General features: G+C 47.4%; 5 protein-coding genes and 1 long non-coding RNA gene across 20 annotated transcripts; 2 read left to right on the top strand and 4 right to left on the bottom strand.

Annotated features, from left to right (window-relative positions):
* Window positions 1-62,467: 62,467 nt before the first annotated feature.
* On the bottom strand, window positions 62,468-229,302 carry btaf1 (BTAF1 RNA polymerase II, B-TFIID transcription factor-associated). 2 transcript variants are annotated; one of them, XM_038774122.1, is made up of 38 exons: window positions 228,949-229,302; window positions 212,229-212,352; window positions 185,114-185,228; window positions 174,747-174,890; window positions 169,691-169,890; window positions 163,224-163,369; window positions 161,488-161,617; window positions 157,943-158,011; window positions 155,375-155,464; window positions 146,148-146,243; window positions 140,699-140,875; window positions 140,421-140,561; window positions 135,041-135,165; window positions 133,923-134,043; window positions 133,691-133,795; window positions 131,123-131,272; window positions 130,616-130,758; window positions 128,688-128,862; window positions 127,803-128,006; window positions 121,960-122,386; window positions 121,309-121,499; window positions 120,296-120,449; window positions 120,094-120,203; window positions 119,579-119,780; window positions 114,763-114,911; window positions 108,513-108,665; window positions 108,154-108,275; window positions 107,888-108,055; window positions 107,191-107,268; window positions 105,790-105,919; window positions 100,455-100,596; window positions 94,952-95,082; window positions 94,527-94,652; window positions 91,206-91,358; window positions 86,261-86,472; window positions 67,931-68,090; window positions 65,997-66,167; window positions 62,468-63,533 (listed from the first exon to the last, which is right to left on the bottom strand). In XM_038774122.1, exons 1-38 carry the CDS (start codon window positions 228,960-228,962, stop codon window positions 63,393-63,395), a joined length of 5,589 nt encoding a protein of 1,862 aa, XP_038630050.1. In that variant the 5' UTR covers window positions 228,963-229,302; the 3' UTR covers window positions 62,468-63,392. The 2 variants fall into 2 exon arrangements, with proteins under 2 accessions (XP_038630050.1, XP_038630051.1); XM_038774123.1 differs by having other exon boundaries at window positions 169,733-169,890.
* Window positions 229,303-239,604: 10,302 nt separating this feature from the next.
* On the bottom strand, window positions 239,605-347,825 carry LOC119951078 (RNA/RNP complex-1-interacting phosphatase-like). Its single transcript, XM_038774124.1, has 12 exons — window positions 347,694-347,825; window positions 347,442-347,495; window positions 304,087-304,162; window positions 297,662-297,793; window positions 297,443-297,566; window positions 281,877-281,937; window positions 272,049-272,095; window positions 271,887-271,962; window positions 251,667-251,789; window positions 250,957-251,046; window positions 240,981-241,097; window positions 239,605-240,549 (listed from the first exon to the last, which is right to left on the bottom strand). Exons 2-12 carry the CDS (start codon window positions 347,468-347,470, stop codon window positions 240,243-240,245), a joined length of 1,182 nt encoding a protein of 393 aa, XP_038630052.1. The 5' UTR covers window positions 347,471-347,495; window positions 347,694-347,825; the 3' UTR covers window positions 239,605-240,242.
* Window positions 347,826-361,120: 13,295 nt separating this feature from the next.
* On the top strand, window positions 361,121-971,300 carry LOC119951075 (coiled-coil and C2 domain-containing protein 2A-like). 9 transcript variants are annotated; one of them, XM_038774121.1, is made up of 38 exons: window positions 361,133-361,232; window positions 391,741-391,809; window positions 394,551-394,638; window positions 402,124-402,192; window positions 402,915-402,987; window positions 410,578-410,654; window positions 410,748-410,846; window positions 464,123-464,254; window positions 515,516-515,684; window positions 523,225-523,361; window positions 525,293-525,430; window positions 532,719-532,928; window positions 552,053-552,150; window positions 554,881-555,021; window positions 588,863-589,010; window positions 603,224-603,447; window positions 627,941-628,118; window positions 647,054-647,207; window positions 659,185-659,332; window positions 694,656-694,782; window positions 695,016-695,219; window positions 728,363-728,455; window positions 741,909-742,003; window positions 750,005-750,172; window positions 755,663-755,750; window positions 786,419-786,528; window positions 810,025-810,121; window positions 812,754-812,849; window positions 812,944-813,108; window positions 813,289-813,315; window positions 813,423-813,626; window positions 842,421-842,510; window positions 842,837-842,950; window positions 906,144-906,278; window positions 938,652-938,774; window positions 939,005-939,063; window positions 950,697-950,874; window positions 970,463-971,300. In XM_038774121.1, the coding sequence occupies exons 2-38, from the start codon at window positions 391,802-391,804 to the stop codon at window positions 970,649-970,651; spliced, it is 4,653 nt and encodes a 1,550-aa protein (XP_038630049.1). In that variant the 5' UTR covers window positions 361,133-361,232; window positions 391,741-391,801; the 3' UTR covers window positions 970,652-971,300. The 9 variants fall into 9 exon arrangements, with proteins under 9 accessions (XP_038630041.1, XP_038630049.1, XP_038630044.1 ...); XM_038774113.1 differs by lacking the exons at window positions 906,144-906,278; window positions 938,652-938,774; window positions 939,005-939,063; window positions 950,697-950,874; window positions 970,463-971,300 and adding an exon at window positions 858,019-858,068 and having other exon boundaries at window positions 361,121-361,160; XM_038774116.1 differs by lacking the exons at window positions 906,144-906,278; window positions 938,652-938,774; window positions 939,005-939,063; window positions 950,697-950,874; window positions 970,463-971,300 and adding an exon at window positions 858,019-858,068 and having other exon boundaries at window positions 410,581-410,654.
* A 1,629-nt stretch (window positions 971,301-972,929) lies between these two features.
* On the bottom strand, window positions 972,930-999,766 carry ccnj (cyclin J). Of its 5 annotated transcripts, none has more exons than XM_038773336.1 (6): window positions 999,636-999,766; window positions 996,311-996,521; window positions 985,799-986,098; window positions 984,036-984,195; window positions 983,614-983,945; window positions 972,930-973,148 (listed from the first exon to the last, which is right to left on the bottom strand). In XM_038773336.1, the coding sequence occupies exons 2-6, from the start codon at window positions 996,375-996,377 to the stop codon at window positions 973,009-973,011; spliced, it is 999 nt and encodes a 332-aa protein (XP_038629264.1). In that variant the 5' UTR covers window positions 996,378-996,521; window positions 999,636-999,766; the 3' UTR covers window positions 972,930-973,008. The 5 variants fall into 5 exon arrangements, with proteins under 5 accessions (XP_038629264.1, XP_038629267.1, XP_038629265.1 ...); XM_038773339.1 differs by lacking the exon at window positions 999,636-999,766 and adding an exon at window positions 999,181-999,273; XM_038773337.1 differs by lacking the exon at window positions 999,636-999,766 and adding an exon at window positions 999,070-999,154.
* A 56,713-nt stretch (window positions 999,767-1,056,479) lies between these two features.
* LOC119979385 lies at window positions 1,056,480-1,058,179 on the bottom strand. Its single transcript, XR_005463712.1, has 2 exons — window positions 1,058,044-1,058,179; window positions 1,056,480-1,057,434 (listed from the first exon to the last, which is right to left on the bottom strand). It is a non-coding gene; the product is annotated as an uncharacterized LOC119979385 (long non-coding RNA).
* Window positions 1,057,845-1,082,723, top strand: LOC119979384 (zinc finger protein 518A). 2 transcript variants are annotated; one of them, XM_038821526.1, is made up of 2 exons: window positions 1,057,845-1,058,012; window positions 1,074,785-1,082,723. In XM_038821526.1, exon 2 carries the CDS (start codon window positions 1,074,945-1,074,947, stop codon window positions 1,080,468-1,080,470), a length of 5,526 nt encoding a protein of 1,841 aa, XP_038677454.1. In that variant the 5' UTR covers window positions 1,057,845-1,058,012; window positions 1,074,785-1,074,944; the 3' UTR covers window positions 1,080,471-1,082,723. The 2 variants fall into 2 exon arrangements, with proteins under 2 accessions (XP_038677454.1, XP_038677455.1); XM_038821527.1 differs by lacking the exon at window positions 1,057,845-1,058,012 and adding an exon at window positions 1,058,422-1,058,601.
* Window positions 1,082,724-1,095,120: the final 12,397 nt, after the last annotated feature.

The raw sequence follows: 1,095,120 nt of genomic DNA, 5'->3' as shown, positions 1-1,095,120 counted from the left end.
TCCATGCTGCCCCTTCCTCGTCCATTACCCACTTACGCACCATCGTCGCGTTGGCAGCCCAATAGTACCCACAGAGGTTGGGCAACGCCAGCCCCCCCCCAATCCCTGCCTCGTTCCAGGAACACTCTTCGAACCCTCGGAGTCCCATGCGCCCACACAAATCCCGTGATACTCCTGTTGACCCTCCTAAAAAAGGCCTTCGGGATAAGGATGGGGAGGCACTGGAACAGGAACAAAAACCTCGGGAGCACCGTCATCTTAACAAACTGCACCCCCCCCGCCAGTGACAGCGGTAACATATCCCACCTCTTAAACTCCTCCTCCATCTGCTCCACCAACCTTGTGAGGTTGAGCTTGTGCAGGGCCCCCCAGCTCCCCGCCACCTGGACTCCTAGGTACCTGAAGCTCTTCCCTGCCTGCTTCAATGGGAGCCTACCAATCCCCTCCTCTTGATCCCCCGGATGCACCACAAACACCTCACTCTTGCCCAGGTTCAACTTATACCCAGAGAAACCCCCGAATTCACTAAGAATCCTCATCACCTCCGGCATCCCCCCCACCGGGTCCGCCACATACAGCAACAGGTCGTCTGCGTACAGCGACACTCGATGCTCCTCCCCACCCCGCACCAGGCCCCTCCAGTTCCCTGACTCCCTCAATGCCATGGCCAGGGGCTCAATCGCCAACGTGAAGAGCAAGGGGGACAGGAGGCACCCCTGTCTCGTCCCCCGGTACAGCCGAAAGTACTCCGACCTCCTCCTATTTGTGGCTACACTCGCCATCGGGGCCTCGTAGAGCAGCCTCACCCACCGGATAAACCCCTCCCCAAACCCAAACCTCTCCAACACCTCCCACAAATACTCCCACTCAACCCTATCGAAGGCCTTCTCCGCATCTAATGCCACCACTATCCCCGCCTCCCCTTCCACAGCCGGCATCATAATGACGTTGAGGAGCCTTCGTACGTTTGTGTTCAGCTGCCTTCCCTTCACAAACCCCATCTGGTCCTCATGAATGACCCCAGGCACACAATCCTCTATTCTAGTGGCCAGGATCTTTGCCAGCAGCCTAGCATCAGCGTTCAGCAGCGAAATCAGCCTATATGATCCACACTGCAGAGGGTCCTTGTCCCGCTTCAGGATCAAGGGAATCAGCGCCCGTGACATAGTTGGGGGCAGAGCCCCCCCCTCCCTTGCCTCGTTAAAGGTCCGGACCAACAGGGGGCCCAACAGGTCCAAATACTTTTTATAGAATTCCGCCGGAAACCCGTCCGGCCCCGGCGCCTTCCCCGACTGCATGCTCCCTATCCCTTTGACCACCTCCTCCAGCTCGATCGGCACCCCTAGTCCCTCCACCTGCCCCTCCTCCACCCTCGGGAATCGCAGCTTGTCCAAGAAGCGCCCCATTCCACCCTCCTCCACCGGGGGTTCAGACCGGTACAGTTCCCCATAGAAGTCCCTGAAGACCCCATTGACATCTACCCCCCTCCGCACCACCTTCCCAGCTCTATCCCTCACTCCCCCAATCTCCCTGGCCGCGTCTCGCTTCCGGAGATGGTGCGCCAGCATCCTGCTCGCCTTCTCCCCGTATTCATACACCATCCCCTGAGCTTCCGCCTTTCTGGTCGTCAGTTGGTCAAATCTGGCCTGAAGGCTACGCCTCTCCCCCAGCAATCCCTCCTCTGGGGCCTCCGCATATCTCCTATCCACCCTCACCATCTCCCCTATCAGTCTCTCCCTTTCCCTCTGCTCCCCCCTCTCCCTATGGGTTCGGATGGAGATCAATTCCCCCCCTCATCACCGCCTTCAATGCCTCCCAGACCGTCCCCACTCGAACCTCCCCGTTATCATTGGCCTCAAGGTACCTCTCGATACACCCCCGAACCCTCTCGGCCACCTCCTCATCTGCCAACAGCCCCACCTCCATGCGCCAGAGCGGACGTTGGTCCCTCTCTTCCCCCAGCCCGAGGTCCATCCAGTGCGGGGCATGATCCGAAATGGCAATGGCGGAGTATTCCACATCCTCCACCCTCGAAACCAACCCCCTGCTCAGGACAAAAAAATCAATCCTCGAGTAGGCCTTATGTACGTGGGAGAAAAACAAGTATTCCCTGGCCCTTGGCCTCGCAGCCTCCAGGGGCCCACCCCCCCCTGGTCCATGAATCCACTCAGCACCTTAGCCGCCGCCGACCTCCTACCCGTCTGGGACTTGGATCGATCCAATGGGAGATCCAGTACCGTGTTGAAGTCCCCCCCCCCCCCCCCATGATCAGGCCCCCCGTCTCCAGGTCCGGAATGCGGCCCAACATACGCCGCATAAACCCCGCATCGTCCCAATTTGGGGCATAGACATTCACCAACACCACCCGCTCCCCCTGCAGCTTGCCACTCACCATCACGTACCTCCCGCCACTGTCAGCCACCACCTTCAATGCCTGAAATGACACCTTCTTCCCCACCAGGATCGCCACCCCCTTACTCTTCTCATCCAGCCCCGAGTGGAACACTTGGCCCACCCACCCCTTCCTCAGCCAGACCTGGTCCACCACTCTCAGGTGTGTCTCCTGGAGCATGGCCACATCCGCCTTCAGCCCCTTCAGGTGCGCAAATACTCGGGCCCGCTTGACCGGCCCATTCAGCCCCCTCACATTCCAGGTTATCAGCCGGATCAGGGGGCCCCCTGCCCCCCTCCCCTGCCGATTAGCCATACCCCATCCCTTGCCCACCCCCAGCCAGCGTCCCCCGCTCTGCCAGTTTCCCACGGCGGCAACTCCCCCCCTCCAGCACCCCCTGCGTCCTCCAGCTCCTTCCTGACCGTTTCAGCAGCAACCCGGTACCCCCTCCCATCCCCTTCCCCCCCCAGGCTAGGACTCCTCCTAGCTGCGCCCCCCCCCCCCCCCCCCTACAGCACTCCCGTGAGCCAGCTAACTTCTGCTGACCCCGGCGACTCCCACCCTCCTTTCGGCTCCTCCCCACGTGGGCCTGCCCCTCCTCCATTGTGCCCGTCAACGAGTCCACCCTCTCCCCGCTCCTGCGCGGGAAAAGAAAACACGCCCCCACCCTCTCACAGCGCGGGAACCCCGCAGAAAGCCCGCGCTTTCGCCCTGCCGGGCCCCGCCTCCTCCAGGGCCACTCCCATTGTCAGTCCCCCCCACCAGCTCCCCGAACTCCCCGTTTACCCCTCTGCCCGAACCCGTCCACCTGACCCCTGCTTAAAAACCCATATAGAAAAGACCGTACGACATCACCCCACCCACCCTAAAGCCACCCCACATCTTACACTAAACCAAGCAAATACAAATACAGTATTATACAGCATCCCCCATCTTAGACCCTCAGTTTGAGTCCAATTTCTCGGCCTGCACAAAGGCCCACGCCTCCTCCGGGGACTCAAAATAATGGTGCCGATCCTTATAGGTGACCCACAGACGCGCCGGCTGCAACATTCCAAACTTCACACTCCATCTATGGAGCACCTGCCTTCGTCCGGTTAAACCCTGCCCTCCGCCTCGCCACCTCCGCACTCCAGTCCTGGAAATCCGCACCTCCGTGTTCTCCCATTTGCTTCTCCGCTCCTTCTTGGCCCACCGGAGCACACACTCACGATCCACGAACCGGTGGAACCTCACCAACACCGCCCGCGGCGGCTCGTTCGGCTTGGGCCTCCTAGCCAGAATTCTGTGGTCCCCCTCTAACTTCCAGGGGCCCCTGGAAAGACCCAGCCCCCATCAGCGAGTTTAGCGTCATCACCACATAGGCCGCTAGGTCCGACCCCTCCAGCCCCTCCGTGAGGCCCAGGATCCGCAAATTCTTCCTCCTCGACCGGTTGTCCAGCTCCTCGAACCGCTCCTGCCATCTTTTATGGAGCGCCTCGTGCATTTCCACCTTCCCTGCGACGGCCACGGCCTCATCCTCCCTTTCGGAGGCCTGCTGCTGCAGCTCCCGGATCGCAGCCCCCTGGGCTGTCTGGGTCTCCATCAGCTCCCTGTTGGTTACCTTCAGTGACTCCAGCAGCTCCAACTTAAGCTCCTGGAAGCAGCACAGCAGAGTCGCCTGCTGCTCCTGAGCCCACAGCCTCAGCTCCTCAAGGCCTCCGCCGGCCGCCATTTTGTCTTCCTTCCCCCGCCTTTTCCTAGGTGTTTTCGACGGTTTTCTCACTGCCCCACTCCTGGTCCGGACCATGGGACCGTTGGGGTCGACTCCTGGCCACTTCCCCCGTTGGAATTCGCCGCCTCAGCTCCGCTGGGGGCCTTGAAAAGAGCCCCAAAGTCCGTTATTCGCGGGAGCCGCCGAATGTGCGGTTCAACTGCGCATCGCCACCACCGGAAGTCGACCCTCATATTTCTTAGGTGGGTGAGGACTCTGGATCTCTTCACTGGGCCGTTAAGTCCTCTTACGTCCCAGGTGACTCTCCTGGTGGGGGGCTTCTGCCCCCTCGCTCCTGTGGGATTGACCATACTTATCTGGTGGACGCGCCCCTGCCCTCCGGGGTTTCCCTTTGTTAGGGGGCCGTCCAGGATGGCCGCTCTCGCTGCTCTCTCCATGCAGTCGGATCCCTGCGCTCCGGGGTTTCCCTTTGTCCCGGGGGCAGCCGCCATGGCTGCCCGCTGTGCGACTGCCACGCGGGTAGCCCCCTGCGCTCTGGGGCCTCCCTTTGCCCAGAGACCGTACTGGGTGGGTGCTTGCAGCGGTTCCTTGTTTCGAGCCCTTGGTTGTGGCAGTTTGTAGCCCTATTCCTTTTCTAGCCTTGTTTGTCCCTCCTTCCCTGCATCCACCCTCCCTCTCTCCCTCTCTGTGTACCCCCCGCCCCCGGTCTCTCCCTTTTCCCTCCTCTCTCGTATACCCCTCCTTTGTCCCTCTTTCCCCTGTTCCTGTCCCCGTTTGCTCTCCCAACTTTGACAGGTGATCCCCCCCCATCTCCTGCCTGGCGCCTTCCCCCCTGTTGGGGGTGCGCTGCGGCCCTGCTTTGTTGCGTGCCCCCAGCGCTAGCTTTCCTGCTAGTATGGTGGAGCCCCCTCTCGGGAGTTACTGTCTCGCTTCTCCCCTGTCTGGCATCTGCGGTTTTCTGCCCGCTCTTCCCCCATCCTACCCTGCACCCCTCTCGCTTGCTCTCCCTTCTCCGCTACTCTCGTTCCCTTGTGCCGGGGCCTGGCCTCCCACCTGGAGCGGTCCCTCGGGCAGTGGTTTGCTCTTTGTTCAGGGTGCTCTTGCCGTGGCGGGGGCGGGGGGGCCTGGCATTGCCTCACCCCCCCACCTCCCCCCCCCCCCCCCCCCCCCCCCCCCCCCATCGGCGTATTGTTGCCTCTTGCCAGGGGCCCCTCATCTCTACCCTCGCTGGTGGTTTTCCAGCCCGTGTTCCTCGACAAACTTGTTTGCTTCGGCGGGGGCTGTAAAGAAGTATTCTCTTTCTTGGTAATGTGACCCAGAGTTTCGCTGGGTACAGCATACGAAAACGCACATTGCTCTTCTGAAGGGCTGCTTTCGCTCTGTTGAACTCTGCCCGTCTCCTGGCTAGATCTGCCCTAATGTCCTCGTAAATTCTAATGGCGTGTCCTTCCCATTTGCAGGCTCTATTTTCCCTGGCCCAGCACAGGATTGTTTCCCTATCCTGGTACCAGTGCAGTTTAGCTATGACTGCTCTCGGGTAGTCTCCTGCCTTGGGCTTCGGGCGCAGAGACCTGTGTGCCCTGTCCATTTCTGGTGGGTTGGGAAAGGTTTTCCTCCCCAATAAGTTGCCCAGCATCTCGGCCACGTACGTCGTGGAGTTTCTACCTTCGATCCCCTCTGGTAGGCCCACTATCCTGATATTTTGCCTTCTCGAGCGGTTTTCCTGGTCGTTCACTCTGCCCTTCAGGCTCCCCTGTGTTGTGCCCAGTCTCGTCACCTTCCTCTCCAGGGCCGTGACCCGGTCGCTCATGTCAGTCGCTGCTTTCTCCAGCTCCTTAATGGTCGCCTCATGGGTTTCCAGTTTCTCCCCTTGGGCATCCAATTTCTCCTCCAGTCTGGCCAGGGCCTGCTGCACCTCTGTCAGGGCCTTGGCCACTGCTACCTGCACTGCGGCCTCTATGTCTGCCTTCGCCTCTGCCTTGTTTACCTGCTGATGCTCCCTCAGTGCCTCGGTAAAGGCTGCCTTCCAGTTCCAGCTCCCCCCTGGCCCCGGTCGGTCGGTCCCCGTTGTTCTGTCCCCGCTGCTTGGTCCGGGCCGCCGCTCGTCGCACCCTGCGCTCTCCCGCTGGGTGTGGGGGTGGTTGGGTCGTTGGTCGCTCCTCCGTTCCCTCCTCTCTGCAGGTTCTGCCCCGCTTCGGTCCGGGCCGCTGCTCCGATCCTGCCCTGCGCTCTGGTGCTGTGGGGGGGGGGGGGGGGGGGGGGGGTTTGTTGCCACTGCTGCTGCTGCTGGATCGCTCCGCTGCCGGGAGCCCAGTTCCCCTGCCACCGATTCCGCGGGACTTTGAATTTTTTCCCCCCTCCTCCCGTTGCAGAGACCCCCTGAGAAAAAAGCCCCGACCTCGTTGACCTGCGGGAGCCCCTTTTTTTGCGACCGCTCCGCTCGCCAACCGGAAGTCCAATTGGAAGGGAACATTCCTGCCTGGTGATTGTCGCGCGATGTCCGTTCATTCGTTGTCGCAGCGTCTGCATGGTCTCGCCAATGTACCGTGCTTCGGGACATCCTTTCCTGCAGCGTATGAGGTAGACAACGTTGGCCGAGTCGCACGAGTATGTGCAGCGCACCTGGTGGGTTGTGTTCTCACGTGTAATGGTGGTATCCGTGTCAATGATCTGGCACGTCTTGCAGAGATTGCCGTGGCAGGGTTGTGTGGTGTCGTGGTCGCTGTTCTGAAGGCTGGGTAGTTTGCTGCAAACAATGGTTTGCTTGAGGTTGCGCGGTTGTTTGAAGGCAAGTAGTGGGGGTGTGGGGTTGACCTTGGCAAGATGTTCATCTTCATTGATGACGTGTTGGAGGCTGCGAAGAAGATGTCGTAGTTTCTCCGCTGTGGAAAGTACTGGACGACAAAGGGTACTCTGTCGGTTGTGTCCTGTGTTTGTCTTCTGAGGAGGTCGGTGCGGTTTTTTGCTGTGGCGCGGTGGAACTGTCGATCGATGAGTCGAGTGTCATATCCCGTTCATACGAGGGCATCTTTCAGCGTCTGTAGATGTCTGTTACGCTCCTCCTCGTCTGAGCAGATCGTGTGTACACGGAGAGCTTGTCCATTGGGGATGGCTTCTTTAATCTAACTGAAGGCTGACTGAAACAGAATACATGCATTTCTTCCACACCACCACTACCTCGTATATTTTGAGGTAAGAATTGTGGTACAATATATCATCTTTTAAAATTACTACATTAAAAAAAAAATTATTTTTAAAATGCACGATCAATGGAAACAAATCATTTGGCCCATCAAATCCATTTCCTCTCTCCTTGTTTCCCATAATCTTTAATACTCCACTTTTTCAACCATTCCAATTCTCTTTCAAAAGTAGTTGTACACTCTGCGTCAAAACAATTTATGTCAGAGAATTCCACATTCTTAACTTACAGCAACCCCCCCCCCCCCCCCCCCCCCCCCAACCCGGCCACGCCAGAGACAGCAAAAAAGTTCAACCTTCAGTTACATTTTATTTTGATTTTCAAATTTGTGCCCTCTGGTTTTGCTGAAAGAATCTACCTTGTAACACTTCCGAATCGCAAAGACCTTTATCTGGCCACCCTTCCAGTACTTGCGAAAAACTGAAACATGTAGTTTATTTTAAGAACTACACTTCCTGAAACCTTGAGTGTTTATGAAACTGTATCTATCTTTAAAGGTGACACGTTGATAAAGTGGTTAAAATGCAAATGAGATCTTTGGTTTTATTATTAGAGGCATGGAACACAGAAGCAAAGTAGTTATTCTAAACTCTTGGAAATCACAGATTAAACCTCAGCTAGAGTATTGTGTCAATTCTTGGGTACCACGAAGGACATTAAGGCCTTGGAGCCAATTTACTCAAAATTGCTAAGTTTTCATCATTCGAATTGATGAGTGAAGCTCGGATTGGATTACTCAAGAGAATAGGAGATTTATTGAGATCGCAATAATGAGGGGTTTTGATGCAAGTAGATAAGGAAAATGGTTCCTCCTGGGTGGTGGGTTATTAACTGAACAATGTAGATTAAAGGAGCTTGACAGAAAAAGTGGGAAATAAGAATTTTTTCCGAAGCAAGATATCTGAAATGCGTTGCCTGAAAGGGTGCCGAAAAGCAATTCAGTAGTACTTTTCAAAAAGGAACTAATTAGAAAAGGCTTGGAGGGGTGAGGAGGAATAGGCAAGTGGAATTAATTGGTAACTCTTTCAGCGAGGTGTCACAGGTAAATGGACTGAATAGCTTCTGTCCTGTTTCATTCTAGGAAAATTAATTATTGCTTCATGGCTTGGCATACATACAGAGCCAGGATTACATGTAATTGCCCGATGATGTTGTTGAGCAGGGGATAAATGGAACAGGAAGATGGAACAGAAAATGCTGGATAATGATCCTTCCACAGAAGCAAGGTAGGAACGTACAGAATTGTAGTTGGAAAGGGGGTGGGGGAGGTATGGCAGAATAGAAGATCAGTTTGGTCGAGGCTAAGGAGACTTTGGACAAATTTCATACATAACATTTACAGTGCAGACTACAAAAACTACAAATGGAGGCCATTTGGCCCATCGAGTCTACACTGGCTCTTGGAAAGAGCACCCTACCCAAGGTCAAAACCTCCACCCCATCCCCATAACCCAGCAACCCCACCCAACACTGAGGGAAATTTTGAACACTAAGGGCAATTTATCATGGCCAATCCACCTAACCTGCACATATTTGGACTGTGGGCGGAAACCGGAGCACCCGGAGGAAACCCACGCACACACGGGGAGGATGTGCAGACTCCGCACAGACAGTGACCCAAGCCAGAATCGAACCTGGGACCCTGATGCTATTGTGCTATCCACAATGCTACCGTGCTGCCCACATGGATATGAGACAAAGGGAAGTTGTAATAGTTTACTTTAGGGGATGAAGAGTGCTAATGGTTGCAAAAGGTGAGATAACAGAATATGTTAATTGGAGCATCTGAGCAGCCTGGGACAGATGGCCGAGGGGAGGGGTGGGGTTATTTTGGGGAAGGCCAGGGAGCTGAAAAGCAATGAACAACAAACTACAAAAGGAGGGATAGGGGTGAATTAAAATGGAGGGAGAAGTTTACTGTCTAAAGTTGTTACAATGCTGAAGGTTGTAATGTGCCTGATCAGAAGATGAGATGTAACTGTTCTTCCAGTTTACATTGGGCATCACTGGAGCATTGCAACAGGCCTACGATTGGCATGAGAGCAAAATGCTGAGTTGAAAAAACAAGTGACCGGAAGGTTGGGTTTATGCTTGCGGACGGAGCTAAGGCTGTGTTTCATCTCCCCAATGCAGAGGAAACCGCATAGAGAGCAGCATATACAGGAGACAAATTATACATTGAGTCCTTGATACTGCAATTGGTTTTGAAAGTTGACCAACAATACTTATGGGAATATTGGAAGTAGAGATGCAGGTCAGAATTTAACACAACCCCACTGTTGACACACAAATGAGTGGCTTGCAATTGGCAGACAGCCGGTATTGGTGCCAGAGAATCTACCAGGAAATCCGTAAACACACCATTCTTGTGGAACATCAGCAAACTTCAGTAACCTACTGTGAGAATGGCAGAGACTACCGTTATCATTCTGTCTGTCTTTGCAGGAGACGAGGGCCTAGAATGCCCAGGGAAGGGTGAGGATGGGAGTAGTCATTGCAAACATTGCTATCATGAGTGCTTTGAAGGAAAGGGTCCTGCAGCGGGTCTGTCATTAAGGGGCTGATCCGGTGGCTGTGGAGTGGCCAGAACTCATGCTGTAGAGAGTAAGTTTCAGAGGTTCCTGGTTGGGGAGGGGAGAAGTGAAAACATCACTCACCACCCTGCGTACATTATGAAATGCTCTGTCTGAGATGTAGCAATTTTAGTTTTTCATTCATCTATTGTGTTGCCCTGTTCTGTTTCTACAACTGATCAGTCAGCGGACCTAGTAGCCAACTGTCCCCCGTGTGACAGCCATTGGCTTCCGGGAAGAGGAGGGGTCCTCAGGGGATGCAGCCTCCCAACCTCATCCCACACTTATCACCTGGTCAGATACTATTACCTCAGTGAATATGCACATGTCAACCGATTTGTGATTGTAACCTGCTTTGAGCACTGCTGAAACCACTGACACTTGGAGGATTATGGGAGTGCTGGCAGACGCTGAGCCCCAGGCTGATTATGAGTCTCTGGAGCCATCTGTAAGGTCACAAATGTTGGCCATTCAGTGTGAGATTCGTGAAGATCTGGCAGTGATGCCAGGGAGTATGCACACCCTGGCAATGATAGTGAGGGCATCCATCTAGACCGTGAGAACTGTGATCTCATCTGCACACATGGCCTCCTCCATTGCGAGATTGGTAATGGCATGGAGAGCGAGACCCAGGTTACTTGTCAAGGGATCAATTCTTCTTTCATCACATGGCTTCAGAAGCAAAAGCTCCATCACAAGTTTAATGTCTCTAACCAGTCCAATGCCCTTTTAGAAAGCAAGTGTAACTCCAGGATGTAGAAATTAAACTTGGGTTGGGGACAAGATGTTATGTGTTCCATGGTTTGGTCAGGGCTTCCGAAGTCACAGCAGGTGAGTTTTTGAGGTGCCATTTGTACATCAAATGGCCACATCAGCCATGTCCAGTCCATATTCTATTGAGGGTTGTCCACATACACAGGAGTAAATTGAAACCTGGGCATTGAGATGTTCGATACGTGTCCAGAGGGGGTTTTGAAGATCCATGTGGCAAGTTAGGAGGTCTTGAAGGTTTGTATAGATGGGGAGGACCAATTTTCTGTCAATATGTGTTATTTCTCTGCATGTTGTTACATTCTAGCGATTGGCGGGAGGGCGATATTTGGGACGATAGGTAACTACAGAACTGGAGTTCCGCAGTTTATCCTCATTACTCAATGGTGTGCCAATGAATTTGGTGTGATGACTTGAAGCCTATACAGTACAGTTGTCAAGAAGACTAAAACTCCGGCAGATGTATGAAGGCTGATGTTTTTTTTTACCTCACTTTATGCCTCGAGCTTGCCGATGATGTTCACTTGTGTCTTGTTCTTTTTGGCAGTCTTTTTGATTTGATTTATTATTGTCACATGTATTACTATACAGTGAAAAGTATTGTTTCTTGCATGCTGTACAAACAATGCAACCGTACATAGGGAAGGAAGGAGAGACTGCAGAATATAATGTTACAGTTACAGCAAGATGTAGAGAAAAGATCAACTTAATACGAGGTAGGTCCATTCAAAAGTCTGATGGCAGTAGGGACGAAGCTGTTCATGGGTCGTTTGGTACATGACCTCAAACTTTGGTATCTTTTTCCTGACGGAAGAAGGTGGAAGAGAGTATGTCCGGGGTGCGAGGGATCCTTAATTATGCTGGCTGCCTTTCCGAGGCAGCGGGAATTGTAGACAGAGTCGATGGATGGGAGGCTTTTTGCGTGATGGACTGGGCTACATTCACAACCTTCTGTAATTTCCTGCGGTCATGGGCAGAGCAGCATCCATACCAAGCTGTGATATAACCAGAAAGAATGCTTTCTATGGTGCATCTGTAGACATTGGTGAGAGTTGTAGGTGACATGCCAAATTTCCTTAGTCTTCTGAGAAAGTAGAGTCGTTAGTGGGCTTTCTTAGCTACAGTGTCGGCATGGGGGGGGGACCAGGACAGGTTGTTGGTGATCTGGACACCTGAGAACTTGAAGCTCGCGACCCTTTCTACTTTGTTCCCATTGATGTAGACAGGGGCATGTTCTCCACTACGCTTCCTGAAGTCGATGACTATCTCCTTCGTTTTGTTGACATTGAGGGAGAGATTATTGTCGTCGCACCAGTTCACCAGATTCTCTATCTCATTCCTGTACTCTGTCTCGTCATTGTTTGAAATCCGACCCACTACTGTGGTGTTATCAGCAAATTTGAAAATCAAGTTGGGGGGGAATTTGGCCACATAGTCATAGGTGTACAAGGAGTATAGTAGGGGGCTGAGGACACAGCCTTGTGGGGCACTGGTGTTGAGGATGATCGTTGAGGAGGTGCTGTTGCCTATCCTTACTGATTGTGACCTGTGGGTTAGAAAGTTCAGGATCCAGTCACAGAGGGAGGAGCCAAAGCCAAGGCCACGAAGTTTGGAGATGAGTTTTGTAGGAATGATGGTGTTGAAGACTCACCTGTAGTCGATAAATAGAAGTCTGACATAGGTGTCTTTGTTATCTAGGTGTTCCAGGGTAGAGTGCAGGGCCATGGAGATGGTGTCTGCTGTGGACCTATTGCAGCGGTAGGCGAGCTGTAGTGGATCAAGGCAATCCGGGAGGCTGGAGTTGATTTGTGCCATGACTAACCTTTTGAAGCACTTCATGACGATGGATGTCAGAGCCACTGGACGATAGTCATTAAGGCACGCTGCTTGGCATTTTTTGGTACAGGGATGATGGTCATCTTCTTGAAGCAGATAGGGACCTCAGATTGTTGTAAAGAGTGTTTTAAGATATCTGCAAATACCCCCCGCCAGCTGATCCGCAAGCCCTGAGTGTCCATCCGGGCCAGTGGCTTTCCGAGGGTTGACCTTCGAGAAGGCTGCTCTGACATCTGCAATGATGATCTCAGATACAAGTTCATCCGAGGCTCCTGGGGTGGAGGGTTTGCTCTCGCTGACCTCTTGTTCAAAGCGTGCATAGAATGCGTTGAGCTCATCAGGGACGGGTGCATTGGAGCCGGTGATTTTACATGCCTTCATCTTGTAGCCCGTTATGTCTTGCAGACCTTGCCATAGTCTTTCGGAGGTGATGATTTAAGTTAGTGAACAGTCAAAGGCCGCCCCAGGATAGCCAGTTCATGGGTGGTGCAATGGTTAGCACTGCTGCCTAACGGCACCAAGGACTCGGGTTCTATTCCGGCCTGGAGTCTCTGTCCATATGGAGTATGATGTCTCACCCCCACAACCCAAAGAGGTGCAGGGTAGGTGGATTGGCCATACTAAAGTGCCCCTTATTGACAAAAAGTTTTTAAAAAGAGATAGACTGGTCATGCTGTACATTTTCTCCGCAGGAGGAGACATTTAGGTTGTTATATGCCTTGTGATTTTCATGGTGAAAAGCAGAGCTGATGGACTTGGCTGGATTTCGTTACAGTCTCCACTTCTGAAAATATTCAGTCTTTTTTAAATATTTCCAATAAAGGGGTGATTTAGTTGGCCAATCCACCTGCACATCTTTGGGTTGTGGGGGTGAGACCCATGCAGAAACGGGCAGAATGTGCATATTCAGTCATTTGTTATGGGAACATAGAGATACCTCCACAACACCTATCAAGATTGTTGGGCTGAGCATTACCACCATCCGTAAATTCCACCATGCCTAATCCAACGCTCCAAACCCCTCAGTCAACTATATACGTGGGGGACTTTGATAGTTGCTGTAAGGAATGGGGCTATGATAAAAATGGTGAAACCTGATGTTGGAACAAGATGTTCACCTTATGTGTGACACTAAATATTGTGTAACCTTCTGAGCAGCGAGGCGGGGGAGGGAATATAACCCTGACATTATCAGTGAAGGTGTGTGCCCATTCACCATCCCAAACTGTTCCCCAGACCTCCTACTCAGTCAACATAGGCTAATTATCAGCCATGTGGAGAAAAACATTCACCACATTCCCCAATGGGGTCCCTGCTTATTGCTGCAACAAAGAAGAACATCTCTCAAGGTTTCATAGAATTGTACAGCCCCCGTCGGAGCCCTGAGTGCAAATCCCTCTTTCAACAATACCATCAAACTGGAGATTCAGCAGCAGTCGCAGCCCTACTTGAATCTTTAGGCAACTATAGACAATGAATATGGCTGAACTGCCTGGAATCCATGGACTTTATACACGAAAGCTGGCGGACCTGGAACTACCTGAGGAAACTTTAAGCATCAAAGCCACTAACCCACAAGTAAGCTCAATTGCTGTTTGCTAAACTACTAGCGCACTAAAAATGCCTTGATAAACAACACAGACAGGAGATCATGTAATAAACTCAGAGAAGCAATGCTGAGTTGTTCAGTCTTCCTCACTGTCAGAAAACATTATTCTCATGGAACTGGATACTGTCCAAGCAACCACAAAATAAAGTGCAAAGCTGGCAGGAATGATGACATCCCACTGAACTTCCTGCACAATCTTGGCCCACTGGCAAAGCAATGCTTAATGCTTACCGGCACTCTTTCCAACTATGGTGGAAAATGGCCACATTCCCTAAATCTGGCAGAAGGCGATAGTAATAGCCTTGCCAAAACCAGGAAAACCAGATGACTCTGGAAGCTACAGATCCATTTCACTGCTCTGCACAACCTATAAGCTCTTGGAGTGGGTCATTCTTTTAAGCATTCGCCCCAAACTGAACCCTTCTCCTAGAGAAAGCTGGCTTTAAGCCCCAATGTCGTTGCTGTGAGCAAGTCTTGTTATCACCACAAAACAATGAGGCTGGTTTTCATCACAAAGGCTGGAGCCACTTTTACAGATATTTCCTCAGCCCAGGATACAGTGCGGCAACATTAACTGATGCTCAAACTGACTCTGTTGCTTCTCTGTATTGAACTACTCTGGCTGCCGTGGACATCTCTGAACAATAGAAGGATGAAGGTCTACCTATGAGACAAGGTCAGCACAGGACATTCAGCAATGGCCTTCCACAGGACAGTGTCATGGCACCGAAAGTTTTTAAACATCTACATAAGCGACGTGCCCACCACATTATCGTGAAAATGTATTTACGTTGCCGATATTTTTTTTAAAATAATTTTTTATGGGATGGGGCTTACCTGACAAGGCCAGCATCCCTACCTGCCCTTAAGAGGGTGGTGGTGAGCTGTCTTCTTGAATTGCTGCAGTCCATGAGGTACAGGTAAATCCACTGTGCTGTTAGGGAGGGAGTTCCACAATTTTGGCCCAGAGCGAAAGAATGACGATATATTTCCAAGTCAGGATGGTGAGTGACTTGGAGGGGAACTTCCAAGTGGTGGAGTTCCCATGTCTTCTGCCCTTGTCCTTCTAGATGGCAGTAGTCGTGGGGTTTGGAAGGTGCGTAAGGAGAATTTGTGAGTTCTTGATGTGCACCTTGCAGATGATGCACACTGCTGCTACTGTATGTTGGTGGTAGAGGGAGTGAATGTTTGTGGAAGAAGTGGCAATCAAGCAGTCTGCTTTGGCCTGGATGGTGTCGAGCTTTTTTTTAAAAAAGGAATTTTATTCCAAACATGTGCAACACAATAACGCAACTTTAACATCCAACAGACTATACAGTTTGTACATTTTCCCCAGTTACCTCCCCTCCCCCTTTCCATGTTGAGCTTCTTGAGTGTTGTCAGGGCTGCACTCATACAAGCAAGTGGGAAGTATTCCATCATATTCCTAACTTGTGCTTTGTCGGTGGTGGACAGCCTTTGGGGAGTCAGGAGGTGAGTTACTTGCCACAGGATTTCTAGCCTCTGACCTGCTCTTGTAGTCACAGTGTAGATATGGCTGGTCCAGTTCAATTTCTGGTCAATAGTAACCCCCAGGATGTTGATAGTGGGGATTCGCTGATGGCAATGCCATTGAATGTCAGGGGTTAATGGTTTGATTCTCTCTTGTTGGAGATGGTCACTGCCTGGCACTTCTGTGGTGCAAATGCTACTTGCCACTTGTCAGCTCAAGCCAATATTGTCCAGATCTTGCTGCATTTGAACATGGACTGCCTCATTGTTTGAGGAGTCTCGACTGGTGCTGAACATTGTGCAATCATCAGTGAACATTCCCACATCTGACCTTATGTTGGAAAGATGGTCATTGATGAAGTAGCTGAAGATGGTTGGGACTAAGATCTGAGGAACTCCTGCAGTGATGTACCGGGACTTGACAACTCAGTCAAAATCTTTCCAGGATATGGAAGCCACACTGAACACTGTCAGGGGATAACCTACAAGCCTGACTCTGAGCTCAAGCAGGCAGTGTCAATGGAGAGGGAACGCCTGGCGTCTCCACCAGGTCCTTACGTTTCTCAGGTAAGCAGGGAGATACCAGTGTGCCACTCAGCGGTGAATGAGCAGTGCTGTCTGCCTCTGGGGGCTCCTGCCAGGGTGCTGCTAATGGTGATAGCTCATCCTTCCCTCTCCCAGTGACACCAGTGTCTCAAGGTAATGTGGCAACTGATGAGTTTCCTGCTACTGGTCAGGAGCCCCTCACAAGGCCAGGGCATTCACAGCCTCAGCAGGTAACCAGAAAACATCTGTCAAGGGGATCCCAGGGAACAGGGCAGCAAGGTTAACAGCCCACCTCCATCAGGAGAGATGGAGCTGGGGGGTGAACCACTTTGGAACATCCCAAAAAGTTAAGAAAGCACACTGGGATTGGCAGGTGGAATTTGTGCACATGTTGATTGGGAACCAATATTATGTCTTCATTAAATGTTGAGACATTGAATGTGAATGTATCATTGCAGTGAAGGGATTTGCCACCAGATGGTATTGTCTAACTATGCAACCCACGGTTACTTGACGGTGTTCAAAGTCCTCCATCACTGGGTTGAAGGTTGTAGTATGCCATAATGCAGAATCCTGGTGGAGCAGATGACCAGTGTGATCCAGTTCAAAAGAAGCCTTCGATTTAGAGACTCCTAGGTCTCCTTTGTACCTTATCCCTGTGATCCTTTAAATAGTGCAGCTGTCTGCATCCTGCTGCTCATGTTCAGAATCATTATCCATGTCCTTCTCAGAGGGTGCCTCATGGTCAAGGATATCTTCTGCTATCACGGCCGGCCCCCTTCCAGTGCCAGGTTGTGCAGAGCACAGCAGGCGACCATAATCAGGGAAACCTGTGCTGGCACATTCAGCAGTGTGCCACCTGAATGGTTTAAACCTCAAAATCTCATCTCTTCAGTGGATTCACAGGATTGCTGAGTATCCATCCTTGAAGGCACAATGTAAGGGGTGGGGGTGGAAATGGTGGCACTTTGGAGTTCCAGAGGGTAATGCATCATAACAGCTCGCGGAGCACACAACAGAAATATCCATTGGGAGTGGTGACGGAGCACTTGTAAATTGAGGAGTGAAATCCCTTGCAGTTGATGAATGTCCCTATCTGGTGGAGAGGAGTCCGGATGGCTACATTTCTGTAGTCAATTACTCTTTGGACCTGGGGTAACCAGTCTTAGCCCTGAAGCTTTTGGCTCTCTCAGCGTGATTGTGCTAATCTGCAATGAATCTTTCATTGTTGTTCACAAGCTCCTGATGCTGAACTCCTGAATAATGCATCGGTCACAACCCTGTTGCAGCCAGGGGCGGATGTCTGGGATGTGCCTCAAGAGCTCCAGTTGCTTCTTGGAATGAGCCCAGGGCATAGAAGTTCAAGGCGACTGTCACCTTACAAGCCACAGGTATTAAGTGCTCACCCAGGCATTCCCTATTCCACCAGGAGCGTCTGCAAACTTGATGATGAGCAAAGATCTCGCATCCATCCCAGGGACGCACAGGATGCTACCTGCCGCATGCAAGTTAACTGATTATAATGGAAACCAGATCACCTCAAAGGGATCGTGCCACCTACAAGTTGCCAACAAGACAGTCACAACAGGACTACGATTTGAAATTGTGGACGACAAAAGAACCTCACTGCTAGCTGCTCAAGCCTGCAAGGATTTGCGGCTAATTCAAAGGATCTTCATGAACGCGGCTGACTAATCACGACTGGCCGATGACATACAGCTGCTTCTCAGTGAGTATCCCGACGTCTTCTCTGGCATGGGTACGTTACCCTACAAATACAAAATCCTGCTCACAAAGGATGCCATTCCGGTCATTCATGCCCCACGGAGGGTGCCGGCTCCATTGCGGGACAAGCTAAAAGCTGAACTCCAACGCCTCCAATCTCAAGACATTATATCACAAGTCACACAGCCGACTGACTGGGTCAACTCGCTGGTGTGCGTTAAGAAGCCGTCTGGTGAACTCAGAATCTGTTTAGATCCCAAGGATTTGAACAAGAACATTCGCAGGGAACACTACCCTATCCCCAAGCGAGAGGAGATAACGAGCGAAATGACACACGCACGCATATTTACCAAACGTGATGCCTCACAGGGCTTCTGGCAAATGCAGCTCGATGATTCCAGCAGACTGCTGGGCACCTTCAACACGCCGTTTGGAAGGTACTGTTATAATCGGATGCCCTTCGGCATTATATCTGCATCCGAAATATTTCACAGAATTATGGAGCAGATGATAGAAGGCATTGAAGGCGTCCGTGTCTATTTGGATGACATCATAATATGGTCAACGACAGAGGAAGACCACATTGCGAGGGTGAAGCAAGTCTTCCAGCGGATCCACCACTTTGGACTGAAGCTCAACCAAGCCAAGTGCACTTTTGCACGGTCCTCTCTGACCTTCCTGGGCGACACAATATCAGAGCACGGGGTGAAGCCGGAGCAATTCAGAGCATGCAGCGGCCACATGACAAGAAAGCGGTGCTCAGGTTCCTGGGATTCATCAACTTCCTAAGCAAGTTCATACCGAACCTGGCAGCAAGGATGACGGCGTTAAGGCAAGTGATAAGGAAGGACACGGAGTTTGCCTGGACCCAACATCACCAAGATGAATGGGATGATCTGAGACACCAATTGATGGCAGCTCCAATGCTGGCATTCTTTGACCCAGCAAAACCTACAAAGATCTCAACCGATGCCAGTCAACATGGAATTGGTGCTGTGCTACTGCAACAGAATGACCAGTCGGACTGGGTCCCAGTGGCTTACGCTTCACGAGCGATGACCGCCACAGAGTGCAGGTACGCACAGATACAGAAGGAGTGCCTGGGGTTGATCACAGGCGTGACAAAATTTCACCACTATGTGTACGGTCTCCCCACGTTTCTCGTGGAAACTGATCACAGACCGCTGGTAAACATCATCAACAAAGATCTCAATGATATGACGCCGCGCCTACAACGCATGATGATGAAGTTGCAAAGGTACGACTTCACGCTGGTCTACATCCCTGGTAAGGACCTAGTGATAGCTGACACATTATCCCGAGCCATTGACGCTGACAATCCGCCTCCGGCTTCCATCAATGATGTGGAAGCTCATGCACAGTGGTGCAGGGTGACACTCCCAGCAACGGACGAGAGGCTGCAGCAAATTCGTCAGGCGACACGGGAAGATGCCACCCTCCAACAAGTCATGCACAACCTTCAGCATGGCTGGCCAAAAGGGCGGTGCCCACAGTTCCAAAACGTCCAAACTGAACTGTCTGTGGTGGATGGCATCATACTGCGGAATGACAGAATCGTCATCCCACTGGCGCTCCGGGCGGACAAGCTCCGCAGGATTCATGAGTGGCACCTTGGTGCTGAAAAATGCAAAAGGAGAGCACGACAATCTGTTTACTGGCCAGGGATAAACGAGGACATAACGAACATGGTGCTCACCTGTGACACGTGTCAAAGGCATCGACCGGCACAATGCAAGGAGCCACTGCAGCAGCATGAGATGGCCACGTCACCCTGGGACAAAGTTGTCATAGACTTGTTCCACGCCATGGGCCGAAACTATTTTCTGCTCATCGACTACTACTCCAACTTTCCGGAAGTACTGAAACTCCGGGATCTCACAGCGGCGTCAGTCATCAAGGCCTGCAAAGAAACCTTCTCCAGGCATGGCATCCCACGGACGGTCATGTCCGACAATGGTCCTTGCTTTGCCAGCTGGGAGTGGATGGAATTCGCCAAGCAGTACAATTTCAAGCATATAACGTCGAGTCCACACTTTCCGCAATCGAATGGCAGGGTGGAGAAAGGTGTCCACATTATCAAACAACTAATCAGCAAGGCTGCGGACTCAAAGTCCGACATACACTTGGCCCTCCTGTCATACCGTTCGTCGCCTTTGAGCTCTGGGCTATCTCCGGCTCAAATGCTCTTCAATAGAGATGTGTGGACAACATTACCGGCATTACAATTCACCAATCCCGATCACTCACCAGTCCTGGACAAGATGCGTCACCAATGTCAGGTACAAAAGTAGCACTACGACCGGCAGGTAAACGTACTGCATCCATTGGCAGTCAACGATACAGTGAGGTTGCGACACCCAGCTGGCGGTTGGTCTAACATGGCGACGGTTCTCCGCTAAATATCGCCACGATCCTACATTGTAAAGTCCGACGATGGAACACTATTTCGACACAATCGCCGAGACCTTCTAAAGGTTACACCTCGTCGACCTGTATTTCCAACACTAGATCTGCAGGTCGCTGTCAGGCAACATCCTGGAACTCCAGAAGCAGGTGTCCAAATGGACTGCTTGGATCTCCATGCCCACTCAGGAGGTCTACCCGGATCAGACGTGCACCCAGCCGTCTGAACTTGTGAACATGGACTGACACATTGCTCTACCTTGTTTCTGTATATAAAACTAACCGTGTTTGAATTTATGTTTCGCTACATCTCTGCAACTATTTTAAATAAAAGTGAATAAGGGGGATGTAGTGATCCTCGCTTGAGTATGTACAAAAGGGGCTGATGGGAAATGGAAGCACCACCAGGGGAAGCACCACCAGGGGGCAGCACGGGGACATATAAGAGTGACGCCAAAGGCCCTCCCCCTGACTTGGTGGAGAGACGGCGAGTAGGACAGGGACGGAAGTAAAGCTCAGGGCAGTTAGTGTGGTCAGGCCTCCTTGCAGAGCATAGAGAAGCATTATCTTTAAAAGTACAGTTCTGTAAGTAAAAAGCTAACGCAGTCATTTATTGTGTAGCACAATAAATCTTCCTTCAACTGCTGAACGACTTCTAGCATTCTTTCAAGAAACATAACACACTACACAGAAACTGTTTCTATGGTGGCTTTTAATTGCTCTAACAACGTCCCAGTCCATTCGATGAATGGAAGATGTGTAATTGGAGGTAGGGGCTGGTTAACTTAGTTTAGATGGTGAGTCTTTGGTTCAAAATAACATTAGCAGTGTGGATTTAATTCCCATTCTGGCTGCAGTAGACTTGAGGCCTCCCTCCTCTCCTTGCCGCTAAGGCATTAGGAAACTACATCTGACAACTACATCTTGAGCCAAGAAAATGGCTCGAGACGAGCAGACAATGAGTCAAGGCCATTCCTCCAGGCACAGCACAAATGAATGAATGATTTGTGGGAGGCATAGTAAATATGTTGGTATGACATTGTCAGCATGTAATTGCTCCACAGGGGAGTGAGCCGAACAATTGTCCAAAAGCAGCACAATATCGAAGTTTACAGCCAACCCAACCGTACAACACTGTGCATGAGCGTAGGGGACAAAATGATTCTGGAACCAGTTACTCATGATCTTCTGGGTGAACCACATATATTTGCTGGCCTTGTAAAGTGTGGCATAATGTCCAACCATTTAAAAAACATGAAGCTTAGCACCTCTACCAATAATCATGAGTTTACATTTATGCATCCAGCAGCATTTGTGCATGTGAGAACAAGTGAACCCTTCTTTTGGTTCATTGTAACTGTGCATGATTACCTCTGCACCAGCAAGCATGCCATGGCAAACACCTCCAGAAAACACATGCCTCACCTGCATTGCATATCTGTTCAAGGCTCAGGACCTCATCCTTCATTAATTCCACAACTGTGTAGTGGGAATGTATTGAATAAGAAAAGTCACTCAGTTCATGAAGCCCCATGCTTTCATAGATCAGGTACAATCTACCGATCATAGACCCAATTTCATTTACTTTAATCTCCCACATAAGAGTAATGCATATGTATTTGCTTCTTAATGGCGAGCATCATGGGTTTAAAAAAGAACATGTGTTTCTTTCCAAGGTTCATGGGGCTGCCAATGAGGTCATGTAAACACCAGGAATGCAGGAAAGTCAAAAATTGATTGCATCTATCTTACCCGCTGTAGAGATCAGGGCAGTTATATTGACCTTCATTTGGTAAGAATGTTTAAGCTACATGAGCTCTGATGTTTAAAATGTAGCCGTCTGACAAAATTGTTAGTAGCATGGGGGCTACTAAGTCTGGTGGATTACAAGTCTTGCATTATACAAACACAATATTTTAAAAATAAATTTAGTGTAACAAATTCATTTTTTTCAAATAAGGGGCAATTTAGCGTGGCCAATCCATCTACCCTGCACACCTTTGGGTTGTGGGGGCGAAACCCACGCAAACACGAGGAGAATGTGCAAACTCAACATGGACAATGACCCAGGGCCAGGATTGAACCTGGGACCTCGGCGCCATGAATACAAATACAACTTTTTAGTTATGTTTAACATTTTAAAACCGTACCCTACATGAGCAACCTAACATTAAGCAGCATATGGAGCACATCGCTACCCCAATATGTCCAGGTTTAATGAATCAACAAACAAAAAAGACACGTCAGATAGCAAGAGTGGGAGGGGGAAGAAAGGGGCAGTTTGGATTAGGAAGCCAAGACAAAGCTGGGCACTTGTAAAAAGAAATGTGGATTGTAACCGATGTACATAGTTTCTGTGTATGTTCACTTTCATCTTTGTTTCGCATAAAAAGAAAAACCCTTAAAAAAATCTTTTAAAAATTGTTAAACATCTTAAAAGTATTTTTATTCAGCTAACTTGCAACAACTTTACAATGCAAAACAACCCCATAAACACCCCTCCAGCTCCCCAAAACTCTCCTCCCTTGTCAACAGTAACCAACTGATGCACAATCAATGGACACGGAACGTAGATAAAGTCCGAACGATGGGCTTTAATACACAAGAAGTGTACCCGGCAGCAGATGTACAGAAGAATGGCCGACTGCCGGGAAACACGTATTCTTATATCCCGCCTTGTAGGCGGAGCTACCTATCTCTCAGCCAATCGCCTGTGAGGCACATGACATACCTGGGCCAATGGGCAGCGAGTCCTCTGCACCAATGGCAGCTCACACTTCCAGGTACCGTAGTACCCCTAGTCATACTACCACGTTCACCCCCTATGGAAAAAGGAACCGGGGGCGTACGGGAAACGCGGACATGGGGGGGGGGGGTGCGTGTCCCGCGAGTACGTGAGAGACTGGTAGTTTGACTAGAGATGTTAGGTCGTACCATTGCATTGATGGCTGCCCACTGGCCCGCAATTATGTGCAAAATACAAACAAAACTATGTACAGTCTGTAAAAAATGGGGGGAAAAAAATGGAGAACAGACAAGGAAAACAAGAGTCCATCAGCAGGTCACATTGATTCGATCAGCCGATCGGGTGCCTTGGATTTCCTGTTTGACTTGCGTAGCTGTGCTAGCGATGTTGGAGCGGTGGTCGTCCGTGGCTCCGGGAGCGACGATCCTGTTCTTGTGTCCGTACCCCGGGTCGGAGCTAGCGGGGGCCAGGCCGGGGGAGGGTCGTCCTGTCTGCTGGGCCTTGGGTGTGTAGGTGTCGGTGGGGCCGGGGGGTGGGGGGGGGGGGGGGGCGTGCTGGGGGCAGTTGGGGTTGGTGGGGGGGGTTGGGGGTTGCTGGCGCTGGGGGGTATGGCCGGGATCCGGCGGGTGCCAGGTCCCGAAGGGAGACCGTGTCCTGTCGGCCGTCGGGATACTCACATACGCGTATTGCGGGTTTGCGTGGAGTAGCTGGACTCTTTCGACCAACGGGTCCGACTTGTGCACCCACACGTGTTTCCGGAGCAGAATGGGCCCGGGGGTAGCCAGCCAGGTCGGGAGCGGGGTCCCTGAGGAAGACTTCCTGGGAAAAACAAGAAGGTGTTCGTGAGGCGTTTGGTTAGTGAAGGTACAGAGGTGTGACTGGATAGAATGGAGGGCATCTGGGAGGACCTCTTGCCAGTGGGAGACTGGGAGATTTCTGGACAGCAGGGCCAGCAGGACGGTCTTCCAGACCGTACCGTTCTCCCTCTCTACCTGCCCGTTACCCTGGGGGTTGTAACTGGTCGTCCTGCTGGAGGCGATGCCCCTGCTGAGCAGGAATTGACGCAGCTCGTCACTCATAAAGGAGGACCCCCGATCGCTATGAATGTAAGCGGGGAAACCGGACAGGGAGAAGATGGTGTGTAGGGCTTTAATGATGGTGGTTGTGGTCATGTCAGGGCAGGGGATGGCGAAGGGGAAGCGGGAGTACTCGTCAATCACGTTGAGGAAGTACGTGTTGCGGTTGTTGGAGGGGAGGGGACCTTTGAAGTCCATGCTGAGACGTTCAAAGGGGCGGAAAGCCTTTATAAGATGCGCTTGTTCCGGGCGGTAGAAGTGCGGCTGGCACTCTGCGCAGATGTGGCATTCGCTGGTCACAGTCCTGACCTCCTCGATGGAGTAGGGCAGGTTGTGGGTCTTTATAAAATGGAAAAAGCGGGTGATCCCCGGGTGGCAGAGGTCGCGTGGAGGGTTCGAAGGCGGTCCACTTGTGCGTGGCTGATCAAACATTCGGTGTGCTCAGCAGCAGAAACTTGTGGGCAGCCGCAGTTCCTCCCCAGAATGAGGAGGGCCCGGTAAAATTCGTCTAGAGACTCACCAGGGAGTTGCTGCCTAATGGCCAGTAAGTGCCGAGCGTAGACCTGGTTCACCGGCTGAATGAAGTGTCCTTTAAGCAAGTCCATGGCCGCGTTGTAGTTTGTCGTGTCCTCTATGAGCATGTACACGGCGGTGCCGACGCACGAGTGGAGGATGTGCAATTTCTGTTCCCTCGTCGGGATGCTTTCGGCTGTACTCAAGTAGCTATTGAAGCAAGCCAGCCAGTGTTTAAATGCTGCTGTTGCATTTGCTGTGTGCGGGCTGAGTCGAAGACACTCCGGCTTAATGCCAAGCTCTATCCTTTAAAATCTTGCGTATTAAATTGATGCACAATCAATGGACACGGAACGTAGATAAAGTCCAAACGCTAGGCTTTAATACACAAGAAGTGTACCCGGCAGCAGACGTACTGAAGAATGGCCGACTGCCGGGAAACATGGGTTCTTATATCCTGCCTTGTAGGCGGAGCTACCTACCTCTCAGCCAATCGGCTGAGAGGCACATGACATACCTGGGCCAATGGGCAGTGAGTCCTCTGCACCAATGGCAGCGCACACTTCCAGGTACCGTAATACCCCTAGTCATACTACCACACCAACTCCCAAACATGCATGATGAACAAACCCCAATGATTATGGGCAGCACGGTAGCATTGTGGATAGCACAATCGCTTAACAGCTCCAGGGTCCCAGGTTCGATTCCGGCCTAGGTCACTGTCTGTGCGGAGTCTGCACATCCTCCCCGTGTGTGCGTGAGTTTGCTCCGGGTGCTCCGGTTTCCTCCCACAGTCGAAAGATGTGCAGGTTAGGTCGATTGGCCATGATAAATTGCCCTTAGTGTCCAAAATTGCCCTTAGTGTTGGGTGGGGTTACTGGGTTATGGGGATAGGGTGGAGGTGTTAAACTTGGGTAGGGTGCTCTTTCCAGGAGCCGGTGCAGACTCGATGGGCCAAATGGCCTCCTTCTGCACTGTAAATTCTATGAAATTATTTTAATAATGTACTTGGTATCTATAATAATAACCTTCATTGTCACAAGTAGGCTTACATTAACACATTAAAGATCAAAGATGGTGCCGGAGCGAGGCGACTCTGCGAACTCTCCCCAACAGATCCACTTTTACTTAACTTATACTCGTTCTAATCTTTTAAAATTTAATTCTTTTTTTTTAAGAGTACCCAATTAATTTTAATTTATTTTTTCGAATTAAGGGGCACTTTAGCGTGGCCAATCCACCTACCCTGCACATCTTTGGGTTGTGGGAGCGAAACCCACGCAAACACGGGGAGAATGTGCAAACTCCACACGGACAGTGACCCAGAGCCGGGATCGAACCTGGGACCTCGGCGCCGTGAGGCAGCAGGGCTAACCCACTGCACCACCGTGCTGCCCTTAAAATTTAATTCTAAGACTAACATTATTACCAACCTCTCTTTTATCTTTTCTTGCAGACTTGAACATCCTCCGACGCCCGTGGAGACCTTTTGACCCAACCTGACCTGATCTCCACGACCTGGAAGTCGATCGGGCCCAAACTGGAAGTGAAGCCCCGACCTCGATTTGGAGTTGACCCGTACCTCGGAGCTCCCAGCCCGGCCTAACAACCGACGCCAAACCCCGAATCGCCCAGCCCAGTCCCCGGAGCTCCCGACCCGACCCCCGACAATGGGACTCAGCCCAACTCAAGCCCGAGAGACACGGCCAGTGACCCGACACAGAGAGGCCCGCCCAGCAACCTGACCTACCTGGAGATGGAAGAAAGAAAAATCCACGTGGAGGCCCGACCGGGCCTACTTTAAGACCTGACCCCAAGAGCGCCCAGAGAGGGAACAGACCACTGGACCCAGCCCAACATGCCTCAGGAAGCCCCTGCCCACGACCCAGACCCCTCTCCCCAGCATACTCCTGGCAAATGTCCAAGCGATCGAAAACAAGCTGGATGAACTTAACGTCAGACTTACCTCTCAGAGGGAAGTAAGAGACTGCTGTGTGCTCTGTTTCACAGAGACATGGCTCACCCCCGCCTCACCGAACTGTGCCATACACCTGAAGGCTTCTCAAGTCATCGAGCGGACTGCACCGCGTCATCAGGCAAAGCAAAGGGTGGAGGAGTTTGCTTCCTCATCAACTCTTGGTGCTTGGATGTGGCGATCCTGGCGACCTACTGCTCCCCAGACTTGGAATACCTGACCGTGAAATGCCGCACATACTATCTTCCTCGTGAGTTCACTTCAGCCATTATCACAGCAGTCTACATCCCACCCCAGACAGAAGTGAGGGAAGGCGTGACCACAGGGAAAGCGGAAGCACAGCTGAGGAAGGCAAGGGGGGCAGTCTATGAGTATGGGGAGAAAGCCAGTAGAATGCTGGCATACCAACTGCGAAAGAGGGAGGCGGCCAGGGAAATCGGGGGAGTAAAGAATATGGAGGGTAACACGGTCTTGGATCCCGGGGGGGGGGGGGGGGGGGGGGGGGGGGGTGATCGAAGTTTTTAAGGAATTCTATAGTAAGCTATATGAGTTGGAGCCCTCGATGGGAGCGGAAGGGATGAGGCAATTTTTGGACTAGATGAGGTTTCCAAAGGGGGAAGAAGACCTGGTGGAGGGGCTGGGGGCCCCGATTGAATTGGAGGACATTGTCAAGGGTATAGAGGGCATGAAATAGGGTAAGGTTACCAGGTAGGAATTTTCGGAAATATTGAGCCCACTCCTGATGAGGAGCTTTAATGAGGCCAGAAAGAAAGGAACCCTCCCCCCAACAATGTCACATGCTTTGATCTCACTCATTCTTAGACGAGGGAAGGACCCGGAACATTGCGGGTCATACAGGCCGATTTCGCTTTTAAACGTGGATGCCAAATTGCTAGCTAAGATTCTGGCCACAAGAATTGAGGATTGCATCCCAGGGGTGATAGAGGAAGACCAGACTGCGTTTGTTAAATGGCAGACAACTCAATAACAATGTCTGGAGACTTTTGAATAGTATTATGATGCCCTCAGAAGGAGGGGAGGCGGAGGTGGTAACAGCGATGGACGCAGAGAAAGCCTTTGACCGGGTAGAGTGGGAGTACCTCTGGGAAACGCTGGGGAGGTTCGGGTTTGGAGAGGGCTTTATTGGCTGGGTGAAATTGCTGTACCAGGCGCCTGTAGCAAGTGTATGTACAAACCGGCTGAGGTCGGGGCACTTCGAGCTTCACCGGGGAACGAGGCAGGGGTGTCCCCTCTCCCCCTTACTATTTGCCCTAACTATAGAACCACTAGCTATGGCACTAAGAGCCTCGAGGAACTGGCGGGGACTGGTTCGGGGGGGTAGAACATCGGGTCTCGCTATACGCAGATGATTTGTTCCTGTACATTTCGGACCCTGTGGAGGGGTTGGGGAGGTTCTGCGGATCCTGAGAGATTTTGGTAGTTTTTTAGGGTACAAACTGAACATGGGCAAGAGCGAGTTGTTTGTGATCCAGGCCAAGGGGCAGGAGGAGAGACTGAAAGAGATGCCGCTCACGATGGTAGAGAAAAGTTTTTGTTACCTGGGTATACAGGTGGCCAGGAAATGGAATGCCCTGCACAGGCTCAACCTGACCCGGTTGGTGGAGCAAATGGAAGGGGACTTTAAAAGGTGGGACATGCTCCCGCTGTCACTGGCAGGGAGGGTGCAGACCGTGAAAATGACTGTCCTCCCCAGATTTTTGTTTGTCTTTCAGTGCCTCCCCATCTTCAGCCCTAAGGCCTTCTTTAAGCGGGTGAGTAGGATCATTACGGGCTTTGTGTGGGCGAATAAGACCCCGTGAGTAAGGAGATCGCTGTTGGGGCGCAGTCAGGGGGGGGGGGGGGGGGTGCGGGGGAGCAGGTGGAGGCGGCGACATGTACAGGTACTAGTCTGGGAGCTTTGATAACGGCTCCTTTGCCGTTCTCGCCGACCCGTTACTCCACAAGTACAGTGGTGGTGGTGACACTGCGGATCTGGGGACAGTGGAGGAAGTACAAGAGGGTGGAGGGAGCGTCGGTCTGGACCCCGATATGCAACAATCACAGGTTTGTTCCGGGTAGGATGGATGGTGGGTTCCAGAGCTGGCAGAGAGCAGGCATCAGAAGGATGGGGTATCTATTCATGGAAAGAAGCTTTCCCAGTTTGAAGGCGCTAGAGGACAAATTTAATCTGCTGCCAGGAAACGCCTTTAAATATCTGCAAGTACGAGCCTTCCTGAAAAAACAGGTAGTTGCCTTTCCGACGCTGCCGCCACTGAGGATACAGGACAGGGTGGTCTCCGGCACCTGGGTGGAGGAGGGGAGAGTGTCGGATATCTATCAGGAACTACAGGAGGCGGAGGAAACCCCAGTGGAGGAGCTCAAGGGCACGTGGAAGGAGGAGCTAGGTGAGGAGTTGGAAACGGGTCTGTGGGCAGAGGTACTGGGCAGGGTTAATTCCTCCTCATCATGTGCCAGGCTTAGTCTAATTCAATATAAGGTGGTCCACCGGGCACACATGACGGCAGCGAGAATGAGCAAGATTTTGGGGTAGAAGACAGTTGTATGAGGTGCAAGGGCAGCCCTACAAACCATGTCCACATGTTTTGGGCATGCCCGGAGCTTAAGAGTGTTCTGGCAAGGGTTCGCAAGGGCAATGTCCAAGGTGCTTAACACACGGGTGGTGCCAGAGATAACGATCTTTGGAGTGTCACTAGACCCGGGAGTTCAGGGAGCGGAAGAGGCCGACGTTTGACCTTTGCCTCCCTAGTAGCCTGGAGACGGATTTTATTAATGTGGAGGGACTCGAAGCCTCCGAGTGTAGAGACTTGGGTTACCGACATGGCTGGGTTTCTCAGCCTCGAGAAAATAAAGTTTGTCTTGAGAGGGTCTACGCTAGGGTTCTCTCGGAGGTGGCAGCCGTTCGTCGACTTTCTTGGGGAAAATTAAAATGTCAGCAGCAGCAATCAGTGGTGGGGTGGGAGGGTGGGGGGAGGTTGAGTGCTTCACTTGGATGGTGTGGGACGACTGGGTTGCGTGGGGTAATGTCTATTTAATTGTTAGTGCAAAAAGAGAATATACAATATGTTAATGTTCACTCTCGTTTGATTTGTTATTATGGTTACTACTGTTTTATTATGAAAAATTCGGCAAAACCTTATTAAAAATACTTTAAAAAAGAAGTGAGGAAGGCGGTGGATGAACTGTACACAGTTATAAACAACTATGAAACAGAACACCTGAGGCCTTGTTCATCGTGGTTGGAGACTTCAACAAGACCAACCTCAAGAGTATACTGACAAAATTCCACCTGCACATCTCCTGTCCCACCAGGGGCGACAACACTCTTGACCACTGCTACTCAAAAATCAAGGGCGCCTACCATTCCATCCCCTGACCACACTTTGGGAAATCAGACCATAAGACCTTAACCCGGCATACAAGCAGAAACCCAAATGGGAGAATCCAGCAAAGAAGGTTATGTAGTGCTGGTCCAAGGAAACAGAAGATCTCTTATGTGAATGCTTAGAGACAGTGGACTGGTCCATATTTAAGAAATCAGCAACCAACTTAAATGAGTATGCCACCACCGTCACAGACTTCATCAGCAAATATATCAGCAAAGAAAGCAGTATGTACGTTCTCCAAACGGAAACCATGGCTCACTCACGAGATTGACTCCCTACTGAAGGACAGATCTGAGGCGTTCAAGACCTATACAAGAAATCCAGGTACGACCTCCGCAAAGCCATCCGAGATGCCAAGAGAGAATATCAAACCAAGCTAGAGTCACAGACAGACTCTCGGCGATTGTGGCAAGGACTAAACAACATAAAGGGCTTGTGGTAGGCTATATTAGGAGTATTGCGGTGCCTAGGTGGGATGCAGTGGCGTGCAGAGGGGGGGGCCGACGGTGCGTTGGCCCCGGGCATCCATTGGATGGGGGCATTCAATCAGATTAACAAATAACAAATAAACTTATTCCTGCCAGTTGTGAATAGGAAGGTTCCAGGCAGATGTGGGACCTCAAACAGCGTTTGTAAATCAATGTGTTTTTCCCTGTGTGCAGACACGCGTTAAACCCTAACCTTTGCTCAGTGTGTGCACGTTGGACGCTTGCAGTGTTGAGTGGCACGACCTCACCCCGTGTGCACGCTCACTCGCTCCGCGCCCCCTCCCGGCGCGCTGCCATTGGCGCCCGAGCTCCTCGCGCCTGGCCGGCCCATGGTGCCGTCACTTCCGTCTGTCAGCCACCCCCCCCCCCCCCCCCCCCCCCCCCCCCCCCCCCCGGAAACCTGACACTTATGTGTGTGTGTGTTTTTGGATGGAGTGTCGGTAAACAGCTCGAGGCGGTCGCGAGCGCCGTCTTGGGAAGTGCCCGGAGCATTCCGAGAGCAACCGCCGAGCGAAGGCGAGGGGTTGGCCCGCTCGCGTGAGCGCTGTTGATGGGGAGGGCAGGTAACTTCGGACTACTTCGGCTACTTGAGTGGGGAGGGGAGGGCAGGTCAGCTGGCCCCAGGCGCGCACGGGCACGGTTGTTGACGATGTAAACTGAACGCAAAAGTGGTGTGTGGACGGCAGCAGGTGACGGTGGCAGCCCGTTTTAACGAGCCGTGTGGTTTTCTTTTCCGTTCCCTCCTGCGGTGGGCAGCTGAGTTTGCCAGCCCCCCCCCCCCCCCCCCCCCCCAATTATGTTGGGCGATAGCCGAGATTTTGTTGCAGCAAACTTTAGAGCAAATTTTCCTTGCATCGCCCATGTTTTCAAAATTTCAGCCAGTTTCTGATCAGTAGCAGTATTATTTTCAATGGCTTGGCCCCATGAGTTGCCGGAGGAGTGAAACACAAATTCTGAAAAGACTAGAATGACAACTTGGTCAATAAAAATCTGTTTTGAATTTAATGATTTCCAGTAGTAAAATTGAAATATTACCAAAATATAGCAATGAAATACTGGATTAAAAGTACAATTAAATCTCTTCCAAAAACAAAAATAAGACTAAAAAGACAAAAAGCTTCAATTTCTATGATTAATGCAATATTGATTGTATGTATTGGGCATTATCAATAAATTATTAGCCATTCCTCTGAAAGGAAAACCTAGGAAAAGAGTATTTTTACTATTAATTTGGTAAAATGTAATGGCAGGTGTGTTGATTTTTAAAAATATAGGAGGCAGTTTCTGATGCTGATTTTATTTGATGAGATCTGATAAAGAAAGATGTGCATTTATATAGTGTCTTCCATGATCACAGGGTGTTCCAAGGACTTTAAGTCAATGAGGTGCTGTAATAGAACATAAAATATAAAGTACAGAAGGAGGCCATTTGGCCCATCGAGCCTGCGCCGACCCACTTAAAAAGTGAAGTAGTTCAGGTGTTTTGTGACAGGAGGTATAATTTGGGGAAAAGAACTTAATAAATTTGATTGATTTATATTAAAATCGAATAAAGCGTTTATTTCATGTTTCATCTGTGTTTATATATTCAAAATGTTTTCCTTTCTCATAATATTTCTCAGTATATTAGGCCTTATACTTGAGTCTTTGGGGCATACAATCAAGATTTGACCCGGGCATCACCAGACCTCTGCACGCCACTGGTGGGATGTACCTGATACTGTAGTATGAGTGGTGGAACCTGCCTGCTGGTTCCGCCCAGCAGGCGGAGCATAAGAGTTTGTGTTTCACCCACAGCAATCATTCTGTACCGGAGCTGCTGTGGTAACTATCTGTTCATTAAAGCCTTCAATTGGACTACAATCTCGCTTCAGTAGTGATTGATCGTGCATCAGGGCTACAAAGCGAAGCCAAGCATTATCGCCGGCAGCAGCGCACCCCTCCCCGATGAACTCAGTGCACTCTATTCTCGGTTCGAGCAGGTAACCAACAATCCGCTGTCGAGCAGTCCATAACTCACCCATACCCACCATCACAGCTTCCGAAGTCAGATCGGCCTTCCTGAAAGTGAACCCTCGGAAGGTGACGAGCCCAGTCGGGATCCCTGGTCGTATACTCAGAGCCTGCACGGACCAGCTGGCAGAGGTATTTGCGGACATCTTTAACCTGTCCCTACTCCACTCCGAGGTCCCCACCTGCTTCAAGAAGATCACCATCATACCGGTGCCAAAGAAGAACCAGGCAACATGCCTCAATGACTACTGTCCGGTGGCCCTGACTTCAGTCATAATTAAGTGCTTCAAGAGGTTGATCATGAAGTGCATCACCTCCATACTCTCAGAACACCTTGATCCATCGCAATTCGCATACTGTCGCAACCGGTCCACAGCAGACGCCATTTCCCTGGCCCTACACTCATCCCTAGAGCATCTCGACAACAAGGACTCCTACATCAGATTCCTATTTATTGACTCCAGCTCCGCCTTCAACACCATAATCCCAGCCAAACTCATATCAAAGCTCCAAAACCTAGGACTTGGTTCCCCACTCTGCAACTGGATCCTCGATTTTCTGATCAACAGACCACAATCAGTAACAACACCTCATCCACAATAGTCTCAATAGTCCTCAATACCGAGGCCTCGCATGGCTGCGTACTTAGCCCCCACTCTACTCCCTGTACACACAAGACTGCGTGGCAAAACTTGATCTGTTGAGCTGCTGCAGAAAAATACTTTTCACTGTACCTCGGTACACATGACAATGAACAAATCCAATCCAATCCAACACTGCAATGAAGTTACTGTGAAAAGCCCTTAGTCGCCACATTCTGGCGCCTTTCCGGTACACGAAGGAGAATTCAGAATACCCAATTCACCTAACAAGCAGATCTTTTGCGACTTGTGGGAGGAAACCAGAGCACTCGGAGGAAACCTATGCAGCCACGGAGAATGTGCAGACTCCGCACAGACACTCACCCAAGCTGGGAATCCAACCTGGGACTCTGGCGCTGTGAAGCAACAGTGCTAACCACTGTACTATCTGCACTGTTTACTCCAAAACGTTACTTCCAAAAATACTATGCTTATACCTTCTCACATTTTTGCAGCACCTGAATGGTCCAGTTGCGGGTTGATTGGGTCTGCTCAAAGAATTTCCAGATAACTGGGGAGATTAAAATGTTTTATGTTTCTTTCTATTTCTCTCACATATATACTCATTCTCATTCACAAAGAAAAAAAATCAGTAGAAAATTTGCCTGAAGAAATGAAGTTACAAAGATACAACTTTGCATCCATGGTAAAACACCTGATGAACACACTTAAAATGTACTATTTATGAACAGATCATTCCATTTCAGTGGACGTTGACCTTTTCAGAAATAACAGTGTGCATTCAAATGTTTTAGATATTTTATGCACTACTGCTCAAATCGAATTGGAATTTTTGCACTTAAGTAATACCTTTGGAAAAGAATGAATGGGGATGAGGGAAAAAAACAGTACCTGTGTGCTGTAAACTAAACGCGCATATCCAAGTTTTAATTGCGAACCAGTTCATGTTGAGTTAGGTCTTACTGAGCACCAGAATATGGCAGCTACAATTTGCTCCAGCATCTCCAGGCTACAGGGATTTGGGATGGCAAGGGAATTGTCAGTCAAGCTTCCAGCTCTGGATTGTTATCTGGTGATTTCCGCTACAACCTGTGCATTAGACAACCAGGATTGGGCATCAAAGTGTTATCTCTCTCCCCCAGTTAAACAGCCGGTGACCACTTGCTCATCAACGTGGTCCAGTGGGGAATGATACCAGAGGGAGGCCAGTGCCCACACAACCATTCCCACCCGAAGTCAATATTGTAGGCTGGATTTTGCAGTCGCAGCAAAACAATAGCATTTGGCAATGACCTTGAAGAAAATTGTCCACAAGATCTAGCAATAAAATCCCTGTGGAATGGTTTTCTCCTCTCCCAGTGGAAGTTTAATTCTGGTATCAGGATTAAGGGAATCTCGTGGTATGCAACAACTGTGATATCAGCAAGCAGGTAAGCAGCCAATCACAGTAAGCATAACAAACCTGAAAATTAAAAGCATTCCAAACAGGTTGAGATCAGTAGAGAGATAATAATGGCAGCATCAGTGATAGCAACACAGCAAGAATATCTGGGGAGTTCAAAACCCATTGACTGTGTTCAAAAAAATATTAGTGTGACATCCAAGAGAAGTAGGTTAGTGATTGGTTGTTATTTTTCTCTTTCCTCTCTCTAAAATATTCATTTGATGTTAGTATAACATTAAGTGAATTAATAAGTGCATAATTACAGAACAGTTCTAGAGGTGTTCTTTCACATCATGGATGGATAACGGAAACCTACTGCCTGCAATTCCTGCGCCATGTGGGAACTGAAGTATACTTTAGTTGTCTTGGGTGAAAGCGTGTGTGGGCTGCTCTAGCTTGAACTCAGGATTTCCAAATTTGAGAGGCAACAGAATCACTGCAGAGCAGGGGGAAGGATATACAGTCCACGTGGTGGTCACCCCTTCCTTGATCAATGTGTCCCTGCCCCAACAAGAAAAGAGGCATTGCTGATTCTGGTGCTGGGGAAGGAGATGGATCAAGTGGACCAAGTGTTTGCGAAGGAAAATTTGGGTAAGAATTTCTTTTTTTATTAAGGAGCAATTTAGCGTAGCCAATCTACATACCCTGCGCATCTTTGGGTTTGTGGGGGTGAGACCCACACAAACACAGGGAGAATGTGCAAACTCCACACGTATAGTGACCCGGGACCGGGATCAACCCTGGGTCCTCAGCGCTGTGAAGCAGCGGTGCTAGCCACTATGCCCCGTGTGCCCACATTTGGGTAAGAACGGTCATTGTATCAGAAGGTTTAGATTAGTAAGGAGCAAGGAATAGTTTAATATAAAACTTCTCACTTGGAAGAGGGTTAATGTCAATGTGATGAGAAGGGACCTAGCCAGGAAAAAACATATTGGAACAAAGAGAGTGATCTTTAAGGACAAGATAGAGACTAGCCAATAATGGCAAAAGGTAAGGGAGCCAAAATCAGAGTCCCTTGGATGATAGTGGAGATAGAGTCTATGATGAAACAAAAAAGAGGGCGTATCATACATGTCAGCTAAATTTTTCAGGAGAGATTCTCTCGCCTTCTGGGGGGGTGTATCTCAGTGGCAGCAGGCGCGTGCCATTGGCCGGCAATGGTATCTTCTAGTTCCGCCACTGTCAATTGGGTTTCCCACTGAATCCACCCCATGCTGTTAGGAAACCATGGTGGGGGTACACCATTGGCAGGACTAGAAATTCTGCCATGTGAATAACTGGAGGATCTCACCCGGAGAAATTGAGAACCAGGTAAAATAACAGATTGAGAGAGGAGGTGAAGAAGAAAATAAAACTGGAAAAGAGGAAATGTGAGAATTGAATAGCAGCTCATATAAACGGAACCCCAAAATCTTTAATCAGCATGTAAATAGTAAGTGGGTAATAAGAGGTGGATTTGGGCGCATTTAAAGACAAAGAGCATGATTAAACTAAATGAGTCACGCATAGTGAACGTGTTTAGCCGCATGTTTCTCAGCAGCAAGAAACATCGCTGTTTAATGAGCCACCGGTTTGATAGGGGGCCTCAGCAGAGAACGCACAGCTGAGGCTGTACATAACCCAGTGTTCTGCACTGAGGAGGTCCGTTTGATGGATCCCGTCAGTGAAGCAAGAGATCAGGATGCCACTTTTAAATGGCGTCCGGTCTCTGGAGCCCCTGATCAACCCTGATTCCCCCACAAGCCCCAACTCATTATGAGGGGGTCCCTGGGCCCCCAAGCATCCCCCTGCCCTCAACACCTCCACAGGGCACTCCTGGCGCAATCGCTGCCACATGAAAAATGCCAGCTTGGCACCTTGGCAGTGCAACCTGATATCTTAGCAATGCCCCTGCCAGCTGGGTATCTTGGCAGTGCCAGGGTGGTAGTGCCAGGGTGCCACCCTGCCCAGCGGGAAAGCACTTGGGGCCTCCGATCCCCTGGGAAACTCCCACGCGTGCCGTTCCATCTGGTCCCCACTGTGGAGACCAGTAGTAAATGACGCTCACCCGAGGTCTCCGAGACGAAGGGGATAGATCCCAGTGTCGTGGGTAAGTGCATATTAATGTGAGACTAGCTGTCTCGCTCTAATCTGCAGATTTACCAAAAACCCATAATGGTTGGGATTCACATCAAAACGTCTCGCGAGGTCACGTTAGATCTTGCGAGGTGTTGCGAGCTGGGTAGATCCTGGGAGTGGGGTCTCCCGGCTTTTATTGGTCATGATGCTCCGTGGCGTGCTGCCTTTCAGGCGCAATGTTGCCGTTTGATCACATTCAAAGAGAGTGATGTAAGCTTCAAGACGCAGGACAAGGGCACTAATACTTTTTTTTTATTTTTTTATTTTTTTTTTTATAAATTTAGAGTACCCAATTATTTTTTCCAATTAAGGGGCAATTTAGAGTGGCCAATCTACCTATCCTGCACATCTTTGGGTTGTGGGGGTGAAACCCACGCAGACACGGGGAGAATGTGCAAACTCCACACAGACAGTGACCCAGGGCCTCAGCGCCATAGGCAGCAATGCTAACCACTGTGCCACCATGCTGCCCCAGGGGCACTAATACTTAATGAGTCTTGAAAATGAAATGAAATGAAAATCGCTTATTGTCACAAGTAGGCTTCAAATGAAGTTACTGTGAAAAGCCCCTAGTCGCCACATTGCGGCGCCTGTTCGGGGAGGCTGGGAGTCTTTGTTTTGGTGTTTACTAAGGAAGAATAATCTGGCAAAATAGAGATGGTGGAAGCAATGAATAGTGTAAAAATTGAAAAGGAGTTACTAGAAAGGCTGGCTACGCTTGGGGTAGATGAGTCACCTGGTCTAGATGGCTTGCATCCCATGTGACTAAAGAAAGTGGCGGTGGAGACAGCGGTCTTGCCATAAATGGGAGGTGCCAGAGGATTGGAAAGTGACAACTGGCACCCATATTCAAGAAAGGACAGTCTTGGCAGCTACATGCTAGTTAGTTTAATATCAGCGATGAGTAAGGTTTTGGGATCAATAATGAGGGGAAAAAATCAACTGCCACTTGGAGAGGTTTGCGAGGGAGAGCCAGCACTGATTTGTAAAAAGCAGATTGCATTGACTATTGTAACTATGTTTTTGGATATGGTGGATATCACCTTTATGGATATTAAGGAGGGGTTTGATTAAATATCACATAAAAGGCTGGTTAACAAAATTGAGGCTTCTGGGTGGGTCAATATTCAATTGAATAAAAAATTGGCTCAATTATAGAAATTAGTGAGTCACTGGGGGTAGTTGCTTTTTGGACTGAATGAAAATGAAAATCGCTTATTGTCACAAGTAGGCTTCAAATGAAGTTACTGTGAAAAGCCCCTAGTCGCCACATTCCGGTGCCTGTTCGGGGAGGCTGGTACAGGAATTGAACCGTGCTGCTGGCCTGTCTTGGTCTGCTTTAAAAGCCAGCTCTTTAGCCCTGTGCTAAACCAAGGGTGGTGGACAATGGTGAACCCCAAGGATAAATGCTAGGATCATTGCTTTTTTGCTATATTTAAATGACTTGGATCTTAGAATACGGAGTAAAATTTTCAATAATACCAAACTTAGAGGAGTGGCAAACAGTGAGGACAATATGAATTACCTGAAACAGGTGAAAGGTAGGCTCAGAGAATTAGCAGATGGAATTTAATACAGGGAAGTGTGAGGTGAGAGATTTTGGCAGAAGGTAGAGGGAAAGGCAATTTAATAATAATAATAATTTTGTCACAAGTAGGCTTACATTAACACTGCAATGAAGTTACTGTGAAAATCCCCTCGTCGCCACACTCCGGCACCTATTCGGGTACACAGAGGGAGAATTCAGAATGTCCAATTCACTTAACAAACAAGTCTTTCGGGACTTGTGGGAGGAAACTGGAGCACCCAGACGAAACCCACGCAGTCACGAGGAGAATGTGCAGACTCTGCACAGACAGTGACCCAAGAGGGAATCAAACCTAGGACCCTGGCGCTGTGAAGAAACAGTGCTAAACACTGTGCTACTGCTCCGCTATAAAATATACTCAATAGCACAATTCTAAAGAGTGTGCCGGAACAGAGGGACCTGAGAGCGCATGTACATTGATCTTTGAAGATGGGAAGGCATATTGAGAGCACGGTTAGCAAAACATGTGAGATTGTGGTCTTCATAAACAGAGGCAATGAATACAAAAGTAGTCAAATTATATTGAACCTTAATAAAGCTCTGGTTAAGCTCCAGAGTTTTGCTTCCAGTTCTGGTCACCACACTTTTGGAAAGATGTGAAGGCCCTTGAGGTGGGCAGAGGAGATTTACCACTAGAATGGTTCCAGGGATGGGGGTCTGAGTTAGAAGGTTCATTTGGAGAGGCTGGCAGGGGAGGGGGGCGTGTTGTTCTCCTTGGAACAAGACTGATTGAGGGGAGATTTGATAGAGGTTAGAAGATTATGACAGACTTAAAGAAGATAGTTAGGGAAAAACTCTTCTAATTATCTCTTGGTAGAAAGACTAGGGGGTCACAGATTCAACGAATTTGGGCAAGAGATGCAGGAGGAATGTGCGGAAGAACTTCTTTACATAGCAAGTGGCAATGACTTGAACTAATTTCCAAAGGTTGGTGGAAACAATTAATGACTTCAAAATGAAATTGGATGTGCACTTGAAGGAAATAAAGCTCTAGGGCTACCGGGATTGAACAGTGGAGTCAGACCGACAGAATTCCTCAGCAGGGAGCTGGCATGGACTCCATGGGTCGAATCGCCTCTTTTGGTATAAATGACTCCATGATTTTATAATATCCTTCACTTTTAGTTTAAATGTTCAGATAGTGTAAAAAATTATGGTCAGATTAATTTAGTAGCTAAAATAAAAATGAACAATCCATTTAAAAGAACATTTTAAAAATGTGGTAATTTTGCCCTAATGTAGAGAAATTTGATATAGCATAAATATAGAATTAACTTTCCAGGGCTAATGAAAGTGATTAACAGTAATTATGAACTTAGTGCACCATTAGAAAATGTGTTGCACATCAGTCAACAAGGTGTCATTTTTTTAATGCTTAGTCTTGCTGTAAAAACCCTTGGAGAAAAAAATAACACTTTATTGACTGATGGGTTATAGGTTTTCTAATCATGCACTAAGCGTAAAAGTGGAATTTCTTGTCAATTCACCGATTTTCTATTTACTGCAATCTAGGGATACCTTAACACCATACGTGCCCCTGGAGACACATGTAGAATCACTGACAGCAACGTTTGGATATCCACATTATTTTGCACACATGAAGACTCCCGAAGTTACTGTTGCTTTCAGTGGAGTAATTATGGTAACTGCCAGCAATTTTGTCATCATTACCACCACAAAATACCGGTAAATGCGTTTGGAAGGAAAGAGGAAATTGAAAGAATTAGATGTGTACTTTATATATAGTAAAATAAGGTCAATTTATTATGAACAAAAATGCTTGAAATATTCAGCTGGTCTGGTACCATCATTGGAGAGAAAAAGCATAACTTTTTAATGTTATTTTTTTAGCATGTGCAGTAACCACCCAGCCAGGCAAAGCTTCTGCAGTGACTAAATGGAGCTCTGAGCCCTTTGCTGAATTTTGTCAGGGGGCCATCTTCAATGATGTGAGTCATTGATTCGGGGGCACCATAGCTGCAGCCCAGTTCCCTGCAAGACCCTACTTGTGCCAATTTGCTGCACAAAGGCCTTGGCTGGTGCAGAAATGGTTGCGGAGTGCCCAACATTGGCGTGGGAAGGTTGAACCTGGGTGGGTGGTGTGTGAGATCTGTGGTTAGGAAGTGATTTTTTAATGGTGGCATGTTTATTCCATTCCTGCTGCCATAAGACCTCTGCTGTTATTCCTTGGCACGGTGGTCTTAGCCATACAGGCTGGTGTGTTGGGAGGTGAGCAGCAGATGGATTGATAAGGTCCTTGTGTAGCAGCACATTTGTATTGATGTAAACCTTCTCCAGGAGCTTTCTTGTTGCAATCTCCCTCCCTTTGTGAGGGGATGGGATGTTGCTGAAGACTGGGTGCCGGGGGAGTTGAGTTGATTGGAGGGTATCTGAGATGATAAGCATTGTTGTGTTGAGCTGGATATCTACAAGACTGGCGTGGGAGGAGTTGCACCGTACTGGTGCACAGTACTCTGTAGTTGAGTAGACAATGGCAAGAGCTGAGTCCTTATGGTTTGAGCATCCACACCCATGAAGATGCAGCAAGTTTGCTGAGGTTGTTGATTTTTGCTGCTGCCTTGCTTGGATGATTTTTCGTATATTAGGTATTTTTTCTTTGATTTTGTATATCAGTGTTCAGTCAAGGATAACACCAAGACAAACAGGATGTTGTTCACGATTCAGTCGCATGCCATTAAAATTAAGTTCCCTCTTGGCGCTGGTATTGTAGTTGTGGAATATGTTTGAGGCTGTTTTGTTGCTGTTGGGCAGAAGGCCATGCCTTACAGTAGTTGGCCAGCTCTGCAACATCATTGTTTAGTATTGCCTCTAGTTTGGAAAATGGCCGAGCCTGAGAGCCACAGATATCATCAGCATACATGAGAGGGTTGGAGGCAGATCATTAATGTAAAGACTGAAAATGGTTGGGGCTAGAACAGAACCCCAGGGAAGCCCATTGGACTGTTTCCTCCAGGAGCTTGTCTCATCACCCATGCGCACCCTGAACCTATAGTTCAATAGGGTCAGTAATTCATGGAGGAAGCACTCTTGAGATTTTGACAAGGAGACCTGTATGCCAGACTGTGTCATATGTGGCAGTGAGATTGAGAAAGCCACTGCCTGCTTGGAAATTATTTCTTTTCAATAAATTTAGAGTATCCAATTTATTTTTTCCAATTAAGGTGCAATTTAGCGTGGCTAATCCACTTACCCTGCACATCTTTGGATTGTGGGAGCAAAGGTGTTGTGAAACTCCGGAAGAATGTTGTCATAGTCGGCAGCAGTGCCAGGCTTGATTTTTTTTTAGTCATATTGTCCAACTTCAGTGCACTGAAGGGTTCATCAAGGGCAGCACGGTAGCATTGTGGATAGCACAATTGCTTCACAGCTCCAGGGTCGATTCCGGCTTGGGTCACTGTCTGTGCGGAGTCTGCACATCCTCGCCGTGTGTGCGTGGGTTTCCTCCGGGTGCTCCGGTTTCCTCCCACAGTCCAAAGATGTGCAGGTTAGGTGGATTGGCCATGATAAATTGCCCTTAGGGTCCAAAATTTCCCTTAGTGGTGGGTGGGGTTACTGGGTTATGGGGGATAGGGTGGAGGTGTTGACCTTGGGTAGGGCGCTCTTTCCAAGAGCCGCTGCAGACTCGATGGGCCGAATGGCCTCCTTCTGCACTGTAAATTCTATGATAAAACAAAAAGAAAGGTAGAGATGGGAATAGGACCATTAAGGGAGATAGGACAATACCACAGGTAACTTTGGCAGAGATATTAAATAATTATTTTGTTTTGGCATTTACCAGAGATAGAATAGGTCAACATGACACTGAATGATGAGCTATGCAATGAGCTAAGTACATTTAAAATTTAAAAAGGGGAATGTATTGAATAAACTAAACAAACTCAAGGAGATTAGGCCCCTGGTCGGGATGGATTGCATCCATGTATTTTAAAACAATCCAGGGAATAGATAGCAGAGGCATAACAACAATTATTTAATAATTTATTCATAAATGGTCACATTTCAAAGGACTGGCAGATAACTAATGTAATTTGTGTATTTAAGGGGCGCTGAGCATATTCAGGGAATATGAGCTGACCAGTCAGCTTAACATAAATGATAGATAATATCCCTACTAATGGAGAGAATAGAAAAATAAATAAAAATTATACAATATCAGCATCAAAACCTTGCTTGACCAACATTACTGGTGTTGTGATGAGTTAACGGTGGATAATCGTAATGCAGATGTGATTTATTTGCTCTTTCAAAAGGCTTTTTATAAGGTGCCCCAAAAGAGGCCAAAGAATAAGGGGCTGGATTCTCTGCAGCCCGCCGCCAAGATCGCAGCCAGCAGCGGGGCAGAGAATCCAGTTTGACGCCATAATTGGGCCCGGCGTCGGTTCGGCAATTCTCCGGGCACTAAAAACTGGTGCCATTGCGGAGTACGCCACACTGCTGGGGGGCCATTGCTAGAGATCCGCCCATCAATCCTCTGCTCTCAACCGGCTGAGTTCCCGATGGTGTAGAATTGCCAGTCAGGATGTTCGCCTGGCGCTGTGGACTCAGTCGCGGTCGCCCTGGTCGGGAACGGGCGGATCGGAGACTAGGGGGGGCCTTATAGGTTGCCAGGGATTTAGTGTGCGGGGGTTGAGGCTCGGGCGCGCGGCAAATCGGGGGGGGGGGGGTCTCTTTCTTCGGTCTGGCACTGCGGTCTGAGTCTACCATGGAGCACAGCCTGGCCGGTGGAGGCCGCCGCCGCGTGCATGTGCAGCCTCTGACCAGGAAGTGCGGGGGTGGGCAGCACAGTGGATAGTGGGTTAGCCCTGTTGCCTCACGGTGCCGAAGTCCCAGGTTCCATCCTGGCTCTGGGTCACTGTCTGTGTGGAGTTTGCACATTCTCCCCTTGTTTACGTGGGTTTCGCCCCACAACCCAAAAATGTGCAGGGTAGGTGGATTGCCCACCCTAAATTGCCCCTTAATTGGAAAAAATATATTGGGTACTCTAAATTTATAAAAAAAAGTAAAACAAAAGGAAGTGCGGGGGTCCACAACTGCAGCAGAAGCTGCGAGATTCACTCTGTGTCCCTGCTAATCCCCTGCAGGCCATGGAATTCGTTTTTTGCAGGAATTTCAGGAGTAAAACTCCACCGTTTTTACGCCGGCATGGGGACATAGTCTCCAGAATGGAGAATTCAGCCTAAGGTCTGGGAATATGGAGTCAAGGGACAAGCCACAATAAATTGCTAATTGGCTTCAAGACAGAAAATAGAGTGGGAATAATGGAGAGTTAGTCAGAGTCGCAGAAGTTAAGAACTGGTGTTCCCACATGGATCAGTGCTAGGACCATTGCTGTTCACAACTGACAATGATTTGGATTTTGGAATCACAAACACAATGTCTAATTTTGCAAATGACACCAATTTGGGGGATTAGTCAACAATGAGAACTGCAACAAATTATAGGAGGACATTAATAAACTTGCGGAATGGACAAATAAAGTTCAACACAAATAAATGTGACGTCGGATATTTTGTTAGGAAGCATAGGGAAGTCATGTATTATTTAGAAGGTGCAAATCTTGGTGGGGTAGAGGAGCAAATACAAATACACCAATCACTGGACGTTACACCACAGATTAGCAAGGTAATAAAAAGAACAAACACGCCAAAATTGTATTCGGTGATCAGGCGGAGAATCCCCTTTGACACCAAAATTGTGGGTGGCGAGGAGGGTACAGGGGGGCACTATCTGGCAGGCCAGGTCCACGCGCGGCTATGTCACGACCACTGCAGGTCGTTGCCATGCGCATGCACAGCCATGGACCCGGCAATTCACTGGTCTTTCTGTCGGGAACACCAGGGGTTTTACATGGCGCGGCTGCTAGCCTCCCACCAGGCGGAGCATCGGTGTGGGGGCGCCTCCGACTTTTTCATTGTAAAACTAGACAATTCCTCCGGATATAGCCTCAAAATCGAAGATTCCAACCCCAGGTTTTATTTCTAGAGGGGTAGAATTTAAAAGTATGTCGGTTATGCTAAACTTGTATTGAAATTTTGGTCACATATTATAAAAAGTATATAAAGGCACTCGAGGGTGCACAGAAGATTTACTTGGACGATACCAGAAATGCAACGGTATATGCATCAGGAAAAGATCAACAGGCTCGATCTATTTTTCCCTGAATAAAGAAAGCTTCACCATTGCTGGAGGCCGTACGCACTTCATCGAGCCCCAAGAGATCCAGAATGCACTGGTGATGATTGAGATTGGAGCTGCTGGGCTCTTGGTTAACCTCCTAGGGCTCTGCTGTCCAAGACAGATATGTGTTAAATGTCTGACTGAGAGTCTGAGTGGCCATCACTTCTTTGCCGGTTCTCCTGTTGCTGTGGAACATGCAGAGCCCGAGGCACAGATCCAACCGAACATATTATTGGCTGTCACAGAAGGAGCAAAGGCTGGAGGCGTGGCTCAGGCGAAAGAGTAACCCAAGAGCAAAGAATGGGACAAATTGTTATAGCACAAGGGTGATAAGCATCCAACATGTTTGGGGTATGGGGGGGGGGTCCAAAACTTAAGCATAAATTCTGGAGAATGGGGAAAAGATCTTTTCATTGTTTCATGCAGCCTGTAACTGTGCAGTTACAAAAAGATTTCTGAGCCCAGTTTCTAAACTACTTCATCCTGGAGTACATAGTACATACAACAATTAAGTGGGTAGCAATTTGTTAACTACATAGAAATGATGCTATTCAAAACAGTAGACGAGTGTATGTGGTAGTGCAAATATTAGGAATGCAAAGATTAAAGCATTAAAAAGAGGAGCAGAGGACTTCCGGTAGAGGCCATGTCCAAATAGCTCGCGCACACGGCAGCTCCCGCCGGGATCGGAGTTTCGGGCCTTTAAATGGAGCGGCAATGGCACTTTGGCGGTGATTCCCGGCATGGCAAAGGATGCTGAAGAGTTCCCCCCACTGCTGCATGGAGGGAACCAGGAGCAGGGGCCGTTAAAAGAGCGATTGCAGGGAAGCAAGCGGGTCCGGGAGGACAAAATGTCAGCCAGCGCGAACCAAGCAGCGTGGGCCCAGTGGTCGAGAGAGCAGCAAGAGTTTCTGAGAAGCTGCTTCGCAGAGCTGAAGACGGAGATGCTGGCCCTTGTGAAGGCCTCCATGGAAAAGATGGTGGAGACTCAGAAGATGCAGGAGAAGGCGATTAAAGAGTGGGGAGGAAGGTATCTGATAATGACGATGAGATCCTGGGCCTGGCGGTCAGAGTGGAGGCGCACGAGACCCTACACAAGAGATGGCAGGAGAGACTGGATGACCTTGAATATTACATAGAATTTACAGTGCAGAAGGAAGCCATTCGGCCCATCGAGTCTGCACTGGCTCCTGGAAAGAGCACCCTACCCAAGGTTAACACCTCCACCCTGTCCCCATAACCCAGTAACCCCACCCAACACTAAGGGCAATTTTGGACACTCAGGGCAATTTATCATGGCCAATCCAAGAAACCGGAGCACCCGGAGGAAACCCACGCACACACGGGGAGGATGTGCAGACTCCACACAGACAGTGACCCAAGCCGGAATCGAACCTGGGACCCTGGAGCTGTGAAGCGATTGTGCTATCCACAATGTTACCGTGCTGCCTATAGAATATAGGTCCAGGAGTCACGACCTGTGGATTCTGGGCCTCGCTGAAGGTGCGGAGAGGGCGGACGCGAGCACATATGTGACTACAATGCTGGGACACTGATGGGCGCGGGGGCCTTCCCGCGGCCCTTGGAACTGGATAGAGTCCTCGCGAGGAAGCCTAGGGCGAACGAACTAGGGAGAGGAAGGGGGGGGGGCAACCCTCCATCCAGGATGATCACGTGGAATGTGAGGGGTCTGAACGGGCCGATTAAAAGGGCCCGCGGGTTCTCGCATTTAAAGGGATTAAAGGCGGACATGGACATGCTACAGGAGACGCACTTAAAACTCGCTGATCAAATGAGGTAAAGGAGGGAATGGGTGGGCAAGGTGTTCCATTCGGGGCTGGACTCGAAGACCAGGGGGGTGGCAATTCTGGTTAGTAAATGGGTAGCATTCGAGGCTGAGAGTATTATGGCGGACAAGGGGTGGCAGGTACATAATGGTGAGTGGCAAGCTACAGGTGGTGCTGGTGAGTGTTTATGCCCCGAACTGGGATGACGTGGAATTCATGAGGCGCATGTTGGGTAAAATCCCAGACTTGGAGTCAAGTAACTTGATCATGGTGGGGGGGGACTTTAACACAGTCCTGGATCCGGCACTGGACCGGTCCAAGTCCAGCCGGGAAAGAGACCGGCGGCGGCCAGGGCCCTGTGGGAGTTCATGGATCAGATTTGGGGCGTGGACCCATGGAGATTCGCACGGCCAAGGGCAAAGGAGTTCTTCTTTTTCTCCCACGTCCACAAAGTCTACTCGCGGATTGACTTTTTTGTGTTGAGCAGGGCGTTAATCCTGAGGGTGGAGGGGGTCGAATATTCGGCCATTGCAGTCTCAGATCATGCCCCGCACTGGGTGGACTTGCGACTGGGGGCGGAGCGAGGGCAGCACCCTTTCTGGAGACTGGACGTGGGACTGCTAGCGGATGAAGGGATGTGTGGGCGGATAAGGAGGAGCATCCAAAACTATGTGACAACAAATGACACAGGGGAGGTAACAGCAAAAAGGTTTGGGAGGATATGAAAGCAGTTATTAGAGGGGAGTTAATTTCTATTAGGTCCCACAGAGAGAAGAGAGAGAGGGCGGAGAGGGAGAGGCTGGTGGGAGAGATACTCAGAGTAGACAGGAAGTACACGGAGACCCCAGAGGAGGGGCTGCTAAAGGAGCGCCGAAGACTGCAGGCGGAATTTGATTTGCTGACCAGTGGGAAGGCGGACCCACAGCTGAGGAAGGTGAAAGGGGCAGTCTACGAGTATGGGGAGAAAGCAAGTAGGATGCTGGCGTACCAACTTCGCAGGAGAGAGGTGAAATTAAATTAAATGGAAAATGAAAATCACTTATTGTCACAAGCTTCAAATGAAATTACTGTGAAAAGCCCCTAGTCGCCACATTCCGGCGTCTGTTCAGGGAGGCTGATATGAGAATCAAACCGTGCTGCTGGCCTGCCTTGGTCTGCTTTCAAAGCCAGCGATTTAGCCCTGTGCTAAACAGCCCCAGCCAGGTGGCCAGGGTGATCGGCGGAGTGAGGGATAAGGAAGGTAATACGGTCTTGGGCCCAGAGAAGATCAATGAAGTCTTCAAGGAGTTTTATTGTAAACTGTACAAGTCAGAACCCCCGAGGGGAGGGGAAGGGATGAAGCAATTTATGGCTCAATTGAGGTTCCCAAGGGTGGACAAAGATCTGGTGGAGGGACTGCGGGCCCCGATTGAGCAGGAGTAGATAGTTAAAGGCCTAGCAAGTATGCAGTCGGGCAAGTCCTCGGGTCCGGACAGCTTCCCTGTCGAATTTTATAAGAAATTCTCAAGCTACTGAGCCCACTCCTGCTAAGAACCTTCAACGAGGCAAAGGAGAGAGGAACCCTCCCCCCGACGATGTCGCAGACATTGATCTCGCTCATTTTGAAGAGGGAGAAGGATCTGCTTCAATGTGAATCCTACAGGCCGATAGAGCTCCTGAATGTGGATGCCAAACTGCTGACAAAAATTTTGGCTACCAGAACAGAGGACTGCGTCCCGGGAGTGATTGAGGACCAGACGGGTTTCGTCAAGGGCAGGCAATTGAACACAAATGTGAGGAGGCTCCTGAATATTATTATGATGCCCTCAGAAGGAGGGGAAGCAGAAGCAGTGGATGCAGAGAAAGCCTTTGACCGGTGGTGGAATGAGAGTACTTGTGAGAAGTGTTAGGTAGATTTGGATTTGGTGAGGGATCATAGGGTGGGTCAAGCTACTGTATCAGGCCCCCGTAGCAAGTGTATCCACGAACTGGCTGAGGTTGGAGTATTTAAGACTGCATCGAGGGACGAGGCAGGGGTGCCCCCTATCCCCGCTACTATTTTCCCTGGCAATTGAGCTGTTGGCCATAGCGCTGAGGACTTCAAGGAACTGGAGGGTCTGGTCGGGGGTCGGGGGGGGGGGGGGGGGGGGGGGGGGAAGGGAGGAGCACCGGGTTTCCCTCTATGCAGCCGACCTGTTGTATATTTCGGACCGGCTAGAGAGGATGGGGGAGGTCATGCGGATCCTAAGGGTCTTTGGGAGCTTCTAGGGGTACAAGTTGAACGTGGGGAAAAGTGAGCTGTTTTTCGCCAGGGGTCAGGAGGAGAGACTGGGGGAGCTCCCGCTCAAGATGGTGGAGAGAAGCTTTCTTTACCTAGGTATACAGGTGGCTAGGAACTGGCTCAATCTATCTCGGCTTGTAGAGTAGATCGAGGGAGACTTTAAAAGGTGGGACATGCTCCCGCTTTCCCTGGCGGGAAGGGTGCAGACTGTGAAGATGACGGTTTTCCCCAGATTCCTGTTAGTTTTTCAGTGCCTTCCCATCTTCATCCCCAAATCCTTCTTCAAGCGGATGAACAGGATTATCACGGGATTTGTGTGGGCAAACAAGACCCCGCGAGTTAAGACTGTTTTTGGAGCGCAGTTGGGGCGGCGCTGGGGAGGGAGTTGGCACTGCCAAACCTCTGTAGCTACTATCGGGCAGCTAATGTGGCCATGATTAGGAAATGGGTAATGGAGGAGGGGTCAGCATGGGGGCAGCGTCATACAAAGGAACCAGCCTAGGGGCACTAGTAACAGCACCGCTGCCGTTCTCGCCGGCAAAATACACCACAAGCCCGGTGGTGACGGCGGCACTGAGGGTCTGGACCCCGATACGGAACAACCAGAGATTTTCTCCGGGCAAGATAGATGGCAGGGCGGGGGGGGGGGGGGGGGGGGGGGGGAAGAGGGTTTCAAGGCTCACACAGGGCAGGCATTAGAAGGATGGGAGACCTGTTTATAGATGGGACTTTCCCTACCTTGAAGGCGCTGGAGAAGTTCAGCCTACCCCCAGGAAATGCCTTCAGACACCTCCAAGTCCGTGATTTTATCAAAAAACAGGTGGGGACATTTCCGTTGCTACCCCCTCGAAGGATAGAGGACAGGGTGGTGTCTGGCATCTGGGTAGGAGAGGGGAAGGTGTCGGACATCTACCAAGAGCTGCAGGAGGTGGAGGAAGCCTCAGTGGAGGAACTGAAGGGCAAGTGGGAGGATGAGCTAGGTGAGGAGCTAGATGAGGGCCTGTGGGCTGATGCCCTGGGTGAATTCTTCCTCATCATGTGCCAGGCTCAGCTTAATTCAGTTTGTCATAATATCCACTCATGTATATCATGAGATGCAGACAGGCAGTGATTGACACACAGGATAAACAATGAACACACAAGACACAGAACAACCAATCACCAGCCAGGACACCACCACTATAAAGCCCACAGGGCATTAAGACTCTCCCTCTCTCACAGGACACAGCTACTGAGATAGTCAGTGCACAAGCCAGTGAACATCATCACCATGTGGTAGAGAGCTAGTCTGGTCAAGCCAGTAGGAGGTTATCAGTTAGGTTAATAGTGTCAACCCACAGCAGATTATGTACAGCAATCAGCAAGTTCAATAAGAGTGTTGGACCATCTCCTGTGTCAGAAGCCTGTTTCTCGTTTCACTGCATCCAATTGCAGTCGATGTTAGACCAACTCAGATAACACATCACAGTTTAAGACTCACATGACGACAGCGAAAATGAGCAAGTTCTTTGGGGTGGAGGACAGGTGTGCGAGGTGTTCCGGGAGTCCGACGAACCATGTCCATATGTTCTGGGTATGCCCGGCCCTTAAAGAATTCAGTCAGGCTTCGTGAGGGCTATGTCCAGAGTTTTGGACACGCGGGTGAAGCAGAGTCCAACAATAGGTGTCAGAGGATCCGGGAGTGCAGGAAGCGAAAGGGGCAGAGGTGTTGGCCTTTGCCTCCCTGGTAGGCCGGAGACAGATCTTGTTAATTGGAGAGACACGAAATCCCCGAGTGTGGAAACCTGGGTTAGTGACATGGCTGAGTTCCTCAGCCTGGAGTGAATGAAGTTTGCCTTGAGAGGGTCCTTGATGAGGTTCTCCTGGCGGTGGCAACCTTTCCTTGACTGGTCAGCAGCAGCAGCAATCAGGGGGGGGGGGTTACTATTTAATGTATATTTTCTTTTTGTATAATAACAGCCTAGTTTTCTTAAATATTTTTCGTGTATTTTTCTGTTATTAGTTATGTAAAAATTCTGTTTGAAAAAAGCTTTAATAAAAACAATTAAAAAAAAAAAGCGGGGTAGGCTATACAACCTCTGATACTGGTCCTTAAAGATAGATAGTTTTTTGAAGAATAAAGGGATTAAGGGTTATGGTGTTCGGGCCGGAAAGTGGAGCTGAGTCCACAAAAGATCAGCCATGATCTAATTGAATGGCAGAGCAGGCTCGAGGGGCCAGATGGCCTACTCCTGCTCCTAGTTCTTATGTTCTTATGTTCTTAATTCAATAAGATCATGACTGATCTTCAACCTCAACTCCACTTACCTGTCCTTTCCCCATATCCCTCGACTTTGAAAAAATGTCTCCTTATCTCCGTTTCAGAATCAGCATTTGGTCGGTTAGGACTATGCCCTCTTAATCTGAACACAGATTATGAAATGAAGTCTCATACCAGACCATCAGAAACTAGTTTCCTTGTTAAATTTCCCTGGCAGTAGCTGAGCCCCTTCCGGAGATCAAAACACGTGTAGAGTTTAGAGTCAGTTAAATGACCTAACATTAAAAAATGAAAGATTGAAAGGAAAAAAATATATATAAACTGGTCATCCACACGAATGATGTAGATAATGATTACTTTTCTTTCACATGAATAAGTCATTGTCTCAATGCACTGTGGACTGTGTCAAGGACAACTGCCAGAGGACAAACAAACATACATTTTAGAAGCACGTTATCTTATTAGATAGAATATAGAACTGTACAGCACAGAACAGGCCCTTCGGCCCTCAATGTTGTGCCGAGCCATGATCACCCTACTCAAACCCACGTATCCACCCTATACCCGTAACCCAACAACCCCCCCCTTAACCTTACTTTTATTAGGACACTACGGGCAATTCAGCATGGCCAATCCACCTAACCTGCACATCTTTGGACTGTGGGAGGAAACCGGAGCACCCGGAGGAAACCCACGCACACAGGGGGAGGACGTGCAGACTCCACACAGACAGTGACCCAGCTGGGAATCGAACATGGGACCCTGGAGCTGTGAAGCATTTATGCTAACCACCATGCTACCCTGCTGCCCTGCAGTTTTGAAAAAAAGTAATTTTAACATTATATTGTTCATCAGTTTATTAGACAACATAATGTAGTTTTATTAAAAAGTACAGCAGGGTTAGTATCAATTATTTGATTTAAGGGAAATATTGGATAGTTTGCTTCCAACATGAAACATTACAAGTGACATTTTACAGAATGTTCAGAATTGCAGTTGCTAATCATTGCTCTGTTCCCATTCGCTTTAGAATGATGTGCTAAGCTTAGGCTTGTTGATCTCTCCTCCCCAAGAAGATCAGGAACCCATTTATCCCAGTGGGCACAACAAGCTCATTAAAACTCAAGATCTAGTCTCGAGCTTGCATAATAAAAAGGGTGTTTCACAAATGAGGAAATATAATACAAAAAGGTCAAACTACCTTCCTTTAACTTTTGGTCCAACACGGCAACAGAAATTGAAGTACAATTGAGTCTCCAAATATCAGGATTGAAGGAACTTGAAAATTGAGAAATAGCAAAGCTTCTAAATATTCAAGATCAGTGTATGAAATCTCTGGTATATTTAATTTTGAAAGAGATATCTTGCTACATTTTAAAATGATTGCTTAGTTTCAGTGCAAAAAAAAGGTTTTAACCATTTATTTTTAAAATTATTCTGTGCTCAGAAATATATTAGGCTGCAATATCATCTTCTATACAGCAACTTCCAAAAGATTTGTTTCTTCAGCCAAGGATTCCCCCACACTGCAGCAGCCCTCAACTGTGTCCCCATATCCCACGCTTCTGCCTTCATCAATTCTCCCCTCTCTTAACCCTTGTCCTCCTTCCACTTCACCAGTTTTCCCATTAGATGGATCATTCTCTGCTGTTTCCACCACATCTTCCCCTCCCCCTTCTCTGCTGTTTCCACCACATCTTCCCCTCCCCCTTAGCATTTTTAAAAGACTGTGACCCCCAGTCCTTATAATAAAGAATGACAGAGAGGAGGAGGATCTAGGCTCAGAATAGCAGGAAGTAGAATCGGTATGTGTGAAAATATGAAAGAATAAGAAAATACTGGTGCAAGTAATTTGTGCTCCCAGTTGGACAGAGTATTAATCATGAAATAAGGGGGGCACATAACAAAGGCAATGTTGTAATTACGGGATCTTTAATTTTCATATAGACCAGACAAATCAAATTGGAAAAGATAGTTTGCAGGATGAGTTCATGGAATGCATTTGAGACAGTTTCCTTGAATTGAGTCCTAGGATATACTGTGGAACCAATTGGGGAAGGTTATTTTATAACTTGTCTTGAGTAGGAACAAAGAGTTAACTGGTAATCTCATTGTAAAGGATTGTCTGGGGAAGAGTGATCATAACTTAATTTCAAATCAAGTCCTAGAGTTTCATGCACAAGCCCAAAACAAAACCATTAAAACTTTAATAGAACACGTTATAGATATCATAGGGAAGAGCTAGCTAAAGTAGATTAGTTACAAGGTTCATTTGGAGAGTAGATTAATAGATTAGGAAATTAGATTAAAAGGTATGGTGGTAGATAAGCAATGGCAAACATTTTTAGCAAATAAAATTCTCAACTGTGATGAGAAATACAATTTACTTCAGAGTTGAGGGCAGAGGATGAAACTTCAACTCCCAACAGACCGTTTGTGCATGTGTAGACTGAGGGCAGGCTGCACATGCACAGTTCTGTAGTTTAAGTTGTTAGAACCCAGGCGAGACCCAGTGCACCTGGCAGAAAGGGAAAATTGTGCGAAAACCTGGGTCAGGCGACCAGGAGCAGGGTGGCATGGAAGACTTGTATTGCAGGTAGGAGACAGGTAGAGGGGACAGAGAAGGGTCCCAAAGGTAGAAGGGATAGGGAGCGATCTCAAAATGATGTCATAAGTGGGGGACAGATACAAGCCTTCGTTAAGTTCAGGTTAAAAACGTTACAGAGAAACATGCTCCATACATGAAAGAGGCTGCTGTTAGCAGACTTTAAGTGAAGTGGGTTCAGGAGAAGCTCTGGTAATTGAAGGGGGCTTAGAAGAAGCCCTGAAGATCCAAGAAGACAGCCAACGATTGGTGACTGTGCTGTGGGCCATTGAGGCAAAGGTATCCCTTTAGAGTAGTGTGTTCTGCTCGGCGCAGCCGAAAAGCTAAAATTGCGCTTGTAAATTGGTGCTAGAGTGCATACTTGGGAATCAGGGGGGTCCAAATCTTGGGAGACAAGATTGAAGTCCTACGAGGTGGGCTGTAGTTGATGCCATCAGATTTGGAGCGACTTTTGACCAAATTCCCAGGTTAGATCTTCAAAGGTGAAGACTGAAATTTCTTGCGAGAGTGAGATTGGTTGACTCAGTGTTACTGATGTCTGGATGGGTTGCATCCATATTTATTGTGTAGTGTGGTGTGTTTGACCGCAGTTTGCCTGTTCGTTCACATGAACACCAAGGGTTAATATATTAGATAGTCAATTTTTATATATTTGACCAGTAAAAATGTTTTTCTATTTGAAACCAGTGGAATATTAATGAACAAACAAGTGTCTTGAATCTCAAACTTTTGTCTACTTTAAACAAAACATGATTGTTTAGGACCCAGCAGAGACCCAGTGTACCTGGCAGAAAGGGAAAATAGTGTGAAAACCTTTGTCCCTAACCGGATCTTATGGCCAAAGATTGTAACGCAATGAATAAGTATTCCATTCAGAAATAAAAATTGCTAGAGAAAACTGATCCATCCATGGTTTTAAACTAATTGAGATAAGGGAAAAAGCAGAACGAGACTTAACTAGCAAATATAAAAACAGGTTGCCAACGCTTCTACAAATGTGCAAGAGAAGTAAATGAGAGTCGAAGAAGGAGCAACAATAATGCAGAATAAGGAAATGGTTAAGATGTTAGACAAATATACCTACGCCTGTCTTCACAGTAGAGACACAAAAGAAATACCAGAATTAGTAGGAAACCAAGGGTTCAATGAAATTGAGAAACCCAAAATAGTAACTGATAAAGAAAATGATAACATCAGGAGGGTCACACCTCCTTCCAGCTGGAACTCCTGTTCGTGTTGCTCCTGGAGTAGTTAGCAGTGATGTAGTCTCTGCTCCCATGCAATGATGAAGGTTGACAGCAGGAAAGTGCAGCTGAAAGTCAAAGAAGTTCAATATAGGTGACGTGCCTTCCAAGAAGTTGGCAATCATTGGAGAAAGGAAGTGCTTTGACAAGCAATCTCTGAATGGCCATGGCTGAAACTTTCCAGCTAGTCAATATCCTGAAGAAGCTTCTCCCACTGTGCACTCACCTCAGTGACCCTGTTGGGATATTCACAAGTTGAAAAAAAGGATTCAGGGTCAAAACGGTCTAACAACCTCAACCACTTAAATTCTTACCTGATGGGTAAAAGCCCCCTCCACCATTCAATCCGATCAGGTCTGTTTTCCCACTCACTCCCCATATCCTTAATTCCCCGAAAGATCTAAAATCTTTCTTGCTATTCTGATCCTATATTCTTTTTCATCCTTTATTATAGCCTTAAATGTTAAGAATCAACCACATTGTGGTGGGTTAGGACTCACATGTAGACCAGACTAGGTAATGACAGTAGATTTCCTTTAAAGGTCGCTGGTGAACCAGATGTGTTTCATGACAATTTCCAATGGTCCCGTGACCATCAATACTGGTTAGCTTTTAATTCCAAATGTTATTAATTCGATTTACAGACTAGAGGATTTTCACAGTATCATTACGGTGTTAATGTAAGCCATGCCAATAATAAAGATTATAAGTGCAACAGGTGCTGCCGTGGGATTTGAAACCACATACCCAGAACTTTAGTCCGGGCCTAGATTAACACACTACCAGCCACCACCTCCCACATGTTTAAATTCTACCTGCAGGCTATTCAATGGCTGCCAGATAAGTACACAGATCTGCATACCATCGCTTTGGCCATGAGCTCTGCAACAGTGCCAGGTATGAGAAGGACACGACACCTGGACTCCCCTCCAGGTGCACCTCCTTCTCCGGTAATCCATGCAACCTGCGGCATCTGGGGGCTCCACTTAAGAGGGTGCTCAGGCAGTGTTTAGTGACCTGACCATCTCCAGTACCGGTGGCCACAGAGGAGACAGCTGCACCTGTGCCGGTGATCCTCAGCATGCTGGGCCTTCCAGGCTTCAAGTAGGCAGAGGTCAGTTGTCAAGATGGGTTGAATGGCTTCCTTCTGTGCCATAACAATTCTGTGATCATCTTAGGTTACCGGGGGGAGGGGTGGGCGCACTGTGCAACTCTACTTTGCCCCTGTGAACTGTGCCTCAGGTGTAGCCCTCTGTTCCTCAGAGCTACACCTCAACTTTGAAAGTGCACAGGCCACCTCTTGAAAGATTCAACTCCAATGGAAGGCAACTCCACAATGTCTGACTTTCCCCTAAGAATCTGAGGCCAAACCTGGATATGACCATGGTTTGACTTCTGATATCATTCGCTGTATGTTGTATTTAGAAGGTAACATTTAATGCCAGTCAGAGGTATGCAAATATCACATAATTACTTTTAAAAATCAAGCTCAATTGTCTTCTTGCACTTCTAGGCATTGCCATCTCCCCACCCTGCTCTCATAATTTAGCCGAGTTCTTCTCATTGGGTCGCCAAAATGGGGCCTCCCATGTGATTCAATGGACCCCCTCTGTTCTAGTGCCTGATCCACGGGGCCGCATTAAATTCCGCCCCATGTCTCATGGGCTTATTGGAGGCCGAGAGGTTGAAAAGCGTAGGTACGATGCTTCCCATCTCCCGTGATTTAAATTCAAAACCTCATCAGAAAATCCCTGAATTACCATCCCATACCCTACCTATATGGTTTTCTCCCATAAGACCATAAGACATAGGAGTGGAAGTAAGGCCATTCGGCCCATCGAGTCCACTCCGCCATTCAATCATGGCTGATGGGCATTTCAACTCCACCTACCAGCATTCTCCCCGTAGCCCTTAATTCCTCGCGACATCAAGAATTTATCTATCTCTGCCTTGAAGCCATTTAGCGTCCCGGCCTCCACTGCACTCCGCGGCAATGAATTCCACAGGCCCACCACTCTCTGGCTGAAGAAATGTCTCCGCATTTCTGTTCTGAATTTACCCCCTCTAATTCTAAGGCTGTGCCCACGGGTCCTCGTCTCCTCGCCTAACGGAAACAGTTTCTTTGCGTCCACCCTTTCTAAGCCATGTATTATCTTGTAAGTTTCTATTAGATCTCCCCTTAACCTTCTAAACTCCAATGAATACAATCCCAGGATCCTCAGCCATTCATCATATGTTAGACCCGCCATTCCAGGGATCATCCGTGTGAATCTCCGCTGGACACGCTCCAGTGCCAGTATGTCCTTCCTGAGATGTGGGGCCCAAAACTGGACATAGTACTCCAAATGGGGCCTAACCAGAGCCTTATAAAGGCTCAGTAGCACATCGCCGCTTTTATATTCCAACACTCCCAGATCCCTTTGTACTTTGGCATTATGAATTTTCTCACCGTTTAGAAAGTAGTCTATGCTTGGATTCTTTTTTCCAAAGTGCAAGACCTCACATTTTCTCACGTTGAATTGCATCAGCCATTTCCTGCACCACTCTCCCAAACTGTCTAGATCCTTCTGCAGCCTCCCCACTTCCTCAGCACTACCTGCCTGACCACCTAACTTCGTATCATCGGCAAACTTCGCTAGAATGCCCCCAGTCCCTTCATCCAGATCATTAATATATATGGTGAACAGCTGCGGCCCCAACACTGAACCCTGTGGGACACCGCTGGTCACCGGCTGCCATTCCGAAAAAGAACCTTTTATCCCAACTCTCTGCCTTCTGTCAGACAGCCAATCCTCAACCCATGCCAGTAGCTCACCTCGAACACCATGGGCCCTCACCTTACTCAGCAGCCTCCTGTGTGGCACCTTATCAAAGGCCTTTTGGAAATCCAGATAGACCACATCCACTGGGTTTCCCTGGTCTAACCTACTTGTCACCTCCTCAAAGAATTCTAACAGGTTCGTCAGGCACGACCTCCCCTTACTAAATCCATGTTGACTTGTTCTAATCCGACCCTGCTCTTCCAAGAATTTAGAAATCTCATCCTTAACGATCGATTCTAGAATTTTACCAACAACCGAGGTTAGGTTAATTGGCCTATAATTTTCTATCTTTTGTCTTGATCCTTTCTTGAACAAGGGGGTTACAACAGCGATCTTCCAATCGTCCGGGACGTTCCCTGACTCGTGATTTTTGAAAGATCTCAACCAACGCTTCCGCTATTTCTTCAGCCACCTCTCTCAGAACTCTAGGGTGTAGCCCATCGGGGCCAGGAGATTTGTCAATTTTAAGACCTTTTAGCACCATCTCTTTTGTAATGGCAACCATACTCAACTCAGCCCCCTGACCCTCTATAATTTTTGGGATATTACTCATGTCTTCCACTGTGAAGACAGACGCAAAGTACTTATTAAGTTCTCCAGCCATTTCCTCGTCTCCCATCACTAGCCTTCCGGAATCAGTTTGAATTGGCCCAATGTCTACTTTGGCCTGTCGTTTGTTTCTTATGTATTGAAAGAAACTTTTACTATCATTTCTTATATTACTGGCTAGCCTGCCTTCATATTTGATCCTCTCCTTCCTTATTTGTCTCTTTGTTAACCTCTGTTTGTTTTTGTAGCCTTCCCAATCTTCTGATTTCCCAGTGCTTTTGGCCACTTTATAGGATCTCTCTTTTTCTTTGATACATTTCCTGACCTCCTTTGTCAGCCATGGCTGTCTAATCCCTCCCCGGATAATCTTCCTTTTCTTGGGGATGAACCTCTGTACAGTGTCCTCAATTATGCATACAAACTCCTGCCATTTTTGCTCTGCTGTCTTCCCCACTAGGGTCTGCTTCCAGTCGATTTTCGCCAGTTCCTCTCTCATGCCCTCGTAATTACCTTTATTTAACTGTAACACCATTACATCCGATTTTGCCTTCTCTCTTTCAAACTGCAGACTGAACTCAACCATATTATGATCGCTGCTTCCTAAGTGTTCCCTTACTTTAAGATCTTTTATAAAGTCTGGTTCATTACATAGCACTAGGTCCAGAATAGCCTGCTCCCTTGTGGGCTCCATGACAAGCTGTTCCAAAAAGCCATCTTGTAAGCATTCCATGAATTCCTTTTCTTTGGATCCACTGGCTACGTTATTTACCCAATCCACCTGCATATTGAAGTCCCCCATGATCACCGTGACCTTGCCTTTCTGACATGCCTTTTCTATTTCCCGGTACATGTTGCGCCCCTGGTCCTGACCACTGTTAGGAGGTCTGTACATAACTCCCATTATGGTTTTTTTGCCTTTGTGGTTCCTCAATTCTACCCACACAGACTCCACATCATCCGACCCTATGTCGTTTAGTGCCATAGATTTAATTTTGTTCTTAACTAACAAGGCAACCCCACCCCCTCGGCCCACCTCCCTGTCTTTTCGATAGGTTGTATATCCTTGGATGTTTAACTGCCAGTCCTGAACCCCCTGCAGCCATGTCTCTGTGATGCCTACCACATCATAATCATTCACGATGATCTGTGCCATTAGTTCGTCTACTTTGTTACAAATGCTACGAGCATTCAGGTAAAGTGCCTTAATGCTAACTTTCTTATCATTACAGATATTGGAAGTCCTAAGATGTCCACAGTTATCCTTCCTTTTTGTTGCATTCCTAGTCTGCCTCAAGCTTAAATCCACCTGCCTACATGTTATCCTCCTGCGTATCTTGCCATTTAACTCCATGCTCCCTGTCACTTTCCCCCCAACTCAAAAGTTTAAAGTCCTACTGACCACCCTATTTATCCTCTTCGCTAGATCACTGGTTCCAGATCGGTTCAGGTGGAGACCGTCCCAACGGTACAGATCCCCCCGGTTCCAAAACTGATGCCAATGTCCCATGAAGTGGAATCCCTCTTTCCCACACCAATCCCTTAGCCACGTGTTTACTTCCCTAATTTTCTTGTCCCTATACCAATTGGCACGTGGCTCGGGCAGTAATCCGGAGATTATGACCCTTGAGGACCTGTATTTCAATTTTCTTCCTAGTGCTTGATAGTCCCCGAACAGGTCCTCCACCCTAGCTTTACCTATGTTGTTAGTCCCAACGTGGACCACAACAACTGGATCCTCCCCCTCCCGCTCCAATATCCTTTCAAGCCGGTCAGAGATGTCCCGCACCCTGGCACCGGGCAGGCAACACACCATGCGAGACTCCCGATCCGGCTTGCATAGGATACTATCTGCCCCCCTAATTATAGAATCCCCTATAACAACTACTTGTCTTTTTACTCACCCCTCTTGAATGGCCTTCTGCACCATGGTAACGTGGTCAGCTGGCTCATCCTGTCCAGAGCCCTTTTCCTCATCCATACAGGGAGCAAGAGTCTCATACCTGTTGGACAAGGTCAAGGGCTGAGGCTCCTGCACTCCTGAACTCAGGTTCCCCCTGCCTGCCTCACTAACAGTCACACTCTGAAGTCCCTGATCACTTACTGAATGTGAATTACTTAATCTCCCAGGTGTGACTGCCTCCTGAAACAAAGTGTCCAGGTAACTCTCCCCCTCCCGGATGTGCCGCAGTGTTTGAAGCTCAGATTCCAGATCATCAACTCTGAGCCGGAGTTCTTCCAGCAACCAACACTTGCTGCAGATGTGGTCATTGCCATTCACAAGGGGAACAGCCAGCTCCCACATCATACAGCTACAGCACATCACCTGCCCAGCCATCTCTGATTAGTTAATTAATTTATTACTTTGTATAAATTTCAGTTTAAAAAAAAACAAACTTGGATACCTCCGCTATAGTCTTTTTCAACCTAGTTCTGGTTAACAAATAAGAAAAAGAAAAATAATAATGTAATAAGGCACTCACCTGCTCACCCCAATGGGTCTTATTATTAGGTTAGAGGAGGAGGGCGGGTGGGAGACACTACACGTGTAGTGTCTCGGGTGCTTGACTTCCGTCGAACACCTTGGGTCACTGATGCAGGTGCACCTTCAACTTACGCTGACCGCACTGCACGTATGCAAATCTCCCCGGAACAGCCAATCAGAAGCTCTGCTGCCCCCTGCTGGATGCTTGACTTCCGTCGAACACCTTGGGTCACTGATGCAGGTGCACCTTCAACTTACGCTGACCGCACTGCACGTATGCAAATCTCCCCGGAACAGCCAATCAGAAGCTCTGCTCTGCTGCCCCCTGCTGGATGCTTGACTTCCGTCGAACACCTTGGGTCACTGATGCAGGTGCACCTTCAACTTACGCTGACCGCACTGCACGTATGCAAATCTCCCCGGAACAGCCAATCAGAAGCTCTGCTCTGCTGCCCCCTGCTGGATGCTTGACTTCCGTCGAACACCTTGGGTCACTGATGCAGGTGCACCTTCAACTTACGCTGACCGCACTGCACGTATGCAAATCTCCCCGGAACAGCCAATCAGAAGCTCTGCTCTGCTGCCCCCTGCTGGATGCGTGGGGGCAGCAGAGCACCGAAAACGTCTCAGCTTTGCCACTTTGTCCAGTTATTAAAAGCCTCCTCAAAATCTATCATTGAGTTTCATTGCTAGTTTATTCTAATTCTCCTACTGCTTATCCCAATATGTGAAATATTTATCACATTAAATTTTCAAGTTGATTTTACATGATTTATAAAACAATAACCAAATTTTCACATTCACATCCTCCCTTTTGCCAAATGGAGTTACATGAAGATTATTCTCTACAACGGTGGCACAGTGGTTAGCACTGATGCCTACAGCGCCGAGGACCCAGGTTCGATCCCAACTGTGGGTCACAGTGGTGAGTTTGCACATTCGCCCGTGCCTATGTGGGTCTCACTCCCACAACCCAAAGATGTGAAGTTTAGGTGGATTGGCCTGAATTGGGGAAAATAATTGGGTCCTCTAAATTTATTTTTAAAAATTGTTCTCTACAACAAGCATTGTCAAACTTGGGGGCGGGTTGCATGGGTGGGTGTCAGGAGGGTCGCGGGGCCGTCTGTCGCGGCACTCTCGATCGTGCAAATCTGCGTGCAACAGCCGGCTGTTAATAACACCGGCTTAAAGCGGCCTTCAAAATGGCCACGAACGTGTAACAAAAAACGCAGCTGCACTGCGCATGTGTGCCAGATCGGCGCACATACTCAAAAGTATGTGCATGGGCACTGATGATCGGGCACTTAAAAAAAAAACGGTTGCAGCTTTTTTGTTTTACAAGTTTGGGGGGGGGGGGGGTTATTCATTTATTTTATTCATTTAATTTTTATTTTTTTCATTTATTTTATTTTAATTTACTTTTACAACTTGAAGGGGGGGGGGTTTATTTGATAAAGTTTTACAGGAAAAAAATACAGAACTTTGGGCAGATGGAGACTCCATACATTCCGAAACCAGAAGGCTTCACCTTCATCCAACAGGTTCCATTGGAGGAGCGTGTACGAGGGCCAAAGGGACCCAAAACCATTTCCTCCAATTTTGTCAGCAGCAAACAAGGTAAGAGAAAATGGTGGATCACGCAGGTCAGCCGACATGGGTCGCGAAGGTTGGCCGGTTGGTAAAAATGGGTCCCCGGAAAAAAGTTTGAACAACACTGCTCTACAGAAACCAAGAACACTGGAAACAGCAACTGCATTAAACATCATACCATAAACACTCAGTTCACATACTGTGCATTTCTTATTATTGTGAAAATGTAAAGGCCCTTGGTTAACCTCTAGTTAAGTCCAGATCAAACTAGCACATTGGCTCATTGTTTATATCCTTCTCCACACAATGAACAAAGCAAGAATGAAGCTTTAGTGCAACATTTTGAGGCAACACTAGATGATCACCGATGTTGTTGTACACAAGGAATCAAGACCAAAGTGTATTAAGTAAACTCAAGTACAAAGCAATCTCTATTTAATATCCACAATTGTCTTCAGGCAAAGAACATCTGTGATTAAATTCCTAAATCAATAGATTTAACAAAGTAACAGAACTAGAGAAAATCTTAAATAAACCAGGGTTAATATTTGACTCAATTGATCAATTTTACTATTACAAATTTAATCTGATTCTTCAATGATTTCTTCAAATTATTTAACAGTTACCTGTACCATAAAGCACTGTAGCTGTATGTATACTGCCATTGTTCAATTATGAATAATCCATGTGAACGATGCAGGCCAACACATTGAAATTCATGCAATTAGATCTTTCAATTGAATTTTATTTTCAATCCAAGGAATGCTATGGACCATAATACTCAATTTCAGAAGTTTTGTTTTTAAACCCAAGTACAAAGATATTTCTATTTAACATCTACAGTTATCATAGATCTGCAAGTAAATTGAAAGCTATCACTAATACGCAGCAAAGAATTAATTTCCACATGGAAAAAGTGGAGGAGGTCTGTGTTTTCAATCAAATTCAGATTGCGCACTCGAGTACAGAAGTTACTGTATCATACATATCTCACATAATGGCATACATTTCCTTAACTATAGGAAAATCTTTTCCTCAAGAACAGGTTCTTTGTTTCCTAAGACATCAAAGAATGTTGCTTCAAGTATATCTGTTCTGGATAAATGACTAAATGTAAAATTGTAAAACAGTGCAAATAACTATATCAGGATGATTATTTGCTCTACTTTTTTCTGAAACAATGGTTTTAGAAATATCCACTTTTTGCTCACCCTTTTCAAATACCTGTATTTACACATTCGTCTCAGCATTTCATTATACATTGCTGAAACTTGCTGAATATCAGCAGAACAATCCTGTGGCATGGCTTAGCTGCAATGTAAGTTGCGCAAAATGTAAGTACATTTTATTTCAGCGAATGCATGAAATTATCCAAGTTATATTCTGTGTCATATTGCTGCTGATCCCAAAGTTCTCCTAGGTTTTCCAAGATTGCTTTCACAGACGGCTTCTCAGCAGAACTAGATCCCTTATCTTCCTGGCCATCCTTTTAAAAAAATAAGAAAGGTATAATCAAAAGTGAAGGTACTTTGTGAAATCATTTAGCAACTTGATCATTAGCAACAAGCAGCCCAATCCTTTAATTACATGGCAGTAGATCAGGATTCCTCCATTAGAGCATAAGACAGTTTTAACCCAGGGAGTGTTGTCGACTGCAGATAGTGCCCTCCTATAGAGGGGGCTTACGCCCAAGTGTTCTTTGGAAACCCTGCTACAAATTGAAATGTTAATGGGCTTTAAGTTCTACAATTATATTGAATGTTTTTTTCTGTTTTTATAAATGCACAAGTCACTTTGCCTTGGCATCACACTGTTTCAAGGAGCAGCAATGAATCAGCATTTGAATCATTGAATAATTACAGCAGAGAAGATCGTTTGAGTCCATGCTGGCTCTCTGCATGAGCAAATCAGCAAGTGTCACTCCTCTATCCATTGATTCAAATCTATTTTGACTGTTTCAAAAGTGAGAGAACTTGCTGGGAATTCAAGTTGAACTATTGACACATTGCCATTAATTCAGACCGATGTATATTTAGAAATACATTTTCTTTCCTCTTTACTTGCTTTCTTATTCCAATTTCTTGACCAGCATGTGTCACAACATATACCTGTGTTGTGACATGATTTTCAAGCCCCATCTGAAACGGACTCTCAGCCTTCAATGGATCTACAGTAAAAAAGTGATACAGAGAGCATAGATATCTGTACAACACTGCTCTCTCAAGACTCAAAAATAAAGGTGAAAATGTTATAAGGAGGTCACATTTATGATGAAGACCTTCCCTTCAGGCAGAAAAAAAAATTCTCATGACAAACACGATCTTCTATCTAAATTGATATTTATTAAAAGATTTCCATTCCTGCTAATTTGGGTCTAATGTAAATCGTACTGGTTTATTGAAAGTCTCCATGACTTTAAACCTTCTGGTCAATACAACATTTAAGAAATGCAAGTACTTTGGTTTGTTGAAGACGATGAACAAATGTCAAAACACAAAACAGTCCCAACTGTCATATAGAGATCCTGAGTATTCCTCAGGAAGTTTTACAATGATATTGCACAAGAATTGTAGAATCATCATCCAAGTTCTAATCCTTGGTTTACACCACATCATAGAGATGTTGAAGGAAGATCTAGATAATGTTTGCTTTGTTTAAAAAGTGTTTTTTCTATTGCATTTTGAAAAAAAAAATGCCAGAAAATATATATCAACTTGTTTTCTCACGTCCGTGGAGACCCACGAGACCGTGGGTCACTGCCCGGCACTCTTATGTCGTCACTAATGGGAAGACTCCTTCCATCCACCAGAATAGGTCTGTTGTTTGAACAATCATGATCAATCAGATGCATCGGGACCCCCTTGGAAATATACCCTCAAGCTTATTTTACATTATAAAGTATTGACCGGGAATTGAATGGCTCAATATAATTTAAAGGTGAAATCCTCAAATGAGCTACAGATATCTTCCTTTCCCTCACCCAAGGATTCACCTCTACCTCTGTTCCATTTTCCACTCTCACTCCTTGCCTTCCCTGCCCGAAACATAATAGTACTCCCATTGTCCTTACCTTAAACACCAGATCAGCAGCCACATTCCATGAATCATTCTCCACTATTTACTGTCAATTCCTGTGTGAAACTACTACAAAACATTTTTCCCATTCAGGATTCCAAAGGGCCATTTCTTCCACAACATCCTTATCCATTCCTCAATAGCCCCCAACAACCCATCCCCTTCCCACGCATGTGCAGAAGGTGGAACACTTGCTCTGTGAACTCCTCCATTACCACCATCTAGGGCCCCAAACACTTCTTCCAGGTAAAGTAGCAACTCATCTCCATTAGATGCATCTTTTGTTCTTGATCATTACCATCTTATTTTGCTTTGCAATATGATCCCTTTTGCCATTTAATCTCTCCTGTCTCCCACCCAATCACAGTCCATTCTTTGATATCCACATCCTACTCCATTCCCTGCCTCTGTAATTGCTGGTAGCAGTTACTTCACAGCACCAAGGTCCCAGGTTCGATTCCCGCTTGGGTCACTGTGAGGAGTCTGCACGTTCTGCCTGTGTCTTCGTGGTTTCCTCCAGGTGCTCCGATTTCCTGCCACAAGTCCCGAAAGACGTGCTGTTAGGTGAATTGGACATTCTAAATTCTCCCTCAGTGTACCCGAACAGGAGCCGGAATGTGACAACTAGGGGGCTTTTCAGTAATTCAATTGCAGTGTTAATGTAAGCCTACTTGTGACAATAAAGATTCTTATATTAAAACCTGTTACATTTCTAACTTTTCCCTTGATTTTGACAAAAGGTCATTAACCTGAATCATTAACTATTTATTTCTTCACAACTTGTGTGTATGTCCAGCAGCTTTTATTTCTTTTTTGTTTCCGATTTCCAGCACCCACAGTATTTTGATTTTGTTTCAATATTTTTCTACTTCACCTTGTCAAGAGTGAATAAATCCAATAGCTGGTCTGTCCCCATGCTCTGGAAACTTGCGTTCTCTTGGCTAATGACAGTATTTGCAATGCTCATTTTAAACTTCTGTAATCCCATGATCTTTTCTTCCAACGTTCCTCTTGTTATTAATCTATAAACATTAACAACTCGTTTCTGGAAGATAAAGAAAAAAATGTTTCAATATTCAAAGTAATGATTTTTTGCCAAGGCTCCTGGGTTGAGGGAGCCTGCACCAAATTGTCAAATTCCATGCTTCTATTTCTACCTGCTTTATACCCTCCTCAGCCCCACCCATTTTTGCTATTCAAAATTTGTGTGTCTTGTAAAGGTCTAATTTCTCTCATTTGTTTGATATTGTCTCACTTTTCATTCCCTTTACTCTATTCCTTTTAAGTGCTTTTCATCCGCAATACCTTCCAATGCAGATGTGGTCTGAAATGTAAACTTGCTTATTCTCTTCACAGATGCCAAATGAAGGGAGTGTTTTGAGAATTGTCTTGGTTTATGGATTTTTTGAGTCAATGTTACTTGTATTCAGCAGAAAGCTGGTTGAGATAGGCCAAAATCAGCACATGGAAGCAAACAGCTCAGTTACAACCAACAAATCACTTCCCTGGCCATAATCAACCAAGCGTCAGCAATATACCTACAGCAGAATTAGAAGGAACTAATAGCTTTGCTACAGAAATGTTGTAGACATATAAAAACTAAATATAACAATGCTGTGTTCCCAATCTGAAGTATTAGTTCCTTGAGACTTGGGCTTTAAATAGTAAAAAAAAATGGTTTTTATGTGGGCAACTTTGGTGGTAGCCAATTTGGCAGGAAGCAATAGAAAAATATGTTTTTCATTTAAAGCACTCTCCAAAGTCACAATGACTTTGATTCCATTGATCTAGGCTGGGTTACTCACAGGATGTGACTAGCCCAGCATATATTGCCCTCTAGAATTTGGTAGTGAGCTACTGCAGTCCATGTGGTGTAGGCACACCCGCAGTGCTGTAGGCAGGGAGTTCCAGAATTTTGACCCAGCACAGTAAGAGAAGACATTTCATAAACATAAAATTAGTTTTTCAGGACCAATAAGGGTGTTTAGTAGTAAATATAAAGACGCTTTGCTGTTTAAAAATCCGTCTACACTTCACTCAATGGGGCAAAACCTTTGAAATAGTTACAGAGCAAGTTTAATAATGTTCTAATAATGTCAGAGTTCTTGTCAATTTATGATTGACACAGAGATTCCACACTATAGGAAGAGTGTACACACACTCAGCAATTTCTGGATTCCGTGTTGTTCTGTGCTTCTCCAAACTCCTGAATGGCTGTTAATTTCAATGACAGCAAATACTGAGTTTCACCATCATGCCCACAGCAAATTCTGCGCCTTTTTGAAGATTCTGTCATGGGAAGTGGGTGTTGCCGATTTGTTGTCCATCCCCAATTGCCCTTAAACTGAATGGATTGCTAGGCCTTTTCAGAGAACAGCAGAATCAACCACATTGTGTGGATCTGTAGTCACATGTAGGCCAGACTAGGTAAGGATGGCAAGTCTCCTTCCCTAAAGGACATCAGTGATCTAGATAGGTTTTTACAACAATCAATGATAGTTTCATGCCCACCATTATTTAGATTACCTTTCAATTCTAGATTCATTTTTATTAATTGAATAAGCTGCCATGGTGCGATTTGAACCCTTGCCTCCTGGGTACAAGCCTGGGTCTCAGGAAAAACTGTTCATTGACATTACCACTATGCCACTGTCTCCCCCATTGATACTGCACTTTAGGTAAAATAAAGTAACCTCTCATTAAATGCCTGTATGGCCTTAGGAATTATAAAGTGTCAAAAGATCGGAGAGTCTTCAGTGCTTTATCATTCAACCCAATTGCTTAAAAATAATGCAAAGGGCACAATACCTGTCCAATACGATGAGCCCGATCCATAGCTTGCAGATCACGCATTGGGTTCCAATCATGCTCTACAAACACTACAGTATCTGCCCCAGTGAGATTAAGACCGAGGCCACCCACATGGGTGGTCAACAGCAAGACATCTATCGAAGGGTCATTATTGAACCTAACAAAATACAAATATATCAATGTTAAGTAAATATATAATTCAACAAGGTGTACTTCATATCATATTCACATTCTGTGCTTAAAATACTTTATTCAGAAGCAAAATTACGTTAAGTACACAGGTTATTGGCCAAATATTATATAATTCTTTCTACCAGAGTAGGTCAAAGTCTAGGAATTCTGCAGCAAGTAACTCCTTAAAGTCTGCCATTCCCCCAATACAAAATGGAGGAACGCAAAGCTTGCAGGTTAAAATGGACAATGTTTGCAGCACAAGCAGGCTGCACCAAGCCAATGTGTATTCTGTCTGCTAAGAGAGCAGACAGCACCGAAACGAACATTCCGCATACTAATGAGGCAATCTCCGGGATAGTTAACATAGCAATGGAACGATCCCAGGGACAATGGACACAAATAGAGAAGTGATTGCAACAGTGTATGGGAAACCAGACACCCCGGCACCAGCGGGGTTCGAAAACAAAGCACCTGAAGGCCTGCCCAGTAGCCGAGAGATAGCCTTAGTATTGGGGGGATTCAAACAAATCGATTGGGAAGAGACCCAATCGATTCCCAGCAGGAAAAGGGTCCGCCCAAAAGGGCGCAAAGCTCCAGGACCTATAAAAGACAGGTCCCACACTTAGTTCGTTCTTCTTGTCCAGCCCTCCTTTCTTAACCAGCCCTCCTCTCTGGACCAGCATCTCGACCAGCTTTTACCAAAGAAGATCTTGACCGAGAGAGAGGAGAGGTCTGGGACAGCAGCCGCCAGCAAGTAAGTGTCTCACAACAATCGCTACCAGAGATAGATACTCCTGACCCCTTTTTAACCCGTACCAACCTGAAGTCTGCAGACCAGAGCAGAGCAAGAGGCCTTGTCCACTGATCCGGCAGTTCCCTTTGAGATAAGTATTGGTTTATTTAGCGGTAGGAATAGTTTAATCCTCTTAGCGTGTGCATGGGTAGTATTATAATTGTATTATAATAAACTTACTAATTTGTTTGAACTTACTAATTGGTGTATGGTTTTATTGCTTTGAACTTGACCTTGAAACTTGTGGCGGTATCTTAACGATACCTGGCGACTCCAGAGGTAAGTAATGAAACAGAGCCAAAACGAGTGTAAAGCACACTCACCCAGAACGAGCAACATTTAGTGGCGACATCCAGACGGGACTCGATTAGAAGTGGCCCCCCCACTCCGAGGGAACCCAGAAATTTGAATTTGAAATCCAATTGGGAAAAGGAAAAACCACAAGTGTTCAAGTAGTTCAAATCAATACTCATAATTCGGAAGTGTGTTTTTGCATGCGTAACTAACAGGGTTGCAAGGTTAAACCGAGATATTTTTGTTGCGACAAACTGTCGGAAGTTTTATAAGTCGGAACATAGCGAAAGCCGTACCCGTATTTATAAGCATTGCCCTATTATCCCTCGTTCCAAATTAAAAGAGAGCATAGAGAAAAGGAAATGGCCATGCAGGCAATGGAATGCCTCATGAACCCAGAGCAGTTCGTGGTCGCAGCGACCAGCAGCAGCAGAGTAGGCCAGTGTCCCGTATGGGAGCTGAAACTCAGGAAATACCTCAAAGGGAAAGGATGGCCCCTTTGGAGTGAATTTTGTGTGAATGAGGAGACAGGTCCGGGGAGTATAGGACATGCTTGGTGGGAGAACCTATCTCAAATTCATAAAAATAATTTAGGAAAAGCACGCAAGCCGATGGCAATTGTGTCCTGCTTGGCACAATTGCGAGGCACAGAGGAGATCGTTCGGACGCTCCGCAAAGAATTAGAAGAGAGGAATAGGATGAGCAAAGTGGATGTCAGGGACATCGAAAAGGAGAATCTAGGTTTAAGGCAACGATTGGCAGAGAAGGATAGAGAGGTGGATGATGCCAAGAGGGCACATCAGTCTTGTCTAGCCCATCTGAGCAGTTCCCAAACCCAGTATGACAAAGCCTATCAGGATGTGCAGTGCGCAGTTCTGATAAGAGAAGATTCAGAGAAGCAGGTAGAGGCACTGCAAGTGCAATGCTCTGACCTAAAGGCAGCTTTAAGAGCACTCCATGCTGCCACCACTGAGCAAAGGCAAAGCACAGTGGATCATGCGAAATGTAGGAAGCAGATTGCGCAGCTGCAATCTCTGCTTTCTGTACAGAATGGGTTCCAAGAGGTATTTGGAGCCCAGTTAGATGAAGAAAATGCCCCAGATTGGCAGGAATTGAGCGAAACCGCGCAGCGCTATGTTCAGGGTACATGTGCGCCAGCAGCGCAACAGAAAAGGAAAGCGCCCCAACCCCCCACAGATCAGATAGCACCCGCACCAATGAACCCAGTCACCACCCAAAGAAAGGCAACCGCAGAAGGCGCACCCGAGGTCACCTACACCACCCCCTTAACCATAACACAACTAAGGGACGCGTGTGAGAAAATCACCCCGTTCCTCCCCACTACAGACCCCCACCAATTTTTCGCAAGAGTGAAGCAACAGGCGACCATGTACGGCCTGGATGAGTGAGAGCAAGTGAAGCTCACAGTTTTGAGTTTAGACTCATCGGTTGTAGCAGCCCTCCCCGACCCACAGAACGTTAGAGGAGGCACCCTCGAAGAGATGCATACATCTATTTTAGACGCGATAGGGTACAATAGAGGAGACCCAGTCGAAGGCCTAAATAAGTGTAGGCAGAAGAGGACAGAGCACCCCACAGCTTTCGCAGGAAGGCTGTGGATCCATTTCACTGCCGTCTTTGGCGATTTAGACCGAGCACATTTAACCCGCGACAATATGGTTAAATGGACCTGCACCATAATCTCCCAAGCCACAGATGCAGGACAGAATGTCTGCAGCAGTTATGACCCCTCAGAAGAGGCCCATAATGAAAAATGGGTATTGAAAAGATTGTCCCGCGCTTGGGAACAATCCGTCCAAGGCAAGGTTAAAGTTAAGACCCCAGAAGAAGCTCAGGCTGCAGCAGATATACAGGCAGTAAGAGCGCACCAAAACCCCGCATGGGTAAATGAAGGAAAGAACAGTCCCCCACAGAAGTCGCAGGAATGTTACAACTGCGGACAGTTAGGGCATTTCGCAAGGGAATGCAACGGCCCACAGAGATCTCAGAGGCCACCAGACAGGCACTCTGACCAGGAACAAAGCAAAGCCTATCCATAGTATAGGGACGCAGTCAGGACAGACCAATGTGGACGGAACGGACTGACAGTGTTCGGGCTCCCCCACTTGGGTCTGTGACACCCTCTGGGACCGATCCGGAAGACCGGTGGTCACAGCCAAAATTAGAGGGAAGCCCATAGAATTACTTTGGGACACAGGAGGGTCCCGCACTACCATTAATTCCTCCACTACACCACAGGTAGACACGTGGCCCACTACAGCTTCAATTACACTCAGCGGCTTTACAGGTCACTCACAGCAGGGACACATTACAGCCCCTGTAGCAATCCAACTAGGCAATATCTCCACCAGACACCCTGTTGTTTTAGTTAATCTGCCCCGCACAGCAGAACACATACTGGGCATTGACTTCATGAATGCCCACAGCCTGTCGTTCGATCCAGTAAATCAGTGTGTCTGGAGAATGGCAAAATCTGACAGAGCACCCGCAACTCTCACAGTGGGAGAGTATGCAAACAGGATTAGCGCAGTAGGCGACTATTGTTTTGACACGACCACGCTTAGCATGGAAAAACAGGTTAGGGCAGTTTTGAATAAGCACAGGACAGCATTTGCCAGTCACCGGCACGACTGCGGCAGAATGACTGGACAAGTTCAAGTTACTGGACCTGACCCGAGACCACAGAGACAGTACCGAATTTCCCTAGAAGCAGAGGGAGAAATTGGAAAGGTTATAGAGAGCTTATTAGAGCAGGGTGTACTTAGGACAGTAGACTCAACTAATAATGCACCTATTTGGCCAGTGAGGAAGCCCGACGGATCATGGCGTCCGACCATAGATCATCAGGAACTCAACAAAATTACCCCAGCAGTAGCCCCCACGGTAGCAACAATTCCCGAGACCATGCTCAAACAGGGACTCCACTCCAAATATTTCACGGTTTTGGACATTAGCAACGGCTTCTGGTCAATCCCATTGGCAAAAGCGTGCCAGTACAAATTTGCCTTCACATTTAAAGGACAGCAGTATACGTGGACATGCCTCCCATAAGGATTCCACAATTCCCCCTCCATTTTCCACCGACAGCTGGCAAAATTTTCCCGACCCGAATGTCTGGTACAGTATGTGGACGACCTATTGCTGCAGACAGACACCAAGGCAGAGCACATCACGCTTCTGTCTGAGCTCCTAGAACTATTGTAACACATTGGATATAAAGTTAACCCCAGAAAGGCCCAAATATTGGAGAATCAAGTGATGTATTTGGGTACTGTCATCACACACGGCAAACGTGAGATCGAGTTCAAAAGAATTGACTCGATCGTCAAATTGCCCCTTCCCCAGAATGTTTCAGCCCTCCGGTCGTTTTTAGGACTGGTTGGGTATTGCCGGAACCATATCGATGGTTTTGCGACCAAGGTAGCCCCACTCTCAGACCTCCTTAAGAAAGGAGCCCCTTGGGAATGGCTTCCGCAGTATACAGAGGCTGTGGAAGAGTTAAAGAAAGCCCTCAGCGCAGCACCCGTGCTACAAGTTCCAGACCAACTTTGCCCCTATGCAATAGAGGTAGCTAGACCGATCTGACCCTCTCGGCCGTGCTCCTTCAGGAACGGCACGAGCAGCTACGACCAGTAGCTTATGCCTCCAGACTTTTAGACCCCGTAGAACAAGGATTTTCAGCCTGCGAGAGGCACCTACTAGCAGTATTTTGGGCAGTTATGTACTTCTCGTACATTACCGGACTCAATCCCATCACCATTTTGACCGAACACACCCCCACACAGTTACTTTTAGACGGACGACTGAAGGACGGTTCAGTGAACCAGATAAGAGCAGCTAGGTGGACACTCATGTTACAAGGACGGGACATAACAGTTAAACGAACCAAGACACACACATTGTTAGCGGACAACCTACAGTATCCAGGACAACCCCATGAATGTGAGATAGTAGCACCCCTACACAACACAGGACCATTCATTGCCAAAACGCCCCCCAGGAAGATAGGGAATTCAAGCCAGAGCCCCCAGCACACAGACACGTGTGCCCCACTGAAGATATATGTGGACGGTTCCTCCACAGTTTTAGATGGCGAACGCATCACAAGATGCGGGATTTACGTGGAAGATGCGCAGGGACGCGCACTAGAGGAGATAGCACTAAAATTACCAGGTCACTTAGGCGCGCAGGCAGCAGAGCTCGCGGCCATTGCATATATAGTGGACCACCCAGGTTCGTTCCCCAGCCCCAGCAGACATATATTCGGACAGTTTATATGTCTGTAACAGTTTAGCAGACTTTCTACCCCTGTGGAGGACAAGAGGTTCTGTCTCCGCGGACGGGAAGCCCCTTCCATCAGCCCCATTACTCCACCATATCCTAGAGAAGGCAAAGGATAGGACGTATGGCATTATCAAAGTTAGAAGCCACCATCGATCATCCCCCCCCCCCCGGAAATGTAAAAGCCGACGCACTGGCAAAAGCAGGTTCCAGGCGAGGTCATTTTTGGACACCCCCAGCTAGCGCACCAGCTAGAGCCCCTGTGAGTGCAGCTCAGGTCTCACAGACAGAAATAGAAGATTTAGTACAGGCGCAGAAGCAGGACGAAAATCTCCGGGAGATTTTAAAAGGAAACTTTGTGATCCAGTACGATAAATTCAAACACGCTTTGACCACACATGAGCGTGTGATCATAAAAGACAAATTGTATGTGGTTCCTGAAAGGGACAGGAATCAAATGATTGCCTTGTTCCATGATAGTCATGGACACCAAGGAATTGACCCTACCACAACACACCTTAGACAACTCTGTTGGTGGCCCAACTTAAGACAAGATGTTACCCACTATATAGAGAATTGTTTAATTTGTGCGCAGAATAACCCGGAGAGATATTCAAAGAAGGCACAACTCAGCCACTCTTGCCCCGTTAATGGCCCCTGGACAAACCTCCAGATCGATTTTATAGGTCCATTGCCCCCTTGCAGGAATGGCTATAAATATGTTCTGGTGGTCATAGACACATTTACGAAATGGGTAGAGGCATTTCCCTTCACGCACAAACACAGCAAAGACAGCTGCAAAGATCCTGACCCACCACATCTTTACGAGATGGGGATTCCCCAGAAGTATAGAATCAGATCAGGGATCTCATTTTACAGGACGGGTCATGAAGAACGTCCTGACCATATTCGGAATCAAACAGAACTTTCACATTGCGTATCACCCCAGTCAAGCGGGATAGTGGAACGCATGAATCGGACTCTAAAATCGACCCTTAGAAAGATGGTACAGGAGAACAATTTGACTTGGGATTCAGTGCTCCCATTCGCTCTTATGTTTATAAGAAACGCTGTTTCATCATCTACAGGTTTCACCCCACACACACTCATGACCGGACGCCCTATGAAAGGAACAGAATTCCTTTAGGACTCGACATGACCAGCCCCGAAGTAACGGCCCTCACACACGAAAAAGCAGTAAAACAATTAGTTGAGACTGTAAGGTCAGCTCAGCTAGCAGCCGCAGTAAAATTGGGTAAAAGGAGGAAACAGAGCAAGGCCTGTTTCAACAAAAATGTCCACACCACAGAATTTCAGGTTGGGCAACAAGTAATGTTATCTGTTTATAACCCCAGCACGTTTTTGGCACCAAAATTTTCCGGCCCGTACTCAATTTCGGACAAAATCAGCCCCTCGGTATATAGGATAAAGTACCCAAACGGTAAGACTGCGTGGTTCCATATTAATCAGCTAAAGGCTTATGGAACACAGTCAAACCACTCGCACCATGTCCTGCTAGATGCAGCAGAACACCTCGCTCCGCCCACAAGAGACACATTTCCACCCTCCCCCTCACAGACCAGTTCCTCATCGGACTCGGCCTCGACTCCGCCCACCGACTTTAGGACACGCCCCGGAATGCCCACAAGCTGTCACAGCAGAGACAGTGACAGTGAGACTGAGGACAGCCAGAGCACTCCATCCTACAGCCCCCACTTCAGCAACTTCGACCCCGACTCCAGTGACCCCATGGAGATCACTTACATTAAAAATCCAGACCCACACCCAACACTGACGACCCCGACAACGCTCCTTCAATTTTAGACCCCACGATTTGGCACAGGGACAATTCTTGGAGACTTGTCCGGAACGATGAAAGTGACCCCTGGTCACACAATGCAAAAATTGCATGCCTGATCCATACAAGGGTATGGGATCCGGGAGAAGAGGATGACTTGATGTCTGACTCCCGACACGGCAACCCCTTTGCGACCCTGTTCGCAGAGAATGAAGAGAAGTGAGGTGTCCAGATGATGTAAAAAGAGGAACCGCTTGAGAGAAGCGCTGTCCTTTCTGATGGAACCTGCACGTATGTTTGTTTGTATGTTTGTTAACTGTTTGTTTTGGAGATTGGCAACTCGCTTTTCAGCCGGAAAGCTTGTGACCACCTCATATGCACGTTAGTTTGTCCGCAGATATTTCTGAGAACTTGACTCAGCTGAAATGTCTGGAGCCCAGCTCAACGTTTCACCGTGGCATCTTGGCTCCCCTTTTTTTTTTTTTAGGTGCCCCTCTATTCTGGGAATAGAGGCTGTAATTCCACAATGACTACATTCTTGCCCGTTCGTTTCAGGTTGCTCAGGCAGTGGAGAAACGGCATTGAGGACCCGCCCTGTCTGAGGACCCCCCCTTTGGTCAGCTAAGCTCGGGTACAGCACAGCACGCCCTACCCGGGGATCCCATTCAACTCTTACCCGTCGCGGCCCATACCCAACTCATTCAAGCTTTCATTTCTAAAGCTTGGTTTCATTTTTGTTTAAGGTAGCCCTTCGGCCGCCACTCCATATGCTATTTACATCTAGGAACATTTTGGGATGGTAAATTGCAACACTCTGCACTGGTTTAGTAGATAAGTATATGTCTGGTCCTAAATCCGTTTTTTGAAAAAAAAATGAGGGAGTCACATGGAGGTGACCATCATAAAGGGTAAATTGGAACAAGAGGACAGATATGCCTAAAGTCAGGATATTAAGCTGAACACTAACAGATAATATGCTTGATCCCTTAGCTTTCGGACGTTCGCGAGAGGAACCGAAGCAACAGCACAGCAAGATCCCAAAAAGGGAGAGAAGAGAAGAGACAGAGAAGATGAAGAGCACTCCAATTGCTATGTTTTTAGCTATTGTGGCATCTGTGTGGTTGCGCGTGGACGCGGACCCCCTTTCCAACAGTACAACGTTTGCTAACTTCTCCCAAACCCAGACCACCCCCAGCCCAGTCAATGGTAACAGTACCCCGACCTGGTGTACCAGATTTCTGACATGGTCCTTCTTGCCGTATGTCATAGAATCACTTTTGGTGATTGCAGTTCTCGGTATTATAGTCCAAACCCTCAGGATGAGGAAATGGAGAAGGAGAGCCCACCGCTCTCGTACCTCAACAGTGTACAGAGTACAAGCCCCTATTTTCGTATTCCACCAATCCCCCCCAACCCCTTGATGTGTAATAAAGGATTTAATTTTGATGTGATCTATAAATAAAGACTTTTGCGGATGTATTATAATGTTCTGAGCTTGACTGCCGAGTCAGAAAATGAAATGTGATGATGCTGTTGTGTGAATGATTAAGGGTTTAGAATGTTGTAGAATGTTTAAATATGAGATGAGAGTAGTTTATTGAGGATAGTTAGAGGTTCCCGATTCCAATTGGTAATGCATGTCCCCTTTGACATAGCGCCAATCAGAAATTGTTAGTTAAATTTTTTTTGCCATAGTTGAGGAAAGGATAGAAGCCATGGAACTCGCTGAGGTCAGGGGACTCAATGACACCGTACTTGGGTGATCCTTCATGATTTCTCATGAGGATCATAAGGAGGGAGTGTAGCCACCGAAGTTGGCCATTCCCTCAATACAAAATGGAGGAACGCAAAGCTTGCAGGTTAAAATGGACAATGTTTGCAGCACAAGCAGGCTGCACCAAGCCAATGTGTATTCTGTCTGCTAAGAGAGCAGACAGCACCGAAACGAACGTTCCGCATACTAATGAGGCAATCTCCGGGATAGTTAACAAAGCAATGGAACGATCCCAGGGACAATGGACACAAATAGAGAAGTGATTGCAACAGTGTATGGGAAACCAGACACCCCGGCACCAGTAGGGTTCGAAAACAAAGCACCTGAAGGCCCGCCCAGTAGCCGAGAGATAGCCTCAGTATTGGGGGGATTCAAACAAATTGATTGGGAAGAGAACCAATCGATTCCCAGCAGGAAAAGGTTCCGCCCAAAAGGGCGCGAAGCCCTAGGATCTATAAAAGACTTAGTTCGTTCTTCTTGTCCAGCCCTCCTTTCTTAACCAGCCCTCCTCTCTGGACCAGCACCTCGACCAGCTTTTACCAAAGAAGATCTTGACCGAGAGAGGAGAGGTTTGGGACAGCAGCCGCCAGCAAGTAAGTGTCTCACAACGATCGCTACCAGAAATGGACACTCCTGACCCCTTTTTAACCCGTACCAACCTGAAGTCTGCAGACCAGAGCACAGCAAGAGGCCTTGTCCCCTGATCTGGCGGTTCCCTTTGAGATACGTATTGGTTTATTTAGCGGTAGGAATAGTTTAATCCTCTTAGCGTGTGCATGGGTAGTATTATAATTGTATTATAATAAACTCAGTTGTTTGAACTTACTAATTGGTGTATGGTTTTATTGCTTTGAACTTGACCTTGAAACTTGATGCGGTATCTTAACGATACCTGGCGACTCCAGAGTTAAGTAACGAAACAGAGCCAAAACGAGTGTTAAGCACACTCACCCAGAACGAGCAACAGTACACAGGTTATTGGCCAAATATTATATAATTATTTCTAACAGAGTAGGTCAAAGTCTAGGAATTCTGCAGCAAGTAACTCCTTAAAGTCTGCCTACCATCTACAAGGTATAAGTTAGGAATGTAATGGAATACTGTCCTCTTGCCCAGATGAGTGCAGCTCCAACAACTTATGGGCAGCACGGTAGCATAGTGGTTAGCACAATTGCTTCACAGCTCCAGGGTCCCAGGTTCGATTCCCGGCTTGGGTCTCTGTCTGTGCGGAGTCTGCACGTTCTCCGTGTGTGTGCGTGGGTTTCCTCCGGTTTCCTCCCACAGTCCAAAGATGTGCAGGTTAGGTGGATTGGCCATGCTAAATTGCCCTTAGTGTCCAAAATTGCCCTTAGTGTTGGGTGGGGTTGCTGGGTTATGGGGATAGGGTGGAGGTGTGGGTTTGGGTAGGGCGCTCTTCCCAAGAGCCGGTGCAGACTCGATGGGCTGAATGGCCTCCTTCTGCACTGTAAATTCTATGATCAGATGCTTGACACCATCCAGGACAAAGCAGCCCATTGGATTGCTACCCTATTCACAAACATTCAACCCCTCCACCACTGACGAAAAGTAGCAGCAGTGTAATCCATCTACAAGATGCACTGCAGGAATTTACCAAGGTTCCTTAGGCAGCACCTTCCAAACCTATCTAGAAGTCAAGGGTAGCAGATATCTGGGAACACCACCACTTGGAGGTCCCCCCTCCGAGTCACTCATTATCCTGACTTGGAAATATAGTGCTGTTCTTTCACCATTGCTGGGTCAAAACCCTGGAACTCCTTCCTTGGAGCAGCACTGGAGGGTGTACCTACATCTCAGGGACTGCGGTGGTTCAAGAATGCAGCTCACCACCACCTTCAAGGTCAATTAGGAATGGGAAATAAATACTGGCCTAACCAGCGATGGCCACATCCCATAAATGAATTAAAAAGTACTTAATTGGCTGTGAAGCACATTGAGAGATTGAGGTCATGAAAGACTTTATGCAAATAAGTGTTTTTTGTACTCGATTGAAAGTTCTCAGACTTGCTCAATCTTTAGTATTTTATAAATATTTGTCTGTAAGTATCCTAATGTATATTTTCATATGTGTAACTCCAATAACTATAAGTTAGGTTGAATTTTATAGTTTTAGGCAGAGTCATAGTGTACTGATTTTCTACCAGTGAAGGAGGTCAGACGTGCAAGGTATGAAACACATGTATTCTCCAGCATGAAATAAACACAATTTTTTTCCATGGCCCGCAGTATGCAACAAGAGAACAAGAGATGTAATTCAGAGGTATTTGGGGGATGGGAGTCATCCCAGATAATTCAATTCTATAAGATTGCTACATGCTAATAGTAAACTGTACTGTAAGCTATTGGTTTCTCTGCACTATTGCTCAATCATCTTCCCCCTTCTCCTGAAGGTGATGTTTGCTACATGCTGTAGCAGGCCTTTGGTAAGACAAGTAGCCATTCTTTATGCATGAAGCTGGACAATAACATGTCTTTCAACTTGAGAGAATAGTTCAGGTCCTCCTCACTCACTCTCCATACAGGAGCCACGGGCGGAATTCTCCGCAAGGCCCGATGCCGTCGTGAAACCTGGAGAGGTTCACAACGGCAGTCGGAAGCCTCTCCTGGTCCCCTATTCTCCCCTACCCGGGGGGATAGGCGGGCCATACCGGGAAACTCGGTGGCCGGGCCTTGTCCCTGGCTTCAAGGCCGGCGCGCCAAGAATGACACCGCGGCGGCGCCTAATGACGTCAGCTGCGCATGCGCAGGTTGGACAGCTCAAACCCACGCATGCGCGGTTCCTGTCTTTCCCCTCAGCCGCCCCACAAAACGTGGCGGCTTGATCTTGCGGGGCAGTGGAGGGGAAAAAGTGCGTCCCCTTGAGACGCCAGCCCGACGATCGGTGGGCACCAATCGCGGGCCAGTCCCCTCCCGAGCACGGTCGTGGCGCTCGATCCTTGATCTGCCCCCCCTAGGCCCCACACTTACCTGGCGCACCATGTTCACGACGGCAGCGACCAGGTGTGGTTGTCGCCGTCGTGAACAGGTCGGGAATGGCAGGCCGTTCGGCCCATCCGGGTCGGAGAATCGCGGACCGCCGTGAAAAACGGCGGCCCGCGTTTCTCCGAGCGGCGTGTCGGAAAACCGGACATGCCATTTTGGGGGGGGTGGAAGAATAGCGGGAGCGGACCTCCCGCTATTCTCCCACCCATCGTGGTTGCGGAGAATCGCGGCCCACATGTTTGAAGTGGACATCCTTGCTGATCTTTATCTTTCCTCGTGTATGATGCGGAAACAATAAGCTGCCATGGCCAGATCAACTAAATACAGGGATAAACACTGGAATTGTCAGGTCCAAGTGGTCTATTGCAGAACATACTGTACCACTGAGCCATAGGAAACCATACGAACGAAATAGGAGAAGTAGACCATTCGGCCAGTTGAGATCACTCGCCATTCAATAAGATCATGGCTGATCAGTTTGTGTTCCTAATTCCACAGTCCCATCTACCTAGATGATCTTCGACACCCTTAACAAACAAGAATCTATGTCTCTGTCTTTAAAATATTCAATGACACACCTCCACTGCCTTTCGAGGCAGAATTTCAAAGTCAGACATCCCTCAGAGAAACAAATTCTCCTCATCTGTGTCCTAAAAGGGCAACCCCCAATTTTAAAACCTTGCTCCCTAGTTCTGGACTCATCCACAGGAGGAAGCATCCTTTCTGTGCCCACCCTGTCAAGACTATTTAGCATTTTATATTTCAATCAAATGACCACTCACTTTCCGAAACTCAGTGGAAGCAAGCCCAACCTGTCCAACCTCTCCTCATAAGACAACCTGCTCATTCCAGGTATCAATCTAGTAAACCTCCCCCGAACTGCCTCCAATGCATTTATACCTTTTGTTAAAAGGGGAAAACTGCACACTGTATTGGAGACTAGTGATTCGAAACAAACATGTTGGACTTTTAACCTGGTATTGCAAGACTTCTTACTATATAATTGAAGCATAAATTAAGTATGTAGTTAAGTATTTATGTATTTAGTTGCCATTGGGTATTTATATCGTTAAGTTGGGGAGACGGGACGGGGGGGAGCGGGTTGATTATGCGGGTCTTTCTCGGGGGTTTTAAGGGGATCTTTCACGGGCGCAGATGGGGTGAACCGGGAGGAGTCGGAATGTGGCAGGAGCAGCCGGGTCAGCGGAGACCAGCTGACTCTCGGGAGTACGATGTGGGGTACATCGCGGCTAGGAGGGGTCCTAGCCGGGGGGGGGGGGGGGGGGGGGGGGGGGCTGGGGGGGGACACCGGGTTGCTGCTGGAAAGACCAGGGACGAGAAGGGGAGAGCCGGGGGGGGTGGGGGGGGGGGCATCGCTATGGGAAGCGGGTCAGAAAAGAAGGGATGACCCGGGGCGAGCAAGGGACAAGACATGGCTAATCGACAGGGAGTAGGGACGGGTCGCTCTGCGACCCGATTGATCACGTGGAACGTAAGGGGGCTGAATGGGCCGGTCAAAAGATCAAGGGTCTTCTCACACCTGAAGGGACTGAAGGCTGACGTAGCAATGCTGCAGGAGACTCATTTGAGGGTAGCAGATCAGGTCCGCCTGAGAAGGGGGTGGGTGGGACAGGTGTTCCACTCAGGCTTGGATATCAAGAACCGGGGGGTGGCGATTTTGGTGGGAAAGAGGGTGTCGTTTGTGGCGGCAGAGGTGGTGGCAGACAAGGAGGGCAGGTACGTGATGGTGAGGGGTAGGCTGCAGGGAGAGAATGTGGTACTGGTAAATGTGTATGCCCCGAACTGGGACGACGCGGGTTTTATGAGGCGCCTGCTGGGCCTCATTCCGGGACTGGAGGCAGGGGGCCTGATCATGGGAGGGGACTTTAATACGGTGTTAGACCCTGGGCTGGATAGATCGAGTTCCAGGACGAATAGGAGGCCGGCAGCGGCAGAGGTGTTAAGGGGGTTCATGGAGCAGATGGGAGGGGTAGACCCATGGAGATTTGGTAGGCCTAGGGCGAGGGAGTATTCTTTTTTCTCCCACGTCCACAGAGTGTACTCTAGGATCGATTTTTTCGTATTGAACAGGGGGCTGATACCGAGAGTGCAGGACACGGAGTACTCGGCCATTGCGATATCGGACCATGCACCACATTGGGTGGACGTGGACATGGGGGAGGCGCGGGACCAACGCCCGTTGTGGCGCCTGGATGTAGGGCTGTTGGCGGACGAAGAGGTGTGCAGAAGGGTGAGAACGGGCATTGAGAACTATCTGGGTACGAATGACACAGGTGAGGTGCAGGTGGGGACGGTCTGGGAGGCCTTGAAAGCAGTGATTAGAGGAGAGCTGATCTCCATAAGGGCACACAGAGAGAGGAAGGAGAGGCAGGAAAGGGAGAGGCTGGTGGGGGAGCTCCTAGAAGTAGATAGGAAATATGCGGCGGCACCAGAGGAGGGGCTATTAAGGGAGCGGCGTAGCTTGCAGGCCAGGTTCGACCTACTGACCACTAGGAAGGCGGAAATGCAGTAGAGAAGGGCGCAGGGTGCGGCGTATGAGTACGGGGAAAAGGCGAGCAGGATGCTGGCACACCAGCTTCGTAAGCGAGATGCAGCCAGAGAGATTGGGGGAGTGAGAGAGAGGGGTGGGGATGTAGTGCAGAAGGGGCAAGAGGTGAATAGGGTCTTTAGGGACTTCTATAGGGAATTGTATAGGTCTGAACCGCCGAAGAGGAGAGGGGGAATGAAGAACTTTCTCGACAAATTGGGGTTCCCAAAGGTACAGGAGGAGCTGGTGGAAGGGTTGGGGGCGCCGATAGAGCTGCAGGAGCTAATTAAAGGGATAGGCCAGATGCAGGCGGGGAAGGCGCCGGGGCCGGATGGGTTCCCGGTGGAGTTTTACAGGAAATTTGTGGACTTGGTGGGTCCAGTGCTGGTGCGAGCCTTTAATGAGGCGCGCGAGGGGGGGGGTTCTGCCCCCAACAATGTCGCAGGCCCTGATCTCCTTGATTTTGAAGCGGGACAAGGACCCGGTCCAGTGCGGGTCCTACAGGCCCATCTCCCTCCTGAATGTTGACGCCAAGCTGTTAGCAAAGGTCCTGGCAACCAGGATAGAGGACTGTGTGCCGGGGTAGTCCATGAAGACCAGACGGGGTTCGTGAAGGGACGCCAACTTAACACAAATGTCCGGAGATTGTTAAATGTGATTATGATGCCAGCAGTGGAAGGGGAGGCGGAGATAGTGGTAGCGCTGGACGCGGAGAAGGCATTTGACAGGGTGGAGTGGGAATACTTGTGGGAGACGTTGGAAAGGTTTGGGTTTGGGGAGGGATTTATCAAGTGGGTAAAACTGCTCTATTCAGCTCCGATGGCAAGTGTGGTAACAAACGGGAGGAGGTCAGAATATTTTGGGCTCCATCGAGGTACTAGGCAGGGATGTCCCCTATCTCCCTTACTCTTTGCATTAGCGATTGAGCCGTTGGCGATGGCACTGAGGGGTTCAGGGGGGTGGAGAGGACTGACAAGGGGAGGGGAGGAACATCGGGTCTCGCTCTATGCGGATGATTTGTTGTTGTATGTGGCAGACCCGGAGGGGGGAATGCCGGAGGTAATGGGGATACTAGCGGAGTTCGGGGACTTTTCGGGATATAAATTAAATCTGGGGAAAAGTGAGGTCTTTGTAATACACCCGGGAGACCAAGGGGAGGGAATTGGGAGGCTCCCCTTCAAAAGAGCAGTTAAAAGTTTTAGGTATTTGGGGGTGCAGGTGGCAAAGAACTGGGGGACCCTCCACAAGTTGAACTTTTCCAGACTGGTGGAACAGATGGAGGAGGAGTTTAAGAGGTGGGACATGGTGCCGCTGTCGCTGGCAGGGAGGGTGCAGTCAGTTAAATGACGGTCCTCCCGAGGTTCTTGTTTTTGTTCCAGTGTCTGCCCATCTTCCTCCCCAGGGCCTTTTTCAAGAAGGTAACGAGTAGTATCATGGGGTATGTGTGGGCACATGGCACCCCGAGAGTTAGAAGGGTCTTTTTGGAGCGGAGTAGGGATAGTGGAGGGCTGGCGTTACCCAACCTTTCAGGATATTACTGGGCGGCAAATACATCGATGGTACGAAAGTGGATGATGGAAGGGGAGGGGGCAGCCTGGAAGCGCATGGAGAGGGCGTCCTGCGGCAACATAAGCTTAGGGGCACTGGTAACGGCACCATGGCCGCTCCCTCCCACGAGGTATACCACGAGCCCGGTGGTGGCGGCCACCCTCAAGATCTGGGGGCAGTGGAGGCGACACAGGGGGGAAGTGGGAGGTCTGATAGGGGCACCACTAAGAGGGAACCACAGATTTGCGCCGGGAAACACAGGAGGGGGATTCCAGAGCTGGCAGAGGGCGGGTATTAGACAACTGAGGGACTTGTTTATAGAGGGGAGGTTTGCGAGCCTGGGAGAGCTGGAGGAGAAATTTGGGCTCCCCCCGGGGAACACGTTCAGGTACCTCCAAGTGAAGGCATTTGCCAGACGACAGGTAGCGGGGTTCCCCGCGCTCCCCGACAGGGGGGTGAGTGATAGGGTGCTATCAGGGGTCTGGGTCGGGGAGGGGAAGATCTCGGACATCTATAAGATTATGCAGGAGGTGGAGGAGGTACCAGTAGAGGAGCTGAAAGATAAGTGGGAGTTAGAGCTGGGGGAACAGATAGAGGACGGGACATGGGCAGACGCCCTGGAGAGGGTCAACTCGTCGTCGTCATGTGCGAGACTAAGTCTCATTCAATTTAAGGTACTGCATAGAGCCCACATGACGGGGACAAGGATGAGTCGGTTTTTCGGGGGTGAAGACAGGTGTATTAGATGTTCGGGAAGCCCTGCAAATCATGCACATATGTTTTGGGCATGTCCGGCACTGGAGGAGTTCTGGAAGGGGGTGGCAGGGACGGTGTCGAGAGTGGTGGGGTCCAGGGTCAAGCCAGGATGGGGACTTGCGATCTTCGGGGTTGGGGTGGAACCGGGGGTACAGGAGGCGAGGGAGGCTGGAATATTAGCCTGTGTGTCCTTGGTGGCTCGGAGGAGGATCCTGATTCAGTGGAGGGACGAAAGGCCTCCGAGTGTTAACACCTGGTTAAACGACATGGCAAACTTCATCCAATTGGAAAGGATCAAATTCGCCCTGAGAGGGTCGGTGCAGGGGTTTTTCAGGCGATGGCAACCCTTCCTAGACCTCTTGGATCAGAGATAGAAACTGAGGCCGTGACAGCAGCAACCCGGGAGGGGAGGGGAGAGGAGGGGGGGGGGGGGGGGGGGGACAAAGACGAAGGAAGTACGGTAGCGGTGGTGGCACGGGCAAGGCCTGCCCGAGGACGCTGCTAGAAATGATAAGTTGGTCTGACTGTCGGTTCGCCGGCGGGGGGGGGGGGGGGGGGGGGGGGGGGGACGGACGCACGAGTTTAGGGGGGGGGGGGGGACTTTTTTTTTTTTTCTTGTTAAGTAGGGGGGTTTGACTTTGTTTTGTTATAATTCAAATGTAAATGTAGGGGGGGTTAAAATGTTTGTATTTTGAAAAATTTCTTCAATAAAAATTATTTAAAAAAAATAAATAAATAATTGAAGCATAACATCCTCTCTCAATTCCTCTCATAATAAAGAATAGCATTCTAATTACTTGTACCTGCATACTAACTTTGTGACTCTTGCACCAGAACACCTAGATATCTCGGCACACCCGAATTCTGTAGCCATTCTCCATTTAATGAATACGTTTTTAAAAAATTCCTCCTGCCAGAGTAAACAACTTCATATTTTCCCGCATTATACTCCATCTGGCAGATTTTTGCCCACTCACTCAATCTATCTAAATCCATCTGCAGCCTCCCATGTCCTCTTCACAACATACTTTCTATCTTTGTGTCATCTGCAAATTTAGCTACCCTGTCTTTGCTCCCCTCATCCAAGTCATTGACATAAATGGTCACAGACCCCTGTGGAACTCCACTTGCTGCAGAATGCCAATCAATCAGAAAAAGATCCATTAAAAAGATCCATTAATACCTACTGTTTTTTCCAGCCATCCAATCTTATATCCATGCTAATATGTTACCCCCCACACCATGAGCTTTTAGTTTCTGCAATAGCTTTTGATGTGGCACTTTATCAAATGCTAAGTATCATTACAATGCAGCTACCAGTTCTTAGATATTTTACTTACCTTGCCACAATGGAATGTCTCTGGCCTGCAGGCACACTGCCATCCAATCTTAAGTAAGTAATACTTGACATCTGAGGTTTAAGCAAATCATGTTCTACAATATCCAACATGCTCTTGAGCTGACAGAAAATGAGAACTCTGTGTTGAGCTACAACAGACTCCGTACCATTTTCTGAGGCTCCACTATTGCCAAGTCCACAGTCAAGCAGCAACTAAAAAAAAATTAGAGAATATTTTTTATTACTCAAAGAATGTCATTTCAAAAGAGCATGATTTCAAGGGGAGAAATTGGAAAACAATTAGAATGCCATATAATATGCCGAAGACAGAGCTCCAGCTACAGCTTTCAGACTCATCATAAAATAAACTCCTTTGGTCCAGTTCATTGGTTAGGCTTACAAATGTGAGATAAAACCATATAAAAATTACAAACCATTTGGCCCAACGATGTCCTACGCCACCGCTTATTTTCCACATGATATGTAAATGCTTCACCATGCATTATGCAATAGTACTAGCTGAATGAAATCTTTATGCAGCATCACTGACACTATCTATTCCCACTTGTTACATTGACCAGCTTCACCCCCAACTCTGCTCATCTGCTGCAGAAACTTTCATCCATGCCACTGTTACTTCAACTATTGCAACACACGCCTGGCTGGCCTGCACATTCTACCCCATATGCGCGTTTGGAGGAAAATGGACTATGTGGCAGGCAGCACGTTTTGTACAGGAAAGGCCATGTCTCACCAACTTTAAAAATGTTTTTATTCTCCTCCTTTTTCACATTATCTCCCAAATTTACACCCACCAACAGTAAACAAGAATCAGTAATAAATGCAATGTCAATCCCTGTATCACTAACAACAATCCCATCCTCCCACCAAACCCCCAAACAGCAGCCCGCATGTTAACATAAACAAATAACAAAAAGGAATCACCCATAGTTACCATCAACACATACAGTGCCCCTCCCCCAACCCCTCTCCCCTAATGTTTGATGTAACCCAATTCTCATAAGTGCACAATGAAAGGGGCTGGTTCAGCTTACTGGGCTAAATCGCTGGCTTTTAAAGCAGGCCAGCAGCACGGTTCTATTCCCGTACCAGCCTCCCCAGACAGGCGCCAGAATGTGGCGACTAGGGGCTTTTCACAGTAACTTCATTGAAGCCTACTTGTGACAATAAGCGATTTTCATTTCATTTAATTTCAATACGCCCATGAATTGTAGAACCCCTCCATTCTTCTCCTCAGTTGAAATTTGACCTTCTCAAGAGTCAAGAATTCCAGCAGGCCCCCCCCGCCACGACAGGGCACAGGGTGGAGAGGTTGATCTCCATTCCAACAGAATCTGCCTTCGGGCGATCAACGAGGCGAAGGCAAAAACATCTGCCTCGGCACCAGTTTCCAACCCCGGCTGGTCCGACACCTCAAATATGGCCTCGCGAGGGCCCGGGTCCAGTTTCACATGCACCACTTTAGAGATTACCCTAAAAAAGTCCTTCCAGTAATCCTCCAGCTTTGGACAGGACCAAAGCATATGAACATGCTTTGCAGGGCCCTCCCCGCAATGTTAACACACATTTAACCCCTCAAAGAGCCGGCTCACCCCTTCCCTTGTGAGGTGTGCTTTGCATACCACCTTCAGCCCCAACCTTGCGCACAAGGTGGAGGTGTTCACCTCACACCAGAACTCCTCCTCCATACCCTCTGCCAACTCTTCCTCCCACTTTGCCTTGATCCCATCCAACAATGCCTTCTCCTCTCCCAAAAGAGCCACGTAAACCGACGACACTCCCCCCTTCTCCAGTCCCCGTCATCGGCACCGCCTCCAGCAAAGTGGAGGCCTGTACCACCAGGAAGCTCTGCATCTCCTTTCTGGCAAAGTCTCTTAGATACCTGCATGTATCTAAATATTTCCCCCAGCTCCAGCCCCTACTTCGCTCCCAGCTCCTTAAATCCTGCAAACCGTCCCCCAAGAAACACATATTTTAGTGTCCTAATTCCTTTCTCCTCCCATCTCCGAAAATTTCCATCCCATTTCCCTAGCTGAAATCTATGGTTCCCCCGAATTGGGATTTCCCTTCACCCTGCCCCCAAATTCGCAACAAAGCTATTACTACCGGACTCCCCGAGTATTTCCCCGGGGCCTTCAATCTCCCCCCCCACCCCCTACACAAACTCTCCTTCATTCTGACCACTGGGAGTCAACCCCTCTGACCCAGATCTATACCTTCTCCACATTCGCCGCCCAGTAATAATACATCAGGTTCTGAAGACCCAAAACCCCTGCCTGCCTTCCTCTCCGTCGTAGCACCTTTCTAATTCTGGCCACCTTCCTTCCCTATATGAACAAGGTGATCATCCCTTCAATCTCTCTAAAAAATGCTTTTGGCAAGGAAATCGGCAGGCATTGGAAAATAAACAGAAATAGCGTCAACGCGTTCGTTTTAACTGCCTGTACCTGACCCACCAGTGACATCCCACCTTGCCAGATCAGCTTTTACCCTTCCCAACAAACTAGAAATATTGTACAGGTATCTAAAGAGAGTCCCTTCCCTACGAATGGCAGCACCCCACCCCCGGCCGAGACACCACATAATATTCACTCTTGTCTAGATTGAATTTGTACCCAGAGACAGACCCAGAATTCCGAAGCAGCTCCAGTATTCCCCCTATTGACACACTCTGTTCCGACATGTATAGGTCAAGTCATCGGCATACAAGGATACCCTATACTCTATCCCACCCCCGCACTATCCCTTTCCATACCCCCGAACTTCTTAACCCGATGGCCAACGGCTCAATCGCGTCCCACGGTGGAGAGAAAAGTATATGTCTCACCAACTTGATCGAGTTTTTCGAAGCAGTGACAAAGAAAATTGATGAGGGAAGGGCTGGGAATGCAGTTTATATGGACTTTAGTAAGGCGTTTGACACGGTCTCACATGGCAGACTGGTACGAAAACTAAAATCACATGGGATTCAGGGTGGGCTGGCTGGATGGCTACAGAACTGGCTCGGTTATAGAAGACAGTAGTGGTGGAAAGGTGTTTTTTTGAATGGACATCTGTAGTTAGTGGTGTTCCACAGGACCAGTGCTAGGACCTCTATTGTGTGTAGTATATATAAATGATCAGGGCAGCACGGTGGCGCAGTGGGTTAGCCCTGTTGCCTCACGGCGCCGAGATCCCAGGTTCGATCCCGGCTCTGGGTCACTGTCTGTGTGGAGTTTGCACATTCTCCCTGTGTTTGCGTGGGTTCCGCCCCCACCACCCAAAGATGTGCAGAGTAGGTGGATTGGCCATGCTAAATTGCCCCTTAATTGGAAAAAATTAATTGGGTACTCTAAATTAAAAAAAAAATAAAAATAAATGATCTGGAGGAAAATGTGGGTGGTTGGATTGATAACTTTGCGGATGGCACAAAGATTGGCGGAGTTGCTGATTGACAACGTGCCGAGAGTTGTCAGAGGATACAATAGGACATAGACAGATTGGAGACTTGGGCACAGAAATGGCAGATGGAGTTTAATCCAGACAAATGCAAGGTGATGCATTTTGGAGGATCAAATCGCCGAGGGTTGTCAGAGGATACAACAGGATATCGACAGATTGGAGGTTGGGCACAGAAATGGCAGATGGAGTTTAATCCAGACAAATGCAAGGTGATGCATTTTGGAGGCTCAAATCTAGGTATGAATTATACTGTAAATAGCAGAACCCTTAGGAACGCATACAGAAGGATCTAGGTGTGCAGGTCCAGAGTTCCCCAAAAATGGCAACACAGGTGGCCAAGGTGATTAAGAAGGCATATGGCATTCTTGCATTCAACAGCCGGGGGATTGAGCACAAGAGTTGGGAAATCATGTTGCAGCTATATGAAACCTTGGCCAGGCCGCATTTGGATTATTGTGTGCAGTTCTGGTCACCACATTATCAGAAGGACGTGGAAGCTTTGGAGTGAGTGCAAAGAAGGTTCACCAGGATGTTGCCTGGTCTCCAGGGTGTTGGCTAAAAAGGGAGAGGTTGAATAAACTAGGATTGTTTTCACTGGAAAGATGGAGGCTGATAGAGGCCTACAAAATTATGAGAGGCAGAGACAGTGGACAGTCAGAGGCTTTTTCCAAGGGTGGAAGTGTCCATTATAAGGGGGCACATGTTCAAGGTGAGAGGGGAAAAGGTTAACCGAGGTGAGTTTTTCATGCAGAGTGTGGCGGGTTCCTGGAACACGCGACCAGAGATGTGGTGGAATCAGGCACATTAGCAACATTTGAGGGGCATCTGGATGGATACATGAATAGGGAGGAAATAGAGGGATAAGGACCATGTAAGGGCAGAAGTTTTTTTTAAATAAAACAGTTCGCATCATAATCAGCACAGGCTTGGAGGGCTGGAGGGCCTGTTCCTGTCTGTACTTTTCTTTCTTCTTTTGTTCTCCAAGAATCCGGAGTCATTCAAATCTCTGCCGCCTGTGTCCATCAAGTTCCAGTTGTCCATCATTGCTGTGCCCGTTGACCTACATTGGCTCGTCAAGAAATGCTTTGATTTTGATTCCTGGTTTACAAATCTCTCCAGGTCTCCTACCCCTCACCCCTCCGTCACACCCCTGTAATTACAATATCTGCACTCTTCTAATTCTGATCCTTCGAGTAGTCTTGATTTTAATAATTTCACTATTGGTGGCCATCATTTCACCAATGGTGGCCATATTTTCAGTTACCTTGGCCCTAAGCTCTGGAAATCCCTCCCTAGCTTTTGAGAAAATCCTGAACAGCTCTTTTGTATACGTCTTTCAAAACTATCTGCGTGTGATATTTTAAAACTTGCTTAAAGAGTACTAATATAACAGTACTTCAAATTGGCCTAGATGAATAATCATCCCCAAGCACAAAGTAATACAAGGACTAGGAAAGGATGGTGTGCTAAATTTCAAACAATACCTGTTTTAAAGCAGAGAGTTTAGGGGCATGTTGAATATCACGAAGAGATGAATTTTGAACAGCAAGTTGCTCTATGATATGCTGGAATTCTGGGTGTTGTGAAGTCAGTACCAGGGCTGGATGGTTGCAGAGTTTCCTCAAGTACTGCAAGGCCTGGAAATAAAGTCTCAATTCAAATGTGTTATCGGGTTTGCTCTTTACTATGATTACTTTCAGAATCAAAATGGTGCATCAGTGTATTGATGATTTCTCTAAAATTCTATTCACAACCAACATTTTCTGTGCTTACAGGAAGGTCACACCACATCATAGCTAATTGTAAGCTGCAAGGTGGGTACGTGGTATGCATACTTTCCTTAATACTTTCATTTCTCTTAAAGCTGAGTGACAACATGGCTGTATATTCCATTTACTTTCTTACAGAGCTAACTTTAGCTTCAGTTAATGCTCTTTCTGCCTCATTTCCCCTCCCCACCAAAAACCTCTCGCCACAATTTCACTAGTGAGCTGGGCCATTGGCCATTTAGTTTTGGAGATTTCATATTGGTTATATGTACAGTTAACTACAAGGGTAGGGATACAGGCAGAAGACTTGACAGCAAGGTCGGGGGGGGGGGGGGGGGGGGGGGGGGGGGAAGAGAGAGAAAGAGAGGAATGACAGAGGTGATGAAATTAGGAAACACAAAAGATGACCGGAAACAAGAGGGGAGAGGAGTAAGGAAGGGACAGAAGATTCAGCAATAAAGGAGTGAAAGAAAGAGGAGCATAAACAGTCTATACTGATTACACCTCTGTTGTAATTCTTGAATTGCACTCCACTTCAAAAGCATATCAAGTTGAAGGGAAATTGTGCCTTTTACAACACTAATTTGAATTCTTCAAATAAACAAAAGCTGAATTTGAAAAGCAAGTAAAACAGCGTATGCGTTTTGCTGATAATTAGAAAAGATAAATAATCTGAGAGAATGAGAAAGGCAATGTTAAAACAGGAAAAATAAGAGTGCAAGAAAGTGCAAACGAGGTAATGAAAGTGTACAAGACAGACATACACAATGATATACCGTACCCGCAGTACCAATTTTGGTGGAATTTACCTAGAATAAATTACAGCATCCATAGTTGCCTAATTTTATTTTCTTAAATAAAAAGTACCCAATTCTTTGTTTTTCCAGTTAAGGGGCAATTCAGCATGGCCAAGCAGGCTTATTTGGTTTGTGCCCAGAAACCTGCCATTCTAACACAATAATAACTGGAGCACTGCTGGTAAAAGGAACAGTTTTTGCCTTGGCAGAAATGGTAATTTCATTGTTACGCAGATTTGCTTTTCAGTCTGTTCCCTACTGTTGCTCGTGGAACACAGATTGATTGATTGAAATAAAATGATTAAAAACTTTCTGCCAAGTTTTTAAAAAAAAGTAAGGGGCAATTTAGCATGGCCAATCCACCTGGATGCACATGCCGGGAATTGATCCCGGGTCCTCGGCATGCTGAGGCAGCAGCGCTAACCACTGCACCACCGTGGTGCTCTTATAGTTCCTAATTTACATGGTCCTATAATACACCAATGCTCAAATTTATCGAGTGCACAGCTCTTCAATAATAATCAGCAAACATTAATACACAGTTAATATGTAAAATGTTCCTGGGCATTTCACAGTTGCGCAAGGAAACAGATAGAACCCGAGTAGGAGTGCTGACTGACTAAATGCTTAGTTAAAGAGTTGGCTTTAAGGGGCATCATGAATAGGATGGAAATAGAGGGATACGGACCCCAGAAGTGTTGGAAGATTTTAGTTTAGATGGGCAGCATGGTCGGTGCAGGCTTGGAGGGCTGAAGGGCCTGTTCCGGTGCTGTACTTTTCTTTGTTCTTAAGAGGGCCTTAAGGAGATGGTGAGGAAGATAGTGAAGCAGAGAGAGAATTTGGGCCAAGGCAGCTGAAGGCATGATTCCCAAAGGTGGAACAATGTACAAAAGGATGGATTCAGAGGAATAGTAGTTTGGTGGTGAAAGAATTGAACACTAAAGGAGGTTAGAAGATAAGCTGCAGCAAGTTCAAGGATGGTTTTAAACATAAAAATCGAAAATTTGACAGATTGAGGGAGCATCAGCAAATGTAGGTCAAATCAGAGCACAATGATAGTCAGAAGGACAGAATGGAAAAGGACGCAGCAGAGATTTTGATCAGCTGATGTTTACAGATAGCGGGGGATGAGGTGCCAGCCAATAAAGTATTTCAATAGCTGTGATGATAAAGACATGCATGAGTCCGTTGGCAGCTAAAGAGCAGAGTGACAGGGATGGAGACTGCCAATATTATGGAGGTAGAAGTAGGTGGTGTTTCTAACGAGAGTGGATGGAGTCAGAAACTCAGTTTGGGGTTGAATAGGATGCTGAGGTATTGCACAGTATGATTCACTATGAGATGTAGCTACATCCCACTAACAAAAAAAAAAGAGGAAAATAATGTAACAAGTATTTAAGTGCCGGGTGGCACGATGACGCAGTGGTTAGCTTTGCTGCCTACAGACCCGGGTTCAATCCTGACACTGGGTCACCGCCTATGTGGCGTTTGCACATTCTCCCGTGTCTGCATGGGTCCCAGCCCCACAACCCAAAAATGTGCAGGTTGGGTGGATTGGCCATGCTAAATTGCCCCTTAATTGAAAGAAAAATATTTGGATACTCTAAAAATGTTTTTTAAAAGTATTCAAGTGAGTTAAATTGTTATTGATTTGGCCTCACTCCTAGGAAGTTGTCTGATCCATTGCAAACAGGTAAACACTTCTGGTCTCAGCCTGTGAATTATGTTCCAGTCTAGGAACAAAAATTACCCGACCAATGGGCCTCATATTTCACCCCATCACATCCATTTCACCAAACTGTCACACACCTTGGTCCCTGTTCAATATTCTGCTTCCCTTTATGTGATCTATTTCTTACTTTGTATCCAATTCCGTCATTGAGTAAAGACAAAAGATCTATTTGTTATTAAAAATTATTGAAATCCACATGATTTAATGTACAAGCGTACCAAATACAGCACAGCAAGTTTGATGTTTTACCATGCAAAGTAATGGACCAATCATAATGCAGGAATAGAATACTCTCAAATTACTAAGGTTTTTTTGAGAAAAGTCTTTCATTTGTGTTGCCAAATCTTATACGAGCATCTATTACTTCCATCAGTAGTTTTAAAAATTAGTTTTAATAATCCAGAATCGATCCAAAATAAATGGCAAACTAAATGTAAAACACTCAACTCTTGCAGAATTAGCTGAAGGTACTCATCCTGTTTTGGGAGAATGAAGAAAAGAATTTACCTGAAACACATGTCCAGTAGCCTTCAATTTAGGCTTTTCATTTTCTTCGGAGAGTGTACCTGTTGATATTGTTTCTTCAACATCACACTTAGCACGAGATTTGGCAAAGTCTTCATAAAGCTGGACCTATAAATAAAAGAGCATGGTGTCAAAGTGAAAGAATTGCCCAGGAACAAGAAGTATGTATCAGCCCATCAAACATTTGTCCTACAAAATAGCCTCTAGTTTGGCAGGGTCATTTCAAAGAATCGCTGTTTGTGAAATTATTTACAGTCTTCAATTTTATCACCATGATTTCCAAACAATTTTCTTGGGTTTCTTGTGCTTTCTAAAAAGTAAAAAATGAAATTCAGATAATTAAATTGATGATAAAAATAGGTGCCTTATTGGACCGTTTGTCACGAGATGTGCAATATGATACATACCTGTAAAGCACTGAGATTACAGTAATAGTCTTGAATAATCTTGGGTGGAAGATCCTGAAGAACATCTTCCTTCATTCTGCGTAGCAGGAATGGAAGTACTTGTCGATGTAATGCTTCCATTGCAAGAACACCTATGGCATGTGCATTGCATTATTGACAAGGTTTACTCTGAATTGCTTACTTTTAAACTTACACATTATAGAAAACTAAAATCTCATCACCCATCAAATTACACTTTAGCACATTCTTTCAATCAAAATATTGATGCACAATTACAGGCTCATTCCATAACACTTTGAATAAGATTGAATTAATAAAATTATAAAATATCAACCAAAGCACTCATACTTAATAGACAAACTTTTATACTCATCACATCATTGTTTCTAAATATTTGTTTTAAAAAGAATGCCAATTTATTCGATCACTGTATTTAAATGTACTATCTTGTCATCAAAATATTTTCACAACACTTCACTTGTGCAACTCCAACCCTTCTCACACCTCATCTGCAAGAGACACAAGTACCAGATAATGGTGTGCCCACCAGAATTGAACTCGTACCACACTATTCAGAAAAACAAGTCAATAATATAGCGGGACTGGATTACACCCATGTAACCCACTTGCATTAAAAATTGCACAACTATTAACAAGAGCAACTTGCTATCAAGGATTTCACTCAAATATAAATTTTAAAAATGAAAAATAAAACTTATTAATTAGGTAAAATTAAAAAATTGCTTTGGAAATTTTTTGCAAATTATAGGAGCTACTTATTTTGTGTAACTCGAGAGCAAAAACACTTTAGGGCATATCAAGCATGGTAATGTTCAAAATATCATGGTGCAGAAGATGGTTTCCTGCATTTTCTGTTGCATGGTTGAATTTAATTCCTTGACAGAACTATAACAACAACCAGGTTTAATGCTCTTTTTAAGCAAAAGTTAAAGAACTTGACAGCACTATAATAATGATGGACTAGTACCTCCACTGACCTCCAATTTACTAGGGACAAACAACTAAATCCAGCAGTGATTTGAACTATTATGGTACAGATAAATCTTCTGTAGCCAGAAGGACAGACCATTCCAGAACATTAGTGAACCAGTAATGACAAAGACTTAAAAAATTGTACATGAAACTCATTTCTTCATTATCCATTTACAGGAGTGGTTCCAAGGTTGGAGGGATTAGAATTACATAGATGGACTGGTGAAGCTAGAGTTGTTTTCATAGAGCCATTTCAGACTTAGAAGGAGGCCATCCGGCCCACTGGTCCATGCCAGCTTCCCACAGAGCAATCTGGTCAGCTCCCCACCCCAGCTCGATTTTAGAGCAGAGAAGGCATTCATCTGACATACATGTTTAAAATTATGAGAGGCTTAGATAGGATAAATAAGGGAGAAACTGCTTCCAATGTTTGAAGGCTGGATAACCAGATGGCACAGATGAGGTGAGCGTTTGGTTTAAAAAAAGAGGTGGTGCAAATGTTTAGGTTTGGGAATACACTATCTGCTGATTAATACATTAAAAAAAAAAAATTCATAGAATTTCAGCAGCACTGGCTAGGCCAGCATTTATTGCCCATCCCTAAATGACCTCGAGATGGTGGTGGTGAGCTGCGTTCTTGAACTGCTGCAGTCTATGTATTGCAGATACACCAACCGTGCTTTTAGGGTGGAAGTTCCAGGAATTTTAGCCAGCTCAATAAAGGAATTATGGTATACTTCCAAGTAAGGATGTTGAGTGGCTTGGACTAGAATTTCCAAGTGGTGGTGTTCTATGCTGCCTTGGACTTTGAATTTAGAGGGTAGCAGTCATGGGTTTGGAAGGTGCTGTCTAAGAAGCCTTGGTGAGTTCTTGCAGTGCATCTTGTAGATGGTACACACTGTTGCAACTGTGTGCTGGCAGTGTGGCAGTGAAATGAGCGGATGTTTGTTGGAGAAGTGCCAATCAAGGGGGCTGCTTTGTTCTGGATGGTGTCCAGCTTCTTGCATCCAGACAAAAGGAGGGTATTCCATTGTAGAGAGTTGGAAAAACTCAGCAGGTCTGGCAGCATCTGTCGGGAGAGAAGACAGAGTTGATGACTTGTGTCCGTTTGATTCTTCTTCAGAACTAAAAAGAGGGGGGAAAACGTGCTGGATGCTATACTATACAAGAGGGATGGAACAGCGATTATTGAGAGCTGGGAGACATTGCAATAAAGATGTAGCAACCTTAAGAATAGGAGATGGATGGCCCGGATGAGAAGGGGGAGTTTTTGCAGAGGCACAAAAAATGTTGGGATTTATGCAAAAAAAAAGGGATTAAGATGGAGGAGAAATGTCATAGTCTAAAGTTGTTTACAAGTTTAGATGTGTGACCCTTCTCCTCTATCTTAATCCCCTTTTTTATATCACTTCGATTTTCTGTCTCACTAAACACCGCCCCTCGACCGTCCCCCATGCCACTGTCCCTTGTTCTTCAAATTGCTACATCTTTGTTGTAATCTGTGATAACCCCCACAGTGATCACAAATAGATTTCCCTGTGGGGCTCATGGAGTAAGAGTTTCCCTGGTAGCAGGTGGTCCACTCAGCTGGGACTCATTAATGGAGTCCTTTAAATACCAGCCCTAACCTGGACCAGGAGACCTGGTAATGCCAGGTTGGGACCAGCGCCGGCCCTAGGGTTGCTGGCACCCCGGGCAAGCTGAACTTCGGCGCCCTTGGGGAGGGGGGGGCGGGGCCTGGAGGGGGGGGGGCTGGAGGGGGGAGCCTGGAGGGGGGCGGGGCCTGGGGGGCGGGGCCTGGGGGGGGGGGCGCGCCGCCCTGGGGGAGGGGTGCGGTACGTTTCAGCGCCGCCGCTTCAGCGCTGCCGTTTCAGTGCCAGGACTTTTCAGCGACAGGACATTTCAGCACCAGAAAAAAAAAATCATACAGCAGGAAAAACAAGACCTTGGGGAACTGCCCCTCATAAGCATCCTCCAGAAGGAACATCCCAAGTGCCCAGGGACAACAGGATACTGGCCATATCATTGGACCTGCACCCCATCCAAATCCAAACCTCTCCCGTCCCAGCAGGGAAAATGTACTGTCCCCATTCATATTAAGAGGAAAAGGATAATCACTCCAGCCCCAGCCAGGGGGACCCCGGGAAACTAACCCGACCAACAGAGTGCACCATGATTAGAAATAACACCCTCAAGAGATACGAAAAGAATGAAAGGAGCGGGATGCAGTCATAATAATAGTCCTTGGGGGAGTGATAATTGATTATTGATTATTGAAACCGCATGAGCAGATGGTAAATTGTTTTCTAACCTACACCAGATGACATGTAGTTCAACGGAGGGTTTTTCAAAACTCTCACTGACAGTTTCAGCTTTTTCTCCCCTATGTTTAAAGAGCATGGGATTTTTATCCCCATGTTTAAAGAGAAGCAAATTTTAAAAGCTTCAGACATGACATTTAAGCAGACCTTGGGGGTGAGGCTTCTGTATCTGGGTTCTGCACACCACTTAGCACACAGTAATAAAACTCCAAAAAAAGGCCAAATAACTAAGTGTTATAACTAAGTATACCTGTGTCACCACCTTTGCACTGCAGCTTTTTGGCTCCCCTGTTAATCTCGTTGCGCTTGTAAAGTGACCTGTGAATGAATGAGCGCTGGCCAGCTGAAATTTTTGGCGCTGAAATTTTTGACGCTGAAACGTCCAGGCGCTGAAACGGCAGCGCTGAAACGTCGGCGCTGAACTGTCCCATTCCCCTGAGGGAGGGCGGCCACAGCGGGGGAGGGCGGCCACCGCGCATGCGCTGGTTGGCACCGGTCCAACTGCGCATGCGCGGGACCCGAGTCTGGTGCCCCCTAGCACATGGCGCCCCGGGCGACTGCCCGAGTTGCCGGTGCCTTGAGCCGGCCCTGGTTGGGACTATTGCTGTATGCCGTGGTAGCTTTACTTTTGTATTGCAAATAAACTTCATTAGCCTTTCTGCTCGTGCCTATTTTGTCACACAATCTCTACCAGATCTCACTCATCATTGTTTCAGATGTTCCACTTTCCTTCTATATTTCCCTCTCTTTTAATTCTGAAAAAGAGCCAACAGACTTGAAACGTTAGCTATCTTCTCTTCTGCTAAGGTGCTGCCAGACCTGCTGAGCTTTTTCAGCATTTTCTGATTTTGTTTCAGATTCCAATATCTGCAGTATTTCACTTTTCTTTTGGTATTCCATAACACTGCTGGCTTGTGCCTTGTAGATGGTGGACAGGCTTTGGAGAGTCAGGAGGGGAGTTACTCTCGCCAGGTTTCTAGCCTTCGATGTCCTCTTGTAGCTACAGTGTTTACATGGTGAGTGCAGTTCAATTTCTGGATTATGGCAACCCACAGGTCGTTGATAAGTGGTGAATTCAGCAATGGAAATGTCATTGGGTAGGAGGCCTTGTGGCACATTGATAGCATCCCTACCGCTGGACCAGAAGTTCTGAGTTCAGGTTCAACGCCAGGACCTATTGGCCACGGAAGTAATGTTCAACAAAGTTCATCGGTCTAATAATCCCAATTTCCCAAAGGGGAAAAAGAGAGTCTTGGTGCTAAGATACACTAAAAAAGAGAAGTAATTGAATTTCAAGGGGCATATTAATACATATTATTAGTGGTCTTAAATTGGGTAAATATTTGAAGGGGGAAAACAATTTGGAGAAATTACAAAATAAAGTTACAGCTGTTCAAACTAAAATTGTATTTGAAATGCTTACTCTGTTGGTTTAATTAAAATTACTTCATTAATGCTTCAGTGTCTCAAGTGTGTCATCCAGAAATTTACAAAAATATTTGACCCAGTGATTGCATAGAACCTTAGAATCCCTACAGTGCAGAAGGAGGCCATTCAGCCACGAGCCTGCACCGACCCTCTGAACGAGCACCTACCTAGGCCCAATCCCCGACCCACCAAACCTTTGGACACTAAGGGGCAATTTAGCATAGCCAATCCACCTGACCTGCACATCTTTGGACTGTGGAAAGATACTGGAGCACTGAGGAAACCCATTCAGACACAGGAAGAATGAGCAAACTCTTCTAACATTCCATGTTTTTGGAAAGTAACCCGCCAAAAGAATCCATGTCTGAAGCAATTATAGTATACTGCCATATTTTACCAAATATCTGATCCACTAGAAGATAACATTACAAATTGTCTGAGAAGATTCTACATTTTGATAAATGTGTAACAAAATCATAATCACAGAATGATAAAGCACGGGAGGACAATATTCAGCTCAACTTGTCTATCTATGCTTGTTGGTAGAGGTATTCAATTAATCTCACTTCCTTGCCCTTACCTCAAAAAAGCTCTAAATTGTTCAGTATTTATCCAATTCTCTTTTGAATTTTCTATTGAATCTGCTTTCAGGCAGTGCATTCCAGATCAGAATAATACCCAAAACCTTTGCCTGTACTTAAAATGAAGGAGAGAACCAAACATGGATTATGCATTAAATTGGGTTCACAATGTTACCATACCTGCTTCTTGCTCCCTTGAAGAACTCCGAGCATCTCTGCTAGCTAATATAGGTTTTCCATAACGGGCTGCAAATTGCCGCTCGGTACCCAAAAATCCTGGCATCAGGAAGTCAAACAATGACCATAGTTCCAATACATTATTCTGTAGCGACACAAATTGATTTTCAAATTGAATATTCCAGGTGCTTATGTAGGGTTTTCAACTGCTCAATTTTTCTTAAGCATATAATTTAAATTTATTGAATAATTTAAAAGAGGTTAAATAACATATTCCAATTGGTAGATGACAATTTGCTGATTTTTTTTTTCTTTATTCTTTCCTGTAACGTGGATGTTACTGGCCGGCAAAGCCGACATTTGTTGTGCATTCCTAATTGTCCTTGAACTGAACATTTCAGACGGCAGCATGTATGGTTGGTCTGGAGTCACATGGAGGCCAGACCGGAGTAAAGATGGCAAATTTTCTTCTCCAAAAGGACATTTTTGAACCAAATGGGTCTTTATTGCAATCGGTGATAGTTTCATTCATTTAATTTAAATTCCAACAGCTGCCACAGTAGGATGTAAACTCAGGATCCCCAGATCATTATTCTGGGTCTCTGGATTATTAAAATAAAAGCGAAATACTGCAATGCTAGAATCCAAAACAAAAACAGAAAAATGCTGGAAAACCTCAAACACATCTGGCAGCATCTGTGGAGAGAAAAAATAGAGTTAACGCTTCCAGTCCATAAGACTCTTCTTCAGCACAGAGGACTCTGAAAAGTCAGATGGACTCGAAAGGTTATGTCTATTTGCTCTCTCCACAGGAATCCAGAAGTTCTTACTGCGCTGTAATGTTCTATGTTCTTTGGAATGGTCTAAAATACAGCAGCCAGAAAATTTGAACCTCCAGTGATTACTATATAACAGGAGAAATCGTCATCATGTAGAATGAGGAAATTGCTGGGGAATTGAACAAATATTTTGTGTCGGTCTTCATAGTAGAAGATACAAGTTTCATACCAGAAATATATGGCAACTTAGAGGTTAAAAAAAGTGAAGAAATTAAGGAAATTAGCATCGGCAGAGAGGTATTGGAGAAATTTAAGGGACTAAACTCCTCAGGACCTGATGGCCTACATTCCTAAAAAGAGTGGATGCGCTGGCTATGATTTTCCAAAATCCTTAGATTTGGGAACAGTCCAATTGGATTGGAAGTTGGCAAATGTTTTCAAGAAAGGAAGGAAAAGAAAAAGAAACAGTAGACTACAGACCAGTTAGCCTAATATCAGTTGTTGGAAAAATGCTGGAATCTATTTTTAAGGTAGACTTAACAAGATACTCAGGAAAGCACAGTATGATTAAAACAAGTCAATACAGTTTTCCTAAAGTGAAATCCTGTTTGACAAATTTATTAGTATTTTCTGGATGTAACGTGTAGGATAGACAAAGGGGAAAGTGTTAATGTGGTACACCTGGATTTCACAAAAACCTCACAAAAGGTAAGATAACGGTTCATTGAGTTGGGAGTAATATTTTAGGATGGATAGAGGATTGGTGGTCAGATAGAAAGCAGAGAATGGGCATGAATGGGGCTTTTCAAGTTAGCAGGCTGTGAATAGTGGACTGAGAGAAGGATCAGTGCTGGGACCTCAGCTTTCTAAAATCTATATTAGTGACTCAGATTAAGAAACGGAGCGTAATGCAGGTTTGTTGATTATAGCAAGCTAGGTGAAATGAAAATCGCTTATTGTCATGAGTAGGCTTCAATGAAGTTACTGTGAAAAGCCCCTAGTAGCCACATTCCGGCGCCTGTCCGGGGAGGCTGGTACGGGAATCGAACCGTGCTGCTGGCTTGCTTGGTCTGCTTTAAAAGCCAGTGATTTAGCCCAGTGAGCTAAACCAGCCCCTGGAAGGGAAGGAAAGCTGTGGGGAGGAGTCAGGTGGCAGAGAGATACGAGTTAAGTGAGTGAGAAACAAGATAGTATATAATGCATAATGTAAGGAAGTGTGAAATAATGCACTTCGGTATTTAAGAATAAAAAACAATAAATAATTTTTTTTTAAAAAAGGTGTGAATGAGTATTGATGTCCAAAGAGACTTGGGTGTGCTGGTACAAGGAACAGAAAGTTAGCATGTAGGTGCAGCAAGCAATTAGGAAGGCCTTTATTGTAAGAGGATTGGAGTACAAGAATAAAGTCGTACTACAAATGTACAGGGTTTTGGTGAGACATTATCTAGAATATTTGGTGGAGATTAAGTAGCCACATTTAAGAAAGGACATTTGATTTGGAGACAGCACAGTGGAGGTTCATTAAATTGGCAACTGGGTTGAATGGGTTGTCCTATAACAAGAGGTTTAGTAAATTGGGCTTATATTCTCTGGAAATTAGAAGAATGAGAGGCATTGTAACTGAATCCTACAAAATTCTGAAGGGGCTTGATAGGGTAGACGCTGAGACATTGGGCTGGACTCTCCGCTGTCATGATTCTCCGTTAAGCCGGCAGCGCACCCATGCCCGGGGTTTTCCCTGATGGCGTGAGGCTGCCCTCAATGGGAAACCCCATCGGCCAGCTGGCGGGTTGGAGAATCCCGCTGCTGGCGGGGACGCAACGCACCAGAAAACTGGTGCGGCGGGACGGAGAATCCCACCCATCGTTTCTGCTTGTCAGGGAGTATTTTAAAATTAATTCATGGGATGTGGGCATCGCTGGTCAGGCCAGCATTTATTGCCCACCCTGAATTGCCCTCGTGGAGGTGGAGGTGAGGTGCCTTCTTGAACTGTGGCAGTCCATGTAGGTACATCCAGAGAGCTGTAAGGGAGGAAATTCCAGTGTTTTGACCCAGGTGACAAAGAAGAAACAGTCAAGATTGCATCTGCTGCCCTTGTCCTTCTGGATTATATTGATCACGAGTTTGCAAGGTGCTATCTATACAGTCTTGGTGATTTCCCGTAGTGCATCTTGTAGATGGTATGTACTACTGCCACTGTACATCAGTGGTAGAGGGGATGTAAGCAGGAAAGTAAGGTGCCAATCAAGCAGATTTCTTTGTCCTGGGTGGCATCCAGCTTCAAGTGTTATTGGAGCTGTGCTCATTCAGGCAAGTGGAGAGTATTCCATCACATTCCTGACTTGTGCCTTTGAGATGGCTTTAGGGAAAAGGAAATAAACTTCTCTCCACAGAAATCCTAGTTTCTGACCTGATCTTGTCGACATAGTGTGTATATGATTAGTTCAGTCAGTTCCCGGTCAATGGTGTTGATAGTGGGTGATTCAGCAATGGTAATACATCAAATGTCATGGGGAGATGGTTAGATTCTCTCTTGTTGAAGATGGCAACTGGCTGACACTTGGGGTGTGGCACAAATGTGAAATGCCACTTGTCAGTCCAAGCCTGGATATTGTCCAGGTCTTGCTGCATTTGGTTATAGGCAGTTTCAGTAGGAGTCATAAAATGGTACTAAACACCGCACAACCATCAATGAACATGCCCACTTCTGATCTTATTGTGGAAGGAAGGCCATTGATGAAGCAGCTCAACATGGTTGCACCTAGGACACTATCCTGAGGAGCTCCTGCAAGGATGTCCTGGAATTGAGGAGTGCCCTTCAACCACCACAACCATCTTCCTTTGTGCCAGGTATGACTCCAACCAGCAGAGTGTTTTCCCCTGATTCCTATTGACTTCAGTTTTGCTCCTCGTTGTCATATTCAGAGAAATGCTACCGTATCAAGGTCAGTCATTCTCACCTCGCCTCTGGAACCATGTTTGAATCAAGTCTGAAACATGGGGCACATTCTCAAGATAAGCGGCTGATTATTTACCATAGAATTTACAGTGCAAAAGGAGGCCAATCGGCCCATCGATTCTACACCAGCTCCTGGAAAGAGCACCCCACTTAAGCCCACACCTTCACCCTATCCCCACAAATCAGGAACCCCACCTAACCCAAGGGCAATTTAGCATGGCCAATCCACCTAACCTGCGCATCTTTGGACTGTGGGAGGAAACCGGAGCACCCGGAGGAAACCCACAGGCACGGGGAGAACATGCAGACTCCGCAAAGACAGTGACCCAAGCCGGGACTCGAACCTGTGATCATGGAGCTGTGAAGCAACTGTGCTGCCCCAGGACCTCTTAGGACCGAGACAAGGAGAAATGACCCAAGCCGGGAATCAAACCCGTGACCATGGAGCTGTGAAGCAACTGTGCAATGTGCCGCACTAGGACCTCTTTGGATGGAGAGGAGGAGAAATTACTTCAAAGAGTTGTGAACATGGAATTCTCTATGCCAGTGGAGTATGGATGCTCCATTATGGCATCCATTTAAGGCTGGGATAGACAGATCTTTGGTCTTGTGAGAATTAAGGGATTTGGGGAGTGGGAGGCAAGATGAATTTGAAGCCCAAGATCAGCATGATCATACTGAATGGATGAGCAGGCTTAATGGGTCATATGGTCTACTCCTATCCCTATTTCTTGTGTTCAGCAGATTACTCGCGTAAACTGTTTTATCTATTTGAAAGAGACCCTGCAAAATATTTTAATTGACTTCATCTTACAAATAAATAGTTTTTACATGACTGTGTGGAGATATATAATTTTCACATGATTCACCTTAGTGATAACCACCTGGGGCAATTTAGCATGGCCGATCCACCTATCCTGCACATCTTTGGGTTGTGGGGGTGAGACCCACCCAGATACAGGGAGAATGTAAAAACTCCACATGGACTGTGATTGTGACCCGGAGCTGGGATCAAACCCGGGTCCTCAGCGCTGTAAGGCAGCAGTGCTAACCACCGTGCCACCCCTACAACCTACTAAAGCTAGAGTATTCCTGCCTATACTTTACAATCAAAGGGGAGCTCCATGAAGTGAGAAATATATTTAGCATGAGAGGTGTGATATTTACATTTGATTTGTAAGCCTCTATAGTTTCCCATAATGACCAAAGCATTATTCAAACAGTTGTCATTTCTGAAGCAGTTTGCAGCAACATGCGTGCACAAATGTTTGTTTCGCAGATACTCCATGGTTTTCAGGCCCTCTGGAATCTCAAGATCAACCATTCCAGAAAGTATATTTATTTTTACAATGCTCTCATTTTCAGGCTACCTCAAATATACACACAATAATGCCTTCATCCAGACAAGTTAACATGTCACAATCCTATATGCATCCATTTGATGCTGCCTGGCCAGTGCATCAATTGCATTTGCATCTTTTACCAAGTGCATCTGGTAATAAATTTCTTCTCATTCTGCATTAACCACTTGATGTTTTCTGTTCCCAAATCAACACGTTGTGTCATCAGGGAGTAAATTATTTAACTAGACAATAAATACCTGTATTGGTGTCCCAGACAGAATCAATCTGTAGCTTGCAGTTAACTGTTTAACTGCCTTTGACAGTTTTGTCTTTCCATTTTTGATGACATGACCTTCATCAAGAATACAATAGCTCCATTTGATATTTCTGAGAACAAAGGAAAATCATTGATTCATGTTAATCATTCATTTCTGGTTAAATATAGGGTGTGATTTAACTTCCCGGTGCTCACAGTGCCCAGAAATACACTATTAAATGGCATTCTGGTTTGATAGGGGGCACGGCCGAGTCCGCACATAGCTCAGTTTTCTACATTGAGGAGCTCCGCTCACCGTAACTCCTCAGTGTAGTGAAAGATTGGGACGCCGTTGCACCCAGGTGCACTGCCAGGGTGCCCAGGTGGCACCAGCAGTGCTAGGGTACCACCTTGCCCAAAGGGCATGCACCTGGGGGTCTTCAATTCTCTGGGAGACCCCCATGAGTGCTGTTCTGTCTGGTCCCCTTCTGGGGAGACCAGTACTGAATGCCACTTGTCCAAGGTGATGGGTGCGATTCTCCGCCCCCCACGCTGGGTGGGAGAATAGCGGGAGGGCCTCCCGACATTTTTCACGCCCTCCTGCTATCTCCCCCCCCCCCCCACGCCACGAATCGCCGCTCGCCGTTTTTTTACGGCGAGCGGCGATTCTCCGAGGCCGATGGGCCGAGCAGCCGGGCCTTCACGCCCATTTCAACATGGCAGCAAACACACCTACTCGCTGCCGTCGTGAAACGGGCGCCAGATGCCCGTTTGGGGCATCTAGAGGCCCGACTGGCACGGGAGCACCACGACTGTGCTCGGGAGGGGACAGGCCCGTCCAAAACAGACGCACTCTTTCCCCAACCTGCGCATGCGCGGCCGATGAGCCGCCGTGACGCTTGACGTGCGGCCTTGACGACCGTCGTCAAGGCCACGCCGTCGTGACGCACAGCGCTCCTAGCCCTGCCCCGGGGGGGGGGGGGGGGGGGAGAAATCGGCCCCAGAAGTGGCCGTGAAGGCTGCCATGGGTCACGGCTGTCCCATGGCAGCCTTTACGATTATCCCGATAGATCTCAATTGCCTCGGGAAACTGCACATTAAAGTGAGGCTTTAATATGCAGATTTTCCAAAAAGTGATCCTACTCACAAAAGGTGGGAGTTACATCTCAACATCTCACGAGATCGAGTTAGATCTCCTAAGGCGTTGTGACCTGGGTAGATCCTGGGAGCGGGGTCTCCCAGCCATGTTATGCCGTGGTGAGCTGCTTTTTGGGCAGAGCGTGCCTGTCGATCGCGCCCATAGGCTATCAAAACATATCTAAATTTGAATAGCTAAATATGCCAAACACAACTTAGTCAAGGTAAAACAGAACATTTGCTGTAAGGGCAAGTATCTACTCACTTGAAAAAGTCAATGTCATTTCGAACAACATCATATGATGCTACAACAAGATTGTGCTTTTTCACAAGGTGCTGCAACCTGAAACCCAAGATACGATGCACATTAACACAGATGTTGCATAACATTCTTGAACCACAATGCAATGTTTGTTAATTTAGAGCAGAAAAACCATGTCATTCTTGGCATTGTAGTCACTATTCCACAAAAAATATTAATCCTCATCTATGTTGAGAGTTGATTCCATTAGCTTACCTCAGCAACTGAAGCTATGAAAGTGAATTAAATGGAATTGTCACTTGCAATGCTGGATAGCTCAACTTTAAAAAAAATGATGCATGTGCAAATCAGATGGTGAAAAATACAGAGTAAGGGAACCATCAGAACTTACTCAACATAGGTTGTGGTGGATCAGAGGAAGATGAACTTGGTCAGAAGATAGTTCTTGCCACTGTTTTACATATGAACATGGTATGTTTGTATGTAGAAGATAGTTCTTGCCTCAACTTTACACAAACTTGGTGTTCAACTGAGCATGATTGCCAAATCATAAGAAAGTTTTGGTTTGCTTGCAGTTAATTTGGAATGCATAATTGAATTGAACAGTAGCAAAATTGTGGTTAGATTGTTGTTGATAATAAATTCACGCCACAAACATTACATTGATTAATAATCACTACAGCTTAAAAAAAAAACTTACCTAGCCCTCTCAGTGGGAGGTCCGGTATAGTGCAATGGATGCAATATTTCTTGAGAACAGAATTTCCCTACTTCATCTATCCAATGGCCTGTTAGTGTTGGGGGGCATACTACTAAAGAAGGTAGAGGTGAACTGCGTTCTACCTGAGTTTTTGTGCACTCCTGAGTCCTGTGAAAATAGAGGTAGGTCATTACAGTGCTAGTTTTTCACGAAATGAACAGCAAAAATTTACCAAAATCTATAGTAAATGATTTCCAGAATATTACCGGAGATAATTGTCTCCTGCAAGAATGCATATAGATTGCAAAGTTTTTCCCAGCCCCATGTCGTCACATAGTATGCCGTGGAGCTTGTATTTGTTCAGAAATGCCAACCAGTTTACACCATCCTTCAAAGACAAAACATTTATGCAAAATAAAAATAAATATTCTGGCTCATAATTTCTCCAAGATACTAACAAAATTCGTGATATTAGATCGCGCAAGCTCGGACAAAAAAATCTGAAGTCTGTAGAATTTCATTACCTCTCGAAATATATATATATTATATATACAATATATATATATATATATATGTGAACTTAAATGTCTCCATCAAGAACTTTAGAAAATTATAGATTGCCTACCTGCTGATATTTTCGAAGTTCAGCTTTGATAGAAACAGGAATTTTGTAATTTTCCAACTTTGTCCCATCTAATAACTGTTCCAAAAAGTGTCGCTCTCTTGCTTTCTGTTCAATCAATTCTTCTGACATATGAGGAGGATCAGGAATGCCAGCCTACAAAATTGAATGTGGTTTAAAATTAGTATTTTGCATACCATAATGGAAGTAAACATGCAAAGACCTCATTCCTTCAGAGTTCCATGGTGGTAGGTCAGTAAATACCCATCAAACATCATGGGAAAGATTAGCATGTACAATAAAAATATACAAACAATAATACCCATTTCTACTTTTACCTCGTGTATAATGTATTGGGGAACCATTAATTTAAACCTGTAATTATCTGAACACTAGAAACAAAGGTGTGTAAATGGAGTGATGGATGGGTTAAACTCTGACTTTAATCTCTGGGACCAAAGTTCAATCAATTCATGATGTAGCAATTTCTTCTATTGGTTGCAATAGTCCTACAAAGTTGGCAACCATGATTCACTGGTATCACCTTTGCTTCAGAGTCATAACATCTTAGGTTCAAGCCCCATTCCAGGGACAATAGCGCATGTTGTAGGTTTGATCCTTCAGTGTATACTGGGGAAGTCTCCCTGGTGGGTGTCGTGACTAATACATATCCTTCAATCAACTTCACAAGATCATTATCTCATTGCTGCTTGTGAGACTTTGCTGTGCACATATTGAGCTTCCTAGCAGTCATCATCTATTTTAATACTTTAGACAGTTTTATTATTCTTCCCAACTCCAGAACAAAAGAAAAACATTTCAACAAATGTAAAATAAGCATTTTCAGGAAAATGGCAGATGCAGAGAAGTTGAACTGAACTCCTGTCTAATCTTGGTTTGATCATACTTGGGGAGTATTTTTTAAAAAAAAATAATTTTTATTGAAAAATTTTGTATTTATACAACATCGAACCATAATAAAATACTAATAACAATAATAATAGCAATCATAAACATTCGCCCCTCCTCAATGAACACAACATGTTAACAACTTTAATTAACACAATGTTAAGTTACATAACCATAGAAAAAAAATAGAAAGTACAATAAGGAACACCCCCCCCCCCCGTCCCGGGTTGCTGCTGCTATTGACCAAGATACCTATCTTTGAGCCAGGAAGTCCAGAAAAGGCTGCCACCATTTATAGAACCCTTGTATTGATCCTCTCAGGGCTAATTTGACCCTCTCCAATTTTATAAATCCCGCCATGTCACTGATCCAGGTCTCCACGCTTGGGGGCCTCGCATCTTTCCACTGCATCAAGATTCTCCGCCGGGCTACTAGGGACGCAAAGGCCAGGACACCGGCCCCTTTCGCCTCCTGCACTCCCGGCTCCACCGCAACTCCAAAAATCGCGAGTCCCCACCCTGGTTTGACCCTGGATCCAACCACCACCGACACCGTCCCCGCCACCCCCTTCCAGAATTCTTCCAGTGCCGGGCATGCCCAGAACATATGGGCATGATTCGCTGGACTCCCCGAACACCTGGTGCAACTGTCCTCACCCCCAAAGAACCTACTCATCCTAGTCCCGGACATGTGGGCCCGGTGCAGCACCTTAAATTGGATGAGACTAAGCCTCGCACATGAAGAGGAAGAGTTGACTCTCTCCAAGGCACCCGCCCAAGTCCCGTCCTCTATCTGCTCCCCAAGTTCCCCCTCCCATTTAGCCTTCAGCTCCTCCACTGACGACTCCTCCACCTCCTGCATTACCTTATAAATGTCAGACACCTTCCCCTCTCTGACCCACACCCCCGAAAGCACTCTGTCCATCGCCCCCCGCGAGGGCAGCAAAGGGAACTCCTCTACCTGTCGCCTAGCAAATGCCTTTACCTGCAAGTATCTGAACATGTTCCCTTGGGGGAGCCCAAATTTATCTTCCAGTTCCCCCAGGCCCGCAAACCTCCCGCCAATAAACAGGTCCCTCAATTTACTGATGCCCACCCTTTGCCACCCCATAAATCCCCCATCAGTGTTCCCCGGGATGAACCGATGATTTCCACCTAATGGAGCCTCCATCGAGCCCCCTGTTTCCCCCTTATGCCGTCTCCACTGTCCCCAGATTCTTAGGGTCGCCGCCACCACCGGGCTCGTGGTATACCTCATAGGAGAGAGCGGCAACGGCGCCGTTGCCAAGGCACCCAGACTCGTACCTCTACATGACGCCATCTCCATTCTTTTCCACGCCCCCCCCCCCCCCCCCCCCCCCCCCCCCCCCCCCCCCTCAATCACCCATTTACGCACCATTGACACATTGGCCGCCCAATAGTACCCCAAAAGTTTGGGCAGCGCCAGCCCGCCTCTATCCCTCTCTCGCTCCAGGAAAACCCTCTTCACTCGGAGTCCCATGTGCCCACACAAAGCTCAAAATACTGCTAGTCACCCTCCTAAAGAAGGCCCTGGGGATGAAGATGGGCAGGCAATGAAAGAGGAACAAGAACCTCGGAAGCACCGTCATTTTGACGGACTGCACCCTCCCCGACAACGACAATGGCAGCATGTCCCCCCTCTTGAACTCCTCCTCCATCTGATCCACAAGCCTGGTGAAATTATGTTTGTGAAGAGATACTTGGGGAGTATTGAGTAGAGCTCTGGTTGCCCTATCATAAAAAGGATTCAGAGGCACTGGAAAGGTTACAAAAAAGATTTACAATGATATCATAACTGAGGTTATATCCACCCAGAAAGGATTGAATGAGGCTGAATATTTGCACTCTTGAAAAGTGAAGGCAGAGGTGGGACCAATAGAGGTCTTCAAAATCATGAAAAGGGTAGTCAGTGTGCTTCCATTTACGGGGAAGACCACAACTCAAGGCCATGAATATAGCCTCCAAGTTACCAAGAAATAGATAGGACATTGAGAACTCCTTTTCACAGAGAATGCCAAGAATGTGAAATTTACAATCACAGGGAGTAGTCGAGGAAAATACTATAGATGTTTTACATAAGTACATCAGGGAGAAACGAATGGAGGGTGATTCTGACAGAGTTAAATGACGAAAAGTGGATAGAGGCGCAAGTGAAGCATAAATACCATCATGGAATGATTTGGGTGAAAGGCATGGGGCTGGATTCTCCATTTCCGAGACTAAGTGTTGACACCGGCGCAGAATTCATGGGCTTCCACGACAGAAAAACTGGAGCCACACCTGGACCGATTCTTCCGCTATTGTCAAGGGGCTAGCACTGGCAGCATGTGAAACACAATCTGTTCCAATAAGAGACGGTGTGGGATGCACCGGTTTCGTGACACACACACACATACACACACACTCCCAGCCAACATAATGGCATCAAGACGCGCAGCTCCAAGCTGCAAGGATGCCGAGCTGGTGACCCTTCTGGATCTGGTGGAGGAGGCGAGGTGGATGACATTGTACCCCGGCCTGGGAAGGAGGCTGCCAGCCGCCGCTATTCGCCGTGCTTAGGCGCAGGTGGCAGAGGTGATTAGCGTCACCAGTAACACCATCCAGAATGGACAGCAGCGCCGCAAAAAACTGCACGACCTCCTCAGGGTGGCTTGGTTGAGTAGGAAACACTGTGTCCTGGCACTAACATCCGTCCCACACACCCGTAACCGTACCATACAACCTCCCCCAAGAGAAGGCCGCCAATGACTGCCGGGTGGCGGTCGTGGCAGGGTGCTGGGGTGGCAGGACCCATACGGCCGCTGTCACTCTGCAGAACCAGGGCTAAGGTGGGTGGTCAGTGGGGTGCACTGCAAAATGGCTGTCTTGCAGGCTGCAGCAATGGCGGTCCGTGACTGGACACTTCCCCAGCCCAATGCAGGGTCACCCGAACCACTGGGCCTGTTCTCCCATCACTGCCCCCTCCCCACACCTGGCAGGGGCCCCCCCCATCCTCCACCCCTATCTCAGTCAGTGTCCGGCCCGAATTTTAAAAGCACAAGTGAACTGCGCAGTCAGGAACTCTGCCCATTGGAGGCGGAGAACCGCAGACGCCCCAGAGAATACAAAGTCGGGCCCGCTAATGACATGCAAATGGTGTTTACTGGACATGCGTTTCGGGCCACATTAACGCAACGGTCGAGGTGACGGAGAATTGCAATTCTCCACTCAATCGCATTTGTGATTTCGGCAATAGCCATCGGAGAATTCGCCCATGTTTTCTGCTGTACCTATGTCATTGGGGGAAAAAGGGGAGAAGGCAGTGACATAGTTGTATTGTCAGGAGAACTAATTGAGAGACCCAGGACAATGCTCTGGGGACTCAGGTTCGAATCCAACCAGGGCAGATGGTGAAATTTGAATTCAATAAATTCTGCAATAAATAGTCTAACGATGACCATGAAACAGTTGATCGTCATAAAAACTCATCTGGCTCACTAATATCCTTTAGGGAAGGAAATATGCCTCCCTTACCCGGTATGGCCTACGTGCAACTCCAGCCCCCACAGCAATGTGGTTGACTCTTAAATGCCCCCAGGGATGGACAATAAATGCTGGTCCAGTCAGCGACGCCCACACCCCATCGATGAATAAAGAACAAAAATCATGGAAATATTCATCTTTGTACATTAAGTAACACTCAAGACTGGGTTATAGCTAACGTATATTTGCTGGTTCAATGCAAATGAAATTTTACTCTGCATCTAGTCATATTATGACTGAAATTGAAGAAATTGGTGCCAGCACTAGGTGTCTAAGATTGAGAACATTTTCTATTCCGCAACATTAAATCTTGCATGGTGGATGATTTAAAATTTGCCCCATCCTGCAAAATATCATGTATATGGAAACGCAAGATGTTTGACTACAGATTCATTTTACCTTCCAACAGTCGACTCTTAATTATCAGCAAGGTGATGCAATGGGTCATCAGTCGTGCTATTTAATGGCACTTATGCAGCAATAAGCTGCTCAATGGACTTTCAGTTTGGCTTTCACCAGTCAGGGAAAACTCATCACTGGTTCAAGTCATACCTAGCAAAAAAGGTAGATGGTTGTGGTTGTTGGAGGTCAGTTATTTCAATCCCACCATCATTGCAGGTGTTCCTTAGGGTAGTGTCCCAGACCAAATCATCTTCAGCTGCTTCCTTCCAGCAGAATATCAGAAGTGGGGATGGTCGCTGATGATTGTGTAATTTTCAGCACCATTCACGATTCCTCAGATATTGAAGCAGTCCATGCAGCAAGACCTGGATAACATACAGGCTTGGGATGTAAGTGGCAAGTGACATTCATGCCACAAGTGCCAGGCAGTGGCCATTTCCAAGAGAGAATACAAACATCTCCAATGGTATTTGATGACATTGCCATTGCTGAATCCCTCCACTACCAACATCTTGGGGGTTATCATTGACCAGAAACTGGAAGTGGACTGGTCATATAAAGACTATGGGCAAAATTCAGCGGCCTTGCCGTGCCCGACGTGGGTGTCAGGACAAGGCCGTTCAATCTCATGAGAGGCCTCTTGCTAGATTCTCGACACTCGAAAAGTCCCACGAGATTCAATGGCATCTTGCGAGACATCATGATCGGGATCTCACTGTCACTGAGAATATGCTCATTTAAATATAAGTTCACCGGATTCAACGGCCGTGCCTGGGAGACCTTGCAAGGGCCCTGTTTAGTAATGGTCGACACAAACATGAGGCCAGTCGTAGTGGCATCTGCGAGGGGGGGGGGGGTCTCGCAGGCCATTCGAGACCCCTGGGTAGTCAGGGACAGGGCAGGGTGGCAGCTGAGCATCTTGGTACTGCCAGCTTGGCACTAAGATGCACTGCGCAACTCACCAAGGCTCCTTTGACAGCACCTTCCAAACCCACAACCTCTACCACCTAGAAGGACTAGGACAACAGATGCATGCAAACACCATTCAAAGCTTCTCTCAAAGCCTTGCACCATCCCAACTTGGTAATATATCACCGTTCTTTCACTGGGTCAAAATCTTGGAAATCCCCCCCAACAGCACTGAGTGTACCTACACCATATGGATTGCAGCAGTTCAAGAAGACGGCTCACCACCACCTCAAGAGCAATTAGGGACAGGTGGTAAAAATGCTGGGTTAACCAGCAATGCCCATGTCCCGTGAAAGATTAAAAAAAATAGTAACTCAGTTTAGCACTTGCAAAATTCACTCGACAGCTTGACTACACTGGACCAAGGGTTGTTCTTTGTGGCGTGCAATTTGTATTGGTAGCTGACAAATATACAACTTTTAAAAACTTACCTCAAGTGGCATTAACCTAATCAATGTTGCAAAGCACTGGGTAGCCATAAAACGAACACTATCTGTTTGGTCACTCATCCTGCCCAGGACAGGTACCACTAGCAGGACTATGTACGGGATGATATCTACATCAAGTTGCTCCATTATACCTGTAAATTTCTGTTAAGGAAGCTTTTTCTTCATTACCTAAAGCATCAGGCTATTGTTAAAAAAGTTAACTCCAATAATTAAAACAAAAGATCCGCCTGGATAGTTAAAATAGGTTCTGACGCCCATAAAAGGAGACCGGGAGAAAACACTGATTCTTAATGAAAACCATAATTTTTAGTGTTGGGCATTCCTAGTAAAATCTTTGATTTCCTCCCCTTTAGGTGGCAACAGTTAAATATGAATTTCACATTCATCCTAACAATTTGGTGTTTTGATAGGCCAGTAATTAAATTTATGTGGTGCACAGGGCAGAAAAGAAAGGTTGATTTGTTGGTAGGTCTGGGCTGTCATTGCTTACAATGCAAACATTATGGTCAAAACTTTTACTTACAAAGCAGAGAACAAAGGGAAATGCAATTGTTTTCTGATTGTACTTATGAACTGACATAGGAATTAGGAGCAAACGTAGGCCATCCTGCCCCTCGATCATTGAATAAGATCTTGGCTGATCTGTTTCGTGTTTTGAATTCCACATTCCCATCCACCCCCAATAATCTTCGATTCCCTTGCCTAACAAGAATCTATCTCAGTCTTAAAAATATTCAATTACCCCTTCCTCCACCACCTTCTGAAGGAGGAGTTCCAAAGTTATACAACCGTCAGAAAAAATCTCTCCTCACCTCTGTCCTAAAATGGCAACTCCAATTATAAAAGAATACCACCTAGTTCTAGACTCACCCACAAGAGGAAACATCCTTTCCACTGTTCAGGGTCTTGTGTACTGGAACGTGTCACTACATTTCTAGCTAGCTTCCTATCATACTCTAATTTCTTTAACTGATTAATCTTTTAGTCGTTCTCTGCCATTCTTTAGATTCTGACCAATCATCTGACCCTTCATTATTGTGTAGTTATATGTTTTTTCCTCAAATTTGATACTTTCCTTAATTTCTTTAGTTAACCATGTCCACCCCTTAGAATTATTCTTTATAGTACAGACATGCTTATTCTGAGCATTTTGAAATATTCCCTTGGAAGTCCGCAACTGCTTCTCTATTGATCTTTTGTCTAGTCTTGCATCCCAGTTCATTTCAGCTAGTTCATGCCCACATAGATACCCGTATTTACATTTAAAATACTAGTTATGGGCCCACTCTTCTTCTTTTAAAACTGGATGTAAAAATCCATCATATAATGACCACTGCAACCTAGGACAGCCTTTACTCAGATCATTGATTAATCCCATCATATTATACAATGCCAAGTCGAATATTTCAGAACTACACTCTCCGGGGTGGCACGTGGCATAATGGTTACCATTGTTGCCTATGGCGCTGAGGACCCGGATTCAAATCCAGGCCCTGGGTCACTGTCCGTGTGGAGTTTGCACATTTTCCCAGTGTCTGCATGGGTTTCACCCCCACAATCCAAAGATGTGCAGTTTAGGTGGACTGGCCACACTAAATTGACCCTTAATTGGAAAAAATAATAATTGGGTACTCTAAATTAAAAAAAAAAGAACTACACTCTCCTTACATCAGATTACTTGTGCCTGGAATATATTAATTCAACTAGCACAGGGCGCCACTATTTGCCCCATCATGTCGATGTTGGTTCTTTCTCAGAGCTATCTGTATCCCAGTTCGTCCCATTGCCCTGCTCTTTGCCCATAGGTCTCCAAAGTTTTTCTCTTCAATTTTTGAAACAAATTTCTGGAAAAAAGACATAGTTTGTAGAAGCTTTGTGTCTTGGACGCATCAGGGCATTTCACAAAAATACAAATGCAAGGGAGACAACAAATCTATACTGTAGGAGAAGAGAGTACTGATTGGCTGGCAAGTAGACTCTCATTGGTAGAGGCATTGCCATAGAGTATGCACCAATTGATGGTGAGTGACAGTTAACTGCAAAGCATTGCTCGCAATCTAAACCAGGCAGCTTGGCTAATTGGTCAAAGCAATGCTGAGCCAGCAAATGGCTATCATTTACTTTATTTTGCTGAAGCAGGTGCAAGGCATTGCTGAGCCAGCAAATGGCTGTTCCATATTTTGTTTTGCTGAAACAGGTACAATGTGTATACACGTCCTTCTGTGATGAATGTGAGATATTGGTATAAATAAGGTGTGACCATCGGTGCATGGGTTTCCCGGTCACAAGGGGGGAAATTTGCGTGACAACGGTGGGGTAGGGAAATCCCGCTGGCAGGCTGCCTCCAGTAAATCCCACCTATAATGTTAGGGTGTATGCGCATCTGCTGCAGTAAATTAAAAAAAACTCCTAGACTTTGTGGCTGCAAAAGGTGCAATTAAGATGTCATAAAAGCGAGTGCATCATTCTTTCGAGCCATGCTTATGTTTATAAAGAGAGACCGAATGAAAGTTTGTTATGATTTATGGGAAGTAAAAAAATAGAGTGTTAAACTTAAGTAGGTCATGGGATTAGAATGGAATAAAGATGATGCAAATTATGGGAGGAGACAGGTCTGTCGCAGTCAGTTTTAGTTTGTTCAGCTTTTGCAGAAGGCGTCAGATTCAGCGTTAATCTGAGACTAGCTCTGTAGGCAGTTTATTGAAAGATCTCTCGCTTGAAGCAGTCTTTTAAAGACCCCTCTATCCAGAGAACGGCAAGTAATCCTGTGGTTGCTAACTTTTAAGTCGTTTTTAAACCAAGTGTTGCATTTTATTGTTAATCATTGTTTAACTGGTAATTGTAAACTATATTTCTGTGATGTTAAGGTAGTTTAATATTGTATTAATAATAAACTTTGCTGAAATATACCCACATCCCTATTTATGCGTGGAATCACTCCTGGGGTGAAATATCCTTTCCTCACAGTTTTGCAAATTAAAAATAGTGATTGGAGTTCCTATCTGGTATCCTAGAAAATGTTAGGGTCTGATCCAGGATCGCAATACTTCTGTCTACAAAGAGCAGGACCATGTGTATTAATATACGGAGCTCTGCTCTTTGCAGACAGAAGGAACATGTACACACATTGTACCCCTTTCTATTTCTTATCTACATGCTAGTCCTTGGGTGACATCATCTGAAATCACCGCTTAGTTTTCACAATTATGTTGACACCAAACTCACAATTCACTGCTTTAGAATCTTCCACTGTATCCATCACCCTGTACCATACAAGAAGAAATTTCCTCAACTAAATAAGCCAATGTCCTACTCAAAACTTAATTTTGGAACTACTGATTCCATTCCTCTTGCTGGTAACTGTGAGAATAAATTAAATTGTTTGCAATCTTCTATCAAACTTGATCCAAAGATGATCTTAAAGCTATTTATCTGCACCATCATTAAGATCACTCATTTCCACTTGCAGAACATTGTCCAACTTAATCCCTGTTTCAGCTGATCCATTTTTTGTTACCTCTAGACTTTGACTATTTAAACATACACCTGACTATTTTCCCACATTATACGCTCCATATACCCGAGGTCATACAAAACGCTTCTGCCCATGTCTTAACTTGCACCAAGTCCCATTCACCTGTCATTCCTGTGTTCAGTGACCTACACAGCCTCCCCATCATGCAACACCTTTATTTAAAACGTCTCACCTAGTTTTCAAATCTCTCCATGGCCTCACTGGTCCCCATCTCTGCAACCTGGCAACAGAAGAGATAATTTGCACTCATCTAATCATGATAACTAGACCACCTTTGGTGTCTTCAGATGCTTACGTTCTAAAGCTCCAGAATTTCCTCCCTAACCATCGACAACTCTCTCTTTTTCTTCCTTTAAAATGTTTGAGGATCCACCTTTGAATCCTCTGCCAATAGAATCTCTGCAGTGCTGAAGGAGGCCATTCAGCCCATCAAGTCTGCACCGACCTTCTGAAAGAACACCCAACCTAGGCCCACTCCTCCTGCCCTATCCCCACAACCCCACCTAACCTGCAAGGAAACCCACCCAGTCACAGGGGGAATGTTCAAACTCCACAAGGACAGTCATCCAAGACCGGAATTGAACTCGGGTCCCTGGCGCTGAGGCAGTAGCGCCAACTCCTGTGCCACCCTCATTTGCATGGGATGCAATTAATCAATTGGAAGCTGTTCACCAGGTTTCTGAGTCCCAGAGAGGTGAACAGTTGGGGCGTAGCCTCCCCTTTTCTGATTCTGAGAATTGGGATGGAAGGAAGGGGTGGCTTCTGATTTCCATGGATGGGCAGTTTCCAGGGATCAGGATAGGGAGGGAAGGGAGGCTTCTGATCCACCCAGTGACAGGCACAATTCTGTCGGCAGTTTGCTTCTTCCAGCACAGCATACTGAAGCACCAACAGGGCAGACAAATGATGGAGTACAGGTTTAATTACATCCCATCCCTTCCACGCCACTGAGATATGCTGCTTTGACAAGATAGCTTATTGTAAGAAATGTGCCATCCCAAGAAAAAAATGTCAAGAAAAACAAAAGGGATAAAGGAACCTGGGGGGCCCCAGAGAGATTCTATAGCCAGCGCTGCAATATTTGCAATTTCAGGCCCAGTGATCACTGTGTATGTGCCCTGCAGCATATAGTACCCTATAAAGATGGAAGCTGTACATACAACTGCACATGGATGGTGTTGGCAGCAAACACAGCTGAATAATTAAGAGCAAACTGTACATATTACTTCAACACAGGATTCTTATTTAAACTTTTAAGGATACAGGCCAATGCTTCAATTGCTCCTTCTTGTTTTGTGTTATCATCAATTGCTCCTAGCCAAGGGAGAACTTTCTCCAGAAAAATGCTCATTGTTTCCATTGTAGCTATTTTGCTCATGACACCCACACATCTAGCAGCCATGTGCCTCACTGAAGTATATGGGTGTCGTAAACAGGTGCAAAGATGCGGAAGATGTTGCAATAGCTGAAAAGGAAAAAAAAAATGCTTAACCTAGTCCACTAGAATTTAAAAGCATTTACTTTCAAAGTAAAAGGTATTGTGGCATCAAAATCATATATAGGCAATAGGAAATCAATTTCAAAATGCAAAAACATAGGAATACTTAACTATTGAGCAGTTCTACAACCAACTCATCTGCTCCTTTTTCAAGCAAATATGCTCTGTATATTTGTAAATAAAACTTTAATCAATCTTTGCCAGAAATTTAAAGAGTTACATAGGGCAGTATGATACAATACTTTGCATCATTTTTCAGCACAAATAACCTTTAACAAACCTGAGCATGGATATCAGAGCCCATTGCTGCTGCTGTAATTTCCAGCACCTGCAAGGAGTTTACTAATTCCTGAGCAGCAACATCTCCTTTTTCAAGTACCATATTTCCATCTGTAAAAATATAAACATGTCAATATCTCATAAAACAGATTTGTATTAGAATGTAAAATATACAGGATATATAGAATGTAAAATATACATACTGAAATTCTGCACATCTACATGGCTCCTCAGCAGCCCCATCATGGAATCCCATAGATAAGGCAGCGCTGTAGCCATTTCAGCGCCAAAGTGTCTTCCTATAGTAGTAAGTGCATATTCAGCTCCTCTTCTCTGAATTAAGTTTGGTTTCTGGGTCTGCAAAACAATTAAAAGTTGTTCCCTCAATATTGATACACCAAAATCGCCACATACTAATTTTATTTTTATTCAAAATTATTCATTCTATAAAATTAAACTAACATTTTAAATGAAAGCACAAGAGAAGCATGGTTATTTTTTTCTCTCTATACTTGGCCAACTGCTATTTCAATTGAAATTAATTTAGTGCATAATTGTAGATTGAGCCAAGGATTTTTCTTTTTTTTTAATAAACAATTTTATTGAGGTAGTTTTTGGCTTTATAAACAGTTACAGACATCATCAGAAAGAAAGCAAAAAAGGCAAAAATGTGCAAACATCCACGTACTTTCAATACTTCCATCGTAACATATTGCACAAGCCCGCTCCCCTCCCACCGGTACTACCCGCCATATTTTCCCTCCTACTCTACTCTACCCCCCCCTCCCTGCTGACGCTCACTCTCCCATAAAGAAATGGTTGCCACCTCCGGGTGAACCCCTGCACAGATCCCCTCAAGGCGAACTTAATTTTTTCCATCCCCAGGAAACTCGACAGCCAAGGACTTTTCTGATCTGTAAAGCTTAGTGACTTACTGGATAAATTAATTAAGGAGATAGCTTTTACACCCACTCAATGTCAATGGGAGGAAAATCTAGATCACAACCATCAATGGAAGCTGTTATCAGTGGTATAGTATACAGAGATTCAAGGCAAAAATAATAGATACAGATTAAATTTTTTGACTATCAATTTATACAATCCAAGTGCCAGAAAAAATGGAAGTGAGCAGGGCAAATGATCATCTTATCAGGCAACAAATACACACTTGACTGATTTAAACTGTATTACATTTCATCTGTAATTAGGTACTTACCTCATCATGCTCACACAAACTAATTCCTGCACTCCCCTGAGGAATGTCTGCAGATGAGCCCTTGAGTGCTTTAGGCGTTGGTCCCCGCCTACTGGTTAGAGCAAAAGCAGCTTGCTGATGCCTATAAAGTGTGATGATTCCCCTAGTCTTATTTACAGTGTGAGGCATTCCATCTTTTTCAGAATTTGGTCCTTAGAGGAAACCGTATAATGGATTAGTTAATATTCCTTGTACTGATATAGATAGACCAAACCTAAATTATCATCAGCATAAATATATTAATTTGTTTAGGGTATAAAAACATTTGCAATAGTTTTTGCGAATGCATTAAGAAAAAATTGTATTATAAAACAAAACCTGATTTGTGTGAGGCAATTTAAAAAGTAGATACATTTAGCACAAATGGATTTTAAAATGTGCTTTTATGCTAAAGAATAAAATGTCATAGTGTCCCTGTTTTAACACCAGGATTGACTAAAAACCAAGTATATGTAACTAACACAGCAATGCAAATAATTTCCCCCCCTCATTCACAAGCAGCATTGTGAAATTAAGTTAAATGGTATTATTTACTTTAAAAAAAACAAAGGTTTAACAGATTCACTGCTTAATGAAATTCTCCGTTAACAGTGAACCGACTATTCCAATTACCTTTTGAGTTGTCCACACTGTTAGATATGGGTACAGGGGAGGTTGCAGAAGGAGTAACTGTGGAGTCCACACATACTGAATTACAAAGATTTTTCACAATTTTGGGGTTGGGACAGGGACATCTGGATGTACATTGCTGGAGCAGCTTAGCAATGCAAAAAGCTGCATAATTCTGCACAAGCATATTTTCTTCCTTCTTCACTCCTTCCATCAAAGGCTTTATCACAGGATTCAGTTTTTCTGGCAGTCGCTGCAAATCAACAATTGCACAAGCAGCAAACATGTGAACTCTTAGATGAAGAGTCTGCCATTCTTGATTTGTCTCTGCGATAGTCATTTGGACCTGCTGGCGCTTACTCTCCAATTGCTGACACACGTTTGGGTTTAAACCACAGGCTGATGTCACTTCCTTGAATATCGTTGTGACCTTAGAATTAAAATAATTACATTTTAAACATTCGAAATTTACTTTTTAAAATATACTAGTTGTTCTGAATTAAGTTTTTAAAACTCTACTTTACCAGCCTAGGATTTTAATAATTTACTTTGCAGATTCCCAACTCCATTAGAAGGTCTGACAAAACATTATTCAGCAAATACTATCCAACATTTTCAATCATCAAAAGTAACTTCTTCACCACTCTGCTTTAGCGTAATTTTCTTGATGCTTACCTTATCTTATTAGCCAAGCAATAAGTACTTAACTTGAAAAAAGTATGAAGGCTGTAGGATGACCACTTGAAAGCAAACTATTACAACACTTGAAAAATATAAATCACCTAACTATACTGAATGCATTAAAGAAAGGCTACACGTTTTATTTAATTTTTAAAATATAAAGTCTGATTTTAGAGGCAAGTTATATGGAAACAATATCATATAAATATTTAATCATCTTAATGTGATCTCCAGGCCATAATTATTTGTTTTTAAGATTAGTTTAGGAAATTTAAAATATTACCCATTTGCCTTAGATGTGTAAAAACAAAAATTGCTAAGTGGCGCAAGGAACTGAGGATTAACTACATGTTCAAGACTTTCAGTTGCGGTGATGCGGAGCTAAGCCAAACGTTCGGTGGCTCCCACTATTTTCGGTCTTTTGGGCTCGTTTAAGGGCCCGTAGCGGACTTTTCCCGGTGTGGGAACACATCTGCTACGCTTATCTGCCGGTGGATGGACTGGACCAGGAGCGGGGCAGTCAAAAAATCGGCTTTGGAGCAAAGAAAGGTGCGAGGCAGGAAGAACAAGATGGCGGCGGGTGGGGAACCGGCAGCGTGGCAGCAGTGGGCGCAGGAGCAGCTTCAGAGAGCTGAAAGCCGAGCTGCTGGAACCGCTTTAGGCCTCACTGGATAAGCTCATGGCGACTCAGACGGCACAGGGTGCAGAGATCCGCGAGTTACGGCAAAAGGCCTCGGAGAACGAGGATGAAATCCTAGGCCTGGCAGTGAAGGTGGAGTCGCACAAGGCGCTCCACAAGAAATGGCAAGCGAGGATGGAGGAAATGGAGAACCGCTTGCGGCGGAAGAACCTGCGGATCCTGGGCCTCCCGGAGGGGCTGGAGGGATCGGACCTGGGGGCCTTGATGCTGAACTCGCTAATGGGAGCGGGGTCCTTCCAAGGGCCCTTGGAACTGGAGGGTGCCCATCGAGTGTTGCTGAGAAAGCCCAGGCCGAACGAGCTGCCAAGGGCGCTGCTGGTCCGTTTTCACCGCTTCATCGACAGAGAATGTGTGCTGAGATGGGCTAAAAAGGAGAGGAGCAGCAGGTGGGAGAACGCAGAGATCCGAATTTATCAGGACTGGAGCGCGGTGGCGAAGAAAAGGGCTGGTTTTAATCGGTCAAAGCCAGTGCTGCACAATAGAGGGGCGAGGTTCGGCCTGCTACAGCTGGCGCGCCTCTGGGTCACTTATAAAGACCGCCAGCTCTATTTTGACTCCCCGCAAGAGGCCTGGGCCTTTGGCCAGGCAGAGAAGCTGGACTCGAACGGAGGATTGAGAGGGGGTTGGAGACTGATGTAATTGTCCGGAGGCTCTGTTCTCCCTTGTACTTCTTTGCTGGTCTTTTTGTCCCCTCTTTTTTGGGGCTTTTCTACTATTTATTTCTGTTCCTTTCTCTTTGGTGGAAAGTTGGGGGGCTATTTTGTCGGCCCGTTGGGATGCGCACCTTTTTCTTTCCCGCGTTTTGGGTTGGGGGGCGGGGTTTAAGCTGGAAGCGCGGGCTTTTTCCCGCGCTGGAGGCGGAATGGGAGGGGTCTGTACCGGTCGGGGGGAGTGGCGGTCGGGTTACACCGGGGGGGGTCGATGGGGTGGCGGGAGCAGCCGGGGTCAGCTGACTTACGGAAGTACGACGAGAAGGGCAACGCAGCTAGGGGGGCCCCTAGCTTGGGGGGGTGGGGGGGGTACCGGGTTGCTGCTGAAAGGGCCGAAGGGGAACAGATGGTGATGGGGGGGGGGGGGGGGGGGGGGTCGGGATGGGGATCTGCCACCGTGGGGAATGGGACGTGGGGGTGCTGCGGGCATGTGGTGGGCCGAGGGAGAGTTATGGCTGACCGGCGCAGAGGGAGGGGGAATAGTCCCCCGATTCAGCTGGTCACATGGAATGTAAGGGGGCTGAATGGGCCGGTCAAGCGGGCCTGGGTGATTGCGCACTTGAAGGGGCTAGGGGAGGATGTGGCTATGCTCCAGGAAATGCACCTTAGGGTGGCGGATCAGGTTAGGCTGAGAAGAGGGTGGGTTAGACAAGTGTTCCATTCGGGGTTAGATGCGAGGAACCGGGGTGTGGCGATTTTGGTGGGAAAGAGCTTGTCGTTTGTGGTGTCGAGTGTGGTGGCTGATAGCTGTGGCAGATACGTAATGGTGAGCGGTAGACTCCAAGGGGAGCGGGTGGTGCTGGTTAATGTGTACGCCCCAAATTGGGACGATGCAGGCTTCATGCGGCGCATGCTGAGCCGGATTCCAGACCTTGAGACGGGGGCTTGATATTGGGAGGAGATTTTAATACAGTGCTTTACCCAGCCCTGGATCGTTCTAGGTCCAGGACTGGTAAGAGGCCGGCGGTGGCCACAGTGCTCAGGGGGTTCATGGACCAGATGGTAGGGGTGGACCCTTGGAGGTTTATGAGGCCGGGGGTAGGGAGTTCTCGTTCTTCTCCCATGTCCATAAGGCTTACTCCCGGATCGATTATTTTGTCTTCAGCAGGGCGTTGATTCCGAGGGTGGTGGGGGCGGAGTATTCGGCGATAGCCATATTAGACCACGCTCTGCATTGGGTGGACCTGGAGCTGGGGAAGGATCAACGCCCGCTGTGGAGGTTAGAGGTGGGGCTGCTGTTGGACGAGGAGGCATGTGGGCGGGTCCGGAGGTGTATAGAGGGGTATTTGGAAACTAATGACAATGGGGAGGTGCAGGTGGGGGTGGTCTGGGAGGCGTTGAAAGCGGTGGTTAGAGGGGAGCTGATTTCTATTAGGGCACACAGGGAGAGGGGGGAGCAAAAGGAGAGGGAGAGGTTTGTGGAAGAAATGGTAAGGGTGGACAGGAGTACACGGAGGTCCTGGATGAAGGGCTTTTGAGGAAGCGTCGTAGTCTCCAAGCGGAGTCTGACATATTGACCACCCGGAAAGCGGAGGCGCAGTGGAGGAGGGCGCAAGGGGAAGTATATGAATACGGGGAGAAGGCAAGTCGGATGCTGGCCCACCAGCTCCGGAAGCGGGAGGCAGCGAGGGAGATGGGGGAGTCAGAGACGGAGGAGGGAGTCTGGTGCGGAGTGCAAGGGGCATTAACAGAGTGTTCAGGACCTTCTATGAGGAGCTGTACCGGTCAGTGCCCCTGTGGAGGAGGGTGGGATGGACCGCTTTTTGGACAAGCTGGAGTTCCCGAGAGTAGGGGAGGAGCGGGCGGAGGGTCTGGGGGATCCAATCGAGTTGGAGGAGCTGATCAAGGCGATGGGGAGTATGCAGTCAGGGAAGGCACCGGGGCCTGACGGGTTCCCGGTGGAATTTTACAAGACGTTCTCAGACCTGTTGGGCCCGCTGTTAGTGAGGACCCTGAATGAGGCAAGGGGGGGGCCTTGCCCCCGACGATGTCCAGAGCATTAATTTCATTGATTTTGAAGCAGGGTAAGGACCCCCTCCAGTGTGGATCTTACAGGCCGATCTCGCTCCTCAATGTGGACGCGAAGCTGCTGGCCAAGATACTGGCCAGGAGGGTGGAGGATGTGGTCCCGCAGGTCGTTCACGAGGACCAAACGGGTTTTGTGAAGGGGAGGCAGCTGAATGTCAATGTGCGGCATCTTCTTAACGTCATAATGATGTCGGCGGTGGACGGGGAGGCGGAGATAGTGGCGTTGATGTGCCACTATCCCTAACCCTAATTGACAATGTGGAGTGGAGCTACCTGTGGGAGGTGTTGAGCAGATTCTGGTTTGGTGAGGGATTAATTAGGTGGGTGAGGCTGTTGTATAATGTTCCGGTGGCGAGCGTGGTGACGAATGGGAGGAGGTCGGAGGACTTTCGGTTGTACCGGAGGACGAGGCAGAGGTGCCCCTTGTCTCCCCTGCTGTTCGCGTTGACGATCGAACCCCTGGCCATGGCGCTGAGGGAATCGAGGAACTGGAGGGGTATTGTGGTTTTCGGAGTTGGCACAGGGCAGGTATCAGGCGGATGGGGGACCTCTTCCTAGACGAGAAGTTTGCGATCTTAGAGGAGTTGGAGGGGAAGTGGGGTCTCCCCCCAGGGAATTCCTTTAGGTACATGCAGATTAGGGCGTTTGTTAGGCGGCAGGTGGCGGAGTTTCCGCTATTGCCGCCAAGGGGGGTTCAGGATAGGGTGCTCTCGGGGACGTGGGTCGGCGAGGGTAGGATCTCTGCAATTTATCAGGTGATGCAGGAGGGGGAGGAGGCCTCGGTGGAGGAGCTAAAGCAAAGTGGGAGGAGGTGTTGGGGGAGGAGATTGAGGAGGGGACGTGGGCGGCTGCCCTGGGTAGGGTGAATTCCTCCTCTTCTTGCGCACGGCTTAGTCTAATTCAACTAAAGGTGCTGCATTTGGCGCATATGACTGGGACCAGGCTGAGCCGGTTCTTTGGGGGAGAGGACAGGTGTGGCAGGTGTTCGGGGAGCCCAGCGAATCACACCCACATATTCTGGGCGTGTCCGGCGTTGGAGGGTTTCTGGAAGGGGGTGGCGGGGACCTTGTCCAAGGTGGTCGGTTCCAGAGTGGAACCGGGCTGGGGGCTCGCCATTTTTGGAGTAGCAACGGAGCCGGGAGTGCAGGAGGCGAGAGAGGCCGGTATTCTGGCCTTTGCGTCCCGAGTAGCCCGGTGAAGGATTCTTTTAGTGGAAGGACGCGAAGCCCCCGAGTCCGGAGTGCTGGATTAACGACATGGCCGGGTTCATTAAACTGGAGAGGGTCAAGTTTGCCCTGAGGGGGTCGGTGCAAGGGTTCTTCCGGCGGTGGCAGCCTTTTCTTGATTTCCTGGTGGAGCAGTAGAGGGGGGTCAACTTCAGCAGCAACTGGGGGGAGGGAAAGGGGGGGGGGGGCTACGGGTTTGTTATGGAGGTTTGTTCTCATGGTCTTACGCTTATTTATTTTTCTTGTTAATTTATTGTTTTTGTATTGGGGCGGGGTTACTGTTTTTCTTTGTTGTGATCAAATTTGTTGTTGGAAATTTGAATAAAAATTATTTAAAAAAAAACCTACCATGTTCAATGTTCTTTCCATCCAAATATAATCATGGTACAGATAAGTAACTATATTTTTGTTGACAATAATGCTTTCAGCCAAGTTTTTAAACAATGTTTTTCCGTTAATGTTGAAAAAGTCTGCCATCCACGTTTAAATAGATTTACTTACCAGTTCATTTGCTTGATCTATTGTAAATACACTATTGTTCACACTGCTCCCAACATCACAATTAGCTTCAACCAGTGATGTAATCAGCTGCTTACACTCATTCTGCATTCGTGTAAATGGAATAGCTATCTCATCATAATAAAGATGTTCTGATAAAATAGCCATCAATCGTGGCTGTACAGCACAGGATACAACACTACAGTCCTAGAATTAAATCAAGACTCAGATTTAGTCAGTCATAATATGTTCATATTTCTCACAAACTCTTAACACGCAAAAAAAAGTTGCAAATTAAACCCTGTAGAAATGATATCAAAATGTCACAAGAAATTACAAGCATCCAGACTTTCCTGCAAGTTAAAAAACTCAAAATGCAGCATTTGTTCCAATGTGTCTGCTGTACTTTAACTACTTTGCTATGTGTAATGTTTTTCTGAACAGATTATAAAGTAGTAGTCAGACATGAAATAGAACCCATGTTAGACAAATGGATGCAGTGTTTGATTAAAATACAACAAAGCCAGAGTGAGGAGCCATTGATCAAGATACAAAAACAAAGTTTCACGGTTCAACAGAGAAAATAAAAGGAGTTTGATGACAGAAAGCCCTGTTTGACAAAAATACAATGAACCTAAGTTGACAAATTCATACTTCCAAGTACTAATGTTAACAGCACATAGTCCCATACAAACTTTGAGGCGACAACCAGATTTTAGAAACTTGCTGAGAGGAGGTAATATAGATATTTTGATTTAATGTTTTCCAGTACCTTCTAACAGGAGACATTTATGAAATATGGTTAAAAACTAAAACTGTTCAGAAAACAAATTTACAGAATAAAAGTAAAGATTTAAAACTAATAATAGATCAGAAAAATCTCCATACCTTCCTCAGGGTAGCCCATTCAGAAATAACTAACGTAACAGCAATTCTCTGCAAAGCAGATTTAGAATTTAAATGGAAAAGTAATAGTTGAGCTAGGGACTCAGCTGGTTTCACTTCTTGGCTGATGAAGTTAACACTTGGCTCACATATCGAACAACAGAGGGCTCCTAGCAACCTTTAGAAGAAGGAGATGGAAAATGTGTTAGATGCCATAGTGAAGTTCTGTTCAAACAGCTGTAGTATATGTGCCACCTTCTCCTTCAGGTACCATGCCTCAAGAGCAAGTTGGAACATGGACTTCCATTGGATTGGTCTATGATTGTACTTGGCAAAGTACTGTGGTTGTTTGCTGTGGTCTTCTGCAGTATGGCCTGCTATCCATCTGCTATCAGACATATTGGAAGGGTTTCCAGGCTGATAATAAAACTCTTAGTCATGTTATGAATGCACCTTCCATGGCCATAGAGTCCTGGAGTTGGACTTGAACCTGGAGCTTCAGGTCCTGAGGCAAGGACACTACCACTGGACCACAATACTTCCTAGCTATATACTCTAGTTTATCGCTTTATGCATGGGAGCCATTGCTTCGGGAGGAGTTCAGCTTTTATTACCAAAACGAGCAACCATGACATGGCCTCGAACCTCTGTGCAGTGGCCATCACAGTCAGATTACCACTCCCGCTCCTTTTTACTCATCTTAGTCTGCAGCTGCACATTTCTCACCCGATCCCCCGACCTGCGTTTGATGAGAAATGCAGTGCAGCAGCTCTGGAGTCTTTCCAGTGCAAGGCAGCAGCGTTAGGACTAGTGAAGCCGTAAGTGTAAAGGTGCCAGTTACTTTGACAGAAGAGAAAGTAAGTGTGTAAAAGTATGCAAAGTAAGTTTGTGAGTGGTAGGGTGGTCATTAGTCAGGGGGAAGTGAAGTTGGGTTGTGCAGTACAGGGTCAGCAGGGAAGTTACCGAGGAGTTTAAGTGGTTTTAATCCTATCTTTTCCTGGGTAATTATTTTGCTAAGAGAGTTGGAACCATCCAAAGCCTTTGATTAAAATAGTTCAATAGTTTAAACATCCCAGGCAATTCTCCTACACTCCTCGCCTTGAGATGTCTGGGGGTGTTCCCCAGTGCATCTTTGGGTTGTGGCCCATGAGGAACAAAGCGTCTTGGCCAATAACAACTTAGAGAAAGCAATTTGTTAAATGTATGATGAAATATAATGAATGCTTTGTCAAATAGCAAGACATTTTCTACTAGTTTTGTTTGCTTCCCTAGCTTAGCTCCTAACTAGGTTAAAAATTTAAAAGAAAACCTTTCCAATCTCATTAACTTGAAATTCTTCTGAAAAAAGTAAAATAATAAAATTGTGAAACGGTGTTAGACTTTACAGCAGGTTGGGCGGCACGGTGGGGCAGTGGTTAGCACATCTGCGTCACGGTGCCAGGGACCTGGGTTCAAACCCGCCTGGGGTCACTGTCCGTGTGGAGTTTGCACATTCTCCACATGTCTGCATGGGTCTCACTCCCACAATCCAAAAGATATGCAGGGTAAGTGGATTGGCCACGTTAAATTGCTCCTTAAATTAAAAAAATCTTTGCAGCAGGTTTTTAATCATTTTATTTCAATCAATCAATCTAAAAGTCTTCCATTAGCAACAGTAGGAAACAGACCAAAGAGCAAATCTGCGTAGCAATTAAATTACCATCTCTACCAAGGTAAAATCTGTTGTTCTACCAGCAGTGCTCCAGTTATTATGGAGTTGGAATGGCAGCTTTCTAGATAAATCAAACGAGCCTGCTTACACCCAGTTTTCTCTTACAATTAAACCTTGAATCACAATATCGCCACTGTGTTTATTACATAGACTGAAAGTTTGAAATATGACATCAACTCCAATGAAATAGATTTTAAAGTCGGAATCGCAGTTATCTTACTTGGCTGTTTTTAGTCGTGTCCGAGTTACAACATAATCTCTGGTGGCTTGGTCCTCATTAATGGTGTCTGAACCAGCAATATATTCCTGTCTCACCTCTTTGGTTTGAGCTTGCCCTTGTCGATGCTTACAGCAAGATTTTTCCTACATAGAAAAGAAAAATGTTTACACAATAGTTGGACCGGATACATTACATCCAAGTTTCTAGCAAATTTCAAATACACTCATCAGAACAACTGGACAAAATTGAAAGTGGATTTATAGGTGTTTTCCACTTCAGGAACAAGCATTGGAATTCTTACATGCTGCAAATTTTTTTGCATACTGTCCAAACTAAATTTAGGAGTGATCAAGTTACAGGTTCAAAAATCAAAATCTTTGATAATTCCCTCTCCAGATAATTTTCTGGAGAGAATGCTCAATTAACTTTGTTTTTGGTGCTGGGAGAGGAATTTTCACATTAAAAGAATAAAAGACTGATTGAATGCTCAAAGAATATAAGAGTTACCTTTGATTTGGATTTAATTTCCAGTAGCATATTTGTATCAATTGGCAAGTGAGATGGTTGCATCATTAAACACAGCCACGATCCCATCCAAGGGCAAGCAGCAGCAACCACGTACTGGACAGGGGCTTTATTCAACAATTCTAACCACACCTAAATACAAGAGACAAAATGCATTAGGCTGGTGTATCAAATACCGTTGAGCCTTGGGAGACCATCTCGGTCAAAAATAGAGATATGTTACAAAATGATTCTGAGCCTCAGTTAATACATATAAATGAGCAGTAACAGGTTCAATATTTGACTTGATTCCAGTCACAAGATTCAAATGTCACAATTGATGAGACTACTCTCGAGTAATCAATGCATGACCAAAAGCTTCTTTGGAACTTGTTTTTTTGTAAAATATTTTTATTCTCCATTTTCACATTTTCTTCAGAATTTACACCCCACCGACAAGCAGTAAACGATAACAAATACAATGTCAATCCCCTCATCCCAACTATCCCATCCCCCCACCACCCCAAAATGGCCCACCTGACAATATAAGCATCAAATAAAACAAACCCTCCCAAGGTAGGAAAAAGAAAAGGAAAAAAAAAAAGAAAAAGGAATCATGAGTCGCCTATGGTCACCATTGCCCTATAGAGTCCACCCCCCCCCCCCAACATTCAATGCCATCCAATCCCCGAAAGACTACCGTAAATGACACCCATGAATTATAAACCCCCCCTCCCCGACTCCTCCCCTCCACTTCCTCTTATAAAACTCCTCCCCCAACCTCTGTTCCTTCCCTCCAACTTTCCACCCCGGCTAGACTTATCGGAACCTGTTCTGCCAGGCTTCAATGGCCGCAGCCCCTTCCCCCACCCCACTCCCATTCACTGGCCGTCTTAAGCAGGCCAGCATGGAGACCCCCGCCCGGGTCTCTTTCTCCCTTGCCCGGTCCCAGGAAAACCAAGAAATCCCCTTTAGCAGACAAACTCCGCATACACATTCAAGCCCCAAAGAACCATCACTGCAAGTGAAAGTCCAAATATATACAACGTTGGCTCATTTAGCACATAGACCAGCATGCAGTGAAAAAATACAGTTACATGAGGCTACATCGGTACATGACCATTTCTCAATTCAGCCACAGTCCTTCTGCCTTCGCAAACCCCTCCGCTGCTTCTGCCGTTGCAAAATAAAAGTCCTTGGATTTGTAGGTCACCCTCAACTTAGCTGGATATACCATGCCACACTGCACCGTACTGATATACAGTGCCTTCTTCACCCAGCTGAAGACAGCCTGCCTCCTCACCAGCTCCACTGCAAGTCCTGATATATGCGTTTACCAGCTCCAGCCCACTGCACCACCCGCTTCTGCTTTGCCCAGCACAGGATCTTCACCTTCACACTGTACCTACGAAAACACAGTCACTACTCTTGGCGGCTCATTCTCCTTTGGTACAGGCCTCTACGCCCAATGAGCCCGATCCAGTTCATATCGGGAGGGATCATCCCCCTCCCCCAATAGCTTCGCCAACATCGTGGCAAAATACTCAGTTGGCCTCGGGCCTTCCACTCCTTTGGGCAGACCCTCAATCCTCAAATTCTGTAGCCTGGATCTGTTTTCCAAGTCATCCATTTTGGCTCGCAGACCCTTGTTGATCTCTATCACCTTCCCCATCGAGGCAAGTTGATCATTGTGCTGCAATAATGTCTCTTCTACTTCCTTCAGCGCCTCACCTTGCTCCTGCACCTCCGCCATTGCGTTCAATACCGCCGCCTTCACCGGGGCAATCGCCTACTCCACCAGCACTTTCAATACCGCTCCCATCTCCTTCCTCATCACCTCCATGTGTTTTGTGAACTGCCTTTCAAGTTCCACGGCCATCACCGTAGTCATTTCTTCAGCCGTGGGCAATGCGGCCTCCCCGGTGCTCTAGCCTCCACCTTTCTTGCCGTCCCCGCGGTGACCTTTCCACTCCCCGACGGACTTTCAGCCGCTTTATTCACAGCCGTTTTTTAAACTTATTTTTGACATTTCCCTTCACTGTGCCTTCCCCCTGCTTTTGTCGCCTCAGTTGCCCCTGGGATCAGGCGTTAAATCACGAAAATGCCATTCCTGAACGGGAGCCCTCCAATGTGCGGCTGCCTCCCACCCGCCATCACCAGAAGTCCTTTGGAACTTGCTAAATGAATTACCCAAACAAATTTTCCATACACTAAAAATAAACTCCATAATTGAAAACAACTTAAATCAGGGTGGCACAATGGTTAGCTTTGCTGCCTTATGGCAACAAGGACCTGGGTTTGACCCCGGCCCACTGTCCATATGAAGTTTGCACATTCTTCCCGCGTCTGCGTGGGTCTCACCCCAACAACCCAAGGATGTGCAGAGTTGGTGGATTGGCTAAATACGCTAAATTGTCCCTTAACTGGAATTTTAGAAACTTAAATTATATAAAAATTAATTGAACAGAAGTATCCAGCAACAAAAGTACTACAAACATGCAAATCTTTTAAAATTACATAATATTTAGCCAATTCTTACATTGACAATCACTGAATTGAAGAAAAAGGTACCTTTTGAATGAGTTCTAAAATTTCTTGATTGCTTTCCAATATACATGATTGATATATATGCCTCAACACATCTTGTAGAATTGGGGTCAACCACATTACACAGCTCTGAAAACAAATAAAAATGATTGAACAGATGTTCAACTATTTTTACATCACAAAATGTTTTATTTAAAAATCAATGCAGAAAGGATAATCAGTTGCACATTCTACACCTCAATATAAAAATACATACTTGATCTCGTGTAGATAGAAGAGTGAATAAAGTTTCCAAAGCTGCTTTCCGAACAGAAGAAATAGTGTGACGTAAAAATGGCCAAACCCGAGGGACCAAAACTGTAAGTGATTGCTGGATGCTGGTAATTAAAAGAAAAGTGCAGTTTATACGGGGAAAAAAATTCTAATGTTTTGTGCAATATATTTAACATTACATGCAACGTGGACTGCATTTACTGTGACAATATTTACCATATTTAAGAGATTGTGAACTTGTGATAGAATTTGTACTTATGGTGCTACTTATAAGACTTTATAAGACATTCCCAAAAGTTGTAAAACTCAAATATTCAGCGTTCCAATGTGCAATGTTTTGGTGGGATTCGGGCTTATTTTTACATTTGACACAAGGTCCAGAGGTTAATACGATGAAGAATAAATGTTTTTAAAACATTTTTTGAGTACACATCTGAATGCTATCTGCCGATATTAAATGCTCCATTGTTTATATTCACTCTCTCCTCATAAATAAAGGTTCTCAGCCCTGCCATTAGATTTTGCAATTCTCTTCTGCACCCTCTCCTTACTGCGGATTTCTTTCCTCTGAAGGTTGTTAGAATATGGAATTCCCTAACAGAAACAGAGTTGTAAGCAGAATCCATATTGGTGCTTAAACAGGAAGTGAATAAATATTTGGAGAAGAAAAAATTGATATGATGTAGCAAAATAGTAGCAGAATGGAACTCAGTATATGGCACTGAGAGTTGCAACCGGCAAAGTAATGGAATGGTCTCATTCAGATCTGAAAAATTCTATGATCAATGCCAGGATATCACAAAAGAAAAATGGGGAAATTAGATGGTAAACAAGGGAGGAGAAAAATTTCAATTAAAAAAATAATCAAGTAAATTTCAGACAGCACATTAAAAAAAAATATATATAAATTTAAAGCATCCAATTCTTTCTTTTTTCCAATTAAGGGGCAAATTAGCATGGCCAATCCACCTACCATGCACATCTTTGGGTGAGACCCATGCAGAATCAGGAGGGGAGATAACATATCTATACAAAAAAAAGTTCAGAAGATGCCTCAAGATTATACCATTAAAACCATTCAAGGGATTTTTAAATGGTTACCTGTATTGTCGGATTTGACTATATGTCAACAGTGATGACAACAGGGTCATGATGCTGTTAGTAGAAGCTGTAAGGTCATCCAGCTCCAGAAGAGCATCCCATAAAGTATTGACAATAAAAGGCACCTAGAAATAAGAGATTGAAAAACAAAATCAGCAAAACATTGGTTAAGTTTTCTAGTACATTTCAACAGAACTGAATTATAAGTAAGTAGAATGGATGCATGCAACCCTTGTTGCTCAAATTAAGAATACATCTGGATGGGACAGAGGTGACAAACAGTGTATTGCCCAAATTAAACATCAATGCCTCCAAATGTTCTCCACTGAAAATGAAAATTTTCCAACTCTGGAAGCTGGGGTCTTGCACTGTAGGGATTCTATGGAAGATTGGAGTATATTGGGCAGGATGGTAGCACAGTGGTTAGCACAGTTGCTTCACAGCTCTAGGGGCACAGGTTCGATTCCTGGTTTGGGTCACTGTCTGTGCAAAGTCTGCACGTTCCCCCGCTATGTGCCTGGGTTTCTTCCGGGTGCTCCACTTTCCACCCACAGTCCAAAGATGTGCAGGTTAGGTGGATTGGCTATGCTAAATTGCCCTCATGCCCAAAAAGGTTGGGTGTGATCCACTGGCTTCTGGGGTTACAGGGATAAGGTAGAGGCGTGCGCTTAAGTAGGATGCTCTTTTCCAAGGGCCAGTGCAGACTCGTTGGGCCGAATGGCCTCCTTCTGCACTGTAAATTCTATGATCTATGTCTTAACATGAAAGTGTTAAGAGTGCTTATGCAATGTAGGGAGTGAACCTTGGGTCAGTGGTAGCATTCCTCAGATTTATAGGGTTATGGGGTTGAGTCCTACTCAAGCCAGCACAGGCATATAGTCATGATTATTTGCCTCCAAATGCAAAATGCTTACGGCTGATGATTGTGGGGTTTCCCTCCCCATTTCCCATCATGGGTGGAATCTACTGATCTTGCTTGTGTTGAGCTTGGAGATGGAAATTGTAAGCAGTTAGGTAGGGTGGTGATGTCCCTGAACTCTGTTGTCTTTCCACTTCCGGCAGAATTAAGTTGGAGACAGAAGAAAGGACAGCAAGGGTAGACAGGCTCCGGGGAGAACACTGCCCACAACACGTCGCAGATGGGGACGGCTTGAACAGGGGCACGTCCACGTGGCAAGTATGGCTGACCCTGCCGGGGTTTTGGGGGGGGGGAAAGGAAACATAGGACAGAGCCCCTATATCTGAATAGGGACTCGAAGGTGAAGCAGTTTGTCAATGGTCTGGACATACCAGGGAGAGGAAAAGAGGCAGGGACTTGAAGCCCCACTAGAACTGGATGAAGCCATGCAAGCGCATCCAGTCGTCGAGGTCCAGATGGATTTCCAGTGGATGTCTGGGGCAGCATTGGTGGCACAGTAGTTAGCACTGCTGCCTCACAACTCCAGGGCCTGGGTTCAATTCCGGCCTCGGATGACTGTATGAAGTTTGCACTTTCTCCACGTGTCTGTGTGGGTTTTCTCCGGGTGCTATAGTTTCACCCCACAGTCCAAAGATGTGCAGGTTAGATGGATTGGCCAAGCTAAATTGCCCCTTAGTGTCCAAAAGGTGAGGTGGGGTTGCTGTGTTATGGGAATAGGACAAAGGCATGGACTAAGTAGGGTACTCATTCCAGGAGCCGGTGCAGACTTGATGGGTCAAATGACTTCCTTCTACACTGTAAATTCTATGATTCAATAAGAAATTAGTCGCAGCACTGGCTCTGCACTTGGGAGGGATGTTCAATGACTCGCTGTAGAGAGAGACCCTGCCACCCACACTGGCACAGGCCTCAATATTGCTGATCCCGAAAAAAGACAAAGACCTGACGAGGTGCGGGTCATATAGACGCATCTCACTCCTAAACATGTATGGATAAACGGCACCTGTAAATGAATACTTCCGGCTACACAGAGGCACGGATGCCCATCGTCTCTGCTGCTATTTGCCCTGGCAATCGAGCCACTGGCTATCGCCCTTAGAGCAGTGAAGAGACATCCAGAGGGGAGACAGGAAGCGTAGAGTCTCACTCCTCACAGATGACCTACTCCTTTACATCTCAAACCTTTACAGTCTCACAGCTGTAGACTGACTGGCAGACCTGGTGGAATTTCTGTACCTGGAGAAGATCAAGTACACCATCCGAGGGCTTCCACAAAGCATGGGGGCTATTCATCAGCCTGTTCCAAGACCTGTTTGAGGCCAGTAGTGACTATGAAGAGAGGGGGAGGGGAGTTAAAAGAGAAAAGAGAGGGAACCAAAGGGAAGCCCAAAAGGAAACACGGGGACAAGGGGGAGGACGGGAAGGGCCATGCAGCACCCCCCCCCCCCCCAATAAAAACACTAAGAGGAGAAATTAACCACTAACGGGTGGGGGGGGGGGGGGGGGTGTTCTCATGCATCTGCTGCCCCGGTCCTTCAAAGTGCTAGAGGTAGTGGGTTTGGAAGGTGCTGCCAAAGAAGCCTTGGTGAGTCACTGCAGTGCATCTTGTAGCTCAATGCAGAGTGGCAACATTGTGTACTGTGGTGTAGGGAATAAATGTTTACAGTGATGGATAGGGTTGTTGGAGCTGCACTCATCCATACAAGTGCGAGACTCGTGCCTTGTAGATGGATGACAAGCTTTGGGGAGTCAGGAGTTAAGTCACATGCCACAGAATTTACAGTGCAGGAGGCGGCCATTCGGCCCATCGAGTCTGCACCGGCCCTTGGAAAGAGCACCCAACTTAAGCCCAAGCTTCCACCCGATCCCAGTAATCCAACCTAACCTTTTGGGCACTAATGGCAATTTATCATGGCCAATCCACCTAACCTGCACATCTTTGGACTATCTCGAAAACCGGTTCCTAAGATTCACTCTGCACTGGCGAGTCAGGTTTGTCATCCAAAATACAAAACCCACATTGCTCCGGCAAGCACTCCTCTGCTTATAGGCACATTTGATTATGGGTCCCTGGAGCAAAAATACCAAAAGGAAAGAAATGGGAACCAAGGAAATAAACAGAAAGGACTCTTTACACTCCTTATGTACTGAAACAGTCCATGTCCATATGCAGCAAGACCTGGACAGCATCCTGGTTTGGTTTAAGAACATACGAACAAGAGTAGGCCATTCAGCCCCTCGAGCCTGTCCTGCTATTCAATGAAATCATGGCTGATCTGTGGCCTAACTCTATATACCTGCCGTTGGCCCATATCCCTTGATATTTTTGCTTAACATAAAACTATCTATCTTAGAGATTTAAAATTAACAACCGTTTTAGCTTCAACTGCTGTTTGTGAGCAAAGGCTCCAAACTGTACTATTCTTGGAGTGAAGAAGTGCTTCCTAACATCTTCCCTGAACGGTCCAGCCCTAATTTTTAGGCTATGCCCCCTAGTTTTAGAATCTCTTACCTACCCTGTCTTTCCCTGTTGATATCTTGAATACTTCAATCAGGTCACCCTATAATGATGTGTGGCACGAATGTTACTTGCCAGAGTGCCAGACAATTACCATCTCCAACAAGGATGGATCCAACCATCACCCTTTGACATTCAATGGCATTGCCATCACTGAATCTGCCACTATCAACATCCTGGGGATTGACCAGAAACCAAACTGAACTACTGTGCCTACCAGAACAGGTCAGAGATCTCTTTTTTAAAAATGAATTTAGAGTACCCAATTAGTTTTCTTCCCCAATTAAAGGGGCAATTTAGTGTGGTCAATCCACCTAATCAGCACATCTTTGGGTTGTGGGAGTGAAACCCACGCAGGCACGGGGAGAAGTGCAAACTCCACACATCAGTAACCCGGATCCTCAGCGCCGTAGGCAGCTGTGTTAACCACTGTGCCACCCCTGGGTCACAGATCTCTATGAAGTCAGTTCGACTGGCTAACTGGCAACTGGTGGGTTGGCCTGGGACAATCGGTGGGTTGGCCTGGGACAATCGGTGGGTTGGCCTGGGACAATCGGTGGGTTGGCCTGGGACAATCGGTGGGTTGGCCTGGGACAATCGGTGGGTTGGCCTGGGACAATCGGTGGGTTGGCCTGGGACAATCGGTGGGTTGGCCTGGGACAATCGGTGGGTTGGCCTGGGACAATCGGTGGGTTGGCCTGGGACAATATAAAGCCCGACAACAGTAAATGATTGGTTCCTGCCGAGTGTGCAGAGTGATTTTTTTCCCCTTGGAGAGAACCTGCCAGGGAACTCTAGACTCCCAAATGAAGAGGAGTTGTTTCTCCCTGCTGTTGGTTGCCTGCTGTCTCCAAGTGTCTGCAGTAAAGGTCATGACAAATTGATGGAAAAGAAAGAACCCAACTGAAGGCCTAATCTTGAGAAAGAAACTAACTGAAAGATGTCCATCTGAATCAAAGATGCTTATCCTTTTATTTATTTCTGAGCCATCTTTCCCCCCCTCTCTATTGTTTGGCTGCATGTGTATAGAGAGTGGGAGGCAGTTAGACAGGGGAGGCATTGTTACTGGTGTTTAAATTTTACAAACGTGGTGAATGTAGTCAATTTAATTCAACCAAAGCCACGGGTATCAATATAAAATCGAATTTCACCTGTGTTGCAGCTCCGGGTCAAGTGGGACAGGAATTGACCATGCACTAGCCCAGGGTGTTGGAACAGGAGTTACGAATGATCATTGCACAATCATCAGCGAACATCCCCACTTCTGACCTTATGATGGACAGAAGGTCATTGATGAAGCAGCTGAAGATGCTTGGATCTAGGACACTGCCCTGAGGAACTTCTGCAGCAATGTCCTGATATACTAAAAAGAATGCGTACATCAATCAGCGTTAGATTGGCCTGCTGTATTCATAGTAATTTCAATCACTCTCATTAATTCACCACGCAGCCAAAGTGTGCAGTGCGGAGACAACAGACCAGAGATGTCTCAGATTCAATCTCTGATATATGTAGAGTTAATCACTTGCACTCAGAACGGCATCAAATCTTATTTGTAGCACCCAAGGGGTCAGTTTTCTACGTCCTCATAATCAAACGCTGGCATGTGAAGATAAATACATTGATATAGTGTTCAGAGACTGGTAGCTCCTGAGGAACTGTAGCCCAAGACTTTATAATCTAAAAACAGTTTTCTAAGTCACTCAGTTTCATGTTTTCTTTTTTAAGGTTTGCTTCTAATTTCTTTTTAATAAATTTTGAGCACCTAAATTATTTTTTCCAATTAAGGGGCAATTTAGCGTGGCCAATCCACCTACCCTGCACATCTTTAGGTTGTAGGGGCGACATCCATACAAACACGGGGAGAATGTGCAAACTCCACACGGACAAGGCTTGCTTCTAACTTAAGAATATGCACCACTGATGGAAGATTCTGAACTAACCTCAGATGCTTGAAGTTGTACAAGGTTTTCCACGACTGGTACCAGTGCAGCTGCTGCTACCGCACGGACATCATCATCCAAATCCTGAAGGCCATCAATTATAGTAGGAAGGACTTTTGGTAACAATGTCTCAATCAAGTCCTACAACAAAATACAAATTATTTACTTTGATCATGTTGCATGAACTAAAATTTGTAAAGTATAGATAAAATGTTTAAATTATTAAAATTTATTTCCAAATTAATTTTGTAGAAGCCAGATAAAGTGTTGCAACTTACTTGTCGAACTGCCAAAGCATATTTTATTCCTAGAAGTCCACCATGTCGCACTTCCCACTGCTCCTGTGCCAGCAATTTTAATAAAACAACCACCGTTCCATGTACCCCCCTCTCATTCATGTACTTCAATACAACTCCAAGTGTTTGAGCACAGGTTTCCCGAACGGGAGCCACAACCTTCAAGGCAAAAAAGATTGATAAATTTCTATACATTTTTCTTTTGCCATCCTTATCCATTTAAGCCCATATAGCTAGTTATATTATCCTTCATCAATGCAAAGTCTGAGATACCTGGACCCAAGAACATTTGCTCAACCTGCTAGATGACGTAAAAGTAAATTACTGTGGATGCTGGAATCTGAAATAAACAGAAAATGCTGGACAATCTCAGCAGGTCTGACAGCATCTGTAGAGAGAGAGAGAAAACAGAGCTAATGTTGCGAATCTAGATGACTCTTTGACAAAGTCATCCAGAATCGAAAAATTAGCTCAGTTCTCTCTCCACAGATGCTGCAAGATCTGTTGAGATTGTCCAGCATTTGCTGTTTTTGTTCCTGCTAGATGATGTGTTTGACTAGAAAGGGAATTGCACCCTCCCTTAACTATTAAATGTCGGAATTCAATCTCTAAAGCACAAATGTGCAACTGATCTGAGCAGTAGTCTTACAGTCTGGAATCCATTGTAGCTGCAGGGCTACATTTCTTTTTTTTATAAATGTTTTTTATTCAGTTTTCATGTTTTATATTGAACAAATTACAAATTATTAGAGAGAGAGGAAAAAAAAACACGCAAAAATTAACATATATATTTACAGGTAAGCATCTTCGTAATAATAACTGTGGCCTCCCCCCTTTAGCCGGCATACATATTTTACATTCCTCAATATGGCCGAGGCACATGTTTATTGGCATTTATTTAGTTTGGTTTTGGGCCTTAGCTAGCCATCAAACCCCCGTAACGAACCCGTAGCCCCCCCCCCCCCCTCCCCCAGCTACCTTCCCGTCCATTTTCCCCTGATTCTTGGCCACCCGACTATTCTTCCTCTTGTACGTTGGCCACAAACAGGTCCTGGAACAGTTGCATGAATGGCTCCCACGTTCTGTGGAAGCCGTCGTCCGACCCTCGGATGGCGAATTTGATTTTCTCCATTTGGAGAGATTCCGAGAGGTCGGCCAGCCAGTCTGCAGCTCTGGGCGGTGCTGCTGACTGCCAGCCAAACAGGATTCTACGGCGGGCGATCAGGGAGGCAAAGGCAAGGGCGTCCGCCCTCCTCCCCAGGAATAGATCTGGCTGGTCTGAAACCCCGAAGACCGCCACTATCGGGCATGGCTCCACCCTCACCCCCACCACTTTGGACATAGCCTCGAAGAAGGCTGTCCAGTACTCCACAAGTCTGGGGCAAGACCAGAACATGTGGGCGTGGTTGGCCGGGCCTCTTTGGCACCGTTCACATCTGTCCTCCACCTCCGGGAAGAACCTACTCATACGGTTTCTCGTTAAGTGGGCTTTATGTACCACTTTTAGTTGCGTCAGGCTGAGCCTTGCGCACGTGGACGTGGAGTTGACCCTATGCAGTGCTTCACTCCAGAGTCCCCACCCTATCTTCATCCCCAGGTCGTCCTCCCATTTCCTTCTTGTTGCGTCCAGTACGGTGTCGTCCCTTTCTACCAGTCGGTCATACATGTCGCTACAGTTCCCTTTCTCTAGGATACTTGCGTCCAGTAGGTCTTCCAGTAGTGTCTGTCGTGGCGGTTGTGGGTACGTCCTTGTCTCCTTTCGTAGGACGTTTTTGAGCTGTAGGTACCGTAGCTCGTTCCCCCCAGCTAGCCGAAATTTCTCTGTCAGTTCGTCCAGTGTTGCGATCCTGTCGTCCGTGTATAGGTCCCTGACTGTCAGTGTCCCCCCGTCCTGCCTCCACCTTTTGAAGGTGGCGTCAGTCAGTGCTGGTTTGAACCTATGGTTGTTGCAGGTGGGAGCCTTGTCCGACGTTTTGTTCAGGCCAAATTGCTGCCGCAGTTGGTTCCAGGATTGGAGGGTGGCTGTCACCACTGGGCTGCTGGTGTGTTTTTTGGGTGGGGATGGGAGTGCTGCCGTGGCGAGGGCCCGGAGGGAGGTCCCCATGCAGGAGGCCTCCTCCGCACGCACCCACTCGGCTTCTGGCTCCTGGATCCATCCCCTTACTCGCTCGGCTGTTGCCGCCCAGTGGTAGAATTGTAGATTCGGGAGGGCTAGCCCCCCCCTGGATTTTGTTTTTTGTAGGACCTTCTTTGGGATCCTAGCATTTTTACCCCCCCATACGAACGCCATGATAAGTTTGTCCAGCGCTTTGAAGAAGGCCTTGGGGATGTAGATCGGAATGGATCTAAACAGGGAGGAACCTGGGCAATACGTTCATTTTGATCGTCTGGACTCTCCCCGTGAGGGAGAGTGGGAGTGTGTTCCATCTTTGCAGGTCCTTTTTTACTTCCTCCACCAGGCTGGTGAGGTTCCATTTGTGGATCCCTTTCCAGTCATGGGCTATTTGGATCCCCAAGTAGCGGAATTTATTTCGGGCTTGTTTGAATGGCACCCCCCCCCCCCCCCCCTCTTGCTGGTGTACTGGGAAGATCTCGCTTTTGCTCATGTTGAGTTCGTAGCCCGAGAAGGCTCCAAACTCTTTCAGGAGCGCGATGATTCCGTCCATGCTGCTTTGTGGGTCCGAGATGTAGAGGAGCAGATCATATGCATAGAGTGAGACTCTGTGCTCTCTGCCTCCCCTTCGGATCCCCCTCCAGCTTTTTGCTGCCCTGAGCGCGATTGCTAGCGGTTCAATTGCTAGTGCGAACAGCAGCGGGGACAGTGGGCATCCTTGTCTGGTGCCCCTGTGCAGCTGGAAGTATTGGGAGTTGGTATTGTTGGTCCATCACTCACCATGGGGGCGTTGTATAGGAGCTTTACCCAAGCGGTGAACCCTATTCCAAGCCCGAACCGCTCCAGTACCTCTATGAGGTATTTCCATTCGACTCTGTCGAAGGCCGTTTCTGCGTCCAGGGAGACGATCACCTCTTGTGTTCTCTCCCCGGAGGGGGTCATTATCACGTTCAGCAGGCGCCTGATGTTCGAGGTGAGCTGTCTACCTTTGACGAAGCCCGTCTGGTCCTCTGTGACCACCTCAGGTACACAGTCTTCTAGCCTTTTGGCTAGGATTTTGGCCAGTATTTTGGCGTCTGCGTTCAGCAGAGATATGGGTCTGTATGACCCACATTCCGTTGGGTCTTTGTCTTTCTTAGGTATCAGCGAGATTGAGGCCTGTGCTAACGTGGGTGGCAGTGTGCCCCTAGCTAGTGAGTCTGTGAACATCTCCCGCAGGTGCGGGGCAGTGCTGTCGCAAATATTTTGTAGAAGTCCGCCGGGAATCCGTCCGGTCCCGGCGCCTTCCCCGTCTGCATGGAGCGGATACTGTCCATGATCTCTCCCAGTACTAGTGGTAGGGCTACATTTCTTGCTCTGAATATACAAGTCATAATCCATGGCCAGCATTTTTGATGTTAAATTTAAATTGAAGTTAAAATGATTTAAAACTGAAAAGGATTGTGCGCTTCCAAATGTAAAACGTCCCAGTACTCAAGATTAATTTGAAAGGAACTTTTTTACACAGTGCATAATTTAGGATGTAAAGTTTTCATGTCTGGCATTTACAATATTTCACAAGTGCTTAGAATTTTACTCAGTATGCGGTTGTTTTTTTTTAAAAGCTTGTGCAGTAATGAAGAAGTCAGGCAATGGTTAAATGGAGTTCTCAGCCTTCTGCTGAATTTTGTCAGATGGCAGTCTTCAATGAGGTGAGTCAGTGATTGGGGTGTACCACAGCTGCAGTCCGGGTTCCCTGCAAGGCCCCACTGGAGCCAATTCGCTGCACACAAAGCGGAAATGATTGCAGAGTGCCCAATTTTGGTGTGGAAGGTTGACTGGTGACTGGGCTGTGGGATTGGTCATTAGGATATGTTTTTTTTTAATAAACAATTTTATTGAGGTAGTTTTTGGCTTTATAAACAGTTACAGACATCATCAGAAAGAAAGCAAAAAAGGCAAAAATGTGCAAACATCCACGTACTTTCAATACTTCCATCGTAACATATTGCACAAGCCCGCTCCCCTCCCACCGGTACTACCCGCCATATTTTCCCTCCTACTCTACTCTACCCCCCCCCTCCTGACGCTCACTCTCCCGCAAAGAAGTCAATAAATGGTTGCCACCTCCAGGTGAACCCCTGCACAGATCCCCTCAAGGCGAACTTAATTTTTTCCATCCCCAGGAAACTCGACATGTCCACAAGCCACCACTCAGTCTTCGGGGGCTTTGCGTCCCTCCACGCCAATAATATTCGTCGCCAGGCTATCAGGGAAGCAAAGGCCAACACATCGGCCTCTTTCTCCCCCTGGACGCCCGGGTCTTCCGAAACCCCAAAAATTGCCACCCCTGGGCTCATCACCACCCTTGTTTTTAGCACCTGGGACATGACCCCCGCAAATCCCTCCCAGTACCCCCTCAGCATAGGGCATGCCCAAAACATGTGAACATGGTTCGCTGGTCCTCAAAGCGCATTTGCCCTCTATCCTGAAAAATTTGCTCATCCGAGCCACCGTCATATGGACCCGGTGAACGACCTTAAATTGGATCAGCCCGAGCCTAGCACATGTCGCGGTCGAATTTACCCTACTCAGTGCCTCTGCCCACAGCCCATCCTCCATTTCCCCGCCTAGCTCCTCCTCCCATTTAAGTTTCAGTTCCTCTGTCTGGGACCCTTCCTCCCTCATGAGCACCTTATATATACCCGAGACTCTGCCCTCCCCTTCTTCCCTCCTAGAGTCGATTCTGTCGAGGATCCCCATTGGCGGGAGGCGTGGGAAAGATGGGACCTGTCTACGAACAAAGTCCCGCAACTGTAGGTATCTAAAATCATTTCCCCTTACCAACCCAAATTTCTCCTCCAAGCTCCTCAAACTCGCGAAGCTCCCTTCCAGGAACATCTCACCCACCCTTCCCGCCCCTGCTCGCCGGCATACTCGGAACCCCCCATCCATACTGCCGGGGGCAAATCGATGGTTGTCGCAGATTGGCGCCCAGACAGACACCCCCATAGGATATGTTTTTTAATGTGGTATTGGTTCCATTCCTGTTGCTGTAGGCCCTCTGCTATTATTCCCTGACATGTTGGTCTTAGCGACTCAGGCTGATTTGGTGGGAGGCGGGCAGCAAGTGGTTTGGCAGGCTTACAGTAACTAATTGATATTGAGCAATGATTTATGAGAAATAACCAATATAAAAACTGCTTCGACATTGCTACTTCTAAAAATTACAGATTTAGCAATGCTCAAGTCTTTCAGAAATTCATTTGTAAAATAGTTATGGACATTGCTGCTTTTACGAATCTGCCCTTCCCTCCCACCTAAAAATAACGCACATACTTCATCAGATACAAAATCTCCAAATCTGTCCAGTGCAAAAACACAAAGTAGACGAATAGCCAAGTCCTCGAGCCATTCTTGGTGCTGTTGTTCAATCTGAAAAATACAAAGTTAAAATCTAATGTACACTTCATACATAAGCAAGAGCAAGTGTCTTCTGGCCCACATATGGATGCATCACAGAACCTTGTGCATGGAGATACATATATTGACCATTAATTTGCACAGATCTCACGTTGTCAATAAAATAAGGTCTTGTTGCTCTCATTAGGATTTAATCCACCAACTTTAAATAAATAGCCTTTCAAAACCTTTGGCATATAAAATTCTAGTCAAACATTAATTAATGGGAATCATGAACACAATTGGATCAAGTTATTGGAGCTTCAAGAGCTGGATATGGCCTTAGAGAAGATTGGACAATCATGAACCCCAACCAAAACAAGTCAACTTACCATGAGAACAATTATATTTCTAATCTACCGTAAAATAATAAAAAAAAGCACATCCAGCTATTATATAGGGGGCCTTGTGAAGAAATAGAGGGAATTCCCATAATTTGCTTAGAAGGTTCTAGGCTCTGCTATCAGAGATGGAGCAACTGAGGAAAGACGCACAGAAATCCAGACAGAGAACCATATCCAGGGTGTATGTTGGATAAGGCTAAAGAAAGTGGTGGTCGTCGGGTGCACAATACCAAATTGAATTTTAGACAAAGATATTAAATATGAATGTATCAGAGGACAGAACAAGTGCAAGTTACAGTGGTTGGAAGTAATGGGCAAGTAGGGCTCTGTGGGATAACAGTTTTAGACAATTTGATGTTATGGGAGCTGGTTGTCAGCAAGCCAACGAGTGGTTTTAGAAAAGTTATGTATGACAAGAGATGAAAAAGGCATGAATATGGGTTTTGCCAGAAGTTTTTTTTTTTAAAACAGACAATTTTATTGAGGTACTTTTTGGCATTGTAGACAGTAACAATATACATTAATGTGCAGATGCCAATTACAAAAACATAGTGCAAGTAACAGTTCCTCTCTCGCAAATAGACCCGCCTATTCTTCCCCTCTATTCTACACTATTCTACCCCCCCCCCCGGGCGAACCCCGATAGTGATCCTCGTAAGGTGAACTTGATTTTTTTCCAAGCCGAGAAAGCTTGCCACGTCCGACCGCTATACTTCGGTCTTTGGGGGCTTCGAGTCCCTCCAGGCCAACAGTATTCGTCACCGGGCTATCAGGAAAACAAAGGCCACAATGTCGGCCTCTATCCCCTCCTGTACTCCCGGGTCTTCCGACACCCCAAAAATCACCACCTCTGGACTCACCGCCACCATTTTCAGCACCCGGGATATGATGTCCGCACATCCCTGCCAGTATCCCCTGAGTTTTGGACACGCCCAGAACATGTGGACATGGTTCGCTGGTCCCCCCCCCCCCCCCCCCCCCCACACACATCTAGCACACTTGTCCTCCAGCCCAAAGAATTTGCTCATCCGGGCCACCATCATGTGGGCCCGGTGAACCACCTTGAACTGAATCAGGCCGAGCCTGGCACATGTTGTGGTTGCATTTACCCTCCTCAGACGCCCATACGCCTCCCTCCAACTCCCCACCAAGCTCCTCCTCCCACTTAAGTTTCAGTTCCTCGGTCCCTGTGTCCTCCGCTCCCATAAGCTCCTTATAAATATCCGAGACTCTCCCCTCTCCTACCTCACCCATAAGCTCCTTATAAATATCCGAGACTCTCCCCTCTCCTACCTCACCGTATAAATATCCGAGACTCTCCCCTCTCCTACCTCAGGTTTTGCCAGAAGTTAAAACAAAGTAGAGACATAGATAAGAAATATTATAAAGAGTATTCGCGTTTAATAGAAATGTGCTACGGATGCAATAACAAGTTTTACTGAACAGCAAATTGAATCAATTGATTTACTGGGTAATGAAGCCTTAAATCCTTTAAAGCTCTGGAGAGTCCACCAAGTTCTAAAGCTCAATTCAATGATAGCTAATTGGAATTTTGCATGCTTCATTTACCCAGAAATCTACCTGCATTCGTAAATCTCTGCTGCATCTATTTTAAATCATTCTTTCGGGGATTCCATTGAAAACTAAAGCTTAATTTAAGAATTTTGATACCCTGTGCACCTTATGTCATGTGGGATTCATTAATTAAAATCATGCAAAGAAACAAAGAGGGTGTTCCCTTAAGCTGGCTCTACTCTCAGAAGTGGAAAAGATATGGGGAGATACAAAGGACTTTGTCACCAAGGGGAATGTGGATGCATTTTCTCAAGATAACCTTGAGAACACCAACACCACATTAAATTTTAGTCTGAGGTTAGGATAATACATGTTAGCTTACAGAGAGGGCATAAACCTACAAATGTTTCTGATATACATTAGCTTTTTGCCCACTGTACTTCCTAGCAGAATGGCAGGAATCACCAATAGATTGGTTTGTTGAAATGTTGAAATATGCAGGAGTTAAATATTGTATTCTCTTGTCTAACAGACTAGCACTTACGTGCATACCAAAGTAAAATTATTTTAAAATTCGTATGATAAGACAATATTTGAAACATAATTCTCAAAAATAAAATAAAAATAAAATGTGGCAGATAAGTGAGGCAGTGACTCCCATGACTCCAGAACAAAGTAATGAGAATTCCCCACCCTCCCATGCATCTCACACTGCCTCAGCTGGACACAGCATGGAATCCATTTATAATGTAGTGAGAAGCCACTTAAAAAGTACAGGGGCCTTCAACTGGGTTCAATTCTAGCCTTGGGTGACAGGCTGTGTAGAGCTTGTATGTTTTCCGTGTGTCTGTCGGTTTCCTCCGATTTCCTCCCACAGTCCAAAGATGTACAGGTTAGGTGGATTGGCCATGCTAAATTGTCCCTTAATGTCCAAAAAATTAGATGGGGTTACTGGATTATGGGTTTGGGAGGGCGTGTGTGCCTGGATAGGGTGCTTTGTCAGAGGTTCGGTGCAGAACTGATGGACCGAATGGCCTCCTTCTGCACTGTAGGGATTCTATGATTCCATGAAAATAAAACTTTTTCAGCAAGGTTTGATTCAGATCACATTATCGCACAGCATCTCAAAATACTTTACAATTTATTAGCAGGACTTAGATTAGATTCATTGTCACTTGTACCAAGGTACAATAAACAGGACTTAGATTAGATTCATTGTCACTTGTACCAAGGTACAATAAAAAGTATTGTTCTGTGTGCAGTCCAGGCACTTCATACATGAAAAACATAGGACATAAGATAAATACATGGTGTAAATACATAGACATTGGGTGAAGCAATGGAATACACTGCTGCAACTGTGGAGAAGATGCGTAGATGAGAAAGAGCGCGAGAGAGCGCACGTTAGACAGACAGACATCAGGGTTAATTAAACAGCTGGAAGAATTCTAGATATAGGCTATCCATGGGGTCCAAGAGATGAAAGGTTAACAGTGTTATGCATGTGCATTTATAATAAGAGGTTATGGTAGCTTGGAGTTACAAATAAATAGCGTGGATCTGAAATTTGTATTGTGAGAAAGTTGGGAAATTAGTTTTTCAGCTAATTTCAAAAAGGGAGTTCAGAGGTGACAGAAACATTTGAATCTAGTATAGGTTCCATGAGTAAATATGGGAAGCTTTATTACATTTTACTGACCCAAAAGTAGAGGCAAAATAGAAAACATTAAATATTTGTACATTGAGAAGTTGAATTCAAAGAGGGATTTAAGGACAAGGAAAGCTGTGATAAAAGGGGAAAAATATATTGAAGGAAATGGATGTTTAACTGAATTGAGTTGCTGTGGGGAAAAGCCCCAAAGACCAGATCCTTTGGGTGGGATGCAGAGAAAGTTTTGAATTGGAGACAGCAACTTGGTGCTAAGCCAAGAGTCTTTGGTTTAAGAAGTTGAGGAATTCTGAAAGGAGGTTCAGAAATAAGCTGAGTGGAAGCATCTCAAAGGTCGTGACAACAATTCATTGTCTTGGACAATATTTACTGGATTTTTATGATTAACATCTATAACAGGTTGTTGACAAAAAGATAGTTTTACTTTTGTACCTTTGATTAAACATGGTTTTTTGGGGGGTTCGGCAAGATTTTTAGCAATTTAACTTTTACCTTGCATGCTGAAGTTTTTTTTACTTTTTAATATTTTAATTTCTAAAATTTTAAAAGGTGTTACTGGAGTTGCGGTCAGTTGCTCTTCCTCCTTATTTTCACAATTTAAAATAAAAGGTTCATGATCAGTGAGACAGTCTTCACTCTATGGTCTGGCTTGGTCAGCAATATCGTCAACTTGGTTGTAACAATATTTGGAGAAGAAATTGCAGGAATGTGGGGACAAATTGGATTGTTTTTCAAAAGAGCCAGTACAGACATGGCTACCTCCTGTGCTGTGCTATCCTATGATTCTATTCTATGAAACGGAAAACAAGAGTGAGGCCCACGTAAAGATGCTTGAAGAAACCCACTACCCACATCTCCAGAATTCAAAAAAATATTAATTTTACCCAACTACTTTGGCTTCCAGCTATTGCTCTCAATTAAACTGGATTCCTCTTTTAAAAATAAAAAAGATGCATGGGAATAGGGAATAATGTTCAACAGTTTCTGCAAAATCCACATACAAAACAATCAACTCATTTCCTTTATATATGTATATATTTGGTTTCCTCTGAAGTTTCAGTTCATGAAATATTATTTGCTTTTTGTAATTCCATACTTAAGATAGCCGTGCTTTTCTACATGCACTAATTTAATCCCTTATAGACTCATAATTCAGCTAAAATCAGGTTAAGACTTTGTTGCTCATAATTTTGTTACTTTCTACTTTATTGAAGAGAGATATAGGGCTGGATTCTCCAGGCCTGGCCATGTGTTTCTTGGCGGCAGGATTCTCTACTCCTGCTGCTCATCCATTGGATTTCCTATTGAAGTCACTCCACATCGTTGGGAAACCAATGAGCTGGGGTGCGCTACCAGCAGGAACAGAGAATTTCAACGGCCAGAGAATTCCTGCCATAATATTCGCCAAGCCCAGTCCTTTAATAAATTCAATTTTCAATGGTGTTTTAGAAAATAGTGGTCTATGCTTTCTCTCCCTCACCCTCACACCCCCCCGCCCCAAAATATCATTCGGTATTTTGGGTTGTGTACTATCTGAATCTGGTGGCTTTTGCAACTTGTGGGCACAGATAATCATCTTTATTGTCACAAGTAGGCTTACATTAACACTGCAATGATGTTACTGTGCAAAGCCCCTAGTCGCCCACATTTCTGTTTGGGTACACAGAGGGAGAATTCATAATGTATAAATGACCTAACAGCACATCTTTCGTGACTTGTAGGAGGAAATCAGAGGAAACTGGAGATCCCGGAGGAAACCCATGCAGACACAGGGAGAATTTGCAGACTCCACACAGACAGTTACCCAAGCCGGGAAACGAACCTGGGATCCTGGCGTTGTGGAGCAACAGTGCTACCCACTGTGCTATCGTGCTGACATTGAGTCATACCGCAGGAATTACAATAAATACATACATTGCCCTCAACAAACATGCTGATACTTCTATCAATGGGGTGACTTGGGGGCTGCATTGAAAGACAGAGGACCCCAGCATAGTCCAGTGGATTCAAGGAGGCCACATTCCACCCCCCCGCCTTTTTTTTTTCTAAAAAACTAAACTAGGTGCGGAACCATCACAGAAAGACTGCCACAAATATACACACTGAAAAGTGTGTAAAATGTCCCAGTTTTAACGTTCATAAACTGGTTCCAACAGTGGATGAGCAGAAAAACACCAAAACCTAGCTTTGACTGGCATAAAGACTAAGGGTGGAATTCTCCGCTCCCCACGCGGCGTGGGAGAATCGCGGGAGGGCCTCCCGACATTTTTTACGTCCCCTGGCGCCCCCCCCCCCCCCCCGAAAAATCGCCGCTTGCCGTTTTGCACGGCGAACGGCGATTCTCAGAGCCCGACGGGCCGAGCGCCCGGCCCTTAACGCCCGTTTCACCACGGCAGCAACCACACCTGGTCGCTGCATTCGTGAAACGGGCGCCAGATGCCCGTTTGGGGCATCTAGGGGCCCGATTGGCACGGGAGCACCACGACTGTGCTCGGGAGGGGACAGGCCCGCGATCGGTGCCCACTGATCGTCGGGCCAGCGTCCAAAACGGACACACTCTTTCTCCTCCGCCGCCCGGCAAGATCAAGCCACCACGTCTTGCCGGGTGGCTGAGGAGAAAGACGGCCACCGCGCATGCGCGGTTCACGCCATCTGCGCGATGAAGTCATCCGCGCATTCGCGGGTTGGAACCAGCAACCCACGCACGCGCGGATGACCTCACAAATGCGCCGTTTTGCGTGTCATTTCCGGCGTGACGAGGTCGCGGCCGGGAAAGACGGAGGCCCGCTCCTAGCCCCCCGGGTGGGGGTGAATTAGGTGCGGGAAGCGGGCCCCGAGGCCGTCGTGAACCTCAGCCGAGTTCACGACGGCCTCCACGATTTTGGCCACCAGCGGAGAATTCCGCCCTAAATGAGACAATGCACAATCATAGTTCCAATTTGAGAACAAGATGAGCTTTTGACCACATATTCACACCGTCAAAGACTGCCTATTTCCACCCCTGTATAATGACCAACTTCATGCTTGTTCAGCTCATCTCATGCATGCCTTTAATGCCTCTAGACTTGACTATTCCAATACACTTCTGACTTATCGTCAACATTCTGCCCGTCATAAATTAGAGATCATCTGAAACTCTGTTATGTCCTTACTTGCACCAATGTTCAGTTCAACTATCACCCTAAGCAGGAGGACCTTAATTGTATCAAACAATGCCTTTTTGTTTTTAAAATTCTTATCTTCGTTTTCAAATTTTTACCCATCGCCATGCTGCAATCTCCTCCAGACCTACAAATCAAAGAGGAATCTTTGCTCATCTAATTCTGAACTCCTGGGCATTCCCAATTTTAATTCGTCCATTGGTGGCTGTGCCTTCTGCTGCCTCGCCCCAAGTTCTGGAATTCCCTCTCAAAACCTCTCTGAAGTGGCAGCACCTAGCACAGTGGTTGGCACTGCTGCCGAGACCCAGGTCCCTTGTGGAGTTTGCACATTCTTCCCGTGTTTGCTTAGGTCTCGTCCCCACAACCCGAAAGATGTGCAGGATTGGTGGATTGGCCACGTTAAATTGCCTCTTAATTGGAAAAAAAAATAATTTGGTACGATAAATTAATTTTTTAAAAGCCCCTCTGAAGAGCCATCACTTTCGTCCTTTAAGCTGCTCCTTAAAACTGACCTATTTGCCCAAGGTTGTGTCATGTGTCTGAATATCTCCTATTGTGGCTTAGTCAATCTAATTCACTCATATGCATTGCCTTGGGATGGTTTATGACATTAAAGGCGCTATACAAGATGTTGTTCGTGGGTATTAATTCGTGGACATAAACCTTACAGAAAGCGGTTTCCTTACATTTAGGACTTCTAGTTTGAATTCAAAATCTCAAACTGTCATGGTTGAAGTGTTAATGCAGGCCTCTGGGATTGTAATCCAGTAATATAGTCGAGTAATATAGCCGTAGCAAGTATCTCCCTGGTACCCTGGGCCAGATGGGATTTACAATGAGGCAATCTGGGTAGAGCTCAGGAACAGGGGGCAATTACAATCTTGGGGGTTTATTACAGGCTCCCCAATTGCCAGCGAGAGATACAGGAGCAGATAGGTAGAGAGATTTGGATAGGTGCAAAAGTAACAGGGTTGTTGTGGTAGGGGATTTTAACTTTCCCTATATTGACTGGGACTCACTTAGTGCTAGGGGCTTGGATGGGGTAGAGTTTGTATGGTGTATCCAGGAAAGCTTCTTGATGCAATATATAGATAGTCCAACTAGGAAAGGGGCAGTACTGGACCTGGTATTGGGGAATGGGCCTGGACAGGTGGTTGAGGTTTCAATAGGAGAACATTTTGGGAGTAGTGACCACAATTCCCAAGTTTCAGGGTACTTTTGGATAGGGATAAGGTGCGTTAAGGTGCTAAGCTGGGGAAAAGGCAAATTATGATAACATTAGACAGGAATTGAAGAATTTGGATTGAGTGCGGCTATTGGAGGGTAAATCAACATTGGACATGTGGGAGTCTTTCAAGCAACAGTTGATTAGGATTCAGGAAAGTCACGTTCCTGAGAGAAAGAATAATAAGTGTGGGAAGTTTAGGGAGCCTTGGATAACGAAGGATATTGGTACGGCTGCACTTGGAATATTGTGCATAATTCTGGTTGTCACACTACCAGAAGGATGTGGAGGGTTTGGAGAGGGTGCAGAGGAAGTTTACTAGGATGTTGCCTGGTCTGCAGGGTATTAGCTATGCAGAGACGCTGAATAGATTCGGACTGTTTTCATTAGAATAATGGAAGTTATGGGGTGACCTGATAGAGGTCTCAAAGATGATGTGGGACATGGATAGAGTGGATGGGCAGGCACTCTTCCCCAGGGTGGAGGGGTCAGTCACCAGTGGGCATAGGTTTAAATTTCATTGGGCAAAGTGTAGGCGATGTGGGAGGCAGTTTTTTTGTTTCTTCTTGTAGTTTAAAAATTAAAAAAACAAAACACAGAAGGTGGCGATTGTGGAAGCAGATACACCGTTCAAAACGCATCTCGACAAATACATGGACAGGATGGGTATAGAGGGACTCGGCACTAGGACGTGCTGAGGGTTTTGACCAAAACTGGCATCGTGACTGGTACAGGCTTGGCAGGCTGAAGGGCCTGTTCCTGTGCTGTATTGTTCTTTGTTCTTGTTGGTCTTTGAACCTGTCCAAAATGCCTGTGGAACCTGCCCATGTAACTGACTGCATTCCAGAAACTAATCCATTGACTGGAAAGTTCATTCTGAGAGGATGTTAGAGGTACTATATAAAACTGCAGGTTCATTATTATTTAAGAAAACAAAGCAAGCAAAATGAAAAAAAGTGACAAGTTGTCTTGTTCTGGTGGCATTTTGATTTATTTTGAGCAATAAATATTGGCCAACATAACTCCTTCTGGTAATACCACAAGATCTTTTCCATACACCTGAACAAGCAGACATGCCATTTAACAGAACCTAATCATTCATAGGTGTATAATCTTGTATAGCAATTCAATGCACATAGTGCAGCAAAAAAAGTTGAGAAAAATCACAAGTCATATCTACAATGTTTTACCTCTTCTAAAGTGCTGTCTCCAATTTTACCTCCACTTTTCCCATGAGCCTTCAATATTTCTCTTAGACCAGTTCCAGCACCATGACGAACCTAACAGCAAAAATAAATAAATGTACAAAAGATCAAACTGTTCATTTGAAAAAAATATAGCTCAGATACAATGCTGCTGGATCACATTACCTACAAGTTTCTAAAATTCAACTGGGTACAATGAATATTCACAAAAACCCACTTCAAATTCACACAAAATGAAAAAAGGTAGACTTTGGCGTTTTAGAAAACACAAATACACTTGGAATACTAGTTCCTGCAAGCTATTAAATCAGCACACAAACTTGGTGAAATACAAGAGACAAAACGGAGCTGGGTAACTACTAAAAAAAACAAAATAAAAAACAACTTATATTGGACTCCAAAGCAAAGGTCTACACTAGAATAAATTCAACCATCCCTCATGTGAAAATTCTGGTCACTGACATGCTCTTCCTTGAAGATGCAATAACACTTGTACAAAATCTACTGCATGCATTTCAAATTGTTTTCATGGTTTCAATATTATTGTTCTAATCGTTAGGAAAAGAAAGATAGTTTTAAGGAATTTATATTTGTATTGGTATACATTAGAAATAAGGTACAGTTTTAAACAGGTTTAATTTAATATTTCTGTGCCTGGAAGGGTAAAAACCTACAGCTAGATTTGTGCTCGACAAAAATGTTTATATGTTGGGGGGTTGGTTTCAATTCCCACTTGAATTCCATTGTGCTTAGGGAGGGTTACGGCGTGAAGAGTAAATAGAAGTAAGTCAATGCTTAGCAACAGGAGGCCACTTTCCAGTGGGAATGTCTTTCTTTTGATCTCAAACTGGAAGCCAGGGCAGTTGGAGACAGGCCCTTGGGAATGAACATCTCTCAACTCTGCCAGAAGAACGGACAGACCGGGAGCTGCAAAGAGGCAGGCTTCCTAATATACAAAAATTTTAAGATGACTGATGTTAAAAGAACAGAGACCAATGTATTGTTCAGAAGAATTCAAGGAAGAATAAATCAAGTGTTCAGAGTTCAAGAGACAATTGCAGTAACCAGATTTAAAGAGGGCTGGTTTAGCACAGGGCTAAAGAGCTGGTTTTTAAAGCTGACCAAGGCAGGCCAGCAGCACGGTTCAATTCCCGTATCAGCCTCCCAGAACAGGCACCGGAACAGGCAACTAGGGGCTTTTCACAGTAACTTCATTTGAAGCCTCCTTGTGACAATAAGCGATTTTCATTTCAAAGTGGGGTAGCAGCCTTGAAAAGGTAAATCAAACATCTGATGCCATTTTAATAATCTGGGAATTGATAGTTAAAGCAATTGTGAGCAGTTTCCACAGCAGTCAAGACAAAATAAATCCTAAAGGGTTTGGTGCAAAATCCTGGACTGGATTCGCAGTGAAGCGGAATTTTTGTTTAAAAGTGTTATTGGAAAACCAGGTCTGGATTTCAGAATGCAAATTGCCAAGGGAAAGCATAACAATGAGATAAGATTTTGCTGCGTGCTTTTCGGAGTAGAGTTTAGAAACTTTCACGCAACAATCATTTGAGGGGGGGATTCTAAGAAGACATCCACAAACATTTACTTGGGCTTGAGTGGAGAGTGTGTTTGCCCACTGTCATCTTTTGTGTTTAAGAGGTATTGTGTGTTAATGAGGCCATTATCGAAAGATATACTTTGTAATCTGTGTTAATCCTAAAACAATGTTGTTAAAATAGGCATTTCATATTTAATATAGGTAGCTTGCATGTTGTTGAAACTTATTAGCTGTCCTGTGACTCTGTTCCTCCACGTTTTATAAAAAAAAAGTAAAAGTTAGTCTTTTCAGCCAGGGTTCCATTCTGGGATCTTGCCGTCCAGTTTTATCAACTGGAATAGTGACATAACATTCAGCTTCAAAGCCTTGCATTTTGTACAATGAAGTTGGCAACTTAGAGGAAATTTCAAGATGTGTAATTGCCCTCCTGACATGGGTTTGCTCAGTGTTGGGAGACCATAATGCCATTGATCTATCCTACCACATGAAATTGACATATGGGTGTTACAGAAGTAATGAGAGAGGAATGATGGAAGGTTAGGAAGAACTTATAAATTCTGCAAAAAAATCCCTGGACATGAAAAGTAGACTTAAAAAAAATGTTTCATTATGTAATGCACACTTCATGGAGTCCTATTCTATTTCAATTTTAAAACATGATCACTGGATAACCCAACATACTTCTCCAGTGTTACATTGTATAAACAAGGGCACCTGCACTTTTACTGACATTACACAAACAATCTTGATTTCTCAGGAGGTACATAACTTGTAAACAGTATTTTTTTGCAACCCATTTTAACATGGTGCACCTGCTTCATCAGGGAATTTATTACTTGGGAATCTGGTGGTGCCTCTTTCCATAAACACCACAGAAAGAGCACTCTATGATTCACTATAATTGTGTACTTGGTGACCTATATTTGAATGATAGCAAGTAATAATATTAGCACAGCATGTAACCACAAATATACTTGCAACACTTGTAACCAAGGATTTCTTACCTCCCATGAAGGGTTGAAAAGGTCGTTGCAAAGTTCTTCACAGAAGCTTTCCAATGGCCATTCATTTGACTAAGTGAAAAAATTGTTTGTTAATACACAGCACTAATGTTCCTTTACATGCTAGAAAGATTAACAAATTGTTAAATGCATGAATGTGCAGCATAGTGGTGCAGTGGTCAGCACTGCTGCCTCACGGGACTGAGGACCCAGGTTCGATCCCGGCTCTGGGTCACTATCTGTGTGAAGTTTACACATTCTCCCAGTGTCTGCATGGGTCTCACCCCCACAACCAAAAAAGATGTGCAGGGTTAAGAATATAAGACATAGGAGCAGAATTAGGCCACTCGGCCCATCGAGTCTGCTCCGCCATTCAACCATGGCTGATATTTTCTCATCCCCATAACGACTGATCCCTTATTAATCAAGAACCTATCTATCGGGCAGCACGGTGGCACAGTGGTTAGCATTGCTGCCTACGGCGCTGAGGACCCGGGTTCAAATCCCGACCCTGGATCACTGTCCGTGTGGAGTTTGCACATTCTCCCCGTGTTTGCGTGGGTTTCACCCCCACAACCCAAAGATGTGCAGGGTAGGTGGATTGGCCTTGCTAAATTGCCCCTTAATTGGAAAAAATAATTGGGTACTCTAAATTTATAAAAGAAAAAAAAGAACCTATCTATCTCGGTCTTAAAGTGTAGCCATCTCGGATGGCCACTTTCAGTATACAAAATGGACACTCAGAGAGCCTATAGGGAAATATGGACAATACTAAGCAACAAGCAGGTATAGAGCCTGAAATGTATATTTGGAAGGCAGTCAGCAGACGGATTTACACATTGATGGCCCATGAAAGTGTGAAAATAGATAAGTCCCCTGGGCCGGATGCAATTTATCCTAGGATTCTCTGGGAAGCTAGGGAGGAGATTGCTGAGCCTTTGGCTTTGATCTTTAAGTCATCTTTGTCTACAGGAATAGTGCTAGAGGACTGGAGGATAGCACATGTTGTCCCCTTGTACAAGAAGGGGAGTAGAGATAACCCCCGGTAACTATAGACCAGTGAGCCTTACTTCTGTTGTGGGAAAAGTCTTGGAAAGGTTTATAAGAGATAGGATGTATAATCATCTTGAAAGGAATAATTTGATTAGAGATAGTCAACATGGTTTTGTGAAGGGTAGGTCGTGCCTCACAAACCTCATTGAGTTATTCGAGAAGGTGACCAAACAGGTGGATGAGGGTAAAGCAATTGATGTGGTGTATATGGATTTCAGTAAAGCGTTTGATAAGGTTCCTCACGGTAGGTTATTGCAGAAAATACAGAGGCATGGGATTCAGGGTGATTTAGCTCTGACTGGTGTCCAGTTAATAGTGGTGTGCCACAAGGATCTGTGTTGGGGCCGTTGCTGTTTGTCATTTTTATAAATGACCTGGAGGAGGGCGTAGAAGGATGGGTGAGTAGATTTGCAGATGACACTAAAGTCGGTGGAGTTGTGGACAGTGCAGAAGGATGTTACAAGTTACAGAGGGACATAGATAAGCTGCAGAGCTGGGCTGACAGGTGGCAAATGGAGTTTAATGCAGAAAAGTGTGAGGTGATTCATTTTGGAAGGAATAACAGAAAGGCAGAGTACTGGGTTAATGGTAAGATTCTTGGTAGTGTGGACGAGCAGAGAGATCTCGGTGTCCATGTCCATAGATCCCTGAAAGCTGCCATCCAGATTGAGAGGGTTGTTAAGAAGGCGTACGGTGTGTTAGCTTTTATTGGTAGAGGAATTGAGTTTCGGAGCCATGAGGTCATGTTGCAGTTGTACAAAACTCTGGTGCGGCCGCATTTGGAGTATTGTGTGCCGTTCTGGTCGCCACATTATAGGAAGGATGTGGAAGCATTGGAAAGGGTACAGAGGAGATTTACAAGAATGTTGCCTGGTATGGAGGGAAGATCATATGAGGAAAGGCTGAAGGACTTGAGGCTGTTTTCGTTAGAGAGAAGAAGGTTAAGAGGTGACTTAATTGAGGCATACAAGATGATCAGAGGATTAGATAGGGTGGACAGTGAGAGCCTTTTTCCTCGGACGGTGATGTCCAGCACGAGGGGACATAGCTTTAAATTGAGGAGAGATAGATATAGGACAGATGTCAGAGGTAGGTTCTTTACTCAGAGAGTAGTAAGGGCGTGGAATGCCCTGCCTGCAACAGTAGTGGACTCGCCAACACTAAACGTATTCAAATGGTCATTGGATAGGCATATGGACGATAAGGGAACAGTGTAGAGTGACTTTAGAGGGGTTTCACAGGACAGCGCAACATCGTGGGCCAAAGGGCCTGTACTGCGCTGTAATTTTCTATGTTCTATCTCCGGGAAACAAAGAACGAGTGCTCAGATAGCCGATACTGTTTCAGTCAGTCCGGCGTCACTACCCCAACCAGAAGGCACAAACAAAGCAAGGCCAACGGCCACCTAGGATACGCCCAGCCATCTAGGCACCCACCCCTTTATTGGTTTAGATTGATGACAATGATCAAGAAGCTGCCCAATTAATTGGGACCAAGTTTAAGGCCCGCCTAAAAGCGCGCAAAGCCCCTCCAAGTATAAGAAGGAACCCCCGCGAAAGGTTCAGCCTCTTAGATTCGGCTCTCAAGTGGAGAGACCCTTCCACCAGCACCACCAGAAGCAAGTAAGTTCAAGTTCAACGCTTGCTACCAGACGGACGACCTTAGCTGTACTCCTGTTACCTCTTCGAACCCAACAGCCTCAGATCCGAACAACGGTCATTGTTCCTATGACCTAAGTGGGCACCCGAAGTTAAGTATAGGTGTTAGTGACAGATATAGTTTAGCCTGTAGTGTTATTGTGCATGAGTAGATCATACTGTGTGTAAATAAAGTAGTATTGACTTTGAACTAACTAACTGGTGTATTGGCTCTTTGATCAGTATTCGGGTTGAACCTTGTGGCGGTATCGAGAGATACTTGGTGACTCTGAAAGTATACTCAAAATTAGGATTAAGAAAGGTGATCTTATTCACCGCCATATTTATAACAAGTAAACTGAGCAACAAAAGACACTCAGTGATTTGGCCTCCACAGCCTTCTGTGGCAAAGAGTTCCACAGATTCACCACAACCTGGTTGAAGAAATTCCTCCTCATCTCTGTTTTAAAGGATCGTCCCCTTAGTCTGAGATGGTGTCCTCTGGTTCTAGTTTTCCTACAGTGTTTACACATTCTCTCAGTGTCTGCGTGGGTCTCACCCCCATGACCCAAAAAGATGTGCAGGGTAGGTGGATTGGCCAAACTGCCCCTTAATTGGAAAAAAAGAATTGGGTCCTCTAAATTTATTTTTAAAAATGCATCAATTATTTGTAAAATATCATAAGCACTAACAAATGATTACATTAGTTAAACAGGTTCAGTTCACAGATATTTTTAAAACGCTTCCTTTTTTTGGCACTGTAAATCAGACACTAAAACAGAGACAATGCGGTACACACTGTCTGTTCAGCAAAAATATTATCACCTCATCTAATTGAATTACACAGCATATCCTCACCTCATCAAACAACGAAGAATTGTCAAGTACATTGTCAATCAACACCTTCGATTCAGTTGCCGGTTGCTCAATTACAACATTTGTGAGCTTCCTGCGCTTTTCCTCTGGTTCGCCATCAATATGATCATTGCTATAAAACATGAAATAGCAAAGCTATTTTTAAAACTACACTAGGCATGGCTCATTTTAGGATTCATTTATTTAAAGCTAAATTCAGTTAAGGCAAGTGACTGTATTTTCAGCAGCACAAATTCTTTTCTGGGCTATTACAGTCACATTTTAAAACTAAAACAACACAGAAAAAGTCTACAGCAAAAGAAGCTGGAAAATATATAGTCTTCATGAAACTTTTTTTAAATACAAAAGAAAATGAAAATGTTTAGTGAACGAGTGCAGTTTTCACCAAATTATTTTGCGGCTGATTAAGTTGACAATTACCATGCCTGCTCAAGACAAGGATAATTATTCAACAGAATTTTGAAATGCAACATCTATGTGGGATCAATGTAAAGCCAACATGTTATTCTTAGTTATGCAAAAAAGGGTCAAGTGGTTACCATGTTCTAAAAATAATTATAGATTTGACCAAACTTTGTGGTGGTAACATCATTACTCTTCTAAAACTGACGGCAACTTATGAAATCCACATATAGATATTTAATTTCAGGAATTCAGAAGCTTCCATCAATGTGTCTACGCATTTCCATAGAGTGTACTGTTGCGACTCCCAGACTACAATCAAGTAGGAATCATTGAACTGATGAGAACTTCCACTTCTACTCTAGACGTCTCATTGCACACACCTTGAAAAAATTATTTAGATGCATGTGGTGGAACTGTGCTTTAAATGACATGCCAAGTTGATAATTACTGCCAAATAGCTGCACTGGCTCAGAAAGAGTAATTTTACGTTTGTGGATCTCGATTATAATAAAGCCACACTAAAGGTATATTTTAATTTATGATATTTTAGCTTTTACCTTAATCCCATGTGTTTGTCCCAATGATTTGTTTGCCGTAAATGTTAAACTAAAGGTGAAGAATAATCAGTTGATTTTAGTTTCTGGCTTGCTGTCTGAGAGAATATTTCAAAGTGATTGGCTGTTTTTCCCTGTTTAATAACATCATTATTGCTGGATGCCTGGAGATCCCTTGATTTTACACCATATTTCTATTATCCCCAACTCCAATGTGATGCCTACACTAAATATATTGTTCCTTGCCCTCCCTTTTCAGCATTTTAAAATTTGAAATGTACTTAGAATTTTACAATGCATATTAAAAAAAGTGTTTTACCGAAACTTAAGAATTGATATTTCTAAAATAACATCTATTCAGCAAAAAAATGTTATAAACTTAAATGTGGTCTAAAACAAGGTCCATGGCATGAATGTTTGTTTCTAACTCTTAACAATTTAGAAACAGAAGCAAGTGTGTAGCACTGTTACTTCACAGCTCCAGGGTCTCAGGTTTGATTCTCGGCTTGGGTCACTGTCTGTGTGGAGTCTGCACGTTCTCCCTGTGTCTGTGTGGGTTTCCTCCGGGTGCTCCGATTTCCTCCCATAAGTCCCAAAAGACGTGCTGTTAGGTAATTTGGACTACCTGAATTCTCTCGGTGTACCCAAACAGGCGCCAAAATGTGGCGACTAGGGGATTTTCACAGTAACTTCATTGCAGTGTAAATGTAAGCATACTTGTGATATTAACGCTTATTTTAAGTAGAAGTTTGCTCATACCATTTTTCATTGTTTGCATTTCCTTCTATTGTGTCTCTGGATCGCTGTTTAGCGATCAGCTTAGCCATCCTCTTTGCTTTATTCTTCTGCCGGCTGCTCATACCAGGCTGAAATTCAGCTTCGATCAGATCAGCTGCTTGAACAAGCTAAAAAAAAAAATAACCAGCTCAGGTTATGATTACAATACACATAGCTTGCAAATAAAGTTTATATTTAAATAGATACTTCAGAAGATTATTGGCTTCTAAGATTGGTAGACCATAGATATGATCTCTTAATAGCAAATAAAAGGGCCAGAATTTTCCAGTCATTCACGCCGGTAGATCTTTCCTGGTCCCGCCAACAGTGCACCACCGCCAGGGGTTTCCCGGTGGCGAGGGATGCATTGAACGGGAAACCCCATTGATAATGGCGGGACCAGACGATCCCACCGTCGGCCAGTGGCAGCGGCCTGTTTCGTGACAGGTTTTGTTGGAAAATCCTGCCCAAGGTCTTTTAAGTAAAAGGTAGAGATTACATTGGCATGATAGTGTTAAATGATCTCTAAATAATCAAACTATTTTGTCTCATTGGGCCATACAAGTTGAATAAAATGAAGATCTGGATTTAAAATGAACAGATTTGTATTATTAGTTGATCAGAGGACAGCTGGAGAAATTGAAAGCTCCCCTAATGTCTCACTGTCTGAGGCACAACCAGGCTAAGCTGTAAAGTTTCCAGTTTTAATCTTGACCATTGTGACTGTAGCCCATCTCAGACAGGGCAGTGGCAGATAGGCTATTATTGAGCAAGGGCTAAATTGCAACAAGTCAATCAGGCATCCTCGCCCATCACTGCTGCCCAGCAACAGTAAGCCCTGCTTGGAAATGTGCAAATATGGATGTCAAATAGGAACAACATCGCTTCTACATTTCCCCAGAGTTGAATAGCAATTCCACCCAAAGTTGCAATTCGTAAGCAGCTACTTGTGGGTGAATAATGATACTGTTATTCTATATTTGCATTTTCCCACCAGGTTTTATAATACTATACTCCAGGAATAAGTAAAGAACTCAAAAAAAGTTACTGCCAACTTTGGAATTATTTTCCCTTAGAGGCCTCTAATGTTAAGTAATGCATCCAGTATAGAGTACATCATGCAGGATTATATCATGCAGCTTGCCCTCTCGGTACTTTCAAAGTTTCTTCTTCAAAAATAAATAACTGCATTACTGTAGAAAATCTAATTTGTTATGACCACTTCCTTAGCTTCAATTCCAATAGGATGACACTTTTTGGCAATTTTATATTAGTTCAAATTTACTCCCCAAGACCAGTGGTCTACAAAAATAGCAAAACCCAAATTCCATCGCACTAGTGTAGAGCAAAGCAGGTTAGGTTAGATAGAGCTTGAATGTAAACTTCTGGCACTCAGTGTTGTGATCTCAATGTCAAGGCTGTATCCAAAATCATAGATTATCTCAACTAAAAAGGGGCATTAGAAGAGAACACTACACAAAGCATTTTTTGGCAAATGGAAAGATAATGTTGGAAAAACAACATCATGAGGTTTCTAGAGTTTATCTTTCAGAAAAATGACATTCTATCAGTTTTAAACCAATGGTTAGTTTGAACAATTGCCCATTTATATCAAATCTAGTCTTAGGACAGATAAATGGACACACTACAAGAGAAAACGTCTGACTTTTATTACTTTAGAAACATTTGCGAAACCTATTCCAAGTACAGCACTGAAATTTTCTAGCAAGCAGCCACAATTTAATCAATTTTATCTTGAAGCAAAACCAACTGCTGCTCCATGTCTTGATGGCCAAATACTCCCACTTAATATAGTTCAATTGGGTCAATGACACACCTGCTAAGTTCAGAACATTTAGCTTTGGCCAATATTTCCTGAAGGAACACTACCACAAGGGGGGGGGGGGGGGGTTTCAGAAGGCTCACAAGAATGAAATTAGCCCAGTACTGCAATGGAATTTTTCAGCACAGAACTGAAGACGGTGTAAAGTCGACCTTTATCAGAGCGATGGAACACTAATTTGATATTGCTTTCTCAATTTTCCATGCTAGTTTAAAAAAGATGTCAGTTGCTGCCTCACTGAGAAAGGGAAATGGAAAGTGGAATCATTTAGGAATCTGATCACAAATGTAGCAGCCAGTATAAAGCTAATGAGATGTTTCTCAGTCTGGGGTCACACATATATTAGCTCTTAAAATTGGCACAAAGTGTACAATAATGTTATAATTAAGGTTGTACAGCAATATCCAAGTTTGAAACACTTAATGATTATTTTTATAGCAAGCAATATATAGCTCTTTTGTTCTTATGACAGGTGCTTACACTGTGTAATACCGGATTGCATCTGTAAAATTAGCACAAATAACAAAAAAGGGTTAAAATAAAATCAAGAAGATTGCTGGGGGGTTTGGGGGGGGGGGGGGGGGGGGGGGGGGGGGTTGCGTGAAAACTATGTGGCCCAGCAAATCTCAGGCTTTGGAAAGGGTCAGCCTGATTTTTAAACACTATTCTAGCAACTGCATTGTGAAAATAAATGATTTGGTTGTGAATTATGTAATATGAATTTAAGATAGAAGTTCCATTGCCATATCTTACAGGTACTGAGAAGCTAAGATGGCAACTGAAAACATTTAGCAATATTAACAGCAAAATACAGCATATACTGGAAATCATAAAAAAAAATTTGGGAAACAATCAACACATTGGATAGCAAAGGTGGAATGAATAGAGATGTCAATGCGTTGAATGTGGAATTTTTGTCAAAGTTCAGGTGTGAAACACTGACATGTCTGTCGCTTTAAGTGGCTCTCATTCTTCTACTTGCTAGCTTCTACACTGGTTCATAATTTCTAATTATCCATCGGTAGTTTTCTTACCGACTAGTTGACCCTGGCTGGAATTCTCTTTACCCGTTGCCAATCCACCCCACCTGCTGGTTTCTTGGCAACATGGGTGGCTTTAATGGGAAACCTCACTGACAAGCAGTGGGAAGAGAGAATTCCACTGTCAGAAAATGGCACACTGTTGAGAAACATGCGGCTGGGGGACCGAGTATCCCGCACCTGTCTGTTACATTCTTTGCACTACATAACAGAGAGAATTTTAATTCAAAAGAAACTTCATAGCTCATCGAATTTACAGCTCAGAAGGAGGCCATTCGGCCCATCAAGGCTGCACCGGCCCATGGAAAGATCACCCGACCCAAGCCCACACCTCCACCCTATCCCCGTACCCCAGTAACCCTACCTAACCTTTTTGGACACAAAGGGCAATTTAGCATAACCAATCGACCTAACCTGCACATCTTTGGACTGTGGGAGCAGACACGGAGAGAACGTGCAGACTCCACAGACAGTGACCCAAGCCAGGAATCGAACCTGGGATCCAGGAGTGGTGAAGCAACTGTGCTAACCACTGTGCTACTGAACCACCCTTCCAAGTGTCACAGCATCCACTATGAAGAAGGATGATTAGAGTTTAAAGGGTTGTCTCTGGAAAAAACAATTAGCTTATATTAGTCACATCAATCTGGAATTTCAAGACCACCAAAGGGACATATTTCTTTTTTCCTTAAGGACTTTTAACTATCAATTTCACTCCTTCACTTGGTAGCTTGTTCCCTTTTGTATGCCAGTGCGCGTGTATGTATTCAGGACAGGTCTTTATTTTTTAAATAAGTCTTTATCATAGCGAGTTTTTACCTTTTAAATAAGTCTTGTGCTTTTACCGGACTGAGATTTTAAAAATAATTAAACAAACATCTTACTTGTCAACTCAAGAAATTGGTCTGGCTTATTTCTTCATTAAGCCAAGAGTCAAATATATACAGAATTGAAAAAAACACTTAATTATCAATCTCCAGGGTGGAAGGGAGGAGAATTTATTCACCCCTCTGGAATTAGTCATACATTTCACATGGATAGAGCCATTTCACAAATTAGTAGAAAGTTTTAACCTCAATTTATGTTGCCTACATTTGTAACTTCTTTATATTTGTCTACGGTTTCCTTGGAGCAGAGGAGGGATATGATTGAGATGTATAAAATTGAGGGGAATAGATAAAAGTGTGCAGAGTTTACCCTTGGTGGAGGGATCAATGACCAGGGAAGATTTAATAAGCGGCAGGAGGTTTAGAGGGATGCGAGGAAAATCTTTTTTACCCAGAGGTGGCGGGAATCTGGAACCCACTCCCTGAAAGAATGGTGGAGGCAGAAACCCTCATAACATTTAAGAAGTATTTAGCTTTATGGGGTGGCATCGCAAGTGCACAAAGGTACAGGCAAAGTGCTGGAAAATGGGATTAGAATACTTGGCGATTATTTTTGACTTGTGCAGACGCGATGGGCCTTTTCTGTGCTGCAGACCACTTTTGAGTGACAGTTGCTGCACTAAAAGTAATTAATCCTGTGAAGTGGTTGGAGAGATTTTAATGCGATATAGGGCACTAGCTAAACGGTGAACTGCAATGCCATTGCAGATTCCCAAATGTGAATACACAGAGTGAATGATAAGAATTTGCTGACCAAACATTTTTCCATAAAGGACAAAATGAAAATTTGTAGAAAAAGTCACCACAGGTCATTAACATGGACGTTCCAGATTACACTACTGACATAAGGTGATGAGAGATATTGTATGCTTGTCTGACTTCCAAGACAAAAATGGTGCAGAGGAATTGAGAATACAGAAATTTACAGAGGATTTAAAAAATCAATTTAAAAAGGGATAAGTGTACTACTGTTGAGCGGCAGGTGCGAATAAGGTGCGGGGCTGGAGCAAGGAGGGGGAGGCCTGATGGGCTAAAATGGAGGAGGGCTCCTGTAAGGGGTCAGGGTTGTGGGTGCTGCTAACGGCACCGCTTCCGATGGCTCCAGGAAGGTACTCGGTCTGGTGGTGGTGGCCACTTTAAAGATCTGGAGGCAGTTCAGGCAACATTGTAAGCTTGGGGCTGGGTCAGGGCGGATGCTGATTAGGGGGAATCATCTGTTCAAGCTGAGGTGGATGGATGCGCAGTTTCGGAGATGGTATGAGAGGGGGAAATCAAGGAAATGAAGGATTTGTTTCCTGGGGGTTGGAAAAGAGAGATTCGGGAGTCTGGAGGAGTTGGGAGAGAAATCTAGATTGGCGCACGGGGAAGGGTTTAGGCATCTACAGGTTTGTGATTTTGCACAGAAGGTTTTCCCGACCTTCCGATAGCACCAACCTCCTCGATGCTGGAGGTGGGAGGGCTGAGGAGGGGTGGGGGTGTTGTTTCGGCGATCTATGGGAGGGCCCTGAAGGACAGGATGTCTATGCACCTCACAAAATCAAAGATGAGCTGGCTGTTCGAGGGGGTGGAGGATGTCTGTGAGCGATGTGGGAGGGGCCCTGCAAACCACGTTCATATGTTTTGGTTCTTCCCAAAGCTGGAAAGTTTTATAGCATTTGGCACAATCTCGGGGGTCTTGCACATGGATGTGGAGCCCAGTCCCCGAGAAGCCATATTCAGCGTATCAGCCCGGCCCTAGTTGCAGGTGGGAGCGGGGGTGGATATTTTAGCTTTCACCTCATTGACCGCTCGTATGCAGGTCCTGTTGAGGTGGAGGTCAGTCTATTCATCCTGTGCCTTGCTGTGGCGGGGGGGGTGGGGGACCTGCTGGAGGTTTTGACCATGGAGAAGGTAAGTTTGAGCTGAGGGGAGGGGGTGGTGTGGAAGCGCGCAAAGGAGGGGCTTTACAATTCTTGGGTTTGTTTATTCTGCACTTTCGGGAGTTGGTTGCTGTTGACTGTTGCGGGGGGGACGGGGGGGGGACGGGGGGTAAATTGTTTCTTTTTTGTAATATTGTTGGGGATTTTTTGTTTCTCTTTTGTATGGTGAAAATGATGAAACTATGGTGAATAAAAATATTTTAAAAAATAAAGGGATAAGTACATTTAAACAGCTTAATATATGGAAGCTTAATGTCAGTATTGTGAAACAGGTGGCACACAGAATTATCACGCCGGCCTTTTTTCTCCTGGGGCCCAGGTTTAAGTGTAGCCCATAGAAAGATATATATTCTCTGCTTATTATTAAGAAACTACATGAAGTATTTTTGGAAATAATTCAGTTTAAAAACAAGTTAATCAGTGGAACTGTCTGGCATGCTTGAAGACAACACTGGGTGCATAAAATGATGATTTTAAAAATACTTGTCTTAAATTATCAAAGTATTTGAAGTTAAAAATGGAAATTGTTAATTGTACTAACAGGAAATTAGGATCTTCTGAATAAATTTGCCCCTTTTCACAACCTTCCAGTTACAAACACTTGTCAACTAATATGTGACCAGAATTGTATTATCAACCTGCATATATTTCAAGTCATGAGGCAGAACCTGCTTTTCCACTTGCATGAAAAGCAGTTAATGGAGCAGGTTAATAACAGGCACATGTGTGCTACCAGAAGCACAAAAGAAGCCAAACCTACTGCATGATTCCTTGAAGACAAACAACCAGAGGTTCTACCTACAGGTTGCTTCAGTACTGTTGGAGAGGGATTATAAATGAGATCTTCATCATTAAAGAGCTCTTCCGTGTTCATTCCTAGAGCTGCACCCATGTCGAGGCCCAATTTCTTTTGCAACAGTTTTCTCTGATGAGCTATTCTCTCCTTGGGATCAATTTCTCCTGCAACATAGAACACAGATAATGGAGTTATTTAACAGGTTGATTAATAACTGCAAGGGGGAGTAAAAATCTCAATTCTCACCCACAGCAACACTTTGGAGCACCTTACTCCTCAACTGCTAAATTCATAATAATCAACCAGCACTTATTTAAAAAAAAATAATAATTATTAAAGTTTTCACAAAATATCAACAACAAAATGGAAAAAGAACCTCATAGAATTAAATGCAAAACAAAAAAAAACAAAACACCCCAGTACCCCCCTCCCCCCTGTACATAAATAATACATTAGCACCATTGTCTACTGTTCTGCTAGGAAGTCTAAAAACGATTGCCACCGCCTAAAAAACCCTTGCACCGACCCCCTCAAAGCAAATTTCACCTTTTCCAATTTAATATACCCCACCATGTCATTGATCCAGGCCTCCACGCTTGGGGGCCTCGCATCCTTCCACTGAAGAAGAATCCTCCGCCGGGCTACCAGGAACGCAAAGGCCAGAATACCGGCCTCTTTCGCCTCTTGCACTCACGGCTCCTCTGCAACCCCAAACCCGCTTTGACCCATCAACCAGCATTTATTAATAAATAACCAATGACATCTAGATAGTGCCTTTTGTATAAATTAACATATCACATCATTTTACAAGTGGGTATGAGGAAAATTAAGGAGCTTGGTGTGGAAAGATGGGCTCTAAGGTTTTTTTTAAAAAATAGAGAGGGGGAGTCAGTGAGGCTATGTGGTACAGAGAAAGCATTCCAGAAAAAAAAGACATGTGTGGCTAAATGGAAAGGGAGGACATAGAATCACAAAAATAACCAAAGTCAGAGAATCCAACTGTTCATCCCACTGTAAAAGTCAATAAAGGCATGATTCATTGGGCTCATTTAGCACTGTGACAAGGGCAGCATGGTGGTAGTGGTTAGCACTGCTGTCTCATAGCACCAGGGACCCAGGTTCAAATCTGGCCTTGGGTGACTGTCTGTGTGGAGTCTGCACATTCTTCCCCATCTGCTGGAGTTTCCTCAGGGTGCTCTGGTTTCCTCCCACAGTCGAAAGATGTGGTTAGGTGGATTGACCATGCTAAATTGCTCCTTGGTGTCCTAAAAGGTTAGGTGGGTAACAGGGATAGGGCAAGCAAATGGCCATTCTTTCAGAAGATGGGTGCAGATTCAACAATCCGATTGTACTCTATGACAAAAGCTGAACTGGAGGTTCTATGACAAAAGCTGAACTGGAGGAATTCAAATTATAGTTCTGATGGGCATAGAATTGAAAGGCACATGTGAAGATTTGTGGAACGAGAAGTTGGTAACAGGGAAATAGTTTGCAGGGGAACTAAAGGCAATAAGAATTTCATGTGGTTATTAGTAAATTACCAATTTTGTACACAGCCAGCACTATGTTAATTTTCAGAGAATAAGAGGCAGAGGAGAAATCCATTAAGTTGATGTTCCACAACAGCCAGATACTTTGATTCCTAATCAATTCTAAAATAGCACTGTTTTTAAAAAAAAAAACATACTATCAATCTCACAAAGAGTCAGATGTTGGGGGAATACACCCCAGTTATACTAGAAAAATATGGATAAACTCTGAATTCTTCAAGGCTAGTTAGGAAAACAAAAGGCTACGAAACCTCACAATTGATGGATTGGGCATAATCAATGAGATCATCTGAAGGATAAGTTTGGGAAGTTCTCTTTAAATATTGTTTTCTTCTCACTGTTTCTCTAATTTTGTTCTATCTGCATCACAATTCCCTCGAGTCAATTTTCCAGAGAAGTGGTAGTCTGTGGGGAGTTCAACAAAAACCTATGTCACTGTGTAAACAAAACACTACAAGATTTGACTACAAGAAGGAGCCAACAATGCACAAATCTAAAAGGTATTAATACATAAACTGTTAATTTAAGACAAATAACTATTTATCCTGAACCTGAGAAAAGTGCTTTGTCTCATGTACCAACTATAGGATATTCCTGCTAAACAGATTGTAGATAGCACCATTGCTACCAGAAATAAATGCTAGTATACAAGTCACATCACTCCTTTGAAACAGATTAGGATAAATTAGGAACAAACTACATCCTGGTTGACCAGACTAATAGATCGAATAGTGATACATTTTGCCCAAATAATCACATGCATACCATGCTCATAGGATTATTTATCCTGCAAATAAAGCTCTAACTATGCTGGATAATCATTCCCCATGACAACACCTTGACCAGAGTCGACCTGCCTGGTTTGAATTCGAATTTGAACAAAAGTTGGCATTTAATTTTTCCCTGCTGCATTCTCCATAATGCCTCTACCAATTAGAGCTCACTTGCCTACCAATCAGCACTGTCTTCTCATGAAATACCTGTTCCCTTTTCTGTTGGTAATCTGGTATCTGTCCATAAGAGTGCAAGACAAAAAGCTTAGACAGCGTGTCCCCTTTTTCAGCAATACTAGTTTTAAAAAAAATTAAAATCACATTATTAGAGCTCAATTCAGGTATAGTGACCAGTTGACAGTGTCTACTTATGTTCATAAATTCACATCCATATTTTTGAAATCATTGAACATTTTGATCACAGTACTTAAGAACTTCACACTGATGCATTAAAGTTGCTTGGTATATGTTTGTGCGAAGTAATGCAGGTTTATGGGTTGAAGCAATTTGTTCTGGTTTCTCCAAAACAGCTGGGTTAGGAAGAGAGATACTTTCGGCTAACAATGCCCTTTCTTTTGGAAGGGAAGTGGGCAATGAGTGGGGTACTGCTGTTAGTCTCCTTCTTCAATTACATATTTGGGTGGGGAGGGATGCAGTGGTAAGGAAAATAAGATGCTACATTGAAACTCCAAGAATAGACCTCAGACTATTTAGTATTTCTACAGTTCCAAACTGGAGCCAAAGATTAGATCGGATTGGGATACAGCCCTAAAGTACTGGAGCCTCATTTGTTTTTAGGAAGGTTGCAAATAATTGATCTGGCTGTTTTCTTTTGCTCTGCTCCCACATTTCTCCTCCATAACAAATAGGAGCTAAATCACAAATTATATAATTATATACATGGAACATCTTCAGGTTGAATTGGTAGTGACTGAATTTAATTCATTTCATGGAGTTGTGGCAAACAATGGGTGCGATTCTTCCAAACAATTTCGAAGCTCATCTGTGGAGGGTTTTTCAGGGAGATTCCCAACAGCTCGGCTGGCGATTTCCCCACCGCTATTCAATGACACTTAGTTACTTTTTAGGCCATGGAGAGTTTCTCACTGGTTTAGCCTACACTTAGGTCGCAATCGTCCGGTCACGCTGCACCGGAAAAACAGCTCACCACAACGTGACGGGTAAAAGCCGAAGACCCTGCTCCCGGGATCTACCTGCCTCGCAAAATTCAGTTTATGGTAAATCTGCATATGAGTAAGGCAGCAAACCGTACTCGAATGTGCAGATTCCCATGGTACCCGGAGGCTTTGGTATTCAATCTCTTCGCCTCGGGGATCCCGAGGCTTGTGGTACTTGGTACCACAAACGGGGAACAGGCGGAACTGCACTTGTGCGGGGCCTCCAAGGGGAGCGGAGGCCCCCAGGTGCATGCCCTATGGCAGGGTGGGGCCCTGGCACTGCTTGTGCCACCTGGGTGCCAGCCTGGCATTTTTTTTTACACTCGAGCGATCGAGCCGGGGTTGTCCGGTGTGGGCGTTTGGGAGGGAGGGGGGGGGGGGGGGGTGCTGCCTCGGAGATCAGGATACCATCATAAATGGTGTCCCCATCTCTCGTTACAGGAGGAGTTCCGACGGGCAGAGCCTCCCGTTGTAAAAAACAGGGCTACGCGCGGCCTCAGCTGCATGTTCCCCGTTCAGGCCCCTAATGCAAAGCAAGTCGCTGGGAAACACGTGGCTAAACGGTCTCGCTCGGGAAACTTTGTTCCCTTTTGGGAAGATCGTGCCCTTAGAAGTTTTTTTACATTCTGGCTAGCTGACCTCCGATTGGGCTGCCATTTTGAAACTGTGCCCAGTCTCTAAGTGAGCTTGTGGGTGCTCCACATCCCCACCCATGGGCAACGTCACTCCCCCACACACACATGGGCACTACCCCACAACCCCAAGTGAGGAAACACCACAATGGCCCCCCCCAGCCCCCTTACATCACCCCTTCTCTTCCAGGACCCCACCCGTCACCCCCCCCAAAAACTCCCAGAGGCCACTACTTACCTGCACTGCACATCCCCACCCTTCAAACACCCCTCTCAACCAGTTTTTCATGGCCATGGCCCCACTCGGGCCCTGACACTTGGCAGTGCCACCCTGGCACTGGCACCCAGGCAGTGCTGCAGCCAGATTGGCAGTGCCACCCAGGCAATGTTAGGATTCCAGGGGGAGGCCAGCTGTCACCCTGCACTGCCCCTGACCACCCAGGGATCTCCACTGACCCAGGAGTCAACCGGGTGCCATTCCGCCTGGTCCACAATCTTGTGGACCAGCACTGATTGGCGTCCGGCTGCAGCCTCCCTGGGGAGGCCGATGTATCCCGGGTAAGTAGGTTTAAGACCTACCGCCGCAAGCACTATTTGGTCCCGCCCCTTTTGGGGAGAGTTCTGAAACTGTTGCCTCACGGGACTTGTACGAATCCTGCAAGGCACGGAGGCTGCCAGGAAACCCGTGTGAGGGCTCTCCCAGGATTCACCCCCCGTATTGTGCTCTCGCTTGAGCACTCGCCAGAGAGTCACGCCCGGAATTTGAAAGGAACAATAAGATTCAAGGATGGAGTAAAAGTATCATTGGTTTTGTTAGGCTCATGGAATAAATTCAAATAAACCCACTATTTCAGCTGCTAATATGTAATTTGAAAAATCAAATGTACCTGACTTCTCATGTTGGATCTCAAACTCTGCACCAGCAGAGCCGAGAAGTGATGCTCCGTGTTTCAAAAGTCGTGATATATCAAATCTATCAAAGCTCAAACGATCCAAAGATGTTTCGTCTGTTGAAATTTCTGAGGCAGGTTCTAAAATTAAATGCAGCAGAAATTATTCATCATTACAGAAACTAAGACAGAACTCTATATTGGGCAGAATAATTCTGGATTTGCAAGTTTAACTTCGGAAAGTCCATCAAATAACTTTGGCTCAGTTTCATATCAGATAATTTGTATTTCTTGCAACTAGTTCTGGAAATGTCATAAAAATAGATGGATGAGTACACAAAAAAAGCTAAACTCAAAGCACAACTTTGCCTTATAGAATCATGGAATGGTTATAATACAGAAAGATGTCATTCTATTCATCATATTCATATCAGTTCTCTGCAAGAGCTATTTAGTTAGCCCCACTCCCCTGGTCTTCTGTCGTTCAGATCCCAACATGTAGTCTTGGAAGAGGTCCACAGCTAAAAAGCAGCAAGGATTCATGACATAAAAGATATTATGAATTGACTTGAAATAGCTGCAGTACAAGGGAACATTCTAGGCATGTACCAACCCCACCAACTGAGGCGACATCTTGTGCATGATTCAACTAAATGGGAACAAAGTCCCATAGCAAGCAGGTTTAGCTGCGTGTTTCCCAGTGCTCGCAGCGGCGAGAAACACATGGCTATACAAAGTCACTCGCATCAAATAAGGGGTCTCAGTGGGAAACGCATGGCAAAGGCCACACAAAGCCCCGTTTTCGCACAGGAACTCCACTCATCAGAATGCCTCAGTCTGGCGAGAGATCAGGACAATTTTCCCGATATCCGAGGCCCCCGACACTCGCAAACACTATGGGATTCCTCCAACCCGCCCGCCAAAAACACCTGCACAGTGCACCCCTATCCCGATCAGCAGCACACAAAAATGTCAGCTTGGCACCCTGGCAGTGCCCCTGCCAGCTGGTACTCCTGGAGGGTACCACTCTGCCCAAAGAGTATGCGCCTGTGCTGGACCAATTTGTCTGGTCCTAGTTTGTGAGGACCAGTGCTGAACAGTACTCGCCCAAGAGGCGAAGGGGATAGATCCCACACCTCAGGAAACTGCATTTTACAGTAAGACTAGCTGTCTCGCTCTAATATGCAGATCTGCTAAAAAAATGATCCCACCCACAATGGGGAGGAGCGGGGTCTCCCGGCTTTTATCAGCTAAGCTGCGCAGCAGTGAGCTGCTTTTGGGATGCAGTGTGGCCGTTGGATTGTGCCCATATGTTTCTGGCTATGAATTTCAGATTGGGGTAGGTAATTTAGCCACTCAACTTTTCAGCTATTCATGGAGATCATGGCTAATGTGCGACCCCAACTCCATAAACCTGTCTTTTTGCCCATATTCCTTAGGATAACATTAATCTCAGATCTCGGAGATCTATGACCAATTGCCATTTGCAGGAGAGTGTTTCAAACTTCCACCATTCTATTTGTGTAGTTGTCCTCATTTCACTCCTGAAAGGTCTGGCACTAAGTTTTCCATTATGCATCATAGTCCTAGACTTCCAAATAGTGGAAATAGTTTCCATCTACCTTATTTATTCCCCATCACACCTTGGAACTTTAAATAACTACATTACTGTCTACATTTTAGGAATTGCAACACTAGTTTGCATAATTGCTCCTTGGAATTTAACCCTTGGAGTAGTTATCATTCTGGTAAATCTATGCTGCACTCCATCCAAGGTCAATATATCCGTACTCAACCGCTTGCAGTACTCTAGGGTGTGATATAACTGAAGCATAACTTTTACTCCCTGTATGCTAGGCCTCTGGATATAAAGGCCAGCATTTTGTTAGTATTTTTGATTGTTTTCAGCACTAACTCATATTTTAATGATCCATGTACCTTTGGACTGCTTCTGGTATTTGCTTTTCATCATTTAGAAAGTCCCCATTCTCGTCTTTTTTGGTCCAAAGTTAGTCTCATATTTGCCAACATTCAAATCCATCTGCCATAGTTGTCAGTTCACCTAATCCTCGCATCCAATTCCATCTATGCTTAAAGTTACCTGACGTATTGCTCGGACGGCCTCGAGGGGCTGGTCTGGGGGGTGTGGAGCACAGCGTCTTGCTGTATGCAGACGACCTGCTTTTGTACGTTTCAAATCCAATGGAGGGGATGGAAGAAATTATGGGAATTCGGCGGGTTTTTGGGGGATAAGCTCAATATGGGGAAGAGTGAGATGTTTGTGATCCAGGCGAGGGATCAGGAGAGGCGACTTGGGAACTGCCGTTCAGAGTGGTATGGGACAGTTTCAGGTACCAAGGTATCCAAGTGGTGAGGGTTTGGGACTGGCTACATAAATTGAACTTGGCCCGATTGGTGGATCGGACAAAGGAGGATTTCCGGAGATGGGATGCGCTCCCGTTGTCTCTGCCAGGCAGAGTTCAAACGGTAAAAATAACGGTCACCCGGAGATTCCTATTCGTTTTCCAATGTCTCCCCTTCTTCAACCCGCGGTCCTTTTTTAAGCGGGTCAATAAAGTTATTGCGGGCTTTGTGTGTGGGGGGGGGGGGCAAGTCCCCACGAGTGAAGAGGGCAATGCTCGAGCAGAGTCGGGGGGGGGGGGGGGGGGGGGGGGGGGAGGGTGGGCTGGCGCTGCCGAATTTCAGCAATGGCCGGCTAATATAGCCATTGTGAGGAGGTGGCTGGTGGGGGGAGGGGGGGAGGCATAGTTGCGTATGGAGGGGGCTTCTTGTGAGGGCACCAGTCTGGGGGCGTTGGCAATGGCGCCTCTGCCGTTCCCGCTGGTGCGGTACTCCACCAGTCCAGTGGTGGTGGCGGCCCTGAGAGTCTGGGGGCAGTGGAGGAGACATGTGGGAGCAGAAGGGGCATCGGTTTGCCCCGGGGAGGATGGACGGGGGGCTCCGAATTTGGCGGAGAGTGGGGATTGAGAGGATGGGGGACTTGTTTATAGAATAAACGGTTTATAGAAGTTTACACTGGTGGGGGGTGGGGGGAATGAATTTCGATATCTGCAGGTGCGGGACTTTCTGCAGAGGCAACTATCCCACTCCTGCCACTAAGGGGGATTCAGGATAGGGTGGTTTCTAAAGGATGGATAGGAGAGCGGAGCATTTCGAACATATATAAAGGAGCTTATGGGATTGGAGGAGATGCAGATAGAGGAGCTGAAGCAAAAGTGGGAGGAGGTGGTGGGGGGAAAGATAGAGGAGGGTCACTGGGCAGACGCGTTGAGCAGGGTCAATGCGACCGCAACATGTGCCAGGCTCAGCCTGATCCAATTTAAGGTCGTGCACCAAGCTCACATGACAGTGGCCTGGATGAACAGATTCTTTGGGGTGGAGGACAGGTGTGCAAAATGTGCGCCAGCGAACCATGTCCACATGTTCTGGGCATATCCAAAGCTGAGGGGATTTTGGTAGGGGTTTGCCGAAGTCATGTCCAAAGTATTAAATACAATCTCCACATCACAAATACAAGGGTGGCATCGAGTCCAGAGGTGGCGATTTTCAGGGTGCCGCAGGATCTGGGAATCCAGGAGGAGAAAGAGGCAGATGTTCTGGCCTTCGCTTCCATGGTAGCCCGGAGGCGGATATTACTAGCATGGAGGGACTCAAAGCTCCCAAAATCAGAGACCTGACTATCGGACATGGCTGGCTTCCTCTGCCTGGAGAAAATTAAGTTCGCCATGGGAGGGTCACTGTTATATGCAGCAAGTGCAGCAAGGGTTAAAAGCTTGGGTTAGTATGTGACTGCTGCAGTAGTGTTTTTAAAAGTCCTAGTTTAAAGAGTAAACACCTTGGCTGCAGAGGTGCAATTACAGCATCCGACAAATTGAAAATCATTAATTTTGACTATCTATATGGTTTACCTGTAGAGCTAATGGAATTTTTTTAATATTTAGAAGGTTCTCTGGGGAGTAGATAATTAGAGATAGTGTGTTTGGCCTAAGTAAGATGATTTAGATAGTAGGAGGAGCCGGGGGCTGAAGCAGTCAGGTACAGAATTCAGTTAATGGATGAGAACAGACCAGCAGCTTCTTCAAAAACAGTGAGTTAAAAATTTGCTGTGAACATGACAGGAGCTTTTTGCCAAAGGCTGGCAGATTAAAAAGTAGTCTGATACAGACTGTTCCCTGATCAGATTTCTCATTCTCCAATCATTCTTTTAAAAGGAAGTCAATTCAAGTGTACAGCAGGTAACCATGTGTTTGTTAACTGTATTTGAAAGTGGATTGTGACCCAAGATGAGCTTTGCTTGAGTGGAGAAAAAACATAGTAGTTCGGAGCTAGTGTTTCATTTTCATTGTTAAGCCTCGTCTAATGGGTAATTGAAAGCTATTTTCTTGCTTGATGTTAAAGTTATTTTAATCCAGTGTTGGTAATAAAGTCTGTTTTAATATACCATATCCCTATTTCTGCGTGGAATCACACCTGGAGCGAAGTATCCTTTCAGCAGTTACAAATAAAATAAAATATTGGGATTTCTGTCTGGAATCCTAGCAACTGTTATGGTCTGGTCCGGGATAGTAATATACTCTTAATTTTCCAACAACAGATGTTAGGCTAACTGGTCTGCAAATTCCTTAATTTCCAAAGAGCCATAGAATTCCTAGTGCAAAAGGAGACCATTTGGCCCTTCATGTCTGCACCTACCCTCTGAAACCCCCCCCCGACATAGTGTTTGGGGGGTTAGGTGGGGTTACGGATATATGGTAGGGGAGTGGCCCTAAGGGGCAATTTAGCATGGCCAATCCACCTAACCTACGCATTTGTGGACCGTGAAAAACGGAACACCCGGATGAAACCCGCATAGACAAGGGGAGAAAGTGCAAACCTCATACAGTCACCCAAGGTCGGAATTTAATCAGGGTCTCTGGCACTGTGAGGCAGCAGTGCTAACCACTGTGCCACCCTCTCCTTGCTCACTTTTCTTAAATCAAAGAGTAACATGCACAATTTTCCAATATAAAAGGAACAATTTCCAAATCAGAAATTTGAAGGGCATCTGCAACGTTCTCATTCACTTCAAGTCATCCGGTGCTGGGGACTGGTCACATTTTGATGGCATTACTTTCATTACTGCTGTATGGCATAATATTACCTTCATCGAGCCCGTGGCCCTGATCCAGTTTTAAGCTTCCTTGGCATGTTGATCATTTCTCTTTTAAATATTGCACAAAGTCAGTGTGACTGCCATTTCCCTATTTTCGTTGAAAAATAATAATGGCAATATTGCCAAAGGGCTTACATTGCTCCTGACCACCTACGTTTTACTAATATAATTGCAAAAATTAATTTTTCTTTGCTGGACTTTTACGACTCGAGTTTCTTTTCCTGCTCCCATTCAATAGCTTTGCTACTTAATTTATAACTTTCAACAGTTCTTTGTAACTGTACCAACCGCTAGGATCTATGCTATTTATTGAAGTTGTAGGAAACTTTTCTGTTTAGCTTTTATGTTATCCTTAACCAGTTGTCAGTGGCTGCCTTTTTTTGGCAAGTAGAGCTCTTGCCCCATTGGATTCTGGAATGCAACTGGTGTCTCCTGCCGGCACAAGAGGCAAGACTTCTGATACAACCTGCATGGGACCTCCCAGACCCGAGGGGATAGAGGCTCCAGAGCAGGAGATCCAGAAACTGTGGAGAGGCCACACCCTGACCACCCACCTGCCACGGGGTTCAGAAACTATGTGAACAGCTTCAGGATCCAACCAAAAGAGACATTGGAGTTGCAAACACGGGATATGGAAATAACGTCCTTGTATATTTGAAAGAAAAATGAAAATCGCTTATTGTCACGAGTAGGCTTCAAGGAAGTTACTGGGAAAAGCCCCTAGTCGCCACATCCCGGCGCCTGTCCGGGGAGGCTGGTACGGGAATCGAACCGTGCTGCTGGCCTGCTTGGTCTGCTTTAAAAGCCAGCGATTTAGCTTAGTGAGCTAAACCAGAACGTTAGCCATTAACTCTTTTTTCCAATGACCCATTTTCCCTATAGACACTGACAGCTTAATTAAATTAACTATCTTCTGAAAGTTTACAGACAAGTACCTTTAAACAGAATGCTTTTATAGTTCACACAACTTTATTTTTAAAAATTAAACCATTTGAGGGGCTTGGGAGCAGGAGATGCTGAACTGGTGGGGAGATCACATCCCAACTGCAAGGAAAAATACTCAGGGCAGGGGAATCGACACAGTAAATATGGAAAAATACTCAGGGCAGGGGAATCAACATAGTAAATATAAATGAACACCAGGAATAAGATACCAAACAATAAGCTCAAGACAGGTTTGACAGTCGGGAAAAATATCCTATAATGGGAAGGAGATAACCAGGGAAAGAGTAGGACCCATTAGGAGAATCTGTGGGTAGAGCCAGAGGACATTGGTTAGGTGTTGAACGAATACTTCATAATCGGTCTTCACCCAAGACAATGAGGAGATAGATATAGAACTCAGGGAGAGGTTCTTGACCAAATTGTCATAGGGAGTGACAAGGTATTAGAGGTGTTGGCAGGTTTAAAAGTGGACAAGTCTCCAGGTCTGGATGACGTGTGTCCCAGGATGCTGTGGGAGGCGAGGGAGGAGATTGCAGGGGTTCTGATCCAAATTTGCAATTCCTCTCTGGCCTCGGAGCCAGATAATATTAACCATATTAACAACTAATATGGCCCCACTGAACAGCTAATAGGGTCACACTATTTAAGGAAAAGTTGTAGAGATAAGCCAGTGAACTACAGACCAGTGAGTCACATGTCAGTGGTCGAGAAACTATTGGAGAAAATACTGAAGGCGAGAATCTATCTCCACTTGGAGAGGCAAGGTTTGATCAGGAATAGTCAGCATGGCCTTGTCAGAGCGAGATCATATCTATCAAATTTGATTGATTTTTTTGAGCATGTGACCAAGTATGTAAAGGAGGGTAGTGCAGTTGATGTACTTTGCATGGAGTTCAGCAAAGCCTTTGACAAAGTCCCACATGGGAGACTGATAAAGAAGGCAAATGTACATGGGATAACTTGATTTGGTGGACTTAAATTTGGCTTATCTGTAGGAGACAGAGGGTAATGACAGCAAGCTGCTTCAGTGATTGGAAGCCAGTGTGCAGTAGGATCTGTGCTGGGTCCCCTATCGTTTTCCATTTATATAAAATGACATAGATGACCAAGTGGGGGGTAGGATCAATACGTTTGAGGATGACACAAAGATTGGATGGATAGTTAACAGTGAGGTTGTGTCTTCGGTTACAGGACGATAGAGACGGGATGGTCAAATGAGCAGAAAAGTAGCTGATGGGATTTAATCTTGAAAAATGTGAGGTGGATATACTTGGAAGGAGTAATGTGACAAGGAAGGATTCAATGAATGGCATGACACTGGGAAGTTCCGAGGGACAAAGGGACCTTGGTGTGTTTGTCCATAAGTCTCTGAAGGCAGAAGGGCAGGTTAATAGGCTGGTTGAGACACTTGCGTTTATCAATTGTTTGGAGTTGTACAGAACTTGAGGCCACAGCTGGAGTACTGTGAGCATTTCTTGTTGCCACATTACAGGAAGGATGTGATTGCACTGGAGGAGGTGCAGAGGCAATTCACCAGAATGTTGCCTGGGATGGAACATTTAAGTTATGAGGAGGCTGGATAGGCTTGGGTTGTTTTCGCTGGAGCAGAGAAGGTTGAGGGGTGATCTGTTTGAGATGTACAAGATTATAACAGGCATGGACAGGATAGATGGGGAGCAGCTGTTCTCCTTTGTTGAAGGGTAGGTTACAAGGGACACAAGTTCAAGGTCAGCGGCAGGAGGTTTGTGGCGGGGAAGTGGGGGGAGGGGGGGAAATTAGAGGAAAAAAAAACTTTTACCCAGAGGGTGGAATGCACTGCCTGGGAGGGTGGTAGACGGGAATTGCCGCACATCCTTTAAAAAATACTTGGATGAGCACTTGACACATCATAACATTCAAGGCTCTAGGCCAGGTGCTGGCAAATGGCATTAGGTAGGCACGTCAGATGATTTTCATGGGTCAGTGCAGACTCTATGGGCTGAAAGGCCTCTTCTGTGCAGTCCCCCAAGCTCTGTCCCTCCCCCCTGTGGGTTCAGAGGGAAGATCTTGCTCTTGCCCAGGTTACGTTTGTAACCTGAGAAGGCTCTGAACTCCTTTAGGGGTTTCATTATCCCTTCCATGCTGGCCTGGGGATTCGAGATGTAGAGGAGCAGGTCAACTGCATAGACGGAAACTCTTCCTCCCCCCCCCCCCAACCACCACCACCCACCTTTGGACAACTCGTCACCCCTTGCCACTCAAAGAGGGCGATCGGCAGTGGCTTGATTGCCAGAGCAGCAGTGGGCATAGCGGTTATCCCTGCCTCATGCTTCTGTGCAGCCGGAGGGATCTAGTGCTGGTGGTATTTGTCCGTACATTTCCTTGGAAGCGCTGTACACCAGTTTCACCGAGGAGGGTCCAAACCCAAACGTTGCATTCCTCTTTCCCCCCCGCAAATGTTCCATTCCTGTCGAAGGCCTTTTCTACGTCAGGGAAACGATCAGTTCTGGTGTTCGCTTCCCGGAAGGAGTCATATCATGTCCAGCAGGCACCTGATGTTCAATGTTAGCTGCCTGCACTTGACCAAGCCCACCTGGTCCTCTGCGACTACTCTGCCACGCATCTCTCCAGGCTCCTCGCCAAGATCTTTACGTCGACATTAAGTAGTGAGATGGTACTGTAAGGCCCACACAATTGGCAAGTCTGTCCCACCCGGCTCTTTCTTACCCGCAGTCGGTCCTTCGCCGGGAGATGAATCTCCTGAAGGAAGGCGATATCAGCTCTCTTCAAATGGGCGAAGACTCCAAATCTTTCATCGGGCCGTTAAGTCCCCTGATGTTTCTGGTGACTATTCTGACCCCTCCTACAAGGTCAACCATATTTACCGTGTGGATGCACCCCTACACTCCGGGGTTTCCCTTTGTTTGGGGCCATCCAAGGTGGCTGTTTCCAGTGCCATTGATTCTATTGTCACCATGTGCGATCAGCCATAGCCAGTGTTCTACCCCCCCCCCCCCCCCCCCCACGACTTCTCCCTTGGGCCTGTCCACCTCCCTTCTCCTCCCCTACCCTCCCTCCTTCTTCCAGGCACTCACTCCACGTCAGAAGTGTGCCCTCCCCCTCCCCTCACCTGTGCTTCTCTGTGCTAGCTCACCCACTAGTGTGGTGTTCCCACTAGTGTGGTGTGGCCCCTCCCCCGGAGCGATCTTCATCTTCCCCTACCAGGGGTATCGGTGTTTCGCTCCCCCAACCTCCCCCTTTTCTCTCCTCATCCCTTGTTCGTTGTGGTGGTGTTGGATGAGGATGGGGGTTCCCCCCACTTGGGCTAAAAGTGCCTAATTTCAAGTTTCCAGGAGGAGAGTCACCTTTTCTGCATCCACTCAAAACATCCCCATCACCGGATGTCAATCCCTGTTTTAAAAGGTTATTTGGTTAGCATCTCTGCCCTTGGTTCTGTCTACTCTGTCACTCATAAATGATGCCATGGGTAAAACAGTGCAATTGCACAAGCATAACATTGACAGCAAATGCAGCCATTAAAAAAAACACTTGCCACTGATCTGTCGTTTCATCTATTAACAGGCTTGTCCAATTTTCCGGGGACAGTCGCTGTCTTCTCTTACTGAACTTGGTCTTAGTTACATCTAGAATCTTAGCAGCTGTTTCAAATTTCTCCCTCACAAATGCCACGCTGTAGTCAATCATATGATTGCTATTAAATAAAAGTTCACACATCTTGAGACTGTTAACTAATTCAGACTTATTACAAAATCTAATATGACATGGCAATTCATGATGGCGCTGTGTGCTATATATACATAATAGTGCCATTATTTAAAAAGTGAACACATAGGACTTGGGAAGGAAGCAAAAATTATTAGAATCAGAGTGCTGTAGCAACTGATTGAACACCCTGAAAATCCTATGGTGACACCAGTACAACACAAATAGCTGCTGCTCCTTCATCTGCGTTAATTGAGAGAGGGGCTTTTCACAGTAACTTCATTTGAAGCCTACTTGTGACAATAAGCGATTTTCATTTCATTTCATTGAAGGATCATAGAAACCTTGAGCAATCTAGCTATTTCACACAAGGAGCAGCACTGCATATATGCAGCAAAACAATAGAAGCATTTTACATACTTGGAAATGACTTTGATGATCACTTTTATCTCAGTTAATTTTATTACACAAGTCTTCTTGTAACTATAAAATAATTACATTGCTTACGAATAGTGATCTTAATGAATGCATAAAATGCCAATACCTTGTTTTATCTTTGGAGTAGGGTTCCATTCAGATACATTCTTCACAATAGCTTCGACTGCTTGGCCAGCTGCAATGCGAGTGTCCCAGTTAGGGCTGCGTAAATATGTTAATACCTGTATTTGAAAATTTAAAAATCCTATTTATATCTGCATTGACATAATAAATCGCTCAAATAATGTTTACAAGATTACTGAAGTCATATTCCATACTTATTAGTAACCAAATAGATCATGCAATTCACAACTGCATAATTATGTGCTCCTTCCCACGTGTGCTGAAGGTTGATCGATTAAGTTAGGTCAAGGTCAACTAATCTGACTAGCCAGAGAGGAAATTTAAACCCAACATTTTTCATAAATCAGAATTGGAACAGAGTTTTGAAATCAGCTTGAATAAAACTGGATAGGCTTTTAAAAAAGTTTTTAAAAAATAGAGTACCCAATTATTTTTTTCCCAATTAAGGGTCAATTTAGCGTAGCCAATTCACCAAGCCTGCACAGCTTTGTGTTGTGGGGGTGAGACCCATGCAGACACAGGGAGAATGTGTAAACTCCACACGGACAGTGACCCAGGGTCGGATCGAACGTGGGTCCTTGGCGCTGTGAGGCAGCAATGCTAACCAGTGTACAACCATTCTGCCCCGATTTGACTTTTTTTTTAAAAATCAAGAGATAATGTCAGTTCCGATCTAATGCAAATAATACTTTTCAACTGAACTCAAGAATCAAGTGTGGATATCAAGTAAAATTTACTGACGATAAAGTACATGTGCTGAATGGAGTTCTGTGCAAAGTTACATTTTTGGTTTTGACTACATAGGCCAATTATACAACTGCTACACACATCCAGGGCTGATCAACAGTTCAAAAGGGAGTGCAAACAGTTAAAAGGGAAGGCAATTCTGCACTTTTCAAAGCAACCCTATTAATGCTTCACATGACACTCTGGGCAATAATACCTACGAACAATAATACCTACAAGTCCCAAAACACACAAATCACCTTGGACAATCCCAACAGCTTTCATGGCTCCAACGCCCTCATATCAATTTCTTCACTTCTCCCATCACTATTACTAGATTCCTTAATGGTTGATCTTGTACTCATGTGCTTTTTTGTTTGAAATTGGGTACTTGCCTCATTTACTATTTATGGGCAAAGTAATAAGACTTCCGCTCATGGTTGAGGATTTCTAGCAAGGTTCTACTGGTTCGTAAAAATCTGCTTGGGTGCAATCTGGTAAAGCTCATAGAAGGAGGCAAGTCAGAGATGCTGCTTCAGTCAATCAGTGGATGGCGTGACCTGCAGAATTTACACTCCGATGTTCCCCACAGCAAGAGAAGAACTGTCTCAGAAGCATTATAAACAAGCTAAACCTTTACAGAATGGAACATATATGACTGTTCAATGCTGCTTGATTTAATTTAAATTTAATCTTTAACCTGGGGTTACCCTATCTCTGGATCTGTAAAGACTGAATTACCTGCAAATGCTCGCATTCTAAGCATTGTCTGGCATCTTTGAATTTGTCTATATACGTTTCTGGAACATACCTCTTCATTCACCTGAGGAAGGAGCAGTGCTCTGAAAGCTAGTGTTTGAATCAAACATGTTGGACTTTAACCTGGTGTTGTAAGACTTCTTACTGTGCTCACCCCAGTCCAACGTCGGCATCTCCACATCATGGCTTGATTTAATGCCAGGTGGCTATTCTGTCAAAAGTATGCTACTACTACTGGGGTAATAAAAATCAATTGCCAGAATTTGGCTGTTCTATGAAAGACAACATCCACCTCCCGTAGCATCCTGCCTAATGTTATCCAGATATCCTATGGTTGACTGGCAGAAATCAGAGAGTGAGGACAAAGGGGTCTTTTTTAGGACGACAACCAGTGACAGTGATATCCCGCAGGGGTCAGTGTTAGGACCACAAATATTCACAATCTACATTAACAATCTGGAAGGAGGAACGGAGGGCATTATTGCTAGGTTTCAGATGGCACAACGATATGTGGAGGGACAGGTATTGTTGAGGAAGCGATGAGGCTGCAGAAGGACTTTGGCAAGGAAGTTGCAGATGGGAGTACATCTGGCCATTAGTGAACCCATTTGGTTCACTAATGGCCTTTCGGGAAGGAAATCTGCTATCCCTACCTGGTCTGGTCAACGCGTGACTCCGGACCCATAGCAATGTCCTCTGAAATGGCCTAGCAACAACACTCAAGTTCGACACCATCCAGGACAAAGCAGCCCTTACTGCTCCCCTTACACAAAAATTCAAATCCTCCACCACCAACAAGCAGTGGAAGCGTGTACACCATCCACAAGATGCACTGCAGTAACTCACCTTCCAAACCCATGACCACTACCATCTAGAAGGTCAAGAGCAGCAGATACCTGGGAACTCTATTTCTGTTAAGGTTAACATGCAGGTTCAGTTGGCAGTTAGGAGGGTAAATGCAATGTTAGCATTCATTTCGAGGGTTATAATACAAGAGCAGGGATGTACTGCGGAGGCTATATAACTCTGGTCAGACCCCATTTGGAATACTGTGAGTAATTTTGGTCATCTAACAAAGGACTGCTGGCCTTGGAGGGCGTCCAGAGCAGGCTCATAAGAATGATGCCAGGAATGGGGTGTCGGGGTGTGGTGGAGCGGTGCTTCAGCTTGCTGAAGATGCGATTCAGGTGCCTGGAACGCACCAGAGAGGCCCTGCAGTACTGGCCCGACAGGGTCGGTCGTATAGTTGTGGTCTGCTGTGCGCTGCACAACATTGCCATGCAGAGGGTAGATGCCCTGGTGCAGGAGTCGGAGGGAGAACCCGATGGCACCGGAGCTAACGCAAACGAAGAGGACGAGGACGAGGTGCATCAGGGTGGGGGGAGGGGCGCCGGACACAGACGCGACCCGGGTGCTGATTATGTCCAGGAGGCTGCACGACGGCACTGTCGAGGACAGCGGGCACGCGACATGTTGGTGTCCGCATGGTTCACACACCACGGGGGATTCGCTGAACACTGCCACTTGCACCTCCAGTCGTGCACACAGGCACCACAGGACCCACCGCACCGCATACACGGCACCCATTTCACATCACCTTATCACTGCGGCACTGCACTACATTGATGATTGTGTAAGCGGGTGTGATCAGTGCCATATTGAATGACAGCCTGCTCTCAGCTCATATTCGTCAGCCGTGGTCTAACTCATGACTATAGCTGAACCATCCACTCCGGTGGTCACAGCTTTCATCACGGACACTCCATCACGTGCCCGTGTGGGGTAGCTGGCGTCGGAGTGCCGAGGACTACGGTGTCCGATTGGGGGGGGGGGGACAGCACACTCGGCACAGGACGTTGAACCGCTCGTAAACACCAGCACCACTCAGTCACCCTCACGAGCCCCCTGGCACTGGACATAGCACAGAGTCTTACAAGTTAAGTGCAACAGTGAGTTGAATTGTGAAATACACATACAGATGACTTAGCCCCTACAAGTAAACTGCCCTGCACCCATGCCAACTTACTATGCGTCTAACGTCTTTGCCTTACGGGCCCTACCACTAGGTCTAGGGGTCTCCCCAGATGGTACAGCAGGAGTCGCGGCGTTTTACTGAGAATCACTCCCTGCGACATGGCTTCCCGTCGGCACGAGTTTCCTGGGGCGGCCTGGCTTCGATGGGCCAGGCTGCTCGGCGGGCGAGCTGGATGGCGTGGTCCCACCCTGTCCTGCCCGCTGCCCACCAGATGCGCCAGGGACGGAACGGTGGGGGTATCGACCATGGTCCGAATGTTCGCAGAGACGGAGCCCAGGGAGTGCGACATTCCTGCCAGGGACTGTGCTATCTCAACCTGTGGGTGCGCTATGCCATCCATCACGTGCGGCAGGTGGTCGATGCTCTCCGCGACTGATTGCTGGGACTGTGCGATGGCCTGCTGGGACCGGGCCATGGCCTGGAGCGCAGCGGCAATGTCGTGTTGGCTCTGGTGCATGGCTGCCTGTGAGAGGGCAGCCCTCTCCTGGGCCACAGATGACGCGTGCGCGTGAAGCCCAACGCCTTGCAGAACCTGACCAATGGCCAAAACCATTTCACCCATTGCCTCCACCGCAGACGCCACCCGTACTGTGTCGGCCTGGGTGGCTGCGATGAGCGGCACCACTCCCTGGTCCTGGACGCGGATGGACTCCTCAAAACGGTGTCTGCAGGTGTTGGAAGATGGCCCTCATCCCATTATTCAGTCCCTGGGTGTCCACATGCATCGGGTGTCCGGGTGGGTCAAGTACATCCAGGGACCCAGGCACCGTCTGGGCGGCAGCTGGTTGCTGGGCCTGGGCTGCCCTCCGACCATCCAACCCCTCGACTGCTCCAAACTCCACCTGCTGTATCGGTTGTGTGGTGCGCACCAGACCGTGACCCAGGAGCCTCATCATTTATTTGCCCAACCGAGGGGAGTGTCTCTGCGATGGTGGATGGTGTGGGAGACAGCAGTGCCGCAAGCTCTAGGTCATCGTCCGTAAAGAAGTCTGGTGTGTCATTGGTCATAAGGGAGGGCTCTCCTGGAATTCTCCCAGAAGCTGCTGCAGGTTACCTGGCTGAAAAATCTCATGCACAGTTCATACGTATGCACATCCCTGGCTATTTTTGGATTTCAGCCATGCATTCCCTGGCATCCTTTAGAAAGTCCTCATATCAGCCATGGGAAATACGGCTGAAAACATTTCCTGCAAAGTTGTGATGGTAGGAAAGAACAGAGACTATCAAAGATTCAGAAGGAGAATTGGAATTCTAAAGCAATTCCAATTGAGGGTATTGGAAGGACTTGAATTTTAATTAGGGAGATGGACAGGTATTTTATTATGAAGAATTTAGGGGGTTACGGATAAAAGCAAGGTGTGGGACTAAGCACGTTGCTCATTCAAAGAGCCAGGAGAGGTACGACAGGCTAAAATGTTATCAGTCCCTGTGCGGCAAGTCTCCAAGATTCTCTGACTACCTGGAAGGTAGGGAAAAGCATTGCCATTCACCGCACACATTCCAGATGATGAATATCCACTGGTCCTCTGCCTTTCATCTACTCATTAATGTTCCACAGAAATCTAGAACACTTATTTTTAATAAAATATTACAGGTTAAATAAAGACATCAAATGGGTTTCCCTGCTGACAGTTCATCATAATTTTAGGGTTGCCAACATTCGTCTCAAACTGCTGTTGAGTCAGGTGAAGAGCACTTTTGTTTATGCATTTTGTGCCTCCAAATCGGGTTTACCACCATGCATCATCATGGCCGTCTCCTAGGGGGAATGAGGCACAGCTTATATTTGGTTTCAGGTAATGAACTTTTCCATGCTGGAACTTATTTTTTTTTTTAAAATAAAATTTTTAATGAGGCATTTTTGGCATAACAAACAACCACAGTACAAAAACCAATATAGAGTACAAAGAACAGTAATCAAAAAGCAACCGCCAACATCTGTACCTCCAAGGCCCACCTATTTAACCCCCTACTCTATACTACCACCCCCCCCCCCCCCGCTGCTGACGGATTAATTAATTCCCCGCGAAGAAGTGAATGAATGGTTGCCACCTCCGGGCGAACCCTGACACCGACCCTCTCAAGGCGAACTTGATCTTTTCCAGGCCGAGAAAGCTCACCATGTCGGTTAACCAGGCCTCTGACTTCGGAGGCCTAGACTCCCTCCAAGCCAGTAGTATCCATCGCCGGGCTACCAAGGAGGAAAAGGCCAGAACATCTGCCTCTGCCTCCTCCTGAACACCTGGGTCCTCCAACATCCCAAAGATCGCTACCCCTGGATTTCCACCCTTGTCTTCAATACCCTAGACATGACATCGGCGAACCCCTGCCAATGTTGCCTAAGTTTTGGACATGCCCAGAACATGTGGACATGGTTCACTGGTCCACCTGCACATCTGACACATGTCTTCCACCCCAAAAAATCTACTCATCCGGGTCGCTATTATGTGCGCCCGGTGCACCACCTTAAACTGGATCAAGCGGAGCCTTGCACATGTAGCTGTCGCATTGACCCTGCTCAGCGCCTCCGCCCATAGGCCATCCTCCATCTCACCCCACAGTTCCTCCTCCCACTTACGCTTCAGCTCCTCTGTATGCATCCCCTCCGTCTCCATTAATTCTCTGTAGATGTCCGAGATGCTCCCCTCCCCCAACAATCCCCTAGACACTATCCTATCTTGAATCCCTCTGAGTGGCAGGTGTGGAGAGGATGGTATTTGCCTGCGCAAAAAGTCCAGCACCTGTAGATATCCAAAATCATTCCCTGCCGTCAGCCCGAACTTCTCCTCCAGCGCCCTTAAGCTAGGAAAGCTCCCTTCCACAAATAGGTCCCCCATCTTCTCAATCCCCACCCTTTGCCATACCCGAAATCCCCCATCTAAGCTCCACGGAGTGAACCGATGATTGTCACATATTGGGGACCAAACCGACACCCTCACTGCACCAACAAATGTCCTCCACTGACCCCAGATCCTCAGGGCCACCCCCACCACAGGACTGGTGGAATATCTCGCCGGCGGGAACGGCAATGGTGCCGTTATCAGCGTCCCTAAGCTGGTGCCCCTGCATGAGGCTGCTTCCATCCGCTCCCGTCCCCACCACCCACTTCCTTATCATCGCAATATTGGCCGCCCAGTAATAATTACTAAAATTTGGCAGGGCAAGCCCCCCCGCCCCTGGATTCCTCTCGAGCATCACGTTTTTCATCCGTGGGGACTTACCCGCCCAAACAAAGCCCAAACCGTCCCAACACCTCCCATAGATAGTTCCACTCTATCCCACTCTATCCAGTCAAATGTCTTCTCTGCATCCATGGCCACAACTACCTCTACTTCCCTTCCCTCCAGGGGCATCATAATCACGTTAAGCAACCTTCTAATATTGGCCTCCAACTGCCTACCCTTGACAAATCCGGTTTGGTCCTCCATAATCACCTCCGGCACACAATCTTCGATCCTGGAGGCCAACACTTTTGGCCAGCAGCTTAGCATCCACATTGAGCAGCTAGATCGGCTTGTAGGACCCACACAGCTCAGGGTTTTCAATATTAACAAAATGGTGGCCTGTAACATCGTCGGGGGCAGCACCCCTCAATCCCTCACCTCGTTAAAAACCTTGACCAGCTACGGCCCTAATTTCCCCAAAAATTTCTTGTAAAATTCTACCGGGAACCCATCCGGCCCCAGAGCTTTGCTCAACTGCATTGCCTTCAAGTCCTCAGAAATTTCTTCGGCCCTAATCGGAGCTCCCAACTCACCCACCTGCTCCCTGCCCAACCCTTGGGAAAGTCAGCCCGTCCAGAAAGCGTTTCATCCCCTCGGGCCCCGTGGGGGGCTCCGAGCGGTAAAGTCACTATAAAAATCCTTGAATGCCCTATTTAGCCCAGCCGAATCCACTACCAGGTTCCCATCCCCGTCAACCACCTTATCAATTCCCGTGGCTGCCTCCCTCTTCCTCAACTGCTGTGCCAGCATTCTGCTGGCCTTCCCCCCCCATATTCATACAGCTGCCCCTTTGCCTTTCTAAGCTGATCCACTGCCTTGCCCGTGGACAGTACCCGAAACTCAGCCTGCAGCCTCCGACACGCCAGTGGGCAGTACCCGAAATTCAGCCTGCAGCCTCAGACGCTCCCTTAACAGTTCCACTCCTGGGGTCACCGCACACCTCATATCTATCCGTAGGATCTCCTTGATCAGTCGGTCCGTCTCTGCCCTATCCGACCTGTCTCTATGAGCTCGGATTGAAATCAACTCCCCTCTTACCACTGCCTTCAGCGCCTCCCAGATCACTGCTGCTGAGACTTCCCCAGTGTCATTGACCTGCAGGTAGTCCAGCATACACTTCCTTACTCTCTTGCACACCGCCTCATGCTCCAACAGGCCCATGTCCAATCACCACTACGGGCACGGGGAGCTCTCCTCACTGACCTGCAGTTCCACCCAATGTGGGGCATGGTCCAAGATAGTGATGTTCGAGTACCCAGTGTCCACCACCCCCACCAGCAGATCCCTACTCAAAATGATAAAGTCGATCCGGGAATACACTCTGTGTCCATGCGAGTAGAAAGAAAACTCCCTAACCGTCAGCTGTCCAAACCTCCATGGGTCGATCCCCCCCCCTCCATCTGCACAATGAACCCTATCAACTCCTTTGCCATCGCTGGCACCTTCCCCGTTTCGAGCACAACCGGTCTAGGCCGGGGTCGATAACCATATTAAAACCCCTCCCATCACCAGCTTGAGAGAGTCCAGATCCGGTATCTTCCCCAGTACCCTCCTAATGAAAATCAACGTCGTCCCAGTTCGGCGCATAGACGTCAACCAATACCACCTTCCACCCCTCCAGCTTACAGCTCACCATGACATAACAGCATCCCCCCATCCAAAGCAATACTGCCCGCCTAGAATTGCACCCGCTAATTAATTAAAAATCGCCAGCCCTCTCATCTTAGTATCCAGCCTCGAATGGAAGACCTGACTGACCCAACCCTTCCTAAGCCTAACTTGATCCACCATGTTCAGGTGTGTCTCTTGCAACATCACCACGTCCGCCTTCAGAGCAGTCAGGCGCGCGAACATACTGGCCCTCTTGACAGGTCATTCAGCCCTGCAACGTTCCAGGTGATCAGCCTGGTTGGGTGTTTGGGGGGGGGGGGGGCCCACCCCCAAACACTGATCAGCCATCCCCCTTTCTGGACCTGCCCACCACCCATGCATCGCGCCGCCAACTGCCCGCCTCCAGGCAGCCCCCACCCCGACCTCTCCATCCCCAAACCCAAGTCCCTCCCTCGTCAGCAGAATAGCTCCCCCCTCTCCTCCAAGCAACATCACCCTATAGCCCAACGCCTGCCCTGTATTGAACCAGTATAAGTTCAACTTTCTTAGCTTAATGCAAAAAAAAAAAATAAAAAATTGCCCCTGTTGTAATGGATTAGAAAGTAAACCTAAAAGAAAGCAAAGACAAAGAAAAAAAAGTACCTGTTAAAAGTAATCAATTTCATTGTATCTTGGTCATACGTGCAATGATTTAAGATGAAGGTTATTTTAAAAGAATTTAAGAGAAATCTTCGCATAACCCTTGTAAGCCATGGTTCGGCCACTTTTGTTTTATTTTTGCACCAGACAGGAATAAACGATTGTTGCAGTTCACCCATGCGCTCTTTCAATATTTGCCACTTCGTAGCTATCATCACCACTTTGTAACGTTCCGTAATCCATCCTACCAACGTTCTGTAATCCATCCTACCATCGCAGTTTCTTTTATTTCACTTTAGGACCCTAGTCTCAGAATCAACTACATCCATCTTGATGAAGAATTCTATCATATTACTGTCGGTTACCCCCAAGGGCTTTGCACAACTCGATTGCCAATTATTCCTTTCTCATAGCCATCATCATCACTTTGTAAAGTTCCGTAATCCATCCTACCATTGTAGTTTCCTTTATTTCAATTCAGGACCCTAGTCTCAGAATCAACTACATCACTCTCCATCTTGATGAAGAATTCTATCATATTACCTTCAGTCACCCCCAAGGGCCTTGCACAACTAGATTGCCAATTATTCTTTTCTCATAACACAATACCCAGTCCAGGTTGGCCTGTTTATGAGTTGGTCCATGGCTCATTGTTTGCTGACTTCACCTAGAACCATTATCCTTGGCAGTTTTGGTTTGCCATTGCCTTACACTTAGGGCAGGGTGAGGACGCAGTTGCAAGTCTCCCACGGCTGGAACGAGTGCAGCCCGCAATGTTTGCATTAGCCAAATTAACTAACCAGCCTCAATATCCTATGTAGTCCCACGCAAAAATACTGATGAATGCACAGCTCTGAGCTTATTGCTATTATTTTGGTTTAACATTCTCAGCTCTGATCTTATTGCTATTATTTTGTTTTAATTCATTCCAAGAGAAATTTATGGTTTTCTTGAGCTTGAAATTGTTCAAACAATATTAGAGAAGTGTGCATAACTCTGCTGTAGCTGACCATATTATATATGCTTGCAGTAGTAGCTTACACAAATTCAGAGATATCCCCCCCCCCCCACCCGCAATATAGGAAAGCCACCATTGCTTGTCACAGTTGACTGCTTATTGAACATGGGCTAGGCTGATTTTAAGCTTGGAGAGAGGGAAAAGAAAGAAGGGAGAGAAATTTAAGAAATAAACATACATAGAGGTGCAGAAAATTTGTGAATTATTAAATTAGATTTACTAAATTGTAAGAGAGCAGAAGATCAGAGAACATACCTCTCAAGTGCAGAGGAGAATTGTTCACAGGGGGGCACTCAAAATAATTTCCAGATATATCAATACCTAGTCCATCCCAGCCATGAGCAGGAGGCTCATGGTGTAGTGGTATTAGTCATTGGACTACTAATCCAAAAATCCAGAGAAACGTTCTGGGGACCTGGGTTCGAATCCCATCATGCAGACGGTGGAATTTGAATTCAATAAAAAGAAATCTGAAACTAAAAGCCTAATGATGACCATGAAACCTGTGTCAATTGTCATAAAAACCCATCTGGATCACTGATGTACTTCAGGGAAGGAAATCTGTCATCCTTACCTGGTCTGGCCTAAATGTGACTCCAACCCATAGCAATTTGGTTGACTCTTAAAATGCCCTCGGGATGTGGGCGTCGCTCATCCCCATTAACAAATAAAAAGTGCGTTTGCGCAAACATCTCGGATTGCCAGTCCTTCCAAACTATACTGACATCTATGAATTAAACATTACTAGACCATGGCTGTGGACATAAAAAAATGTCAATCGTCTCACTTGTTCAGCAGTGTGGTGCCTGTGCAGATGCCAAGAATGTGATTAATGCCGATGCTTCCGTAAAGTCAATGCTGCTCACTTTAGGAGCCAAGGATAACTTGTTCAATCTGGTTTTCCATGGAGAATCTTGGTGGTTTTTCACAACATTGCGACTCCAGAGTTACCACAGACAGGAAAAAGTACTTCATTTTACAATTATAGCTGGTGTAAAGAGAGCAAAGTATAAAAACTGGCACTGCAAATTGACTGACTTCACTGTATTTTGCATCACAAAGCATTTTCCAATTAATATGATGGGAGAAGAACTATTACCATGTCAGTGGAATACAAGGACATTAAAAAAAAAATTGACAACCAACATTTCAGAACTTTTTCTCCCCTCAAAAAAAAAAGAGAACTATTGACAGAAGGAACTGTAGAAATTTATCATGGAGTGACTCATCACTTGTTATTCATTATGGCAATAATTTGCTTCAAAAATTATGATAGGCGATATTAGGAATTTGGATCCAGAAATGGAGCAGGCAATTTGGGGGTTAAAACAGAAGAGTGAAAAGTCTGGTAGCAGCAGAGTCAGAGGGATACGGCCACAGTCTGAATTACCTTGTCCCATTCAGACTTTACCTCATTAGTGGTTCAGCCAGGGTTATCCACTCAAGATCCATTGTCATTCGGGCAACCTTGTTGCTCATCACAGGAGTCTGATGACCGATTTGTCGGTCTCTGGAAGATCAGTTGCCTACAAATGGCACAGCACTGTCCTTTTATATAAAAAAGAGTGGGCATCAGCCAAGATGAACAATAATAGGTTTAAGTCTGGAAACCCGAGAGAACCTTTGTTTGACGGAGAGTGCGAGAGACTAACCAGAGAGGACTTGTAAGTGTTATTTACTGGGAACTCGGGTGTTAAAGTTAAGAAACTGCATGCAATCTGTTAAGTGTTAGAGCAGAAGTAAAAATTTAATATTGTTTTCTTTTAATAAAGTTTGTTTATAAAATAACCAAGCACTTATTTCTTAAATTATCCTGGAACAAAGTGATCTTTTCCGCACCGCATTAAATGTTTAAAAGTCATGCATCAGGTCCAGTCTCTTACCCACTGTTAAGAGTTGGCATCTAGTCCGTTAATTTTGTACATTTTGTTTTGGGAGGGGAAAAGATTACTACACAGCAAGGCTCCTTCCACGGTATCTTCCAAAGTCATGATCTCTACCGCCTCCAAAGCATAAATGCAGAAAATATTACCACCTAATTTCTTTGCGCACCTCTCCAAGCAACACCATCCTGGTTTGGAACCATATTGCCATTCCTTCTCTATCGCTGGGTGAAAAGCCTGGAATTCCCTTCCTAACAGCACTGTGGGTGTACCTACACCACATGGACTGCAGCTCACCATCACCTTACCAAGAGCAGATACAGATGGACAATAAATGCTGACCTAGCCAATGATGCTTAAATCCCAAGAACAAATAAATAAAAACAAAGATTATAATGAAGCTTTCAGTGAGGTTGATCAGGTTTATTTCCATTTTTGTTAAACTTACCTCACAAATAACCTAATGGGTTTATGCATCAAAAAGCTAAAAATGGCATTGTACAAATCTAAATGATCATGAAAATCCCTCAAATCCAACCACTATCAACAGATTATTTTACGCAATGACTGCCAAAGAGGATGAAGTAAATAAGGTATTCCCAAGGTGCACTATGTACCTTCGGATATAATTTCAAGACAACTGTGTTTTTAAAACTATAGTACTGCCATTAAATAATGAACTGAAAATTATCCTCAAGATATCATCTTGTGAACTCAACAATTTTACAGCATAATATTCAAGCAGCATAAAGCTGATTAAAAGATGGGTGGAAGTTTTAAAATAATGCCACAAGTGGAAACAGGAAAATTGTTCAACTTTTATCATTTAATGCTTTGGATTTCAGTCTTAAAAGCATACTCCAAAAGTATTTTCAGCACAATGCCTTGGTTTTGGAGGAAAGAAAGTAACCAGTTAAATGGAAGTTGCAAATGCAGCAGATTTACAGAATGACTTGCGCCGAGACCCTCTCAGATTGTCTAGTAAGCTTCCAGAATGAAAGTCAGCTCTCTCGGGCACCAGGGTTGTCAGTATAGCGAAATGTTCATGGAGATTGATCTTCAAGATCCTGGAGACTCCAGACCAATCCTGGAGGCTGGAAACCCATTTTGGGCAAAATTACTAAGGAACTTTGTGTTGAGCTTCTTCTGTTGGCTGAAAACAGCAAGAACATCTTCCACATGAACAGGTTTAATTACTTAGCTGCACTGAAATCAAGGAACAAATCGCAGCATTCTGACTCCATATAAACTTACTGTGTAAACATTTGGTGCCATTACTCAGTGCCTCTTGCGCCTAGACTAGGTGTTCCTTCATACTTCACATTCTCCCCCACTAATTGTTCAATACTTCACATTCTCCCCACTAATTGTTCAATGTTGACTGATGAAACAATCCACTAGGCAACAAGACAGCACAGGGATTGATCCAAACCAGAAACAGCCAAAAATCGTCTGCTTTCAGGATCTGTATGTATACACCATCAGTTCTTCTCCAGCAACTTGAATGGTTCCAGAGTTTTAGCTTCCAAGAGACAGCCTGTATGAATCACAGGGAATGGATGGTGACTGTGGGAGGGCAAATTAGATGAGCTGAATGGCTTTTGACTAAGAAAAGGGATCAGTTCCATAAGAGTTGATTCTACAAAAATAAAAGTTGAAATGCGTTTCCTAACAGAATATAAATGGAACAGTTCTCCCACCCACTTAATACACAGTGCAAGTCTTGGTGGATCGCAACTTGTGTCCATAAAATAATTATTTATCACAAACTGTTGAGCTATTTTTGTCTGTTAGCTATGAAACTCAATAGCCCCGGGTCACTGTCCATGTGGAGTTTGCACATTCTCCCCATGTCCACGTGGGTCTCACCCCCACAACCCAAACATGTGCAGGGTTAAATTGCTCCTTAAAATTTTAAAAACTAAAAAGAGCTAGGAAACTTAATAGAAATAGTTTGTTGCGAGTGTTACTCTTGCAAACTTTGCTGAGTCCCTGAGGACTCGGTCTGTCTTCTGTCTAGCCATTTCTTGTCTCCCATCTCAAGAAACAGCCTCTAGAACTGTCCCACCCATAGACTCCTTAATTGTAACTTCACTGGAAATCCAGCCCAAGATGTGGTACCAACCAGGATGCAATTTCCCTCTGTATTCAATTCTAAGAACTTCAACTCTGTCCAGTCAACCAAAAAGATTCAGAATCAGGATTACTTCTGAATTAGTAAAGAATAATTCAAGGGGAAATTGATCAACAATTGTTGATCAATCTCCACGACACTGCTGCATATGACCCAGTGTCCGGTGACTGAGGGACGAAGGCTGACTAATTTAGCCAGTGACCAGCTCATGTTAACCTGTGCACTGCTTTGTAAAGTGTTTTGTGGCGGAAGTAGAGCAACTTTGGTGTGTCTGCAAGAATGGGTTTCTGCAATGGGAGTCAGCGATCTGAATTAGGTTTGGTATTATTTACTTATTTTTCTTCAGACCACAGTAAGCCAAGAGAAATGCATGAAGTATTTGTTAGAATCTACTTATAATATTTTTGCTGAATCAGTGGAATTTGCCTGGTGTTTCCTGTTGAACAAGTAGTTTTATTTAAACATACTCATTCTTATACCTTTTAATGTGCTGTAGCTATTATTTTTTAAATTTGTAAGTTATCTCCTGCTTATTTTTCTATTAAACAAAATATTTAAATATTTAATTCTGCACTTGGTAATATTGAGACACAATGACAAAACCCAGGAATAATGAACACAGAGGGTAGCCAGGAGTGTGGGTTGAGGTTACAATCAGATCAGCCATGATCTTATTGTTGAATAGCGGAGCAGGCTTGAGGGGCCGAGTGGCCTAATTCCCAATTCGTACGTATGCTCTTGCGTTCATATTTGGCAATGGCAACTGTACTGCTTTTTCAAAGTATGTTAATAATGTACTGAATTGTTGCTGAACTGCCAGACCTGCTGAGTTTTCCCAGTATTTCCTATTTTTGTAAGCTATCAATAATATTTAAGTATTCTCACAGACAGAAAAAACAGGAAGCAAAAACCACTGAATATCCTTTGCTTTTAATTATATTTCACAGACAGCAAAATAGATTATTTGCGTCATGAAGCAGATGCTGAAATATCAAATGAACTTTTAAAAGACATCAAAATGTGAAATTTATTACAATGGAGAAATCTGACATCCACAATATAAAAACGCTGTTTAGCACTAATCATGAACTTGGAAGGCCTTTAGAAACCCAGTTGCATCTTTTTCAACAAGGTGCAACGTTTTCCAAGGATTTTTACCACAAAACGAAGAGCATAGTTGAAGTTCTCAGAGTCGTGATTTGATTTCAGACTGGGGAGACTCAACAGCGCGCACTAGAGAAATGTAGGATCACTGACAGCAACTTTTGGATTACTGCTTTTAACTGTGCATACGTGGACTCCTGAAATTGCTGTCAGCTTCAGAATAATAACTGACAGTCGTGTTGTCATTACTGCCACAAAATCAGGGACACTGAATTTCTGAACACCCAAAGAGAAAAATACTACTTATGCACACCCTATATACATTTTTAGACATTATAAGACATTTTCAACAAGAAACCAAAATTTAGGAACAAAATATATATTATTTATTTTTGTTTTTAAGTTAGTTTTTTCCACTTTCCTTCCTTTCAATTTGAATGTAAATGCTCATCTGGACATTAGTTTGAAAAAAATGCTTCAGTACATCAAGTCACTCCCAAAGTCATGAGCAAATAAATCTCTCCATACTCTGGAATCCTTCTTCATACTTTGATTCCCATTGGTTTTCTCATAACTCATTCCTTTGATACAATTGCAATGGACACAAGATGAAACATCTGACAGAGCTGACAAGTATTTCATACTAACTTAAAAGTACTCAAATCAGGCCTTTATGGGTCATATGTCCAAGGGGAAACATACAAGATGTTTAAGACAAGACGTTGAAGACAAAGAGTGTTAATTTCAAGGTATCTCAAGTTGTTGACAGAAATCCATATTTTAATAAACTATAAGCCGGTTTCAAATCTCCAGGCCACAAATTTAAACAAAAGACAAGCCCGAGTAACAACAATGAGCTCAATACAAACAAGTTGCCTGGGCTTCAAGGAGCAGACTGTTGGCGTGTAGGTACTGCAGTTTGGACTTCAATGCACTTTTCAATCTTGAACAGCAAAAGCCTGTAAAACTGACCAAAAAAATTCTAACAAATTTACAAACGCAGCTGATTATGCCAAAAAAGTGAAAGTGTGACTACACAGTTTTGGTTATTGAGAAACAGAACTAGATTTTTAAAATCACATTCAAAACGGGCTCAGTTTTGACTCTAGCTTAAATTAAATTTGCGAATCTAGCACTGTTTATACAGTCTAAAAGTATTTTAGCTTTCTATTTTAAATTCAATTTTCCTTTAGAAGGATTTCAAAATTCAGGTCAGGTAGATTTAACCGATTTTCTTATCCTCCATAAAATATAAAAATCAACCTAAATGTTTCCTAAATCATGGTCTGTGATATGCGCCAAGATTCACTTAGAGTGGCTTTCAGCAGGGCTTCCGGTAGCATGCGTGAGCAGAGCAGTCGCGCTAGAGGTGCTCCCGCTGGTCGGCGGCATTTTGGTGTTTTCCAGGGATTTCCCCGTGGTTTTAGCCGGTCGCGATTTCATCGGCGTTGGGGTCGGTGGGACAGGCGCCGAGTCGGGCACGTTTGAAGCTGGTGACCGGAGGAGCAGGGGCATCAAGCCCGAAGCAAGCAGCGGGGTAGGAGCGTGGCCTGAGACGAAGCCTGAATCCAGCGCGAATGTAGAGGGGGAGCAGCGGACATCGGATGGCCCCCCGCTAAAAAAGCATGCTTGGGATGTTTGAAGTCCTGTCCTAGGAGAAGAGATGTTTTGAACGTTGATTTTTGGAAAAAAAAATTATGGAAAAAGTTTTTTTATTAAATTATTTTTATTACAATGTTTTATTTTGTTTATTTATTTTATTATTTATCTCGAGATTGAAGAAATAAGGAGAAAAATACTAAGTGGTTAAGGGATGCCAAAAACAGCTGTGAAGGGAGGAAACACTGCTTTGCCGCCAAAGGAGAGGACCAGTAAAAGTGCTGGCAAGATGGCGGATGCCAGACCACACTATTACAGTGGAAAGGATGGCTGAGGGGATGGCTGCGGAGCTGGAAAAATAGTTTGCGAGGCATATGAAGGTTTCGATGGGCCTACTGAGATCATTGGTGGAAGAGGCAATCGCCGCGGTGAGGGTGGATGTGGCAAAGACATCGGGCAAGGTGTGAGAAGATGAAGGAAGTGGAGGAGGCCATTTCGCAGCACAGTGACCAGCTCACCTCGATGATGGGAGACAAACTACAGAGGATGGTGGAGGTCAACAGAGAACTCTGAGCAAAGCTTGAGGACTTGGAGAACTGCTCATGGCGGCAAAATCTGAGACTTGTGGGCTTGCCTGAAGGGGCAGAGGGCTCAAGGCAACTGAGTACTTTGCTAAGAGGCTGGCAGAGTTGATGGGGAGGATGAAGACCTCTTGGTAGGAACTGGACCGAGTTCATCGGCCGTTAAGGCTGAAACCAAAAGTCAATGAGCCGCTGAGAGCAGTAAATAATTGCTTCCATAAATACCACATGAGGGAGGTTTTGTTAAACTAGGTGAAGCAGAAGCGGGAGGTGCAGTGGGATGGTGCGAGAGTTCGGATTTACCAGGACTTGATGGTAGAGTTGGCAAAGCCACGAGCGGGGCTCAGCTGAGTGAAGGTGGCACTGGACAACAAGGGACTGCAATTTGGTATGGTATACCTGGCAAAGTTGAGGGTGGCATACAACGCCAAAATGTTTTATTTTGAAACAGTGGAGGCGGCTGAGGAGTCCATGAAGGTAGAAGGCTTGGGACAGAAGTGAGGAGTGGAGGTGGAAGAGAGATTGTGGACCATGATTGGGAAGCTGGAAAATGTATAAAATGTTATAACTTTTCACTGACCTATATTGTAACTTGTTTGACATCACATTTTATAGAGTTTAAGTTTTTGTTTGGTTTGATTGGCATTCTTGCTCTTTTTTCGTTGCAACGATTATATGTTATTTCATTGAATTGCATGGGTTACATTGTTTTCTTTTTCTCCTGGGACTGGGTGGGAGGGGACAGTACGCCTTTTTGGGGGAGAGGGGGGCTACCCACGCTAGCTAACTAAAGTTGCCTAGTGAATGGAGGTGAGGCTAGAGGAGGGCTGCGGACATTGGAGCCTGGGTAGCAGGTTTCGATGGGCCTACGAGGCGAGCAGGGGGGGGGGGGGGGGGGGGGGAAGGAAAAAAGAGAGAATCATTGATACTGGGTGAGATTTTTGCGACGGGATGTGCGAGGGGGAATTCTGGGAGGGGAATCGATGTTAATAATGGAAAGGGATGGGTAAGGCTCATGGGGGAGGGCGGAGGGCGCAGGGCCTGGTGGTATGATGATGATGATGGATAAGAAAGGTGGTGGGGGTGGATGCAGGGAAGCCCCCAGTTAGGATAGTCACGTGGACCGTGAAGGGGCTGGGAGGCCCAGTCAAGAGGTCAAGGGTGCTTGCGCATCTTAAAAGTTTGAAGGCCGATGTAGCAATGCTGCAGGAGACTCACCCGAGGGTGAAGGACCAAGTGAGATTTAAAAAGGCTGGGTTAGTCAGGTGTTTCATTCTGGATTTGACATAAGAGCTCGAGGGGTAGCAGTAATGGTCAGCAAAAGGTTACAGATGGAGAAGATGGTTGCAGATCAGGGGGCTAGGTATGCGATTGTGACAGGGGCGCTGGAGCCGAGGCAAGTGACACTGGTAAGTGTTTATGGCCCCAATTGGGACAATGTGGGATTCGCGAAGATGATGTATGGGGCCATCCCCGACCTTGGACACACGCGAACGGTTGGGGGGGGGGGGGGGGACTGGAACTTGATGCAGGAGCCAAAATTGGACGGGTCACGGCCACGCTCGCTAGTCCTGGGGGGGGGGGGGGGGGGGGGGGGGGGGGGGGGGGGGCGCAAGGCGCTGCCTGGGCTAATGGTGGCGAATGTGGAGAAGGTACAGAGCTGGGTCAGAGGGGTTGACTCCCAATGGGTCAGAATGGAGGAGAGTTTGGGTAGGGGGTCCGGATTGAAGGCACGAGCGTCAACGCTGCTTCCGATGGCCTCGTGGAGATACTCAGGCAGTCCGGTAGTAATGGCTTTGTTGAGAATTTGGAGTCAGTTTCAAAAGCACTTCAAGTTGGGGGCCTGGTCAAGGGCAATGCCGATTCGGGGGAACCATAGATTTGAGCCAGGGAAGTGGGATGGAAATTTTGGAGATGGGAGGAGAAAGGAATTAGGACACTAAAATATATGTGTTTCTTGGGGGGCGGTTTGCAGGATTGAAGGAACTGGGGGCAAAGTATGGGCTGGAGCAGGGGGAAATATTTAGGTATATGCAGGTTTGAGACTTTGCCAGAAAGCAGAAACAGATCTCCCCAGTAGAGCCAGCTTGCACATTGCTGGAGGAGGTGCAAGGACAATTCACACCTCTTTAACCGGGGGTTACCCCTATCTCTGGATCTGTAAAGACTTGATTACCTGCAAATGCTCGCATTCTAAGCATTGTCTGGCATCTTTGAATTTGTCTATATATGTGTTTCTGGAACATACCTCTTCATTCACCTGAGGAAGGAGCAGTGCTCCAAAAGCTGGTGATTTGAAACAAACCTGTTGGACTTTAACCTGGTGTTGTAAGACTTCTTACTGTGCTCACCCCAGTCCAACGCCGGCATCTCCACATCTGTTTTGTGAGACATTGCTACGCACAGGTTTGTAGCCATGCTTGCCTAGATTACCATGATTGCACGCCATTGGCTGTAAAGCACTTTGTAGCACCTGAATGACATAAAAAGCAGCAAGTTCTTTTTCTGCATCTATCTTACCTGTCTCTTCAACGGTTTGCAACTTTTTGAAAGTTTAATTTTTATAGCCATTTTCTTTCCTCCCCTGAAGTCAGACCCCTGGCTAATATTTGGTTCTTCAGTTATCTAGTATTGTCCTTCTATGCAGTTGAGCAGATTCTAACACATCTCAAAGCAGTTGCCTGGCCAAGTTACTGGACAATAATTAGCAATGAAAGGAATTATACTGACAAAAGTTAATACCAACAGGATAATGTGGGTAGGGTGTGAAAATTGTCACAAAGCTAATGTGCTTAATGTTAGGTCTCGGACCTAAACTATGACCAGGATTTTGCAGGGTTTTTTGATCGCAAACTGTCAGTGTTCATCATCATTACTCTCTGAAACTGACAACTTCTTTAGCAAGTGGACAGACTAACATGGAAATCCTGAAATTGCAGTCAATTACTTACTAATCCACCACAAGATGCTCTGTGGAACTACCTCGACAGAACCAGCAATCAGAGAAATCAGTTGATCTGGCAAAAAATTCCTTTTTTCCCCCCGCTCTCACATGGCTGTTGCAAATTGCATTAAAAAAAAAGTCACCTTGTTCGATCAGGTATAACTGGATTTTCAAATTTCAATCTAATTGTGTCCTGAAAAAGTGACTATATATGAAGAATGTTGTAAAATGTCTCAATACAATTACCGTATATACTCGCGTATCCTGCAATCTCGTGTATCATGCGACCCCTAAATTTTCGTCCCCAAAACATGATTTTATCATATCTTATGTATCATGCAAGTCACTTTTTTGAGACACCAGATGACACTAGGCTAGGCTTTCTGCCGTAAACAACCGAATGAGAAACAGCTGTTTTGCTGTTTCTAATCACGATAATAAATAGTTACCTAACACGTAACAAGTACCATAACACATAACACCGATCGAATACATTCTACCCTTAACCACTATGGAGAAAAGATCTGCGAAGAAATATACTGCCAAATTGAAGCTGCAAGTTGTTGCCGAAGCGGAACAAAGCAACAACGTTAAAGCTGTTTGGTGTCGGAGAAAGCTGTGCCCGAAACTGGAGAAAACAAAAAGAAAAATTGAAGGAAACTCCTTCCTGTAAATGCGCAAATCGTGGGTCGAAATGTCATTGGCCGCAGTTAGAAGATAAAGTATCAAAGTGAGTGTCCGAAAAGCGAGAAAATGGTTATATTATAACACGATCTAAAATAAGACTTTATGCTTTACGAGAAGCAAGAAAAATGGGCATTCGTGTGTTTACTGCAAGTTCCGGATGGTGTACGCGGTTCATGAAAAGACATGACTTTGTGTTAAGAAGAAAAACAAAAATTGCACAGAAACTCCCAAAAGAATTAGAAGAAAAAGTGACTAGTTTTCAAACATTTGTAATCAAACATCGCAAAGCTAACAGCTATAAGTTATCGTGCATTGGAAACATTGATGAGACACCAGTGAATTTTGATATGCCATCAAACTCAACCATTAATAAAGTCGGCGAGAAAAGTATTTTTATCAAAACTACAGGGCATGAAAAGACACATTTTACGGTTGTACTAACGTGTATGGCAGATGGGACGAAACTTCCTCCAATGATTATCTTTAAACGGAAATTAATGCCCAAACTAAAACTTCCAAATGGTATCATTGTCCACGTCCATGAAAAAGGATGGATGAACGATAATGGCTGCAAGATTTGGCTGAAGAGAGTTTGGGAATCAAGAGCAGGTGGTTTACGACACCAAAAAAGTTTACTTGTGTGAGATATGTTTAGGTCACATCGCGTGGATTCTGTTGTGAAAGCTGTTCTCGAATCGAACACCGATATAGCAATCGTTCCAGCTGGCTTGACTAGCGTCGTTCAGCCACTTGACGTATCCATTAATAAGCCATTTAAAGACAATATAAGAAAGAAATGGAATGACTGGATGATGGAAGGAGAGAAATCATTTACGAAGGGAGGGAATATGAAGGCTCCGGATTTGCCTCTACTGTGTTTGTGGGTAAAAGCAGCATGGGCTGAGATAGATGGAGATTTGATTGTTAAAGCATTTAAAAAATGTGGAATAGCAAATGCTTTGGATGGAAGTGAAGATGATGCTTTATTCGAAGATGCAGGAGAAGAGGATGAAAATATTGAAGACCTGGAAGATGATCAGTATGACGACTGCCTCGATGAAGAAGAATTCCAAGCTTTATTTGATGATGACACTGATAACAATGAAAGCGAATTTGAAGGATTTTAGTTTACCTGTAATAGTTTGTTTTAATAGTGTTTTTATTTTATTAAATGTTAATTAACCTACATATGTATTCCTGTTTTATATTTCATTATGTCCAAAAATAAATATAATAGTTTCATTAACTACTAGGTACTATTTGACTTACCGTAAATGGATACGGTCTGCTTAACAGCCTAATCTTGGCCAGCACTTCACACCCGCAAAGTTTGTATCTCACGTATCATGCGACCCCCCAAATTTAGGTTACAATTTAGGTTTTCAAAAGTCGCATGATACGCGAGTATATACGGTAGTTACTAGATTTTTAACTACATTTTAACTACTACTGGGACTGGTTTAGCACAAGGTTAAATCGCTGGCTTTGAAAGCAGACCAAGGCAGGCCAGCAGCATGGTTCAATTCCCGTACCAGCCTCCCCGAACAGGTGCCGGAATGTGGCGACTAGGGGCTTTTCACAGTAACTTCATTTGAAGCCTACTTGTGACAATAAGCGATTTTCATTTCATACAATTTTTAATATTTGAAAAAAATGTCAGCATCTACCTTCAACCCATGCATATATCCCAATTTTTATTTTTGCATAGTAATTTTCTTCAAGTGATTTGATTTTAGTGCTTTTCATTTTCAGGTTAACGGTCTGTGAGAGTTCTTTAATGTGACTGGCTGCTTGAACAGCTTCATGACATCACTGCAGTTCTACACGGGAAATCTCCATTCAAAGACGCTACAATCAATCACATTGCCAAAGGAGTAAGATTTTCAGCACAGATTGGTTACGTCTCTCAGCGTGGATTTCTTAAGAGATTAGCAGCAAGTATTCTTGCTTCACAGCTAACTGCAGAAATCCAAGCAAATTTAAAAAATATTTTTAGACGAATTCATTCACAATAATATTTCATTCAAGTCACAGAATTTTCCCTTTTCCGTTCTCCTATTTTAAATTAAATTAGTACAAACTAATTGAATAAGTACGCAAATGCTTATTGAACCTTTAGCGTTGTTATTCTATCGGACATTTAATAAATCATTCAAATAAATGAGTCAATATTGTTTTTAACAAAGTAAATAAAAATTATTGATGGTTCCTCGACAGGTCATGTGAATAGACTTCCCATTTTCTACATGATCAACCCTTAGTCATCCAATTCAATAGTGGGTGATATTGGGTACGATTTTACAGTTAAACATTCCATGCCAATGATCCCAGCCCCAGGACTGAACTAAGTTCCTCAGGGTAGTGCCCAAGACCTAACCATCTTCATTAGTGGCCTTCCCTCAAACACAAGGACGGAAGCAAGAATGTTCATGGATCAGTGCACAGTATTCAGTTCAGTTGTAACACCTCATCTAAAGACGCATTCTGTGCCCATGTGCAGCAAGACCTGGACAACATTCGGTCTTGGGCTGATAAGTGGCAAGTAACATTAATGTCACACAAGTACTAGGCAGTGGCCATTAATGAAACGGAATCTAATCATCTCCCATTGACATTTAACAGTATTACACTGCATAATCCCCCATCAACATCCTTGAGGTTACCAATGAGCAGAAATTGAACCAGACAAAAAAGGTCAGAAACTCGGAACGCTGCAGCAAGTAACACACATTACACCCAAATACCTGGCCCGTCATCTACAGTGCACAAGTCAAAAATATATAATACTCGGACTAGTCTCATCACATACAGCTCCAAGGAAACTTGACCCAATTCAGGACAAGTTGGCAACCCATCTACCACCATAACCATTCACTTTTTCTGCACACAGTGGCAGCAGTGTGTAGCAGCTACCAGATGGACTGCAGAAAATGGCCAGACCTCCTGAAGCAGTGACCTCTACTGCTTGGAAGAACAACAGGAGCAGGTGCATAGGTAAACTGCCACCTTCAAGTAACATGCCCCATTCAGAATTGGAAATAGATCAGTGTTTCTTCACCATCACTAGATTACAATCCTGGAATTCCATCCCTAACGGCACTGTGAGTGTACCTACACCACAAGGACATCAGCAGTTCAGTAGGACGCTTCACCATCACCGTTTCCAGTAGAATTAGAATGGACAATTAATACTGGCTTTGCCAGTAATGCCCCATCCCGCCCAGGTTCGATCCCGGCTTGGGACACTGTCCATGTGGGGATTGCACATTCTCCCAGTGTTTGCATAGTGGTGCCTTTTATGGGCCACTTTGCTCCATGGCCTGTACAGTTTGTGAGATTCTTTGCCTCAGTACTCGGCTTTTCTCTGCAGTGAGACATTACATTTCTGGATAACACGCGAAAGGTACTGCTGGATGAGGTGGGTAGAAAACATGTGGCACATGTCAGAATTATTTATATCCGCACGTGGTTTCCTCAGGAGTCGGTGGAGACTGGACTTTGAAAAGAGGAAAAGATATTTGTTTCAGGTAGTTCCGTGCTGAAAATGGAGAAGCTGCTGCAGTTGGAGCTGCAAAGGGAAATTTATTCATGTTGTGAGGGAGCATTACCTCAGAGTGTCCCAGTTTTTACTTTTGAAAATCTGGTCATACCAGCCATCGTCCAATGCAGCCAAACTGTGTTTCTAAAGCTAGTTAAATTTCACCTGAACATGGTATTAAAATATTTTTGAAGTTAACCATAATTCTAAATCAGCCAACTTTGCTGAAAAGCCGATGAAACATTGTCATCTGAATGAATCGTATACCACACTTGTTTGCTGCGGAGGTTCTTTGGTAGTGATTAGGATGTTAAAAATTAATTTAAATGAACAAACACCAACCTTTCCTGGCAGTCTTAGAGGATATCTAAAAATACTGCAACTTTATGTCCTTTGTGTATTTGAATGCTGAACCTCTTGGTGAAGTGTCACTATAGCGATGCTTATGGAAGAGCAGAACTTGCGATTTCTGTTTTTAAAAATAAATTTAGAGTGTCCAATTCATTTTTTCCAATTAAGGAGCAATTTAGCGTGGCCGATCCACCTAACCTGCCCATCTTTAGGTTGTGGGAGTGAAACCCCGCAAACGGGGAGAATGTGCAAACTCCATACGGACAGTGACAGGATCAAACCTGGGACCTCGGTGCCATGAGACAGCAATGCTATCCCCACTGCCACCGTGTTGCCCCGAACTTGCGATTTCTGCTTCCAATTATGGACGTGTCAATGCCAGACGTTGCTGACTGATTTACGCCTTAATAGTACCGGTAGCCTCACTATTACCGGTACTCGCCTGACCAAAACTAGTGACCCATAGTTGTCAACATGTTGATAAGAGATATTTTAAAATATTTTTACCCTACCAAAATCCTTTATGATGAAATAGCGACTCATTTGTGAAACAATAAAGTTTATATTATATGGACTCCTACTTTTACCATTAAATACATACTTGGATTGACACAATATTAACATTGCAACGGTAATTTTGAAGTCAACTACAACCTGAATTTAACTTCTCTGGTAAAAGGTAAAATGTGATTTTCATTTCTACAAATGTTATTCCTTCAGATTTTAATTAGGATGCTAGTGAATTTTAAATCTTGAACAACTTCACAAAATATGAAGCTTCATTGAGAATTTGGAGGCAGTTTCGCCAACACTTGGGGGGCAGGGTCAAGGGAAATGCCAATTTGGTGGAACCACAGATTTCAAACAGGGAGGTGGGACGGACATTTTTAGAAATGGGAGGAGAAGGGGATTAAGACATTAAAATATTTGTTTCTTGGGAGGTGGTTTGCAGGATTGAAGGAGCTGGGAGCGAAGTATGGGCTGGGGCAGGAGGGAAATATTTAGATACATGCAGGTTCGAGATTTTGCCAGGAAGGAGATACACAGCTTCCCGGTGGAGCTCCACTTTGCTCGAGGAGGTGCTGACGACAGGGGGACTGGAGAAGAAGGTAGTATCAGCGGTTTACGGGGCTATTTTGAAGAGGAGAAGGCACCACCGGAAGGGATCAAAGAAAAAAGGTGGAAGAGTTGGGAGAGGGTTTGGAAAAGGGTTCTGGTGTGAGGTGCTCCAGTGAATGCCTCCACCTCGTGCGCTAGGTTGGGGTTGATACAACTGAAGGTGGTATATAGAGCACACCTCACAAGGGCGAGAATGAGTCCGCTTTTTGAGGGGGTAGAAGATGTGCGTGAACATTGCGGGGAGGGACCCACAAATCACGTTCATATGTTTTGATCCTGTCCAAAGCTGGCGGATTACTAGAAGGAGGTTTTTAGGGTAATCTCTAAAGTAGTGCACTTGAAACTGGACCCGGGCCCTTGGGAGGCCATATTCGGGGTGTCGGACCAGCCAGCGTTGGAAACGGGTGCAGACGCAGATGTTGCAACCTTCGCCTCATTGATCGCCCAAATGCGGATCCTGTTGGGATGGAGAGTAACCTCTCCACACTGTGCCCTGGCCTGGCAGGGGGACCTGTTGGAATTCTTGAGAAGGTGGAGTTTGAACTGAGGGGAAGGATGTGGGGGTTCTACAATTCATGGGTGTTATTCATCATGCACTTTCAAAAATTGGATAACATCGAACATTAGGGAGTTGGAGGGGGACGACAACTGTGTGCGTTAATAGTGACTATGGGTAATTCCTGATTCCTTTTTGTTATTTGGTAATGTTAACATGTGGGCAGTTGTTTTGGGGTTGGTGGGAGGATGGGATTTTTGTTGTTGGTATGGGGATTGACATTATATTCGTTACTTATTGTTTATTGTTCGTGGGTGTAAATTTAGGGAAAAATGTGAAAAAGGAGACTAAAAATATTTATTTTTAAAAATGGAGCTAGGAAGGCAATTGTGCAGTGGAAACTCATGAGTCTTCTTTTCCTTCATACCTGCATAATTTCAACTTCCATTCTAGTCTTGTCAAACAAAATATTGAAAATGTTCTGCTGATCTTTATACAAACTACTTCAAAACATACAATGAATGGTGTGTAAATTTGCAAGTTGGTAGTTTTTGTCGTAGCCAAATATCTTATATGTAAAAAAAAAAACTGAATTCTATCACTGAAGATACATTTATATACAAATTTTAGATCAAAATAACCAATCTTACTCTGGATAACATATTGTGCAGTTCATGAGGATGAATTTTAACTACTTCGCCCAACTGTTGAGCTGCGGCTTTTCTAGTTACTGGCGTGGTCCCAGTATCCAGTAAAATAAAGAGACGATCAAGCCTATTGAAAAAGAAAAATAGGTATTTAGTATTTCAATTCAACATACTGGTAATTTCATAATAGTTTTTGCAATGAATTTAGTGCAGATTACACAAATTTTTAAAAAGTTGAAGCATTTAAAAAAAAGTCAACTTTTTAAAAATTCTTCTGTGCGACTCGATAGCTGTGAAGTAGCTCATGAGTTTATACCTCTGTAGCAAAGCCATAATCATAAATTAGAGTCTGAAACCTACTCAACTACCATTTAGCAAAGTCCTATTAAGGCTACAGAGAAGGACAGAATGTACCATTAAGCAGCCATGATTAATTCCAGCCACTTAAAAAAAGATGCAAATTTCACTTTTCAACTGAAACCTGTGCCATGAGATTGCCATTCTGACATACTTTCTAAGCGGAGTCTGAACGGCAGCAGAGGATTTCAGGCCTGCAGCTGTCCCAAATCGTATTACTTAAACATCTGGGAATATTAAATGAAAGGAGTCAGCTAGTGCGGGTCGTGGGAGTGTGTTGGAAGGGTCGCGGAGTCGTCCGTCGCAGCGCTCCCGACTGCGCAAATTCGCGTGCAGCAGCTGGCTTTTAACTGTCGGCTGCGAGCGGCCTTTTCAACAATATAAAAATAATGCGGCCGCACTATGCGCACCGATGAGCGGGCACGCACATGCAGTGCGGCTGCATTTTTTTAATATGGTTAAAAAGGCCGCTCCCTGCTGGCATAGTTAAAAGCCGGCTGCTGCTTGCTCTGCCCGGTTCGGTAAGTGTTTGGTTCTTCTGAATGAAGCCAAGGCTAATTTTCCCCCTGGCGACAGCCACCATTGGACCCACCCGCAGAGATCCAGCGCATGGCCTCCACCTCGGACGTTGCCTGTATCGAAGCGCACTCATCCTGCACGATGATGAGTTCATTGTCACCGAAGTCAAACTCAATGCCCTGATTAAAACAGCTGGTGTGACCATTGAGCCTTTCTGGCTTAGTCTGTTTGCCAAGGCATTGGCTAATATTGACGTCAATAGTCTGATCTGCAACATTGGTGCTGGTAGCAGTGCCCCAGCTGCTGCAGCAGTTGTTTCCACTGATGCCCCTGTTGCTGCTGAAGAGAAAAAGGAAGAGAAGAAACAGGAAGAATCTGACGAGTCTGACGATGACATGGGCTTTGGTCTCTGATTAAACGTGCCGTGCAACAACATTACAATTTACAAAAAAATTAATAAAAATTGAAGACCGCGAATTTGCGCAGACACAGAAGATTTTTTTAAAAATTCTATGTAATCTTCCTGCCTGAGGGAGGCAGAGAGCAGGTCACGGCCCCTGAACGCTGCCATGACGCGCTCTGGGCGGATTGCGGTTCCTCCATTTTGTCAGCAGCAAATGGTGAGAGAAAATGGTGGGTTGTGAATATCGGCCAGCGTGGGTCGCGAAGGTTGGCCAGTTGATAAAAATGGGTTCCCGGAAAAAAAGTTTGAAAAACACCGAGCTACTGTATGTCTGATAAAGTTTAATTATTAGGTCAAAGGGGGAATCACATTATGTTATTGCAAGAGAGGAGCCAAATGTTAACACTTGGGGGTCAATGACAGTGCCAAGTCCACATTGAGACTAAAAATCCACTGAAAACCCAGAAAAAAAAGTGTTAGCAGCAGTATCAGGTTGCCAAGTGTTGTGTTAGAACCAGCCTCATTGTTTCTAAGGTGCAAGTAGTGGTGATCAAAGATAACCGATTAATATTTCTGCTTGGATTCAAGGCTAATGTGCTCATCATTGCCATGGAGTGCAGAGGAAGCCTTCTGAGACCAAGTTTCAGCCTTCCCTATAAACCAGAGATAGCATAGGCAGAACGGCAGTTGTGGTATTTGACCTTGTGTAGTCCACATGCAACTAGAAGCTGGATAGACATTAGCCAGGCCTACACGGTCAGATGATGAAATGCTGACTCTTATCATTCACCCCACAGTGGGAACATGTGTTCACTTTGAAGACCAATTTTGTGAGCAGCTTGAACCAAGTTACAAAGTTTGCGTACTTGAAGCTAGGAGGGAGAATCTTCAGGGAAATCTCTCATGGTGGAATATTGTATTGGGAAAGGATAAGAGAAGTAAACCCTCAGGAGCAGCGGATTGGTTCCAGGAAATTGGATGTCTACTTAACAGACTGGTAACATAACAGAATTGAATTATTTGGTAGTCATTAAAAGCAGAAAATAAGATAGTGTTTCACCAAAAAAAGTGTTCTGTCTTTAGTCATCAATATAGTAAAAATCATGTTAAAGCACAAAATCTTGGCGCTGGTTAGGGTACCAGACCAGACCCCAATTTTCATTAGGATACCAGACAGGAAACCCCAAACCATTTGTAATTTGTAAAACTATGAGGAAAGGATACCTCAGCCCAGTTTTAGGAGCCAAAGTACTATTCACACACCTGTCAGCATCAACGGGGTGGAGATGGTCAACAGCTTCAAATTCCTAGGGGTGCACATCACCAAAAATCTGTCCTGGTCCACCCACGTCGACACTACCACCAAGAAGGCACAACAGCATCTATACTTCCTCAGGAAACAAAGGAAATTTGGCACATCCACACTAACAGTAACGAACTTTTACAGATGCACCTCAGAATATCTATGCTATCTGGCTGCATCACAACCTGGTATGGCAACTGCTCATTCAAGAGAGTAGCCAACACAGCCCAGTCCATCATACGAACCTGCTTCCCATCCATTGACTTCATCTACACCTGCCGCTGTCTGGGGAAAGTGGGTAGCATAATCAAAGACCCCTCCCACCCGGCTTAGTCACTCTTCCAACTTATTCCCATCGGGCAGGAGATATAAAAGTCTGAGAACACGCACAAACAGACACAAAAACAGCTTCTTCCCCACTGTTACCAGACTCCTAAACAACCTATTATGCATTGACCTGATTAATACTACACTCCTATATGTGTACCTTGTGTTGCCCTATTATGTATTTTCTTTTTATTTTATTTTCACGTACTTTGATTTACTTGCAGAAAAATACTTTTCACTGTAACTCAGTACATATGACAATAAACAAATCCAATCCAATTGACTGATAAATATGTATATTTTAATTTAAAACAAACTTTAATTTACACAGAATAGCTTTACAATTAACAATTCTTGAGCAAAAGCAAAACATTTACCCTACACCTTCTATATATTATTCCAAACAAGCAACACAATACAGTTCAAAATCTACTCATAAAGTTAACATTCAGGGTTACTTGCTGTTCGCTGTATAGACTTTTGGAGAGTGGCCCTTTCAGGAAAAACCTGAAATGACTTCGGTCTTGTCGGACTCAAATCCAATGGTCAAACTGCCAAAAGCACAGACAGATCTGTCTCCTCCCATTAATTACATATTCTATATCTTGCTAAGATATTCCATCACCTGCTTAGCTAGGACTAAACACCATCCCTCATTAATTATTTACACCCCAGGGAGCGTCCAAAAACAAACAATATTTTGTTAACAATCTCTCTGTAAAGAAGCAAGCAGGTTGAATCAATGATTACCTCAATTTTACAATGTCTTAATTACAGCTTTAGCAGACATACTGCATGTATTTGAACCCGGGTTTTAAAATAGCATTACAACAACAAAATATAACAATTTCCACAATTCATCACATGCTTCATCTTTTAGCTAATAACTATTCTATGGAGTTTGTAACAACACAATATCTTTGTTAGGAAGGTCTGTCTACAAAACGTCCTCATAGTGGCACTGGCCATTAGTGACCAGGCAACTTTAGAGTTGTGATTTTATCCATTTCACGGACCTTATTTAATCCAAGCATACACAAATATACTTCGCATACAGGACCAAACAGACCATTGCAGTCAAATTTAGATTTCTTAGCTTTTAGGATATGTATATACTAGTCCCACTGCAAAGTAAAACAGCAACAGGGCCAATGACCTCAAAGCACCCCACTAGTTATTTCTTCATATTTCAATTGAGCTCCATGTAAAAAAATGTTGGTCCATTTTTCCAAATCACTTCCACTGTCATACTTTCAAACCTTGCAGGGCCAATTTCCCAGCTGGCATTGTATAAATATTTTGCTGAAACCCAATTAAACCACCCATACCCCATTCCCACCTGAAAGGTTTAGGCCTTCAAATAACTACAGTAAATGGTCCAGACATGATCCTTCTCTTCTAAAGCACACTGGTTCATTTTATACTTAAAACCTTCTCAATAGCTAGTTATACATTTATTCATTTATTTAGGTAGTCCAATATTCATTACTTCTAGGACATCTTACTATGGTTGCCAGGCACACCAGTTTCTCATTGGATGATAATCCATAAGGGCAAAGGCACAATTATCACTCAGTTTCCAAGAATTCCTTAAAAATATCTGGTAGAACATACTCAATACCACTAGCTGCCTCAGTACCATAGAATCCAATTCATCAAGCCCAGAGGCTTGGCTCACTAAGTTATCTCTTAATTCAAAATTCCTCAATTCATATTATCCAGTAATTTAACCTCCTGCACGGTGGTTGGTTGACAAGTCCCTCCATCCGTATCTGGATTTTTTTCTACGCACTTCTGTTCTTAACTCTTCCCTGACCTCCCAGAACCATGATAGGGTACCCTGGTCCTCGCCTTCCACTCCATCAGCTTCTATATCAAATAGATTATCCAATGCCACTTGTGCCACTTCCAGGATGATGTTATTACAAACATCCCCCTTTCCAAGGAAACTTTCTCTCTGTAGTACCCTGGTACACTTTAAGGAATCCCCAATACCCCTTCCCAAGCAACTTTCCATGCAGGAAGAGGAAATGCAACTTTGTCCTTTTACTTCGTTCCTTCTCATCATTCAAGGCCCCAAACATTCCTTCCAAATGAAACAGCAAACTTCCTGTCACTTGTCATTTCAAATCTCTACTTTGCTCCCACTCAAACTTTTCTGTCCTTGGCTTGCTACAGTGTTCCAATTAAGCTCAATGGAAGCTGGAGGAACAGCGCCTTATCTTCCAACTCCGCATTCTACAGCCTTCTGGACTGAACATTAACAATTCTAGATAATCTATGCCCCATTTTATTGCTGGTTCAGTTTTCTCTCATATCTTTCACAGGGTCTTTGTTTTCGGACTACTGCTAATCAGACACCGAGATATCATTTAAACGCATCATTTGTTTCTTTATTAGACCCATTATTGCTGCCTTTGACTTTTGAACCATGAAAGCTTTTTATCATATAATCTTTCCTGTCTATCATTCTTTCTTATTCCTCCTCCATTCACTTGCTCAAAACCTATTTCATTGGAACTGAGGAAAGTTTAAAAAATATAAGGTCACCGACACAAAACATTGACCATTTCTCTCTCCATAAATGCTGCCTGATATTTTCTGCATTTTATGTTTTCATCAAATCAGGAATAGACTGGACCTACAGTAAGCATTATTTCATCCATGGTCCATTTATTAAAACCGAGGATTCCAATTCTTGGGACTAGATTTCCAAAGGCAGCCCTCACTCAAGGCAACAAAGCATCACCCAGAGCAAGTTATTATGGATAACCCAAATGAGCACCATCTACTGGAAGGTTTCATGTGGTGTGCTTATGAGCTCCCTTTGTCACAAGGACAAAGCATATATAGTTGCACTTCTACCCAACCCATTTAGAAACTGGCCACATAATAACATTTTACAGGGAACATTGCTTCTAGTTTAGAATATCATACTCTCCTGTAAATAATGTCTGGCTCTTGGACATAATGATGCCCCTCCTCTTTATAGTTCTTTAATCTATCACAGTCACAAGTTTTAAGGCAGCCTCAGATACTAAAGTCTGAACTACTTCTTCAGTGAAATTAGTGCTCCATTAATATATTCAAGCACTTGGCAATCTCACTAGAAAACACAAGAAAATTAATCTTGATAAAGTTGCACTGACGTGTTTTTAAAAATGTATTCACAGGATATGGGCATTGTTGGTTTGGCCAGCATTTATTGCAGTACACCACTTCCCCTCCCTCCCAGAACCATGGTGTCACAGGCTGGGCCAGCATCTGTTCTATACCTGAACTTGTCCAATACAGAGACTTGTGATAGGGTAGACCCCCCCCCCCCCCCCCACCCAGTACTACCCCCCAGTACTAGCAGCTCATTCCCTCCCGTGGAAAACTAGTGAACACCTAATGCAAAAAATGTTATGCTTAAAATTACTACCGTGATGGATATTTCAAAAGTAGCTTTTGACTGAGCAAAGCACATTTTAAAAATGTCTAATTTCTCCTTGGCAGTGAACTCCAGAGAACATGAGTAAATTTTCATATTCTCGACAGCCAATATCAAACTGGCAAGACTGTACCTCCAGTATTAACACTATGATAGTAGTCTATGATTTTTAATAAAATGTTAATCAATAATTTTTGGGCACACCTTTCAATGCATTATTTTAAAATATCAGCCTGGCTCAGCACCTCAGAAAGTTGTGGGTTTAAACCTCACTCAAGGATTTGCTCACATCATACAAGCTGACATTTGAGTGCAGTTTTAAGAAGCAACAGAAATCTTGGAGCTACCATCTTTCAGATAAAATGCTGAAAGTTCCTGTTTGCCTGTTAGGTGGATGTAAAAGATTACGTAGACTTTTGAAGAAATGCAACAGGATTTCCCCAATGTCCTGGGCGGCAGTGCTTAGCACTACTGCCTCGCAGGTCCAGGGTTCTGGGTTCAATTCCGGCCTCGGATAGCTGTCCCTGGAGTTTGCACATTCTCCCATGTTTGCATGGGTTTTCTCCCACAGTCCAAAGATGTGCAGGTTAGATGGATTTGCCATGCTAAATTGCACCTTAGTATCCAAAAGGTTAAATGGTGTTGCGGAGAGATGGTGGAGGTGTGGGCTAAAGAAGGGTACTCTTTCCAAGGGCTAGTGCAGAGTCAATGGGCCAATGACCTCCTTCTGCACTGTAAATTCTATGAATATTTATCTCAACTAATGAAACATAAAACAGATTGGTAGGCAGGGCAGCATGGTGGCAGTGGTTAGTACTACTGCCTCACAGCACCAGGTCCCGGGTTCAATTCCGGCTTTGGGTGACTGTCCGTGTGGAGTTTGCACATTCTGCAAGTGTCTGCGTGGGTTTCCTCCCGCAGTCCAAAGATGTGCAGGTTAGGTGGATTGGCCATGCTAAATTGCCCTTTAGTGTTCAAAAGGTTAGGTGGGGTTATGGAATTAGGAGGGAGGGAAGCCTAGGTAGGGTGCTACTTCGGAGGGTTGGTGCAGATTCGATGAGCCAAATGGCCTCTTTCTTCACTGTAGGGATTCTATAATTGTTTGGGTCACTTACCCAATTTGCTGTTATTGGGATCTTGTAGTCATCAACGGTTTACCACATTTTTTGACTAAATGGTGACTACGCTTTAGAAGCAACGTCTGGGCAGTCAAGGAAGCAAAAGACCCCATATAATAATTTCAAGTTGTGAGGGTCTAATACTTTAGATCAGAGTTGATCCATGGTCAGAGACAGGAGTATACGACTGCAAGTGAGGCAGGTATAGGACCTGAGAAGTTAGATGCAGAGGATCCTCAACCTGCAATTGTCCAACAGGTCTGAGGTTCTTGCAGCTTGTATGGGAAAAAATGGGGACAGCAGGGTGGTTGAGCAAACGGATCATGCCATAATGGTACAGGAATCCATTCAATTGGGGGTGGGGTGGGTGAGCTCTGGGAATGTAGTAGTCAGGCAACAGTGATAGTCCAGAAGGCTGTGTTACCCACCCAGTGCATCGACTCTGGGATGGAGAGAAACTTGTAGTGGGATGGAAAGGATCTGGTTGCCATGGTTCACATAGGTACCAATAACATAGCTAGGACTAGGAAAGAAGTTCTGCTTCAGTGAGCATAAGGTGGTTAGATGCCAAATTAAAAAGCAGAACCTAAACATAATAATCCCTACATTATTACTCGACCTTTGAGCAAATTGTCATTGGGTAAATAAGAATAGACACTTAAATAGATGGCTCGAAGATTGGTATGGAAGAAATGGATTTTGATTCATGGGGCTTTGGCACCAATACTGGGGAAGTATGAGCTATACTGTTGGATGATCTTCGGCTGAACTATGCTGGGGCCAGTGTTCTGGCAGGTCATAAAATTAGTGTGGTAGAGAGGACTTTAAAAAAATATATATAAAATTTAGAGCACCCAATTATCTTTTCCAATTAAAAGGGCAGTTTAGCATGGCCAATCCACCTACCCTGCACATCTGGGTTGTGGGGGTGAGACCCACGCAGACACAAGAGACACAGAGAATGTGCAAACTCCACACAAGACTGGGAACGAACCCAGGTCCTCAATGTCATGAGACAGTGGTGCTAACCACTGCACCACCATGCCACCCACGAGAGGGCTTAAAACTAAATAGAAGGGGGTGAGGGGGGGTGGGGGGGAAGAAAAGAAGATGTGGTAAATTGAAGGGAGAGAACACGATAGCAATGCAGTTAATGATAAGAGTGCGGCAGCAAGGTATAGAGTTTACAAGCTTAAGTTTATGTCAGAAGACCAGAGGTTGCACAAATTATAAACGAACAGTGCTAAAGTCTCTGTATCCGAGAGCACACAGTATACATAACAAAACAGATGAATTGACAGTTCAAACAGAAATAAAAATGTATGATGTGACATGGCTTCAAGATGACCTTGGACGAGGCTTGTAACACAGTGGTTAGCATTGTTGCTTCACAGCACCACCAGCCCACGTTCAATTCCCAGCTTGGGTCACTGTCTTGTGTGGAGTCTGCACGCCCCCCCCCGGTGTCTGCGTGGGTTTTCTCCGGGCTCTCCGGTTTCCTCCCACAAGTCCCAAAAAACATGCTTGTTAGGTGAATTGGACATTCTGAATTCTCCCTCAGTGTATCCGAACAGGCACCAGAGTGTGGATTTTCACAGTAACTTTGTTGCAGTGCTAATGTAAGCCTCCACGTGGCATTAACAAAGATTATTATATTTAAGGGCATGACATATTGGAAGGATAGGAAGCTAGGAATAGGAGTGGTTAGTTCTACTAATTCTAAAGATCAAGATGGTTAGGTGGATTGGCCATGCTAAATTGCCCGGTGTCCTAAAAAAAAGTAAGGTTAATGGGGGGGGGTTTATTGGGTTACGGGTATACGGTGGATACGTGGGTTTGAGTAGGGTGATCATGGCTCGGCACAACATCGAGGGCCGAAGGGCCTGTTCTGTGCTGTACTGTTCTATGTTCTATGTAGAATCAGTTGGATAGAGATAAGAAATAGTAACAGTGAGAAGTCACCTGTGGGAGTAATTTATAGGTTCCCTAACAGAAATTACACTACAGGACAGGGTTTACAGGAAGTAATAATGGGGGTTGGTGAGAAAGGTAGGGTGGTAGCCATTAGTGATTTAAATCAACATATAGATGGATGAAACAAATTGACAAAGTAGCCTGGAAGATGAATGCAGAGTAATTTGGGACAGTTTTAGATCAGCATGGACTACAGTCAACCAGAGCAGCCAATTCTAAACCTAGTAGTGTGCAATGAGACAGGATCAATTAATCACCTCATAGTAAAGACACCCTGAGGTTGCAGTGACCGTAACATGATTGAATTTCAGTTTGAGGGAAAGAGTGGGCATAAGACTAGTGTTTTAAGGCATTATAAAGGGCATGAACAGGGCGGCATGTGGCACAGTGGTTAGCACTGGGACTGCAGGGTTGAGGACTAAGGTTCAAATCCCGCCCTGGGTCACTATCCATGTGGAGTTTACACATTCTCCCCGTGACTGTGTGGGTTTCACCCCCACAACCCAAAGATGTGCTGGTTAGGTGGATTGGCCACACTAAAATTGCCCCTTAATTGGAAAATTAAGTAGAGATGCGCTGCAAAATATTTCAGGACATATTTCATAACCTGCAGCAAACCTAAATTTCACTGAGAAAGACTCCAGGAGAAAGATGCATCATTTGTGGCTAACTACAGATGTTAAGAGGTAGTGTCCAATTGAAAGAAAAAGCATACAGTTCTGGGAAGATTAGTGGCAGGTCAGAAAGATCAGTGGTAGATCAGACTTCAGGAAGCAAAGTACTGTACACACCCCTGTCAGCATCAACGGGGCAGAGGTGGAGATCGTTAGCAGTTTCAAATTCGTTGGGGTACACCTACGTCGACGCTACCACCAAGAAAGCACAACAGTGCCTATACTTCCTCAGGAAATTGGGCATGTCCATATTAACTCTGACCAACTTTTACAGATGCACCATAGAAAGCATCCTATCTGGCTGCATCACAGCCTGGTATGGCAACTGCTCAGCCCAAGACCGTAAGAAACATCAGAGAATCGTGAACACAACCTTGTCCATTTCACAAACCTGCCTCCCATCCATTAACTCTTGCTGTCTGGGGAAAGCGGGCAGCATAATCAAAGTTCCCTCCCACCCGGCTTACTCACTTTTCCAACTTCTTCCATCGGGCAGGAGATACAGAAGTCTGAGAACACGCACGAACAACTCAAAAACAGCTTCTTCCCCTCTGTTACCAGACTGCTAAACGACCCTCTTATGGACTGACCTCATTAACACTACACCCCTGTATGCTTCATCCAATGCCGATGTTATGTGTACCTTGTGTTGCCCCATTATGTATTTTCTTTTAGTTCTTTGTTTCATGTACTTAATGATCCGTTGAGCTGCTCGCAGAAAAATACTTTTCACTGTACCTTGGTACACGAGACAATAAATAAATCCAGAAAATGGCAAATCATGACTAAAAAAATTGAGGGAAATATTAAGAGCAAGAGAAAGAGCAAGCTAGAAATATAAGGGTGAGGTCCCGGAGGACTGGAGAATTGCTAATGTTGTCCCTTTAAGAAGGGTAGCAGGGAAAATCCAGGGAATTACAGACCTGTGAGCTTGACGTCAGTGGTAGGCAAACTGTTGGAGAAGATACTGAGGGATAGGATCTATTCACATATGGAAGAAAATAGACTTATCAGTGATAGGCAGCATGGTTTTGTGCAGGGAAGGTCATGTCTTACAAACCTAATAGAATTCTTTGAGGAAGTGACAAAGTTAATTGATGAGGGAAGGGCTGTAGATGTCGTATACATGGACTTTAGTAAGGCATTTGATAAGGTTTCCCATGGCAGGTTGATGGCAAAAGTGAAGTCGTATGGGGTTCAGGGTGTACTAGCTAGATGGATAAAGAACTGGCTGGGCAACAGGAGACAGAGAGTAGTGGTGGAAGGGAGTGTCTCAAAATGGAGAAGGGTGACTAGTGGTGTTCCACAGGGATCAGTGCTCGGACCACTGTTGTTTGTGATCTACATAAATGACCTGGAGGAAGGTATAGGTCGTCTGATTAGCAAGTTTGCAGATGATACTAAGATTGGTGGAGTTGCAGATAGCGAGGAGGACTGTCAGAGAATACAACAAAATATAGATAGATTGGAGAGTTGGGCAGAGAAATGGCAGATGGAGTTCAATCCAGGCAAATGTGAGGTGATGCATTTTGGAAGATCAAATTCAAGAGCGGACTATATGGTCAATGGAAGAGTCCTGGGGAAAATTGATGTACAGAGAGATCTGGGAGTTCAGGTCCATTGTACCCTGAAGGTGGCAACGCAGGTTGATAGAGTGGTCAAGAAGGCATACAGCATGCTTGCCTTCATCGGACGGGGTATTGAGTACAAGAGTAGGCAGGTCATGTTACAGTTGTATACGACTTTGGTTAGGCCACATTTGGAATACTGTGTGCAGTTCTGGTCGCCACATTACCAGAAGGATGTGGATGCTTTGGAGAGGGTGCAGAGGAGGTTCACCAGGATGTTGCCTGGTATGGAGGGTGCTAGCTATGAAGAAAGGTTGAGTAGATTAGGATTGTTTTCATTGGAAAGACGGAGGTTGAGGGGGGGCCTGATTGAGGTATACAAAATTATGAGAGGTATGGACAGGGTGGATAGCAACAAGCTTTTTACAAGAGTGGGGGTGTCAGTTACAAGGGGTCACGATTTCAAGATGAGAGGGGGAAAGTTTAAGGGAGATGTGCGTGGAAAGTTTTTTTACGCAGAGGGTGGTGGGTGCCTGGAACGCTTTACCAGCGGAGGTGGTAGAGGCGGGCACGATAGCATCATTTAAGAGGCATCTAGACAGTTATATGAACGGGTGGCAACAGAGGGAAGTAGACCTTGGAAAATAGGAGACAGGTTTAGATAAAGGATCAGGATCGGCGCAGGCTGGGAGGGCCGAAGGGCCTGTTCCTATGCTGTAATTTTCTTTGTTCTTTAAAAGAGCATTTAAGCGAGCGTCGGTTCTCGAAGAAGATAGAAAGTGAATATGGGAATTAATGGAAAAAGGGAAAAAGATATTTTGCATCTGTCTTTACTTTTGAAGGCACAACTAATATCCCATAAATAATTGTAAATCAAGAGGTGAACGGGAGGGAGGAATTCAGACCTTACAATCACCAGGGAAAGGGTACCGAGAAAATTATTAGAACAAAAGGTCGACAGGTTCCCAGGTTCTTATGGGACTTAATCCAAGGTTCTTTTAAGTGGGTGCTGTGTTGTTTTTAATTTTTTACAAATTCCCATATTCTGAAAAAGGTCCCATCAGCTTGGCAAATAGAAAATGGAACTCCTCTGTTAAAGAAAGGAGGGAGATAGAAAGCAGGAAACTACAAGCCAGTTAGCCGAACATCTGGCATAAGGAAATTGCTTCAATCTATTATTAAGGATGTTATAGTAGGGCACTTAGCAAATCTCAATGCAATCAGGCAGAATCAACATGATTTTGGGAAAGAGAAATTGTGCAGGGAGCCAGTTTAGCACAGTTAGCTGGGTAGCTGGTTTGTGATGCAGAGCAAGGCCAACAATGCGGGTTCATTCCCACACCTTGTGAGGTTATTAATGAAGGCTCTGCCTTCTCAACCTTGGCCCTCGCCGGAGGCGTGGTGATCCTCAGGTTAAATTACCACCAGGTAGCTCTTTCCCTCAAAGGGGAAAGCAGCCTATGGTCATTTGGGACTATGGCCACTTTACAGGGCATTGTTGAGACCAAGTCTGGAGTATTGTTTTGGTCTCATTATTTAAAACCAAGACTGCAAAAAAAATACTGCACAATTATTTGAATGTTGACATGGCTGGGAGCTTCACTGTACTTTCAGGATCAAATACTGAAAAAAAAGCAAAAAATCTCCGTAGAGGAAAATATATTCTTAGCAATGTGTCCCCTCATCTTCTCCCACCAGCCCACAAGTATTTTATACCCGTATTAAGAAATTCCCATGAAATTGTTGCTCTTCGTATTTTTTTTACATCACTTTTTTTGAGATCCCAAGCTGAATTTGCCTAAATACCATGTTACGTGAAAATCTATTAAGTTTAAAGCTCTTGAAATTCAGAAAAAATCTTAACTGGCTGAAGGGAAAAATATTAAGGTTTTTGTTAGAGGAGGTACTTTATTTTCGTTTTGGTGCAAACTGCAGGGAAGTGGAAATGAAAAAAGCAGCTCAAAAGTAAATTTTTAAAAAACAACAAAATATGCAGTTGAGTAGATGAATGACAGTGTAGTGTCAAGCATAATGTCCTGAATATAGGAGAACTTGGTGACACCTCCGGAAATAAAACCTTTCCCAAATTCACATGCAACTGCTGTTCAAAATTACTGTAAAGCCTCCAGCTCTCCATTCACTACAATAACTCAAATCTTGCGGTCCCATTAGCGACGAAACCCTCAGCGTTTTTTGTCACTTGGTTTCTGAGCATACAGCCAACTGCTTCTCCCCCTTCATCCAGTTCACCAGGTCAAACGTCCTCTTAAGGCGGGTTCATCTTGTCCCCAAGATCCACCTCTTGATCCCTTGAGCCTATTCCCACTAAATAAAGACCACCCATGTTCACTTCTTGCTTCTATGTTATTGTTAAAACCGTTTTCACACCTCACGTACTGTCCCTCTTGCTTCCAAATTTGCAAACATTATTCCCCACCACAAAAACAAAACAATCCTTGACGCCATCTTCCATAAAATTCTTGAACATCTTGCTGCCTTCCAAATCTAGTCCATCTTTCCTGAAATTCCATGATTTAATCTCTCCGATTAGGTTTTGCTGCTGCCACAAAATCAAAACAGTTGTCACAAATAGCATCTTAGGCAACTGTGGCAAATTTATCACTCTTCGTCCTTCTTTACCAGTCTGCAGCTTTTAATACAGCTGATCACATCAACCTTTTCCTACTCTCCACATTGTCCAGACAACTACCAATCCAATTACAGCCTGTAAATCATCTGCAAATACTTCACTTCCCGTTCCTGCATCATTACCTCTGGTGTCTCCCATGGATCTCTCCTCTGTTTCCCAGGCGACATCATCTGAAAACAGCACCAGTTCCCACACACCTGCTGAATTAATTTGCCTTTACTCCACCACCAGTTCTCTTTACCACTCTACTATCTCTAAAAATTGTCAGAGACCTCATCTGTCATCCAATACTGGTTCAGTAGAAGTTCATGTCAGATGGAAAACATTGCCTTCAGCCTCTCCAAACTATACACTAAAGCAATCGACATAATCCTCTCCCTGTAAACCGAGAGGTTGAACCCTGGTGTAATATTTAAAAGAAATAAGAAATCAACTAAACACTTGCCCGAGTACTGTGTGCAGCTCTGGTCGCTGTATTATGAATAGAAATATAGAACCGCTAGAGAGCGCAAAGATTTATAATGATGATACCAGAACTGTGCGCGTAAAGTGCAGTTGCCATCGTCAAAGATGACCATAGGCTGCTTTCCACCGGGGGGGGGGGGGGGGGGGGGGGGGGGGGGGGCGCAAGGTTTTGGAGGCAGGCCTTCATGAATAACCTCAACCAGTACAGGAATTGAACCCACACTGTTGCCCATGAAATAGTTGTCCAGTCAAACTGAGCGAAACCTGTCCCTGGGGAGTGGGGCTAGGTAGCAGAGCCACTGTAGACTCGATGGGCCAAATGGCCTACTACTGCACTGAAGATTCTGTAATATTGCTGGACTCTGCCCATCTTCTGAAAACCTGTCTTTGCTACTTCTAATGTTCAAAATTTGCCTGGCCGCCCTTACATTTTCTCCCCTTCGCAAGCTGTTGTCCATATCCTAATTCACACCAAGCCCTGCTCATTCATCAACCACATGCTCACTAATGCAGTGGTTTCCAGTTAAGCAATGCCCCAATTTTCAAATTCTCATCCTCCATAGCCTTAACTATCTTTTACCTGCATTTTTACATGTCTCCAGTTTGCTCCAATCCTCCTGAGCATGATCATTTTTAACAAATCCACCACTAGCGATGTACCAAAGCTCTGGAATTCCCTTCCTACACCTCTGTCTTTCCTCCCCTCTTTCCTAATTCTGACATTCCTTAATGTTGACCTATACAATAAGCTGTCAACTGTCCTAATATCTCCAAGATGATTTGGTGTCAAATTTCATTTGATAAAACATCAAAAAGATCTGCACGAGTGTCATATTAAAGACTCTGTACAACTAAAGTCATTATTATCGACACATGCATTCCATGAATGTTGATGAAATATGTAAAGCTTAAGTTGAAAGAAACAAGAATTTTTCATCAACTCAATCAACAGAATCACAATCAAAGCCAAAAAACAATAGGCTATGATCAAACTGTTACACTCAGGTCAAGTCATACCTCAAATAACAAGGGTTCAACCTGAAACATCAGCTTGTCTGACCGTGAATTGTACTAAATTTACATTGGTTTTTGAAGCAAGAAAGGAGTTGGATTAAGAGTTTGCCCTGTTCACTCTGCGCACTGGCTTTGTAACTCTGAGAAAGGAATAAAAATGTAAAAATACTCTATTCTCTCCACAGATACTGCATTTAAAAAAAACTTCATATCCTCCAGTGCAGAATCCCGTTCTGGTCACCAAAACACGAGGGAGCTCTCGGTTCGGAATTATCCGGAAGGATGAGTCCTGTGCCTGAAAGGCGACATCCGAGTGGCATTGCTCAGATGTTGAACTAAGATGGGCCAAATGTCTAGTAAATTACCTTGTGGACAGCATTGAAATAGTTTAAATATAAAAGCAGTAGCAAAGCCTTACAGTGATTCATTAATAAGCTATACTTATAGGTTATGAATACTATAAATATATTTTTCTAATAACTGGAGATTTTCAAAGCTGTTCAGTACCTGTCAAGACAGATGAAACATACAATCAAAATTAATCGATTCTGCCCAAACATCGGTTTTAAAACCCAAGATTTGCAGCATACTCCCTTATGGGTGAAGGCAATTTAAAACCCATTGGAACACAAAAAGCAAACATCTTCCGCTGGCCCAACCATCGCTCATCACTGATCTGGGATAGGCCTCAACGATGTGCGATTTACAACCACATTCGGAATGGGCGCACAACAAAAGTTTCACAATCATTCAGAAAGGTCGAGGTCGCCTCAACCGGCTTTTATAATTTACCATCGAAAAGCGGACCCCACATCGGTCAAAGTATCCCCCTTTGGCTGGGCTCGATGTGAATGGGCCTTTCAGACTACACTCCTCGCGTTTTATTTCAAAAAGGTGAGGAACTGAAACAACACTTACCTCGATACCGCCATGGTGTTAAAACTCGTCGCCCTCCCTTATGTCAAACAATGTGCCTTGCAGCTTTACCCCACCATTGACGGGCCAGCAGTGACCCAGGATCGCCAAATCCCGGCAGCAAACGCCGAGAGGCCGCGCCGCTGTCAATCGGGACAGGGGATTTAATTCATCGCCTCGCAGCCGGAGACACCTCCTCCAAAAAAATCCCCTTTAATTCCACACAGCGGTAAGGGCCGGAAGGTCGTGGACCGGGCGCTTTATAACTCTTAGTAGCCGGTTAGCCCTCGGGATACCGCCGAAAAGCAGATCGCGTGAAAAACTGAGGAAAATCAAGTTTTTTGCGAACAGGAAAGCGGCTCTCGGCGCGTGGATTTATATGAGGAGCCATCTTGCATTTATTGTCACCCCGATGCACCCGGCCGCCTGATTGGCTCTCCCGGCTTCCCGCAGCCAATCCCGATCGGGCTCTTTGCGGTCTCTGGGTGCGGGTGGAGAGGCGCTTCCTGCTGGAGGAGCGGGCCGGGGGAGGAGGGGACCTGATGCAGGAGTTACCTTGGCCTCCTTCACCACGGCGGCGCAGAGCGGGAGAACCTGGAACATCGGCCTCTCAAGGTGCTTTCAATAGTTTCTCAAGAGCTGGGTTGTATTTAATCAATCCCCACCACCCCAGCCCAGGAATTCTGATTGGTAAAACAACCCAGAAGGTTAACTGAAGCACCCACCCACCTATAACAGTTTCAAAAGAAGACCATGCAAAACCAAAGCGAGACCATGCAGGCGCTGCAACAACGAATGAACGGACATCGCGCGACAATCACCAGGCAGGAATGTTCCTTTCCAGTCGGGGAACACTTCAGCAGTCAAGGGCATTCAGCCTCTGATCTCCGGGTAAGTGTACTCCAAGGCGGTCTTCAGGACGCACGACAACGCAGAATCACCGAGCAGAAACTTATAGCCAAGTTCTGCACACATGAGTGCGGCCTCAACTGGGACCTGGGATTCATGTCGCATTCCATTCATGCTCCACCATCTGGCCTGGTCTTGCAAAATCCTACCAACTGTCCTGGCTTAAGACAATTCACACCTCTTTAACCTGGGTTTACCCCTATCTCTGGATCTGTAAAGACTTAATTACCTGCATATGCTCGCATTCTAAGCATTGTCTTGCATCTTTGAATTTGTCTATGTATATGTTTCTGGGACATACCTCTTCTTTCACTTGAGGAAGGAGCAGTGCTCCGAAAGCTAGTGTTTGAAACAAACCTGTTGGACTTTAACCAGGTGTTGTAAGACTTCTTACCGAGTTTCAAAAGAAAGCTTTCAAAACAGGAACAAAATAAAGTCCTGCTCTGCTCGAATTGCTCCCTAACCCCTTGACACCGCTTCACCTGACTCGACTTAACTTCGCAGGAGATCCCATTCGCAATTCTTGACTGCTGGGATAGGCAGGTTGTCCAGAAAATCAGACATGATCGACTTGTCCGCGGAAGGCTCAGATTTATACAGTTCACAGTATTAGGATTTAAAAGCCGCATTGACCTGGAGAAGGGCCTAAACGAGGTTGACACCCGGGTTGAGTATCTGGAGGACCTCACGGGAGGCCCTATGGCGTTTGAAGATGACTGGCCTTCTCCCCATTTTCGTATAAAGTACACCTGGAGTGCTGTAACTGATGTACAACCTTATTGGTGGTCAGTAGCTCAAACTGGGTTTGCAACTTTTTTCTGCTGGCATATAGCTCTGGAGTAGGATAATAATAATAACATTTTATTGTCACAAGTATAATGGCGATTTAACCTCCAAAATGGAGTCCACCAGTCTCTACAGTTCTAACTTCTTCACCGTTTGCACTTAATAATAATCTTTATTAGTGCCACAAGCAGGCTTACATTACCACTGCAGCGAAGGTACTGTGAAAATCCCCATGTCGCCACAGTCCACCCCTGTTCAGGTACACGGAGGGAGAATTCAGAATGTCCAATTCACCTAACAGGCACATCTTTTGGGACTTGTGGGAGGAAACACGTGCAGACATGGGGAGAACGTGCAGACTCCATACAGACTGTGACCCAAGCCGGGAATTGATCATGGGTTCTTAGTGCTGTGAAACAACAGTGTTAACCACTGTGTCACCGTGCTGCCGATGTAAGCTATAAGACGTAATTTCCTCCCTGAAGACGATCTTAATAACCTCCCACAACGGGAAGGGAAGAATGGGTCGGAACTATTTAATTCGATGTAGTCATCAATAGAAGGGGATAAGCGCTTTCAAAATTTTTTGTCGGCCAGCAAAATAATATCTAATCTCCAGGGTCGGTATTGGGCGAGGCCAGACTCCAGTAGCAGATCAACAAAGTGGGGTGTGGTCAGAGGTTATAATTACTCGGCCACCACTACCAATGGGAGGAGATCTAAAATGGAAAAGTATGCATGGTGAACATGAGAAAGGAGGGTGAAATCCCTGTCATTTGGTAGCAAAAACAGCAGGGTCTACCTCTGCCGTATGGGCCATGAAAGAAGATAAGGCAATGGCCACCAGATGGGACCAAAGTTATGTGTTTAGAGCAATCCAATTTAGGGTCCAGAACACAGTTCAGAAAACCCCCAAACATAAGATGGTGTGAATCATGGTTGGGGAAGGAAGCCAACCGAGTTAATGAAATTCGTATCATTCCAGTTAGGCGCATAGACATTGACCAGAATTACTGGGGTGTTTGACAGGGAGCCACAAATGATTACATAGCCACCATTGGGGTTAGCCACAATGTGGAAGATTGGACTCTTTAATTAATTAAAATCGGTCCTCAGGCCCTGCTATTGAAACTAGAATTAAAAACCTGCTCAATCCATCCTTTGCATAGCCTGGTCTGATGCTTAATATGTAAATGGGTTTCCTGCAACAACAAAAAGATCTAAGTTTAGGCTCTTAAGAACAATGAAAAGTACAGCACAGGAACAGGCCCGGCGGCACTCCAACCTGTGCCGATCATGATGCCCCAACTAAAAAAAAACCTTCTACCCGTACTATGTTCATATCCCTCTATTTCCTCCCTATTCATGTACCCATCCAGATGCCTCTTAATTGTTGCTAATGTGGCTGCTTCCACTACATCCTCTGGCTATGCATTCCAGGCGTGAAAAATATACCCCGCACATCTCCCTTAAACTTCTCACATCGAACCTGTGTCCCCTTGTAATTGACACTTCCACCCTTTGAAAAAGCTTCTGACTATCCACATTGTCTATGCCCCTCATAATTTTGTAGACCTCTATCAGGTCTCCCCTCAGGCTCCGTCTTTCCAGTGAAAACAATCCTAGTTTATTCAACCTCTCCTCATAGCCAACACCCTCGAGACCAGGCAACATCCTGATGAACCTTCTTTGCACTCTCTCCAAAGCGCCACATCCTTTTGTAATGTGGTGACCTGAACTGCAAGCAATACTCCAAATGTAGCCGAACCAATGTTTTATATAGCTGCAGCATGCTTTCCCAACTCCTGTACTCAATGCCCCTACTGTTGAAAGCAAGCACTACATATGCTTTCTTAATCAGCTTGGCCACCTGTGTTGCCACTTTTAGGGACCTGTATGCCCAGATCCCTCTGTATGTTGCTCCGGGTTCTATACTGTAAAAAGCCTTTTACAGTATAATTCATAACTAGATTAGATCCTCCAAAATGCAACACCTTGCATTTGTCCGGAGTAAAACTCCATCTGCCACTTCTGTGCCCAATTCTCCAATCTATCCTGTTGTATCCTATGACAATCCTCGACACTATCAGCAACTCTGCCAATCTTCGTGTCAACCAAAATGCAAAGTGCCCGTACACAGAGCAGATTAAACAAAGCACAAATAGTGCTACTGGGCAAACGAGTCAGCATCTCCCGTTGAGTTAAAAGTTTTTATTTTTCTCATACTGTTACTCGATCGTGAGCTGGACAAATCATCCTGCTCTTGTACAGGGTGGATTTCACTCTATTAAAAGCAGCTCTTTTCTTAGTTAGGTCTGCACTCATGTCCTGATACCTAGTTGCCTTTCCACGTAAAATCCCGGTTTCTCTTGCCCATCGAAGTACTAACTTCTCTAACTTTCTCTTTAAAACTGTGAAATCTTGCGATCATTGCACGAGGAGGATCTCCAGAGCGGGGCTTATGTCAAAGCGAATGGTGGGCCATGTCTTATTCTGGCAGGGATGGAAGTACACCCTCACCCACCATCTTGTGAAAATACTGAGTGTGGTTGCAGCCTATAATCCCTTCTTGTTACCCCACAATACAGACATTCTGCCTTATAGATCTGTTCTCCAGGTCGTACAATTTAGCTGTTAATGTTCTGTTATCTTCGATCACAGGAGCAAGGTCGGATTCCAAGGAGGTGATCCTATCACTATGGTTAGATAATGCAGCCTCCATGCTCTTATTGTATTTCCATGAGCTTCAATGGTCTTGCTGGTTGTGGTAAAATGGCCTAAGCCCTGAACCTTAGGTCCGACACAATTGAACACTTTAAATTCAGAATTTAACATTTTAAATTAAACCACAGACAGGCCTGATCGGAACTCAAACAGCTAAATTTGAATATCCTGGACAGAGACAGACAGCCAGGGTAAGTTTGGGCTTTTCTGGTAAACAGCAGATTGGAGATGATCATTCCTATTCAGATAGATCGATTGTTGTGGATTGCCCAGATGCAGCCAGACTTCCTGGCATCTTGATTTCCCACTGTTACTTTATTTGAGATGAGTCCCTGGTGTCCTGCTTAGTTGCAATCGTCAACTCTATTGGGCGTTGGGGCAACACGGTGGCGCAGTGGGTTAGCCCTGTTGCCTCACGGCACCAAGGTCCCAAGATCGACCCCGGCTCTGGGTCAGTCTGTGTGGAGTTTGCATATTCACCCCCTGTTTGCGTGGGTTTCGCCCCCACAACCCAAAGATGTGCAGGTGAGGTGGATTGGCCATGCTAAATTGCCCCTTAATTGGAAAAAATGAATTGGGTACTCTAAATTTATTTTTAAAAAACTCTATTGGGTGTTGCGACCTCTGCCAAGTGACCTCATTGGCCGAGGGGCAGAGAAACTGCTGGAAAGGAGCAAAGTGGGAGATAAGAAGAGATAGAGGAGGAAGCCCTTGAATATGCTGACTCTAACAATGGAGATCCCCACCCTCATTCTGGATGATAGAACCGTTGGCACCCCCAGTAAAATTTCCCCGTCCATATGAATCTGCTCACCGCTAGCCGGCGAGGGGGCCAGAATGCTCCGTACACTGGCGCACAACTGACCAACATCGCCAAGACAGTTGAAGTGTTTGAGCCAACAGGAGATTCAAACAAATTCTTCGAGAATGCAAATCAACAGAGGGATTTCACAGGTTAATGACGTAGAGGAAGTAAAACTAATATTAAGGTACATGAGCCCAGCAATATCCTCCTTTGGCAAGTGCTTCGGCTGTGAGTGGAGTGGTTGGAGAAGAAGCTGCCTCTGCCATCTTGCCTCCAGTTGATCCCTGAAAGGCTACAGACTCTGTTGATGGTATTCAAGCCAATTATTTTCTGGCTTTTCCTCCCTTAGGCATTGCTGAAATGAGAGAACACTACCCAGCCAAATTCCATGATTTTTATGAGAAAATAAAGACCCATAGCACATAGGAAAAAAGGTCAGGTTTCCAGCAGGAGCCACTTTGTGCACGTCTTCCCCTCCCATTTCCGAAAATTTCCGTCCCACTTCCTGGCTCAAATCTGTGGTTCCCCCGACTCGGCATTTCCCTTGACCCCAACCTGAAGTGTTAGCGAAACTGCCTCCATATTCTCTGCAACACGGGGCAGCTTTAGCACAGGGCTAAATAGCTGGCTTTTAAAGCAGGCCAAGCAGCGCAGGTTGAATTCCCGTACCAGTCTCCCTGAACAGACGGCAAAATGTGGCTACTAGGGGCTTTTTACAGTAACTTCATTAGAAGCCTACTTGTGACAATAAGCGATTTTCATTTCATTTTTCATTTCACCAAGCACTGATTCCTCTGGACACCGGTTTCCAGTCACTTAGCCTTTTACCACCGTCCACTGTCCCCTACCACTGAGCCAGTTTCGGATCCAACTTGTCAATTTACCCAGCATCTCATGTGCTTTTACCTTCTTTATCAGTCTCTTATGTGGGACCTTGTCAGAAGCTTTGCTGAAATCCACACAAACTACATCTACTGTACTACCCTCATCTGCACATCCGATCGCCTCCTAATAATTAAAAAAATAAATTATTTTTTCCAATTAAGGGGCAAATTAGCATGGCCAATCCACCGAGCCTGCACATTGTTGGGTTGTGCGGGCGAAACTCACGCAAACAGGGAGAGAACACACGAACTCCACACGGACAGTGAACCAGAGCCAGGATCAAACCTGGGACCTTGGCGCCGTGAGGCAATAGGGCTAACCCACTGCGCCACCATGCTGTCCTCACCTCCTAATAATAATCTTTATTGTCACAAGTAGGCTTACATTAACACTGCAATGAAGTTACTGTGAAAAGCCCATAGTCACCACATTCCGATGCCTGTTCGGGTACACAAAGGCAGAATTCAGAATAAAGATCAAACACAAAATCTTTGCCAATACTTCTAAATAGGGAGAAGGCAGAGAAGATCTCCAGAACCCACCTGCATGGTCTCAATCAAATTTAAAACTCCAAAATTTACACTGAAGTTTTAAACAGTCTGCAGTTACATGATTTGTTCTTTTACTCTTGCACAAAATATTTTGAATATGCAGTAAAGTATCCACGTTTTGAAGAACTTTCTGACAACCTTTCAGGTACAAAATAATGGTTTAAAGCAAATACAAGCATAAAACTATGAATATTTCACAATCTATTTAAATTTTAGTTTAAATTAGGGGCTGGTTTAGCACAGGGCTAAATCGCTGGCTTTGAAAGCAGACCAAGGCAGGCTAGCAGCACGGTTCAATTCCCATACCAACCTCCCCGAACAGGTGCCAGAATGTGGCAACTAGGGGCTTTTCACAGTAACTTCATTTGAAGCCTACTTGTGACAATAAGCGATTTTCATTTCATTTCAAATTTATTCATTGAATTGCTTTTTGCATCTTTTATTACCTTCTTTAGTTTCAAGACCTCAGTGTGTCTTAAAGGCCTAAATTTGAATTGATGTTTTCACCACAATATTTGAACCATATTGTAGAATTCTGAGTGTGCACATCTTGCAGAATTGCTCAGCATGTGTTAGATAGTTATCCAAGCTAACTATCTGCCCACATCCTGACAATGTGTTTCATTGTTGTTTTCAAATTTTCCTAACAAACTGGAGATTAATTTCTCAAAAGAATTTATTTTAGATAGGATTCAAATTTAAATAGAAACAACTTTTCTCCATTAGGAGCTCAATTTTATCTCAATTTAACATCATTTGTAGGATTATATTTTAATTTGACCGAAACAGATCAGCAATAGCCCAAAAATAACTAATTGTTTACTCCAGTTATCTGGCCACGGTAGGAGTCACAGAAAGTTGTGTCGATGGGGGCAAGATGATAAAGTGAGGAGGCAAAACTGACATTCGGAATTCACTGTGCAATGTGAGATAATGCACCTAATGACAAGAAGCAAGGGACTTGGAGAAGCAAAGGGATGTGGAGTACACAAATCATTAAATTCTAATGCACAAGTTTAAGAAGTAATCAAAAAGGCTAACAGAGTGATAACAGCTTTTTCTCAAGTGAGTTCATACAATCTACAGTACAGGAGGCCATTCGGCCCATCGAGTCCGCACCGGCCTTTAAAATGAGCACCCGACTGAAGCATATGTATCTACCCTATCCCCGTAACCCCCACTTAGCAATTGTGGATACTAAGGGCAATTTAGCATGGCCAATTCATAGAACCAGTGATCTTTGGACCGGAGCACCAGGAAGAAACCCATGCAGACACGGGGAGAACGTGCAAACTCCACACAGACAGTGACCCAGCCGGGAATCGAACCTGGGAACCTGGAGCTGTGAAGCAACTGCTAACCACTATACTACCGGGCTGCCTTAAAGTTGGAGTTACAAATATTCAAAGACTCTGTTTCCATAACCTTTTCAGGAGAAAGTTAACAGTACTCATGACCCTCAGTGAAAAAAAATTTGCCCCATCTCTGTTTTAAACAGGCAACCCCTTATTTTTAAACAGTGATCCCCTAATACAGACAGCCCAACTGACACCCTTGAATCCAAAAGCCGTAAGTTTAAATGCACTTCATGACAACTAAACATCCCTTCTTCATGGCCAAACTGCATACTCGGCATCGTCTTGAGTGCTATACCAAGGGGCATAGATGACCATGGCATTCCAAACTTTACTACGACCATAGCAATAATGGATCTTGTTGTTCGAACATAGAACATACAGTGCAGAAGGAGGCCATTCGGCCCATCAAGTCTGCACCGACCCACTTAAGCCCTCACTTCCACCCAATCCTCGTAACCCAATAACCCCATCTAACCTTTTTGCTCATTAAGGGCAATTTTATCATGGCCAATCCACCTAACCTGCACGACTTTGGACTATGGGAGGAAACCGGAGCACCCGGAGGAAACCCATGCAGACTCCACACAGACAGTGGCCCAGCAGGGAATCGAACCTGTGCTGTGAAGCCACAGTGCTATCCACTTGTGGTACCGAGCTGCTTCCGAGTTGTTTAATCCTCTAAAGCTATGGTGGAGAGCAGAATCAATTCCAAGTTCCCTTTCTCCATATTTGATTGCATCCTCGTCGCGTGCAAGGCTCAGCCTTATTCAGTTTAAAAGTAGTTCACAGGGCGTATATGACTGTGGCAGGGGTACGTAGGTTACTTGAGGGAGTAGAGGATACATGTGGAAGGTGCGAGGGGAGGCTGCAAACCATGTCCACATGTTTTAGGTGCGTCCGAAACTGAAGGGATTCTGACAAGGGTCTGTGGACGTAATGTCCATGGTGCTGGGGGGGGTTAAGGTGGCCCTGAGGTAGCGATATTTGGGGTGGCGGGGGACCCGGGAGTCTGGGGGCAAGAGGCCAATGTTTTGGCCTTTGCCTCCATTAGCCAGGAGACGGATTTTGCTGAGGTGGAGGATCTTGGAGCCACTGAAGGGGGGGGGGGGGGGGGGGGAGAGGTGCATTACCTGACGGAATTCATGAGGTTGGAAAAGACCAAATTCATCTTGGGAGGGTTGGCTGTTGGGTTCGCCCAGAGGTGGAAGCAATTCATTGTCCTCTTGAAGGAGGATTGAGGTGTCTACGATACCTCAATCTAGGATATCCAATACCTTGAATATTTGTGTTAAACCCGATTCAGTATTTACAAAAAAAATTATAAGTATGGCCAATATATGGACATGGCGTTAGTGATCACTACAAGCATTAATTCTATCTAAATTATCATAGCAACTGTTCCCAATTTATTTAAATTGGAACTGTGCTCTGCAGGATGGCCATTGCATAACATGTATGCAACAATGTTGTTCCAAATCTTTTCTGTCCAAAATGAAATAGATTAATCTCAGAACCAAGATAAAGTAGTCACCTGCCCCACTTCAAATTCTGAAAACATCTAAAGCTTCAGGAGAATCATTACCCCTTTCAAGCTGCCAGCTTTGAAGACCCATGTTGGTCAGTTTTATGACATCAAGAGGAGAGAGGCGATGAGATTTAGGGAAGGAATTTCAGAGCCAAGGCAGTAATAAGCATGGCCAAATTTCGTGCGATAAAATCAGGGATGCACAAGACGTCAGAATTTAAATATTTTGAAGGGTTGTGGGGCTGAAGGAATTTGTCGAGGGGGAGGGCCGAAAAGGTTGGAAACAAGCATGAGAATTAAACAAGTTATTTTTTAAAAATTCATTACCCAATTCATTTTTTCCCAATTAAGGGGCAATTTAGTGTGGCCAATCCACCTACCTTGCACATCTTTGGGTTGTGGGGGCGAAGCCCACGCAAACACGGGGAGAATGTGCAAACTCCACACGGACAGTGACCCAGAGCCGGGGTCGAACCTGTGACCTCGGCGCCAGGAGTGTGCTGGAATAGTCAAGCATAGAAATAACAAATGCACGAGGATTGTGTGCGCATAAATAATAGTTTCTCGATGAGTTTTGGTTTAATTGTTTTCATTCTCATTGATATGTTTGCTTATTGTCTTCGCTCTTTCCCTAGATTTGTTTTTTAAAGCACCCTAGATCAGCAATAGAAAATCCACAGAAGCACATAAACTAAGGTGTATGTGTGAAAAAGGGTCATTAAATCTGCTAACTAAAAGGAAGCCACCCAGCACCCATAACTATAGGTGTATGTCAGATGTATGCCATGTGTAATTTCTTTTTTAAATTTAGAGTATCCAATAAATTTTTTCTAATTAAGGGGCAATTTAGTGTCACCAATTCACCTACCCTTCCCATCTTTGGGTTGTGATGGTGAAACCCACGCAAACACGGGGACAATGTGCAAACTCCACACGGACAGTGACCCAGAGCTGGGATCAAACCTCGGACCTTGGCACCATGAGGCAGTAATGCTAACCACTGTTCCACTGTGCTGCCCTTGCCATGTGTAATTTAATATGGTACTGCAAAATAACAAACTAAAAGGTTTAAACTGTCCATTTAACAAGGAGTAATAAAATCTATTGGAAAGGAACCACCTCAAAGTATTTTATTTCAGAGCAAAGAAACATTTATTTTCAGTACCACCTGACACAATACGCTGCTATGAGTTCAGCAGGTACAAACAGGATTACCTAATTGAATTGCATGTCTTAGTTGGTATGGTGCATCATGGAAGTTAGCTTATGTGTAACAAGAAATGAATGTGTACTTCCATGATGTATTTTGCCTTTCTGGATGTGTGCAGAACACAAATAAAATCAAACATTTGTGATGGTTAATTAAGTTTGAGGCAATGTGTGCAATTCACAATTTTAGGATACATTTACAGTCTAATTTTATTTTAAAAAAGTTATCTACAATCTGTTGTGCTCAGAAATTCACTTTCAAAAAACCTGGAACCAAGACAATAAGCATATATTCATATGTACTGATTTATATAAAAAAAACATAAACAAACGTTTCTGCTTTCATCATACTTTATGCTGTCATAACTAACAGTTTTCTTTACAACTACACGGTTCTAAGTAACAGAAATAGTAAAAGGCATTAAGTGAGGAAGGGTTTGTGGTCCTTCAATATTAAATTTTGGAAAAAGCAAACTTCTACAAAAAAATACAAGCACTTATCATCCCCAAAATAAAAAAAATGAATACACATTAAAGTTAGTGATTTAGTTCCAATCATATTCACGAAAGCCATCAAAATTATCATAACAACCACCCCCAAGTTTACTCAGGCTGGGACCACGCTCTGGTGGCTGGCCATGATTGTAATCACGTGTAAAAATGGTATATGGGGCAGAGCTCTGTGGTTCTAATTCTCTTCTGCTTGAAAAGGGAAAAGGTTTTCTTTCAAACTCATCCCTGAAGCGATCTTGAGGTGCAGGTAGTCTTGTAGAGTAAGGTGTGTATCTACTATGCAGATGGGAATTTTCTTCCGAACTACGTACTGCTCGATGTTCACTGAAATGGTTAAACCTGGATTTTAAGGAAAGAAAAAGGTCTCAGTCAAATGTAACTGTGATAGTAGAACGTATCCTGCATCCAATATTCATTTTGAATAACGAGATTCTAACATCAGGTGATTACCATAGATGGAAATATTTTCTAACTTATATAATAATGTATACCCCTCCCAATGCCTAATCTCCCAATGTCCTCAATCTCCCTCAGTCACAAATCAATTGGTGGCAATCGACTGGGAAGATGATCCACACACAGTCTCTGCTGTTAATACAAGTCAGTATAGCACAGCTCAGAAAATACACATTTTGACTTTCTCTCAGGCTTCATATGACAATATTGTGACAGACAGTTCAGGATTAAACTTCCAACCCCATGGCATCAATTCACTTTTATAAAATTTTGAACAATATTTACTCATTTACACTCCAATGACTAAATAATACCTGGAACGTCCATTAAATTCTTCTGGAGCAAAGTCATCAAAACGGGAAAGTGATCTGTGTTCACTGTAGAGAAGCGATTGTGGTGATGGAGGAAGAGGAGGAGGAAGCGCTCGAGGCCTAAACAAATTTTTTTAAAAAAAAAGAAAGGCTTTTAGTAAAGGAGTTACATATTGCAACAAAGCATTATTATTTTTAAAAATATAGATTGATAATAAATGATAGAATGACTATGTGTAACAGTTCATTGTTTTGCGGTTTTGACAGGCACAACGTTCTTTGTAATATATTTAATTAATCCATGTGTTTCTTTGCCTAAAGAAACTTAGAACTCTTAACATTCCTGAATAATCAACCTCAGAAAATTCTCAATAGTCTGACGTCAAGAGATACTTTACCCTGAAAAATTCTGATTAATAGAAAAAAAGTGTGGCAAATTAGATAATCCAAGTAGGGCTTTAAGAAATTTTGCATTTAGGTACCATTCTGAAAAAGAGATATGTAACACTGTTGTAGGAAGAGCTGGTTTCAAGTTTCACATTGAACTCAAGGGAAATTGCATAAAGATCAGCATTGTAAATTGTTGGTGTTCATAATTTTCATAAATGATTTGGATGAGGCATTCACAAATTTGCAGATAACATAAAGAAATATGGAGGAGTCAGAAATTTAGATCAAGCAACAAGCTAAAGACCAGTTTCGGCAAATTAGGAGAATAGGCCACGTGTGATAGATATCCTTCAGTGTGGATAAGTGCAGATCTGGAAAATGCTAGGTATGTGTGGAATGCAACAGTACCCACACCAAATGTCAGAGCAAGATAGAAACCTAGAGAAAATGGTTGATTCATCATTAATGATTCTGAAGCAGTGTGATGAGGCCATTAGAAGAGAAACAGGATTTTATATTGTAAAACCAAGGTAAAGAATAGTTTTGGTCTCCTCACCTGGAATGAGATAGAAAGTCTCTGGGGATGGAATAAAACTATATCCAGTTAGTTATTAGCTAATGAGTTGGCTTATTTTCCATTAGAAAGCAAAGATTTCAAAGTTAAATAGTTGAGGTTTCTAAAGAAGTTTTGCAGAGTTTTGCAGCATGGAAGGAGGAGGCTCTTCAGCCCATTGCGTCCATCAAGCACCTAACCATTTTAATCCCATTTTCCAGCACTTGGTCCCTAGCGTTGTATGCAATGACATTTCTAGTGCTCATCTAAATACATCTTAAAAGGTATGAGGATTCCCACCTCTACCACCCTTTCAGGCAGTGAGTTTCAATCACCCTCTGGGTGTAAAATGTTTTCCTCACATCTCCTCTAAACCTCCTGTCCATGGGACAGCACGGTGGCGCAGTGGTTAGCACTGCTGCCTCACGGCACTGAGGTCCCAGGTTCGATCCTGGCCCTGGGTCACTGTCCGTGTGGAGTTTGAATTCGCCCCGTGTTTGCATGGGGTTCGCCCCCATAACTAAGATGTGCAGGGTAGGTGGATTGGCCATGCTAAAATGCCCCTTAATTGGAAAAATGAATGGGTACTCTAAATTTATTTAAAAAAAAATAAACCTCTTGTCCATTACCGTAAATCTATGTCCCCTAGTTATTGACGCCTCCACTAAGGCGAAAAGTACCTTCCTATCCACCCTACTATGTCCCGCAGAATTTTATACACCTCAATCAGGTCCCCCCTCAGCCTTCTCAGTTCTAGGGAAAACAATCCCAGTCTATCCAATCTCTCGATAGCGGAAACGATCCAACCCAGGCAACATCCTGGTGAATCTCCTCTGCACCCTCCCCTGTGCATTCACTTCCTTACTATAGTATGGTGACTAGACTGTACCCAGTACTCCAGCTGGGGCCTAAACAGCGTTTTGTTGGGCTAGAGCATGACCTTCCTGTTCTTATATTCAATGCCTTGGGTTAATAAAGGCAAGGATCCATAGGCTTTCATTATCACTTATCGACCTGTCCTGCTGTCTTCAGAGATCTGTGAACTTGCACACCAAGGTCCCTTTGATCCTCTTTACTTCCAAGAGTCCGATCATTCATTGTATATTCTGTTGCCTTGTTAGTCCATTACCTCACACTTTTCATGGTTAAATTCCATCTGCCATTCTTCTGCCCATCTAACTAGCCCGACTATATCATCCTGTAATCTAAGGCCTAGCCCCTCACTTTATCACACCATCAATTTTTCTGTCATCTGCGAACTTACTTATCCTTCCTCCTACATTCACATCCAGATCATTAATGTATACTGCATGGGTGGCACGGTGGCTGCCTCACGGCGCAAAGGACCCGGGTTCTATCCCGTCCGTGGGTCACTGTCCATGTGGAGTTTGCACACTCTCCCCATGTACAACCCAAAGATGTGCAAGGTAGGTGGATTGGCCATACTAAATTGCCCCTTAATTGGAAAAAAAGAATTGGGTACTCTAAATTAAAAAAAAAATGTATTCTATAAGCAACAAGGGACCGCACACTGGACATAGGCTTTGTCACAAAAACACTTCCTGCCTCTTATAACTGAGCCAGTTTTGGATTCAGTTTGTCAAATTGCCTTGGATTGAATGGGCTCTTACCTTCATCAGCGTCCCATTTGAAACCTTCATCAGTCTCCCACTTGGAACCTTCTTCATCAGCATTACTAAAGTCCATGTAGATGACATCAACTGCACTACCCCCATCTACACACCTCGTCACCTCCTCAAAAAATGTAATCAAATTTGTACGACATTAAAATTTTTTTTTTTTTTTTTTTTAAAGAGTACCCAATTATTTATTTTTTCCAATTAAGGGGCAATTTAGCATGGCCAATTGAACTACACTGCACATCTTTGGGTTGTAGGGGTGAGACCCACGCAAACATGACGAGAATGTGCAAACTTCACACGGACAGTGACCCAGTGCTGGGATCAAACCTGAGTCCTCAGCAACGTGAGGCAGCAGTGCGAACCACTGCGCCATCGTGCACCCTCAAATTTGTAAGACATGATTTCCCTTTGACAAAACCATTTTAACTATCCTGGATTAATCCTTGCCTCTCCAAGTGGAGATTAGTTCTGTCCCTCATAATTTTTTGCAGTGTTTTCCTTACAATTGAAGTTAGATTCACTGGCCTGTAATTTCCTGGTTTGTCCCTACTTCCCTTCTTAAATAATAGCACCACATTTACTGTCTTCCAGTCCTCTGGCACCTCTCCTGTGGTCAGAGAAGATTTGACAATTTTTCAGAGCCGTTGCAATCTCCTCCCTGGTCTCCCACAGCAATCTGGGATACATCTCGCCTGGTCCTGGGGATTTATCCACTTTTAGGCCGGTTAAAACTGTTAATATCTCCTCCTTCTCAATGTTAAGTCATTCAAGTAAATCACAATGTGCCTCCCTGATTTCTATGCCTCCATCATCCTTTGCCGTAGTGAACACAGATGAAAAGTGCTCATTTAAAACCTCATCTGTTTCTTCTGGTTCCACACCCAAATTACCACGTTGGTTCTTAAATGGGCCATACTCTCACCCTGGTCAACCTCCTGCCCTTAACATACTAACAAAATATCTTTGGATTTTCCTTTATTTTACCTGCCAGTAGTTTTTCATTACCCTCTTCGCTCTCCTAATTCCTGCAGTTTCTATAGTTCTCTAGGTCGTCTGCTGTTTTGAGCTCTTGGTATCTGCCATAAGCCTTCCTTTTTTTCCTTATTCATTGAGATCCAGGGTTCTCTGGACTTAGTGCTCCCACCCTTTATTATCATGGGAACATCTTGGCCCTGCACACTCTATTTTCTTCTTTAATAAATCCCACTGCTCTGATGTAGATTTTCCTACAAGTATCTACTCCCAGTTAACTTTGGACAGATCCTGTCTTATTGTATTAAAATTGATTCTCCCTCAATTAAGTGCCTTAATTTTCGGTCAACCTTCGTCTCCCCTTCCATAAACACCTTAAATTCTACTGAGTTATGGTCATTGTTTCCAAGGGCGGCATGGTAGAACAGTGGTTAGCACTGTTGCTTCACAGCGCCAGGGACCCGGGTTTGATTCCTGACTTCAGTCATTGTCTACACGTTCTCCCAGTTTCTGCATGGGTTTCTCCCAAGTGCTCCGGTTTCCTCCCACAAGTCCCAAAAGACGTGTTTGTTAGGTGAATTGCACATCCTGAATTCTCCCTCAGTGTACCCCAGGGATGGAACCCGCGTGTGGGCGTCGGGAGGGTCGCGGAGCGATCAGTCACAGCATTCGTTTTTTTTTATTATAAATTTAGATTACCCAATTATTTTTTCCAATTAAGGGGCAATTTAGCGTGGCCAATCCACCTACTCTGCACATTTTTGGGTTGTGGGGGCGAAACCCACGCAGACACGGGGAGAATGTGCAAACTCCACACAGACAGTGACCCAGAGCCGGGATCGAACCTGGGACCTCAGCGCCGTGAGGCGGTTGTGCTAACCACTTGGCCACCGTGCTGCCCTCAGTCACAGCATTCTTGATCGCGGAGAAGCATCCAATGACTGCGATCGGCTTTTCAGACAGCTGGCTGCAACTGGCCTTTAAATACAAACGATGGAGTCTTCCCGCCAGAAGTGGTGGCAAAGAGCAAGTCACGAGTGCGACACCTACACTGACATCACGCGCCCTGAACATCTGTGATTTGGGTGCAAAATCATGAAGGAGATATTCCTCCATTTGCAGCCAGCAAGCAACAGGACCATGTGAAAAACTGAAGATGGGTCATTTTGTAATAAGGAAGAGGGCCAGAATCACAAACGGCCAAGATCTCACAACTGGATCTGCAAAAGAGAGCTTCTCAGGGAAGGACAAAGCAGCTCTGGTGTAAGCTGTATGCAGAGCTCAAGGGCTTCTGGTGAAAACCCAGCAAAGAAAAAACCGAAGTCCGTTACAAAGCAGTCTAAAAATAATTTATTGAGGTGTGGCTATCTTAATTGTGCCAATGAAATCAAGATGCAAAGTCCATGTGTGTTATACACAAGGATGTACAGGTAAATGAAAGTTTGAAACACTCAAAACTTCAAAGGCATGACAATTTTGAGGCAAATCTCTTGATTTTTTTCAAAGAATGCAGCAAGAACTTAAATCGTCAGCTGAAGTCCTCAGCAGAAATGTAACATTGAATGACAAAGCAAGTGAGACTGTGAGGATCAAGCAGGTTCACCTGTTGCATTAAAGGTAAGAAATAATGGTGGGCCACCAAGGTCGGCCCGTCTGGGTCACGAAGAATGGCTGACCAGGGTTGCGAAGGTCAACCGGCACTGGTCGTGAAGGTCGGCCGGCATGAGTTCCGAAGGTTAGTCAGTTGGTAAAAGTGGGAAAGAAAGTTTGAAAAACACCGGTATACCCGAACAAGGGCCGGAGTGTGGCGACTCGGGAATTTCACAGTAACTTCATTGCAATGTTAATGTAAGCCTACTTGTGACACTAATAAAGATTATTATAAAATGCTCTCCCACTGAAACTTTACCTACTTTCCCAACTTCATTCCCTGAAACTAGATTCAGATGGCCCCCTCCCTTGTAGCTCTTCCGACGTATTGACACAAAAGGCTCTCCTGGATCCATTTTACGATTTCTGCCCTTTCTAAGCCTTTCATGTTTTGCCTATCCCAGTTAATATTGGGGAAGTTGTTTAATTTTAGAATATCCAATTCTTTGTTTCCAATTAAAGGGCAATTTAGCGTGGCCGATCCACCTACTCTGCACATCTTTGGGTTGTGGGGGTGAAACCCATGCAGACACGGGGAGAATGTGCAAACTCCACACAGACAGTTCTTACAGTTTCTTACAATTCTCAGAGATTTGCCTACATAACAGCCCTATTATCTCTCTTTGACTGTTTGGGGGCTTATAGTACACTCCCAGCTTGTTACTAAGTTCTACCCACATGGCTTCATTTGAGAGACGTACTAAGATATCATCACCGCGTAACGCAGTGATGTTCTCCCTAATCAACAATGCAATTTCTCCTCCTCTTTTACATCCCTCTCTATTACGTCTGAAACTTCTATACCCTGGGATGTTCAGCTACCAGTCCTGCCCTTCTTTCAACCAGGTTTCTGTGATTGCAATAATCACAGAAAAGATTATTTGGACTGTGGGAGGAAACCGGAGCACCCGGAGGAAACACATGCAGACACGGGGAGAACGTGCAGACTTCGCGCAGACAATGACCCAGCGGGGAATCGAACATGGGACCCTGGCGCTGTGAAGCCACAGTGCTATCCACTTGTGCTACCGTGCTGCCCATGTGCTACCGTGCTGCCCATGGTAAAATAAGAGATTAAATTCTGTTCAATTAGATAGATAATTTAGGAGTTGGGATGACATAACATGAGGGGTAAAGAATTAGGTTAGATTTAAATATTGTGGACACTGGATCCAATTTCCCACGCCGACATAGTATAGATTCTCTGAATTCTTGAAAAAACGATAAGTTCCTGCCAGTAAATTACATTTTAAGTTATAGAAGATAAGGCGTGGAGTTGGAACAAGTGAGGTTCACAAATTACTGGATCTCCTGTAGCTGAGTTGAATCGTGTAGGGAATCAGTGAGGCATTTTAGTGTTTCCTCTAACTCAGCCTCAGGATTTTCTGTTTTCTTAACTCTATGTTACAAGGTGGGATGAAGAGACAGTGTAGCTGTAACACTTCTGGATAGTATTCTACATAGAACATAGAACTTAGAACAGTACAGCACAGAACAGGCCCTTCGGCCCTCGATGTTGTGCCGAGCAATGATCACCCTACTTAAACCCACGTAACCCGTATACCCGTAACCCAACAATCCCCCCATTAACCTTACACTACGGGCAATTTAGCATGGCCAATCCACCTAACCCGCACATCTTTGGACTGTGGGAGGAAACCGGAGCACCCGGAGGAAACCCACGCACACACGGGGAGGACGTGCAGACTCCACACAGACAGTGACCCAGCCGGGAATCGAACCTGGGACCCTGGAGCTGTGAAGCATTGATGCTAACCACCATGCTACCGTGAGGCCAAAGGTTAAGTAAGTTATTTAAATTAAAAAACATAGACGTTTTTGGTAATTAATTAAATTAATTTTTACACCAAAAGAATATGCCTAAAATGTGTTACAAATCTCTATGATATAGACTTTTGAAAATTGGACTGTTATGATGCCAGCCTTCAGCTGACTTGATTCACTCCGCATGCTTTAAAGAAATGACTAAGTACACTGGATAACCAAGGACACGGGTCCTGCTAACATTCAGGCTCTAGTGTTGAAGACCCCTGGTCCTGAATTAGCCACACCTCTAGCTAAGCTGCTGCAGCACATCGAAAACACTGGCATGTACCTAAAAGTAAGAGAACTGTCAAAATAACAGAGTTTCAGAGGTGAGGCAAGAACTGTCTTGATAACACAACATGTTACTGGGTGGGGGAGGGCATGGTGGCCCAGTGGTTACCACTGCTGCCTCAGGGCGCCAAGGACCTGGGTTTGATTCCAGCCCCGGGCGATTGTCCATGTGGAGTGTGCACATTCTTCCCGTGTCTGCATGTGTCTCACCCCCAGAACCCAAAATGATGTGCAAGGTAGCTGGATAGGCCATGCCAAATTGCCCCTTAATTGGAGAAAAGAAATGGGTACTCTAAATCTATTTTTGAAAAAACATTTTACCAAGGGCAGCACGGTAGCACAAGTGGATAGCACTGTGGCTTCACAGCGTCAGGGTCCCATGTTCGATTCCCCGCTGGGTCATTGTTTGTGCGGAGTCTGCATGTTCTCTGCGTGTCTGCGTGTGTTTCCTCCGGGTGCTCCGGTTTCCTCCCACAGTCCAAAGACATGCAGGCTAGGTGGATTGGCCATGATAAATTGCCCTCAGGTGACCAAAAAGGTTAGGAGGGGTTACTGGGTTACGGGGATAGGATGGAAGTGAGAGCTTAAGTGGGTTGGTGCAGACTCGATGGGCCGAATGGCCTCCTTCTGCATTGTATATTCTATGTTGTAAGGGTGGCACCAAAAAGCCTAGTAAAATTGAAGTTAATCTGTAATAGGGATACCTTGCCATTGACTGAAGAACAAAGATAGATGGTTGCGAGAGCCCAAATACCTCAGACCCAGGCTATCACTGGGCAGTACTCAGGGCAGTATCCTGGGCCCAACTACCTTTCAGGGTGCTTGCTTGGCACTGCATCCGCCACCTGAATTATTCATATCCTCCACCATTGGTGCAACATGTCCAAAGTGTATACCGTCTGTCTACAAGATCCAGCAACCCACCAAGGCTTCTTCAATAACACTTCCCAAATTTGTGACCTCTACTAGCCAAAAGGATGGTGGCAGCAGGTGCTTGGGAACATTATTATCCCCAAGTCACATAGCAACTTGAATTGGAATGCATTGTCAGTCTTTCATTATTGCTGGATCAAAGTTCTGGAGCTGCTTAATACCATTGTGGGAACGTTTATCACAAGGACTGCAGCGCAATAAATGCAGCCTCGTCAACAATGCCCACTTCCCATGACCATGTTTAAAAAAAGCTCAACGCTAATAAAAAAAACATGCCATTGCTATTTATTCTGAAAATAATTTTTATTGATTCTTAACTCAAAAAGATACTGACTACATCATTAAATTTTCAATTTTATTGCAAAAATAATAGAAATGGTAGTTGAGGTGACCAGCATTGATGCATTTAGTAGGAAGTTGTATAAACAGGAGGGAGAAAGGACTAGTGGGATATGTTGATGGGATTAGATAAAAGGTGGGTGGAAGCTCATGTGGAGTACAAGCACCAACACGGACCGGTTGGTCAAATGGCTTGTTTTTTGCACTGTAACTACCAAGAAATTATGAATACAAATACAAAGGGTATAAAGATACAAATGCTAATATTGTAAGTTTTAAGGTCTTTCACAACGTGAGCATACTATTTCAACTCATCTAGCAGAGTTGCAGAAGAACCTCATATTATCTGTAAACCAAGTAATGAATTGAAGTTTCCATTAAGCAATTTTGGTTTGGTGTAGTGAAGTCAATTAATGTGCATTTTGCAGACAGAACTATTAAAAATAAATTTAATTTTCGCACCTACTTGGTAATGTGCAGAATACATGGCGGTACAATACCCATATTGTTTTGCCTAATTTTTAAAGTAATTAGACTTCATATATAAATAAAATGTTGTCAATATTCACAGACAACCAAGGACATATCCATTCAAGAAGTTTATATTCCCGCACCCCCTTTATTACATAAAGCAATTCTCGTAATATTGGGTGCCAGTTTGCAACACGAACACAAAAATCAGCATCATAGTACTAGCTCCAGTCACACAATACCAGATTGCAAGAACTTGCGGGTAGATTGTAGAAGTCAGAAAGAAGCAAATACAAGTAAAGCATTTAACAGTCAATTATTTGGAAATTAAGGCCGGAGGAAACCTGTGGTGGGCCTGGCGAACCACTGAAATTTCTATTCACTGGACTGGTGGAAGATTCCACCCACGTGAAAAGCTGGAAAATTACACAGCCTGAGTATGAAAATTTTGATATAATAGATGAAATAAAAAATTAAATTAAAAATATGGCAGAAATAATGGAAGACAAGATAACAGAATAAACTGTTCACAAAATATAATTTCAAAAAAATTAATTATTTATTGGTTAATAAAAAGAATCCGATTTGTTTAGCTTTGTTCCTGTAGTAATATTTTTTCAGCCCCATGAGAGTTAAAAAAGTCCAAACATTGAAGAGCCAGAGGGATTGTGATTTCCATGGACCAATCTGCAAACTAGAAGTTTAGTGTCGTGGGCAAAAATAACCCTTTGGTACATTCTAATTCCGTGATTTTGTTGACCAAAGGTGTTCAGAGTTCTAGGTTAAAGACATGTGTAGGAAGTTAGGTCGATGACCTCATTGAATAGTCAAACAGGCTATAGAGCCACTCTTGATTCCATGCTCCTGCTTAGTTTAACAAAACAAGTAGAAGCCTGCTAGAAGTTATTACCTGTCATGCCACCTATTATAAGGCGGAGCATCAAAGTCTCTAGCAGAAAGAGGCAGGGTTCCATATGATGGTCCATGTCTTGAATCAGGCCTTATTTTGGGGGAGAGATAGAAAGAGTATTAATCAGTTTCTGTATTACTTTACACAGCCAATAAATGAGTATAAAGTAAAATAAAATGTTTGTCAAGTATAGTTTATTTCAAAGCTAACTTCTACAAATGCATATTGGGGAAAAAAACACTTGTACAAATGTAGGGATGAGGATTCAAATGTAACGTGTTCTATGAAGGACATGGAGAGGAAGTACTTCAATAGAAAATATTCACTTGTTATGCCTCAAGACTGGATTGCCTGATTTACATCATAAACCTCCACTGATTTGATTACTGCAAACTGACCCAGTACAGGTTTATGCTTCAAAATAAGGCACCCAGTCAAAACCTAATCAAGAGAGGCTTCTTAATGAGATCAGTTAGATGCATCTACTCCTACAAAACATGTGTTACAAATAGCTACAGAGCAGATATTTAGTACAGGGTCACTTCACAGAAGACAATTTATTTTTCCAAAAGCCGTAGTTATTTTCACCAATCAAAACTTCCTCTAGTTTAGAAGTTTAAATTAAAGCAAATTCAAATTTATGTTGAAATATTTACTATGCATCTGTCACAGTTCCGGAGCATATACAAAAAACAAATTTTATTCCTTACTCTGGAAAATCATCAAGCAGTGGTCTACGACCATGTGGTCCTTTATAAGAATACGAGGGGAAACGCTCCAGTATTTCTGGTTCTGGCTCCGGTTCTGCATCAAACACATCAATTCCTAAGTTACTGCAAAAGAACAAAAGAAAAGCAAATTTATATATGTAATAAAATATTAATTCTGTTAAATTTCTTGGAGTGATGTTCCTTTTCCACTGCAAAGTATCTTTTTTGGTGTTGATTCAATTTTTGGATAAAATATCCCACTGGCCTCTCTATTCCCAATTCACTTGCACCAGGAATGCACCTACCTCCAAGTCATTAAAACAATTGTTACTTTGAAGGGTTTAGTGAAATTTGGAACAGTTAACACTGGTTCATTAATCAAAATTGCTTTCAGCCTTTTAAAAAGGTGCTTGGGGCACTCTCCTGTCAAACCCACGCTGCCCCAAAATCTTCATGATCTCTCGCTTAATTTTAAGGGTAGGAACTCCACCAATTTTGGGGCGGAAAGATGGCTAGCACTGCTACCTCACAGCACCAGGGACCCGGGTTCGATTCCAGCCTCAGGTGTCTATGTGGAGTTTGCGCTTTCTCCCCGTGTCTGCGTGGGTTTTCTCCGGGTGGGCCAGTTTCCTCCCACAGTCCAAAGATGTGCAGGTTAGGTGGATTGGCTATGCTAAATTGCCCCTTAGTGTCCAAAACATTAGGTGAGGTTCTCTTTCAGAAGGTCACTGCAGTCGCGATGGGCCGAATGACCTCCTCTTGCACTGTATGAATTTCTGAACTTCTGCTCTTCTTAGCAATACCTATCCTATAATATGCCCTAGATAAGTTTCTTGCTCTTTCATGAATTCACTTTTGGCAAGGTTTATTACCAAATCAACTGACTGTAGTTTTTTGTTTAAACAGGACTTTTGAGCTGTTTCAGGTGATGTTTACAAGTGCCACTACACATCAGTACATGAAGATAAACCACAGAGTTAGGAATACCAGCCACCACTTAGTTCATTAGCCTCTGAAATGTTGCTGGGGATGTTTCTCAGCCCAAATGGCATCACTCAGCATTGGAAAAGACCATCTGGCATGACAAAGGCTGTTATTTCTTTAGCTCAGGGAATTAAAAGGAACCGTTAACACATCTATTTTGAAGTAACAGGACACTGCCAAAGACTTCCAAGCGAGGAATTGGGTAGGAACCTGCTTTTGTTACTGCATTGTCCTTTCTGTAATCTGTACAGAATCTGGTTGTAACATCTGGTTTTGCAACATGTACTGGATCTCCACTTTCACCTGAGCCCTTAGTGATAAGGATGGTGTTTGTAAGAGGAGATTTTCCTACATCCACCTCATGCATGGTTGAAGTTTTACAGCCTGGTTTGTCCTTAGATTCATAGAATCTATAAAATCCAGAGCAGAAGAAGGCCATTCGGCCTATCGAGTCTGCACCGACCCTCTGAAAGAGCACCCTATCCAGGCCCATTCCAACATGCATTGATTGTGGTCAATCAACCTAACCTGCACATCTTTGGGCTATGGAAAGAAACTGGAGTACCCAGTGGAACCCCACAAGGGGACAATAACCAAAGACCGGAATCAAACCTTGGTCCTGGTGAAGCAGCAGTATCGTGCAACCGTACCGCCCTTTAAGTACCGTTAACTTTTGAAAGTAACCTCACCAGACCTTCTCAGAAATTATGGGGCTGGATTCTCCGCAGCTCTGCGTGGAAATTGCGTTTGGTGCGGGGGCGGAGAATCCGCTTTTATGCCAGAATCGGGCCCGGCGCCGCTCCCGTGATTCTCCAGTCCCCAGAAAATCGCTCACGCGCGAATTATGTGGTGCAGCTGGGGAGTGGGGGAGTGGGGGGCATTGCCAGAGGCCCTCTCAGTGATACTCCGGTCCTGACCGGCTGAATTCCCAACAGCGTGGTTCTAACCACGTCTGGCCAGTCAGGACTCAGTCCGCGGCTGCCCTGGTGGGGTGCGCGGAGAATCAAGTACTGGGGCAGGGGGCCCTCATGGGCAGCCGGGGCAATGATTGGGTGGGTTAGATAGAGCAGCGCGGGGCAGATCGTTGGGACCTTCTTTGTTGGTCTAGGTCCACCGGCTGAGTCAGCCATCACGTTCAGCACGGCCGCCACCATGCGCATGTGCGGACTTGTAACCGGAAGTGAAGGGCCCGTATCCACAGCTGAAGCTGTGAAAAGCACTCCGGGGCCCTGCCAGCCCTTTCAAGGTAGGTGAATAGCTGTAAATATTTTTAAGGAGAGTCTGGCGTGAAACGCCAGCGTTTTTACGTTGGCTTGGGGACATAGCCCCATTTTTGGAGAATCCAGCCCCTGGTGTCTAATTGCCCTAATATTTCAGTGTTAGCAAATTGGATAGTAGGAGGCTCAATTTGTGAAATGCCCAAATCTCATTCTGCTTCACTCTCACTGTCTCATTCAAGGAAATGATTTACTGAATATCTCTTTCAGATTCCCCAAGTATTTAAAAAAAAATTCAGATAGCTAAGTATTTGTCTGTGGTATCACCTTGACTTCCGATGATGGACTTTGCTCAGCCATTGCTCAGATCATCACATACGCAAGAAAAATTCTTGGAATCTTTTCCTTTAACTACTCCATCTCTTTACCTTACTTGGGCTTTCCATAATTATGGGAGAAGCTATTACCCTTGACGGCGAAATCATTTTTCAAGAGTAACAATCCTTTTTTTGGTAACTTCTGAACCCTGACTGCACTGGCCACCACTTTAGATCTCACGCCAAGAGCGCCCCACCAATATCATTTATTGAAACGTTGGCTCTTAATGCACTTTCTATGCATTAGCTATGCCTTTCCTCAGAAAAAATATTTAAGAGTGGCTCCCATATCTCTGAATGTTATCAATTTTAGTTGTCCCATTCGGGGGATAAAAGGGTTACTTTTCCCCTGGGCAAGATTTCTCTGTAACTCATGTGTCTCATTCACCTCTCCTGAACTCCCAGCAGTGTTTACACTACTTGTATTTTCAGACACAGAAGCTCTGGGTTTGCTATTGGCCCATAAAACATTTGATGTGCAAGTCCACCATGGATACAGGGAGATACTGATATATAATGATTACAACCCCTTAGACTTTGTGGAGAAATTAAAAAAACAGAATGCCAGACTATTTCAATGGAGTTGATTATTACAATCGTATCATGTAAAGATTGTCCACATTATGGGAAAAAACAATGCAATTGCTGATGCTTCATCTAGAATTTAACTTAGCCGTAAATCTGCTAACGGCCAAAATAATTAGAGAATAACTGTTAGCAAAAAGTGAGTGAATGAATGTATGTGGGTGTGTTTTAGTATTTTTGTTTCTGTTTCATCACTTTGCAATGAAATGAATATAAAAATATGTAAAAGTGTTTCATTTCTCTGAGGTGGTGTGTCAGGAACACTATAATCACAGAAAATGGTTCATCTTCAAGGACTAAGAACATTCTAGAAGAATTTGTGTACTGAAAGACAATGTCACTTAAAGGATTAATACAGAAAACTCGACTGCTATACCTGAACAAAAAAGAGACAATTGAGCAGTTTTAAAGATGCTGGAAACCTCTTCACACTGGTGGACTTTATACAGAAGGGTCACATGGTAATTTATGGCTCTGAAAAAATCCATTCTTGAAAAACTGTTAAAAGTTGAGTTTCATTTTGTTTCGAGTAGGAAGAGGAGAAGGAGCTTGTGAAAAGGAGATAACTACCTTTGTTTTGCATTCTAGAGTCAGAAATATATATGCATTGCTGCTAAGTTGGAATAGAGTAACTGCATCCCGGTCCCGGGTCACTGTGTGGAGTTTGCACATTCTCCCTATGTCTGCGTGGGTCTCACCCCCACTACCCAAAAAGATGTGGTGTAGATGAATTGGCCACGCTAAATTGCCCATTAATTGGAAAAAAAAGAATCAGGTACTCTTAACTTAATATTAAAAATGGGGCAGCACGGTGGCGCAGTGGGTTAGCCCTGTTGCCTCATGGCGCCGAGGTCCCAGGTTCGATCCCGGCTCTGGGTCACTGTCCGTGTGGAGTTTGCACATTCTCCCCGTGTTTGCGTTAGTTTCGCCCCCACAACCCAAAGATGTGTAGAGTAGGTGGATGGAACACACTAAATTTCCCCTTATTTGGAAAAAAAAATGAATTGGGTACACTAAATTTATAAAAAAAAACTTAATATTTAAAAAAGGAATAGAGTATCTGCAAGTCTTCGTTGAGTCCACCTGCAAAGCAGTGTAAGAATCATCGACTGTTTCACAGAGCATCGCCAAGAGAACAACCGTACAATCTGGATTCCATTTCAAGAACTCAGCCATCGGACACTGACAGTCAGGGACCTATATACGGAAGGCAGGATCGCAACACTGGACGAATTGACAGAGAAATTCCAGCTAGCCAGGGGGAACAAGCTAAGGTACCTGCAACTCAAAAACTTCCTACGAAAGTAGACAAGACGTACCCACAACTGCCACGACAGACATTACTGGAAGAGTTACTGGACGCAAGCATCCTAGAGAAAGGGAACTATAGCGACATGTATGACCGACTGGTAGAAAGGGCTGACACCATAACTGGACGCAACAAGAAAGAAATGGGAGGAAGATCTGGGGATTGAAATAGGGTGGGGACTCTGGAGTGAAGCACTGGATAGGGTCAACTCCACATGCGGAAGGCTCAGCCTGACGCAGCTAAAAGTGGTACATAGAGCCCTGGAGTGCTGAGCTTGTTGCATTTGAGTGCTACAGTGAGAGTTTGGTGACTGAGGGAGTGCTGAGCTTGTTGCATTTGAGTGCTACAGTGAGAGTTTGGTGACTGAGGGAGTGCTGAGCTTGTTGCATTTGAGTGCTACAGTGAGAGTTTGGTGACTGAGGGAATTAGGTGAGGAGGGAGTAAGGTGCTCCTTACATTTCATTTCCTATATTTATCAAAGAGCGTGAAGGGAGCCAGGAGTTTAGAGTACAGCTGACTGGAAGCAGAGTCGGAGTGCGGAGGTCCAGTTGGTCTACGGGGCAGCTAATTCTGTAAAGTAAGAGGGGATGGAGGCTAGGGCAGTTGCATGCTCCCCCTGTAGGATGTGGGTGGTGAGGGATACCACTGGTGTCCCCGCTGACTATACCTGCGGGAAGTGCACCCAACTCCAGCTCCTCAGCGACAGTGTTAGGGAACTGGAGCTGGAGCTGGATGAACTTCGGATCATCCGGGAGGCAGAGGGGGTTATCGAGAAGAGTTACAGGGAGGTAGCCACACCCAAGGTACTGGACAAGAGTAGCTGAGTTACAGTCAGGGGAAATAAAACTAACAAGCAGACAGTGCAGGGATCCCTCGTGGCCGTTCCCCTTCAAAACAAGTATACCGTTTTGGATGCTGTTGGGGGAATGACCTACCGGGGGAAGGCCCTAGCGGCCAGGTCTCTGGCACTGAGTCTGGCTCTGGGGCTCAGAAGGGAAGGGGGAGCATAGAAAAGCAATAGTAATAGGAGATTCAATGCTTAGGGGAATAGATAGGAGATTCTGTGGTCGCGAGCGAGCTCCCGAAAAGTATGTTGCCTCCCGGGTGCCAGGGATGTCTCGGATCGTGTCTTCAGGATCCTGAAGGGGGACGGTGAGCAGCCAGAAGTCGTGGTGCACATTGGTACCAACAACATAGGTAGGACAAGGGGTGTGGAGGTAATAAACAAGTTTAGGGAGTTCGGCTGGAAGTTAAAGGCCAGGACAGACAGAGTTGTCATCTCTGGTTTGTTGCCTGAGCCACGTGATAGCGAGGCTAGGAATAGGGAGAGTGTACAGTTGAACAAGTGGCTGCAGGAATGGTGTAGGAGGGAGGGCTTCAGGTATTTGGATAATTGGAGCGCATTCTGGGGAAGGTGGGACCTGTACAAGCAGGACGGGTTGCATCTGAACCGGAGGGGCACCAATATCCTGGGGGGGGGGGGGGGGGGGGGGGAGGTTTTCTAGTAGTCTTCGGGAGGGTTTAAACTAATTTGGCAGGGGAATGGGAACCGGATTTGTAGTCCAGCAACTAAGGAAGCCGATATTCAGGACGCCAAAGCACGTAGTGATGCAGTGGGGAAGGTAACAATGACAAAGGAGAGTACTTGCAGGCAAGGAGATGGGCTGAAGTGTGTATACTTTAATGCAAGAAGCATCAGGAATAAGGTGGGTGAACTTAAGGCATTGATTGGTACTTGGGACTACGATGTGGTGGCCATCACGGAAACTTGGATAGAAGAGGGGCAGAAATGGTTGTTGGAGGTCCCTGGCTATAGATGTTTCAACAAGATTAGGGAGGATGGTAAAAGAGGTGGGGGGGGGGGGGGGGGGTGGGCATTGTTAATTAGAGATAGTATAACAGCTGCAGAAAGGCAGTTCGAGGGGGATCTGCCTACTGAGGTAATATGGGTTGAAGTCAGAAATAGGAAAGGAGCAGTCACCTTGTTGGGAGTTTTCTATAGGCCCCCCAATAGCAGCAGAAATGTGGAGGAACAGAGTGGGAAACAGATTTTGGAAAGGTGCAGAAGTCACAGGGTAGTAGTCATGGGTGACTTCAACTTCCCAAACATTGAGTGGAAACTCTTTAGATCAAATAGTTTGGATGGGGTAGTGTTTGTGCAGTGTGTCCAGGAAGCTTTTCTAACACACTATGTAGATTGTCTGACCAGAGGGGAGGCCATATTGGATTTGGTACTTGGTAATGAACCAGGGCAGGTGATAGATTTGTTAGTGGGGGAGCATTTTGGAGGTAGTGACCACAATTCTGTGACTTCCACTTTAGTAATGGAGAGGGATAGATGTGTGCAACAGGGCAAGGTTAACAATTGGGGGAAGGGTAAATACAATGCTGTCAGACAAGAACTGAAGTGCATAAGTTGGGAACATAGGCTGTCAGGGAAGGACACAAATGAAATGTGGAACTTGTTCAAGGAACAGGTACTGCGTGTTTTTGATATGTATGTCCCTATCAGGCAGGGAAGAGATGGTTGAGTGAGGGAACCATGGTTGACAAGAGAGGTTGAATGTCTTGTTAAGAGGAAGAAGGAGACTTATGTAAGGCTGAGGAAACAAGGTTCAGACAGGGCGCTGGAGGGATACAAGATAGCCAGGAGGGAACTGAAGAAAGGGATTAGGAGAGCTAAGAGAGGGCATGAAAAATCTTTGGTGGGTAGGATCAAGGAAAACCCCAAGGCCTTTTACACATATGTAAATATGTGAATGACTAGAGCAAGGGTAGGTCCGATCAAGGACAGTAGCGGGAGGTTGTGTATTGAGTCTGAAGAGATAGGAGAGGTCTTGAACAAGTATTTTTCTTCAGTATTTACAAACGAGAGGGGCCATATTGTTGGAGAGGACAGTGTGAAACAGACTGGTAAGCTCGAGGAGATACTTGTTAGGAAGGAAGATGTGTTGGGCATTTTGAAAAACTTGAGGATAGACAAGTCCCCCGGGCCTGACGGGATATATCCAAGGATTCTATGGGAGGCAAGAAATGAAATTGCAGAGCCGTTGGCAATGATCTTTTCATCCTCGCTGTCAACAGGGGTGGTACCAGAGGATTGGAGAGTGGCGAATGTCGTGCCCCTGTTCAAAAAAGGGAATCGGGATAACCCTGGGAATTACAGGCCAGTTAGTCTTACTTCGGTGGTAGGCAAAGTAATGGAAAGGGTACTGAGGGATAGTATTTCTGAGCATCTGGAAAGACACTGCTTGATTAGGGATAGTCAGCACGGATTTGTGAGGGGTAGGTCTTGCCTTACAAGTCGTATTGACTTCTTTGAGGAGGTGACCAAGCATGTGGATGAAGGTAAAGCAGTGGATGTGGTGTACATGGATTTTAGTAAGGCATTTGATAAGGTTCCCCATGGTAGGCTTATGCAGAAAGTAAGGAGGCATGCGATAGTGGGAAATTTGGCCAGTTGGATAACGAACTGGCTAACCGATAGAAGACAGAGACTGGTGGTGGATGGCAAATATTCAGCCTGGAGCCCAGTTACCAGTGGCATACCACAGGGATCAGTTCTGGGTCCTCTGCTGTTTGTGATTTTCATTAATGACTTGGATGAGGGAGTTGAAGGGTGGTTCAGTAAATTTGCAGATGATACGAAGATTGGTGGATTTGTGGATAGTGAGGAGGGCTGTTGTCGGCTTCAAAGAGACATAGATAGGATGCAGAGCTGGGCTGAGAAGTGGCAGATGGAGTTTAACCCTGACAAGTGTGAGGTTGTCCATTTTGGAAGGACAAATATAAATGCGGAATACAGGGTTAACAGTAGGGTTCTTGGCAATGTAGAGGAGCAGAGAGATCTTGGGGTCTATGTTCATAGATCTTTGAAAGTTGCCACTCAAGTGGATAGAGCTGTGAAGAAGGCCTATGATGTGCTAGCGTTCATTAGCAGAGGGATTGAATTTAAGAGTCGTGAGGTGATGATGCAGCTGTACAAAACCGTGGTCAGGCCACATTTGGAGTACTGTGTGCAGTTCTGGTCACCTCATTTTAGGAAGGATGTGGAAGCTTAGGAAAAGGTGCAAAGGAGATTTACCAGGATGTTGCCTGGAATGGAGAGTAGGTCTTACGAGGAAAGGTTGAGGATGCTAGGCCTTTTCTCATTAGAACGGAGAAGGATGAGGGGCGACTTGATAGAGGTTTACAAGATGATCAGGGGAATAGATAGAATAGACAGTCAGAGACTTTTTCCCCGGGTGGAACACACCATTACAAGGGGCCATAAATTTAAGATAAATGGTGGAAGATATAGGGGGGATGTCAGAGGTAGGTTCTTTACCCAGAGAGTAGTGGGGCATGGAATGCAATGCCTGTGGAAGTAGTTGAGTCGGCAATGTTAGGTACCTTCAAGCGGCTATTGGATAGGTACATAGATTAGGGTAGAATAATGGAGTGTAGATTAATTTCTTCTTAAGGGCAGCACGGTAGCATTGTGGATAGCACAATTGCTTCACAGCTCCAGGGTCCCAAGTTCGATTTTGACTTGGGTCACTGTCTGTGTGGAGTCTGCACATCCTCCCCGTGTCTGCGTGGGTTTCCTCCGGGTGCTCCGGTTTCTTCCCACAGTCCAAAGATGTGCAGGTTGGGTGGATTGGCCATGATAAATTGCCCTTAGTGTCCAAAATTCTATGATTAACCTAGGATAAAAGTTCGGCACAACATCGTGGGTCAAAGGGCCTGTTCTGTGCTGTATTTCTCTCTCTCTCTCTCTCACTTAACAAGAACTCGTATGAGTAGGTTCTTCCCGGAGGTGGAGGATAGATGTGAACGGTACCAAGGAGGCTCGGCCAACCACGCCCACATGTTCTGGTCTTGTCCTAGACTTGCGGGGCACTGGACAGCCTTCTTCGAGGCAATGTGGTGGGGATGAGGGTGGAGCCAAGCCCGAAAGTGGCGGTCTTCGGTGGATCAGACCAGCCAGATCTATTCCTAGGGAGGAAGGCGGATGTCCTTGCCTTTGCCTGCCTGATCACCCGCCGTGAAATCCTGTTCGGCTGGCAGTCAGCAGCACCACCCAAAGCTGCAGACTGGCTGTCCGACCTCTCAGAATCTCTCCAAATGGAGAAAATCAAATTTGCCATCCGAGGGTCAGACGACGGCTTCCACATAGCGTGGGAGCCATTCATCCAATTGTTCCCGGACCTGTTTGTGGCCAACGAACAAACAGAAGAACAGCCAGATAGCCAAGAATCAGGGGAAAGTAGCCAAGGTGTGAGAGGGAGGGACAGACCAGAGGGGAGGGGGGGGGGGGGGGGGGGGGGGGAGGAAAACTGCTCACCTAAGAGAAAAGAAAGATGAACCACAGGAGAAGGGGGGGGGGGGGGGAAGATGGAGGAGACAGGGAACAATAGAGGGAAACCAGAGAGGTGGGGGGAGGCAAAGGAAGGGCAGCCTGAAGGAGGGCACGGGAAATGATAACAAACTTGGCATCTACAGGAACAGAGAGCAAGGAAAATATGGGTGAAAGAAGGGACAAACAGCTGAGGTGGAGGTGAACGCAAGACGACAACAGCAGCAAAATCCATCCGGGAGAAGCAAGTGACAACACCAACACCAGATCCATTCGCGCATTACCCTCTGTAATTGTTTCTCTGGCACCCAAATGTATATCTACCTCCCCAGTTTCCCCAACCCCCCCCACAAACAGATGCCTACTTACGTGTTAAAAATAATATTGCCAATTGTACAGTCGTTGTTGTGCTAGTGAATAATACCCTACTAGTTATTTTATTGTTTTTTTTTGTGTGTATATATTTTATTCTGTGTACATAACAGTAAATATACATTGTTCAAAAACCCAATACAAAACATTTATATAAAAAAAAGAACTCAGCCACCTTTCCTTTGGGCCACCGACTTCTAATCTTTGGTAGACTTCCTCTATTTTTCTTTTCTTTTTTGGGTGCATGTGCGACTTAAGAGCATCCCAAAAGAGCAATTATTATACTTGCATGTTTCAGATTTTATTTGACAAAACTGGTTTTATAATAATAAAGTAATAAGTTTGTTGTTTATTGAAAAAGATTGGTAAAAGTCTTGTTTATTCTTGGCAACAGTCACAAAGGCAAACGATTGGTCATTTTGTTGAGTGAATCAAATTTTTTAATTAATGGGCGACATGTGGAGTAGTGTGGCTAATCAAACTGTACACTTCTCCCTTCCTGGTCGTAACACTACCTTTCCAGAGGCACCACTTCAACTTCCCCATCTGCTATTAGACAGGAGCTGAGAAGCATAAAGTGGAAACAGTAATGTGGGGGTTGTTTAAGGCAGGCATTGTCAAACTCGGGGCGAAACAGGTGGGTCCCGGGCGGGTCACGGAGCTGTCCGTTGTGGCGCTCCCAATCTGCGTGCAACATCCAGCTGTTAAGAGTGCCAGCTGCAAGCGGCCTTCAAAATGGCCACGTACATGTAAGAAAAATGCGGCCGCACTGTGCATGCGTGCCAGATCATCGGCACGCATGTGATGCGCGCCGATGATCAAGCACGCATGCGCAGTGCAGCCGCTTTTTATGTTAAACGATCGCAGCTTTTTGTTTTACAAGTTCGGGGAGATTTTATTCATTTATTTTATTCATTATATTTTTTTTTACAAGTTGGGGGGGGGGGGGGGGGGGGGTTTATTTGATAAAATTTGACAGGAAAACAATTCAGAACTTTGGACAGTTGGAGAGTCCACACTTTCCGACACCGGAAGGCTTCACCTTCATCCAACAGGTTCCATTGGAGGAGCGTGTACGAGGACCAAAGGGACCCAAAACCATTTCCTCCATTTTTGTCAGCAGCAAACAAGGTAAGAGAAAATGGTGGGTCGCGAAGGTCGGCGGGATTTGGTCCCGAAGGTTGGCCGGTTGGTAAAAATGGGTCCCCGGAAAAAAAGTTTGAAGAACATTGGTTTAAGAAGCACTTGCTTGCTGCAAGTGCTGGATAGTTTTGTCCCACTGAGACGAGGAAGGAATGGCAAGGTGAAGGAGCTTTGGATGACAAGAGAAGTGGAGCTTACGTAAGGTTGAGGAAGCAAGGATCTGGCATGGCTCCAGAGGGTTACAAGGTAGCCAGGAAATAACTCAAAAATTGACTTAGGAGAGCTAGAGGGGGACATGAAAAAGCCCTGGTGGGAAGGATTAGGGAAAACCCCAAGGCGTTCTACACTTACGTGAGAAATAAGAGGATGATCAGAGTGAGAGTAGGGCTGATCAGGGATAGTGGAGGGAACTTGTACCTAGAGACTGAGGAGATAGGGAAGATAGGAGATGGGGAATATTTTGCGTCAGTATTCACTAGAGAGAGGGACTTTGTTGCTCATGAGAACAGCACGAACCAGGTTAATAGACTCAGACAGGTTGATATTAAGGAGGATGTGCTGGAAATTTTGAAAAGCATCAGGATAGTTAAGTCTCCTGGGCCTGATGGATATACCCAAGGTTACTACGGGATGCGAGGGAGGAAATTGCTGCACCGTTGGCGATGATCTTTGCGTCCTCATTCTCCACTGGAGTAGTACCGGATGATTGGAGGGAGGCGAATGTTGTTCCCCTGTTCAAGAAAGAAAATAGGGAAATCCCTGGGAATTACAGACCAGTCAGTCTTACGTCTGTGGTGAGCAAAATATTGGAAAGGATCCTGGGAGGTAGGATTTATGATTAGTTAGAAAAACATAGTTTGATTAAAGATGGCTTTGCGAGGGGCAGGTCATGCCTCACAAGACTCATTGAATTATTTGAGGATGTGACGAGACATCGATGAAGGTCAGGTAGTGGATGTGGTGTAAATGGATTTCAGTAAGACATTTGATAAGGTTCCCCATGGTAGGCTCATTCAGAAAATTAGGGGGCATGGGATACAGGGCAATTTGGCTGTCTGTATACAGAATTGGCTGGCCGAAAGAAGATACCGAGTGGTAGTGGATGGAAAGTATTCCACCTGGAAGTCGTTGACCAGTGGTGTCCCGCAGGGATCTGTTCTGGGACCTCTGCTCTTTGTGGTTTTTATAAATGACTTGGATGAGGAAGTGGAAGGCTGGGTTAGTAAGTTTGCCGATGACACAAAGGTCGGTGGAGTTGTAGATAGTGTTGAGGGCTGTTGCAGGTTACAACAGGGCATTGACAGGATGCAAATCTGGGCTGAGAAGTGGCAGATGGAGTTCAACCTTGATAAATGTGAAGTGATTCATTTTGGAAGGTCAAATTTGAATGCTGAATACAGGGTTAAAGGCAGGGGGCGAGATTATCTGCAAATGCGGAGAGTCGTAAAGGCTGCCGTGAAACTGGCCGTGTTTCACGGCAGCCTTCACACCCGTTCCCGGGACCCGATTCTCCCCACCCCCATCAGGGCTAGGAGCGGGACCCGGGGAATCACGGCCTTAACGACCGTCGTTAAGGCCGGGCGCCAAGATGACGCGCGGCTGGCGTTTGTATGACGTCAGCCGCGCATGCGCAGGTTGGAGCCGGCTCCAACCCGCGCATGCGCGGGTGACGGCATCACGCCATTGACTGAACCCGCGCATGCGCGGTTCCGCATTTCTCCACCGCCACCCGACAAGGTGTGGCGGCGTGATCTTGTGGGGCGGCGGAGTGGAAATGTGCGTCCCTTTTGGACGCAGGCCCGACGATTGGTGGGCACCGATCGCGGGCCTGTCCCCTCCCGAGCACAACGGTGGTGCTCCCACCCCAAACGGGCCTCTGGACGGGCATCCAGCGCCCATTTTTACGATGGCAGCAAGCAGGTGTGTTTGCTGCCGTGACAAAACGGGCGTAAAGGCCTGGCCGCTCGGTCCATCAGCCGCGGAGAATTGACGCTCGTCATAAAAAATGGCGAGCGGCGATTCGTGACGTAGGTCGGGCGTGTGGGGGGGGGGGGGGGCGGGGGGGAATAGCGGGAGGGCGCAAAAAATGTCGGGAGGCCCTCCCGCTATTCTCCCAACCGGCGTGGGCAGCGGAGAATCGCGCCCAGGATTCCTGGAAGGGTGGAGGAACAGCGGGATCTTGGGGTCCACGTACATAGATCCCTCAAAGTTGCCACCCAGGTTGATAGGGTTGTTAAGAAGATGTATGGAGTGTTGGCTTTCATTAACAGGGGGATTGAGTTTAAGAGCCGCAAGGTTTTGCTGCAGCTTTATAAAACTCTAGTTAAACCACACTTGGAATATTGTGTCCAGTTCTGGTCGCCTCATTCTTGGAAGGATATGGATGCTTTGGAGAGGGTGCAGAGTGGATTTACCAGCATGCTTCCTGGACTGGAGGCATGTCTTATGAAGAAAGGTTGAGGGAGCTAGGGCTTTGCTCACTGGAGCAAAGAAGGAAGAGAGGTGACTTGATAGAGGTGTACAAGGTGATGAGAGGCATGGATGGAGTGGATAGCCAGAGACTTTTCCTCATGGCGGAAATGGCTGTCACAGGAGGACATAATTTTAAGGTGATTGGAGGAAGGTGTAGGGGAGATGTCAGAGGTAGGTTCTTTATATAGAGAGTGGTGGGTGCGGGGAATGCACTGCCAGCAGAGGTGGTGGAGTCAGAGTCATTAGGGATATTTAAGCGACTCTTGGACAGGCACATGGACAGCAGTAACTTGAAGGGATGTAGGTTAGGTTGATCTCAGATTAGAATAAATGGTCGGCACCGATGTGTTAGGCAGGTTGGTTTGACGTTGACTGCAACTGGATGGAGGGAAGCTAGAAACAAACGTCCGACACTGGAGATGATCCAACACTTTTATTTAACTATGGACTGCTGTACATGTTCAGCTGTAGGTTGACACTCTACTAATCCAACTCATGAACTCTTACTGGCTTGACCACACTTACTAGCTACTGCATGGTAATAGTGCTCACTAACTTGTGCACTCTGACTGTCTCAGTATCCGAGTCCTGAGAGAGGGAGAGTCTCAATGCCCCGTGGGCTTTATAGTGGTGGTGTCCTGTCTGGTGATTGGTTGTTCTGTGTTGTGTGTTCATTGGTCATCCTGTGCGTCAATCACTGCCTGTCTGCATCTCATTATATACACAAGTGGATATTATGACATCTCCCCCTTTTAAAAAAAAAAGTTTTGGAACGTGAAGGTATATACATGCCTGATTGTGTACAAGTCAGTGAGTTAACGAACATATGTACATGAGAAGGTGTCTATCGTGCAGATACAGAGCAAACTGAACAAAATTTACAAGAGTAAAGTCTATAGATTCAGTCTTTGAGGCGGGCGAAGAATTCTTGTTGATTGCCGCAGAGGTGGAGCAGGAGACGCCGGCACTTGTACAGGCGGGATTGCTGGCATTGTGGCGGTGTCGTGGACCGGCGGGATCGCTGGCAGATCGGTGGCCTCGTGGCAGGAGACGTCCGGAGGAGGCATGATAACCGGCGGAGCAATGCGGTTAGGCGGTGAACTCTCCGCAGCGCCCTCCTGTTGCGCCGGAGAATAGAGCCGTCAGCCATTTGAACAATGAAAGGCCGTGGGGCGGCCTTCCTGACAACAGCTGGGCTGACCAACCTCCCTCAGGCAACTGGACGCGAACAACAGCTGCTGGAGCCAGCGCAGGCAGATCTGTGGCATGAGTATCATACGTGATCTTCTGCTGGTGCCTGGAATGCTGCACTTTTTGCAGCACCGTGAGGTGGTCAATGTCTGGAATATGGATGCTGGAACAGTCGTCCTCAGGCTGCAGTTCATGTGCATCTGCGCCGGAGACAAACCAGTCGACAGAGGGGTTGCCCTGTAAGCCAGCAGCGCCAAGTTGAAATCGGAGGCTTAGTCTGCAGCCTTGCACAACAACTGCTTGACAACATGGACCCCTTTCTCGGCCTTCCTGTTTGATTGCGGGTAATGGGGACTGGAGGTGATGTGTCTGAAGTTGTAGGATCGTGCAAAATCGGACACTCCTGGCTGTAGAAACATGGACCGTTGTCACTCATTACTGTGAGTGGTATCCCGTGCAAACGTCTCTTTGCAGGCTTTGATGACGGACCTAGACGCGAGGTCTGACAATTTCACCACTTCCGGTTAACTGGAGACGTAGTCGACCAAGAGCACGCAATCACGCCCATTGGCGTGAGAGGTCTACCCCTACTTTAGACCACGGAGAGGTCACAATCCCGTGCTGTTGCAGTGTTTCCTTGCGGAGCCGGTTGAAACTTCTGGCAGGTTGGGCAGTTGAGGACCGTGTCAGCAATGTCCTGGTTGATGCCCTGCCAATAGACCTCTTGCTAGAGCTAGAGCCAATAGAGCTCTGCGTCGACATTTTTCGACCCCTAGGTGTCCCTCATGGATCTATCCGAGCACCATAGCTCGCATGCTTTGAGGAATGACGATCCTATCCAGTTTAAGGATTCCCTCAATGACCGTTAACTTGTCCTTAACGTTAAAGAACTGGGGACATTGCCCCTTTTGCCAGCCATGGGCGAGGTGTTGCATCATGCGCTGCAGTAGAGGATCCTTGGCAGTTTCTTCACGTATTTGGACCACACATTCATCAGTGGCTAGTAGGTTGCTGGCACACAACTGCACCTGTGCCTCTATGTGGCAGATGAAGTCGCCCTGTTCACACGGCGTGGTGATGGATCGGGATAGGGCATCCGTGATGATCAGCTCCTTACCCGGTATGTAGATGAGTTCGAAGTCATATCGGAGGAGACGAAGAAGAATTCGCTGTAGCCGAGGTGTCATGTCATTTAAATCCTTCTGGATTATGTGGACTAAAGGCCTATGGTCTGTTTCCACCGTGAACTTCGGCAGGCCATATACGTAGTCATGAAACTTGACTATTCCGATCAGGAGACCCAAGCACTCCTTTTCGATCTGGGCATACCATTGCTCGGTAGGCGTCATGGCCCTGGAGGCATATGCCACTGGAGTGCAGGACGCGGAGTCGTCTCCCTGGAGGAGCACCGCCCCAATGCCGTCCTGGCTAGCATCAGTAGATATCTTGGTGTCCCTGGTTGGGTCAAAGAACGCCAGTACTGGGGCTGTGGTGAGCTTAGCCTTTAGCTCGAGCCACTCCTTTTCATGTGCGGGCAGCCACTGGATCACTGTTGACTTCTTTATGAGATGCCGGAAGGCCGTGGTGTGGGCTGCCAAATTGGGAATGAATTTCCAGAGAAAATGTACCATCCCGAGGAAGCAGAGGACCGCCTTCTTGTCCTCTGGGGTCTTCATGGCGTTGATCGCCAGCACCATGTCGGCATCAGGTTGCACACCCTGCTGTGAAATGTGGTCACCCAGAAACTTGATAGCGAATTGACCAAATGAGCATTTGGCCCTGTTGAGCTGGAGGCCATTTTCATGAATCCGCTGGAAGATCTGTTTGAGGCGGGCAATGTGATCCTCGGGCATTGTGGACCAGATGATCACGTCGTCCACATAGACTCACACCCCCTCGATGCCCTCCATCATTTGCTCCATAATGCGATGAAATACTTCGGAAGCTGATATGATACCCAAAGGCATGCGGTTGCAGTAATAGCGGCCAAACGGAGTGTTCAACGTGCACAGCTTCCGACTGGACGAGTCCAGCTGTATTTGCCAGAAATCCACAGGAGGCGTCTAGCTTGGTGAAGAATTTGGCATGAGCCATCTCACTGGTTAACTCTTCACGCTTTGGGATCGGGTAGTGCTCTCGCATGATGTTGCGGTTCAGGTCTTTGGGATCAATGCAAATGCGGAGTTCCCCAGAGGGTTTTTTTTTACGCAGAACATAGAACTGACCCAGTCTGTTGGTTCCTTGACTGTTGAGATGATGCCCTGGTCTTGGAGGTCTTGCAGCTGCTTTTTCAGACGATCCTCGAGAGGAGCCGGCACCCGGCTTAGTGCATAGATCACTGGGTTGGCGTTCGGCTTGAGCAAAATTTTGTTGCGATATGGGAGCACGCCCATTCCATCAAACACGTTGTGGTATTGTGTGAGAATGTTGTCTATCTTGGCCTGGAGATTCACATTGGGTGAGGCAGTCGCCGGTGTCAAGGACATGGTGTGGACTCGCTGGACCAGATTCAGGAGCTTGCAGGCGCGAGCACCGAGCAGCGACGCCCTGTCAGTCCGGACGATCTCGAATCGTAATGTTGCCTTGATTGCCTTGTGAGATACCACTAGCCGACACGATCCACTGGCAGCTATGGCATTGCCATTGTAGTCAAGGAGTTGGCAGGCTGGTGTAAGAATGCTTGGTTGGTCACAGATGCTGTCGAGATGTGACTGTGATATGAGGTTTGCAGACACGCCGGTGTCCAGTTTAAAGAGGATGAGAGCCTGGTTGACTGTGAGGATAGCGCACCACTCGTCCTCGGGATCGACACTGAGGATCAAAAGGCGCGTTGCAGGTGCAGTGGAGACCAGCTTGCGTGTGGTTATGGTGCCCACCTGATATGGAGACTCGAGGCAGTCAGCATCGGGGTCTGTTGGGATCAGGATCCTGCATGTCTTGTTGTACCGAGAGGACACTTCTGCGCCGTATCTGGGATCGCTGGCTGATAATCGGTGGAGCGGACCTGAAGAAGGCCGCGTAATGGCCAGGCTTCCCACACTGTAGGCATCGCCGTCCTTTGGCTGGACATTGCCGCTTTAAATGGACGGAACCACAATTTGGACACGTCATAACGCTGACGTCAGCGCATTCCGTGCGCCCAACGCGCATGCACAGTGCGGTCGGCCGATGTACGCACCTGCGCATTTGGGTTTTCGGCCTAGTCGTCCACCCAGCTGTGACGCGCATGCATAGGGACCCGGGAAAAGCGCGCAAAACTGCCACTCTCCTCGATACTCAGGCCTTGCATTTTTGCCATTTCCTGCACCTGTTCTGCCTCGTGGGAGGCCAGTTTTGCAGTTTCTGCCACCCTGATGTGAGAGTAACGATTCTTGGCATGCTCATGGACTACGCACGTCTTGATAGCGACGGAGAGGGTCAGCTGTTTGATTTTGAGGAGCTGCTGACGCAGGGAATTGGAGTGCACCCCGAAAACGATCTTATCCCGGATCATGGAATCAGCTGTCGAGCCATAATTACATGGCTGCGCCAGGATGCGGAGGTGGGTCAGGAAGGACTGAAAAGGTTCATCCTTACCCTGAAGCCTCTGTTGGAAGATGTACCGTTCAAAGCTCTCATTCACTTCAATGTCGCAGTGGCTGTCGAATTTTAGAACTGTTTTGAACTTCGTCTTGTCTTCGGCAAACGTAAGCGAGTTGTAGATATGGATGGCGAGATCCCCCGCGGTCGAGAGAAATAGCACGATCTTCCTGGCATCCGATGCTGCCTCGAGGTCGGAGGCCTCGATATACTTTTGCTTGAAGGTTGTCCAATTGGCGTCGAGGTTGTTGGAGCTGCGGAGGAGGCTGGATGTTTTCCATTTCGCTGGGTGGCCGCTTGCTGTTCGTTGCAGATTCACTCGAGGTAGGTTCGGCGGGATTAATAGCACTCCTGGTACCATGATTTGTTAGGCAGGTTGGTTCGACGTTGACTGCAACTGGATGCAGGGAAGCTAGAAACAAACGTCTGACGCTCTACTAATCCAACTCATGAACTCTTACTGGCTTGACCAGACTTACTAGCTACCGCATGGTAATAGTGCTCACTAACTTGTGCACTCTGACTGTCTCAGTATCTGAGTCCTGAGAGAGGGAGAGTCTCAATGCCCCGTGGGCTTTATAGTGGTGGTGTCCTGTCTGGTGATTGGTTGTTCTTTGGTCATCCTGTGTGTTAATCACTGCCTGTCTGCATCTCATTATATACATGAGTGGATATTATGACAGGCACAACATCGTGGGCTGAAGGGCCTGTACTGTGCTGTACTGTTCTCTGTTCTATTTCCATTCTAACCCTTCTATCTTTGACCTCCTGCACGGTTCCAGCTAAACTACATTTAAACATCAAAAACATTAGATATTTTGGATCAACTTCAAGCAGTGATTTGGTTGAGTTGATGTACTGCAATTTCGTCTACGATGTGCCTCAGTTTTTTTTAATGCAAAATATCTTATATGAATGCAATAATATCCATTCTGTCACAATTAAAATGTGTAAAATGCATTTTTAATCACCCTCATCCAATTGAGCAATTAATCATAGTCTCTCTGCTGGGATAAGTTACATAGTCAGAAAGGGCCTTTGTTAACTTATCAAGTGATTATTATTATTTTTAAATTTAGAGTACCCAATTCATTTTTTTCCAATTAAGGGGCAATTTAGCATGGCCAATCCACCTAGCTTGCACATCTTTTGGGTTGTGGGGGCAAAGCCCACGCAAACATAGGGAGAATGTGCAAACTCCACATGGACAGTGACCCAGAGCCAGGATCGAACCTGGGACTTCAGCGCTGTGAGGCCGCAGTGCTAAACCATTGCGCCACCGTGCTGCCCTACAAGTGATTATTATTGACACTAGAGACTTGGCAGAATATTTGGAAAGGCCATTGATTGGAGGAGCATATTAAAGAGTGAGATTCTAACCTCCATAACATTTTCAGCAGGACGTACTGCACAGTGATCTGGAGTGGGAAATCTGGCTGATTATTTCCTCTTTACCAGAGGACACTGCATCCAAATGTAATTCACTCTGAGCTGGGTGACTATGAACTGAACCTGGCATGATCTTGGCATGTACAGTTCTGCTACTCATCAGATACTCGCCAAGCCATGTGAGAACAAAACAAATTGCATACTAAATTACTTTTAAAATTCTAGATAAGACCAAAGAATTTTTTTCTTAAGCCATATAATTACCTTCTCATTGGTCCACTTCGAAGGTCAGACAGATATACGCTTCCATCCATTTTGTGACCACGAGCGGTATTAAAAACTTTAATTTAAATAGGATGAAAAAAAGTTACTTGGAGGTCTAACTTTGATAAAAATGAAAGCCTTTAGAATAAATATGATACATACGTTCAATTATTGTCTCAGGGTCCACTTCTTCTACATCGATGAGGTACCTTTAATTAGGTCAGAATGTAAAACACTTTAATACAAACCATTTATAAAGATAATTAAATGTTTCCAAAATATACTGAGTAAAAGTTTTATCACTGATTCAACTGCAGTTCATACACCACTTAAAATTTGTGTTTTGGAATCAGTTACAACCTTTTGCATAGTGGTTTATTTCATTCCCAGGATGTGGACATCAATGGCAAGGCCAGTATTTATTAACCATCTTAATTGCCCGAGAAGACGGTGGTGATGGCTTCTTGAGTACAAGTGGCTTGCTATTTCATTTCACAGGGCAGTTTAGACTCAACCACATTGGTGTGGATCTGGAATCACATGTAGGTCAGAGTGGCAGGTTTTCTTCCCAAAATAACATCAGTGAACTTGATTTTAATGACCATCGGTAATTTAATAATCACCATTGCTGAGGCTATTTTTCAATTTAGGATTTATTTAATTAATTGAATTTAAATTCCCCAGTTGTCATGGCATAATATTAACTCGTGTCTCTGGATTATCAGTCCAGGTCTCTGTATTACATGTCCAACTAATATACTAACAATCCTCAACACAAATTCCCGTACCAGCCTCCCCGAACAGCCGCCGGAATGTGGCGACTCGGGGCTTTTCACAGTAACTTCATTTGAAGCCTACTTGTGACAATAAGCGATTTTCATTTAATTTTTCAAATGCCAAGTAATGGATTCTTCAGCTTCTTTACATGTGCTGTATTTTCAAATTTTGCAGAAAATCCAACAGCACTCCCTCCACAAAAAAAGAAAATTGAAAGGCTTTTGATCGAGTACCACAAAATAGGGGCAGTGGCAGTATGAATACAAAATTGGTTTTGAGACAGGTAGTGAATGGTACTTTAAAAAAAAATCTTTAAAATAAATTTAGAGTACCCAATTTTTTTCCAATTAAGGGGCAATTTAGTGTGGCCAATCCACCTACCCTGCACATATTTTGGGTTGGGGGGCGAAACCCAGGGAGAATGTGCAAATTCCACACGGACAGAGACCCAGCGCAATCGAACCTGGGACCTCGGCGCAGTGAAGAAGCAGTGCTACTCACTGCGCCACCGTGCTGCCTGTGAATGATACTTTTTAATGTGCAGCAATGTACCTCAGGGGTTGATAGTAAATCCACAACTCTTTTTGATGTATATTAATTACCTAGATTTGTGTAATCAGGGCATAATTACAAAGCAGAAGAATAACTTTCTAATAGTTTTTGTGAACAATCAGGAGGATAGCAACTATCTTCAAGAGGGCATAAAGATGGAACGGCATGGTGATGCTGTGGTTAGCACCGCTGCCTCACGGCACTGAGGACCTGGTTCGATCCTGGCCCCGGGTCACTGTCTGTGTGGAGTTTGCACATTCTCCCCATGTCTGCATGGGTCTCAGCCCCACACCCAAAATAATGTGCAGGGTAGGTGGATTGGCCACGGGAAATTGCCCATTAATTGGAAAAAAATAATTGGGCACTCTAAATTTATTTTTTAAAAAGGACATAAACATACTGATGACATTTCAAATGAAATTTAAACAAAGTAGCTTCGGGTAACTGATGTGGCGGGGGACTCGCAGGGGATAGCTCTGCTCGCACCCCATTCCATGGAGTAGCCAGGGGGCCATTGGTGACCCCGAGGGGGGAGGAGGTGATGGGGCCCGTGCCAGTGACTCCCGCAAGGGAGGTGCCGGAGCACCGCAGCACCACGGATTATCTCCTCCCGCCACCCCCCATCCCTGGTTCATCTGGTGGGAAACAGGCAGAACAGGGCAGCACCACGCCAACTGAGATACCTGAGCAGCAGCTGGGCCCTTCCAGGCCCGATCACTGAAGAAATCGCCCGTCAATTGGGAACCAGGCCACAGGGCGGGAATCACAGCAGGATGCCTTCACTCATGTGCCATCTGGGTACCCACCTAGAGACCCACCTAGACATTGTGTTAGTGCCACGAAAGCCAGTCAGTTAGACACCAGTCAAGTTGGCATGGGTGCATGGTACAGTTTAGTCATAGAGGCTAAGGCACGTATATGTATATTTTTGTGCAAAATTAAACACTGTTACCATGGTTAAAACTGCCTCGGTGCCCTGACAGATAGGCATTGGGTTGGCTGGTCTCGGCTGGACAGAGAGGGAGTGCCGGGAGGGCATGGGCAGACGTTGTGGGTGGCCTGTCACCCCAGGGGTCCGATGGGACCATGTACTGGAATGGCCAACTCGCATGCAGGGATCACCCAAGTGGATGATGGAAAGTGCTACCATGGGCAGGAGTCAGACCTCGTCATACGGTGTGGAGCACCAGAGCTCATCGCAGAGTGGGTTGTCATCATCCTCCATCCCATGGACCATACCTGCCGTTACTACCAACTCAAGCCCCAAACCCCGTAGTGTGGCAGGTAGGTATCACGGAGGGAGTTGCCCGGGGGGGGGGGGGGTCTTGCGTCAATTCGGTATCAGTGCCCCTGGCCGAATCTGGAGGTGATCAGAGTGTCCCGTGCGTGTTGTCCCTGGCACACATGTTGTGCGGCCTCCCTTGCCTGCTTGTGCCCCATGCCCTGCCCATCTTCGCCCTCCCTTGCATCCTCTTCGTTGGATGAGGCCTGGTGTTCCTCCTCCAGCACAATGTTGTGGAGGACGCAGCAGACCGCCATGATGCGGGCGACCCTCTCTGTATGTTACTGGATGGCCCCTCCAGAGTGGGCCAGGCACCTGAACCACATCTTCAGCACCGCTCAATCATGCTCCTTCCGGCCATTGGTCTTTGGTCCCAAGTACGAACTCCATCCCTCTCCTTTGCAATTGTCAGAGGCTTAAACGGATGGTTTGCAACCTTGATGGCATATGTGACCGCAAGATGAGTTCCTGAACATATACCCACCCCACCAATCATTAAGAGCACCGATTTCTAAACTGGTGACATCCCTCACACTGTCCCTGCCTCAGCTCATCTTCTGTCGAAACCCTTGTTCATTTCTTTATTAACCCTAGACTGGATTAATCCAATCCACTCATGGCTGGCCTCCCACATTCAACCCTCCACAAACTTCAGTACATCCAAAACCTGCAGTTCATTCTCCACTCATTCCAAGTGTGACACAGAAGAGCGGCATGGTGGCAGAGTGTTTAGCACTATTGCCTCCGTGCCAGGGACCCGAGTTCAATTACAGCCTTGGGTGACCATGTGTGGAGTTTGTACTTTCTCCCCATGTCTGCATGAGTTTCCACCAGGTGCTCTGATTTCCTCCTACAGTCCAAAGATGCGCAGGTTAGGTGGATTGACCATGATCAATTGTCTCTTAGTGTCCTAATCCGTGCAAGTTACAGGTCTTGGGGATGGGGGCTAGGTAAGGTGCTCTTAAAGAGTGGGTGCAGACTTGATGAGGCGAATGGCCTCCTTCTGCACTGTAGGGATTCTATGGTATTAAGTCCCATGCAATCACCGCGCTGCTCACTGACCTACATTAGCTCCCGGTTAAGCAATGCAGCAATTTAAAAATTCTCATGTGTTTTCAAATCTCTCTATGGCATCGACTCCACCCCCCAAATCTTAAATTTCCCTAACCTTCCAAGATATCACCCATCTTCTCGAGAAACCCTAACTTGAATTGCTCCACCATTGGTGACTGTGCCTTTAGCTGTCAAAGCCCCGAGTTCTGCAACTCACTCCTTAAACTTTACGATCTTTAAGACTCTCCTTAAAATCTACCTTTGCCATTTGCTCTAGCATCTTCATGTGGCTTGGTGTCAAATTTTGTTTTCTAATGCTCCAGTGAAGCACATTGTGATGTTTCATTCTGTTAAAGGCACTGTATAAATGTCAGTTGTCATTACTGTTTTTTTTAAACACAGCAAGTTATAATTTGGAATGCATTGCCAGAACAGAGCAGTGCAATGGTGGAAGCAAATTCAAAATGTAGTTTTCAAAATGGAATTTAATAAATATTTGAAGGGTAATTTTTTGCTTGGCAAATGGGATAGTGTAGGGGAATGGGTTCAACGCAAATGCTTTTTGAAAGACCGGGCATAGGCACATGGGTCGAATTGTCTTCCTCTGTCCTGTAGCATTTAACGATTCTACAATATGACATGTCTCCTTTTCTACATACAGACAAAATAAACAGATATAATTTATTTGATATAAATTGATTAATTTGGCGATTGAAAGAATAATTTAATGAATTAAGGAATTTCACACCGGGGGGGGGGGGGGGGGGGGGGGAAAAGAGTGTTATTTTGATATTTTATAAAACAAAGAGTGCTCCCAAAGAAGGAATGGGAGACAGGTAGACCAGAGAGCTGAAGTCTAGCGGCATTCATTCTTGCTAATTCTGTTCAAATGAATGCAAGCTGAAAAATTTAGATAACGTGCCTCCTTTTTCAGGAACACTCAAGTTCTAGGGACCAAAATGACTACTATATTAGATGCATAGATTAACTAATTAAACTACTCAATATACAATAAAACAAATAATTGTTGAAGACTTTATTAATAATAATAATAATCATCATCTTTATTGTCACAAGTAGGCTTACATTAACACTGCAATGAAGTTGCTGTGAAAATCCCCTTGGCGCCACACTCTGGTGCCTGTTCGGGTACACGGAGGGAGAATTCAGAATGTCCAACAGCATGTCTTTCGGGACTTGTGGGAAGAAACCGGAGCACCCAGAGGAAACCCACGCAGATACAGGGAGAACATGCAGACTCCGCACAGACAGTGACCCAAGCCGGAAATTGAACCTGGGACCCCGGAGCGGTGAAGCAACAGTGCTATCCACTGTGATTTCATTAAATAAATAAAATAAGGTTAGAATAAGAGATGGCAGAGCACGTTGTGTTTCTGGATTGCAGAATGTGGATGTTTGTGAATGGGGAGACTGACCTGAGCAAACATGTCTACAGGAGAATTTCCAACTGGAATCTCTCTGGCTAACAGGCATTGAGCTGGAGTGAGAGTTGCTGGCACATGAGGAAGGATAAGAAATGTTTGGACAGTTTAATCGAGAATATAGTCACAGAGGAAACAGAAGTTCAGGAAAGGGAGGGTGTGACTCTTAGAGTGTTGGGTAGCAGGAATTCATGAAAGGTTGAGAATGAATTGCTGCAGATACTGAATACTGGCTCCATTCAACAAGAATGACATTTATTTATATAGCCTGGCCCCATCAGCCTGTGCCTGTCTATAATTTATATGTGATAGTAATAAGGGACTCTAAATAGGGACAGGTAGCATCCTCTGTACCCAAGAACTAGGATCCCAAAAGATGTGTTGCTTACCCAATGCCAGGGTAATGGATATCTCACTGCAGCTGGAGAGGTACTTGGAAACAGAAATCGGTAAATCCAGTTGCCATTGCCCTTTTTAAAAAAAATATGCATTCATGGGATGTGGGCGCTGGCTGGGATGTTGCCCACCCCTAAATGCCCTTGAACTGAGCGCTTTGCTAGGCCATTTCAGAGGGCATTTAAGAGTCAACCACACTGCTGTGGATCTGGAGTCGCATATAGACCAGACCAGACAAGGATGACAGACTTCCTTCCCTGAAGGACATTCATGAACCAGATGGAAATTTATGACAACTGACAATGGTTTCATGGTCTTCATTGGACATTTAATTCCAGATTCTTATTGATTTAAGTTTCACCATCTGCCTTGGTGAGATTCGAACCTGGGTTCCCAGAGAATTACCCTGGGCCTCTGGATCACTAGTCCAGTGGCAATACCTCTACGCCACTGCCTCCCCTGCAAGTCGGAACTAACAACATCGGAAAGAAACAACGTTGCTGAAAGACTAAAATTAAAAATCAGGATCTAATCTCTGGATTATTGCCCGAGTCATATGCAAATTGATATAGGTGCAAATGGATCAGGAGAATTAATAGGTGGCTGAAAGGCTGATGTGGGAAAAGAAGGGTTAATTTTCATATGACACAAGCACCAGTTCTGGGACAGAAGGAACTTACCAATGGGATGAACTCCACCTAAACTAGGATGGGGCCTGTATTCTAGTGGAAATGATAAATAGGGAGGTGGCAAACATTTTCACCTACAAAGATGGGGAAAGGATCTACAAGAAACATAAACCACCTAAATATAAAGAGAACAGAGAAGGAAAGCATAGGAAATAATAAACGAAGAGAGGACACTCAGCATTAGAGTTGAAGAAGAAAGCTCCTGCTTTTTCAATAGTCAGTTAAAACTTAAAAGCTGAAAGAAAAGGTGAGATTTAAACTTGTATTTAGCTTTTCAATTCTACCTTACTTGAAGGGCAACTCCAGCATATTTTGGTGCATTTGTGTTCTCCTAGGTAAACTTTATCATTCTGGTGACGTTAAAAATCATACCACTGTTTTTGAATCTTCCGAATGCATTAGCCCAAGATGCTTCTTGAGGCTGTAGATACCAGGCGTTTGTTTTATCATGCTATTGTGTCAGATGATCTGGACAACAGGTATCCTAGTTTCCCTTCATGTCAAGGCCAAAAAGTGCTTCTTCTGTTCTACTTTTCCCTGTTGGATTTTACAATGTAGAGTTTCATTGTAGAGTATCATGTGCTGACAGTATCTTGGCAATTCTAGTGTGAAGGTCAGTACGTTGTATTTGTGGCCTCGCAATTTTCTATTTGTTAAAATGAATACAGATAACCAAGCAAGGCCACAATTCAGGTATGCCTAAACTGTGAATCTGCACTTCAAATGTGCTCTTTGTTGCACAGAGTTCTGTCCCAGGAACCTAAAATTGTAAAACCTATTCAGCGACCATGTTTATCTCTTAGTTAATTCTCCTCCTCATTCCACTTTAAAATCTAAGTCTGTCACACATGGGTTCCTGACCAAAGAGGACATCTGGATATCAGTATTGTTCAGTGATGACTCAATATGAAATATGCACAAGAGGCCATCTATTAATTCTCCTTGAAGTTTCACTCAATATTATAGCAGAGACTCCAATGACTAAGGGACACAGATTTAAAGTAATTGGTAGAAGGATTAGAGGTGAGATGAGAATTTGTTTTTCCTTCCCAGAGGGTTCTGGAACTCGCTGCCTGAAAGTAAAGGAAAAATACCCTCAACTAATTTAAATGGTATCTGGATGTGCACGTGAAGTGCTGTAACCTGCTGGGCTATGGTCAAAATGCTGGAAAGTGTGATTAGGCTGCATGGCTCATTTTTCGGCTAGCGCAGACATGACAAGAACATTGGAATTACGAGCAGAAGTAGGCAATTCAGCACTTCAAGCCTGCTCCGCTATTTAATCAGATCATGGCTGATCTCTTCCTGGTTTCAAATCCACCTCTCTACCAGTTCCCCATATCTCATTAACCCGTTGTTCTTTTTAAAATCAGAAATATATCTCCCTCCTTCCTGAAACCATTTAATGACTCAATCCCACTGCACTATGGGGCAGCGAGTTCCACAAATTCACCACCCTATGCGAGAAGTAGTTTGTCCTGATCTCTGTTCTAAATCTACCACCTCTCAACATATATCTGTAACCTCTCATTCTAGAATAGGAAACATTTGGTCTACATTTAATTTATCAATCCCATTTAGTATTTTATACACCTCGTTTAGATCCACTCTCATCCTTCTAAACGCCAGCAAGTATAATTCCAAACGGTTTCATCTCTCCTCAAATGCCAACTCTTTCATCCCTGGAATCAATCTGGTGAACCTCCTCTGAACTGCCTCCAAAGCCACCACATCCTTCCTCAAATAAGGAGACCAAAACTGGGCACAATAATCCAGATGTGGTCTCAACACCTTATACAATTGCAACAACATTTTTCTACTTTTATACTCCAATACTTTTGCAATAAACACTGACATTCCATTTGCCTTTTTAATTACATGCTGTACCTGCATACCGACTTTGTGTGATTCATGAACAAAGGCACCCAGATCCCTCTGCCCAGGTGCATTTTTAATCCGCTTTCCATATAGATAATAATTTGCCATTCTATTTGTTTCAACCAAAATGGATAACCTCACAATTATCTATATTAAACTCCATCTGCCTAAGTTTTGGCCCAATCTCCTAACCTATCAATATCCGTTTGTAAAATCTTTATCTCCTCTTCACTGCCTGTTTTCTCACCTATTTTAGTATCATCCGCAAATTTTGCTTTGTTATACTCTCTCCGTGCTTGCAGGTCATTTATATAGTCAACAGCTGCGGTCCGAGGACGGACCCCAGCGGCACCCCACTAGTTACAGTTCGCTAGCCAGAGAAGGACTCATTTATCCCGACCCTCTGCTTTCTGTTAGTCAGCCAATCCGCAATCCCCTGCTATCTCACCTTCTGAATCAGTCATTTATGCGGCCCCTTGGCAAACGCCTTCTGGAAGTCTAGACATACCACATCCATAGATTCCCCATAATCCACCTTGCTGGCTACATCCTCAAAAGAACTCAAGCAAGTTTGTCAAGCACGACTTACCCTTCATAAAACCGTGCTGACAATGGTGGATTGAGCTTTGTCTTTCCAAATGTTCAGTTACCTCCTCCTTATTGATTAATTCCAGCAACTTCCCTACCAGAGGTCAAGCTAACCGGTCTGTAATTTCCTATTTTTTGCCTCACTCCCTCTTTGAAAAGGGGCGTCACATTAATGTGTTTCCAATCCACCGGGACCCTTCCAGAATCCAGGGAATTCTGAAATATCACAACCAATGCATCCACTTTCTCTGCTGCCACCTCTCAATACCCTATGGTGCAGGCCATCAGGTCCTGGATACTTATCTGCTTTAATTCCATTAGTTTATTCAATATCGTCTACCTAGTGATGGCCCAGGTGCCCTTTTTCTGAGCTGTAAGCCAGGGAATAAAACCCTGGTTAAAGTTTTACGTCCAGTTCTAGTGGCCATATTATAAAAAGGGTATGCAGGCACTGGAGACTGTACATATCAGGAGAGAATTGACAGGCTAAGCCACTTTTCAGTGAAAAAGGCAGCCCAGGGTGACATATTCGAGATCTTTAAAATTATGAAAGGTATTATGGAGTGGATACAGAAAGAATGTTCCTTCCTGTGGGGAAGGGCATAACCAGAGGAGGACATCAACATAAGATAATCACCAAGAAATCCACTTCTGGAATTCAGAAGAACTTTATTTACTCAAAGGTGAGAATCTAGAAATTGCAACCTCAAGGGGTGGTCAAAGTGCATTTATAGTATTTAAGAGCGAACATGTGTATAAGGGAGACGGTAACAGGATCAAAGATAGAGACTCGAATGGAGCATAAACTTCACATGGACTGTTGCACCAACTGATCTCTTTTTGTGCCATATACCCGATGTAAAGTTGTAAAGCAACCTGGTAATGCGTATAGATTCATTGCAATTAGTATATTTCATTCATAGGTTATCTCTTTTTAAAAATAAATTTAGAGTACCTAATTATTTTTTTTCCCAATTAAGGGGCAATTTAGCATGGCCAATCCACCTAACCGGCACATCTTTGGGTTGTGGGCGTGAAATCCACAGGGAGAATGTGAAAATTCCACACGGACAGTGATCCAGGGCCGGGATTCGAACCCGGGTCCTCAGCGCCGTAGTCCCAGTGCTAACCACTGCACCACCATGCTGCCCTTATTGGTTATCTCTGACTGCTCAATTATCAGGACAAGTATGGGCCTGAATTGAATTAATAAAAATGTGAACATTCACAACCATCATCACCTTATATTTGTATATGGGCCATTATGAAAGAGAATCTCTCAGGATGCTTGAAAACCATGAAAGAAAATGATCCAGTTTTAAGCAATACTTACCGACAGATAAGGTATCCAGTTCTATTAATTCCACTAGTACAGTGAACGCCAATAATTTTATCTAAAAATAAATCGGAATAATAAACACAAAATTGAAACATCTTCAAAGTGTAAAAAATGACGATTGATAAAAAAATACACAATGCTACCACGAATTCTGAAATGCTTGTAAGGTTCTCAGCACAATGTTTATTGTCCAATTTGTGCATAAAAATATTTTATTGACAAACTTCAAGTATTTAACTAGGAACATTACATGTGATTTTCATTTTAACCATTACACTTTAAATATAAAGTTGGGTTAGAAATCAAATCATGCATTTTTGTCAGTTTCCTCTCCTCACAAATGATGACTTCCATTACAGTATGTTTTCATATTCATTTCCCAACACCTTGCCCGTGTGACCATTCGTACATGAGACAGGCAAGTGGACTTTCTATTAGAAGATTGTTTTACCATGAAAAAAGGAGATGTGTACAATCCGGAGAGGGGGTTTGAGATTGATCCTACTCTCAGCCAACTATGTGAATTTGTGTGTCATGGATCAATAGATGATCATCAGGAGTGACCCATTTTCCCCTTTAAATCTCAGCAGTGCTTACGTCATCTGCACTACTCCTACTGCCACTCCCAACATAGATTTTAAAAGTCAGCATAGTTTTGAATTCAAACACAGGACATTTTGGCCAACACTGCTTTGCCCCACACTGACTTATTTTTAATCTGAAATCTCCGCGAGCTAAGGAATTTATTTTAGTTCCCAAATATCTCGATATGCAACTACATATTTATGGCATGCTTTTACTTAGCCAAAAATAAACTGATATTAACTGCTTTATGGAATTGAAGCTTCTAAATCTGTCATAATAGTTTGAATGGTGTCAATCAGTAGACATGCATGCCCATTCAGCATATTTAATGCAGGTTTTGCATCCTTAAAAATTGTATCTATTTTTTCTCTTTCTCCCATGACAAGCAACAAAATGGCCTTGATGATAACTTGGAGCCACAATGCAAGTGGGTGAAATCTGATGCAGCAAGGGAAATCTTGAAGTAAGTGCATTAACATGCCACTAATAGACACAATGAAGTCACCTTGTTAGCATTTTATTTCTAGGTTTGGTGTCAATTGCTTGGCAACGGGTTTGAGGAGGACCCAGATGGCCGAATCACAACTCCAGTATTCAGAACAAAGAAAAATTAGTTGCACAAAGGACGACATTTGGTCCATCGTGTTCATGCTGGCCAAAAAAGAGCTATGAAACCTCATCTCAGTTTTCAACTCTTGGTCCATAGTGCTAAAGGTTACAGTACCTCAAAAGTGCATATCTACATTAAAAAAATGATCAGAGTTTCTGCCTCAACCATTCATTGTATTACATGTATGTCTGTTGACCGAGAGGATGATCTACCTCAACCAGCCTCTCCCTATTGTGCACACCCTTCGTTTCATAGTCAAATAGTCTTTGAATATATCTACTCTCATGCACCAAGGTAGTGAGTTCCATCCCTTGGGTTAAAACACTACTCAACTTCTCCCTAATCCCTCAGCCAATTACTTTAAATCTATGCCCTCTGATTATTGACTTCCCTGCTCTTGTAAATAGGTCCTTCCTATCCACCTTCTTTCCCCCATAATTTTATATACCCTCAGTGAAATTGTCTCTCAGCCTCCCTGTTCCAATGAAAACAAACCCAACCTATCCAGTTTTTCCTCAGCTAAAATTCTCCACTTCTGGCAAAATCCTTCAGACCCCCTCTAGAGTGACTGCATCCATTCGATAACAGTGACGATAACTTTATGCAGTACTTCAGCTGCGGCGAAACTCGTATTTTACATTGTTCTAATGTAATCGTCCTGTTCTTATGACCTCGGTCTTGTCCAGTAAAGAAAAGTATGCTATCTTGATCATCATTTCAGCCAGTTTTGTTGCTGTCAGGGATTTTACACCAAGGTCTCTTTGTTCTTTTACATTTCTCAGAAACGTATCATTTATTGTGTATTCCTTTGCCATTTATTTATTTATATTCTCCTCATTTTCCACATTTTCATCAAATATACAACACAAGATTACCAACAATAACAAATACAGTATACACCCTCAACCAGCATCCCCTTCAACATACAAACATCGTCCCGACATTCCAAATACATCAAGACAAAAAGACCAAAGGAGAATCAAGGGTCATCCCATACACGATAAACAATATGCTCAACTCCCTAATAGCAGCTCCCCTCATGTTCGATGGCATCCAATTCTTGAAAGTGCAAGATAAACAATGCCCATGAATTGTAGAACCCTTCCATCCTCCCCCTCAGCTCAAATATCACCTTCACGGGCGTTCCAAACTCACGTTTACCACCCCGAGATGACCTTAAAAACCTCTCTCCAATGTCCCTCCAGCATGGGGGAAGGACCAAAACATGTAAACATGGCTTGCGGGGTTCCTTCCACAGCTCACACTTGCATCCTCCACCCCCTCAAAGAGTCTGCTCATCCTTGTCCTCGCGAGGTGCACCCTATATATGATCTTCAACTGTATCAGCCCCAACCTTGCGCACGAGGTTCAGGCGTTTACCCTCCGGAGCATCTCACACCACAGCCCATCCTCCAACTCTTCCACCCACTTGCTTTAATCCCTTTCAAGGATACTCCTCCAAATTCCTCCCATAAATCACCGACACCACCCCCTTCTCCGTCCCTCCTGTCGTCAATACCTCCAATGACATGGAGGTCAGCACTATTGGGAAGCTCTGAACCTCCTTCTTGGCAAAATCTCATATCTAAACACTTCCCCTGCTCCAGTCCATATTTCTCTCCCAACTCCTCATGCCTCGCAAAACAACCTCCTAGGAACATGTCTTTTAATACCCCGATTTCCCTCTCCGCCCATCTCACTTCCCTGCCTCAAACCGATGGTCCCCGCTAATCGATATCTCTCTTGATACCACCCACAACTTAAAATATTGCCTCAACTGCCTCCAAATCTTCAGCGCTGCCAACACCACCGGACTCCCAGAATATTTACCCGGGGCCATCAGGAGCGGCACTGTGGCCAACGCCCTCTGCCCCAACCCCCTGCACAGACTTTCCTCCACTCTAACCCTGGACCCACCCCCCTTCCCAAACTCAACTCACCTTTTTGGCATTCACCACCAAGTAATAGTACAATAACTTTGGGAGTCCCAAGCCCCCTACCTGCCGTCTTCTCTGCAGAAGTACCTTCCTAACCCTGGCTACCTCCCCCCCACCTCCCAAATAAACGAGGTGACCAACATCTTCACCTCCTTAAAAAACGGCTTTGGCAAAAATATCGGCAGGCACCGAAATATAACAAAAAAAGACGTGGCAACATATTCATTTTAATCTCCTTCACCCAGCCTGCCAGCGAGAGAGGGAGACCATCCCACCTTGTCAAATCTGCTTTCACCTTCCCCACCATAAGTAAGATTGTACCTACGTAGCCCTTCCCAGTCCCGCACCACCTGCACCCCCAGGTATCTAAAGTGGGTTACCGCCCTACGGAATGGCAGCCCCCCAACCTGCCCCCAACACCCGCCAGGAGACCACAAGTATTCACTTTTCCCCCCAATTTTAATTTAGACCCCGAAAAGGACCCAAACGTACGGAGTATCCCCCCCGCCCCAAATCGGCTCTGACACGTACAATAATAAATCATCCGCGTACAGAGCCATCCTATGATCCACCCACCCCCGCACTATTCCCTTCCACACCTCCAAACTCCTCTGCGCGATGGCCAAAGGTTCAATCGCTTGCACAAATAGCAGAGGACACCCCTGTCTGGTCCCCAGTGCAGAGTAAAATACCCCAAACTCATATCGTTTGTGCAGACACTCGCCCTTGGCTCTCTACACAATAACCGTAACCCACTCCACAAATCTTGGCCCAATCCCAAACCACTAACACCGCAATCAAATAGCCCCACTCTACCCGATCAAATGCCTTTTCCAGGTCCAGCGGCACTACCACCTCGGTCTCCTTTCCCACCGCTAGCATCATAACCACATTTAACACCCTCCTGATAACCATATTTAACACACTCCTAATATTTGAGAATAGCTGCCTCCCTTTTACGAACCCCGTCTGGTCCTCCCCTATCACCTTCTGGAGGCACCCCTCCAACCAAGCCTCCTGCACCTTCGCCAATATCTTCGCATCCACATTCAATAATAATATAGGACTGCACGACCCACACTCTGTTGGATCCTTATCCTACTTCAGCAGCGAGGAGATCGGGGCCTGCCCCAAAGTCTGTGGCAGCAGCCCCTTCCCTATCGCCTCCTCAAACATCCCCACCATCAGCAGCGTCAACTTGTCCCTAAATTTGTTATAAAGCTCCACTGGGAACCTATCCAGTCCTGCCACCTTCCCCGATTGTATCCTCCCAATTGCGTCCTTTATCTTCTGTTCCCCTACCGACCCCTCCAATATGGCCCTATCTTCCTCCCTCAACCTTGGATATTCCAGCCGTTTCAGGAATTCCGGCATCTCCAGGGCCACCACCAATTTCCCCGTCCTATCACGCAACTGAACAGTTTCCCTTGCCGCCTCCGTCCAAAGTAGGCCTGGCAGCATGCCAGTCCCACCTTCTCCCCATACATATAAACGGATCCCCTCGCCCGTCTCAGCACCTTCCTAGTGGACAACCAATTGAAACTAGCCTGTAGCTCCCTCCTTTCCAAAAGCTCTGGATCTGCATTCTACGCGGACCTCTTGTCCACCTCCAACATCTCATCCAACAACCTTTGCTCGATTCACCCTCTCCTCTTTATCCACCTTCGCCCTAAACGATACCAACCCCCCCCCCCCCCCTCACCACCGCCTTCAAAGCTTCCAAACCACCGCCTGTGATACCTTCCCATGCAGTTGAAACCCACGTATTCCTCAATTACCCTCCCGATCTTTTCACAAAAACCTTGGTCCCCCAGCAACCCCACGTCCAATCTTCACCCTGACCTTTGCACTGTCCCCTTCTCCAGGACCATGTCCACCCAAAGCGGTGCATGATCCAAAATTGCTAACGCAGAGTACGCTGACCCGTTAACTCCAGCCAACAGTGCCATCCCTACTACAAAAAAAAAATCTATCCTCGAGTAAACCTTGTGGATCGAATACTCCCGCTCCCTTGAATGCAAGAACCTCCATGGGTCCACTCATCCTATTTTCTCCATAAGCCCAGTCAACACCTAAGCAAGTGAGCATGGCTGCAACCTGTCCAGCCTTGACTCCTGCACAAAGTTCCAGTCCCCACCCACTATCAACTCATGCAAGTCCAAGTCAGCAACGGTCCCACATACCTTCCTCATGAACCCTACATTGGACCCAGTTAGGACCATACAGACTTGTCAACGCCACCAATCTCCCCTCCATCTGGAACCTCACTCTCTTATTCCGTGCAAACAAAGGAACCCCCAAAAAACCGTTGCTACACCAAACAAAGACAAAAATTGACTCATATAACAGCATGAAGTATTATCAGGAGGGATCCTCTCCTGTCCCCACCAACATCTTAGCAAAGTACTCCGCCCTCCACTCCCTTGGGCAGGCCCACGATCCTCAAATTCTGCCGCCTCAATCTATTTTGCCAGATCCTCCAATTTTGCTTGCAGCCGTTTGTTGGCATCAACCACCCTCTGCAGCTCCTCCCCCATCAAGGTGAGCTGATCGCTGTGCTGTGACATGGTTTCCTCCACTCCCTTCCTTTTCTCACCCTGCACCCACACCTCGGCCGATGCCTTTGACATAGGCACCTTCACCGGGGCAATTGCTTCCTCCACCAACAACTTCAACGCCACCATCATCTCCTTCCTCAACACCTCCATGTGCTTTGTGAACTGCGTCTCCAATTCCAAAGCCATCACCTAGGTCATCTTTTCTGCCGCAAGCAGTGCGGCCCCACCAAGCCACCCAGCCACCATCTTGCCAGCTCCCATGCTGGCCCTTTCAATCGATGGCAAACCCTCACTCCCTCCCTTTTTCAGGGTGGCTTTCTTCACGGTAGCATGGTGGTTAGCATAAATGCTTCACAGCTCCAGGGTCCCAGGTTCGATTCCCGGCTGGGTCACTGTCTGTGCGGAGTCTGCACGTCCTCCCAGTGTATGCGTGGGTTTCCTCCGGGTGTCCGGTTTCCTCCCACAGTCCAAAGATGTGCGGGTTAGGTGGATTGGCCATGCTAAATTGCCCGTAGTGTCCTAAAAAGTAAGGTTAAGGGGGGGGTTGTTGGGTTACGGGTACAGGGTGGATACATGGGTTTGAGTAGGGTGATCATGGCTTGGCACAACATCGAGGGCCGAAGGGCCTGTTCTGTGCTGTTCTATGTTCTATCTTCCTTATGTCTACCAACACTGGATTATCAAAGAATTGTCCCCTCGGACCGAGCATTATATTCCAAATAAAACAAGCCTCGAGCAGGAACCACCCAACGTGTGACCTCCCCCTATCTTCTGCCACCGGAAGTCCTTTGCCATTTATTATATAACATTTCTACGAACTGAATTAATGTTTTGCCCATGTGACCAGTCCATGGATATCTTCCTCCAGTCTATATCTTTCTTCCTCATTATCAACCACACAAGTAATTTTCAGGTCACCTGCAAACTTCTTAATCATGTCCCCCACATAAAAGTCTAAATGAATTACATACACCTTCCAATTACAAAAATGGTTAGCTATAACCCTTTGCTCCTCGTCACTGAGCCAATTTTGGATCCAACTTGCCACTTTTCCTTGATCCCATGGGCATTTAATTTTCTGACCACAATCATCTGAAGATAAAATTTGAAGTAGTTGGGGGTTTGGTGAAAGAGAAGACGAACGGCGAGCATGGATTCAGGATATCAAAAGCTACACCATGCTCAATTGCTCCCTTGATGTACTGCTGGGGACAATGATGAGATGAAGAAAGCTTTTTCTGCCACAATGGAAGTGTGGCTGGTGGTGGTTCAGAAGGTCAGCAGCAGGAACACTTTGTCATGCTCCTGGGTTCAGATCAAGAAATGCTTTAATAACTTAAGCAGGTCAGGAAAAGTATACACAGCTGCACACTTATTTCATGCTGTGCTCATCATCACCATCACCTCTACACAATCTGCTGCGTCAAGCCTACTCCATCACATTACACTCAATTAATTTGCAATTTGTATGCTTCTCATACTATCCATTTCCTCACATCCCCATCTGTTCACTCACCTACATCCTTATGCAATTTGATGGCTCCCCTGACGCTCACCCTCTTCAAAAGCATTATATCTAATAGGTACACATATGTCATTACAGTCACTCATAAGTCATTGCTTAGGAAAAGAATACAAAACATGATCTCAGTAGGGAGTGAAATATGTTCATCTTCAGAATGAGAACTGAGAGGGTACTTATTGTTTATTCCCTTATTTCCCCTTTCTATTATTTTGCTGTTACATTTTTGATCCATGGATGATTTATGGACTGGTGTCTTTAAGGCAGCCTACATCTTTAATTCAAGCAGAAGTAAGCAGTGGCCTGTGCCTTTAATTCAAACAGAAGATTTCAGAGGGCTGTGGTGTTTCAGACTGGTGATTGCAGACTGGCCAGTGATGACTCAGTTTGATTGATTTGGCCAATGAATTAGCCCAAAAGGCTGTGCGCTGCCCATTAATAGATAGCAATTGGATATTATCCCACTGGAATGTTTTCAGAGTCATGACGTTCCAGTTTAGTTTCACTTTTGATTCTGAAACCTGGATGAAGGGTTCTAACTAACTCTCTCCAAAACGATCCACCAAATTATCTCCGTAAAACGACTGTGTGGGCTGGCTCTCTCTCCAGCAAGTCTGGGTGGCATTCTCTTGAGACTGCAGAGGCCTGAAATCAAACCACGAGCTGAAGAACAAGGTTTGATGTGAAATAAAGTGTCCCTGCAGAAAGATATAGGCCTGAATGTGAACCTCAAGCTGAAGGCCCAGTTTGATAAAAAAATAAAAAAAGTGTCTCTCCAAAAAGCTTGCTTCTTGTAAATACTGTATTTTCTGACCTGCAGGGACCCCAAATGAATGATTCTGCAAAGAAGACCATTACCAGCTGTAAAACTGAGACTTTGATCAACAACGTACTGCGAGGAAAGCATGCTAAAGAACCACCATTTGTTGCAAAGACTCTTATCTTTTGGCTTTCATCCTCATCAATTGTACCCCTTTCCACCCCCCCCCCCCCCTCTGTTTGTCTGTCTTGTGTCTGTGGGTGGAGGGTGGGACAGTTATTAGCTTGTTGTTATCCAGCATTTGCAATATGCAATGCTGCATATTTCATGATATTTCTTGATATAAATAAACAATAATTGTGTTTCAACTTACAAACATGGTGACTGTAAATATTGGGCAGCCAAGGGCCAAAGACATCGGGAATTCTTGTAAGAATTATTGGTTAATTTGTTTATATTGGGCCTCTGGGCCCTTGGGGTTGAAATTGACCATGCATTTGCCCAGGTGACGTAACAGAAGTTGTAACATTCATATCTCGCCAAAACCAATTCATATCTTCTCATTTTTTTTTATATAGAGTACCCAATTCATTTTTTCTAATTAAGGGGCAATTGTTTTAGTATGGCCAATCCACCTACCCTGGACTTCCGGTGGCAGCGATGTTCGAGTGAGCCGCACATTCGGCGGGCTCTCACTCCGGCGGGCGTTTAGGGGCTGATTCCCCGCGATAGCGGGATCACGGAGCTGAAGGAAGGCGGCAGCGAAAGTACTGAGGAGCGGGCTGCGGCACAGGGAACAGCGGGAGTCCAGGAGGCAGAAGAAAAGAGAGAAAAAGGGACAGAGGAAAGGACCTGAAGAAACTTACCTGAAACCTAAGATGGCGGACACACGGACCCTAGACTCAGCAATCCAGCAGGCGCTGGATAACATGCTCCAGGTAATGAAGTCCAGTTTTGAAGCGCTGAAGCGGGACAGCTTGGACCCAATCCAGAAAGCGGTCGATCAGCTGAACCAGAGGCTGGATGCACAAGATGTTAAAGTTAAGGAGCTGGGAGAGGCGGTGGAGGAGCAGGCGGATGCGCAGACGGTTCCGGTGCTAGAGGTTGACGGGCTGAAGGAGCGGCAGAGAAGACTGCTGGACAGAGTGGAAGAGCTGGAGAATAGCGCCCGCAGGAACAACCTGAGGATGGTCGGCCTCCCGGAGGGGGCTGAGGGAGCTGATGCCGCAGCGTTTGTAGCAGACCTATTGATGTGGCTGATGGGGGCCGAAGCCTTTCCGCGACCGCCGGAGCTGGAGGGGGCATAGAGTGCAGGCGAGGCAGGGGTGGCCGGGCGGACCCTCCCGCCCGATGGTGATTAGGTTCCACAGGTTCGTGGACAAGGAGCGGGTGCTGCGGTGGGCAAAGAGCACCAGGAGCAGCACGTGGAACAACAGTGTCCTCCGCATTTACCAGGACCTAAGCCAGGAGGTGGCTCGGCGGCGAGCAGCCTTTAAGAATGTCAAGGAGGTGCTGTTCAAGAAGCACGTGAAGTTTGGTCTGCTGTTCCCGGCTCGTCTATGGGTCACGCACCAGGGTCAACACCACTACTTCTACGAGCCTCAAGAAGCGATGGACTTTGCGAGGGATCAGGGGCTGGTCCCGAAAAGAGGCCCCACGGATGCGAATTAGGGCTCTAGGACTACCGTAGGAAGGTACGCCCAATGGGCCTGGACTGCTGTTCAACGGTTTGCTGGGTCAAAGGTGCCAAGCGGAACATTTGGGACTCTTTCCTTTGTTCATGGACATTGGTTTGGGGTTTTTTTTCTTTTTTTAATTGTTCCCGGAGAAAATAAATTTTCTCTTATGTTTTTGTTTTTTCCTCTTTTTTCTGTTTTTTCCTTTTTGGGCGGATTTGTACTTTTTGTGCAGCACGCGGAGGACACTGGAGCCGGCACGGTAACGAAGGGGGGCCGGTCAGCAAGGGGGGGGCCAAGGACGTGGGTTGGGGGGGGGTTTTCTTGGGGGTTTTTTGTTTTGTTTTGTTGATGTCCATGCCTTCCTGTGCCAGTGAGTTTGCTCCAGTGGGTTGGAGAGGGGGATGGGGCGCCGGGAGTGAGGAGGAGGACGGGGAAACAATGGGAATGAGACAGGAAGGCGCCAGAGTGTTGAGTTACTGGGCTACCAGATTGGCTAGGCAAGGGAGTCAGGTGGGGGGGGGGGGGGGGGGGGGGGGGGGGGAGAAGAGAGATCACAGCCAGTGGATGGCAGGGGGTGGGGGTATCGGGGATGTTGTTGGGGGGGGGGTTGTTCTGCTGACGTGGGAGGGACTCGAAATAGGCACTGGAAAGGAGGTCGAGGGTGGAGGCAGCCAACGGGCGGGCCAGGAATGGCGCGACGCACGGGCCGGGGGCCGGCCCGAGAAAGGCTATGGCTGACTGCGTGGTGGGGGGGGGGGGGGGGGGGGGGGGGGATGGGTTGTGCCCCCCGACCAGGCTGATCACCTGGAACGTCAGGGGACTGAATGGACCGGTTAAGAGGGCGCGGGTGTTCGCGCACTTGCGGGCTCTAAGGGCGGACACATGTTGCAGGAGACACATCTGAAAGTGTCTGACCAGACTAGGCTAAGGAAGGGCTGGATTAGCCAGGTCTTCCACGCGGACTTGGACTCGAAGTCCAGGGGGCTGGCAATCATGATCAACAAGCTGGTGCAATTTGAGGCGGAGGGCATAGCCGCAGACAGGAGGGGCAGATACCTGATGGTAAGGGGCAGACTGGAGGGGAGAAGAGTGGTGCTGGTGAATATATATGCCCCGAACTGGGATGACGTGGACTTTATTAAAAGAGTGCTGGGGAAGATCCCGAACCTGGACTCGCGTAGGCTAATAATGGGGGGGGGGGGGGGACTTTAACATGGTCCTTGACCCGGCTTTGGATCGGTCGTGTCCCAGAACGGGTAGACTCCCAGCAATGGCAAGGGAGCTGAAAGGGTTTATGGAGCAAATGGGGGCAGTGGACCCCTGGAGAGCTAGACAGCCGACAGGAAGGGGCTACTCGTTTTACTCGCACGTCCATAAAGTATATTCTGGGATAGATTTCTTCGTACTAAGCAGGGAATGTATAGAGGAGGTAAAGAACACGGAATATTCGGCAATTACTATCTCAGACCATGCCCCGCACTGGGTAGACCTGCAGATCGGGGGGGGGCGAGCTACCAACGCCCACAATGGAGGCTAGACGTGGGACAGCTGTTGGAGGAGGGGATCTGTGAGGGGCTTCGGAGGTGTATGCAAAATTACCTGCAGGTGAATGACACGGGGGAGGTCTCAGCGGCGGCCCTGTGGGAGGCGCTAAAGGCAGTAGTGCGGGGAGGAGCTGATTTCAATCGGGGCCCACAGAGCCAAGGCAGATAGGGCAGAGATGGATAGATTGGTCAGGGAAATGGGTCGGATAGATGAAGAACACGCGGAGTCCCCGGGGGAGGTTTTACTCAGGGAGAGGCAGAAACTACAGGCGGAACTGGGGGCACTATCTACGAGTAGGGCCGTGGAACAGCTTAGGAAGGCGAGGGGCGTGGTGTACGAACATGGGGAAAAGGCTAGCAGACTGTTAGCGCAGCAACTCAGGAGGAGGGAGGCGGCCAGGGAAATAGGTAGAGTGATGGATGGGGAGGTGCGCAGAGTGGAGGACCCGGCAGGATTGAATGAGGTATTCCGGGACTTCTATCGCAAGCTGTATACTTCGGAGCCGCCGGAAGAACCGGAGGAGATGAAAAGGTTCTGGACGGGTTAACATTCCCAACAGTAGGTGGGGGGCTAGTGGATGAGCTGGGGGCCCCGATTAGAGTAGAGGAGGTATTGGGGGGTCTAAAGGCCATGCAGTCGGGGAAAGCCCCGGGGCCAGATGGATACCCAGTAGAGTTCTATATGAAGTTTTCTGAGTTGGTGGGCCCGGTCTTGGCGAGGGTTTTCAATGAGGCAAGGGACAGAGGGACCCTGCCACCGACAATGTCGCAAGTCACTATATCACTGATATTGAAGCGGGGTAAAGACCTGGAGGCGTGCGGGTCCTACAGGCCAATCTCCCTGATTAATGTTGACGCCAAGCTCCTGGCAAAGGTACTGGCGGTTAGAATGGAGGACTGCGTACCGGAGGAGATTGGGGAGGACCAAACTGGGTTTGTGAATGGCAGGCAGCTGTCGGCCAACTTGAGAAGATTACTTAATGGTGGCGATGGACGCCGAGAAGGCCTTTGATCGGGTGGAGTGGGACTATCTATAGGAGGTGCTCGGACGGTTTGGGTTCGGGGAGGGACTGGTGAATTGGATCAAATTATTATATCAGGCCCCGAGGGCCAGCGTCAGGACTAACAGAGAAGTGTCGGAGTACTTTAGGCTGTACCGATGGACCAGACAGGGCTGCCCGCTCTCCCCGCTGCTGTTTGCGCTGGCCATAGAGCCGCTGGCGATTGCGCTGAGAGCCGCAGAGGGATGGAAGAGGATGGTGAGGGGCGGGGTAGAACATAGGGTCTCTCTTTACACAGACAACCTGCTCCTGTACGTGTCGGACCCAGTGGCCGGGATGGGAAGTATACTGGGAATGTTGAGGAAGTTCAGCCAGTTTTCAGGATACAAATTAAATACGGCCAAGAGTGAAATGTTTGTGGTACAGGCAAGGGGCCAGGAGAACAGATTGAGAGGGCTACCGTTTAGGCTGGTTGAGGAAAATTTCCGGTATTTGGGAATCGAGGTAGCACGAGACTGGGGCAGGCTGCACAAGTTAAATTTGGCCAGGGTGGTGGAGCAAATGAAGGGAGAGTTTGGGAGATGGGATGCACTCCCGCTGTCGCTGGCAGGGAGGGTGCAGACTGTAAAGATGACAATCCTCCCTAGATTTCTGTTTGTTTTTCAGTGCCTCCCGATCTTTGTCCCACAGTCCTTCAAAAGAGTTAACAGGATGATCACGAGCTTTGTCTGGGCGGGAAAATCCCCGCGAGTGAAGGCGGCGATGCTGGAGAGGAACTGCAGCGAGGGAGGGCTGGCTTTGCCGAGTCTGATTAATTATTACTGGGCGGCCAACATCACTATGATAAGGAAGTGGATGGTGGGTACGGGGTCTATCTGGGAGCGGGTGGAGGCGGCTTCGTGCAGGGGCTCCAGCTTGGCAGCCCTGGTCACGGCTCCTCTACCGCTGCCGACAGCCAGGTACTCCACCAGCCTGGTAGTGGTGGCGACCCTGCAAATATGGGGCCAGTGAAGGAGGCATGTCGGGGAGACGGGGGCGTTGGTTTGGGCTCCAATCTGCGACAACCATCGGTTTGCCCCCGGGAGTATGGATGGGGTTTTCAAGTACGGCGGCGGGCGATATGTTCCTGGAAGGGAGCTTTGCGAGTTTGAGGAGCTTGGAGGAGAAATTTGGGCTGGTAAGGGGAAATTATTTTAGGTACCTACAGTTGCGGGACTTTGTTCGTAGCCAATGGGGATCCAAGACAGAATAGTCTCTAGGGGGGGAAGAAGGGGAGGGTAGAGTCTCTGATATTTATAAGGTGCTCATGAGGGAGGAAGGGTCCCAGACGGAGGAACTGAAACTTAAATGGGAGGAGGAGCTAGGCGGGGAAATGGAGGACGGGCTGTGGGCAGAGGCCCTGAGTCGGACAAATTCGACCGCGACATGTGCCAGGCTCGGGCTGATTCAATTTAAGGTCGTTCACCGGGCCCACATGACGGTGGCTCGGTTGAGCAAATTCTTTGGGATAGAGAACAAATGTGCTAGGTGCGCGGGAGGACCAACGAACCACGTTCACATGTTTTGGGCATGCCCTAAGCTTAGGGGGTACTGGGAGGGATTTGCGGGTGTCATGTCCCGGGTGCTAAAAACAAGGGTGGCGATGGGTCCAGGGGTGGCAATTTTTGGGGTTTCGGAAAACCCGGGAGTCCAGGGGGAGAAAGAGGCCGATGTTTTGGCCTTTGCTTCCCTGATAGCCCGGCGACGAATACTATTGGCGTGGAGGGACTCAAAGCCCCGAAGACTGAGTTGTGGCTTGCGGACATGTCGAGTTTCCTGGGTATGGAAAAAATTAAATTCACCTTGAGGGGTTGCCCGGAGGTGGCAACCATTTATTGATTTCTTTGCGAGAGAGTGAGCGTCAGCAGGGGGTGGGGGGGTAGAGTAGAGTAGGAGGGATAAAATGGCAGGTAGTACCGGTGGGAGAGGAACGGGCTTGTGCAGTATGTTATGATTGAAGTATTGAAAGTACGTGGATGTTTGCACATTTTTGCCTGTTTTGCTTTCTTTCTGTTGATGCCTGTAACTGTTTACAAAGCCAAAAACTACCTCAATAAAATTGTTTATTTAAAAAAAAAAATCCACCTACCCTGCTCATCTTTAGGTTGTGGGGGTGAAATCCACACAAACACGGAGGAGAATGTGCAAACTTCACACGGACAGTGACACAGGGCACGATCGAACCTGGGACCTCGGTGCCGTGAGGCAGCAGTGCTAACCACTGTGCCGCCCTCTAATTCATATTTTCGATCTCAGACATGACCTTCAAGTATACAGCAGCAGTCCATGGACCTTGTGGACAATGCATCCTCAGGAAAGATGATTCACTCAGAGGGCGTACCGTCACAGAACTCATGCTTACTATGCACCAGCTCAGAGGCATCCAAGACCAATTAGATAGACTTTCACTTCTGAAGTAAGCACGAGCACAAACTGATGATAGGGGCAGCTATGGAAACTCAAGTGTTAGAGGGTGAAAATCTGTCCAAGCATCCTCAGCACGCCATATGCTGTACTGTTGCGGCTTTGGTGAAAGGGCTATTCACAGAGAAGGATCAGAGAACATGAAGTGTACTAACAAACCTCCAAACACGCTGCCAATTGTAGAAAATAGAGCAGTCTGTTTTAAGCATAAGTGGGATGATGTCGCAGGCCATTTCAACAGCTGGTCATGACTGATCTATGACCTATCTCTCTATATCTTCCTTTGCCCCATCTCCCTCAAGATCTTTGGACAGAATATTTATAAATCAAAATTGATCTATTAATTTGTGGAAGAAAGTTCCAAACTTCTATCAACTTTTGCAGATAGAAGTGTTTCTTAATTTCATTCTGCCAAGATACGGCTCTGATTTTTAGACTGGTCGTGTAAAAGAAAATGCTCAAAAATACTGTGAACAGACACTTCCTCAACCATGGCACTCAAACAGTTAGAGAGTGCTGAATGTTTATACAAGTATTTCCATGAGTTACAATCAGCCCCTTTAGTAGCTGTTATAATCTCACTTTGCTTTCCATGGTCCCAAAAAACCCATAGATTCAACATGAAAAAGTTTTGTAATATCACTCAAATTAATCAATGCCCATAGGCATTGGAACCCATCTCTCTGATAGGGTTGAACACAACTAACCTCAGACTCCAGAGTTAAACAAGGAAACTGGGAGTTTGGAACTTGCTTCTTGAATACTCACATTTTTGCCAAATCTCTCATTCACTCCTCCAAGTCCTTCCAATACTTCTTAATCTGCTACCTCACGCCAGACAATAAAGGACCATACCATCTAAATAACAGTGAAGTTGATGATAATAACTAGGAGTGCTTACCATTCTCTGTATTTTCCCATAAGAATTTTCTGACTCTTCGTTTAAACTGTAGAATGGTAGCATCATCTGGCACTTCGTGCCCAACAGTGTATAGTTTTTGATATTGCACACTTTTAGGCAAATCCTAAATGAAACAACAATTACAGGCAAAAGGTTAACTATCTAATTTCAGTGAAGGCCATAATTAATGTTTTCTGTTTCATTGGGTCTATTTTATACCTTCTCGGTATAGTAGCGAGTTGTATACGTCAAGTCAATAATTAATCCAAGTTCCTCATTCTGCTCTTTGATTTTAGCTATTAGGTCTTTTGGAGAAAATTTCTGATTAGCTGTAAGCCTTTGACTTATTGCCTGCAAAGAGAAAATGTAACAGATTTTGTTATTTATGCTTTGAATTTTGTAGAGAATCAGATGCATGTTTTGTTCAACAGAGGCAGCACTCAATCTAGTTCGAAGAACTGAAGTGGGGCAAGGAGATAAACTAAATGGAAGGATCATCTAGAAGAAGAACCAAAGTAGGTTTAATGTATAATTAAATTACAAGGAGAGAGCACAACAATAAAAGATACTCAACTGAAAATCAACATAACAAGGGAACAAGCCCAGATAAATTGATTTTAAAAAAATTAGATAAGAAAAGGAGACAAACATTCAAGGAGGAGATATTTATCAAACAAATTAGAAATAAGTAAAAGGCTCCTTGAATGAAAGAAATCATTAAAATAGAAATTTAGGGCTGCTATCACAAAAGAAGTCAATTAGAGTACAGAAAATATAGAGGACTTCCGGTGGCAGCATGTAGGTAGAGGTGGCACGTTAGGTGGCTCCTGCTGGAGGCCCTGGTTCTTGGACTTTTATGACAGATTTCAGGGGTAATTTTTGAATGAGTTGGTGTGGGAAGGTATAAGGAAGGTGCAAGATGTCGAAGACCCAGAAGGGCAGCACTGTAAAGAAGAGGGCAAGCAAAAGTCCACCGCCGAGCGAGTTGGCGAGTCCGGCAGGAAGAAAGATGACGAAGGCTGGGTCGCTGGGTGAAGCTGCTCCCCTCAACAGTAGAAACTCTGACTGAGGTGATGGCGGGGGAAGAACTCTCCTGATAAGTGTTGGACAGGGCACATCAGTCGCTCAGGCCAAAGTCGGAAGCAAATGAGCCAACAAGGGTGGTCATAATCTGCTTCCATAAGTTCCATGTCCTGAGTTGGGCAAAGCAGAGGCGAGATGTGAGGTAGGAACGTGTTGGCATACGAATATACCAAAACTTGACGGTGGAGTTGGTGAGTGCATTCAGACGGGTGAAGGCAGCACTGTACAGCAATGGTGTGAGGTTTGGAGTGGTCTACCCTGCGAAGTTGAGAGTGATGTACAACTGAAGGATTGCTATTTCAAGACAGTGCAGGCGCCCGTGAAGGCCGAACGACTGGGACAGAAATGAGAGATGGGACTGGGACTTGGGTTGAGGGGATGGGGATGGTGCATTGTCTTTTATCTCTCTTTTTCTGTTTCTCGTTTTGTATTTGATGGAGGGGTTGCATGATTTTTTTTGAATGGGGGAGTGTATTTTACCTTTGCTTATAATTGTTTACAAGTGTATTGGGTTTATGCCTTTTTTCTGAGAGAACGGATTTGCACTGTTTTTCAGGGCCGGGGACTTTACACTAGCAAACGAATGTTTGTTAATAAACGGGAGTGTGGCGGGGGTCGTTGTAACCAAGTGGAACAGGTTTCGATCGTCCTAGGATGTGTGAAAGGTGGGGGGGGATAGATACTGCGACACCCGCTTGCTAAGGGAAATGGATTGGGGGGGGGGGGGGGGGGGGGACCAGTTCAACTGTAACATGGATGGGGCGGGTCAGGCCACAGCCCGAGGTTATGGTGATGGCGGATAGGAGGGGGTGAGAGAGCCCTGATTAGAATAGCGGCGAAGAATGTGAGGGAGTTGGGGGGTCCAGAAAGAGATAAGAGTTTTCACAAATTTGAAGAGTTTAATGATGTGATGTGGTGATGCTGCAGGAGACCCATCTGAGGGTGAAGGATCAGGTGAGGCTTAGGAAGGGTTGGGTGAGCGAGGTACGGTATTGGTGGCAAGAGGGTGAGGTTTTAGATGGAGAAGGTGGTGGCTGTTCAGGGGGGCAGGTAAATGATACTGACGGGGTGGACGGGTGCGCTAGAGGGGAGGTTGCTGGCACTGGGCAAGCGTACATGGCCCCAACTGGGACAATGTAGAGTTTGTGAAGAGGGTGCTGGGTACCATCCCTGACTTGGACACGCAGGAGTTGATAGTTGGGGGGGGGGGGGGGGGGGGGGGGGGGGAGAAAGAGAGAGAGAGAGAGAGAGAGAGAGAGAGAAACAAAAACGTTGGCTAGGCTCACGAGGGAGATGGGAGGAGTGGACCCATGGAGCTTCTTGCATCCGAGAGAGGGGGAGTATTCGTTTTTCTCCCTGGTACACAAGGTGTATTCGAGGATTGACATTTTGTGATGGAGAAGGCGCTATTGGCTGGGGTTAAGAGATAGGAGTACTCAGCAATCGGGATTTCAGACCACACTCTGCAGTGGATGGACGTTCCGGCTTGGGTCGCTGTCTGTGTGGAGTCTGCACGCTCTCTGAGCGTCGGTGTGGGTTTCGTCTGGGTGTTCTGCTTTCCTCCCACAGTGCAAAGATGTAAGAGTTAGGTGGATTGGTCATGCTAAATTGCCCCGTAGTGTCCAAAAGTTAGGCGAGGTTGCTAGTTACGGGAATAGGGTGGAGGTGTGGCTTTAGATAGGGTGCTCTTTCAGAGGCTGGTGTAGACTCGATAGACCAAATTGTCTCCTTCTGCGCTGTAAATTCTATGGCATGGTGTAGCTGAAGGGGGTAACCCAGAGACCGGGATGGAGAATGGATGTGTTAACGGACCGGAGCTTCTGTGACAAGATTGGGATGGTAATCGAGGAGTATGTAGGGTTTTATTGCACGGGGCGGTCTCCTGGTCCATGGTTTGGGAGGCTTTCAAGGCGATAGTGAAGGGGAAGGTGCTTTTGTTCAAGGCTAAGATGGATAGGGAGGAGAGGATGGAACACCAAAGACTGATAGAGGAGATTTTGGAGGTGGGTGGGAGGTATCATAGAAGTAACAGTACAGGGGGCCATTCAGCCCATCAAGCCTGCACCGGCCCTTGGAAAGAGCACCCCACTTAAGTCCACACCTCTATCCTATCCCCGTAACCTAGTAACCCAACCCAATCTTTTATTTTTGACACTAAGGGCAATGTAGTATGGCCAATCCACCTAACCTGCACATCTTTGGACTGTGGGCGGAAACTGGGGCCAGGGACACGGGGAAAATGTGCAGACTTTGCACAGTGACCCAAGCCGGGTCACTGGGACCCTGGAGCTTTGAAGCAACATTGCTAATCACTGTGCTACCATGCTGCCCCATGGGGGGCGGGGAGCCCGGGTCTCCTGGCAAAAGAGGAAGGAGTTGCAAACGGGGTTCGACCTATTGTCCATGGGGAAAGCGGTGCATCAGCTGAGAAGGGCAAATGGGGCTGTGTATGAGTATGGGAGAAGGCAGGACGTATAGGGCCGGTCAGCTCCAGACAGAGACCACGGCGAGGGAAATAGTTTGGGTATAGGATAAGGCGGGGAAGTTGGTGGTGACTCTGGAGTAGATTAATAATGTATTTGAGGAATTTTATAGGGACCTGTATGGGCCAGAGCCACCGGAGGAACGGGGGAATGACGGAATTGTTGGATGGGCTGGAGTATCTGAGGTTGGGAGAGGAAGAAAGGGTAGGGTTGGAGGAGCCGTGGGGGAGCAGGAGGCAATTGTGAGGATGCAGGCAGGGAAGGAGGCCAGATGGGTTCCCAGTCGAATTTCTAAGCCACTAAAGATAAGTTGGCGCCATTGATGGTGGGAATGTTTGAGGATGCGATGGGTAGGGGTGTATTGCCACAAACGATGGTGCAATCTTCCATCTCGTTGTCGTTAAAGAAGGACAAGGAACCGGTGGAGTATGGGTCGATTAGGCCCACATCTCTGCTGAATATCGATGCCAAGATACTGGTAAAGGTGTTGGTGTTAAGGTTGGAAGGGTGTCTCTCGAAGGCGATTGGGAAGGACCAGACGGGATTCATGGAGAGAAGACAGTTATTCACGAATGTGGTCCTTTCTCCGGCGGATGGGAGTTGGAGGTGGTGGTGATGCTGAATGTGGAGAAGGCATTTGATTGGGTAGAGTGGAATTATTTGATTGAGGTACGGGAGATTTTTGGGATTGGCTGAAGTTAGTGGCGTGGGTGCAGCTGCTGTATAAGGAGCTGATGCAAATTCAGGGTATTTCACACTACACCATGGTTTGAGGCAGTGATGTCCCATCCCCCCCCCCCCCCCCCCCCCCCCTTCTGTTTGCATTGGCTATAGAGCCCTTGGCCATTGCGCTGAGGCGTTTGGGGTAGTGGAACATAGGGTGTCCCGAGATGTCATGATCTGTTGTCGTATATTTTGAAACTGGGCGGGGGGCTAGGCCTCCCAATTTGACTGTGTTACTATTGAGCAGCGAAAGCAGAGAAGGTACGGGGCTGCAGCAGGGGGTTGGGGGGGCTCTGTGGGTAAAGATGGAGGCGGGCTCTTGTTGGTAATCGCCATTATGGGCGCCGGCAATCGTGCCGCTCCCAATGGCACGAGGAAAGTACTCAAGTGAATCCGATGGTGGTGGCCACGTTGAAGATTTGGAGACAGTTTAAGCAGGAGGGGGGGGGGGGGGGGGGGGGGGGGGAGGAAAGAGAAAGAGAGAGAGAGAGAGAGAGAGAAAGAGATTTGTGAATTTAGAGGAGCTGGGAGAGAAGTATGGGTTGGCATGTTGGGGGTTTAGGTATATGCAAGAGCAGGATTTTGTTAGAAGGTTTTCCTGACCTTCACAATAATGCTGGCCTCCTCATTGCTGGAGGCGGTGTTGCCAGCAGGGGTTGGGGGCGTCATCTCGGCAATCTATGGGAGGAATCTGGAGGAGGATAGGGTGTCCATGGAGGGGATTAAAATGAAGTGGGAGGGAGAGTTGGGGGTGGCGCTGGAAGAAGGACTGTGGTGGGAGGTGCTGTGTAGAATGAATGCCTTGACTTGGTATGTGAGGTTGGACCTGATACAGCTCAAGGTAGCGTACAGGGCGCAGCTCACAAAGTCAAAGATGAGCCAGCTGCTCAAGGAGCTGGAGGATGTCTGTGAGCGAAGTGGGAGGAGTCCCGTAAACCATGATCATATCCTTGGTCCTGCCCGAAGCTGGAAAGCTTTTGGAGAACGTTGTTCAGTACAATTTCAGGGGTCTTACATGTGGCTGAGCCGAGCCCAATCTCCTGTAATATAATCTTTATTAGTGTCACAAGTAGGCTTACTCCACACTGCAATGAAGTTACTGTGAAAATCCCCTAGTCGCCACACTCTGGCGCCTGTTCGAGTACACAGAGAGAATTCGGAATGTCCAATTCCCCTAACAGTATCTTTAAGGACTTGGGGAGGAAACTGAAGCACCCGGAGGAAACCCACACAGACATGGGGACAATGTGCAGACTCCGCACAGACAGTGACCCAAGCAGGGAACTCTAACCCAGGTCCCTGGAAGCCATATTCGGGGTATCGGACCGGCCCAAAATGCAGGCGGTGTGGGGGCAGATGTCTCACGCCTTTCCCTTACTGATCGCTCATAGGTGGGTCTTGTTGGGGTGGAGGTCAGCTTCTCCACCCTGTGCCTCGGCGTGGCGGGGTACCTGCTGGGGTTTTTGACCCTGGAAAAGGTGAAGTTTGAGCTGAAGGGGGTCAAGGAGGGATTCGGTCACCATGCACTTTTGGGAGTTGGTTACCGTTGACTGCCGGGGGTGGGGGGGGGGGGGGGGGGGGGGTTCTTTTGTTTGATTGGGGTTGTTTCTATATTGTGAAAATGTTGAAAATATGTTGAATAAAATACTTTAAAAAAAAAAGGAAATATAGAGGAGGAAATTAAATATTAGAAACAGCAAGACAGGATATGGAGAATGATTTGTCAGATAAAGGATTTTATATACAAATTGTAAAAGATATTTAAATAAAAAGAGTAGAGATGATAAAAGGGAAGCTCCTCATGGAAAAAGTGAAGGAATGACAGAGGAAGGGTTGTAACAGATGATAAATGCAAAGAATTGTGAAGGTAATGCATGTTTCAGGAAAGGAAATATACACTAAACAACAACACGAGACAAATAAGCAGAGACTTTGGGGTCAGATAATCATAGATTTAAGAGCGGGAAAGTAAGTTGACAGCTATTAAAATATGCCATCCCTGGCATTATAAAACAGAGTGAGAGAATACAAGGGTTATGCTAAACTCATTGGCTGGGCTGTCTTTTGAATACGATATTCAATTTTGCATAATCACTTGGACAAGCCAACATGAACTTCATCCAGAGGGAAGGGGAGAAAGCTCAGAGGTAGAAATAGTTTTAAACTTTTCCAATAAATTGATCCAGATGTTAAGTAATTATACATCACTACCACAATAATATTCTTGGCCAAAGAAAAAAGGAAAATGAATTTTATTGGGGGTAGGGAAGGAAAAAGATAAACAGGTATATAGTCATGTTTACTAATTTACTTTTAAGCCATATTTTAATATTTAGAATACAAAAATATGTTTACCCCTTTCAAAGGAACTTTGAAAGCAACAAATCTAGTTCTTGGTATACGTTTCCCGACAGGTATAATGCCTCGCCACCTAGTTTAAATAGATGGAGAAAACATTGTAAGATATGATAGAATTATATGTTTGCCATAAAGTTACAACAGATAGGAACTAAATTTACCAAACATTTAAGACCAGACTGTTTAGACATCTGAATATGGTTCTTTTTATAAAAATTAAATCTCTGCCTACGAAACATGGGGCGGGATTCACCAGTCCCCCAGCCACGTGTTTCTCAGCCATTCACTGGCAGCAGGATTCTCTAGTCTTGCCGTTTGATTTCCCATTGAAGACACCCATTCTGCTAGAAAACCCACGGGCAGGGTGCACCGTCAATGGGAAAGAGAATCCCAATGGCCGGAGCATTTTGGCCACTAGCAGAGTTTAATCTTAGCCGAGTGCAATCGTAGATCTGAAATTAGACCGTGATATAAATACTACATTGTATTTGTACTATATGAAACAGTAAATTTGAACTTGTGGAATTAGAATAATACATCATTCTTACTCAAAATTTAATTAGCAGTCCTATATGTAGACACATAGCATTTTAATTTAGTTTCCCATATGAAATATTACAACAGATCAGAGCATGAATTATGGGCTAAATTGATTTTTTGTCATCTCAGATAAGTAGATTACATTCTGCAATTACACATCAAACCTCAATTTACAAAGTAATGCGTCTTTATTTCAAATAAAAACATGAAATGTTGGGAATACTCCCGACAGGCAGCATCTGTGGAGAGAAAAAAATGTCGGAGCAACCTTGACCTGAAAGGTTAACTCTGTTCATAAAACAAAGTATAGGCGAGCATAGGTTCTCAGTTTTGGACCTAGATTTTAAATGAACAAAATGCACCGTTGCGCGACTTCCGGTGATGATGACATGCTGAGCAGTCGCACAGTAGGTGGCTCTCCTTCCGTGGATCCGAAAAACAGCCACATTTCAACCTAACGCGCTAAAAAGACAGAGCAATCCAGTCGCCAACCTTAATAAGACAAAGAAAGGAAAAAAGCGAGAGACCAGAAGCGAAAATGCCCAAAGGAACCCAAGCTAGAGGCAGAACAGACACCAGGAACAAAAGGGGCCAGGGGCAAACGCACTCGGGCGAGCCAACCGGGGCAAGAGCGTACTTTTTGCCGAAATGAAAAGAGCAGGACAAGCAGGAGCAAATTCCCCCTGTACCAGGAGGGAACTGGAAGGCATCCTTCGCCGAGGCACTGAGGGAGCACCAGCAGGAAATAAAAGCAGAGGTGAAAGCAGACGTGGAAGCTGCGGTGAAGGCAGCGGTGACCAAGATCCTGGCCAAAACACAGCTCGCCCTGAGCAGGGCAGAGAAGAGACTGGAAGCCCAGGAGGCGATCATTAAAGAGTTGGAAAAGGCCGCAACTGACAAGAGCGATCGGATCACAGCATTGGAAAAGGAGGTGGCGAGGCTGGTCACGATGCAGGGGAACCGGAAGGGCAAGTGGACGACCAAGAGAAGCACTCGAGAAAGTCAAAATGTACGGATTGCGGGCTTACCGGAGGGTATTGAAGACAGGGACCCCACGGTATACGTGGCCGAGATGCTGGGCAACTTAGTGGGGAGGAAAACTTGCCCTAACCCACCATAAATGGACAGGGCACACTGGTCACTGCGCCCGAAACCCAAAGCTGGGGAGCAACCGAGGGCAGTAATAGCCAAACTGCATCCGTACCAAGACCGGGAAACAATCCTGCGTTGGTCAGACAGACCAAGAACTTACCATTGGGAAGAGGGATAGCATTAGGATATACCAAGACATTGGGGCGGACCTAGCCAGGAAACGGGCTGAGTTCAACAGAGCGAAAGCAGCCCTTTATAAGAACGGCGTACGCTTTGGTATGCTGTAGCCAGCGAAACTCTGGGTCACATATGAAGACAAAGAGTATTTCTTCACAGCCCCCGGCGATGGACTGGAACACTTACAGCACGGGAAGAAATAAGGGGCACTAGGCAAGGAACAACAGCACGCCGAGGCAACACCATGCCCCCCCCCCCCCCCCACACACACAGGATACACAGCCTGAACAACAAATGGCAAAGGCAAACCACTACCTGAGGGACCGCTTCAGGTGGGAGAACGTAGCCCTATACGAAAGAATGAGCTGAGCGGAGAAGGGAAAGCAAGTGAGAGGAGTGCAGGATAAGATGGGGAGAGAATGCGCAGGAACCGTAGAGAATGGGCAAGGGAGAAGCGATACAATAACTCCCAGGAAGTGGGGGGGGGGGGGTCACCGCACTGGCAGGAAAGCTACGACAGAGGTATGCAATAGAGCACGGCCGCGGCACGCCCCCAACAGGGGTCGGCGCCAGGCATGGGGGATGACCACACAACAGGGGTGGGGGAGCAAACAGGGGTAGGACCGGGGGAAAGAGGGACATGTTGGGTGCCCCTTGGACAAAGGGACGCCCTGGAGTACAGGGGCGTGTCCACCAGGTAAGTATGGATAATCCAACAGGAGCAGGGGGACAGAAGCCCCCACCAGGATAGTCACCTGGAACGTAAGGGGACTCAAGGGCCCAGTGAAAAGATCCAGAGTCTTCACCCATCTAAGAAACATGAAAGCCGACATAGTATTCCTCCAAGAGACGCACCTGAGAGAGCAGGACCGACTGCGGGTAAGAAAGGGCTGGGTGGGAAAGACCTTACCATTCCTGGTACGGGACGAGAGCCAGGGGGGTGGCAATACTGATCAGCAAGAGGACGATGTTTAGGGCGAAAAAGACGGTTACGGACCCAGGGGGAACGGTACGTCATGGTGAGCGGGCCCCTGGACGGGGCACCGGTAATACTAGTTAACGTGTACGATCCCAACTGGGACGCCGCAATAATCATTAAAAAGACCATGACGGAAATCCCCGACATAGCGATGCACCGACTAATCATGGGTGGTGACTTCAATTGTGTACAGGACCCACTGACTGACGGATCAAACCCCAAAACAGAGAAGACCTCAAACATGGCAAAGGAACTTTGTTGTTTTATGGAACAGATGGGGGCGGTGGACCCCCAGGAGGTTCGCTCCACATTATATGGACGTGAGGATAGAGACGGGCAGGGCCCAATGCTCCACATGGAGGTTGGATGCTGCCCTACTAGCCGACAAGGCTTTCAACTTTAGGGTATCACAGCGGAGTATACAGAGAATAACCAAAACGGGGAGATCTCACCCTCCACGCTTTGGGAAGCGCTAAAGACCGTAAGTGGAGGGGAAATTATCGCTTTCAAAGTGCAAAGAGATAGGGAGGAAAGAGCCTTGGCAGCAACTGGTCGACTCCATACTGGAGGTAGACCGTAAATACTCTGAGGCCCTGACCGTAGAGCTCCTGGCAGAGAGGAATGAGCGGCAAAGGAACTTTGACCTGCTCTCCACTAGGACAGCAATGCACCAACTACGCCAGGCATGAGGGACCCTATACGAACACGGAGACAAATCCAGCCGCCTGCTGGCACACTAGCTGAAAAAGTAGGCTGCCACCACAGAAATTGCACAAATCAAGGACAACAGAGCAAATTAGAAACAGACCCTGAAAAGGTCAACAAAACCTTCAAGGCCTTCTACCAAGGGCTGAACACCTCTGAACCCCCAGCAGGGGAGTAGGGGATGAAATGGTTCACGCCAGTTATGGGGGAGGCTTGGAAAACGAGGGTTGAAGCACCACTAGCACTGGGTGAAATCATGGACAGTATTAGCTCCATGCAGGTCGGGAAGGTGCTGGGACTGGATGGGTTCCCGGCCGACCTCTATAAAGAATTTGCGACAGCACTGGTCCTGCACCTGCGGGAGATGTTCACAGACTCGTTGGCTAGGGGCACACTTGTTAGACGTTTAGCTGCTGTTGTATAAAGAATCAAAGGTTCTGCTCCTTTTCTCAAATCCTTTATTTCACTTTAACAGACTCTGCACAAAACTCTCTCATCACATCACATGACACAAAGGCCACCTGAACCCCTTTACATATCAGTGTCAATTATTAAATACTTAGACAACTAATTGGAATGTCACTTAACCCATTACTTAAGTCTCCCCTTCCTTGGAGAAAAAATAATAATTAGGTGGAAACAAAATTACAGGAAACTCAAAAAAACATGCAATTTCCCCCCCCTTTTTTTTTTAAGAAAAAAAAATCTCAGAAACAGGCACCCTCCATTAACAATATGCCAAACTTTGTGAACTAGCCCCTCTTTTTGTAAAACAGTCTGACAATTGATAGCTACTGTCAACCCATTTAATTTTCGCTATTTCCCCTCTGTCCAACATCTGCTTCAAACTTGCAATGTCTATCCTTAACCTTTTTTCATTGAACACTTTTTGTAGAGTGTACATTTTCCCACAGGAATTTATTGTCAATGTGACATTCAATAGGTAATTACCCAAATCCCCTAATTTCTGTCAATATCGGAGATATATAAAAGGCCATATCCACCGCCTCCACAAGGCTTGTCTCAGCAGCCAAAGTGCTTTTGACCACTCTCCTTATTTACTTTGTTTCCCACACAAGACGGCAACATTTACCATTGTTCCTCAAAAGGAAAATTATAAAACCTCCTGCGCTTGAAACCCCATCACATAAATTTCCACAGGATGATGCATCACTATAAACTATGAGTTTCGAGTGCCTAAGGTCACCTAAAACCGGGAATCTCAAAACACACTCCTGCATTTTTAGTTTGACCAACGCTTTATTTGTTCTTATTAAGTCTTCCATTTTGGGATCATTCATTTTGTACTCAACTCTAAGACATCAAAACACACGTCCGGTCTAGTCTGTCGACCTAACCAGTTCAGTTGCCCAAATAAACTTTGCAGTTGCTCTTTTTCCATCTTTAAAACCACTGCGTCTTTTTGTGAAACCCGGCCACGACTATTTGCTATTGGGCTGATGTTTTCCAAATAAGATTGCTGACGTAAAGTTGCCCTGAATTTAGTCTGTCCGATTTCCAGTCCAATATATTTAAATGCACCGGAAGCCCGACTTCCAACCCTGAATTTGTTCCTCAAACCAGAGATTACAATAGCTTTGAAATCACTAGTCCCACCCCACAAAAAATTAATCGACATGCATCATAAAGATGACTGAAAGATTTCCTTTATAGTGCCAGTTAAACATTGCCAGATCTGCTTTCAACTGGCAACAAGCTTAACTTTAACAAAACTGACGTTACAGAAAAATACCAGATTCGACTCATCATTTAATCCATGTACACATTTGATCAACTTCCAGAGTACCCCTGCTGTGTTAGCTGCCCCTTTAGGAGGACGGAGAAAAAGGTCTCTCTGGAGCTGATGCCCCTGCAAAAAGGCAGCTTTTAAATCTATAGATTTGCATTCCATGCCTTTGTGGCTAATAGAGCCAAGAAGATCTTTAAAATAATCTTTCCTGCTGTAGATGAATCTACCCTTAAATCCTGATCTTCTAAGTTTTCTTCAAATCCCTTCGCCACAGGCCTGGCATTTGCATTATTAGTTCCATCCGGAAGAACCTTTTACGTGCAAATCCATAATGGATTGTGGGATAGAGCTCTTTGTCCCCTATCTGGTACTTCCGTGTATACCCCAAATTCACTCCAACTATGCGGTTGTTGCTGTTTGGCATCTTTGTTAACTTTTTCATCCAATTTATTAGAAGCCACCAAAATCTCACGTGCATATGGGCCTCTACTCCTATTAGTATTTGTTGTCTTACTCATGTTCAGAGACCTTGATAAACTATGTCCCCTTCCTGCCTGGTATCTCGTTCTGTACTGCTACTGCTTGATCTTTCCCTTCTGCTGTGGGATGTCCTTTCAATAGTTCTCGACCTTTTCCTGCGGACCTGTTCACTACCCGATGTACTATCTGAACCGGCACGGTGTTTCTGTGCCCTCCATTTGTGAACTTTGTGTTCCCAATCCATTGTGTTGACACCCTCCTTGAATGCTGTATGTTCAACCAGTGTTTATACTTTCCAGTGGCCTTCCCTGCTCTACTAATAACAGTTGCATCCTTCCATTGACTGGACCCTTCTGGCAAGTATGTCACTTTTGTACCAACTTTTGGCAGTTGTCCTTTCGGAAAAACAGACTGTTCTAATTCATCAGAAGTGTTGTGTTCCTCCAGAGAAACCCTGTCTATATCAGTTAACTGGTCCTCATAGTTCTGTAACACGCGCATACCAGATGACCCTGCTTCCTTGTCATGTCTGTCTGCTCTGTCTAAATTTGAAAATTTGTAGTCTGTACCCATTATCCTTGATGAATGTACCCGAACAGTTTGATTGCCATGTTGCAAAATAATTGTTTTGCCATCTATGCCTATGATCTTCCCTGGGCCTTTCCAATCATTAAAATAATCTCTCTGATAGTATACTATGTCTCCTTGCTGAAAAACGGTATTTGATGGCCGTGCATTATGCCTTAAAGCTCTGCGAATTCCTTCAGAGACTTCTGCTTCCAAAAAATGTTTTCTACTGCTATGTAATGCATTTAAATGCTCAGCAAAGGCAGAGCTAATTGTAGTCCCTTCCCAAGCTGTGGCTGGTCACCCAAAATGGACGGAATTTTAGGATTTCTACCAAACACTAATTGATAGGGACTATAGCCCCCAACCATCTGCAATGAATTCTCTGCATGTACCGCCCATGCCAAAGCTGAATTTAGCTTGCAATTCTGTCTAGCTGTCAAAATTTTCTGGAGCATGTCATCGATTACAGCATGGTTTCTTTCACAGACACCATTATTAAATGGGCTTTCCGCAGCCGTATTCATAACTGTGATATTCATGTTTTCACACCTATCCCTAAACTCATCATTAGCAAATTCTCCCCCATTGTCCATAAGGAATTTTGCCGGTGGGCCTATTCCTGTCCCTATCCATTTTTCCACGATTTGACCCAAAATTACTCTCTTTTCTTTACTTTGTATAATCGTTGATTGACTAAATCTGGTTGCTAAATCTCCAAAATGCAAAATAAATATATTATACTTAACATAAATGAGACAATGAATTGGAATGTCTCTTAACCCATTACTTAACACACTGCCACCTACACAAGCACAGGCCTCAATCTCGCCAATACCTAAGAAAGACAAAGACCCAACGGAATGTGGGTCATACAGACCCATCTCACTACGAAACGCATACCCCAAAATATTGGCCAAAATCCTCACTAAAAGGCTGGAAGCCTGCGTACCAGAGGTGGTCGCAGAGGGCCAGACGGGCTTGGTCAAAAGTAGACAGCTAACCTCGAACATCAGGCGCCTGCTGAACGTAATAATAACCACATCTGGGAAGAGAACACCAGAGGTCATCGTCTCCCTGGATGCAGAAAAGGCCTTCGACAAAGTGCCTCAGAGAGGTTCGGACTCGGAACAGGGTTCACCTCTAGGGTAAAGCTCCTACACAACATTCCCATGGCGAGCGTACGGACAAACAACACCAACTCCCAGTACTTCCAGCTGCACAGGGGCACCAGGCAGGGATGCCCGCTGTTCGCTCTAATGATTGAACCATTAGCGATCGCTCTCAGAACAGCAAAAAAACTGGAGGGATCCAAAGGGGAGGCAGAGAGCATAGTCTCACTCTATGCAGATGACCTGCTCTTCTACATCTCAGACTCACAAGCAGCACGGAAAGAATCACGCTCCTGAAAGAGTTTGGTGCCTTCTCGGGCTACAAACTCAACATGAGCAAAAGCGAGATCCTCCCAGTACACAAGGAGGGGCAGCACTAGTGGGAATGCCGTTCAAACAAGCCCGACATAAATTCCGCTACCTGCCGATCCAAATCGCTCATGACTGGAAGGAGATCCACAAATGGAACCTGACCAGTCTGATAGAGGAAGTCAAAAAGGACCTGCAAAGATGGAACACACTCCCACTGAGAGTGCAGACGTTAAAAATGAACATACTGCCCTGGTACCTCTTCCTACTTAGATCTATCACGATCTATATCCCCAAGACCTTTTTCAAATCACTAGACAAACTAATCATGGCGATCGTATGGGGAAGGAGGAAGAATGCTAGGATCCCAAAGAAGGTCTTACAAAGTCCAGGGGAGGGCTAGCCCTCCCAAACCTACAATTGTACCACTGGGCGGCGACAGCCGAATGAGTAAGAGGATGTACAAGAAGCCAGAAGCTGAGTGGGTGTGTGCAGAGGAGGCCTCCTGCAAGGGAATCCCTCTCCGGGTCCTCGCCACGGCGGCAGTCCCATCCCTGCCCAAAAAACACTCCAGCAGCCCAGTGTTGGTAGCCACCCTCCTGACCTTGAACCAACTACAGCAGAAATTCGGCCTGACCAAAAATATCGGACAAAGCCCCATCTGCAACAACCATAGGTTCGCCCCAGGGGTCACTGACGCTATCTTTAAAAAGTGGAGATAGGACCGGGGGACACACACACACCGACAATCAGGGTTACGACAGTGGACAAACTGACAGAGAGATTTCAGCTAGATGGGGGGGAACGAGCTAAGGTACCTGCAACTTGAAAACTTCCTACGGGAGACAAGAACGTACCCACGACCGCCTCTACTAGAGGATTTACTTGACACGAACATCCTAGGCAAAGGAAACTGTCGCAACATGTATGAATGACTGATAGAGAAGGCTGACACCATACTATAACGCAATGAGAGAGAAATGGGAGGAAAACATGGGGATCGAAATAGGATGAGGACTCTGGAGTGAAGCACTGCATAGGGTCAACTTCACCTCCACTTGCGCAAAGCACAACCTTACACAACTAAAGGTGGTACATAGAGCCCACTTAACAAGAACCCGATGAGTAGGTTCGTCCCGGAGGTGAAGGACAGATGTGAACGGTGCCAAGGAGGCCCGGCCAACCATGCTCACATGTTCTGGTCTCCCAGACTTGCGGGGTACTGGACAGCTTTCTTTGAGGCAATGTCCAAAGTGGTGGGGATGAGGGTCGAACCATGCCCGAAAGTGGCGGTCTTTGGGGTATCAGACCAGCCAGATCTATTCATGGGGAGGAGGGCGGAGGCTCTTGCCTTTGCCTCCCTGATCACCCGCCGTAGAATCCTGCTTGGCTGGCAGTCAGCAACACCACCCAAAGCTGCAGGCTGGCTGTCCGACCTCAGGTGACTCTCAGGTTAAATCATCACCAGTCAGCCCTCTTTCAAAAAGGGGAGAGCAGCCTATGGTCCCTCAGAGACTTTGTGACTTTCATTTTCATATGAAATGAAAAATGAAAATCGCTTATTGTCACGAGTAGGCTTCCAATGAAGTTACTGTGAAAAAGCCCCTAGTCACCACATTCCGGCGCCTGTTCGGGGAGGCTGTTACGGGAAGTGCACATACACAGCAGCTTATAGGATAACAGAACCATTTATAGATCAAACAAGGTTAAGAGGAAGATTTAATATGCTACCCATATAAATATTGGTGGGAACTGGATATTAGACTGCAATGCAGATAACTAAAGCAGATAATGGAAGGTTTAATAAGGAAAATGGGGAAGAAAGAACACCTGTTTGCACTGGTCAATGAATAAGTATTTATTGAACATAGATTTAAGATATCAAAAGAATGAGAAAAATCAGTTTTTGTTATGTAATCCCTAAGAGTTTTACAACATACTAAATACAGGAACCAAAGTAGCCTTAAAAAGGAAGTGGATATAATATTTGAAAAGAAATTTTAAAAGGACGTAGGGTACATTTGCAGAGAACCTGCAGACATGAACGAGTGAAAGTACACAAATACCATCACATTGTGTGCAATTTAAAATTATTATACCTGCATTCAATGATAAAATAAAGTTTGCGTTAGAATTTTAAATGTTTCCACATTTTAGCATCAGAATGTCTTCAGTAAAAAGCCTGCCATATATTGTAATCCCAAAGAGAAAATCAAAGACTAAAGATAAACTGGCCCCCATTTCTTCCAATTTGCCCCTGAACCCAAAATCAACAACCATTCAAAGGGAGGAGATCCCAGCCTCCTGTAAAGTCACATCAAATCGATGTTTGATCAGTTACATCTCTAACTTCAGAACATGGTTTCAAACACAGGTACTCTATCGAAAAGGGTCATCTTACATTTCTTATTGGTGGCAAGTCAAAAAAAATAGCAGTTCCTATCAGGTTCAGGACTGACATGCATTGCTGACTATTCCGGATAATAGATGAAGTGTTCCGCTCATAGATTCATAGAATTTACAGTGCAGGCCATTCGGCCCATCGAGTCTGCACCAGCTCTTGGAAAGAGTCACTCTACCAAGCCCACAAACCCAATCCCCATAACCCCACACAACACTCAGGGCAATTTTGGACACTAAGGGCAATTTAGCATGGCCAATCCACCTAACCTGCACATCTTTGGACTGTGGGAGGAAACCGGAGCACCCGGAAGAAACCCACGCACACTGGGGAGAACGTGCAGACTCCGCACAGACAGTGACCCAAGCCGGGAATCGAACCTAGGACCCTGGAGCTGTGAAGCAATTGTGCTAACCACAATGCTACCGTGCTGCCCCATGTTGCAGTGTTCCTGCAAAGATATTGAAATGAAATGAAATGAAAATCGCTCGTCACAAATAGGCTTCAAATGAAGTTGCTGTGAAAAGCCCCCAGTAGCCACATTCCGGCGCCTGTTCGGGGAGGCTGGTACGGGAATTGAACCGTGCTGCTGGCCTGCTTTCAAAGCCAGTGATTTAGTCCTGTGCTAAACAGCCCCACACAGTTAATTGCCTTTCCTTCATGAAGTGACCATTGAAAGCCAAGTCCCAACAACAATGCAACTGTGATTTTTCTAATAATCAGAAATCAATTATTTCAGCAAAATTAAGGTCTGCTGGAGTGCCTTTTTTGATTCTGTTACTTAGCATGTAATCGAAATATTAGGGCTTTTATATCTGCCTTTACGTTGCTTTTATAAATGATCCCTTGGTTAAGGCCCTCTTTAACAAGAAATGACATGTAATGCTATTTTTTATGCTCACTTCAGTAGTATATGCCTCTACATACTGCAAGTCAGACCACACTCACTACCTCAAAGGCCTACTGAATGATTATGAAATTCTGTTCCTTATCCCTCACCCATAAGACCCATGGTCACTCTGAAGCTTTTGGGATGTCAAAAGGAAAATTCAAAATGCTTTAACTTTGTGGAATGGGAGTCATTCCTCCATCATCATCATTGTCATTATCTTTCTGCTTTCTTCTCAATGAAGTTAACAAAGTGAATATGCACATTTCTGTGAAGATTATTCACAATGTTTCAAGATCCCTTTATTAAAGTGGCAGAAGACTATCCACATACATACTGGTGCCTGATCCATTAACAAAGGCAAATATGTGCATATCAAGTTACATTTGAATTGATGTCACCACTGTAGAGATTGATCTGTAGCTACACTGATGGGGTCTGGATTGGTTATGGCTGAGGACATATTGTTAAAACAGTATTTAGGAAAGCTATTCTGACAATTATTTTCTTTTAAATTTCTGTCCTCATGAAAATGAGAGGCCCTGCAATCAGGGCTGGTTAAATTGATATCACAGATACTGTTTCCCTGGAGGGTGATGTCACATGTTAAGTACGGACTGTGGATCAAAACAATTCTGTTGCTGCTGATGGATCAACACTTCATGGGTGGCACGGCGGCAAGCATTGCTGTCTCAAAGCCCAGGGACTCGGGTTTGATTCCGACGTCAGGCGACTGTCTTCCCAGTGTCTGTGTGGGTTTCCGGTGGGTGCTCCGGTTTCTTCCCAGTCAGAATCTGTGCAGGTTAGGTGGATTGGCCATGATAAATTGTCCCCAAGGGTCCAAAGGTCAGATGGGGATAAGGGAGAGCATTGGGCCTAAGTAGGGTGCTCCTTCTGTTACTGTCGGGATTCTATGAAGGTGCCAACTTCTCTAACCTCACCTTCATTTTAATTTGATGGCGATTAGAAAACCGTACATAGAAACTTTTCCCAAGCCAGGGAAAGACAGTTCATGTTTTTGACAATAAACTTTTCTTTAGAACACAAGAGATTTGTGCTGAGCTGGACTTGGGAGGGTATCTCAATCAAGACCTGAAACTTTTGATATTCCTGGCCATAAGACTGTTTTCAAACAAATTAATTAATTGCATCAGGTCTTTATCTGGAGGAACGATTTATTTTATACAATCTTTATTGTCACAAGTCGGCTTACATCAACACTGCAATGAAGTTATTGTGAAAAGCCCCATGTCACTAATACCGGGCTGTTCGGGTACACAGGAAGAATTCAGAATGTCCAAAATACGTCTTTCGGGACTTGTCGAAGAAACCCAAGCAGACACGGGAAGAGTCTGCGGACTCCACAGGACAGTGACCCAAGCCGGGGAATCGACACTGGGACCCTGGAGCTGTGAAACAACCAGTTTTGCTACCCACCATTTCGGAATTTGCTTTACAATGTTTAAAAAGCAATTGGAAAAAAAAAATCAGTCGCTGCATTATTCTATTTTTCCTTGCATGGCATATTCAATGTTATACCTAGTCTTGGTGCTCTTAATAAACAATGGTGTAAATTACAAATAATTTTCCTTTGACTAAGATTTGTTTAAAGTTTTCAAAAAATAACCTCCTGTTTTTGCTCCCATTTTGATGACACAGAGCTGAGTGGGAAGGCCCAGCAAACCGCTCTATCACCTCCACCAATTTTCACATTGAAGTGCAGGCACAAAATACAACTTGCAAATATCCAAAATTATCAAACCAGTTACACCTTTCTAACTCTGAGTGCTGCAGATTGAAAATGTGACTGGAAAAATAAATTTTAACGGAACCAGGTAAGAGAAAAACAGACTTCTCAGCAAATGCTATAGGGCACAGAAGTGCAACACGTCACTTAAAGGGAGTTGCCATCAAAGGAAAGTATTTTTATAAATGTAATTATTCATGCACATGGGCTGGTTTAGCACACTGTGCTAAATAGCTGTGCTGTTAAAGGCAGACAAGGCAGGCCAGCAGCGGCAGGTTCACTTCCCGTACCAGCCTCCCTAAACAGGCAGGCCGGAATGTGGCGACCTTGGGGCCTCTTTCTACAGTAACCTTCATTGAAGCCTACTGCTGACAATCAGTCGATTTTTTCATTTTCAATCTTGTTGACGGCAGGATCCTAATTGTGGTTATAAACTAGGGTGGTGTGAGGCACATTCCAAATCTTTTGGTTATATATACCTATTTTGGAAACAATGGACTTCAAAGGAGATAAAGTGTCAGACATATTTTTTACAGCTTTTCATTAAGAAGGCTTATGAATATACATTCTGGAATTACCATAAAACCTGTGCATGGTGGAACTCATTGCATCCTAACTGCATTATTTAAACATTTGGCCCTTGGCTAACATGCATCAGTAATCGCAGCAACTATATGCACCTCTGAACACGGTAGGCTTTCATAATTGCACATGTCCACAGTGGATTGTAATATTTATTCACAAGTTTTGGGGAAAAAAAAATGGCATTTGGACCTAAAAATGAATTCGCAAAAACGATGCCCTGATTGACAAATTGAATATACTGTACCAATAATTTCCAAGATATCTGACTTCCCCTGTATCAATACAACAGCTTTGACTTGTTTTTTTGAGAAATATTCAGTTGTAGGTCCATACATCTATCGATCGAAAACTATTTTCTATTAGTTTTAGTTACCATTGACATTACAACTTATTCAGGTGATGAGTAGCAAGTAACATTCATGCCACACAAATGCCAAGCAATGACCATCGCCAATGAATCTAACCATCACGCCACGACATTCAATAGCATTACCATCACCAAATTCAAAACATCACTATCAACATCCTTGTGTTACCATTAACCAGCAACGGAATTGGACTAGCCATAGTCTAAACGTTGTCACTAGGTCAGGAGAACAGTAAGTTATGAAGCCTGCAGTTACTGTTTTGTATTATTAACTCCAGAGATTTGAAATTTTCCAGAAAGTATATATTGAAAAGGGTGTAAAGACTACTGCTATCACATTTTAATAAACACTACTGTTATACTAGTTTGCCACGACTGGCAATGTGCTAAAACTTTCAATGATTTTTATGCTCAATTTCTTTCTACATTGAATTATATTTGGAACTAAATTGTTATATATACACATCTAACCACATGAACTGGGTTTGCCTTTTTCGGTGTTAATATTTGAAACTTCCTCAGGTAGAAAACTCAATGATTAACCTGGCCAACAGCAGTTCATTGGTGAATATCCTTAGTACTGTTAAGAGCTAAAGCATTGAAAAGCAAGACACGTATATTGATGTCTAAAACAGCATTAAAAATCCGTTGTTTTTAAAAATGTGACCAATGCTTCTTCTGACAGTTCTCAGATCACTGATGGTCCAAAAGAAATTAAATTTCCTCCAAAGGGGTCAGAAAATGTACCTCATTAGTTGGGCTCATTTTTTTACCAGAAAGGACCCTAGATTATCAACTTATTGGTGATTAATCAAGTATGACTCACTGTTAGCCTGAGCCGATATTAGGGAGGATGGGGGAATAATCAAAACAATCAGGTTTCCGTGATAACTATTGAAACTGGATTGGATTTGTTTATTGTCACGTGTACCGAGGTACAGTGAAAAGTATTTTCTGCAAGCAGCTCAACAGATCATTCAGTACATGGGAAGAAAAGGGAATTAAACAGAATTCAAGAAAATACATAATAGGGCAACACAATATATACAATGTACTACATAAGCATTGGCATCGGATGAAGCAGACATGGGTGTAGTGTTAATGAGGTCAGTCCATAAGGGGTCATTAGGAGTCTGGTGACAGTGGGGAAGAAGCTGTTTTTGAGTCTGTTCGTGCGTGTTCTCAGACTTCTGAATCTCCTGCCCGATGGAAGAAGTTAGCCGGGTGGGAGGGATCCTTGATTATGCTGCTTGCTTTCCCCCGGCAGCGGGAGGTGTAGATGGAATCAATGGATGGGAGGCAGGTTCGTGTGATGGACTGGGCGGTATTCACAACTCTCTGAAGTTCCTTGCGGTCCTGGACCGAGCAGTTGCCATACCAGGCTGTGATGCAGCCCGATAGGATGCTCTCTATAGTGCATCTGTAAAAGTTGGTAAGGGTTAATGTGGACATGATGAATTTCCTTAGTTTCCTGAGGCAGTATAGGCGTTGTTGTGCTTTCTTGGTGTTAGCGTCGACGTGAGTGGACCAGGATAGATTTTTGGTGATGTGCACCCCTAGGAATTTGAAACTGCTCACCATCTCTACCTCGGCTCCGTTGATGCTGACAGGAGGTGTGTACAGTACTTGCTTCCTGAAGTCGATGACCAGCTCTTTAGTTTTGCTGGCATTGAGGGAGAGATTGTTGTCGCTGCACCACTCCACTAGGTTCTCTATCTCCCTCCTGTATTCGGACTCGTCGTTATTCGAGATCCGGCCCACTATGGTCGTATCGTCAGCAAACTTGTAGATGGAGTTGAAACCAAGTTTTGCCATGCAGTCGTGTGTGTACAGGGAGTAGAGTAGGGGGCTAAGTACGCAGCCTTGCGGGGCACCGGTATTGAGGACTATTGTGGAGGAGGTGTTGGTGTTCATTCTTACTGACTGTGGTCTGTTGGTCAGAAAGTCAAGGATCCAGTTGCAGAGTGGAGAGCCAAGTCCTAGGTTTTGGAGCTTTGATATGAGCTTGGCTGGGATTATGGTGTTGAAACTGCAAGTGGAGTTTAAACTTCACTATGAATTGCTTCATGACAGAATTAAAAATACTTGCATTTATATAGCCCGTTCATGACCACCAGATGTCTCAAAGTACCTTACAGTCAATAAAGTATTTCAAGTGCAGTCACAGTAGTAATGTGGGAAATGTATCAGTCAATTTAGGTACAGCAAGCTCCCACAAAAAAATGTCATAATGATCAGATGTTGATTCAAGGATAAATATTGCCCAGGATACTGGAGATAATTCCCCTCCTCTTGTTTAAAATAACACGGAGATTTCTTACATCCATCCGGAAGGTCAGATGAGGCTTCAGTTTAAGGCCTCATCTAAAAGAGATCACAACATTCTCCTTCAGTGGGACTTTACCCACAACCTGCTGACTCAGAAGCGGGTCTACCAATTGATCTACAATTGCCACCCTGCCAATGGGTTAGCAATGAAGATCAGGGATGCACAAAAGGCCAGAATTAGAGGAGCATCAAGCCCTGGAAAATTGTACGGCTGGGAGGCTGTAGGAGTGTCAACGGGTTTGACCATGGAGGGGTTTTCAACACAAAGATTAGAATTTTTTAAATCGAAGTAGGCCAGTGAGCACAGGGATGATGGAACAGGACTGATAACGAGGTATGGACAACAGTTTTAGTCTGCTGCCTGCTTGCTAGTTCGGTTTCTTCAATTCACAGAAAATATTTCCATTTACACGAAGAAAATTAGAGAAAAGATGACTTCACATTCCTCTACATTGAAATGTACTTGCCTTAAATTGACCAATTTCACTAAGCTCTTTGACCTCCTGGCATTTTGTGATCCTCAGTTTGCCTTTACACTTACTTTGGTATTCAGTAAATATTCTACATTAAACACATATTTCAGTATAGAGAATGAAGGTTTCAAAACTGATCCTTGATGCACACCAATAACTTCATCTGATCGATCCAAGAAATACTTTTGTTCCCATTTTCTATCCTCCACCCATCCCTTTGTTTATTTCACAAATTTATCTTCAATTGGATAGCTTATATCCCATTTTACTGAACATGTGCAAATTCAAACATACCAAATTCACTGCATTTTCCTCTTTTCTGAAATGAAGACAAGCTGCCAGTTCCCTATTGGGTTTAAGTGTTTACAGGTATTTATTTCACAAGAGATTTCATAGTGTGGTGCAAGGCTAGTTAGTTGGTCTTTTCTCACAAGATTCAAACATGTTCATCCAAGACCTTTGCTAGGGTTCGAGAAAATTATGAGCAACTTCACATTACTAACAAACCCTCTCCCGGGCTTCAGTACTCTGAAATATAAATCAACTAGGCCTTTAAATTCTATTAATATTTTTAGTATTATTCATTGTTCTATTGTTTAACCAGAGCCCTTCTTCAGTAAACACAGAAGGAAGATACAGGGGCACCTTACTCCCAATATTTTCTGTAAATTCACTTCTTAGCCACTATCCTCTGAATCTCACTCCTTCTGATGGATTCATTAAAGTTCGATATGACAACTGATCTTTTGGCATGCTCTCTAACATCATCCCTAATGTTCCTTCTGCATAGGAACAGATATTGTTTTATTGCTAGGTTAAATGGATAATATACTGGAAAAATATCACCCATAAACAGCCCCACATAAGGCATCAACACCATCATCAGGAAGAAAAGATTTAAAAAGGGGATGTTTTTTTTTGTCCAGGTTTGGAAACAGCCACTTAGGCCACCTCTGGTAAATTCAGGTTATTTTACAGTTCTAACAATGCATTGCTGACAGCATGTATTTTCATCCAACAGAATTTTTATTTGCATATTTTAAAAGGAATTTAAGTTTGACTTTTCTCAAATATAGATTATACATTAGAGACAGACAAAGTTCAAGGTTTTAATCTCTCTCATCATTAGTTAGTTGATCTCATCATTCTCTGGGCGAAGGAGGGAACACATTTCTAGAATTCCTGCTCAATATTATGTAGTGACTCTCACAAAAATTGACATTTCTGGGAATCTCTATCAACATCTGAAAAACATCCATGCAGGGTACTTGCTACTTACATATATTTGCCAATGATAATTAAGTTATTAAATATATAAAATCATTTTGCAGACCTCCTGGTACTCAAGCATTCCAGTTTGAAAACCTACTATAATTACATATGTTGTTCCATAAGGTTCAGCTCCAATGACCCACTTTTATAATAATAATCTTTATTATCACTAGTATGCTTACATTAACACTGCAATGAAGTTACTGTGAAAACCCCCTAGTCGCCACATTCCGGCGCCTGCTCGGGTACAGAGGGAGAATTCAGAACGTCCAATTCACCCAACAGTTCCTTCGGGACTTAAGAACCTACCTACATCGGAAGCAAAGTTTAAGTGTCATATTAATCATCTCACCACTGCCATCCTGTGGTATAGTAGTGCATATAGCAACTGTAGATGCAAAGGTCAAGGTTGTGGTAAACTTTTATTTAATATTTTTCAGATTGAGACTTTGTGGCAACTTTTCAGTGCAAGCCTAAAACATAAACCTAAAAATAGATTCCAGTGAAACTTTACATGTTACAAAAGAATATAAAAAGATTACATAACACATTTGACCATAGCCTTGATTTTTTGCTTGTTTTCACAGCAGTCAAAAAGATTACTTTACCACTGCACTGCTTCTGGCAGGCTTCACTTCAATGCAGCAATTCACTCTTCGGGTTCTTCATTTCCATGTTTTAAAAAAATTGTGCCACCAGATCTTCAGTTGTGCAATTTTTGGTTTTAAAATGCTATCTTTTAAAAATATTTCTCCACTAAAACATATCCCTTTCCATCGCAAAAGTATGCTTTACTTTCCCCCAATCAGCTGTATACAACTCTGTTCACAGAATATGCAACTCCAATCTCCTTAAAACTGATCTGTCAAGTAATCAATGCAATCTTGATTCGGGAAATATTTTAATTTACATAATTCAAATTGGTTTCACAAGTCCTTGCATCATCTAGCAACTTAAGATTGGTTGTGAAGGGAAGGAAATAGAAATAAGTAGACATCGCATTTGATACAGCGGAACATTAAGTAGCAAGCCTCCATTTAAAATAAGTTTATTATAGACAAGTATGATAAATCAATACATGGCAAAGTGCATCACAGCTAAATGGACATACAAGTCTCAGATTATTAACATATTGTAAACTCAAATTAATGCAAGTGGAGCACTCATCTTTAGCCTCACAAATGATCAAACGTGAAAGGTGTATATCCAGGCACCCAAATAACAAATAACTATAGCTGCAATTTCTCTTGATGTTGCCAATGACAAAGCATTTTAAAAAGTGAGAATGTGGTTCTTTCTGCATGCTAAAGATAATACAAACTGAATAAACATAAAATTCTGTTTCAACATCCATCATAATAGCGACAGCACTCAAAAGGTTTAGAGAGTGATTTATTTGAATTTTTTTTGAAGTACACCCAGTAAATTATGTTTCATCCTTCATTGTTAAATATCAGGCAGTCTAGCATTATTCCTACATCCCATTTTAATGCTGGTTGTTTCCAAAGTGACAAAGACAAACCAAGAAAGTTCAGAAAACCTGGAATAAAGAATTAATAATTAAGCAAATATTGCTCCCACAGTCAAACAAACCAAGTTATGACATTTAAATTGATTTATCGACTAATCAAAAATTAAGTGTTATGGGCGGCACGTGGATCAGTGGTTAGCACTGCCGTCCACGGCACCGAGGACCGGTTCAATTCTGGCCCCGGGTCACTGAGTTTGCACATTCTCCCCGTGTCTGGGTGGATATCCCACAACACAAAGACACGCAGGTTAGGTGGATTGGCCACACTAAATTGCCCCTTAATTGGAAAAAAATAATTTGGTACTCTAAATTCTTTTTAAAATTAGGCGTTATAAGGCAGGACAAAGTTGCTGTTCTACATATGAACCCAATGTAAATTACTGCTCGAAAAAGCATTTCATTACACAGAATCCACGAAATACCACGGCAACATACTCATCCGAAGTCACTGAGCCTTTGACAGGGAAAGAAGTTATACTGTAAACAGTGACTAAATCAGATGCAATGTCAATTAATATTTTTTTTCTTTTGTTTTTATAAATTTGGAATACCCAATTCACTTTTCCAATTAAGGGGCAATTTAGAGTGATCAATCCACCTACCCTGCACATCTTTCGGTTGTGAGGGCGAAACCCACGCAAACACGGGGAGAATGTGCAAACTCCACATGGTCAGTGACCCAGAGCGGGATCGAAACAGAGACCTGAGCGCCATGAGGCTGCAGTGCCTCCACTGCGCCACCGTGCTGCCCGTCGATTAATATTCAACCAGAGCATATCTGATAATACTCCTAAGAAAGTTAGCACTTCTGCCTCATGATGCTGAGGTCCCAGGTTCGATCCCGGCTCTGGGTCACTGCCCGTGTGGAGGTTGGATTTGCCCTGTGTTTGCGTGGCTTTCGCCCCTACAATCCAAAGATGTGCATGGTAGGCGGATTGGCCACGCTAAATTGTCCCTTAATTGGAAAAAATTATTGGATACTCTAGGAAATTAAGAGGAATAAAAAGTGGCAAATCTAAATCACGAATCCAAATGGAAGTGATATTCAATGGTGGGTGTAGGGGAGAGAATATGGAGGGAGACCCAGAAATTGGTTTCACGCCGGCATGAATTTACATCAGGATCTTCATAGCGGGTCAGAAAACCCGCCAGAGGTCTCAGTGAACCTTATTTGCATCCCATTTAATGGAACGAAAAGGCCCAACCCCCCACACCAGATTCGCCAGTGTAAAACATGTTTGGAACAACATGACGTGTGGATGTTGGCACTGACCTGAATAATGCTTGGGACTGCCTCCAGAGTACAGAATGGAGGCAGCCAGCAACCCTGGTCCTTGGATTATTATAGCCATGAGCAGAGGGGTCATCTGCAGGTGGATTTTTCAGATTCAGTGGCCTGGAGAGGGTCCATTTTCCAGTCTCAATGTTTATGGAGGTCCACCTTCGTTCTCAGGAGGTTCATCTTCTAGTCTCAGAGTACTCCCAGACATCTATCTTCATTTTCAGGCACTCCATCTGGGGATGTTGGGCACCTTTTCAATATGGCATGCAGACATTGTGGCAGACTAAACGCCATCCAGGCTGTCCCCACCACTGAATATGGCGTAAACCACCTGGGTGCATAATTAATGAGGTTGGGCATATTTTGCCACCAGCATTCGCAGTGAGAAACACTCCTCGTTCCCACCCTGCCACTTAGGTCTCAAAATGGGAAAATTCTACCTTACGTTTTAATGAAGTCACATGGCTGTCTAGCTTAATGGACAAATGGCCTGAGCATTCGCATTATTTTAATGTCAGTTAACAGCAACACATTTATGTAACTCCAACTGCCCACAGCATTTTAATCTAGAAAGGCCATATTCCAGGTCACAATACAAGACCGGGAGTGCAAGTTCAGAAACTTTCAAGTCGTGGCCTTTTATCAGAATTTTGGTGAAAGACCACAACCTGAAATGTTAACTCAGTTTCTCTGTTAACACTGCAACCTCATGCCGCCAAGGACCCGGGTTCAATCCATGCCGGGGGTCACTGCGTATTCTCCCCATGTTCGTGTCAGGGTAAGTGGCTACGCTAAATTGTCCCTTAATTTGGGGGAAAAAAAAGAATTGGGTACTCCAAATTTTTTTTTAAAAACTCAAGTTTATCTCTCCACAGATGCTGCCACACCTGATTATTTTCAACCTTTTATTTGTTTCAGCTATCGAAATAAATACTCAGGCTTTTGGTTCTCCATCGGGAAAAAAAAAGAATATCCACACATTGCCAATTTAAAACAGCATCACCGGGTACTTCATGAAAGATCACTGACCCAAAATGCCAACCTGTTTCTCTCTTTACAGATACTGCCTGGTCTGCTCAGTAATTCCATTAAGTATTTCAAATATTGCATGCCATAAATATAACTGTGCAGGTTGTTCTTTATCAACTTATACGCCTCAGAACTTCTGCTAATTTCATCTTGAATTATCAATTTTTAGACTGACTGCATAAGTGGTCAGTAGAGTTGCTCAGTTTACCCTATTCTTCCTTCTTGAATGGAGGTGTTAGAATAGTTATTCTCTAGTTCCCAGCAGCTTGCATATGCTTCGTGCCTTCCTTGCTTTTCTGTGAATAGTGTCAGGAGATCTCTTATTTCCACCAGAGATGGTTTAACATCTCATCTGAAAGATAGAAAGAACAGCAAGTGGCCGTTCAGTCTCTCATATCTGTTCTGCCATTCCGTTAGATCATGATTTTGTTCTTTCTTTACCCCCTATACCCAAGTACATTCCGTATCCCTTAGTAGCAGGCAGTAACCTCATGGTCTGGTGAACCAGAGACCCAGGGTAATACTCTGGGGACCTGGGTTAGAATTTTGTCACGGCAGATAGTAGAAATTGAATCCAATAAATATCTGGAATTAAAGGCCTGATGATGACCATGGTCGATTGATGTAAACAATCCAGCTGGCTCACTAATGTCCTCTCGGAAATGGAATCGGCAGACCTCATCTGGTATGCCTACATTTGACTCCAGGTCCACAGTAATATGATTGACGCTTAATTGCCCCCGTGAAATGGGCTAGCAAACCATCGCTCCGAAGTCAATTAAAAGGATAGAAACCGGGCAGACCACCCAGCATCAATCAAGACACTGTAAAAGACAACGTCAACACGGTCTGTTGAGCCTGCAAAGTCCTCATCTGGAAGCTTGTGCCAAAATTGGGAGAGCTGTCTCGGACTAGTCAAGCAACAGTCAGCCAGTCATACTGACAGAATCATACCTTACAGATAACGATCAAGACGTTACCCACCAGCAGGACAGATCCAGCGGAGATGGACAGACAGTCAAGAGGGAGTTGCCCTGGTCGTCCGCAACAGCGACGCGGGACCCCATGAGGTCTCATGGCTTCAGGTCAAACATGGGCAAGGAAACCTCCTGCTGATTACCATGTACTGTCCACCCTTAGCTGGTGAATCAGTGCTCCTTGGCGGAAGCACTGTGGTGACAAGTGCACAGAATGTTCTCTGGGTGGGGGACTTGTCGGTCAACCACATAGTGTTTCCGTAGCAGCACTACTGACCAAGCCCTAAAGGACATAACTGTTAGACTGGGTCTGCGACAGGTGCTAAGGGGAAAACATACTAGACTTCACTCTCATCAATCTGCCTGCACAGATGCATCCATTCATGACAGTATCAGCACGCATAACCACCGCTCAGTCCTTGTTGAGATGAAGTCTGGTCTTCACATTAAGGATACCGTCCATCATGTTGTGACAAACCATCATGCTAAATGGTAGATTCAGAACAGGTCGACCAATTGGGCATCCTCGAATGCTGTGGGTCATCACCAGCACCAAAATTTCATTCAGCCACAATCTAACTTCATGGCCTGGCATATCCCCACTCTATTATTACCACCAATCTAAGGGGTCAATCCTGGTTCAATGAAGAGTGCAGGAGGGCATGCCAAGAGCAGCACCAGGCATGCTGAAAAATGAGGCATCAACCTGCTGAAGCTACACCACAGGACTACTTGCATGCAAATAACATAAGCAAGTGATTAAACAGAGCCACGGATCAGATATAAACTCTATAGTCCCGTCACATCCAGTCGTGAATGGTGGCAGACAATTAAACAACTCACTGAAGGAGGAGGCTCCACAAATATCCCCATCCTTAAATGATGGAGGAGCCCAGCAAACCAGTGCAAAAGACAAGGCTGAAGCATTCACAATAATCTTCAGCCAGAAGTGCCGAGTGGATGATCTATCTCATTCGCACCACACATTCCAGGCAATGACCATCTCCAATAAGAGAGGATCAAGCAATTGCCCATGACATTCAATGACATTGCCGTCACTGAATCCCCCACTATCAACATCCTGGGGGTTACCATGAACCACAAACTGAACTGGACGAGCAACTTAAATACCGTGGCTACAAGAACCCACAGCACCAGGATCCCAGGTTCGATTCCCGGCTGGGTCACCGTCTGTGCGGAGTCTGCTCGTTCTCCCTGTGTCTGTGTGGGTTTCCTCCAGTTTCCGTGCACTAGTCCCAAAAGACGCGCTGTTAGATAATTTGGACATTCTGAATTCTCCCTGTGTGTGCCGGAATAGGGGCTTTTCACAGTAACTTCATTGCAATGTAAGCCTACTTGTGACAATAAAAAATATTATTCCCTCAAATATAGGATAGTAGGAGTAATCTAATTGAGGTGCTTACAATTATAGAATTCTGTTGGGTAAATAGTCCAGCCCCAACTAGAGTATTGTGCCCAGATTCTGAGCACCACACTTTAGGAAAGATATAAAGGCATTGGACAGGGGGAAGAAAGGCTTCAGAAGTATGGCCCCAAGAATGAGGATCCTCAGCCCCTGTGAATAGATGGAGAAACTGGAATGTTCTCCTTGGAAAATAGATTAAGAGGGAATTTGATTGAGGTTTTCACAATCATAAAGGGATCTGGACAAAGTCAACGGAGGGGGGAGGGAGGGTAGAAATTGTCATTCTTATTGGCAGAAATTGCTGAGAGCCGGGGCATTAGTATCATTGGGAAAAGGAGGGTGTGTGGTTAGGATCTGGAATGTTTTGTCCAAGTGAGGGGTGTAGGCAGATTCAATCAAGGCCTTCAAAATTGAATTGGATAATTATCTGAAGAGTTGCAGGGTTATGGGGAAAAACTAGGAGGGCTAGAACAAGGCAGGCTGCTCTTCCAGGAGCTAGCATGAATCTGATGGGCTAAATGGCCTTTCCAGTTAAACCTTTCCCGAGATATGGCACCCAAAACTGATGTAATAAATTTCTCAAGCTACAACTCGCATCTCTTATGTACTCCAGCCTCTTTGAAATCAAGTCCAACATCCCATTGGCCTTTTTAGTTTTGATACCTGAACCAGCTTTTCAGCATTAATACCTGTATCTCCCTGGTCCTCCCTAGCTCTTTGCCAATCATTTAGAACCCTGTGAATAGCCTCACACTTCCCCATACTAAACTCATCTGCCAGTTTTGTCCACTCAATCTATCCACGGCCCTTTGAAAATTTATGCTGCCGTTTATAATATCAAATCAGATATAGGCCTTTTGTTAAGGATTTACAAAGTAACAGGACCAAAAATATTCATTTGTGATCGAAAATATAGTACGGTCTTTGGTCTCAAGAATCCAGAACCAAATCGGCAAATCAATTCATTGCTCTGAAAACCAGGACAAATATCTATGAAATAAAGTAACTTGCCCAGAAAATCTCTTGATCGGAATAAATTAATCCTACTAAATCTCCCATTGAGGTTTCCAACGGGAGTTGCACTGAATTGCAATCTCTGCAAGACAGGAATCTGGGCCTACGGAATCTGGGCCTGCTAATAGCTCCTGGTATTATTACTGGTATTAAACCTTTTCAAAAGGCCAAACACAAACAGTAGATGAAAGTTTAGAATGATGGAGGGCAAGATCCTTGAGGCTCTGTTAGTGCTTTGGGAAATACCTAATTACTGTTTCATCGAGAAAGGCTTATTGCAAGCTGGTCAACTTGATAACTTTTAGTGTTACATCCATTGTAGACTTCTGCAGTAATTTGACTGCTTCAACAATTAATTTGAACAATGCCACAATTGTATCAAAGACCAGACCTTCTTTGCAAATAATTATTCACAATCCACCCAATATGCTAATAAGTCAAATTTGATTTTCTTTTTGTATTCCATCCATAATGATTAATGCTCCAATTTCTTATCTTCAGATTAATTTGAGAATGTGCATTTTGTTTGTATTATCGTTTAGATATCCCAAGATAAACTTGAGTTCAGTTACAAGTTCAGAAGGCAAACAGCAATCATGCAAGGTTTAAATATATTTGGTCTGTCAAGACTGACATGAATTCTTGTCTCATGCTTACTGGCAGGGGGAAAAAGGGAGCATAAAGGTAAAAATCATGCAAGGCACACAAAATTAGGAGCATTAGAAATAAAAAAATATTTCACTTTACGAAATGCCTCCTGTGTCAAACGTTTCATAAAATTGCACTGGCAGTAATGTTCAGATATTAATTTCTGAGCAATTAAAAACTCCAACGGAAAAGTTGCACAATCGTGGCTAACTACAGAAATTAAGGATTTGTTATGATCTCCATAAAGGCCAATAAAAGAAATTTGAGCTTCCAGTTGAGAACCTGAAAGGATGACAAGTTTTCATGTCAAGACTTTATTGAAAAAAAGACTAATTGCACTTTTAACTGAACACTATTTTTGTAGGCAACTTGTATTTACAGAACAGAATATTTCCCCTTTTCTTTTAACACAGCTGAAATACACACTTCATAAGTGTACTTTTCCTGAAGTAGGATCCAGTCCAAAGCGAATCCAAAGCGATTCTTAACACCCATGGGTTTATGTCCGTTCTTTCCCAGCCTGGCAACTTTTAACCCCAGTGATTTTCCTGGCAAAAACTCAACAAATGATGCCCAGTCTCATTTCAAACCCTCACAAACATGAGCTTTCATCCGTCTTCCCGCACACCAAATTATCGTAGCACGACAGAATACAGGCAGCGGCGGTTGGAGCACTCTCGGAGTGATAATTGATCAGCTGACTCGCGGAGTAAGAGATCAACTTCACGGAGTGGCAGTTGAGCGCTGGCCAGTCAAGGAGTTAGGTGGCATTCTTTGTGCCCCCTTGCATGTAGATAAAACGCCAACAAACAAATTTGTTAACTCTCACCTGCCAAGTAGTTGCTGAAAGGTGCATCTATTCCATTTGGCTTTGGGAATGAGGTAAATCGGATTGCAGTCACCAGCTCCTGGAATTGGGGTGGGGGGTGTCTGCCTTTGAAGTTTACAAAGAATTCTCAGCAGCAACAGTAATTTTTTATTTTAAAAAAATGGTCCCTTTTTGGGAAAATTCATTCCTTTTGACTCAGAGACCGAATACTGAGTTCAGACTTTGGTATTTCTTAACCAAAATGACAGGAGATAGGCAAGAAATCATTCTTACAGTATGTGGACCCCAAATTTACAATCTCATTCGTAATTTAACATCCCCAGAGGTTCCAGATATCAAGTGTTCTGACCACGTTGTAACAATGGTAAAGAATCATTTTAACCCCGGTCTTGTCATCATGCGGTGTTTTAAGTTTAACTCTGCTGTAAAGGACCCGGGGAGATGATTTCAACATACACAGAAAGACTCAGAAAATTGGCAGAGCCATGTGAATTTGGATCATCACTGATGGACATGCTGTGAGACAGACTATCTTGTGGTGAATAACTAACATACAGAAAAGGCTACTAGCAGAGAATAAAGATTCCCCCAGAGAAAGCCATGGAAATCGCTCAGGCAATTGAGTGCTTGGAGAAAGACACTCTCTAAGTTGCAGGCAGGCGAGGTGAATCAGCGATGTTGCAAAACCGTTGGCAAGTCAAGAGGGCAGAGTTGAGTGCAAAGAGATAGAGTAGAAACTCACTCAGCAAGGCAAGGGACACGAGACAAAAAAGGATCAACAACACAGAAATTCTGTTGAATGCTGTAGTTGCAGGGGAAAATCACCTTCAGGAAAGATCCAAATTCCAGGTTTCTACCTGACAGCAATTGGAGAGGCCATAGCCGAATAGGTGCCCAACCAGATAAAAAAACCTGGACTCCAGTGCATGATCTAGAACATGATTCAAAAGAGGAACCAGTGATATATCAATTGGATAATGCCAAGATGAGTAAATTAGCTCCTATTATAATATCACCCCTGGTACACAGGCGGCCATTAAGTGTAATTGCATACAGGTGCTTCTGCTACTATTGTAGGGGAGCATACACTTAAATATTGTCAAGATGGAGTTCAAGTTAATATAACAGCTAAATACAGGGGAAACCCTAAAAATGTGAACTACATCCACACCAGTGACCATCAGCACCAATCTGCTCAACCACCAAAGGCCAGGAGTCCTAGTCTCATGGGTTGGGATTGGTTATGTCAAATAAAACTGGATTGGCTAGAAATCTTCAGTATAGCTGACGGCAGTTTAAAAGAAGTTTTTTTTAAATCCTGAAGTGTTTCAAAATGAATTAGGCAGAATTTGGGTGTCAAGGCTAAAATCTACATAAATTCAATTACATAGAGCTCACCCCGTGCTATATGCCTTACATCATGTCATGGCAGGGGCTGCACAGTGGTTTGCACTGCTGCCTCACAGCACTAAGGACACAGGTTCAATCCCAGTCCCGAGTCACTGTCTGTGTGGAGTTTGCTCATTCTCCCCGTGTCTGCGTGGGTCTCACCCCCACAACCCAAAAGATGTGCAGTGTAGGTGGATTGACAATGTTAAATTGTCCCTAATTGGAAATAAAGAATTTGGTACTTAGTTGGTAGTCATGGAGCCAGTGCAGTTTTCTGAATGGGTTGCACCCATTGTACCGTACTAAAATTAGACAGGCCAGTCTGCATTTTTGGGTACTACAAACTGACCATCAAATCAAGCCAAACTAGAAATGAGCCAGGCATACCCACAATTGGAATTGGATGAGGATAAGAAAATGTGTGTTACTGTAGTAGCACCCACAAGGGCTTGTTTCAATACATCCAGTTATCCTTTAATGTGTCTTCAGCATGCACTATCTTTCAGTTCATGTTGGAAGGTTTATTGCAAGATATACCCAAAGTAGCGGCATACCTCGATGCTTCTTTGGTCAGAGGAGGTTCCCATGAGGAGCATTCTCAAAGAAGTGCTTAAACCTCAAAAATGTGCTGAAGAGACACAAACAAGTGTGACTCGAGATAAGTATACCTTTCAGGCCCACAAAGTCATTACCTTGGATTTAAAGTCGATGCCATGGGCTACAGCCTCGAGAAGAAAAAGTAAAAGCTTAAAGGAAGCACCAGCACCCAAGAAAATATCAGAACTGAATTATTACGGCCTATTTATTTATTTAAAAAAAATAATAATTTAAAGTACCCAATTCTTTTTTTCTCAGTTAAGAGCAATTTAGCATGGTCAATTCACCTACCCTGAACATCTTTTTATTTGTGGGGGGTGAGGTCCACATGGACAGTGGCCCGGAGCCAGCAGAACTAACCATTGCACCACTGTGCTGCCATTTTTACAACCGGTTTATATTAAGTCTCTCAACATTACTGGCCCGTTAAAGAAATAGCAACATTTGGGCAGCACGGTAGCATGGTGGTTAGCATAAATGCTTCACAGCTCCAGGGTCCCAGGTTCGATTCCCGGCTGGGTCACTGTCTGTGTGGAGTCTGCACGTCCTCCACGTGTATGCGTGGGTTTCCTCCGGGTGCTCCGGTTTCCTCCCACAGTCCAAAGATGTGCGGGTTAGGTGGATTGGCCATGCTAAATTGCCCGTAGTGTCCTAAAAAGTAAGGTTAAGGGGGAGTTGTTGGGTTACGGGTATAGGGTGGATACGTGGGTTTTAGGGTGATCATTGCTCGGCACAACATCGAGGGCCGAAGGGCCTGTTCTGTGCTGTACTGTTCTATGTACTGGAGCAAGCCACAAAAAGCCTTTGAGAAAGTCTTTCTCAAACTAACAGAAAAAAACATTTGCGCACAACCCGATCACCCAGCCTTGATTGGCTTAGCTTAAAGGGCTGTCCAGACACGCAAGCCAACAGCGAAATAATCAGCCAGTCACACCGTTATGATTGAAGCTTGCTAGATTCTTCCCTACTTACATAGAAATTAGGAGAAGTAGGCAATTCAGTCCCTCGAATTGCTCAGAGTATTCTCCCGCTATTAAACAGATCATGGCTGATCTCTTACAGTACACTGCATGTTACTATGGGAGTGTCCTCCTGCAGAGCTAATGGTGAGGTGCTTCCGGACCAGACTTGACCTAGTGTGCCCCAATTTAGAAAGGATGGTGGAGGTTAAACAAAGGTGCACAAAACATATATCACAATTCTGTTAAAAAGGTGATAGGTCCTTCAAAGTTAATGACCTAGTATTTGTCTGGAATGTTTCGGCCCAGCTTGGCTCCTCAGGAAGATCGTAACAAAAACAGTCCCAGTGTTCTATTTGGCTGACCACAAGGGAAAAAAAGAAAACATATGAACCACATAAGGAAGAGAGAAACACAAAAACAATGCAAGCAGAGCAGACTGAACCAGCAGTCCCTACCAAATGTGCCGAGTTCAGTGGAACCGATTACTACAGAGAAAGGACCGGGTGTTGTTCTAATGGTAACTGAATCAGATGTCTGTACTAATGCACTTCCTGAAACTACAAACCACCTAACTGCTGCTCAAGACATCATTACCCCATCTGAACCAACCACAGCGTAATGCATTCTCAGAATTCAAGTTTCTTCACGTAACAGCCTCCCCGAACAGGCACCAGAATGTGGCGACTAGGAGCTTTTCACAGTAACTTCATTTAAAGCCTACTTGTGACAATAAGTGATTTTCATTTTCATTTCTTGATGGACTGAAATTGTGAGTGACTGTATGTTGTTACTCCCACCATTTTCTTTTAATGGACTGTTCATAAATAGTTGCCTGTTCATAAATAGGGTAGTAATGAACTTTTGAAAGGCAGTTGACTTGCAGTGAGGCAGAGCTCAAGTCCAGATTCTCCAGTCCAAAGAGATTCTTAGCACCAAAGGGTTTATTTCTGTCCCTTTCCTTTCCCAGCCTGTTAACTTTTAACCCATGTTTTTCCTGGCAAAAGTTTTCCCCTGACAGTGGGAAGGAGGTCGAGGGTGGAGGCAGCCAAGAGGCGGGCCAAGAATGGCGCGACGCGCGGGCTGGCCCGAGAAAGGCTATGGCTGACCGGCGTGGGGGGGAATAAAGTATATTCTAGGATAGACTTCTTTGTCCTAAGCAGGGACTGTATAGGGAAGGTAAAGAACACGGATTATTCGGCAATCACTATCTCGGACCATGCCCCGCACTGGGTAGACCTGCAGGTCGTAGGGGCGAAGCACCAACGCCCACAATGGAGGCTAGACGTGGGACTGCTGTCGGAGGAGGAGATCTGTGAGAGGCTTCGGAGGTGTATGCAAAATTTTCAGGTGAATGATACGGGGGAGGTCTCAGCGGCGGCCCTGTGGGAGGCGCTAAAGGCAGTAGTGTGGGGAGAGTTGATATCAATTGGGGCCCACAGGGCAGAGATGGACAGATTGGTTAGGGAAATGTGTTGGATAGATGAGGAACACGCGGAGTCCCCGGGGGAGGTTTTACTCAGTGAGAGGCAGAGACTACAGGCGGAACTGGGGGCGCTATCCACGAGTAGGGCCGTGGAACAGCTTAGGAAGGCGAGGGGCGTGATGTACGAGCATGGGGAAAGGCTAGCAGATTTTTAGCGCAGCAACTCAGGAAGAGGGAGGCGGCCAGGGAAATAAGTAGAGTGATGGATGGGGAGGGGTGCAGAGTGGAGGACCCGGCAGGATTGAATGAGGTATTCCGGGACTTCTATCGCAAGCTGTACACTTCGGAGCCTCCGGAAGAACCGGAGGAGATGAAAAGGTTTCTAGACGGGTTAACATTCCCAACAATAGGTGGGGGGCGAGTGGATGAGCTGGGGGCCCCGATTAGGGTGGAGGAGGTACTGGGGGGCCTAAAGGCCATGCAGTCGGAGAAAGCTCCGGTGCCGGATGGATACCCATCCCGGTATTATAGGAAGTTCTCTGAGTTAGTGGGCCCGGTCTTGGCGAGGGTTTTTAATGAAGCAAGGGACAGAGGGACCCTGCCGCCGCCGATGTCGCAAGCCACTATATCACTGATATTGAAGCAGGATAAGGATCCGGAAGCGTGCGGGTCCTACAGGCCAATCTCCCTGATAATGTAGGTGCCAAGCTCCTGGCAAAGGTACTGGCGATCAGAATTGAGGACTGCGTACCGGAGGTGATTGGGGATGACCAAACTGGGTTCGTGAATGGCAGACAGCTGTCGGCCAACTTGAGAAGATTACTTAATGTGATAATGATGCCCCAACGGGCAGGGAGGTGGAGGTAGTGGTGGCGATGGATGCCGAGAAGGCCTTTGACCGGGTGGAGTGGGGCTATCTATGGGAGGTGCTCGGACGGTTTGGGTTCGGGGAGGGACTGGTGAATTGGATCAAGTTATTATATCAGGCCCCCCCAAGGCCAGCGTCAGGGCAAACAGAGAAGTGTCAGAGTATTTTAGAATATACCGTGGGTCAAGACAGGGCTGCCTGCTCTCTCTGCTGCTGTTTGCGCTGGCCATAGAGCCGCTGGCGATTGTGCTGAGAGCCGCAAAGGGATGGAAGGGGATGGTTAGGGGCGCGGTGGAACATAAGGGTCTCTCTTAATGCGGACGAACTGCTCCTGTGTCTGACCCAGTGGCCGGGATGGGAAGTATACTGAAAATGTTGAGGAAGTTCGGCCAGTTCTCAGGATAAAAATTAAATATGGCCAAGAGTGAAATGTTTGTGGTACAGGCAAGGGGAACAGATAGAGAGGGTTACCATTTAGGCTGGTTGAGGAAAATTTCCGGTACTTGGGGATCCAGGTGGCGCGAGAATGTGGCAGGCTGCACAAGTTAAATTTGGCCAGGGTGGTGGAGCAAATGTAAATAATCTTTATTGTCACAAGTAGGCTTACATTAACACTGCAATGAAGTTACTGTGAAAAGCCCCCAGCCGCCACATTCCGGCGCCTGTTCAGGTACACGAAGGGATAATTCAGAATTCTCAGCTGGTATGGGAATTGAACCCGCGCTGCTGGCCTTGTTCTGCATCACTAACCAGTTGTCTAGCCTACTGAGCTAAACCAGCCCAAATGAAGGGAGAGTTTCAGAGATGGGATGCACTCCTGCTGTCGCTGGCAGGGAGGGTGCAGACTGTAAAGATGACAATCCTCCCTAGGTTCCTGTTTATTTTTCAGTGCCTTCCAATCTTTATCCCACAGTCCTTCTTCAAAAAGGTTAACAAGATGATCAGGAGCTTTGTCTGGGCGAGAAAACCCCGCGGGTGAAGAAGGCGATGCTTGAGAGGAGCCGCAGCGAGGGAGGGCTGACTTTGCTGAGTCTGATTAACTATTACTGGGCGGCTAATATCGCTATGATAAGAAAGTGGATGGTGGGTACAGGGTCTATCTGGGAGCGGGTGGAGGCGGCTTCGTGCAGGGGCTCCAGCTTGGCAGCCCTGGTCACTGCTCCTCTACCGTTGCCGCCGGCCAGGTACTCCACCAGCCCAGTAGTGGTGGCGACCCGGCGGATATGGGGCCAGTGGAGGAGGCATGTAGGGGAGATGGGGGCGTCTGTCTGGACGCCAATCTGCGACAACCATCGGTTTGCCCCCGGGAGTATGGATGGGGGGGTTTCGGGCATGGTGGCGGGCGATATGTTCCTGAAAGGGAGCTTTGTGAGTTAGAGGATAAATTTGGTCTGGTAAGGGAAAATGATTTCAGGTACCTACAGTTGCGGGACTTTTTCCGTAGACAGGTCCCATCCTTCCCACGCCTCTCGCCATTGGGGATCCAAGACAGACTCGTCTCTAGGGGGGGAAGGAGGGGAGGGTAGAGTCTCTGATATTTATAAGGTGCTCATGAAGGAGGAAGGGTCCCAGACGGAGGAACTGAAACTCAAATGGGAGGAGGAGCTAGGCTCAAATGGGATGGAGGACGGGATGTGGCAGAAGCCCTGAGTAGGGTGAATTCGACCGCAACATGTGCCAGGCTCGGCCTGATACAATTTAAGGTCGTTCACCGGGCCCACATGACGGTGGCTCGGATGAGCAAATTCTTTGGGATAGAGGACAAATGTGCTAGGTGCGCAGGAGTACCAGCGAACTACGCACACATGGTTTGGGCATGCCCGATGCTTAGGGGATACTGGGAGGGATTTGCGGGGATCATGTCCTGGGTGCTAAAAACAAGGGTGGCGATGGGTCCAGGGGTGGCAATTTTTGGGGTTTCGGAACACCCAGGGGTCCAGGGTGAGAAAGAGGCCGATGTTTTGTCCTTTGCTTCCCTGATAGCCCGGCGACGAATATTATTGGCATGGAGGGACTCAAAGCTCCCGAAGACTGAGTTGTGGCCAGCGCCGGCCCTAGGGTTGCTGGCGCCCCCGGCAAGCTGAACTTCAGTGCCCTTCGGGGGGGGCGGGGCCGAGGCGGGGGGGGGGGGGGGGGGGACGGGGCCGAGGCAAGGGGGGGACGGGGCCGAGGGGAGGACGGTGGGGGCCGCCCTGGGGAGGGCGGGCACCGCGCATGCGCTGGTTGGCACCGGCCCAACTGCGCATGCGCGGGACCCGAGTCTCTGGCGCCCCCTAACACATGGCGCCCCGGGCGACTGCCCGAGTTGCCGGTACCTTGGGCCGGCCCTGGTTGTGGCTTACGGACATGTCGAGTTTCCTGGGTATGGAAAAAATTAGGTTCGCCCTGAGGGGATCTGTACAGGGGTTCGCCCGAAGGTGGCAACCATTCATTGACTTCTTTGCGGGAGAGTGAGCATTAGCAAGGGGGGGGGGGGGGGGGGGGGGGGGGGGGGGGGTGAAGGTTAGAGTACATAGAACAGTACAGCACAGAACAGGCCCTTCGGCCCTCAATGTTGTGCCGAGCCATGATCACCCTACTCAAACCCACGTATCCACACTATACCCGTAACCCAACAAACCCCCCCCCCCCCCTTAACCTTACATTTATTAGGACACTACAGGCAATTTAGCATGGCCAATCCACCTAACCCGCACATCTTTGGACTGTGGGAGGAAACCGGAGCACCCGGAGGAAACCCACGCACACAGGGGGAGGACGTGCAGACTCCACACAGACAGTGACCCAGCCGGGAATCGAACCTGGGACCCTGGAGCTGTGAAGCATTTATGCTAACCACCATGCTACCCTGCTGCCTGAGTAGGAGGGATAAATTGGCGGGTAGTGCCTGTGGGAGAGGAGCGGGCTTGTGCAGTATGTTACGACTGAAGTATTGAATGTACGTGGATGTTTGCATATTTTTGCCTTTTTTGCTTTCTTTCGGTTGATGTCTGTAACTGTTTACAATGCCAAAAAACTACCTCAATAAAATTGTTTGTTAAAAAAAAACTTGTGGGTTGGCCGTGCTAAATTGCCCCATTGCATCCAAAGATGTGTAGGTTAGATGTGGTTACAGGGATAGGGCAGGGAGCCTAGGTAGGATGCTCTATCGGAGGGACGGCAGAGACCTATTGGGCCAGCCTTCTTCTGTACTGTAGGGATTCTATGCATCAGGACGCTATCCAGGTCAAAGCAGTTTGGTCCATCTACCACATTAATCATTCATTTTCCACCAAGAGCACATAATGGCAGCAGGATGTTACATCTACAAGATGCAATGAAGCAACATGCTGAGTTCCTCCAACAGCATCTTTCAAACCCATGACCATTACCACGCACAAGAATGTAGGTTCCCATGTCATACACCAGCCTAACTTGGAAGTGTATCACATTACTTGTTGCTAGGTCAAAAAAAATCAAAATTTCCTCCCGAACAGCACCATGGATATACCTACACAACTCAGATTGCAGTCGTTCATGGTGGCAGCTCACCACCACTTTCAATGGCAATTCAGATGGGTGATGCTGGGCATAGCCAGCAATGTCCACATCCCATGAACAAATTTTTTTTTAAAAATCAAGGCTCGAGATCAATTGATTTTTGGGCACTAAACAAATCAAGAGATTTGAGCACAAGGTGGGAAAATGCAATTGATGTAAACATTCTGCCATCATCTTCTTGAATGGCTAAAGTTACCTCACATTAAAGGTAGTAAATACAAACTTATAGCCCATGAATAGGGCAGGCCACAGTACAGAACCGAATGGCACTTTCCCCATTTCAACCTAGCTCTGCTTATAATTAATTCCAACTTTTGCCAGTCCGTAACCTTAACTATCCATTGACTACATTGTGCAGCAAAAGGCCGTTGCAAACTGAGATAATGTCTGTTTTCCCTGTTCAATTTTGTTGTCACCTGGTCAATGTGTGGGGTTACAGGGATAGGGCAGGGGAGTGGGAGGGTTGGTGCAGACTCAATGGACCAAACTGCCTCCTTCTGCACTGTAGAAATTCTATGGTTCTTAGGGTTGCACTTTTCTCCCCAACTATGTTGGTAAAATTTACCACTGTTTTTGCATCGGCTGTATCCATTTCCAGTTGACAAGCCCAATTTTCTTTTCTACCTCTGTCCAATCACAAATTCAGCTTGATTGTTTTCTGTTACTAGTTTAAAATTTCAGATCTCTATTCATTACAGATAATTGTTGTTTACTTTGTTCTTGTTGACCTGCATGTTTTAAGGCCTTGTATTACATTTATCCTCCCAGCAATACAAGTTCCTGCTTGGCTCTGAATCACTTGTCTAGTTTACTGGTTATATGCTTTAGTTGTTTCCTCAACTCGAAAGCAACAAGTCCAGAATGTATCCACTATCCTCCCTTATACTGTAATACTAAAAGGTAAATCACCCACCCTTCCTCATCATGTTTCCTATAGGGGCTGGTTTAGCACAGTGGGCTAAACAGCTGACTTGCAATGCAGAAAAATGCCAGCAGCGCTGGTTCAATTCCAGTACCGGCCTCTCCGAACAGGTGCCGGAATATGGCGACTAGGGGCTTTTCACAGTAAATTCATTGAAGCCTACCTGTGACAATAAGCGATTATCATCATGTGCCTGTGTTGGTAGAGATGCTTACACAGCTGGAATGAAAGGAGCCAGGAAAGTCTCAATATTCTTGGCAAATGACAACGGATCAACTGAACAAAACATGCCAAGAATCTGCTGAAATTGCAGAGCATGATATCAAGAGAGAATGCAATTATGAGAGGTAATGCGAGTAAGTGAAAGATTATTCCCACTGCTTGGTAAATTGAACAGATATTTGGGGCATCCTGCGGCTGTGAAATGTGCTAATGAATGCAAGACTTGAGTGATTCTTCATGCAAAGATTTAATGAAATAGAATGCTTTACCACAAACTACCATCGAGATAGCACTTGCTTTAAAAGTAAACAAAAATACAGAGCAAGATCATGCTCACTCAAACCCACTTATCTATTACTATTTTGGAATCTTATACTTGATATCTGGGATGTATCATTTCTCAAAAATTAGGTAACTATTTGCCAAAGGAGGAATAATGAGAGGCTTATTGTCAAAACACACTGAGTGATCATCTGAAAATCAGTTTGCTGCTTTTAAAATAGGCCATATTTTTCTCCTGATCAAATGGTGATTATATCACATTCTTAATCTCATTGAAAGTGTGATTTCCTCCAAGTTTTATTCTTGCTTTTAAGTCTCACGGCAAATATTGACTTTACAAACGTCACAAATTTATGCGTCATTAACTAATTTGTAGATTTAATTCCAATTGTTAAGGAAAAACAAAATCATCCATCCCAAGATTGAACTGCTTGATTTCTATCCATGAAACTCAGCTCCAACTATTATGATAACTGCCCAATTTCAAGATAATATAACATTTACCAATTTAAAGATAATCTAATCTTCATAGTTGCACTGAATCTCAAAATGTAGCCACCACTTTCCAAAACTGTTGTTCCAGAACTACATTTACAAGTTAATCCAATTGAAATGTAACCTCTCATACTCACCAATCTGCTATTATAGCAATTATATGCCGATGTCAGAAGCATCACCATTACTGTATTATATACTTGACCAAATTTAATTTGCTTCTAACCAGTTGAAGGCAGCTATCCAGGGGACTGGACATTTGACTTGAATACAACAGCACATTGGTGCAGAAAGGACACAGGCACCCCAAAATTAATTAAGATTGCAGCTGTATAAGAGTTCATTTTGTTTATTGTTACATGTACTGGTTGAGAGTCAGATGCAATGAGACAATTGCAATTTATTTGGTGCAGAAGGTTACAGGCACCCCAAACTAAGATTGCGGCTGCATAAGTGTTTATTTTGTTTATTGTTACATGAACTGGTTGACAGAGTCAGATGCAATGAGACAATTTGCAATTTATTAGCGCTGTGGATTAACAGAGATAGATGTAGATAGGGTTGATGTGAATTCCAAAAGCACAAGAAAACATATTTCAAAATTGCAATACTACCTGTTCTGCACTTTTATATATTTTATAAGAGGAATTCAGCTTCAAGGAAAATCTAATGTGAAAAACCAAATGACAGCTGTATGGCAGAAGCGAGAGAATAGTTATGTGATAAATATCCATTTAAAAAAAAAGGAAAAGTTGCAGGTTGTGATTTGTGTCTCAATTAACCTTGCAAATTCACTTTGCCATCTTCTTGAGACTGGCAATTAATAGTCTCAAATGTGCGAGGCATTTTATCTGGCTACATTCAACAATGCCAATTATAGACAAGTAGTAGGTCTAATCGAATGCAAACTGTTTTGGTGCATTAACTTAAAAGCATAATCATGCATTCAGACATTAAGTAACCTAGCGATAATTATTCAAAATACTTACTGCTTACCAAAATATTCTTTCATGCGAACTGATAAAATAACAGATTTCCTGGAATGTTAGCAAGAAATTATGCAGTTTCATAACGGAACACCCGAAGTTATGTCCCAGGGCCATAAGTAACTTAGTGTTAATTATTCAAAATACTTACTGCTTACCAAAATATACTTTCATGCCAAGTGATAAAATAACAGATTTCCTGAAATGTTAGCGAGAAATTATGCAGTTTCATAACGGAACACCCGAAGTTATGTCCCAGTGGGCATAAGGATGATTTCCATGCCTTCCTGAGATTAGACACTACCTAACAGGGCGGTGTTTATAGATACCACAAGTTAAGAGTAAATTTCTTGCCCATGAGCTGTTACACCAGCAGTCATCAGGACAGAATTGCGCATGCAGGAGTGGGCACGATCTGGCCCATTTGAGTGCAGGTGGCGTCTTGTTCAGTGTCAGAAATCACTCGATAATACATCGCATAGACACCTTCTGACATATCAAACAATGCCCAAACCAATGAAAGAATGCAAAATTGGGGATGATCAATTAAGTGACCATACGAATATCGCCCCAATTCTCAGGAATAAAGATAGCATAGGAAACTGGAATTTCTCATTATACATATACCAACAAAATCTCCAAAGCTGTTGCTTACGGTACATCAGGGGCTACATTATGTAACAAGGACACGAACAGTGTACTAAATATTAGACTGAGCAGTTTTTGGTTTTAAGCCTCGATGTGTATTCTTGCAATGAATAGTGGCTTCAGTTACAAGTCAGATTGCAGAGTTCATTTGTTTGACAAATATATCAGAAATCCCAAACTGTGCAGTGAGCCCAGTGATGTATCTGACCAGCTTATGCTCGGAGCATTTGGACATACAAATTCCAAAGAACTTAGAATGAAGAGCAGTGCTTTGCATCAACAAGATTGCAAACACAGGATAAAGATAAGCAGTGTTTTCTTATTCAGAAAACTAAGCAAACTTGCAGAAATCGCATTTACATGGTGCACAGGCAATATGGAGATCAGCTTCCCAGCCCCCAAATTCTGAATATTTTACTGCATTATTAATTGGAGTAACTTGTTTGAAAGCACATTGTGAAAGCAGCTTTGAATACTGCCCATTAAGTTGAAGCCAAAACTTAACAGTTCAATTATATATCTCTCTTTAGACATTGTGCTTCATCTTGCATTGCATTGGTTGCTAAGAGGAAAAGTGACCTATTGAGCGCTGTTAAATTATTTATGAACAAAGTACACCCTGAACCAATTTCCCCAGTGGGTACTGAATTTAGTTTCTCTACCAGACAGGGTGTGGTACAACATCAGTTCATGAAAGATGAAGATGTGGCTTGACCTGGTGTAAAATGTTTCCCTTTATAAATAAGCACGGTCTCGGGGACTTCCGGTGACAGCGGGCGAGAGGCAGCAGAGCTTTGGAGGGCTCCCGTTCGGGAACAGCATTGTTGGGGGTTAACGCCCGGTCCTAGGGGCAGCGAAGGCAGTAAAAGTCAGGAGAAAGCACAGGGAAGAGAAATGTTGAGGATCAGTAAAAAAATGGCCGTGAAAACAGCTGAAAGTCCGCGGGGTCGGTAAAGAAAATGGAGGCTGGAGCACCAGGAGAGGACGTATTGTTTACGGCTGAAGATAACTAAGGTGATGGCCGTAGAATTCGACAGGCAGTTCACAAAACACATGGAGGCAATTTGAAAGGAGATGGGGTGGTTTTTAAGGTGCTGGTGTAGGAGGCGATTACCCCGGTGAGGACGGCGGTGGCGAGCGCAGTGGCGGAGGTGCGGGAGCAAGGCGAGGCGCTGAAGGAAGTGGAAGAGACATTATTGCAGCACAGTGATCAACTTACCTCAATGGGGAAGGAGATGCGGAAGGTGATAGAGATGAACAAGGATCTGCGAGGCAAAATGGACAACTCGGAAAACAGATCCAGGCGACAGAATTTGAGGATTGTGGGGCTGCCCGAAGGAGTGGAAGGACTAAGGCCGACTGAGTATTTTGCCACGATGTTGGCGAAGGTATTGGGGGAGAATCCCTCCCAATATAAACTGGATCGGGCTCATCGGTCGTGGAGGCCTGTACCAAAGGCGAGTGAGCCGCCAAGAGTAGTGACTCTGTGCTTCTGTAGGTACAGTGTAAAGGAGAAGGTCCTGTGCTGGGCTGAGGAGAAGCGGGTGGTGCAGTGGGCTGGAGCTGGTATACCAGGACTTTACGGTGGAGCTGGCGAGGAGGCGGGCTGCCTTCAACCGGGTGAAAAGGGCACTGTACATTAACAAGGTGCAGTGCGGCATTGTATATCCAGCGAAGCTGAGGGTGACCTACAAGTTCAAGGACTTTTATTTTAGGACAGCGGAAGCAGTGGAGGAATTTGCAAAGGCAGAAGGACTGTGGCAGAATTGGGAAATGATCATGTACCGATGTAGCCTCATGACTTTATTTTTTTTTGTTTCACTGCGTGGTTTATGGCATACAGGAGCCAATGTTGTGTATATTTGGACAAGGAAAGAAATGGGACTTGCAGTCGTAATGAGGGTTCTTTGGGGTGTGGGTGTCAAGTGGGTATGTGTGCTAAAGGGGACTTCTGGGTTTTCCTGGGGCTAGGCAAGGGGGAAAAGGGACCCGGGCGGCAGCCTCCACGCTGGCCGGTTTGAGCCGATGAACGGGGGGGGCGGGGCTGCGGCCATCGGAGCCTGGCAGAACAGGGTCCGATGAGTCTAGCCGGGGTAAAGTTGGGGGGAAGGAACAAAGTGGAGGCGAGGGGTTTGGGGGGGTTTACAACTCTTAGGTGTCATTTATGGTACTCTTTCGGAGGCTGGATGGCAGAGTGTCGGGGGGGAGACTCTATAGATTAATGGTGACCATGGGCGATTCCAGACTCCTTTTTTTCTCCTTTGTTTCTTTTTCCACCGTGGGAGGGTTTGTTTTATTTGATGCATATATTGACAGGTGGGCTGTTGGTTGGGGTGGTGGGATGGGATCGTTGTTGATGTTAAGGGTATTGACTTTGTATTTGTTACCGTTGACTGCTTGTTGGGGGGATGCAAATTTTGAAGGAAAATGAAAGTGGAGAATAAAAATATATATTTTTTTAAATAAGCACGGTCTCAGACTTCAGTGACATGGCAAAAGACCTAGAATGAAATGCAGCATACAATTCTTTTCATCGGTCAGTGCAGACTCAATGGCCTCCTTCGGCACTGTAAGGATTTAATGATTATAAGCTGAAGAGGTACAGGAACAAGCAATTCCAAACTACTGCTTATCAAAGACTTAAAAATACTTTTTCGAATGGATCTTGTTTGCTGACAGTTCTATTTAGTATTAGTCAGATTTATTGTTACGTCTTTCTCATTCTGTACATTAACAATAAATAATGTGACCAAGGGCAGCACGGTGGTACAGTGATTAGCACTGCCACCTCACAGCACAGAGGTCCCAGATTTGATCCAAGCTCTGGGTCACTGTCTGTGTGGAGTTTGCACAGTCTCCCTGTGTTTGCGTGGATTTCGCCCCCACAATCCAAAGATGTGCAGCAGGATAGATGGATTGGCCACGCTAAATTGCCACAAAATTGCAAAAATGAATTGGGTACTGTAAATTTATATTAAAACAAATAATGTATTTTTCACTTTTGAAGGTGACCCTACAGAATTGTATCCTGCAGATTTCTGTTGAGCAGTTTACCAGAAAAAAATGATTTGTTGTTAATCCGTACCTGAACAAGAGATGAGGAATAATCGGAGTTATATAAGGAGTTATATAAGTACAAAAATTGTGTTTCAGGAAATAGCTGGAAATTATTACACGCCTCACTACAGGTAGAGTATCCTTCATTCGAAATCCCCAAAGCTGATTGCATTTTGATTTCAGAAACCACATATAGGCCTAAGCCTACTTATATTACAATGGCCTAGGCTGGCTGTAAAGTAAATGGAATGGCTAGAAAAGCAAGCTGTACCAAGGAATAATAAAGGTTGGATGCAGACAGCGAGGTTCACCGCGGCTTGGGTCACACTCCCGCGCTAAACGTCGATGAGGTTCAAAGGTATTGCGGTTTTTGGGTGTGTTTGGATTTTTGAGTTACGGATAAAGAATACTCAACCTGTATCTGTTCTGGTGAAAACAGAATCAAACATTATTGGACGCAGTGTTATCATAGCAATTTATTTGTTTTATTCTTAAATTCCAATCCATTCAGAAATGATGTCAGATTACAATATTAATGTTACAACATTCTTTTACAACTTCATAGAACTGCCACCGACTAGAGGTTATTGCATACTTATTGGCACTTCTGGATGTAAATAACTCCACTTGGCAAGCCAACAGTAACAGAAATCCATCTGTACTAACCAATAACGATGGGAATCCATTTTTGTTATCATTTTCGCCAAGACCTGGTGCATTGGATTGTAATATAAAGAGATACTGACAACTGTTTATCTCAACATCTTTTATCTCAATTTTTATTAAGCTTTGAAAGATCAATTAGCTGTCCAATGCACCATACTGATTCTATTTTAACTAACTTACCTAAGAATACAAAACAGGTATGCTGCAGAGCTTTATTTTAAATCAAATATTATAACTCCGGTGGCGCAGTAATTGCTGTCCGCTCTAGATACCATTATGATACAAGGTACCACACAATGTCGGAATTCTTCGTTGGGGAAGATTTAACTTGGTTCTTTGTATCACAGGTGTACAAAATTAAATCCTTCCGTTTTTAAGCAAAGTCTCGGATTTGCTACATGTCAGATTTGGTACCGTGCATCAAAAAACTCAAAATGCTATTTCCTGGCCTTTTGAGGTGTACACGGAACGTGCAATCCGAGAAGGATCGGCGGTGAAACGGTTTATTCTGCACAATATACAAATCACGCATACATACATACATACACACACACACACACACTCACGTATATATACCACCTTGTACGATTTATCCTCCAAAAACGTGAAATTCGCAAGCGTGATACTTACAATTTTGAAGGCATTGTTTACTTACCAATTGTTGTGCTAAAGCGCCGCTTAACATGGCGGCGGCTACTTACCCGTGGATCGACATTTTAGGCATGGACTCACCTAATATTTAGTCCTGCAACTAAATCCGTCTAAAATCAGTCTGATCATACTTACCCATCAGGGACCGTATTCTTCTTCACCATAGCTTATAGGAGTCGATGAAAGTCACTGCAGCAAATAGAAAAATCGCGCTGTTAAACGTTTTAACTTCGATTTTGTTCAGTCAACAGGCACCACAGACCAGGCCTCGATCCTTTCATACAAAAATCATCTGTGACTGCGCTTTATAACCTCCAACGTTCAATATAGGTTTCTGTTATATACCAATTTTGCATCTTTAATAGCGGAAAATGAGAGGTGACCTACCCCAGTCTTTTTAATATAAAGTCTGAAGTAACATACAACTATTGCTCCTGATCTATCCCCTACAACAACACCCCGCCACAGAAATTTCCAGAAGATGAAGACGCGCATGTGCGAGAAGACGATGTAAAATGAACCCGTACTGGGCGCATGCGCAGTGGAGGCGGCCTGGCCCAGGATAATTTCAGTATTTCTGTGTGAAAACACCTAGTTTGATTGCTTGAGAAAGTGCAAGCCTTGCCGCACTGGCTATGTGACCAGGGTGATTCAAGAGGCTGGCAAGGCAGAAACCAAGGTACAATTGCCAAACAACATCGATTTTTAGGTTTCTAACCAATCGTGACAACGCAGAAGGGGGCCATTCGGCCCATGGTGCTTTTGCCGCCTCTCCGAATGAACATTTCACTTAGAGCCATTTTCATGCCTTCTGGAGCCCTGTATATTCTTTCTTTTCAAAAGACAGCAATTAAATCACGTGAAATTTCCTCAGAAAATGGTGAAAGTGCATTCAATCAAATGTAAATTAATAGATTTTTTAAAAATGAATAATTTGTGATAAGATGTGTAATGTGATATAAGTCAGGTATATGCTGAGTAGCATGCTCAAGAGAAACTTGTCACTTTGCACTCGGCTGAATTTTAATTTTTAGTGCCACATGTAGCAGGTGAGTTTGGCAGTGCATTGCCTCAAAGTTTGTCCAAGCTTTTTAACTCAACCACTGTATTTGCATCTCACTACTGGGTTTCTATCTAGTTAGAGCGTGGGTGTGATTATGTCTATTTCATCTCGGCTATTTAAATGTGCCCATGGTATTTTTAAAAGAGAGGCTTGCAGGCCACAAAGGTACTAAAAAATTTTTTAAAGGGCAGTGGTTCCCAACCTGTGGTCCACGAGAATATTGCAGGTTGTTCATGCAAAACAAATACAATTGTGTGGCCCTTGAATGTATCATAATCAATTATATATTATTATTTGCAATGTAATTTGCTTCACAAACATCCTTATACAATATAACCTGCAGACCTCCGGAGGCGACCATGGTGTGAGTGGGCGCACACACGGCAGCTCTTGCTTGAAGGCGTAGAAAAGAGCTCTTTTTACTTGAAATTGGATGCAACTTCGACGGAAAAATGTAACTGAAGGTCGGAGGAGAAGTTCCTCTGGGAATAGTATGTCTGCTGGTTACCAACCCGGCAAAAGAAAGTAAAAGACCTGGCCAAGGAGTTGGAAGAGATCTGTGGGGATCTTAGGAGACCTTTGCAAGACGTTGGGAGCAAAGGTGGAGGAGCAGGAAAATAGATCGAGAAGGCAGAATCTGCAGATAGTGGTCCAGATAGGAGTGGAGGTGCGAGTGCCATGAGGTACTTTTTGAGGATGGATGCTGGTGGGGCTGGTGGTAGAGGGGGTGCTGGACAAGGCCCCTGAGGTGGACAGAGCGCGAAAGCTGGGCAACCTGGTTGGGTGGCACAGTCCTCAAACCGGCAGTGACTGGCAAGGCTCACAGGTCGCTCTGACCAAAGCCCGGGACTAGGAAGCAGCCAAGTCGATAATAGTCAAGCTGCACAAATATCAGGATAGTGAAAGGATCCTTCGCTGGGCTTGACAGACAAAGGCATGCAACTGGGAGGGACATAAAATAAGAGTGTGCAGGACATTGGAGCGTACCTGGCAAAGCGAAGGGCTGAATTTAACCATGCAAAGGCGGCCCTGTACAAGTACAAGGTCAGATTATGCTGAGGAGGTTACGCTGTAACTGTATAAGGTGTTAGTGAGGCTACACCTGGAGTATCGTGTTCAGTTTTGGTCTCCTTATCTGAGAAAGGACATACTGGCGCTGGAGGTGTGCAGAGGAGATTCACTAGGTTGATCCCAGAGTTGAGGGGGTTGGATTATGTGGAGACGTTGAGGAGACTGGGACTGTACTCGTTGGAATTTAGAAGGATTCGGGGAGGGGATCTTATACATATAAAATTATGAAGGGAATAGATAGGATAGATGCGGGAGGTTGTTTCCACTGGCGGGTGAAAACAGAACAAGGGGGCATAGCCTCGAAGTATGGGGAAGCAGATTTAGGACAGCTCAGGAGGAACCTCTTCACACAAAGGGTTGTGAATCTATAGAATTCCCTGCCCAGTGAAGCAGTTGAAGCTTCTTCATTGAATGTTTTCAAGATAAAGATGGTTTTTTGAAGAATAAAAGAATGAGCAGCACGGTAGCATGGTGGTTAGCATAAATGCTTCACAGCTCCAGGGTCCCAGGTTCGATTCCCAGCTGGGTCACTGTCTGTGCGGAGTCTGCATGTCCTCCCCGTGTGTGCGTGGGTTTCCTCCGGGTACTCCGGTTTCCTCCCACAGTCCAAAGATGTGCGGGTTAGGTGGATTGGCCATGCTAAATTGCCCATAGTGTCCTAAAAAGTAAGGTTAAGGGGGGGGGGGGGGGGGGTGGTTGTTGGGTTACGGGTATAGGGTGGATACGTTGGTTTGAGTAGGGTGATCATTGCTCGGCACAACATCGAGGGCCGAAGGGCCTGTTCTGTGCTGTACTGTTCTATGTCTATGTCTAAACGTTTATGGTGTTCGGACGGGAAGTGGAGCTGAGTCTGATGTGTTATCTGTGCTGGTCTAACATCGACTGCAACTGGATGTAGTAAAACGGAAATCAGGCTTCCGACACAGGAGATGGTCCAACACTGTTTTATTGAACCTGTTGATTGCTGTACATAATCTGCTGTGGGTTGACACTATTAACCTAACTGATAACCTCCTACTGGCTTGACCAGACTAGCTCTCTACCACATGGTGATGATGTTCATTGGCCTGTGCACTGTGACTATCTCCCGAGCCGTGTCCTGTGAGAGAGAGAGAGCCTTAATGCCCAGTGGGCTTTATAGTGGTGATGTCCTGTCTGGTGATTGGTTGTTCTGTGTCGTGTGTGTTCATTGGTTATCCTGTGTGTCAATCACTGCCTGTCTGCATCTCATGATATACATGAGTGGATATTATGACAGAGTCCACAAAAGATCAGCCATGATCTCATTGAATGGCAGAGCAGGCTCGAAGGGCCAGATGGTCTACTCCTGCTCCTAGTTCTTATGTTCTGACAGGCATCCCCTCCAACTTCCCACTCACCATAATAAACCTTCCTTCCGAATCAGCTACTATATTTCACACCTCAATTGCCACCCGCTTACTTATGAGCACCTCCTCCCCTGCGTCTTCATATCTAATCCTGAATGGAAGACTTGCACTACCCACCCTTTCCTTAGCCTTGTCTGATCCCCAATCTTCAAGTGCATTTCTTGTAAAAAATCCACGTCCGCCTTCAATCTCCTCAGGTGCGCAAAAACATGTGCTGTGGCTTGTAAACCTGAACATAAAAGCCAACCCAAGCAGGGACCGGGATTTTGGTTGTCCCAACGGGGAAGGTGATTGTATATTGTTACTGCCTTGGGTAGACTTTATGTTGAAGTAAAATTAATCTTTATCCTTCCTACCTCTGGCTTTCTTGGTCATCAACCCACCTTTCTGTTATTACCATTACTTCATCTTCCCACAATGCTATTTTATGTTTGTAGCTCAACAGCCTTAATTACCATATATCTTGCATACTTAAGTGCATTCTAAACCTTTCTTTGTATTCCTCATAGCCCTACTGTGTCTGGTCCTATCTAATATGTTGCAGCTTCATTCTCTGTTATTTTTCAATGCTCTCACTTTATGCACCTTATTCCTTTTTTCTACATTTACGTACTCATGCCCAACTGATCCACAGATTCCGGTGATGGCAAAAAATATAGAAATCTGGAAGTTGCTGACTACAATGGAATATTTCTCTGTAAAATTCCTGAAAACAGTATCTTGTTGTTTGACTCGCCCCTCAAATGTACTGAGTACCATGAAAATTTGTACTTGCATCATAGATGTTTTGGAACAACGAGAACCAGGTTCTCTCAAGGATGAATAAGGTCCATGTGTGCTACTGGATTGTTTGTACGAATAAACTACAAGCTAAAACAGTATAAAATAGCAGCAGCGGAGGACAACAAACTCGGGATCAACATTCGCATTCGGATCACAGCTCACACCCTCCAGAGCGATCCTGGCCAAGTACTCTATAGCAGGTAGTATTTTTGTTCAAGTTGTGAATCTTGAAACTTATATAACTGTTTAAATCAGCACACAGCTAATGCCTAAGTTAAAGAATATAGGCTGTATAAATCAAACTGGCAGAGTACCATATTTCTCTGTTTTATCAGTTGACGCCAGCAGAGGGCAGCAACAAATCCCAATTTTGTTTCTCTATTGTACCTGATTTAACATTAAACTCTAACTATCGTTTCCGGGGTCAAACTCTGCAATGATCATTAACAATTCTTGAATCTGATTAGTTAAAGAGACACTGTAGCTTGTCTCCTACCTTCACTATTTTCATTGCTCAATTTCTGAGTGATCTTGCATCATCTTGGTATCTATCACTTTCTATCTCAATTCATCATGCTCTTTCTCCTCTGAGTTCACTGTTGTTCTATCCACCCTTGATCCCTCTTTTCCATGTTAAACTCCCAAACTTATATTCACAAACACATCCTTGATTGTGCCATTTTGTGACTGACCTACCACAACCACTGCATCAATCAGATAAGGCCAACTCTCCTTTAACGGAATGGAGCACTTTTCCACTCCTATGTTACAGCTCTGTGAGGAAGAAAATGAATTATTTTTTGTTGGCAAAATATTTTCAAAGGTGTTTGGTCTTTTGTTTGCAAAAGGTCTGTGATGTCATGTGAGAGTACCTTTAAGAAATTGATGTTTAAGCAATGCACCTTTAGGAAATGAAGCAACTTATATTACTGAAGTGATGTCAGAGGGTGGGAGGAGCTGAGCTCACTTCTGCTTTTAGTTTCAGTTTTGAGGAAAAGAGCTTGGGTGTGTCTATTTGCAGTGAGCTGGATCTGCTGTGATCTCTGCCATGAAAGACTATCTCTGAATCATTTGGGTGATTTAAACTCATAATAGTAATGTCTTTAACCTGATGTGTTTCTGTTTAAAGGTGTTAAGTCTTTTGGAGGTTTGAAGGAACATGTGGAGGTATTATTTAGTGGTGTATTATTTTCAGGGTTATCTTTTGAAGTAAGGGGTGGGAAGTGATCCAATGTTTATTTAAAAAGGCTAAGTTGAATTCATGGAATAAACATTGTTTTGAAAACCCACGTGTCCATAATTGTAATACCACACCTGGAGACCAAGTCGTGTGCTTCAAAAGCAACAATACATTAAAGGGAGAGGTTGGTTGAACTCCATGATATATTTGGGGTTCTGAAAATGCCGCTCCCATAACAATTGGGGGCTCGAGGGGGATAAAAGTCTATCTATTGGATTGGCTTTTGTGAACTTAAAGACAGTGAAGGGTTGTTGCTTTTCCGGTGTGGTATTTTAGTTTAAGTGGGGAGAGTGTTGTGAACAATGGCTCTTTCAGAGGCTCAGAAGTTTTTGGGGGTGGAGAATGTCACACGCAGTACCTTACGGACAGAAACGAAAAGCAGACTGTTTGATTTGGCAAAAACATTGCAGTTAACATTACCTGACAAAATGCGAAAAGATGAGGTAATTATGGCAGTGGTTAAGCATTTAAAGTTGCCTGAGATAGTCTGACTCATTGGAAATGTCAAAAATTCAGTTGCAAATTAAACAAATGGAACATGAAGAAGAATTAAAGTGGCTTGAATACGAAAGAGAGGAAAAAGAAAGAGAGAGAGAGGAAAAAGAAAGAGAGAGAGAGGAAAAAGAAAAGGAGCGAGAAGAAAGGAGAAAAGAAAGAATAGCCCGAGCCCACGAAAAGAAAAAGCAAGGGAGATACAGATCAGGGAAAAGGATAAAGAGAGGGAGTTTGAACTTCAGAAAATGGCCATGAAACATGAAAGTCAATTCAAATTGGCAGACATAAAGGGAAACGTACAGTTGGATGATAGTGATGAGGATAGTGAGAAAGAGCGTCATATTCGAAGGCTTGGTGGGAATCTATTTAAATATGTCCAAGCATTGCCAAAGTTTGACGTGAAGGAAGGGGAAGCCTTTTTCATTTCATTTGAGAAGGTAGGTAAACAAATGAAATAGCCACAGGACATGTGGGTATTACTGATTCGAACAAAGCTGGTAGGTAGAACTTGTGAAGTGTTTGCATCACTACCGGAGGAGGTGTCTGGAATGTATGAGGAGGTGAAGAAATCCATCTTAAGTGCATATGAGCTAGTGCCTGAAGCTTACAGACAAAGGTTTAGAAATTTAAGGAAAGCATTTGGTCAAACATACATGAAGTTTGAAAGGCTCAAACAGAGTAATTTTGATAGGTGGATAAGGGCTTTGAAAATAGATCAAACTCTCAGAGAAATTATACTTTTGGAGGAGTTTAAAAATTCAATTCATGATGTAGTGAGAACTCGTGGAAGAACAGAGGCTTAAAACTGCAAGATTAGCAGCAGAAATGGCAGATGATTATGAATTAGTACATAAATCAAAGATTGGTTTCCGACATCAGTTTCAGCCGGTGAGGGATAGAAACTGGGGACATGAGAAATACTCAAGTGGTAAAGGTGATCTGATGGGACACAATAAAGAGAGTGTACCTCAGATTAAAAAAGAAATCCAGGAGGGTGGAAAAGAAATGAAAAGTTTCAAATGTTTTCACTGTAATAAACTAGGCCATGTGAAGTCACAGTGTTGGTGGTTGAAGAAAAGCACTGGGAAGGCTGATGTGGTAAAACAGGATAAGACAGTGGGATTTGTCAGAGAGGTAAAGGAAAACCCAAGGGCAGCAAAGGATGTGCAAACGATTGTACAGCCTGTTCAAGAAGTAATTGTTTAGAAGGTGCCAGGTGTGTTTAAAGAATTTACTTGTGTGGGTAAAGTTTACTCATGTGTATCAGGAGGAGCAGGTAAATAAGTCACAATTTTAAGAGATACAGGGGCTAGTCAATCTTTAATGGTAAGAGATGAGGAATTATGTAGTTTGGGAAGAGTGTTGCCAGAAAAGGTGGTGATATGTGGAATTCAGGGTGAGAGGAGTAGCGTTCCATTATATAAGGTAAGGTTGGAAAGTCCAGTGAAGAGTGGTGAAATGGTAGTAGGAGTAATAGAGAAACTATCTTGTCCAGGAATACAGTTTATCTTGGGTAATGATATAGCTGGATTGCAGGTGGGAATGATATCTACTGTGCTTGATAAGCCAGTGGAAAATCAGACAACTGAAGTGTTGAAGGACGAATATCCTGGGATTTTTCCGGATTGTGTAGTAACCCGGTTGCAAAGTCACAGGTTAAGACAAGAGGAGAAATCAAAGAGTGAAGATGAAGTTGAAGTGCAATTATCAGAAACGATTTTTGTTCAGATGGTTGAAAAAGAACAGAACAGGTGGAGGATGAGGCAGATATTTTTAGTTCAGGAAAATTGGCGGAGTTACAACAGAAAGTTGTTGAATTAAAACGGGTATATCAGAAAGTATATACGGAAGAGGAATCTGAGAGTATACCAGAGTGTTATTACCGTAAAAGTGATGTCTTGATGAGAAAATGGAACCCTGTACATATGCAGGCGGATGAAAAGTGGGCAGAAGTTCATCAAGTAGTATTGCCGGTAGGGTATCGAAAGGAGGTGTTGCGAGTTGCACATAAGGTACCAGTGGGAGGTCATTTGGGAATAAGGAAAACTCAAGCTAAATTCCAGAAACATTTTTATTGGCCTGGACTACATAAAGATGTAGTTAAATTTTGTCAATCATGTCACACATATCAAGTGATAGGGAAACCTCAAGCAGTGATAAAACCAGCACCCTTAATACCCATTCCAGCATTTGAGGAACCTTTTACAAGGGTCCTAATCGATTGTGTTGGACCGCTTCCTAAAACAAAAAGTGGGAATCAATATATTTTGACTATAATGGATGTGTCTACTAGGTTTCCAGAGGCCATCCCAGTACATAATATTACAGCTAAAAGGATTGTGGAGGAGTTACTTAAATTCTTTACTAAATATGGACTACCCACAGAAATTCAATCAGATCAAGGATTAAATTTTACTTCAAAGTTATTCAAAGAAGTTATGGATAGCTTAGGAATAAAACAATTTAAATCAACTGCGTACCATCCAGAATCGCAGAGAGCGTTAGAAAGGTGGCATCAGACATTAAAGACAATGTTGAGGGCGTATTGTCAAGATTATCCAGAGGATTGGGATAAAGGAATTCCATTCGTATTGTTTGCAATTAGGGATGCACCTAATGAGTCTCCCAAATTTAGTCCTTTTGAACTAATTTTTGGTCATGAGGTAAGAGGACCACTTAAATTGATTAAGTAAAAATTGGTGGGTGAGAAATCGGAAATTGCACTATTGAATTACGTGTCAAATTTTAGGGAACGATTAAAGAGAGCAGGTGAATTGGCTAGACAACATTTGAAAGTTGCACAAAATGTGATGAAACGGGTAGCGGACAAGAAATCCAAAGTTCGTAGTTTTGTCAGTGCGGATAAAGTTTTAGTGGTGTTACCAGTGGTAGGGGAGCCTTTAAAAGCTAGGTTTTGTGGACCGTATCAGATTGAAAGGAAATTAAGTGAGGTGAATTATGTGGTAAAAACACCAGATAGAAGGAAGACTCACTGAGTGTGTCATGTGAATATGCTTAAAAGGTACATTGAAAGAGGAGAGAAAAAGGATGTTTTAATGATTCTAACTCAAAGTGACGAACCAAATCCAGATGACTGTGAATTTGACATACCTCAAATTAAATTGGAAATTGAGGATGTTCTTAAAAATTGGGATGAATTGTTAAGTTACCTTCCAGAGGAAAAACAAACTGACCTGAAAGAGTTATTGATATCACATGGGCAAGTTTGTAGAGATAAATTGGGAAGTACTAAAATGGCTATATATGATGTAGATGTGGGAAATGCTGTTCCTATCAAACAACATCCACATAGACTTAATCCTTTAAAATTGGCACAGGTTAACAGAGAGATTGAGAGTATGCTGAAAAGTGGCATAATTGAAGTGGGTTGCAGCCAATGGAGCTCACCCACAGTGATGGCACCTAAACCAGACGGTACCCAACAGTTGTGTGTGGACTATCGAAAGGTGAATGCAGTTACAAGAACGGACTCTTATCCTATCCCACGTTTGAAGGATTGCAGTGAGAAAGTGGGACAATCTGCTTTTATTTCCAACTTCCAGACATGGAAAGAACATTAAAACATTGTATGGAGTTCTTCGATCAACTTCAGAAGGCGGGTTTGGTGATGAACCTAGCTGAAAGTGTATTTGGAGAAGTCCAAATCACTTTCCTTGAGGAGTTTCCGATACCCTCAAGACGAAGGAAAATAATGCGGTTTCTTAGCATGAGTGGATTTGATCGAACCTTTGTGCAAATGTTTTGTGGCGTGATTACTTGGAACGATAGACTTGGAAATTTATAGTGGAGAAGTTGAACGTGCTTGAATAGAAAGGTAACATTTTTAATAAATGTTAAAATTTGGAGAGTTTACAGATGAGATTCACTGGAATGATTCCAGGGATCAGGGATTACAGCTGCATAGACAGGCCAGAGAAACTGGGGTGGATCTCCTTAGAGCAAAGAAGTTAAGAGAAGATTTGATAGCAATCTTTAAAAGCTTGAAGGTTTTTGATAGAGTTCGTAAAGAGAAAATGTTTCCAATGGCTGAAGTGTCAGTAACCAGAGGAGACAGATTTGTCCAGAGGATGGGCAGCACGGTAGCATAGTGGTTAGCATCAATGCTTCACAGCTCCAGGGTCCCAGGTTCGGTTCCCGGCTGGGTCACTGTCTGTGCGGAGTCTGTACGTCCTCCCCGTGTGTGCGTGGGTTTCCTCCGGGTGCTCCGGTTTCCTCCCACAGTCCAAAGATGTGCGGGTTAGGTGGATTGGCCATGCTAAATTGCCCGTAGTGTAAGGTTAATGGGGGGATTGTTGGGTTATGGGTATACGGGTTACGTGGGTTTAAGTAGGGTGATCATTGTTCGGCACAACATCGAGGGCCGAAGGGCCTGTTCTGTGCTGTACTGTTCTATGTTCTATGTTCTACTCCACTGATGGACTTGCTAAAGAAACGTCAAAAATTTCAATGGACAGCGGACTTTCAACAGGCACGTGACTGCCTGAAAGCTGTGATAACTGATGCTACTGTATTGGAGAATTGCAAGGGAATCTGTGATCAGATTGAACTGACGTATCTAACTTTTTTTTTAAATTTAGAATACCCAATTTTTTTTTTCCAATTAAGGGGAAATTTAGCGTGGTCAATGCACCTAACCTGCACATCTTTTGGGTTGTGGGGGCGAAACCCACGCAAACACAGGGAGAATGTGCAAACTCCGCACGGACAGTGACCCAGAGCCGGGATCGAACCTGGGACCTCAGCGCCGCGAGGCAGCAATGCTATCCACTGAGCCACCGTGCTGCCCTGACGTATCTAACTTTAAAGAGAATTGCCGAGGCGTAGAAAATGGATGGATCGTGCATTGACTTTCTTGCTCAAAGAGACTGTCAATCGAGAAGGATTTTGGTTGGAGGAAGAAGAACGGGAAAGATGGACTTTATTATTATGCTTGTTTGCGTGTGTTGTTTTTTTTTGTGAAATGAAAAAGTATATTTACTGTGTACATTTCCTAGTGGATGGTGCAAAAGTGAAAAATGAAACCATCTTGAAGTTGATGGTTTATATTTTCTTGGGGGAGGTGTCATGTGAGAGTACCTTTAAGAAATGGATGTTTAAGCAATGCACCTTTAAGAAATGAAGCAACTCATATTACTGAAGTGATGTCAGAGGGTGGGAGGAGCTGAGCTCACTTCTGCTTTTAGTTTCAGTTTTGAGGAAAAGAGCTTGGGTGTGTCTATTTGCAGTGAGCTGGATCTGCTGTGATCTCTGCCATGAAAGACTATCTCTGAATCATTTGGGTGATTTAAACTCATAATAGTAATGTCTTTAACCTGATGTGTTTCTGTTTAAAGGTGTTAAGTCTTTTGGAGGTTTGAAGGAACATGTGGAGGTATTATTTAGTGTTGTATTATTTTCAGGGTTATCTTTGAAGTAAGGGGTGGTAAGTGATCCAATGTGTATTTAAAAAGGTTAAGTTGAATTCATGGAATAAACATTGTTTTGTGCTTAAAAACCCACATGTCCATAATTGTAATACCACACCTGGAGACCAAACCAGGTGCTTCAAAAGCAACAATACCATACAAGGGAAAGGTTGGTTGAACTCCATGATACATTTTGGGGTTCTGAAAACGCTGCTCCCATAACAGTGACCATAAATGAGAAAGTTAATTAATCGAAGAAACCTCAGGAGAAATGAAACCAATTTGATCTGTGAATTTCTTTGCCATTTTTCTTTTCCACAAACTCAAATTTCCCAAGTGCCGTAAATGAACTTTTCAACTTGATGTCACAAAATTACAGAATTTTTTTGCTAAACCATCTTAAACATGTTGAAATATTTGAATCTTATCATTAGTATATTTATTTTGAAGCATCAACCTCTGATAAACTTAGCATTTGTTGTGTTCGGTTGTTCTGATGAGGAACAGAAACCCAATCCTGTATATATTTTAAAACGCTATCCTTATTACTATGTCTCATTTTTAAATTGGACTTTTCTGCTGAACAAAGACAGTTAAGATGGTTGACCCCCAGCAATCTCAGTTTCCAGAATGTCACATCTCATTATGCCCAAGGAGCTTCTATCAGAATACCTGGGACAGCACAGACAAATTTTAAAGTGAATCACAGGATTACCATTTGCATTTGATAAGCCAACCTTGCCGGGGGAGTCTGTGGGTCTGCTGAGACAATGGCTTTCCAAACACCGAACTTTCAACTGAATGGCACCTCTTTCAACACATAAGGGAAGTAAAGAGGGCCAGAGGAACCTTGGGGTGTATGTTCATAGGTCCCTCAAGACAACAGGACATGTAGGTAAGGTGGTTAAAATGGCATATGGGATACTTGCCTTTATTAGTTGAGACACAGAATGCAGATTGGGACATTTCTAACACTCCTTTTTGAAGGTTTTGAATGCACACAATAAACTAACCTGTTTAGTTAATCCTAACTCAGATTTGCTGTGGGATTATTCATAAAATTGGATCATACAAAACCTGAATGTTGGGAAACTACACCACTGCCTATTTTTAAAATATAGACTAATTCAAAACACCTGTTCATGGGCAGGTGGTAAGAGGAAAACTGACCGTCTCCTGTCTGTACCAGATGAAAGTTTACAACATTCAATTTCACCTAAACAAATTTACCTATATTCTTCAGCAAAATATTTTGGGAATAACCCGTTGTCAGAATTGAATTCTGACCTATGTATTTCCACTACTTATTTAATTTCATTTTCCTATTTGCAATATTTTCATTGTTTCTATGTTGCCATTGTTGGAACATGTGCACTGTGAAAAACTGCCAGAATGTATTAAAATGATCCTGGGGATCAACTCCATAATTCCTGAATGGACCTGAAACAGTATTCCTAATCAGAACTACATAAGGCGATTCATTGCTGATATCTAAAAGTAGAGCTGGGTATTTCTTCACCCAGTGGTGAGCCTGTGGAATTTGCTACCACAGAAAGTAGTTGGGGCCAAAACATTTCTTTTCAGGAAGGGTTAGATGCAGGGCATTGTTGAATGGCCTCGTCATGCCCGACTCAGTAACGCGTCGAGGCTATTCAATCTCGCGAGAGGCATCTCATGAGATTTGCGATGCTTGGAACATCTCGCGAGATCTACTGAGTTCTGGGTTCCAGATTTGCATGTTTCAGTGAGCAGTTTGGCTAATTTAAATAGTGTCTGCACCAGATTCTCCCAAGGCCTGGGACCTAATGACTGCATCTGGGGACAAGCACCAGGGCGCTGTTTAGCACTAGTCCACACAAATGTGGACCATGCATAACGGTACCTGGGGGCGGTCTCCCAGGCCATCAGAGGCCCCTGGGTGGTCGGGCTCTGAGCAGGGTGGTACCCTGGGAGGACACTCTTCCTTCACAACAATAGTCAATATCTTTGACTCCTATAAATTATCCTAGCAGGTAATAAAGAAATAATCTGCGGGGTGAACTCCAAAGGTTCCCACCAATAGCACCATTTCCCCCTATTTTTTTCGCAAATGTTTCGCATTTCTTTGGAAATTTTTTATCCGACCGATTGCCATACAGTTCGGGAAAGTCGAGTTAATTGTTCTAAACAGGAAACTCCATAGGTTACCGCTCACGGGAGCACGTTCAAACTGAGCGCAGTTAAGAATGAGGGTTTCCAGACGGAATGGCCAATCGAGCCCCACCAAGGGCGCGTGAAAAGCTGGGGAAGGTGAAGCCGCGGGAGCGCGCCACGTGACCACAGGGGGAGCACGAGCATTGTGCCGTTGGCCGGGCTGCGGCTCGAGCGCCATGCAGCAGCAGCTGGACCGTTAGTCCACCTTCAGTTTACTTTTACAGCGGCTTTAAAGAGACACTTTAACTGTATCGCAGTATTTTGGGAGTACGGTACTTTATTCTGAGCATCTAAGCTAATGCCTCTTGACTATAAATCAATTTAATTTGGTGTGTTTATAGGTCAACCAGGACGTCCTGACTCCTTGACGCTTGGCGAAAAACCAGCAGTGTCTTGAGTGAAAGATTTTTATAGGAAGAGTCAGTATCCCAGAGGATGTAAGGCTATGGGTCAAGTGCAGGAAAATGGGATTAGAATAGATAGATGCTAGATGACTGGCACGGACACGATGGGCCAAAGGACCTCTTCTCTGTGCTGTAACACTCTATAACTTTATTCTGACTGGGGTAACTTGTTTCTGAAATGGCCTGAACTGACTGAAATGAGCTTGTCCCTGAAAATTGAACCTCCTTGCCCTCAGGAGCTGTTGACTCGGGGCAGCACGGTAGCATTGTGGATAGCACAATTGCTTCACCGCTCCAGGGTCCCAGGTTCGATTCTGGCTTGGGTCACTGTCTGTGCGGAGTCTGCACATTATCCTTGTGTGTACGTGGGTTTCCTCCGGATGCTCCGGTTTCCTCCCACAGTCCAAAGATGTGCAGGTTAGGTGAATTGGACATGATAAATTGCCCTTAGTGTCCAAAGTTGCCCTTAGTGTTGGGTGGGGTTACTGGGTTATGGGGATAGGGTGGAGGTGTTGACCTTGGGTAGGGTGCTCTTTCCAAGAGCTGGTGCAAACTCGATGGGCCGAATGGCCTCCTTCTGCACTGTAAATTCTATGATAAGGTGTTTGGCACTCCCAGTGGTGTTAGAGATGCACCACCAGCACCATTAAGGGCTGCCCAAGGAGCTCTGTCTCTGCCACCTGCACTTCATCATGGTGTAGAAAAGACCGGGAAGCTGCCTGCTTGACCTGTCAGATGGAGCAAATCAGTTCTGAGACTTTGAAGGACCATTTTATTTGCTTAAATATTGGTTGAAGCAGTTAGAATTTTTTTAAGCTGTGCTACTGAAATAATTCTGCAAATTGTTTTTTTACAACCTATACCAGCCAAGAAATATTTGCACCTTTCTGCTCTTGAACCCTTACCATGATGTCCACATTGGGCAGGCAGTTCCATATCTGCCCATACAAAGAAGGAATAAGAAATGACGAGCACAAAGATAAGGCTATACCAAAGAGGAAAATGGCCAATAACCTGGAGTTATGTAGCACCTTTTAATGCAGTAGAGCTTCTTGAGGGAGTTCGCAGAAACATTAACAGAAATTAGTGTAATTGTGCAAAGATGTGCAGGTTAGATGAATTGGCCATGCTTAATTGCCCATTAGTGTCCAAGGATGTGTAGGTTCGGTGGGGTTAAGGGGGTAAGGTAGGGAAATTAGCCTATGTAGTTTGCTCTTTCAAAGGTCAATGCAGCCTCCTACACTAGGAATTCTATTTAACAGTGAGCCACCATGGACATATTAGTGATGACAAAAATCTTGGACAAAGTTGTAGGTTTTATGGAGTATGTTAGAGGACTAAAGATTAAACAGTGAATTCCAAAGTGGTGGGCCCCTGCAGCTGAAATCACAGGGCGAGATTCTCCCAAAACGGGAGAAATCGTAAAGCTGCCGTAAAACCCGGGCGGGTTTTACGGCAGCGCGCCCCTTCCCGACGGGGGACCGATTCTGGTCCCCGGTCGGGGCTAGCAGCCCGACGCCGTAGGCTCCGGCAAGACGGGCTTAACGAAAATCGTTAAGCCCGCTTACCGGAGTTAGCGCCGGCTGACGCGTCATATGACGTCAGCCGCGCATGCGCAGTTTGGAAGACTCCAACCCGCGCATGCGCGGGTGACGTCATCGCGTTTTGCGCGAAACCCGCGCATGCGCGGGCCGGGTTGCCCCTCAGCCGCCCCGCGAATGGATACTGCGGGGCGGCGGAAGGACAAGTAGTGCGCGGGCATCGGGCCCGCTGCCCGCGATCGGTGCCCACCGATCGCGGGCCCATGGCACCCTTGGCACGGCCGTGGTACTGCCGTGCCAATCGGTGCCATGGTTATAAAAAGCGAGTTGGTGACGCCGTTTTTACGAACGGCAAGACCAGGTGTGTTTGCCGTTCGTGAAAACGGCGGAAAGGGCTGGGACTTCGGCCCATCTAACAGCTGTGAATCGCTGCCGGCCGTAAAAAAACGGCTGCAGCGATTCGGGTCGGGACTTCGGCGGGGGGGGTGGGAGAATAGCGGGAGGGCGGGAAAAATGTCGGGAAGGCCCTCCCGCTATTCTCCCATCCGTCGTGGGGGGCGGAGAATTTCGCCCACAGCCTCTAATGGTGGAGCGAATTGGTGCAATGCACAGGCCAGAGTCAGAAGAGTGACGACATCTCATAGGGTTATGATGGGGCTGTTTACAGAGATGGGTGATGAGTCTTTTAAAGTTGTGTTATTAGCTCCTAGTTGAGCAATGTAAATCAGCCAGCACAGGGATGATGATGAATGGGACTTGGTGTCAGTTAGAAAATGGGTAGGGGAATTTTCACATGAAGTCAATGGAGGGCTAACTGTGGTACTCTGGCCAGGAGTGCATTGGACTAGTCAAGTATAAAAGAACATATACCAACCGAGAAATCTTTGCACCTTTCTGCTCTTGAACCCTTACCGTGGCGAAGTTTTTCAGCGGCAGATGAGCTTCGGCAGGGTGAACAGGTGGTATTATGGAGGTGGAGGTCGACCAGTGAAAGTATGGATATGTAGTCAGAAGCTCATCTCAGATCAATCAAACATCAAGGTTTCTAACAGTTTGGTTCAGCCTTTAACAATTTTCGGGGAGAGGAATAGAGTCTGAATTGCACTTATACTTGGATATACAGACCGTACCATGGTCTTTGATGTCTCCGAGGAGGTTAAGAAATTATTGAATGAACAGTGACCTCAACATCTATTTAAACACAAAACATTTCAGAGTTTCTGAGATTGGGAGGACTCTAATTTGTTGTGTAATTGCAGATGCATGGTGAGCCTAATCGTTTATCTTGCAATTATCATAAACAGACATCTGTGGCCTAGTGGTTAGCATAACCGCCTCACGGCGCTGAGGTCCCAGGTTCGATCCCGGCTCTGGGTCACTGTCCGTGTGGAGTTTGCACATTCTCCCCGTGTCTGCGTGGGTTTCGCCCCCACAACCCAAAAATGTGCAGAGTAGGTGGATTGGCCACGCTAAATTGCCCCTTAATAGAAAAAATAATTGGGTAATCTAAATTTTTAAAAAACAAAAAAAAGAAAAAATAAACAGACATCTGAGGGCCAGCTGGAAAGTAACATGACCTGTCCTCAACATAGTAAACCAAGGCAGCATGGTGGTGCAGTGGTTAGCACTGCAACCTCGTGGTGCCGAGGTCCCAGGTTTGATCCCGGCTCTGGGTCACTGTCCGTGTGGAGTTTTCACATTCTCCTTTGCGTGGGTTTCGTCCACAACCCAAAAATATGTGCAGGGTAAGTGGATTGGCCATGCTAAATTGCCCTTAACTGGAAAAAAAAATAATTGGACACTCTAAATTCAAAAATAACATCTAGTAAACCAAATAATGAAGATGAATTTTAATAACAACACATGGACTAGGTCTCAGATCTGAGTGCACATTGATTAAGACACACCTGATGATATCCGTTAGAATTTATAGACCCTGAAAGATAATCCTTCCAATCTCTTGAAATTAGTTGCTGATATTCTCTCCATATTGTCCTTATTTTGGACGTGCTGACTGTTCTGGAGATTTCTCTTGTGGGACCAAATGCAGATTTTTCTTGTGTCTTCTCTTGGTTCGAGTATATATGTCTACAATTTTGGAAACTACTTTCTGAAATCTTAGGCAATCAAAATTGTCCTTCAATCCTGTGCAATATTTACCTTTTCTTTGAGAGAATTTCCACCCGAGCCAGAAATATGTCCAGCATAAAAACATGTTTGTATGCTGGACATATTTCTGGGTCCCAGATCTGAGTGCACATTAATTAAGGTACACCTGATGATATCAGTTAGAATTTATAGACCCTGAAAGATAGTGCTTCCAATCTCTTGAAACTAGTTGTTGATATTCTCTCCAGTGATGTCCCACAGCTCATGAAAGAATACATTTCAAAAAATATACTGACATCTCTAGTGTCTCCACTCCAGTGTGATGCTCATCCAGCTTATTTTTACAGCAGGACCCCAGTAATCTGCATCTCAAGCTAGGTGTGGACTTTCATGAAGCCTACGCTCCCTACTTTCACACCTTAATTCCGTGGGGCATTCTCAAATGTGGTCCTTAGTGTAAACTTTCATTAGAAATCTCTATATTCCTCTCCTTCACAACCCATCCAAAAAAGGTATTAATGTGTTTGCTGAAAGGGCAAGAGAGATTTATTGACTGTGGGTGTGGAAGGGAAATTAATGAGTTGCCAACTTGGAGGCATGCTGGGAAATGCTTGACGATAGTTCAACACTTTTTTAGCGAAAATAAGTAGGTCAGGTAACATAAACAAAATACTGCTTAATATTTTGGTCTCGGCCTTATTATGATAACACATTGTCCTCCGAAAGATAACAAAATGTGTACTCGAGTTGTTTTTAGCCAAGGGCAAGAACATACGTACTACGTATTTCATCTTGCGTACTTTCCAAGGTCTATTTAATATAAACATGCCTGTTTACTTCAAGCTGTTATTTCAGACTATAAAGATATGCATTCTTCAATCGAATCTCAGAGCACTGGCTTTTACAGCTGGAACACTCTCTCCACAAATATATTTGTGTAAATAAATTTCCTTAAATCGAACCTCGAGGAATTTATCTTTATTATGATTTCCAACAGCTTGTTAGGCAGAGGTGAAAGACTGTTCACTTCCTTACCAGAGAGATATTTTTTAGATTATGGAGAAAAAAAATATATATTATCCAATGCAGCTACCATTGGAAATCCACCTGCACCTTTTTGGATGTGTTTGATACATTTTTTTGCTGCTGCATTTGTCGACCAAATATTTACTAGCAAATGGTCCTGTCAACTCTATAGCCACCATTGACCTTCCTACATCTAAGTCCCCAATGGTTTTGCCCTTATGAATCAACAAGGCAATGAGATGACAAGAGATTTCTACCAATGGCCTGAAATTTCTGATGATTACCTTATCCTTGAAGAGAAAAGATAGCTTTGCAGTGAAGGATGGGTGGTTTATGGTTACAGTTGTTTCAACAAATTATTTAAGGGAAAATTTTCAAAAAAAGATGTGTGCATATGGTGCACTTAATGTGAGGTGCCAAATGAGCCTGAATTAGAGAAGGGATGAGAGTAATAATACTAATAATAATCGCTTATTGTCACAAGTAGGCTTTAATGAAGTTACTGTGAAAAGCCCCGAGTCGCCACATTCCAGCACCTGTTCACTGGAATTGAACCAGTGCTGCTGGCCTTGTTCTGTATTACAAACCAGCTGTTTAGCCCACTGTGCTAAACCAGTCCCTAAGTACAGTCCAAGAGTATTGTAAGCATAATAAAATAATGCATGCACACATAAATAGACCACAGGAAGGGGCCAATGGAAACAGGTATACCTTATGGCCTCTTGTGAGACAGTTGAATTTCCTGACATTGTAAGGAATTATTTGGGTTTAAGAAGGTACATTTCCAACCTGTGCAACCCCTCGTTGCAAAGTGGGGATGACACTTAATTTCCTGACCACTAACTTTTTTGCCTTAATGTACATCTTTGCTCGGAAGACAATGGAAAGGTTTCTCTGGAAAGTTTTCTAAGTGTGGTAGAGAGCGGGAATTGCCACGAGCTACCCGGCGCTTGGCGCAGCGAGGCCAGCAACACTATTCAATGTTAATTGATCCACTTAACCAAGTCCTCATGGGATTCTCACCGCAAATGAAGGCTCGCCAGCTGATTCGGTGGCACCATGCTCGCTAGCCCCCACTAGCAAGGTTGAGCAACACTTGCTCAGCCAACCCCAACCAGCCCGTAACAATGGTCCTGAGGAGACCATCCCCAAGATTCGGGGACGCTGACTTGGGGAGGCTGCTAGGCGCAGTGGAGGACAGGAGGGATGTTCTGTTCCCCTGAGGGTCAACAAGGGCTAGCCATAGGGCAGCCAGTGCTGCCTGAGATGAGGTGGTGGCAGCTGTGAGCGCCGGGAGTGTGACCAGGAGGACTGGCCTCCAGTGCAGAAAGAAGGTCAATGACCTACACTGGGAAGCACGAGTAAGTAGACACCAATGCCCCCATTCTACCCCACAAGACCTCTTTCCCCACCTCTCACCCCAACGGGAGCATCTACCCTCCCCCCAACCACCTTCAACCCCCTCCAACTTTCCCCCACCATCACCACCAAACCACTGTGGCTAATGATGCTCTCTTTTTGTCTCCTCAGAGGCCTCAGACTGGCGATGGCATGCCAGACATAGGAATCGTCATCACCTTTGAGGAGTGTGCCCTGGAGGTGACCAAGGACAGAGCGATCACCAACGCAGAGACTGGCAGATGCTGCAGATGTAAGGAACCACCGGGCTCCACCCAGAGGACGTGTCAAACGAGATTTGTTATTGCCTTGGATGACCCATCCTCTTACTGACCACATGCCCATTCTCCTGCAGGTCCTCCAGCTGATGGCACCAGCCCATCCTGGGCTGCATCCTCTCCAGCCTCACAGGAGACCACCTCGGAGGAAAGCTCCGAGAATGCGACCACAATAGTCGCGACAGAGCTGTCGTCCCCATTTTCCATCAGCGCAGATACACACACCTCTGTGAGAAATGTTAGTGGTCAGGCTTATGGGGCACAATCTGATGAGCAACGTACATGAGGTGGAGGCAGGAACTCCCAGGATAGATGGCAGTCGGAGGTCTGCTGGATCCCAGGACCCAGCTGGGTCCCAGCCTGATGCTGAGCCTGTGCAACAGGGTTACCCGGAGCTGATGGAGAGCTTAGGGAGCGCCTGGGGCATTCAGAGTGAGATGTCAGTGACACTGCAGCAGATCTATAGCTGCTTGGATAAGTCCCAGAGGCTACAGGCGCAGGAGATGTCGCCGGCAATGTGTGGCACCAAGGACAACACTGCTAGTGTTGCAATGGCGACCGCAGTGGAGAATGTGGTGGATGATGTCGGCACAATTAGTGAAGCTGTCCAAGGCGTTACGTAGTCTGTGATGGCCGTGGCTGAGGGCCTTGACAGAATGTCCGCCTTGCTGGGGGATGGGACCTAGTACCAGGCTGAGTTTGATGAGGTTCCGCGGGGCATGTCCCACTGTTAGATGGGCATGGCCGAGGTGTTGCAGAGCTTGTCCCAGCCACAAGTGGGCATTGCCAAGGCTCTGCAGAGCATGTCCCAGTTACTGAAGAGAATTGCCGAGGGTGTTGACACGATGGTGCAGACTATGGGGATCCGCCAGGGCTGGCAGAGCCAGATGATGCAGGGGCAGCCAGGGCTCGAACCAGCTGCCCCTCTGTCCCAAGGTTCACCCCAGGGCCCTATGGGCACCAAGCGGGAGGAGGTGGCGCTGAATCAGTACCCGACCCGTCCCATGGAGTGGTGATGGTTGCAACCAGCTCCCTCAAGCTCCACCCCTCTGATGAGGTTGCGTCTCGCAGACAATACATGATAGGACAGGGCGGCACTGCTGTGCAAGTGCTGCCGACAAGTGAGCTGAGGTCCTCTGGACTCAGAGCACCTGGAAGATAGTCACCCGGGTCATCGAAGGCCACAGGACGCAGCAAGCAGCTGGCTGTCTCCACCTCTGATGTGGGGACACACCTAGACATAGTGCTAGAGCTAGGAGGGCAAAGCATATCTGGGCACTGGGAGAGGGAGGGAATGGATGAGAGGGGTCGGGATAGGTAGGGGGTGAGAATGATCTGGGTGGGGGAAGGAGCAGCACCATCGGGAGGGTGGGGAATTGTCAAAGACGATAAACGCCTTTGTGCAAAACCAGGATGAAGCCTCTAACACTTTCTTCCGCAATGTGGGTTGACCTATGAACCCTTGGTCCACCTCTTCAGGCACCTCACCCTCCTGTGGCAGCCCCCCCCCCCCCCGGTCTCGGACATGTCCCTGGAGCTGTGTCCCATCCCCTGGGTATTTGGATGTTGGCTTCTGCGTGTGTGGTGTTGCCTGTCGCATTGTTCAAGCACAGTGTCCAGGAATCAAAGTGTGATTGGGATGCTAGGCAATGACTCCCACGTGCCGACCCACGAGACTCCACTTGAGTTGTGTGAAGTGCTCTCTTAACCATGATTGCCAGTTCCGTATTATGAGTAGCCTTCAGCCGCGCGGCGAGAGGTCAAGGCCTCGGCAGTCAGTGGGAGTTATGGGGAGGCGGTAGTCGGTGGGGCAGATGGGCAGGGACAAGGGTTGCCCCGGAACGGGTAAACATGATCCTGGGGGTGGCATGGTTGGGTGCGGTTGCACCCCGGTTGCCACACCACCCATCCCCCAACGCACCCTCCCACGGCGGCCCACCCTTGTGGACGGTTCCCCCACCCCCACTGAGCACTGGAGAGGCAAGCTGAGGACCCTCGTGCTCTTTGCCTGTGAGCAAAGATGGCTAATCCCCTACTCGGCTCCCACAAACCGCCCTTCCACCAGGTTCATGATTTTCAAAAGGAGTACTAATCGGCGCCACCGTGAGCATTTGGGAGGCTGCTGAATGACAGGAGGCCGTTGGATATGTAGTGGTCTCATTAATTGTATGGAAATGAGGCTTAAATAGTGATAATTAGTTTGTCCCCACACTATGGTGAGCTCCCAATTTCACCTATGGGAGTGGGCCAGTTGCATTGCAAACTGTTTGGCACCTGGCGGGTTCTCATTTTTGCCCCCTCCTGCTATTCACCGGCCTTGTTTTGCTTGACCGAGAGCTTTTTGAGGCCTGTGAAATGTGCCGTAAGTGTCATTTGTGGTCGTTTTTGCTGGGAGTTTCCCACCGGCTCTGCCAGAAAGTAATTGGATGAAGAAAAAGAACCTTTTACAAATTACCATCTGATTTGAGTTGAATGACTGAAGAAGAAGTTGTTGATATTTGGGAATTCCAATGTTTTTATGGATTTCTACCCTGTCTATAAACTGAATACTGAAACAGCTCCAGAGGACTCCCACCATCATTGAAGGCCACTGGACGAGGTAAACAGCTGGCACCTTCAGGAGAGTGAGGAACAAGGGTCGCCCCTGGAATTTGTACACACGATCCAGGGATTGGCATGGTGGGGCCACGAGCAGTTGCCCCCCCCCCCCCCCCCCCACACAGCGCCTCCGACCCTCACCCCTCACCCTCTCATGGCAGAACAACTCTGGAGGGTCCCCGAGAACCAGCCGAGGGTCCCTCCACACCCCGCCGAGCACTGGGGTGGCAAGCCTAGCACCCACGGGCTCTTTGCCTGTGAGAATTGAGGAGAGGGTATTAGACTGACAAACAGCGGTGGCCCCCGCACCCTCCCTCCACGCCCTGAACCCCTTGCCCCACACACCCACGGAAGCCCTTCTGCCATGTTTTTAAAAAGGAGTATTAATCAGCGCCAGCGTGGCCACTTGCTGGAGAGGCCAATGAATGACAGGAGGCCATTGGATACTGGGTGGCTCCTGTTAATTGTACGGAAATAGGGCTTAAGTGGTAATAATTGGTTTCTCGCCACGGTACAGCAAGATCCTGATTTTGCCTATAGGTGCAGGGTGGTTGCATCACAAACTGTTTGGCGCCTGGTGCAGTTCTCGCTTTTGGCTTCTCCAGCTATTCACTGGCCTTGTTTTGCTTGAGCAGGAGCGCAACAAGGCCAGAGAATCGCGCCCTGTCTTAATAATGGTCCTGGTGCCTATTGTGTTTGGTCCTTTGTACTTCACGAAGGAACTCGCCAAACAGTTCGACTTGACCAAACCAGAATCTTTTATTGAGTCTCGGATGGTAAGATAGCAATTTGATACAGAACACATTATCATGGAGTCTGCTAACTACTTCTCTGGAACTTGCACCTGGCACTGGCCATTCATATGTATGTCTTATTATCCTCTCAATCTTTAAAAAAAAAATTTTATTCTCCATTTTCACATTTTCCTTCCAAATTTACATTCCCCCCCCACCCCACCGACACTCAATGCCATTCAGCCTCCGAAAGAGTACCGTAAATGACACCCAAGAGTTGTAAACCCTTCCCCCAACTCCTCCCCTCCACTTCCTCTTGTAAAACTCCTCCCCCCAACCTTGGTTCCTCCCACTTAACTTTCCACCCCGGCTAGACTCATCGGACCCTGTTCTGCCAGGCTCCGATGGCCGCAGCCCCTCCCCTCACCTCACCCTGTTCCCTGGCCTCCTTAAATCAAATATACACAACGTTGGCTCCTGTAGCCCATACACCAGCACGCAGTGGAACAAAAAGAAAAAATACAGTCATGAGGCTACATCGGTACATGATCATTTCTCAATTCTGCCACAGTCCTTCTGCCTTTGCAAACTCCTCCGCTGCTTCCGCCGTCCCAAAATAAAAGTCCTTGAACTTGTAGGTCACCCTCAGCTTCGCTGGATATACAATGCTGCACTGCACCTTACTAATATACAGTGCCCTCTTCACCTGGTTGAAGGCAGCCCGCCTCCTGGCCAGCTCCACCGTAAAGTCCTGATATACGCGTATACCAGCTCCAGCCCACTGCACCACCCACTTCTGCTTAGCCCAGCACAGGACCTTCTCCTTTACACTGTACCTACGGAAGTACAGAGTCACTATTCTTGGCGGCTCACTCTCCTTTGGTACAGGCCTCCACGATTGATGAGCCTGATCCAGTTCATATCGGGAGGGATTCTTCCCCTCCCCCAATAGCTTTGCCAACATCATGGCAAAATACTCAGTCGGCCTCGGTCCTTCCACTCCTTCGGGCAGCCCCACAATCCTCAAATTCTGTCGCCTGGATCTGTTTTCCAGGTCTTCCATTTTGCCTCTCAGATCCTTGTTGATCTCTATCACCTTCTGCATCTCCTACCACATCGAGGTAAGTTGATCACTGTGCTGCAGTAATGTCTCTTCCACTTCCTTCAGCGCCTCGCCTTGCTCCCGCACCTCCGCCACTGCGCTCGCCACCGCCGTCCTCACCGGGTTAATCGCCTCCTCCACCAGCACTTTCAGAACCGCCCCCATCTCCTTCCTCATTGCGTCCATGTGTTTTGTGAACTGTCTTTCGAATTCCACGGCCATCACCGTAGTTATTTCTTCAGCCTTAAGCAATGCGGCCTCCCCTGGTGCTCCAGCCTCCATTTTCTTTACCGACCCTGCGGTGACCTTTCCATTCCCCGACGGACTTTCAGCTGTTTTCAGGCCGTTTTTTTTTTCTGATCCTCGACATTTCCCTTTCCTGTGCTTTCTCATGACTTTTACTGCGTTAGCTGCCCCTAGGACCGGGCATTAACCCCCGACAGTGCCATTCCCGAACGGGAGCCCGCCAACCTGCGGCTCCCCCCCCCCCCCCCCCGCATTCACCGGAAGTTCCCCCCTCAATCTTCTTAAGATGGCCATATGCGTCTCCCTTTATATCGGAGTCACAGGTCACATGACCATGGTCTGGAGACCGTATGGTGTGTCTGTACCACCATCTGCTGGTTGGAGGTCGCACGCCATCCAATTATGATATAGCCCATAGGCGTATCACCACATCCCACTTCCTCACAAAACATTAAGATAATTTTTTCTTCCAGGTAACATTAAACTTTATACATTCATTACATGTAGCTGGTAACATGAGCAAGTTTAACAAAATGTCCATTTCTTTTGTACAGATCTTATTCTTTGAAGTTGTTGCCCACCTCGGTAGCGGACTGGTTGACTTGCCGGCGTCTTGTCTCTCTTGCAGTTTGCCCTGTGCCTTTGAAAGGCCTGTGTCCAAGATTTGTGCCATATTTGTGTTACCAGTCGCTTTCTCTTCCGTTTACTTTCATGCTGTTCTTTGCTACTTGTGACTGTTTTTATGGCTGGGGCTAGTGGGATGAGGTAGTTCTCCCAGTCTTCTCTTTTTTCTTTTAATTTTTTGGACACGGTGATGTATTTTGGTGTGTCTCTTGCTTTTGGATTTTTTCTTTGTAGCAGCTGCTGGCATGCCGCTGGCTGTCGTGTGTTGAGTTGTTTGCAGAGGTTTAGGCATCGCATCATTTCTGGATGGTGAAGTAAAAACTTCACCACTGTTCTTAGAATTCCCCCTATACCTGATAGAGCACTGTAATTCTAAATGGTGATCCAGGGATTCCCTTGTTTTGCCTGACTCCTCGGCAGACTTGGGTGGATGCCAATCAGGTCAAACTATTATTTCAAGTTATCCCCCGGTATAACCCATATCTTCCCAGAAGATTCTGTTTACTTACCACTCAGTAGCTTACACAAGGGTCCGGCTTGCTAAGTAAAGTAAACTTTCTAATAATAATAATAACCACTCTTTCAGGTTATCAATTTAAACTTAACTTTATTTTCAAGTTAAAAAGATAAAAACAGTGTCCAGGACCGGATCGTTATTAGGTCAGAGGTCCAACGGCTACTGAGGGAAGGAGTCATTGAAGCTAGCAACAGTCCCTGGAGAGCTCAAGTAGTGGTGGTAAAGACCGGGGAAAAGCATAGGATGGTTAACGACTACAGTCAGACCATCAACAGGTTTACGCAGCTGGACGTGTACCCTCTCCCCCGCATATCCGACCTGGTAAACAGGATTGCGCAATACAAGGTCTTCTCCACGGTGGACCTTAAGTCCGCCTACCACCAGCTCCCCATCTGCACGAGTGACCGCAAGTACACTGCCTTCGAGGCAGATGGGTGGCTCTACCACTCTTTTTAAGGGTTCCCTTCGGTGTCACTAACGGGGTCTCGGTCTTCCAGCGAGAGATGGACCGAATGGTTAACCGATACGGTTTACGGGCAACATTCCTGTATCTCGATAATGTCACCATCTGTGGCCATGACCAGCAGGACTACGACACCAACCTCCGAAAATTCCTCCAGACCGCAAAAATCCTTAACCATACGTATAACAAGGATAAATGTGTGTTTAGCACCAACCGCCTAGCCATCCTCGGCTACGTAGTGCGAAATGGAGTATAGGCCCTGACCCTGAATGCATGCGCCCCTTTCTGGAGTTCCCCCTACTTCACTGCTCCAAGGCCGCCTAGGTTTTTTTTCTTACTACGCCCAGTGGGTCCCCAACTATGCAGACAAGGCCCGTCCTCTGATCCAATCCACAGTTTTCCCCCTGTCGATAGAGGCTCGCCAGGCCTTCAGCCGCATCAAAGCAGACATTGCAAAGGTCATGATGCACGCCATCGATGAGTCCCTCCCCTTCTAGGTCGAGAGCGACGCATCTGACGTAGCTCTGGCGGCCACCCTCAACCAAGCCGGAGACCCGTGGCCTTCTCACGTACACTCCATGCTTCTGAAATCCGCCACTCCTCGGTCGAAAAGGAGGCCCAGGCCATAGTAGAAGCTGTGCGACATTGGAGGCATTACCTGGTTGGCAGGAGATCCACTCTCCTCACTGACCAACAGTTGGTTGCCTTCATGTTCGATAATGCACAGCGGGGCAAGATAAAAAAACGATAAGATCTTGCGGTGGAGGATCGAACTCTCCACCTATAACTACGAGATCTTGTATCGTCCCGCGAAGCTAAACCAGCCTCCTGATGTTCCATCAATTGAACGCGAGACGAGTTGCTGAACAAAAGTATGGCTTTAATATACTAGATGTTAAGCCCTGCGGTCGATTACAGTAGAAGGCCGACAGCCGGGAGTACTGGGTATTTATACCCCGCCCTGGAGGCGGGGTTAACTCAGCCTCTCGACCAATCAGGGAGCCGTCACATGACTGGTCTCAACCAACCGGTCAAGAGGCACATGACCGACCAGGGCCAATGGTAAGCCGGTGTTCTGCACCAACGGCAGGCTATGCTAATCATACCACCACATTCACCCCTTGCGGAGAAAGAAGCCGGGGGGGGTGTCAACGAGAGCTGGGGGGGGGGGGGAGAACTGGTGGTATGAGTAGTAAGGAGAAAAAAAAATATATCCTTGGCTTCCCACTGGCCCAGACATTTAGCAACAGTACATAGTGTCCATACAAGGTCCATGGTGGTGTTGAAGTTAAATGGACTCGATCAGCCTTTTCGTTGCCCGTGACGTCCTGGCAGACCGCCGCAGGGGAGTTGGTGACGTTGGTTCAGCCGATGGTGGTGGTTCAGCTGATGTCCTGGACTCCGGGAGCGATGGTCATTGAACTGTCTCCGTAACCCGGGCTGGTGGTGGAGACGCCATGGATGGGGAAGGGGTGGCCTGGGTGGGGCGCTGGGGGAAAAGGGGCAGGGGGGTGTCTGTGGTGAAGGGGGGAAGGCCGCACGCCGGCGGGTGCCAGGTCCCGGAGGGAGACCGTGTCCTGCCGATTGTCGGGGTACTCCACGTATGCATACTGCGGGTTAGCGTGGAGTAACTGGACTTGTTCCACCAACAGGTCGGACTTGTGCACCCGCACATGCTTCCGGAGCAAGATGGGTCCGGGGGCGGCCAGCCACGTCGGGAGAGGGGATCCGGAGGACGACTTCCTGGGGAAAACAAGAAGACGTTCATGAGGTGTTTGATTAGTTGTTGTACAGAGGAGGGAGCGGATAGAATGTAGGGCATCGGGGATAACCTCTTGCCATCGGGAAATAGGGCGATCTCTGGACCGGAGGGCCAGTAGGATGGTCTTCCAGATGATATCATTCTCCCGCTCGACCTGTCCGTTACCCCGGGGGTTATAGCTAGTCGTCCTGCTAGAGGCAATGCCCCTGCTGAGCAGGAATTGACGCAGCTCGTCGCTCATAAAGGAGGACCCCCGATCGCTATGTATGTACGCGGGGTAGCCGAACAGGGAGAAGATGGAGAGGAGGGCCTTAATGACGGTCGATGTGGTCATGTCGGGGCAGGGAATGGCGAAGGGGAAGCGGGAGTATTCATCGATCACCGTCAGGAAGTAAATGTTGCGGCTGCTAGAGGGAAAGGGCCCCTTGAAGTCTATGCTGAGACGTTCGAAGGGGCGGGATGCTTTGATCAGATGCGCGCGCTCGGGGTGGTAGAAGTGCGGTTTGCACTCTGCGCAGATGTGGCAGTCACGGTTTACTGTCCTGACTTCCTCGATGGAGTAGGGCAGGTTGCGGGTCTTTATGAAATGATAGAAACGGGTCACCCCTGGATGGCAGAGGTCCGCGTGGAGGGAGCGGAGGCGGTCTATCCTGTGCGCTGGCGCAGGTACCGCGGGACAGGGCATCAGGAGGCTCATTGAGCTTCCCAGGACGATACAAGATATCGTAGTTGTACGTCGACAACTCGATCCGCCACCGCAAGATCTTGTCGTTCTTAATCTTGCCCCTGTGTGCATTATCGAACATGAAGGCTACTGACCGTTAGTCAGTGAGGAGGGTAAACTTCCTGCCGGCCAAATAGTGCCTCCAATGTCGCACAGCTTCGACTATTCCTTTTCCACTGAGGAGTGGCGGAGTTCGGAAGCCTGGAGGGTTCTGGAGAAGAAGGCGACGGGTCTGCCCGCTTGGATCAGGGTGGCCGCCAGAGCTACTTCTAATGCGTTGCTCTCGACCTGGAAGGGGAGGGACTCGTCGATGGCGCGCATCGTGGCCTTTGCGATGTCCACTTTGATGCAGCTAAAGGCCTGGCAGGCCTCTGTCGACGGCGGGAAGGTCGTGGACTGAATGAGGGGACGGGCCTTGTCAGCGTAATTGGGAACCCATTGGGCGTAGTAAGCGAAGAAACCCAGGCAGCGTTTGAGGGATTTGAGGGTACTGGGGAGAGGGAGTTCTATCAGGGGGCGTATGCGTTTGGGGTCGGGGCCTATCACTCCGTTACACACTACGCAGCCGAGGATGGTTAGACGGTCGGTGCTAAACACGCACTTATCCTTATTGTAAGTTAGGTTCAGGAGTTTTGCGGTTTGGAGGAATTTTCGGAGGTTGGTGTCATGGTCCTGCTGGTTGTGGCCGCAGATGGCGACATTATCGAGATACGGGAAGGTAGCCCGTAATCCGTACTTGTCGACCATTCGGTCCATCTCCCGTTGGAAGACCGAGACCCCATTTGTGACACCGAATGGAACCCTGAGGAAGTGGTAGAGGCACCCATCTGCCTCGAACGCGGTGTACTTGCGGTCACTCGCGCGGATCGGGTGCTGGTGATAAGCGGACTTGAGGTCCACCGTGGAGAAGACTTTGTATTTCGCAATCTTGTTTACCATGGCGGAAATATGGGGGAGAGGATACGTGTCCAGTTGCGTAAACCGGTTGATGGTCTGGCTGTAGTCGATGACCATCAGGTTTTTCTCCCCAGTCCGAACCACCAGCACTTGGGCTCGCCAGGGACTGTTGCTGGCCTCGATGACCCCTTCCTTCAGCAACCTATGGACCTCGGACCTGATGAAGGTCCGGTCCTGGGCGCCGCATTGTCTGCTCTGGGTCGCGACGGGTTTGCAATCGGTGGTGAGATTAGCAAACAAGAAGGGGGGGTCCACTTTGAGGGACGTGAGGCTGCAGACAGTGAAGGGGGGTATAGGGCTGGCGAATTGGAAGGTCAAGCTCTGCAGGTTGCACTGGAAGTCCAGTCCTAGGAGTGCCGGTGCGCAAAGGTCGGGGAGGATAAGTTTATAATTTTTAAAAACCTTCCCCTGGACCGTGAAGTCCGCGATGCAGCACCCGGTGATGCGGACGGAGTGCGAACCTGAGGCTAACCCGATTTTGTGTTTTATAGGGTGGACAGGGAGCGCGCAGCAGGCAGTCCGTCTCATGCCCGTTGAGGTGGATTTGCGTCGTTGTTTTGGCGAGCGTGCGTGGACATGACTGGTCGAGCTGAATGGCCGCGAGCCGTGGAGAAGATCCATAGTCGTCGTCGTCGGCCGAGTGGGTGCTGGCAGGACCTTGTGTGCCAGTCCAGGATGACGGCGCCCAGGACCCGCACGTGGAGTCGGGGCCCCAAGATGGCGGCGCCCAGGACCAGCACGTGGGGTCGGGACCCAAAGATGGCGGCGCCCAGGACCTGCACGTGGAGTTGGGGCCCCAAGATGGTGGCGCCCAGGACCCGCACGTGGCGTCCGGGGCCCACGATGGCGGCGCCGGCAGGACCCTCGTGGTTGCTGGGGGCGGGGTTAGCGGTGCCGGCGGGCCGATCGGAGTGGCTGAGTGGGGGCAGAGAGGCACGCAGGCCGGACGCAGGGGCCCGGGGGGGGGGGGGGGGGGGGGGAAGATTGACGCTGTGCGCTGGAAGGGCCCAGAGGAGGAGATCCCCGGTCGCTGGCGGATAGCGGCGGACTGCATCCCAGCCATGTAAGCATCTCTGATTAAAAGTTCCATGTGCTCAGTGGCTGAAACTTGGAGGCAGGCGCAATTCCTCCCCAGGACAGCGAGGGCCCGGTAAAAATCATCTAAGGACTCACCGGGGAACTGTTGTCTGGTGGCCAGCAGATGTCGGGCGTACACTCAGTTTACCGGCTTAAGAAATTGTCCTTTTAGCGTATCCATGGTCACGTCATATTCCTTTTCTTCCTCTATCATCGCGTAGGCCGCCATGCCCACGCTGGAATGGAGAATATGAAGTTTCTGTGCCATGGTGGGGGGGCTGCTTGCGGTCGCCAGATAGCTATCGGAACACGCCAGCCAATGCTTGAAGATTACTGATGCGTTCGGAGTTTGCGGGCTGATGCGGAGGCAGTCGGGCTTGATCCAGGGCTCCATCTTCAAATTTCTAGTATATTAAATTGATGTACCATCAATTGAACGCGAGACGAGTTGCTGAACAAAAGTATGGCTTTAATATACTAGATGTTAAGCCCTGCGGTCGATTACAGTAGAAGGACGACCGCCGGGAGTACTGAGTATTTATACCCCGCCCTGGAGAAAGGGTTAACTCAGCCTCTCGACCAATCGGGGATCCGTCACATGACTGGTCTCAACCAACCGGTCGAGAGGCACATGACGGACCAGGGCCAATGGTAAGCCGGTGTTCTGCACCAATGGCAGGCAGCTATGCTAATCATACCACCACAGCTCCTGATGCCCTGTCCCACGGCACATGTGCCAACGCACAAGTGGACCGCCTCTGAGCCTCCATGAGGACCTCTGCCACTCGGGGGATACTCGCTTCTTCCATTTTGTCAAGACCCGCAACCTGCCCTACTCCATCGAAGAGGTCAGGACAGCCACCAGGAATTGCAAATCTGCGCGGAGTGCAAGCCGAACTTCTACCGGATAGAGAATGCGCACCTGAAAAAGGCTTCCCGTTCCTTTGAACGCCTCAGCATGGACTTCAAAGGTCCCCCCCCCTCCACAGACCACAACACGTACTTCCTGAACGTGATTGACGAGTACTTGCGATTCCCATTCGCCATCCCCTGCCCCGACATGACCGCAACCACTGTCATCAAAGCCCTCCATAGCATCTTTACACTGTTCGGGTTCCCCGCTTACATACATAGTGATAGGGGGTCCTCCTTTATGAGCGACGGACTGCATCTATTCCTGCTCAGTAAGGGCATTGCCTCGAGCAGGACGACCAGTTACAAACCCCGGGGTAACAGACAGGTAGAGAGGGAAAACGGAACGGTCTGAAGACCGTCCTACTGGCCCTACGGTCCAGAAATCTCCCAGTCTCCCGCTGGCAGGAAGTCCTCCCGGATGCCCTCCACTCCATCCGGTCACTGCTCTGCACCATGACCAACCAAACACCTCACTAACGTCTCCTTATCTTCCCCAGGAAGTCCTCCTCTGGGACCTCGCTTCCGACCAGGCTGGCAGCTCCTGGACCCATCCTGCTCCGAAAACATGTGCGGGTGCACAAGTCAGACCCTTTGGTTGAGAGGGTCCATCTTCTCCACGCTAATCCCCAGTATGCCTAGAGCGTACCCCGACGGCCGACAAGTCACGGTCTCCAAACGAGACCTGGCGCTCGCCGGATCCCCGCGTACACCCCCGCCACCGGTCCCACCCTCCATCCCACCGGTGCACCTTACAGCCGCCCCCTTCCCAGGAGGATTGGTTCTTCCGCCGGCCCCATCTGGGCCCCCCGCCCACTGACTCACCCCGCAGACGCTCCCTTCCCAGGTCAATCAGCTTCCCCACCAGCGTCGTCTAGGGGTGTTGAAGCTGCCACAGAGATCAAAACCACGCTCCCGGAGTCACAGACGCCCGAACCTCCACCGGCGTCACCACCAAAGCTTCGACGATCACAGAGGACAACCAGGGTCCCCGATCGACTGATTGCTTCATTTTAACGTGTATATCGGGGTGGGCAAACTTTTCCGTGCAAGGGCCACATTCAGAAATTCACAATTTTAAAGGGCCGCATAGTATATTAAGTAAAATAATTACTTCACCCGGTTATGATTCTGGGCGCCTCATATAGAACATAGACCAGTACAGCACAGAACAGGCCCTTCGGCCCTCGATGTTGTGCCGAGCAATGATCACCCTACTCAAGTCAACATATCCACCCTATACCAGTAAGTAACCCAACAGCCCCCCCCATTAACCTTAAAAAAAAAATGTTTTTAAAACTTTTTTTTTTAATGACTTGGTGGGCCGCATAAAGACCTTTGCCGGGCCGCATGCGGCCCGCGGACCGTAGTTTGCCCACCCCTGGTGTATATAGTTAATTGTAAAATTGTAAAGAGTTACGATAATAAGATAAATCTCTGTACGGATGTATTACGGTACCTCCATAACCATAACTTCTACCACGTTACCATGTTGTAATACCAAGCCACCACCCCCGCCAGATTACTTTTTAACAGTGGGTGAATGTGGTAGTTTGTGTAGAGGTATTATGGTACCTAGTAATGCTGGAACACCATTGGTAGATAATGTATGCTTTCCATTGGTCGAGCCTGTATGGTAGCTCCGCCCTGCAAGGCGGGGTATAAGAGCCCGTGCCGCCCTGGCAGCTTCCTTTCTGTATCTGAGCTGCTGGGGGTAAACATCTAGCTTATTAAAGCCTTCAGTTGGACTACAAACTCGTTTTACTAGTCATTGATCGTGCATCAAATTACAGATATTTAGTCTTTGAACTAGCGGGTTCTGCTTGACAGGTCGTAAATTTGGTTGCTGCTTCTTCAGCAAATGTTCTGATATCAAACCCTAGTGTTACCATAACTTGTGCTCAGTGAAACAGCTTGCTTTTCTACATTCAACTGGCGTCAGTCTGCCACACATGTATTCTAACCTTTCTAAATGGGACATAAATCCTGACCCTCCTAAGTTGATTATTTGCTAAACAGTTTAACTTCTAAAAATATGTGTTAACAAAAAATGTAAATTAAAGTATATATGTATATAATTGTAACTAAAAACCCCTTGCTACCTTGTAACTACCACTTTATGTGTTACCAAAACCTAATTCACTAAAGCTTCTTTATATGAAAAGGAATTGTCTTGTGTTATTTCAAATTGCTTGACCGGATGTGAACCCTTTGATGCACGATCAATTGCACAAAGACTTGAGTTGGGTACAACTGAGACTTTATTGCTCTAAGATGTGTGGCCTCCCACAGCAGCTGGCGAAATGGCTGCAACATGGAGGACACACATATTTATACTCAGGGACTACCAACGTACCTGTAGTACAGGTCCTACTATACATCACCTAATAGAGGTGCAACAGTGGTTTACCACATTCACCCCCTGTTAAAATTAAGTCCAGCGGGTGTGGTGGAGAACAATATGCAACAAATGGTTTTCTTTTTACATTTACATTTACAATATTTGATAGAGAGAAAAAAATGTCTTTCGAAGTCCAGTGGACCAGTTAGAGATTTAACCGGTCTGGTGCCTTGATGTGCCACTGGGAGCGACGTAGTGGTGGCGGCGATGCCGATGCTGGTCTGATGTCCGGAGCCTCCGGGAGCGTGCTGAAATCCTCTTCATCCTCGGGCGTGGGCAGGGGGAGGACGGATGGTCCCGGGGGGGTTGCTGCTGGGAGCGCCGGGGGAGGGGAGGTGTGTGTGTGACCTGCTGGTGCCAGGTTCCTGAGGGAGACAGTATCCTGGCGGCCATCGGGGTACACAACGTAGGCATACTGGGGGTTTTCATGGAGCAATTGCACCCTTTCCACCAACGGGTCCGCCTTGTGGAGTCGGACATGCCTACGGAGCAGGACGGGTCCTGGAGCTGCGAGCCACGTCGGGAGCGACACCCCAGATGTGGACTTCCTGGGGAAGGCAAAAAGACATTCATAGGATGTGTTAGTGGCGGTGCACAGTAGTGACCAAATGGAGTGCAGTGCATCAGGGAGGACCTCCTGCCAGCGAGAGGCCGGGAGGTTCCTGGACCGTAGGGCCAGTTGGACGGCCCTCCATACCATCCCATTCTCCCTCTCTACCTGTCCGTTTCCCCGGGGGTTGTAGCTTGTTCTGCTGGAGGCGATACCCCTGCTGAGCAGGAACTGACGCAGCTCATCACTCATGAAGGAGGATCCCCTATCACTGTGGATGTAGCCGGGGAAACCCAACAGAGCGAAGATTGTGTTGAGGGCTTTGATGACGGTGGCAGACGTCATATCGGGGCATGGGATGGCGAAGGGGAATCTGGAGTACTCATCGACCACACTGAGAAAATACGTGTTACGGTTGGTGGAAGGGAGGGGCCCGTTGAAATCCCACACTGAGGCGTTCAAAGGGGTGGGAGCCCTTCACCAGGCGCGCACGGTCCGGCCGGTAGAAATGCGCTTGCACTCTGCACAGACCTGGCAGTCCCTGGTGATTGTCCGTACTTCCTCGATGGAGTAGGGCAGATTGCGGGCCTTTATGAAATGGTACAACCGTGTGACTCCCGGGTGACAAATGCTGTTGTGCAGGGTCCGGAGTCGGTCTACCTGTGCGCTGGCACATGTACCTCGGGCTAGGGCGTCTGGGGGCTCGTTGAGCTTACCAGGGTGATACAAAATCCCGTAATTGTAGGTGGAGAGCTCGATCCTCCACCTCAAGATCTTATCATTCTTGATCTTGCCCCGCTGTGTGTTATTAAACATGAAGGCTACCGACCGTTGGTCAGTGAGGAGAGTGAATCACCTGCCAGCGAGGTATTGCCTCCAATGTCGCACAGTTTCAACGATAGCTTGGGCCTGCTTTTCGATGGATGAGTGCCGAATTTCTGAGGCACGAAGGCCACGGGTCTGCCTGCCTGATTGTGGGTGGCGGCTAGGGTGACGTATGATGCGTTGCTCTCTACTTGAAAGGGCAGTGTCTTGTCTACTGCGTGCATCCCGGCCTTGGCGATATCGGCTCTGATACAGGCGATGGCCTGTTGTGCCTCGGCCGTCAGGGGAAAATGGGTTGACTGTATGAGTGGGCGGGCCTTGTCGGCATAGTTTGGAACCCACTGAGCGTAGTACGAAAAGAACCCCAGGCAGCGTTTGAGGACCTTGGGGCAGTGGGGAGGGGGAGCTCCATGAGGGGGCGCATGCGGTTGGGATCAGGCCCCAGAACACCGTTCTGGACCACATAGCCGAGAATGGCTAAGTGGGTCGTGCTAAACACGCACTTCTCCTTGTTGTAGGTGAGGTTTAGGAGAGTGGCGGTGTGGAGAAATTTGGCAAGGTTGGCGTCATGGTCCTGCTGATCATGGCCGCAGATGGTGACGTTGTCTAGGTATGGAAAGGTGGCCCGCAAACCATACTGGTCGACCATTTGGCCCATCTCCCTTTGGAAGACCGTGACCGCGTTGGTGATGCCGAAAGGAACACTGAGGAAGCGATAGAGGCGGCCGTCTGCCTCGAAGGCAGTGTATGGACGGTCCGATTTACAAATGGGGTGCTGGTGGTAGGCGTATTTGAAGTCTACTGTTCAGAAGACCCGGTACTGTGCAATCTGATTGACCATATCAGATATGCGTGGGAGGGGATACGCGTCGAGCTGTGTGTATCGATTGATGGTCTGGCTGAGTCCATGTCCATTCCGTGTTTCTCCCCAGTTTTAACTACTACCACTTGGGCTCTCCAGGGGCTGTTGCTGGCCTCGATGATGCTGGGTGCTGTACCGTCTGCTCCTGGTGGCGACGGGTTTGCAATCTGAGGTTAGATTTGCAAAGAGGGAAGGCGGATCGACCTTTAGGGTCGCGAGGCTGCACACAGTGAGGGGTGATAGGGGCCCGCCAAATTTCAGGGTTAGGCTCTGGAGGTTGCACTGGAAGTCCAGACCGAGTAGTAGGGCAGCGCAGAGGTTAGGGAGGACGTAGAGGCGGAAGCCTCTGAATTCTACGCTCTGGACCGTGAGTGTGACCGTACAGTACCCCCGAACCGCCACGGAATGGGATCCGGAGGCCAGGGAGATTTTTTGGTTGGCGGGGTGTACCGCGAGGGAGCAGCGCCTTACTGTATCCGGATGGATGAAGCTTTTGGTGCTCCCGGAGTCCAGCAGGCAAGAGGTCACGTGTCCGTTGATTTTAACGCTGCTCGATGCGGTGGCCAGGTTGTGCAGACGAGTCTGGTTGATGGTCACTGAGGCGAGTCGTGGTCGGTCGTCGCTGGTGTCAGATGATGGAGAAGCTAGGGGGCACAGGTCCTGGAACGCTGTCGGTGCCAATGTGCCGTGCGGGAGACAAGATGGCGGCGCCTGAAGATCTTGAGGAGGACAAAATGGCGGCGCAAAAGGGCCGCACGTGGTGGGGGTGGAAGAAGATGGCGGCGCCCATGGACCGCACGTGTTGCACGGAGGGGAAGATAGCAGCGCCCACTGGCTGCGCTTGGTCCGAGGGGGATTAGATGGCGGTGTCCACAGGTGGCCTGAGGGGGAGAAGGTGGCGGTGTCCACTGGCCGCGCGTGGTCTGAGGGGGAGAAGATGGCGACGGCCACTGGCCGCGTAGTCCGGGGAGGTGAAAATGGCGGTGCCCATTGTCTGTAAACGAGGGGAGCGAGGGGTGATAACGGCGACTGTGCGGGCCTGGCACACCGTGGCGAAGTGCCCCTTCTTACCGCAGGCCTTACAAAGGGCAGCGCGGGCTGGGCAGCTTTGGTGGGGGTGTTTCTGCTGGCCGCAAATGTAACATCGGGGACCCCCGGGGTTCGCTGGCTGGCGTGTGGCGCAGGCATATTAGCTGGGTAATGTCCACGATGCATAGGAGGGGTGGGCCGTGTGGCTGGGGGTATAGGCTGGAATGTTGCGCGAGGCGACCGTCATAGAGAGCGTTATTTTCTTTGTCTCTGCTAGGTCGAGCGTTGCCCCTTCTAACAGTCGCTGGCGTACGAGGTCCGACCCAATCCCCGTAACAAATGCGTCCCGCATAAGGAGGTTTGAATGTTCAGTGGCCATAATGGCCTGACAGTCACAGTTTTGGCCGAGTGGGATTAGGGCCCGCTAGAAATCTTCTATGGAATCACCAGGGAGTTGAGAGCGAGTACGTGCCTGGCGAAGAGCGTGTTCGTCTTCTGAGCGTAATTCTCTTTGAGAAGCGTCATGGCTTCGGCATAGTTCGGCGCGTCCTTGATTAGCGGAAAGACGCTGGAGCTCAACCTTGAGCACAGGATCTGTATCTTCTGAGCCTCCGAGACAGGGCTGGGCGCCGATTTGATGTACGCCTCGAAACAAGCTAGCCAGTGTTGAAAGTCCTTTTTGGCGTTGCTTGAATGCGGATCCAGCTGCAGGCGATCTGGTTTGATACGGACGCCCATCTTTAGAGCAATAAATTGATGCACGATCAATTGCACAAAGACTTGAGTTGGGTACAACTGAGGCTTTATTGCTCTAAGGTGTGTGGTCTCCCACAGCAGCTGGCGAAATGGCTGCAGCATGGAGGACAAACATATTTATACTCAGGGACTACCAACGTACCTGTAGTACAGCTCCTACCATACATCACCTAATAGAGGTGCAACAGCGGTTTACCACACCCTTCATGGGACTTTCCGCTTTCATTTAAAGTCTCAGGCAGTCTCAGTGTTTCTTTCATGTTTCAAATGTCATATTCTTCAAATTTTCAGTACAGTGGTGTGACCACGGCCACTTCTGCAGCTTCATTGACAAGCTGGATCACCTCGGTTTCTAGGGCCGGCATGAAGGATGGAACTGGGGTTGTCAGTTTCCCTTCTTGGCATGCTGGAGCATCGATGACTTGCTCATCGTCACTGGAGATGACTATGCTTTCTGGCTGAGCTGATCCAGGCACTGGGTCTTCTTGATCAAACTTGCAAATAAGCGAGTGGTCTGTGGAGCTGAATATTAGATCGTCATTAGGTCGTCCTCAGAGTCAGTGTTAGAGTTGCCTACTGTTGCAATCTCCATGTCGCTGTAATCAGCATCTTTATCTATGTCCTCCCATTCATCATTTGTGTCATCGACTGCTTGGGAATAAATTACCGGAGCCATTTCAAGGACTTGTAAAGGGTCACCACATACCTCTGAGACCAATTTTTCCAAGATTGGGATGACATCTTGCGTCTCCGGTTCAAACAATAACTGCTGTTCAGTTGTATCAGTAACTTCAATTTCAACATGCGCTATCTCCAAACTCTTGCTCTCCACAGAGTCCAGCGCGGTCTGGGCATCCTCCGTGACAACCTCATCATTGCTTGCAGATCATCGGAGTCGTGCCGCTTGAGCTTCATCTGTGCTGCTGGAAAAGTGATCTGCAAGCAGTTCATAGTGGTCATTCTCTGTCTCACCTTCCATGCCATCACTTTCTGTATCACTGTTGACATTGTCGACCGGATATTCGTAATAGTCGTCATTGGATTCAGCATAATCCACAATGATTTCTCCTAAAAAATATAACCGCATATGGAATTATTTGTTTTCGAAATATAAGGCCATGTTCAAAATCAGCCTTTTGTTTGGCCGCCAAAGCTTGGCTTAAAATTCCACCCTGTGGAACTTCAGTGGGAGTGAAGAAGTTGAAGAATGATTTGTTTGATATGGTTCTGGTCACTGTTCTTGGAGTGCTCCGACCCTGTTGTTTTTGAAAACTCACCACTATTCTTAGAATTCCCCCTGTACCAAAAAAAAGATCGATATTCTAAATGGTGAACAGGGATTCTCCCTCCCTGACTCCGATGCAGGCTTCGGTGGGTGCTATTTAGGTCAAACTATATTTTCAAGTTATCCCCCAGTATAACCCATACCTTCACCGAAGAATTTTACCTACTTACCCCTTAGTAGCATCGATGTCCTGGGTCCTGCGTTGTTAAGGAAGTAAAGTAGGCTAATAACCACTTTTTCAGGTTAAGTAAAGTTATTTTATTATTATATTTTTTCTTTTAAAAGCTGCAAACACTTTCTTTACAGAAAGGTAAAAAGATCTTGCTTCTGGATGCTGCTGGTTGGTTGTAGGGACCTTCAGGCCTACCTTGACACTCAATCTTCTTTAAATTCTGGTCTTCTTGGGATGTATTCGCTGGTTAGCTCTGTTGCTGTCTTGTCGATCCATGTACTGAGCTATAAGAGCTAACTCTGCTAGCTATCTCTAAGCTGACTCTGACTCCTGTTTAAATTCTAGTCTTCCTTAGATGTATAACTGTTTAAACTCGGCTGCTTGCCTTGTCTTTCCCATGACCGAGCTCTCTCTCTCTCTCTGAGTTCTCCTCCCCTTCTCTCCTGTTGCTGGTTTCCTCTGCTCTGTCCTCTGTCCTTGTTGCTGCTGCTCCCTGGGTTTATATTCTCTTTCTGACAATTACCAAGCTTTTAGAGCCTTATTGTAAATTAACTTACTTCCCTCTGATTGTCAAAAAGTATCCTTGATGCAAACATCCAAATACAACCAACTATTCACTTTGCGCATAACGTCACCTCTCAGATCTGATTACAAAACACCCCGGTTTCAATAGGTGTTATCTCCACTTCCTGCTTTTGAATTGCTTAATTTTCCAATTGTCCCCAGCTCATAACTTTGCCTTTGATTTTGACTTCAAATTGTGTCTCCCGTAGACAGGTCGTCTCCAATTTTCTTTTAATTGACTTGATGTCCATAGAATTTTACACTTTAGAATTTACACCAAATTCGACTGAGCATCTTCCATCCTTTCCAGCTGTTTACTAAGAGTTTATTTCAATTAAGGTGTGAGACTTTGCTTTTAGCTGTATGCTAAAATTTAACTGAAAGACCTGCCTGTTTTAAACATTCGTCAATTGAAACTCTCATTCATGCCTTTCCAGATACTTCCTGAGATAGTTACATTCTATGAAGGTGTGAGCCATTGTTTTAGCTTACCACATGAAACCTGTGTGTTTTACAATCCTGCTCTTTGCAGCTGCTATTAACCTTTTGTGGGATCTTTCCCTGTATCCTCTCAGACCAGATATTGCCAGACTTCCATGTTTCAAATGACACATTTTTCTGTATTTTCAAGAACACTGTATTTTGTTTTTTTTTCGAATTGATCTTACTGTTACATTTTTGCCCTCCCTCCAGTTGATTGTGCAGCCTGTGCAGCCGATTATTTGTGCTTCAGCAAAGAATGATTTCAGCGGCTATGAGTCCAACTGATACACTTTTAATGATCACTTCATTCGTAAAATACCCATTGGGCCCGAATGTAAACACCACAGTGAAGGTCCATGGTTTTCCATTCTCTGTCCATTTCACACTCCCATCTTGCAGATGCTTTAATACGCATTCATCTCGTATCATGCTCGCATTCATATTCTCGTATCATGCCATTGAGCCTGAACACGTTCTTCAAGACTGTTAACAGAATTGCAGAATGCTCACCAGCAGTTCCTTCCCTTTGTCTGGTTTGTTATCCTCCACTAAGATTTAATCTAAAGCCTCATACATCGTGCATACCGTAATGCCTTTTAGTGATTCACTGTGCTCAGATGACCAGCTATCTTCTAGGATATTTAGCCTCTTGACTAGATTCAAGGATTCACACGATTTTATCCTAAGTACTGAGGCGATATCCATGTCTACAATGTGAAAGAGCATTGTGTGCTTCATGCCAGCCACTGAGAGCACTAGTTCGCAAACATGAAAGGTCTCCAGAGTTCTTATTCTGAAGACTATCATCAGCACTTGCTTTTGCAAAGCATGTTGACTCATGAGGTTGGCTGTCACTTTAGGGTCAAAGTCACAATGAATGAAAGCATCATTCAGCATTACCTTCGATTTGAGTATGGACGTAAAGGTTTTTGGAGTGTTCTTATTATCTTCATTCTTTGTTATGATTTAATTTTCGTCTTTGTTTCTGAGAGTTTTCTAGTTTCTCACCGCGATGAGATCGCTGAAAAACTGTTCTTCCGTGTTTATCTCATCTACTGCATGCACCACTCATGCATGGTCCATGGTGGAACATTATTTTGCAAAGTGCCCAACACGGCTGCACCTGGAACAAACTTTTCCATAGGTTTGACATTGCAGTAGGGCATGTTGAGTGCCACATTTTTGGCAGAAGATGGCGGTGTCATCTCCTGTTGGCCACTTAGAATGGCTACCCGCACTGAGACCATGGGCGGGATTCTCCCGTACACAGCGGGGCGGGGGGTCCCGGCGGGACGGAGTGGCATGAACCACTCCGTGTCGGCCTGCCCCAAAGGTGCGGAGGGGCAAGGCCGGCGTCGGAGTGGTTTGCGCCCCGCCGGCTGGCGTGAAAGGCCTTTGGCGCCATGCCAGCCGGGGCCGAAGGGACTCCGCTGGCCGGCACGGGTCCACACATGCGCGGGATCATCAGCGGCAGCTGACGTCATCCCCGCGCATGCGCTAGGGGGTGTTCACCTACGCGTCGGCCATCACAGAGGCTGACACGGCCGACGTGTAGGAAAAGAGTGCCCCCACGGCACAGACCCGCCTGCGGATCGGTGGGGCCCGATCGTGGGCCAGGCCACCGTGGGGGCATCCCCCGGGGCCAGATCGCCCCCCCCTCCCCCCCAGGAGCCCACCCACGCCGCCAGGTCCGACCAGTAAGGGACCTAGTCTAATCTACGCCAGCGGGACTGGCACAAAACGGGCGGGACTTTGGCCCATTGCAGGCCCGGGGCCCATTGAGTCGCGCCGGTCCCTGCCATTCTTCGAGGCGGGTGGCGCGATTCACGCCGGGCCGATTTTTAGGGGGCTGGAGAATTTGGAGGACGGCAAGAGCGGGATTCACGCCGACCCCTGGCGATTCTCCAACCCGGCGGGGGGTCGGAGAATCCCGCCCCATGTTTCTTCAAAAAGCGTGACCTTGCACGACAGCATTCAACAGAACATATAGCACACAAATGCTTCAGTTTTCTTAGGAGAACAATGCTTATCGATGTGCTCCACCACTTCATCAAATTTCTTGTGATCCTCCTCATTATCAAACACAAACGAATTGTACAGTTTGAGCACTTGTGGACCTGCCACTGTTAGCAGCAACGTGATTCGCCTTTCATCAGGCTGGGCCTATAGGCCCACGGCCGAAACATAAAAGTTTGAATTGCTGTTTGAACAGCTGCCAGTTCTCGCCTATTTTTCCGGACATCTGAAGCTGGTGGGTGACCTCAGTCTTCCATCTCGAGCTTCAGCATTTTCTTACCAGTTGGGTTACCTCAGGTTGCAGTTCACCAGACTGGACTTCAAGTCGAATGCCTAACATTATCACTGCCGTCGCTCTCTTTAAGTCTTCAGCACTCGAGGTACCATGTTGTGTTTGACCCTTTGTACTTTACGAAGGAACTCACCAAATATTTCAACTTATCCAAACCAGAATTTTTTATTGAGTTTCATGTGATAAGAAAGCAATTTGATACAGAACAGATTATCATGGAGTCTGCTAACTACTCCTCCGGAACTTGCACCTACCACTGACCTGTATGTCTTATTACTTTCTCAATCTTCTTCTCAGGATGGCCATATGTGTCTCCCTTTATATCGAGCCACAGGTCACAGACCTTGGTCTAAAGACCGCATGATGTGGCTATACGGTTACCTGCTGGTTGGAGGTTGCACACCATCCAACTATGATATAGCCCATAGGCATACAAACACACCGCCAGCCTGACCACTTGCTGGGGAGGTCGATGAATCTCGGGAGGCCGTTGGATACGGGGTGTCTCCCGTTAATTGTATGGGAATAGGGCTTAAGTGGTAATAATTGGTTTCTCGCCACACCATGGTGAGATCCCGATTTTGCTACGGGTGCTGGCCGGTTGCATCTCAAACTGTTTGGCATTTAGTGCAGTACTCGTTTTTGGCTTCTCCTATTATTCACCGGCCTCATTTTGCTTGAGCGGGAGCTCAACAAGGCTGGAGAATCGTGCCGTCTTAATAGTCCTGGTGCCTAATTCTGTGCAATTGTAACTAACAAGGAGAACAGAGTCTGATGGAACTTTTCTCTGTACTAAATACTTTGAGATTGATGTGCTTTCAACAGAAGCAGACCAAAACTAATTTTCTGAAATGGTTGAACTTTACATTTCCTAGCATGTATGGCCTAGTTCGTATGAATCTCATAGTTAGTTTTGATATTTGACGTCTTTTTAAAATCGTGCTTTATTAAAATTGCTTAATTTAGGTTAGTGTATAATTTTTCAGGTGCTACATTTTGAGTTAACCTATTAGAAATAAATATTGAGTTTCTAATTGTATTATAATTTATTAAATTGTCTTATTCTAGGACCATCTTGAAAATATCAATATAATTCTCTTTTTAAGGCCTACACACAAAGCTTAATGATATGGCACGGTAAGTATAATCATTTACATTTGAAAATATAATGTAACTCATGTTGAAATGCTTTGGAAATGTTGAGTGCTAAGTATTCACAAGGCTTTATTGCTGCAGAACTGTCAAAGATTTTCATCTTGCACTCATCAGGGCAGTTCACAAGAATACCAATAGTAACGGGAACAACAATTTATACTGTATGAGAAGAGATTGGTTGGCAAGCGGACTCTGATTAGTAAAGCATTGCCAAGAAAACTAAGAGGGAACAGTTAACTGCCAAGCTTTTATTTCAAATTCAAACCAGTCAAGCTAACTCAGATTGGTCAGGGGATTTCTATGGAGAATGAATGGCTATTCCCCAAGCTTTTAGTTGAAAAAGGGTATGGGTATGCTCCTTCTGTCTGAAAAGGACAGGGCACAGTGTGTGAATATATTTTGCTTCCAGCATACATAAGTGAGCCCCACTGAGACCTTGACTGATAATCTTAAATTGGCTTTTCGTGTAATTCTTTGCACAATCAAGATTGCTTAGCAAGTGTTGTCCAATTGCAGAATCATATATAACATAGGATACCATTAGGGCAGCACGGTGGCGCAGTGAGTTAGCCCTGCAGCCTCACGGCGCCGAGGTCCCAGGTTCAATCCAGGCTCTGGGTCACTGTTCGTGTGGAGTTTGCACATTTTCCCTGTGTTTGCGTGGGTTTTGCCCCCACAACCCAAATATGTTGTGGTGGATTGGCCATGCTAAATTGCCCTTTAATTGGAAAAAATGAATTGGGTACTTTTCTAAATAAATTTCTAAAAACAAACATGGTGGCGGGATTCTCTCAGCCCGGGGCCGGGCTGGAGAATCCCTGCGGCCAGCACGAATCGTGCCATGCTGCCCTGACGCCGGCACGTGTTTCTCCGCAGAGCGGAGAATCAGCACCATTGGCACGGCACTGGTCGGGGGTTGCTCTACACGGCCGGCCCGCTGATTCTCGGCCCGGGATGGGCCAAGCGGCCGTCATGAAAATGCCGAGTCCCGCTGGCACCGTCCACACCTGCTCTCAGCCGGCGGGATTGCAACGTGGAAGGGTCGGGGGCGGCCTGTAGGGGGCGTCTGGCCCCGGGGGGCCTCCGATGTGGCCTGGCCCGCGATCGGGGCCCACCGATTGGCGGGCCAGCCTCTTTGGCTGAGGCCCTCCTTTCATACGCGCCGGCCCCTGTAGTCCTGCGCCATGTTATATCGGGGCTGGTGCGTTGAAGGAAGCCACTGCGCATGAGCGTGTTGGCGCCGGAGCCACTGCACATGCACGGATCCTGGTGCACCCAGTTCGTGCCGGGATCAGCAGCTGGAGCGGCGTGAACTGCCCCAGTGCCGTGCTGGTCCCCTGTAGCGGCCAGAATTAGTCGTTGGGTCGGCCCATTCACGACGGCGTGGACACTCTGCCGCTGGATTATAGAATCCCGCCCAGGATACCTTTTTGAGTTTTGCAAGCACAGGCTGGTTTAGTATGCCAGTGTACTTTGCCTGTGGCAATAGTCAAAGGATGTTTGTTATAACTCGCCAGTGATTGGAATGCACGGTCTTCATTTCTGGCATTATACCGGCACTGAAATTCATACACCATATTACTAATTTTTGTGATACACAGAACACTTTTGTGGCTTGACGGCAGCATCCTGTTTGCTGAGAATACCACTTGTGTTTCTACTACATGGTAACATGAAACGGCTAGCTTCACCCATTGATCAAATTTTTGAGACACGTTACCCCTACAGGGTAATCTGGGTAGGTCAAATGTGGAGGCCTTCTATCCATTCATAAGTTTGTACAATATGCAATGAACAATGATCTGACCAGGGTCGCCATTATCCTACAGGATGCTTTGATGCACCTTATTTCAGTGCTGGTGCGATGGAAAATATCCAAAAACCTTTCTAGAGGCTGGTTCTTTCCGGTTGCCCTGTGGCCTTTTGAGCTCTTTAAGTGATCAATTAATGGCTACTTAATCATCTCATCCAACCCGTCACTATGTTATCTGCGGCTTAGGGACGCCTGGACGAAGTGGGTTGCCTGGCAGGCTTAATTGGGTGAATTGATATTGAGAAGAAGGCAGGGACGTGAACCTCTTTTGGGAATTCTCCTGTGCCCATTGGAGGCATCCCTCCCCACAGGCCAAATTCCCCCTCTAACCCTCCGCACACCCTCTCAATCTTGGTTCTCCCACCTCTTTTAACCCGCTCGATGTGGATTCCATTATCTGGTCTTTGGGTACAAGCCCCACTGCTTGAACCTGATGCTACTCGAACTATAGAGCTGCTGGTCAGTCCGATTGACTGACAGCTCTCTGTGACAAGACTTCCTCCCCAGTTAGGACAGAAGTCTCACCCTTAGCCAATTAATCTCATCTGAGCGTAAAATGGCTGCAGGGTAGCTGCCTTTTTTGTGGGCAGGCTCCCAACTGACTACTCAGTTGGGCGGGTGGGGAACACACCGCCTTGTAAAATCCAGCCCTATGCATGTGGTTTGCATTTAAAAATAACTGTAACTGGTGCATGACATGTATGCTCGGCCCTGAGGTCTCAGCATTTGAACTTCAAACATTTTTGACATGGTAGAATGGCCGTGTTATATTTAAACCCTGTATTCTCTGTTTCACTGTGACAATGTCACATGGCGTTCATGAGTTAATGTTTACATTTCATACTCATGCATTTTTGTATCAATAATTTAATGAAATGGTTTATGCTAATCATTTTATTTTTCTCTTAAGGAGGAAGGTTCCGGTTGAAAAAATGGTACCGCACGATTCGCAAAGCGATAGTGATGAAACACCTTCATTGCCAATGCAAGCATTATGGGTAGGTGTCAAATTGAGTTAGTCAATTGTTTATAATAAAGAATTGTGTATGTCAAAACTCTTGTTCTCGTTTTTATGATTGACAGAAACAGACAATTCAGCAATCATGCCAGGATTTCAAATTGTAAACATGGTTCATTAATTGAAAAGGACAACTGAAAGCAACATTGTATTAGTATTTTTAAATTTAATAAAACCTTCCAAGGTTCTTCAAACACGAGGATGTATACCAATTGTGAAATTAGAGTTGATTGAAAGCACAATAAAAATATATGTTTTAAAAAAAAACAGAGGACGCTGGAAACACTCAGCAGGTCCGGCAGCACCTGTAGGAGAGAAAACAGAATTAAGATTTCAAGTCCACTTGGCTCTTTGTCATAACTAAAGAGGGAGAAATCCGTTGGAAATTAAACTGTAATGTGAGAGATTGCAGCAAAATGCAGCAACTTTAAGAACAAAAGACAGATGGTCTGATGTGGCAAGTGATGGGGGGGGGAGGGCGGGGGGTTGTGCATTGAACAGATACGTGTATGGAATATATAAACAAAGGGTTTTAAAATGGGGAGAAAGGTTGCTGTCTAAAGTTGTTGAACTCAAATGTTGAGTCCTGAGACTTGTAATATGCCTAATTGAAGATGAGATGCTGTCCCTCCAGCATGTGTTGGGCTTCACTGGAGCATTGCAGAAGGTGAAAGATTGGCATGTCGGCATGAGGTTAAGGTGCTAAGTTAAAGTGGCAAGCATAAGGAAGCTGGGGACATAATTGCGGAATGAGTGATGCACTATCAATTACGCAAAGACGAGAGTAGGATGTAATCGAGGCTTTATTACACTGAGGAAGCACGGTAGCATTGTGGATAGCACAATCGCTTCACAGCTCCAGGGTCCCAGGTTCGATTCTGGCTTGGGTCACTGTCTGCGCGGAGTCTGCACATCCTCTCCGTGTGTGCGTGGGTTTCCTCTGGGTGCTCCGGTTTCCTCCCACAGTCCAAAGATGTGCAAGTTAGGTGGATTGGACATGATAAATTGCCCTTAGTGTCCAAAATTGCCCTTAGTGTTGGGTGGGGTTACTGGGTTATGGGGATAGGGTGGAGGTGTTAACCTTGGGTAGGGTGCTCTTTCCAAGAGCCGGTGCAGACTCGATGGGCCGAATGGCCTCCTTCTGTAGTGTAAATTCTATGATATCTATGAGATGTGTGGCCTCCTACAGCAGCTGACGAAATGGCTGCTGTACGGGGAGCACACATATTTATACTCCGCCTACTGGGCGGAGCCAGCAGGTAGGGATCTATCCCTGTACCTGTGGTACAGGGGCCTTACCATAAAGCACCTATAACAACATCCTCTATATACAATATATACATCAGTGGTGACTACTACATTCACCCCCTGTTAAAAATGAGTCCAGCGAGGGTGGTGGAGAACTATATACAGGAAATTGTGTTTTAAAAGTATAGTTAAAATTATAAATTCAGATGGTCCGGTGCCCTAATCTGTCGTAGAGAGTGCCGTAGCACTGGTGGCACTAAATGACTCCGGTGGCGGCTTGGTCTTCGGAGACTCTGGGAGCGTGTCGAAATCCTCTTCATCCCCGGGTGTGGGCAAGAGGAGGGCGGAGTGCCCCGGAGCAGGGGCTGTGGTGGGGTCCCTGAGGGAGACTGTGTCTTGCGGCCGTCGGGGTACGCTACTTAAGCGTACTGTGGGTTGGCGTGAAGTTGGCCCTTTCAACCAACGGGTCCGCCTTGTGGAATCGAACGTGTCTACGAGGAGAATGGGTCCTGGAGCTGCCAGCCACGTTGGGAGCGATACCCTGGAGGTGGAATTCCTGGGGAAGAAGGAGACGTCATGGGGGTTTTCATTAGTCACGGCGCACAGGAGCAACCGAATGGAGTGGAGTGCATCGGGGAGGAGGGAGGCCGGGAGATTTCTGGACCGTAGGGCCAGTTGGATGGCCCACCAGACTGTCCCGTTCTCCCTCTCTACCTGCTCATTTCCCCATGGGTTGTAGCTGGGCATCCTGCTCAAGGCAATTCCCCTGTTGAGCAGGTACTGGCGCAGCTCATCAATCATGAATGAGGATCCCCGGTCGCTGTGGAAACCGATCAGAGCGAAGATGGTGTTGAGGGCTTTGATGACGGTGGCAGACGTCATGTCGGGGCATGGGACGGCAAAGGGGAATCGGGAGTATTCATCAACCACACTGAGAAAGTACATGTTGCGGTCGGTGGAGGGGAGGGGCCCTTTGAAGTCCATGCTGAGGCGTTCAAAGGGGCGGGAGGCATTCACCAGGCGCGCACGATCTGGCCGGTAGAAATGCGCTTGCACTCCGCACAGACCTGGCAGTCCCTGGTGATTGCCCTGACTTCCTCGATGGAGTAGGGCAGGTTGCGGGCCTTGATGAAATGGTAAAAACGGGTGACTCCTGGTTGACGGAGGTTGTCGTGCAGGGTGCGGAGTCGGTCCGCTTGTGCGCTGGCACATGTACCTCGGGATAGGGCATCGGGGGGCTCATTGAGCTTACCGGGGCGATACAAAATCTCGTAGGTGGAGAGCTCGATCCTCCACCCCAAGATTTTATCGTTTTTGATCTTGCCCCGCTGTGTGTTATTAAACATGAAGGCAACCAACCGTTGGTCAGTGAGGAGAGTGAATCTCCTGCCAGCCAGGTAATGCCTCCAATTGTGCACAGCTCCAACGATGGCTTGAGCCTGCTTTTCGACAGAGGAGTGCCGAATTTCAGAGGCATGGAGGGTGCGGGAAAATAATGCCACGGGCCTGCCTGCCTGGTTGAGGGTGGCGGCCAGAGCGACGTCTGATGTATAGCTCTCCACTTGGAATGGTAACGTCTTGTCGACTGTGTGCATCGCAGCCTTGGCAATGTCGGCCTTGATACGGTTGAAGGCTTGTTGAGCCTTGGCCGTTAGTGGCAAAATGGAGGATTGGATGACTGGGCGGGCCTTGTCCGCATAGTTTGGGACCCACTGGGCATAATACGAAAAGAACCCCAGGCACCGTTTGAGGGCCTTGGTGCAGTGGGGGAGGGGGGGTTCCAAGAGGGGGCACATGCGATCGGGGTGGGCCCTAGAACTCCGTCCTGAACCATATAGCCGAGGATGGCTAATCAGTCCGTATTGAACATGCACTTCTCCTTGTTGTAGGTTCGGTTGAGGAGTTTGGTGGTGTGGAGGAATTTGGAAAGGTTAGTGTCATGGTCCTGCTGGTGGTGGCCGCAGATGGTGACATTGTCCAGGTACGGGAAGGTGGCCCGCAGTCCGTACCGGTCAGCCATTCGGTCCATCTCCCGTTGGAAGACCAAGATCCCGTTGGTGACGCCGAAGGGGACCCAAAGAAAGTGGTAAAGGCGACCGTCTGCTTCGAACGCAGTGTATGGGCAGTCCGCCTTACAGGTGGGGAGCTGGTGGTAGGCAAATTTCAGGTCCACTGTTGAGAAGACCCGGTACTGTGCAATCTGATTGACCATATCAGATATGCGTTGGAGGGGGTACGCATCGAGCTGCGTGTACCGATTGATGGTCTGACTGTAGTCAACGACCATCCTATTTTTCTCCCCAGTTTTGGCTACTACCACCTGGGCTCTCCAGGAGCTGTTGCTGGCTTCGATGATGCCTTCCTGAAGCAGCCGCTGGACCTTGGACCTGATGAAGGTCCTGTCCTGGGCGCTGTACCGTCTGCTCCTGGTGGCGACGGGTTTGCAATCTGGGGTTAGGGTTGCAAAAAGGGAAGGTGGGTCGACCTTGAGGGTTGCGAGGCCGCACACAGTAAGGGTAGTAGGGGCCCGCCAAATTTCAGGGTTAGGCTCTGGAGGTTGCACTGGAAGTCCAGGCCGAGTAGCAAGGCAGCGCAGTGGTTGGGGCGGACACGGAGGTGGAAGCCGCTGAACTCTACGCCTTGGACAGTGAGAGTGGCAATGCAGTACCCCCGGATCGCCAAGGAGTGGGATCTGGAGGCCAGGGTGATTCTTTGATTGGCAGGGTGTACCGCAAGGGAGCAGGGCCTTACCATATCGGGGTGAATGAAGCTTTCAGTGCTCCCAGCAGGCAGGAGATTTTGTGTCCGTTGACCTTCACTTTAGTTGAAGCAGTCGAGACTGGTCAATCGTGACTGAGGTGAGACGCGGCTGGTCGTCGGTGGTTGCAGCTGATAAGGTGCCCGACGGGCAGGGGTCCGAGTAGGGCAAGATGGCGGCGCACACGAGCTGCACGTGTCGTGGGAGAGGCAAGATGGCGGCGCCCTGTCGTGAGGAAGGCAAGATGGCGGCGCCCGTTGGTTTTGGGAGGAACACGATGGCGGCGCCCACGGGCCGCACGTGTTGTGAGTCGAGCAAGATGGCAGCGTCCACTGGCCACACGTGGTCCGAGGAGGGGAAGATGGCGGTGCCTACTGGTCGCTCGTGGGATGTGCTGGCACAATAGCTGCGATTGAGCGGGCCTGGCACACTGCAGCAAAATGTCCCTTCTTACCACAGGCCTTGTAGAGGGTGCTCAGAGGTGTTTTGACTGCCCACAGAAGTAGCATTTGGGCCCCCCGAGATTGGTCGGCTGCCGCGCGGCACAGGCATGGGGCTGGCTAAGGGCGGTCTCTGATGGGGTCCACGATGGGGCGGCCGTCTGCGGAGTCCACAATGCACAGGAGGGGTGGGCCGCGAGGTCGGGGGCATAGGCCTGAATGTTGCATGATGCGACCGTAAGTGAGAGAGCTAGCTTTTTGGTCGCCGCGAGTTCGAGCGTGGCCCCTTCTAGGAGGTGCTGGCGGATGTAGTCAGACCCTATGCCCGTAAAAAATGCGTCTCTCATCAGCAAAGTTGAGTGTTCCGTGGCCGAAACGACCTCACAGTCACAGTCTCTAACTAGGGCGAGAAGGCGCGCCAGAAATCTTCCACTGACTCACCGGAAGCTGCGCCGCGTGGAGAGGAGGTGTCTGGCATAGATTTTGTTAGTCCGCTGAGCGTAGTTTTCCTTCAGTAGCGCCATGGCCTCTGCGTAGGTTGGCGCGTCCTGGTCGAATGGAAAGACGTTGGAGCTCAGCCGGGTGTAAAGGATCTGGAGCTTCTGTGCTTCTGGAATAGCGTCTGGTGCAGACCCGATGTATGCTTCGAAATAGGCTAGCCAATGTTCAAAGTCCTTTTTGGCGTTGTCTGCTTGAGGATGCAGCTGCAGGCGATTCGGCTTGATGCGGAGGTCCATCTCTGAAAACTCAGTGTAATAAATTGATGCACTATCAATTACGCAAAGACGAGAGTAGAATGTAATCGAGGCTTTATTACACTGAGATGTGTGGCCTCCTACAGCAGCTGACGAAATGGCTGTTGTATGGGGAACACGCATATTTATACTCTGCCTACTGGGCGGAGCCAGCAGGCAGGGATCTATCCCCGTACCTGTGGAACAGGGGCCTTACCGTAAAGCACCTATAACAACATCCTCTATATACAATATATACATCAGTTGTGACTACCACACTGAGGAAAGGGATTCCGTAAACCGCTTACCTGGTCTGTGTTTAGTCTTTAGTAGAGGACACCGCATTGGGAGCAGCGAATACAATAGACCAAATTGAAGGAAGTTCAAGTGGAACACAGCTTAACCTAAAAGGAGAGTTTGGGGCTTTGAATGGTGAGGAGTGAGGAGGTAACGGGGCAAGTGTTGCACCTTCTGCAGTTGCAAGGAGAGGTGCCGTGGGAAGGGGATGGGGAGCTTGGCGTAATGGAGAGTGTCACTGAAGGAGCGGTCCCGACGAAATGCTGATGGGATGAGGGAAGATTTGTTTTGTGATAGCATCATGCTGGAGTTGGCAGAAATGACGGAGGATGGTCCTTTGAATGTGGGAGCTGGTGTGGTGGAAAGTGAGGACAAGAGTGACCTTATCAAGGTTCTGGGAGGGATGGGAAAGGGTGAGGGCAGAGGTGTGCGAAATGGGTTGAACCTAGTTGAGCGCCCTGTCAATCATAGGTGGGGGGAAATCTCAGTTAATGGAAAATGCAGACATGTCAGAAGTACCATTTTTGAAGGTGACAGCATCAGAACAGATGTGACGCTAGTGGAGAAACTCGGAGAATGGGATAGAGTCCTTACAGGAAGCAGGATGTGAGGAGCTGTGGGAGTTGGTGGATGTGTAATGGATATTGGTGGTCAGCGTATCACGAGAAATGGACGCAGAGTGTGTCAGAGATGGACCATAGGAAGCTGAGAGGGGTGGAAATTGGAAGCAAAATTTATAATTTATTCCAGGGCCAGACAAGAGCTTGAAACAGCATTAATAGAGTCATCGATGTAACGCAAAAAGAGTTGCAAGAGCAGGCCAGAGTATGACTGGAACAAAGAGCGTTCCACAAAACCTACAAAACGACAGGAGTAACTGGGGCCCATGCGGGCACCCATAGTTACACCTTTTATTTGCAAGAAGTGAGACAAATTAAAGGAGAAATTATTTAGTGGTGAAGGAGAGTAATGAAGGACAGGGATTGTTTGGGCCTCTGCTCAAGGAAGAAGCGGAGACCATCCTGGTGAAGTGATGGAGGTGTAGAATACTGAGAGGCTGAGAGTGAACATGGAAAGGATGTTTCCACTAGTAGGAGAAACTAGAACCCAAGGGCACAGCTTCAGACTGGAGGGACGATCCTTTAAAATAGAGATGAGGAGGAATTTCTTCAGCCCGAGAGTGGTGAATCTGTGGAACTCATTGCCGCAGAAGGCTGTGGAGACTAAGTCACTGAGTGTCTTTGAGACAGAGATATATAGGTTCTTGATTAATAAGGGGCTCAGGGGTTATGGGGAGAAGACAGGAGAATGGTGATGAGAATCATGGGCGGGATTCTCCGATAATGCAGCAGAGTCCCCGCGCCGTTGTGAATGCTGTTGCGTTTCACGACGGCGCCAAACGGTGGCGGTCACGAGCGATTCAGGGCCCGAAAATGGGCTAGCAGCGGGGCTGCGCGGAACTCAGGGGGCGTGGCACGAAAGCAGCGTCATCATCGCGCGACGCCCTACTGATGCCGTGCACCGTCATTTAAAGTGCACGATCCGCGCACAGGACCCAAGACGACGCGATGGCTGAGCCCCGACGAGCCGCTCCGAGGTTCCACGACATGGACCTGGACACCCTGCTGGACGAGGTGGAAGAACGCAGGGCCATCCTCTACCCAAGACGTGGGAATCGCCAACCGTCCAAGAGGGAAGGGGACCAACAAATGTGTTATTGTGGGGAAGGTGAAAAGAGAGAAAAGAAAGAACTAGCTTCACCTCTTTCCCCATTACTACCATCCTCCCACTGACAGGGACAGGATGTCAGAAATTCCTTGCACAACAATGTGAGTACTACCTAGACCAGGCAAATTAGATCTTCTTCCAATGACCCTACAGGCTATGAGAGGTCAGCACTGGTCTGCACTGCTATGCAAAGTGCCAAAATGGTGTTACTATGCAAATTGAGGACCTATAGTAATTTAATTGAAAATTTGTATCCTCAGGATGAGGACGCACAAGAAGACCATATGAAGCGGCGCATTTCAGCTAGAAGAGAAAATATAAGGAAGAGGGTATAGTATTTTATATTGAGTTGCAATAAACAATGTTATCTTCCTCACTTCTTCACAATTCACATCTGTCCTTCTGAGTCCCACAGCAATTCCGTTACTCAAGTAATCTCCCACTTCACCACATATAATTTTTATATGAAGTGACACTGCATCCCCTTGATTTTATCCGTTGCTTCAATTCTTGTTCTCTAATTTTGCTGCACTCCTGGTTCCATAACTTTGTCCTCCTGATCAACTCAACTTGATTTCATCATTGTATAAAATCTTGCTATTTCCAAAGTTTCTTTACTCCACAACAATTTGTGTGCTAACTGGCTGACTGATTTATCTGACATCAACCCATGGATAAGCAATAACTTACTTTGACTTCATGTTCACACAGTTAAAGCTGATGGGACACAACTTCTATGTCCAGGTTAAACCAGGTTGAAATTTAAAATCCCATATATTAGCCACTATGACAACTGTTTATTTCCAACTGCCCATTGGCACTTTTGTTCCCACTCCATTCTCCCCGATCCCTTTACACTTACACAACTGAAATCCTCACCCATGTCTTTGCCAGTTCAAAGTTGTCAGCAGTGCATATTTATATTTTAGGTCCATTTTAATGAACCCAGGCAACTAGATTTGATTTATCTAATCCAGTGAGCAGATTTTGTTGAAACTGTTCAAAAAATGAAACAGTAAGTTCCTCACTTAAGCATTGTTTTTTTTTTTAGCTTGCTGAAGAGTCTGAACATTCATTGTTACTTGACCAAATTGAAGGGCTCAGTAATCCCAGTTTAGAGGAAGGTATGTTTTCTAATTAGTATACATAGGACACAAATATGTATATAAAAAAGCGAATTCCTTTAATACAAACTGTATTTTTTTTCTAAATGAAACATAGTTTTTTACAAGCTACTGTATTTTAGTTAAATTTTTATACAGTGTATGGCATACAAATTTGTCTTTTAGATTTTGATGAGCAGTAATGTACAAGCATGCAAAAATAACTGAAAGGAAAAGACCAGCTGGTTTCATATATTTGACAGAAATGTGGAAAGTTAACGAGATTAACAGTGAACAGTGAAAATAAAATAACAGAAAAGTATCAACACTAGCAGGCGGCGAGAGAGATGTGATTTGCCCAGTAACAGGACTAGCAGGAATCCAGTGCCCATACCATACTAGGAACATTGGGCACGATTTAACCAGTGCGTTGCGTCTGGCTGGCGCTGATCTGGGAGCACCCGTTAAATAGCGGGAAAGATAAAATCAAGATTCGTACCGGGCGTGAATTAGTTTGGTATCTAATTGGCCTGCTCCCGATGGCGGGCTCCAGATCTTGGCCAAATATGGCGAGCATAATCATTAACCCCAATATGCATTAATTTCCATTTCACGAGCGAGATTGAAGTTACATGTAATGGCCTCCCGGGAATTAACCGGCTCCCAAGCGAGAAATCAAGCGGGCGTCGTTTAGTACTCTTTTTTTTTAAAAAGTGATGCTGATGCAATGGCTGCTGAGGGGAACTGAGGAGGTGAGTAGCTATTTCCACTTTCGGGCATGCAGCTCAAAGGCTTCCAGGATTGCTGTCCATCTGGTCCATCTGGCTGCAGTAACTGGGCTATTCTGTTCATAGACAGCAGAATATGTACACCACACAGTTGATGGTTAGCTCTAGGTCCAGGACTAGACCATTGCAACCTGACACATAGCTTCCATGGCTCTCAGGCAACTTCCCCATCCAAGGGCCATTGCATCCAGTTTTCCCGAATAATACCCAATGGGTATGATCCCCATGTTCTTGTGCCAGTATTGCTGTCATGTATCCTTTCTGTATCCTTTCTCATGGATAAACAAGGTAAATGGCTTCCCATTGTCAGGGATTCCCAGAGCCGGTGCTGAACACAAGGCCTTTTTTAGATTTGCGAAGGCCTCTAGTTGCTCTCCTGTGAGGGCAATGGGTTCTTTGGATTTCCACTTCCCCTTTGCAAGGTCATTCAGTGGCTGAGCCAGCTGTGTGTAGGAGTTCAATTTCAGGTATAGTTACACAAACCCAAAAAGGACCTGAGTTCTTGAATAGTAGTGGGATGTTTGGCAACCCAAATGGCTGTGGTCCTATTCTGGGTAAGTTCTCTCTTTCCTTCCAAAATCCTTTGCTCCAGGTACACAACCTCTGCTTGGGCAATTTGTGCTTTGGCATTGCTGGCTTTATGTCCTCTGAGGTGGACTTCCACTTACGCACCATCGCTGCGTTGGCGGCCCAATAGTACCCACAGAGGTTGGGCAATGCCAGACCCCCCCTATCCCTGCCTCGTTCCAGGAACACTCTTCTAACCCTCGGAGTCCCATGCGCCCACACAAATCCCGTGATAGAACATAGAACATAGAACAGTACAGCACAGAACAGGCCCTTCGGCCCTCGCTGTTGTGCCGAGCAATGATCACCCTACTCAAACCCACCCTATACCCGTAACCCAACAACCCCCCCCTTAACCTTACTTTTTAGGACACTAAGGGCAATTTAGCATGGCCAATCCACCTAACCCGCACATCTTTGGACTGTGGGAGGAAACCGGAGCACCCGGAGGAAACCCACGCACACACGGAGAGGATGTGCAGATTCCGCACAGACAGTGACCCAGCCGGGAATCGAACCTGGGACCCTGGAGCTGTGAAGCATTTATGCTAACCACCATGCTACCGTGCTACCGAGCTGATACTCCTGTTGACCCTCCTAAAAAAGGCCTTCGGGATAAGGATGGGAAGGCACTGGAACAGGAATAAAAACCTCGGGAGCACCGTCATCTTAACGGACTGCACCCTCCCCGCCAGTGACAGCGGTAACATATCCCACCTCTTAAACTCCTCCTCCATCTGCTCCACCAACCTTGTGAGGTTGAGCTTTTGCAGGGCCCCCCAGCTCCCCGCCACCTGGACCCCTAGGTACCTGAAGCTCTTCCCTGCCTGCTTCAATGGGAGCCTACCAATCCCCTCCTCTTGATCCCCCGGATGTACCACAAACACCTCACTCTTGCCCAAGTTCAACTTATACCCCGAGAAACCCCCGAATTCACTAAGAATCCTCATCACCTCCGGCATCCCCCCCACCGGGTCCGCTACATACAGCAACAGGTCGTCCGCGTATAGCGACACTCGATGCTCCTCCCCACCCCGCACCAGGCCCCTCCAGTTCCCTGACTCCCTCAATGCCATGGCCAGGGGCTCAATTGCCAACGCGAAGAGCAAGGGGGACAGGGGGCACCCCTGTCTCGTCCCCCGGTACAGCCGAAAGTATTCCGACCTCCTCCTATTTGTGGCTACACTCGCCATCGGGGCCTCGTAGAGCATCCTCACCCACCGGATAAACCCCTCCCCAAACCTCTCCAACACCTCCCACAAATGCTCCCACTCAACCCAATCAAAGGCCTTCTCCGCATCTAATGCCACCACTATCTCCGCCTCCCCTTCCACAGCCGGCATCATAATAACGTTGAGGAGCCTTCGTACGTTTGTATTCAGCTGCCTTCCTTTCACAAACCCCGCCTGGTCCTCATGAATGACCCCGGGCACGCAATCCTCTATTCTAGTGGCCAGGATCTTTGCCAGCAGCTTAGCATCGGCGTTCCGCAGCGAAATCGGCCTATATGATCCGCACTGCAGAGGGTCCTTGTCCCGCTTCAGGATCAAGGAAATCAGCGCCCATGACATAGTTGGGGGCAAAGCCGCCCCCTCCCTTGCCTCGTTAAAGGTCCGGACCAACAGGGGGCCCAACAGGTCCAAATACCTTTTATAAAATTCCGCCTGAAACCCGTCCGGCCCCGGCGCCTTCCCCGACTGCATGCTCCCTATCCCTTTGACCACCTCCTCCAGCTCGATCGGCGCCCCTAGTCCCTCCACCTGCTCCTCCTCCACCCTTGAGAATCGCAGCTTGTCCAAGAAGCGCCCCATTCCACCCCCCTCCACCGGGGGCTCCGACCGGTACAGTTCCCCATAGAAGTCTCTGAAGGGGGGGTGGGGTATCCTCTTTTATGAGTGACGAACTGCATCAGTTCCTGGTCAGCAGGGGCATAGCCTCTAGCAGGACGACCAGTTATAACCCCCGGGGTAACGGTCAGGTTGAGCGGGAGAATGGCACCATTTGGAAGACCATCCTGCTGGCCCTAAGGTCCAGAGATCTCCTTATTCCCCTTTGGCAAGAGGTCATCCCCGACGCCCTGCATTCAATCCAATCTCTCCTCTGTACTACCACTAATCAAACACCTCATGAACGTCTTCTTGTTTTCCCCAGGAAGTTGTCCTCGGGATCCCCTCTCCCGACCTGGCTGGCCACCCCCGGGCCCATCCTGCTCTGGAAGCATGTGTGGGTGCACAAGTCCGACCCGTTGGTTGAGCGAGTCCAGTTATTCCACGCCAACCCACAATATGCGTACGTGGAGTATCCCGACGGTCGGCAGGATACGGTCTCGCTCCGGGACCTGGCGCCCGCCGGCGTGCGGCCTTCTTCCTCTATACCAACACCCCCCCCCCCAAACCCCAATTCCCCCCAGCGCACATGCCCCCTCTCCCCCGATTACAGCGTCTCCACCACCGGCCCGGTGTACGGAGACATATCTACGACCGACGCTCCCGGAGGCAAGGACGACCATCGGCCCGACGTCACCGGCTCCACCGTGAAGGTCATCCAGAACAACACGGGCACCCGTGTGTGCGTGGGTTTCCTCCGGGTGCTCCGGTTTCCTCCCACAGTCCAAAGATGTGCGGGTTAGGTGGATTGGCCATGCTAAATTGCCCGTAGTGTAAGGTTAATGGGGGGATTGTTGGGTTACGGGTATACGGGTTACGTGGGTTTAAGTAGGGTGATCATTGCTCGGCACAACATTGAGGGCCGAAGGGCCTGTTCTGTGCTGTACTGTTCTATGTCTATGTGACTGCTCTCCAATTGTCCGAGAGGCAAGCAGGCCCCGCCTCCGAGGCGGGGTATAAGTACCCAGAGTTCCCGGTGGTCGGTCATTCTCTGTAGTCGACCACCGGGCTAACAACTAGCTGATTAAAGCCACAGTTTGGATCCTAAATGTGTCTTGAGTCGAATTGATGGTACATCACAGACGATCAAAATGAAGGTGCTCTCCAGGTATCTCTTCCTAATTAGATCTATCTCGATCTATATCCCAAGGCCTTATTCAACTCACTGGACAAATTAATTGTGGTGATATGACTAGGAGGTTTACGGTACCTATCTGCCATTGGTGCAGTACACTCGCTGCCCATTGGCTCAGGCCGGTCATGTGCCTCTCGGCTGGTTGGTTGAGACTAGTCATGTGACTGCTCACCGATTGGTCAGGAGGCAAGTAGTCCCGCCTACGAGGCGGGGTATAAGAACCCGTAGGACCCGGCAGTCGGCCTTTCTCTGCAAGTCGACTGCCGGGCACACAACTAGTCGATTAAAACCTAATGTTTGGATCTTCATCTCGACTCGTGTCCAATTGATGGTACATCATTAATCATTCCGTTTGTATGGGGGGGAAGATTGCGAGAATCCTTTAAAAGGTCCAGCAGAAAACAGAGTCCAGGGAAGGGCCCTCGCCATGGCGGCAGTACCATCCTCACCCAAAAAACACTCCAGCAACCCAGTAGTGGTAGCAACCCTCCATACCTGGAACCAATTACGGCAGTAATTCGGCCTGACCGAAATTCCAACAAAGCCCCATCTACAACAAAATGAAAAATGAAAATCGCTTATTGTCACGAGTAGGCTTCAATTAAGTTACTGTGAAAAACCCCTAGTCGCCACATTCCGGCGCCTGTCCGGGGAGGCTGGTACGGGAATCGAACCGTGCTGCTGGCCTGCTTGATCTGCTTTAAAAGCCAGCGATTTAGCTGAGTGAGCTAAACCAGCCCCTAACAACCATAGGTTCGAGCCAACGCTCACTGACACCAACTTTAAAAGGTGGAGACAGGACTGGGAGACACTGACAGTCCGCGACATATACACTGATGGCAGGGTCACAACACTGGACGAACTGACGGAGAGATTCCAGCTAGCTAAGGGCAACAAACTCAGGTGAGTGTGTTCAGTGGTGTGGGAGTTGAGGGTGTCAGGTGGTGAGGGGGTGTGGTACTGTGGTGTCCGTGCCCCTGCATAGCAACCCTCCCACCCCCAGTTGGTGAAAGGTGCTTCGACCAAAGCGTCCCGTGCTCGTTGGCCCTGCCGATAGTGTAGTGCAACCTCCCATGCATGGCCGGCCCCCATGTCCCGCCCATTGTCCTCCCCCTCATCCTCCTCGTCTGACGAGGCATGCCCTTGCCCCTCATCCTCCTCCAGCTCATCGCCCCTCTGCTGGGCTACATTGTAGAGGACGCAGCAGACCACAACAATGCAACCGACTCTGCTTGACTCGTACTGGCAGGCCCCTCCAGAGCGGTCTAGGCACCTTAAGTGCATCTTCAGAACCCCGAAGTACCTGTCCACCACATCCCTGGTTGTACAGTGGTCATCATTGTAACGGGTCTCCGCGTTGCTCTGAGGTTTCTGGATAGGCTACATCAGCCATGACCACAATGGGTAACCCCTGTCGCCCAGCAACCAGCCCCGCAACGGGGGGGGGGGGGGGGGGGGTGTCCCTCGAACATGCCGGAGATGAATGATTGTGCCAATACGAATGAGTCATGTACACTGCCCGGGTACCGGCAGACGTGCAGGATCTTCATCTGGTTGTCACAGACCAGCTGAACATTCATGGAGTAGTATCCCTTCCACTTCGTGAACACGGCCTGTTATCTGCTGTTGGCCGCAGGGTGACATGCATACCATCGATGACCCCCCAGACCCAATTCCAGGGGCATCCCAGCGACGGTAGTGAACCCCGCTGCCTGGGCATCTTGGTGGGTGAGGTCCACAGGGAACTGTATCTACCGGTCCGCAAGGCCATACAGTGTGTCCGTCATGGCACGGATGCACCGATGCCTGTGAGTTGCCAGACAGATCCCCACTCAGTGACTGGAACGGCCCCATGGAGTTGAGAGCAACAGTCACTTTGATGGCCATCGGTAGAGGGTCCCCCCCCACTCGACTCCCACGCGGTATCAAGTATGCCATCGTGGCAGATGTGAGTGATGGTTTCCCGGCTCATCCGCAGCCTCCTCCTGCGTGCCCGGTCCGGGATTACCTGAAAGGACATGTGGCACCGGTACACGCGGGGCCTCATCAGACACCTCCTTCGCACCACCATCACCTCCTCCTCCTCCTCGTCTTATTCCTCCTCCTGCTCCCCCTCGTCCCATTCCTCATCCTCCTCCTTGGCCTGTCGGGCAGGCAGTCCTCCAGTCTGAGCAGCTGCCACCTGCCCGTCTGCGGCCCGCTCCTCTGTTGCAGCCTCCACCTCCTCTCTGAGCTGCCTGGACTGACGCTGCCACAGGGCAGCATGCAGGGTAGCCGCCCCCGCCATGGCGGCTAACATCGCTGGGTGGTTCCTAAACATTATGGCCTGCATGGGTGAGGGGGGGACATGTTAACATGGCGCATATACCCGTGCACAACAAGGTACCATAGGCTTCATGGTGGCCACGGTTGTCTCCGCGCGCCTGAGCCACACATGCCCCCCATCCCCCCCGTCCACCTGTGCCCCTGCTTCTGCCGCCGGTCCCTACTGCCAGGGTCACCATTGTATTTCACTGCCCTCACTGGCGGCTGCTGTCGGTGTGGCCCTGGGTGTTCCCGCCAGTGGGTGTCGCCGGTTGAGTGGAGTGGCCGGGGAGGGAGGCGGCACCCACCTATACGGCTGTTAACCCTTCGTTCACCCAGCGACCTGGGTCCCCCAACGCTAACTCCTACTTCCTCCTGCCGCCGCATCAACGAGCACGTCAGCATGACGATTTTCTATCGTTGGTTAGAACCACGCTGTCGGGACTTTGGCCCATCCAGGCCGCAGAATTGCTCAGGCCCCGGGGAATTGGTTGTCAGGGCATCTAATGCGATTCTACGGGCCACACGGTGGGCGTTGCGATTTCATCGTGTTGGGAGGTCATCAAAGCGGCGGCGGAGTTGATTCTCCGATCGATCATGTTTCACGATTTTGGAGTGGAACTGTGGAGAATCCAGCCCCAGCATTCCTTAATTCTCCCTCAGTGTACCCGAACAAGCGCTGTATGTGGCGACGAGGGGATTTTCACAGTAACTTCACTTCAGTATTAATGTAAGCCTACATGTGACAATAATAAAGATTAATATCACCTACCTGAGGATTTCCCAGTGGTGTAGGGTTAGAGTGGCAGGAAGAGAGAATCCTGCATCCAGCGAATGGCTTGCTGCCGAGAAACTCTGGTGGCAGACTGGAGAATCCAGCCCATTGCAAATTTTGTAAGAAATAAATTAATTGGATTTTTATCATTGCTAGCAGGTTCTAACACTGATGAAAATCAACTGGCTGATGTAATACGAAGCAGAGTGAGAGACAAACTGAAAGCTGTAAAGGTTAGAGTGCCACCATTAAACATTTGCTAAAAATGTATTTGCATTTTAAAAATGTTGTTTAATGGAAAATATGTGACTCGTATCTTTTCACAGGCAGGGATTGCAAATTTGTTCATGCAAGAATTGCCTGAACCTTCAAACCATCTGCAGCAGTTAAGAGATGAACTAGTGACAAGATTCGATAAGACATCAGTAAGCACAAACTTATATTTAAACATTTGTTGAGACCAGTATATAGAGGTTGGTACATAACTGGTTGTTACCAGATAATATAAAATGTGATGTTATAGGTCACAGATATAGGTTGAGAGGCGGAAGATTTAGAACTGATATGAGGAGGAATTACTTTCTGCAGTGGGCGGTGAATTTGTGTAACTTCCTGCTCCATAGTCTGGTGTAGTCTGAGTCATTAAATAGATTCAAGAATGAGATAGATATACTTCTGATAAAAAATGGGTTAAAGGTTAATGGGAGGTAGATTTGAGACCAGCTATGATCTGATTGAATGGTGGAGTAGATCTAGTAAATCTAGAGGGTTTGAATTGCCTACTTCTGTTTCTAATTCCTATGTTTTTAATAATCCACATACAATTACCATGCGTAGCAGAAGATGACAGCTCAGTAGAACACAAGAGATAGGAGTAGACAAAATGGCACTTTGAGCCCCCCACAGCCTGCCTTGCCCACCCACTTGTGCCCTCCCTAGTCGGTCTGGGGGGGTGTTCCCCCCTTCTCCCATCCACCCCCTTTCTGTTCTCCCCCCATCGGCTGCGGCCGCGTCTCTCCTGTTGCACAGGAGTTAATCTTCTCCAGGTGGAGAAATTTCAAAAGGTCATCTAGCCAGTCTGTAACTGTGGGTGGTGCTGCTGAGCAGGATTCTTCAGTGTGCGGTTAGGGAAATGAAAGCTAGGGCGTCAGCCCTCTTCTCCATGTGTAGTTCTGGCTGCTCTGGTACCCCGGAGATTGCCATGTTTGGGCATGGCTTCACCCTCACCCCCACAACCTTGGACATTGCTCGGAGAAGGCTGTCCAGAACCCAGCAAGCTTGGGGCAAGCCCAGAACATGTAGGTGTGATTGGCCGGGCCCCTCTGGCACCGTTCACCTTTGTCCTCCACCTCCGGGAAGAACATGCTCATTCGGGTTCTGGTCAAGTGTGCTGTGTGCGGGCAACATGGTGGCACAGTGGATTAGCCCTGTTGGCTCACGGCGCCGAGGTCCCAGGTTTGACAGCTCTGGGTCACTGTCCATGTGGAGTTTGCACATTTTCCCCGTGTTTGCGGGAGTTTCGCCCCCACAACCCAAGGATGTGCAGGCTAGGTGGATTGGCCATGCTAAATTGCCCCTTAGTTGGTAAAAATGAATTGGGTACTCTAAATTTATTTCAAAAAATGGTGTGCTCTGTGCACCACTTTGAACTGCATGAGGCTGAGCCTTGCGCAGGAGGAGGTGGAGTTGGCCTGCCCGGTGCTTCGCTCCAGAGATCCCACCCCACTTCTGTCCCCAGTTCATCCTCCTATTTCCATCTGGTCTCACCCAGTGGTGTTTGAGCTCTGTCCAGTAGCTGTCCATATATTTTCCCTCAGAGTCCCCCTTCTTTACTGTCCGTGTTCATCAGGTCCTCTAATAGTGTGGTCTCCGGGGCCCAAGGGTACCCTGCAGTCTCTTTGCGGAGGAAGTGTTTTCTTAGCAGGTGTCTCATTTCCTGTCCTGTCAGCAATTCCCATTCCTCCATCACTTCGTTCAGTGTCACTGGTTTGTGCCCCATGTAAAACTTCCTAAATGTCAGCGTTCCCTGTCCTGTCTCCATTTCTTAAAGGTGGCATCTAGCATGGCTGGGGGAAATCTGTGTTTTCCGCAGATGGATGCCATGAGGGACACCTTAATCAGCCCGAAGTGTTGTCTTAATTGGGACCATGTTTTCAGTGTAGCCGCTACCATTGGGCTTGATGCATATTTTGCCGAGGGGGATGGGAGTGCTACTGTGGCCAAGGCCCGGAGGTTCGTCCCGTTGCAGGAGGCCTCCTCCATCCGCACCCACTCTGAATTGGGTTTGTGTACCCATCCCCTCACTCTCTCTGCCGTTGCTGCCCAGTGGTACTTTTGCAGGTTTGGTAATGCCAGTCCACCTTTGATTTTCCTGCTTTGCAGCGTTGGTTTGGGAACTCTCAGATTCTTAACACCCACACAAATGCCATGATTAAGCAGTCTACATTTTGGAAGAAGACCTTGGGGATGAAGATCGATGTGGATCTAAACAGGAAGAGGAACCTTGGAAGCACGTTCATTTTGATCGTCTCCCCGGCAGGGAGAGTGGGAGTGCGCCCCATCTCTGAAGGTCCTTTTTAACTTCCTCCACCAGACGCGTCAGGTTCCACTTGGGCATCTGTTTTCAGTCTCTGGCTATTTGGATCCTCAGGTATCGGAATCTATTTTGGGCTATTTTAAACGGGAGCCCTGTCCCTCCCCCATTTGGGTTCACTGGGAATGCCTCATTTTAGCCCAGGTTGAGTTTATAATCCGAGAATGTTCAGTACTCATTCAGGATCTGCATGATTGCCTTCAGTCCTTCCTGTGGCTTCGAGACATACATGTCATCCGCATAGAGTGAGACTCTGTGCTCTCTGTCTCCTCTCTCGATGCCCTTCCAGCTTTTCGCGTCCCGCAGGGCTATTGCCAGGGTTTCGATTGCTGGCGTGAGAAAGAGCGGGGACAACGGGCATCCTTGTCCTGTGCCTCTTTGTAGTTGGAAGTATTCAGAGCTGGTAGTGTTGGTTTGAACATTCGCCTTGGGAGCGTTGTATAGGCGTCTCACTCAGGCGGTGAATCCCGCTCCTAGCCCAAATTGTTCCAGTACCTCAAGCCAGTACTTCCATTCGACTCTGTCGAAGGCCTTTTCTGCACCCAGGGAGACGATCATCTCTGGTGTTCTCTTCCCAGGAGAGGGTGGGGGGGGGTTCATTATTACATTCAGCAGCCGTCTGATGTTCGTGGTGAGTTGCCTACCCTTGATAAAGCCCGTTTGGTTCTCTACAATCACCTCTGGTACGCATCGTTCCAGCCTTTTGGCTGATGCGACCATCAATTCACGCAAAACAAGGAGTAGAAGTAAACTGTGGCTTTAATCGACTAAAATAGTGCCTGCCTGCAACTGCTCTGCGACTGAGAGCCGCCTACAGGGCTACTGCTCTTTATACCTCTCCTCAAGGGTTGGAGCAAGGGGCGGAGCCCACAAAGGCACCAACACGATACATTCCAGGCAATACCGTACAATGGTCCATAGGTGGAGCTCTCATGGGCAACAGCGTGATACAGTTACATACATGGTGAATGGTTAATGCAATATGTTCACCACATTGGCCAGGACCTTTGCGAGTATTTTCGCGTCTACATTTATCAGCGAAATGGGCCACATAGCTGAGGATGGCTAAGCGGGCCATGCTAAACACGCACTTCTCCATGTTGTGGGTGAGATTTAGGAGAGTGGCGGTGTGAAGTAATTTGCCAAGGTTGGCATCGTGGTCCTGCTGGTCATGGCCACAGATGGTGATGTTGTCTAGGTACGGGAAGGTGGCTCGCAAACTGTACCGGTCGACCATTCGGTCAATCTCCCTTTGGAAGACCGAGACCCCGTTAGTGACGCCGAAGGGAACCCTGAGGAAGTGACAGAGGCGACCGTCCGGCTCGAAGGCAGTGTATGGACAGTCCGATTTACGAATGGGGAGCAGGTGGTAGGCGGATTTGAGGTCTACCGTCGAGAAGACCCGGTACTGTGCAATCTGATTGACCATATCAGATATGCGTGGGAGGAGGTATGCGTCGGGCTGCGTTTACCGATTGATGGTCTGGCTGTAGTCCACAGCCATTCTGTGTTTCTCCCAAGTTTTAATGGCTACCACTTGGGCTCCTCAGGGACTGTTGCTGGCCTCGATGATGCCTTCCCGAAGCCACTGCTGGACCTCGGACTTGATCAAGGACCTGTTCTGGGTGCTGTACCGTCTGCTCCTGGTGGCGACGGATTTGCAATCCGGGGTTAGGTTCGCGAAGAGGGAAGGCGGATCGACCTTTAGGGTCGCGAGGCCGCATACAGTGAGGGGCCCACCGAATTTCAGGGTTAGGCTCTGGAGGTTGCACTGGAAGTCCAGTCCTAGTAGTAGGGCAGTGCAGAGGTTAGGGAGGACGTAGAGGCGGAAGCCGCTGAATTCTACACCCTGGACCGTGAGTGTGACCGTACAGTACCCCCGGATCGCCACAGAATGGGATCTGGAGGCCAGGGAGATTCTTTGGTTGGTGGAGTGTACCGCGAGGGAGCAGCGCCTTACCGTATCCGGGTGGATGAAGCTTTCAGTGCTCCCGGAGTCCAGTAGGCAAGAGGTCACGTGGCCGTTGATTTTCATGCTGGTCGATGAGGTGGCCAGGTTGTGCGGACGAGACTGGTTGATTGTCACTGAGGTGAGTCGTGGTCGGTCGTCGCTGTCGTCGGATGATGGGAAGCCTGGGGGGCCCAGGTCCTGGAACGCTGTCGGTGTGCATATGCTGTGGGGGAGTCAAGATAGCAACACCAGTAGATCTTGAGTGGGACAAAATGGTGGCACCCATGGGCCGCACGCTGCAAGGGTTGGACAAGATGGTGGCGCCCATGGGCCGCACGTTGTCTGGGGGGGGATGACGGCGGCGCCAACTGGCTGCGCGTGGTCCGGGGAGGTGAACATGGCAGCGCCCATTGTGTGCAAGCGAGGGGGGTGGGGGCGATAGCGGCGGCCGCGCGGGCCTGGCACACCGCGGCGAAGTGTCCCTTTTTACCGCAAGCTTTACAAAGGGCAGCGCGGGTGGGCAGCGTTGGCGAGGGTGTTTCTGTTGTCTGCAAACGTAACATCGGGGGCCCCCGGGGTGCGCTGGCTGGCGCGTGGCGCAGGCGTATTGGCTGGGTAAGGTCCCCACTGGGGCAGCTGTCTGTGGGGTCCACGATGCGTAGGAGGGGTGGGCCGCGTGGCTGGGGGTGTAGGCCTGAATGTTGCACGAGGCGACCGTTATCGAGAGAGCCAGCTTCTTTGTCTCAGCTAGGTCAAGCATGGCCCCCTCTAAAAGTCTTTGGCATATGAGGTCCGACCCAATCCCCGTAACAAACGCGTCCGCATAAGGAGATTTGAATGTTCAGTGGCCGTAACGGCCTGACAGTCACAGTCCTGGACGAGTGGGATTAGGGTCTGCCAGAAGTCTTCGATGGACTTACCAGGGAGTTTAGAGTGAGTGGCGAGTATGTGCCTGGCGAAGAGCATGTTCGCCTTCTGCGCGTAATTTTCTTTGAGAAGTGCATGGCTTCGGCGTAGGTCGCGGGCGTCCTGGATCAGCGGAAAAATGTTGGAGCTCAACCTTGAGTACAGGATCTGTATCTTCTGAGCCTCCGAGATAGCGCTGGGCGCCGAGTTGATATACGTCTCGAAACAAGCTAGCCAGTGATTAAAGTCCTTTTTGGCGTCGCTTGATTGCGGATCCAGCTGCAGGCGATCCGATTTGATACGGAGATCCATCTTTTGAAAATCTTAGAGCAATAAATTGATGCACGATCAATTGAACAAAGACTAGAGTTGGATACAACTGAGGCTTTATTCCTCTAAGATGTGTGGCTTCCCACAGCAGCTGGTGAAATGGCTGCTGCATGGAGGACACACATTATTTATACTCCGCCTACTGGGGGGAGCCAGCAGGCAGGGACTACCGGCAAACCTGTAGTACAGGTCCTACCATAAATCACTAATAAAGGTGTAACAGTGGTTTACCACACACAGCAATCGGGGTTCCTGATGCACCATCAATTGGACACGAGACGAAGATGAGATCCAAACGATAGGCTTTAATTCACAAGATGTGTGCCCGGCAGCAGACGTACAGAAGAATGGCCGACTGCCGGGAAGCACGGGTTCTTATATCCCGCCTTGTAGGCGGAGCTAGATTGGCTGAGAGGCACATGACTTACCCGGGCCAATGGGCAGCGAGTCCTCTGCACCAATAGCAGCTCACTTCCAAGGTACTGTAATACCCCTAGTCATACTACCACATTTCCTCCTTTATGAGTGACGAGTTGCGTCAGTTCCTGCTCAGCAAAGGCATCACCTCCAGCAGGACGACTAGCTACAAACCCCGGGGATACGGACAGGTGGAGAGGGAGAATGCGGTCTGGAAGGCCATCCTTCTGGCCCTAAGGTCGAAGAATCTCCCAGTCCCCCGCTGGCAGCAGGCCTTCCCCAGTGCGCTCCACTCCATCCGGTCACCCCTATGTACAGCTACTAACGTGACCCCTCATGAACATTTGTGTGCCTTCCCCAGGAAGTCCACCTCCGGGATCTCGCTCCCGTCCTGGCTGACAGTCCCAGGGCCCGTCCTTCTCCGGCAGCATGCGAGAAGGTCCAGCTGCTCCATGCAAACCCCCAATACGTCTACGTGGCACACCAGGACGGGCGGCAGGACACAGTCTCCCTTCAGGATTTGGCTCCTGCAGGCTCCCCGGAGACCATCACCACCACTACCTTCCCCCACTCTACACTGTCTTCTACCACCCTGCCCACCTCCCTTGCGAACTGACACCCGCAGGCCCACCGGCGACAATTACTACCACCTCCGCCCTTATACCGCCCCCTCCTTCGCCAACTCAACATCTAGGTGAAGAAGTTGATGACAACACACCCCGGATGCGCAGGCCTCGACGCCGGTGCCAACACCACAGCCAGTACTGAGGCGATCACGGCGGAAAGTCAAGGCCCCCGACAGACTGGACCTTTAAGACCACTTCATCCCCGCCAGACATTTTTTAAACGGGGTGAATGTAGTAAACCACGCGATTGTATTGTCTGGACTGTACTGTATCATACATGCCTGGGCTTGTCCCGGTTGGCTCCGCCTGTGGCACCTCCCCTCGGGGCTTCTGTAGAAAAGTGGCAAGTCTCCGCCTCCGGCCCCAGTTCGGGTCCAGAGGCTGGAGGCTTGCTGTTTAGTGTATTAAAGCCTCAGTTAACTTTATCAACTCATCGTGTATTATTGATGATGTGGACTTACCTTGTGGATGCGCCCTGCACTCCGGGATTTCCCTTTGTTAGGGGCCGTCCAAAATGGCCACTGTCACTGTTCTCCTCATGAGACCGGGCCCCTGTGCTCCAGGGTTTCCCTTTGTCCAGGGGGCACCCAACATAGCCGCCAACTGTGTGTGTGCCATGTGGGTGCTCCCCTGCACTCTGGGGTTTTCCTTTGTTTAGGGACCCTCCAAAGTGGCTGCTTGCTGTGCCATCTTGATTTCTCCGCCTGCTCCATGCCCGTGAAAATCTGAATTTATCTTGCTGCTGTTATACCATCAATTCACTGAGAGACTGTCACCATGGATGGCTTTTATGCGGCTGATTTGCGCGCTGGCGGATGTCCCGCGGGATAGGGCATCCGAGGGCTCATTGAGCTTTCCCGGTCGATATTTGATATCATAATTGTAGGTGGAGAGTTCAATCCTCCACCGAAGAATTTTGTCATTTTTAATTTTGCCCCTTTGCGAGTTGTCGAACATGTAGGCGACCGACCGTTGGTTGGTAATGAGGGTGAACCTCCTACCTGCGAGGTAGTGCCTCCAGTGTCGGATAGCCTCCACGATGGCTTGTGCTTCCTTCTCGACTGAGGAGTGTCGGAGTTCTGAAGCGGATAGGGTATGGGATAAAAATGCCACGGGCCGCCCTGCTTGGTTTAAAGTGGCTGCTAGCGCTACCTCTGAGGCGTCGCTCTCAACCTGAAAGGGAGTGGATTCATCCACCACTCGCATGGCTGCTTTGGCGATGTCGTCCCTGATGCAGCTGAAGGCTTGGCGCGCCTCAGCAGACAGGGGAAATAATGTGGCCTTGAAGAGTGGGCGGGCTTTGTCCGCATATTGGGGGACCCACTGGGCGTAGTATGAAAAGAGCCCCAAGCACCGTTTGAGGGCCTTGGGGCCATGGGGGAGGGGGAGTTCATGCGGTCCGGGTCTGGGCCCAGGACTCCGTTCTCCACGACGTAGCCGAGGATGGCTAGTCTGTTTGTGCGGAACATGCATTTCTCCTTGTTATATGTAAGGTTTAATTTTTGGGCGGTCTGGAGAAAACGGTGGAGGTTGGCGTCGTGGTCCTGCTGGTCATGGCCGCAGATGGTAACATTATCCAGATACGGAAACGTGGCCCGCAGCCCGTACTGGTCTACCATTCAGTCCATTGCTCGTTGGAACACCGAAACCCCGTTAGTGACGCCGAAGGGAACCCGGAGGAAATGGAAGAGGCGGCCATCGGCCTCGAACGCCGTGTAGTGGCGGTCCTCTGGGCGGATTGGGAGCTGGTGGTATGAAGACTTCAGATCCACCGTGGAAAATACCCGATATTGGGCGATCTGGTTTACCATGTCTGCAATTCTGGGGAGGGGATATGCGTCTAGGAGCGTAAAGCAATTGATGGTCTGGCTATAATCGACAACCATGCGGAATTTTTCCCCGGTCTTGACGACCACCACCTGAACTCTCCAGGAACTGTTACTGGCCTCTTTGATCCCCTCACTGAGCAGCCTTCGGACCTCCGTTCTGATAAATACCCTATCCTGCAGGCTGGCCTGCCTGCTGTGGGTGGCTACCGGTTTGCAATCCGGGGTGCGGTTGGCGAAGAGAGGAGGGGGGGGGCGATGCGCAGCGTGGCGAGGCTGCAGATAGTGAGTAGGGGCAGGGGCCCGCCGAAGCTGAGGGTGAGACTCTTGAGGTTACATTGGAAATCCAAGCCTAAGAGGAGTGGTGCGCAGAGGTCGGGCAAGACATACAGTTTAAATTTGGAATAGCTAACGCCTCGAATCGTTAGCGTTGCTGTAGTACGGTCTTGGATTTGGATGGAATGGGAGCCCGAAGCGAGGGCGTTAGTTTGGTTGACGGGATAAATAGGGAGGGAACAGCGTCTTACCAGCTCTGGGTGTATGAAGCTCTCTGTGCTCCCGGAGTCGAAGAGGCACGACGTGTTGTACCCGTTGATCTGGATCTCCGTCATCGAATTTCTCAGATGCTTGGGGCGAGATTGGTCGAGGGTGACCGTGTTGAGTTGCGGGCCGCGTGGTGGGTGCCCGGGGGAGTCGAATTCTTCCGATCGGGCGTCCTGTCGAGTAGATGCCGCTGCGTTCTGGCGAGCTTGATGCAGGAACATTGCGCTGAGTTGCGGGCCATGTGGTGACTCCCCGGGGAGGTCGTACTCCTCCGATGAGCTGTTTGAGTCTGGGGATGCAGCTAGGGCCCGTGGATCGCACGTGGAGGGTGGTGATAAAGATAGCGTCCAAGATGGCAGCCCCCATGAATCGCACGTGGCCAGCCACATGGTGGAGGTTTGCCAAGGTGGCGGCCCCCATGGATCGCACGTTGCGGGAGGGGGCGGAGCCTGAGCATAGGCCGCAGCGTTTCGGGCCCCGTGGGCCTGCTGGTGCTGAGGGCGATGTTTTTGGACTGTTGGGGTGTTGAGGGCTGGGGCCCTTCTGCCGAGGCACACTCTAGCATAGTGGCCTTTCTTCCTGCAGCTGCTGCAGGTCGCGGATCGGGCTGAGCAGTGCTGCCGCGGGTTCTGGCTTTGTCCACAGAAGTGGCAGGCTGGAGCAGTTGTATAACTGGTTTGGGGAGCTGAATAGTGGCAGGCTGGAGCAGTTGAATAACTGGTTTGGCGAGCTGAATAGTGGCAGGCTGAAGCAGTTGAATAACTGGTTTGGCGAGCTGAATAGTGGCAGGCTGGAGCAGTTGAATAACTGGTTTGGCGAGCTGAGTAGCTGGCTGGGGAAGCTGAGTAATTAGCTGGAGCAGCTGAATAGCTTGAGTATTTGACTGGGGGCCCCCATGAATCGCACGTGGCCGGCCGCATGGTGGAGGTTTGCCAGGCTTGGGGGTCCTCAGGTCGGGGGCCCATGCGGGGTTAGCGGGGTCCGCGGGAAACGAGTTGAGGATGCGGAAGGAAACTTCCATTGTGATAGCAGCCTCTACGGTAGTCTCTAAGCCCTGGGCCCCATTTTCTAATAGTCTCTGGCGTACATAGATAGATCGAAGGTCCGCTACTAAAACAGCCCGCACAGCAAGCTCCCTATGTTCGGCCACGGTTACGGCCTGGTAATTGCAGTCATTTGAGAGATTGTCCAACTCGCGTGCAAATTCAGCTAAAGTTTCAGTAGGCCGTTGTCGGCGAGTCCTAGTGAGGTGAGGTTAGGGGCCTCACGGTAGCATGGTGGTTAGCATCAATGCTTCACAGCTCCAGGGTCCCAGGTTCGATTCCCGGCTGGGTCACTGTCTGTGTGGAGTCTGCACGTCCTCCCCGTGTGTGCGTGGGTTTCCTCCGGGTGCTCCGGTTTCCTCCCACAGTCCAAAGATGTGCGGGTTAGGTGAATTGGCCATGCTAAATTGCCCGTAGTGTAAGGTTAATGGGGGGATTGTTGGGTTACGGGTATACGGGTTACGTGGGTTTAAGTAGGGTGATCATTGCTCGGCACAACATCGAGGGCCGAAGGGCCTGTTCTGTGCTGTACTGTTCTATGTTCTATGTTCTATGAGTCGTGAACACATGGCGGGCAAAGACCTCGTTCATGGGCCTAATATACATTTTGTCCAAAATCGCCAGCGCTGTGGTGTAGGAACCGGCTGGATTTAGTTGTGTAGAAATTCTGTGGCTTACCCTTGCGTGAAGTATTGCTGAGCTTTTGTTCCTCCGTAGTTTCAGCGGTGCTGATTTCGGCCAGGTAGGCCTTAAAACATTTCAGCCAGTGGCAGAAGGTTTATTTCGCCTCTGCATCCTGCGGATCGAGTTCTAGACGTCCTGGTTTTAGAGCGGATTCCATGCTTTACTTTGGCAGATTCTTAAGTGTATTAAATTGATGTAGTTGGATCTGAACAGAGGCTTTAATACACTTACAATAGAGCCAGCCTATTCGTCGTTGAACTTCAGGTGAAATGGCAGGCTGGCTGTAAGGCACTGATCTTTATACATCGGTCCTAGGGGGAGGAGTCCTGGGCGGAGCCAAGGGAGGAGCCCAGTACAACTCTCGCGCATTCCCAGAGCGACTCCCCCTGGTGGTCGGAGAGTGCAACTGCACTTACAATGGGTAGACAACGAACATATATACATGGAGTGATATTGGCAACTATATATAGTGTGAATCACATTCACCACACCACCCATATGCTTCCTGGTCAGGTGGGTCCTGTGCACCACCTTGAACTGGATCAGGCTTAACCTCACATATGAGGAGGTGAAGTTGACCCTGTGGAGAGCCTTACTTCACACCTCGCCCCCTCAAATATCAAACCCAGCTCACATTTCCACTTCACTTCTTCAAACGAAGCCTACACTGTCACCAACATATGCCTATAAATATCCAAATTCTTACCCTCCCCCAAGTTGACCAATGACAGGACCCTTTCCATAAGCGAGGGTGACAGGAGAAATTAAGAAAGTCCCTTATGTAAAAAGTCACGCACTTTAAAGTACCTGAATGGAACCTCTCAGGAGCTAGAATTTCTCTAACAACTTGCCTAGGCTGGCAAACCTGTCTTCAAGAAACATGTCCCTAAACCTCTCCAACCACTTCCTTTCCCATGCCCTGAATGATGAATCTAAGCCAGACGGCTCAAACCTATGATTCCTGCATATCGGAGCCAGCAGTGACATGGAGCCCAGTTTAAAATCCTGCCTAAACTGATTACAAATTCTCAAAGTGGCTATTACAAACTGGCTCAAAGAGAATCTTTCAGGAGGAACTTCCGGTGGCGACCATGGAGTGAAGAGTCGCATATTTGGCAGCTCCCGCTCATGGTGGTCTTTGTGTGGCTTTTAAGCCAGATTGTTGCAGGAAATTTGTAGGGAAACGGTGTAGAAGCAAGAACAGATGAAAGGGACCCCCAGTTTATGGAGCTGCGGACCAGAAGTCATCGGAAAAGAATGAACCAGGCGGTGGTGGCGAGTGAGGAGCGGACAACGCGAGTGGAGATGGCGGACGAACATGGTCGGACCCCGTCAGCTCAGTGGTCGATGGACCAGTTGGTGAGCTTCTTAAATGTGAAGTTCACTCAATAAATGAAGGAGAGGGCAGCACGGTGGTGCAGTGGGTTAGCCCTGCTGCCTCATGGCGCCGAGGTCCCAGGTTCAATCCCGGCTCTGGGTCAGTGTCTGTGTGGAGTTTGCACATTCTCCCCGTGTTTGCGTGGGATTTCACCCCACAACCCAAAGATGTGCACGGTAGGTGGATTGAACATGCTAAAATTGCCCCTTAATTGGAAAAAAAATAATTGGGTACACTAAATTTATATATAAAAAAAAACAACTGAAGGAGAATGCGGAGGACCTAGCTCGGACGGTGGACTCGATCAAGGCGGTGGGTGACCGCGTGGAGACGAAACTGGCGACCCAGGGTTAGGCGATCCAGAGGTTGGAGGAGCTGGAGGAGGAGCATGAGGACCAGTTCACCTCGATGGCAGCAGCGATTGAGATACTGCGTGAATAAGAGGCTGCTGGAGGAAGTGGAGGACATGGAAAATCGATTTCGGAGGCAGAACATTCGGATCGTGGGTATGTAGGGAAGGTGTATGTCGGGAATGTGTTGGAGAAGCTGCTTGGGGAGGTGTGTTTGATCGACTGCTGGAGGTGGATCAGGCCCACAGGGCACTGATGCGCAAGCCCCAGGAGGTGTGATCTGCCGAGGGCGATGGTGGTATGATTACATCGGTTCCTGGACAAGGAACGCATTATGAGGTGGGCCAGGCAGACAAGGCAATGTACGTGGGAGGGTGTCGAGATTCGAGTGTATCAATACCTGGGGGCAGAGCTCGCAAAACAGGAGGGCAAGCTTTAGTAAGATCAAGTGGGCCCTGTACAAAAAGGGCATAAAATTTGGACTGCTGTACCTGGCCCGGCTATGGGTGACCTATGGGGACCAGGAGTGGTACTTTGGCTCGTTGGAGGAGGCAGCAGACTTCATGAAGGAGAATAGACTGACAGGAAGTGGAGGATCTTGAACTTTGACTGAGGAGAACGGAACTATGTCTTGTAAAACTTTGGATCTTTGTTGTTTGGACTTATTTCGGGGGTTTTGCTTGTTCCTTGCTGTTTTCTTTTTGGATAGGCTGGGATATAGTCATTTGTAAAGGGAGGAGGAGTGCACCTTTGTGTTCGGACCTTGGGAGGGATTGTATGTTTGTTTTGACTGTTTGCACTAAGAGCGGGGGGGAGGGAAACCAGTGGGGGGTAGGATGCTAGGCGCCATGGGCTACATGCCAGGCTAGCTGGGAGGGCTAGTTCACGGAAGCAAAGTGGGGGGTGAGCTACAGACTGATGTGGGGAGGGGGGTTGGGAGGTCGGGGGGGGCGGGGTACTAGACTGCTGACGGGGAGGGGACTTTCAAAGTGGAGAAGGAGGGTTGATGACGGTGGTTGCATGAGGGTTGGCCAGGGGAGGGGTGGGACATGGGCCGAAGACTGACCTATGAGAGGTTATGGTTGATCGGCGGTGGGGGGGGGGCGACCAGGTTGGTCACGTGGAATGTTAGGGGACTGAATAGGCCAGTCAAAAGGGCCCGTGTGTTCGTGCGCTTGAGGCAATTGAAGGCGGACGTGGCCATATTGCAGGAGACAGATCTGAAGGTGGGGGATCAGATCAGGTTGAGGAACGGATGGGTTGGGCAGGTGTTTCATTCGGGATTAGACTTTAAAATGAGGAGGGTGGCAATCCTGGTCAATAAACGGGTGGCGTTTGAGGTGGGAAAGATAGAGGCGGACCCAGGGGGTAGATATGTTATGAAAAAAAAGCTATGGCAAAGGAGCTGCAGGGGTTTATGGAGCGCATGAGGGTGGTTTGGGTGTGGGGGGGGGGGGGGGGGTGGGGGGGGGGGGGGTGATCCGTGGAGATTTGGGAGGCCAAGGAGTAAGAAGTTTTCATTCTACTCCCATGTACTCAAGGTATATTCCCGGATAGACATCTTTGTGTTGGACAAAACGCTGCTGGCTGAGGTGGTGGATGCTGAATATTCAGCAATTGTGGTGTCAGACCACGCCTCGCACTGGGTACACCTGCAAGTCAACAAAGGAAAGGCCTAGCGGCCACAATGGAGGTTGCATGTGGGGCTATTAGCGGAGGACGAAGTGTGTGAGGGGGTGAGGGAGGCCTTTCAGGGGTATATAAAGATCAATGACACAGGTGAGGTTTCGGCAGGGGTGGTGTGGGAGACACTGAAAGCAGTTATTGGGGGAACTCATCTCAATTTGGGGCACATATGAAGAAGTCTGAGCAGGCGATGTTGGACAGGCTGGTAGAGAAATTTTACAACTGGACAGGAGGTATGCGGAGTCTCCGGATGACGGTCTTCTGAAGGAGCGTCAGAGACTGCAGCTGGAATTTGGGCTCCTGTCCATAGGTAAGGCGGAGGGACAACTGAGGAGGGTGAAGGGGGCGGTGTATGAATATGGGGAAAAAGCCAGCAGGATGTTGACACACCAGCTGAGGAAACAGGAGGTGGCGTGAGAGATTGGGAAAGTAAAAGATACAGGGGGGAAATTGGTTTTGGATCCGGCAGGTGTGAATGATGTGTTTTGGGAGTTTTACAGTAGATTGTACAAATCGGAACCCCCAGCCGGGGAGGAGGGTATGAAGCGATTCCTGGGGGGGGGGGGGGGGGGGGGGGGGGCTGGAGTTCTCGAGGATACATGAGGAGCTGGTGGAGGGGGGGGGGGGGCTGGAGTTCTCGAGGATACATGAGGAGCTGGTGGAGGGTTTGGGAGCCCCAATTGGGCTTGGGGAGGTTATAGACGGGTTGGGGACAATGTAATCAAGTAAGGCCCTGGGACCTGATGGATACCCAGTTGAGTTTTATAAAAAGTTCTACACGTTGCTGGGCCCCAGCAGGCAGCTCCTGGTAAAGGCTTTTATGAGTCCAAGGAGCTGGGAGTGATCCCCCCAATGTTATCGCAGGCATCGATCTCCCTTATTTTGAAGAGGGATAAGGATCTGGAGAGTTGTGGGTCGTATATGTCATAATATACATCTATGTATATAATGGCGTGCAGACAGGCAGTGATTGACACACAGGATGACCAGTAAGCACACAGAACAGTGCAGCCAATCACCAGACAGGACACGACCACTACAAAGCCAGAGGGCACCAGTTTTCCCGCTCTCTCGGGACCCAGCCTCTGAGACAGTCAGAGTTCGTGAGCTAGCCAGTGCAAACACCATGTGGTAGCTAGTAAGTCTGGTCAGGCTAGTATCAGGTCACCAGTCAAGTCAGCATAGTGTCAACCCACAGTTGAACATGTATAATAGTTTAGATGTTAAATAAAATTGTGTTGCATCTCATCAAGTGTTGGAAGTCTGTCTCTCGCTACACTGCATCAAGTGCAGTCCACATCGACCCAGCCTGCCCAACAGATCAGTATAGACCGATCTCCCTGTTGAATGTAGATGCTAAATTGCTGGCAAAGATCTTGGCATAGAGGATTGTGTCCTGGAGGTAATAGGAAGGACCAGACAGGATTTGTGAAGGGACCATACCTGACATCCAATATTAGACGGCTCCTAAATGTGATAATGAGGGGAGCGAGGTCGAGGTGGTGGTGGCCATGGATGCAGAGAAGGCCTTTGATCAGGTGGAGTGGAGGTACCTGTGGGATGCCCTGGGAAGGTTCGGGTTCGGGCAGGGATTCGTGGATTGGGTCCAGTTCCTTTTTTAGCACCAGTGGCGAATGTAAGGACCAACCGGGTCAGAGTATTTTAGTCTGTCAAGGGGGACAAGGCGGGGGGTGCCCACTCTCCCCACCACTGTTTGCTCTGGCCATAGCTTTGGCAATGGCGCTGAGGGCATCGATCATTTGGCGGGGGATTGTGAGAGGGGGGGTGGAACATAGTGTCTCGCTTTATGTGGACGATTTGCTCCTGTATATAACAGACCCATTGAGGGGGATTACAGGAATTAGGGAATGCTGGAGGAATTTGGCCGGTTCTCAGGTTACAAACTAAACATGAGCAAGAGTGAGGTCTTTGCGATCCAGGCAAGGGATCAGGAGAGGAGATTGAGGGAGATGCCGTTCAAAGTGGTGGGAAGGAGTTTTAGGTATCTCGGGATTCAAGTGGCAAGGGACTGGGTCAGCTTCATAAACTAGATTTGGGCAGGCTCATTGAGCAAATGAAAGGGAACTTCCGCAGGTGGGATGTGCTCCCGCTGTCATTAGTGTGGAGGGCACAGACTGTGAAAATGACAGTCCCCCGAGATTGCTGTTTATGTTTCAATGTCTCACAATCTTTATCCCCAAGGCATTTTTTAGGAAAATGAACGCGGCGATCTTGGGTTTTACATGGGCTGGGAAATCCCTGAGGGTGAAAAATGTCCTTCTTGAGTGGGGGGGGTGGGGGGGGGGGGGGTGGGGACGGAGGCTTGGCCCTTCCGAACTTTATTAATTATTACTGGGTGGCTAATATTTCGATGGTTAGGAAGTGAAATGGGTTAGTGTGGGAGCAGGTAGAGGCGGAATCATACAAGGGCACGGGTCTGGAGGCTCTGTTAATGGCACCTCTTCCGTTCTCGTCGGCTCGGTACTCCACAAGCCCAGTGGTAGTGGAAAACCTGAAAGTGTGGGGGCAATGGAGGCAACATGAGGAGGGGGCGTCGGTGCGGTCACTGATTTGTGCCAATCACCTGTTTTGCTCCGGGGGTGGTGGGGGGGGGGGGGGGGGGGGGCGTGGGCGGATGGGGGATTTAGGAGGTGGCAGCGGGCAGGGATTGAGAGATTTGGGAACCTTTTCATTGAGGAAGGTTTCCCGAGCCTGGAAGAGCTAGAGGAGGAGTTTGAGTTACCGGGTGGGAACGGATTTCGGTACCTGCGGGGACGGGACTTTGCCGGAGGCAGGTTCCCTCGAAAGGGCCGACAGGATAAGGTGATGTCAAAAACAGCAGTTGGGGAGGGGAGGGTCTTGAAAATATATAAGGAATTGATGGAGTGGGAAGGGGTCCCAATCGGGGAGGTGAAGAGGAAGTGGGAAGATGAGTTGGGGTAGAGCTGGAAGCTGGGCTATGGGAGACGGCCCTGAAAAGAATCAATACAACCTCGTCATGTGCCAGCTTAGCCTGATTCAGTTCAAAGTGGTCCACAGGGCTCATATGACTGTGGCCCGGATGAGTAGGTTTTTTGAGGAGGTGGAGGACAGGTGTGGGAGGCGCAGGGGAAGTCCGGCGAATCATGTACACATGCTTTGGGCATGTCTGAAGCTGAGGGGATTTTGGCAAAAATTTGCAGGTGTCATGTCAGAGGTCCTAGAAGGAAGGGTTACTCCGAGTCCAGAGGTAGCAATATTTGGAGTGTCGAAAGACCCGGGAGCCCAGGGTGGTAGAAAGCCTGACGTCTTGGCCTTTGCCTCCCTGGTGACCCGGAGATGGATTTTGCTAGGATGGGGGGACTCGGAGCCTCCAAAGTCGGGGGTGTGGGTCAGTGACATGGCAGAATTTCTCAGGCTAGAGAAGATTAAATTCACCTTAAGGGGTTCAACACAGGGGTTTTCTCGGAGGTGGTAGCCGTTTTCAAAGGCTTCTTTAAGGAAAACTGACCATCAGCAGAAGAGGGGGGATGGAATTGGGGGGGGGGGAGGGGAGGCATTGAAGTGGAGAATATGGGCAGGGAATTTAATATATGAGTAGCTAGGAGTTAGGACGAAGGGTAGTTGGGTATGTCACTGTGAGGTTTTTGCATGTGTCGGATCATTCTGTTATTTAAAATGTTAATATGTTAAATGTTAAAATTATAAATGCCTCAATAAAATGTTTCTTACAAAAAAAAAGAGAATCTTTCAGGGGAAAACGGGAATGATGCAGTAACCAGGGCTCTCATACTCGACCCGAAGCATGAAACCTCCTTCAACCGCCCCATATAAAATCCGGATCCCTAAACCATCCATTCACCGTATCAACATTTGCCGTTGAATAGTAACATAACAGATTAGGTAGTGCAAACCTCCGACTGCCGATCCCTTTGCAGAAACATCCTATGAACCACGAAGAAGTAAATCTGGGAATAAACCTGTTGGACTAGGGGAACAAAAAGAAAATTCCTTGGGTGGGATAGCGAGGAGGTGTGGGCTTAAGTAGGGTGCTCTTTCCAGGTCTGGTGCAGACTCGGTGGGCTGAATGGCCTCTTTCTGCACTGATTCTATGATATGGGCAGAAAATTGGTCGTGAGGCCAAAATATCGTGGCCTGTGCCAGACGCTCGCAAGAATGCCATGCTCCGGTGCCTCGACAGCAGAGTCAATGCGTTCTACTCAACACTGTCATGTGAGTGTCCCTTTAAGAAAGGTTTTTGTCTTATCACTTGACTTCAGTGATGTCATTGTGTGGGAGCTGGGCTGTGGCTCTGGGAGTTGTCTTTTTGGTTTTGCTTTCACTTTTGGCTGCTGTGGACTCAGACAAAGAAGTGTTTTGGCCTGTGTCTCTATTTTCATTTCAAAGAGTTGTTCCAAGGAAAAGCCCATTGATTATAGCTACTTGCTGTTTTGGTAATGTAAAATATATAGTTTGCTTTCCAGAGGGGCTTAAACCTGCTGATGAGATGGGGTCAGAATCTCAGGAAAAGCCGGTCTTATTCAAGAGAGAATGCAGAGTACAGGGCCACACCCTTGAAAAAGGAATTTTTGGTTTGTGGGATTTTGTTTTTGAATTGGAACAGTTAAGGGGGAATTTATTAAGGGTTATACATAGATTACTGTAGCTGTGTGGGGCCTTTATGTTTGTAATTGATAAAAATTCTTGCAGTGTGTGTTTATATAAATGTTAACTAAATTCTTAGAATAAAGCTTGTTTTTGATGAAAGTATCTGGGGAGACTGTTGAATAACACCTGAAGGGTAGGCTCTTGTTCTCACCCTAGCGAAATTGAACATAAAAGTTATAGGTCAGGTGAACTTCATAATACACTTTGGAGTGTCTAAGCCCTGACCGATAACAGCACGTACAGTAAATGCCATCCGCATATCATTAGCGGGCCTGACCTGGTATTTTTCGGTGATTTCGCGATGCTCCGCCGCCGCCGGGATGAATTACCGAAGCCATGTTTCATTTGTTCTCTTGAAAATTGTGAAGGGAGACTTCCGGTTGCGGCTATGACCAGCTAAGTCGCACGTTTGGCTGCTCCTGCTACAAAGGTGTTTTCGGGCCGATTGGAGGGCCCCAACGGCGCTGTAAGGACAAATCCCGGTGGGGGAAGGCTCCCTGAAGAGAACCAGACCAACTTTATGGTCGGTACCCGGAGTGGGGTGGTAAAGAAAGCAACAGCAGCTCCCAAAAAAAAGCGGGGGAAGAAGACCAAAATGGCGGCCGGTGGCGCACCCGAGGAATGGAGGAAATGGGCGGAGGAGCAGCAGGCCGCTCTCCTGCGCTTCTTTACGGAGCTGAAAATGGAGCTCTTGGAGTCAATGAATGCGACGACCACCAGGCTGATGGGAGCCCAGGCGACCCAAGAGGCGTCGATTCGGGAGCTGCAACAGGAGATGACTGTGAGGGAGGAGGAGGCCACGGTCCTCGTGGGAAAGGTAGAGGTGCACGAGGCACTCCACCTGAAATGGCAGAGCCGTTTTGAGGAGCTGGATACCCGAATGAGGCGGAAGAACCTGAGGATCCTGGGCCTGGCAGAAGGCCTGGAGGGGTCAGACCTCCCGGGATATGTAGCAGAAATGCTGAGCTCCCTGATGGGGGCAGGGGCCGTCCCCTCGCCCCTGGAGCTGGAAGAGGCCTACAGGGTCATGGCTAGGAGGCCAAGAGCAAATGAGCCCCCGAGGGCGGTGCTGGTGCGGTTCCAGCGACTCAGCGACCGTGAGAGAGTGCTGGAGTGGGCCAAGAGGGAAAGGAGCAGCAAGTGGGAGAATTCGACGGTGAGGGTCTACCAGGACTGGAGTGCGGAGGTGGCAAAGCGGCGGGCCCGGTACAACCGGACGAAGGCGGTGCTACATGCAAAACGGATCAGGTTCGGAATGCTGCAGCCAGCGCGCTTGTGGGTCACCTACAGGAACCAACACCACTATTTTGAGTCCCCAGAGGAGGCGTGGGCCTTTGTACAGGAAGAGAAACTGGACTCGAATTAGACCCAGGGGATACTTGGCGGCCGTAGCCGCTCGGGTACTTTCAGCTGAATTCTCTGTTTGGATTTTGAACTCTTGCTGTGGTTTTTCTTCTGATGTTTTTTCCCCCTTTGCCAACTTCCCTTAGTTATTGTTATTGTGGTTATTCATGGTTATTTATGGTTATTTATGCTGTTTGGTAGAGGGCGACTGTTAAGTACATTGTTATTTGTTATTTATCTGTTATTTATAATGTTAAGTTGGGGAGGTGGGACGGGGGGGAGAGCAGATCGGGGATATGGGCCCCTAGGGGGGGTTCTTTTACAGGCATGGACGGGGACGGGGGTGGAGCTGAAGATGGCGGGGCGGGGTGGGGTGTGGCAGGGCGAAAGCGCGGGCTTTCCTCTGTTTTCCCGCGCGCGGGGCAGAGGAGGGGGAGGGGAGGAGTGCGGGGCGTGGCTAGCAATGGCGACCTTTCCCGCGCTGGAGCGGGGCCAGGGAGGAGTGGCAAGGGGGGGGAGGCCCCCCCCCCCCGAGCCGGGGGGAGTCGGAGTGTGGCAGGAGCAGCCGGGTCAGCGTGAACCAGCTGACTTACGGGAGTACGATGGAGGGTACATCGCGGCTAGGAGGGGTCCTAGCCTGGGGGGGGGGGGGGGAGGGGGGTTAGGGAGGGACACCGGGTTGCTGCTGAAAAGACCAGAAACGGGAAGTGGAGGACTGGAGAGGTGGGGGGAGGGGGACATCGCCATGGGGAGCGGGTCAGAAGGGGAGGGTCGACCCGGGGCGAGCAGGGAACAGGACATGGCTAATCGGCAGGGGAAGGGGGCGGGTCGTCCCGCGACCCGGCTGATCACTTGGAACGTGAGGGGGTTGAATGGGCCGGTCAAGAGATCAAGGGTATTCTCACACCTGAAGGGACTGAAGGCTGATGTAGCAATGTTACAGGAGACCCATTTGAAGGTAGTGGACCAGGTTCGCCTGAGAAGGGGGTGGGTGGGACAGGTGTTCCACTCTGGATTGGACGCAAAGAACCGGGGGGTGGCGATTCTGGTGGGAAAGAGGGTGTCGTTCGTGGCGGAGGAGGTGGTGGCGGATAAGGAGGGTAGGTATGTGATGGTGAAGGGTAAGCTGCAGGGGGAGAAAGTGGTGATGGTCAACGTATATGCCCCGAACTGGGATGACGCGGGTTTTATGAGGCGCCTATTGGGCCTCATTCCGGGACTGGAGGCAGGGGGCTTGATCATGGGGAGGGACTTTAACACAGTGCTGGACCCCGGGCTAGACAGATCGAGCTCAAGGACCAATAGGAGGCCGGCAGCGGCAGAAGTGCTGAGGGGGTACATGGAGCAGATGGGAGGAGTAGACCCATGGAGGTTTGGTAGGCCGAGGGCGAGGGAGTATTCCTTTTTCTCCCACGTCCATAGAGTGTACTCCAGAATCGATTTCTTCGTGTTGAGCAGGGGGCTGATCCCGAGGGTACGGGAAGCTGAGTACTCGGCCATTGCGATCTCTGATCATGCACCGCATTGGGTGGATGTGGAAATGGGGGAGGCGCGGGACCAGCGCCCGCTGTGGCGGCTGGATGTGGGGCTGTTAGCGGACGACGAGGTGTGTAAAAGGGTCCGGAAGAGCATTGAGAGCTATCTGGACTTGAATGACACGGGTGAGGTGCAGGTGGGGATGGTCTGGGAGGCCCTGAAGGCAGTGATCAGGGGAGAGCTGATCTCCATAAGGGCGCACAGAGAAAGAAAGGAGAGGCAGGAGAGGGAGAGGCTGGTGGGGGAGCTATTGGAAGTGGATAGGAGATATGCGGAGGCACCAGAGGAGGGGCTGCTGGGAGAACGGCGCAGCCTGCAGGTCAAGTTCGACCTGCTGACCACCAGGAAGGCAGAGACGCAGTGGAGAAGGGCACAGGGCGCGGTCTATGAGTATGGGGAAAAGGCGAGCAGGATGCTGGCACACCAGCTTCGCAAACGAGATGCGGCTAGGGAGATTGGGGGAGTGAAGGAGAGGGGCGGGAAGGTAGTGCAGAAGGGGCAAGAAGTGAACGGGGTTTTCAGGGATTTTTACAAGGAGTTGTATCGGTCTGAGCCGCCGACGAGGAGAGGGGGAATGGAGGACTTCCTAAACAAATTGAGGTTCCCAAGGGTCCAGGAGGGGCTGGTAGAAGGGCTGGGGGCGCCAATAGGGCTAGAGGAGCTAGTCAAGGGAATAGGTCAGATGCAAGCGGGGAAGGCGCCGGGGCCAGATGGGTTCCCGGTGGAATTCTATAAGAAAAATGTGGACTTGGTGGGACCGGTACTGGTACGAGCCTTTAATGAGGCGCGAGAGGGGGGGGTTCTGCCCCCGACAATGTCGCAGGCTCTGATCTCCCTGATATTGAAGCGGGATAAGACCCCGTGCAGTGCGGGTCCTACAGGCCTATCTCGCTTCTGAACGTGGATGCCAAGTTGCTGGCAAAGATCCTGGCAGCTAGAATAGAGGATTGTGTGCCAGGGGTAATCCATGAGGACCAGACGGGGTTCGTGAAGGGGCGGCAGCTCAACACGAACGTGCGGAGATTGCTGAATGTAATTATGATGCCGGCAGTGGAGGGGGAGGCTGAGATAGTGGTAGCGCTGGACGCGGAGAAGGCATTCGATAGGGTGGAGTGGGAGTACCTGTGGGAGACGTTGGAACGGTTTGGGTTTGGGGAAGGGTTTATTAAGTGGGTGAAGTTGCTCTACTCGGCCCCGACGGCGAGTGTAGTGACAAACGGGAGGAGGTCGGAGTATTTCGGGCTCCACCGAGGGACCAGGCAGGGATGTCCCCTATCCCCCCTACTTTTCGCACTGGCGATTGAACCGTTGGCGATGGCACTGAGGGGTTCAGGGGGGTGGAGAGGACTGACTAGGGTAGGGGAGGAACATCGAGTATCGCTGTATGCGGATGATCTACTGCTGTACGTGGCAGACCCAGAAGGGGGAATGCCGGAGATAATGGAACTATTAGCAGAGTTTGGGGACTTTTCGGGGTACAAACTAAATTTGGGCAAAAGCGAGGTTTTTGTGATACACCCGGGGGACCAGGGAGAGGGTATTGGGAGACTCCCCTTCAAGCGAGCAGGAAAGAGCTTTAGGTACTTAGGGGTGCAGGTGGCAAGGAACTGGGGGACCCTCCACAAGTTGAACTTTTCCAGGCTGGTGGAACAGATGGAGGAGGAATTTAAGAGGTGGGACATGGTACCGTTGTCGCTGGCGGGGAGGGTGCAGTCAATCAAAATGACGGTCCTCCCAAGGTTCTTGTTTTTATTTCAGTGCTTGCCCATCTTCCTCCCTAGGGCCTTCTTCAAAAAGGTGACGAGTAGCATCATGAGCTACGTGTGGGCGCATGGCACCCCAAGGGTGAGGAGGGTCTTTTTGGAGCGGAGTAGGGACAGTGGAGGGCTGGCACTGCCCAATCTCTCGGGGTACTACTGGGCGGCAAATGTGTCAATGGTGCGCAAGTGGATGATGGAAGGGGAGGGGGCAGCTTGGAAACGAATGGAGAGGGCGTCCTGTGGCAACACAAGCCTGGGGGCCCTAGTAACGGCACCATGGCCGCTCCCCCCCACGAGGTACACCACGAGCCCGGTGGTGGCGGCCACCCTCAAGATATGGGGGCAGTGGAGGCGACATAGGGGGGAAATGGGAGGTCTGTTGGCGGCGCCAATAAGAGGGAACCATAGATTCATCCCGGGGAACATCGACGGGGGATTTCAGAGCTGGTACAGGGTGGGCATACGGCAGCTGAAGGACCTGTTTATAGAGGGGAGGTTTGCGAGCCTGGGAGGGCTGGAGGAGAAGTTTGAGCTCCCCCCGGGAAACATGTTCAGATATTTACAAGTGAAGGCATTTGCTAGGCGGCAGGTGGAGGGGTTTCCCCTGCTCCCCAGTAAGGGGGCGAGTGATAGGGTGCTCTCGGGGGTCTGGGTCGGAGGGGGTAAGATATCAGACATCTACAAGATAATGCAGGAGGCGGAAGCAGCATCAGGGGAGGAGCTGAAAGCCAAGTGGGAAGGGGAGCTGGGAGAGCAGATAGAAGACGGGACGTGGGCGGATGCACTGGAGAAGGTCAACTCTTCCTCCTCGTGTGCGAGACTGAGCCTCATTCAATTTAAGGTGCTGCATAGAGCTCACATGACGGGGACAAGGATGAGCCGGTTCTTTGGGGGTGAGGACAGGTGTGTCAGATGTCTGGGAAGCCCAGCGAACCATGTGCATATGTTCTGGGCATGTCCGGTGCTGGAAGGGTTCTGGAAGGGGGTGGCAAGGACGGTGTCGAAGGTGGTGGGGTCCAGGGTCAAACCAGGATGGGGGCTTGCGATCTTTGGGGTCGGGGTAGAACCGGGGGTACAGGAGGCTAGGGAGGCCGGAATACTGGCCTTTGCGTCCCTAGTGGCTCGACGAAGGATATTAATTCAATGGAAGGACGCGAGGCCTCCAAGCGTTGAAACTTGGATTAACGATATGGCTAGCTATATTCAGCTAGAAAGGATCAAATTTGCCCTGAGAGGGTCGGTACAGGGATTCGCCAGGCGGTGGCAACCTTTCCTTGACTTTTTAGATCAGAGATAGACGTTCGGGGTCGTGGCAGCAGCAACCCGGGGGGGGGGGGGGGGGGGGAGGAGGGGGAGGGGGAGGGGGAGGGGAGGAGGGGGGGGGAGGGGGAGGGGGAGGGGGGGGGGGAGGGGGAGGGAGGGGGAGGGGGAGGGGGAGGGGGGGGGAGGGGGAGGGGGGGGGGAGGGGGAGGGGGAGGGGGGGGGGAGGGGGAGGGGGAGGGGGGGGGGAGGGGGAGGGGGAGGGGGGGGGGAGGGGGAGGGGGAGGGGGGGGGGGGGGAGGGGGGGGGAGGGGGAGGGGGAGGGGGAGGGGGGGGGAGGGGGAGGGGGGGGGAGGGGGGGGGGGGAGGGGGAGGGGGGGGGGGAGGGGGAGGGGGGGGGGAGGGGGGAGGGGGGGGGGGGGGAGGGAGGGGGGGGCAGCAAGGGTCGTGGGGGGACATGCACGACTGTAACGCGGGCAAGTCTGCTCGCTGCTCATGTCTGAAACTGTAGGCTGCCTTGTTTGTTAAGGTTGCCTGGGGGGGGGGGGGGAGGACTGGTGCGCGCGAGAGGGCGGGCGAGGGAGGGACATTTGCCTAGAGGGATTGTGTTGTAAATAATTTAAAAATTAGTAGGGGTAAATGTCTGTATGGAAAAACTCTTTCAATAAAAATTATTTAAAAAAAAAAAGAAAATTGTGAAGCCGGCGTTGTGGCCGATGAGGGAGAGAGAGGAGGTAGGACAAGCAGAAGAGTGACTTTGGGCTATCGGTCCTGTCACTGGCAGGGCTGGCGGTGGCCGGGAGGAAATGTCTGCCAGGCCCTGGGGGGGTGGGGGGGGGATGGTATATCCCTTGCCTTTTTCTCCAAGATAGCCAGATATGTAGTGGTGACAAAGAATATAAAAATAAGAAGTTTGAATCAACACAAATTTATTTTACACTACTAAACTTGATTAGGTTTGCACACTTTGCTGAGTAACAGATACTAAACTAATAACACTGAATCTGTAGTACAGTCATCAATATTCTATCTAACTATTAAGCTACACTATGACTTGACCTCGCGCTATGTCTCTACAATCAATTCTCACTCTGCTCTCATCAACTTCTCATCATGTTCTCTCAGACTTTTTAGAGATGCTGGCTTATATACAATGAATTAGTAACGCCGTCTAATGTTTGATTTCCACATAGTTTCAGATGCTAATCTTTTACTACACTGGCACTATACATATCATTACACTAGGGATGGGCCATGGTAGCACACCCCCATAGGCCCCCCCCTCCCCCCATGGTACTGAGTTATAGAACATACAGCGCAACAGGAGGCCATTCGTCCCATCGAGTCTGCACCGACCCACTTAAGCCCTCACTTCCACCCCGTAACCCAATAACCCCTCCTAACTGTTTTGGACACTAAGGGTAATTTAGCACAGCCAATCCACCTAACCTACATGTCTTTGGACTACGGGAGGAAACCGGAGCACCTGGAGGAAACCCACACAGACACGGGGGGGGAAACATGCAGACTCTTCACAGACAGTGAGACCCAGCGGGGAATCGAACCTGGGACCTTGCCGCTATGAAGACACAGTGCTAGCCACTTGTGCTACCGTGCTGCCCAAATCCAGGTATGTACTGCCTTGCTGCGGCCTGAAAGGCAGCCGTCTTGGTGCGCACCCAACAGACTGCCCACCATGGCTCTTAGTTACCCAGAATGACACCAGCCACATGGGAGCCCCCACCACCTCCATCCCTCACCCTCCACCCCACCCAAAGCAGCACACAGCCCACCCAAGTGCAACGCCCATTAGTAGCCCCTGGAGGAGGACGCTGGACTGAGGCTGTGGAGCATAACACTGGCACAGGTAGTGCCAGCCAATGGTACCCCTGGCAGCGATGAGGCCAGGGTGTGGCGGGCAGGGCACCACGCGAACAGCTCGGTGTGTGGATGGGGAGGGAGGGAAACATGCAGGGGCAGGGTCTGCAGTGTAGAATGGGGCCACCGTGTAGCCCATTGGTGAATCCAACTCGGAATGGTGGCCTTCATCCTGACCGCCACAGCCCTGAGAGGTATACTGAGGCTGTACGAGCTGGAGCTGCTCGGGGAGGACTTTACAGAAGTGGAGCCTGCCCCAGAGGAACAGGAGGCAGCTGGTAAGGATGACGAGCTGGCGGCCCAACAGGCTGAGGTTGAGGTGGGATGGAGGTGCTGTATCAGTGCTCATGTGTACTGTCAGCGCCTGTCATTTGAGGATGTGCCGGACCGTCGAAGACTTCAGCTAAACGGGGACAGTGTGACAAATCTGCAAGATCATGGCACACCTGGCACTGCGGAGTATGGGGGTGACATCCGCTCTCGGTGGCTGTCAAGCTGATGGTCACCCTGAATCTTTATGATACGGAGTCTTTCCAGGCGCCGAGGGGGATCTGTCGGAATCTCACAGACCTCGGTGCACAGCTGCATCCGCGATTAGGGCAGCACGGTAGCATTGTGGATAGCACAATCGCTTCACAGCTCCAGGGTCTCAGGTTCGATTCCAGCTTGGGTCACTGTCTGTGTCGAGTCTGCACATCCTCCCCGTGTGTGCGTGGGTTTCCTCCGGATGCTCCGGTTTCCTCCCACAGTCCGAAGATGTGCAGGTTAGGTGGATTGGCCATGATAAATTGCCCTTAGAGTCCAAAATCGCCCTTAGTGTTGGGTGGGGTTACTGGGTTATGGGGATAGGGTGGAGTTGTTGACCTTGGGTAGGGTGCTCTTTCCAAGAGCCGGTGCAGACTCGATGGGCTGAATGGCCTCCTTCTGCACTGTAAATTCTATGATTCTATGTCACGGAGGCCCTATATGCCCAGTCAGCACAATACATCAAATTCAATGTGGACTGAGCCCAGCAGGATGCCCGGGGAGTGGTATGGGGTGGAGAGGGATAGGGGTGGGGCACCGGAGTGGTGAGCACTGGCTGAACTGGGGTCTCTGACCCAAGCACACCCCGATCTCCCCTCCCCACCCCAAGAGCCCCCCTCTGCAGCCAATACAGGTCATTCCTAATACCCGTCTGACAAAGCACTGAGGCAGGTTGTAACAGTGAACAATGTTCAATATGAAATGGTGAACATATATATACAGGTTTGTGCCCTAGCTCCTAATGCTACACTGTCTGTTGCACTGTGCGAACTTAACTGGTGTCTACCTTTCTGGCCTTACTGGCCCTTGCGCTACGTCTAGGTGGATCCCCAGGCGGTACATCAGGAGCGAAGGCAGCCTCCTGTGATTCACACCCTCTGTCCTGGATCCCCTTTGGCGGCCATCTTCTGGGGTGATCTGGCTTGGATGGGCCCGGCTGCTGTTCGGGTATCCCAGGTGATGTGGTGCCACTGTGTTCTGCCCGCTTCCCTTCAGATGAGCCAGGGACAGGAGGGGATGGGGGTAGGGGGGAGTCCGAGGTGCTGTGTTGTTCCAGCACCACCCCTGCAGGAGTCACCGGCATGGGCCCTATCATTTCCTTCCTCGATGTGCCAGCCGTGGAGGCCTGCTCCAGTCTCAGAGCACAGGGAATGGTTCACCTTTCTCTGGAACTGTGTCACATCACCCAGTGACTGTGCTACCACTCTCTGGATCTGTGCCACATCATCCAGTGACTGTGCCAACTCCCTCTGTGCCTGGCACCTTCTTTACCCGTGGGGATTTCCCACACAAACCCTGAAATCAGAGCTTTAAGTTTCCTGAAGAATGATTTTGGAATAAGAACATAAGAACTAGGAGCAGGAGTAGGCCATCTGGCCCCTCGAGCCTGCTCCGCCATTCAATTAGATCATGGCTGATCTTTTGTGGACTCAGCTCCACTTTCCGGCCCGAACACCATAACCCTTAATCCCTTTATTCTTCAAAAAACTATCTATCTTTACCTTAAAAACATGTAATGAAGGAGCCTCAACTGCTTCACTGGGCAAGGAATTCCATAGATTCACAACCCTTTGGGTGAAGAAGTTCCTCCTAAACTCAGTCCTAAATCTACTTCCCCTTATTTTGAGGCTATGTCCCCTAGTTCTGCTGTCACCCGCCAGTGGAAACAACCTGCCCGCATCTATCCTATCCCCTTCATAATTTTAAATGTTTCTATAAGATCCCCCCTCATCCTTCTGAATTCCAACGAGTACAGTCCCAGTCTACTCAACCTCTCCTCATAATCCAACCCCTTCAGCTCTGGGATTAACCTAGTGAATCTCCTCTGCACACCCTCCAGCGCCAGTACGTCCTTTCTCAAGTAAGACCAAAACTGAACACAATACTCCAGGTGTGGCCGCACTAACACCTTATACAATTGCAACATAACCTCCCTAGTCTTAAACTCCATCCCTCTAGCAATGAAGGACAAAATTCCATTTGCCTTCTTAATCACCTGTTGCACTTGTAAACCAACCTTCTTGACTCATGCACTAGCACACCCAAGTCTCTCTGAACAGCGGCATGCTTTAATATTTTATCGTTTAAATAATAATCCTGTTTGCTGTTATTCCTACCAAAATGGATAACCTCACATTTGTCAACATTGTATTCCATCTGCCAGACCCAAGCCCATTCACTTAACCTATCCAAATCCCTCTGCAGACTTCCAGTATCCTCTGCACTTTTCGCTTTACCACTCATCTTAGTGTCATCCGCAAACTTGGACACATTGCCCTTGGTCCCCAACTCCAAATCATCTATGTAAATTGTGAACAATTGTGGGCCCAACACGGATCCCTGAGGGACACTAGCTACTGATTGCCAACCAGAGAAACACCCATTTATCCCAACTCTTTGCTTTCTATTAATTAACCAATCCTCTATCCATGCTACTACTTTACCCTTAATGCCATGCATCTTTATCTTATGCAGCAACCTTTTGTGTGGCACCTTGTCAAAGGCTTTCTGGAAATCCAGATATACCACATCCATCGGCTCCCCGTTATCTACTGCACTGGTGATGTCCTCAAAAAATTCCACTAAATTAGTTAGGCATGACCTGCCCTTTATGAACCCATGCTGCGTCTGCCCAATGGGACAATTTCTATCCAGATGCCTCGCAATTTCTTCCTTGATGATAGATTCCAGCATCTTCCCTACTACCGAAGTTAAGCTCACTGGCCTATAATTTCCTGCTTTCTGCCTACCTCCTTTTTTAAACAGTGGCGTTTAAATGAAGATCTAGAGGTTATGGAAAACAACTAAGAGCCTCGGGAGTACTGTCATTTTCACTATCTTCTACACCCACCCCGCCAGTGATAGTGGGAGCACATCCCACCTCTTAAAACCCCATCTCATCTGTATCACCAGCTGTGCCAAATTCAATTGATGTAGTTGTTCCCATCCCTGGGCCACCTGGATGCTGCCATCTTAAACAGCAGCTCTATTGCCAAGGCAAAAAGCATCGGGGAGGGTGGGCACCCCTGCCTTGTCCCACGGTTAGCTCAAAATACCTCGATCTCACCCGATTCTTCCATCCGCTCTCTACCGGTGCCTTATACAACAATCTGATCCAGTCTACAAACCCCTGCCTGAACCCAAACCAGCCTAACAACTATATATACTCCCATTCCACCCGATTGAACGCCTTCACCACGTCCATAGCAACCACCACCTCCACATCCTGTCCCTATGGGGCATTTAGTATCACGTTTAATAATTGTCTAACGTTCACCAACAATTGCTACCCCTTTACAAACCCCATCTGGTCTTCCCCTATCACCACCGGCGCACAGTTCTCAATCCACGAAGCCAAGATCTTTGCCAGTAATTTGGCATCCATATTTATCAGTGATATCGGGCAATAGGGCCCACACTGATCTGGGTCCTTATCTTCAATATTAAGGATATAGAAGCCTTATCCCTAGCCTCGTTATATAACCTTACCAGCAGTCACCCCAGATCCCTGGAGAACCTCTTACGAATCTACAAGGAACCCATCCGGGTCCAGGGTTTTCCCATACCCTCCATCTTCCTCCATTGCAATAGGGGCCCCCAGGTCCTCCTCCACCTTGGGGAACTCCAGCCCGTCCTGGAATCACTGCATTGCCTCCCCCTCGGCCGGTGGCTCTGATTCATAGAGCCACTCATAAAACTCCTCAAAAACCCCATTCATTCCCGGTGGGTCCAGCACCACTCTTCCCCTCCCGTCCTTCACACTTCCGATTTCCCTCACCGTCTCCTGCTTCCTAAGGTGGGCCAACATTCTACTCGCCTTCTCTCCATACTCACACACTACCCACCGAGCCCTCCATAACTGCCTCACTGCCTTCCGTAGACACCAACCCAAACTCCACCTGGAGATTCTGCCGCTCCTTCAACAACCCTGCCTTTGGGGTCTCCGAGTACCTCCTATCCACCCGCAAAATCTCGACCAGCAGCCTAGATATCCCTTTGCGCCCGAATCGATATGAACCCCCCTCCCTGCAGTGGCTGTATACAGGGCCGGCTCAAGGCACCGGCAACTCGGGCAGTCGCCCGGGGCGCCATGTGCTAGGGGGCGCCAGAGACTCGGGTCCCGCGCATGCGCAGTTGGGCCGGTGCCAACCAGCGCATGCGCGGTGGCCGCCCTCCCCCAGGGCTGCCCCCCCCCCCCTCGGTCCGCCCCCCCCCGGTCCGCCCCCCCCCCCCCCCCCCGGTCCGCTCCCCCCCCCCCCCCAGCTCAGTCTGCTCCCCCCCTCGGTCCGCTTCCCCCGCCCCCCCCCTCGGCCCCGCCCCCCCCCGCCCCGGCCGGCCCCGGCCCCCCCCCCCCCCGCCCCCGCCGCATTGAACTGCATGTGCAAAATTTCAAATGGGGAAGCGAGATTCGCCCCGTCCCCTGATCATTCTCCCCTCGCAGCCTGCAAACGGAGAAAGATCTTTTCACGTTCGAGAACAGCTAAAACAGTCCTTCTTACCCCCTGTGACGAGCAAAAGGGCGCAATTTGGTTTGACCTTTTCAGGTTTAATCTCTCAAAACATTGTCATGAAACTATTTTGCCCAACCCTCCAGTTTCATTGCACAAATGCAGATTCAGTAAAACAAACAATTGTGCATCTTCATTGGCTGATCTAATGGCCCTGCGTCCCTCATGTATTCTTTCATGTGATATGGGCGTCAGCCAGCATTTATTGTCAACCCTAAATGACCACAAGAAGGTGGATGTTGAGCAACATTTGTTCTGGTCGGTACACCAGCTATTTCAGAGTCCCTGGAACCTCAGCAATCCTGAGATTGTGGGGCTGTTTGTTTCAAGGGTGCGCCGATCTCCGATTTAAATCCTAGGCACCCTCCCACCTGCAGACACTGAGACCCCGACAGAAACAGGGAACTCCTTTGCCTACCCCCCCCCCCCCAAAGCCAGGGCCGGCCCAAGGCACCGGCAACTCGGGCAGTTGCCAGAGACTCGGGTCCCGCGCATGCGCAGTTGGGCCGGTGCCAAATGCGCATGCGCGGTGGCCGCCCTCCCGCAGGGGGGCCCCCTCCACCCCGCGCCTCGGGCCCGCCCACCCACCCACCCATCCACCCAGCCTCCGCCTCCGCCTCAGCCCCCCCCCCCCCCCGACTCGGGCCCGCCGCCCCCCCCGCCTCGGGCTCGTCCCCCCCCCCGCCTCGGGCTCGGCCCCGCCCCCCCTCGGCCACCCCCCTCCCCCCCTCGGCCACCCCCCTCGACCCCCGCGACCCCCCCCCCGCGACACCCCCCCCCCTCGGCCCCCTGGCCCCGCCCCCCCTACCTCCCTGGCCCCGACCCCCTGGAAGGGCGCCGAAGTTCAGCTTGCCCGGGGCGCCAGCAATCCTAGGGCCGGCGCTGGCTGTATAGCACAGGGCTAATTTGCTGGCTTTGAATGCAGACCAAGGCAGGCCAGCAGCATGGTTCAATTCCCATACCAGCCTCCCCGAACAGGCGCCGGAATGTGGCGACTAGGAGCTTTTCGCAGCAACTTAATTTGAAGCCTACTTGTGACAATAAGCGATTTTCATTTTTTTTTCCCCAAGCCCGACCGGTGCCATAAGCGCCTCCCATAGCCGAGACCTCACCTGTATCGTTCAGCTCCACAATCCCCCGGATGGCAGCCCTCTCCCGCTCACACACCTCTTCCACTAGCAACCCCACTTCCAGCCTCCACTGCCGGAGCTGGCCCCCCCACCCTCCTTCCCAGCCACTTGCAGATCCACTCAGTGCGGCATGTAATCAGAGACCACAATCGCCGAGAACCCCAAGTCATCCCTCCCACCAGCAGCATCTTACCCACCACAAAGTAATCAATCTTCAAGTACACACTGCACATGGGAGAAGTACAAAAGTACAAAAATTCCTCCTCAAACCTCCATGCGCTCCATGACCCCCTTCAGCTCCTTCACCACTGCCGGCATCCTCCCCGACAGTGGACTCGATCGGTCCAAACCACAGCAATCTTCAACAGCACCCGCCTCATGAATTCAATATCGTCCCGGTTTGGAGCATAAACATTCACTAAGACCACTGGCATCCCTTCCAGCTTCCCACTCACCATCACAAACCTTCTTCCTGAATCTGCCACTATATTCCCCACCTCAAACGATACCCGCTTGTTTATCAGTGTCGCCACCCCCCGCGTCTTCATATCTAATCTTTAATGAAAGACTTCCCCACCTACCCTTCCCTTAGCCTAGTCTGATCTTCAATCTTCAAGTGCGTCTCTTGCAAAAAGGCCATATCCACCTTCAAGCTCCTCAGATGTGCGAACACGCACAATCATTTGACTAACCCGTTCAGCCCCCTCGCATTCCATGTGACTAGCCTGGTTGGGCTGTCCCCATCCCCTGCTGATCAACCATATCCCTTCTTGGGCTAGCCCCCGGCCTGTGTCTCGCAACCCTCCAGGCCCACCCTCAAATGTCCACCGCCACTGCCTCCCTTCTTGCTGCACAACAGCAGCCTCATCTTTGTCAGCAACCGCCCCCTCCCTTAAACAATACAATATCCACACCCCTCTAGTTCACGAACCACCTGCTGACCCCCCCACTGCGCTCCCATTAGCCACCTTCTTATTAACCAAAACCTCCTCGTCTTCATATCCAGCCCCAAGTGAATCAGCTGCCCCACCCATCCCTTCCTCAGCCTCGCCTGATCCCTCAACGTCAAGTGCATCTCCTGCGAAAAACACAACATCCGCCTTCAGACTTCTCAAATGCGTGAACACACGCGACCGTTTAACCAGCCCATTCAACCCTCGCATGTTCCATGTGACCAACCTGGTTGCGGGATTCCCATCCCTCTCGCCTGCCGATCATCCACAGCCTTTTTTGAGCCAGCCCCCAGTCTGCGTCATGCATTCCTCCAGCCCAGCCCATGGGTGTCCGCCACCATCTCCCCCTTCCCAACTGCGCCACACCAGCCACTCCCCTTCTCCTTCCTTCACTCTCAAACAAAAAACCCAACCCCATTCCCCCCTCCCCCATGCCTTTCTCCTGGCGACCCCTCACCACTCCTGTTAACTATCCCGCCCAGCTAGTATGGTGGCCCCCACCCAAGCCCTCTGACTTCCCTTCACTCCTCCCCCTCAATCCTCCCAGCTGCTCACAAACAAAGAGAAACAAAAGGCACACTCACCATCGCTGCTCCCCCGTCGAAACCCACCCCAGATTGCCCACCCCATACACTTTATAATGAACACAAAGCTCCTCTCCACGGTTCAATGTGCTCACACTCCTCCCAGTCCATGGTTCCTCATAAAGTCCCTCGCCTCCGCAAGCAAGTCAAAATTAAGCTCCTGCTTCTGATGTGTCACCTACAAGGGGGCAAGGGAGAGAAGTTTAGCCCTTCTTAAAGGGGGCAACCTTTATTTGGTTGAACCTGCCCTTCTCTTCACCAGCTCTGCAACCAGGTGAGATAGACCCTCAGATCACTCCCTTCCCATGTACATTTCATGGTCTGTTTCGCCCACTCAGTCTGGTCTGGTTTAGCTCACTCAACTAAATCGCTGGCTTTTAAAGCAGGCTAGCAGCACGGTTCGATTCCCGTACCAGCCTCCCCGGATAGGCGCCGTAATGTGGCGACTAGGGGCTTTTCACAGTAACTTCATTGAAGCCTACTCGTGACAATTTCCATTTCATTTCATTTCATTTCAGAATTTTATCTTTGTCCAAAAATCACTGCAGCCTCATCACCATCGTGCTCGGCAGTTCCCCCATCTGTGACACCCCGTGCTCGCGATCCACCTCAAGGGGCCGGTTGAAGGCCCCCTCCTCCATCAACTTCTTCAGCACATTTGCCACATACTTGCCGGCCTCCGCTCCCTCGACGCCCTCAGGCACCCCACGATTCTCAGATTCTCCTGCAGTTGTTCTCAAGGTCCTCCAATTTCTCTTGTAACCTCTTCTGGCTGTCCAACACCTTTGCCAACTCCATCTCCAGTGAGGCCACCCACTCCTCATGTCCCCCACCACCTCTTCCATTTTCTGGATCGCGAGGCTCTGAGCCCCCTGCCTCTGCTCCACTCTCTCAATCGCAGCTCTGAGTGGCTCCACCACCTTATCCAAATCCTCCAAAGCCTCTTTCTTCTGCTGTAGTTCAAAAACTCCACAAGCTGCTCCATTGGCCACTGGGGGTGTAGTTTTTCCCCCTTGCCCGCTGCCATCTTCACTTGTGGTGCATCACTAAAACCTTCTTGCTTCAGCATCTCTTTCACGTGGCACTTCTCGTTCTCTGATCCATACACCAGGCTCACCAGAGGAGGATTTCCTTCCTGGGCACACATACACCTTTTACCTTAAAAAGAACCCTATACGGATGGGAAAGTACCAAAAAAATCCACCTTGAGCAGGAGCCATCAAATGTGCGACCACTCACTCCATGACTGCCACCGGAAGCCCAACAAGCTGGTTTTTGGTGAGAGTGAAGCTTATGCAACTTTTGCCACATTGAAATCAGCTTTGAAAATAACCTCAAAACAGGCATTGCTTTTCTTGATCTCACTGCAGCATATGACATGGCCTGGCACACTGGTCTCCTTGTCAAAATCTCAAGACCTCCCTCCGTAGGTTACTGATGCCATTACTCTGGGATAGATGGTTCAAGCTGATGAGACACGCACCTGGAGAAAACAGTCCAACAGGCTTCATCCCCAACCCTTTTCAATCTCTATATCAATGATCTGCTTCTAACCCTGTCTAGGAAATTCATCTATGCTGATGATATCTGCTGTGCCTCTCAGGCTTCGACGTTTCTAAACTAGAGGGAACACTAAACAATGATGTTGCAGAGCTGGCCAGCTAGTGTAAGACATAACCTTCATCCAGCAGCAACAAAACAGTCTCAAGTGTATTCCACCTCCACAGTGCCACTGCAATGCCAAGAGAGAACTGAACATCTCCTTTAATGCCAAAAAATTGAATCACAAACAACATCCAGTTTATCTTGGTGTTAACCTTGACAGAACACTGACGTACAGAAAACATCTTAGCAAGACAGCAGCAAAGATCAAAATGCAAAACAACTTCTTCAACAAACTTGCTTATTCTTCATGGGGTGCACATACTAAAACCGTAAGGACCTCAGCTCTTGCCATTGTCTACTTGACTAGAGAGTATTCTGCACCTGTATGATACAACTTATTCCAGACTAGTGTTGTAGATACCCAGCTCAGTACAACAATGTGTATCATCTTGGGCACCATCCGATCAACTCAAATCCTTGGCTCCCACTCCTGAGCAACATCCTGCCCCCTCAAATAAGGAGGGAGTTTGTGACAAGAAATCTCTTGGAGAAAGCCTGCCGCTACACAAGGACATAGATACATAGAAGATAAATGCAGACGGAGGCCTTTTGGCCCTTCGAGTCTGCTCCACCATTTATCACGATCATGGCTGATCATCCAACTCAATACCTAATCCTGCTTTCTCCCCATAACCTTTGATCCCATTCGCCCCAAGTGGTATACCTAGCCGCCTCTTGAATATATTCAAGTAGCATCAACTACTTTCTGTGGTAATGAATTCCACAGGCTCACCACTCTTTTGGTGAAGAAATATCTCCTCATCCCTGTCCGAAATGGTTTACCCTGAATCCTCAGACTGTGACCCCCTGGTTCTGGACACACCCATCATGGGGAACATTCCCTGACCAGCCTCCCCAAACAGGCTCTGGAATGTGGCTACTAGGGACTTTTCACAGTAACTATATTGAAGCCTACTTGTGACAATAAGCGATTATTATTATCTTCCATGCATCCACACTGTCTAGTCGTGTTAAAATTTATTTTTTATTTAAAAATATATATATATTTATTCAAATTTTCAACGATTTTCAACAAAACACTCCAAACAGAAAAAAGAATAAAGCACAAACAAGTAAAAATTATACACGGGATTTCCAACAAAATACAATAACCCCCATTTAACAAATAAACACGCCAGTAAGGAAAACGCCCCACTCTAATCTAAGCCAAAAAAGAAAAAAAAAACAACCCCCCCTCGCAAAGCCCCTCCAGAACCCCTCCAGCGCCGGGCACGTCCAAAACATATGGGCTTGATTTGCTGGGCTCCTCGAGCACCTCGCACACCTGTCCTCCACTCCAAAAAACCTACTCATCCTCACCCCCATCATATGCATCCTATGAACAACTTGAACTGTATTAGGCTGAGCCTGGCGAGAGAGGAGGAGGAATTAACCCTACTCAGGGCATCAGCCCACAGATCCTCTGCCAGCTCCTCCCCGAGCTCCTCCTCCCACTTGCCCTTTAACTCCTCCACCGAGGCCTCCTCCACTGCCTGCAGTTCCTTATAGATCGCCGAGACCTTGCCTTCTCTAACCCGAAATCACCCTGTCCTGAATCCTTATTGCTGGGAGCAGCGGAAATTCCCTCACCTGCCGTCTCACAAACGCCCTCACTTGCATATACCTAAAAGCATCCCCGGGAGGTAACCCAAATTTCTCCTCTAGCGCCCCGAGGCTTGCAAAAGTTCCATCGATGAATAGATCCCCACGGTAGGCTATTGCAGAAAATAAGGAAGTATGGGATTGAAGGTGATTTAGCGGTTTGGATCAGTAATTGGCTAGCTGAAAGAAGACAGAGGGTGGTGGTTGATGGCAAATGTTCATCCTGGAGTTCAGTTACTAGTGGGGTACCGCAAGGATCTGTTTCGGGGCCACTGCTGTTTGTCATTTTTATAAATGACCTGGAAGAGGGTGTAGAAGGATGGGTTAGTATATTTGCAGATGACACGAAGGTCGGTGGAGTTGTGGATAGTGCTGAAGGATATTATAGGATACAGAGGGACATAGATAAGCTGCAGAGCTGGGCTGAGAGGTGGCAGATGGAGTTTAATGCGGAAAAGTGTGAGGTGGTTCACTTTGGAAGGAGTAACAGGAATGCAGAGTACTGGGCTAATGGCAAGATTCTTGGTAGTGTAGATGAACAGAGATCTCGGCATCCAGGTACATAAATCCCTGAAAGTTGCCACCGCCTTTATCAGTAGGGGGATTGAGTTTCGGAGCCACAAGGTCATGCTGCAGCTGTACATAACTCTGGTGCGGCCGCTCCTGGAGTACTGCGTGCAGTTCTGGTCACCACATTATAGGAAGGATGTGGAAGCTTTGGAAAGGGTTCAGAGGAGATTTACTAGGATGTTGTCTGGTATGGAGGGAAGGACTTACGAGGAAAGGCTCAGGGACTTGAGGTTGTTTTCGTTAGAGAGGAGAAGGCTGAGAGGTGACTTAATAGAGACATATAAGATAGTCAGAGGGTTAGATAGGGTGGACAGTGATAGTCTCTTTCCTCGGATGGTGATGACCAACACGAGAGGACATAGCTTTAAACTGAGGGGTGGTAGATATAGGACAGATGTCAGAGGCAGTTTCTTTACTCAGAGAGTAGTAGGGGTGTGGAACGCCCTGCCTGCAGCAGTAGTAGACTCGCCAACTTTAAGGGCGTTTAAGTGGTCACTGGGTAGACATATGGATGAAAATGGAATAGTGTAGGTCAGATAGGCTTCAGATGGTTTCACAGGTTGGCGCAACATCGAGGGCCGAAGGGCCCGTACTGCGCTGTTATGTTCTATGTTCTATCCCCCATTCTTTTAATCCCTGCCCGATGCCAGCTCAGAAACCCCCCATCCATCCTACCCGGAACGAACCTGTGGTTCTCTTGTACCGGGGACCAGACCAAGCCCCTATGTCACCTCCATTGCCCCCAAATCTTTAGAGTCGTACCCAACACCGGACTCGTGGTGTACCTTGTCGGCGGGAGCGGCAACGGTGCCGTCACCAGCGCCCCCAGACTCGTACCCACACAAGACGCCACCTTTAGCCTCTTCCACGCCGCCCCCGCTCCCTCCATTACCCACTTATGGATCATCGCCACATTAGCTGCCCAGTAATAGCCACATAGATTCGGCAGCGCCAGACCCCCTCTGTCCCTGCTACACTCCAAAAACATCCTCTTCACCCTCGGGGTCTTATTCGCCCATACGAATCCCATAATTCTCCTGCTTACCCATTTAAAAAAAGCCTTGGGGATTAGGATGGGCAGGCACTGGAACACAAACAGGACCCTCGGGTGGACCATCACCTTGACCGACTGCACGCTACCCGCAAGGGAGAGTGGCAGCATATCCCATCTCTTGAAATCCTCTTCCATCTGTTCCACTAACTGTGCCAAATTGAGTTTATGCAGGGCCCCACAGTTCCTAGCTACCTGGATCCCCAGGTATCGAAAGCTCCTCTCCGCCCTCTTCAGCGGTAGCTCGTCTATCCCCCTTCCCTGGTTCCCCGCATGCACCACAAAGACTCACTCTTCCCCACGTTGAGCTTATAACCCAAAAAGTCCCCAAACTCCCCAAAGATCCACATAACCTCCACCATCCCCTTCACTGAGTCTGCAACGTATAACAGCAGGTCATCAGCATATAACCACACCCGGTGTTCCTCCCCCCCCCCCCGGACCAACCCCCTCCAGTTCCTGGACTCCCTCAGTGCCATGCCCACTGGCTCAATTGCCAGTGCAAACAACAAGGGGGATAAGGGACACCCCTGCCTCGTCCCGCGGTACAACCTAAAGTACTCCGACCTCTGCCGGTTCGTAGCCACACTCGCCACTGGGGTCCTATATAACAGCCTGACCCACCTTATGAACTCTTCCCCGAACCCAAACCTCCTGTGCACTTCCCAGAGATACTCCCACTCCACCCGATCGAAGGCCTTCTCCGCATCCATGGCCACCACCACCTCCGCTTCCCCCTCCACCTAGGGCATCATGATCACATTTTTGGAAATGTTTTTTATTTTCATGATCACATTTAAGAGCCTCCTCACATTCGTGTTTAACTGCCTGCCCTTCACAAACCTCGTCTGGTCCTCATGGATCATCCCCGGGACACAGTCCTCAATCCTCGTAGCCAGAACCTTCGCCAGTAACTTAGCGTCTACATTGAGGAGCTAATTTGGCCTGTACGATCCACATTGCAATGGATCCTTGTCCCGCTTCAAAATCAGCGTGATCAGTGCCCGGGACATTGTCGGGGGCAGGGTCCCCACCTCCCTCGCCTCATTAAAAGTTCTCACCAGCAACGGGCCCAGCAGGTCCACATACTTTCTGTAAAATTCAACCGGGAACCCGACCGGTCCCGGAGCCTTCCCCGCCTGCATGCTCCCCAATCCCTTAACCAGCTCCTCCAGCCCAATCGGTGCCCCCCAAACCAGCCACCTGCTCCTCCTCCACCCTCGGGAACCTCAGTTGATCCAAGAATCGCCGCATCCCCTCCCCCTCCCTCCGGGGGCTCAGACCCCATAGAAGTCCCTAAATACCTCGTTTATTCTCACCGCACTCCGCACCGTATTCCCCCCATTATCTCTAATTCCACCAATCTCCCTCATTGCCTCCTTCTTACAAAGCTGATGTGCCAGCATCCGGCTCGCCTTCTCCCCATACTCATATACCGCCCCCTGCATTTTCCTTCACTGTGCCTCTGCTTTTCCCGTGGTCAATAGATCAAATTCCATTTGGAGGTTTTGTCGCTCCCTAAGCAGCCCCTCGCCGGGGGCCTCTGCATAGCTCCTGTCCACCCTTAATATCTCCCCCACCAATCTCTCCCTCTCCCTCCTCTCTCTCTTCTCCCTATGGGCCCTAATAGAAATGAGCTCTCCCCTAACCACCGCCTTCAAAGCCTCCCAGACTACCCCCACCCATTATCGTTGGCTTCCATGTATCTTTGAATACACCCCCAGATCCACCCGCACACCTCCTCATCTGCCAACAGTTCTCATCGAGGCGCCATAACGGGCGCTGGTCCCCCTCCTTCCCCAACTCCAGCTCCACCCAATGCGAGATAGCTATAGCCGAATATTCCATTCCCTCCACTTTCGGGATTAGTGCCCTACTCGTTATAAAGAAATCTATCCGGGAATAGACTTTATGGACATAGGAGAAAAAAGAAAATTCTCTGGCCACCGGCCTGGCAAACCTCCAAGGATCCACTCCCCCCATCTGGTCCATAAACCCCTGAGCACCTTGGCTGCAGCCGGCCTCTTACCCGTCCTGGACCTGGAACGGTCCAGTGCTGGGTCCTGCACCATGTTGAAGTCCCCCCCCATTATCAAGCTCCCTGCCTCCAGATCCGGGATCCGACTCAACATACGTTTCATAAATCTGGCACCATCCCAATTTGGGGCATAAACGTTCACCAGTACCACCCGCATCCCCTGCAACCTACCACTCACCATCACGTATCGACCTCCATTATCCGCCACAATATTCATCGCCTCAAACGACACCCGCTTCCCCATCAGTATCGCAACCCCTCTATTCTTCGCATCCAGCCCCAAGTGAAATACCCGCCCTACCCATTCCTTTCTCAGCTTGACCTAATCTGCCACCTTCAAGTGTGTCTCCTGAAGCATGACCACGTCTGCCTTCAATCCCTTTAAGTGCACGAACACCCGGCAGCAACCCAGTCCCCCCCCCCCCCCCCCCCCCCCCCCCCCCCCCCCCCCCCCCCCCCCCCCCCCCACCCCCAGCCAGACCCACCGTCCAGCCATTCTGCTCCCCCCATTACGCTCCCGTAGGTCAGCTGACTCATGTTGACCCCAGCCACTCCCGCCATTCCAACGACCCCCCAGTATGGGAATTCCCCCACCTCCCCCTGCCGATCAATATGCGCTCTCCTCCAGCATCACCCTTTCCCCCAGGCCCTGTCTCTCCCTTCCTTAGCACGGGAAAAGATCGGCCCCACCCCCAATGGCGCAGCTCCTTTTTCTGCGACCTCGCCCCAGCTCCCTGACCCTGGGCCTCCAACACCCCCCCCCCTTTATCAGTGGGGGCCTGCGCCCACACTCTCACACAGCCCCCACATCATATCCACTCACCCCTTCCCATGTCCCTCTTCCCAACCCGAAACCCGAAGAAGGACCCCCCCACAAGATAGTAAACACTCCCCCACAACAAACCCTCAGTTCGAGTCCAACTTTTCAGTCTGAATAAAGGTCCACGCCTCATCTAGAGTCTCAAAATAGTGGTGACGGTCCTGAAACGTAACCCACAATCGTGCTGGCTGCAGCATTCCAAACGTCACCCCCTTCCAATGGAGAACCGCCTTGGCCCGATTAAAACCAGCCCTCTTCTTGGCCACCTCCGCACTCCAGTCCTGGTGGATACGGATCACGGTATTCTCCCACCTGCTGCTCCGTTCTTTCTTCGCCCATCTCAGGACGGACTCCCTGTACACAAAGCGGTGGAACCTCACTGTGGTGAATCACAATCCCAGTAATTCACACTGTTATATTGTATGTGTTGTGTCTCTGTAAGCTCGGTATACGAGCAGTTGCGCGGCTCTGCCCATAGGGTGAGATGAGGAGTTTGTACTGGGCTCCACCCTTGGCTCCGCCCATGGTTCCGCCCATGGCTCCTCCCACTAACTGAAAGTATAAAGATCTGCAGTTGTGAGCCTGCTGCCAGTTCATCTCGTCTCAGGCAGGCTCAGTTGTAAGACTATTAAAACCACTGTTCACTTCCAACCACGTGTCTTGTGAATTGATGGTCACATCAATTTAATAGTCTTAGGAAACTTGAAGAAAACGACAATGGAATCAGCCCTCAAACCTGATTGACTAGAACTTGACCCGCAGGCTGCAGAGGTGAAAGAAATCTTTCAACACTGGCTCAGATGTTTCAAGGCCTACCTGGCTGAATCAAGCACATCAGAAACTACAGAGGAGCAGAAACTCAGTCTACTGCACGCAAGGGTGAGCCACCGTATCTCTACTCAACGTAACAGTATTACCTCGTATACGGAGCCATGCTAGATCGAATGTACGTGAGGCCCATCAACGAGGTCTACGTGCGCCACATTGTTACGACCCGCCACCAGCGTCCCGCGGAGTCGTTGGATGAATTCCTGCGGGATTTAAAAGCTTTAGCTCGGGACTGTAATTACCAAGCTGTACCAGCCGAACAGCATATGGAGCTCGCTGTAAGAGATGCGTACGTGGCAGGGCTCAGGTCAAACTATGTGCGCCAGCGGTTGCTTGAAAAAGTTGCCCAGAACTTGGAGGACACTGTAGAATTGGCTACTACCATGGAGGTCTCGTTCCGCAGCCTCACCTTGTTCCCGCGGACCAAGCGACCCATCCTGGGTCCCCGTCCAGCAACTGCCCCAGGCCTGCACCGCGCAGCCACCCACCCACTACGCAGCCCCAGTGTGCCATTTTTGTGGACAGCCCCAGCACCCACGGCTGCACTGCCCGGCCCGCAACGCGACCTGCAGCAGTTGCGGTCGCAAAGGACACTATGCCCGGGCCTGCCTGGTGAAGAAATCCCCCTCTCCAAACTCTCCCGCAGCCTAGAGCACTCGTTTCCAAAACTCACAGGCACGCAGGCCCCGGAATGCTGCGGCCTGTACTCCGACTCCGCCCCCACCCGACACGTGCGACTCATGGGGGCCGCCATCTTGGCAACCCCTCTCCACGCGGCCGGCCACATGCGACTCATGGGGGCCGCCATCTTGGGCGCCATCTTCCTCGCCGCCCACCTCGTGCGATCCACGGGGGCGGCCATCTTGGGATCCATCCTCTTCAAACTCTGAAACTCACCTCGAAGACTACGAACTCAGTGGGCAGTCATCACGGGGCCACTCCAGCACAGCTGATCGAGCCGCCGACTACCTGCAACTCAGCACGGTCACGTTGGACCAGTCGCGTCCGAAACACCTCCGCAACTCAATGATGACCGTTAGAATCAACGGGTACAGGACACCGTGCCTCTTTGACTCCGGGAGCACCAAGGGCTTCGTACACCCAGATCTGGTAAGACGCTGTTCGCTCCCTATCTTCCCCGCATGGCAAACTATCTCCCGCGCTTCGGGCTCTCACTCTGTTCACCTCCAAGGGCACACCGTCGCGACCCTAACGATCCAGCTACTCGAACTTCCAGCTATACGTACTCCCCGAACTCTGCGCCCCACTCTTACTGGGACTCGACTTCCAGTGCAACCTCAAAAGCCTCACACTCAGCTTCAGCGGGCCCTTGCCCCCACTCACTATCTGCAGCCTCGCTACGCTAAAAATCTACCCCCCTCCACTCTTTGCCAATCTCACGCCGGACTGCAAACCCGTAACCACTCGCAGCAGGCGATACAGCCTGCAAGACAGGGTGTTTATCAGAACCGAGGTCCATAGGCTTCTACGTGAGGGGATCATAGAGGCCAGTAATAGCCCCTGGAGAGCTCAGGTGGTGGTCGTCATGACCGGGGAAAAATTCCGAATGGTAGTGGACTATAGCCAAACGATTAATCGGTTCACGCTCCTCGATGCGTACCCCCTCCCCAGGATTGCAGACATGGTGAATCAGATCGCCCATTATCGCGTCTTCTCCACGGTGGATCTGAAGTCTGCATACCACCAGCTCCCAATCCGCCCCGAGGCCCGCCACTACACGGCGTTCGAGGCCGACGGCTGCCTCTTCCACTTCCTCCGGGTTCCCTTTGGCGTCACGAATGGGGTCTCGGTGTTCCAACGAGCAATGGACCGAATGGTGGACCAGTACGGGCTGCGGGCCACGTTTCCGTACTTGGACAACGTCACCATCTGCGGCCATGATCAGCAGGACCACGACGCTAACCTCCATCGATTTCTCCAGACTGCCCAGAAACGTAACCTCACCTATAACACGGAGAAATGCATTTTCCGCACGGCCAGGCTGGCCATCCTCGGCTATGTCGTGGAAAACAGAGTCCTGTGCCCCGACCCGGACCGTATGCACCCCTCTTACAACTCCCTCTCCCTCATTGTCCCAGGGCCCTCAAAAGGTGCCTGGGGTTTTTCTCATATTATGCCCAGTGGGTCCCTCAGTACGCGGACAAAGCCCGGCCACTATTTAAGGCCACACTCTTTCCTCTATCAGATGAGGCTCGCCAGGCCTTCACCTGCATCAAGGAGGACATCGCCAAAGCGGCCATGCGGGCGGTGGATGAATCTGTCCCTTTCCAGGTAGAGAGCAGTGCCTCAGAGGTCGCTCTCGCAGCAACACTAAATCAGGCAGGGAGACCAGTCGCCTTTTTCTCCTGAACCCACTCCACTTCGGAACTTCGACACTCCTCGGTCGAAAAGGAAGCACAAGCCATCGTGGAAGCTATACATCACTGGAAGCACTACCTCGCAGGTAGGAGGTTCACCCTCATCACCGACTAAAGATCGGTTGCCTTTATGTTTGACAACTCACAAAGGGGCAAAATTAAAAACGATAAGATTGTACGGTGGAGGATCGAACTCTCCAGCTACAAGTACGATATTATGTACCGACCGGGGAAGCTCAATGAGCCCGCAGATGCCCTGTCCAGCGGCACGTGCGCCAGCGCGCAAGACGACTGCCTGAAAGCTTCCACAATGACCTCTGCCACCCGACGGTCACCCGGCTCGCCCACTATGTCAAAGCCCGAAATCTGCCTTTCTCCACCGAGGAGGTAAAAGCCATCACCAGGGATTGGCCGATCTGTGCGGAGTGCAAACCGCACTTCTATAGACCAGACAGGGCCCACCTGTAAAGGCCTCCCGGCCCTTTGAACGCCTGAGCTTCGATTTCAAAGGGCCACTCCCCTCGACCATTCGGAATGTGTACTTCCTAAACGTCATAGACGTGTTCTCCCGCTTCCCCTTTGCTATCCTGTGCTCCAATATGACCTCCCACACAGTCATTAGGGCACTGCACAGCCACTTCACCCTGTTTGGTTTCCCCACCTATGTACACAGCGACAAGGGTTCGTCCTTTATGAGCAACGAGCTGCATCAGTACCTGCTCGACAAGGGCATTGCCTCGAGCAGGACTACCAGCTACAACCCCAGGGGGAACGGGCAGATGGAGAGGGAGAACGCGACGGTCTGGAAGACCGTCCTACTGACCCTCCGGCCCAGGAAGCTCCCGACCTCCCATTGGCAGGAGGTCCTCCCTGACGCGCTCCATGCTATTAGGTCCCACCTATATACTGCCACCAATCAGACCCCTCACGAGCGGCTATTTGTTTTTTCCAGGGGCACTACCACGGGGGTTTCGCTCCCAGCATGGTTGAAGACACCGGGCCCGGTTCTCCTCCGGAAGCACGTCCGGACCCACAAAACTGACCCACTCGTGGAGAGAGTGCTCCTACTCCACTCGAACCCCCAATACGCGTTCATCGATTACCCTGATGGCCGTCAGGACACTGTTTCCCTCTGGGACCTGGTGACTGCAGGATCCAACTCCGACACCACTACCGCCGAGGTATCCCTCACACTACACCCCACCCAACCCCCGGCGCCCCCACGCCTGCAGGTTCACTGCCCGTGCTTCGCGCCCCCGCGCCTATGGATTTCCGGCGCTCCCCGTCACCAGTCGAACCAGTCGGGTACGAAGCTCGGACCGAATCACCCCCGGAGTCCGCCATGGTACCCTCGCCGACCGCCACCACCCAGCCACCAGAAGAGGCTGCATGCCCGGTGCTTCGTAGATCTCAGAGGACGAGTCGACCGCCGGACCGACTCAATTTGTAGACCCATCACCCCCGCTGGACTTGATTTTTTTACAGGGGGTGAATGTGGTGAATCACAATCCTAGTAATTCACACTGTGTTATATTGTATGTGTTGTGTCTCTGTAAGCTCGGTATACGAGCAGTTGCGCGGCTCTGCCCATAGGGGGAGATGAGGAGTTTGTACTGGGCTCCACCCTTGTCTCCGCCCATGGTTCCGCCTATGGCTCCTCCCACTAACTGGAAGTATAAAGATCTGCAGTTGTGAGCCTGCTGCCAGTTCATCTCGTCTCAGGCAGGCTCAGTTGTAAGACTATTAAAACCACTGTTCACTTCCAACCACGTGTCTTGTAAATTGATGGTCACATCACTCACCACTACAGCCCTTGGCGGATCGTTGGCTTTGGGCCTCCTTTCCAGGACTCAATGAGCCCCATCGAGCTCCAGGGGCCTCGGGAAAGCTCCCGCGCCCATCAGCGTTTTGAGCATTGTAACTCCATGTGCCCCAGCATCAGACCCTCCACTCCTTCAGGGAGACCCAGAATCCGAAGATTCTTCCTCCTTGACCTGTTTTCCAGGTCCTCAAACCTCTCCTGCCATTTCTGGTGTAGCGCCTCGTGTGCCTCCACTTTCACCACCAGGCCCAAAATCTCATCCTCGTTCTCTGAGGCCTTCTGCCGCACCTCTCGAATCCCCGCCCGTTGGGCCTTCTGGGTCTCCACCAGCTTTTCTATCGACGTCTTCATTGGTGCCAGCATTTCTGCTCTCAGCTCCGCAAAGCAGTTTTTGAGGAACTCCTGCTGCTCCCACGACCACTGCGCCCACGCTGCTTGATCTCCACCCGCCGCCATCTTGCTTTTCCTCCCCCGCTCTCTTCGTTGCTCCAAAACCACTTTTTTGATCGCTCCACTCCTGGTCCACTCCATACAGTGCTGGTGGAACCTTACTATCACCTTCCCATACTGAGAACCGTCGTACAAGTGCCGCAGGGGCTCCTCAAAAGGGCCCAAAAGTCCGTTCTTGGCGGGAGCTGCCGAACGTGCGACCTAACTAAGCATGGCCGCAACCGGAAGCCCCATGTTAAAATTTATAAGTCTCTATGACCTTACTAATCAACCTGCTGCTTACTTCCAATCACACCAGCCTATATGGCTAAGACTACCATGTCAAGGAATAACAGCTGAGATCCTGTGGCAGCAGGAACGGAACCAACATATCACCATTAAAAAACACTTCCTCATTGCAGATCCCACAACCTGCCTGCCAGGCTTCAACCTGCTGTGCCAAAATTGGGTGGTCCTCAACTGATTCTGCACTGACCAAAGCCTTTGTGCAGCAAAGCGGAACGGTGGGGCTTTGCAGGGAACCTGGACTGCAGCTATTAGAATTAGAACAGTACAGCACAGAACAGGCCCTTCGGCCCTTGATGTTGTGCCGAGCAATGATCACCCTACTCAAGCCCACGTATACCTATCCCAGTAACCCAACAACCCCCATTAACCTTATTTTTTAGGACACTAAGGGCAATTTAGCCTGGCCAATCCAGCTAACCCGCACATCTTTGGACTGTGGGAGGAAACCGGAGCACCTGGAGGAAACCCACGCACACACGGGGAGGATGTGCAGACTCCGCACAGACAGTGACCCAGCCGGGAATCGAACCTGGGAACCTGGAGCTGTGAAGCATTTATGCTAACCACCATGCTACCGTGCTGCCCACTTTTTTTAAAATCTGAGGTACACTCTCTTTATTGTCTCCCATCAAATTAGAATTAGAACAGTACAGCACAGAACAGGCCCTTATGGTGCACCTCAGTCAATGACTCACATCATTGAAGACTGCCCCTTGACAAAATTCAGCAGGGAGCTCCGAGAGCTCCATTTAGCCCTGTGGAAGCCATTGCCTGGCCAGGTGATTACTGCACATGCTAATAGAAAGTGCAATGTGGATGCCATTTATTGCATCCCAGGGAAGGCAGCAAATCTGTAAAACTAGGACTGTGTCTCTGGTGCCTAACTGTGGTACCAAAACTTGTGAATTGGGGTGCACTGCTGCAAACTGCTTCAATTATCTGATGTGCTCTCATATTGCCCCTGGCTAATGTTTGATAAATTTGAGTTCCTCAGAGACTTTCTGATAAGACCTGTGCTACTCTATATTCTTTGTTGGGAGGAGGTGGGTGAGGTAAATTCTTGGTGAGCTGCTCTTTCCTTAAGCACGTGCATGTCTCCTTAGTTTGATGGTATAAGGAGCATTTTAATCTGTTTCAGAGAAACAAATATTGAGCAGGTTCTGCAGTGATGTACAATTCACTCTTCAAAATGTCTATGTGGAGAAGAAAAAATCCAAAACCTGGGACTTGGCTCCACCCTCTGCAACTGGATCCTTGACTTCCTGACCCATAGATCACAATCAGCAAGGATAAACAATACCTCCTCCACGATAGTCCTCAATACTGGGGCCCCGCAAGCCTGCGTTCTTAGCCCCCTACTATATTCTCTATACACTCGACTGTGTGGCAAAATATGGCTCTAACGCTATGTACAGTAGTGGGTCGGATATCAAACAGTGATGAATCTGAGTACAGGTGGGAGGTAGAGAACCTAGTGGCATGGTGCAACGACAATTACCCCTATAATCAGCAATAAATAACTTTTTGAAACCTTTTGTTTGGACCAAGGCTGTAATGAGGTCAAGAGCTGATTGGCCCTTGTGGAACCCAAAATGAGTGCCAATGAGCAAGCTATTGCTGAGCAGATGACACTTCATGGTCTCCACTACCAAGACTACCTTTTTAATTTGAAATGTATAAACTGAATTTAAATTTCACTAGCTGCTGTGATGGATTCAGACCCATGTCCCCAGAGTGTTAGTCCAGGCTTTTAATGACTGATGACATTACCATTACGCCACCGCCTATCCATTTGTCAGCTTGAACATTGAATGTTCAGGAGTATGAATAGGGCAGGAAGAGATAGAAAATAAACAAAAGAGCTGAATTAGTCAGGTGAGAGTGATTGGTGGGCCAACTGGCGGGTGTGTTCATGGACATCTTCAACTTCTTCCTACTCTGTTCCGTGGTTCCAATCTGCTTCAAGACCACCATCAAACCGATGCCAAAGAAGAACCACGCAGCGTGTCTCAATGACTACCATCCGGTGGCCTTGTCATCTATCATTATAAAGTGCTTTGAGAGGTTCGTCATGAGACACATCACTCCATAGTCCTAGAATGTCTTGATCCACTGCAATTTGCATACCACCACAACCGGTCCACAGCAGACGTTATTTTCCTGGCCCTACGCTCATCCCTTGAGCATCTCGACAACAAAGACTCCAACGTTAGGTTCCTGTTCATTGACTACAGCTCCACCTTCAACACCATAATCCCAGCCAAACTCATCACAAATCCAAAACCTAGGATGTGGCTCCTCCCTCTGCAACAGATCCTTGACTTCCTGACCTAAATAGCACAATCAGTAAGGATAAACAACAACACCCCCTCCACAATAGTCCTCAATACCGGGGCCCTGCAAGTCTGCATACTTAGCCACCTACTATATTCCCTATACACACATGACTGTGTGGCAAAATTTGGCTCCAACTCCAATACACGTTTGCTAATGACACGACCGTAGTGGGTCGGATCTCAAACAACGATGAGTCAGAGTACAGGAGGGAGATAGATAATCTAGTGGCATGGTGCAACGATAACAATCTCTCCCTCAACATCAGCAAAACTAAGGTACTGGTCATTGACTTCAGGAAGCAAAGGATCGTACACACCCTTGTCTGCATCAATGGTGCTGGGGTGGAGATGGTTAACAGCTTAAAATTCCTAGGTGTGCACCAACAATCTTTCCTGGTGCCTTCACCTCTCTGATTGCACGGCAGCAAATTTTGCTGGAGTGGCGGTTGTCTTTGCCACTGGCATGGTTGGGTGACCTGTATGACTTCCTGCGGTTAGAGAAGATAAAGTATGAATTAAGGGGCTCAGCAGGGGAGTTTGAGAAAAGGTGGGGGATGTTTGTGACCGTGTTTGAGGAGCTGTTCATTGCAGGGGGGTGCGGGGTGGGTGGTGGGGCGAGGAGGGGGAGGGTGAAAAAGGGAAAAAAATCTGTATAGATTGTATAGTTGATTGTTGGGAAGTATGTTTCCCGGGGTGTTTATTTGCTGTAACCTGCTTTGATACATGTTTGTAATAAAATACATTAAAAAAAAACAATCTGTGCGGGTTCACCCACGTCAACGCTACGATCAAGAAAGCACAACAGCGCCTATACTTCCTAAGGAAATTAGGCATGTCCACATTGCCTCTTACAAATTTTTACAGATGCACCATAGAAAACATTCTATCTGGCTTCATTACAGCCTGGTATGGCAACTGCTCGGCCCAAGACCATAAGAAGCTACAGAGAGTCGTGAACACCGCCCAGTCCTTTATGCGGAACCGCCTCCCATCCATTGACTCTGTCTACACCACTCACTGTCTTGGGAAAGTGGGCAGCATGATCAAAGATACCTCCCATCTGGGTTATTCTCTTTTCCAACCTCTTCCATCGTGCAGGAGTTACAAAAGTCTGAGACCATGCACTAACAGATTAAAAAACAGCGTCTTCCCCGCTGTTACCAGACTCCTGAATGACCCTCTTATGAATTAAACTGATCTCTCCACACATCTTCTCCACTGAGTAGTACTGCACTCCGTTTGGTTCACTCGATATCTGTGTATATGTATTTACTTTGTGTATCTATTATATGTCCTATGTTTTTTTATGTATGGAATGATCTGCCTGGACTTTACGCAGAACAATCCTTTTCACTGTACCTCAGTACACATGACACTAAAACCCAAATCCAAATCCAAATTATCGTTGATGTCAAGGCAGCATTTGACCAAGTGTAGCATTTTGGAGCCCGAGGAAAACTTGAGTCAATGGCAATCAGGTAGAAAACTGTCCACTGGATGGAATCATACATAGCACCAAAAGAAGATGGTTGTGGTAGTTGGAGATCAATCATCTCAATCCCAAAATATCATTGCAGAGTTCCTCAGGATAGTGTCCTAGACCAACCATTTTCTTTTGTGTAAAAAGTTTTTTTTATTCTCCTCATTTTCCACATTTTCGTCACATACACCACAGAAGATAATCAACAATAACAAATACAGTATCAATCCCCCAACCAGCATCCCCTTCAACATACAAACTCAAACGTCAACCATTAATTCCGAACATAACAAAACAAAAAGACCAAAAGAGAATCAACGGTCATCCCATAAACAATGTGCTCAACCCCCTCAATAGCACCCACTTTCCCCCCCCTAATGTCTGATGGCATCCAATTCTTGAAAGTGCATGATAAACAATGCCCATGAATTGTAGAACATTTCCATCCTCCCCCTCAGCTCAAACTTCACCTTCTCGAGCCTCAGAAATTCCATCAGGTCCCCCGAGGCACGGGGCGGAGAAGCTGACCTCCACCCCAGCAGGACCCGCCTCCAGGCAATCACCGAGGCAAAGGCTAAAACATCTGCCCCCCCGCACCCGCCTGCTGCGTGGGCTGGTCCAACACCCCGAAAATGGCTTCTAGCCACATTCAAGGTTATGGGCCATGCTGGCAAATGGGATTAGGTAAGAGGGTCCGGTGTTTTTCACACGTCAGTGCAGACGTGATGGGCGAAGGGCCTCTGCTGTGCTGTATTATTCTGTGATTCTGTGAATACATATTCTGGCCTTGCCAGTGATAACCATGTCCCGTGATGAATAAAAAAGCTTATTTTTCTCAATTTTTCCATTGAGCTACTATCCTTTCTCTCTCATATACAGGCCCCGAACCCCTTATCTTGTGTTGCAGAAATCTGAAGAACCCGAAAACCAACTCCTGCCTTCCCCCAGACCCAAATCCTAAATCCAGAAAATTACTGCATCTGGTACACATCCGGTCCCAGGCTTCCTGACTACTGTGTCTGGAAACTATATTGCTAGCCAAATTTTAAATGCATCTCTGGTACAATTTTAAAAATCTTTGCATTTTTTTATTTTGCTTAATTTTTGCAGGATCCAATTCTGGGTGCAATGTACTGGCTGCATCACACCCCCGCTCAGGTAAATTTCAGGAGAGGCTTCTTCCGGGATTTACTGGGCTCACCATGCCTTGCCAGATATAATGGGATCTCGCATGGGCGAGGTCAGTATTTGGCAACTCTGCATATTGTAGTGAGTAGCTAGTCTCACTCTAATATGCAGCCACCTGATCTACCTGGCTGGGGCTTTGGGGAGTCTGGGGGCTGCTTGGGAGGGGTTGAGAGATCGGGATGCCAGTTAAAAATCGCCACTGAGGGCTTCTGGCGAGCGGGGTTCTTTAGTGCAGGAAATGGGACTAAGTGTGGCCTTTGCGGGGCGTTCCGCAGGGTCCTGTTCGATAGCAGCACCTGGCTAAGGGTGCTTGACGTGGGACTCTGTTGCAATTCGGTTAGATTGCACCCTACGTGTTTTAGCTTTAACCACTTACAGTATGTAATTGTTCCTCAGCAGATGGTTTATAAACTTCTACCACATCTCCCAAATCATTACCAATACCATAGGAGATCATTGCAATTAAATGTTTCTTTTGTGTGTAGAGTGATGCTGTGATGCACTATTTTTTGCTTTAAAATTTTGAAGTTTACTTATCAGTAACAATGTGCTGTAACAGCTGGGCACTGCTATAAAAATATGACTGAATAAGTATACCCGTTGATCATTCCTATTGTTGAAGAATAAGGTAGATCTAAATGTGAACAATCTTCTTTTATCCAGGTTAAATGTGAAACATAATTGGGATTTTACTTATTTCATGTGATTTTATTCTTTCAAATTTCAGAATGTAGAGTCAGATGAAGGATGTCAATTTTTTACTTCAACTTTGGATGTGTCACCTGAATCAATGAGTCAAAAACATGAATTGGCTCAACTGAAAGATGTACCTTCCGAATTTCATCTTGCCTATTTGGAGGTAACTAGAGGCCAGACTTTATAGTGGAAAAACCAGAAACGATAATGGTATAACATTTTCATAGTTACCAAATATGAACAGTTACCAAAAATATTAACAAAGAAATGCATTACTTTAAGCAACTATGATATTCAAACTAACTCCATTATACTGTAACACCCTTAACTCTCGACTGTGTCCAGTTGTTTAAAGAATGTAATGAATGGCCACCATCTCTTGGAGAACCTCCCCACCGAGCCCTTAATGGTGTCATGTGAGAGTACCTTTAAGAAATGGATGTTATATTTAATCTTCTCCAGATGTAAGAATAACATCATGTCTTCCATCCTTGCAGATGCTTTAGGTGGCATGGGAGACCTTCAATTAAGCAATATTCGCTTCCTGGCTATTAACGAGGCAAAGACAATAACGTACGCCTCTACCCCCAATGGAATGCTGGAGAGTCTGAGACTCCAAATATTGCTACTAGTGGGCAAGGTTTTAGGGCCACCCATAAAATCTTAGATATCATATCAGAAAATGAAATTCAGTATCCAGCAAGCTTCGGACAAGTCCAAAACACATGCGTGTGGTTAGTCGATGTAAGTGAGCAGCGATCACACTTGTTCTCCACAACTCAAAGGAATCCACTCATCTTTGCTATGTTCTGTGTTGTGGCCATGGTAATGATGCACACAGAACATCTAGTTTTGGTCTATCCATGGTGCTTGCTCTCGAATGCTGAGCTACATGCCCATCATCTGGTGAGGCATCCAATGTCGGAATACTTTGGGACGCTTTTGCAGTTGCAGGCACATCTGTGACGTCAGGAATTATCTGCATACCCTCGCATTCTGGTATCTTAGCAGTATCAAGATTAGGCATTACTTCTTCACTTTGTGTTTTAGTCTGAATTCGCGGCTCATCCTCATCTGATATAACGATACATGCTTTGTCTGTTGCTGTAGAACTGCACAAAATTGTATCCATCTGTTCTTGCTGCACATTTTTTGATGGACTAGCCTCGACTACCGGAGAATTCACTGCAGGAACTATTGATAAATCATTGTGCCTCTCTGGAGCCAAATTCTCCAAAATGGGGATTATTTCGTCAGTTACCAGTTGGCTGTTCGCAGTCGATTTGCTCTCAGTTATTTGTTCGCTGTTGCAATCCTGCTTTCAACCTCGGCACACTCTATTTTGGAACTTACAAATGCATTGTTGTGCTGCGCAGATTGGAAGCTACTTGTTATCATCTCGTCATTAATGCCAAATAAAGCGAGTTATCATCTGCAATAACTTCTTCTGTGAAGTATAACACTGCTTGTGGAATTGTGTGTTCCTGAAAGAAGTGACCAATTTCAAAGTCAGCAATGAGTCTTGCCGCAGAACCTTCATCTAGTTTCCTATCCTCTTGTACTGCAGGAGGACTAAAGAAATTGAAGAAAGAGTCATTTGCTACGGTTTTCGTAACTGTTCTACCAGTGCACCGACCCTTATGCTTTGTTTTAATGGTCTTGATTGTGACATTTTTTTCTTCCTTCCAGTCGATCTGGCATCCTGTGCATCCTATGATTTCTGGTTCATCAACGAAGACCATAAGACATAGGAGCAGATTTCGCCACTCGGCCCATCGAGTCTGCTCCGCTATTCAATCATGGCTGATATTTTCTCATCCCCATTCTCCTGCCTTCTCCCCATAAGCCCTGATCCACTTATTAATCAAGAACCCATCCATCTCTGGCTTAAAGACACTCAGTGATTTGACCTTCACAGCCTTCTGTGGCAAAGAGTTCCACAGATTCACCACCCTCTGGCTGGAAAAAATCCTCCTCATCTCTGTTTTAAAGGATCGTCCTTTAGTCTGAGATGGTGTACTCTGGTTCTAGTTTTTCCTACAAGTGGAAACATCTTCTCCACATCCACTCTATCCAGGCCTCGCAGTATCCTGTAAGTTTCAATAAGGTCCCTCCTCATCCTTCTAAACTCCAATGAGTACAGGCCCAGATTCCTCAACCATTCCTCATATGACAAGTTATTAATTCCAGGGATCATTCTTCTGAACCTCCTCTGGATCCTTTCCAAGGCCAGCACATCCTTCCTTAGATATGGGGTCCAAATCTGCTCATAATACTCCAAATGGGGTCTGACCAGAGCCTTATACAGCCTCAGAAGTACATCCCTGGTCTTGTATTCTAGCCCTCTTTACATGAATGCTAACATTACATTTGCCTTCTTAACTGCTGACTGAATCTGCACGTTAACCTTAAGAGAATCGTGAACAAGGACCCCAAGTCCCTTTGTACTTATGATTGCGGAAGCATTTCCCCATTTAGAAAATAGTCTATGCCTAAATTCCTCTTTCCAAAGTGCATAATCTCACACTCTTCCACATTGTATTTAATTTGCCACTTCATTGCACCCACTGCTAGCTTGTCCAAATCCTTCTGCAGCCCCCTTGTTTCGTCAATACTACCTGTCCCTCTACAGATCTTTGTATCATCTGCAAACTTAGCAACAGTGCCTTCAGTTCCTTCTTCCAGATGATCAATGTATACTGTGAAAAGTTGTGGTCCCAGCACAGACCCCTGAGGCACACTAGTCATCGGCTGTCATCCTGAAAAAGACCCCTTTATCCCCACTCTCTGCCTTCTGCCAGTCAATCCTCTATCCATGCCAGGATCTTACCCTTAACACCATAGGCTTTTAAGTTATTTAACAGTCTCTGTGCAGTACCTTGTCAAAGGCCTTCTGGAAATCTAAATAAATCAGGTCCACTGGTTCTCCTTTGTCTGACTTCCTTGTTACCTCCTCAGAGGACTGTAACAGATTTGTCAGACATGACTTCCCTTTGACAAAGCTATGCTGACTCAGTCCTATTTTACCATGTGTTTTGTTTCATGTAAGGCAGGTAATTGTGCTACTCAACTCAGTTACAGTAGAGGCTTTGGAAGAAGGCTCAAAGTCATCCAGAAGTTTTACAGAAGGTTTATTGAGCACCACAACTTAAATAACTGCGTGAGTTCTTACTTTAAGAACTGTACTAGTAGAAAGGTTACAACTTTTCTATACACTACAACTAGGCCTGACCACACTAGCAGCCCTGAGCTAAATCTCTGCCTCTGTTCTCCTCACAGTCTAATCCACCCAAGAGGCCAGAGGACCCCTTTTATACACGCCCATGCTGCCCCCCAGTGGGTCTTTCCATTACCCATCAGACCCTTCTGGACATACCCATGTAAAGATCACTACATCCCTCTTCACTTTTTTTTCATAGTTGAGCTGTAACTAAAAAAAAAATCAAACACAGTTAGTTTCATGCACAAATACAGAACAAAGAGCAATGATTGTATCATGTTCACAAGTTCAGATGGTTGGATGCACGTCAGACCTCCTGAGTCCTGCGGAGCATGTCCGCCCGGAGCGCCAGAGGAATGACGATTCTGTCATTTTGCAGTATGATGCCATCCACCACGGACAGTTCAGTTTGGACGTTTTGGAACTGTGGGCACCACCCTCTTGGCCAGCTGAAGGTTGTGCATGACCTGGCGCAGGGTCGCATCTTCTCGTGTCGCCTGACGAATTTGCTGCAGCCTCTCGTCTTTTTCCGGGAGTGCCTCCCTGCACCACTATGCATGAGCTTCTACATTATTAATGGAAGCCGGAGGTGGACTGTCAGCATCAATGGCGCTGGATAAGGTGTCAGCTATTATTAGGTCCTTCCCAGGAGTGTAGACCAGCGTGAAGTCGTACCTCCGCATCTTCATCATCATGCGTTGTAGGCACGTAGATCATTGAGATCTTTGTTGATAATGTTGACCAGTGGCCTATGATCACTCTCCACTAGAAATGTGGGAAGACCATACACATAGTGGTGGAATTTTGTTATACCCGTGATCAATCCCAGGCACTCCTTCTCTATCTGTGCATACCTGCACTCCGTGGCGGTCATCGCTCGAGAAGCATAAGCCACTGGGACCAGTCCGACTGGTCATTCTGATGAAGTAGCACCGCACCAATTCTATGTTGACGGGCGCCGGTGGAGATCTTTGTGGATTTGTCAGGTCAAAGAATGCCAGCGTTGGAGCTGCCATCAATTGGTGCTTCAGATCCACCCACTCGTCTTGGTGGCATGGAGTCCAGTCAAACTCCATGTCCTTCCTTATCACTTGTCGTAACGTCATTGTCCATGCTGCTATGTTTGATAGGAACTTGCCTAGGACGTTGATGAATCTAAGAAACCTGAGCATCGCTTTCTTGTCACGTGGCCGCTGCATGTTCTGAATTTCCGCGATCTTCTCAGAGTCCAGCTTCACCCCGTGCTCTGATATCGTGTCACCCAGGAAGGTCAGAGATGAACGTGCGAAGGTTCACTAGGCTTGGTTGAGCTTCAGCCCAAATTGGTGGATTCTTTGGAAGACTTGTTTTAACCGAGCAATGTGGTCTTCCCGTCGTTGACCATATTATGATGTCATCAACATTTACATGGACGCCTTCAATGCCCTCCGCCATCTGCTCCATAATTCTGTGAAATATTTTGGATGCAGAGGTAATCCCGAAAGGCATACGATTATAACAGTATTGTCCAAACGGTGTGTTGAAGGTACGCAGTAGTCGGCTGGGATCATCGAGCTGCATCTGCCAGAAGCCTTGTGAGGCATCAAGTTTGGTGAATATGCGATCCTTCACCATTTCGCTCGTTATCTCCTCTCGCTTGGGGATAGGGTAGTGCTCCCTGCGATTGTTTTTGTTCAAGTCTTTGGGATCTAAACAGATTCTGAGTTCACTGGACGGCTTCTTGATACATACCAACAAGCTGAGCCAGTCAGTCAGCCGTGCATGAATGTCTGGTGTTGCATCGTCTTTGAGGAGGATTTTTTACTTGTAGGGTAACGTACCCATGCCACAAAAGACATCAGGACACTCACTGAGAAGCAGCTGGATGGCAAAGTCCAGTCGTGATGAGTCAATCGTGTTCATGAAAATCCTTTGTATCAGCCGCAAATCCTTGCAGGCTTGAGCACCTAACAGTGATGTTCTTTTGTCGTCCACAATCTCAAAATATAGTCCTTTTGTGACTTTCTTATTAACTACTTGTAGGTGGAATGAACACCTCGAGATGATCTGGTTGCCATTGTAGTCTGTTAACTTGCATGCAGCAGGTATCATCTCGTGTGTCCCTGGGATGGATGCGAGATCTTTGCTTGTCATCAAGTTCACGGATGTTCCCGTGCCAAGCTTGAACGTAATTGGGGAGTTGTTCACTTGTACCATGGCACTCCATTCGCTTGTGGATTCAATGGTATGCATGTATTGAGGCTGTGTGGTGAGCTTGTGTGATTTCTCTGTGGCATTTATGATTCCAACGCCGGATGTGTTCTCCCAGGAGTGGAACTCTTCGTGGTCGGAAAATTTTCTTCGGGTGGCTGAGTGTCCATTGCATCTACTGTGCGAACCTTGAAGTTTCCATGTCTTTGCATTGGAGAGTAATATTTGGCTGTGGACTGACACTGGGAGGCAAAATGATTAATCTTGGAGAACTTTAAACATTTTTTCCCCAGTGCAGAACATTTCCCTTTTAAATGGGCGGTGCCACAGCGGTAGCATGTCATGACGTCCGTGATGTCACACGTCGGCAGTGATTGCGCATGCGCGACTCGCTCTCCTGGTTGGGGTTGGTACTTTATATACTGCGCATGCGCAGCTTCTTGCGAATACGCATACCGGGATCTTGCGTGATCGCGTTTCTCCTAACTGCGCGCATGCGCAGACATGCTGTAATGGGCGCCAGCGGCCGGAAAAGAAGGCCTGTGAAGAGAGGCCACCATTTTGACATCTTCTACCTCGTGGAGTACTTTATCCATGTTTTTTTTCTCAAGAAACTCCAGTTACTGCTGTTTTTCTGTTCTTGCTGTAAGCATTTTGCTATGGTAGTTTTTAATGTTAAATCATTTTGCTGCATTAATAATTCCCTTAAATTTTCATCTGAGAGACCATAGATTAATTGATCCCTGATGATGGAGTCTGTTACATCAGCATATTTACAACCTTGTGCTCGCAAGTGGAGATCTGTGACAAAATTAGAGATAGTCTCCCCATTTTGTTGGAATCTAACGCAGGTTAAATTGTTCCATGATTTAATTTGACTGTGATTTATAGTGTTCATCAAATTTTGCCATTATCGCTTGAAAGCTAGTTTTATCTTCATTGTCACCATACGTAAAAGAGTTATAAATGTCTACAGTTTGCCGGCCTGCCGTTGAGAGTAATATCCTAATATTTCTCCCATCGGAGGCTGCATTTAAGTCTGTAACTGCCATGTATATTTGAAGCTGCTGTTTATACATTTTCCAGTTACTATTTAAATTACTGGTAGTTTTTAGCACTCTGGAAGTGGCGTGTGGTCCATCGCTTCGGTAGGTTGGAATCAAAATGCTGCGAAGTCTTCCACAGCCGAGCGGCCGGCCCATTACTTTTTCTGCTTGTTTTGGTTCTTTCTGGTCTATAACCTAATCTATCTAGTACTGTCCGATTAAAGCCAACCTGGTACCATGTTTTGTTACCTGTAAGACAGGTAATCTGTGCTACTCAACTCAGTTACAGTAGAGGAAGAAGGCTCAAAGTCGTCCAGAAGTTTTACAGAAGGTTTATTGAGCAACACAACTTAAATAACTGTGTGAGTTCTTACTTTACGAACTGTACTAGTAGAAAGGTTACAACTTTTCTATCCACTACAACTAGGCCTGACCACACTAGCAGCCCTGAGCTAAATCTCTGCCTCTCCTCCTCACAGTCTAATCCACCCAAGAGGCCACAGTGCTGCTTGCTTCCCCTTTTATACACGCTAGTGCTGCCCCCTAGTGGTCTTTCCATTACCCATCCGCCCCTTCTGTACATACCCATGTAAAGATCACTACACCATGCACTTCCAAGTACTTCGCCATCTCATCTTTAATAACAGACTCTAAAATCTTACCAATGACCAAAGTCAGGCTAACCAGCCTATAATTTCCCATCTTCTGCCTCCCTCCCTTCTTAAACTGTGGTGTTACATTAGCCACTTTCCAGTCCTCTGGGACCCTTTCTGTCCCAGTGATTCCTGAAAGATCATCACCAATGCCTTCACAATTTCCTCAGCTATCTCATTTAGGACCCTGGGGTGTAGTCCATCTGTTCCAGGTGACTTATCCACCTTCAGACCTTTCAGTTTACCCAGAACCTTCTCCTTAGTAATGATCACTGCACTCACCTCTGCCCCCTGGTTCTCCTGGAGCTCTGGCATCCCACTGTTGTCTTCCACCGTGAAGACTGATGCAAAGTAACTATTCAGTTCGTCTGCCATTTCTTTCTTTCCTATTATTACTTCTCCCCAGCCACATTTTCCAGTGGTCCAATGTCTATTTTTGCCACTCTCTTACCTTTTATATATTGAAAAAAACTCTTCCTATCTCCCTTTATGTTACTAACTAGCTTGCACATATACTTCATCTTCTCCCCCCTTATTGCTTTTATAGTGCTCACTTTTAAAGGCTTCCCAATCCTCTGGCTTCCCACTAATCCTCGCCACTTTGTATGTTTTTTCTTTAGCTTTTATTCTCTCCTTGACATCCCTCGTCAGCCATGGATGCCTTGTCCTCCCCTTAGCATGTTTTCTCCTCCTTGGGATGAATTTATTTTGTGCCTCCATAATAACCCCCAAAACCCCTGCCATTGCTGTTCCACTGTCTTCCCTGCTAGGCTCCTTTTCCAATCATCTCTGGCCAGCTCCTCCCTCAGGCCTTTGTAGTCACCCTTATTTAATTGTAATACCATTACATCTGATTGCAGCTTCTCCCTCTCAAACTGCAGGGCAAATTCTATCATATTGTGGTCACTGCTCCCTAAGGGTTCCTGCACCTTAAGTTCTTTAATCAAGTCTGCATCATTAGTGTTTCATCAGTGTTTACACTGGGGAAAGACAATGTTGTCGAGGAGAATACTCAGGTTCAGTCGACCAGGCTAGATGGAATTGAGGTTCAAAAGGAGGAGGTGTTATCAATTTTGGAAAATGTCAAAATAGATAAGTCCCCTGGGCCAGATGGGATTTATCCTAGGATTCTCTGGGAAGCCAGGGAGGAGATTGCAGAGCCTTTGTCCTTGATCTTTATGTCATCTTTGTCGACAGGAATAGTGCCGGAAGACTGGAGGATAGCAAATGTTGTCCCCTTGTTCAAGAAGGGGAGTAGAGACAACCCTGGTAATTATAGACCTGTGAGCCTCACTTCGGTTGTGGGTAAAATGTTGGAAAAGGTTATAAGAGATAGGGTTTATAATCATCTTGAAAAGAACAAGTTGATTAGCGATAGTCAACACGGTTTTGTGAAGGGTAGGTCATGCCTCACAAACCTTATTGAGTTTTTTGAGAAGGTGACCAAACAGGTGGATAGATAGATAGATAGAGAATAGATAGAGAAATACAGCACAGAACAGGCCCTTCGGCCCACGATGTTGCGCCGAACTTTTGTCCTAGGTTAATCATAGAATTTTGGACAATGTTTCATGGCCAATCCACCCAACCTGCACATCTTTGGACTGTGGGAGGAAACCGGAGTACCCGGAGGAAACCCACGCAGTCACGGGGAGGATGTGCAGACTCCACACAGACAGTGACCCAAGTCGAAATCGAACTTGGGACCCTGGAGCTGTGAAGCAATTGTGCTATCCACAATGCTACCGTGCTGCCCTTAAGAAGTTAACCTACACTCCATTATTCTACCCTAATCCAAGTACCTATCCAATAGCTGCTTGAAGGTCCCTAACTTTTCCGACTCAACTACTATCACAGGCAGTGCATTCCATGCCCCCACTACTCTCTGGGTAAAGAACCTACCTCTGACATCCCCTCTATATCTTCCACCATTTATCTTAAATTTATGGATGAGGGTAAAGCGGTTGATGTGGTGTATATGGATTTCAGTAAGGCGTTTGATAAGGTTCCCCACGGTAGGCTATTGCAGAAAATAAGGAAGTATGGGATTGAAGGTGATTTAGCGGTTTGCATCAGTAATTGGCTAGCTGAAAGAAGACAGAGAGTGGTGGTTGATGGCAAATGTTCATCCTAGAGTTCAGTTACTAGTGGTGTACTGCAAGGATCTGTTTTGGGGCCACTGCTGTTTGTCATTTTTATAAATGACCTGGAAGAGGGCGTAGAAGGATGGGTTAGTAAATTTGCAGATGACACGAAGGTCGGTGGAGTTGTGGATAGTGCTGAAGGATGTTATAGGATACAGAAGGACATAGTTAAGCTGCAGAGCTGGGCTGAGAGGTGGCAGATGGAGTTTAATGCGGTAAAGTGTGAGGTGGTTCACTTTGGAAGGAGTAACAGGAATGCAGAGTACTGGGCTAATGGCAAGATTCTTGGTAGTGTAGATGAACAGAGAGATCTCGGCATCCAGGTACATAAATCCCTGAAAGTTGCCACCCAGGTTAATAGGGCTGTTAAGAAGGCATATGGTGTCTTTATCCCCCTTTATAAGCAGGGGGATTGAGGTTCGGAGCCACAAGGTCATGCTGCAGCTGTACATAACTCTGGTGCGGCCGCTCCTGGAGTACTGCGTGCAGTTCTGGTCACCACATTATAGGAAGGATGTGGAAGCTTTGGAACGGGTTCAGAGGAGATTTACTAGGATGTTGCCTGGTATGGAGGGAAGGTCTTACGAGGAAAGGCTCAGGGACTTGAGGTTGTTTTCGTTAGAGAGGAGAAGGCTGAGAGGTGACTTAATAGAGACATATAAGATAGTCAGAGGGTTAGATAGGGTGGACAGTGAGAGTCTTTTTCCTCGGATAGAGATGACCAACATGAGGGGACATCGCTTTAAATTGAGGGGTGGTAGATATAGGACAGATGTCAGAGGCAGTTTCTTTACTCAGAGAGTAGTAGGGGTATGGAACGCCCTGCCTGCAACAGTAGTAGACTCGCCAACTTTAAGGGCATTTAAGTGGTCACTGGATAGACACATGGATGAAAATGGAATAGTGTAGGTCAGATAGGCTTCAGATGGTTTCACAGGTCGGCGCAACATCGAGGGCCGAAGGGCCCGTACTGCGCTGTAATGTTCTATGTTCTATGTTCTATTACACATCACCAAACCCAGAATTGCCTGTTCCCTAGTAGGCTCTGTCACAAGCTGCTCCAAAAAACATTTCTTAGACATTCCACAAATTCCTTTTCTTGGGATCCACTACCAACCTGATTTTCCCAGTCCACCTGCATACTGAAGTCCCCCATGATTATTGTAATATTGCCTTTTTTACATGCCTTTTCTATCTCCTGATTTATTTTCTGCCCCACATCCTGACTAGTGCTAGGGGGCCTGTACATAACTCCCATCAGGTTCTTTTTACCTTTGCGATTCCTCAACTCTACCCACAGAGATTCTATGCCTTCTGATCCTACATCGCTCCTGGCTAGCAATTTGACTTAATTCCTTACTAACAATGCAACCCCGCCCCCTTTGCCCATCTGCTTGTCCTTTTGATAGGACATATATCCTTGGATATTTAGATCCCAGCCCTGTCTCTGTGATGCCCACAACATTGTACCGGCCAATTTCAATGTGCGCAATAAACTCATTTACCTTGTTCCGTATACTGTGTGCATTTAGGTACAACACCCTTAATCCTGCATTGATCACCTCCCTTTTCACACTCTCCTCAGTCACTGTACCCTGTACTGTGACCCTTTAATTTTTGACTATGTCTTCTCTGCCTTACGCTTTTCCCCCTTACTGCTTTTTCTTTCTGGTCCCGTTTTACTTCTCTCCGACTTCCTGCATCGATTCCCAACCCCTGCCACATTGGTTGAAACCCTCCCCGACAGCACTAGGAACCCCCCCCCCCCCCCCCCCCCCCCACGGCATTGGTTCCAGTCCTGCCCAGGTGCAGTCCGTCCGGTTTGTACTGGTCCCACCTACACCAGAACCAGTTCCAATGTCCCAGGAATTTGAATTCCTCTCTTTTGTACCATCTCTTGAGCCACGTTCATCCTACCTATCCTGACATTCCTACTCTGACTAGCTCGTGGCGCTTGTAGCAATCCTGAGATTACTACGTTTGAGGTCCTACTTTTTAGTTGAACTCCTAACTCCCTGAATTCAGCGTGTATGATCTCATCCCGTTTTTTACATATATTGTTGGTGCCTATGTGCACCACGACAGCTGCCTGTTCAACCTCCCCCCCCCGCCCCCCAAGAATGTCCTGCAGCTGCTCCGAGAAGGAACGATCTAACTCATTGGGCGGTGATTGCATCTTGTATGTTTTAGTCAGTGCTTCATTTGTGGAATACTCATTTGGCTCAAATTTAAATTCCAGAGTAAAACTCCTTGGCTGCCCTGGACCTGAAAGTTTCACCTCTAAGTCTTGTAAATGCTTTAGGATGGGCTCATCGTGCTCCTGTATCATGTCAATGAGCACATCCACATTTTTGAAGAAGGTTAACCAGAAGTCTGGAACTCCTATTGGCTCCTCCATACCTTCATCAGGTGTATCTTCCTCTGCCTTGACTTTTGCTTTTTTCTCATTGGATAGCTGTGCCACTTCATGTCATTGCCATTTGCAATCATCCTCTGATGTAGCGCGGTCTGAAATGTATAGACGCTCAACTAGATTCAGTGCCTCACACGCTTTTGCTCCAATGATGGACTCCGTTCCGTGTCCACAATGTGAAATGTTATGGTGTGACTTCTGTTGTGTACCCATGCTTCGAGATCACACACACCTAATGTGGCAATCGCTTTCCCGTTGTAGTCTCTCAGCAGTCTTGTTTGATTGATGACTGTCGGGTTTACTTTTCAAATCTGACATACCAATAAGATTGCTCTCGCTCACGTGTTGAGCTTGCATTTAATTAAAGTGCCATTGATCATCAATGGAATCGTCCATCTGTCTTCCATGGAGTCAACATTTCTTTTTTTAAATTTAGAGTACCCAATTATTTCTTTCCAATTAAGGGGCAATTTAGCATAGACAATCCACCTAACCTGCACATCTTTGGGTTGTGGGGGTGAAACCCATGCAGACATGGGGAGAATGTGCTAACTCCACACGGAGTGGTAACGGTAATTGTGTAAATGCATATCAGCACAATCTTCACCTTAGTTGAATGTATTCTATGTAATACTTTGAACTGAATTAAACTCAGTCTCGTGCAAGATGAAGTGGAATTCACCCATGTAGAAAACATCCCCCCAAGCCTCCTCAGGAAGTACAGGGCCTAACTCCTCAACCCATTCCTCCTTTATTCCATCCAAAGGGGCAGTATCCAAAGAAAGAGTAAGGCTATTCAGGTTTGAGATAAAACCTCTGTTTTGTTGTGCCAAGGACAGGATCTTATCCAACAAGGCAGAGGATTTGATCAGGGGAAGGAAGAAAAACACTTAGGTTAATAATCTCAAATTTGAAATAAACAAAAAAGGTTGGAGCCAGTAAACTAAATTTGTCCATGAGTCTCTCAAGGCTGGCAGAACTTTCTTCTGAAAGCAAGTCCCCGAAGTGCACAAGGCATCCTGCCCCCAAGATCTGAACGATGGGTCCAAGCCCAAAGGTGATTGTCACAGATTGGGGCAAGCAAAGACAGCGAGAGAATGTTGAAGTACTGCTGGAGCTGTTTCCAAATCCTGTGGGAGGAGATCACCACCGGATTTGAGGAAAGACCTGCAGGGGAGAAGGGGAGTGATGCAGTAATTATGGCACCTGAGGAGGAGGTTGCGTGCAAGACCGAGCCTCCATTTTACCCCAATTTGAGCCTGGGTCATTCATCTCGATAGTTTGGATCCTGCTTGCAAGAGTCAAAGAAAGATTGGTCCAGCTCTGTAAGTCCACTTTAACATTACCGATGAGACTTGAACAGTTTGTGAAGTAAAGTCCATGAATGGACTATGTGGATCCCTAGGTATCGGACATTCGAGGGCGAGAGATGAAATGGCAGTGAACTAAGTTGAGCCTTTCTGACTGATGGATTCACCGGAAATCACTCATTTTTATTCACATTTAATTTGTACCCTGAGAAGGTGCCAAATATTATGACTATCCTCATTAAGTTGTCTACCGAGGAGGCCAGGACTGTAATATATAGAAGTGATCACCAGCGTAGAGTGCGATCTGGTTCTCCACTCCCTTCCAGTGTATATTCTTCCACCCATCTGATGACCTCAACGCTATTGAAAGGAGCTCAATAGTTAGTTCAAAGAACAATGGGGAGGGTGGGCAATCCTGTCCAATGCCCCTGCCTAACAGGAAATATTCTGAAGAAACCGTACGGATGTTGGCTTTAGGGGTATCAGATGAAGCCAGGAGGATTTGGGCTGAAACCAAATCTCCCTAAAATCTCAAAGAGATAGTTCCATTCCACCCTATCAAATGCTTTTTCAGCATCCAAGGACACTATGACTTCAGCAGTAAGGGGGGGGGGGGGGGGGGAGGACAATGTTTAAGGGGCATTGGACATTGGCTGACAACTGTCTGCCTTTAATAAAGTCTGTCTGGTTTTCTGACACTAAACTTGGTGACAGGGCTCCATTTGGGATACCAGGACTTCACCAGTAATTTAGCGCCTGTGTTAATAGTGAAATGGGTTGGTATGACCTCCACTCTACTGGGTCCTTACCCCCTTTATTTTATTTTATTTTTTAATTAAGGGGAAATTTAACATGGCCAATCCAACTACCCTGCACATCTTTGGGTTGTGGGGGTGAGAACCATGCCGACATAGAGAGAATGTGCAACCTCCACATGGACAGTGACCTGAGGCTGGGAACGAACTGAGTTCTCAGCGCAGTGAGGCAGCAACTCAGTGCAGTGAGGCACCAACTACTGCGTCACCGTGCCGCCCCGATATCCCTTTAAGGAGCATGATATTGATGCCTGAGTGAGGATCGGAGTAGTGACCCCCTAGACAGTGAATCATTAAACATGTCCATTAATAGAGGTGTGAGCTGCTCTGAGATCCTTTTAGAAAATTCAGTTGGGAGCTGTCAGGACTGGTGGCTTTACCAGATTGCAGCCGTCCGATACATTTCAGTATTTCTTCTGGGCTTAAGGAGGATTCCAGTTCCTGTCTCCTGCCTTCCTCAATGGCTGGGATGTGTAGACCATCGAGAAAACTCTTCATACCTGGTGTTTGGAGGAAGCTCTGACTCGTATATCTCATGATAATACAAAACTGAAAGCCACATTAACCTGGTGAGGAGGTGACACTAAATTACCTTCCATATGGAGTTTGCACATTCTCCCCATAGAGAGCTAGTGGGAATCAGGTGGAAAACTTTCCGCTGGCTGGAATCATACATGGCACAAAGGAAGATGGTTGTGCTGGTTGGAGGCCAATCATCTCAGCTCCAGGACATCATTGCAGGAGTTCCTCACGATAGAGTCCTAGGCCCAACCAACTTCAGCTGCTTCATCAATGACCTCCCTTCAGTCATAAGGTCAGAAGTGGGGATGTTTGCGGATGACTCCACAATGTTCAGCACTATTCACGACTCCTCAGATAATGAAGCAGTCATGTCCAAATGCAGCAAGACCTCGACAATATCCAGGCATGCGCTGACAAGTGCCAAGTTACATTCACGTCACACAACAGCCAGGCAATGACCATCTCCTACAAGAGAGGATCTAACCACTGCCCCTTGACATTCATGGTATTACCATCGCTGAATCCTCCACAATCAACATCCTGGGAATTACCATTGATCAGACACTGAACTGGACGAGTCACATTAATACTGTGGCTACCAGGGCAGGTCAAAGGCTAGGAATCCTATGCCGGGTATCTACAAGGCACAAGTCAGGAGTGTAATGGTATACTATCCACTTGCCTGGATGAGCGACACGGAAGCACAGTGGTTAGCACTGTTGCTTCACAGCGCCAGGGTCCCAGGTTCGATTCCCAGCTTGGGTCACTGTTTATGCGGAGTCTGCACGTTCCCCCTGTGTCTGCATGGGTTTCCTCTGGGTGCTCCAGTTTCTTCTCACAAGTCCCGAAAGACGTGATATTAGGTAATTTGAACATTCTGAATTCTCCCTGCGTGTACCCGAACAGGCTCCGGAATGTGGCGACTAGGGAATTTTCACAGTAACTTCATTACAGTGTTAATGTAAGCCTACTTGGGACAATAAAGATTATTATTATTATAGAGGGCAACTCCAACAATACTCAAGAAGCTTGACACCATCCAGGACAAAGCAGCCCGCTTGATTGCTCTCCCCCTTCCACAAACATTCAAACCTTCCACCACCGATGAACAGTGGCAGCCGTGCATAACATCTGCAAGATGCACTGCAGTAACTCACCAACGTTCCTTAGGCAATACCTTCCAAACTCATGACCGCCACCATCCAGAAGCACAGGAGCAGCAGATATCTAGGAACCCCACCACCTGGAGATTCCCCTCCAAGTCACTCACCACCCCGACTTGGATACATATTGGCGCTCCTTCACTGTTGCTGAGGCAACATCCTGGAACTCGCTCCCTAACAGTAAGTGGGTGTACCCACACCTCAAGCACTGCAACGGTTCAAGAAGGCAACTCACAACCTTCTTCTGAAGGGCAATAAATGCTGGCTTTACCAGCGACATCCACATTAAAAAAGAAGCACAAACCCCATCCCACACACCGGTTACCGCTACCCCCCCACAACCCGGAGGACATCCAAACCCCCGTCCTACACGATATGCCGGCATCCATATCAACCACCATGGCTGGGTTCTCTGGCCACTGAAACCATCAGCTACCCATCCCCCTGGGCTGCATGCGTTGGACTGTCTAACATTGTGCATTGGAAAAGGCCGCTCATTACCACAGGAAGTGGGAGAAGACTGGAGTAGGACCCTGGCAGAGCAGCGGCCCTGGACGTGGTTGGCAGACTGAGGAAAGGGCAGTCGCCAGGGTGGATATCGGCCTCGGGCGAGACCCCGCTGAGCTGCGGTTCCTCAAGTGTGACAACCGCCCCCAACATCACTCTCGCCTCCACACCTCCCTCAACCCCACAAAACCTTCACACCACCCTCACCTTCGGAGCACCCTCAACCCTACACCGCCCTCACACCACCCCCACTACCCACCCACCCCATCCAAGGCCTGCGCGCCGTCTAATCATGCGTCCTGTCTTGTGTCTTAAAGGACCTGCTGGTGATGGGGCGGGACATTCTGGTGTGCTCCGCCCTCAGTTAGAGCCAAGATGACACCGATTTCCCATCATAGCTGTCTACAACACTCTCCACCATCCCAGAGACACTCATCTTGTTTGGGCACTGATGTACCATCAATTTGACTCAAGACACATCTGAGAGCATCAAGACACATCTGAGAGCTAAACTGGCTGGTTTAGCTCACTCGGCTAAATCGCTGGCTTTTAAAGCAGACCAAGCAGGCCAGCAGCACGGTTCGATTCCCGTACCAGTCTCCCCGGACAGGCGCCGTAATGTGGCGACTAGGGGCTTTTCACAGTAACTTCATTGAAGCCTACTTGTGACAATAAGCGATTTTCATTTTCAATTAGGATCCGAACTGTGGCTTTAATCAGCTACTTGTTAGCCCGGTGGTCGACTACAGAGTAAGGCCGACCGCCGGGAACTCTGGGTACTTATACCCCGCCTCGGAAGCGGGGTCTACTTGCCTCTCGACCAATTGGTGAGCAGTCACATGACTAGTCCCAGCCAATCGGACAAGAGGCACATGACCAGCCAGAGCCAATGGGAAACCCATGCTCTGCACCAATGGCAGTGCTCACATTCATAACACCACAGGCACTTTAGTGATGAGGCGCCTGGGACACCATCTGGTGCACACCACACACATGCTCTGGTACAGCAGGTGGAGGTAGGAACTCCCGAGGGGACAGACAATCGGAGGGTGGGCCAACCCCAGAGACTAGCTGCCATCCAGATGGGTTCTGGGCTTCTGGAACGGACAGTCCCATTATTCGTTGAGATGCAGTCATAGAGCCAGGAACAACATGAGGGGATGTCGGCAGCATCCAGCACCTGCAGGCGCAGGTGGAGAAGTCCAACCACATGCAGGAGCAGGAGGTGCTGCCGGCCATGCGTGCTACCCAGGCCAACACCGCACAGGTGGCGCCCGCAATGGAGATTTTGGGGGTGAGGGTTTCGGCCATGGATCAGCATGTCCAAGGCCTGGGACATTCTGTGCAGATTGAGTCCCTGGACAAGGCAGCTCTTTCCAGAGCCTCCTGGACATTGCAGCGGCATTCTTACATGTGGCCCAGTCACAGTGAGCCATGGCTGAGAGCATCAATGGCATTGCGCAGACACTGACCAACGTGGTACAGATGCAGAGGTAGGTGGCCCAGTCCCAGAGGGAGATGGCGCAGTCACTGACTGATGTGGCAAGTACCGAGCAGGTGGTGGCAGAGTCACAGCATGATGTGGCGCAGTCCCTGAAGGAGGTGGTCAACTCCCTGTGCTCCGTGGACGTGAGAACGCAGACCTTGGTCGAGATGGCAATGGGACTCTGGGACTGGCAGTAGGGGAGCCTCCTGGGTTAGCTCAGCTCGCACCACCATCCCATGGAGTAGCTGCGGGTCATCGGGCATCCCAAGGGAGGAGAATGCGCCCTTGCCGGTGACTCCCGCAGGTGATGTGCCGGAACACCGCAGCACTTCAGACCCATCCTGTCCCTGGCACATCTGGTGGGCAGCGGGAAGAACACCAGCAAGCCGCCTACATTCCAGATGTACCGTCTGGGGATCCACCTGGACATAGCGTTAAGGTCCATAAAGTCAGAAAAGTAGGCACTAGTTAAGTTGGCACTGGTGCAGGGCACAGTTTAGCAATAGGGGCTAGCGCACGTATCTGTACATATGTTTTCACATCAAGTACCTGCTCACAGTGAACGACCAGCTCGCGTGCAGGGATCACCCAGGTAGACGGTGTCAAATGATGCGGAGCACCAGAGTTCATCGCAGAGCGGGTTGTCATCATCCTCCACTGTTGCTGCCAACCCAGTCCTGCACATTGTAGTGCGGCAGATATGTATCATGGAGGGGGTTTCAGGCAGGAATGTGGCTCTGTGGGGGAGGGGGGAACTGGACTGGGGGACAGGTGGGAAACAGTGTCTGTGCCCCTGGCCAGTCCCCCCACCAGTCGGTGAACCTGGACACGATCAGAGCATCCTGTGTGCCTTGGCCCTGGCATACACGTTGTGCAGCCACCTGTGCCTTCCCGGTCCCCATGTCCTGTCCATCATCACCCTCCCCCCGTATCCTCCTCATCAGAGGAGGCCTAGCGTTCATCCTCCTCCTCCACCACATTGCCCCTCTGCAATGGAATGTTGTGGAGTACAGAGCGGGTGGCCTTCCTAGTGCTATACTGAAGTGCCCCTCCAGAGTGGCCCAGGCACCTGAAACGCATCTTCAGGATGCCGAAGCACTGCTTGATCACACCCCTGGTCACTGCATTGGTGTCATTGTAGCGAGTCTCCGCTTCAGTCTGTGGGTTTTGGATAGGCATCATCAGCCACGACCACAGCAGATAGCCCCTGTTGCGCAGGAGCCAACCCCACAGTTGGGGGTGCGCCGCGAAGAGCCCGGGAATCATCAAGTATGCCAGGATGAAGTCATTGTGCATATGGCCCGGGTATTGGGTGCTGATGTGCATGTCACACACTAGCTGCATGTTCATCAAGTGGAAACCCTTTTGGTTCGTGTAGAGCAGCCTGTCATCTGCAGGTGCTCCAAGGGCGTCTTGTATCCTGTCAATTAGTCAATTATCCCTTGGAGCATGTTGGCGATGGCAATGAACCCTGCTGCCTGGGTATCCTGGTGAGTTCGGTGCACATTGAAATGGATGTATTGTGCTGACTGGGCATTAGGGCCACCATGAAGGCACGGATGCACTTCTGCACCGAGCTCTGTGAGATCCCAGATAGGTCCCCACTCGACACCTGGAAGGACCCCATGCCACGATGTTCAAGGCGACCATCACCTTGATGGCCACCAGGAGAGGGTGTCCTCCCCCATTCCCCTGCGGTCCCAGGTGTGCCATGATCTGGCAGATATTTTGCACTGTCACCCTGCTCAGCCGGAGTTTTCGACAGCATGCCCGGTCTCACAGGTCCTTGAATGGCAGGCGCAGCCGGTATACACGAGGCCTCATGCGGTGCCTCCTTTTGCACCTTCTCCTCTTCGGCCTGTTGGGCGGCTGGTTCTCCATCCTCAGCAGCTACCTCCTCTTCCTCTGGGGCAGGCTCCGCTCCAGCAACCTCCATTGCTGCAATTCCTTCCTCCTCCTCGAGCAGCTCCAGCTCATACAGCTGCAGTGCATTCCTCAGGCCTGCAGCGACTCGGGGAAATGCCACCATTGCTGGTTGAATTCCAATATCCATTATCTGCAGGGGGTGAAAGGCCGACGTTGGCATGGTGTGTATCCTCGTTCCAAACCAGGCCCACTGGGCTACACGGTGGCCCCGTTTGGCACAGTGGTCTCTGTCCCTGCATGTCTCCACCCATCCCCTATCCTAGCATCGTGAGGTCCTTTGGCCCTGGTAGCGCCAGCCAATGGTACTCTTGCTGCTAGGGGTACCGTTGGATGGCGCAACCAATGCCAGCGGCGCGCTCCATGTCCCACTGTCTGCCAACCCCCTGTAGGGGCTACTCTGGGTATTGCCCTTGGGCAGGCCGGGTGATGCCCTGCTGACAGTTTGAGAGGGGGGTTACGGGAGAGGGTGGGATGTTGGAGGGAGGGGCTGTGATGCGGGAAGGGTGAGTGGGGCTGGGGTGCGGGGCTGGTGGGTGGGTGAATGGGAGCCGAGATTTGTGGGTGGTGGGGGCTGGAATGCAGGGCTGGTGGGGTGGAGGTTGGGGGCTGGGGTGCAGGGGAATGGTGGGCTGGGAGAGTAGAGGCTGGGGTACAGAGTGGGGGGCACTCAGCAGAACCAGGAGCCAAGGTGGGTGGTCAGTGGGGTGCGCAGCACGTTGGCTGCCTTGGAGGCCGCGGTCTTTTGAACAAATGACAGACAGCGTGTGCTACAGGAGGCTCAGCCTCAACTGGGGGCACTGCGCACCTGTGCCATGTCCGCGTGGACTTGGTACCAAGTGGAGGAGGAGTATACCTGCTCCCGGTGGCTGTCAAGGTCACCACAGTCCTGGGCTTCTGTACCTCAGGATCATTCTAGGGCTCGAGCGGAGACTTGTGAGGCATCTCACAAGCTACAGCTCACAAGCACATTCGTGAAGTCGCGGATGCCCTATTTGCCGGTGCGGCGGACTATATGAACTTTGATATGGACCAAGCCTAACACGATATCCGGGCAACAGGATTCTCTGCCATCAATGCGATATCCAAGGACTAATAGATTGCATGCATGTTGCCTTGTGCTCACTGGGCCATCTTGGAGTGTCCTACGTGAATAGGAAGGGGTTCCACTCACTGAATATCCAGCTTGTGTGTGGCCACCATATGAAGATCATGATGTGTTATCTGTGCTGGTCTAACATCGACTGCAATTGGATGCAGTAAAACGACAAAACTGGCTTCCGACACAGGCGATGGTCCAACACTGTTTTATTGAACCTGTTGATTGCTGTACATAATCTGCTGTGGGTTGACACTCTATTAACCTAACTGATAACCTCCTACTGGTTTGATCAGGCTAGCTCGCTACCACATGGTGATGATGTTCATTGGCCTGTGCACTGTGACTATCCATGTCCTGTGAGAGAGAACCTTAATGCCCTGTGAGCTTTATAGTGGCGATGTCATGTCTGGTGATTGGTTGTTCTGTGTCATGTGTGTTCATTGGTAATCCTGTGTGCCAATCACTGCCTGTCTGCATCTCATGATATACATGAGTGAATATTATGACATCTCCCCCTTTTAAAATAAATTTTGGAACGTGGTTGTACATGCATGCATAACTATGTACAAGTGGGGAATGAATGAACATATGTACATGGGAAGGTGTCTATCGTGCAGGTACAGAGCAAAGTGAACAAAATTTACAAGATTTAAGTCTATAGATTCAGTCTTTGTGCTGGGCGACGAATTCTTGTTGATCGCCGCAGAGGTGGAGGGGGGGACGCCGGCACCTGGACAGGCGGGATGGCTGCCATCTCAGTGGCCTTGTGGACAGGTGGGATTGCTGCCAGATTGGTGGCCTCGTAGTGCAAGACGAACGGAGGAGGCATGATGACATGCGGAGAGGTGCGGTCGGGTGATGGGCAGGGAACTTTACGCAGCGCCCTCCTGTTGCGCCGTAAAATGGAGCCATCAGCCATTTGGACAATGAAAGACTTGGGAGCATCCTGTCTGACGACAACAGGTGGGGCTGACCAACCTCCCTCAGACAGCTGAACGCGAACAACATCGTCTGGAGCCAGCGCAGGCAGATCCGTGGCATGAGCATCATACGTGATCTTTTGCTGGTCCTTGGACCGCTGCACCTTCTGCAGCACCGTGAGGTGGCCAAGGTCGGGAACATGGATGGCTGGAACAGTCGTCCTCAGGTTCCGGTTCATGAGCAACTGTGCTGGAGACAAACCAGTCGTCAGAGGGGTTGCCCTGTATGCCAATAGCGTCAGGTTGAAATCCGAGGCTGAGTCTGCAGCCTTGCACAGCAACCGCTTGACAATATGGGCCCTTTTCTCGGCCTTCCCGTTTGATTGCGGGTAATGGGGACTGGATGTGATATGACTAAAGTGGTAGGATCGTGCAAAGTCGGACCACTCTTGGCTGTAGAAACATGGACCGTTGTCACTCATTACCGTGAGTGGTATCCCATGCCTGGCAAACGTCTCTTTGCAGGCTTTGATGACGGACTTGGACGTGAGGTCCGACAGTGTCACCACTTCCGCGTAGCTGGAAAAGTAGTCGACCAGGAGCACGTAATCACGCCCATTGGCGTGAAAGAGGTCTATCCCCACCTTGGACCATGGAGAGGTTACGATGTTGTGCTGTTGCAGCGTTTCCTTGGGCTGAGCTGGTTGAAATTTCTGGCATGTTGTGCAGTTGAGGACCGTGTTGACAATGTCGTGGCTGATGCCAGGCCAGTAAACTGCCTGCCGAGCTCTGCGTCGACATTTCTCGACTCCCAGGTGACCCTCGTAGATCTGCCTGAGCACCATGTTTTGCATGCTTAGGGGAATGACGATTCTATCTAGTTTAAGAAGGATCCCCTCAACAACCGTCAGCTCGTCCTTAATGTTGAAGAATTGGGGGCACTGCTCCTTTTGCCAGCCATGGGCGAGGTGCTTCATCACGCGCTGCAGTAGGGGATCTTTGGCAGTTTCTTCGCGTATTTGTATAACTCGTTCATCAGTGGCTGGGAGGTTGCTGGCACACACCTGCACCTGTGCTTCAATGTGGCGAATGAAGTTGCCCTGTTCACACGGCGTGGTCATATTGGCGGAGACGAAGAAGAATTCGCTGCAGCCGAGGTGTCATGTCATTTAAATCCTTTTGGATCATGTGGACTAAAGGCCTGTGGTCTGTTTCCACCATGAACTTTGGCAGGCCATATACATAGTCATGAAACTTGAAACTATTCCTGTCAGGCGACCCAAGCATTCCTTTTCGATCTGGGCCTACCTTTGTTCGGTCGGAGTCATGACCCCGGAGACGTATGCCACTGGAGCCCAGGACGAGGAGTCGTCTTGCTGGAGGAGCACTGCCCCAATGCCGTCCTGGCTTGCGTCTGTAGATATCTTGGTATCCTTGGTTGGGTCAAAGAATGCCAGTACTGGGGCTGTGGTGAGCTTCGCCTTCAGCACAAGCCACTCTGTTTGATGTGCGGGAAGCCACTGGAACACTGTCGACTTTTTTTACGAGATGCCGGAGGGCTGTGGTGTGGGATGCCATGTTGGGAATGAATTTCCCGAGAAAATTCACCATCCCGAGGAAACGGAGGACCGCCTTTTTGTCCTCTGGGGTCTTCATGGCATTGATTGCCAGCACCTTGTCAGCGTCAGGTTGCACACCCTGCTGTGAAATGTGGTCACCCAGAAACTTGATAAACCTACCAAACGAGCTTTGGCCCTGTTGAGCTGGAGGCCGTTTTCATGAATCCTCTGGTAAACTTGTTTCAGGCGAGCGATGTGATCCTCAGGCGTTGTGGACCAGATGATCACGTCGTCCACATAAACTCGCACCCCCTCGATGCCCTCCACCATTTGCTCCATTATGCGATGAAATACTTCAGAAGCTGATATGATACCAAAAGGTAATACCTGCCGAACGGAGTGTTAAACGTGCACAACTTCCGACTGGACTTGTCCAGCTGTATCTGCCAGAACCCACGGGAGGCGTCCAGCTTGGTAAAGAATTTGGTATGAGCCATCTCACAGGTTAACTCTTCATGCTTTGGGATCGGGTAGCGCTCACGCATGATGTTGTGATTCAGGTCTTTGGGATCAATGCAAATGCGGAGTTCACCAGAAGGCTTCTTGACGCAGACCATGGAGCTGACCCAGTCTGTTGGTTTTCAGACGATCCTTGAGAGGAGCTGGCACCCGGCGGGTGTATGGATGACTGGGATGGCATTCGGTTTGAACAATATCTTGTAACGATATGGGAGCGTGCCCATTCCATCAAACACGTTGTGGTATTGCGTGAGAATGTTGTCTATCTCAGCCTGGAGATTTACATTGGGCGAGGCAGTCGCCGGTGTCGAGGACATGGCATGGGCGCCCTGGACCAGATTTAGGAGTTTGCATGCGCGAGCACCGAGCAGGGATGCCTTGTCAGGCTGGATGATCTCGAATTGTAACGTCGCTTTGATTGCCTTGTGAGATACACCGAGCTGACACAATCCACTGGCAGCTATGGCATTGCCATTGGAGTCAAGGAGCTGGCGGGCTGATGGAAGAATGCTAGGTTGGTCTCGGATGCTGTCGAGGTCCGACTGTGATATGAGGTTTGCAGAGGCGCCAGTGTCCAATTTAAATCGGGTGCGAGACTGGTTAACCATGATGACAGCACACCACTCGTCGTCAGGATCCACAGTGAGGATTGAAAGGCGGTTTGCAGGCACGGTGGAGGCCAGCTCGCACGTGGTGATTATGCCCACCCGGTATGGAGACTCGAGGCAGTCAGCATCGGGGTCCGTTGGGCTGTCGGGATCCGAATCCTGCATGCTTTGTACGCAGCGGATACGACTGCGCTGCAGCTGGGATCGCTGGCTGTGGAGTGGACCTGCAGGAGGCAGCGTAGTGCCCAGGCTTTCCACCCTGCAGACATCGCCTTCCTTTGGCTGGACATTGCCGCTTTAAATGGGTGGAGCCACAATTTGGACACGTCAGCGCGTTCTGTGCGCCATCGTGCACGCGCAGTGTGGTCGGCCGACGTTCTCTCATGCGCATTAGGGTCTTCGGCCTTCTCGTCCACCCGGTTGTGGCGCGCATGCGTAGGGACCCGGGAAAAGCGAGCGATGTTAAGGCCTTGTATTTTTGCGATGGCCTGCATCCTTTATTTCTCGTGGGAGGCCAGTTTTGCATTTTCTGCTGCCCTGATGCGGGTGTAACGATTTCTGGCATGCTCATCTGCAACGCACGTTTCGATGGCGACAGAGAAGGTCAACTGTTTGATTTTGAGGAGCTGCTCCTGCAGGGAGTCGGACTGGACCCCAAAAACGATCTGATCCCATGGAATCAGCCGTCGAGTCTTAATTACGTGACTGCACTAGGATGCGGAGATGGGTCAAGAAGGACTGAAAAGGGTCATTCTTACCCTGAAGCCTCTGATGGAAGATGTACCATTCAAAGCTCTCATTCACCTCAGTGTCGCAGTGGCTGTCGAATTTCAGCAGAACCGTCTTGAACTTCATCTTGTCTTTGCCATCGGTAAGCGTGAGCGAGTTATAGATGTGGATGGCATGATCCATCGCAGTTGACAAGAACAGCGCGATCTTTCTGGCATCCAATGCTGCCTCTTGATCGGAGCCATCGATATACAGGAGGAACTTCTGTTTGAAGACTTTCCAGTTAAGGTTGCCGGACATCCGGAGTTGCGGAGAAGGCTGGATCTTTTCCATGCCGCTGGATGGCTGCGTGCTGGTCGTTGCAGATTCAATTGAGGTAGGTTCATTAGAATTTATACCTCCCTGGTACCATGATGTGTTATCTGAGTTGGTCTAACATCGACTGCAACTGGATGCAGTGAAACTAGAAACAGGCTTCTGACACAGGAGATGGTCCAACACTGTTTTATTGAACTTGCTGATTGCTATACATACTCTGCTGTGGGTTGGCACTCTATTAACCTAACTGATAACCTCCTACTGGCTTGACCAGACTAGCTCTCTACCACATGGTGATGATGTTCACTGGCTTGTGTACTCTATCTCAGTAGCTGTGTCCTGTGAGAGAGGGAGAGTCTTAATGCCCTGTGGGCTTTATAGTGGTGATGTCCTGTCTGGTGATTGGTTGTTCTGTGTCGTGTGTGTTCATTGGTTATCCTGTGTGCCAATCACTGCCTGTCTGCATCTCATGATATACATGAGTGGATATTATGACACAGGGTTTGGCATGGTGGTGCCGTGAGTGGTTGCCTGCCGGTTTCTGCATGGATGCTGCTAGACAGGCGACTGAAATATGCCCATAGAGACCTGGGGCTCACCTCGGGATGGAGCAACAGCTGGATCGAGCCCCGGTTGACCCTGCGTCATCTGGCTCTGCAAGCCCTGATGGCTCCTCAAGGTCTGCAGCAAGCTGGGAGGCCCTCATCCTCGTCTGCTTCATACAGGACGTGGTCTTGTCCGTCAGGGGGTGGGGGGGTGAGTCTCGGGGGAGCGGATGGCTGTCATCACCACTCCATTAGGTGGCTCCCAGAGCCCCTCCACTCACGGTCGATGCCCATAGGGACCTGGACAGGTAAATGTTAGGTCATGCCTGACAAACCTAATTTGAAGAAGTAATTAAAGTAGTTATAGGGAATGCATAACTATGCATGTTATTTATATATACTTCTAAAAAAACATTTAATAAATACCTCATAAGAGACTCAGCTAAAATTGAAGCTTGTGGAATCAAAGGCAAGTCATTGGCGAGGTTAGGAAATTAGCTGAGTGCTAGAAGGCGGAGAATAGGGCTAATTCATGGGCATGCTTATAAACTTAATGCATTCTCACCTGAATGTATACCATTAGTATGGGATGTATACCATTAGTATGGGAGCCAAGCTAATTCGTTATGTATTAGACGCTAGAGTCCTGCACTCAGCTGAGCCATGGGTTGAGAAGTACAGTTATAAGGTGCCCCATCATTTTGTCAAGAATTGCTGTGCTGAACTTCTCTCACATGCTCAGAGGTTGCTTCCCAGTCGAGTTTTTTCTAACTTGTTTTTCGGACTTCGTCATTGTACGGTGAGCTCGAAAATGGTGCTGCTGAACTTGGTCTGGGAGACCAGCTTCCAACCTCCCCCTATCACCTACCACGTTACTTACATTCTTGTCCACTATCTGACCTCCACGTTACCTTTGAACAATCGGTGGCACAGTGGTTTGAACTGCCTCCTTAAAGCACCAGGGACCAAGGTTCAATTTCAGCCCTGGGGACTGTCTGTGTGGCGTTTGCACGTTCTCCCCATGTCTGCGTGAGTTCCCTGCGGGTGCTACGATTTCCTCCTATAGTTCAAAGATGTGCTGGTTAAATGGATTGATCATGTTAAATTTCCTGTAATGCCCAAAAAAGTTAGGTGGGGTTATGGGATTACGGGTATAGGGTGGGGGAGTGGGCCTTAGTGGGGTGCTCGTTCAGAGGGTCGGTAGACTTGATGGGCTGAATGGCCTCCTTCAGCACTGTTGGGATTCTTTGATTATTAATAAGGGAATTCCTGATCTCTCCTCTGCACCCTTTAATGTTGATATCCACATCCTGTTGTCGACCTGGCCCTTCCCCATTTCGGGACCACATGCACCTTGACCTTTCAGGATCCCTCCATGAGACCATTCAAGATTGGAAAGACATAAGTCACAGCAAAGAATTACTAAAATAAATGATAATGAGGGAGAATTAACATATGAGAGAAAGCGGGCATGCGCCGGGGTTACTCAAAGAGCGGTATCTAATAATAATAATTATAATAATAATCGCTTATTGTCACAAGTAGGCTTCAATGAAGTTACTGTGAAAAGCCCGTGGCCGCCACATTCCGGCGCCTGTTCGGGGAGGCTGGTTCGGGAACTGAACCCGCGCTGCTGGCCTTGTTCTGCATTACAAGCCAGCTGTTCAGCCCACTGTGCTAAAATAGCCTCGCCTCAGAGACCCCGAGCCAGTGCCACTTAACACTGGTCTATTCCAACGTGGACCAGGTATACCTGCACTTGGTGGGTCTTCCAGCCGATCGGGAGCCCTGGGTGGACGGGCTCTGGGCAGAGTGGTACCCTGGTATGCCTGATGCCACCTGGGCACTTTGGCACTGTCAGCCTGGTACCCTGGCAACGCCACCTGGGCACCCTGGCAGTGTCACCTGGGCACACTGTTTGGGGGTCTTGAGACTGTCTTTGCGCCCCGATCTCCTCCTGCACTGGTGCGTGGAGCTTGTTAATACAGGAAATGGGACTAAGTGCAGCCTCAGCGGGGCATAACACCAGGGTCGTTCTCGGTGCTTGATTCTCGGCTACTTTGCACCTGACTCACACCCCACTCTGTTGGGAGAATAGAGAGAAGGCCCCAAAACGGGGTTCATGCTAGTCACTGAGCTGAGCGCGATACTCACGGCCCGTTGCATCTAGCACAATTTGGTTCACTCCCTTGCTGAGCGTGAATCAGATTAGCATATTTAAGAAAGCAGTTAAATATGCTAAGTCAGTTTAAAGCTGGATTCTCCCAGCTCCCAGTCGTCTCCCCATCCCCACCAGTGCAGCTGAGGCTGATGGGAATCACAACTCGTGTCCACCTCTGGAGACCATCAGTGGTGATCATGCAAGGGAGCTCGGAAGCCTTGATTGCGGACATGGCCTGGCACCTTGGCTGTGCCAATCAGGTTGGCAGTGCCGAGGGGCATTGTGAAGGGGTAGGCTGGAAAACAGGAGGGACCATAATGGGAACAGAGCCATGAGGGGAGCACCGAGAGGGGATCGAGCAGAGCATTGGGTATGATTGACGGGGCATATGGGGTGGCATAAGGGGGTTTCATGAAGTGGGAGGGACATTTAATGATCCTATTGTGTGGAGCCGCTCACCTGGGGGATAAGGGGGGCACTGGTACAGGTAAATACGGGACTAATTCAAGCTAGAAGGGCTGGGGAGTGTGCGGGGTTGGGTGTGTCTTTGCTGTCGAGAAGGGCCTGAAGGGAGACCATTTGGGAGGACCACAATGCCAACGATCCTTGGAGAAGGGGCAGAAAGAAGGTTAATGCTGGCAAGGATAGTGGTGGCGTGGGGAGGGCAGGGGGGGGGGGGGGGGTGGGGAAGGGGGGTGAGGTGGTAACTGGATCCCCAATGCTGGTGATTATGGTGGAGTGGAGGGGCCTTGACTGTGACTTAGAGACCGGGGAGCCCCAATCGATGTGAAGCTGGATTTACTGGCATATTTAGGCTCTGCCCCTCTCAGATTGTGAATAGTTGGGGCCCAAGCATTTATTCTTGCAGTACACCACTAGTCCCAGCCAATTTGACAACAACCCATTTATTCTTACTTCCTGATTTCAATCTGAGAATTGTGATCCAACTCTCAATCCATGTCAGCATATTATTGCCAATCCCATGTGTTCTAGTTTTGATTACTAGCCTGTGTGGGATCTTACTGAAAATCTTCTGAAAATCCAAATATCCCACATCCACTGTTTCTCCCTGTTACTCCTGTGTTTCCTTTGTTATGATCCAGGGTTTAGAGAACCCCAAAGTGTATCATGGCGTTCACCTGACCAACAGCTTTTAATAGATTGTGGTATGGGGAGTATACGGCCCACTCTACAGGTATGGTGCAGCAGAAATTTAAAAGTAATTTTTAAAGCAAAACAATGTTTATTCTATGAACTCAGTTAACCTTTTAAAAACATACAGTGAACATCTTAGCAACCATCAATTCAAATACAGCCCCCAAAGAATACCACATTCTAAGTAATACTTAAACTTTCCTTTTAACATCCATAAGCACATCAGGTTTAAATTCACTTCTGAAAACAGTTATCACTCTGAATTCACCAAATGATCAAGAGATAGTCTTTCGATTGCGGAGAGATTGAAATTACACCTTCTTTGGCTGGCTTCAGCTCCAACACTAAAACGAAACCAAAAAACACAGACATACCCAAGCTTTTCTGAAAGCAAAACTAAAAGCTGACAGACAGCCCAGCTCGACCCACACTCTGACATCATTGATAAACACCCATTTCTTAAAGGTGCATCTACTATTCGATAAGCACCCATTTCTTAAAGGTATTCTCACATGACTCCGCCCCCCAAGAAAAAAAACCCATCAACTTCAAGATGGTTTCATTTTTCACCGTTTCACTTTCCTTCAAGAAATCTGGACAGTGAATATAATTTCTTTTTTTTAACAAAAACAAAACACGCAAACATTTATAATATAGTCCATTTTAGTTCTTATTCCTCCAACTTTAATCCCTCTCGATTGACCGTATCTTTGAACAAGGAAAGTGACTTGGGCTTTTCCAAATTCACTTTTGGCTAGGTTTATCACCAGACCCGCCTCCTCAAGTCGATTGAATAACTCCATCAGATGTTTTAAATGCTCTTCCCATGTCTAGCTGAAAATTACCAGATCGTTGATGTCTGTCGCGCAATTGCGTAATCCTGAAACAACTGCATTAGTTAACCGTTGAAATGTTGCTGTGGCGTTTTTCATGCCAAATGGCATAACTTTGAATTGGTAAAAAATATCTGTAGTCACAAAAGCTGAAATCTCCTTCCCCTTTCGGAAAAAGTACCTGCCAGTAACCTTTAAGTAAACCCAACTTGGAAATAAAAGCTGATTGTCCCACTTTCTCAATGCAATCCTCCAAACGTGGAATAGGATAAGAGTCCGTTCTTGTAACTACATTAACCTTTCTATAGTCCACACACAACCGTTGGGTATAGTCTGGTTTAGGTACAATCACGATGGGTGAGCTCCATTGGCTGCAACCCACTGTAATTCTGCCATTTTTAAGCATACTTTCAATTTCTTTGTTAACCTGTGCCAATTTTAAAGGGTTAAGTCTATATGGATGTTGTTTAATTGGAACAGCATTTCCCACATCTACATCATGTATAGCAATTTTGGTGCTTCCCAACTTATCGCCACAAACATGCCCATTTGATATAAATAACTCTTTCATGTCAGTCCATTTTTCCTCTGGAAGGCAACTCAACAATTTATCCCAATTTTTAAGAACATCTTCGTTTTCCAATTTAATTTGAGGTATGTTAAATTCACAGTCATCTGGATATGGTTCTTCACTTTGAGTTAGAATCATTGAAACCTCCTCATTTTGCTCTCCTTTCGTTTCAAAGTACCTTTTAAGCATATTCACATGACACACTCGGCGAGACTTCCTTCTATCTGCCATTTTTACCACATAATTCATGTCACTTAATTTCCTTTCAATCTGATAAGGTCCACAAAACCATGCTTTCAAAGGTTCACGTACCACTGGTAACAATACTAAAACGTTATCTCCACTGGCAAAACTACGAACTTTGGATTTCTTGTCCGTGACCCGTTTCATCACATGTTGTGCAACTTTTAAATGCTGTCTAGCCAATTCATCTGCTCTATTTAATTGTTCCCTAAAATTTGACGCATGATCCAATAATGTAAGTTCTGATTTCTCACTCACTAATTTTCCCTCAATCAATTTAAGTGGTTCTCTTACCCCATGACCAAAAATTAGTTCAAAAGGACTGAATTTGGTTGACTCATTAGGTGCATCCCTAATTGAAAACTGTACGAACGGAATTCCTTTATCCCAATCCTCTGGATAATCTTGACAATAAGCCCTCAACCTTGTCTTTAATGTCTGATGCCACCTTTCTAACACTCCCTGCGATTCTGGATGGTGCGCAGTTGATTTAAATTATTATATTCCTAAGCTATCCATAACTTCTTTGAATAACCTTGAAGTAAAATTTGATCCTTGATCCAATTGTATTTCTGTGGGTAGTCCATATCTCGTAAAGAATTTAAGTAACTCCTGCACAATCTTTTTAGCTGTAATATTACGTACTGGAATGGCATCTGGAAACCTAGTAGACACATCCATTATCGTCAAAAGATATTGATTCCCTCTTCTAATTTTAGGAAGCGGTCCTACGCAATCAATTAAGACCCTTTTAAAAGGTTCCTCAAATGCTGGAATGGGTATTAAGGGTGCTGGTTTTATCATGCTCTGAGGTTTCCCTATCATTTGACGTATGTGACATGATTGACAAAATTTAACTTCATCTTTATGTAGTCCAGGCCAATAAAAATGTTTTTGTATTTTAGCTGAGTTTTCCTTGTTCCCAAATTACCTCTCACTGGTGCCTCCTGTGCAACTCGCAACACCTCCTTTCTGTACCCTACCGGCAATATTACTTGATGAACCTCTGCCCACTTTTCATCTGCCTCCATATGTAAAGGTCTCCATTTCCTCATCAAGACATCATCTTTGCGGTAATAACACTCCGGTATACACTCAGATTCCTCTTCCGTGTATGCTTTCTGATACATCCATTTTATTTCTATATCTTTCTGTTGTAACTTTGCCAATTTTCCTGAATTGAAAATATCCGCCTCATCCTCCACATGTTCTTTTCCAACCATCTGATCAAAAATCGTTTCTGATAATGGCACTTCACCTTTATCTTCACTCTCTGATTTCTCCTCTTGTTTTAACCTGTGACTTTGCAACCTTGTTACTGCACAATCCGGAAAAATCCCAGGATACTCGTCCTTCAACACCAGTTTTCTGATTTTCCACTGGCTTATCAACCACAGTAGGCATCACTCCCACCTGCGATCCAGCTGTATCATAAACTGTATTCCTGGACAAGATAGTTTCTCTATTACTTCTACTACCACTTCACAACACTTCACTAGATTTTCCAACCTTACCTTATATGATGGAACACTAGTCTATTCACCTTGAATTCCACATATTACCACGTTTTCTGGCAACATTCTTCCCAAACTACATAACTCCTCATCTCTTACCATTAAAGATTGACTAGCTTCAATATATCTCTTAAAATTGTCACTGCTTTATCTGCTCCTCCTGATACACATGAGTAAACTTTACCCACACAAGTAAATTCTTTAAAGAGATCTGGCACCGTCTTATCAATCACCTCTTGATCAGGCTGTACAATCTTTTGCACCTCCTTTGCTTCACTTGGGCTTTCCTTTTCCACTTTAACAAACCACACAGTCTTATCCTTTTTTACCATATCAGCCTTCCCAGTGCTTTTCTTCAACCACCAACATTGTGACTTTACATGGCCTAGTTTATTTCAGTGAAAACATTTGAAACTTTTCATTTCTTTTCCACCCTCCTGGATTTTGTTTTTAATCTGAGGTACACTCTCCTTGTTATCTCCCATCAGGTCTCCTTTACCTTTACCACTTAAGTAGTTCTCATGTCCATAGTTTCTATTCCCCACAGGCTGAAACTGGGATTGGAAAAGAAGCTTTGATTTATGAACTAATTCATAATCATCTGCCATTTCTGCTGCTAACCTCACAGTTTTAACCCTCTACTCTTCCACATGAGGTCTCACTACATCAGGAATTAAATTTTTAAACTCCTCCAAAAGTATAGGCCAGGATTCTCCCGCAACCGGCGGGGTGGGCCGTACCGGCGCCAAAGAGTGGCATGAACCACTCCGGTGCGGGCCGCCCGGAAGGTGCGGAATCCTCCGCTCTTCTGGGGGCTAGGCCAGCGCTGGAGTGGTTGGTGCCACGCCAACCGGCCGCGAAGGGTCTTCGCCGGTCGGCGCGAGTGGGCACATGCGCAGGAGCGCCAGTGTGTTCTGAGAATCGTCGGGCGTGATTCCTGCGCATGCACAGGGGGTTTCTTCTCTGTGCCGGCCATAGCAGAGCCTTACACAGGCTGGCACGGAGGGAAGGAGTGCCCCCATGGCACAGGCCCGCCCGCAGTTCGATGGCCGCCGATCGCTGGCAAGGCCACCATGGGCGATTCTCCTACCCGCCCATAATTTCTCTGAGAGCTTCATACGTTTGGTCTATTTTCAAAGCCCTTTTCCACCTATCAAAATTACTCTGAAAGGATCTGTTTGATCCTTTCAAACTCCATGTATGTTTGACCAAATTCTTTCCTTAAATTTCTAAACCTTTGTCTGCAGGCTTCAGGCACTTGTTCATATGCACCTAAGATGGATTTTTTCACCTCCTCATACTTCCCAGATACCTCCTCCGATAGTGATGCAAACACTTCACTAGCCCTACCTACCAGCTTTGTATCAATCAGTAATATCCACGTCGACTTCCGGTTGCGGCTATGCGGAGCTAAGCCGCACGTTCGGCAGCTCCCGCTTTAATTGGACTTGTGGGCTCTTTTAAGGGCCCCAAACGGTGGGCGGAGGAGCAGCAGGCGGCCCTTCTGTGCTATTTTACGGAGCTGAAAGGGGAGTTGTTGGAATCCCTGAAAGTAACGACTAGTAAGCTGCTGGAGACCCAGACAACTCAGGGTGCAGCGATACTTGAGTTGCAGCATGAGGCGCTCCACAAAAAGTGGCAAGATCATTTCGAGGAGATGGAGTTTCGAGCAAGTAGGAAGAACTTACGGATCCTCGGCCTCGAGGAGGGGCTGGAGGGGTCGGGTCTGCCGGCCTATGTGGCCGTGATGCTGAACTCGCTGGTGGGGGCAGGATCCTTCCATCTGCCCCTGGAGCTGGTGGGGACCCACAGAGTACTGGCCAGGCGGCCTAAGGCGAATAATCCCCCGCGGGCAGTGCTGGTGCGGTTCCATCGGTTCAGTGACCGGGAGTGTGTGCTGCGATGGGCCAAGAAGGTGAGGAGCAGCAAGTGGGAGAATTCGGTAGTGCGCGTCTACCAGGACTGGAGTGCGGAGGTGGCTAAGCAGAGGGCCGGGTTTAACCGGACAAAGGCGGTGCTCCACGGCAAGCAGGTGAAGTTCAGAATGCTGCCGTCTGCGCGCCTGTGGGTCACCTACATTACTATTTTGAGTCCCCGGAGGAGGCGTGAGCCTTTGTGCAGGCTGAAAAGTTGGACTCGATCTAGGGATTGGGGGCTGTGGGAGTTTTTTTCTGTATCACTGTTTATGCTGTTGCTGGTTATTCTGTTTGTTATTTTTTTCTCTCGCTTTCGGATGATGTTGGTTATGGTTTTGTCTCTTAAGGGGGTATTGGGGTTTGTGGTTGATCTGTTTTTGTTTGCACGGGGTGGATGGGTTGGGACTGCTGTTTGGGAGCTGCATTGGGGGGGTGGGGTGGGGCAGTGTGAAAGCGCGGGCTTTCCTCTGGTTTCCCGCGCTGTGGGACGAGGGGGGTGGAGCTGGTGGCAAGGGGCGTGGATATCAGATCCGTTTTCCCGCGCTGAAGCGGTGCCAAGGAGCTGATGCAGGGGGGGAGGGGTCGGAGTTAGGGCGGGAACTGCCGAGGTCAGCAGAAGTCAGCTGGCCCACGGGAGTACTATGGAGAGAACGTCGCGGCTAGGAGGGGTCCTAGCCTGGGGGGTGGGGGGGGGGGGGGGGGGGGGATACCGGGTTGCTGCTGGGCTGGCCAGGGAGGAGCTGGCGTGGGTCGGGGGGTTCGGGGTGAGGTTCTGTCGCCGTGGGAAACGGGCCGAATGGGTGCTGGCCAGGGCTGAGCAGTCGATGGGCCATGGCTAGTCGACGGGGGAGGGGGGCGGGTTGCCCCCTGATCCGGCTGATCACGTGGAACGTGAGGGGTTGAATGGGCCGGTTAAGCGGGCCCGAGTGTTTTCGCATTTGAAGGGGCTGAAGGCGGACGTGGCCATGCTCCAGGAGACCCACCTGAAGGTGGCGGACCAGGTCTGTCTGAGGAAGGGGTGGGTGGGGCAGGTTTTCCATTCAGGGCTCGACTCGAAGAACCGGGGGGGTGGCGATCCTGGTGGGGAAGAGGGTGGCGTTTGAGGCGTCTGAGGTGGTGGCTGATAGTGGCGGCAGATATGTGATGGTGAGCGGTAAGCTGCAAGGGGAGAGGGTGGTGTTGGTAAATGTGTACGCCCCAAATTGGGATGATGCTGGTTTCATGAGGCGTATGTTGGGCCGCATTCCTGGCCTGGAGGTGGGGGGCCTGATCATGGGGGGGGACTTCAATACGGTGCTGGATCCCCTACTGGATCGTTCTAGTTCAAAGACAGGCAGGAGGCCGGCGGCGGCCAAGGTGTTGAGGGGGTTTATGGACCAGATGGGAGGAGTGGATCCCTGGAGGTTTGGGAGGCCGAGGGCTCGGGAGTACTCTTTTTTCTCCCATGTGCACAGGGTTTATTCCCGTATTGATTTCTTTGTCCTGAGTAGGGGACTGGTCCCGAGGGTGGAGGAGGCCAAATATTCGGCTATTGCGATTTCGGATCATGCTCCGCATTGGGTGGATCTGGAGATGGGGGAGGTGCGGGACCAGCGCCCGCTTTGGCGTCTGGACGTGGGGTTGTTGGCAGATGAGGAGGTGTGTAGGAGGGTCCGGGGATGTATCGAGAGGTACCTCGAGGTCAGTGATACTGGGGAGGTCCGGGTGGGGATGGTGTGGGAGGCTCTGAAGGCAATGAATAGGGGGGAGCTGATCTCCATCCGAGCCCATAGGGAGAGGGGGGAGGAGAGGGAGAGACTGGTGGGGGAGCTGTTGAGTGTAGATAGGAGGCACGCGGAGGCCCCGGAGGAGGGATCGCTGGGGGAGAGGCGTAGCCTGCAGGCCAAGTTTGATTTATTGACCACCAGAAAGGCGGAGACACAGTGGAGGAAGGCGCAGGGAGCAGTCTACGAGTATGGAGAGAAGGCGAGTAGGATGCTGGCGCACCAGCTTCGCAAGCGGGACGCTGCTAGGGAGATTGGTGGAGTGAAGGATAGGGGTGGGAATGTGGTGCGGCGGGGCAGAGGTCAATGGGGTCTTTAGGGACTTCCACAGGGAACTGTACCGGTCGGAGCCGCCGGTGGTGGGAGGGGGAATGGAGAGCTTTTTGGACAGGCTGCGATTTCCAAGGATGCAGGAGGAGCAGGTGGAGGGACTAGGGGCGCCGATCAAGTTGGAGGAGCTGGTCAGAGGGATTGGCCACATGCAGTCGGGGAAGGCGCCGGGACTGGATGGGTTTCCGGTTGAATTTTATAAGAAATACGCGGACCTGTTGGGCCCCCTGTTGGTCCGAACCATTAACGAGGCATGGGAGGGGGGTGTTTTGCCCCCGACAATGTCACGGGCGCTGATTTCCCTGATCCTGAAGCGAGATAAGGACCCCTTGCAGTGCGGATCACATAGGCCAATTTCACTGCTGAATGTGGACGCCAAGTTGCTGGCCAAGATCTTGGCCACTAGAATAGAAGACTGTGTGCCGGGGGTGATACATGAAGATCAGACGGGTTTTGTGAAGGGGGGCCCCTGAACACTAACGTGCGAAGGCTGCTAAATGTGATAATGATGCCAGCGGCAGAAGGAGAGGTGGAGATTGTGGTGGCATTGGATGCGGAGAAGGCCCTTGATAGGGTTGAGTGGGGGTACTTGTGGGAGGTGTTAGAGAGGTTCGGGTTTGAGGTGGGGTTTATTAAATGGGTGAGGTTGCTGTACGAGGCCCCGATGGCGAGTGTAGCGACAAATGGGAGGAGGTCCGAGTACTTCAGGCTCCACCGTGGGACAAGGCAGGGGTGCCCCCTGTCCCCCTTGCTTTTTGCGTTGGCAATTGAGCCTCTTGCCATGGCTCTCAGGGAGTCGGGGAGGTGGAGGGGCCTGGTGCGGGGTGCGGAGGAGTACCGAGTGTCGCTGTATGTAGATGACTTGCTGCTGTATGTAGCAGACCTGGTGGGGGTAATGCCGGAGGTGATGGAGATTCTTGCTGAGTTTGGGAGTTTCTCGGGCTATAAATTGAACCTGGGCAAGAGTGAGCTGTTTGTCGTACACCCGGGAGATCAGGAGGAGAGGATTGGTAGGCTCCCGCTAAAGAGGGCAGTGAGGAGTTTTAGGTACCTGGGGGTTCAGGTGGCTAGGAGTTGGGGGACTCTACAGAAGCTTAATTTTACTAGGTTGGTGGAGCAGATGGAGGAGGAGTTTAAAAGGTGGGACATGCTGCCGTTGTCGTTGGCGGGTAGAGTACAGTCCGTTAAAATGACGGTGCTCCCGAGGTTTTTGTTTTTGTTTCAGTGCCTCCCCATTTTCATTCCGAGGGCCTTTTTTAGGCGGGTGAACAGCAGCATTCTGGGATTTGTTTGGGCGCACGGGACTCCGAGGGTAAGGAGGGTCTTTTTGGAGCGGGGCAGGGATAGAGGGGGGCTGGCGCTGCCCAACCTCTCTGGGTACTATTGGGCGGCTAACATCTCGATGGTACCTAAGTGGGTAATGGAGGGGGAGGAGGCAGCATGGAAACGGATGGAGAGGGTGTCCTGTGGAGGCACGAGCCTGAAGGCACTGGTAACGGCGCCGTTGCCACTCCCTCCAACGAGGTACACTACGAGCCCGGTGGTGGCGGCTGCCCTCAAAATTTGGGGGCAGTGGAGGCGACACAGGGGGGAAGTGGGGGGCTCGGTGGAGGCCCCGCTGCGGGGGAACCGCCGGTTTGTCCCAGGGAACATTGATGGCGGGTTCCTGGGGTGGCACAGGGCGGGCATTAGGAAGTTGGGAGACCTGTTCATTGACGGGAGGTTTGCGAGCCTGCGTGAACTGGAGGAGAAGTTTGAGCTCCCCCCGGGGAATATGTTCAGGTACCTTCAGGTCAAGGCGTTTGCTAGGCGGTAGGTGGAGGGGTTCCCTTCGCTGCCCCCTCGGGGGGTAAGGGATAGGGTGCTTTCGGGGGTGTGGGTCGGGGATGGGAAGGTGTCTGACATCTACCAGGTGATGCAGGAGGTGGAGGAGGCGTCGGTGGAGGAGCTGAAGGCTAAGTGGGAAGTGGAGCTGGGGGAGCAGATTGAGGAGGGGACATGGGCGGACGCCCTGGAGAGGGTGAACTCCTCCTCTTCATGTGCGAGGCTTAGCCTCATCCAGTTCAAGGTACTGCAGAGGGCTCATATGTCCGGGACGAGGATGAGCAAGTTTTTTGGGGGTGAGGACAGGTGCATTAGGTGCTCGGGGAGCCCAGCGAACCATGCCCATATGTTTTGGGCATGCCCGGCACTGGGAGAATTCTGGCTGGGGGTGGCGAGGACGGTGACGAGGGTGGTAGGGTCCAGGGTCAAGCCAGGCTGGGGACTCGCGATATTTGGGGTTGGGGTGGAGCCAGGAGTGCAGGAGGCAAAAGAGGCCGATGTTTTGGCCTTTGCGTCCCTAGTAGCCCGGCGGAGGATCTTGCTGCAGTGGAAAGATGCGAGACCTGGATCAATGACATGGCGGGGTTCATTGAGCTGGATGGCTATTGTTATTCATTGTTACGGGTGCCGGGGGGTGTTTATTATTGTTATTATTATTATTGTTCTGTTGATATATATTTTTCAAATAATTCCAATAAAAATTATTTAAAAAAAAAGTAATATCCACGTCTCCTGTGGCCATTTCATTTGTTTAGCCACCTTCTTAAATGAAATAAAAAAGGCTTCTATCTCCTTCTCAACAAACCTTGGAATTGTGCGGGCATATTTTAATAGATTCCCACCAAGCCTTCGCCTATGACGCTCTTTCTCACTATCCTCATCACTATCCTCCAACTGTACATTTCCCTTTACGTCTGTCAATTTTAACTGTCATGTTTCATGGCCATTTTCCGAAGTTCAAACTCCCTCTCTTTTTTTCCTCTCTCTCTCTTTCTCTCTCTCTTTCTTTTTCCTCTCTATCTCTTTCTCTCTCTTTCTTTTTCCCTGAACTGTACCTCCCTTTCTCTTTGTTCTGCTCAGACTATTCTTTCTGTTTTCCTTTCTTCTCTCTCTTTTTCGTTTTCCTCTCTATCTCTTTCGTATTCAAGCTGCTTTCATTCTTTCTCATGTTCCATTTGTTTAATCTTTAACTGAATTGTTGCCATTTCCAATGAGTCAAACTGTATCTCAGGCAATTTTAAATGCTTAGCCACCGCCACAATTACCTCATCTTTTCGCATTTTGTCAGGTAATGTTAACTGCAATTTTTTGCCAAATCTAACAGTCTGTTTTTAGTCTCTGAGGTGCTGCGTGTGACCATCTCCACCCCCAAAAAACGTCAGAGCCTCTGAAGGAGCCATTGACCACAACACACTCCCTACTTAAACTGTAATACCACACCTGGAAAGCACCCACAATATGCTCACCCGTCACTGTCCTTAAGTTCACAAAGCCAATCCAATACAAACAAGATCCCAACCAACATGGAGCAGTTGTGGCTGTGATTCTTAGAAAAAACCAACCATGGTCATTACTTGTGCATTAGCTGCTGTGTCCGCAGGTTGGATGAGGTAATGAATCCCTTCCTACATTTGGTGCAGGTAAATGGTCTCTCCCCAGTATGAACGTGCTGGTGCGTCCGCAGTGTGGATGACTGACAAAATCCCTTTGCACAGTCGGTGCAGTTGAAAGGTCTCTCCTCAGTGTGAACTCGTTTTTATCCCCCTCGGGCCCCCAATTTATTATGGGCCAGGGTTTAGAGAACCCCAAAGTGTATCATGGAGTTCACCTGACCCACAACATTTAATAGATTGTGGTATGGAGAGCGCACTCTACAGGTATGGTGCAACAGAAAATTTTAAGTAATTTTTAAAGCAAAACAATGTTTATTGTATGAACTCAGTTAACCTCTTTAAAACATACAGAGAACATCTGAACAACCATCAATTCAAATAGAACCCCCAAAGAATACACCATTCTAAGTAATACTTAAGCTTTCCTTTTAACATCCATAAGACAATAAAATCTTTTAACAAAAGCACATCAGGTTTAAATTCACTACTGAAAACAGTTATCACTCTGAATTCACCAAATGATCAAGAGATAGTCTTTAGATTAGAGAGAGATTGAAATTACACCTTCTTTGGCTGGCTTCAGCTCCAACACTAAAACAAAACCAAAAAACACAGACATACCCAAGCTTTACTCAAAGCAAAACTAAAAGTTGAAAGGCAGCCCAGCTCCACTCACACTCTGACATCACTGATAAACACCATTTCTTTTTTTTTATAAATGTTTTTTATTGGGTTTTTGAACAAGGTATAATTACCGTTATGTACACAGGATAAGAAACATATATATATATATATATACACATATATAGAAGAGAAGGGCACACCCAAACATACCAAAGAGAAGAAAATAGTACATAGTAAAAAAAAACAATAAAAAATGAAATAGAATAACTGGTAGGGTATTGTGCACCAGCTCGACAGCGGCAGCTCTGTACACCTAGCAAAATTATTTACAACACGTAAGTAGGCGACTGTTTGCGCGGGGGGGGGGGGGGGGGGGGGGGGGGGGGGGGGGGTGGAGATTGGGGAGGCAAATATACATTTGGGTGCTGGGGAGATAATTACAGTGTGCGATACTTGGCTGTGTTTCGTGTTGTTGTCGCCTGCTTCTCCCGGACGGATCTCGCTGCCGTCTCGCGCTCCCCTCTGCTTCTCCTCCCGTCCTCCATCTTTATTTTCCTCATTCTCCGCTCCTGGAGATGTCATGCATGTTTTGGTATCCCGTGCCTTCCTTCTGGCTCCCATTTCCCTGCCCCCCTCCCCCACCTCGCTGGTTCTCCTCTCTTGTTTCCCCCCCCCCTCCGTGGTTCACCTTTATTTCCTCAGGTTTAGCTGTCTCCCCCCCACCTCCCTCCCGGTCTATCTCTCCCTTTCATGCCTTGGCTACTTTCCCCTGATTCTTGACTACTTTCCCCTGATTCTTGGCTACCTGGCTATTCTTCCTCTTGTTCGTTGGCCACAAACAGGTCCTGGAACAGTCGCGTGAATGGCTCCCACGTTGTGTGGAAGCCATCGTCTGACCCTCGGATGGCGAATTTGATTTTCTCCATTTGGAGAGATTCCGAGAGGTCGGACAGCCAGTCTGCAGCTCTGGGTGGTGCTGCTGACCTCCAGCCAAACAGGATTCTACGGCGGGCGATCAGGGAGGCAAAGGCAAGGGCGTCCGCCCTCCTCCCCAGGAATTGATCTGGCTGGTCCGAGAACCCGAAGACCGCCACTTTCGGGCATGGCTCCACCGTCACCCCTACCACTTTGGACAATGCCTCAAAGAAGGCTGTCCAGTACTCCACAAGTCTGGGGCAAGACCAGAACATGTGGGTGTGGTTGGCTGGGCGTACTTGGCACCGTTCACATCTATCCTCCACCTCCAGGAAGAACCTACTCATACGGGTTCTTGTTAAGTGGGCTCTATGTACTACTAAACACTCATTTCTTAAAGGTACATCCACTATTCGATAAACACCCATTTCTTAAAGGTACTCTCACAAGACACCACTATAATTTTCCTATCAGGCTCCACATGCCCTCAATGATTCTCCACACCACTTCCAGGTCCTCAAGCTGGTTTCTGATGGTACAGTATAGCCCTGCCTGTGACCTGCAGCACACACTGGACAGTCCTCCTGGACAGGGGAACACCCACCGGAAGTCGCCACATACCCGAGGAAGCCCCTGTGAGCAACCCCGCTAGGCACCACCACTAGTCTTGCCTTACACAGCAAGGCATCAATTGTATAATTGACAACTTAGAGTAGCACTGTTGAAGGTAGCACTCACCTGAAAGTCACTAGTGAAGTGGAGTTGGAAAGCTGTACGACACTTACATCCAATTGTGATTCAAGCTGGTCTAATTTTCTATTGGTATGGCATGTAATTGAGGGAGAGCAAATGATTCTGGCAACTTGTGTATTTAAGGAGTATTCATGTCATGTTAATGCATGCAAATAGAGTTCTCAACGTGGATTAGCCGGAAATCCAACCTACCATCAGCCTGCCATGAAGATGTTGAGGGGAAAATTCAGACTTGTTTTCCAGCTGCCGTAATTCAAACTTTGAGCTTCATTCTGAATTTTCTGTACCCACCTGCTATGAAAAACACAGATAGCGGGACTGGGAAATTCCGCCCAAATATTATTTTAGCTTCTCTGCCATTTCTTTATTCCCCACTATAAGATGTACTGTCACTGCGAACCACGATTGGGCGGAGAATTGAACGTCCAGCCAAAATCGAGGTCTGTGCCTGGAGCTGATTCGGACGCTGTGCTCCTCGCTGGTGCCGATAACAAGATTTGTGCCCTGCGCAGTTGGTGGCATGCAAAACAGGCATGGTTGGCCACAGTATCCTCTGCCCTTTTGTGATGCGCCACTACTCTCAGGCGGAAGTTTTGTGGGCGTGAATTACGATACGTATTTACAAACGTGGACTGGGGCGCCATGTCAGCGGAGGGGGACTGGGAGGGTTAAAAAACACTGAAAAAGTGTTCAAAACTGTTGGGGTTGCTGGGGGATGGTTGCATGGGCCGTAATGACTTGGTGCTAAATTTATGGACTTAGGGTGTCCCCCTTGGGATCAGGGTCATCTGGCACAGACCGCCATTGCTGCAGTCTGTCTTTTAAATGCACCCCTTTGGTGCCATTTACAGGCTCCTGGCTGCTCACACTGCCTATGTCCTCTAAATGCTCAGATATTTGGGAGCCCACCCAGGCCGCCTGAAAAAACTCATACCCCAGCCACATTATCAAGGGCCAAGCACCCACCAAGTGTTGGCACTCCTCAGAAGCACTGCCCCATTGCAGATGAAGGATGGGGATCTGCAGAGCTCACCCAAAGCAGAGGGCACCTGCACCATGGTGTACAGAACCCCTCCTGTTGCTCTGTCCCTCTCAAGGCAGAGGACTCATCAGTGATCCCCACCCCTCCAGAGCACCAGCTGTTTCCTCCTGGTGACACTTGCAGCACTGACTGCCTCTGCCACCACCTGCCAGGCAGTGTTCAGGAGAGCAGGCTGGGGAGGAGGTTGCTCCTCATTGGCATGCAGCTGTGGGCCCATCCCGGACTCCCGGCCTTGGTGAGGCAGGTCTTTTCTGAGCCATCCTCATGGCTGCAGTGAGTGTGCGGTAAGTGGAGTGTCTAAACACAGCTCCAGCTGCCAGGGTCTTTGGCGCTAACTCCAGCCCTAGAAGTTAGAACGTCTGGATAGGCTGTGAATTGCTTGTAATTTGTGCCAGCAGAGTGCTGGCCCATTAACATGTCTTAAATTGCTCCAGAAATAGCATCTCCAACGGGAATGCGAACCACATGCAATTCAGTCCTGGCGGCAACGTTTAGCAGCGCTATCGAAAGGCACCCGGGTTGGATCGGGGGCCTCAGTGGGGAACGCATGGCGGAGGCCGCACATTGCTTTGTTCTCTGCACTGATGAGATCTGCTCGCAGGAGCTCCTCAGTGTAACGAGACGATCTCTGGAGCTCCGGACGGAACCACCCCCCAAGCCCCAGCTCATTATGAGGGGTCCCCGGTCCCACCCCCGCACCCTCTCCAAAATCCACTCAGGGCACACTATGCCTGGCACCTTGGCCCGATTGCCGCCATGTGAAAATTGCCAGCTTGGCAGTGCCACCTGGGTTCTGTGGTGATGCCAGGTTAGGCACCCACGTGGCAGTGCCAGACTGGCAGCGCCAAGTGTGCCACTCTGCCCAAAGGGCATCACCTGGAGGCCTCTGATCTCCTGGGAGACCCCCAAGAGTGTTGTTCCATCTAATCACTGTCCCCACAATTTATGGAGACTAGTACTGAATGGGGCTCGCCACCATCTCTGAGGCAAACGGGATAGATCCCAAAGCTTTGGTCACCTCCCAAAACTACATATTAGAGTGAGACTAGCTGTCTCGCTCTAATATGCAGATTTGTCGAAAAGTGTGGGCGGGATTTACATCGCAACGTTTCGCGAGATCAAGCTAGTTCTTGTGAGGTGGGGTCTGCCGGCTTCCACACTGTGCTGCGACACGCTGCTTCTGAAGCGCAGCATGACCATTTGATTGCGCCCTTGGTCTCTAATGCGCGATCAATAAGCACAGAAACGAAGGAGTAGTCCGAATCGAAGGCTTTAATCTACAAGAAGTGTGCCCAGCAGCTTGAGTACAGAAAGAACGATGGCTGCTGGGAAACACAGGTTCTTATAGTCCGCGTCGTGGGCGGATCTACCTTCATCTCGACCAATGGGAAGACAACACTTGGGCCAATGAGCAGCGAGCCTTCTCCACCAATAGCAGCTCACACTCCCAGGTACCGTAGTACCTCTAGTCATACTACCACATTAGCCCCTTGTTGAGAAAGGAACCGGGGGGGGGGGGGGGGGGGGGGGCGCGTGCTTGTTGAGAAGCTGGGGGAGGAGGGTGGGGGGCGTCCCGTGGGGGTGGGACAAGATACTGGTAGTATGACTAGTGATATGGGATTATACCTCTCCAACGGCGACTGCCCACTGGCCCGTAACTATATACAGAGATGTGTTATCATATGGTAATTATTTACAGAGTTGGAAAACGAGAGAACAAAAAAAAGGTCCATTAACAGTTCATATCGACTCGATCAGCCGATCAAGGGCCTTGGACGTCCTCTGCGACCTGCGGAGCTTCATCGGAGGCGTTGGAGATGCGGGCGTCCATGACTCCGAGAGCGATGATCCGGTCCTCGTGGAGGTTTCCACACCCCTAGATGGAGCTGGTGAGGGCCGGGCCGTGGGGAGGGCATCTGGTCCTCTAGGCGGCGTGGGTGAGGGGGTTGGCGGGCGAGGGAGGGGAGCGCATGCAGGGATCAGTTGCGGTTGGAGGGGGGTGGGTGGGGCTGGTGCCGGGGGCGATGGCGGGGATCCGGCGGGTGCCAGGTCCCGTAGGGAGACCGTGTCCTGTCGGCCGTCGGGGTACTCCACATACGCGTATTGCGGGTTAGCGTGGAGCAGCTGGACCCTCTTGACCAACGGGTCCAATTTGTGCGCCCGCACGTGTTTCCGGATCAGGATGGGCCCGGGGGCAGCCATCCAGGTCGGGAGCGGGGTCCCTGTGGAAGACATCCTGGGGAAGACAAGAAGGCGCTCATGAGGTGTTTGATTGGTAAATGTGCAAAGTAGTGACCGGATTGAGTGGAGGGCGTCTGGGAGGAACTCCTGCCAGCGGGGGACTGGGAGAGTTCTGGACTGTAGGGCCAGCAGGACGGTCTTCCAGACCGTACCGTTCCCCCTCTCGACCTGTCCGTTACCCCGGGGGTTGTAACTGGTCGTCCTGCTTGAGGCAATGCCCTTGCTGAGCAGGAATTGACGCAGTTCGTCACTCATAAAGGAGGACCCCCTATCGCTGTGAATGTAAGCGGGGAATCCGAACAGGGTGAAAATGGTGTGGAGGGCTTTTATGATGGTGGGTGTGGTCATGACGCGGCAGGGGATGGCGAACAGGAAGCGGGAGTACTCGTCAATCACGTCGAGGAAGTACGTGTTCCGGTTGGTAGAGGGGAGGGGACCTTTGAAGTCCATGTTGAGGCCTTCAAAGGGACGGGAAGCCTTTATCAGATGCGCTTTTTCGGGGCGGTAGAAGTGCGGCTTGCACTCCGCGCAGATGTGGCAGTTCCTAGTGACTGTCCTGACCTCCTCGATGGAGTAGGGCAGGTTGCGGGTCTTTACAAAGTGAAAGAAGCGGGTGACCCCCGGGTGGCAGAGGTCCGCGTGGAGGGCTCGGAGGCGGTCCACTTGTGCGTTGGCACAGGTGCCGCGGGACAGGGCATCGGGAGGATCGTTCAGCTTCCCAGGACAATACAAGATGTCGTAGTTGTAGGTGGACAACTTGATCCTCCACCGCAAGATCTTGTTGTTTTTTATCTTGCCCCTCTGTGCATTGTCAAACATGAAGGCCACCGACCGTTGGTCTGTGAGGAGGGTGAACCTCCTGCCGGCCAGATACTGCCTCAAGTGTCGCACAGCTTCTGCTATGGCCTGAGCTTCCTTCTCGACCGAGGAGTGGCGGATTTCGGAAGCATGGAGGTTACGGGAGAGGAAGCCAACATGTCTGCCCGCTTGGTTAAGGGTGGCTGCCAGAGCTACATTGGACGCGTCCCCTAGAAGGGAATGCACGCATCGTGGCCTTTGCGATATCCGCTTTGATGCGGCTGAAGGCCTGACGGGCCTCCATCGACAGGGGGAACGTGACTGTTTGCGTGAGGGGATGGGCTTTGTCAGCGTAGTTGGGGACCCACTGTGCGTAATATGAGAAAAAGCTGAGGCAGCGCTTCAGGGCCTTGGGGCAATGGAGGAGGGGGAGCTCCATCAGGGGGCGCATACGTTTCGGGTCGGGGCCTTTCATTCCATTTCGCGCTACGTAGCCAAGGATGGCTAGACGGTCGGTGCTTGTGGTGAATGTGATTCACACTGGATTGTAATCTATACATACATGTCTGTATTGTAAGTGCCGTTACACTACCTGTCCTCCAGGGGGAGTAGCTCTGGGAATGCTCGAGTTCTATGGGGGCTTATCCCTTGGCTCTGCCCAGGACTCCTCCCCCGCAAGCTGCTGTGTAAATGTCACTGCCACATGGTCAGCCGGCCAGTTCACTGTAAGTTCAATGTCTGTTGTGAGTATATTAAAACCGCTATTCTAATCCTACAAGCACGTGTCCGTAGAATTGTTGGTTCCAACAGTGCTAAACACGCATTTGTCCTTGTTGTAAGTCAGATTCAGGAGCTTTGCGGTTTGGAGGAATTTGCGGAGCTTGGTGTCGTGGTCCTGCTGATTGTGGCCTCAGATGGTGACATTATCGAGATACGGAAAGGTTGCCCGTAAACCGTATCGGTCGACCATTCGGTCCATTTCCCTTTGGAAGACTGAGACCCCGTTTGTGACACCGAAGGGAACCCTTAAAAAGTGGGAGAGCCGCCCGTCCGCTTCGAACGCAGTGTACTTGCGATCGCTCGTGCGGATGGGGAGCTGGTGGTAGGCGGACTTGAGGTCCACCGTGGAAAAGACCTTGTACTGTGCGATTCTGTTGACCAGGTCGGATATAGGGGGAGAGGGTACGCGTCCAGCTGCGTAAACCTGTTGATGGTCTGACTGTAGTCTTTGACCATCCTGTTCTTCTCCCTGGTCTTTACCACCAGAACTTGTGCTCATCAGGGGCTGTTACTAGCCTCGATGACCCCTTCCTTCATAAGCTGTTGGATCTCGGACCTGATGGTCAGGTCCTGGGTACTGTACCGTCGGCTCCTGGTGGTGACAGGTTTGCAATCCGGGGTGAGGTTTGCAAACAGGGATGTGGGATCGACCTTGAGGGTCGCGAGGCTGCAGACAGTGAGGGGAGTCTCTGGAGGCTACACTGGAAGTCTAACCCCAGGAGTGCGGCCGCGCAGAGGTGGGGGAGGACATAGAGTCTGTAATTTTAAAACTCCCTCCCCTGGACCATGAGGTCTGCTATATAACACCCCGTGATCTCCACTGAATGGGAGCCAGAGGCCAGGACTATTTTTTGCTTGACCGGGTAGACAGGGAAGGCACAGCGTCTTACCATGGAAGGGTGTACGAAACTCTCTGTGCTCCCGAAGTCCAGTAGGCAGGTTGTCTTGTGCCCGTTGAGCCGGATCCTCGTTGTTGCCGTAGAGGGTGCGGGGTCCAGACTGGTCCAGAGTGACTGAAGCGAGTAATGGCAGATAGTTGGAATCTTCATCGGGCGGTGTATTGTCACCCGCGGGGTCCTCGGAGCCGATCCAAGATGGCGGCGCCCATCGGTCGCACATGGTGGGGGGTGTACAAAATGACGGTGCCCGTCCCCCGCACGTGGTGTCGGAGGCACAAAATGGCGGCACACGGGGGTCGCACGTGGCGTTGGAGGCACAAAATGACAGCACCCGGAGGTCGCACGTGGCGTTGGGGGATGGGGGCAGCGAGGTCCACGGGCCGCACAGGGCCCCTGGAGAGAGAGAAGGGGGAGTCCCGCGGTCGCTACCCGGGACCGCAGCGACCACCTTGGCCTGGCAGACGGCCACAAAGTGGCCTTTCTTCCCGCAGCCCTTGCAAGTTGGAGATCGGGCTGGGCAACGTCGTCGGGGGTGTTTCGCCTGGCCCCAAAAATAGCAGCGAGGCCCCGCGGGTTTTTCGGGGCGCCCTGTGGCGCAGGCCTGGGGGGAGTCCGAGTCCGTGGGGGAGAGAGAGGCTGAATTCCACGCTGCCCAGGGGGCCGGCGCGCGGTCGGGTTCATACGAGCGGGCGTTTCTGTTTGCGACATCTAGGGAGGTAGCGAGGGCCCATGCCTCCGTGAGGCTCAACGTTTCCCTTTCTAATAGTCTTTAGCGGATCTGTGGGGACTGCATGCCTGCAACAAAGGCGTCTCGGATGAGGAGTTCAGTGTGTTCACTGTCCAACACTTGCGGGCAACTCCAGCTCCTCCCCAGTACAAGGAGGGCACGGTAAAAATCGTCCAACGACTCACCTGGGATCTGCTGTCTTTTGGCTAGTAAGTGCCGAGCGTAGACTCGATTTACCGGCCGGATGAACTGTCCTTTGAGCAGGTCCATGGCCGCATCGTAGTTCGGTCGTGTCCTCGATGAGCATGTAGATGGTGGTGCCGACGCACGAGTGGAGGATGTGTAGCTTCTGCTCCTTCGTCGGTACGTTTTCCGCCGTACTAAGGTAGCTGTTGAATCAAGCCAGCCAGTGCTTAAATGTGGCTGTTGCGTTCGCTGCGTGGGGGCTGAGTCATAGACACTCTGGCTTGTTGCGGAGCTCCATCCTTTAAAATCTTGTAGATTAAATTGATGCGCGATCATTAAGTACAGAAACGTAGGAGTAGTCCGAATCGAAGGCTTTAATCGACAAGAAGTGTGCCCAGCAGCTTGAGTACAGAAAGAACAATGGCTGCTGGGAAACACGGGTTCTTATACTCCGCCTCGTGGGCGGAGCTACCTTCATCTCGACCAATGAGAAGACAACACTTGGGCTAATGGGCAGCGAGCCTTCTCCACCAATAGCAGCTCACACTCCCAGGTACCGTAGAACCTCTAGTCATACTACCACAGTCTCCCAAACAGGGAATTTCACCCAATATTTTTAAGGTTAGATCGATTATTGACTGATAAGGGAGTCAATGTGCATAGGGGTAGACAGGAAAGTAGACCACAATCAGATCAGCCATGATCTTATCAAATGGCCGAGTAGACTCGAAGGGCCGAATGGCTTGCTCCAGTTCCTAATTCGTGTATATGTTTGCATGTATGCACTGACCATATTGGCTTATGCTCCACCAGTGCTTAAAATTTAAAAATGTTATCCTTGTGTTCTAATCCCTCCATGGGCCTCCCTATATCTGTAATCTCCTTCATCTTCCAACCATCTCGGACTTCTAGGTGTATGTCACGCTCTTCTTTCCACAATTGACCGCCAGCTTTCTAGGCTTTAAGCTCTGGATTTCTTTCGATAAACCTCTCTACCTCTTCACCTTTCTCTTGCTGTAAGACCTTCCTCAAAATCTTTACTAAGCTTTTAGACATCATCCTTTGGTTTATTGTCAATTTTTGTCTGATAATGTACCAATGAAATATCTTGGGATGTTTTCCAATATTAAGTTTGGGGCAGCACGGTAGCTGAAAACATGTGGATAGCACTGTGGCTTCACAGCACCAGGGTCCCAGGTTCGATTCCCTGCTGGGTCACTGTCTGTATTGTTGCTCGTTTTACTGGAGTGTATTAACACGCCTCCGTTTAAAGGCCGTGTGCTTAACACTACTATGACTCTGTGTATGTAATTATGCTCAGGAGTCGCCAGGTACCGTATTTAGACACCACACAAGTATATCAAGGTCAGGTTCAAAGTAATAAATCTGTACACCGATTAGTAAGTCCAAACGATTGATATTTATTATGACAAATATAATAAATACACATGCATACGCTAAAGAGACTAACTTACTTCTAATACTAAACAACTAAAATACTTATCTAGACAGGAACAGTCAAGGTCAGGGAGCAAGGCCTTCGTCCCGTTCTTGGTCGGCAACTCTCAGGTACTTAAAGTTGTCAGGATCTAGCAAGGTCTGGATCACGTAGCGATCGTTGTATTGGCACTTACAGTTCGATGGCTGATGGCTCAACGGCTGGTGATGGAACTGGAGTCAGGATGCGATGTATCAGCAAAGCGGAGCCGGAGCAAAAGTAGCAGCCAGAGCCGGAGCCAAAGCAGACCGAACCATGTGCGGGGTCTACTTTTATAGTTCCTAGAAGTCCGTGCCCCTTCGGGGCGGGCCTTTTACCTGCCATGTATCGATTGGGCCTTTCCCAATCGATATCTTCTAAACCCCCCAATCTGAGGGTCGTCCCTCGATGGGTGGGCTGTCCCTATGGTTCTTTGTGTTGGATACAGTGGTGCCGTTCTGTCTGGGCGTCTACTCAAAAGTATCTATTGATACTTAAATGTTTCTATTGCGCGGGGTCTGGATCTGGATCACCTCATTACTATGTAGATCTTGTTGCCATTTACACCTTTGGCTGAAACTCTGCACCTGGCCACAAACTGGTTTCTGTACGTGCAGAATGCTAATTAGTTTCCTGCAAACTGCTTGTCCTTGCTAAGACTGTTTTTCCCTGCAGCCTTAGCAGTTCTCCATTTTGTAGCCCAGTGTCCATCTTAGGTGGCTACAGTATGGAGTCTGCACGTTCTCCCCGTGTCTGTGTGGGTTTCCTCCGGGTGCTCCGGTTTCCTCCCACAGTCCAAAGACGTGCAGGCTAGGTGGATTGGCCATGATAAATTGCCCTTAGTGACCAAAAGGTTTGGATGGGGTTATTGGGTTGCGGGAATGGGGTGTAAGTGAGGGATTAAGTGGGTTGGTGCAGACTTGATGGGCCGAATGGTCTCCTTCTGCACTGTATGTTCTATGTTCTATGTTGCCATGTAATCATAAGGTGTCCTTGAATGATCTTGTGGATGTGCACTCAATGGCAGCTCACAACTGATATGCACTTATTGCATATCAGCAAAAACTGAAAATGTGAGCATACTGGGATAAATCTAGGTGGAGTACGTTTCCACAGTGCCCCATCAATTTTGTGCTGAGATAGAGGCCACAGAGGAAAATAATCCCTATTACCCGTGGGAGCTACCGGAATTACTCCTACATTGCATAGGCATGCTTTCTACACAACCGAGTGTGCTATAAATTGTTAAGTTCTGGTGTAAATTATTGCCTTGAATTCAATTACGAGTAATTTTACTATATTTTGGCATTAGTGTCTAATTTACTTTTCCTATATAAAGAATTGATTTTAGTTTTAATATTTTTTAGGAAAGAGAAGAAAGCGAAATTCAAATTGCTGGTAGCATGTCAGAAGAAAAGGCCAAATTTGACCTTTACCTAAGTGCACAAAAGATTGAAAGGGTGCCTGCTGAATATCACAATCGTCAATTCCAAAGAGAAAAGGAAATAAACCTATTCATCCCCAGTACATCACCAGGTACCACTAAAAGATTGGAAATATTAAGCAGGACTGTCAGCATCTGTTGAGGGAGGAACAGAGTTAACATCAACTCTGTTTTTCTCTCGCCACAGATGCTGTAAGACCTGCCTAATAGTTCCAATAGCATTTTGCTTTTGCAGCATTAAAAAATGAATTGTTTATGGTATTATTTTTTTTATAAATGTTTTTTTATTGAGTTTTCATATTTTATATATGACAAATTACAAGTTATTAGAGAGAGAGGAGAAAAAAAGGAAAACACAAAATTTTTTTACATGAATATTTACAGGTAAGCATCTTCATAACAATAATTGTGGCCGCCCCCTTTAGCCAGCATACATATTTTACATTCCCCAATATGGCCGAGGCACATGTTTATAGGCATTTATTTATAGTTTGGTTTTGGGCCTTGGCTTGCCATCAAACCCCCATACCAAGCCCGTAGCCCCCCCCCCCCCCCCCCTCCCCCCGGCTACCTTCCCCCGATTCCCGCCCATTTTCCCCTGGTTCTTGGCCACCCGACTATTCTTCCTCATGTACGTTGGCCACAAACAGGTCCCGGAACAGTTGCATGAATGGCTCCCACGTTCTGTGGAAGCCGTCGTCCGACCCTCGGATGGCGAATTTGATTTTCTCCATTTGGAGAGATTCCGAGAGGTCGGACAGCCAGTCTGCAGCTCTGGGTGGTGCTGCTGACCGCCAGCCAAACAGGATTCTACGGTGGGCAATCAGGGAGGCAAAGGCAAGGGCGTCCGCCCTCCTCCCCAGGAATAGATCTGGCTGGTCTGAAACCCCGAAGACCGCCACTATCGGGCATGGCTCCACCCTCACCCCCACCACTTTGGACATAGCCTCGAAGAAGGCTGTCCAGTACTCCACAAGTCTGGGGCAAGACCAGAACATGTGGGCGTGGTTGGCCGGGCCTCTCTGGCACCGCTCACATTTGTCCTCCACCTCCGGGAAGAACCTACTCATACGGTTTCTCGTTAAGTGGGCTCTATGTACCACTTTTAGTTGCGTCAGGCTGAGCCTTGCGCACGTGGAGGTGGAGTTGACCCTATGCAGTGCTTCGCTCCAGAGTCCCCACCCTATCTCCATCCCCAGGTCGTCCTCCCATTTCCTTCTTGTTGCGTCCAGTACGGTGTCGTCCCTGTCTACCAGTCGGTCATACATGTCACTACAGTTCCCTTTCTCTAGGATACTTGCGTCCAGTAGGTCTTCCAATAGTGTCTGTCGTGGCGGTTGTGGGTACGTCCTTGTCTCCTTTCGTAGGAAGTTTTTGAGCTGCAGGTACCGTAGCTCGTTCCCCCCAGCTAGCTGAAATTTCTCTGTCAGTTCGTCCAGTGTTGCGATCCTGTCGTCCGTGTATAGGTCCCTGACTGTCAGTGTCCCCCCGTCCTGCCTCCACCTTTTGAAGGTGGCGTCGGTCAGTGCTGGTTTGAACCTATGGTTGTTGCAGATGGGAGCCTTGTCCGACATTTTGTACGGGCCAAATTGCTGCCGCAGTTGGTTCCAGGATTGGAGGGTGGCTGTCACCACTGGGCTGGTGGAGTGTTTTTTGGGTGGGGATGGGAGTGCTGCCGTGGCGAGGGCCCGGAGGGAGGTTCCCATGCAGGAGGCCTCCTCCGCACGCACCCACTCGGCTTCTGGCTCCTGGATCCATCCCCTTACTCGCTCGGCTGTTGCCGCCCAGTGGTAGAATTGTAGATTCGGGAGGGCTAGCACCCCCCTGGATTTTGTTTTTTGTATGACCTTCTTTGGGATCCTAGCATTTTTACCCCCCCATACGAACGCCATGATATGTTTGTCCAGCGCTTTGAAAAAGGCCTTGGGGATGTAGATCGGAATGGATCTAAACAGGAAAAGGAACCTGGGCAGTACATTCATTTTGATCGTCTGGACTCTCCCCGCGAGGGAGAGCGGGAGTGTGTTCCATCTTTGCAGGTCCCTTTTAACTTCCTCCGTCAGGCTGGTGAGGTTCCATTTGTGGACCCCTTTCCAGTCATGGGCTATTTGGATCCCCAGGTAGCGGAATTTATTTCGGGCTTGTTTGAACGGCAGGCCCTTTAGCGCTGCCCCCCCCCCCCCTTGCGGGTGTACTGGGAAGATCTCACTTTTGCTCATGTTGAGTTTGTAGCCCGAGAAGGCTCCAAACTCTTTCAGGAGCGCTATGATTCCGTCCATGCTGCTTTGTGGGTCCGAGATATAGAGGAGCAGATCATCCGCATAGAGTGAGACTCTGTGCTCTCTACGTCCCCTTCGGATCCCCCTCCAATTTTTTGCTGCCCTTAGCGCGATTGCTAGCGGTTCGATTGCTAGTGCGAACAGCAGCGGGGACAGTGGGCATCCTTGTCTGGTGCCCCTGTGCAGCTGGAAGTATTGGGAGTTGGTATTGTTGGTCCGTACACTCGCCATGGGAGCGTTGTATAGGAGCTTTACCCAAGCGGTGAACCCTGTTCCAAGCCCGAACCGCTCCAGTACCTCTATGAGGTATTTCCATTCGACTCTGTCGAAGGCCTTCTCTGCGTCCAGGGAGACGATCACCTCTTGTGTTCTCTCCCCGGAGGGGGTCATTATCACGTTCAGCAGGCGCCTGATGTTCGCGGTAAGCTGTCTACCTTTGACGAAGCCCGTCTGGTCCTCTGTGACCACCTCAGGTACACAGTCTTCTAGCCTTTTGGCTAGGATTTTGGCCAGTATTTTGGCGTCTGCGTTCAGCAGGGATATGGGTCTGTATGACCCACATTCCGTTGGGTCTTTGTCTTTCTTAGGTATCAGCGAGATTGAGGCCTGTGCTAACGTGGGTGGCAGTGTGCCCCTAGCTAGCGAGTCTGTGAACATCTCCCGCAGGTGCGGGGCCAGCGCTGTCGCGAATTTTTTGTAGAAGTCCGCCGGGAATCCGTCCGGTCCCGGCGCCTTCCCCGTCTGCATGGAGCTAATGCTCTCCATGATCTCTCCCAGTGCTAGTGGTGCTTCCAGATCCCGTTTTCTGCCCTCTCCCACGACTGGTATGTCCAGTCCATCAAGAAACCGGTTCATCCCAGCCTTCCCCGTTGGGGGCTCCGAGGTGTATAGCTCCGAGCTGTATAGCTCATGGTAGAAGGCCTTGAAGGTTTCGTTAATCCTCTCTGGTTCTGTTTCCCACGTGCCTCTGGTACCTCTGATTTGCGCAATTTCCCTGCTGGCTGCCTGCTTTCTCAGCTGGTGTGCCAACAGCTGTGTTCGTACAGGGCCCCGTGTGCCTGGCGGAGTTGGTGTACTGCTTTCCTGGTGGAGAGCAGGTCAAAGTTCCTTTGTAATTCTTTTCTCTCCGCCAGGAGCTCTACGGTCGGGGCCTCGGACTATTTACGGTCTACCTCCAGTATGGAGTCGACCTGCTTCTGCCTAGCCACCCTTTCCTCCCTATCTCTTTGCGCTTTGTAGGCAATGATTTCCCCTCTTAGTACGGCCTTAAGCGCTTCCCAGAACGTGGAGGATGAGACCTCCCCGTTTTGGTTGTTCTCCGTGTATTCCGCTATGGCCCGCGCTATCCTTTCGCTGAAGGCCTTGTCAGCTAGTAAGGCACCGTCCAGCCTCCATGTGGGGCGCTGGGCCCTTCCCGTCTCCAGCCGCACGTCCATGTAGTGTGGGGCGTGGTCTGATATCACAATTGCGGAATATTCCACCTTGTCTATCCCTGGAAGCACCGTTTTCCCCACCACAAAGAAGTCAATTCTGGTGTACACATTGTGTACTGGGGAGAAGAAAGAGAATTCTTTCTCCCCCGGGTGGGCGAATCTCCAGGGGTCCACTGCTCCCATCTGCTCCATATAGTGACTGAGTTCCCTTGCCATGTTTGAGGTTTTCCCCGTTCTGGAGTTTGATCTGTCCGTCTTTGGGTCCTGTACACAGTTGAAGTCCCCCCCCATGATTAGTCGGTGCGTCGCTATGTCCGGGATTTCTGCCATGGTCTTTTGGATGAAGCTCGTGTCGTCCCAGTTGGGCGCGTACACGTTAACTAGAACTACCGGCGCCCCATCCAGGGCCCCGCTGACCATGACATACCGTCCCCCTGGGTCCGTAACCGTCTTTGTCGCCCTAAACATTGTCCTCTTGCCAATCAGGATCGCCACCCCCCTGGCCCTTGCCCCATAACAGGAATGATAGGTTTGTCCCACCCAGCCCTTTCTTACCCGCAGTTGGTCCTGCTCCCTCAGGTGCGTCTCTTGGAGGAAGACTATGTCGGCCCTCATGTTTCTAAGGTGGGTGAGGACTCTAGATCTCTTCACTGGGCCGTTAAGTCCCCTTACGTTCCAGGTGACTATTCTGGTGGGGGGCTTCTGCCCCCTTGCTCCTGTGGGGTTAACCATATTTGTCCGGTGGACGCGCCCCTGCCCTCTGGGGTTTCCCTTTGTTAGGGGGCCGTCCAGGATGTCCACTATCACTGCTCTCCCCATGCGGTCGGGTCCCTGCGCTCCGGGGTTCCCCCTTGTCCCGGGGACACCCGCCATAGCCGTCCACTGTGTGTCCGCCACGCGTGTAGTCCCCTGCACTCCGGGGGGCCCCTTCACCCACAGACCGTACTGGGTGGGTGCTTGCAGCGGTTCCCTGTTTCGAGCCCTTGTCCGTGGCACTTTGTGGCCCTATTCCCTTTCTGGCCTCTTTTGTCCCTTCGTCCCTGCATTTCCCCTCCCTGGTCTCTCGCCCCCCGAGTGCCCCCCCCCCCCGCCCCCCGCTCTATCCCTTTTCCCCCCTCCCCTGTATACCCCTCCATTGCCCCTCTCTCCCCCATTCCTGTCCCCATTTGCTCTCCCACCTTTGATGGGTGATCCCCCCCCTCCCCTGCCTGGCGCCTTCCCCCCTGTTGGGGGTGCGCTGCGGCCCTGCTCTGTTGCGCGCCCCCGTCGCTAGCTTTCCTGCTAGCACGGTGGCTCCCCTCTCGGAGGTTGCTGTCCCGCTTCTCCTCTCCCCTCTCCAGTACTCCCGTTCCCTCGTGCCGGGGGCTGGCCTCCCACCTGGAGCGGGCCCTTGGGCATTGGGTTGTTTTTCGTTCTGGGTGTTCCTGCCAGGGGGGAGGGGGCTGGCATTGCCTCGCCCCTCCCCACCCACCCGTTGGCATGACGTTTCTCCTTGCCATGGGCCCCTCGTCCCTACTTCCCATGGCGTTTTTCCAGCCCGTGCTCCTCGACGAATCTATTCGCCTCGGCAGGGGCTGTAAAGAAATATTCCTTGTTTTGGTATGTGACCCAGAGTTTTGCTGGGTGCAGCATACCAAAACGTACTTTGTTCTTGTAGAGAGCTGCCTTCGCTCTGTTGAACTCCGCCCGTCTCTTAGCTATGTCCGCTCCAAGATCCTCGTAGATTCGGATGGCGTGCCCGTTCCATTCGCAGACTCTATTCTCCTTGGCCCAGCGCAGGATTGTCTCCCTATCCCGGTACCGGTGCAGTTTGGTTATAACTGCTCTCGGTTTTTCCCCTTCCTTGGGCTTCGGGCGCAGTGACCGATGAGCTCTGTCCATTTCCGGTGGGGTGGGAAAAGTTTCCCGCCCCACTAAGGAGCCCAGCATCGCAGCCACGAATGTTGTGGGATTTCTACCCTCGATCCCCTCTGGCAGGCCCACTATCCTAATATTTTGCCTTCTCGAGCTGTTCTCCTGGTCGTCTACCCTGCCCTTCAGGCTCCCCTGTGTTGCACTCAGTTTCGCCATTTCCCTCTCCAGGGACATGACCCGGTCGCTCACGTCAGTCGCTGCCTTCTCCAGCTCTTTAATGGTTGCCCCTTGGACTTCCAGTATCTTCCCTTGGGCATCCACTTTCTCCTCCATTCTGGTCAGAGCCTGCTGCACCCCTGACATGGCCCTGGTCACTGCTGCCTGTGCTGCGGCCTCTGCGTCTGCTTTTAACTCTGCCTTGATTGCCTGCAGCTGCTCCCTCACCACCTCGGCAAAGGCTTCCTTCCAATTCACGCCCCCCTCTAACCCCAGGGGAGAGGTTGCCCGCCCGTCCAGCTCTTTTGGATGCGGCGATACATCCTTCCCGCTGCTTCGCGTGTTGACTCGTTCGCCCAAGCTGGTTTGCCCTTTGCCCCGTCTACTTCCGGTGCCCCCTTTCTCTTGGCTCCCTTCTGGCATTTTTTTCTCCCCCTTCCCCTTCATCGTTTCTTCTCTCCTTGTTCTTCTTTTCCCCCTTTTCCGCACCCTATTTTAATTTATTTATTATTATATATATATATAAAAATATATATATATTTTTTTTTAAATAAAAATTTATTTCCCCCCTTCTTTCCTTTACCCCTTTATTTTACCCCTTTTCTCTTTACCAGTTTTCTTTTGGGTTTTTTTAAAAAAAAGAACAGAAATATAAGTCTCTTTTTTCTTTTGTTTTCTCTCCCCACTCGCCCAGGAGAGAGAGAGAGAGAGTCCCTTTGTCCTTGCCACGTGGTGGTCACTGCAGTTGGGGGGGGGGAGGGGCGAGTGGGCCGGTGGTCGCTGCCGGTGGGGGGGGGGGGGTGTCCCCGCTGCTGGTTGGGGGGGGGGGTGTCCCCGCTGCTGGTTGGGGTGGTGTCCCCGCTGCTGGTTGGGGGGGGGGGGTGTCCCCGCTGCTGGTTGGGGGGGGTGTCCCCGCTGCTGGTTGGGGGGGGGTCCCGGCTGCTGGTTGGGGGGGGGTCCCCGCTGCTGGTTGGGGAGGGGGTCCCCGCTGCTGGTTGGGGGGGTCCCCGCTGCTGGTTGGGGGGGGTCCCCGCTGCTGGTTGGGGGGGTTCCCCGCTGCTGGTTGGGAGGGGTCCCCGCTGCTGGTTGGGGGGGGGTCCCCGCTGCTGGTTGGGGGGGGTCCCCGCTGCTGGTTGGGGGGGGGGGGTCACCGCTGCTGGTTGGGGGGGGGGTCCCCGCTGCTGGTTGGGGGGGGGGAGAAAAAAAGAGGGTCCGCCGCTGCCGCACAGCTCCCGGCCCGCGTCTGGGGGGGGGGGGGGGGGGGGGGCGGGAGAGAGAAGAGGGCCCGCCGCTGCCGCACAGCTCCCGGCCCGCGTCTGGGGGGGGGGGGGGAGAAGAGGGCCCGCCGCTGCCGCACCGTTCCCGGCCCGCGTGGGGGGGGGGAGGGAGAGGGGTTGGACCTGCCGCTGCTGGGCCTCCCTGTCGCCGCTGCTCCTCCCTGTCGCCGCTGCTCCTCGCCTCCGCCTCTCCGCCGCCGCCTTCCGCCTCTCCGCCGCCGCCCGCTCCTCCTCCGCTTCTCCTCCGCTGCCGCCCGCTCCTCCTCCGCTTCTCCTCCGCTGCCGCCCGCTCCTCCTCCGCTGCCGCCCGCTCCTCCTCCGCCGTCCGGCCTGTCGGGGGGGTTCCTTCCTGGCGCTTGCGGGAGCCCCTCTCCCTGCGACCTCCTCGCTCGCCGCCCGGAAGTCGAATCTTGTTTATGGTATTATGATCATGATCTGCAAAGGGTATTGTTTTATTGTAACATTTTTACATGCTATCATTTTACCATGAAAATCAATTATTACCACTGCTTCTTGAAATGGATATACTTTGAGGGATGGCAAGGTGTGTCAAGATTTCTTTGTATTTTCTAGTGGCCCTAAATAGTAAACTTCCAAGAAACATTGCACCTCGTGTCTTGGAGGAAGAAGGCTTCCACATCATTCGTAAACCGGATGTGTTGGAAAAAAATATCAACAAAATGGAGAATCGCTTTCTTGTGCAAGAAGAGGTAGTTTCATAGAGAAAATATCAATATTTATTTCTGGAAATGGATTGGAGGGAAAGGCCAAGAGAAACTGCCAGGTTGAGTTGTAATGGTTCTTCTTCAGAAGAAGGAAACAAAATTACACAAATTGCCATTGGTCACACTTGTACAACAACTTGTGACTAATTAGGAGATAAAACTGGCAAAATGTCAGAGTAACAGGATTAAGCCTTTGAGCATGTTTCACTGTTCAGCTAGATCATGGTTGATCAGTATTGTAACTCCAATTACCCACTTATGTTCCATATCCCTTATAATAAAAACACATGGTTCTCTTTCTAAAATTAAAAAAAAACATTTTTCCAATTGAGGGGCAACTTTAGCGTGGCCAATCCACCTACCCTGCACACCTTTTCTTTATTTGTTCATGGGATGTGGATGTCGCTGGCTGGCTAATTACCCTTGAGGGGGCAGTTAAGAGTCAACCACATTGCTGTAGGTCTTGAGTCACATGTAGGCCAGACTGGGTAAGGATAGCAGATGGGTTTTTATGACAACTGATATGGATTTCATGCTCATCATTAAACTTTTAGTTCCAGATTTATTTATTGATTTCAAATTTCACCACCTGCAGTGGTGGGATTTGAACCTGGGTCTCTGGTTAACTAGTTCAGTGACAATAACACTACGCCTCCACCTCCCCACGAGTTCCATGATGGGAGAGATACATACAGATCTTAGGCTTATAGGCTTATAGGCTCTGGTACAGAAGTTTCAGTGAAAAAAAGTGTAGGTGGGGAGCCAGTTATTCAAAAACCTGGGTCGAACCATTTTTCTGTTTCTACGTGCTAGATAGATAATGGCAGTCTGCTTCTTTCAGCTCCACAAGGCAATGTTGCAGAATCTAGCAGCTTGAAGGGGGGGGGGGGGGGGGGGTCATGTGACATGACTCCTACTTCTTCAAGACATTTTGTTTTGTTAATGTTTTGATTCAATATCTCAAAGTGTTACTGGCATTTGTGGTTCCTGACTTCAGGACATGTATTTCATCTGGTTAAAAACAAATTGAAAACAGTTATGATCACTTGTCAAGTGTCCTATTTTGGGGATTTGGCTTGAATGGCACTTAACACCTGCTGGATATAACACAAGTCCAATATAACCTGGTTTCTGGCTCATTCCAGAATGTGCTTGCTGTAAGAAATTATCTCAATATATCTTTTGTATATTTTTGTCCATTGTGGTCACTTTGAGAGGCCCTGTAGACCACCCCCACCAGTAATATCTTTCCCATATACATCCCCATCTCCACCCAAACCAGTTCTACAGCCTGATGTTCTGAACCAAGGTCATCTCTAAATATTGCACCAATGCCATACCTCTCCAGTCACCTGAGGAAGGAACAGTGCTCCGAAAGCTCGTGTTTGAAACAAACCTGTTGGACTTTAACCTGGTGTTGTAAGACTTCTTACTGTGCTCACCCCAGTCCAACGCCGGCATCTCCACATCCTTGTTTGACAATGCTAACCCTCCACCTTTACCTAGCTTCCTATTCTTCTTGAATGTATATACCTCTCAATATTCAGGACCCAGTCCTTGTCATCCTGCAGCCTCTTTAAGGGCTACCAGGTCATATTTACTTAATTGTGCATTATCAGTTCATTTGCTTTGTTATTTTTTATCATATTTCTTGTGGCAATTGAGTGTCATAAATTTTTAGAATGGACATTTTAAATTTTCACTGAATTTGAGCAAGTGAGCTATTGGATTCTACCAAATTGTCAAAGTTCTTAAGATTTTTCATTGATTTAAAAAAGAATCAACAACTGAAATTACAGATGTTTAAAATATGTGTAATATAATATAAATGTTATTTGGCATTGTTAGAGCAAACTGTTGTGGATGTATAAAATGACACTAAAATATTTTGTCTTACAACTGTAATGCTGTGACAGAGAAAATACTGGTTTGGCGAAGATGGAAATATGATTGCATTACCAGACCCAATTAAGTTATCCTGGAAGTGTAGATTACCATCACCAGATAGTGATGTGGAGGATTCTAAGATAGGTCTAGAGACTGTATACAAGAAGGTATTTGACCATTTTCTTCTTTAATGCTGTTATTTTACAGAGTAAAACTAAACTGAATAATTCTTTGAAAGTTAATTTTAAAATTAGTACTTGAAAAACTTTCAAATGGTTACTTGGAAGTACTTTTGGATTTTGAAGAAATGTGGTCAGATAAAATAAATATTTGGTAGTATTTTTAATTTTAATTATATATTCAAGAAATGCATTTCTGGAGCTAGTATGTTAAGGTATAAATCCACATACTTTTGATGGAGGTATTATATACACAGTATACATTCACATGTATCTTCTGAAGCCACTGTATGAGTAAAGATATTGAGATTTTTATTTATCCTAGTGTAAAATCACACATATAGAAATGGGTATTCCTAATGGAGCTTGTAGGATAAACTTAATTATAAGGCATAGGAGCAGGAGTCAGCCGTTCAATGAGATCATGACTGATCTGGTGATAATCCTCAACTCAACTTTCTTGCCTTATCTGCATTTCCCTGATTCACTTACTGATTTGATAATTTGTCTATCTCAGCCTTGAACATACTTAATAATAACAATAATCTTTATTATTGTCACAAGTAGGCTTACATTAACACTGCAATGAAGTTGCTGTGAAAACCCCTAGTCACCACACTGGTGCCTGCTCGGGTACACAGAGGGAGAATTCAGAATGTTCAATTCACCTCCCAACTACGTATTTCAGGACTTGTGGGAGGAAACTGGAGCACCCAGAGGAAATCCATGCAGACACGGGGAGAATGTGCAGACTCCGCACAGACATTGACCCAAGCGGGAATCGAACATGGGACCCTAGTGCCCTGAAGCAACAGTGCTAACCACTGTGCTACTGTGCTGCCCTATATGTGACTCAACCTTGACAGCTCTTGCGGTAAAATATTCCAGAGATTCACTACCCTCTGACAGAAGAAATTTATCCTCATCTCTGTCTTACATGGGCAACCCCGGAGTAAGATTATCCCTTCATCGTTATCGCTGTGATGATAATGGGATCATCACAGCAGGCTGTCTGCAATGGGATCATTGCCAGTTATGTGTTGAGGCAGCTTACTTGTCACTGGGTTTTCGCAGATCATTACGCTTGTGTTTCATACATGCTGATAGTATTTTGGCTTGGTTTGGTGCCCCTCATTGTTAGTGGATGTGTTGTGCTGAGCAACTAGTTTGTGTTTAGTTGGAAATGTGGAATGTTTCAGGAAGAAGGAGTTTGTGCTAGAGTATGCCATGGGTTCTATGGAGTGAAGGTAGTACCAAAATTCAGCAGACCCAACAAATACAATGCTCTTCAATTGTTCTGTATCTTATACAGAGAAGTTGTCCCATTGAGGGGAGAAAGGCATGATTTAGGTCCCTATCCTCATATATGTTTGAGGCATGTTAATTGTGGAAATTTGGATTAATTCCCATTCAGGAGTAATGCGCTAAGCATAAAAAAGAACAAAGAACAACGAAATGTACAGCACAGGAACAGGCCCTTCGACCCTCCAAGTCTATGCCGATCATGCTGCCCATCAAACCCAAAACCTTCTCCACTTCCGGGGTCCATATCGCTCTATTCCTATCCTATTCATGTATTTGCCAAGACGCCCCTTAAACATCACTATCATCCCTGCTTCTACCACCTCCTCCGGCAGCCAGTTCCAGACACCCACTACCCTCTGTGTAAAATAACTTCCCTCACACATCTCTAAACTTTGCCCCTCACACCTTAAACCTATGTCCCCTAGTAATTAACTCTTCCACCCTGGGAAAACGCTTCTTACTATCCCCTCTGTCCATGCCCCTCATAATTTTGTAGCCTTCTAACAGGTCGCCCCTTAACCTCCGTTGTTGCAATGAGAAAAAGCTGAGTTTATCCAACCTCTCCTCATAGCTAATTCCCTCTATACATGGCAACATCCTGGTAAACCTCTTCTGGACTCTCTCCAAAGCCTCCACATCCTTCTGGTAGTGTGGCGACCAGAACTGAACACTATATCCAAGTGTGGCCTAACTAAGGTTCTATATAGCTGCAGCATGACTTGACAATTTTTATACTCAATTCCCGACCGATGAAGGTACCTGCTTTGCCACTTTCAGTGACCTGTGAACCTATACACCTATTGACATCTACCTGTCAATACTCTTAAGGGTTCTGCCATCTATTGTTTATTTCCCACCTGTACTAAAGCTGCCAAAATGCATTATCACACATTTGTCTGGATTAAACTCCATCTGCCATTTCTCTGCCCAGGCCTGTGGTAGTCACCACTGATGTATATACTGTATATATATATGTGTTTTACGGTAAGGCCCCTGTACTACAGGTACGGGGGTAGATCCCTGCCTGCTGGCTCCGCCCAGTAGGCAGAGTATAAATATGTGTGCTCCCCGTACAGCAGCCATTTCGTCAGCTGCTGTAGGAGGCCACACATCTCTGTGTAATAAAACCTCGATTACATTCTACTCTCGTCTTGTCGTAATTGATAGTGCATCAAGACCTCCAACCGATCTATATCCTGCTGGATCCTTTGACAATCCTCATCACTATCCACAATTCCACCAACCTTTGTGTCACCCGCAAACTTACTAATCAGACCAGTTACATTTTCCTTCAAATCATTTATATATACAACAAAGAGCAAAGGTCCCAGCACTGATACCTGTGGAACACCACTAGTCACAGCCCTCCATTCAGAAAAGCACCCTTCCATTGCTACCCTCTGCCTTCTATGACCTAGCCAGTTCTGTATCCATCTTTCCAGGTCACCTCTGATCCCGTGTGACTTCACCTTCCGTACCAGTCTGCCATGAGAGACCTTGTCAAAGATCTTACTGAAGTCCATGTAGACAACATCCACTGCCCTACCTTCATCAATCATCTTTGTCATTTCCTTGAAAAACTCAATCAAGTTAGTGAGACACAAACTTCCCTTCACAAAACCATGCTGCCTCTCACTAATACATCCATTTGCTTCCAAATGGGAGTAAATACTGTCCCGAAGAATCCTCTCCAATAATTTCCCTACCACTGACGTAAACCTCACTGGCCTGTAATTTCCTGGATTATCCTTGCTACCCTTCTTAAACAATGGAACAGCATTAGCTATTCTCCAGTCCTCTGGGACCTCACCTGTAGCCAGTGAGGATACAGAGATTTCTGTCAAGGCCCTAGCAATTTCCTCCCTTACCTCCTTCAGTATTCTGGGGTAGACTCCATCAGGCCCTGGGCCTTATGTACCTTAATGTTTTTCAAGACACCCAACACCTCCTCCTTTTTGATCTCAATGTGACTCAAACTATCTACACCCCCTTCTCCAGACTCATTATCCACCAAGTCCTTCTCTTTGGTCAATACTGACGTAAAGTAATCATTCATTACCTCGCCCATTTTTGCTGGTTCCACATATAGATTTCCTCCCCTGTCCTTGAGTGGGCCAACCCTTTCCCTAGCTATCCTCTTTCTCTTTATATATGTGTAAAAAGCCTTCAGATTTTCCTTAATCCTGTTTGCCAATGACATTTTGTGATCTCTTTTAGCCCTCCTGACTCCTTGCTTAAGTTCCTTCCTACTTTCCTTATATTCCTCACTGACCTTGTCTGTTCCCATTCTTCTAGCCCTTACAAATGTTTCCTTTCTCTTTAGGACTAGGCTCACAATATCCCTCGCTGTCCAAGTTTCCTGAAACTTGCCATACTTATCCTTCTTCCTCACAGGAACATGCTGGTCCTGAATTCCTATCAACTGACATTTGAAAGCCTCCCACATGCCAGATGTTGATTTATCCTCAATATATATTCTTCAGTTCCTGCTGAATATTGTTATAATTAGCCCCAATTTAGCACCTTCACCCGAGGACTACTCTTATCTTTATCTAACAGTACCTTAAAAGTTACTGAATTATAGTTACTGTTCTCGAAATGATCCGCTACTGAAACTTCGACCACCTGACCAGGCTCATTCCCCAATACCAGATCCAGCATGTCCCCTTCTCTAGTTGGACTATCTACATATTGTTTCAAGAAGCCCTCTTGGATGCTCCTTACAAACACTGCCCCATCCAAGCCCCTAGCACTAAGTGAGTCCCAATCTATATAGGGGAACTTAAAATCACCCACCATAACAATCTTGTTGCTTTTACACCTTTCCAAAATCTTCCTACATATCTGCTCCTCTATCTCCCGCTGGCTGTTGGGAGGCCTGTAGTACACTCCCAACATTGTGACTGCACTCTTACTATTCCTGAGTTCTACCCATATTGCCGCGCTGCATAAGCCCTCTGAGGATTCCTCCCGCAGTACAGCTATTCTCCTTAATCAGTAGAGCAACTCCCCAATCTCTTTTACACCCCCCCTGTCCTGCCTGAAACGTCTAAATCCTGGAACATTTAGCTGCCAATCCTATCCCTTGCTCAACCAAGACTTGGTAATAGCAGCAACATCATAGTTTCAAGTGCTAATTCAAGCACTACGTTCATCTGGTTTACCTGTTATACTTCTCACATTGAAACAAATGTACTTCAGACCACCAGCCACCAGTCCTGCTGTGTTTTGTAACATTTCCCTGCCTGCTCAACCTCTAAGTCTTACTGGCTCTATTCTCTAGTTCCTCCTCAGTTATTTCAGCCTCTGACCTATTGCTCTGGTTCCCACCTCCCTGCCATACGAGTTGAAACCCTCCCATGTGGCACTAGCAAACCTTGCGACCAGGAAATTTATTCCCCTCCAGTTTCGATGAAACCCTTCCTTCTTGTACAGGTCTCATCTGCCCCAGAAGAGATCCCAATGATCTAGATATCTGAAAACCCCCCTCCTACACCAGCTGTTCAGCTACGTGTTTAGCTGTACTATCTTTGTATTTCTAGCCTCATTGGCACGTGGCACAGGGAGTAATCCCGAGATTACAACCTCAGAGATCCTGTTTTTTAACTTTCTACCTAACTCCCTGAACTCCTGCTGCAGGACCTCATATCTCTTCCTGCCTATGTCGTTAGTATCAATATGTATCACGACCTCTGGCTTTCACCTTCCCCCTTCAGAATGCTTCCTGCCCGTTCAGAGTCATCCTGGACTCTGGCACCAGGGAAGCAATATACCATCATGGAGTCTGTTTCATATCCACAGAAGTGTCAATCTGTGCCTCTGACCATTGAGTCCCCTATTACTATTTCACTTTAGCGCTTTGTCTTTCCCTGCTTAACAACAGAGCCAGCCATGGTGCCACTGCTGTTGAATTTACAGTGCAGAAGGAGGCCATTCAGCCCGTCGAGTCTGCACTGGCTCTTGGAAAGAGCACCCTACCCAAGCTCATACACCTCCACCCTATCCCCATAACCCAGTAACCCCACCCAACACTAAGGGCAATTTTGGACACTAAGGGCAATTTAGCATGGCCAATCCACCTAACCTGCACATCTTTGGACTGTGGGAGGAAACCGGAGCACCCGGAGGAAAGCCACGCACATATGGGAGAACGTGCTGACTTCGCACAGACAGTGACCTAAGCCGGGAATCGAACCTGGAACCCTGGAGCTGTGAAGCAATTGTGCTAACCACTATGCTACCATGCTGCTCTGGCTGCTGCTACTGTTTTCCCCTGATAAGCCCAACAGTATCCAAAACTGAATAACTTGTTGGAGAGGGTGACAGCCGCAGGGGATTCCTACACTGAATGCCTGCACCTTCTAGCGGTTACGCATCTATCTTCCTGCACTTCTTGGGTGTAACCATGTCCTAAAACACCTGTCTACGGAGCTTTCCACCATGTGCATGCCCCTTAGCGTTCCACCTGCTGCTCCAAACGATCTATGCAGTCTCAGAGGAGCTGCAGTTGGGTGCACTTCCATTCTGATGTAGTTGTCAAAAATGCTGAAGCTTCATGGACCTCCCGCATCTCTAGAACAAATTAATAAATTAATTTGAAAATAAATACTTACTAAAGTAAAATAGGTTACAGTTAACCATATGCTTCCTAGCACTAGATTTCTACTATAAATGTAAAATGCTAAATATAAAATTTAAAATGTTTTACTCAAATTTTCAGATTCCTTATTAGCCAATCAAATCAAAGCCTTCCTGTGATGTCACTTTTCAGTTTTCTTCCCCCCCCAGTTTGAATACTCAGTCAGTGAATCAGTCAAACCACTGACCTCCCAGCCCCCTGTTCCAAAACCCCCTGCTCAGCTCTGCTCCCGATGTTTCGGTTTCACCTCCTCACAGTTTCCCCTCACTCCCTATTTTTCACCCAACTCCAACTCTCGTCCAGCCAAGTAGCACTCAGTCTGATCACACAGTAATCGTAAAGGAGTCAAGCAATGCAACAAAAGGGCCATACAAAGTGAAGGGAAACTTGATGGAGCATTGACCGTAGAGTGTAAGCCCCACCGAATCCCTGTAACCCCACCCCACTAAGGGAAATTTAGCATTGCCAATCCACCTAACCTCCGCATCTTTGGCTGTGGGAGGAGCACCCGGAGAAACCCACACAGCCTCGGGGAGAAATTGCAAACTCCGTACAGACAGTGACCCAAGCCGGGAATTGAACCTGGGACCCATGAGCTGTGAAGCAACTGTGCTAACCACTGTGCTACCATGCCCCCCCCCCCCCCCCCCTAACATTAGCCCACCCAATCCCTCCTACGTCTGCGATATTCTAAAACCCGGGTTGTTTTTTTAGTGGGAATGACAGATTCATCTATTCTAACTTTAAGTAAGTCAGAATTGTTATTCCTCTTGCAGTGCTGGTTAGTACAAAGAGGATGGAGGATATTTCATCTGATTAATTTCTTTGGGTATGTTTTGTTAATTTCTCTCAAGGACCTAACCATGTCTGGTGTCCAAACATGGTGGGGTGGGATGTCTTCTGTTAGAATTTTCAAATCTGACATGGTAGCATTCTGCACTCAATGAAAATGATAAGTTTGTGCTTGAGCAGCATGCCCACTCTGAGATTTGTCAGAGAAAGTGACAAGGCACCATTAACACCCTGTTTTTAGGATAGGACTTCTGAGTTGTCAATCAAAATTACCACTTTGGCTAAGTGCTCATACCAGCCCCTTACCCACTTTGTAATAAGGCCAGAAGCAAAGACCTAATAACTAAAATTATCCCCCAACTATGACAACAGGACTACCTATTTAACCAAGCTAACATTTCACAGATCTCAGGGAACTTCTGAATACTTACAATCTATCAACATTTTAATTACTTTATGCCCTATATGATTATCTGTTAATATGATAACTGATTACATTCTTGAGCCTTCAGATTATTGTTGTGTCTCATGTTTTTATAGGCAATAGTGATTGAACCAGCAAAAGCCATTGACGGTTATTTTGGGGAGATTTCCCAAATCTATCAACTGGATATAAATATTGCAAATATGCATTTTTCTCACCATCCTTTATTTAGTAGAGAACATGTTCTGGCAGCGAAGCTTATGCAGCTTTATGACAATTACCAAGCGAGGCAAAAGAAAAATGTTAGCCAATTCCTGATAGAAAAGGTAAGTTATCATATTGTGCATCTAATAAAGAGCTATTTAATATTTCTTGCTGCAGAGCATTGAAAGTACTCTGGGAATGACTGTAACCTAATACATTATATAATTAATGAAATAACCTTGGGAAAATCCAAAAGATCCTGGTCGTAGCATGCATTGTATTTAGAACTTGGTAATTCTAAAAGACTTAATTTGCTCTGAACAAATTGTGTATTATGTGAAAGCTACATTTTCGTTCCATTATTCATACTATCACAGCAACTCTCGTTAACTCAACTGATTTCTTAGAAGATGCATATTTTCCAATGTATGAATACACCACCAATTGGGATATACCTGCAGTAATAGCGATTTTCTACAAATCACTCCAATAGGCCTATAAGCACTAGAAAGAACAAAAAATAAAATCAGATATGATGTGCACCAATTGTAGCATTGATTGAAAGATCAAGGCATAAAGGCACACTCAATGGAGATAGTCGTTTGATGGTAGATAGAATAAGTGAAATTTCCTGTGTATTTCTGAAAAGCAGACAACATATAAACACCAGGAGGGATACAGATCCTTAGAAAATAGGCGACAGTTTTAGATAGAGGATCTGGATTGGCGCAGGCTTGGAGGGCCGAAGGGCCTGTTCCTGTGCTGTAATTTTTCTATGTTCTCTTTGTTCTTTGTATGGGAATGCAAGATTTCAACAAAAGTCTCACCATTTTAGTTACAGATTTCCTGTCTCCATTATACAAGAGTGGTCATGATGTTTGCCTATATGGCATATGGACTATTTAAAAAAATGTTTAGAGTACCAATTCATTTTTCCAATTAAGGGGGAATTTTGTGTGGCCAATCCACCTAGCCTGCACATCTTTGGGTTGTGGGTGAAACCCACGCAGACAAGGGGAGAATGTGCAAACTTCACACGGACAGTGACCCAGAATCAAACCTGGGACCTCAGCACCGTGAGAAATCAGGGCTAACCCTTTGCACCACCATGCTGCCCCAACTGTTTAATGGGACAATACACAGATGGAATTTGGAGGATTTGAGTATTGCAGGAGTCAAAAATATTTAGAGATAGCCAGGTAGGGCAAAGTTGCATCTCAGTTTGGAGAAACTTCTTTTGAGGCATCATGGCACTCATGGGTGAATGTGATTCCCTCAATCTCTTTTCAATGGTAATGCTGGCACAGCATGCTATTCCAGAATAGTCCTACCCGTTGGGGCAGCACGGTGGCACAGTTTTTTCAGCGCTGCTGCTTCACAGCTCTGGGGACCCAGGTTCAATTCTGACCTTGGGTGACTGTATGGAGTTTGCACTTTCTCCCCGTGTCTGCATGGATTTCCTCTGGGTGCTCAGGTTTCCTCCCACATTACAAAGATGTGTAGGTTAAGTGGATTGGCAATGCTAAATAGCCCCTTAGTGTCCAAAAGATAAGGTTGGGTTACTGGGTTTACGGGGATGGGGTGGAGGCGTGGGCTTAAGTAGGGTGTGTGGTGATATGCCTGTAGATAATATTGTATATAATTGGTGGTGCGACTTCCAACAGATCTACGGTCCAGAGACATCAGTCAGGTGACATCTGGCCACCAACAGAAGGTTGTAAGGCGTACATGAGGACAATCGTACATAAGGGTAGTTTCAGGAGAGTCTACTGTAACTCTATGCTAACTTGGTCTGTATTGAATCTACCCATTACCTTACCACGCGTACATCAATAAAGCATCACTCTGGCAAAGTCACCAGCAGTTCTGTAGATTCATTGAAAGACGAGATCACAGAACACAACATGGTAACAGAAGTGCTGAAGATTTGAGGGTAACGTCAGAGCAGGCAAAGTTAAGTCGGCTGAAGCATCACGCTGGTGAACTGCGACCATTGGAAACTTAACATTGAAGTTTGAGATGGTTTGAACACACCCCACCAGCTTCAAGTATCAGGTAACGTAGACGAAAAATGGCGTGTTTTCAAACAGCAGTTTAAACTCTATGTCTCACCCTTTGGCCTGCAGGCCCAGCCTGACGAGAGGTGGATTGTGTTGCTGCTCATGGTGGTGGGATCACAAGCAATTGAAATATATAATACTTTTGCCTTTGATAGTGAAGAGGAGAGTAAGAGATATGATTCAGTGATCAAGCACTTTGATCGACATTGTTCTGCAAATCACTTTAAGAGGCCCATTTGAAAATGAAATCTTTGAGAGATACATTTTTTGAACCCGTACCCAGAAATCGGGCGAATCCTTCAAAAGCTTTGTGACGGATTTGAGGCTGAAGGCCCAGTCCTGCAACTTCAGCGATCTTAAATCATCAATGATACATGACCAAATTGTATTTGGCATATCAAATGATAAGCTCCATGAAAGGTTGTAACGAGAGGAAGACCTGAAGTTGGAAAATGCGATAACGATTTGTCATGCGAGTGAGTTGGCTGCACAGCAAACAGTGTGTGTTGTTCCTTGTGTCTTAATAAAGCTTGTAGTCTCAAAGTTGGAGTAGATGCTTTATTGTGAGTATGTTCTGTCTTCAGTGCTCAACTTACAGCTACCTCAATGCTGCTTGCCTGTCCTGCTGCCAGTTGTCCCTTCTGTGAAGTGTCTGCTCACTTCCTGTTCCTCTGTATTTATAGCTCTCCCGTGCTCCCTCTAGTTCTTGCTCAGTTGTATTGCATCTACACTGATACACAATCACCACATCCCCCCTTTTTTCTTTACATATTTTCTGTACATTGTTAAAGAAAATTGTACAAAACAGTTAGATTACTTACGATATGTGTATCTATACAAGTTATGGTGCTATTGCATATTTTACAAAGCCAATTTATATTTATGATCCAACCTTCATAAAAACATTTATGAGTCCAAACTTGATGAATTTGTTCATTGAGTTTTTTTTTTTTCGTTGTTGACGTGGTGATATTGCTGTTGCAGCTCCGTTGTGAGTGTGGTCGGTGTTCTTGTTATTTTAAGTAACCAATACGTCATCCTGAGGTGTTTGAATGGTCGAACCACTGATGTTGACTGACATGGACTTTTTTCTGTGCTTGTGGTATCAATTTAGTATGCCATCTGCCTTGAAAGCTGGTGTGCTTGATTGTTCTGGAGCAGATGTGAGTTTGTGAGATTAGTTGTCATCCCATGGCATGTTTGTAGTCTTGTCATTGTTTTGCAGTGTGCTGTGGCATTGTCCTTCATGTGCAGAGTTATACTATTTTGTACAAGTTGTAGTTTCATTGTTGTTGTTTCTGTCTTTGATGTTTTCGTTGTCGTTCTTGTTGCTGTTTTTGTCGTTTCTGTCTTGGTTCTTGGCATGCTTGTTGTTGTCTTTGTTATGCTTCTTGTTGTTTTTGTTGTTCTTCTTGTAGTTTTTGTTGTTGCTGTTGTTCTTGTTTCTGCAGTGCTTCCTGCGATTTTTGTTGTTATTATCGCGTTCTTATTGTGAGTTTGTTCTGTCTTCAGTGCTCAACTTACAGCTACCTCAATGCTGCTTGCCTGTCCTGCTGCCAGTTGTCCCTTCTGTGAAGTGTCTGCTCACTTCCTGTTCCTCTGTATTTATAGCTCTCCCGTGCTCCCTCTCGTGCTTGCTCAGTTGTATTGCATCTACACTGATACACAATCACCACACAGTGCACTCACTCTGAAGCATCTTAGCACCAATATAGAAGAGAACGCCAGCGGAATCAGCACTGTTGCGCAGATCAATAGGAAACATCGAGCTGGATTCTCTGCTGTCGGGATGCTCTGTTTTGCTGGCAGCTGGGAGTTTCACGACGGTGTGAGGCTGCCCCACAATGGGAATCTCTATTGACCAGCCGGTGAAACAGAGCATCCCGCCGGCGTGCTGAACCATAAATCTGGCATGGCGGGACGGAGAATCCAGCCCATGGTCTCAGTGTGGGCAGCCATTTTAAGCGGCTGACAGGAGCCGCCACCTTATGCCAAAAATGTGGCAATCGACATGACCCACGGCAATGTCCGGCCTTTGGAAAAGTCTGTTCCAGGTGTGGCTGTGTTTGTCATTTTGCGAAAGTGTTTTTCACTTCCCACAAGGGACCAAATCAGATCAGTCACTGTGGTTGATGAGATGCGTTCAGACGAACAGTTCTTCTTCGATCTCATTGTAATCAAGGACCAGAAGAGACCGACCCAAGAAAATGAAGATATAATCTCAAAAAATAACAACGGTAGTAAGAACAAAGCGGATGACATCAAAACCAGATGGGAAACAATAGTGTTCTTGAACAACTCATTATTACGCTGCAACCTTGAGATTTGAACAAGGGCCAACCTCATCAGTTGGCCTGCTTGCACAAGCTGAACACGTAGCCGAAAGCCGCTGAGCGACTGGGACTGCCGATATGCTATGGTATGAAAAATATGGTGACATTCGTTGAATGCAAGCTTGAGCTTAGCGTGCATGACACAACGTACATATCCATAATATAAAACGGTAACATGAAAATTGAATCCATCATAGGAAAGGATGCATGCGAGTCCCTAAACCTAGTTGAGTGGCCGCAGGCTGAATTCTACAAATCCCAAAGAGATATGATAGTGCAGTCATTCGATGAGGATTCAGCAGAAGCCCTGGCGGAGGACGACAAATCAGATGAAGAGATGGAAGAGCCAAAGAGCATACCACACTTCTGGTTAACAATCTTAAAGAATGTGTGTATACTCAGTGGCATGATACAGGAGCATGACAAACACCGATTAAAACATCTACAAGATGTGAATGTTAAATGTTCAGAGCATGAACAGCCAATGAGCTTCACTCTAGAGTTTAAGTTCAAGCCTAATGAGTACTTTACAAATGAGGTGTTTACGAAAGTATACCAGTTGCAGTCGTGACCTGGCAAGCTTGAATCTTCATTCTTTGACGAGCTAGACATCATGGGATGCACAGGCTGCCAGATCGACTGGAAGAAAGGAAAACATATCACGTTGAAAACAATTGAAACCAAGCCAAAGCACTGGCAAAACAGTTATGGAAACAGTACCAAATGACTTATTCTACAATTTCTTCTGCCCTCCTGAAGTTCCACAGCATGGAATGTTAAGTAAAAGTTCTGCAGCAAAACTCGATGCTGATTTTGAAATTGGTTGCCTCCTGCACGAACACATAATTCCGTGTGCAGTGTATTTTACAGAAGTTTTTGCAGAAGACGCTGACTTCAATGATGAATGCTACGAAGATACATACGACGACTGCGAAGGTGATGCAGCAAGTACAAACTTGGATGAAAACAAATATGAAATGTTTGTGAACCTCTTTCACGGGAGTAATGGAGAGTTCAATGAAGGGGCCTGGGAAGTGCTGCTCCGGTGATTTAGCGGGAATGGCAAGAGGGGGTCACAAGAGACGCTAGACGGCGCAGGACACCGAGAAGTTTGAGAGTCTGAAATGCAAAGTGAGATTGCAGAGGCCGATAACTTGGGAAGATCAGCTCTCGTATAAGCTTGTAACAGAAGACATTGTTCCAATCCTAGAAAAGCTAGCTCCGTAGGCACATGGTCAGTTATCTCAGGCCTCTGAAATGGTTCCAGTAGTCAACTCCATCCAGTTTGAAGCTAATTTGTCAGGAGATGACTCAGATGAGCTGATGGTCATATCGCTATGTAGCTCGATGGATCACACATCCATACTAATGCAAAACCAGGTTGACCCATTGCCTCAATCGTCAGGGCCAGAGAGTGTGTGTATCATAATCTCCAGTGATGATGAGCCATCAATAGATGTTTCAACAAGCCAAGAAGGGACAGCACCTGATGTTATAGATGTGACTTCCAGTCAGGCACCAGAGAGTGAGGCTCTGCAACCTTCAATTGAGGACACAGAATTGGGTGTGGCTACATAACTCCTTGGAAGCACCGAACCAGAGGTACCAACTGAGGATCCACACACCTCTAGGCACAGGGTGCAGACCAGCACTAAGACAGGGGTTGCCAAACCCAAACACAAAAAGAAAAGTACTTGCCAAATGATCATTAAAATAAAAAAGAGGAAGAGGAGGAGACTGGGAAAGCTCGTGCATCACACTGATGAAAACAAAAGAGAAGAAAATGAAAGGGAAGAGGTCAATGTTGTGACTGATGAGTCAGAGACAGAGAACATACAATGAAGGAGCAAACAGCATCGTGGAAAGAGATGAAAGCAGAAAAGGCTGGTGATGCAGGTGAGGCCAACAAGGACACGTGTCTTTAAAAAACATTGTATCAAATGGATACGAAGCAAAAGACCCGCAAGAAAAACAGTCTTTGAAAATGCTGGCAACAGCCCAAGTCAGAAGGGTGATCCTGTGAGGGAGGCACAATGAGATGTGCGCAAGGGACATAAACCGAACAGGCATATCATGTTTATGGGCACAATAGTTAAACTTGCTTATATGGTTTATACTTAAACCAAAATATGTAATGTAAAGTTATTGATCATGTTTGTACATAAACATCAAAATCTCCCAAGGAAGGGCGATGTGGTGATATGCCTGTAGACAATATTGTATATAATTGGTGATACAACCACCAACCAGCAGGTGGCGGTACAAGTCTACCGTGTGGTCCAGAGACATTAGTCAGGTGACATCCAGCCACCAGCAGAAGGTTGTAAGGTGTACACGAGGAGAGTCACACATACGGATAGTTCCAGGAGAGCCTAATGTAAATCTATGATAGCTTGGTCTGTATTGATTCTTATTGTTACCTTAATATGTGTACATCAATAAAATATCGCTCTGGCTAAGTCGCCAGCAGTTCTGTAGATTCATTGCAAGACAAGATCACAGAACACAACAGGGTGTCTGTTCCAAGGACTGGTGCAGACTCGATGGGCCGAATAGCCTCCTTCTACGCTGTAATTCTGATTCTATGATGTGTAACTGGATGCAGTGATGGCTAGGAAGGATCTTAGAAAATCTATGACACAGAAAGAGACCACTGCGCCATTGTATATGTGCCAGCTATTGTGCACAAGCCACCCAGCCTGATCCCACTTAAAAGCATTTGTTCCATAGCCTTGCATATTAAGGCACTTGGGATGCATCATGGCTGATCTTTTGTGGACTCAGCTCCATTTTCCCGCCGAACACCGTAACCCTTTATTCCTTTATTCTTCAAACAACTATCCACTGCCTCTACAAGGCTTAACATCTCAGAGGCCAAAGCATTTTGACCACTCTCCTTATTTTCTTTGCTTCCCACACAAGAGGGCAACATTTACCTTTGTTCCCCAAAAGAGAAATAAAACCTTGTGCGCTTGAAATCCCATCACATAAATTTTCATAGGACGCATCATTATAAACTATGAGTTTCAAGTGCCTAAGATCACCTAAAACCGGGAACCTCAAAACACATTCCTGCATTTTTAGTTTGACCAACGCTTTATTTGCTCTCATTAGGTCTTCCACTTTAGGATAATTTATTTTTGTACTCAACTCTAAGACATCAAAACTAACGTCCGGTCTAGTCTGTCTACCTAACCAATTCAATTGCCCAATTAAACTACGGAGTTGCTCTTTTTCCATCTTTGAAACCACTGCATCTTTGTGAAACCCGACTATGACTAATTGCTATTGGGCTGATGCTCTACAAATAAGATTGCTAACGTAAAGTTGCACGTAACTTAGTCTGTCCGATTTCCAGTCCAATATATTTAAATGCACCTGAAGCCTGACTTCCAACCCTGAATTATTTCCTCAAACCAGAGATTACAGTATCTTTGAAATCACACGTCCCACCCCACACAAAATCATCGACATGCATCATGAAAATGCCAGAAAGATTTCCTTTATAGTGCCAGTAAAACATTACAGGATCCGCTTTGAACTGGCAACAACTTAACTTTCACAAAATTGAGCTACCGAAAAATACCAGACTCTAGATGCATCATTTAATCCATATACACATTTGTTCAACTTCCAGAGTACCCCTTCTGTGTTGGCTGCCTCTTTAGGAGGACAGAGAAAAATGTCTCTCTGAAGCTGATGCCCCTGAAAAAAGACAGCTTTTATATCTAATTTGCATTCCCATGCCTTTGTGGCTAATAGAGCCATGAAGATCTTTAAAATAACCTTCCCTGCTGTGGGTGAATCGACCCTTAAATCCTGATCTTCTAAGTTTTCTTCAAATTACCTTGCCACAAGCCTGGCCTTTGCCTTATAAGTTCCACCCGGAAGAACCTTTTCCGTGCAAATCCATCTGTGGGATAGAGCTCTTTGTCCCCTATCCGGTACTTCCTTGTATACCCCAAATTCACTCCAACTATGCAGTTCTTGTTGTTTGGCATCTTTGATAACTTTTTCATCTAATTTATTTGAAGCCACCAAAATCGCACATGCATGTGGGCTTCTACTCCTAGTAGTATTCGTAGTCTTACCCATGTTCCGAGACCTCGACAAACTATGTCCCCCATCCCGCCTGGTATCTCATTCTGTACTGCTACTGCTTGATCTTTCTCTTCTGCAGTGGGATGTCCTTTCAATAGTTCTCGACCTTTCCCTGTGAACCCGTTCACTATCCGATGTACTATCTGAAGTGGCACTGCATTTCTGTGCCCTCCATTTTTGAACTTTGTGTTCCCAATCCATTGTCTTGACACCCTCCCTTGAATGCTGTATGTTCAACCAGTGTTTATTCTTTCCAGTGGCCTTCCCTGCTCTACTAATAACAGTAAGAAGTCTTACAACACCAGGTTAAAGTCCAACATCTTTGTTTCAAACAATAGCTTTCAGAGCGCTGCTCCTTCCTCAGGTGAGGAATTCACCTGAGGAAGGAGCAGTGCTCTGAAAGCTAGTGTTTGAAACAAACATGTTGGACTTTAACCTGGTGTTGTAAGACTTCTTACTGGGCTCACCCCAGTCCAACGCCGGCATCTCCACATCATGGCTACTAATAACAGTCCTTGTTGTTAATAATTGCAATTAATAATTGCATCCTTCAATTGACTCGACCCTTCAGGCAAATGTGTCACTTTTGTACCAACTTTTGGCAGTTGTCCTTTCGGAAAAATGGTTTGTTCTAATTCATCAGAAATATTGTTTTCCTCTACAGAAACCCTGTCGATATCAGTCAATTTATCCTCATAGTTCTGTAACACATCCGTACCAGATGACCCTGGTTCCTCAACATGTCTGTCTGCTCTGTCTAAATTTGAAAATTTGTAATCTGTACCCATTATCCTTCATGAATGTACCCTAATAGTCTGATTGCCATGTAGCAAAACAATTGTTTTGCCATCTATGCCGATGAAGATTCTGCATCAACCAAGGCGTGAATGAGAAGGAAAGGCAGAGAATGCGGATTAGAGGGTCTATTTCACGATGGCAGCCGGTGACTAGTGGTGTGCCTCAGGGGTCTGTGCTGGGACCACAACTTTTCACAATATACATTAATGATCTGGAAGAAGGAAATGAAGGCACTGTTGCTAAGTTTGCAGATGATACAAAGATCTGTAGAGGGACAGATAGTATTGAGGAAGCAAGGGGGCTGCAGAAGGACTTGGACAGGCCAGGAGAGTGGGCAAAGAAGTGGCAGATGGAATACAATATGGAAAAATGTGATGTTATGCACTTTACAAGGAGGAATGGAGGAATAGACTATTTTCTAAATGGGGAAATCCTCAGGAAATCAGAAGCACAGAGGGACTTGGGAGTTGTTGTTCACAATTCTCTTAAGGTTAACGTGCAGGTTCAGTCTGCAGTTAGGAAGGCAAATGCAGTGCTAGCATTCATGTTGAGAGGGCTAGAATACAAGACCAGGGATGTACTTCTGAGGCTGTATAAGGCTCTCTTCAGACCTCATTTGCAGTATTGTGAGCAGTTTTGGGCCCATATCTCAGGAAGAATGTGCTGGCCTTGGAAAGGGTCCAGAGGAGGTTCACAAGAATGATCCCTGGAATGAAGAGCTTGTCGCATGAGGAAAGGTTGAGGACTCTGTGTCTGCACTCGTTGGAGTTCAGCATGAAGAGGGGAACCTTATTGAAACTTACAGGATACTGCGAGGCCTGGATAGAGTGGACGTGGAGAGGATGTTCCAATTGTCGGAAAAACTAGAACCAGAGGACACAATCTCAGACTAAAGCGATGATCCTTTAAAACAGAGATGAGGAGGAATTTCTTTAGCCAGAGAGTGGTGAATCTGTGGACCTCTTTGCCGCAGAAGGCTGTGGAGACTAAATCACTGAGTGTCTTTAAGGCAGAGAGATAGCTCCTTGATTAATAAGGGGATCAGAGGTTATGGGGAGAAGGCAGGAGAATGGGAATGAGAGAAATATCAGCCATGATTGAATGGCGGAGCAGATTTGATGGGCCAAGTGGTCTAACTTTGCTCCTATGTCTTATGGTCTTAACATCACGTTTTTGGAATTGTTCAATGACTCACTGTCCTGGCGGTTATTTCATCCCTCTTGCTCCTTAAGGGGGACAGGGACCCAGCCGAGTGCAGTCTGTTAAACACGGATATTAAGCTGTTAGCCATGGTTCTGGTGCTCCGACTGGAGCCTTGAATCTCAGGTATAATTTCAGAGGGTCAAACAGGCTTTGGGAAGAGATGACAATTTCTGGCCAATATACTTTTAATACAATACAATATAAACTTTTAAGGTTATTCCTTTCCCCTCCCCAACATCCGAGTCTGAGGTTATAGTATATCTGGCCGCTGAAAATGTATTTGATAGGGTGGAGTGGGAATATCTATTTGAGATTCTCAGGAGATTTGGATTTGGCCATAAATTTTCTTATTGGCTTTGTTTGTTGTATAATGCCCGGACTGTCAGCATTCGCATGAACACTCTGCACACAGATTACTTCCCCTTAAACAGGGGCATTAGACAGGGCTGCCCTCTTTCCCCACTGTTTTGCCTCTAGTCAATGACGGGGTATTTATTGTGATGGGGTGAAGCATTGGATATTGCTTTATGTTGATGATCTATTTCTATACATTCTGGACCTAACTCTCTCCATAGACGGCATAATGAAGACGCATAATACCTTTGGGTCCTTCTCTGATTAAAAACTGAATCTAGACAAGAGTGAACATTTTCCAGTGAACCCCCCCCCCCTCTCTGATTAAAAACTGAATCTAGACAAGAGTGAACATTTTCCAGTGAACCCCCCCCCCCCCCCCCCCCCCCCCCCCCCCCGGTAGAAGATCTCAGTCAGGCTCATTACCTTTTTTGCCTTTCTCATATCAATTTCTATTATTTCGGAGTCCAGTAGGTCCATAATTGGGCCTCACTTCATAAGTTGAACTACTCAAACCTGGGTTAATAGTGGTAGAGCGGATCTACAGAGGTGGAACAACCTCCCTTTATCTCTGGCGGGTAGGATCCAATCAAAATACTTCCTAGGTTTTTCATTTTCTTTCAATTTATCCCCATCTTTTTGCCCAAATCCTTTTTTATTAAGGTTAACAAATTGATTTCTGCTTTTATTTGCACAGGCAAGAATCCCAGAATCCGCAGTGTTCTGCTCCAACAAGATAGGTGGGCAGGAGGCTTGGCTCTCGCGAATTTATTGTTTTATTATTGAGCTTCAAACATCCAAAATATGTTGCTATGGATTCTGTGACACCCAATTCTATTTGGGGCCCAAAGGAGGCTCGCTCGCGCACTACCTTTACACTTCATGTCAGAAGTATTATACCACTGCCCTTCTTTCCTGCTAGATTTTCATCAAACCTAGTGGTAGTCACCTCCCTTAGGATTTGGAAACAGTTTCGGCAACACTTTAAGCTCCCTTCCCTGTCTTCTTTAGCCCCCATTTGTAACAATGACCTCACTTTTTTTAAAGAAACATTTTATTGAGTTATCAAATATAAATAGGAATACGTGTAGCCATCTCTGGTAGAACCTCCCCATTCAGCCTCTGATGGTATACTTGACTTTCTCCAGATGCAAGACCTATACAAGTCTTCCATCCAGGCCCTCTGAAAGAGCACCCTACATAGGCCCACTTCCTGCCCTATTTCCACAACCCCACCTAACCTGCAGTACTTTGGACACTAAGGGGTAATTTAGCATGGCCAATCAATCTAACCCGCACATATTTGGACTGTGGGAGGAAACTGGTGCAAACTCCACACAGTCACCCAAGGCCGGAATTGAACCCAGGTCCATGGCACTCTGAGACAACAGTGCTAACCATGGTTTTATCCTTGGCTCAACCTGGCGAGGGGTTGATTTCAGACCAAATGGCTATATTCTATTGTCAGATCGCGTCCCACTGGGTGGGGTGAGGGCAAGATGGGAGAGTAGGTTGGGTCCTGTGCTTACTGATGAGGCTTGGTGGGAGGCTCTATGCAGGATCAACTTCATGTCCTCTTGTGCCTGGTTGAGTTTGATTCAGTTCGAGGCGTTACACAGGGTGCACTTGACCAAGGCAAGGATGAGTGCTTTTTTCCCAAATGTGGAGGACAGATGTGATCGTTGTTCGCTTGCCCCGACTAATGAAATGCATATGTTTTGGTCCTGCCCCAAACTTGTCAGCTTCTGTGTTTTCTTTCTCAACACCATATTAAAAATTCTCTGGATGGTTCTAAATCCATTGGTAGTCATATTTGGGGTCTCAGATTCACCGTTGTTTCACTCTGGAGTAGGCATGGACGTTGTCGCTTTTGCTTCATTGATAGCCCAGAGGCAAATATTACTTAGCTGGAGGTCTCCTATCCCGTCCAGTACCTCTGCCTGGTTCAACGATTTAATGTCATTACTGCACTTAGAGAAATTTTAATATGCCATCAAGGGGTCAGTGGGTAGACCTACTGAGATGGCAACCTTTTGAGCGTGATTTAATGGCTGCATTGTGCTTAAGCGAGAGCGCACAATACCGTAAACGAGAACTGTGTCGGGCGCCGATGAATTTGTGATCTAATCGGCCCACCCCTGTTGGAACCTGCTGTACCGTAGTGAGAAACCAATAATCACCACTTAAGACCAATCTCCATACAATTACTGGGAGTGACCCCTTATCTAATGGCTTCCTGTCACCTAAAAGCCTCCCCAGCAAGTGGTCTCGCGGGCGCCGATTAGTACACCTTTTTTAAAAAGTGAAGCTGGTGGAAGAGCTGCTGTGGGGATCGAGAAGGGGATTAGCCATCTTGTCTCCCTGGCAATGAGCCCGGGAACACTGGGGCTGCTGCACTGGTGCTTGGAGGGAGGAGGGGTTCTTGGTCGGGGTGTCCCGCCAACGGTGTCTCAGCGCCTGTGGGTTCACAATGTCACCCCCTGGATCATGCGTTCCAGTTCTGGGGGTAACCTCAGCCCTGCCTCTCTGCCCTCTGACCACCCATAACTCCCATTGACCGCGGAGGCCTCTGGTCGCGCAGCTGAAGGCGATTGCTAATTGGTAATTGCAATAGTAGTTAAGTGAGCACTTTACAGCTCCCAAGTGGATTCCCGTGGATAGACGTGCCATGTAGCATGTGGGAGTCATTGCCAGCATCCCAATCAGACTGTGATGCTGGGACATTGTGCCTGAGCACTGCAGGAAGCAGTGCCACGTCGCAACAGCCAACATCCGAACACCCAGGGGCAGTGCAGGTACAGGTTACTGTGCAGGTATCTGGGGTACAGCATATGGTTCCAGTGAATAAGGGCCCCACTGCGGCCAAGGTGCGTGGGCACGGTGTGTCAGATGAGAGGGGGAGGGGGAAATGAAGGGTCCCAGAGTGGAAGACACCACTGATTGTCTGGCTCACACTCTCTCCAATTCCTTACAGATATTACACATAATGGATGATATTTTGGACCCACGGAAATGATGCTGGTAGGCCCAGTGGCCAGACGATGTAGAAGATGGCGACAATAGCGTCGGTCGTCAGAGGCTCGAGGTGGCAGCCCATGTGCAGGGCCCTGTCCCACACCCTGAGGACCTTGGTGCCCATCAGGCCAGGGAGGGACTCCGAGGGGGAGGCCGGCGACGGCCTAAGGTGCACAGGCACTCTGGTATTCTGAACAGATGACGGACAATGTGTGCCGCAGGAGGCTCTGCCTCAACTAGGAAACTGTGCGGCACCTGTGCCTTGTCCTAGCGGTCATGGCACCACGTGGAGGAGGAAGTTACCCGCCCCCGGTGGCCATCAAGGTTACCGCAGCCTTGAATTTCTTCGCCTCAGGATCATTCCAGGGCTCGAGTGGGTACTTGTGTGGCATCTCTCAAGCAAATGCATCTGTGAGGTCGCGGATGCCCTGTTTGCTTGGGAAGCGAACTATATAAACTTTGACATGGACCAGGCCCAACAGAATAACTGGGTAGCAGGATTCTCTGCCATTGACGGGATTGCCCAGCTCCAGGGTGTAATAGATGGTGCCTTGCGCGCATTAGGGCAGCAGGGAGTAAACTACATCAACAGTCTGCTGCCTAATGCGGCCTGTGGCCTTTGATGCCTCTGGTGGACATCCTCTGGGTCCTGGAGGTGGACTTGCCGGCGGCACATGTACTCTGCCACCCTGTTCCTGGTGCTGACTCCGAGACGTACTGTTGTCAGGGAGGTCTCGGGGGTGCTGGTGGTTGACGTCGCCATTCCGTATGGTGACCCTGGATTGGACGGTGCCAAAGGGCCCTGTGGTTCACCTCGGGAGGGAGGTTCAGCTGGATTGAGCTCCAGATGCACTTGCGTCACCTGGCTCTGCCAGCCCTAGCCGCTCCCCAATGTCTGCAGCAAAGTGTTGATGCCTTCGGCGATGCTTCTCAGTGACTGGGAAATGCTCTGGACGCCCTGGCTATGCCCACCTAAGAATATAGCATTACAGCGCAGTACAGGCCCTTCGGCCCACGATGTTGCGCCGTCCTGTGAAATCCCTCTAAAGTCCCTCTACACTATTCCCTTATCGTCCATATGCCTATCCAATGACCATTTGAATGCGTTTAGTGTTGGCGAGTCCACTACTGTTGCAGGCAGGGCATTCCACGCCCTTACTACTCTCTGAGTAAAGAACCTACCTCTGACATCTGTCCTATATCTATCTCCCCTCAATTTAAAGCTATATCCCCTCGTGCTGGACATCACCATCCGAGGAAAAAGGCTCTCACTGTCCACCCTATCTAATCCTCTGATCATCTTGTATGCCTCAATTAAGTCACCTCTTAACCTTCTTCTCTCTAACGAAAACAGCCTCAAGTCCTTCAGCCTTTCCTCATATGATCTTCCCTCCATACCAGGCAACATTCTTGTAAATCTCCATCCGTACCCTTTCCAATGCTTCCACATCCTTCCTATAATGTGGCGACCAGAACTGCATACAATACTCCAAATGCGGCCGCACCAGAGTTTTGTACAACTGCAACATGACCTCATGGCTCCGAAACTCAATTCCTCTACCAATAAAAGCTAACACACCGTACGCCTTCTTAACAACCCTCTCAACCTGGGTGGCAACTTTCAGGGATCTATGGACATGGACACCGAGATCTCTCTGCTCGTCCACACTACCAAGAATCTTACCATTAGCCCAGTACTCTGCCTTTCTGTTATTCCTTCCAAAGTGAACCACCTCACACTTTTCCACATTAAACTCCATTTGCCACCTGTCAGCCCAGCTCTGCAGCTTATCTATGTCCCTCTGTAACTTGTAACATCCTTCTGCACTGTCCACAACTCCACCGACTTTAGTGTCATCTGCAAATTTACTAACCCATCCTTCTACGCCCTCCTCCAGGTCATTTATAAAAATGACAAACAGCAACGGCCCCAAAACAGATCCTTGTGGCACACCACTAGTAACTGGACACCAGTCAGAGCATTTCCCATCAACCACCACTCTTTGTCTTCTATCAGCTAGCCAATTTCTGATCCAAACTGCTAAATCACCCTGAATCCCATGCCTCTGTATTTTCTGAAATAGCCTACTGTGGGGAACCTTATCAAATGCTTTACTGAAATCCATATACACCACATCAACTGCTTTACCCTCATCCACCTGTTTGGTCACCTTCTCGAAGAACTCAATGAGGTTTGTGAGGCACGGCCTACCCTTCACAAAACCATGTTGACTATCTCTAATCAAATTATTCCTTTGCAGATGATTATACATCCTATCTCTTATAAACCTTTCCAAGACTTTTCCCACAACAGAAGTAAGGCTCACTGGCCTATTATTACCGGGGTTATCTCTACTCCCCTTCTTGTACAAGGGGACAACATTTGCTATCCTCCAGTCCTCTGGCACTATTCCTGTAGACAAAGATGACTTAAAGATCAAAGCCAAAGGCTCAGCAATCTCCTCCCTAGCTACCCAGAGAATCCTAGGATAAATCCCATCCGGCCCAGGGGACTTATCTATTTTAACACTTTCCAGAATCGCTAACACCTCCTCCTTATGAACCTCAAGCCCTTCTAGTCTAGTAGCCTGTATCTCAGTATTCTCCTCGACAACTTTGTCTTTTTCCTGTGTGAATACTGACGAAAAATATTCATTTAGCACCTCTCCTATCTCCTCGGACTCTACGCACAACTTCCCACAACTGTCCTTAACTGGCCCTACTCTTACCTTAGTCATTCTTTTATTCCTGACATACCTATAGAAAGCTTTAGGGTTATCCTTGATCCTACCTGCCAAAGACTTCTATGTCCTCGCTTGGCTCTTCTTAGCTCTCTCTTTAGAGCCTTCCTAGCTAACTTGTAACTCTCAAGCGACCCAACTGAACCATCACGTCTCATCTTCACATAAGCCTCCTTCTTCCTCTTGACAAGTGATTCAACTGCTTTAGTAACCCATGGTTCACTCACTCGACCACTTCCTCCCTGCCTAACAGGTACATACTTATCAAGGACACGCAGTAGCTGTACCTTGAACATGCTCCACATTTCCATTGTGACATTCCTATGACTGGAACACACCTTCCAGTGACTGGGACATGCTGTCAAGGTACTTAACCATGGCCTTCACTGACTGAACCACGCCGTGGATGCTGCAGACATCAAGAACCAGACTCTTTACTGAGTTCGCCACCCTAGTAGTGTTGGCCTCTGTGCCACGCATTACCGGTGCCATCTCCTGCACCCGGAACCTCTGGTACTCCCCCAATCAGCTGTAGACCAGCTGGAGTGTCACTGACATCCCCCTCTGAGATCCCAGCCGCACCCTAACGTCTGCATCAGTTCCTGGTAAACCTGGTCCAGACGCTGAACATCTGACTGGGACCCAGCTGGTGTCCAACTGCTGTCTCGCCTGGGCGTTCCTACCTCCACTTGATGTGCATCGGCAGCTGTATAGTGCTCACCAGAATGTGCTTCAGAAGCCTGTCCACAACTGTCGCCCACCAAGGTGCGTGTAGCTGGACTTGTCGAGGGTGAGGGTGACAGATGGGCCACTCCAGCGACCTCCAGGGCCCGTTCCTTGTAGGGAGTGATATCTGGCACCTTGCCACTTGACTGGGCCCCCTCCCATCTATTGTGTACCAACTTCTCCTGCAGGGGCGTAGAGGATGCATGGGGCATATGGGAGGGGCTTGGATGATGGGGAGTCTGGGGTGGGCCGGCAGTCTTTAGACTCCCCCATAACGCACAGGAAGGTAACAGAGAAGGTTGGTGACAATAATGCCGTGATGTGTGTTGCACATAAACTTCCAGGAGGCATTTGGTAAAGTACAGCATAACAGATTTGTGGGCAAAGCTACAGATCGTGGAACAAAAGGGACAGTAGCAACATGGAAAATATATTAGCTGAGTGACAGGAAACACTAGCTGTTAAAGGACATTTTTCAGACTGGACTAAGGATTGTAGTGAAAGGGTTAGTGTTGAGCCCTTTGCTCTTCGTGATATATATTAGTGACCTTAATGTACATGGAGGATATTGTAGAACCAAAAAGACAGGTTTGTGGAATACAAAGAACAATACAGCCTAGGAAGAGGCCTATCGGCCCTCCAGGCCAGTACCGGTCATGATACCACCCTTGGTCAAAACCCTCAGCACTTCCTAGTGCCGTATTCCTCTGTACCCATTTTAACCATGTATTTGTCGAGATGCCTTTTGAACACTGTTAATGTATCTGCTTCCACAACTTCCCCTGGCAATGCATACTAGACACGTAAAACCCTCTGTATAAAAAATCTGCCTCGCTCATCTCCTCTAAACTTTGCCCCAAGGGCCTTAAACCTATGCTCCCTAGTAACTGACTCCTCCACCTTGGGAAAGAGTGTGTGAATACATGGCAGATAAAATTTAATGCATGAGAATATGATATTTTGATAGAGTGTGGAGAGACAGAGAAGAAAGTGGAGAGACAGAGACAATATCAAATAGAGGGTACAATTCTAAAGAGGGTGCAGGAACATATGGACCTGTGTGCATAAATCATAAAAAATGGCAGGGCAGGTTGAGAGAGTGGTTAATAAACCAAAACAAACCTAAATCCTTATGAAATAGTGGCACAGAGTGTAAAAGTACGGAAGTTATGTTCAAGCTACGTACAACACTGGATTTATCTCAACTGAAATATAGCATCCAATTCTGGACACCACACTTTAAGAAAGGTGTAAAGTCATTAGTGCAAAAAATGTTCATGACAATGGTGTCAGAGCTGAGGAACTTCAGTTATGTAGCTAGATTGGAGAAATTGCTATCATTTTCCTTGGAGAAGATGGGAAGACTGAGAGAAGATTTGATGGAGGTGTTCAAAATCTTGAGGGATCTGGACAAAGTAGATGGGGGAAAAATGCTCCCATTGATAGAGTTTCGAAAACAAGAGTGCACAGATTTAAGGTATTGGCAAAAGCAGCAATGGTGACATGAGGGAAATCACTTTTTTATGCACTGAGATTAGAAAGTGGAGGTGCTGCCAGATGATGTGTTGGAAGCAGGTTTAACTGAAGCAGTCAAGAGGGAATTGGATTGTTATCTGATAAAGAAGAATGTGCAGGGTCATGGGTAGAAGGTGGGGGTGTGGCACCAGCTAAGTTGTTCCTATGAAAAGTTGGCATAGACACAATGGGCAGAATGGCTCCTGTTCTGTTACTATTTTACAAAAGTAACATCATTACTAACCTCAAATATATGAACCAATGGTGAGGCCATTTGCTTCCATATCTGCTGTTACAGGTTCAAAGCATATAAGACGATTAAGGCAAACATAGCAGAAAAACTATATTATTTAATTAATTTAAAGATGCTTGTGTTTTACATAACTGTTCTTCTCCATAGCTGCAAACATTAAATAATACAATAAAAGACTTAGAAAGAGATTTGGAAGTAAATTCTACGAATCTCAGTAGAATTGAAGACTTAAAGAAGCAAATAAGGTCTGTATCCATTTTTTTCATCAGCACTTTCGTAAGACTTTCTTTCAGAGGTTGACTTTTCTGCTGCTACTACTACCCTTCATCGCCTACAAGTATATTCGTAATATTTCTGAACATTGTTATGACCACAGCAGATGGTAATTGCTGAGCAAGCCAAATGCCAGAAGGAAAATTGACTTAAGGACCATAACCCTTTTTTAAATATTTGGCAAACAAGAAAAAAACCTACCGATCTCAGGAGCATAAGATTTCAGTGTCACATTTGAGATTTAAAAAAAACATTCATCAAGAAGCACACAACATAGTTACACAGTTCAAATAATCTTACAAAACAATGCCCCCCAAAAATCTACTTGGCCAGATCCACAATCCCCCCCAAAAAATCTACTTGGTCAGATCCACAAGTAATAATAATAATTTTTCTTAGTGTCGCAAGAAGGCTGACATCAATACTGCAATGAAGTACTGTGAAAATGCACTAGTCGCCACACTCTGGTGCCTGTTCGGGTACATTGAAGGAGAATTGAGAATGTCAATCACGTCTTTTGGGACTTTGTGGGAAGAAACCGGAGCACCCAGAGGAAAGCCATGCTTTCGGGGAGACACGGGGATATCGTGCAGACTCTGCACAGACGTTGACCCAAGCTGGGAACCGAACCCGGGTCCCTGGCGCTGTGAAACAATAGTGCTAACCATGGTGCTACTGTGCCGCCCAGTAAACACCTTCCAGGCAACAGTCCCTTATAGATGTTCAACTGTAAAAGTCCTGTAATATCACCCAAGGCTGTTTATGTAGTAATGGTTAACCATACAACCTCTCATCCACTCTGTTGTGGAAATCTAAGAAACTTCAGAAACAAGACTTCTGAAACCCAATAGCTTTCTGGAAGGCTACTTTAGACATTATACTTTTTCTCAGTGCAAAACTATTTCCAGGATTTCTTCAGCGCATACAACCAACCCCAATTCAGCTCAAAATCTCTCCCATAAATATCCGTTTCCCCATTCATCTTCGATTCAGTTGTTCTCAGTATGTCTTTGAATTTAGCTTTTCCAAATTATAATTTTCCTATGTCCCCTACTTCCAAGTTAAATAAATATAACAACCTTTCCTTATTGACTTCTGAAATTGTTGCAAGTTGTAAAAGTTACATACAAAAATATATACAAAGATACTTATATTTATCTCTTCATGCAAATGTCTAAACTTTACTGTTATCTCAACTCCCAAGACAAGTTGTCTCCGTTAACAATTCTCCAATTTAATTAAATCATTTCACATACATGCACACAACCTCCTTACAGAATAACACAACATTTTTCCAAAAATATAATAATAATCCATTCACACAACATAGAACAGTACAGCACAGAACAGGCCCCTCGGCCCTCAATGCTGTGCCGAGCCATGATCACCCTACTCAAACCCACATATCCACCCTATACCCGTAACCCAACAACCCCCCCCCTTAACCTTACATTTATTAGGACACTACGGGCAATTTAGCATGGCCAATCCACCTAACCCGCACATCTTTGGACTGTGGGAGGAAACCGGAGCACCCGGAGGAAACCCACTCACACAGGGGGAGGACGTGCAGACTCCACACAGACAGTGACCCAGCCGGGAATCGAACCTGGGACCCTGGAGCTGTGAAGCATTTATGCTAACCACCATGCTACCGTGAGGCCCCATATTGCTGAACATGACCATAATGTCCTTGAAATTATCCAGATAATGATCATATGACCATGTAGTATTCAATTTATATCAAGTTCTCATGCATTTGAAACCAAGTAAATTCAGATTATTTTGAATTCTACTTCCTGCTGTGGTTCAGTTACCTATTGTCTAGCATATTCCTGGCTCCTCTTCCTTTCTCAGTTTTGATTCTTATTGTTTAACTGCTTATCTTGGATCGCATGGCTTCTTTCTGATTTATACCTGACTGAAGCTGTTCTCAGAAAGTTGTGATCAACATGTGGCAGGGCTCATTCATGGAAAAAGTGACAGCTAAAATTAAAGAATTATGGAGCTCAAAAGAAGGCCATTTACATCAATACCAGGTTTTATTGTATTTTCTTGCCTTTAAATGTTTCTCTTTCTTAAAATGTATTTATCTGCATTGCTTTAAAAAAATGTTTCATGGATTCTTCCTCCATCAATTGTGTTCTAAGTATATTGTGCATAAGAAAATATCCTAATCTCTTCTACTTTGGCATCCTTACATTTATGCTTGGTAGATACTGACTGACTTATTGAGTCCTTCAATATTTAATTCCATAAGCTTGCTATTGTCCCACTACGATTCTCCATCCCCTGAAAGTACTTCTGGCTTTGACATTGGCAAAATATTGTTCTGGCCCTTGCAGATGAACTGCCTGATGTATACTCAATTTGACTGATGACAGTCCAAAACGAACTTGGTTGAGTAGTTGGGCCTCATCATTCCATCTTGATGATGCTGCCCCCAAAATCATGCCCAAGTTAGGATGCTTAGAAATTTAGGCCCTTGTTCAGTTCTTTTGTTTTAATTTATCGATTTTGATGAGAAAAGAATCTAGGAATAACAGAGCAAAACCATGAAAATGTTAGCAATGCAACCGGGAGCTAATTAAGTAATAAGTGGGGTTGAGGGAATTCCCAATCCTCCAGACGTTTGCAAATTGCAGATCGGAAACTGATGCCCAACTACATTTGAATACTCAAACCTTATTTTATATGCTCAGGGAAACAAAAAGACTTCTGAATGTTGAAAAGGAAAACGATCATACTGTGTTAACAAGCATTTTGAAGGTTTGGAAACAGATAAAATCTTTACGGAAATTTAAAATGTACATCTGTACATCAATAAAGCTCCAAGTGCACGAGTAAGTTCATTTAATTATGCCAATCATCATTACTTTCTTTCTGAAGAAGAATTAACTTGTTCAAGTTTATTAAAAGGCCTAGTTTGAGGAAGTAGCTTGGAGCAATTAATATTTTACTAGCAGTTTTCATTTTATTAGCCAAAATGTTAAATTAATATGAAAGCCATATTTTTTTCTGAGTGTAGGATTTAAACTTTTTTCCTTTCTTGCCATGTTAAAATGTAATCATAAAATGCACGAAAATTGCTTGTGAAGACTTGTTAAAGGGCAATCATGATAGAATTGTGGAATCTTGTACAGAAAGATATAAACAAAAATGGAGTTCTTAACTCACTATAAAATTTGTGATCTGGTTGTTTGAGGAAGTTTATGGTAGTTAAAAAATAACAAAGTTTTCATTCTAACAACACAGATGAAGCAGCCATTTATTGTTACATCAGTGTATCAGGGACATAAACAGGGAACTACAAAAGGAGACAACATTAGTCACTTTGTTTGGCAATTAGGCAACTAGGTTACCAAATTTGGACATGTTGGGTGCGACTTTACAGCCGTATCGCTATGAAGCAAGATGCGACATGGCGGTTAGATTGAGAGAGAGGCCAAAATTGAGAACCGCATTGGTTTGCAATCTAATTGACCACTTCCATTGGCAAAATCAGGATCCTGCCCTTTGTGTGGCAAGAAACCAATAATCACCACTTGACCAATCTCTAAAAGATTTAACAGTAACGACCCTCTATCGACGCCACCCGTGATCCATTCGCCTCCCCAGCAAGTGTCACGCGGGCGCCGATTAGTGCACCTTTTTAAAAACGTGAAGCTGAAACTGGGGGAACTCTGTGGGGATCCAAAGTTCCATTTGAAGTTCAAGATATTGGTCACTCTTAAATTTAAACACCTGAAAACAAATTGAGGAGTAGGGAGGATATCCTAGATGCATTATCTATTGCTTTAAGGTTAATTGCTGATTGAGTTTTGTTGACTGCTGTTGAGTTAATAGAACAGTTTGTTGGCTTGTATTGCGAGTGGTGTGGTGAGGTGATGGCCTTGCCCCTGACCTCAAGTATTCTGCACTGACTACTTGCTCTTGATCATGGTTAAAGTGGTCTGCATTCCTTTGGCTTACAGTATGACCGGGACAATGAGCAGAGAAGACAAATAACAGGATAAGATGGTAGAAAAGTGCTGTTGAGTTAATAGAACAGTTTATGTGGTGATGGCCTTGCCCCTTGAATTGTTGGCTTTATTGCGAGTGGTGTGGTGAGGTGATGGCCTTGCCTCTGACTTCAAGGATTCTACACTGACTACTTGCTCCTGATCTTGGGTAAAATAGTCTGCATTCCTTTGGCTTGCAGTATGACCGGGACAATGAGCAGAGAGGACGAATAACAGCTGATGGAAGATGGAGGAGGAGGGGGTCTCGGTCAGCCATAAACAATGGCTGTTAAGGTGACCCTTGCCATGAATTTTTAATTGCCAGCTTTTCCAGGATGAAACAGGTGATATTTGCAATGGCTGTTGCCTGCAAGTTTCCTGATTATGTTTATGGACTTCCGACCTTTACTGTTGAAACTGACCACAGACCACTTGTACAAATCATACAAAAGGATCTAAATAATATGACTCTGAGATTACAGAGGATCTTGATGAATCTTAGGAAATACGACCTCAACCTCATCTGTACCCCAGGCAAAGACTTGATAATTGCAGACGCTTTGTCACGTTCGATCGATTCAGAAGGAGAACCTCATGAATTCATAACAGCATATAGAAGCTCAAGTACAGCTGTGTGCTGAAACTCTTCCTGCTTCAGATGTGAAACTCAACCTCATCCGTGAAGTAACCAAGAAGGATTCGATGCTTCAAAGAATCATAGACCATCTCAACAATGGTTGGCCAAAAGGGCATTGTTCCAAGTTCAGGAATATTCAAGCAGACTTAACGGTTGTGGATGAACTGTTACTTCGACTTGAGTGGATAGTTATACCAGTGTCTCTCCGACCCATGACTATTAACCAGATACGTGAAGGTCACCTTGGCATTGAAAAATGCAAGAGAAGAGCGAGTCAAGCTGTGTATTGGTCTGGTATCAATCGAGACATCACTGATATAATACTTTGATGCGAAACATGTCAGAAATTTCAACCTGCACAATGCAAGGAAAAACTAGAACAACATGCATTGGAGATGTCTCCATGGGCAAAAGTTGGGATTGATTTGTTTCACTGCAAATCATAATCGACGACTATTCGAATGATCTGGAAATCATCAAGTTATCAGATCTCACATCCAGACCTGCTATTAAAGCAACTAAGGAAACTTTTGCCAGACATGGTATTCCAACCACTGTCATATCTGGCAATGGGCCGTGCTTTGATAGTCATGAATGGGCTGAATTCTCTTGAGACTACAACTTTGCTCACATCACTTCGAGTCTGCACTACCCTCAATCAAATGGTAAAGTGGAGAAAGGAGTTCAAATCATCAAACAACTTCTTAACATGGATTCTCGTTCAGATATGAATCTAGCATTATTCCTATATAGAACAACTCCGCCTTCCATGGGTCTATCACCTGCACAGATGTTGATGAACAGGGATTTGAGAACTACTCTACCATCCATGTCTCTATCTAATCCAGATAATCTGCCCGTGATACAAAAGATGAAACATCAGCGAGAACAACAGAGAATGTATTGTGGTCAACGTGCAAATATTCTGGACTCACTGCTTCCAGATGATACCATCAGGATCAAAGTGCCTGATGGAGGTTGGTCAGCTCCTGCAAAAGTTATCAGAAAAGCAGCATCAGGTTCTTATATCGTTCAGACAGCTGAAGGAGCAATAGTTCGACGCAATCGCCGATCACTACTAAAATTCAAACAACACAATAACATCTTTCCGGATCTACAATTCCATCAAAGTATTTTCATTGATACTGTGACAAATTCTCAAGTTCATGAAGATTCACAGAGGACTGTAGAAACTTCTGCGTCTCCTCTTCATGGTTTTTAGAAGGTCAACCAGGAAAAGAAGGAAGCCAAACAGACTCGATTTGTGAATTGTTCCTATTGAACTTTTTCCTTATTGACATTTCAAAGTTATATACATATCATATTGAACATTTTTTCTTTTATTGTACATAGAAAAGAAATGTAAAAAAAAGGGGATGTAATGATATGTATATAGGTAAGCCAGTGAAGGTTAATTATTACATCTCAGTGTAATTCAAATACTAGAGTTAGCAAAGGAGAAGGATTGATCACAGCATAAGGAGTAGTTTAGATTAGAGAGGGAGTTAACAAAGGTAATCATTAGTTAATACTAGATTATAGATTACTGTTTAACAGAGTCAACCTTACTTTATCAGTAGTTATAGCTCAGTAGTGTGTGCAAACTTTATTCAATTAATCGTTATTCAATAAATTAGTTCTGCTCCAATCTAAAGATTGGTGGTTTCTTTTTCATCAACTCATTGGACTATTGTAGATCACAAGGCAAGGAATAACTACATATTACCACAAAGTACCTAAAACTGTTACCCCTGGGCAAATCGTACTCTACCTCCAGTCCTCCAACCTCGCAAACTTGCCCCTATAAACAGATCACTGAATCGCTCAATCCTTGCCTGCTGCCACCCCCGAAACCTTACATCCAACCCCCCCCCCCCCACCCCGGAACAAATCTAACGTTGTTGCAGATTGGTGCCCACACCGAGGCACCCTCCAGCCCCAAGTTTTGCCTTCACTGCCCCCACACCCTTTTCTTCAAAAATATTTTAATTCTCCTCATTTTCCACATTTTCATCAAATATACACACAACAAAAGATAACCAATAACAAATACAATAGCAATCCCCCAACCAACAACCCCTTCATCATACAAACCCAAACCTCCCCTCTACATCCCTAATACAACACAAGAAAGAAAAAGAGAATCCACGGTCATCCCATACATGGTAAAACAATAAACCGTACACCCACCCCCTCCCCTGCCCTAACACCCCATAATATTCGATGGAATCCAATTCTTGAAAGTGCATGATAAATAATGCCCATGAATTATAGCACTCTTCCATCCTTCCCCTCAGCTTGAACTTCACCTTCTCGAGTGTTGGAAATTTCAGCAGGTTCCCCCCGCCACGCCGAGGCACAGGGCAGAGAAGCTGGCCTCCACCCCAACAGGAACCGCCTTCGGATAATCAGCGAGGTGAAGTCTAAGACACATGCCCTCACATTCGCCTCCAGCCCAAGCTGGTCCGACACTCTGAATATGGCTTCTAGGGGCCTGGCTCAAAACTCAAACGCACCACTCCCACGATGACCTTACAGTCCTCCCTCTAGTACCCCTCTAGTTTCGGACAGGACCAAAACATGTGAACATGGTTTGCGGGGCTCCTCCCACCCCACATGGCTCACACACATCCTCCACCCCCTCAAAGAATCGGCTCATCCTCGCCCTCATGAGGTGCACACTAGAAACCACCTTCCACTGTATCAGCCCAACCTTGCGCACGAGGTTGAGGCATTCACCCTCTGGAGCACCTCACACCACATCCCATCCTCCATACCTTCCCCCAACTCTTCCTCCCATCTCGCTTCAATCCCCTCCAATGAAACCTTGTCCTCCCCTCTCCCCCCCTCCATTCACCCCGCTGTCAATACCTCCTCCAGCAATGTGGAGGCCGGCGCTATTGGGAAGCTCTGGACCTCCTTCCTGGCGAAATCTCCGACCTGCAGATATCTAAATACTTCCCCCTGCCCCAACCCATATTTCTCCCCCAACTCCTCCAGCCTCGCAAAATGGTCCCCCAGAAACAAATCCCTTAATACCCTAAATCCTCTCTCCTCCCATCTCCAAAAATTCCCATCCCACTACCCTACTCAAACCTATGGGCCTGGATTCTCCAAGCTGCGCCGGGTCGGAGAATAGCCGGTAACGTGGGAAATTCCCACCACGCTGCTCCGACACAATTGTCCGGCGACCAGAGAATCGGCGCCAATTGCGCACACGCAGTTGACACACGGTGGGAAGACAGCCGTCACGCGCATGTGCCGGAATGGAGACGGCCATCGCGCGCATGCTCTGGCACAAAGGTGGCCGTCGCATGTATGCGCGGACCCGCGCCGACAGTGCAGGGCCGCCTATCAGCGCCACAGCTGCGTGTAGCACTCCGGCACCATGCTGGCCCCCTGAGGGTCGCTGAATCGCTGGGCTAAGAGGCCCGTTGACACCAGCGTGCACCACTCCGGTGTTTACGCCAGCGTGAACACTTCAGCGTTGCCACCACCACCGGTCTCCCAGAATATTTACCAGGGCTATCGGGAGCGGCGCTGTTGCCAACGCCCTCAGCCCCGACCCCCTGCACAGACCTTCCTCTATTCTAATCCAGTGGGAGTCCCCCCTTCTGACCCAGCTCCTCACCTTTTCAGCATTCACAGCCCAGTGATAATATAATAGATTCCAGAGGCCCAATACCCCTGCCTGCTGTCCTCTCTGCAGAAGCGTTTTCCTAATCCTAGCCACGAGGTGATCATCTTCTCCACCTCCTTAAAACGCTTTTGGTAAAATGTTCGGCAGGGACTGAAATGAAAACAAAAACCACGCCAACACATTCATTTTAATCGCCTGCACCCGACCAGGGACAGAGGAAGAGCATCTCCTTGCCAAGTCCGCATTCACCAAGCCCACCAAGCTAGTAAGACTGTATCTACGTAGCCCCCGCCCCCCCAGTCCCGTGCTACTTGCACCCCCAGATAAGCCCTACACCCTTCAGGCTGACACCACCGCTGGGCTCGTGGAGTACCTGGCTGGCGAGATCGGCAGAGACGCTGACAACAAAGCTCTCAAACATGTTCTCCACACGATGCCGCGTCCATCCGATCCCACACCTATCGCTCTCCAATGACCCATTTCCTAACCATAGCAATAGTAACTCCCCACAACGCCTTTCCTACCCTTGAGTCTCAATCGGAAACATTTCGCTCTTGCCCATATTCTACTTCTATCCCGAAAACTGGACAAAGTCCTCTAAAGTCCTCTAAAATCCCCATGATGCCTCCGATACTGCCCAGCGGGCCTGAAATATACACAAACATGTCATCTGCATACAATGAGAACCTGTGCCCGATGTCCCCCCACACACACAAAATCCGTCTCCAGTTCCTCAAAGTCCGAAGCTCCATTGCCAGCGTCTCTATCGACAAAGTGAAGAGCAATGGGGAGAGGTCGAAGTACTCCGGTACAGCCCGAAGTACTCCGAACTCACTCGGTTTGTCCGCACACTTGAGACCGGCGCCTTATACAGCAACGGGACCCAATCTACAATCCTCTCCCTGAACCTGAACCGTCCCAACACTTCCAGCAGATACTCTCAGTCCACCCGATCGAACTCCTTCTCCCCGTCCATCACCAGCACTACCTCCATCTCCCTGATATTAAAGAAGGAAAGGATTCGGAGCAGTGTGGATCGTACCACCCGATATCATTACTGAATGTAGATGTCAAGCTGTTGCCGAAGGTGCTGGCCTCGTGAATCGAGGAATGCGTCCCGAGCGTGATAGGCGAAGGGGAAGCAGTTGATGGTGAACATGAGGAGGCTGCTCAATGTAATCAATTTCAGCTGTGTTTTCTCTGTGATTGGGGGGGGGATTGCCCCCTCCCTCCCAGCTCGTCCGTTTTGTGTCCCTCCAGTCTGTTCTCCTCTTCCCGCTCCACCCCCCCCCGGGTTGCGCATTCCTGTGGTTCTCCCCCAGTATTTATTTTCCTTTTTTCCTCCCACTTTTCTTTCTAACTTTCCTGTTTCCCCATCTTTTTCGCTGTTGCAGGGTCTGGAACAAGCCAACAAACTGCCCCCATGCATTTAGGAAGCCTTCCACCGACCCTCGGATGGCATCTTCTCCAGGTGGAGACATTCCAGAAGGTTAGTCTGCAGCTGTGGGTGGTGCTGCCAATAGCCAGCCAAACAGGATTCTCCAGCGTGCGATTAGGAAAGCGAAAGCTGGGCCCTCTTCCTCACGTGTAGCTCTGGCTGCTCCGATATCCTGAAGATTGCCACATTTGGGCATGGCTTCACCCTCACCCCCACAATCTTGGACATTGCCTTGGAGAAGTCTGTCCAGAACCCAGTAAGTTTAATTCATGCCCAGAACATGTGGGTGTGGTTGGCCGGGACCCTCTGGCACCGTTCACATTTGTCCTCCACCTCCGGAAAGAGCCTGCTCATTCGGGTCCAGGTCAGGTGTATTCTGTGCACCACTTTGAACTACATGAGGTTGAGCCTTGTGCAGGAGGAGGCGGAGTTGGCCCTGCTCAGTGCCTCGCTCCAGAGTCCTCACCCCACTTCTGTCCCCAGTTCGTCCTCCCATTTCTGTCTGGTCTCGGCCAATGGTGTTCGGGCTCTGTCCAGTAGCTGTCCATACATTTTCCCACAGAGTCCCCCTTCTTTACTGTCTGTGTTTATCAGTTCCTCGAGTAGTGCAGTCTCCAGGGCCCTGGGGTACCCTACTGCCTCTTTGTGGAGGAAGTGCTATATTTGCAAGTTTCTCATTTCCTGTGCTGTTGGCAGTTCCCACTCCTCCGTCAGTTCATCCAGAGTCACTGGTCTGTGCCCTACGTAAATGTTCCTAACTGTCAGTGTGCCCAAGTCTCATCTCCATTTCCTGAAGGTGGTGTGGAGCATGGCTGTGGGAAATTTGCGATTGCCGCTGATGGGAGCCATGGGGGACATCCTAGTCAGCCTGAAGTGCTGCCTTAATTGGGCCCATGTTGATGTGACCATCAATTCACACGAGACGGAGAGTTGAAGTGAACAGTGGTTTTAATCAGCTAGAACTGTGCTGCCTGCGACTGCTCTGTACTGAGTGCCGCCTACAGGCTGCAGATATATATACCTCCCACAAGGGGGCACAGCCAGGGGCGGAGTCCCACAAGGGCACCCATGATACAATGTAATGTATTGTAATACAATGGTGGTCCATAGGTGGAGCCCCCAAGGGCATCAACATAATACAATGTAATGTAATGTAATACAATGGTGAACGGTCGCAGTAATACATTCACCACATTCACCCCCTGTTAAAAATTGAAGTCTAGCGGGGTGAAGTGGGCTCACAGGTTGAGTCTGTCTGGCGCCTTGATCCTTCGCTGCGATCGCCTGAGCTCTGGTTTCACTGTGGGTACGGGTGTTGAACTCATCGCTGCGGGCACGGGTGTTGAACTCGTCGCTGCGGGCATGGGTGTTGACTCTGGGAACGTGTCTTCTGGACCTTCACCCCTGCAGGTCAGCGATGGGGGAGGGGGTGTAGGAGGGGGATGTAGGCCATGTAGGGGCGGTCGCGATGTTCTGTGTAAGGTGGGGGGCAGGTGATGGTCGCAGGTGAACCTGTGGGTGCCAGGTCCCAGAGGGAGACTATATCTTGTCCACTGTCATGGTGCGCCACGTAGGCATACTGGGGGTTGGTGTGAAGGAGCTGGACCCTCTCGACCAGGGCGTCGGACTATGGTTCCTCACGTGTTTTTGGAGGAGGACAGGCCCCGGTGTCATCAGCCTGAACGGAAGCGAGACCCCGGAGGTGGATATCCTAGGGAAAACAAATAGGCGGTCATGAGGGGGTCTCATTCGTGGCTGTGCAAAGGAGTGACCTAATGGAGTGGAGCGCCTTGGGGAGGACCTTCTGCCAGTGGGAAACTGGGAAACTCCGAGACCGTAAGGCCAGAAGGACGGCCTTCCATACCGTCGCGTTCTCCCTCTCCACCTGTCTGTTTCCCCGGGGGTTGTAACTAATAGTCCTGCTTGAGGCGATGCCCTTACCGAGCAGGTACTGACGCAGTTCGTCGCTTAAAAACGAGGAACCCCGGTCACTGTGAACATAAGTGTGGAAAGCGAACAAGGTGAAGATACTATGCAGGGCCTTAATGACAGTCGCCGAGGTCATGACGGGGCAAGGGATTGCAAAGGAGAAACGGGAGTACTCGTCGACGATGTTAAGAAAATATGCGTTGCGGTCAGTAGAGGGAGGGGCCCATTGAAATCGATGCTGAGGTGCTCGAAGGGCCGGGATGCCTTCACCAGGTGGGCCTTATCTGGTCGATAGAAGTGCGACTTACACTCCGCACAGATTTAGCAGTCCCTGGTCATGGCCCTGACCGCCTCGGTAGAGTAGGGCAGGTTGCGGGCCTTGATGTAGTGGAGAAGCCGGGTAACCCCCGGATGACAGAGGTCATTGTGGATGGCCCGGAGTCGGTCATCTAGCGCGCTGGTGCATGTGCTGCAGGACAGGGCATTTGGGGGCTCGTTGAGCTTACCTGGATGATATACAATGTCATAGTTATAGGTGGAGGGTTCGATCCACCACGTCAAGATTTTATCATTCTTGATCTTGCCCCGCTGTGTATTGTTGAACATGAAGGCTACCGACCGTTGGTCGGTGACGAGGGTGAACCAGCCAGGTAGTACCTCCAATGCCGCACAGCTTCCACAATGGCTTGAGCTTCTTTTTCGACTGAGGAGTGTCAAACTCGGAGGTGTTGAGGGTACGGGAAAAAAAGGCTATGGGCCTGCCTGCGTGGTTAAGGGTAGCGGCGAGGGCGACCTCTGACAAGTCGCTCTCCACTTGGAAGGGGATGGACTCATCCACCGCACGCATCGCGGCTTTCGCAATTTCTGCCTTGATGCGGCTGAAGGCCTGTCCGCATAGTTGGGAGCCCACTGGGCATAATACAAAAAGGACCCGAGGCATCTTTTCAGGGCCTTGGGGCAGTGGGGGAGGGGGAGTTGCAGGAGGGAGCGCATGTGGTCGGGGTCGGGCCCTTGGACTCCGTTTTCCACGACATAGCCGAGGATCTACACTGAATGCGATCCGGAAGCGAGGGGAGGGAGATTGTTTGGAATGCGGGGGACATTTGGAGAGAACAGCGCCTTACCGTGTCTGGATGTATGAAGCTTCCGTGCTCCCAGAGTCAAACATGCAGGGTGTTTCGTGCCCATTGACCCGGACGGTCATCATCGAGTTCCTGAGGTTCTTGGGCCATGACTGTTCGAGGGTGACAGCGCCGAGTTGCGGGCAGCCGGCGTGGTCAGAGGTGGTGGGGTGGTCCCACGATGGCTGCCCCCGTCGGTCGCACATGTCGGGTGGCATTGAAGATGGCGGCCAAGATGGCGGCCCCCATGAGTCGCAAGTGGCGGGCCGTGTGGGAGATAGTGGCCAAGATGGCGGCTCCCGTGAGTCGCACGTGTTGGGTCGAGTCAAAGATGGCTGCCTCCATGGACAGCACGAGGCAGATGGCGCATCCGAAGGGGGCGGTGCCGACAGGCACACAGCCACGCTGCGAGGTCTGCAGGCCTGTGAGTCTGAAAGTCGGGCCTGTGATTTAGGAGTTTTGGATCTGGCCAAGCAGACTTTGGCAAAGTGTCCTTTCTTGCCGCAGTCACTACAGGTCGCATTCCGAGTCGGGCAACACTGCCTGGGGTGTTGGTGCTGGCCGCAGAAATAGCAGGGCAGCCCCCCGGGTTGGGCGGGCAGCTGCGCGGCACAAGCTTGGGGCACCCTCTGGTCGGGTGCCCACGAGGGGATCGCGTGGTCAGAGGGAAAAGCATTGAGGCTCTGAAAAGCTACTTCGAAGGAGGTGGATAGTTTTACCGTCTCATCTAGGCCAAGGGCGTCCTTTTTGAGTAGGCGCTGTCTGACGTAGTTGGACCGGACTCCAGCCACATAGGTGTCCCGGATGGCGAGTTCCATATGCTGTGAGGCCGTGACGTCCTTGTAGTTGCAGTTTCGCATGAGTACTTTCAGGCCATGTAGACATTCCTCCAGCGATTCCCCGGGGCGTTGGCGACGAGTGGTGAGGGGATGCCGCGCGGACACTTCATTCATCCGCCTCACGCACTGCCTTTTCAGTATCGTGACCGCGTCTGCGTACGTGGTCGCTTCCTCGATCTGCATGGAGATTCTGTGGGTAACCCGGGCGTGGAGGAGACGCAGTTTCTGTTCCTCGGTGACAGTGGGCGAGGAGGAGGCGGCGAGGTAGGCCTCAAAACAGTGGAACCAGTGCGGAAAAATTCCTTTGGCTTCAGCAGCCTGTGGGTCGAGTTCCAGTCGATCAGGTTTGAGGGCTGCTTCCATAGCGATGTTAGCTGATTAAATTGATGCGACCATCAATTCACATGAGACGAAGAGTTGAAGTGAACAGTGATTTTAATCAGCTAGAACTGTGCCTGCCTGCGACGGCTCTGTACTAGTGCTGCCCACAGGCTGCAGATCTATGTACCTCCCCCGAGGGGGCGGAGCCAGGGACAGAGCCCACAAGGGCACCCATGATACAATGTAATGTATTGTAATATAATGGTGGTCCATAGGTGGAGCTTACAAGGGCATCAACATAATACAATGTAATGTAATTTTCATGAGGGCCACGAAGAATCCAGCACGAGTTAAAGGATAGAAAGAAATAACATTTATTTACAATAACATATATATATACAACAGCAGCAGCAGCAACTCCTTTGCTGCTCACTCTCCTCGACCTGGTTCCAAACTGGCCAGCTTTATTTATGCAGGGAATCTGCTAATGATTTCTCCGCCCCCCCTCATTGGGGAAACTCATACTCCCAAAGGATTGTGGGAGTGCCATTTAGTCCCCAGCCAGTGGTAAGCAGGCAGGTTATAACAGTAATGAAATACAATGGTGAATGATCGCAGTAATACATTCACCACACATGTTTTCAGTGTGGCCGCTACCATTGATGTCTATTTTGCTATCTGTACGATATGTAAATGCGCCCCTGCACTCCGGGGTCTCCCTTTGCCCAGGGGCCCTCCCGAATGGCTGCTTGCGGTCTTGGTTCTTCACACTGCTCCATGCATGGTGAGGCCTATCTCATTGCCAGGCCTTATCTGTTTTTTGTTCCCTTTCTGTTCTGCGCGTCCTCCCCGACTCCGTTACCCCGACCCCTATCCCCCCCTGTCCCTCATCCTTCTGTTCCCCCCCTGTACTCTCCACCCCTTCTGCCCTGTTCCGCCCCTCACCTTTAACCAAAATCCCCCCCCCCCCCCCCCCGAGAGGTGCGCCACGGCCTCCCTTACTGCCGGTATTCTCATGCCGGCCCTCCTCGCTTGTATGGTGGCTCCCCTCTCAGAGCTGGTCTAGCCCTGGCCTTGTTTTACCTACCGATCTCCATCCCCTGTCTCACCCCATTGCCTGCTTCCCCTATTCTCGTTCCCCTTTCCCTGGTTCCCCTCTTCGAACTGAGGAAAGAGACAAACACGAAAATGAGGCAGCTCATTCCTGGGCAGAAACATAGTCCATATTATAGTCCTTTTTTTCGTCTCTTTCCATCCGTCCTTCATTCGCATTCCCTTTGTTCCTCTGTCCCTGCTGCTTTCACCGCTGTGACGTCTACTCTCCCTCCAGGTTGTTTGTTTTTACGAACTCATCGTCCTCCGCCGGGGTGCCGAAGTAATGCTTCTTCCCCTGATATGTCACCCAGAGCCTGGTCAGGAATAGCATGCCGAATCTTTTGTAGAGCGCTGATTTTGCTCTGTTGATTTTGGCCCTCTTTTTTAGCAGGTCCGCTCCAATGTCCTGGTAGACCCTCATTCTGTGCCCTTCCCACGAGCATGACTTTGTCTGTCAGGCCCATCTCAGGATTTTTTCCCGGTTCTGGAATCGGTGCAGCTTTGCAATTGTCGTTCTCGACTGCTCCCCAGATTTGGGTTTAGGCCGGAGCGACCTGTGTGCCCTGCCCATCTTCGGGGGGTTTGGAAAGCCTTCCCTCCCAACTAGAATGCCCAGCATTTGGGCAATGTAGCCCATTGGGTTCCTCCCCTCAATCCTCTCTGGCAGGCCCACGATGCGAACGTTTTGCCACCTGGGCCTATTCTCCTGGTCCTTGATCTTCCCTTTTACGTTCCCTTGCGCCGCCACCAATCTCTTCACGTCAGCCTTCAGAGCCACGATCCTTTCACTCTGGTCTATTGATGCCTTCTCCAGGTCCAGGATCGTCTTCTCCTGAGCCTCCACCTTCCATCACACGCCCATGTCGTGTGCTGAAGGGTGGCTATCGCTTCCGTCACCACTTCTTTCATCACCACCTGGAACTCTGTCTTGATCGCTTCCTTCATAGCGGTCAGTTCCTTTTTCAAAACATTCCTTCAACCTTCCTCCTGTGTGGGGGGGATGTCATTGTCTGGTCCTGCTCTGCCGTCTGGTCGCCGATCTTTTCCCCTCCTGGTTTGCCTGGGTCTCCGCCTCGCCTCGTGGGGCCGCTGGACCGCTCGCCCGTTGCTCCTGCCCCTTTCCTCCGCTTATGCTTCTGACTTCTCGCCATCCCCTCGACCTGTTGTTTGCGGGCATCCTCTTTTTTTTCTCGCGTTGTGGTGCCTTTTGTATTTGGATGGGTTTTAGGTGGCTTTTAGGGCCAAAAATGCAAATAAATTGACCGTGTTGGGTCCAACTGGGAGGAGAGCCACCTGACGTGCGTTTGCTCAGCACATCGCCGCCATCGGAAGTCCACCATCAAAAACCTTACAGAACACACAAGACTCCTCCAAAAGTCTATGTCCTCACACTCTTTCCAGTCCATTGCCCCTCTGTGGCGCTAACAATTGCACACAAAAGACTCGATACGGTACAAGAGAGGCTTTATTACAGTGAGATGCTATTCCTCCAGCTGCAGCTGTAGAATGGCATCTCAGGGAAACGTATGAATATTTATACTGCTCCCTGTGGGCGGTGCACCCTACCCAAAGTCAACACCGCCACCTATCCCCATAACCCAGTAACCCCACCCAACACTAAGGGCAATTTTGGACACTAAGGGCAATCTATCCAGGGCCAATCCACCTAACCTGCACATCTTTGGACTGTGGGAGGAAACCGGAGCACCCGGAGGAAACCCACGCACACATGGGGAGGATGTGCAGACTCCGCACAGACAGTGACCCAAGCCCGAATCGAACCTGAGACCCTGGAGCTGTGAAACGGTTGTGCTATCCACAATGCTACTGTGCTGCCCAGGGCTACTTTCTTCTGTTTCCCAAACTTGCCATTAAGGAACTCTATCAGCTACTGCATTGACAACTGGGCAGGAAGAGCAGCCCCCTTGCCCTCTACCATATTTTCCTGCGGTGCATCACGAAGACTCTCTCGCTCCAGCTGCTCTTTTCTTCTTGCACCACTCCTAGTCTGTAGATCCATCCACCAGCCATACCAGAGGGGTAAAATCTTCCACAGGCACTCTTGCACCTCTTGCTCTCAGATACTTTGCCTTTAGGGCAGGGAAAAGACCAATACAGTCCACATTGTGCGGGAGCCATCAAATGTGCGACCACTCAGTCCATGGTCGCCACTGGAAGTTCAACATCCAATATTGATGAGCAGGTGTAACCTCCAGATAAATATAGTGAGGACTGAAGGTGTTTCCTTTAGCCTCTGCTACAAAATCTATTCTCCCAGCTACCAACTCCATCTCTCTTCCTGGCAACTTAGAGATTGAATCTTTTGTTTACAACTTTGGTTGTAATATTCAACACCTTCCATCTTCACAGAATATGTTTCACCTATCGCATACTGTTGCTCTTAAACCCCAAAACATGAGAATCCCCTCCTGACATCACACTTTCAGCTATGGATCAAATTATCTGGGGCGGGAGTCTCCGACTCCCCACCGGGTCGGAGAATCGCCAGGGGTCGGCGTGAATCCCGCCCCCGCTGGCCGCCAAATTCTCCGGCCCTCCAAAAGTCAGCAAGGCGTGAGTCGCGCTGCCCGACCCGGAGAATGACGGGGACCGGCGTGACTCAATGGGCCCCGGGGCTTCCCGAAGTCTCCGGCCCGCGATGGGCTGAAGTCCCGCTGGTGTTTTGCCGGTCCCGCCGCCGTGGATCAGACTAGGTCCCTTACCGGCGGGACCTGGTGGCGTGGGCGGGCTCCGGGGTCCTGGGGGGTCACGAGCCGATCTGGCCCCAGGGGGTGCCTCCATGGTGGCCTGGCCCGCGATCGGGGTCCACCGATCGGCGGGCGGGCCTGTGCCGTGGGGGCACTCTTTTACTACGCGTCGGCCGTGTCAGCCTCCGCGATGGCCAACGCGTAGTTGACCCCTGCCCTGCATATGCGTGGGGATGACATCATCAGCCGCTGACGCACCCGCGCATGCGCGAACTCTCGCCGGCCGACGGAGTCCCTTCGGCCCTGGCTGGCGTGGCGCCAAAGGCCTTCCATGCCGGCCAGCGGGTCGCAAACCACTCCGGCGCCGGCCTAGCCCCTGAAGGTGCGGAGGATTCCGCACCTTTGGGGCGGGTCGACGCCGGAGTGGTTCACGCCACTCCGTCCCGCCGGGACCCCCCGCTCCACCGGGTACGGGAGAATCCCGCCCCTGATCTTCTTAGTAGCATTGGGTTAGGACAATATTTTCAGACTTATCAATGGTTAAGTAATTAATCTCCAGGTAGTTTTTCAAAACTAAAAAATAGATCCAAAGATGCTTTTGAAGTTACAGGTTACAAAAAGCAGATGCTTCCCAATAATAAAATAAAATTTAAGAATTCCTTAGGCACAGGAGAATTGAGAACGTTATGCTCTTGTTCTAAAAGGGCTGCAAGAATAATGTCAGCAACTATAGACAAGTCAGCTTGTGTTATGTATTTAAGTAGTACATACCGGCTGGTGGAATGTCACGTGATTTGTAGTGACATCTGCAGTGTGTTTGAGTGGGCTTTAGTTCCCCTCTTTTTTTTTTTTTTTAATTTAGATTAGCCAATTATTTTTTCCAATTAAGGGGCAATTTAGCCTGGCCAATCCACCTACTCTGCACATTTTTGGGTTGTGGGGGTGAAACCCACGTAGACACGAGGAGAATGTGCAAACTCCACACGGACAGTGACCCAGAGCCGGGATCGAACCTGGGACCTCAGCGCCGTGAGGCGGTTGTGCTAACCACTAGGCCACCGTGCTGCCCCTTTAGTTCCCCTCTTAAGCTAAGGTTTTGAAGCGATGTGAGGAAAATCTTTTTCGCCCAGAGGGTGATGAAGGCAGAGAGCCTCATAATGTTTAAGTAGTATTTAGATGTGCACTTGCGATACCAAGATATACAAGCTATTGGCCAAGTGCTGGAAAATGGTATTAGAATATTTACGTGATTGCCTTTGACTGGCACAGATGCATGGGCCAAAGGGCCCTTTCTGTACTGTAGAAGTCTATGACTTGTATGATCAACATCTCCTTGATAAATCTTGTATCATGTTTTGACGAAATGAAAGTCTGTGGCACCTCCATACTTTTTTTCTTTCCGGCGGTTTATGAATATAACAAGAGAAAACTGGCGATAAGGATTGAGGCACAAAAAAACTGATGAAACATTAAAACTGTTGACAAGAAAAGTGAAAACAGGTGAAGAGTGTCAGTGAGAAGATTCTTGGGACTTGATTCAAACTTTGATCGAGGGAAATATGCCTATATAGAAAGGTGGAGAAAACAAAATGAGGTACAACTGTGAGAGGAACGGGTTTTAAAAACCTGCTTACCATTCAAAAGGGAATTCAAAAGTTTGTCCAGTTCTGTGCAAGGTACTACTCACATACAACAAATGATAGTTTAGGCAAAAAAAAAATTGCACTGGATTAGGAGACACCTTGCTTCATAGATATAAAAAAAGTGCAAGGGAGGAAGTAAGTTTAGACCAGGGAGCAAGTATCCAAAATGGCGGGCAATGTGATGCCATAGATGCATTTGATGAAGACGGAGAGACTTGGAACCTGTATGAAGAGATTTCAACATCTCAGCTAATCAAGTACCGGAGAGCCTAAAGGTTGCAACATTTCTCAGTTTGTTAAGGCATAGAACTTTGATGCTACTGTAAAGGTCCGTCCAGAAAAGCTAGGAGATAAAACCTCCAATGAATTGATGAAGATTCTAGAAGGGCGTTTCTCACCAAGACCACTTATAATTACAGAAAGCGTTCTGTTCCACCGCCATAGTCAGGAAGGAAGTGAATGCAGCTTACAATTCATGGTGACTTTAAGATGAGCAAAATACTGCTAGTGCAACACTAGACAACATCTTTCATGAACAACTGGTATGTGAACACCACCACAAAGCTATTCAGATAAAGCTGCTTCCTGAAAGCTGCTTACTGAATTGCCACTGCAATGGAGCTAGCAGCAAATGAGGCTTCACAGATAGGAGCTGGAGCAAAGATCCACAAGATGGAGACTGCCAAATCCAAGTCTGCAAGAGTACAACCATGTGATGATGTGCTTAAGTTGGTCACTCAGCGGGAGAATGCTGGAGTAGAGAAAATAAGTGTAAGAACTGTGTGTGTGTGTGTGTGTTGGCAGTGGGGGGGGGGGGGGGGGGGGGGGTACACCATATTGCCAAAGCATGCTGGACACAGCAAACTTTAACAATTAAGATGTGTAAGAAAAAGAAAACATCTAAGCCTACTAGCTGAGTTTATAAGATGATAGATAAAGTTCAAGAGATAATGTACTCAAACAACTTCCAAGAGCTAAAACTAGGCATCTTGTCCATACAATCAACAACTTTTCTGGGTACTCTTAAAACTTTATGGTAACGAAGTCAAAATGGAAGTGGGTACAGGAGCGGCTGTATCATTGATACCGGAAGCAGTTTATAGCCAGCAGTTAAAGCATTTACCATTGACACCATCAAATATTATCCTACGTATGTACACAGAAGAGGTTGTACCACTAAAAAATATATTACAATAAAAGTGGAAGCAAGTGGACAAAGCAGAGTTGCCTCTCCACGTTGTCTGGAGGATCTTTCCTGCTTTATGTGGTACAGCATGGTTGGGAAAAATGAAATACAACTGAGAACGGTTAATCAACTTCTGGAAAGAAGTTTTAAAAGGATTTGTAAACTTGCTGGACTCAATGACAGGTGTTGAAGTCCAACTCAAAATTAAGCCAACCAGTACGCCGAAATGTCTCAAAGCCAGAACCATACCATATACCATCACGCCAAAAGTTGAAGAAGAACTAGAAAGACTAGTCCGAACAAGGGTCATTCAACCACTTACTACATGTGATTGGTCCGCCCCAATAGTTTCTGTACTAAATCAAGATGGCTCAGTAAAGATATGTGGAGATTTTAAGAAAACAATAAACCTGGTATCTCCAAATTTGCAGATGATACAAAACTGGATGGGAGGGTGAGCTGTGAGGAAAATGCAGAGATACCTCAGTGGAATTTGGACAGACAGTGTGAGTGGGCATTTGCAGTATAACGTGGATAAATGTGAGGTTATCCACATTGACAGCAAAAATAGGAAGGCAGATTATTATTTGAATGGGTGTAAATTGGGAGAGGTGGATAATTGTGCATCAGTTGCTGAAAGGATGCATGCAGGTACAGCAGGCAGTAAAGAAGGCACATGGTATGTTGGCTTTATAGTGAGAGGATTCTAGTATAGGAATATGGGTATTTTACTACAATTATATAGGGCTTTGGTGAGGCCACACTTGGAGTATTGTGTGCAGTTTGGTGTCTTTATCTGAGGACGGAGATTCTTGCTGTGTGTGTGTGTGGGGGGGGGGGGGGGGGGGAAGCAGTGAATGTTTACCAGGCTGATTCCTGGGATGGCAGGGGGTTGTCATATGAGGAGAGACTAAATTAGTTAAGGTTATAGTCATTGGAGTTTAGAAGAGTGAGAGGGGATCTCATAGAAACTTTTAAAATTCTAACAGGATTAGAGAGGGTAGATTCAGAAAGATGTTCCCGATGGTGATGGAGTCCAGAACAAGGAGTCATAGTTTAAGGATAAGGGGTAAATCTTTTAGGGCTGAGGTGGGAAAAGGTTTCTTCACTCAGAGAGTGGTGAATCTGTGGAATTCACTACCACAGAAAATAGTTGAGGTCAAAACATATAATTTCAAGAAGGAATTAGATATAGGGCGAGATTCTCCCATATGGGGAGAAATCGTAAGGCTGGCGTCAAACCCGGGCGGGTTTGACGCCAGCCCCCCCCTTCCCGACCGGGAACCGATTCTGGTCCCCGGTCGGGGCTAGCTCCGGCATCACGGGCTTAACGAATTTTGTTAAGCCCGCTTGCCCGAGTTAGCGCCGGCTGACGCGTCATATGACGTCAGCCGCGCATGCGCGGATTGGAAGACTCCAACCCGCGCATGCGCGGATGACGTCATCGCGCATTTGCGCGAAACCCGCGCATGCGCGGGCCGGGTTGCCCCTCAGCCGCCCCGCGAATGGATACTGCGGGGCGGCGGAAGGAGAAATAGTGCGCAGGCATCGGGCCCGCTGCCCGCGATCGGTGGGCACCGATCGCGGGCCCATGGCACCCTTGGCACGGCCGTGGTACTGCCGTGCCAATCGGTGCCATGGTTAAAAAATGCGAGTGTTTACGACCGTTTTTACGAACGGCCAGACCAGGTGTGTTTGCCGTTCGTAAAGACAGCCGTAAAGGGCTGGGAACTCGGCCCATCTATCAGCTGAGAATCGCTGCCGGCCGTAAAAAAACGGCGGCAGCGATTCGTGTCGGGAGTTGGGCGTTGGGGGGGGGGGGGAGAATAGCGGGAGGGCGTCGGAACAGCGTGGCCGTAAAATTTTACGAGCCACGCTATTCTCCGCACCGTCGGGAGTGCGAAGAATCTCGCCCCTAGTTCTTGGATAAAAGGATCGGGATGGGGTGAGGGGGTGCGCGGCGGGATCGGAGTACTGGGTCGGGATTCTCCCCTACCCGGCGGGGCGGGGGGTCCCGGCATGTTGGAGTGGCGTCAACCACTCCGGCATCGGGCCGCCTCAAAGGTGCGGAAGTCTCCGCACATTTAGGGGCCAAACCCTCACATTGAGGGGCTAGGCCCGCGCCGGAGTGGTTCCCACTCCGCCAGCTGGCGTGAACAGCCTTTGGCACCACGCTAGCCGGGCCCGAAAGTGGCTGCTGACGTCATACGGGCGCATGTGCAGGGGAGGGGGTCTCTTCCTCCTCCGCCATGGTGAAGACCATGGCGAAGGCGGAAGAAAAAGAGTGTCCCACGGCACAGGCCCGCCGGCCGATCGGTGGGCCCCGATCACGGGCCAGGCCACCGTGGGGGCACCCCCTGGGGTCAGATTGCCCCGCGCCCCCCCCCAGGACCCCGGCGCCCTCCCGCGCCGCCAATCCCGCCGGTAAGAGAGGTGGTTTAAACCACGCCGACGGGAGAAGCTGGTCAGCGGCGGGACTTCAGCCCATTGCGGGCCGGAGAATCACCGCGGGGGCCCCGCCGACCAGCGCGGGGGGCCCACCGACCGGTGCAGCGCGATTCCCGCCCGCGCCGAATCTCGGGGGGGCGGAGAATTCGGGACACGGCCGGGGCGGGATTGACGCCGGCCCCGGGCGATTCTTCGACCCGGCAGGGGATCGGAGAATCCCGCCCCTGAACTTGATGATCAGCCATGATCCTAATGAATGGCAGAGCAGGCTCAAAGGGTCAAATAGCCTCCTCCTGTTTATATTTTCTGTGTATGTTTCTGTGTATTGTGTGCGGATCACTGTCCACTTCCACTGATTGAAGACTTATTTGCTGGATTTGGAAGTCAGAAATTCTGTAAGATAGATTTATCATTGGTATATTTGCAAATGAATGTGGCTGCAAAATCACAACCGTTACTCACTATCGTGACACACAAAGGTTTGTCCCACTACAGGAGACTTCCATTTGGGATAACATCTGCACTTGCTCTATTTCAGAGGTCCATGGACTGTTAAGCTCCACCAGAACCGTATAATAAGAACCAGAGAGCAAGTCCTGACTTCTTCAACTCCAAGTTTATTGGGTGGGATTCTCTGATCCTGAGGCTGTGTTGACGCCATTGCATTTCTCGACGGTGTCAAAAGGCCCTCAGGAGCTGCGATTTCGAGCTCCTCAGTAGGCCAGCATGGCACTGGAGCAACTCATGTCGCTCCAGCTGCTATTGCCGGCATCAAATGGGCGCTGTGGGCCTGCGCATGCGCAGTACAACCAGCTCGAATGCGCGCATGCGCAATGGCTCCCTTCTCCGCACTGGTCCCAATGCAACATGGCGTAGGGCTACAGGTGCCGGCACGGAGAAAAAGAGGCCCCCTGCCCGAGAGTCCGGCCCGCCAATCGGTAGGCCCTGATTGCTAGCCAGGCCACAGGGGAGGCCCTCCCCCGGGGTCGGACCCCCCCTTCCTCCCCGCACCAGGCTGCCGCCGGATGGATGCACGCCGAGGTCCCGTCAGGTAAGACCACACGTGGACAGCGCCAGCGGGACTCAGATTTTTTTTAACGCCCTCTCGGCCCATCCCAAGTGGAGAAATGGCGGGGGGGGCGGGGTCGTGTAGAGCGGCCCTGACCAGCCTCGCTCCAACCGCACCGGCGCCGATTCTCCAATCGGCAGACTGGCATCGGGGTGGCGTCGCACGATTCGCGCCCGGTCCAGCGATTCTCCGGCCCAGCCTGGGCTGAGAGAATCCCGCCCATTGTGTCAACAGTCACTTCTCCAATAACACCACAGTGCCATCTGTATCTCCGTTATATTTAATACAGTATATTAAATAGTAATTGCAATATATTAAATAGTAAGTGTGATCTAGTAAACAATAAAAACCCCAATTCCAACATAAGTACAAGGGGACATTAACTCTTTCCCGACATGGACCAAAATCTGAGTGAATAAATGATGTGCAATGTTATCTGGATGACATCCTCATCACTGGCTCAAGTGAACACGAGCACTTGAAAAACACTGGAACATCTGCAAAGTCAGAATCTCCGAGTTAAAAAGGAAAAGTGTGACTTTTTCAAAACACCCATAAACTACTTGGGTCACATCATTGATAAAGATGACTTACATAAGAAACTGAAAAAGTTGTTAGAAATCTTAGAAGCACCACAGCCTCAAAATCTAATGCAAATGAGGTCATTTCTGGGGATTAAAACACTGTTACGGTAGCAATGTTGTTGAACAAAGAACAAAGAAAATTACAGCACAAGAGCAGGCCCTTCGGCCCTCCCAGCCTGCGCCGATCCAGATCCTTTATCTAAACCTGTCTCCTATTTTCCAAGGTCTACTTCCCTCTGTTCCTGCCCATTCATATACCTGTCTAGATGCCTCTTAAATGATGCTATCGTGCCCGCCTCTACCATCTCCGCTGGTAAAGCGTTCCAGGCACCCACCACCCTCTGCGTAAAAAAATTTCCACGCTCATCTCCCTTAAACTTTCCCCCTCTCACCTTGAAATCGTGACCCCTTGTAACTGACACCCCCACCCTTGGGAAAAGCTTGTTGCTATCCACCCTGTCCATACCTCTCATAATTTTGTAGACCTCAATCAGGTCCCCCCTCAACCTCCGTCTTTCCAACGAAAACAATCCTAATCTACTCAACCTTTCTTCATAGCTAGCACCCTCCATACCAAGCAACATCCTGGTGAACCTCCTCTGCACCCTCTCCAAGGCATCCACATCCTTCTGGTAATGTGGCGACCAGAACTGCACGCAGTATTCCAAATGTGGCCGAACCAAAGTCCTATACAACTGTAACATGACCTGCCAACTCTTGTACTCAATACCCCGGCCGATGAAGGCAAGCATGCTGTATGCCTTCTTGACCACTCTATCAACCTGCGTTGCCACCTTCAGGGTACAATGGACCTGAACTCCCAGATCTCTCTGCACATCAATTTTCCCCAAGACCCTTCCATTGACCATATAGTCCGCTCTTGAATTTGATCTTCCAAAATGCATCACCTCGCATTTTCCTGGATTGAACTCCATCTGCCATTTCTCTGCCCAACTCTCCAATCTATCTATATTTTGTTTTATTATCTGACAGTCCTCCTCGCTATCTGCAACTCCACCAATCTTAGTATCATCTGCAAACTTGCTAATCAGACCACCTATACCTTCCTCCAGGTCATTTATGTAGATCACAAACAACAGTGGTCTGAGCACGGATCCCTGTGGAACACCACTAGTCACCCTTCTCCATTTTGAGACACTCCCTTCCACCACTACTCTCTGTCTCCTGTTGCCCAGCCAGTTCTTTATCCATCTAGCTAGTAGTCCCTGAACCCCATACGACTTCACTTTTTCCATCAACCTGCCATGGGAAACCTTATCAAACGCCTTACTAAAGTCCATGTATACGACATCTACAGCCCTTCCCTCATCAATTAACTTTGTCACTTCCTCAAAGAATTCTATTAGGTTTGTAAGACATGACCTTCCCTGCACAAAACCATGCTGCCTATCACTGATAAGTCTATTTTCTTCCAGATGTGAATAGATCCTATCCCTCAGTATCTTCTCCAACAGTTTGCCTACCACTGACGTCAAGCTCACAGGTCTATAATTCCCTGGATTATCCCTGCTACCCTTCTTAAACAAAGGGACAACATTAGCAATTCTCCAGTCCTCCTGGACCTCACCCGTGCTCAAGGATGCTGCAAAGATATCTGTTAAGGCCCCAGCTATTTTGACCCTCGCTTCCCTCAGTAACCTGGGATATATCCCATCCGGTCCTGGGGACTTATCCACCTTAATGTCTTTTAGAATACCCAAAACTCCCCCCTTCCGTATGACAACTTGACCGAGAGTATTTAAACATCCATCCCTAGCCTCAACATCCGTCTTGTCCCTGTCCTTTGTGAATACCGATGCAAAGTACTCATTAAGAATCTCACCTATTTCCTCTGTGTCCACGCATAAATTCCCTCTTTTGTCTTTAAGTGGGCCAATCCTTTCTCTAGTTACCCTCTTGCTCCTTACATACGAATAAAATGCTTTGGGATTTTCCTTAACACTGTTCGCCAAAAATTTTAGCCCTCTTTATTGCGCGTTTGAGATTCGTCCTACTTTCCCGATATTCCTCCAAAGCTTCATCAGTTTTGAGTTTCCTCGATCCTATGTATGCTTTCTTTTTCATCTTAGCTAGTCTCACAATTTCACACGTCATCCATGGTTCCCTAATCTTGTCATTTCTATCTTTCATTTTCACAGGAACATGTCTGTCCTGCACTCTAATCAACCTTTCCTTAAAAGACTTCCACATTTCAAATGTGGATTTACCCTTAAACAGCTGCTCCCAATCCACATTCCCTAGCTCCTACCGAATTTTGTTATACTCTGCCTTTCCCCAATTTAGTACTCTTCCTTTCGGACCCCTCTTGTCCTTGTCCGTGAGTATTCTAAAACTTACGGAATTGTGATCCCAAAGTAATCACCGACTGAAACATCAACCACCTGGCCGGGATCATTCCCCAATACCAGGTCTAGTATGGCCCCTTCCCGAGTTGGACTATTTACATACTGCTCTAAAAAACTCTCCTGGATGCTCCTTACAAACTCTGCTGCATCTACGCCTCCAACACTACACAAATCCCATTCAATGTTGGGGAAGTTAAAATCTCCCATCACAACCACCCTATTGCTCCTACATTTTTCTATAATCTGTCTGCATATTTGTACCTCTACTTCATGCTCGCTTTTGGGAGGCCTGTAGTAAAGTCCCAACAATGTTACTGCACCCTTCCTATTTCTCAGCTCCACCCATATTGCCTCAGTGCTCGAATCCTCCATCATGCCCTCCTTAATCACAGCTGTGATATCATCTCTGATGAGTAATGCAACTCCTCCACCCCTTCTACCTCCCTCTCTATCCCTCCTGAAGCATCTATACCCTGGGATATTCAGTTGCCAGTCCTGCCCTTCCCTCAACCAAGTCTCAGTATACCAATAGCATCATATTCCCAGGTACTGATCCAAGCCCTAAGTTCATCTGCCTTACCTGCTACACTTCTCGCATTAAAACAAATGCACCTCAGACCACCTTTGCGTTCATCATCTCTTCCCTGTCTACTCTTCCCCTTAGTCACATTGAGTTTATTGCCTCGTACCTTACTGGCTTTAGTTGCTGCTTCTTTACTGACCTCTAACTTCCTAATCTGGTTCCCATCCCCCTGCCACATTAGTTTAAAACCTCCCCAACAGTGTTAGCAAAAGCACCCCCTAGGACATTGGTTCCAGTCCTGCCCAGGTGTAGACCATCCGGTTTGTAATGGTCCCACCGCCCCCAGAACAGGTTCCAATGTCCCAAAAATCTGAACCCCTCCCTCCTGCACCATCTCTCAAGCCATTACACACTTCGTTATGTGATAAACAAGTATGGCACTGGACAAAAAAAATGCAAAAATGCTTATAAAGAGGTAAAAGAAGCCTTAAAGAAGTCAGTTGTAGTTCACTACAATTCCAAGGTCAGGTTACAGCTTACATGCGACGCATCAACCTATGGGGTTGGTGCAGTTGCCTGCTCATAATGCCCTCAGAAGAGGAACAACCAACAGCATTTGCTTCACGAACTAGCACAGAAACTAATTTTGCTCACCTGGAAAAAGAGGCATTGGTTATTATGGGCGCGATTCTCCCCTCCCCACGCCGGGTGGGAGAATCGCGGGAGGGCCGGGCGAATCACGACACGCCGTCCTGGCACCCCCCGCGATTCTCTCACCCCCCCCCCCCCCGCTCGGAGAATCGCCGCTCGCCGTTTTTCACGGCGACCGGCGATTCTCCGGCCTGGATGGGCTGAGCGGCCTGACGTTCCCGACCTATTCACACTGGTGGCAACCACACCTGGTCGCTGCCGGCGTGAACATAGCGCGAAAGGTAAGTTTGGGGCCTGTGGGGGGCGGAGAGGGGATTGAGCACCACGGCTGTGCTCGGGAGGGGACTGGCCCGTGATCGGTGCCCACTGATCATTGGGCCGGCGTCTCCAAGAGACGTACTCTTTCCCCTCCGCAGCCCCGCAAGATCAAGCTGCCACATCTTGCGGGGCAGCGGAGGGGAAGACGGCAACCGCGCATGCGCAGGTTGGAGCCGGCCAACCTACACATGCATGGCTGACGTCACTTAGGCACTGCCGTCGCGTCATTCTCGGCGCGCTGCTTTGACGCAAGCGTCAAGGCTCGGCGGCCGAGTTTCTCACAACACCGCTCCTAGCCCCCTGGGTGGTGGTGGTGGTGGGGGGGGGGGGGGGGGGTGCTGAATAGGGTGCGAGGAGCGGCCTCTGACGCCGTCGTGAAACTTGGCCGAGTTCACGACGGCCTTCCCGATGCCGTGCGGGAGCGGAGAATCGCGCCCATTATTCGGAGTAAGATTTCATCACTACCTTTCATAGACATCATTTTACATGCTTGACAGATCACCGACCCTTGATGACAATCTTATAAAGGTATCCTTTCTTTAGCAACTAATAGGTTACAGAGATGGTCTTTGATATTATCAGCAGACACTTACAATATTCAATGTTGTAAATTGAATCAGCATGTGAATGCTGATGCTTTTGTCAAGATTGCTGTTACAAATCAAGCAAGAATCGGAAGACAATTTTGTCACATCCTATATTTCTCAGATGTGAATAATATACCTGTGATTTCATCTCAAGTATAGAGATACACAAAAACCAATCAGGTAATGGGGAAGGATATGGAAATGGTCCTAAAAAGAACAATGACACTTATATCAAAAATCCACGTCTCAAGCCCTACAACATAAGAAGACTTGAGTTGACAATCCAGAGTTAAGTTTTACTATGGGGAATCCGAGTGATTATTCCTCCGTGCTTGCGTAATAAAATCCATGACAAACTAAGTGAGGGTCATTCTGCTGTGGTGAGGATGAAAGAACTGGCATGCAGTTATTTTGGATGGCTGGGATTAACTGTTGAAATTGAAGAGAAGGTAGGGCATTGTCAGTCCTATCCGTGGGAATGGCCATCGCGGAGAGTAGACATGGGGCTAGATTCTCCGCCCTCCGGCGCCAAAATCATGTTCGGCGACAGGGCGGAGAATCTGGGGCGAAATTCTCCGGTGACCGTCGCAATGCCCGGGATCCGGCGCCAAAAACGGCGCTGATGACTCCGGCGACGGGCCCCGCGAAACATTGCGTATTCTCCGGGCCCGAATGGGCCAGCAGCGGCGTTACGCCATTCACTTCGGCGTCACACGCTGACGTTGGCCGACGTAATCATCGTAAGTGGCCACTTGGTCAAGCTGCTTGGGACAAGGGTGTTGTGGGGTCTTGTCTATTTAGGGAGCCAATGAAGATCTGGTCATCAAGGTGGTGGCCAGCCCAAGAGTCACTGGCCGTCGGATGAATGGGCAAAGAGTGAACCCTTGGAGAGAAAAGATAACCATCAGTTCTCTGTTTTGTGCAGTAATTAGTGCAAGGGAGAGGTGGAACCTGCGGAACTGGTTATCATTCTTCTTGCGCACAGAGATGAGAGAAGACATTAGTGAGGGTCCTGGCTCTCCAGAGACACAAGGATAACCCTGAACAGGAAGGGGTGGTAGGGCTTACGCTTCCCTGTAACATGAGGGACCCCACACGGCAGTTGTTCAGACGTATCTTCCACAACCCAGGGTGTACAGATGGCACCTGACTTTCCTGCAGGTGAGTGAGAACCAGTGTCGGCGAAGACTTTGGCTGTCAAAGGAAATGGTGGCTCACTTATGCACCCTTTTGCAGGATTTGGTGCCATGGGGACTTGGAGGGCATCCACTGCCTATGATGTTGAAAGTCACATCCATCCTCAACCTTTACATGACTCGCTCTTTCCAGGACTCCACGCATGCCCTTTGTGGCATTTTGCAAGCCTTCGCATATAAATTAATCAAGGAGGGGACAGACGCACTCTTTGCTAGGTACACAACTACATCCATTTCCACCAAATTCAGGCAAGCCAGCATGTAAGAGCCATGGGATTCACACAGATGACTGGCTTTCCACAGGTGCAGGGATTCATCGACTGCACCCATGTGACTCATGATCCTCAAGGCATCAAGATGTGCATTTTGAACCACAAGGGCATCCGCTCCCTAAATGTTCAGCTGGTTAGCGACCACAGGAAGCACATTCTCCGCGTGTGTGCTTGGTTCATGGGGAGTGTGCACTCATGTACCCTGGGCCGCTGTCAGATTCCTGCCATGTTTGAGGGTCCACAGTGCTCCAGGGTTGGCTCCTCAGGGCAGAGGATACCCACTGAGAACATGACTGATGACACCTTTGCGGAGGCCACAGAGTGAAGCTGAGACAAGATACAACAAGGCTCATGCTGCTGTCACACTTTAGTGGAACAGGCCGTTGGTATGCTGAAAATGAGGCTCCAGTGCCTGGACCAATCTGATGGAGTTCTGCACAATAGTACACATTGTGGTCATCTGCTGCAGCCTTCACAACCTGGAGTTTCAGTAGGGGACGGAACTGCCTCTGGAGGAGATGGAGGAGTGGTACATTTCCCCGGATGAGGAGGTCATCAAGATGGACGATTAAGAGAAGTCCCGGAAGGGGAGGATCTTAGCCATGAAGCAGTGGCAACGGGCAGACGAGGCAGACGAGCTTGGGACCTGTTCAGAGCCTCCCAATTCATTACTCGCCCCTCTGGCTGCTGACAGTGCACACTTTTACTGATCATAGAACATAGAACATAGAACACTACAGTGCAGTACGGGCCTTTCGGCCCTCGATGTTGCGCCGACCTGTGAAACCATCTGAAGCCTATCTGACCTACACTATTCCATTTTCATCCATATGTCTATCCAGTGACCACTTAAATGCCCTTAAAGTTGGCGAGTCTACTACTGTTGCAGGCAGGGCGTTCCACACCCCTACTACTCTCTGAGTAAAGAAACTGCCTCTGACATCTGTCCTATATCTATCACCCCTCAATTTAAAGCTATGTCCCCTCGTGTTGGTCATCACCATCCGAGGAAAAAGACTCTCACTGTCCACCCTATCTAACCCTCTGACTATCTTATATGTCTCTATTAAGTCACCTCTCAGCCTTCTCCTCTCTAACGAAAACAACCTCAATTCCCTGAGCCTTTCCTCGTAAGACCTTCCCTCCATACCAGGCAACATCCTAGTAAATCTCCTCTGAACCCTTTCCAAAGCTTCCACATCCTTCCTATAATGTGGTGACCAGAACTGCACGTGGTACTCCAGGGGCGGCCGCACCAGAGTTATGTACAGCTGCAGCATGACCTTGTGGTTCCGAAACTCAATCCCCCTGCTTATAAAGGCTAGCACACCATATGCCTTCTTAACAGCCCTATTAACCTGGGTGGCAACTTTCAGGGATTTATGTACCTGGATGCCGAGATCTCTCTGTTCATCTACACTACCAAGAATCTTGCCATTAGCCCAGCACTCTGCATTCTTGAACAAGGGGACAACATTTGCTATCCTCCAGTCTTCCGGCACTATTCCTGTCGACAAAGACGACATAAAGATCAAGGACAAAGGCTCTGCAATCTCCTCCCTGGCTTCCCAGAGAATCCTAGGATAAATCCCATCTGGCCCAGGGGACTTATCTATTTTGACATTTTCTAAAATTGCTAACACCTCCTCCTTTTGAACCTCAATTCCATCTAGCCTGGTCGACTGAACCTGAGTGTTCTCCTCGACAACATTGTCTTTCTCCAGTGTAAACACTGACGAAAAATATCCATTTAATGCTTCCCCTATCTCCTCTGATTCCACACACAACTTTCCACTACTATCCTTGATTGGCCCTAATCTTACTCTAGTCATTCTTTTGTTCCTGATATACCTATAGAAAGCCTTAGGGTTTTCCTTGATCCTATCCGCCAACGACTTTTCGTGTCCTCTCCTCACTCTTCTTAACTCTCCCTTTAGGTCCTTCCTGGCTAACTTGTAACTCTCAAGTGCCCTAACTGAGCCTTCATGTCTCATCCTAACATAAGCCTTCTTCTTCCTCTTGACAAATGCTTCAACTTCCTTAGTAAACCACGGTTCCCTTGCTCGACAACTTCCTCCCTGCCTGACAGGTACATACTTATCAAGGACACGCAGTAGCTGTTCCTTGAAAAAGCTCCACATTTCGATTGTACCCATCCCCTGCAGTTTCCTTCCCCATCCTATACATCCTAAATCTTGCCGAGTAGCATCATAATTGCCTTTCCCCCAGCTATAATTCTTGCCTTGCGGTATATACCTATCCCTGCCCATTGCTAAAGTAAACATAACCGAGTTGTGATCACTATCACCAAAGTGCTCACCTACATCTAAATCTAACACCTGGCCGGGTTCATTACCCAGTACCAAATCCAATGTGGCCTCGCCCCTTGTTGGCCTGTCTACATACTGTGTCAGAAAACCCTCCTGCACACACTGCACAAAAACTGACCCATCTATAGTACTCAAACTATAGTATTTCCAGTCACATGGGATCCCTGCACTGCCTGCCGGTTCCCTCTCCCTCCCCTGTCGGTAACCCATCTACTTTCTTCTTTTACCTGAGGTGTGACTACCTCCCTATAACTCCTCTCAATAACCTCCTCCGCCTCCCGAATGATCCGAAGTTCATCCAGCTCCAGCTCCAGATCCCTAACGCGGTTCTCGAGGAGCTAGAGTTGGGTGCACTTCCCGCAGATATAGTCAGAAGGGACACTAGAGGTGACCCTTTCCTCCCACATTCTGCAGGAGGAACATTCAACTGCCCTAGCCTCCATTCCCACTGAACTAACTTCCCAACTACTGAAGGTGCACCTTCAACTTACGCTGACCGCACTGCACGTATGCAAATCTCCCCGGAACAGCCAATCAGAAGCTCTGCTCTGCTGCCCTCTGCTGGATGCTCGCCTTCCGTCGAACTCCTCGGGTCACTGATGCAGGTGCACCTTCAACTTACGCTGACCGCACTGCACGTATGCAAATCTCCCCGGAACAGCCAATCAGAAGCTCTGCTCTGCTGCCCTCTGCTGGATGCTCGCCTTCCGTCGAACTCCTCGGGTCACTGATGCAGGTGCATCTTCAACTTACGCTGACCGCACTGCACGTATGCAAATCTCCCGGAACAGCCAATCAGAAGCTCTGCTCTGCTGCCCTCTGCTCATCAGGCTCATGTCATGGGAAGGGAGTGGTTGCCCCTATTCCCTACTTTACAGGAGGATGATGATGACTTACAATGGGGACAGTGCACAGATCCTCAAAGAGCTACTGTGAATGTCTGACTCCTGTCTGTCTGAAGCTTACTCTCAATGACCTGGGTCATATCATGATGATGCACCCAGAGAGTTTCCCTTCGAGTAATCTAAGGCCTCTTTAGTGATCTATGTCCTTGAGGTTCAGTGGCACCGGAGGCTGAGGCTCACATAATATGGGGGTAAGCGGCAGGGCAACATGTGCAGAGAGCACATGTTTGGGATGAGTGACAGTAGCCTGAACATTGTGGTGGCATACACATTCACCATGAGAAACTGGCATGATTGATGTGTCATGTCACTGTGAAGGGACGTCAGCAGCTTTGCAGCAAGCACATGGTGGAAGCTGTGGACTGAGTCCTCAGCCTTTCTGTGGAACAGTGAATCAAGTTTTTGGGCAAGCACTGCAGGAAGACATCTCATCGGAACAAGGAGCTATAGAAAGAGTGCGATAAGTGGAAGTTTATTACAGAGGTGGACACTATCTACAAGTGCCAAAGACCCATGCCCTTGCTATGCATCTAAACCTTTTTAACCTTACTAACCTTGCTCCTATGTCTTGGTGCATCTCCAGCAACCACAGTGGAGATGGAGACCGCCTGCTGTCTGCCATGCCTTGTTTGTTGGCAGGCTTTCTCTGGAGGGCTGAGACCTGGAGGGCCCTGGTCTGCTTTTGGGCTCCTACTGTGTGACAGTGTCACCTTTTCGGCCACTGGAGCTGAGGTGATCAGAGGAAGAGGGGATTTGGATGAGCCAGAGTCACCTGGGTGGATAGCCCCAGGCTATGGACTAGCTACGTCTCCTCCCAATGGGTGCCCAAGGGCCTTGACCTCCTCCTTGGGATACAGGGACAGCTGGAGTGAGCTTGAGAAGCGCTGCCATCTACTGGCATTTGTGGATGCCCACAATGCCTGCTCAATGAAATGCATATCCTGCAGCAGAGCAGAACAATTTGCACCAAGGTCTCCACGGTGGCTGCCACCTTTGGTGTTGAGTTGATGGCTTTAGATTATGGCACTATATTGTTGGACGGAAGGTGGTAGGACTCCTCCATTCTTGCCTTTCAGGAGGAGTGTAGCTGACATCCCTTCCTGATGTTCCTGACTTTGCCTTTAAAGCTCCAGCAACTGAGGCATGACTGAGTCTTGAGTCACATCACCTGACTTGGCCTCAGTAGATTTCTGACCTCCACCAATCCTCCAAGTGCTGGCTTCCTGGGAAATCTCGGGCTCAGCCAGAGAGAGCTCAGCTGTGACCCCGAAGTCTCTCTGAAACGAAGTTCCACCAAGATATGTGTTTCTGGGCTGGTGGAGGGTATAGGTGAAAGCTGTGATGGTTCTTCAATTTCCACATCAGAGGAATCATCCACGCTAATGTCTCCTCGGCCTGACTGGTGGAGTGCCTGGGCTGCTTCCCTGAGCGCCCTGTGGATTTGTGATGGGTGTGTGGGGCTAGAGAACGCTGGGAAGAGATTTACCTGTCAGAACAGAGGAGATTATACATCCTTTTGCGGCACTGGATACCTGTCCTCTTCTGCTATGTTGGTTTCCTCCCTGTGCGAGAGTAAAGGACATCACAACGCACCTCCACTGAATTGCGCAGTCTCCTAAGGGAGGCATCAGAGAATCTGGGGACAAGGGAGGCATCAGAGAATCTGGGGGCAGACTTCCTTGCAGCTATGAGTAGCAGTGAATCATGAAGAAGTGGCTGATTAGCACTGTGGTGGCCTTTAAATGGAGCTCCCACATGATTAACGGGTTGAACTGATGGTGACAGAACAGGCGTAAATTCCATGGAGAAAATAAATAATACATTGTAAAAACTCATCATCACCACTGATGGGCTAAATGCCGCGTTTCCTGCCTGCCATCTGACTCTGCCTAAAATAAGGAAAATTCTGTCCAGAGGGAAAATTATGTCTATCATGTTGAACTTGTATTAAACACGTTTAGGACCAATCAGGTGTACTGCACCCAGTTTTGGGCGCCATTTGTGATAGCATTGAATTAAGTAGAGGAAATTCACCAGAATGATTCCAGGCATAAAAACTGTAGCTATCAGGATAGATTGGAGGGATTAGGACGGTTTTCCTTGGAGAAAAAAAGACCGAGAGGATATTCGATAAAAGATATTTATGATCCTGAGGGGTATGGAGAGAGTAAATAGTGAGAAACTGTTTCTCCTGGAGAGCATCAAGAACTAGGCAGCGATTCAAAATAATTGGAAGAAAATTGTTTTCACCCAGTGGGTGATTGGAGTCTGGAATGAACTTCCTGAGAGGGTCGTGGAGGCTGATTTGATCGAGATCTTTAAAAGGCAATTGGAACGCTATCTGAAAAGAAAGAATGTGCAAGGTTACGGTGATAAGGCAGGGGAGTGGGATGAGGTAGAATGCTCTTTGAGAGCCAGCGCAGACTCGAAGGGACGAATGGCCTCCTTCTGCGTTGTCAAGATTCTGTGATTCTGAGTTGGTCTGAAGATATTTTTTCTTAAATAGAAATAGACTGTAACTGCTCCAGTCTGGAAATGAAGTCATTTCTGGATTTCAGAATCTTCTGGATTATGAAATGACTTTCGAACAATTTACCACAAGTGTGTGAACCAGAATAGATATAAATACTTATATGGAAAAACATTGAGAACCATTTAGAAAAATTGAGTTATTTGTCTTTATACTGTACTGTGCCTTCCAAAGTACTCAAGTAAAATTATACCGTGAGTTGCTTTTGTCTGCTCAAATGATTTCTGGATAATTGTTGTTTCCGAACAGTAGATTTCCAAACTTGGGGAGGCTATAGTGTATTACTGGAGTATTTAAAATGCTATAATTCTTTTCAGTGTACAGTAAAGGACATTTGTTGCAAACAGGTTGGAAGTGGATTATGAAGCCCTTGGAAAGCAATGTGAAGTGGAATACATTGCAGAAGTAATTGATCAAGAACAAGAACTTCAAGAACAATTCAGGAAAGAAATGGGAATGTACAATGAAAAATTGAAAACATTGCAAAACAAAGAGGTATGCATTACATCTTTAAAAATTGGAATAAATAGAATTAATGATGTCCACAATGAAAATGTATGTACATGGTGAAACAAACATGAAGGACCAAATCTTCTAAGGAATGGCAAGCATTTTTGAATTGTCACTCTGCTCCTATTTTCTTTCCTTACACTGCAGCTCCACATTTCTCACCAGACTTCTGAAACAGTCCTCCTGAGAAATGTGGAGCATACCTGTCCATGGAGCCCTTCCGTTGTTTAGAGGGTTTAGGGGAAGCCAAATCACTTCCCCTTTAAATAGCACTAGCTCCCATGTTCGGGTATGCTTATGTCCCTTTGTTGAAATGCCACTTTGACAAGCTATGAAGAGAATTTAGATGTGTAAGGTAAATGGGTGAGAGAGAGGCTTAAAGGGGTGGGGAGGATCATGGTTGGAGGGATAGTCAGGGGGTCCGGGTTTTGGTCAGGAGGATAGTCGAGGGCCAGGGACTTTGGCAGGGAGAAAGCAGGGATTGGGAGGATAGTCAGGGGTGAAGGTTTGATCTGGTGATCGGAGTGGGTGGTGGTCGGGTGAATAGTCAGGGAGGGTTGGAGTGCAGTCAGATAGTCCGGGGGTTGTTGGCTTGGGGGTATAGTTGGTTGTCAGTGGTCAAGCGAGCACCTGAGGCGTGGAAGTTATTCGGGAAGTCAGGGAGGGGCATTCTGTGAGTCTAGTGAGGAGTTTGGGGTGTCAATAGTATATTTACCAGGAGTTAGAACTGATTTTAATACTTCTGACTTTTCTTGCTATGTGAGTTGTGACTATCCAAAAGTCTCCAACTTTAATTTAGAGTTTTGATGGATTCCAGACACAGGCTAATTTCCTGCTGGAAGTTGAATTTGATTTTATGAAAAATGTAATCCTTGTGTGGAGACTTTCTAGGGGTCTGCGGCATATCTTCTGATGAACTGTGTGATTTTCCAGTTATTTATTTCCATTTTTTGCCTAGATATTCCAATCTGTTTTTGAATATGCATGCGGGAAAGGGGATTTGAATTTGTGGTCGATCCTTTTCTGCCATCTTTTTGCGTTTTCTGGTCTCTTTTGAAACATTGTATCATGCCTTCATATTGGCACAGGATTTCTGTGATTCTGGAATTGACGGGAATCCTTAATTAAAAAAAAAAGTATTTTATATTTCAATTTTCAACATTTTACATTTTATAACAATAATAACAAAAAACTTACTCAACATCTTAAACCCCTAGATCAAGAAGAACCTCTCCAACCCCCCCATCTCCACCCGCCCCACCTCCCTTAATAGTCGACAGTGACTAACTCTTGTGGAACCCATCATGCATCCCTCTAACGGCAAATTTCACCTCTTCCAGTGTTAAGAACTCCATTAGGGCCTCCAGCCATGATAAGGCACAGGATGGAGAAACTGACCTCCACGCAATATCTGCAAGCAGTCAACGAGGTGAAGGCTAAAATATCTGTACTCGCAACCGTCTGCAACTCAGGCCGGTCCGACACCCCGAATAAGGGCAGGATTCTCCGACCCCCTTGCCGGGTTGGAGAATCGCGGGCGGTCGGCATGAATCTCGCCTCCGCCGTCCTCCAAATCCTCCGGCCCTCCCAAAAATCGGCCTGGTGTGAATTGCGCGGCGCGCCTCGGAGAATGGCGGGGACCGGCGCGACTCAATGGGCCCCGAGGCTGCCCGAATTCTCCGGCCCACGATGGGCTGAAGTCCCGCCCGTTTTTTGCCAGTCCCACCGGTGTAACTTGGAGTAGGTCCTTACCGGCGGGACCTAGCGGCGCAGGCGGCCGCCGAGGTTCTTGGGGGGGGGCGCAGGGGGATCTGCCCACGGGAAATGACCCCACGGCGGCCTGGCCTGTGATCGGGGCCCACCGATCCGCGGGCGGGCATGTGCCATGGGGGCACTCTATTTTTCCGCACCGGCGGCTGTAGCAGTCCGCCATTGCCGGTGCGGAAGCGGAGCCCTCTGCGCATGCGCTGGGATGTCGCCAGCACATGCTGGTGCTCCTGCGCATGCGCCAACTTGCGCCAGCCGGCGGAGGCCCTTCGGCGGCGGTTGGCGTGGCACCAAGCCCCTTTCCCGCCGGTCGGCGGGGCACAACCACTCTGGGGCGGGCCTAGCCCCTGAAGGTGCGGAGGGTTCTGCACCTTTGGGGCGACCCGACGCCGGAGTGGTTCACGTTACTACGTCCTGCCGGAGTTGCCCGCCCCACCGATTATGGCAGAATCCTGCCCAAGGCCTCCAGGGGACCAAGTCTACATGTAAGATTGCTGACATGATGTGAAAAAATAACCTCCTAAACCTTTCCAGCTTCGGGCAAGACCAGAACATTGTTAGCATCACCTCTACCACACCGCTCACAAACATCTTCCACCCCTTCAAACAGCCGCCTCATCCTTGACTTCGCCAGATGCATCCTGTGCACCATTTTCAGCTGCATCAGCCCCAGCGTCGCGCATGAGGTTGAGGCCTTCACCCTCCGCAGCACCTCACACCACAATCCCTCCTCTAATGCTGTCACCAATTGCTCTTCCCACTTGGCTTTAGTTCCCTTCCTGGACACCTTATCCTCCTCCAGAATCCTCCAATAATTTGCCAAGACGTCCCCCCCACCCAGCGCCACCCCCCCACTGATAGCGAGGAAAGGTCGGAAACACCGCCAAAGTCCCGCACCTGCATGAACTGAAAGCTCTCCTCCCGTGCCAGTCCAAACTTCTCCTTCAACTACTCTAAGGTCGCAAACTGCCATTCCAGAAACCAATCCTTCATTTCCCTGACCTCTCTCTTCTCCTACCCCCGAAACCTCATATCCAACCTCCCCGACCTGAACCCACGATTTCCCCTAATCGGCATTACCCTCGACCCGCTCCAAACCTAAACTGCTGCCAGAATTGCCTCCAAATCTTCAGGGTGGCAACCTCCAGAGGACTTTCAGAATATTTCCCTGGAACTAGCGGGAGCGGCTCCGTCGCCAACTCCTGCAACCCTGACCCCTACACCAGGCCACCTCCAACCTTATCCAAAAAGCCTCCACCTCCCTGTTCCAACCCCGTATCTTCTCCATATCCGTTGTCCAGGAGTAATACATCAGATTCGGGAGGCCTAACCCCCCCCCCCCCCCCCCCCCCCCCCCGCCGACGGCTGTCCTCTATGAAGTATCCCCTTCCTTATCCTGGCACCTTCCCTTCCCAAACGAATGAAGATGCCAGCCTATCCACCCCCTTAAAAAACGCCTTGGGCAAAAAGACCAGCAGGCACTAAAATAAAAATACAAACCGTGGCAAAATGGTCATCTTAACTGCCGGCACCCAACCTTTATTTAAAAATTATTTTTATTGCCATTTTTGATTTTACATACAGTTGCATTTTGTCCCCCCCCCCCCCCCCCCCCGCCCCCTACACCCGTCCTCCTGGGTTGTGTATTACTATCAGTCCTCTTCTAATTTTTTTAATGTTTTCTTCCTCTCTAGCTGTTGTTGGCCTTGAACAGGTCCTGGGACAGGCCTACAAATTGCCCTCATACTTTAAGGAAGCCTTCCTCCTACCCTCGGATGGTGTATTTGATCTTCTCCAAATGGAGAAATTCCGCCAGGTCTGCCAGCCAATCTGCAGCTGTGGGTATGCTGCTGATTGCCCGCCCAGCAGGCTTCTCCGGCTTTCGATTAGGGAAGTGAATGCTAGGGCTTCGGCCCTCTTCCCCATGTGTAGCTCTGGCTGCTCTGATACCCTGAAGATTGCCATATTTGGGCACGGCTCCACTCTCACCCCCACAACCTTGGACATTTCCTCTGAAAAGGCTGTCCAGAACCCAACAAGCTTGGGGGAGGCACAAAACATGCGGGTGTGGTTGGCCGAGCCTCTCTCGCACCATTCACATTTATTCTCCACCTCCGGGAAGAACCTGTTCATTCGGATCCTTGTTAGGTGTGCTCTGTGCACCACTTTTAACTGCATGAGGCTGAGCCTTGTGCAGGAGGAGGTGGAGTTAGCTCTGCTCAGTGCTTCGCTCCAGAGTCCCCAACCCATTTCTGTCCCCAGTTCACCCCCCATTTCTGTCTAGTCTTGTCTAATAAAATTCGAGCCCTGTCCAGTAATTGCCCACATTTACACAGTTCCCCCCTTCTTTATCCCCCGTATTCATCAGGTCATCTAGTCGTGTGGTCTCCGGGGACCTGAGATGTCCTGCAGTCTCTTTGCGGAGGAAGTGTTTCATTTGTAAGTGCCTCATTTGTTGTCCTGGTCCCATTTTTATGGAAGAGGTGTTTTCAGATCCCCAAAATGTATCCTGGAGTTCAACCAACCCCCACCTTTAATGGATTGTTGCTTTTGAAGCACACGGCTTGTTCCCCAAGTGTAGTATTAAACTTATGGACAGGTGGGCCGGGATTCTCCCATACCCGGTGGGGCGGGGGGTCCCGGCGTAGCAGAGTTGCGCCAACCACTCCGGCGTCGGGCCTCCCCAAAGGTGCGGAACTCTCCGCACCTTTAGGGGCTAGGCCCGCGCCGGAGTGGTTGGCGCCGCGCCGGCTGGCGCGAAAACCGGAGCCAGCAGCCTTTGACGCCTGGCGCCGGGGCTGGCCGAAAAGGCCGCTGACGTCACCACCGGCGCATGCGCGTTGGGGGATTCTCTTCTGCCTTCGCCATGGTGGAGGCTGTGGCGGCAGCGGAAGAAAATGAGTGCCCCCACGGCACTGGTCCTCCCACCGATATGTGGACCCCGATCGCGGGCCTGGCCACCGTGGGGGCATCCCCCGGGGTCCGGTTGCCCCACGCCCCCCCAGGACCCCGGGGGCCTGCTCGCGCCGCAAATCCCGGCGCCACCAGAGGTGATTGAAACCACGGCGGCGTGAGAGGCCTCTCAGCGGCGGGAAATCGACCCATCAGGGGCCGGAGAATCGCCGCAGGTTTATGGACTAAAATATTTCTGGATTTTAGCTTGAGTTTTCATTATTCCCAAATGACCTCCCACTGGTACCTCATGTGCAACTCGCAACACCTCCTTTCTATACCCTACCGGCAATACTACTTGATGAACTTCTGCCCACTTTTCATCTGCCTGCATGTGCCTCGTGGGTCCGCCAGGCCATCCGCCCGTTCGTGCCCTTTTCCGCCACTCGTACCTTCTCGTCGGTCCTTCGAATTACCGTTCGCCAGCATCCACTTCACCACTGTTGGTCTTTGTCTTGGGAAAGTTTTGGATGGCCTTTTGAACCAGAAATCTCCAAAAATCAACTCTTTTGGTTCTAGTTGGGAGGAGAGCCACCTGATATGCGTCTATTCAGCACATCACTGTGATTCACTATCAATTACGACGAGACGAGAAGAGAATGCAATCAAGGCTTTATTACACAGAGATGTGTGGCCTTCTACAGCAGCTGACAAAATGAGCACACACATTTATACTCTGCCTACCGGGCGGAACCAGCAGGCAGGGATCTACCCCCATACCTGTAGTATAGGGGCCTTGCTGTAAAACCCATATATACAGTATAATACAACAGTGGTGACTCCCACATTCACCCCCTGTTAAAAATGAGACCAGCGGTGGTGGTGGAAAACTACATACATACAGATTGGTTTTAAAATTACAGAGAAGGTTACAAATTTAGACGATCAGGAGCCTTGATCTGTCGTTGAGAGCGCCGCAGTGTTAGTGGCGACTCAGGTGTCGGCTTGGTCTTCGGTGACTCCGGGAGCGTGTCGAAATCCTATTCATCCCCGATTGGGAGCAAGGGGAGGACAGATTGTCCTGGAGCAGGGGCTGCGGTGGGGTGTGCCGGGGGAAGGGAGGGTGGTGTGGGGTGGGGGGGGCGGTGTGTGTGTGGGGACCCAGCTGGTGCCAGGTTGTTGAGGGAGACTGTGTCTTGGCGGCCATCGGGGCCCAGTCACAGCAGGCTATGGCTGAAAGCGTTGGCGGCATTTCCCAGGCCCATACCCAGAGGGATGTAGCCCACTCACTGGCTGACGTGGCACAGACCCTCAGTGTGGTGGCACAGTCGCAGCATGATGGAGATGGTCCACTCCCTGTGTACAATGGCCACGAGCATGCAGACCTTTCTCGAGACCAGAGCAGGCCTCCAGGACTGGCTGGGCCACCCCAGGCGACGTGTGTCAACGGGGACCCTTGTTGCAGGGCAGGAGTCACAGCAGTCCACCTCCATTCCTGCTGTACCGTCAGGGGAACCACCTAGGCGTAGTGTTAGGGCCCATAAGGCCAGAAAGTTAGACACAAGTTAAGTTGGCACGGGTGCAGGGTGTGTTGTTCCTCGAGTCTTAATAAAGCTCGTAGTCTCAAATGTGGAGAAGATGCTTTATTGTGAATTCGTTCTCTCTTCAGAGCTTAACCTACGGCTACCTCAAATGCTACTAGCTGGTGTGTCTGTGTCCTGCTACAAGTTCTGCCTTCCGTGAAGTGTGTCCTCACTTCCTGTCCCGGTGTATTTATATATATGGCTCTCCCGTGCTCCCTCTAGTGTTTGCTCAGTTGTATTGCATCTAGTTAACTTGTGATCACCACATCCCCCTTTTTCTCTTTACATATTTTCTGTACATCGTTAAAGAAAATTGTACATCCTGTCCCGGTGTATTTATAGCTCTCCCTCTAGTGTTTGCTCAATTGTATTGTATCTAGTCAATCTACGATCACCACATCCCCCTTTTTCTCTTTACATATTTTCTGTACATCGTTAAAGAAAATTGTACAAAACAGTTACTTATGATATGCGTATCTATACAAGTGATGGTGCTATTGCATATTTTACAAAGCCAATGTGTTTATGTGTCCAATCTTAATAAAACATTTATGAGTCCAAACTTGATGAATTTGTTCAGAGCTTTTTTTCTTTTTGTTGTTGATGACGTGGTGATATTGATATTGCAACTCCGTTGTGAATGTTGTTGGTGTTCCTTGTTATTTTAAGTACCCAATGCGTCATCCCGAGGTGTTTGCATGGTCACATCACTGATGTTGACTGGCATGGACTTTTTTCTGTGCTTGTGGTATTGATTTATTATCTCATCCACCTTGGATGCTGGTGTGCTTGCTTGTTCTGGAGCAGATGTGAGTTTGTGCGATTCGTTGTCATCCCATGACATGTTTGTAGTCTTGTCATCGTTTTGCAGTGTGCTGTGGCATTGTCCTTCATTTGCCAAGTAGTACCATTGTGTACAAGTCGTTGTTTCATTGCTGTTGTTTCTGTCGTTCCTGTCTTTGTTGTTTTCGTTGCCGTACTTGTTGCTGTTTTTGTCGTTTCTGTCTTTGGTGTTGTCGCCGTCGTTGTTCCTGACTTTGTTGTTTTCGTTGCCGTTCTTGTTGCTGTTCTTGTTGTTTCTGTCTTTGTCGTTGTCGCTATCTTTGTTCCTGACTTTGTTGTTTTCGTTGCCGTTCTTGGTGCTGTTTTTGTCGTCGCTATCTTTGTTATGCTTCTTGTTGGTTCTGTTGTTCTTCTTGTCGCGGTTCATGTTGCTTTTGTTCTTGCTGTTGTTGTTCTCGTTTCTGCTGTGCTTCTTTTGGCTTTTGTTTTTCTTGTTATACTCTATGAGTGTCCCGTGTGGATAATTTGAGTCATTGAGCATTTCGCCTCGAGAGTGGTGCGAATGATCTGATGTTGCATCGGTGCTGGTGACATCAATCATTTGTGGAGGATTTGATTCCTCATCTTTGCTTTCTTGGTGCTCCTCTTCTGGAGTCAAATTCTTCTCGATTTCATTTGACGCGGTGTCTCTGGATTCTTGGCGCTCCTCTTCTGGAGTCAAAAACTTCATGATTACAATTGACGTGGTGTCTCTGGACTCTTGGCGCTCCGCTTCTGGAGTTAAAATCTTCATGATTTCTGTTGATGTTGTCTCACTGGACTCCAGGTGCTCCTCTTCTGGAGTCAAAATCTGCATGGTTTCTTTTGGCGTGGTCTCTCTGGACTCCAGGTGCTCCTCTTCTGGAGTCAAAATCTGCATGGTTTCTGTTGGCGTGGTCTCTCTGGACTCCAGGTGCTCCTCTTCTGGAGTCAAAATCTGCATGTTTTCTTTCGGCGTTGTCTCTCTGGACTGTTGGGTGGCCCGACTCTGTGCTTCTGTACAGACAAGCTGAGAACTGTCAGTCTCGCTGTGATCCTGTACGTCGAGTGTGATCACCTTGTCACTGTTTTCGCTCTGTGCTTCTGTACAGACAAGTTGAGAACTGTCAGTCTTGCTGTGATCCTGTACGTCGAGTGTGATCACCTTGTCACTGTTTTCGCATGCAGTGGGTAGAGGTACATTGTCTTCTTCTTGTTCATGTGAGCTTGTTAGACTTTCATAGTCTGCTTGTGGTTGCTCAGATACGGCGGGTTGACCTTCATGGTCTTGTTCATGCATGGTGTCAGTGGTTAGATGTACGTTGTCTTCTTCTTGTTCATGTGAGCTTGGTAGACTTTCATAGTCTGCTTGCGGTTGCTCAGATACAGCGGGTTTACCTTCATGGTCTTGTTCATGCATGGTGTTCGCCAGGGAGTGTTTGCTTGCATCCCTTTTGGAGTCTTTCATCACTCGCACTGTGGAGCCTGTCATCGCTCGCTCTGTGGAGCCTGTCCTCGCTCGCTCTATGGAGTCTTTCTGTGCTCTCTGTGTGGCGTCGTCTTCGTCTTGGGTATTGCTGTCATCTAATGTATCGACGAGCTGCCATGGCATCATGGTGTTGGATTCATCTACCACGAGTAGATTCGTGTTGAGCTTTGCAACCGTGTCGCTGATGCAGTGATCAGCATATCCAAATAACTCAGTCATCTCTGAGTAGTATTCTTCGAAAACCAAATAATCTTGGTTGGATTCATCTACCACGAGTTGGTTCGTGTTGTACTTTGCGACCGTGTCGCTGATGCTGTGATAAGCATATCCGACTGACTCAGCCATGTCTGAGTAGTATTCTTTGAAAACCAAATCATCTTGGTTGGATTCATCTACCACGAGTTGGTTCGTGTTGTACTTTGCGACCGTGTCGCTGATGCTGTGATAAGCATATCCGACTGACTCAGCCATGTCTGAGAGGTAATCTTCGAAAAACAAATCATCTTTTGTTGTTTCGGAATTCTTTTTGTTCTCTTCACTTTGGGTGGTGCAGACTGCTTTTTCCAGGGTGTTTTGTGAGTTATTTTTAACTGCTGGTTTAAGTTCAGGCGTTTTTCTGTGTTCTGAGGCAAGAAAATTTGCTTTTACCACTTTAAGTGTCTTGTTTTCAATTTTCGGGCATTTCCCTTTTAAGTAGGCGTGGTCGGGATGCTCAGACTTCATGACGTCACGCGTAGGAATGAATTGCGCACGCGCAAATCGGCCTTCCTCCTTCACTGTGCGGTTTTGTGTCCATTGTGCATGCGCGGCATGCGCATGTGCATAACGATCCGCGACCAAAACTTTTTGAGACTGCGCATGCGCGGCTTGCGCATGCGCATAACGATCAGCACCGCGACCTTTTTTAAACTGCGCATGCGCGGCTTCCAGTTCCGGCGCATGCGCAGACGCAATTTGTAGTTTTTTGCTTGCCCGAGACTGCAAAATGTGCTCCGACGCCATTTTATTGCGGATTTCAGCGTTTTTTCTTTCTAAAAGTTGTAAGTTACCTTTTCTTTCCGATCTGGACTGGATTTCAGCGTTTTGGCTTTGTGAAAAATTCATGTTATTTCTTCTTTTTGATTTGTACTTTTCATTCGCGATTTCTTGTTCTTTTCGTGATTTTTTAAGTTTTGCATCACTCAGTCTCTGTGCAGTTTGGCCTCTGAGCATGCCTTGCTGTTCAAATTCCTTACAGTACTCTTCAAATTTGTTTAGTATTGTTTGTAAGCTGTTTCTGTCTTCACCTTTTGAGTACTTAAATCCATTATAAACTTTCCTAGCTTCATGTCCTTCGATGAGTATTGCTATTTTAATTTTGTCTGAGGCTGCTGCTGCATCATTTGCTATGATACCGAAATCGAACCATTGTTTAAACCTTTTCCAGACACTTCTTACATTTCCAGTCGTGTCCAGCTGAAGTGGGAATCCAAGGCACATCCTCCCATCAGCGATATCTTCCCAAGTCGAATGTGCAGTAGGAGATTTCCATGCCATTTTGTTCTTTCTGTGTCTGCCACTGAGTTGTCCTGTAGTAAGCGTCTGAAGCCACTCCTGGGTACCATGTGTTGTTCCTCGAGTCTTAATAAAGCTCGTAGTCTCAAATGTGGAGAAGATGCTTTATTGTGAATTTGTTCTCTTTTCAAAGCTTAACCTACGGCTATCTCAAATTGTGTCCTGCTACAAGTTCTGCCTTCCATGAAGTGTGTCCTCACTTCCTGTCCCGGTGTATTTATATATATGGCTCTCCCGTGCTCCCTCTAGTGTTTGCTCAGTTGTATTGCATCTAGTTAACTTGTGATCACCACACAGGGCACAGTTTAATTATAGGGGCTAGGGCACAGAATGTATATATTTGTTCACAATAATCATATATTCACACTTGCCTCTTTGCTCTGTCTGATGGGTGTGGGACGGCTGGTTGGGCGGGGTGTTCGGGGACAGAGTGGGGGTGGGGTGGGGGGGGGGGGGCACACATACGGCCAGCGTCACTGTGTAGAACCAGGGGCCGGAATGGGTGCTCAGCAAGATGGCCGCTGTAATGGCGGTTGGTACCTGGGCACTGCCCCAGGCCTGCGGGTGGGCTCCCTGTCTTATCGGCCCTCCCCCTCCCCCTTCCCAGCCCTGGCAGGGGCCTCCCCGCCGCAACCAGCACGGCTAGTGTCCGAGCTGGCAGCCCACAGCCACTCCATGGCACTTCCTACCTCCTCTCTCTCGCTCAACAGCCAGGACGCCAGGTTCATGATTTTTAAACCTACAAGAGAACCACACCGCCAGAAACTCGGCCCATCGGAGTCGCAGTATCGCGGAGACCCCGGAGCATCGGGCGTCAGGCCCACTAATGATATGCCTACTGTACTTTCAGGCCGCCACGTTTATGTCGTTTTTTGGGGGAGGGGGCGCGGAGACTCCTGATTTGGCGTCAAATCGGCATCTACCGCAATTTCAGCGTCTGAAGCTATTCTCCGCCCAATCGCGTTTTCACGATTTCGGTGTCAGCTAATGGAGAATCCAGCCCCACGCTATCGCTGTACAGTGCCACTTTCAGCCGACCAAAAGCTGCCCTTCTTCTCACCAATTCTGTCCAAAAATCTTGATACATACGCATACCAACGCCTTCCTAATTCACCACTCCCTTCTACTTCGCCCACCTACCTGGTAACTATGAAAGTAGGAGCGGCACGTGGCGCAGTGGTTAGCACTGGGACTGCGGCACTCAGGACCTGGGTTCGAATCCCAGCCCTGGTTCACTGTCTGTGTGGAGTTTGCACATTCTCCCCATGTCTGCGTGGGTCTCACCTCCACAACCCAAAGATGTGCTGGTTACGTGGATTGGCTAAATTGCCCCTTAATTGGAAAAAATTATAATTGGGTCCTCTAAATAAAAAGAAAACTATAAACAGCCCTCAGTGGCTCGTTCGTTTTAGGCTTCGGCCGAAGCGACCAATGGCCTCTGTCCAACTCATAGAGGGAGGACTCTTTCTTCTTCCCCATCAACCTGGCTGTCATGAGAATGTCACTTTAAGAAATGTTTGTCTGTTCATGTTACTGCAGTGATGTCAGACTGTGGGTGGAGCTAAGCTTAGGTTCACTTTGAGAAAAGCTTGAGTGTGTCTGTGTTTTTTTGGTTTCGTTTCAGTGTTGGAGCTGCAGTCAGCCAGAGAAGGTGTAATGTTCTCTCTGCCATGTAAAGACTATCTCTTGATCATTTGGTGAATTCAGAGATAACTGTTCTCAGTAGTGAATTTAAACCTGATGTGCTTCTGTTAAAATTTTTTTTTAATGCCTTATGGATATTAAAAGGAAAGTAAGGATTACTTAGTGTTGAATTTTTTTGCGGGTTGAATTTGAATTAATGGTTGCTAAGATGTTCGATGTATGTTTTAAAAAGGTTACCGTGAGTTCACAGAATAAACTTTGTTTAGCTTTAAAAAATACTTTTCGATTTCTGCTGTACCTGTAGAGTGGGCCGCCTGCTCCTCATACCACAATCTAGTAAAAGTTGTGGGCCAGATGAACTCCTTGATACACTTTGGGGTTCTCTAAAACTTGGCCCCATAACATGGCGAACATGTCCGCAAAGTACTCGTTGGCCTCCAGTCCACCGCCCCTCAGGCAAGCCCACGATCCTCAAATTCTGTCTCCGCGACCTGTTCTCCAGGTCCTCCAATTTGGCTCTTAGTCCCTTATTAATCTCTATCACCCACTGCAGCTCCTTACCCATCGAGGTGAACTGGTCGCTACGCTGGGACAAAGCCTCCTCCACTTCCTTCATCTTCTCTCCTTGTGTAGAAGTGGATTTCATTTGGAACTTCACTGATAGGGTTAATATAACAGTTCTGAAAAGCTCTGTGAAAGAGATGTCAACAGGTCAAGGGATGAAATAAAGGGAGCGTGTTCTGACCGGCATCTGTGAAAGCAGAGAGGTCAAAAAGTCAAAGAATGGAATGAATGGGAAGCGTTACTTTATTGCGGAGATAGCGCAATTAAGCTCGTTTGACCAGTTGAAACAAATAAACATTGGCCATGGGATAAGAAAAACCTTTGTAATAGCATTAATAGTGACTTGTGCTAATGATTATGTCAAAAATAACCTCCCGACCTCGAAGAATAATTCCATATATGTACATGTTCTGGATCCTTGCCAAATCCTAGGTGTATCTAGGAATTTAAGGGGACCACCCCTAAGCTGTAAAATGTATAAAAATACAGTCCGTATTCTGGGATTTTGGCACTTCTCGAAGGTAGTTACCCGGCTGCTTAGAGATTTGTCCCGGCCGTGAATAAACAAATATTCGTTACTGACGTGTTCGAGTGTTTTACTTCTGGACTGACGATCAGATACGTGAAAGCGCAATTCACACTTGCTCCCGCACTTCATTCAACGTTTTCATCAAAGCCGCCTTTATCAGGGCAAGCATCTCCTCCACGCACAATCTCTCTCTCCAATGCCCCTCTAGATGCTTGGCGAACAGCCTTTCAAACTCACCTGATACCACCTTGGTCAGAGCTTTTTTTAAAAAAATGTATTTTATTACAAACATGTATAAAATAGGTTACAGCGAACAAACACCCTGGGAAACATGCTTCCCTGCAATCAACTAAACAGCCTATACAGATATTTTCTCTTTTTCACCCCCCCATGCCCCGCGATGAATAGCCCCTCAAACAAGGTCACAAACACCCCCCACCTTTCCTCAAACCCCCCCTGAAGAGCCCCTTAACTCATACTTTATCTTCTCTAATCGCAGGAAGTCGTACAGGTCACCCAACCAAGCCGCTACCCCCGGTGGCGATGCGGACGGCCACTCCAGCAAAATTCGTCACCGTGCAATTAGAGAGGCGAAGGCCAAGACATCAGCCTTCCTCCTCTCCATGAGCTCCGGCTTCTCTGCGACCCCAAATATTGCCACCAAAGGGTCCGGATCCACCTCCTCCTCCACTATCCTGGCTAAGACTGCGAACAATCACACCCAGAATCTTTCCAATTTTTCGCAACCCCAAAATATGTCCGCGAGATTCGCTGGCCCCCGCCCACACCTCTCACACTCATCTGCTACCCCTTGAAATAATCCACTCATTCTCGCCCGAGTCATATGCACCCTGTGCACCACTTGGTCAGAGCTTTAATCGTGATGGGAGCGGCCCCACCTGATGAACCAGCACCTGCCATCTTCCCTCCTGCTGGACTCACAGCAGCACTTGCTGATGGACGTTCGCTCGCCCCTTCCTTCCCTGACCTTTCTTCTGCAACTTCGACATTCCACTGATTTCTTAGAACTTCCCACACCATATCATCCAAAAGGTACCCCTGAGACCAGGTGTAAAGGTCCAAAAAACAAAGACTCTAGCAGAAGCTACTCAATGTGCAACCTCCGCCTACTGTCGCCACCGGAAGTCCACGAAAATCCTTAATATGTGTTCCAGTTTCAAATGTCCTAAATCTGCTTTTTGGAGGAAAGCAGACTGGAAGGTTTGTAACATTGAAATCATGTCTCCATTATTATATTAGTTAACTGGTGCCTCATTGTCTGATATGGTCGATCGCCACAAAGCAGATAATGGAATAATCAAATTATCATTTATAAAGCAAACTAAACCCCAGCCTTATTTTTGAATATTTCCAGAATAGAAAAGGAGGAAGATCTATGGAGGAAGTTGAATCAGATAGTGAATATACTGTTGATGACCCAGGGTCGCCTCCAAAACTTCCTACTCCTACTAACCGAGAGAAAATGGAAGCCAGGGCAAGAAAAAGGAGCGCATGGATTCGGGAGCAACGAGTGAAGCCTATTCTGGTTCCTAAACTATCACTGACTGTGGATGTAACACCGATCTCAGAATGCTCTGGGTATTAGTTGAAGCTACACACTCTTAATTAACACAGAGTTTCCTTGATAGTGCAATTATATTGTAAATGAATTACTAAAATATTTGAAACTTAAGAAATTTGTCTATAAGCTGGAAAAAGGAAAGCTAATTTTAAAAGGTTCAACCTCCAAAGCAAATGCTAATTGACAATAAGGCTGATATTCCTCCCTGTCCTGTCTCAGTAAAACTCAGCTCCCAGGTCTAAAGAGAAAACAACCTGCTAAATCAAGCCTCTGCGCCTTTACATTTGCCCCAGCTTTGTGGAACTTTTCTCAATGTTATTGAATGTGTGTCTTCCATGCGTGCAGGCCTTTGCGAGGTATTAGGCAGAAGAAGGTCTAGGTCTGGTGCTTCTCATGCTTGAACTACTGCAGTCCATATGGTGCAGTTCAACAGTGAATTCTCGGAGTTTGATCCAACAACAAAGGAATGATTTTTTATTTCTGAGTCAGAATGAAATGTGACTTGGAGGTGGTGGTATTCAAATGCACCTGCTGGCCTTGCTCTAGGTGGTAGAGGATGCAGGTTTGAAAGGTGCTGTCAAAGAACTCTTGGCAAGTTCTATTATGCCTATTATGAAGGGAAGTAAGGTTTAAGGTAATAGATGGGGCGCCAATCAGTTAAGCTTCTGTATTGTGTCTTGCTTATTGAGGGTTGTTTGAGCAGCACCAATCTAATTAAATGGAGTGTAGTCTCTCACACTTCTGACAAATGCCTCGTAGATGGTGGATCTACCCTAAAATTGTCTTTGGTCATTTGTTCTAATATTTTCTTTTGTGGATCAATGTCTGTTACAGAGTCTATGAAGTGCCTTGGAACATTTTAGTATGTTAAATGTACTGCATAAATGCAAGTTGAAAGTGCAGGTTATAATGAAATTTGATAAGTATCAGCACCTAAATTGTTGGGAATAATTTGACGTATACTGGATGAGATTCTCCGAGCATCCGCGCCGTAATTGCGCTCGGCGCGGGGGCAGAGAATGGGCGTCAAACCCGGGATTGGGTCCAACGCCGCTCCCGCGATTCTCCGGTCCCCAGACAAGCACCGGCAATCGGAAGCCATTGAAAGGGGGCCCCATGGCGATTCGCCAAGTGCAGCTGGCCGAGTTCCCGCCGGCGTGGTTCTCTCATGGTTCCACCTGGCGGGCACTCGGCTTGGGGGCTGCAGTCTCAGTCCGCAGCTGCCCAGGTGGGGATCATTCACTGGGGGTGGGGCCTCCAGGTTGGCCAGGCTATCGATCGGCAGCCACCGATCCACCGATGCGTGCAATCTGGGGGGGCCTATCTTCTTAGTGACGGTCCACGGTGTGGGTCGGCCATGTCACACGGGGCGGCCGACACAGGCCGTCGCCGTGCGCAGGTGCGGGCCCCCGACTGGAAGCGCAGGGCCCTTTATCGGTAACCGGAGCTGCGAGGGGCACTCTGGGTCCCTACTAGCCCTCTCCATTAGGAGAATCACTCTGGACTTTCTCCAGGTCAGTCCAGAATGATTCGCACCCGATTTTTCACGGGCGTGGGGACATAGCCCCATTATTGGAGTATCCCCCCCATTATGTTCCTGCTCCCAGTGATAATGAAACAAGACCTGGATGTGGTGAGCTTTGCTCAAATATTTACAGTACTTGATTGTCCATTTAGGTTCACACGAAAAATTTCAGAATCCGATTTCGGAAACATTTGGCAGGGTGAATCTTGGCGGTTGCGCACTGAGAATGACACTGCTATTCAATGGCACTTAGCTTTTTTTGAGACCTCAGGGAGTTTCTCCTCGTTGAGGCCACATTTAGAGAGATCTGCTGCACTGGAGAGCTAAACTTGCCGACAGGACCAGTTCCTCATAGATTGGGACATCATTTTGACCGGTTGCCCCAATCTCTCCCTCCCTGCTTTCAGGACTCCCCCGTTCAGAACCACCCAACTTTTACATAAGAACATAAGAACATAAGAACTAGGAGCAGGAGTAGGCCATCTGGCCCCTCGAGCCTGCTCCGCCGTTCAATTAGATCATGGCTGATCTTTTGTGGACTCAGCTCCACTTTCCGGCCCGAACACCATAACCCTTAATTCCTCAATTCTTCAAAAAACTATCTATCTTTACCTTAAAAACATGTAATGAAGGAGCCTCAACTGCTTCACTGGGCAAGGAATTCCATAGATTCACAACCCTTTGGGTGAAGAAGTTCCTCCTAAACTCAGTCCTAAATCTACTTCCCCTTATTTTGAGGCTATGCCCCCTAGTTCTGCTGTCACCCGCCAGTGGAAACAACCTGCCCGCATCTATCCTATCTATTCCCTTCATAATTTTAAATGTTTCTATAAGATCCCCCCTCATCCTTCTAAATTCCAACGAGTACAGTCCCAGTCTACTCAACCTCTCCTCATAATCCAACCCCTTCAGCTCTGGGATTAACCTAGTGAATCTCCTCTGCACACCCTCCAGCGCCAGTACGTCCTTTCTCAAGTACGGAGACCAAAACTGAACACAATACTCCAGGTGTGGCCGCACTAACACCTTATACAATTGCAACATAACCTCCCTAGTCTTAAACTCCATCCCTCTAGCAATGAAGGACAAAATTCCATTTGCCTTCTTAATCACCTGTTGCACTTGTAAACCAACCTTCTGTGACTCATGCACTAGCACACCCAAGTCTCTCTGAACAGCGGCATGCTTTAATATTTTATCGTTTAAATAATAATCCCGTTTGCTGTTATTCCTACCAAAATGGATAACCTCACATTTGTCAACATTGTATTCCATCTGCCAGACCCGAGCCCATTCACTTAACCTATCCAAATCCCTCTGCAGACTTCCAGTATCCTCTGCACTTTTCGCTTTACCACTCATCTTAGTGTCATCTGCAAACTTGGACACATTGCCCTTGGTCCCCAACTCCAAATCATCAATGTAAATTGTGAACAATTGTGGGCCCAACACGGATCCCTGAGGGACACCACTAGCTACTGATTGCCAACCAGAGAAACACCCATTTATCCCAACTCTTTGCTTTCTATTAATTAACCAATCCTCTATCCATGCTACTACTTTACCCTTAATGCCATGCATCTTTATCTTATGCAGAAACCTTTTGTGTGGCACCTTGTCAAAGACTTTCTGGAAATCCAGATATACCACATCCATCGGCTCCCCGTTATCTACTGCACTGGTAATGTCCTCAAAAAATTCCACTAAATTAGTTAGGCATGACCTGCCTTTTATGAACCCATGCTGCGTCTGCCCAATGGGACAATTTCTATCCAGATGCCTCGCAATTTCTTCCTTGATGATAGATTCCAGCATCTTCCCTATTACCGAAGTTAAACTCACTGGCCTATAATTTCCTGCTTTCTGCCTACCTCCTTTTTTAAACAGTGGCGTCACGTTTGCTAATTTCCAATCCACCGGGACCACCCCAGAGTCTAGTGAATTTCGGTAAATTATCACTAGTGCATCTGCAATTTCCCTAGCCATCTCTTTTAGCACTCTGGGATGCATTCCATCAGGGTCAGGAGACTTGTCTACCTTTAGCCCCATTAGCTTGCCCATCACTCCCTCCTTAGTGATAACAATCCTCTCAAGGTCCTCACCTGTCATAACCTCATTTCTATCAGTTGCTGGCATGTTATTTGTGTCTTCCACTGTGAAGACCGACCCAATAAACCTGTTCAGTTCCTCAGCCATTTCCTCATTTCCCATTATTAAAACTCCCTTCTCATCCTCTAAAGGACCAATATTTACCTTAGCCACTCTTTTTTGTCTTATATATTTGTAAAAACATTTACTGTCTGTTTTTATATTCTGAGCAAGTTTACTCTCATACTCTATCTTACTCTTCTTTATAGCTTTTTTAGTAGCTTTCTGTTGCCCCCTAAAGATTTCCCAGTCCTCTAATCTCCCAGCAATCTTTGCCGCTTTATATGCTTTTTCCTTCAATTTGATACTCTCCCTTATTTCCTTAGATATCCACGGTCGATTTTCCCTCTTTCTTCCGTCCTTCCTTTTTGTTGGTATAAACCTTTGCTGAGCACTGTGAAAAATCGCTTGGAAGGTTCTCCACTGTTCCTCAACTGTTCCACCATAAAGTCTTAGCTCCCAGTCTACCTTAGCTAGTTCTTCTCTCATCCCCTTGTAATCTCCTTTGTTTAAACACAAAACACTAGTATTTGATTTTACTTTCTCACCCTCCATCTGTATTTTAAATTCCACCATATTGTGATCGCTCCTTCCGAGAGGATCCCTAACTATGAGATCATGAATCAATCCTGTCTCATTACACAGGACAAGATCTAGGACCGCTTGTTCCCTCGTAGGTTCCATTACATACTGTTCTAGGAAACTATCGCGGATACATTCTATAAACTCCTCCTCACGGTTGCCTTGACCGACCTGGTTAAACCAATCGACATGTAGATTAAAATCCCCCATGATAACTGCTGTACCATTTCTACATGCATCAGTTATTTCTTTGTTTATTGCCTGCCCCACCATCTCGTTACTATTTGGTGGCCGATAGACTACTCCTATCAGTGACTTTTTCGCCTTACTATTCCTGATTTCCACCCAAATGGATTCAACCTTATCCTCCATAGCACCGATGTCATCCCTTACTATTGCCCGGATGTCATCCTTAAATAACAGAGCAACACCACCTCCCTTACCATCCACTCTGTCCTTCCGAATAGTTTGATACCCTCGGATATTTAACTCCCAGTCGTGACCATCCTTTAACCATGTTTCAGTAATGGCCACTAAATCATAGTCATTTACGATGGTTTGTGCCACCAACTCATTTACTTTATTCCGAATACTACGAGCATTCAGGTAAAGTACACTTATGTTGGTTTTTTTACCTCTGTTTTGAGTCTTAACATCTCCATTTTTATTCCTTTTGTTATTACTGGGCCTATTCACTGTGCTCCCCTCAGTCACTGTACCTTGTACTGTCGCCCTTATGGATTTCTGACTATGTCTTCTCTGCCTTGCACTTTTCCCCTTACTTCCTTTTGTTTCTGTCCCTGTTTTACTACCTTCCAACTTCCAGCATTGGTTCCCATCCCCCTGCCACATTAGTTTAAACCCTCCCCAACAGCTCTAGAAAACACCCCCCCTAGGACATCGGTTCCTTGGCCCTTTTTACGCCTCCCCTCAGCCCTCCCTAGCATGGGCATGGCTACCAGGCCCTGACCGCTGCCAGTGGCATTCTGGCACCCGGGTACCTTGGCACTACCAGCCTGGCACCCTGGCATTAGCACCCTGAAAGTGTCAACCAGACACCCTGGCAATGCCAGATTGGTGTAGTAACATCATGGTTGTGTTGTAACTCACCAACTGACCACTTGGAGTCTCATTAGTATACAAGTGAATGTTAGAGTCAGGTGACCTCAGACTTATTAGGAAGTTGGAGAGAGGGGTTGCTTGTGCGTGTTTATACTGTTATTCATCTGTTTTGTATATAGTTGACCCACATTCAATGTTAAGAAATCGGTTCTAGCTTTAGCTACAAGTGTTCTTGTAATATCAGTCAGGCCATCCAACAAGAACAGCACATGGTACCAGGGTTAGCTGGTTTTGAGAAAACACTGAGAATAAAATATCAGCCTGCCACGATGTCCACAGAGATTTGAAGATTTTGTAGACTGCAAGAATCAACCACATGGAATCGCTGAAGCCACCAATTAGTCTCAGATTTCATGGAAATGTGAACAACAACTGGCATGTGAGTTTAAACAACAATTTCATCTTTCTTACTGCAGTAAATTTAGGAGATTAATCAGATTTGCATTGTAAGAAGTCGTACCACACTAGGTTAAAGTCCAACAGGTTTGTTTCAAACACGAGCTTTCGGAGCACTACTCCTTTCTCAGGTGAATGGAGAGGCTTGTTCCAGAAACATTTATATAGACAAAGTCAAAGATGCCAGACAATGCTTGGAATGCGAGCATTTGCGGGTAATTAAATCATTACAGATCCAGAGATACGGGTAACCCCAGGTTAAAGAGGTGTGAATTGTCTCAAGCCAGGACAGTTGGTAGGATTTTGCAAGTCCAGGCCAGATGGTGGGGGGGTGAATGTAATGCGACATGAATCCAAGATCCCGGTTAAGGCCACACTCATGTGTGGACCCACATGAGTCCTCCCCCATACAAACGGTATGATTAATTTGTCCAGTGAGTTAAAAAAAGATTTGGGGATATCCATCAGAATGGATCTAAGTAGGAAGAGGTAACTGGGCAGCATGTTCATTTTAATCGTCTGCACTCTCCCCGCCAGGGGAGTTTCATCTCTGCAGGTCCTTTTTAACTTCCTCTGTCTGGCTGGTTATATTCCATTTGTGAACCCCTGTCCAGACATGAACGATTTGAATCACCAGGTAGCAGAATTTGTTTTGGGTTTGTTTAAATGGCAGTCCCACTAGTGCTGCAACTCCCCCTTGCGGGTTCACCGGGAAGATCTCGCTTTTGCGCATGTTGAGTTTGTAGCCCGAGAAGTCACCAAACTCTTTCAGGAGCGCGCTGATACCTTCCATGCTGCTTTGTGGGTCCGAGATGTAGAGGACATTGAGCAAGACCCTGTGCTCTTTGCCTCCTCTTTGGATCCCGATCCAGTACTTTGCTGTTCTGAGTGCGATCGGTAATGGTTCGATCGCAAGGGCGAACAGCAGCGGGGAAAACGTGCATCTCTGTCTGGTGCCCCTGTGCTGCTGGAAGTTCTGGGAGCTGGTGTTGTTTGTCCGTACGCTCGCCATGGGAGCGTTGTGCAGGAGCTTCACAAAGGAGGTGATTTCTGTTCCGAGCCTGAACCGCTCCAGTAACTCTATGAGGTACTTCCAATCGATTCTGTCAAAGGCCTTTACTGCGTCCAGGAAGACGATCACGTAGATGGGTGATGGTCACGTTCAGCTGGCACCTGATGTTTGATGTTAGCTATCCACCTTTGACAAAGCCCGTTTGATCCTCTGCGACCACCTCTGGTATGCAGTTCTCCAGCCTATTGGAACTTGGCCAATATTTTGACGTCTACGTTTAGTTGTGAGATGGGTCTGTATGAACCACACTCCGTCGGGTCTTTGTCTTTCTTAGGTATTAGCGATATTGTGGCTTCTGCCAGTGTAGGTGGCAGTGCGCCCCTCGCCAGCGAGTCTGTGAACGTCTCCCTTAGGTGCAGGGTCAGTGCTGTTGCATATCTTTGGTAGAAGGCCGCTGGGAACCCGTCCAGTCCCGGCGTCTTCCCTGCCAGCATGGAGCTAATACTCTCCATGATCTCTCCCAGTTCTAGAGGTGCTTCTAGGCCCCGTTTCCTGTCCTCCCCCACAACTGGCATGTCCAGTCCATCGAGGAACTGTTTCATCCCCGAGTTCCCTGTTGGGGGCTCTGAGGTGTACAGTCCCCTGTAAAAGGCCTCAAAGGTTTTGTTATTCTTGGCTGGGTCTGTTTCTAGTGTGCCTCTGCTGTCTCTAATTTGCGCGATCTCTCTAGTAGCTACATGCCTTCTCAGCTGCTGCGTATAGGGTTCCCCCTGCCTGGCGGAGTTGGTGCACTGCTTTCCTCGTGGAGAGCAAGTGATAATCCATTTGTAGCTTTTTCCTCTCAGCCAGGAGCTCTACAGTCAGAGCCTATGAGTATTTATGGTCTACCTCCAGTATGGGGTCGGCCAGCTGCTGCCCAGCTGCTCTCTCCTCCCTGTCTCTTCGCACTTTTTGGTAGTCACCACTGATGTATATACTGTACATATATATGTGTTTTACGGTAAGGCCCCTGTACTACAGGTACGGGGGTAGATCCCTGCCTGCTGGCTCCGCCCAGTAGGTGGTATAAATATGTGTGCTCCCTGTACAGCAGCCATTTTGTCAGCTGCTGTAGGAGGCCATACATCTCAGTGTAATAAAGCCTCGATTACATTCTACTCTTGTCTTATCGTAATTGATAGTGCATCAATTTATTACACTGTGATTTTTCAGAGATGGACCTCCGCATCAAGCCGGATTGCCTGCAACTGCATCCTCAAGCAGACAACGCCAAAAAGGACTTTGAACATTAGCTAGCCTGTTTTGAAGCGTACATCAGATTTGCACTAGACACAATCCCAGAAGCACAGAAGATCCAGATCCTGTACACGCGGCTGAGCTCCAACGTTTTTCCCCTCGTCCAGAATGCGCCAACCTACGCAGAGGCCATGACGCTACTGAAGGAAAACTATGCTCAGCGGACTAACAAAATCTACGGCAGGCATCCCCTCTCCACACGGCGCCAACTTCCCGGTGAGTAGGTGGAAGATTTCTGGCATTCCCTGCTTGCCCGAGATAGAGACTGTGACTGCCAGGCCATTTCGGCCACGGAACACTCAAAATTGCTGATGAGAGACGCATTTGTTACGGGCATAAGGTCTGACTACATCCACCAGCGCCTCTTAGAAGGGACCATGCTCGACCTCGCGGCGACCGAAAAACTAGCGCTCTCACTTACGGTCGCATCATGCAACATTCAGGCCTATGCCCCCGACCGCGCGGCCCACCCCCCCTGTGCATCATGGACTCCGCAGACGGCCGCCCTATCGTGGACCCCATCAGTAACTGCCCTCAGCCAACCCCACACCTGTGCCGTGTGGCACCCAAATGCTATTTCTGTGGGTAGTCAAAACACCCGCGACAGCACTGCCCGGCGCAGAGCGCCCTCTGCAAGGCCTGTGGCAAGAAGGGACATTTCCCTGCAGTGTGCCAGGCCCACTCAATCGCCGCTATTGTCCCAGCACCTCCTACGTGTGGCCAGTGGGCGCCACCATCTTCCCCTCCTCGGACCACGTGCGGCCACTTGGCGCCGCCATCTTGCTCTGCTCACAACACGTGCGGCCCATAGGCGGCGCCATCTTGTCTCTCCCAGGACTAACGGGCGCCACCATCTTGCCTGCCCCAGGACACGTGCAGCCCCAGGGCGCTGCCATCTTGGCTCCCCCAGGACACGCGCATCCCCAGGGCGCCGCCATCTTGCCTCCCTCAGGACACGTACGGCCCGTGGGCGCCACCATCTTACCCGACTCAGGACACCTGCCCGTCGGGCACCTCATCAGGCTGCTCATTGCCTGCAACCACCGACGACCAGCCGCGTCTCACCTCGGTCACGATTGACCAGTCTCGACCGCACAACCTCGCGATCGCTTCAACAAAGGTGAAGGTCAACAGGCACGGGATCTCCTGCCTGCTGGACTCTGGGAGCACTGAGAGCTTCATTCGCCCTGATATGGTAAGGCGCTGCTCCCTTGCGGTACACCCCGCTAACCAGAGAATCTCCCTGGCCTCCGGATCCCACTCCATGACGATCCGGGGGTACTGCATCGCCACCCTCACCGTCCAGGGCGTGGAGTTCAGCGGCTTCTGCCTCTACGTCCTCCCCAAACTCTGCGCTGCCTTGCTACTCAGCCTGGACTTCTAGTGCAACTTCCAGAGCCTAACCCTGAAATTCGGCGGGCCCCTACCACCCCTTACCGTGTGCGGCCTCGCGACACCTAAGGTCGACCCGCCTTCCCTTTTTGCAAACCTAACCCCGGATTGCAAACCCATCGCCACCAGGAGCAGCCTCTACAGCGCCCAGGACAGGACCTTCATCAGGTCTGAAGTCCAGCAGCTGCTTCAGGAAGGCATCATCGAAGCCAGCAACAGCCCCTGGAGAGCCCAAGTGGTAGTGGTCAAAACTGGGGAGAAAAACAGGATGGTCGTTGACTATAGTCAGACCATCAATCGGTACACGCAGCTCAACGGGTACCCCCTCCCACGCATATCGGCAATGGTCAATCAGATTGCACAGTACCGGGTCTTCTCGACAGTGGACCTGAAATCGGCCTACCACCAGCTCCTTATCCGTAAACCGGACTGCCCATACACCGCGTTTGAAGCAGACGGCCGCTTTCACCACTTTCTTCGGGTTCCCTTTTGCGTCACCAACGGGGTCTCGATCTTCCAACAGGAGATGAACTGAATGGTTGACCGGTACGGACTGCGGACCAATTTCCTGTACCTGGACAATGTCACCATCTGCGGCCATGACCAGCAGGACCATGACACCAACCTTTCCAAATTTCTCCACACCGCCACTCTCCTCAACCTCACGTATAACAAGGAGAAGTGTGTTTTGAGCATGAACCGCTTAGCCATCCTCGGCTATGTGGTCCAGAACGGAGTTCTGGGGCCCGACCCCGATCGCATGCGCCCCCTCATGGAACTCGACCTGCCCCAAGGCCCTCAAACGATGCCTGGGGTTCTTTTCGTATTATGCCCAGTGGGTCCCAAACTATGAAAACAAGGCCCGCTCACTCATTAAATCCACCGTTTTCCCCTGATGGCTGAGGCCCACCAGGCCTTCAACTGTATCAAGGCCGGCATCACTAAGGCCGCGATGCACGTAGTCGGCGAGACGCTGCCTTTCCAAGTCGAGAGCGATGCATCAGACGTCGCTCTGGCCGCCACCCTCAACCAGGCAGGCAGGCCTGTGGCATTCTTTTCCCGCACCCTCCATGCCTCTGAAATTCGGCACTCCGCCGTCAAATAGGAGGCCCAAGCCACCGTTGAAGCTGTGCGGCATTGGAGGCATTACCTGGCTGGCAGGAGATTCACTCTCCTCACTGACCAACGGTCAGTTGCCTTCATATGCAACAACACACAGCGGAGCAAGATCAAAAATGATAAATCTTGAGGTGGAGGATGGAGCTCTCCACCTACAACTACGAGATTTTGTATCGCACCGGTAAGCTCAAAGAGCCCCCGATGCCCTATCCTGAGGTATGTGTGCCAATGCACAAGTGGATCAACTCCGGACCGTGCACCTGGGGTCACCTGTTTTTACCATTTCATCAAGGCCCGCAATCTGCCCTACTCCATCGAGGAAGTCAGGGCGATCACCAGAGTGTAAACCGCACTTCTACCGACCAGACCGCGCGCGCCTGGTGAAGGCCTCCCGCCCCTTTGACCACCTCAGCCTGAACTTCAAAGGGCCCCTTCCCTCCACTGACTGGAACGCGTACTTCCTCAGTGTGGTCAATGAATATTCCCGATTCCCCTTTGCCGTCCCATGCCCCGACAAGACATCTGCCACCGTCATCAAAGCCCTTAACACCATCTTTGCTCTGTTCGGCTTCCCCACCTACATCCACAGCGACCAGGGATCCTCATTCATGAGCGATGAGCTGCGGCAGTACCTGCTCAACAGGGATATTGCCTCGAGAAGGATGACCAGCTACAACCCCAGGGGAAACGGGCAGGTGGAGCAGGAGAATGGGATGGTCTGGAGAGCCGTCCAGCTGGCCCTACGGCCTCCCGCTGGCAGGAGGTCCTCCCCGATGCACTTCACTCCATTTGGTTGCTCCTGTGCACCGTGACTAATTAAACCCCCCATGAACGTCTCTTTGCCTTCCCTAGGAAGTCTACCTCTGGGGTTTCGCTCCCAACATGGCTGGCAGCTCCAGGACCCATTCTCCTCTGTAGACACGTGCGACTCCATAAGTCGGACCCGTTGGTTGAGAGGGTACAGCTACTCCACGCCAACCCGCAGTATGCTTACGTAGCATTCCTCGACGGCCTCCAAGACATAGTCTCCCTCAGGGACCTGGCACCAGCTATTTCCGCGCACACCCCCCATCTGCCCCTCCCTTCCCCTGCGCACCCCATCGCAGCCCCCGATCCGGGACAACCCTTCCTCCCCTTGCTCACACCCGGGGATGAAGAGGATTTTGACACGCTCCTGGAGTCTCCGAAGACCAAGCCGCCGCCTGAGTCGCCACCAGCACTGCGGCGCTCTCGACGGCAGACCAAGGCACCGGACCGCCTGAATTTGTAATATTATCTGTAATTTTAAACACAACTTTCTGTATATAGTTCCTGGGGTTCCTGCTCTCGATTCCCTCTTTTAGGCCAACAATCTACAAATTCTGTCTCCTTGATCAGTTCTGGTCCTCAACCTTTCCCCTCAGGTTGCCCTGCGTCGCGACCAACCTCGCCACCGATTGCTCTGGTTGGTTGTGGCTTTCTCTAGGTCCTTGAGGGTGGCTTATTGGGCCTCCAGTTTCTTTCCCACTCTGCTGAGGACAATCTGTATCAGAATTTCACCGTGTCTTTCACGGCGGCCCAATGTCCGTTTTTATCTCCTGCCAGTGTTCCTTCAGTGCCTCTGAGAGGGATGCCATCCAGTCCCCCCCCCCCTCCCCCCCCCCCCTCCCCCCGGGAGGAGAGCCACTTAATATGCGACTGCTCAGCATATCGTCGTCATCAGAAGTCCTTGTTTAAAGTTCTAACGAGGATCAGGAGAAATGGGCTGAAGCTGAAAAGCAAAAGTGTCAATTTGGCGTAACTAAGGTCACATTCCTAGGTGACAAGCTCTCATCGCATGGCATTGAACCTGACGAGGACAAAATCCAAGCAATTCTCAACATGCCAAAACCACACGACAGGAAAGCCATCTTAAGAGTGATAAGTATAATTAATTTTATCGGGAAATTCATTCCAAACCTGTCAGCAAAACCAATACATCTATGTGATCTGCACAAGACAACGGATTTCACTTGGATTGAGCAACGTGAGTTTCGTGGGGGGGGGGGGGGAGGTGTCGGTGGGGGGGGGGGGGCGGGGGGTGTCCTCACTTGGGGGGGGTGGGGAAGCGCAAGTGACATTGCCCATGAGTGGAGGGGTGTGGGGGACCTGTGGTGATTGTAGATCTGAGTAGATGCAATACAACTGAGCAAGCACTAGAGGGAGCACAGGAGAGCTATATATACACAGGGACAGGAAGTGAGGACACACTTCACGGAAGGCAGAATTCGTAGCAGGACACAGACACAGGCAGGCAGCATTTGAGGTAGCCGTAAGTTAAGTTCTGAAGACAGAACGAATTCACAATAAAGCATCTTCTCCACCTTTGAGACTACGAGCTTTATTAAGACACGAGGAACAACACATGGTACCAGCAGGGGCTTCAGACGCTTACTACAGGACAACTCAGCTGCAGACACAGAAAGAACAAAATGGCATGGAAATTGGACTTGGGAAGACATCGCTTATTTGAGGATGTGGCTTGGAACCCCACCTCAGCTGGACACGACCGGCAATGTAAGAAATGTCTGGAAAATGTTTAAACAAATGTTCGATTTTTACATCATAGCTAATGATGTAGCAGCAGCCTCAGACAAAATTAAAATAGCAATGCTCATCGCAGGACATGAAGCTAGGAAAGTATATAATGGATTTAAATACTCAAAAGATGAAGACAGCAACAACTTACAAACAATACTAAACAAATTTGAAGAGTACTGTAAGGAATTTGAACAGCACGGTATGCTCAGAGGCCAAACTGCACAGAGACTGAGTGATGCAAAACTCTACAAACAGAAAGGCTTCAGTCAAGAAATCGCGAGTGAAAAATACAGATCAAAAAGAAGAAATAACTTGAATTTTTCACAAAGCCAAAACGCTGAAATCCAGTCCAGATCGAAAGGAAAAGGTAACATACAGCTTTCAGAAAGAACAAAACGCTGAAATCCGCAATAAAATGGCGTTGGAGCACATTTTACAGTCTCGGGCAGACAAAGAACAAAAAACTGCTTCTGCGCATGCGCAGGAAACGGAAGCCGCGCATGTGCAGTTACAATCATCCGTTTTGCGTTCTGCGCATGCGCGGCCTTCCTTTACTGTGCGGTTTTGTGTCCACCGAGCATGCGCAGTTAAAAGAAGTTCTTGTTCCTGATTGTTATGCGCATGTGCAAGCCGCGCATGCGCAGTCTCGAAACGTTTTGGTCGTGGCTTGCGCATGCGCATAACGATCAGCAACAAGAACTTCTTTTAACTGCACATGCGCGGTGGACACAAAACTGCACAGTAAAGGAAGGCCGATTTGCGCATGCGCACTCATTCCTACGCATGATGTCACGAGCGTCGTAACGTCTGAGCATCCGGACCACGCCTACTTAAAAGGAAAATGCCGGATAATTGAAAACAAGATACTTAAAGCGGTAAAACCAAACTTTCTTGCCTCAGAAGACAAAAAGACGCCTGAACCTAAACCATCAGTTTTAAACAACTCGCACAACACCCTGGAAAAAGCAGTCTGCACCACCCAAAGTGAAGAGAACAAAAAGAAATCCAAAACAAAAAAATATGATTTGTTTTTCGAAGAATACTACTCAGACATGGCTGAGTTATTCGGATATGCTGATCACAGCATCAGTGACACGGTCGCAAAGCTCAACACGAATCTACTCATGGTAGATGAATCTAACCAAGATGATTTGGTTTTCGAAGAATACTACTCAGACGTGGCTGAGTTATTCGGATATGCTGATCACAGCATCAGCGACACGGTCGCAAAGCTCAACACGAATCTACTCGTGGTAGATGAATCCAACCAAGATGATTTGGTTTTCGAAGAATACTACTCAGACATGGCTGAGTTATTCGGATATGCTAATCACAGCATCAGCGACACGGTCGCAAAGCTCAACACGAATCTACTCGTGGTAGATGAATCCAACACCATGATGCCATGGCAGATCGTCGATACATTGGATGACAGCAATACCCAAGAAGAAGACGACGCCACACAGAGAGCACAGAAAGACTCCACAGTGAGATTGATGAAAGACTCCAAAAGGGAAGCAAGCAAACACTCCCTGGCGAACACCATGCATGAACAAGACCATGAAGGTCAACCCGCCATATCTGAGCAACCGCAAGCAGACTATGAAAGTCTACCAAGCTCACATAATCAAGAAGAAGACAATGTACATCTTCCCACTGCATGCGAAAACAGTGACAAGGTGATCACATTCGACATACAGGAGGTACAGGATCACAGCGAGACTGACAGTTCTCAGCTTGTCTGTACAGAAGCACAGAGTAGGGCCACCCAAGAGTCCAGAGAGACCACGCCAATAGAAACCATGCAGATTTTGACTCCAGAAGAGGAGCACCAAGAGTCCAGTGAGACCACGACTATAGAAACCATGCAGATTTTGACTCCAAAAGAGGAGCACCAAGAGTCCAGTGAGACGACATCAACAGAAAGCATGAAGATTTTGACTCCAGAAGAGGAGTGCCAAGAGTCCAGAGAGACCACGTCAATTGAAATCATGAAGATTTTGACTCCGGAAGAGGAGCACCAAAAGTCCAGAGAGACCGTGTCAAATGAAATCGTGAAGAATTTGACTCCAGAAGAGGAGCACCAAGAAAGCAAAGACTCAAATTATCCACACGGGACACTCATTAAGCATAACAAGAAAAACAAAAGCCAAAAGAAGCACAGCAGAAAAGAGAACAACAACAGCAAGAACAAAAGCAACATGAAGTGCGATAAGAACAACAAAAAACGCAAGTAGCACTGCAGAAACAAGTACAACAATACCAACAAAAACTACAAGCACAATGACAAAAACTACAAGAAGAACAACAAAACCAACAAGAAGCATAACAAAGATAGCGACAACAACAAAGACAGAAACAACAGCAATGAAACAACGACTTGTACAAAATGGTACAACTCTGCACATGAAGGACAATGCCACAGCACACTGCAAAACAATGACAAGACTACAAACATGCCATGGGATGACAACAAATCGCACAACCTCACATCTGCTCCAGAACAAGCAAGCACACCAGCTTCCAAGGCAGATGACATAATAAATCGATACCACAAGCACAGAGAAAAGTCCATGTCAGTCAACATCAGTGGCTCGACCATGCAAACACCTCGGGATGACGCATTGGTTACTTAAAATAACAAGAACACCGACAACATTCACCACGTCAACAACAACAAAAGAAAAAACTCAGTGAACAAATTCATCAAGTTTGGACTCATAAATGTTTTTATTAAGAGTGGACTCATAAATATAAATTGGCTTTGTAAAATATGCAATAGCATCATCACTTGTATAGATACACATATCATAAGTAACTGTTTTGTACAATTTTCTTTAATGATGTACAGAAAATATGTAAAGAAAAAAGGGGGGATGTGGTGATTGTAGATCCGAGTAGATGCAATACAACTGAACAAGCACTAGAGGGAGCACGGGAGAGCTATATATCCACAGGGACAGGAAGTGAGGACACACTTCACGGAAGGCAGAACTCGTAGCAGGACACAGACACAGGCAGGCAGCATTTGAGGTAGCCGTAAGTTAAATTCTGAAGACAGAACGAATTCACAATAAAGCATCTACTCTACCTTTGAGACTACGAGCTTTATTAAGACACGAGGAACAACACAGGACCCACAAGCTCACTTAGAGTTCGGGATACTCTTTCAAAATGCCGGCCCATCTCTGAATTCAGCTCCCCAGTGCTAAAAGAAATTCTAAGAGCGCAATCTTCCAAAAGGGAAAAAGTTCCCAAGTGAGCGCAGTGCCAGGCTGGCACCCAGCTGGCACTGCTAAGGTACCCAGGTGGCACCAGCTGTGCCGGGGCACCTCTGCCCAAAGGGCTTGCAGCTGGGGCTCTGATCACCTTGGAGTTCCACTCGAGTGCCATTCTGTTTGATCACAGCTTGTGGGCACGGTACTCGTCCGAGGTCCCCGAGGCGAAGGGATTGAATCTGCACATTAGAGTAAGGCTTATTACCTTACTCTATTGTGGGCGAGATTCCCATTGCAACGTCTCGCGAGATTGCATTGAATTTTGTGAGGTGTTGTGAGCCGAGTAGATCACGGGAGCTGGTCTCCCGGCTTTCACTTGCCATACTGGCTGCGGTGAGCTGATTTTCTGCCACAGCGTGGTCAGAGGATCGTGTCCCAAGTGTGGGCCAAATCGGTGAGAAACTCCCCAGGGCCCAAAATAGTCACTAAATGTCATTGAATAACGGTGTGTAACGTACTTAACTCACCAAGCAATACATGGTACTAAACAGTAAGAGGGAAGCTGACCAGAGTACTTAAATAGATCATATAGTAGATCTTACAGGTTAGTTGCTGTTTGTCATTCCAGGATGCTGGTTAACTGCTTGCCTCTTAGGGAATCTTTCAGGGCTGGCAAATTAAAGGATGTTGCAAGAAAGGCAGCAAAGAACAGGAGCATTTTCCAGAAGAGGAAGAGGGCACTGTATAGAAAGCTATATCCACAGTAGTTTCTCAATGCTATAACCTGCATGAGGACCGCGGGGAAACCATTGTTGATCTCTCCGTAGGACCCGTGGAGTACGAGCTTCCCAGAAAGGGAGTGGAGGCCACCCAGCTGGACTCTTTATAGACTTACATAAAAGCCGGCCCAAAGCAGGGTCTGGTGTGGTTAGTTCTCCCAGCAAAGACTGGAATAGGAGAGGATTACTGCCTTGTGTAAAATATTTTATATGGTTAAGTAAGTCTTTTCCATTATCATTGGCTTCTTTAAGTTACTAAACTCAGGAAACATTTTCCCATCTCAACTTTATGACTGACCGAAGGAGTCTGTTATCGAGCTGTGCCCCGTGCCATAGCCACATTTCAAGCCTTCTATGACGGCATGGTAGCTTCAGTGTTTGATTGCCAACCTCTTTGTGGCCCTCAGCTTTCAAGATATAGCAGGAGGTAATAATAAATCCCAGTTCATAGTATACAAAATCATGGAGGTCATCTAGGAGATCATCAGGCTGTGTACATGAGGACAAATGCAAATATCTCCCTCCCCATGGACAGAACGAAGAAAGTTAAGAGTGAACTAAACTTTGCCCAAATTATTGTCTCTCACAACTTGTAGGGTGCCATAGGCAGTACCTACTTTTTTATTTTGAGGCATTTTGTTCCCTCAATATACAGGAAATTTTCTGCCATAGGCAGTGCAAAATGCAGGTCTGTTCACAGTATCTTAACATTATTCTGCATCAGTTCTCTGTGTTGCTATTCAAACCAAGCCAGCATATTACAGGCCGGTGATTGAATGGCAAAGGCCTTTGTAATTGGCATATGATTTGTCAGGAATCCATGTGCAGTTACAGGGCAGACTTACTGAGAGCTGTGAATTCACTAGAAATGTGATCTAATGAATAATTAGTATACTCCAGCAACGCTTCAATTCCCTGAATTGCTTTGGAAACTTCTACCTGTTTCATACGGGACTTCCGCCACTATTCAAAGACTCCGCCAGAAAATGAAATGGCCTGAAATATTGGCAGAGGCCAGTCAGGTCTGAATTCCCGAGCTTTGCACCCTATTTATCCCTGGAATGACAGAAACAAGAGTAAAATTAGGTGCAAGGTATCAAAGATTCTACCCTCTTAAAACTGCAGTTCTTAAAAAGACCTTCAAAAACACAGGACTTTAAATTCCAGTGGGGACCATGTGATTTTCTGCTCAGTTATTTCTACTTCCATACCACCCTATTTATATGGTCTTGCCAAATGTCACTGCAAGTGGAAGGGCTGTCCTTCACCCACTTCTCCCAGATCACAGGCTACTTAAGGAATTACACTCAACAGAACTCAGTTGCACTCTAGCAGTCCCCAATGCAGTCTCCTCTACACCCAGGTTAAATACAGACTGGTGACTGCTTTGTGAAACACCTACGCTCAGCCCGCAAGCATGCTTGCCATTTCAACTCAGCATCTTGCTCTCTTGCCCACGTGGTTGTCCTTGGCCTGCTGCAATGCTCCAGTGAAGCCAAATGCAAACTGAAGGAGCAACTCATCTTTTGATGAGGCACTTTACAGCCCTCGGTACTCAATGAATTCACCAACTATAGACTGAGCTTTGACAAAAGGTCATCTAGACTCAACGTTAGCTCTTTTCTCTCCCTATAGAGACTACCAGACCTGCTGAGATTTTCCAGAATTTTCTATTTGGTTTCAGATTCCAGCATCCATAGCTATAGACTGTGATCTTTCTACTCTACCTTGACCCCTTTTTATATCCAGAACATTTTTTGTCCCAATGCTAAACTGCTCCCTACCTCCCCCACCAGGCCGTTTGTCACTTGTTCCTAAGTTTTGATTTCACTAAGTACTGACCTTTTTCTCCAATTAATACGTTCTGATACCTTACCTTTATATAACTACTGACACCTTCTCCTGCCATTAACACATCAATCTCTCCTTGTCCTGCCAATCAGTGGCCTTCTACTCTTCTCCAGCTGCTACACCCTTATACAATATATGGAACATAGAACATACCGTGCAGAAGGAGGCCATTCGGCCCATTGAGTCTGCACTGACCCATTTAAGCCCTCACTTCCACCCCATCCCCGCAACCCAATAACCCCTCCCAGCCTTTTTGATCACTAAGGGCAATTTATAATGGCCAATCTACCTAACCTGCACATCTTTGGATTTTAGGAGGAAACCGGAGCACCCAGAGGAAACCCACGCAGACACGGGGAGAATGTGCAGACTCCGCATAGACAGTGACCCGGGGGGAATCGAACCTGGGACCCAGGCGCTGTGAAGCCACAGTGCTAGCCACTTGTGCTACCGTGCTGCTCTTAATTATATAGTCCATCATTTTCTCTCTCCCTTTAGCTCTAAAGAATAGCCAAATGGACTCAAAACGTTAGCTCAATTTTTTTTCTCCACAAGTGCTGCCAGATCTGCTGAGTTTTCCAGTATTTTCTGTTTTTGTCCCAGCTGCACCCTGACCAATTGAGATTTACAATGTTCCAGGTGACGTATTAACATTTTTTGCAGACAAAGTTGGTTATGTTCTGATAGCTTAATTACTTTTATTTTGTTATGCCTCCTTAGCTACTTTTCCCACATGCAAATTAATTGACCAGTATAATTTTTCTGGAAACAGGGGGGCATTGCAAGAAGCCTTGACTTAAAGCCTGCTCCATAATACACTGTTGAAGGTTGCCATTTAGGATTTTAGGTGTACAGCTTCACACATGTTTGCATATTTGATATGGGAACTGATGTGTTGGGTATGCTGGGTCTGCGAGGACTGCGTTTACCGTGAGAGGAACAGGCTTCCAACACTTGGAGAAATGCAACTCTATTTTATTGAACTACCAACTGTTAAACATACTTAAACTGTGGGTTGACACTATGCTGAGTTGACTGGAGACCTGAGGCTAACCTGACCAGACTATCTTACTACCACATGGTGGATTTTCTAGTTGTTGCTCACAGGCTCTGGCTGTCTCAGAGACTGCATCCCAAGAGAGCGGGAAAGCTAGTGCCCTCTGGCTTTATAGTGGGCGTGTCCTGTCTGGTGATTGGCTGCTGTGTTCTGTGTGTTCATTGGTCATCCTGTGTGTCAATCAATGTCTGCCTGTGCACCATCATATACTTGTGTGGAGATTATGACAGAAACAGTGCACAATGATTCTATTAATGGTTTTGTAATGCAAAGATCTGGACTAGTGATCGAAAGACTATGACACATGATGAATTTAAGTTCAATTAAGTTCAATTAATTAAATCTGCAATGAAAAGTAATATCAGTAACCATGAGTATTAAGCTACTGGAGTGCCATAAATATTCACCTGGTTTACTATAGAGAAGAAAATGTGCTGTCCTTTCTGGTCTAGCCTAGATGTAATCCCGGACACACAGAAAAGTGGTTGACTTTTAAATGCCCTTTGAACTGACCAAACCAGTCAGTTGCATTCATCAACACCTTCATAAGGATGAACAATAAATGCAAACTTTGCCAGTGATGCCCACGTCCAATGAGTAACCAAAAAAAAATAATTAACAGTGGAAAGGTGGAGGCAGCAAAATTTGCCTCCAATGGTAAAATTAAGTCAATTGCCCTGGCATCTCCTGTGAGCCCAGGAAACAATTGAATGCATGCTATATGATGCCATGTTGCCCTTCATGCAGGCCCAGTTATCAAATTTGCATGTTGCCTCACAAAAAAATCAAACATTCAGCTGCAAGATAAGCTGTGCATTAGCATTGCTTAAAGGGCCAGGCACTCAATTTGCAAGTAAGGTAATTGCTATACAAAAGCAAAATACTGCAGATGCTGAAAATTTGCAATAAAATAAGAAAATAGTAGCAAGTCTGGCAGCATCTATGGGGAGAGAAATGGAGTTAATGTTTCAGGTCAAGGACCTTTCTTCAGTCGGTTATTTTTGTTTCATCTTATCAATGACTAATAACTTTTAAAAAGGGATTCAAATTTTCTGTTGCAAACTGAATAAAATTACAGCAAGATTTTAAAAAAAATTTTACAAATAAATTAAAGTATTAACTAAACACTTTTATTTGATTGGCAACTTATACTTTGAACTACAGAAAATAACTTTCCCCTTGTATACTTATTACACATCACATTTCTGACAGAACTACAGCCGTTTATAGCAAATAGTCCACAGTTGCTTCCAGCTTCAAATGTGTTCCCATATCCCTGCTTCACCAAATAGTTCTTTGAGTGGTTGTTTTCAGATGCTTTCCTCTATTTTCAGAGTGTTTCTTAAATCCACAACCAGCAGTAAAGCCTGTTCCCATGATTATTCTGGATAAATCTCTTAGAATCATTAGAAAGCTACAGGAGTGTCTCTTCAACCAGAGATCATCTCCTTCCTGTATTTGGTAGCTCATGAAACCAAGCAGTCTTTTCTCTCTGCCTACCACAAAGCCCGTGGTCTGTCTGTGATATTCATTGATTTGAAAGGGAACCTGTAACCTGATTTAAAAAATGGTTTCTTTTGGCCTCTTCCCCATGCAATGTGAAACATGTTAACCAGGTGCCTAGGCGGAAATGTAAATTAACTCTTTCGGAATCCAACTATCTTTCATCTTATAGGTAAATAGACTATTTACAGCACTGCAACACCTTTCTGAAATTTTGGGACTCATAGTCAACCCATTCTAAATTCAGACACTGCTGTCATTGTCTCCAAGGATAATATCTGACACCTTCTTCTCAGTAAAACAAACTGAAGTCTTCCCGGGCAGCACAGTGGCACAGTGATTAGCACTGCTTCCCTACCGCGCTGCGGACCCGGGTGCGATTCTGGCCCCAGGTCACTGTCTGTGTGGAGTTTGCACATTCTTCCCCTGTCTGCATGGGTGTCGTCGTCGTCCACCCCCCCCCCCCCCCCCCCCAACACAAAGATGTGCAAGTTAGATGGATTGGCCACACTAAATTGCCCCTTAATTGGGAAAAAATAATTTCAAAAACTGAAGCCTTCCTTTGACTCTTAACAATCAAACCATCTCGGTCTCCTGTCAGGCAGTTGTGAAAACAGGTCATATTACCCTTATTATTTATCTAAAATTTAAACCACCTAAAAATATTATAATCTTATACATTTCATAATTGTAATACTATCAGCACATGTTGTAATAGTGTCAGTGCAATACTGCTGGGCTCCTTAATGAGTGCAGAGGAAGCCACCAGCACTCAGCTGCTGATCCAATGCAGTTAACAGGTAAATGAGATGACCAAATTTGCATGCTACCCACTTTCACTTGAACCAGCATGAGCAGATCACACATCACAAGACTTGCACCTGAATAACGGTGTAATCCAATTTTAAATTTTAATTAGCTGGCTTTTAAAGCAGACCAACAGCGTGGGTTCAATTCCCGTACCATCCTCGCCAAACATATGCCGGAATGTGGCGACTTGGGGCTTTTCACAGTAACTTCATTTGAAGCCTACTTGTGACAATAAGTGATTTTTCATTTCATTTCATTTTCAAAATAACACGCGTAGTGCTATTTTTAAATTTCATGCATAAATAAAATACTTTAATAGTAGCATAATATTCAATTTGGGGTTGATCATACTGTGTTGTTAATTTTAAGATAAATATCTACCAGTGATTGAAGCTTTTAATTATTGTGCTAAGATTAGCAATGATCTTTTCGTCCTCGCTGTCAACAGGGGTGGTACCAGAGGATTGGAGAGTGGCGAATGTCGTGCCCCTGTTCAAAAAAGGGAATAGGGATAACCCTGGGAATTACAGGCCAGTTAGTCTTACTTCGGTGGTAGGCAAAGTAATGGAAAGGGTACTGAGGGATAGGATTTCTGAGCATCTGGAAAGGCATTGCTTGATTAGGGATAGTCAGCACGGATTTGTGAGGGGTAGGTCTTGCCTTACAAGTCTTATTGAATTCTTTGAGGAGGTGACCAAGCATGTGGATGAAGGTAAAGCAGTGGATGTAGTGTACATGGATTTTAGTAAGGCATTTGATAAGGTTCCCCATGGTAGGCTTATGCAGAAAGTACGGAGGCATGGGATAGTGGGAAATTTGGCCAGTTGGATAACAAACTGGCTAACCGATAGAAGACAGAGAGTTGTGGTGGATGGCAAATATTCAGCCTGGAGCCCAGTTATCAGTGGCGTACCGCAGGGATCAGTTCTGGGTCCTCTGCTGTTTGTGATTTTCATTAACGACTTGGATGAGGGAGTTGAAGGGTGGGTCAGTAAATTTGCAGATGATACGAAGATTGATGGAGTTGTGGATAGTGAGGAGGGCTGTTGTCGGCTTCAAAGAGACATAGATAGAATGCAGAGCTGGGCTGAGAAGTGGCAGATGGAGTTTAACCCTGACAAGTGTGAGGTTGTCCATTTTGGAAGGACAAATCTGAATGCGGAATACAGGGTTAATGGTAGGGTTCTTGGCAATGTGGAGGAGCAGAGAGATCTTGGGGTCTATGTTCATAGTTCTTTGAAAGTTGCCACTCAAGTGGATAGAGCTGTGAAGAAGGCCTATGGTGTGCTAGCGTTCATTAGCAGAGGGATTGAATTTAAGAGCCGTGAGGTGATGATGCAGCTGTACAAAACCTTGGTCAGGCCACATTTGGAGTACTGTGTGCAGTTCTGGTCACCTCATTTTAGGAAGGATGTGGAAGCTTTGGAAAAGGTGCAAAGGAGATTTACCAGGATGTTGCCTGGAATGGAGAGTAGGTCATACGAGGAAAGGTTGAGGGTGCTAGGCCTTTTCTCATTAGAACGGAGAAGGATGAGGGGCGACTTGATAGAGGTTTATAAGATGATCAGGGGAATAGATAGAGTAGACAGTCAGAGACTTTTTCCCCGGGTGGAACACACCATTACAAGGGGACATAAATTTAAAATAAATGGTGGAAGATATAGAGGGGATGTCAGAGGTAGGTTCTTTACCCAGAGAGTAGTGGGGGCATGGAATGCACTGCCTGTGGTAGTAGTTGAGTCGGAAAATTTATGGACCTTCAAGCGGCTATTGGATAGGTACTTGGATTAGGGTAGAATAAGGGAGTGTAGGTTAACTTCTTAAGGGCAGCACGGTAGCATTGTGGATAGCACAATTGCTTCACAGCTCCAGGGTCCCAAGTTCGATTTCGACTTGGGTCACTGTCTGTGTGGAGTCTGCACATCCTCCCCGTGACTGCGTGGGTTTCCTCCGGGTACTCCGGTTTCCTCCCACAGTCCAAAGATGTGCAGGTTGGGTGGATTGGCCATGAAAAATTGTCCAAAATTCTATGATTAACCTAGGACAAAAGTTTGGCGCAACATCGTGGGCCGAAGGGCCTGTTCTGTGCTGTATTTCTCTATATCTATATTAGCTGCTATTTTTCTTGCATCCAAATTTAGGAATGAATTGCAAAGAAGGATGGAAGTCCAGGAGCATACGTTCTTCATTAGCATTTTCTACAATGATAAACTTGTTTCATCCACTGTTACCTCACAACTGCAGCCGGATTTCAGTGTACAATTTGGACAAATATTCAACATTCAGATAATTCAGAAACCTGAAAGCATTAGATTTGAGGTAACTGTTACTGAATTAAACTGCTGATACATTTTGTTTTCATTTAAGATAATTTTGAGCACCAAGTGAACACATTGGACAGGATTCTCTGGCTGTGCCCACCCAGCGATTGAAGAATCCTGCCCGAGCTCAACAGCCTTCTCCAATGTCTGCATCTCGTCCATGGAGATCTTGCAGCTGGGAGAGAGGGGGGGAAGGGGAAGGGGAAGTGGGGGGGGGGGGGGGGCGTGGAAGAATCCAACCCTTTGTGCTGTTCAGTACCAATTTGGAACTATTTCTATGGGTTAGTTTAAAGCAACAATAAATTAATCAATTGTTTAAGTGGTATGATGAGTTACTCTTTGGCTTTTTCTGTGACAGTTAAGCAATTGTAAAAATTAAGTTCATATAAATTTGGGTTGAGTAGCAAGAGATTAATAAGACAAAAAGACGTAGCAGCAGAATTAGACCATTAAGTCCGCTCTACCATTCAATGAGATTAAGACTGATCTGATATAACAATCCTCAACTCCACTTTCTCGTCTTATCCCCATAACCCCATATCGGGCAGCACGGTAGCATGGTGGTTAGCATAAATGCTTCACAGCTCCAGGGTCCCAGGTTCGGTTCCCGGCTGGGTCACTGTCTGTGCGGAGTCTGCACGTCCTCCCCGTGTGTGCTCCGGTTTCCTCCCACAGTCCAAAGATGTGCGGGTTAGGTGGATTGGCCATGCTAAATTGCCCGTAGTGTCCTTAAAAAAGTAAGGTTGGGGGGGGGGTTGGGTTACGGGTATAGCGTGGGTTTGAGTAGGGTGATCATTGTTCGGCACAACATCGAGGGCCGAAGGGCCTGTTCTGTGCTGTACTGTTCTATGTTCTAACCCAACCCTTAATTCCCTGACTGATTAAAATCTCTCTGTCCATGCCTTAAACATACTTAACCCAGTCTCTACAGCCTTCTGTGGTAATGAGTTCCACAGATCCACTACCCTCTGAAAGAAGAAATTCCTCCTCATCTTTGTCTTAAATGGACTACTCCTTACTCTGAGATTACGCCCTCTGCAGCCTACTCAACTTTTCCTAATAAGAAAATACCTCCATACCTGGGACAAACCTAGTGAACCTTCTCTGAACTGCCTCCAATACCAGTATATCTTTCCTTAGATAAGGGGACCAAAACTGCTCATTGTATTCCAGGTGTGGTCTAACGTGTGCCTTTAATTGTTTTAGCAAGACTTCCCTATTTTTATAAGTCATTTCCTTTGAAATAAAGGCAAAACTGTCTTCAACAGTGAGAGTTTAATAGAGTGAAAACTCAAGAGAATATTGACTTTAGTTGGTGTTCAATCGTAATACAGTCAGCTCAACATTATGTTTGACAGATTGTTATATATGATTTAAACATTTTAGGGCATCAATTAGTTTGAGGCATTTACTGATTTTTTTCAGAGTGTGAGTTACGTTTGACAAAAAATTGTATCAATTACAATTGATGGCGATCCCTTCATGACAGGGACACATGAGGAATTTGCAGCTTTATTGAAAGCTTGTGTACCTGACATATTTTATGACATACATTGCCTTCTGCACTGTAAATTCGATGATAATTCTATGATATTCTACGATGTGAATTGCATAATACACTAATAAGCTCTCCCTACTAAACTTGATAAGTGAGACACACTGAAAGCTGTAATGGACAAAGTGGTACAGACTTTTAACTTCATATGTACTCACCCCTTGCATCATCATCAGTTTGTGGAACTTGTGGACCATATTGAAACAGAATATGACCTTATCATGCACACTGAAGTGCACTGGCATAACGACGGTAAAGTACTGGACTGTTTTCTGGCACTTTTACCAGAAATCTAGCAGTTTCTTGCTCATAAATCTCAAATAAACCCAGAGTTCGAAGATGAATACTGGAGTTTGGATGTGGTTTTTCTCACCTACATCACTGGCCATTTGAATGCGTTGAGCAAGTCATTGTGGATATGGTCGATAGCTTTAGGTTCTTGGGGGTCACCTTCACCAACAGTCTGTCCTGGTACACTCACGTTGATGCTACAGTCAAGAAAGCCGAACAATGACTCTACCTCCTACGAAAGCTAAAGAAATTCGGCACGTCTTGATAAGTACGTACCAGTCAGGCAGGGAGGAAGGGGTAGAGCGAGGGAACCGTGGTTTACCAAAGAAGTGGAATCTCTTGTTAAGAGGAAGAAGGAGGCCTATGTGAAGATGAGGCGTGAAGTTTCAGTTGGGGCGCTTGATAGTTACAAGGAAGCGAGGAAGGATCTAAAGAGAGAGCTAAGACGAGCAAGGAGGGGACATGAGAAGTCTTTGGCAGGTAGGATCAAGGAAAACCCAAAAGCTTTCTATAGGTATGTCAGGAATAAAAGAATGACTAGGGTAAGAGTAGGGCCAGTCAAAGACAGTGGTGGGAAGTTGTGTGTGGAGGCTGAGGAGATAAGCGAGATACTAAATGAATACTTTTCGTCAGTATTCACTCAAGAAAAAGATAATGTTGTGGAGGAGAATGCTGAGACCCAGGCTATTATAATAGATGGCATTGAGGTGCGTAGGGAAGAAGTGTTGGCAATTCTGGACAAGGTGAAAATAGATAAGTCCCCGGGGCCTGATGGGATTTATCCTAGGATTCTCTGGGAAGCCAAGGAAAAGATTGCTGAGCCTTTGGCTTTGATTTTTATGTCATCATTGGCTACAGGAATAGTGCCAGAGGACTGGAGGGTAGCAAATGTGGTCCCTTTGTTCAAGAAGGGGAGTAGAGATAACCCCGGTAACTATAGGCCGGTGAGCCTCACGTCTGTTGTGGGTAAAGTCTTGTAGAGGATTATAAGAGATACGATTTATAATCATCTAGATAGGAATAATATGATTAGGGATAGTCAGCATGGTTTTGTGAAGGGTAGGTCATGCCTCACAAACCTTATCGAGTTCTTTGAGAAGGTGACTGAACAGGTAGACGAGGGTAGAGCAGTTGATGTGGTGTATATGGATTTCAGTAAAGCGTTTGATAAGGTTCCCCACAGTCGTCTATTGCAGAAAATACGGAGGCTGGGGATTGAGGGTGATTTAGAGATGTGGATCAGAAATTGGCTAGTTGAAAGAAGACAGAGGGTAGTGGTTGATGGCAAATGTTCAGAATGGAGTTCAGTTACGAGTGGCGTACCACAAGGATCTGTTCTGGGGCCGTTGCTGTTTGTCATTTTTATAAATGACCTAGAGGAGGGCACAGAAGGTTGGGTGAGTAAATTTGCAGATGACACTAAAGTCGGTGGAGTTGTAGACAGTGTGGAAGGATGTTGCAGGTTACAGAGGGACATAGATAAGCTGCAGAGCTGGGCTGAGAGGTGGCAAATGGAGTTTAATGTAGAGAAGTGTGAGGTGATTCACTTTGGAAAGAATAACAGGAATACGGAATATTTGGCTAATGGTAAAATTCTTGGTAGTGTGGATGAGCAGAGGGATCCCTCTGCTCATCCACACATAGATCCCTGAAAGTTGCCACCCAGGTTGAAAGGGTTGTGAAGAAGGCCTATGGTGTGTTGGCCTTTATTGGTAGAGGGATTGAGTTCCGGATCCATGAGGTCATGTTGCAGCTGTACAAAACTCTGGTACGGCCGCATTTGGAGTATTGCGTACAGTTCTGGTCGCCTCATTATAGGAAGGACGTGGAAGCTTTGGAACGGGTGCAGAGGAGATTTACCAGGATGTTGCCTGGTATGGAGGGAAAATCTTATGAGGAAAGGCTGATGGACTTGAGGTTGTTTTCGTTAGAGAGAAGAAGGTTAAGAGGTGACTTAATAGAGGCTTACAAAATGATCAGAGGGTTAGATAGGGTGGACAGTGAGAACCTTCTCCCGTGGATGGAGGTGGCTAGCACGAGGGGACATAGCCTTAAATTGAGGGGTAATAGATATAGGACAGATGTCAGAGGTAGGTTTTTTACGCAAAGAGTGGTGAGGCCATGGAATGCCCTATCTGCAACAGTAGTGAACTCGCCAACATTGAGGGCATTTAAAAGTTTATTGGATAAGCATATGGATGATAATGGCATAGTGTAGGTTAGATGGCCTTTAGTTTTTGACTTCCCATGTCGGTGCAACATCGTGGGCCGAAGGGCCTGTACTGCGCTGTATTGTTCTATGTTCTATGTCTGCATCGATTCTCACAAACTTCTACAGGTGTGCTATAGAGAGCATCCTATCCGGCTGCATCACAGCTTGGTATGGCAACTGCTCGGCCTAAGATTGCTGGCGGATGTAATCGGACCCTATCCCTGTGACAAAAGCGTCTCTCATGAGCAAGTTCGAGTGTTCCGTGGCTGTGACGGCCTGACAGTCACAGTCTCTAACTTGGGGAACCAGAGCACGCCAGAAATCTTCCACTGACTCACCGGGAAGTTGACGACAAGTGGAGAGTATGCGCCTAGCGTAGAGCATGTTAGTCCGCTGAGCGTAGTTTTCTTTCAGTAGCACCGTGACTTCTGCGTAGGTCGGCACATCCTTGATAAGTGGAACAACGTTGGAGCTCAGTCGCGTGTAGAGGATCTGAATCTTCTGAGCTTCAGGAATTGGGTCTGGCGCAGACCCGATGTATGCTTCGCAACAAACTAGCCAATGTTGAAAGTCCTTTTTTGGCGTTGTCTGACTGCGGATGCAGCTGCAGGCGACCCGGCTTGATGCGGAGGTCCATCTTCTGAAAGCTTAGTGTAATAATTGATGCACAATCAATTGCACAAAGATGAGAGTTGTATGCAATCGAGGCTTTATTACACTAAGATGTGTGGCCTCCTACAGCAGCTGGCGAAATGGCTGCTGTACGAGGAGCACACATATTTATACTCTGCCTACTGGGCGGAGCCAGCAGGCAGGGAACTACCCCCATACCTGTAGTACAGGGCCTTACCACAAATCACCTAATATATACATCAGTGGTGACTACCACAGGACGCGTCCACCAGATAAGTATGATTGATCCCGCAGGAATGGGGGGCTTAGAAACCCCCCCAGGATAGTCACCTGGAATGTAAGGGGATTTAATGGTCCAGTGAAGAGATCCAGAGTCTTCATCCACTTAAGGAGCCTGAAGGCTGGCATAATCTACCTGCATGAGACACACCTGAGGGAAAAGGACGGACTGCTGGTAAGGAAGGGCTGGATGGAACAGACGCACATTCATGCTATGGGGCAAGGGTTTGGGGAGTAGCCATACTGATCATTAAGTGGATGAGGTTTACGGAGACCAGGACAGTTACAGACCAAGGGGGATGATACGTTATGGTCAGCGGTGTCCTAGACGGGGCACTGGTTGTTCTGCTAAATATGTATGCGCCCAACTGTGATGACACAGACTACATAAAAAAAACCATGGCGGAAATCCACGACACCGACTGACTGATAATGGGAGGCGACTTTAACTGCGTTAAGGACCCGTTGACCGACCAATTAAATGCAGAACAGGGAAAAAGACAGGCTTGGCTAGCGAACTGGGAACATTTATGGAACAGATGAGGACGGTGGACCCATGGACCCATGGAGGTTCCTGCACTCAGGCGAGAGGGAATTCTCGATCCAGCAGAGGGCAGCAGAGCAGAGCTTCTGATTGGCTGTTCCGGGGAGATTTGCATACGTGCAGTGCGGTCAGCGTAAGTTGAAGGTGCACCTGCATCAGTGACCCGAGGAGTTCGACGGAAGGCGAGCATCCAGCAGAGGGCAGCAGAGCACAGCTTCTGATTGGCTGTTCCGGGGAGATTTGCATACGTGCAGTGCGGTCAGCGTAAGTTGAAGGTGCACCTGCATCAGTGACCCGAGGAGTTCGACGGAAGGCGAGCATCCAGCAGAGGGCAGCAGAGCACAGCTTCTGATTGGCTGTTCCGGGGAGATTTGCATACGTGCAGTGCGGTCAGCGTAAGTTGAAGGTGCACCTGCATCAGTGACCCGAGGAGTTCGACGGAAGGCGAGCATCCAGCAGAGGGCAGCAGAGCAGAGCTTCTGATTGGCTGTTCCGGGGAGATTTGCATACGTGCAGTGCGGTCAGCGTAAGTTGAAGGTGTACCTGCATCAGTGACCCGAGGAGTTCGACGGAAGGCGAGCATCCAGCAGAGGGCAGCAGAGCAGAGCTTCTGATTGGCTGTTCCGGGGAGATTTGCATACGTGCAGTGCGGTCAGCGTAAGTTGAAGGTGCACCTGCATCAGTGACCCGAGGAGTTCGACGGAAGGCGAGCATCCAGCAGAGGGCAGCAGAGCACAGCTTCTGATTGGCTGTTCCGGGGAGATTTGCATACGTGCAGTGCGGTCAGCGTAAGTTGAAGGTGCACCTACATCAGTGACCCGAGGAGTTCGACGGAAGGCGAGCATCCAGCAGAGGGCAGCAGAGCACAGCTTCTGATTGGCTGTTCCGGGGAGATTTGCATACGTGCAGTGCGGTCAGCGTAAGTTGAAGGTGCACCTGCATCAGTGACCCGAGGAGTTCGACGGAAGGCGAGCATCCAGCAGAGGGCAGCAGAGCACAGCTTCTGATTGGCTGTTCCGGGGAGATTTGCATACGTGCAGTGCGGTCAGGGGCTGTTCTCGAGTGACAGCTTTACCCGAAACACTACTTACGTAGTGTCTCGCACCCATCCTCCTCCTCTAACCAAAAAAAAAAGCTCTTTCCGTTGGATTGCAAAACTAACAAGTTTTTTATTTTTATTTTTCAGTAGTTAGGAAGTTAGTTCAGTGGGAATGGAGGCTAGGGCAGTTGAATGTTCCTCCTGCAGAATGTGGGAGGAAAGGGTCACCTCTAGTGTCCCTTCTGACTACATCTGCGGGAAGTGCACCCAACTCCAGCTCCTCGAGAGCCGCATTAGGGACCTGGAGCTGGAGCTGGATGAACTTCGGATCATTCGGGAGGCGGAGGAGGTTATTGAGAGGAGTTATAGGGAGTTAGTCACACCTCAGGTAAAAGAACAAAGTAGATGGGTTACCGTCAGGGTTACCAGAGGGGACCGGCAGGCAGTGCAGGGATCCCCTGTGGTCGTTCCCCTCTATAACAAGTATACCGTTTTGGATACTGTTGCGGGGGACGACTTACCAGGGGTAAGCAATAGGGCGCAGGTCTCTGGCACAGAGTCTGTCCCTGTTGCTCAGAAGGGAGGGGAGAAGAGGAACAGAGCACTTGTCATTGGGGACTCCATAGTTAGAGGAACAGACAGGAGGTTCTGTGGGAACGAAAGAGACTCACGGTTGGTGTGTTGCCTCCCAGGTGCCAGGGTTCGTGATGTCTCTGATCGTGTTTTTGGGATCCTTAAGGGGGAGGGGGAGCAGCCCCAAGTCGTGGTCCACATAGGTACCAACGACATAGGTAGGAAGAGAGATGGGGATTTGAGACAGAAATTCAGGGAGCTAGGGTGGAAGCTGAGAGCTAGAACAAACAGAGCTGTTATCTCTGGGTTGTTACCCATGCCTCGTGCTAGCGAAGTGAGAAATAAGGAGAGAGAGGAGTTGAACACGTGGCTACAGGGATGGTGCAGGAGGGAGGGTTTTGGTTTCCTGGATAATTGGGGCTCATTCTGGGGTAGGTGGGACCTCTACAAACAGGATGGTCTTCACCTGAACCAGAGGGGTACCAATATCCTGGGGGGGGGAGATTTGCTAGTGCTCTTCGGGGGGGTTTAAACTAATTCAGCAGGGGGATGGGAACCTAAATTGTAGTCCCAGTGTACAGGATGTTGAGAGTAGTGAGGTCAGGAATAGGGTTAAAAGTTCGAAAGAGGGCACCGGCAAGCAGGACGCTGGTTTGAAGTGTGTCTACTTCAACGCCAGGAGCATCCGGAATAAGGTGGGTGAGCTTGCAGCATGGATTGGTACCTGGGATCTCGATGTTGTGGCGATTTCGGAGACATGGGTAGAGCAGGGACAGGAATGGTTGTTGCAGGTTCCAGGATTTAGATATTTCTGTAAGAACAGAGAAGATGGTAAAAGAGGGGGGGGGTGGCATTGTTAATCAAGGAAAGTATTACGGTGGTAGAAAGGACGCTTGAGGACTCGTCTACTGAGGCAGTATGGGCCGAGGTTAGGAACAGTAGAGGAGAGGTCACCCTGTTGGGAGTTGCCTATACACCTCCGAATAGTTCCAGAGATGTAGAGGAAAGGATTGCAAAAATGATTCTTGACAGGAGCGAGAGTAACAGGGTAGTTGTTATGGGGGACTTTAACTTTCCAAATATTGACTGGAAATACTATAGTTTGAGTACTATAGATGGGTCAGTTTTTGTGCAGTGTGTGCAGGAGGGTTTTCTGACACAGTATGTAGACAGGCCAACAAGGGGCGAGGCCACATTGGATTTGGTACTGGGTAATGAACCCGGCCAGGTGTTAGATTTAGATGTAGGTGAGCACTTTGGTGATAGTGATCACAACTCGGTTATGTTTACTTTAGCAATGGGCAGGGATAGGTATATACCGCAAGGCAATAATTATAGCTGGGGGAAAGGCAATTATGATGCTATTCGGCAAGATTTAGGATGTATAGGATGGGGAAGGAAACTGCAGGGGATGGGTACAATCGAAATGTGGAGCTTTTTCAAGGAACAGCTACTGCGTGTCCTTGATAAGTATGTACCTGTCAGGCAGGGAGGAAGTTGTCGAGCAAGGGAACCGTGGTTTAATAAAGAAGTTGAAGCACTTGTCAAGAGGAAGAAGAAGGCTTATGTTAGGATGAGACATGAAGGCTCAGTTAGGGCACTTGAGAGTTACAAGTTAGCCAGGAAGGACCTAAAGGGAGAGTTAAGAAGAGCGAGGAGAGGACACGAAAAGTCGTTGGCGGATAGGATCAAGGAAAACCCTAAGGCTTTCTATAGGTATATCAGGAACAAAAGAATGACTAGAGTAAGATTAGGGCCAATCAAGGATAGTAGTGGAAAGTTGTGTGTGGAATCAGAGGAGATAGGGAAGCATTAAATGGATATTTTTCGTCAGTGTTTACAAATGAAAGACAATGTTGTCAAGGAGAACACTCAGGTTCAGTCGACCAGGCTAGATGGAATTGAGGTTCAAAAGGAGGAGGTGTTAGCAATTTTAGAAAATGTCAAAATAGATAAGTCCCCTGGGCCAGATGGGATTTATCCTAGGATTCTCTGGGAAGCCAGGGAGGAGATTGCGGAGCCTTTGTCCTTGATCTTTATGTCGTCTTTGTCGACAGGAATAGTGCCGGAAGACTGGAAGATAGCAAATGTTGTCCCCTTGTTCAAGAAGGGGAGTAGAGACTGGTAATTATAGACCTGTGAGCCTTACTTCGGTTGTGGGTAAAATGTTGGAAAAGGTTATAAGAGATAGAGTTTATAATCATCTTGAAAAGAACAAGTTGATTAGCGATACTCAACACGGTTTTGTGAAGGGTAGGTCATGTCTCACAAACCTTATTGAGTTTTTTGAGAAGGTGACCAAACAGGTGGATCAGGGTAAAGCTGTTGATGTGGTGTATATGGATTTCAGTAAGGCGTTTGATAAGGTTCCCCACGGTAGGCTATTGCAGAAAATAAGGAAGTATGGAATTGAAGGTGATTTAGTGGTTTGGATCAGTAATTGGCTAGCTGAAAGAAGACAGAGGGTGGTGGTTGATGGCAAATGTTCATCCTGGAGTTCAGTTACTAGTGGTGTACCACAAGGATCTGTTTTGGGGCCACTGCTGTTTGTCATTTTTATAAATGACCTGGAAGAGGGTGTAGAAGGATGGGTTAGTAAATTTGCAGATGACACGAAGGTCGGTGGAGTTGTGGATAGTGCTGAAGGATGTTATAGGATACAGAGGGACATAGATAAGCTGCAGAGCTGGGCTGAGAGGTGGCAGATGGAGTTTAATGTGGAAAAGTGTGAGGTGGTTCACTTTGGAAGGAGTAACAGGAATGCAGAGTACTGGGCTAATGGCAAGATTCTTGGTAGTGTAGATGAACAGAGAGATTTCGGCATCCAGGTACATAAATCCCTGAAAGTTGCCACCCAGGTTAATAGGGCTGTTAAGAAGGCATATGGTGTGCTAGCCTTTATAAGCAGGGGGATTGAGTTTCGGAACCACAAGGTCATGCTGCAGCTGTACATAACTCTGGTGCGGCCACACCTGGAGTACTGCGTGCAGTTCTGGTCACCACATTATAGGAAGGATGTGGAAGCTTTGGAAAGGGTTCAGAGGAGATTTACTAGGATGTTGCCTGGTATGGAGGGAAGGTCTTACGAGGAAAGGCTCAGGGAATTGAGGTTGTTTTCGTTAGAGAGGAGAAGGCTGAGAGGTGACTTAATAGAGACATATAAGATAGTCAGAGGGTTAGATAGGGTGGACAGTGAGAGTCTTTTTCCTCGGATGGTGATGACCAACACGAGGGGACATAGCTTTAAATTGAGGGGTGATAGATATAGGACAGATGTCAGAGGCAGTTTCTTTACTCAGAGAGTAGTAGGGGTGTGGAACGCCCTGCCTGCAATAGTAGTAGACTCGCCAACTTTAAGGGCATTTAAGTGGTCACTGGATAGACATATGGATGAAAATGGAATAGTGTAGGTCAGATAGGCTTCAGGTGGTTTCACAGGTCGGCGCAACATCGAGGGCCGAAGGGCCCGTACTGCGCTGTAGTGTTCTATGTCCTAGTGTTCTATGTTCTATGTTCTCATTGGTCCATAAGATATACACCCGAATCGACTTCTTTGCAGTGGAGAAATCAGTTATTCCAGGAATAGTACAAGCGGAATACTCCGCGATAGGAAGGCGCCATGACCGGATGGGGTCCCGGCGGACTTCTATAAAAAATTTGCGCCGATCCTAATCCCACATCTAAGGGACATGTCACTGAGGTGATTGACGCAGATAAGGCCTTCGACAGAGTTGAATGGAAGCACCTCCTCGAGGTACTGGAGTGGTTTGGGCCAGGAGCAAAATTCACCTCCTGGGAGAAACCCCTGTACAAAGCCCCCAAGGCGAGCGTTCAAAACAACACCACCAGCTCTGAATATTACCAGCTGCACAGAGGCACTTGGCAGGGATGCCCACTGTCCCCGCTCCTGTCGCAATCAAACCCCTGGCGATCGCTCTGCGAGACGCGAACAGCTGGAAGGGCATCCAAAGGGGAGGCAGAGAGCACTGAGTCACACTCTATGCGGATGACCTGCTCCTCTATGTCTCGGAACCGCAGGAAGAACTGAGAGCAATCATGCAGATCCTGAAAGAGTTTGGAATCATCTCTGGTTACAAACTTATCCTGGGTAAAAGTGAGGCATTCCCAGTGAACCCAAATGGGGGAAGGAGAGAGCTGGAGGGACTCCCACTCAAACTAGCCTAAAACAAATTCCGCTACCTGGGGTCCAAATATCCAGGTAGTGGATATAGATCCACAGGTGGAATCTGACAAGCCTGACGGTGGACGTCAAAAAGAACCTGCAACGGTGGGACGCACTCCCGCTCTCTCTGGCTGAGAGGGTGCAGACGATCAAAGCGAGTGTACCGCCAAGGTTCCACTTCCTGTTCAGATCGATACCGATCTTCATCCCCAAGGCCTTTTTCCAAAACATGGACAGAATGATCATGTGAGTGTGTGTGTGTGTGTGTGTGTGTGTGTGTGGGGGGGGGGGGGGGGGGGGGGGGGCAAGAACTCGAGAGTCCCCTAATCAACACTGCAAAGGAGAAAAGATAGGGGTGTCCTGGTCTTACGAAACCTAGAATATTACCACTGGGCAGGTATGGCCGAATGAGTGAGAGGTTGGATAAATTAACCCAACATGGAGTGTGTGTGGACGACCCTCTGGGCCCTCACCACGGCAGCAACCGCTCCGCCCCCCCCCCCCCCCCCCCCCCCCCCCCCCCCCCCCCCCCGGGCGAGGTACACATCCTACCCAATGGTGGTAGCCACACTAAGGACGTAGAATCAATTGAGGCAATATATTGGTCTGACCGAGATGTCTCCCATGGCTCCCATCTGTGGAAACCATGGCTGGGATTCTCCCGTACCCGGCGGGGCGGGGGGTCCCCGCGTGTTGGAGTGGCATGAACCACTCCGGCATCGGGCCGCACCTTTAGGGGCCAAGCCCTCACATTGAGGGGCTCGGCCCACGCCGGAGTTGTTTCCGCTCCGCCGGCTGGCGTGAACGGCCTTTGGCGCCATGCCAGCTGGGGCCGAAAGGACTTCGCCAGCCGGTGTAAGTCCGCGCATGTGCCGGAGCGTCAGCCGTCAGCGGCTGCTGACGTCATACCGCGCATGCGCCGGGGAGGGGGTCTCTTCCGCCTCCGCCATGGTGAAGCCCATGGCGAAAGCGGAAGAAAAAGAGTGCCCCCACGGCACAGGCCCGCCCGCCGATCGGTGGGCCCTGATCGCGGGCCAGGCCACCATGGGGGCACCCACCGGGTCAGATCGCCCCGCGCCCCCCCCCCCCCCCGAGACCGGCGCCTGCCGCGCCGCCGATCCCCCGCTGGTAAGGTAGGTGGTTTAATCTACGCTGGCGGGAGAGGCTTGTCAGCGGCGGGACTTCGGCCCATCGCGGGTTGGAGAATCGCCGCGGGGGGCCCATCGACCGACGCAGCACGATTCCCGCCCCCGCCGAATCTCAGGTGGCGGAGAATTTGGGACACGGCAGGGGCGGGATTGACGCTGGCCCCGATTCTCCGACCCGGCCGGGGGGGGGGGGGGGGGGGGGGGGGGGGGAGAATCCCGCCCCATAAGTTCCCACCAGCTGTGCTAGACACCACCATCAAAAAATAGAGACAGAACGGGAGGACGCTGACAGTCAGGGACGTTTACATGGGAAACAGACTAGTGACACTGGGAGAACTGGCGGAGGAACTGGCACTACCGACAGGACAAGAACTTAGGCACCTAGAAGTAAAGCACTTTCTCCTCCAGGAGACAGTAGGGTACCCCAGGGTTCCTGAGACTACATTACTAGAGGACCTGATAAACACGGACAGTAAGGAAGGGAGAAACTGCGGGACAGTATACAGACAGCTACTGGACAGAGCTCGACTGTCATTGGATGAGGCAAGATGGAAATGGGGAAGCGAACTGGGGACAGAAGTGGGCTGGGGACTCTGGAGCAAAGCACCCAGCAGGGTCACCCTCCAATGAATCTCCCTCTTCCTCTCATTCTTTATCCCATCGTTACAGTGGTTGATATCCCAAAACTGTTTGATGTTGATGTCCCATTGCCCATGTAGACTTGACCTCTCCCATCCGAGGCCCATTGTCCTGTGACTTACAAAGACCACCCCCCAACCCCTCACTTTACCTGTTCCCCAACTACAGGCTGCTGATGCCTTCTCTGACTGTAACTGTGCCATCCGTGGCCCAGTATCAGTCACAAATCCCGAGAACCAATGTGTGTGAGGGACTAACCACACCCTGCATAGCTGGGTGACACAGGACTGACAAGTTGTTTCCCTCCCTGGTCTGGGACCAGGATAGGCATGCGAAGCACTGGTTATCCGAAGAGTCTTCACAGGCATAGGCAGTCCAGCAGCTCGTTGAATGTAAGGCCTATACGTGCTCTGATGCGGTGCCTCCTTTGCACCTCCTCCTCAGCCTGGTGTACGGCCAACAATTGCTGGCCTTGGCTCTTCTGGGTAATTTTCCTTTTGTGCAGGGTCCTCCCTGGGCTGACCTGACGCTCTAGCCTCTGTGCATCCACAACGGTTGCAGCGACCAGTTAGACAATGAGCATAGCTGGCTGTACTTCGAAATCCATGTATCTGTGGGTGGAGGGGGGAGAGAGACACAGAATGTTAGCAACGTGAGGATTACCCTGATCATCCAATGCCACCAGGTTACATGGTCATCCTGAATTGTACTGCTGCGCCACCCTCAACCTGTTCCTTCCCCCTCTCGTCCGGGCGCATTCAGGATTATGTTGTTCACACTGCCCCCTGTATCCATCAATGCCTCACACCAGACCTCTGATGTGGGCGCCTCTATCCTCACCAGCCATCCCTGCCAACACGGGTACCGTTGGCTGTCACAACCAATGTTAGTGATAGGCTCTGTTGCCCCTGTCCTTCACTCCCAAGGGGTCTCGTCCCTGGTGAGCAATGTGTTATCCCGCCAGCAGGGTGGCAACTGGTTGTGTGGTGGAGATGGTCAACTTGTGATGCCACTTGCCTCTATGCTAAGAGGCTGGTGTATGGGCTGACCCTACAGATGGGGGAAAGCGAGGGACATGTGCGTTTGCTGGCACCTTAGCTGCAGTATAATGTGAAACCTGGGTTTAACACACAGGTTGTGACAGAGAGCTGGTCAGATCTCCTGAAGGGAATCAGGGTCGCAGTGGACAGACAGGGCTTGGAGACATTTTGTGATCCTTAGGGGTGGGCTAGCTTATATTGTCACTGGTGGGGCTTCTACTCTAAGAGCGGTGTGCCACAGAGAGTTCCCTCGGGCACGGTGCATGCATCCTTTGATGGGGTAAGATTAGTGAAGAGCCTGCTTCCTCTACTGTGGGGCTGCACTCGTGAGGAGTGCCAAAGCTTGGTGGGCCAGCGATTGAGCATGGCCATGCCCATCCTGTTGGTGATACTGCTGGGGTGTGAGAGTTTCCAGAGGGGTGGGCTGGGTATGTCCCACATGACCATCTGAGTATATACAGGATACAGTGAGCATGTCAACAGCCAGGAGCTTGTTAGTTTCAGCTAAGGGGTGGATTTAAATGAAATAATGCAGCAATGGGGGTCTAGGCCAGGCTATACCGATCCCGAGGCGGAGACCCCAAGTTAATTGCCATCAAGTTGTTGTCTATTACTCCCTGAGGTCCAATGAAACACCCCCAGAAAGTTTTGAGAATTTTCTTATCTTCATGCTCTCCCTCAACAGCCATAGTGCCTGGACCCCGCACATAAATACATGCACCAATTCATACCCGCGCGACTCCCGCCTGAGAGGGGTGGAGCATCGCAGAGGGTTGGTGTATCCGGTGTCCAGCTGTTAATTATACACAAATCATGCAAATCTGGGGCTACCAGCACGATGAGTGAACCTCGATCCTGCTGGCAGTGGGGGACTGGGGCATGGCGATCTTCCTGCACTTAATCATTTTTTGGAGCTTCAGATGATTCGTGCTGTGGATGAAATGTGTGGGACCCAAAGGCAGCAACATGACCAGATCGTCAGAGATTGGGGCGCCAATTTAAAGGATGCCCAATCTTAGAATAAGGCTACAGACCGCCCCCCTCCCAAAATCTCAGCATCAGGTCCACCGAAATCCCCCCCTCCCCTCCCCCCCGTTGGCCAGTATCAGTGCACCCCCTAGGTGAGTGACACCTGTTGTGGGATTGCCAAATGCCCCACCCTCCTCAGGTCAGCTTCCTTGGTTGTGCACCTTGGCACTGCTCCCGTCACACTGGCAGTGGTAACCTGCCTGTGCCAGCCCAACCCAGATTGGCAGTGCCAGGCTTGCCCTGCCATGTCTCCGATCGTCTGGGGGTTACAATGGAATCTGAGACTCCGGCGTGGTCATCACGAGTAGTGATTCGCACCGGCTTCACGTTGTGCCAGCAGATGGAGTCGGGAGAATGCCGCTTACAGCAATTTTATATATTTAAATTAGATTTTTAATATGCTCTCTGGTTCACGCCCTCACTGGGCTTGAACGAGATTCAGTCTGCTGGGAGGGCCCAGAAACATTGCGCACTATTTGGCACCTGGTGCAAATCCTGTTTGTGGTGAAAGTATTACAGTAACCATTCACCACTGCATTACATTGTATCACGCTGTTGCCCATGTGGGCTCCACCTATGGACATTTGTACTGGACTACACGGAATGTATCATGTTGGTGCCCCATGCTCTGCCCCTGGCTCCGCCCCCTTGAGGGGAAGTATAAAGAGCAGCTGCCCTGTAGGCGGCTCTCACTTGCAGAGCAGTCGCAGGCAGGCACTGTTCTAGTCGATTAAAGCCACTGTTCACTTCAACTCTCTGTTTCACGTGAATTGATGGTTGCATCAATTTAATCGACCACAACATCGCTATGGAAGCAGCCCTCAAACCTGACCGACTGGAACTCGACCCACAGGCCGCGGAAGCCAAAGGGATTTTATCACACTGGCTCCGATGTTTTGAGGCCTACCTCGCCGCCTCATCCTCGCCCACCGTCACTGACGAACAGAAGCTGAGCCTCCTCCACGCCCGGGTGAGCTATCGAATCTCTGTACAACTCGAGGAAGCGTCCACATATGCAGACGCCCTCGTGATGACCTCTGCCACCCGGGGGTCACCCATTTTCTCCACTACATCAAGGCCCGGAACCTGCCCTACTCCACTGAGGTGGTCAGGGCCATGACCAGGGACTGCCAAATCTGCACGGAGTGTAAACCGCACTTCTATCAACCGGATAAGGCCCACCTGGTGAAGGCATCCCGGCCGTTTGAGCGCCTCAGTATCGACTTCAAAGGGCCCCGCCCCTCTACCAACCGCAACACATATTTCCTCAACGTCGTTGACGAGTTCTCCCGCCTCCCCTTTGCAATTCCCTGCCCCGACATGACCGCAGCCACCATCATTAAGGCCCAAAATAGTATGTTTACCTTGTTCGGTTTCCCCACTTACGTCTACAGTGACCGGGGCTCCTCGGTAAGGACATCGCCTCGAGGAGGACTATCAGTTACAATCCCTGGGGAAACGGACAAGTGGAGAGGGAGAATGCAACGGTATGGAAGGCCGTCCTCCTGGCCCTACGGTCTACGAATCTCCCAGTTTTCGACTGGCAGGAGGTCCTCCCCGACGCGCTCCACTACATTAGGTCCCTCTGCACAGCCACGAACGAGACCCCTCATAACCGCCTGTTGGTTTTCCCTAGGAAATCCACCTCCGGGGTCTCACTATCTTCCTGGCTGATGACACCGGGGCCGTCCTACTCCGCAAACACGTAAGGAGCCATAAGTCCGACCCCCTGGTCGAGAGGGTCCAGCTCCTTCACACCAACCCTCAGTACGCATACGTAGAACACCCCGACGGCCGACAGGATACGGTTTCCCTCCGGGACCTGGCACCCGCAGGTTCCCCTACCACCACCACAACCTAGCCCCCCCCCAACCTACACCGAACAACACCCGCCCTTACATGGCCTCCACACCCCCTCCTATACTCCCTTCGCCGACCCACAGGAACGAAACTCCCGAAGACACGCTCCCGGAGTCCACGCCTGTGCCCGCACCGACGAGTTCACCACCCATGCCCGCACCGACGAGTTTGCCACCCATGCCTGCTGCGAAACCAGAGCTCAGGTGATCACAGCGCACGATCAGGGCACCGGACAGACTGAACCTGTGAGCCCTTCACCCCCACCGGACTTCAATTTTTTAGTAGGGGGTGAACGTTGTGAACGTATTGTAGTAACCATTCACCACTGTACTACATTCTATCACGCTGTTGTCCATGTGGGCTCCACCTATGGACCATTGCACTGTACTACACGGAATGTATCATGTTGGTGCCCTTGTGGGCTCCGCCCCTTTGAGGGGAGGTATAAAGAGCAGCTGCCCTGTAGACGGGTCTCACTTGCAAAGCAGTTGCAGGCAGGCATTGTTCTAGTCCGTTAAAGCCATTGTTCAATTCAACTCTGTCTCGTGTGAATTGATGGTCGCATCACTGTTTCAGGGGCCTCCTGGTATTTTCCCAGCACAGCAGGATTTGCGCCAGATTCAATCCGGCCAGAAAACCACCCCCAATGTATTTTTAAATTAAACCAGTGGCTAAACCACAACTTTGCCGCTGACAGTAAGATTTGGTTGATAAATATCCCAGGTCTCTTGTAAAGAGCATTATTGATCTCATGAAGGTTTGTCTCTGCTTCACCATGACTAATATTAGAGTACACATGGGTGACTGAAATGTAACTGTGTCCTAAAAGTGCATTGGTCACCTTGATGTGTCACATAGAAAATGTGGCGCTCTGAACTTTGGGTGTCTGGATGTAGCCACAAATCATCAAGCAGCAGGTGACAGAATGCCTTATTGCTTCTTGGGTGATGCACAATTTTCTTATCCTTATTTCCTCAGTAAAATCCTTATGTACTTTTGTTGCCTGTATAGGAATATCTAGTATCTGGGTGGGTAGCATCTTCCTTAAATGCATTCTAATTCCACTTTTCTCCACCCAGTACTGTTCCTTCCCTTCCTGCATGATAATAATCTGTTGGTGGTCTAACCCTATTAAATGTGTTAAGACACCAATTCAGATTTTTGTATTCACTATGGCAAAATGCTTCTAAGTATTTGCATACTGTCAAAATTTCTCCTCAGGAACTCTCGAGGCTTTAGAGATTGGTTTCATGAAGTTCTACCTCACCACAGAGACATAACTCTAGTTCAGCTAACTGAACTCAGCAGAACCATTTAATGCAATTTGCCAAAAGATGTATTTCATGTCATGGCAGTTCATTTTGGAACAACTTAATTTTAGAAGGTCTTTGATGCATCAGCTATTACTAACAACAGCTTTGTCTTCTTGCTTACTATATTTCAAAAGCCTGAGGTACTAGACGAAACTATTTGGACCTGATGTAGTTAATTTATTAATAACTTTCCTTTGGAATTCAGCTGAATTTAAATGGTGCTACAGAAATACGCGTGTGCCTATTCTGCTTTCATATGCTCATTCAAAGAGAGAAATATGACGAGTCATGGCTTCAATTTAAAATTCCAGTACATCTCTTTTGTGAAAATTCATATGAATATCTATAGTGAAGACATATATAGCATTTTGCAAGAAATCATGTGCCCATCACAGCCATGTTACGCTGCATCACAGTCATATTTCCAGCAGCTTTGCAAACTGCTCTGAGACTGATTTATTGTTTGAGCTGTAAACAGCAAGAAAAGATTTTGATTTTGATGATCAATGGGACTAAAAATGATGATCAATCGGACTAAAAATGTAGTAAAGAGCATACTTCCACACTAACCATTTGACTTATTACCATTTTATAGATATACGAATTAAGGAACAAAACCATCAACCTGCTTGCAAAGGTGTATATACCCATTCCTGAAGTAACCACTATTACCAGTACTGCTGTTCTGGAAGAGATAGAATTTAGCAGTGATGAGATAGTTACAACTAATCATGAAGGTGTTGGAAGTAGTAAGTACCTCTTTCACTTGCTTCCTTTATTGTCATTGTATTTCAGCCTTCCTGAAGATGTGGTTTAGGTGCCTGGATCGCTCTGGAGGGACCCCCCAGTATGACGCTGGGAGAGTCGTCCACACCGTGGTGGCCTGCTGCGTCCTCCACAGCATCGCGCAGCAGAGGGAGGAGGATGAATGCCGTTCCTTGTACGAAAAGGAGGATGTAGGGGAGGACAAGGGTGGGCAGGACATGGGACCCAGGCAGGCACGGGAGGCCACACGACATGTGGCCAGACCAACACGCACGGGATGCTCTGATCGTTTCCAGGTTCACCGACTGGGGGTGGTGGTGGGGAACTGGCCAGGTGCATGGACACCACATCCCATCCACCACCCCCTCCCCGTCCTGCAACCCCCTCTGTAATACCTACCTACCTGCCACACTACGGGCCTGTGGACCCTGGGGTGGCGGAGGTGGGGACGGTGGGGGTGAGGGTGGGGACGACGACACACCGGAACAGTGACCGTTGGCTGAACTGCGGTCCCTGAGCCAAGCCCACCCCCAATGTCCACCAATCCCCTCACCCCCTACCTCTGCAGTCGTCCTAGACCAGCCCACCCCTGACAACCATCTGACAGAGCACCGAGGCAGGGTGTGACAATGTGAACGAGTGTTTAATGTAACAACATATGTACAGATTCGTGCCCCAGCACCTGTCGCTAAACTGTGCCCTGTACCCGTGCCAACTTGACTGGTGTCTAATGTACTGGCCTTACAGGCCCCAACGTTGCGTCTAGGTGGATCCCCAGATGGTACATCATGATTGGAGGCTGCCAGCTGTAATTCCCACCCTGTGATCTGGGTCCCCGTTGGCAGCCGTCTTCTGGGGCGACCAGGCGATGGTTCTGGCACATGGCTGCCTGTGGGAGGGCCGCCGCGAGCACCACTCGTGCGGTGTTGACCTGGGTGGCACGCATTACCGGCACCACCTCCTGTTCCTGGACGCTGTTGGACACTTCCACCTGCGCCTGCAGGTGCTGGATGCCCACTGGCAACCTCTCATGTAGTTCTTGGGTCAGCGACTGCATCTCCACGATCAGTAGGACTGTCCGTTCCAAAAGCCTGAAACCCGTCTGGATGGCAGCTAGCCTCTGGGGCCAGCCACCCTCTGACTGTCCGCTCCCTCGCAGGTTCCTACCTCCACCTGATGAACGGATCATCTGCATTGTGAGCACCAGAGATTGTCCCAGGAGCCTCTTCAGTAAGGTGCCCAACTAAGGTGAGTGTCTCTGGGATGATGGAGTGTGTTGGAGACAGCTGTGATGGGAAATTGGTGTCAACATCAGATGCGAGCATCGGGGTGTCCTGGGTTTCAGCCATATGGGTTGTGTCGGTGTCAACGTTGCTGCACAGCTCCTGGGTTCTGGCTGTGGCTGGGGGTGGAGGGCGCTAGAGAGGTCCGCCCCAACACTAGCAGGTTCTGCAAGACACAAGACAAGACAAATAATTAGACCGCGGGCCAGGGGGTAGTGGGGCGGTGTGAGGGTGGTGTGGCAGTGAGGGTGGTGTGGGGGTGAGGGTGGTGGGGGGTGGTTGACTCATGTGGCAAGGGGAACCGTAACTCAGCAGGGTCTCACTTCTTTTCCGGAGTCCGATCTCCACCATGGCGAGTTCCCTTTCCTCGGGCCCGCCGACCACATCTAGGGCCAGCTGCTCTGCTGCGGTGAGGGGCTGCAGGTCCAGCTGTCCCCCTCCATTCTTCCCCCGTTCCCTGCGGTTATAAGTGACCTTCTCCTGGGTGTGGGGGAAACAGAAAATGCACCGTATTAGACAGTCCAACGCATACAGCTCAGGGGATGGGTAGCTGATGGCTTCAGTGGCCAGGGCATCCACCCATGGCAGATGGTATGGGTGCCAGCATGTGGTGCAGGGTGGGGGTTAGGCCGCCCTCCTGGTGGGGTCGGGTGGGGTTACGGGTGTGTGGTGTGGGAGTTGGCGCCAGGTGCACAGTGCTGCCTACTCACCCTCGCCCTCCCAATTGCGATGACACAGAATTTATAAAGAAGACCATTGCGGAAATCCTGACGTCGACAGGCTCTGACATATCATGGGGGAGACTTTAATTGTGTACAGAACCCTTGGATAGGTATGTTGAACCCCAAAATGGGGAAGACTTCCAACATGGCCATAGGACTCGCCTTATTCATGGAGCAGATGGGAGCAGTGGACCATGGCGATCACCCACCCAGGGGAGAAGTAGTTCTCCTTCTTCTCCCATGTACACAATGTATATACACAAATCAACTTTTTTGTAGGAAATTGGTGCTTCCAGAACTAGTAAGAACGGAATATTCCACGGTTGTAATCTCCGACCACACTCCACATTATGTGATGTGAGGTTAGAGACGGGCTGTGCTCAATGCCCACCATGGAGGTTGGACACGGCCCTCCTGACTGATAAGGCTTTCTGCGAGAAAATATCACAGGCCAAAGATGAGGATACTACTAGAACATAGAACATACAGTGCAGGAGGAGGCCATTCGGCCCATCGAGTCTGCACCAACCCACTTCCACCCTCTCCCCATAACCCAATACCCTCTCCTAACCTTTTTGAACATTAAGGGCAACTTAGCATGGCCAATCCACCTAACCTGCATGTTTTTGGACTGTAGGAGGAAACCAGAGCACCCGGAGGAAACCCACGCAGACACAGGGAGAACGTGTAGACTCCGCACAGACTGACCCAGTGGGGAATCGAACCTGGGACCCTGGTGCTGTGAACCAGAGTGCGGCGGTCTCACCTTCTACGTTCTAGGAAGAGCTGAAGGTTGTGATCAGGGGTGAAATCATTGCTTACAAAGCACAAGGAGATCGGGAAGAGAAAGTGGCGAGGCAACAACTAGTCAACTCCATACTGGAGGTAGACTGACAATACTCCGAGGCCCCAACCATAGAGCTCATGGCGAAGAGGAAAAAGCTACAAATGGACTTTGACCTGCTCTCCATGAAGAAAGCAGTGCACCAACTCTGCCAGTCACAGGAGACCCTGTATGAGCATGGAGACAAAGCCAGCCACCTGCTGGCTCACCAGCTGAGAAAGCAGGCAGCCATGAGGTAAAAATCTGAGATTAGACATAACAAAGGCAAACTAGTAGTGGAGACAGAAAAGGTCAACGAGGTATTCGCGACCTTTACCTGGGGCTGTACAACTCAGAGCCCCCAGCAGGGGACTTGGGGATGAAATAGTTCCTTGATGGACTGGATATGCCAATTGTAGGGGAAGATAGAAAACCGGGGCTGGAAGCCCCACTCAAACTGGGAAAAGTCATGAAGAGTATTAACTCCATGCAAGCAGGAAAGGCGCTGGGACCAGACAGATTCCCAGCGGACTTCTACAAAGAATTTGCGACAGCACTGGCCCCACACCTGAGGGAGATGTTCTCAGACTCGCTGGTGAGGGGGCATCCTGCCGCCTACGATATCACAAGCCTCAATCTTGCTGATACCCAAGAAAGACAAAGACCCAACAGAAGATGGCTTCCAGAAACCCATTTTGCTGCTAAACATGGATGCGGAAATACTGGCCAAGGTCTTAGCCCGGAGACTGGAGGACTGTGTGCGAGAGATGGTAGCAGAAGACCAAATGGGCTTTGTCAAGGATAGACAGCGAACATCGAATATCAGGGGCCTGCTGAACATGATAATGACCCCACCAGGGGAGAGAAAACCTGAGGTGATCATCTCCATAGACGCAGAAAAGCTCTTCGACAGAGTCAAATGGAAGTACCTTAAAGAGGTACTGGAGCAGTTCAGGCTTGGGGCAGGGTTTACCGCCTGGGTGAAACTCCTGTACAGCACTCCCACGGTGAGTATACGGACAAATACCACCAGCCCTTAGTACTTCCAGCTGCACAATGGCACAAGGCAGGGCTGCATGTTGTTCCCACTGCTGTTCACCCTAGTGATCGCGCTCAGAGCGACAAAGAATTGGAAGGGAGAGGAGACAGAGGGCACAGAGTCTCCCTCTCTGCGTATGACCTGCTCCTCAACATCTCGGACCCACAAAACAGCATGGAGGGAATCATGGCACTCCTGAAAGGGTTTGGAGCCTTCTCGGGCTACAAAAGTGAGATCTCCCGAGTAAATCTGCAAAGTGAGGCACAAAGCTGGAGGGGCTTCCATTTAAACAAGCCTGACACAAATTTCACTACCTGGGGATCCACATCTCCCATGACTGGACACGGATCAACAAATGGAACCTGACCAGTCTAGTGGAGGAAGTAAAAAAGGACCTGCAGAGATGAGACACAATCCCACTCTCTCTGGCAGGGAGAGTGCAGACGATCAAGATGAATGTACTGTTCAGATTCCTCTTCCTGTTCAGATCCATACTGATCTACATCTCCAGGGCCTTCTTCGACTCATTTGAATAAACAATCATATAATTTGTGTGCGTATGGAGTGGAGTGGGGTGGGGGTGGGGGTGGAGAACCATAAGTGCCCTAAAAAAAGCATTGCAGATAACGAGAACCATGGGGAGGCCCAGCCCTCCCAAACCTGCAATATTACCATTGGGCTGCAACTGCAGAAAGGGTAAAGTGGTGGATAAAGGAGCCAGAAGCTGAGTGGGTGCGAATGGAGGAGGGCCACTGCATGGGGACCGCCGTCCATGCTATGACCACAGCTGATTTTCCATCGACATCAAACAAACACTCAACACGCCCAGTGGTGATTGTAACACTCTGGTCGTGAAACCAAAGTGACAGCGCTTTGGATTAACCAAAATGTCCGTTAAGGCTCCCATCTGCAATAACCACAGGTTCGCGCCAGCCATGATGGACAGCACCTTCGAAAGCTGGAGACAGCTTTCTACACAGACAACAGACTGACAACAGTTGAGGAACTAACAGAGAAGTTCGAAACAAACCTGTTGGACTTTAACCTGGTGTTGTCATTAACAAAATAATGTAAATCATGGGAGACAACTGATGTATATATATTTTTGTTTTCAATGTATGTTCACACTTACCTTTGTTTGTACAATATGAAAAATCCTGGGTGGCACAGTGGCCCAGTGATTAGCACTGCTGCCTCATGGCTCTGTGAACCCGGGACCAATCCTGGCCCCAGATCACAGTCCGTATGGAGTTTGCACATTCTCCCCTTGTCTATGTGCGTCTGCACCTACAACCCAAAAAGGTAGGTGCATTGGCTACGCTAAATTGCCCCTTAATTGGGAAAAAGGAATTGGGTACTCTAAATTTATATAAAAAAGGGGGAAAAAAAAGAAAAATCTTTAATAAAAACAATTTTAAAAAATGTTCCCCAGTCTATCATCCTTTATAAAGTTACTTGCCTCCTCCGGCTTATCAAAATTGTGTTCTTTCCCTCCATGCATGACCCATAAACAAGCCAGATACATCATGCCAAATCGCACCTTGCTCCTGAAAGAGCAGCCTTGGCCTTGTTGAATCTGGCCCTTTTCTTTGCCAGCTCCGCTGCCAAGTCCTGATAGATTTGAACAGTATTGTGGTGATCACAAGTTAACTAGATGCAATACAACTGAGCAAACACTAGAGGGGGCACGGGAGAGCCATATAAATAGACGGGGACAGGAAGTGAGGACACACTTCACTGAGGGCAGAACTTGGGGCAACACAGATACACCCACATCAGCTAGGAACACTGAAAGTAACCTTAGGAAACAGCTATGAAGAGTGAACGAACTTACAATAAAGCATCTTCTCCACATTTGAGACTACAAGCTTTATTAAGACACGAGTAACAACACATGGTACCAAGGAGTGGCTTCAGACGCTTACTACAGGACAACTCAGTGGCAGATACAGAAAGCTCAAAATGGCATGGAAATCTCCTACTGGACATTTGACTTGGGAAGACATCGCTAATTCGAGGATGTGGCTTGGACACCCAGAGCAGCTAGACCTGACTGGCAATGTAAGAGGTATCTGGAAAAGGTTTAAACAAATGTTTGATTTGGATCTCGTAGCTAATGATGTACAAGACGCCTCCGACAACATTAAAATAGCAATTCTCACCGCAGGGCCTGTAAATAGGAAAGTGTACAATGGATTTAAATACTCAAAAGATGAAGACAGAAACAGCTTACAAACGTTACTAAACAAATTTGAAGAGTACTGTGAGAAATTTGAACAGCAAGACATACTCAGAGTCCTAACTGCACAGAGACTGAGTGATGCAAAACTTAAAAAATCACGAAAAGAACAAGAAATCGCGAATGAAAAGTACAGATCAAAAAGAAGAAATAACAAGAATTTCTCACAAAACCAAACTGCTGAAACCCAGTCCAAATCGGGAAGAGAAGGTAACTTACAACTTTTAGAAATCCAGTCCAGATGGGACAGAAAAATCGCTGAAATCCGCGAAAAAATGGCGTCGGAGCACATTTTGCAGTCTCCGGTAAGCAAAGAACTACAAATTGCGTCTGCGCATGCGCCGGAACCGGAAGCCGCGCATGCGCAGTTTAAAAAATATCGCGGTGCCGATCGTTATGCGCATGCGCAAGCCGCGCATGCGCAGTCGAAAACAGTTTTGGTCGCGGATCGGTATGCGCATGCGCAAGCCGCGCATGCGCAGTCAAAAAAAGTTTTGGTCGCGGATCGCAATGCGCATGCGCACGCCGCGCATGCGCAATGGAAACAAAACCGCACAGTGAAGGAGGAAGGCCGATTTGCGCATGCGCAATGCATTCCTGCGCGTGACGTCATGACGTCTGAGCATCCCGACTACGCCCACTTAAAAGGGAAATGCCCGAAAATTGGAAACCAGACACTTAAAGTGGTAAACACAAATTTTCTTGCCTCAGAACACAGAAAAACGCCTGAACTTAAACCAACAGCTAAAAACAACTTGCACAACACCCTGAAAAAAGCATTCTGCACCACCCAAAGTGAAGAGAACAAAAAGAATTCCGAAACAACAAAAGATGATTTGTTTTTCAAAGATTACCTCTCAGACATGGCTGAGTCAGTCGGATATGCTTATCACAGCATCAGCGACACGGTCGCAAAGCACAACACGAACCAACTCGTGGTAGATGAATCCAACCAAGATGATTTGGTTTTCAAAGAACACTACTCAGACATGGCTGAGTCAGTCGGATATGCTTATCACAGCATCAGCGACACGGTCGCAAAGTTCAACGCGAATCAACTCGTGGTAGACGAATCCAACCAGGATGATTTGGTTTTCGAAGAATACTACTCAGACACAGCTGAGTCAGTCAGATATGCTTATCACAGCATCAGCGACATGGTCGCAAAGTTCAACACGAATCAACTCGTGGTAGAAGAAGCCAATGAAGATGAAATGGGTATCAAAGAATACTACTCAGACATGGAGGAGTTATTTGGACATGCTGATCACAGCATCAGCGACACCGTTGCAAAGCTCAACACGACTCTACTCATGGTAGATGAATCCAACACCATGATGCCATGGCAGCTCGTCGATACATTGGATGACAGCAATACCCTAGACGAAGACGACGCCACACAGAGAGCACAGGAAGACTCCACAGAGCGAGCAATGACAGGCTCCACAGTGCGAGTGATGAAAGACTCCAAAAGGGATGCAAGCAAACACTCCCTGGCGAACACCATGCATGAACAAGACCATGAAGGTAAACCCGCTGTATCTGAGCAACCGCAAGCAGACTATGAAAGTCTGCCAAGCTCACAGGAACAAGAAGAAGACAACGTACATCTAACCACTGACACCATGCATGCACAAGACCATGAAGGTCAACCTGCCATATCTGAGCAACCACAAGCAGACTATGAAAATCTAACAAGCTCACATGAACAAGAAGAAGACAATGCACCTCTACCCACTGCATGCGAAGACAGTGACAAGGTGATCACACTCGACGTACAGGATCACAGCGAGACTGACAGTTCTCAGCTTGTCTGTACAGAAGCACAGAGTCGGGCCACCCAACAGTCCAGAGAGACGATGCCGAAAGAAAACATGCAGATTTTGACTCCAGAAGAGGAACACCTGGAGTCCAGAGAGACAACGCCGAAAGAAACCATGCAGATTCTGACTCCAGAAGAGGAGCACCTGGAGTCCAGAGAGACCAAGCAAAAAGAAACCATGCAGATTTTGACTCCAGAAGAGGAGCACCTGGAGTCCAGTGAGACAACATCAACAGAAATCATGAAGATTTCAACTCCAGAAGCGGAGCACCAAGAGTCTAGAGAGACCACGTCAAGTGAAATCATGCAGATTTGGACTCCAGAAGAGGAGCGCCAGAAGTCCACAGACACCACGTCAATTGTAATCATGGAGGTTTTGACTCCAGAAGAGGAGCGCCAAGAATCCAGAGACACCGCGTCAAATGGAATCGAGAAGAATTTGACTCCGGAAGAGGAGCACCAAGAAAGCAAAGATGAGGAATCCAATTCTCCACAAATGATTGATGTCACCTGCACTGATGCAACATCAGATCATTCGCACCACTCTCGAGACGAAATGCTCAATGACTCAAATTATCCACTCGGGACACGAATAGAGTATAACAAGAAAAACAACAGTCAAAAGAAGCACAGCAGAAACGGGACAAACAACAGCAAGAACAAAAGCAACATGAAGCGCGACAAGACCAACAACAATAGCAAGAAGCACAGCAGAAACGAGAACGACAACAGAAAGAACAAAAGCAACACGAACGGCAACGAAAACAACAAAGTCAGGAACAACGACAGTGCCAACACCAAAGACAGAAACGACAAAAACAGCAACAAGTACGGCAACGAAAACAACAAAAACAGGAACGACAGAAACAACAGCAATGAAACAACGACTTGTACACAATGGTACTACTCGGCACATGAAGGACAATGCCACAGCTCACTGCAAAACGATGACAAGACTACAAACATGTCATGAGATGACAACGAATCGCACAAACTCACGTCTGCTCCAGAACGAGCAAGCACACCAGCATCCAAGGCGGATGAGACAATAAATCAACACCACAAGCACAGAAAAAAAGTCCATGTCAGTCAACATCAGTGAGGGGACCATGCAAACACCTCGGGATGATGCAGTGGGTACTTAAAATAATAAGGAACACCAACAACATTCACAGCGGACTTGCAATATCAATATCACCACGTCATCAACAACAAAAAGAAAAAAAAGCTCTGAACAAATTCATCAAGTTTGGACTCATAAATGTTTTTATTAAGATTGGACATATAACTACATTGGCTTTGTACAATATGCAATAGCACCATCACCTGCATAGATACGCATAACATAAGTAACTGTTTTCTATAATTTTCTTTAACGATGTACAGCAAATATGTAAAGAGAAAAAGGGGGATGTGGTAACCATAGATTTACTAGATACTAAAAACAACTGAGCAAACACCAGAGGGAGAGCTATAAATACACCGGGACACGATGTACAATTTTCTTTAACGATGTACAGAAAATATGTAAAGAGAAAAAGGGGGATGTGGTGATCACAAGTTAACTAGATGCAATACAACTGAGCAAACACTAGAGGGGGCATGGGAGAGCCATATAAATAGACGGGGACAGGAAGTGAGGACACACTTCACTGAGGGCAGAACTTGGGGCAACACAGATACACCCACATCAGCTAGGAACACTGAAGGTAACCTTAGGAAACAGCTATGAAGAGTGAACGAACTTACAATAAAGCATCTTCTCCACATTTGAGACTACGAGCTTTATTAAGACACGAGTAACAACACAAGTATGTCCTTCCCAGCTACATACATGGGTTTCCCTTCCCCACCTCAGGATCTTTTTCTTTTCCAAATATCAATGGAGTTGTACGATAATCGCCCATGGCGGTTCCCCAGCTTTCAGCTCCTTCCTCAACGACTGATGAACCCGGTCCACTTCATGGGGGAGGTCAAAGACCCTCTCTCTCACCAACTGCTCGAACATCTTGTCACTTATTCTGTGGTTCTTTGACATCATTAACATCTCTGCTTTCAAAAAGGCAATATGATCCTTGTGGCCAGCAGCCGTCTCCTCCACCTTATGGATTGACGCTTTCTGTGTCTCCACCGCTGTTTCACCCTCTCCGGTGTTAAGGAATAGGTTAAATTCCAATTAGATGTCTCATTGATCCAATAATTTATACTGATATGTCAAGAGGCAACAGGTGGCCTTTGGGGCATGTGATGTGATGATAGAGTTTGGTGCAGTGTGTTCAAGGACAAATAAAGGTGTGTGGGAAAAGAAGCAGAGCTCTTGACTCTTTACTCAACAGCAGCCAGAGGCTACCAGTGGTAGCAGAAGATGGTTGCTGTGTAAATGTAAAGGGTTGAAAGATACAACTTTTCCAGAAGAAAAAAAAAATCTGCATCAACCAAGGAGAGAGTGCGAAGGAAAAAAAAAGATGTGGCTGAACCTAGAATAAAGATGGCCGGATATGACTATCCACCATTATTTTCTGAAAGGGGATCGTACGACCAAGGGAGAAGTGCAGTTGTTACGTGGACTAAGGTAACTGCCTTGGGAAAGAAAAAACAAGGTATGGCATTGGCTCTTTCTCTACTTTATGAGAGTAAAATCCAAAGCAAAGTATTTTCTGAACTGGAATTGGAACAATTAGACTAAGAAGAAAGTCTGGAGACTCTATTACGGTTTATGGATAAGATTTATCAAAAGGATGACTTGTTAAGTGTGTATGAAGCCTGTGTTTGCAACCACTCAAAATCAAGCACTGCCTCATCCAATGCTGAGAGGTTGTGAAAGTTGGCAACAAATTCTTGGGCCAACTTGAGTCAGTTGCATGCTCATTTTTCAGGATATATTAGTAGCCTTGCTTCCCTCAGCCATTTCAGCATGACATTGACATGATTTGTGGTGCCCTTCAGTGATGCCTCCTTCTCAATTATGCACCATATGTGAGGCTGACATCTAGATGATCTCACTGGGCATTTGCTCTGACAATGTTAGGGAGACCTATGGGTCTGCTCAGCTTGTGTGCATGATGCTGCATACCAGGTTAGAGCCCTGTCACCTAGGTGTTGCTTGCCACTCGCCTTCCCAGGATCTTAACAGGCCTATTTTCTCCAGAATTTAGAAGGTTAAGAGGTGATCTGATCGAATTCTGCAAGATATTAATAGGAACAGACAAGATAGATAAAGGTAAACTGTTTCCACTGGTTGGAAATTCTAGAACAAGGGGGCATAGTCGAAAAATTAGGGCCAGACCATTCAGGAGAGATGTTAAAAAACACCTCCACACAAAGGGTGGCAGATGTTTGGAACTCTCTTCCACAAATGGCAATTGATGCTAGATCAGTTGTTAATTTTTGAGGTAACTTCCTGCTGTTGATGCTAGAAAGATAATTTCTCATCTTTTGGCATTGTCTCCAACAACGTTTCAAAGGAGACATCATAAGACCTTGGGTTGGATTCTCCGCTCCGCCACGCCAAATTTCTGTTTCACCCCGCAAGCGGGATGCTCAGTTACGCCGGCTAGTCAATGGGGTTTCCCCTTGTTGGGCAGCCCTACGCCGTCGTGAAACCCCCGGGCTGCCGGCAAAATGGAGCATCCTGCCGACGGAGAATCCAGACCCTTGGTTCTGCCCATGCATGTCTGTCCTTACCTGTGCCAGCCCAATCAGTACTTTCCTGCAACATGTCCTCAGTAAACAGAAAGCCCAGTCATGGCTTTGCTCACCTTTTGAAAGGGTCCTCTGGATCCATGCCCTGCTTCCAGGCCGCTGCATGCCGGTGTCATTGATAGAGTGCAAAACTTTCCCCCGACCAAATTAGGTATTTTACATTTGAAAATAGCATTGCGTCACTGACACTGGCGTGGAGCATGGTTGGGTTCCAGAAATTGGAACTCCGATTTGAAGATCCAACCCTATAAATTTGGTGCATTGAATATTTGTAATACAAACTATTAAGTAGTCTTCCTAATTCAATAATTGACTTGTTTTCTATGCATAGATACACCATTTTTGTTGCAAGAAGATAAATCTGAAAACTATTTGTTACTGACATCCGGAAAGTTGTTATATACTGTATCATGGGGAGTGAGTAAGGATGGCATTGCCCTTGCACCACCTGCACCAAAACCAAAAACCTATAAAGAAAGGTAAAGAATTGTGGACTGCACTGTTTTTAATTCATAAGGACTTATTCAACAGATATTTAATCATTATTGTCTCTATAATCACAAAGTTTCTTTCCAGTTCTTGTCTTCTTGTTCACTTTCCTTTGTAGATCTCTCCTAGTCTTTAACCGTAATCTATCAGATATTTTTCACATAGTTCATGTAGTAATGTGTGATGTAGGGAACATTTGGGAAATTGTAAGCACAACATAGTTGGGCTTGATGTGAAAATAGAACAATCAATGTTAAAGATTCTGTCATGTAATGCAAAATTCCATAGTTGAAAAGGGGATGTAGAGTAAATTAACTGAACTGGATTGTTTTTTGGACACCGAATCAACAGTTAGGAATCTTCAGATATGAAGAATTGATTGCACATTTGACCTATTTCTATGAGCCAAAAAGTGGGTGCAACAAAGGATAGAATTCAATGGATAAATAGAAATATTGAAACCAAATTGGAATTTAAAAGGAAAGTACAGAGAAAGTAGAGTGGGGAGGTGAAAGGACAGATTCAAAGGATGAAAAGGGTATAAGATAATTAAGCTAATAATTACCTTATAAAAGAAGTGGCGCTGGTAGTTACATTTTTGTTATAATTTAGACAAAGGTTGCAGTTCTTGTCTACATACCAGAAATATCAGTTTTTAATGCATGAATCAATTCATTAAGGAATTAATGAATGAGCTCACAGCCAACACCAAGATCACAAACAATTATTTTTCAATCAGTTGAACTCAGCCTTCTGAATTTCTTCCTTCCACTTCATTTTCTAACCCTGCGTTATAATCTCACCATTTGTACATCTTTCAAAATACATTTGTCCACATAATATTGATGCCTTTTGTATTAGTTCGCACCAGTTTTTATCATGAAGTTTTAAGCCCTCTAAACATCACTCAAGGCTCTCCATCTGACATGTCATGATTCCAAAGGTGATTGATGTTTATGCTCTAGTAAGATATAGAATATATTATTTTGTTTAGTTACAGATAAATTAATCTCTGAATGTAAAAAACATGCAACGTCCTAGAAGACAGGCTACTCTGAACTTTGTGAAGAACTCTGTAGGATATGCAATCAATTAAAGGCTTCAGACCTTTGCTCTATGCGTTTAATGTATGGTTATTTTAATGTATGGTTATCTTACTTACAATGGATTATTTTACTAGCTTTAGACCTCAATCTTTGATGGTAAAGGCTCATTAAAAGTTGGTGGATTGTTAAAGATGCAGTTGAATGATCAGAAATCTAGTTATTTAAGGTATGTAAATATTGCATATTCTTTGTCAATTCGTACAAAGGATGGCAGAAGTGAATAATTCCTGTACTGGAAATATATTTTTTAAATCAACAAACTTTAACGCCTGGCATCAATGTAGGGTGCTGACAGAAGCCAGATATGCCAGAGGCATTGGTTACAGTTTTTCAATCATCCTTAAATATGCAAATTATGGCAGGAGAATAGGCAGTGGTAACGGTTTTGCTAGAGGAAGAGAATAAACTGTTAACTACAGACTGTAATCCAACTTCAGTAATGAGAAAACTCCTGGGACCCAAATTTTGACAGCTGTACGCTGTGGAGGTTTGGTGGAGCGGGGCTTTAATCCATCAACTCTGAGGAACAAGTCTGTCACAAATGAGTATGGTGGCATTAGTATGTTGAAGGTGACTTCATTGTGCCCACAGAGATATGTTAATGACATCTATTGCAATAGAGTCCGTGGGCTGGGGCTGCAAAGGAAGGTGGATGGGCATGGAAATCAGTGATGTCGGCCGGCTTGCGGTTTTCCATCGCCATTCTCATCACCGGCGAGTTTTATCTGGATGGGGCAAGGCCATCCCTTATATCCTGCCCGATTTTCATAGACATACAATTCAGCTAGTTAAAGGTCTCATTGAGAGCTCAGAAAGGAACTTGAGATTTTGGTGGGGAAATATTGGCCACCTAAGAAGTTAGGTGCGTCCAATCAAATGAAGAATGAGTGAGAAGGGCACTCAGTCATTGCCACACAAGTGCCATTGGATCTATGCAATTTTCAGGGAGAGTGGTTACAAAGCACTTGGGCAGTGCAGGGGTTTGTCACCTTCTAAGCATTGTGGGGGCATAAGAGGAGGAGGGAAGTTTGAATTGGGGAACCACATGAGAGCAAGGAAGGCAGCATTTGGCAATGGGAGCACAACTCTTGCATTTTGTGTCCAATGGCAATAAGGGTGACTAACTCTATGAAATAAGGGGCGCTTCCACAGCGAGGGGACAGGTAGGTTGCTGGTGACCATAAGAGTAGTTGGGGTGTGGGGGGTTGATGGTCATAACAGCAATGAGAAAGCTGTAGGGGAGTGATGCTGGTGGAGGGTGAAGAACTGGGGATCATAATTCCCAGTAGTGGCCTACAGCCACTAATGCTTACAAAAAAAATGGCAAAGTCAACAGGAGTTGCAGATAATGTTGAGGATTGTCAAAGGATACAGCAGGACATAGATAGGTTAGAGACTTGGGCAGAGAAATGGCAAATGGAGTTTAATCCGGACAAATGTGAGGTAATGTATTTTTGTAGGTGTAACATAGAGGGGAAATATATCGTAAATGGTAAAACTCTTAGAAATATAGAAAGTCAGAGAGGTCTCGGCGTGCAGATCCACAGATCTTTGAAGATGGCAACACAAGTGGTCAAGGTAGTCAAGAAAGCATGTGGAATGCTTGCCTTCTTGGACGGGGCATCGAGTATAAAAACTGGCAAGTCATGCTACAGTTGCATAGTACCATGGTAAGGCCGCACTTGGAATATTGCGCACGATTCTGGGCGCCACACTACCAGATGGATGTGGAGGCTTCGAAGAGAGTGCAGAGGAGGTTTACCAGGAAGTTGCCTGGTCTGTAGGATGTTAGTTATGTGGAGAGGCTGAATAGACGCGGACTGTTTTCATTAGAAAGCTGGAGGTTGAGGGATGACCTGATAGAGGTCTACAGGGTTATGAGGGGCAGGGGTAGAGTGGATGGGCAGGCACTCTTTCCCAGGGTGGAGGGGTCAGTCACCAGGGGGCATAGTTTTAAGATCCGTGCAGCAAAGTTTAGAAGAGATGTGCGAGGCAGGTTTTTACGCAGAGACTGGTGAGTGCCTGGAACGCGTTGCCAGGGGAGGTTGTGGAAGCAAATACATAAACGATATTCAAAAGGCATCTTGACAGACACATAGGTAGGATGGGTATGGAGGGATATGGCACTAGGAAGTGCTGAGGGTTTTGGCAAAGGTTGGTATCATGACCGATACAGGCTTGAGGAGCCAAAGGGTCTGTTCCTGTGCTGTATTGTTCGTTGTTCTTTGAGACTCCCAGGCTTAGACTCCCACAGGCTGCCCTAGACACAAGCAGGGCCAGCTCAAGGTACCGGCAACTCGGGCAGTCACCCGGGGCGCCATGTGCTAGGGGGCGCCATCAAGGAGTGCGTGACAAATTATTTCATAATTTTTATGAAGTATTTATCTGACTGTTTTTAATTTATTTTACAACAGTGTCTATTTTTACGTGACCGTAAATCATTTTCTGTTGGCTATTTTTACTTGAATTCCGGTCAAGTCAAGTGCAGGACCCACGTAAAAATACAGCCCCTGGGCTAGGAAGCTATTTTTTACGTACCACAGACGATTTTACAAACAGATGTGATCTCGATGTGAATATAGCTATTAGGTACACTTCTACCATTAAGTCGATGTTAGTAAGAAATAATATTTCAGAAAAACCAAATGCTGGTGTAAACCGTGTAATATAGACGAAACTGGGAATATTTAGTTATTAGATTAAAAGAACATAAACGTGACATGCCTAACTGCAACACAAATAATGCTAACTTTGTTCATGCTTATGATAATGATTAATGACCATCAAACTTACCGGAACTCTAGTGAAATGATTGTCAAATGTAATGATTACAAAATATGAAGAATTTTAGAGTATGTATAAGGGTGCCGAAGTTTAGCTTGCCCGGGGCGCCAGCAACCCTAGGGCCGTTTCTGGACACAAGGCATCCCTTAAGGGTGAAATAATTAAAATAGTAAAACTACGGGGAAACCCCTTAAAATACAGGACAATTGATCAGCCTGGTGACAATGAAGAACAACTAAAGGTCAAACCCGGGGGCACTGGAAGGGCAGAGCCCCATGCTTGAGGAGGGCAGAGGTGCTATGAGGGGTAGGAAGGTGATGAGGGCCATACTGTCAGCATCTGATCGACTGTGTTTGGCCCTTGTTCCGCACTGTAACTAATCACTATTTGTTGATGTACCATTTGTGAATGTACTCTGTCGATTATTCTTTTTGTCTCCTATGTACGTACTGTGTTAGTTCCCTTGGCCGCAGAAAAATACTTTTCACTGTACTTCGGTACATGTGACAATCAATCAATCAATCAACTGGTGAAAGCAGAACTGCCTGGCATTTGGAGAACCAGCATTGCAGGAAACTGAGAATTCTGTCCTCATCACAGAAGACCTCATACCTTGCTAGCCACCCTCTGCCAGCAGTCACTGTGGTTTGAACATCTTTGCCTCTAGCTCCTGTCAAGAATCAGCTATGGATTTTGATGACATTTTGCAAACGGCTGCACACTACAGCATCTTTCAGGTGATTATGGGCGGTACAGTAGCACAGTGCGTGGCACAGTGCGTGGAGTCTGCAAATTCTCCCTGTCTGCGTGGGTTTCCTCCGGCTGCTCCGGTTTCCTCCCACAAGTCCCGAAAGGCGTGCTGTTAGGTAATTTGGACATTCTGAATTCTCCCTCCGTGTACCCGAACAGGCGCCGGAATGTGGTGACTGGGGAATTTTCACAGTAATTTCATTGCATTGTTAATGCAAGCCTACTTGTGACAATAAAGATTATTATTATAGCCTACTTGTGACAATAAAGATTATTATTATTATCATTATTAATGCATTTTTTTGTACAGCTAACCAGTACATTCACTTCCACATAGATAGGGCCTCGCAGACACAAATGGCAGTGAATCCTTCCTTTATTGTTGGATTCCTCCATGTGCAGGCATGATTAACTGCACCCACCTCGCTATCAAGGCACTGAGCAACTGGTCAGTGACTTTCATTAAAGGGATGGTCTTCCACTCTTTTAATGCTCAGCTGGCCCAGGTTGCTGCAGCCCTTCACGTCACCCTTCAGACTATATGGATATTGTTGTAAACCCCATAAGGACCACGGGGAAACCATTGTTGATCTCCCTGTAGGACTTGTGGAGTACAATTTCCCAGATATGTGGTGGAAGCCACCCAGTTGGAGCTCGTTACAGACTTACATAAAAGCCGGCCCAAAGCAGGGTCCAGTGTGGTTAGTTCTCCCAGCAAAGACTGGTGTGGGAGTGTGTTACTGCCTTGAGCAGAATATTGTATATAGTTAAACAAATTTCTGTTCTCCTATCATTGACTTCCTCAAGTTACTAAAGGTAGATTACAGGGGACAATTGTAATCCCTTGAAAAGATACATATTCATGCCTTTACGAGACCCTGAGGCAAAGTTACAACCAAAGCCATTTGCTCTCAAGACCACCATTGGAAAGCCCATTGGGCTTCTCAAGTTGTGGTTCCAGTGCCTATACTTGTTTGGATGCACCTTGGAGGACACTCTTGTCAGGGATTAAGACATTATTGTAGTCTGCTGTTCTCGCCATCACATGGCCCTCCAGAGAGGTTTGGACCTTGAAGAAGGAGACGCAGTCCAACGGACAAAAGAGAAGACAAATAAAGGAGGTTGATGCAGAACGCAAAGGTGTCCCAAGCTACACAAGGGATATCTGGACCCAGTGTAGATCTCAAGGATGTCAACAGCTTGCCATGACCATCAAGGATCAGCTAATTTGAGTACTTTTCAGCCGAACCCTTTAACCCATGAGGCTGGCATGGTCTAGAACCCTCTCTGAGATGATTGTGAGAACATGTTCATTGATAACATACTCTGGAATAGATTCACTTTTACTGCCAATGAAGGATTCAGATGTGTTCAGAGATTTCATTGTCTCTGTTTAAGGACCTTTGCGGTCTTTCAGCACTTCATCCCTCTTGTCTCATCACCTTTAAAAAGTTAACAGCTTGTGAATCTTTCTGTGCATATTAACAGGTGAAACAAACCTCAGTGATTCACTCCATGTTCTGTTCAATGTGGCTCCACTCTCAGACACTTCTGCTCAACACCTCCTTTGTGACATTGGATGAGATGGAGACAGCCTGTTTGCTTATATCTGCTTGTAGCTGTGATGCACATGGTGGTCATCCTTGTTGTGGAGGTGCCAATAGAGATGAAGGTGATGGTGCCCAATGAGGTGTAGTGCCGTTAACTTGCTTTCTTGTGAATCTCAAGACTCTGAATCTGTGTTAAGCTGAGCATGGATGTGTATGACTTCCATTGCATGAGAGGACTTCTCCCAGCTGTGTCTGGTTTGTCACCTTCCCCTGCACACTTGTGACATGCTCATCACCTAATACCATCCTTTCTAATTGCGCAAGGGCCCACTGAGGTGACTGTCTCTGAGCTGTTGGAGGTGCCCTTGTAAGATGTGATGAGGCTTGCTCTGATGCACTTGTCCCAGTCAAGACACAGAAAACTCTCCTTCCCCTGTGTTGTTTGAACCTGTGGGAGATAAGTGCATAGAACATCCAGTGCAGAAGGAGGCCATTCAGCCCATCGAGTCTGCACTGACCCACTTAAGCCCTCAATTCCACCCTGTCCCCGTAACCTATTAACCCCATCTAACCATTTTGGACACTAAGGGAAATTTAGCATGGCCAATCTACCTAACCTGCACGTCTTTGGACTGTGGGACGAAACCGGAGCACCCGGAGGAAACCCACGCAGACACGGGGAGAACGTGCAGACTCCGCACAGACAGTGACCCAGCAAGGAATCGAACCTGGGACCCTGCCGCTGTGAAGCCACAGTGCTATCCACTTGTGCTACCGTGCTGCCCTAAGAGTCATGAGATCAAGTAAGAGATCATAAGATCAAGCCTTGGAGAATAGAAACTTCTGCAGTCCACTGGCTTCCCAGTGTAGCTGAGTCTTTGACATTCTTTGGGATGGACTGGGTCGCCAGTGGGTTGCAGGCACAGACTGCTGCCATCGTGGTGACAGACAGCCATCGTGGTGACAGACAGCCATCGTGGTGACAGACAGCAGTGCTTAAAGGTCATTAAAAAGTTTCACAGCAGTCCAGCAATCTGTGTTCCAGATGATTTGGATTGGATTTGTTTATTCTTACTGGTTGTGGTCTGTGGGTCAGAATGTTGAGGATCCAGTTAGAGTGAGGAGCCAAGTCCTAAGTTTTGGAGCTTTGATATGACCTTGGCTGGGATTATGGCATTGAAGTCAATAAATAGGAGTCTGATGTAGGAGTCCTTATTGTCAAAATGTTCTAGGGATGAGTGTAGGGCCAGGGAGATGGCGTCAGCTGTGGACCGTTTGTGGCGGTATGGGAATTGCAGTGAATCTAGGCGTTCTGGGAATATGGAGTTGGTGCACTTCATGACCAACCTCTCGAAGCACTTCATTACATTATTAGGATTGCGGAGGACTGACATACCTTCTGTGAAGTATGCAGATGATAAAGTAAATGAGTTGGTGGCACAAATCATCGTAAATGACTATGATTTAGTGGTCATTACTGAAACATGGTTAAAAGATGGTCACGACTGGGAGTTAAATATCCGAGGGTATCAAACTATTCGGAAGGACAGAGTGGATGGTAAGGGATGTGGTGTTGCTCTGTTATTTAAGGATGACATCCGGGCAATAGTAAGGGATGACATCGGTGCTATGGAGGATAAGGTTGAATCCATTTGGGTAGAAATCAGGAATAGTAAGGCGAAAAAGTCACTGATAGGAGTAGTCTATCGGCCACCAAATAGTAACGAGATGGTGGGGCAGGCAATAAACAAAGAAATAACTGATGCATGTAGAAATGGTACAGCAGTTATCATGGGGAATTTTAATCTACATGTCGATTGGTTTAACCAGGTCAGTCAAGGCAACCGTGAGGAGGAGTTTATAGAATGTATCCGCGATAGTTTCCTAGAACAGTATGTAATGGAACCTACAAGGGAACAAGCGGTCCTAGATCTTGTCCTGTGTAATGAGACAGGATTGATTCATGATCTCATAGTTAGGGATCCTCTCGGAAGGAGCGATCACAATATGGTGAAATTTAAAATACAGATGGAGGGTGAGAAAGTAAAATCAAATACTAGTGTTTTGTGTTTAAACAAAGGAGATTACAAGGGGATGAGAGAAGAACTAGCTAAGGTAGACTGGGAGCTAAGACTTTATGGTGGAACAGTTGAGGAACAGTGGAGAACCTTCCAAGCGATTTTTCACAGTGCTCAGCAAAGGTTTATACCAACAAAAAGGAAGGACGGAAGAAAGAGGGAAAATCGACCGTGGATATCTAAGGAAATAAGGGAGAGTATCAAATTGAAGGAAAAAGCATATAAAGCGGCAAAGATTGCTGGGAGATTAGAGGACTGGGAAATCTTTAGGGGACAACAGAAAGCTACTAAAAAAGCTATAAAGAAGAGTAAGATAGAGTATGAGAGTAAACTTGCTCAGAATATAAAAACAGACAGTAAAAGTTTCTACAAATATATAAGACAAAAAAGAGTGGCTAGGGTAAATATTGGTCCTTTAGAGGATGAGAAGGGAGTTTTAATAATGGGAAATGAGGAAATGGCTGAGGAACTGAACAGGTTTTTTGGGTCGGTCTTCACAGTGGAAGACACAAATAACATGCCAGCGACTGATAGAAATGAGGCTATGACAGGTGAGGACCTTGAGAGGATTGTTATCACTAAGGAGGGAGTGATGGGCAAGCTAATGGGGCTAAAGGTAGACAAGTCTCCTGGCCCTGATGGAATGCATCCCAGAGTGCTAAAAGAGATGGCTAGGGAAATTGCAGATGCACTAGTGATAATTTACCGAAATTCACTAGACTCTGGGGTGGTCCCGGTGGATTGGAAATTAGCAAGCGTGATGCCACTGTTTAAAAAAGGAGGTAGGCAGAAAGCAGGAAATTATTGGCCAGTGAGCTAACTTCGGTAATAGGGAAGATGCTGGAATCTATCATCAAGGAAGAAATTGCGAGGCATCTGGATAGAAATTGTCCCATTGGGCAGACGCAGCATGGGTTCGTAAAAGGCAGGTCATGCCTAACTAATTTAGTGGAATTTTTTGAGGACATTACCAGTGCAGTAGATAACGGGGAGCCGATGGATGTGGTATATCTGGATTTCCAGAAAGCCTTTGACAAGGTGCCACACAAAAGGTTGCTGCATAAGATAAAGATGCATGGCATTAAGGGTAAAGTAGTAGCATGGATAGAGGATTGGTTAATTAATAGAAAGCAAAGAGTTGGGATAAATGGGTGTTTCTCTGGTTGGCAATCAGTAGCTAGTGGTGTCCCTCAGGGATCCGTGTTGGGCCCACAATTGTTCACAATTTACATAGATGATTTGGAGTTGGGGACCAAGGGCAATGTGTCCAAGTTTGCAGATGACACTAAGATGAGTGGTAAAGCGAAAAGTGCAGAGGATACTGGAAGTCTGCAGAGGGATTTGGATAGGTTAAGTGAATGGGCTCGGATCTGGCAGATGGAATACAATGTTGACAAATGTGAGGTTATCCATTTTGGTATAAAATATTAAAGCATGCCGCTGTTCAGAGAGACTTGGGTGTGCTAGTGCATGAGTCACAGAAGGTTGGTTTACAAGTGCAGCAGGTGATTAAGAAGGCAAATGGAATTTTGTCCTTCATTGCTAGAGGGATGGAGTTTAAGACTAGGGAGGTTATGTTACAATTGTATAAGGTGTTAGTGCGGCCACACCTGGAGTATTGTGTTCAGTTTTGGTCTCCGTACTTGAGAAAGGACGTACTGGCGCTGGAGAGTGTGCAGAGGAGATTCACTAGGTTAATCCCAGAGCTGAAGGGGTTGGATTATGAGGAGAGGTTGAGTAGACTGGGACTGTACTCGTTGGAATTTAGAAGGATGAGGGGGGATCTTATAGAAACATTTAAAATTATGAAGGGAATAGATAGGATAGATGCGGGCAGGTTGTTTCCACTGGCGGGTGACAGCAGAACTAGGGGACATAGCCTCAAAATAAGGGGAAGTAGATTTAGGACTGAGTTTAGGAGGAACTTCTTCACCCAAAGGGTTGTGAATCTATGGAATTCCTTGCCCAGTGAAGCAGTTGAGGCTCCTTCATTACATGTTTTTAAGGTAAAGATAGATAGTTTTTTGAAGAATAAAGGGATTAAGGGTTATGGTGTTCGGGGCGGAAAGTGGAGCTGAGTCCACAAAAGATCAGCCATGATCTAATTGAATGGCGGAGCAGGCTCGAGGGGCCAGATGGCCTACTCCTGCTCCTAGTTCTTATGTTCTTATGTTCTTATGATGTCCTCACTCAGGATGACCGCATTCACTGTCAATACACCACTGCCATTGCTGTTGCCTGTCAGCCAGCCTGTGCACATTGCTGCCACCATGCCAAGGCTGCAAGTTTGAAACCAGGGCTTCTCAAGGTTGTCCTGTATGCCATTGAAAATGAAAATGAAATGTCCGGGGAGGCTGGTGCGGGAATCGAACCATGCTGCTGATCTGCTTGGTCTGCTTTAAAAGCCAGCGATTTAGCTGAGAGAGCTAAAGCAGCCCCTTGGCAGTCTTCCCCACTGAAAGTTAGCTGCCTTGCATCACCCATGCTATAGTCACTGGGGTAATACTGCATAGGAACACCAGGCAAGACAAAAGCCCTCAGAAGACAGACACTTAATGAATGCACAGGGTGATTGGGAGAGAATAGCTTTGGATGTCCTGTTCGATAAATTTGGTATGAAATAGTTGTTTTATGGTGACTTTTCTTGTCACCAAGGGCAAAATGTGTAGGTGTGTCACAGAGGGATAGTAAAATGAATAATAACAGGGACATACGGCTGGTGACTAACTGTTGACTCCAGGGCAGGATTCATGGACTTCCATGACAGCAAAGCTGGCGCTGCACTTGAACCGATTCAGTGACCGTGAAGGGGTTAGCACTGGCGTCACATGGATCACAATCGATTCTAATGAGAAATGGTCTGGGATTCACTGGGTCCATGATTGACACTTGAGAGGCTGACAAGCTGCAGCCGCATATATACACTTCGCTCCCCACATACACTTATCCCAGCCAACAGGATCACACTGATTGTGCTGGAGCATGCCCATCCCGCTGATGCGTCGGCTGGGGCCAGAAAGCACCTGGGGGTGTTCTGGGGGAGACCCATATGACCTGTGGCCCTAAGTTCACAGCGGCTGGCGCAGCTGCATGGCTGCCTTGTAGGCACTGACAATGGTGTTCATGCCTATTCACTCCGACCACACAGCCCCACCTCCTGGCATCCCATGCTACTCCCCCCCCCCCCCCCCCCCCCCCCCAGCCCCCTTTCCGGACCAGGAAGAAGCCTCCTGGCCAGCGGCACGACTGTCAGCAAACTATGGTGATGTTGGACACTTTCCGTACCCCTTCTCTCCCCTCAGCAGCCATGGCACCTGTTTCACGATTTTTAAAAGAACAAGTGAACTCGCCGTCGAGAGTTCGCTCATGTGGAGGCGCACTATCTAAGAAGCCCTGGTGAATACCGGGTTTGGCCCGCGACTGATATGGCAAGGGTGTTTACTGCATTCTCGAACGCATTGATGCCGCTGTTGAATCATTGGAGAATTGTGATTTGGTATGAAACCGACGTCTGTCACAATTTCAACATCGGCAACAGAATCTTGCCCCTGGAGTTTTATCCAGGGGTACTGGATGTTTTAACATAGAAAATAGGAGCTGGTGAAGGCCATTCAGCCCTTTGCGCCTTCTCTGCCATTCTTTATGATCATGGCTGATCAACCAACACAATTGCCTGTTGCTGGTTTTCCTCCATATCCTTTGATTTCTATGGCTGTATCTAATTCCTGATTTATATTACAAGAAGCTATAAACTATTAACATTAACTGTGGGTCAAATATATACAAACAACAGATGAATAAGAATATGACCATGCACAAGCAACCTCTCTCCTAGCTCCCTCATCAGTCTGAGGTCACCTAACTCAAACATTCACTTATCAACTAATTAGACTCCCAGTCGTCAGGGAGGGAATTACAACACAACCATGATATCACTACATCACCTTTCCTTTGAAGGAATAAATTAATACATTATCATCAATATATTTACATGTGATATCATTAGCCTGTGAGTCTAACAGTGTTAATTTTCTTTTTCTTTAAAATTTTTAAAACTGGTTCAACAAATATATATATACAAGAGCAGCAAGCATAATATGTAAAAATAATCCAAATCTACAAATTGAGTTGATCAGTTTTTTTTTCTGACTCTGGTAGATCTTCTCAGAGTTTGAACTTGCTGATCAGAACTTGTAGATTCAATGTTCTCCATGACATTCTCATGCTCCGGAACTGCTGAACTATCTGACACTGCAGCTGACGTTGATTCTGACGTAGATTCTTCATTCATCACGGTGTTGTGAATGCCGTCTCTGGTTTTCAAGAGTGCGACAATTTCTTCTTAAAACCAATTCTTCCTCTGCCTATATATTGTAGAAACGAGGTGCTACTTTATCAAGTACAATGGCTTTTTTTGCCCACTTGCTTGAATCTTCTATTTTCACAATGTCATCACGACTCAGAGGTGGTAAAGTTCTTGACACTCTATCATAGAACTGCTTTTGTTTTGCTTTAATGTTTTTCATTTCCTGAAGTCCCACTGTATTCTCCTTTCTTTTCCAAGTATGGAAGTGTGGTATGTAACCTTGTATTCATGAGTAACTCTGCTGGTGATCTACATGTCACATCTGCATATGACAATGGTACCAGTTTTTAACAGGATTTTGTGAGATATGGATCAGATTGGCTGTCCATTGCTTTCTGTAATGAATGTTTTACAATATCAGCCCTTTTTTCATTACGATCTTTGGGATCCATGCCTATACAAGCATCACTATTTTTTGGTTTCACACATACCATGGAATTTACCCCATTGGTAGGTTCTTCTATCTTCTTGATAACTTGTGGTTTCGTATCTGATATGGTGGTAGGGTACAAATGAGTTTGACATGCAGATCTACAGCTTCAGCAATCTCACTACTAATAGTTTGTATCGAGGCTTTAGATAATGCATCTTCTTTAAACTGTATCTCGTTGGCGAATGATAGTGCACTAAAATCAGTGAACACATCACTGAATTTGCTGATAATGATCTCAGAATCGTTGGAGTGTTGATCCAATCCTTTGTGGATGCGATATACCAACTGCACTGGACCTAATTCTAGGTCCTCGGAAGCAATAGAGAATGGGACAGAATCAACTGTGTTCTTCACCACTACACTCAGGTCTCAAGCACCGTAATATTTAATGTTTGGACCATTGTAATCTCTCAGAGATAGTTTGCAATTTCTTCCAATTGGCTGAATTTTTAGATTTTTTAAATGATGAAATTAGCTTTGACACCAGTGTCTATCTTCAATTGGACCACTGTACCATTTATTTCAAGTGATAGCAGTCATTTGTCCTCATCAACCGAATTTACTTTAAATGGAATATCAGTTTGCACATTTTTCAGTGCTGAAGAATTTTTTGATGTCTCCAAAAAAGATTCTTTTCTTGTTATTACTCCAACAAACAATGATATTTCATCATTGAAGACTGTCTTCCACTGTGCTGACTTATCTGGGGTTAAGCTAGAGTAACAATTCTGGGCAAAGTGATTTGTTTTTCCTTTGGGCATCTGGGACAAAACTTGCCAAACACTGGTCACTGCCTTAATTTGTGCCTTTGACTACATCTTTTACACAGAAATACTTTGTCCTGATCTTTAACTGTTTGTTGGTGTGCGAGGAGCTACAGGAACTTTCTTGCCTTTTCTTGGACGTTTCCCATTTTTTTGAAAAAGGGTGACATATGGAATGCTTTCCTCCAAGAAGACTCAGCCATTACTGAGAAACATTTCAGAATGCTGGGCTGCTAGCTCGTGAACCTGACAAATCTTAATTGTTTGTTTCAAGGACAGCTTCCATTACCTCAGCAACCGTTCCGTCAGCTTATTTTCATTCACACCAAACACAATTTGGTCCCAAAGCATGGAAGATTCCAATGCAGAACAATTACAGGTTTTAGCTTTTAACTGTAAATAAGTGATGAAATGATCTTTGAATTCTTCTGTCTTCTGTAAACATGATCTAAACACACAGCATTCATAAATTTAATTCTTTCTGGGGGTGCATGTGCATTAAATCTTCGAATTACATTGTAAAATGTTTTACTATCTTCATCGTTTGCAAATTTAAATGTATTAAACACAACAATTGTTTCGGGCCCTGCTGCTGTTAGGAGCATCGCAACCTACGCAAATCTGATTGATTTTGTAAATTTATTGCAGTAAGAAACAGATTAAATTGTTGTTTAAACACACGACAGTTGCTGTCCACATGACCATGAAATCTGAGGTGGCTTCAGTGACTCCATGTAGTTCATTCTTGTAGTCTGCAAAATCTTCAAATTTCTGTGGACCTGTGGCAGGCTTCACTCGACAATGGGATAGTTTTTCTCAGTGTTTAATACCAAGTACCTGGTACCATGTGATGTTCTTGTCGAATGATCTAATTTATATTACAAGAACACTTGTAATTAAAGTTAAAAACAATTTATTAACATTAACTGTGGGTCAAATATATACAAACAGCAGATGAGTAATAGTATGACCATGCACAAGCAACCTCTTTCCCAGCCCCCTAGTCAGTCTGAGGTCACCTGACTCTAACATTCACTTATATACTAACGAGAGTCCTAGTGGTCAGGTGGTGAATTACAACACAACCATGATATCACTACACACCATGGCCTCGAGCATAGAGACCCAGGTTGAGACAAGAGGGGGCTTCCAGGACTGGCATGACAGGGGAGCCGGCCATGGCCCCATACCCAGGAGTAGCCCGGGGCCATTAGGCACCCCGAGGGAGGAGGAGGTGCTGGGGCTCATGACGGTGACTCCCACAGGAGAGATGGTGGAACATCCAGCGCCTCTGAACCTCCCTCCTTCATGTCCTTGATGCATCCATTGGGCAGCAGGCAGAACAGGATGACACCACGCCACCTAGGGCCAGGTCGGTCACCCCAGACGATGGTCGCCAAAGCGGGACTCAGGTCACAGAGCAGAATTCACAGCAGACCGCCTCCACACCTGATGTACTCCCTGGGGACCCACCTAGACAGAAAGTTAGGGCCTGTAAGCCCAAAACGCTAGACACCATTAGACCATAACATATTGGAGCAGAATTAGGCCAGTCGGCCCATTTAGTCCTCTCCACGATTCAATCATGGCTGATATTTTCTCATCCCCATTCTCCTGCCTGCTCCCTATAACCCTGATACCCTTATTAATCAAAAACCTATCTATCTCTATCTTAAAGACACTTAGTGATTTGGCCTCCACAGCCTTCAGCAGCAATGAGTTCCATAGATTCACCACCCACTGGCTGAAGAAATTATTCCTCATCTCTGTTTTAATGGATTGTACTTTTAGTTTGAGGTTGTGCCCTCTGGTTCTAGTTTTTCCTATTAGTGGAGACATCCTCTCCATGTCCACTCTATCCAGGCCTCACAGTATTCTGTAAGTTTCAATAAGATTCCCCCCTCATTCATCTCAACTCCAATGCGTACAGACCCAGAGTCCTCAACCGTCCCACTTAAGTTGGCATGGGTGCAGTGGATAGGATAGTGTTAGGGGCTAGGACACATGTATATATCACAGTACACACCTCTGTACACTAACGTTCTGACCTGCCTCAGTGCTCTGTCTGCAGGATGTGAGGGGTGGGCTAGGCTGGGAGCTAAGGGTGTGCCGGATGGGGGTGAGTTGTCACTCGTGGGAGGCACAGGCATTAGAGGTGGGCATAGGCCAGGGCCCCTAGGGCATTCACCGCCCTGATCCCCAGCCCTGCCCCCTAACACATCCACACCCACAGCACCACCTCACCTCTGCCAAACAAGGGTTCAAAATGACCGTGTGGTTGAATGGCCAGTTTGCATGCAGCAATCGAGGGCAGGAGTCAGATTCCGTCCAACGATGCAAAGCACTAGAGCTCATCGCGGGGCAGGTCACCATCATCTTCCATCCCATGGATCAGACTCGCTGACACTGCCAATACAAGGCCAAGCACCATGTAGTGAGGCATGTATGGAGCACAGAAGGGGTGCTTTGGTGTGGGGGAGGGGGGAGGAAGGGGGGGGGGCTGCAGGGAGGGTCAAGAGGTGCGATGGTGATGGGGGTGGGTACAGGGAGGGTGGACCAGGGAGAGGGTGTTTAGTTGGGGGTGGGGGAATGTGGGGGTGGTGAGACTAGACAGTAGGGCTGTCGGTGGCCATGCCCCTGCCACGGGGAACCTGGAGGTGATTAGATTTTCCTGTGCGCAGCAGCCCAGGTGCATACGTTGTGCGGCCTCCTGTGGCTTACCGGGCCCATGCCCTGCCTATCTTGGCCCTCCTCTGCATCCTGCTCATTGAACAAGGCTGCCGTTTGTCCTCTTCCTCCAGCATGTCGCCCTTCTGTCTCACGATGTTATGGAGGTTGCAACAGGCAACCATGACGTGGGAGACTCTCCAAGCACTACATTGGAGGTCCCCTCCAGAGCAGTCTAGGCACCTGAACTGTCATGAGCACGCCGATGCACCGCTTGATTACACCCCATGGTCGCTGCATGGGTGGTTGTCCGTGTTGGTCTGTGGCCTCTGAAAGGCATCATGAGCCACGACCACAGAGGATAACCCCTGTTTCCCAGGAGCCAATCCCTCACTTGGAGTGCACCTTGTAGGTGTTGGGAACTATGGAGTGTGCGAGGGTGATGGTGTCGTGCACAGTGCCCGGGTATCGAGCACAGATGTGCATCTCATGGTCACACATCAACTGCATGTTCATGTAATGGAACACCTTTCAGTAGCACCCCCTCAAATACCTGGAATAAATACCAGGAACAACATCAACCATGCTACATGACCTTATTTGATCTGACCAAGGCTTTTGACAGTCAATCAGGAAGTGTTATGGAAGAACCTGGCAAAGGATTCATCGACAACCTCCGACTTGACACAACATCGGCAACAGTCCTCACCGACTGAAACCAGACCAAAACCTTCAAGGTCAAGGCTGGAGTCAAGTGTGGATGCGTCATCACCCCCCACCCTGTTCTCCACCTTCATTGCCACCATCCTTCACCATGTCAAGAACAAGCTTTCCAGTGGAATGGACATCATCTACAGATGGCTGGAAAATGTTTCAACACCATCACCACTGCACCTGTTCACCTTCCCTGCACACTGCCCCCCCCCCCCCCCCCCCCCCCCCCGCACTGAAGCACCCACTCTGTGCTCCATACCTGCCACTACATAGTGCTGCCCCTGGGTGGGCATCATATGCGGGTCTGATCCATGGGATGGAAGATGATGGTGACCCGCTCTGCGATGAGCTCTAGTGCTTTGCATCGTTGGACGGACTTGAAATTTAAGAAGAAAATATACTGATGTCGCTGTGTGATATCCAGAAGTGGCTTCAGGAGAAGGTGGAGGATCTGGAGAACTGCTCCCGGAGACCTGAGGAGCGTGGGGTTGCCAGAGGGCATTGAGGGAGGGGACGCTGGCTTGTATGTGGCCAAGATGTTCTTCTCCAACCGTGATTTCCCACCTACATTTGTTAACAGGATCCTCAACTTCATGCGGTCCATCTCCTACGCCACTACCTTCACCACCTCCCCTCCCTCCCAGAACAAAGATAGATTCCCCCTCGTTCTCACATTTCACACCACCAGCCTCCGTATGCAAAGTATAATCCTCCGCCATTTTCACCAACTCCAGCGTGATGCCACCACCAAACACACCTTCCCTGCACTCCCTCTGTCAGCATTCCGCAAAGACCAACTCCCATCACCCATGGCACCTTCCCATGCAATCGCAGAAGGTGTAACGCCCGCCCCTTTACCTCTTCCATGCTTAAAACTCCAGGCCCAAAACACTCATTCCAGATTAAGCAGTGTTTCACTTGCACCTCTTTCAATTTGGTCTACTGCATTCGCTGCTCGCAATGTGGTCTCCTCTATATCAACCTTCGCATTCAGGATCCTGACCTTCCCGTTGCTTGCCATTTTAACACAATCTCTGCTCCCATGCCCACATGTCTGTCCTTGGCTTGCTGCAATGATCAAGTGAAGCTCAACGCAAACATGAGGAACTGTGGTGGTATGACTAGGAGGTTTACGGTACCTCAGAGTAGTGCTGCCATTGGTGCAGAGGACTCGCTGCCCATTGGCTCAGGCAGGTCATGTGTCTCTCTGCCAATTGGCCGAGGCTAGTCATGTGACTGCTCGCCGATTGGCCGAGAGGCCGGTAGCCCCTCCTATGAGGTGGGGTATAAGAACCCGCTGTCGGCCTTTCTCTGTAAGTCGACTGCCGAGCACACAACTAGTTCATTAAAGCCTGATATTTGGAACTGCTTCACGACTCGAGTCCAATTGATGGTACATCAATTTAATGAACTAGAATTTTGAAATGGAGCTACGGATCAAGCCAGACTGCCTCCGCATCAGCCCGCATGCTACAAACGCGTCAGCAACTTTTAAACATTGGCTGGCGTGCTTCAACAGCTACCTCACCACTACAGACAATCAAGCAACAAAGGAGCAGAAACTCCACATCCTCCACTCATGCGTGGGCACCGCCGTTTACTCGATGATTGAGGATGAACAGGACTATGACGCAGCCATGGATCTCCTAAAAGGACATTTTCTCAGGCCAGTAAACCAAGTCTACATGCGGCACCTCCTGGCAACAAGGCAACAATTCCCCAGTGAGTCCCTTGACGAGTTTTATCGGGCCCTCATTGTCCTGGGGAGAAATTGCGCCTGCCCGCAAGTTACCGCGGTGGAGACCCCCCCCCCCCCACGTGCGGCCGACGGGCGCAGCCATCTTGGGTCGGCACGGTGGACCCCACCAGTGAATACTCCATGGGAGAAGACGACTCAGAGCTCCTGCCACGATTCGCTGCAGTGACACTGGACCAATCGCGGCCCCGCACACTCTCCACGGCGACTACGCAAACCCTCCTAAACGGACACTTGATGATGAGCTGCCTACTAGACTCCGGGAGCACAGAGAGTTTTGTCTACCCTGACACGGTAAGACGCTGTGCGCTCCCTGTTCACCCGGTTAAGCACAAAATCGCTCTGGCTTCAGGTTCGCACTCCGTCCAAATCACCGGGTGCTGCGTAGCAGACCTCACGGTCCAGGGGAGGGTTTTTTAAAATTACAAACTCCTCGTCCTTCCCCGTCTCTGCGCACCGGCACTTTTAGGACTGGATTTCCAGTGCCATCTACAGAGCTTGACCTTCAAATTTGGCGGCCCTATTCCCCCCCCCCTTACTGTTTGCAGCCTCGCGTCCCACAAAGTAGACCCCCCTTTGTTTGCGAACTTCACCCCGGATTGCAAACCCGTCGCCACTAGGAGCAGACGATACAGTGCCCATGACCGGACCTTCATCAGGTCCGAGATCCAGAGGCTGCTGAAGGAAGGAGTCATTGAGACCAGCAACAGTCTCTGGCGAGCCCAAGTGCTGGTGGTTAGGACTGGGGAGAAAAACCGGATGGTCATTGACTACAGTCAGACCATCAACAGGTTTACGCAGCTGGACGTGTATCCTCTCCCCCGTATCTCCGACCTGGTTAACAGGATCGCAAAGTACAAAGTCTTCTCCATGGTGGATCTTAAGTCCGCCTATCACCAGCTGCCCATCCGCACGAGTGACCGAAAGTACACTGCGTTCGAGGCGGATTGGCGCATCTACCACTTTCAAAGGATTCCATTGGTGTCACAAATGGGGTCTCGGTCTTCCAACTGGAGATGGACCGAATGGTTGACCAATACGGTTTACGGGCAACCTTCCCGTATCTCGACAATGTCACCATCTGCGGCCACGACCAGCAGGACCATGACACCAACCTCCAAAAGTTCCTTCGTACCAGAAACAGGTTAACAGGATCGCAAAGTACAAAGTCTTCTCCATGGTGGATCTTAAGTCCGCCTATCACCAGCTGCCCATCCGCACGAGTGACCGAAAGTACACTGCGTTCGAGGCGGATTGGCGCATCTACCACTTTCAAAGGATTCCATTGGTGTCACAAATGGGGTCTCGGTCTTCCAACTGGAGATGGACCGAATGGTTGACCAATACGGTTTACGGGCAACCTTCCCGTATCTCGACAATGTCACCATCTGCGGCCACGACCAGCAGGACCATGACACCAACCTCCAAAAGTTCCTTCGTACCAGAAAACTCCTTAACCTCACATACAATAAGGATAAGTGCGTGTTTAGCACCGACCGTCTAGACATTCTCGGCTACGTAGTGCGTAATGGAGTGATAGGCCCCGATCCCGAACGCATGCGCTCCCTAATGGAACTCCCTCTCCCCAACTCCCTCAAAGCCCTCAAACGCTCCCTGGCTTCTTTTCTTATTAAGCCTAGTGTGTCCCGAACTAGGCCGACAAAGCCCGCCCCCTCATCCAATCCACCACGTTTGCCCTGTTGATGGAGGCCAGCCAGGCCTTTAGCCGCTTCAAAGCAGACATTGCAAAGGCCACGATGCGTGCTATCGACGAGTCCCTCCCATTCCAGGTCGAGAGCGACGCGTCCTATGTAGCTCTGCCGGCCACCCTGAACCATGCGGGCAGGCCAGAGTCGATTTGATGTTCCACTGGACTTTGTCGGAGTCTTCATGTTGTTCAGTGTTCCCTTGTACAATGTTGCATATTTTTGGTTTTCTTTCTTGTTTTGTTTGGTTTCTCGTTGTTCATAAGTGCATTGTGTGCGGTATTGTTGTTCTTTTGCACATTCGTCGCGGGCCAGTGGGCAGCCACCAGATATCTCGGTATACCTTGTTCTCTCTAGTCATACTACCAGTTTGACGCCCCCCCCCCCTTTCCTCTCCTCTCTCCCCCCCCCCCCCGGCTTCTTTCTCCACAAGGGGTGAATGTGGTGGTTTGACTAGGAGGTTTACGGTACCTCAGAGTAGTGCTGCCATTGGTGCAGAGGACTCGCTGCCCATAGGCTCAGGCAGGTCATGTGTCTCTCTGCCAATTGGCCAAGGCTAGTCATGTGACTGTTGGCCGATTGGCCGAGAGGCCGGTAGCCCCTCCTACGAGGCGGGGTATAAGAACCCGTACCAGCCGGCAGTCGGCCTTTCTCTGTAAGTCGACTGCCGGGCACACAACTAGTTCATTAAAGCCTGATATTTGGAACTTCTTCAACTCGAGTTCAATTGATGGTACATCAGGAACATCGGGCGAAATTCTCTGCAGAAACTGCGTCAGTTTCACCAGCTGCGGAAGTGGTGAGACCCGGCGTTTTTTGGAGGAGGAGGAGGAGAGAGACAGACCCGGCATTTGGGGGGGGGGTTCCGGCATGGGGGGGGGTTCCGGCATTTGGGGGGGGTTCCGGCATTGGGGGGGGGGGTTCTGGCATTTGGGGGGGGGTTGCGGCATCGGGGGGGGGGGGGGTTGCGGCATGGGGGGGGTTGCGGCATCGGGGTGGGGGGGTTGCGGCATCGGGGGGGGTTGCGGCATCGGGGGGGGGTTTGGGGGCAGCGGCGTGCAGAGAGGGGGGGCGACGGATGCCCGGGGCCAACGCACCGTTGCCCCCCCCTCTGTACGCCGCTGCCCCCTACCCCAACCACCCCCCCCCCTCACCACCTCTACCTCCCTCCCCACCACCCCTACCCCCCTCCCCACCACCCCTACCTCCCTCCCCACCACCCCTACCCCCTCCCTACCCCCCTCCAACGCCGCCCCCCCCCATCTCTCGCAATGCCGCAACCCCCCCTCCTCAATGCCGGGTCCCCCCCCTCAATGCCGGGTCCCCCCCCCTCAACGCCGGGTCCCCCCCCCTCAACGCCGGGTTCCCCCCCCCTCAACGCCGGGTCCCCCCCCCCTCAACGCCGGTACCCACACCCCGTCCCCCTCCCTCTGAAGGCCGGTACCCACACCCCCCCCTCTCTCCTCCTCCCCCCTTCCTTCCTCCTCCCCCCCTTCCTTCCTCCGTCCCCCCTTCTTCCTCCTCCCCCCCTTCCTTCCTCCGTCCCCCCCCTTCCTTCCTCCCCCCCTTCCTTCCTCCGTTAGTGGGGGGGGGGGTGCGGCGTTAGTGGGGGGTGGGGGGTGGGGGGGTGCGGCGTTGGAGGGGGGTAGGGGTGGTGAAGGGGGTAGGGGTGGTGAGGGGGGGTTGGGGTAGGGGCAGCGGTGTGCAGAGGAGGGGGGCGACGGATGCCCGGGGCCAACGCACCGTCGCCCCCCCTCTGCACGCAGCTGCCCCTACCCCAACCCCCTCCCCAACCCCCTACCCCAATCCCCTCCCCCAACCCCCTCCAACGCCGCACCCCCCCACTAACGGCGCACCCCCCCCACTAACGGAGGAAGGAGGGGGGGAGGAGGAAGGAAGGGGGGGAGGAGGAAGGAAGGGGGGGAGGAGGAAGGAGGGGGGACGGAGGAAGGAAGGGGGGGAGGAGAAAGGAAGGGTGGGAGGAGGAAGGAAGGGGGGGAGGAGGAAGGAAGGGGGGGAGGAGGAAGGAAGGGGGGAGGAGGAAGGAAGGGGGGACGAGGAGAGGGGGGGGTGTGTGGGTACCGGCCTTCAGAGGGAGGGGGACGGGGTGTGGGTACCGGCGTTGAGGGGGGGGACCCGGCGTTGAGAGGGGGGGGTTGCGGCGATGAGGGGGGGTTGCGGCGTTGAGGGTGGGGGGTTGCGGCGTTGCAAGAGATGGGGGGCGGCGTTGGAGGGGGGTAGGGGTGGTGGGGAGGGGGGTAGGGGTGGTGGGGAGGGGGGTAGGGGTGGTGGGGAGGGGGGTAGGGGTGGTGGGGAGGGGGATAGGGGCGTTGGAGGGAGGTAGGGGTGGTGAGGTGGTTGGGGTAGGGGGCAGCGGCGTACAGAGGGGGGGGCGACGGTGCGTTGGCCCAGGGCATCCTTACCCCCCCCTGCACGCCGCTGCCCCCAAACCCCCCCGATGCCGCAACCCCCCCCCGATGCCCCCCCCGAATGCCGCAACCCACCCCCCCGATGCCGCAACCCACCCCCCGATGCCGCAACCCACCCCCTGATGCCGCAACCCACCCCCCCCCCCATGCCGCAACCCACCCCCCGATGCTGCAACCCACCCCCCGACACTGAACGGCGTCAACCATCATCAATGGTTGACGCCGTTTTAAAGCAACTGTGATTTTCGCCGACGTGACCCGTGGCCACGTCGGCGGGACTTCGGCCCATCCGGGCCGGAGATATGTGGAATCTAAAAAAAAAATGAAATCCCGCCGGCGCCAGCTGTTTTCAGAGGCTGCCGGCGGGATTTGTACAGCGCCGGTTTTTGGCCGGTCAGAGATTTAAAAACCCTGTGGGAGCGGGAATAACGCCGCTGCCGGCCGATTCTCCGACCCTGCGTGGGGTCGGAGAATCCCGCCCATCATCTCATCTTCCGGAGAGGCAGCCTTCTGGCCTCAACTTCGACTTCAACAACTTCAGATGATTAGCTCCACCCCACCTTGACCCCTTTGTTTTCATTCCATTTCATTTTAACTGTCTTTTACCTTTTATTTCTTTATCTTTTTGTATATTTCCTCCCCCATCTTATCCCCCGTTTCCTTACCTTTTCTTCCATTTTCTCCCTTTTTTCTCATTTTACCTCTCTCCCACCCATGTACCCCCTCCCTCCCCATCTACATCTGTCACAGCTTACCCTCTGATTTTAGTTTCTCTGCTGTTTGGTCTTTCATACTTTTTATTCTCTCTTGGGCTGCCATTAGCACTCTTTTCCCTTGGTTTCTGTTACTCATCTTTCATTCCCTTATCCTACAGTATAAATATCTCACACTTTCTGTGCTGACAAAGGGTCAGCTTTAGCTCTTTTCTCTTATATATACTGCCAGACCTGCTGAGATTTTCCAGCATTTTCTCTTGGTTTCAGATTCCAGCATCCGGAGTAATTTGCTTTTATGATGGAGAAGTTGCTGGGAGAGGGAATCTTCAAACGGCCCCTGGAGGTGGACCAGTTGCAAAGGGTGCTGATGAGGAAGTCGCAGGGTAACGAGCCGTTGAGGGCGATGGTGGTGCGATTGCACCAGTTTCTGGACAAGGAGCGGTTCCTGAAGTGGGCCAGGCAGACGCAGTGGTGTACCTGGGAGCGTAGTGAACTTCGAGTGTACCAGGAGCTGGGTGTGGATCTGGCTAAGGCGAGAGCAGGCTTTAACAAAGTGAAGGCTGCCCTCTTTAAGATGGGGGTGCTATGGGATGCTATAGCCGGCTTGCCTCTGGGTGACCTACAGTGTTCGTGAATATTATTTTGGGATGCCTGAGGAAGCGGTGGAGTTTGTGAGGGACAATGCACTGGCAGTAGATGGAGGACATTTAACTTTGGAGAAGGTACTTTTCTCTTCTTTGGGGGCCATTGTCCTCTGCTCTTCAGTGGGGGTTGGGGGTTGTTCTTTTCTCTTTCGGTCTTTGCATGTTGTTGTTTGCACCAGGATAGTGTTTGATCAGGGAGGGGAGGGAAATCAGTGGGGGGTAGGATGCTGGGTGCCATGGACGGGGGCTGCCAGGCTAGCAGGGTATCCGAGGGTGGACCTCAGGGATTGCAGGGCATGTGCTGGAGGCTGGCCCAGCAGGGGCTAAGGTTGATCAGTGGGGGGAGGGGAGGGGGGGAATGGTGTGTGTCCCGACCAGGCTGAACGTGAGAGGGTGGAATGAGCCGGTCAAGAGGGCTGGAGTGTTTGCGCATCTGAGGAGCTTAAAGGCGGATGTGGCATTCTTTCAGGAAACGGACCTGAAGATCGGGGATCAGACTAGGCTCAGGAAAGAGTGGGTAGGGCAGTTATTCATTCTGGTCTGGATCTGAAGATGAGGCCGGGTGGCGGTCTTGATAAATAAAAAGGTAGCTTTTGAGGTGGGGAGCATAGTGGCGGACTCCGAGGGGAGGTTTGTTATGGTGAGTGGGAAATTGGCGGGGATGCCGGTGGTGTTGGTGAATGTTTATGCCCCGAATGGGGTCGATGTGGAGTTTATGAGGCAGGTACAGGGGAAAATCCAGGACCTGGATTCGCATCAGTTGACAATAGGGGGAGTTTTAACACGTTTCTGGAGCCAAAGTTAGATTGGTCCAGCCCAAGGTCGGGGAGGGTGTCAGCGGTGGCAAGGGAACTGAGAGGGTTTATGGAGAGCATGGGTGGTTTTGGAAGCCGATGGTGAAGGAATTCTCATTTTCTCCCATGTGCGTAGGGTGTACTCCCGGATCAACTATTTTGTGTTGGATAGGACGTTGTCGGCATGGGTGGTCACCTCGGAGTACTCAGCAATTGTTGTTTCGGACCATGCGCCACATTGGGTGGACTTGCAGATGAATCGGGGGGGGGGGGGGGGGGGGGGGGGGTTACAACGCCCGCAGTGGAGGTTGGATGTGGGGCTGTTGGGAGATGAGGAGGTTTGTAAGCGGGTGAGGGCTGCTATTCGGGGATCTGTGGAACTGAATGGCTGGTTTTGGCCGCCAAGCTGTGGGAAGTGCTGAAGGCAGTAGTAAGGGGGAGTTTGTTTCAATACGGGCGCACAGAGGTAAGACAGAGCGGACAAAGATGGCGAGGTTAGTGGAGGAGATTTTGATGGTGGATAGGAAGTATTTGGAGGCCCCAGAGGCGGGGCTGTTGAGGCAACGACAGTAACTTCAGATGGAGTTTGGGTTGATATCCACTTGTAAGATGGTAGGACAGTTGAGCAGAGCTAAAGGCAAGCAGGATGTTGGCACATCAAGAGACTGGGGGAGTTGCCATTTAGAGTAGTGGGAGTGAGCTTTCGATATTTGGATAATCAGGTGGCACAGGGATGGGAGTATTTGCACAGGCTGAATTTGGCTCGGTTGGTGGAACAGATGAAGGGGGATGTTAGGAGGTGGACTGTGCTCTCGCTGTCACTGGTAGGATATGTGCAGTCAGTGAAAATGCCGGTTCTTCCGAGATTCTTGTTTGTGTTCCAGAATCTCCCAACCTTCATCCCTACGTTTTTTTTATAGGAGGGTGAATGCAGTAATTTGGGGTTTATTTGAACGGTTAAAGCCCTTCCGGGGGAAGAAGGTGCTGCTGGAGTGGGGTCGAAGAAGGGGGGGGGGGGGGGGGGCGTTAGTTCTTTCAAATTTGATGAATTACTATTGGGTGGCGAATATAGCCATGGTTACGAAGTGTGCAATTGGGGAGGGGTCGGTATGGGATCAGATGGAGGCAGCCTCTTGTAAAGCACTGTTGACAGCGCCTCTGCCATTCTCAGCGGCCAGGTACTCCACAAATCCAGTAGTGGTGATGGCCGCGAGGTTGTGGGAACAGTGGCGGCAGCACTGAGGGATCGATCTGTGGGAATCATAGGTTTGTTCTGGGGGGACTGGACGGGGGGAGGGGGCGGGGGGTTTGGGGATGGCAACGGGCGGAGATAGAGCAATTTGGGGCAGCTATTTGTTGGGGGCAGCTTCTCGAACTTCGAGGGATTGGTGAAGGAATTTGAGTTGCCCGCTGGGAACGGGTTCCGGTATTTAGTCCGGAAGCAGGTGCCGTCCTTTCCTCACCTGCCATCCCAGGGGCTACAGGACTTTGTGGTGTCAAAAACAGGGGTAGATGAGGGTAAATGTCAGATATTTATCAGGAGTTGATGGATTGGGAGGAAGCCCCGACAGGGGTAGTGAAGCGGAAGTGGGAGGAAGAGTTGGGAGGGAGGTGGAGGCTGGGGTATGGCAGGAGGCTTTGAGGAGAGTGAACTCATCCTTTTGTGTGCTAAGCTTAGCCTTATTCAATTCAAGATGGTCCACATGACACATATGACTGTGACCCGAATGAGCAGAGTTTTTTAAGGGGTGGAGGATAGGTGTGGTCGATGTGCGGGTGGGCCTGTGAATCGTGTCCTCATATTTTGGGCCAAGCTTGGGGGATTCTGCCAGTGGTTTACCGACGTTATGTCGGAGGTCTTGAGGGTGAAGGTGGTCCCGAGTCCAGAAGTGGCGATCTTTGGAGTGTCAGAAGATCCGGGGGTCCAGGGGGCGAGAGAGGCCTTTGCCTTCCTGGTAGTCCAGAGAAGGATCTAATTGGCATGGAGGGTCTCGAGGCCACCGGATCTGGAGGTGTGGATGAGTGACCTGGCAGAGTTTCTCAGGCTGGAGAAGATAAAGTTCGCTTTGAGAGGGTCTGTGGAGATGTTTGCCTGGAGATGGCAGCTGTTCATCGACTTCTTTGAGAACAGTTAAGATGTCAGCATTGGAGGGGTGTAAAAAAAGAGGTAGAGGTGTTGGGGAGCGGGAGGCGGGATGGTGGGGGGTTTGGTATTTAGTTAGGTTGATTACTTGCAGCCCTGTTGACTTATTTTGTTTTATGGTTGTGTTTGATGTGTAAATTTATAATGCCTCAATAAAATATTTAAATAAAAAGATAAATGGAGAAACCTTCCCTACGTGGCAAGCTACCTCTCATCTTCCAGATGGTGACAAAATGTTTATTGAGTAATATATAACTAGTGAGTTCATTCACTTCAATATTAAACTCCTAAAGCAAGTAAGTAAGTTTAGATTAAATTAACAATTATAATTATAATACACTACTCTGATCTAATCACGTTTTCACTCTAGCTATTCTCCACACACACACTAACTAAGAAAGAGCAGGAATCTCCTTTTATGGGTCCTGTTAGTGTTGTCATCTGGTGATCATTTGTCTGTACTTACTTTACATTGACTGAGCATGTCTTAGCACATACAGAGATCGCTACATCATCTATGCTGAGATCCAACATCCTATCCAATCCGTGAATGCCACCTTTGAATGCCTATTGTTGAGTGTCTTCAATGACCACTATGTCTGTACTGATACCAAGATCCTCGTGAACAAGGTAGTCATCCTCCCAACTCTTCTATGCAGCTCAGAAACTTGCAGTACATGCAGGCGCCACTTCAAGGTCCTGGCGAGGTGACATCAACGTTGTTCGAGATGGATTCTCCGCATCAGCTGGGAGGACAGATGTACTAACATCAGTGTGCTTAAAGGAGCCAAGAGTATCAGCATCAAGGTCATGCTCATTTAAAACCAAATCCATTGGGTCAGCCATGTACTGAGGATGTCAGAGTTCCGACTGCCAAAGCAAATCATCGCCCAGCTCAAGGAAGGCTCCCGAAGAAGAGGAGGAGAAAGGAAGCACTTGAAAGACACGCTGAAGGCTTACCTCAAGAAATACTACATTGATGTCAATGCCTTGGCGACCCTTGCTCAGAAGAGACCTCCTTGGAGGAACCTCCTGATTGAAGGGATAAAATTCTTCGAGCACACTAGGCGGCAGGAGAACGTCCAGAAATGGAATCGGAGAAAGAAATACCAGTGATCTCGAATCCAAGCAGCAATTCAACTTCCAGAAAACAGCTGCCAAATGTGTGGTCGGAGATGCGGCTCTAAGATCTGGCTCACTGGCCGTGCAAGCACCCACAGTACCCATGATCAGTGACATGGAGTTTCTTAGATGGACAATTGTCATGTAAGAGTACTTTTAAGAAATAGGTGTTTATAAATGGGTGTGTATATAAATATCTCTAGTGAGAGCACCTTTAAGAAATGGGTGTTTCTTAACTGCAGTGATGTTAGAGAGTGGGTGGAGCTGGGCTGTCTGTCAGCTTTTTACTTTCGTTTTAGGCTGTTGGCTGCAGGGTGTGTTTTAGTTTCGTTTTCAGAGCTGGATAGCTGCAGTCACAGCCAGAAGGTGTATGAATCTCTCTCTGTAATCTAGACTGTAAATCGATCTTGGTGATTTAAAACTAATAATAGTAGTGACTTTAACCTGATGTGCATCTGGTAAAAGGTGTTTTATGTCTGATGGATGTTAAAAGGAAAGCTTAAAGGATACTTAGTGTTGTATTCTTGGTAGTTGTATTTGAATGAATGGTTGCTAAGATGATGTTCACTGTATGTTTTTAAAAAGGTTAACTTGAGTTCATAAAACAAACATTGTTTTGCTTAAAAGAATACTTTCCCATTTCTGCTGTACCAAACCTGTAGAGTGGGCATTGTGCTCCCCACACCATGATCTATTAAAAGTTGTGGGTCAGGTGAACTCCATGATACACTTTTTGGGGTTCTCTAAACCCTGGCCTTTAACAAATTGGGGGATTGAGGGGGCTAAAAGTCTATCTATTGGATTGGCTTTGTGAACTTAAAGACAGTGAGGGGTGAGTAGATGTGGTTGCTTTTCAGGTGTGGTATTTTAGTTTCAGTAGGGAGTGTGTTGTGGACAATGCCTCTTTCAGAGGTTCTGAAGTTCTTGGGGGTGGAGACGGTCACACGCAGTACCTTACGGACAGAGACTAAAAGCAGACTGTTCGATTTGGCAAAAACATTGCAGTTAACATTACCTGTCAAAATGTGAAAAGATGAGGTAATTATGGCGGTGGCTAAGCATTTAAAATTGCCTGAGATACAGTTTGACACTTGAAAACAGCAAAAAATCAGTTATGAATTAAATAAATGGAACATGAGAAAGAATTAAAGCAGCTTGAATACGAAAGAGAGAGAGAGGAAAAAGAAAGAGAAAGAGAGAGAGAAGAAAAAGAAAGAGAGAGAGGAAAAAGAGAGAGAAGAAAGGAAAACAGAAAGAATAGCCCTGGCAGAACAAAAAGAAAGAGAAAGGGAGATACATATCAGGGAAAAAGATAAAGAGAAAGAGTTTGAACTTCAGAAAATGGCCTTGAAACATGACAGTCAGTTAAAATTGGCAGACATAAAGGGAAACATACAGTTGGTGGATAGTGATGAGGATAATAAGAAAGAGCGTCATAGTCGAAGGCTTATTGGGAATCTATTTAAATATGTCCAAACATTGCCAAGGTTTGACGAGCAGGAGGTCAGAGCCTTTTTCATTTCATTTGCGAAGGTAGTTAAACAAATGAAATGGCCACAGGACATGTGGGTATTACTGATTCAAACAAAGCTGGTAGGTAGGGCTAGTGAAGTGTTTGCATCACTACCGGAGGAGGTATCTGGGACGTATGAGGAGGTGAAAAAATCTATCTTAGGTGCATATGAACTAGTGCCTGAAGCTTACAGACAAAGGTTTAGAAATTTAAAGGAAGGAATTTGGTCAAACATGCATGGAGTTTGAAAGGCTCAAACAGAGTAATTTTGATAGGTGGATAAGGGCTTTGAAAGTAGACCAAACGTATGAAGCTCTCAGAGAAATTATACTTCTGGAGGAGTTTAAAAATTCAATTCCTGATGTAGTGAGAACTCGTGTGGAAGAGCAGAGGGTTAAAACTGCGAGATTAGCAGCAGAAATGGCAGGTGATTATGAATTAGTTCATAAATCAAAGCTCGGTTTCCGACATCAGTTTCAGCCTGTGAGGGATAGAAACTGGGGACATGAGAAATACTCAAGTGGGAAAGGTAAAGGTGATCTAATGGGTGATTATAAGGAGAGTGTACCTCAGATTTTAAAAAAATCCAGGAGGGTGGAAAAGAAATTAAAAGTTTCAAATGTTTTCACTGTAATAAACTAGATAATGTAAAGTCACAGTGTTGGTGGTTGAAGAAAAGCACTGGGAAGGCTGATGTGGTAAAACAGGATAAGATAGTGGGGTTTGTTAAAGTGGTAAAGGAAAGCCCAAGTGAAGTGAAGGAGGTGCAAAAGATTGTACAGCCTGATCATGAGGTGATTGATAAGAAGGTGCCAGATCTCTTTAAACAATTTACTTGTGTGGGTAAAGTTTACTCATGTGTATCAGGAGGAGCAGGTAAAGAAGTCATAATTTTTAGAGATACGGGAACTAGTCAATCTTTAATGATGTGGAGATGCCGGCGTTGGACTGGGGTGAGCACAGTAAGAAGCCTCACAACACCAGGTTAAAGTCCAACAGGTTTGTTTCAAACACGAGCTTTCGGAGCGCAGCTCCTTCCTCAAGTGAATGGAGAGGTATGTTCCAGAAACATTTATATACTCTGACTTTGTCTATATAAATGTTTCTGGAACATACCTCTCCATTCACCTGAGGAAGGAGCTGCGCTCCGAAAGCTCGTGTTTGAAACAAACCTGTTGGACTTTAACCTGGTGTTGTAAGACTTCTTACAATCTTTAATGGTAAGAGATGAGGAGTAATGTAGTTTGGGAAGAATGTTGCCAGAAAAGGTGGTAATATGTGGAATTCAGAGTGAGAGGAGTTGCGTTCCATTATATAAGGTAAGGTTGCAAAGTCCAGTGAAGAGTGGTGAAATGGTAGTAGGAGTAATAGAGAAACTATCTTGTCCAGGAATACAGTTTATCTTGGGTTATGATATAGCTGAATCGCAGGTGGGAGTGATGCCTACTCTGGTTGATAAACCAGTGGAAAATCAGACAACTGACGTGTTGATGGACGAATATCCTGGGATTTTTCTGGATTGCGTAGTAACAAGGTCGCAAAGTCACAGGTTAAGACAAGAGGAGAAATCAAAGAGTGAAGATGAAGTTGAAGTGCAATTATCAGAAACGATTTTTGATCAGATGGTTGAAAAAGAATAAGAACAGGTGGAATATGAGGCGGATATTATTAGTTCAGGAAAACTGGCGGAGTTACAGCACAAATATGTAGAAATAAAACGGATGTATCATAAAGCATGCACGGAAGAGGAATCTGAGTGTATACCCGAGTGTTATTATTGTAAAAGTGATGTCTTGATGAGAAAATAGAGACATTTACATATGCAGGCGAATGAAAAGTGGGCAGAGGTTCATCAAGTAGTATTGCCGGTAGGGTATAGAAAGGAGGTGTTGCGAGTTGCACATAAGGTACCAGTGAGAGGTCATTTGGGAATAATGAACAGGTGAACTCCATGATACACTTTGGGGTTCTCTAAACCCTGGGCCATAACACAATCATACTCATTAGTGAGTGATTGCCAAAGATGAAGGCTATCACACTCAACAACATGGTGTTCTGTGCTAAACTGGCACCCATATCATTAAAACTGCAGGCATATGGAGCCAAATTTTGGAAGCATAAATATTTTAAAACACCTTTGTTTACAATGCTAGATAACTGCAGTCAATGTTTCTGATCTATCTGAGATATTACCTGAGGTTAAGTTATTAATTTCCATTTTGGAGGTGGGAATCAGGAGTCAGGGCATCTCCCAATTTTGTGATCCTACCTCTTGACCAGCAATGCCTGCCCAATGCTATCTACATAGTTTAGTGTGGACATGGCCTGGAGTCAGGGCCACCACCTCCCGCAAAAGCCCTGATGCAGAATGGAGGTGGGCAAATGCTGAGGCAGCAGGTTGAAAGGCCCACACCTCTTCTCTGGAACATCAAACTAGTTCTGTAGATGCGTTTGAGGCCTGCTCACCCTTATTCCCCTACTCTCTCACACCCAGCCTCAGTGTGTTCCCTGATATTCTCCACTCAACCTCCATGCCTCCCCATTTCCCTCTCACCTCCAAATATTCTCATCCTGTCATGCCCACTCACTCAATATCCACTATGTGTAGAACTCATGATCTCAACAATAACATTGGAACGTTTTTGAGATGGACCCAAAACTATCAACATTAACAAATAAACAGTCATTCAACAATTACTTCAAAAACCCATAATCTTATTCGAAGTTCCTAAAACGGTCGTGTTAAACAAACTCACGATCCCCTTCACAGTTGTATCAAAAGCTGATTGGAACTCAGGAATTGATAATGAGAGTCCATTGAAAACTTTGTCAACAAAGCCTGCAGATCTGAACAGATTAAAGCCACTGAAGTCATTCAAAGGGTTCAGCCATCTGTTCAAGCTTTGTATCAGGGAAAAAGATTTCCTGGCTAAAATTCAATGAAAATCTATAAAGGGACAATTGACAGGTTAATCTGAATTTAATTGTTGTTCAATGTAGAAGAGCATTTTCCAGTAGCTTATGCTCTCTAACGGATCTGAAGACTATTTAACTTTCACAATGTTGCTCCATTTAATGATCATGCATCTTTTCAGAATAAAACATTCTGGTAAATCATTATAACTTATAGGACATTTCACCATAACATATTACATTGGCAATGTGTTTGGAACTTACCTGCTAAATATTTCCCACCTCCAGAGCAGATAGTCCCCATGGTTCATGACATTCTGAGCTGGTGTGAACCATGTCACTTTCTGAAGCCTGCCCAACTCTCAAAAAACTTGCGGGAGTTTGAAATACTTTGCAATGTTGGGAAAGCTATGTGTCTGCTTGCAACCTGCACCCGTATTCCATGCCTTACAAAATTGACAGTAATGGGTGGCATGGTAGCACAATAGTTAGCATTGTTGCTTCACAGCGCCAGGGACCCGGGTTCGATTCCTGGCTTGGGTCACTGTCTGTGCAGATTCTGCACGTTCTCCCTGTGTTTGCATGGGCTTCCTCCGGGTGCTCCGGTTTCCTCCCACAAGCCCAAAAAGATGTGCTTGTTAGGAGAATTGGACACTCTGAATTCTCCCTCTATGTAACCAAACAAGCGCCGGAGTGTGGCGACTGGGGGATTTTCACAGTAACTTCATTGCAATTTTAATGTAAGCCTACTTGTGACAATAATGAAGATTATTATTATAAGGGCAGTAATCCTGGAATTGGATGCCACCAACTTTATTTAAAACCCACCTGACTTGGCTCCAATTGAGGGTGGAAAAATCTAGCCCCAAATGTCTGATGATCACTCCCTTATGTCGAAATCTGCACTACTTAATGTATGGCACAATCTTGGAGCATTGCAATAACACACCTTTGTTACATTGACATATATTTAATATATATATTGCTGCAATATTCAAGGTGTTGTAGTGTCATGGAAAGTTTTCCCCTCTGCAACTGATTCATTGTGTTCTAAATAGGAATTTTATGTTATGTTTCAGGGCTATCTCTTTAATTTAAGCGAAAATGGAGAAATGAAAGGGGTCATACGATCTGCTCAAAATTCTGTCCAACAAAAAGCCTGGGTGACTTGCTTATTACAGGTCAAAGGGGGTCCCAATTGTCTTACAGTGAAGAAGATGCTCGATGTTCACACCTGTAGACAGTAAGAGCAATTGTCTTGGCTATGGGAGAACAGTCAGACTCAATCTCACAGGGAATTTTGAAGTGTGCCAGTCTTTATAAATGGTTATATTTTAAGCTGTCTATTTAATTCCAAGCCAGAATTGGTTGGGGCTTTAGAGGATAGGCAATTACAATTTCTTCCTGAATACAAGGCTCATGTGATTCATGTTGCCATGGAGATAAGCTTGGGAAGAAGAGTCCATAGTAATGTATCAGGTTACGGGGATTCCTAAGGTATCGCTGAGGCGTGTTGACTCGAGTCTGCAAGAATCTGAGAGAGGGCAAACAGAAAAAATTAGGCACTCAGTCCTGTAATGGGAGCAGAGCAAATGCTGTCCTTATTGTTCGTCACACAGAATGCTCTGCTCAGTTTGAAGAGATTGAGTTCATGAAGATCTAAAAAAGGCTGGATGGTTCACTTAGCTTAGGCCAAGGGAAAGGAAGTGCCAGTGTAACCCTTGTAGTGAACGTCAGTTTCAGCAATATAAGTTACCCGGCTGGGAAAGGAAATAGGAAGCAACCAGAGAATAGTTCTGCACTGGTTCTGGCAGAATAAAGTTTTCATTTGAAGGACGGCATAAAATATAACTGTGGTCTTTTTTTTAAGTCCTTTTAAAATTTAAATGGAGAAACCTTTCTGTAGTTTGGAGTATATGTTGCTTTAAAAATAGTGTTTAGTCAGTGATGCTTTTATTTTGTTACAAAAAAGTCTTAAAACTTGAAATCTTGTGTGGTCCTTTGCGTCAGTCACTGTAAATTCAAATATCTTTTTAAAAGTTATTGGTTTAAATAGAGATCAGACAAGAGACAAGGGCCACAGTAATCTTGTGAGTTAAAATCCCACTGGTCATTCACAACTAGTTCTGATATTTCTGGGTTTTGGATTGTTTTTATGATTTTTCTGCCTCCCTCTTGTTGGTGTTGCACAGGGAATTTGTCAGAATGTGCTGGAGCTTCAACTGAACGTTCTTTACAGTAATTTCACTGCAGTCAGCATACAGAGGAAATTCAAAGATGCTGTAAAAGCAAGATCTGTCAGTAGCATAAGTAAACCTTGAAAACTCATATGACAAAATAGTTTTCTATTTTCACTTAATGTCAGCATGGATGCTATTGCCTCAATTGGGATGTCTTGGTTGAATGACTTGCGGAAACTTGCTGAATGGGCGAGAAAGGCCAGAGTAGATCCCAATGATCCTCAGAATTCAGATTTAATGCAAGTAATTAAGGTTAGTGTAAAAATTCTATACACTTTCATTGAACAGAACCATGACCTTAATTTTAAATAATACACATTCTATGTTTCTTTTCATTTTAAAGTGAAAGATTGTTGTCAAAACCCTCCATAAGTGATAACTAAATAATAATATTTACCATGAGTTTATAGTTACTTTGATTTTTCCATAAAACATTTAGATTAAATTAAAGGATGTCATTTACACTTCTGTTTTGTTTTCAACAGTACGCAACTGAACAGGGCCAGTATGCACCTGAATACTTCAGATTAGAGCAATTACAAGACGAATTTGACTTTGTGACTGATAAAAAACTGGAGCTCTCGAAACGTTTTCGCCTATTGATGCTTAGAAATTCTGGAATTCCTGAATATTGTTGCTTCAAGCAAGTGCCTCCGTATGAAAGGGAGATTTCTGACAATATTTTCCAGGTGAATAACTATGTTGTTTCTCAAAAAATAAAAATGATACATTGATGGTAAGGATATTGCAGCAGTGCTAAATGTAGAGGAGAAATCTGGGGAAGATATTAAGTAAATACATTGCATTGATTCTACAAACTTCACTGGAAATAGGTAAGAAAACAAGAATAGAATGGGGAACAAATATTAGAAACAGAAATACTTAAAAAATCTCACTTGGCTTCAATGGTATGCTGTTGAAGAAGTCAGAGAGGAAATAAGAGACTTTGGTCATAATTTTCTGGACTTTTTAAGCATATGCTGTGGAACCAGATAATAGTGAGATTACAATGCAGTTGCTTGAAAGTACAAGTGCATGTAGACAGAACAATAAAAAGGATGAGCAGCATTTTGTGTTTTATAAATAGGGTGTAGAGTACAAGAAAAATGAAGTCATAATAAATTTGTATAGAACATTGTTTTTGCACTTTTCCAACAGGTGAATGACTAAATGGCTTCCCTTTTTCCAACTCCTTTTTTGGCTGCAAAGGTTTTTTTAAAGGAATGTTGCCACTTTCTTTGCTGAAGTTTTCCAGACAGGTTGACTCCACTTATGGTCATTTATGTGCTGTGACTATAAAATATATCAATAGATAGGTTTTCTTGGGTTTTTAATAGAAAAGCAAATAGTATTTAATGCACTTAACTTGATCTAAGAAAAATTATGAAAATACTCCTATTTACACATGCCCATACACAAGAAGGATAGATACTTGAAAGTTAAATAAATATTAAAGTGATGTGGCTCTCGTGATGACTTGGGCATATCAAGGCTCGGCTCGCTGGTCCTGTTTCAGTGTTGAGGTGGTTTAAAGATGTTGACAGACAATTTGTTGAGTTTTTTGGAGACAGCAACTGCTCAGTTGAATTCCTTTTAAAATCTCTGCCTGCAACATATGGACAGAAAAACAGCAGAACGGGGTTCAAGCTTGCAAGATGTGTGGAGAGAGAGAGAATGAGGCTGAAACAGGAGTCTTGAAAATTCTTCACCTTTTCTGCTTCTGTCTCTGATCTGTATAGAACAGTTTCTTCAGCACAAGTAGAACTAGCTGTCATGATATGTTATCCTCTCTCTCTCTCCAACTGACCAGTTACTCAAATATGGACACGATGAGTGTATTCCAATTGGATAGTTTCAACTTGATGGCTGGGATGGATTCCTTTCTCAGCCTAAGTTTATTGAATGTTTCCATCTAACTCGTAGTTCCCACCAGGTGATTGATGGGACATGCTGGGGATGGGTTAGGAGATGATCCCATTCAACCTCCTTCAAGGTAACTTTCTTTGCTAAAGTTCTCCAGACAGATTGACTCCACTTAATGGCTTTGGAATTCATCATGAACAATGATGTTACTTTTCTGCTATCTTAGAAACTGCAATTTCCAGTCACTGGAATGTAGCTTCGATCTTTTTAAAATCCAATCTGTGGTTTCCAGCCAGTAAATTCATAACATCACTTATAATAAAGTTCGGTCTCATAACAATTCCCCATTACATGTCGTGGAATGTTACTATGCTGGCAGTTTATTACACTGTTGTTCCAAAAAAGGGAATAAAAAAACATTCATCCCCAAACATTCACATGTCAATCTTGCACTGCTATAACGATGCTCTTCTTTTTTTTTTATAAATTTAGATTACCCAATTATTTTTTCTATTAAGGGGCAATTTAGCGTGGCCAATCCACCTACTCTGCACATTTTTGGGTTGTGGGGGCAAAACCCACGCAGACACGGGGAGAATGTGCAAACTCCACACGGACAGTGACCCAGAGCCGGGATCGAACCTGGGACCTCAGCGCCGTGAGGCGGTTGTGCTAACCACTAGGCCACCGTGCTGCCCAATGATGCTCTTCTTAAGCATGAATATCTTATCACCATGTGGCACAACATAAATACATGTTCTTCGATGTTGGGGTCCAGTATCCAAATTCAGGAAAGTGTTTTGGAAATATGGTGCCGCTGACCATATTTCCTTCTACAAGTCAGTTGTGTATCGTCTCAAGGACCTGGGTTTTCACTAAGATCTGTTGGAAGTGCCCTGGATATTTTAATGACCACTGACATACAATTATTTATGAAGTTTGAGTTTGGTGGAAGCTCAAGTTCTCTACTTTAGTTTTATGAATATTTGAATAAGGAGCAGGCAGGGCCATTCGAGCCTGTTCCACCATTAAATAAGATTGTGGCTGGTCTGATAGTAACCTCAAAACTACATCCTGCCTACCCCCAATAACCTATCACCCCCTTTCGTATGAAGAACCTATCCACTTCTGTCTTAAAGGCATTCAAATACCAAGCTTCCCCCTTTTTAGGAAGATTTCCAAAGTCTCACGACCCTCTGAGAGAAAAACCTTCACCTCGGGCTGGATTCTCTGGTTCCTGAGCCACATGTATCTCAGCGGCACGCCGTTCGCTGGTGGCGGGATTCTATATTCCTGCCGCTTGTCAATGGGATTTTCCATTGAAACCACCCTATGATGCCGGGTAACCTATGGACTGAGGTGCACTGCTGGCAGTAAAAGTGGATTGCAATGGCCAGAGAATTCCGGCACTCATCACAGTTTTAAATGAGCAACCACTTATTTTTAAACAGTAGCCAAGATCTAGATTTTCTCACATAAGGAAACATACTCCCCACATCAATTAAAAGTATCCTCAGGATCATATATGGTTCAATGAAGGCACCTCTTATTCTTCTCAACTCCGGTGGATATAAGTGTAACCTGTCCAACCTTTCGTCAAACACAATCCACTCGTTTGACGTATTAGTCTGTGTAAAATCTCAGGCAAGTGACCACTCGGAAGCAATGTCTGTAGAAACATTTGGTATTATTCAGGTCACTATACACTCCTCCTACTCCCCGAAGGGTCTCCTGCACCCGGCCCACACCTGGGCCGGGGTATTTATATCTCAGCAGTCCTAGGAAAGTGGAGTTAGCCCTGCCCCCTCATCTGGATAGATCATATTCAGGTGAGGCCACGGGGACTCTGATGCTGCAGATCCATGGGCCTCCTGTAGGGTTATAACACCCTGGCAAACCTTTGTTGAACTGCTTACACCGCATTTAAATCCTTCCTTAAATAAGGTGACCAGTACTGTACACAGTACTCCAAATGTGATCTCACTATGCTCTGTACTTTTTGAGGGTGTTGAAATTTACAAGCTGCTGAAGATCAAGGTTTGGAAAATGTAAATTTCTCTGACTGCATTGTTGCCTTGCCTGTAAAGTTTTAAAGGATTTAAACAGATTTCTGGTACATTGATAATTTTTATCTCTGGGTTGATAGTGGGTGATAAACATTTTTAAAGAAGCTTGTGTTCTCTTGCACTTTGATTTTAGTGGTTTCTGATGCTAAATTGCTGGGTTTAATGAGATTTAAAATTAGAACCCGGACACTTGACTCTCCAGTAGGTATTGCTACATCGATTTCACTTGAATTTCCCTGAGGTTTCCACAAGTGTTGTTCAGTTTAGGATGTATTATTACCTATCTTTTCCCCTTTATCTTCGGATTGGGTTCACCCCCAACTTGTCCCATATCCTCTGGAACACTATTTCTTGCAACTGTTGTGCAGTTTGTACTATACTCTCTAGTGACACTTCAACCAGTTGGCGGGTCTCCCTCACTGTTTGGGAACTCTTCTGGTGCCTTTTCACACCTCTGAAGAAGGGCCCTGCTAGCCATTCTTTGGCTGCATTCCCTTCAACCTCTGCTGCTTCCATTCTGGCACTTTCTCTTTCTTGTGACTCTATTTTGGATGCTTTAAATTCTATCCTAGCATTTATGTGGGAACCCTCAGCCCTCTGCATCTGTGCAGAATTGATCTTATTCCTCTCAGTCTTCCCAGTCTCTCTGGACTTCCCTGAACTTTTTGGGGACAATACCTTCCAACTGGCTAAGTGATTACCTAATAATATAATCATTATTAGCCACATAACTAGCTCAATCTGTAGATTTATCTTAAAGGAACCTCTACACATTCTCTAGTAAATTCCTTAAGCAGCACACTGGCATTCACTCTGTTTTCGGGCAGAAATGTGCCTCTCATGCCATGAGTAAGGTTTGTAAGCAACCAGTGTCTCAGAAAATGCTAATCTGCTTCTCTGGATCTTTAGGAAAAATTTGCCCTTTAAATAAAAACATCTTGACATAGACTTAAGACCTTCATGGCTATAGACACTGCCTTGACCATAGTGCCACCTGTTGGTTATTTGGCATGCCAACAATTCTTCCTCAGATGTCCAGGCTGTCTGAAAAACTGAAAACACTGTTTACGAGCTTGGTTCCTTGTTTTGAAATTTGGATGCTGATCGGTTTTTCTTTCACTACTCACCATTTCTCGCAAACCTGTTTTGGCTTCACCTATAACTCTTCTGTTGCTCCCGAGCCTGTAAAAAAATGACCTGCTATAAGCTTACTTTGAGTTAGTGGCCTATGTATTAATTCATAGAATCTGCGAATAGCTGATTGTTTTGGCTTTGGAGATTCTTTATTCCTCCTCATGTATTTTTTATGGAAATGGGAAGGAAGTTTTTAAATTCCTTAAGGAGAATCACAGCTGTCTTCACAAATATTAGCCCTATCTTAATTGGCTATATCCATCAGTCAAAAGGAAGTTGCTTAACCATTTCAAAATTGATGTAAGATGATTTAAGCTTGTTTGGGCTGTGTTTGAATGTTGGTTATACACCTTTAGTACCATCTGGTTTGCATTCAGGATAGTATTTTTGGACATCTCATAGTCAGATGAGCCTTTGGTGGGACAATAGATAATAAACCATATGGGGTTACCTGTTAATTTTATGTGCAATAGAGGATCCAAACTTCTTTGTAAGCTTTTCAAATGAGACAGAAAATGCTTCTGTATCTCCTTCATCGGGCTGTGGTACCAATTGCCGGTACCTTAAGAGCTCAGCACTCAGTCCTGAGCTGTGGATAATCAGCCTCACTAGTTTTCCTCTCCCCTCCTCTTCTGCTTTTTCTTTCCTTTTTTGTTGCTTGGAATTGAAACTCTAATCTCTGCTGTTGCAGCTGTTATCTTTGCTAATGCAGGCTGTCTGTTTCAGATTTCATGCTCGTCCCTTGCTCTTCAGGTTTAATTTCAAAATATACAAGTTTAAAGATTTCAGATTTCCTAACTTTTGGATGGACACCTATTTTTATTTGCCTAGCTACACCTATTAAGTCCTCAATAGATAGGGCTTGTAAACTGACCCACATTGTTTTACTCTGTTCTAGGAAGCTACTGGCTGCAAATGTGCACATTTTTTGGACTGCAATTTAATTTCCTGTTTCCAATTCTCATTTGTCTTTGGGTTCGACCACAGATACAGCCTTCACATTTCTGTTATGGTTAAGTGAGGAGGAGTCGAACGGTTCCCTTGTCAACAGGCTTCTTTCAAAAATTCAATGAGCATTCAAATGATTACGTGCTGCCATTATGAAAGACACAAACGGGTTTTCTTGAGTTTTTTGAGAAGAAAGGATGATAATATTTATTGGTTTAGATCTTCAGGACTCTGAGAGAATTGCCTGATAAGTTTCCATTTCTGATGGACAATTTCCCAATTCCTGGGACCCTCTGAGAAAATCTGCAGCTTTTAGTTATGAGTTGGAGACTTCAAGACTCATATCTGAGTAATTGCTGAGGAAATGTTGGACTGAAAAAATCCATCTAATTCTTGGGTAACCATACAATGACACCCTCCATCCGCCCAACTGCCCACTGACTCTTCCAACTGACCCTTTGACCCCTACACTTGATCCGCCAACTCCACCACCCCGAGTCTCCAACTCCCTCAATCTGACCTGATCAGACTTTGCCACCCTGCACCCTTCCCAGCTAGCCACCTAGCATCCTGTACCCTACTGACCCTGCCATCCTACTGACCCTGCCACCAAACACCTTATACCCTACCCAGCCTGCCACACACCACTCCTCTATCCTGCAACCTTATCAACCTATCCACTTACCCATTTCAGTGTGTTAATGAATGAAGACTCCTCAGAATAAAGTAGCTAGTACCATCAAAAGAGGGGTTGGGGGGTCATATCACCCAAGCCCGATCATTAAAAAATATATAAATTAATAAATAACCCCTATCCCACCATCCATATCTCCCTAGCGCCAAACACCAAACCCACCTCAATAAAATGAAAAACAGAAAAGAGAGTTCCAGAGAGAAGAACATAGCAAAGATACTGAAATGCACAGCAATCAAACTAACAATATCCTCAACTGCACAGCACAACATTTTAACATATTTACAGATTCCCAATCCCTTGGCCTGAAGAAACCTGCCCGCCTCCTCCGGGGTGTCTAAGAAGTACTCCTGGTAACGAGAGGTGACCCACAAACCGGCCGGATACATTCCAAATCTCACACCTTGTGCAGGACTGCAGGACTCCGGCGCAGCATTTAGCCAGTTCCGTACCCCAATCACTTCCCTCCCATAAGCTCTTCTTTGCCTGCCTGGCCTCCTTCAGAATTTTTTCCTTGTCCAGGAAATGGTGCAGTCGCACCGCCGTTGCCCGTGGTTGCTCATCCACCTATGGCTTTCTTCTCAGCACTCTGTGTGCATGAACAATTTTGGTGGGGTGGCTGAACATTTTCTCACTTACCAGCTTCTGCAGCATCTGTGCAACATACTCAGAGGGTTGCGAGCCTTCCAACCCCTCCGACAGACCCACTATCCGGATATTTTGCCGGTGCTCTCCAACTCGATTTTCCAACTCGATCCAGAGTCTTCCCTTATCTCCATGCCAAGCTCCTCCTCCCATTTCTGTCTGGCCTCGTCCAGTGGGGTCCTGATCTTTTCTATGAGTCGTTCGGAGATGTCACTACATTTGTCATCCCTAAACCAGCCCAGCCCTACCTCTGTATCCAGAAATTTGTGTCCGGGTCTCTTGGGGACCGTTTTTGTCTCCTTGCGGAGAAAGTTGCGCAGCTGCAGGTACCTGAGCTTGTTCCCTTTCAGGAGTTGGAGCGTCTCTGAGAGTTCCCTCGGGATCACCAGTCTATCGTCCATGTACATGTCTTTCACTCTCTGTCCTCCCTCCACATCCATGACCTTAGTGTGGACACTCCCATCGGGCTCCTGGAGTGTGTGTGTGTGTTGGGGGGGGGGGGGGGGGATATGGTGTGATGGCCAGTGCTCGGAGAGACATCCACATGCAAGAGGTCACCTCCATTTGGATCCAGTCTGCCTCTGATTCCCTTAACCACCCCCTCACCCTCACCGTGTTTGCTGCCCAATGGTAGAATAGAAGGTTCGGTAGGGCCAGGCCTCCCACCTGTCTCACTCACTGTAAGATGGTCTTGCGTATCCTAGGGACACTTCCCCCATAGACAAAGTCCATGATTAATTTGTCGACCCTGATGAAGAAGGATTTGGGGATGAAGATTGGTGTGGGGGGGAGGGGGGGGGGGGGGGGGAAGGGGCGAAGAGGAGGAACATGGTGAAGGCAAAACAGATCAATGGAAGAAATGAAAATAAATCGATAGAAATAAAAATGGGATGAAGTTGGAGGAGAGAGTTCACAGTCTGAAGTTATTAACTCTGAAGTTATTGACTCAATGTTAAGTCCGGTAGGCTGTGATGTGCCCAATTGGAAGTTGAGGTGCTGTTCCTCCAGTTCCTCCAGTTTGCGTTGGGCTTCACTGGAACATTGCAGCAGGCCTTAATCGCCCCCATTTGCATTCCTTTTGTCTTCTGTCATTGACATCTTTGTCAATCTCCACCTATTACTGGCCCCTATCCAGCCCCACTGCTCCATGCCACTACAGTATAAATCTGACCCCATTGATGTGACCATCAATTCACAAGACACGAGATTGGAAGTGAACAGTGGTTTTAATAGTCTTACAACTGAGCCTGCCTGCAACGAGATGAACTGGCAACAGGCTCACAACTGCAGATCTTTATACTTCCAGTTAGTGGGAGGAGCCATGGGCGGAACCATGGGCGGAGCCACGGGTGGAGCCCAGTACAAACTCCTGATCTCCCCTATGGGCAGAGCCGCGCAACTGCTCGTATACCGAGCTTACAGAGACACAACACATACAATATAACACAGTGTGAATTACTAGGATTGTGATTCACCACATTCACCCCCTGTAAAAAATCAAGTCCAGTGGGGGTGATGGGTCTACAAATTGAGTCGGTCCGGCGGTCGAGTCGTACTCCGAGATCTACGAAGCACCGGGGTTGCAGCCTCTTCTGGTGGCTGGGTGGTGGCGGTCGGCGAGGGTACCATGGCAGACTCTGGGGGTGATTCGGCCCGAGCTTCCTACCTGACTGGTTCGACTGGTGACGGGGAGCGCCGGAAACCCATAGGCGCGGGGGCGTGGAGCACGGGCACTGAACCTGCAGGCGTGGGGGCGTGGGGCGCGGGGGATTGGGTGGGGTGTAGTGTGAGGGACCCCTCGGCGGTAGTGGTGTCGGAGTTGGATCCTGCAGGCGCCAGGTCCCGGAGGGAAACAGTGTCCTGATGGCCGTCAGGGTATTCGATGTACGCATATTGGGGGTTCGAGTGGAGTAGGAGCACTCTCTCCACGAGTGGGTCAGTTTTGTGGGTCCGGACGTGTTTCCGGAGGAGAACCTGGCCCGGTGTCTTCGACCATGCTGGGAGCGAAACCCCCGTGGTAGTGCCCCTGGAAAAAACAAATAGCCGCTCGTGAGGGGTCTGATTGGTGGCAGTACATAGGAGGGACCTAATAGCATGGAGCGCGTCGGGGAGGACCTCCTGCCAATGGGAGGTCGGGATCTTCCTGGACCGGAGGGTCAGTAGGACGGTCTTCCAGACTGTCGCGTTCTCCCTCTCCACCTGTCCGTTCCCCCTGGGGTTGTAGCTGGTAGTCCTGCTGGAGGCAATGCCCTTGTTGAGCAGGTACTGATGCAGCTCGTCGCTCATAAAGGACGAACCCCTGTCGCTGTGTACATAGCTGGGGAAACCAAACAAGGTGAAGATGCTGTGCAGGGCCCTAATGACTGTGTGAGAGGTCATACGGGGCACGGGATAGCAAAGGGGAAGCGGGAGAACTCGTCTATGACGTTTAGGAAGTACACATTCCGATTGATCGAGGGGAGTGGCCCTTTGAAATCGATGCTCAGGCGTTCAAAGGGCCGCGAGGCCTTTACCAGGTGGGCCCTGTCTGGTCTATAGACGTGCGGTTTGCACTCCGCACAGATCGGGCAATCCTTGGTGATGGCTTTTACCTCCTCGGTGGAGAAAGGCAGATTTCGGGCTTTGACGTGGTGGGCGAGCCGGGTGACCCTCGGGTGGCAGAGGTCATTGTGGATAGCTTTCAGGCGGTCGTCTTGCGTGCTGGCGCACGTGCCGCGGGACAGGGCATCTGGGGGTTCGTTGAGCTTCCCTGGTCGATACATGATATCGTACTTGTAGGTGGAGAGTTCGATACTCCACCGTAGGATCTTATCGTTTTTAATTTTGCCCCTTTGTGAGTTGTCAAACATAAAGGCAACCGATCTTTGGTCGGTGATGAGGGTGAACCTCCTACCTGCGAGGTAGTACCTCCAGTGACGTATAGCTTCCACGATGGCTTGTGCTTCCTTTTTGACCGAGGAGTGTCGAAGTTCTGAAGCGGAGAGGGTTTGGGAGAAAAAGGCGACTGGTCTCCCTGCCTGATTTAGTGTGGCTGCGAGAGCGACCTCTGAGGCATCGCTCTCTACCTGGAAAGGGACGGATTCATCCACCGCCCGCATGGCAGCTTTGGCGATGTCCTCCTTGATGCAGGTGAAGGCCTGGCGGGCCTCATCTGATAGAGGAAAGAGTGTGGCCTTAAATAGTGGGCGGGCTTTGTCCGCATACTGAGGGACCCACTGGGCATAATATGAGGAAAACCCCAGGCACCTTTTGAGGGTCCTGGGACAATGAGGGAGAGGGAGTTGTAAGAGTCCGGGTCGGGGCCCAGGATTCCGTTTTCCACGACATAGCCGAGGATGATTAGCCTGGTCGTGCGGAAAACGCATTTCTCCGTGTTATATATGAGGTTGAGTTTCTGGGCAGTTTGGAGAAATCAATGGAGGTTAGCGTCGTGGTCCTGCTGGTCATGGCCGCAGATGGTGACGTTGTCCAAGTACGGAAACGTGGCCTGCAGCCCGTACTGGTCTACCATTCGGTCCATTGCTCGTTGGAACACTGAGACCCCATTCGTGACGCCAAAGGGAACCCGGAGGAAGTGGAAGAGGCGGCCGTCGGCCTCGAACGCCGTGTAGTGGCGGTCCTCCGGGCGGATTGGGAGCTGGTGGTATGCAGACTTCAGATCCACCGTGGAGAAGACTTTATAATGGCCGATCTGATTCACCATGTCTGCAATCCTGGGGAGGGGGTACGCATCGAGGAGCATGAACCGATTAATGGTTTGACTATAGTCCACTACCATTCGGAATTTTTCCCTGGTCTTGAGGACCACCACCTGAGCTCTCCAGGGGCTATTACTGGTCTCTATGATCCCCTCACGTAGAAGCCTATGGACCTCGGTTCTGATAAACACCCTGTCCTGCAGGCTGTTTCGCCTGCTGTGAGTAGCTACGGGTTTGCAGTCCGGTGTAAAATTGGCAAAGAGTGGAGGGGGGTCGAATTTTAGCGTAGCGAGGCTGCAGATAGTGAGTGGGGGCAAGGGCCCGCCGAAGCTGAGTGTGAGGCTTTTGAGGTTGCACTGGAAGTTGAGTCCCAGTAAGAGTGGGGCGCAGAGTTCGGGGAGTACGTATAGCTGGAAGCTCGAGTAGCTAGTGCCCTGGATCGTTAGGGTCGCGGCGGTGCGCCCTTGGAGGTGAACGGAGTGTGATCCCGAAGCGAGGGAGATAGTTTGCCGTGCAGGGAAAATAGGGAGCGAACAGCGTCTTACCAGATCTGTGTGTACGAAGCTCTCGGTGCTCCCGGAGTCAAAGAGGCACGGTGTCCTGTACCCATTGATTTTAACGGTCATCATTGAGTTGCGGAGGTGTTTCGGACGCGACTGGTCCAACGTGACCACGCTGTGTTGCGGGTAGTCGGCGGCTCGATCAGCTGTGCTGGAGTGGCCCCGTGATGACTGCCCTCTGAGTTCGTAGTCTTCGAGGTGAGTTTCAGAGTTTGAAGAGGATGGATCCCAAGATGGCGGCCCCCGTGGATCGCACGTGGCGGGCGGCGAGGAAGATGGTGCCCAAGATGGCGGCCCCCATGAGTCGCACGTGGACGGCCGCGTGGAGGGGTGTTGCCAAGATGGTGGCCCATGAGTCGCATGTGTCGGGTGGGGGCAGAGTCGGAGTACAGGCCGCAGCATTTTGGGGCCTGCGGGCCTGTGAGTTTTGGAAACGAGTGCTCTGGGCTGCGGGAGTTTGGAGAGGGGGATATCTTCGCCAGGCAGACGCGGGCATAGTGTCCTTTGCGACCGCAGCTGCTGCAGGTCGCGTTGCGAGCCGGGCAGTACTGCCGTGGGTGCTGGGGCTGTCCGCAAAAATGGCACACTGGGGCTAGTGTGTGGGTGGGTGGCCACGCGGCGTAGGCCTTGGGCAGTCGCTGTTCGGGGGCCCAGGGTGGGGTCGCTTGGTCTGCGGGGAACGAGGTGAGGCTGCGGAACGAGACCTCCATGATAGTAGCCAATTCTCCAGTGTCCTCCAAGTTCTGGGCCCCTTTTTCCAGCAACCGCTGGCGCACATAGTTTGACCTGAGCCCTGCCACGTACACATCTCTGACAGCAAGCTCCATATGCTGTTCGGCTGATACAGCTTGGTAATTACAGTCCCGAGCTAAACCTTTTAAATCCCGCAGGAATTCATCCAACGACTCCGCGGGGCGCTGGCGGCGGGTCGTAAAAATGTGGCGCGCGTAGACCTCGTTGATGGGCCTCACGTACATTCGATCTAGCATGGCTAGGGCCTCCGTATACGAGGTAATACTGTTAAGTTTTTTTTAAAATTTAGATTACCCAATTATTTTTTCCAATTAAGGGGCAATTTAGCGTGGCCAATCCACCTACTCTGCACATTTTTGGGTTGTGGGGGCGAAACCCACGCAGACACGGGGAGAATGTGCAAACTCCACACGGACAGTGACCCAGAGCCGGGATCGAACCTGGGACCTCAGCGCCGTGAGGCGGTTGTGCTAACCACTAGGCCACCGTGCTGCCCTTAATACTGTTAAGTTGAGTAGAGATACAGTGGCTCACCCTTGCGTGCAGTAGACTGAGTTTCTGCTCCTCTGTAGTTTCTGATGTGCTTGATTCAGCCAGGTAGGCCTTGAAACATCTGAGCCAGTGTTGAAAGATTTCTTTCGCCTCTGCAGCCTGCAGGTTGAGTTCTAGTTGATCAGGTTTGAGGGCTGATTCCATTGTCGTTTTCTTCAAGTTTCCTAAGACTATTAAATTGATGTGACCATCAATTCACAAGATATGAGATTGGAAGTGAACAGTGGTTTTAATAGTCTTACAACTGAGCCCGCCTGCGACGAGATGAACTGGCAGTATGCTCACAACTGCAGATCTTTATACTTCTAGTTAGTGGGAGGAGCCATGGGCAGAACCATGGGCGGAGCCAAGGGTGGAGCCCAGTACAAACTCCTGATCTCCCCCTGCGGGCAGAGCCGCGCAACTGCTCGTATACCGAGCTTACAGAGACACAACCAGCGCCGGCCCTAGGGTTGCTGGCGCCCCGGGCAAGCTGAACTTCGGCGCCCTTCGGGGGTCGGGTCGGGTCGGGGGGTGGGGTCGGGTCGGCGGGGGGGAGTGGGGTCGGGTCGGGGGGGGTGGGGTCGGGTCGGGGAGGTGGGGTCGGGGTGGGTGGGGTAGGGGGGGGTGGGGTCGGGTGGGGGGGGTCGGGTCGGGGGCGGGTCGGGTCGGGGGGGGGGGTCGGGTCGGGGGCGGGGGGGGGGCCGGAGTGACCTGGTATATGATCGGGACTCACCGATCGGCGGGCCAGTCTCTCTGTCGGCAGGTCTCTGACGCCGGTCACGCACTCGTTGATGGCGCCCCCAAGCACATGGCGCCCCGGGCGACTGCCCGAGTTGCCGGTACCTTGAGCCGGCCCTGGACACAACACATATAATATAACACAGTGTGAATTACTAGGATTGTGATTCACCACACCTATATCCAGTTCTGTCTAGCTTTGACAAAGAATCGTCCAGACTCGAAACGCTAGCTCCCTTCTCTTTCCACAGATGCTGTCAGACCTGCTGAAATTGTCCAATATTTCCTGCTTTTTCAGATTCTAGCATCCGCGGTAATTTGCTTTAATCCCAAAAGTGTCAAGTTATCTTTCCCATGCTGGCTAGACATTTGATACTTAGAGGAGCAGGTCATCTGCATAAAACAAGACTCTATGTCAAGTCTCTGAATGCCTGTCCACCACTCTGTCAATCTAAGGGCGATGGCTAGTGGTTCGGTTGCTGGCGAACGGGAGTGGGGATAGTGGGCACCCCGCCTCGTTCCCCTCAGCAGCTGAACGTATTTGGACCTGGTGGTGTTCGTCTGTACAGTCGCCATCGGAGCGTAACCCATTCGGTGAACCCTGCTCCAAACCCGAACTGTTCAAATATCTCTATGAGGTGCCTCCATTCTACTCGATCATAGGCTTACTTAGCATCCAGGGAGACGATCACCTTTGGTGTCCACTCCCCGAATGGAGTCATTATTACATTCAGCAGGCGTCTAATGTTAGCTGTTAGTTGTTTGCCCTTGACAAATCCAGTCTGATCTTTCGCGACATCCCACACGCAACACCTCGGACATCACAACCAAGAACCCCTCCCACAGCCCCCTCCGTCTTGGACACGCCCAGAACATGTGGTCATTAGTCGTGGGCTCCCTGCGCACTACCCACACCTATCCTCTACCCCCATCCTCACCACCATCATGTGAGTCCCCTGCACCACTTTAAACTGGATGAGGCTTAACCTCGCAAACGATGAGGACGCATTCACCTCCACAAGGACCACACCCCATTTCCCAGCTCCTCCTCCCATTTCGAACAGTGCGCAGTCTCTTTCCATCAATTCCTTATAAATAGCCAACACCTTCCCCTCTCCTATCGTCCTCCGATAGCAGTTTGCCTTGCAACACCGGAGGCGGCAGCCCCGGGAAGGACGACACCTCTCTCATGAATTCCTGAACCTGCAGGTCTGAGTTGCAATCACAATGTGCTGAAAGAAATCAATGAGATCGCTTATATCCTGAAAGAACGCAACATGCAGCTGCACCTGAATTTTAAAGAACTGTGCAACTGATGCCGAGAAGCCAGGATTATGACCAAATGATGGAGGAAGAGGAGGCAGCGCAAGCTAAAACCATTCCCCTTGGGCAACTCGTACCATTCCTCCAACACCCCCAGCCCCACAAATCCGTCCCCTATAAACAGGTCCCAGAAGTACTAAATCCTCACCTTCTGCCAACCCCGGAACTTTGCATCCAGCCTCGCCGGCATGAACTTATAGTTGTCGCAAATTGGCGCCCAAAATTACATACCTCCTAACCCAAGTGCTGCCTACACTACCCTCACACCCTTAAAGCGGACACCACCACTGGGCTCACCTGGCCGGTGAGAATGGTAATGGCACCAACAACAAAGTTCTCAAACTCGTTCCACTACACAATGTTTCCTCCACCCGGCCCCAGAGTGACCTCTCCTTCTCAGCCCTTTTCCTCATCATCACAATATCTGTCGGCCAATAAAAATGTATCAAAACTCCGAAAACCAGCCAAATTCCCCAAGATCTCCAGAACCCCCTCAATGCTGCCCATCAGATCCGAAATATATAATAACACGTCATCCACATATAGCGAAACCCTATGCTTTGCACACCCCCTCCCCCGATCAATCCCTCTTCATCTCTTGACGCCCTAAGCGCCATTGCCAATGTCTCTATCGTCAAGGCGAAAAGCATTGGGGAGAGCAGCCACCCTTGCCTCGTCCCATGACGTATCCCCAAAGTACCCCGAACTCACTCTGTTTGTCTGCACAGTTGCTACCGCCGCCTTGTTCAGCAGCCAGACCCAATCCACAAACTGCTGCCCGATCCCAAACTGCACCTCAAATAAATACGCCGACTCCACCTCAAAAGCCTTCTCCTCGTCCATCGCCACCACTACCTCTATCTCCTGCCCCTCTGAGGGTATCATACTATCATACTCATGTTAAGTAACCTCCGCACATTCGCCGACAACTGCCTTCCCGTGAAACTGTCCTGTTGATTAGTATGGCCACCCTCCCTTTTCATGGTGTTGGAACATGAATGAAACGTTTGTCCTACCCAGCTCTTCCTTGCATGCCGTCGGTCCCTATCTCTTAAGTGTGTCCACCCTCAGATTCTTGTGATGGATGGTCGTCGGCTTTAACTTTCATCCGCTTCTGGATCTTGACCAGGCTCACCACCTCGGCCTCATGTGCCGCGATCCTGTCCCCTTGGTCCTTGGTGGCTTTTTTGAGGTCGACATTACCTGACTTATACCCTTTGTTCCATATTGTCCATTATCTCCCTCAGTGGCTGTCGCAGCCTCCACTGCAGCCTTTACGGTTGCCAGATGGTCTTTCTTCATCTCCGTCCTTTGTCTCTGGAGATCGAAGGTGACGAAGGACATTGATTTGTCCATCTGCGTCTGCGCTGGGAGCTCTCCGGGTAGACCAGTTCTGTGCCTCCACATGCGGTTCCCTGCTCTGAGGCCGAGGTTTCCCTCCTCTTGTTTTCACTAGCTTTTCGGTTGGGCGGCTGATTCTTTCCCATCCTGTTTGGCAGTGTGGTCGACAGGGGGTTAGTCTGGGGGTTTATGAGTACTTCTGGTGCCCGTTTGTTGAGGTTAAAATGCTTTAGTCAATGTTGTTAGACGAGAACCACCTTTCTTTCGACCGCTCAGCTCGTGGCCGCCACCAGAGTCCGGATGTTGAGAAGATGGTCCAACATTGCTCCATATGCCAAGAGCATCAAAAGATCCTGCAGTCCTTGACCCTGCATAATTGTGAATGACCATGTCGATTGTGGGCACGGTTGCATGTCGATTTTACCAGTCCGTTTCAGGGGTCCATGTTCCTCTTGTTGATTGACACCCATTCGAAGTGGCTCGAAGTACACAAGATGGCTGGAACCATGTCCTGGGTGACTATTGAGAAGTTTTGATTATTGTTTTGCATGCACAGCCTCCCTAATGTACTTGTTACTGATAAAGACACTCTTTTCATGGGTGAGGAGTTCTCCTGCTTTTATGTGTTACGGCATATTCATACCGCGTCATACTACCCGACTTTTTAAAAGTTTGTTTGTTTATGGGAAGTGGGTGTTGCAGGCTGTGCCAGCATTTATTGCCCATCCCTAATTGCCCTTGAGGGGGCAGTTAAGAGTCAACCACATTGCTGTGGGTCTGGAGTCACATGCAGGCTAGACCAGATAAGGACGACAGATTTCCTTCCCTAAAGGACATTAGTGAACCTGATCGGTTTTTACAACAATCGACAATGGTTTCATGGTCACTGTCTTGATGGAGTTTGCACATTCTCCTCATTCACGGGAGGAATGCACAACGCCTGCGGATGGCATTTGGACCTTTGATATTGCCAACTATCCTGCGCATGCATGCCGGATCAAGCAGTGCACAGGCCTGGATCCCAGCGGGGTGGACTGCCTCCTCCTGACACAACCACACTGTCCAGAGACATTTTTATTTTAAGCAAACAACAGAATCCTACCACAGGAAGTGGCGGCAGAAGGCATGTCATGCGCCCCACGCTGATGTCATGAGTTCTGGGCGTGAGAGAGATTTCTCCATTTTGCAGCTGCCAGCAGTGCTGGTGTGAACTGCAGGGTCTCTGGTGAACAACCCATGAAGAAGAAGCTGAAAACAGGAACAAAGCAGCATAATGATTAATGGGTTATTAAGTTTGCCACTGCAAATCAGGATTCAAAGTTCATGGGCAGGATTTTCTGGTCGCTGAAGGCGAAACTGCGCTCAGTGATCGGCCGGAGAATATCGTTTCCAACCAAATTGGGGGGCGCCATATTTGCCATGCTGGGCCCCCTCCAAAGCAGCGCAGAGTACGCCGCGCGCTGTAGAGTTTGCCTGAGGATGTTTCCTGAGGCCCATCCCCAGATGCTCTGCCCCCACTGGCCAAGTTCCCGACGGCGTGGTCGCTTGTGCTATCAGTCCAGCGCCGCCACAGTCGGGGGAGGGCCGATCTGCGGGCACATAAGAACATAAGAACTAGGAGCAGGAGTAGGCCATCTGGCTCCTCGAGCCTGCTCCGCCATTCAATTAGATCATGGCTGATCTTTTGTGGACTCAGCTCCACTATCCGGCCCGAACACCATAACCCTTAATCCCTTTATTCTTCAAAAAACTATCTATCTTTACCTTAAAAACATGTAATGAAGGAGCCTCTACGGCTTCACTGGGCAAGGAATTCCATAGATTCACAACCCTTTGGGTGAAAAAGTTCCTCCTAAACTCAGTCCTAAATCTACTTCCCCTTATTTTGAGGCTATGTCCCCTAGTTCTGCTGTCACCCGCCAGTGGAAACAACCTGCCCGCATCTATCCTATCTATTCCCTTCATAATTTTAAATGTTTCTATAAGATCCCCCCTCATCCTTCTAAATTCCAATGAGTACAGTCCCAGTCTACTCAACCTCTCCTCATAATCCAACCCCTTCAGCTCTGGGATTAACCTAGTGAATCTCCTCTGCACACCCTCCAGCGCCAGTACGTCCTTTCTCAAGTAAGGAGACCAAAACTGAACACAATACTCCAGGTGTGGCCGCACTAACACCTTATACAATTGCAACATAACCTCCCTAGTCTTAAACTCCATCCCTCTAGCAATGAAGGACAAAATTCCATTTGCCTTCTTAATCACCTGTTGCACTTGTAAACCAACCTTCTGTGACTCATGCACGAGCACACCCAAGTCTCTCTGAACAGTGGCATGCTTTAATATTTTATCGTTTAAATAATAATCCCGTTTGCTGTTATTCCTACCAAAATGGATAACCTCACATTTGTCAACATTGTATTCCATCTGCCAGACCCTAGCCCATTCACTTAACCTATCCAAATCCCTCTGCAGACTTCCAGTATCCTCTGCACTTTTCGCTTTACCACTCATCTTAGTGTCATCCGCAAACTTGGACACATTGCCCTTGGTCCCCAACTCCAAATCATCTATGTAAATTGTGAACAATTGTGGGCCCAACACGGATCCCTGAGGGACACCACTAGCTACTGATTGTCAACCAGAGAAACACCCATTCATCCCAACTCTTTGCTTTCTATTAATTAACCAATCCTCTATCCATGCTACTACTTTACCCTTAATGCCATGCATCTTTATCTTATGCAGCAACCTTTTGTGTGGCACCTTGTCAAAGGCTTTCTGGAAATCCAGATATACCACATCCATCGGCTCCCCGTTATCTACTGCACTGGTAATGTCCTCAAAAAATTCCACTAAATTAGTTAGGCATGACCTGCCCTTTACGAACCCATGCTGCGTCTGCCCAATGGGACAATTTCTATCCAGATGCCTCACAATTTCTTCCTTGATGATAGATTCCAGCATCTTCCCTACTACCGAAGTTAAGCTCACTGGCCTATCATTTCCTGCTTTCTGCCTACCTCCTTTTTTAAACAGTGGCGTCACGTTTGCTAATTTCCAATCCACCGGAACCACCCCAGAGTCTAGTGAATTTCGGTAAATTATCACTAGTGCATCTGCAATTTCCCTAGCCATCTCTTTTAGCACTCTGGGATGCATTCCATCAGGGCCAGGAGATTTGTCTACCTTTAGCCCCATTAGCTTGCCCATCACTCCCTCCTTAGTGATAACAATCCTCTCAAGGTGCTCACCTGTCATAGCCTCATTTCTATCAGTCGCTGGCATGTTATTTGTGTCTTCCACTGTGAAGACCGACCCAAAAGACCTGTTCAGTTCCTCAGCCATTTCCTCATTTCCCATTATTAAAACTCCCTTCTCATCCTCTAAAGGACCAATATTTACCTTAGCCACTCTTTTTTGTCTTATATATTTGTAAAAACTTTTACTGTCTGTTTTTATATTCTGAGCAAGTTTACTCTCATACTCTATCTTACTCTTCTTTATAGCTATTTTAGTAGCTTTCTGTTGCCCCCTAAAGATTTCCCAGTCCTCTAATCTCCCAGCAATCTTTGCCACTTTATATGCTTTTTCCTTCAATTTGATACTCTCCCTTATTTCCTTAGATATCCACGGTCGATTTTCCCTCTTTCTTCCGTCCACAGGGGACTTTGTCATGGGCTGGGAGCACTGTTAGGGGGTGGTCCGGCGTGCACGAACCGGCCAAAGGGGAGGCACTATTTTGCAGGCTGGGTCCGTGAACGACAATTCTTCGGGCCATATCGGCCGCTAGAGCCGGGTGCTCTACGCTGCTCGTCTGCTAGTCCCCTGCCAAACGGAGGATCGGTGGCCGTTTTACGTCGAAATGTCCGTCATAAAATGTCATCGTTCTCCTGCCGACGTGGGGGACATAGTCTCAGAATCGGAGAATCCAGCTCCATGTGTATTATATGCAGGGAAGCACTGGCAAATGAAAGTTTAGAACCCTCAAAACATGAAAGTCATCACTTCTCGGCCTTTTGGCTAAGCCAGGTGTAATGCCTGGACCTGGTATGTCTCGCTTGTGGTAACCATGAATGGGATTCAATTTGAATAGGTTTTTGGAGCAGGCAAGGAGCTGGATTAGGGATTTGCCCCTGTCTACACTCTGAGCTCTGGCTCTGTAACTCTGATGAAGAAATTAAAAAATAAAACATCAGAGAATTGAAGACTAAACATGGCGAGTTCGTGGACAAACATCTTTACTTTTTTCAACGGATGCAGTGAGATGTTAAATCATTGGCTGAAGTCATGAGCAGAAATGTAACATTGAATAACAAAGCAAGTAAAATCGTGAGGAACAAGTAGACTCACCTTGGCAGCACGGTGGCACAGTGGTTAGCATTGCTGCCTAACGGCGCCGAGATCCCAGGTTCGATTCTCGGTCACTGTCTGTGTGGAGTTTGCACATTCTTCCCATGTTTGTGTGGGTTTTGCCCCTCACAACCCAAAGATGTGCAGCGTAGATGGGATTGGCAACGTTAGATTGCTCCTTAATTGGAAAAAATGAATTGGGTACTCTAAATTAATTTTTTTTAAATGTAGACTCACCAGTCACATTAAAGGTAAGTGAAAATGGTGTGTCGCCAAGTTCGGCCGGAGTGGGTTGCTAAGGTGGGCCGGACTGGGTTGCGATGGTCGGCCAGAGTGGGTCCCAAAGGATGGCCAGTTGGTTAAAATGGGTCCCTGGCAAAAAGCTGTGTGATATGCGACATAGATGGATGATGTGAGACCTCCAACCAGCAGATGGCAGTGCAGACTCACCATGCGGTCTCAAGACCGTGGTCATGTGACCAGCTACTTCCAAATAAGGGGCGGCACATCCGGCCATCGGCAGATGATTGCAGACGACGTATAGGTGAATGGTCAATGCCAGGTGTAGTTCAAGAGGAGTAATAAGGAGACTCCATGATAACGTGCTCTGTAACAAATTGCTATCTTACCACACGAGACTCAATAAAAATCCTGGTTTGGCCAAGTCAAAGTATTTGCTGGATTCTTTTGCAAAGTATAGAAGACCAAACACAACACAGAGGACTGACCAGAGGCGCATGTGCGACCTCATGATGGGGGGGGGGACCAATGAGGCTGGCAGAACATGTATTTTGCCTCCTGGACATATAACTGAGTGGCAGTTGAATGGACATCACCAGATGGAAGAAGGTGTCAGGGTTAGCTAAAGAAGACCTAGTGCAGTACATTTAAGGACCACTTATAAGAACAGGACACCACCTGGCCTGGAGCTCAAGAGATTGTGATGGACCAATGGCGGAGTCCTATTGCCCCTTGTCCCACCAGCGAAACTAAGTAAGTGTGTTCCAAGCAGATGGTTTTGCATGATTGGATTATAACTGGCATGGTTTCCTTTCTCAGCCAGAATTCATTGTTTGAGTTGGTTACATCTAATATGTCGACCCACCCATGTAATTTGCAGAACATTCTTTTCATGGGTTAAGAGCTGATTCTCTTTATATTTCTTCAAGATAATTGTCACTGCTGGGCTTTTCTAAATGGGTTGGCTCCCTTAATGGCTTTGGAATTTATCATGTATAGTGATGCATATTTTCAGCTATCTTAGCTTCAGTTTCAATTCACTGAAGTGTGGCTTTAGTCTTTTTAAAATCCAGTCAGTGAGTGGATTCTGGTCAGTAAATTCATCAAATAGCTTTTTAAAAAGCATGTCTTCATTATACCACTGTTATATGTTGCGTATGTTGTGCAAACCCCAATCGAGAAATTCACTGAACATTTAAGGGATAGATGCACCAGGATGATGCCAGGGATGCATTCGTTAAGAGGAGATACTTGAGAAACTAGGACTATTTCACTGGAGCCATAAAGGCTAAGGAGATTAATGGATTTAAAAAAAAAATGATGGATTTTTGTATTTCCTCTATTTGAGAACCTATGGGCACAATTTAACAGAAATGAAACAGAGTCTTGTATCCAACGCGCCTAGCCAGGTGTTTCCCGGCGCTGGCAGCACCAAGAATGAATCCACTATTAAACGGGACTCTGCTCCATTTTTGGGCCTCGGCGAAGTTCGTCCACCAAGGCCGCACTTAGTCCCATTTGCTACATGAATGCATTCTGCTCGTCAGTGCAGGAGAATCCAATGGTGCCCTGGGGCTGGATTCTCTGTTTTTGGGACTATGTCCCCACGCCATCATGAAAACCGTGTCCTTTTAAGCCAGGAAAACTGGCGTCAAAATGCCAAAACGGATTCTCCGCCCCATCGCCGGACGTGATTTTGATGTAAAGGTGCGGAGAATCCAGCCCCTGATCTTTATTGTCCCCCCCACCCCCGCAATGCCATAACTCATCAGTAAGGGGGCCATCAAGTCCCACGCACCCCATCTCATAATGACAGGGCACCCTTGGGCCCAATTCCTGACACGGGCATGATGTACCTCGGCACTGTCAGCTTGGCATTGTCCTTGCCAGGCTGGCAGTGCCAGGGTGGCACACAGGTGGCACAGCCATGGTGCCTGGGTGGCACTGCCAGGGTTCCATGGACCCGTCTGACAGTGTCAAGGTGGTATCAGAGGTGCCAGGGTACCACCCAACCCAAAGCCCAGGGACCCCCAATCACATGGGAGACACCCCAAATCCTAACACGCCTGGTGCACATTTGTGGAAATCAGTGCTAAACAGCATTTGCTCAGGACTTTAGAGGTGATTTTAGTTCCTGGACGCTGGAAAGATCATGCGTAGACATATTCAAGTGAGACTAACTGTTCACTTGAATACACAAATCTGGTTCCTGACATCAATGGATGGGATCCAGATTGTGACACCTCGTGAGATCTCATTAGATCTCATGAGACATGAGGCCGATAAATCTCACGAGGCGCGTCTTGTAAGATGTATCGGCCTCGTCGAGTTCTATGACAAGAGATTATTAATTTATAATTCGAGAAAGTGAATCTTGCATTTACATGCCATGCTTTCTCACAGGTAAATTGAGGCAGACTATTGAATTTTAACAAACAATTGGATAAATATTTGAAACAGAGGAAAATTTAAAATCATGGGGAGCGAGCGTAAAAATGGAATAGGTTTTTGAAGTCTTCCAACAAAGAACCAATATAAACATACTGCATGCTAAATGGGTGGAAATCTAGCAGAACAAATTTTTGCATATTTTACACATTTATCAGAGGAATGTTGCTCGTTTTGGGTGAGTGTGCTTTACACTCAATTTGGCTGTTTTATTCCTTAGCTCTAGAGTCGCCAGGTATCGTTAAGATACCGCCACAAGATTCAAGTTTAAGTTCAGACCAATAACTCAACACACCAGTTAGTAAGTTCAAACAAGACACGTTTATTATAATACAGTTATCTGCTACTTATGCATATAAAACTAAAAGACTAGGCTATTCCTACCACTAACAGGCCAATACTTATCTGGAATAAGGGAACTGCCGGATCAGGAAACAATGGCCTCTTGCTTTGTCCTGGATCCGCAGGCTTCCAGTTGTTGTGGACTAAAGGGGTCAGGAGTGTCTACTCTCGTAGCGTGCATTGTATGACGCTTACTTGATGGCGGCTGCTGACCAGGCCTCTCCTTCTCAAGGTCTTCTGCTGCAAAGGTGTTCTGCTGGGAGGACCGGCTGGTCAAGAAGAAAGAATCAGTCCTGGGACCTGACTTTTATAGGTCCCAGGGGCTTCGCGTCCTTCTGGGCGGACCCTCTCTAAACCTGCAATCGATTGGGTCTCTTCCCAATCGATTGATTTGAATTTCCCCAATAACGGGGCTGTTCCTCGATCACCGGGCGGTTCCTTCTACCTTATTGGTGTCCTTTGTCTCAGACTCCACTGGCGCCGGGATGTCTGACCTCCTACAGAATGTAGCGATTACAGTTAATTGTTGTGTCCATTGTGCCTGGGAATCACCGTGAATCGCTCACTTAATATGTGCAACTCGTTAGTTACAATTCTATCTGGTTTCTTTAGCAGCTAGAATACAGGAGATTCTGCAAACTGCTTGTTTCTTTGCCAATGTCAATTTTTCCCTGTAACCTTTGCGTTCTTCCATTTTGTGTGAGGAAGTGGCCAACCCAGGTGACTACACTCCCTCCTTGTGATCCTAACGCAAAAGCGTGAAGGATCACCTAAGTACGGTGTCTGTGTTCCCTGACCTCAGTGAGTTCCATGGCCTCTGCACTTTCCTCAACTATGCAGAAATGTTTTTACCTACAATCTCTATTTGGCGCTATGTCATAGGGGACATGCATTACCAAAATCACAACGGGAACCACTAACTATCCTTAAATAAACTACACTCACTTACATTCAATCATTCTAAATTTCCTATCAATACAAACCTACAGCAGCATTTATGGCACATTTCTCTGACTCGGCAGTCGAGCTCAGCAGTACAAAACATTTAAAAACATTCTTTTATTTACATGGCATGGCAAAACAAAAAGAAAATCCTTTATTCACATTGCGAGTGTTTCGGGGGCCTGGGGAAATCCGAAGATAGGGGATCTGATCCTATATACCGGGGTACGAGAGGGGTAGGCTCTCCTTCGCCATTTCCTCATCCTAACAGTCTGTACTATGATGCAGACAATCGCTGGTGCCAAAACGATTCTATCACATAAGACAAGGAGTACCAAGTCATGAATCTGGTACACCAGGTCGGGGCAGTGTTACGGGTTACTGGGCTCTGGGTAAACTGTTGTAGGGAAGCATTTACGGCTGGTGTAGTGGGGGAAAGGGGGTTCGCGTTTGCGCGCAAAAATACAAAAATAATAACTAAAAACATATAGGTCTTCATCGCGGTCTTCTTTCTTCTCTTCCTTCTGTCCTCTTTTCTTGTTGATCTTGCTCTGATCCTGCTTTGGTCCCTCCTCGGAATGTCCGAAAGCTATGGGATCAAGCATAGTGTCTGTTAGTGATCCGTTTAACATCTTGAATTTTAGTATGTCTGTCGTCTTGTGCCAAATTTCCCTTTATGATTGGTCAAGTCGCTCCCTGTGACTCCCCTCATTTTTTTTTATCAAAACGAATTTGGGACCAGACATACACTTAACTACTGTGTCACTGCGAGCCGTCTCGCAGGTTTTGCAATTTACCATCCCAATGTTCCTGGATGTAAATAGCATGTGGAATGGCAACCAAAGGGCTACCTAAAACAAAGGAAGCAAAACCAAACTTATTAGAAATTAGACTTTCGAATGAGTTGCGTATGGGCCGTGACGGGTAAGAGTTGGGCGAAATCCCCGGGTAGGGCGTGCTGAGCTGTACCCGGGCTTAGTTGACCAGTGGGGTGGTCCTCAGACAGGGCGGGTCCTCAATGCTGTTTCTCCACTGCCTGAGCAACCTGAAACGAACGGGCAAGAATGTAGTCATCATGGGGGTTGGCGCTTCTGTCCTCCAAACAGAAGAGCAGTTATGAAATTGGAGCTAGGGAGCTCCCAGTGGATTCAAGGGAGAAGCCTTTAGCTGGGCTTCAGACATTTCAGATTATAAGGTGTCTTGCAAGTTCTCAAAGGTATCTGCGGACAAGACTTCCGTCGAATTAGAAGGGCAGTTATGAAATGGTCTCGGGAACAAAACATCTTCACTACAGAAGAACAGTGACGAAATGTGAGATGGTCACAAACTTTTCAGCTGAAAGTCTTGTGGCCAATCCTCCTAGTCGTTCTGAACTGATCCAAAAACAAACATGAAACAAACAAACATGAAAGAAACATACTGCAGGTTCCATCAGAAAAGGACACCGTTTATCTCTCAAGCGGTTCCTCTTTTTACATCATCTGGACACCTCAATTCTCTTCATTCTCTGCGAACAGGGTCGCAAAGGGGTTGCCGTGTCGGGAGTCAGACTTAAAGTCATCCTCTTCTCCCGGATCCCATACCCTTGTATGGATCAGGCATGCTATGAGTGAGTTGTGTGACCAAGGGGGTCTCTCGTCATTCCGGACGAGCCTGTAAGAGTTGTCTCGGTGCCAAATGGTCGTGTCCAAATTTGTGTGAACGTTGTTGGGGTCGTCATAGTTGGGCGGTGGGTCTGGGTGTGGGTCTGGTGTCTTAATGTAAGTGATCTCCAAATCACTGTAGTCGGGGTCGTAGTTGGTGTGTGTGGGGTCTGTTGTATCAGAGCAGTAGAGAGGCATGCTGTGGCTGTCGTCAAAGTCACAGTTGCTGTCTCTGCTGTGGCAATTTGTGGGTGTTTCGGGGCGTGGTCTGAAGTCAATGGGCGGAGTCGAGGTCGAGTCCGATGAGGTGCTGGTCTGTGAGGGGGAGTGTGGAAATGCGTCTCTTGTGGGCGGGGCGTGGTGTTCTGCTGTGTCTAGCAGGGCATGGTGTGTGTGGTTGGACTGTGTTCCATATGCCTTTAACTGGTTGATATGGAACCAGGCAGTCTTCCCGTTGGGGTACTTTATCTTATATACGGAAGGGCTGATTTTGTCCGCAATTGAGTACGGACCTGAACATTTTGCGGTCAAAAACGTGTTGGGGTTATAAACAGACAACATTACCTGTTGTCCAACCTGAAACTCTCTGGAATGTACTGTTCTGTCGAAACAAGCCTTGCTCTGTTTCTTTTTCTTTCCCAATTTAACTGTGGCTGCTAACTGAGCCGATCTTACAGTTTCCACTAATTGCTTTACTGCTGTCTCATGTGTGAGGGCCGTCACTTCTGGGCTGGTCATGTCGAGTCCTAAAAGGAATTCAGAACCTTTCATGGGGCGTCCGGTCATGAGTGTGTGTGGGGTAAAACTTGTTGAAGCTGAAACAGTGTTCCTTAAAAACGTAAGTGTGAATGGGAGCACCGAATCCCAAGTTGTATTGTTTTCCTGGACCATCTTTCTAAGGGTCGATTTTAGAGTCCGATTCATGCGTTCCACTATGCCTCTGGACTGGGGGTGGTACGTAATGTGGAAATTTTGTTTAATGCCGAATATGGTCAGGACGTTCTTCATGATCCGTCCTGTAAAATGAGATCCCTGGTCCGACTCAATACTTCTGGGGAGTCCCCATCTAGTAAAGATGTGGTGTGTCAGGATCTTTGCGGTTGTTTTGGCTATGTTAGTTCGAGATGGGAATGCCTCTACCCATTTCGTAAATGTATCAATGACCACCAATACGTATTCATAGCCGTTCCTGCAAGGGGGCAGTGGACCTATAAAACCGATCTGGAGGTTTTTTCCAGGGTCATTAACGGGGCGAGTATGACTGAGCTGTGCCTTCCTTGAATACCTCTCCGAGTTATTCTGTGCACAAATCAAACAATTTTCGATGTAATGTGTTACATCCTCTCTCAAACCTGGCCACCAACAGAGCTGTCTCATAGAACATAGAACAGTACAGCACATAACAGGCCCTTCGGCCCTCGATGTTGTGCCGAGCCATGATCACCCTACTCAAACCTACGTATCCACCCTATACCCGTAACCCAACAACTCCCCCCTTAACCTTACTTTTTAGGACACTACGGGCAATTTAGCATGGCCAATCCACCTAACCCGCACATCTTTGGACTGTGGGAGGAAACCGGAGCACCCGGAGGAAACCCACGCACACACGGGGAGGACGTGCAGACTCCGCACAGACAGTGACCCAGCCGGGAATCGAACCTGGGACCCTGGAGCTGTGAAGCATTTATGCTAACCACCATGCTACCGTGCTGCCCAGAAGTCTCAGGTGGGCTGTGGTGGGGGTCTATCCCTTGATGTCCATGACTGTCATGGAATAAGGCAATCATTTGATTCCTGTCCTTTTCAGGAACCACATACAATTTATCTTTGAGAACAACACCATCATGTGTGGTCAGAGCGTGTTTAAACTTGTCATATGGGGCCAAATACTTTCCTGTAATAATCTCCCTGAGATCCCTGAGTTTTTGGGCCTGTACTAGATCCTCAATGTTTGTCTGTGAGACCTGAACTGAACTCACAGGGGCGCTAGTTGGGGTGTCCAAAAATGTCCGTGCCTGGAACCTGCTTTTGCCAGTGCGTCGGCTTTCACATTTCCAGGGGGGATGACCGATGATGACTTCTTACTTTAATTATGCCATAAGTCCTATCCTTTGCCTGTTCTAGGATATGGCGGAGCAATGGGGCTGATGGAAGGGGCTTTCCATCCGCGGAAACAAAACCTCTTGTCTTCCACAGGGGCAGAAAATCCGTCAAGCTGTTGCAGACATATAAAATATCAGAATATATATCTGCTGGGCTGGGGAACGAATCTGGGTGGTCCACGATGTAAGCTATGGCCGTGAGCTCTGCTCCCTGCACGCCTAAGTGACCGGGTAACTTTAAAGATATCTCTTCTAATGCGCGTCCCTGCGCTTCCTTTACATAGATGCCGCATCCTGTAATGCGCTCACCATTTAAAACAGTGGATGAACCATCCACATAAATCTTCAAGGGGGCACACGTGTCTGTGTGCTGGGGGCTTTGAGTTGAACTTCCTATCTTCCTGGGGGCGCATTGCAATGAAGGGTCCTGTGTTGTGGAGGGGGGCTACTATTTCGCTACATGGCATTTTCCTGGGTATTGGAGGTTGTCTGCTAAAAGGGTGTGTGTCTTAGTCCGTTTAACTGTGATGTCCCGTCCTTGTAAAAGAAGTGCCCACCTAGCTGCTCTAATTTGGCTAACTGAACCGTCCTTCAGTCGTCCGTCCAATGGAAGCGGTGTGGGGGTGTGTTCGGTCAGAATCGTTATGGGGTTTAATGTACGAAAAGTACTGCGCTGAATACTGCGCGTAGGTGCCTTTCGCAGGCTGAAAATCCTTGCTCTACTGGGTCTAAAAGTCTGGAGGTATAAGCCACTGGTCGTAGCTGCTCGTGCCGTTCCTGAAGGAGCACGACCGAGAGGGTCAGATCTGTGCTTGCTACCTCAATTGCATCGGGGGAGAGCGGGTCTGGAACTTGTAGTGCAGGTGCTGCGCTAAGGGCTTTCTTTAAATCTTCCACAGCCTCTGTATGCTGCAGAAGCCATTCCCAAAGGGCTCCTTTCTTAAGGAGGTCTGAAAGTGGAGCTGCCTTTGTCGCAAAACCATCGATATGGTTCCGACAATACCCAACCAGTCCTAAAAACGACCGGAGGGCTGAAACATTTTGGGGAAGGGGCAATTTGACGATCGAGTCAATTCTTTTGAACTCGATCTTGCGTTTGCCGTGCGTGATGATTGTACCAAAGTACATCACTTTATTCTCCAATAGTTGGGCCTTTCTGGGGTTTACTTTACATCCGATTGACTGTAAGAGTTGTAGGAGTTCAGACGGAAGCGTGATGTGCTCTGCCTTGATGTCTGTATGCAGTAATAGGCCGTCCACATACTGTACCAGACATTCGGGTCGGGAAAATTTTGATAGTCCATTTGCCAGCTGTCGGTGGAAAATGGAGGGGGAGTTGTGGAATCCTTGTGGGAGGCATGTCCACGTGTACTGCTGACCTTTAAAAGTGAATGTGAATTTGTACTGGCACGCCTTCGCCAATGGGATTGACCAAAAGCCATTGCTAATGTCCAAAACCGTAAAATACTTGGAGTTGAGTCCCTGCTTGAGCATGGTCTCGGGACTTGTTGCTACCGTGGGGGCTACTGCTGGGGTTACTTTGTTGAGTTCCCGATAATCAATGGTCAGACGCCATGATTCATTGGGCTTCCTCACTGGTCAAATAGGGGCATTATTAGTGGAGGCTATTGTCCTTAGTACCCCCTGCTCTAATAAGCTCTCTATTACCTTTCCAATTTCTCCCTCCGCTTCCAGGGGAAATCTATACTGTCTTTGTGGTCTCGGGTCAGGTCCTGTAATCTGAACTGGTCCAGTCATCCTGCCGCAGTCGTGCCGGTGACTGGCAAATGCTGTCCTGTATTTGTTTAAAACTGCCCTAACCTGTTTGTCTGTGCTGAGCGTGGTCGGGTCAAAACAATAGTCGCCTACTGCGCTAATCCTATGTTCGTACTCACCTATTGTGAGCGTTGCGGGTGCTCTTTCAGACCTTGCCATTTGCCAGACACACTGATTGACTGGGTCAAACGACAGGCTGTGTGCATTCATAAAATCAATGCCGAGTATGTGTTCTGCTGTGTGGGGCAGATCAATTAAAACAACTGGTGGAGATATTCCCTAGCTGGACTGGTACAGGGGCTGTAATGGTTCCCTGCTGTGAGTGTCCTGTAAGGCCGCTGAGTGTTATTGTGGCTGTAGTGGGCCACGTGTTTGCCTGTGGTGTAGTGGAGGAATTAATGGTCGTGCGGGACCCTCCTGTGTCCCAGAGTAATTCTATGGGCTTTCCCCGAATTTTCGCTGTGACTACCGGTCATCCGGATCTGTCCCAGAGGGTGTCACAGACCCAAGTGGGGGAGCCCGAACACCGTCAGTCCGTTCCGTCCACATTGGTCTGTCCTGACTGTGTCCCTATACTGTGAATAGGCTTCGCTCTGTTCCTGTTCAGAGTGCCTGTCTGCTGGCCTCTCTGAGGTTTTTGTGGTGCATTGCATTCCCTAGCAAAATGCCCTAACTGTCTGCAGTTAAAACATTCCTGTGATTTCTGTGGGGGGCTATTCTGTCCCTCATTTATCCATGCAGGGTTTTGGTGCGCTCTTACTGCTTGGATGTCTACCTCGGTTTGCGCCTCCTCGGGCTTCTTAAATGCTGTCTTATTGTGCACAGATTGCTCCCAAGCGCGGGACAATCTTTTCAAGACCCATTTTTCATTATGGGCCTCTTCTGAGCGGTCGTAATTAGAGCAGGCTTTCTGTCCTGCCTCTGTGGCGTGGGAGATGATAGTGCGGGTCCATTTAACCATGTTATCTTGGGTCAAATGTGTGCGGTCTAATTCACCGAAAACTGCAGTGAAGTGAATCCACAGCCTTCCTGAAAATGCTGTGGGGTGCTCGGTCTTTTTCTGCCTACACTTGTTTAGGCCTTCAACTGGGTCTCCTCTGTTATACCCTATCGCATCCAAAGTAGCTGTATGCATTTCTTCGAGGGTGCCTGTCTTTGTCTCCTCCAACATTCTGTGGGTCAGGGAGGGCTGCTGCTACCGATGAGTCTAAACTCAAAACTGTGAGCTTAACCTGCTCTCGTGCATCAATGCCGTACATGGTCGCCTGCTGTTTAACTCTTGCAAAGAATTGGTGGGGGTCTGAAGTGGAGAGAAACAGGGTGATTTTCTCACACGCGTCCCTTAGTTGAGTCACAGTTAAGGGGGTGGTGTAAGTGACCTCGGGTGCGCCGTCTGCGGTTGCTTTTCGTTGGGTGGTGACTGGGTTCATTGGTGCGGGTGCTATCTGATCTGTGGGGGGTTGGGACGCTTTCCTTTTCTGCTGCGTTTCTAGCGCACATGTTCCCTGAACATATCACTGTGCTGTCTCGCTTAACTCCTGCCAATCTGGTGCATTCTCTTCCTCTAATTGCGTTCCAAAGGTTTCCTGGAAGCCATTCAGCACAGAAAGCAGAGATTGCAGCTTCGCAATCTGCTTCCTACATTTAGCATGGTCCACTGTGCTTTGCCTTTGCTCAGTGGTGGCAGCATGGAGTGCCCTTAAAGCTGCCTTCAGGTCGCTATACTGCTTCTTCAGTGTCTCTACCTGCTTCTCTGATTCTTGTCTTATCAAGACTGCACGCTGCACATCCTGATAGGCATTTTCGTATTGTACCTGGGAGCTGCTCAGATGGGCTAGATAAGACTGGTGTGTCCTCTTGGCATCATCCACCTCTCTATCCTTATCTGCCAACTTTTGCCTTAATTCTAAATTCTCTCTTTCGATGTCCCTGACATCCACTTTGCTCATTCTATTGCTCTCCTCTAAATCTGCTCGGAGTGTCCTGACGACCTCCTCTGTGTCTCGCAATTGTGCCAAGCAGGACACAATTGCCATCAGCTTACGTGCTTTACTCAAACCTTTCTTATGAATTTCAGACAGGTTCTCCCACCAAGTATGCCCTATACTTCCGGGACCTGTCTCCTCATTCGAACAAAACTCACTCCAAAGGGGCCATCCTTTCCCTTTGAGGTACTTCCTGAGTTCCAGCTCCCAAACGGGACACTGACCTACTCTGCTGCTGCTGGTCGCTGCGACCACGAACTGCTCTTGGTTCATGAGGCATTCCATTGCCTGCATGGCCATCTCTTCTATCTTATGCTCTCTTTTAAATTTGGAACAAGGGATAATAAGGCAGTGCTATAAAGTATGGGTACGGCTTTCGCTATTTTCCGAATTATAAACTCCCGACAGTTTGTCGCAACAAAAATCTCTTGGTTTTACCTTATAACCCTGTTAGTTACGCATGCAAAAACACACTTCCGAATTATGAGGACTGATTTGAACTACTTGAACACTTGTGGTTTTTCCTTTTCCCAGTTGGATTTCTGATTCAAATTGCTGGGTTCTCTCGGAGTGGGGGGGCCACTTCTAGTCGAATCCCCCCAGAGTCACCACTAAATGTTGCTCGATCTGGGTGAGTGTGTTTTACACTCAATTTGGCTCTGTTTTATTCCTTATCTCTAGAGTCGGCAGGTATCGTGAAGATACCGCCACAAGATTCAAGTTCAAGTTCAGACCAATAACTCAATACACCAGTTAGTAAGTTCAAACAAGACACGTTTATTATAATACAGTTATCTATTACTTATGCATATAAAACGAAAAGACTAGGCTATTCCTACCAACTAACAGGCCAATACTTATCTGGAATAAGGGAACTGCCGGATCAGGGAACAATTGCCTCTTGCTTTGTCCTGGATCCACAGGCTTCCATTTGGTGTGGACTAAAGGGGTCAGGAGTGTCTACACTCGTAGCGTGCGTTTTATGACACTCACTTGATGGGGGCTGCTGACCAGGCCTCTCCTTCGCAAGGTCTTCTGCTGCAAAGGTGTTCTGCTGGGAGGGCCGGCTGGTCAAGAAGAAAGAATCAGTCCTGGGACCTGATTTTTATAGGTCCCAGAGGCTTCGCGTCCTTCTGGGCGGACCCTCTCTAAACCTGCAATCGATTGGGTCTCTTCCCAATCGATTGATTTGAATTTCCCCAATCACAGGGCTGTTCCTCGATCACCGGGCGGTTCCTTCTACCTTATTGGTGTCCTTTGTCTCAGACTCCACTAGCGCCGGGATGTATGACCTTCTATAGAATGTAGCGATTGCAGTTAACGGTTGTGTCCATTGTGCCTGGGATCACCGTGAATCGCTCACTTAATATGTGCAGCTCGTTAGTTACAATGCTGTCTGGTTTCTTTAGCAGCTAGAATACAGGGGATTCTGCAAACTGCTTGTTTCTTTGCCAATGTCCATTTTTCCCTGTAACCTTTGCGTTCTTCCATTTTGTGTGAGGAAGTGGCCAACCCAGGTGGCTGCAGGAAACAAAAAGGAAAAATCTTCTTGAAATGTTTATGTTTTAATTATGGGTTATTGACCTAATGTTATATTATTTTTGATACAAGTTTAATAGTTATATAAACTGAACAGATTTTTATTTTTATTTTATTGAACACTTAATTTCAAGATATGTACTGTTTTTCATATTTTTGTAGGAATTTGAAAGCCACAGGGATGACGTTTTTATAATAATGGGCGAAGATTCACTGACAGAACAGAGGATGATGGCACTTAAATATCTAGAAAAGGTAGTAAAGTGCCATCAAAAACATAACTTTTCCTCTTTGGTAATGACTTTTAAACAAAATGATAAAATTAAGGAGGCTGAATCCTGGGAGAGGCCAAAATTGACTTTCGCACAAAGCGATAAACCTTGTGAGAACTACCGGACTTGCAAGGCCAGGTGCGATCTGGATCTCACCCATTGAGGGCGAGATCCAAAAATGCATATTTAAATGAGCCTTTAGGCTCATCTAAATATGTGTTCACCATATTCACCTGGCGCCCAGGATTCAACAGGCGTGCCTGCGAGGCCTCAACTGGGCGACATTCAATACTGGTTCACACAAATGTAAACCAGGCATGATGGCATCTCGGGGAAACTCGCAGGCAAATAGAAAACCCCTGGTGGTTGGGGACAGGCTGGTAAGAGAGCCTTGCCCATAAGAGCAGATGATGTGGAGATGCCGGCGTTGGACTGGGGTGAGCACAGTAAAAACTCTGACAATACCAGGGGGATGGGAACCTAAATTGTAGTCCCAGTGTACAGGATGTTGATGTAGTGAGGTTAGGGATAGGGTTAAAAGTTCGAAAGAGGGCACTGGCAAGCAAGATGCTGGTTTTAAGTGTGTCTACTTCAACGCCAGGAGCATCAGGAATAAGGTGGGTGAGCTTGCAGCATGGGTTGGTACCTGGGATCTGGATGTTGTGGCGATTTCGGAGACATGGGTAGAGCAGGGACAGGAATGGTTGTTGCAGGTTCCAGCATTTAGATGTTTCTGTAAGAACAGAGAAGATGGTAAAAGAGGGGGGGAGGGGGGGGTGTGGCATTGTTAATCAAGGAAAGTATTATGGCGGTAGAAAGGACGTTTGAGGACTTGTCTACTGAGGTAGTATGGGCCGAGGTTAGGAACAGAAGAGGAGAGGTCACCCTGTTGGGAGTTGTCTATAGACCTCCGAATAGTTCCAGAGATGTAGAGGAAAGGATTGCAAAGATGAATCTCAACAGGAGCGAGAGTAATAGGGTAGTTGTTATGGGGGACTTTAACTTTCCAAATATTGACTGGAAATACTATAGTTTGAGTACTATAGATGGGTCAGTTTTTGTGCAGTGTGTGCAGGAGGGTTTTCTGACACAGTATGTAGACAGGCCAACAAGGGGCGATGCCACATTGGATCTGGTACTGGGTAATGAACCCGGCCAGGTGTTAGATTTAGATGTAGGTGAGCACTTTGGTGATAGTGATCACAATTCGGTTATGTTTACTTTAGCGATGGGCAGGGATAGGTATATACCGCAAGGCAAGAATTATAGCTGGGGGAAAGGCAATTATGATGCTATTCGGCAAGATTTAGGATGTATAGGATGGGGAAGGAAACTGCAGGGGATGGGTACAATCGAAATGTGGAGCTTTTTCAAGGAACAGCTACTGCGTGTCCTTGATAAGTATGTACCTGTCAGGCAGGGAGGAAGTTGTCGAGCAAGGGAACCGTGGTTTACTAAGGAAGTTGAAGCACTTGTCAAGAGGAATAAGAAGGCTTATGTTAGGATGAGACATGAAGGCTCAGTTAGGGCACTTGAGAGTTACAAGTTAGCCAGGAAGGACCTAAAGGGAGAGTTAAGAAGAGCGAGGAGAGGACACAAGTCGTTGGCGGATAGGATCAAGGAAAACCCTCAGGCTTTCTATAGGTATATCAGGAACAAAAGAATGACTAGAGTAAGATTAGGGCCAATCAAGGATAGTAGTGGAAAGTTGTGTGTGGAATCAGAGGAGATAGAGGAAGCGTTAAATGGATGTTTTTCGTCAGTGTTTATACTGGAGAAAGACAATGTTGTTGAGGAGAATACTCCGGTACAGTCGACCAGGCTAGATGGGATTGAGGTCACAAGGAGGAGGTGTTAGCAATTTTGGAAAGTGTAAAAATAGATAAGTCCCCTGGGACAGATGGGATTTATCCAAGGATTTTATGGAAAACCAGGGAGGAGATTGCAGAGCCTTTGTCCTTTATCTTTATGTCGTCTTTGTCGACAGGAATAGTGCCGGAAGACTGGAGGATATCAAATGTTGTACCCTTGTTCAAGAAGGGGAGTAGAGACAACCCTGGTAATTATAGACCTGTGAGCCTTACTTCGGTTGTGGGTAAAATGTTGGAAAAGGTTATAAGAGATAGGGTTTATAATCATCTTGAAAAGAACAAGTTGATTAGCGATAGTCAACACGGTTTTGTGAAGGGTAGGTCATGCCTCACAAACCTTATTGAGTTTTTTTGAGAAGGTGACCAAGCAGGTGGATGAGGGTAAAGCGGTTGATGTGGTGTATATGGATTTCAGTAAGGCGTTTGATAAGGTTCCCCACGGTAGGCTATTGCAGAAAATAAGGAAGTGTGGGATTGAAGGTGCTTTAGTGGTTTGGATCAGTAATTGGCTAGCTGAAAGAAGAGAGGGTGGTGGTTGATGGAAAATGTTCATCCTGAGTTCAGTTACTAGTGGTGTACCGCAAGGATCTGTTTTGGGGCCACTGCTGTTTGTCATTGTTATAAATGACCTGGAAGAGGGTGTAGAAGGATGGGTTAGTAAATTTGCAGATGACACGAAGGTCGGTGGAGTTGTGGATAGTGCTGAAGGATGTTATAGGATACAAAGGAACATAGATAAGTTGCAGAGCTGGGCTGAGAGGTGGCAGATGGAGTTTAATGCGGAAAAGTGTGAGGTGATTCACTTTGGAAGGAGTAACAGGAATGCAAAGTACTGGGCTAATGGCAAGATTCTTGGTAGTGTAGATGAACAGAGAGATCTCGGCATCCAGGTACATAAATCCCTGAAAGGTGCCACCCAGGTTAATAGGGCTGTTAAGAAGGCATATGGTGTGCTAGCCTTTATCAGTAGGGGGATTGAGTTTCGGAGCCACGAGGTCATGCTGCAGCTGTACATAACTCTGGTGCGGCCGCTCCTGGAGTACTGCGCGCAGTTCTGGTCACCACATTATAGGAAGGATGTGGAAGCTTTGGAAAGGGTTCAGAGGAGATTTACTAGGATGTTGCCTGGTATGGAGGGAAGGTCTTACGAGGAAAGGCTCAGGGACTTGAGGTTGTTTTCGTTAGAGAGGAGAAGGTTGAGAGGTGACTTAATAGAGACATACAAGATAGTCAGAGGGTTAGATAGGGTGGACAGTGAGAGTCTCTTTCCTCGGATGGTGATGATCAACTCGAGGGGACATAGCTTTAAATTGAGGGGTGGCAGATATAGGACAGATGTCAGAGGCAGTTTCTTTACTCAGAGAGTAGTAGGGGTATGGAACGCCCTGCCTGCAACAGTAGTAGACTCGCCAACTTTAAGGGCATTTAAGTGGTCACTGGATAGACATATGGATGAAAATGGAATAGTGTAGGTCAGATAGGCTTCAGATGGTTTCACAGGTCGGCGCAACATCGAGGGCCGAAGGGCCCGTAATGTGTTGTAATGTTCTATGTTCTATGTTCTATAAAGTCCAACAGGTTTGTTTCAAACACGAGCTTTCGGGGCACTGCTGAGCACATTCACCTGAGGAAGGAGCAGTGCTCCGAAAGCTCGTGTTTCAAACCAACCTGTTGGACTTTAACCTGGTGTTGTAAGACTTCGTACCATAAGAGCAGAGTTGAGAGGGCGTTCGAGGACTCCAAACACATCCCCTCACTCCAACTCCAATCCCTCGATGCCCTAAACGCCACCATTCATGGCTCTATCACCAAGCAGTGGGGAGAAGGGGCAACACTGTCTCGTCCCATGGTATCACTTAAAGTACCCCAAGCTCTCTTGGTTCATCTACACACTTGCCACCGCCGCCTTATACAGCAACCGGACGCATTCCACAAACCCCTGTAAGAACCTGAACCTCCCCAACACCTCGAACAAATACGCTCACTCTACCCGATCAAAACCCTTCTCCGAGTCCATTGCCGCCACTATCACAACCGCCTGGCCCCCTAGGGTATCATAATCACGTTAAGTAACCTCTGGACATTTGCCAACAACCGTCTTCCTTTCACAAAACCCGACTGATCCTCCCCAATCTAGCCAGGCACGCAGTCCTCAATCTGCGATGCAAGCACCTTCGCCAATAACTTGGCATCGACATTCAACAATGATATTGGCGGCATGACCCACACTTCTCTGGGTCCTTATCCTTTTTAGGAATCAGGGAGATTGAAGCTTGCAACAAAGTATGGGGGAGTTCACCACGTTCACTCTCCTCATTATACGCCCTCACCAGCAGTGGCCCCAGCTCCACCCTAAACATCTAATAAAACTCCACTGGGAACCCATTTGGACTCGGGGCCTTCCCCGCCTGCATCCCCCCCATGCTATCCATCACCTTCTGTCGGGGCCTCCAGGCCCTACACCCGGTGCACGGCCTCCCAAACCTCCATAGGTCATCCCCCCATGCGCTCCATGAAGCCCTGGCTCCCTAGCCACAACTGACCTCAACGACTTTGGGCTCGACCGATCCAGGCTCGAATTCAGGCCATATTAAACCCTCCCAAAATCAACCGATATGTATCTAAACCCGGAATCCACCCCAACACTTCTCTCATAAAATCCACATCATCCCAATTCGGGGCATAAACATTAACCAGGACCACCGGCAACCCCCCCGCTTCCCACTAACCACCACATATCTTCCTTCCAGAAGAATAGGCCATATCCTTTGAGAATAGGCCATATTCTCAACTTGCGCTCAGGACACAGCAGACCAGCTGCGGAACACCGCCAAACAGATGAGACAGCAATACTATGCCACCTACATGCACACCAAGAACAGGAAGCTTGAGAAACTTGGCATCACCACCAGCAGCAATCAAGCTTCTCCCGGTACAACAGTCGAAAACAATACAGGGAAATCCATTGTCAACTTGTCAGACTACACCCTTCAACCAGACGAAATCGAAGTCCTCAGCAGAGGGCTCAATTTCTGCACCACCACCAAAATGGACCCCATCAGTCTCGCGGCAGATACGGAGGAATTCATCAGGCGAATGAGGCTCCGGGAATTCTTCCACAGACCCCAAGAGGCCGACAGCGAACCCAGGGACACGACCAATGAACCGGAACAGCAGACCGCGAGATCTGCAGTGCAGCAACCGAAAAGGAAAGAGTCAAATTGGACCCCTCCGGAAGGCCGCTGCCCTAGACTCGACATGTATGCTCAAGCCGTCAGAAGTCGTGTCAATGCCAGATTCATCACTCGCAATCACAAGGCAGCCTCAAACGTCACCCAAGCACAACGCAACGCCATCCGCACTCTCAAGACCAACCGCAACATCGTCATCAAACCAGCAGACAAAGGAGGGGCCACCGTCATACTGAACAGAACAGACTACTGCAAAGAAGTATACCGACAACTCGACAACCAGGAACACTACAGGCAGTTACCCGCAGATCCAACCAAGGAACACATCCGCCAACTCAACAGACTGATCAAGACCTTAGATCCAGACCTTCAGAACACCCTACGTGCTCTCATCCCACGTAATCCCCGCATTGGAGATCTCTACTGCCTCTCGAAAATACACAAGGCCAACACACCAGGCCGTCCTATCGTTTCAGGCAATGGGACCCTGTGTGAGAACCTCTCTGGCCACATCGAGGGCATCTTGAAACCCATCGTACAAGGTACACCCAGCTTCTGTCGCGACACGACGGACTTCCTACAGAAACTCAGCACCCATGGACCAGTTGAACCAGGAACATTCCTCGTCACAATGGAAGTCTAGGCACTCTACACCAGCATCCCCCATGACGACGGCATTGCTGCAACAGCCTCAGTCCTCAACACCGACAACTGCCAATCTCCAGACGCAATTCTGCAACTCATCCGTTTCATTCTAGACCACAACGTCTTCACCTTCGACAACAAATTCTTCATCCAGACACACGGAACAGCCATGGGGACCAAATTTGCACCTCAATATGCCAACATCTTCATGCACAAGTTTGAACAGGACTTCCTCACCACACAGGACTTTCAACCGATGCTATACACCAGATACATCGATGACATTTTTTTCCTTTGGACCCACGGCGAGACATCACTGAAACGACTACACGATGACATCAATAAGTTTCATCCCACCATCAAACTCACCATGGACTATTCTCCAAATTCAGTTCCATTCTTGGACACACTCGTCTCCATCAAGGACGGTCACCTCAGCACCTCGCTTTACCGCAAGCCCACAGATAATCTCACGATGCTCCACTTCTCCAGCTTTCACCCGAAACACATTAAAGAAGCCATCCCCTATGGACAAGCCCTCCGTATACACAGGATCTGCTCAGACAAGGAGGAGCGCAACAGACACCTACAGATGCTGAAAGATGCCCTCGTACGAACGGGATATGGCGCTCGACTCATTGATCGACAGTTCCACCGCGCCACAGCAAAAAACCGCACCGACCTCCTCAGAAGACAAACACGGGACACCACTGACAGAGTACCCTTCGTCGTCCAGTACTTTCCTGGGGCGGAGAAACTACGACATCTTCTTCGCAGCCTCCAACACATCATCAGCGAGGATGGACATCTTGCCAAGGTCATCCCCACACCCCCACTACTGGCCTTCAAACAACCGCGCAACCTCAAACAAACCATTGTTTGCAGCAAATTACCCAGCCTTCAGAACAGCAACCACAACACCACAAAACCCTGCCAGGGTAATCTCTGCAAGACATGCCAGATCATCGACATGGACACCACCATTACACGTGGAAACACCACCCACCAGGTACGCGGCGCATACTCGTGCGACTCGACCAATGTAGTCTACCTCATACGCTGCAGGAAAGGATGTCCCGAAGCGTGGTACATTGGCGAGACCATGCAGACACTGCGACAACGAATAAACGGGCATCGTGCGACTATCAACAGGCAGGACTGTTCCCTTCCAGTTGGGGAACACTTCAGCAGTCAAGGACATTCAGCCTCTGATCTCCGGGTCAGCATTCTACAAGGAGGCCTTCAGGAGACGCGACAACGCAAAATTGCTGAGCAAAAACTTATAGCTAAGTTCCGCACGCATGAATGCGGACTCAACCGGGATCTGGGATTCATGTCGCATTACATTCGGCCCCCACCAACAAGCCTGGACTTGCAGAGGCCTACCGACTGAACTGGCTTGGGACAATTCACACCTCTTTAACCTGGAGTTACCTCTCTCTCTGCATCTTTGATGATTTGATTGCCTGCAGGTGCTCGCATTCCGGGGCATCTCTGACTGTGTCTATATAAACATTTCTGGAACAAGCCTTTCCATTCACCTGAAGAAGGAGTCGTGCTCCGAAAGCTCGTGTTTGAAACAAACCTGTTGGACTTTAACCTGGTGTTGTAAGACTTCTTACCATAATATTCATAGTTAATCTAATTCTATCTTGTTTAATTTAACTACTAGTAATCGAACTCAGAAGTTAATTGATTAATTATTCAATAAATTATTTATCACTGGACGACTTCAAGTATTCATCATCATCAAAGTTAAGTACATCTCGACATAAATAAATGAGTTAAGTACATCTCGACATAAATAAATGAGTAACATATATTACTCTAACAAGCTGGACACCCTCCTGGATGCTGTGGAGGAGAGGCAGATGATCCTGTACCCGGCACATGAGGAAGACCACCAGGCACTGCCATTCGGCGTACCTGAGTGCAGGTGGCAGACGCGGTCAGCGCCGTGGGCAACATCACCCGGATTGGCATACAGTGCCGGAAAAAACTGCGCAACCTCCTCAGGGCGGCCAGCGTGAGTAGGCAGCGCTGTGCCCCCACATACACCTAAACCCCCCCCCCCCGGGGGGACAGCAAGAACCCCACCCTGCCCCACATGCCAGCACCGATGACAGCCGCAATGGCTGGGTGCCCTGGCCACTGATGCCATCACCTACCCATAAGACAATAAGACCATAAGACATAGGAGCAGAATTAGGCCACTTGGCCCATCGAGTCTGCTCCGCCATTCAATCATGGCTGATATTTTCTCATCCCCATTCTCCTGCCTTCTCCCATAACCCCTGATCCCCTTATTAATCAAGAACCTATCTATCTCTGTCTTAAAGACACTCAGTGAATTATCCTCCACAGCCTTCTGCGGAGAAGAGTTCCACAGATTCATCACCCTCTGGCTGAAAAAATTGCTCCTCATCTCTGTTTTAAAGGATCGTCCCTTTAATCTGAGATGGTTTCCTCTGATTCTAGTTTTTCCTACAAGTGTAAACATCCTCTCCACGTCCACTCTATCCAGGCCTCGCAGTATCTTGTACATTTCAATAAGATCCCCTCTCATCCTTCTAAACTCCAACGAGTACAGACCCAGAGTCCTCAAACGTTCCTCATACGACAAGTGCTTCATTCCAGGGATCATTCTTCTGAACCTCCTCTGCACCCTTTCCAAGGCCAGCACATCCTTCCTTAGACATGGGGCCCAAAACTGCTCACAATACTCCAAATGGGGTCTGACCAGAGCCTTGTACAGCCTTAGAAGTACATCCCTGGTCTTGTATTCGAGCCCTCTTGAATGCTAACATTGGATTTGTCTTCTTAACTGCTGACTGAACCTGCACATTAACCTTAAGAGAATCATGAACAAGGACTCCCAAGTTCATAGATTTTACACTGCAGAAGGAGGCCATTCGGCCCATCGAGTCTGCACCTGCTCTTGGAAAGAGCCCCACACCTCCACCCTAACCCCATAACCCAGTAACCCCACTCAACACTAAGGGCAATTTTGGACACTAAGGGCAATTTAGCATGGCCAATCCATCTAACCTGCACATCTTTGGACTGTGAGAGGAAACCGGAGCACCCGGAGGAAACCGACGCACACACGGGGAGAACGTGCAGACTCCGCACAGACAGTGACCCAAGCCGGGAATCGAACCTGGGACCCTGGAGCTGTGAAGCATTTGTGCTAACCACTATGCTACCATGCTGCCCTAAATGCTGTTCCTTTGTGCTTCTGCTTTCGGAAGCATTTCCCCATTTCAAAATAGTCTATGCCTCGATTCCTCCTTCCAAAGTGCATAACCTCACACTTTTCCACATTGTATTTCATTTGCTACTTCATTGCCCACTCTCCTAGCTTGTCCAAGTCCTGCTGCAGCCCCCTTGCTTCCTCAATACTACCTATCTCTCTACAGATCTTTGTATCATCTGCAAACTTAGCAACAGTGCCTTCAGTACCTTCCAGATCATTAGTGTATATTGTAAAAAGTTGTGGTCCCAGCACAGATCCCTGAGGCACACCACTAGTCACTGGCTGCCATCCTGAAAAAGACCCCTTTATCCCCACTCTTGGCCTTCTGCCAGTCAGCGAAGCCTCTATCCATGCCAGGATCTTACCCTTAACACCATGGGCTTTTAACTTATTTAACAGTGTCCTATGCGGCACCTTGCCAAAGGCCTTCTGGAAATCTAAATAAATTACGTCCACTGATTCTCCTTTGTCTAACTTGGTTGTTACCTCCTCAAGAACTCTAACAGATTTGTCAGACACGACCTCCCTTTACCCAACACCTGGGCTGCATGCATCGGAACGTCAAACAGTGTCGTTGTTTGTGTTTGCCCCCCCCCCCAGCATAAGGCTGCGCACAACCGCCGTGAGCGAGAGAAGATCGGAGAGGGTCTACCAGACCTGCGGCCCCTCACTGAGCCCGAGCACTGATGGGGAGAGCAACCCCCAAACACCAGCCCGCTGCCCGAGACTCAGGAGAGCCCAGAGCTCGGGTCGGAGGAGTACACAGACTTTCCGTCACAGCTGTCTCCAACACCCTCCACCATCTCAGAGACTATCATATCGGTTGGGCACATTAGTGAGGAGGCTGCTGGGAGACTATTTGGTAAGCATCACACATCGCATCCGGTACATCGGGTGGAGGTAGGAGCAACCGAGAGGTCGGACGGTTAAAGGGCAGGCCGGCCGTAGGAACCAGTGCCGTCCTGACGGGTCCCGGGCTCCTGGAACATCCAGTCCCAGCCACAGTGCAGGTGCAGTCAGAGACTCAGGGACTACAAGAGGGGATGACGGCCGGTTTCCAACACCTGCAGATGCAGGTGGAGAGTCCATCCATGAGCAGGAGCAGGGGATGGTGCCGGTCATGTGTGCCATCCAGGCCAACACCGCATGGGTGGCATCTGCAGTGGAGGCAATGGGGCCGACGGTGTCGGATATAGGTCAGAGCGTGCAAGACCTGGGGCATTCCGTGCAGGTGGGGGCCGAGGCTCAGGACAGGGCTGCCCTCTCACAGGCAGCCATGTGCCAGAGCCACCTGGACATTGCAGCAGTGCTCCTCAGAGTGGCCCAGTCACGACACACCATGGCTGAGAATGGCGGCGGCATTGCCCAGTGCGCCAACGGAGAGCTTGTCGCAGGGCAGGAGCTACAGCAGGCCGCATCCACTCCTCCTCTACCGTCTGGGGAAATAACCTAGGCGTACTGTTAGGGCCCATAAGGCCAGAAAGTTAGATACCAGTTAAGTTGGCATGCGTGCAGGACACAGTTGTTTTATAGGGGCTAGGGCACAGACTGTGTATATATTCCTCCACAATAAACATCTGTTAACACCGTTCAATCTTGCCTCGGTACTCTGTCTGATAGGTGTGGGGTTGGGTTGGTCAGTGCTGGCCGGGGAGAGTGGGGGTGTGGGATGAGTGCAGGCCCTGTGGGTGGACTGTGCTCCCCACCCTCCTCCCTCCATCCTCCCCAGCCCCGACCGTCCCCATCACCCCCACGCCAGGGATTCAACGGGTCCGTGTGATGGAATGGCCAGCTCGCATGCAGGGATCACCCAGGTGGAAGGTGCTACTGTCAGAGTCAGATGTTGTCATATGATGTGGAGCACCGGAGCACATCGCAGAGCGGATTGTCATCATCCTCGATCCCATGGACCAGACCCGCTGTCACTGCCAATCCAGTGCCCCCAATTTGTCGCGCCGCAGGTATGTGTCATGGAGCGGGTGTGCATGCGGGTGGTCTGGTGGTGTGGGAGGTGAGGAAGTCTGTGATGGTGATGTCCATGCCCATGGCCAGCAACCCCCTCCCCCCCTAGTCGGTGAAACGTGTCGCGATGAGGGCATTCCATGCTCGCTGGCCTGGCGATGGCTTTGTGCAGCCTCCCGTGCCTGCCCAGGCCCCATGTCCCACTCATTTTCCCTCTCCTTCGCATCCTCCTCATCAGGCGAGGTCTGCCCTTGCTCCTCATCCTCCTCCTTCTCCAGCACATCACCCCTCTGCTGGGCTATATTGTGGAGGCCGCAGCAGTATAGAGGCCTGTTATCCGCAGGTTCCCGTAGGACGATGTGCATGCCATCGATCATCCCCTGGACCCGGAGCATCCCGGCAGTAGCAGTGAACCTCATGGCCCAGGCATCCTAGTGGGTGCATTCCACATGGAACTGAACGTACTGGTCCGACTGGGCATATGCGGGCTCCGTGACGGTGCGGATGTCTCCGATGTCAGAGAGATTCCAGAAAGCGCAATCGTCACCTTGACAGTCACCGGGAGCGGGTGTCCCTGTGCTCATCCGCAGTCTCCGTCTATATGCCCGGTCCGTCAGATCCTCGAATGACATGTGGTTGTGGTACGCACGGGGCCTCATCTGGTGCCTCCTAGGCACCTCCTCCTTCTCGGCCTGTTGGGCGCTGGCTCTCCTGCCTGTGCACCTGCCACCGGCCCCTCTGCAGCCCGCTCCTCTGCTGAAGCTTCCCCTACCTCTCTGAGTGGCCTACGCTCACGCTGCTGCAGGGCATTTCTCAGGGCTGCGGCCATCACCACAGTGGCCAGCACCGCAGGTTGGTGTCCGAATGCCATTCTCTGCAGAGGTTGAAAGGCTAGCATGGCGCATACTCCCGTGCCCATCCAGGTACCCCAGTTGGATGCGGGCTCCATCCACGCATGCCCCCCCTCACCCCCACACCCCGACCCCATCGGTGCCCCGGTCTTGGCGCCCATCCCTGCTGACAGGGGTACTGTTTGCTTGCACTGCCTTTACTGGGGGTTGCTGTGGGTGGTGCCCTGGGTTGGTCCCCTGGTGGGTGGCAGCCGGTTGGTTTGGTTGTTCGGGGGAGGGCTGCAGTCACTCCACGCCATTTCCTACCTTCTCTCTTTCTCTCGCACAGTAGCTGGGGCGCCATTTTCACAATTTTTGTAACCACAAGTGAACGACGCTCTCGGGAAATCGGCCCATCAGAGGCGCTGAATCGTGGAGGCCCCGGAGCATCGGGTGTCAGGCCCACTAATGATATGCCTACTGTACCTTTAGCCCGGGCATTTACGCCATTTACGCCATTTTTGGGGTGCTGCAGCATACCGATTTGGTGTCAAAATGGTGCCCACCGCGATTTCTGCGTCGGAAGCTATTCTCCGCACAATTGCGTTTCGCGATTTCGGCGTCGGCAAATGGAGAATTCCGTCCACTATGTCCGCCTTCAGACTTCTGAGGTGTGTGAGCACAGGCGACCATTTAACTGGCCCATTCAACCTTCGCATATTTCACGTGACCAGCCTGGTCGGGGGGCTCCCCACCATTCTCTCCTGCTGATCAGACGAACCCCTTCTTAGGTCAGCCCTGTGCGTCCTTCCAGGCCCACCTTCGGATGTCAACTGCCATCTCTCCTTTCCCAACTGCGTCACACCAACCACATCCATGTCAGCAGCCCTCCCCCCCAGCCCCCAAACAAAAATCAAGCATCCCCTCCCAAGCCTTCCTCCTGGCAACCGCCAATTTCCCTTCCATTAACTAGCCCGCCCAGCTAGTATTGTGGCCACCGTCCATGGCCTCTAGCCTCCCCATTCCTTTCCTATCCAACTCCCGTCTTCCCAACCACCAAAGAAGAACAAAAACACACTCACCATTGCCGCTCCCCTGTTGAAACCCACTTCAAAATACCCACCACAGATATTTCACCATACACACAAAGTTTCTCGCCAAAGCTCAGTGTCCTCACACTCCTCCGAGTCCACGGTCTCTCATAAAGTCCATCGCCTCCTCCGGCGAGTCAAAATAAAACTCCTGCTTCTGATGAGTCGCCCACAAGCGGGCAGGGTACAGAACCCCAAACTTCACTCAGTTCTTGAATAGAGCAGCCTTTACCCGGTTGCATCTTCTCAATTCAGATGACATTCTTGTAAATATTAAAATAAACAAATACCATCAAAAGACAGTAATTTATTAAAAAATATATCAATTTTGAAATTATTACTATTAATCTGAATTCATAGTATTAAAGAGTTAAGGAGAAAATATCAGCAATGTATGCACTGAATTCAGATTCAGAATTCTTTCAGTTTTGAAATCGAGTGAACAATTTGAACAAAATCTAAAGGCCATAGTTTTTTAATTAATCCAGAAATTAAGGTAATTGGAAATATTTAGATTGCTTTTCACGTCAATGAAAATAGTTCCAAAATAATAGTTTTTATAAATAATTATATGACATGTTATTTGGAAGGTGAAAGCCGCTGTGTTGAAAACAATTTTGAGGGTCAAGCATGCTTATACAGTCGCAGATATCGTTGTTGAATGTGAAGAAATTAGTACCATAAGGTGAGATATTTACTGAACAGTGAAACGAAAAAATAAATAATTTTAGTTTAATTTATTTAAGTTGATAGCCTAAAAATAAATTGATCGTTGACCTGGAGATGCCAGCTAAGAGCAGGGAATGATTGCTGTGCAGTAGTTGGCAAATGCAAGCCCCACCTGGTCTTGGGCCTAGGACCTCATCTATGTGGGGCTGGTAAGCCACATCTATAAAATGGGCACACCCTGCCAATATCTGGTAGCGGTGATTTACATTTCTGGTCACTGCATCGCTGACAGTGGCCTTCAGTTAACCTAGAAACGCGATCCAAGTGTGACCATGCAAGGGAGGGAAGTGATTGAGCGGACAGTAAATATTGGGCACGATCTACCAGTGTCCTACCAAAATTGGAGTGGGACACAGTCGGTAGATGCTAGGAGAGGCCTCCCCGGGCTTCCTGAAGGCCGAAACGCCTTGCGAGAGCTAACCAGATCACACGGCCCACTTAACCATGCTGGTGGATCTAATAGTCTCCCAACATTTACTTGCCTCCCCAGGGAGATCCCAGCTGGGTGCTGTTTATTACTGGTTCACCCAAATGTGGATCAATCAGAATGGAACCTGGTGTGTCTCCCAGGCAATTGGAGGCCCTTGGGTAGTCAAGGACAAGGCAATGTGGCACCCTGGCACTGTCAGACTGACAGGGGCACTGCCAAGGGTCAGGACCTGGGGGGGGGGGGGGCATGACCATGAAAGGAGGGATGATGGGGGCATGAAGGGTGGGATGTAAAAGAATGGATATGAAGAGGCCTCTGGAAGGTTGGGGGAGGTGAAGGGTGGGGTCCGAAAGTGGGCTTTGTGAATGCCTGTAAAGTGGGGGCCCTCAGCAACCCAATAGCCGGTGTCCTCACTGATGTGACCATCAATTCACACGGGACAGAGAGTTGAAGTGAACAGTGGCTTTAATCGACTAGAACAGTGCCTGTCTGCGACTGCTGTGCAAATGAGAGCCGCCTACAGGGCAGCTGCTCTTTATACATCCCCTTAAGGGGCGCTCCGCCCAGGGACGGAGCCAGGGGCGGAGCGCACAAAGGCACCAACATGATACAATCAGTGTAGTACAGTACAATGGTCCAAAGATGGAACCCACATGGGCAACAGCGTGATACAATGTAATGCAGTGGTGAATGGTTACTGTAATACGTTCACCACGTTCACCTTCTGGTAAAAAATTGAAGTCCGGTGGGGGTGAAGGGCTCACAGATTCAGTTTGTCCGGTGCACTGATCATGCGCTGCGATCGCCGGAGCTCTGATTTCGCAGCGGGCACGGGTGTCGAACTCGTCGGTGCGGGCACAGGCGTGGACTCCGGGAGCGTGTCTTCAGGAGCTTCATTCCTGCGGGTCGGCGAAGGGGGGAAGGAGTATAGGAGGGGTGTGGAGGCCATGTAGGGGCGGGGCACTGTTCTGTGTAGGTTGGGGGGGGGTAGGTTGGGGTGACGGTAGGGGATCCTGCGGGTGCCAGGTCCCGGAGGGAGACCGTATCCTGTTGGCTGTCTGGGTGCTCTACGTATGCGTACTGTGGGTTGGTGTGAAGGAGCTGGACCCTCTCATCCAGGGGGTCGGACTTATGGCTCCTTACGTGTTTGCAGAGTAGGACGGGCCCTGGTGTCTTCAGCCAGGACAGAAGCGAGACCCCGGAGGTGGATTTCCTAGGGAAAACAAACAGGCGGTCATGAGGGGTCTCGTTCGTGGCTGTGCAAAGGAGGGACCTAATGGAGTGGAGCGTGTCGGGGAGGACCTCCTGCCAGTGGGAAACTGGGAGATTCCTAGACCGCAGGGCCAGGAGGACGGCCTTCCATACCGTCGCGTTCTCTCTCTCCACCTGTCCGTTTCCTTGGGGGTTGTAACTGGTCGTCCTGCTCGAGGCGATGCCCTTACTGAGCAGGTACTGACGCAGTTCGTTGTTCATAAACAAGGAGCCCTGGTCACTGTGGACATAAGTGGGGAAACCAACAAGGTGAAGATACTATGTAGGGCCTTACTAACGGTGGTTGCGGTCATGTCGGGGCAGGGGATTGCAAAGGGGAAGCGGGAGAACTCGTCAACGCCGTAGAGGAAATGCGTGTTGTGGTTGGTAGAGGGGAGGGGCCCTTTGAAGTCGATACTGAGGCGCTCAAAGGGCCATGATGCCTTCACCAGGTGGGCCTTATCCGGTCGATAGAAGTGCGGCTTACACTCCGCGCAGATTTGGCAGTCCCTGGTCATGGCTCTGACCTCCTCGGTAAAGTCGGGCAGGTTGTGGGCCTTGATGTAATGGAGAAGCCGGGTAACCCCCGGGTGGCAGAGGGCATCGTGGATGGCCCGGAGTCGGTCACCTTGCACACTGGTGCATGTGCCGCGGGACAGGGCATCTGGGGGCTCGTTGAGCATCCCAGGACGATACACAACATTGTAATTATAGGTGGAGAGTTCGATCCTCCACGTCAAGATCTTATCGTTCTTGATCTTGCCCCACTGTGCATTGTCCGTTAGTCGGTGACAAGGGTAAACCTCCTACCAGCGAAATACTGCCTCCAGTGCTGTACAGCTTCCACGATGGCTTGGGATTCTTTTTTGACTGAGGAGTGTTGAATTTCGGAGGTGTTGAGGGTATGGGAAAAAAATGCTACTGGCCTGCCCGCCTGATTGAGGGTGGCGGTGAGGGTGACATCTGATGTGTCGCTCTCCACCTGGAAGGGGACGGACTCGTCCACTGCACGCATCGTGGCCTTGGCAATATCTGCCTCAATGCGGCTGAAGGCCTGGCCCTCAGCCGCCAGTGGGAAGATGGTAGCTTTGATCAGTGGATGGGCTTTGTCTGCATAGTTGGGGAACCACTGGGCGTAAAGGAAAAGAACCTGAGGCACCTTTTCATGGCCTTGGGGCAGTGGGGAAGAGGGAGTTGCAGGAGGGGGGCGCATACAGTTGGGGTCGGGCCCTAGAACTCCATTTTCCACGACATAGCGAGGATGGCTATTCTGGTTGTGCGGAAAACGCATTTCTCCTTGTTATAAGTGAGGTTGAGGGCTTGGGCGGTTTGGAGAAATTTCTGTTGGTTGGCGTCGTGGTCCTGCTGGTTGTGGCCACAGATGCTGACGTTGTCCAGGTACGGAAATGGGGCCCGCAGCCCATACTGGTCCACCATTCAGTCCTTTGTTCTATGGAAGACCGAGACCCCGTTGGTGACGCCGAAAGGGACTTGGATGAAGTGGAAGATGCGGCCGTCTGCCTCAAAGGCCGTGTAGTGGTGGTCCTCCTGGCGGATTGGGAGCTGGTGGTAAGCGGACTTCAGATCCACCGTGGAGAAGACTCGGTAGCGTGCGATCTGATTACACATGTCCGCTATCCAGGGGAGGGGGTACGCATCGAGGTGCGTGTACCGGTTTGTGGTTTGCTGTAGTCTACAACCATCCGGTTCTTTTCCCCAGTCCTGATGACCACCACCTGAGCTCTCCAGGAGCTATTGCTGGCCTCGATGATCCTTTCCCGCAAGAGTCGCTGGACCTCGGACCTGATAAAAGTCATGTCCTGGATACTGTATCGCCTGCTTCTGGTGGCGACTGGTTTACAGCTGGCGGTGAGATTTGCGAAAAGCAGGGGAGGGTCGACCTTCAGGGTCGCGAGGCTACATACGGTGAGAGGGGGTAGTGGCCCGCCAAAATTCAGGGTCAGGCTCCTGAGCTTGCACTGGAAATCCAGTCCCAACAGGAGAGGAGCGCAGAGATCGGGGAGGACAGTTTAAAATTGGCATACTCAGGCGGCGTGTATTGCGAGGTTCGCGACTGTGTACCCCTGGATCTGCACTGAGTGCGATCTGGAAGCGAGGGAGATTGTTTGAAGTGTGGGGGAGATTTGGAGTGAACAGCGCCTTACCATGTATGGGTGAATGAAGCTCTCCGTGCTCCCGGAGTCAAACAGGCAAGGCGTTTCATGTCCATTGACCAGGACGGTCATCATGGAGTTCCGGAGGTGTTTTGGGCGTCACTGGTCGAGGGTGACCGTGCCGATTTGCGGGTAGGCAGCATGGTCAGAGGTAATGGGGTGGTCCCAAGATGGCTGCCCCCTTCCGTCGCACGTGTCGGCGGCGTTGCAGATGGCCGGCAAAATGGGGGCCCCCATCGGTCACACGCGTTGGGAGGCGAGGAAGATGGTGTCCAAGATGGCGGCCCCCATGAGTTGCACATGGCGGGCCGTGTGAGAGACAGCAGCCAAGGTGGCGGCCCCCGTGAGTTGCACGCGTTGTGCAGAGTTGAAGATAGCTGCTTCCACGGACAACATGAGACAGCTGACGCATCCGGAGGGGGTGGAGCCGGGAGGCACGCAGCCACACTGCGGGGTCTGCGGGCCTGTGAGTCCGAGAGTCGGGCCTGTGATTTGGAGGATTTGGACCTGACCAGGCAAACTTTGGCAAAGTGTCCTTTCTTGCCACAGTCACTGCAGTTCACGTTCCGAGCCAGGCAGCGCTGCCTGCAGTGCTGGTGCTGGCCGCAGAAATAGCAGGGTAGCTCTCCGGGTTGGGCGGGCAGCCGCACGGCACAGGCCTAGGGTACTCTCTGGTCGGAGGTCCATGTGGGGGTCGCATAATCCAACGGGAAAGAGTTGAGGCTTTGGAAAGCTACTTCTAGGGAGGTGGCTAGTTTTACCGTCTCTTCTAGGTCGAGTGCGTCCTTCTCGAGCAGGCACTATCTGACGTAGTTGGACCGGACTCCAGCCATGTAGGCATCCCGGACGGTGAGTTCCATATGTTGGGAGGTCGTAACGGCGTGGTAGTTGCAGCTTCGCGTGAGGACTTTGAGGTTGCGTATGTACTCCTCCAGCGATTCCCCGGGGCATTGGTGGCGAGTGGTGAGGAGATACCACGCGTACACTTTGTTCACCGGCCTCACGTATAGGCGTTTCAGCATCGCGAGGGCGTCTGCGTATGTGGTCGCTTCCTCGATTTGTATGGAGATTCGATGGCTCACCCGGGCGTGGAGGAGGCTCAGCTTCTGTTTGTCGGTGATGGTGGGTGAGGAGTAGGCGGCGAGGTAGGCCTCAAAACATCGGAGCCAGTGTGAAAAAACCCCATTGGCTTCCGCGGCCTGTGGGTCAAGTTCCAGTCAGTCAGGTTTGAGGGCTGCTTCCATAGCGATGTTGTAGTTGATTAACTTAATGCAATCATCAATTCACACAAGACAGAGAGTTGAAGTGAACAATGGCTTTAATCAACTAGAACTGTGCCTGCCTGCGACTGCTCTACAAATGAAATGAAATGAAATTAATGAAATGAAAATCGCTTACTGTCACAAGTTGGCTTCAAATGACGTTACTGTGAAAAGCCCCTAGTCGCCACATTCCGGCGCCTGTTCAGGGAGGCTGGTATGGGAATTGAACAGTGTTGCTGGCCTGCCTTGGTCTGCTTTAAAAGCCAGCTATTTAGCCCTGTGCGAAGAGAGCCGCCTACAGGGCAGCTGCTCTTTATACCTCCCCTCAAGGGGGCGGAGCCAGTGACGGAGCCCACAAGGGCACCAACATGATACAATCAGTGTAGTAAAGTACAATGGTCCATAGGTGGAGCCCACATGGGCAACAGCGTGATACAATGTAGTACAGGAGCGAATGGTTACTATAGTATGTTCACCACACTTACTTGGGGGGGGGGAAATCCCACCAGGCCAGGGAGGGTCCCAGAGGAGGAGGCCGGCAACTGTCAAAATTGGTGCCAAGCCACCTGTGCAGCCTGGTAGAGGTTGTTGATCTTCTTACAGCACTCAGTGCCAGTCCTCCTGGTGACACTCCCCGAGCTATTGGCCGCTGCTACTACCCCCAGGTGCCACTGGCTGCCCTGTGGCTGATCCTCCGAACCCCTCGGGGGAACAAGGTATTCAGGTTTGATCTTGACCACGTCCAACATTCTGGCCAGGTGGGCATCACCGAACCGTGGGGCTGGTCTTCTCGGTGGCATGTCTGCATGCTCTCTAGGGTTTGCTCTGCAGGATCAGTTTAAGTGATGCTCTCCCTTGTTAGCGGGGAGCTGGCGGGTGCGGTCCCAGTGAATGAGGCAGCGGGACCATCATTTACAGCATGAGCCAGTGGGGTCTCGTTAAGTGGTCCAATTAACGTTTACCGGTGAGGGCCTTGCCGGACTGAGTATTGGTAAGCTCGCGGCAGTTCCCGCCCGTTACCACATTTAGAAACTTTTCCATTAAATGAACCCTTAGAAACTTTTCGGTTAGATCGCACCCATTGTGCGCCAGCAGCACTGGGTTTTACCTCCAAGCTCCACATTTATTTAAACAATTAAGAAATACGTTTTTAATGATAGCATGCAATGGTCTCTTTTAGGATCGCTGATTAGGCCATGTGAGGAGCAACTTTTCGTGGAAGTTCAGGGATATCCATTTTTCCAATTTTCCAATGAGTGTCTCAGACAGGTGTTATGCCTGTATTTGTATGTGCAAATAACCCTGGATGTCTCATTTTCTGCCTTCAGCAGTGATGGATAGTTCATTTCCCACACATGAGTATATATGCTTGATCTACCCTGTTGGATGCTTGATGCCTAATTTGAACATATGAACAGCCATGCTGTATTTGCATTTCTGGCCAATGTTCTATATCTTATCATCTTTTCACATGTTTTTAGCTAAAGCACTTAAGAGTTTAATTTGTTCTCAGAATTACACATTCATTAATTGCACATTTTCCACGGTAAATTAAGAAGATTATATTAATGAAATAGGCATAAGTACAAGCATTTGAACATACAAATTAGGAGCAGGGGTAGGCCACTTGGCACTTTGAACCTGCTACGCTATTTAATAAGATCACAGCTGCTGATTGTAACCCCAACTACACACTCCTGCCTACCCCTGATAACCTTTTGCCCCCTTGCTTATCAATAACCTTTCTACCTTTGCTTTAAAAATATTCAAAGAGTCTGCCTCCACCATCTTTTGAGGAATGGAGTTCCAAAAATTCACGAACCTTTGAAAGATAAACATTTCCCTCATCTCTGTCTTAAATGAGCGACGTCTTAGTTTTAAACAGTGACCTCTATTTTTAGATTCTCCTTCAAGAGGAAACATCCATTCTAATCCGCCCTTGTCAAGTCCCCTTAGGATCTTTTATGTTTCAATCAAGTTGCCTCTTACACTTCTAAACTCCAGCAGATACAAGCCTAACGTATCCAGTCTTTACCATTAAGATAACCTTCCCATTCCAGGTAGTAGTCTAGTAAAACTTTCTCTGAACTGTTTCCAACACATTTACATCCCTCCTTAAATAAGCAAACTAATACTGTCCAAAAATGGTTAATTAAAGGGTTTATAAAATTCTTAAGAAATAATTTAATTTTGAAGATTTCTCCAGATATAGTTTAATTTGTATAAATATACTAACTTTATTTGTCTAATGCAAACTTTAACTCAGGAGAAGAATCCAAATTTCTTTGGGGGTGAGAGAAGCTAAAAATCCATGGGCCCTTCCAGAGCACTCTCAGGCCCTGGCCTCATGTCCGGGATTCAGTTTCGCTTTTTAAAGTTCCATCCACTCCTTTGTTCAACATTTTATTTATATAATGTGGCACTATTCTGGTATAATTTTATTGTGCTGAGCACATGGATTGGAGGACATAATGCTCTCATTATCATTTTGTTTTGATAGCTTTTTGCATATATTTTGAATGACCCTGGAGTGGAACACTGGACACGCAGTGGAAATTGGGAGATCATTGCAGGAGGTTCGATCAAATCATATCCATAAACAATTTTCCATCCTAAACAATTTTCATCTCTTCTCACCACGTATTGCCAAAATTCTGTGCAGAATTACATTGTTATATCTGAGACTAAAAATAGGTTCCACTAATAATTTAGATATGTTGTAAACTAAAAGCTAAAGATGAAAATAAAATTGTACTGTGTTCACGTTTACTTGTTGGAATTGAATGTTATCAACACCAAATGTCTAAACTTATTACCATGTATTATTTCTTGTGTTAAAGCCAAGTAAGTCTTGCCTTCCTAAACTTGATTGCACCTCGAAAAACATTGAGACCACTGCGTAAGGAGAGAAAAAAAATACCTGCACAGACATTGACTGATGGAGGCATCAAGCTGCTTATTAACATAATAGGAGCATATAACATTCCAATGAGGAAATGTTTTACCAGGTAAGAAGTATCCCACCACAAAAGTTCAGGAAATTAAATTTGCTAAATCAAATAAATTGGAATAAAAAACGAGCATCAGGAATGGTGCCCATGAAACTGCATAAGAGAACTAGATTTGTTTTTATGTAAGGAAATCTGCTGTCCTTACACATTCTGGTCAACATGTGATTCCACATCCACAACATGTGGCTGACTCTTAACTACACTCTGATATGGCCTAGTAAACCATCCAGCTACATAAATTGCTACAAAAGCACTTAAAAATAATAAAATTGGACAAACCACTCAACATTGACTTAGACATAGGCCTCAACAAAGGCCTTCATTATTATTAACTCAAAATCCTGGAACTCCCTACCTAACAGCACTGAGGGTCTGCATACACCACACAGACTGTAGTGGTACAAGATGTCAGCTCCACCTTCTCAGGGGCAGTTAGGTCAGGATGGGAAATAATTGTTGACCCTGCCAGGGATGCAAAATTCCATGGACAAATAAAAAAAATAAACAAAATATCCCCAAGGTTGATAAGATGTCATTCTTCACCCTAGCCTATGTACTGGTGTATTGTGTTGCTCAGTAATACCCCATGTGCTTATCACTAAATTTGAATTAGTAATTTTCTCCCATTTCTAAAAAATGCAGTTCCTACCACACCAAAGTGGTCATTCTATGGAAGCACCTTGAGAGTGAATGTTGGCAGAGTTTTGACCATGATGCGCATAATACCCAAATGTTTTTGCTCAGCAGAAGTCTTGAGGCATAGTGGGTAGTTTCTCGTCCTTGATCAAGAAGTCAGGAACATTTTGTATCCCACCACAGCTGGACCGGAAAACATGAGCATTTTTTAAAAAAACATGTGTAATAATCACCAAGAAGTGATCAGGAGTTGCGCCCCGAAAGCTAGTGATTTGAAACAAACCTGTTGGACTTTAACCTGGTGTTGTAAGACCAACACCGGCATCTCCACATCAATAATCACCAAGCCAGGCAAGTGATTCAGCAGTGGTTAAATGGAGATTGTGTCCTCTGGAAAATCTACAACCAGAGGACATGATCTTAGACTAGAGGGATGATCTTTTAAAAGAGATGAGGAGGAATCCTCAGCCACCTCAACCAGAGGGTGGTGAATCTGTGGAACTCTTTGCCGCAGAAGGCTGTGGAGGCCAAATCACCATGTGTCTTTAAGACAGAGATAGATAGGTTCTTGATTAATAAGGGCATCGAGGGTTATGGGGAGAAGGCAGGTGATTGGGGATGAGAAAAATATCAGCCATGAATGGCAGAGCAGACTCAATGGGCCGAGTGGCCTAATTCTGTTATTATATCTTATGGTCTTATGGAGCTCACCGAGACCTCCGCTGGAATTTGTCAAGGGAAGCCTTCAATAATGTGAGTAATTGATTGGGGTACACCACAGCTTCAGTCTGGGTTCCCTGCAAGACCCCACATGTGTCAATGTACTGTACCAAGGGCTAGACCAGTGTAGAAACAGTTGAGGAGTGCCCGTTGTTCGCATGGTAGGTTGAAGCCAGGTGTGGTCTGTGGGATCTGTGATGAAGAAGTGTTTTTTTAGTGATGGCATGTTGGTTCTATTCCTGCTGCCACATGCCCTCTGCTGTGATTGCTCGGTACGGTGTTCTTAGCCATGCAAGCTGGCAGGACGGGAGGCGAGCAGCAGGTGGATTAGTAAGGTTCTTCTGTATCAACAGGCTTAGATTGATGTAAACCGTCTCCAGGAGCTTCTTTGTTGCAATCTCCCTCCTTATGTGAGGGGGTAGGATATAGCTCTGGACTGGGAGCCAGGGGAGGGTTGAGTTGATCGGTGGGTACCCAAGGTGATACACATTGGTTGCGTAGAGATGGTATCGATAAGATTGGTGTAGAATGAGTGATATCATACTGGTGCACAGCACCCTGCAATTGAGCAAATGATGGTAAGAGCTGAGGTCCTTAAAGTTTGAGCATCTGTACCCCATGAAGAGCCAGCAAGAATCATAAGAGGTGATAAATCAACAAAAGATACCAACTGGCCCTAGAATTACTGAGGACAGAGGCAGATGAGGCTAGCAAGGAAGGGATTAAAAGGGGACATTTTGGGGAAAGAGGAGCTTTTGCTTCTTTTTTAAATAAATATTTTTATTCTCCTTTTTCACATTTTCTCCCAAATTTGCACCCACCAACAATACACAATAATCAGTAACGAATACAATGTCAATCCCATATCAAAACAACCATCCCATCTTCCCACCAAACCCCCAAACAGCAGCCTGCATGTTAACATAAACAAATAACAAAAAGGAATCAGGAATCACCCATAGTTACCATTAACACACACAGCCGCCCTCCCAAACCACCCCTAATGTTCGATGTAATCATACTATTGAAAGTACATAATGAATAATGCCCATGATTGTAGAACCCCTCCATCCTTCCCCTCAGTTCAAACTTAACCTTCTCAAAAGTTATGAATTCCAGCAGGTCCCCCTGCCACGTCAGGGCATAGGAGGGAGAGTTTGATCGCCATCCCAACAGGATCCAACTTTGGGTGATCAACGAGGCGAAGGCTACAACATCTGCCTCCTCAATCATTTCCAACCCTGGCTGGTCCGACACCCAAATATGGCCTCCCGGGGGTCCGGGTCCTGTTTCACGTGCACCGCTTTAGAGATTACCCTAAAAACTTCCTTCCAGTAATTCTCCAGCTTTGGACAGGACCAAAACATATGAATGTGGCTTGCGCCCCCCCCCCCCCCCCCCGCAAAGTTCACACACATCTTCTACCCTCTCAAAGAGCCGGCTCATCCTCGCCCTTGTGAGGTGTGCTCTATATACCACCTTCAGCTGTATCAGCCCCAACCCCGCACACGAGGTGGAGGCATTCACCCTCCAGAGCATCCTCTGCCAACACTTCCTCCCACTTTGCCTTGATCCCTTCCAGCGGTGCCTTCTCCTCTTCCAAAATAGCCCCGTAAACTGCCGACACTATCCCCTTCCCTCCCTGTCGTCAGCACCTCCTCCAGCAATGTGGAGGCCGGCTCTACCAGGAAGCTCTGTATCTCCTTTCTGGCAAGGTCTTGAACTTGCATGTATCTAAATATTTCCTCGTGCTCCAGCCAATAATTCGCTCCCAGCTCCTTCAATCCTGCAAACCGATCCCCAAGAAACAAATCTTTTAGTGTCCTAATTCCTTTCTCCTCCCATCTCTGAAAATTTCCATCCCACTTCCCTAGCTCAAATCTATGGTTCCCCTGATTCCAGGGAAAGGAACCCTTTGACTCTGCCCCAAACCCGAAGTGCTGGCAAAACTGCCTCAAAATTTTCAACGAAGCTAACACTACCTGACTCCATGAGTATTTTCCCAGGCCGTCGGGAGAGGCACTGTTGCTAGTGCCTTCAACCCCTACACAAGCTCTCCTCCATTCTAACCCACTGGGAATCAACCCATCTGACCGAGCTCGGCAGCATTGGAAAATAAACAGAAATCGCGGCAACACGCTCATTTTAACCGCCTGTAACCGACCCACCAGAGACAGAGGGAGACCATCCCACCTTGCCAGATCAGATTTCACACCCCCCCACCAAACTAGAAATGCTGTACCTACAGAGCTCCCCCCCCCCCCACAATCCCGAACAGCCTATATCCCCAGGTATCTAAAGTGAGTCCCTGCCCTATGGAATAGCCACCCCACCCCTGGCTGAGACACCACAAAATACTCACTCTTGTCCAGATTTAGTTTGTACCCCAAGAATGACCCAAACACCCGAAGCAGCTCCAATATTCCCCCCTATTGACACACCCGGTTCTGACACATACAACAAGTCATCGTCATATAAGGACACCCTATGCTCTATCCCCCCAGCACTATCCCTTTCTATACCCCAAAACTTCTTAAGGTGATGGCGAACGGCTTAATCGCGAGTGCAAACACCAGGTGGGAGATAGGACTTTCTCTATTTGTTATCAGTTGAGGCTCGAGTGACAGACCATCTGCTGCTCGCTTGTTTCATTGATTGTAAGGATCCAGACATTGATTCCACAAGGATGAGGATTGAGCTTTGTCCTGTAATTATTGTAAGAATTTTCCTCAACTGTGGCCAACTTGCAAAATCATGTGACCTGCAGCAACCATGGGCTGGATTCTCTGATTTTGAGGCTATATCCGGAGGAAGTGTCTAGTTTTGCAACAAAAAAATCGGCGAGGTCCAGCAACGATCCTCCGACTGGTGAGGGGTGAGCAGCCACGCCACGTAATACGCACGGCCTTCCCGATATAAATGCCTGGAGAATTGCTGGGTCCATGGTCGCGCATGCGCACGGCGACGTCCTGCAGTGGTCCAGCCCTACAACATGGCACTGTCCGTGCGGGAACCCGACCTGCCAGATAGTGCCCCTCTGGACACCCCCGGGCCATCCCCCACCAATCCCCCAACCTTCGCTGAAGCCCCCCCGCGGCCAGCAACATGGCTCCCCGCCCCAATCATGGCGGCACGCGACACAGTCCACAGCCGCTACGATGGGTTCACAAAAAGTGAGAGCACACGTCTCCCGCACCATCGTAAACTCGGCTCATCGGAGGCAGAGCATTGGGGCAGGGCCTTCAGGTAACGTCCTGAGGCGGTCCCAATTGCTTGCGGCGCACTCCTCGATGACGCTGTTTTGGAGGGGGTGGTGCATCTAAAAACAAGTGCTGGTCCCGATACGGTCGTAAGCAGGGATTGTCTGCCCGATCACCGATTACGATACCGGCGTCGGGCGATGGAGAATCCCGCCCTATGTCTTTGCTCTGGCAAAGCCCATTTTTAAATACGTAGAAAGTGAGGTTTAATTTAAAAAGGTTTATGACATCATTTATGTCTTATGACATCAATAAAGCCCTCTGATGAAACTGGGAAGCTATCCGGCAAAGTGTTTTTTCAACTCTCACTTGGCTTTTTTTATCACTTTGGAAGAGCAGATAATATTTTAAAAATTCACATCATGACACTTAAAGATGTTCTGCAGGAGCCTTAACATTTACTCCATCAGTTCAGGACAGCTGCACTGTGGGTTAAGGCTCTTGGCCCAGACAAAATTGGCTCAGTTTGAACCCAGCACTATTTGCAAATGGCCCTGCTGAGTTTGGGTTTTTGCCCTGTGTGAGTTACACCCCGCTCCTACCCTCTGCTGGGAAAAAATGCATTTGTAAAATTTAAACCTTTACATCCGAGTCCCACCCACCAATTTTAAAGATCCACAGAGTCCTCCTGACTCTGAAAACTCAGCCGTTTGTCACTGAGATAAATTTTCACAAAATATATAAGCTGTTTTAACTGGAAGATTTTTGATTTGTGCCATTGCAGTTAGCTCAGTTTATACACATACTGAGACATGTTCTGAGAATGGTGATAAAAAAGGGTTGTGATAAGTTATATTGTATGCTCTGTTCCTGAACATGTAAAATTTTAGACAAGAAAATCAAATATATTGTGGAATGGTTTCATTCTTAGGCCACATACTCTATTGTCCCCAGCATCTGGTATGTCCAGCAATGTACATTTCAGGAAACCTGAAGGCGAAGAGGATCCTTTTAGTCAGGTACAAAAACTCTGCTCTCAGTCAAGTGTTACATTGGCTTCCTTTTAAAATTACATCTAAAAGTTAAAAAAATAATATTAATGAATATTAATGGTATTAATAAATTAATAAAATTATACAATGCTTTTCAGATAATATAAGAAGATAAGAATATAAGAACATAAGAACTAGGAGCAGGAGTAGGCCATCTGGCCCCTCGAGCCAGCTCCGCCATTCAATTAGATCATGGCTGATCTTTTGTGGACTCAGCTCCACTTTCCGGCCCGAACACCATAACCCTTAATCCCTTTATTCTTCAAAAAACTATCTATCTTTACCTTAAAAACATGTAATGAAGGAGCCTCAACTGCTTCACTGGGCAAGGAATTCCATAGATTCACAACCCTTTGGGTGAAGAAGTTCCTCCTAAACTCAGTCCTAAATCTACTTCCCCTTATTTTGAGGCAATGTCCCCTAGTTCTGCTGTCACCCGCCAGTGGAAACAACCTGCTCGCATCTATCCTATCTATTCCCTTCATAATTTTAAATGTTTCTATAAGATCCCCCCTCATCCTTCTAAATTCCAATGAGTACAGTCCCAGTCTACTCAACCTCTCCTCATAATCCAACCCCTTCAGCTCTGGGATTAACCTAGTGAATCTCCTCTGCACACCCTCCAGCGCCAGTACGTCCTTTCTCAAGTAAGGAGACCAAAACTGAACACAATACTCCAGGTGTGGCCGCACTAACACCTTATACAATTGCAACATAACCTCCCTAGTCTTAAACTCCATCCCTCTAGCAATGAAGGACAAAATTCAATTTGCCTTCTTAATCACCTGTTGCACTTGTAAACCAACCTTCTGTGACTCATGCACTAGCACACCCAAGTTTCTCTGAACAGCGGCATGCTTTAATATTTTATCGTTTAAATAATAATCCCGTTTGCTGTTATTCCTACCAAAATGGATAACCTCACATTTGTCAACATTGTATTCCATCTGCCAGACCCGAGCCCATTCACTTAACCTATCCAAATCCCTCTGCAGACTTCCAGTATTCTCTGCACTTTTCGCTTTACCACTCATCTTAGTGTCATCCGCAAACTTGGACACATTGCCCTTGGTCCCCAACTCCAAATCATCTATGTAAATTGTGAACAATTGTGGGCCCAACACGGATCCCTGAGGGACACCACTAGCTACTGATTGCCAACCAGAGAAACACCCATTTATCCCAACTCTTTGCTTTCTATTAATTAACCAATCCTCTATCCATGCTACTACTTTACCCTTAATGCCATGCATCTTTATCTTATGCAGCAACCTTTTGTGTGGCACCTTGTCAAAGGCTTTCTGGAAATCCAGATATACCACATCCATCGGCTCCCCGTTATCTACTGCACTAGTAATGTCCTCAAAAAATTCCACTAAATTAGTTAGGCATGACCTGCCCTTTACGAACCCATGCTGCGTCTGCCCAATGGGACAATTTCTATCCAGATGCCTCACAATTTCTTCCCTGATGATAGATTCCAGCATCTTCCCTACTACCGAAGTTAAGCTCACTGGCCTATAATTTCCTGTTTTCTGCCTACCTCCTTTTTTAAACAGTGGCGTCACGTTTGCTAATTTCCAATCCACCGGGACCACCCCAGAGTCTAGTGAATTTCGGTAAATTATCACTAGTGCATCTGCAATTTCCCTAGCCATCTCTTTTAGCACTCTGGGATGCATTCCATCAGGGCCAGGAGACTTGTCTACCTTTAGCCCCATTAGCTTGCCCATCACTCCCTCCTTAGTGATAACAATCCTCTCAAGGTCCTCACCTGTCATAGCCTCATTTCTATCAGTCGCTGGCATGTTATTTGTGTCTTCCACTGTGAAGACCGACCCAAAAAACCTGTTCAGTTCCTCAGCCATTTCCTCATTTCCCATTATTAAAACTCCCTTCTCATCCTCTAAAGGACCAATATTTACCTTAGCCACTCTTTTTTGTCTTATATATTTGTAAAAACTTACTGTCTATTTTTATATTCTGAGCAAGTTTACTCTCATACTCTATCTTACTCTTCTTTATAGCTTTTTTAGTAGCTTTCTGTTGCCCTCTAAAGATTTCCCAGTCCTCTAATCTCCCAGCAATCTTTGCCACTTTATATGCTTTTTCCTTCAATTTGATACTCTCCCTTATTTCCTTAGATATCCACGGTCGATTTTCCCTCTTTCTTCCGTCCTTCCTTTTTGTTGGTATAAACCTTTGCTAAGCACTGTGAAAAATCGCTTGGAAGGTTCTCCACTGTTCCTCAACTGTTCCACCATAAGTCTTAGCTCCCAGTCTACCTTAGCTAGTTCTTCTCTCATCCCCTTGTAATCTCCTTTGTTTAAACACAAAACACTAGTATTTGATTTTACTTTCTCACCCTCCATCTGTATTTTAAATTCCACCATATTGCAATCGCTCCTTCCGAGAGGAACCCTAACTATGAGATATTTTATATCGGCTCATATAGAACATTTGACAATCTCAGGATATCCCAAACCAATCTTAAAACGACAACTCAATGTTGCTGTGTGGTTTTATGACATTCTGTAAAAGATTGGGGTTGATAATATACACTTCACCCTTACTGATGATATATATTAGGTACAGGGGATCCGCATTTTCTAGTGGAGGTTATTGAGGACTGCTGTTCTTCCATTGCACATTGATATTTTCTCATCCCCATTCTCCTGCCTTCTCCCCATACCCCATACCATGTCTAATCCTGTTAGAATTCTGTAAGTTTCGATGAAATCCCCTCTCACTCTTCTAAACTCCAATGAATATTGAACAAAGAACATAGAACGAAGAAACGTACAGCACAGGAACAGGCCCTTTGATCTTCCAAGCCTGTGCTGACCATGCTGCCCGTTTAACATAAAACCTTCTACACTTCTGGGGTCTGTATCCCTCTATTCCCACCTTATTTGTCAAGATGCCCCTTAAACGTCACTCCCGAACCTGCTTCCACTACCTCCTCCGGCAGCAAGTTCCAGGCATACACTACCTTCCCTCGCACATCTCCTCTAAACTTTGCCCCTCGTACTTTAAACCTATGTCTCCTAGTAATTGACTCTTTCACCCTGGGCAAAAGCTTCTGAATATGCACTATGCTGATGCCCCTCAAAGTTTTGAGGACTTCTGTCAGGTCACCCCTCAACCTCTGTCATTCCAGTGAGAATAAACCAGGTCTATCCATCCTCTCCTCATAGCTAATGCTCTCCATACCAGGCAACATCCTGGTAAACATCTTCTGTACCCTTGTGGTGGTATGAATGTGAGCACTGCCATTGGTGCAGAGCATGGGTTTCCCATTGACTCTGGCTGGTCATGTGCCTCTCATCCGATTGGCTGGGACTAGACATGTGACTGCTCACCAATTAGTCGAGAGGCAAGTAGACCCCACCTCCCAGGCGGGGTATAAGTGCCCAGAGTTCCCGGCGGTCGGCCTTTCTCTATAGTCGACCACCGGGCTAACAACTAGCTGATTAAAGCCACAGTTTGGATCTTAATCGTGTCTCGAGTCCAATTGATGGTACATCAATTTAATCAGCTAGAATTTTGGAATGGAGCTACGCATCAAGCCTGACTGCCTCCGCACCAGCCCGCATGCTTCAAATGCGTCTGCAATCTTTAAACACTGGCATGCGTGTTTTAATAGTTACCTGACGACTGCAGCCAGCAAACCCACCAAGGAGCAGAAACTGGAGCACATCCTCCACTCATGCGTGGGCACAGCGGTATACTCAATGATTGAGGACAAAAGCGATTATGATGCGGCCATGGAGATTCTCAAAGGACACTTTCTCCGGCCGGTCAACAAAGTATATGATGTGCCATCAATTGTACGCGAGACGAGTGCTTTACAAAAGTCAGGCTTTAATAGACTAGAACATAGCTCTGCGATCGTCTACAATGGAATGGACGATTGCCGGGCGTTTGTCCATTTATACCTCGTTAATGGAGGCGTGATTAACTCAGCCTCTCGGCCAATCGGTCGAGAGGCACATGACCGACCAGGGCCAATGGTAAGCCGGTGTTCTGGCCCAATGGCAGACAGGTATGCAGATCATATCACCACATTCACCCCTTGCGGAGAAGGAAGGCGGGGGGGGGTATGAACGAGAGCCGGGGTGGGGGGGGGGGGGGGAAGAGAGAACTGGTGATATGAGTAGCAGCCGGGAGGATAGATTTTCTCTCCTTTCTCTTATCGAATTTGGGGGCTTCCCACTGGCCCAGACAAAGCGATATGTTCACAAAGTCCATGGAGCTGTAGAACTTTAGAAAGATTCGATCAGTCTTTTTGTGGTCCTTGACGTCCTGACAGACCGCCGCAGTGGAGGAGTTGACGTCGGGTCGGCCGATGGTTCCGCTGACGTCCGGGAGCGATGGACCTTGAATAGTCTCTGTCACCCGAGCTGGCCGTGGAGACGCCATGGATGTGGAATGGGGAACCTGAGTGGGGTGCTGGGGTGAAAAAAAAAGAGGGGGGTCTGTGGTGGGGGGGGGGGGGGGGGGGGGGGGGGGCGGCGGGTGCCAGGTCCCGGAGGGAGACCGTGTCCTGCCGACCGTCGGGGTACTCCACATACGCGCACTGCGGGTTAGCGTGGAGTAACTGGACTTGTTCCACTAACGGGTCGGACTTGTGCACCCGCACATGCTTCCGGAGCAAGATGGGTTCGGGAGTGACCAGCCACGTCGGGAGAGGGGATCCGGAGGATGACTTCCTGTGGAAAACCAGAAGACGTTCATGAGGTGTCTGATTAGTTGCGGTACAGAGGAGTGAGCGGATAGAATGTAGGGCATCGGGGATCACCTCTTGCCATCGAGAAATAGGGAGATCTCTGGACAGGAGGGCCAGTAGTATGGTCTTCCAGATGGTACCATTCTCCCGCTCGACCTGTCCGTTACCCCGGGGGTTATAGCTGGTCGTCCTGCTAGAGGCAATGCCCCTGTCGAGCAGGAATTGACGCAGCTCGTCGCTCATAAAGGAGGACCCCCGATCGCTGTGAATGTACGTGGGGTAGCCGAACAGTGAGAAGATGGAGAGGAGTGCCTTAATGATGGTCGATGTGGTCATGTCGGGGCAGGGAATGGCGAAGGGAAAGCGGGAGAATTCGTCAATCACCGCCAGGAAGTAAATATTGCGGTTGTTAGAGGGAAGGGGCACCTTGAAGTCAATGCTGAGATGTTCGAAGGGGCGGGATGCTTTGATCAGGTGTGCGCGCTCGGGGCGGTAGAAGTGCGGTTTGCACTCAGCGCAGATGTGGCAGTCACGGGTTACTGACCTGACTTCCACGATGGAGAAAGGCAGGTTGCGGGCCTTAATGAAATGGTATAGGCGGGTCACCCCTGGATGGCAGAGGTCCGCGTGGAGGGAGCGGAGGCGGTCTATCTGAGCGCTGGTGCAGGTACCGTGGGACAGGGCATCAGGAGGCTGAGTGAGATTCCCAGGACGATACAAGATCTCATAGTTGTACGTGGACATCTCGATCCGCCACCGTAAGATCTTGTCATTCTTGATCTTGCCCCTTTGTGCATTATAAAACATGAAGGCTACTGACCGTTGGTCTGTGAGGAGGGTAAACCTCCTGCCAGCCAAATAGTGCCTCCAATGTCGCACTGCTTCGACTATGGCCTGGGCTTCCTTTTCCACAGAGGGGTGGCGGAGTTCGGAAGCCTGGAGGGTTCTGGAGAAGAAGGCCACGGGTCTGCCCGCTTGGTTCAGGGTGGCCACCAGAGCAACTTCTGATGCGTCGCTCTCGACCTGGAAGGGAAGGGACTCGTCGATGGTGCGCATCGTGGCCTTTGCGATGTCCGCTTTGATGCGGCTAAAAGCCTGGCAGGCCTCCGTCGACGGCGGGAAGGTCGTGGTTTGAATGAGGGGACGGGCCCTGTCAGCGTAATTGGGAACCCATTGGGCGGAGTATGCGAAGAACCCCAGGCAGCGTTTGAGGGATTTTGGGGTATTGGGGAGAGGGAGTTCCATCAGGGGGCGTATGCGTTCGGGGTCGGGGCCTATCACTCCTTTACGCACTACGTAACCGAGGATGGCTAGACGGTCGGTGCTAAACACGCACTTATCCTTATTGTATGTGAGGTTAAAGAGTTTTGCGGTTTGGAGGAATTTCTGGAGGTTGGCGTCATGGTCCTGCTGGTCGTGGCCGCAGATGGTGACGTTATCAATACGGGAAGGTAGCCTGTAATCTTGTTGACCATTCGGTCTCTCTCCCGTTGGAAGACCGAGACCCCATTTGTGACACCAAACGGAACCCTAAGGAAGTGGTAGAGGCGCCCATCAGCCTCGAACGCGGTGTACATGCGGTCACTCGCGCGGATGGGGAGCTGGTGATAAGCGGACTTAAGGTCCACAGTGGAGAAGACCTTGTATTTCGCGATCTCGTTTACCATGGTGGAAATACGGGGGAGAGGATACGTGTCCAGTTGCGGTTGATGGTCTGGCTATAGTCGATGACCATCCGGTTTTTCTCCCCAGTCCGGACCACCAGCACTTGGACTCGCCAGGGACTGTTGCTGCCCTCGATGACCCCTTCCGTCAGCAGCCTCTGGACCTCGGACTTGATGAAGGACCGGTCCTGAGCGCCGTACCATCTGCTCCGTGTCGCGACGGGTTTGCAATCGGGGGTGAGATTAGCAAACAAGGAGGGGGGGTCCACTTTGAGGGACGGGAGGCTGCAGACAGTGAGGGGGGGTATAGGGCCGCCGAATTGGAAGGTCAAGCTCTGCAAGTTGCACTGGAAGTCCAGTCCTAGGAGTGCCGGTGCGCAAAGGTCAGGGAGGACAAGGAATTTATAATTTTTAAAAACCTTCTCGTGGACCGTGAGGTCCGCGATGCAGCACCCAGTGATGTGGATGGAGTGCGAACCTGAGGCTATCCCGATTTTGTGTGTTACCGGATGGACAGGGAGCGCACAGCGTCTTACCGTGTCAGGGTGAACGAAGCTTTCCGTGCTCCCGGAGTCCAGCAGGCAGCCCGTCTCGTGGCCGTTGAGGTGGATCAGCGTTGTCGTTTTGGCGAGCGTGCGTGGACATGGCTGGTCAAGCTGAACGGCCGCGAGCCGTGGAGAAAATCCGTGTCCGTCGTCGCCGTCCGAGTCGATGCTGGAGAAACCTTGCCAGTCCCGGAAGGCGGTGGCCAGGATCCGCACGTGGAGTCGGGATCCCAAGATGGCGGCGCTCAGGACCCGCACGTGGAGTCGGCGCCCCAAGATGGCGGCGCCCAGGACCCGAACGTGGAGTCGGCGCCCCAAGATGGCGGCGCCCAAGACCCGCACGTGGAGTCGGCGCCCCAAGATGTCGGCGCCCAGGACCCGCACGTGGAGTCGGCGCCCCAAGATGGCGGCGCCCAGGACCCGCACGTGGGGTCGGCACCCCAAGATGGCGGCGCCCAGGAGGCCCACGTGGTTGCTGGGGGCGGGGCTAGCGGTGCCGGCGAGCCGAGTGGAGCGGCTGCGAGAGGGGGAAGTGAGGCGCGCAGGCCAGGCGCAGGAGCCCGGGGGCGGGGAGAGAAGACTCGCGCAGCGGGCAAGTAGGGACCGGGAGGGCCCGGAGAGGCGAGCCTGTCGGGTGCCGGGGCCCGGGGGCGGGGGGAGAAGACTCGCGCGGCAGGCAGGTAGAGGCTGGGAGGGCCCGGAGAGGCGAGCATGTCGGGTGCCGGGGCCCGGGGTCGGGGTGGGGGAGACTCGCGCGGCGGGCAGGTAGGGACCGGGAGGGCCCGGAGAGGCGTGCATGTCGGGTGCCGGGGCCCGGGGTCGGGGGGGGGGAGTCTTGCGCGGCGGGCAGGCAGGGACCGGGAGGGCCCGGAGAGGCGCGCAGGTCGGGCGCCGGGGCCCGAGGGCGGGGGGGGAGAGGCTCGCGCGGCGGGCAGGAAGGGGCCGGGAGGGCCCGGAGAGGCGCGCAGGTCGGGTGCCAGGCCCCAGGGGCGGGGGAGGTGGGAGGCTCGCGAGTCGGACAGACAGGGACCGGGAGGGCCCGGAGAGGCGCGCTGGTCGGCAGGCCGGGTGCGAGTCGGGAGGTGCTCGGTGCGCTGGAGCGGCCCCGGAGGAGAGAGAGAGGCGCACAGGCCATTCGCAGAGGCCTGGGGGCGGGGGGGAGAGTGTTGCGTGGCATCCAGAAGCGCCGCAGCCAGCGTTTTGGCCTGGCAGTCCGTGGAGTAGTGGCCCTTCTTCCCGCAGCTCTTACAGAGGGCGGAACGGGCTGGGCAGCGCGCGCGAGGTTGTTTCGCGAGCCCGCAAAAGTAGCAGCGGGGCCCCGTTGACTTGTCGGGGCGTCCCGCGGCACAGGCCTGAGGGAGGTCGGGAGCGGCGGATGGCGGTTGTGAAGCGTGCCAGGAGACCTGGCTGGGGTCATAGAAGCGGGCGTTTTGATCAGCGACCTCCAGAGAGGAGGAGAGAGTCAGTGTCTCAGTTAAGCTGAGGTCGTCTCTCTCCAGCATCTGCTGGCGGATAGCAGGGGACAGCATCACAGCCACGTAAGCGTCTCTGATCAGTAGTTCCATGTGCTCCGTAGCTGAGACTGCGACGCAGGAGCAATTCCTCCCCAGGGTATGGAGGGCCCGGTAATATTGGTTCAGTGACTCACCGGGGAGCTGCCGTCTGGTGGCCAGCAGATGTCGGGCGAATACCCTGTTGACTGTTTGATGAATTGTCCTTTTAGCTTTTGTATTGCGTCATCATAATCCGTTTCTTCTTTGATTATTGCGTAGGCGTCGATACCCACGCTGGAGTGGAGGACGTGCAGTTTCTGTGCCCCGGTTGGGGGGGGGGGGGGGGGTGGGTGGGTGTAGATGCTAGGAACCCTTCGAGGCATGTCAGCCAGAGTTGGAAAAGTTCTGCAGAGTTTGGAGTTTGCGGGCTGATGCGGAGGCATTCGGGCTTGATCCAGAACTCCATTTTCAAAACCTTAGTCTATTAAATTGATGTGCCATCAATTGTACGCGAGACAAGTGCTTTACAAAAGTCAGGCTTTAATAGACTAGAACATAGCTCTGCGATTGTCTACAATGGAATGGACGATCGCCGGGCGTTTGTCCATTTATACCTCGTTAATGGAGGCGTGGTTAACTTAGCCTCTCAGCCAATCGGTCGAGAGGCACATGACCGACCAGGGCCAATGGTAAGCCGGTGTTCTGGCCCAATGGCAGACAGGTATGCAGATCATATCACCACCGTATACACACAGCATCTCCTGACGACTAGACAACAGTTCGCTGGTGAGTCACTCGACGAGTTTTACCAGGCCCTCACAGCTCTAGGGAGAACGTGCGCATGTCTCCAAGTTTCGGCGACTGAGCACATGGAACTGTTAATTAGAGACGCTTACGTTGCTGCCATGCAGTCCCCTTCTATCCGCCAACGATTATAGGGCAGCAGGGTAGCAATAGGGCAGCAGGGTAGCATGGTGGTTAGCATAAATGCTTCACAGCTCCAGGGTCCCAGGTTCGATTCCCAGCTGGGTCACTGTCTGTGTGGAGTCTGCACGTCCTCCCCCTGTGTGCGTGGGTTTCCTCCAGGTGCTCCGGTTTCCTCCCACAGTCCAAAGATGTGCGGGTTAGGTGGATTGGCCATGCTAAATTGCCCGTAGTGTCCTAATAAATGTAAGGTTAAGGGGGGGGGGGTTGTTGGGTTACCGGTATAGGGTGGAGACGTGGGTTTGAGTAGGGTGATCATGGCTCGGCACAACATTGAGGGCCGAAGGGCCTGTTCTGTGCTGTACTGTTCTATGTTCTATGTTCTATGATTGCTGGAGAAGAACACCCTCAGCATTGCTGAGGCACGGACTCTTGCAACCCCCCTGGAGGTTGCTGACCTGAAAGCCTGCGCATACGCCCCCGGCCGCGCGGAAACCCCCTGGACTTCATGGCACGCGCCACCCCCGTCCTCCGTGGACCCCGACCCCCCCCAAGCCTGCGCTGCGGGTCGCTCCGATAAACCGAGGCCCCGTTGCTATTTTTGTGGTCTCTCCAAGCACCCCCGGCCGCGCTGCCCGGCCCGCTCCGCTCTGTGCAAGAGCTGCAGGAAGAAGGGCCACTACGCGGTGGTCTGCCAGACCAAGTCGGTCGCTGCTGTTCTGCGCAGCGACCGCGTATCGCCCCCCCCCGTGTCCCCCTAGGGCCCAGCGCCGCGCACCAACCTCTCCGGCCCACCTCCCGGCCCCCGCAATGGCCCCACGGTCCTCCCGACCCTCGCTCCCAGCTGCCCCGACCGGCCCGCAGACCCCGTTGACACTGCCCAAAGCCGCCACGAGGTTCCCACGGGCGCCACCATCTTGGGCCCCAGACGCCATGTGCGGGCCATGGGCGCCGCCATCTTGGGGCCCCGGCTCCACGTGCTGTCCAGGGCGCTGCCATCTTGGGACCCCGATTCCACGTGTGGGTCCTGGGCGCCGCCGTCTTGGGCCAACACGGAAGGCCGTGCCAGCGATTACTCTGCCACCGAGGATGATCTGGAACTCTCACCACGACTTGCTTCCATCAAACTCGACTAGTCGCGACCACGCACGCTCGCCAAGACTACGACAACGATCCAGCTCAACGGACACAAAATTAGATGCCTGCTGGACTCCGGGAGCACGGAAAGTTTTGTCCACCCCGACACAGTAAGACGCTGCGCGCTCCCCATCCATCCAGTTAAGCATAAGATTGTATTGGCCTCGGGTTCGCACTCCGTCCAAATCACCGGGTGCTGCATAGCGGACCTCACGGTCCAGGGGAGGGTTTTTAAAAACTTCAAACTCCTCATCCTCCCCCGTCTATGCGCTCCGGCACACTTGGGCCTGGATTTCCAGTGCAACCTGCAGAGCTTGACCTTTCACTTCGGCGGCCCTATTCTCCCTCCTACTGTTTGCAGCCTCGCGTCCCTCAAAGTGGACCCCCTGTTCTTGTTTGCTAATCTCACCCCAGATTGTAAACCTGTCGCCAGACGATACAGTGCCCAGGACCGAACCTTCATCGGGTCCGAGGTCCAGAGGCTCCTTAAGGAAGGAGTTATCGAGGCAAGCAACAGTCCCTGGCGAGCCCAAGTGCTGGTAGTTCGGACTGGGGAGAAAAATCGGATGGTCATCGATTATAGGCAGACCATCAACAGGTTTACGCAGCTGGACGCGTATCCTCTCCCCCGTATTTCCGACCTGGTTAACAGGATCGCGAAATACAAAGTCTTCTCCACAGTGGACCTTAAGTCCGCCTACCACCAGCTCCCAATCCGCGCAAGTGACCGAAAGTACACCGCGTTTGAGGCAGTTGGGCGCCTCTACCTCAGGGTTCCATTCGGTGTCACAAATGAAGTCTCCGTCTTCCAACGGGAGATGGACCAAATGGTCGACAAGCACGGTTTACGGGCCACCTTTCTGTATCTCGATAACGTCACCATCTGCGGCCACGACCAGCAGGACCACGACATCAACCTCCAAAAATTCCTCCGAACCGCAAAACTCATTAATTTAACTTACAATAAGGATAAGTGCGTGTTTAGCACCGACCGTCTAGCCATCCTTGGCTACGTAGTGCGTAACGGAGTGATAGGCCCCGATCCCGAACGCATGCGCCCCCTGATGGAACTCCCCCTCCCCAACTCCCTCAAATCCCTCAAACGCTACCTGGGCTTCTTCTCATATTATGCCCAGTGGGTCCCCAACTACGCCGACAAAGCCTGCCCCCTCATCCAGTCCACCTCCTCTCCCCTGTCGATGGAGGCCCGCCAGGCCTTTAGCCGCATCAAAGCGGATATCGCAAAGGCCACGATGCATGCTATCGACGAGTCCCTCCCATTCCAGGTCGAGAGAGACGCGTCTGACGTAGCTCTGGCGGCCACCCTGAACCAAGCGGGCAGACCCGTGGCCTTCTTTTCTCAAACCCTCTACGCTTCCGAAATCCGCCATTCCTCGGTGGAAAAGGAGGCACAGGCCATAGTCGAAGCTGTGCGATATTGGAGGCTCTATCTGGCCGACAGGAGGTTTACCCTCCTCACAGACCAACGGTCAGTAGCTTTCATGTTCGACAATGCACAGAGGGGCAAGATCAAGAATGACAAGATCTTGCGGTGGCGGATCGCGTTGTCCACGTACAACTACGATATCTTGTATCGTCCTGGGAAGCTCAACGAGCTCGCGATGCCTATCCCGCAGTACCTGCGCCAGCGCGCAGATCGACCGCCTCCGCTCCCTCCACACGGACCTCTGCCATCCAGGGGTCACCCATTTTTACCATTTTATTAAGACCCGCAACCTGCCCTACTCCGTTGAGGAAGTCAGGACCGTCACCAGGGACTGCCACGTCTGAGCCAAGTGCAAATCGCACTTCTACCACTCCGAACGAGCGCATCTGATCAAGGCACCCCGCCCCTTTGAACGTATCAGTATAGACTTCAAGGGTCCTCTCCCCTCCAACAACCGTAACACATATTTCTTGAGTGTTATCGACAAATACTCCCGCTTCCCTTTCGCCATTCCCTGTCCCGCCATGACCACAACAACTGTCATAAAGGCCCTCCTATTCATCTTCTCCCTGTTCGGTTACCCCGCGTACATCCACAGCGACCGGGGGTCCTCCTTTATGAGTGACGAACTGCGTCAGTTCCTGCTCAGCAGGGGCATAGCCTCTAGCAGGACGACCAGTTATAACCCCGGGGTAACGATCAGGTCGAGCGGGAGAATGGCACCATTTGGAAGACCATCCTGCTGGCCCTACGGTCCAGAGATCTCCCTATTCCCCGTTGGCAAGAAGTCATCCCCGATGCCCTGCATTCAATCCGGTCTCTCCTCTGTACTACCACTAATCAAACACCTCATGAATGTCTTCTTGTTTTCCCCAGGAAGTCGTCCTCAGGATCCCCCCTCCCGACCTGGCTGGCCACCCCCGGGCCCATCTTGCTCCGGAAGCATGTGCGGGTGCACAAGTCTGACCCGTTGGTTGAGCGAGTCCAGTTACTCCACGCCAACCTGCAGTATGCGTACGTGGAGTATCCCGACGGTCGGCAGGATACGGTCTCACTTCGGGACCTGGCACCCGCTAGCGTGCGGCCTTCTCCCCTTACATCAACACCTCCCCCCCAACCCCAATTCCCCCCAGCGCCCCCCACGACCCAGCGCACATGGCCCCTCTCCCCCGATTACAGCGTCTCCACCACCGGCCTGGGCTACGGAGACACATCTACGACCGACGCTCCCGGAGGCAAGGGCGATCATCGGCCCAACGTCACCGGCTCCACTGCGACGGTCCTCTAGAACACCACGGGCACCCGACAGGCTGATTGTGTCCATCTGATGCGACCATGGGACATTTTGGACTTTGTTGTTATTCTGTTGCACCTTAAGTAGTAGTAGTAGTAGTATTGTTTTTTTGCCACGAGCCAGTGGGCAGCCCACCTTTCTCGATTTTCGCTGCTCATACCACCAGTCCTTGGACCACCCTCCCCCCCCCTCTCTCTCTTCCACTAACACCGCCCCCCCCCCGCCTTCTTTCTCCACAAGGGGTGAATGTGGTGGTATGAATGCGATCACTGCCATTGGTGCAGAGCATGGTTTCCTATTGGCTCTAGCTGGTCATGTGCCTCTCGTCCGATTGGCTGGGACTAGTCATGTGACTTCTCACCAATTGGTCAAGAGGCAAATAGACCCCGCCTCCGAGGCGGGGTATAAGTACCCAGAGTTCTCAGCGGTCGGCCTTTCTCTGTAGTCGACCACTGGGCTAACAACTAGCTGATTAAAGCCACAGTTTGGATCTTAATCGTGTCTCGAGTCCAATTGATGGTACATCAACCCTCTCCAAAGCCTTCACATCCTTCTGGTACTGTGGCGACCAGAATTGAACACTATATTCCAAGTGTGGCCTAACTAAGGTTCTAAACAGTTGCAGCAAGACTTGCCAATTTTTATAATCAGTGCTCCGCCCTGCACCCAAATCCCGCCCCCCCCCCCCCCCCCCCCCGCCCCCCCACACACATGGCTGATATCTTAACTTTCATTTCATAGAATTTACAGTGCAGATGGAGGCCATTTGGCCCATCGAGCCTGCACCGGCTCTTTGAAAGAGCACTCCACTTAAGCCCACCCTATCCCCGTAACCCCACCCAACCTTTTTGGATACTAATGGCAATTTATCATGGCCAATCCATGTAACCTGCACATCTTTGGACTGTGGGAGGAAACCGGAGCACCAGGAGGAAATCCACGCGCACAGGGGGAGAACGTGCAGACTCCGCACAGTCAGTGACCCAAGCCGGGAATAGAACCTGGGACCCTGGAGCTGTGAAGCAACTGTGCTAACTGTGCTACCGTGCTGCCCACTATCCTTGAAGAAGTCAATAAATGGCTTCCATCTCTGGGCAATCCCCTCCCACGGACCCTCCAAGGCGAACTTGATTTTTTCCAGCGTAAGGGATTCCGCGAGGTCGCTCACCCACAACACCGGCTTCACCGTGTTTCTCCACTCCAGCAAAACCCGTCTCCGGGCTCCCACTCCTGTCCTCTACCCCTTCAAAAAACCTTCTCACTCTAGCCACAGTGATATGCACCCTATGAACCACTTTGAATTGAATAAGGCTAAGCCTAGCACACAAAGAGGATGTGTTCACTCTCCTCAGAGGCTCCTCTCATAACCCAGCCTCCACCTCCCTCCCCAACTCTTCCTCCCAGTTCCGTTAAACTTCTATCGGGGCTTCCTCCCAATCCATTCATTCCTTTAAAATCTCCGACACCCTACCCTCACCAACTCCTGTTTTCGACACCACCTTGTCCGGTAGCCCCGGGCGGCAGATCGGGAAGGACGTCACGTGCTTCCAAACAGAATCCCGTACCTGTAAGCATTGGAACTCATTCCCACCGGGCAGCTCATATTCCTCTTCCAATTCCTCTCGGCTCGAGAAGCTGTCCCCTCAAATAATAATAATAATCCCCAAACCGCTCAATCCCTGCCCGCCACCACAGGAATCCCGCGTCTAACCTCTTGGTGCAAATCTATGATTCCCACAAATAGGTACCCAGACCGATGCACCTCCAACCTCAGGTGCTGCCACCACTGTCCCCACATCCTCGGGGCCCATCACCAGGCCCATGTAGTACCTGGCTGGCGAGAATGGGAGAGGCGCCATCAACAGTGCCCCTGAACTAGTGTCCTTACAAAAGGCTCCCTCCATCCGCTCCCACACCAACCCAATAGTTCATTAAATTTGGCAAGGCCAGCCTCCTCCCCCACCCCACGTGTACCTGTTGCAGCACCACTTTCTTTACCGGTGTGGATTTCCTCGCCCACACAAATCCCAAAATTAGAGCATTAATTTTCTAAAAAAAAGGCCTTTGGGATGAAATTCGGAAGGTTCTGAATAACGAATAGTAACCTCGGGAGCACCGTCATTTTCACAGTTTGTACCCGTCACGTCACCGACACTGGGAGCACGTCCCATCTCTTAAAAGCCTCCTCCATCTGCTGTACCAACCACTCCAGATTCAATTTCTGCAATTGTTCCCATCCCCGCGCCACCTGGATGCCCAAGTATCTAAAGTTGGTCTCCACCACTTCAGACGGTAGCTCTCCCAGACGGTAGCTGTCCCCTTGCTTGGATCGGGAAGACCTTACTCTTCCCCATATTTAACTTATACCAGGCAAACCGGCCGAATTCCTCTAAAATGTTCATGAACCTAGCATCCTACCCCTTCAGTGATTCCCCTCCCCTCCCCCGAACCCCCTGCTGCTCGCACACTGCCATAGTGCAAACAATAATAACAATGAAAAGAAAAAAGGTGCACTCACTCTCCACCGTCTTCCCACAAAGAACCCCATAAAAAACCTAAACATCCCCGAAGAGAAGAGAGGTTCTCCCCTGACCTTCTGCGGTGTCCTCCCGCAGTACAGCTGTGATATTCGCCTTAACCAATAGTGTAGTGCAACTCCCCACCCCTTTTACATTCCCCTCCATCCTGCCTGAAACTCCTAAATCCTGGAATGTTTAGCTGCCAATCCTGTCCCTCCCTCAACCGAGTCTCTGTAATGGCAACAACATTATAGTTCCAAGTACTAATCCAAGCTCTAAGTTCATCTGCCTTGTGGTAGTCACCACTGATGATATATTGTATAGAGAGGATGTCAATGTAGGCGCTTTATGGTAAGGCCCCTGTACTACAGGTACGGGGGTAGTTCCCTGCCTGCTGGCTCTGCCCAGTAGGCGGAGTATAAATATATGTGCTCCCCATACAGCAGCCATTTCACCAGATGCTGTAGGAGGCCACACATCTTAGTGTAATAAAGCCTCGATTGCATCCAACTCTCGTCTTTGTGTGCATCAATTTATTACACTACGTTTTCAGAAGATGGACCTCCGCATCAAGCCGGATCGCCTGCAGCTGCATCTGCAAGCGGACAACGCCAAAAATGACTTTGAACATTGGCTAGCCTGTTTCGAAGCGTACATCGGATCTGCGCCAGACCCAATCCCAGAAGCACAGAAGATCCAGATCCTTTACACGCGGCTGAGCTCCAACGTCTTTCCACTTATCCAGGACACGCTGTCCTATGCAGAAGCCATGGCGCAACTGAAGGAAAACTACGCGCAGCAGCCTAACACACTCTACGCCAGGCACCTCCTCTCCACGCGCCGTCAACTTCCTGGTGAGTCAGTGGAGGATTTCTGGCGTGCCCTGGTTCCCCTAGTTAGAGACTGTGACTGTCAGGCTGTTTCGGCCACGGAACACTCGAATCTGCTCATGAGAGACGCATTTGTCACGGCCATAGGGTCCGATTACATCTGCCAGCGCCTCTTAGAAGGTGCAACGCGCGACCTCGCGGAAACCAAAAAGTTAGCGCTCTCAATCACGGTCACTTCACGTAACATCCAGGCCTACGCCCCCGACCGCGTGGCCCACCTCCGCAGACGGCTGCCCCATCGTGGACCCCATCAGCGACCACCCTCAGCCAATCCCACGCCTGTGCCGCGCGGCAGCCAACCAACCTCGGGGGACCCAAATGTTACTTCTGTGGGCAGTCCAAAAACCCCCGACAGCACTGCCCAGCCTGGAGCGCACTCTGCAAGGCCTGTGGCAAGAAGGGACACTTCAGGGCAGCACGGTAGCACAGTGGTTAGCATTTCTGCCTACGGCGCTAAGGACTCAGGTTCGAATCCTGGCTCTGGGTCACTGTCCGTGAGGAGTTTGCACATTCTCCCTGTGTCTGTGTGGGTTTCGCCCCCTCAACCCAAAAGATGTGCAGGATAGATGGAATGGCCACGCTAAATTGCCCCTTAATTGGAAAAAATAATTGGGTACTCTAAATTTATTTTAAAAAAGAAGGGACACTTCGCTGCGGTGTGCCAGGCCCACTCAGCCGCCGCTATTGTTCCGGCCCGTGGGCGCCAGTGGGTGCCAGCTTCCCCTCCTCGGACCACGTGCGGCCAGTGGGCGCCACCATTTTGCTCGACTCGCGATGCGTGCGCCCCTTGGGCGCCGCCATCTTGTTCCCCCCAGGTCCAATGGGCACCGCCATCTTGTTTTTCCTATGTCATGTACAGCCAGTGGGCGCCACCATCTTACCCGGCCCAGGACTCAGGCCCCCCGGGCACATCGCCCGTCTTGCCTCGGTCACGATTGACCAGTCTCGTCCACACAACCTTGCAACTGCTTCAACCAAAGTTAGGGTTGATGAGCACGAGATCTCCTGCCTGCTGGGAGCACCGAAAGCTTTCACCCCGATATGGTAAGGTGTTGCTCCCTCGCGGTACACACCGCTAACCAGAGAATCTCCCTGGCCTCCGGGTACCACCCCGTGGCGATCAGAGGGTATTGCATCGCCACTCTCACGTTCCAAGGCGTGGAGTTCAGCTGCTTCCGCCACTACATCTTTCCCAACGTCTGCGCTGCCCTGTTACTCGGCCTGGACTTCCAGTACAACCTCCAGAGTCTAACACTGAAATTCAGCGGGCCCCTACCACCCCTTACTGTGTGCGGCCTGGCGACCCTAAAGGTCGACCCACCTTCCCTATTTGCAAACCTAACCCCGGATTGCAAACCCGTCGCCACCAGGAGCAGACGGTACAGCGCCCAGGACAGGACCTTCATCAGGTCCGAAGTCCAGCGACTGCTTCGGGAAGGCATCATCGAGGCCAGCAACAGCCCCTGGAGAGCCCAAGCGGTAGTTGTGAAAACTGGGGAGAAATACAGGATGGTCGTTGACTACAGACCCTATTCTCTCATTCCCCCTCAGTTATTTCATCTTCTGACCTACTACTCCTGTTCCAGTGTCCTTTACACAGATCAGAATAATTCATTATTAAAAATGAACCTAATCATCTCACTTCTGATTCTATTGCCAATCACCAAAAAGCATGTCCTTATTTAATCTCTCATGATTTTGATCATGTTATGGGCGAGGGTTTAGAGAACCCCAAAGTGTATCATGGAGTTCACCTGACCCACAACTTTTAATAGATTGTGGTATGGGGAGCACACGGTCCACTCTACAAGTATGGTACAGCAGAAATGGAAAAGTAATTTTTAAAGCAAAACAATGTTTATTCTATGAACTCACGTTAAATTTTTTAAAACATACAGTGACCATCTTAGCAACCATTAATTCAAATACAACCCCCAAAGAATACAACACTAAGTATCCTTTAAGCTTTCATTTTAACATCTATCAGACGTAACACACCTTTTACCAGATGCATATCACGTTAAAGTCACTACTGTTATTAGTTTTAAATCACCAAGATCGATTTACAGTCTTTAGATTACAGAGAGAGATTCATACACCTTCTGGCTGTGACTGCAGCTATCCAGCTCTGAAAACGAAACTAAAACACACCCTGCACCCAACAGCCTAAAATGAAAGTAAAAAGCTGACAGACAGCCCAGCTCCACCCACTCTCTGACATCACTGCAGTAATAAACACCCATTTCTTAAAGGTACTCTAACTAAGGGGCAGCACGGTAGCATTGTGGATAGCACAATCGCTTCACAGCTCCAGGGTCCCAGCTTCGATTCCAGCTTGGGTCACTGTCTGTGCGGAGTCTGCACATCCTCCCCGTGTGTGCGTGGGTTTCCTCCGGGTGCTCCGGTTTCCTCCCACAGTCCAAAGATGTGCAGGTTAGGTGGATTGGCCATGATAAATTGCCCTTAGTGTCCAAAATTGCCCTTAGTGTTGGGTGGGGTTACTGGGTTATGGGGTTACTCTGTTATGGGGATAGGGTGGAGGTGTTAACCTTGGGTAGGGTGCTCTTTCCAGGAGCCGGTGCAGACTCGATGGGCCAAATGGCCTCCTTCTGCACTGTAAATTCTATGTAACTAAAGATATTTATATACACACCCATTTATAAACACCCATTTCTTAAAGGTACTCTCACATGACACCACCCTCCACCACCCACCGATTGACTTAATCTCTCCTCATATGACAGTCCCGACAGTTCGTTCACCTCCCAGAAGCACTTCTTTGTCTGCCTTGCCCACCTCATAATCTACTCTTTATCGAGAAAATGATGCAGCCTCACCACCATCGGCCCCAGCGGCTCCCCCACTTGTAGTCTCCTCTTAAGTGCGCTGTGCACTCAATCAAAGACCCTCTCCCACATCAGCTTCTCCACATGTTTGCCACGAACCTGGTGGCCTACGCTCCTTCAATACCCTTAGACATCCCCATGATCTGGAGGTTTTGCCTCCTGGAGTGGTTTTCAAGATCCTCCAACTTTTTTGGCTGTTCGTCACTATCCCCATCGCCAGCTCCAGTAAGGTCAATCGATCCCCATGCTCTCCCACCTTCTCCTCCATCTATTGGATTGCCAGGCCCTGTGTCTCCCACCTCTGCTCCATGGGCTCAATTTCTGCACCTCTATTAATCTCTCTGTCAAGCTGCTGACTCTTGCTCATTGCACTCCTCGTCCGATAAGCCATAAGCCAGTACCACCAGAGGAGTATTAGATTCCCTCAGTGCACATCCATCTTTTGCCATCAAACACCACCCAAATCGTGTGCAGAAGGACCAAAAAAAATCCACCCCGAGCAGGAACCACGAAATGTGTGACTCACTCCATGGCCACCACAGGAAGTCCTGATTAGTGATTTTACTCAAATCTCAATTCTCCGGCGCTCGACCACGGCAACAATGTTTTCCACTCCACACATACAGTAAACGCCGTTTGTACATCAATAGCAGACCTGACCTGATATTCCCCTGGGGCCTCCGTGATTCTCCATCTCCACTGAGGGTAATTCCTGATGGCGAGGTTCACTTGTGCTTTCAAAAATTGAGACTGCAGCTGATGAGGGAGAGAGAGGAGGTAGGACATGGAGAGGCGGAATTGTGGGCTGTCGGTCCTGACGCTGGCTGAGGTGGGGGGAGGGGTTTGTTGCCAGGGCCTGAGGGGGGATGATGGGGAATGGGCATGGGGCGGGGTGTGCAGGCACAGACTGCCATTGCTGCGGCCTGCATGACAGCCATTTTGTTGAGCACCCCACTGACCACCCACCTTGGCCCCTGGTTCTACAGAGTGCAACTGTCTGTATGGATGCCCCACCCCCGCACCCCAATCCGCACTTGTCACCACATCACCCAACACACCCCAACCTCTGCCATTCCACCCACCCCAAACCGGCCGCCACTTGCCGGCGGGGCATTACTTGTCCTGCCCAAGAGCAACACCCACAGTAGCCCCTGCCGGGGTCACTGGTGGGGACTGCGGAGCATACCAGCAGGGATGGGCACCAGGGCCAGAGGCTCCTGGGCACTGACGGGGCCAGGGGTGTGGGAATGTGGTGGCGGCTAACATGCGGGGAGGGACTCCCCAGTGCCAACCAGGGCTACCATGTAACCCGTTGGACCTGGTTAGGCATGGGCATGCACCATGCTAACATGTCGCCTTTTCGCCCCCTGCAGACAATGGATATTGGAATACAACCAGCAATAGTGGCCTTCCTCCTAGTCGCCGCAGCCCTGGGAGATGCACTGTGGCTGTATGAACTGGAGCTGCTCGAGGAGGAGGAAGCTGCAGCAGCAGAGCCGTGCCTCAGAGGAACAGGAGGCCACTCTCAGGATTGCTGCTGCAATATTAAGATGGCACTGGGCCTCGGCCACCGCCTGCACCGAGTGCCCCAGGCCTTGGGCATGCTAATCCGTAGCCAAAACCCTCGCCCCCAATGCCTCTACTATGGACATTACTGTGCGGTGTTGGCCTAGGTGGCATGCATGGCTGGCACCACCTCCTGCTCCTGCATGCGTTTGGACTCCTCCAACTGCACCTGCAGGTCCTGAATGCTTGCAGCTGCTGGATGCTCGTCGACAACCCCTCATGTAGTCCCTGGCTCTGTGACTGCATCTCCACAATCGATGGGACTGTCCGTTCCAGAAGCCCAAACCCCACCTGGATGGCAGCTAGTCCCTGGGGGTTGGCCTTCCCTCCAACCGTCTGCCCTCTCTGGAGTTCGTACCTCCACCTACTGTACCAGAGCATGTGTGTGGTGACATCAGATAGTGCCCCAGGAGTTTCTTCACTAACATGCCCAACTGAGGTGAGTGTCTCTGGGATGGTGGAGAGTGTTGGAAACAGCAGTGACGGGACATCTGTGTCATCCCTGGACTCGAACTCTGGGGTGTCCTGGGATTCGGGTCGATTGTAGGTAGTTTCATAGCAGGCTACTTGAGATCCATTAAAGCATAAAGGGAAATGAAAATAATCAATCCAGACATCTGGCTGTCTGGAAGCTGTCAGTCACATGCTATTAAAAGCTATTGATCTTTGAAGTGAATAGAACCCTTGCAGATCAAATTATCTGTGGGGGTTTAAAGCCTTGTGATGTGGTTTTGGTTTTCTATTCAGTTACAGCTGCTGCTTTCTAGACATCTGACTGAGGCACAGGTGAGTGAAAATGCAGTGTCTTTTCATTGTTTCTGCCTGGACTGCTCTTTAGCTTCCAGGTAAGAGTGACTGATTAGAGAAAGGGGGGGGGGGAGGGATGCCTGGTAAAGGATGGATCCCCTGCTATAGGAGGTGCTCTGTTAAGTGTTCTATGTTATGGAGATTTTGTCAATAATATAATAATCTTTATTAGTGTCACAAATAGGCTTATATTAACACTGCAATGAAGTTGATGTGAAAATCCCTTTGTCGTCACACTCCGGCGCGGCGCCTGTTCGGGTACACTGAGGGAGAATTCAGAATGCCGAATTCACCTAACAAGCACAGCTTTTGGGACTTTTGGGAGGAAACCGGAGAACCCACGCAGACACGGGGAGACTCCGCACAGACAGTGACCCAAGCCGGGAATCGAACCCGGGTCCCTGACGCTGTGAAGCAACAGTGCTAACCACGCTACTACCCGTGAGAGGGTCTAGTGGGAGTCTCTGCTGGAAGTTCTGATGGGGTCTTTGGTGGGGTCTCTGGTTGGGGGGGTGTCTGGCAGGGGTCTCTGGGGGGAGGTACCAGTGGTGGTCTCTGGTACGGGGTCTCAGGTGGAGGTCTCTGTTGGCAGTCTCTCGTGGAGGAGCTGCAGGTTGGAGTGGACATGATGCACGGGGAAGCTCCAATGACTTTAGGGGCACCTACTTTACCCTCTTGAAGTCCACTGCATCAGGGTCACGCTGGCAAATACCTGTACCAATCTGCACTCACATGAAACCCGGCTCAGAGGGTCGAGGAATCATGAAGGCATGGAGAATTCCGTTTTTAGCCCATTAATAGGATGCATATGGGTCATAACGCCCGTTTTTTTCCTGATGCTGGATTCTCCGCCGTATTGGGAACTCCACTCCTGGCGACAGGCATCGGAGAATCCAGCCCTATGTCTTCACTTGTCTTGGTCCAAGCTCTGGAACACTCACTCCACATGCCTCTGTCCCTCAAACCTATTTTCTTCATTTAAAATAGTCATTAAAATCTATCTCTTTGATAAAGCTTTGGGTCTTCTGTCTTAACGGGTGCGATCTAACGGAATAGTTTCTAGGTGTGGCAGTGAGCAGGAACTGCTGCAGGCTTCCCGATGCTTGGCCCGGTGAGGCTACAAAGTGTTAATTGGTCCGCTTGACGAAGCCCCACGGACTTCACTCCACATATGATGGTCCCGCCGGCTGAGTCGCTGGGGCTGCCGTAGGGACTGTGCTCAGCAGGTTTACCCAGAGTTGATACAGATGCTCGGGTGTAGCCATGAGATTCAGAGGGGGATGTCAACGACCCTCCAGCAGGTGTATTAGCAACTGGAGGAGTTCCTAGAGACTACAGGTGCATGAAATGGCTACGGCAATGTGTGGCACCGAGACCAACACTGCTAGAGTGCCAACCACAGTGGAGAGCCTGGTGCATGACACAAGCAGCATGAGTAGAGGTGTCCAAGGCATGACTCAGTCAGTGACGGCTACGGCTGAGTGTCTCCACAGTGTGTCCCAGTCGCTGGGTGACGTGACCCAGTATGGGTGGACCTTGATGAGGTGCTACAGGGCATGTCCCTATCTCAGTTGTGCATTGGCAAGGCCCTCAACAGCATGTGCTGGTCACTAGACGAGGTCTCCCAGTGCCATGTGGACATAGTAATGGTCCCCGGGTTCACTGCCGGAAAGTGAAGATGACTACTCACCTCCTCGTGTCCCCACAGCAGCCGTTCCACCAGCTTCACATTTTGAAAAAGTTTACTAATGGGCACTCGCATGACCACTTGCCGGGGAGGCCGTTGGATCAGGAGGGGCCATTAGATAATTGTATGGCTCCTGTTAATTGTATGGAGATTGGGCTTAAGTGGTAAATATTAGTTTCTTGCCATGCTACGGCAGAATCCTGATCTCGCCAATGCAAGTGGGCCAGTTAGATTGCAAACAGATTGGCGCCCGGCACAGTTCTTGATTTTATCCTCACACGTGGTTTAATGGTCTCTTTGCGCTGTCACGCAACACGGGCATTGAATTGCGCCCTAAGTGTCATTTGTGGCAGTTTTTGTTGAGAGTTTTCTGCCGTCTGCAGGCGAGTTCCCCATATTTTTCAATATTTCAACATTTTTGCAAAATATAAACACGATCCCAATACAAACTCCCACACCCCCCCCCCCCCCCCCCCCCCCTCCCGAAACAGCATGGTAATACAGTAGTTAGGTGGTTAGCACAGTTGCTTCACAGCCCAGGGTGGTTAGCACAGTTGCTTCACAGCCCAGGGTCCCAAGTTCGATTCCTGGCTTGGGTCACTGTGCGGAGTCTGCACCTTCTCCCGTGTCTGCATGGGGTTCCTCCAGGTGCTCCGGTTTCCTCCCACAGTCCAATGATGTGCGGGTTAAGTGGATTGGCCATGCTAAATTACCCTTAGTGTCCAAAAAGGTTAAGTGGGGTCACTGGGGGAGCAGGGATAGGGTGGAGGTGTGGGCTTGAGTAGGGTGCTCTTTCCAAGAGCCGGTGCAGACTCGATGGGCCAATTGGCCTCCTTCTGCACTGTAAATTCTATGATTCTATGAATTCTATGAAATTGCCCCCCAACCCCTTGACGGCAACCAGATGCCCAAAGTGTAAGGTAAACAAACCCCATCTGTTGTGGAACTCCTCATCTGCCCGTTTCACAGCAAATTTCACCATCTCCAAGTATAGCAACTCCATTAGCTCCCCAGCCATGCTGAGGCATGGAGGAGGAGAAGCTGACCTGCACCCCATCGGACCCGCCTGCAAGCGATCAATGAGGTAAAGGCTAAAACATCCCCCTGCACCCATCTGCAAGTCCAGTAAGTCTGACACCTCGAATATGGCCTCCAGAAGACCAGGCTCCAAATCTATGTTTCGGGCCTCTGACATGGTGCTAAAAAACAACCCCTAAAATTTCTCCAACTTTGGGCAGGATCAGAACATATGGACATGATTAGCTGGTCCCCTCCCACACTGCTCGCAGCTATACTCCCCCTCAAATAGCTGGCTTATCGTAGCCTTGGTTAAGTTCCCCCTGTGCACCACTTTTAATTGAATGAACCCCAGCCTTGCACATGAGGTTACGGCAATAACTGTCCACAGCACCTCACACCATAATCCGTTCTCCAATGCCATCCCCAGTTCCTCCTCCAACTTGGTCTTAATCCCATCCATGGACACCTTATCTTCCTCCATGATCCTACCGTAAATCGCTGAAACGATCCCACATTTCAACCCCATCACCAACAGTACCTCTTCCACCAACAAAGAGGATGGTGCCACTAGAAAGTTCGGGGAAACCTTTCTTGCGAAGATCTGCACCTGCGTGTATCTGACGCCCTCCTCACGCTGTAGCCTAAACTTCATCCCTAACTCCTCCAAGCTTGCGAACCACCCCTCCAAAAATAAATCCTTCATCACCTCCCATCCCTGGATTCTTGCATCCATCCTCCCTGGCTCCCTGATCCCTCTTATCGGCATCACCCTGGGCCCGCCCTTAACTTAAAGTTAACTTAAAGAGAAATGGACCTATATAACCCACAGTCTAAAGGGTCCTTCTCCTTTTTAAGTAATAGTGAGATGGATGCCTGCCCCAGCGTCTCCAGCAATAGTTCCCTTACCAATGTATCCTCAAACATTTCTACCATCAGCGCTGCCAATTTATCCTTAAACGTTTTATAAAATTCCACCGGGAATCTATTTGCCTTACCCAACTGCATTTTCCAACTTGCTGCCTGCACTTAGAATTATAGAATTTACAATGCAGAAGTAGGCTATTCGGCCCATCGAGTCCCCACTGGCCCTTGGGAAGAGCTCCCTACCTAAGCCCACACATCCACCCCATCCCCGTAACCCAGCAGCCCACCTAACGTTTTTGAACACTAAGGGCAATTTAGCCAATCCACCTAACCTGCACATCTTGGATTGTGGGAGGAAACCGGAGCACCCAGAGGAAACCCAAGCAGACATGAGGAGAACGTGCAGACTCCGCACAGACAGTGACCTAGGCCGGAAATCAAACCTGGGACCCTCAAGCTCTGAAGCAACAATACTAACTACTGTGCTGCCATCAAGGAAAAAATAGAACAAAAACCATCAAAGTTCAAACTCAGTCCACTCAAGGCCTTCTGCCTTCACAAACACCTCTGCCTCTACCGCCGTCTCATAGTAGTCCCTGCCATTATGTGTGACCACCCAGCTTCACCGGTTAGACCACACCAAATAGCACATTCTGTTGATACAATGCTGCCTTAGCCTGATCGAAGGCTGCCCGTCTCCTCGCCAGCTTTGTCGCAAGATCCTGATATATATTTATACTGTTACCGCCCCATTTCACCTCATGCTTCAGCTTTGTCGACATCAGCATCTCCTTCTTTACCTGATAATTGTGAAAGCAGAGGATCACAGCCCTTGGTGGTTCATTCATTTTTGGATTGGGCTGGAGTGACCGATGGACCCTATCCAATTCGTAGTGGGAGGAGTCCTCCCCTTACCCCATCAACTTTGCGAACATCTCAGCAAAGTATTCTGTAGGACCCGGCCCTCTAGCCCCTCAGACACACCCCACGATCCTTAAGTTCTGCCTTTGTGACCTGTTCTCCGGGTCCTCCATTTTGGCTCTCAGCTATCTGGTATTCTCCAACACCTTCCCCACGAGATGAACTGGTCGCTGTGCTGCGACAATGCCTCCTCCACCCCTTTCTTTTTTTCTCCTCGCTCCTGCAATGGCGTTGAAGACTTTGCCAATGCGTCTTTATCGGGGCAGAGATCTCATCCATCCACTCCCTGAATGAGGTCATCATCTCTCTCCAATGCCTGTTGAAGTGTTCAACAGCCGCTCAAAGTCCCTGGCCATCACTTCAGCCATTCCACTGTGATGGCTCCTCACCACACTTGGTGAACTCTCTCCTGCCATCTTTTCTCCTGCTGGGCTCCTCACCACATTTGACAGCGGACTTTCACTCACTCTCCTTTTCCCTGGATTCTTTCTTCCAGTTTTTGATCATGAAATATTTTCCACAAAACTACGACTCTGGCAGGACCTCCACCTATATGCCGCAACCAGAAATCTAATCGCACTCAGTTACTCTTTTGGGCTCTGGGGAGTTTCTCACCGCTTTAGCCCTCACTTAGAATTAATTTCGTCACTGGGGAGCTGAACTTGCTGGCCAGACCAGCTACTTCACGATCAGGCCGCCGTTTTGAAAAGGTGCCCTGATCTCTAAATGAGCTTATGGGTCTCCAAACCTGCCACCCATGGGCAAACCCCCAAGTGATGGCAACCCATTATGCGGTCCCTGAGGCCCCTCCCTTTTCAGGCACCCCCCCCCTCCCCCCACACACCCTCTTACAGGCCGCATCCTTCCAGGCCTCCACCGTTCAACCTCTCCAACCTCCTAGAGGCCACAAATTTGTGTGGACCAATACAGAACGGCATCTCACTGGGCCTCCCTGAGGAGGCTGGAAGATCCCGGTTTAAGACCTACTTAAGTAAGCGCGGCTTGGCCATGCCCAATTGGATTTGATTGGATTGGATTTGTTTATTTTCATATGTACTGAGGTACAGTGAAAAGTATTTTTCTGCGACCATCTTAACAGCTCATTAACATGAAAAGAAAAGGAAATAAAATAAAATACATAATAGGGCAACACAGGGTACACAATGTAACTACTGTCATGTGAGAATACCTTTAAGAAATGTGCGTTTTTTTAATCAAATAGCTGTAGTGGGTGTATCTTTAAGAAATGGGTGTTTAATACTGCAGTTATGTCAAAGTGTGGGTGGAGCTGGGCTGTCTGTCAGCTTTTAGTTTCACTTTGAGAAAAGCTTAGGTGTGTCTGTGTTTTTTTGTTTCAGTGTTGGAGCTGCAGTCAGCCATAGAATTTGTAATGTTGTTCTCTCTGCCATGTAAAGACTATCTCTTCATCATTTGGTGAATTTAGAGTTATAACTGTTCCCAGTAGTGAATTTAAACCTGATGTGCTTCTGTTAAAAGGTTTTTTAAGTCTTAAGGATGTTAAAAGGAAAGTAAGAGGTACTTAGTGTTGTATTCTTTGGGGATTGTATTTGAATTAATGGTTGCTAAGATGTTCACTGTATGTTTTAAAAAGGTTAACGTGAGTCCATAGAATAAACATTGTTTTGCTTTAAAAAGTACTTTTCCATTTCTGCTGTACAACACCTGTAGAGTGGGCCATATGCTCATCATACCACAATCTATTAAAAGTTGTGGGTCAGGTGAACTACGTGATACACTTTGAGGTTCTCTAAATCCTGGCCTATTACAAATTGGGGGCTTGAGGGGGATAAAAGTCTATTGGATTGGCTAAGTGAACTTAAGGACAGTGAGGGGTGAGCATATTGTGGTTGCTTTTCAGGTGTGGTATTCCAGTTTAAGTGGGGAGTGTGTTGTAGACAATGGCTCGATCAGAGGCCCTGAAGTTTTTGGGGATGGAGACGGTCACACGAAGTACCTTACGCTCAGTGACTAAAAGCAGACTGTTAGATTTGGCAAAAACATTGCAGTTAACATTACCTGACAAAATGCAAAAAGATGAGGTAATTATGGCAGTGGCTAAACATTTAAAGTTGCCTGAGATACATTTTGAATCATTGGAAATGGCAAAAATTCAGTTACAATTTAAACAAATGGAACATAGAAAGAATTAAAGCACTTGAATACGAAAGCGTGAGATTGGAAAGAGAAAGAGAGAGAGAACGAGATAGAGAGGACAAAGAAGAGAAGAGAGAAGAAAGGAGAAAAGAAAGAATAGCCCGAGTAGGACAAAAAGAAAGAGAAGGGAGATACAGATCAGGGAAAAAGATAAAGAGAGAGAGTTTGAACTTCAGAAAATGGCCATGAAACATGACAGTCAGTTAAAATTGACAGACGTAAAGGGAAACGTACAGTTGGATGATAGTGATGAGGATAGTGAGAAAGAGCATCAAAGTCGAAGGCTTGGTGGGGATCTATTTAAATATGTCCAAGCATTGCCAAGGTTTGATGAGAAGGAGGTAAAAGCCTTTTTCATTTCAATTGAGAAGGTAGCTAAACAAATGAAATGGCCACAGGACATGTGGGTATTACTGATTCAAACAAAGCTGGTTGGTAGGGCTAGTGAAGTGTTTGCATCACTACTGGAAGAGATATCTGGGACGTATGAGGAGGTGAAAAAATCCATCTTAGATGCAGATGAACTAGTGCCTGAAGCCTACATCAAAGCTTTAGAAATTTAAGGAAATAATTTGGCCAAACATACATGGAGTTTGAAAGGCTCAGACGGAGTAATTTTGATAGGTGGATAAGGGCTTTGAAAATAGATCAAATGTATGAAGGTCTCAGAGAAATTATGCTTTTGGAGGAGTTTAAAAATTCAATTCCTGAAGTAGTGAGAACTCATGTGGATGGGCACAGGGTTAAAACTGTGAGGTTAGCAGCAGAAATGGCAGATGATTATGAATTATTTCATAAATCGAAGCTTAGTTTCCGACATCAGTTTCAGCCTGTGAGGGATAGAAACCGGGGACATGAGAAATACTCAAGTGGTAAAGGTAAAGGTGATCTGATCGGAGATAATAAGGGGAGTGTACCTCAGACTACAAAAGAAATCCAGGAGGGTCGAAGAGACATGAAAAATTTCAAATGTTTTCACTGTAATAAACTAGGCCATGTAAAGTCACAGTGTTGGTAGTTGAAGAAAAGCACTGGGAAGGCTGATGTGGTAAAACAGGATAAGACAGTGGGATTTGTTAAAGTGGTAAAGGAAAGCCCAAGCGAAGCGAAGGAGGTGCAAAAGATTGTACAGCCTGATCAAGAGGTGACTGATAAGAAGGTGCCAGATCTCTTTAAAGAATTTACTTGTGTGGGTAAAGTTTACTCATGTGTATCAGGAGGAGCAGGTAAAGAAGTCATAATTTTTAGAGATACGGGAGCTAGTCAATCTTTAATGGTCAGAGATAAGGAGTTATGTAGTTTGGGAAGAATATTGCCAGAAAAGGTGGTAATTTGTGGAATTCGGGGTGAGAGGAGTAGTGTTCAATTATATAAGGTAAGGTTGGAAAGTCCAGTGAAGAGTGGTGAAGTGGTAGTAGGAGTAATAGAGAAATTATCTTGTCCAGGAGTACAGTTTATCTTGGGTAATGATATAGCTGGATCGCAGGTGGGAGTGATGCCTACTGTGGTTGATAAGCCAATGGAAAATCAGACAACTGAAGTGTTGAAGAACGAATATCCTGGGATTTTTCCGGATTGTGTAGTAACAAGGTTGCAAAGTCACATGTTAAGACGAGGAGAAATCAAAGAGTGAAGATGAAGTTGAAGTGCAATTATCAGAAACGATTTATGATCAGATGGTTGAAAAAGAACAAGAACAGGTGGAGGATGAGGTGGATATTTCTAGTTCAGGAAAATTGGCGGAGTTACAACAAAAAGAGAGAAATAAAACGGATGTATCATATACGGAAGAGGAATCTGAGTATACCAGAGTGTTATTATCGTAAAAGTGATGTCTTGATGAGAAAATGGAGACCTTTACATGTGCAGGCAAGTGAAAAGTGGGCAGAAGTTCATCAAGTAGTATTGCCTGTATGTTTTAGAAAGGAGGTGTTGCGAGTTGCACATGAGGTTTCAATATAGTTTCTATTCATCAGAATGCTTATAAGACAAAACATTTAACTAAGTATTACAAGACTATGATTGGGAAAGTTATCAGTGCACTTATGTTTGGCAAGAATGGTGAAAATACCTAAAAATAAATAAATTGTATTTTTATCTTGCATAGGTTCAAGTACAGCCCTTTGTGGAAGTTACCTTTCAGCAATCCATGTATCAGACAAGTATTGCTGATGGAACCCAGCCGTGTTGGAATGAAAAACTTGAAATGGAATTCAAGTAAATTTCTTAAAATAGTTTAATAGTTTTAATAGTTTTGGAGTGGCACAGTGGTTAGCACTGCTGCCTCACACCTCTAGAGACCCAGGTTCAATTCCAGCCTTGGGTGACTGTCTGTGTGGAGTTTGCACTTACTCCCCGAGTCTGCATGGGTTTCCTTCCTCCGGGTGCTCTGGTTCCTTCCCATAGTCCAAAGATGTGTAGTTCAGGTGGATTGGCCAGGCTAAATTGCCCCTTAGAGTCCAAAAGGTTAGGTGGGGCTACTGGGTTATGGGGATGGGGTGGAGATGTGAGCTTAAGCGGGGTGTTCTTTCAAAATGAGCCTTGCTGACTCGATGGCCTGAATGGCCTCCTTCCGCACTGTAAATTCTATGATTTTATTCTATACGCTTCAGGTGACTTATAAATTGTAAATCTTAAATTGGCACATATTTTTTTCCAAATCCCTTTGAAACTTTACTCCAATTATTGATCTGTTACCCAACATAAGTTCCATCTATCATTAGTTTGTTGTCTGAAAAAGGATGACCTAATGAAATGTACAGGCGCGATCTACCTATGATTCTGTAAATTCTATGATTCTCATTGTGCCAGGCAAGAGAACAAGGTAGCCGGTTAGATAGCGGGAGGGGCCAATGGGAACCATGCCGAGCGCTGATTGGTTTCCAATCTAACCAGCCCACTCCTGTTGGTGAGATCCTGCTGAGAAACCAATAATCCCCAATTAAGATCGATTTCCATCTCATTAATGAGGGCAGCACGGTAGCATAATGGTCAGCACAAATTGCTTCACAGTTCCAAGGTCCCAGGTTCGATTCTCGGCTTGGGTCACTGTCTGTGCGGAGCCTGCATGTTCTCCCCGTGTGTGCGTGGTTTTTCTCCGGGTACTCCGGTTTCCTCCCACAGTCCAAAGATATGCAGGTTAGGTGGATTGGCCATGCTAAATTGCACTTAGTGTTGGGTGGATTACTGGGTTATGGGGATAGGGTGTAAATGTGGGCTTGGGTAGGGTGCTCTTTTGAAGAGGCTGTGCAGACTCGATGGGCCGAATGGCCTCCTTCTACACTGTAAATTTGATGATTCTAATGGGCAGGACCCCAATAGAATGGCCTCCCGTGACCTAACTGCCTCCCCAGCGAGCGGTCATGCAGGCTCAGTTTCGTACACCTATTTATAAACATGAAGCTAGCAGGGTAGCTACTGTGGGGATCTGAGGAGGTGAATAGCCACCTTGGAAATCAGGCCGTCATCCCCACGGCACTGAGGCCACCGGGGTGGGATGCACTCAGTCAGGGGGGCTGGCTGCATCGGTGGGGGGGGGGGGGGGGTCAGGGGGCGGGTAGTCCAGTGCCGATGGGCCTTGAAGCCACCATGGATTATGTATACCCATAATGTGGACAGCTCCAGCTGCTGCCTGTTCGTCCCACCCAATACACCTGGGACAGAGCTCTGTCCGTGGTAATATGATGATGGTCACTTTAACTCTTATTGAAAGTGGTGCCTCTTGCTGCGCAGCTAAAGGCTATTGCTAATGAGGAATTGGCAATTCTAATAACGTGAGCACTTCACAGCTCTCTAATGGATTCCCGTGGATATACATGCCATGTCGCAGGCGGTTGTTACTGCCCAGTACCCCAGTCAGACTGGGAGGCCCGGACATTTTGCTTGAACTCTGGAGGCATCAACACCACAGAGGCAGCAGTCAACATCCCAACACTCAGGAGCTGGGCCACAGCATTGGGAACATCCCCATGGCTAGAGGGCTGGTGTGTGGACCAGGGAGGGTAGCTGTGCCCAGTATAGATAACATTCCCAGCTGCATCCTGGGAAAGTCAGGGATCACCAGCATCTTTGAGGGGCATGCCACGATGACTGGATGGCTCTTGGGAATAAAGGGTCCTGGCGGATGATGCCAGGATGGAGACCGGTGACCGGTGCGGAAACCCAATATAACGAGGTCCGTGTGGCCAACTGGGCTGTCATTGAACGGTGCATCGGACTACTCAAAAGTCAGTTCTGATGCGTCGACCACAGGTGGTGCACTACAGAACATCCTCAGGAGGATCTCCCATTTTGCCATGGTCTGCTGTGCCCTACACAACTTGGGCGACATGCTGGAGTTGGAGGAGAAGGAACATGCGGCCACCTCCAAGGAGGAGGACGATGAGGAGCCAGACCAGGAAGGGCTGAAGGACGAGCTCAGGGAGGACCCGTGAGATCAGCCAGAGGGTGGTGGTCAGGTGACGGCAAGGGAGGCTCTCATCCGCCCCCGCTTCACATTGACATGGCTTCATCCATCATCTCTCCCTTTCCCACCCACCATCCCCCACTCCGTGTGCCCCACCCCTACAAACTGGTACATCTCACTCTGCCCCACCCTCCCGTTTCCTCCTACCACCCAGCAATCCCTGCATCCATCCAACCACCCATCACTGGCCTCCCCCTCATCCCCCCCCATCACCCTGTTCCACCCTACCAGATTCTGTGCTACATCATTTCAGAATGATGGTCTATGCCAACATTGTCAGCGGGTCAATATAAAAGGCAGGAGGGTGATTGTTATTACTCTACAGGAGGCCCAGGGACCTGCAACCTCAGAGTCCCTGTGGGCTCACCTGAGTACGATCTATCCAGATGAGGAGGGCTGAGCTACCCCCTTAAACCAGACATAAATACCCTGGCCCAAGTGTGTGCTGAGCTTGGTAGATCATTCGGGGAGTAGGAGGTTTAGATTTTTCAGGAAATAAATCTATCTTTTTCTACAGTAGCCGCTTCTGAGTGATTGCTTGCCTGAGACTTTCCACTGGCGATAAGGGTCAAGTGGAGCTGCAGGTGATGCCTCATCCCTCGGACCAGGCCTACCTCAATTAGACCTCAGGAGGCCTCCACTTAGGCAGCGGGGATGCCACCTATCGGTAAACTGGAGGCGTTCGATGTAGAGACTGAAATTGGACCCAGAAGATTGAGCGAGTGCGCTTTTTTGTGACTGAACAACGTTGGCGGGGATGGCAGACAGATGGTGACCCTCCTAGCAGTGTGTGGCAGGCAGACCTTCAGCTTCATCAAAAGTTTGACTTTTCCAGACTCACCCGACACCCGCCAGTTTACGGATTTAGTTACCCTGGTAGGCAACCATTTTGACCCAAAACCACTGCCAATTGTCCGTTGCCGAGGGGCTGGTTTAGCACAGTGGGTTAAATAGCTGGCTTGTAAAGAAGTCCAAGGCTGGCAGTGCGGGTTGAATTCCAGTACCAGCCTCCCTGAACAGGCGCCAGAATGTGGCGACTAGGGGCTTTTCACAGTAACTTCATTTGAAGCCTACTTGTGACAATAAGCAATTTTCATTCATTTAATTTAATTTCGTTTTTTGCGTACGGCACAAGGAAGTGCTGCGAGTTTTGGCAAAGGTTTGTATCAAGACCGGTACCGGCTTGTAGGGCCAAAAGGCCTGTTCCTGTGCTGTATTGTTCTTTATTGTTCTTTGTTTTCATTTCCATGTGGCTGCCCAGACCTGGGAGAATTGCTAGGCCATTTACGGAAACTCCGCAAGTTCAGCGGGTTCGGCCCAACATTATCTGAGGTTCTCAGAGACCAGCTGGTCTGTGGTATCTGGGATGTGGCAGCTCAAGAGTGCTTGTTGGGAGAGACCCATCTTAACCTGAAGAAAACAACGGTCTGTGGTGATAACAACGAGCCACTCTTGGTGATGGACATTGATGTCCTCCACCCAGCATATTCTGCACCCTCAGTGCTTTCTCCAAGGGGCGTTCAAAACAGAGGAGCACTGATTCATCAGCTGATGGTGGCTGGTACATGGTAATCACAGGAGGTTTCCTTGCCCAAGTTTAACCTGAAGCCATGAGACTTCATGGGGCCAAGATTGATGTTGAGGACTACCAGGGCAACTCCCTCCCGACTGTATACCACCCTACTGTCATCTCCGTCTTGCCAGTGAGACAGGACATACCCAGGAATGGTATGGTTATAGTGGTGGCTGGGTCATTGTCTGTAAGTTTTGATTCTGTGAGTATGACTGTGTCAGGCTGTTGCTTAACTAGTCTGTGAAACAGCACTCCCAACTTTGGTACATGCCCCCAGATGTTAGCACGGAGGACTTTGCAAGGTTAGCAGAGCTGGGTTTGCTGTTGTTGTTTCCGATACCTGGTTCGATGGCGGGTGGTCCGTCCCGTTTCGTTCCCTTTTTGTGTTTTTGTCGTGGTTGAATACAACTGAGTGGCTTGCTGAGCCATCTCAAAGGGCATTTTAAGAGTTAACCACGTTGCTGTGGGTCTGTAGGCCAGACCAAGTAAGGATGGCAGATTTTCTTCCCTAAAACACATTACTGAACTAGATGGATTTTTACAACAATCGATAATGATTTCATGGTCATCATTAGACTTTTAATTCCAGATATTTTATTGATTTTCAATTCCATCACCTGTCATGGTGGGATTCAGACCCAGATCCCCAGATCATTATCCTGGGTCTCTGGCTTTATAGGGACAATCTGGATTACTAGTCCAGTGATAATGCCACGATGCCACCGCCTCCCGATTAGTTTGCATCGGTGTTGTATCTTTGGATTTGATGAAGTTTTATTTAATTTACGGTTGCCGGTTGTTGTTGAGACATTGTTGAAACTCAGTAGAAATTCAAGTTAAAAACTTGTCAGGTGCAAATAAGAATTGTTTTATTTGAAGTTCATTGGTTACAACTTGCATTTCATTTAAAAGGTAGTTTGTAGACAATTTGATTTTCTTCAAAGAATCACAGGAATTATCTTCTGAGACAATAGCCTGAACACAACTTTAAAAGTCAAAGGCTGAAGTCAAAGTTTGAAAATGAAATAGGAATACAGAACTCTTTTCTAATTCTCTTCCTTTACTTTCTCTCTCTCTCTCTCTTTCTGTCTTGTTCTCTTTGTCTCTTTCCTGTCTCTTTCTCTCTGTCTCTTTCTTTCTGTCTTTCTGTCTTTCTGTCTTTCTGACTTTCTGTCTTTCTTTCTTTCTTTCTTTCTTTCTTTCTTTCTTTCTTTCTTTCTTTCTTTCTTTCTTTCTTTCTTTCTTTCTTTCTTTCTTTCTTTCTTTCTTTCTAAAATGGTGGCCAAATCATCCATGGATATACTCTTTCATATCTGTCTTAAGCGATCCGATCACACCCCAATATAATCCTAATTGGTTTAAGCTATATTCAAAACACATTTGATTTGATAACAAGCCATCCATCCTCACGATGCAACGCCACTTCCAATTGTTGCTTATCTGCAACAATTGAGACGTTAGTCATCTCATCATGCTATTATTCCGAAAATATAAATGAAACTGTATTTTGACACAGTCTAAAATGTTTCGGCTTGCATACGTTATGGAATGTGGTTCAGGCTGTTATCACAAGTGGCCAGAAATCAGAACAATGGAGCCTTTAATGATCCCACCTTACAGCCCATGGGATTTCGCTGCTGTCCTTGAAAGAATGTGATGTTTTTATCAGTGGTTCTGTTTTTCCCAAACACATGTCTGAGTTTGGAAGTTGTATATTTCTTTCATTTTAAAACTGGGATTTAATATTTCTGTCTTAAACAGTCTTCTTACCTATATTAAGTGTATTTAAAATACCTGACTTCTACAATCGGTCATGCTGGTAATTAATCCTGACGGTTTTGTCTGCCTTTGTGGTGATTATAAAATGACAATCAATCGAGCATGCCGTTTGAATTGTTATCCGATACACAAGATTGAAAATCTCTACGTGAGGCTCAGCGGAGGGCGTACTTTCACCAAGCTCGACATGAGCCACGCTTATCTCCAATTAGTTCTGAACCTGGCCTCATGGAAATATGTAACCATCAACTCTGCCATATTCCAGTGGGTGATGGAGAATATCCTCTGAGGATTAGTACAGGTAGCAGTTTACCTGGATGGCGTATTATTGATCACCTGTTCACCCGACTGGAGCACATGAAAATCCTGGAGGACGTGCTCTATCAATTCAAGGCAGTTGGAGTCCGCCTATGGCGTGAAAAGTGCATATTCCACACAAAAGAGGTAGTCCATTTAGGCTACAGCGGGTTGGACCCAGTGGACGATAAGGTACAGGCAATCTGACAGGCACCCATGCTGAAGGATCAAGCGGAACTCCGTTCTTTCTTGGACTTTATAAATTATTACGGCAAGTTCATCCCAAACTTTGCAACAGTATTGGCCCCACTGCACCTGTTAAAGAAGGACAAATGCTGGATTTGGATCCCACCACAGCAGACAGCTTTCGATAAAATAAAGCAGTGAATATCATCGTTGCATCTGCTGACATACTTTTACCTGTCAAAATCTTAATTGCTTACATGTGACGTCTTGCCCTACGGCATCGGGACTTGCTGGCACACTGGATGGATGAAGGCGCATTACATTTGTTTCATGCACTTTGGCGGGAGCAGAGCTAAATTACAGCCAAAAAGTGCAAGAAGGGTTAGCTCTGGTTTTTGGCATGAAACGGTTTCAAGAGTATGACTATGGACATACATTTACAGCTTATACAGACCATATGCCCTTATTAGGGTTGTTCATGGAGGAAAGGGTGATCCCCTGGTGGCGTTTGCCTGCATGCAACTTTGCCCTCTGCTCTTGGTGGCATATGAGGACGTCTTGGAACATCGTCCCGGGAAGACGATTCACATGCGGACCCCTCAGCCGTCTCTGTCTGCCCACCAGTACACCAATGCCGACAGCATAAGATTGTTTTTATTTCTTTTTTATAAATTTAGAGCACCCAATTATTTTTTCCAATTAAGGGGCAATTTAGCATGGCCAATCAGCCTACCCTGCAGATCTTTGGGTTGTGGGGGTGAAACCCACACAGACACGGGGAGAATGTGCAAACTCCACACGGACAGTGACCCAGGGCCAGGATTCGAACCCAGGTCCTCAGCGCCGTAGGCAGCAATGCTAACCACTGTGCCACCGTGCTGCCCCCGACAGCATAAGATGAGGTGATTGCTGTCCTTCACTTTATGGAGTCTTTGGGTGGGATTCTCCAGCCCTCCGCCGGGTCGGAGAATTGCCGGGGGTCGGTGTAAATTAAACCATCTATTTAACGGCGTCAACCAGTTGTGATGGTTGACGCCGGCCAGCGCGGAGGTAGGGTGGGGTGGCCGCAGGAAAAGTCACGGAGTGGCTGCTGTTGGTGGGGAGGGGGGTGTGATGGGGCGTGGGTAGGAGGGCGTGTGTGTGGAGTGGGTGTGTGTGTGTGGTGGGGGGGGGTGTGTGTACATTGGGGGTGTGTGTGTGTGGAGTGGGTGGGGGTGTGGAGTAGGGGGTGTGGAGTGGCGGGGTGTGTGGAATGGGTGTGTGTGGAGTGGGGAGAGTGTGGAGTCGGGGTTATGGAGTGGGGGTGTGTGTGTCTGGAGTGAGGATGTGTGTGTGTGGAGTGGGGGTGTGTGTGGAGTGGGGGTGTGTGTGTGTGGAGTGGGGGGACTGTGTGGAGTGGGGGGGTGCGTGTGGAGTGGGGGGGTGTGTGTGGAGTGGGGTGTGTGTGTGTGGAGTGGGATATGTGTGTGTGGAGTGGGGTGTGTGTGTGTGTGGAGTGGGGTGTGTGTGTGTGTGGAGTGGAGTGTGTGTGTGTGTGTGTGTGTGTGGAGTGTGTGTGTATGTGGAGTGGGGGGTTGTGTGTGGAGTAGGGTGTGGTGTGGAGTAGGGCGGTGTGTGGAGTGGGCTGGTGTGTGTGTGTGTGAGGCACGATCAATTGCACAAAAGACTCAGATTGGTACAACTGTGGCTTTATTGCCTCTGCAGCTGGCAGATCAGAGGAGGACACGCATATTTATACGGCTCCTTGTGGGCGGAGCTAGCCGGCAGGGGCTACCGGCGAACCTGTAGTGCAGGTTCCCCTAATACAGGTGCACACAGTGGTTCACCACAGTGTGAAGTGGGTGTGTGTGTGTGTGTGTATGGAGTGGATGTGTGTGTGTGTGTGTGGAGTGGGGTGTGTGTGTGTGTGGAGTGGGGGGTTGTGTGTGTGGAGTGGGGGGTTGTGTGTGTGAAGTGGGTGTGTGTATATGTGGAGTGGGGGGTTGTGTGTGGAGTGGGATGGTGTGGAGTAGGGGGGTATGGAGTGGGGTGTGTGTGTGTGTGTGGAGTGGGGTTGCGTGTGTGGAGAGAGATGTGTGTGTGGAGTCGGGTGTGTGTGTGTGGAGTGGGAGGTGTGTGTGTGTGTAGAGTGGGAGGTGTGTGTGTGTGGAGTGGGGGGTGTGTGGAGTGGGGGTGTGTGTGTGGAGTGGATGTGTGTGTATATGGAGTGGGTGTGTGTGTGTGTGTGGAGTGGTGTGTGTGTGTGTGTGTGGAGTGTGTGTGTGGAGTGGGGGCTTTGTGTGTGTGGAGTGGGGGGGGTGTATGTATGTGGAGTGGGGGTGTGTGTGGAGTGGGGTGTATGTGTGTGTGGAGTGGGTGTGTGTGTGTGGAGTGGGTGTGTGTGTGTGTGGAGTGGGGACTTGTGTGTGTGGAGTGGGGGTGTGTGTGGAGTGAGTGCATGTGCGTGGTGTGGAGTGTGTGTGTGTGTTGTAGAGTGGGGTGTGTCTGGAGTGGGGGTGTGTGTGTTGTGGAGTGGGTGTGTGTGTGTGCAGTGGGGTGTGTGTGTAGAGTGGGTGTGTGTGTGGAGTGGGGGCTTGTGTGTGTGTGGAGTGGGGGGATGTGTGGAGTGAGTGTGTATGTGTGTGTGGAGTGGGGGTGTGTGTGGAGTGGGGTGTGTGTGGAGTGGGGTGTGTGTGTGTGGAGTGGGGTGTGTGTGTGTCGAGTGGGGTGTGTGTGTGTGGAGTGGGGTTGCGTGTGTGGAGAGGGATGTGTGTGTGGAGTCGGGTGTGTGTGTGTGGAGTGGGAGGTGTGTGTGTGTGTAGAGTGGGAGGTGTGTGTGTGTGGAGTGGGGGGTGTGTGGAGTGGGGGTGTGTGTGTGGAGTGGATGTGTGTGTATATGGAGTGGGTGTGTGTGTGTGTGTGTGGAGTGGTGTGTGTGTGTGTGTGTGGAGTGTGTGTGGAGTGGGGGCTTTGTGTGTGTGGAGTGGGGGGGTGTATGTATGTGGAGTGGGGGTGTGTGTGGAGCGGGGTGTATGTGTGTGTGGAGTGGGTGTGTGTGTGTGGAGTGGGTGTGTGTGTGTGTGGAGTGGGGACTTGTGTGTGTGGAGTGGGGGTGTGTGTGGAGTGAGTGCATGTGTGTGGTGTGGAGTGTGTGTGTGTGTTGTAGAGTGGGGTGTGTCTGGAGTGGGGGTGTGTGTGTTGTGGAGTGGGTGTGTGTGTGTGCAGTGGGGTGTGTGTGTAGAGTGGGTGTGTGTGTGGAGTGGGGGCTTGTGTGTGTGTGGAGTGGGGGGATGTGTGGAGTGAGTGTGTATGTGTGTGTGGAGTGGGGGTGTGTGTGGAGTGGGGTGTGTGGAGTGGGGTGTGTGTGTGTCGAGTGGGGTGTGTGTGTGTGTGTGTCGAGTGGGGTGTGTGTGTCGAGTGGGTGTGTGTGTGTTGTGGAGTGGGGGTGTGTGTGTGGAGTGGGAGGTTGTGTGTGGAGAGGGTGTGTGGTGATATGAGTGGGAGCACTGCCATTGGTGCAGAGCATTGGTTTCCCATTGGCTCTGGCTAGTCATGTGCCTCTCGTCTGATTGGCTGGGACTAGTCACGTGACTGCTCACCAATTGGTCGAGAGGCTAGTAGACCCCGCCTCCGAGGTGGGGTATAAGTACCCAGGTTTCCTGGCGGTCGGCCTTTCTCTGTAGTCGACCACCGGGCTAACAACTAGCTGATTAAAGCCACTGTTTGGATCTTCATCGTGTCTTGCGTCCAATTGATGGTACATAGGGGGTGGAGTAGGGGGTGGTGTGAAGTAGGGGTGTGTGGAGTGGGGGTGTGTGTGTGTGGAGTGGGGGTGTGTCTGTGGAGTGGGAGGGTGCGGAGTGGGGGTGGTGGAGTGGGGGGGTGTGAAGTGGGGGGTTGTGGAGTAAGGGGGGTGTCAAGTCGGGGGGGAGTAGAGGGTTGGCGGGGGTGTGTGGAGTAGGGGTGGTGTGTGGAATGGGGAGTGTGGGGGTGTGTTGTGGGGTGGAATGGGGGGTGTGAACTGGGGGCGAGTGGAGGGGGTTGGAGGGAGAGGTAGAGAGGAAGGGGCGAGTGGAGAGGGTTGGAGGGAGAGGTGGAGAGGAAAGGGCGAGAGCCGGGCAGGTTGAGTGCCGTGGAGGAGAGGGCTAGTGCCGAGGAGGAGAGGGCGAGTGCCGGGGAGGAAAGGGCGAGTGCCGGGGAGGGTGAGTGCCGTGGAGGAGAGGGTGAGTGCCGGAGAGGGGAGGGGGAGAGTGCCGGGGAGGAGAGGGCGAGTGCCGGGGAGGAGAGGGCGAGTGCCGGGGTGGAGAGGGCGAGTGCCTGGGAGGGGAGAGGATGAGTGCCGGGAGGAGAGGGCGAGTGCCGGGGAGGAACGGGCGAGTGCTGGGGAGGGTGAGTGCCGTGGAGGAGAGGGCGAGTGCCGGACAGAGGAGAGGGCAAGTGCCGGGGTGGAGAGGGTGAGTGCCGGGGAGGGGAGAGGGCGAGTGCCGGGAGGAGAGGGCGAGTGCCGGGGAGGGGAGAGGGCGAGTGCCGGGGAGGGGAGAGGGCGAGTGCCGGGGAGGAGAGGGCGAGTGCCGGGGAGGGGAGAGGGCGAGTGCCGGGGAGGAGAGGGCGAGTGCCGGGGAGGAGAGGGCGAGTGCCGGGGAGGATAGGGCGAGTGCGGGGGAGGAGAGGGCGAGTGCGGGGGAGGAGAGGGCGAGTGCGGGGGAGGAGAGGGAGAGGGCGAGTGCGGGGGAGGAGAGGGCGAGTGCGGGGGAGGAGAGGGCGAGTGCGGGGGAGGAGAGGGCGAGTGCGGGGGAGGAGAGGGCGAGTGCCGGGGAGGAGAGGGCGAGTGCGGGGGAGGAGAGGGCGAGTGCGGGGGAGGAGAGGGCGAGTGCTGGGGAGGAGAGGGCGAGTGCCGGGGAGGGGAGAGGGTGAGTGCCGAGGAGGGGCGAGGGTGAGTGCCGAGGAGGGGAGAGGGCGAGTGCCGAGGAGGGGAGAGGGCGAGGGAAGGGGAGAGGGCGAGTGCCGGGGAGGGGAGGGGAGAGGGCGAGTGCCAGGGAGGGGAGAGGGCGAGTGCCAGGGAGGGGGGAGGGCGAGGGCCGGGGAGGAGAGGGCGAGTGCTGGGTAGGGGGGGGGGTTTGGGGAGGGTGTCCGCCTGGCCAGGTGGCAGCTTCCAACAGTCGCGACCATGCAACCCATGGCACCTGGCTGCGGGAGGGGGTTGGGTGGGGGAGGGGGGTACGGGTAATGATGACATGCCTCGATGGGCCAGGCTGCGGCTCGGGCGACTGGAATGGCGAGTTGCCAGCCTGTCCTGCCCGTTGCCCAGCAGATGCACCTGGGACGGAAGGGAGTGGGGAGTCCGAGGTGTCACGATGTTTCGGGACCTCCCCTACAGGGGGACGCGTAACAGGGCTCAGCACCTCCTCCTCCCTCGGGGTGCTCGATGGCGCCCTGGCCTCTACATGGGTCAGGGATGTGAACGGACTGACCACTCGACGCTCCCCCGACACCTGGCGCGGCCAGTCCTGGAGGCCCGCCCTGGTATCAACAAGGGTCTGCAAGTTTGCAGCCATGGAGCTCAGGGAGTTGGCCATCCCAATCTGTGTCTGGGCGACGCCGGACAGCACATGGGCAATGGCGCCGATGCCCTCAGCGATGGCCTGATGAGACTGGGCTACTGGCTGCAGAGACTGGGCCATTGCCTGCTGAGACTGGACCACGGCGTTGAGCGCCTCTGCGATCTGCCGCTGGCTCTGGCTCTGGCTCATGACTTCCTGTGAGAGGGCAGCCATGTCCTGGGCCACAAAAGCCGCCTACACGGAAAGCCCCAGGCCTTGCATACTGCTCCCCATGTCTGACACCGTCACCCCCATTGCCTCCACCTACGTCTGCAGCTGCCGCAAGCCGGCCGTCACCCCCTTCAATCGTCCCTTGGTCCGTGACTGCATCAGGTCTATGGGTGGGAACTCCAGGAAACCGGGACCCGTCTGGTCGGCAGATGGTTGCTCACGCCGGGATGCCCTCCAGCCCCTCGGCTGCTCCTGGCTCCACCTGCTATACGGGGACGGCTGTGTTGTGCGCACCAGTTAGTGTACCAGAAGCTTCATCGCTAAAGTGCCCAACTGAGGTGAGTGTCTCTGCGATGGTGGAGGGTGTAGGACATAGCAGTGGCGTAGTGTTGTGCTCCTCATCCAACCCAAAGTCCATGGTCCCCTGGAGTGGCGGTTCTTGTCCACCCGTCCCCTGTGTGTCAGTGTCCTGTGCGTCAGTGTCCTGGGTAGGTGTGTCATGGGTAGGGGTGTCCTGGGTAGGGGTGTCCTGGGTCGGCTGCAACGGGGGCCTGTGGCTGCCCCCCTCGTAGCTGGGTGTGGCCAGCCGCCGTCGCCGCACTCGCTCGAGATGGAGGCGTCGTCTCCCTGCTGCGCCAGGTCTGTCCCTGACTAGTCGCCGCCCTGAAACGTCCTGGTGGCGTCGTATGACTGATGGCCCGGGTCTCTCCCTGTCTCGTGGCCACCCTGGATCGCCCTTTGTGCGGTCGGCATCCGCGGGGACGGGTGCCTCGACGTTTGGTCCTGCAATACACAGTACAGCATGCATGATTAGACACGCAGACGGGGATCGGTGGCAAGGGGGATATGGGGATGGGGGATATGGGGGAAGGGGGATATGGGGGTTATGGGGAAGGGGGATATGGGGGAAGGGGGATATGGGGAAGGGGGATATGGGGGAAGGGGATATTGGGGAAGGGGGATATGGGGGTTATGGGGAAGGGGGATATGGGGGTTATGGGGAAGGGGATACGGGGGTTATGGGGAAGGGGACATGGGTGTTATGGAGAAGGCGAATATGGGGGAAGGGGGACATGGGTGTTATGGGGAAGGGGGATATGGGGGAAGGGGGATATGTGGGATGGGGGAAGGGGGATAGGGAATGTGGACATGGGGAAGGGGGATATGGGGAAGGGGATATGGGGGAAAGGGGATATGGGGGAAGGGGGATATGGGTTACATGGGGGAAGGGGAAAAGGGGGGAAGGCCGTGTGGGGTCTCACTTGGTAGTGCGCCCCCGACCTCTTTATCCACTACCTCCTGGTCCTCGGTTCCGCCTGCAAATTCCAGTGCCCTCGCTTTATGAACGGTTAGTGGTCGCATTTCAGCCGGATCCCCTCCGGTCCTCTCACTGGTTGTTCTGTGTGTGCTTCTCCTGTGGGGGGCAGGTGGGTGGCAGGGATAAAGGGAAACAGTGTTCGGCAGAGATATACATGCAGGCCAGCGGCTGTGTGTATGTTGGCAGAGGTTCACAACCCATCCTGCCACTGCAGCCTGAATGGGTGGGTGCAGACATGTCAGTTGCACCTAGGGCTGTGCTGTGCATCGGAGGTGGCGGGGGGGGGGTACTCACTCTGGCTGCCCTGACTAGGTCATTGACCTTCTTGTGGCACTGAGCGCCTGTCCTTGGTGTTACAGCCACGGCGCTGACGGCCTCAGCCACCTCCCTCCACAGGCGCCGGCTGAGGCGTGGAGCGACCCTGCAGCCGTGTCCGGGGTACAGGGCCTTCCTTCTCTGCTCCACTGCGTGCAGGAGCGGCTCGATGTCCCGCTCCTGGAACCTCGGCCTCGGCGCTGCGCGGCAGGCGCCCATTTTGACAGGTCTCGCGGGGGGGGGGGGTCTTTTGTGCTGCGACGCCACCGCGCATCCGTGACGGGTGACACCGTCGAGAATGGCATCACGCCGCTGCTAGCCCATTCCGGGCTGGAGAATTTGCGCCGCTTCGGGGGGGGTCTGACGCAGGAGTGATTTGCGCCGTTTAAGGCGCCAGGTTCCGGCCATCGTGCCGATTATCAGAGAATCCCACCCTTTACCTGTGATGGCGGCCCAAGTAAAGGCATGGACAGAGATAGACCCAGTAGCCATGTCCATCTCATAGTGCTGTATGGGGCCCAGCATCGCACCCTCCCAGAGGATCTATTTGCTTTTACCACAAGACTGGCTGAACTCAGCTTGGTGGATGGCATCCTATGGTGCAGCTTCCGAGTAGTCATTCCTGAGAGCAGCCAGGGGGCGATCTTACAAGACCTCCATAGCGAACACCTGGGGTTCTCTAAAATGAATATGTTTGCCCAAAGCTACTTGTGATGGCCCCGGAAGAGACACAGAGATCGAGAAGCAACGCAATGCACATGGTGCCAGGAACACCAAAAGCTCTACTTCACCCCTGAGAATGGCCGGGCTGGCCATGGTCCCACATCAATTTCGTGGAGCCTTATCAAGGGCGAAGTATTTAATCATCGTGGATGCACATTCCAAATGGATGGATGTTTCAGAATGACCTCAACGACATCGCGTGCCACCCCCGAGCAGCTCCGGCAATCATTTAGTGTTCACGGTGTCCCCGAGTACTGGTAGTGGGCAATGGCACCGCCCATACAAGTTTGGAGTTCACCAATTTTAAAAACAAAATGGGGAAAGGGATGCTATAACCATACCCGAGTCCAGGGTTCTCCAATCTCAGAGTCCCTGTGGCCTCACCTGAGTATAATCCATCCAGTTGAGAGGGACAAAACCAGAGACTGGTGGGACACAAATACCCCGGCCTAAGTACTTTTTCTATAGTTGGCTCTTCCGAGTGATCACTTGTCTGAGACTTTACAGCGATGATGACCTGCTGGTTATAACCAGCTGGGAGCTGGTTTAGCACAGTGGACTAAACAGCTGTCTTGTAAAGCAGAACAAGGCCAGCTGCGCGGGTTCAATTCCCATAACGGCCCCCCCGAACAGGCACCAGAATGTGGCGACTAGGGGCTTTTCACAGTAACTTCATTGAAGCCTACGTGTGACAATAAGTGATCATTATTTAAGCTGAGCTCTCATGCTCTTTAGTCTATGCCATTGTCTGACTCCCGAGTGCACGCTCATACCCATCACTGTGCGTGGTATGCCTTGAGGTGGTTGGGGGGGTGGGGGGGGGGCGGTGGTGGTGAGGTAGAGGGCACGTCCTGTGGCAGGGGGGCTGGGATCGGGGAGGGCAAATAAGGGAGGGTGTCATAGACCAGACTGCAGTCCGGATTAATGTGACAGAGGCTTCACATGTCTTGGGTGCAATGTATATTTAATGGTGTACAAGTACAATAGTGACCCAAACACTCCCTAGCTGCCGATGGTGGCCCTCCACCCCCCAGTGCCTTCTCAGTGATCCTCAATCATCCTAGTCCTCCGAGCTATACTACTACATCTAGGTTTTTCCGCAGGATGCTCATCAGAAGTGGAGGCAGCCTGTTGCCTATTGCATCCTGTGGCTTTTGATGCCACTGGCCCATGTCCTCTGGTGTACTTCGGGTAGAGGGCTCCTGCCAACTTGCCGTGCCACCCTTTTCTGCATGCTCACCCCAGGTTGGTGACCGCCGTCGTCTCCCTGGGGGGGCTCCAGGGGCGCTCCAGGTCAGCCTACAGCACTTCCTCCTTCTGATCAGTGCCCACAAGGCCCTGGGGGTGACCATGGGACAGAGGGGCAGATAGATTGGGCTCCGGCTGCCCCGTGTCATCTGGCTCTGCCGGCCCTGGCGGCTTCACAATGTCTGCACCATGGTGTCGATGCCCTCAGCAAAGCTCCCCTGTGATCGGGCCATGTTCTGCAGTGCTTCACCAATGTCCACCTGCATCTAGGATACAGTCCTTTACAATCAGGACATGCTCAGGAGTGCCTCAGCGATGCCCACCAATGACTGAGACATGCTCTGCAATGCCTCGGAAAGTCCACCTGCTTTTGGGACACATCCCCCAGCAACTGGGACATGCTGTTGAGGCCATGGCTGTCACTGAGTGAACAACGCCTTGGACACCATCACTCCAGGCTCTGTTATGTTGTGCTCCAGGCTCCCCACTACGGTCACCACTCAAGCATTGTTGGCCTCAGTGCCATGCATTGCCGGCACTATCTCCTACGCCCATAGCCTTTGGGACTCCTCCAATCGGCTACGGACCTTCTGTAGTGTCGCTGACATCTCCCTCTGAATATTCCATCTGCATGCTATCGACTGCAGGAGCTCTGGGATAACCTGGTCCAGAGGCTCAGCAGCTGAATGGGACACAGCTGGGTCCTGGGATCAAGGCTTCCTCCCGTGGACGTTTCTTCCTTCACCCGATGGGCATCTGCAACTGTGTGGTGCTCACCAGAATGTGCCCCAGAAACCTGTCCACTACTTTCGTATGTAGGGTTTGGGGTTGACAGTCATGACACGATGATGGCGGTATCCTCAGAGCTCTGCTCCGAGGTGTTCGCTTGGGAAGCGGGAGAGGGTGGTGGGGAGGCTGGCAACTTTGAGTTGCGATGCTGCAGGAGAATGGACATGTGGTCAGAGGGAGAGAGGGATCATCATTCTGGCATCAACAACTCATGTGTAACAGGTCCTCTGGGTGGGAGCTGATGGATCCTCACCTCTGCGGCACAGGCCAACCTCGACATTGGTGACCGATCTGTCCTAGGTCACCCCCCGTGACCTCCAAGGCCTGTACCTCGTAGGGGGTGAGGACAATGAGGTCAGGCACCTCGCTGTCCATCTGGGCTCTCTCCCATTAGTTGTGGGTCAACTTCACCTGCAGGGATACAGAGGAGGCATTGCGAGCCGCATGTTTCATGCATCGCATAGTGCGGGGTGGTTGGACATGGCGGGGGCAGATGTGGGCACCGACGCTTGTCATGGGTAGGATGGGATGGCGTGGACTGGTGGATGCCCGGGTATGCTGGAGCATGTGGCGGCATTGTGCTTGTGGGGTGTTGGTGGGCAGGTGCGGGTCATGGAGTGGTCCCGAGGGTATTAGGCGCGTCTGATGCCAGTGGGCCAATGCTAACTCACCTGTGTGGCCTGGTGCAGGTTGTTGAGCTTCTTGCAGCACTGGATGGTGGTCCTCCTTGCCATACTTCCCAAGCTGACGGCCCCTGCCACTGTTCCCCAGGCAGCGCTGGCAGCTCTTTCACTGACTCTCCGACTCCCTCAGGGAACAGAGTGTCTCCTCTTGTCTACTCCGTGTCTGACAAGGTCAACATCTCCGAATCATGGAGCTGGTCTGCGTGGTGGGATGGCTGTGTGCTGTCTGAGGTTTGCTCTGCGGGACTGGGTTAAGTGCTGCTCCCCCTCGTTAGCAGGAAACTATTGAGTGCGGTCCTGGCGAATCAGGCGACAGGACAGTCATTTGCGGTGTAAGCCCGTGGTGCTCCATTAAGTGGCCTAATTAATGTTAGATACCGGTGATTGCCTTGCCGAGTCGGCTGTCGGGAAACTCCCAGCATTTCCTGCTCACTACCACACTTCAAAGAATTTGGTTAGATCACGCCCCTAATTTCAAATGTGAATCAAACATTTGTAATCTATAGTATGGCAAACACCAAAGACTTTTTCAAATAAGCAGAGAATTTGCCGTGAGGTCATAAGTTATTTCACTCTAAGGGCAGCACGGTGGCCTAGTGGTTAGCACAACCGCCTCACGGCGCTGAGGTCCCAGGTTCGATCCCGGCTCTGGGTCACTGTCCGTGTGGAGTTTGTACATTATCCCCATGTCTGCGTGGGTTTTGCCCCCACAACCCAAAGATGTGCAGAGTAGGTGGATTGGCCACGCTAAATTGCCCCTTAATTGGAAAAAATAATTGGGTAATCTAAAATTTATTTTAAAAAATAAAAAAATAAATAAATTATTTCACTCTGTTAATTTTATAAATTCATGTTGTAATGTGATATATATCATCTGTGGTGAATGTAATATAGATGTATATATGTTAATTCACACTGTCTTTGTAAGCGCTATCCTACCACTAGGGGGAGTAGCGCTGGGAGCACTCAGGAACTTGTACTGGGCTCTACCCTTGGCTCTGCCGATGACTCCTCCCCCTAGTGCAGCTGTATAAATACCCTTGTCCAGAGTCAGCCTGAGTTCACTACGAGTTCATCGACAGGTAACAGGCTGGCTCTGAAGTAAGTCGATTAAAGCCTAGATTCACATCGGAAACACGTGTCTGGTGAATTGATGGTTCCATCAATTTAATCGACTTAAGAACAGTAAAGATCGATTATGGAATCGGCCCTCAAGCCTGGACGCCTGGAACTCGACCCGCATGATGCAGAGGCTAAAGAAATCTTCTCCCACTGGATCCGGTGCTTCAAGGCCTACCTGGCAGAAGCGAGCACAGCCGAAACGACAGAGTATCAGAAGCTAAGTCTACTGCACGCGAGGGTGAGCCACAGAATCTCTACGCAACTAAACTCGGCCAGTTCATATACTGCGGCGCTAACAGTTCTCGATAAAATGTATGTAAGGCCCATTAATGAAGTTTACGCTTGCCATGTGTTTACGACTCGCCGCCAGCGGCCTACGGAATCACTCGCCGAATTCCTAAGGGAACTTAATAATTTGTCCAATGACTGTAATTACCAAGCGGCTACCGCGGCTGAACACAGGGAATTGGCGGTACGCGATGTTTTTGTAGCGGGCCTCAGGTCTAACTATGTGCGCCAACGACTGCTGGAAAAGGGGGCCCAGGACTTGGAAACAACTGTGGAAGCTGCTATCACGATGGAGGTCTCCTTCCGCAGCTTTAACTCGTTCCCCGCGGACCACGCGACCCAATCATGGGCCCCCTGCCAGCGACTCCCCCAGGCCTGTGCTACGTGGCCGCCCAGCCATCATGCTGCCCCAGCCAGCCACTATGCTGCCCCAGCCAGCCACTATGCTGCCCCAGCCAGCCACTATGCTGCCCCAGCCAGCCACTATGCTGCCCCAGCCAGCCACTATGCTGCTCCAGTCAGCCACTATGCTGTTCCAACCAGCCACTATGCTGCTCCAGCCTGCCATTTCTGCGGCCAGAACCAGCACCCGCGGCAGAACCGCCCGGCCCGCAACGCGACCTGCAGCAGCTGCGGGCGAAAAGGCCATTACGCAAGAGTGTGCCTTGCTAAAAGGGTCCCAGCCTCCAACTCCCCAGCGACTCGCAGTAATTGCTTCCCTCACTCGCAGGCCCGCGGGGCCCGAAACGCTGTGGCCTATGCCCCGACTCCGCCCCCTCCAGCCACGTGCGATCCATGGGGGCCGCCATCTTGGAAAATCTCCACCACGTGGCCGGCCACGTGCAACTCATGGGGGCCACCATCTTGGACGCCATCTTCCACGCCGCCCGCCACGTGCGATCCACGGGCCCGATCGGCATCTCTGCGCTCGGACAATTCTGCGGAGGAATTCGAATTCGACTATGAACTCAGAGGGCAGTCATCACGGGGCCACTCCAGCACAGCTGATCAAGCCGCCGACTACCCGCAACTCAGCGCGGTCACCCTGGACCAATCACGACCAAAGAATCTACGAAACTCGATGGCAGAGGTCCATATCAACGGGTACAAAACGCCATGCCTCTTTGACTCCGGGAGCACGGAGAGCTTCATACTTCCAGACCTGGTAAGACGCTGTTCGCTCCTCGTTTTCCCTGTGCAGCAAACTATCACGCTCGCTTCAGGCTCTCACTCGGTCCAGATCCAGGGGCGCACCGCCGTGACACTCACAATCCCAGGCGCTAGTTACTCGAAATTCAAACTCTACATTTTGCCCGAACTCTGCGTGCCACTCTTGTTAGGCCTAGACTTCCAATGCAACCTCAAAAGCCTCACCATCAGCTTCGGAGGGCCCCTGCCCCCACTCACGATCTGCAGCCTCGCTATGCTGCGAATTCCCCCCCCCTCCTCTCTTTGCCAATCTCACTAAGGACTGTTAACCCGTAGCCACTCGTAGCAGGCAGTATAGCCTGCAGGATAGGGTATTTGTCAGAGCAGAGGTCCGAAGGCTACTCAGTGAGGGGGTTATAGAGGCCAGCAATATCCCTGGTGAGCTCAGGTGGTGGTCGTTAAGACCGGGGAAAAATTCCGTACGGTGGTCGACTACAGTCAGACCATAAATAGATTTACGCTCCTCGACGATTATCGCCTCCCCAGGATTGCAGACATGGTAAACCAGATCGCCCAGTACCGGCTCTTTTCCACGGTGGATCTGAAGTCTGCATACCACCAGCTCCCAATCCGCCCGGAGGACCGCTACTATACGGCATTCGAGGCCGATGACCGCCTCTTCCATTTCCTCCGGGTCCCCTTCGGCGTCACTAAAGGGGTCTCGGTGTTCCAACGAGCAATGGACCGAATGGTGGACCAGTACGGGCTGCGGGCCACGTTTCCGACGCCAACCTCCACTGTTTTCTCCAGACGGCACAGAAACTGAATCTCACGTACAACAAGGAGAAATGTGTTTTCTGTACATCCAGACTAGCCATCCTCGGCTATGTCGTGGAAACCGGGGTCTTGGGCCCCGACCCGGACCGTATGCACCCCCCCTTAGAACTCCCTCCCCCTCATTGTCCCAAGGCCCTCAAACGATGCTTGGGATTCTTTTCCTACTACGCCCAGTGGGCCCCTTAATATGCGGACAAAGCCCGCCCACTCTTTAGGACCACACGATTTCCCCTGTCAGCCGAGGCACGCCAGGCCTTCGATGGCATCAAGGAGGATATCGCCAAAGCGGCCATGTGGGAGTTGGGTGAATCCACCCCATTTCAGGTAGAGAGCGACGCCTCAGAGGTAGCTCTTGCAGCCACGTTAAATCAGGCAGGGAGACCAGTTGCCTTTTTCTCCCGTACCCTCTCCGCTTCAGAACTCCGACACTCTTCAGTCGAGAAAGAAGCACAAGCCATTGTGGAGGCTATCCGTCACTGGAGGCACTACCTCGCAGGTAGGAGGTTCACCCTCATTACCGAACAAAGATTGGTTGCCTTCATGTTCGACAACTCGCAAAGGGGCAAAATAAAAAACGACAAAATTCTGAGGTGGAGGATCGAACTCCCCACCTACAATTACGATATCAAATATCGACCCGGGAAGCTCAACGAGCCTCCGGATGCCCTATCCCGCGGGACATGCGTCAGCGCGCAGATCGGCCGATTAAAAGTCATCTACAATGACCTCTGCCACCCGGGGGTCACCCGGCTCGCCCACTACATCAGGGCCCAAAACCTGCCTTTCTCCAACGAGGAGGTAAATGCGGTCACCAGGGACTGCCCGATCTGTGCGGAGGGCAAACCGCACTTCTATAGACCAGACAGGGCCCACCTGGTCAAGGCTTCTAGGCCCTTTGAACGCCTCGCGATTGATTTCAAAGGGCCACTCCCCTCAACTAACAAGAACGTTTACTTCTTAAACGTCGTAGACAAGTTCTCCCGTTTCCCATTCGCTATCCCGTGCCCCGACATGACCTCCCACACAGTCATTAGGGCCCTGCATAGCATCTTCACCTTGTTTGGTTTCCCCAGCTACGTACACAGCGACCTTCATGAGCGACGAACTGCGTCAGTACCTGCTCAACAAGGGCATTGCCTCAAGCAGGACTACCAGCTACAACCCCAGGGGGAACGGGCAGGTGGAAAGGGAGAACGTGACAGTCTGGAAGACCATCCTACTGACCCTCCGGTCTAGAAAGCTCCAAGTCTCCCAGTGGCAGGAAGTCCTCCCAGACGCGCCCCACTCTATTAGGTCCCTTTTGTGCACGGCGACCAACCAGACCCCTCACACTCTTCATTTTTTCCAGGGGCACTACCACGGGGGTCTCACTTCCGGCATGGCTGAGGACGCCGGGCCCTGTACTTATGAGGAAACACGTCAGGGCGCACAAAACCGACCCCCTTGTTGAGAAGGTGCGCCTGCTCCACTCCAACCCCCAGTACGCATTCGTCGAGTTCCCTGACGGCCGTCAGGACACAGTATCCCTCCGGGATCTGGCACCCGCCGGATCCAGCGCCCCCTCTACCTCCACAGAAGGACCTCTCACCCTACACCCCATGCTGCCGCCCCCTTGCGCTCCCGAGCCCACGAGCTTGCTCCACCAGTTCCGCGCCCCCGTGTTGGCCAGCCCCCAGTCCCCGGTCGAACCAGGAGAGTATGAACCTCCCGGGATACAACCCTCCCGGGAGTCCGCCATCGTACCTCAGCACACTACACCCATCTAGCCACCGCAAGAGGCTGCAACCCCGGTGCTCCGCAGATCACAGCGGACAATTCGACCACCGGACACACTGACATTATAGACTAGACCACCACCCCCGCCGGACTTTATTTTTTTGCAGGGGGTGAATGTGGTGAATGTAATATAGATGTATATATGTTAATTCACACTGTCTTTGTAAGCGCAGTAGCGCTATCCTACCACAAGGCGATCACTGGGAGCACTCAGGAACTTGTACTGGGCTCCACCCTTGGCTCCGCCCAGGACTCCTCCCCCTAGTGCACCTGTATAAATACCCTTGTCAAGAGTCAGCCTGAATTCACTACGAGTTCATCGACAGGTAACAGGCTGGCTCTGAAGTAAGTCGATTAAAGCCTAGATTCACATCGGAAACACGTGTCTGGTGAATTGATGGTTCCATCATCATCAAACTTAGATTGTATTGTATTTAGCTTTCAAAAACTAGTGTCACAGAACTTTATGCCTTAAATATTGCAATGAGTGAGATGTGAGGGGCGGGATTCTCCGAGCCAGCGCCGGGTCGGAGAATCGCTGGGGACGCGGGAAATTCCCGCCACGCTGCTCCGACGGCGGGACACGATTCTCCGTGACTGGAGAATCGGCGCTAATCGCACCCCCGCAGTCACCGCAGTGCTGGTCGGGGCCGCTGAAAGAGGTGCCCGCGGCGATTCTCCACGGCCGACAGATTAAACACTTGCCGAGTTCTGCCGAGTCCCACCAGCCTGGTTCCAACCTGGTAACACCCGGCGGGAACTCGGATCCACGGCAGACGTCCTGGTTGGCGGGGGGACAGGGGGATCTGACTCTGGGGGGGGCCTCCACGGGGTCCAGGCCCCCGATCAGGTGCTTCCGGGTGCGCCCGCGATCTCGAGGGGGCCTACCTCCTTCCGCGCGGGCCCGCTGTAGGTCTCTGCCATGTTGCACGGCGCTGGCGTGGAAACAGCAACCACGTGCATGCACAGCGCGTGCAGGGCCGCCTTTCAGCGCCGAAGCAGCACGCAACATTCCGGTGCCGTGCTGGCTGCCTGAAGACCGCTGAATTGCTGGTCCAGGAGGCCCATTGACGCCGGCGTACACCACTCCGGTGTTTACGCCGGCGTCAACATTTGCCCGGGATTTCGGAGAATCCTGGCCAATGTGTTTTGTCATAATAAAATTATTGGATAAAATGGCTTGGACTCCTCCAGTGCATTTCCTAGAATTTGGTTACTCAGTATTCAATGCAAATAACTACCTGCTGCTTGTCCCAAAGAATAATATGTGATATAGAAGAATAAGTGCACACATTTTAAAAATGAAATAAGCAACGACTATAATTTTAATGGTTATATATTCATGAAAAATAATATAGTTCTTTAATTCGCTCTAATTTCTCTGAAAACATTTAATCATATTTCTTTAATTGTAGATCGCCTAATGGAGATTACAATAGTTCAGTCTTATGCAAAATGAAAGACAAAATATTGATTAATGTGTATGATAACATAAATGTTCATAACACAGAGGTAATTCAATATAATTTGAATATTCTGTTGACTGCATTGCCATGTTTTTAGTTGTCTTTGTAGTTTAATTTGTTAAAAATCTAGTTTCTGGCTGATCTCCAGAAATGAAATGAGGCTCCGAGTTATACAACCTCCCATAGAAGGCTCAAAAACCCCATTCACCCCCTCTGGTTCCGATACCACAGTGTCTCTCTCATCCTTCACCCTTCCAATCTCTCTCGCCACCGCCTGTTTCCTCAACTGATGTGCAAGCATCCTGCTCACTTTCTCCCCATAGTCATAAATGCAGTTGCCCCACCTACTTTCCAGTGGACACCAGCCCAAACTCCATCTGGAGCCTCTGCCTCTCCTTTAGTAATGCCTCCTCAGGCGCCATCGAATATCTCGGTCCACCCTTAGAATGTCCTCTGCCATCCTCAACTTCTCAGCATGCTCCGCTCTCTCCCTGTGCACCCAAATCGATATAAATTCCCCCCTTACTACCACTTTCAGCACCTCAGAAATCTCACCCATATTATTCAGCTCCGCATAATTTTAGATGGCCACATTCACCTTCTCACAGATCCCCTTGTCCACCAGTAACCCCACATGCAACGTTCGCTGCTCCGCTGAACATCCCTCTGCACCACCTGCAAATCCACCCTTGCAGCGCGTTGTCAGAAACCACAACCCCTGAATAGTCCGAACCAACCACCCGTGCCAACAACGCTTGGTCTAAAACAAAGAAATCAATCTGGGAGCACACCCGGTGCACATGCGAGAAATACGGAAACACCTCCGTCCTCAGCCTCTTGAACCACCATGGCTCTGCTCCTCCCATACACTCCATAAACCCCAACAACTAGCTCAGTGGCTAGACAGCTGATTTGTGATGCAGAACAAGGTCACCAGCGCGAGTTCAATTCCCATGCCAGCTTACCTGAACAGACGCCAGAATGTGGCGACTAGGGGCTTTTCACAGTAACTTCATACTTGTGGCAAGATTATTATTATTAACCCCCTTGCCGTAGCCGAAACGTTCAGGGACCAGTTCAACCTAGGATTTAGAACCGTATTAAAATCACCCATAATCAGCCAGTGCATGTCCAGGTCTGGAATCTTCCTTAGAACCGCCTCAAGAAATCTACATCATCCCAATTTAAGGCAAAAACATTGACTACCACCACAAGCGTCCCGTCTAGCTTCCTGCTAACCATCATGAACCTACACCTTCCCCAATCGTTACAAAACTGCTGACCCTCCCTCGTTGACCAGCACTGCCACCCCCTCATCTTCATATCCAGCCCCGAGTGGAAAACCTAACCCACCTAGCCCTTCCTCAGCGTCTTCAGAAGAAACACAATGTCTGCCTTCAAACTTGTAGTTAAGCAGTGCCTCAATTTTAAAATTCTCATCCATGTTTTCAAATTCATTCTCGGCTTCACCCCTTCTTATTTCTGTAAGCACCAACTCTCTAGAGATAAATTCTTCTAATTCTGGCCTGATGAACTTCTCTGACTTTGATTGCTACACCATTGGTGGCTGTGCTCTTAGCTGTCTTGGCCCCAAACTCTGGAATTATCTGCCTAAATTTCTCCTTCAAGACTTTGCTTAAAACCTACCCCTTTGGCTCAGCTTTTTGCCACCTGCCCTGCTATTACTTATGTGACCCGGTATCAAATTTGACGATATGATGCTTGTTTAAAATGCCTTGGGACATTTTATTATTTCAAAGGTTCCAATGTAAGGTCAAGTTGATGTTGTTTTTGAATTTTAACCACAAATTTCATTCAGTGTAAATCATGTTTCCATTATCTTTTGCATTAGTTTAAAAAAATTATGGTTTGCCAACTGTAATTAAGTGTATTCCTGAAGATTTTGTCACAACTTATCCCCATACTTGAGCTATTTGTTCAACCAACATATATAACATCTCTGTAATGCATTGCCTTTTTACACCAATTGAAAACTAAGAAGGCTAAAAAGGGCAACCCCCCCCCCCCCACACCTATTTTCAATATTTTTATACCTGGTAAAGAGAAATGTTCAAATGTTCAAAGAAAATGACAAAAAAAACATTTTATTCCCTACAATTTTCCTCCAGCGTTGCACCGAGCTGTGTTTTGGAGATTCATCTTCAATTCCTGGAGCCTCCAGGCCAATTCTGGAGTGCTGGCAACCATAGTTACATTCAAAGCCAGCCCCCCTCATGATTGCAATAGTGATGGCAGACTGGAGGGATTTCAATAGTGCACCCCCTAGAGGAGCTTAGAATTACTGACTGTGACTTCTGGATTCCTGCATTATTTGGTGCATGTGCAGACTCCAATCAATTTCAGTGTAGTAATGATGGTGTACTGCTAATTTTGTTTTGCCATCGTTGCCAAGGCAAAATCTGGGCCATCAAAAATGTGGCTAGTTTGTAAGTGAAAAAACATTTGAAAATAAAATGATTTTAAATAGAAGAACCAATTGCATATTTAAAAATGTGTGTCAATGTACTTTTAGTCAACTCATCAATTCCATTCCATTAAAAACAATTGGATAATGTTACACTTGATAAAGATTATCTAGCTTCTATGTTTTCTGGAATTTCTGACCTCTTTTGAGTTTGATACTAATAGACAAATTGAATTATTATCTTTGATCATAGAGTGACTGCCTTGAGACTTGCAACATTAAGCCACATGTCAAACATTGGCTGGGATCCATTGAAATTCCATTTAGGACAGTGCTCGAACAATCAAAGGTATTAGTATTGGTTAGAATTGAACGATTATAAAGTAGTACTTGCCTAAAAATTGGATATTTGAAAGTTGTTTTTTTGTCTGTGTTATGGCTAGGTCAGTGGTACTTTCAGAGTAGACACCCCACCAATGTTACTAGGATACACTTGGAAGAAAATAGACACAGGTTCTTGTGAGCAATTTTATGAATTTGGACTTGCTAAAAACTCACTTTTAACAATTTTTATGACTCTGGATCCTCAGGTTTCTTGTTCAGAAAGCGTAAGTCTTCAATTTATTTCAATTAATTTTCAATTGAATCAAAAAGAAACTTCAACGTTTAGATCATTAAATAGCACTTTAATAAATTTGAGGTATATGTAGATTGTTGATTTGACTGGGATCTTTAGCAGTGGTATTTGGCAGTTATGTCATTTTTCTAAATATGTATTCTTGCTTTAGGACGATAAACAACCGCCTCTCTGGCAGGTGAGTCATCCAATTCAAAATTCGATATTTTCTCATTTCTGTCTTATTACATATCAATAATAATGTAGTAAATGACCTATCATATTATGTCTTATAACTCTTTTTAGTTGGAAACAATAGAAGATGACAAGATGTTGCATATGGCACGAGCATTTCAAAAGGAGATTCATACTCTTTATCCAAAGCGAAGGATCATTGTCAGTATTATTGACACTGAATGCAGAGTTGGGGTTGTGACAAGATATATCAGACCACTTTGTCCACCACAAGAATTGCTTGAAACATTTCCTGAAAATCCAGAGGCAACGTTTGTATGTCACTTTTTAATTATTTATAGGAATGATAAAGAAACTAACAAAACTAATGAGGTCAATAATCCTCAATGGAACAGAAGGCCCCTGTTCAGAAAAGTATTCCCCTGACCTCCACATTCTTGCTAATCTGACCCTCTGCTATCCATGGCCCGGCACTACCTCTTCCCTGTCTCGTGAGAAACTCCCTTGATGACATAAAATCCTGTCTGTATTCTACAGGAAACCAGAAGGTCTAGACTGACTACTACCCCTGAAATATTTCCTGACTCCTCCCCACACCCACGCTCCTGGTAGCTCATCAACAATGCTCTTAGAAAACATTGAAAACGCTGATCTCATTTTATTGGGTGAGACCAACTTTATGCTACACAATTACATGACATCCCTAAAGACTCATTACAATAATCCCAGCCACAACAAGTGGCAGAGAAGGAAACTGACCTGGTGCCTGTGGACATGTGAACACAATTTCGCTTGCAGATTACAGATGGCCTGTTTGTGGTAGTATGACTTGATGGTGCATCACTGTTTTAAGACCAACTTAAAGTATTATCCAATGATTATCCTCCGAGGATAAGGTAAAAAAACGTGATTGAGTTGGCATCCCATGATGCGAGAAATTGTAACAAATTTGATCCTCTGCTTCAGACTCTGCGGCTCAATATCTGCCAAGTGATGTGAAGGAGTGAAGGGAAGCACGGAAGCACAAGTGATAGCGCTGTGGCTTCACAGTTTTACAGTGCCAGGGTCCCAGGTTCGATTCCCTGCTGGGTCACTGTCTGTGCGGAGTCTGCACGTTCTCCCCGTGTCTGCGTGGGTTTCCTCCGGGTGCTCCGGTTTTCTCCCTCTTCCAAAGACGTGCAGGTTAGGTGGATTGGACATGATAAATCGCCCTTAGTGACCAAAAAAAGGTTAGGAGGGGTTATTGGGTTGCGGGGATAGGCGGCCCTGCACGCGCTGTGCATGCTTAAGTGGGTCGGTGCAGACCTGATAGGCCGAATGACCTCCTTCTGCACTGCATGTTCTATGTCTATGAATGGAGGTATTTAATTGCAGGTGGTAAATACAGAGCATCCTGGGGCAGGAGGGAATGTCCACTTGAAATGAATTGAAAATCGCTTATTGTCACAAGTAGGCTTCGAATGAAGTTACTGTGAAAAGCCCCTAGTCGCCACATTCCGGCGCCTGTTCGGGGAATGTTTAAAGCATTTTACTTTTAGGTTTTACGTCTCCGATACCTAGAAACAAGCAGTGATGCAATAATGCATAATATGTTTTCCACTCAATTATTTAAAGGCTCATTTCAGAAATGAAAAGGAGGAGTTTTGAAGTGTTATATTGTTAAATACTCACAAATATGAACCAGAGGCATATGGAGAAAAAGGCTGGCTTGCATTTTTCCAATGTATCTTTAAATGTGCAGCTACAAGCAGTAAGGTACCGGAGGAAGCTGATTTTTGCAGCCTGTAGGAAGAAGAAACCTGCTGTCACCATCAGGAAGGATTGTCTCGAGGTGGCAGAAGAATCTGTATGATTGTTTATTAGAGTTCTTGGATTCGGTGCCTGTGGTGAATGTATAATGCGTATAATTCACACTGTGTGTCACTGTGTCCCTGTGGGCTCCATCTGTGAGCCGTTGCGCGGCTCTGCCCACAAGGGGAGATGAGGAGCTTGTACAGGGCACCACCCTTGACTCTGCCCATGGCTCTGCCCATGGTTCCTCCCACTACCGGAAGTATAAAGTGCTGTGATCTTGTGAGTCTGCCCTCAGTTCTTCTAGTCGCAGGCAGGCTCAGTTGTAAGTCGATTAAAGCCACAGTTTACTTCTACTCGTGTCTTGAGTTAATTGATGGTCGCATCAATTTAATGAACTTAAAAAACCACCATGGAATCAGCCCTCAAAACTGATCGACTGGAACTCGACCCGCAGGCCGCAGAAGCGAAGGAAACCTTTTTACATTGGCTTCAGTGCTTCAAGGCCTACCTGGCTGCGTCGACTACCTCCGCTGTTACTGAAGAGCAGAAACTCAGTCTCCTACACGCACGGGTGAGCCATCGCATTTCTACTCAACTCGATAGTAGCGACTCATACACCGAAGCCCTCGCTATACTCGACCGCCTATACATGCGGCCTGTAAATGAAGTTTACGCGCGGCATATTTTCACTACCCGCCGCCAGCGCCCCGCAGAGTTGCTAGAGAACTACCTGCTTGACCTAAAAGCTCTTGCATGGGAATGTAACTTTCAGGCTGTAACTGCTTCCCAGCATATGGAACTCGCTGTCCGTGATATGTATGTTGCAGGGGTCCGGTCCAATTATGTGCGCCAGCGTCTCCTCGAAAAAGGGGCCCAGAACCTGGAGGACACAGTAACGCTAGCAACCTCGCTGGATGTTGCATTCTAAAGTTTGAACTCGTTCCCAGCCAACCACGCGACCCCATCATGGACGCCCGACCAGAGACTGCCCCAGGCCTGCCCCGCGCAGCCACCCGCCCACCACGGAGCGCCATCGTGCTATTTCTGTGGTCAGCCCCAACACCCACGGCAGCACTGTCCAGCCCGCAACGTGATCTGCAGCAGCTGCGGTCGAAAAGGACATTTTGCAAAGTGTGCCTGTCTAAAACTAAACTCTCAAACTCTACCGCTATCCAGAGCAATCGCCCCTCCAACTCACAGGCCCGCAGACTCCGCAATGTTGCAGCGTGTCTGCTGACTCCGCCTCCGCACAACATAGGCGACTAATGGGGGCCGCCATCTTGGCAATCCTCCCCCACGCGGCCAGCCATATGCAAGTCATGGGGGCCGCCATCATGGGCGCCATCTTCCTCGCCGCCCGCCGCGTACAATCCACAGGGCCGCCATCTTGGATGCCATCTTCCTCATCGCCCGCCACGTGCGATCAATGGGGGCCACCATCTTGGCCATCACCTGATGTGCATATCGACGACTACGACCTCCACGGACAGTCATCACGGGGCCATTCCAGCACCACTGATCAAGCCACCGACTACCCGCAACTCAACGCAGTCACTTTGGACCAGTAGATCCAAAGCACCACAAAAGCTCAATGATGTCCGTTCAGGTCAACGGATACAAGACACCGTGCCTCTTCGACTCCGGGAGCACCGAGAGCTTCGTTCATCGGTCCAAATACAAGGGCGCACCGTTGTGACATTAACGATACAGGGCGCCAACTATTCCAACTTCCAGTTGTATGTACTCCCAGACCTCTGCGCCCCTCTCCTACTTGGGCTCGATTTTCAATGCAATCTTAGAAGCCTAACACTCAGCTTCGGCGGACCCCTGCCCCCTCCCACTATATGCAGCTGAGCGACTCTAAAAATCGACCCCCCTCCACTCTTCACTAATCTCACCGCTAACTGCAAACCCATAGCCACTCGCGGCAGGCGGTATAGCCTGCAGACCAGGGTATTTATTATAGCCAAAGTCCAGCCGCTCCTACGTGAGGGAGTCATTGAGGCAAGTAATAGCCCCTGGAGAGCTCAGGTGGTGGTCGTCAAGACCGGGGAAAAGTTCTGGATGGTGGTTGATTACAGCCAGACCATTAACCGGTTCATGCACCTCGATGCGTACCCCCTCCCCCGGATTGAAGACATGGTCAACCAGATCGCCCAGTACCGCATCTTGTCCACGGTGGATCTGAAGTCTGCATACCACCAGCTCCCAATCCGCCCGGAGGACTGCCACTACACGGCGTTCGAGGCAGACGGCCGCCTCTTCCGTTTCCTCCGGGTTCCCTTTGGCGTCACGAATGGGGTCTTGGTGTTCCAACCAGCAATGGACTGAATGGTGGACCAGTACGGGCTGCGGGCCACGTTTCCGTACTTGGATAACATCACCATCTGCGGCCATGACAAGCAAGACCATGACGCCAACCTCCACCGATTTCTCCAAACCAGCAAGAAACTCAACCTCACATACATAAAGGAGAAATGTGTTTTCCGCACAACCAGGCTAGCCATCCTCGGCTACGTCGTGGAAAACGGGGTCCTGGGGCCTGACCCAGACCGTATGCGCCCCCTCTTACAACTCCCTCTCCCTCACTGTTCCAGGGCCCTCAAGAGGTGCCTTGGATTGTTCTCCTATTACGCCCAGTGGGTCCCCCAGTATGCGGACAAAACCCGCCCACTATTTAAGACCACACTCTTCCTACTGTCAGCCGAGGCCCGCCAGACCTCCAACTGCATCAAGGAGGACATCGCCAAAGCGCCATGCGGGCGGTGGATGAATCCGTCCCCTTTCAGGTGGAGTGCGACGCCTCAGGGGTCACTCTCGCCGCCACTCTGAACCAGGCAGGGAGGCCAGTAGCTTTCTTCTCCCGAATCCTCTCCGTTTCAGAACTTCGACACTCCTCAGTCGAAGAAGAAGCTCAAGCCATTGTGGAAGCCGTACGGCACTGGAGGCACTACCTCGCAGGTAGGAGGTTTACCCTCATCACCGACCAGAGATCGGTTGCCTTCATGTTCGACAACTCGCAACGGGGAAAAATAAAAAACGATAAAATCTTGAGGTGGAGGATCGAACTCTCCACCTATAATTATGATATGATATATATCGACCGGGGAAGCTCAACGAGCCCCCAGATGCCCTGTCCCGCGGCACATGCACCAGCGCGTAAGACGACCGATTACAGGCTATCCGCAATGACCTCTGCCACCTGGGGGTCACCCGGCTCGCCCACTACATCAAGGCCCGAAACCTGCCTTTCTCCACCGAGGAGGTAAAAGCCATCACCAGGAATTGCCCGATCTGCGCGGAGTGCAAACCGCACTTCTGTAGACCAGACAAGGCCCACCTGGTAAAGGCTTCCTGGCCCTTTGAACAACTGAGCCTCGATTTCAAAGGGCCCCTTCCCTCGACCAACAGTAATGTGTACTTCCTCAACATCATAGACAAATTCTCCCGCTTCCCGTTTGCTATCCCGTGTCCCGATATGACCTCCCATACAGTCATCAGAGCCCTGCACAGTGTCTTCACTCTGTTCAGTTTCCCTAACTACGTCCACAGCGACAGGGGTTTGTCATTCATGAGTGACGAGCTGCGTCAGTACCTGCTCGACTAGGGCATCGCCTCGAGCAGGACTACCAGCTATAACCCCAGGGGGAACGGGCAGGTGGAGAGGGAGAACACGACGGTCTGGAAGACCGGCCTACTGAGCCTACGGTCCCGGAATCTCCCGACCTCCCACTGGCAGGAGGTCCTCCCCGACGCGCTCCATGCAATTAGGTCCCTGCTGTGTACGGCCATTAATCAGACTCCTCACGAACGATTATTTGTTTTCCCTAGGGGCACTACCACGGGGGCCTCGCTTCCATCTTGGCTGAGGACACCGGGCCCGGTTCTCCTCCGGAAGCACGTCTGGATACATAAAACAGACCCGCTGGTAGAGAGGGTACTACTACTACATTCAAACCCCCACTTCACCTTTATCGAACACCCCGACAGCCGGTAGGACACCGTTTCCCACCGGGACCTGGCGCCTGCAGGATCCACCACCACCACCACCCCCCTCACACTACACTCCACCCGACCCCCCATGCCCTGCGCCCCCACGCCTACAGGTTTCCTGCGCCCCCTTTCGCCCGTCGCAGCCCCCAAAGAAAAGGAGCTACTAGAATTTGGATTGGATTATCATCGGAAGCAGGTTAACAGGTCCTAGTGAGGGATATGAGAGTGTGGGGGGTGAATTTGAGAAGCCATTGGTGAGGGTTAAAGGGGGAATAACTTTACAAGTTGTGCTTGCGATGGGTACAGAGTACTCCCAAAGGAGGTCCCACTGCCCAACAGCAACCTGCGCAATAACATCTGCCAGGCTATCCGCTTGGTGTGGACCTCTCATTGTTGCAAGTACAATTACATTGATTGGTAACCTGTACAATGCCCCCAGTAGCCCAAGGCTGTTGGCCTTCCAAAGCCTTCCTGTCCAGAGACAGGTTGCGGCAGGTGAGTACAGATGGCAAGCAGGCCACGGGCAGCATTTTATAAGCCCCACTGTCTTCCAGCATGCTGGTGAAGGAGTGTAAAATCCAGCTTAATGTGTCTGATTCTCCATTCACTATTTACACTGCATCTATCAGATTTACACCTCCTCAGAGTTGCTCATTGGAATGTTGTGCCACCCTTGCAGGAGAAGGGAACACAAAATGTCAGGGAGAGGGCAAGGATCAAAGCAGAGCTGCAAGACATTGTAGAAATGTTTCTGGCAGAACAGGATATGCTAGAGATACACATCAGATGCTATCTCCCTAACCCTACACTCATCCCTGGAGCATCTCGACAACAAGGACTCCTATGTCAGTCTCCTAGTCATTGACTACAGCTATGCCTAATGCGGCGGCGGGGGGGGGGGGGGGGGGGGGGGGGGGGGGGGATAGTGCGTAAGGTGTCCTTATATGATGAAGACATGTTGTTATACGTGTCGGAACCGAGTCTGTCAATAGGGGGAATATTGGGGGTTTAGGTCTTTCTCGGGCTACAAATCAAATCTCGACAACTGGTCTTGTCTTGGCCGGGGGAGGGGGCAGGGATGGGGTGCCTGCCTGCCATTCCATAGGGCAGGGGCTCACTTTAGATACCTGGGGGTGCAGGTTGCTCGGGGGGGGGGGGGGGGGGGGGGGCTCCGTAGATACAACATTTCTAGTTTGGTGGGGAGAGCGAAAGCTGAACTGGCAAGGTGGGATGGTCTCCCTCTGTCACTGGTGGGTCGGATACAAGCGGTTAAAATGAACGTGTTGCCTCATCCTTAAACGAGAAAAGGACCCGAAGCAATGTGGGTCATATAGGCCGATCTCGCTTTTGAACGTAGATGCCAAGCTGCTGGCTAAGATTTTGGCCACTAGGACAGAAGACTGTGATAGGGGGGGACCAAACTGGATTTGTTAAGGGTAGACAGCTCAATGCTAACGTTCGGAGGCTTTTGAATGTAATTATGATGTCCTCAGAAGGAGAGGAGGCGGAGGTGGTGGTTGCGATGAACGCGGAGAAGGCTTTTGTTCGGGTGGAGTGGGAGTATCTTTGGGAGACGCTGGGAATGTTTGGGTTTGTGGAGGGCTTCATCGACTGGGTGCGATTGCTCTGCCAGGCGCCAGTAATGAGTGCGTGCACGAACCGGCTGAGGTCGGGATACTTTAAACTACCCCTCTCCCGGTTGCTTATCGCTCTGGCTATAGAGTCGCTGGCCATGGCGCTCAGAGCATCAAGGAAGTGGCAGGGGCTGGTTCGGGGGTGGGGGGGGTGTGGAGCACCGGGTTTCGCTGTACGCGGACAACCTGCTCTTGTACATCTCGGACCCGGTGGAGGGGATGGGGGAGGTTATGTAGATCTTGGGGGAATTTGGCAGGTTCTCGGGGTACAAATTGAACGTGGGAAAAAGTGAATTGTTCGTGATCCAGGCAAGGGGCAGGAGAGGAGACTGAAGGAGCTGCCACTCAGGATGTAGAGAGGAACTTTCGTTACCTGGGAATACAGGTGGCTCGGAAATGGGAGGCATTACACAGGCTCAACCTAACCCGGCTGGTGGAGCAAATGGAGGGGGACTTTAAAAGATGGGATATGCTCCTGCTATCGCTGGCAGGGAGGGTACAGACCGTGAAAATAACGGTTCTCCCCAGATTTTAGTTTTTTTGAAGAAAATGTTGTTGGAGCACAGTCGGGGGGAGGGTGGGTTGGCGCTGCCGAACTTCTGCAACTACTACTGGGCGGCGAATATAGCGATGGTTAGGAAGTGGGTAATGGGGGAGGCGTTGGCATGGGAGCGGATGGAGGTGGTGTCATGCAAAGGCACCAGCTTGGGAGCACTGGTAACGGCACCTCTGCCGTTCTTGCCGGCTCGGTACTCCACTAGCTCAGTGGTGGTGGCAGCATTGAGGATCTGGGGGCAATGGAGGAGGTATAAGGTGGAGGGTGCGTCAGTCTGGACCCTGATTTGCAACAACCACAGATTTGTGCCGGGCAGGATAGATGTCGGGTTCCGAAGTTGGCAGAGAGCAGGAATTGGGAGAATGGGAGATCTATTCATAGATGGGAGTTTTCCCAGTCTGAAGGTGCTGGAGGACAAGTTCAAGCTGCCGCCGGGGAATGTTTTCAGATATTTACAAAGTCCAGGACTTTCTGAGGAAACAGGTGTTGGCTTTCCCGCAGATCCCGCTACGGGGGATACAGGACAGAGTAGCGTCCGGTACTTGGGTGGGGGAGAGGAAAGTGTTGGATTTCTATCAGGAGTTCTTGGAGGCGGAGGAGACCCCGGTGGAGGAACTGAAAGGCAAGTGGGAGGAGGAGCTGGGTGGGGAATTAGAGGCGGGCCTGTGGGCAAACGTCCTAAGCAGGGTTAATTCCTCCTCATCATGTGCTAGCTTCAGTCTAATACAGTTTAAGGTGGTACACCGGGCACACATGACGGTGGCGAGGATGAGCAAGTTTTTCGGAGTGGAAGATAGATGTGCGAGGTGTGTGGGAAGCCCAGCAAACCATGTCCACATGTTTTGGGCATGCCCGAAGCTTGGAGGATTCTGGCAGGAGTTTGGCAAGGCAATGTCCACGGTGCTAGGTACACGGGTGGTGCCGAGTCCAGATATAGTGATCTTTGGAGTATCAGAAGGCCCGGGTGTTCGGGAGTTCTCAGAGGTGGCAGCCGTTTGTTGACTTTGTCGGGGTAAATTAATATGTCAGCAGAAGCAGCATTCTGAAGGGGGGGGAGGGGGGCGGGTAGGTGCAATATGGTTAAGAGATGCACAGAAGGGGTTGGGTGGGAAATGTCTAGTTTACCATGTTGATGTTTATGTTATTATTGTTTTGTTTGTTATTGTTATAAAATTTTGCAAATGCTTCAAAAAAATTTTTTTTTAAAAATGAACGGGTTGCTGCGATTTCGGTTATTTTCCAATTCCTGCCGATGAGGGAAGATGGCCAGAGTTAGAAAGGTGCTGCTGCAGAGGAGAAGACAGGTGGGGGATTGGGTCTTCCGAACCTGATGTATTATTACTGGGCGGCGAATGTGGAGAAGGTATGGAGCTGGGTCAGAGGGGTTGATTCTCAGTTGGGCAGAATGGAGCAGAGTTTGTGTAGGGACTGAAGGTGCTAGCAACAGCACCACTTCCGATGGCCTCGGGGAAATACTCAGGGAATCCAGTAATAATAGCTTCATTGGAATTAAATGAAATGAAAATCGCTTATTGTCACAAGTCGGCTTCAAATGAAGTTACTGTGAAAAGCCCCTAGTTGCCACATTCCGGCGCCTGTTTGGGGAGGCTGGTATGGGAATTGAATCCGCGCTGCTTGGCCTGCTTGGTCTGCTTTAAAAGCCAGCTATTTAGCCCTGTGCTAAACCAGCCCCCTGTTACAGAGAATTTGGAGGCAGTCTTGCCAACACTTCGGGTTGGGGGCAAGGTCAAGGGAAATGCCGATTTGAGGGAACCACAGATTTGAGCCAGGGAAGTGGGATGGAAATTTTCGGAAATGGGAGGAGAAGGTGATTAGGAGACTAAATGATTTGTTTCTTGGGGGTCGGTTTGCAGGATTGAAGGAGCTGGGAGCGAAGTATGGGCTGGAGCAGGGGGAAGTGTTTAGATACATGCAGGTTTGAGATTTTGGCAGGAAGGAGATACAGAGCTTCCCATTGGAGCCGACCTCAACATTCCTGGAGGAGGTGCTGACGACAGGGGGACTGGAGAAGGGAGTAGTGTCAGCGGTTTACGGGGCTATTTTGGAAGAGGAGAAGGCACCACTGGAAAGGATTAAAGCAAAGTGAGAGCAAGAGTTGGGAGAGGGCATGGAGGAGGATTTCTAGTGTGAGGTGTTCCGGAGAGTGAACGCCTCCACCTTGTGCACGAGGTTGGGGCTGATACAGCTGAAGGTGGTATATAAAGCACACCTCACAAGGGTGAGGATGAGCTGGCTCTTTGAGGGAGTAGAAGCTGTGTGTGAATGTTGCGGAGGAGGCCCCGCAAACCATATGTTTTGTTCCTGTCCAAAGCTGGAGGATTATGATCGGAGGTTTTTAGGGTCGTCTCTGAAGGGGTGTACGTGAAACTGGACCCGGGCCCTCGGGAGGCCATATTCGGGGTGTTGGACCAGACGGGTTGGAAACGTGTGCAGAGGTAGATATCGTAGCCTTCGCCTCGTTGATTGCCCGAAGGCGGATCCTGTTGGGATGGAGAGCAACCTCTCCAACCTGTGCCCTGGCGTGATGAGGGGACCTGTTGAAATTCTTGACTCTTGAAAAGGTTAAGTTTGAACTGAGGGGAAGGATGGAGGTGTTCCACAATTCATGGGCGTTATTCATTGTGCACTTTCAAGACATCAAACATTAGTTAGGGGGGGGTGAAGGGTTGGGAGGGTTGGGGGGGGGGGAAACTGTATGTGTTAATTGGGTGATTATGGGTGATTCCTGATTCCTTTCTGTTGTTTGTTTATGTTAACATGCGGCAGTTTTTACCCGAACAGGCGCTAGAATGTGGCGACTAGGGGCTTTTCAAAATAACTTCATTGCAGTGTTAATGTAAGCCTACTTGTGACAATACAGATTATTTACATTTGTTTTACATTTCTTTGGGGATTGGTGGGAGGATGGGATTGTTGTTGTTGATATGGGGATTGACATTATATTCATTACTGCTTATTGTTTATGTTGGTGGGTGCAAATTTGGGAGAAAATGTGAAAAAGGAGAATAAAAATGTAAAACAAAGACTGTTCTTATGTACAATTTACATGTTCCCCTTTCATCGGCCTTCTCCCCTCCCTTTCCCCCCCCCCTTCCCCCCCCTCCTCTCACGCTCTTCCCTTTTTGTTGTTATGGCTCCACTTTGGGCCCTTACTTCCGTCGTAGATGTTGTAGGCTCAATTTCGTTTGGTATTTGTTGCTGTAGCCCCATGGCTTTGTTGGGGGGCCCTCTGCCCCCCTCTTTGGTCTTTTCCCGTGACCCCTCCTGATATTTCCCTGGGTTGCTCCCTTGCTGCCCCCCTCCTTTGTTCCTATCCGCTCTGTGTGGTCCTGTCTGCTCTTATCGCTCCCCCCCGCCCCGTCCCTTCTTATCCAATATTGGCCTTGAACAGTCTTGGAACAGGCTGATGAATGGCCCCCACACTTTGTGGAAGCCCTTGTCCAACCCTCGGATGGTGTACTTGATCTTCTCCAGGTGGAGAAATTCTGACAGGCCTGCCAGCTAATCCGCAGCTGGGTGGTGCTGCTGATCGCCAGCCGAGCAGGATTCTCTGGTGTGCGATTAAGGAAGCAAAGGCACGGGTATTGGCCCTATTCCCCAAATGTAGTTCTGGCTGGTCCGATACCCCGAAGACTGCCACTCTCGGGCATAGCTCCACCCTCATCCCCACAACATTGGAGATTGCGTCGAAGAAGGCTGTCCAGAACCCAACAAATCTGGGTAGGCCCAGAACAAGTGGGCATAGTTGACATCCCTGGCACCTGTCCTCCACCTCCGGAAAGAACCTGTTCATTCGGGTTCAGTTAGGTGTGCTCTGTATTGCTTTAAAGTGCATTAGGCATAGCCTTGTGCAGAAGGAGGTGGAGTTGACCCTATTTAGTGCTTAGTTCCAGATTCCCCATCCGACTTCCGTCCCGAGTTCATCCTCCCATTTCTGACTTGCTCCATCTAGTGGTGATTTTCGCCCTTTCTAAAAGTAATCCGTAAATGTCCCCACAGTTCCCCTTTTTCATACCGTCCGCATCCAGTGGTAGTAGAGCAGGTTCAGAAGGGCCAGACTGCCCATGTTTTGTCTATCAAGTAGTCTTGGGGATGCTTGGATTCTTCCCCCCTCTATAAAATCACCATAATCATTTTATCTATTCCTCGGATAAAGGCCTTGGGGATAAAGATCAGTATGGATCTAAACAGGAAGAGGATCCTTGGTAATACGTTCATCTTGATTGTCTGCGTCGTCCCTGCCAGGGAGATCGGAAGTGCATCCCAGCTCAATAGGTCCTTTTTAACTTCCTCCGCCAGTTTGTTCAGATTCCACTTGTGGATCCGTGTCCAGTCATGCGCCATCTGGATCCCCAGGTAGTGGAATCTGGATCCCCAAGGAGACCCTCCAGCTCTGTCCCTCCCCCTTTTGGGTTCACTGGGACTACCTCGGTCTTGTCCAGGTTGAGTTTGTAGCCCGAGAAGACCCCGAACGCTTCCAGGAGTTTCATGATTTTCTTCAAGCCATTCAGCGGGTCCGAGATGAGAATCTGTGCTGTCCCCCTCATCTTCAGATGCCCTTCCAGCCTCTCGTGTCTCACAGGGTGATCGCCAGAGGTTCAATTGTCAGGGCGAAAAGGAGCGGGGACAGCGCACAAACCCGCCTGGTGCCCCTGTGCAACTGGAAGTATTCAGAGCTGGTGGTGTTGGTCTGAATGTTCGCCTTGAGGGCATTGTACTGAAGTTTCACCCATGAGCTGAATCCCGTCCCTAGCCCAAAGCACTCCAGTACCTCTATGAGGTACTTCCAGTCAACTCTGTTGAAGGCCTTTTCTGCGTCCAAGGAGATGATCACCCCTGATGTTCTCCCCCCGGATGGAGTCAGTATCACATTCAGCAGCTGTCTGATGTTCACAAATAGATGTCTACCCTTGACAAAGCCCATCTGGTCCTCTGCAACCACTTCTGGTTCACAGTCTTCCAGTCTCTTGACCAGGATTGTTGCGAGTATTTTCTCATCTACGTTAAGTAGCAAAATGGGTCTATATGATCTACATTCTGTTGGGTCTTTGTCTATTTTCAGTGCCCACTCCCCCTCTCGTAGGAGGGAGAATGCCCCTTGCTAGTGAGTCTGTGAATATCTCCCGTAGGTGCGGGGCCAGAGCTGTTGCAAATGTTTCATAGAAGTCCGCTGGGAACCCATTTGGTCCCACACCTTCCCCGGCTGCATGGAATTGACGCTCTCCATGACCTCTCTCAGCCCTATTGGTGCTTCCAGCTCCTTCTGTCTATTATCCCCCATGACTGGCATTTCCAGTCCATCAAGGAACCATTTCATCCCTGAGTCCCCATCAGGCGGCTCAGAGGTGTATAATCCCCAGTAGAAGGCCCAAAATGCTTGCTTGACCTTTTTTGGTGCAGCTACAGTCTGCCTCTGCCGTTCTTTACCTGGGCTATGTGCCTCATCTCTGCCTGCCTTCTCAACTAGTGAGCCAATAGGCGGCTAGCCTTCTCTCCGTGTTTATAAAAGGTCCCCCGTGTCTGGTGGAGATGGTGCCATGCCTTCCTGGTGGATAGCAGGTTAAAGTTCCTTTGTAGCTTTTCCTCTCTGCTCTGCGGTCGGGGCCTCGGAGTACCTTCTATCGAGGAAGGAGTAGATCAGTTGCCGCCTGGTCACCCTCTCTTCCCTGTCTCTACGAGGCTTGTAGGCTATAATCTCTCCCCAAATCACCAGGGGCTGGTTTAGCTCACTGAGCTAAATCGCTGGCTTTTAAAGCAGACCAAACAGGCCAGCAGCATGGTTCGATTCCTGTACCAGCCTCCCTGGACAGGCGGAATGTGGCGACTAGGGGCTTTTCACAGTAACTTCATTGAAGCCTACTCATGACAATAAGTGATTTTCATTTTCATTTTTCATTTCACCTTCAGTGCCTCCCAGAACGTGGAAGGTAAGACTTCCTCGTTCTGGCTGTTAATGATGTACTCGCCTATGGCCTGTGATGTTTTCTGGCAGAAGACCTTGTCAGCCAAGAGGTCTGTGTCCAGCCTCACATCCATGTAATGTGGAGCATAGTCTGAAATGACTATCACTCTTACTATGTCTGGAAGCACCGATTTCCCCACAGCTAAGAAGGCGATATAAGTGTACACCTTGTGTACCAGTGAAATTAATGAGAATTCCTTCTCCCCAGAGTGTAGGAACCGCATAATGGGTCCACTGACCCCATCTGCTCCATGAATGCTCCCAGTTCTCTAGCCATGCCTGTCTTTTTCCCCATCTGTCTGTCAATGAGACCTGTATACTGTTAAAGGTGTCGCGTTTCCCCCCCCCCCCGCCCCCTCACCACCCACCATGATCAGTCAGTGTGTGTCGATGTCAAGGATTTCTGCCATGGTATTCTTTAAAATTTGTGTCGTCCCTGTTGGACACGTACAAGTTTACCAGGAGTACCAGTGCCCGTCTAGGACACCACTGACCGACGTACCACCCCCCTGGGTCCGTGACCGTCCTTGTCTCTGTAAACTCCGTCCACTTGCTAATCAGGATAGCTACCACCCTAAATTTGTCCCATAACATGAATGGTATGTTTGTCCCATCCACCCCTTCCTTCCCGACAGCCGGTCCTTCTCCCTCAGGTGTGTTCTTGGAGAAAGACTATGTGGGCTTTCAAACTTCTCAAATGGGTGAAAACTCTGGATCTTTTCACTGGGCCGGTAAGTCCCCCGACGTTCCAGGTGATAATTCTAGTGGGGGGTGTTTGTCCCTCCCTTCCTGCAGGATCAATCATACTTACCTGGTGGACGTGCCTCTGCACTCCGGGCTTTCACCTTGTTAGGGGGGCATCCAAAATGGCCACCATCGCCGTTCACACCATGAGGCCGGGCCCAAGCGCTCCGGGGTTTCCCTTTGTCCAGGGGGCACCCAACATGGCCGCCGACTGTGTGTATGCCACATGGATGCGCCCCTTCATTCCAGGGTTTCCCTTTGTTCAGAGACCCTCCAAAGTGGTTGCTTGCCTCAACCTGCACCTTACCTGCTAAAGCCAATCTGAGAACCATCCCTTTCTTTTTTTTTTTTTTTTTATAAATTTAGATTAGCCAATTATTTTTTCCAATTAAGGGGCAATTTAGTGTGGCCAATCCACCTACTCTGCACATTTTTGGGTTGTGGGGGCGAAACCCACGCAGACACGGGGAGAATGTGCAAACTCCACACGGACAGTGACCCAGAGCCGGGATCGAACCTGGGACCTCAGCGCCGTGAGGCGGGTGTGCTAACCACTAGGCCACCGTGCTGCCCTAACCATCCCTTTCTTAACCTTGTATTCCCCTTGTGTTCCCCTTCTGTCCCCCTTGTCTCCCCTCCCCATCTCCTCCTTTACATTCCCCATCCCTGCAGTCCCCCCTTCCTTAACCCGCCAGATGCTCCCTCCCTGCCGGGAGATGCACCGTGGTACCAACTAGTTTTTGTGCTTCCTAGCTAGTATGGTAGCACCCCTCACGGGACTGATCTTACCCTTTTCCTATGCTGCTAGACATTTGTTCCTTCCCTCTGTCTCCGCTGTCCTCACCCTTCCCTATGGTCTGACATTTCTGTTCAAAACGAGGCAGTACTGTCCCGTGCAAACATAGTATGTTCATCATAGAAATTTTGTCCTTCTTTCCTCTGCTTCGATCTCAGCACTGCCTTGCCTGCCCCCTTTCGTCCATACAAACTCATCTGCCTCTGCCGGGTGTTGAAATAGTGTTCCTTGTTTTGGAATGTGACTCAGAGCCTGGCTGGGAACAGCATTCCAAATTTTACTTTGCTTTTGTACAGGGTGATTTTGCATCTTTGAACTCGGCCCTGTGGTTTTCCAGGTTTGACCCATTGTCCTGGTAGACCCGGATTCTATTTCCTTCCCAGCTGCTCGCCTTTGTCTGCCTTGCCCACTGCAGGATCTTCTCACGATCCTGGTAATGATGTAGTTTAGCAATTATTGCCCTGGGCTCTTCCCCGCCTTGGGCTTCATTCGGAGCGATCTGTCTGCCTTATCGATTTGCGGCTCTTTGGGAAAGCCATCCCTCCCGACTAGGTTGCCCAGCATCTGGGCCACATAGTCCATCGGGTCCATACCCTCGATCCCTTCCAGCCGGCCAACGTTCTGGATATTGTGGTGCCGAGTCCTATTCTCCTGGTCCTCGATCTTTCCTTCAGGCTTCCTTGGGTCGCCACCAACCTTTTGATTTTGGCCTCCAGTACAACAATCCTGCCGCTCGGGTCCATCGACGCCTTTTCCAGCTCTATGATTGTCTACCCCTGAGCCTCCAACTTCTTCCCCATTGTCTTGATCGCCGACTGCATGGCAACCACCGCTTCCATCACTGTCCCCTGGATCTCCACTTTTATCACCTCCATCATCGGCATCAGTTCCTTGGTAATGAACATCCTCCAGGCCGGGCCAATTTTTACAGATGCACCACAGAAAGCATCCTATTTGGCTGCATCACAGCCTGGTATGGCAACTGCTCGGCCCAAGACCAAAAGAAACTAAAGAGAGTCTGCTGCCTCACGGCACTGAGGTCCCAGGTTCGATTCTGGCTCTGGGTCACTGTTCGTGTGGAGTTTGCACATTCTCCCCGTGTCTGCGTGGGTTTCGTCCCCACAACCCAAGATTTGCCGGGTAGGTGGATTGGCCATGCTAAATTGCCCCTTAATTGGAAAAAATGAATTGGGTACTCTAAATTTATATTAAAAAAAAGAAACTAAAGAGAGTCGTGAACACAACCAGTCCATCACGTGAACCTGCCTCCCATCCATTGACTCTGTCTACATCTTGGGAAAGCGGGCAGCATAATCAAAGACCCCTTCCACCCGGGTTATGCTTTAAATTATCTGACTGTTGGAGTCATTTTAAAAGCTGTCAGGGACTGACAAACCACTAGCGCATTCACACTAAGGAGAGAACATTCAGCTGCACAAAGAATTTTTGAATGCCATTCATTCTGTAGAAACACCAGTGAATTCACTCTGGGGAGAGGCCATTCACCTGCTCTGTGTGTGCGAAGGGGTTGACTCTGCTATTCATTCTGCGGGAACAGTGAGTTCACAAGGGATTACAGGCATTGAATTCTGTTGTTAATAACATCCAGGATTGAGCTATTTTCATTCTGACAGTTGGTGAAGCGGAAGGTGTGGTGATATGATTTGCATACCTGTCTGCCATTGGGCCAGAACACCGGCTTACCATTGGCCCTGGTCGGTCATGTGCCTCTCGACCGATTGGCCGAGAGGCTGAGTTAACCACGCCTCCGTTAACGAGGTATAAATGGACAAACGCCCGGCGATTGTCCATTCCATTGTAGACGATCGCAGAGCTATGTTCTAGTCTATTAAAGCCTGACTTGTAAAGCACTCGTCTCTCGTACAGTTGATGGCACATCAGAAGGGTTGGAGGGTTTCTTTCTGCTGGACTGGTTAGCCTTCCAACTTTACTTCCAATGGTGTTGCGACATGGCAGGGGGTGAGAGATGACATGGTTAGGGCGGAGAAGGGAGTGAACTGGATGAGCTAGGTACAGGGTTCAATTAAGGGGACGGGAGTTAAGTGAGGAAATTGATGGATGGTAGAGGGTATTGGAGGTGTAAAACTCCAGTAAGGCTGGTAACATGGAACATCCGGGGACTGAATGGGCCGCTTAAAAGGTTGTGGGTGTTTGTGAATCTCAGGAGCTTGAAAACGGTCTTTCTGCAGGAGACGCCTCTCCGTGTGATGGACCAGGTTAGGTTAAGGAAGGGATGTGTCAGGCTTCTTTTCCACTCGGGGTTTGATTCAAAATCGAGGGGTGTGGCAGCTTTAATGAGCAAGGAAATGGGATTTATGTGTGCGAAGGAGGTGAGGGATCTGGGTGGGAGATATGTAATTGTGAGTGGGGTATTGGAAGGGGCACCGGTGGTATTGGTAAATGTGTATACCCCAAATTGGTATGATGTGGGTTTTATGAGGGGGTTTCTGGCAGTGATCTAGGATTTGAACACTCGCCAGTTGTTCATTGGAGGAGATTTTTACTGTGTCCATGAGCAAGGGTGGCTAGGTCGAGCCCCAGGTCGATTGAGAGAATACGAATGGCAAGGGAGCTGGGGGGTGGGGGGTGGGTGGGGTGGTTATGGAGAGGATGGGTGTGGTGGAACCATGGCGCTTTCAGAGCCCGGGGGAAGGGAATATTCCTTCTCTTCAGACGTCCATAAACTGTATTTGAGGATTGATTACTTTGTAGTGAGCTGGGAGATTTTGGTTGGGATGGAGGGGGCAGGGTATGCAGGGATGGAAGTTTGATTTGGGGTTGTTTGTGATGAGGTGCGGGCGGCAATTAAGGAGTATGTGGAGTTGAATCAGAATGGGGAGGTGTCAGCATCCATTTTTTGGGAAGCACAGAAGGCAGTGGTCCCGGAAAATTATTTTGTTTAAGGCTTGTGCGGATAGGGAAAGGAGGGAGGACATGATCGTCGAGTGAGCGAGATAGTGGAGGTGGGCTGGGAGTATTCGAGGGTGCCCACCGCGGAGGGATTGGCGAGGAGGAAAATGTTGCAGTGGCAGTTTGACAGGCTGACAACAGGGAGGGTGGTAGGGCATCTGCGTAGGGCAAGAGGGGTGCAATATGAGTACGGGGAGAAGGCGAGCCACATGCTGGCGCACCAGCTGTGAAGGCAGGCTGAGTCCAGGGAAGTTCAGGAAGATAAGGACTGGATAAAAGCAAATTACTGCAGATGCTGCAATCTGAAACCAAGAGAAAATGCTGGAAAATCTCAGCAGGTCTGGCAGCATCTATATGGAGAGAAAAGAGCTCATGTTTCGAGTCCAGATGACCCTTTGTCAAAGTTGAGTGAGTGAGTAAATGAATGGCAGATGCAGTATAATGTGGATAAATTTGAGGTTATCCACTTAGGTAGCAAAAATAGGAAGGCAGATAATATCTGAATGGCTGTAAATTGAGAATTGGGAATTTGCAACGAGATCTGGGTGTCCTCGTACACCAATCACTGAAAGTAAGCATGTACATGCAGCTGGCGGTAAAGAAGGAAAACGGTATGTTGGCCTTCATCACGAGAGGGTTCAAGTACGAAAGCAGGGATGGCTTGCTGTAATTATACAGTGCCTTGGTGAGACTAAATCTGGAATATTATGTACAGTTTGGGCCTCCTTATCTGAGGAAGAATGTTTTTGCTATAGAGGGAGTGCAACAAAGGTTTATCAGACTGATTTCTGGGTTGGCAAGATTGATATATGAGGAGAGGTTAGTCGGTTGGGAATATATCCGCTGAGTTCAGAAGAATGAGGGGGGATCTTATAGAAACCTATAAAATTCTTACAAGACTAGACAGGATAGCTGCAGGAAGGATATGGGAGTCCAGGTGGGGGAGTTCAGAACCTGGGGTCACAGTCTAAGGATAAGGGGTAAATCGTTTAGGACTGCGATGAGGAGAAATTTCTTCACCTAGAGAGTTGCGAGCCTGCGTAATTCGTTACCATTGAAAGTAGTTGAGGCCAAAACATTATGGCCAGAATTCTCCGCCCGTTTGATTCTTTTCTCTCGCTGGCAGTGCACACTGGTGACGTGGGATTCAAGGGAAATGCCACCAGCAAGCAGAGCACTGCCGAGAAATACACAGCTGGGGGTCTGGAGAATCCTACCTGTGTGTTGTCAAGAAGGAGTTAAATATAGCTCTTAGGGGGAAAGGGTCAAAGGATGTGTGAGGAGGTGCTTTTTAACCCTGGTAAGTGACTGGTAAGTAGTCTCTCTTTTTCTTTTCATTGTCTAATTTATTTATTTTTATTTTGAAATTCTAATTGTTTAAGTTTACCAAGGGTTTAAGACATGGCAGGAGATCCCAGACCCGTGTCATGCTCCTCGTGTGCGATGTGGGAGCTCAGGGACACGTCCACTGTCCCTGGCTCCTTCACGTGCAAGAAGTGTGTTCAGTTGCAGCTCTTGTTAGACCGCTTGACGGCTCTGGAGCTGCGGATGGACTCACTTTGGAGCATCCGCGATGCTGAGGAGGTCGTGGATAGCACGTTTAGCGAGTTGGTCACACCGCAGGTGAAGGTTACTGAGGGAGATAGAAAATGGGTGACCAAAAGAAAGAGCAAGAGTAGGAAGGCAGTGCAGGTGTCCCCTGCGGTCATCTCCCTGCAAAACAGATATACCGCTTTGGATACTGTTGAGGGAGATGGCTCACCAGGGGAAGGCAGCAGCAGCCAGGTTCATGGCACCGTGGCTGGCTCTGCTGCACAGCAGGGCAGGAAGAAAAATGGCAGGGCTATAGTGATAGGGGACTCGATCGTAAGGGGAATAGACAGGCGGTTCTGTGGACGCAATCGAGACTCCAGGATGGTATGTTGCCTCCCTGGTGCAAGGGTCAAGGATGTCTCGGAGCGGCTGCAGGACATTCTGGGGGGGGAAGGTGAACAGCCAGCTGTCGTGGTGCACATAGGCACCAACGATATAGGTAAAAAACGGGATGAGGTCCTACAAGCGGAATTCAGGGAGTTAGGAGTTAAACTAAAAAGTAGGACCTCAAAGGTAGTAATCTCAGGATTGCTACCAGTGCCACGAGCTAGTCAGAGTAGGAATGTCAGGACAGATAGGATGAATGCGTGGCTCGAGAGATGGTGCAAGAGGGAGGGATTCAAATTCCTGGGGCATTGGGACCGGTTCTGGGGGAGGTGGGACCAGTACAAACCGGACGGTCTGCACCTGGGCAGGACTGGAACCGATGTCCTAGCGGGGGTGTTTTCTAGAGCTGTTGGGGAGGGTTTAAACTAATGTGGCAGGGGGATGGGAACCGATGCAGGAAGTTGGAAGGTAGTAAAACTGGGACAGAAGCAAAAGGAAGTAAGGGGAAAAGTGCAAGGCAGAGAAGACATAGTCAAAAATCTAAAAGGGCGACAGTACAAGGTACAGTGACTGAGGGGAGCTCAGTGAATAGGCCCAGTAATAACAAAAGGAATAAAACTGGAGATGTTAAGATTCAAAACAGAGGTAAAAAAACCAACATAAGTGTACTTTACCTGAATGCTCGTAGTATTCGGAATAAAGTGAATGAGTTGATGGCACAAATCATTGTAAATGACTATGATTTAGTGGCCATTACTGAAACATGGTTAAAGGATGGTCACGACTGGGAGTTAAATATCCGAGGGTATCAAACTATTCGGAAGGACAGAGTGGATGGTAAGGGAGGTGGTGTTGCTCTGTTATTTAAGGATGACATCCGGGCAATAGTAAGGGATGACATCATCGGTGCTATGGAGGATAAGGTTGAATCCATTTGGGTGGAAATCAGGAATAGTAAGGCGAAAAAGTCACTGATAGGAGTAGTCTATCGGCCACCAAATAGTAACGATATGGTGGGGCAGGCAATAAACAAAGAAATAACTGATGCATGTAGAAATGGTACAGCAGTTATCATGGGGGATTTTAATCTACATGTCGATTGGTTTAACCAGGTCGGTCAAGGCAACCTTGAGGAGGAGTTTATAGAATGTATCCGCGATAGTTTCCTAGAACAGTATGTAATGGAACCTACGAGGGAACAAGCGGTCCTAGATCTTGTCCTGTGTAATGAGACAGGATTGATTCATGATCTCATAGTTAGGGATCCTCTCGGAAGGAGCGATCACAATATGGTGGAATTTAAAATACAGATGGAGGGTGAGAAAGTAAAATCAAATACTAGTGTTTTGTGTTTAAACAAAGGAGATTACAAGGGGATGAGAGAAGAACTAGCTAAGGTAGACTGGGAGCTAAGACTTTATGGTGGAACAGTTGAGGAACAGTGGAGAACCTTCCAAGCGATTTTTCACAGTGCTCAGCAAAGGTTTATACCAACAAAAAGGAAGGACGGAAGAAAGAGGGAAAATCGACCGTGGATATCTAAGGAAATAAGGGAGAGTATCAAATTGAAGGAAAAAGCATATAAAGTGGCAAAGATTTCTGGGAGATTAGAGGACTGGGAAATCTTTAGGGGGCAACAGAAAGCTACTAAAAAAGCTATAAAGAAGAGTAAGATAGAGTATGAGAGTAAACTTGCTCAGAATATAAAAACAGACAGTAAAAGTTTTTACAAATATATAAGACAAAAAAGAGTGGCTAAGGTAAATATTGGTCCTTTAGAGGATGAGAAGGGAGTTTTAATAATGGGAAATGAGGAAATGACTGAGGAACTGAACAGGTTTTTTGGGTCGGTCTTCACAGTGGAAGACACAAATAACATGCCAGCGACTGATAGAAATGAGGCTATGACAGGTGAGGACCTTGAGAGGATTGTTATCACTAAGGAGGGAGTGATGGGCAAGCTAATGGGGCTAAAGGTAGACAAATCTCCTGGCCCTGATGGAATGCATCCCAGAGTGCTAAAAGAGATGGCTAGCGAAATTGCAGATGCACTAGTGATAATTTACCGAAATTCACTAGACTCTGGGGTGGTCCCGGTGGATTGGAAATTAGCAAACGTGACGCCATTGTTTAAAAAAGGAGGTAGGCAGAAAGCAGGAAATTATAGGCCAGTGAGCTTAACTTCGGTAGTAGGGAAGATGCTGGAATCTATCATCAAAGAAGAAATTGCGAGGCATCTGGATAGAAATTGTCCCATTGGGCAGACGCAGCATGGGTTCGTAAAGGGCAGGTCATGCCTAACTAATTTAGTGGAATTATTTGAGGACATTACCAGTGCAGTAGATAACGGGGAGCCGATGGATGTGGTATATCTGGATTTCCAGAAAGCCTTTGACAAGGTGCCACACAAAAGGTTGCTGCATAAGATAAAGATGCATGGCATTAAGGGTAAAGTAGTAGCATGGATAGAGGATTGGTTAATTAATAGAAAGCAAAGAGTTGGGATAAATGGGTGTTTCTCTGGTTGACAATCAGTAGCTAGTGGTGTCCCTCAGGGATCCGTGTTGGGCCCACAATTGTTCACAATTTACATAGATGATTTGGAGTTGGGGACCAAGGGCAATGTGTCCAAGTTTGCAGATGAGTGGTAAAGCGAAAAGTGCAGAGGATACTGGAAGTCTGCAGAGTGATTTGGATAGGTTAAGTGAATGGGCTAGGGTCTGGCAGATGGAATACAATGTTGACAAATGTGAGGTTATCCATGTTGGTAGGAATAACAGCAAACGGGATTATTATTTAAACGATAAAATATTAAAGCATGCCGCTGTTCAGAGAGACTTGGGTGTGCTAGTGCATGAGTCACAGAAGGTTGGTTTACAAGTGCAACAGGTGATTAAGAAGGCAAATGGAATTTTGTCCTTTATTGCTAGAGGGATGCAGTTTAAGACTAGGGAGGTTATGTTGCAATTGTATAAGGTGTTAGTGCGGCCACACCTGGAGTATTGTGTTCAGTTTTGGTCTCCTTACTTGAGAAAGGACGTACTGGCGCTGGAGGGTGTGCAGAGGAGATTCACTAGGTTAATCCCAGAGCTGAAGGGGTTGGATTATGAGGAGAGGTTGAGTAGACTGGGACTGTACTCGTTGGAATTTAGAAGGATGAGGGGGGATCTTATAGAAACGTTTAAAATTATGAAGGGAATAGATAGGATAGATGCGGGCAGGTTGTTTCCACTGGCGGGTGACAGCAGAACTAGGGGACATAGCCTCAGAATAAGGGGAAGTAGATTTAGGACTGAGTTTAGGAGGAACTTCTTCACCCAAAGGGTTGTGAATCTATGGAATGCCTTGCCCAGTGAAGCAGTTGAGGCTCCTTCATTACATGTTTTTAAGGTAAAGATAGATAGTTTTTTGAAGAATAAAGGGATTAAGGGTTATGGTGTTCGGGCCGGAAAGTGGAGCTGAGTCCACAAAAGATCAGCCATGATCTAATTGAATGGCGGAGCAGGCGCGAGGGGCCAGATGGCACTACTCCTGCTCCTAGTTCTTATGTTCTTATTATATGTGGAGGAGGCAGGAACAGGCTATTGTAAGAGACCTTCCTTTTAATTCCTTATTTCCCATTGATTTTACTTTATCATTATAATTTTTGATCTGTGGATATTTAATGAGCATATACCCTGAAGTCGGGCAGAGGAAGTGAATTAAAAGTTGCAAAATAGTACACTGTGCTATGAAGATTTAAATTTTGAACAGAAAAACCCAGACTTTCTGACACCCAAGAGATCGGCGAGATCAGTTTGATTAGTTGGCCCAGAGCCAATGGATTGGCTAAGGACCGTATCCTGCCCACCAACTGGCAGTGATTGGGTTCAGCCAGGTTCCCAGCACCCGACCTCACAGCATCATCCTCAAACCCCCAGCACTCCTTGTCAGAATCCCTTCCTGCTCAGGCACTGTGTCCATAAATACCCATTGTCACGGACCTCTAACCCACCATTTGTCCAGCTCACATTATCCCTTTTTGTGTCCTGCGGGAGAACATCCGAGAATCGGAGACAGAGGACACAGGTGGTGGAATGTCTAAGCTCAGGATCCTAACTCCATTCAAAAAGAGGGTAATTGAGCTTACAGGGGAGGCACTGGAGCAGACTTGAACTGAGAGCAAGGTGTACCTGCGAAAGAAAAGTGAGGAAATACTGCACCTTCATCCCTATGATCAGTCTCATCTGTGTGCTTTGTTGTCGAAACATTTAACCAGGCCATGTACTAAAACCATGTCCCTTGCCTTGCAGGAACATCACCCGAAGAGCCTGGCATGTCAACCAGAAGTGTCCCACTACCCAATCTTGAAAGCAACCCGGAGGAGTTCTCGGAGAAGGACAGGGATGGAGTATCACAGCTATCACCCGCATGATCCACCATCATTGAGACACACACCTCAGTGGGTGAAGTTAGCAGGCAGGCTTCTGGGTCTCTTTCTGGCAAGCACCACACTGCTTTTGATGCACATCCAGTAGAGGCAGGAACATCCCAGGGATCGGATAGTTGGACGTCTGCTGGATCCCAGGACACAGCTGTGCCCCAGCCAGATACTATGCCTTTGGACATGTTCGTCCCTCAACTGCTGGAGATCCAAAAGCAGAACCAGGAATACCAGGAGGGGTTGTCAGTGACACCCCTGTGACTACAGCGTCGAATGGAGGAGTCCCAAAGCCTTCTGTTGCAAGAGATGTTACTGGTAATAGTTGCCACCTAGGTCAACACCGCAAGGGTTACATCTGCAGTGGAAAGCCTGGGGCAAATGATCAGATCCATGACAGGTGAAGACTGAAGTAATGGCTCAGTCCCTTGAGCACCATGGCTGAGGGCTACAACTATATTGTTCAGACAGTAGCGGGCATCCAGGACTGGCAGTGCCAGATTACGTTGAGGCTTCTGCAGCTCACTCCAGCTGTCCCTCCTTACCATGGAGTAAACCAGGCACCCATGAGGATCTGGAGTGAGGAGGATTTGCTGGAGCACATTCTCGGGACTTCCACCCAGGAGATCCTGGGAGTGACCAGCCAATCTGAATCCACCCTTCCTGAGCTTGGCACAACTCCAGGACAGCAGGCAGGACATAGTGATACGGCAACACCAGTGCCTCCTGAAATTGGTCGGGTCCGTCCAGTTCCCAGCCCTCCAGAGGACGTCTGCCAAGGGCATCTCAGGCAACAAGGCGTTTGAGGCACCAAACCACCTCCACTTATGATGTGCATCCTGGGAACACACCTAGACATAGTGGGAGGGTTTGCAAGTTTAAAGACTTGTTGGGACACAGTGTGGCCACAGGTGAAGTTAGGCACAGGTAGTTGGGGGTCATTACCACTTGTAATATCTGCACATGTCACTGAGTTAAATATTATTGTTCTTCACCACCTTACTCATGGCCTCAATAGCAGCCTACCTCCAGGATTTCAATTTTGCTTCCCAAGATTCCATTCCCCTGTGGCACAGTGGTTAGCACAGCTTCATCCCAGCACCAGGGACCCCGCTTCAATTCCAGCCTTGGGTGACTGTCTGTGTGGAGTTTGCACATTCTCTTCATGTCTGCATGGGTTTCTCCGGGTGCTCCAGTTTTTTTCCACAGTCCAAAGATGTGCAGGTTAGGTGGATTGGCCATGCTAAATTGTTTCTTAGTGTCCAAAGATGTGCAGATTAGGTGGATTGACCATGATCAATGCACAGGGTTGTATGTAGGTGAGTCGGCCTGGGTGGAGTGCTCTTTCAGAGGCTCAATGCAGAGTCGATGGTTTTAATGACCTCCTTTATCACTGTATGCATTTTATTCTATCTCTATTACATATCAGACCTTGGCCTATGCCCTCACCCAGTCAGAGTCGCCTTTGACCTCCTATCTGGTTTTCCCCTTTCCTAATCTCTATATCACTGAGGACTTTGGCAGGAGATTTGTATGCTTGCACGGGATGTGGCAGGGTCAAATGGATGGTGATGTCCACGTTGGGAATTAATGGATCCTCGCTGGCAGGTGTTAGTTCTGGCACATAAGCAAGCCCAGTGACTCTCGATCCCATGTACCCAAGAGTTTACCCTTGAACCCTGGGTATTCATCCCATTCATTGACTTTGAGACTGTGGCAGCATGGGATGCATACTATGGGTTCAATTAAACACTTGGGCACCCTTCTCAGTCAGGCTGTGTAATTTTGAGATCTTATTGCTATTATGCCTGAAAGCTTAAGATTCCTGGACAGCAACTCCAGAGTTGTTGCCACTCCCCTTCCATTCCACCCTCAGGCTGTGTACCACATTGCCTTCTCTTTCGGGGTCACATCCATCCCACCCATTAGACCTGCCTCTTTGGCTCTCGTCACACCCCACACCCATCCCAAGTGGTCCGCTGCCACCCCATGCCACATACATCAGACCAACACTGCCCTTTAAGACCTTTTAAATCCCATAGCAGCAGAATATAACAGACTCCTAAGAATTTATAAACACCCACAGGCAACAGACCAACACAGCCCTCTAAGAATGTTTAAGAAACACAGGTAGCAAATTAATATAGCCCCCTCGCAGACTAACACAGTTTTTAAAACTTTTAAACAACACTGGCAGCAGACTTCAGGACCATCCACACCTGCCCTGACCACCATCCTGGAACCCCAACCTGCCTTCCCGCCACCATCCGGAGCTGCTACCGGGCTCTATCCTCTTGGACTCCCTGGTGCTAGGTGGAGACAGTGGTGCTCACCTCCTCCCTCCCTCTCCGAGATCATGATGCCTGGTTCCCGCTGTTAAAAAGCATTTGAAATTGTGTTGGTATGACGTCATGCCAGGTGGGTGAGAAGATTCAATGAGGGCTGAAGATGTGACATTAACCATGCTAAGTAAATGGTAATGGATTCAAATGTATGTAAATCAGGTTCATGCCCTTCCTGGGTGTGAACCTGATTGCGTTATGGGGAGGGCCCAGGAAGATTGCGAACAGAAATCTCGCCAATCAAATTGTATTCTTGGCCTCTCGCAAGACTTAGATGCCAATACGGGATTTATGCTCATGACTGACGTGGCCACTAAATCACGCCATCTGTGTTCTGTGTCAACCAATCCACAATCCATATTAATATTTCCCCCAATCTAATATGACTTAATTTTGGGTAGCAACCGTTTGTGTTGCACCTTGTTGAATGTCTTCTGAAAATACAAATATACCACATTCACTGGCCTCTCCTTTACTACCTTTCTAGTTATACCAAAAAAAAAAGACTAATAGATCTGTCAAACAGAACTTCCCATTCATAAAACTGTGTTAACTCTGCCTGTTACTCCCGCAGAAGGAATCTGATCATCTCAAAAATCACCACTATGAAAGTTGACAGAATACCACTCTGTAAAGTTCCTGGAGAAGCAAAGAAATAGATTAGAGTTAGCATTGCCAATGTAACAAAAACTACCTGCATAATAATGCTTATTATTTTTCACTTGTTGCTGAAACTAAGTAAACATTACCGAGTCTTGTATGAGATACGTGTCAGAATTTTCTAATTCTTCACCAGGCAGCTGTGAAGTTCCTATCTTGGCTATCTTGGATGGTCAGGAATGCAGAGATACCATTGATCTTCACTGCTTTTTCTTAGCAGCCATCAACTGCACAATCTGTGTTGGGCCGCTTCTGGTTCGTTCCCTCTCTGTTGTGTCTTGTTCCCTCTTGAATGGGGAAGAACAAGTCAAGAAGGGCATCTGTTCACCCAATGAATGCAGTGTATCCAATGAAGATGACTGCCAGGCATGTGCATAACATTGCATAAGGATTGTGTGAGTGGAAGTAGTGGTAGGATATTTGTGAATGTGTGAAAATGCAAAGAAAATAAACAGGTGTCTTTGAAACTTAAGGGGGGGGGGCGCTGAGGAGTGATGGGATGGAGTACACTTGACAAGAAAAATGAGAAGGGCTGCTTTATATACTAGCATATAAATTAATCTGCATTGGTACTCTCCTGAACTGGGTAGGCCATTAAAGCACACCCTACAAAGGATTAAGGCATCTACCACAGTGCTTCTGCTGCTCGTCAACTACCTCCAACTAGAACTTCATGGTGACAGCAATATGTTTTTTCCTTCCATTACTAGGAAGATTAGCTCCTTTTAACTTTGCAGTGCACCCAGAAATACATTCAGTAATGCATCGTTAAACCGGATGAAGCCTTTGACTATCCTGAGTCAATTTTTAACCTTTGTCATATCTTTGCACAAACTCCTAATCCCTCCAAATTCTACCTTTGAAATTGAATTGAAGTTATTATGCGGTGTGCACCACACCAAATATTTGTAATTGTTGATGGAAAATGCAGAAGTTACATTATTATTAGATAGCCCTGTTGAAATTGGATATTCCAAAGCATCAGAATGACTTCTGGCCTGATTTTCTCCACTCCCCACACTGGCAGTCATTTCATTCTTCCCTCTTTGCCCATTTAGAACTCTCCTCTGATTAATTGTCAGCTCGCATGTTTGGAAATTAGTGAATATTTGTAAAATATTTTGAGTTTAACAAGTTACGAACCATGATTGCTCACTTACATCTGACAAAATTTACTACATTTATTTGTTAACTCCTAAATTAACAATATAAGAAAACCATTTGACAGCTATCAAAATAAATGAATAGTTACATTACTGTTTATAAAAACAATTAATCTTTGTATTATTTGCAATATTGTCAACACATATATAATCTGTACTGTCTCCCATTTTAGAATCTTATAGCTAGATTTGTGTCCTTGATTCCATACCTTCCAGAGAGCCTAGGTTTCTCAGATTCCTGCAGTATTTGGCTGACATCACAGGCAAGTATAAAACTAGATATAAATGTCACATATTTTAAGAGGAAAGACATGATCATTATATTATTTAATACTTCTCATAACTGTTACTTAATATTTAACATATGAGTAGGATGGTATGAAACCAATAAGGTTTTCACATATAACTCTATACACATGCTGTATTATATATATGTTTGTTATTTGTTCATGGTCAATTATTCTTCTGGTACAATCTATCAGTATCCAAAAGTGTGGAATTTCTAAGTGTTATTTACTTGCACATTAGTAATAGCTATGAGCATGTTTAGTTCAAGCATGCCAAATGACAACTTCAATTCTTCCTTCAGCAATTTCTCAATCTGATACTTGGAGGTAAAGAGGACCATGCAATCCTTCTTTGCAACTATTTCTTGTACATGAAGGAGAATGCTTTTGTACTCTTAGGAACCTCAATTCTTGAAGTAAGTATGGTCATCATAAAGATTTATTTTGCTTCTCAATTTCTAATTAATCTACCTGTTGAAGACATGAAAGATAGGGAAAAGTGAGGGCAAAGAGAAATAGAAAGAAATGCAGAAACAAGTTTATTTTCACATTCTGGGCTGAATTTTACAGAGTAGCATGGCCCCATCCCCCAGATAAAAAGTTGGGGAGAGCCCATCCATGATCTCAATGGCCTCTATATAGTAAATTAATTCTGGTAGAAACCTGCCTCAGAAGGAACACCTGCCTTTCAGAGCTGCTGGCCAATCTGATTGACTGGTGATTCTGGTCTCAGCAGTGCCACCAAGAATGGTGGCCACTGCTGCTACAAGCAATCATCAATGCTGAGAAGTTCAGCTAAATCTGGGGTTGGGATATTAGCGAGGATCATGAGGGGTCTGGATTCAAGAAGCCAGTAGAGGGCCAAAGTGAGGAGAAGATCTGGGAAGGCGACTCTGATGGATCGAGTGAGCTCCCAAGCCTTGACTTGACAACTGATCACACGGCTAAAGCTGCTGGGCTTCCAGCATGGCCCCCCTCCTCCCTCCCTGGCTAAAATACTGGAAGTGGCAGGATGAGGCCTTTAAATGGCCATTAATTGGCCACTTAAGGGCTTTAAAAGGCTCAAGGGAAGGAGGTCTCCTCAATGCCATCCCCACCCTTGTAAAATTTCAGACAGATCAGCAGTGAGCAAGTAGGCAATTGGAAGACAGCCACTTGATTTTACAGTGGTCTCTGTCTTCAAATCTGCCCATGGGGAGGATAAGATCCAGCCCATTAGATTCCACTCCTTTTAAAATAAACATGTTGAAAGAAAACAAAACTATATTCAAGAAAGATAGCTGAAAGAGTGCAGGGAGGAGAAAAGCTGATTGGGGATGAGTAGGTTTTGGATCTTTCATCTCCCTCGTTGGAGGAGGTAGGAAGTAAGAGTGGGAATGAGTGGTAGAAGGCAAAGCAGCAAAAAGATTTAAGAGGAAGGAAACGGAAGAGAAGTGAAGGAAGCATAAAGAGCAACATGAGAGACTATATTACCAGATATACTGTGTGTGCATTGTTACAAGAGTTCACTTGGTAATATACTAAAAATCTGGGTGCACTTTTTATCACCAAAATCTTTCTTCCTTTTGTCAAAATTTGATTATGAGTGCAATTTTCTGCTCCCGCTAGTGGCAGGAATTATGGCATTCAGGGGAATGTTTGAAGCAATGGGAAAAGTCAGTTTTCCATCATCGGGATATTTGGAATTTTGTTCTGCTGACTTTGATGGCAGGTTAAACGCAGCTCTACATTCCTATTGATCGATGTTGGGAACTCATGAATGCTCATTAAAAGCCTAACTTTCTGGAAACACATTCCCTCTCCAAATTAATAACCTAACCCTGTTGGTCAATAATTGGAATGGTCTGTTTCATGACTGAACATGACAGGCATGCACCAAATGAGTTTTACTTCGTCAGTGACCTTGAGGTATGTAAATGCTGTTTTCACCGGCCTTTAAAAGCATTGCAATTGAGATGCAACTGTCACAGGCAGCTCCAAGGCTGGACTGGGGAGGCATGCTTATGGGCCAAGATAATGGGGCTGCTGGGGGGGGGGGGGGGGGGGGGGGGGGGGGGGGGGGGGGGGGGGAGATATCTAGGGAATGTTTGGGTGGGGGTCTGTACTACAATGGAAAGTGAGGAATGGTGCCTGGGGAAGGTTGGTGGGATTTGTTTGGGCAAGTTTACAATGCGTAAGAGTGTGGGACCAATGGAGCTGACGGTGGGGTCCTGGGGGATGAACCCAGCGTATTAGTGGTGGAAGAAACAGTTATAACCAGAGGGATATGTGGGATGCGATAGGGTGGCAGGTTCAGGGTGTGAGTCTGGCAGGTGAAGCTATCATCTGGTGGGTCATGGAGGTCATAAGAAAGGTGGCACAGATAACAGGAGTGGGCAAGACCAAGGTGGGCATGGAGATGATAAAGGATGTGGGCTCTGAGGGAAGGAAAGGCATGTGGAGGTGGGTGGTTATAGGCCCAGGGTAATGGGAGGTGGTATTGGGTTGGTCAGTGTTGATGGATGGAGGTTGGTGAGTGACAGGTACGGTAGATGGTGCTGGAGCACGTCTGGAAAGTAACTTACAGCAAAGCAACACATTCAATGTAACATTGAATTTAGAGGAATGCCTTTTCAGGTGGGTGGAGTTCATGGTCGGCACAATTGGCCAACTAAAGGTACACACTAATAATCATGAGAAAACCCTACGAGAACCATGTATATTTGTGATAATCATTTTATGGTGATCATGGCAGCAGGTTTGTTTCTATATCGTGGGTTTCATAACCTCAAGATCAAAGCAAACTCTGGAGTCGCGTTCAGCCTGTGCTATTTGTCATTGGCTCCAGTCAGATACAGAGATAAAGGGATGGGTATCAGGGGTGGAGATGGGGGATGGGTAGGCGGCACGGCTGGTGGGAGGCAGTCAACTTGTGACTCCAAACCTCTATCCTTCTGGGTGAATAGTCATGGCTGACAAGGGATCATGTGGTTGGTCTTCTATGCTGCCAAGGCAATGGTCACTCAATAGAGTTCCGACGGTGATGGAGACAAGGGGAAAAGTGTCCCCGTGAGGTTTCCTGCACCTAACTCTCATCACCCTTGTCAAAGAGCACTGGGCTGAATAATACACTCCAAAAATGGGAGCGTTACATGCACTCGCGCATGTATTATCTAGTGCAATGACATCAGGTCAAATTCAGGATGCCATCACACCAGTTCCGGATAACACAGTTGGCGGACCAGGCTAAAAATCAGGAGCCTGTCCGCATTATTCAAATATCATTAACTTGGCTCTTTAAGGGCAGCTCGGTGGCGCAGTGGTTAGCATTGCTGCCTCACGGCGCTGAGGACCCGGGTTCGAATCCCGGCCCTGGGTCACTGTCCGTGTGGAGTTTGCACATTCTCCCCGTGTCTGCGTGGGTTTCACCCCCACAACCCAAAGATGTGCAGGATAGGTAGATTGGCAACTCTAAATTGCCCCTTAATTGGAAAAAATAATTGGGTACTCTAAATTTTAAAAAAAACTTGGGGCGCGATTCTCCGCTGCCCACGACGGGTCGGAGAATAGCGGGAGGGCCTTCGCGACATTTTTCCCGACCTTCCGCTATTCTCCCCCCCCCCCCCCCCCCCTCCCCACGGCCGCCCCACGACACGAATCGCTGCTCGCCGTTTTTTATGGTGAACAACGATTCTCCCCAGGCCGATGGGCCGAGTTCCCAGGCCTTTACGGCCGTTTTCACGAACGCAAACACACCTGCTCTCACCATTCGTGAAATCGGCCGCCAAGTGCCATCCCGGACAACCATGGCACTGATTGGCACGGCCGCACCACGGCCGTGCCAAGGGTGGCATGGGCCTGCGATCAGTCGGCACCGATCGCGGGCAGCGGGTCCGATACCCGCGCACTCTTTGTTCCTCCGCTGCCCCGCAGGATCAGTCCGCGTGGCGGCTGAGGGGCATGACGGCCCGCGCATGCGCGGGTTTGACGCATATGCGTGATGACGTCATCCGCGCATGCGCGGGTTGGAGCCGTCCAACCCGCGCATGCGCGGCTGACGTCATTGTGCGCATCAGCCGCCGTGATGCTTGGCGCGCGGGCTTAGTGACGGTCGCCAAGCCCACAATGCCGTGCTTCACGGGGCCGCGCTGCTGGCCCCGACCGGGGGGGAGAATCGGGTCCCGGGAGGGGGCGCGGAGGCTGCCGTGAAATACGGCCAGTTTCACAGCAGCCTTTACGACTCTCCGCATTTGCGGAGAATCGCGCCCTTGGCTCTTTAAGCTAATCAATTAGGCAATTGGATAGGATAATATGCCGTGCTCAGCGTGTCTGTTTCACGCTAAGTGGGTTTCCCATTGTTTTATTTGGCAGCTTGTTCGAGCAAGTTTAAAGAGTTAAGTTAAGCCTTGAGTTTCAGCTTGGCAATTCAGTGCTCTGTAACTGCTGGAAGTGCTTAATGCAAGAAGCAGAATTTGCATTTCTACCTGACTTTGGATAAAGTTTGCATCAATAGCAAATTGATGAAGGAAATGCTGCCGCTATCAGAAATGCGTTCAGATGATGGCTTCAACAGTTTGTTCCAGTTCTTGCCCCAACATGCTAATTACTTCCAGCATGCCATTATCTATGCTGATACTTGGGGGTTCCTTGATGACATACTCGAGATACATCAGAGCTCCTTGATTACATACTCGGTCAAATGCTGCCTTGATGTCAACGGCAGTCACTCTCACCTCACCCCTGGCATCCATCTCTTTTCTCCATGTTTGAACCAAGGCTATAATGAGGTCAGGAGCTGAGTGACCCTGGGAGAACCCAAACTAAGTGTCCATGAGCAGGTCATTGCTGAGTAAGTGCCATTTGAAAGCACTTTTAAGTACTCCTTCCATCATTTTGCTGGTGATGGAGCGTAAACTGATAGAGCGGTAATTGGCTGGATTGCTGTTTCTTGTGTACACGGAACACCTGGGAAACTTCCAACATTGCCGGCTGGATGCCAGTGTTGAAGCTGTACTGGAACAGCTTGGCAAGGGACGCGGCAAGTTCTGCAGCACAAGTCTGCAGTATTATTGCTGGGATATTATCAGGGCCATAGCCTTTGCAGTATCCAGTGGCTTCAACCATTTCCTGGTATCACATGGAATGAATCGTATTGACTGAAGAGTGAGATCTATGATGCTGGGAACCTCTGGAGGAGACCGAAATTGATCATCCACTCGGCACTCATCCACTGGCAGCACGGTAGCACAAGTGGATAGCACTGTGGCTTCACAGTGCCAGGGTCCCAGGTTCGATTCCCCGCTGGATCACTGTCTGTGCGGAGTCTGCACGTTCTCCCCGTGTCTGCGTGGGTTTCCTCCCACAGTCCAAAGACGTGCAGGTTAGGTCAATTGGCCATGATAAATTGTCCTTAGTGATCAAAAAAGGTTAGGGGGGGTTATTGGGTTACGGGGATGGGGTGGAAGTGAGGACTTAAGTGGGTCGGTGCAGACTCGATGGGCCGAATGGCCTCTTTCTGCACTGTATGTTCAATGTACTCAATGTACTTCTGGCTGAAGATTTTTGCGAATGCCTCAGCCTTGTCTTTTGCACATATGTGCTGGGCTCCTCCTCCAGTGAGTTGTTTACTTGTCCACCACCATTCACGGCTGGATGTGGCAGGACTACAGAGCTTAGATCTGATGCATTTGTTGTGGAATTGCTTAGCTCCAAGTCTATACTTGCTGCTTATACTTTTTGGCACACAAGTAGTCCTGTGTTGTAGCTTCACCAGGTCGACACCTAATTTTTTGGTATGCCCGATGTTGCTCCTGGCACACACTCTTGCGCTCATCATTGAATCAGGGTTGATCCCCTGATTTGGTGGTAATGCTAGAGTGGGGGATATGCTGGACCATGAGGTTGCAGATTGTAGTCGAATACAATTCTGCTGCTGCTAACGGCCCACAACGCCTCATGGATGTCCAGTCTGGAGTTGCTAGATATGTTCTAAGTCTATCCCATTTATCAGGGTAGTAGTGCCATACAACACGATGTAGGGTATCCTCAGTGTGAAGACGGGACTTTATCTCTACAAGGACTGTGCGGTGGTCACTTTTACCGATACTGTCATGGACAGATGCATCTGCAGCAGGCAGATTGGTGAGGATGAGAGTATGTTTTCCCTTCTTGTTTGTTCCCTCAACACCTGCTGCAGTCCCAGTCGAGCAGCAATGTCCTTTAGGACCCGGCCAGCCCGGTCTGTGGAGGTACTACCAAGCTACTCTTGGTGATGGACATTGATGTCCCCACCCAAATCACATTCTGCGCCCCTGCCACCCTCAGTGCTTCCTCCAAGTGATGTTCAACATGGAAGAGCACTGATTCATCAGCTGATAGTGGCTGGTACGTGGTAATCAGCAGGAGGTTTCCTTGCCCATGTTTAACATGAAGCCATGAGACTTTATGGGTTCAGAATTGATGTTGAGGACTCCCAGAGCAACTCCCTCCTGATTGTATACCACTTTGCCGCCATTTCTACTGGGTCTGTCCTGCTAGTGAGACAGGACATACCCAGGAATGATGATAGTGGTGTCTGGGCCATTGTCTGTAAGGGATGATTCTGTGAGTATGACTATGTAAGGCCAGGTTAACCAATGAAGTTAAGGATAGTATTTTTTTTTAAAATATTTTTTATTCTCCTTTTTCACACTTTCTCCCACATTTACACCAACCAACAATAAACAATAATCAGTAACAAATATGTCAATCCCCATATCAATAACAACGATCTCATCCTCCATCCAAACGCCAAATATTAACCCGCATGTTTACATAAACAAATGACAAAAAGAAATCAGGGATCACCCATAGTCACCATTAACACATACCGCCCCCCTATCTCCAACCCTCCCACCCACCCGCCCCAACTAATGTTCAATGTTATCCATTTCTTGAAAGTGCATAATGAATAATGCCCATGCATTGTAGAACCCCTCCATCCTTCCCCTCAGTTCAAACTTAACCTTCTCAAGAGTCAAGAATTCCAACAGGTCCCCCCGTCACGCCAGGGCACAGGGTGGAGAGGTTGCTCTCCAACCTATCAGGATCCGCCTTCGGGCAATCAACGAGGCGAAGGCTACAACATCTTCCTCCGCACCCACTTCCAACCCCGGCTGGTCCGACACCCCAAATATGGCCTCCCGGGGACCCGGATCCGGTTTCACGTGCACTACTTTAGAAATTACCCTGAAAACTTCCTTCCAGTAATCCTCTAGCTTTGATCAGGACCAAAACATATAGAACATAGAACATTACAGCGCAGTACAGGCCCTTCGGCCCACGATGTTGCGCCGTCCTGTGAAACCCCTCTAAAGTCCCTCTACACTATTTCCTTATCGTCCATATGCCTATCCAATGACCATTTGAATGCGTTTAGTGTTGGCGAGTCCACTACTGTTGCAGGCAGGGCATTCCACGCCCTTACTACTCTCTGAGTAAAGAACCTACCTCTGACATCTGTCCTATATCTATCTCCCCTCAATTTAAAGCTATGTCCCCTCGTGCTGGACATCACCATCCGAGGAAAAAAGGCTCTCACTGTCCACCCTATCTAATCCTCTGATCATCTTGTATGCCTCAATTAAGTCACCTCTTAACCTTCTTCTCTCTAACGAAAACAGCCTCAAGTCCTTCAGCCTTTCCTCATATGATCTTCCCTCCATACCAGGCAACATTCTTGTAAATCTCCTCTGTACCCTTTCCAATGCTTCCACATCCTTCCTATAATGTGGCAACCAGAACTGCACACAATACTCCAAATGCGGCCGCACCAGAGTTTTGTACAACTGCAACATGACCTCATGGCTCCGAAACTCAATTCCTCTACCAATAAAAGCTAACACACTGTACGCCTTCTTAACAACCCTCTCAACCTGGGTGGCAACTTTCAGGGATCTATGGACATGGACACCGACATGGACATCTCTCTGCTCGTCCACACTACCAAGAATCTTACCATTAGCCCTGTACTCTGCCTTTCTGTTATTCCTTCCAAAATGAATCACCTCACACTTCTCTACATTAAACTCCATTTGTCACCTGTCAGCCCAGCTCTGCAGCTTATCTATGTTCCTCTGTAACTTGTAACATCCTTCAAGTTACATATGAACGTGATTAGCACCCCCCCCCCACCCCCCCCCCCCACCCCCACCCACCCGCAACCTCCGCAATGTTCATACGCATCTTCTACTCCTTCAAAGAATCAGCTCATCCTCGCCCTCATGAGGTGCGCTCTGTATACCACCTTCAGGTGTATCAGCCCCAACCTTACGCACGAGTTGGAGGTGTTCACTCTCCGGAGCACCTCACACCAGAAGCCCTCGTCCATATCCTCTCCCAACTCTTCCTTCCACTTTGCTTTGATCCCTTCCAGTGGTGCCTTCTCCTCTTCTAAAATAACTCCGTAAACCGCCGACACTACCCCCTCCACCAGTCCCCCTTGCGTCAGCACCTCCCCCAGCAATGTGGAGGCCGGCTCAACCAGGAAGCCCTGTATCTCCTTTCTGGCAAAATCTCGAACCTGCATGTATCTAAACATTTACCCCTGCTCCAGCCCATACTTCGCTTCCAGCTCCTTCAATCCTGCAAACCGACCCCTAGGAAACAAATCTTTTTGTGTCTTCATCCCTTTCTCATCCCAGTTCCGAAAATTTCCATCCCACTTCCCTGGCTCAAATCTGTGGTTCCTCCGAATCGGCATTTCCCTTGACCCTGCCCCCAACCCGAATGTTGGCGAAACTGCCTCCAAATTCTCAATGAAGCTATTTCCCCGAGGCCATCGGTAGCGGCGCCATTGCTAGTGCTTTCAATCTCTACCCCCTGCACAAACTCTCCTCCATTCTGACCCACTGGGAATCAACCCCTCTGACCCAGCACCGCACCTTCTCCACATTCCATTATTAATACATCAGGTTTGGAAGACCCAAACCCTCTGCCTGCCATTCCCTCTGTAGCAGCACCTTTCTAACTCTGGCCACCTTCCTTCCCCATATGAACAAAGTAATTTTTCCCTCAATCTCTCTGAAAAAAGCCTTTGGCAGGAAAATCGGCAGCCATTGGAAAATAAACAGAAATCGCGGCAACAAATACATTTTAACCGCCTGTACCCGACCCGCCAGTGACAGAGGGAGACCATCCCACCTTGCCAGATCGGCTTTCACTCTCCCCACCAAACTAGAAATGTTGTATCTGCAGACCCCCCCCCCCCCCCCCACTCCTGGGCAACCTGCACCCCCAGGTACCTAAAGTGAGTCCCTGCCCTACGGAATGGCAGCCCCCCCACCTCTGCCCCCACCCCTGGCCGAGACACCACAAAATACTCACTCTTGTCTAGATTTAGTTTGTACCCCAAGAAAGACCCAGACACCCGAAGCAGCCCCAATATTCCACCTATCTACACACTCAGTTTCGACACGGACAGCAGGTCATCGGCATATAAGGACACCCTATGCTCTATTCCCCCCCCCCCCCCCCCCCCCGCGCACTATTCCTTTCCATATCCCCAGTCCTCTTAATGCAATGGCCAACGGCTCCTTCGCGAGTGCAAACAGCAGGGGGAACATAGGACATCCCTGCCTAGTCCCACGGTGGAGAGAAATGTATCTCGAGCTGATGTTGTTTGTGCGGACACTCACCCTTGGCTCCTTATATAGTAGCTTTACTCAGTTCAAAAATCCTGGTCCAATCCCAAACCGCTCCAGAACTGCCATCAAGTACCCCCATTCTACCCAGTCAAACACCTTCTCAGCGTCCAATACCACAACCACCTCTGTTTCCTTCCCCTCCGCCGGTGCCATAACGGCGTTCAATACCCTTTTAATGTTTGAAAAGAGCTGGCTCCCTCTCACGAACCCAGTCTGATCTTCACCTATCACCTTCGGGAGGCACTCCACCAGCCTCTCTGCCAGTACCTTCGCCAATACTTTTGCATCCACATTCAGAAGTGATATGGGCCTATACGACCCACACTTCGTTGGGTGCTTATCTTTTTTTAGCAACAGGGAAATCGATGCCTGCCCCAAAGTTTGTGGCAACACCCCCTTCCCTATCACCTCATCAAACATCCCCACCATCAGGGGTGCCAGCTTATCGTTGAATTTTTTATAATATTCCACCGGAAACCCATTCGGCCCTGCCACCTTCCCCGACTGCACCCTCCCAATCGCATCTTTTATCTCCTGCTGCACTATCGCTCCTTCTAATGTAGCCCTTTCCCCCTCTTTTAACCTTGGGTACTCCAACCCATGTGGAAATTCCTGCATCTCCCGGTCTCCCCCAGGTGGCTCTGACCTGTACAACCTCTCATAAAATTCCTCAAAGGCCTTGTTAATCAGATCCAGAGCCACCACCAACTTCCCTGCCCTGTCCCTCACCTGAACAATTTCCCTTGCCACTGTTTCCCTCCGGAGCTGACCTGCTAACAGCCTTATCTTCATGCTCGTAAAATGCACCCCTTGCTCGTCTCAGTTGGCGCACAGCCTTCCTGGTGGACAGTCGGTCAAAGCTCGAGTGTAGTTAATTCCTCTTTTCCAACTTCGCTGCGTCCCCATCTTTTGCGTAACTCCTCTCTACCTCCAACATCTCATCTATTACCCTCTGCCCCTTCAATGTCTCCTCTTTGTCCACCCTGGCCTTAAACGAGATCACCTCACCCCTCACCACCACCTTTAGAGCCTCCCAGACAACTGCCTTTGACACCTCACCCGTACAATTGAAACCTACATATTCCTCAATTACCTTTTCAATTTTGTCGCAGAACCCTTGGTCCCCCAACAGTCCCACATCTAATTTCCACCCCGGCCTCTGCGCTACCCCCTTCTCCAGTACCATATCCACCCAATGCGGAGCGTGATCTGACACTGCAATTGCCGAGTATTCTGACCCCTTAACCCCAGCCACAAAGCCTTCCCCACCACAGAAAAGTCGATCTGCGTGTATACCTTATGGACTGCTGAGAAAAAATGAGTACTCCCGTTCCCTCGGGTGCAGAAACCTCCAAGGGTCCACCCCTCCCGTTTCCGCCATTAGCCCAGCCAACGCCTTCGCCCCCCCCCCCCCCCCCCCCCCCTTGATGGGACCACGAGCGCGGCCGTGACCTGTCCAACCTTGGCTCCTGCACCAAGTTCAGTCTCCCCCACTATCAGTTTGTGTATGTCCAAGTTGGGGATGGCCCCAAACACCTTCTTTGCAAATCCCACATCGTCCCAATTGGGATGATATACACTTAACACAGCGCCACTAACCTCCCCTCCAGCGCCCCTGTCACAATCACATATTTACCCGCTGATCTGCCACCATATTATCCATCTGGAAGCATACTCTTTTGCTGACCATTATCGCTACCCCTCGAGCCCTTACATCAAATCCAGAGTGAAACACCTGACTAACCCAGCCCTTTTTAAGTCTCACCTGGTCCTTCACCCTCAAATGAGTCTCCTGCAGCATTGCTACATCGGCTTTCAAACTTTTAAGATGTGCAAGCACCCGTGACCTCTTGACTGGACATCCCTCACGTTCCACGTGACTATCCTAACTGGAGGTCTCTCACTCCCCCCAACCTTCTTATCCACCGTCATCATACCGCTGGGCCCTGCCCCATGAGCGTGACCCGCCCCTATCCATTATTAACATCGAACCCTTTCCCCCCCTCCCAACCCCCCCCCCCCCCCCCCCCCCCCCCCCCCCCCTCTCCGTATTCCTCTCAAAAATACATCTCCCTGCATCGATCCCTTCCCCCCTCGCTCGCTGGTCGGCTCATCAAAACCTGCTAACCAGGCTCCAATGTCCACAGCCCTCCTCTCAACTCATCTCCGTTCACTAGCAACTTTAGTTAGCTAGCGCAAGTGGCTTCCCCTGCCAAGATATATCGTCCCCTCCTACCCAGTCGCAGAGAAAGAAAAAACAAAAACAACAATTCAACACATACAATTCACTAAAATAAGATATAACTGTTGCAACACAGACTGCCAATCAGCCCAACCAATAACTTGAAATCTGTAACAATGTGAAGTGAAGTAAATTACAATACACTTCAATAAAAAGAAAGTTATAGCATTTATACATTTTGCAGGTCCCCAATCACAGTCCACAGTCTCTCTTCCAGCTCCGCTCCTCACATCTGTCCCAAGCCTCCTGCCCTCATGAACGCCTCAGCCACCTCCGCTGTCTCGAAATAAAAGTCTTTGGCATTATACGTCACCCTCAGCTTCGCCGGGTATTCCATACCGAATGACTTATTGTACAGTGCCACCTTCACTCATCCGAATGCCGCTCGTCTTTTTGCTAACTCCACCGTCAAGTCCTGGTAGATCCGAACTCCAACACCATCCCACTGCACTTTGCGCTTCTGCTTCACCCAGTTTAACACCTTCTCCTTCATACAGTACTTATGGAAGCAGATAATTACTGCTCTTGGCGGCTCATTCACTTTGGGCTTCGGCCTTTGTGGTGATATGCATCACTGTACATACACAAGGGGTTAATGTAAATACAGGTAGACTAGATAGACACTCGAGGGAGCACCAGAGACATGACACACAGACATTCAACCAATAGGTCAGTAAGATAAGACATGACCAATGGGCATTCACGATACACACAGAGGTGACACTACCACAGGGGGGCATTACACCAACCCATACATGATCTTCCTCTTTCCAGTGGAGACACTCAGTGAGTACACAGGGTTGATTTGGAACACATCACACCCACCACGTGGATTGTAGCAGGCTTGTTCATCAGTCTGAGTAGCTATAGCAGGATTAACAGGAGAGTTGAATCCAAGTAGGAGAATCGTTAACAGTTTAATAAATGTGTTAAAGCTATCTCCAAGTATGAACCTTCCTTTGTCAGAGTGCACATCAAGGAAGCAGCTTATGCTACGCTACGCCAAGAGCATAACAAAACAGCCTTAATGACCGATGAGCTCGGTCTGGCTCATACCAGGAGGGGTTCTCACCCTCCCCCATCAACTCCACCAACCTCTTAGCGAAGTACTCTGTTGGCCTTGGGCCCTCTGTCCCTTCGGGCAAGCCCACAATTCTCAGATTGTGCCACCTCGAGCGATTCTCCAAGTCCTTGAGCTTTGCTCGCAGTCCTCTGTTGACCTCCACCACCATCCCCATCGAGGTGAACTGGTCGCTGTGCTGCGACATGGCCTCCTCCACTTCCTTCATCTTTTCGCCCTGCTCTCACACCTCGGCCGATGTCTTTGCCACAGCAACCCTCACCGGGGTGATTGCCTCTTCCACCAATGACTTCAATGCGACTGCCATCTCCTTCCTCAAAGCCTCCATGTGCCTCGCAAACTAGTTTTCCAGCTCCACAGCCATCACCTCGGTCATCTTCTCCACCATAAGCAGTTCGGCCCCAACATGCAGTCCGGCATCCGCCATCTTGTCAGCGCTTTTGCTGGTCCCCTCATTCAACAGCGAGTCATGATCTCATTGAATGCTGGAGCAGGTCAATGGGCTGAATGGCCTCCTTCTGCTCCTACATCTTATGGTCTATCGGATTCGGCCAACTCAGTCTGTGTTGGTGCTGCCAAGACACTGTCGATGATGGACATTGAAGTTTCCCTCCAAGAGTGCATTCTGTGCCCTTACCATTCTCAGTACTTCTTTTCAGTGACATTCACCTGATTCATCAGCTGAGTGCGATAGGAGTGGTTTCGGGGTTGGGCAGTGTTTGGTAATCAGCAGGAGCTTTCTGTGACCATATTTGATCTGATGCCATGAAATGACATTGAGTCCAGAGTCAATGTTGAGAGTTCCCAAGTTTACTCCCTCCTGACTGTACACCACTGTGCCACCACCTCTGCTGGGTCTGTCCTGCCAGTGGGACATACCAAGGGATGACAGGGTAGAGTTTGCCATTTCTGTTTTGGGTGCCTAGGTGTCTAGGTCAATGTTGGGTGGTCCATCTGGTTTGATTCCATGTTGACTTTCTAGCAGCTTGATACAACTGAATGGCTTGCTACACTGCTGTTGATCTGGAGTCACAGGTAAACCAGACCATTAGTGAACTAGATGGGTTTTTATGACAATCGACAATGTTTTCATGGTCATCATTAGACTTTTAATTCCAGATTTTTATTGATTGCATTCAAATTCCACCACCTGCCACGGTGGGATTCAAACATGTGACCCCAGAGCATTACCTTGGGTCTCTAGTTTACAAGTCCAGTGACAATACCACTATATCAAAATGAATTCGCTGAAAAATCGAAGATTGCAAACGTTCATCCACCTTGCTGCCCAGTGGGAATCACACTGACTTTCCCGCTCGCTGTTGCACTTATTCTCCAGACTGAAAAAATTCACCTATAGTTTTAGGCAGCACGGTAGCATAATAATAATAATAATTGCTTATTGTCACAATGGCTTCAATGAAGTTACAGTGAAAAGCCCCTAGTCACCACATCTCGGAGCCTGTTCAGGGAGACTGGTACAGGAATTGTACCCGCTCTGCTGGCTTTGGTCTGCATTACCAGCTAGCTGTTTAGCCCACTGTACTAAACCAGCCCCTATAGAGGTTAGCACTGTTGTTTTACAGCGCCAGGGACCCGGTTTGATTCCCAGCTTGGGTCACTGTCTGTGAGGATTCTGCATGTTCTCCCCGTGTCTGCGTGGGTTTCCTCCGGGTGCTCCGGTTTCCACCCACAAGTCCCATAAGACGTGCTTGTTTGGTGAATTGGACATTCCGAATTCTCCTTCAGTGCACCCCAACAGGCACCGGGTGTGGCGATTAGGGGCTTTTCACAGTAGCGTAATTGCAGTGTTAATGTAAGCCTACTTATTTTTTTATTTTTTAATAAATTTTTTCAATTCATTTTTTTTTCAATTAAGGGGCAATTTAGCATGGCCAATCCACCTAGCTTGCACATTTTTAGGTTGTGGGGGCGAAACCCACGCAAACACGGGGAGAATGATGTAAGCCTACTTATGACACTAATAAAGATTATTATTATTATTTTGTCAATTTTTACATTGTATATTTTTGGGTCAATATTTATAATGAAAATTGCCTGTGGAAATTTGTCACTGAAATTAAACCTTCACCAAAAGTGCCACTGTTTCATCTGAATTTTGCATCTCAGCTTAACTATAGAGCTTTAGCTTGTTAAAAGTGGTTAAAAATAGCCTAGAAATTCATTATGGTTTAAAGTGGTCGAAAGGTACAATCCCAATTGTAGTGATCTGCATATCTATTTGTATATACACAACGGGTTAATGTAATTAATGTAATCACTAGAGGGCAGCATGAGTGATGTATAAATAGACAGACTGAAGCCAGGATCAGCCTCTTCACAGGAACAGGGTCTAGTGACCACAAGCATACAAAGACAGCTCAGCACAGTGTAGATAATCATAAGTACTTCTGAGTTAATCTTTTTCATGTAACATCTAGTTTAAGCATTGGAGAGACAACAAACTCACAGTTAATTTGTCAACATTACTCAATAAAGTATTCGTTCTAATTGGAAAACAACGAGTGTTAATCAACATCGAGTTAAAGATCATTCTGGAAGGCGCAAGTGAGTAACTTATATTGCACAAAGCAATACAACATTTACTATCAGAAATAGTAATATAATATTGTACCAGGACGTGACTTCAAGAAAGCTTACTAGCCAGATTAGATAGAACTAGAAAGAAAGAAAAAAGCAAACAAAATTCGTACCGGATATTTGACTTTGGAAGGCTTTGCAGCATTCAGATCCCTCGAAGACCAATCGGCTTGATGGACCAAGTTCAAGCTCCACGTCTACTCCAAACAAACGGCAATCTTAAATCTAATTGGAAACTTTTTAAAAAGCAAGTCCATTTCTTTATGGAAGAACATGATTTGAACACCGCTTCTGAAGCTAGAAAAATAGCTCTGCTTTAATCCTTTACAGGGCAGCAGGCTGTAAAAATATACAACTCTTTCACTTGCTCTGAAAGAGAGGACAAAACCAAACTTACTGTAATGTTTAGAAAATTTGAAACCCATTGCAAAATGCAGAACAATGATATCTCCGAGAGAATTATTCAACAGCTTTGTCTCAGATTTAAAATCAATAGCACAAGTCTGAAACTTTGCTGCTTCAAGAGATTCAATGCTCAGAGACCAAATTGTAAATATGTGCTGAATGTTTAAGTGAATCATTATTAAAACAGAAAATATTAATGCTGGAAATTGGGATTCAAAAGTGTTTAACTCATAAAAAAAGTAAAGAACAATATAATGAGTTTTACTACCATGAAAACGGCACAAAGGTCCACCACGAGGTCGAGTCTGTTAAAATGATGTCTCAGCTTTCAAACCAGCTTCCTCATCGCGGCACCTCCGATTCAAACAAGTACGCATATGCTCAAGAAGCTGCGCATGCGCATTTGAAAAAAGGTCGCACACCGTCCAAAGACCGATTTGTGCATACGCAATCGATTATTACACATGACATCAGAAGACTCAGACCACACCCACTTAAAGGGAAACTGCCCGAACATCACAAAGGTACAACAACCAAATCTTTTACCTCAAAAGGCACAACGTTGCCTGAACTTCAACCAGCAGTTGAAAATAACTTTCACAACACCCTGGAACAAGCAGTTTGCAGCATCCAAAGTGAAGAGCACATTAACAAATCCAAAACTAAAGAAGATGATTTGTGAATTAAAACTAAAAAGCACAGAAACAAATCCAAAACTAGAGAAGATGATTTGTTAATTAAAAGTGAAGATCAGACTTCCAGTGGCAGCTATGGAGGAGTAAGTCGCACATTTGGTGGCTCTCGATCTGGTCGGATCTTTGGACCTTTTTCCCCGACTGTTTTCTACTTTTGAGTGGTGGATCTGAAGGCATAGGAACTCAGGCACTGACTCCAGACATAGGTGTATGGAATTAAGAAGCAGCAAGAATCGCAAACAGCTGAAGAAGTGGGCAAACAAGGGCAGTGTAGAAGCTGCTGTTGAGGACAACACAGCCGATGTCCGGACCCTGGTGCAGACAGCCCAGCCAACGACGGAGCATTTGCTGAAGGTCATTCAAGAGGGCTTTACCGCGTTGCAACGGGACAGTTTAGACCCGATTCAAAAATCTATTGAGCACCTGGAGCACAGGCTGGATGCCCAGGATCGGACGATCCAGAAGCTGCAAAAGGCGCTGGAGGAGTAGGAGTAGGAGGTGGAGGCGGAGATGGCGAGGCTGAAGGAGCAGCCAGAAAAGGCTCCTGGAAAGGGCGGAGGATGTGGAAAATAGGTCTCGTCGGCAGAATTTGTGAATCGCTGGCCTCCCGGAGGGGGCTGAGGGAGAGGATGCTGCAGCGTATGTGGCGGACATGTTCTAGAAGCTGTTGGGAGATGATGTCTTCCCTCGCCCGGTGGAGGTGGACAGGGCGTATAGAGTGCTGGCTAGGCAGCCGCGAATGGGACCCCCCCCCCCGAGCGATGATAGTCAGGTTCCTGGACAAGGAGCGGGTGCTGCAGTGGGCCAAGCACGCAAAGCTGCCATTGGAATAACAGTGTCTTGCGCATCTACCAGGACATGAGCGTGGAGGTGGCCAGAAGAAGGGCAGGCTACATGCAAGTCAAAGAGATTCTGTTTAAGAAGCGGGTGAAGTTTGGGCTGCTGTACCCGGCAGGGGCGGATCCACTGTGAAACTAATGAAGCTTAAGCCTCAGGGCCCCTAATCCTGGAGGGGCCCCAGAAGCGACTTAAGTCCACATTGCTTAAAAATTTTGGGTCTACTGTATGAGAAGGGGTTTTTAAAAAAAAAATAATATTAATAATATAGTATAATTCAATACAAAATAATAGTTAAAATAAAAATGAAAAGGTTATTAAAGTATCATGTAGGCTAGCCATAAACGAAAAAACGCTCAAATTAAGGATGTTTCATTCTAAATATATTTAATATAAAATAATTATAAATAATTAAAAACACTATTAACATTTATGACAGAAATATAAACAGTAGATGACGTGTTGTAACAAAAAAGGGAAGCCGTTGAAAAGGCAATTGCAATGCTAACGTGAATTTTTAACATGATAGCACTCTGAGAACGATCTAGACAAGGATTTTTTTCAATAAAGTGTTCATAAGGATACAATATTTTAATTACCCCGACTCAAAAATAAATGTTATATTTAGAAAAGTAAGGTAAGTAATAAAGGTGAAATAGTGTTAGATTAGCCTAAGCCTATTGTTTTTATGAAGAGGTGAACGGAAGGTAGGCTACGACCGCATAGCCTAGGCTAATACTATATTACAAGTATATTAGGTGTCTAAAATAAAATATTATATTGACTGAAGTCTTTTCTATGTTTTATTTCATCATTCTATGATGCACCATGCATGTATAACACTTACCTAATTTTCATCCCCCCATAACTTGAAAACTATAAGGCATAGGAAATTTTCATTCACACCAGTGACTTTGACATGTGAGATGAACCAGTACAGCAATTTTAATCAAAATCTGAGATGTAGTGGTTAAATTTTTTTAAACTTTGTGGTGATCTGTCGTGGAACAACCCTATTGAAGAAGATAACAGTGGTTACCCAGACCTCATTGCTGGTTGCGAATGGCCTCCATAGCAGTTCAAGCTTCAGGGCCCCAAAAATGTAGGTCCGCCACTGGTACCCGACGCGCCTGTGGGTCACGCACGAGGGACGGCACCATTTCTTTGAGGAACCCGACGATGCGATTGTAGCCATGCTGGCCACGCAAAATGGACACTGAGCCAAACTAAAATGGAGGACAGCAGGGAAAGCCTGTTTAGTGAGAACAGACAGCCTGCTCTCAACTAATTAGCATTTTGCAAGCAGCAAACCAGTTTTCTGGCCAGGTGCAGATCTCCAAGCCAAAGGTGTTAATGGCAAAGCGCTTAACATTCCGATGAGGCGGCCCAGATCCAGGCACACACAATGGCAACATTTCCATCTCAATATAGCACTTAATTGGTGGAGTAGACAGGATGGCACCAGAGTAACGAATATCGAAACCACCCCCCCCAACATCGAGGAAAGCCCCGCATTGGAGGATTTCGAAGGTAGCCGTTTGGAAACGTTCCAATCGGTACCGAAAGGTAGAGCCCGCCTAGAAGGGGGCAAGGACATTAGAGAGGGGTATAAAAGCAAATTCCCCACAGAGCCCGGTCTGTTAAACCCGTGCTCCGGCTCTGACTGACATCTTGCATCCTGACTCCAGCCGTTGAGCACCAGCCGCCGAAACCGTAAGTTCAACGCTCGCTACGCGATCCAAGCCCACTAGACTCCCAAGTACCAGAACGCTTGCTGAAGGCTGCAGACAAAACCAGGACGAAGGCCTCGTTCTCTGACCTTGCCTGTTCCTGTTAGATAAGTATTCTGTTCACTTAAGTTTAGTTATAGCTTAGTCTCTTAGTGTGCATGAGTATTTCTTATAACTGTATAATAAATATTGATCGTTTGAACTTTACTAATCGGTGTATCGTCTTTATTACTTTGAACTTGACCTTGGAATACTTGTGACGTTGCCTATACGGCAACTGGCGACTCCAGAGCTAAATAATTACATAGAACAGAGCCTAGTAGTGTTAAGCACACGTCGAACTCGGAGGCGTGTTAATACACTCCAATAAACGCGTTTTACGCCCATAGGAAAACGTGCAACATTTAGTGGCGACTCCGGTATTGACCCTGTTGTAAGTGGAAACACCACAGTGTCCAGGACCCTGAAATTTGAATTAGAACTCCAAATTGCAGAGAAAGAAAGAGATCACAAGTATTCAAGGTGTTCAAAATAATAAGCGAAATTCGGAAGTGTGTTTAGTGCATGCGTACTAACAGGGCTGTAAGGTAAAACTGAAAGCTTTTTGTTGCGACAAACTTTCGGTAGTTTTGTGATCGGAAAATAGCGTAAGCCGTACCCGTTTCTCGAAACACCACCCCAACAACCCCCTGTTCCAAATTATAAAAAGAGAGTCAGAGGAAATGGCCATGCAGGCAATGGAACGTCTGATGGATCCAGCAAAGTTTGTGGTCGCAGCGACCAGCAGCAGTAGCAGGGTAGGCCAGTGTCCCACGTGGGAGCTGGAACTCCGCAAATATCTGCAGGGAAAGGGATGGCCCCTTTGGAAAGAGTTTTGTGCAAATGAGGAGACAGGTCCCGGGAGTATAGGTCATACTTGGTGGGAGAACCTCTCTCAAATACACAAAAGGAATCTAGGTAAAGCACGCAAGCCGATGGCGATTGTGTCCTGTTTGGCACAGTTGCGAGGCGCAGAGGAGGTCATCAGGACGCTCCGGACAGATTTAGAGGAGAGGAATAGGATGAGTAAGGTCGATGTCAGGGACGTCGAGAAAGAAAACCTGGAATTAAAAGGGAAGTTGGCAGAGAAGGATAGAGAGGTGGATGATGCCAAGAGGGCTCACCAGTCTTGTCTAGCTCATCTGAACAGTTCCCAGACCCAGTATGAGAAAGCCTATCAGGACGTGCAACGTGCCGTTCTGATAAGACAGGAATCGGAAAAGCAGGTGGAGGCATTGCAGAGGCAATGTTCCGATCTCAAAGCAGCTTTGAGAGCACTCCATGCTGCAACGACCGAACAAAGACAAAGCACAGTTGACCACGCGAAATGCAGGAAACAGATTGCGGAATTGCAATCTCTGCTTTCGGTGCAGAATGGCTTCCAAAGCACCTTTGGAGCACAGTTAGATGGGGAAAATGCCCCAGATTGGCAGGAATTAAGCGAGACAGCGCAGCGTTATGTTCAGGGAACATGTGCGCCCGCAGCTCAGCAGAAACGACAGGCACCCCAACCCCCCACAGCTCAGACCATAACCGCACCCATGAATCCCGTAACCACGCAGAGAAAAGCCGAATCCGAAGGCGCCCCAGACATAACTTACACCACCCCTTTAACAGTAACCCAGCTAAGGGACGCTTGTGAAAAGATCACTCCGTTCCTCCCCACCGCAGACCCCCACCAGTTTTTCGCTAAAGTAAAGCAGCAGGCTACCATGTACGGCCTGGATGAGAGAGAGCAGGTTAAGCTCACCGTGCTGAGCTTAGACCAGAGCGTAGTAGCAGCCCTCCCCGACCCACAAAACGTGGCAGGAGGCAGCCTAGAGGAGATGCACACCGCCATTTTAGATGCCATCGGGTACAATAGAGGTGACCCCGTAGAAGGATTGAATAAGTGCAGGCAGAAGAGATCCGAACACCCCACAGCATTCGCAGGAAGGCTGTGGATTCATTTCAGCGCAGTTTTCGGACAGCTAGATAGAGCGCATTTAACCCGTGAAAACATGGTTAAGTGGACGCGCACAATTATCTCACACGCAACAGAAGCAGGACAGAGCGCTTGCAATAGCTATGACCCCTCAGAAGAGGCCCATAACGAAAAATGGGTCCTGAAAAGATTGTCCCGCGCTTGGGAGCAATCGCTTCAGGCAAAAGGAAAGGTTAGATCCCCAGAAGAGGCTCAGGCTGCTGCAGATATCCAAGCAGTCAGAGAGCACCAGAAGCCCGCATGGGTAAATGAAGGCAAGAGCAGCCCACAACAGAAAGGACAGGAATGCTATAACTGTGGACAGTTAGGGCATTGGGCAAAAGAGTGTAATGCACCCCAGCGATCTCAGAGAGGCCAGCAGACAGGCACTCTGAACCGCAACAAAGCAAAACCCATCCACAATGTAGTAGTACAGTCAGGACCCACCAATGTGGACGAGACGAACTGACGGTGTTCGGGCTCCCCCACTTGGGTCTGTGACACACTATGGGACTCATCAGGGAGGCCCGTAGTCACAGCGAAAGTCAAAGGGAAGCCCATAGAGTTACTGTGGGGCACAGGAGGATCCCGCACCACCATTAACTCCACAACCACGGCACACTCAGACACGTGGCCGACCACCTCCACCATCACACTTAGCGGGTTCACCGGACACTCGCAGCAGGGACATATCACAGCACCCGTAGCGATCCAGCTAGGGAACATTAGCACAAGGCACCCCGTAGTTCTAGTAAATCTTCCCCGGACAGCAGAACACATCCTGGGGATCGATTTTATGAACGCTCACAGCTTGTCGTTCGACCCAGTGAACCAGTGTGTCTGGCGAATGGCAAGATCAGACAGAGCCCCAGCCACCCTCACAGTAGGAGACTACGCTAATCGGATTAGCGCAGTGGGAGAGTACTCATTCGACCTGACTACACTCCACACCGACAGGCAAATTAAGGCCCTACTAAACAAACACAGGACAGCATTTGCAAGTCACCGTCATGACTGTGGCAGAATGACTGGACAAGTTCATGTTACCGGACAGGACCCCCGACCGCAAAAGCAATACAGATTTCCCCTCGAGGCAGAGGTGGAAATAGAAAAGGTTATAGGTAGCTTGTTGGACCAAGGTGTACTGAGAACGGTAGCCTCCACCAACAATGCCCCTATTTGGCCAGTGAGGAAGCCCGATGGATCATGGCGTCTGACCATCGATTATCGGGAACTCAACAAAGTAACCCCCGCAGTAGCCCCAACGGTAGCTACTAGTCCCGAGACCATGCTCAAGCAGGGTCTCAACGCCAAGTACTTCACGGTATTGGATATCAGTAACGGATTCTGGTCCATACCATTGGCAAAAGCGTGCCAATACAAATTCGCATTCACTTTTAAAACTCAGCAGTACACGTGGACATGCCTCCCACAAGGATTCCACAATTCACCCTCCATTTTCCACCGACAGCTGGCAAGTGGATTAGAAAAATTTTCCCGACCTGAATGTCTGGTACAGTATGTAGACAACCTACTACTGCAGACAGACACAAAGGCAGAGCACATTTCGCTTCTGGCCGAACTCCTGGAACTCTTAACTGAAATTGGCTGTAAAGTTAACCCGAAAAAGGCCCAAATATTGGAAAGTAAAGTGATGTATTTGGGATCAGTCATCACGCACGGCAAACGCGAGATCGAATTCAAAAGAATTGATTCGATTGTCAAATTGCCCCTTCCCCAGAATGTTTCAGCCCTCCGGTCGTTTTTAGGACTGGTTGGCTATTGTCGGAACCACATCGACGGATTCGCGACAAAAGCCGCCCCACTTTCAGACCTCCTTAAGAAAGGAGCTCCCTGGGAATGGCTTCCGCAGCATACAGGCGCTGTGGAAGAGTTAAAACGAGCCCTTAATGCAGCACCCGCGCTGCTAGTCCCCGACCAACTTTCCCCGTACGCAATCGAGGTAGCTAGCACAGATCTAACCCTCTCGGCCGTGTTGCTTCAGGAACGGCACGAGCAGCTAAGACCAGTGGCTTATGCCTCCCGACTGTTAGACCCGGTAGAACAAGGATTTTCAGCCTGTGAGAGGCACCTCCTTGCTGTCTTCTGGGCAGTACAGTATTTTTCATACATAACCGGACTAAACCCCATCACCATTCTAACCGAACACACACCCACACAGTTACTACTAGACGGTCGACTGAAGGACGGTTCAGTTAGCCAGATTAGGGCAGCTAGGTGGACCCTACTTTTACAAGGACGGGACATTACTGTAAAACGGACACGCACACACACATACTTAGCAGACAACCTCCAATACCCCGGACAGCCCCATGACTGTGAAATTGTAGCTCCCCTGCATAACACAGGACCCTTTTTAGCAAAAACACCCCCCAGGAAGATTGGGAACCCGAAACAAAGCCCCCAGCCCACAGACACGTGTGGACCCTTGAGGATTTATGTAGACGGTTCCTCCACAGTTTTAAATGGTGAGCGTATCACAGGATGCGGCATCTATGTAGAGGACGCGCAGGGGCGCGCTCTCGAAGAGATAGCTCTTAAGTTACCAGGTCACTTAGGCGCGCAGGCAGCAGAGCTAGCAGCCATAGCGTACATAGTGGACCACCCCGATTCTTTCCCCAGCCCAGCAGACATATATTCAGACAGCTTATATGTATGCAATAGCCTAACAGATTTTCTGCCCCTGTGGAGGACACGAGGTTTTGTCTCCGCAGACGGAAAACCCCTTCCATCAGCCCCCTTACTCCAGCATATCCTAGAGAAAGCGAAGGACAGGACCTTCGGCATTATAAAAGTTCGCAGCCACCATAGGTCATCACCCCCTGGGAATGTAAAAGCCGACGCATTGGCTAAGGCAGGTTCCAGGAGAGGACACTTATGGACCCCCCCAGCTAGCGCACCAGCTAGCGCCCCTGTGAGCGCAGTACAAGTCTCACAAACAGAGGTTAAAGATCTCGTGGCAGCACAGAAACAGGACGGAGACCTCAGGGAGGTTTTCAAGGGAAACTTTGTGCCTGCGTACGAGCACTTTAAACACACACTGACCACACATGAGGGTGTGATCATTAAGGACCAACTTTATGTGGTCCCGAAGCAGGACAGGAATCAGATGATTGCCTTGTTCCATGACGGACACGGGCATCAGGGAATTGATGCAACAACGAGGCACCTCAGGCAACTCTGTTGGTGGCCTAATCTCAGGACTGATGTAACGCACTACATTGAGAATTGCCTGATTTGTGCTCAGAATAACCCGGAGAGGTATTCTAAGAAAGCACAACTTCGGCATACTCGCCCAGTTAACGGCCCTTGGACAAACCTCCAGATCGATTTTATAGGTCCATTGCCCCCTTGTCGGAATGGCTATAAATACGTTCTGGTGGTGATAGATACCTTTACCAAATGGGTAGAGGCATTTCCCTCACGAACAAACACAGCTAAGACAGCTGCAAAGATCCTGACCCACCACATCTTCACGAGATGGGGTTTACCCCGAAGTATCGATTCGGACCAGGGATCTCACTTTACAGGACGGGTCATGAGGAACGTCCTGACAATATTCGGAATCAAACAGAACTTCCATATTGCGTATCATCCACAGTCCAGCGGGATTGTGGAGCGCATGAATCGGACCCTAAAAACTACCCTCAGGAAAATGGTTCAACAGAACAATTCCACATGGGATTCAGTGCTCCCATTTGCACTCATGTTCATAAGGAACACTGTCTCCACATCTACAGGATACACACCACATACACTCATGACCGGACGCCCTATGAAAGGTACAGAATTCCTTTTAGGACTGGACATGACAAGCCCCGAAGTGACGGCCCTCACACATGAAAAGGCAGTTAAAGATCTAGTTGAGACTGTGAGGTCTGCACAGCTCGCAGCCGCAGTCCAGCTAGGGAAACGCCGACAGCAACGTACTGCCTGTTTCAATAAGACCGTACACACCACAGAATTCCAGGTTGGGCAACAGGTAATGTTATCTGTTTATAACCCCAGCAGTTTTTTGGCTCCAAAATATTCCGGTCCCTACTCAATTTCGGACAAAATTAGCCCCTCCGTTTACAGAATAAAGTATCCTAATGGGAAGACCGCGTGGTTCCATATAAACCAGTTAAAGGCATATGGAACACAGGCCAACCATGCTCACCATGTCCTGCTGGATGCAGCAGAACACTTCACCCCGCCCACCAGAAACACTTTTCCACCATCCCCCTCACAGACCAGTTCATCAACGGACTCGCCCACGACTCCGCCCACAGACCACTACAGACCACGCCCCGACACGCCCACAAGCTGCCACAGCAGAGACAGCAGGACTGACACTGACTCTGAAGACAGCGACAGCACACAGCCATACAGCCCACACTGCACCAACTACGACCCCGACTCCAGTGACCCCATGGAAGTCACCTACCTCAAATACCCAGAACCACCACCCGACCCCGACTACCCCGACAACACACTCGACACTACACAATGGCACAGGGACAATTCCTACAGACTTGTCCGCAATGACGAGAGTGACCCCCGGTCACACAATTCCAAAGTTTCATGCCTGATCCACACAAGGGTGTGGGATCCGGGAGAGCAGGACGACGCAATGTCTGAATCCCGACACGGCAACCCCTTTGTGACCCTGTTCACAGAGGCAGAATCAAAGTGAGGTGTCCAGATGATGTAAGATAGGAATCGTTTGAGGGAAACGATGTCCTTTCTGATGGAACCTGCACGTATGTTTGTCTTCGTTTTATGTTTGTTTGTCTCAGGATTGTACATTGTTCAGCTGGAGGATGGACATCTTCTTTTCAGCTGAAAAGATTGTGACCACCTCACATACACGTTAGCTTGTCTGCCGAAACTTTTGAGAACTTCGGTTTGATTGGAGATCCTTTCCAAAGTTGTAAGGCCACACGCCAAATAGCTTGTCCGCAGATATCTCTGAGAACTTCAGTGATGTCCTCAGTTGGAGCATCTTGGCTCCCTTGGTTTTTTTTTTAGGTGCCCCTCTATTCGGCGAAATAGAGGCTGCAAGTCATGGTCAACACATTCATACCCGTTTTTCTTTCCAGGTTACTCAGGCAGTGGACAAACGGCACTGAGGACCCGCCCTGTCTGAGAACCAACCCTTGGTCAGCCAAGCTCGGGTATGGCACAGCACGCCCTACCCGGGGATCCCATCCAACTCATACCCGTCGCGGCCCATACGCAACTCATTCGGATGTTTGTTTCCAAGTTTGTTTTCATTTTACGTTAGGTAGCCCTTCGGCCGCCATCCCACATGCTATTTACATCCGGGAACATTCGGATGGTAAATCAGCAAAGCCTGCGAGACGGCTCGCAGAAGGAAGGATTGTTAGGTGTATGCTGGTCTTTAAATTCGCTTTTTGAAAAAAAAAAATGAGGGGAGTCACAGGGTGTGACTTAGCCAGCCATTTTAAAGGGTCAATTGGGTTTTGAAAGACAGATGCACTAACAAGCAAAGGTCTTAAACTGTGTATTGACAGATACTGTGCTTGATCCCAAAGGTTTCAAAGGACGAGACAGAGGTCGAAGCCAGGATTGTCAATACCGGAGGAAGAAGGAAGAGAAAGAAGAAGACCAGCAAAATGATGGAAGCCCACTTATTACTGTTTAATGTCATATGTATATGTGTGGAAACAAGACACGTTTCCCCCACAACCCCCACCGTAAATGCTTCAATTACAGCAAACCCCCAGTGCTCAGCTCTGATCAGCGAGGTTCAGACCTGGTGTACTAAATTCATGACGTGGTACTCCATGTCCTACATAATCGAATCACTGTTGGTGATCGCGATCCTCATCATCCTAGTGCAGACCCTCAGGTTGAGGAAATGGAAGAGGAGAGCCTCTCGTTCCAGCACCTCACCCATCTATAGAGTTCAATCCCCCATCTTCGGATTCCACCAAACCCCTCAACCCCTCACTGATTACAACACTCTGTAAATAAAAATTCAGCCATGTATTATATTGTTCCATACTCGACTGCCGAGTTGGGAAGTGTGATGTTGTGGTATGAATGGTTAAGGTTTTAGAGTGATTAAATGTTTAAGTTAAGGTTAAGGTTAATAGTGATAGGTAGAGGTTCCCAGTTGTAGTAATGCATGTCCCTTTGACATAGGGCCAAGTAGAAATGTTAGTTAAAATTTTTTTTTCTCTTCTTCCCATAGTTCAGAACAGAGTAGAACAGGAACTGGCAAGAGGTCAGAACACAAGGAAGGCAAAGTACATAGGTGATCCTTCACAATAGTATGATTGTGAGGATCACAAGGAGGGAATGTAGCCATGCTGGCCACGCAAAATGGACACTGAGCCAAACTAAAATGGAGGACAGCAGGGAAAGCCTGTTTAGTGAGAACAGACAGCCTGCTCTCAACTAATTAGCATTTTGCAAGCAGCAAACCAGTTTTCTGGCCAGGTGCAGATCTCCAAGCCAAAGGTGTTAATGGCAAAGCGCTTAACATTCCGATGAGGCGGCCCAGATCCAGGCACACACAATGGCAACATTTCCATCTCAATATAGCACTTAATTGGTGGAGTAGACAGGATGGCACCAGAGTAACGAATATCGAAACCACCCCCCCAACATCGAGGAAAGCCCCGCATTGGAGGATTTCGAAGGTAGCCGTTTGGAAACGTTCCAATCGGTACCGAAAGGTAGAGCCCGCCTAGAAGGGGGCAAGGACATTAGAGAGGGGTATAAAAGCAAATTCCCCACAGAGCCTGGTCTGTTAAACCCGTGCTCCGGCTCTGACTGACATCTTGCATCCTGACTCCAGCCGTTGAGCACCAGCCGCCGAAACCGTAAGTTCAACGCTCGCTACGCGATCCAAGCCCACTAGACTCCCAAGTACCAGAACGCTTGCTGAAGGCTGCAGACAAAACCAGGACGAAGGCCTCGTTCTCTGACCTTGCCTGTTCCTGTTAGATAAGTATTCTGTTCACTTAAGTTTAGTTATAGCTTAGTCTCTTAGTGTGCATGAGTATTTATTATAACTGTATAATAAATATTGATCGTTTGAACTTTACTAATCGGTGTATCGTCTTTATTACTTTGAACTTGACCTTGGAATACTTGTGACGTTGCCTATACGGCAACTGGCGACTCCAGAGCTAAATAATTACATAGAACAGAGCCTAGTAGTGTTAAGCACACGTCGAACTCGGAGGCGTGTTAATACACTCCAATAAACGCGTTTTACGCCCATAGTAAAACGTGCAACACGATGGCCAAGAGAGAAGGGCTGGTGACGAACTGGGACTTTTAGGACTTGTGTTAAAAAGACACAAAACAATGTTTATACGTTTGTCTTGTGTTGTGTTTTTTTCCTATTTTTTTGTCTCTCCTGTATTTAAGATGTCGTTGGATAAAGAGGCTAGTTAAGGTATTTGGCGCTGGGTGCTTTTTGTGTTTGGATTGGGATGGTTGGAAGTGCCTATTACTTATTCTGTTTTATTCGATTTGCACTAGCGTCAGGGTTTTCTTTGTTTCTTGTTTTTTTGTTTCTTTTCAGAGCAATTGCTCGAGGATGGCTGGTTTTGGGAAGTGGTGTTGATGGGCGGGGAGGATGGGTCAGAGGGAACAATAGGTGGGAGACTTGTTGGCGCCAGAGTCAAGAGTCACCAAGCTAGCTGGGTGAGCTAGTCTACGGAAGCCAGGTTGGGGGGCAGCCCCAAGAAAGGAGGTAGTTGATGGGTGGGGGGGGGGGCACGGTGCCCCTCAACAAGACTGATCACCTGGAACGTTAGAGGGTTAAACGGGCCGGTAAAGAGGGCACGTGTGTTCCCGCATCTGAGGGCGCTGAAGGCGGACGTAATAATGCTTCAGGAGACCCATCTGAAAGTATCTGACCAGGTCAGATTGAGGAAGGGCTGGATTAGCCAGGTCTTCCACTTGGGGCTGGACACTAGAACCAGGGATGTCACGATTTTGGTCAACAAACGGGTGCAATTCGAGGTGGGCAGCACAATCTCGGATGGGGGAGGCAGATTTGTCATGGTGAGAGGCAAGCTTCAGGGGATGAGGGTAGTTTTGGTCAATGTATATGCCCCAAACTGGGATGATGTGGCTTTTATTAAGAGACTGCTGGGGAAGATACCTGACCTGGACTCGCACAGGCTGATTATGGGAGGGACTTTTAACACAGTCCTTGATCCCGGCCTAGACCGGTTGTGTTCAAAAACGGGTAAGATGTAGGCAATGGCAAAAGAACTGAGGGGGTTATGGAGCAAATTGGGGGGGGGGGGGGGGCTGATCCATGGAGGGATAGTCGGCCGATGGAGAGGGAGTTTTTGTTCTATTCACATGTCCATAAGGTGTATTCCCAAATTGATTTTTTCATCATGAGCGGGGATTTGCTGGCGGGGGTGACGGACGTAGAATATTCGGCGATCGCTATTTCGGACCATGCCCCGCACTGGGTTGATCTGCTGGTCTGAAAGGAAAGTTTTCAGTGCCCTCAATGGAGGCTAGAGGTCGGTTTGTTGGCGGATGCGGCGGTGTGTGAGAGGGTGACGAAATGTATGCAGAACTACCTGCAGGCCAATAACACAGGGGAAGTCTCAGCTGCGGTGCTTTGGGAGGCGCTGAAGGCGGTGGTGAGAGGGGAGCTGATTTCGATTAGAGCACATAGGGACAGGACAGACAGGGCAGAAATGGACCGACTGGTAAAGGAGATCTTACAGATAGACAGGAGATATGCGGAGACCCCGAGGGCAGAGCTATTAAGGGAATGACGAAGGCTACATACAGACTGAGTTTGGGGTGTTGTCCACAGGTAAGGCTGTGGAGCAGCTTAGGAAGGCGAGGGGTGCAATTTATGAGCACAGGCAGAAAGCCAGTAGAATGCTGGCACAGCAACTGAGGAAGAGGGAGGTGGCCAGGGAAATAAGGAAGGTAGTCGACGGGGTGGGGAGGGGGGCGGGGGGGGGGGGGGGGGGGGGGGGGGACTTGGTAGGAGATCCGGCAAGGTTAAATAGGTGTTCAGGGACGTCTATAGCAAGCTTTACACCTCAGACCTCGGGAACTCCCCCCCCCCCCCCCCCCCCAAACCAGGGCGGGAGGGGATGAGGCGCTTTCTGGATGGACTGACCTTCCCAAAAGTGGGCAAGGGATTGGTAGACGGGTTGGGGGCCCCAATCAGGACCAAAGAAATATTGAGGGGCTTGAGGGTCATCCAATTGGGTAAAGCCCCGGGGCCGGGTGGGTATCCGGTGGAGATTTACAAAATGTTCTCCGAGATAGTGGGGCGGGTGCTGGTTAGGGTTTTCAATGAGGCAAAAGGCAGAGGGGTGCTACCCCTGACGATGTCACAGGCCACCATCTTCCTGATATTGAAATGGGACAAAGACCCGGAGGCATGTGGATCCTATAGGCCGATCTCTCTGCTCAACGTAGATGCTAAAATACTGGCCAAGCTCTTGGCTGCTAGGATTGAGGACTGTGTGCCAGACGTCATTATGGAAGAGCAAACCGAGTTCGTTAAGGGCAGGCAACTGATGGCCAATCTAAGAAGGCTGCTGAATGTGATCATGATGCCCTCAGAGAGTAGGGAGGTAGAGGTAGTTGTGGCAACGGATGCCAAGAAGGCTATCGACCGGGTTGAATAGGACCATTTATGGGAGGTGTTGGGACGATTTGGGTTCGGGGAGGGCTTTATCGACTGGGCCAGACTATTGTACCAGGCTCCGGAGGCGAGTGTGAGGACAAATAGGATGACATCTGACTATTTTAGACTGTACCGAGGGATAAGACAGGGGTGTCCCCCCTCCCCACTGGTGTTTGCGTTAGCAATAGAGCCGCTGGCAATTGCCCTGAGAGCTTCTGGGGGTTCGAAGGGGCTGACACCGGGGGGGGGGGGGGGGGGGACAGAGTTTCCTTGTGCGCCGATGACCTGCTCATATACATCATACATCTTGGATCCAGTGGCTGGGATGGATGAAATCATGGGAATCCTGAAGGAATTCTCAGGTTACAAACTGAACATGGCAAAGAGTGAGTTGTTTGTAGTCCAGGCAAGGGGCCAGGAGGGTCGGTTGAGGGGGCTGCCGTTCAGGCTAGTCGGGGACAGTTTTGGATTCTTGGGGATACTTAGTGGCACGGGACTGGGGCCGTCTGCACAAGTTGAACTTATCTCGGTTGGTGGAACAAATGAGGGCTGAGTTTTGGAGGTGGGATGTGCTCCCACTGACACTAGGGGGGAGAGTGCAGACGGTTAAAATGACAATCCTCCCGAGATTCCTGTTCGTCTTCCAGTGTCTCCCCATTTTCATTTCGCGGTCTTTTTTCAAGAAGGTCAATAAAATGATTATGGAATTTGTGTGGGCGAGAAAGTCCCCGCGGGTGAGGGGATTGATGCTCGAGAGGAATCGAGGGGAAGGGGGGGGCTGGCGTTGCCAACCTTTAGTAACTACTACTGGGCGGCCAACATAGCTATGATAAGGAAGTGGATGATGGATGCGGGGTTGGTTTGGGGGCGAATGGAGGCCACTTTGTGTAGGGGCACCAGATTGGCTTCCCTGGTTACAGCGCCCCTGCCGCTCCCGCTGGCACGGTACTCCACCAGCCCTACAGTGGTGGCGACTTTGCAGATCTGGGGCCAATGGAGAAGGCACGTGGGGGAAGTGAAAGCATCGGTTTGGTCCCCAATCTGCGACAATCATCGGTTTGCCCTGGGGAATATGGACGGTGGGTTCCGAGCTTGGTGGATGGCTGGGATTGAGAGGATGGGGGATTTGTTCTTGGAAGGGAGCTTCCCGAGCATGAGGGTGTTAGAGGAGAAATTTGGGCTGGTGAGAGGGAATGAGTTCAGGTACTTGCAGGTGCAGGACTTTCTACGCAGACAGATTCCATCCTTCCCACGCCTGCCACTTAGGGGGATCCAGGACAGGGTAGTGTCCAGTGGATGGATGGTGGAGGGGTGGGTCTCGGATATATATAAAGAACTTATGGGAGCAGAGGAGATGCAGATCGAGGAGCTGAAGCTTAAGTGGGAAGAGGAGCTTGGGGGTGAGATGGAAGAGGGCTTATGAGCGGAGGCGTTGAGTAGAGTAAACGTGACCGCAACATGTGCTAAGCTCAGCCTGATTCAATTCAAAGTCATCCACTGGGCCCACATGACAGTGGCCCGGATGAGTAAATTTTTTGGATTGGAGGACAGGTGCGCCAGATGTTCGGGACGACTGGCGAACCATGTCCACATGTTCTGGGCATGTCCAAAACTCAGGGGGTATTGGTAGGGATTCGCGGACATTGTGGCCTGGGTACTGTAAACATGGGTGGTGATGAGTCCAGAGGTGGCTATTTTTGGGTTTCGGAGGACCCGGGGGTCCAGGAGGAGAGAGAGGCTGACGTTTTGGCCTTTGCTTCCCTGGTAGCCCGGCGACAAATTCTGTTGGCATGGAGGGACTCAAAACCCTCGAAGTCGGTGGCCTGGCTATTGGATATGGCGAGCTTTCTCAGTCTGGAGAAAATCAAATTCGCTTTGAGAGGGTCACTGTCAGGGTTCGCCCGGAGGTGGCGACCCTTTATCGACTTCTTCGCGGAAAATTAATCGTCAGTAGGCGGGGCGGGGGGGGGGGGGGGGGGGGGGGGGGTTTAGGGTAACGTAGATTAAGGGGGTAGTTAGGCTGGTCCTTGCTGGTTTTCGTGCACTATATTGTTTGTTCTTTGCACACTGTTTTATATCGTTGTTGTTTACTATGCCAAAATATCTTAATAAAATTGTTTATCAAATAAAAGAAGAAAAAACTGAACCTAACATATCTCCTATGGTGATGCTTATAGCATGTCAGAGGTTCTGTTGTTACCTAATATGGGACATGTTACCAGCAAAGTGTGATCAAGAAAGCCTGATTATTTTGTGCAGAATGAATCAGTTCCTGCCATATAGTCACCCATTCTGTACTTATTTTACATATTTGATACAAATCCCTATGCCAAATTTATATCGGAAAGTCGGTGTAAACATGGCACTTGAATTCACCCATCACTGGTGGCACAGCAGCAGCTTAAGCGATGGCAAAGTTTGAATTTAGCGTGACAGCTTTCCCGAGACAACCTCCACTATGAAGATAGACTTGGAAATTTATAGTGGAGAAGTTGAACGTGCTTGAATAGAAAGGTAACATTTTTAATAAATGTTAAAATTTGGAGAGTTTACAGATGAGATTCACTGGAATGATTCCAGGGATCAGGGATTACAGCTGCATAGACAGGCCAGAGAAACTGGGGTGGATCTCCTTAGAGCAAAGAAGTTAAGAGAAGATTTGATAGCAATCTTTAAAAGCGTGAAGGTTTTTGATAGAGTTCGTAAAGAGAAAATGTTTCCAATGGCTGAAGTGTCAGTAACCAGAGGAGACAGATTTGTCCAGAGGATGGGCAGCACGGTAGCATAGTGGTTAGCATCAATGCTTCACAGCTCCAGGGTCCCAGGTTCGGTTCCCGGCTGGGTCACTGTCTGTGCGGAGTCTGCACGTCCTCCCCGTGTGTGCGTGGGTTTCCTCCGGGTGCTCCGGTTTCCTCCCACAGTCCAAAGATGTGCGGGTTAGGTGGATTGGCCATGCTAAATTGCCCGTAGTGTCCTAAAAAGTAAGGTTAAGGGGGAGTTGTTGGGTTACGGGTATAGGGTGGATACGTGAGTTTGAGTAGGGTGATCATTGCTCGGCACAACATCGAGGGCCGAAGGGCCTGTTCTGTGCTGTACTGTTCTAAATCTAAATTCTAAATCTAAATTTATTGTGGTTGGCAAAAGAAACAGAGAGGACATGAGTGAAATCCTTTTTATGCAACACATTATTAGGATTTGGAATGTATTGGGTGATAAAGTGGTTGATACAGATTCAATAGTAACCTTCAAAAGAAAATTGGATAAGTATTTGAGAGACTAAAATTGTGGGGATTTAGTGAACAAGCAAGGGAATGGGAATAACTGGATTTTTCTTCAGAGAGAGCAAGGAAGACTTGATGGTCCCAATGGCTTTCTTCTTTGCTGTGCTATTTGATGCACCACCAATTGGACTCGAGTCGTGAAGAAGTTCCAAATATCAGGCTTTAATGAACTAGTTGTGTGTCCGGCAGTCGACTTACTGAGAAAGGCCGACTGCCGGCTGGTACGGGTTCTTATACCCCACCTCGGAGGGGGGGCTACTGGCCTCTCGGCCAATCGGCGAGCAGTCACATGACTGACCTCAGCCAATTGGCAGAGAGACACATGACCTGCCTGAGCCAATGGGCAGCGAGTCCGCTGCACCAATGGCAGCACTACTATGAGGTACCGTAAACCTCCTCGTCATACCACCATATTCACCCCTTGTGGAGAAAGAAGCCGGGGTGGGGGGGGGGGGGGGGGGGGGGGGGGGCGTCGAACTGGTAGTATGACTAGAGAGAACGAGGTGTACCGAGATGTCTGGTGGCTGCCCACTGGCCCGCGACAAATGTACAAAAGAACAACAATACCGTGCACAATGCACTTATGAACAATCGAGGAACAAACAAGCAAAAAAAACCGAAAAGGAATATGCAGCAGTATACAGGGGAACGCTGAACAACACGAAGAGTCCGACAAAAAGTCCAGTGGAACATCAAACCGACTCGATCAGTCTGACGGGTGCCTTCAATGTCCTGCTGGACCTGCGCAGCGGCGCCGGTGACGTTGGAGCGGTGGTCGTCCGTGACTCCGGGAGCGGTGGTCATGGTCCTGTGTCCGTACTCCTGTTCGGTGCTAGCGAAGCTCTGGCCGGGGGAGAGGGTTCCTGTGCACTGGGTTGCGGGGGCGCTGGGGGCGCCGAGGGGGGGGGGGTTGGAACTGGAGGGGGGGGGGCGTGTTGGTGTGGGGGGTTGTGGCCGCACGCTGGCGGGTGCCAGGTCCCGAAGGGAGACCGTGTCCTTCCGCCCGTCGGGATACTCCACGTACGCGTACAGCGGCTTAGCGTGGAGTAACTGGATTCATTGAACCAACGGGTCGGACTTGTGCACCCGCACATGCTTCCGGAGCAAGATGGGCCTGGGGGTGGCCAGCCAGGTTGGGAGCAGGGATCCTGAGGACGACTTCCGTGTCAGGGTGGACAAAACTCTCTGTGCTCCCGGAGTCTAGTAGGCAGCTTGTCTCATGTCCGTTTAGGAGGATTTGCGTAGTCACCGTGGAGAGCGTGCGGGGCCGCGATTGGTCCAGTGTCACAGCAGCGAGTCGTGGCAGGAGCTCTGAGTCGTCTTCTCCCATGGAGTATTCACTGGTGGGGTCCTCCGTGCTGACCCTAGATGGCGACGGCTGCACGTGGAGTCGGGGTCCCAAAATGGTGGCGCCCGGGGCCCGCACATGGAGCCGGGGCCCCAAAATGGCAGTGCCCGTGGCTCGCACGTGGCGTCAGGGCCCCAAAATGGCGGCATCTATGGGTCACTCATGGTGGTTGGGAGTGGGGGCAGAGGGGTCTGTGGGCCGCCCAGGGCCTTGGGGGGGCACAGGGGGGGTGATCCACAGTCGCTGCACGGAACAGCAGCAACCGACCTGGCCTGGCAGACCAGGGAGTAGTGGCCCTTTTTACCGCAGCTCTTACAGACTGCGGAGCGGGCCGGACAGCGTGGGCGGGGGTGCTTGGCCTTGCCACAGAAATAGCAGCGGGGTCCCATGGGCTTATCGGGGCATCCCGCAGCGCAGGCCTGGGGGGGGGGTTGGAATCGGCGGGGGTGAGGGGAGGTGCGTGCCAAGTTGCCCAAGGGGTCGCCGCGCGGCCGGTGGCATATGCGCGGGCGTTTCAGTCGGCAACCTCGAGGGTCCGTGCCTCAATGAGGGTCAAAGTGTCCTTCTCTAGGAGCCACTGGCGTATCTGAGTGGATTGCATGCCCGCGACAAACTTGCTGGCAGGCGCAATTTCTCCCCAGGACAATGAGGGCCCGATAAAACTCATTAAGGGACTCACTGGGGAACTGTTGCCTTGTTGCACGGAGGTGCCGCGTGTAGACTTGGTTTGCAGGCCTCAGAAAATGTCCTTTCAGGAGATCCATGCTGCGTCATAGTCCTGTTCATCCTCTATCATCGAATAAACTGCGGTGCCCACGCACGAGTGGAGGATGTGGAGTTTCTGCTCCTTTGTTGGTTGATTGTCTGTAGTGGTGAGGTAACTATTGAAGCACGCCAGCCAATGTTTAAAAGTTGCTGACGCGTTTGTAGCATGCGGGCTGACGCGGAGGCAGTCTGGTTTGATCCGAAACTCCATTTCCAAATTCTAGTTCATTAAATTGGACTCGAGTCGTGAAGAAGTTCCAAATATCAGGCTTTAATGAACTAGTTGTGTGCCCGGCAGTCGACTTACAAAGAAAGGCCGACTGCCGGCTGCTACGGGTTCTTATACCCCGCCTCGTAGGAGGGGCTACTGGCCTCTCGGCCAATCGGCGAGCAGTCACATGACTGACCTCAGCCAATTGGCAGAGAGACACATGACCTGCCTGAGCCAATGGGCAGTGAGTCCTCTGCACCAATGGCAGCACTACTATGAGGTACCGTAAACCTCCTAGTCATACCAGCACACTATTCTACAATTCTGTGAAGTATATACTTCACATTTATTCACTTTATTCAAAAATCTCCACATTGGGGGTCACGTGATGTGAGTGCAGGAGGGGCTGCATTTTCACGAGCTCTGGCTCTACCCGTCTTTTAATCCTTTATTTTATCCTAATGCACATTCCAAAATCTTTTTTGGGGATTTTTGTCTTGAGCTTTGTCCCTGGATGCTCTTGATTGAAGTTTGGTGTCGGGGAGTTGAGTTGAATCAGAGAGAATCCTCGTTTATTGAGGTGGCTGGAGTGGGATGCAGTTTGCAGTGGTGGTTTTGCTGGTGAATGGGCCTACCTTTATGTTTGTATCTGGATGATGTCTGCCATTGCGAATGATGTTTTGGATGATGATCTTGGCTCTAAGGTACAGGTCTTTGGTGCTTTCTTTGGGAAACAGAGAAGTATCCTTGGGAGATTGGTAGAAGCTCAGAAGAGAATCCTGGTATTTGATAGAGCAATTTCCCTGGTGGGGGCCCGCCTTTGATTCGCAGAAAACCGCTGCATGGTGTGTTGTCTATTTTGACACTCTCGTGAAGTTGATGCCGGACAAGGAGTGTTTGTGAGCCTGGCTTCTTGCGAGATATGGGAGGTGAATGCCTGATTGAGTTTGGAAATTGGCTGCCATGCTTTAGCAGTCTTGATTTGGAGGCTGGGCGCATTAGGTTCGACGAAGCACATTGTATCCATTCTTCGAGGCCTGGGGTCGGTTGGGACCCTGGACACTGGTCTTACATTATCCTGTTCTTGATGCTCGTGGTGAGGGTTTGGAGGTGGCTGGTTTTGTTGAGTCATCCCCTCACCCCCAGCCAGGAACTAAGTTCCCAGTTGAATGGGCATTGGGACAAGGGCATGGGTGAAGGCGCTTTTGAGAGATCCTGAGGGTTGTTCGATGATCCTATCATAGCTTTGGCCTCTCCATTAACGTAGATGGTGTTATTATCCTGAAGCTCATCAATAATTCTGGCCTTTGCTGTTGGTTTCTTGTTGTTGTCTTTTCTCCTGATAAGGGTGGGCAAAGTGTAATCACAATGGCGAGGGTCTTCTGTTATCCTGTTTTAGGAAAATTCATATTGATCGGTTATGTGCCTTGTGACCAGTCTTACTCCTGGTTTTGCATGTGCTATAATCCTTGCAGTTATGAGAAAGGAGTGCATTTTAGAGACCCCTTATCTATTTTACAATGAAGATGAGGGGAGCCATGGCAGGTGATGGGTGGATGGTTGTTGTGGAGGTGGGTGATAGGTTTAGTTACTACGATTAAGGATAATCTCTAATTAAAGCCAATTGTATTGAGTTTCTATTTTGCTTTTTTTTAATTACTTCGAATTTTGAGTATCTTTGCTTCTAAGCTTTTAAGGCCCGGGCATATATCCTGGAGAGGACTGGATTTCTTCTGATTCTTCCTTGAGATTGGTGTTTATTTAGAAATGAGTAGAGGCGCATGCCAGGGTGGGGTTGTTTAATCCTTGTTAAAATTGTTGAAGTGAGAGTCTGTATGCCGTGCCTGCACATTGTTTGAGCCCTTCTTCGGCTTGGGGCTGGACTTGATGGGAGGGTTAGCCACCCTCCTCCAAGTGGCCTTGTATAATGGTTTCCTGAGTCGTCTCCTCATTGTGGTTCACAATGGGGAGGCAACGTCTTTGTCTCTGTTGAGGCAGTGCTGTCTTGTTCTCTAGTACCCTCTTTACAATGGCGTACACTGCTGGTCTGTGGCTAATGTTCCTGGGCTAGATCGGGCTTTCCTCCTTTAGGGGGTATTTTTCTCTTCACCTGGGCGAGCACTGTACTATTATAAACACTGGTTTGGTTCAATGGATAATGGGAGTGGCGGGCGTGAGGTTCCCTTATCATTCCAGAGAGGGAGAGGGAATCGGTCTCTCTCCCAAGACACCAAATTATTGCCTTGATGGTTCTTCTCCTCAGTCGTGGCGTCCACTGGTTGAGGCTGATGTGATCTTTCTAGTGTTAGTGCAGTTAGTGCATTGTCCTATGTGTGGTCGATGATGCTGAGTGACTGGTCTTGGTGTATCTTGGGGGTACTGACTCCTGTGTGGCACCGTGTGCTGGATTAGGCCAGGTCCGGTGCTCTGATTGGTATCCTGTTGCCCCCGTATGCTTGGGATGTCCCTTCTTGAAAACACTTATTTGGGATGTTTTGAGAGGCTGGGTTTTGCTTTTGGTGTGTTTGAATATCCTTGGTTGACTGAGACCTTTTTGCATGAGGGCTTGGGATTGAGCTGAGTCCTGTACTATGGTTGATATCCTGTTACCCCCCCATTATGTTTGAGAAGTTCCCTTGTCTGAATGAGCAGTTTTTTTCTCACTTTCATAAATAGATGGTGGGCATGTGCCAGAGGAGTACGGACCCTTGGCTGGGACCTGGCCCTCTTTTACCCTGTGACATTCTGCTCCTTATAGTTCTCTTTTTTTTAACCCTGTTTCAATTAGTTTGTTGATGGGTGCTGACGGCACTGACCATAAACCAGATCTATAGCCGCTAGTCCTCTGCATAAGTATGTGAAATGACAATCCTTCTATTCTGTATCTGAGGTTGGGGTTATGTTGTGCTGTGTGGTACATGTATAACATCCTTTTAGAACTGGGTTCTCACGTTTTTCTTTGTATAAATAATCCATGATTGGTTCCTGCAGGAGTATATACGGGTTTGTTACCCAAGGGGAGGAGATTCCCGTGTGTCATTGGTGCCTTTGGTGCTGCTGGAGTTGAGGGATATATGCTCTGGTATGTGCCCTAACATGACGCAAAATACTTATGCTGAAGCCTAGTGGTTGTTGCGAGCAGACACTGCGTGGGAAGGTGTGCACCATTTTGCCATGTTTTCATGGCATTCTCCTTTTCTCCCTTGTTCTCTGGTGGTGTACATGGAGATGTCAAGTTGGGTCAAATGATTGTATTGAGCCAGCTGTATTGCTGTCCTCCTGTTTCCCTCTGTATTCATGTATGTTGAGGCTTTTTTTTCTTGTTGAGCTGTGCCACTTGGGCAGCACGGTAGCATTGTGGTTAGCACAATTGCTTCACAGCTCCAGGATCCCAGGTTCGATTCCCGGCTTGGGTCACTGTGCGGAGTCTGCACGTTCTCCCCATGTGCGCGTGGGTTTCCTCCGGGTGCTCCGGTTTCCTCCCACAGTCCAAATATGTGCAGGTTAGGTGGATTGGCCATGCTAAATTGCCCTAAGTGTCCAAAATTGCCCTTAGTGTTGGGTGGGGTTACTGGGGTATGGGGATAGGGTGGAGGTATAGACCTAGGGTAAGGTGCTCTTTCCAAGAGCAGGTGCAGACTCGATGGGCCGAATGGCCTCCTTCTGCACTGTAAATTCTATGATTCATTCCTGTGGTTTTGTTGCATTAATTGTTAAAATGTGAAACTTCAATAAATATACTTTTAGAAATCTCAAAAAAAAAGTGAAGATCACAAAAACAAATCTCAAAAGGCCTCATTAAGAAAGGGATCAATGGGCTGGGGGCTCAAGGAAGGGGACGTCGTCAGAGAATGAGTAAACTGGGGAAGGGCCGATTGAATGACCATTATCTGGGCTAATCTGGAAGGCAGGCAATTGAGATGATGGTTTATTGAGGCTTCATGAAAGGGGAAATTGGAAAATTGGAGTGTGGCAACCAAGACAATGAACCGAAGGGGGATTGGAGTCATGATGTTGGCCAAGAGTGGGGTGGGGTTGTGTATTGTAGCAGTGGCCCGTGTTTTTAATGTGGTGTAAGAGAACGGCCATCTGGCTTCACATTCAAGTAAGTATCCTTTACAAATGTACCTTTTTGGTAGCAGCTTGCAACAGTTCCTTTCATAATTAGTGGTTAGGATTTATGTCAGCCTGGTTGTCCTGTTACCGGCTGTATTCAGAGTAACTCCATTGTATACAAGGCATGCACAAAGGGCTTCATAAGCAGGCTCTTTGTGCCTATTTTGTTGCATCCGCTAATATGCTAGGTGGTGTATTTAGGGTTCGTAATGAGATTGAGTTTGCTCCTACCATACAGTGTAGACCTCTGTTTTGAGCCAATGATGGATATGACTGCATTGATTTCTAAGCCAATATGTCTAACTATCTAACAGTGGAGTACAAAGAAAGTAAATTCTCAATGTGGTAGCATTTCCACCCTTTTTCTGAGCCACCTGTTTTACATTGCTAAAATGGATGGTTCAGAACGGAAACGCCAAAACAATTAACTGTTGCTTGTCTGCTCCAGCTCTCAACTACAATTAAGCACCACCTACAGATTAGAGAATGGTGGAAGTGTTGTCACTAGCAGTTTAAAAGATTACGGCAGTCTTTTAAAAAAAGAATGATTTAGACTTGCAAAAATTTGAAACTTCTCTTGACTGTACAACTTCAACATTAAAGGGTCTTTATGCTTCCCTTTGTGATTTCAGTCAATTCCACCAACATGAATTCAGGCTGTTCCGGGTTGCAGTGGCTTATTTCTTAATTGTTTAAACTTCGCTGACTTCCATTGCCAACTTTGCCCAACAGATAGCACTACAAGGAGTGACTGCTGACTAATTTTTTAACAAAGGAGGACATTTTTTTCTATTTGAATTTTCAGTGACCAATTGTTTTGCCAGGTATAAGATTTAAAATTTTATTTTTTTACAAAATGACCTTGGAATGTCCTTACATTGTCCTTTACAATGTACAAATACATTTTGATAGTGTAATGAATGTGAGATTTTATAAGACAGTTATGTATTAAACTGTCTCTTTTAATTTGACGTAAAACAGAATGTCCTGGAGTGGGGTTTGATAATCTTGCTGAACTGCACCTGGAAACACGTGCCATGGTGACAGAAACTCAATGTCAATTTTTACATCCCTCCATGAAAGCAGGGCAGGTGGTCTTTCATTCTCAGTCATCCAGAAAGTTCTGTCGGAGAAGACTGGAAACAATGGCTGCTGTGCCAAGCAGAGGGAGAGACATGGTGGCACAGTGGCTAGCACATCTGCCTCACCGCGCCAGGGACCCGGATTCAATTCCAGCCTTGGGTAACTGTCTGTGTTCACACTTTATCTCCGTGTCTGCGTGGATTTCCCCCTGGTGCTCCGGTTTCCTCCCAGTCCACAAATGTACAGCTAAGGTGGATTCGCCATGCTAAATTGCCCCTCAGTGTCCAAAGGATGCCGAAAATACCCTAAGGTTAGGTGGGGTTACAGGAATAGGGCAAGAGAGTTGTTTCATCTTTTTGGGGGAAAGCACGTATGCTTGGTGATGATGCCCACCCGAAATGGGGATGTGAGGCCCTCTGTGTCGGGATCTGGAACCATGTCGGAATCGGAGATTGGTAGCGTTCCTGCGCTATGTGGTAGTATGACTAGGGGTATTACGGTACCTTAGAAGTGAGCTGCTATTGGTGCAGAGGACTCGCTGCGCATTGGCCCGGGTAAGTCATATGCCTCTCAGCCGATTGGCTGAGAGGTAGGTAGCTCTGCCTACAAGGCGGGATATAAGAACCCGTGCTTCCCGGCAGTCGGCCATTCTTCTATACATCTGCTGCCGGGCACACACCTTGTGCATTAAAGCCTTTTGTTTGGATCACATCTTCGTCTCGTGTCCAATTGATGGTGCATCAATTTAATGCACAAGTTTTAAAAGATGGAGCTTCGTATCAAGCCGGAGTGCCTTCGACTCAGCCCGCACGCAGCAAATGCAACAGCTGCATTTAAACACTGGCTGCCGTGTTTCAATAGTTACTTGAGCACAGCCGAAAACCACCCGACAAGGGAACAAAAACTGCACATCCTCCACTCGTGCGTGGGCACCGCCATTACACGCTCATAGAGGACACAACAGACTATGACGCAGCTATGTACTTGCAAAAGGGACATTTTATCCGGCCGGTGAACTAGGTCAACGCACGGCACTTGCTGGCCACGAGACAGCAATTCCCTGGTGAGTCTTTAGACGAATTCTACCAGACCCTCCTTGTTCTGGGGAGAAACTGTGCCTGCCCACAAGTTTCTGTGGCCGAGCACACCGAACTTTTAATTAGAGACGCTTTAGTTGCGGGTATTCAATCTTCCTAGATCCGCCAGAGACTCTTGGAGAAAGAAACTTTAAGCCTTTCTCAGGCACTGGCCCTCGCCTCCTCTCTCGATGTCGCTAACCGCAATGCCCGCTCGTACGCTCCTGACCGCGCGGCGGCCCCCTGGGCAGCATGGAACGTGACCCCCCTCACGTCCCCAGACTCGGATCCCCCTCAGGCCTGCGCCGCTGCTACTTTTGTGGCCAGGTGAAGCACCCCCTCCAGTGCTGCCCGGCCCGCACCGCAACCTGTAAAAGCTGCGGCAAAAAGGGCCATTTTGCGGCTGTTTTCCAGTCAAAGGCGGTCGCTGCAGTCCCGAACAGCAACCGCGGGTCCCCCCCGGGCTCCTCACGTGCCCCGTGCGTCCCTCAGACCTCTCTGCCCCCACCGCCATGAGTGATCACCGGGCGCCGCCATTTTGTTCACCCCCCACCATGTGCAGCCGACGGGCGCCGCCATCTTGGATCGGCACCGAGGACCCCGCAAGTGACCACTCACTGCCGGATGACGATTCGGAGTTCCTGCCACGACTCGCCTCGGTAGCGTTAGATCAGTCACGGCCTCGCACGCTTTCCACGGCGACCTCAAAGATCTTCCTCAACGGCCACGGGACGAACTGCCTGTTGGACTCCGGGAGCACGGAAAGTTTTGTCCACCCCGCCACGGAAGTCTTCCTCAGGGACCCCGCTCCCAACCTGGCTGACTACCCCTGGGCCCATTATGCTCCGGAAACACGTGCAGGTGTACAAGTCGGACCCGTTGGTCGAAAGAGTCCAGCTACTCCACGTGAATCTGCAATATATGTATATGGAGTATCCCGACGGCCGATAGGACACGGTCTCCCTCCGAGACCTGGCACCCGCCGGATCTCGGCCACACCCACCAGCACCAACCACCCCCCCCCCCCCCCGACACCCACTGCCCCTAGCAACGACGCACCCACAGCTCAGCGGACAGGGACCCTCTCCCCCGGCCTGGCCCCCGCTGGCCACCAGGGGTACGGACACAGAAATAAGATCATCGCTCACGGACGACCACCGCTCCGACATCGCCGGCACCACTACGCAGGTCAAGCAGGACATCGAAGGCACCCACTCGACTTATTGAATCGATGTGACCTATGGATGGACTTCTGCCTGCGGATGGACTCTTGTGATTTTCTTTTGTTCTTTACCTGTTCACCCATTTTTCCCCCCCTGATTATGCACACTGTACATAGTTGTTGTTTTTTCCTTTTGCACATTTACGAGTCAGTGGGCAGCCATCGATGTAACGGTACGGCCTAAACATCTCTAGTCATACTACCAGTCTCACATACTCACGGGACACCCGCCCCCCCCTCATGCCCGTGTTCCCCCCCCCCCCGCTTCCTTTTCAACAAGGGGTGAATGTGGTAGTATGACTAGGGGTATTACGGTACCTTAGAAGTGAGCTGCTATTGGTGCAGAGGACTCGCTGCCCATTGGCCCGGGTAAGTCATGTGCCTCTCAGCCGATTGGCTGAGAGGTAGGTAGCTCCACCTACAAGGCGGGATATAAGAACCCGTGCTTCCCGGCAGTCGGCCATACTTCAGTACGTCTGCTGCCGGGCACACACCTTGTGCATTAAAGCCTTTTGTTTGGATCACATCTTCGTCTCATGTCCAATTGATGGTGCATCACACTGCAGCTGGGATCGCTGTGTGTTGGGAGTTGAGCAGATCTGCACAGGACTGCGTAGTGGCCAAGCTTGCCACACTGGAGACAGCATCGAGATTTCATGGGACATTGTCGCTTTAAGTGGGCAGAGCCACAGTTGTTGCACGTCATGGCGCTGACGTCAGGACGCTCCGTGCGCCAAAGCGCATGCGCGGTGCGGTCGAACAATGTGCGCACCTGCGCAGTTTGGACGTCAGCCTCGCTGTCCCCTTGGACATTGCGCGCATGTGCAGGAGCCCGGGAAAAGCGCGCGAAATGGCCGCCCTCATCCAGACTCAGGCCCTGGAGCTGTTTAATGGCCTGCACCCGCTCCACATTGTGGGGGTCTTGCCACGCCGTCTCTGCCACCTTGATATGGGAGTACCGGTTATTAGCGTGCTCATGTAGGACGCAGGTCTCGATGGCGATGGAGTGGACCCCGAAAACGATCTGGTCACGGATCATGGAGTCGGAAGTGGAGCCGTAGTTGCAGGACTGCGCGAGGATACGGAGATGTGTTAAGAAGGACTGAAAAGGTTCATCCTTACCCTGAAGCCACTGCTGGAACACAGCGTTCAAAGCTCTCGTTGACTTCGATGTCACAGTAGCTGTCAAACTTCATTAGGACTGTTTAAAACTTTGTCTTGTCCTCGCCTTTAGCAAAGGTGAGGGAGATAAAGATGTGGATCGTGTGATCCCCGGCTGTAGAGAGGAAGAGAGCAATCTTCCTGGCATCCAATGTGGCTTTAAGGTCGGTGGCTTCAAGATACAGCTGAACCTTCTGCTTAAAAATCTTCCAGTTTGCACTGAGGTTGCTGGCGATGCGGAGCTGCAGGGGAGGGCGGACGCTGTCCATGTTACCGGATGGCCGATCGCTGGTCAAAGGCAGACTATCTCAAGGTAGGTCCGTCAAACTTGAACATGACTCACTGGTACCATGATGTGTTGGGTAAGCTGGGTCTGCGAGGACTGCATTTACTGCAGCAGCGAGAGACAGGCTTCCAACATTTAAAGAAATGCAACTCTATTTTATTGAACTCTTAACTATCATACATACTTTAACTGTGGGTTGACACTATGCTGAGTTGACTGGAGACCTGAGGCTAACCTGACCAGACTATCTTACTACCACATGGTGTATGTTCTAGTTGTTGCTCACGGGCTCTGACTGTCTCAGAGGCTGGATCCCAAGAGAGCGGGAAAACTAGTGCCCTCTGACTTTATAGTGGTCGTGTCCTGTCTGGTGATTGGCTGCTGTGTTCTGTGTGTTCATTGGTCATCCTGTGTGTCAATCAATGCCTGTCTGTGCACCATCATATACTTGTGTGTATATTATGACAATGGGCACCAACGATCTGTGATCTGTCTCAACAATGAAAGTAGGTCCTGTTGCCTCACGGCGCCGAGGTCCCAGGTTCGATCCCGGCTCTGGGTCACTGTCCGTGTGGAGTTTGCACATTCTCCCCGTGTTTGCGTGGGTTTCGCCCCCACAACCCAAAGATGTGCTGGTTAGGTGGATTGGGCACTCTAAATTGCCCCTTAATTGGAAAAAAAAAAATAATTGGGTACACTAACAATGAAAGTAGGGAGACAATACATGTAACTATGGGATTTCTCTAATCCATTCACTAGCCTAAACATTCTTTTTCTATTTGAGCATTTCGACATACAAATTCTATCATTGATCTAGAAGCATATGCTACTGGTTTCCACTCGCTAATGTTTTCCTGTTGCAGCAAAACTGTTCCTAGACCATTCTTTGATGCATCTGTTGAAACCTTGATATTTTTTGTTGGATCGAAATATGTTAAAATTGGAGTTGTCATTAGAGCTGTCTTTAATGTGATCCACTCTTGTTCATGTTTTTCAATCCAAGTGAAGTTGTTCACTTTTTTCAGGACTTCTCTAAGACATGCTGTCTTCACTGAGAGGTTAGGCATAAATTTATCAATGCAATTGATCATGCCTAGTACTCTTAGTACTCCCTTTTTATCTGTCAGTCGAGGCATATTCATAATGGCTTGTATCTTCATGTCATCAGGCTTTATTCCTTGAACAGACAACCTATCTCCTATGAATGTTATTTCCTTCGCACTAAATTGACATTTGACCTTGTTGAGACGTAGCCCATTTTTTGGACATTCTACGATAACCTTATATATACATATATTAAATCTTTATTGTCACAAGTAGGCTTACATTAACACTGCAATGAAGTTACTGTGAAAAGCCCCTAATTGGCACATTCCGGCGCCTGTTCGGGTACACAGAGGGAGAATTCAGAATGCCAGTTCACCTCACAGCACGTCTTTCGGGACTTGTGGGAGGAAACCGGAGCATCCGGAGGAAACCCACGTAGACACGGGGAGAACGTGTACACTCCACACAGACAGTAACCGAAACCGGGAATCGAACCTGGGACCCTGGAGCTGTGAAGTAACAGTGCTACCCACTTGGCTACCATGCAGCCCTTAGCCCTTCATTATGTTCTTCTTGGGTGTGAAGTTAAAAACTCACCACTATTCTTAGAATTCCCCCTATACCAAAAAGGGTCGATATTCTAAATGGTGAACAGGGATTCTCACTCCCCGACTCCTATGCAGGCTTCAGTGGGTGCTATTCAGGTCAAACTATGTTTTCAAGTTATCCCCCGGTATAACCCATAACTTCACAGAAGAATTTTACTTACTTACCCCTTAGTAGCATTGATATCCTGGGACCTGCGTTGCTAAGTAAGTAAAGTAGGCTAATAACCACTGTTTTATGTAAAAACTTTTAAGTTATTTTATTTTATTTTTTTTCTTTTAAAAGATGCAATCACTGTCTTTACAGAAAAGTAAAAAGATCTTGCTTCTGGATCCTTCTGGTTGGCTGAAGGGACCTTCAGGTCCAACTTGACAATCATTCCTCTTTTTAAAATCTGGTCTTCTTTAGATGTATTCGCTGGTGAGCTTGGTTGCTATGTCCTATCTTTCCCATGTACCGAGTAGCTGTGAGAGCTGGCTCTGCTGGCTGTCCCCTTTCTTCGGGTTTATATATTTTTCTAACAGTTATTAAGTTTTTATAACTTTATTTACTTGGTGTTAGCAGAATTTCACACCTATATATTTGCCTCCCTAGTCATTCTTTTCTATCTGCTGATTTTACTTCAATGAAGGTGTGAATCATTGCTTTTAGCGTAATGCTAAAAATCCACTTGGTTATAACTTGAAAGGTTTACATTTATCATCTAGCTCAACTGAAACCCTCATCCATGCTGTTCCAGATGCTTACTAAGATAGTTACTTTCAATGAAGGCGTGAACCATTGTTTTTAGCTTCATACAAAAATCCTGTGTGTTTGCTGAGCCTGTTTGGGAGAAAGAATCTGCATTTTATAATCCTGCTCTTTGCAGCTGCTGTTAACCCTTTGTGGGATCTTTCCCTACATTCTCTCATGTTTCTCTCAGACCAGATATTGCCAGACTTCCATGTTTCAAATGACACATCTTTCCATATTATCAATTACAGGTGGAACCCCAAATTATGATGTCATCGACATATAACCTGAATGCCTTCAACTATGTGTTCCATTGCTCTGGTGCTGAGATTATGCCAAAGAGCATACGAAGAAAGGAATATCTACCAAACAGAGTATTGAACATACTCTCTTCATCTAGCTTGATCTGCCAGAACCTTTGCGAACCTTCAAGTTTGCTGAAATATGTCGCACCAGGCATCTCACTTGTGAACTCCTCTTGCTTTTTATATTTGCATTCAGATCTTTAGGATCCATGTATATCCTAACATCATTATTTCATTTTTTTACACACACCATCGAATTGACCCAATCTGTCGGCTCTTTCTCCTTTTTGATCACACCAAGATGTGTCATTTTGTCCAATGTAGCTTTTAGATGATTAAATAATGGTGCAGGCACTCTTCTTGGAGCATCTATCACTGGTTGAGCATTATTTTTTAGTTGAATCTTGTAGGTGAAAGGCAAAACACCAAAACCCTGGAAAATTTCTGGAAAAGCCTGCACAATGGACTCCACCGATCCACTGTGTGTGCTCAATGCAGTCAGTGCTATTTACTCTTTTTACCAGTTCTAGTGCTTCACACGCTTCAACACCTAGCAGCAACTCACGATCTTCAGCTACTATGGAGAATTTGACTTTGCAAACTTCACCTTTTACTTGAACATTGAGTTCACACATACCCAATATGTCAATTTTCTGACCATTACAGTCCTTCAAGCTTGTTTAATATTCTGGGTTTTAATTTCATAGCTTTAATATTGCTGTGCTTATGAGTTGCTCCTGTGTCTAATTCAAGTTTGATGAGTGATTTATTTATTAACAAAGAAACTGTCCAGTTGTCTTTTGTTACTGTTGAAATATCATTTTTATAATTTTTTTTCTGTAGTCAACATTTTATTCTGGCTTCGTTGGCCCTATCTTCATTCGAGACTACATAGATGAAAAATGTGCCCTCTTAAGTTAATATCATCAACAGTATTGAAGGTCTTTTTTAGATTAACTTTCTTGTTTGTAAAACATTGTTTGGCAAAATGATTTTTACCTTTACACTTTGTGCAAATGTTTCCATATGCTGGACATTGCCTCAGTAGGTGCCTGTTTCCATAACTTTTACACATAATGGCTGCTTCTGGCAAGTGTTTAAAATGGCCACCGCTGCTGAGACCACATTTCAAGTGCGTCACAACACTAATGGTGTTGGCATCGCTCCCAATTTTTGTGCCAAAGCTCCGTGCATTCAATGTGTTTATATGCTGCGCAGCTAGTTCACTAGAATAGCAAATCTTAATCATATCTTCTAACTGAAGCTAATTCTCCCGTAAGAGACGTTCACATACCTTATCATTATTAATTTCAAAGACAATCTGATCTCGAATCATCGAGGATTTTAATGTTGCAAAGTTTCAAGTTTGTGCTTTTAACTTGAGGTCGGTAAGAAAGCTGTCAAAGGATTTGCCCGTCTTCTGCGTATACCTCTCGAAAGTTTCGTTCTCTTTCAGAGTACAATGATCATCAAACTTCTTAATGATGGCATCATAGCTTTTACCATCTTCTTCCCATTCAAAAACAAATGTGGGCCTGCTACAGTTAGCAATAATGCTATTTTTCATTCATTTAGCTGCACTTGTAATCCTAAGGCTGCATCAAAGCTGCTTAAACGCGCACCAATTACCATCTAAATTACCATCACTTGAAGATGTTGAGGCGTTTTCAAACTTTCCATCTTCTTCTTTTACTGGTTTAGCGTTCTCAGAGATTACTTTTGATGTTCCTCGTTTATTTTTTTTTAGCACCGTTTCCGAATTTGAAGTCGGTGGACTGGATTCTCCGCAGCCCCGCAACAAATCCAATTTCACGCTGAAATCAGGCCCGATGCCGGTCCGGCGATTCTCCGGGACCCGAGAATCGGTGTGATCGTAGAGTACGCCGCGCAGATGGGGGCCCATTGATGGAGGCCCCCCCAGTGATTCTCCGCTCCCGATCAGCCGAGTTCCTGACGGCGTGGTATTAACCTGGTATTGCCAGTCGGGTGCTGGTGCTGCGGCTGCGGACTCAGTTAACGACCGTCCTGGTGGGAAGCGGGGGGGATCGGACACCGGGGGGGGGGGGGGGGGGCCTTATAGGCGGCTGGGGGTTAGATCCGCGCGGTCAGATACTCAGGCGCCTGGCCGATCGGGACATCTAATTGTTCTGTCTGCCTCCGCGGTCCAAGTCCGCCATGGAGCTCGCCGCGGCCGCTGAAGTCCACCGCTGTGCACCTCCGTGGTCTCAAAACCGAAAGTGCGGGGGCCTGTATCTGCCTGAATTACTCCGTATCTCTGCTAGCCCCCTGCTGGGCATTGAATTAGCTGTACTTATTTCCAGGAATCTCCAGAGTAAAACGCCAGTGTTTCTACACTGGCGCGGGGACATATTCCATTTTGGGAGAATCCAGACCCAGGTCTTCAGTTTTTGATTAGCACTTCTGGTACCATGTTATGTTCTAGTATAGAAACGCATGTTATGTTCACGAACAGAGACAATGGGCGGGATTCTCCGACACCCCGCTGGGTCGGAGAATTGGCGGGGGTCGGCGTGAATCCCGCCCCTGCCGGCCGCCGAATTCTCCAGCCCTCCAAAAGTCGGCGAGGCGTGAGTCGCGCCACCCGCCTCGGAGAATGGCGGGGATTGCCATGACTCAATGGGCCCCGGGGCTGCTCGAATTCTCAGACCCGCACTGGGCCGAAGTCCCGCTGCGCTGGTTATTTGCCGGTCCCGCCGGCGTAGATCAGACTAGTTCCCTTACTGGCGGGACTTAGCGGCGTGGGCGGGCTCCGGGGTCCTGGGGGGGGGGGGGGCGCAGGGCAATCTGGCCCCGAGGGGTGCCCCCACGGTGGCCTGGCCCGCGATCGGGGCTCACTGATCCATGGGTAGGCCTGTGCTGTGGGGGCACTCTTTTCCTATGCGTCAACCGTGTCAGCCTCCACGATGGCCGACGCATAGATGAGCCCCCCCTCGCATGCGTGGGGATGATGTCAGCAGCCGCTGACGCTCCCGCGCATGCACAGACTTGCGCCGGCTGGCGGAGTCCCTTCGGCCCCGGCTGGTGTTGCGCCAAAGACCTGCCATGTTGGCCGGCGGGGCACAAACCACTCTGGCGCTGGCCTAGCCCCTGAAGGTGTGGAGGATTCCGCACCTTTGGGGCGGGCCGACGCCGGAGTGGTTCACGCCACTCCGTCCCGCCAGGACCCCCTGCCTCGCCGGGTACGGGAGAATCCTGCCCAATGATTGAGTCGGCGTACCAAAGAACATCTAGTTCTAGACTAGTCAAATTTATTATTGTATAACAAACTGTGGGTTGGAAACTAATGCTAACAAATTGGAACAATCTCAAACACGACTAACCACGATGAATTCTCCCACAGACTCCCCGAGTTACAGAGTCACATGGTATAACTTGCCTGCGACCTAGTGGTCAGAGGTCAAACATATTTACATGAACAATTGCTTATGCATATCACTGCATCCAATTTCCTTGAGATTTTTGAACAAAGCATATATAGATCATTTCAATAAATATTATATATGATATGCATAGCACAGTAATTTATATCATGTACAGTTATATTGTCCATTCAAGATTCAAAACATATTTAAATATACAATTGTTTATGCATATCACTATAAGCACCCCAAGGGAGGAGGAGGTGATGGGTCCTGTGCCGGTGACTCCCACAGATGTGGTGCTGGAACGCTGCAGCACAGACTCCCCTCCCTCCCCTTCTCTTCCTGGTGCATCTGGTGGTCAGCGGGTAGAACAGGGCGGCACCACGACACCTGGGACACCTGAGCAACAGCCGGTTCCATTCAGATCCAGTCGCCACAGATGATGCCGCCAACGGGGATGCAGGTTGCAGGTCGCAGGCCAGGAATCACAGCAGGCCACCACAATTGCTGCTGTACCATTTGGGAAACCACCTAGGTGCAGCGTTAGGGGCTGTAAGGCCAGAAAGTTAGACACCAGCTGATTTGCCATGGGAGCAAAGCACAGTTTGGTTATAGAGACTAGGTCACAAATCTGTAAAGATTCGTTCACAATAAACAACTGTTACCATTTTGCCTCGGTGCTCTATCAGATAGATGTGAGGGGTGGGCTGGTCTGATCTGACTGGGGTGGGGGGAGGGAGAATGGTTGGACCCTGTGGGTGGCAGTGGCTAGCCCCTGTCACTCAGGAGCCAACCCTCTCAGCCGGAAGCGGGGGGGGGGGGGGGTTGCCAGGATGAAGGTGTCGTGCACATTGCTCAGGTATCGGTTGCAGACGTTTATGAAGTGTAGCTGATGGTCACATACCAGCTGTACATTCATCGAGTGGAACCCCTTTCGGTTTGTGTAGTGTGGCCTGTTATCTGCAGGTACTCATAGGGGGACATGCATCCCGTCGATCACCCCCTACACCCGGGACATCCTGGCGATGCTGGCGAACACTGCTGCCACGGTTGCCTGGTCGGCTCGATCAAATTAAAATGGATGTATTGAGCACCTGGGCACATTGGGCTTCTGTGACGCCACGGATGCACCTGTGGACCGAGGTCTAGGAGATCCCGGACAGGTCCCCACTCGGCGCCTGGAAGGACCCCATGGCATAAACGTTTAAGGCGACCGTCACCTTGACGGCCACCGGGAGCGGGTGCCATCCCCCATATCCCCGCGGTGCCGTATGTGCCATCATCCAGCACATATGTCACACTGTCCCCCTGCTCAAGCTGGAGTCTTCAGCATTCCCGGTGTGGCTGGTCCTCAAATGACGGACGGTGCCAGTATACACGAGACCACATACGGCACTTCCTTGGCACCACCTCGGCCTGTTGGGTAGCTCACTCTCCATCCCGGGCGGCTGCCACATGTCCCTCTGTGGCACGCTCCGCTGCTGCCATTACACTGCTGCAGCTTCCTCCTCCTCCTCGAGCAGCGCCCGCTCGTATGGTCGCAGGGCATCCCGCAGGGCTGCGTGGACTCGTAGGAAGGTTGGTTGGATTCTATTATCCATTGTCTGCCGGGGGTAAAAGGCCGAAATGTTAGCATGGTCCGTACTCCTGTGCTCAACCAGGTCTAATGACTAAATGGTAGCCTTGGTTGCCACCATGGGCTCTGCCCCCAAATTTTCCCCAGCACCATCCCTGAACCCCTGGCCATGTTAGTGGGGGCCTCTGGCTTTGGCGCCCGTCCCAGATTCCATTGGTACCATCGGCTTCACTGCACCCACCAGGGGTACGCACCACGGCCCCTGTAGGGGATTTTGTGGGTGTTGCCCTGGGTGGGCTGCTTGTGGGTGGTGGCCAGATTGGGTAGGTGTGATGGAGTGGGGAGGGGAGGTGGCGGAGGGTGGGGTGTCGGGGTGGAGGGATGGAGGCATCCATACAACCGGTGCTACTCTGCAGAACCAGGGGCCAAGTTGGGTGGTCAGTGGGTTTGCAGCAAGATGGCGGCGATAATGGCAGTCCGTGCCTGGGCACCTCCCCAGTCTCATGGGGGAATCACCCTGGCCATTCGGCCCTTTTCCCCCCCCATCCCAGCTAGCCTGGTCAGTATCCGGCCCGGCAACCCTCCCTGTGTCCTATCTCTTCTCCATCCTTCATCAGCAGCGCCGCCAGTTTCACGATTTTTAAAAGCACAACTGAGGAACTCGGCCCCTCGGCGGCGGAGAATTGCGGAGGCACTGGAGAATACCTGGTCAGTCCCGCTAATGATATGCAAACGGTGTTTAGCATACGTGCGTTCCGGTACGCATTGACACCACTGTTGAGGTGACGGAGAATCACAATTTGACGTCAAATGACACCGCTGTCAACTGCCCCAGCAGCTCCAGACACACCACATCCACCGTCACAGCTTCCAAAGTCAGATCGGCCTTCTTGAAAATGAACCCTCCGAAGGCGACGGGCCTGGATGGGGTCCTGGATCATGCACTCAGATCCTACGTGGACCAGCTGGCAGATGTATTCGTGCTATCTTCAACCTCTCCCTACTCCATTCCGAGGTCCCCACCTGCTTCAAGAAGACAACCATCATACTGGGGCTAAAGAAGAACCAGGCAACGTGCCTCAATGACTATCGTCCGGTGGCCTTGACATCGATTGCAATGAAGTGCTTCGAGAGGTTGGTCCTGAAGCACATCCGTACTCCGAGAATGCCTAGATCTACTGCAATTCGCATATCGCCGCAACAGGTCCACAGCAAACGCCGTCTCCCTGGCCCTACACTAATCCCTGGAGCATCTCGACAACAAGGACTCCTACATCAGACTCCTATTTATTGACAGCTCCACATTCAACATCATAATCCCAGCCAAGCTCATATCAAAGCTCCAAAACCTAGGTCTACTCACTGTAACTGGATCCTCGACTTTCTGACCCATAGACCACAATCAGTAAGAATAAACAACAACCTCCTACACAATAGTCCTCAATACAGGGGCCCCGCAAGGCTGTGTACTTATCCCCCTAATACATACCCTATACACACAAGACTGAGTGGCAAAATTTGGCTCCAACTCCATCTACAGGTTTGCTGATGATACAACCGTGGTGGATCGGATCTCAAACAATGACAAGTCAAAATACAGGAGGGAGATAGAGAACTTAGTGGAGTGGTGTAATAACATAATGACAACAATAACTCCTACAATATCAGCAAAACTAAAGAGCTGGTCATTCACTTCAGGAAGGAAGGTGTCATACGCGCCCCTGTCTGCATCAACGGGGCTGAGGTGGAGATTACATAGATTACATAGAATTTACAGTGCAGAAGGAGGCCATTCGGCCCATCGAGTCTGCACCGGCTCCTGGAAAGAGCACCCTACCCAATGTTAACACCTCCACCCTATCCCCATAACCCAGTAACCCCACCCAACACAACGGGCAATTTTGGACACTAAGGGCAGCACGGTAACATGGTGGTTAGCATAAATGCTTCACAGCTCCAGGGTCCCAGGTTCAGTTCCCGGCTGGGTCACTGTCTGTGCGGAGTCTGCACGTCCTCCCCGTGTGTGCGTGGGTTTCCTCCGGGTGCTCCGGTTTCCTCCCACAGTCCAAAGATGTGCGGGTTAGGTGGATTGGCCATGCTAAATTGCCCTTAGTGTCCTAAATAATAAGGTTAATTTGGGGGGGGGGGGGGGGGGGTTTACTGGTATAGGGTGGATACGTTGGCTTGAGTAGGGTGATCATTGCTCGGCACAACATCGAGGGCCGAAGGGCCTGTTCTGTGCTGTACTGTTCTATGTTCTATGCTTTAAGGGCAATTTATCATGGCCAATCCACCTAACCTGCACATCTTTGGACTGTGGGAGGAAACCGGAGCACCCGGAGGAAACCCACGCACACATGGGGAGGATGTGCAGACTCCGCACAGACAGTGACCCAAGCCGGAATCGAACCTGGGACCCTAGAACTGTGAAGCGATTGTGCTATCCACAATGCTACCGTGCTGCCCGTTGATAATGTTGATAATGTTGAGATGGTTGACAGCTTCAAATTCCTACGTATGCATGACAAAAATCTGACCTGGTTCATCCATGTCGACGCTTCGACCAAGAAAGCAGAACAGCTCCTATACTTTCTCAGGAAACTAAATAAATTCAGCATATCCACATTGACTCTTCCCAACTTTTACAGTTCCACCATAGAAAGCATCCTATATGGCTGCATCACAGCCTGGTATGGCAACTGCTCAGCCCAAGACCGGAGAAACGTCACCCAGTGCATCACACAAACCCGCCTCCCATCCATTGACTCTGTCTACACCTCTCACTGCCTTGAGAAAGCAGGCAGCATAATCATAGACCCCCTCCCACCTGGCTTACTCATTCTTCCAACCTTCCATCGGGCAGGAGATACAAAAGTCTGAGAACGCGCACGAACAGATTCAAAAACAGCTTCTTCCCCGCTGTTACCTGACTCCTAAATGACCCTCTTGTGGACTGATTTGACTGACACTACACTCCTGTAGCTTCACCTGATGCCGATCTTTATGTAGTTACATTGTGTACTTTGTGTTGCCTGATTATGTATTTTCTTTTCATGTACTAAATGACCCTCTCATGGACTTATGGACTGATCTGATCTCTTCACACATCTTCTCTACTGAGCAGTACTACACTCCTGTATGCTTCACCTGATGCCTGTGTCTAAGTATTTACATTATGTATTTTATGTTTGCCCTATTATGGTTTTTTTGTCATGTACGGAATGATCTGTCTGAGCTACATGCAGAACAATACTTTTCATTGTACCTCAGTACACGTGGCAATAAACCAATTCAAATCTGCATCCGCCGTGATTTTGGCGTCGGAACCTATTCTCTGCCCAATCGCATTTTGTGATTTTGCTGTTGGCAAATGGAGAATCCCGTCCAATATTTGTTAAGGATACTTTGGTAAATGATTATTCTAAATAGGATGATAGTTATTGTATTTCAATGTGGATTGGAATGTCAAAGAATGAGCCAGAATGCTGACATTTCCAAATGTAGGTAATAATCATTTATTGCAAGATTTGCTTATGAGCAAAATAATTTTATTCATGAATTTGTTACTTGTATGTTAAGGATATTTTTCTATTTGTGAAATTGTTTCTAGAGTACTGTGCTTACTAATATAAAATACATTTTAAGGCCAAAATTCCTTTTACAACAATGCCAGGTTCTCACCCATTAGTGCACTCCAGAACCAAGCCCACTGAAGCATGCAACGTCTTCGTATTGCATGAGGCCAGTGGGGCATCTGACATCTTCCCGTATCTTAACACAGGACTACTTGTGTGCCAAATAGCTTAAGCAGCAAGTAATAGACAGAGCTAAGCAAGTCCAAAACAAACGCATCAGATTTAAGCTCTGTAGTCCTGCCACATCCAGCCATGAATGGTGGTGAACAATTAAACAACTCACTGGAGGAGAAGGCTCCACAAATATCCCATCCGCAATGGTGGAGGAGCCCAGCATATATGTGCAAAAGGCAAGGTTGAAGCATTTGTAACAATCTTCAGCCAGAAGTGCCGTGTGGATGATCGATCACGGTCTCCTTCGGAGGTCCCCAACATCACAGATGTCAGTCTTCAGCCAATACGATTCACTCCACATGATATCAAGAAACGGCTGAAGGCACTGGATACTGAAAAGGCTTTGGGCCCTGATGATATCCTTGCAATAGTACTGAAGACTTGTGCTCCAGAACTTTCTGCCCTGACAGATTATTGATTCATTGATTTATTTGCTGCATTTAAGAATTGATTGAGTGCATAGCTACAGAATGGAATTAAGCACAAGGCCATGAATGTGGAAAGTTAATCATTGTTTCAGATAATGAATAATCTATTGCCATCTCTGCAGGAATTCACGCATTGTTTCATGAAATATTGCAAAAAGTTTCATGTAATGGATAGACCATTGTTCTTCAGTACATTTAGTAATGAAAATGTATCAAATACTGAGCAAGGTTAATACAAGCACCTTGGGCTGAATTCTCTGCAGCCCCGCGCCGAACTCAATTCGTGCGGAGAATCAAATTTCACGCTGAAATCGTGCCCGGCGCTGGTCTGGCGCTTCTCCGGGACCCGAGAAGCGGCGTGTTCGCAGAGTAGTCCGTGCGGCTGGGAGCCAATTGGCAGAGGCCATCCCACCAATCTACCACTCCCGACCGACCGAGTTCCCGACGGCGTGGAACTAACCTCCCATTGCCGGTCGGGATGCTCACACGGTGATTGTGGACTCAGTCCGCGGCCGTCCTATTGGGGGGGGGGGGGATCGGACACTGGGGGGGGTGGGGGGGGGGGGGGGGGGCCTTATAGGCGGCCGGGGTTAATATCTGCATGGTCAGATCTTTAGGCGCGCGGCCGATCGTGGGATCTAATTTCTATGTTTGCTTCCACGGTCTGAGTCTGCCATGGCACTCGGTGAGGCCGCAGGAGGCCGCCGCCGTGCACAGACTCAAAACCAGAAGTGCGGGAACTTGTATCTACAGCTAAAGCTGTGTGAATTACTCAAGGTCCCTGCTAGCCCACTGCAGGTCATTGAATCAGTTCCACTTTTTCCCAGGAATCTGCAGAGTAAAACTCCAGCATTTTTATGCCGACGTGGGGACATAGTCCCATTTTGGGAGAATCCAGCAACTTATCTTTGTAAGATTGGCGCATGTGTTTGGCACACGTTGACACTAAATTAATTTGATGGACATTAGTAAATCTTAAGTAATGACCAATGTTTGATGAAACAAATAATTTTCTAAGTGACAGACAGTTATTTGAATCAATCAGAATTTCTTTAAGAATAAGACTTCATGATTACGGTTTTGTTCCGCATTTATGCTTTTATGAAATTCTGAATAATTTATTGATTTACTAATTTTCTTTATATTTTTCTATGCTTTTATTTAACTCTTTTCACTATGTTCTGACCACTTTATGTATTATTTTGATTCAGTTTTTATGTAAGTGTATCAAGGTGAATGATTAGCAAATAAAGTTGTATTTTGGACACCTCCAATCAACTGGACCGTTGACTCTTATTTGAAGATAAAATAAGAGATCGTATACACCCTTAGCCAAGCAATTCCAGTTCAGCTACAGTACTGGCATCTACCGGGCAATGTGGAAAATTTCCAGGTGTGTCCTGTACACAAGAAACAGGACAAATCCAACCCAGCCAATTACCGCCCTATCAGTCTGCTGTCCATCATCAGCAAATTGAAGGAAGGCGTCATCAACAGTACTATCAAGCGACGCTTACTCAACAATAACCTGCTCACGGACACTCAGTTTGGGTTACGCCGAGGTCACTCAGCTCCTGACCTCATTACAACCTTGGTTCAAACATGGACAAAAGAGCTGAAGCCAGAGGTGAGATTAGAATGACTGCCCTTGACATCAAAGCAGCATTTGACCGAATGTGGCATCAAGGAGCCTGAGCTAAACTGGAGTCAATGGGAATTAAGGGAAATCTCTCCGCTGTTTGGAGTCATACCTGGCAAAAAGAAGATTTGTGTGGTGATTGGAGGTCAATCATCTCAGCTCCATTCCATCACTACGGGGTTCCTCAGGGTAGTATCGCAGCCCCAACCATCTTTAGCCATAAATAACCTCCCTTCTATCAAAAGGTCAGATGTGGGGATGTTTTCGTATGACTGCACAATGTTTAGCACCATTCACGAGTCCTCAGAAAATTAAGCAGTCTATGTCCAAATGCAGCAAGACCTGGACAAAATCCAGGCTTGGGTTGACAAGTGGCAAGTTACATTTGCACAGCACAAGTGCCAGGCAATGACCATCTCCTACAAGAGAGGATGTAAACAACGCCCCTTGACATTCAGTGGCATTACCAACGCTTAATCCCCCACTATCAGCATATTGGGGGGTTACTATTGACCAGAAACTGGACTAGCCATATTAATACTGTGGCTACCAGAGCAGGCCAAAGGCTAGAAGTCCTACAGCGGGTTACTGACCTCCTGATTCCCAAAGCCTATCCACCATCTCCAAAGCACAAGTCAGGAGTGCAATGGAATACTCACCACTTTCCTGGTTGAGTACAGCTCCAACAACACTCAAGAAGCTCAACACTATCCAGGACAAAGCAGTCCACTTGATTGTTTCCCCTTCTACAAACATTCAAACCCTCCACCACCAATGGACAGTGGCAGCCTTGTGTACCATCTACAAGATGCACTGCAGTAACTTCTCAAGGTCCCTCAGACAGCACCTTCCAAACGAACACCACCATCTAGAAGGACAAGAGAAGCAGATACCTGGGAACCTCACTTGGAAATATATCGCCGTTCCTTCACCGTCTCTGGGGCACCATCCTGGAACTTCCTCCCAAAGAGCATAGTGGGTGTATCTACACCTCAAGGGCTGCAGTGGTTCAAGAAGTAAACTCATCACCTCCTTCTGAAGGGCAACTAGGTTTGGGCTAAAAATGTTGGCCTTACTAGCAATGCCCGAATCCTATAAATTAATTTTCAAAAAGCTCCTGCTACTCACCAACTGGAAAAGCTGGTATCTTTGTCCAGTCTGGGATGTGTCCTGAGGGACAAACGTTAGCTCTTCCAGACCATGTTCTTGCTACTGCCATCCATGTTTGTCCCTCAGGAGCCCAGTCCACCGATTTTTCTGAGATATATGACTTTCATTGTAGACTTATTCCTGTGAGGCCAGGGCACTGCAGTTCCTGATGAATCTCTAGTCACATGACTTATGGTGATTGCTTTGCTTTGTATGGATGTGCAAAGGCTCTACACCCTCCGAGGCAATTCCAGAAACTAGGCCCACCAATTAGAACCTGTCCCACCAAAGTTTGTCACCATTCTAATAGACTACCTACCAAATTTATGGAGGAAGAATTTCAGCCTTCTTGTCATAAGACTATAAGACATAGAAGCAGAATTAGGTCACTCAGCCCATCGAGTCTGCTCTACCATTCAATCATGGCTGATATTTTTCTCATCCCCATTCTCCTGCATTCGTCCCATAACCCCTAATCCCCTTAATAAGCAAGAGCCTATCTATCTCTGTCTAAAGAGACTCAGTGATTTGGCCTCCATAGCCTTCTGCAGCAAAGAGTTCTGCAGATTCACCACCCTCTGGCTGAAGAAATTCCTCCTCGTCTCTGTTTTGAAGGATCGTCCCTTTAGTCTGAGATTGTGTCCTCTGGTTCTAGTTTTTCCTACAAATGGAAACATCCTCTCCACATCCACTCTATCCAGGCCTTGCAGTATCCTGTAAGTTTCAATAAGATCCCCCAGCATTTTTCTAAACTCCAACGAGTATAGACCCAGAATCCTTAACCGTCCCTCATATGACACGCTCTTCATTCCAGGGATCATTCTTGTGAACCTCCTCTGGACCCTTTCCAAGGCCACCACAAACTTCCTTAGATATGGGACCCAAAACTGCTCACAATACTCCAAATGGTGTCTGATGAAAGCCTTATACAGCTTCAGAAGTACGTTCCTGCTCTTGTATTCTAGCCCTCTTGACATGAATGCTAACATTGCATTTGCCTTCCGAACTGCCGACTGAACGTGCACGTTAACCTTAAGAGAATCTTGAACAAGGACTCCCAAGTCCCTTTGTGCTTCTGGTTTCCTAAACATTTCCCCATTTAGAAAATAGTCTATGCCTCCATTCCTCCTTCCAAAATGCAGAACCTCAGACTTTTCCACATTGTATTCCATCTGCCACTTCTTTGCCCACTCTCCTAGCCTGCCCAGGTCCTTCTGCAGCCCCCTTGCTTCCTCAATACTACCTGTCCCTCTACAGATCTGTGTATCATCTGCAAACTGAGCAACAGTGCCTTCAGTTTCTTCTTGCAAATCATTAACGTATATTGTGAAAAGTTGTGGTCCCAGCACATACCCCTGAGGCACACCACCAGTCACCGGCTACCATCCTGAAAAAGACCCGCTTATTCCCACTCTCTGCCTTTTGTCAGTCAGCCAATCCTCTATCCATGCCAGGATCTTACCCTTAACACCATGGGCTCTTAACTTATTTGACAGTCTCCTATGCGGGACCTTGTCAAAGGCCTTCTGGAAATCTAAATAAATCACGTCCACTGGTTCTCCTTTGTCTAACTTCCTTATTACCTAATTTGTCAGACATGACTTCCCCTTGACGAACTCGTGCTGACTCAATCCTATTTTATCATGCACTTCCAAGTACTCAGTGATGTCATCTTTAGTAATGTACTCTAAAATCTTACCATTGACCAAAGTCAGGCTAACCGGCATATAATTTCCTGTTTTCTGCCTCCCTCCCTTCTTATTGCATTTGGAGTATTGGGTGCAGTTCAGGTCGCCGCATTATAGGAAAGATGTGGAAGCATTGGAAAGGGTACAGAGGAGATTTACAAGGATGTTGCCTGTTATGGAGGGAAGATCTTACGAGGAAAGACTGAAGGACTTGAGGCTGTTTTCATTAGAGAGAAGAAGGTTAAGAGGTGACTTAATTGAGGCATAAAAGATGATCAGAGGATTAGATAGGGTGGACATTGAGTTCCTTTTCCCCCGGATGGTGATGTCCAGCACGAGGGGACATAGCTTTAAATTGAGGGGAGATAGATATAGGACAGATGTCAGAGGTAGATTCTTTACTCAGAGAGTAGTAAGGGCGTGGAATGCCCTGCCTGCAACAGTAGTGGACTCGCTAACACTAAACGCATTGAAATGGTCATTTGATAGGCATATGGACGATAAGGGAATAGTGTAGATGGGCTTTAGAGGGGTTTCACAGGTCGGCGCAATATCGAGGGCCGAAGGGCCTGTACTGCGCTGTTATGTTCTATGTTCTAAACAATGGTGTTACATTAGCCACTTTCTAAAAGATCACCACCAATGCCTCCACAATCTCCTCAGCTATATCTTTTAGAACTCTGGAGTGTAGTCCAGGTGATTTATCCACCTTCAGACCTTTCAGTTTCCCCAGAAACTTCTCCTTAGTGATGGCCACTGCACTCACCTCTGCCCCCTGATTTTCCTGGAGCTCTGGCATCCCACTGGTATCTTCCACCATGAAGACTGATGCAAAGTAACTATTCAGTTTGTCTGCCATTTCTTTGTTTCCTATTATTACTTATCCAGCCACATTTTCCAGTGGTCCAATGTCTATTTTTGCCGCTGTCTTACTTTTTATATTGAAAAAAACTCTTCCTATCTTCCTTTATATTATGAGCTAGCTTGCACTCATATTTCATCTTCTCCCCCTTATTGCTTTTTTAGTTGTCCTCTGTTCGCTTTTAGAGGCTTCCCAATCCTGGCTTCCCACTAATCCTCGCCCCTTTGTATGCTTTCTCTTTTGCTTTTATGCTGTCCTTGACTTCCCTCATCAGCCATGGATGCCTTGTCCTCCCCTTAGCTTGTTTCTTCCTCCTTGGGATGAATTCTGTTGTGCCTCCTGAAAATCCCCCAAAACTCCTGCCATTGCTCTCCCACTGTCTTCCCTGCTAGACTCCTTTTCCAATCAACTCTGGTCAGCTCCTCCCTCATGTCTTTTAGTTACCAATATTTAATTATACCATTACATCTGATTCCAGATTCTCCCTCTCAAACTGCAGGGTAAATTCTATCATATTGTGGTCACTACTCCCTAATGGTTTCTTCACCTTAAGTTCCCGAATTAAGTCTGCCTCATTATACATAAAATCCAGAATTGCCTGTTCCATAGAAGGCTCCGTCACAAGCTGCTCCAAGAAAATATCTTAGACATTCCACAAATTTCTTTTCTTGTGATCCACAACCAACCTGGTTTTCCGAGTCCACCTGCATATTAAAGTCCCCCATGATTATTGTAATATTGCCTTTTTTACATGCCTTTTCTAACTCTTGATTTATGTTCTCCCCCACATCCTGACTATTGCTTTTCTTGTTTTTCTATTTTTTTTTCTTATTGTAAATTTTTGCATTGTGTTTTCTTTTGGTTTTGAATATTGTTATTTAAAAGGTATTCTGAGTTATAATTTCACACCTTCTATTTTAAAGGGACTGGGAGCTTATGTGATTACTCAAGAAAAACTGAACACCATGATTTGGAATCCAGAAACTGGAGAGTGCTTTGACCAGCATAATGCTTTTTGTCCAATACAAAGTGCTGATTGCTTGATCAATAACGAAAATGTGAGTATTCTTGGACATAAAAGCATACCGATCTCAACGAAAACCAGCTGATCACATTTTTAGAATAACTTGCCTTAAGCTGAATTTCACGATTAAATTTGATTGGATATTAAAATGGACAGGGGGTGGAATGAACAATTATATCCTGAATTTTATCGATCGGGTGGATGACAACCTGAAGGAAATTTTACGAGGAAGTGCTGAGTAAGGGCTGGGGAACCAATCAATTAAGAGCAGCTAGCAGGATATAGTGCTGGCTGCTCACTGTGAGATGTCATTTTTAAGTGCTTCAAAGTAAGGGGTTTATTTCAATGGAGACACCAGTTGAATGGTTCAATAAAAGGCTGAGGCACTCCATGATTCGGTGACATCCTCCTGGAGGTGCTTCTGCAGACAATAAGTAGAAGGAAAGATGTTGGGTGGATTCTCCGTGGACTGACGCCGAAATCATGAAAGGTGATGGAACATTGGGTTGGCGTGAGCCCCCCCATAAGGAACTGAGGTATCCAGGGGCACGGACCATCATTGCCGCGGCCTGCACACCCCACTGACTGTCATGAAGAGTAACACCAGTTGTATGCGTGCCCCTACTGCATCAGTCCCACTCCCCACCCTCATCAACCCCCCCCCAACCGTCCAACACAATCTGGCTGGGGCAGCATGCAAGCCACCCAAGGGTAGCGGCCACAATAGCCACTGCAGGAGAACGCTGAACGGATTGTGTCAGCCACCGGTACCCCTGGCAGCACGGACGGGCAGCAGGGCCAGAGGCCCCCAATGTGCTGGACACTGACGGGGCCAGAGGTGCGGTGGGCATAGTGCCATGGGGAACGGCCCGGGATGGGTATGGAGATTGGGGGGAGGGGTCAGGGGGACATCCGGGGACAGTGGCTGCAGTGCAGACGGGCCCGGTGGACCTGGTTGGGCATGGGGGCATGCACCATGCTAACATGTCTACCTTTTACCCTCTGCAGACAACAGACTTCGGAATCCAACCAGGAATGATGGCCTTCATCCAAGTCGCCGCAGTCCCGGCATAGGCTGTACAAGCTGAAGCTGCTTGAGGAGGACGCTGCAGCAGCTGAGCCTGCCCCAGAGGAACATGTGGCAACCAGAAAGGATGGGGATCTGGCCGCCCAACAGGCTGAGGAGTGAGGTGCTGCATAAGGCCTCCTGTATACCGGCAGCACCTGTCATTCGAGGACCAGGAACGGGCATGCCATCGAAGACTCTGGCTGAGCAGGCGGAGAGTGCGACATATCTGCCCAATCATGGGGCATCTGGCACCACGGGGGAATGGGAGAGGGCACCATCAAGGTAATGGTCACCATGAACATTTACATCATGGGATCCTTGAAGTCACTGAGTGTCCGGAATCACACAGGCTTCACTGCACAGGTGCATGCGTGCCGTCACGGAGGCCCTATATGCCCGGTCACCACAATATATCAAATTCAACGTGGACCGAGCCCACCAGGATGCCCGACAGTGGCATTTGCCATCATCGCTGAGATGCCCAGGTCCAGGGGGTGACGGCATACAAGTCCCCCTAGTCGCACCTGTCCACGACAGGCCGGTCTTCACAAGCTGAAAGAGGTTGCACTCGATGAACGTGCAGCTGTTGTGTGACCATGAGATGCGCATCTTGTGCTTCTGCGCCCGTTACTGGTGCAGTGTACACTACGCCTTCATCCTGGTGCACTCGATGGTTCCTGATTTCTTTGAGGCGTCCTCCTGGCTGAGGGATTGTTTCCTGGGTGACAGAGAGTATGTGCTGCAGTCGTGGCTGATGATGCCTATCCAGAGGCTACAGACAGACGTGGAGACTTGCTACAATGACGCCCATGCTGTGATCAGGGGCATAATCGACCGGTACTTTGGCATCCGAAAGATGCGGTTCAGGTGCCTTGATTGCTCTGGAGGGGCCCTCTAGTATAGCGCTAGGATGGTCTGCCATATCGTGGTGTCCTGCACAACATAATAATAATAATCTTTATTAGTGTCACTAGTAGGCTTGCATAAAGTTCTTGTGAAAATCCCCTAGTTGTCACATTCTGGCATCTGTTCGGGTACACAGAGGGAGAATTCAGAATGTTCAATTCATCTGACGAGCACCGGAGTGCCCAGAGAAAACCCACACAGACACAGAGCGAATGTTCAGACTCCGCACAGACAGTGACCCCAGTGACGCCCCCAAGCTGGGTCCCTAGAGCTGTGAAGCAACAGTGCTAACCGCTGTGCCACATTGCGCAGCAGAGGGGATAAGTGCTGGAGGAAGGGGATGGACAGCATGCCTCATCTGATGAAGACGGTGAGGTTGGCAGGGGCCCAGGCAAGCATGGGAGGCCACACAACTTGTGCACCAGGGCCGATGTGCACGGGACCCTCCAATCGTCCAGGTTCACCGGCTAGGGGGACTAGCCAACGGCACATACATCCCTTTGCCCACCCCAGCCAGCTACCTCCTCCCATGAACACCCTCCCTAAGCAACCCTCCGATTTACAACACCCTCTGTGATTCTTACCTGCCTCACTACAGGGTGCGGGCCCTGGGTTGGCAGTAACAGCTGGTCTGGTCCATCGGATGGAAGATGATGACAACACGCTCTGGGTGAGCCCTGGTGCGCCACATCGTTCAACAACATCTAATTCCTGCCCATGGTAGCACTTTCCACCGTCCACCTAGGTGACCCCTGCATTTGAGTTGGCCATTCCATCACATGGTCCTTTTGAATACCTGGGATGGTGGAGAGGGACGGGGGTGGAGTGGGATGCAGGTGGGACACCGGAGTGGTGAGCACTGGTTAAACTGCGGCCCCTGGTCCAAGCCCATCCCCAACATCTTCCCACCCCTCGCCGACTCTCTGCGACCAGCTCTGACCAGCCCACCCCTCGAAACCTGACAGAGCACTGAGGAAGGTTTGGTGATTGTATATCAGTGTAGATGCAATACAACTGAGCAAGCACTAGAGGGAGCACGGGAGAGCTATAAATACAGAGGAACAGGAAGTGAGGACACACTTCACAGAAGGGGGAACTGGCAGCAGGACACAGGCAAGCAGTATTGAGGTAGCTGTAAGTTAAGCACTGAAGACAGAACAAACTCACAATAAAGCATCTACTCCAACTTTGAGACTATGAGCTTTAGTAAGGCACAAGGAACAACACATGGTACCAGCAGTGGCTTCAGACGCTTACTACAAGATTACTCAAGGAAAAGCTGCAGACACAGAAAGACCAAAATGGCAAGGAAAACTCCTACCGGGCATTTGACTTGGGAAGACCTCGCTTATTCGATGATGTGGGTTGGAACCCCACCTCAGCTGGACATAACCGGTAATGTAAGTAATGTCTGGAAAAGATTTAAACAAGTGTTCGATATATATATCATAGCTAATGATTTAGCAGCAGCCTCAGACGAAATGAAAATAGCACTGCTCATCGCAGGACATGAAGCTAGAGAAGTATAAAATGGCTTTAAATACTCGAAAGCTGAAGGCAGCAACAACTTAGAAATAATAATAATAATAATAAAATTTGAAGAGTACTGTATGGAATTTGAACAGCACTGTATGCTCAGAGGCCAAACTGCACAGGGACTGAGTGATGCAAAACTCAAACAATCACTATCAGAACAGAAAGGGTTCAGTCTAGAAATCGCGAGTGAAAAGTCCAGATCGAAAGGAAAAAGTAACATGAACTTTTCACAAAGACAAAACGCTGAAATCCAGTTCAGATCAAAAGGAAAACGTAACTTGAACTTCTCACATAGACAAAACGCTGAAATCCAGTTGAGATCAAAAGGAAGAAGTAACTTGAATTTTTCACAAAGACAAAACGCTGAAATCCAGTTCAGATCGAAAGGAAAAGGTAACTTAAACTTTTCAGAAAGAACAAAACGCTGAAATCCGCTGTAAAATGGCGTCTGAGCACATTTTAGTCTCTGGGGAACAAAGAACGAAAATTTGCATCTGCGCATGCGCATGCGCAGTTAAAATCCGTTTTGCGTTCTGAGCATGCGCAGTTAAAAAAGTTTTGGTCGCGGATCATTACGTGCATGTCCAGTTGAAAGGAACGAGTGCACCATTCGAAGATGGTGCTGCACATGCTCAAGTCGCGCATGCGCAGTGGACACAAAACCGCACAGTTAAGGAAGGCCGATTTGCGCATGCGCAATCGAATCCTACGCATGACGTCACGAGCGTCATGACGTCTGAGGACCCGGACCACACCCACTTAAAAGGGAAATGCCCGAAAATTAAAAACAAGATACTTAAAGCTGTAAAACCCAATTTTCTTACCTCAAAAGACAGAAAAACGCCTGAACTTACACCAGCAGTTGAAAATAACTCTCACAACACCCTGGAACAAGCAGTCTGCACCACCCAAAGTGAAGAGAACAAAAACAATTCCGAAACAAAAAAAGATGAAGAAAACGATACCAAATCCGAAACAAAAAAAGATGATTTGTTTTAAGAACAATACTACTCAGACATGGCTGAGTTATTCGGATATGCTGATCACAGCATCAGCAACACGGTCGCAAAGCTCAACACGACTCTACTCGTGGTAGATGAATCCAGCACCATGGTGCCATGGCAGATCGTCGATACATTGGATGACAGCAATCCCCAAGACGAAGACGACGCCACACAGAGAGCACAGAAAGACTCCACAGAGAGAGCGAAGACAGGCTCCACAGTGAGACTGATGAAAAACTCCACAAAGAGAGTGACGCGAGCCTCCACAGACAGCTCGTTGAAAGACTCCAAAATGGAAGCAAGCAAACACTCCCTGGCGAACACCATGCATGAACAAGACCAAGAAGGTCAACCCACCATATCTGAGCAACCGCAAGCAGACTATGAAAGTCTACCAAGTTCACATAATCAAGAAGAAGGCAATGTAAATCTACCCACTGCATGCGAAAACAGTGACAATGTGATCACACTCGACATACAGGAGGTGCAGGAGCACAGCAAGACTGACAGATCTCAGCTCGTCTGTACAGAAGCACAGCGTAGGGGCCACCCAAGAGTCCAGAGAGACCATGTCAATAGAAATCATGAAGATTTTGATTCCAGAAGAGGAGCACCAAGAGTCCAGAGAGAACACGTCAATAGAAATCGTGAGGAATTTGACTCCAGAAGAGGAGCACCAAGAAAGCAAAGATGAGGAATTAACTCCACCACAAATGATTCCAGAAGAGGAGTACAAAGACCAACAGGAAAATGAAATGGTGAAGAATTTGACTCCAGAAGAGGAGCACCAAGGAAGCAAAGAAGAGGAATCAAATCCACCGCAAATGACTGATGTCACCAGCATCAATGCAACATCAGATGATTCTCACCATTCTCTAGACAAAACGTTCAATGTAACAGATACCACAAAGGACACTCGCACCAATAACTGTGACAATGACTCAAATTATCCATACGGGACACCCATTGAGCACAACAAAAACAAAAACCACAAGAAGCAGAGCAGAAATGAGAACAACAACAGCAAGAACAAAAGCAACATGAAGCACAATAAGAACAAAAAAAATCGCAAGAAGCACTGCAGAAACAAGAACAACAACAGCAACAACAAAAACTACAAGCACAACAACAAAAACTACAAGAAGAACAACAAAAACAACAAGAAGCATAACAAAGGTAGCAACAGGCACGACAAGAACCAAGACAGAAATGACAAAAACAACAACAAGAACGACAATGAAAACAACAAAGACAGAAACGACAAAAAAAACAACAAGAACGACAACGAAAACAACAAAGACAGGAACGACAGAAACAACAGCAATGAAACAACGACTTGTACAAAATGGTACAACTCTGCACATGAAGGACAATGCCACAGCACACTGCAAAACAATGACAAGACTACAAACATGCCATGGGATGACAATGAATCGCACAGACTCACATCTGCTCCAGAACAAGCAAGCACACCAGCTTTCAAGGCAGATGACACACTAAATCGAAACCACAAGCACAAAACAAAAGTCAATGTCAGTCAACATCAGTGGTTCGACCACTCAAACACCTCGCGATGACGTACTGGTTACTTTTTTAAAAATCAAAATCACCGACAACATTCACAACGGAGTTGCAATATCTATGTCAACACGTCAACAACGAAAAAGAAAAAGATCAATGAACAAATTCATCAAGTTTGGACTCATAAATGTTTTTATTAAGATTGGACTGATAAATATTGATTGGCTTTGTAAAATAACCAATATCATCATCACTTGTATAGATACACATATCATAAGTAATCTAACTGTTTTGTACAATTTTCTTTAACGATGTACAGAAAATATGTAAAGAAAAAAGGGGGGATGTGGTGATTGTATATCAGTGTAGACACAAGGAACAACACAGAACGTTGCAATATTGTGCGCAGGTGTTTAATGTGAACAAAAATGTAAAGCTTTGTGCCTTAGCCCCTATTGCTATACTGTGCTCCGCAACTCATCAGGGTCTCACTTGCTCGCCTGATGCCAACCTACACCCCACCTACTGCCCTCTGCCCAGGACCACCGATCAGGTCCAGTGCCCGCTGCTCTGTTGCGGTGAGGGGCCGCGGGTCTTGAGGTCCTCCTTTGGTTTTCTTCCTCTCTCGGCAGTTGTCCACCGTCTTCTCCTGACTTTGGAGGAGACAAAAAGCACACAGTCAGTCAGACTCTTGCAACACAGGGGGTAGGCAGGTGGTGGCCTTCATGGCCAGGGCACCCGGCCATGGCGGCCAGTATGGATGCTGGCAGGTGGTGCAGGGTGGGGGTTCAGTCACTCCCCAGGAGTGGGGGGAAAGGTTGGAGTTACGGCGTGTTAATGAGGTTTGGTGCCATGGACACGATGCTGCCTACTCACCCTGGCTGCCCTGAGGATGATGTGCAGTTTCCTGCATCACTGCTGGCTGGTCCTGGCGGTGTTGCCCATGGCGCTCACAACACGCCCACCTGCGCCAGGCTCAGTTCACGGCAGCAGGTGGCAACCGCTTTCCCACCATTCCACCATCCATTGTCTGCAGGGGGTGGTTGTATACGCATGCATAACTATGTGCAAGTGGGGAATGAATGAACATATGTATATGGGAAGGTGTCTATCGTGCAGATACAGAGCAAACTGAACAATATTTACAAGATTTAAGTCTATAGATTCAGTCTTTGTGGTGGGCGACGAATTCTTGTCGATCGCCGCAGAGGTGGAGGGGGTTCGCCGGCACCTGGACAGGCGGAATGGCTGCCATCTCGGTGGCCTTGTGCACAGGTGGGATCGCTGCCAGTTCTGTGGCCTCGTGGTGCAAGACGTCCGGAGAGGCATGATGTCATGCGGAAAGGTGCAGTCGGGTGATGAGCACCGAACTTTACGCAGCGTCCTCCTGTTGGGCCGTAAAATGGAGCCATCAGCCATTTGGACAATGAAAAGACATGGGAGCAGCTTGTCTGACGACAACAGTTGGGGCTGACCAACCTCCCTCAGGCAGCTGAACGCGAACAACATCGTCTGGAGCCAGCGCAGGCAGATCCGTGGCATGAGCATCATACGTGATCTTTTGCTGGTCCCTGGATCGCTGCACCTTCTGCAGCACCGTGAGGTGGTCAAGGTCGGGAACATGGATGGCTGGAACAGTCGTCCTCAGGTTGCAGTTCATGAGCAACTGCGCCAGAGCCAAACCAATCGACCAGAGTTGCCCTGTATACCAATAAATGAAAATTGCTTATTGTCACAAGTAGGCTTCAATCAAGTTACTGTGAAAAGCCCCTAGTCGCCACATTCCGGCGCCTGTTCAGGGAGGCTGGTACGGGAATTGAACCGTGCTGCTGGCCTGCCTTAGTCTGCTTTAAAAACCAGTGATTTAGCCCAGTGTGCTAAACCAGCCAGGTTGAAATCCGAGGCTGGGTCTGAAGCCTAACACAGCCACCGCTTGACAATATGGACCCCTTTCTCGGCCTTCCCATTTGATTGCGGGTAATGGGGACTGGATGTGATATGACTAAAGTGGTAGGATCGTGCAAAGACGGACCACTCTTGGCTGTAAAGACATGACCGTTGCCACTCATTACCGTGAGTGGTATCCCATGCCTGCAAATATCTCTTTACAGGCTTTGATGACGGACTTGGACGTGAGGTCCGACAGTTTCACCACTTCTGGGTAGCTGGATAAGTAGTCGACCAGGAGCACGTAATCACGCCCATTGGCGCGAAATTGGTCTATCCCCACCTTGGATCACGGAGAGGTCACAATCTCGTGCTGTTGCAGCATTTCCTTGGGCTGAGCTGGGTGAAACTTCTGGCATGTTGTGCAGTTGAGGACTGTGTGGGCAATGTCCTGGCTAATGCCAGGCCAGTAAACTGCCTGCTGAGCTCTGGGTCGACATTTCCCGACCCCCAGGTGACCCTCATGGATCTGCCTGAGCACCATGATTTGCATGATTTGGGAATGACGATTCTATCTAGTTTAAGAAAGATCCCCTCAACAACCGTCAGCTCATCCTAGGGCAGCACAGTAGCATTGTGGATAGCACAATTGCTTCACAGCTCCGGGGTCCCATTTCGATTCCTGGCTTGGGTCACTGTCTGTGCGAAGTCTGAACGTTCTCCCCGTATCTGCGTGGGTTTCCTCCGGGTGTTCCGGTTTCCTCCCACAGTCCAATGATGTGCAGTTTAGGTGGATTGGCCATGATAAATTGGCCTTCGTGTCCAAAAAGGTTAGATGGGATTACCGGGTTACGGGATCGGGTGGAGGTGTGGTCTTAGGTAGGGTGATCTTTCCATGGGAGAGAGGCCCCCATGGTGCCGGGCACCGACAGAGCCAGGAATGTGGAGAATGGAAGGGGGGATATGCAGGGAGAGGATCTGCAGTGCCAACCGGGGCCACCCTGTTGCCCACTGGACCTGGTTTGGCACAGGGTATGCACCATGTCAACATGTTGGCTTTTCACCCCCTGCAGACAATGGATTGTGGAATACAACCAGCAATGTTGGCCTTCCACCTCATGACTGCACTGCGCTGTACGAGTTGGAGTGCTCAAGGGAGAGACCCTACAGCAGCGGAACCTGCCCCAGTGGACTGCTAGCAGCGGGGGAGGATGGAGAGCATGCCAGCCAACAGACCAAGGAAGATGAGGAGGTGCAAAGGAGGCCTGCATGAGGCCTTGCACCTACCGGCAGCGTCTGTCATTCGAGCACCTGCTGGAATGTGCGTGCCATCGAATTACTCGGCTGAGCAGGAGGATAGTGCGACATATCTGCTGGATCATGGTGCACCTGGCACCGTGGGGGAATACTCCCAGTAGCCGTCAAGGTGATGGTTGCCCTGAACTTTGGGCTCCTTCCAGATGGCGAGTGGGGACCTGTCTGAGATCTCCTTCCATGCCGAGACCGGGGGCATGATTGAGAGGTGCTTCGGCATCCTGAAGATGCGGTTCAGGTGCCTGGACCACTCTGGGAGGGCCACCCTCAACATGGTGGCCTGCTGCATCCTCCACAGCATCACGCAATAGAGGGGCGACATGCTAGAGGAGGAGGATGCCAAGGAGGGCGGGGATGGGCAGGACATGGGTTACTCCATGGTACTGGTGTAGGAGCGGAGCTAACCCCTGAGGCTCCCCCGCCACCTGTGTTGCCAGTCCTGGATGACTGCTCACATGCATGTGGCTACGGAGCACAGGGAGTGGACCACCTCCACCTGGGACTGCCCTATATCATGCTGCGACTGTCCCGCCACCTTCTGGGTCAGTGCCACAACACCCGGTGATTGTGCCATCTCCCTCTGGGACTGGGTCACCTTCCTCTGTGTCTGTGCCATGTCCGCTAGCCTGGGCAAAGCCGCCTACGTTCTCAGCCATGGCCTTCTGTTCCTGACCCACACTCGGAGCGTGGTTCCCACACATGGCTGCCTGTGAGAGAGTAGCTCTGTCCTGGGCCTCGGCCACCGCCTTCGCAGAATGCCCCAAGCCTTGGACATGTTGACCCCTGATCCCTAAAGGCCACCACGGCAGGCACCATCTGTGTGGTGTTGGCCTCGGTGGCATGCATCGCCGGCACCACCTCCTGCTCCTGCACAAAGTTGGACTCCTCCAACTGCATCTGCAGGTGTTGGGTACTCACCAACAAACCCTCATGCAGTCCCTGGCTCTGCGACTGCATCTTCACAATCGATGCAATGGTCTGTTCTAGAAGCCCTAAACCGACCTGGAAGGCAGCACGTACCTGGAGCTGGCCTACCCTCCGACTGTCTACCCCCTCAGGAGTTCCTGCTTCCACCTGCCATACCGGACCATAAGTGTGGTGCGCACCAGATAGTGCCCAGGAGCCTCTTCGCTAACTCGAGTGTCTTTGGGATGGTGGAAGGTGTTGGAGACAGCTGGGGTGGGAAATCTATGTAATCCCCGGACTCGAACTCTGAGGTGTCCTGGGATTCAGATCGATAGCTCCCATCCGTGTCGGTGTCGTCCTCATTGCTGGTCGGTACCCGGGCTCTGGCGGTGGCTGGGGTTTGGGGTGGGGGACACAAGAAGGGTCTGTCCCATCACCAGCAGCTTCTGCAAGACACAAGACAAGGCACATGATTCAATCGCGGGCCGGAGGGGAGTGGGGTGGTGGGGCTGGTGGGGGAGGGGGGGTGGGGGGGTGGGGGTGGTTGGGAGACGTAATGAGAGTGTCGATTTAAGAAATGTTTGGCATGGGCAGCACGGTGGCGCAGTGGGTAGCATTGCTGCCTCACGGCGCTGAGGTCCCAGGTTCAATCCCGGCTCTGGGTCACTGTCTGTGTGGAGTTTGCACATTCTCCCCGTGTTTGTGTGGGTTTCGCCCCCACAACCCAAAGATGTGCAGGGTAGGTGGATTGGCCACGCTAAATTGCCCCTTAATTGGAAAAAATGAATTGTGTACACTAAATTTATTTTAAAAAAGAATCGAGTAATTTAGGGGATATTGCCTGATGTCAACCTCCTCGTGCCCGCCGACTACATCTCGGGTCCTCTGTTCTGCCATGTTGAGGGGCCGCAGGTCGAGCGATTTCCCTCCAGTCTTCTCCAGCTCCTGCCGGTTATGGGCTGCCTTCTCCTGGAGTGGGGGAAGGGGGGGGGGGGGGGGGGGGGGGGGGGGGGGGGAGAACAGAAAAAGCACAGCATTAGACAGTCCAATGCAACCAGCCTGAGGGGCAGGTAGGTAGCTGGTGGCTTCAGTGGCGACGGCACCCAGCCATGGCTGCCAGTCTAGGTGCTGGCATGTGGTGCAGGGTGGTAGTGGGCTAACAGGTGTGTGGGAACGGAGTTAATGCCAGGGGCACAGTGCTACCTACTCACCTGGCAGCCTTGAGGAAATTGTGCCGTTTTTTCCGGCAGTGCAGGCTGCTCCAGACGGTGTTGCCAATGGCACTGACCCCTTTGCAATCTGCGCCCAGGCCCGGAAGGACGGCAGCGTCTGGCAGCCTCCTTCCAACCCCAAGGTACAGGGTTGCCTGTCTCTCCTCCATGGCATCTAGCAGGGTCTCCATTTCCATGTCATTGAACCTCGTGGCCGCTCACCTTGCTGCCATCTTGTTGGCTGGGATTGTGTGTGTGGAAAGACATATGGAGGATTGTACCAACTGGAGATATGCACAGACCTCAATAATATGGCTTATCCATGTGATTTAGGGTGTGTATATGCGGCTGCAGCTTGTTAGCCTCCTGAGTGTCAATCACAAACCCAGCAAAACTGGCACCATTTCTCTGGAATTGATTGCGTTCCACGTGGCACCGGTTCTAGCCCCTCAACTGTCGCTGAATCGGTCCCGGTGCAGCGCCAGATTTGCTGTCGTAGAAGTCCACAAATCCTGCCCCAGTACCAACACTTAGTTTCAGGAATGGAGAATACGGCTGCATGTATGGAGAAACACCAGGCACCAGTGTTCAAATTGAAGCATCCAGTTCAAGCAAACTTGAACCCGATGTTCATTGATGGGTGATCATTAGGTTTACAAGGCTGAATGACTGTCAGCAGTGCCTCAGAGAGCACAGATGGACCACGAGACAAGTGTGACACTGCACATATCTGTGCTTGCAAGAGAAGAGTGTTCAAAATGCCAGGGTGTCAAATTACAGAAAGTGAAATACCATTCACTGCAGTGGAGAGTGAGTAAAGTGATGATTGCATCCATCATTCCCTCAGCCATGAAATGTGTGAACATCTGCCGAAGTCTCCAGAGGCAGTGCAGTTCCTCGTGCAAAGGATGGGGGTGTCTATCCATGCTATCAGTGGTATAATTTCTCTAGCAAATGGCATCCTCCATTGAAAGAATGCTGACCATCATGGAAAGACATATGGAGGATTGTACCAACTGGAGATATGCACAGACTTCAATAATATGGCTTATCCATGCGATTGAGGGAGACATGGGTTGGTGAGATGGTCCAGACAGTCATCTTCCCATTGCCGCAAACTGAACTAATTCAGGAAATCCTGGGAGTGCATTTGAAGCCTGAAAGAGCCGAATACGGGTATGCTGAAAGCAATGGGGCTCCTGAGAAATCACTTTGACCACTGAAGGTGGATCCCCATCCCTTTTGACATCAATATCAAAGCTGCATGCTGGTCCGATGCTTGTGGTGGCCACTGCACAGATATAGATGGCACAGAATGTGCCAGACATCAGTACAGCTCATGGAGCCCAGCTGACACAATCAATTGCCATCTCAGGCATCAGAGTAGTGGCTGCCCCCACATCAACTCCAGGCACAGAAGGGCACATTGTAGAAGTTACAATTGTATGATGGAAGGTGACACCAATAGTGCGATCAAGTGGCATTTATTCATTAATAACCTGCTCACTACCCTTAGTTTGGGTTCCAGCAGGGGCACTCAGCTCCTCACATCATTACAGCTTTGGTCCAAATATAAACCAAAGAACTGAACACAAGAGGGTGAGAATGACTGCCCATGAGATCAAGGCAATATTATAGTGTTGCATCAAGAAGCATTGGCAAAACTAAAATCAGTGTGCATCAGGGGGGAAACTCTCCACTGGTTGGAGTCATGTTTAGCACAAAGAAAGGTGGTTGTAATCATCTCAGTCCCAGGACATTGCTGCAGTTCCTTGGGGTAATATAGGCCCAACCATCTTCAATTGCTTCATCAATTACCTTTCTACCATCATGAGGTCAGAAGTGGGGATGTTCGCTAATGATTGCACAAAGGTTGTGACTACTCAGATACTGAAGTAGTCCGTATCTAAACTCAGCAAGACCTGGACAACATTCAGGTTTGGGTTGACAAGTGGCGAGTAGCATTTGTGCTACACTAGTAACAGGCAATGACCATCTCCACCAAAAGAGAATCTAACCATCTTCCATTGACATTCAATCGCATTACGATCACTAAATTCCCAACTATCAACATATTGGGTATTATCATTGACTGGACACTGAACTGGATCAGCCATGTAAATACTGTGATTACTGTGAGCAGGTCAGAAGCTTGGAATTCTGTGGCGAGTAATCATCTACTGATTCCCCAAAGTATACCCACCCTCTACAAGGCAGAAATCAAAAGTATGATGGAATACTCTCTATTTGGCTCCAACAACAGTCAAGAAGCTTGACACCATCTGGGACAAAGCAGCCTGCTTGATTAGCACCCCATCCAACATGGAGATAAAAGTAAATTACTGTGAATGCTGGAATCTGCAACAAAAACATAAAATACCGGACAATCGCAGCAGGTCTGACAGCACCTGTGGAGAGAGAACGGAGCTAACATTTCGATTCTGCACGATAGCACAAGTGGATAGCACTGTGGCTTCACAGCGCCAGGGTCCCAGGATTGATTCCCCGCTGGGTCAGTCTGTGTGGGGTCTACACGCTCTCCCTGTGTCTGCGTGGTCTCTGGGTGCTCCAGTTTCCTCCCACAGTACAAAGACGTGCAGGTTAGGTGGATTGTTCATGATAAATTGTCCTTAGTTACCAAAAAGGTTAGGAGGGGTTATTGGGTTACGGGGATAGGGTGGAAATGAGGGCTTAGGTGGGTCGGTGCAGACTCGATGGGCCGACTGGCCTCCTTCTTCACTGTATGTTCTATGTTCTGAATGATTTTTTGTCAAAGCTGGAGAGACCGGAAATACGGTCAGATTTATACTGTTGTGGGAGGGGGCGTGGGTTGTGGGGCTAGATAGAGGGATAGGTGGAGATTGACAAATATGTCATGGACATGTTCTGGTACCATACCAATATCCTTTCAGTGAGGTGGTAACACAATATTCTTCCTTACCCACATGTACAACCCTTGTGGTCTCTGTTTTTAGGGTTCTAACTTCTAGGGTATGAGTTATATTCTTATTTGTCTTAAATCCACACTTGGCTTGATGGGAGGGGTATATTGGATACAGACAGATTATAATTTTGCTGGCTTGCTGACATTTGTCCATCATAGTTCCTACTAATGTTTTGTTCCATTATCTAGGGTATGTGTTCTCACACTTAATCCAAATTCTTCTGGACTATGCTTAAAATTTCACTTTTAACTCATCTTGTTGAATTCCCATAAATTCACAATTAAACTTTATATAAATTAACATAGACGAATACATAATCATAGGTTCACATTTTTCTGTGCGATTTAGGTCAAATCAGCTGTCCGCTGAAATGGTTAATTTTCCAACAGAATCTAAAGGGGCAGAGAGTAGGTGGAGAAAGTTGGTACATCATTAGTGCCCTTAAAATCATATTTTGTTCTTATCCGTCAATTTTGCTTGAATTTCATCTCTTTTTTTCCTATTCTTTTCATAACCAATTTTCATTTGCAATTTTTGCTTCCTAATCAAGTTACAAGAGATATTTTTGGTGAAACAATTTTTAAAAGAAAAACTTAAATTGACTGGGCATTACTTTTAGTTCAAATGTTTTTGGAAGACTCAATTGGATTGCTGCCAAATTCATCTTATCTTGTGTTTTGGAATAGGCTTTCACAGTTTGAAATTTGTCCTGCTTCTTTTGTCGCAAACTCAAACAAAACCTTTTGAATTTTAAACAGAAACTCAAGCATTTCAAATTAAATGAATTTTAGTTCCCTTTCCAAACTAATACATTATTCACTTCTTCCAAATATCCCATAAATTACTCTATTTTTAAAAAATAAATTTAGTGTACCCAATTCATTTTTTCTAATTAAGGGGCAATTTAGCATGGCCATCCACCTAGTCTGCACATCTTTGGGTTGTGGGGGCGAAACCCACGCAAACACGGGGAGAATGTGCAAACTCCACACGGACAGTGACCCAGAGCCGGGATCGAACCTGGGACCTCGGCGCCGTGAGGCAGCAGGGCTAACCCACTGCGCCACCATGGTGCCTCTAAATTACTCTATTATCCAATTTCCATAAATACTGCAAAGAATTTGCTTCTAATTCTGGTCTCAATCATTAGCTCTCTCTTTTATAATCTGGTTAATTGTTTTTTTTAATATTTTGTTCATTACTTTTGTTTAATTTCCCCAACATATTTTTAATTTGCCTTGTTAAAACTCTCAATTTTTCATCCAGATTCTCCAAGTTTGGGCGACTGGTTGGAACAGTATTTAACACTGTTGCTTCACAGCACCAGGGACCTGGGTTCAATTCCCAGCTTGGGCCACTGTCTGTGTGAGGTCGGCACCTTCTCCCCATGTCTGCGTGGCTGCCCTCCGGGATGCTCAGGTTTCCTCCCACAAGTCTCAAAAGACGTGCTCGTTAGGTGAATTGGGCATTCTGAACTCTCCCTCAGTGTACCCGAACAGGCACCATAGTGTGGCGACGAGGGGATTATTACAGTAACTTCATAGCAGTGCTAACGTAAGCCTACCTGTGACACTAATAAAGATTATGAAAAATCATAATTGGCTTAATAATATTTTAGATCAGTTATATAATCTCTTGATCTGGGTAGGACTTCAATTCGGGAGTCTTAACTTTGTAACATTTAAAACTACTGGTACTAATTCATGGTGTAAATAATCATACAGTGTTTTTTCAATATTCCTCAAAACAATACTATTTTTAGATCCTGTTACAGTTCTCACAGTCTATTAATTCTTGTTTCCCCCATCGGACACTGTTGTATGTTTTCACGGTTTCTGCTTTGAGAATCACGGATATCTTGGCGTAATTAGATGGTTATCTCTGTTGGTTAATGCTATAGTTCCAACAGTCTGTCTTTTCGTACATATTATTGAGGTCAAGACAGTATATACTTCGATTTACAGTTTTGATTTTTCTAACCAATCAGCCAAAGTTTCTTCTCCACTAGGATCTTACACAGATTAATCTTTTCTCCTTTCCCTTTCTCGCTTTCTCAACCTGGGGTATCTCCTTCCGGATTTTGGGCGAGTTTCTCTTGCCTGACGCCGATATCATAATCAGCGATTGGGTGGAGAATCGACTCCGAAGCTCAAATCGGGGCAGGTGCCGGTTTGACGCAGGTCAGCCATGCTCCACCCCTCCCCCCCCCCCCCCCACCCAAAATGACATCATTGCGTTGCGTGCCGTGTGCCGTTGCAACTGCGTTAGCTGTCACCGGCAGGCTCACACGTGATGCTCCGCCCCGATGTGCCGAGTTGCCGACTGCGCGGGACATGTGTGGTCTCAGTGGTCAGGGACCCGGTGTGGCGTCTGAGGACTGTGTCCATCATCGCCACACTCGGCTAGGATCCATGCCGGGTGTTTACTCATTTGAGGACTTTGAACGCAGAGGAAGTCTTCTTGCAGGAGACACATTTGCGGATTAGGGATCAGGGCAGCAGGGTAGCATGGTGGTTAGCATAAATGCTTCACAGCTCCAGGGTCCGAGGTTCGATTCCCGGCTGGGTCACTGTCTGTGTGGAGTCTGCACGTCCTCCCCCTGTGTGCGTGGGTTTCCTCCGGGTGCTCCGGTTTCCTCCCACAGTCCAAAGATGTGCGGGTTAGGTGGATTGGCCATGCTAAATTGCCCGTAGTGTCCTAATAAAAGTAAGGTTAAGGGGGGGTTGTTGGGTTACAGGTGTAGGGTGCATACGTGGGTTTGAGTAGGGTGATCATGGCTCGGCACAACATTGAGGGCCGAAGGGCCTGTTCTGTGCTGTACTGTTCTATGTTCTATGTTCTATGTTCTAGTTGAAACTGAGGAAAAGGTGGGTGGAGGAGGTATTCCACTCAAATTTTGATTAAAGGTTGAGAGGAGCTGCGATCAACAGTAGGATGGCTTTACGATGACTAGAATTTTGACAGACCCTGGGGGACGATATGTTTTGGCGAATGATGTGCTGTGGGTGCACCAGTGGTATTAGCAAACATTTATGCACCAAATTGGGGTGATGCAGATTTTATCAAAAGGGTGTTGATAGCCAATACTGATCTGGACTCACACCAGTTGGTAATGGTGTGAGATTGGGATTTCCTGGGTCACAGTTATATGGATCCCCTGCGTGTCGGTGTTGTCAACACTGCTCAGCACATGGGTGGGTTTGGGCTGTGGCACTGGCTGTGGTTGGGGGTGGGGGACACCAGACAGACCTGCCCCATCACCAGCAGATCCTGCAAGACATGACAAAATGCATGATTAGATCACAGGCTGGAGGGTGGTGTTGGGTGGGGGGTGGGGTGTTGACACACCTGGCACAGAGAACCGCAATTCAACAGGGTGTCACTTCCTTTCCCGTGACTGATCACCACCCCGACAACTTCCCTTTCCTCGGGCCCGCTGACCACGTCCAGGGCTCCCTGTTCTGCCATGGTAAGTGGCTGCAGATCCAACGGTCCTCCTCCAGTTTTATCCTGCTCCCTGTGGTTATAGGTGGCCTTCTCCTGGGGGAACAGAAAACACAGTGTTAGACAGTTCAACACATGCAGCCCAGGGAGTGAGTAGCTGGTGGGTACAGTGGCCAGGGCACCCGGCCATGGTGTCCGGTATGAGTGCTGGAATGCTGTGCAGGGCAGGGGTTCGGCTGCCCTGGTGTGTGGGACAGGGGTTACTGCCATAAGCACAATGCTGCCTACTCATCCTATCTGCCCTGATGACACACCTGGCACAGAGAACCGCAATTCAACGGGCTGTCACTTCCTTTCCCGTGACTAATCACCACCCCGACAACTTCCCTTTCCTCGGGCCCGCTGACCACGTCCAGGGCTCGCTGTTCTGCCATGGTAAGTGGCTGCAGATCCAACGGTCCTCTTCCAGTTTTATCCTGCTCCCTGTGGTTATAGGTGGCCTTCTCCTGGGGGAACAGAAAACACAGTGTTAGACAGTTCAACACATGCAGCCCAGGGAGTGAGTAGCTGGTGGTTACAGTGGCCAGGGCACCGGCCATGGTGTCCGGTATGAGTGCTGGAATACTGTGCAGGGCAGGGGTTCGGCTGCCCTGGTGTGTGGGACAGGGGTTACTGCCATAAGCACAATGCTGCCTACTCATCCTATCTGCCCTGATGAGGTTGTGTAGTTTTCTCCGGCGCTGCAGGCCGATCCAGATACAGTTGCTGTTGGCCTCTGCCTGTGTCCAGGCATTGCAAACAGCGGCGGGTGGCAGCCTCGTTCCTGGGCTGGCGTATAGGTTGGCCCACCTCTCTTCCGTTGCGTCCAGGAGGATCTCACGCTCTGCGTCTGTAAATCATGGTGCTGTGCGTCTTTCTTCCATCTTGTTGGCTGGGATGGTGTATGTGGGAGTGAAGTGCGTTTATGCGGCTGAAGCTTGACAGTCTCCTGAGTATCAATCGTGAACCCTGCGAATACCACATAATTTCTCATTGGAATTGATTGTGTTCCACGTGACACCAGTGCTAGCCCCTTAGCAGTCACTGAATTGGTCCAGGTGTGGCACCAGTTTTGCTGTTGTGGCATCAACACTTAGTCTCAGGAATAGAGAATTCCACCACATTGCTTTTTCACTTACCAGCCCTTTATACCTGCTGCATCAGACAGAAGTGTTGAAAGCAGCAGCTTTTATTTGATAGAATGGCAAGCTATCACTAGGCTTTAAACTCCCTCAGGCACTTTGATCAACCAGGCTTCTATTCACTTTCAAAGAGAAATAGATTTTAGTAGGCTATAATTGACAGGCTCATAGCTTCAGACAGCCAGGTGTCTGGATTGTTCATTTTAATTTCCCTTCACGCTTTAATGCATTTCAAGTACCCTGCTGTGAAGCTAGGCACAATGTTTAAAAACATCTAGGAGGTAACTGCTTTAATTTCCTCTTTTTCTCAGCAGAAAGCACTTAATGTCTTTTGATGTGGTGAGGACGTGTCAATCATCGCGAGATGTATTTTTCCTGTGCAGGATTTTCCGTTGGATCGGGAACCCCGCTACCTGGCCATGGGTGGAAGAGATTCCACCCCTAAGTGTTATGGTTGGCAGCTCCAGCAGGGCCTCTCCCTACGGCCAGAATAGCGGAACCCGTGCCAGATTCTGTGCTTAAGCTCAATAATTATGCACAAGCAGATTCCCTCTGACTCCCCTGGCAGGCTGACAGCCGATTCATCTGCCCGCCCTCAACTGATGGATTTGAAGGTGTGGACACCATATTTAAATACCAGTCCAACATACTCATATTATTCACCTCACTATACATGATGTCAACAACCCGGAAGAAAATGTCTAGCAGCCTCAATAGAACTTCTGTTCCTTTATTCAACCACCTTCTCTCCAATCCCATCACCTGTGAGGCATCCAAACTCCACTTAAATCTCTACCCACCGCATCTGGAGTCTTTGTGCATCCCCTCCAGTAAAAAAGTTGGTACCCATTTGACCCCCTTATTTGTGAGTTTTCATGCAACCTTATTGGGGTCCCCTTGGCCATCCCTCTGTCTTCCATTCTTCATTCACCTCCTTTCCCTAATCTAGTCCACTCCTCCGCCATATCCAGTACCTCTCCCATCACCCATGGCACCTTCCCATGCAATCGCAGAAGGTGTAACACCTGCCCCTTCACCTCTTCCATGCTTAACAGCCCAGGACCAAAACACTCATTCCAGGTTAAGCAGCATTTCACTTGCATCTCTTCCAATCTGGTCTGTTGAATTTGCTGCTCCCAATGTGGTCTCCTCTATATCAGAAGACCAAACGCAGACTGGGTGATCACTTTCTGAGCACCTTCGGTCTGTGCGCATTCAGGACCTTCCCGTTGCTTGTCATTTTAAGAAAAGACCCTGCTCCCATGCCCACATGTCTCTCCTTAGCCTGTTGCAATGTTCCAGTGAAGTTCAACGCAAAAAGAGGAACAACATCTAATCTTCTGGTTAGGCACGCTATAGCCTTCCGGTCGTAACATCGAATTCAACAATTTCAGCTCTAGCCACCTAGACCCATTTGTTTTCATCCAATTTCATTTCAACTGTCTCTTACCATTTCTTTCTTTCTTGTCTTTCTTAAATATATTTAAACCCTCCCCAATCTTATCCACCTTTCCTTACCCCGTCTCCCCTTTGCTTCCATCACCACATCTTCATCTCTCCAGGAATCCATTTACACTGCTTAACTCCGTGCATAGGTTCCTGTAGTATGGACGGTACAGTAGCACAGTGGTTAACACTGTTTCTTCACAGTGCCAGAGTCCCAGGTTCAATTCCCACTTGGGTCACTGTCTATGCAGATTCTGCACGTTCTCCACGTGTCTGCGTGGGTTTCCTCCGGGTCCTCCGGTTTCCTCCCACAAGTCCCGCTGTTAGATAATTTGGACATTCTGAATTCTCTCTGTGTACCCATATGGCAACTAGGGGCTTTTTTCAGTAACTTAATTGCAGTGTTAATGTAGCCTTCTTGTGACAATAAACATTATTATTATTATTAGTTGGAACAAGTTTCTTTGGGTCAACCATTTCACATGTAATTCAACACACTTTGGATTGTTTCATTTTTGGATGTTTCTTCCTTGATGAGTTGCACCTTTTCATCAGAGACAGGTAGACTTTCTTCAATCAGGGTTGCTTGAGCTTCGATGTCCATTGTCGGTCGCCTCTGGATCCTCAGTTGCACACGACAGTGCACCAGCTGCAACTTACTGTACCTGGCGTGTAGACTAGCTCAAAGTCATACTTTTGAAGTTTCATAACCATCCGTTGGAGTCTCAGAGACATGTCATTCAATTTTTCCTTTATAATGGATACGAGAGGATGATGATTAGTTTCCACTGTGAAGGAGGGTAACCCATACACATAGTTATGGAATTTGTCACACCAGTGAGGAGACCCAAACTCTCTTTTCAATTTGTGCATAGAGATACCCGGTTGGTGTCATTGCTCTCGAGGCAATCGGTTGCCATTGCCCGTCACATGTCTGCTGTAACAGCACAGCTCCTATGCCGTCTTTGCTGGCATCTGTTGAAATCTTTCACTCTTGGGATCAAAGAAGGACAGAACTGATGCTGTCTTTAGGTCAGACCACTCCCTATTGTGTTCTTCAGACCAAGTGAAAACAACATTTTTACGTATTAGCTGTCTCAGAGCCATGGTACGTGATGACACATTTGGATTGAACTTTCTCAGAAATGTTACCGTGCCTAACATTCAAACCACTTTTTTGTCTTTAGGAGAAGACATTTCATTGATGACTGAAACCTTTCAGTGTCTGGTTGCACATTTTGAACTGAAATTTGATCACCTAAAAACGTGAGTTTGAAGATGCCAAATTGGCATTTGGCTGTATTTAGTTTTAAACTAAACTTCTCAATTCACTTCATGACTTGAAGAAGTCATGCATTGTGTTTGTCTTCATTCACTGACCATATGATGATGTCATCAACATATACTCTTATGCCTCCAATACCTTCTATCATTTGTTCCATCGCTCAATGAAAGATTTTGGATGCTGATGACACCATAAGGCATTTTATTAAAGCAGTACCTTCCATATCAAGGGACAGTGTTTCCTGCTTGCTTCATCTAGCTTAAGTTGCCAAAAGCCTATGGGTGCATCTAGTTTTATGAAGATTTTTGCACCTGACATCTCACTCGTGATTTCTTCACGTTTGGGAATTGGGTAGTGTTCCCTCTTAATATTTTGGTTTAGATCTGATGTGACCATCAATTCACTCAAGGACACGAGTAGAAGTAAACTGTGGCTTTAATCGACTTACAACTGAGCCTGCCTGCGACTAGCTGAACTGAAGGCAGTCTTGCAAGACCGTAGCACTTTATACTTCCGGTTGTGGGAGGAGCCATAGGCGGAGCAAAGGATGGAGCCCTGTACATGCTCCTCATCTCCCCCTGTGGGCAGAGCCGCACAAAGGCTCACAGATGGAGCCCACAGGGACACAGTGATACACAGTGTGAATTTATATTATACATTCACCACATTCATCCCCTGTTAAAAAAATCAAGTCCGGCGGGGGTGACGGGTCTATAAGTTGAGTCGGTCCGGTGCTCGAATCGTTCGCTGGGACCGGCGGAACACCGGGGTTGCAGCCACTTCGGATGGCTGTGTGCTGATGTCCAATGTGAATCTGAGGGTGGACTCCGGGGGTGGTTCGTTCTGAGCTTCGTTCCTGACCGGTGTGATGGGTGAAAGGGAGCGCAGGAAACCTGTAGGCGCGGGGGCGCAGGGCGTGGGGAGTCAGGTGAGGTGTGGTTTGAGGGGTACCTCGGTAGTGGTGGTGGTGGATCCTGCAGGCGCCAGGTTCTGGAGGGAAACGGTGTCCTGCCGGCCGTTGGGGTGCTTGGTAAATGCGTAGTGGGCGTTTGAATGTAGTAGTAGGACCCTCTCAACCAGCGGGTCTGTTTTATGTGTCCGGACGTGCTTCCGGAGGAGGACATGGACCGGTGTCCTCAACCAGGATGGAAGTGATGCTCCTGTGGTAGTGCCCCTATGGAAAACAAATAATCGCTCGTGAGGAGTCTGATTAGTGGCTGTACACAGGAGGGTCCTAATTGCATGGAGCGCGTCGGGGAGAACCTCCTGCCAGTGGGAGGTCGGGAGATTCCTGGAACATAGGGTCAGTAGGACGGTCTTCCAGACCGTCGCGTTCTCCCTCTCCACCTGCCCATTTCCCCTGGGGTTATAGCTGGTAGTCCTGCTCGCGGCGATGCCCTTGACGCAGCTCATCACTCATGAAGGACGAACCCTTGTCGCTGTGAACGTAGTTAGGGAAACCGAACAGGGTGAAGACACTGTGCAGGGCTCTGATGAGGGTATGGGAGGTCATATCGGGGCACGGGATGACAAACGGGAAGCGAGAGAATTCATCTATGATGTTAAGGAAGTACACATTACGGTTGTTCGAGGGAAGGGGCCCTTTGAAATCGATACTCAGTCGTTCAAAGGGCCGGGATGCCTTTACCAGGTGGGCCTTGTCTGGTCTATAGAAGTGCGGTTTACACTCCGCGCAGATCGGGCAATTCCTGGTGACAGCTTTAACCTCCTCGGTGGAGAAAGGCAGATTGCGGGCCTTGATGTAGTGGATGTGCCGGCTGACCCCCTGGGTGTCAGAGGTCATTGTGGATAGCCTGTAATCGGTCGTCGTGTGCGCTGGCGCATGTGCCGTGGGACAGGGCATCTGGGGGCTCGTTGAGCTTCCCCGGACGGTATGCGATATCATAATTATAGGTGGAGAGTTCGATCCTCCACCTCAAGATTTTGTCATTTTTAATTTTGCCCCGTTGCGAGTTATCGAACATAAAGGCAACCGATCTCTTTTCGGTGATGAGGGTAAACCTCCTACCTGCGAGGCAGTGCCTACAGTGCCATACGGCTTCCACAATGGCTTGAGCTTCTTTTTCGACTGAGGAGTGTCGAAGTTCCGAATCGGAGAGGGTTCTGGAGAATGTCTGCAATCCGTGGGAGGGGGTACGTATCGAGGTGCGTGAACCGGTTAATGGTCTGGTTGTAATCAACTACCATCCGGAACTTTTCCCCGGTCTTGACGACCACCACCTGAGCTCTCCATGGGCTATTACTGGCCTCTATGACTCCCTCACGTAAGAGCCGCTGGATTTCGGCTCTAATAAATACCCTGTCCTGCATGCTATATCTTCTGCTGCGAGTGGCCACGGGTTTGCAGTTAGCGGTGAGGTTAGCGAAGAGTGGAGGGTGGGGTCGATTTTTAGAGTTGCTAAACCGCATATACTGAGAGGGGGCAGGGGTCCGCCGAAGCTGAGTGTTAGGCTCCTGAGGTTACACTGAAAATCGAGTCTGAGTAGGAGAGGGGCGCAGAGGTCGGGAATACATGCAATTGGAAGTTGGAGTAGTTTTGGCACCCTGTATCGTTAGTGTTGCCACCATGCGCCCTTGTATCTGGACCGAGTGCAACCCCGAGGCGAGGGAGATAGTTTGCCGTGCTGGAAATATCGGGAGCGAGCAGCATCTTACCAGGTCTGGGTGAACGAAGCTCTCGGTGCTCCCGGAGTCGAAGAGGCACGGTGTCTTGTATCCGTTGACTTGAACGGACACCATGGTGCTTCTGAGGTGCTTTGGCCGCGACTGGTCCAAAGTGACTGCGTTGAGTTGCGGGTAGTCGGTGGCTTGGTCAGCGGTGCTGGAGCGGCCCCGTGATGACTGTCCACGGAGGTCGTAGTCATCGATTTGCATATCGAGTGATGGCCAAGATGGCGGCCCCCGTTGATCGCACGTGGCGGGCGGCGAGGACGATGGCTTCCAAGATGGCCACCCCTGTTGATTGCACGTGGCGAGGAAGCTGGCGGCCCCCATGAATCACACATGGCCGGCCGCGTGAGGGAGGATTGCCAAGATGAGTCGCACATGTCGTGCGGAGATGGAGTCGGCAGACACGCTGCCACATTGTGGGGTCTGCGGGCCTGTGAGTTGGAGGGGCGATTGTTCTGGATAGCGTTCAAGTTTGAGAATTTGGTTTTAGCCAGGCATACCTTTGCAAAGTGTCCTTTCCGTCCACAGCTGCTGCAGGTCGCATTGCGGGCCGGGCAGTGCTGTCGTGGGTGTTGGGGCTGGCCGCAAATGTGGCACGATGGCGCTCCGTGGTGGGCGGGTGGCCGCGCGGCGCAGGCTTGGGGTAGTCTCTGGTCGGGGGTCCACGATGGGGTCGCGTGTTCAGCTGGGAACGAGTTTAAAGTTCCTGCGTTACTGTGTCCTCCAGGTTCTGGGCCCCTTTTTCGAGGAGACGCTGGCGCACGTAATTGGACCGGACCCCTGCAACATACACATCTCGGACGGTGAGTTCCATGTGCTGGGAGGTTGTCACAGCCTGGAAGTTACATACCCGTGCTAGAGCTTTTAGGTCGCGCTGGTAGTCTTCTAGCGACTCTGCAGGGTGCTGGTAGCGGGTAGTAAAAAATGCCGTGCGTAAACTTCATTTACGGGCCGCACGTACAAGCAGTCAAGTGTCCGAGTCGGTACTATCAAGTTGAGTTGAAATGCGATGGCTCACCTGTGCGTGTAGAAGACTGAGTTTCTGTTCTTCAGTAACAGCGGAGGTAGTCGACGCAGCCAGGTAGGCCTTGAAGCACCAAAGCCAATGCAGAAATATTTCCTTCGCTTCTGCAGCCTGTGGATCGAGTTCCAGTCGATCAGGTTTGAGGGCTGATTCCAAGGTAGTTTTTTTTAAGACGATTAAATTGATGCGACCATCAATTCACTCAAGGACACGAGTAGAAGTAAACTGTGGCTTTAATCGACTTACAACTGAGCCTGCCTGCGACTAGCTGAACTGAAGGCAGGCTCGCAAGACCGCAGCACTTTATACTTCTGGTTGTGGGAGGAGCCATGGGCGGAGCCCTGTACATGCTCCTCATCTCCCCCTGTGGGCAGAGCCGCACAACGGCTCACAGATGGAGCCCACAGGGACACAGTGATACACAGTGTGAATTTATAGTATACATTCACCACAAGATCCTTAAGATTGATACAGATTCTTCGGTCGCCATTTGTTTTCTTCATGCACACCATAGAACTGACCTAGTCAGTTGGTTCTTCCACTTTATGATTCTCCCCAGCTGTTGCATACATACAGTCAAGTTCCAGTTTTAAATGTTCCCTCAAGGGAGCTGGTACTCTCCTTGGTGGATGGATGGCTGGTCTGGCATTCACTCAAAGCTGTATTTTATATTTGAATGGTAATGTTCCCATTCCATGAAAAACATTAGGAAATTTGTTACTAATGGCTTCAATTTGGTCTTTGCCATAGGCTGAGTTCCTGACTGAGTTGTGAATGTGCTTCATAAGCTGCAGTAGCTCACATGCCTGAACACCCAACAATGATGATTGTTTTGGTCCTACAATTTCAAATTTGATTGGAATCTCTTTGTCTTTGGCCTGAACTGTTAGATAGCAGGTCTCCATTGTGGTAATAACATTTCCTTTGTAGTGAATTAGAGGTTTTGTTTTTAGTTTGTCCATGTCTGCCTGATTAATAAAATTAGCTTGCGTACTGGTATCCAATTTGTATATTGGTTTTATTAATTTTTAATGGAATCATTCAATCATCATTATCGTGAACGTTTGAGATCTGTTTTAAAATGTCCTCATTGGAATTTGCCTGTTGAACTTTATCTACACTTTCAATTGTATTGACAAATAAAAAATCTTCCAAATCAAATCCATCTTGCAGTGTCAGGTCTATTCGCTTCGTTGTCATGGTTTTTAAAGCTTATTTCCTGGACAGCTTATCCCTTGTGAACATCTTCTTAAATTGTTGTGATGTAATTCCAGTTCGACAGAGAGAATCAAAGTGATTCAATCTGTGACACTTCTCACAGGTTTTACCGAACGCAGGGAATTTATTTTACTTGGTGGGCGTTGCCATAACATTTGCATGTCATGACGCTGCCGTCTGGAGCACGTTTCTTTTCCAAGTGCGCAACATCATTCATGGCGTCGGCCACGTTGTTCGTTTTCGGCCACTTTCACGGACCAACATTTCATGATTTTTTTTTTGCCAGTTCGCTTGCTCGACATATACTAATGGTGTCTTCAAACGTTAACTTTGATTGTCTCAATCTCTCATGCAGTTTTTCACTTTTAACTCCATATATCATCTGATTGCGCAGAAGTGAGTCTAAGAGAATGGAAAGATTACAGGTATGCGCTTTAAGCCTGAGATCTGTAATAAAGCAGCCAAGTGTTTCACCTGACTTCTGGAATCTGCATGAAAATATATCTTTTAAAAGTTTAATTTAGCTGAAGCTCGCAATGCTTGTCAAACATTTTGATTACTTTATTGTAATTTTTTTGGCCAGCCTCATCCTCAAATCGGAATGAGTTGAAAATTTCTAGGGCTTGCGATCCAGTCACTGTTGGAAACAACGCTATTTTTTGCTGGTCGCTGGCCGCTTCGAGGTCTAAGGCAGAGATATATAATTCAAACTGCTGTTTGAAATTTCGCCAGTTAACATCAACTTTACCTGATGTACCAAATTGCCAAGGCGTTTGCAAACCTTCCATCTCGCTTTAACTGGACAGTTCTTCAAAGTTACTTGTTTCAACGAGGTGATTAAGATCCGAGCCTGGTAGAAATTTATTTCTTTCTTCGCAAATTTTCTTTCGCACAGAGATTTTAAAAAATGTTTCTTCTCTCACTAAACTTTTGGATTTCACCTTCGCAAGCACTCCTGGTGCCATGTGATATTCTTTGCTTTCTGGATAAGGATGGCTTTGATGTGTAGTGTTAAACAAAGAACATAAAGCTATGTTGATTAACAAAGCTAATTTATTAACACTATTTATAACTAGATTCAAACACCTTACTAAGATACAAAGGTTGCTAAATATGCGAAACTATAGTTCTATCTACAGATCTCATGAACACGCGACTACTCTACACCCTGCCTAATCACCTACTCCCAGAATCAAGGGTGTCACATGATCTACGTGACTGCTCTTAATTACCATCTGGTGGTTCGATGCATTTATATAAAATTGTTAACCCTTCATTTATCATACAGTATCACCCCCTGAACATAGGAGTTCATATTCTGCAAGGCTCATGGGGAGGTTAATTGTTCCCACCCCATAAGATACTTGCGGGTTGTAACAAATACTTTACCTATTCCAGTGTTTCACATTCAGACAGCAGTAACTTCAGCTGTGCATGCTATCTGTTGAGTGCTTGGGGTGTCTTAACAAAGAGTTTAAATTCAATACATATGGTTCTGTGCAAGTTTACAAATATGACAGCTGTTATGATTCAACTGTGAATGATATAATGTTCCTTGTACTGATTACTTAATTATGTATATTTTGTTGTGAAGTAATTGAAGTAGTTCCCAAACCGTAGCATTCAACCAAATAAACTACATGAATAGCATCAATGATTTTTGGAGTATAAAGCTACCTCATCTTCCACCCTGACCCACAGCATGTTTTGTGGTGGCGGAGGTGGCCTACCATTGGCCAGTGGTGGGATCTTCCAGTCTTGCCACTGTCAACAGGGTTTCCTGGTGTTTGCCCTAGGCAGCAGGGCGTCACTGTCGGTGGGAGCAGTGAGAAAACCTTGCCCAATGGGTGGAATTTTTCCCATGTCCCCTGCTGGTGGGATCAATAGCAGGTAGGGAGGGGGAGAGAATTTGATGGGAGGCCCAAAAATCAGTTTCACGCTGGTCCGAAATTACTGTAGGATCCTCCTGCTGCCCACCATGGAAATCCTGCTGGAGGCTGGCATGAAACCGAGTTGCATCCCAGTAATAGGAAGCAGTTGAAGGTCCGACTGGAAATTTCCTCACGCCCAATTCTCCATGACACCAGCAGAAACGCACACCAGTCCAGAAACTCCAGAGTTCAAGATGAAGGCTAGCTACCAGTGACTCTGGAACGCCACAGCAGTGGATATGGTATAGAAGATACATTGACCTTCACAGTGAGAAACACTCCATGTCCCCTCCATGGGCTTAGTCCTGGATAGGAGAATTCCACCCAATCTTTCTTTAGAAATTTAACATATACAAAACTTATGAGAAAGTAATTCAAAGCAAAATTCTGTGCATGCTGGAAATCTCAAATAAAAAGAGAAACTGCTGGAAATGCTCTGCGGGATTGGCAGTATCTGTGGTGAGAGGAACGATGTTAGCAGAAGATAGAGAAAAAGAGCGCCTGATGAAAGGTCAAGACCTGAAATTAAGGATATAATTCTCTGTCTTTGTTATGCTCTCGCTCAAGCGAAACGAGGTCGGTGAATAGAGGGAGAGGCCAAAACGAGACAAAATTTCCATACAATTAATGAGAGCCACCCCTTATCCAACAGCACCCCCATGATTCAGCGACCTCCCCAGCAAGTGGTCGTGCTGGCGCCGATTAGTACTCCTTTTGAAAAATGTGAAACTGGCGGAAGGGCTTCTGTGGGGAGCTAAGGCTAAGGAGGTGAGTAGCCATCTTTGTTCACAGGCAAAGAGCCGAAAGGCGGTGGACTTGCCACCATAGTGCTCAGCGGAGGCAGAGGACCCTTGGTTGGGGGGGTGGGGGAAGAGACAGCCCTGGCTGGGGTGGCCAGCCATTGTTAGGGATGGGTTAACAGACCTTCCAATTAAATACTAATTTGATTTCAATTATCCAATAGAAGTCATTGATATATAAAGGGGTTACAGGTGGCACTATTTGTTGGTGGAGATTTGTGTCTGAAGTTGAATCAAATAAATAAAGGTGTTTTGTGGAGAAGCAGATCTCTTGTCTTCTTTGCTTTACAGTAACCCGGAAGCTTAAACAACCATGGGATATTGGGGGGAGGGGAGGGGTAGAAGCGCTGGGGGGGCAACCCTCACAGCATCACCATGTCAACCCCTGGATCTTGTGTATCCCTGCCCATCTGCCCCACTGACCACCCACAACCCCCACTGACTGCTGAGGCCTCTGGCCATGTGGCTGAAGGCTATTGCTAATAGGGAATTGGCAATTGTGGATAAGTGAGGACTTCACACAACCCAAGTGGATTCCTGTGGGTGGGCCGGCCATGTAGCATGTGGGAGTCATTGCCTAGCATCCCAATGAGACCGTGATGCATGGACACTGTGCCTGAACACTGCAGGAGGCAACACCACACACAAAACATCCGAACACCCAGAGGATGGGTCACAGCTCTGGGGACATGTTTACAGCGAGAGGGTGAGTGAGTGCCATGGGGAGGGGACCAGTGCCCACTCCAGGTGACGCTATGAGCAGGTATCCAGGATACAGGTCTGGGTTTCAGTGAGGGGAACCCGTTGCAGCCAGGAGTCTGTGGGCTGTGCCTTCCGGGTCGGGGAGGGGGGCGTGTTCATGTAGGATCTCGGGGTGGAAACCACCGCTGTTTGTAAATCTAACACCCTCTCTCAATTCCTTACAGATATTGAACGCTATGGTATGGATATTGGACCCAGAACTTGTACTGGTGGTGCCTTAGTCCAGCCGGCCAGATGCCAGAGACGGCGGCAGTAGCAGCGTCTGCAAATGCTAGAGGAGGTGGACAATGTGCCAGACCCCACCCCACACCCTGAGGAGGGACCTAGAAGGGAAATTCCATGACGGACCAGGGTGTACAAGCGCTGCAGGTCGTTTGAACAGATGACAGACAGCGCGTGCCATAGGAGGCCTCTGCCTGAACAAGGAGATGGTGCGACACCTGTGCTGTGTCCTCACGGACTTGGCTCCACATGAAAGAGGAAGACATCTGCAGCCCTGAATGTTTATACCCCAGGATCATTCCAGGGTGGGGAAGGACCTGTGTGGTATCTCCCAGGCCACAGCCCACAGGTGCATCCAACAGGACGCAGATGCCCTGTTTGTCCGGGCGGAAAACCACATCAATTTTGATATGGATGAAGCCCAGCAAGATGCCCGGGCAGCAGGTCTAGGGGGTGATAGATGCCACACATGTTGCCCTGTACCCACTGGGCCTTCTGGAAGTGCCCTACATTAATGTTTCCCACCCTCTCAGGGTAGATGCCACATCACTCCAGGATGCTTGGATTGTGTCGCGACCGTCAGCGGGTCCCGTGCAGGGGATTGATGAGAACCTGTAAGAGCTGAACACCGATGCTCCTCAGTCTGACCTCCCCCTTTCTGCTGAGTGCTCGCTCACACCCATCACCTGCATGCAGTGTGCCTGGGGGGCTGGTGGGGTGAGACTCATTAGAGAGGTGGAATGAGGGAGCTGATGGCCAACGTCACCACTCCATGGGATGGCACACAGTGCCCCTCCAACTGGTCAGTGTCCATCGGGTCCTGGGGTTGACCTTGGAATAGAGGGCAGCTGATTCAAATCCCGGCATCATCTGGCTCTGCCAGCGCTGGCGGTGCCCCGTGGTCTGCACCAGTGTGCCGACTCTCCTCAGTGACTGGGACATGATCGGCAGCGCTTCCGCCATTTCCATCTGAGAGAGGGACATGTCCCGCAGAACCTCATCAAGGTCAGCCTCGTACTGGGTGACATCGCCCAGCATTCTGTCGAGACCCTCAGCATGGCCATTCCTGACTGCGTGATGCCTTGGATATCTCCACTGCTGGTGCCGTGTCGTGTACCAGGCTCTCCACTGAGGTCACCACCTCAGCAGTGTTGGCCTCAGTGCCACACATTGCCGGCAACAGCTCCTGCACCCGAAGCCTCTGGGACTCCTCAAAGTGGCTATGGATCTGCTGAAGTGACACTGAATGTCCTGGCTGCAGTTTAATGTCTCCGGGATAACCTCTTCCACAGGCTCAGCTCGGACCAAGCTGGGATCCTGCAGACCTCTGACTGCTGCCTCGCCTTGGGGTTCCTGCTTCCACTTGATGTAGAGCTGTGGTGCTCATCACATTGTGCACCCGAAACCTGACCACTAACATTTCTCAAAGAGGTGCTGTGCTGGAGGAAGGTGGGACGACAGCTACGATGCCACTTTTATTATGGCATCTCAGAGCTCTCCTCCGAGGTGCTCTCCTGGGAGGCAGGAGATGTGCCGGCGCCGTCACTGGAGGACCTGCAGGAGAAAGTTCTTGTGGTCAGCGGGAGGGATAGGTCAGTCAGTTATGCAATAACAACTCACATTTGACAGGTCCTTCTGGTGGGGCCCAGTGATTCCTCACCTATGTGACATCCGCCAGCCCCCGCGTTGGTGACAACTCTGTCCTTGGCCTCAAAGGAGGTGGGGATTCGTATGTCCTGCACACCTCCGCCACTGTAGGCCCTCTCCTGGCGATTGTGGGAGACCTTCCTTGAGGGGACACAGAGAGGGCATTGTTAGCCGTGGTTCACAGTGGTGGTGGGGTGTGGTGTGGGGGGGGGGGAGGTTTGGAATGGAAGTGTTCGGGCGGGTTGAAGGGAGAGGGGATGGAGGGAGGGTTGGAAGTTGCATGGAAAGTGGGGGGTGGATGCCCGCATGGGGCCCTTTCCAAAGATCCGACCAGACCTGCTGAGTATTTTCGGCATGTTCAGTTTATTGTATATTATAGAAAAATTGTTGACATGTTTTAATTATTGCATAGTAATTAATTTTTAAATTATTAAGTGACATTTGAAATATGTTACAGATCTGGGTTAATATTCAAAAGAACAATCTCCCTATGAGTTTGAATTTTGATGTCACAAAGGATTATAATTGGAAACCATTCTTCAGCAAGAGCTCCCAACATCATGTATTGTCATCTGTGCAGGTAGCTTGCTCAAAACAGCATTTTGTTACTGTCATAGATTTTGAAATAACATTTATCTGCTAATATAACATTGCTTGTTTTTATCTAATTTTAATAAAAATGTAGCTTCTTTTCAATTTTTATTCATAGAATATTTTATATAAATTGGTTCAATAATTAGAAGAAGCTGTGTTTATTATGATCTAAACTTAAGATACGTCTATAACATGTAATACTGAAATATTTTCTAGCCACAAGAATTAATCTATTATTCCACGGAAAGAAGCATGGCGGATAAATTGCAAAACAGGTGGAAGCTATTTTTTCTATTCAGTATTCAAAGAAGTATTTGATACAATACAAGACCAATACACATCTTAAAAGATAAGGGGGGGGGGGGGTGGGGTTATGCTCCTGCTTTTGGTCTGTGGGAATGACAGAGAATTGAGGGGGAGTTAGCTTTTATACCAGTGGGATTTCCATATTGATTGACCTTGCCACCCACCCATTGACATAATAGAATTTCTGCCATTCAATGACAGGAACCACATTTGATTATACATATGATTAGCAGGCCTTCCCATTGCACCATTGCTCCACATAGAACCGTACATCAGTACAAGCAGTACACATAGTCAATTGGGCCACCACCCTGTTGCTCTCACAGTTCCGGCATTCTGCCTCCAGACACCATCCATTCCAAAACTGGAAAAGCAAGTCTGTTCTATTCCACTTTCAGCCTGGCAGCAGGCTGACCAAAATCTGCCTCGTGCTCCACTCCCAGCTGATAAGCAAAAAGGCAGCCAGTAACAAGTACGAGTCCCAGGCGTGGCAACTGCAGGCATGCACTCCTCTCTCTTCCCTGTAAGCAACTGGCAGCAGAAACAGGCTCCTTTTGCCCTCCATTCACCAGTTGTAACACCGTTCATCCTTGCCATAGTCCAGGCTTTAAAGTCTGAAAAAGATAGCCAGCAATAGAATAACATACCAGGGGCAATGCCCGGGACCGGCGGGCAAAAACGGCGCTGATGACTCAGGCGTCGGGGCCCGCTAAACAGCGCGTATTCTCCGGTCCCGAAAGGGCCTGCAGCGGAGTAACGTTTGTCGCGTCAGTTTCAGAGAGAGAGAGATGACAAACTGCGACCGCCGGTGGGTTGGGGGGGGGGGGGGGGGGGGGGGGGGGGGGGGGAAGAGAGAGAGAGAGAGAGATAACAAACTGCGAGTGCAGGTGGGTTGGGGGGGGGGGGGGGGAAGAGAGAGAGAGAAATGACAAGCTGCAAGTGCAGGTGGGTTGGGGTTGGGGGAGGGGTGGGAAGGGCAAGGATTACATGTTGTCTTCCCCAACACCACCCCCCCCACCCAACACCAACACCCTCACTCCCCCCTCACCCACCCAACACCAACACCCTCACTCCCCCCCTCACCCACCCAGCACCAACACCCTAACACCTCCCCAACCATTTCCACCCCACCTGAATGTACAACACCCCTCCATTGCACATCCACCTGCGACACAACGGGCCGGGCTCACACGGTTGCCGGTGGACGCGTGTCTATTGCAGGCCATGGAGGATGATGACGTCACGCACTGCGATGAGCTCCTGGCTCCACATCGTTGTACAATGTCTGACCCATGGCCACATTACTACCATCCTTCCGGACCATCCCTGCATGCGGCCGTCACACTGCAGCGCACGGTCCCATCCTCTGCCCGGAGGGATTGAGAGGGTGGGCCAGGTGAAGGGGGGGCACACTCACCTGAGGCCGACATCAGACCCCTCCTCACACACTGGCGCTCAACCTACATGACACCCCCGCATGCTTCGGACAGAACACAAAGGCAGCTTCTGTAGGTGTGTAAGTGATTTTAATAACAGAAAGTCCATACATGTGCCCTAGCCCCTGAAACTAGTCTGTGCCCTTCACCCGTGCCAACTTACTACGTGTCTTTTTTTTGGTCTTACGGGCCCTTTTACTACGCCTAGGTGGTTCCCCAGACAGTACAGCAGGACTGGAGGTGGACTCCTGCGATTCATGCCCTGTGACTCGGGATCCCTTTAGTGGACGTTTCCTGGGGCGGCCCGGCCTAGATGGGCTAGGCTGCGGCTCGGGCGACTGGGATTCGAGCTGCCAGTCTGTCCTACCCGCTGCCCACCAGATGCACCTGGGACGGAAGGGGGGGAGTCCGAAGTGACGCGGTGTTCCGGGACGTCCCCTACAGGGGGACCCGGGACAGAGCCCAGCACCTCCTCCTCCCTCGGGGTGCCCGATAGCCCCTGGGCATCTACATGGGTCGGGGGTGCGAACGGTCCGGCCATCCGACGCTCCCCCGACACCTGGCGCTGCCAGTCCTGGAGGCCCGTGCTGGTATCGACAAGGGTCCTCAGATCTGCAGCCATGGAGCTCAGGGAGTTGGCCATCCCTGTTTGGATTTTGGCAACGCCGGCGAGCTGATGGACAATGGCACCGATGCCCTCAGCGATGGCTTGCTGAGGCTGGGCCATTGCCTGCAGAGACTGCGCCATGGCCTGCTGAGACAGGGCCATAACTTTGAGCCCCTCTGCCATCTGCCGCTGGGTCTGGCTCATGGCTTCCTGTGAGAGGGAAGCCACGTCCTGGGCCACAGACGCCGCCTGCATGGGCAGCCCCAGACCTTGCATACTGCGACCCATGTCGGACACCGTTGCACCCATTGCCTCCACCGCGGACGCCACCCGTGCGGTTTCGGCCTGGGTGGCACACATGACCGGCATGACTCCCAGCTCCTGGACACAGGTGGACTCCTCCACCTGCGTCTGCAGCCGCTGCAAGCCGGCCGTCACCCTCTTCCTTCGATCCAGGTTTGGTGAATGCATCGGGTCTATGGGTGGGTGTGTTAACTCCAGGAACCCGGAACCCGTCTGGGCGGCAGATGTTTGCTTGGGCCAGGATGCCCTCCGACCTCCCGGCCCCTCTGCTGCTCCTACCTCCGCCTGCTGTACTGGGACGACAGTGTTGTGCGCACCAGCAAGTGAACCAGAAGACTCATCACTAAATAGCCCAGCCGGGGTGAGTGTCTTTGCGATGGTGGAGGGTGTTGGAGACAGCTGTGGCGTTGTGATGTGCGCATCCTCAGAGTCCGAGTCCATGGTCCCCTGGTGTTCACCCATCCGCTCAGTGAGTCCCGTCTCATGGGTGGCAGTGTCCTGGCTAGGGGTGTCCAGGCTCAGGTGCGAGGAGGCCTCTGGCTTGCAACGCCCGCAGGATGCCCCAGGGCGGCCACGGGAGAGGGAGGGACCCGGCCCCTCTGGCCTGCCACGCCTCCAGGCTCTTATCACCCCCCCCCCCAACCACCCCAACCCACCGGCACTCGTAGTTAGTCATTTCTCTATCTCTCTTCCCCCCCCCCCCCCACCCCCCCCCCCCAACCCCCCCAACCCCAACCCACCGGCACTCGCAGTTAGTCATTTCTCTCTCTCTCTTCCCAAACCCCCCCCCCCCAACCCCAACCCACCGGCACTTGCAGTTAGTAATTTCTCTCTCTCTCTTCCCCCCCCCCCCCCCCCCCCAACCCCAACCCACCGGCACTCACAGTTAGTCATTTCTCTCTATCTCTTCCCCCCCCCCCCCCCCCAACCCCAACCCACCGGCACTCGAAGTTAGTCATTTCTCTCTCTCTCTCTCCAAACCCCCAACCCCAACCCACCGGCACTCGAAGTTGGTCATTTCTCTCTCTCTCTCTCTCTCTTCCCACCCCCCCCCCCCCCCCCCCATCCCACCGGCACTCGCATTTAGTAATTTCTCTTTCTCCCCGGCCTGTCACCCACCTCCACGCTGAACGGCGTCAACCATCAGCAATGGTTGACGCCGTTAAATACCAACTTTGATTTTCGCCGACGTGACCCGTGGCCACATCGGCGGGACTTCGGCCCATCCGGGCCGGAGAATAACGAAAGCTCATAAAACCGTGGCATCCCGCTGGCGCCAGCCATTCCCCGAATCGGGCGGCGGGATTTGCAGAATGCTAACTTATGGCGGGTGGGAGAATTCAGGAAGTGGCGGGAGTGGGATTCTCGGCGGCCCCGGGCGATTCTCCGACCCTGCGTGGTGTCGGAGAATTTCGCCCCTGGTCTGGAAGCAGGATAACAGCCAGAAGCCGTAGGAGCTCAGAGAAAGATTCCCCTCCAACACCAAAGCTACTCGGGTGACTAGGAGGCGGAGCTCCCTCCTAATTGGAGGGGCTTCCCTCATAATATAAACCCCAACCTGGAAGGAGTTCGTGGAAGGAAACCCTACTGGGAGTGGAGCGTGAAGAGGAGTGGTATAGTGTAACTAGTGTGGTATAAAGTGAGTTGCACCCTGACAGCCTGGCCTCTCATGGAGTCTTTGCCTTTACAACACTGGCGATGAGGATCAAGTGGAGCTGCCGTAAGAGGCAAGGGCTGCAACCTCAGATTGTTTTTCAACCGCCTCGGGAGGCCGCTCTCCGACCAGCAGGCATGGCATACCTAGGTAAACTCAAGACTTTTGACAACGACTCGGACGATTTGGTCCAGTACGGCGGAAGACATCAACTTTTTTTCCCGCACGAACGCTAGAACCAGTGACGAGCGACAGACCGTCACCTTACTGATCACCGTTGGTGGACCGACTTATGCACTAATCAGGAACTTGACTTACCTAGACAGGCCGGCCGGTTTGCCATTTGCCACACTGATCGACCAGGTGGACCGTCACCTAAATCCACAGCCATCAATTATGGTCCAATGGTACCGGTTCCATATCACGTCACAGACGTTGGCGGAGTACACCGGGCAATACGTTTACGGGGACTTGCTGCACCTTGCGAGTTCGGAGCCACCCTGGCTGAATCGCTGTGGGACCGCTTCATTTGTGGACTTCGGGACCGGGAGACGCAGGATAAGCTGTTACTGGAGAACCCCCTGACCTTTGATAGGGCCGTTGACATAGCACTTGCTCAGGAAAACACCGACCGTGGGCTCCAGGAAGTCCAGGGTATGGCAGTCCTGAACACTAGCTGTCGCCGAGACCACCGGATGCTGGCTACAGGAAGTGAGGTGACAGGGACTTCCCAGGTTGGAAGCCACTGCAGCCGCGACTCACCCCGGAACAACTGTAGAGCTTCCCCGACCCAGCGTTCCTGGATCACAGATGCCAGCATCAAGCGGGAAACCAAGGCTTGGAATGAGGTGCTGGACAAATCGCGTGAGGACTCTGCCCCCCAGCAACGAACTAGTTGCCATTTCCCCGCAAGAGGCCGCATGCATTTCTTGGAGGACTTGGACGCTTACTACTGCTCTGTGTGGCTGGCCCCAGAACAGCACCAATCCAGGTGACACTGCTGTTAAAACGGACACCCCACCGAGATGGAACTGGACACGGGAGCGGCAGTTTTGGTATTCAGTCTACGCACGTTTGCTGCCATCCGAACAGGTCTTCAGCCACTAGAGCTTAGTGACATGGGGGCTCGACTGGCCACATATACCGGGGAGCCCATAGAAATAGAGGGCACCTCCCATGTGCCCCTGGCATACAGTGATCTGTCCGCATGCCTACTGTTGGTCCAAGGGAATGCGCCCAACCTATTGGGGCGTGATTGGCTGCATCACCTACATTTGGATTGGCACTCCTGTGGATCAGTTGGAATGCTGTCCAAGTTTCCTTCGGTTTTTGCTGAAGGCCTCGGTACCAATAAAGGAGCTCCGGCCACGATAAATGTGGAATAAAATGCCCATCCCTAGTATTTCCACGCCCGCCCTGTGCCGTACACATTTTGTGTCAAGGTAGACCAGGAATTTGACCGTTTGGAGTAGCTGGGGATTATTCACCCTGTCCACTATACCGATTGGGTCGCGCCCATGGTCCCCATGTTGATGCCGGACGGGTCGGTGTGGCTCTGTGGAGAGTATAAAATGACCCTGAACCGGGTATCCCACTTTGACCGTTATCCGGTCCCTCGGATCGAGGATCTCTACACCTGGCTCAGCGTGAGAAAAACACCCACTAAGCTAGACATGAGCCACTTGCAGCTGGCAATCAAACCAAGTTCCCGGAAATTCGTGCCGATCAATAGGAACACCCAATGCCAGGAAGGCGCCACCAGCAGCCCTGAGGCACCCTTGGGAGTGGCCCAGGAAGCCTTGGTCCCGTGTACAGATTGACTTTGCCGGCCCGTTTCAGGGAGCCACATTCCTTATAGTAGTGAATGCCCATTGAAAATGGCTGGAAGTAAACCAGGTCACCGGGTTGCTGGCGACCACTCGAGCAACAATGGGCAGACTAAGGGCTACTTTTAGCACACACGGACTACCAGAGATCCTGGTGTCTGACAATGAGGTGGCGTTCACGAGCCAGGAGTTCGCTTCGTTCATAGCTGTGAATGGCATCAGGTACATATGGACTACCGAACGAGGGGTACAAATGTTCAAGAAGCCATGAGAAAGTTGACCTCGGGATGTGGGAAACGCGGTTGGCAAGTTTTCTTTTCAATTATCGTATGAAGCCTCAATCCACAACAGGCAGAGTTACTCTTGGGGCACCGACTCTGGATGCGTCTCAGCCTTGTCCTCTCCGATGTCGGGGCGCAGGTCCATCAGCAACAGAGCCGCTCAAAGACAGACTCTCATCGTCGCCCACGGGCGCGCACCTTCATGACAGATGACGCAGTTTATGTGAGGAACTTCGGGACCAGAGTCACATGGGACAGTTTTCCATGTGATGGGGCCAGTCTCCTACACAGTCTAGTGCAGGGGGCAGAGACACACCGCCACCTGGGCCACTTACGACAATGTGACCAGGAATCACTGGCACATGGCTCGGAGACCCCATGCAGGACCTGGAGACTAACCCCTGGAGGGCCAAGGAGGAGCCCCGAGATCAGTGGGGAACCTGCACCGTTTTGCCTCCTGTTGACCTTTGAGGCAACGGGGGACGTGTGGCGCCCATGGACCCAGTCAGCAACGGCGTAGACAATGAGTCGGGTCCCGATATGGACATTGGGCCGCCTGGCAATAAAAGCCAGCACCACTTGTACCAGCAGCTTTACCGGTTGGACCATGCTAGCTGCGACGTTCTTCGCGAAAGCAGCGGTCCCCAGTATGCTACACTCCTCCAGGACTGGCTGTACGGCCCCTGGAACTCCGCCCACAATCCAAGCAGCTATTGGACCCCTGCCTGAGGACATGGACATATCTCTGGACCTGGAGGGGTGGGGGGCAGGGACAGAGCTGTACAGCATCCGCTTCCCCTCCTACAAATATTATACGTTTATCAACAACTCAAGATTACAAAAGAATAAGCAGCCTGCTAAAAACAGTCAAGCAAATCCGTAATATGCGACAAGGCTCCAAAAATACCCAAATTCACCAGCTCCCAAGCCACTACACAAACACCACAACTGCCCCCCCCACCTCCCATCCTCAACAGTAGCCCCACATGAATGAAATTAAAATCGCTTATTGTCGCAAGTAGGCTTCAAATGAAGTTACTGTGAAAAGCCCCTAGTCGCCACATTCCGGCGCCTGTTCGGGGAGGCTGGTACGGGAATTGAACCGTGCTGCTGGCCTGCCTTGGTCTGCTTTCAAAGCCAGCGATTTAGCCCTGTGCTAAACAGCCCCTGCCATCTGCGGAAAGGCGCCCAAACGAGCAGCACAGACCATCGGAATAGGATACACCAATGTCCTGCCATAATGGCAGCCCCACATTGGTGGAAAGGCACCCAAACGAGCAGCACAGACCACCGGAAAAGGAGACACTGGTGCAGGGCATGGTGTGAGTGAGGAAGAGAAGACATAGAGGGGGCACAGTCCAACCCAAAACAGTTCCTTTAAACAAACCACCAGTTGCAAAGTCAGCATACGGCCACTTTGCCCTCCCCCCCCCCCCCCCCCCCCCCCCCCCGCCCCGCAAAATACAGAGCAACCACAAAAAACCTCAACAAATAATTAGGTACAAGGCAAAGCAACCAGCACTCAAGCAAGCGCACGCTCCCCCGTCTCCAGCAACAGCCCCATGTCAGTGAAGAAGGGCTCACAAGCGGCTCAGTCCATTGGAAAAGGACAGGCAGCACACGGTTCAAAAGAGAGAGTGAGAGAGTGAGTGAGAGAGTGCGAGAGAACACCCTTTTCCCTTACTAGCACCAGATAGGACCCCTCAACCCCCAGTGCACAGAAGCAGGAAGACTGCAACTGGCGAGCCCCCAGCGGCTCGGCCCAATATAACAATAAACAACCAAATAGTAACCATACAATCCCCCAACTATAAAACAAAACCAACATCAATTCAAGCAGTGCACGTAGTCAATTGGGCCAACCCCCTGCTGCTCTCATAGTTCTGACATCCGGTCTCCAGACACCATCCAGTCCAAAACTGCAAAAGTGAATTCATTCTACTCCACTTTCAGCCCGGCAGCAGGCCAACCAAAATCCACAACCTGCTCCATTCCCAGCCGGGAAGCAGAAAGGCAGCCAGTAACAAGCATGGGTTCCAGGCATGGCAACTGCAGGCAAGCACACTCCTCTCTCTCCCCTGCAAGCAACTGGCAGCAGCAACAGGCACCTCTTGCCTCCATTCAACTGGTTGTAGCACAGTTCTCCCTTACCACTGCCCAGGCTTCAAAGTCCAGAAAAGGAAGCTAGCATACCGAATAACACACCAGGTCCAGAAGCAGCAGGAGTTCAAGACAGATTAATCTCCCAACACCTCAGTGTATGTGCTGCCCATGTGATCAGTGGGCGGAGCACCCTGCTAATTGGTGGAGCTCTCCTCGGAATATAAACCTCGACCTGGAGACAGTTCGGTGAAGGATATATATTTTAGTTTATTGACAGTATCAAAATACAGAATTGGACACCAATCGCAGCGGCAGACAATCCAGATCACACTCACCATCTCACCCCCTCTCCCACGACTTACTACAGCGGGAAGGCACACCCGCCCAGCCTACGAGAAACGACCAGTCCAACATGGAGCACAGCGGAGGAGAGAGAGAAAAACATTCCACCCCTCCTTCTGCAGACTCGCAACTGTCTTTCAAGAGCATTCATGACTACTCTGAATGTTCATTAGTCCAACACTGTGGGATAAGGTCCCTGTTTCAGTGGAATTGGGGCCTGTTTCAACTCAGCATTGAGTTCAAATGACTCTGCTGAGTTCAGGGTTCCCACATGTGAGAGACAACAGATGAACTCTGCATGGGAGGAAGTCTCCAGGATGGTCTGTGCCCAGGGCCTCCACCAGAGGACTTGCCTGCAATGCTGGGAGCAGATATCCATGGTAAGTGAGCACTCAACTGCTCACACTCACCTCACTGAATGGTACAGTGGACATGGCCTCAGTGGCAATGAGATAAGGTGATGCTTCATACCCCCATTGCAATACATCCACTCTGCAGATGGAAAGGCCACTGTGGGTCCTTGAAAGAACTGAAATGTTATCCGGGAGTGGAGTGGGGGAGAGGGGACCCTCATGGCAGGAGTCCTCCCATTCCCACCAGCAAAACTCTGAACAAGCTCAGATGTGGTAGCTACCCTGAGAACTTGGAACCAGATGAGGCAGCACTTCAGTCTGACTGAAATGTCCAACATGACCCCCATCTGAGACAACCATAGGTTTGCCCCAGCCACGCTTGCGCCACTATTAAGAGGTGGAGACAGGACGGGGACACTGACGGTTAGGGACTTTTACACGGAAGCCAGACCTTAGAGGAACTGATAGAGAGACTGGAACTACCAAACAGGAACAAACTGTGACATCTGCAGGTCAAGAACTTTCTCCGCAAGGAGACAACCGCTTACTCATGGACCCTGAGAAGCAAGGCTAAACCTCATGCAGCTGAAAGTGATGCACAGAGCACACCTGACAAGAATTCAAATGAGCAGGTTCTTCCCAGAGGTGGAGGGAAAATGTGAACGGTGCCAGGTAGGCCCGGCCAACCACACTCCCTTGTTCTGGGCATGTCCCAGACTTGTTGGGTTCCGTGCCACCTTCTTCGAGGCAATTTCCAAGGTTGTAGGGATGAGGGTGGAGCTGTGGCCAACAGTGGCAGTCTTCAGGCTATCGGACCAACCAGAACTATTCTTGGGGAAGAGTGCCGATGCCCTTGCCTTTGCTTCCCTAATTGCCCGCCGGAGAATCCTGCTCGGCTGGTGATCAGCAGCACCACCCACAGCTGCAGACAAGCTGGTAGACCTATTGGAATTTCTCTACCTAGAGAAGATCAGGTTCACCATCTGAGGGTCAGAAGATGGCTTCCATAAAGCGTTGAGGTCATTCAGCAGCTTGTTCCAGGACCTGTTCGAAGCCAACACCCAATAGAATAGGGGGAAGGGGAAGGAATACCCGGGAGCCACCGCGACTGAAGGGAAGCGAGGGGAGAGGCTGGAGGAAAAGGAGGGGCAGGCCGGAAAACGACCGATATAGAGGCCAGGGGGCCTAGAACAAGGACACAAAAAAGGAACCCCCAAACAAATGCTGAAAACAGGATAGGGAGAGGGGAGAAGATAGGGGAGGAAGCCAAATGGCAAAAGGAGGGAAGGGCACCGTTCACATGTAAATAGCAGATCAGTGTACAGTAAAGGACCCAGCAATGGACCCTGAAGCAACAAGTGAAGGCAGGGCGAGACCAAGGGGGAGTGGAGTCAGGATCAGCACAGAGGAAAATGACTTGTACATTGGAACCAACACATTTATCCTTACCAAATTTATAGTGTATAAAATGTAAAAACTCAATTCAACATTTTTTAAAAAAGAAACTGCATATAATCTGTTTGTGTTAGAACTGTGAAGTTTGAAAGTTTAAATATTATTTTCTTTTTTGTTTGAATAAAGTTTTGTTTGTAAAATAACCAAGCCCAATTTCTTATATCTTATATCACCACTCCTAATTATTTTTTACACAGTCTTATAACCTAAATACGCTACGTGTCTGGTTCAGTATCTTAACCTTTGTTGAGGGCTGACCAGGCATCTGTACCAACTAGCATGGGGTAGCACTGCAGTATGACTATTTAACATATGGAGGTCAGTCTCCCGAGAGAGGTGGAGCCTCCTTCAGCACTGCATCGCTGACATGTTGAGGCAGTTGGATCGTTGTCTGTACACTCTGGCAGCAGAATAATGATGTCTTCTGTGACCTCCTTCCGCCTTGCACTTCTTACTGGCCCTGCACCCCTGTGCCTGCACTCTCCTCCCACAGGCCACTCCTTTGGGCCCTGCCTGCGGGCACCTAGTTTCCTCTCCCTTCTGCTGCTGCCTTCCGACTCAAAGGAGTAGACAATCCCCATTACCAGAGAGGCAGAAACTGCCTGGAAGGCTCCACAGAGTATAAATCCTCCAGGAGCCTCGTAAAAACCAATGGGTCCTGAGATTAAGACTAGCAACGCAAAGACTGATATTAAAAACAGAGATAAAGCCGTCAAGTTTCGCAAGGCAACTGGCAGCAAACTCTCACCTAAACTCCTCACTACAGACAATGGCCATACTGCGGATCTATTCTTCTGCCCTTAGATGACATGATGAAAAGGAATATTGTCCACCTGCCTATTTTGTCCATGTGCTGCGTGCAAAATTGCATTGGACACCATAAAATTTTGCTTCATTGTCTTTCCATTAACGATAATTGTTTATTTATTTTTTGTCGGACGCACAAGGGACTCAAGCACACCCAATAACCATAATATTGCCAGATGACACTGGGATGCATGCCTGATGTCTTCTCATGCAATTTCACATGTAAAACTCTAGGCTGGGTGAAATGTCTTTGTTTAACACATTGCTGGAACATGAAATGTTTTGCTGTTTGATTTAGTTGATGCCGAGACCATTTAATATTATTAAAGTTGCTTTGCATGCCATTTGCCATATAAATTAAGTTAAAACAATAAATATTTCTGGTTGCTACTTTCAAGACATGTTTGATCACATGTTTTATTCCCTGTGATTTAGAATTGAATGGACATTGAAAAGCAAAATTATGGATTGGCGAGCTCAACGCCCCACTCGATGGAACCGTTACTGTACTGGAGTGTTTCAAAGATTTCTCCCTGTACTAGAACAAAACCTTGGTCAATCAGTAAGTGAAGAACAGAGCACAGCATTAGAGAGTTTGTTGAAAGATTTCAAGGTTTGTGCTGACTCTTTTTCGAACATACATTATGTTTTCAATTAAGATTATTCTCATATTTGACTTGCCAAAATTTTGATGTGATACAACAACATATTTACATAGTGTCTTTAACATAATGAAATGTCCCAAGGTGTTTTGCAAGTGTATTATTAAACGAGGTATGACACAGAGCCATATAAGGAGATAATAGGTCTCATGAGCTTGGTCAAAGAGGTAGTTTTCAAAATGTGTCTTGTATAAGGAAACCGAAATAGGAAGGTGCAGTGGTATGCCGGGGGAATTTCAAAGTTTAAGGTCCAGGCAACTGAAGCACGGACACCAATGGTGGTGCAAGTATGATTGGGAATGCACAACAGGCTCAACTATCTCAGAGGATTGTGAGGTTGGAGGAGATTACAGAAATTGGGAGGGGCACGACCAGGGAGGGAATTGAAAACAAATAAAAATTTGGGAGCCAACTTAGGCCAATGGGCATCGGGATGATAGGAGAATGGGACTTGATGCGAGTTAAGAAACTTATTTTGAATGGCCTCAAGTTGACGGAAACCAGCCAGATGTGTTTTGGAATTGTGAAGTCTAGTCATAACAAATGCATGGATGAGGGTTTCAGTAGCAGATAAGCTGGGACAAAGGCAATGTCAAGCAATGTTGTGGAGTGGAAATAGACAGTATTAGAAATGGCATGAATATGAGGTTGAAAACTCACCTCAGGATCAAATTACACCAAAGTTGTGAACAGGCTACTTAATCACAGTGTGTTGCCAAGGAGAGGGATGGAATTGATCTTCAGGGCACAGATATTCCATGTTGCACAAAATTAATTATAGGTAAAATGTTTTTGAATATGGATGCTAATTTTATATCCATTAAGCTGAAGAATTCCAACAGCAGGTCAGCTTCTTCCCCACTGTTACAAGATTACTAAACGACCCTCTTATGGACTGAACTCATTAACACTGCACCCCTGTCTGCTTCACTCGATGCCGGTGTTATCTAAGTACATTGTTTACCTTGTGTTGCCCTTTTATGTATTATCTCTTATTTCCTTTTCTTTTCATGTACTTAATGATCTGTTGCTGCTCGCAGAAAAATACTTTTCACTGTACCTCGGTACAGGTGACAATAAACAAATCCAACCCAATCCAACATTAAAAATGAAACTGAATCTTTTTTAGTTAATCATTAGTATTTATTTGGATGCAAAATAAAACCTTGCTATTCAACCCCTTCAATACATCTCAGGCCCAACTTGCTAAGAACATACACCGCACCTGTATGGCATTTTCCCATTACCAGTCATCTTGTGACTCCTGTGTGTGATTGTTAATTTGTGCCAAATTTTGGTAAGTTTTGTGCTGAAATCCAATCCAAGATTTTTTAACACAAAAGTCTGGTTCTGGGCAATTACTGCAAACTGTGGCTAAATTGGTAACATTTTTGGCTCTGAGACTGCAAACTTTGGGATCAAGTTCTGTTTCAGGGACTTGAGCACAACATTCCAGCTACTGTACAATTGATGGTGTAGCCTTTCAGGTAAAATGTTAAACCAAGGCCATCTACCTTTTCTGGTGGATGTTAAACAATCGCAATTTAATGGCCGTGTTGTGCTTAAGCAAGAGTGCAAAGAGGCCATTAAATCGTGGGAGAGGCCAGAATCGAGAGCCACAATCCGGCGCCAATCCGTTTGTGATTGAATTTTTTCTGAATGCAAGTTTATGACAATCTACTACTGGGTTTTCATTAGTATCTCTACAGGGTGTGAAAAATTACAGCTGGTGGTTACTGAAGATAAATTTTCGTCTCCACCGACTAGGTGCAGTGGCAGGTGACAAAAAAGGTGCTTTTTCTGCTAGCCATGATGGTAGGTTTCTGTGCCAAAACATCTGCGCTTCACTTCATTATATATGCATCAGGAAGGACACGGATCTCGTGGCGGATCAGGCTGTAATTTGCCTTTCCCACCGTACTCTAATTGGATCATCTTTCCGGGTGCCATATTTAAACGTCACTGTCCAGAGCCCAGGACTACTAAAAAAGAGAGACGGAATTCAAAATTAAGAAGACTAGTGGCCTAAGGTTTTGTGAAAGAATGCTGGGACTATTTCTGGCCTGAATGGAGGAATGCTGTCACCATTGCGGTTTGTGAGCAGGTGGCCAATGTGGTCAGTGCTAACTCAGCTCACAAGAGATCAGGCATCTAGCGTCAGAGAAGAAGAAAGATCTCACCTGTTCCACCAAGGTAAATCAACCTGATCCTCACTCTCAACTCACACTGTCACAAGCCCATCAGGCATTCATAGCTTAACAGTCCACAGGGATATTGCACAGTACCAGCACAAGGACATCACCACTCTCTTGAGCACCTTGACAATTCCATTGTTCTTACATAATGTGCAACTCGTGTTCTCAGCCCTTACCCACATCCATTCAACACCCACACAGGACAGACATTGTTACCATCTATCTTAACATCTTTATTGTTCCCAGTCCCTCCATTTTTCTGTATGCAGGACCAGCTTACCCACAACGAAACAGGGCGATCTCAGGTTTGTAAGGGATGGCAGAACTCAAGACCCTCACTCCATCTAAGGAGCGTGCTGACTTGAGAGGACTGGGACCATTCACTGATGGTGAGACCGGTGTCTCCCAACAGTAAAATCTCTGTATCAGTTCATGCTTCAGTCGACGATACTGTGAGTGCATTGTAATGTTGTTGATGATGTAACCATTCACTAATTATCTCATCTCTTTGACAGGTGCCAGTGTAAAATGCAGCAAGGTAATGGGAGTTAGCCCCTCAGCTCCAGCTCCCCCATAATCTCAGATGAGGATCTGAGGGCACACCAGTTGAAGACCTGGTACAGCATTTACATGCACCCTCCACCTAGTTCTCGAGCAGGCTTGGAGTCACAACCTGGTGAGCACAGGACTGCTAGAGGCAAAGGTACTGCTGAGTCCAGAACAGACAACTAGCCTCTGATAATGCAGATGTTGGAGCTGCAATGAGAGATGCGGGACTATCAGCCACAGTTTTCAGATTACAACGGACGATTGCAGAGCCTGCTTGTGTCCAGTCTGAGGTTTTAGCACCATGTACCATTAAAATGATGGCGGCCACCATTGAGACCCTAGTGCAGAACATTGGGCCTGCTGTACTCCAGGATTAGCACTCCATCACTGTAGGCATTGGTGGTATCCATCAATGGCTAAGTGAGATTGGGGATAGAGTACCTAAATTATCACTCCAGGTGCTCCTTCTCCTCAAGGAGTCAATCAAGGGCACACGGACACCCTTAGAGATGAAGACCAGCAAGAAGATACCCCTGGGCCATGCAGGAGTATCCAGCTGTTCCCTATTTCCTCCACCTTTGATCCCGTCAGCTGCAGCTCCACAGGCCAAAGAGTGTGCACCTGCCCCACAGCAGGCAACCCAAATCAGAGTGGGTCCTCCAGGCTTTGATCCTCCAAAGGACACCTGCCAAAGTCATCAAAGACAACAGAGGTGTCAGCAGGGATGGGAATTAGGGGAGAATTAGAGATTCAAAAGAGATGCATGTTCATGACTGGGAGGCATCTATTAGAGTATTGTGCTGACGAAGTGTTTGATGTACATTGTGTCTTGTTATGCTCTAAGTGTGGCATAAGCGGCTCCCTTGTGGTGCACTTGACAAAGGAAGGTTCAGACGTGGAGATAACTTCAACACGTTTATTAAACTATGTACACTTCTATTACTCGGGTTCGACACTACTGCTAATCCTACTATAGCTACCCAGACTGACTGACCAGTCTGCTACAATCCACATGGTGGGAGGGATATTGAATCAACCCTGTGTCTGTACTCACTGATTGTCTCCACTGGAAACAGGCAGATCATGTGTGTGATGTCCTTTATATATGGGTTGGTGTAATGCCGTCCAGTGGATGTGTCACCTCTGTGTGTATCGTGAATGCCCATTTGTCGTGTCCTATCTAACTGATCTATTGGTTGTGTGTGTGTGTGTGTGTGTGATGTCTCTGGTGCTCCCTCTAGTGTCTAACTAGTCTACATGTATTTACATTAACCCCTTGTGTATTTATAGTGATGCACATCACCACACATTGAAAGTGCAGGGTAACTGCAATCCTGCTTCATTCCCTGAGACTTTTGGATGACTGTCCTGAAGATTACCTTGCACTATAACCATTGAACTTGCATAGGCGATGGCCCCTAAATGGACATTAACCTCCTCAGGATGCTTGTCCGATTTCAGGCATACTGCCATGACTGAAAAGAGGATTACCATGGTGCTCCTGCCTCTTGTCGGTGCCATAGCGCGTAGGATGATGGAGAATTGATGGAAGAGGCTGCACCCTCTGAGGTGTGCTGAAAAATGGTCCTACAGTTACAAGCACTTTTCCAAAAGGCCACCTGCTCCTGAGGCTGCCTGACCTTTATAGGGTGAGAATATGATGATGCCAGAGTGAAGCTACTCATTCACAGATTGAAGTTGAGGGTTGAAATGAGAAGGACAGCAAATAGGAACGTGAGCCCAACATGGAGGGCACTGGTCAGTGGATCATAATAGCTTGTTGTCGTCATCTTCCTGGAATCTGGTGGCGATTAATGTTTCTTGTGCACGTCTGCTTCTTCTAAGCAATGTAATGGCCTCTGAACCTGATTCCTCAGCTTCCTTGCTATCATTACCCTCTGTCCACTTGATGACCTCCTCATCAGAGGAGAAATATAGCTCTTTCATCTATCATCTAGCAAAACATTTCCTCTTTGGAGTGCCAGGTTGTGCCATGATGATATGGGAGACCCTTTGGAGAGTGTATCACAGAGTGCCACCTGACCTGTCGACATATCCAAATTGCATCTTCAAGATGTTAATGCCTGTTCCATCAATAATTATGTTGGGTCATACACAGCATTATACTTTTCCTCAGAGATAACTTCTGGATGGTGGTCATCAACCATGCCTTTTGTGCGTAGCCTTTGCCACCGAGTAGCCATCCTTGGATGTACTGAGATCCCTCGAAGATTTGCGAGATCTACAATTGATTCAAGATGTATGAATCGTTGCAGCTTCCTGGGTATCTGGTGCATTCCTGCACAATGTGTTGTAGAACAACTACACTTTGAGAGTGTGGAACCTCTCCTGCTGATGTACTGGATTAGTTACTACCAGGGAGCTCTTTAAGTCACACGAGTACAATCAATAACACTCTGCAATCATAGGAATCTTGAAATAACAACAACGCTTAGTGCTCTGGCAGCCGAGTCAGCTTCATCATGAGAGAACTGCATGCAATTATGGACCTTGGTAAATAGAAGTCCATGACCTGCATGCACTTGTGAGTAGACGCTTGAGCGACCCCACAGAGGTCTCCAGTTAAGCCCTGGAAGGAGGCACTTGTGTAGAAGATCAGACTTTGAGGGCCACTGGCAATGGATGTCTTCCCAGTCTTTGTGGTTTCAACTCTTTCTGGAGAATGTGGCAGAAGTGACTGACCAGATCTTTAGACATGTGGATGCATCAACAGCTCGGTATCTCACTCATATGGAAGTATGACAAGCATCTTCTCTATTCTGTGATCTTGCAAAAGGTTAATGCTCAGCTTCTGGGAATAATGGGGGTCCTACTTTCCCATGCTCATCAGAGTGAGGCTCTTCCTTTTGGTGAGCTTGATACTGATGGGCCAATCATTTTTTTGTGTTGCCTGTATTCCAAGATGAACACAACATTTGATCCACTATCCATCTTTCTCTTGCTCTCCTCCCTGCAGGAACATCAAACAGAAACATGAGTGAGCATAGCCTATGAAGGTCATCTTTCTGTCACTGACTAGTAATTGACTAGTCAGTAACACCGATGGGTTACTTTCAGTATAGGTACTACATCTCCACTTAGTCCCTGGCAGCACGATTGCAGCCTTCAAAGTGTAAAACCTCCAAGCTGACCCTACTGTGATAATAATAATAACAACAATCTTTATTATTGTCACAAATAGACTTAAATTAACACTGTAATGAAGTTACTGTGAAAAGCCCCTTTTTGCCACATTCCGGCACCTGTTCGAGTACATAGAGGGAGAATCCAGAATGTCCAATTCACCTAACAGCATGTCTTTTGGGACTCATGGGAGGGAACCGGAGGACCCAGAGGAAACCCACGCAGACTCAGGGAGAATGTGTAGGCTCAGCACAGACAGTGACCCAAGCCAGGAATCAAACCTGGGACCCTGGCTCTGCAAAGCAACAGTGCTAACCTCTGTGTTACTGTGCCACCCATATAAGAGTGCTTTCAACAGGCACATGGATCTGAAAGAGTTCTGGCAGGCCCTGGAAGCCACAGGCAGTGCACTCTGCAGCTGTATCGGTAATGATGCATTTTCACAGACTCCATTAGTGAATAAAAAAAGGATTTATTAAGAAGAAATGTATCATCTCCCACAATGGTCTCCATGCCTGAGAGGACCAACCTTGGGGAGACTCCCTACTCTGGGGCGAAATTCTCCGACCCCACGCAGGGTCGGAGAATAGGCGGGAAGCGGCGTTATTTCCGCTCCCGCAGGTTTTGTAATTCTCCCGCCGGTCAAAAACCGGCGTTGTGCAAATCCCGCCGGCAACCTGTGAAAACAGCTGGCGCCGGCGGGATTTCATTTGTTAAAAAACTTACACAAATCTCCGGCCCGGATGGGCCGAAGTCCCGCCGCTGGGAGGCCTTCTCCCGCCGCCGAGGTTTAAACCACCTCTGAAACGGCGGGCTCAGCGGCGCGAGCGGGCCCCCGGGGTCCTGGGGGGGCGGGGAGCGATCGGACCCGGGGGGGGTGCCCCCACGGAGGCCTGGCCCGCAATCGGGGCCCCCCGCTCACTCTGCGGGGCAGTGCCGTGGGGGCACTCTTTCTCCTCCCGCTCCGCCACGGCCTCTGCCATGGCAGACGCGGAGGAGAACCCCGCATCGCGCATGCGCCGACCGCCGAAAGCCTTTCGGCCAGCCCCGCTTCCGACGGCGCCGGGTGTTTGCGCCAGTCTTCTGGTGCAAACTGCTCCGGCGCGGGGCTGGCCCCCAAAGGTGGGGAGAATTCCCCACCTTTGGGGAGGCGCGACCCCTGAGTGGTTGGCGCCACTCCCCTACGCCGGCACCCTCCGTCACGCCGGGTAGGGGAGAATCCAGCCCCTGGAATCCCTATTGGTCACCCAGGCCAGGTGACTCTTACTCTGCTGTGTTTCCCTTAAAGGGGCAGTCATTGCAGTATCCTTTGGCTTACACAGCAGACCAACCACCCAGTGAGGGAATTCAGTTTTTTTTAATGGGGGTTCCCCCATCTCTGAACGTGTCAGTTGCAACATTCCGATGTTCTGTGGACAATTAGGGGCCTCACGGTAGCATGGTGGTTAGCATAAATGCTTCACAGCTCCAGGGTCCGAGGTTCGATTCCCGGCTGGGTCACTGTCTGTGTGGAGTCTGCACGCCCTCCCCCTGTGTGCGTGGGTTTCCTCCGGGTGCTCCGGTTTCCTCCCACAGTCCAAAGATGTGCGGGTTAGGTGGATTGGCCATGCTAAATTGCCCGTAGTGTCCTAATAAAAGTAAGGTTAAGGGGGGGGTTGTTTGGTTACGGGTATAGGGTGGATACGTGGGTTTGAGTAGGGTGATCATGGCTCGGCACAACATTGAGGGCCGAAGAGCCTGTTCTGTGCTGTACTGTTCTATGTTCTATGTACTGTTCTATGTTCTAATAAACATCTGTAGTTTATCCCTTTTTGTTTGGCTCATTCTTCAAATGAGGATCTCGCACAGATGGGTTATTGTAAGCTGAATCATGTTTAGTCTTGCATGAATGCACTTTAACAGTTAAGGCTCCTTATTCCTTCCATTGTTATAAATTGCTCCCAACATGTCTCAGCCATGCCTTCCTTTCATGAGGGAATACAGATTTCAGTTGTGTGCCCCTTCAGTCAGCCCACATGTGCAGTGGTCAATCCTCCCACCTGTCCAGAAAGCCCTCCCCTGCAGTTTCTTTATACTTTCATTTTTAATTGCAACATACCTCCAAGTTGGAAAATGGTGGTACACAGATTCCACCCTGTGACTATGGAAATCACTCCTATCATTCTCGAGGAGCATAATGTTCAGATTACAGTCCCTCTGATCACTTGGTCCCATTGTCATAGTGGTGGATTATCTCTAAACCCTTTGATATTGATTGCCAATACTCCATGTAGATTGGACCCCTCCCAATCTTGCAGTTTATTGCACAATCACATATAGAAATCATCAAATGATTGTACCTACATTATCTGATCCCGATCTGCAGATGTCCTCCCTGACTGGGGAGTAGGCACTCCCAATGAACTTGCGGACACATCCAGAGTGAGACACATCGAAGAGTGAGTTTAGGAGCTGGGAATTTGAAGCTAGGTGGGAATTCAAGGCAGGGTATGAGGTGGTATTTTTTATCCCTTGATTTTTATCCCTCTAACTTACATTGAGAGGCCTTGCCCTGCTGCAGGTGACTACAAGGGAGAGAGCTGATTGGTGAGTAGCAGGTAAGGCAGGCACATCCTTCATATCGGGTGTGGAGCTGGGGGGCAGAAATCCAGTGTGCAGTCTTGGAAGGTAAATGTTAATTGTATCTGTGTCTCTGAGCAGGAGAAATCCGGAGTGCAGTCTTGGAAGGTAAATGGTATTTGTGTCTGTGCCTCTCAAACAGGAGAAATCCGGAGTGCAATCTGGGAAGGTGAATGGTATTTGTGTCTGTGCCTCTGAGCAGGAGAAGTTCAGAGTGCAATCTGGGCAGGTAAGTGGTATTTGTGTCTGTCTCTGAGCAGGAGAAATCCGGAGTGCAGTCTGGGAAGGTAAATGGTATTTGTGTCTGTGCCTCTCAAACAGGAGAAATCCGGAGTGCAGTCTGGGAAGGTAAATGGTATTTGTGCCTGTGCCTCTCAAACAGGAGAATTCCGGAGTGCAGTCTGGTAAGGTAAGTGGTATTTGTGTCTGTGTCACTGAGTGGGAAAAATCCAGAGAACAATCTCGGAAGGTAAGTTATATTTGCATCTGCCTCTGTGTCTCTGAGCAGGAGAAATCCAGAGAGCAATCTGGGAAGATAAGTGATATTTGTATATTTGTCTCTGTGTCTCTGCGCAGGAGAAATCCAGAGTGTAGTCTGGTAAGGTAAGTGGTATTTGTGTCTGTGCCTCTGACCAGGAGAAGTTCAGAGTGCAGTTTGGGAAGGTAAGTGGTATTTGTGTCTGTGTCTCTGACCAGGAGAAGTTCAGAGCGCAGTTTGGGAAGGTAAGTGGTATTTGTGTCTGTGCCTCTGACCAGAAGTTCAGAGTGCAGTTTGGGAAGGTAAGTGGTATTTGTGTCTGTGTCTCTGACCAGGAGAAGTTCGGAGTGCAGTCTGGGAAGGTAAAGGGTATGTGTGTCTGTGTCTCTGACCAGGAGAAGTTCAGAGTGCTGTCTGGGAAGGTAAAGGGTATGTGTGTCTCTCTGAGGAGAAATCCGGAGTGCAGTCTAGGAAGGTAAATGGTATTTGTATATTTGTCTCTGTGTCTCTGCGCAGGAGAAATCCAGAGTGCAGTCTGGTAAGGTAAGTGGTATTTGTGTCTATGTCTCTGAGCAGGAGAAATCTGGAGTGCAATCTGGGAAGGTAGGTGGTATTTATGTCTGTGTCTCTGAGCAGGAGAAGTTCAGAGTGCAGTCTGGGAAGGTAAGAGTATTTGTGTCTTTGTCTCTCTTTGTGTCTCTGAGCAGGAGAAATCCGGAGTACAATCTGGGAAGTTAAGTGGTATTTGTGTCTGTGTGTCTCTCTCTCTGAGGAGAAAACCGGAGTGCAGTTTGGGAAGGTAAGTGGTATTTGTGTCTGTCTCTGAGCAGGAGAAATCAGGACTGCACTCTGGGAAGGTAAGTGGTATTTATGTCTGTGTCCTTGAGCAGGAGAAATCCGGAGTAGTCTGGGTAGGTAAGTGGTATTTGAGTCTGTGTCTCTGAGCAGGAGAAGTTTGGAGTGCAGTCTGGGAAGGTAAGTGGTATTTGTGGCTGTGTCTCTGAGCAGGAGAAGTTTGGAGTGCAGGCTGGGTAGGTAAGTGGTATTTGTGTCTGTGTCTCTGAGCAGGAGAAGTTTGGAGTGCAGCCTGGGAAGGTAAGTGGTATTTGTGTATGTGTCTCTGAGCAGGAGAAATCAGGACTGCACTCTGGGAAGATAAGTGGTATTTATGTCTGTGTCTTTGAGCAGGAGAAATCCGGAGTAGTCTGGGTAGGTAAGTGGTATTTGTATCTGTGTCTCTGAGCAGGAGAAGTTTGGAGTGCAGTCTGGGAAGGTAAGTGGTATTTGTATCTGTGTCTCTGTGTCTGTGTCTGTGCCTCTCTTTGTGTTTATAAATTGTTGGGGGGGGGGGCTTAGGGGGAGGGGGAACGACTGAGCAGTGACATCACAGTAAATTTGTGAGCTAATTGGCTGGTAGGGAATCTATTAAATTTGTGAAAAAAAAATTGAAAAACTAATTAATTAACTACATAGAGGAGTAACTAAAACTGAGGGCAGAGATTAGTATTTAGCATTTAATTTTACAATCAAAATCTAGCACCTGGGACCATATAGTTGATTCTAACATTATCTAATAAAATTTAAGTATTTATTTTAAATTAATTAACTAGTGCTTAAGTGTCACTCAGCGGGGTGCAGTGCTCTAACTGTGAGATGTGGAAGATCCGTAATGCTTCCAGTGTTCCGGTTGACTTTGTCTTCAGGAAATATAACAAATGGCATCTCCTCACAGACCACGTGGTTCGGTGGAGCATCAGTTGTATGCATTTAGGAGAATGCAGGTAGCATAAAGTGTCATTGATAGGAGTTATAGAGATGTGTCACACCCAAGGTGCAGGCAGACAGATGGGTGACTGTTAGAAAGGGCAGGCAGTCGTGCAGAAGTCCCCTGTGAATATCTACCTCCTCCTCTCTAACAAGGAGGGTTTAAACTAAAATGCCAGGAGGTTGGGCACCTATGCAAAGAGTCACAGAAAGAGGGAGCAAGGACAAAAGCAAAATGTAGAAAAGTGAATAAGAAAAGTGATAGGTGGAGAAACCAAGGACAAAATTCAAACAGGGCAGTAGAGAAAAATATTGGGAGCAAGACAAGCATTATGAAAAAGACAAACTTAAAGGCTCTGTGCCTTAATGCACAGAGAATTTGCAAAGTGGATGAACTAATCGCGCAGATAGATATAAATGGGTATGATATAATTGGGATTACGGAGCATGGCTGCAGGGTGAACAGGGATGGAAACTGAAAGTCCCAGGGTTCTCAGTATTTAGGAAGGACAGGCAGAAAAGAAAAGGTGGTGGTGTGGCACTGCTGGTTAAAGAGCAAATTAACACAACAGTGAGAAAGGATATTAGCATTGACAATGTGGCATCTGTATGGGTAGAGTTGAGAAATACCAAGGGACAAAAACATAAGTGGGTGTCCCCAAACTGCACTGGTGAGGTTGGGAATGGCATTAAACACGAAATTCATGATGCATGTAATGAGGGAATATCGGTGATCATTGGTGATTTTAATCTTCACATAGATTGGGTAAATCAAATTAGCCACAATGCCGTGGAGGAGGAATTCCTGGAGTGTATACAGGATGGTTTTCTTGACCAATATGTGGAGGAACCAACTAGAGAGCAGGCCATCTTAGACTGTGTGATGAGAAGGTAATTATTGTCAATCTGGCTGTACAAGACCCCTTGGGGATGAGTGACCATAACATGATAGAATTTTTAATCAAGGTGGAGAGTGAAGTAGTTGATTCGGAGACTAGGATGCTAAATCTTAATAAAGGGAACTATGAGGATACAAGGTGGTGAGTTGGCCTTAATAGATTGGCGAGAGTTACTTAAAGGGATCACAGTGGATAGACAATGGCAAACATTCAAGGAAAGCATGGAGGAACTACAGCAACTGTTCATTCCTGTCTGGCACAAAAGCAAAGAGTGTAAGAGGGCCAATCCATGGCTTACAAAGGAAGTTAGAAATAGTATCCGATCCAAGGAAGAAGCATACAGATTGGCCAAGAAAAATAATAGGTCTGAGGATTGGGAGCAGTTTAGAATTCAGCAAAGAAGGACAAAGGGATTGATTAAGAAGGGGAAACTACAGTACGAAAAGAAGCTTGCAGGGAACATAAAGACTGACACTAAGAGTTTCTACAGATGTGTGAAGAGAAAAAGATTGGTAAAGAGAAATGTAGGCCCACTACAGACAGAAACAGGGGAATGCATAATGAGGGACAAAGAAACGGCTGAGCAATTAAATACATACTTTGGTTCTGTCTTCACAAATGAGGACACAAATCAGATCCCAGGAATGTTGGAGAATGAAAGGTTTAGTGAGGGGGAAGAACTGAGGGAGATCAATATTAGTAGTGAAATGGTGCTGGGAAAACTGATGGGATTGAAGGCAGATAATCCCCAGGGCCTGAGAATCTGCATCCCAGAGTGCTTAAGGAGGTGGCTCTGGAAATAGTGGATGCATTGGTGGTCATCTTCCGGCATTCTATAGACTCTGGAACTGTCCCTGCAGATTGGAGGGTAGCTCATGCCACTCCGATATTCAAAAAGGGAGGTAGAGAGAAAGCAGGCAATTATAGACCAGTAAGCCTAACAACGGTAATGGGGAAAATGCTTGAATCCATTATCGAGGACTTTATAACGGAATTTAGAAAACAGTGGAAAGGATCCGTCAGAGTCAGCATGGATTTATGAAGGGAAAATCATGCTTGACAAATCTGTTGGAATTCTTTGAGGAGGTAACCAGTACAGTCGACAAGGGGGAGCCAGTCGATGTGGTATATTTGGACTTTCAGAAGGCATTTGACAAAGTTCTGCATAACAGATTATTGTGCAAAATTAAAGCGCATGGGATTGGGGGAAATGTATTGCAGTAGATAGAAAACTGGTTGGCAGAGAGGAAACAAAGAGTAGGGATTAATGGCAGGCAGTAACCAGTGGGGTACCACAGGGATCGGTGCTGGGACCCCAGCTATTCACAATATATATATTAATGATTTGGATGAAGGAACAAAATGTAACATCTCAAAGTTTTCAGATGATATCAAATTAGGTGGGAGGGTGAATTGTGACGAGGATGCAGGGATCTTACATCAAGATCTGGACAGGTTGGGTGAGTGGGCAAATCAATGGCAGATGCAGTATAATTTGGATAAGTGTGAGGTTATTCATTTTGGAAACAAAAACAGGAAGGCAGATTATTACCTGAATGGTTGTAAATTGGGTGAGGGGAGTGTGCAGCGGGACCTGGGTGTCCTTGTGCACCATTCGCTAAAGGTAAGCATACAGGTGCAGCAGGCATTAAAGAAGGCTAATGGTATTGAAGTTAAAACTCACCACTATTCTTAGAATTCCCCCTATACCAAAAAAGGGTCGATATTCTAAATGGTGAACAGGGATTCTCACTCCCTGACTTCGATGCAGGCTTCGGTGGGTGCTATTCAGGTCAAACTATATTTTCAAGTTATCCCCCGGTATAACCCATACCTTCACCGAAGAATTTTACCTACTTACCCCTTAGTAGCATCGATGTCCTGGGTCCTGCGTTGCTAAGTAAGTAAAGTAGGCTAATAACCACTGTTTCAGGTTAAAACTTTTAAGTTATTTTATTATTATTATTTTTTTTTTTAAAGCTGTAAACACTTTCTTAACAGAAAGGTAAAAAGATCTTGCTTCTGGGTCCTTCCTGTTGGTTGAAGGGACCTTCAGGCCCACCTTGACAATCAATCTTCTTTAAAATCTGGTCTTCTTGAGATGTATTCGCTGGTGAACTCGGTTGGTGTGTCCTATCCTTCCCATGTACCGAGCTGTGAGAGCTGGCTCTGGCTCTGCTGGCTATCCCCTTTCTTCGGGTCTATATTCTCTTTCGAAGAGTTACTAAGTTTTAACGACTTTATTGTAAATAAGCTTGTTTCAATTTGATAGTTAAAAAGTATCTTTGATGTAAACATTTTAATACCACTAATTATTCATTTTGGGCATAACGTCTCCTCTCAGATCTGATTAAAAAATGCTTTGGTTTCAATAGTTAACTTTTATTTCTGTGATTTCGAATCGTTTAATTTTCCAATTGTCCCCAGCTCATAACGTTGCCTTTGATTTTGACTTTAAATTATGTCTCTCGTAGACAGGTCGTCTCCAATTTTCTTTTAATTGACTTGATGTTCGTAGAATTTTACACTTTAGAATTGACACCAAATTCGACTGAGCATCATCCATCCTTTCCAGCTGTTTACTAAGAGAGTTTATTTCAATTAAGGTGTGAAACTTTGCTTTTAGCTGTATGCTAAAATTTAACTTGGTTATGACTTGAAAGACCTGCCTGCTTTAAACATTCGTCACTTAATTCAATTGAAACTCTCATCCATGCTTTTCAAGATGCTTCCTGAGATAGTTACATTCCATGAAGGTGTGAGCCATTGTTTTAGCTTACCACATGAAACCTGTGTGTTTGATAAGCCTGCTTGTGAGCAAGAATCTTCATTTTATAATCCTGCTCTTTGCAGCTGATATTAACCTTTTGTGGGATCTTTCCCTGTATCCTCTCAGACCAGATATTGCCATACTTCCATGTTTCAAATGACATATTTTGCTGTATTTTCAATTACAGTATGTTGGCCTTCATTGCAAGAGGTTTCGAGTACAGAAGCAGGGATGTGTTGCTGCAATTGTACAGTGCCTTGGTGAGGCCACACTTGGGAGTATTGTGTGCAGTTTTGGTCTCCTTCTCTGAGGAAGGATGTTCTTGCTCTCGAGGGAGTGCAACAAAGGTTTACCAGACTGATTCCAAGGATGGCGGGACTGTCATATGAAGAGAGATTGACTAGGTTGGGATTGTTCTCGCTGGAGTTCAGAAGAATGAGGGGGATCTCATAGAGACTTATAAAATTCTAACAGGACTAGACAGTGTAGATGCAGGGAAGATGTTACCAATGATAGGTGTGCCCAGAACCAGGGGTCACAGCCTGAGGATTCAGGGTAAACCATTTCAAACACAAATAAGGAGACATTTCTTCACACAAAGAGTGGTGGGTTTGTGGAATTCATTGCCACAGGAAGTAGTTGATGCTAAACCTTTCAATATATTCAAGAGGCGGCTGAATATAGCACTTGGGTAGAATGGGATCAAAGGCTATGGGGAGAAAGCAGGATTAGGCTATTAAGTTGGATGATCAGCCATGATCGTGATGAATGGCGGAGCAGGCTTGAAGGGCCAAAAGTCCCTCCTCCTGCTCCTATCTTCTATGTATCTATGCAATACCATTTTGGATACTGTAGGGGGGATAGCCAATCAGTGGAAACAACAGCAGCCAGAACAAAGGCACCACAACTGACTGTTGCTTAGCAGGGGAGGGCAAAGTGCAGGAGAGTGATAGTTATAGGAGACTCTATAGTAAGGGGCAGAGATAGGCGCTTCTGTGGATGTGAAAGATACTCCAGGATGGCATCTTGCCTCCCTGGTGCCAGGGTCAAGGATGTCTCTGAACGAATACACGGCATTCTGAAGGAGGAGGGTGAACAGCCAAAGGTTGTAATACACATAGGTACTAATGACATAGGCAGGAAGAATGATGAGGTCTTACAGAAGGAGTTCAGGGAGTTAGACAGTAAGCTAAAAAGCAGGACCTCTAGGGTTGTAATCTCAGGAATACCCCCAGTGCCATGTGCCAGTGAGGCTAGGAAATAGGAGGATTATGCGCTAAATATGTGGCTAAACTGGTGGTGTAGGAGGGAGGGTTTCAGATTTCTGGACGGCTGGGATCTCTTCCAGGACAGGTGTGACCTGTAGAAGATGGACGGGTTACATCTAAACTGGAGGGGCACCGATATTCTGGATGTGAGGTTTGCCAGTCACTCAGGAGGATTTAAACTAGGGACTTCTATAAACAGGATGGTCTTCACCTGAACCAGAGGGGTACCAATATCCTGGGGGGGGAGATTTGCTAGTGCTCTTCGAGGGGGTTTAAACTAATTCATCAGGGGGATGGGAACCTAAATTGTAGTCCCAGTGTACAGGATGTTGAGAGTAGTGAGGTCAGGGATAGGGCTAAAAGTTCGAAAGAGGGCACTGGCAAGCAAGACGCTGGTTTGAAGTGTGCCTACGTCAACGCCAGGAGCATCCGGAATAAGGTGGGTGAGCTTGCAGCATGGTTTGGTACCTGGGATCTCGATGTTGTAGCGATTTCGGAGACATGGGTAGAGCAGGAACAGGAATGGTTGTTGCAGGTTCCAGGATTTAGATGTTTCTGTAAGAACAGAGAAGATGGTAAAAGAGGGGGGGTGCGGCATTGTTAATCAAAGAAAGTATTACGGCGGTAGAAAGGACGTTTGAGGACTCGTCTTCTGAGGTAGTGTGGGCCGAGGTTAGGAACAGGAGAGGAGAGGTCACCCTGTTGGGAGTTGTCTATAGACCTCCGAATAGTTCCAGAGATGTAGAGGAAAGGATTGCAAAGATGATTCTCGATAGGAGCGAGAGTAACAGGGTAGTTGTTATGGGGGACTTTAACTTTCCAAATATTGACTGGAAATACTATAATTCAAGTACTATAGATGGGTCAGTTTTTGTGCAGTGTGTGCAGGAGGGTTTTCTGACACAGTATGTAGACAGGCCAACAAGGGGCGATGCCACATTGGATTTGGTACTGGGTAATAAACCCGGCCAGGTGTTAGATTTAGATGTAGGTGAGCACTTTGGTGATAGTGATCACAATTCGGTTATGTTTACTTTAGTGATGGGCAGGGATAGGTATATACCGCAAGGCAAGAATTATAGCTGGGGAAAGGCAATTATGATGCTATTCGGCAAGATTTAGGATGTATAGGATGGGGAAGGAAACTGCAGGGTACAATTGTGAAACTGATAGGTACAATCGAAATGTGGAGCTTTTTCAAGGAACAGTTACTGCGTGTCCTTCATAAGTATGTACCTGTCAGGCAGGGAGAAAGTTGTCGAGCAAGGGAACCGTGGTTTACTAAGGAAGTTGAAGAGGAAGAAAAAGGCTTATGTTAGGATGAGACATGAAGGCTCAGTTAGGGCACTTGAGAGTTACAAGTTAGCCAGGAAGGACCTAAAGGGAGAGTTAAGAAGAGCAAGGAGAGGACACAAAAAGTCGTTGGCGGATAGGATCAAGGAAAACCCTAAGGCTTTCTATAGGTATATCAGGAACAAAAGAATGACTAGAGTAAGATTAGGGCCAATCAAGGATAGTAGTCAAAAGTTGTATGTGGAATCAGAGGAGATAGGGGAAGTGTTAAATGGATATTTTTCGTCAGTGTTTACACTGGAGAAAGACAATGTTGTCGAGGAGAATACTCAGGTACAGTCGACCAGGCTTGATGGGATTGAGGTTCAAAAGGAGGAGGTGTTAGCAATTTTGGAAAGTGTAAAACTAGATAAGTCCCCTTGGCTAGATGGAATTTATCCTAGGATTCTCTGGGAAGCCAGGGAGGAGATTGCAGAGCCTTTGTCCTTGATCTTTATGTCGTCTTTGTCGACAGGAATAGTGCCGGAAGGCTGGAGGATAGCAAATGTTGTACCCTTGATCAAGAAGGGGAGTAGAGACAACCCTGGTAATTATAGACCTGTGAGCCTTACTTCGGTTGTGGGTAAAATGTTGGAAAAGGTTATAAGAGATAGGGTTTATAATCATCTTGAAAAGAACAAGTTTTGTGAAGGGTAGGTCATGCCTCACAAACCTTAGAGTATTTTGAGAAGGTGACCAAACAGGTGGATGAGGGTCAAGCGGTTGATGTGGTGTATATGGATTTCAGTAAGGCGTTTGATAAGGTTCCCCACGGTAGGCTATTGCAGAAAATAAGGAAGTATGGGATTGAAGGTGATTTAGCGGTTTGGATCAGTAATTGGATAGCTGAAAGAAGACAGAGGGTGGTGGTTGATGGCAAATGTTCATCCTGGAGTTCAGTTACTAGTGGTGTACCGCAAGGATCTGTTTCGGGGCCACTGCTGTTTGTCATTTTTATAAATGACCTGGAAGAGGGTGTAGAAGGATGGGTTAGTAAATTTGCAGATGACACGAAGGTCAGTGGAGTTGTGGATAGTGCTGAAGGATGTTATAGGATACAGAGGGACATAGATAAGTTGCAGAGCTGGGCTGAGAGGTGGCAGATGGAGTTTAATGCGGAAAAGTGTGAGGTGGTTCACTTTGGAAGGAGTAACAGGAATGCAGAGTACTGGGCTAATGGCAAGATTCTTGGTAGTGTAGATGAACAGAGAGATCTCGGCATCCAGGTACATAAATCCCTGAAAGTTGCCACCCAGGTTAATAGGGCTGTTAAGAAGACTTATGGTGTGCTAGCCTTTATCAGTAGGGGGATTAAGTTTCAGAGCCACGAGGTCATGCTGCAGCTGTACATAACTCTGGTGCGGCCGCTCCTGGAGTACTGCGTGCAGTTCTGGTCACCACATTATAGGAAGGATGTGGAAGCTTTGGAAAGGGTTCAGAGGAGATTTACTAGGATGTTGCCTGGTATGGAGGGAAGGTCTTACGTGGAAAGGCTCAGGGACTTTAGGTTGTTTTCGTTAGAGAGGAGAAGGCTGAGAGGTGACTTAATAGAGACATATAAGATAGTCAGAGGGTTATATAGGGTGGACAGTGAGAGTATTTTTCCTCGGATGGTGATGATCAACACGAGGGGACATAGCTTTAAATTGAGGGGTGGCAGATATAGGACAGATGTCAGAGGCAGTTTCTTTACTCAGAGAGTAGTAGGGGTGTGGAACGCCCTGCCTGCAACAGTAGTAGACTCGCCAACTTTAAGGGTGTTTAAGTGGTCACTGGATAGACATATCATGGATGAAAATGGAATAGTGTAGATCAGATAGGCTTCAGATGGTTTCACAGGTCAGCGCAACATCGAGGGCCGAAGGGCCCGTACTGCGCTGTAATGTTCTATGTTCTAAACTAGTATGGCAGAGGGGTAGTAACCAGAGTGTTAGCTTAGAAGGTGTAATAACTGAAGGGGAAATAGAGAACAAAGATAAGAAAACAACATCACCCTGTCTGCTCAAACCCAGTGGTTTGAAGTGTCTTTGTTTCAACACCATATTGGATTGTGAACGAAAGTCTTGCTTCTGAACACTTCTTGAATTCTCTGCTGTTGCCTACACAGCCTGGCACTGAGCCAGAGAAGCCGTGAGCACAGCACGATGCAAGGTGCATACCTGAAAGTCATGAGTGAAGTGCAGTTCACAAGGTGCATGCCCTATATTGGATTGTGAACAAAACTGGTCTAATTAGACGCTGGTGTGACCTAGATGAGGAGTGGAGGCAGGATTCTGACATGTTGCCATTAAAGTCGTGAATGGACAATCTATGTCTTCTTGCGCTGATGTAAAACAGATTTTGAACTTCCTCCACATTTTCTGTTCCTGCCCACCATGATGGGACTGGAAAATCCCACCCTAAGAGTGTGATATAGGTTTGGTGGTAACATATTTTGGCTGAACTTAATATTTTGATTTATGAAGTACCTGATTCAGTCATCCACTATGACAGTTGATATATTTTTTAACTTCTTCCACAGGTTTCAGGATTTCCACTCCAGATGCGCTATTCAAAGTTGGAAGCAATATTTGATAAAGTCTACAGTACTGGTATTCATAATATAGAAATCCCTAATGTGGAGTTTGCTGTTGCAGTGTATATTTATCCATACCCTAACAATGTATTATCAGTGTGGATCTATGTAGCATCTTTGGTTCATGATACATAAAAATAACTTGGCTATATTTTCTAAATTACAAGTTGTGCTTAACTTTTTCCCTTTACATATAAAACATAGAACAGTCTTGATATGTTGACCAAATTGTTGATATGAACTCCCTGTTAGTTGATGTTGAATGTAGAATTTTTAGGAACTGGAAAGGGATTTCCTGTGACAAGCCTGTGATTATTGATAGATTAAACCCACTAAAATCAAATTTTTACCCAACCTTCACCTTGAACTCAGTTTACACTCTGCTTCATTGTATTTCCCTGTTACTACTATTTAGCAGATGCACAAACCTTGCCTTCACCAACCTTTGTGCTCAAACTCTCATGTCAACTAAATAGGAGCTGAAACACCAACAGCTCCTGCCCCAGAGGTAGTCTGGGAGGTAGTGGGGTTCCATTTAATTGGGTGGGAAGGAGCAGTGTCTAGACCCTGTTGACTTCCCAACTCACCTAGATTAAGTTCAAGGCAGGATGGCCAATGGATGACCTTCCAGCTCGGAAACGAATTGAGGCCCTTTAGTGGCCTCGTTCTGCTGTCACAGGTAGTGGTAGGTGAGGGTTATGGCATGTGTGTAACCAACTAGGTAGTTTCTGGCAAGTATGCCTATGACCTGGTTGGGAGAATTTTGGGGGGGGGGGGGGGGGGGGGGGAGGCAGATGATGAGGTTTCCTTCCTACTTGGGCAGTCCACAACCAGTGGAGAGATATGGGCCTGCAAGTGAAGACCCCTGTCTGACCCGAATACTAACTCCCACTGACTGGTCTCAGTAAGCTCACCTTACTTACCTGATGCCGAAGGCTCCAACACTATCCCCTGCCTAGGCCCCATGTAGTTCCAGGAGTGGACACCACTCCCGATGGTGCTTCTAATACTGGACAGCTGCCAGCTCCTGGGCAGGAAATTCCAATCAGGTAAGTGCCTGAATGACACTAAACCGGGTTGAGGAGGCCAGGAATGGCTGCAGGGGGGTTGCCTCTGGCTCTCTAAATCAGTGGACTATTCTACTGCCACAAGCATTGAATTGTACACTATGGGCGAAATTCTCCCCCCCCCCCCACGACGGGTGGGAGAATAGCGGGAGGGCCTTCCCGACTTTTTTGACGCCCTCCCGCTATTCTCCCCCCCCGCCGAAATCCCGACACGAATCGCTGCCGCCGTTTTTTTACGGCCGGCAGCGATTCACAGCTGTTAGAAGGGCCGAAGTCCCAGCCCTTTACGACCTTTTTACGAACGGCAAACACACCTGGTCCTGCCGTTCGTAAAAACGTCGTGACCACCTGGAAAAAAATAACCATGGCACCGATTGGCACGGCAGTACCACGGCCGTGCCAAGGGTGCCATGGGCCCGCGATCGGTGCCCACCGATCGCGGGCAGCGGGCCCGATGCCCGCGCACTATTTGTCCTTCCGCCGCCCCGCAGTATCAATACGCGGGGCGGCTGAGGGGCAACCCGGACCGCGCATGCGCGGGTTTCGCGCAAAAACGCGATGACGTCACCCGCGCATGCGCGGGTGGAGTCTTCCCACCTGCGCATGCGCGGCTGACGTCATATGACGCGTCAGCCGGCGCTAAGTCCGACAAGCGGGCTTAACGATTTTCGTTAAGCCCGACTTGTCGGAGCCTCCGACGTCGGGCTGCTAGCCGCGACGGGGGACCAGAATCGGTCCCCCGTCGGGAAGGGGCGCGATGCCGTAAAACCCGCCCGGGTTTTACGGCAGTTTGACAATTTCTCCCGTTTTGGGAGAATTTCGCCCTATATCTTTGACCAGTTGGTCGAGACAATTGCTTTGGAGACAAAATTAAGCAAAAGCAGCAATTTTACTTATAATTTACATTTTTGTTTTCTGCACTCTTGTTTGCTTGGAGATATTTTGTCGAATTGCATATAAATGAATTTAAACAAGAGAGGAAACTACGTATTTTGTTTACTGGCACTATAATTAGTACAAATAAAACAACACAATTTGAACGTGAACTGTTGTATTCATTTAAAGGATAACGATTTTGGGGAGTTTGTGATCCTTTCATATTTAATATTTATTTTTGGAAAAATGAAAACAAATATGAAAAGGTCTAAATGAAAAATGGCAGTCATCGCATTAAAGGCAATACATTGTAAACATGTTAACATTACAGAAAGGTCCGACTCATAATATTTAACCTTTTGCCAAGCAGTTGTTGTTGAAGGCATTTCCACTTTAAATGGCAAGTCACAACAACTACTCTCGTCTACACTAAGTATGAAAAGCACAAACCAGTTTGCCACTGCCAGTTTCACTTTTTGGAAATCGCACCCTTTTTGGTGGCCATGATTGCAACCTTAAGTTATGGCTCTGGTCCTGTTCTGTTTGTGCCTAGAAAGTATTCCCCCTCAAAATCATGTCTGAAGTGATTTGGAGGTGGTCTTGAACAAAAAGAGGTGCATAAATGCTGTGTTCACCCTGCAAACTTCCTTCTGAACCATGCACAGCTCTGTTTGTCAAAATGACCAGACCTAGTAAAAAAGAAAATTGAATTAGAAATCTACGGCATAAATTTTTGGAAAATTTAGCAATAGTTATGTAGTCTCATTAATTTAACAGAGATATGACTGTGATTCAACTAATTGGGAACAAAGTTCCATAGCAAGCGTCAAGCGTGTTTAGCCGTGTGTTTCCTGGTTCTCAGTGCCGAGAAACACATGACTATTGTTACCACAGTGCGTCTTAATCCGTATACGGTGGACAAATGACTGCAAGTCTACTTCTTTAAATCAAACAGCATTTATTTGCATCATATAATGTTATTGTCAATCACACCAACATTAGTCAGAGTACTTCAAGTTCATAGGAGACCTTGACTTAACTTCAGAGTGACTAGTGACTAGCAAGTACCAGACATTGTCCTTTATCTGTATGCTGAATCCATTAGTCCTCGGTGTCCGGTCCTTGGTCTGGTCTGTACATGGCTCTGGCCTTCCTCGTGTTGGTCATTGAAGGTCACCTTTGTTCCATTTCTGCTGCAGAGAGCAATTCTAGGGTGGCACATTTTTAGCCTCATTGATTGTGCCACTTTGGACGGGCCCTGGGATGCTACCAATCAATCGATCATGGTTCAATCAAGTCCAATCAGAGCCTGCCAGCTTGATTGCAGGGCATGAACTCTTCGGCCATGTCTGTAGGTGTCTAGGGTACATAGGCCCTTCCAAATAAGTAATGCAGGTGCCGTTGTGTCTGGTAGATATGATTGACATAGTTCTATTGTCCCTGGGATGACCTTTTTGCTGTGCATTGGAGAGTCTGGGCTGCAGTTTATTCATCAATGTTTATTTGAGCTGCAGCCTGTGTGTCCTTAAAACTTGGCAGGTCGCACTCTTAGTGGCCATTTGGCCACAATAAACAATACTGGGGGGCACTTTTCCCTGTGTCTGCATGGGTGGTCCGTTTTTCGCCCGCAATCCAAAGATGTGCAGGTTAGGTGGCTTGGCCCAGCGAAATTGCCTCTTAGTGTCCAAAAGGTTGGGTGTGATTGTGGGGATAGGGTGAGGGTGGAGGTGTGCACTTAAGTAGAATGCTCCTTTAAAAGAGCCGGTGCAGACTTGATGGGCCAAATGGCCTCCTTCTGCACTGTAAATCCTATGATTCTTCTGCACTGTAAATCCTATGATTCTATGAATGAGAGAGATAGTGCTGGCCTGTTTCTACTAAAAAGTGTTTTAAAAAATATCACATTTCAGTGGATCAGATAAATCTAAATGCAAAAATTAGACAAAGTGCTAATTATACCTCAATTTGACTGAAATTTCAGAAAGCAAAGATGGGGGGCGCGATTCTTCGCACCCCACACCGGGTGGGAGAATCGCGGGAGGGCCGGATGAATCATGACATGAATCATGAATCAAGAATCGCACCCCCCGCGATTCTCCCACCCACCCAAAAATGGCGTGTTGCGTTTTTTGACAGGCCCCTTGGAGAATTGCCGCTCGCCGTTTCTAACGGATTCTAACGGACCGGCGATTCTCCGGCCTGGATGGGCCGAGTGGCCTGCCGAATCCGACCGGTTCACGCCGGTGCCAACCACACCTGGCCGCTGCCGGCGTGAACAGCGCGCGACCTGTGTGTGTGGAGCCTGTGGGGGGAAGAGGGAGGATCGAGCACCACGGGCGTGCTCAGGAGATGTCGGGCTGGCGTCTCTAAAAGACGCACTCTTTTCCCTCCGCCGCCCCGCAAGATCAAGCCGCCATGTCATGCGGGGCAGCGGAGGGGAAGACGGCAACCGCACATGCGCAAGCATCAAGGTCCGGCGCCAGAGATTCACGCGCCGCCGCTCCTACCAACCCCCCCCCCCCCCCCCCCGGGTGGGTGCTAGAATATGGGGCGAGGAGCAGTCTCCGACACCGGAGTGAAACACTCTCCGGCGTCGGCTGTTTGTCTCCCGATGGGAGAATTCCGCCGGGGAAGTTTAACCCAATGTTCATTCAGTCAAGAGTTTCCGCAATCATTTGCACTGGTATTAAAAACATTGCAATAGAGAAAAGTGCTGCCCACAAAGTTGGCAACATCTAAAGGGTATCCTGATCTCATTTGCAGGCCTTCCCCAAGGCTTTATAATGAAGCTGGTTGTTTAGGGCTGATGGAAAATGTTTTTAAGATTTTAACTGCAGCAGCAACTCATATTTAAATAGCACCTTTAATGAAATAAAAAAAAACCACCCATGGTGCTTCGTAAGGACACTATAAAGCAAACATAAGATATGGGGAAAATTCTAGTGGGTGCGCCTGAACCGGGGTGTAACGCCGCTCGTAATTTTCACGGGAGGCCACTCGTCGGATTTATTCGGATCGTCACACCTTGCGAGATAAGTTGTGCTTAATCACTTACCAGAGAGTTATCGTAGGTGCAAGATCCAAGCCTCAGATCCTGAGCGAGCGCCAGTTAGTAATGATTTCCACAAAACGGGGACCATAAGTACCACCACTTGAGGGGAGGGGTGCAGTGGTTAATGCACCTTAATGACCCACTACAGCTTCCCACTGGCACGGAGCATGAACCTTGATCCTGGTGCCAACAGGGAACCGGAGCATCAGGAGGGCGCCAATCTCATTTTCTGCCCGATGCTAGATTCTCCATTGTCTGTAGAAGAGTTACCGATGCGGTGAAGAATCCAGCCCCAGTTCACTCTTGGGTGTCTCGGGGAACTGCGAAAATCTGTGGAGGGACGTTTCTGGCCTACCTGCTGATGGGATTTTCCGGTCCTGCTGAAGTTCACTTCTACTCCTGCTGTGGGTTCCCCAGTGGCGGGGTAAGAAAGCCAGCCAAAACAATGTAGGTTTTAGTGTGACCAGAAGATCCCACTGGCGGCCGATAGCGTGCCACCTCCGCCATGGGAAAACAGGGGGAGTGGAAAATTCCAGACTGACTTTACTTTGCTGTCTTCAAAATAAATCCGTTTTAAGGTATTTCAGACTCATTCTTCCGAATTAACAAAAGGGTACTATTAAAGTTAAAGAAAATGGGTTAATCTAGGGCTGGATTCAGCCACGTGTTTCTTGGCACCAGGCACTGTTTACTGGCAGCGGGTTCTCTGCTTTCCCATTGAAGTCACCCCACACTGCGGGAAACTTGTGGGTGGGTATGGGCTGCCGGTGAGACAAACTCTTGTTTGGCTGTCTGTTCTAGCAGTGCAGAGACTCCCACAATTTTGAATCCCCAACCTTATGTGAATTTGGCAGGCAAGATGCCTTTTGCACCTGGTGCAGCTTACCACTCTCCATACACAGGAAGATTGGCTGGTTATGACGGTGGCAGAGGCTCACAGGTAGGTGCTTAAGAAGAGGAACTGGACTATACTCAGCATTGTTACTGAAGTGGAGGGTGTGTGGCTGTAAGAATACAAGTCACATGACAGCCAATACTATTGTTGATACTGGAGACTGAAAGAAAGATCTGCATGATAGGGTGTTGCTTCTGGCCCTTCAAACTCCATTACCTATAAACAAATGTTTTTGGTTGCTGTATCATTTCTATGGTTCTATTTGCCCATGTTGAAATCTAACAACTGTAGATGGTACATTTAATTAACAATGCACTAGCTTGGAAATCAATGGACTCCCCTGATACGTCAGAATATTTTTTTCAATTCCTACCCTGGAAAATACCCTTGCCAACTAATTGGCAATATTTTCTGATGCTCGCAAGGGCTTCCAGATACACGGTTACATGAACACAGTTGTAATTAGTATACAGTTGTAACTCCGTAAATCTATTGAGCCTGTACCTTTAATGCTGGTTTTTTTTTCCATCTTCCCTTTCTTAAACAAGGGGGTGACTTTTGCAATTCTCTAGTCCTCTGGCACTACGCTTTAGGAGGCCATTCCTCAAGCAATTTATGATGCATCCTATCTTGCCCATCATTTGCAAACAAACACCTGACAGATGATCATTTTAATACGAGCTTGGTGTTCTTCCAGTTCAAATATTGTTGTGTACAATGCCCATCCCTATAAATCAGATGGGGTTCCGATAAAGGTCAGGGACTTAAAACGATGGGCAGAATTCTCCCATCGGGAGACAAACAGCCGACGCCGGAGTGAAACCCACTCCGCCGTCGGAGGCCGCTCCTCATCCCCTATTCTTCCCTTCCCCCCAGGGGGCTAGGAGCTGCGGCGCATGAATTCCGCGCGCCGGGCCTTGACGTTTGCGTCAAAGCGGTGCGCCGGGAATGACGCAGCTGGCGGTGCCGAAGTGACGTCAGCCGTGCATGCGCAGGTTGGCCGGCGCCAACCCACGCATGCGCGGTTGCCATCTTCCCCTCCGCTGCCCCGCAAGACATGGAGGCTTGATCTTGCGGGGCAGCGGAGGGAAAAGAGTGCGTCTTTTAGCGATGCCGGCCCGACAATCGGTGGGCACCGATCGCGGGCCAGACATCTGCTGAGCACGCCCGTGGTGTTCGATCCTCCCTCCGCCCCCCACTCACCGGTCACGCACGGTTCACGCTGGCAGCGACCAGGTGTGGTTGGCGCCGGCGTGAACTGGTCGGGTTCGGCAGGCCGCTCGGCCCGGAGAATCGGCGGTCGCCGTGAGAAACTGCAATTCTCCGAGCAGCCTGTCGCAAAACGCGACACGCCATTTTCGTGGGGTGCCAGGGGGCGTGGCGTGATTCTCCCCCCCCCCCCTGCGGAGAATCACGCCCGATAAGTTTTATCCATGGCTACTTGTCAGATCTGCTCAGTAATTTTCAGCAAGTTGGAGATAAGAAATTTCCCTTCCCGGTGCACAAAGTAATAGGTTAATATATTTTGTGGCTATTTCTCGAAATACATAAAACCCCAAAAGTCAAATAAAAAAATTGAAACCAGAAAATAAAAATCAGTCCGAACTTTTGTGCACCCCTTTGAAGCCCCACGCGCGAAAACTGCAAACAAAAGGGTTTGATGTTAATAAAAACAAAGTAAAAATCTGGAAAAACGTTGAAAGGCAATCTCGACCCGAAGCGACTCGTTCTCATTCTCTTCACAGATGCGGAGTGGTTATTTCAGATTTCCAGCAGCCCGGGTATTTTGATTTTGTGTGGAATGTGGAGAAGTTGGAGACTTCCCACCAATAATTGTTACATGGGACCAGCGTTCCAACATTTCCACTTGCACATGGGGATCTCTCGCTCGCTGCTCCACTTTGGCTGCGGAAAACACAGCCGTTTTCACTCCGATCCTGTTCCTGCCGCTCGGAACAGGCATTAAAACAATAAATAAATAAAATCCGTCGAACAACATTAATTCCAGCAGATAGGGTCCTGCTGATATGGACAGTTTTCCAGTTCAGACATCAGATCCATCAAGGTTGCCAATTGCCCAGTAAGTGATCAATTTAAGCAGATTTCCTCCTTCCACCTCGCAGAAACTTCCAGAAGAAAAGCTCAAACAGCGCAGGCGTGAAGGGTCTCCCGCCAGGGAGCACTCGCAAACAGCGTGAGCAACTCCAGTTGAACGGGAGGACATAGGAGCACCATTTCTATCCTGTAAACAGAAATAGAACCTCTCTTTTTACAACGTGAGAAACTCACATCTCGCCAAATTTTTTATTGCAAATTTAATATATAAAAAGGAAAAGTTTACATACGTAAATATTGCAAACTATCTAACAAAAAACAGTAGTTGCCCCACAAGGCCAGAAGCCAGTTGTGCAGAGCAGGGTGAATTTGGCGTTGGGTCCAGACTCTTCCGAACAAAGTACAAGAAATGGACATTTTAAACACAATCAACAACAAAAGAGGGAAAATTATGTTAGTGAAAGCTGTTCCTTGTGGACAATTGCAAGCATGAAAGACGGTTCCAAATATTTTATTACAAACGATCATTGAAAAAGCAGACAAATCTATACAATAATCAACCGTGAGTGGATCAGTTGAGTAACGGGCAGAAATATGAAGGTAACAAAATGCCGATATAATTAAAGGCAGGAGACAGCTATGCAAAAAGTGAAGGTAAAGCTAGCTGTTGTGTTTACAATGCCTAAATACCATAAAACAACATGAGTATCATTCGTTGTTGGATACACCTCTTCATTTAGCACTTAATTTCAAATAGCTTCAGGCCAGAATTTTGTTTATATCAGTAATTAAATAAATTGGAGAAAATCCAGCTTTTAAAAAAAGCAAAAAAATTGTCCGCAGCTGCATTATATAAATGTGCTCTTTTGTGCTGGTGAAACGTTTGTTCAACATCCCATCTGCAGCATGCACCCAAATAAAAATATGAAGGAATTATTGCATAAAGTATTCTTTATGGAGGAGTTTGATCTTCCAAAGAATGTGACAGTGGACAGCAAAAGCTACATAGGTCACAGAGATTAAAAATGAGAAAAAACAGCAAGCTTAAGAAAGATGATTTCTGGTACTATCATAGCACTGTAGGAGGTTTACAAACAGGAGCTTCCCAATTTAGTGCTAGAAATGGAGCTGGTCAAGGATCTGGAGTGGCATGAATCTTGGTTTGCTGGTCCAAACCAGAGGCCACTTAGCAAAGACACAGAGTTGGATAGTGGTGCCAAGCAACTGGTTGTAACAGGACATTGCTGCAGACTGCTCATATTAGATTGAGAGTTCAGCCCAGGATACACCTGGGAAGGTCTTTATTTCAATCTAATAGCAGAGCTCAAGGACTGGGACAGGGCCAAGCATATTATTCTGCGAGCTGGGAAAACATATACAGATTACATATACAGATTACTTTCAGGAGGCTAAAAATGAATTAGGATATGCTTAAAACGTTTTAGAAAAATCTTTAAACCTACTTGCAGCAGATGGAAATTGAGTTAGAGATGCAGTTTGGGAAATTTAAAGTCTCATCTGCTAGTGGCCAGAACCTAAAAAGATTCCCTGACAGTATGGAAATTTAAATGCATTATTTGAGAATGGAGAAAACAGTCACAAGAGCGTCATCAAAAAATTCTAATAAGGACGGCTTGAGCCGTATGCAAGATTTGTATGTTGACATGTCCAAGTTTAAGGAAGTTATGATTATACCACTTCTCAGCACTGCTCAGTTCACAGAAAAAAAAAGTAATTTCCTAAACTGATCCCTTCAGATACATGATCTTATGCAGGTTAAAGTAGCAAAGGACTAACACTTGTCCGTTATCACTGTGTTAAGCAGGGAAGATACACATGGGCTGGTCCTTGCAGATTAAAGTCAAAATATTTGATCAGTGAAAAACTATATTTACATTACATAAAAGCAATAAATCAAAAGTGAGAAATATACAAGCAGAGAAAAGTTATATTAGATCTCTTAACTGAGGCTTGGATGAACAGAGCACGAGATTTATAATAATCTTGTCACAAGTAGGCTCACTGCAATGAAGTTACTGTGAAAATCCCCAAGTCGTTTGGCGCCTGTTCGGGTACACAGAGGGAGAATTCAGAATGTCCAATTCACCTAACAAGCACGTCTTTCGGGACTTGTGGGAGGAAACCAACACAGACACGGGGTGAATTGCAGACTTGACCCAAGCCAGGAATCGAACCTAGGTCCCTGGTGCTGTGAGGCAACAGTGCTGAGTTGCCGATGACTTTTAGCTCCAATCCCTCCCAGTACTGTTGACGTGAACTAGGAAGGCTAGCAAGTGACTGAAGGTACAGGAAAACTAGCTATATTTTGGAACAACTCCCATTGAGCATACAATATTCAATTATTCAAATATTGGAAGATCAAAAGAACATGGGCAACAAGATTCAGAACAATTTCATTTATTTTTACATAGAATTGAAATATCATTTCAGGATCTGGATATCAGACCCAAGTTATCATGCATGTGCAATTTGTAAGATAAAAGTACAAACTTAATAAATTCTCGGTGGTGAAATATTTCATGTTATAAAGTTTGTTGTGTGAGCAAACAGGCCTAAGCAGGCCGAAAGTCTACAATGAAGAGAAGAGAATTGTGCAACAATGTCTCCCAGTAAAAAGGGGAGGGGGACTGCAGGTTTAATTTGTGATTGTGTGACGATTAAAATTAATTTTGGATTAACATGAGTGACAATCACAAAAAAAAAATAATAAATGGTAAATGACAAGATCCAGCAAATATCAGTAGAACCAGGAGCTAAAAAGGCCAGCAGGTACATAATGAGAGCGCTAAAGATTGAAGCAGTGGAAGTGAGGAACGCTACAAAAACAAGCACTGCAAATTTGTGAAGGGATAAGAGCAAGACACCACATATCCGCAACACAAATATTAACAAAATTGAACAGCAAAAAAAAAAAAAAAAACAACCACAAAATGAGAAACCAAACCAAAACAACACAAAAACAGTATAACCATGATGGGACACAGTGACAACACTAAGAACAACCCCACAGGCAAGGAAAGAGGACATCTTGTAATTTCCTCTGACCAATAGCTCAGGAAATCCCCTAGTTTATCTTGGAACTGGTTTTATGTCTCCATTAAGACTGTTCATTGAAATCCCCTAGTTTATCTTGGAACTGGTTTTATGTCTCCATTAAGACTGTTCATTGATCTCAAATTGTTAGGTTGCCCCACCATATTCTGATGTTCTCAGGGGTGACACCGTTTCATACTGTGAAAAAAAGTTGGAAGTATGCAACAGATCCCTTCCATATCCTGGAGAGGAGACAGGTTGACATTTCAGATATAGACTATTAGCTCTTACTTAAAAAATAGAGGTGAAGATTGATGGATTTCTATCGTTTTATGTAATCCCAGCTCTCAAGAATATGACCTTCCAACACTATTTTTTTGGAAGTCGGTTACATTTGTATTAAGAAAATGTTTATAATTATTCAAAACAAATAATTTAGCCTTTGATCAGAAAATTCAAAACACAACTGATGCAGATTTTACAACTGCTAACCAGCTTCATTTTGATGAAATATTATATGCAATAAAGAATTTCAGACACAAATGCAATCCCTTGTATTACCTACAAATGCTAGGTGGTTACTGGAAATTTGTTACGAGCATGGAATTATCAAATTCACTGTTTCCTGCTATTTCTTAACTTTTTACCATAAACAGATTGAAAAAGTCTACCAAAAAAATTGCAATTTTGTATGCCTGATAAAACTTCCAGACTGTATGACACCCAAATACCATTTATATATAGAGGTTATTTCAGACAGGGAAGAACAAAACCATGGAATAGAGATAGGTATCATTTTGTTTTTGAATCAAAATAAAACTAATTTTATTCCTAAGTTATATACAATATCTTAATTAGATGCCAATCCAACTAAAATTAGACATTTCGAACATCTTGAAAGAATCTAGTGGAAATAATTTTAATTTAAACCACCAACTACCTCACTTAGTCAAATTCTCCATTTTGGGATTGGTGCTATGTGCTTGATAAACTAGATTTACTCTTGACACATTCAAATGTGGGAAACAAAGCAGCAGTGCACCCTGAATAAAGGATCACATTTGTGTCACTAATATTTTTGTGCAAGGGCAAGGGAAATAGTGCTTACTCTTTGAAAACCTTATGCAAAAACAATATTAATTTACTAAAAATAATCATTTATTTTTTTTAAACACTGAGAAAGCATTTATAATGCTATTTTAGCAATAGGAACTTTCCGAACCATCTACAGAAAATAGGAGGCGTGAAGGTTAAATGGACGATAGCAAAAGCAGAGTTTTTAAAATGCAAGTGTCTTTGGAGTTTCCAACAGTCCAAAGGAGATTGATATACATTTCATACAAAAAAAATGATTTATAAACCTGAAAAAACAGAAGGAGATTGCTATTGTAATCCTATGAGTGCAAATGTATTGTACAAATATAAATTATGCAGAAATGAGAAATAAAAATGTTGATCAGCTACTTGAGAAATAAATGGAGCATAACTGTTTTTGCATTGCAGCTATACATCGAGTCTGTGGTTATGCAAAATGATATAACTAATGAGGTAGTTACCAATTATTGAACATGTTACCCTGGTGTTAAAAAGTAAAAGATAATATTGCACAATGAGCAGTCAATTTACATTAACTCTTGGATCAGAAATAATGACAAAACCAGAAAATGCTATTAAAATTGTTGCCATTAATCATGGTTTAGTATTCAAGGTATACAAATGAAGGAAGTATTAATAAACTGACTGCAACCATAAGCAATTCCTGAGATAAAAGCATCAAAGCATCCCAAACTAGCTGTTCCTATTAAATCGGTCAGCCTTTCATAATCCCATTTAGTCTGTTCAGGTACATTTACAAGCATTTAGGACATACTTTTCAATATTTCTGTAAATATTAGTACCCAATAAGCCCCAACACCTACCATTGTGGTTTTGTTGCTTCTCTCATTCAAGATGTAGGGAAAACAATTACTGTTTCAAAATATAAAGTCACTCCTACACTTGTTTGCTTTTCAATACCATGTTCTTGTAATTGGTTTTCATGCTTAATGGCCATTGACTGGGTAGCTCCGGTTATAAGGAATATTAATACATGATTTACCTTCTATAGTGGTTGCTAATGTCATGGCATTAGCTTGTATGGATCCATGAGTTGCATGATTAATTTGGAGATTGGAAGGGCAAGCTGGTATTGTGTATCTTGTTGCCTGGCCAGATTGACTGCTCTGGTGTTGATGCGAACACTGCAACAGATGTGAATGCATTGGGTATAGGCATGGTGAAGTCTGCTGGTCAGTCCGGGTTTTGGAGCAAGCTAGAGGACGAGTAAAGAAAGTGGTCCGTCCAATCTGCTGAATGGATTGTTCACGTCTCGGTTCTCCTTTCTGTTCACCTTTCTGCTTGTTGGCTTCTTTGACATCATTGTCATGAGCACTACAAATCAACAACAACATAAATATTACACAGAAATCACCAAGTGCAGCAACCACGAGTAAAGAAATACCTGACACAAATTTAACTTACATCAACAGACGTTCAATACAGGGCAACAGGGTATCCCATGCATAAGCAGTAATACGATGCAGTCGAACGGGCCATAAAGGAAAGAGTTTAAGGACAGTTCGCGATGCTGCTATGCAAGCAGCAGCAACTATTGAAGGAAAATAATTTAAAAACCCATGATCTGTAAAATAAAAGCATAGAATAAATTGCAAGCCCACGCATTTAAATTTACTGGTGCCTTATAAATTTACATCATGCGCATGGAGTATGGTTATTGACATATAAGGGGGGGGGGGGGCGGTTGGTGGCGTAGTGGTACTGTCACTGAACTAGTAAACTAGCAACCCAGGTTAAAATACGGTTACTGCAGTTGGAGAAATTTTAATTCAATAATTTAAAAAAAATAGGGAATTAAAGTCTAAATGATGACCATAAAACCATTGCCAATTGTTGTACAAGCCCATCTGGTTCACTCATGTCCTCACATGTGACTCCAGATCCACAGCACTGCCACCACAAGAGCAATTAGAAATGGACAATTAATGTTGGTCTTTGGTTTAATGAATCAAATAACTGCACCTCAGATTTCATTGAACCATTTAGACTCTCAGGGGCATCGAACAACCTCGTTGCACCCGGCTCAGTGACGTGACGAGGCCTTTAGATCTAGATGTGCAACGCTCAAAACACCTTGTGAGATCTAGTGCGAAGCCATGATCTGGGTCTCGCCTTCACTTGCCGAGATCCAGATGAACCTATTAAGTGAGCCATTAGGCTCATTTTAAATAGGTCAGCACCCGATTCTCCCAAGGCCTGGGAACGAATGCCCACTCCTGGGAATACCTTGCCATGGCACCGTTTGGCACTGGTTCACATGTAACAGCACCTCAGTGGGGGGGGGGGGGGGGGGGGGGGGTGTTGTTCTTCCAGGCTACCAGAAGCCATGGCAGGGTTGTTCTCAGTGCTGCGAAGGATTTATGCACCCAAAATAGGACGTCTTTGAAGTGAGACTTAAGCTTAGAACCTTCAGACTAACGAGGGGAGAGCATCCAACAACTGACTGACAGGAGATTTCTCAACAGCATTTATTTCTCCAGCAGCTTACTTCAGACATTAAGGTAAATGTGGAGACAAGCAGATTGTATTGAGGGACAATATCCACTACCTTTATCATTGTCACACTTTAGCTCCAATGTTTAGTGAATATAGGGTGCAGCAGACAACTCAGCAAGCACATTACAATCCTACCTCCAAACCTTGTAACCAGAAAACATCATAGAAACATCTACTTGGATATTTATTACTGTTTCCCTTATCAAGGCTTGGTCAAAGAGAGGCATGGTGGCACAGTGGTTAGCATTTCTGCCTATGGTGCTGTTAACCCGCGTTTGATCCCGGCCCAATGTCCGTGTCTGTGTGGGTTTCACCCCCACGACCCAAAGTTGTGCAGGTAGGTGGACTAATCACACTAAATTGCCCCTTAATTGGAAAAAATAATTGGGTACTTAAATTTATATTTTAAAAAATTATATTAAAAAAATCAATGCTTGGTCAAAATCTTGGCAAGTTCCTACTTAATTTGTGGCATTTTTTAAAGTGAATGAGATGGAAATGCTCCCTAGCAGCATCAGAAGAGGGGAGGGGCAAACAGGAATAATTTCCAGCAGCATCGTAGAAGATTGGGGTCCGGCATACTACAGGAATCCCCTAGAAATTCTGCATTAATAGAAAGTGGAAGGAAGGAATGTTTGCTTTCAATCTAGTATATTTTTTATAATAAATACCTTGTAAAGACACTTCTAGAAAGTAGGCAGAATATTTTTCTGTATATAACTTGGTCTTCTCCAGATAAACCATAGGCCTTCCATCATGAAGATCGGTTTCATGTACAGCAACAGAGAGGTAGTAGTCAATAAAGTGGGCAGCAGTGGGCAGGCAGAGGTTCCACTGAAAAGATTCTAGTAGAAAGAGCTCCATGTGCAACAAGCTCTGTTTGTTTATCATCAAGTTCATACTGGTCATACAACTGAGACTATTGAGTTGTTCAAGTTTAGGTACATGGTCTTCTTTGTCCTCAAACTTGCCTGATTTAATAATGAAAAAAAATGTTCATGTTAATCATATTTACAGTAACTTTAAGGCAGACTAATAGTAAAAATTTAATTACACAAAATAGCCGAGTTCACTTTAACCTTGCGGCTTTCAAAATATGAGAAACAGACAGTTCAGTTTTAAGCAAAAGTTGTCTTCATTGCACAAAATAAAGTTATAGTTTGTCAAAACTATAGTGATTAAAAGTAATGAAATAGTCAGGTTAGTTAGATTTCCACTTGCTAATGCCAAATTGTTATTTGAAGTAATTCAAGAGGTTTTCGTTGACTATCTTGTAATAACGCTCCCAGAAAGTAGGCAGAGTATTTTGTGTGTGTAACTTAGTCTTCAAACAAACTGTAGGCCCATCCATCATGGAAGTTCAGATTCATAAGTTCCAGCACAATCACAGATTTGCAATTCCAACCTGCTTTCTTCATTGGACAGATACTCTTCACGTCATGCTGCTTTCCTCACTTTCTAGAAAGCTGTACTTGCATCCATAAATGAAACATCCCAAACCCCTTCCCCACTTCCACTGATACCAACTTCGACTGGTACCAATGAAGAGACATCTGAATACACTCTTCCTCCTCCTTCCTCCTTCCTCCTTCCCCCCCCCCCCCCCCCCCCCCAAATCAATAGTAATAGTATTTTTATGCTAAAAGGGAGATTAAACAAAATGGTGGTGGGCAGTACTCACTAATATTTAGAAAAAGAGTAAGAGCAGATTTCAGGTCATCAACATTGATATAGATACTTCAGGTGAAGTGTTTACTAAACTAACTAAAGTAGTTCTGGCTGGAGTGACAATTAAGAAGTGCTTTTGAACAATGGGAGAGAAAATATTAGGGTAGAAGTACAGGTTAAGGTTTCTTGCACAAAGATGCATTTTATACTAATTAAGAGAAAACAATATGGATTTGTTTAAAGTAGATGTGTTTAACTAACTTAATGGAGTGTTTTGATGAGGTAACAGGGCTGATGACTCAGGTTTTTGAAAGTTTGATTGCCTCCTTTATTCATGGGCAAAACAGGTCACGTGATTCTGCCAAAAACAAGCCTGAGAAGCTTGGTTACTATGGAGGAGGGGTACAGACTTACTGGGAGCGAGGTGCAAAATGTTCACAAAAGGAAGAGCAGCTTGGTTAACTGTAGATAGTTATTTTGTATCCAAATTTTTGGTAAGAAAAGGAGGCAGACAAAGGACTCTAGCTACTATGGTCAGCAGAGAAGAGCATATTGCCCATTGAAACCTGAAGGTTATGTTCCACTGGTTCTTGTAGAAACTACAGAGCGTGCAGTGTACAACTATGGCATAGTGTTATTGGTTACATTGATGTATAATAAGATTCATTTTACTCAGTAAGCATCAAATATTCTAAATTACAGAAATGTTGGATCAATGTTACTTTTTATTTAGGTTGTTAAGTCTTAAAACATTAAATCTTTTACAATTCCAATTTGGTCACTGGGAATTCAAATCTCCTGTTTAAAGATAAAAGTCTCTGCCAGCAAGTTGAAACCCATGGGAAAGTGGCAGTATGGATACATAAGTTGGCTGGGAGACAGTGAGTATTGGTGAACAGTTGTTTTTTGAACTGGAGGAAGGTACGCAATGGGTTTCCACACGAGTTGATACTAGGATCATTGCTTTGCTTGATACTTATATTAATGACACAACATGAAAATATTGATGAGGATAGGACAAACTTTGAGGATACAGGTTGTGAAATGGACGTGGACAGATATGTAGCAGGTTAAATTTAAAGTGGAGAAGTAGGGCACCATTTACTGGCCAAGTCCCGCCGGAATGGGGATGGGAAGCAGCCAATAAAGGCCTCTCCGAGGATTCCCGATGGCTGTTATGCCTTGCAAGATCTAGATCCCACCCATTTACCCAGACTCTCATAACTAAAAATTAGCTATGCTGCCACTGGATTGATCTGCCACTCAGCATCTAAATCGGCCGGGGAGGAGACCCCAGCCGGACGCCATTTAGCACTGGTCCGGTGGAATGGCATGGTGGGGAGGGAGGGGGCGGTGGTGTTGGCCTCTGGCCAGGCAGTCGTGACCCAGGCATCTTGGCACTGCAGCCTGGCATCACCACTTGGGTGCCAGCTTGGCACAAGCACTGCCAGAGTGCCAGCCTGGCATTTTACCCACACCAGGGTTGGGATTGGGGGTGCCCTGGTGGTATGTGGAAAGGTATTGGGAGCTCCTCAGTGCAGGCTGTGGCTAAGTGCGACCTTGGAAGAGTGTTCACCGCCAGAGGCTGGTAAAAGAGCTGTTAGATAGCAGGGTCGTTCCTGGCACTTGTATATGACCCCCCTCCCTGATTGCCGCCCAGAACTGACTCTTTTTTAAAAAGTTAAATCTCACAGGTTAGGTGGGGTTATGAGGATGGGGCAGGGGAGTGGGCCTAGGTAGGATGTGCTTTTGGAGGGTTGGTGCAGACTCGATGGGATAAATGGCCTCCTTTTCCACTAAAGGGATTCCATGATTTCTGAAAGAGGTGCAAGAACAGAGACACATAGAACATAGAAAAATACAGCACAGAACAGGCCCTTCGGCCCACGATGTTGTGCCAAACTTTTGTCCTAGATTAAGAATAAATTAATCTATACCCACCTCAGAATACATAGGGAAAACCACCTCAGAGTATATAGGGAAAAAGGAGGGGAGCGTAGTGATGATGTTAGTGGATCGTAATCCAGAGGCCCAGACTAATGTCCTGGATACACAAACTCAAATCCCACCATGGTAGCTGGTGGATTTGGAATTTAATTAATAAAAATTCTGGAATTAATTTCACGTTCACCATTACTAAGACTATCATTGATTGTTGTAAAGCCCACCTGGTTCACTGATAGAAAGGAAACTTGTCATCATTGCCCCTTCTGACCCACAGCAATGACCTAGCAAGCTATTCAGTTAAAGGGCAATTAGGAATGGGCAACAAATACCGAACTTACTGGTAACACTTACCACGATGAAAGAATTTTTTAAAAATGTGCACAGATCATTGAAGGTGGCAGGGCAAGTTGACAGTGGTTAAAAAAGGCACATGGAATCCTAAGCTTTATAAATAGAGGCATAGAAAGTGAAAATATAGGCTGAAAACACAATTTACGGCGGTGGAGTTTCTCCAGGTTTTCACTACTCACCACCTGCCAATGATGCGAGGTACTAGAGGCCTTTCACTTAGAAGCTTCTGGGAGTGTCAAGCCCATCTGACTCTCCCCCTCTTATGACCGAACCAGCTCCAGCCCCAGAGGTCAAGGAAGGTGACACCACCACAAAAAGCACCCCGAGAGCAGGCTGGGGCCCTCCAGCTCTTCCTCACCAAGACCATCACGAAAATAAATCTCACTATTTCAACCTCTCTATGGTTCCCTGCTCAAAGATTTCTTCATGAAGTGCCGCTGAGATAATGTCAGTGTTCCATTAAAAGCACACTCAAGCTTCCTCCATGTGCTCTCTGTAAGGCTGCCAGCTGGTTGGCATTCCTGCAATGTTAGAACACATGCATGTGCCTCCTTGGTAATGAGGACTTCCCCCACAATGGTCAGGGCCTCCACTCAATCCAGTCAATGTCAGATCTCAGCGAACCCAGCAGCTAGACCCTTAAGAAAATTGCATCTACTTCCGGTGACACTGAACCTCCGGGTTCACACCCAACTTCTCATAACTGGTCTGAGCTACATTCTGTAGCCTCTACACAGACATCATCTGCCATGTCCTCAGGAGTACTCCTTGTCCCAGAGGAGCCTACCATGTGCTCCCTCAAAAGATCAGGTATCTGGGAGCAGCTAAGATTGGAGCCATCATGAAGACTCTCTGGGAACCAAGCACACTCCTGCACTTTGTATGGTCACAGACTAGCTGAACAGAGGGACAGGAAGCCCTTGCATTTTATAAAGGGGACTCATTGAAGCCATGGGATCGGAGTGCCATGGGAATGTAGATAATGGCTTCAAGGAAAGCCTGCAATCTGGGCAAATCTCATGGTTCTCGCAACCTGGCTAGCCTGATTCTGGTGTGTGCCCTTGCAAACTGTGCATCGGTCACCTCCTTGATGCATTATGATCAAAGCCTGCGAGATGCCGCAAAAGGTCATGGAATCCCTACCAGTGCATTATGAGGCCATTCAGCCCATCAGGTCTACACGGACTCTTCAGATGAGCATTCTACCCATGTCCACTCCCACGTCCAACCTGCCCTATCCCCATAACTCCATAACCTAACCCAACCTGCACATTAAGGGGCAATTTAGCATGACCAATCCACCCTCCTCTTTGGACTGTGGGAGGAAACCACAGCACCCGGAGGAACATTTAAACTCCCATGACCCAAGGCTGAAATTGAACCCAGGTCCCTGGTGCTGTGAGGCAGCGGCGCTAACCACTGACTTCTTTCAATGCTCGACAGTCATGTAAATGCAGAGGGCAGCTGTGACTTTCAAAGCCTCAGGCAACTGATGACCTCCCAAGTCCATGTGGTGCCAACTCCTGAAGAAGGTTGCCCAAGTGAGCTATTCTGTTTTTGTACCGGTGAAGGCTTCACCGACCTGGTTCCCCATCATCTCTAAGAAGGTAAAGTACTGTGGCAGCTGCCTCTAAGCAGCTACACTCTGGGGTCCCTCTTATGCCAGCGAGCAGACTCAGCCATCCTTAGTCCTCAGGGTTCAGCTTCTGGAGAGCCAGGCATCTCCACTGATGTCTTCCCTCTCGTGCCACTCACTGCAAGGGACGAGAGAGTGAAGTGTGGAATCACCTCCATGGGTTGACCCTTTGTATATTCACCCTCTGGGAGAGTACAGTGATGGTAACTGACTACTGTGCCAGCCATCACATTGGAAACATTTCCTTTACAGTCTCCCAGAATGGACAAGACCTCACACCACCCTTTGCCCACCAAGAGTGGCCACAGCTTTGGAAACCTTCCTGTCTCTTAAGCTCTCATGCAAGGTACAGGCATCTGCCCCTTGGGTCACTTTAAGGCCCTGTATACCTACCAATGTCAGGGGGGGGGGGGGGGCATTATGATACCACAGCACCTATGCCAGATGGAGCAGGGTGCTCCATTGAACCTTTGCCTTTTGTCAGTGAGGGTGTATGTGCTCGCCCGCTCCTGCAAAATGGTACTGGAAAACCATGGCACTCACAGAATGGAGAGGCCAGTATGTAAACTGATAATCAGAGGTAAGTGGACACAATAAGCTCAGCTGTCAAAGTAAAGGAATGTTAATAGACTAGTGGCTCAATGATCTGACAGGCAAGGGTATGCTAACTGCACAGCATTTAACGGATCCTTCAGGCACCCACCACCCAGGTTTCCTTTTCCAGGTTCAGGGCCTTCAAGAAGGCAGAGACCAATCAGCTGAAGATTTTAGACACCAGATAAATTAGCTTTAAAAGTAGCTTTCTTTCCCACTCAGTAAGGAATCCTCCCGCCACCTGCCCGGGTGCCCCAAGTAGCAGAGTCTCCTCTGGCCTCCCATACACACCCCCAACATGTCAGGTGGCCTCTCTCCCCTGGTTGTCATTGGTGAACCATGGCAAACTGCATACTCACTTCCAAACTCCCCTCAGAAGGGAGCTTGCTTGTTTTCAGTTTTTAAAACGCTTTTGTGAAGCACACTGATGTGACATCATGCCACCCTGGGCAGACTTTCAAATGTGGTGGTGGGAGGGGGGGGGGGGGGGGAGGAGAAAGATTCCTTCAAGAAGGCCTGCTAACGATATTTAAAGAATTCAAACGGGGATCCCCTGCATCAGCTATTCCTCCGCCCAGTGTGCTCAAGGGCTTCTGGCTTCCTTGTTGGAATGGAGGCGCATCTGGAGTGAGGTCAAGAAGCCCTGCCATCCTCTGGCTTTGGAATAAATGTCCACAAGTGCCTTCTCCATGGAGTGCACATCCTGCACCAGGGCACAAGTCTTGTACCAAGATCTCCATTGCATCTGCCACCCTCAATGTTGACCTGAGTGCCAACACGATCTCCTCCAACAAAGGCATTGGGACACCTCCATTTGGCCTTTCAATCCAAGGAGTGTAGCTGACATCCCTGCCTGGTGTTCCCAGCTTTATTTTAGAACTCCAGCAAATGAGGCACCACTGAGTCCAGGGGCACATTAACTGACTAGTCTCCCAGTGCCTTCTCCCTGGCCTATCTCTGCCTACGCCTGCTATGGATCAGGGTGAAGTGCTCATTAGATTGTGACCCTGAGGTCTTGTGTCTTGGTGCTGGTGAGGGTGCAGGAGAAAGCAGTGACAAATCTTCGATCTTCAAGTCAGAGAATGGAGCTGGTGTCTGGGATGGACTCTTTTGCCTGGCTGCTGGAGGTACTGGGCTGCTCCCCTGATGTGCCTGCAAAAGGAGGGCCATGCCATTAGTGCATGGCAGCAGCATTCAGATAGAAGAGACAGGGATCATGCTACATTGTTGTGATGATGATGGGTGTCCTGGGTTATCACTCGACTTATTTTTTAAGCACCCACCTTGCACTCGGTGCAGGAGTGTATTACCCTTTCCTGGTCAGCCGGTGGGGGGGGGGGGGGGGGGGGGGGGGAAGTTCTCTTGCTAAAATTGAGGAGATTTTTAAACTCTGACATCACTCCACCTGGGATCTCTTCCTATTATTGCCACTTGTCCTGCATGAGAACAGATTAAAATTAAATTAAATGAAAATGGAAATGAAAATCGCTTGTTGTCACGAGTAGGCTTCAATGAAGTTACTGTGAAAAGCCCCTAGTCGCCACATTCCGGCGCCTGTTCGGGGAGGCTGGTACGGGAATTGAACCGTGCTGCTGGCCTGCCTTGGTCTGCTTAAAAGCCAGCGATTTAGCCCAGTGTGCTAAACCAGCCCCATGTCTGGTTGGGAAGGGAAGAGTGTAAGCGGACCTCACGCCAGGGAAGATGATATGGATGCCTGGCTGTGTGAGTGGGGAGTGGGAGGTGATGAGGAGACAAGACACAAAGGGGATAGTCGTGTGTGGAAGAAGAGTGGTGATGCCCCTCGAAGTGGCAGTGAGTAAGCTCCCTGAGGATGTGAGAGAGTGCAAGGGGAGTGTGCAGAGAAGAGCGATTTACCCAAACTGAATGGAGATCATTCATCCCCTTGTGGCACTGGACGCCCGTCCTCCTCAGCAGGAAGTTCCGCAGTGCTGCCGCTGCCCCCATGGAGCGTTGGTGACCTTGCTAGTGTGCACCCCCCACTGCCCAAAAATCTGCCAACTATGCCGGCGGACAACTCACTGGTTTTCCAGTCTGAAACAACACTTAGCCAAAAAGAAAAAAATGTCACTCACGAGTTCAAAAGTAAATAAGGAAGTCAAGATGAATTAAAACATTAATTGCCTCAACTCGAGTATTGTCTAATTCTGAATACTGCTACACTTTTAGGATAGATGTGAACACTTTAGAGATGATGCAGAAAAGATTTAGCAGAATGGGTCAAGAAATAAGAAACTTCAATTTGGTGGATATATTGGAGAAGTTGAATTTGTTCTGCTTAGAGAAAAAGGGGAAAAAGAAAATGAGAATGAGAAAACACCAAGCAAAAGAAACAAAGGCAACAAGCGGATTAAAATGAGTGGTGAGAATCAGAAATGCATTGCCCGAGAGAGTGGTGAAGGCAGATTCAACTGAGTAAGCACCCTGGGAAAACAGAATTTGCAGGGCTGGGCAGCACGGTGGCACAGTGGTTAGCATTGCTGCCTACGGCGCCGAGGACCCGGGTTCGAATACCGTTCCTAGGTCACTGTCCGTGTGGAGTTTGCACATTCTCCCCGTGTCTGCGTGGGTTTCGCCCCCACAACCCAAAAGATGTGCAGGATAGGTGGATTGGACACGCTAAATTACCCCTTAATTGGAACAAATAATTGGGTACTCCAATTTTTAAAAAAAATAATAATAATTTGCAGGGCTAGGGGAAAGGGACTAACAGAGTTGCTCTTGGACAGCTGGGATGAGCACAATGAGTCAAATGTCCTCCTTTTGTGCTACAATTATTCTGTGACTCTAATAAGAGTGCAAGGAATATGGGGCTGGATTTAGTTGGCCTGGCAGAGGTTTCACTCACCTACTGGCAGGGACTCCCCATCGGGCCTGCCTGCCAAGAGCTATTGGTCAGAGGCCAGCAGTACCACCTGGAGTGGTTACAGCTATAGGCAATGCACCAAACCAAGGTCCAGGATCAATGAGGGACCCCAGGCCAAAAGGAGAGTGATGGTGGGATGGAGGATTGTGGAGAAGTAATGGCAGTGGAAAGAGGGGTGGTGGTGCAGGTCAGAGGAAAATGGCACAGGGTTGGCTTTAAGCCTCCCATCCCAATGCTTTGTCCCCCTAACAGGCAAGTTCCTGGCAAACCAGATATGGCTGACCTTCAGGAGGTGTAGGAAAGGGGTGCTGCTCTTATCAAATCCCTGAGCCATAACTGAATTGCAAAGGGCTGAGGAATAATGGATATCAATTAAATCATTAAGGAGCCTAATTGGCAACACTGTTGGGAGCCCAAGATACCTGTAACAGCCCCTCCTACCCTCTGACTTTCAGGGGGAGGGGGAAGATTTTGCTGCAGCTGGGAACCTGGTGAAAGTCTTTTGCGGTTAATTGAGCCCAAGTGCCATGGATCCCACAAGGATGGGCAGTAACATATCCAGTCTCTGGCCATGGATCCCACAAGGATGGGCAGTAACATATCCAGCCTCTGGCCATGGATCCCACGAGGATGGGCAGTATCATATCCAGCCTCTGGTCAGTGTTGGGAGTAAAATATTCTAGTTGTAAAGTTTATTTAGAAAGAATAAGGAAACTAGGAGTAAGAGTAGAAGATTTATTGCTGAGAGATAAACACTGGTAAGATATGGGAAAGCAATCAGTGAGGACCCTGGTTAGAGAGCAGCAATAGAGAGCTCTTTAAAATAGATACAGGCAATGTTGCAAATTCATACAAGAACACAAGATTTGTTGAATAATTTCTTTGTCAGTCATTACACTGGGAGAGAATACATCTGAACCAGTAAAAAAATTAATTAACAGAAGCAAACAGAATATGGAAAAAAATACTAACACTAGAAACTGAAATTCCCAGGATAGGTAGAACCTTCTGGAGTTGTCCCTTTAGACTGGAATACTGTAAATATAACTATTACTTCAGAAAAAGGCAGTAGAAGAAACAAATGTTTTACCTACAATTCAGTACAGAGTGACTGAGCTGATTAGGAGAGAGTGACAATATGGGTAGATGATGTCTACCAAATTTGCTAATATACTACAGAAATTTCATAAATATGCACCAAATTTAAATTTTATTCAATTTAAAGGTTTCAACTATGAGCACTTAAAGAAGCACAGGTGAAAAGGAGGGCATTAAGCCATAAAAAATATACACAAATATATTATCACGATTATTGATATACGATAACTAGTGTGTTGGTGACCTGGATCTTGACAAGACTAGAGTTTCCTACAGTTTACCAGCATGGTCAAGGTGCGTCTGAAGGCATATGGCACTGGAAAGGGTTACTCTTATGGCCTACAAGAGCTAGCTGAATAGCATGTACATTGCAACACCCTCAATTTCAGAACATTAGAAGTAATACAAGATAACTAAACCAATTATGGAACATGTAGTTTTTAAAATCCATCTTGCTATACTTTATAAAATAGCTCCACAAATTACAGAAACAATTTATTCTGGGGTATTGAGTTTCTGGAAAACAATTCTATATTGTAATCAATCTTCAAGCACAAATGGACAGAGTGATTGCCAGTAAATGGTTGATATGGAGGACCATGTTGGCTGATTCACATAGCTGCATATACAAACACTCTTGCAGCAGGGTTTATTAGGTAGCAATCAGGATCAATAAACCAGGCAGGCCTCTTGACTGTGAAACCCATGGTTAGCTTTGAGGCCATTGCTCGGATTGGCTCCAAAACCTTCTTAATGCTTTTATCCACTTTGAAAGCCAATCTTGCCTACTCACACTTTGCAGGCACATTCCTCATTTCGGCAACACTTTCCTTCAGAAGTCAATTAGTTCTTAATATAGGGTTATTGTAGCTACACAATATAATCAAAGTTGGTATCTGAAAGATACGTTTTTGGAGTTCGTAACAACAATATTGCAAAATGTGGATCAAAAATTAAAATAGAAAAAACAAAATCACATTCATTCAAGAAATACAACACACTTACTTGCCAAAAGTAAACAGGAGAGTGCCACCAGATGCAAGTGCTGAATAGAAATATCATAACGGTCCATAAATAAATCTAGAAGGTAAACAGCAAGGTGCCGAGCAGTGGGGCAAAGATGAAAATGATTGCTGATGATTGCAAGAAGATCTGCAAAGTAACGTCTGGTGTTCAGCTGAGGAGAGTTGCTTTTGTAGGGAGGTAGTCTCAGCTCCTGAGTGAAGTGAAATAAGAGCATATCTTTAAGGAGCAACACTGATATATCTATCACAAAAAACCTGAAGACCACAGTTCTGAAATACATGGACTGGTCAATGTGGAAAGGAGTTGTTTATTGCATCAGAGAGATGTTTTGACCAGGAAATTAGTATTTGAATATTGTGTTCTAATTTTTCCTAGTGATGATGTCTCAACCAGCTGAGAATAATTAGGGACAAAACATTTTTTTTGGTGGGGTGGGGGAGGGGAGAGAAAGAGCAGGAAGATGTCTTGCTCTACTACTCAATTTTGCTGCTACTAGGCATGTGAAACTGAAAACACAAATAACCACTGTAGTTTCACCTGATAGATGAGGACAGTAGGAGTGCAGATGATAATGTTACTCTCAAGTAAACATAATCCAGTGTTCATTTTAAACTAAAAATATTTTCGCAGGCAACACTAATGACTCAAGGAGGTACTGAGTCACCATAGGGAAACAATGTTCAGGTCCTAAAAACTGTGCCAATGGCAGTAGTGAGGATGCTACAATTTGTCTTAGCACCCCAAAATATATGGGAACGAAAATGGGAGAAAAATATCAGTGAGGGTTCCAGGTAACCCCTGATAGCTGTTGGAAGTATGTGCATGGTCACTTCACAAGCATAGGATTAAATGTGACTATGATGCCCATGTGTGACTGAATAGTCTGCATTTGGGGGCCTCACGGTAGCATGGTGGTTAGCATCAATGCTTCACAGCTCCAGGGTCCCAGGTTCGATTCCCGGCTGGGTCACTGTCTGTGTGGAGTCTGCACGTCCTCCCCGTGAGTGCGTGGGTTTCCTCCGGGTGCTCTGGTTTCCTCCCACAGTCCAAAGATGTGCGGGTTAGGTGGATTGGCCATGCTAAATTGCCCGTAGTGTAAGGTTAATGGGGGGATTGTTGGGTTACGGGTATACGGGTTACGTGGGTTTAAGTGGGGTGATCATTGCTCGGCACAACATCGAGGGCCGAAGGGCCTGTTCTGTGCTGTACTGTTCTATGTTCTATGTTCTATTGTCTAGATTCAGGCTTAAACAAATTCCACTTGGGCAAGTGATCAGGGACTGGCAACTCTGGCTTTAGGAGAAAAGAAGAAAGAAAATGGGGAAAAAATGCCATCTCAGATGGAGAGAGAAGGAAAAACCAAGAAACGTAGATCTTCCCTTTTCAAAAAGGAGGCAGAAATTACCTCATGTTTGAGCTCTTGAGAATAGGGAAACACATGAATTAAACTCAAATATCCAGATATGTATTACGTTCAAAGTTACCAAGTATCATACAGGTATCATATCATATAGTCTGCACCATTAAAACTAGCTTGCCCAGAATTATGCAGCATCGGCATCCATCTGCCATTCAGCCCATCAAGTCTGTGCTGGCTTCTTTGGAGAGCATTTCAGTAACTCTTACTCCCCTGCTCTTTCCCTATATGCCTGAAACAGTTTTCTCCTTCAAAGGCTACTATTGAATTGGTTACAATCTGATGATTAAAGTTGAAATTGAACCTCCAAGAATTGGAAATAGGTTAATTATCACCATTCAATTTGCAACAGCATCAGCTGCAAGCACTGCACTCAACAAAAACAAATTTTCAGATGTATCAGTACAACAAATACACAAAAGAAATGATGGGAATCAATATAGCACAAGGAAACAAATGTTAAATTTAAGAATTTATTGCATCAGGTAAGTTACCATTTTCTCAACACCTAAGTAACAAATATCGAGTTGCAATATTTACAGTTTTATCCCTAGTCATAAGCACAGATCCCAGAATGTGGCACAAATGTAAACTTTTTGCACTCAAGGTCTTCATACTAAGACCCCCTTTTCAAAACTAGATTCGGTTTTTGCCATTCAAAACTAGATTCGGTTTTGCCATTCAAAACTAGATTCGGTTTTGCCATTCAAAACTAGATTCGGTTTTGCCATTCAAAAAATATTTGTGCGAATAGCCATATATATGCCAATTAAATTACAAAGATTGATTGAGTTTGCAAATTAAGATTTAAAAAAAGAACCAAATTAACATGAAGTATATAAACATCATTCTTGAATTAGTACAGGACTGTCCAAAAGTAGATCCACAGTGCAGAAAGTTTCACAACAGTAGCACCAACTGAATGTGGATGAGCTATTCCACTGTGTGAAATATAACATTTGCAAACAAGTCCAGAATCTAGCCCAACTCTTCCAAATTCATCTCGATCATTAGAGATTTACCTTTAACAGTCAAATACTTACCTTTCTGTGGGTGACAAGGCTAAAACAAGGTAATAATACGATAAGTACACAACACTTATAGTACTACGCATAGAATTATTCGCTGCATTGGGCTCAAATTACTTAAACCAAACGTACAGCAGGTTATGCCGCCTTAGGAACATTTTCAACTTTAAAAAAACGCAGCCAACTATCTAGATCATGCGGACAGGTACACTAACTGGGAGAAGAAATCGGATACATTTAATAAAAGCGCTTTCAGTTAAGAATCGCTTAAGTTAGCCTGTCCACAACTCTACCTTGAGGGTTTGGGGAGGGGACTTTCTTTGTCCCTACTCTTACAAGAGGAGCGTGCAGGGATGCTGTCTGGAGTTTAACAGCCTGTACATTTGTTTACGTGACAGATGTACCTTGATGCGAAGTGCCTGATGGATATCGGCGACCACTTGTCCTTTCCACCACTCCTCCTCCAGCTCCATCAGACGCAGCCACGCGAAGTTAAACTATTTATTTCTGGAAGAGAAAAGGCAAATGCCTAACCAAACCCGCCGTTCAGTATTTAAACTGAACAGGGCACAAACCTCTCCCGTCCTTATCAACCCCACAAATTAACGCTAATCAATTGTTCACATTCACCGGCCAAACCTGACATCTACTGATGAGAAAGGCTCGACCTCGCTAATGGCCAGTTTCAATTGCGATTGCAAAAACATTGTGCACAGCGCAGCTGAAAGTTATTTTGTGTGTGTGTGTTTGTGTTGACAGAAAAGCAGATCTTCGATCGCAAAAATTCACTTTAGGGTCTGGATGTAAATTACAAAAATAAAACTGCAACAGGAAGTGTTGAGTCCAGAGCAACGCGTACCTATTCATCTGGGACACAAACACTTCCGGGACCACAAGTATCAGCAACAGCCTGACTTGTAGTTTTACCATCTCCGAGAGCTGAAAGATTAGAAAGTGTACTGTCTTTTTGTAGACGAGTGCTTTTAAGCGGAGGTATCCTTTTTAAAACAAAGTCGTCTTTCAAGTTGTTCATCTCTTGAGTTGCTTTTCCCGTTCATCTCAGAGACGGCGTGTATAATGTTACAATTGTTTCTCTATCCGTGTTGATTACGAAAGCCTCAACCTCTCGCAGTCAACGCAGGGAAACAGAAGGGAGAGCGACCGCCTCACTGTATCCTCACTGCGTTGTCCCATCTACTGCTTATGGGTCAATGCAAAATCCCTGCTTCTTCTTGGGGTAGGGGACACTGTTGCTTTGTCCCAACTTGCTTCCTTCCAGTTGTGTGTCGTGGCATTCGCCATATGGCAACTCCTAACCTTCTGGTCACAGCTTGCTGCTTTGATGAGGTGGGATGTCAGACCCGAATAAAAAGACAGGACGGAAATTCTGAACTAAATAGGCATGCAGAAGAATGGCAAGAAAATAAAGAGAGTTAAATCGAAAGAAAACCAGGACAAAGATTTGCCAGAATGGAACGAGAGAATGCAGCGCAATAAAAACCAGAAATCGACGAGTAAATTAAAATCAACTCAAAGTTGCTGGAGTTGAGCGTTACAGCTCTATATATAAAACGCTCAATGGCAGAATTTAAAAAAATAAGCTTAGAAATAAATGAAAATTGAGAGGTAGTTTCAAGGCAGCCAGTGAAGTTGATAATCCCAAAGTCAAACGCCAGATGTGATTATTGTTTTAGTCACTAGCCTTTTATTTTAGTTAACTTTCACTTGTTTATATTGCTTCGGAATTTTTTGAAGAATGTGTATTTGTGCCAATCCTCTTTATCTCCCTCTAATTGGGACATTGCTATTCTACCTTTCACTCTTTCATCTTCGATATTTTCCTGGCTGTCTCTATGTTGAACCTTCTGTCCATCTTCATCGCTATCAATGACTATCTTCCATTTTCAAACGGCTCAGCGTCAATGTTTGTTTGACCGCAGGGACCGCTACAGGCGCTATATAGATGCTGGTTCTTGTCTCATTTGCGCTGTCAGTTTTTTCTCGCATTCTTTGTGAGAGGAGCAAGACGCGCTGGAATTAGAAGGATTGAGAAGAAGTTGTAATATTGGGAGTTACAGAGAGAGGGAGGGTCAAACCATGAGACAGATTTAACACTTGTGGAGGGTTATAAATTTGAGGTTGGGAGCCGGCAAGAAGGAGGTGATTGGTGAGCAGGACTTCGTGCAGAGAACAAGAGGTAAGAGGCATGGAGAATATTCCAATAGTTACATCTGGAAGTGGCAAAGTCAAGCTGAATCTTCATGGCTTCCAGACAGCTGGTTTGTGACCAACAACACAAATATTACATGTAAATGTTCTGTTTGGCGGCAGCCAACACCATCAATTTATGCCAGAGAACCATGCTAGTTCTTTCTTGCCTGGATGGCGAAGTCTCTGACTGGCTAAGAGGGTGACGGGATCTACCTTTGGCTACTGTAGCTCATGACGTCGGTGCACCTGGTAACCACACCTAGTGAGACATGTTGCAAAGAGTTGCCTGGAGAAACTTAACCATCAAACACCATCAGAGTCTTTGATTGAACATAGCGCCCTGTAGAATTTCACTTTACAGAAAGGCATTGGGATTGCAGCCCGTGATTCATTGTCTTGCAAAGGAGCAGCAGCAGGAATGGAATCAAAATATCCCACTACCAAATCCACCCACCCTTTGCATACAAGGGCAGCACGGTAGCATTGTGGATAGCACAATCGCTTCACAGCGCCAGAGTCCCAGGTTCGATTCCGGCTTGGGTCGCTGTCTGTGCGGAGTCTGCACATCCTCCCCGTGTGTGCGTGGGTTTCCTCCGGGTACTCCGGTTTCCTCCCACAGTCCAAAGATGTGCAGGTTAGGTGGATTGGCCATGCTAAATTGCCCTTACTGTCCAAAATTGCCCTTAGTGTTGGGTGGGGTTACTGGGTTATGGGGATAGGGTGGAGGTGTTGACCTTGGGTAGGATGCTCTTTCCAAGAGCCGGTGCAGACTCGATGGGCCGAATGGCCTCCTTCTGCACTGTAAATTCTATGTAAAAACTCATAATTCATCATTCTCTGGTTACTAAAGTAAGGAAAATCCATAGCTGCAGACAATGAATGCATCCACATCTTTGGCCTCAACTACAAATCCAAACTTCACCTTGTCCTGCATGCCACTACAGCCTGTTGGCTAAAGGTACGTTCCTTCAAAGCCCAAGCACCTGAATCAACGTGCAAGTGTTTTGTACAGAAGCAATAAACCTTCACATCCACAGTAGATTTATTTTCATTGCCTCCTGATGTCAATTTGCTGGCTCTTTGTGAATGTCATGCTTTCATTTCAAAGCCTGAATGTTCTCCTGGGACCTCAATTGTGGCTCCTTCAATGAGTTAACCCAAGGACCAGAATTTCAATAGGTATCTACGCAAAGAATGACTACAACTGAGACAGCCCTCTTCTTGGCACTAAATCCTTGAATAGAAGCACAGAAGGCTATGTTGTTACTGCCTGAGCAGCTTGACAAATCTGTAGGTATCAGGCGATTGGCTTGAGGTGGATGCTTCTAACCTACGGGTACAGCTAGTCTACAGTATTCCTCAATTTTGATTTGTTGAACTCTTTTATCAATATCTTCTTTAAAATGAAGTCACCCCTCCAAATTTATTCTTTCCATTCTTGTAATCAGTAGTCTTGTATATTTTCCCGTAGTTTTATTATTATTTAGCTACATTTATTTGCCCATGATGTTATAACTTCCCCTCTAAACATGATGATAAAATGTAGTTTCATTTCTAAGACCATTGGCATTTGTGTATAGAAATTTGAGACTTCCCTCATCTATTACTGAAACCTGACAAGCATGTTTCATTCTATCATACCCAAATTACTGCAGCAAAGCACGATGCTCAGAGGTATCCTTTTCTTTTTGGGAATCAAAACGTGTGTGGTCTAGATTCCCTGGATCTGCAACTGAGGAGCATTGTGAGCTTGACCTCTGGAAAACAAACTATTGCCTTTCTTCAACTCTGCTCCTACTCACTCATATGCAGTCTCCCACGCAGTGAACCGCTTCCCGCACTATCAAAAACTCACCCTCAGGAGCTGATGATTAGAAAATGTATAATGAGTGACATTGAGAAGTGCTAGTAAATCCGGTGTCACGGAGGCTTGGTTCATCTTCCTCCAGTGCACCCAGAGAAAAAGAATCAATCGGAAGAGATATACTAGCATTGCAAGCAGTTCAGTTACTTGGCTGATTCCTGGTTTAAACATACAAACATATGAAATAGGAGCAGAGGTAGGCCATTTGGCCCCTCGAGCCTGCTTTGCCATTCATTCAGATTATGGCTGGTCTGTTTGTGTTTTCAATTCCAATTTACCCCGATAATCTTAGATCCTTTTAGGCAAGGGAATCAATCTACCTCCACCTTAAAAATATTCAGCGACCCTGCCTTCACTGCCTTCTGAGGCAGAGAGTTCCAAGGTCGGAGAACCCATGAGAGAAAAGCTCTCTCCTAATCTCTGTCCTAAAAGGGCGATCCCTAATTGTCAAACTGTGTCCCCGCGTTCTGGGCTTATCCTTTCTATGTCCATCTTGAGAAGACCGTTCACGATCTTACATACTTTAATCAAGTCACCCCTCACTCTTCTAAACTCCAGTGGAAACAAGTCCAACTTGCTTAACCTATCCTCATAAGGCAACCCACTCATTCCAGGTATCAATCTAGTAAACTTCCTCTGAGCTGCCTCCAATACATTTCTATCCTTTGTTAAATAAGACCAAAAATGCACAGCATTCGAGATGTGGCCTCACCAATGCCCTGTGTAACTGAAGTATAACATCCTTCAATGTTCAACTCTTCTTGTAATAAAGGATAACATTCCATTAGACTTCTTAATTACTTGTTGCACCTGCATACTAACTTTTTGTGACTCGGGCACCAGACCACCGAGATTTCTCTACACCTTGAAATTCTAGTCATTCTACATTCAAGTAATACTCTCCTTTTTTATTCATTCTGCAAAAACGTTTTCCCACATTATACTCCATCTGAAGGAGTTGACTTCTGAGCAAAGGTTGAAAACTTTGCACTACACTCAGAAGGGTAAAAAGTGATCGATTGAAACATATATGATTCTGAGGGGGCTTGATAAGGGTAGTTGCTGAAAGGATATGTCCTCTTGTGAAGGAATCTAGAATTAGGGATCAAAGATGAAAAATAAAGGGTCTCCCATTTAAAACTGAGGTGTGGAGAATTTCTTTCTCTCAAGGGGTCGTTCAGTTTTGGAATTGTCTTCCATGGAGAGCAGTGGAGGCTGGGCCATCAAATAGATTCAAAACAAAATTAAAATTTGGTCAAGAAGAAAGTTAAGGGGTACTGCGTGGCGGTAGGAAACTGGAGTAAAGGGCATGATCGGATCAATCTTATTGAATGGCAAAGAAGACCATTCAATAAAAAGGGCAAAATGGCCGACTGCTGCCCCTATTTCTTATGTTCTTATTTACTTTACAAGGATCAGATATAAGCTTACACTTTGCATGGTCAGAATATAGGATCGAGAAACTTCTCGTTGTGAGATTCCTTTTCACATTTGCCAGTACTCCTGGGGTCACTATTCTTAAAAGAGTGTTGGATTAAGTGCCTTAGATAAAAGATGAACCATTTTATTGTAAGAGGGATTCCAATGCTGACTTGCTGGTTTATCTGTTAGTTTACATTTTGGATTTTACATGTCAGATTTGTACAAATTTTCAGAACCATAATCCTTAACATTTCAAAGGAAAGTCACTGAATATGTTTCCTCTGAAAACGTTATCATAAAATATACATCACCTTCTCATTTGTTTAAATTTTAGGATGCTCCCATGTAATGACACCCTTATATCATATTAAATCAGATCTTTTATTTTGAAGAAGAGTCTGAAGAAGGATCATACGGACTCGAAACATTAACTCTTAATTTCACTCTCCATAGATGCTACCAGACCTGCTGAGTTTTTTTTCCAGCATTTTTGTTTTTGTTGTATTTTCAGTATTTCAACTGGATAGATGCTTGAGGCTACCATCTCAGAAGTTAACCATTAATGGCAGTCCTTACTTGGAAATAAAATACAAATCAGGGTAATTTCCCTCTGCAATTCTTTCTCTTCGAGTCTGTACCATAAATAGGAACATTCACTTAGAATGGCCCTCACAGCAATGAACATATTAATTTGGACATAGGAATTACAAGTCTCCCCTCCAGCTTTGCAAGTTTACTAAACTAATCCATAGTTTTCTGTTTCCCCATGTCACAAAAACATCCAATCAGAGATCCACTATACTAGAAATCCAAAATTGGAGCGTTTCAGCATAGAACTAACTAGTTTCAGACAAGGTAACTTTTCCTCCAGAGATATGTAAAATGCATTTCCAACCAAAGCAACTATTACTGTGGATATTAACACTCTTGTAAAAAGAACCAGTTGAATATCAGTTTTGGAGTGGAATTGAAGGTCTGAAGAATAAGTGCACAGGAATGGAATGTGGAGTGGAAACTCAGACCATGGAAATGCACATCAAAACATAGATATAAATATAAAATCGGCCAGATGATCACAGTATTCTTTGATTTGACTTTGGCAGTATTTCCCAAAGCTCCACTGTCCCAAAGCTCTGCTGCAGGATATTAGGGTAATCACACAAAAGATATTCGTCTCTCTGCTGAATTTTAAATGCCCATGCAAAACATTCATAGAGTCACAGAATCACTATAGTGCAGAAGGAGGCCACTTGGCCCATCGAGCTTGGCCCATCCAAAAGAGCACTCTACCCTATCCCCATAACCCAATAACCCCATCTAATCTTGTGGATACTAAGGGGCAATTTAGCATGGCCAGTCCACCTACACTGCACATCTTTGAACTGTGGGAGGCAACCGGAACATCCAGAGGAAACCCATGCAATCTCGGGAAGAAAGTATAGGCTCTACAAGACCGTCACCCAAGATCAGAATTGAACCTGTGTCCCTGGCATTGTGAGGTAGCAGTGTGAACCATTGTGCCCCTGTGCTGCCTTCATATGCTAATATTTCAACACACTATTTAATACTTTGGTGAAACTTGGTTCTGGGATTCTGTTCAATCTCCTTTCAGAATGCTAACAAAAAATAAGACACAGTGATAACAATAAAAAAGGCTTAGGGAAACATTTTTCTCTTGATGCTAATGTTCACAAATAAGTAGAAAGATAAATAAATAATGTTTTAATAGAAGGCTATTGATCTTCAATGTTAACAGTTTCTCCCTTTACAGATACTTTTGTGAATAGGAATGATGTGACTATGGACTTTTCAGGTGTAATTATTGGATTTTGCCTAAGGTACTAATAGATACTTGTTTCTTTAGCATATCTTCACACCAATACCATTTTTTACTCTTTGGGGAATAATGGGGGAAGTGGTGGAAGGATTTACAAGCTGATTATCAGCCCCATAAACCTTGTGGAATGCTCCTTCTGTGGCCAACAAGTCCTGGCTTTGGCCTCGAATCCGAAGCTTCTGATCCAGCAGTAGGGATGCTACCATTACATAGAACATAGAACATAGAGCAGTACAGCACAGAACAGGCCCTTCGGCCCTCAATGTTGTGCCGAGCCATGATCACCCTACTCAAACCCACGTATCCACCCTATACCCGTAACCCAACAACCCCCCCTTAACCTTACTTTTATTAGGACACTACGGGCAATTTAGCATGGCCAATCCACCTAACCCGCACATATTTGGACTGTGGGAGGAAACCGGAGCACCCGGAGGAAACCCACGCACACAGGGGGAGGACGTGCAGACTCCACACAGACAGTGACCCAGCTGGGAATCGAACCTGGGACCCTGGAGCTGTGAAGCATTTATGCTAACCACCATGCTACCCTGCTGCCCATTACGCCACAAGCCCTCTTACTAATAGACGAATGAACATTATTATAAAATATCCATCATGTGCTTAAGGATTCTGAAATCCTCACTGAAAGCTAATTGGGAAATAATCTTGCAGATTTGCAGAGGTGGGGTAGAAATTAACATAAGATCTAAGTTTCCCTTCAGAACATGGGTGAGTCGTATAAGGAACAACAAAATTTGAAAGGATTATCCTATTCACAAAGATGATGCTAATAATTAGTGATGGATTTCGGGTCATGGGGCTAGCAGTCCGAATTAAACTTCTAATTAAAAAAGCCCTTTTTTTACCCCAACCCAATTATTGCTGTTATCTCCAATTTAGTTGATTTCTACTAAATCTTCATATTCACAGATTTGCATTAACTGGTGCTATTGAATAAGTGATAGAGATTTTTATAAATATTTCAACTTCTGGGTTGAATGTGAATGTTGGGAACAAAACTTTCTAGAAAATATATAAAATCCATATTTAAAAAAATCTACATTTAATATAAAATACATGATCCCTGTTGCTTGATTAACATTTGCTGTAAAGGGTTTCTGCTAAAGATTTTGTACTCCAGCAATATTTACACAAAATTTTATGTTAATTTTAATTTTCATTCAAAATACTATCAAGTGAGAGTACCTTTAAGAAATGGGTGTTTACTACTGCAGTGATGTCAGAGAATGGCTGGAGCTGGGCTGTCTGTCAACTTTTTACTTTCGCTTTAGGCTGTTTGTTGCAGGGTGTGTTTTAGTTTCGTTTTCAGTGTTGGAGCTGAAGCCAGACAGAGCAGGTTGCTAAGATGTTCACTGTATGTTCTAAAAAGGTTAACTTGAGTTCAATGAATAAACATTGTTTTGCTTTAAAAATTACTTTTCCATTTCTGCCGTACCATACCTGTAGAGTGGGCCGTGTGCTCCCCATACCACAATCTATTAAAAGCTGTGGGTCAGGTGAACTCCATGATACACTTTGGGGTTCTCTAAACCCTGGCCCATAACAAATTGGGGGCTTGAGGGGTGAGCATATAATGGGTGCTTTTCAGGTGTGGTATTTTAGTTTAAGTAGGGAGTGTGTTGTGGACAATGGTGCTTTCAGAGGCGCTGAGGTTTTTCGGGTGGAGACGGTCACACGCAGTACCTTACGGACAAAGATTAAAAGCAGACTGTTAGGTTTGGCAAAAACATTGCAGTTAACATGACCTGACAAAATGCAAAAAGATGAGGTAATTATGGCGGTGGCTAAGCATTTAAAGTTGCCTGAGATACAGTTTGACTCATTGGAAATGGCAAAAATTCAGTTGCAACTTAAACAAATGGAACATGAGAAAGAATTAAAGCAGCTTGAATACGAAAGAGAGAGAGAGCAAAAAGAAAAGGAGAGAGAAGAAAGGAGAAAATAAAGATTAGCCCGAGCAGAACTAAAAGAAAGAGAAAGTGAGATACAGATGAGGGAAAAAGATAAAGAGAGAGTTTGAACTTCAGAAAATGGCCATGAAACATGACAGTCAGTTAAAATTGGCAGACGTAAAGGGAAACGTACAGTTGAATGATAGTGATGAGGATAGTGAGAAAGAGCGTCATAGTCGAAGGCTTGGTGGGGATCTATTTAAATATGTCCAAGCATTGCCAAGGTTTGAGGAGAAGGAGGTGGAAGCCTTTTTCATTTCATTTGAGAAGGTAGCTAAACAAATGAAATGGCCACATGCCATATGGGTATTACTGATTCAAACAAAGCTGGTAGATAGGGCTAGTGAAGTGTTTGCATCACTACCGAGGAGGTATGAAGAGGTGAAAAAATCCATCTTAGGTGCATATGAACTAGTGCCTGAAGCCTACAGACAAAGGTTTAGAAATTTAAGGAAAGAATTTGGTCAAACATACATGGAGTTTGAAAGGCTCAAACGGAGTAATTTTGATAGGTGGATAAGGGCTTTGAAAATAGACCAAACGTGTGAAGTTCTCCGAGAAATTATACTTTTGGAGTAGTTTTTAATTCCTGATGTAGTGAGAACTCATGTGGAAGAACAGAGGGTTAAAACTGCGAGATTAGCAGCAGAAATGGCAGATGATTATGAATTATTTCATAAATTAAAGTTTGGTTTCCGATATCAGTTTCAGCCTGTGAGGGATAGAAACTGGGGACATGAGAAATACTCAAGTGGTAAAAGTAAAGGTGAACTGATGGGAGATAATAAGGAGAGTGTACCTCAGATTAAAAAAGAAATCCAAGAGGGTGGAAGAGTCATGTAAAGTTTCAAATTTTTTCACTGTAATAAACTAGGCTATGTGAAGGAAAGCACTGGGAAGGCTGATGTGGTTAAACAGGATAAGACAGTGGAGTTCATTAAAATGGTAAAGGAAAGCCCAAGTGAAGTGAAGGAGGTGCAAAATATTGTACAGCCTAATCAAGAGGTGATTGATAAGAAGGTGCCAGTTCTCTTTAAAGAATTTACTTGTGTGGGTAAAGTCTACTCATGTAAGGAGGAGCAGGTAAAGAGGTCACAATTTTAAGAGATATGGGAGCTAGTCAATCTTTAATAGTAGGAGATGAGGAGCCATGTAGTTTGGGAAGAATGTTGCCAGAAAAGGTGGTAATATGTGGATTTCAGGTTGAGAGGAGTTGTGTTCAATTATATAAGATAATGTTGGAAGGTCCAGTGAAGAGTGGTGAAGTGGTAGTAGGAGCAATAGAGAAACTATCTTGTCCAGGAATACAGTTTATCTTGAATAATGATATAACTGGATCGCAGGATGGAGTTGGCATATTGTGGTTGATAAACCAGTGGAAAATCAGACAACTGACGTGTTGAAGGACGAATATCCTGGGATTTTTCCGGATCGTGTAGTAACAAGGTCACAAAGTCACGGGTTAAAACAAGAGGAGAAAACAAAGAGTGAAGATGAAGTTGCGGTGCAATTATCAGAAACGATTTTTGATCAGAGGTTGAAAAATAAGAAGGACAGATGGAGGATGAGGCGGATATTTTTAGTTCAGGAAAATTGGCGGAGTTACACCAAAAAGATGTAACAGATGGAGGATGAGGCGGATATTTTTAGTTCAGGAAAATTGGCGGAGTTACACCAAAAAGATGTAAAATAAAACGGATGTATCAGAAAGCATATACGGAAGAGGAATCTGAGTGTGTACCAGAGTGTTATTACTGTAAAAGTGATGTCTTGATGAGAAAATGGAGACCTTTACAGGCGGATGAAAAGTGGGTAGAGGTTCATCAAGTAGTATTGGCGGTAGGGTATAGAAAGGAGGTGTTGCAAGTTGCACATGAGGTACCAGTGGGAGGTCATTTGGGAATAAGGAAAACTCAAGCTAAAATCCAAAAACATTTTTATTAGTCTGGACTACATAAAGATGTAGTTAAATCTTGTCAATCATATCACACATGTCAAGTGATAGGGAAACCTCAAGCAGTGATAAAACCAGCGCCCTTAATACCCATTTCAGCATTTGAGCAACCTTTTACACAGGTCCTAATTGATTGCGTAGGACCACTTCCTAAAACGAAAAGTGGAATCAATATCTTTTGACGATAATGGATGTGTCTACTAGGTTTCCAGAGGCCATTCCAGTACTTAATATTATAGCTGAAAATATTGTGGAGGAGTTACTTAAATTCTTTACTAGATATGGATTACCCACAGAAATACAATCAGATCAAGGATCAAATTTTACCTCCAGGGTATTTAAAGAAGTTATGGATAGCTCAGGAATAAAACAATTTAAATCAACTGCGTACCATCCAGATTCGCAGGGAGCATCAGACATTAAAGACACGATTATCCAGAGGATTGGGATAAAGGAATTCCATTTGTACTGTTTGCAATTTAGGATTCACCTAATGAGTCAACCAAATTGAGTCCTTTTGAACTAATTATTGGTCAGGACCACTTAAATTAATTAAGGAAAAATTGGTGAGTGAGAAATCAGAACTTACATTATTGGATTACATGTCAAATTTTAGGAAACGATTAAATAGAGCAGGTGAATTGGCTAGACAATATTTAAAAGTTGCACAAAATGTGATGAAATGGGTAGCGGACAAGAATTCCAAAGTTCGTAGTTTTGCCAGTGGAGATAAAGTTTTAGTGTTGTTACCAGTGGTAGGTGAACCTTTAAAAACAAGGTTTTGTGGACCTTATCAGATTGAAATGAAATTAAGTGAGGTGAATTATGTGGTAAAAACACCAGAGAGAAGGAAGACACGCTGAGTGTGTCATGTGAATATGCTTCAAAGGTACTTTGAAAGGGAAGGAGAGAAAAAGGAGGAGGTTTTAATGATTCTAACTCAAAGGGACAAACCAAATCCAGATGACTGTAAATTTGACATACCTCAAATTAAATTGGAAAACGAGGATGTTCTTAAAAATTGGGATAAATTCTAGAGTTACTTTCCAGAGGAAAAGCGGACTGACCTGAAAGAGTTATTGATATCAAATAGGCAACTTTGTAGAGATAAATTGGGAAGTACTAAAATGGCTATACATGATGTAGATGTGGGAAATGCTGTTCCAATCAAACAACATCCAGATAGACTTAACCTTTTAAAATTGGCACAGGTTAACAGAGAGATTGAGAGTATGCTTAAAAGTGGCATAATTGAAGTGGGTTGCAGCCAATGGAGCTTACCCATAGTGGTGGTACCTAAACCAGACGGTACCCAATGGTTGTGTGTGGGCTATAGAAATGTTAATGCAGTTACAAGAACGGACTCTTATCCTATCCCACGTTTGGAGGATTGCATTGAGGAAGTGGGACAATCATCTTTTATTTCCAAACTGGATTTACTTAAAGGTTACGGGCAGGTACCTTTATCCGAAAGGCTGAAGGAGATTTCAGCTTTTGTGACTGCCATTTGACATGAAAAACGCCCCAGCCACATTTCAACGCTTAACTAACAAAGTTGTTTCAGGATTACCCAATTGTGCGGTATACATCGACGATCTGGTAATTTTCAGCCAGACATGGAAAGAACATTTAAAACATCTGATGGAGTTATTTGATCGACTTCAGGAGGCGGGTTTGGTGATAAACCTAGCCAAAAGTGAATTTGGAAAAGCCCATGTCACTTTCCTTGGCCATAAAATCGGACAGGGTCGAATGGTCACACGGAATGTGAAACAAACAGTTATTGAGGAGTTTTCAATATCCTCAAGGCGAAGGGAAATAATGCAATTTCTTGACATGAGTGGAATTGATCGAACATTTTGTAGCGTGATTGCTCCACTGATGGACTTGCTGAAGAAAATTGAGAATTTCAGTGGGCAGCGAAGTTTCAACAGGCATTTGACTGCCTGAAAACTGTGATAGCCAATGCTCATGTGTTGGAGATTTACAAGGGACTCTGTGATCAGATTGAATTAAGGTATCTGACTTTAAAGAGACATGCCGAGGCGTAGAGAAATCGATGGATCGTGCAGAGACCTTCTTGTTCAGAGACTGTCAACCGTGACGGATTTCAGTTGAAGGAAGTAGAATGAAAAGAAAATGGACTATATTATTCTACCTGTTTGCATGTGCTGTTTTTTGAAACAAAAAAGTATATTTACTGTGTGCATTTCTTAAAGGATAGTGAAAAGGTGAAAAATGAAACCATCTTGAAGTTGATGGTTTATTTTTTTTTCTTGGTGATATCAGAGAGTGGGTGGAGCTGGGCTGTCTGTCAGCTTTTTACTTTCATTTTAGGCTGTTTGCTGCAGGGTGTGTTTTAGTTTTGTTTTCAGTATTGGAGCTGAAGCCAGACAGAGCAGGTGTACTGTTGATCTCTCTGCCATGAAAAGACTATCTCTTGATCATTTGGCAGCTCGACAAGAAAGAGATCGATTGTGAAACTGAAGATGACCAGGCGAAGCGAGATGGAAGCATTCAGGACTCCCGGCCCACTCCTCACGACTGGTAATATAGATGCCATCTGGCATGCTATTAAACAACAATATACTTTTTACTTGGAGGCCCAGGGTCTCCAGGAGGCCTCAGATGAGAAGAAAATAGCCCTACTGATGACTGTAGCTGGTTCCCAGGCAATTGACTTGTATAACACGATCCAGTTTGTCATGGAGAATGACAGGAAAAGCTACAACAAAATAATTGAACGCTTCGATGACTACTATCATCCGAAGAAAAATGTAACGTTTGGGCGATATGTCTTTCGTATCCGGTTACAAAAATCGGGAGAACCATTCGACTCTTTTGTGACAGACTTGCGTCTTAAAGCGCAATCCTGCAATTTTGCAGACCTGCAGGATTCTCTAAATAAGGACCAAATTGTTTATTGACTTAAAAGCGACACGCTACGCAAACGATTGTTGCGTGAATGAGATTTGACTTTACCCGAAGCAATATGAATATGCAAGGGCAGTGCAGTTGCTTTGCAACAATTCACGGAAATTGAAACACAGGCAAGTGGCGGGAAACAAGAAAGCGAGACCGACGCCATCTTTGCTGTGTCACAGCAAAACAATCAACATGGTCAGCATGGGGCAGTCATTTTAAAAGACCATCGGAACATGCCGCTTTGTGTCCGAGGTGCAGCAGAACGCACAGCCCACGTAAGAGCTCTGCATATGGCAAAATGAGTGCCAGATGCTCAAAGTGCAACCATTTTGCCCTGCACAGTGAACACAGGTGCCGAGGAGCATCAACTACGTAAACAAAATGAAAAACTATGCTTATACATTGCAAAATGCCAGCCGGGTAGGCAAGATGAGGACACCAGTGCAGCAGATGTCAATGAAGATTCATTCTTCATCGATACCGTCGAGGAAGGCACAGAATGATTCTACAAGATTGAAGAAATGGGAACCGGCCAGGTAGACAATTGGACAATTCAGCTAATTATAAATCAAACCAGCACATTCATCAAAATGGACCCTGGTGCCAGAGCAAATTTAATAAACAGGACAGACCTCAAGAAGATGTGCTTTCAGTCACACATTCAGCCAGACAATGAGTGCAGTCTCACAGACTACCACGGCGCACAAATTAAGAAGCTTGGAAATGCACTCTGCAAGTAGAGGTTAACGAACAGTCATATTTGGTGGAATTTGCGGTTGTTGAGAGATCACTGCTAGGCGCGACAGCATGTGAGGCCCGACAACTAGTCCATGACTATACGATCAAGCTGACACAGAAATTCAAGACACAGGCACCAACTGCATACAGATGGTGCACACGGCAGCCACAGATGAAAAGACACAGCAGATGCCGGAGAACACATCCAAAGTTCAGGCCGCAGCTCTCCACAGAAAAAAGCATTATCAAGCTGCTACCAAAAGCATGGTGGGCCTAGAAGACCGGGTCGCCTGCGAGAGCGTGCACCAACACAGCGAACAAAATTGTGAGTCAAATGAAATAATAATCAAAATGCAACATACATCTCAACATTTGCATGAACAACTAAACCAAAATTAAAGAATCATAGAAAACAATCGGCGAATCATAAAGCAACAAAACACTGAGATGAGTGCCCTGCAGCACAGCATCAAGGACACACAAAGAGGAGCCACATGCAGGCACAATGACCTCTGAGGTTGTGGTTGAACCCTGTGGTTCGCATCTTTATGATGATACGAATTCTGCTGGTTGTGGGATGCACAGCTCTTATGTACCCTCTTTGAAATTCAATTGTCCTTGCAGCACATGGACACCAGCCGATATTGAACAGCACAATGGTGAGCCCTGGTATAGAAAGGAAATCCCTGAAGCCAAAATAAAATGGATCCACTTCCTTCAAAGCCTAATCAGGAAGTTGTGCTGGCAGCAAAAGCCGATAAGATATTTAAACACCACAAGCTCAAGACAAGGAACACCCTACACATAGAAGGAGGTGAAACAGCAGAATCAGCCAAGAGACTGATACAGGCTTTTTAAAATACCGGACATTTACAAAAAAAAATTGTATGTGTCCAATTTGACCCATTTAAAAAACTGTCTTTGTAAATTGTTCATATGTGCATGTAAATGATTTAACAATCATTTTGAAAAAGAGGAGGATGTAATGATATGTAGAATATCATTTATGTATAATTTAATAACCGAACTGTAAGTAAAGATAGGTGCTGTATGCATAGACTGATAATCTAGCATCAAACCACAGGTGGCGTAGTGACAGCAGTAGGTCACTGGAAGACAGGCCGCATGGAGATAGGAGGTAATCTACTGGACAGCACTGAGACAGGGCTTCTGGACAACAAGCACAGAGTACAGTCGCATATCGAGCAGTTCCTGAATCAACAGTAATTAATAAGAGTAAACCATAGTTGTGTTTAGCTGTAATATCCAACTGTGATCTTACATCACAGAAATCCTTCAGTGTTTCAGTTAATTAATTAACAGTTTTGTTCATTTACAAAGCTGTATGTTGTCTGATCACTTCAACTGCAAAGACCTCGCCATCCGTGCTTACAAAGAACATTACACCGATGGGTTGCCGACTCTTCCACTGCGTGGGAATTGATAACAGGGCACAGAAACAGCTAGTCTGCTTGTGCGAGTTTGTCTGCTTTAAAAAGAGAAAAAGTAAATGGCAAGAAAGACAGGCTGAAGGCTGCCTTGGTTCTGCAGAGTGACACTGGCCATATGGGTGCCCCCACCACAATCCCCAAACCCCTCCCTCCACCAAACCAAACCCCCCACAACCAGCCGACACCTGCTGGCAGGGCCCACCCGAGAGGGGGGTGCCGGACGGAGCCGTTTGACATCGTCTAACACCTGCCCACAGAAGCACTTTCCACCGTTCAACTACAAGATTCCTGCATGTGAGCTGGCCATTCCATCACACGGGCCCATTGATACTCTGGGGTGGCGGAGGTGGGGATGATTGGGGGGGAGGAGGGGGGTGGGGGGCACCGAACCAGTGAGCGCTGGCTGAACCACACTCCCTGTGTCAAGCCCACCCCCAATGTCCACAGTCCCTACGGCCAGCCCACCTCTCACACTCTTCTGACAAAGCACTCAGGCAGGTTGTAACATTGTGCACAGGTGTTCAGTATGAAAACAAATATAGATACGTGCCCTAGCCCCTGTCACTATTCTATGCCCTACACCCATGCTAAAGTTACTGGTATCTACTTTTCTGGCCGTACGGGCCCTAATGCTATGTCTAGGGGGATCCTCACATGGTACATCAGGATGGAGGTGCCCTGCTGTCATCCCCAACCGGCGACCTGGGTCCCCTTTGGCAGTGTCTCCTGGTGTGACCGGTCCCGGATGCACCCGGCCTGTGCCACACTGTTCTGCCCTCTTCCCACCAGATGCACCAGGGACAGGAGGGGAGGAGTCCGAGGTGCTGCAGTGTTCTGGCACCTCCCCTGCGGGTGTCACCGGCACGGGCCCCATGACCTCCTCCTCCCTAGGGGTGCCCGATATCCCCGGGCTACTCTATGGGATGGGGGTGCGAGCGGAGCTAACCCCTGAGGCTCTCCTGCCACCTGGTGCTGCTAGTCCTGGAGGCCTGCTGCCGACTGGGTCTGCATGCTCGCAGCCATGGAACACAGGGAGTGGACCACCTCTGTCTGGAACTGCGCCACATCATGCTCTGACTTTGCCACCACGGGAGGCACAGTAGCACAGTGGTTAGCACTGTTGCTTCATACAGCCAGGGTCCCAGGTTCGATTTCTGGCTTGGGTCACTCAATGAGCGGAGTTTGTACGTTCTCCCCATGTCTGCGTGGACTTCCTCCAGGTGCTCCAGTTTCCTCCCATAAGTCCCGAAAGACAGACTTTTAGATGAATTGGACATTCTGAATTCTCCCTCAGTGAATCCGAATAGGCGTCTGAGTGTGACGAATAGGGGATTTTCACAGTAACTTCATTGCAATGTTCATCTCAGTCTACTTGTGACAATAATAAAGATTATTATGTTCTGGGTCTGTGCTACATCAGCCAGTGACTGCCCCATCTCCCTCTGGGACTGGGCCACCTCCCTCCGTGTCTGCGCCACATCGGCCAGTGTCTAGGCAATGCAGCCATTCTCTCAGCTATGACCCGCTGTGACTGGACCATGTTCAGGAACGCCGCTGCAATGTCCAGGTGGCTGTGGCACATGGCTGCCTGTGAGAGGGTAGCCCAAACCTGGGCCTAGGCAACCGCCTGCATAGAGTGTCTCAGGCCTTGGACATGCTTATCCATAGCCGAAACCCTCGTCCCCAAGGCCTCCACTACGGACGACACCCATGCGATGTTGGCCTGGGTAGCACGCATAGCCGGCACCACCTCCTGCTGGCGGTTGGACTCCTCCATCTGTGCATGCAGGTGCTGGATGTTCGCCGACAGATAATGTAGTGCAATACAGCCCAGTGGGTGGATAGCTGGTGGCCTCAGTGTCCATGGGTTCCAGCATGTGGTACAGGGTGGGGATTCGGCCACCCTCTGGGTGGGGGAGTAGGGTTAATGTGTGCGGGATGGGGGTTGGTGCCAGGGGCACAGTACTGCCTACTCACCCTGGCCGCCCTGAGGAGCATGTGCAGTTTCGTACGGCACTGCTGGCTGGTCTGGATGGTGTTGCTCACGCGCTTACAGCCTCTGCGACCTACACCCAGGCACAGCGAACGGCGGTGGCTGGCAGCCTCCTTCCTGGGCCGGGGTACATGGTCAGCCACCTCTCCTCCACCGCGTCCAGCAGGGTCCCGTGTTCTGTGGCCTTGAAACTGGGTGCTGCTCTCCTCTCTGCCATCTTGTTGGCTGGGATGGTGTGTTTGGGGAGTGAAATGTGTCTTTGCAGCCGAAGCTTGTCGGCCTCCTGAGTGTCAATCGCAAATCTGGCCAATCCCGCACCATTTCTCATTGCAATTGATTGTGTTCCAATTGCAATGAGAAATGGTGCGGGATTGGCCAGATTTGCGATTGACACTCAGGAGGCCGACAAGCTTCGGCTGCATATACTAGTCCCTGAATGGTCATTGAATTGGTTCAGATGCAGCGCCAGTTTTGCTGCTGTAGAATTCCGTGAATCGTGGTCCGGTGTCAACACTTAGTCTCAGGAGCGGAAAATCCCGCCGCACATCTCAGGCAAAAAATGGACTCCAGCAATTATTATTAGCCAAACCGGATCTGATTTCATAGACTATGTAAACTGACGACGAACGAATTTGGTGTCGGCATGCTGACCGATTATTGTCTGCACGTGGTGAGAGTACAGAATCGATATCAAATGGTTTCATCATGGGGACTATGGACAGCGACATGGCAGAACTTGAGGATTACAAGTACCGAGGTTATGGAACCTGTTACGAAAGATTCATCCACACAACCAGAGACAGTTCCTGAGTTGGTTTTGTCAGATGTAACACCGACCTGTGTACAGGAAGAAACTCCTGCTATACCTAAGAGCCAAGTTCCTGAACATTGTGTTCTGCCAAAGCAAGACAGATGTCCACCCAAAAGACCGTCTTACTAATGTACGTATGTATCCGTAACTTAACAATGTTTGTTATGGCATAATGTGTTGGATCTGTTTTAAAGTGTTTGATTAGTAAAAATGCCAGGGACACTAGGAGTAAAGAGGGAGCGGGGGTCTTGTATCAGAGTAACGACATTGGCTGGTGTGGTGTCACGGGTTACACAACTATATTATCGGAGCATTTTGCAAGCTTTTGTGGAGTTCAGCATTGTATGCTATTTGAGCAGAATGTTGTAATAAACCCCTTGCACTATGTTATATGAACTCGATGAGTGCCACTTCTGATTCTTTTTCTTTGAGGCAATAACAAAGAACTTAACATAGTTACCTATTTTGAACACTGTTTATTCTATTCTCTGCACGGCATTTGCACACAAACTGCACTCTCCACATCTGGGTAAGCAAATACTCTTCATTCAAAAATGTTAACTTTTTGTGCAGTCACGCGATGTGGGCTTCGCTGGCTAGACCAGCATTCATTGTGCATTGCTAATTGGCCTTGGCCTTCTTGAACCGCTGCAGCCCAAGTGTTGTAGGTACACCAAGACTGCTGTTGGGAAGGGAGTTCCAGGATTTTGACCCAGCGACAATGAAGGAAGGGCAATATATTTCCAAGCCAGGATAGTGAGTGTTTTGAACTACAACTTCCAAGTGGTGGTGTTCCCATGTATTTTATACCCTTGTACTTCTAGATGGTAGTGGTCATGAGTTTGGAATGCGCTGTCTCAGGAGCCTTGGTGAGTTCCTGCCTTGCATGTTGTAGATGGTACACACTTCTGCTACTGTGCGTCGGTGGTGGAAGGTGTGAATGTTTATGGAAGGGATGGTGTCAAGTTTCTTAAGTGTTGCTGAAGCTGAACTCATGCAGGGGAAAGTATTCCATCACATTCCTGACTTGTGCCTTGTAGATTGTGGATAGGATTTAGGAGTCAGCAGGTGAGTTATTCACTGCAGGATTCCTCGCCTCTGACCTGCTCTTGTAGCCACAGCATTTATATGGCAAGTTCAGTTGAGTTTCTGGTCAATGGTAACCCCAAGGAGGTAGTGGGAGATTCAGTGATGGTAATGCCATTGAATGTCAAGGGACGATGGTTAGATTCTCTCTTGTTAGGGATGGTCATTGCCTAGCACTTATGTGGCGCGAATTTTACTTGCCACTTGTCAGCCCAAACCTCAATATTGTCCACGTCTTGTTTTATTTAGACATAGAATTATAGAATCCCTTTAGTGCAGAAGGAGACCATTCAGCCCATCAGGTCTGCACCAACCCTCTGAAAGCACATCTTAACCAGGCTGCCGCCCTATCCCTGCAATCCCATAACCCCACCTAATCTGCATATCCCTGAACACGAGGGGAGAATTTAGCATGGCCAATCTACCTAATTTACACATTCTTGGACTGGACATGGACTGCTTCGGTACCTGAGTCATGAATGGTGCTGAACATTGTGCAATCATCAATGAGCATCCCCAATTCTGACCATATGTTGGAAAGAAAGTAATTGATGAAGCAACTGAAGGTGGTTGGACTCAGCACATTTGGAGCTGAGGTGACTGAACTTCAATGATCACCACCATCTTCCTTTGAGCTAGGTATGACTCCAACCAGGAGCGAGTTTCCCCAGATACCTATTGACTCCAGTTATTCTCGGGCTCCTTGATGTCACACTTAGTCAAATGATGCCTTGATGTCATGGGCCGTCACTATCACCTCACCTCTGGAGTTCAGCTCTTTTGTCTTTGTTTGATCCAAGGCTGTAAAGAGATGACGAACTGAGTGGCCCTGGCGGAACCTAAACTGAGGGCCCATGAGCAGGTTATTGCTAAGCAATTGCCACTTGATTGCACTGTTGATGGCCCCTTCCATCACTTTACTGATGATAAAGAGTAGACTGATGGAGCAATAATTGATCAGGTTGGATTTGTCATGCCTTTTGTGTACAGGACATAACTGGACAATTTTTCACATTTCCGGGTAGATACCAGTGCTGTAGTTGTACTGGAACAGCTGGTTAGGGGTGCAACAAGTTCGGGAGCATGTCTTCAGTACTATTGCCGGAATATTGCCAGGGTCCATGGTCTTTGCAGTATTTAGTGTCTTCAGTTGTTTGTCTTCAATTGTTTCTTGATATCATGTGGAGTAAAATGTGACATTCAGGTTGCGAACAGAATGGCTTCCTCTCAAGGGAAGATTGTGATGTAGTGACAATGTCACTGGACTAGTAATCCAGAGGCCCAGTTTAATACTCCAGCGACATGAAAGATGGTGGAATTTCAAATAAATTAATTAAAACCTGGAATTAAAAGCTATTCTCAGTAATAGTAATAGTAACCAAGAAAACCATTGTTGACCATCGTAAAAACCCATCTGGTTCACTAATCTCCTTTAGGAAAAAAACCTGTTTTGTCCTATATGTGACTCTTAACTGCCCTCTGAAATAGCCTAGCAAACCACTCAGTTCAAGGGCAATTAGGGATGGGCAACAAATGCTGACTCTGTCAAGGATATCCATATCCCATGGAAGAATAGAAGAAAAAATAAACCTCATACTATTGCCAGGGAAAGCGATGGTGTTGGTAGTTAGGGACGTGTTTGCAGCAGAGACTGAAAATCAGGAGCAGGATTCTCCGCAGCCGGCAACGAAATCGGGAAACGCTATTGGGAGGAGAATCGGTTTTGACGTTGAAAACGTGGCAGGCGCCAGTTTCACGCCAAATTGCAATTCTCCGGTGCCTTGACAGAGGCATCAATGCGTTCCACAGTAAACACCCTTGGCACATCATTGCTAATATGCGGCTGCAGTTTTCAGCCTCTCGAGTGTCAATCCCGATTCCGGTGAATCCGACACGATTTTCCATTGGAATCGATTGTGTTCCATGTTGTGCCGGTGCTGAATCAGTTCAGGTATGGTGCAGGTTTGCTGTAGTAGAAGTCCACAAATCCTGCATCGGGGTCAACACTTAGTCTCAGGAACAGAGAATCCTGCTGCATGGTTTCAGTTTTCCCGACATTGAACTGAAGGAAATTTCTGCTCATCCATTCCTAGATGTCAGATATGAATGTCATTAGCATCCCTGTGAAAATCAATGCTGTTCTTTTGGATGACATCACCAAGGGGCAGCATGTAAATGAGAAATGGGAGGAGGGGCCAATAGTAGATCCATGGGGGACACCAGCGGTGGTGCAAGAGCAAGAAGAGAAGCAATTGCAAGTAATTTAGAACAGTACAGCACAGAACAGGCCCTTCGGCCCTCGATGTTGTGCCGAGCAATGATCACCCTACTCAAACTCACATATCCACCCTATACCCGTAACCCAACAACTCCCCCTTAACCTTACTTTTTAGGACACTACGGGCAATTTAGCATGGCCAATCCACCTAACCCGCACATCTTTGGACTGTGGGAGGAAACCGGAGCACCCGGAGGAAACCCACGCACACACGGGGAGGACGTGCAGACTCCGCACAGACAGTGACCCAGCCGGAAATTCTCTGACTATAACTAGATAAATGAGAGTGAAACTAGGTAACAGCAGTCCCACACAGCTGGACAAAAGTCATGTCAAATGCTATATAGGATGTCATTTGTGATTTTGATTTGATGTGTTTTGGCACTGTGACGGGACAGAAACCTGATTGGCGGAATGTTCTGGGAAAGATGGGGACAGATTTGAGAGGTTCAAGGACTTTGGAAAGGAAAGGAAGGCTGGAGATTTGGCTGGTTCAAGGACTTTGAAGTGGAGAGGGAGGCTGGAGATTTTGGAGGTCCAACGACTTTGGAAAGGAAAGGAAAGGAAGTTTGGAGATTTAGGACGTTCAAGGAGAGGAAAGGGAGGCTGGAGCTGGGACAATAATTTGCAAGGCTGGGTGGGACAAAGATTTTATTTCAAAAGACTGGTGAGAGGCAGAGAGAGGGACAAAATCTAAAAAGAGAGAACCGTTCATAATGTCAGCTAACATGGAGAGCAGGAAGGAATATTATTGGGTGATCAACAGTTCAATGGGACTAGAATCAAGGAAAAGTGGGTCATACACAAGATAACGTCAGAGAGGACATGAGGAAAAAATCTAGTGAAAGATGGGCAGATTCTCTGGTCTCCGACGCCAAATTGCGTTTGTCCAGAAAATCCACGTTGGCGCTGAAATCGGGGGCCGCTTTTGCGATGCTCTGTCCCCTCGAAAACGGTGTACTCTAGGAGTAGTCAACACACCATATGGATGACCTCAGGGCGTTACCTGAGGCCCTCCCCCCGGTGGGCCGAGTTCCCGATGGCGTGGATCACACATGCTGTTTTTTTTTAGGGAACTCGACGTGGCGGTTGCAGACTGAGTCCATGAAATTGAAGATTTTTTTTTCATAGAATTTACAGTGCAGAAGGAGGCAATTTGACCCATCGAGTCTGCACTAACTCTTGGAAAGAGCAACCGACTTAAGCCCACGCCGCCACCCTATCCCTATAACCTAACTTAACCTTTTGGACATTAAGGGACAATTTAGCATGACCAATCTACCTAACCTGTACATCTTTGGACTGTGGGAGGAAACCGAAGCACCCGGAGGAAACCCATGCAGACACGTGCAGACTCCTAACAGATAGTGATCCGTGGCTGGAATTGAACCCGGGTCCCTGGAGCTGTGATGCAGCAATGCTAACCACTGTGTCATGTGTTTTGGTATGAGATATCCAAAGAGTTTGGTATATCCTTTTATGTTGTGTGTAAAACCTCAGACATTTCGACCAATTTATTATGCAAACGTTTACCCAGGTGCCCTCGTTTACAAGATGGACAAAGAAGAAATATAAGTTCATGATTCAACCAAATTCATTATTAAACACAGTTAACCTCTTTAAATTATCCTAACTAATAACAATACCAAATAATAAGACCCATGCTGATGAACTCAATCGAGCTGTGAGTCCAATTCTCCGAGTCTTGTTTATCTCAGGGCCTTTTTTCGCCAAGGTAGGGCTCGCACTCTGCTTCCTCTGTCCTCTGGTCTGTGGTTGAATCTTCTCTGCTACCTTAGTGCCAAGTCTTCGATAGGGAGGGTCCTTGTGGTTGATCATTATACCCCTCTTCGTGCCTATCAGAAAGTTCTCTGGCCCTCAGCCAATGAGGTCCCGGGGTTAGGGGTTCCAACAACTAATGGTATTGCCGATTGCAACTCTGCAGGACACCAGGAACCCTCCCCCAGAAGATCCAACCCCAGGTATATTGTCTGAACGTAACGTTACTCCATTTATGGTAACAGTGGGAAAACTGGGTGCCAGAAAATCTACCTTTATCTGAGCTATCCACAAATAATCGATTCATTTGAATGGGACCGATTATCTCCTGATGTCTTGTTGACATGGCAGAACCAGACTTGTCCCAACTGTCTGTCTCTGTTCAATGGATTCAAACTTGGCTGTTCCAATTCTCATCAGGCCTGCATGGAGATGACTATGGTTTAATTTAAAATGTCCAATTCTTAATTTAAAGTGTCCAATTTTTCATCGAGCTGAAAATTTTGGCCGCTGTCCATTTTACCACATTTGGAAACTGGAGCCAAAATGATATGGGACAGCCTCTCTCTGGGGTAAATAAGTAGGATATTTGGGTTTAACAATCCGATGGGAAAGTACAGAATAATAATTAAGAGTCGAGAAGACACAGCCGGAGTGAAGCACAACCAGAGTGGGAAGTTGGAACTTGGTAATTTGGTGCAGTGAGGTAATCAGGAAAGGTAAATGGTAAATCTAATTCTGCTGTTTTTCAGTTAAAAGTGCAGTGTGTAGATTAATGTCTGATTGGCTGAAGCTGCCCCACCCTAATTGCTGAGAGGCAGTTATCTGTCAGTCACCTGAGGCCTGTTTAGGGGCACAAAGGTGCACATTGTATTCTTCTCTTTGAAGTTTAGGCAGTTTGAGTCACCCTGGTTAGCTGAGGTCTGTATAAAAGACAGACAGAAAGCGCACTCAGTAAGTTTTGCGCAAGTCGAGATGACACAGCCAGAGTGAGGCACAACCAGAGTGGGAAGTTGGAACTTGGTAATTTGGTGCAGTGAGATAATTCGGTGCAGAGTGGGAGAAGGTGCTTTTTCTCTACTGTTTTGTTCTCTCTTTCTTCTGACCTCTAACTTTTAATCTGCAGGGAGAGAACCAGGGAGCATCTGAGACCCTGGGTGAGTTCTCCCAGTGAGCCAGAGAGGACACAGCCAGAGTGAGGCACAACCAAGAGTGAGTTTGGAAATTTGAAGCTGGGTGGGGAGGAGGTACTTTTTAACACTGGTAAGTAGTTTTTCTTTTCATTGTCTAATTTATTTATTTTTCTTCTGTTTTTTTTGAAATTGTAGTTGTATAAGTTTACCTAAGGTTTAAGACATGGCAGGAGATCCCAGACCCGTGTCATGCTCCTCGTGTGCGATGTGGAAGCTCAGGGACACGTCCACTGTCCCTGGCTCCTTCACATGCAAGAAGTGTGTTCAGTTGCAGCTCCTGTTAGATGGCTTGATGGCTCTGGAGCTGCGGATGGAATCACTTTGGAGCATCCCCGATGCTGAGGATGTCGCGGATAGCACGTTTAGCGAGTTGGTCACACCGCAGGTGAAAGTTACTGAGGGAGATAGAAAATGGGTGACCAAAAGACAGAGCAAGAGTAGGAAGGCAGTGCAGGTGTCCCCTGTGGTCATCTCCCTGGAAAACAGATATACCATTTTGGATACTGTTGAGGGAGATGGCTCACCAGGGGAAGGCAGCAGCAGCAAGATTCATGGCACCGTGGCTGCCTCTGCTGCGCAGCAGGGCAGGAAGAAAAATGGCAGGGCTATAGTGATAGGGGACTCAATCGTAAGGGGGATAGACAGGCGGTTCTGCGGACGGAATCGAGAGTCCAGGATGGTATATTGCCTCCCTGGTGCAAGGGTCAAGGATGTCTCGGAGCGGCTGCAGAACATTCTGGGGGGGTGGGGGGGTGTGGTGTGGGGTGTGGGGTAGGGTGGGGGGGTGAACAGCCAGCTGTCGTGGTGCATATAGGCACCAACGATATAGGTAAAAAACGGGATGACGTCCTACAAGCTGAATTCAGGGAGTTAGGAGTTAAACTAAAAAGTCGGACCTCAATGGTAGTAATCTCAGGATTGCTACCAGTGCCACAAGCTAGTCAGAGTAGGAACGTCAGGATAGATAGGATGGATGCGTGGCTCGAGAGATGGTGCAAGAGGGAGGGATTCAAATTCCTGGGGCATTGGTACCGGTTCTGGGGGAGGTGGGACCAGTACAAACCGGACGGTCTGCACCTGGGCAGGACTGGAACCGATGTCCTGGGGGTTGGGGGGGGGGGGGTGTTTGCTAGAGTTGTTGGGGAGGGTTTAAACTAATGTGGCAGGGGGATGGGAACCGATGCAGGAAATTGGAAGGTAGTAAAACAGGGACAGAAGCAAAAGGAAGTAAGGGGGAAAGTGTAAGGCAGAGAAGCCAAAGTCAAAAATCAAAAAGGGCGACAGTACAAGGTACAGTGACTGAGGGGAGCTCAGTGAATAGGCCCAGTAATACTAAAAGGAATAAAACTGGAGATGTTAAGATACAAAACAGAGGTAGAAAAACCAACATAAGTGTACTTTACCTGAATGCTGAATACGTAGTATTCGGAATAAAGTAAGTCAGTTGATGGCGCAAATCATCATGAATGACTATGATTTAGTGGCCATTACTGAAACATGGTTAAAGGATGGTCACGACTGGGAGTTAAATATCCAAGGGTATCAAACTATTTGGAAGGACAGAGTGGATGGTAAGGGAGGTGGTGTAGCTCTGTTATTTAAGGATGACATCCGGGCAATAGTAAGGGATGACATCGGTGCTATGGAGGATAAGGTTGAATCCATTTGGGTGGAAATCAGGAATAGTAAGGCGAAAAAGTCACTGATAGGAGTAGTCTATAGGCCACCAAATAGTAACGTTATGGTCGGGCAGGCAATAAACAAAGAAATAACTGATGCATATCGAAATGGTACAGCAGTTATCATGGGGGATTTTAATCTGCATGTCGATTGGTTTAACCAGGTAGGTCAAGGCAGCCTTGAGGAGGAGTTTATAGAATGTATCCGCGATAGTTTCCTAAAACAGTATGTAATGGAACCTACGAGGGATCAAGTGGTCCCAGATCTTATCCTGTGTAATGAGACAGGATTGATTCATGATCTCATAGTTAGGGATCCTCTCGGAAGGAGCGATCACAATATGGTGGAATTTAAAATACAGATGGAGGGTGAGAAGGTAAAATCAAATACTAGTGTTTTGTGTTTAAACAAAGGAGATTACAATGGGATGAGAGAAGAACTAGCTAAGGTAGACTGGAAGCAAAGACTTTATGGTGGAACAGTTGAGGAACAGTGGAGAACCTTCGAAGCGATTTTTCACAGTGCTCAGCAAAGGTTTATACCAACAAAAAGGAAGGACGGTAGAAAGAGGGAAAATCGACCGTGGATATCTGAGGAAATAAGGGAGAGTATCAAATTGAAGGAAAAAGCATACAAAGTGGCAAAGGTTAGTGGGAGACTAGAGGACTGGGAAATCTTTAGGAGGCAACAGAAAGCTACTAAAAAAGCTATAAAGAGTAAGATAGATTATGAGAGTAAACTTGCTCAGAATATAAAAACAGACAGTAAAAGTTCCTACAAATATATAAACAAAAAAGAGTGGCTAAGGTAAATTTTTGTCCTTTAGAGGATGAGAAGGGAGTTTTAATAATGGGAGATGAGGAAATGGCTGAGGAACTGAACAGGTTTTTTGGGTCAGTCTTCACAGTGGAAGACACCAATAACATGCCAGTGACTGATAGAAATGAGGCTGTGACAGGTGAGGACCTTGAGTGGATTGTTATCACTAAGGAGGTTGTAATGAACTCCAATTGGCTTTATTGGTTGGCCAATTGGAGTATGAGCTCCCTCAATGATAGCTCATTGAGGGGGCCCATATAATCACCTGTGTAGGCTTTGTGAGCCAGTCTTAAGTTGACTGGGCTGCTAGCAGCACTGTTTGTAGCTGCTCCTGTAATATCGTTATTGTAAATAAATATTGGTGTGGTGACGGAACTCCTGCCTCCCGTGGATTACTACAGAGGTAGTGATTGGCAAGCTAATGGGGCTAAAGGTGGACAGGTCTCCTGGCCCTGATGGAATGCATGCCAGAGTGCTAAAAGAGATGGCTAGGGAATTTGCAAATGCACTAGTGATAATTTACCAAAATTCACTAGACTCTTGGGTGGTCCCGGTGGATTGGAAATTAGCAAACGTGACACCACTGTTTAAAAAAGGAGGTAGGCAGAGCAGGTAATTATAGACCAGTGGCAGGTCATGCCTAACTAATTTAGTGGAATTTTTTGAGGACATTACCAGTGCAGTAGATAACGGGAAGCCAATGGATGTGGTATGTCTGGATTTCCAGAAAGCCTTTGACAAGGTGCCACACAAAAGGTTGCTGCATAAGATAAAGATGCATGGCATTAAGGGTAAAGGGCATGGATAGAGGATTGGTTAATTAATAGAAAGCAAAGAGTGGGATTAATGGGTGTTTGTCTGGTTGGCAATCAGTAGCTAGTGGTGTCTCTCAGGGATCCGTGTTGGGCCCACAATTGTTCACAATTTACATAGATGATTTGGAGTTGGGGACCAAGGGCAATGTGTCCAAGTTTGCAGATGACACTAAGATAAGTGGTAAATCGAAAAGTGCAGAGGATACTGGAAGTCTGCAGAGGGATTTGGATAGGTTAAGTGAATGGGCTAGGGTCTGGCAGATGGAATACAATGTTGACAAATGTGAGGTTATCCATGTTGGTAGGAATAACAGCAAACGGGATTATTATTTAAATGATAAAATATTAAAGCATGCTGCTGTGCAGAAAGACCTGGGTGTGCTAGTGCATGAGTCACAGAAAGTTGGTTTACAGGTGCAACAAGTGATTAAGAAGGCAAATGGAATGTTGTCCTTCATTGCTAGAGGGATGGAGTTTAAGACTAGGGAGGTTATGTTGCAATTATATAAGGTGTTAGTGAGGCCACACCTGGAGTATTGTGTTCAGTTTTGGTCTCCTTACCTGAGACAGGACATACTGGCACTGGAGGGTGTGCAGAGGACATTCACTAGGTTAATCCCAGAGCTGAAGGGGTTGGATTACGAGGAGAGATTGAGTAGACTGGGACTGTACTCGTTGGAATTTAGAAGGATGCGGGGGGGGGGGTCTTGTAGAAACATATAAAATTATGAAGGGAATAGATAGGATAGATGCGGGCAGGTTGTTTCCACTGGCGGGTGAAAGCAGAACTAGGGGGCATAGCCTCAAAATAAGGGGAAGTAGATTTAGGACTGAGTTTAGGAGAAACTTCTTCACCCAAAGGGTTGTGAATCTATGGAATTCCTTGCCCAGTGAAGCAGTTGAGGCTCCTTCATTAAATGTTTTTAAGGTAAAGATAGATAGTTTTTTGAAGAATAAAGGGATTAAGGGTTTTGGTGTCCGGGCCGGAAAGTGGAGCTGAGTCCACAAAAGATCAGTCATGATCTCATTTAATGGTGGAGCAGGCTCGAGGGGCCAGATGGCCTACTCCTGCTCCTAGTTCTTATGTTCTTATCACAAAATGGGCGATGTAAAACACATCAACCTAGGCTTGATGCTGCAAGACTGCTAGCATTTTGCAAATATTGCTCATCAATAATATTATTTGAAAAAGGAAGTCAGGCACCATTTTCTCACTTAGATCAGCCTCAGTGTATTATGGGAATATTTCTATGTCATTCCAGGCTCCATGTCTCCTTAGTGGATCAAACTGTGTTTAAATACCACTTTCAGATCAACTTTGATTAATCTAAAATGCCCATTTTTTTCGGTTCAACTTTGTGGAATCAGGACATGAACTAATGTAACTCTATCTGAAATAAAAACTTTCACCTCATTTAGAATGCTGAAGAAATCGATCTCCTATAGTATTGTTGCTGGATCTTTCCAGCAAACAACTTCATCTATACATTCAGTTTGGTGTGTTTATGCAGAGAATTCACAAGCTGTTAATGGGAACTATGAATTGCACGCTGAACTTCAGGATCTTAAAAATTCTGACAATCAACTGAGTTTGAGCCCGGAATGAGCCCAGCCAGCTGATCGAAGTTTCAATAGGAGATCATTTTGGGAACAGTGATCATAATTCTGTAAGTTTTAAGCTGCTCATGGAAAAGGACAAGAGTGGTCCTCAGGTGAAGGTGTTAGACTGGGGGAAGGCTAATTAAAACAGCATTAGGCAGGATCTTGAGAGTGTTGATTGGGCGAGGCTGTTTGAGGGAGAATCAACATCTGGCATGTGGGAGATTTTCAAATGTCAGTTGATTAGAATTCAGGACTGGTTTGTACCTGTGAGGATGAAAGATAAGGGTGGCAAGTATAGGGAACCCTGGATAATGAAAAGGCTAAAAGGGGTCATACATGGTCATTGACAAACAGGAATAAGGAAAATCCTAAGGCATTTTCTACATATGTAAAGAGCAAGAGCATAGCCAGGGAAAGGGTTGGTCCACACCAGGCTATTGGAAGGAATCTATATATAGAACCAGAGGAAATGTGAGAGGTACTAAATGAATACTTTGTCTCAGTATTCACGAAAGAGAAGGACTTGGTGGATGAAGAGTATAGAGTGTGTAGATATTCTGAATCATGTTGATATTAATAAAGAGGAGGTGTTGGGCATCTCAAAAAGCATTAAAGTAGGTAAGCCCTCAGGGCCTGGTGGGATCTATTCCAGATTACTTAGGGAGGCAAGGGAGGAAATTGACAGTAATCTTTGTATCTTCATTGGCTACAGGTTAAGTTCCTGAGGACTGGAGAGTGGCCAATGTTGTTCCATTGTTTAAGAAGGGCAGGGGGGTAATCCAGGAAATTATAGGCCGGTGAGCCTTACGTCAGTGGTAGGAAATTATTGGAAAAAATGTTTAGTGATAGGATTTACTCACATTTGGAAACAAATGGACTTATTAGTGATGGACAGCATAGTTTCGTGAAGGGGAGGTCGTGCCTCACTAATTTGCTTGAGCTTTTTGAGGAAATGACAAAGATGAAAGATGAGGGAAAGGCAGTAGATGTTGTACACATGGACTTCAGTAAAGACTTTCACAAGGTACCTCATGGCAGACTGGTACAAAAGGTGAACTCACATGGGATCAGAGGAGAGCTGGCAAGTTGGATATAGAACTGGCTTGGGTACAGAAAGCAGAGGGTAGCAGTAGAAGGGTGCTTTTCTGAATGGAAGGCTGTGACTAGCGGCATTCCACAGGGATCAGTTCTGGGGCCTTTGTTGTTCCTGGTGTATATAAATGATTTGGGAGAAACTGTAGCTGGTCTGTTTAGTAAGTTCACAGACGACACAAAAATTGGTGGAGTTGTGGATAGTGAAGAGGATTGTCAGAGGATACAGCAAGATGTAAACTGGTTAGAGTCTTGGTCGGAAAAATAGCAGATGGAATTTAATCCGGTCAAGTGTGAGGTAATGCACTTTGGAAGGTCCAATGCATGTAGGAATTACACAGTAAATGGTAGAACTCTTGCGACTACTGGCAGGCAGAGAGATCTGGGCATGCATGTCCACCGATCACTGAAAGTGGAAATGCATGTGGATAAGGTGGTCAAGAAGGCATATAGCATGCTGGCCTTAATTGGTCGGGGCATTGAATATAAAAATTGGCAAGTATGTTGCAGCTGTTCATGACCTTAATTGGGCCTCATTTGGAATATTATGTACAATTCTGGTCGTCACACTACCAGAAGGATGTGGATGCTTTGGAGAGGGTATAGAAGCAGTTTACTAGAATGTTGCCTGGTATGGAGGGCACTTACTATGAGGCGAGGTTAGATAAACTTGGTCTGTTCTCACTGGGATGACAGAGGTTGAAAGGCAATCAGAGGTCTAGGTTATGGACAGAGTGGACAGTCAGATTCTCTTTCCTACGGTAGGAGAGTCAAGTACTAGGAGACATAGGTTTAAAGTGCGTGGGGAAAAGTTTAGAACAGATGTGGGAGGCAAGTTTTTTTACAGAGGGTAGTAAATATATGGAACAAAAGAGAAAATGCTGGAAAATCTCAGCAGGTCTGGCAGCATCTGTGGGGAGAGAAAAGAGCTAACGTTTCGAGTCTGATACTCTTTGTCAAAGCTTATTAGACTTGAAACGTTAGCTCTTTTCTGTCCCTACAGATGCTGCCAGACTTGCTGAGATTTTCCAGCATTTTCTCTTTCGTTTCAGATTCCAGCATCTGCGGTAATTTTCTTTTATCCAGTATATGGAACGCACTGCCTGGAGAGGTAGTGGGAGCAGGTACGATAGTAGCATTTAAGGGGCATCGAGACAAATATATGAATAGGGTGGGAATGGAAGGATCCGGACTCCGTAAGTGCATACGGTTTTAATTTCGCAGGTACCATGGCCGGTGCAGGCCTGGAGGGCTGAAGGGCCTGTTCCTGTGCTGTATTGTTCTGTGTTCTTTGTTCTGTGACAGTGATCCTACACATCATGGATTTAGTGGCAGACTGTTGTATAGTGGTAAAGTTTTCATCTACTGTGCCTGGATTTCTCCAAATACAATTTGACATTCTCATTACAGTCAATATGCCGTGATTTTTTAAAAACTTAGGGCGAGATTACTCGCCCCCCACGACGGGTCGGAGAATAGCGGGAGGGCCTTCCCGACATTTTTCCCGACCTCCCGCTATTCTCCCCCCCATGCCCGCCCCCCGACACGAATCGCTGCTCGCCGCTTTTTTACGGCGAGCAGCGATTCTCCCCTAGCCGATGGGCCAATTTCCCAGGCCTTTACGGCCGTTTTCACGAACTGCAACACACCTGCTCTCACAGTTCGTGAAAACGGCCACAAAGTGCCGTTCTGGGGAACCATGGCACCGATTGGCACGGCCGCACCACGGCAGTGCCAAGGGTGCCATGGGCCCGCGATCGGTGGGCACCAATCGCGGGCAGCGGGTACGAACCCCGCGCACTCTTTGTTCCTCCGCCGCCCCGCTGGATCAGTCCGCGGGGCGTCTGAGGGGCATACCGGCCTGCGCATGTGCGGGTTTCACTCATATGCGCGATGACGTCATCCGCGCATGCGCGGGTTGGAGCCGTCCAATCCGCGCATGCGCGGCTGACGTCATCATATGCGTCAGCCGTCGCTAACTTTGGCGCGCGGGCTTAGCGAAATTCGCTAAGCCCGTGATGCCGAAGTTCACGGGGCCCCGCTGCTAGCCCCGACCGGGGAGCAGAATCGGGTCCTGGGAGGGGGCGCGGAGGCTGCCGTGAAACACGGCCGGTTTCACGGCAGTCTTCACGACTCTCCGCATTTGCGGAGAATCACGCCCTTAATGTGCAGCAAGATGGCATGTGATGATTAAAAGTTTTTTTAAGGAACGGTAAATGCATTTGCATGAGTCAACCATTTTTGTTGTTCATATCTTTTAAAAACAATGCTGTTATTGTAACTTATACTCAGTGTTCCTCCAACGTTTCCCTTTTACACTTGCCCAATTCCCTTAACTCATCATTGTCAGCTGCGCCTTCAGCTTTCTAGACCCTAAGCTTTGGAAATCCTTTTTTGAAAGTCTCTCCCTCTGAATCTCACACCCTCCTCATAGACCCTCTTAAAACCCACCTCATTAATCACGGTTTTAGTTATCTCTCCTAAGATCTCCTTCATTATTTTAGCGTAATTATTTCCTGATAATGTTTTTGTTACATGCCTGTAATGCTCTTATCAGGTGGCCTTATTTATTACAAGAACACTTGTAGATAAAGCTATAATCGATTTATTAACATTAAGTGTGGGTAAACTATATACAAGAGAACAGATGAAAAAAACAGTAAAACCATGCACAAGCAGCCTCTCTCTTTGATTTTCTCTTGCCAGTCTGAGGGGTAAGCAGACTTTAACATTCACTTTACTAGTGAGACCCCTAGTAGTCAGTCGGTGATACTCAGAACTTGTAGATTCAATGTTCTCCAGGACATTCTCATGCTCAGGAACTGCTGAACTATCAAACACTGCAGCTTGCGTTGATTCTGATGTAGATTCGTTATCCATCATGTTGTTGTGAAAGTCGTCTCTGGTTTTCAAGAGTGTGCAGCGATTTCTTCTCAATCGAAGTGCTGCCACTCTTTACAGCTAAAACAAAGACCGTTGTCACTGACGGCAACTTGCGGAATTCCATGTCTAGCAAAAATGGACTTGGTTTCCAGTATTACACTGCTTGCCATTATGCTTGACAGTACAGTCATTTCAGGATAGTTTGAAAAATAGTCTATGATCATTAAATAATCTTTCCCTCGTAGGTGAATGAGATCAATAACTGCTTTCTGCCATTGTGCTGTAGGTAAATCAGATATTTGCAGAGGTTTTCTTGTTTGCTTGCAATGATACATATCATATATACATATATACATATCTGGCACATATCACGACAACTGACCATTCTTTCAATATCCTGGTTTATACCTGGCCAGTAAACAGAGCCACGAGCTCTCTGTTTACATTTTTCAATCTTAAGATGTCCTTCGTGTATCCTCTTCAGTACATCCTTGCGAAGAGTTTGAGGTATGACTATAGTGTTCAAATGAAGTACCACTCCATTAATGACACTGTGTTCAGATCTTATATTGTAGAACTCCATACATTGACCTCTGGGCCAGTGTGAGTTGATGTTCCTTATAACGTCTTAAAGAGGTTGATCCTTCCTGGTCTCTTCTCGAATCTCACGTGGTTTCGCAAGATACTGGTAGTAGTGTGGAAATCAGATTGACATGCAGATCTACATCCTCAGCAATTTCACCACCAATATTTTGCATCGGCGCTCTTGATAATACATCTACTAAGAACAAATATTTGCCTGGCATGTAGATGAGATTGAAGTCATAGCGTTGTAACTTCATCATCAACCTTTGAATGCGTGGAGACATCAGGTTGAGATTTTCTTGGATGGCGTTAACCAAACGATGACGAAGCCCATAGACGTAGTCGTGGAATTTCTCCAAGCCTACAACTAAACCCAGGTATTTTTTTTCGATTTGAGCGTATCTCTGCTCGGTTGTCATCATGGATCGTGATGCTTATACAACTGATTTCCAATCGTTCAAGAATCATAGAATTTACAGTGCGGAAGGAGGCCATTCAGCCCATCGAGTCTGCACCAGCCCTTGGAAAGAGCACCCCACTTAAGCTCCACACCTCCACCCTATCCCCTTTATCCCCCGTAACCCAACCTAACCTTTTTGGTCACTAAGGGCAATTTAGAATGGCCAATACACCTAACCTGCACATGGGGAGAAAGTGCAGACTCCACACAGACAGTGACCCAAGCCGGAAATTGAACCTGGGACCCTGGAGCTGTGAAGCAACTGTGCTAATCACTATGCTACCGTGCTGCCCACTTATACTCGGGTTGCAGAAGAACTACTCCCAGACCATCTTTGGACGCATCTGTTGACATTTTAATCTGCTTAGATGGGTCAAAAAATATGAACTGACGTGGGGTTAGTGAAGTCATGACCTTCTTCACGCTTGCTCATGCTGCTCAGCCCAAGTCAAATCTGTTGTCTTGTTAGGAGGTCACGTTGATGTGTTGTTTTTTGATGACAGGTTTGGAATGAATTTCCCTATAAAATTGATCATACCCATCAATCTTAAGGTGGCTTTCTTGTCATGTGGTTTTGACATGTTGAGAATCACTTGGATTTTGACCTTGTCAGGTTCAATGCCATGCGATGAGAGCTTGTCACCTCGGAATATGACCCCAGTTACTCCAAATTGGCACATTTGCTTGTTGAGCTTCAGCCCATTTCTCCTGATGCTCGTTAGAACTTTAAACAACCTTGTATTGTGCTCTTCTATGGTTGAGCTGCAAAGGATGATATCATCCACACCTCCAAAGCCTTTGATTATGTGCTCCATGGCATGCCAAAAAATTTCTAATGTCGAAATTGTGCCAAACGGCATTCTCCGAAAGCAGTAACATCCAAATGGTGTAGTGAAATTGCAGTATTTTGTTCCTCTAGCTTTAGTTGCCAGAAACCCTGAGATGCGTTAAGTTTAATAAAGAATTGTGCACCAGCCATCTCAGATGTGATTTCCTCAAGCTTTGGTATTTAGTAATGTTCTCTTTTGATATTCTTGTTAAGATCTTTAGGATACATACATATGTAAATGTCTTTTTCTTTACACAAATCATTGAATTTACCCAGTCGATAGATTCTTCTATTTTTCTGATTACTGATTACTTTTAATTTAGTCATTCTGTCTATAGCTCCTTTTTGAGGCAATCCCAAAGAGATGCAGATACACTTCTGGGTGCCTGTATCAAAGGTTTTGCATCCTCTTTGAGTTGTATCTTGTAGGTGAATGGTAGTGTACCAAAACCTGTGAACAAATCGCTGAATTTGCTGATAATATTCTCAGAATCGTTGGAGTGTTGATCCAATCCTTTGTGGATGTTGTATACCAACTGCACTAGACCTAATTCTTCACAGGACTGATCACCTAATAATGAATCTAAGCCCTTGGATACAAATCAGAATGGGATGGAATAAATTGTGTTCTTCACCACCACACTCAGGCCACAAGCACCATACCATTTAATACTTAAACCATTATAATCTCTCAGAGATATTTTGTGATTTCTTCTAATCGGCTGCATTTTTTGACTTTTCAAATCAGTCATGCTCATTAAATTGGCTTTGGTACCAGTGTCTAACTTCAATCGGATCATTGTACCGTTCACTTCAAGTGGTAGCAGCCGTTTGTCCTCATTTATTTTAAATGGAGCATCAGTTGACATTTTTTCAAGTGCTGGAGAATTTTTAGATGTCTCCAAAAAATGATTCTTCTGTGATTTTACTCCAACAAACAATGATGTTTAATCAATGGAGACTGTGGGCAAAATTCTCCTACCCCCCCTGCCGGGTCGGAGAATCACCGGGGGGGGGGGGGGAGGTGGCGTGAATCCCGCCTCCGTCGGCTGCCAAATTCTCCTGCGCCGGAGATTTGGCAGGAGCGGGAATCATGCTGCGCTGGTTGGTGGGATCCCCCCCCGGCGATTCTCCGGCCCGAAGTCCTGCCCATCCTATGCAGGTCCTGCCGGCATAAATTGGAGTTGGTCCCTTACCGGCGGGATCTGGTGGCGCAGACGGGCTCTGGCATCCTGGGAGGGGGGGGGGGGGGGCGCAGGCCGATCTGGTCCTGAGGGGGTGCCCCCATGGTGGTCTGGCCCACGATCGGGGCCCACCGATCCGCGGGTGGGCCTGTGCCGAGGGGGCACTCTATTCCTAAGCGCCAGCCGTGTAAGCCTCCGCGATGGCCGTCGTGAAGGTAAACCCCCCCCCCGTGCATGCGCGGGAATGATGTCAGCAGCCGCTGACACACCCGCGCATGCACGGACTTGCGCTGGCCGGCGGTGTCCCTACGGCCCCAGCTGGCGCGGCGTCAAAGGCCTTCCACGCCGGACGGCGGGGCACAAACCACTCCAGCGCCGGCCTAGCTCCTGAAGGTGCGGAGGATTCCGCACCTTTGAGGCAGCCCGACACCAGAGTGGTTCCTGCCACTCCACTGCGCCATTTCTGCCCGCTCCGCTGATTCCTGGAGAATTCCGCCCTGTGTCTTCCACTGTGCTGACTGGTCTGGGGTTGAGCTCAGGGTAACAATTGAATCCGCGCTGCTGGCATTGTTCTGCATTACAAGCCAGCTGTTTCACCCACTGTGCTAAACCGGCCCCTGCTAGCTCATGAGCCTGACGAATGTTAACTATTTGTTCCAAAGACAGCTCCAATTCCCTCAGCAATCGTTCCCTCATCTTATTTTTATTCACACCAAACACAATCTGGTCCCAAATCATGGAAGATTCCACTGCAGAAAAATTACAGGTTTTGGCTTTTAATTTTAAATCGGTGATGAACTGATTCATGTCTCCTGTCTTCTGTAAACGTAAACTAAACACAAAGCATTCACAAATTTCATTTTTTTTCTGGGCTGTAATGGGCATCAAATCTTAGAATGACTTTGTTAAAATTTTTACTATCTTCATTATTTGAACATTTTAATGTATTAAACACAGCAATTGCTTCTGTCCCTGCCGCTGTTAGGAGCATCGCTACCTTACGTCAATCTGATTGATCTTCTAAATATACAGCAAGAAGAAAAGATTAATTTGTTGTTTAAACCCTTGCCAGTTTCTGTCCAAATTACCATGAAAGCTGAGACTCTTTGCTGGCTTCAACGACTCCATGTTGTTAAATTCTTGCAGACTGCAAAATCTTCAAATCTCTGTGGCATGCTGATTGTTTTTTTTCAGTGTTTAATATCTTGCAAACCTGGTACCATGTAATGGTCTTGTCGGATGGCAGTATTTATTACCAGAACATTTGTCGTTAAAGCTATAAACGATTTATTAACATTAAGTGTAGGTAAACTATATACAAGAGAACAGATGAAAAAACAGTAAAATCATGCACAAGCAGCCTCTCTATTTGACTTGCTCTAGCCAGTCTGAGAGGTCAGCTGATTTTAACATTCACTTATATAAGATATAGAAGCCGCATTAGGCCATTCGGCCCATCGAGTCTGCTCCACCATTCTATCATGGCTGATGTGTTCCTCATCTGCTACCTACAATGTTACAGGCCAAGAGTTGGGTTGTGAAATCAGCCAGAGCATCTCCACCCTAGAACACATGGCCTAGGAGTAGGCAATTTAGCCTCCTGAGCCTAATACCCTCAATGTGATCATGGCTGATCCCATCCTGGCCTCAACTCCACAGGCCTGTCCGTTCTCCATAACCCTTCAACCCATTACCAATTACAAATCTGTCTAATTCCTTAAATTTACTCACTGTCTCAGCATCCACTGCACTCTGGGGTAGCGGATTCCACAGATTAACAACCCTTTTGGGTGTAGTTTTTCCTCAAACTCGTTTTAAATTTGCTACCTCTTATTATAAGATTATGACCTCTCGTTTTACAATGCCCCACAAGAGGAAGCATCAGTTCCACGCCTACTTTATCCATACCTTTTAGCATCTTGTATACCTCAATTAGATCTCCCATCATTCTTCTAAACTCCAGAAAGTATAGGCCTAAATTGTTCAATCTCTCGTCATACGACAAACCCTTCAAATCTGGAATCAATTGAATGAACCTTTTCTGAACTGTCTCTAATGCCACTACATCTTTCCTCAAATAAGGGGATCAAAACTGTGCACAATACTCATGGGGGAAGCCCATACTCCCAAAGGAATGTGGGAATGCCATTGGACCCCAGCCAGTGGTAAGCAGGCAGGTTATAAAATCCCTCCCCCTCAAAGTCCAAGGAATCCACCGAAGATCCTGGCGAAGGAGGGCGTCGGACTCATTTTGCCGCAGGCCGGACACAATTTGGATCGGGTGGCGTGTAACGAGACGGAGAATGGCGCTTCCATGATGAAGGGCTTAACATAAGAACATAAGAACTAGGAGCAGAAGTAGACGGTCCGGCCCTTCGAGCCTGCTCCGCCATTGTATAAGATTATGGCTGATCTTTTCGTGGTCTCTGAACCACTTACCTGCATTCTCGCCATATCCCGTAATTCCTTTATTTTTCAAAAAAACATCTACCCTATCTTTAAATATATTCAATGAAGTAGTGTCTACTACTCCTTTCGGTAGGGAATTCCATACTTTAACCACCCTCTGAGTGAAGACGCTCCTCCTTGATTCAGTCCTAAATCTGCTCCCCCTAATCTTGAGGCTGTGCCCTCTTGTCCTACTTTCACCTGCCAGTGGAAACATCCTTTCTATTTCTATCTTATCCATTCCCTTCAAAATTTTATGTTTCTATTAGATACCCCCTCAACCTTCTGAATTCCAGTGAATATAATCCCAATCTACTCAGCCTCTCCTCATACGATAACCCCCTCAACTCCGGAATCAGCCTCGTGAACCTCCTCTAGTGCTAGCAAATCCTTTCTCAAGTGTGGAGACCAAAACTGCACACAGTACTCCAGGTGTGGCCTCACCAGCACCTTGTACAACTGCAACATTACCTCTCTACTTTTAAACTCAATCCCCTTCGCAACGAAGGACAAAATTCCATTTGCCTTCCTAATTACTTGTTGCACCTGCAGACCAACCTTCTGTGACTCGTGCACAAGTACACCCAGGTCCCTCTGCATAGCAGCATGCTGCAGCTTTTTACCATTTAAGTAATAATCCGTTCTATTGTTACTCCTACCAAAATGCACGACTTCACACTTATTGACATTATACTCCATCTGCCAGACCTTTGCCCACTCACTCAATGTGTCAATGTTCCTCTGTAAGGTTTTACAGTCCTCAGTAAACTTTGCTCTGCCACACACCTTCGTGTCATCTGCAAACTTGGATATCAGGCAATCAGCTCAGTGTGTCGGCATTCGCTATCTGGGTTCCTGGTTTGTGCTCCAGAGAATACTCGTAGGCAGCGAGCAACAAAGCCCAGTGCTGGATCCGTGCGGAAGCAATGGGCGGTATTGGCTTATCCTCTCTGAAAAGTCCCAGCAAAAGGCTTATGATCAGTCAATGATAGTGAAGTGGCGGCCATACACGTACTGGTGGAAGCGTTTCACCGCAAAGACCACCGCCAGGCCCTTCTTCTCGATCTGCGCTTACTTCTTTTCCGCTGCAGTCAATGTGCGGGAGGCGAAAGCCCCGTTCTCCATCTTGTGGGACAGGACGGCCCCAATACCATACGGGGATGCATCACATGTGATGAGCAAAGGCTTTCCAGGATCATAGGGGAGTAACTCAGACGACGACATTTGTTTTACCCGCCGGAAAGCGGTTTCTTGCGGCTGACCCCAAACCCAGGTGTGATTCTTCTTTAGCAGCAGGTGCAACGGGTCCAGCGTAGTTGCCAGATTGGGGAGGAACATCCTGTAATAGTTTACGAGGCCGAGAAAAGAACGAAGATGCAAAGTGTCACTCGGGGCGGGGGGCTGTTGAATTGCGCGCACCTTCTCTGTGACAGGGTGCAAACCTTCGCGGTCAACCCGATAACCCAGGCAGACTGCTTCCTTCGCCTGAAAGACGCACTTTGTGTGACGTAAATGGACTCAAGCCACCGAAAAGCGTCTTAAGGACAGCCTTCAAATTGTCCAAATGTTCCTGCTCTGACGTCCCTGTAATCAAAACATCGTCCAAGTAGACAACGACACGCGGTAAACCTCTCAAAATGCCCTCCATGACGCGTTGAAAAATAGCGCAGGCAGAGGATACCCCAAAGGGCAACCGTGTATATTCATACAGGCCCCGGTGTGTATTAATTGTTACATATGGCCGGGAGGCAGGGTCCAGCTCCAACTGTAGGTAGGCATGACTCATCATAACGAGAGTCCGCCTGCAAGCTTCGTGTAGAGATCCTCTATGGATATCGGTCGAGCCAGGAAGCCGTATTCACTGCAAGTTTATAGTCGCCGCACAAGCGAACTGTGACATCTGGCTTCATTACAGGTACAATTGGTGCTGCCTAGTCAGCGAAACGGACGGGCCTGATAATGTGACCATCAATTCACATGCCACGTGGTTGGAAGTGAACAGTGGTTTTACTAGTCTTTCAACCGAGCCTGCCTGCGACGAGGTGAACTGGCAGGCAGGTTCACGACTGCCAAACTTTATACTTCCGGTTAGTGGGAGGGGTCATGGGAGGAGCCAAAGATGGAGCCCAGTACAAACTCCTCATCTCCCCCTATGGGCAGAGCCGTGCAACTGCTCGTATACCGAGCTTACATAGACACAGTACATCATATATAATACAGTGTGAATTACACGGACTATGATTCACCACATTCACCCCCTGTAAAAAATTGAGTCCAGCGGGGGTGATGTGTCTACAAAATCCAAACTACAAGTTACAACTTACAGGTTATAAATTACAGGTTAAGTCGATCTGGTGGCCGAGTCGTCCTCTGGGATCGGCGAAGCACCGGGGTTGCAGCCTTTTCTGGTGGCTGGTCGGTGGCGGTCGGCAAGGGACCCATGGCGGACTCCGGGGGTGATTCGGCCAGAGCTTCGTATCCGAATGGTGACGGGGAGCGCCAGAAACCCAATAGCGCGGGGGCGTGGAGCACGGGCAACAGAACTGTAGGCGTGGGGGCGCCGGGGGTTGGGAGGGGTATCTCAGCGGAGGTAGTGTCGGAGTTGGATCCTGCAGGTGCCAGGTCCCGGAGGGAAACAGTGTCTTGACGGCCGTCAGGGTACTCTATAAATGCATAGTGTGGGTTTGAATGGAGCAGGAGCACTCTCTCTACGAGTGGGTCAGTCTTATGAGTCCGGACATGCTTCAGGAGGAGAACCGGGCCTGGTGTCTTTAACCATGCTGGGAGCGAAACCCCCGTGGTAGTGCCCCTAGAAAAAACAAATAGCCGCTCGTGAGGGGTCTGGTTGGTGGCAGTATATAGGAGGGACCTAATAGCATGCAGTGCGTCGGGGAGGACTTCCTGCCAATGGGAAACCGGGAGATTCCTGGACCGTAGGGTCAGTATGACGGTCTTCTAGACCGTCGCGTTCTCCCCCTCCACGTGCCCATTCCCCCTGGGGTTGTAGCTGGTAGTCCTGCTTGAGGCGATGCCCTTGTCGAGCAGGTACTGACGCAGCTCGTCGCTCATAAAGGACGAACCCCTGTCGCTGTGTACGTAGATGGGGAAACCGAACAGGGTGAAGATACTATGCAGAGCTCTGATGACTGTGTGGGAGGTCATATCGGGGTGTGGGATAGCAAAGGGAAACTAGAGAACACGTTGATGACGTTCAGGAAGTACACATTCCTATTGGTCGAGGGGAGTGGCCCTTTGAAATCAATAGCGAGGCGTTCAAAGGGCCGAGAAGCCTTGACCAGGTGGGCCCTGTCTGGTCTATAGAAGTGCAGTTTGCACTCCGCATAGATCGGGCAGTCCCTGGTGATAGCTTTCACCTCCTCTGTGGAGAAAGGCAGATTTCGGGCTTTGACGTAGTGGGCGAGCCGGGTGACCCCCAGGTGGCAGAGGTCATCGTGAATAGCTTTCAGGCGGTCGTCTTGCGCGCTGGCACACGTGCCGCGGGACAGGGCATCTGGGGGCTCGTTGAGCTTCCCCGGTCAGTACATAATGTCGTACTTGTTGGTGGAGAGTTCGATCCTCCTCATTTTTGATCTTGCCCCTTTGAGAGTTGTCGAACATAAAGGCAACCAAGCTTTGGTCGGTGATGAGGGTGAACCACCTACCTGCGAGGTAGTGCCTCCAGTGATGTATCGCTTCCACGATGGCTTGTGCTTCCTTTTTGACTGAGGAGTGTCGAAGTTCCGAAGCAGAGAGGGTTCGGGAGAAGAAGGCAACTGGTCTCCCTGCCTGGTTTAGTGTGGCAGCGAGAGTGACCTCTGAGGCATCGCTCTCTACCTGAAAGGGGACGGATTCATCCACCGCCCACATGGCCGCTTTGGCGATGTCCTCCTTGATACGAGTGAAGGCCTGACGAGCCTTATCCGATAGAGGGAAGAGTGTGGCCTTAAATAGTGGGCGGGCTTTGTCCGCATACTGAGGGACCCACTGGGCATAATAAGAGAAAAATCCCAGGCACCTTTTGAGGGCCCTGGGACAATGAGGGAGGGGGAGTTCTAAGAGGGGGCACATACGGTCCGGGTCGGGGCCCAGGACTCCGTTCACCACGACATAGCCGAGGATGGCTAGACTGGTCGTGTGGAAAATGCATTTCTCCGTGTTATACGTGAGGTTGAGCTTCTGGGCCGTCTGGAGAAATCGATCGAGGTTAGCGTCGTGGTCCTGCTGGTCGTGGCCGCAGGTGGTGACGTTATCCAGGTACGGAAACATGGCCCGCAGCCCGTACTGATCCATCATTCGGTCCATTGCTCGTTGGAACACCGAGACCCCATTAGTGACGCCAAAGGAAACCCAGAGGAAGTGGAAGAGGCGGCCGTTGGCCTCAAACGCCGTGAAGTGGCGGTCTTCCCGGCGGATTGGGAGCTGGTGGTATGCAGACTTCAGATCCACCGTGGAGAAGACTTTATAATGGGCGATCTGATTCACCATGTCTGCAATTCTGGGGAGGGCATACGCGTCAAGGAGCGTGAACCGATTAATGGTTTGGCTGTAGTCCACTACCATTCGGAATTTTTCCCCGGTCTTGACGACCACCACCTGAGCTCTCCAGGGACTGTTACTGGCCTCTATGATCCCCTCATGTAGAAGCCTATGGACCTCAGTTCTGATAAACACCCTGTCCTGCAGGCTGTATCGCCTGCTGCGAGTGGCTACGGGTTTGCAGTCCGGCGTGAGATTGGCAAAGAGTGGAGGGGGGTCGATTTTTAATGTGGCGAGGCTGCAAATAGTGAGTGGGGGCAAGGGCCCGCCGAAGCGGAGTGTGAGGCTTTTCAGGTTGCACTGGAAATCGAGTCCCAGTAGGAGTGGGGCGCAGAGTTCAGGGAGCACGTACAGCTGGAAGTTTGAGTAGCTGGTGCCCTGGATCGTTAGGGTCGCGACGGTGCACCCTTGGAGGTGAACAGAGTGGGAGCCCGAAGCGAGGGAGATAGTTTGCCGTGCAGGAAAAACAGGGAGCGAACAGCGTCTTACCAGTTCTGGGTGTACAAAGCTCTCTGTGCTCCCGGAGTCGAAGAGGCACAGTGTCCTGTATCCGTTGATTTGAATGGTCATCATTGAATCTCTGAGGTGTTTTGGACGCGACTGGTCCAGTGTCACTGCGCTGAGTTGCGGGTAGTTGTCGGCTCGATCAGCTGTGCTGGAGTGGCCCCGTGATGACTGCCCTCTGAGTTTGTATTCTTCAAGACGAATTTCTGAGTTGGAAGAAGATGGCCGCTCCCGTGGATCGCACGTGGCTGGCGGTGAGGAAGATGGCGCCCAAGATGGCGGCCCCCATGAGTCGCACATGGCTGGCCGCGTGGAGGGGGGTTGCCAAGATGGCGGCCCCCATGAGTCGCATGTGTCGTTTGGGGGCGGAGTCGGAGTACAGGCCGCAGCATTTCAGGGATACTGTGATTCACCACACCTGATATTACCCAAAGTCTCCAAACGAGTGAGCTCCCCTTCTACCTTCTTGAGCAAGGCGTCTGGAAATAGTGCAGCGTGGCTCCTGGTTTGTCTTGGATATGGGCTACGGCCCCTTTTATTTTGCCCAAACTGGGCTGGAATACATCTGGGTACTGTCCTAGCACCTCAGTCAACCCTCCAGAAACTGTTTGGAGGATGTGCTGTCACTGCAGCCACAAATGGCGCAACCAGTTCTGGCCCAACAGGCTGGGCCCATGGCCGCGCACCACGATAAGTGGGAAACGCCCCTCCTGTCTTCCATAAACAACAGGGGTCATCATAGTTCCTGCAATGTCCAATGGTTCCCCGTGAAGGTGGCCAACCTGGCCTGTGTGTTGGTTAATGTAAGGGTCTGTATACCCTGCTTGATGTGGTCGAATGTCTTCTGGCCGATCACGGAGACCGCTGCGCCAGTGTCCAACTCTATCTCAAGCGGGTGACCATTGACCCGTACTGTCACCTTAATGGGGGCCACATGGGGAGCTGCCACACAATGCAGCTGCAGGCAGTTGCCTTCAGTCTCCACCTCCTCGAGTAGTCGCCGCAGGTTCATCCAAATGGAAGGTACGGCCCCTGGGCTGGCCCAGCTTCGGTCGGAACGATGGCGCCTCTGGCGCCCCCAGGACCAGTGCCTGCGACGGGGTAGGCGCCCACAAGTCTGACATGGACATGGCTCCTCATCCATTGGTTCTGGAGAAGGCTCCCTTTCGGGAGGAATGTCCACCGGCCACTGGCGTCGATCCAGACGTCGCCTCGCCCAAGGTACCGCAAGGGTGCGGGGGGACGCTTTCGAACAGAAGGGCTTGCGCCCCAAGGCATGCACCTCCATTTCCTGTAGCTCCTCCACTCCTCGTTCTGCACTCTCTCGGGACAATACTATTTGAATGCCTGTTGAAAAGTCAATGTTGGCTCAGCTAACATCATCTCTGGGTGGCCGCATTGTTAACACCACAAACCAAATGGTCGCGTAACATTTCTGACAAGGTCTCACCATAGTCACAGTACTCCGCAATCCTGTATAGCCTGGACAGAAACTCGGCAAGGGATTCTCCTGAGGTCCTCTCAGCGGTATTAAACCGGTAATGCTGGACTATCGTGGATGGGGTTGGGTTAAAATGTTGCCCCCACTAAGTTCACTAGTTCATCAAACTTTTTAGTGTCCGGCGCAGCTGGGTACGTAAGTCTCCTAATCACCCCAAACGTATGCGGGCCGCAGGCAGTGAGCAATATGACCACCTGCCGCTCGTTTTTGGTGATGTTGTTTGCACGGAAATAGTGACACATCCGTTGTGCGTACTGGTTCCAGCTTTCCAGCGCAGCATCAAAAACATCCAAACATCCATACAGAGGCATGGTGTAATAGAAAACAACTTCCAACCTGTATCTAACAAAAATCCAGGGAGGTGGCTTCAGCAGCGTAGACAGCTATTCACCTTAACCCTCGTCACCAGTTTTGTGAGGGCCACGAAGAATCCAGCACGAGTTGAAGGATAGAAGGAAATAATATTTATTTACAATAACATATATAGCAGCACCACCAACTCCTTTGATGCTCACTCTCCCCTAGCCGGTTCCAAACTGGCCAGCTTTATTTATGCAGGGAATCTGCTAATGATTTCTCCGTCCCCTCATTGGGGAAGCTCATACTCCCAAAGGATAGCGAGATTGCCATTAGTCCCCAGCCAGTGGTAAGCAGGGAGGTTATAACACCATGGCAATGCCTCGACCAATCAGCACACTTTTCTCATAGTATAAATTTGTTTTCCCTTACACTAATATTCTTGTGTATTGTGCTGATGAGTGCAAGATGAAGAGCTTCAACAAAATGTCTCTTTTCTCCAGCAATACTCAAAATCAAAACACTTTTTGATAAACATCAGAAAATATAACAGCTGACTGGGAGCACAAATAAATCTTTTTATTTTGGCTCAGGAAGGGAGAACTTTTGCTGTAGTCTATCATGAAATATTTCATGTTTCAACAGACACTGAAAATGTAGACAGTAGTACTGTAAGGGCTCTTCCTATTGATTCCCTCATTTCCCATTTCTTTATGTTTGCTGCTTTCATATTGATCCATGGATGCTTGATGGACACATGTCTTTAAGTGGAGCAGGGGAAGTGAGGAACTCAAAATTACAGAAGAAAATACTGTTTTAGCCTCCAGACAGCAGAACTCAGACTTTTTGGCACCCAAGAGATAGGCGGGGCCCGGTTTGATTGGCTGGCTGGTAGCCAACATATTGGCCAAAAGGCTGTATTAAACTCAGTAACTGGCAATGATTGGTTTTTACCTCAGTGGAATTATTTTTTCGAGAATTAAGGAAAGCATAGTGGGGTTCAGGACACTCAGAGGAAAGGAGCTCCCTCTATCTCGTTTTCATAGGAAGGGGTATCCAGTATTAAAGCTCAAAAATTATGTTTCAGTTATATAGAATGTTGGTGAGGCCACATTTGGAATACTGTGTCCAATTCTGGTCACCATACTACCAGAAGGACATGGAGGCTTTGGAGAGAGTAGAGGCTGGCTTAGCAAACGGCTGGTTTAGCAGAGTGGGTTAAATAGCTGGCTTGTAAAGGAGAACAATGCCAGCAGCACGGGTTCAATTCCCATACCAGCCTCCCCGAACAGGCGCCGGAATGTGGCAATGTTCTTTGTTGCGGCTGACTGGTTGTGCGTAAGCTCTCTGTTACTTTCTGTTTCTCTTCTGTTGGGATTTCATTTGCAAAAAGGAATTGAAGCCTTTTGACAGATTGGCCTCAGCTTTCTGCCTCCGGATCAAACAGATTAACCTCATTGAAGCCTACTCATGACAATAAGCGATTATTATTTTATTATTATACTATTAAAAGGTTTACCAGGATGTTGCCTGGTATGAAGGGTGTTAGCTATGAGGAGAGATTGAATAAACTGAGATTGTTCTCCCTAGAAAGACGGAGGCTAAGGGGCGGCCTGATAGAAGTTTATAAAATTATTCGGGGTGAACAGGCTTTTTCCCAGGGCGGAAATGGCAATTACAAGGGGGCACAAGTTCAAGGTGAGGGGGAGAAGGTTCAGTGGAGATATGCGGGGAAAGTTTTTTGCACAGAGGGTGGTGGTGGCCGGGAAGCCATTGCCAAGTGAGGTGGTTGACCAGATACGTTAGCGACCTTTAAGACTTATCTGGATAGGCACATGAACAGAGGGGGTATAGAAGAATACAGCCGGTTGGTCTAGATGGGACACGTGATCGGCGCAGGTTGGAGGGCCAAAGGGCCTGTTCCTGTGCTGTATTGTTCTTTGTTGCAGCTGACTGGTTGTGCGTAAGCTCTCTGTTACTTTCTGTTTCTCTTCTGTTGGGATTTAATTTGCAAAAAGGAATTGAAGCCTTTTGACATATTGGCCCCAGCTTTCTGCCTCCGGATCAAACGGATCAATTTTCCCAAATAGTGGTAGCAATTTGACTGCTGATGGTCTTTTACTTTTTCAGGACTCTGAGAGGCCACTCTTTCCCCCTTTAATGTCCAGGAAGCCAGAGGTAGGAAGAACAAAGGATTTATTTAAAGTAACATAAAGTCTGCTCACAGCAACAACTATTTACACTTCACAGTCAACATGCCGAACCCTACTCGGGCCAGCTTTTATGCTCGATCTTATGAACTCTAGCTGGATGAGCCTCTGCCCAGTACCGGGGAAATTCATATTCCATGATCCCCCAGGGAAGATCAAGTGCGGGTTCTCCATGGACCACATAAAAGCCCCGGAGAAATCAGCAAGCAGCCTTACCCCAGGGCATCCTGGCCTTTTTCAGGGGTGGAGGGAGGCTGCAGTTGGGGGGGATTGGTGCAACTTACATACTGGGCAGCTACGCATGTCTCGTTTGATGTCCCCATTGATCCCAAGCCACCAGACGCAACTCCGTGCCAGCATCGTAATTTCTGTAGCCCCTGGGTGACCACTGTGTAAGTCCTTCAGGATCAATTCCTGGTCTGGCAGTGGGATGACCATGTGAGCTCCACACAGGTGGATGCCATCTCCCACACTGAATTCCTGTTGTTTGTGGGCAACAAGGGGTGTTTCCCTGTATTCTGTCATATATTAACATATAACGGAGATTCACCAATTTGGGATCCTTCTGCATCCATGCATATATCGGTACTGCCGTCACCGGCCAGTGGACTTCATCTGCCACTGGTGTCACTTCTGTCAGCACAGTAGCACAGTGGGTAGCACTGTTGCTTCATAGCTCCAGGGTCCAAGGTTCGATTCCAGGCTTGGGTCACTATCTGTGTGGAGTCTGCACGTTCTCCCTGTGTCTGCGTGGGTTTCCTCTGGGTGCCCCAGTTTCCTCCCACAAGGCCCGAAAGACATGCTGTTAGGTAATTTGGACATTCTGAATTCTCCCTCTGTGTACCCAAGCAGGTGCCGGAATGTGGCGACTAGGGGGTTTTCACAGTAACTTCATTGCAGTGTTAATGTAAGCCTACTTGTGACAATAAAGATGATTATTATGTTTTAAGAAAGGTGAAAGGGGGAAACCAGGGAATTGCAGACCGGTTAGCCTAACAGGTCTATGGATGTTATTTATATGGACTTCCAGAAGGCAATTGATAAAGTCCCAAATAAGAAACTGTTAATTAAGGTGGAAGCCTATGGAGGTGAGGCCAATTTATTGACATGGTTAGGAAATTGTTTGAGTGGCAGTCAATGCAGAGTGGGGATAATGGGTAAGTACACTAATTGGCAGGCTGTGACTGCGGTGTACCACAGGGGTCTGTGTTGGGGCCTCAGTTATTCACATTATTCATTCACGATTTAGATGATGGCACAGAAAATCATATCCAAATTTGCTGATGACACAAAGTTAGGGGTCATTGCAGCCAGTCTAGATGATGGCATAAAATCGCATGGGGATATTGACAGGATAGGTGAATGGGCAAAATTGTGGCAGATGGCATTCAATGTAAATCTAATTTTCCTGTCTTTTTTTTCAGTTATACGTTTAGTGGCCTAGTTAGTTGGTAAAAAGGATCTGCCCCCACCCAAATAGCTGAGTGGCAGTTATCTGTCAATCACCTGAAGCCTGATTAGAGGCAAAAGGTGTAAATTGCATTCTTCTGTTTGAAGCCTAACTGGTGTGTGTCATCTCAGCCCAGCTGATCTCTATATAAGAGAGGCATAAGCGTACTCTTAGTAAGCTTTGCGCACGCAAAGTGGGAGACAGCCTAAGTAAGGCAGCCAGAGTGGGATTGAAATTTGGAGCAGTGTGGCATTTCAGTGCAGAGTGGGAGGAGGTGCTTTTTTCCTTTTTGTTTTGTTTTTTTCTTCTTGCTTTGTAACTGTTTACCTGTAGGGAGAGATCCAGAGAGCATCCTGGGAAGGTAAATGATATAAAGACCTACCTCGGATATCTACAGCGATAATTGAAGGTAAGAGTTTAATAAATGTTCTTAAATAATTTAATTGGTGATAGAAATCTCGGTCAGTGGGGTTAAGTGCTGCACTTGTGAGATGTGGGAGATCATGACGCTTCCAGGGTCTCAGACAACATTTGCAGGAAGTGCACCCAATTGCAACTCCTCACAGACCGCATGGATAGATTGGAACTGCAGTTGGATGCACTTAGGAACATGAAGGAGGCAGAAAGTGTCATAGACAGGAGTTTTAGTGATGTGGTGACATCCAAAGTGCAGGCAGATAGATGGGTGACCGCTAGAAGGGGCAAGCAGTCACTGCAGGAAACCACTGTGGTTGTTCCCCTTTCTAATAAGTTTACCGTTTTGGATACTGTTGGGGGTGATGGCATATCAGGGGATAACAGCAGCAGCAGCCAGAGCAGTGGTACCACTGCTGGCTCTGTTGTTAAGCAGGGAGGGACAAAGAGCACTAGAGCAATAGTTATAGGGGACACTAGTTAGGAGTACAGATAGGCGCTTCTGTGGTCATGAAAGAGACTCCAGGTTGATATGTTGCCTCCCTGTGCCAGGGTCCAGGATGTCTCTGAATGGGCAGGGGGAATTCTGAAGGGAGAGGATGAACTGCCAGAGGTTGTGGTACATATTGGTACTAACAACATAAGTGGGAAGAGCGATGAGGTCTTGCAGCAGCAGTTTAGGGTGTTAGGTAGAAAGTTAAAAAGCAGGACCTCTAGGGTTTTAATATCAGGATTACTCCCTGTGCTACATTCCAGTGAGGCTAGAAATAGGAAGATAGTACAGCTCAACACATGGCTAAACAGTTGGTGTAGGAGGGAGGCTTTCAGATATCTGGACCATTGGGATCTCTTTCGGGGCCGGGTGGGACCTGTACAAGAAGGACGGGTTGCATCTAAACTGGAGGGTGTAGCCACCTGGGGTGGCCACTGCCCAACACAAAATGAAAGATTACAAAGAATGCAGGGAAAATGGACATGTTGCAAAAGCAAGCAGCTTGCAGAAGTGCTTGTGTATTCTGACTGCCTCAGAAACCAGACAGCACTGTGAAAAAAACAAGTTAGCATACTAATGAGGCGATAGCCGGTGATTCCCAGGTACAATGGAAACAAGTTAACTCAAATCGCTACATTGAATAGAAGGCCAGACTTCTCAGCGCCAAGAGAAGTCCAAAACAATAAGCCCCAAGAACCGCCCAGTGATCGAGGAACTGTCCCGTTATTGGGGAAATTCAAATCAATCGATTGGGAAGAGACCCAATCGATTTGCGAGTGTATAGAGGGTTTGCCCAGGTGGGCGCGAGACCCTGGGAGAGGTATAAGACAGAGACCCCAACCCCAGCTCGCTCTCTTGACCATCTCTCTTAGCCAGCCTCTCCTTGACCAGCCAGCCCTTCCCAGCAGAACACCATTGCAGCAGAAGACCTTGAGAAGGAGAGGCCTGGTCAGCAGCCGCCATCAAGTAAGTGTCATACAATGCACGCTACGAGAGTAGACACTCCTGACCCCTTTAGTCCACACCGACTGGAAGCCTGCGGATCCAGGACAAAGCTAGAGGCCGTTGTTCCCTGATCCGGTAGTTCCCTTATCCAGATAAGTATTTGGCCTGTTAGTGGTAGGATTAACCTAGTCTTGTAGTTTTATATGCATAATTAGTAGATAACTGTATTATAATAAACATGTCTTGTTTGAACTTACTAACTGGTGTATGGAGTTATTGGTCTGAACTTGAACTTGAAACTTGTGGCGGTATCTTAACGATACCTGGCGACTCTAGAGCTAAGGAACGAAACAGAGCCAAATTGAGTGTAAAGCACACTCACCCAGATTGTTGGTCGTTCTGAGTTAGTGTGTTTAACACTCCTCCAATAGAGGCAGTGTGCTTAACACTCGTTTGGCTCTGTTTCTTATTTCTATGCTCTGGAGTCGCCAGGTGCCGTAAGAGACACCGTCACAAGCATCAAGGTCAAGTTCAAAGCAATAAAGCTATACACCAATTAGTAAGTCCAAACAGTTAGAGTTTATTATAACAATTATAATAAATACTCATGCACACGCTAAAGACTAACTTACTTCTCTACCATTAAACGAGTGGTGAGCCTGTCAAATTTGTTACCACAGGAAGTAGTTGAGGATAAAACATTGTATATTTTCAAGAAGCAGTTAGATATAGTACTTGGGGCGAGGGGATCAAAGGATATGGGTGGAAAACGGCATTAAGCTATTGAGTTGGATGATCAGCCATGATCACATTGAATGTCCGAGAAGACTTGAAAGGCCGAATGGCTTCCTTCTGCTCCTATTTTCTATGTTTCTATGAGAAACATGTTTCTTGTGAAAGTAGGGAATAGCAAGAAATAACATTTGGTTATATAGTGCCTTTCAGGACTCAGGACATCTCAAAGTGCTTTGTAGCAAATGAAGCACTGTTAAAGTGTAGTCACTTATGTAATGGAAGGAACATGAGACAATTTGTGCACATGTACCCATAAACAGCAATGAGAGGGATGATTGAGACATTCTAGTTAAAGAGGAGTGTGAAATATTAGATACAATAGGCATAGTGAAAGGAAGTCTCTCAGTTGCTGAAAGAAGCAATGATATAAATAGCAGAGGCATTTGTCACAATCATTCAATCCTCATTGCATATAGTGATGCCAGAGAACTGGAAGTTGTTAATGTTACACCATTATTAAAGAGAGATAGATAAGCCAGGAAATTTCAGGCCAGTCAATATAATATCAGTGATAGAGAAGTTTCTGGAAAGCATCAGGGACAATATAAATTTTCATTTGGAACATCATGGGGTAATCAAGGAACCTCAGCATGGATTTGTTATGTCTGACTAACTTGATTAAATTATTTGATACGGTAACAGAGAAAGTGAATCATTATAGCATAGTGGATGTTGTCTATCTGGACTTTCAAAATGGATTTGACAAGATTTGACAGGAGGTTTGTTAATAAGATGGAAGTTCATGGAATTAAAGAGGAAGGTGATGGTTTGGAAATGGAATTAGTTTAGTAACAGAAGCAGAGGCCAGTGATGGAGGATGGATGTATTTCAGATTCAGGAATTATTTGCAGCGGTGTTTCCCTAGGGTCTAAAGCCTAAACTGAGTGTAGGGAGCAGCATTATAAAGTTTGCAGATGAGACAAAATTTAACAAAGTAGTAGATGGTAATGAGGGTAATTGTAGACTTCAGGATGACATAAACATAGAAATGGTTAGAAACATGGCAGATGAAGTTAAGTGTAGAGAAGTGTTATACTTTGGAGGATTAATATGGAAAGACAGTATACTATAAATAGCATGAATTTGAAAAGTGTAGATGAGCAGGGTCATCTTGATGTTCACAAACACCAATCCTTAAATGTGGTATAGCAAGTTGATAAGATGGTTGAAAAACCATATCAGAACATAAGAATTAGGCTGATTAAGATCAAAGCTGATCATCTACATCAACTCTACTTCCCTGCCATATTCCCTGATAACCTTCATGCCCAAAAATCCCAAATGCCATAGTATCCTGGAATCAAGAATTTCAAACATTTACTATGTTTTGAGCGAAGCAATTTCTACTAATTTCAATTCTAAACTGTTGGCCCTTTTCCTGGGACTATTATTCTTTATTGCAAGTGTAATGAAATCTTTCTACAATTTTACAGGGCTCTGCTGACACCTCGCTTCCTGTGCAGAGGTTTTGTCTCTTTACCAAAAGAAGGATATACTTGCCTGAAGAGGAGGTGCAACAAATGTTCAACTGATTGATTTCTGGAATGAGAGGACTATCCAATGAGGAAAGACTATGACCCTTACTCTACACTCTCCAGCCAGAGGGAACAGCTCCTAACTTCTACCCTGCCGAACCCTCTAAGAATTGTATATGTTTCAATGAAACAATTATTTATTCTTTTTAATACCAAAAAGAAATCCCCCGCATTTACTCTCTGCTCATAGGATGCATGTCAACTTACTGTGATTCTCTTGCAAGAATCTTCTGAACAGCAGCATTTTCTAGTCTTTTGCCTTTTAAAAAAAATCCTGCTTTTCTATGTTTCTTACCAAGTAGAATCATTTTACACTTCCCCATATTTTACTCTCTCTGCCACCTTATTGTCCAATCAGTTATCTGCTCTATATAACTTTGCAGACTCATTAATAATAATAATCTTTATTGCCACAAGTAGGCTTACATTAACACTGCAATGAAGTTACTGTGAAAAGCCCCTAGTCGACACATTCCAGCACCTGTTCGGGAACACAGAGGGAGAATTCAGAATGTCCAAATTACCTAATAGCACAACTTTTGGGACTTGTGGGAGGAAACTGGAGCACCCGGAGGTAACCCACGCAGACATAGGGAGAACGTGCAGACTCCGTACAGTGACCCAAGCCTGGAATCGAAACCGGGATCCTGCCACAGTGAAGCCATAGTGCTAAGCACTATGCTACCATGCTGCCATTGCACCCTTCTCAGTTTACTTTACCACTAAGCTTTGTATCAAATGAAAACACTTAGTACCCTCATCTAACTCACTGATGTAACTTCTAAGGCCCAACTTTTTGAAGGGTGTATCTGATGAGCCTTCCTGCTGGTAGTTATACTATGGTAAATACGTCACACATTACCCCTATAAGGAATAAGGCTGGTTTAGGGATAATTTGCTGGCTTTGAAAGCAGACCAAGGCAGGCCAGCAGCACGGTTCAATTCCCGTACCAGCTTCCCCGAACAGGCGCCGGAATGTGGCGACTAGGGGCTTTTCACAGTAACTTCATTTGAAGCCTACTCGTGACAATAAGCGATTTTCATTTTTTTCATTCATTTCAAACATCGAATCTCGTGGCAATCCACTAGTTACACCCTACTATTTCAAAACTGACCTGTTCATTCCTTTCTATTCTTTGCCCATTAACCAATCGTCAATCCATAGTAATATATTATCTTTAATCTCATGAACTCTAATCATGTGGATTTCTTGTGTGTACAAATAGAAGCTTAGAATAAAAAAATAAAAAGATCTTTCCAAAATTTTGTACATCATTGGGTATGTTGAGCATTTATGGGCACTGCACTTCAAGAGACGTGTAATGGCCTTAGAAAGGTTATGGAGAGGGCAGCACGGTGGCGCAGTGGGTTAGCCCTGCGACCTCATGCGCCGAGGCCCCAGGTTCGATTCTGGGTCACTGTCCATGTGGAGTTTGCACATTCTCCCCGTTTTTGTGTGGGTTTCACCCCCACAACCCAGAAATGTGCAGGGTAGGTGGATTGGCCACACTAAATTGCCCCTTAATTGGAAAAATTAATTGGGTACTCTTAATTTAAAAAAAAGGTTATGGAGGAGGTTTTCCAGAATGTTACAGGGATGATGAACTTTGGTTGTAACAAGAGATTGGAAAAGTTAGGACTGTTCTCTTTGGAACAGAGAAAGTTAAGAGGTGTCCGAAAAGGTATATTTTCAAGATGCTGATAGAGGAAAGTTATTCCCTCCAGTGAGTGGCCAATAACCAAAGATCATGGATTTACGTTAATGGAGAAAAGGGGAGATGATGGGAACTGTTTTCAGTCAGAGTTGTTGGGATATAGAATGCTCTACCACAAAAGGTGGTGGAATCTGATTTCATATATAGCTTTAAAGAAGAGTTGGTCAGGCTCTTGAGGATGAGGAACACAATGTGGGGACATGGGATTTAACATGGCTGCTCTTTCAAGGAGCTAGCATAGGCACAATGGGCTGAATGATCGCCTTCTATTCTTGTACATTTCTGCGATTCCATGAAATCCCATATTGGAGTTTAGGTTAACACTTCAATGTACTAGTGAGGGTGGTGCATTGTTGGACATGCTGTCTTTCAGCTGTCATTAAACTTTCAGTTGGGTATAACATTATAATTACACTGTTTGAAGAAGAGCAGGTATCCTTGCCAAGATTTATTCAACAACATTTACATATATTTAAAAATGATCTACTCATTTATCTCATTGCCGTTTGTGGAATGTTGCTGTATGTAATTTGACTGCTGTGTTTACTTATTTCATAGAATTTACAGTGCAGAAGGAAGCTATTCAGCCCATCGAGTCTGCACTGGCCCTTGGAAAAAGCACCCTACTCAAACCCACACCTCCACTCGATCCCAGTAACCCTGCCTAACCTTTTTTGGACACAGGGCAATTTAGCATTGCCAATCCACCCAACATGCACATCTTTGAGCTGTGGGAGGAAACTGGAGCACCTGGAGGAAACCCACGCAAACATGGGGAGCACATGCAGACTCCAAACAGACAGTGACCCAAGCCGAGAATCGAACCTGGGACCCTGGAGCTGTGAAGCAACAGTGCTAACTACCGTGCCACCTACTTATAAGTGATTACAATCCAAAATCCACTTTACTGGTTGCAAAAGATCCCTTGTGGGTATGAAGCATGCTATATAAAAACAATAGAAACTTCTATTTTCCTTCTTTCAATGGATACAGGAAGCAAATACAAATATATTTTATGGTCCCTAAGGAAGATGGAGCCTCTTTGAATAACCAAATCAATTTGAAACATACCATAGGTTTCTCCTTTATCTTGCAAAACCAATGAGAAGGGCCAATCTTGTGACAGGTTATTTTTTATAGGGAGGATTTGTTTGGTGTGAAGAACATATTCCTCTAAGCAGTTTTGGTAATGGCAAGTTCTATTTTTTTTTAATTGGACAGATTTTTATTCTACAACAGAATCCAGGGTAATGGGGTACAGCAGGAAAGTGACTTTAATGATCTTATTGCATGGCAGAACAGGCTCGAGGGACCAAATGACTTACTCCTACTTCTTATGTTCTTATTTGGGCTCAGAGTAGATAGTGCAGTCAAGATTAAGGAAGACCAATCATTAAAAATATCAATGTTTATTTGTTGGACATCAATACTGATGCCACCAATGATTTCTGCAACCAGAATGTGCTTACTTTTGACACTCAGGTAAGACTTCAAAAAGACTTGTCATGAATCATAATGAGTGGTGCAATTTCAAAAACATCTTACAGCAAACATCAGAAGTGTCAACTTTGGAAGATAATTGAACTTAATGTTTCTGATCTGCTGTATTGAAACAGACTAAGAACCTAATTAATAAATAGTCATAAGAGTTACTACAGCACAGGAGGCCATTCAGCCCACAAATCCATGCTACAATAGGAAAGGCAGCAACTAAAGTAATAAAAATAGCAAGATTTGTTGCTCTTTTTAAAAAGAAAACCTTGTTCCTTGAAGACTTTTCATATTGAATGTTTTTAAGATTCTCTGATTAGGGAGATTTTGTCAGAAACAAGAAGTAACATCAACACCAAGATAAAGGTAATTACTGCAGATGCTGGAATCTGAAACATCAACAGATCACTCACCATTACACATTGCTGACGTTGCTCAAAGACCTAATTAAGTGCCAATATCGTAGATAGCAACAGCAAAACATCCTAGATACAGAAAGTATGATTACAAACACAATTAAATGAAAACATTTTGCTATTAGAGAACTGTTGAAAACAGAAGTCTGCTATGCTGTACCTACTAATTTCTCAACCTGGGCAATCTTGGTAAGATTGCATATTTCAGTTTTTAGTTCACCTGGGGGGCAACCCACACTTCTCTGAGTTCCCATGATGTGGAGATGCCGGCGTTGGAATGGGGTGAGCACAGTAAGAAGTCTTACAACATCAGGTTAAAGTCCAACAGGTTTGTTTCAAACACTAGCTTTCGGAGCACTGCTTCTTCCTCAGGTGAGTTCAGCCTTGAACGTTCGAGTGGGTCACTCTCCCCCTTCATAAGTCTTAATTTTCACAACAGCGCTAGGTGAAAGTAAAAGAAGCACTACACACTCAATACATAAAAGATGGTCATTCTTATTTTTTAAACAGTATCTAAAATAATGTAAATAGCAAGATGTTATTCTAAAAAAAATAAAGCCCTGTTACGTGGTGACATTGCACATTAAGTGTATTTTAAGGCAGTCGGATTGTGAAGGGGTCATATCACCAGCTGATGGGAATTTGTTTGGGGTGGGGGCTCCCCTTTCTATATGATGTTTGCAATGAGAATCAGAAGGCCTGGTAACTAGTCATCTTTCAGTGTGTTCAAAAACAGAATCGTTTTCCACTTGCTGCTGTTGCTTCAGTTTTGACGTTCATATTGCGATTGGTGTGCAATATTCAAACAGGAAGAGTAGCTGCGATTTTACCGGAAGTCGCCTGTAAGGTACCACCGCGCCCCCCTCCCTCCCCACAACCATCGCCCTCAGCCCGGCAGCGCCTCTCTCAGCCCAGGGCCGCCGCTCGACTGCAGGAACCCGGCGTCTCCCCAGCAGCACAATGCCCGGATGGAACTGTCATGGCGTCTCATAGTGACCCTCACACTACTTTCCCAAATGGTAAGATTATGGCGAATTTCGTTCATCTTACTTTAAAAAAAAACAAAGCAAAAATGCACCCGCCAGTCAACAAAGTGACGAGGGTGCTTCTTCCCTTCACTTCCAGCCCTCTCGGGGCTGCTACTGCTGCACCCCCCCCGGGAGTCCCAATGCAACCACTTGAAAGCTGAAGAAAATGTCGGCTCGTTTGCACCGACCGTGGGCGGAGGACATTTTCGGGCTGAGAGCAAATAGTGCAGCAGATAAAGGGTCGGGGGGTACAGATCCGTGGAGGCCTGGAGTAGGACGGGTGGGGAGGGAGCTTTCGCGTCGCCGCTGTAGTTTAAAACGATAATTTGAGGGTACGAAGTGATCGGCTAAAAGGAAATCCATCAACCAGTTTTTAAATTCCGCCCGTGTATACGTCCGCCATCTTGACGGTGGGGATAAATAGATTTCTATTCGTAATTTTCGGCCTCCGAGCAACTCCAGCGAAGTAAGTCAGGATACTTCAATTGCAAACAAAAAAAAACACCCCGTCCAGTTCAGAGTATTTTGCTCCCCGTTGTAGTCCAATAGAGAACTTTCGAAGCATTTACCGCTGTCTCATGTAAGTAGCTGTATCTGAATTGTACTTGTTCACCTTGAAATTGTTTCAGTTTAAAATTTTCCCTTTTACTCGTTGGTCGTTTGTGTGCGACACGTGTAAAACTGTGACCAGTGCTGATGAAATATATATGACCTACATGTAGGCATTTAAAAAAATAAGTGGAATTTTTACTGATGAATTGTTGAGTTGTCATCCAATTCAGTGTTATATCTTGGTAGTTTCGTAACTCAACTAATTTACACCAAAACCCACGTTTTTACATTATTAATAACGATGAGGCGTTTATGTAGTTTTTATGGATGTTTTATATCCATGCTTTTAGAGACGTGATGCTAACCTGAAGATTTAATATTAGTCAACAAAAGTGATAAAATGTTATCAATCAACATCTTAAAATAGTTAAAATGCTATATATTCAAGTTTGTTATTTCCAGTACTATTGAATTGTTTTATCACCAGAGATGTGACAATTTACTGATTTATTGAGCTGAATATAGACTGGAATTTTCCAAAGAGTTAATGAGGTTGCACTCTCTTTTCCTTGCCCCCCCCCCCCCCAAAGTTATTGCAAATTAGCGTTGGCAGGTTCGGATTACCTAAAACCGACCACTTTCCCCATGCGTTTGAGACATACTACATAATGCCTTGGCTCAACATCACTTTAGTTAGTTAATGGGGGGGGGGTGAGAATTTTAATTTCTCTTTCTCCATCCACCCTTTTATTGTCTGGAGGTTCTTGGCCCACACCATCGTACACATCAGAGATCAAAGAACACCACAAGAGTAAAGAAACCTCATTCCAAACACTACTTGACAATTTGGTGCTTTTGTTACCTCTAGACTTGACTATTCCAAACCTTTCCCACCCAGTCTCCCATCTTACTCCCTCTATATATTTAACTGTTATTCAACACACTGTTGCCCTCGCACTAACACATGTTCAGCCATCAATTCTCTGTGTTTGCTCACCTACATTGCTCAACCAGAAGTCAATTTATTGATTTTAAAATTCAGTCTTGTTTTCAGATCCCTCTATGGTCACATCTCTCATCTTTGTCAACTGCTCCAGCTCTACACACTTTCCCACCCCCACCCCCAGATATTTACTCTCCAATTCTGACACTTTGCATCTCTGATTTTGTCCGTGATCTACATTGGTGACCATTTCTCCAGCGTCTTGAGATTCTTCCCTTGAGCCACTCCAGAAAACGTGTCTCTTTGTTCAAGCTTTTAGTTATCTGCCCTCATATCTCCCTTTCTGTTTCAAATTTTCTGTAAAACACCTCAGGATGTTTTGACACATTAGAGGCACAATATTAATGCAATTTGTCATCGTTCGTGTTAGGCCATTAAGTAGTGCAAAAGGTGTAAGTTCAAGTCGGAGAAATGCAATGTTAGTGTTTTCAAGTTGCTGATGAGTGCTTCAAGTTGATTATTCAAGAAATTGGGTTTGCATGTACTTCAAATAGGTTTCTCAATGGAGCAGCATTTTATCTAAAATCAAGCCTACTGTTTGTAAAGAGGTATCTCACTTTTCTGAGAAATAATCTACTTGTTTTGAATACTTGACTGGATGAAATGCCAAAGTCGCAAATGATCTTTATCTGAAAAAACATTTTTACTTTCCTTAATTCTGAAGCCGGATCATAATTAAAACAGGTTCTGGCTTGTCAGTTGTTTATTCTGGTAAAATGATAGTATAAAGTTGCACATCTCAGAGTTTGAAATTCATTTTGATTTCTTGTTATGCTTTAGGATTGTGAAGAAATGCTTCAATTATATAGAAAATAAATTGTTTCATGTTTTTAAAAATGAGTTTTGATGAATTAAAAATTGTGAAATATAACTGAAATGTTGCTTTTGATAAATAATTGTGAATCAGATATGGGAATATATATCTCAAAACTTAAATTTCTGGAGTATGCTTGGGTTTTAGATTTTCTGAAGACACAATTGCCCAAGTCTTCAAAATCTTAATTGTTACACTGTCTTTAGATCCACCTGAATATAACTGGAGCCAATGACCTTTTCTGGTTTCAAATTCATTTTGTTGTGGGATTGCCATTAGTAACTGTTTGATAGTAGCTTGCTGAATATGTCCATTACTGAAGTAATAAGTGGAATCATTGCTAAGTGATAGCATGTGCCTATCTCGAGGGCAACCTTTATTTGGCAAGGAACAACCAGTAGAACGATAAAAACTGTAAAACAGATAACATTGAAACTTTCATATATCATAGAGTCATAGCATTTACAGTACAGAAGGAGGCCATTCAGCTCATTGAGTCTGCACCGGCCCTTGGAAAGAGCACCCTACCTCCACCTCCACCCTGTCCCTGTTATCCAGTAATTTACGAATGATAACTCTTTCATCTTCATTATTTCTCTGCTTGCCTGAATATATAGTGATTCACAAGAAGCATACCTTTTCAGTTGAAAATAGTCACAAAGGCCACTAGCATAAAACAAGATTGTTTACACTTGTCTGCTATTAATTGGTCCCAAGATGCGATGAATAAAACTAGCAGCTGATCATAACTGGCATTTGAAGTTGAATGTGTGTGTACAAGAACTCGTCTGAATATTCCTGAAAATAGTATTAGTGCCTCTCTTTTAAAACTTGCATTTTCTTGTATTTTCCATCCGACTGGGTTGGGAAGCTGGGATGGATGGATAAGAGTGCCAGCCATCCTCTAACGTTTTTCCCCACTGAGATTTGGGTTAGTTCTGAAGTTATTTTTAATCAATTGAAAGGAATGAGCCAATCCAGCAAACCTGCTGTGCTACCATGCAGTATGTTCCAAGTCCATTATTCAAATCCAGCAGATTGGAACGTGAAAGGAAAACTGGATTCAGTTGGAAACTAGGAGGGAGAATGGGGATAGTGTGATGTAGTGTCCCAGAATCATTTTTCCTTTGGGCTGACCCAGTTCTATCTCTGTTTGGGGGAGGGGTTACTCCACTGAAGGCGATGCTGTGTTCCTTCCAGATGAGCACAGTAAGAAATCTTACAACACCAGGTTAAAGTCCAACAGGTTTGTTTCAAATACTAGCTTTCGGAGCACTGCTCCTTCCTCGGGTGAATTGGGCGATTCACCTGAGGAAGGAGCAGTGCTCCGGAAGCTAGTGTTTGAAACAAACCTGTTGGACTTTAACCTGGCGTTCTAAGACTTCTTTCTGTGCTCACCCCAGTCCAATGCCGGCATCTCCACATCATGCCTTCCAGATGAGGGGCTGGACAAGGTAGAAGTTATTTCTAATTTAATTGAATGGAGTTTTTACTCCCATCTTGGTAAAAGGGGTCATCCACATCTACTGAATGTCAGAGTAGGAAAATGCGGAGGATTTCCCATTCACATTGACTGTCCGAGCTCTTGGTTCATGAAGAAGGCCTGTTGGTTACTGCTGCTGGGTGCATGCTTTCTTTGACCCTCTACCCTTGTGCATCTGACTTCTGAACATGGCTATCAGGGTGATGAGGTTGCTGAAATTGTAGTTGAGAGAGAGGGCTCTTGGGTTAGCAGTCAATTTTTGTTTTCAGGCACTTTCTAAAGGTATGTAATACCTGTGTAATTAATTTATATTCCTTAGTGTCGAAGCTGAGAATACATAGTTGAGAATACATAGTTTTGAGTATCAGTTGGAATTATATCAAGTATTGAGCACATCTAGTTAAGAAGAATGGGTTTCGCTAGAATGCACTGCAGTGGTTGTGGATTGTGGGTCCTAGAGTTTGCCGTGTTCTGTTAGAGCAGCCATGTCCAATTGCATATAAGCAATGTGACAAATAACGTAATGTTGGGTGGGGTGTGTCTAAGAGAGATGATTGATACAGGAATGCGCAAATTAGTAGAATGTGAAAAAAGGTGCGATGTTAATAAATTCACAGCTACCTCCTTTAATGTTCAGCACATTAAAACTTTGTTTTTAAGTGAGTTGTACCTGTGGCTTTTGCTTCCCTGTGTACCTTAATTTTTATCTGCTATGACTGCTTACTGTAACAACCAGTTGAAAGATTTTGCTATTGTTTTATGCTCCAGGTTATTCTTTGTTTTCAATCTTGCTATTATATTTGCAGCTTCTATTATGTATCATTTTATAGTATAGTGCCATAGATTTATTTGAAAGCACAAATTAAATATTTCCAAATTGTACAAGTTTTGAATCCTCGTGCAACATTCAGAATTTTATCAAATCTAAAATGTATCTCTCTTTCTACCCTCCCCCATCATAATCTATGATTATTTTGGTATTTTGGATTTTTAAAAATCTTAATGGAAAAGATCTATCTTCATTGGCTAAAATTGGAAATCAGTTGACTGTTTAATATTATTAAAAGTTTAAAAAGTCACTTATTGCAGATACTTAATAAAAAATATGTATTAAAGTCAGATAAGTAGGTTTTCTGGAATTTCTAGTCGAGACATTTATTAATACAGGGTCTCTTCTCATCCTAATGACCATTATTCCTGGATGACTTCATTCATTCATGGGATGTGGATGTTGCTGGCAAGACCAGCAATTTTTTCCTGTCCTCAATTGTCCTTGAGAGTGTGATGATGAGCTGCCTTTGAATAACTGGTCTGTGACACTTCCACAGTGACAATGTAGGAAAGGCAGTGTATTTCCAGATGGTGGAAAACATGTACCTGCTGGCCTTGTCCTTTGTAGGTGGTAATTATCACAGATTTTTGTGGAAGAATCCATAGAACCACTACAGTGCAAAAGAAGGCCCATCAAGTCTGCATCGACCCTCTAAAAGAGCACTCTACCTCTGTCCATTCCCCCATCCTATCCCTGTAACCCTACCTAACCTGTATAGCTTTGGACAGGTGGGCAATTTAGCATGGACAGTCCACCTAACCATCACACTTTCGACTGGGGGGGGGGGGGGGAGGGGGACCAGAGCGCTTGGAGGATACCCACGCAGACCTGGGGAGAATGTGCAAACTCCACACATAGTCACCCAAGACCAGAATTGAACCCTGGTCCCTGGCTCTGTGAGGCAGCAGTGCTAAGCACTGTGTGATTAATGCCACCATTTTGGGAAGAAGATTTGGCTAGTTGCTGCAGTGAGTCCTGTAGAAGGTACACTCTTGCAACCCTAGTGTGCCAGGAACAATGGAAAATTAAGGTGGCTATTGGGATGCTTCACCTTTGATTGTATTGACCTTCTTAAGTGTTGTTGGAGCTGTGGTCATCCAGACACGTGGAAAGTATTGCATCATAGTCCTGACTTATGTCTTTTAGTTGAGGGATGGTATTTTGGGAGTTGACATGAGTCACTTGCTGCAGAATACCATGCCTAAAATGTAGCCACAGTATTTACATGGCTTGAACCATTAAGTTTCCAGTCAGGGGTGTCCTCTAGCTGTTGATGGTGGTGGGTACAGCTGGCAATGTCATTGAATGTGAGGTGGAGGTAATTAGATTATCTCAATGGAGATTGTGTTTGTCTGAGATATAAATGGCAAGAATGGTATTTGCCATTTATCAGCCCAAGGCTGAATCTTGCTTGGGTCTTGCTGCATGTAGGTACAAACTTCTTTTTTTGTGACTGGCAACCAAAATTGTTAGCAAATATCTCTATTAATATTATATTCAGGATGGGGGTCATTGAAGCAGCTGATGGTTGAGCCAGCAGTGGAACTCCTGCAGTGATGTTTAGGGTCTGAAATGGTTGATTTCTGGCAATCACTATCATTTTCCTTTGTGCTTGGTATTTATTGCACTAGCCAGTTTCCCCTCTGATTCTCATTGACATTAATTTTTTCTGATGCACTTTTACTCTGCTGTCAAATGATGTTTTGAGATTGAGAACTGCCACATTATTTATGTAATTCAACTCTTTGTTCATGTTTTGACCATGGCTATAATGAAGTCTGGAGCAGAGTGGTAGAACTCAACCTGTGCATTTGTGAGCAGGATATTTTTGAGTAAATGCCATTTTAGTAGTATTTAACAAGACTTACTATCACTTAGCTGATTGAGAGTAAATTGATGGCATGATAATTGGCCAAACCAGTGTTTTCTGGGCAGACCTACCAGGGCAGTTTGACAGTCTTGTCAGGTAGATGTATTCTATTGAAACAGCATTGGTTAAACACAGATTTTCAGAACAATGGCTGGGATATTCTGCGGGCTTATAGCTGTCATATCTAATATATTCAACTTATCCTATGATTTGAATTGAAATACAGGGGGATTGGTGTTTGTGATGCTGGAGATTGGCAGGAGGGAAAGTTAGATTATCCAATTGGTAGTTCTGTCTGTGTCCAGTTACTTAGAACATAGAACAGTACAGCACAGAACAGGCCCTTCGGCCCTCGATGTTGTGCCGAGCAATGATCACCCTACTCAAACCCACGTATACACCCTATACCCGTAACCCAAACACCCCCCCCCCCCCTTAACCTTACTTTTTTAGGACACTACGGGCAATTTAGCATGGCCAATCCACCTAACCCGCACATCTTTGGACTGTGGGAGGAAACCGGAGCACCCGGAGGAAACCCATGCACACACGGGGAGGACGTGCAGGCTCCGCACAGACAGTGACCCAGCCGGGAACCGAACCTGGGACCCTGGAGATGTGAAGCATTTATGCTAACCACCATGCTACCGTGCTGCCCACGGTACTTGTGTCTTTCCTTTGCACCTTTGGTCCTGGACAGCCATCATTGAGGATAGGGCTGTTTGTGGAGCTTCCTCCTGTTTAATTGTCCACCCCATTTGTGACTTAATAGTCAAGGCTGCTGAACTTTGAGAAGATCTGTTAGTTGTGGGCTCACTTAGGTCAGGCTATTGTATGCTGCTTCTGCTATTTAACATAATTGTAGTCCTGTGTTCTACCTTCGCTGGTTTGGCACCTAATTTTAAGCATGCCTGATGCTGCTTGCATCCTCTTCACACTGTATTGAACTAGAGTTGATCACCTAACTTGATGGTAATGCTTGATACGCTGAACTATGAGGTTATAGATGATGGTTGAATAGAATTCAACTGCTGATGGTTAAAATGCCTATTGGATGTCTAGTTTTGAGCTGCTAGATCTGTTTTAATCTATTCCATTTAGCATGGTGGGTAGTGCTAGACAATATGATGGTGTCACAGTGTGAAGATGAGACTTCATACCATGAGGAAAGTGCAGTGGCCACTCTTACTGATACAGTCATGCACAAACTCTTCAGTGATGGGTAAATTGATGAGTGCGAGGTCAAGTAGGTTTTTTTCCCTCTTGATTCTTTCATCACCTGCTGCAAGTCTACCTAGTCTGGCAGTTTATATCCTTCAGAACTAGGCATACTGTGTTGCTACCATGATGCTCTTGGTAATGGGCATTCAGGACCGTACGCAGAGTAGATTTTATCTCCTTGTTACCATCACTCAGTGCTTCTTCAAAGTTGTATTCCAGATGGAGGAATATTTATTCATCAGCTCAAGCTTGTTACCATCACTCAGTGCTTCTTCAAAGTTGTGTTCCAGATGGAGAAATATTTATTCATCAGCTGAAGCAGGGAAGCAAAGGATAGTGATCAGGAGGTTTAGAAAATTGCAATTTGTGACCTTATCCTCCCAAATTGGGGTGAAGTTAGTTTAATAGCAGGCCTACTGGTGAATCATCGTGGAATAATTCGGAGGTGCCGCTCTCTTATTTGCTGGGAACATAGAAAAAATCACTTTTTATAATCTTTATTCGTGTCACAAGTAGGCTTACAACACTGCAATGAGGTTACTGTGAAAATCCCCCAGTCGGCACACTTCGGCGCTTGTTCGAGGACACCGAGGGAGAATTCAGATTGTCCAATTCACCTAACAGCCTGTGTTTCGGGACTTGAAAACCGGAGGAAACCCACACAAACATGGGGAGAACATGCAGACTCCACACAGACAGTGACCCAAGCCATGAATTGAACCTGGGACCCTGGTGTTGTGAAGTAACAGTGCTAACCACTGTACTACCATGCTGCCCTATTCACTTGAGCAGGTAGTCACATGGAAGGTCAATGACCTGAAAGCTTAACTGTTTCTCTCGCCAGACACTATCTCATCAGCTGATCATTAGCAGCACTTTCTGTATTTTTTTTCCAGCATCTACAGCATTTTATTTTTGTTTGAGTCCATTGTCTAGGCCAGTGTTCTTAAAAATGTTTTTCCGGGGTCCCATTTTTACCAATCGGCCAACCTTCGGGACCCAACCTGGCCAACCTTCACGACCCACGCCGGCCGACCTGCGCGATCCACCATTTTCTTCTTACCTTGTTTGATGCTGACAAAAAGGGAGGAAATGGTTTTGGGTCCCTTTGGCCCTCGTACACGCTCCTCCAATGGAACCTAGTGGATGAAGGTGAAGCCTTCCGGTGTCGGAAAGTATGGAGTGTCCATCTTTCCAAAGTTCTGCATTTTTTTCCTGTAAAATGTTACCAAATAACCCCCGCCCCCCAAACTTGTAAAAAATAAAAACGAATGAAATAAATGAAAAAAATAAAAATTAAATGAATAAAATTAATGAATACCCCCCCCCCCCCAAAAAGCTGCGACAGCTTAAAAAGAAAAGTGGCCGCACTGCGCATGCGCGCTGATGATCTGGCAAGCATGCACAGTGCGGCCGCATTTTGTTTACATGTTTGTGGCCATTTTGAAGGCCGCTTGCAGCCGGCGTTATTAATAGCCGGCTGTTGCGCACAGATTTGAGCGATCGGGAGCGCCGCGACAGACGGCTCCGCGACCCTCTCGACACCTGCCTGCGACCCATCCGTGGTTCGCGCCCCCGAGTTTGACAATGCCTGGTCTAGGCTTGGGCCAGCAAGGAAAGACTTGTTCAATTTAATAATAATCTTTATTGTCACAAGTAGGCTTACATTAACACTGCAGTGAAATTACTGTGGAAAGCCCCTAGTCGCCACATTGCCTGTTTGGGTACAAAGGGAGAATTCTGAATGTCCAATTCACCTAACAGCACATCTTTTGGGACTTCTGGGAGGAAACCGGAGCACCTGGAGGAAACACACGTTCTCCACCCACATTCTTGAACCTAGGTTACATGTGTTAAATGGAGATGCCAAACCAGGTGAATAACAAAATAGACAGATTTTATTCCTTGACACAAGGTTTATTCACAGGGTGCAGCTTTACAGATCTTTGCCTCTTAACTATTACCCCAGTGTCCCACTGCCCGAGTATCCCAGTTTTGTGATCCCAGTCCTGAATCAAACAACAATGCCCATTATCTGTGTATCTTCAACAGGCCACTACAGATTTCCCTTTCTTTCTTGCATATAAATTGAAAATGTACTTAACTTACAAAGCAATAAAAAAAAGTTTCCAAAATTCTTTTGACTCACCATTACACAAAACACCACTTTTTCTAGAGCAAGTCTTGTGTTCACCCATTTTACTTTTAGAAAACTCCAACTTTCCTTAGCAAGGTCTATCCTCAGCTTTTTCTCAGTGACATTCTTTTGTTGAATGAACATTTAGCCCAGTGGGCAAACGTTCCTCAGAGTACCCTTGTATAGGATGTCCTTCAGAATATTAGATAAATATAATCCAATATTTATTACTTCTACTAGTGCTAGTGTTTATACAGCTAGGGTGCTTTTAACCACTCTATATTTTCTTGGCTTCCCAGAACAAGGGACAACATTTCCCACCAGTAATATGATAATCCATCCAGAAGATTGATATAAGATCATAGCCCATTGAGTCTGCTCCATCATTTACTCATGGCCTCTCCTGCCTTCGCCCCATAACCCCTGATCCCCTATGGGAAGCATCACTAAAAGCTGACTAACATTACATCTTTGGGGTCACCCAAGACAGGAAATTTGAGAGTGCATTACTCTGAATTGTAAAGATTTTATTTGCCCTCTCAACCACCTCAACTGCGTGTGTTTCTTGTGATAAGTTGCAATATATCATAACTGGCACCAAGTGCTGTCTGAATGCAAAGCCAGTTTAAATGATGGGCCGAATGGCTTCCTGCACTGTAGCGATTCTATGAACTGTCCAATCAAACTTATTAACTTGTCTGTTTCTTGAATGCAAGATAATCTTTCTGTGACGATCGGGGCGTGATTAACACTTTCGAGAAAGCTTTCAATGTTGTGTAAGAGTCCTTCCTGTTTATTTCCATTGTTCCCATTACTTTGTTATTTTATTATTTTGGTCTGTGGACCCATAAGGTTCTATTTTCAAGCAGCCTGCTTTTCAGGACATTGTTCTCAGATTTTGGTTTTGGAAAGGAGAAGTCCGACTCCTCGGCACAGTGGATCTTAGGAACCAGGTTTGGAGGGAGCCTGATCGATTGGTTGACTGGCAACCTGTGGGTTGGCCAGTGCCTGTGTTCTGCCTGACAACATTGGCTCTCTTTCCACCAGCCTTTCCCCTTCGTGTGTAAATAGTTAGGCTGAGGGGTAGGGGGTGGCGGCGGTGTGGTTGGGGAAGGGGTATTAGATAGTTAACGTTTTCTGTCTGTTTAATTACTGTACATAATGAACGGTTATTGGTGACTGCAGTTTATTGCGATTTACCAAGGACCTTTGGTGTTTTAAATAAAATCAAATTTTACCTGTGTTGCAACTTTGGGTCAAGTGGGACTAAAATTGACTGCGCATTAGCCCAAGGTATTGAGAGAGTTGCTCCTGACATAGTCTATGCCTGCTCCTATTTATGTAAAGGCCCCTGAATCCTGACTTCAGATTTTAAATTCCCTTTTTATCTCAATTGCAAAAATTCTGCAGAACCTCCCTATAGAAAATCAACTCCATTCATTATAAAGATGTCTGCAAATTTCTCTGTGGTGAAGCATTGCGGGATCTACTTTCATCTGAATACAACCTACTTTTAGAGAATCGCAAGCAAGAAATAACATCGCCTCGATGTGTTATTTAATCTGTAAACACATTTGTTTTAATTCAATAGTTTTCTATCATCGCTTTTGGTTGTTTTCAATAGCATTTGAGATTTTCCATTCTGCAAAAATGTGGCTTTTACATCGATCGACTTGTATTTCCAAGAATATGGCTGAGGGTTAAGAAAATCTTCAAGATCATTTTAATGTAGAGGAGGGAATGTACTCTCAATATCTTGATCATCGGGACTCTTGGAAACTCTGACTTGCTAGTCTTGCTTTAGCCTTTTATGTCCCATCAGGAAATACATTTTCTGTACAAATCTACCTGTGATGACTGTCCCCGTCTGACACTTCACACCAATTTCTTTCCAACTATCCCAACTCTTAATTCTTTGTTTCACATCGATTATGGATTTATATCTAAAATATCTAGATCAGAAGGGCTTCTCTTTTAGTGGTGTTCCTAGCTCATTCTATGGTCCTTGTTCGAGTCAAATTGTGGCCTTTGCTTGCTCTCCTTGTTCTGTACTACTGCATGATCTCTTCCTCCCTTAATCAGAGGTTCTGTTGCCAGTATGTGATCTTCTGGATCAGAGACACTTCAAGATCTGTGATTGGAACTCTCACTGCCTTTTCACAGTCACACCTCATCTCACCAGTCCATAGATCTTGCCGTTTGTCCATTTAGTCAATGTTTGAATTTTCCGATGGTTTTCCTTCCCCTCGTTACAATGGTTGCATTCCCCCCATTCACATGCCCCTTCTGGTATATATTTTACTATAGTTCTAACTTTTTGTCATTATTCTTCTGTGGAGGCAGATGTTGTAGCCTTTGCCTCATTGATTGCCCGAAGGCGGATCCTGTTAGGGTGGAGAGCAACCTCTCCACCCTGTGCCCTGGCGTGGTGGGGGGACCTGCTGGAATTCATGACGCTTGAAAAGGTCAAATGTGAACTGAGGGAAAGGATGGAGGGGTTCTGCAATTCATGGGCGTTATTCATTATGCACTTTCGAGAATTGGATTACATCAAACATTTTGGGGGGAGAGGGACTGTATGTTAATGGTGATTATGAGTGATTCCTTGTTGTCATTTGTTTATGTTAACATGTGGGCTAATGTTTGGGGTTTGGTGGGAGGATGGGATCATTGCTATTGATATGGGGATTGACATTACATTTGTTAGATTATTGTTTATTTTTGGGTGTAAATTTGGGAGAAAGTGTGAAAAAGGAGAATAATATTTTTTTTTAAAGTAGCTCTATTTTGTTTATTGGGATTGTATTGTCTATTCTCATCCAGCCCTTTATCTACCGTATTCTGCTCCCCAACTGTCAAGTGCAGGATACCTCATAAATTTTAAAAGTGGAATTTCACAGTAACTTCATTGCAGTGTTAATGTAATCCTACTTGTGACACTAATAAAGATTATTATTATTAAATGAGTCCTATTCAACCTAGATTAATGTATCCACATAATTTGACTACCATGTTGAAGAATTAATGTATTCCATCACACCCTATCACTTTTATCTAAACCTTTCCACGCTTCAGCCCTCTCTTTTACAGTATTCTAAATTCCAGGATTAAGATTTATCCCTGGCCTTGTGCATGGTAGATTTTCCTCTGGGCTTCGTCCTTGATGAGTTCCCTTCTCTCTGCATGTAGGGCATTGAAGTGTGCAGAGAAAGTGGAACTAATTGTAATCCCTTCTAATGTCTGGTGATTATTACACATCAATTAAGTTATTTTAGATTTTGCCCATTGACGAACAGAAACGGCCTAGTTTACGATTTGGTTGGTCAGCTAAGATCTTGTGAAATATCTCCTTGATCTCAGCGTGTGATTTCGGTGTTGATGACTGCAATGTTCATATTTTCGCAAGTCTCTGATTTGTTGCTGGCCTCCCAAATGATTAGTTAGAAATTTAGCTGGTTCTGAATCTCTTCCCCCCCCCCCCCCCCCCCCCCCCAAAATCTGGTCCCTATCTATTTTTCCATGTTTTTATCCCCAATCGCTCTTTGTCTTACCCATGCATTGCTATAGACTGAATCTGGTTGCCATGTCTAGAAAATGTAAAATTAGAATGTTTCTGCCCGTGTCACACACTTTTAGAACCATGGCTACTTTTTAAAAAAAATTGCTGAAAGGAGACTTCGGCCTGATGCTTCATGCATTTCACATTTTTAAGTCGAGTATCCTGCATCCTTTTGGATTTTTAACCTGTGATGAGAGGGTTGTAAATTGTCTATGTAACTTTCAGGTAATTTGCTTTTACTCAATTTCTATCACATGATGTCAGTAATACTACTGTAACATTTATTAAAGATGCTAGGTTTTGTTAAAGGATGCAATAATGTCCTGACTGGGTAAATTGCACAATCTACTGACTTCTCAAATACATTCATTTATCATGTTCCATGCCCAATTTTGTTTGTCTTTTTATGGATGGCTTGCTCAGCAGCTGGTTATTTTGCTAATAGTATGAATAAAGTGACTTGCCCCATCTATTCTGCAAGAAATCACCTCTTTTTCGATGACTTTGCCACCCCCAAACCTCAAGCATATAAATTAGGAGGGGTAAGCCCCTTGAGTCTGCTTGAGCCATTCAGTAAATCTTGATTGATCTGATTGTAACCTCAGCTCCACTTTCCCATCTGCTCTGATAACCTTTCACCCCCTTGATTATCCAGAATATATCTACCTCTTGACAAAAAATATTCCACCACCTTTTGAGGAAGAGAATGCTGAAGACTCACAACCCTCAAAGAAATTTCTCCTCATCTGTCTTAAATGGGCAACTCCATTACTTTTAAATTGTGACCCCTAGTTCTTAATTCTCCCATAAGAGGAAACATCCTCTTCACATCCACTCTATCAAAACCCCTCAGCATCTCGTGTTTCAATATTCTGTGTCCCTCGGCTGTCCATTCTTTCATCATCAGATAACCTGCCCATTCCAGGTATTGGTCTAGTAAACCTTCTGTGAACTGTTTCCAACATGTTTATATCCTTCCTGAATAAGGAGATCAACACACACAGTACTTCAGATGTGGTCTCACTAATGCCCTGTATAATTGAAGCATAATCATCCTACTTTTATGTATAAATTCCCCTCTCAGTAAACTGTAACATTCAGTTAGCTTTCCTCATTATTTGTTGTGCCTGCATACTAACCATTTGTGATTCATATACTAGGACACACTGATTTCTCTGCATCTCTGAGCCATTAGATAATAAGCTTTTTTTATCCTTCCTACCAAAATGGACAATTTCACATTTATACTCATTTGGCAGATTTTTGCCCTCTTACTGTAACCTATCTGTATCCCTTTGTAGCCTCTTGGCCTCTTCACAGCTTACTTTCCTACCTCTTTAACAGTAGAACAATAGAACATTACAGCGCAGTGTCGGCCCTTCGGACCTCGATGTTGCGCTGACCTGTAAAACCAATCTAAAGCCCATCTACACTATTCCATTATCATCCATATGTTTATCCAATGACCATTTAAATGCCCTTAATGTTGGCAAGTCCACTACTGTTGCAGGCAGGGCATTCCACGCCCCTACTACTCTCTGAGTAAAGAACCTACCTCTGACATCTGTCCTATATCTATCTCCCCTCAATTTAAAGCTATGTCCACTCGTGCTAGCCATCACCATCCGAGGAAACAGGCTCTCAATGTCCACTCTGATCATCTTGTATACCTCTATTAAGTCACCTCTTAACCTTCTCTCTAACGAAAACAGCCTCCAGTCCCTCAGCCTTTCCTCATAAGATCTTCCCTCCATACCAGACAACATCCTGGTAAATCTCCTCTGCACCCTTTCCTATGCTTCCACATCCTTCCTATAATGCGGCGACCAGAACTGCACGCAATCCTCCTAATGCAGTCGCACCAGAGTTTTGTACAGCTGCAACATGACGTCATGGCTCTGAAACTCAATCCCTCTACCAATAAAAGCTAACACACCGTACGCCTTCTTAATAACCCTCTCAACCTGGGTGGCAACTTTCAGGGATCTATGTACATGGACACCGAGATCTCTCTGCTCATCTGCACTACCAAGAATCTTACCATTAGCCCAGTACTCTGTATTCCTGTTTTCCTTCCAAAATGAATCACCTCACACTTTTCTGCATTAAACTCCATTTGCCACTTCTCAGCCCAGCTCTGCAGCTTATCTATGTCCCTCTGTAACCTGCAACATCCTTCCACACTGTCCACAACTCCCCAAACTTTAGTGTCATCCGCAAATTTACTCGCCCATCCTTCTATGCCCTCCTCCAGGTCATTTATAAAAATAACAAACAGCAGTGGCCCCAAAACAGATCCTTGTGGTACACCACTAGTAGCTGAACTCCAGGCTGAACATTTCCCATCAACCACCACCCTATGTCTTCTTACAGCTAGCTAATTTCTGATCCAAGCCGCTAAATCACCCTCAATCCCACGCCTCCGTATTTTCTGCAAAGCCTACCTTAGGGAGCCTTATCAAACGCTTTACTGAAATCCATATACACCACATCAACTGCTTTAACCTCGTCCACCTGTTTGGTCACCTTCTCAAAGAACTCAATAAGGTTTGTGAGGCACGACCTACCCTTCACAAAACCGTGTTCACAATCCCAATCAAAATATTCCTTTCTAGATGATTATAAATTCTATCTCTTGTAATCCTTTCCAAGACTTTGCCCACAACAGAAGTCATCAGCAAATGTAGCAACTGTATATTTGGCCTCTTCATTCAGGTCATTTATATAAATTGTACAAAATTGAGGCTCCAGCATTGATCTCTCTGACACACCACTCATTGCATCTTGCCAATCAGACTTTATGCCTACTATTTCCTGTTCACTAACTAATCTTCTATCCATGCCAATATGTTTTCTCCTATACCCTGAGCTTTTATTTTCCGCAATAACTGTATGCAAGCAAGTAGAACTTTTATATATTCCTCGAACTTTCTTCGAACCTTATTACTTGGTAAATCCAAATACCCTTTCAACCAAACTGTTCCACATACTGTAGATATGCAAGCACTGTCCAACATGCCACTATTAAATGAACCTGTGACTGGTGTACACATTGCCAAACTGAAGCTTCTTGTGACCAGTATAATTTGCTGAGACTGATCAATATCGTCGTCATCTCCTTTCGAACCTTCTGTGTCATGCATTGCTTCAAACCCTTTAGACAGATTACCACAATGGTATTTCGAATGATATCACTGTAGCTCTTGTTCATGAGAATTATTTTTGTGCTGTACACCCAGTGTCTCTTTTGCGCAATAGCTCAATTGAAAAGTATCTTTTCTTTATTTTACAGAATTATCACACTGAGGAGTAATAACCTACGGCCTTGTTTTCTCCAGCTAATTTCCGAAGATATGACCTTTCTGACTCCTCTTGTGACATGCAGCAATTGGAGAGAAGACTTCTAAGAAATCTCTACAGCATCATTGATTAACATTCCACAAAATTGAAATATGCAATCTGACCAGAGAAATTTTCCACAAGTTTATGAAACAAGTACTTTTGCAGATGCAAATAACAAGCGATATTGTAGAAAGAAACAAAGTTTGTCTGCAAGGAATATTGTACAAATGGACAAAGGATCTATAACAGGAAACTGTGCACAAGTTTCATCTATATCTTCAGTGACTGTGAATAAACATGTGAATAAACAGCCTTGGCAAGAGTTAAAATTCAAACTTAAAAATGCAAAAGTTGTTCTGTCAAGATTAGATGTGAAAAAAAATATCTCGCCGTACATTCTTGTAAATCGAAGTAAAACATCACTAAGTAGATGCCAGACTGCACGAAAATCCTTGAGAGAAAGTCTAGCTCAGGTAGACCGTCGGGTTATTTCTTTCGAGGATAGTTCTGTGCAGCAGTCAATGGGTGAGACTTCAAAAACTTCAGAGGGGGTAGCAAAAACTGTATTAGTAAAAGTTCTACGTTTTAGCTGTGAAAAATGTAAAGATGGTGTTGAATACAACCCAAAACAGTTACTGAAACATTATCAGGAGTTACATGCTGCAGACATACCTGTATATCCCTGTGAGTTGTGTAGTTTTACTGCTAATGATTTTCAGACACTAAGCCAACACCGATTGAAACATCGTACTCCTCTTCTTAAATGTGAAGTTTGTAACGATGGTAAAATGTACACTCTGCAAGAGCTGAGAAAGCATTTAAATTGGAAACATGGTGTAAATGGTAATTTTCGCTGTGAAAAGTGTCGATTTTCTACCAAGGATCAAGGCACGTTTATTCAGCATATTCATCGACATGATGTGATTCAGTACAAATGTGGTAAATGTGAGCATGTAAGTTACACAAAAGGTGAGTTTCAAAGACATCTAGTTGTACACACAGGGGCTTTTCCTTTTTGCTGTCAATACTGCAACTATGGTGCAACACGTAAAGACTATATTGTAAAACACATTAATGCTGTCCATAAGGGTCTGGCGGAGGGTAGCATTTCAAAAACCGAAATGGATCCAAGTCAAAAAGGAAAATTGAAGAATTCCGCGGGTCTGAAACTTGTTCTGAAAAGATACAAAATTGGGGTGTCTCGGAAAGCTCAATGGAGGAAAAAGAAGCAAATCCTGTATTTGGCACCTACAAAGGAACGGTCTGATGATGCAACAAAGAAATTCAGCCATCCAGAACAACAGTCTCCACCAGCTGCAGACATATGTTTGAATGAAGAATTAGTTAGTCCTAAAGATATCAGCGTTGAGAAAAGTGAAATTCCAGGACCAAAGCCAACAACTTCTAGCTCTCCATCGAAGTTGACAGATGTAAGTGATTCTAATCCAATTGGCAGTAAGGAAATCTCTCCTCGGGCCCCTTTTGTGATGTTAAAGAAAAATAAATTATCAGTGCCACCTAATTATAGTGCTCAGTTTATGGGCTTCAAAGTAGTAAATGGCAAACAACATTTAGTATTAAGGCTAATACCTACATGTAAACAAAATTTAAATACTTCAAATTCGCAAACCCAAGCCAGTAATGACAGCTCTTTATGCTTACCTCCGAATGCAGGAAATTCTAATGTTAGATTACCTGATGCAAACACATCAAGTGTGAATGCGCAATCTGTTAGACTATCAAGAATTTTCACAAAGCAGCCTCGTGCATTCATGATCATGGACAGTTCTGTGGAATCAAAGAAGCAGACTTCAGGACCACAGATGTCGTACATACCTTATTTAACAAGTGGTAAATTTACTCAGGTTAAAACACTAGAGCCACTGTTTACAGGCTCAGCTCAAACAGCAAAATCATTAGTACCAACATCTTCATTGAATTTAACTGAGACTGCAGTAAATAAGGGTATGCCAGATAACCAGGTTGTACAAAACAAGCCTGCAACTTCAGAAATACCTTCAGTTTCAAACAGTAGTCCAACACCGATAATTGCATCATCAATCATCAGCCAGATTGCCTCAAAGGGATTGCAGTGCTTAAATGAGCAGACATCTGGTGGAAAGAATGCGTCTCAGTCAGATTGCGATGCCTCATTACAATCCATAAACGGCACCCATTTACCTTTTATTCATAATTATGCCAAGGTGAACATTTCTACTTCAAATCAATCTGGTAGTTTGATATTACAAGGAGATAATTCAAAGACTACAATGATTTCAAAACCATCAGAGGCTGTTCCTCAAAGCTCCTTAAAGCCTGAATTGTGTTCTGGACAGCCAAACAAAATAGAAGCTAATGGAGTTCAAATGTCAAATTTTCAACAACTGCAAAGTATTGTAACTTCCCAAGACTCTATAATTCCAAAATATGGTCTATTAAATGGAAAAAATTCAACAAGAAGTGTTTCAACTCCCAGCAAGTCGTCATTTCCAAACATTCCATCCCACTTGCTGGTTGGCGGTCAAAATCGAGGTGTCCAAGGTTTGAATGAACTTAATTCGCCTATACTTCTGCAAATGCTGGAACCTTCTGAAATCGTTAATGAAGAATCTGATGCAGAGAGTAAATCTGTGTCATCAAACAGCATATCTATGTCATCTACACAAAGCACAACTTCTACTACTTCAAGTTGTAGTTTCCTTTTTGCTTCAAGTGAACTGGGGTCTGAAACTCTAAATATACGATGTGATGAACTCTGCAATAATTCTGTGGTTGACTATAATAATTCTTGCAGTACAGTATTAAATGCAGCTGCTTCAGAACAAAGTATTCATCCCATCAATGTAAAAGAAACTAATCAAGTTAATTCTGATAAATGTTTGTATAATTTAAATAATCTGCATGCTACAGAAATACCAGTACCTGGCAATTGCCACTCAGAAGTGGAGGCTGAAGCATTAAAAAATGGCACTGAAAGTGAGTTCAGCCATTTCTGTGAAAGTGTCAGTGATTGTGCAATAGTGCAGAGCCAACAAGAACTCGGGCAATGTAACAATAATTGGTCTTCAGATAGGACCCATGGCCTGGAGGCAAATGCTAAATTTCAAAATACAGAAGGGGATGAGTCAAGTTTTGTCAATCAGGAAGAGACCCTGGATTACTGTAGACCTGAATCATTTTTAGAAAAATCAAATTGCACGAGGAAACCAGATATAGAGATGATGGACTCTTATACCAAAGATAACATGAATCATAGTATCTCTGCAGAAAACATATATGAAGAACAAGTTAGTGATTCTGATGGCAGTGTGTCCCCGGTGATGCCTAGAATCACATCTGTGTTCTCATTGCAGACTGGGGATGGAATGAGTTGCTTGGCTCCCGAAGAAAATCAGTTACTACTTGATGCATTGAAGGACACCTCTCTATTTGGTGATAAAAATCTTCGCAGTGAACCACAATGTCCCAAAAGTAGTCCAACTAGTTTTCTAGAGACACAGACGAGTGCATATACTGCAACAAAGAAAATGGCTTTACATAATTATGCCATTAAGGAAGCGTCTGGAGCTGTGCAGCTGGACTCTGTAAATGATAGCTGTGTTTTAGATCATAAATGTATTGGTGGGAAGAGCACACTGGAGACTACATCACCACCTAAATTAAGCAGTTGCATGCCACCAAGTGTTGAAAAGATGAACACACTGTTAAAGGCTCATTCTGCTGAAATAATCAGCCAACAGTTAATAAAGGATGCAATTCGTACTTCTGCTAATGGAGGCAGTAACTCATCTGTTGCACTTTTGAGACCTTTATGCCTCGCTGGCATCGCTAAGCCGGTTTTAATCCAACCATCACAAAAAGGTTCTGCAGTGCCCTTGCATTTAACACAACAGTCCCGATTGCAAGTAGTTTCTGGGGCACTAGTTCCACAGACAAAAGTTGTTCCTGGAAACTCTGCCTCCTTGCCAGATAAAGGATCTGGCTTGATACTCACTTTTAGTAATGGAAGCCTTGGTGCAGTTTCCAGCATTGTTTGTGGTGGTAACCCTCAGATATTGGATAGTACATATGCCAGTGTACCAGGACAAACACCAGCATCTGACAAAATCAGACACAATATATGTCCATTAGCAAGTAGTTCCAGAATAGGTTGCACGGAGACCACACCGGTAAACGTTTTGTCTTCCAAAGATACTTTACCTACAGGTCCCGTTTCTGCAGTGTTTGATCATCATTCTTATGCAAAACTTGCTTTACATTTGAATGACAGCCATACAGCTGGGAGAGGTTCATTAAATGTAAATGGTCAGGATGAACATTTGCTCAATGAACTACTTGAAAATGTAAAACCATCGGTGTTAAATAATTCACTGTCATTTCCACTGAGACAGGAAACTGTTACGGGTAATGACACACAGACAAGTACTGAAAATGAATCAGACCAGCAGACTGTTGTGCTTCAGGGTATTGTGCAGAAGAAGCCTAATGGGGTTATAAGTGAAGATACAGTGGCTAATTCTATGTCTGAAAAAAATGGACCACTTAAGAAGATATTTTTGCGATTTATTAAAGGTTCCAATGGAGAATCAGGAATGAAGGGTAACCAATTCCTGAAAAATCCTGTGATGTTCCACAATGCAGTGGGCAATTTGACTAAGTCTTTACAGCAACCAAGTCAGGCTGTATTGTTTGCCGGTGGCTCTCCATGTATCCTGCTACCAGTGAATAAATCTATGTCCTCAACTCCTGCAAATGACAGCATCCCTCCCCAAATCGGTGCTCAAGCTTCCCTTAAAGTTCCTATTCCTCCAGCTCTACGAAGTTCATCTATTCGTTCTGCTGAGAAAAGAAATACTAATAAAGCCTCATCAGTTATTTCACAGAGATCTGCAGCAAAGTCAAACTGCCGATGGGATGACGAGAAATCTGATGAATTGTGGCAACCACGGAAGTCATGTAATGAAAATCTTGTATTCAGATTCAGCAAGCGACTAAAGAAAAAGATGGAGAATTCTGAAAATCCACGAAAATCAGAAACCAGTAGCTTTAGTGAACTTAAAGACACAGAAGAGAGAGAAAGAATCAAGCCTCCTGACGTTAGCAATATGACATCTGGTTGTAGAGTTGTGAAAACCCTAAGACTTGTACCTTTTGATCATGGGCAGCTTATTAGATGTCCTAGAAGAAATCAGCCCGTAATCGTGCTTAATCACCCTGATGTTGATGTCCCTGAAGTGGTTAATGTCATGAAAACCATTAAAAAGTGTAGAGGAAATGTTCTCAAAGTAGTTTTATCGAAAAGAACAATTTGTGCTTTGTTGAATCCTTGCGGCAGTATGCAAGTAGCTGCAAAAGGGTTCCTCATCAAACAGTACAAAAAGATAAAACCAGTGAGCCCTGTGAAAGAAAGATATGTACTGAAATTAAAGTTGAAAAAGACAAGTAAGAACAATTATCAGATTGTGAAAACTCTTTCAAATAAAACGATAGAAGCTAAATTCAGCTGTTGGTTTTGTGGTCGAATATTTGAAAACCAGGAGGATTGGGTGGGTCATGGTCAACGTCATTTAATGGAAGCGACGAGGGACTGGAATAACTTGATAGATGAAATGTCTCAAAAAGATCTAAGGCTCTGAAAATGATTTGCGATCTTTACATATATCCAATTCACTAATGCACCACTTCAGTTAATATGAATTTATTTTGCGAGGAGCTGTTAGGGGCAGTGTCTTCTGGAATGAGAAAAAAAGTGTTCAAACCTGAATGTACTAAAAGGCTTTTTTGAATGTTAGCAGTGTTTTCATGTTTTGAACTATTTTGACAGTGGCCCTGGCATGGTATTGGGATTTACCTAATACTATAAATAACTGCACTCTTCAGAATCACTTCAGAGAATTTGATGCAAATAACCGTTTAAGTTTTTTTTTAAATTTTGTTTTAAAACCTTCAATAAGGAGGGGTATTACTGTTTTTATGTGGTGTAAGTCCATTGTATATTATGATAGTTGAGAATTTTGATTCAATCAATTGTAATTTGTCCTAATTACACACATGCTACTTAACACAGTTTGTGTGTTGGACTCCAGCAAAGACAATCATTTGTACTTCTAACTGCTGTTTGCTATATAATAAGAATGAGTAAATGATTAAACAACTTTTTAGATTTAGAAACAGTTGACTCCCAGTTTTTGTTATCCTGGTTACCCTCTATGCAGTGAACTGTAATAAAATGTAGAACGTACTTGGTATCTTTTTCATTTAATACGTTTATTTTGTATCTTTTATGTACCATGCAGCAAGGTAAGCAGTGCAATTGGGATAATTCAGGTATTTGGTGTCCTTTTGCTGTTATTACTGTCAATAAGATATCCATGTCCATAAAGTGAATCAGAAATTTGCTGGGATATATCTCAAGGTGTGCCTACTTTTCAGAAGCTCCATCACTTTAGGACACGGCAGTGACCCCATAAAGCTGCAGTTTGGTTTTTGCATTGTGTATGTGGCCCTAAAGCAGGGCTGGAGAAGAAAATATATTGCTAAAGTTGTTGTAAAGATCCACCAATAGCAATTACAGTTCATCCGCTTTTCAAATTATGGCACACTAGAGGGAATGAAATCTTTGAAATGTTTAGTGGACCGCGTGTGGTGCAAGTTCAACGTGTGGTGGGGTAGAGTGGGTTATAGCAAAAGCGGAAGATGTTGGGGCTAATTGGATAGCCCTTTCAAAGCGCATCATTAACTGAACAGCCTCCTCCAGTGCTGGAATGCAGTAATTCTATGACACCATAAGATGTAAAAATCAATGAATGGGAATGAGATCTGAAACTTTATATAGATCAGGATGGATGCAGACACCAGGTGCCCACGACTATTCCAGGCACAAGAAAATTGTGGCTGGTTTGCTCATTTAACCTATGCACTATTTTTCACCTCAAACTAACAGAAGATGCCAATGTAAAGGGAGGGAGTTATGGATGAAAAAACGAGGTAGGTTTGTATATAGTTCTTTTATCTCTGGTAACATAATTTGAAAAAAATGCAAATTAATGTGGATGCAGTTTGCATCTGTCTGTATTCTCATATTTTGACTAGCTGCTTGCAATTGAGTCTGGCCTGATTGTTATGTTTAAAATGTGCATTTATTGGATCATCTATCCAAACTGTTATAAATTCAGCAGTTTCCTTCCTCTGGAGACAAAATTGACAAACACTGAAAAACCTGTGCATCTAAAAAAAATCATTCTGTTTAGAGTAGAATACAGTTCAACAATCTGGATTTCTTATTCGGTGTAGGATTTCTGTTCCTGCAAATGTGCAACGGTACTAGTAGTTTGTTAGGTCTCTGATATTTTTGAAGGGACAATATTACAAAAGTCGTCTATTTTTCTATTCCTTAATTAAAGCCATGCCTACTTGTAAAGAAGAAAACCTGTGCTTTTATAACAAAGTATGAAAAGGCAAATATTTGTAACATGAATAACTTGGGTTATATTTTTACATTAGTGATTCTTTGCTGTACTAAGCGAGTTATGAATTAATCTCTGGTTTTGAAATGTCACTTCAGTTGACTGGTAAATGCATCAAAACGAACAAATTCGATACAGAATATGTTTAATATGGATATGTTTCTTCAGTTTTTGGTAAGTGTTTATAAATAAACGGCTGCTTGCTGGAACTGAAATTGGACCCCTTTTTTGGTATATTGGAAATGGTTTGAGTAAGTTCCAAATAACTAATATCAAAACTTTAATACTTAAAAACTATATATGTTATAGCTATGCACTACCAATATTGGGATATTTCTTTTCAAGGTCAGCTTTTACAAATGCATGCTATTTTGGATACATCTATGTACATTTTCTTCAGAAATAAAGTTAATTAAAACAATATATAACTTTTGTTCTCTTGTCTACCTGTCATAGCCATATACCTTTAAAGTGTCAATTAAAATATAATAAAAATGTGAAATGCATTGTACTAGTTATTTGGTTTACAGAAACCTAGATGACACAATTTCAGATGCTCTATTGCAATATTTATTGCATGACTACACAATTAAAGAAAATTCCTATGTTAGGCCTACTGTTAAAAATGGTCATTTATTCTTGCTATAAAACCAACATGAGAAGAAACCAATAACTTCATTTTTAGAACTTGTAGGGCTAGAAAAGATCATTTGAAGTTTCAGTTCCAGTAGCTAGAAAGTGCCTTGGTCCATGAAAAGCTTCCAACTGCTCAGCAAAGTTTGCATTTAATGAATTGGTAAAATGTTCAATGTACAAGTTGATATCTGAGACCCATAACTGAAATATTGAGATCTTTCTACAGAATACTGAACTGTGTTTTGTCCCGGATTTTCAACAACTGCAGTGTTAAAATCTTTGATCATAAACTCAGCTGTTGTCTCATTGACAGCAAATTCCACATATTTACCACCCGTTGACATTAGTTATATCACTTTTCCTGTCTCCACTAGATGTAACTCTAGGTCTCTTGTGCAATCTTTGCTATATTTACCTGAACTATTCCTCTTGGATCTGGAGCATTCTATATGCTGAATTGTGCTCCACCCACTGGATGAAGTCCAAGATTTTTCTTGCTCTTTACTGCTGCTTGGTTCAATGGTCTATTCACCTTAGAGTATTAAATTTCCTTTTCCAATCTCAAACATTGCACTTCTCCTGCAACTTGGCATCTAGTCTTATCAAAAACCTGTATTTAATAGGCCTGTTCCCTGTTTGCTGGTACTGGTGATTGGAGGGAGGAGTGGGAAGGTTTGGCTTTTTCCGTTGTCTTGAACCTGTTTTTATGCCTGTCAGTTACAAGAATGTTTGAGATTTTCTGTAACAAAATTATAGAATTCTACCTGAACAGTAGGAAAGCAGTTTAGTTTGAAATATTTTGCAAAATATATGAAGAACAGCAAAAACATTATTTTACAATTTTAAGGTAAGCTAAGAGAGCAAGCACATAAAAGACCTAAATTTATATGTGCAAACATAATTGAACAGCAGACGTTTGGTGCATGTGTAATTGAAGATGGCAGGGCACGTTGAGAGCGCGGTTAATAAAACAGTATCTTGGACTTTATTCATTGTGGCATTGGGTACAAGTATAGAGGTTATGTTGAGTTTGTACAAGACACTAGTTAGGCTTCACCTGGAGTACTGCATCCAGTTCTGGGTGTCATACTCCAGGAAGAATGTGAAGGCATTGGAAAAAGTAGTGAGATTCCAAAGATCGATTCCAAAGATAAAGAACTGCAGCTAGGAGGATAGATTGGAGGGGTTGTGACTGTTACTTGGAGAGAGAAAAAGGCTGAGACTTTATAAAGAGATATTAAGTTCCTGAGGGGTATGGACAAGAATAAATAATGAGAAACTTCACATTTGAGCATCAAGAACTAGAGGACACAGTTTCAAAATAATTGGCAAAAGGAGTAAAATTGATCAGGAAAACTTTCATCCTGAGGGTGATTGGAATCTGGAATGAAGTTTCTGAGAGGGTGGTCAAAGCAGTTCCAATTTGTAGTATTCAAAGGGAATTGGATTTCTATCTGGAAATGAATGTGCAAGGTTACAGGCATACGGCAGGGGAGTGAGGCTAGGTAGATGCTCTTTCAGAAAGCCAGTGCAGACTCGGGCCAAATCTTTACAGTAAAGATTCTGTGATGCTATATTTTCAGAATTCGGTTATAGTGGCAGAGGTGTCTTCTCAAAATACAGTAAGAAGTCTTACAACACCAGGTTAAAGTCCAACAGGTTTGTTTCAAACACGAGCTTTCGGAGCACGGCTCCTTCTTCACCTGAAGAAGGAGCCGTGCTCCGAAAGCTCGTGTTTGAAACAAACCTGTTGGACTTTAACCTGGTGTTGTAAGACTTCTTACTGTGCTCACCCCAGTCCAACGCCGGCATCTCCACATCATCTCAAAATACAATATCGGCAGCAAAGCTAGTCAATATCCTAAGATCAACATGTTCAAGTACCTTGATTTCTGTTGCTTGTAGTCTTATTAGTCTGTATGCAGTTTGTTGCATGTGTGCATGTGGAGTTTGTGTTTCATGTAATTGTCAGCATTCTTTAGTGATAAGCTTTTATTATTGATCTACCCAACTGAAAGGACGCTTTGGAGCAAAATACTTCAGATGCTGGAACTCTAAAATGAAACAGAAAATGCTGTATAAAGTCAGCAGGCCTGGCAGCATCAGTCCTAGTTCAATCCTATACTATCCAGCTGATGCCCACTACTTAGAAATGTAGAGAATAGGAGTAGGCCCTTTGTGCCTACTCCATTCATTATGATCATGGCTGATCATCTAACTCAATAGCCTCTTTCTGCCTTCCCCCCCCACCACATATCCATTGATCCATTTCACCCCAAGAACTATATTTAACTCCTTGAAAATGTTTTAGCCTCAACTACTTTCTGTGGTAGCAAATTCCACAGGCTCATCACTCTGGGTGAATAAAGTTCTCATCTCAGTCCTAAATGGCCTACCCCGTATCTTCAGGCTGTGATCCCTGGGTTCTACCTACAAGAAGTAGTTGGATAGAAACAAGGAGATTCTCTTCTGACATTAGTAGCCTTGCCTTTTCTATAATATATTTTACTGTATGCTATTTTGACTTGCAAACTTTTCTTTCCCCTCTATGAAGCTTAACATATCCATTAAATCTACTTGACATTTTCAGCCTAAGAAGTGTCTCGGGTGATTCTTAGAAGCTCTGTCTTTACATAGAATTTACAGTGCAGAAGGAGGCCATTCGGCCCATCGAGTCTGCACTGGCTCTTGGAAAGAGCACCCTACGCAAGGTTAACACCTCCACCCAATACTAAGGGCAATTTTGGACACTAAGGGCAATTTATCATGGCCAAGCCACCTAACCTGCACATCTTTGGACTGTGGGAGGAAACCGGAGCACCTGGAAGAAACCCACGCGCACACACTGGGAGGATGTGCAGACTCCGCACAGACTGACCCAAGCTGGAATCGAACCTGGGACCCTGGAGCTGTGAAGTGATTGTGCTATCCACAATGCTACTGTGCACAATGCTACCGTTGCTGCACTAAGCTTTATAAACATACACGTACAGGTTAGATTAACAGAATAGTGATACGTAATGACTTTGCTGTCTGACTGGCAATTATATTGAGATTATGCTTAAATCATACCTCCAATGTAGTTTAAATTTTGGATGCTGTGCTCAAAATAGAATCATCATTTAGAGCATTCTACAATCAAATTACTATTTATTTGTTTTCTCTTGAACAATCATTTGAAATAAGAATCAGAAATGTATGTGGTTGTGATGACTTGAGCTTTCACATTAAAAAGTCTTCCCCCTCCCCGCCCCCCGTCCCCGACTGCCACCAGTCAAACCAATATACGGTGCTGGAGAGGTTATGAGGGGTTTGGAGGTGAGCTAATTATTGCAGAGTACCTGTCCTATACCTTTTAGGCATGGTGTTAATATGGCTGGCCGAGTCAAGTTAATGGATCAATAGCGGCCCAAAATTAATAAACTCAGTGACCTCTTTGATCTCGCTATTATCTGGTGTTCATGACTCTCAGTCACTTTGGAGATTAAGCCTGGATATTGCCTCAGTGCTCCTGTAGATTGACGTAGGCTGCTCCGTTTAAGGTCACTGATGGTGAATAGTTTGAGCGTATTGCTTGATGAACTCCAGAAATTGTGTCCCAGTGCTGAAATAGTCGTCCTCTTGACAGCCACAACTAATTTCCTATGGGTCAAACATGACGTCTGGAATTTAAAAAAAAAAAAATGCTTTTCATGTTGACATCAGTTTTGTTAGGGCTCCTTGTGCCCAGATTCAGTTCAATGCTGTACCTTGCTTCATGTCTGGTAGCCTATGTAATCAGAGCTGCAGAATCTAAAATGAACCTCAATCAACCAGTTATTGATCAGTAGGTATCATTTGGCGGCAAAATAGATAGTATTCCATTCCTTAGCTGATGGAATTGTGATCCACTGGTTATATGTTTTTGTGTGTGGGACCAAGACATACTTGGATATCTCACAATGTTGGGTGATCTTCCTCCATTAGTTGTCTGATTTCAAAGCTGTTCTCAATTGTACCTATTTCTCTGCTCTTGCAAAGTTGCCTCTGGTGGCTTGCTCATTTCTTGTTGGTGCTGCTCGCTGACGATGACATGTCAGGCTCCAAATGTATGCTGACAATACCTTGTACACACCCCTCCCAATACCTCCACTAACTCTAAATTGACTGCCATCCAATACAAAATTAGCAGAAATGTTCTCCAACTAAATATTGGGGAAACTGAAACCATTGTCTTTGATTTCTAACCCCCCCCCCCCCCCCCCCCCCTTCAAGTAAACGCTTGCCCAGCGAGCAACCCCTTTCCTCTCCCTGGCAGCAGAGATTAAACCAGATTTTGCAGTTTTGATGTCCTTTTTCATAGAATCTCTACAGTGCAGAAGGGGACCATTCAGCGCATCTAGTCTGCACCGACCCTTGGAAAGAGTACCCTGCCTACGCTCCAACTCTACCCCTAAAACCCAGTAACCTCACGAACCTTTTTGACACTAAGGGGCAATTTAACAGGGCCAATCCATCTTTGGCCTGGGAGTAAACCAGAACACCCAGAGGAAACTCACACAGACATGGGAAGAAAGTTCAAACTCCACACAGTCACCCGAGGCCAGAATTAAACCCAGACCCCTGGTGCTATGAGGCAGCAGTGCTAACCATTGTACCACCGTGCTGCCCCATCCTGAGATGATCCCGTGATATGTTTCTGACCATATTTCCATGCCAGCATGCCACAAAGATTGCCTTTTCCCACCTCCATATTAGCTGGCTCTGACTCTGCCTCAGTTCATCTGCTGCTGAAATCTCAATCACGCCCTTGTTCTAGGTTTGACTATTTCAGTGCTCTCCTGGCCAGCGTCCCATTTTGTATGATAATAAAGTTGAGCTCATCAAAAGCTTTGTTGCCTGTATCCTCTCCTCACATGCACCAAGTCCAATTCATCCATCACTCCTGTAGTCACTCAATTACATCGCTCCTGGTTAATCAGTGCCTTCCTTTTTATGAAGGGAAATTCATGCTCGACAAATCTGTTGGAATTCTTTGAAAATGTAACCAGTACAGTTGACAAGAGGGAGCCAGTCAATGTGGTATATTTGGACTTTTAGAAGGCTTTTGACAAAGTCCCGCATAAGAGACTATTATGCGAAATTAAAGCACATGGGTTTGGGGGAAATGTATTGGGGTAGATAGAAAACTGGTTGGCAGAGAGGAAACAGAGTAGGGATTATATGGGTCCTTTTCAAATTGGCAGGCAGTAACTAGTTGGGGTACCACAGGGATCGGTGCTGGGACCCCAGCTATTCACAATATATATTAATGATTTGGATGAAGGAACAAAATGTAACATCTCAAATTTTGCAGATGATACCAAGTTAGGCAGAAGGGTGAATTGTGACGAGGAAGCAGGAATCCTACAGCATGATCTGTACAGGTTGGGCGAGTGGGCAAATCAATGGCAGATGCAGTATAATTTGGATAAGTGAGGTTGTTCACTTTGGAAGCAAAAGCAGGAAGGCAGATTACTACCTGAATGGTAAATTGGGAGAGGGGTGTGCGCAGCGGGACCTGGGTGTCCTTGTGCATCAGTCGCTGAAGGTAAACATGCAGGTGCCACAGGCGGTAAAGAAGGCTAATAGCATGTTGGTCTTCATTGTTGAGGTTTTGAGTATAGAAGCAGGGATGTGTTGCTGCAATTATACAGGGCCTTGGTGAGGCCACACCTGGAGTATTGTGTGCAGTTTTGGTCTCTTCTGAGGAAGGATGTTTTTGCTCTTGAGGAATGCAGCAAAGGTTTACCAGACTAATTCCAGGGATGGTGGGACTGTCATATGAGGAGAGATTGACTAGGTTAGGATTGTTCCCGCTGGAGTTCAGAAGAATGAGGGGGGGGATCTCATAGAGACTTATAAAATTATAACGGGACAAGACAGTGTAGATGCAGGGAGGATGTTACCAATTATGGGTGTGTCCAGAACCAAGGGTCACAGTCTGAGGATTCAGGGTATACCATTTCAGACAGATATAAGGAGACATTTCTTCACACAGAGTGGTGAGCCTGTGGGATTCATTACCACAGAAAGGTAATGCTAAAACTTTGAATATATTCAAGAGGCGGCTAGATATAGCACTTGGGAGAATGGGATCACAGGCTATGGGGAGAAAGCGGGATTAGGCTATTGAGTTGGATGATCAGCCATGACCGTGATGAATGGCGGAGCAGGCTCGAAAGGCCAAAAGGCCTCCTGCGCCTATCTTCTGTGTGTCTGTGTGTAAAATTCTCATTGTTTTCAAATCCTTCCATGGTCTCTCTTTCTGCAGGTGCAGCAGGCTCCAACCCTAGAACCTCCGAGCATTCCTTGAATTCTTGCCACTTGGGCATAGACTATTTCCTCCCGTTGGCAATCATGCCACTGTTGTCGCAGCCTGAAGTTCTGTAATTCCCCCTCTAACCCCCTCCACATTTTAAGGCATTTTAACTTTGTAAAACTGATCTCTGACCAAGCTTTAGGTATCTACCCAAATACCCACTTATGTGACTTGACAAATTTTGTTTGTTTTTAAAAAAAATTAAAAATGCCTGTGGATATTTTCAGTCATCCAAGGCATTATATAAATAAAGGTTGTCGGCGTTTTTTTTTCCTCATCTTTTTTCATTGTGGACTCTTAGCTCTGGCCGTAGCATGCTAGCTTTAGTATCGAAAACAGTCCATGATATTCCTGTTATCACATCCATGGATTTCCTCCCCCTTCACTATTGGCAGATGACGGGGATCGTACAATGCAAATCTTTCGTCAACAACTTACGATCCCCTTCAAAAGTGCTGCAGACCAAAATATTCCTTGTTACCCGACCGCATCAGCTCCGTGCCAAATCCCAGGGCCCTCGTCCAACTGTAGCCAAAACCAGGGATTGTTCACACAGTGCAAGGGCAGTTCTCATCTGAACCCCTATCTCCCGACCTGGCACAACTAAATCTAAGCCAGCAGTCTGCAACATCATCCATGAGCGATGCAGTTGCACAGTGGTTAGCCCTGTTGCTTCACAGCACCAGGGTCCCAGATTCGATTCCCGGCATGGATCACTGTCTGCGGAATCTGCACGTTCTCCCCGTGTCTGCGTGGGTTTCCTCCCACATCCCGAAAGACGTGTTGTTAGGTAATTTGGACATTGTGAATTCTCCCTCTTGTGTACCTGAACAGGTGCCGGAATGTGGCAGCTAGGGGCTTTTCACAGTAACTTCATTGCAGTGTTAATGTAAGCCTACTTGTGACAATAAAGGTTATTATTATAGCAGTCACACATTGTATTCCTAGCTTACAGCTATAGCTTACAGCTGTTACAGTATGTAAAAAAAAAAGTACCAGTCCTATAACAATGGATAAAGCCATGGATTTCGATTGATGAACCGTCTTTGAGGATTCTAGATGAACATATAGTAAAAATAGAATATGATTTGGTTGCTCTAAATCAGTAGCATTGTTGTTTTTCTTTCACATGCGTAATCACTTACTGATATAAAACCATAAAAATATTAGCTTTTTCAAAGACTAGAATATGCTTATTTCAATATGTTGCTTCGTGATTTTGAAATTATTGCATCCTGCCCAAATTTATCTGTTGTAAATGGCCTTCAAACCAATGTTCATTTGCCATTTCCAATCCAATTTTTGGAAAATCACCAAATTAGCTTATTTTGTTTTATGTATTCACACGATGCGAGCAAGGCCAGCATTTATTACCCATTCCAAATTGCCCTCGAGCCACCTTGAATTGCTGCAGTCTGTGTTTTGAAAGTTGTCCCACAGTATTGTTGGGGATAACATAGAAATGAACCATAAACAGCCATTTAGTAACTGATTTAGTAACTCCACTTTCCTACCTGCTCTCCACAATTCTTGACTCCCTTTGTAGATCAAACATATCTCAGTTGCATATATACGCAATAACCCAGGCTCCACTGCTCTCTCCAAGGGTAGTGAATTCCAAATATTAGTGACCTCTAAGGAAACCAATTTTTCCTCATCGCCATGTCAAATGGGAGAGCCCTTGTTTTGAAGGGAGTTTCAGGATTTTGAGCCAGTGACAATGAAGAAATTATGACCTTTTCCAAGTTAGGCTGGTGACTTGGGAGTGGAACTTGCAGGTGATGCCAATCCCATGGACGTGTTGACTTTGGACTTCTAGGCAATAAAGGTTGCAGATTTGTGTGGTGCCACAAGCCTTGGAGAGTTGTTTTGCATCTTGTGGAAAGTATACATGGTAGTAGTGACACACAGGTGATGGAGTGTGTGCCAATCCAATTTAGATGCTTTATCCGGTATGTTGTGGTGTAGTTGCAATCAATCTCAATCATTCAGATAAATAAGAAGTTTTGCTTGATATTCCTGACCTGGACAGACTTGAGGATCAGGAGCTGAGACTGTATTTGCAGAATTTCCGATCTCTGACCAGGTCTTGTACCCATGGTATTTATTTAGTTGGTCCAGTAAAGCTTCTGATCAATGGCAATCTTCTAAGATGTTGATGATGGCAGACTCAGTGATGATAATGTGTTATTGTATCAGTACAATAACAGGTACAATTACACTAAGTAATACCTATTGGAAGACCCAGTTGGAAATTCTCCCCCCAAGCTGCGATTCTCCCTTTGGGAGACCCGAGTATTCCCACCGGAACTGAATAACGTGCAATTTGTGTTGCAGATGCTGGCAAGTCAGGACATGCATATTGGCCAGCACTCTGCCACCGCGAATTGAGAGCAACTCCCGGCACAGTGGGCGTTGTAACTGTTGGGGCCCAGGATGCAACCCAGATACCCACCAACAAGAGGGTAATAAGCCGCTCAATCAACGAAAAGGTATCTCACTGGACAGTCATCAAGGCATAAAACGCGGGTAAACACTACGGCCTCAGCTGTTGCAGGACGCATTCCCAGAGCAACCGTCCTCCCCAACAATCATAATTACCAGTCCCAACTACGCCAAATATACACGTGTTCATAGGGCTGCATGGTGGCACAGTGGTTAGCACTTCTGCCTCATGGCGCTAGAGACCCGGTTTCAATTCTGGCCTTGGAATTGAACTGTGTGGAGTTTGCATATTCTCCGTGGGTTTGCTCCGGTTTCCTCCCATAGTCCAAAGATGTTCAGGTTAGGTGGATTGGCCGTGATCAATGCATGGGCTATGGAGATAGGGTGGGGATGTGGGACTAGATATGATGCTCTTATGGAGGCTTGGTGTAGTCTTGATGGATCGAATGGCCTCCTTGTGCACTAGGGATTCTATGCATTCTAATAGTTGAGAGAAGTGAAAAAGAGAGTCAGAAGGAACCCAGCTGTGCTCCATCGAGTCTAAAGCACCCCATCGCCAAATCAAGATTACCTAAACATGGCAGCCAATATACAAATCAGTAAGAACTCATCTTCTACCTCCTGCCAGGGACCAGGCTCAGGGGCACACTCCGCCTGGCCCCCATCTCCAGAACCCCTCAGACTAGACAAATTAGATTCAGCAGGATCTTGACGACACTGAGACGGGCCGTCCCAAAGGAAATGTTCTTTCGAGTGTAAGAATCTTCTTGTGTGCCTCTATCCTCTCTTCAAAGTACCCTGCAATTCTTTAAAGTATACGTAGAGACAAGGTCTTCAGCCAAGGCAACATTTTAGACAGTAGTTTTGATGGCAGCTATCATCTGATGCACAGTCCATCGCCAAGGCGCGAGCCCGTTCAGCAGCAACAATGCCACTTCAAGCTGGGCCCCACACCAGTCCACTCCGACTGCCACGAACAAACTAGGATTTTTTTTTCATTTAGAGTGGTAAATTATTTTTTTCCAATTAAGGGGCAATTTAGCATGGCCAATCCACCTAACCTGCACATCTTTGGGTTGTGGGGGTAAAACCCATGCAGACGTGGGGGTCAAATCCACACAGACATGGGAAGAATGTGCAAAGTCCACATGTGACCCAAGGCCAGAATTCAAACCTGGGTTCTCAGAGCCGCCAGTCCCAGTGCTAACCACTGCGCCACATGCCACCTCACAAACTAGGAAATTAACATTTTATCTCACCTTTTCCTCGCAAAAGCACCAATCAGGAACTTCCAGGAGCATAGCAAAAGTCATGTAGCTCCAAAAAAGACACACATGGGGCTGGTTTAACACAGTGGGCTGAATAGCTGGCTTTTAATGCAGAGCAAGACATCAGCGTGGGTTCAATTCCCGTACCAGCCTCCCCGAACAGGTGCTGGAATGTGGCGACTAGGGGATTTTGACAGTAAGCCTACTTGTGACAATAAAGATTATTATTATAGCAGTCACACATTGTATTCCTAGCTTACAACTATAGCTTACAGCTGTTACAGTATGTAAAAAAAAAAGTACCAGTCCTATAACAATGGATAAAGACATGGATTTCGATTGATGAACCGTCTTTGAGGATTCTAGATGAATATATAGTAAAAATAGAATATTATTACATGGCAGGTCCTGGGTTGACCTCCAGTGCTTCCTGCTCCTTGACAGGCACTTGGAGTCTCCATGGGATGGAGGAGCAGCTGGAGTGAGCTCCAGGGGCCTCTATGTCATCTGGCTCTACCAGTCTTGGCGCCTCCCCGTTGTCTGCTTCATGGTGTCAACGCCCTCGGCGATGCTCCTAAGTGACTGGGCCACGCTCTGCAGTGCCCCAGCAATGTCCTCCTGTGTCTGGGACTCGTTCCTCAGCGACTAAGACGGTTACTTAGTTGTGGAACCAGAGAACCAGAATCAGTCCCTGCCTGTTTTTATTTATTTATTTTAAAAAAAATAGAATAGGTTGGGTTTTCGAATGGCTGAAAATAGAGTCCGGGTTATCCACCCCAGAACGAGTAGAGGCTGACCGATACTGAGGCAAGCTGGATGCAAGGCCTACCTTTTTGCTCCAGCACTGCTTAATTTTTAAAAAATACAACACAAAAATCCCTCGCATCCTCACCTGCCCACACACACTCTCTGCCCCATCCATCCCAGCCTATGCCAACTCATGCCTCTCTATCCACCTCCACAGATCCCTCATGCTGACATGGTACCAACCCATGCCATTCCACACCACCGCCCATCAGCCCTCTCCATGCCAACTCACCTAGTATCTTTTGACACTTACAGTTTGACAGTTCCAATGAGTGTGTGTAAAAGGTGCATAATCATGTTTAATTCTAACAATTCTAAAGGGTGTCTTACCTCTCCAAAAGGGGTACCCTAGCTATCTAAAACATCCTCAAGTTCAGACCGCCTCTTCCCTGCGATTCACACTGAGATTCACGCAGTTTGGGTTCAGAAATTGGAAGTCAGTGGAGGCAGCTGGTAATTTCAATGGCCTCACAAAATGGTTCGCGTACCCAGCCCAATTCTAGTTCCACCCCTGCGAAGATGGGAAATTATGGGTTCTGGGTGGGACGTGGGAACGTCATCCATTTCCAAGATTTTCTCCACAACTGAGAGCCTTTCCACCGTGGCAAAAATGCAGGACCTAGAGTTTAGATGCTCATTTCTGTGAAAGGAAGAGTACAGATAGACAAAGCGATAAAAATGGTAGTGACATTTGGGATTTTATAAATAGGGACAGAGTACAATTAGGAGATTATGTTAAACTTGCAAAGTGAAAGTTAGATTGCAATTAGGGTGGCATAAGCAGTTGTACAACACCTGATTTTAGAATGGACATTGTATCAGAGCATGCAGTGTAGATTCACCAAATGGAAAATAAGTTTGAGAAGACATTTACAAAAGGGGAAGATATATTTTCAATGTCACTGAACATTTTGATGGAGAAAATTGCAAAAAACGATTTTCTCTACTTAGCAATTCAATGCTGAGAGATGATCAATTAAAAAATTTCACCAAGGGAGGAGAGTAATTAGGGGAATTGTCTGTGCAGGATCTGTCAGAGCATGTCATGCCATTTCACAACAAATGCTTGAGGCAGAGACCATTGCAACTTCTAAGATAAATATTTGGGACAGGGTTGAGGGATTTGTATTAAATTGCTCTAACATTTGGGGGGGGGGGGGGGGGCACGGTAGCACAGTGGTTAGTACAGTTGCTCCACAGCTCCAGGGTCCGAGATTCGATTCCCGGCTTGGGTCACTGTCAGTGCTGAAGTAAAAAAACTCACCACTATTCTTAGAATTGCCCCATGCCAAAAAGGGTCAATAAGACATTTTAAATGGTGAAC

This window comes from Scyliorhinus canicula, chromosome 16 (assembly GCF_902713615.1).
Source record: "Scyliorhinus canicula chromosome 16, sScyCan1.1, whole genome shotgun sequence".
In the NCBI taxonomy this organism is placed as follows: Eukaryota; Metazoa; Chordata; class Chondrichthyes; order Carcharhiniformes; family Scyliorhinidae; genus Scyliorhinus; species Scyliorhinus canicula.
This window is presented reverse-complemented; position numbering and strand designations above follow the sequence as displayed.

Bases quoted from the DNA above. Each gene is read 5' to 3' on its own strand.
- btaf1 (XM_038774122.1), bottom strand. The intron at 146,244-155,374 runs GTAAAACATTGT...TGTATTTTTCAG, and splicing joins GAGACAGCACTTTAGAAGAG to ATTGAACAACAGCACCAAGA. The intron at 91,359-94,526 runs GTAAATTCTTTT...CTTTATTTCCAG, and splicing joins CTACTGGACATGTGTTTCAG to GCCTTGCAGTACTTGAGGAA.
- LOC119951078 (XM_038774124.1), bottom strand. From the start codon at position 347,470: ATGGTGAAGAAGAATACGGTCCCTGATGG. The intron at 281,938-297,442 runs GTAAGCACTCCT...ATTTATTTTTAG, and splicing joins ATGGGAAAATACAGAGAATG to ATAAAATTATTGGCGTTCAC. The intron at 271,963-272,048 runs GTATGTATCATA...TTTAAATTAAAG, and splicing joins CCCTGAGACAATAATTGAAC to TTTTTAATACCGCTCGTGGT.
- LOC119951075 (XM_038774121.1), top strand. The intron at 755,751-786,418 runs GTACAAAAACTC...TATCTTGCATAG, and splicing joins AAGAGGATCCTTTTAGTCAG to GTTCAAGTACAGCCCTTTGT. The intron at 812,850-812,943 runs GTATTAGTATTG...TGTTATGGCTAG, and splicing joins CAGTGCTCGAACAATCAAAG to GTCAGTGGTACTTTCAGAGT.
- ccnj (XM_038773339.1), bottom strand. From the start codon at position 999,249: ATGGAGCTGGAGGAGGAGTGGTGGAAAGGACAAGTGGTCGCCGATATC. The intron at 983,946-984,035 runs GTAAGTTAAATT...GTTGATTTGTAG, and splicing joins TGTATTGAACGTCTGTTGAT to TGCTCATGACAATGATGTCA. The intron at 973,149-983,613 runs GTAAATCATGTA...CTTTTTTACTAG, and splicing joins ATTAGCAACCACTATAGAAG to GTCTGGTCATTTTGACAAAC.
- LOC119979384 (XM_038821526.1), top strand. From the start codon at position 1,074,945: ATGCAATCTGACCAGAGAAATTTTCCACAAGTTTATGAAACAAGTACT.